We start from the raw sequence: 890,692 nt of genomic DNA, 5'->3' as shown, positions 1-890,692 counted from the left end.
GACTTTTGTACGAGACGCTGAAGGCAGACTGCTTTCTTCCTCCAGCCAAGAGCTGCCTCTAATGCTTTTCATTGGTTCCTCTCCAGCTGGCTGTTCTCTCTTCTCTTAACAACTCAAGTTCTTTTTTCTTCTGGGTTACCTCTTTAAGGTCAAGTAGTAAAGACGCTGCCCATCTTCAGAGGTGCTGGGATTGGAACCCTTTTAATTCAGGGAAGCATTTGATATTCCTTTCATGTTTGTGTTGTGTTTGGTTTGCTTTAATTTCAAATGATTTATGTAGCTAATCTTTCCTCCATCAAAATCAAAGGAAAGTTGGTCTTTGCTGGGAAATAAAAACTTGAACAAAAGCCACATTAAAGAACAAGTAACAAGAAAGGAACTACTGTTATGAAAGAATTCAGGGGAAGGTAAATATCATAGAATAATTTGAAGACAAGTTGAAAGGAAACGTCATATTCAGTGTCATATCACATACTGTATGTCACACAGAGGACAGAATCAAACACTAAATCCAGTCCCAGAAGAGACGGAGACCAGGCAAGGGAGGGGGAAAGACCGCAGGCAGAACACCCCTCCCTGTGGGTGAGTGCCCTCTGTCTCCGAGTGGCCCTGAGGCATGGCAAAGTGGAGTGTCTTGTCCAAGGCTATGTAGATTCTAAATGGCAGAGCAGGAATTCGAACTCAGGGGCTCTGTTTCTAAACTGAAGTCACTTCCTTGGTGAGATGCCATTTCTGGAATAAAACTGGCATATCCGTCAGCTTTTCTTTTCTCCTAATGATTTAAGGCACAAACCTCTCTTGCTTAAAGTCTGAGAGTCTGAGCCAATTGTATATCTTGTCCTTGTGGTGAATACCATCCCCCTCCAAATTAGGCAAACAGCAAGATTGGCAATTAGTCATCAAATGTGCAAAAACCTTTTATAAAAAGATAGGGTTCTGGCTGGGTGCGGTGGCTCACGCCTTGGCCAACACTTTGGGAGGCCAAGCTGGGCGGATGGCTTGAGCCCAGGAGTTCAAGACCAGTCTGGGCAACACAGCGAAACCACGTTTCTACAAAATATTTTAAAATTAGCAGGGCATGATGGTGTGTGCCTGTAGTCTCAGCTGATGGGGGGCAGGTGCTGAGGCAGGAGGATTGCTTGAGTCTGGGAGGTCGAGGCTGCAGTGAGCCATGATTACACCACTGCACTCCAGCCTGGGTGACAGGGCAAGACCCTGCCTTAGAATAAAAAAAAGATAGGGTTCTGAAGAGATGTTGTTCCTCTTCTGAAATGTTTTATACGTTCAGACACGTTTACCCCACCTTGCCATTTTTCCAGGGACAGTTACCTACTTATCAATCCAGAGAGTATCAGGATCAGATGGACCAGTACAAGCGTCACAACATCATTAAAGAACAAGGTCAGAAACCCAACTTCTGAGACGGATATGACCATATTTGCGAAGAAATGAAAGTTCATGTTTAAGACTAGTTTAGCCTCTTCGGGTGCTATAACAAAGCACCGTAGACTGGGTAGGTTATAAACCACAGAGATTTATTTCTCACAGTTCTGGAGGCTAGAAGTCCAGGGTGCCAGCATGGTCGGTTCTGATGAGGGCCCTCTCCTGGGTTGCAGATGGCTGATTTCTCCTTGTATCCTCACATCGTGGAAAGCAGGTGAGTTAGCTCTCAGGCCTCTTTTAAGGGCACTAATCCCATTCATGAGGCCCCCACCCTCATGACCTAATCACCTCCCAAAGGGCCCACTTTCAAATACCATCACACTGAGGATGCAATTTCAACATATGAATTTGGCGGGGGCCATTCAGTCCATAACGAAGACCAAAGAAATGGTATTTGTTTTTATGAACATTTGACTATACTCAGTGTTGAAGTGTAACTTAGCTCTATGTTACATCCACATATGAAGTCCATTGCCTTTTCAAAGAAGAACGTTTTCTTTCTCTTTCTTTTTCTTTCTTTCTTTCTTTTTCTTTCTTTCTTTTCTTTCTTTCTTTCCCTTCTTTCTTTCTTTTTCTCTTTCTTTCTCTTCTTTCTTTCCTCTCTCTTTCTCTTTCTTTCTTTTTCTCTTTCTCTTCCTCCTCTTTCTTCTTTCCTTCCTCTCTCTGTCTCTCTTTCTCTTTCTTTCTTTTTCTCTTTCTCTTCCTCCTCTTTCTTCTTTCCTTCCTCTCTCTGTCTCTCTTTCTCTTTCTTCTCTCTCTCTTTCTTTCATACAGGGTCTTGCTCTGTCACCTAGGTTAGAGTACAGTGGCGAGATCGTAGCTCACTATAGCCTCAACGTCCTGGGCTCAAGTGATCCTCCTCCTCCTGCCTCAGCCTTCCAAGTAGACAGGATTATAGGTGTGCCACCACTCCTGGTGCATTAGTCTGTTTTCACACTGCTATAAAGAACTGCCTGGCTGGGCTCGGTGGTTCACGCCTGTAATCCCAGCACTTTGGGAGGCTGAGGCAGGCGGATCATGAGGTCAGGAGTTCAAGACTAGCCTGGCCAATATAGTGAAACTCCGTCTCTACTAAAAATACAAAAAAATTAGCTGGGCATGGTGGGGCATGGTGGCACATGCCTGTGGTCCCAGCTACTTGGGAGGCTGAAGCAGAAGGATCGCTTGAACCTAGGAGGTGGAGGTTGCAGTGAGACAAGATCGTGCCACTGCACTCCAGCCTGGGCAACAGAGTGAGACTCCATCTTAAAAAATAAATAGATAAATAAAATGAAAAAAAAAAAAAAAAGAACTACCTGAGACTGGGTAATTTATAAAGAAAAGAGATTTAATTGACTCATAGATCTACAAGGGTGGGGAGGCCTCAGGAAACTTACAATCATGGCAGAAGGCTAAAGGGAAGTAAAGTACGTCTCACGTGGTGACAGAAGGGGTAGTGGGGGAAGTGCCAAACACCTTTAAACCATCAGATCTCATGAGACTCACTCACTATCACAGAACAGCATGGGGAAAACCACTCCCATGATCCAGTCACCTCCCACCAGGTCCCCTCTTCGACACAGGGGGGTTACAATTCAAGATGAGATTTGTGTGGAGACACAGAGCCAAACCATATCACGTGGCTAATTGTTTGTGTTTATTGTAGTGACGGGGTCTCCCTATGTTACCCAGGCTGTTCTCGAACAACTGGGCTCAAGTGATCTGCCCGCCTCAGCCTCCCAAATTGCTGGGATTGCAGGCACGAGCCCCCACACCCAGCCACCAATTGAATTTCTATATACTAACAACCAGCAAGCAAATACTGGGGAAAAAAAAACTAAATCCAATTATAATAGCATCAAAATATGAAATATCTAGGGATAAATCTGTCTACACATATAAAAACCTATACAGTGAAAAGTACTAAATATTCCTGAGAGAAATTAAAGAAGAACTAAATAAATGGAGTGATATACTTCATTCATGGGTCAGAAGACTGAATAATGTTAAAATGTAAATCCTCCCAAAATTAATTTATAGATTCAAAATAATGCCAATCAAAGTCCCAGCAGGCTTTTGTTTCTAATAGAAAGTGACAGGCAGATTCCAAAATTCATATGAAAATGTAAAGGACCAGCCAGACACGGTGGCTCATGCTGAAATCCCAGCACTTTGGGAGGCCGAGGCAGGTGGATCACCTGACATCAGGAGTTCGAGACCAGCCTGGCCAACATGGTGAAACCCCGTCTCTACTAAAAATGCAAAAAAATTAGCCAAGCATGGTGGTGGGAGCCTGTAATCCCAGCTACTCAGGAGGCTGAGGCAGGAGAATCACTTGAACCTGGGAAGCAGAGGTTGCAGTGAGCTGAGATTGCATCACTGCACTCCGGCCTGGGTAACAGAGTGAGACTGTCTCAAAAAAATAAAAAGAAAAAGAAAATGTAAAGGACCTAGATTAACCAACCAAAACAACTTTGAAAAAGAAGAACAAGGTTGGAAGCATAAAATTTCAAGATTCATTTTTAAGAGACAGGTCTAGCTTCATCACCTCAGCAAAAGGTGCACAATCATGGCTCACTGCAACCTCAAACTCCTGGGCTCAAGTGATCCTCCTCCCTCCTGCCTCAGCCTCCAGAATAGCTAGGACTACAGGTGCATGCCACCATACCCAGCTATTTTCTTTTCTTTTTTTTTTTTTGTAGAGACAAGGTCTCATTATGTTGTGGTCTCAAACTTTTGGCCTCAAGCTCTCCTCCTGCCTCAGCCTCCCAAGGTGCTAGGATTATATGTATGACCCATCGCACCTGGTGATGTGGTTTAGCTCTGTGTCCACACCCAAATCTCACCTTGAATTTTAATCCCCATAATCCTTATGTGTCAAGGGCGGGACCAAGTGGAGATAATTGAATCATGAGGGCAGTTTCCCCCATGCTCTTGTGATAATGAGGGAGTCTCATGAGATCTGATGGTTTTATAAGTGTCTGGCATTTTCTCTGCTTGCACTCAGTCTCTCTCCTGCTGCCCTGTGAAGAGGTACCTTCCACCGTGATTGTAAGTTTCTTGATGCTTCCCCAGCCATGAGGAACTGTAAGTCCATTAGAACTCTTTTCTTTTTAAATTACCCTGTCTCAGCCTGGCACGGTGGATCATGCCTGTAATCCCAGCACTTTGGGAGGCTGAGGGGGGTGGATCACTTGTGGTCGAGAGTTCAAGACCAGCCAGACCAACATGGATAAACCCTATCTCTACTAAAAATACAAAATTAGCCGAGCGTGGTGGCACATACCTGTAATCCCAGCTACTCGGGAGGCTGAGGCAGGAGAATTGCTTGAACCCGGGAGGCAGAGGTTGTGGTGAACCGAGATCGCACCATTGCACTCCAGTCTGGGCAACAAGAGTGAAACTCCGTCTCAAAAAAAAAAAAAAAAGAAGGAAAGAAAGAAAGAAAGAAAGAAAGGAAGGAAGGAAGGAAGGAAGGAAGGAAGGAAGGAAGGAAAGAAAGAAAGAAAGAAAGAAAGAAAGAAAGAAAGAAAGAAAGAAAGAAAGAAAGAAAGGAAGGAAGAAAGAGAACAAAAACCCAGTGTCAGGTATTTCTTCATAGCAGTGTGAGAACGGACTAATACAGTAAATTGCTACCACAAGTGGGGAGCTGCTATAAGGATACTCGAAAATGTGGAAACAACTTTGGAACTGGGTAACAGGCAGAGGCTGGAATAGTTTGGAGGGCTCAGAAGACAGAAAGATGTGGGAAGCTTTGGAACTTCCTAGAGACTTGTTGAATGGTTTTGACCAAAATGCTGATAATGATATGGGCAATGAAGTCCAGGCTAAGGTGGTCTCAGACAGAGATGAGGAACTTCTTGGGAACTGGAGCAAAGGCCACTCTTGCTATGTTTAGCAAAGAGACTGGCAGCTTTGTGCCTGTGCTTCTAGAGATCTGTGGAACTTTGAACTTGAGAGAGATGATTTAGGCTATCTGGCAGAAGAAATTTCTTTTTTTTTCTCTGTCACCCAGGCTGGAGTGCAGTGGCACAATCTCGGCTCACTGCAACCTCCACCTCCTGGGTTCAAGCAATTCTCCTGCCTCAGCCTCCCAAGTAGCTGGGACTACAGGTGCTCGCCACCATGCCCAGCTAGTCTTTGTATTTTTAGTACACTCAGGGTTTCACTAATGTTGGTCAGGCTGGTCTCGAACTCCTAACCTCAAGAGAGCCACCCACTTCAGCCTCCCAAAGTGTTGGGATTATAGGCGTGAGCCACCGCACCCAGCCAAGAAGAAATTTCTGAGTGGCAAAGCATTCAAGAAGAAGCAGAGCATAAAAGTTTGGCAAAGTTGCAGCCTGACGATGTGATAGAAAAGAAAAACCCATTTTCTGGGGAGAAATTCAAGCCTACTGCAGAAATTTGCATAATGAGGAGCCAAATGTTAATCAGATCCAAGATAATTGGGAAGATGTCTCCAGGGCATGTCAGAGACCTTCCCCTCTCATCACAGGCCCAGTGGTCTAGAAGGGAAAAATAGTTAACACGGGCTGGGCCCAGAGCAGCCTGCTCTGTGCAGCCTCAAGACATGGTGCTCTCCATCCCTGCTGGTTCAGTTCCAGCCATGGCTAAAAGGGGCAAAGGTATAGCTGAGACCATTGCTTCAGAGGGTACAAGCCCCAGTGCTTCTTTGCTTCCACATGGTATTGAGCCTGTGGGTGCCCAGAAGTCAAGAATTAAGGTTTGGGAACCCCTGCCTAGATTTCAGAGGATGTACGGAAATGCCTGGATGTTCTGGCAGAAGTTTGCTGCAGGGGCAAGGCCCTCATGGAGAACCTCTGCTAAGTCAATGCAGAAGGGAAATGTGGGGTCAGAGCCCCCACACAGAGTCTCCACTGGGGCACTGCCTAGTGGAGCTGTGTGAAGAGGGCCACCATCCTCCAGACCTCAGAATGGTAGATCCACTGACAGCTTGCACCATGCACCTGGAAAAGCCACAGACACTCAACACCAGCCCATGAAAGCAGCCAGGAGGAGGCCGTACCCTGCAAAGCCACAGGGGCAGAGCTGCCCAAGGCCATGGGGGTCCATCTCTTGCATCAGCGTGACCTGGATGTGAGACATGGAGTCAAAGAAGATCACTTTAGAACTTTAAGGTTTAATGACTGCTCTCTTGTATTTTGGATTTGCATGGGGCCTGCAGCCCCTTTCTTTTGACCAATTTCTCCCATTTGGAATGGGTGTATTTACCCAATGCCTGTAACCCTATCGTATCTAGGAAGTAACTAACTTGATTTTGATTTTACAGGCTACTAGGCGGAAGGGACTTGCCTTGTCTCAGATGACACTTTGGACTTGGACTTTTGGGTTAATGCTGGAATGGTTAAGATTATGGGGGACTGTTGGAAGGGTATCATTGTGTTTTGAAATGTGAGGACATGAAATTTTGGAGGGGCCAGAATCTGAATGATATGATTCAGCTCTGTGTCCCCACCCAAATCTCACCTTGAATTGTAATGCCCATAATCCCCCATGTGTCAAGGGAGGGACCAGGAGGAGGTAACTGAATCATGGGGGCAGTTTCCCCCATGTGTCAAGGGAGGGACCAGGAGGAGGTAACTGAATCATGGGGGCAGTTTCCCCCATGCTGTTCTCATGAGAATGAGTGAGTCTCATGAGATCTGATGATTTTATTAATATAAGGGTCTGGCATTTCCCCTGCTTGCACTCATTCTCTCTCCTGCCACCCTGTGAAGAGATGCCTTCTGCCATGATTGTGAGTTTCCTGAGGCCTCCCTAGCCATGCAGAACTGAGAGTCAACTAAACTTCTTTTCTGTATAAATTACCCAGTCTCGGGTATTTCTTCATAGCAGCATGAGAATGGACTAATACACCTGGTCTAATTTCAAGATTTATTATAAAACTACAGTAATCAAGACAGTGTAGTGTTGATATAAAGACAGACAAATAAATCAATGAGACACAAGAGAGCCCAGAAACAGACCCACACATACATGGGCAACTGAATTTTGACAAAGGTGCTAAGGCAATTCAGTGGAGAAATCAGAGTCTTTTCAACAAATGGTGCTGGAACAATAAGATATTCACATACAAAAAAAAAAAAAAGAACTTTGATCCATACTTTCACCACATACAAATATTAACTCAGAAGAAACCTCAACAATTGTCAGAAAATACAGAATTCAGAATTTCCACAACATATCATTCATAATGTCCATTATGCAATAAAAATTACTAGATATGTATAGTCAAGGGAAAAGCCATTCAATAAAAGCAGACCTATGATGATTCAGACATTACAATGAGCAGATAAGGGCTTTAACTATGTTATAAAATCTATAGAAAATATGGGTATATTGGGTGTAGATGGGAGAATTTCAGGAGAGATATGAAAACTATTAATATAAAAGAAAACCAAATGGAAATCCCAGAATTGAATCCTAATTTTGTTAAACATTACTGAACTTTTAAACATTGAGAAAAAGTATTGAGGAAATAAATGAACAGAGCCTCAATGGCTGGTGGAATTCTATCAAACTGTCTAACATACATGACATTGGAGTCCCCAGATGAGAAGAGAGAGAATATAAGCAGAAAAAAAACACTTGAAATACTGACTGGAAAGTTTTCTAAATTGTATAAAAAACCCCAGTAACTTACAAACTTAGAAGGCCGGGAAACCTCAAACAGCATAAAAGCAAAGAAAACTACACACAGTCACATTATGGTCAGACTGCTGAACACTGAAGATAAGGAGAAAATCTTAAAACCAGTCAGAGTGGGGAGAAACACATTAAGGGAACAACAATAAGATGATAGCTGATTTCTCACTAGGAAAAATGGAGGCCAGAAGAAAATGGAACATCTTTAAAGTAAAAATTAGCTAGGCATGGTGGCATGCACCTGTAGTCCCAGCTATTCTGGAAGCTGAGGTGGGAGGGTTGCTTGAGCCAGAGAGGTCAAGGCTGCAGTCAGCCATGATTGCACCACTGCACTTCAGCCTGGGCAACACAGCAAGACCCCATCTAAAAAAAAAAGTAAACACACACAGACACACACAAATACTGTCTACTTACAATTCTATATCCAGCAAAAACCCTAACATAAAGAAATGATAAATGCATAAGGTTATGGATACCCCAACTGCCCTGATTTGATCATTACACATTGTATGCCTGCACCAAAACATCACATGTACCCCATAAATATACACAACTATTATATATCCATAATAATTAAAATTTAAAAAATTTTAAAAAGTTTAAAAGTGAAGAGGAATAAAAGGGTAGCATGAGGAAGATTTCGTGGTGATGGAGCAGTTCTGTGTCTTTCTTTTCTTTTTTTTTTTTTTTTTTTTTTTTTGAGACAGGCTCTGCAACCTCTGCTTCTCAGGCTCAAGCAATCCTCCCACCTCAGCCTCCACAGTAGCTGGGACTACAGGCGTGCACCACTATCTCCAGCAAAATTTTCATATCTTTTGTAGAGTGGGGTTTCACCACGTTGCCCAGGCTGGTCCCGAACTTCTGGACTTAAGCAATCTGCCTGCCTCGGCCTCCCAAAGTGCTGGGATTACAGGCATGAGCCACTGTTCCCAGCTAGAACAGCTCTGTATCTTGGTTGTGGTTTTGGTTACACAAATCTACACATGTAATAAAATTGAACAGAACTACATATACATAGGCACACAAATGAGTATGTGTAAAGCTGGTGAAGTCTGAGTAAGATCAATTTCAATCTCAGTTTTGAAATTGTACTATATGTATGTAAGATGTTACCATTGGGAGTGGTTCACAGGACCTTTCTATAATATTTTTGAAACTACCTATTAATCTATAATCTTTAAAACAAAAAGTTAAAGAAATGAAATAAAGACACTTGCAGATAAATAAATGCTGAACTTGTTTCCGGGAGACTACAAGACTAAGGGAAACCTCAGGTAGAAGGTAAAAGGGGTAAAGAAGGCATAACTCACTTTTTTTTTAATGTGAGGGCTTTGTAAGACTTCCTGCCCAACAGGACAGTATGGAAAAAGAGAAGAAAAGAGTATGTTTACAGTGGAGAAATCTGACAAACTCTACCTCAGCCAGATGATCAAGGTTACTATCAACAGTAATACAGTGTGTTGACAGGGTACCCTTGAGACAGTGTGATGAAAATGGAACTTCACCTCTGTGATCTTCCCCCTCCCAAAAAATATTCCCATCCTGGTCTAGACCTAAAAAAACCATCAAACAAATCTCACTTGAGGAACATTCTACAAAACACCTGATGAGTACTCCTCAAAACTGCCAAGGTCGTCACAAACAAGAAAAGTCTGAGAAATTGGCTGAACGCGGTGGCTCACACCTGTAATCCCAGCACTTCGGGAGACCGAGGCGGGCAGATCACGAGGTCAGGAGATCGAGACCATCCTGGCTAACAAGGTGAAACCCCGTCTCTACTAACAATACAAAAAAATTAGCCGGGCGTGGTGGTGGGCGCCTGTACCAGCTACTTGGGAGGCTGAGGCAGGAGAATGGTGTGAACTCAGGAGGTGGAGCTTGCAGTGAGCCGAGATCGCACCACTGCACTCCAGCCTGGGTGACAGAGTGAGACTACCTCTCAAAAAAAAGAAAAAGAAAAGTCTGAGAAACTATCAGTCAAGTGGAGCCTGAGGCAGGACCATTAAATGTAAAGGGGTGTTCTGGGTGGGATCCTGGGCAGATAAAGGATATCGGGGAAGAGGGAGAAGATCTGAATAATGTATGAACTTTAGTAAAAAATAACATCAGTATTGGTTAATTAATTATAACGAATGTACCACACTAATGTAAGGTGTTAATAATGGGTGAAACTGGATGCAGGATATATAAGAACTCTGTGTATTAGCTTTGCAATTTTTCTATATATCTAAAAGTGTTCCAAAAAATAAAATTTATTAAAAATAACAAAGAAACTTAAACAACATAGCAAACAGTTGCAATATATGGATCTTATTTGGATCCTGAATTGAACAAACAAATTGTAAAGAAAACTATGAAACCTGGCCAGGCGTGGTGGCTCGCACCTGTAATCCCAGCACTTTGGGAGGCCAAGGTGGGCGGATCACCTGAGGTCAGGAGTTTGAGACCAGGCTGGCAAACATGGCGAAACCTCATCTCTACTAAAAATACAAAAATTAGCTGGGCATGGCGGCAGAAGCCTGTAGTCCCAGCTACTTGGGAGGCTGAGGCACGAGAATCGCTTGAACCCGGGCAGCGGAGGTTGCAGTGAGCCCAGATGGTGCCACTGCACTCCAGCCTGGGTGACAGAGCGAGACTATGTCTCAATAAAAAAAAAGAAAGAAAGAAAAAGAGAACTATGAAATGTTAGGAGAAATTTGGCATGGCAGCTCACGCCTGTAATCTCAGCACTCTGGGAGGCTGAGGTGGGAGGATGGCTTGTGTCCAGGAGTTCAAGACCAGCCTGGGCAACATAGTGAGACCCCCCCATCTCTATTTATATTAAAAATATTATTAAAAGACCGGGAGTGGTGGCTCACGTCTGTAATCCCAGCACTTTGGAAGGCCAAGGAGGGCGGATCACGAGGTCAGGAGACTGAAACCATGCTGGGTAATAATGGTGAAACCCCATCTCTACTAAAAATTCAAAAAATTAGCCGGGCGTGGTGGCATGCACCTGTAGTCCCAGCTACTCAGGAGGCTGAGGCAGGAGAATCGCTTGAACCTGGGAGGCGGAGGTTGCAGTGAGCTGAGATGGCACCACTGCACTCCAGCATGGGCGACAGAGCGAGACTCTATCTCAAAAAATAAATAATAAATAAAATGATAATATTTAAAAAAAAAACATGTTAGAAGAAATGTAAATAGTTTGGATATTTGATGGTATTTAAGGATTCCTTAGCTGGTCTTGGTGGCCCATGCCTGTAATCCCCGAACTTTCAGATGCCGAGCAGGGAGGATTGCTTGAGGTCAGGAATTTGAGACCAGCCTGGGCAACATAGTGAGACCTTGTCTCTACTAAAAATAAAATAAATTTTTCTAAAACAAGAAAAATAAAAGTCCAGTGTGCCATCCATGGTGAAAAAGAAAAAAAAAAGCATTCCTTACCTGGTTTTGTTTTCCATGTAAACATGGATATTATAGTTTTAAAGTCATCTTTAAGAAAATACTGAAATATTTATGAATGAAATGTATAATATTTAGGATTTGCTTCAAAACAATCTATGGCATGGGTATAGTGGCTCACACCTGTAATCCCAGCACTTTGGGAGGCCGAGGTGGGTGGATCACTTCAGGCCAGGAGTTCAAGACCAGCCTGGCCAACATGGTGAAACCCCATCTCTACTAAAAATACAAAAATTAGCTGGGCATGGTGGCATGTGCCTGTAATCCCAGCTACTTGAGAGGCTGAGGCACGAGAATCACTTGAACCTGAAAAGCAGAGGTTGCAGTGAGCCAAGATCACGCCGCTGCCCTCCAGCCTAGGCAGCAGAGCAAGACTCTATCTTCAAAATAAATTAAAAAAAAAATCCATGTGTGGATGGGGGAAGTGGGTAGGATACAGATGAAGAAGAAACAAGATTGTCGACCAGGTGCAGTGCCTCATTCCTGTAATCCTAGCACTTTGGGAGGCCGAGGCGGGTGGATCACTTAAGGTCAGGAGTTCAAGACCAGCCTGGCCAACATGGTGAAACCCCATCTCTACTAAAAATACAAAAATTAGCTGGGCATGGTGGCATGTGCCTGTAATCCCAGCTACTTGAGAGGCTGAGGCACGAGAATCACTTGAACCTGAAAAGCAGAGGTTGCAGTGAGCCAAGATCACGCCGCTGCCCTCCAGCCTAGGCAGCAGAGCAAGACTCTGTCTCCAAAATAAATTTAAAAAAAAATCCATGTGTGGATGGGGGAAGTGGGTAGGATACAGATGAAGAAGAAACAAGATTGTCGACCAGGTGCAGTGCCTCATGCCTGTAATCCTAGCACTTTGGGAGGCCGAGGCGGGTGGATCACTTAAGGCCAGGAGTTCAAGACCAGCCTGGCTAACATAGTGAAACCCCGTCTCTGCTAAAAACACAAAAAATTAGCTAGGTGCAGTGGCACATGCCTGTAATTCCAGCTACCCGAGAGGCTGAGGCAGGAGAATCGCTTGAATCTGGGAGGTGGAGGATGCGGTGAGCCAAGGTCGCACCACTGTACTCCAGCCTGGGTGACAGAGCGAGACTGCATCTCAAAAAAAAAAACCAACCAACCAACCAACCGAACAAACAAAAAAACAGGGTTGTCTGTGATTCAGTAAACACTGAAGCAGGTGATGGGTGCAGCAGCTTATTGCACTGATACAGTTTTGATATGCATTCTTTTTTTTTTTTTTGAGATGGAGTCTCTCTCTGTTGCCCAGGCTGGAGTGCAGTGGCACGATCTTGGCTCACTGCAAGCTCTGCCTCCCGGGTTCCCTCCATTCTCCTGCCTCAGCCTCCCGAGTAGCTGGGACTACAGGTGCCCGCCACCATGCCCGGCTAATTTTTTATATTTTTAGTAGAGATGGGGTTTCACCATGTGAGCCAGGATGGGCTCGATCTCCCAACCTCGTGATCTGCCCGCCTCGGCCTCCCAAAGTGCTGGGATTACAGATGTGAACCACCGCGCCCAGCCTGATATATATATATATATTTTTTTAAAAAAGGTGGTAGTAAAATGTGTATATCATGTCTGTCTTCATGTTTTGGAGGCTTAGTTTGTAAACATCTTGCTATTTGTAAGAGACACTATATCATTAGCAAGTATCTCAAAGTGTAGCTACACTTAGTCATCAGAAATAGTAGATGTGAATTCATATTTTAAATGCTCCTGTCATATTTCACTTTTTTGGTGATTTTCTTGTCAGATATGATTAGACCATCATGTATACCTTTAATGTAGCTGCAAAGAGCTCATACAGGAAGAGGTGGCAGCTCTGCCATTTTTCTTAGTATATGCTTATATTGCATATTTATTCTCATCGTTAATTCATGATTTCTTTGAAGGTAATATTTTAGGCCAATGGCTGTTTGGTGAGGTTTGGTTTAATTTAGCAGAAATTAAGTAATGTATTCTGTAGTTCCTCATAACCAAGCATGTGACAAGCAATATGTTATAAAATTCTCAACACTAAACACTCAAGGCAATGGTGCTAATGCGTCTCTGTTGTGATACATGTACCGGTCATCACATGCCACCATCCACCATACAGACTGAGTGAGAGTGCTGTGGTCAGTCCATGTATTACATATTAGCAAAGCTCAATTTTTTTTTGTTTTTAAAGAAAAATGTTTAAGATAGAAGTTCTATTTTTTTTCCTGCACCACAATAGAAGAAACTCTCTGGAGCCCAATATGCTGAATAAGACAACTCTTCACATAGGCGGATGAACCGATAGTGAATACGTCCCTCAAATGTTAATTATTAGCATATCTCTCAGTGGCTTGCTAACCCCGTGACTAAATCCACATCTAAGACGCATCTGAGGATCACATGTAATCCAAGCTGTGCAGGCACGAGCCATCACCTGTTTTATTGCAAGGAAGGGGCCTCCTGGCCCTTCCTGCGTGTCTCCCAGGTGCCTTTGCATGGGTTCTTAGGAACAGGTCCTACGTGTGTGTTCTGCTCCAACCATTTTGCCTGGCCACTGCTACCAGCAACCTCAGGAGATTGCTGGGCTTGGCAGCCTGCTGCTGGTGAAGGCTCCTACTAGGAACATCCTGGTCTTGGGGATGGGAGAAGCCAACTTCATTCACAGCCCAGCAGAAACCAGATTTGAACTTTTAATGAAACTTTCTTGAAAATTTGAGGACAGTTAATGTGTTAGTTTCCTATAGCTGCCATAACAAAGTGCCGCAAACTGGGTGGCTTAAAACAAGATAAATTTGTTCACAGTTCTGGAAGCCGGAAGCCGGAAATCAGTGTCAGAAGGGCCGTGTTCCCTCTGAAGTCACTAGGAATGGACATTTCCTTGCCTCTTCCAGGTTCAGGTAGCCCCAGGAGTTCCTTAGCTTAAGACGTCACTCCAGTCTCCACCTTGGTCTTCACGTTGACCATCTCTTGCATGTCTGTGTCTCTTCTTATGAAGATACTAGTCATACTGGATTGGCCTACCCTACTCCAATATGATCTCATCTCAACTAATTACATCTGCAATGGCCTATTTCCAAATAAGGTCACATTCTGAAAGGGTAGGACTTCAACATATCTTTTGGCGGGGGACAAATTCAACCTGTAACAATTGAGAACAGTTGAGAACAATTTACAACTACTGTATAACCCCAGACCTGTCCTCAGAGTTCTTTGCTGAGCCAGCCCTCTCTCAAACATGCCCTACCTGCATGGCCTTAGGGCTGGCTTACTCCACATTCCCTCTTCTGGGAGGACTCCATGCAACTCCATACCTCAGAGTTCAGACCAAACTGATCCCGTATGTCAGAGAGGGCAGGATTTACCTTCCTCCCAGTGAAATTCAGGGAATTCACCTTTCCCAGGATGGCTTTCATCCTACAACGCTGCGGACAGGACAGTCAACTCCCCACCAAGGAAACCCCTCTTCCATCCACAAAGGACCTGCCCCTTTGACTCCAATAAGATGACCACATAATAGAATAACCTTTGCATGCATTGTTTGATTTGGAATGACACCAGTGTGAGACATAACAGTTCAGTCTGATTTGGCTTATGCCAAGATCAAGAGGATTCTGGTTCTTCTCCATTCTTCCCTCATCAAATATTTTTAAAAACCAAACCAAACCACAAAACTCCTTAATGTCTACTTTCATTGGGGTCACCCTTTTCCACATAAAAGAATGTCCTTTTGGTAAAAACAATCACAGCAGTGGTTTTTTACTCTGACCTTGGTGTAACCCAGTGGTAGGGGGAAAAGGTTTTGTATGTTATCTCTGGTACTTAAAACAAATATGTTGGAACTAGAAATCAGATACTGGGCTTGGAAGTGCTCATGGAAAGTTAATACAAACCCCATAATATCAGATGTCCAAATTTCAAAGAACTTCCATAACCACCAGCCGTCAGAGGTGTAGGTCAGCAGAGACCCCTCTGGACAATCTACATGCTTAGCATGAGCTCCTCACTCAAGGGATGATGGGAATTAACAGAACCGATGATGTTCTCTCTCTGGGAACTTAACAGAAGACACATAGTTCTTAGTTCGCAGGGAAAGGGAACAGAAGTGGAAGTACACACAGAGAGAAGGCAGCAGGCTGAGGACTCGAGCACTCCCGAACAAGCAGGACCTGCTGAGGAGAAGCTGACTGGTGGCAGCAGACCTTCCAGCTGCTGCAAAGTCAAAGGTGACTGAGTTAGCCACCAATAAGGGAGCTACTTTGAATACAAAAGCAAGTCCATTTCTTCCAACACTGTTGCTGTCTGGTTGCAGTCAGGTATTTCCATGTGAATTCAGACAATGAGTCCCTACTATTTTAGGTAATCTGAGCCATTTCTTTTTTTTTTTTTTTTTTTAAGACAAGGTCTCACTTTGTCACCCAGGCTGAAGTGCAGTGGCACCATCTCAGCTCACTGCGGCCTCGACCTCCTGGGGTCAAGTGATCCTCCCACCTCAGCCCTCCACGTAGCTGGGACTACAGGCAGGTTCCACCACGCCCGGCTTTTTTTTTGTATTTCTTTGTAGAAACAGCTTTTCTCCATGTTCCCCAGGCTGGCTAAGTCACTTTTCAAACCAAACAAATTCTCCCCACTCTAGAATAAAGGAATCTTCTAAACCTTTGGATCCTACATTAAAGGGCTTGAAGACAGCAACTGGAAAACTTTTTTTTTTTTTTTTTTGAGACAGAGTCTCACTGTTTTGCCCAGGCTGGAGTGCAGTGGCGCTATCTGAGTTCACTGCAACCTCGCCTTCCAGTTTCAAGCAATTCTCCTGCCTCAGCCTCCTGAGTAGCTAGGATTACAGGCATGTGCCACCACGCCTGGCTAATTTTTGTATTTTTAGTAAAGACGGGGTTTCACCATGTTGGCCAGGCTGGTCTGGAACTCCTGACCTCGTGATCCGCCTGCCTCGACCTCCCAAAGTGCTGGGATTACAGGTGTGAACCACCGCGCCCAGCCTGGAAAACTTTTTGAATGAATTTGTCCTTTACAACTGTGCTTCACATCTGGATTACCAATATTCTCAGGCTAGGGCAGTGCTTTCAAACTTTTTGAAGCAACCCACTGTAAGAAACTTTACAATGAGGCCGGGCACGGTGGCTCACGCCTGTAATCCCAGCACTTTGGGAGGCCGAGGCGGGCGGGTCATGAGGTCGAGAGGTCGAGACCATCCTGGCCAGTATGGTGAAACCCTATCTCTACTAAAAATACAAAAATTAGCCAGGCGTCGTGGCGGGCGCCTGTGGTCCCAGCTACTCGGGAGGCTGAGGCAGGAGAATGGCGCGAACCCGGAAGGCGGAGCTTGCAGTGAGCCGAGATTGCGCCACTGCACTCCAGCCTGGGCGACAGAGAGAGACTCCGTCTCAAAAAAAAAAAAGAAAGAAACTACAGTAAATCCCAACATGCAATAATACATATATAGCATATCTATAAACATATATATCTACACGTGCACTTACACAAACTTACCCTTACTCATTTTTTTAACTCACCACTGTACTAATGAGGACACATACTTACCCTTACTATGCATAACGCAGTTTTCTATTCTGTTCTATTTTTTTTAAAAAAAGGTAAAACTAAACTGATTTTATAATGCAAGGAATTTAGTAGCATCTGTTCAAAAACACCGTGGTGAGGGTATCCGAATCCACAGGATAAAAACGACACATTTTACAGGAGAGTGCATTTTAAGACCTTTATTTTAAAATACTTAAAATAACTATAGCGTAAACCTCAACATTTCATGGAAACATAGAACTTCCAGACATTGATCACTTCTGGCTGGCTGCCTGGGGCTTCCATCTGTAGATCCCCGAGGACAAGAATGCACACCCCAGCCCCTCATCGGAGTGCTTCCGTGGGAAAGCTGGAGGGAGTCGCTCTTGGGTTGGGTGTTCCAAGTCGACTCCAGTCACCTCTAAACCTTCCTACGCTGGAATACAAGGCCTGCCACTCAGCTTCCCCTGGCTTCATTCCTCCCCACCGATCACTGGCAAAGGGCGAAGGGCCATGCCCGGCCTCTGCAGGTCCCCACTGCCAAACAGCCTGGGCAGAATAGGGGCGGGTTCCCCGGCGCGGCGGAGTCTCTGCTAACTCGGCAAGTGCCAAGCCCTCCAGCAGCCACCACGCCGGGCCTGCCTGCAGGCTGGTCCCTCAACGGCACCTGCGTTCCCGGCCGGGCTTCCCTTCCCGCGCCCCTCTGCACTGCACCCCTGGGAAGGCTGTGCCCACACCACGGTCTCCGCCCGTCCACACCGCGGCCCGAGGCGTTCCTGGCACCCGGCTCGGGCCTGCCCGCCGCACCAGCCGCCCCGGTGCTGGCGGAGAACCGGCTTCCCGCCCCGGCGCTGTTCCAGGAGGTGCGCCGAGCTCCGCGCGAAGCGAAGCGGACACCAGAACTGACGAGGCTCGCCCTGTTTTTAATGAAATTCCTAACACTTTGAATTAACGCAGACTCCATGCTTCCCACAGTCCTTCGGCCGTCGGTGACGCTTAGTCACCACTACATCCTCAAACCCAGACACGAACGCTAACGCAGCTCAAGGAGAATTTTCAAAAAACCCCGAGGGAGGAGCCAGCCCACCCGCCCAGGCCACGCGCCTCGCGCCCTTCACGGGCTCAGCGGGCGCGAACCCGCCAACCGCTTAGCGTTTCGCCAATCACCGCACCTCCCACCTATTGCCCCGCCCTGCGCTCCGTTCTGGCCAATCACCAGGGAGCCACCGTTTGTCTCTCCGCCTCTCCCGCCCGCCCCTAACCGGTTGGAAGTTTGAAGCCTTCAAACCTAGCCGGCGCCCAACAGCGCGGTAGCAGCGAGGTGTATTTTTAGCTCCCGGGCGGGCAGCCCCGCCCCCCCCTCCCCGCCTCCTTGTTTCCCCCAATGGGAGATGGAGTTTCCGACACGTCATCGCGCGGCTGTGCAGGAGCTGTCCAATCGGCGCTCGGGGAGAATGGCGTAATTAAAAAGCGGCGGAAGAAGGTGGGAGGGTCATGACGCAGCGAGTTTCAGTCGTGACTTTTCTGGGGGCATCGCGGCGTCCCCTTTTTTTGCCTTTAAAGTAAAACGTCGCCCCGACGCACCCCCCGCGTATTTCGGGGGGCGGAGGCGGCGGGCCACGGCGCGAAGAGGGGCGGTGCTGACGCCGGCCGGTCACGTGGGCGTGTTGTGGGGGGGAGGGGCGCCGCCGCGCGGTCGGTTCCGGGCGGTTGGGAGCGCGCGAGCTAGCGAGCGAGAGGCAGCCGCGCCCGCCGCCGCCCCTGCTCTGTATGCCGCTCTCTCCCGGCGCGGCCGCCGCCGATCACAGCAGCAGGAGCCACCGCCGCCGCGGTTGATGTGGTTGGGCCGGGGCTGAGGAGGCCGCCAAGATGCCGCAGTCCAAGTCCCGGAAGATCGCGATCCTGGGCTACCGGTCTGTGGGTGAGTGGCCGGTGGCCGCGCGGCCTCCTCGCGCCGCCGGGGCCTCGCCTGGGAGCCGGGTCGCGGCCGGGCCTGCGAAGTTTGGAGCCGGCGCGGCCATGTGGCGGGGCGGGCGGGGGCCGCGCGTTTCGTAACCACCATTCTGAGCGGAGGTGGTGGCGGTCGGGGCGGCGTCCGCGCCGGTGGAGGAGCCGCGGTAGCTGGGCGCCCTCCGCGGGCCGGGCGGGCAGGTGGCGGCCGGGCGGAGGGCGTGGGAGGCGCGGGGCGGGGGCCGTCGGCCGCCGAGGAGTCCGGGTCTCGTCTGGGGAAGTGAGGCGGCGCCGGGGAGCCGCGCTAGAGGCTGCCGCGAGGGAGTCACACCTGCCTCCCCGCCTTCGCCGCGGGCGCGCGTGACCGGGGCTGGCGGTCTCCCCCACCCCGCCCCCGATGTAAGGAAAAGAAAGTCCGTGGGATTTTAACAAAGGAAGCAGCGCCTCGGCTTCATTCCATCTGTGGTGAAGTTTACCCTTGTAAAGAAAACTAGGGATTTAGAGGACGTTTGGGCACTGAACGCAAGTTTTCTGCATAGGAAACCTAGGCGATCCCCCAAAAGAGGTCCCTCTGGAGGCCCTCGAGATGCTGCTGGCGGCCTGGGTAGGAAGACAGAGAAAAAGGAATGTCTGATCTCTCGGTGCCCTATTTTTGTTCGGGAAGGAATAAGGTCAGGTACTTGCAACCAGGCTGTTGAAGTAATTCCAAAGTCTTTTTGTTTTCTTTTTCTTCCCCCAAAAGGTTGACATACATTTGAAACAGTTCCTAGCAGTCGCCTTATTGCTGAATAAGGTGGCTTAGGGTCGGGTTGGGGGGCGGACGGGGTGTTACAGAACGAGCGGTTTTCTGGCCTGTGTGAAACCAGAGCGATTGAACTTAGACACGCTTCAGGGTGAGGCTGTATTGTCTCCCGACATCCGGAAGCCTGGAGAAATTAGTTCATCTTTTCGGGCTGTTTTGAAGTAACTGTCTATAGAAGGCGTGCACCGGGCCACAGTTGAGGGGATGGGGAGGTGAAAGCGAGGGTTCCGAGGCTCCCGTGATTGCGGAACGGGGTGACTATCTGTCATGGGAAGCTTGTACCTGCCTGCCGCTCACTGGATGCACTCCCCAACTGCGCTTTCCACCGCCTGTGCCAGGGTCTGTGCTCTTTGACCAAGATCAGCCACTGCATGCTTACTCATCCTTTTACCACCTCTCCGTCGAGAGCCGGGGGGAAATTAAGGGCTGAAAGAAGCTTGGCTAGAGATGCGGGGTGCCTAGAGTCGTAGGGGAACTCTTGTGCGATGCGGTGCTGAATCCGAGGGGATGCATAGGTGGCAGCTTTAACAGCTGCAGCCAGGAAGTAACCATGAATCAAATGGAGGGGTTCAAAGTCACTAATTGTTCAAATATCAACATGGAACCTGGGATCCAGCCTTTATTGGCAGCCTGAATCCATGCTCTTGTCTCTGTTCTCTTGATTTCCTCCTCTGCATTTTGAGGAGTTGGGACCGCGAGGTGTTCTGGCTCTTGGGTGAGCCTTCCCTAGTCAGTCAAGTAAGTACTTATTGGCAACTATTTGGAAATAGTAGTCCCTGAATAATCACGTTATAGGCAACAAGTACCTCGGCTACCTGATTTCAACCCAAGAGAATGACCTAAAGATCTTGACTGATTTACCCTTTTCAAATGTCGAAATGGTAGCTCTAGTCTTTGGTGAGCAGGGCTAGTTTTATCACTTTTTTTTTTTTTTTTTTGGCTACAGAAGTTCCTTATGTCCAGTTGAAATCCATTCTGTTTTATCTTCCCTCTATTCAGCGTCCTCCTGAGGACGGAGATGTGACAGGCCACCCCTTAGCCTTGTCCTCACAAACTGTTGCTTGTTAAATACTGTGCTAACTTAGTCTCCGGTGGGATACAGGGTCACTTTTAGTCCCTATTTTCTGTCTTCAGTATTTCATATTTCTGCAACCTACCCCACTTCTCCATATTTATTTTCAAGCGTAGTCATATTAAACGATTTTGGAGAGGTTAAGTTGCTCCCAATCTTGTATTTGATTTTTTTTTTTTTTTTTTTCCGAGACGGAGTTTCGCTCTTGTGACCCAGGCTGGAGTGCAATGGCGCGATCTCGGCTCACTGCATCCTCCACGCCCCGGACTCAAGCGATTCTCCTGCCTCAGCCTCCAGAGTAGCTGGCACTACAGGCGTGCACCACTATGCCCGGCTAATTTTGTATTTTTAGTAGAGACGGGTTTCACCACTTGGCCAAACGTCAGGCTTGTCTCAAACGCCTGACCTCAGGTGGTCCTCCCACCTTGGCCTCCCAAAGTGCTGGGATTATAGGCGTGAGCCACCATGCCCAGCCGCATTTGATTTTAAAGTGTATTATGAGCCAGGATATTTTGTAGTATGTGGGGTCTTTTTTAGGGGAAGGAGATTAGGTTTTGCCAGCAGGTTTCTTCTAGTAAGCCACCCTTTTGAGAATTACTCAGCATGCTCACTTCTGGGAGCTTACTGGCATGTTTGCTTGCAAATGGTGGTGCTGTACCAGAGAAATTTGAGTACCTGTGTTTCTAGATTGTGGTATTTTGTGATGCTGAGCTGTTTGTCCTATATTCTGGGGGTAGAGCCACATAAAAAGCCTCCACACCTTTCTTAGAATGTTCTCTTGATTAAATACATTAAGCCAGTTTGACTAGTAGGATACTTGTCATTGTGATTTGTCATGCCACAAACTTTATTTTTAAAGTTGTCTTCAGATAAAACAAAAAAGTGCTATGTTTGTTTAACTAGTTGGCTTTCTTTTTTTTTTTTTTTTTTTTTTGTGACAGAGTCTCACTCTATCACCCAGGCTGGAGTGCAGTGGCGGGATCTGGGCTCACTGCAACCTCTGCTGCCCAGGTTCAACCGATTCTCCTGCCTCAGCCTCCCAAGTAGCTGGGATAACAGGCGCCTGCCACCCCGCCCAGCTAATTTTTGTATTTTTAGTAGAGACTGGGTTTCACCATCTTGGCCAGGATGGTCTTGAACTCCTGACCTCGTGATCCACCTGCCTCGGCCTCCCTAAGTGCTGGGATTACAGGCATGAGTCACTGCACCCAGCCCACTACTTGGCTTTCCGTTTTCTTTTTTTCTTTTTTTTTGAGTGTTGTCAGAACTACCAATAGGTAAAATATAATTCTCAGGTAGTCTATACAATTCTCCCTGCCAGTCCCCTGTACTTTTCCTGGTATTTACAATGTTAAAGCTTTTAAGGACACGTCACCTATAACTCTGGGAGTCTGGCTTTCAGGGAGTGCTTTGTATTAACTGTTGCCGTGATGGCCAAAAGTACCAGCTCCCTGACATTCCGTTATTTCTACCACAACGGAGTAGTCCCGCGATAGGAAGTAACTCAACTTAAAATGGTAGTGTTACGTAAACTGTCTTCAGCCTGGTACATCTTTCACTGGGATTTTACCTGTACAGAGAGCTTTGGTAACCTAGTTTACCATTAGACCATAATTAAAAGCTGGTTGTCATATATAAGCCTCTTACATACAGTTAATAAGAGGGATGGGATCACAGGCATGTGAAAGATCATAGGGGGAAAATGAAACAGCTTTGTGGTTTGGAAGAAGGCAATTCAGCAAAAGTACTCAAATTATTACTTTGTCAAAATGTTTAGGTAGTATTTAGAGTCTTCATGAGGAAAGATGTCATTAAATATTTGGTTGTTCCCAGCAGATTCTGACTTACTGTTTATTTTTTAAGTTAACCTATCATTTGTTGACACTTTTTATTGAAAAATTGAAAGGCAAAACAATATTTGCTATGTATGACATCTACCAGTATGTGAAATTGTATATTCAGGTGCTTAATATTCTGATGTTGTATACTTGTGGGTGGGGGTAGTCCTGAAGTGCCCACTTTGTATTGAAACTTGAAATTACTGTTTTTCAGTCTCATTCATTGTTCTGCACAAGAGCATAATCAGAATTCAGATTTCTGATTATGGCTTTCCAGTGCCAAATGTTATTTTGCTGTCCATATGGGTTATATCTCTCTGTACTTCATCACCCCAAAAAGAAACTCTGTACTCATTAGCAGTCACTCTCCATCCTGCTTCCCTGTCAGCCCCTGGCAACCACTAATCTTTCTGTTTCTATGAATTTACTTACTCTGGACATTTCATATAAATAAGAACATACATATGTGGTCTTCTGGGGCTGGCGTCTTTTACTTAGTATAATGTTTTCAAGGTTCGTTCATGTTGTAGCATATGTCGCTTCTTCCTGTTTAGTGCTGACTAATATTCTGTCATGTGAGTATACCACATTTTTTCTATGCATTTGTCAATTGGATATGTGGGTGGTTTCTTTTCTTTCTTTTTTTTTTTGGCTATTATTTTTTATTTATTTACTTTTCTGAGGCAGGGTCTTGCTCTGTTGCCCAGGCTGGAGTGCAGTGGAGCTATCATGGCTCACTGCAGTGTCAACCTCCTGGACTCAAGTGATCCTCCTGCCTCAGCTTCCCGAGTAGCTAGGACTGCAGGTGTGCGCCATCACACCCAGCTAGTTTTTTTATTTTTTTGTAGAGGTGGGAACCTTGCTTTGTTGCCCAAGCTGGTCTTGAACTCTTGACCTCAAGCAATCCTCTGGTCTCAGTCTCCCAGTGTTGGGATTACAGGTGTGAGACACCACTTGGAGCTCTACTTTCTGGCTACTATGAATAATAATGTTTTGAACATTCCTGTACAAGCTTTTATGTAGACATGTTTTCATTTCTCTTGGGTACATTCCTAGGAGTGGAATTGCTGGGTCATTATGGTTAACTCTGTGCTTAATATTTTGAAGAACTGTCAGATTTTTTCCAGAACAGCTGCACAATTTTATATTCCCATCAGCAATGTATGAGGGTTTAATTTTCTCCACATTCTCGTCAACAATTGTTACACTGCCTTTTTCATTTTAGCCATCCTATTGGGTGTGAAGTGGTATCATAGGATTTGCAAATAATTTCTCCTGTCTGTGGGTTGTCCTTTTACCTTCTCGATGGTGTCCTTCAAAGCAGAAAGTTTTTAATTTGAAGGCCGATATATCTATTTTTCTCCTGCCACTTATGCTTTTGGTGTCACATCTTAGAAGCCATTGCCTAATCCAAGGTCATATAGATTTACTACTATATTTTCTTCTAGATATTTTATCCTGTTAACTCTTACATTAGATCTGTGATCTATTTGTGGTTAATATTTGTATATGATGTGAGGGAGGGATAGAACTTTATACTTTTGCATGTGGATATCAAGTTGCCCTAGCTTCTTTTGTTAAAATAATGTTCTTTCTTCATTGAATTCCCTTGTCCGAGATGAAGTGACCGTCAATAGAAGAACTCACTCATTCCATTGATCTGTATGTCTGTCCTGCCAGTACCATACGATCTTGATTACTGTAGTTTTGTAGCTGGTTTTTAAATAGGGGCATATGAGTCCTCTAACTTTATTATTTCTGAAGATGTTTTTGGGTATTCTCAGTCCCTTGCATTTCCATATTGAATTTTAGGACTAGATTGCCAGTTTCTGCCAAAAAAGCAACTGCAATTTTGATAAGGTGTTTCACGGTTTTGCAGGTATCTTTTAATGTCTTAACAGCTGGATTCTCATCTCTGCTCCTGAATTCATTCCCTTAACGTTATTTTAATGAAGTAAGGAGTACTTGAATAGTTTTTCAGGTAGTTGAATATTCTTTGATACCGAAACTTCATAAGTGATAGTTTGCAAAGAATAGTTACACTATGCAATCTGAAATCATATTGATGAATTTGCCCAACTCCGCAGGTCTGCTTTATACTTGGAATGGATCTTCTACCATGCCTGGTTTTGTAGCGTTACTGGTCATTTGGAAAATATTTGTTCATCGTTACGCAGATCTTCCACATGTTGACACATTTTATTATACAAGCATTTTTAAAAATCACATTTGTTAATATCACCACCAATCTCTGCAAAGTCTTAAGTTTTAGAACACTGTTCGCTATGAGTGGTGCAAGTTTTCCAAAATTCTAATTTCCTCCTTGAGTTCAAATAATTTCCTTGGCAACATGCTACCAGTTTTTACTTGAATTGACTGTTTTGTTTCTTTAATTTCCAAGAAAATGTCTGCCAGCTATTCACATTTGCAATAATGATAGTTTGTCATCATTCTTGCAAGTAAAAAAGGCATTCCATGATAAAAGTGGCCAGTTCAGATCACTTCTCAAATGACTGCACAAGTGCTTTTTTTGGAAACAACCATCATACTTCAGTATGTAACAGAGGTGCTTTATGTGTACATCTCATTTTGTCGTGCAGAATATTAAAAAGACAGGTACCAAAGGGTCAAGATTTAATATAATTTTACTGCTTTTTCAAGGACACTGTTAAGTAGAAACAGCTCTTTTCCCACTGTGAATGCATGGTAGTAAAGAATACAGTGACTTACCACTCAGTTTGTAACTACTGTTTTTGATTCATGCCAAGGGGTGCCGAGCTAGCAGTTTTCCCTACCATTGCTTTTGCACCCTTAGTACAAATGGGAACTTTGTGGAAAAGGCAAATGATAACTTAATATTGCTATGAATATCGTTTTGACCTCATGAGACCCCTGAAAAGATTTTGGTAAACCCCTTAGAGGTCCACAGACCACCCTTTGAGAACCATTAAACTGTTGTAAGCTAGGATCTTGTTCACTGCTGTGCAAAATCGAATTGACAGTGACTGCATCCTAAATGCTGTTCACAGCGATATGGTTCCCACAGTGTTAGAAGAGCCTCCTAGGAGAGGCCCTGTAGCGTTGTGAGAGACAAAGATGGCAAGGCAGGAAAGAACTTGGCGTGGTTAGAATGGAAGGAAGCACGAGGGAGGCCAGAGAACATCAGGAGAGTTATGATATCTGTGTGCCTATTGGTTTGGCCTCTGATTGTGTTGCATTTTTGGATGAGTTGTGTTTGGACCTGGTGATGGCGAGGCTCCCAGAGAGTAGTGAAAATTGCAAAGAGTAGCAGGATACCAGAGACCCATATACTAATAATATAGTTTTTAAATACGAGTATCAGGATGAAGGTGGGGAGGAGTACACAAGTAAAAATAGCAACTTTATCACAGAATGAGACACTGCCACCTCTACCTGTGATTGTGGAAGGTCAGAGATGCACAATGCTTTTCTTGGGTGAAGATTCAGAATAACAAGTTCGCAAACAACTGTAATAGTGTCCATGGCTGGATTGTTCTTAGTTACTTGAATAAATCAGAACTGAACTTGCACATGATTGTGCAAGTGAGAGTATTATGAAATCTTTAGGGATCATACTTGAAGGAACCTTCATTCTTAGTTCTAATTTATTCTGAAGTACCAAATGAAATCTTAACATTGATACAGTACTCACGGTCTATCTTCGTCACGTCATTCTTGCTAACTGTGAGAATGCAAACTGCTGAGTCCTTTTAACATGAATTGCTGGATTGATTTTTAAATATAATCAGCTGTGCGCAGTGGCTCTCGCCTATAATTCCAGCACTTTGGGAGGCCAAGGCGAGTGGATCACCTGAGGTCAGGAGTTCGAGACCAGCCTGGCCAACCTGGCGAAACCCTGTCTCTACTAAAAATACAAAAATTAGCTGGGCGTGGTGGTGGGCGCCTGTAATCCCAGCTACTAGGGAGGCTGAGGCCTGCAGGAGAATCACTTGAACCCGAAGGGGGAGGTTGCAGTGAGTCGAGATCGCGCCACTGGGCGACAGAGCAAGACTCCATCTCAAAAAAAAAAAAAGAAATCTAACATTTTAAAGGTTCTGGAATACTATTTTAGTATTTTAATTTTCTTCAATATATGTTGGGCTTCTGGTTATTAAAAAAAAAAAAGGAGTTCCTGTAGGATTGGAGCTTTAAATCTAAACTGGTATTAGTTTAGAACAGGAAGTGCTAGAAAAGCCTTTACGTTGTGCTCTTATGGGCAAGTTAAGAAAGCAGGGCAGTTTAAAGATAGTGATAGAATTCACTCCGAAGTGTCATGCTTGCTTGGTTTGCGTCTTATCTGTAGTAGAATTGAGTCTTTCTCTCCCGCATTTCTCTTTTTGTTGTGCTTACATGTTTGCAGAAGGACTCCTCATGGACATTTGAAAGAGAAGTTGGTGTTTTAGCAAGATACACCATCCCACCTTTTGCAGGATTGAGAGTTGAATGTTAATAACTACCTGATGGCATAGTACATAATTTGTGAATGGGGATGCAAATATGGGCTTTTACAGTTAATACAGTTTTATGAGATGAAATGCTTTTCTAAGACTTCTGTGTCTTAGATATAAATGTGTCTGCCTATTTTGCTAGCTTTATTTTTTTTTTTATTTTTTATTTTTTGAGACGGAGTCTCACTGTGTCATCCAGGCTGCAGTGCAATGTCGCGATCTCGGCACACTGCAGCTTCAACCTTCCAGCCTCAAGGATCCTCCCGCCTCAGCCTCCCGAGCAGCTGGGACTATGGGTGTGTGCCACCATGCCCTGGCTATTTTTTTATTTTTTTGTAGACATGAGGTCTTACTTGTTGCCTCGACTGGTCTCGAAGTCCTGGACTCAAGCGATCCAGCCACCTCAGCCTCCCAGAGTTCTGGGATCACAGGCTGAGCCACTGCACCTGTATTTTGCTGGCTTTAAAATCTCAATCACATTTGGCATTTGTTTGAAAGAGAACATTTGGGCCAGGCCCCCAAAGATTGAATCACTGCAACTGTTGGTTGAAGAGGACAGTTTGTGAGTGTTATGTGTTATTCAAATTAGGTGTTCATTAAGCATTTGAATAAATGCTCTACTTTGTACCAGTCACAAAAGCTAGGACAGTTATAATCCTTGCCCTCAAGGAGCTTCAGTCTAGTTGAGAGCCACAGGAACTTGTTCCTGCTACTGAGAATAATAATTGTTGGTGCTTTTGAAGCATTTACTGTTATGGGGTACAATCTTAATGCACATGTATTAATAGCCTTTAAACTCGGGTAGGTGCAGTTGTTACACCTATTTTGCAGATAAGGAAACTGAAGTACAAAAAGTTTATGTGACTTGCCCAATGTCAAACTGTTGTTAAGTGACAAAGCCAGGATTTTGAACTCAGGCAGTGGCTCCAGAGCAGGCAGTCTTTAATCAGCTACTACACGATTGTTACTTAAATACAGTTGGGATAGGTGTTTGAGAGAAATAATCAAAGGCAGGGCTAACTTGATCATCAAGTGGGGATGGGGGTGGTGGGAGAATTGTCTTTAAAGGAAAGGCAGTGTGGCTCACTGAGTGAATGAGAAGGGTGAGGTGTGAGTAATGAGAGAGGTCGGGACTCATGTGTTTGCCAACTGTCCTTCAAGAACAGTTTTGTCTGCTCTGTGAAAAGTTTTAGACTTTTTCCTAGAAACTGTGGGAAGTGACTGAAGGGTTTTAAGCAACAAATAAGACGATGATCTATACCAGGGACTGGCAGACTTGTTCTGTAAAAGGCCAGATAGTAAATATCTCAAGCTTTGCAGGGCAGGCCATGTAGCCTCTCTTGCAGCTATTCTACTTTGCCTTTGTAGGACGGAAGCAGCCACAGACAATACATCAACGAGTGGGTGTGGCTGTGTGCTAGTAAAACTTTATTTATGGATATAACACTTGAACTTCATCTGATTTTCAGTATCATGAAATACTGTTTCTTTTTCCAACCACTTAAAGATGAAAAAAACATTTTTAGCTCATAGACTGTACAAAACCAAAACAGGCTGTAGGCCAAATTTGGCCCCTGGTCTGTAGTGTGCTGATCCTGGCTTCCATCCTCCTGCTGTTCTGTGAAGTGGGAGGGGTGGTAAGGGAGTAGAAATGGGAAGACCAGCCAAGGCGCAGAGTAGATGAGATGAAGAGGACGCACATGGGAGATTTCCTTAGAGGGAGAATGGGCAAGACCAATGTGGAAGCTGTGAAGTAGCCTTCAGATTTCTCATGTGAGTGCCTGAGTAGGTCATGTTGCCATTGGCTAAAATCAGAAATGATGGAACAGGAGCAAGTTTAAGGGGTGGACCAGATTTATTTATGCACCTGCCAGATCCACACACTTTCCTTGCTTTCTGGCCACAGAGGCCCTAGCGACCACCCACACAGGGCACAGTTCCCATGGTCCCGAAGACAGGTGGCTGTGCCTACAAGTAGGGTTCTGAGGGTTTGCTGGCCCTGGGTCCTTGTGTCACCCAAGGATTTGACCAAGCATACCCTCACACCGCAGGATTGTTGCCCCAGAGACAAATGAGGTTGCTGGGCCCGGGTGGCCCCACACGCTCACGTTGCCCACTCAGGCAGGCAGTGTCTTACTACAAGGATGTTTGTCATTCCTGCTTGCTGGGAGGGGGAGTTGGACTCTTTCTCTAGATCTTTTCATTCTGCATAAGAGTGCTACAAAAATGTGTGAATATGTTTTATAATAATAAATTGCTTTCTTAATCTAACCATGTTTCTGTATGAGCAGTGTCCTAAAAAATTGAGCTGTACACAAAATGAGCCTACCTTCCAATTTTTTTAGACTTCTATGGAAGTATTTCTGGAGCACAAATTTAGGGAGCTAAATTTATACAAATAATATGATCCTATTCCCTTAAACAAGGGTACAGAGCAGCCTTGCCCAATGGAAACAATCTGGCCTGGTGCAGTGGCTCACGCCTAGAATCCCAGCACTTTGGGACCCAAGGTGAGAGGACCACTTGAGCTCAGGAGCTCCAGAACAACCTGGGCAACACAGCGAAACCCTGTCTCTACAAAAGTGGGAGGCTGAGGTCTCAAAAAAAAAAAAAAACTAAAAATATAACCTAATGTAATTTTAGATTTTTCCAGTAGGCATATTAAGTAAAAAGAAATAAGTGAAATTAATATACTTAATTTAGCTCAGTATGTCCAAAATGTTATTTCAACATGTGATGGATATTGTTGATATTTGTACATTTGTCATACTTACACTGTGACACATCTCAGTCGGAACTGAGCACATTTCAGGTACTTACTGTCCATGTATGGCTACTGGCTGCCATATTAGACAGCCCAGATACTGTGAGGAGTGAATTGGTGTTGATAATGAGGTCAGCGCAGATTTTAAGAACTTTTGAAGAAATTATCTTTATAAAATATGAATGGTTTTAACCATTCAGGCTGACGGATGAGTATACTCTATTTCATATCTCATTTTCCTCATACTGTGTTATTACTAGTTTTGATCATTCTTAAATTTCATGTTCTTTAATATGTTAAGAAATAGAGAATTTTTGTCTTTGCTTTTCTCTAGCTCTTTCCCACCCTCACCTGTATCCCAGGTCTTCTCTCCAGATTGGCCACCGTTCTAGGAAAACTCATTCTTCATTGTTGCTAAACATTTAATTTCCTGCAGTTTATCAGGGCTATTATTGTTGCCTTCCACCTCAGCTTTGTCTTTAAACCATCCTGTAGAGATGAATATCCTGTTTTGAAAATCTCCAGGGAAACAGTTTTATGGCCTTTCTGGGTAGCACTTTATTTTTCTTTAGTTTAATAATCCTGTTAATAAAATTCTTCATTTATGAAACTGAGTCCTTCATGTTATATAATTAAACGTATTTCTTATTTTCCTCAGTGGTATATATCTGGTAGCATAATAATTGGCAATAGGGTTACCTATAAGTATTTGAAAGGGTATTTTTATGAACTAGTTTTACTTTTTCTGCCTTGTCTTTGTCATAATAATAATAATTGCAGTTTAATTTTTTCTTTTTTTTAAAATCTCCCAGCATCTATTTTTAAAATTGGGGAAGGGGTGTGAGAAAGAACAACATGATGTCAACCCTGCTTAGCTCACAGGAACAAGCGAGATAATTCATGTGAGAATGTTCCGTAAACTCTAACGGTGTCTCACTTTTTAGGTTCTGTACAATAATTAAGATGTGTATGTTCTGCATCACACACTCTCATCTGACTCTATATGACGGACATGTGGGGATTGGTATTCCAATTAGAATCGTAAACATCTTTTCAAAACACTTCCTTAGTGACACTATATATATGTGTGTGTGTAATATACATAGACACACACAATACAACACATATCACCCCTCCCTCTCGAAAAAGCAACAACCACCAATCCTGCCATAGGGGGAGCTACACATTTCTTACTAGAGTGGGTGCATACGATTGTTAAGCATATGATTGGCATTGTGTGTCATGTAAGGAACACATAGAAACCTTTATGCGGTTCATTGTTTTTCCAGCCTTTTAACAGTGGTGATTCAGGTTTCATTCCATTTATAAGCCAGGTGAGTCTGCAGTCTTTTTTCTGCCGTTTACAAACCAAGTCTGCTTTACTGGTGTCTGTTCTATTGTTAGTCCCCAACGAGGCACTCTCCTGGTATTCCTGTGCTTGCCCTGTGACTGTCTTGAGCCTGCAGAATGCAGCAGAGATGGTGATGTGCCAGTTCCAGGCTTTAAGCCCTAAGAAGTTGGCAGCTTCTGCTTTTGTGTTCTTGGGAGCCTCAAGTGATGTGCAGTAGATGTTAGGAGGAGACACAGAGAAAGGGAGAATGCCCCGCCTTCCCAGCTGTGTAGCACCACCAGCCCACCAGATAAAGGCCCCCCAAAGAGTAAACTAAAAGTGAGCCCAGCGTTGACTGTAGAACCATGAGCACATGAAATGGGTGGTGTCAGTCACTCAGCTGTGGGTAAATGAAACAGTAATTTTCTGCTTTAGGGGTATATGTATGTTTGTTATTTTGCTTGTGTTATTTTGAGGCTTTAGTTGAAATAGTTACTGTATGTCATCTTTCAGGTTAATTTATTAGATATAATTCCGAAAATACTTTTTTTATCCTAAGCGGATTATTTCTGCCTAAGAGCAGTTACTAATAGTATTACTAATATTAATAATAATGAGATTTGCTGAGCACTTGCTACATGCCAGATGTTTGGTATACATTTTCATTTAATCCTCACAAAGCACGTTATAGGATAGGTACCATTATGATGTCCATTTACAGATAAGGAAAAGGACTCAGGAAAACTGCCCAAAGTCACATAGCTAATAACCACCATCTCATACTGTTTAGTAAAAAGTAGTAAATGGGCTGGGCATGGTGACACACACCTGTAATCCCAGTGCTTTGAGAGACCAAGGTGAGAGGATCATTTGAGACCAGCAGTTTGAATACAGTGAGCTATGATCCTGCCATTGTACTCCAGCCTGGGCAACAGATAGAGACCCTGTCTCAAAAAAAAAAAAAAAAGTAAATGCATTATCTTTTAAAAAAAATCTTTTTTTCCTAAATCAAGTTTATTGAGGTGTAATTTACATATAATAAAGTATCCATTTTAAGTGTAGAGTTGGATGAGTTTTGACAGATTTATGCACCTATGTAACCTCTGCCTTTATCAAAATATGAAACATTCCGTCATCCCCACAAGTTCTCTCATGTCCCTCACGCCCTACCCCAGCTCCCCGGGAAGCACTGATCTGCTCTCCATCACTCTGGGTTAGTTTTTCTTACCCTAAAATTTCACATACATCGAATCATACAATATATACTCATTTTTGTATGTCAGTTAGCATAATGTTTTTGAGATTCATCCATGGTGTTGCATGTATAATTTCTTTTTATTGCAAAGTGGTATTCTGTTGAATGGATATACCTTAATTTGTTTATCTGATCACCCATTGGTGGATATTTGGGTTATCCCAGTATTTAACTATTAAGAATAAAGCTATTATGAGCATTTTGAGTAAATGTCTTCGTGGACACACAGTCATTTCTCTTTGGTAAATACCTAGGTGTGATATTGCTGAGTCACATATATGTTAAGTGTATACTTTAGGAGAAACTACCAAACTGTTTTTCCAAAACATTTTGACCATTTTATGCCTCCACTAGCAGCACATGAGAGCTTTGGTTGCTGCCTGCCCATCCTCCCTGATACTTGGTATTGGCGGCCTTTCTAACTTTCTAGCTATTCTCAGATGGTAGGTTGTGGTTTTATTTGAAATTTCCCACTAAGAATGGTGGACATCTTTTCATATACCTACTGGAAATTTGGATATCTTGGTTTGTGAAGTGTCTGTTCAAGTCTTTTGCCTAGATTATCAGATTCTTCTTACTGAATTATATATTCTGAATAAAAGTCCTTTTTCAGATGTGTATTTAATGAATATTTTCTCCTAGTGTGACTTTTTTGTTGTTCCTGTGTTTCAGAGAACAGAAGAAGTTTGTAAGTTTGATGAAACTCGGTTCACTTTTTCGTTTTTTTTTTTGTTTTGTTTATTTTGTATCGTGTCAGGAATCTGTCTACCTGAAGATCATAAAGTTGTTTTTTTTTTTGTTTTCACTTTTAAGCTCTGTTGGACTTGAGAAAGTTTTGTTTTTTGGGTTTTTTTTTTCATATTCTAGAAGTTTTGTAGTTTTAGCTTTTATGTTTAGGTCTCTGATCCATTTCTAGTTAGTTTTTATGTATGAGGTAAGGGTGAAGATTTTTTAAAAAACTTGAGGTCCCACACCTGTAAAAAGAAAGGAAAAATAACATTTAAAACTTTGAGAAAATTTCTTTTTTTTTTTTGAGGTAGCATTCAACAGGTTTTGGCAAGTCTGCAGTCATCTACATCCAGAATCAGGCTGTAGAACAATCCATCAACCCAAAAAGCGCCCTGTGCCTGTTTCTAGTTAGCCCCCTACCCCTTTGTGGTTTTTATCCTATAGTTTTGTCTTTATCAGGATGCCCAATAAATGGAACCATATATTATGCAGCTTTTTGCGTCTGGCTACTTAGCACAACACATTTGAGATTTATTCATGTGTACATATACCAGTATTTAATTCCTTTGTATTGCTTAATAGGACAGTTGACCCTTAATCAACACAGTTGGAACTGTGTGGGCCCACTTATAGGCAGGAATTTTTTTTTCCTCAACCAAATGCAAATGGAAAATACAGTATTCCTTGGATGCAAAGCCCACATGTATGGAGGGCCGACTTTTCATATATGCAGATTCTGCAGGGTGAAAAGCAGGGCTTCATCACACTCGGATTTTGCTATCCTCAAGCATCCTGGAACCAGTCCCCCTTGTATACCAAGGGATGCCTGTATCCCTTTGGGTGGATTTTTTCCCCCCACTTAAATTGCATGTTTTATTTCCCCCAATCCCAGCAATAGCACAGAAGCCCCATCATATCCAACCCAAACTGGTTTCGAGTAGGTTAAGGTTATAGGGACACTTGTCAGAACGTTGATACAAAGGGCTCCCAAACGCTGGGCACAAATGTGTCAGCAAACAGATGGAAGTAAACAGTGCACTGGCCCAAATGCTTCATGAGTCAGTTTGATTTTGCAATGCAGTTTGCATCCTTGAAACTGCCAGTCTGGAGGGAGACAGGGTAGCTTGAGGGAGTGAAGTTGAAATTGCCTCCTATTAGCTCACCCTTTCAACATTAAACAGACCAAGAGAGAAATGGTTCCAACATTTCACCACATCTATTTCTTATGCAGTCTAAGCTGGGAATGCCATGTAAATGGATCACTGCGAAATGCAGCAATTTAATTTTTCTCCAATCAAAATAAGAAAAAAACCAGTATGATCTCACTTCTATTAACTTTTGAAGGTTTACAGCAGTTAAAATATTTTTACTTCTGTATATGAAGGCTTAAAAAAATTTTTTTTTTTTTCATAAAATACAAGAGCAACGAATTTCACCATCGAGTAAAAGTAAAAACTGGGATTCTTGTTTAAATTAGTCCAAAGTGGCATTTAGGAACTTAGTTGTAGGCTGCTGCGCTGACACCATGACAAAACAAAGTGTGGGGTTGGGTCTGGTTTTGTTTCAGTTATCTTTTCAATAACCAGTACTCATGGATAAAGTTCTGGAAGTGTTTCAGTTGTAAGGCAGGGATCTGTTAGAATTCCACCATGGGTATGCTTCTTGGGTTGGATGCTGGAGGGTGAGGCACGTTTTGCCAGACTCATGTCTAGTCATCAAGGTCAAAAAATTCATTGTCTCCTCCTTGGTATTCCATTCCCTGGAAATCTACTCGGTACTGCAGGATACCTCCAATTCCACCAAATCCTTTCACAAACCGAGACCCGTCTTGCATTTTATCTGTGATCATTTCCAACATAGCTCCAAATTTTTTATAGTTGTTAGCAAACCATTCCAACAGGGGCATGCTCTCGATAAGCTCATGTTCCTGTCCGGTCTCTTTGTCTGTGAAATGAGATTTATCCTTTTCTTGCTTTGGAGTTAGAGAATTTTCTCCTTTTCTGTGCCTTGGCAATAAAGAACATATCTCATTATATCCAGATTTTCATAGACCATTAGAATTTCTACAGCTCCCTTTTCCAAAGTCTTTAGTGTATCTTCAACGCCAAAACAGTACTTTCGCGTGTCCTGGGTGATTTCATCAAAGTATCGTTCTATTGATTTCTTTTCTTGAATGAATTTCACTTCGGAGAGGACTTCAGTAGATAACTCAGTAGCTTGATTGAATCCATTTTCACCACCATAGGATATATCAACTAATTTTAAAACTTTCGATTGTAACCTCTGATCAAACATATCAGATTGACTTAGTTCAAAGTCAGCAGATCCAGCTAAAACTAGACCAGCCACATTCACTTTGTCCCCAGAAATAGCTGCACAGCAGTCTCTGCTACTTTCTGAACATAGTTATGTCGCTTTTCCATTTTTAAACGGGCAAAACGCCTCTACTGTGTTTCTTTGGGAGATCCACAGTGAATTTGTGCAGGACTTCTCTTGTGTTTCCTTGGAGTGTGCCAAAAAGTGCACCACTACCATCTATTACAATGAATCCAAACTTGCTGTCATCTGAAAGTAGTGCTGTAAGAGCCCCTTTATGGAATTTGTTGTCACACAATACAATGACGTATTAATTGGTTTGAAAGATTCAAAGTCAACGTTGACTTTCTTTTCCTTTCCTTCTTCTGTTACAGTTGTTCCACAGTAAACAACCAGACCATCTGGAGGTACTTTGTTATAAAGTTTGAGCCTTTGTTGTATAGATGTAATGGCTCCCAGGACTGGATGGCGGTTTACTCCTGCCTTAATGTTAGATGCAGTTCCAAACTCATCTGATAACATTTTTGCCACTGGTGAAATCTGGTCTTTGGGAGGAATGATCAGTGATATCATGCTAGTGCCATTGCTGCAGGCTGCCTCCAAGCTCCTTTTTTTTTTTTTTTTTTTGAGACAGCTCTGTCGCCCAGGCTGGAGTACAGTGGCGTGATCTTGCCTCACTGCCACATAAGCCTCCCGGGTTCACAAGATTCTTCTGCCTCAGCCTCCCAAGTAGCTGGGACTACAGGCATGTGCCACCACACCCAGCTAATTTTTGTATTTTTAGTAGAGACAGGGTTTCACCATATTGGCCAGGCAGGTCTTGAACTCCTGACCTCAGGTGATCTGCCCGCCTCGGCCTCAAAGTGCTGGGATTACAGGCGTGAGCCACGGCGCCCAGCCCGCCTCCAAGCTCTTAATGAGCTTCTTGATCTTCCAGAACTCCACGTTCCTGTCCACAGCACTGGGGTCGTCCACCATCTTCTTGCCTCCTCTTCCCTAAGGGCCCAGTTCTGGGCAGCAGCGGCTGGTAGGACACCGGCTCTTTCTGACCAGGCAACTGCATGTGTTGCAGTGCGCTCACATGGGGCCCGTGATGTCACTTCCTCCGCCAGGGGCGGAGCACAAGGCTGCGGGATGGGTTTAACATAATTTAGGACATTTGGTTTGTTTCCACTTTGGGGCAATTATGAGTAAAACCAGTATAAACATGCAAATACAGGTTTTTGTGTTGACCATAAATTTTCGTTTGTCTTCCATAAATACTTAGGAATGAGATTGCTGGGTCATATGGTAAGTGTAGGTTAAGCTTTTCAGAAGCTGCTGAACTTGCCAAATTGACTGCACCATTTTGCATTCCCACAGGCAATGGGTGAGTGTATAGGTTGCTCCACGTCCTAGCAAGCACTGGGATGGCCAATATTTTTTATTTTAGCCATTTTAATTAGGTGTGTAGCATCTCATTGTAATTTTTAATTTACATTTCCCTAATGGATAATGATGTTAAAAGCATCTTTAATGTGCTTTGCCATTTGAATATTTTCTTTGTTAAAGTGTTCAGATCTTTTGCTCACTTTCTTAATTGGATTGTTTCTTGTTGTTGAGTTATGAGAGTGAAACATATTCTGGATATGGGTCCTTTGCACATATTTTCTCCCAGTCTGTGGCCTGTCTTTTCATTCCCTTAACAAGGCTCTTAGTACAGTTTTTAATTTTGATGAAGTCCAAGATGTTATTTTTTTCTTTTATGGATTGTACTTTGGATTTTATACCTCAGAATCTTCACCCAACTCCAGGTTGCAAAGATTTTTTTCCAATGCTTCTTCTAGAAGTTTGATAGTTTTTACATTTAGGTCTATGATTTTTTTGATTTTGGAGACAGCGTCTTGTTCCGTCACCCAGGCTGGTATGCAGTGGCAGAATCACAGCTTGCTGCAGCCTCAACCTCCCAGGCTCAAATGATCCTTCCACCTCATCCTCCCCAGTAGCTGGTACCACAAGAGCACACCACCACACCTGGCTCATTTTTTGATTTTCTATAGAGATGAGATTTCGTTATGTGACCCAGGCAGGTCTTAAATCCTGGGCTCAAGCAATATGATCTATTTTGGATCCTATACATTTTTATAGGATACAAACCAAGCTTCTCTCTCTTCTGTTTTTATTTTAAAAATTTTTTGTAGAGACTGGTCTTCCTGTGTTCCCCAGGCTTGTCTCAAACTCCTGACCTCAAGCGATCTTCGCACCTTGGCTCCAAAGTGTGGAGATTACAGCCATGAGCTACTGCCGCAGCCTCTCTTTTATTTTTTCTGATATTGACATCCAGTTGTTTCAGCACCATTTGTTGAAAAAGACCGTTCTTTGTTGAAAATCAATTGATGATACATGTGTATAGATCTATTTTGGGAGTGTGCATTTTCTTCCATTAATCTGTGTCTGTCCTTATGCCAGTACCACACTGTCTTAATTACTTTAGACTCCTAGTAAGTCTTGAAACCAGGTACATACTTTGTTTCTTCTTAAGGTTTTCTTATTTTTTTCTTAGAGATTAATTTTTTCCTTTTTTTTGTTGGTTTGTAATAAGTACCTATGTTGAAGTGGACTAAAAAAAGTCCAGTTTTTATTTCTAGTCCATTTTTCAGAGTCACATTCTCATCTTCCTAATGTTTCATCTTCTCATGTCACTCTTCTGACTGGAAAACCCTTAGTGGCTTTTGAAAGTAAATCTTCAGCATGTTTTTTTAAAGACATTTTCAGGCCAGGCACAGTGGGTTCACACCCATAATCTCAGCACTTTGGGAGGACAGAATGGGCGGACCGCTTGAGCCCAGGTGTTTGAGACCAGCATGGGCAGCATGGTGGACCCTGTCTCTACAAAAAAAACTCACTGGGTGTGGTGGGGACACCCTGTAGTCCCAGCTACTTGGGAGGCTGAGACAAGAGGATCCCTTCAGCCCAGGAGTTGGAGGCTGCAGTGAGCTCTGATTGCTCTACTGCACTCCAGCCTGGGCAACCGAGGGAGACCCTGTCTCCGAAAAAAAGACACTTCCAAAGTGGAGGAGGGTGATATTTGACTTTTCTCAATTAGTAGTACCTTTCTCCCTGTTGAGACTACAGGTTCCTTGTAGGTTTCAATCAGGTATTTTATACTAACTCTTCCACAATTACACGTGGAGTAGGACTTCAGTTGGTGTTTGTGGATTCAAGGTGTTGATCATAATTTGGGAAAGGCTTGATTGAATATGGGATTGTGGTACAGAATTGAATAACTGTTTACTGAATATGTATGTGATGGGTGCCAGGTACTGTGCTTTATATCTGTGATTTCATTTAATCATTATGATGCAGAGAGATTTTGAGGCCCAGAGCGCTTAACTTCAAGACACAGCTAGGATTCACACCACAGTCATGAGTTTAAATCCTAAACCTTTACCCACTCTCCTGTTTCTTCCTTTCCTGTCCTGTCCTGCCCTTTCCTTTCCTGTCCTTTCTTTTCGTTTTTTATAGAGTTTCACTCTTGTATCCCAGGCTGGAGTGCAGTGGCACGATCTTGGCTCACTGCAACCTCTGCCTCCCAGGTTCAAGTGATTCTTGTGCCTCAGCCTCCCCAGTAATTGGGATTACAGGCTCGTGCCACCACGCCCAGCTATTTTTTTGTATTTTTAGTAGAGACTGGGTTTCACCAGCTGGTCTCAAGCTCCTGAGCTCAGTCAGTCCACCCGCCTTGGCCTCCCAAAGTGCTAGGATTACAAGCCTAAGCCACTGTGTCTGGCCTATTGTGTTTATTTTTAATGTGTTTCTCCCCATTAGAATTTATATACTGAGGAAGGGGTTTGTGTCTATTCATCAATGTATTCCCAGGCTTAGAATTGTGCCTCGCACTTAATAGCTGTTTAACAGATAGATACTTGAGTAAATGAATGAATTAATCCATAGTCAGATCTTTGAAAACTTGGGATTCAGAATGGAATGGAATGTTGCCATGCTTGGAACTGTAAAAATACAGCTGTTAGGAGGTAGAGCTGGGAGAAAGGACGACTGGAGAGTTAATCTTATTCTACAAAAGGGATTCTGTCTGTAACTGATGAAACTAGGTAGAGGTTTAAGTAAATGTGTAACCGAGCTGGAGGGAAGAAACCTAATAGCTGTTCTGCGGGAATGTCATCATTTAGTCAGTAGGGAGGTAGACATCCAGAAGTCACAGCTTGCCTCTTGCCTCTTGCCTCTGCCCAGTAGCTTTTCAGTGGTATCTTTTTAAGAGAGGGTCTCACTCTGTCACCCAGGCTGGAGTGCAGCTTTGACCTCCCGGGCTCAAGTGGTCCTCCCATCTCAGCCTCCCAAGTACCTGGGAGCATGGGCGTGCACTACCACACCCTGCTAATTTTTTTTTGTATTTTTTTTATAGAGACTGGGGGGGTCTCACTGTGTTGCCCGGGCTGGTCTTGAATTCCTAGGCCCAAGAAATCTGCCAGCCTCAGCCCAGTCTCCAAAATTGCTAGGATTACAGCTACTGTATCCTTTCAATTCAGTGGTACTCATTGAGTTCTATTCTGCAGGTTGCATTGATGTTTGATTTCTTTCATTGATGTTTCCCCTAAAGTTAGAGAGCTGCTTCTCTTCCTCTTCCTTAATTGCCTCCAGTACTTTAAACTCTATTTACCTGACCTTTTCCTTGAAGGTTCCTCAAGCCAGGACCTACGCACCTGTTGTGAGTGGTGTTATAGTTCTGCAGGGCGCACAGGTGCATCCCCATGGGCACATTTAATTTAGGTGAGTAAAATGGAGCTGTAAGTGGCTGAGATCATTTTCTGTAAGGTGCATTCATCTTCATGGTCAAGTGTGTGGCACCCAACTACTGCAGCATCCAGCAAGAGTTCCCTGTAACACTGAGAGCAAAGGGGAGCCTAATCAATATGCCCCGTTGGATTTTTAAGTATATTTAAATATTTCAGAGATACCATTATAACAAGCCACATGGAATGAAGTTAACTAAAAATGTGTTTATAACTAATTCAGGAGGAGGAAGGTTCAGAGGAGACCAGGAGGGAGTGTGGGATCTAGAGAACAAGGGGATAGAACAGCTTTTGTGGAAGGGGAGGGTGGCTAACTCTTCCTCCGGTGAAAACGTCAGACCGTGTAAGGCAGACAGGGCTACATGCCCAGCTCAGGAGCTCCAGTCACTGTGTTTGATGCATGTGCACCAAGGCTGGGACACTGGGTGAATAGAGGATAGCGGCGATCGGGACATTGCGAGTGCCGTCCTCATAGCTCAGAAGTCATAGCATGTCTTAATCATGGCCATATCCTCAGTGCCTGGCCCATAGTAGGTGTCCTTTAAGTGATTATGAACTGAGTTGCTGGTAGGAGCTGGAGGATTAGGGAACACTCTGGAGGCGATAGGTGATAATAGTTGAACTTGCTGCCTGAGGGCAGTGGTTCCTAAACATTGAACTGTGCAGCTGAATCACCTAGGGGGCTTGTTCATACTTCCATTCTGGAATTGCGCATCCAGTAGATTTGAGTGGGACTCAATAAATTACATTTGTTACAGGTTACCCTGTAGTACTAAGCTGCTGGGCCCACACTTTGAGAAAGAATTACTACTGTTGGAGGCAAGGAAGAAGCCACTCAGTATTCTAAAGCAATGGGACATGGAGGGATAGACCTTAGCTTGCTAAGGGTCACCAGCCCACATGGTTGTGGAATTTTCTGTAGCTGAGCTCAATAGGCTCACAAAGGCAGTTGATTAGATTAAGATCATAGAGGTTTGTGGCTGGGTGCGGCGGCTCATACCTGTAATCCCAGCACTTTGGGAGGCTGAGGCAGGCAGATCACAAGACCAGGGATCGAGACCATCCTGGCTAACACAGTGAAACCCCATCTCTACTAAAAATACAAAAAAAAAAAAAAAAATAGCCGAGTGTGGTGGTCGGTGCCTGTAGTCCCAGCTACTTGGGAGGCTGAGGCAGGAGAATGGTGTGAACCTGGGAGGCGGAGCTTACAATGAGCCAAAATTGCATCACTGCACTCCAGCCTGGGCAACAGAGCAAGACTCTGTCTCAAAAAAACAAAACAAAACAAAAAAACAAAAGTCATAGAGGTTTGTTGAAGGGCCCTACAGAAGGGAAATTGGAGACTTCTTACAAAAGAGTAGTGGAAGATTTGTCTTGGGGCTTATACTGTATAGGGAAGAAAGAAACCTGGTGGAGATTGGAGATTCAAGGTCATGGTTTAGTATATTTCTAACCTTTTCGTCTGTAGCCACCTTAGTAAGAAACACATTTTACATTGTGACCCAGTAATAAATGTATGTATAACTGAGATAGAAGGTTCATAACACCTTTCTTGTTTGCAGTCCATGCTGGGATTCCTATTTCTTAAAAAAAAAAATAGTATGGGTCATGGCTCAGTATATTGACTTCATGAATAGTTAGGCCACACCACTGATTTGAAAGCATTGCTGGTAGAGATGGTTTGGATTAGATGATGAGAATCAGAAAGGGAGACCACTGGGGAATACTGTGTATTGATTGATAGGTGGGAAGAAGGGCAGGTGCCAGAGGAACAGCAGTCTGGGTGGTGACCAGGCACTTCTTGGTGTGCTCAGGAGGTGGGTTGCTGAAGTTGCATGGAGAGGATTACTGGTGCAAAGGCCAGTGGGCTTTCAGGCCCACTGTTAGCTTGTGTCCATGGTCATCAAAGCCCCTTAAAGTTATGTTGTGAATTTGAGGTGGTGAAAGCAGCCCTGGAATGGGTTGTGTCCTAGATGCATTACATCGGTTCTAATGGACTCCCCCTTCTGCAGAATGCCTTGATAGACTAGTTAATAGATTGAAAATCTGGTCTTCCCCATCATATCCCAATGAACAAGCAATGTATAAACTGGGAAAATGCTGGGCTTGTAGGGAGTCGGTGGGAGGGGGGACAGACCGTGGCTGGAGTGCAGTGGCACGCTCAACGCACACTGCAGCCTCAACCCTTCGGCTCAAGCGATCCTCCTACATCAGCTTCTTGAGTAACTGAGACTATATGCACACATCACCACACTCAGCTAATTTTTATATTTTTTTTGTAGAGATAGGGTTTTATCACGTTGTCCAGGCTGGTCTCAAACTCCTGGGGTCAAGCAATCCACCGGCCTCAGCCTCCCAGAGTGCTGGGATTACAGGCATGAGCCACCACACCGGGCTAATAAGTTATTTTTTAGGAGAATAAGCATGATAACAAAGTCAATATTAATCTGAAAACTTAAAATAATTCTGTAAACAGTGCCTATTTTGCAGTAATCATGAGGTATAAGATTGAGTCAACACCCCTGAAAGTACACCTTCTGTAGTGAAAATACCAGCTGAGAAACTCACTGTGCCATTTTATCATTGGAAAAAATAATACAATGCTGTTCCCTGATAAAAGCTCAGAAGAATTTTTTAAAATAATTTTTATTTTTAAAAGTTAAGGTGGGTTTTGGTTTGGAGGAAGAGTATTTGACAGTTAATTGTAGGAATTGAGATACTGCCTTTTAAACCATTTATAGTAATTTATGTCATTAAATGAGTGATTTGTGTTTGAGGATAAACACACATCTGAGTATGGGCTACTTTTCCATTTATTTGGGATCACTCCTGTGTAGTTTTCATGTAACATTTTTCCAAAGAGTTGATCTGGAGTGTGAGATTATCTTCAGCAAGCGAGTAACAGTGTTTCCAGACCTGAATTTGCTAAGGACAAAAGCCAAAGTAAATATATGAAGTTATTGAGAGAAAAAGGTTAAAGGTGATCACAGTAGAGATCACCAATGCCTTTTTGTGGTTGCAAACAAACTAGAAAAACCTAACCAAAAGATCTGAACTACGTCTCCAGAAGACACTCCTTAAAGCCAGAAATTACAACTGGAACTGAGAACACTTGAAAATGAGCGGTGGGGTTTATTTATGAAGATTCATTAGCATTTAATGCTGACTTGTCAAGATTTCAACACTAGTTAATAATAGCACTTTTTAATGGAAATGGCAAAAAACAGCATGTTAGCAAATATAGCCTTCCTATCCCTTCTGGATTAGTTAAATAATTAATGACCTCACCTTGGCGGGAGAGCCCCAGGGAGGAGAGACCCAAGGGAAACGTAGTTTTTCTCCAGTGCCACTTCTGCTAATGAACAGTACCTTTCTCCTAGGGCCAGTCTGATTGAAAATCCAGTTTCCACCCTGGAGGAATACGTTTTAAATTCTGGTATCCCAGTTTACTATTCATGAAAACAACAGTTGGCTGTCAACCTGCGATGTGATTTTGGTTAGACTACATTGTCTGTTACCGGAATGATTACTTATGTTTTCAAGTGAAATGTTAATTTAGCCTGTCAAATAGTGTATGCCCATTGTGATACAAATAAGGAGCTCTTCTCTCACTCCGTTTTTGCACTTGATCTCATGCTGTCTTGTTTAATGTGTGTAACTTTCTTTTCTGTTCAAATGTGGCTTCCTGAATTTCACGGGAAACTCCTGAGGCTCTTTTCCCCCGTCCCTTCACTCCCGCAAGTCAGGTTGTCGAGACTTGGCCAGTGCCAGTTCAGAGGACTGTCTGATCCAGGGGTTCCTGGTTGCCCAGTGCTTGGGGAGCTTATCCCATGTATCATACTTAGCCCCTCTTTCACTATTTTTAGTCCAGTTCTACTACACAAAATGTTGCAAAAATCTTTTTAATTATATTATTTCCTTTTTTCTTTGTAACTCTTGCCCATATCTTTAGGGAGAAAATGATCGCTTTCTTTCCTTTCTTTCCATTTGTAAGCAAAACAAAAACCCCACAAACCCTTATCCTACCCACATAAGGGTATAAAAAGCCCACTGGAGTCCTTAGAAGTACCTTGCAAAAGCCCTTAAGAAGTTTGTTCCCTTCTTTCTTTCTAATTAAATTTCATTTCTTTAAGCAGTAGCATTCAGTGTAAATAACAGTTTGTTTTTTTTTTACTCCTTCTAATTTTTCAGTTTCAATAACATGAGAGGAGTTTTCTTCTTGCTATTTTTGTTACCTGAAGTAGTTCTGCTGTATTTTGAGTTAAATTCTCCTTTACAGGCTAGCATATATAACATGGTTTCTTTTCAACACAATTCATTTTAAATTTGTGGAATTCTTAAACTATTGTATTCCTATATCACAGGCAAGCCTGTGATTAGGTACCAATAAATACTAATTGAATTGTTTCTTAATTTCTGTTGAACTGTGTTTTGTATTTCATTTGTATAAAATTGAGATCTTTTGTAGTATCTAAATGGCTAAGAGTGACCTTTGGAGATCTACGCTTTAATTTCGTTCATTTGTTCAGAAATCTCAATGTTTACAATGTGTCGGCTGGCCCTGTGCTGGCTTCAGTGGAGTGTTCACTAAATGAATATCATTCCAAATAACTTAATAAAACAGTAGCTATGAGAATGACTTTTAAGGAATGGGTACTACCTTAGGGTGGTCTTGAAGGTTTCTCTGTGAAACTAACATTTGAGCTCAGATCAGAATGACAAAGATGAGTCATATATTCAGAGATGGGGGCAGTGGGGGTTGCTAGAGTAAAGGGGCCAAGGCAGGCAGGAACTCCAGGAGCAGAAGGGATGTGACTGGAGCCTCAGGATGGGTTGTCGGGGGCTGTTGGCGGATGAGGTCAGAGTGGTAACCAGAGCAGGGATGGCCTGGTGTTTGTGGGCCACGGTTAGAAGCTGGGAATTTAGGGCAGGCGCGGTGGCTCACGCCTGTCATCCCAGCACTTTGGGAGGCCGAGGCGGGTGGATCATGAGGTCAGGAGTTCGAGACCAGCCTGACCAATGTGGTGAAACCCTGTCTCTACTAAAAATACAAAAAAAATTAGTCAGGTGTGGTGGCGCGTGCCTGTAATCCCAGCTACTCAGGAGGGCTGAGGCAGGAGAATCGCCTCAACCCGGGAGGCAGAGGTTGCAGTGAGCCAAGATTGCACCACTGCACTCCAGCCTGGGTGACACAGCAAGACTCCGTCTCAAAAAAAAAAAAAAAAAATGTTGAGAATTTATTCTAATTGCAATGAGGATTGGAAGCAGAGAAGTAGCGTTTAATTTTCAAATGCTCATGTAGGTTGCTTTGTAGAGAATAATTTCAGGTATTAGTAATTCTAGAGACATTTTGAACTGTATTGGGCTGCGGATAAGGAGTAAATAGGTCTACCAACTTGTGGCCTTTCCTTCTCAGCAACCCCTACTTTTTTTCTTTTTTTTTTTTTATAAGACAGAGTCTCACTCTGTTGCCCAGAGTGGAGTGCAGTGGCGCCATCTCAGCTCACTGCAACCTCCGCCTCCTGGGTTCAAACTATCCTCCTGCCTCAGCCTCCTGAGTAGCTGGGATCGCAGGTGCCCATCACCACGCTTGGGTAACTTTTTTTGTATTTTTAGTAGAGACAGGACCAACCATGTTGGCCAGGCTGGTCTCGAACTCCAGACCTCAGGTGATCCACCCGCTTCAGCCTCCCAAAGTGCTGGAATTACAAGCATGAGCCACCACACCCGGCCAGCAACCACTACTTTTAAGCCAACTTTTTAATAATTTAAATTTTAAGGAATGCCTTTGGTGTGAAAACATTGTGCAACTATACCTATCCATAGTTTGGAGGAGAAACAAGCATAAATTAAACCCAGTAGTGTAAGATGGGTGTTACCATGCCTCTCCTTCACTCTCACTGCACGTCCTGTTGTGATGGAGTTAAGTATGCCAGGCATATACAGCATGTGTGTAATAATGCTCCAAGGATGCAAGAGAGAAGGAAGGGTTTGGAGGTGAAATTAGGGAGAGACCACTTCCTCATTCCTGGTGATAAAGTCATCTGAACTATGCATCTCATGCGATTTCTTCACAGGGCATGTACCCTGTTCTAAAGTCCTCCAGTAGACATTTTAGGTAGCAGAAGAGTGAGAAGCTAAGGCTCTAGTTGTTGATTTATTAACATACAAGTTCAATTATTGGCGATTTTGTGAAATCCATAACATTTCTTAATTTCTAGATACTGCTAGGCCTTTCATACTGAATGACATAGGATTTCTAGCTTCAAAGGAGTTTTTAAGATAAAGACTTATGTTACATATTTTCAGATTACCCTTTTTTTTTTTTTGACACAGGGTCTTGCTCTGTCGCCCAGGCTTGAGTGCAGTGGTGCAATCTTGGCCCACTGCAGCCTCTGCCTCCTGGGGGCAAGCAATTCTATTATCTCAGCCTCCCAAGTAGCTGGGATTACAGGTGCCCGCCACCACACCCAGCTAATTTTTGTTAATTTTAGTAGAGACGGGATTTCGCCATGTTGGCCAGGCTGGTCTCAAACTCCTGACCTCAGGTGATCCGTCTGCCTCAGCCTCCCAAAGTGCTGGGATTACAGGCGTGAGCCATGGTGCCTGGCCGGATTACTCTTTTTAAAAGCTGTACTTGGTAACACTTCTAACCGTCATATATGAATGAATACAACGAAACTAATCATTTTAATTTTCATATTAAAATTAAATAGCAAGATTCCAAGAATACTAGAGGAAATTAGCTTACTTTAAACCTTTTAGATTATCTTTAACAGAATATCTGATGTGCTTGTTGGTCAGTAATATTTGTTAATGTCACAGACATGTTTACTTTGTAATAGCTTAATTGCATAATATCCTCATATAAAGCAAATTAATGAAATTTATTTCATTTTTTGAAATTGCTCACATGCTAATTAAATGAATGTTTTCTGACCCTGATACCTTCAGTGTCTTCATCTATTAATGGTTTTTTAATAAAACAGCAAAATTAAAAATTTTTACCTTCATATGCCAACACACACTAAGCTCTTGTTCTCTTTTATAGGGAAATCCTCATTGACGATTCAATTTGTTGAAGGCCAATTTGTGGACTCCTACGATCCAACCATAGAAAACAGTAAGTATTGTTTTCAAGTACTTAAAAACTGAGAAGCCTTCTTTTGTGTAAAATAGCCATTGTGTATTCATGGAGGCTTTGAGTGCAGGAGGTAAATTCTGTGTGTCTCCCAATTGGGGTCAAAGAAAACTTGCAAAAGATTTACCTACTTTACCCTGAAAGATTTTTCCTTCCATGTCTGCATCCCCTGCCATCTAGAAATTATTAATTCAAGTCAGTAGGAGTCTGGCCCATTACTGGAATCTTCAAATTCCAGAATCTGCTCCAAAACAGGAATGGAGAGCACAGTCTTCTCCCCCACACCCCCTTTCTCCCAGCCATTGCAGTTTCCAGGGATTCCAAGCTTGAAAGAATGAAAAACACTCGAGATCCCTGTTCCTTATTCTTACAGAAGCCGTACTCCCACCCACATTTCTCTATACCCTTCTTTCCAGCCCTAAAGATTTGAAAGAGAAATGAACTATTCTGGGATTGGATAGAGCAGTTGCAGCATTAAAAAGAAGTTGGCTCAAAAAGCCTGTTGACATTTTAGGCCATGTGCAGAAAAAAGCAGGGAAGACAGAACCAGCCATGACCTTTACTTTGTTCAATTTTAATCCATGGTTTCAGAATATTCCTGATGGATTCTAGGACCATGAGACTATTTATTTATTTTATTTTATTTTTTAAAGAGACATGAGTCTCACAGTGTTACCCAGGCTGGACTCAATATCCTGGACTCAAGTGATCCTCTTTCCTCAGCCTCCCAGGTGGCTGGAACTACAGGCATACAACACTGTGCCCAGCTTTGAGACAGATCTTGATTCTAGGGATCGCCAAGGATAATCTGAAGCAGGGAAGCTGGTCTTTTCAGGCTTAGAACCCCAGGTGGGCCCTGGAACTAGGTTTCTCAGATTCTTGAGACCAGGACTTATCTAGGATTTGTCACCAGGAACATGTAGATTTAAACATGGGATTCATCAACACCTGATTGGCATATTAGACACGAAGCATATTTCACCGGCCGGAGGCTTGCAAGAGAATCACTTGAATGCTTTGGCTGACAGTAAAGAGCTTGGCAAACGACAGCCTGCAGGCCAGCAAGGCCCATTTCCTGTCTTTATACAGACCAAGAGCTAAGAAAGGTTTTTCCATTTAAGCATAATATATAAAAGTCCAAAGAAGAATAATGTCTGGCATGTGAAAATTATATGAAATTCAAATGTTAACCTCTATAAAGTTTTATTGATACACAGCCATGCTTGTTCCTTTACATGTTGTCCTTTACATGCTGTACAATGGCAGAGTTGTTGAATAGTAAGAGCAGAGACCAGGTGGCCTACAAAGCCTAAAATATTTACTGGTACTGTCTGGCCCTTTACAGAAAAAGTTTGCTCACCCCTCGCTTAAAATATTTGGCTGTCCTTTGTGTTCCAGTGTGCTGGTAGCAGAGAAGGAAACCTGTTGGTTGATAAACTAACTCCAGGAATATTTTTGAAAGTAACCTTTCAAGATGTTATATTTGAAAGTAACCTCTGGGTATCTACAGGGAGGAGTCCTGATTACATCCTATGATTTGTCTAGCTGGTCATTATATAATAGTAAGCAAGTGTGAGGAGCAGATTAATGTGAGTGCTGGATGAACAAGCTCGGTTTTCTGTCCACTGGAATAAGAACATAAGAAAATCATCATCTTGGACCTTAATATTTGCTATACAAAGCAATTTAGGATTTTAGATCCTTGAAATAATAAGGTTCATTTTGGAATTGTATTAACAGAACAATAGAAGATTGTTTTCTTCGTAAGCTCTGCCTCTAAAAGTGGATATTGTGGCTGTATCCTCATGCCATTTCATACTGAGCTGGAATTAGCTGGGCGTGATGGTGTGTGCCTGTAGTCTCAGCTGAGACAGGCGGATCACTTGAACCCAGGAGTTTGAGGCTGCAGTGATCTGTAATCATGTCACTGTACTCCAGCCTGGGCAGCAGAGCAAGATGTGGTCTCAAAAGTAAAAACTGAGTTGGAAGGAAAGTCATGGAGTTGTGTATCATGGAGCTATATATACATACATTTTCTTAGTAAGTAATGGATCAGAAGAAAGTCCAACTTATGTAACTTGATGTTATCTCAGAAACAGAGTAATATGACCCTACTTTTTTGAGGCTATCAACATCATCTTTGGTCATATTTTAAATTTTTTCTCATCTTACAGTTCAATAATGAAGACTTCTTTACCTCAAAAATGAATTCAGAGTACTTGTTTATTAAAGTCTGTAGGCAGGAGCAGAAATAAATATGAATATGTATCCATTAAAAGTTCGTGAGGCATGTTCAGACATTATATTCTACTTACCACACTTCTGATAACCTAACACAGGGCAGGAGCCCTTCGCCCACCCTTTCCTCCACTGTTTGGTAGAAAAACATTGTTCAGTGATAACAATGAATTAGAAAGAAAAGAAAAGGTTATCATGAACTTGTTGCTAGCAAGATAAATAAGTGGGTGGTTTCATGATTTTAAAAAACTGCTCTGTAGATCTGGAAATAATTTAGTAGTTATTTTACACTTTATAATATTAGAACAAGCTGTTATAGCAAACACTCAGTGGTGACACATTTCAGTGAAGTGTCATGGTGAGCAAAAATTCTGGGACTGTGTCATCTTTAACAGTAGGGGTGTAGGAGAATAATATTAATAAAACCACATATTTTCTAGTTTGGGGAAATTTTAAAGCAGAAGTACTACTTATGCAAGTGTACTTCATTATCTACTGTAGTGTTAATCTAACAACTCAATACAAACTAAATTGATAGGCTGAAATTAAGCTAGTGGTAGTTTATAACTAAAAAGCAAGCATAGCAGCAATTTCCGACTTCTGCCATCTCAAGGTAGCACTGTTAGTGAATGACAAAGCGCCTTCCAGAAAGTTGGGAGGTTGCACTTAGGTGTTGCAGCATTCTCAAGGCACTGCGTCCTGGGTGTGGACTTCTCAGTAGGGTATGAATGAAGAGCCCTCACCACACTTTAGTAACACAAATCTTGCTTTGTGAACACCAAATTTTGGAAACCTCTATGACCGTGGTTAGTAGCATTTACTAGTAAATAGCTATTAGTCTACTTAGGAGAATTTCAGGGGTTTAGGTTGGAAATGGATTCTCTGGTGATTCAAAGAGGCAGGGAGAAAGGGGCTCAAGGAGAGTGATGTCAGAAGAAAGCCAGCTTTCCACTTTGACATGAGGTTAAAATGAGAGACAGTAGAATTATTTCCGAGTCTATCCTATCTCTTATTATACCTCCCTTTTTTCTATAGTAAAAAACTGGCAGTTTTCCTATGACAGCAAGATGGAAGGTCTTTTTCATTTTACTGCTACAAGTAGGACAAGTTACATTCTTTTTACATGCAAAGATAGATGCAAATGTTTATTTTTTTTTTTTTCTTTTATACACTATGTACAATGACATCTCAGTCTTCTTGGCCGAATCTTCTGCATTTTTTTGACTTGGCAACATGGGGTGCCCTGGTTCAGGCCTTTCCTCTGCACTTGCTCTCAAGTAATCTTCCCCTCTCTTCAATTTGCTATTGACTCACCAGTGTGTATTCTCAGCCGCAACCTCTCCCCCCAGCTCTGGGCTTTATTTTATAATTTATTTTATTCTACATGACAAGGTCTTTCACTCTGTCCTTCAGGCAGGAGTGCAGTGGCATGATCATAGCTCACTGTAACCTTGAATACCTGGGCTTAAAATGATCTTTCCTCAGCCTCACAAGTAGCTAGGACTACAGGCGTGAGCCACCACGCTGGAGCAGTTTTTCCATTTTTGTGGAGATTGGGTCTCCCTGTGTTGCCCAGGGTGGTCTTGAACTCCAGGCCTCAAGCAGTCCTCCTGCCTGGGCCTCCCAAAGTGGGATTACAGGCATAAGCCACTACATCCTGGGCTTTTTTATTTAACTGCCTGCATTTCCCCTTGGTATTTAATAGGCATCCCAAAACATCCCTAAAACCCAACTCATTTCCCTTCCTCTCCTATCCCTAGTATTCTTCCCCTAGTCTTTCCTGTAAGTGGCAACTTACAGAAGCTTTGGAGTCATCCTGACTCTTCATTTTCTTACATCCCACTTCCAGTCAATCAGAAAATCCTTTTGGTTCTGCCTCTGAAATATTTCCAGAATATCTCCACCTCTAATCCAGGCCAGTGTCACCCTCTATAGATTGTGATAGTCTGTACAGTCATGTGGTCACTGTATCATGGGCTCCTGCCTAATATCCCTGGGACCATTTTTGTTACTTACAGCGTAGCCAGAGTGATCTTTCCTTGGTTTCTCCTCACATTCAGAGTAAAAATCCCAAGTTCTGTAGGACCTTCTGCCTCCTGTCCATCCTAGTTAGCTATCTACCGTTCTCTCTGAGCTTTAGCTGCATTGACTTTTTTGCTTTTTTCACTTGCTGTTTAACCTCTGCCTGGGTGTTCCACTCCCAGGGAAGATACCCGACAGGGTGGGAGGGTACATGTGTGTGTCTATACCTTCTTTCCTTCCCTGGGATCTAAGCTCACTGAGTATCAGAGACTACAGCATCCCAAGCACCCACAACAGTGCTACTGGTGATAATAGGCACTCAAGAAATTGTTCTTGAATGAATGAATGAATGAATGATGTTTCCTTTCAGTAACCTTGTCATCATAATTATACTTGATAACTGCAGTTACTTAGTTCTAATTGAAGGTCACTGGTTTTATTGCTCACCAGTGTTTCTTACATACTTCTCATCAAATCTGAAATACACTTCAATCTCACGTGACTGAAGGTTTTCACACAGCTATGTAGTGACTGCACCCTGGCTGACAAGGACTGAAACCTCCAGCGGTGCAGGATGCATCCCAAGTTCAGAGAGAATAAGGTGTAAAAACAAATCTGAATTCTTTCTTAGAATTGATGAAATAGGTTATATTGGGTATCCCCCCAGCTTGAAATATTCCGATTCAGTTTCCATCTGATTTAACTGTTTCCTAAAAGTGATAACTTCCGGAACAGGTACAAGCATAATATAGTGTGGCCATTGATTTCATGCTGTGGTCTGTTATCTTTACTCACCTGACTTTTGGCCCCCCTGCTTGTATTAGAAAAGTGTGACGCTAATATGGTTCTCTGTGATGATTGCTTGTCTTTCAGCCATCATTTCTTTCCCTGTGGAACTCATATAACTCAGATAAGATCTCTGATCAATCCTCCTTATTACTTAGAGTTTTCTCACATAATTTCCATTTGTCTGTGTCAGCTTTGCCTTTCTGCTGTGGGTAGAGTGGGACCTCTCTCAGTTGTATGAGGGATAGATTCTGCTGCCTGGCTCTAGTCATATAGGACGGCCAATCAGGAGATTGGAGGACTCATGGTGAGTCAAGATGGCTGGGGCGGGTATGCAAGATAAATCTGTTCCACTTCCTTGTCAGAGTTCCAGGTGGTTATTTTTACATTGTTTCTGTTAGTAGTTCTTTCCTCTTTTGTCTATATTTGTTTGAAGTCTGTCTCCCTCTAATTCTGAATTGACTTTTCCGGAAGTTATTCAAGTCTGATTTTCTTTCCTCCCTTGTCAGGGAAAAGAAGTTGTGACAAATTGCTTGGATCCTTAAGCTTAAGTGGGAAGGATGGCTTCAACACAGAACATCTGTTTCATTGCTGTTTTATCCGTCAGTAAAACTGTTACTTCTTTTATGTACTAAAAGTTCTTAGCACTTAACTAATATTAGCTCTTTGTGCTCTGATGCCAGACTTCCTATAAATTAATGGAAAATTTTTGTGGTTTTGGTTTATTCTAGACCTCAGACTTTACGTAGTATATTTCACTTTTTCACAAGAGGAAGGATTTGCCACACAGCATTCAAATTACTATTATAGGATATGAATTGTTGCGTACTTTGTCTCTTTGAAAAAGAATCAAGGTTTACCAAGCTTGATTTTAGCCAGTCACCGTATTTCCTAGCTAAATAATGGAAGTAGGGGAGAATCTATACAAGTCAGAGAGTTGTTCTTTTTTGTTTCATGGGGCCTTTCTCTGAGACTGCTAGGGACTCTGTGCTTGATTGGTTGTCATTGTTCAAACTTCAGGTGGTTTCGAGTTAATTTTTTTAAACTAATGTTTAATTTCCTTTTTCCCTGTAGCTTTTACAAAGTTGATCACAGTAAATGGACAAGAATATCATCTTCAACTTGTAGACACAGCCGGGCAAGTAAGTGACCTCTGGTATCTCAGAATCTTATACAGCATATCTGACAGTCTTGGTCCTAGCACTGATTTTTAAAAGTACCAGCTATGCCAAGAAAACCCCTCAGGTTGTGTGCAGACAGTCCCTGACTCCCAATGGTTTGGCTTGCAGTGGCTCGACTTAACAATTTCTCATCTTTACGATGGGTCTATTGAGGTATTTGATACATTTTCAACTCATGATATTTTTGGTTTACAGTAGGTTTATCACGATGTAACCCCATCATAAGTCAAGGAGCTTACACAGATAACTAAATGTTAGTATGCTGTCTACTTGGTCTTTTCTAAGACATTTCTGGCAGTTATCTTTTAATAACTTGTTTTTCTGCTTTAGAATTGCTTTAAATATATTAACATTGTAAGGGTTAATACTTATTACAGGATAGTGGTTTTCTATTTTCTAAACTTTAATTCTATATTAGAGAGTCATATTAGTTGCTTTCTTTCTCTTTGTGATATGTGTTCTCCTACATTAGGGCAAAAGTACATCTTTTCTAGAGGAAAGGCATAAGAGGGGCATAGGGCAGAAATTAGCTGATTTAATCTTATGAGGACCTGGGCCATAAAATACCAGTTTGACTGGAGTCCAGGCTCTGGTTTGAGTGTTGGCTTTAGTTTATATAGTAGAGTCTCTGGGTGGGTGGATTTGAGAGTGATTACTAGATTAGGGAGTTTCAATTTATTTGATAGACAGTAGATAATGGCCAAAAGTCAAATAATCCCCCCAGAAAGGATATTCACATGTCGGTTAATGTAGCAGGGATGTGTGGAATGGATCACCAGGGAATTGGCTGGAAGCAAGGGGGAAAGGAGTACATGAAACAAAGAAAAGCCCTTTTGACAGCTTAGCTGCCCCATTACCATGACATCCAGGCCTGCTTTTACTAGAAACTATTCTGTAAGACTGAATTTACCCTTCTTCACTGGAGGGTGAGGAATGTAAAGAAGCTGGGATTTCAGCTCCTAACTCCTGCCCTTGCAACATTTTTTTGAGACAGAGTCTTGCTCTGTCACCCAGGCTGGAAGGCAGTGGTGCTATCCCACTACAACCTGTGCCTCCTGAGTTAAAGCAATTCTCCTGGCACAGCCTCCCAAGTAGCCGGGATTACAGGCACACCACCACACCCGGCTAATTTTGTATTTTTAGTAGAGGCGGGGTTTCGCCATATTGGCCTGGCTGGTCTTGAACTCCTGACCTCAGGTGATTCACCTGCCTCGGCCTCTGAAAGTGCTAGGATGACAGGCATGAGCCACCATGCCTGGCCCGCCCTTGCAACTTATAATCAAAGGATAAGAGTAGCAGGAGGGTGAGTGTAGTGTGATCTGGTTTGCTGTGTTAAATGGGGGCTATTTTTCTGGAATCTGGGGAAATTGGAGTAGACCCAGAATAATATGACCTGTCCTGTGGGTTTGGAATGAATTCCCTCTGCTTTGCATTTTGAAGTAAACATAGAAGGAAAGTGTGATGCCTTAGTGAAGCAAGAAGATAGCTGTATTGAGTGATGTTAGCATTGGAGGAACCCTGAGGTTTCCATTTTGGAAGCTTGGAAGAAAATAAATGTGTTTGGCTCTTTGAGCTTGTACACAGAGCTATAGCATGTGCCTCCTTCACTCACCCTACACACTCCCTGCTGGTGGTGATGCAGTGTGCTTTAGCAGTCAGATTCTTGATGCTTTCATTAGAGCAGAGCCATCCTAGGCTTTCACCCCCTGATACCTGTCCTCTTGACAGAAGAATAGGAGTTGGGGCTTATATGGACCAGGGGAGCAGTAGAAGTCTCTGTTAGGGGGTCGGGGGCATGGCACAGATGACGAGGCTCATTAGAAATTAGTAGGGAAGGGAAGAGCCGCTTGAGTAGGAAATTGTTTTGGATTGTTGGGTTTTGTATCTTTCTTTTATAGTTGACTATATAATTTATTGCCTAAACCAAGACACTTTCAGAGTTGTGGGCTGGGGGTGCTAATAATAATTATGTTGGGACAACAGTGTAACTTAGAATGTCCTGGGCAAAGAAATACAGCTGTTCTGTTTATTGTGGGACTCTGACACTATCAAGACTTCAGTTTGCTTTTGTATCCTTATTTGGAATCTCCTTTAAGCTCCTGAAAACTGGTGATGAGAATGTAAATTGATAAATCACTTTCATGTAATGTTACTGTGGAAACACGTTTTGTATCAGGCAATTCAGGGAACCAGTATTTCATAACTGTTTGGAGTGTGGGCCCTGGGGTTACACTTGCCTGGATTTGAATCTTGGTTTTTGTTGCTAACCCAGTAACCTTAAGGAAGCGAATGAGGGCTGGGCATGGTGGCTCATGCCCTTAATCCCAACACTGTGGGAGGTGGAAGGATCACTTGAGCCCAGGAGTTTGAGGTTGCAGTGAGCTGTGATAGCACCACTGCAGTCCAGCCTGGGCAACACAGCGAGATCCCATCTCTTTACATAAAAGGGTGAAGAAGTCTTTCTGTGCCTCAGAGCTTTATCTATAAATAGTGATAACTGGCATTGTTGCAGGATTGTCACATTGGGGTTAAAGAGGCTGTGCTCTTTCTTTGTAGACCTTCAATGCTGCTGAGGCAAGTGTGACGCCAGCATATTAACTGTGTTGACAGGCTGCATGGTGGAAGTGCACATGTTCTTAATACTTGGAGAGCTGTCTTTGAAAAGATTTCTCTAAAGAATAAATTTCTTTATACTGACTACTTATCAAGTTGGAATATGTGTTCCTCTGGGGTACTGTTTTGCCCTGGAACATAAATGTACACTCAGGTATCAAACAATTTAAAATATTTTAGTGATGTAGTAATACAAATAGTGAAACCAAAAGCACCAGTGTTTAGGAAGAGTATATGATATGAGATAAGACAAGAGCAGTGGTCATATTAGCAGCCCTGTTGTCTTGCCCCTTCGGGTTATATTACAACTGGGTAAGAGTATTTGGAGAATTTTTGCACAAAATATATCCAAATTTGGCTACTTTAAATTATTTGTAGTCATTGCAACTAGTAGTTCTTGAAGGTTATATTTACAGTTGAGAGACAATAAATTAAAGATGTGCTCTTTATTTACAGCTCAGGATGGTGGCACACAGGCATGTCCTGCCGTGGTTTCACCCTTCATTCTGTTGAAAACTGGATGATAACAAACTCAGGTGTTTACTGCTCCAAGAGCTGCTTTATAAATTGGATGCATACGGGGGCTGGTTCTAGGATTAAGACTGGTAGTAGTAGGGTAAAATGATTAAGGGGCAAATTCTTTTAAAAGTAATCTATAGTAAATTTGTTCACTGGCTTCCACATTTCAGGAGTGAAATTGCACGCAGTGAATTGCTGCATAGCGGTATTTGTTAGCAAGTTCTATTTACTACTTAGTAGTTTATGTCGGTACATCCATACCACTATGGTTTAATAGTGGTTTAATTGCCCACCTAGGAATGATGATGAACATGGTTAAATACAGATTATTTTTAGATTGCATGAAATATTTTGGTTTTGCCCAATTTTAGGGTGAGAACATATACCCTAAATGAATTTTGGGGTAAGAATGTGAAGTATCAAAAAAAAAAAAAAGTAGCCTCTTCTATATTAACCTATTTATGCCTGGTGTTACATTATTGGAACGTTAAGCTTGTGGGAGTTATTTATATCCTACTGCTCAAGGTCACCAAGGTCTGATTTTTCATGAAAAAAAAAATTTTGCAACCTCCGGCATAAATGGGTTAATAACTTAGATTCACACCTGTAATCCCCGCACTTTGGGAGGCCAAGGCGGGTGGATCACTTTAGGTCAGGATTTTGAAACCAGCCTGACCAACATGGTGAAACTCTGTCTCTACTAAAACTACAAAATTAGCCAGACATGGTGGTACATGCCTATAATCCCAGCTACTTGGGAGGCCGAGGCAGGAGAATTGCTTGAACCCAGGAGGCGGAGGTTGTAGTAACCCAAGATTGCACCATTGCCCTCTAGCCTGGGCAACAAGAGTGAAACTCTGTCTCAAAAAAAAAAAATAATAATTAATAATAATTAAAATTGATTCAATGACAATCCATCTTATAATGTAACCAAATTTGCTTTTTTGAAAATTGAGTTTAATTTTTAAAAAATAGGTGTAATGCGCATGGTACAAAAATAAATAGTGCCAAAAGGTGTAAATAGTAAAACTTAAGACGTTCCTACCCTAGCTATCTAACCCCCCACCCCCACCAGCAACCACATTTACCAGTTTCTAGTATATGCCTCTAGGATACTTGATACATGAATATGCAAATATAGTTTTAAGCTTGGGTTTTGTTTTGTTTTTTTTCCTTTTTACACAAAAAGTAATACATCTCCCTCTTGGAGATTATTCCATATCAATACCTATGGCCTCCTTTTCCCCCAAGGCTGCGTAATATCCAGTTGTTGGGATATATATCCTAAGTTAACTGCTGATCAACAGTTAGACTGTTGCTGGTCTTGCTACCATCAGCAGTCCCTTAATGAACATCCCGGACGTTGTTTTAGACATAGGGTAATAATGCACATAGGAAAACTTCCTGGATGTGGGCTATCATAGGGTTACAGTTCATGTTCTTGCCAGCAGTGAATGAGAGTGTCTATTTCCCTACACCCTCACCAGCACTATGTGTTAGCAAACGTTTTGGTACTTACCAATCTGATAGGTGAGAAAAAGCAGTGTACTTTTAAAAATGCAGTGTACTTTTAATAATGCACTTTTCTTCTTAGGAGGGGCTTTGATTTTTCCTATGTTAGAAGATGTTTGTATTTTTCCCCCTATGAATTATCCTGTCTGTGTACTTGGCCATTTTTTTTCTATTGGGTGGTTGGTCTTTGCGTGTTGATGTGAGATTCCCCTTGATATGTGAAGAAAATTAGCGTTTTGTATATGATCTGAGATGCACAGTTTTGTTTTCAGTTTGTCTTTTATTTATGGTTTTTATTTGAGGGGTTTGCAGCCATGAAGAACTTTTTCACATAGTTGAATTTATTTATTAATCTTTTTTTTTTTTTTTTTGAGACGGAGTCTCGCTCTATCGCCCAGGCTGGAGTGCTGTGGCGCGATCTCGGCTCACTGCAAGCTCCGCCACCCAGGTTCACACCATTCTCCTGCCTCAGCCTCCTGAGTAGCTGGGACTACAGGCGCCCGCCACCACGCCCAGCTAGTTTTTTTGTATTTTGAGTGGAGACGGGGTTTCACTGTGTTAGCCAGGATGATATGAATCTCCTGACCTTGTGATCTGCCCACCTTGGCCTCCCAAAGTGCTGGGATTACAGACGTGAGCCATTGTGCCCGGCCTTATTAATCTTTTTTTAACTGATAATGTATTTTAAGCTCTCCCATCTATCATACGCATCGTTTTCATCTTTAAATCTTTGCTTCCTCTGGAATATGTTTTTGCCAAAGTGTGAATTGGAGTTCCAGCTTAGCCATTCATCCTCAGGTGGCTCTGGGCTTGTCCCTACACTCAGTTGAGGGTTACTTTTGGTCCTCACTGATTGAAATGCCAATATTATCATGTACCTCATTCTCATATCTGTCAGGTCTTTCTGGATTTTTCAGTCTGTTCTGTTTGTGAGCCAGTACAGTATTACTTATGAGAGCTTTATGATTTCTACTCAGCTGCCCTCCCAATTGCTATTATATTGTTATATTGCTATTATTCTTTCTCAGAAAGTAGACTTTAAAGGCCGGGCACAGTAGCTCCTGCCACTGCACTCCAGGCTGGGTGACAGAATGAGACTGTCTCAAAAAAAAAAAATCAGACTGGGTGCAGTGGCTCACACGTGTAATCCCAGCACTTTGGGAGGCCAAGGCAAGCGGATCACCTGAGGTCAGGGGTTCGAGACCAGCCTGGCCAACGTGGTAAAATCCTGTCTCTACTGCAAATGCAAAAATGAACCAGGTGTGGTGGTGTAGCCTGTAGTCCCAGCTACTCAGGAGGCTGAGGCAGGAGAATCGCTTGAACCTGAGAGGTGGAGGTTGCAGTGAGCTGAGATAGTGCCATTGCATTCCAGCCTGGGCAACAAGAGGGAAACTACGTCTCAAAAAAAAAAATCAGAATTATATCAGCTGGGGGCTCTTTCCTCCATTATACCTTCTAACTGGTAGTTTTTTACTCAGTGCTTCTTAGACATAACTTCTTTTTTCTATGTTTCCACAGTTTCCCTTTAGGGAAAACAGAATTTTAACTTTGAACCTACTCTAGCTGAGCTAGTGATTAAAATCATTTGGGATTTTGTTTTTAATCTTATTTATTATATCAAAGAATTTATAATAAAACTTAATTTTTCTTTTCTTTTTTTTTTTTTCTTTAAAGAACTTTACCATAGGGCAGTAATTCTGGGCTGTCATAAACAGTGGTTATAACCATACTATAAGTTTACAAAAATAATAGACTGCTGCTTAATCTTCTGGTACCATGATGTGATTTTTCCATAATAGTGCTTAGGACATGTGTTATGTTGACAATTTAGTTTCAACTAAGAATGAAACGTTCGTACCAGACAGTGGCGCGTGCTGTTGAAAACTGCACTGACATCAGAACTTTCTGTATGCTTTAATACGTATATAAAGCAAAGTGTCATAACGCTGCTTTATAAAACTAAAGACTACTGTGCTGTTGCGTAATAGGTACCTTTCTCTTTAATTCCTAGAGTTGCTCAGTAAATAACTCTCTTGGTCCCCAAAAGTCTGAATACCTCAATTGAACCTGGTGTTTTGATCCTCTTTTCTCTTTCTCTGTTTCTCTCTCTCTCCCCCACCTCCCTCCCTCTCTCCCTCTCTCCTTCAGATGCTGATGGCACCCCTCTAGCAACCTGTAGACTGAAGCTCAGGTCATTGTGACTGACATGCAGAGAATAAATCAAATAATATGCCAGTTTCAAATATAAAAATACAGATTTATGGGATAAATCAGCAGGATTTATAAATGTCCTGAGGTCTAGAAGGTTCTGGAGTTAGTGATGCTCATCCCTTGTTTTGAGATCACAGAGCCAATGATTTTTGTGTTCCATCCATCCTCTTCTCCCAGAAATTATGAAGGTCATCAGACTTTCCCCTAAAGTTCTAGAACAGCTAGTCATTTTTAAATATTGGCTTGAACCACATTATCACCTCCAGGCCATTCTTAAAGCTTCACTTTGTAGGCTGTTTCTGGCATAATATTGTAATCCACTCTGCGTCTACTTTGATTTCTTCAGGTAATACATGAAAAACTTTGGGTAAAGTTTGTTTGTGATGCTATATGAAGACTACTCAAAGATAATTTTTTTTCCCCACAGGATGAATATTCTATCTTTCCTCAGACATACTCCATAGATATTAATGGCTATATTCTTGTGTATTCTGTTACATCAATCAAAAGGTAAGACTCCTGCTGCCTGCTTGAGTTGATTTGCTACTCATAGATAACATTGATCCTTTTAAGGGACTGTGCTGGAATTATTAATAGTGACAATTAGAATTATTAGGCTACATGTTTTTTAGTGATTTTCTCGTGGAGCAACTGGATTGCTGGGAAACATGGCCCACTAGATGTTCTGTTAGTTACACCAATAGGATAAAAGGCTCTTTCTTACCTCAAGCTACCTAGAAAAACAGTGGTTCAGCATGATCTAAGCTTTTCTGCTAATTGAAATGGGAAATGCCTAAATTAATTTTACTTTGTGTGTGTTTTTACCATATTAAGGTGAAATAGACTTTCTAATAAAATGTGGGGGTTTGGGTTTGTTCAATATCTTATCCTTTGAATTTATGAAATAAGACCTTTTGGTAATAGAGTCTGACTTTACTACATAAAAACAAAGCCACTATTTTTATTAATAAGAATGGATATCGGTTCCTCTAGCTACGTATTTCATGTCTCCTCTTATCGGGGGATGGCATGTATTATCAGGAGGAGCAGTGGTCTGTGTCTGTTAACAGAACAGCTGGCTGTATACAGCAGCGGAGCTCTGGGCATTGGTGACAGCTTATGTTTGAAGACTTTATGAAAATATCAGTGCCAGTGGAGGGCGTTTGGTGGCTACGTAGCATCTATTGAGTGTGTGCGACATGTTAGGGAGTTTGCTACTCTCTTTGCCTACATATGATACATTACTTATTTCATCATTACCTTAATCCTTCATCAGAGATGTTTTATATCCCACTTTACGTGGAAAGAAACTGAGTGACAGAGACCTAAAGCAGCTTGCCCAGGGCTACATAATGACATTGCTGGGATTCATAGCCATCTCTCCAGTTCCACAGTCAAGGCTGACACTGTCCAATAGAACTTACTGCGGTGATAGAAGTGTTTGCTCTCTGTGCTGCAGGTGGCTGTTTAACTAAAAATGGAAAATTAAGCCTCCCTCGGTTACAGTAGCCCCATTTCAGGTGCTCAGTAGCCACATGTGGCTGGAGGCTGCCATGTTGGCCAGTGTCTGGGTTCCTTACCCCCACATACTCCACTGCCAGTGAAAATTCAGTCTGCTGCTCTGTGAGTGTGTTGTTTAACATTTTTCTCCGTGGCAGAGAAACATACTTTAGGGTGTTGAGTTCTAGCTATAAAATGTTTGAGTACCATTCTCGGCCATTCTTATAAACAGACCCCATACTGTCAATCCCCGAGAAAGTTTACACCTGAATCAAAACCAAGTACCAGAATTATGTGTTCCTTAAGGAAAATTGAGGAACTGTGAAAAATAGAAAGTGAGGGTAATCATTCTTAATCTAATTACCTAAGCATAGATACTGTTAATATCTTGGTATATGTTTTTTCTGGTCTTTGTTTTAGTCTGCATGGATTGTTTTAACATCCTTTTATTTGCTCTCTGAATGCTGTTTTATGGTTTATATTTTCCATGTTTTTATATTTTTACTTACCATGTAATATATATTTTTCCATATTACCTAGTATTTGAAATAGTAAATGGCTTTATAATATTTCATGTTCAATGATAGATGGATATCTCTCTTCCTGTTTAATGTATTTATTTATATTGTCACTGAAAGCAATGCTTGGATTGGATTTTATGCTTAAAACCACTGTGTACTTAGTATTTGGAAACATGATCATTTTCTTACTGACTTATAAGAGCACTTTAAATAGTAAAACTATTGGCCATTTTTATACAAAGATTTTTTTAATTTCAGTTGTATATTTTTAAAATGTATATACTGCCACGTGTAAGGCCTTGTCCAGAACAAATTTAGTGTACCAATAATCTAATGAATGTTGGAAGTTCATGTTTGTTTATGAATTTCCATTATTTTACTAATTTACTTGAAAAACATGATTCAAAGATTGTTTTGTTGTTGGTAAGTACAATTTTATCCTAGCTGATTTTTAGAAAACAGTGTTGGTGTTACTTTACAAATTGTTACTTTGAGGCATTAAAGTAGTAGGTAGAAAATTTTCTTAGTGCATCCACTGATTTTTTTTAAGTCTCTTTTTTGGTGTGCACAAATTAGATGACATTATAGAATCAAGTTGAAAACATAGCATGTGCCACTGGGGAAATTGAAAAATACATTGAGCTGGATTAAAAATATGAAAGTGTGCTCACCAAGGACCTTATGTATTTGAGAAAACACTGGCCTAGTGCAAAGCAGAGGACAAAAAGCTTGGTACTGTGTCTTCTCAGTGGCACTGTTGCAAGTTTTGACCAAGTTTCTCCTTACTAAAATGGGTGTGTTTTCTTTTGTTATATGCCTTTTACCTCAGTAACTCATAGTTTAATGAGCATTCTCAAATCTCAAACATGAGTGTGAGAAGAGTGGTGTTTTGTTTTTTAGAAACCTATATGCTGAATACACAAATATTTATGAATATACAAGAAATATGTCAGTAAAACTTTCTGAATCAACCAGTTTGTTGATCAGAATTGTCTAATCCTTTTTATTGAATTTAACCTCTATCTAAATAATAACCATTTTCATTGTTTGTGAAATAAAACAGAAGTCTCACATTATTCCTTTATATCATAAAACCCCTGTAGAATTGCTCTTTCTGAGTAAATAAAGCGAAAATACATCCTATTTCATAATTTCTAGAAATGGAAAAAAGAAACCTGCAGTTGAGAGATGTGAGATTTGGGTTTTCATTTATCCCCACTAACAACTTTGGACAAGTTACTTCACCGTACCTTTGTCGCCTGTAAATTGGGTATATTGATATAGGAGTAGATCTCTCCTATCTGAGGCAGCCGGGTTACTTACTTTAAAACATTAGTTAAGGGCCAGGCGCAGTGGCCCACACCTGTAATCCCAATACTTTGGGAGGCCGAAGTGGGCAGATCATTTGAGGTCAGGAGTTCGAGACCAGCCTGGCCAACATGGTGAAACCTCATCTCTACTAAAAATACAAAAATTACCCGGGTGTGGTGGCGGGTGCCTGTAATCCCAGCTGCTCGGGAGGCTGAGGCAGGAGAATCTCTTGAACCTGGGAGGCGGAGACTGTATCATGAGCTGAAATCATGCCATTGCACTTCAGCCTGAGCGACAAAGCAAGGCTGTGTCTCAAAAAAAAAACAAAAAAACAACACTGGTTAAAGGGAAAAAAAATCGGAAAGGTGATGTCAATCTCCAGTGTTTTGTTTTAAAGCATAAATATACATTCAGTCACTCATCTTGTGAAATTTTCAAATTGTCATCTTTGAATATGAGTTCACCCACTGCTGTTCAGTATGACTACATCCACGATTTGTCCATTATGACTTCTGGTTCGGTTTCTTCCGAGTGAGATGCTTGGGAAACAGTCTACACCTCAACTATTTAGATTGCTGTGATTTTCCCCACCAGTCTTTTTCAGTTGGTTTGGCACACCTTATTAAGGAGCACCGTTTTTAGTAGATCAACTCACAGTATTCAACTTCTAGTTTTCAGACAAACAAAACTCTGTCTACACATACTTCAAAAGTTTGCAACATAAATTATGACTATGATGAATTTAACTGGCATAAGTGGGTTTGGGAACAAATGGGGCTGTTTTAAATAATGCCTTTTTTTTCTAGTAGCTCGTAGTTTAATCAGCATTCTCAAATTTGAGACATGAGGGAGTATGAGAAGAGTGGTGTTTTGTTTTTTAGAAATCTGTATGCTGAATACACAAATATTTATGAATATCCAAGAAATACGTCAGTAAAACTTTCCGAATCAACCAGTTTGATTCAGAAAATCAGTGATCTCAAGAAATTTAGCCACTTAGAACAGTACACATTTATGATCTCACAGTTTTTGTGGGTCAGGAATCTGGGTGTGGCCTAGCTGTGTCCTCTGCTTCAGTCTCTCAGAGCCACAGTGTGGGTATCAGCAGGGGCTGCAGTCCCATCTGAAGGCTTGCCTGGGGGAAGATGTTTCCCAGCGTGTTCACGTGGCTCTTGACAGGGTTGAGTTTCTTGCAAGTTGTTGGACTGAGCTTCTTAGTTCCTTGCTGGCCGCTGGCCTGAGGCTGCCCTCTGCTCCTTGCCAGGTGCTTCACTTCATTGGGGCAGGTGCACAAGAGAGCCAGGGAATTTCCTGCATGACAAGCCACTGTCTTTTATAACCTAACCGCAAAAGGGACATTCCATCACCTTTGCCATATTCTGTTCATTAGACGCACGTCACTAGGTCCATGCAGGGAGATGACACACAGTGTGGCCACTAGGAGAGCAGGAGATCTGGGAGCCGGCTCCAAGCTGCCTGCCACACAGTCCTAGTTCTTTCAGCTGTTTCTCACGTGACAGGGTACTGTATTTTTGCCCAAGTGGCGACACTTTTAAAGATAGGCAAATACAGCATGCGGAGGAAACCGTGGTTCTGTAATGCAACCGCAGGTCCTTAGGACACCCATATCCCATTTGTTGACCCACAGCGAGCTTGTAGGGGGGTTAAATTTCATTTTTGTTTTTATCAAATGACAGCACACATCGTTTAAAATAGCACAGTGTGTAATTCATTCAACAAGCTAACTTATTCTGAAGCTTGTGATGCAATCATGAACAAAGCAGACAAATCCCTGCCCTTGCGGACCTATTATTTCTGGTGTGGGAGACAAACAGTAAAACGACACACATGCGAGATAGGATGTCTGTGACCATGCTGCCAAGAAAAATAAAGTACGGAAGGGGTAAGAAATGGAAAGGAAATTTGTCATTTAGGGTAAACAGAAGAGGTGTAAGAAGTGACATTTGAGGCTGGGTGTGGTGGCTCACGCCTGTAATCCCAGCACTTTGGGAGGCCGAGGCAGGCGGATCACGAGGTCAGAAGTTTGCGGCTTGAGAGTCACTGGGGCCGAGTAAAGATGGCCACCCATCAGAGGATGTTGAACCAGGCACCGTCCATCTGCTGCAGCAGAGTCCTCTGGTTGCTGTGCTGAGCAGGGGTGGCGGGGAAGGGTTGGGGCTGTGGAACTGATGCAGGCAGACTTGGGCCAGGAATTCACACCTCAGCGGCAGCAGTGGAGGGGAGTGAGAAGCCGTCAGATTCTAGGTAGGATTTGAAAGTAGAGCCAGTGATGTGCTGGCAGATGTTTGCATGGGTTTTTTGGGGGAGGGTGGAAAATGATTTGTGGCCATTTGCCAGCAGTCAGTGGTATAAATAATCCTGCTGTGGCAGATTTCAAGTGATCATTATGACATCTCAGATCCCCTTCCCGGTGAGAGCCACCTCCATCCTAGAGTCATCGGCTCATTGATCTGATTGAAAGCCAAGAGATACTGGCATCACCCAGAGAATGTATGTACCTAGGAAAGAACACAGGAGCAGGCTGAATGTACTAGGGCACTCTAGGAAAAGCTGTTCAAGTTGTAATGTAAACAGTTGGTTCTTTGCTGAATGAGTTGGGTGATTAAAATTTGCATTTATGTGGTTTCTCAGCCCAGTGGTAGGCTTTCCGTTTGAATGCCTTACCTGTTTCACTTTGAATATCCTCAGTCAGGGTTGCTGAGTGTCAGATGTATGCACATGTGAATGGATTGCTAGGAAAAAACAGGAGTTCTTTGTGTTCATTTTATGTTATGTTAAAATGGTGAGTCTGTGACATTTTACATTTTTCCAGCTGGCAACATAACATACATTTAAAAACTTCAACATTAAAATGGATGTCTAATTTATACTTTTTGTTTTATAGTTTTGAAGTGATTAAAGTTATCCATGGCAAATTGTTGGATATGGTGGGGAAAGTACAGTAAGTAGTACCATTTTATCTGCTTGTTAGAGAAACTTCTTTTAATAGTATCTTCTGAGCAATACAATCTGGCACTTACTGGTTTGTCTTTTTTTTCTTACAAATAGAATACCTATTATGTTGGTTGGGAATAAGAAAGACCTGCATATGGAAAGGTATGTAGCTTTTATAAAGTCAAATCTAAGATGATTTAGTCACTGAAGTATCATTTTAATTATTGTTCTGATGTCAAGAATATTTTTAGCTGTAGCATTTTTATCCGTTCAGAGGTGTTATGGTCGTGTGCAGCAGAAGCAAAAGTGGAATAGAAATCTCACATTCCTCTAGAAAAGAGAGAGCAAACTTTATAGGAAACTACCTTTAGGTTATCTGCCACTTTGCATAAAGCAAATTCTAAAAAGACATAGTGCTCATTTATGCAGCAAGTGGTTTTTGAGTACCAGGGTTTGGGATTACAGTGAGGAGCAAAGGAGGCAGATGTCCCCTGCCCAGGCAGCTTCATGTCAGAGAGGAAGAGACTCTACAGCCTGCATGCAAGAGAATTGAGCTTTCAGGCTCTTTCACAATTTCCCCTGGCCTTGGGTGCTTACAACCTAGCTGTAAAATAGTCAATTGTTACAGATACGGGAGTACTGGAAAATAAGATCATGTTCTCTGAGCTGGAAGGTTTGCTGGAGCATGGATAATCCCATAAAGCAATGTCTATTCTGTTCCCCAGCTCAGGCGTAATTAAAACACTCCTGTGTTACATTCTTGATGCTAATGTTAGGCCAGGGCATGGTTCTGCTTCATGAGAAAGAAATTGACCAAAATGGAGCCTGTTTCATAAATCAATTATACATGTTTTATATAATGAAGAGCAAAGTACTTTAACTAGAATTTTATTTTTTCTTTAGGGTGATCAGTTATGAAGAAGGGAAAGCTTTGGCAGAATCTTGGAATGCAGCTTTTTTGGAATCTTCTGCTAAAGAAAATCAGGTAACAGATTCTATAAACCTCATTTTGCATTGCGTTCTCATCAGTCGCAGGGATGTGTTCCTTGCAGTTGGCATTTGACCTCTGTCTTGATCACTCCTGTGTAACATCTGGCCTTCCTCCATTTCTAATACCAAGTTTTGTGTTGCTTTAGGAAGATACTACTTAGGTGTTTATAAATTCAGTCAGTATTCTACTTACAGTGGAACCTAGGATATTTGTAGGATAAACAGAAACTATTAGTAAAGGAAATACTACCTTTTGTAAACATATATTTTTGGTTTGTATTAATAGCTGGTACAGAAATAAGTCCATACAGGGGAAAAAAAAAGAATTATATCACTTTAGTACTAATTTTGTAACTACCCACCCCCTGGCTTTTTTTCTGTTAGATGAAACCGGGTCAGACGTACGTGTTAATTGTTAACATAGAAATGATGAAGAACCATCTTATAAGCATTTAGTACCAATTTCACCCCGCAGATGTGCCTTCAAAGGCATGTTCTGGGAAGGATGTAGATTCTGCCTCCGGAGGCTTCACAGTCCTGTATGAGCCCTTCTCTTCCATTGCTCTAATTTAGACCCCCGGCACCAAGCTTGTCTCCCGCCCCCAGTGCATTTTTCACCTATACATTTTTTTTGCTGCCCTTAATTTTCTAAAGATACACATCTGATGGTATCATCCTCTACTCAGAAACTGTCAGTGAACTGCCCCTTCTCTATAGAACCCTTCGCCTGGTCCTGAATGCAGTCAATAATTTGTTCTTTTCTAGTTTCTTCTCTCACCACGTTCTTGTACTTTCCATCACATCAAACTGCTCCCTTCCTTAAACACACCATCTCCTGTCCACCCCACTTTCAAAATGTCTCACCTTTCCTCATGCTCCCCTCCGGTTTAAAATAGCCCTTCTCTAAGTATCTACTTAGGTTCATGTGGGGTTTTATATTTTGAATGTGTTTTCAACATGTGGTGGTGTTTGATCCTCAGGTAAGATGACTTGGTTTTCATTTCTCTGAGGAAACTCTAGTATAGTAGGGTGGTGCCTCCTCCCTGGGAGGGCCGGGCGCCAGCAGCCTTGGCACTCTTCCTTCCCTGCCCCGCCCCTCTCCGCAGCACGGAGGTTTGTAGTCCTCAAGGCCCCACCTAGATTTCACCTTCTTGTTGACCCCCTCTGGATCCATCCAGCTGAAAGAAATTGTGGTTTCTTCTCTTAGCCCTCTTAATTTGTTCTGAGATCTGAGTCAGTATCATTTATATAAATATCCTTCATAATGTTTAGCACAGTGGGTTATCCGTCAGCCCAAGTATCCTGTGATAGTCAAATTGGCTTTGTCCTGTGTTGGGATATGGAGGGATAGTGAATCCATGTGGTTATGTCCTCTTATGTGCGGATGAAAAAAACTGATTAAACAGATGTGTGTAATTCGTTCCCAAGTTCCAGATAGCAAGGGATTTATCGAAGTCAGCTCAGTTTCTGAGTATACACAGAATTCAAATAAGAATTGAGATAGTTAAGAGATACCTATATTTTAAAAATTGAATTAAATCCATTGAGTGCCTATGGACTGTATCCTTCAGATCATGTAGTTAAACCGCCTCATTTTAGAAGTGAGGAAATTAAGTTTCAGAGAAGTTAAATGACTTTTCTAAGATCACCCACTACCTTACGTGGTATAAGAACTAGGACTGAATTGTAGATCTCATCCACATCTAGTCCTTTTTTCTCTACACACTGCTTCCTGTCAATCAGGTGATCTGAAGCCGGTGACCTAGATTAGACAAGCGGGGTGGGACCTGGGGTTGGCTTCAGTTAACTAGGAGGACAGACGCCTCATTCATACCAACAGGACAGAAGGCTGAGGATGGGAGCCCACATTCAAGTGGGTGGGTCAGCTTGGTGGATGGAGGATGTGGAGTTCTTTCATGAATGTGGCTTCTGTTTTCCAGTGAAGTGTGTAAAACAAGGTTTTCAGCTGAGCGTAAGCACGGGGAACATTTGAGGAGAAGGGACAAGGCGTGGATGCTTTCTCTGGGGAGTGCCCAGATCCAGGGATGCAGGCGGGTGGCTAGGCAGCACCAAGTGTCTGCGCCAGGTTCCTGGTCATGGGTGTGAGGTCAGCAGTGAGCGGTGTGTGTTTTCCCTGGGCAGCGTTTACGGTGTGGCCGCGGGCACCGTGCCAGCGACAGTTGGTAGGGAAGGGAGTTGAAGTACAGTGGCGCCATGGTGGCCTGCTGAGTCTGAGCTGACCGAGAGGGAAAGGAGCAGCAAGAAGTGGTTAAGGGACAGGGGAGATGTAATAATAGGGTCAACAAATCAGGCCCCTTGTGGGGCTGAGAATTGTTGCTTCAGGATAGCTAGAGAAAGAGCTGGGAAGGTGGTGTGGTGGGACGCTGGCAGTTGGTGTGTTCTGGTTTCGTGGGATAGTGGAAGTCACTGGAGTGATGGGGGAGGGGGATTCTTGGTGATTAGGAGAACAGGGTACTTCCTGTGGGGCTTCTGAGAACAGGGGCAGTTTTTCATGACCACAGGACTGCATTTCAAGGACAGGGTCTGGGAGTCACGGTGGCTCAGGCCTGTTGTCCTGGTGCATAAGGAGGCGAGGCTAGGCTTTCGAGGCCAGCCTGGGCAACATAGAAACCTCCAATCTGTATAACAAAAAAGGAAAAATAAAGGACAGGGTCTGACAGTTCTCCTCCCCACTCAGTGTAGGAAGAGTTCCTGCTCCAAGTGGCCATGATTCCTGTCTGTGGTGAAGGACTGGTGGGGTTGACCCTGGGCTGAGGCTGAGGGCAGGAAGACGGGCAGGAGAGGAGAGGCCAGGAGATAGGGAGGGCAGTTTGTGGATTGAAATGACCGAGAATTACGCCACAGAGGTGTTGGAGGCTGGCATCGTGGCATCTCAGGAGCACGGAGGGTGCCTTCCCCACTTCAGGCCTCTTAGTGTCAAGGATGTGAGAGGCAAGGGCTGCTGGGAGAGTATGTCCCGTAGGAAAGGAGGAAAGATAGTGCCAGAAGTGAAGAGGGACCCTGAGGTCAGAGGACACTGGGGTGGGGGTCATGGGGTGGAGTGGGACAGGAGATGGTGGTGAGTCTGGGAGTGAGGACTCTTCGGGCGTCTCCTGGTGCCTGAAGGAAACAGGGTCAAAAGCACAATCGGAGGCTGGTTATGGTCTGGGTCAGGAGGGGTGGACAGTGGCCTTACTGGGCGTCGGGGGGCCCTGAAGTTCTGGGGCTCACCAGAACCCCTCCTCCTCCACCAGTAGGAGGGCAGGGCAGGCGGCACGCCCTCCTCAGTCCGTAAAATACTCTCGGAGTTCGGCTTCACACTAACACTGTGATTGGGTTTCTTTCTCTTTTCAGACTGCTGTGGATGTTTTTCGAAGGATAATTTTGGAGGCAGAAAAAATGGACGGGGCAGCTTCACAAGGCAAGTCTTCATGCTCGGTGATGTGATTCTGCTGCAAAGCCTGAGGACACTGGGAATATATTCTACCTGAAGAAGCAAACTGCCCGTTCTCCTTGAAGATAAACTATGCTTCTTTTTTCTTCTGTTAACCTGAAAGATATCATTTGGGTCAGAGCTCCCCTCCCTTCAGATTATGTTAACTCTGAGTCTGTCCAAATGAGTTCACTTCCATTTTCAAATTTTAAGCAATCATATTTTCAATTTATATATTGTATTTCTTAATATTATGACCAAGAATTTTATCGGCATTAATTTTTCAGTGTAGTTTGTTGTTTAAAATAATGTAATCATCAAAATGATGCATATTGTTACACTACTATTAACTAGGCTTCAGTATATCAGTGTTTATTTCATTGTGTTAAATGTATACTTGTAAATAAAATAGCTGCAAACCTCAGTCCTTTGTGCTACTTGATGTGGCTTTCAAAGAAGAGAAGCCTTGTCCTGAGTTTCTCACTTGGCTTCAGGAAGGCCCCAGGTTGGATTCCAGAAACCAGTGAAGATGTGGCCACAGGAGGAGGTGTGCTGAGGTGGCTGCTGACCGTGGACTCCCTGCGCAGTGGCCTGCAGATGTTGGGGCTGGGTTACAGCTGATTGAAGCTGAGTGGCCCTGGGGGGTCTGTGAGGGGAGTTCCTCCCCAGTGATGAAATTCTCTCCTTCCACCCTCAAATCCCTAGACCTTGACTGAAATGCTCCGTGGTCGGGAGCCTGGTCAAGGAGGAGGAGCTGCTGAGAGGCATTGTTCGCCCTTGCTCATAGCTTAGCTCGATGTCCGTGTCAGACAGGAGATGATTGAGAACAGCCTTGCCTGTCACTGTCCTAGAACACCCTGGAGTTTAGTGTTCTGTGTCAGAGTCTTGGGAGCCTCCTTCAGACCCAGATGACGGGCCTCCCTCTGTCCAAGGAGCAGCTGTAAAGGAGAAGAGGGATTTCATTTGTTTGGTGGCTGTTACCTTGTCTGTAAGTCAAACTTGGAGTTGAGCAGTGCTTTTTAAACGATTCCCTTTTGCAGCTAAAATTTCACAGGGCTATTTCTAATACGTAAGCAAATGTTACCATTGACTTTATTAATAAAATATAGTTTTGCTTTGCAGTTGATTGTTAATGAAAAATTATGTTCTTAAAACACATGCCATTAATTTGGATCTTTTAAATATTTTTGCCTCATTTGTCATTCCAGGATGAAATTTCTGCTTTAGAAGACTTCCACCAAATACATTTTTAAAGACAGGGTCTCACTCTGTCACCCAGACTAGAGTGCAGATCATAGCTCACTGCAGCCTCAAACTCTTGGGCTCATGCTCAAGTGATCTTCCTGAGTAGCTAGGATTACAGGCCTAAGCCACTATGCCTGGCCAAATAATCACCTTTTAAATTTTGACAACACAGTATTGTTACTTATTACCAGGGTTATTCTTAGGACTAAAAATGTAAGAGCACTGAACAGAAAATGGGGACCTAGTCCATCCAGTTATGTCTATGTAAATGGAACTTAGAACAGCATATTGTACTAGAAACTCAAGTTCAACTGAACTCTCCTGAGGTGGTCCTTTAAGGACTGGACCTCCTGAGTGGAGGGAGCATAGTATCATTTCTTTATGTGACGCAGTGCACACATTCCTTCAGATATGCCCTGGGGACCTGCCATGTGCCAGACACTTCTCTGAGTGCCATGAACACAGCAGAGAAACCTGCACCCCTGTGTGCCGTCAATCCTGCGCTGAACCTTGGAGATGCCACACAGGGTAGGCCCCCGTCCAGCTGCCCAAGGCAGCAATCCCAAGAAGACAGTTGACTCGTTTACTTGATTGAGCATTCGTGGTTTTGTTTTTTTGTTTTGGTTTGGTTTTTCTGACACAGAGTTTCGCTCTTGTTGCCCAGGCTGGAGCACAATGGCACAATCTCAGCTCGCTGCAACCTCTGCCTCCCAGGTTCAAGCAATTCTGTCTCAGCCTCCCAAGTAGCTGGGATCACAGGCGCATGCCACCACACCCGACTTATTTTTGTATTTTTAGTAGAGACGGGGTTTCATAATATTGGTCAGGCTGGTCTTGAACTGACCTCAGGTGGTCCGCCCACCTCGGCCTCCTAGAGTGCTAGGATTACAGGCCTGAGCCACTGCGCCTGGCAGAGCATTAGTCTTATAATCAGTGATAAAACATTGTCACTGGGCATGATGCATGTGCCTGTAGTCCTGGCTACTCAGGAGGCTGAGGTGGGAGATTGCTGGAGCCCAGGCGTTCTGGGCTGTAGTATGCCGTGCTAATCCTGTGTGTACACTGAGTTCGGCATCAATACGGTGACCTGGGAGCTAGGGACCGCCAGGTTGCCTGCGGAAGGGTGAAGCCATCCAACCTGGAAACAGCGCTCAGAACTCCTGAGCTGATTAGTAGTGGGAGTGTGCCTGTAAGTAGCCACTGCCCTCCAGCTAGCAACATAGCCAGACCTGTCTCTTAAAAAAAAAAAAAAAAATTGTGTTGAAAAGGTAATGCTTTTCTTTGTGGTACGTAAGTGTAGTCTTAGATTTATTGAAATACAGGAAGTGCAACTATAAAACTATATCCAAAATATTTTGCAGTTCAAAATTAAATTTTAAAATACAAATTATAAAATCACATTACAAATTAAAATTAGTGTGATAGAATTTTGTTAAAACTAAATTGTCCATCCACTCTGGACATCTCTCCCCACTGGTTCACCAGCCATGCTCTTGCCTGAATGGCTTCTCACCTGCTTGTCACCAAATCTAGTAGTTTCCGGTTGCTTTCTTGACCTCTCGGTAGCATTCCACACAGTTCACCGCCGTCTCCCCTGCGTCATCATTACCCCACCATCTCCTGGTCAGCCTGCCAGCTCTGCTGGTGCATTGGTCTCCTTGGCTGTTCTGTATCAAACCTCTCAGCAGACCTTTTTTCCTGCCTACACCCTCTGCCTTGATACTCTTCAAGCATAGCTGTAACTCTGTGTAACCAGAAGAGTCCAAAATGTCTATCTCCCACCTTGACCTCTTTGGGCTCCAGGCTGATCTTGACAGACTCTCTACTTGGGTGTTTTATAGGCATCTCAAGTTTACTATGTCCAAAACTGAATTCTTGATTTTCCTTGGAAACCTGGTCCTCTCTTGGACTTCCTGTTTCAGGAAATGACACCATTATTCACTGGGTCCGTATGAAAATTAGCAATTTGGGAGCTGTTCTTTATCCCTACCCTCATACTTCCCATCCGATCCATCAACAAATCCTAAGGGCCTTGCCTTCAAAAATCTACCTTGTGTTTTGTCCATTTTTGTCTCCACTGCATCCTGGTCTGCAATGGGACACCCTCTGAGCCCCTACACCTCAGCCAAAGCCAGCTTGTAAAAACAGTATCATGTTGCTCCTTTGCTTAAAATCCCTCCGTGATGATTGTGCCAAATCCGTGTGTCCCAGCCTCAAGGCTCAGAGTGACCTTGCTGCTGCTTAGCTCAACCCTGTCTAGTTAGTGGCCTTGATCAGTTTCCAGAGCCAGAAAGCTCTCTTAGCCATGGGGGCTTCTGGGGCTCTTTCCTTTGCCTGGGACACCCCTTCCCGAGACTTCTAACCCTTCAGATCTCAACATTGTCTCTTCCCAGGGGCTTCTAGGATGGCCTGAAGCACCCCTCTCTGTGAATCTATCCAAGCACTCATGTTTTATCATATGGTACAGCATGTGTCATAACTGATCATCACTTTTGTTCCTTGTATTGTGTATGTTGTGTATTACTCGACTAGATTTGGCTGGAGTGGAGACAGTGTCTCAGACATCTTTGATTCCAAGCTCCTCCTAGCACAGAGCCTATAAAATAGATACTTTCTACTGTGCCATTTTAATTTCCTTGTAGTTTGTGTGTGTGTGTGTGTGTGTGTGTGTGTGTGTGTATTTTAAGTTATTAGCAGTTGCCCTGGGAATTACAGTTAACATCTTACTTTATTATAACACTCTAGTTAAGATTCATACCAACTTAATTTCAATAGCATACAAAAGCTTGGCTCCAGTTCCTCTCTCATTTGTGCTGCTATTGTCATGCAAATGACATTTCTATATATTATATGCCCATCAGCACAGGCTTACAATTGGCTTATGAAGTTGCCTTTTAAATCAAATAGAGAAAAGAAGTTACAATTAAAAAATACATTGATGTTGTCTTTTCTACATGCTTATGTGGTTGCCTTTACAGGTGCCCATTATTACTCCTCATTAGGATTCAAGTTACTGTCTAGTGTCCTTTTCTTTCAGCCTGAAGGGCTCCTTTGGTATATCTTCTAGAGCAGGTCTGCCAGCAATGGGTTATCATGGGTTTTGTTTATCTGGGAATGTCTTCTTTATTTTTCAAGGATAGTCTTGTTGGGTATAAAAGTTGGGGGGAGAGTTTTGCTGTCAGCACTTCTACTTACCCAACTTATTCAGGTATTTCATGAGCAGCACTCAGCCTGGAGCCTGCAGGCTCTTGTGTAACCCCAGAAACATAATGGCTTCCCAGGCCCCCTGTGGGCATCTCATTTTCCAGTTTCTGTTAGCTTGTTGTTTGCCCCAGTGTCAACTAAATTGCTGCTGATTGTTTTGATAAACGTCCCCAGGGAGAAAGTGCTGGGTGAGCCTAGCTCAGAGTCAGGTCACAGGCTAGCTTGCAGGTGGAACCACCAGACCAGGCAAATGAGGTCACTGAGCTCCAACCCCAACTTGACCCTTCCTGTGGCTGCTAAGCTGCTGAGTTTTATGGGGATTGCTGCTGTTGCTTTCAAGGCTACCAGGGAGCTCAGGGGCAGAGGTTTGGAGGGCTGTGAATAGGGCCAGTAAAAATGCCACAATGCTCACTGCTCTGAGGTTCAGCCAATTTCCTTCAACACTCCCTGGATTGTTATGAGCCTTTGGTTAATTTCCGGAGCTCTGGAAACGTTTATTTTTTTGGACAGTTTTTGCCAGTGTTCTCATTAGGTTCCTGGGGTCCTTACTGCACAGTTCCTGATGGTGTGGCTGCTGAATGAATGAGCAGAGGCGCCTTTGTAGGGCACCACCTTCTGGACAGGTTCTTTTGAATTTAGCCTGCACCTGTTGCTGTGTGATTAAAATTCCCCACCATGTATACAGTGCATTGTGCTGCCATTTGACCTGTCGTTATTGAGTCCACCTGACACCAGCTCCCAACAAAGAAGGGCTGCTCCTGCTCAGTGCCCTCTGCCATTGTTAATACAAACAGACTGAGATTGCAGCTGTACCCAGAGGTCTGAAAGTCACTCAGATGCCCCAGAATGTGCTGCTGCCTCATAGCAATGCTTGTAGAGGTCTGGGCTCTCAGGGGAATATCTGTAGTGCCTGCAGGCTGCTGCCCCAGTCTAAGAGGTGTGCACACTGCTGCCTTGCCCCTGTGCCAGAGCCTCCTCAGCAGAGCCTGAGGTTCCAGGAGGTGTGTGTGCTCGCAGAAGCCTCTGGATGCTGTGGTTACTCCGGTTGCCCACACTGCCTAGCAATCCTTGAACCAGGATGCCTTCAAAGCATTCCTTGGGAGATTCCAGAACCATTCCACCTCGTTACCCTCCCCCAAGAAGGGGATGTTTTATATAAAGAAAAAAAACAATTTTTGTGTTGCCCATCCTCCCTACCTCAATGACTTCCTAGAGGGCAACAGAATGGCCAGGTGAGAGCTGCTGTGGGGTTAGAACTGGAAAGAATCAGATCTAATTTAACATCCTTGTTTTCAGATCATGGAACCCGAGGTCCAGAGAGGTCAAGGGGCAGCTACTTGATCCCCCACTTAGTCTGTGTTTCCACCACACCACATTGGGACATAGCCCATGAGCCTGTCCACAGGGAACCCCAGTCAGAGCTTCATCCCCAGTCAGGGACAAAGACTTGGAACATTCCGGTCCTGGCCCCCTCTACAGCTAATAAAAACCTTTGGGCAACTCCTTTATATTTTGTGATCTTCTTTTATTTTAAAACTTCCCTTCACCAGGGATCGTTGTCACAGCCAAAAGTATGAAAACCCTGGATGTTTCCAAAGTGCTATAGAAGCACCAAGCCACAGTCCTGAGGACGGGTGTGCTAACCTCAGACTGCCAGCTGGAGCTCTCACCTGGTGTCAGGGTCCCCGTGAGTTTCTGCAGCTTCACGAGTGCCCATGATTGTGTATCTCCAGCAGCAGTCGGTGCTGTGGGTGGCTCCGGAATCCTGCAGTGCTGCCATCTTATTCCTGGGCTACACATCCAAAGCAATACGGAACACCACGACTTACCCCAGCAAACGAGTTTACCAAATCCGAGAAAAAATATTTCATTCCAGTCTGGCCCAAGGCATCAAGAACAGTATGATCTACTAAGAACTACCAACACAGTGATCCGAGGATTGCAGGCCCGCCCTCGTTCTCATGTCCAGCATGCTGAAGGTTGCCTGTGCGGTGTCACTATTGGTCCCCAGAGCTCAGTCCCACACCTGCCCAGCCAGACCCTGTGGCAGCGCAGCAGATTGTGTCCTGGCCAGGGAGGCTGCTGACCTGCCCAGTCAGCTTCTGAGCGGTGGGACCTCAGCTCCTCATCTGCAAAGGAGAGAGTCGCCTGGGAGATGACTCTGAAGGTCCCCCCGGGTCCCACATCTGCCACAATCTAGGAAACAGTCTTGGATTCGTAGTTTCACAAGAAATAGCACAGGATTCGGGAAATATTGTGGCCTCAGCAGCCAAGACCTTTCACCCAGTTCCTCCTACTGCCCAAGAAAGCCCCGGGCAGAGCTGTGCCTCCTGATTTATTCCCTACAAGAACACAACAGCCAGCTGGCAGGCTCCTGCGAGGAGAGAGCCTCTGCCTGCACCGCGTGGCTGCCGCCTGGCGTTCTGTATATCCCTCCACTCCCCTCCTGCTCCCATCATCATCAGATCAGCAAGGAATTCAAGTACATCAGCACAGGACTCTGTGGCTGCCTTACGGGGCGCGGTTGACGAGGGTGATATGTGCTGAACTTTACCCTAAAAGGCTCAAGCAGGAGGACAGCAGGGAGTTACAACTGGAGCAGCGGAAGGTCACATTCCTTAGCTCTGACGTCGGGATTTTTATTATCCCATAACAGAAATCGTTCCAAGGCGCAACCTTTTCTGTGTCTGGGGCATTGTTGTAAAGTTGTAGAATGACAGTAACAGCTCTAAGCCAGCGCAGCCGCCTGGCTCGGCAGTTACCACATATTGGCTTGTATCAGAGTGACCTGGATGGCTCGCTGACACAGGCTGGCTTCCCCCGCACAGTCCCTGATTGCAGAGGCCCCGTCAGGTGCAGGACATCTGCATGTCTTCCAAGTTCCAGGGACGCTGCTGCTGCTGCTGCTGCGAGCTCAGGGGCTGCATTTTGAGAAGCACTGGCTTGGACAATAATGGCACAGGGCTCTTATTGTCCAGATTAGGAGGGAGCACGGGCCGGAGTGACAGGACTGTGGGACCGCAGAGGTGGCCAGGCCACTCACCACCCCCTGGGGACTTGGACTGAGGGGGGCTGTGGGTTGAGTTGCCTCCCGGCAAAAGGCATGTTGAAGTCTTCATTCCCAGTACCTGTGAATGTGACTCTATTTGGAAATAGGGTCATTACCAACGAACAAAGTTAAAGTGAGCACATACTGGATTAGAGCAGACCCTAAACCAATGGCTGGTGTCCTTAGAACAGTGGTCCCCAACCTTTTTGGCACCAGGGACCAGTTTCATGGAAGACAATTTTTCCACGGACTGGAGTTGAGGGGATGGTTTCAGGATGAAACTGTTCCATCTTAGATCATGAGGCATTAGTTAGAGTCTCATCAGGAGCATGCAACCTAGGTCCCTCGCACGCACAGTTCATAATAGGGTTCGTACTCCCATGAGAATCTGAAGCCACCGCTGCTCTGACAGGAGGCAGAGCTCAGCTGGTAATGCTTGCTCGCCCCCTGCTCACCTCCTGCTGTATGGCCCAGTTCCTAACAAGCCACAGACCAGACCAGTCCATGGCCTGGGGGTTGGGATCCCTGCCTTATAAGAAAAATAAATTTGGGGCCGGGCACGGTGGCTCACGCCTGTAATCCCAGCACTTTGGGAGGCCGAGGCGGGCGGATCATGAGGTCAGGAGATCGAGACCATCCTTGCTAACACGGTGAAACCCCGTCTCTACTAAAAATACAAAAAAATTAGCCGGGCGTGGTGGCGGGTGCCTGTAGTCCCAGCTACTCGGGAGGCTGAGGCAGGAGAATGGTGTGAACCCGGGAGGTGGAGCTTGCAGTGAGCCGAGATGGCACCACTGCACTCCAGCCCAGGCAACAGAGTGAGACTCTGTCTCAAAAAAAAAAAAGGAAAAAAAAATGTAGACACAGAGAGGCAGAGACTGGTATACCAAGGACTGCCAGCACTTCCAGGAGCCAGGAGAGGCCTGGAGCAGATTCCCCTCTGAGCCTCCAAGAAGAAACCAACCCCCCAACACCTTGGTTTCAGACTTCCGGCCCCCAGAACAAGAGAATACGTTGCTATTGTTGTAAGCCACCCAGTCTGGGTTACTTTGTTATGGCAGCCCCAGGAGGCAAACAAAAACAGAGGGCTCCTTCAATGTGTGGCTTGCAGTTGTTTCTTGTTTTTGTGTGTGTGTGAGAGAGACAGAGTTTCGCTCTTGTCGCCTGGGCTGGAGTGCAATGGCGTAATCTCAGCTCACTGCAACCTCTGCCTCCTGGGTTCAAGCGATTCTCCTGCCTCAGCCTCCTGAGTAGCTGGGATTACAGGTGCCCACCACCACGCCCAGCTAATTTTTTTGTATTTTTAGTAGAGACGGGGTTTCACCATGTTGGCCAGGCTGGTCTTGAACTCCTGACCTCAGGTGATCCCCCGACTTTGGCTTCCCAAGGTGCTGGGATTACAGGCGTGAGCCACCACGCCCAGCTGTGGCTTGCAATTTTAAGACCAAGAGAGCCCCTGGCAAACTGGGGCAAGAAAGGATAAGGAGCCCAAATGACAGCTAGCCAGAACTTTCATGTCTACAAAGGAGAAAAGTGATGCTCAAAGTTGTGATCTGCCAAGAGTCGCCAGTGATATAGTTTGGATGTGTGTTCCCTCCGAATCACATGCTGAAATGTGATCCCCAAGGTTAGAGGTGGGGCCTGGTAGGAAGTGTTTGGGTCATGGAGGTGGATTCCTTGTGAATGGTTTGATGCTGTTCTCATGTTAATGAGTGAGTTCTCGCTCTGAGTTCATGCAAGACCTGGTTATTAAAAAGAGTCGGGGTTCCCCTCCCAATTCCACCTCTCTTGCTCCCTCTCGCCACATATGCTGGCTCCCCTTCACCTTCTGCCATGATTGGAAGCTTCCTGAAGCCCTCACCAGAAGCAAATGCCAACACTATGCTTCGTGTACAGCCTTCCGAACTGTGAGCCAAATAAACCTCTTTTCTTTGTAAATTACCCAGGCTCAGGTATTCCTTTACAGCAACGCAAATTGACTAATACACAAAATTGGTACTGAGGAGTAGGGTGTTGCTATAAAGATAGATACCTGAAGGTGTGGAAGTGGCTTTGGAGCTAAGTAATGGGAAGAGGTAGAAGAGTTTGAAGATGCTCAGAAGAAGACAGGAAGACAAGGGGAAAGTTTGGAACTTCTTAGAAACTTGTTAACTGGTTGTGACCAAAATGCTGATAGAAATATAGACAGTGAAGTCCAGGATGATGAGGTCTCAGGTGGAAATGAGGAACTTATTGGGAACTGGGGCCAAGATCACCCTTTACACCTCAGCAAAGAGCTGGGCTGCATTGTGTCCAAGTCCTGGGAATCTGTGGAAGTTTGAACTTAAGAGTGATGACCTAGGGTATCTGGTGGAAGAAATTTCTAAGCAGCAAAGCATTCAAGATGTGGTGTGGTTGCATCTACCAGCCTACGTTCAGATACAGGAAAAAGGAAATGACTTAAAATTAACACTTACATTTAAAAGGGAAGCAGAGTGTAAAAATTTGGAAAATTTGCAGCCTAACCTTGTGGTAGGGAAGGAAAAGCGTTTTCAGGAGAGGAACTGAAGGGAGCTGAAGCAGCCACTTCCTAGAGATTTGCATGACTAAAAGGGAGCCAAGCGCTAATGGCCAAGACAATGGGAAAGGGCCTCAAAGCCGTTTCAGAAGTCTTCAGGATAGCCCCTCCCATCACAGTCCCAGAGGCCTAGAAGGAAAGAAAGGTTTTGTGGGCCAGGCCCAGGGCCTCTGCTACCCTGCTCAGCCTCAGAACAGTGTTCCCCACATCCCTGGCACCCCAGCTCCAGCTTTGGCTCAAAGGGCCCCAGGTACAGCTCAGGCCACCACTTCGGAGGGCACAAGTTGTAAGCCTTGGCGGTTTCCTTGTGGTATTAAGACTGCAGGTGCACAGAGTGCAAAAGTGAAGGAGGCTTGGCAGCTTCCACCTATATTTCCACCCAGAGTCCCTGCAGAGAGATTACTAGGGCAATGCTGAGCAGAAATGTAAGATGGACCCTCCACGTAGAGTCCCCACTGGGGTACTGCCTAGTGGACCTGTGGAAATGAGGCCACCACCCTCCAGACCCTAGGATGGTAGAGCCACCAGCAGCTTGCCTAGAGGAGTTACAGGCACTCAAGTCCAACCTGGAGAGCAGCCATGGGGGATGCAACCTGCAAAGTCTCAGGGGCAGAGCTGCTCAGGGCCGTGGGAGCCCACCCCTCACACCAGTGTGCCCAGGATGCAGGACATGCAGTCAGGGAGATGATGTTGGAGCGTTGAGGTTTCATGTCTATCCTGCTAGGTTTCGGACTGCGCAGGGCCTGTCCCCCATTTCTTTTGGCCAGTTTCTCCCTTTTGGAAAGGGAATCATTACTCAATGCCTGTACCACCATTGTATCTGGGAAGTAAATTGTTTTTTATTTTACAGGCTTATAGATGGAAGGAATTTGCTTTGAGTCTCTGATGCGACTTTGGACTTGGGACTTTTAAGTTAATGCTAGAAAAAGTCACGACTTCAGAGGACCAGGGAGAAGGGATGGTTGTATTTTGCAATGTGCGAAAAACATGAGATTTGGGGGGTCAGGGGTGGAATGATATGGTTTGAATGTGTGTCCTCTCCAAATCTCATGCTGAAATGTGATCCCCAGTGTTGGAGGTGGGGCCTGGTGGAAGGTGTTTTGGTCATGGGGGTGGATCCCTCATGAGTGGTTTGGTGCCTTCCTCACAGTAATGAGTGAGTTCTCATTCTGAGTTCACACGTGATCCGGTTGTTAAAATGAGTCAGGGACCTCCCCGTCTGTCTTGCTCCCACTTGCCGTGGGGTACACTGACTGCCCTTCATCTTGCACCATGATTGGGAGCTTCCTGAGGCCCTCACCAGAGGCAGATGCCAATGCTATGCTTCTTGTACAGCCTGAACCAAATAAACCATGAAGCAAATAAAGCTCTTTTCTTTATAAATGACCCGGTCTCAGGTATTCCTTTACAGCACTGCCAACGGACGAACTCAGCCAGAAAATCCATGTTATAACCAAGACGAGAACCCACGTTTTCTAACAGCTGTCCAGGGTCCCAGTTGATTCACACACATGCGTGGATCCATGTATATACGCATGTATGCACATGTCAGCAGCCCTGAGATGGCCACCTGGGGGAAGGTGTTGCTTAGTGTCGATTGAGATTCAGCAGTTCTGGGGTAGAGCCCTAGACTTGGCACTTCTGATGAGTTCAAGGTGACCTTGGTGCTGCTAGACTGGGGGCCACACTTGAGCCCCTCGTGAAGATGCAGCACCTGCTTTCAGAAACGCTTAGCCCTCCCAGGGGCCTCGCGGTTCACGGTGAAGGGAGACCTGAAAGTGCAGGCTCCCAGGAAAGGGGAGGGGCCTGGCACTGCGGGGTGCCCGCTCTGCCCGCCGCTTCTTCATGGCTTTGCAGGGAAGGTGGCAAGAGACAGCGCACAGCACGTGTCTGACATCACCCAGCAGCGCAATGACAGCCAGGTCCTTGGAACCCCAAGCCGGGCATGCAGGCTCCATAACCCCTGGAACTAGAGTCCTTGTGGGATGTGAGGCCTTGCTGTCATGTTTTTTTCTGTTTCCACAGATCCTGGTTTTGAGGGGCAATTGGACAGCGTCTTCCTCACATGCAGGCCCTTGGGCTCCAGGGCTAGAGCCCCCTTTCCTGCCACCTGTCACCTGATGGTGGCTGGCCCACAGCTCCTTGTGGGACTTCCTGAGGGTGCCCGCAGCTCCCCTGCGGGCTCAGGACACAGACGCTCTGTCCAGTCTTTCTCCTCTGTCTTCTGCTACATCCTGCTTGGATTTGAGGAGTGCTGTGGTCTGAACATACCCCCTAAAATTTAGATATTGAAACTTAATCACCAGTGTGATACTAGGAAGAGGAGAGGCCTTTCCAAGGGGGAGGAAGTCTGAGGGTGAAGCCTCACGGATGGGCTCTGGGCCCTTATCAAAGGGCTTGAGGTAGTGGGTCCACTCTCTTATGCCGCGTGAAGACAGACTGTGCCATTGGTGAGAAACAGGCCCTCACCAGCCCCTGCCCCTGCGAGCACCATAACCTGGACTTCCCAGACTCCAGAACTGTGAGAACATGAGTTTCTTCTCCTTCTAAATTACCCAGTCTCAGGAATTTTGTTACAGCAGTGCAAGTGAACCGAGACGAGGAGGAAGGCCTGGGAAAGCCGCTGTCTTCCACATTCCACGCGTGGAGCTCCTGCCGCAGGCCGGTTTTAATTAAAAAACAAAAACAAGGCTGGGCACGGTGGCTCACACGTGTAATCCCAGCACTTTGGGAGCCTGAGGAGGGCGGATCACTTGAGGTCAGGAGTTCGAGACCAGCCTGGCCAAAATGGTGAAACCCCATCTCTACTAAAAATACAAAAAATTAGCCGGACATGGTGGCTCATGCCTGTAATCCCAGCTACTCGGGAGGCTGAGGCAGGAGAACTGCTTGAACCCGCGAGGCAGAGGTTGCAGTGAGCTGAGACAGCACCACTGTGCTCCAGCCTGGGCAACAGAGTGAGACTCAGTCTTGAAAAAATACATAAATAAAAAAACAAAAGCAAAAACTTTGAGAGGCCGAGGCAGAGGATTGCTTGATGCCGAGAGTTAGAGATCAACCTGGAAAACATAACAAGACTCAGGCTCTACAAAAACGTGTAAAAATTAGCCAGGCATGGTAGCATGTGCCTGTGGTCCTAGTTACTTGGGAGGCTGAGGCAGGAGGATCACTTGAGCCCAGGAGTTTAAGGCTGCAGTGAGCTATGATAGCACCACTGCACTCCAGCCTGGGTGACAAAGCGAGACCCTGTCTCAAAAAAAGTTAAAATAATAAAAAATAAAAACCCTCTCTTGATGTGAACCCCACAAACGTCTCATCTCATCCTGCATGTGGTGCTGCGGTGAAAGCCACATCCCTGCTGATAGGAGCTCCTCTCCTCTCTCCTCCTCCTGCCTTTGCTCTGCCACTGGCCCAGTGTTCAGACTCGTCCTGAGCCACTCGGACTCCACCGGGACCAAATGGTGATGCAAAGGCGCAGTGGCCTAGGTCAGGAGGCAGGCTCCCATGTTGTGCTTTGCCACCCCGCCCCTGGCTGGTGTGGGACCACGTGCTGTGTGGCCTGCCCCCCGCTGCAGGCAATCAGACCAGGAGTGAGCTGGGCAGGGACCCCACTTGGCCCCAAGTGAACTGTCCGGGGCTCCCTTGTTCAGAGCCATGGACCCAGAGATCCTGAAGGAATGAGGCTCTAGCCCGGAGGGCTGTAACGTGAGAAGCAAGCGAGGCTGTGTGCACCAGAGTCCTGAGGTTGGAAGACTGAGCATGAGGACACACGCTGCTGCAGCCTGGGACCACAGCTGAGGGGACTGTAGCGTCTGCAGTGGGGCACTGAGGGGGTCACCGTGGACCCCAGCTGCCGCAGCCCCTGGAGCTCCCTGCTTGGTCAGTACCCTAGGGCCTGGCTGTGCACAGTCCCTGCTCTTGGAGTCAGTCCTGCCTTACGCCCAGGAAAGAAGCCTGCGCCTCAGGGACCAGCACTCCCACCCTCACCCCCCAGAACCTTGGAATGCCTTCCTTAATATTCAAAAATGTCTAAGTCTCTCCCTGGTTGCTGGGACTAGCCAAGGCTGGTGGTGCCATCAGGTGGGGGCCCTGAGCTAAGCTGGGCCCCTTTGGGGCATTCTCCAACCCTCCACACACCCCCAATGAGTGGGGTGTGTTCATGATGCAGATGAGAAAGCACGGCGAGAGGGCGTCGCTGCAGATGAAGCAGGCTCGCACGGTTCCAGTTTACCCCGTGGATGTCTTTATGCCAATGCGTTTGACATTTTAGATGGAATAATCAGTAGACTAGAAGAGCATAAATTACCGATATTGACTCAGGAAAAAAATAGAACACCTGGCTAGAACTAGACCTGTTACAGAAATGGAACCTGGAAGTCAAAAATCTAACCCTAGAATGGCATCAGGCTGGGACCGTCCAGAATTTTTAAGGAACAAACTCTTCCCAGAGAGTAGAAAGTGACAGTCCCTGTCATCTTTTATGAAGCTAGCAGAACCTGCATCCACCACCCAGAGAGGAGCCACAGGCGCTGACCTCCTGCCTGGGGAAGGGACAAGTGGGAGCAAAGAATCAAACCCAGGTGACTGCATGACTTCCCACACCTAGCGGGCGACGGGAGGTGACAAAGAGCAGAAGACACACAGCAGCTGCCAGGCTGCCCCCATCATCAGGAAAAGCAAAGAGAGGCAAAGTCGTGCAGTTGTTCCCTCAGGCCCTGGCAGGCACAAAGCTGCTCCTCCCACCCTCCCGCTCCCTGTCTCCCAGGGCCACTGGCTGCTCCTGAGTCCACTCCAGCCCTCCCAGGAGCCCAGCCTGAGGGTGCCCAGGGCGACTCCGGGGTTCCCTGCCACTGCGGCCAGCTGTCCTGTCTGCCGGTGCCGGGCCGCCTGAGCTGTGGGCTCTCAGGAGCACCCCACGCTCACCTGGTGACCAGTCCCTCTGCTCCTCTGGGAGGAGCTTGCTCATCTGTGAAATGGGTTAACCGCACAGAACCCTGCCAAGATGGTGGGCTTGTTGTGAGCTTCAAAGTGGAGACTAATTAAACAGTGAGAATTCATTAAACACCAAAAGATCAAAACGCGATGCCATGGCCCCCACACCCACTTTGCTGTTGACCCTCATGGTGGGTCTGTGTGGAGGGATTTCACGTGCACCTTTCCCAGATCAGGCCACGGAGACACAGGGCCAGGAGCCCTGGTGGGGACAGTGTGACTTCGGGTGGTGCCCCTGCCTCACAGCAGGGACTTGTGGCACCTCAGGATGATGGACAGCCCTGCTCCAGGGGGACAGCGGCACTGGGACCACACGGGGACAGAGGCAGGGGACGCAGCACAGAGCCCCCCTCCCTGGGCTGGATCAGGCAGGCCCTTCCTACCCTGTGAGGCCAGGGCCTCCCTCCCCTTGGTGACATACATCTTTCCCAACTAACCAGAGCGGGGACAGGCTTACTGCCCGGGATGGCACTCAGGCTGGAGTGCAGTGGCATGATCTCTGCTCACTGCAACTTCTACTTCCTGGGTTCGAGTGATCCTCCTGCCTCAGCCTCCTGAGTAGCTGGGATTACAGGCGCCCGCTACCACACCCAGCTGACTTTTGTATTTTTCGTAGAGATGGGGTTTCACCATGTTGGCTCTGTTGTGCAGCCCCCACTTTGCCCATCCTTTCATCTGGTGGCCAGGAACCTTCCAGAGCCTCAGGAAGGGAGCAGAAGCAGAGGCGAGTTGAGGGCTGGTGGTGGAGAGCACTGGCTGTCTCCCTGCTGAGGCCCAGCTGGTGCTGAGAAGAGCCCTGGCTTGGGGCCCCTGGCTCAGAAGCTTCACTCCTGCTCCCTGTGGTCAGCAGAATAGTGACCCCCAAAGATGTCCACGTCTTAATCCCTGGAACCTGTGACTGTGGCAGAAGAGACTTTACAATCATTTCAAACAAGCAAAGACTGAGAGTGTTTACCACACAGAGGCTACTACTAAATGAGTAACTGAAAGACATACTTCAACATGAAGAGGAGAGAAACCCAGGTGGAGGGTACAGGATCTCAGAGACAATAGTGCAGTTAGTGATAAGATGTATTGGTAAGTTTATTAACTAGTTACAGTCTTTCAAATGTGTTCTTGCAAAAAGGAAAATTAAAACTATGGATTGTAATATCAACTTGGCGGGAGAGAGCTCTTCTTTGCTTCAAGAGTAAAAGAAATATCGGAGAACTATACTTTCTTTTTTTTTTTTTTTAGATGGAGTCTATCTCTGGGATTTCAGCTGTGAGTCCCTGCGCCTGGCTTTCTTGTCCTTTTTAGATGACCGCTTTGCTTATCTCTCTGAACACCCCAAATTCTTGTCTTAAAGTCTTGTCAGATTGTGCTATAAATGTGTTCACTTTTTTTTTTGACGGAGTCTCACTCTGTCGCCCAGGCTAGAGTGCAGTGGCACAATCTTGGCTCACTGCAACCTCTGCCTCCCGGGTTCAAGCGATTCTTCTGCCTCAGTCTCCCAAGTAGCTGGGATTACAAGCGCACGCCACCACACCCGACTAATTTTTTATACTTTTTGGTAGAGACAGGGTTTCCCCATGTTGGCCAGGCTGGTCTCGAACTCCTGACCTCAGGTGATCTGCCTGCCTCAGCCTCCCAAAGTTCTGAGATTACTGTATTCAATCATTTTAAGTGTAAACTTTGATGAGTTTTGACAAACGTATCCACCTGTGTGCCTACCACCACAATCAAAATATAGAACTTTCTATCACCCCAAAAAATTCCCTTGTGCTGTGTCTGAAAATCACCATCTCTGCCACCACCAGCTTTGGACCAGGAGGCCGCTGGTGTGCTGTCTGGCACCAAAGAGCCCTGTATCTTGTCCAGAGTCTCATACACACAGAGCCACCCAGCGTGCAGGCTTCTGCGTCTGGCTTCCTAGGCTCAGCGGATGTTTCTGGGATTTATTCATGCCATTGCGTGTATCGAGGGTTTGTTCCTTTTTACTGCTGAGTGGCATTCAGTTGTATGGATGAACTACGATGTAGTTATCATTCGACCATTGGTGGATGCCTGGACTGCGTCCAGGCTGGGGTTGTGATGAATAAAGCTGCTATAACATGTGCAAAGCTGGGGGTCTATGTTTTTACTTCTGTTAGGTAAACACCAAGAGTGGAATTGTCAGTTAACATGGTAAGCGTATCTTGACTTTATAAAAAACTAAAGTAACTGTACCATTTCACACACCCCCCAGCAGTGAGTGAGAGTCCCACTTGCTCAGCACCCTCAGCGACACTTGTGATGTCTCATTGTGCTTTTAATTTGCACTTTGATGGGTAGCTTTTAAAGGATGAGCATATTTTCAGCCTTTGAGTCATTCGATCAGGATGTGTTGATGACTTAGGTGAGGAAGAAGGAAGTGAAGTGAGATCTAAAATAAGAACATGAGGCCAGGCACGGTGGCTCACACCTGTAATCCCAGCACTTTGGGAGGCTGAGGGGGGGCGAATCACGATGTCAGGTGTTCGAGACCAGCCTGGGCAACATGGTGAAACCCCGTCCCTACTAATAACACAAAAATTAGCCGGGTGTGGTGGCTCACACCTGTAGTCCTAGCTACTCGGGAGCCTGAGGCAGGAGAATTGCTTGAACCCAGGAGGCAGTGAGCTGAAATCGCGCCACTGCACTCCAGCCTGGGCAACAGAGTGAGACTCTGTTTCAAATAAAATAAAATAAAGTAAGAATATGAATAGATAAAGCTGGTGTGCTTTTAGAACTGCACAAAGGTGAGGAAACGTGTGCGTTATAATTCTCTGTAGAGGTTAAGGGCACCAATTCTGGATTCGAATCCCAGCTTCACTGCCTGCTTGCTGTGTGACCCTGTGACCTTGTGCAAGCTACTCATGCAGGCTGGGCCTCACTCCCCACAACTCTAAGATGGGGATCATGACAGAACCCACCTCCTAGGATTGTTGAGAGAATTAAATGACTTAATATATGTTAAGCTTTAGTTGGTGCTGGCTATAAGTAAGCACTATGAGAATTCGAATTTATTATAATTCTAAGCAGATGTGGTGGCACCCGCCTGTAGTCCCGACTACTCGGGAGGCTGAGGCAGGAGGATCGCTTCAGTCCAGAAATTCAAGACCAGCCTGGGCAACATAGGGAGAGCCCATCTCTAAACAAATATAACGGCAATAATAATTCTAATTCTAAATCCTCCCGCGGCCGCCCTGGGGCGTGTGGTGATTGTGCCCACCACGAGGGGTCAGGCTTCAGCAACTTTCATTTACCCGAACCTCGCTGGCTTTCAGGGTGGGAGACCCGGGGACTGTCTTCTGGGGCGCAGACGTCCCGCCTTTCCTTCCCCGCCCGAATCCGATGACCCCCGGAGCACTGCAGCCCCCTCCCTGACGCCGGCTGGAAACGGGGCGCAGCCAGGGGGCCCGGGCTGGCGGGGCGACCCCTGCAGAGGCCCAGGCCCAGCTCACTTGCAGACGGGCTCACTTGCAGACGGGCTCACTCGCAGACGGGCTCCCTCGGAAGGGCAGGGACTCAGCCTAACCGGGCTCTTTACACCCCCTTCCTTGCTGCCTGCCGGCGGCCACGACGCCAGGGCACAAGCTGGGTCCCCAGCAGGGGGCGAGGCTCCTGGAACCGCCCCGCACCCCCGCCGAGCTCCGCTGGGGCCCTCGGCCGGCGCTGCAGCCTGGCGGTGCTGGCCTTCGCGCATTTATTCCCTTACTCATTCACGCACTCATCAGTGTCCTCCGGGGCTGACCCGGCGCAGGAGGCGGAGAGAGGAACCCGCAGCCCGGTGCGGAAGCGCGGAGCCCAGGCGGGAGCTGCAGGCCTGGCGACCACGAACTGCGCTTCGCTAGCGGAGCGTTGGGCAGAGCGGGCATCGCTGCCCCATGCAGCCCTGGACCGCGGACGGAGTCTAGTCTCCCCGCTCTCGCCCACGCCTGAGCTTTGGTATGCAAAGTGTTTCCAACTTTTTGTTCGTTTATAAATATCTTTAATAAATATATATATTGAGACGGAGTCTCGCTTTGTCGTCGCCCAGGCTGGAGTGCAGTGGCGCGATCTGCAACCTCCGCAGCTCACTGCAACCTCTGCCTCCCGGGTTCAAGCGATTCTCCTGCCTCAGCCTTCCGAGTAGCTGCCACTACAGGTGACTGCCCCCACGCCCAGCTAATTTTTGTATTTTTAGTAGAGACGGGGTTTCATCATGTTGGCCAGGCTGGTTTCAAACTCCTGACCTCAGGTGATCCGCCCGCCTCGGCCTCTCAAAGTGCTGGGATTACAGGCGTGAGCCACCTCACCCGGTCTCTCTCTCTCTCATGTATATGTATGTGTGTGTGTATATATATATATATATAATTTAAGTAGAGACAAGGTCTTACCGTGTTTCCCAAGCTGGTCTCGAACTCCTGGGCTCAAGCAATCCTCCTGCCTCGGCCTCCCAAAGTGCTAGGATTACAGGTGTGAGCCAGCGCGCCCAGCCCGTTTGTAAACATCTTTTGAGCGCCTCCTCCTTGGTGTCCACAGCTCTAGCGCTGAGCGCCTCGCCCACACAGATGCGATGGTACCCGCTGGCGAGAGAGGTTGGGGAGTGGGGCTGGGGGGAGGCGCGGGCAGCGAGACCAGGTCCTTGAGCCCTGGGAAGCTCAGCTCAGGTGTTGGGACCGCACCCCAGGATGGGTGCAACATCTCAGGAGGCCTGATCTCAGGGTCCTGCGTGTCCTGGTCCCTGCTTCACTTGAAGGGCCATGGGAAGCCATTGAGCAATTTTAGGTAGGATCACATTATAGGTTTTAAGTGAGTATTCACATTAGAGCACCTAGGAGCCCCCCATTTGTAATGTCTTGTCTTTTTTTTTTTTTTTTTTTTTTTTTTTTTTTTGAGACAGGATCTTTCTCTGTTGCCCAGGCTGTACTGCAGTGGTGCAATCTTGGCTCACTGCGGCCTCGACCTCCTGGGCTCAAGCAATCATCCCACCTCAGCCTCCCTAGTAGCTGGGACCACAGGCATGTGCCACCATGCCCGGCTAATTTTTTAATTTTTTTGTAGAGACAGGATCTTGCGTTGTTGCCCAGGCTGATTTCAAACTCCTGGGCTCAAGCAATCTTTCCTCCTTGGCCTCCCAAAGCACTGGGATTACAGGCATGAACCACCTTGCCTGGCCTGTAATGTCTTATTTCTTAAACTGGAAGGTAGATTTGCTGCCTGAAATGACTCATAATATATATATAGGGAAAGGAGCCGCTCTTGCTGTGGGTGGAGAACGGTCTGGAGGAGCCCAGAGCAGACAGACTGGGATGCTGAGAGGCTCCTGCAGCAGTTCCACTGGTACTGACAGTGGCTGGAGCTGGGAGTGGGCATGGAGAAGGAAGTGGGGAAGGGGGCAGAACCTGGGGGTCTCACACAGTGGTGTCACATACAGCCTCAATTTGGAGGGGAGTCCTGAGTCCTGTCTCTCAAACGCTACCCAGGATGGCCTCTCCCAAGCCCCAGGACCACTCTGCTCCCAAGAGCATTAGGATGACGCTGGAGGCAGGGGGCTACTGGGAAAGTGCCTCCCCTCAGCCTGTCACACACACCCAGAGCTCCAGAGTGAAGGGCTGGAAGGGCCTCATTGCCCACTCACATGACTTTGTATTGAATTAGGGCAGGTTTGGGAGTAGCAACAAACTGGGAAAAGTCTAAAATGAACCCACACAACAAGGAATAGACAACAGCAAAGGAACAGATAGCGGACTCACACACACACACACAGCAAAAGAATAGATAGCAAGTTAAAACACACACAGCCAGGCATGGTGCCTCATGCCTGTAATCCCAGCACTTTAGGAGGCCAAGGCAGGAGGATCCCTTGAGGCCAGGAACTCGGGACCAGCATGGGCAACATAGTGAGACCCCGTCTCTACAAAAAATTTTAAAAACCTAGCTGGGTGTGGGCGTGTGCCTTTAGTCCCAGCTACAAGGGAGGCTGAAGCAGGAGGATGCCTTAGCCCAGTTGTTTGGGGCTGCATTGAGCTATGATCGTGGCACTGCACTCTGGCCTGGGTGACAGAGTGAAACTCTGTCTCTAAAACAAAGAAACACTTGCACACACACAGGCACACACACATAATCAATAAGGAAAGACAGAAAAAAATGAGCAAAGCATATGAACAAGCAATTTACAAAAGATCCAATTCAAATGAACGCTATACATTTGAACTGATGTTGAGCAACTGGCCTTGGAACTACCAAGGGTAGATCTCATCTGTATGTCAGTGGGGCAATTTGGAAGACCTCTGTGGCATCTAGTGGCTTGAAGGTGAACTCATGCTTCAACCCAGCAATTTCACCCAGAGGCATGGGCCTCAAAGGAGGCAGTATTGGTCCCAGGGTGTGGTTGGAATTTTGTAGGGTGTTTCTGTTTGTCAGAATGCTGGAGGATGGGTGGGCAGGCCCCAGGATGCTGGATATCCCACCACATCCAAGGAGACACTGTCCCACAATTTCCCCTAGAAACGCATAGTATTTTTTGTGTGGCTTTAATATATACTGAAGATTTCCTGGTATGCAATTTATTAGATATATAAATGGAAGATTTTACTTAGTTTTCTGAGGAATTCTACTGAGCTTTGTTCATTCACCATTTCAGAAACTCTTGTCACTAAAACAAAAAACCAAATTGCAGAAGGCTACATATAATGTAGCCACACTAAAAATTTTCTATTATTTACAGATACATACAAAGAAAGTAAAAAGATGAAAACACACAAAGACATAACACAAAAATCAGGACAGTATCTTATCCTTATGGGGAAGGAAGCCTTCAATTCTATGTATAATGATTTCTTATTTTAAGGAAAAACATTGATCCGACATAAACCTGGCAAAATGCTAAGATTTGACAAACTTTGTATGGTGGTGTTATTGTTCCTTATATTATTTCCTATTCTTCTCTGTGCTCTAAATTACCCAAAAACGGGAGAGACAAGAGGCAGAGAAGGGAGGCAGGCAAACGGGTGATGGCTCAGGGTGATTTATTATTAAAACCATTAGCCTCCACGCTGTAAAACTCTCCAATGCTGAGCAGCTACTGGTAGTTCTAAGGCTACATGTTATTGAGATTTTATTTTTTAAGCCATGATAGCATTCTTAGCCTTGCTTCTTCTGTGCTGTCACGATATTTATTCTCAGTCCATTTCCTTAGAATTTTGTCCCCAACTAGCAGCTGTATAGTGACTCAAGATCTCACCTACCTCAAGGTACATTTTAACAGTGCTCTACCAAAGATGACTCAAAAAAATGACTCTGATGTTGAGGTTTGGTGATACTGGCATTTGCATATTATGTAGCTATTTTGGGGAGGGGTTCTACCTGGCCACAAATAGATAATATGAATCTTAGCAGACTCCTCCTCTGGTAACTGAATTATAATAAAATCCCAGGTGGGAATTGAGATATTGCATTAGAAATAGGGAATGGAGGTGAAATTTGCAGGTATCTTATTCATCTACCCATTTTTAATAATTCTTTGCGTGGGGCTTTCAGCTAGGCATTTTTTCATATATATTTCTCAGAAAACACCCCAAATCACTGCTTCTGTTTTGGATTCTGTTGTCATCACCTTTTTGGGTTGTCTGTGTGCTCTGGCCCTGCTGTGATGAGGGCAAATACAAATTAAAAAGAAGAAGTTCAGCTGGGCACAGTGGCTCACACCTGTAATCCCAGCACTTTGGGAGGCCAAGGCAGGCGGATCACTTGAGGTCAGGCATTCAAGACCAGCCTGGCCAACGTGGTGAAGCCCCATCTCTACTAAAAATACAAAAATTGGCCAGGCGCGGTGGCTCACGCCTGTAATCCTAGCACTTTGGGAGGCCAAGGCAGGCGGATTGCCTGAGCTCAGGAGTTTGATATCAGCCTGGGCAACATGGTGAAACCCCATCTCTACTAAAATACAAAAAACTAGCCAGGCTTGGCGGCGTGTGCCTGTAGTCCCAGCTACTCGGGAGGCTGAAGCAGGAGAATCGCTTGAACCCAGGAGGTGGATGTTGCAGTGAGTTGAGATCACGCCACTGCACTCCAGCCTGGGCAACAGAACAAGACTCCATCTCCAAAAAAAAAAAAAAAAAAAAAAAAAAATTAGCTGGGCGTGGTGGCACACACCTGTAGTCCCAGCTACTGGGGAGGCTGAGGCAGGAGAATTGCTTGAACCTAGGAGGCAGAGATTGCAGTGAGCTGAGATCGCATCACTGCACTCCTGCCTGGGGGACAGAGCAAGACTCCATCTCAAAAAAAAAAAAAAAAAAAAGCTCTTAAAACAACAATGAGACACCACTGCACACTTATTTGAATGGCTAAAATCCAAAACTTGATAGCACCAAATGGTCAGAATGAAAAATCATATAGCCACTTTGAAAGAGAGTTTGACAGTTTCTTTTTATTTGATTTGATTTTGAATTTTTTAGAGACAGGGTCTTGCTATGTTGTCCAAGCTGGTCTTGAACTCCCGGCCTCAAGTAATCCTCCTGCCTTAGCCTCCTGAGTAGCTGGGATTACAGGTACAAGCCTCTGCACCTGGCTTTTATTTTTTTTTCAGTTTGTTGCACAACTAAACATACCTGTAACATATGATCCAGCAATCCCACTCCTTAGTGTATAGTGAAAGGAGCACACAAAAATCTACACGTGGTTGTTTATAGAAGCTTTCCTCATAATTGCCAAAACTTGGACACAACCAAAATGTCCTTCCATTGATGAATAGATAACTAAACTGTGGTACTTCCAGACAAGGGAACATGATTCAGCAGTAAAAAGAAATGAGAGACTAGGCCAGGAAAAGATATGAGGGAATCTTAAATGCATATTACTAAGTGGAAGAAACCAATCTGAGAAAGCTACTTGCTGTCTTAGTCCGTTTTGTGCCGCTATAACAGAATACCACAGACTGGGTAATTTACAATGAACACAAATGTACTGGCTCACAGTTCTGGAGGCTGAGAAGTCTAACATCACGGTGCTGGCATCTTTCAAGGGCCTTCTTGCTGTATCATCCCATGGGAGAAGGGCAAAGAGAGGGTGAGAGAGAGCAAGCGGTTGACCTTGTAGCCCTTTATGGTCAGCGTTAATCCATGAATGAGGGTGAAGCCCTCATGACCTAAACCCTTCCCATGAGACCGCATCTTTCAACATTGTTGCATTGGGGATTAAGTTTCCAACACATGTGTTTTGGGGGACACGTTCAAACCGTAGTAGCTACATACTGTAAGATTCCAAATACATGACATCCTGAAAAAGGCAAAACCGTGAAGATAGTAAAAAGATCAGTGGTTGCCAGGAGTTAAGGGGGAGAGAGGGATAAACAGATGGAGCCCAGGGGACTTTTTTTTTTATCTTTTTTTTTTTTTTTTTGAGACGGAGTTTAACTCTGTCGTCCAGGCTGGAGTGCAGTGGCGCAATCTTGGCTCACTACAACCTCCACCTTCCAGGTTCAAGCAATTCTCACTGCCTCAGCCTCCTGAGTAGCTAGGATTACAGGCGCCTGCCACCACGCCTGGCTAGTTTTTGTATTTTTAGTAGAGACAGGGTTTCGCCCTGTTGGCCAGGCTGGTCTCAAACTCCTGACCTTAGGTGATCCACCCGCCCCGGCCTCCCAAAGTGCTGGGATTACAGGTGTGAGCCGCCGTGCCCAGCCCACACAGGGGACTTTTAAGGTGGTGAGAATACTCTACCTGGTGCTCTAATGGTGGAACCATGGCATTACACTGTAGAGGCAGCAAAGTTCTACCTCCATCCTCTTAGGGTCCTGGCTGGGCCTGAGAAATAAATTGACCTAAGACAGATTAACAAGAGAAAAGCATACAAACTTATTTAATACAAGTTTTATGTGGCATGGGAGCCCTTATAAGGAGATGAAGACCCAAAGAAAAAGTTAAGAGTCAAACACTTACATACTCAACTGGACAAAGAGTAGCAAGCTGTGAAAAATCAACCACATTATGTGGGGAGGCTTTAAAAATGTGTTATTTTAACAAAGTCTACGCCGCATTCTCTCAACTTCTCATCCTGTATCCCGATGTATAACATAGGTTCATCGGCTGTGACAAATGTACCACTCTAATGGGGGCGCTGATTGTGGAGGAGGCTCTGTGTGTGTGTGTGTGTGTGTGTGTGTGTGTGTGTGTGTGTGTGTAGGGGCAGGGGGTATACAGGAAATTGCTGTACCTTTTGCTGAATTCAACTTGAACCTAAAGCTGCTCTAAAAAATAAAACCTTTTTTTAAGGCTTATTTTTCCCTGTTGAAAATAAGGGAAGAGGCTTCCCTTTCCTCCCTTTTCTTGCAGAATTTCCTTCTCTGTCATTTTCAAATGTGTGTAAATCTTTTTAATGGCTAAACAAGCCTCTTGCCAGTCTAACAACTCAGTCATGTTTCCTCTGGGAGCCTCTTTGAGTCTTGACATCAAGGAGTAAGTGCCCCCACCCTCCCCGTTTCCTAAGAAGCCTGACTTCAGCTGTCACCTGACTCCAAATTGCAAAACCCACCTCCAGTCATAGAGATACAAGAAAATCAGCAATTTTATCCTGAAAACATGAATGCAGTGGGTTGTGTCTGCTTGGCTACAGAAGAGTGAGATCTCTCTCCATCTTTGCGATCTCTTAGGGGAGAGATCGTGATGCAGATCGCATTCCAGTTTAAAGTTTATTCAATAATAAAATTGTTTTTTTTTCCTTCTACCTTCGTGGAGAAGTTTTCTGGGTTGGCTGGAGATTTTGTTTTTAATTTTATGTCCCCACCAGGGCCCAGGTCCAGAGAGAAACATTGGAATGTGTGGCTTGGCAAGTAAGGGCGCCAGTGGAGGCAGCTGGGCGGCGTCCCTAGGGAGGGGCGTCCCTAGGGAGGACCGTCCCTGGGTTCAAGGGTGACATGCAGGTTCTGGTTTGTACCCTGTCTACTTTTGAAAACCTCCCACAGCAGAGGCAAGGTCACCCCTCTGCCCCAAGAATCACATAACCTCCTCTTCCTGGGCCTCAGTGTCTCATCTGTGAAATGGTCATAAAAATATACTGTTTGAAGGAAGAGCAGCCCAAACTCCTCCCCAAAGCTCCTCCCTCCCCTCCAGCAGAAGCCCCTGTGGAGCACCTGCCCCTCTCTCCTTTGATCTCAGAGCCTGTCCCCCACCACCCCAGCCATCTGAGTCATGAGTCCTGTGTTCCCAGCTCATCTCCCCAGCCGTGTGGGGGCTGCACATCCTGTGGGCTCCATGTTCGCTCTGCTCACTCCACAATCTCTGAGCCTCTGCTGTCTGCCAAGTGCTCGTTCTGGGCCCTGGGGAACTCTCCCTCCGCGGTGGGGCTGCTTTGTGCTGTAAACTGATCCTGGGCGTCCAGGGTGGCTTAGTTGGTGCAGCAGAGAGGCAAGGGGCAGAGCACTGTACCCCCAGCTCAGGGCAGCGCGGGTCACCTGGTCACCCTAGGCAGGATCTTCAAGGAGAGAGGGACCCAGGGAGGGAGAGTGCCAGGGAGGGAGGCAGGCAGGAAGAGAGCGGGAGGAGGGAGGCCTGACCTGGCCTGGCGTTTTGTGGGGTGTGGGGGGGTGCATCAGGAGCTGGGTGAGTTGGAGCCGGAGGTCTAAGGTGGGGACCTGGGAGCTCAGACCAGAGCAGCCAGGGGAGGGGCGGTCAAGGGCTGTCTGTCTGTCCGGGGAAGCTTGGGTTGCATCCTCGTGGAGACAAACAAGTTGGCACCAAGGCGAGACTACCTGCAGCCAGGTGAGAAAGGGGAGTGGGCTGGGGAGCTCGGAACAGGCCTTGGGAGGGAGGGAGATGGGCGTGAGGGCTGAGGGGCAGCGCAGGGGAAGAAAGGTTGGAGGGCTAGAGAGACACCTCCCCTCCTCCCCCCACCACTCCAGGGCAGGGCAGGGGCAGCCGCGGGCTGGGCGGGAGGGCTCAGGGAGGAAGGAGGCTCGGGAGCTAAACGCGGAGAGCACAGGGAGACCCCGGGCAGGGCGGGCTGCACTCGCGGTGGCACAGGGTGGCCGCGGCGGGTCCCAACCGCCTGGTGGCCCCTCGGGCTTAGCACGCCCGACAGCACTAACGCTCCGGGGCCGGCCCAGCAAATCTTTTGTCCGGGGCGGCGCTGAGCCAGCAGGGCGCTGCCCGGTGTAAACGGGGACCCGCGGAAGGGGCGGGGCGCACCATGGCGCAGCGCTCGGGGAAGGTGAGTGCGTCCCTCAACCCCAAGGAAACCGAGTGGGGCTCCGCCTTCGCCCCCTGTGCTAGGGGATGCAGGAGGGTGCACACTGTTGATGGTGACAAATCCAAGGGAAGCTGGTTTAATTTCTTAATAAAATGGGGTGGCCTCGCTACTGGCCTGGGGCCTCTCTGGTGTGGATGGATAGGAAGGTCTCCATCTCCACTCCTTCCTTCTGGGATTCCAACCCCTCGCCCTGCAGTCAGGAGCAGGGAGGGTGTTCAGACTCCCTGGGGCTTCCTTGGGGTGGGGGAGGCTTGGCTTGTCCCACAGCCCTCCGCCCCACTGCTGCGGCTTCTTTGCCCAAGGCTGGCCTCTATGGCTTTTCCTTCCCAGGGTCTCTTCAGGGACACTTAGGGCTGGTTCTCTGAAAAATGTTGAGATTTGAGGGAGCCCCGAATCCCTTTGGTGCCCAGACCTCCCTGAAGGTTTCAGGGGCCCTCTACCAGCCGTGCCTGGTGCAGGAAGGACGGGAGACCTGGCTCTCCCTCGCCCTCTCCAGTGCCCCTAGCCTAGCCACTCCCATGAAGCCTTTGGTCTCCAAGGCCACATTCCAGAGTGTCTGGGGGTGACTGTGTTGCTGTATCAGTCTGCATGGGCCAGGTGATGCTTCAGTAACAAAGGGCCCCAGTAACTCTGGGGTGCAGAACGCCAAGGTGTCTGCCTCCTTTCCGGTGAACGCATGTGGCCACGCCTGACTCCAAGGGGCCTGGAAGGGCAATTCTCGTGTTCTTTTGAGCGAACTGGAGACACTGGTGAGGCACAAGCGACCATAGTGATGGGGAACATCACTGCACTCTGGCAGGACCCTTCTAGGGCCACAGTTCTTGAAACCCAAAGAGTTACTAAATGGTTGAGATTTTAGGTTCCACAGCAGGAAATGAGTCTGGCGGGTTGTTATTGCTTCACTTTGTTTTGTTTCGGGACAAGGACAACCTGTGAGTGCCACGTAGCTATAAGACACGATGTCTGAACTCCCAGCAGGGTGATGGAGCTCCAGATCTGATACATGCCTGCTACCCAAAGGAGTGACCTACAAAACACAGAGAGACAGGGTGGCACTTATAAGCCCTCTTTTGCGAACATTAATCCCGAGCCAGGCCCTGACGCGGCTTCGGCCCATTCAGCCTCTCCAGTGAAGGAGGCCCAATCCCAGGAACCCGAATTTCTGCAAAATATATGCTGGGTTACCATGAGAGGGTTGTGGGTGAAATTTCTTCTTTTGAAAACACCTCCTTTAATGTTATTATCGGCTTTATGTTTTAATAATTAAAAAATGAGTTAAAAATGCAGTGGAAGTTGAAAACAGCCCATTTTGAAATGGGCACCTAGACAAAGGGGAAACCCCTGTCCCCAAATCGCTGCTGAAATTTGTCTGCCCCACTGTGAGCTCCTAAGGGTGGGGAGGAACAGTAGCTGTGTATGGCATCAGCCTGCCAGCTGTTCGTTCTTTTGCCCAATTGGCAAATAGTGTTGGGCACCTACTGTGTGCAGCAGGTCTGGGCTTTTGGGGGCCTGGGAGTAGGGGTTCCATCCAGGGTGTTGGGACCCAGACGCCAGCCTCCAACGCTGACGGAGAGAAGCCCCTGACCCTGAGCTCTGTAACCTGCCCTTTCTAGATCACTCTCTATGAAGGCAAGCACTTCACAGGGCAGAAGCTGGAGGTCTTCGGGGACTGTGACAACTTCCAGGACCGGGGCTTTATGAACCGAGTGAACTCCATCCACGTGGAGAGCGGAGCCTGGGTCTGCTTCAATCACCCCGACTTCCGGGGCCAGCAGTTCATCTTGGAGCACGGCGACTACCCCGACTTCTTCCGCTGGAACAGCCACAGTGACCACATGGGCTCCTGTCGGCCTGTAGGAATGGTGAGTGGGCCCGTCCACCGAAGGCTGAGTCTTCCTGCTGGAGGGACCGAGGGTCAGCCCTGGCAGACAGTGGCAAGGAATCGGGGAGCGTGGTCCTCCCGGCTTTAAAGTCTGTAAGACTGAAGGAGCTATACCCAGAGCCACCTGCTGGCATGAGGTGAGTAGGTGGGGGGCCAAGTTGCTATGAACTGAGTGGGAGTGGCCCTGAGTTTTCATACAGGTATCAATAAACCACTTTAAGTTTCGGAGCCAAAAATCTAGCTGCATTTTCCATTTAAAATGCTGTTGAAATCATCCAAATTTAGATTTCCAGCCAGATAGGGGACACTCCGCCAATGGGAGGCTGATTTGGGCCTAGTGTGGCCACTAGTACAGGTGGTCTTGTGGCACATTCTGGAGCCTTCCATGTCTTGGAATGGCTGATGGAGGAAGCTGAAGAATCACCCGCCTGTCAGGGGAAAATTGGGGGGCAGGTCCCTTGGAATTACACAGGTAGCTGCCGCCCAAGAGGTGTGTGCAGGGAGGGCAGACGAGGGGCATGGCTCCCCGGTGGCGAAAGACTGTTTCGGTCCAGCTGCTCCTAGGGTGGGATTTAAGCAAGGCCGTTCCCCCAGGTCATGGGTACTCACTGACCTGCTGTGAGCTCTGGAGCTTCAGGTGGGGAGTGGCGGACTCCTGAGCCTGGGGGCGTGCATCTCTCATCACAGAGCGTCTCGCTTATGTCTGCTGAGGACCCTCCCCCGACGCCTGGGCTGGGTGGTTCTGGTGAACATCTGAGGAACCCCAGTAAAGGGGCCTTTGTGTGGTGCCCCCTCTCTTTTCTGTATCAGTTGCAAAACCAGCTGGGCTTTGGCATCTCAAATTGTAAGAATGCTTCCTTAGTATTTCTTCCAGGCTGTGGTCCATTTGGAAAAAAGAAATTTAAATGGTTGGCCCTGGACCCTGCATAATGCTATTTATATGAAAAACATCCTTGGTATCTTGCGAACTGCTGTTCTCCTAAGAGCTAGCCTGGGGCCAGCTGTGACGCAGACCAGGCCCTGCCGGCTTCTGAGCCAGGCAGGGGCTGGCCCTCCTCTGTCTTTTGGAAATGCGGGAATCATATAGGGAGATGTGCTGAGCCTAGGGGACAATGATGTCAAGGCCAGCAGGGGTTTCAGCACATGAGATCTGGTATTTGTTTTAGATTTTTGGCTTTATGTTTTACTAAAAGGTTCTATTACAGTTTTAAAATGTTATCATTTGAAGGCTTGCCCATGGGCTGTGGCCCAGGGGTGGGGAAGTCAGAACCCGGAGTGTGTGGCTGTGATCAGGGCCGGAGTCCCCCACGCTGAGCACCCAGAGGGAGCCCCGTGACCCCAGCCCTGGTCTGAGTGTGACCGCTGGCCTCTGGTCAGTTTGGCCCTCTTTGGACCTCAGATTTTCTAGTTGTAGAAAGAGGAGCTTGGACCAGCTCAGTGGCTTGGAACATTTTCAGAGTAATAGAACCCTTTCTTCCAACCACATCTCATGTGGAAGAACAAACAGAAGTGTGGGGTTGAAGTGTGTGGGGTGGGGGTGCCCAGTGCCTTGGGTACCTCCTAATTCCTTCCTGCATGGGGCTTCTGTTTCTGGGAGAGGGGAATTCACAGCAACCTCCTTCTTTCCTTCTTTTTTGCTTGGTCTTGGAGCACGGAGAACATTTCCGCCTAGAAATCTTCGAGGGTTGCAACTTCACGGGCCAGTGCCTGGAGTTCCTGGAGGACAGCCCCTTCCTCCAGAGCAGGGGCTGGGTCAAGAACTGTGTGAACACCATCAAGGTGTACGGGGACGGAGCGTGAGTACAGGCCACGTGGCCGCACCCCGAGGCCCGGCTAGGCCCTTCAGCACCAGGCGTGGGAGGCTGCCCGCCACACAGGGGTGGTGGGTGGGGTGGGAATGAGACCTCCAGCAGTGGGCAGCGTGTCCCTGGCCCCACAGGCCCTCTCCTTTCCTCAGCTGCCTCACCTGCCCCAGTCAAGCAGCGGGGAGCTTCCCCTGTGGCCCAGAAGGGCCTCAGAGAGGGACTCTGGGCCCCAGAGGCACCCTGAGACCTTCCCTCTAGGGCCTCAGTCCAGGAGCAGAGGTAGGAGAGTACCTTGAAAGTTGCACGGTTCTCTGCGATTGATCTGATACAAGGGGCCGCCTTTGGTTTTCTTGAACCGGGGGACACCTGCTTACCAAGGGGTCCTCCAGGGCCTTATGGGCTGGAAAAGCCACAGTGGGCTCACTTGCTCTGAGAAGGGTGGACCAGCCCACCCTGCCCCCGCGCCTACCCCGCAGAGCTGACCCCTGAACCGGGCCTCTCTGCAAACCCCCACCACCCTGGCCTCTGGGAGGAGATGGACTTCGGGGTGGCTCACTCCTGGACAGAAAGTAGCTGGGGGAATTTTGCCCAGGCCCAGATGGGTTTGTCTGCCCCACACTTGGGTTTCCTCCTGGTCAACCAAGGGCAGCCTGTGTGCCCCCTCCTGCCCTCCCGCACACTCCCCTTTTGCAACTATCCTCTGAGCACCTTCAAGTTGGCCATGTATTTTCATTGTCCAGCCCACACCTCTAGGTCAGGTAGATATTATCGCCCCCGTTCTACAAAGGGCAAGCTGAGACTCAGAAGGCTGACTGCCCGGCCGCCCCGTGGGAGTGGCACAGCTGAGACTGCAGCCAAGCCTGTGTCTGTCCCTGTTCCAGAGCTAGCCGCTTTCCCAGGCCTCAGTCCCCTCCCCTCAGGCCAAGAGCCCCTCACACAGGTTCCAGCTGGCTGTGCATGGTTCTGGCGCCTATCGAAGCAATTGAGGAACAATTTGCCGTCTATACTACAGAGGTTCAAGGCCAGGGAGCTTCGGAGGGGATGCAGGGGGCAGAGGGACTGCAGGGAGACAGAGACTGGGCCGAGGCAGAGCTGGGCACAGGTGGTACCCCATGTCCATGGGCTCCAACCGCACAGCGAAAATATCCCCCCACAATTGTGTCTATGCTGAATATGTACATTATTCCCTGAAAGATACTGTACAACTATTTACATAGCGTTTATGTTGGATTAGGTATCATAAGTAATCTGGAGATGATTTCGAGTCCAGTAAGTCCTCACTTAACATTGTGGATAGGTTCTTGGAAACTGTGACTTTAAGTGAAACAATGTATGGCAGGTCCTCAAATATGTCATCTTGTTCAATGTGGATTCATTATAAAATTGATGAGGGGAGAAATGGCTTTGTTATATATCATGTGCTTAAAGCCACGGTTCCCAAGAACTTACTGACGGTGTTAAGTGAGGACTTACTATATATGGGAGGATACACATGGGTTATATGCAAATACAGTGCCATTTTATATCAGGAACTTGAGCATCCTCGGATTTTGATATCCAAGGGAGGTCCTGGAACCAGTTCCCAGGGATAGGGAGGGACTGTGTACATCCCACCTTTCCCCGGTGGCCTGATGTTGGCCCCCTTCCTGCTGTTTCTGTCACTCTAGCTGGCTCCAGGATTCCGTTTTACGAAATTGCATTTTGCCCTAAATTGGTGGCACCTGGAGCCCAGGGGTGGCATTCCAAAACAAGAATTTGCCCTGGAAAACTTGCTGGCTAAATTGTGTCTTGTAAGGCCCAAGTCATGCCTTTGCGTGGAGGATGTCCTGAGGCCCTAGACACAATCCCCCCGGCCCACCCCCAACGCTCAGGGGCTTGTTGAGAACGAAGGTGGGGAAGGTGGAGGCTAACATTTCTCTGACTGAGGGGCACACAATCCCCACTGTCCCTGAGAGGAGCCAGCCATCGGGACCCCAGGTGGGGGACCCAGGAGCTCAGCCTTTGCCGCCTAAGACTCTTACTCTTACACAAATGTAAGCCCTTGTCAAGGAGGTAACGCCCCCAGGTCCCCTCGATCCGGAGGGGACACTGCTAGGAGGCCTTTCCTGGGGTCGGGGGAGTGGGCAAGGCAGGGTCCCTCCACCACCTCCCACTGCCAAGACTCCTTCCCTCTGGGTCCCACATCAGCCCAGGCATGACCCATCCCCTCAGACCCGTGTCCTGGTGGGCTCTCGGAGGGAAATGCACTGGCGTTCTGCCTCCACCTACCCTCACCTGGGGAAGGGCACGGTGCTGATGTGGGCAGGACAGGCCCCTGCCCTTTCCTCTGTCTGCCTCCTCCCAGTAGCCACAGCCAGGACAGGGGACAGCAGGATGGGTGGTTCCCCGCCCCCTCCTTTTGGGGGTGTCCATGTGAGAACCCTCATGTGGCCCAGGACATGGCTTGGGGCATTTCTTGCCCACCACAGGGTAGGAAAGGACCAGCTGACTCTCTGAGGTGCCTCTGAGGCCCCAGCTGTGGCACAGGTGTGGGGTTGGAAAGCTGTAGGTGTGGAGGGGCATGGATACGGGGGCCATGAGGGTGGGGTCCAGGCTGGACCAGGCCTGCCCTGAGTCCCCCAGCAGGTGCTCCAGGCTGGCTCACACCCTCTGCCTCTCTCTCTTCCTTCCTGGCCCCAACCCTTGAGGCAGCAGACTGTGCCAGGCACCAGGCATGACAAGCCTCACTCGTCTCAGAGATGGTGAGGGAAGGACAGGGTTGGGCCAGCCCCTGCTCCGAGCTGTCCTGAGGTGTCTTCCTTGGACCACATGCCCCTTTCCAGGCAAAGGCCACTATCCTGGACCTCCAGTCCCTTCCTCCTGGTCCCCCGTTCCCTCCCCACCGCACCTTCCTGCTTTTCTGGGCCGGGCCCACAGCTTCCTGGGTGATGAAGAGCTGTGTTCTCTCCTGCCCCCACCAGCCCGAGGTCCTCCAGGCTCTGTAAAGACTTGTCCTGACTGTTTCTGCTCTCTGGGTTGTTGGTGGCTGCCCCAGTGGTGTGCAGAAGGGGAGGAGGACAGGAAGGGGCCCTGCTTGGGACTCCCCAACCCTCCTCTGTGCCCTGCAGGCTCCTCCATGCAACTGCACCCCCACAGCCCATTTCCTCTGCAGGGGAGGCCCCGTGAGGGCAGGAGGGGGCAGGAACCGTGTTGTGTGACCATGGCACCTCTGGTACCTGACACAGTGTTGGGCACACATGTGGGAACCTGCTGGCATTCACTGAATGAACGGTGCCCTCTGTGCCAGGCCCCCCACCAGGTGCTGGGGGTACTGTCTGTGCAAGGTGGTCCTTATCAGGGAACAGGAGTGTGTGGGGCGTGCAGTGATGGCGGGAGTGCATCCTTGCCAAGGATGGCTGAAATGCAGTGGCGCAATCTCGGCTCACTGCAACCTCCGCCTCCCTGGTTCAAGCAATTATCTTGCCTCAGTCTCCCAAGTAGCTGGGATTACAGGTGCCCACCACCACACCCAGCTAATTTTTGTATTTTTAGTAGAGACGGGGTTTCACCACGTTGGCCGGGCTGCTCTCAAACTCCTGACTACAAGAGATCTGCCTGCCTCGGCCTCCCAAAATTCTGAGATTACAGGCGTGAGCCCCCATGCCCGGCCAGGACTGGTCAGTTTTAAAATGTGGACATTACTGGGCCTGTCCCCACACATGTCACACCCCAGCATGGACCCCACAGGGCACTGGGGAAGGCACCGTGGGTGCCTTCGTGTAGCCCAGAGTGAAGGGGCCGCTCGACCGGGAGGGGTTGCTGGGTGGCCAGGCTGTGCAGGCTTTTCTCTCCGGAGTCCCGGGGGACTTCCTGGCAGCCCCTGATCCCCACTCCCCTGGCCTCCAGGTGGGTCCTGTATGAGGAGCCCAACTACCACGGCCGCATGTACGTGGTGGAGAGTGGCGACTTCCGCAGCTTCTCGGACTGGGAGGCCCACAGCGCACGAGTGCAGTCGCTCCACAAGGTGGTCAACTTCTTCCAGCCGAGCCCTCCCACCGGGATGGCCGGGCGCAGCTCTGGGGACAGGGGCAACCCCTTGCGGTCCCACCCAGACCTCGGGACCTTGGGCGATAAAAGTCCTCAAAGCCAACGGGCGGCTTCTGAGTGCTCTCTCGGCAGTGGGCATCCCAGCCCTGGGAGGAGCTGGATGATCCAGGGCGCTTTCCCGGACTCCCAGGGACCCCCTGGGCCAGGGAGGGGAGAGTGGTGGGGAGAGGTGGTGAGAAGCAATGGGGATGGGGCAGGGCCGGAACCCAGGCCGGTTCAGGACTCCCCAGGCTCGCTTGGGGCTCTGCCTCTCTGTGACTCGGCAAGGTGAGGCTGCCAGGCCATGTGGCCAAAGGCCTGACCCAGGGTCTCTGTGTCTGATCTCTGGGTTTTATCCTCATGGCTAATCTTGGCCTCGGAGTTTCTAAGGGAGACCCCTCTGGAAGGATGGTTTCGACCCAGGGCAGACCCCTCTCCTGCGAGAGAGAAAACAGTTAGTGGTGGTGAGTGTCAGGGTGGGGGCTTAGCTTGAACAGGTGGGCTCTGTGGGAATGGAGGGGCTTTCGGGGAGAAAGGGGCATGGGGCGTGTCTGCTGCAGCCATAGCCCCTGGAGCAGTAGGGCTGGCAGACCCAGAACCGGCGGCTCGCGTCTTCAGCTGGTGCAGCACCAAGCGCTCGCCTGTAGAATTCCTCCATTCCTGGGCCCTCTCCAGGACACTGGGTCCTCCTGTTGGGGTGGGCTTGAATCTAGAGGGGACACCCCACCCTTGAGGGGCAGAGGGGAGGGAGAAGTCTGTCCTGGAAGGAGATACTCGGCCCAGGCAGTGGGATTCCTGGGCATAAGAGGTCCACGTCCCCAAAAGCATCCCCCCACTCCCTCCCCACCCACGCCTATGCTTCCAACTCACTGGGGAGAGAGGAAAGGTCCCACGAGGGGAACTCTGGTCCCTGGGGGTGGCCCAGGTAACTCCCTGCTGCCGGCAGCCCTCCAGCAGAGTCCTGAATGGAGCCTGCCTGTGAGGAAACCATAGCCCACCCCAGAAGGAGGCAACAGATGGAGTGCTCTGGGCTTCTGAGGAGAACACAGGGGCCCTGGACCCGAGATTCCTGAGCATGGGGGCTCCTGGACATGGAGACCCCAAAGATGTCCACATGGCCTGTGCCTGGACCAAGGCCTGGCTGGATGAGGGATCAGTGGGGGGCCAGGTGCATGGGTTGGATCACCCGTGTGCCCACAGAGTTCTGGCTGTGGATCTGACTCCTGGTCCAGCCTCTAATCCCCGACTGCGATCCCAGAGTCCCCCCAACCAACTGGCTCCCGACTGGCCTCTCAGTTCCCGGGTCCTCCTCACCATACATCTTACTCCAGTTTTCTGAGTAGATGGAGGGGTTTGGACTGGGGATCAGCCCCTCTAGGCTGGTCGCCCAGCTCAGGACTCCGAGGGAAAGCCCATGAGCCCTGGGTTACTATCTGAGTTGAACTGAGACACCCCGACAGGCCTAGGGGGTGATGGAGTACGGCAGGGAGCTCAGCGAGGGAACACAGGGTTCCCGAGAGAAAAACAAAATCTCAGGGGCTGATTCTGTCGCACAGTGTGGTGGCCTGAGTGTGGTGGGCCAGGGGATGGCTGTCCCGTTCCTGGGTGTCCTCCAACCTCTCCCCATCCCTCACTGAGAGAGCAATGGAAAAAGAGTCACGATGGGTCACCCAATTCACCCAAGACAATTCCCCACCAAGAGCTGGGTGGCAAAGACGGAGGGGCCCCATGACTGCTGTGGGACCCCCGTAGGCTGTCCCATGACAGCCGAGGCCAAATGAAGACATGAAACCACTAGGCAACCGTCCACTCCGCCCAGGAAAGGGGAAGGGGCTCCCTGCTGCCATGTGGTAGATGGGTCCCCAAAAGGCCTGCTCTGTACCCCTAATGCCCTGGCCCCACCTCCTTTCACCTGCAAACCACAGAGCATGGAGCCCTAGAAGCTTCGGAGCTGAGGACTTCCAGCTGAGCAGCTCTCTTCAATCAGATCAAGGACCGGAAGAGGCCACCACAAAACCAGCAACAACCCAGCCACCTTTCCTGACTGCAAACCTCTGAGCCTGGAACCGATTGACATGTAAATGCACCTGCACCGTTTCTGAGCCGGGAGAGTGTTTACTTAAAATCATGCCCTCAGTTTTCATTTCTCTGCCAGTTTGTTAGGGAGGTGGAGCCTTCTGTGTGTCATATCTGCCAGCGGGAGGCCCTCCCCACCCATGGCAAGGGCCCTGTCTCTTCTGAAACAGCCGTCCAACCCTCCACCCCACAGCCTCCTTGGGCCTTGGCACCCTGCTGGCCTCAGGCCTCCACAATCTCGCACCTCAGCCCACAGCTGATGATGGTGATGATGTTGATGAATATTTATGGAGCACTGACTTAATGCCAGGCTCTGTAGTAGCTGGAATCTGTGTAATTTTACTTATCATATACAATAATGCCAAGATGATATGCTTATCACCACTGTACAGTTGAGGAGAGCCAGCCACAGACAGGTTAAGCAACTTGCCCAGGGTCACACAGCAGTCAGGACTAAAACCCAGGTCTGGCTGGCTGATTGATCCTTTTCGTTCCTAACCACTCCTCTATAGAGCACCACACATTTGCATATTTAGATATATTTTTGTCATGAATTTGGCGCAAACCCAAAGCCTCTCCAGGCCTCAGACCCTGTTCTGTGAAATGAGTGCAATCATGTCTGCTGTACCAACTGTATACCCTTGTAAAAGCCAAAGGCGTGACCCATGAGCGGGTGCCATATGAGGGCTGGTTAGTAGTAGGTGACCCAGTAGGTGACGGGGTGGGGAAGCAGGCAGGGGAGTGGCATCACAGGAGAGAAGGTAACTTGGCTCCAAACTCCAACCTGATTCCCACTCCATCCCTCACTAGGATGTGACATTGGAGAAGCCACTGCTGTGTGTCTCAGTGTCTTCAGACGTACAGCAGTGGTAATCATTCCGCCCCCTCATAGGCAATTAATGCCTGGGGAATGAAATGAGAACTGCAGGCCCCACCGGTTCAGTCCAGGTCCTTGGGAGTCACGGGAAAAACCAGGCCTAGCAGCCCTTCCCATGAGTTCCAGAGGCTTCCCCTGAACTCTTCCTCTCCTCCCCAGCACCAAGGCTTAGCAGCATCTCATTAACTGGTGATTTAATGCTTCTCGAATGGGCTTTGTGCTCCTGGGTGACCTCCCCCTCACCCCAGCCCCCTGCTCCCTAATCTGTCAGCAAATCTGCTTTTTGTCTGAAAGAGGAAAAACAAGATTCCCACCAAAGTGCTTGTGGGCAGCTTGTAATTTATCTGAAGTCCGTCCAGGGGTCGATGGACCGAGGGTGAGAGGCCCTCAAGAGCCACACATGCTTCACATATTTCTACCTCCCTCTGTGGTTTGGAAAGCTGGGACTTTCACAGAGCCATCCCCTCATGTCCTCAGCCCTAGGTCCCCCTGCCCTGCTGGCCCCCCGTGCACTGTTTATCAGGCCCAGTCTGACCACAGGAAAAACATTCCCTTTGAATCCCCCCAGCCACCCCATCCCCCGCACCAAGAAGTTCCTCTCACCAGCCAAGGGCTGGTCCAAGAAGTCTCTGTTGGCCCCTTCCCCTTCCTGGGCCTCCCTCCCATGCCCCGAGGTGGCCTGCGCCTGGCAGGCTACCGCCTTCTTGGCTGGAGGCTTCTTGGCTCACCTCTTCACCCCACTGGGTGCCTTAAGAGCAGGGCTGTCCTGCCTGTGTTCCCCCCAGGAAGCCACAACAGATCTTCAATCAAAGCCTGTTGGATGAGTTTGAGCCCAGGGACGTCAAAAAAAAAAAAAAAAAAAGAAGAAAGAAAAAGACAAACTAACAAAAAACTTGTCAAATGAGACAGTTTTAAAGGTTTAGCTCCAGAGTTTCAGTTTGTGAAGATGACAGACTTCTGGAGACAGACAGATGGTGCTGACGGCCGCACGACTATGTGTGTGTACTTAATGCCACTCAACCACACACTTCAAATGGTTAGGATGATAAATTGTATGTGTATTTTGCCATAATCAAAAAAAATTAACTCCTTGTTGCTGAGGTGCTCAGGACTGTTGGGGGCAATGTGGGAATGAAGGCCCTCGCTGGATCCCAGGGAACCCTGTGGGTCTCCTGTGCGACCATGCCCCACATTCCCTACCTGAAGAAGCTATCACCTGCTTATTGATTGCGTGGGTCCCATCGGCTTGGCAGGGCTCTTGGCTGTGGCTGCTGGGGAGGCTGAGATGCAGGAGGAGGAAGAGGAGGAGGAGGAGAAGGTCCTTGTCCTTCAGCAGGGATCCCTGGAGCGTCCCTGTGGTTACCTGGGACTAACCCTGCCTTCCGGACCCCCAGGACTTAGTAGCCCAGGTCTGGGGACACCAGGAAGGGGTGACTTGGGCAGCCTGCCCTGAACAGCGAGCATTTGTGTGAACAGGCTCCTGGCTTCCTTGCCTGTGGACAGCCCGCTTTGGAATTGTGATTTAAAAGGATCCTGTGGAACCCAGCTGGCGTGGGCTGTGCATGGAGGGGTGGAAGCCCTGGACCCAGCCTTGCTGGGGCTGGGGGATGGACTGGGCAGGTCAGTGCTGGTAACGCTAGTCCTGGTCCATGCCTGCCCTGGGACCCCCAGGACTGCCCTCCCTGGGTAGGGGCAGGGGCAGGGGCAGAGGATACGGCTGGGCTGAGGGTGCGCATTCTCATCCCGAAGAGGGCTCAGCGATGTGTAGGATTGCTCTGGCTAGGGGGCTGAGCAGGTTATAAGGACCCTCTCCACGAACCCTGCCTGGCCCCCAACACCAAGAGCGGGAGTTCTCACCAGTTGGGCTGGATCGTTCCGCGGGCTGAGATGGTCGTGCCCTGGGTTCCATTCCCGTAAAGTGTTCATTTCTAGGTGCCAGGCACAGGGAGCAGGGCGGCATGTCCCCCGCACAGTGTGCCCAGCCTAAGCACCAGCCCTGGCATTCCTAAACTGCACAGACAGACATGCGGGCAGTAGAAATGGGCGCTCCCACCCAGTGGGGCTGCTGGGTAGAAGTCCCTTCATGGGGCTGGTGATGGCCGAGGTGGTGTCACCTCTACACACAGAGGGGACGCTCAAGTGTTGCTTTATCCTTGGAGGCACTGGGCCCAAGGCCAGGGGAGGAGCCCATTGTGATAAAAACGCAGATACAAAAAGTAGGGGAAGAAATCTTTGCGGCAGAGGGGACTTAGAAAAATGTTGTAGAAAAAAGCGAGGCATCCATAATATTCTCCCCGCCACAAGTCCTGTGCTGTCTGCTAGAGAGGAACTGCTAATTGGGCCAAAGCAAGCAGGGAAACAGGATCAGCTCCATCATTCGCTCAGTCCCAAAGATGAAAGGAAGCTAGTTTTCCGGAAGAAGCCCAGCAATTCCTGGGACCGAGGCCAGAGAGAAGTTTCTTCCACGGGTCCGCTGGCCCCATGCCGATGACTCACAAGCTGCACCCTCAACGTTAGCCCTCCTGCGGGGAAATTAACAGGTTTCCTAGGATTTTCTGTAATAGCATCCCACAGGATTCGGTGGACGGCACTGTGCCAAAGTCAACTTTTTGTGGGGGAGGAGATTTTAACATTTCTGGTTTACGTATGAGTATATTGCTACTTTTAAGTGAACCTAATTGGGTCATGAAAGCGGGACCTGGCAATGACTGGTTATCAGTAGATACCAATACCAACAGCATTTTCTTGGGTAATTACTATGACACAAACTGTGTGCTAACCCATTTTTTACATATAACAAGGTGGGTATATTATTTTCTCTCTTTTACAATGGAAGAAATAGACCTAAAAGGATGATTGTAACTTGCCCAAATGTGTGCCATAAATGGCCAAAAAGGCCAAGTGCCCCTGGCCGTCTGACCCCAGCCCACACCTAACCCCCTCTACACATCATCCCCTGTGGCAACGGCTTCCCAATCTTTTTGACTGAGACTCACATGTAGGTCATTAGATATAAAACTAACACAGCTGTGTCACAAATAGTCCCGATCCTCACTATTTAGTTGAGCATCAATATTTTCTATTTTATTTTACTTTAAAAGAATGCTGGTCAGAGACCCACTAAGTTGATTTCGCAACCTCCTAGTAGGTCACAATTCTCCAGTTTGAAAAACACTACACCACTGCCTCATAGTGTAAACAAACGAAGATTTAAGGAGCCACAGCCTACGCTGTGGATTAGCTCTTCCAATCCCAGTGCCCTCCTCCCTCCCTTGCCTGCCTTCACTAAAGCATCCAGAAAAGCCAAATGCTCTTTTCTCTGCCTCCCAGGCCATGGGACATAGCTCTGGTCACTGAGATGAAAGCTGACAGAAGGACTTCAGAAAAAGCTTTGGCTTTCTGGATAAAAAGCCCCTTTCCCCTGGCTTCCTGCCTTGAATAAAGATGTGACGCCAGGAACTCAGGCAGCCTTCTTGTAATCATGAGATAAAAGCCAAGAGAACCAGGGAAAGGCTGGCACCAAGCTCACAGAGCTGCTAAATCAGCATCAGCAGCCACCCTTCTTGTTATGTAAGAGAAGTGAACCCCTATTTGTTTCACCACACGTAGGTTTTCTATTATTTGCAGCTGAAAACATTCCTAACTAATAACATAATAACCAAAAACCCCCAAACCTCAAACAGGTAGGTCCTCCTGTGTTAAACCCTGTGCTTCATTGTCTGGTGAGCAATAAAGACACTTGCACTTGGAAATACTAAAATAGATTTTAAAAAACCAACCTATTAAATAGTTCATCTATTTAAGGTCGTAGTTCGTTTTTTCCCAATTAGAGGCACTGCCTGCCCTGTGGCATATATTCAATGGCCACGGTATCCTGACCGTGGCTAATTTTTGTATTTTTAGTAGAGATGGGGTTTCACCATGTTGGCCAGGCTGATCTCGAACTCCTGACCTCAAGTGATCTGCCTGCCTCCGCTTCCCAAAGTGCTGGGATTACAGGTGTGAGCCACCACGCCTGGCCTATTTGTTTCTGTCATGGAGCAAACCCAGATTCTTTGGAAGAGAGTTTTGTGGGATGTGGAAATGGAAAACAATTGCATGGGAATGCCACATTCGGTGTGGGGCCTTTATGAAGAAACATGTGAAAGGTTTCCAGAAGAGAAGGCAACATGATTCACGTTGGAAACTGCAGGGCTGTGGTTGTTTAGATTAGAGAGAGAAGGGGCCGGGTGTCTGGCTGCTGTAACAAGTCTCTATGTTAATTTCCAAGTGCATCCCTATCTTCATTTATGTTTGATGGTTACCTGTCAGGTGAGCAGAATAAGTCTTGTTGTTCCTGGTTAATGAAAAAGGAATCGAGACCCTGAGAGGTAGAGGGGTTTGCCTGTGTTTACATCGTAGGTCTCCATGGAGCAGTCCAGACCTCTTCCCAGAACTCATGCTGGCCTTGCTACCCAGAATTCCTGCCTTTAGGGAATGACCCTTCCCCTGGCCCTGCCTTGGTTCTGGTGTGTGTGCCTCACCCTCAATGCCCTGCCACATGTGGGCTGGGCCAGTCAGATGCACTCCTGGGAATTTGAATCTTACACAGAGACACAGAGGAACCCAAGGTGGATAGAGGCTTGAGCCGAGTCCGTTTCTGTTACCTGCACACCAAAAACCCTAACTGACAGAAATTTCTACTAGACAGAAGGTTGAAGGCCACAGGCCAGCAGAAAAATGTAGGATATTTGGAATTAGTTATTGGGATCTAGATGAGTAGAGAGTAGTTAAACTCCCATTTACATTCTGGTGTGGATGGCATTATGGGTTGACACCATAACTTATACATTGAACTCCTAACCCCCAGCACCTCAGAATGGGACTGTCTTGCAATGCACTTAGTTAAGTTAGGATGAGGTGTGTCTTAGTCTTTCAAACTATCGTAACAAAATACCAGAGACTGGATGGCTTAAACACAGAAATGTATTTCCTCATAGCTCTGAAAATTGGGAATTCCAAGCTCAGGGTGCTGGCCAACTTGGTTCCTGGTGACGGGCCCCCTTCCTAACTTGCAGTTGGCTACTTTTTCGCTGTGTCCTCACACGGCAGAAGGAGCACAAGATCTCTCTCTTCTTCTTATGAGATTAGGTCTCCACCCTTATGATCTCATTTAAGTTTAATTAGCTGATAAAGCCCTATGTTCAAATACAGTCACATTGGAGTTTGAGCTCGGATACATCAATTTTGGGGGTGCACAGTTCAGTCCACATCAAGATCCTACTAGAGTAGGGTGGGCCCCTGATCCATCATGACTGGTGTCCTCATAAAAAGGGGAAATTTAATTAGATGGGCGTGGTGGGAGGCACCTGTAATCCCAGCTACTCGGGAGGCTGAGGCAGCAGAATTGCTTGAACCCAGGAAGCGGAGGTTGTAGTGAGCCAAGATCACCATTGCACCGACAACAGAGCAAGACTCTGTCTCAAAAAAAAAAAGGGGGGGCGGGATTTAGAGACAGACACACACACAGGGAGACCACCATGTGAAGATAAAGGCAGAGACCCAGGTGATGCTTCTGTGAGCCAAGGAACCCCAAAGACGGCCAGCAAACCGCCAGAAGCTGGGAGGGAGGCCTGGAACAGATTCCTTGAAGCCTCGGAGGGACCCAACCCTACTGACACCTTCATTTATTTCCGACGTCCAGCATCCAGAACTGTAAGACAGCACATTTCTGTTGTTTGAGCCATTCAATTTGTGGTACTTTGTTATGACAGAAATGAAAGGGGAGAGCTGCCTGTGGTACAGACGGGCCACATGCCTAGTCAGGCCACCCTCCGTGGCCAGCTGGAACCAGGTGTGCACTTGTAATGCCCAACCTTGTTTTTACTAACCCTGTTTTTAGACTCTCCCTCTTCCCTTTAATCACCTAGCCTTGGTTCCACCTGAATTGACTCTCCCTTAGCTAAGAGAGCCAGACAGACTCCATCTTGGCTCTTTCACTGGCAGCCCCTTCCTCAAGGACTTAACTCGTGCAAGCTGACTCCCAGCACATCCAAGAATGCAATTAACTGATAAGATACTGTGGCAAGCTATATCCGCAGTTCCCAGGAATTCGTCTGATTGATAACGCCCAAAAAGCCCCGCTTCTAACACCTTATAATAGTCTTAAAGCCTCTACACCTGGAACTGTTTACTTTCCTGTAACCATTTATCCTTTTAAGTTTTTTGCCTACTTTATTTCTGTAAAATTGTTTTAATTAGACCCCCTCCCCTTTCTAAACCAAAGCATAAAAGAAAATCTAGTCCCTTCTTCAGGGCCAAGAGAACTTTGAGCATTAGCTGTCTCTTGACCACCGGCTAAATAAACGGACTCTTAATTCATCTCAAAGTGTGGCATTTTCTCTAACTCGCTCAGGTACAACACACTGAGGCAGGGTTTTGAGGGTCGTACAGTTGCTGTTGCAACATAATTTTAAAAGAATGCAGAACGCAGCTGACATGTAGTTGCCTCTGACAGCACTGGATATTTGGATGCACATCAAGATTAAATCCGACAAAGCTCCTCTCAAGGTGGAGAGCAGAACTCAAGGCCTTCCTGTGACCAGTCTAAAATCTCATTAGGGACAGAGTTTGGAGACGAATCCTGTAGGTTGCTAAATGAAAACGTTAGTTGTCTGCATGAACTTCCCAGAGATTTGATGTGAAATTTAAAGCACTAACACAAAAAGAATGAGACACCAACCATTGGAACGGGGATATTTGGGAGTATTTGGAAAACTAGAACCTCCAGATCCCCCAAGTCCTTTAAAACACCCCCCACTATGTTCCTCTTACCTGAGAAAGATGCTCCTCTTTTGAAGGAGAGAATTAAGAGTTCCCTTCACAGCCCACTATGTAGCGTTGCTTGCCCCATAACAGGAGTTCAGCGTGTGTGGCTTAGACTAGAGGGAGAAGTACAGAGAGACCTAGAGAAACTGCCGGAGGTCACTCATCCACATTGCCAGAAGTCTGGAGAATGTTTGTGGGAATGGATTTTTGAGGGTTCTTGGCCAAAGAGGGAAGAACTGGATTCTGGCTTGCACCAAGGGTATTGATAAGACAATTCTGCATTCTGTGTACTGGCTTAGGGGGTGCTGTCCATGTCCTAACAACCTGCTGATGCAAAGTTGATGGTGTTGAAGTGGCGCAGAAAGGCTAGGAACCCTTGGCATAAGAGAGGGACTGGTTCTGAGCTGTGGGAGACAAGATGCTGAAATAGATCCTTTTGTGTGTTTCCACCCCACCCACCCCTTGGGATGGACCTCAGGATGGAATCAGGCGACTCCTCCACCCTCAGCCTTGCCACAAAGAGTAAACTGCCATGGATTGTTAATGGGAGGGACAGTGATAGAAGGGGGATCCCCAATCTCTGAGGGGTGAGAGGAGCACTGGGAGCTGGAGGTCTTCACTCCGGAAGTGCACTGGGTAGGGCTAAGTGGAGCCTGGATCTCAGGGAGTCGTCTCACCTTCCAAAATCTCAGGTCATGGATGATTGACAGGTATCCCCCAAATTAAGTCGGTAATCAATCCACTCATGTCCCCCTTTTTTTGTAGACTCAGGAAGGTTGCAAGAGGCCCAAGTAGAACCAGCATGCTAGAGAACCATGGCCTGTTATGAAATTCCCAGACCCGGGTCAGCCCACAGACCTGGCACCCTTTGAATGTGAAGGCCAGGCATCCTTGAAGAGGGCAGCTGCTATAATATCACATGTGTATTCTGACTTTTTTTTTTTGGGGGGGGACAGAGTCTCACTCTGTTGCCCAGGTTGGAATGCAGTGGTGCAATCTTGGCTCACTGCAACCTCTGCCTCTTGGGTTCAAGCGATTCTCCTGCCTCAGCCTCCTGAGTAGCTGGGATTACAGGTACATGCCACTGTGCTGGCTAATTTTTGAATTTTTAGTAGAGATGGGGTTTCACCATGTTGGCCAGGCTGGTCTTGAACTTCTGACCTCCTGTGATCTACCTGCCTCAGCCTCCCAAATGCTGGGATTACAGGCGTGGGCCACCATGCCCAGCCTTTCTGTGACTTAACTTTAAAAACTCTGACCTTTGAGCCAGGTGGGTGCTCATGTCTATAGTCCCAGCTACTCGAGAAGCTGTGGTGGGAGGACTGGTTGAGCCCAAGAGTCCGAGGCTGCAATGAGCTATGATCATACCAGTGCACTCCAACCAGGGTGAAAGAGTGAGACTCCATCTCTTAAAAAAGAAAAGGTAAGGTATTTAAGCCTTCTCTCCTTGGAATTAAACTTGGTGCAAAAGCACACTGGGAAAAAGCAGGCTGGAGCCAAGTCCACTTGCAGCAACATCGTGGAGATGATTCCACAAGGCCCAGCTGCCGAGCTCCCTGGCATCTCCCTAGTGCTTATCCTTCAAATCTGGATATTTATCTCTATCTTCTCTTGCTCTCTTTTCAATAAATCCATTTTTCTTGCTTAAACTCACTAAACTCATTTATTTCACCGCAACCAGAGAATCTGGATGGTTCCCACTTTCTCCCTTTTTCTGCTCCCAGCAACATAAAGGCGGGTGTGGAGTGGATGGCCCCACCAGCCCTGGCTCCCACTAGGAAGGACACTGAACTCACACAAAATACCCTTTGTAGGATTAGCAACCCCAGCACTCCTTAAGCTGGGCTTCAGAATCCACACAAAGAATAAGCAAAGGCATAATTTTGTGGGCAGTTAGAAATCCTATGGAGTGAGTGGAAACAGACATTCCTGCATGGGGCTCCCTCCTCGTCCCTCCCAGTCACACACACACTCTAACCACGGTGCCTTACTGTGGCAGATAAGAACAAAAGCCCCTTTCAAGACATGTGGTGCCTATGTGCAGAAGGTCTGAGATCTCCATCTGGGCTGGGAGAACTGTGCCAGGTGCCAAGAGCCTTGCCGTGGCTTGCTTGTCTCGGTCCTCAGAAATGCACTGAGAATGGAGGAAGCGGTCAAGGAAGGGTCTTCCAAGTCCTTTGGATTTTCTCCTTAACATCTGGTATCTCCCAGGTCTGAGGCTGGAAGGATTTGTGATATTTTTCCCATTCTGTGGGTTGATTTTTCACTTTCTTGATAGCATACTTTGAAGCACAAGAGCTTTTCATTTTGATGAAGTCTGATTTTTTTTCCTTGTTTGCTTATTCTCTAGGTGTATCTAAGAAGTCATTGCCTAATCCAAGATTAAGAAAACTTACACCTGTGTTTTCTTCTAAAAGCATTAGAGCTTTAGCTCGTACATTTAGGTCTTTGATTCATTTTTAGTTAATTTTTCTATATGGTATGAGGTAGAGGCCCAAATGTATCCTGCATATGGCTATCCAGTGGTCCCAGCAGCATTTTTTGTAAAGATTACTCTTTCCCCTGCTGAATGGTCCATACATGTCTGGGCTCTCAATTCTATTCTATTAATCTATATGCCTATCCTCATGCCATACATTGATTGACTTTTGGATGTTAAACCAACCTTGAATTCCTGGGATAAACCTTGGTTACCATGTTTTATTGTTTTTATACATTCTTGAACTCAATTGCTAAAATTTTTAAAAGAATTTTTGCATCTATGCTCATGATAAATATTGGTGTGTAATTTTCTTATTTCTATTTTTATTTATTTTATTTTATTTTATTTTATTTTATTTTATTTTATTTTATTTTATTTTATTTTATTTTTTGAGATGGAGTCTTGCTCTGTCGCCCAGGCTGGAGTGCAGTGGCACGATCTCAGCTCACTGCAAGCTCTGCCTCCCGGGTTCAGGCCATTCTCCTGCCTCAGCCTCTGGAGTAGCTGGGACTACAGGCATCTGCCACCACGCCCGACTAATTTTTTGTATTTTTAGTAGAGACGGGGTTTCACCGTGTTAGCCAGGATGGTCTCGATTTCCTGACCTCGTGATCCACCCGCCTCAGCCTCCCAAAGTGCTAGGATTACAGGCGTGAGCCACCACACCCGGACTTTATTTATTTTTTGAGACAGGGTTTTGCTCTGTCACCCAAGCTGGAATGCAGTGGTGCGATCACAACTCACTGCAGCCTCAACCTCCCAGGCTCAAGTGATCCTCCCACCTCAGTCTCCCAAGCAGCTGAAACTACAGGAACATGCCACCATGCCAGCTGATTTTTTAAAATGTTAATACAGATGAGGTCTTGCTGTGTTGCTCAGGCTGGTCTCAAATTCCTGGACTCAAGTGATCTTCCTGCCCTGGCCTCCCAAAGTGGTGGGATTACAGGCATGAGTCACGGTGTCCAGCCTATAATTTTCTTTACAAATAATGTCTCTGATTTTGGTATCAGGGTAATACCAGCCTCATGGAATAAATTGAGAAGTGTTCCCACCTCTTCAGTTTTCTGGGAAATTTTGTGGAGAATTGGTATTATTTCTTCCTTAAATGTTTTATGCAATTCCCCAGTAAAACCACCTAGGCCTTGAATTTTCTTTGTGGAACGTTTTATCCAGATATTCGATTTTAAAAATAAATAAAAATAGATATAGAGCTATTTTGATTACATACTCTTCTTGATGCAACTTTGGTAGTTTGTGCGTTTTATGTTTTTGTGATGGGGTACAATGAGTTTCTTGAATCTATGGACTTATTCATCAAATTTGGAAACTTTTCAGCCATTATTTCTTCAAATATTTTTTCTGTTACCTCCTTTTTCTCCTCTTCTACAAGGACTCCAATTACATATATTTAGGGTACCTGTCCCACAGATCACTGATTTTTTTTTTCATTTTTAAGTTCCTTTTTCTTTCTGTTTTTCATTTTGGATAGTTTCTCCTGCTGTGTCTTTAAGTTTACTAATATTTTCTTCTGTATCATCTAATCTGCTGTTAATCCCACCCAGTGTTGTTTAATTCCAGATATTGCTTTCATCTCTAGATGTTCAATTTTGAACTGTTTGATATCTTCCATGTTCCTACATAAGTTTTTGAACATATGGAATACAGTACAATCACTGAATAACTGTCCTTTTTTTTTTTTTTTTTTTTTGAGATGGTGTCTCACTCTCTCGCCAGGCTGGAGTGCAGTAGTGCGATCTTAGCTCACTGCAACCTCTGCCTCCCAGGTTCAAGAGATTCTCCTGCTTCAGCCTCCTGAGTACGGGGACTACAGGCGCGTGCCACCATGCCTGGCTAATTTTTGTATTATTAGGAGAGACAGGGTTTCACCATATTGGCCGAGCTGGTCTCGAACTCCTGACCTCATGATCTGCCCACTCCGGCCTCCCAAAGTGCTGGGATTACAGGTGTGAGCCACTGTGCCTGGCCAATAACTGTCCTTTAAAAAATTATTTTCAACTTTTATTTTGGGTTCAAGGGTACATGTGCAGGTTTGTTACATGGGTAAACTCGTGTCATAGGGACTTGTTGTACAAATTACTTCATCACCCAAGTACTAAGCCAGGTACCCAACAGTTATTTTTTCTGATCCTCTCCCTCCTCCCACCTGCTACCCCCAAGTAGGCCCCAGTATCTGTTATTCCCCTCTTTGTGTCCATATGTTCTTTTCTTTTCTTTTCTTTTTTTTTGAGATGGAATCCCACTCTGTTCAAGGCTGGAGTGCAGTGGCATGATCTCAGCTCACTGCAGTCTCTGCCTCCCTGGTTCAAGTGGTTCTCCTGCCTAAGCCTCCCGAGTAGCTGGGATTACAGCTGCATGCCACCACACCCGGCTAATTTTTGTATTTTTAGTAGAGACAGGGTATCACCATGTTGGCCAGGCTGGTCTTGAACTCCTGACCTCATGATCCGCCTGCCTTGGCCTCCCAAAGTGCTGGGATTACAGGCATGAGCCACTGCACCCGGCCCCATGTGTTCTTATCCACAGCAACTGTCTTCACGCCTCTGTCTGCACTATTCTCCACTCTGTGCAGATGCTGAGTTGCCTCTGACCCTATCCTACTTGGAGTCGTTTCCTCCCATGCACGTGCTGACGGACACTCAGCTGATGTGGAGGGGGAACCTGTGTAGCGCTCCAGGGCTCTCCCTTCTCTAGTCCTCTGTCCTGCTCACTCCAGTCCCTTAGTTCTCCCTAGACACTCAGCTGTTTCCTCAACCAAGGAAGTCCACTGGGCTCCGTCTGGGATCCCCGTTCCTGCTCTGTGGTCTGGACATTCTCTCAAGGCAGTAAACCGGGCCAGTCATCGGCTCGCCTCATTTTTTCCCGTCTCTTGGGGATTGCTGTCCTTCACCACCTGGTGTACAGTGTCTTGAAAACAATTGCTTCATATATTTTGTGTTTGTTTAGGGTTGTTTCAGAGAGGAGGCAGGAGGGTAAATGGGTCCTTGTTACTCCCTCTTGGCCAGAAGCAGAAGTCAAAGTGAGTGAATTTTGAAAGCTGTTTTAAAACTGCATTCCCTCTATCTCATTAGCCTCTGACATTTCTCTGAAGTTGCCAGGAAGAGGCTGTATGGGGGATAAAGTGAAAATTTGGGGGGATGGGATGTTTACCAGCTGGCTTTCTCCAGAACCGCCCTGTCCTTATAACATAGCCCTGGTGAGAGACCCAGGAAGGGCCCAGACGTTCCAGTCCCAGGTGTTGGGGGACCACAGAAACCTATGCGCATCCCAATTCCGGACCTCCCTCTGTGCCTAGGGCCAGGCTCCAAGCAGCAACTCTCTAACTCAGCTGGGCCTGACTCTGGACTCCAGGGCTAGAGGCAGTGACCAACAGAGACCAGGACAAAGACTTCCTAGCAGGAGCAGACGATCTGGTCTCTTGACGCTGCCTCCTTTGAAATGCGGAACCTGACTGGAATAGACATTGACCCCTTGGAGCCAGATGGAGAGAACGCTGTTCTGAATGTGAGGGAGTGGGAGGTGTGGGGGAGATCTGAGCCCTTGAGCGCATGGCCTGGCTCAGGGACACCAGGGCTCTCTGGACATCTAGCGCTGCTCCCATCCTTCTCTGGACTCCAGCAACACTGACAATCTAGACACATGTACATACTGGGTTCTAAGGGTATATGGCCATATGTTATTCTCCAAACATTAAATACTTTTAATTCTCTGATATTGTTCTGCAAACATTAATCACAGTAGTAATAATAGAGGTGCTTCATAGAGCTTTTTCTTTTTAATGGCACAAAATAAGTTTTATGTGTGTACGTGGTAAAACACACATAACATAAAATTTACCATCATAACCATTTTAAATTGTGCAATCCAGTGGCATTAAGCATATTTACAATGTTATGCAACCATCACCACTGTCTGGTTATAGAACATTTCATCACCCCAAACCGAAACCTGGTGCCCAGGAAGGAGTGACTCCCTATTCCCCTCCTCCAAGCTCTGGGCAGCCACTGATCTGCTCCCCTCTGTAGGGATTGGTCCATTCTGGAGATTTCACATCAGTGGAGTCATACATTGGTCTTTTGTGTCTGGCTTCTTTCACTTAGCATGTTTTCTAGGCTCAACCATGTTGTAGAATGCATCAGTGCTTCCTTTTGGAGCTAATACTCTTCCATTGTATGAACATAGCACGTTTTGTTGATCTGTTTATCTGTTCATGGAAACTTGGGTTGTTTCCACCTTTTGGCTATTGTGGATGGAGCTGCTATGAACATTAAGTCCAAATTTCTGTTTGAACACCTGTTTTCAATTCTCTGAGGTATGTACCTAGGAGTAGAATTACTAGATCATATGGTAATTCTGTGTTTAACCTTACTGAGGAACCTCCACACTCTTTTCCAAAGTGGCAGTACCATCTTACATTCCCACCAACATTGCATGAGTGTTACAATTTCTCCACATCCTCACCAGCCCTTGTGATTTTCCATTTTAAAAATGATGGCCCAGACTAGTGGATATGAAGTGATATCTCACTGTATGTATGGTTTTTTAAAAACAGCTTTGGCTGGGCCGGTGGCTCACGCCTGTAATCCCAGCACTTTGGGAGGCTGAGGCGGGCGGATCATGAGGTCAGGAGTTTGAGACCAGCCTGACCAACATGGTGAAACTCCATCTCTACTAAAAATACAAAAATTAACTGGCCATGGTGGCGTGTGCCTGTAATTCCAGCTACTCAGGAGGCTGAGGCAGGAGAATCGCTTGAACTCAGGAGGTGGAGGTTGCAGTGAGCCGAGATCGCGCCACTGCACTCCAGCCTGGACAACAGAGTGAGACTCCATCTAAATAAAAAACAAAAACAAAAACAAAAAAACCCCCAGCTTTATGGAGAAATAGTTCACATACTGTATAGCTGATCCATGTAAAGTGTACAATTCAATGGTTTTTTAATATATTCACAGATATATTAAAATAAGCAACCAGTACCACAGTCCATTTTAGAACATTTTCATCACCCCAAAAAGGAACCGTGTATACTATACCCATCACTTCTCCACTCCCCAGACCTCTTCCCCAAGCCCTAGGCAACCACTAACCAACTATCTCTGTAGACTCCCTTGTTCTGGACCGTGCAGATGAATGGAATCAGGTAATATGTGGTCTTTGGTGACTGACTTCTCTCACTTAATCTGTTTTCAAGGTCCCTGCACGTGGTACCGTTTATCAGCACCTCACTCTTTGTCATGGCGGAACAGTATTCCATTATATGCATATGCCACATTTAGTTAATCTACTCATGGGCTGATGAACCGTGGGGCTGTTTCTTCCCTTGTCTATTAGGAATAATGCTCATTTCTCTTGGGTATATATGGAATTGCTGGGTCACATTATAACTCTATGTTTAATCATTCGAGGGACTGCCAGACGGTCACATAGCAGCTGCACCATCTTACATTCTCACCAGCAGTGTGTGAGGGTTGATTTTTCCACATCCTCACCCACACTTATTTTATTTTTCCCATCCTATGATTACCCATCGTAGTGGGTGTTAAGTGGCATCTCACTGTACTTTTGATTTGCATTTCCTTTATGACTAATGACAGTGAGCATCTTTTCTTTTCTTTCTTTTTTGAGACGGAGTTTCACTCTTGTTGCCTAGGCTGGAGTGCAATGGCACGATCTTAGCTCACTGCAACCTCTGCCTCACAGGTTCAAGCAATTCTCCAGCCTCAGCCTCCTGAGTAGCTGGATTACAGGCGCCTGCCACCACACCTGGCTAATTTTTTCTATTTTTAGTAGAAACGGGGTTTCACCATGTTGGCCAGGCTGGTCTCAAACTCCTGACCTCAGGTGATCCGCCCACCTCCGCCTCCCACAGTGCTGGGATTACAGGCGTGAGCCACCGCGCCCGGCCAACAGTGAGCATCTCTTCACATGCTCATTCGTCACGAGCACATCTTTGGGGAAACGTCAAGTCCTTTTTCCATTTTAAAACTGGGTGGCGGTCTTTCATTGTTGAATTGTAGGAGTTTTTTAATATGTTCTGGATTGTAGACCTTTGTCAGATACGTGATTTTCTCCCATCATATGGGTTGTCTTTTCATTCTCTTGACAGTGTCTTTTGATGCACACGTTTTGAATTTTAATGAAGTCCAATTTATTTTCCATAGAGCCTCTTGTATGGTTTTAAAACTTATAGTGCTTATAAGATAGTACAAATATAGATACAAAGAATAATCTAATGAAACCACATGTACCCACTACTAAGATTTCACATAATCATTTGACTTCAGACTTTCAGTGACTGAGTTTTTAGGTGTGGGCAGGTATTTCTGCAACTGGGTTTTGCAGGTTCTCTGCGAGGTTCATCTTTGGCTCCCTAATATTTAAGTCGACACTCCTTCTGCTCCCAGAAGAGACTCCCTCCTCCTCTTGTTCTTCGGGCCTCTCACTCTGTCTGTTGCCTGCTGTCTCCGGTATCACCAACTTCTCTCTCCAAGTTCTTTCTTAGCAATATTTAAAGCTGATCTCTGTCTTTAAAAAGTTGAGTTCTTCCACACTGTGCCCTCCTCTGGCTGCCTTCCTGCAACCAGCATCTATGTCATTAGTGGTACAGATGCTCCTTGAGTGATTAACGATGTCATGTTCTGATAAACCCATTGCAAGTTGAGAATATTCTAAGTCAAAAATGCATTTAATATGCCTAACTTGTGGAACATCATTGCTTAGCCCAGCTTTCCCTTAAATGTGCTCAGAGCACTGGCATCAGCCTTACATTTGGGCAGAATCATCTTACACAAAGCCTATTTTAAAGTAAAGTGTTGAATATCTCATGTAATTTATTGAATACTGCACCAAAAGTGAAAAACTGATTGTATTGGCACTTGAAGTACAATTTCTACTGAATGTCATCACTTTCATACCATCATAAAGTTGAACAATGCTAAGTTGGGACTATCTGTACAATTACCCTCAAATATATCTTCGATCATACACTCTCACCCCCGGGGTGAAAAACCTTCAGGGCTTCCCGTTTTCTCTCGACTGCCTTGGGCCTGGGGTAGCAAGGTCTTCTCCCGGGAGCACCGTGCTTGTGAGAGTCTGCAGGTGGCTGCAGGACTGGGAAGGCTTCCGTCCTGTTGAAAAATACTAGCACTTAGCACAGTACCTGACACACAGTAAGTACCCAAACTATGAAGATGATGACCACAGGCACCCTCACCACCAGCATTGCAGGTTGTGCCAGAAGGGAAAAAGCAATTCTGACAAAGCTCTGGCTATGACGTTCCCTGTGGGCGCCCCTCAAGGTGCCTCCCTCTGTCACCACCTACACACACACACACACACACAACTCAGGAATATCCAGCTTTCACCATGCTTCTCAGAGAGGCCCCAGAGGGTCACTCTTTCCAGCAGGGTAAATTGTGGCAGTCCCTGTGGCACGGGGAATGAGCACTCCCTGGCACAAAATGCACCCGCCCCCCAACCCTTCACTTGTTAAACACTGCCCATTTCTTGCTTCTTAAAGCTTAACCATTTCCTCCTACACCCTACCAGGTTCCCTTCCCAAGGTGCCTTCCATTTATAAAGTGATTAGGTCCAGGAGGGCCTGGGCACCACGGGACTCCAGGCCCTCTTGGAGGCTCCAGAAGAGTTAAAGGTGTGAAAGGGGAAGGGAGCCCAGGTTCTGCTGGGGACCCAGCCTGACTCCTGGGTCTCTATAGCTTTGCTATCTTAAGGTGGAGGTTGGGGGAGACCCCAGTTTCAGGGGAATTAGGGGAGACCTCAGTTCCAGGGGAATTCGGTGCTGTTTTCCAATCTACCCAGCTTCTTGTACTCCTGTTAGATCTGGGGGCAATTTCCCAGAGGAGAGTCTGTAATCTACGACCTGCAAGAGAAAAGGGAAGACAGGCTGGCTGAGGACATCTGCACCCACAGCTCTACAGTCCAGACTCAACCCCCAGAGATGGCTGGCTCATCCCCACCAGGGGGCCACTTTGTGCCAAACCGGAGAAGGAGGGGTGGGGGAGGTGGAGAAGCCAAGAACAAAAAATCTATCAACCTGGAAAGAGGAAGTAGGTAAGGTCAGCGGTGTGTGGACTGCAGGCTCCCAAGATGATGGCGCTGGCGCTTCTGAACGCTCTGCCTGCTGGGAGCTGAGCATGGGGCTGATGGCTTGTGTTGGCTGCAGAGGAGAGGAACCAGAGTGCATGGGTGCCACCTTGCTCAGGAATCCTGGGTGACCTCCTTGAAAGTTAAGCTTTTCTCCTGGTGGTTCTTTCCTCTGGCCCACGACCAGGCAAGCTCGCCCAACCTACGATCTGTCCCCAGCTCCCAAACTGCTTTCAAACCCCTCCCCTCTTAGTTTCCAAAAGAGTCGATGCCTGGTTCTCCTTGGCCCCTCTGCCCAGAAAGTTTGGGTTTCCTCTGGCACTTCTCCGGATAAACCCTCCCAGCCTCCATGGTCCTCACATTCACCTTCCCCAAGGGCTGCAGCCGCAGGGCCTGCCCAAGATCCCCACTATACCGAGTCTGTCCTCACCTGGAGGCCACACCGCAGTTTCACACCTGGATGTGCAATGGGCCCCCTGAGGTTCACCGGTTCCTAAGAGGAACTGGTGATCAGCCTGTAGGGGACAAAACAGTCTACCCAGCCTCTCAGCACAAGACAGGCTCCCCGGCCTCTCCCGCCTCGCAGGCATCCAAATGCTGAAGCCTCCACCTCCTGAAAACGTCTCTCCTTTCGGCCTCCCTCTCTCCGGCTGGATGACCCCAAATCTCGTCCTAACGCTCCTCCACTGCCCCTCTCTCCACCACCTGCTAAGGAAGGGCCACGCTCCTTAAGCTGAGGCGCCAGCTGCTTTACAAGTTTTGAGGGAAAAGAACGGATTTCTCTGGTTAGGCCACTCTGGGTATAAACGACCCAACGGCCTGGGACACCCCACGATGGGGTTTTCTTTTGGAGTCTGGATAGAGCAGAGCGTGCAGTACTGGTCGTCCCATTGCGGGCTAGCTCGCCAAAGACGCCCCTTCCTTGCCCTTCTCCCTAGGCTCCTGAGAGAGCCCTGGAGCGTTCTGGAAATCCTGCTACCTTTAGGACCTGGGGGATCCGAGTAGGGGGGTCACCTTCCCCGTCCCCAGCGAAGTCGGCGCCGGAACTGCCCTAATGGAAACCAGCCGCCGGGCGCTCCGGGAGGGCTCAGGCCGACCCCGGGGTCCATTAGAGGCGCCCCAGGCCGAGGGAGCCCGCGGCGGCTGGAAGGTGAACTTGACATCCCGGCTCCACCGACCCCGCAGCGGCTCGCACCTCATCCCCACTCCGGCCAGACCAAAGTAGAATCCTGGGTGTGCGCGTGATTTCCCAGGGAGGGCGGACTCGGGGCTTTCCCTGTCGCACCCTCCATTGGGGGACCGCCCCCAAGTCCCCGAGAGCCCCTCGGGCAGAGTCCTTAGGGCTCAGAGCATGGGAGGACCTGGCTTGCCTGGTGGAGGCGAGTAGCCGAGGGGTCGGTGGAGCTGCGCCCCAAATGAGTTCCCGGCGCGCGATTCTCCCCGACCCCGACCCTTTGTCCGCCTCCCCCTCCCTCGTCCCGGCCCTTGGCTCAGGGGACCCAGGCGGCGGCGGCGGAGGTGGCAGAGGCCAGAGCCCAGAGGCGCAGCCCGGGCAGCTAGGAGGGTCGCACGTGGAGCCGTCCCCCGGACCCGCACAGCGACGAAGGGGGGAGGCTGCAGGCGCGCGGGGTGGGGGCTGGGGCGCAGCCCGAGAAGTGGGAGGGGATCGGGTGAGGGGTGGTCTCTGAGGAGGAGCCAGGCTGGACCGTATTGTTCCGCGCTCGGCCGGGGAGGGCGCGGGGCGCTCGGCTTCCCGTGTTCCTCTCCCCGCCCCAGCCCCGTGGGCGCGAGAGGAGGCGGGGGGCTCCTTGTGCACCAGAGACGCAGCTGCCTTGTTCGCCCGGTGGGGTGTGGATCCTCCGAGCGGTGCTGGGAAGGGGGTTCTCTCTGCCCGCGCGCCCAGGACTCTACCCAGGGCGGAGGTCCCGAGTGGGCCGCCCCCCGCAGCGCCCTGGGTTCGCGGGCCCAGAGGCTGGAGGCAGCGGGGAGCTAGGGTCCTTCACCCTCCCCTCGCCGCGTGCCTCCGCAGGAGTCGGGCTCCCCGTTCCCCGCGATGGCCGCGGGCCGCAGTCGTACGGAGCCGCCGCGCGGACCCCGGGGCGCCCCTCCCTAGCGGGGCGCAGCTCCTTCTTGTTCCCCGCCCTGCCAGCGGGATGGGGGGCGGCGGGTCGGCCCTGAGGGTCTGCGCCGACCACCGCGGGGGCATCAACTGGCTGAGCCTGAGCCCCGACGGGCAGCGCCTGCTGACGGGCAGCGAGGACGGCACGGCCCGGCTCTGGAGCACCGCGGACGGCCAGTGCTGCGCGCTCCTGCAAGGTAGACCCTCCCACTCCCTCCCTGACCTCTTCGCCGCAGCTCACCGGCCCCAGACCGCGGACCCCAGCTCCTGCGCCCGCAGACCCCTTTCTAGAAGTCCAGCCCCCGCTCATCCCGGCACACTAGCGGAAGAGCGCTTGTCTGGGCCCAGCATCTGGCTGTTGAGCGCACGGCAGGGCAGGGTGAGGTCTGGGGGTGGGGTGCGGGTGCAGAGCAGGGTGCGGCCGGGATCGGGTGGGTGGGTCGAGGGGCGTCCGCTACAAAGGCGAAGATCATTTGTCAACCAGCGGCAGGAAATCTCCCTTGACAACAATGTTAACAAACAAAAAGTTGCACCTATACTCCTTCTAAGCAAACCTTCCCTTGTCTCTAGGTGCCTTGTGGCCTCTTTGTGGCCAATTGTGCTCTTCTGCTGGCATTTCCTGTTGACGACTCTCACAGCAACAGTAGACGCTTGTTAAGGGCCAGCGGTGCGGAGAAGTGTGCCGTCGTCACACTATGTTACCCCACATACAGACGTGGAAACAGGCTGGGAGTTAAGTAATTCGCCCAGGTCGCACAGCCAGTGAGGGGTAGATGGCAGTCTGAGCCCTCTCATTGCTGTAAACCCTGCCTGCATGCCTGTTGGTTTCTATTTGTGCCCTGTACTCACTCAGGAGGTCAGTGTGCCTCGGGTGCACCTTCCCCTGGGCCTGTCCCATGCACTGTGAGGTCCCTTTCAGCTCTGGCCCTCCTACTGCCCAGGTAGCACACGTAGTCCCCTGGATGAGCCGCGAGGCTTTCTGCTGTGGGTAGTTCTTTATCACCGCGGGCTTTTCCACCATCATCAGTGAACTCTCTGTGGCCTCGCCCAGGCCTTCCAACTTAGGTAGGATATTAGCCCCAATATTGGCTAATCCTGATACTGCTGGTTTTAAATAAGAACAGTTGACCAGGCTCGGTGGCTCACACTTGTAATCCCAACACTTTGGGAGGCCAAGGTGGGTGGATCACCAGAGGTCAGGAGTTTGAGACCAGCCTGGCCAACATGATGAAACCCTGTGTCTAATAAAAATACAAAAAATTAGCTGGGCGTGGTGGCGGGCGCCTGTAATTCCAACTACTCGGGAGGCTGAGGCAGGAGAATCACTTGAACCCAGGAGGCAGAGGTTGCAGTGAGCCAAGATCGTGCCACTGCACTCCAGCCTGGGTGACAGAGCCAGACTCTGTCTAAAAAAAAAAAAAAAAGAAAAGAAAAGAAAAAAATATTACATAGTTAGGGCAGATATTTCAAACCCAACAGGGATGACTTTTGGATTACCGGTTACTTGGGAGTTGGTGTGGATAATGGAGAGGTGGCCACAAACTAACACACATCCCCCCCAAACAGCCACACACACTTATAGGCATTCAACCAGGAATGGAAAATATGAGGTCTTTTAGAAATGTTAAGTCCAGTTGGTATTGCTCCCAAACATAAGACTGTCTTGGGGGTAGAGGGGTGGGTGGTGTTTCAGAAATGCAGATCCCCAGGCCTGGGCTCCAGTGATGCAGTCCTCCATGAATAGGGCTGTAGAACTGGCATTTCTTCTTGTTGTTGTTTTTTGAGATGGAGTTTCGCTCTTGTTGCCCAGGCTGGAGTGCAGTGGCACGATCTTGGCTCACTGCAACCTCCGCCTCCCGGGTTCAAGCGATTCTCCTGCCTTGGCCTCCTGAATAGCTGGGATTACAGGTGCTCGCCACCACGCCCAGCTAATTTTTTTGTATTTTTATTAGACGTGGGGCTTCATCATGTTGGCCAGGCTGGTCTTGAACTCCCGACCTCAGGTGATCCACCCGCCTTGGCCTCCCGAAGTGCTGAGATTACAAGTGTGAGCCACTGCACCCGGCCTAGAATTGGCATTTCTAACAAGCTTTTGGGTGGGTCTTATGCACAGCTGGCCCCGGGAGCCCCTGGGCTGGGGACGGGTTGTGGGAGCCCAGCTTAGCCCACAATTAGGTGGGGTTTCTCCCCAGTGAGGCCCCAGGCTTTGCCAGGCTGCCGGTAGCCTGGTGGGCACTTGGCTTTGCCCCCACGGCAGCTCTGGAGCCTCACCAAGCCTCCAGGGCCCACCCTCCTGCCCAGCTCTGTGTCTGGCACCTGTGCCTCCTTCCTTCACACCCACTTTGGTGACCCTCACGGCTGCTTGTCCCCTTGAGGTACTGACACTCACTTCCCAGGGAGGGTGCCCAACCTTCTGCCCTAATTGAGGGCAGGGCTATCCCCGCTCAAGCAGGACACTGGAATGAAAGAACTGTGGCCCATTTTGCTAGGATTGTTTTTGCTGTTATATGGGTTGGTATTTTCAGGAATTTTCAAGGACGGGGACAGAGGTCATCTTTCTTTATCCTGAGATTCTACTGATACGCTCAACTTGCAAAAGAGTCATTGTGAGTGTGTGACAGTCCTTTTGTGTGGATCCCCAAAGAAAGCAAGGTGTTGCCAGTTCCTTTCTCCTGCAGGATTTTTTTTTTCTATCAGTGAAATATTATTAAAATGTCTTAACATTTGTTTAGTGCCCTATATTTTATAAATAACACATCTTTGTGCTTTTTTATTGTGTAATGAATCCTCACAACTCTGAGGTGGGTGGGATTGACACCAGTTCACAGAGGAGAGTGGGGAGGTGCAGACTCATGAGCAGCATACACGGCATTCTTGTTGTTTTCTAGATACCATCGATAATGGGGTGGGTGCTGTCGCCAACATCCCTCGAGGCGTGGTGCGGTGGCAGGACTTGTCCAGGGTCCCGCAGCTGGTCCATGGCAGAGAGGGTTTCTGAAGACTGTACGGTGCTTCTCTTACCACTGTGGGGGAAGTTGTGTCCAGACCACATGGCTGGTCTGTGGTGGCCCCATCCCTAGAAGCATCCTAACTCTAAATCTAGATCTCTTTCCACTTTGGTTCCGTCCTGGCCCTTGCACAGCTCTGGGCCCACAAGAGCCTGTGGTTGGCCGGTCCTGGATTTCTCGAGCAGAGTGGCTGGGGCTGGCGACTCCTACGTACGCTTTTCCTCTAGAGACCTCTGGCTCTGTTCATGGCAGCAGGGGCAATCAGGGACCGCAGGCTTTCCTGGGTGTCTCGCAGAGCTTAGGAAAGTTTGGGCCAAAGGGTGAGAGGGAGAGGAAGAGTGAAGGCCGTTCCCTGTGGCGTGCGGGGTTGGTGGGTGAGGTGCTGCTCCCGGAGGCCCCAGGGAGAGTGGGCTGCAGAACCGGCGTGTGGGGAGCCCCTCCCTGTGGGTGCATTCACTTGTTCATACACGGAATTGCCTTTCAAATGCGGTTGGTGAGCTCACAGTGAAAAAGGCTTCATTGCAATTACTCTGCAAAGAGAAGAATTACTTGCCACTTGCTTATCCCTGACCTCCTCTTTTTCAGGTTTATTCATTGAATATCTCCTTATTTGGGGGCACTTTATTGGTTCAATGAGATGAGTGACATTTTCCAAAATGGTAGTACCTATCCTATCCTGTTCCTGTTGAGTAGGGGACTCAGCCTGAAGGTGGCAGCCCACTGTGGCTGTCCCACACGCTTCCTCGTCTTCTAACATGAGGGGGCGGGGATTGTTGTTAATTTCCTGGGTACAACCCCACATTCCCATTTGCTGGGAGCCGGTGGCATAGGAGACTCCCTGTGAAGCCTGGCGGGAGAGCAGTGGCCCAGAAGACTGGGCTGAAGGAGGCCTGCGGCACGCTGGTGACAAGAGCCACAGCAGCCTCACACAGCTTGGGGGCAACTGACCGCTCCCACCGGAGAAGTCCAGAAAGCCAAGCTGCGTAGGTCTTGGTTCAAAGTGGGGGCTTGCAGATTTGCTACAAGTCTCTGGTGGCCACGTCAGTGTCCATTCCAGCCACGCTGTTGGTGCTTCTGGGCCCAGATGTCACCTGCCTCAGGGTCCCAGCACCCTCGAAACTGGGTTCTACCAGGAGAGTTTAATAAAGGGACACTGCAAAATGCAGGTGGAGCATAAGGGAACCACAGTGGCCGTGGCTCGGAACAGCAAGGCTGTCACCTCTTCTGGGCCTGAGTCGGGGACGCAGCCACTGCATCCTGGAAACAGCTGAGAGGGCTTCCTTCCAGGTTGGATGGCCACAGCCAGCCTGAGGGAGCCCTGCAGGGTCGGAGCTGGGGGAGGGGAACATATCCTGACCTAGAGTCTCCAGCTGCGGCTCCCACTTGTCGGAACCCACGGTGGGCTCCCTCTTTTCTAACCCAATGGGAGTCTTAGATAAGAGTGAGCCCACTGTGAAGTCCATGCAGATGGCGGTGGCAGGGTGGAAAAGAGGGGGATTGGGGAGCAGAGGAAGGCTCAGTCCTGGACAGCAGGCTCAGTGGGGCCTCCCCCACAGGTGAAAATAACCCTTGTGCTACAAGGGCTGGAGCAAACCAGGTCAGCAGTGCCATCCCTGCCCCGTGTGGCTTCCAGGGTGGCTGTCCAGTCCGTTGTCTAAAGCTGGGACACAGGGAAGGGAGACACGGCTTCCACGCAAGTCAGGGGCACCAGGCCCACTGCAGCCCACCGCCGGCAGAGACCCGCCACCAGCAGGTCCGAAGCTCTGAGCTGCTTTTCCTGCATTGGGGTGGTGGGGGAGGAAGCAGTTTGACTTGAAACTTCCAGCGAGTCCCCAGGGTGTGCAGGCGCTACCTTGGCAGAAAACCGTCAGCCTCAGCATGTTCTTTGAACATAATAACTGCATCTTATCTGCATTCTTCATCCCTTCAGAAATATTTATTTTTAGTTTGGCTTTTTTGCTTATTCTGCACAATCACTGCAGCCCCTGGAGGTGTGATGAGCCCACCCCCATGCCTTCCCTCTTCTGTCCTAGGGTCCTCGGGGTTGGGGTGGGGGCCTCAGCTCCAGGGGTGGCAGGCCTGGTTCCGCCTCCTCCCCGCTAGGGTGACCCCGCAGGCCTGGGTCAGTGGAGGCCTGTTTTGTGTTCTGTGGAACATAGGGGTTGGGGTTGGGGACATGCTCTGTTGGCCTGGCTCTGACCCGTGACTCACTTGGGCGTGTGTTCAGATGTGGGTGAGTGCTTAGAAACCCAGGGGAAGAGGCCTGTCCACAGCAGAACCCTGAACGCTGTGGGCCTCTGTGGGCTCAGTGCCAGGCTCTGCCACAGGGCAGAGGGCAGAGGGCATCAGGGCAGCCTGGCCCAGTTCAGAAATGGAGTTTTTTTTTTAAACCTTCCTTTCATCATTGCCTGTTTTCTTCAATATTTGTATGCATTTACATTTTTATCAGTTTGCCATCATCTGCGTATATGTCCTTTATTCCTTACACACATCATAAAGTGGTCCCTCATTTCAGGTCTTCAGCATCCCTGGCTTCAGGCTTCAGTTCCACCAGGTAGAGATGCCACAGCTCACTAGCCGCCATTGGCTTTTAAGTGCTTTTCTTGGCTTAACATATGACTCACTGCTGCGCTTCACCTTCCTGGGGCTGAGATGCGTCGGGAGCAGCTGGGCTTGGTATCGGCCCCACAGGATCCTTAGGCAGGTGCCTGGCACCTGAATGCCCACAGCACACCTTGATTACCTTTCCATCTTGGGTGTCTCCAGCCGCAATCTCTCTGCTGAGCCCTCCTGGCGGCAGCAGGGAGGGTGGGACGGATCTGTTCCCAGGGAAAGTTTATTGACAATCTTAACATATTTTATAAACCCTCTGGGGTTGGCAAAAATCTAGCCTGCGTTTTGACAAACACATTGCCCTCAATGTTTAAGCCGACATGTATTTTAAGGGAAACAGAATCTGCAGTTTCTTCAAATGTTGACTTAATCCGTACATTGTTTTCTTAGCGGCCTGGTATATGCCCTCCAGGGAGGCTGGAAAACTTTTTTGTTAAATTATGTTTCTTAGAACTCAGGAAGTTGCGTTTTTCCAAGAGTAACTGAACTTAAACTCAGGGGGTCGGGGGAAGGGGTGGATGTGAATTGGCTTGAAACTACCCAGGAAATTCTAAATCCCTGTCTACCCAATACCAGCTGTCTAAATGAAATTTTAAAATTCTATCAAAATTCTTAATGTAATAAGTATGTCCCCCAAATGTGTGGATGTTTGAATTTGTCCATTGTCTCATCTGTAAAATGGCTCTTAGTTCTAACAGTCTTTTGATTTGACTTCCTGGTCCCCGAGTTCCTCAAATCCAGTGGGCCTTCCTGCCCAACACGTTCTGCACCTGTGGGTTCGTCTAACCACAGATGAAAAACATCCAGGAAAAAAAATTCCACAAGGCTCCAAAAAGCAAAATTTGGCTTCCCTGCTCACCAAGTCCTACACTGAATCCACACAAGTGAAGCGATGTGTAGCCATCGCAGTGGGTGTCATAAGTAACCTAGAGATGAACTGAAGTATGCAGGAGGATTGCATAGGTTATGGGCAAATACTACACCACAGGGACCTGAGCGTTGTGGAGTTTGGTATCTGCAGGGGATCCTGGAACTAATCCCTGATGGGTATTGGGGGCAACTGTATATATTGGGGGACAACTGTATACACACCATCTTTACCTGAAGGGCAGGCCCTACTAAGATCAGAGACCCTGAGGGCCCCCAGGGCTGCTAAGCAATGCCTGAGGCATAAACATTGATCTGGCAGCCAGGGTGATAGTCAAGCTATCTAACTGCACCCATGAGATAGAGTCCCAACCAGCTGGTGGGGTAGCTCAGGTGCTGAGACCCCAGACACCCTGGCATGGCCCTCCACTCTTGGCCCTCCATTCTGGCCACATCCCGGCCTCATCAGTCATCTCTACCGATCACTCAGACTCTGGCCTGGAGGTGCCCCATGGAGCCAGTCCCTGCACGCCTGCTTTCCTAGCCGCTGTTCTCCCTACGGGCACCGAGTCACCCTCTTCCTGGTCTCCAGTGCTCAGGCTTCTCTCCCGAGCCCCAGCCAGCCGCTGCCAGTGGGGTGCCGAGCCCTGCTGACCACATGCTGCCCTTGACTGTCTTCCCTTCTGGGCCTGGAGCTCCCTTGGAGGGCAAGGCTGTGTTTCATTGTCTCTGTGTCTATGTTAGTGTCCTGGGGCTGCTGTGACAAAGGAGGATGCTTGGTGCCTGGAAACAAGTGAAGTTGATTCTTCACAGTGCTGGAACCCAGAGGGCTGAAATGAGCGTCCCTGGGATGAAAGCAGGGTGTCAGCAGGGCCACATCTAAACCCTGCAGGGAACGGTCGGTTCCTGGCCTCTTCCAGCCCTAGTGGCTGCTGGCATTCCTGCGCTCGTGGCCACATCCATCTCTGCCTTCACCTTCACGGCCTCCTCTTCCGAGTATATCACATCTCCCTGGCCTCTCTCTTGTAAGGACATTTGTGGAGATATATATATATATATATATATTTTTTTTTTTTTTTTTTTTTTTTGAGGCAGAGTTTTGCTCTGTCACCCAGGCTGGAGTGCAGTGGTGCAACCTCAGCTCACTGCAGCCTCCGCCTTCCGGGTTCAAGCAGTTCTCTGCCTCAGCCTCCCGAGTAGCTGGGATTACAGGCGCCCACCACCACGCCCGGCTAATTTTTTGTATTTTTAGTAGAGACGGGGTTTCACCATCTTAGCCAGGCTGATCTTGAACTCCTGACCTTGTGATCCACCCGCCTCGGCCTCCCAAAGTGCTGGAATTACAGGCGTGAGCCACCGCGCCTGGCCACTTGCGGTTGTATTTAGGACCCCCCGGATAATCTAGGATAATCTCCCCAGTCAAAGTCTTTACCTCGTCACATCCACAAAGACCCCTTTCCAAGTAAGGTCACATTGACAGGTTCCAGGGATTAGGACCTGCTGTCTTGGGGCCGTCATTCTGCCTACCACAGTATCTCTCCCCAGTGTAAGGAAAATAGCGAACATGTGCCATTCCCTCTGCGGCTGCCTCTGTCCTCAGTCTGCGCTACATCCCGTGAGGCAGGCATTGTCCCCATCCCAGGTGAGGAAATGTGGAATGCAAAAGCTGAAAGGTTTGAAAAAGACTAAAAGGAGATGATAAAGAAATGAGGAGGGAAGGAGAGGAGGGAGGAAGGCAAGAGTGGAAGCTGAGGAAACAGAGGGTTTAGGGTGCAGGCGAGTGCCCCTGGATTGCTCCTGCTGTTGATGGCTGCTGTGAAACCTCAGTTCTTGTCTTCTTAGTTTAACAGAATTGAAACAGGAGACACACAGCAAAGGAGATGCAGCATAGAGCAATGTATTGCACAGGAGGAAGAATACCCTGAAAGTTAGGTGCAGAATAGGCAGGACGCCCCAAGAGGGGAGTCAGGGTAGGCTGCCTGTGAGGATGAGAGAGCAAAGACCGGCTGGAGGGAGGATCCCTTTTTAGGAGTCTTACCTGATTATTCATGAGCAGGTGGGCAAGGGGGTTGCTGGGAAGCATGTTCTGGGTGCTCATGCACAGTGGCTGTGCATCCCTGTTCATACGTCACATGTCTCACTGGCATCTTAAATCTCCATCCAGGGGTGTGTTTTTTACTATTGTAATGAGCAAAGGGTCACTGTGAGGACCGGTAAAAATCAAAGTGCACGTGCTCTCTACAGGGGAAAGTCCCTACTGAAGATAGCTTTGCTTGAATGAGCTTGCCTGCAGTGCGAATGCTGGGGCTTATTGTGTTGACGGCGCAGTCGCCATGGTTGCTGCGTCCTGAGGACATGGTTACTTCCCTGACTATCTGTCGTGCCTCACTGGTACCCCGTGCTTTCTGAGAATCACTCAGACTGAAGTCATTCTTTAAGAAGGATGAGTTGAGGGCTGGGCGCAGTGGCTCACGCCTGTAATTCCAGCACTTTGGGAGGCCAAGGCAGGCAGATCACTTGAGGTCAGGAGTTCGAGACCAGCCTGACTAACATGGCGAAACCCCATCTCTACTAAAAATACAAAGAATTAGCCAGGTATAGTGGTATGCGCCTGTAATCTCAGCTACTCAGGAGGCTGAGGCAGGAGAATCACTTGAACCCGGGAGGCAGAGGTTGCAGTGAGCCCAGATCGCGCCACTGTACTCCAGCCTTGTGACAGAGTGAGACTCTGTCTCAAAAAAACAAAACAAAACAAAACTAATGCTAATTGACTCCAGCTTGTCTCAAACACTCCCTACATCCTGCTTTCTTCCCTTTTCAAACATTGTTCCCAGAAGAAAAGCAGGAGCTGGCATCCCCAGTACGCTCACATCTCCCCTGTCCCTCATCTGCAGGACATGAAAGCTATGTGACCTTCTGCCAGCTGGAGGATGAGGCTGCCTTCACATGCAGCGCCGACTGCACCATCAGGAGGTGGGACGTGCTGACCGGGCAGTGTCTGCAGGTGTACCGAGGACACACGTCCATCGTGAACAGGTCAGCCTGGCTGGGGGCTTGGGCTGAGTCTCACCATACATAGGCTTCTGGTGGGGCTGAGGGGTCAGAGATATGGGCCCCTGCACGTGAGGGCCCTTGGCTCTCTGGGGAAGCAAAAACGTGGACAGCTGGGAGGTGGTCAGTAGCACCCAGCGACGTGGACCCAGGACAGGCAGCGAGCTCAGTGCCTGCGGCTGCATGTGGGGCAGGGAGGCACTGCCCATCCACTGAACAGAGCCTGATGCTTCCCCCTTGGGGGCACAGTGGCTCCCCGCTGGGTGCAGGGAAAAGCACCAGAGCCTACAGCTCGTAGGGATGGGGACAAATTCCATAGGAAATGGCTTAATTGAGACCCGATGGTGGACCAAAGGTTTGCAGGAGGAGGAGTGTGGGGGATTGTTCCGAAGACGGAGTTGAGGATATTTTTAAGCCTCTCCTTTCTTTGTAGCTGTGGAAAATATCCCAGCCCCTCCTTCTCAAGAAGGTTGGAATTGTTCCTTTCTCAATGAATTTGGGTCTGAGCTGAGCAATGGAAATTCCTTTGCTGATCAGATCAGTTGGACACTGTTGGAGTCACTTGTGGTGGTCACCTCGGACTCCCGAGGGAGGCCTCCTGGCGCCCCTGGGCCTGGCAGCTGCACTGGAGGAGGGGCGCTGCCTGGAGGGTGACCCAAGTAAAGACAGGGCTGGCGCAGGCTGGCACGAGGGGGTCCTGAAGGTGGGGCTGGGGGCGCAGACCAGACAGGATGAACCCCACCAGAGGAATGCTGTTGGTTGAGCTCTGACAGGAACCCCCAGTCAGTGGACCAGCGCATGGGGGGACAGGAAAGGCAGTGAGACCCATCAGCCCAGCTCGCTGGAGTCGCAGGTGGCTGCAGCCAGGAATAATAATCGATAGTCGATGGACGGGGAGCTGGGTGACACCCTGAGGAGGAGGCTGAAGGGATGCGGGGACTTTTTAGAGTGAATGGGGGGTATATGCAGACACAAGGTAGGGTGGCCGTCTGGCCCCGGCCTTCCTCAGCTGAAGCAGGTGAGGCCCTGAGACCTGCCCAGGCAGCCCACAAGGTGGTAAAGAAGGGGCTAGAGTGAGAACTCAGGGCTCACAGCTCCACTGGCCTCTTCCCAGCACTCTGACTTCCCTGAGAAAGAAGTTTGCCATGAAAGAAGAGAGTAGGGCTGGGGGAGCGCCCTCCTGTGAGTCAGGCAGAGGCTGCAATGGGCTCAGCGGGGAGAAGGCCTGCCTGCAGTGACCAGTGGGCCCTCAGCTGCCAAACCCACAACTGTCAGATGCTTCTCAAAAGCAAAACTGGAACATTAAAGGTAGAAATCATGCTCGGCCAGATTTACTCTCACATGTGCACACACAACTTACACATACACATGTGCGCACACACACAACATACATATACACCATACACACAACTTACACATATACACGTGCATACACAACATACATACACACTCATACACAAACTTACACATACACACGTGCGCACACATACATATACACATACACCATACAAACAACTTACACATATACACGTGCATACACAACATACATACACACTCATACACAAACTTACACATACACACGTGCGCACACATATACACATACACACCTTACACATACACATGTGCACACACATACACTCATACACAACTTACACATGTGCACACACGCACAACATACATATACACCCATACACACAACTTACACATACACATGTGCACACATACACAACATACATATGCACTCATACACAACTTACACATGCACATGCAACTTACACACATACACACAACATACATATGCACCCATACACACAACTTACACACACATATGCACACACAACACACACATGCACACACATAGACACACAACTTACACAAGCAACAAAACATACACATATACACACAAAGTACATGCAGGCACACATTGTGCACACAACACACATGCACATATACACATATGCACACATGTTCACATGTGCTCACAACATATACAAACACACACACTATTTTGGATCGGTCACAGCTCCAAACCCATAGCTCTGTGTAGATATTTGCATGATTAAGTAACTGTCCTCATAAATCAGGAACTCACTTCCTCCCGAGTTTTCAGAGCCAGGTCAGGCCTGTGAGCTTTGGGGTCACCGATCGTTCAGTGGCCTGGCATCCCTGCCTTCTCACACCAGGCAGGACTCAGCCACCCCCTCCATACCCCAAGGCCTCCCGCTACACCCTTCCTCCCGCTATGCCCTTCCTCCCGCTACACCCTCTTCCTCCCGCTATGCCCTTCCTCCCGCTATGCCCTTCCTCCTGCTACGCCCTCTTCCTCCCGCTACACCCTCTTCCTCCCGCTACACCCTCTTCCTCCCGCTATGCCCTTCCTCCCACTACACCCTCTTCCTCCCGCTATGCTCTTCCTCCCGCTATGCCCTTCCTCCCGCTATGCCCTTCCTCCCGCTACACCCTCTTCCTCCCGCACTTTGCAGCAGCAGCATCAAGGCATCATTTCCTTTAAAAATACACGTAATCCCAGCTACTCGGGAGGCTGAGGCAGGAGAATCGCTTGAACCTGGGAGGCAGAGGTTGCAGTGAGCCGAGATCGTGCCACTGCGCTCCAGCCTGGGCGACAGAGTGAGACTCCGTCTCAAAATAAATAAATAAATACATGTTTTGTGACAATCATCCTATCTGGGTCTCAGGGAAGAAGCCAGTTGGAAAGGGATAGTTGGCATTTGAGTGGAGTCATGTGTCGTTGAGCTGCTTGCGGGAAGTGAGGAATGCTGTTGGGATCCTGTGGAGGCGGGAGGCAGCAGGCTTGTCCCGAGTGGGTCTCCTGTCCATGCCAGGCTGGCCAGCAAGCCCTTCGCGGGAGGACGGGAGGAGCAGCAGGGCCGGCCGTGGTCCTGATTCAGGAGGGTCCCACCCCGGCAGGGATGCACCTTGTTACAGTGCAGCCACGGCCGCACCCCTTGGCGGTCTCCTCTCCTGAGGTGCAGGGCTTCTTACCAAGGGTGTGTGCTCAGACCTTCTGAGGTTCTGTGCAAAGCTCTGCACTAAAGACAAATGTGTGTTTTTCTGGGGAGTTCTTGGCTTCCATCAAAATGAAAATAAGAGTCGTGAATACAATGTGGGGGCCTTGGTCTCCCATGTTGGTCAGTTGCACTGAATGGATGGACTCTCTTGGCTACCCAACCCCCAGTTCCCAGCCATGTGGCTAGAACCCTGTTGAGGCTGTGACCTCAGTCTGCATGGGGATTGCTGTGAGAGCTGGCAGCAGAGGCCCCCACTGGCTGTAGCGTGACCCCTGGCTGTGCCTCCCACAAGCACCCCTGGGTGCACTATGGGAGTTCCCAGTGCTCTCCAGCTTCTCAGGGCCCTCATCTGAAGTGCCCTGCCCAGCCACTTGAGCCGGCCCTGTTCCCAGGGTGACCAGCGTGTCCCACTCTGCCCTGGACTTTCTCAGTCTTAGGCTGAAAACCCTAAATCCCCAGAAGCTTTTCAACTCCGGGCAAGCTGAGAGGGCCGTGCTCCCCTACCTTCCCCCCCACCCGCTTCCCGCTGCTCCCCTACCTCCTCCCCCATCCCCTTCCCGCTGCTCCTGCAGAGCTGCTGTGGGGATGCTGGAGGGATCCCAGCGGAGCATCTAAGCTTGGTCCCTGCTACAGGTACATGCCCAGGGGCAGGCAAGGAAGGGTGGGCATGAGGGGAGTCAGGGTAGCTTCCTGGAGGTGGGGGCGATTTGAGCTGGACCTTGGAAGACGAGTGTGGCAAGCTGGGCAGACACAGGGAGAGGTTATTTTAGCTGCAGTGCCGAGCATGGCATGTCGGGAGGCTGTGTGGATTCTGGAACCCGTGCCTTCTGATCCCTGACCCCTTCCCTCTTGCCCCCAGGATCCTGGTTGCCAACAACCAGCTCTTCAGCAGCTCCTATGACCGGACAGCTCGGGTCTGGAGTGTGGACAAGGGGCAGATGTCCCGGGAGTTCCGGGGCCACCGCAACTGCGTGCTGACCCTAGCCTACTCTGCCCCGTGGGACCTCCCCAGCACTCCCTGCGCGGAGGAGGCCGCGGCCGGGGGGCTTCTGGTGACCGGCAGCACAGATGGCACAGCCAAGGTGTGGCAGGTGGCCAGCGGCTGCTGCCACCAGACGCTGCGGGGCCACACGGGTGCAGTGCTGTGCCTAGTGCTAGACACGCCCGGCCACACGGCCTTCACAGGCAGCACCGACGCCACCATCCGTGCCTGGGACATCCTGAGTGGGGAGCAGCTGCGGGTGTTCCGGGAGCACCGGGGCTCCGTCATCTGTCTGGAGGTGAGACTGTCCTGGTCCCCGCCCAGCAGCCAGGGGAGCCCAGGTCACCCCCTGCACTGCCGCCCTGCCCTGGGTATCTGTGATTCGGCTGCATAACAAAGCGCTGCAGATGGGGGCCTGGCAAGCGCCACGGAGGCCTTGCGGTCCTGGGGCTGGGAATCCAAGATAAGGGGTCCGCAGTACTGGTTTCCGTGAGGCCTCTCCTTAACCTGCAGATGCTGCCTTCTCCCTGTCCTCGTGTGTGTGTGTGTGTGTGTGTGTGTGTGTGTGTGTGTGTGTGTCCTAATCTCTTCTTAGAAGGACACCAGTCATACTGGATTAGGGCCCCCCTATGAACTCATTTTAACTCAACTGCCTCTTTTAAAGACCCTCTTTCAAAAAGGCCACATTCATAGGTACAGGGGTGGGGTAGGGCTGCGACACGTGAATCTGGGGTGGGCATGATGCAGCCCATAACACTCAGCTTCTGAATCTGCATGCTGGGCCAGAGCTGGGGCGGAGCCTGCCTGCAGGGCGCCTGGAGCGGGTGTTGACTGTTTTCCTGGTTTGTCTTTGTGCTGTCAGGGTGAACGCCGGCAGCCTCCTGGGCTCCGTCCTCATGGGTTGGGGACTGGGAAGTGGCCCATCATGCTATAAGCTGACAACCAGGATAGAGGAAGCACATAGCGCTGTAATGGTGTGGCCGTGTGGGACGTGGGGTTGCTGCCCCGTCTCCGTTGCCTCCCCTGGACAAGCCACCCAGCCTCTGTGGGCCTCAGTTTCCTCACATGTACAGGGAGGATTACGCCCCTTCTTAATTCCTAAATCCAAAAAGTTCCAAAAATTGAGAAGTTTTTTCTTAAGCTTGGCACGAAAACGCCTGGTGGCAGAGTCTGGCCTGAAGAGACATGTGACTGTGTGTGCTTCGAACATCCCGGTGCCTGGGGGTTCTCACGCCTTTCCTGCAGATGCAGGAGTGTGTCTGTAAGCCAGAAAATCCTCGAACGCATTGTCCCAAGGTTTTAGATTAGGGATTATGGTATGAAGTTGCCCCGTCCGTGGGCTTGTGGTAGGGATTTGGTGAATCAATGGAAGATGCGTGAACAGTGCTGCCAGGCAGCCCTTAGCCGCCGCGACCGTGACCATCCCTGCTGCTGTTGCTGTGAAGGACCTAACGGTGTGCCTGGCCGGAGGACCTGTTGGGTGTGATCCCCCATGCTGGGGTCTAGATGTTCCTGGCTCAGTCTCGGCCAGCCTCTGCCCTGCTCCAGGGCAGGTCCGACCCCTGCGGCAAGCGGTTGGGGTGCATTGCTACCAGCACCTGATGCTCAGCGAAGCCGCAGAAGATGGGAGGGGCAGGCTCCGGGTGACGGGGCTGGAGTCAGGGCAGCCCTGATCAGGCTTCGCTGTGCTCAACCCCATAGGAGAGCCAGGCCAGGGGCCCCATTTGGGGTTGTAGGGGTAGAGGCGGCCCCGGGGCTCCAAGACCAGGGGAGCAGGGAAGGGCTCACATTCGCGTGGAGGGAGGGTCACCCAGGTCCCTGAGATGCTGGATGGGGCATGTAAACCCCATGTCTCTAACTCAGGTCCCACCTGAGGACATTGGGATGGGTGGACAAAGAAGCAAATCAGCAAATGCAGCGAGATGAGGGGCTTGGGAGAGCAGCTCGTCGTGGGGAAGGGGCACAGCAGTCCGGGCCCATCTCACAGGGTCTGTCCGCACAGGTTTCCCTTGGCCTCAGCTCCACCTCTGGTGATAAGAATGTTTCTGTTTCTTGATCTCCTGCTTTCAGGAAAGAAGGGAAGGTCAGGGTGCACTGCTCGCACCTGTTTTTTGCGTGCCTTTTAACTCGACATCATCCTTATGCTGAAGGGGCGTGTTTTGGGGAGGCACACTCTGCCACTCTTCACGCTCCCCGGCCCTCCCTCCGTGTCCTTACTTGTCAGATGCTGGTGGTGATAACAGCTCTTCTAGTCTCCCAGGGTTCCCGTGAGAGTCAGCACTAGTGGCCCGAGACTCGTAAAGAGCTGGGGGCATCCGAGGCCTCTTTCCTGCCAGGCAGTTCCGTGGTGGGCAGTATGGAGTGAGGCTGAGACCCCCCCTACCTGGCTCATGTCTGTGCTCTGAGCTTGCCAGGGCAGGGGGTTGGGAGGGGAAGGGGCCAGGAGTTCGCTGGGAGGCCTGTCCCAGATGGAGCTGGTGACTCGCCCTCATGTCACCAGTGAAAGAGGAACCAGCGCAGGCATAGAAAGGCCACTGGCCAGGTGGAGGCTGGTGCTGGACGGAGGGGGGAGAAAAGCAGCACTGCCCTCCCAGGTGACAGCTGTCCTCACTCCAGGGGTGGCAGGATTCCCCGGGTTCGCTCCCTGGGGTATTCTGTAGGGTCTCAGTGCTGTTCTTCCTGGAGAGTGGGAGCGTAGGGTGTCCTGGCAGAGAGTCAGGAAGGCTAAAGGAGAGAGTGCGGAGAGACAGCTCCCACCCCACACACCTGTGTGCACACACAGGCATAGGCGCACACACTCCACATGCACATGCATGATACGCGCGTGTGAACGCACACCCCACAGGCACACATGCACACACGTGTGAACACACGTGTGAACACAGACAAGCCACGCACGTACATGCATGCCCACAAACATACCACGCAGACACACATGTTGATGGGTATGAAGAGAGAGCACCCGGGGGCCAGAGGCTCTGGCTATGGACTGTGCCTTTGTTTTCTTTCCCTTTGAAACTTAGCCAGTCCCACAAAGCAATTTGAATGGGAAGAGGACTGGGGACAGAAGGTGCCCATGGGAACAGCCAGGGACAGCCTGGCCCAGGTGGCCAGTGGGGCTCAGTCCTAGCAGGGGGGTGGGGTGCAGGGAGCCAAGACTGAAGAATGGGGGGCTCTGGAGACGGGCAGGGCTGCCATGAGGGCTGAGACCCCCTAGGAATGCACTGGTCAGAAGGTTCTGGGAGGTGGAGGTGAGCCTCTCAGGACCACTAGGTCTCGTAAAGACAGAAGGAAGGCAAGAGGGAGGGCAAGGAAGGAGCTAGCAGGCACCTAGGTAGTGGCCCCGCAGTGTGCAGGGTGCACAGCCTGTGACAGGCCTGGGAGGTCCCTGGGCGGCCGGTGGCCCCGGAGCCTCAGCTTCTGGTAGTGGCAGGGGTGGAGTTTGCCTCCTCTATTAGACTCGGCCTCCCGACCTGGGAGCCAGGCTCGTGGGATGAGGGAGTGAATGGGCGGCGCTCCGCAGGGGCTCCGAAGCTGCAGGAGGCATGGGCAAGGCCCACCCCCCGGGTAGGGGGCTTCAGGGGTTACATGCTCTCCACATGGGGATGCTCTCACAGTGGGGGACTCTGGGGCAGGGTCCATTTTACCCCTGTAAACACAAACCCTAAGTTCCAGCATAAGTCCCCTTCAGGGAGGGAGGTTCCTGTTCCCTAATGAGGAGTCAGTGGTGGGTGGATGGGGGTCCAAGTGTCTGAGAGGCTGGGGGTGCAGGGGGCACATGGGGAGAGGGCCTCGCTGGCCAGCTGGATGGGGGCATGTGGGCAAGAGAGAAGGGACATGACCCAGGCCTGGGCGCAGGGGAGCATCAGGCTGCAGCATAGGCTGGGGGCCCCGATCAGAGCTGGGGTCCGGGAGGTCCACTCTTGGGGAGCACATGGCTGGCTCGGGCCTGGCTGTTGCGTCTCAGCTGGGCAGCACCTTGCCCTGCCCTGAGCGTCTGAAGGGGCTGGCAGAAGGAAGGCAGCACACACTTTTGCAGAAAGAGCAGCTGGCACTGAAGGCAGCCAAACGTCTGATGGTTTGGGGCTCTGCTCAGGTAGTCACTAAGGTAACTACTAAGTGACACCCTGCTTCACTAGGAAGGCCTGGTGGCTGAGGTAGAAAAAAGGCCCCCATCGCCCAGGACGGGTGGGATGAGGTGTCAGCCTCACGGTGCGTGGGAGGGGCGGGGCTGGGGAGGAGGCGCACCCCTGTACTTGGACTCCTAGATTCTCGGTAGACGGGAGTTTCTTTTACTTTGTTCCCGCCATCTCCCTAATCGTCCAGCACCTTCTAATCCCTTGGGAAGTCTGTTGGGTGACATTTTGGTGCATCTGAGTGTGTTGTAACATTGCCCATGTTTAAGATTCCCTCTTTCTTCCCTTCACAGGGTGGGGAAGGCACCTTTTCCCACCCATCCAGATCTGCCTCTTGAAAAGGACTGTCGGGCCCCAGACCCGGTGCGCAGAGAAACAGAATCCAGCCGGACCCTCAGTCTCGCCCGGGCTCCCAGCTCACCCAGCTGCGTGTGGGGGGCCATGCGACCCACAGAAGGGACCATCTTGCCTTTCTCTTCCCTTGTATATGATTTCTTTCACCCGACACCACTCAGGAAATTGGAGTTTTGCAGGGGTTAGAAGGCTGCTGCCTTACAAGCCAGGTTTGATTAGGGCTATGGGACATTTCTCACACTGTCCTAAACGCAGAGGGGGCTTCCTGACAGAGATTCAGGGGCAGGGAGCCAGGGCAGGAGCCTCATGAGCAGATCCGGGAAGCAGGACTTCTGGGTATGGCGTCCCCTAGCCCTCGCTGGGCCCCGCCCCCGCAGGTGGCTATGTCAGTTCTCCCTCCTGCCTTCTGTGGCTTCTCTGACCGAGGGCCATCGCCGCCACAGCCTTCATCAGATGGGCTGGAAGTGCCGCTCACGATCTGCCTTTCTAGAAGGGCCTGATTGGCCCTCTCGGGTCCAGGAAGCACAGGAGGGGGACCCACAGGATCAGCTGAGGCCTCCCTTTAAACCATTTTCAGCATTTACTCAGGGCGTGAAGCACGTTCAGTGTTGTGCAAGCATCATACCATGATTTCCAGACTTTTCCATCAGCCCAAATCAGAACTCTGTCCCCATTAAACACTGACTCCCCGCTGCTCTTCCATGCCCCGGGCACCCGCCCTTCTGCTTTGTGTCTCTGAATTTGATGACTCTGGGTCCTCACATGAGTGGAGTCGTGCAGGATCTGTCCTTTCCTGTCTGGCTTATTTCATGAGCATAAGATCTTCAGGGTTCGTCTGTGTTGTGGTGTGTGATGAGATTCCCTCCTTTTTCCGTGACTGATAAATATTCCCTGGTATGTGGATACCACATTGCGCTTATCCGTCACCTGTTGATAGACACACGGGTTGCTTTCACCTTTCAGCTGTTGTGAACGGGTGGACGGGATCTGGGTGCATCCTGCCTTCAGTTCTCGGGTATATGCCTGCCAGTGGGACTGCGGATGACTTGGTAATTCTCTGTTCAGCTTTTTGAGGAACTGCCAAAGTGAAATGATTCTTAAGGCGAGTGTAGAGGGAAAGGGATGGGAGGTGGGCGCCGTACCATCCCCTCTGCCCACAGCGTCAGGACGCTGTGCAACTTCCGGAGGCTTCCTGACTGTGGGGGTTGGGGGGACTCCTTTTTCACAATCTGCCAAGTGGGGACACACGATGGCTGCCCCTGGCGTGGCCAGATGGGGTCCTGATGTGGGGGGTGTGCAGTGAGCTCTGGGCTTGGTCTGTTTTCACGGGGAGAGCTCTGTCGTTGAGGGCTGAACCAGGGACTTTTCATCTCCTCCCCTCCAGCTCCTCCCCTGCTCCGCAGCCCTGGCCCTGCGAGTGCTCCGTCTCCCCGAGCTCTGACTGTCCCTTGGTTCGTGGCACCAGGGCTGGCCATTACACCCCACGCTCTCTTGCATTTGGATCCTTTTGGGGCCCCTGCCTCATGGCCTGCCTGGGGCCCTCACTCTGCCTCAGTGCTCTGCTGGGCTGGAGATTGTGCATTCAGCCCCTGGCTCACCGGCACCCCCATCCACAAACTGCTCTCAGGAACATGGCACCCACACACAGGACTGTGTGGCTTCTCCACCCCAACCCAGAAACCCTGTGAGGCAGGCGGCACCATTGCTATCTAAGATTGAAGCAGAGACCTGCTTGTTGCTTTTCTCTGCTCTCGGCATGCAGTCGGGGTCACTGACCCGTGGTCTATGACACCTCATCTCCTTCCCCTTCCTCGAAATGAGAGAGGGCCTCATGCTCACTTCCAGGCGTCCTTCTCCTATGCGTACAGGCCTGGTGGGTGCACCTGAGACCAGGAAGCAAGCTCTTCAAAAGGACTTCACACAGCCCCTGCCCTGTGCAGGGCGGAGCGGGCAGACTCCTTCCCAGGTGCCCTTAAGAGTCCTGGGCCCCCACAGTGGCTTTGCGAGCCCCATTGTGTCGCCTCTGAAATCGTTTTGCCGAAGAAGCGTGTGTGCTTGCAAGTCAAGAGCCAAGGGAGAGAGTGGCTGAGGTTTCCTGGTGGGCCAAGTGTGGGGCGTCTGCTGGGACCCTGAGTGAGCCGCCCGGCGATGGTGCGTTTGAGCTGTGGTGTCTGCACCACTCACATCACACAGGTCAGGCTTCTTTGATTTATGGAGATAAGCCCGTGGGCAGCCTTTCCAGAGGCTGGGGAGGAAAAGAGGAGACCGTGCAGTTTCGCAGAGTCCTGGTCCATTGCTGCTCCTGTAACAAAATACCTTAGACTGGAGGGCCGGGCACGGTGGCTCACGCCTGTTATCCCAGCACTTTGGGAGGCTGAGGTGGACGGATCACTTGAGGCCAGGGTTCCCAGACCAGCCTAGGCAACATGGAGAAACCTCATCTCAAACAAAAAAAAAAAAAAAAAGGAAAGAAAAGAAAAAAAGGTGCAGAATACCTTTGACTGGGTAATTTATAAATAATAGAAATGTATTTCTCACTGTTCCAGAGGCTGGGAAATCCAAGGTCTAGGCGCCAGCACGTTCTGTGTCTGGTGGCTGCTGCTCTTGCCACGTCCTTCGTCTTGGATGAAGGGACAAACAGGCTCCCTTAAGCCCTTTTATAAAAGGGAACTCATCTCATTTATGAGGCGGGCCCTCATAACCACTTTACTTCCTAATGCTATCACAGTGGGGGTTAAGTTCCAGCATGAATTTGGGGGGTTCCGACACTCAGACCATAGCTTCATATACCCCGCCTCCGACCGTCAGCCTGGGGACCAGGTGGCCACAAAGCATCCTCCCTGCTTCCCTGAAGCCTGCAGCCTGCTCCAAGTTGGCCAAAAGCAGAGGTGAGGTCCTGAGAAACCACCGTGCCCAGAGGGGCCTCTGCCTCCCTCGCCTTTTACAGGACTGCATGCAGGGCTGAGCCACCGATCTCAGGGGTCCCAGAAGCCAGGTGGGGACAGAGCCAGGAGCACACAGGCCTCCTTTGGAGAGGGTCGGGCCAGAGATGGTGTGAGGACCTGCTTCTAAGCGACAAACCCAAGGTCAAAAAGCCAGGGGGCACCCTGTCTGTGGTGGCCCTGCGCTGCAGGGCAGCCCTCTCCCCTGCTCTTTGAGGGGTCGCCCAGGTTCTGGGCTTGACCTGGGGTCCTTGTGAAGGAGGAGAGATAGAGTCTCTGCCCTGTCCCTTCATGGTTTTACAGAGATGTTTTAAACATTTTAGTTATAAAACATTTCAAATGTAAATTGTAAAAAATAACTAAAACAGACACCTATGCACCCAGTTTTGAAATCAGATAGCAACATTGTGATTTTAAAGAAACGAAGCATTTCAAATCCAGCCAGAGAAAAGAAAGACCTACAGGATCTGGGAGCCCGAGGTGGTGGGGACCACAGCAAGGATGTCGTGGGGCAGTCTCTGGCTGCAAAAGCCCTGTCGTACCAGTTCATGAGTCTCACCCAACCCTGAGGAGCCGGCGGGCAGAGATTGCACCTGCGTTTTGGGGATGGGCGGGGGTTACCATGTTCAGGCCCTGGGCTGCGTGTGGCGCACAGCAGTGCATCAGCCCTTGTGGCCTCGTTCTTAGCAGGAGGTCCTTGTTTCTCACGTTGCACATGAGACAGTGGAAGCTTGGAGAAGATGAGTAACTTGGCCACGTCTCACATCTGCTGAGGGGTGGAGGCAGGATTTGAACCCAAGACTGTGCATCTGTAAGCCCCGTGCCTGTGACCACCACAGCTGTCACCAGGCAGGTGGTGCGTCCCCCGACACTCTTGCTTGGGAGGAGTATCTTGGAGGGTCTGCTGCTCTGGAGCCTGCCAGGCCCTCTGCAGCCTTCTCCCACCCCTGCGGGGCTCCCTTGGAGCCCGGGGAGGTGGAGGCCCGCATCTGTGCCCTCAGCGGCGGAGCCCCGGGCCGGTGCCTCTCCTGCTTCTGCTTGGTTGGATCTCATCGCTGGGAGACTCCTCAGAGCCGCCGTGGCTGCGAGGAGCCCTCAGGATCATCCTGCCTTCCCCCTTGGCTCAGGCCTCCCTGGGCCACCCCGCTCTCCCTGTCCTGTCAGGAAACCAGCTAGAGGGAACAGCAAGGCCTCCACAGGCTGAGGACCCTGGGGCTGGGAGCGCCCCCTCGGCCTGTGTGGCTCTGGCTCATGTTCGGCAGGGTGCTACTGGGAGGGCTAAGCACAGTGCTCACAGGCCCTGTGTGGTGAGGGCCGGCTGCCAGGGAACAGGAGGGGCTTCCCTTTGTCCTCTCCTGCCCTGGTCACCCAGCAAGCCTCCTGCCCTGGTCACCCAGGAAGCCTCCTTGGTGCAGGGGCTGAGCAGCACAGAGGTGTGGGGCTGCAAAGCTGGCCAGTCCTTGGAGGTCTCAGTCTCAAACATTCCACCCTTGCCCACTCCTCTTATTAGAGCCTGAGAGGCTCTGTGACTGTCTGGGACGCAAGCACAGGGAGCCTGGCTGGCTCTGGAGCTGACCATGTGTTGGGGAGATGGCCAGGAAACGCTGCGCTGGTGGTGGTCAGCCCAGCCTCCGGGACACAGACACAGTGCCCTGGGGGCGGTGCGAAGAAGGATCCTGGGCTTCCACTTGCCGATGAAGGAAAAGGGAGGATCACAGTACAAGGGCTTTCTGGGCAGGGAGGACTTGTAGGAAACCTGGGAGGAAGGCACGTGCCCAGAGGTCCTGGGGCAGCAGTGTGGACACAGGTGTGTGGAGTGGAAACCAGGATATAGGGCCAGGGAAGCTGGGCCCTGCAGGGCCTCCGAGCCTGAGGCAGGAGGGGTGGTCTTTCTCAGGAAGCAGAGGGGCTGTTGAAGACTGTAAGCAGCTGACTGTGTGCCCGGCAGGCTCAGGAAGGTCCATTTGTCCTTCCTGCTGGTGCCCGCATTACTGGCAGGAACTGTGCTCCTGGGTGGTGCAGATGGCTGAGGTCTGAGTGCAGGAATGTTCTGGAACCCTGCCAAAGCTGACACGGGCAGGTAGGCAGTATCCCTGTCCTTGGGGAGGGGACCATCCAGTTAGGGAGGCTGCCTGGGCTGGGGCCCACCGTAACCCCAGCAGGACTTCAGGGCAGGGCCTGAGAGAGGGCAGGTGACTGTCCACAGGAAGCACCTGCAGCCTCTGCCTCCCAGAGGCCACATTGTGCTCCTCGTGGTTCCACTGCCTTCTCTGGGCACAGTGATTGGCCCAAGGCCAGTTAACTCCTTTGACCTGGGCTGTGGCCCGGGTCGTGGAAGCTCTGTCCTCTGGGATTTGAACAGGGAGATAATATGGGGAACCGGCAGTGGAAAGTGGCCCAGAGCGTGGTCGTGAGGGGAAGGTTAGGAGGGACGTGTTCGGGATGCCAGTGGCCAGCGTGAACTGACTGCCTGCCGGTGGGCCCACTGCCTGCCGACCACAGGAGAAATGCCCTGTGTGCCTGACCCGCTTCTGACTCCTGGTTCCTGGGCCCTAGCAGTAGTGGCAGGAGGCCTCTCTGGGGCATGAAGCCTGCGCCTGTCTCCTGTGCCATCGCGCCAGGTCACTGCAGCTGTGGAGCCCGCCTGCCCGCCCTGGCCTTCTCGTCCGTGACTGCTGACCAGAGGTGCTGGCTGGGAGTGCTCTTGGCTGGGTGGTGTTTAGTCTAGGGGAATTTACAGAATTATTTTAATAGTCTCCGCACTTCCCTGGGGCCGCTACTCCCGTCCATCTTGGCGAGGGCCTCTTCCCTTGTCTCCTGGGCCCTCTCCGTACCTCCTGCGAGACAGCAGCATCACATGGCTGGGTGAGACTGTCTCCCGGGCCCTCTTCTCACTGTGAGCCCCATGAGCAGGGGGAGCAGTGACCCCGTGACAGTCCCCGGCTGTCAGCTCCAGTCTTGGCAGAAGTCTGCCTCACACCCTCGCTCAGGGCTTTCTCTGTCCTGTCTGAAGCAAAAGCCCCATGTGAAAGCCCTTCTCTGGAAGCCCTCTCCTCAGCCAGCAGGAGCGAGCAGTTAAGTGCCTGTACCCCACACACACCCTCGAGGAAGGGGCTGTCCACATCCTAATCCTCAGGGGAAGCAGCTGAGGGGCAGAGAGCCAGGGACTGGCCCAGGGCAGTGTGGGGCTGGGCGGCCAGCCCTGTTGGAGCACTGGCTGCCCCATGGGGCAGGAGCAGCCGCCTGCTTTTGGGTGCTGAAGTGGGCAGTCTGGTGGGGCCGGTGGCGGGGCCATTCGAGGCTCACCCATGGTTTCACCACTGAGACCTGCACATGCCCCTTCCCCCCTTATAGAGGGAGAGGTCTGGGGGGCTTCAGAGCTGCCCCAGCTGCCGACCTTCCCTGCTCCTCCTCGCAGCTGGTGAACCGACTCGTGTACTCTGGCAGCGCGGACAGGACCGTCAAGTGCTGGCTGGCAGACACAGGGGAGTGTGTGCGCACGTTCACGGCCCACAGACGCAACGTGAGCGCCCTCAAGTACCACGCGGGCACCTGTAAGTGACTTGGCCCTGCACGACCTGTGCCACCCCAGCCTGGCTTCTCCTCTCTGCTTCTTTACTTCCTATGGGATTTTCCCTCATTGAGCCTTGGCTGCCAATCATCAGCGTCCAATGGCAGTGCTCGTTCCTTCTCCACACACCCGTGCTTCCAGCTGTTTTGCAAAGAAGGTGCAAATAAGGGTTTGGTGGCTCCTCCCAACCTTTCTCCAGGACAGCCTGGGAGACTGGACTGCTGGGAGGGTCTAGGGTCAAAAGCATGTCCCAAAGGGTGTATCCTAATTCTCCAAGTGAGACAGTGACTGCCCCTTAATCCTGCCAGCCTCGAGGGCCACATGGCTTTGGCCTCACTTGGCCTTAGGATTTGTCTGCAGAGAAGAGAAAATCCAGGTAGCTGTGGTTCCAATGAGGTGGTGGTTTATTTTCTCTCAGGTAGAAGAATTTCAGAGGCTGGTGGTCTCGGCTGGAATGGGTGGCTCCACAAAGTCATCAGGCACCCAGCTTTCTTCTGTCACTCTTCTTCGTCATCCTTAGCACAGACCTTCTATCTTTAAAGAAGCCTCATGATTCAAGATAGCTGCTACAGTGCCAGCCATCGTGTCATGTTTTAGGCAGGCAGAGAGAGAGGATGAAGGGCGAAAGGACGCGTCTTCTAGCTGAGTTGGTCCTTTAAGATCTTTCCTGGAAGCTTCATCCAAGGGCTTCTACATACCTCTCTGTGACCATTCTGTCTGCAAGAGATAGAGAATCATAAAGTCTTTTATCTGAGGAATTTGCTGCCCAGATGGAATCAGGGTTATTTTGGAAAGAAAGAAGGGCAGAATCGCTTGTTGGGCAGGCAACCTGCTGTCTGTCCTACAGGTCTCAACTTGTCACACTCTCGGGCCATTTGGCTCTGCCTCTGGGAGGGAGGAGACTGGGTTGGGGAAGAGTCACAGTGGAATATTCAAGTTGACCTCACAGCAAAGGTGTTGGATGAAGACAGAATGTAGATATCTGAAAATAGATCCTGACATGCCCTCAGGATTCAGGTGTCTGACACAGAAAAATTATTTTTCGTTTGTTCCTGTGTCCAAGGCTGGAAGTGTGGTTACGGCTCTGTTCCCAAGTCTGGGTCCTCTAATTGAACACGAGGAAGGTTCCACTCTCAAAGGCTCTGGCCGGCGGCCGCCTAGAACACCTCCCCGTGCAGCCGGGGCATGGAGCCCGCAGGGAAAGCGAAGCCTGCAGCTCACTGTTGCCCAGCTCGGTTCTTGGTCTTGGCCAGCAAGGCTATGGGATGATCAGACTTTGTTTTTGATCCTCTTCCCACCCGCGGGGAGCTCAGCAGCCACACTGGGTTTTCCAGGCCATGTCCATTTGTCTGAGTTTGTGGGGGGAAGGCAGAAAGGGGCTGAAAAGAGACCCAGAAATGAAACTTCCCCTCTGGGGCCATTCACTCTGTAGTTTTAACAAAAAGGCTGGAACAGGCTGGGCACCGTGGCTCATGCCTGTAATCCCAGCACTTTGGGAAGCCAAGGCGGGAGGATCTCTTGAGCTCAGTAGTTCAAGACCAGCCTGAGCAACATAGCAAGACCCTGTCTCTACAAACATTTTTTTTTTTTTTTTTTTGAGACGGAGTCTTGCTCTGTGGCCCAGGCTGGAGTGAAATGGCGCAGTCTAGGCTCACTGCCACCTCCACTTCCCAGATTCAAGTGATTCTCCTGCCTCAGCCTCCTAAGTAACTGGGACTACAGGTGTGTGCCACCACACCCAGCTAATTTTTGTATTTTTAGTAGAGACAGGGTTTCACCATGTTGGCCAGGCTGGTCTCAAACCCCTGATCTCATGATCTGCTCTGCCAGCTTCAGCTTCCCAAAGTGCTGAGATTACAGGCGTGAGCCACTGTGCCCAGCTCCCCCCCCCCACCCCGCCGCCCCGTTTTTTTTAAAATTAGCTGGGTGTAGTGGTGCATGCCTGTGGTCCCAGCTGCTCAGGAGGCTGAAGCGGGAGGATCGTTTGAGCCCAGGAGTTCAAGGTTAACAGTGAGCTAAGATGGTACCACTGCACTCCAGCCTCGGCAACAGAGTGAGACCCTGTCTCCCTGTAAGAAAAAAAAAAAAAAAGGCTGGGGAACAAGTACCCACAGAGCACCCTCAGATAGATAGGTAGCCCAGCACCCTTACCCTCAGGTGGTCCTACCCCTTTTCCCCAAGGTCCCTGGCAGGCTTGCACCATAGCTGCCCACCGTAGTTACCTGCTCATTGACAGACCCCACAGGACTTCCTCCCTCCCTTTCCATCTCCCATTTCCCTGTGAGCGTTTCCTGGGACGCCTGCCAGGTGAACTGTCTGCATCAAGTCCTAGCATCAGGGTCGGCTTCGGAGAGCCCAGCCTAGGCCAAGTGAGTTCTTCTAGTCCACATCCTCAGTGTGGCCTCCTGACTAGCAGCAGCATCACTTAAAACTGGTTAGAAATGCCGATTCTCAGGCCCCGCCTGCTAAATCAGATTCTGGGATGCGGCCCCGCGATCTGTGGCTAAGACCTCCAAGTGACGGATGCAAATGCAGGTTGCAGTTGGAAAACGATTGGACTGAAATCTTAGGAGAAACCCCAGGGAGAGGCAGCCACCTGGGGGAGGAGACAGACTGAGGTCGGAGGCTCGCCCCCGCTAGGGGTCCCGGGGGTGCGTGATCATGAACCCCAGAGGGCTGGGCTTTGATTTGAGTGCCGATCCGTTAATGAGGACGGGAGGATAAGGTTGCCGACGCAGCGGAAGGTAGGGGGGAAGCGACTCGAGGACCTGACGATTATCCCCAGGCAGGGGCTTCCCAAGCAGGCACGGAAACCAACTTCACCAAACCGCGGAGTGGGGACTGGGCCCGGGCGGTGTTCAGCAGGGCAGGGGCAGGGCCAGCTGGCGCGCAGGCATCTGCAGGGTGGAGCAGAATAACCGTGGGGACCCGTTTCTCTGGAGGGGCACTGTCCACTTCCCATATGAGCCTCAGGATACCCCCGTGGGGCGGAGTCTCGGAGACGCCCCAGGTCACGCTCTCGCCGCCCCATCCCTGCTTGCGGGGGGCCGAGCAGGGAGGGAGGCCCAGCGCGCGCTGTGTGTCCGCAGTGTTCACGGGCAGCGGGGACGCTTGCGCCCGGGCCTTCGACGCGCAGTCTGGAGAGCTGCGGAGGGTGTTCCGGGGCCACACATTCATCATCAACTGCATCCAGGTAGGTCCCTCTGCCCTTCTCGGGGCCGCCGCCCGTGGGAGGGAAGGTGCCCCGCCCCGATCCATCCACGCGGGCAGCGGTGTCCCCCCCGCCTACCGCGTCACCGGTGACGCCCGCCCCTGCGCCCGCAGGTGCACGGCCAGGTGCTCTACACCGCCTCGCACGACGGCGCCCTGCGCCTCTGGGACGTGCGCGGGCTCCGAGGTGCCCCGCGGCCCCCTCCGCCCATGCGCAGCCTCTCGCGGCTCTTCAGCAACAAGGTGGGCTGCGCCGCCGCGCCCCTGCAGCCGGCCTGATCCCGCGGGGCCCCTGCAGACGCCAGCCCAGACACCCAGCGGCTCCCAGAGCGCCCCGCCCTGCTACCCGCGGTGGTGGCGCCCGATGGCCGGCGAGGGGCGAGGAGCGAGGAAGCCCGGGCGGGAGGAGAGCCCGTCGCAGGCGTCTGGTTTTTCTTTGGTGGCCAGGAGGCGCTGGGAGCGGGAGTGCTCGCCCTGGGGACCGCCCCCTTTTCCCTTTTAGGGTGGCTCCTGTCCTCCCTCCCCATCCCTGACCTGGCGAAAGGCCTAGTCCTGGGGACCCTCCCACCTCAGGGGCTGCAGGCGGACTGCCCCAGCTCCCCCAGCCCCACGAAACTGGGCCTTTCCTGCTGAGAGGAAGTGACTTTTTACAGAAGCCACTGAACCTGGTTATTTTGGCAAATCGTCCGTCTCGAGGGCCTTGGGGGGAACTGAAATATACAGCCTGAACGTTAAAAGTGCTCCTGTGTCCTCTTTTTGTTTTGCAAACTGAGTCTCAGCTTCTTTTTGGAGCTTGGGATTCCAGGAACCCAGGGCGGCGGGCCTCCTGCCCTCTGCCTCTCACAACCGGCCTGGGCAGCCTTGGGGGTGACTTGTGGGTGCGCTGCGGGGCTGCCCCCAGTGTCACTGGTGCAGGAAGTGGATGGGGAAGAGGCCGGGGAGCAAGGGAGGAGCTCTTTAGCCTGTGCAGGTGACAGCGGGGACCCTGCTTGGGAGCAGGGTCATTTTCTGGCATGTCATTTTCTGGCATGAATCTAGGAAGTCCGTTCAGGGCCTGGAGTGGAAGGAGGGGTGGGGGCGGGCAGCAGCCCCACCCCGGGCTCGTGCACAGGAGCCAGGGCAGCGCCTGGTGCTGGAAGGCGCAACACACATGCCAGAGCCACCGGGCACCCAAGGGGAGCCCTGTGCCCAGGGGCTCGAGGGGCCAGTGGGGCTCAGTCTGCCGAGGGGCCCTGCAGGAGACCCCTCAGCACCCCTCACAGCACCTGAGCGGGGTGCTCTTCAGTCCCTTGATGGTGCCACTTTCTGCATCCATGTGCCCCGGTTGGCCCGGGTGCCAGGAGAGAAGCTGCAGGTGACAGTGTCTGCCGTGGAGAGCTCATCATCTCGCTGCAGAGAGAAGCACCTGCTGCAGGAGCAGCCCCTTCAAGTGGAGCAGCCCCTTCAAGTGGAGCAGCCCTTTCAGGTAGAGCAGCATGCGCTTCATAGTCTTAATGCAGAAGATACTTCATCAGAGACGGCCGGGGCCGCCAGGGATCACCTGCTAGGTGATGGGCGGGTCCGCCCTCGGGCGCGGATGAACAGGTAGGGATTGCACTGTGGGCAGTAGGAAGGAAAGGACGCAGGCGCTGTAACTCCTCTAGGCCAAACCTCCAAACCCTGGGAACCAAAGTGCCCCCGACCCCCACCCCAGGAAAATGGGCCTGTTGGGAGGCAAGCAGATCGGTGCAGGAGAACCCGCAGAAACGGCACCATGCACTGTTCTCCGGGTGAGACTTAAGCACACACAGACCTCGGGGGTGGCCAGGTCTTGCTGCGTCCCGGAGCCATTGGGGCCTGTGGCTGCCACAAGGGGCATACCTACCAGAGAGGACCTTTCCATCGTGCTGAAGGGACGGTTCCGGTGGCGCAGGCCAGAGAACCGCCTTGAGTGCTGCCTGCGGGCAGTGCTGCCGGCCGGCCCTGAGCCTGCACAGACGTTCACACTGACTCCTGCTTGCCGAAGACACTGCTGCTTGGTGATGCTGCGCTCTGGCCTGAGCAGCCCCTCACTGACACGTCAGCTCCAGTCCCCACCTTATCTCCCCACAGCAGAGAATGGAGCATGCATCAAGCCATCCAGAGAAACCCAGTGGGGCATGGACCCAAAACACGGGCGCTGCACTCACTTTGCATTTTTATAGCAACACACATTGGGGTAATTTCTACTTCCATTGCACAGAGAGCTTTGCGAGATGTTGAGGACATAAAGATGGCCAGATGTCCATTTTCGCTCTGGTTTCTGACAGCCTGAGAGACACGGTGAGTGAGAGAGTCTGATCCCCTGAACCCAGGCCTGGTTCCCTTCCAGCCACACCACTGTCGCCTTGCTATGAATGAAGAAACAAGGTGTCTGCTTTTGATAAATTGACTGAGGAGGAGTTGGCTAAGGGAGGAAGGACAGGAGCTACCCATAGGACATATGGGCAGGAACACAAGGACAGGGTAAGGCCGTGATCAGCATCAAGGACACCTGACCAGTTGTGCACACCATTGTGCTGGCATGGGCTGCCCTCACCTGCCTGCTACACGCCCATGCCCACTCCTGCTCCTCTAATGGCATCCAACCTCCCCGCTGTGATCAGCAATCATACCATCCGCCCCCATTCTTCTCTCCCCACAACCCGCACCTTCTGGCAGCCCATGAACATGTCACACTCAGACTGTCCTGCCCCAAATACTATCTTGTTTGTCCCACATCTGGAATGTGCTTTTTCCTCTGACTCCCCAAGGAGAACCCTCCCAGGCCCCCTCCTCTGCAACGGCCTCTCCTCCAACCTCAGCACCGTCCTGCCCCCTCCTCTACCGCCTGTCCGGTGGAGCAGGCCCGGCCCAAGTCTCCATGCCTGGAGGGCAGCCCATTCTGGACATAGCGCATGCCCAGAACTGCCTCCACAGCCGGCTTCCTCTGCGGCTCTCTCTTCACAAGACACGGAAGAGTTTTGGGGCCTGCTGGTGTGGCATTGCTTCTATGATGGCTAAAAACAGCTGGGAAGCTAGAAGACACGCCTGAACCAAGCGCAGGACAGCGATTTGTTAGCCAAAAGCTTAAATTCAGGCCCCAAATCCAAGTGTGGCATTGTGTCAAATGAGGCTGAGACTCCGCGTCACCTCAGCTCACCAGGCACTTCTGAGGCAAACCCTGACAGGTACATTTCAGTCCCCTGCCCAGGATGCACCCCAGCCCCGCTTGGCGTGCGGCATCTTTCACAGCAGATGCCCTCTGCTTCTGAGATCATCCTTCCATCATCTCCTCACAAAACTCAGTGGAAACAGACATCCTGCAATCAAAATGAAGAGCTAGTCACCCAGACACTTTCAACACCTACAGCTGGGGAGGCTGAGTAAATTAATGCAAAATTAGGGTGACAATTTTTGAATATATTTCCCACCTTTTATTTCCATCGGTATCATCCGTTTAAAAAGAATGACAAGAAGATTCCCATCAGTCCAAACTGGACCACCCACACTTTGAAAAAGTTGGAGCATTTCAGCCGGCTCCGCATGATCCATCCTGTCTTCAGTCAGTGCCTTCTGGAAGGGAGGGAAAGTCTTGGATGCACCTGGCACTCAATCCACTCGGCACCTGGCTGCTGCTGTGGTCCTGGGGCTGGAAGGAACTCCCACTGGGCACACATCTACAGAGGAGTGCGTGGCGCAGTGAGGACGGTTACTGCTGGAGCCGACACACAGCGAACTACATACTTTTAGAAAGAGCCTCTGTCACATGGCTAGAACAACAACAACAACAAAGAAAACCCACAAAAAACCTGGAGAAAATATATCTAAATCTCTGATAGGTCTCTTAGCTAGCAGTGAGTTCAGTATGACAGCACAGAGTCTAAAAATATTAATTAAAAATAAATTGCTTTGGTTAGCATTTAAACCTTTCCCATTCAATAGAAGATTTCTGTAATGAGGAATGCTGAATATATATAAAGCCTGACACTCAATCTTGAATTTCGGGGGCGTATTTTACTGAACTAAGAGCATAAAACACTGGCGTCCCAGGCTGAAGCCATTTGCTGCGACCTGGTGTGGCCCCCAAGGCCAGCGCCTCATCGTTATGCCCCACAGCACTTGGAAGGAAGACTTAAAGGACGATTTGAGGGGCGGGGAAAGGGTGGCACAGGAACCCATGTGGCACCCTGGCAGAGATGGCAGCGTGGGAAGCAGGAAGGTCAGGGCAGTGGGTGCAGGAGGCAGGCAAGCTGGGCAGATGGAGCCACAGCTGGAGAGGAAGCGGTCGGGACACCCTTCCCAGGACCCTGCCCTGGACACCTTCCCCAGGACCCCTGTTCTACAGGACCCCTGTTCCTTCCTGTTTCGGGGTAAAACACCAAGCTGGGGAAGGGGTTAGGGACGCAGACCTGGGAGGCAGATGGAACGGCCTGCGCCAGGCCAGAGGAAGCTTCTTCCCCGAGACCACGCATGAAGGCCCTGGGACCCCTCCTGGACTTGTCCCCTGCCCACCCCCTCCTACACCCAAAGAGGACTTGTAATTCAGATAAAAAGTAAGAACAGAAAGAGCTGCATTAGCCTTTTCATAATGATAGCATTTATAAGCAGAAAATTAGCGCTATTTCTGTTCATTATTTAGTTTTTCTTTGTTGCTGACTTCCTATTTTCTACATAGGATAGGTACTCTGCAATAATAATTTCTTCATCTTCCAGAGTTGAGTCAAGATAGTCTTCCTCATGCTCTGGAATGTCTTCCAGTATCTCATTGACGGCCTCTGTCTCCATGTCTTCGTCTGTTGAGGCACTAGAGGTTCCTACAATAAAATACCGCAGGAGTAAGTGAATTATGTGAGGATTGTCCTGGGGACACTGCACGACCACAGTCAACCTCAGACTGTGCCTCTTGCTGGCCACACTGTCCAGGTGGCCGGCCCGGTGACGTCAGGGGACGCCCCCTCAGTCTCCACATCTGCCGTGGCTTAGGGCCACATCTGTTGGCTTCTGAAGACACTTTGCTCTCAATGCGGCCCTCAAAGACCTCAGACCTACCTGCGGAGTCAGAAGGGGACGTGGCTGGCGGGGACAAAGAGTCTTCTGGCGACAGCGGCAGCTCGGGAGGCAGGCTTCCTCCGTTGTGAGCAAGGGTCTGGGCGGCCAGCTGGACGTTGCCTCTGAACACTCTCAGCGCAGCTTCGGCCACGAGTGCATCAAAACCCATGTACACCAACTAGGGGAGAGCGCAGGGGTCACAGCATCAGCCCCTGGCGCCTCTTCTGCCACCCCCGTCAGCCATACGAGTGGACAGCCGACTCTCATGTTTAAGAGCTCCCGGCGTGTGCACCATGGCCCTTTGTGCACAAGTCATGCTTCTGTGCAATGTGAGCGTAGAGCAACCTGGAAGGGGGCTTGGAAGACTCAAGTCGGGTGCGTCAGGGAGCAGCCATCTCAGGACAGGCAGTGACCTCGGGCTGAGAGCAGGGCGCCACACCAGCCTCACCACGAGCACCGCGAGGTCAGTGGCCACAGCATACAGGCGTGCTAACGCGTGTAGGGGCACAAATGTGGACAGAGCCGTCACTTGGGATACAAAGCTGGATGGGTTTCCCAGGTCACAGTGCCATCCTTTTAGGTCACAGGCAGAGAAATGAGGCTGATGCAAACAGTGGTGCATAGACAAAGGCAGCAAACCTAAAGAGAACTTCCTGACACTTCCCCAGTTTTCCTGCTTTCCAAGGAGGCCTCCCCTGCCCTCTGTTACTGCGTGGGTGGCCTCTGAGGTGGGCAGGTTACACCTGGAGCCTGGGAGCCAAGGTTTCAGCACGGACTCCCCCAGTCCTGCTGCCTGATTCACCCGGGTTACCCCAAGCAACCCCACCCGAGGCTGTCCAAGCTGAGGGCACAAAGGCCTGTCACTCACTCGGTCAATGTTTTCCTGGGAAGGACTTTCTTGACGGTTGTCGGTTTCAGGATTGGAATCATTTAACCACCACATCTGAGGATTGCTGAGCAGAATCTAAAACACACAGGAACACCCTTTACCCATCACTAAGAACTCTTCACACATTCAGACAGGCGCTGCACCCTGCCATGTGCTAGGCAGACCCCGCCGTCCTCTGCTGCTATGAGGCAGAGAAAGGGGCTCCCACTCAGGCTGGTGTTCACAGAAGGCTTCCAGCCAGAGACCAGGACAGCTGGGGTTTGAAGGAGGAGCAAGACTAGTCAGGGAAAAGATCCCTTCTGTTAGAGCAGGAAGGGATGGAGAGCAGGTGGAAGCAGCATCCAAGAAAACAGGTTTTGTCAGAGCTACAGACAGAAAGGTCTCAAGCAGCTCAGGGCTGCCTGATTGATCTTTGAAAGCGTCATGCCCTCTAGACTTAAAATGTCAGGCAGGTAGTAGGGTTATTTTGACCCTTGATTTCTTCATCACACAATACTTAATCTTCAAAGACCCTGTGGAGACTTTCCTTTCCAACACTCAGTACTTCCATTTTGACTGGAAGTATTTTTGTGCCACTCGTATAATTCACATCTATTTTGAGACCCATCAGTCCCTTCGAATATTCAGAATTTCCCACCTCTTAATATTTCTCCAACACACAAAAAAACGAACTAGATGATATTCAAATAAAAATTTAAAATTTAACGTATATGTTAAATATACATGTACATAGTTACAAAAGTACTGACTTGTGGAGCCTTCCGGGGAACAGGGCAGGGATAAGAGGCAAAGGCAGGGTGGACTCCCCGTGCCTGCTGCACCCACACCCGCCTCAGCAGGGCAAACGAGGACACCTGCCCTGCACCCCACCCCCTCCAACCCCATCTCTGTCCCCCCAGCCCCGCCCCCAGCACGTGCACAACCTAAGCCAGCTCCTACCACTCTGCTTCCTGCCCGCCGCGCTGCCCCAGCATCTGTCTGGACTGCTGCCTCCACACAGCCAGCCCCCTGCCTCCTGTGCACCCCCTCGGGACCCCTCACCACGTGTGCTCTGAGTTTGTCTCTCACTGACCTGCGGGGCCGAGAGGGCAGAGGGTGGTTCCATGCCAAGCTGCTGAGACGCAGCGCAGCACCTGCCCTACTGAGGATTCGATATGCTTCTCCAACACAGGGAAGGAAGTGGCCCAGGTAAAGTCACTGCTGTCTGGATCCCAACCTGCTGTCACTCCTGAGGGGTTCTTTGAAAAGCTCTCCCTTTGCCAACATGTACGATGGACTAAATAAATAAAACTAGATACTTACATTTAAAATTTTAATGCCAAACAATTATACTACAAGTTGAATTCCCATTCTCTTTTTTCTGCCGTGGAAACTGCCTGTTTCACTAAACTCTGCTGCACACAGAAACCCTACACAAAGTCCTGGCCTGTGGACTGTGCTGGTGTGGACAGGCACCACGTTTTGGAGCCAGGCCTGGGCCAAGCACTGAGCATGGGGCCTCACGTGGCCTCACGCAGCCTGTGTCTGGGCTGGAGCCCAGGAGAAACCTGCCCTTCAGATCCGGATGACGGGGCAGCCCATAGGAGTGAGCCCGGGAGGATGCTGGAGAGCCATGGAGGGAGCTCTGGGCAGGACCCACTGCTCAGGGACAAGGCCAGAGGCCCCGAGGGAGCTGCTACCTTCAGGGCCTCATCCAAGTTCCCGCTGGCTGCGTGGAGTACCTGCTGGGCCGCGTGCGTGGAGTAGCCCATCCCTTTCAGAAACCTGATGTTCTCGAGGCGGCGTCTTTTCTTCTCTTTTTCCTCCTTCCTTATTTGGGCCAGTTCCTTTAGGAAAACAGCAAAGTCCCATCCCAAGTTAGGGACTGAGATTTCACAGCCTCTCAGTCTGCGCTCTGCAGGATTCTCCGCATTTCCAGGCAAAGCCAAAAAACCAAAGCAAAGCACAGGGGGCCCTCTTTCTACCTCTCCTCACCCAGCCAAATGGCAGAGGTGCCACAGAGGCAGAGGGGTGGTGGAAGTGCTGCTTCTGAGGCAGGCAGTGGAAGTGAGATGCCCGTGGGGCAGGAAGGAGGTGCCTCGCCAGCCCCGCCATCCACCATCCGGCATCAGGATGGGCTGCTCGCCAACCCAGCACTCCCACTGCAGAGGTCGCGGGTGTGAGGTGCATGGATTCTCTTCTAGGAACCAGGTAGGAACCGGGTAGGAGAGCTTCTGCACGCGGTGGGAAGGCCTTCCAGCCTTCGATGAATCGCCCAGGGATTCAAGTTAAAATGTGATGTGGAATCAGGGGCTCCTGGGCAATGCCAAAGCTGGTGACCCGCCCCCCACAGCCTGGGGAGCAAGGACTCCAGGGCCTTCTGAGGCCTGTCATTCCATTCGGAACCCACAGAGTGCCCAGAGACAAAGGTCATCTAACCTCTTGGTTCTCAACCCTGTTTCTCAGAGTTGCCTGCTATTGCTGCAGGAGCGCAGGACGGCTGCAGAGGGTTCTAGTCTCTTCACCTCTCCCACCCAGGGCCAATCAGGAGAGTTCCCAATTTATTTTGTAAACTAGTATCCCCATAAAAATGTCATTTAAAAAGGGGATTTTGCTGCTTAAAAACAACAACAACAAAGCAAGTTTGAAAACCAGGAATTTAATCCAACCTCATTATTTTCCCAACAAGGAGACAGAAAGCTTTCAACAAAGTTAAGTGACTTGCTACATTCTCCCAGGGAGACCAGCCCCACCATCAGCAGCAGCGAGGACGGGGGAGAAAACAGACTCCTTCCTTCCAGAGACCTGATCCTGCCTCCTGCCCAGCCCAGGCAACAGGCGCCTCCCTGCATTTTCCCCACAGCAGGAAAGCGGCCTCATCTCTTAGGAAAACAAAAGCATCATCATTGTGGAACCAGACTCCACAGGCCCCACAGTAGGAGCAGGCAGAACAGAGTGGCTGCTGGAAACATCTCCAGGGATGAAGACATCTGTAGACTCATGGCCTGTCTCTATCACAGGAGAACCTCCTGGTGTGGCCCTGGAGTGCCCACAGCGCCAGCTCCCTTTGCTTCCCCTTCAGCTGCACCAGGCCTGTCTCATGCCCCCATTACGTGCTCTACCTCTCAGTGGCCAGTCTCCCCCAGCTCCAGCCCCGCTGCACAGGGCAGCAGGCTCCGTCATTCCAGTCACCTACCTGAAAGCCCGCAGCAGCTCCTGACCACCTCCCCACACTGAGGCACCAGCTCCTTATTCTGCTACTCAGGGCCCCCACTCCCTGGCCCCAACAATGCTTCGAAACTGACCTTATCCTGCCACACCACCCCAACCACACATGCCAGCAGGAGTCTTTCATACCACTCACATTTGCACTTTTATTTACACATACTCCATGTAAAATGCCTTTACTGGCCCCATCCTCTGCTTTCAATACAGTTTCTTCCATTTATATTCCAAAAGGCTAAGAAGCGCACCTAACATCCAAGCACAGAGAAGGACGCTGCCAGCCAGCGGACCTGGGCATTACCTAACACAGACCTCACACCAACTGGGAGCTTCGAAGAATACTTCCTTTCATTACAAATGTCTTAGTCTGTTTCCTTTTAATCATGTAAACACATGTGAGAACATTATTTTCTGAAATTTCTCTTTATACTAAGATGAGTTAGAAAGATAAAGTAGATCAAATCAATGACAGTGAGTACTGCACTGAAGTGGCTACAGTTAAGTAGAATCAGATCTCAAGAGAGAGGCACTGTATGGTCACAACAAGCTGGGATGGCCTCTTAGGAAGGCTACGTCTCACGGCCTGGCCATGCCGAAGCATGATCTGTGAGCTCCGTTTCTACAGCTGTTGCTTTTCTCAGATGAGAAACTGGTCTGTACTCAGGGCCATATTGCACAAAAAATATAAACTTTTAATAATTATGTATTAAAGGCTGGGTGCAGTGGCTCACACCTGTAATCCCAGCACCTTGGGAGGCCAAGGTGGGAGGACTGCTTGAACCCAGGAGTTTTGAGACTGGCCTGGGCAACATGGTGAGACCCCATTTCTACAAAAAAATAAAAATCAGCCGAGAGCTCTTGGCAGGAGGATCATTGGAGCCCGGGAGATCAAGGTTGCAGTGAGCCATAATCACGCCACTGCCCTCCAGCCTGGACAAGAGAGCAAGGCTCTGTCTCAAACAAAAACATGAACGAATTGTTTTACATTCAGCTCAGTCAGATGCTCATACCTAGAACGTTGGAACTCCGAGGGCAGCAGATTTCTCTTGCTCATCTAAAGCTCCGATAGGAGCTCACTTTCTGTGGGACATTGTTTTTGTCTTTCCAGCACCCATTCTACCCCTCCCTGAGGTGTGGGAGGCTGCTCCAGCTCCCCAGGTGGCCCCTGAATGGGCTAAGGTGGCAACCCTCTATCTCTTGCCACAGGCCTGAGCCAGTCTTGGCGTTCCTCCAGCCTCAGTGACAGGTTCAAGGCTGCCCAATCACAAGAAGCTCAGGATTTTCCCTGAGGATTCTGGGACACAGATTATGGCCCTTGTTGTGACTGGATGACACTGATGACATGGGGTGGGGGGTGGGGGTAAAAGACAGACCTCAGGTCCTCAGTGACATCAGTAAGCCACTGAATGAATCACCTAACCCTGAGACCTATCCTACTTCTGGACTTTTTACAAGTAAACGGCCAATAAATCCCACCACATCCCTTGTTTTGATGTTTAGGCCATTTTGGGTTTTTTGTTGTTGTTGTTGCTTTCAGCCAAAGGCATCGTAACTAACAACATCTGTTGGGTGGAAGAGGGAGAAGGATCAACTGCACTATATACACTGGTTTTTTTATTTGCATTTTCTCCAAGGGCTTTTAACTTCAGAAATGTACAAGTGATATGACTCCACTATACTTTAAAAGACCACCTCTGAGCAACAGCTCTTCCCATGTGTAAGATGAGAAGTACCTGTCCTGTGGCCTCTCGGCTGGTCACAGGCAGAAGTGAATGACATGAGTGTGACAATGTTTTATGAACTATAGTCTTATACAGTGATGAGAACTGTTTTCCAAATGATCTCATTTTAAAACACTAGCTTTCCAGATGCTAATAAAATCTTACTTCATTCTCAGTAAACTATCGCAAGAACAAAAAACCAAACACCGCATATTCTCACTCACAGGTGGGAATTGAACAATGAGAACACGTGGACACAGGAAGGGGGACATCACACTCTGGGGACTGTTGTGGGGTGGGGGGAGGGGGGAGGGATAGCTTTAGGAGATATACCTAATGCTAAATGACGAGTTAATGGGTGCAGCGCACCAGCATGGCACATGTATACATATGTAACTAACCTGCACATTGTGCACATGTACCCTAAAACTTAAAAGTATAATAATAATAAAATAAAATTAAAGGAAAAAATAAATAAAAATAAAAATAATAAATTCTTACTGGTAGTGGAGTAATAGTAAAGCAATAAATCAGTATCAGCAATGTTCATTTTTCTGTTAGTACTGAATTAGACCATGTAAAACTCAAACACACAGAACTCAACTTTTCAGCTGGTCGCAGTGGCTCACACCTGTGATCCCAGCACTTTGGGAGGCCAAGGCGGGAGGATCACTTGAGGTCAGGAGTTCGAGACCAGCCTGGCCAAATTGGTAAAACCCCATCTCTACTAAAAATACAAAAAGTAAAGCTGGGCGTGGTGGTGGGCACCTGTAATTCCAGCTACTTAGAAGGCTAAGGCAGAAGAATCACTTGAACCTGGGAGGCAGAGGTTGCAGTGATCACGCCACTGCACTCCAGCCTGGGTGACAGAGTGAGACTCTGGAATAAAAAAAAAAAAAAGAACTCAGCTTTTCAAAGTCTCTGCCTTTACCTACTCATTGACTTCTATAGCAAGACCCAAAGGACCACGATTGGACTAGGCAAGAGAGAAAGGTAATGACCACAGCTGGTGTTGTAAAAGGAGAAACCCTGTGACTGCTCACCACGGAATGAACCCACGAATCCACTCCCTCTCTGGCATCAGGTAGGCAAACAACCACGGGGCTTTCCTGCTCCCATCCAAATACCCCTGAGGCTGCTTTTTTCCTTCAGGATTATCCTAGTGTTTAGCAAAAAGGGAAACGAGGTAACATACATGTGAAGATTCTAGAGACTTCTATGGCTGGAGTTTACAGCTAGAAAGGACCTGTGAGATAATCTAGTACCAACTTCTTGTTTTGGCAAGAAGAAAAATGGCTCTCCTGCTAATATTCCACCATGACCGCCCTCTAGACCTCAGTTCTTTCACTGCAGAACATATTGGATAGAATAAGGATGCTTCCAACTCCAAAATTCTAAGGTTTTCTTTAATGTACTTAATTGTTTCAAATGATTATAGTTTTTTAACCTGTGCTTTCATAATATAATACAACTTGTTTCTATGATTTGACTTATGTTTCTAGGCAAGGATGCAATCCCCAACTTTAATAATGACCTCATGAAAAAACAATTTTGTTTTTAAAATGACTTCCAGAAATACACTATGGTGTTAAAGAAAGAGAGAGAGGGGACCGTTTGCCACCACAGCAGGAAACAAAACTAAGGAGACTGCAGCATGTGAAAAATGATCCAATTGAAAAAGACAAGTTTCGGCCAGGCGCGGTGGCTCACACCTGTAATCCCAGGACTTTGGGAAACTGAGGTGGGCGCATCACTTGAGGTCAGGAGTTTGAGAACAGCCTGGCCAACATGGTGAAACCCCATCTTTACTAAAAATACAAAAATTAGCCAGGTGTGGTGGCACACACCTGTAATCCCAGCTACTCAGGAGGCTGAGGCACGAGAATTGCTTGAACCCGGGAGGCGGAGCTTGCAGTGAGCCAAGATCGTGCCACTGCACTCCAGCCTGGATGACAAAGTGAGACTCTGTCTCAAGAAAAAAAAAAGGACAAGTTTCTCCTTCCTTCCCAATCTGGAGTAATAAAGAGTTCCTGGTTATTAACACTCCTGTGGGATTATCTTTTTTTGTTCTTTCATACCCAAGAGAGCTAGGGCATGTGAAAGTGGGTACCTCTCTGCGGTTGGTAATATGAGTGGCCGCATGATCCACGTTCCCATCACACGCCCTCAGGCCAAGCCGGGCTTCCTGGGCAGTAAACCCCAACTGCAACAAATTGTCCACTTTTGATGGATCAATATATAGCTCTTTAAAGAGCTGACGTGCCTAGAGACAGGGAAATGTAAGAATCATGTAACCACGGCAATACTTAAAGCTTAATACAAAGTGAAAGCCTAAAAGAAATTAGATTGTATCCAATGTGAATTAAAAGGCATCAGATTTTGGATAAAATCTCTAAACTAGGCCTGTTATTAACAAGTACAAATGGAAACAGACCAACACTACCTCTACTCACATAACTTAGCCACAGCACAACACGAGGTAAGAGGCTGGGTGTTGCAGAAGTGACTGGTAACCACTTTGTTTTTGCAACAAAAGCCCCCGAATTTCAGCTGTGCACGTGGCATTTCTCACCCTCCCTTGCAGCTGGGTGTAGCCAGGTAGTGAAGTCGAAGTCAATGGCATGCAGCCACAGCGCTGGGTGCAGCTGCGGGGTCATCTCTCCAGTGGCCTGCTCTGGACTCTCTCTTGCCCCCTCTGCTGGCTGGAAGAGGCACTGACAGGAGCAACCTAGGACGCCTCGCTGAGGCTGGCGGGCTGCTCACTGCTCCGGCCTGGCTCACCTCTAGACGGCAAGATGAGTGAGCCATAAACTTCTATCCAATTAAAGTCACTGTCTTTTTGAAGTCTCATTACAGCATCTGGCTGTACTCTAACATATACAAATATGTTTCTGGTTCAACATCTCCTGTGCACGGAGAAAGCACAGGCATGTTTCTCACAAGTCACAAACTACTAAGTTAAAATCCTTAACTTCTGGGAATGTTTTTTAAAAGGAGGTGAAAATTGGTTACAACTTTACTTTTCTTACCTTGTTAAGATACTCATAAGCCTCTACATCATTTCCACTGTGATAGTTTCGGATCCCTTGAAGTAAGTAGAGTCTTAGAAACAGTACCTTCTCTTTCCCACAATTTCCCTAAAATTATTGAAGAAAAAAAGGATAAAATTGCCTTATTTCTAATTACAGGTCTATAATACTCATCTCTGTCATTCCCTTGGTCTCCAGAGGGGCAACATGATAGGTATTAAAATGTCCATGGCTTCACTATGACTGACGGCAAAAGTGAAGCCCCCTCTTCCCCATCCCCTGTGGTATGATAACATTCCTCATGCCACACAGGAGAGTCAGTGTCAGGGCACCAGCCTCCAGACATGCAGCACAGTGGCCCTTCTGGTCAGCAGAGAAGTATGCAGAAATCCAAACCAGGTATCAGAGAGTCTGCATCAGCAGGATTTTGATGACTTGGGGAAATCAGAAAAATCCTTACTCGAGCCACAGCTCTTGAGCTGTGACTCATTCACGTAAACCATTACTGCTGAAATGTCTATTTTCTGCATTTACATCTTGCAAATTAGACTCTACCGATATAAAGAAGTCAGCAGCTCTCTCCTGGTCAGGGTGATCACTGATGGGGTTCTATGACTAGCAAACCATGTTCCTTTGGGCTAAATGCTCACACGCTAAGTAAGAGAGACAGCCAGATTTGTAAAACATTGAACACTTTATAAATATATAGTTTAAAAAGACTATACTGCATACTACTATCAAAATGAAATTACCTTCTGGCAGTAGTTCAAATACTTTAACAGGAATAAACACAAATGCTAGAAATGGACTCAACGAGACATAAGATGAATTCCAGGAACATACTTTTATGTGGACCAGTCTCTGATGATTTTCTCCGTAACAATTTTTAAAGCATTTCTGGGCCAAGTTTAATTTTTTTTCTGCATCATCAAGGCATTCCAGCTGTTCCAGGCGGAAGTAACACCACACTATATCCAGCTGGAGGACGGCGTAGTTATCCACTGTGTCCAGCAGCTCTCTGCAACACTCACTGGAAAGAGAAGGACAGTGACATCACTGCCAAGCAGCATTTGAAACATTTTTAGCATTTGAAACCTTTTTGTGAATGACTGGAATTCTTTCCCCGTTCTTGGTATATATTCAAAGGCTGACTGCTCTAAAAGAGAGATCCTAATGTTTAGGAAGGGAGCTGTGTTTATAATCTCATCCTTCTAATGGGGGAAAGAAAGAGAAATCAGAAATCAGGGCTTAGGAATCAAAGCTTACCACCACTTGCCCCAGGACACACATGCAGCCCCTTGATAGGAAGCAGAACCCAGGGCCACTGTTTCAGAGGCCCTCAGCAAATACGGGGAAGACCATGCTTTAAAGCTGTGACTTCCAATCCTGACTGCAAATCAGCATCACCTGGGCCAGAGCAACGTTCTTTCTTTCTTTCTTTCTTTCTTTAAGAATCATTGATCCCACCCAGACCAAACATAACAGAAATTTCTGGGGGTTGGGCCTGGTGGTTATACTGCCAGAGTCTCCCCAGCTGATTCTAGTGTACAGCCAGGGCTGAACACCACTTCTTTAAAGACACCAAAAAAATCCCTACGTACTATGAATGCCTCAGCTGATGACGGCTCTGACAAGGCATTCATGTTCAATCATATTCAAGCTGGGGGAAAAACAATCCAGAAAGCACCAGGCTCTAACGGCCCAGCTGATTTCTGAGGGCCTGTGTGCAGGCAAAATTTGACTCCGTATTCGTGGCAGCAGGCTGAACCCAGGCGCAGCAAAGGGAAGAAAGACAGCAACAGAAGTCAGTGTGCTCCAGGAGGAGCACTGACAAAGACAGCCATCAAGGTGACTAATTTTAAGTTATGATTACATTAAAAATTCCTAATGCCAATCTAGGTCTCAAGTCTTCAATAAGAACATTTGGAACCACACATTGTATATGAACAAGGTTTTCTCTCTTTATGTTCATTGGTGTTCTACTAAAAATAAGAATGCTCTTGTATAAAACTACAAAATCCACATGGCCTCAAGCTTCCTGTCCTGCCTATCAAAATATGCATGGAATAAAAAAAAAAGGACTTTAATTTTGTCATTTACTCTTTAAAACAGTAGTCTCCTAAAGAGGGCCCATGTACACAGTCCAGTTGTGGGTGCGGCAAGAAAAATGTATCACAGCAGTATTTTTATATTTATTTTCATCTCTCTCAACATTTCTAATTTCGTGAATGTTTGAGAACACATACACCATGTTTTACACACGTGTGCACGCAGACACACAGATGTGGAGCTGGGTGAGGGGTGCTTTCTCCAAATCTACGGCTCAGCCTGAGAACCTGCCTTTGAGAGAAACAGCAGCGCTTTGTGGATTGTGGTCTGATCTCACAGTCGTGTTGAGATTTCCTGCCTCTAGGCACATTCTGGTCCCAGTGACAGAAGACTCTCCTGCCACTCGCAGGAAAGCAATGGGCATGTGGCCGAACTTCTCCATCTCCTGCATGTTGCTTTAACAGGCTCGTTCATGTTTTACTAAGCATCAAGAGCGTGGGCAGAAATGGCCTCATGTCAGTTAAAAATAAAATCAATATGCACTTATCTCAAGTTTGACCCAGGAGTGAGTATTTATTTGTGCAGCCAAAAAAAAAAAAAAGAGAGAGAAGAAAACCAACAAAATGAACAAACACACAAAAAACCCAAAGCAGAGGTCTCATATTAGAGGGGTACATGTCATCCTTTTAGTTTTGAGAAATCAACACTTATTATTATATATAAAACTATATTTAAACCTGATCATTTGCTTGGGGCAAAGTGGTTTCTTAAAGCCTGGTATAAATTGCATTTAGAAGGCTGGGTGTGGTGGCTCACACCTGTAATCTCAGCACTTTGGGAGGCCGAGGCAGGAAAATCACTTGAACCCAAGAGTTTGAGACCAGCCTGAACAACATAGAGACTCTGTCTCTAAAGAAAAAAAAAAAATTATAAAAATAAAAAATTTCATTTAGAGTGTACTTTTATTAACATTGCTTTGGTTTACAATTTTAGTAGCATTAATATTCAACACTGTTACATTTTCATGCTGACGATATTAAAATAAACGTAAAATATTTATTTAAATAAAATCTACTGAGCCTAGCTTTCAAAAAATTAAATCCTGGCCAGGCACAGTGGCTCACGCTTGTAATCCCAGCACTTTGGGAGGCCGAGGCGGGCAGATCACCTGAGGTCAGAGGGTCAAGACCAGCCTGGCCAACATGGTGAAACCCCATTTCTACAAAAATTAGCGGGGCATGATGGCGGGTGCCTGTAATCCCAGCTACTCGGGAGGCTGAGGTGGGAGAATTGCTTGAACCCAGGAGGCGGAGGTTGCAGTGAGCCGAGATCGTGCCATTGCACTCCAGCGTGGGCGACAGAGCGAGACTCCGTCTCAAAAACAACAACAACAAAAATTAAATCCCATTTGAGCTTAAGTCGGTTATTTAACAGAAATTTATTATGTTTGTCTTACAGTTTTTTTGTTTTTTTTTTTGTTTTTTTTTGTTTTTGTTTTTGAGACGGAGTCTCGCTCTCTCCTCCAGGCTGGAGTGCAGTGGTGCAATCTCGGCTCACTGCAAGCTTCGCCTCCCGGGTTCCTGCCATTCTCCTGCCTCAGCCTCTCAAGTAGCTGGGACTACAGGCGCCTGCCACCATGCCCGGCTAATTTTTTGTATTTTTAGTAGAGACGGGGTTTCGCCCTGTTAGCCAGGATGGTCTGATCTCCTGACCTCGTGATCTGCCTGCCTCGGCCTCCCATAGTGTTGGGATTACAGGCGTGAGCCACCGCGCCCGGCCAGGCTTACCTTTCTTGAAATTAATATTTATTTAACATAAAAATTTTAGGCCAGGCGCGGTGGCTCACACCTGTAATCCCAGCACTTTGGGAGGCTGAGGCGGACGGATCACCTGACGTCAGGAGTTCAAGACCATCCTGGCCAACATAGTGAAACCCCGTCTCTACTAAAAATACAAAAACTAGTCGGGAGTGGTAGTGGGCACCTGTAATCCCAGCTACTTGAGAGGCTGAGGCAGGAGAATCGCTTGAACCCAGGAGGCAGAGGTTACAGTGGGCGGAGATTGCAGTAAACTAAGATTGCGTCACTGCACTACAGCCTGGGCGACAGAGTGAGACTCCGTCTGAAAAAATAAAATAAAAAAATAAGCCAAACTTACCTAACTTTTTTCAAGAAAGGTTAGCTAAAAAGTCATTTTCAATTTTATTACTGGTTTTAGGGAATTGGATTATAGTGTGCTGTAGTGTAGTTTTTTTCTGATATTTCTTGTACTTGGGGTCATTAAAGTCATTGCATCTGGGGGTTTATAGTTTTCATCAAACTGGGAAAAATTAATGGCCATTTTTTTCTTCAAGTATTGTTTCTGTCCCACATGTCTGCCTTTCCAGGGACTCCAATTACATGCATTTTAGGCCGCCTGAAATTGTGCCACAGCTTGCAGATGCTCTGTTCATTTTTTTTTTTTTTTAGCCTTTTCTCTGTTTTTTCAGATAGTTTCTATTGCCTTATGTAACATTTAACTAATCTTCTCTTCTATAGTGTCTATTCTGCAGTTCATCCCACCTAATGTACTTTTCATCTTGGATGTTGTACTTTTCATCTCTTACATTCTAATGTGGGTCTTTTGAATGTCTCCCATGTCTTTATCTGACATGTTCAGTTGTTCCTCTGCCTTCTTCAGCAGATGGATTACAGTCACTGTTTTAATGTCCTTGTCTACTAATTCTATCTTCTGTGTCACTTCTGGATCTGTTGCTACTGACTGATTTTTTTGCTTGTTATAGGTTACATTTGCTTGTTTCTTTGCATGCCTGCTAATTTTTCAGTGGATGCTGGATATTTTTGAATTGCTAAATTATTGAGTTTTGTTAGGGATGCACTTATTTGAAAACGGTAAGTTAAGGGTACTGTTCAGGAGTAGCTTTTAAGCTTTGTTAAGTGAAACCAAATTATGCCCTAGTGCTGAGGCAACACCCTTCTGAAGACTCTATTTGACGCCCTGTGACTACCAAATCCTCCACTCTGGCTGGTGGGAACATAAACTATTCCTGGCCTTCTATGAACTCGGAGGATTATTCCCTGCTTCTTTCATGTGGTACCTTGCCCAGCCCTGGGCGGTTTCCTCACACACATGTGCTGATCATTACTGAGCAGAAGACTCAAAAGGGCTCCTCTGAAGCTCTCTGACACCCTCTCTCTGGCAGCTTGCTCCTCTCACCTCCTTGGCCTCCTGCAAGCCCAGCTCCATCTCTTTAACTCCAGGGAGCACAAGGCTCTGCCTGGGTTTGCCCTCCCTGCCCCGTAACCTGAAACTTCTCCAGACACTGAGCTCCCCTCATGTTTCCCTACCTCAGGGTCACCGTTCTGCACTGCCAGGAAGTCACTGTTTCATACAATTTGGGGAAAGAAACTATTCTTGGTCATACTACATACCATACTCCAAGACATATGGTAGGAAGTTGTGACAAAACTTCTAGCTTACTTGGAGAAGTAAGGGGGAAAAGTCAAATGGAAAAGGAAATGGAAAAACTGAAGTTTCCTCCATCTGCATTCTATTTGGCTTACATTACTGCTGATTTCCTTTATGAAAAGAGAGAAATCACACACACACAAAAATATGCTAACAAGTTGGCCAGGATAAATAGATGCCCAGGATAAATAGATGCCCAGGAAAAAAAAAACTTTCTCTACTTAGAAAGACATTGTTAATTATTATTTCATTATTATACCTACCACTTACCGGACATGTTAATGTATCATGAACTGAAGATGTAGCCAAATTTGTATTCAATGGTTCCCTGAGACCTAAAAATTATTTCAAGGATTTGTCCAGGATAAAAAGATTGAGGGAGGCTCACACAGATGTATGAAGATCAACCATGTCTTTATAACTGCAGAAGCTTAGTTATGAGTGTATATGGAAGCTCATTATACTAATTTTTATTTTTATGACTATTTGAAATTTTCCATAATAAAAAATTAGAAACAACTATGGAAGGGAATGAAAAATTTACCTAAACTTTTAGGACCTAATTTAAAGCCTGTTTACCCTACACTGTTTGCAGAAGAGAATGAAACTGACATCCAGAAAGAGGCAGAGACAGAGACCCCAGAAGCACAAACCAGCCCTCATTCTCACTATTCCCAGCCCGGCCCCTCCCCTCCCAATTCCTTTTTTGTGTACGTTAAAGTTGGGACTTGTTCACTTAGAACCCAAAGGCACTGACCAATGGAAAACTATAAATATTTGCATTCATCTTCTGGGAGTATACAGTATTATCTTGGGAATGCACCAAAACAGAAAAGAAGTTAACACTAAATTTGTTAACTTTTGACCATTTTCAAAAAATCAAGTCTACTTTTCAAATGTTGAATATGTCTGCATCATAGTCTCTTAGTACCGTTTCCCATGAAGAGGAACCAGGACTCCTTGGGAAATTGCTGATTCCTGGTCTGGGCATTAAATGCCCAAGATGAGCCTGGAGTATCTTTGGATTCCAGAAATCAGAGACTGCAAAGACTAGCAGGGTCAGGTCAAAAAAACATGGGCTGCCTGCCAGCCAGCATGACCAATTTAAGCACTGAAGTTTGAAACACATCAAATGTTTTAAATCCATGAGTTAATAATGACACTTAAGAAAATGAAAAGAAAAAGAAACCTCTTTGGTCACCTTTGGAGGGTGATAGTGAAGCAACTCATTTATTCTGAAAACAAGAAAATAAGGAGAAAGAAACAAAGTATTTTATTCTAACTTTCCTATACAAATTGTACCTCCACATATAAAATAACTGATGAGCAAAAACAAATTTTTCAGAATTCCAGCAATAAATGCAGAAGGGAGGCTGGGTGCGGTGGCTCACACCTGTAATCCCAGCACTTTGGGAGGCCAAGGCAGGAGGATCACATGAGTCCAGGAGTTCAAGATCAGCCTGAGCAACACAGGGAGACCCCATCTGTATAATTAAAAAAAAAAAAAAAAAAAAAAAGCCGACACAGCGACTCACACCTGTAATACCAGCACTTTGAGAGGCTGTGGTGGGTGGATCACTTGAGCCCAGGAGTTTGAGACTAGTATGGGCAACATAGTGAAACCTCATCTCTACAACAAATACAAAAAAATTATCTGGGCATGGTGATGTGCACCTGTGGTGATGTGCACCTGTGATCCCAGCTACTTAGGAGGCTGAGGTGGGAGGATCACTTGAGCCCAGGAGATGGAAGTTGCAGTGAGCTGAGATCATGCCACTGCATTCCAGCCTGGGTGACAGAGTGAGACTCTGTCTCAAAAAAAATAAGTACAGAAGGAATAATATCACCATTATACAGCTCTTAAACAACGGATTTGAGGAATAATCATCAATACTACCCCAAAACCATTAGGTGAAAAGCTGACAGGAAACTTTATAATGGAAAGTTCCGACTAGCAACATAGCACATGTACAGAAGAAGAGAGGATATCCTACCTGCTTGAAAATTCTTTTCTTTACAGGGAGGAAAGGTCAATTAGAAATACAAAGGGAAGAAGAAATTCACCAGTTTACACCATAACTACTCTTTTACATTAACCACTGTTGTAGATGAAAGTCTGCAGTCTCAAGGGCATGGCAGGGTGTTCTGTATAGTCTGGGCCATCTTCCTTAAAGCTGGTGTTCACCAAGTACAAAAGCGCCTACCAGAAATATTTGTCAGCGTCCAACAGACATGGCAAGGCTATTCCATATTCTTTTCTTTTCAGGAAAGCTCTGCCCTTCTCATGATATCCCATAGCTAACATAAGGGCCTAGGAAAAAATACAAATTTAAAAAACATCACTTTAAAATATAATAAGGCAAATTATATTAAAAGCATATTACTTTTTAAAAAACAAAGTAAAAAAAATGAAAACAAGATCATAACTCAATCTAAAAGCCAAAATTAAGAAAAATATAATTAATTAAAGCTTTATTTCATTTAAATACTGAAGCCAAACACTTCATTTATTATAGCTGATACAATCCTAACCAGCACTTGGCCCTTTGCTTTCATTAGTTTATTTTCGTATCCACTGATCTGGATTCTACTTCTAATATTCTATTCAGACTAAACATATTAAAAAGCAGCCAGTAATGCTTGTATCATTTTTATTTTATTTATTTTATTTTTTTGAGACGGAGTCTCATTCTGTCGTCCAGGCTGGAGGGCAGTGGTGCGATCTCGGGTCACTGCAACCTCTGCCTCCTGGGTTCAAGCGATTCTCCTGCCTCAGCCTGCCGAGCAGCTAGGACTACAGGCATGAGCCACCATGCCCGGCTAATTTCGTATTTTTAGTAGAGATGGGGTTTCACCATGTTGGCCAGGCTGGTCTCAAACTCCCGACCTCAGGTGATGTGCCGCCTTGGCCTCCCAAAATGCTGGGATTACAGGCGTGAGCCACGGTGCCCGGCTGCTTGTATCTTTAAAAAGGGCATTCATTTCACTTTCTATTCTTTTTTTTTTTTTGAGACAGAGTCTCGCTCTGTCACCCAGGCTGGAGTGCAGTGGCGCGATCTCGACTCACTGCAAGCTCCACCTCCCAGGTTCACACCATTCTCCTGCCTCAGCCTCCCAAGTAGCTGGGACTACAGGTACCCACCACCACGCCTGGCTAATTTTTTTTTTTGTATTTTTAGTAGAGACAGGGTTTCACCGTGTTAGCCAGGATGGTCTCGATCTTCTGACCTCGTGATCTGCCCGCCTCGGCCTCCCAAAGTGCTGGGATTACAGGCATGAGCCACCGTGCCCGGCCTCACTTTCTATTCTTAATCATCTAGTTTTTTCAGAAGTTGTTTGTCAACTTTAGTATTTCCAAAACAAATTTTTTTATTTTATTTTTTTTTTGAGACAGAGTCTCGCTCTGTCTTCCAGGCTGGAGTGCAGTGGCGCGATCTCGGCTCACTGCAACCTCTGCCTCCCGAGTTCACGCCATTCTTCCACCTCAGCCTCCCGAGTACCTGGGACTACAGGCGCCCACCACCACGCCTGGCTAATTTTTTTGTATTTTTAGTAGAGATGGGGTTTCATTGTGTTAGCCAGGATGGTCTCGATCTCCTGATCTTGTGATCCACCCACCTCGGCCTCCCAAAGTGCTGGGATTACAGGCGTGAGCCACCGCGCCCGGCCCCAAAACAATTTTTAAAAGGTGATCCAAAATTTTTTGAAGTTCATTAGATTTTTCAATTTAAATGTTCGCATAATTCAGTCTGATAAAGCAGTAGTCCCAACCTTTTGGCACTAGGGACTGCTTTCATGGAAGACAATTTTTCCATGGACAAGGAGGAAGGCAGATGGTTTCAGGGTGAAAACATTCTACCTCAGGTCATCAGGCATTAGATTCTCATCAGGAGTGCACAGCCTAGATCCCTCACATGCCCAGTTCACAATAGGGTTCATGCTCCTAAGACTCTAATGCCGCCGCTGATCTGACAGGAGGTGGAGCTCAGGCGGTGACGCTCACTTGCCTGCTGCTCACCTGCTATGTGGCCCAGTTCCTAACAAGCCACGGACTGGTACCCATCTGCAGCCTGTGGGGTGGGAACCCCTGTGATAAAGGTTTTCCAAAAAGATCTGGATGTCGTCATTCAATGTAAGAGAGCAGTGGGCAAGTAATCATCATTTTCAAAAGACAAACATTGGCCGGGCACAGTGGCTCACACCTGTAATCCCAGCACTTTGGGAGGCCGAGGCAGGCGGATCACGAGGTCAAGAGATTGAGACCATCTGGCCAACATGGTGAAACCCCGTCTCTACTAAAAATACAAAAATTAGCTGGGCATGGTGGCGTGCACTGTAGTCCCAGCTACTCAGGAGGCTGAGGCAGGAGAATCGCTGGAACCCGGGAGGCGGAGGTTGCAGTGAGCCAAGATTGTGCCACTGCACTCTAGCCTGATGACAGAGCGAGACTCCGCCTCACACACACACAAAAAAAGACAAACATCAATCTACTGATAACTCAAACACTGATCCACAGTTCTGTTATGAAAACAACTTTAATCCGGCCGGGCGCAGTGGCTCATGCCTGTAATCCCAGCACTTTGGGAGGCCGAGGTGGGTGGATCACCTGAGGTCAGGAGTTCAAGAACAGTCTGGCCAACATGGCGAAACCCCGTCTCTACTAAAAATACAAAAATTAGCCAGGCATGGTGGGGCACACCTGTACTCCCAGCTACTTGGGAGGCTGAGGCAGGAGAATTGCTTGAACCAGGGAGGCGAAGGCTGCAGTGAGCTGAGATCGCACCACTGCACTCCAGCCTGGGCAACAGAGTAAGACTCCTTTTCAAGAAAAAAAAAAAAAAAACTTTAATCTTTAATTTTAAACAGAGTAACTCATAGAATGAAGCCTACTCAAAACCATCCCTTAAAAACAGAAAAATTAAAATTAATTTGACCCATAGTCATTCATTATAAGAAGCTACTGAACCCTTTCTCAGAGATTGATCTTAGAGTCCAAGTTCCAGAATGCTGCTATAGAGGCCCCCAAGGGGCTGGGTGCAGTGGCTCACACCTGTAATCCCAGAACTTCGGGAGGCCGAGGCGGGCGGATCATCTGAGGTCAGGAGTTCAAGACCAGCCTGGTCAACATAGCAAAACCCTGTCTCCACTAAAAATACAAAAGTTAGCCAGGCATGGTGGTGCGTGCCTATAATCCCAGCTACCCAGGAGGCTGAAGCAGGAGAATGGCAACAGAGCGAGACTCCATCTCAAAAAAAAAAAAAAAAAAAATTAGCTGGACATGGTGGTGTGTACCTGCAGTCCCAGCTACCCAGAAGGCGGAGGCGGGAGGATCGCTCAAGCCCAGGAGGTTAAGGCTGCAGTGAGCTATGATGGTGCCACTGTACTCCAGCCTGGGTGACAGGGCAAGACCCTGTGTCTTAAAAAAACAAAAACACGGCAGAGTTCGGTGGCTCACGCCTGTAATCCCAGCAGTTTGGGAGGCCAAGGTGGGCAAATCACCTGAGGTCGGGAGTTCAAGACTAGCCTGACCAACATGGAGAAACCCTGTCTCTACTAAAAATACAAAATTAGCCATCCGTGGTGGCACATGCCTGTAATCCCAGCTACTCAGGAGGCTGAGGCAGGAGAATCACTTGAACCCAGGAGGCGGAGGTTGCAGTGAGCTGAGACTGAGCCATTGCACTCCAGCCTGAGCAACAAGAGCAAAACTCCGTCTCAAAAACAAAAAAACAAACAAAAAACCCACAGATATGTTTAAGATTAAACCTCCGCCTACCTATCCCAAATTATAGAACAGGGAAAGAGTATGAGGAAATAGGGAAGAGAAGTCAGAATCACCTGTGGACTTTTCCCAAACGACACAGTTTCCCTACCCCTATTCTGATCCATCCCTTAGGGGACAAGGTTCTCTAGTAAAATAAACTAAATGTAAAGCACTGCCACAGGAAGCTGCATGCACTGAAGGCAGTGGGTCGTGTCCTCAGGTATGTTGAAAGTCACTGCTCCAGGACAGTGAGACATGACATTTTGTACTAATGCGCTGAAAAGCACAGGGTGAGGCCCATTGGATGCCAGTGCTCACCACGTGGTGACATTTTCTGTTTACGAGGCTGGAGATGGAGCACTGTTTCCAACCCTTTACAACACTTCCAACATAAAGCAACTAAAAAACCACCTCTGCCCTGACAACAAATCTAAGAACAGGCCACACATTTCTCATAGTACTTACTTTTCTTTCTGATGGGGGAATTCTGATTGATCTGCCTGTCTGGTTAGCTATGTCTAAGTACGGTGTCATTTCTGGATCCACCACTGTCTCTGCTGCTGTAACAAAACCAAAAGGACCTCCATGAACTCAATGTTAAACAGTTATGATGATGACAGCCTTAAAAATGTTAGACTGTTGAGGTGAGACTCAGTGAGAGCCATGATCCCCCAACTGTGTGATCCAGTGCTGCCCCCAAGCAGCTGAGTGGGTGACAAGCCCAGAGCTCTGGGTACCTCTCTTTGCCAGTATTTCTAGTCCTCTCTTGGTCCTCTGAATTTGTTTTTCTTTGAGTTTGGCCTCATTTTGCTCCTCTTCCTCTAACTGGAAGTTTTTCCTCGCGTCCTCTTCAGATTGTTTTAGTTCAAGCACCATCGCTTTCACATTGTGAGCCACGCCTTGTTCTTCAAGGGTTTTCCCTATAAAAATCAGAACTGCCTATTATTTTAAAAAGCCATTAAGCTTACCAGGTAACAGTCCATTTTCTATGTTAAATGGAATTGTTTTTATTTTTGAGACAAGGTCTCACTCTGTCACCCAGGCTGGAGTGCAGTGACACGATCATGGCTCCCCACAGCCTTCATCTCCTGGGCTCAAGCAAGTCTTGCACCTCAGCCTCCCGAGGAGCTGGGACTACAGGCCCATGCCATCACACCCAGTTAATTTTTGTATTTTTCGCAGTGATGGAGTCTCACTATGTTGCCCAGCTTGTCTTGAACTCCTGGGCTCAAGTGATCCTCCCACCTCAGCCTCACAAAGTGCTGGGTTACAGACATCAGGCCTTGCTCCTGGACAAAATGGAATTCTTAATCCTGCATACCATCACGCCACATAATTGGTAAAAATATGCCTACATTTGGTTGTAACTATGTCACTGTTAAGCAGTGGTTAAAATCAGCTAGCGACAATAGAATCAACTAAATTCATCTTTTCTAATCTTCTTTATTCTCAGCCTAAGACCAGATCAAAGCAACAGATATTTGATAATCTACTACAGGGAGAACATTGTGCTAGACAATATAAACGGAAAATGAGAAAGTATAACACACCTCTCCTACCCTCTAGTTGAAAAAATAATAAAGCCAATTCACAGCTACAAACAAGAAGCTGTACTGCAGTCTGTCACGGTTAAAAGCAAAGACCAGCAGGGCGTGGTGGTTCACACCTGTAATCTCAGTACTTTGGCAGGCTGAGGCAGGTGGATCACTTGAGCCCCGGAGTTCAAGATCAGCCTGGGCAACACAGTGGACCCCGTCTCCACAGAAAATAAAACATTAGCCTGGCATGGTGGTATGCACCTGTGGTCCTAGCTACTCAGTGGGAAGCTGAGGTGGGAGGATTGCTTGCACCTGGGAGGTGGAGGCTGCAGTGAGCTGCAATCGCACACCACACTCCAGCCTGGGTGACAGATAGAGACCCTATCTCTAAATAAATAAATAAAAGCAAAGACCATGGGCTCCATCTACCGTTTTAACTCTGTGGCCCTGAATAAACTACCTATCTTCTAGGACTCAGTTTCCTCATACATAAATTAGAAATAAAGGGCAGAAATCAGTGAAACAGAATGAAAGAAAACAGTAACAAAATCAAAAGCTGGCTCCATGAATAAATTAGCCAAATACACAAATCTAACAAAAATTATGTCAAAGATGCAAATAAACAAAATAAAAAAGGGTAAACATAGATGCAAACAGATTTTAAAATAACAAATAATATTGTGAACTAAAAAACACAAATGTGAACACATTTCTGGAAAACTAGCTGGATTTTTTTCTTTTGAGAAATATGACAACCTTTCTAACATTAACACACAAAATAAAGGTCCACCAGTGGTTAAGCCATCTTGATTAAAAAAAAAAAAAAAGCAAGGGTGGGGGGAGGTCACCAGATTTTAAGACTGCAACAAAGCCACAGTAATAAAAAACACCACAGGTGAGTAGGAAGAACAGAAAATATAGGAACAGGGCCCCCCAAAAAGGGTCACCACCAATCAGCAGGGAAAAGACAGACTATTTAATGAATTATATAGGAAGAAAAATAAAGGAACCCTTAAACTTTATATAGAAAGGGGGACTCTGGACAGACTGAAGACCTCTTATAGATTAAGCTAATATTCAAGAAAATGTAGACTATCCTTGTGGCCCTGGGGTTAGGGAAAGGACTTCAACAAAACACAAACCATAGGCAATGGATTTGATGACATCAAAATCAAGGTTTCTGTCCAATGAAGGATGCCACAAACAGAATTAACAGAGGGATGAGGCAACAGTGAAAAGATATCCATGACATCTAAAATAGACAATGGGAAATTGCTAGAGATGACGCTGGAAAGCAAGGCTAGGGTGAGCTGTGAAGGGCTGTCTTAGATCAAGCTAAGAAATGTGGACTTCATTCTCGAGGCCACAGGAACGCACTGGAAACCAGTGGGCTACAGTGCTTGTATGGATGGCTGCAGTAGCTAACTGGTCTCCCCAAGTCAACTCATGCCACCTTCAAATACATTCCCCTACTGCGTGACCTTTCTAAAACACAAACAGAATTGTGTATCACTCCGCAGCACAGATGTCTTCCCATGTATCTTAGGAGAAATGTACTAACACTGAGGAAGGTCATCTAGTTTCTCGTTTCCCAACAGCTGCGCTACTGACATCTGGGACTGGACAAGTCTTTGTTGTGGGGCCTGTTCTGGGCATTGCACATTCAGCAGCATCCCTAGCCTCCACCCACTAAATGACAGCAGCACAACCTCCCCCGTCACCAAGTTATAAGCACCACAAATGTCTCCAGACAATGCCAAATGTCTCCTGGGAATTCACAGTGTGGCCTCTGCTTGCCCCTCCATCCTTAAAAAGCACTCCCCTCCCCTCATTCTCCACACACAGCCACACTGGACCTTCCTCAGTTCCTCAAATTCACACCATAGTGCTCTGACATAAGGCTCTCAGTCTGGAACGCACGCCACCATGGCCTCCCCACTGTCCTGACACAGCCTTAGCTCTTCTCCTTCAAGAAGAATTTGCTGGAACTGGCATCTTACACTCAGCACACCTTACATTCCATTCTCTAACATTTTATCTAAGCTGTAATGAGTGTCTTTCTTCCCACTATCATAGAACAGACAGTAAATATTTATTGGAAAAGCTATTTTCTGCTTTACATTTTTATTTTAGTAAACTTCTAAATCACTTTTGGATTATAAATGAAATAAAGCTACAAATTTTTGAAAAGACATTGAGAAAAAAAGGGAAGTCATTATTTCTATATTTGGTTCATTAAAAAATTATGCATACTTTGCCATACATACCTAGTTGTAGTTGCTTCTTATTTATGACAATTTTGATATAATTTTCTTGAAGTCCAAAGGTTTCAGCTATTCTGTAAAATAAAACCAGTGAAAATTGTAGGAAAACAAAATTGCGATTTATTATCCATTAAAAAGACATTAGCCAGGCCCGGTGGCTCACGCCTGTAATCCCAACACCCTGGGAGGCCAAGGTGGGAGGATGGCTTGAGCCCAGGAATTCAAGACCAGCCTGGGCAACAGAGAGATCCTATCTCTACAAAAAATTTTTAAAAATTAGCCAGGCCTGGTAGCCCATGCCTGTGGCCCTAGCTGCTTGGGAGGTTTGGGTAGGAGGATTGCTTGAACCGCGAGTTTGAGGTTGCAATGAGCTATATTTATGCCACTGTGCTTCAGCTTGGGTGACAGAGCAAGATCCTGTCTCTAAAAAATAAATATTTTTTAAAAGAAGGCTTTAATCATGATAGCTCTTTTATCCATTTTATCAGAAACACCCAGGATTTCAACTGACTGACTCACAAACATCACAATAAAGCCATCTTACTAGACGGCTATTTGAAACTGTAGGAGACAAGGTCCTTTTTAAACTTTCCGTTTTACTGCTTGTTTCCTCAGGCAGTGGAGACCACAGTGCTGTAGATCCATGTGAACAGGAAGCCCTAGTTGCACATCCGGAGAAAATCTACCTATACCTTCTGTGGTCTCCCTGGAGAAGCCCATAGCGGGGGCTGATCCACAGGGTCTTCTACGCATGTGTGTTGCATGCCACTTCCTGAATCCACCCCTGACAGCCCTGATGTAGACCAAAGAAGGAAATGAGAAAAATCAGCTGAAGAAATACACCCGCTAGCTAGCCCTGGAGGTGCTCCAAACACCATTTTAAAACATACAAGGAGATGAAATAACCCACCAGATCTCAAAGTTAGGATTTCACTAGTATGTGGCAAACGTGTGTGTGTGTGTGTGTGTTTTACAGATGGGCCAACAGCCTGAAATCAGATAAAACACCGTGCTGAAGGTCATAGCAAGCTATTAATACATTAGGGAAAAAAAATAGTAATTCAAAACTAATGAGCTAGTGAGTACCAGGTGTCTCCTGCTTGTATCACTCACTCATTCACTCAAACATGCACCAAGTGCCTACCATATGATAGGCATGGAGTTCCCACCTGCTCGGAAGTTACACCAGGAAATAGTGCTTGCAAGTCTTGAGTCCTCACTTTGCCACTTACCTACCAGTGACAGCTCTAATAAGTCCTTCAACCTCAAAGCCTCAATTTTCTCTTTTATAAAATGAAGATAATACCTGCCCTACCTATCTTAAGAGGACGCTCACAGAGGATCAAATAAGCCAATGTAAAAAGGCCCAGAGCACCTAGGACACAGAGCACACAGATACTTACTTGGACCTCAGTTCTCTGCCAGTGATGTGCAATCGGGTCTCCAACAAGTTTTTCCTATCCTGTTAAAAATAAGACAAAGTAAAACGTACTTGAATTTAACCCATTTTGGAGAGATTACCCTGTGAAATCAGAAAAGCTGACGGCAGAGGATATAAACTGAGTTCACTGTTAAAAACTAAAATGCTGCCTGCCTAGAAGTCTACTGAACATAACCCAGCACAGGCTGACCCTGTGACCTGCACGTCCTCAAGGGGGCGGCAGCGTGGCACCACCAGGCAGGGCTGCTCAGAGGGGCCGTCTCACACAGCTGGACGTCTTTAACATTTCAGAACATTTCCACCATCCCTCAAAGAAACACCATGGCCTGCACCCCATTCCCTCCCCTTTGCCCCCCAGCCCCTGGCAACCACTAATCCATTTTCTGCTGCTACAGATTTGCCTATTCCGGACATTTCATATAAATGGGATAGTGCAGTACGTGGCCTTTTGTGTCTGGCTTCTTCCCTGAGCATCATGTTTTCAGGTGCACCCACGTTGTGGACGCATCAGCACTTCATTCCTTTGCATTGTGAACAGTTTTCCATCGTATGAATAGACCACATTTATCTATCCCTTCATCTGTTGATGGACATTTGGACTATTTCCATCTCTCAGCTACTGAATAGTGTTGCTATGACCATTCATGTATGAGGTTTTACATATTAATATATATGTGGGCGGCAAGCCACCCAGGTGCCAAGGCAAGAGACCGAGGGCACAAATTGTTCCAGTATAATAAAGAAAATATATAGAATAAGAATAGTTACACTAGAAATAGATTATAGATATGATTATATATGAATATCATTATTAGTTTGTAGTATTACTCTTTATTTCAATATTACAATAATCTTTGTTCTACAATTATAACCTAGGAAAAACCAGGCCACACAGAGATAGGAGCTGAAGGGACACAGTGAGAAGTGACCAGAAGACAAGTGTGAGCCCTCTGTTATGCCCGAACAGGGCCACTAGAGGGCTCCCTCGTCTAGCGGTAACTCCAGTGCCCGGAAAGGCCCTCGTTACTTAGCAGACCTTGGTCTAGCGGTAGCGCCAGTGCCTGGGAAGGCACCTGTTACTTAGCAGACTGGGAAAGGGAGCCTCTCCCTGGGGTAGTTAGAGAAGACTCTGCTCCACCACCTCTTGTGGAAGGCCTGACATTAGTCAGGCCCGCCCACAGCCATCCAGAGGCCTAAACGTCTCCCTGTGACGCTGTGCTTCAGTGGTCCCGCTCCTGTTTCACTTTCATGTTCCGCTCTGTACACCTGGCTCCGCCTTCTAGATAGCAGCAGCAGAAAGTGAAAGTATTAACGTCTTTGATCTTTCTGAGAAGAGCATAGAAGAAATAATGACGTAAGCTGTCCTCTCTCTCCGCCTCGTCTACCTACAAGGGAAAGGCCCCCTGTCCGGTGGACACATGACTCCTGTGACCTTATCAATCATTGGAGATGACTCACAGTCCTTACCCTGCCCCTTCTGCCTTGTATCCAATAAATAACAGCACAGCCAGGCATTCGGGGCCACTACCGGTTTCCGCGTCTAGGTGGTAGTGGTCCTCCGGGCCCAACTGTCTTTTCTTCTATCTCTTTGTCTTGTGTGTTTATTTCTACGATCTCTTGTCTCCGCACATGAGGAGAAAAACCACAGACCCAGTAGGGCTGGAGCCTATGCTCTTATTTCTTCTGAGAGTGCTGGCATCGATCAGTCCCAAGAGGCTCTGGGTGCCTTGCCACAGTGACATTTCTAGATGCAAACTACCTGGCCATGGCAATGAGAGGAGGTGACCCCACCCAGATCTCCTCGGCCCTGCTTGAGAGCACTCAGCGGACTGCCCTCTGACCTCTACTGGAACAGGAAAAGGATGAAGCCTTCTGTGCTGTGTCCTCCTGCACAGGCTTCTAGGAAACTTGGGAATCCTTTATTCCCCATTATTTCTCAACGTTCACACGCTAGAAAGGATCAGAATGTGACATACAGCTCTGTGGCATTTTAGAAGCCCAAGAGGGTCTCTAAAAGCCTACCTTGGGAATGTTCCAGTTTAAGAATTTGTAACATTGACTTTCAAGCTGATAAATTGTTCAATATGTAAAGTCACTTAAAAGAATTCTGACTTTGGATTGTAACTTTCCAAACAACAACAATTTATTTGACCTCATCACTAACTGGACATTAGTGCCTACTCAAATTTAGGGAAATTACTCACTTTTTTTAGTCTTGGTGGTAAAAACACCTCGATTGTAGCAATTCCCGTTGTTCTATAATTGTCATTTCCTGTTCCACGCTCAATTGCCTTGCAACGTATTTCTTCTATTACCTTTTCTACTTCATTTTCACAGCATTCTAGTCTGTCAGAGTACTGCTTAGCAAGGTCCTATCAAGAAAAATCAGAAAATGCAATACTGACTTAAAAAAAAAAAGGCAAAATATAGAAAAGGGCATGAAAGACTCTAAGGCCATCAACTCTGATGAGTGGAGGTCGCCCCGTTACACTGCAGTCCACACTGTGGTTTGACATCTTGAGAGGTGTGGAGTTTAGAGAGGCCAGGAAAAAGTGAAAACACTTATTTGAGACTGGGCGCGGTGGCTCATGCCTGTAATCCCAGCACTTTGGGAGGCCGAGGCAGGCGCATCACTTGAGGTGATGAGTTTGGGACCAGCCTGGCCAACATGGTGAAACCCCATAACTACTTAAATACAAAAATTAGCTGGGCATGGTGGCGTGTGCCTGTAGGCCCAGCTACTTGGGGGGCTGAGGCAGGAGAATCGCTTGAACCCAGGAGGCAGAGGCTGCAGTGAGCCAAGATTGTGCCACTGTACTCCACCCTGGGTGACAGAGCAAGACTCCGCCTCAAAAAAAAAAAAAAAAAAAAAAAAGCAAAAAGCAAAAAACAAAAACATTTATTTGATAAATGTTTTCTACCTACAAATAGTAAAATAATAATAATAATAGAGAATCTTCTAAGGAGAAGAAAAGGGTGGGCTATGACTTATGTGACTGTGATCTATTTAAAAAGTATAATGAACTGTTCAACTCCACTGGAAGGGAAAATGAAAAAAAAACCCAGAAAATATTCCAATTTTTCAAACTTGTGAGAACAAATCAAGTTGGACTTAAACAATTCTCTTAATGAAAATCTGTGAATCATGGGTACTAGTTGTAAAACTATTTGTAAGGGAGAGCTTTAGAATTGAGAAAAAAAAGAAGATTGAAAGGGCTCAAGAAAGGATGGGAACCAGTTATTACTGAGAGCAAAGTCATTATGGTTCCTCCCCAAAAAAATCCAGATGAGTATCTCTAATCTAAAAATCTGAAATCGCCAAAATTCAGCATCTGGAGATGCTCAAAGGAAATGCACACTGAAGTATTTTGAATTTTGAATTTTCAGATTAGGATGCCCAACTAGTAGGTATAAAGCAAACATTCCAAAATCCAAACACACTTCCAGTCCCAAATATTTCAGTTACGGGATACTCCTCTCAATCTGTATCTGCATGTGAGGTTAATGTTTCATTAAACATCTCATAAAACAGTAAACACTTCAAAAAACCCTAAAGGTCAAGGTTTCATTAAATTCATAATGTAATACCATGTAGTACGTAAAAATTATGGTGTAAGCATAAATTTATGACAGAAGAGATGTTCATGATAAAAGTGAAGTTGGAAAACTTTATAGATATGAGTATAGATTGGGCGCGATGGCTCATGCCTGTAATCCCAGCACTTTGGAAGGCAAGGTGAGAGGATTGCTCAAGCCCAGGACTTCAAGACCAACCTGGGCAACAAAGTGAAACCCCGTCTCTACAAAAACTAAAAATATATTAGCCAGGCATGGTGGCATGCACCTGTAGTCCCAGCTACTCCCAAGGCTGAGGTGGGAGAATCACTTGAGCCCAGGAGTGTGAGGCTGCAATGAACTATGGCCATGCCATTGCACTCCAGCCTGGGCAACAGATCAAGACCTTGTCTCAAAAAAAAAGGAAAAAAAATTTTGTAAGTAACATAAACCTATATATACTTTTTTTTTCTTTTAGAGACGGGGTCTCACTACGTTGCCCAGGCTGGAGTGCAGTGGCTATTCACAGGTGGGACCATAGCATACTACAGTCTCCAACTCCCGGGTTCAAGTGATCCTCCTGCCTTAGCCTCCTGAGTAGCTGGGACTACAGGCATGCGCCACTGTGTCCAGCAATACATTTTTTTAATAGTTACGTAGGAAAAGAGGAAGAATATACCTATGTTAACGATGTTTAACATATTTTAAAAATACATTCTTTATATTTTTGTATTTATATACATACTTTTTAAAACCTAGAATATATATTATAAATACTTTTTTAAAAACTTTCTATAATTTTCTAGAAAACCTAACTAGTGAGGATTTCTTTCTTCCTCCTGTCACCAGCCAATTCTGACACCAACTGGAAGTCCTACGATTCAATTCTGACACTAACTACCCAGAGTTAGCGTTAGACTCCACAGGTTTAAGGGCTCAGCCCACAAAAAAGCCCTAACTTCAGATACCAGTTACCAAGTATCTGGTCCCCAGGTTACCCATACTTTTGTCTGACTTAGCTACAAAGTCGAGGGTTCACACAAGCACCCCCTTCAGGTTCCATGATTTGCTAGAACAACTCACAGAACTCCAGAAAATGGTATACTTATGAATATAGTTCATTACAAAGGATACAAATAACCATTCACATGAAGAGGTACTAAGGCAAGGTCTGGAAGGGTCCTGAGCATAGAAGCCTCTGTCCCATGGAGTTGGGGGTGTACATCCCGACATGTGGATGTGTTCACCAATTTGGAAGCTGTCCAAAATCTGTCACTTAGGGGTTTGTATGGAAGTTTCATTATGCAGGCCTGATTAAATCACTGACCATTAGTATTAGTCATCAGCTCAATCTCCCCTTCCCAGAGGTTGGAGGGGAGGGTGGAAAGTTTCAAGTGTCTAATCACGGCTTGGTACTTTTGGTGACCAGCCCCATCCTGAAGCTATCTAGGGGCAACCAAGCCTCATGAGCACAAAGGTTGCTCCTATCATGCTTACCACTTAGGAAATCCCAAGAGTTTTGGCTCTGCCAGGAACCAGGGACAAAGGTCAAATATTTTTCCTTTATGCCACACCTAGTTTCTAAACCAAGAGACTGTAACAATAAATTCAGAAGCAAGGTCAGAAGGTGGGTTGCAAAGAAAAAGTGAGGCCTGCCTGGAACAGAAGAAACAGAAGAACTAGGACCCTAATACAGTTTGTCACCTCCCAAGCACATCATTATGTCACAACACAGAGCAATTTAATGCCTCATGACAATCCTTAGTCCCTGATAAATGTTACATCATGTTCAGGATACTCTGAATGAGAGCAGAGAAGTACATGCTAGGAAATTCCAGTATGATAGATTTCTGGCAAAAATGAGTACTGTTTCTCTGCTTAGAAAAGCAAGCAGACTTCAGTTTCTAGAAACATCACTTACATACAATATCATTTCTGATGATGCCATGAAAAACTGAGATACAACTGTTAGAAAAAACCTATTTTGGAAAAATGAACACTGATAGTGAGAGCATCAAAAAAACTGGGGGAAAAAGGAGCAATTGTTTCACAGCAGATGATGATAGCAAGGAGGACCGAGAATGAGCCAAGACACTGTCACTTTGAACACACAATGCAATTACTTACTGGCACCAATACTGTTCCACTAATGGGTCAAAATGAGTTCCAGATAAATAATGTTATGTAATCCTGTGATGGTATTAAAAATATATGCCTGAAAAATTAGATAACATCCTCATGTGAATAAAATATTAATGAACAAAAATAAGGTTGTCAGTTCCTAGTAAAAAGTGGGTACCCGCTCACCACTAATGCTTTTGGTTATGCCAAAAGTTTATATGGTCATGCCTGACAATTCAGAATCTTATTTACCAAGGAGATTTATAATGCTGCTAATTATTGATGTCTTAAAAGAAAAATACCTTTAATGCCAAACCAACTTTTTTATTTTCATCTGTATATGGAGGTTTCCAAAGTTGAATCCTGTCTTCCCTTAAAAACTGGGTCAATTTTGCTTGAAGATATTTCTTTTGTGCCATCCCTGAAAGCAAAACAATACATTAATAAAACTCCACATCGCATTTTAAAATGTTAATAACTTACCTACATGTTAAGGTGCTTTGTTGGGTAAGCAAAGCTCCCTTCCTCTGTCATTAAATATAAATTACTATGGTTTAAATGAGCTCCAGACTTCTCTAAAAATATATATAGAAATATATGTTCAATTATATATATTACATATATAAAATATGTATTTCAAAGTTGCTAATATGTAGCAAGGATTATTACATGTTTCTATTTCTTAATCTGCTATTCTCTTATCTAAGAGAAAAGAGAAAATAAGAGAAAGATAAATCCCTCGAGTCGTGAACTTCTTTTTTTCTTTTTTGAGACGGAGTCTCGCTCTGTCGCCCAGGCTGGAGTGCAGTGGTGCGATCTCGGCTCACTGCAAGCTCCGCCCCCTGGGTTCAAGCAATTCCCCTGCATCAGCCTCCCTACTCACTGGGATTACAGGCATGCGCCACCACGCCCGGCTAATTTTCATATTTTTAGTAGAGACGGGGTTTCGCCATGTTGGCCAGGCTGGTCTCGAATTCCTGACCTCAAGTGATCCACCCACCTTGGTCTCAAAACGCTGGGATTACAGGCGTGAGCTTGTAAATTCTCTCATACTTTGGCTAGTTTAACATAAAACAAAAGGCCAACCATCCTGGTAGTTAAATATAAAGAAAAGCTTGCTTGAACTGTAAACTATCGATAATAAATATTTTCGGATGGGTGTGGTGGCTCAGGCCTGTAACCCCAGCACTTTGGGAGGCTGAGTTCAGGAGCTGAGGTCAGGAGTTCGAGACCAGCCTGGTCAACATGGTGAAGCCCTATCTCTACTAAAAAAAAAAAAATATATGAACAATTAGCCGGGCGTGGTGGCAGGTACCTGTAATCCCAGCTACTCGGGAGACTGAGGCAGGAGAATCGCTTGAATCCAGGAGGCAGAGGTTGTAGTGAGCCGAGATGGCACCACTGCACTCCAGCCTGGGCAACAGAGTGAGACTCCGTCTCAAAATAATAATAAATATATAAATATTTTCTATGTCAGAATTTTTTAAATTAAAAAGATTACAATACTAGGAAAATTTTGCATATTTTCTGATTAACAGCCTAACAGCACATCTACTTTTTTTTTTTTTTTTTTTTTTTTTTTTTTTTTGAGAGGGAGTCTCACTCTGTCGCCCAGGCTAGAGTGCAGTGGTACAATCTCGGCTCACTGCAAGCTCCGCCTCCCGGGTTCACGCCATTCTCCTGCCTCAGCCTCCCCAGTAGCTGGGACTACAGGCGCCCGCCACCACGCCCGGCTGATTTTTTGTATTTTTAGTAGAGATGGGGTTTCACCGTGTTGGCCAGGATGGTCTCAATCTCCTGACCTTGTGATCCGCCCGCCTCGGCCTCCCAAAGTGCTGGGATTACAGGCCTGAGCCACCGCGCCTGGCCCTACTATTCAAATCTAACACTGATCGGATCATTTTACAGCTGAGAAAATTAGGGCCCTGAGTTTGTACCATGACTCAGGCAAAGACACAAAATTAGGCAGCATCTTAACGAGCACAACTTCCACCCACAACACTGGACTCTGAACTTCCGTCATGGAGTCCCTTGCTGCTTGCCTGTTCCAGGTATGTAACTTCTCTCTCCCAGAGAAGTATGTACCGCGATGGAGCTGTCTACTCATCCCATACTAGCACAGCAATTCAAAGGTGAGTGAGGCGGCTGAGATGTAAGGCAGCTGGCAGGTGTAGCACAGCGCTTTAAGGTTTCCCAAATCAGACAAGCAATAAGTAAAGAAAAATGTTATTAGCCCCTGAATGATGAAGACAAGTTCTAGAGAGTGGAAAAAATATGAGTTAATATTACCAAGATAAATTTCTTTCTTCTATTGAGGGCCAGTATTCCACATCCCCCCAAACCCAATTCACACAACTTTGAAATCTTTGAAAACTTTGGTAGCTTGTGTATTTCATAAACAAATATTTTTTAAAAGAAAGTTCAAATCTATTTTATGTCAGTGCGGGGACAAGAATTAGGCTAATCAGGACAGGGAGGAGAAAAGAGAGGAAGGAATAACACAGCCAATGAGGCTGCTGTGTGCAACCTGGGTGGCCCATGGGAGAATCCTCCATTTTTCAAGCACTGACAAACGGCTTATCACAGCAAAGCATATTAGTACTTAGAGCGTTAGCTTTTCAAACACAAATAACTTTAAAAACTACTTTACATACTACTCATGAATCTTCAGAAATTCTGAATAAAATATCACAGCAACCCTACTGTCTCCCCACTGGGGGACAGTAATTTCACAGGCTGGTTACTGGAGCCAAGCAATTTGAAAGGCTGATGCGGTACTCAGAGATGCCATCCAAGGCCGGGCGCGGTGGCTCACACCTGTAATCCCAGCACTTGGGAGGCCGAGGCCAGTGGATCACCTGAGGTCAGGAGTTCAAGACCAGCCTGGTCAACATGGTGAAACCCCGTCTCTACTAAAAAAATAAACAAATAAAAAATTTTTAAAAAGATGCCATCCAAGCCACCACTTGACAGAAGGACGAAGGAGTGTTACAAACCCAGTGCGTGTCAGACACTCCAGGGAGCAAACAAGAGCTCCAGGGTTACACCGAATAAGATTTAATGTTAAAAAAAAATTAAACCACTGTCTTGAAACTTAAGGAACTTCAGTTATAGACAACAGAGTAAGTGGCGACATATTTTAAGTCAAGTTTAATAAGTCAGTTTTTAATTTTAACTGAAATGAGAACTGAAAAAGTTTCATGCATGCCATACAATGTTTCACATTGTAACTAAGAAAAGACGAAACTCATTAATATCACTCCGTGGTCCAAGCAGAAAGTGAAACGTTATAACGATCCTTTAAAAATTTCACTTTCACTTTTGTAATGAATCGATCATTGCTACATTTAGCCACACCTTTTCAAGTATACATTATATATAGTTGAAACACAACTATATCTAGTCAAGACACATTCATTTTTTCTTAGGAAAATGAAAGATTCTTGATTAAAAATAAAAGGGAAGGAGGTGAGAATGATAGAATCAGGTCGTCAAGGTTCGAGAAAATCAAGTGTCTTGTCATTAAATAGCAAAGAAAATCTGGCTTTGATTGCAAATAAATCCCAAATGGTATACTCGGAGTGTTACGATTCAAGTATAGCATTTGGCTAATTTTTTATAGACATATTTATTCCTTTCTCTCCCCAAACCGATACACTCAATATTTTCTTTTAAATACCCCACACCTCTGCCTAACTCAGGGCAAACCAAAGGGCCCCGAACGGCCAGCGCGTCCCGAAGCCCGGCCCACCGCTCCCGGCCCCGGCCCCGGCCCCGGCCCAGCTCCACGCATGGCTGCTCACCCCCGCCCCGCGGCCGCTCCACCCCTGGCCAGGAGAGGTGCCCAGTCGGACCGGGAACCGGGGCGCCAAGCAGTGCTGCTGAGGCTGGGGTCGAGGACACTCGGCCGCCGTGTCCTCACCTGCGCCACGCCACTCCCGCCGCGACCAGCAGAGTGCCCGGATGCGGCAGCGGCCGCCGTTTGTTTTCATTCCGGGTGAGGCCAGCCCCGCCCCCGCCGCCGCTGTCGCCTTCGCGCCGCCGCCGCCGCCGCCGCTTGGAAAGAGGGTTGTGGGCGGGGCCAAGGCGAAGCCAGCTGTGGGCGGGGATACGGTTGTGTGGGCGTGGTTACCGCGGGGCGGAGCCGCGACGGGGCGGAGCTAAGCGGAGGCGGGGCTGGGCGAGGATGTGGCCGTGTGGGGCGAGGACCTGGGAGTTGGTGTCCAACGCCACCCCAGGCTCAGTCTTCCAGGACTTCCCGCCCGGGCTCAGTTTGCCAGCCATCAAGAGGAAATGGATCCTGGCTTTGTTTCTCCAGAATCCTTGAAAGAGGCTGGGGGAAGGGTCGGGACCGTCCCAACCCGCATCTCATTCCTCAGCCTAGGCTGGACCCCTTCCCTAAACCAGCGGCTTTTCACCCCGCCCTCCACAAGCCCACCAGGGGCTTCCCTGGGGTGAAATTAGGCTGCTTCCCGGGAATTTCCTCCCCCATGCTGTCCACGGCCACTAGGGACCACAAGGCCTAGGGAGCTCTGCCTACTTCCAAGGTCCTATTCCCAAGGCTGTGCTCAACAGTGACGCTTCTATTTTATTATCAGTTATTGCTGTTAATCTCTTACTGTGCCTAATAAATTAAACTTTATCGTAGGTATGTACGTATGTATAGGAAAAATGAAGTGTGTGTATATATATAGTATATATATATGTGTGTGTATGTAAAATGGGGTGCAGTACTATCCGAGGTTTCAGGCATCCACTGTGGGTCTTGGGACACACCACCTGTGTGTGGACGAGAGGGGACTCCTGTAACCTTGCAGTGACCAATCCGTTTTTCGTTCCCTGTTGCTGCTTTCTTTAGCCCTTTTCTACCTATAAAGCCCACCTCCTCTGCCCAGCTCGTTGGAGCACCGTTTCTAAATTTTCAGAGAAGATGCCATCCTGATTCATGAATCAATAAAAACCAATAGATCTTTAATCTAAATTTGTGGTAATTTTGACTTCTGACAAAGGGATATTAATAACTGTATAACCGCACCAGACCAATCTGATTCGCCTTTTATATACCCAAGTTGTGAGTTGTTTTTCAGTTGCATGGACTCCCAGATGGAAGGTTTCGCACGTAACCTGAGGATGCCCAGGTGAACCAAGCATGCAACCAGGGGCGGAACCTGAGTGCTCAGATCAAAGCAGGGACTGAATTAAGAAATGGGCACTGCATGGTGAGATCCAGAATGCAATCAGATCAAGCCCTGGTGTCACCCCATGGCAGGGTCCAGTCAGATGAGCATCCCAGCATCACCTCATCGCAAAATCTAATCCGATCATGCGTCATTACCCTATGCTTATAAAACCCAACCCAGCCCCAAGCTCAAGGAGACAGAGCTGAGGGTTTCCTCATGTCTCCTTGACAGTCAACTCACAATAAAGCCTTTCTTTTCTCAAAAGCCCGTGCCATGGTGTTGGCTTCTAGCACATCAGGAAAAAGCCCGTTGATTGCTCAGTAGCAATTGCAGCAAGGTAGAAGGACAACAGAAACTGTTCTGACATTTTTTTCTGAGGGCTTTCTCTGAGATGAGTAACAAAGATAGTTTCACTTTTACATTTACGTAGTAGACCATCAGGAAATTGAATGTCCACGCTCAGGTGTGATGGAGCAGCTTGCAGTAGACCAAGGCTCCCACTAACAACAACTAGAAAAGCCAGAAAGCGAAGTCAGAAAACATCTGTTTGAAGGCAGTGAAAGCTGCTGAGGCAAGAATGGGGGGACTTGATATTCCAGAGAATGAGGAACCTTCAAGGGGTGAGCTAATGTCTGCAGTGGCTTGTATTGGTGTGTGAGGGCTTTTGCCAGTTCTGGATACAAGCATGAGGCTGAGAATTTAGACTTTGAGACCACAGAGGGCCACTGCTGGGGACACAAAACCAACACAGCGATGTAGGGGGAAATTCCAAGGACAATTGCTGAATTCAAGGCTTGTATGGGGCAAGAAACTGAAATGTAAATGGAAGGCCTCTGAAAGCAGAAGTTTTTGATAGACTTGCAAAACAAAGATTCGAGTCTGAGATCTGCTAGGGTGGTGGTGGAAGTGGGTTACTGCAGAGCCTACACCATGTTCCCAGTTGGAAACTGGAGGGCAACGGTAGCTTGAACCCTACCAGAACCTCAGCCCAGCCTTCACTCCATGCAGTCCCTGATTGGATTAAGGTTATTGGCCACTCCTGTCTTTGGTTTTGTGGAGGAAAGGGAAAAACCCTCCTGAGAGAATGATAACATTTGAAGCCTCTACAACTTTTTAGAAGCTATATTTGGCATCTCATTAAAAAGTTACTAGATAAAAAAAGAAAAAGACAATAGAAACAGACCCACAGATGAGTCAGATATTGGAGTTGCCTGATTAAAATAACTCTGATGAACATTTTCAAGAAAACAGAAAAAAAGATGAAAATTTTCACCTGAGTATTGAAATCTATAAAAATAAATCAAATGAAAACTCTAGAGGTGAAAAGTGTAATAAATGAGGCTGTGAACTCTGGATGTTAGACAAAACTAAAGACACGATTAGTGAACTGCAGGCACATCAATAGAAAATATCCAAACTGAAGCATAGAAGGAAAGAATGGAAAATACAGAAACAAGCATTAGAGACACATGGGACATGATGAAAAGTTCTACCAGGTATTCAGGTTTCTAGAAAAAGAGAGAAAGGGGCAGAAACAATATTTGAAAAGATAATAACCAAGAGTCCAAGTTTCGCAAAACTGATGAAAGACATCAAATTACAAATTCTGTAAGTTCTATGACTCCTAAGCAGGATAAATACAAAATCAGCCACACCCAGTGCATTCTAGTAGAACCATTGAAAACCAAGGAAAAAGATAAAATCTTAAAAGGTGCCAGGGCCAGGTACGGTGGCTCACGCTAGTAATCCCAGCACTTTGGGAGGCTGAGGCAGGTGGATCACCTGAGGTCAGGAGTTCGAGATGAGTTTGACGAATACGATGAAACCCCGTCTCTACTAAAAATACAAAACTTAGCTGGCTGTGGTGGAGGGCGCCTGTCATCCCAGCTACTTGGAAGGCCGAGGCAGGAGAATCGCTGGAACCTGGGAGATGCAGGTTGCAGTGAGCAAAGATTGCACCATTGCACTCCAGCCTGGGCAACAGATTGAGACTCCATCTCAAAAAAAAAAAAATTAATTTAATTTAATTAAACAAAAAAAAGGTGCCGGGGAAAAGATGCATTGCCTTTTAAGATTGTCAGCTGACTTCAGAAACAATAAATCCAGAAGACAATGGAATGGCATCTTTAATGTGCTAAAAGAAAATACACATGTTTAGTTCAACGTTCCTTAATATTTTAGGCAATAAGATTTATTGAGAACACAGAAATGGTGCAGACTTGTGCTTTTATCTTTGTCATGCATATGTGATGTCTTCTGGAATTAAGTTTAAAAAAGCAAAAGAAGTAAGTTATTCTGGCCTCCCATGGAGGTTTCTCAGATGGTAAGCCTACAGTGATGAGTAGCCACCTTCTTACTTCCAAGGTCACCTTAGTTTTTATTCACCCTTAAACTTAAAGTCACATGACTAATATTGTATATCGAATTCTTTTTAACATTAAAAGGGGTTAAAAAACAAACACGGATAAAACACAAACAGATGATCCTGAACTTAATTCAGTAGTACTAATACCACGGATTTATTTATTTATCATCTCTCTCCTTATTTTTTTATCTTGTTAGAGTAAGTGTATCACCTACCCAACTTTTTTTTTTTTTTTTGAGGCGGAGTCTTGCTCTGTCACCCAGGCTGGAGTGCAGTGGCACAATCTCAGCTCACTGCAAGCTCCGCCTTCCGGGTTCACGCCAATCTCCTGCCTCAGCCTCCCAAGTTGCTGGTACTACAGGCACCCACCACCATGCCCGGCTAATTTTTTGTATTTTTAGTAGAGGCGGGGTTTCACCATGTTAGCCAGGATGGTCTCGATCTCCTGACCTCGTCATCTGCCCGCCTTGGCCTCCCAAAGTGCTGGGATTACAGGTGTGAGCCACCGCGCCCAGCTGCACCTACCCAACTATTGAGACAAATGAACCTGGGTTAAAAAATTTGGACCAGAATATGTCAGAGATTCAAAACCAGAACACAAAATTTGAGGACTGATTACATGCTTCCAGAATGATTCTACCTGAATCACAGGTGAGAAGGCCAAGCCCTTTCTCACAGTGACTATGGCAACAGGAATTCATGACCTCCACTGAAATAAGGCATCCTAGCCCATGTTTCCTAGGAATCAGAGTAATCCTCCTATGCAATGACCTTGTAACTTCTTTTAGCTTCTATCATCTGTTTGGGTGATTGAAATTCTGGATTCCCAATCAGATGTGAACAACTTTTCCTCACCACTAACTTGATTTCTCTTTCTTCCATGTTCTTCATATCCAACTAAGATGCTGAATAAAATTACTATGTCTCCAAACAGCATGTTAAAAAATTATTTATGGGCTAGGAGCGGTGGCTCACGCCTGTAATCCCAGCACTTTGGGAGGCCAAGGTGGGCAGATCACGAGGTCAAGAGATTGAGACCATCCTGGCTAACATGGTGAAACCCTGTCTCTATTAAAATACAAAAATTAGCTGGGCGTGGTGGCGCATGCCTGTAGTCCCAGCTACTTGGGAGGCTGAGGCAGGAGAATCACTTGAACCCGGAGGCGGAGCTTGCAGTGAGCTGAGATTGCGCCACTGCACTCCAGCCTAGTGACAGAGCGAAAATCCATCTCAAATATATATAATTTATGACACTTGTTAAAGAAGGCCATTCAAAGAGGCCATGACAATATGTATAGGGACCCCTGCAACAGGTCTTGCAGTGGGGGAGAGAGACTGGACTCAACTCCAAGTCCAATTAGGACATGTGGGAATTTATAATCAAGGAACAAGAGGGGCAGAAGGGGGGGTCAGTGGATGAAAAATCAAAAGAAATATCAAGGAGAAGGGGCTTCTGGCTAAAATGACTTGATACTATTGTTGCTGAAGGCAGGCCAGGGTGACCAGATAAAAGATAAAAGGATCAGATACAAAAGATGAGGGCCTTCTCTCAACTGACTTGGCAAAGTTCTTGCTCTAACTGGATTCTACAAGAAGAGAGAGGAGCCCAAGGCTGCGCCTAATCAGAAAGGACTCAGGAGACTGACTAAAGTTTGGTCAGAAGAGAGAGCCTTTGTCAAGGATTCCTAGTAAAATAGAAAACCCACCAGACTGAAAGTGTGAGTCATCGTTCAAATTCCCCAAAAACTCCAGTCGATAACCAGTCCCCAGAAATTCCCATTTATAAATAGGAAAGTCAAGAATTAACTTGTTTTCTTTTTAAATCCACTTCCCCATGTACAAAAGAATTAGTTTACCACACAACTTAATCCAAAGCATATACGGTCATCCCTTCGTATCTGTGGGAGTCTGTTCCAGAACCACCTACAGATACCAAAATCCTCAAACGCTCAAGTCTCTGATATGTAAGGGCGTAATATTTGCATAGAACCTATGCACATCCTCCTTGTGCTTTAAGTCACTTCCAGATCACTCATAATACCTAATACGATGCCTACACACCACGTCGTTCGTGTGGATTCAGCACAGTACTCAGCATGCCGCTAATTCCAGTTTTGCTTTTGGGAACTTTATAGAATTTTTTTTTCCTGGATATTTTCCATCTGCAATTGGCTGAATCCATGGATGCAGAAGACACAGACATGGAAGGCTGACCGTATCATTCTGATCAAAGCAACTATCAATAAAGAGGAGCTGCCAAAACTACCTGTTACTTTTCACTCTTCTAACAGGAATCGATAATACTCAGCATTAAATTTTGCTATCGTGCAGAGGGTGTTTAAGGAGTTTCTGATTTTACTCCAACAGAAGTAAAGTTGGTTAAGTAGAAGTTCCTTGATTCTTTATCACCACAATACCCATGCCAGGCTCTTGGCCACTGCCTGAGAGTCAGGAAAACCACACACACAGGGGCTTTGACCACCCTTCAATTCTTCCACTGCTGCTAGGAAAATAGCATGGGATTCAGCCCACAGAGCTGCCCATGTTTTCACCTTCTTGGATCAGAATGGCATCTTTCCAAATAGGATGTTGTTCATTCACCTTGGAACTGCCATCCACAAACCTGCCAGCTTTTTCTTGGTCAACTGAGATGAGTCCCTTTGACTCTCCCTTTTGCCTTTCCCCAGTCTCTTATTAATTAACCTAATGTTTTTTATCAGCATCTGTAAGACCCATGAGGGGAAGCCAAGAGAGCAATTTGGATAAAACTTCCTAAACTGTCTTTTGGTTTTCATCAATAAAGTTATATGGAGCATCCACATTAAAAGGGGCCCCTTAACCACAGCATTTACCATGACCTGAGTAATGGGCCTCTTCAGCAAGTGAACATCCCAGTCATCAAAAAGCCAGTTCCACATCACACGCATATGAAGCATATGAGCTGCTTCATCCGGGGTGTTTCACTTGGCATTTATAGGACCTGTAATCTCCAGACAAAATCAATTCACTGAGACAGCGGCACTGCAGTAAAGAAAGAGATTTATCGATGCAAGGCCAGCCATGCCACCTGGAGAGACAGAGTGATCACTCAGATTAGTCTCCCTGAAGGTTTAGAGGTTAGGGGTTTTCAAGGATAGTTTGGTGGGCAAGGGGCTAGGAAATGGATGCTGCTGATTGCTGGGGGATACAATCATTGGGGCATGCTGAGCCCACCTTTGGGTGGGGCCACAGGACAGGCTGGGTCATGAGTCACAAGTCCACTTCTGGGTGAGGTTAGTCAATTGCTAGAATGCAAAAGTCTGAAAAATATCTCAAAAGACCAATCTGAGGTTCTATAATAGTGATGTTAGCTATAGGAGTAATTGGGGAAGTTACAAATCATGTGACCTGAGAACAATGCCTGGCTATCGTTTAACTATGCCTACATCTTAGCAGAATTCAAGCCCATCTCATAAACCTAACCTGGTAGTCTTTCATTAGTTTTAGAAAGGTGGCTTAATTTTGGAAAGGCCCATTATCATCCTTGCTTTAAGGTTAAACTGTAAACTAAATTCTTCCCAAAATTAGCTTGGCCTACACCCAGGAATGACTGAGGACAGCTTGGAAGTCAGAAGCAAGATGGAGTCAACTACGTCAGATTTCTCTTACTCTTATAATTTTGCAAAGGTGGTTTTAGGGAGAATCGAACAATTCCTCTTTACAGGGTAAGCAGAACTTACAGTGGCTTTTATCCAGTCCAGCAAGCTGTATTCCATTGGGAATAACCTGCTGTGTGTCTGCATCCCATACAACCATCTGTGATTGTTCTATAGTGAGCTGTGGGTTCGGCATCAACTCAAAATGCTCTTCCACCCGGCATCATTGAAAACTAAAGAAAGTGCCCCCAAATTAGTTACTCTCACAATCCATTTTAGTAAATGTTCTTCAGGAAGCCGGTGATGCCAATCCACAACACGAAGCAATTCCTCCACACTATACCTTCTGGTTTCAGTAGTTTCTTGGTTTTGCTTTTCCCCCACATTGACTACCTTAGTAACCACAGGCCTTAGAGGTACTTTCGGTTGTCCCTGAATAATTTTCCCTTTGGAAGTAGCTTTGAGGCTGGTGGCCAGACCTCAGACTCAACTAAAATGTGAGCTTGATTTAGTATCAAGGTCCCCGCCAGCACTCTCTTTTAATTTCATTTTAGCTGTTTCAGATAATAATTACCTAGGAAATGAGTATTTGTCATTTTCTTATTAGCTTGCATTTTTTTCTCCCCCCTTTCCTCTGTCTCTTTCTTTTCTTTTTTCTTTTCTTTTTTTTTTTTGAAACGGAGTCTCACTCTGTCACCAGGCTGGAGTGCAGTGGCGTGATCTTGGTTCACTGAAACCTCTGCCTCTTGGGCTCAAGCGATTCTCCTGCCTCAGCCTCCTGAGTAGGTGGGACTACAGGTGCCCGCCACCACACCTGGCTAATTTTTTGTAGTTTTAGTAGAGACGGGGTCTCACCATGTTAGCCAGGATGGTGTCGATCTCCTGACCTCATGATCCGCCCGCCTCGGCCTCCCAAAGTGCTGGGATTACAGGCATGAGCCACTACGCCCGGCCTCTTTTCTTTTTTCTTTCCGGACAAGGTCTCACTCTGTTGCCCAGGCTGGAGTGCAGTGCCATGAGCATGGCTCACTGCGGCCTTGAACTCCTGGACTCCAGAGGTCCTCTCACCTCAGACTCCCTAGTAGCTGGAACTACAAGTGCATGCCACCATGCCTGACTAGCTTGCATTTCTTTATGCTCCCAGTGAACCAACTCCCTGGAAGTTAGATCCATCCCTGTGTTTTGCTAACTTTTATCTTTGGTAGCTTATTGCAGCACAGCTGCTACTCCACGCTTATGGAGCCATCCAGGAATCAAAGCTTCCTCATCCCCCACCCTTTTATCCTTTTTCTTCCCAAACCACATGTTTCTGTGAACACCAAGTCCTATTTTTGACACCAATTCTGAGAATATAGGGAAAAAACAAATTCAGTTTCTCCTAGAGCCTCTCTCAACAATCAACACAGAAGACGTCTGTGACCACACCAATCAAGCAGTCAGTTCTGCAGGAGACACCAGTTGGCTGTCCCCTAATTCATTCAATTCTTGCACTTATCTACCTGGAGATGGCATCAGATCCCACGAGTTGAGGGCTCAGACTCCAAGACTGCCCCCATCATTTATAATGCCAGTTCACAAGCCCCAGGTTGTTTTACCTGTGCTTCTGACCAAGCGGCTCTAAACTGAGGTTCCCACAACCCCCTCCTTAGGTTTAATTATTTTGCTAGAGCATCTCACAGAACTCAGGGAGACACACACTTACATTTGCTGATTTATTATAAAGGATATTACATGGATACTGATGAACACCAGACGACCAGATGGATTGGATAAGAAATGTGGGAAGGGGTGCAGTGCTTCCTTGACCTCTCTGGGCCCTCCACCCTTCAGGAACCTTCATGTGTTCAGCTATCTGGACACTCTGAACCTGGTTCTGTTGGGTTTTTAGAGAAACTGCATTACACAGTCATGATTGATTAAATCGTTGGCCTTTGGTGATCAACTTCGCCTCCAGTCCTGTTGCCTTCCCCCAAGACTGGGGAAGTGGGGCTGTAAAGTCTCAACTTTTTAATTAGGCCTTGGTGTTTCCTGTGACCAGCCCTATCCTGATGCTACTAGGAGCTGCCAGCCATCAGCCAACTCATTACCATAAAAATACATCACTTTGGAGATTCCAAGGATTTTAGGAGTTGTATACCAGGAAATGGGGACAAAGACCAAATATGTATTTCACAATATCACACCATAGCAACAAAAACAAACAAATCAGGAAGAATTCTTCATCTCAAGCCAGGCGCAGTGGCTCAAGCCTATAATCCCAGCACTTTGGGAGGCCGAGGCAGGCGGATCACGAGGTCAGGAGATCGAGACCATCCTGGCTAACACGGTGAAACCCCGTCTCTACTAAAAATACAAAAAAATAGCCGGGTGTGGTGGCAGGCGCCTGTAGTCCCAGCTACTCGGGAGGCTGAGGCAGTAGAATGGCGTGAACCCGGGAGGCAAAGTTTGCAGTGAGCCGAGATCGTGCCACTGCACTCCAGCCTGGGTGACAGAGTGAGACTCTGTCTCAAAAAAAAAAAAAAAAAAAAAAATTTGCTATTGGAGCCATTACATTTCAGTTTTGGGAATAAGATAAAGGAGGCAAGATAATAAAATATAGCCAGAACAGTAAAAGCTGAATTATTGGGTCAGGAGTATGTACATTGTGATTTTTTTCTTCTTTTTTTGGAGACGGAGTCTAGCACTTGTCCCCCAGGCTGGAGGGCAATGGTGTGATCTCGGCTCACTGCAACCTCTGCCTCCCAGGTTCAAGCAATTTCCTGCCTCAGCCTCCCAATTAGCTAGGACTACAGGCACCCACCACCATGCCTGGCTAATTTTTGTATTTTTAGTAGAGATGGAGTTTCACCATGTTGGCCAGGCTGGTCTTGAACTCCTGACCTCAAGTGATCCGCCTGCCTCAGTCTCCTAAAGTGCTGGGATTACAGGCATGAGCCACCATGCTCGGCCTACATTGTGATTTTGATAGATATTGCCCTTCAAGGAAATGTACCAATTTAACCTCCTACAAGTAATGCGTGAGGGTGCTTTTTCCATATTTCCTTGTCATTACAGCATGTTATCAAATTTTTTCCAGCTTGATAAGTAAAAAGTAGTATCTTGGTGTAGTTTTAATTTATATTTATCTCCTTATGAGTGAAGTTAAGTAATTTTTCATGTTTATGAATTATTTCTATTTCCTTTTCAGTGAATCATATTTTCTTAGTCTTTGCCCAGTTTTCTATTTTGTTTTTGTCTTATTGAATTATAAGAGCTCTTTACATATTAAAGAGATTTATCTATAATGTAAGTTGGCAATATTTCCCCCCATTTTGCCATTTGTCTTTTGCCTTTGCTTATAATTTTTAAACACGGATTTTTCAAAATGTAAAATTTATCTTTTGTTTTGTTTTACGGCTTCTGGATATTGTCTAAGTTAAAAAAAAAAGTCTTTCTTCTCTTCTTCTAGAATATTTGTGGTGAAGCGGCATAGTTGTCTGTGGTAAATACCTGGGATTCATCGTCTCACATCAAGAAGATTGAGGACACGGACACACACAAGGAGTGAGTATAGGAGCAGAGGTTTAACAGGCAAAAGAAAGAAAAAGCCCCTCTCTCTCCCTGGAGAGAAAGAGAGGCTCCTGAAAGGAAAAAACCAGCCTGTGGCGTATAACACCAGATTTTATAGGCAGGCTTGAGGAGTGGTGTCTGATTTATATAGAGCCCACAGATTGGTTCAACAAGGTGTGACAATTACATAGCATGCGGGGAAGGCTGGTTGTCCCACCCTAATCTTATTATGCAAATGGAGTCTTTGCCTGGCCAGCTCCATATTGTCTTCTCCTTGCTGTACACGTGGTTTGGCAAAGACAGGGAAAGATGGAACTGTCATTTTGAACATGCCTAGTCCCAGGTACCTTTTCCCTATTGGCACAACTGCCAGCATTCACCTGTGCAAGCTTCCAGCTTACTTGTCTATGTCTGCAGCTCAATTTTCCAGGCCGCTCTTTGTTAGAAAAGAAAATGATTTTAGGGCTGTTTTTCATTAAAAGGAAAACCTTACTGAGGACTCCCATACCCTCACTATCTGCCTGAATAATGTCTTCTTAACTCCCCTATCAGTGGTTTCATTTTTTACACTACAATCTTTGATTCATCTGGAATTCATCCTGGTGAACTGTGTGAGATATGGATCAAACTTTGCTTTTACCCAGATAGTTATTCAGTTGTCTCTCTGCTATTTGCTGCTGTAGTTGTTTTGAGAAAGAATCTCACTCTGTTGCCCAGACAAGAGTGCAGTGGCACAATCATAGCTCACTGCAACCTCTGCCTGCTGGGCTTAAGCAATCCTTCTATTTCAGCCTCCTGAGTAGCTGGGACTATAGGTGTATACCACCACACCTGGCTTTTTTTTTTTTTTTTTTTTTTTTTTTTGAGATGGAGTCTCACTCTGTCACCCAGGCTGGAGTGCAGTGGTGTGATCTCGGCTCACTGCAACCTCTGCCTTCCGAGTTCAAGCGATTCTCGTGCTTCAGCCTCCTGAGTATCTGGGACTACAGGCATGCCTGACCGTGCCTGGCTAATTTTTGTATTTTTAGTAGAGATGAGGTTTCACCATGTTGGCCAGGCTGGTTTCAAACTCCTGACCTCAAGTGATCCACCCGCCTCAGCCTCCCAAAGTGCTGGGATTACAGGTGTGAGTCACCACTCCCAGCTGATTTTTGTATTTTTTGTAGAGATGGGGTTTCACCATGGTGCCCAGACTGGTCTCAAACTCATAAGCTCAAGTCATCTTCCCACTTTGGCCTCCCAAAGTGCTGGGATTACAAGCATGAGCCACTGCACCCAGCCTACACTCTTTATCAAATAGACCAACTTTTCTCCATTGATTTAAGATGCCACCTTTATCATATACCAAATGTCCTGCATGCATCATAACCCTCCCTATCCCAGGATTAAGAATGAATGCAAATTGTTCCATTAGAAAAAGTGAAGGCTGGGTGTGGTGGATCACACCTGTAATCCCAGCACTTTGGGAGGCCAAGGCTGGCAGATCACTGAGGTCAGGAGTTTGAGACCAGTCTAGCCAACATGGTGAAACCCCATCTCTACTAAAAATACAAAAATTAGCCAGGCATGGTGGCATGCTCCTGTAATCCTAGCTACTCAGGAGGCTGAGGCAGGAGAACCGCTTGAACCCAGGAGACAGAGGTTGCAGTGAGCCGAGATCACGCCACTGCACTCCAGCCTGGGCAACAGAAGGAGACTCTGTCTCAAAACAATAAATAAATAAAAATAGAAACAAAAACTTACAAGTCCATAAAACAGTGATTACCCTTATTACATGCAGTACACTCTGATTATTTTTATTCAATTACATCTTCTTTAAAAAATGCTACTTGACAACTGTCTTAGTCTGTTTACCACAGACTAGATAATTTATAACATACCATAGAGTGGGTAATTTGTAGAGAAAAGAGATTGATTTGGTTCATGTTTCTAGAGCCTAAGAAGTCTAAGAAATACCACCAGCATCTTCTCGGCACCTGGCAAGGGCCTTCATGCTGTGTCGTCCCATGACGGAGGGTGGAAGGGCAAGTGAGTGCGAGAGAGAAGGAGTGGGCTGAACTCACTCTTATAACAACCTACTCTTGCAATAACAAACCCACTCCCGCAACAATGACGTTAACTCATTGATGAGAGTAGAGCCCTCGTGGCCTAATCACCTGGTAACAGTCCCACTCTCTATATTGTTACAATGGCAATGGCATTTCAACACGAGTTTTGGAGGGGTCATTTAACCATAGTAAGAACCACCCCACCGATTTCAAGTCTGCGAGTAAATGGTTAACGCAACCCTTTCTCCTTCTGCATAAGAATGTAACCATTGTTTAACTTTCTAGACCTTTCCTTTTGAAACCTGATGAAGGTAGAATGTGAGCTTTGTTATTAAGGGACATTGTTTATGATTCAATAACCCCTGGCTGATAAATTGCACCTGGGCTAGGAGGAACTATAAGTATATTATAGAGACCTAATGGGGACTCCACACATCAGATGTCCCTGCATGTACTAACTTTTACAATTAAGTATGTACTGCGCAGATACTAGGAAGCTATGGTATTCTTACAAGAGCTATGCCTGTGTAGGTCATGAGACTTCCAAGTCAGGACGGCTCTTGAACCCATCTGATGTGAGTCTCATTTCCTTGAACCTGTGCCACATCACCTGGGGTGCAGGATACAGGAGAACACCTGGAGGACAGTGTGGATGTCTCCATAGACTGCTGTAATGATTGCTACTGTGGAAGAATACTCCACACTGCCCTGTGGTCTGTTTCAGGAAATTTGGGCTGCTATAACAAAAATACCTTAAACTGAGGAATTTATAAACAACAGGAACATATTTATCACAGTTCTGGAAGCTGAGAAGTATAAGATCAAGGCATTGGCAGATTTGTTGTCTGGTGAGGGCCCACTTCCTAATTCACAGATCGCGTCTTCTCTCTGAGTCTTCATGTGATGGAAGGGGTGAGAGGTCTCTCTGTGGCCTCTTTTATAAGGGCACTAATCGCATTCATGAGAGCTCTGCCTAGTCTCTCCCAAAGGCCCTACCTCCCAGCATCATCACCTTGGGGGTTAGGCTTCAACATATGAATTTTGGGAGAACTCAAACATTCAGACCATGTCACTGTCCCATATCCTTCTACGTGAATTTAATGCCATATATGGCTATGACAGTCTTGTGAGTCAGACTGTTTAGCTGACCCACTTGTTAACATCAGAAGACACCTTGGAGGATGTCCAAAGCCTAATAGTCCATGACCTATGGTTAGAAAAACACTGTCTGGCTAAATGTGTATATATGAGGGGCCTACAAAAAGTTCATGGACAATGTATTATTACAAAAAAAGCTATACATAAATTTCAAAAATTTTTTGCACCAAAATAAACTTGCACTAACTTGTTATAACATATCTGAACAGGATCTAGTTTGAGGCACTAAGAAGGATAAGACATCAGTTTTAAAAGAGACCCTATCAGGGCAACATTAATTCTGCTAAAATTGAAGCAAGAACAAACATCAAGTTTGTAGTGAAGCTTGGGTGGAAGAATGGTGAAATCATTGAACCTTTACAAAAAGTTTATGGCAACAATGGGAAAATCAACAGTTTACAAATGGATAACTCATTTTAAGAAGGTACCAAATGATACTGAAGATGAAGCCTGCAGTGGCAGACCATCCACTTTAATTTATGAGGATAACGTTCATCTTGTTTGTGCCCTAATTGAAGGGGACCAACAATAACAGCAGAAACAACAGCCGTGGGCATCTCAATTGATTCAGCTTACACAATCCTGATGGAAAAATCAAAGTTGAGCAAACTTTCCACTCAATCAGTGCCAAAACTATTGCAACCAGATCAGCTACAGACAAGAGCAGAGCTTTCAATGGAAATTTTAAACAATTAGGATCAAGATTCTGAAGCATTTCTTTGAATGATGGTAACAGGAGATGAAACATGCCTTTGCCAGTACAATCCTGAAGACAAAGCACAATCAAAGCAGTGGCTACCAAGAGGTGAAAGTGGTCCAGTCACAGCAAAAGCAGACTGGTCAAGAGCAAATGTCATGGCAACAGTTTTTTTGGATGCTCAAGGCATTTTGCTTGTTGACTTTTTGGAAAGCCAAAGAACAATATCATTTTATTATGAGTGTATTTTGAAAAAGTTAGCCAAAGCTTTAGTAAAAAAGCACCCAGGAAACCTTCACCAGAGTCCTTCCTCACCACGACAATGCTCCTGCTCCTTCCTCTTATTAAACAAGGGCAATTTTGTGGAGTTTCTGTGAGAGATCATTAGGCATTCACCTTACAGAACTGATTTGGCTCCTTCTGACTTCGTTTTGTTTCCTAATGTTTAGGAAGATCTTTAAGATCTTTAAAGGACACCCATCTTTCTTCATTTAATAATGTGAAAAAGACTGCATTGACATGGTTAGATTCCCAGGACCCTCAGTTCTTAACGATGGAATGAATGGCTTACAAAAGTGTCTTACAAAAGTGTCTTGAATTTGATGGAGCTGATATTGAGAAATAAAGTTTATTTTAAAAATTTTTATCTTTTAATTCCATTTTTCCAGGAACTTTTTGAAGTCCCCTCATATACATAGAAGCTATAGTGTTAGAGTACAAGACATGCAGTTTTTAGATTTTCTACATACTACTGTCAAAGAACAAAATTACAACACATTTAAAAATTGTATTGGGTTTATTGCAATTCTAGAATCAGGCAACACTTCATTCCATAAAATAGAATAAATCTTCTAATGAGTTGAGCAGAAGATGTTATAGGCAGAGAAGAGGTTGTAGGCAGAGAAGAGCTGCAGAAAGCAGAAGCAAAGAACAAATAGTGTATTCGTTGTTTCAAAGCTACTTTTCCTATAAGGCAGGGACAGGGAGACAGATCAGAGAAAATAGCTGATTAGTTAACATCAGGTTACTTCAGGCTACTTCTCCTGCATAAAGATTGAGGCAGAGGGAATTACATTATCATGCCAATTGAAGATTAAGCTGGTTTGCGAAGATCAGATAACAACTGAGTTTGGGTTTCGTGACTCAATTTTTATTTTTTTGGTTTGGTGACTCCATTTTGATTGATTTTTAGTCTGTCCTGTTGGGGCCTAGTGCAGAGCTTAGTCAAAAACAATTACTTCCTGTCGGGTGTGATGGCTCATGCCCATAATCCCAGCAGTTTGGGAGGTCGAGGCAGGCAGATCACTTGAGATCAGGAGTTCAAGACCAGCTTGACCAACATGGTGAAACCCCGTCTCTACTAAAAATACAAAAATTAGCCAGGTGTGGTGGTGCATCCCTGTAATCCCAGCTACTCAGGAGGCTGAAGCAGGAGAATCACTTGAACCCAGGTGACAGAATTTGCAGTGAGCCAAGATCATGCCACTGCACACCAGCCTGGATGACAGAGTAAGACTTCATTAAAAAACAAAAATTACCTCATATAACTTTGATTTAATTCTACCTTATAATTATTCAAAGTATATTAAATTATACTTTCAACTGCACTGTTATAAGAATTTCCATTTCCCCAAATCCTCACCAACACTTAAAATGATCAATGTTTAATTTTTCCCATAATCTCTGGCTCTGAAATAAGTTGACTTGTTCTAAAGGAATTTGGAAACCTTTTCTCCAGGGAATTGGATTTCCAGGGAATAGGATTTTTTAAAAATCTCTTTGCCTTCCTTCCATCCTCCAATTTGTTCCTCAAAATGACCTCATGTGCCTTACATGGTAGACAATAAATAGAAGTTGTTGAATTGAAAATGTAAGCTTTATTTGCTGGAATGTGAGTAAACCAATTTATCTGAACTGTAAAATTTTTTGTAGAAGAGGAACAGTAGGCAAGATGAATTAAGTAAGAGATTTCAGTTATACATAGCTTTGGCTGAGGTAAGAAGAATGAAAATACATATAGATGCAATGCAATCTCTATCAAAATACCAGCTGCCTTTTTCAGAGAAATTGACAGGCTGATCCTAAAATCCATATGGAAATGCAACAGACTCAGAATAGTCAGAACAATCTTGTAAAGGAACAAAGAACAAAAGAATCTTGAAAAAGGACACTTCCCAAGTTCAAAATTTACTGCAAAGCTACATTAATCAATACAGTACCAGACTGGTGTTAGAATAGGGATACAGAGAAATGGAAGAGAATTGAAATAAACCTTCACATTTATGGTCAATTGATTTTCAACAAAGTTGCCAACACAGTTCAATAAAGGAAAGAACCATCTTTCCAACAAATGGTTCTGGGCTACCTGGATAGCCATATGCAAAAGATTGAAGTTGAACCCTACCTCATATCATATATAAAAAATTAACTCAAGATGGATTATAGAACTAAATAAAAGAGTTAAAACTATAAAACTCTTAGAAGAAAACAAATGAGTAAATCTTCATGATCTTGGGTAAGGAAATAGTTTCTTAGCTACGGCACCAAAAGTACAAATGACAAAAGAAAAATTAGGCAAGTTGGACTTTATCAAAATTTAAAACTTTTGTGCTTCTAAAGACATCATCAAGAAAATGAGAACACAGGCTGCATGCTGTGGCTCATGCCTGTGATTCCAACACTTTGAGAGGCTGAGGTGAGAGGATCACTTGAGCCCAGGAGTTTGAGACGAGCTTGAGCAACATAGTGAGATCCCATCTCTACAAAAAAATACAAAAATTAGCCAGCTGTGGTGGTGTATGCCTGTACTCCCAGCTACCTTGGAGGCTGAAGTGGGAGGATTGCTTAAACCCAGGAGGTTGAGGCTGCTGTGAGCCATGATTATGCCACTGCACTCCAGCCTAGGCACAGAGCAAGACCCTGTCTCAAAAAAAAATGTGAAGACAATTCGCTCTATGGGAAAAAATATTTGCAAATCATGTATCTTAGCAGGGACTTAGATCCAGAATATACAAAGAACTCTAAAGATCAAATAGGCTGGGTGCAGTGGCTCATGCCTGTAATCCCAGCACTTTGGGAGGCTGAGGCAGGTGGATCACCTGAGGTCAGGAGTTCGAGACCAGCCTGGGCAACATAGTGCAACCCCGTCTCTACTAATAATACAAAAATTAGCTAGGTGTGGTGGGATGCACCTGTAATCCCAGCTGCTCAGGAGGCTGAAGTAGGAGAATTGCTTGAACCTGGGAAGTGGAGGTTGCAGTGAGTTTAGATCGTGCCATTGCACTCCAGCCTGGTCGACAAGAGTGAAACTCCATCTCAAAAATAAAAATGAAGATCAAATAATAAAAAGACAACCCAACTTTTTTAATATTCAAAGGATCTGAATAGACATTTCTCTATAGAAGACAATGGCCAACAAGCACATAAAAAGATGCTCAACATCATTAGCCATTAAGAAATTGGGAATCAAAATCACAATGAAATAACATTTTGCACTCCTTAGAATGGTCAGAATAAAAAGGAAAGGCGTAGGTGAAAATTTGGAGAAATCAGAATCCTTAAACATTGCTGGTAAGAACAAAATGATACAGCTGCTATGAAAAACAGTTTGGCGTTTCTTCCAAAGGTTAAACTTAGAGTTACCATATGACCCACCAATTCCACTCGTAGTCATATGCCCCAGAGAATTGAAAACTTATGTTCTAACACAAAAACTTATACACTAATGTTCACGGCAGCATTATTCATAATAGTTAAAAAGTGAAAACTATCCAAATGCTCATTAACTGATTAATAGAATGCAATAATATTCCATGTAATGGAATATTACTCCACTGAAATTCCATATAATGGAATATTACTCCATTATTCTTTTCCATACAATGGAATATTGTTTGGCAATAAAAAGGTATGAAGTACTGACACATTACAACATGAATTAACCTTTAAAACAGTAGAAGAAGCCAACCAAAAGAGACCACATTTTATATAATTCCATTCTTATGCAATGTTCAGGCTAGGCAAATCCATAGAAACAGAAAGTAGATTAGTGGTGCCAGGGACTGGGGGAGGTAATGGTGAGTGTGGGATGGAAAATTTCTAGATAATTAGTAATATTTTCATTTCTATTGAGTTTGCACAACATATTTTGGAAATAGAATTGGATCTGCTTGAGGGAGCACCTTGTCATTCCCTCAGTAAAGCCTCCTCCTCTTCAGTACACAAGGCCTAGCAATTTTCAAAGAAAGGAGATAAGTTACACTTAATAACTGAAACTCCACTGAACATATGCTGATTAACATGTCCCTTAGAAAGCAGAGGGCACTTCAGACTTCTCCGGTATCCAGGGCCCACTATTATCAGTTGCGTTGCACTGAACCAGTTCCCCTATTCATCCTCTACATGTATCAACCCTGAAGTCCTGACCACGTTTCCATTGCACAGTTCTTGGTGTTTTGCTCTCTCTCTTTTTGCTCTGTCTACAGTCAAATCCAGTTTGTCATTTCACACCTGGGTTCATTCCATAAGCTCTTGATCGTGTATGGGATCCTTGAGGTGTCGCTTTTCTGGTCGGAAACCTGTGGCTCATGGCACCTTTGGCTGAGTTTTGCTCAAGCCCACGGGGCTCTTTCTGCCCACTCGGCCTGACCGGCTGCACTCAGCTCATGCCAGCAGCCTGGATCCCATGCCTCCAAGAAGACTGCAAGTCAGGTGTGGAGCGGCAAGGGGTGTATGAGTGAGTATGGGGTCCGGACACTGCACAGTCAGATATGCTGGCTGCTGCCACAGGATGGGCAGCTCCAGGCGCTGGCATGGGCACTGGCTCTCTGCAAAGCTGCAGCTGGACCAGGGGCCCTGTAAGCAGCTTCCCTGGCTGGCACTGGGGAATGAAGTGGCACCTAGAAGCTTGGAGATGCCAGGAACCACAGGGCCCCAAAGAGGGAGTCACAGGTCTGGGCTCCCTGAAGGTCCGCAGCTCTTCTCTCCTTTTCGCCCACAATGTGGCGAGCAAGGGGCATATTTCAGTCTTGTTTGTGTTAGAGCTCTTTTAGCCCTGCCATACAATGGGTCCTAAGTACTTGTCCTGTGACCAGAAGAATGAGGTACACCAACAAGTGGAGGGTAAGCAAAATGAGAGGAGCTTTATTGAGCAATAGAACAGCCCAGCCTCCCACAGTGGGCAGCTCCTTTCCACAGCCAGGGTGTCCCAATGAGTGTTCAGCTCCTAGCAGAGAGGAGACTCTGGAGTGAGAAGCTCCTCTCTGCAGACAGGTTGTCCCATCGTTTCTGCAGCTCTCAGCAGAGAGGAGGCCCTAGAGTGGGTTGCTCCTCTCTACAGGTAGGTCATCCCATTGTCTTCCCAGCTCTCAGCAGAGAGGAGGCTCTGGAGTAGGTTGCCGCTCTCTGCAGGCAGGTTGTCCTGTCATCTTCCCAGCTCTCAGCAGAGAGAAGGAGTGGGTTACTCCTCTCTGCAGCTGGTCATCCCAACATCTGCTTGAGTCTCAGCAGAGAGGAGGCCCTGGAGTGGGTAGCTCCTCTTTGCAGCTGGTCATCCCAACATCTGCTTGAGTCTCAGCAGAGAGGAGGCCCTGGGGAGGGTAGCTCCTCTCTGCAGCTGGTCGTCCTGACATTTTTCTGCCCTCTGCTCTGCTCTAGCTGAGCCCAGGGCTTTTATGAGCCTCAGAGGGGAGGAAATGCATGCCAATTGGTCCATGGGCGGCCATGAGTGGGCCCAGAAAAGGCACAACAGCCCCCACTCCAGTCCATGGGGACTGGCAGCCCAGTCCCCAGCCTTCAGACCCTCCCTGGCCTGAAGGTGGGGCCTCACTGGAGACCTGCCGCCTTCCACCCAGGAGCCTGTCTGCCCCCTGCTGCTGTCCATGGAGCCCAGGCTGTTCATGCCAAGGGACACCTGCAGGCTAGTACCAAACCTCCCTCAATCCCCACCTTGGCTTCCCCACAGCAATGCTTCTTGGTGCCCAAAGTCCAGAGGGAGCTGAGGCAGCTTGGGGGGCTGGCATGTCAGTGGTGCCCCAAGAACCCCAGCCAGGCTGTGACAGTGCCCGGGCTTGGCCCCACATTGCTCCAAGATTGAAGCAGGTGCTGACAGCAGGTAGAATACAGGCAGTGGGAGCAGGAACTTCTGAGCCTGCAAGGGTCAGAGGGGCCTTCCCAGGCCCCAAGAGCACATGGAGGCCTGGGTCCACAGCCCCAACTTGGGTGGCTGCAGCTGTGCCCAGGAGGGCAGGACTGCTGCCTGCTCCTGGCTCCTGCCAGCTCCTTGAATCCTGGGGCTGGGGATCCAGGTCCTCACTGGGCCCAGGCCAGTGTCTGGAGCAGGGGCAACACTGCCATGAGCTTCCCCTGTTTCTCCGGTGCTCAGAGGAGGCCCAGGGTGGAGTGGATCATGGGCCCCAGGCCTGGCTATCAGGAGCGTCAGGCTCAGCGCTCACCCCAACATGGGGTAGATCCCAGGGAAGCAGCCCCAGGCAGCCCTGCACAGAGCTTCCTCCTAAGGCACAGGAACCCAGCACCTTTGATGGAGTGGGCCAGGTCCCTGAAGTGGGTGCCATTCTCACTTCTTGCCCCAGGCCCCCGAAGTGTGGCCCCAGCTCTGCACACTGGGCCCAGCCCCTATGTTCCATGTGCAAGTACAGCACTGCCCTGGGCCAGCTCCACCTCAAGGGTCCTCTCTGCCCAACTGCGCTGCTCCCCTGCTCAGGAGCAACCTGGCCCAGCCCCATCATGGTGGCCCCTAGGGCAGCAGGCTGCAGGGAGAATGTCTGTTTCCTCCCCAAACCCTCCCTGCAGTGGCCAGCATGATGACAGTGGCCACTCCAGATGGCCTATCACTGCCCTCAATTATATGCCCTGCATCTGGCTTCTCCATGCATCTCATGGCTAAGCTCGTCATCCTGGAATTGACTCTCACAAACTGGGCAAGCAATATCCAGGATCCTACAACCCTACTCTTCAAAATCTCACAAAAGTAGGACTAGTTAATTAGTATAAGTGAAGCTATGCAAAGAACATTTCTTGGGTGGAGGAGGCGATCAGGAAAAATGGATAATAATGATAGGCAGCAAGCAGCTACTGAGCACTTTCCATTTGCAATCTCACTGAATGCTTACAACAATGCACACAGGTAGGGTCATTATTATCTCTGTTGAGGCAGAGCAGAAAGGAACTCACCCAGGTGGCCCACCTCCCTGTTGAAGCAGTGTGTTTAGGACCTGTACCTTCAAGCTCCACATGTGATGGTGCTAGAGCTGGTCCAGGGATGGGCTTTGGGGTTTGGAAAGGATGGGGCCAACAGCCTCATCTGGGCAGACCTTCTGGGGTCAGAGATGTATTTGAAACCAGTCCAATTTTCCCATATAACTGATGTTTTTGGTCTCTTTTAAATAAGCATACAAGTTGACCCTCCCAGTCTTAAAATTTAAGAAAGTTACAGTTGTCTTATCTGAGTTCCTTTCTCAGGAAACCAACCACCAGGCCTCCTGGACAGTGTCAACAAACCAAAACTTACCAGATCCCCACCTCTGGACAATGAGATGCCAGACCTCTAACCTGTCGTGTTTGCCTAACAGACCACCTGCTGCCTGTTGATGGATTCCCCCTTCCTTATCATTTCTTAATTCCTGTTTTCTTGCATGTAGTTACATCTTTTTCCTGCTATATAAATCCCCTATTTCAGTTGGTCAGGGGAATGGATTTGAGACTGATTGCCCATCTCCTCGGCTATAGCACCTAATTAAAGCCTTCTTCTTTGGCAATACCTGTTGTCTCAGTGATTGGCTTTCTGTGCAGTGAGCAGCAGGATGTAGACCAAGCTTGTACAACCCACTTTATTTAGTTGTTGTTGTTGCTGTTGTTGTTCTATTTTGTTTTGTTTTAGGCCTTTAACAGCCTGAAGCCATGGTTTTTAGTTTCTGTCTCCAGGGATGAGGAAGGGGCTTTACTGGCCCAACCAGAAAAAAAACTAAGAACCCATGACTGTATGTTTTCCCTTGGACACCCCTGACCTAGACCAAACCCCTGGCATTTCAGTAACATATTCTGTCACTCTTCCCTTCCCTGTCCACCTACAAAAGGCCTCACTAACCGTCTCTCAAAGCTCTGCCCAGAACCTGTGCTCAACACCTGGGCTGCACCCTCGTTCTTACAACATTCACAAATTGCCCTTATATTTTATGCATACGTGTCTAGTTTCTTCACCTAGACATAAGGACATAGGGACCAGATCATAGGTTTATTTGTGCTGTATAACAATATACTGTAATAAAAGTTATGTGAATGTGCTCCCTCTCTCTCTCAAAATACCTTATATCTTACTCAACTGTACTCACCTGTTTTTAGAATGTGGGTAACTAAAACCTTGGAAAGTGAAACATGGATAAAGGAGAACTACTGTCCTTTCCTTATAGGGTTAAAACCAAGGAAACTTCCTTATCCTGAGAGCTAACCTAGCCCTTTCAGGGATTTAGTTTCATGTCTCTCTTCTGATTTCTTAGAGGGTCAGATAAACAACTTAGTTTGTGTTTGGTGATGTGGAACTTTAGCATGAGTGACTCCATTTTGCTTGTCTGTTGGGGTCTAGCACAGAAGTTCAGTCCAAACTGACGGCCTCCCATAAATTTTTTTTAATGCCCTGCAGTGTCTGAAGGCTAGTCATCAATAACTGAATCATGTTACATTCAGCTCAAGCAATTAAGGTGGTGGTCAGGTGCATTTAGCAAAACCTAACAACTATCATTTCAGAAAATACAGGTTTTTTTGTTTGTTTGTTTTTGTTTCTTTCCCAGAGGTGTGCAGTCCCTCTGGAGAAAGCATGTGTGCTGCAGGGAAAACCATGCACGGTGGACAGCATGGCCTTCCACCTGCATCACAGTCACATTCTGATTCCAGGCAGCTGTTTCACAATTCTGTAACCAACGGTAGGAAAAATAGGCTTACCCTCTACCTGCCACTCATTTCAACATTCCTTCACACCACATGACTCCACATGAATTTGTGCTTCTTGACTCCTCTCTGTTTGTTTTTTGTTTTTGTTTTTTGAGACACGGTCTCACTCTCTCACTCAAGCTGGAGTGCAGTGGTGTGATCTTGCTCACTGCAACCGCCATCTCCTGGGCTCAGGTGATTCTCATGCCTTAGCCTCTGAGTAGCTGAGACCACAGGTGCAGGCCACCATGCCTGGCTTTTTTTTTTTTTTTTTTTTTTTTGTATTTTTTGGTCAAGACAGGGTTTCGCCAAATTTCCCAGGCTGGTCTTGAACTCCGGAGCTCAAGCAATCCACCCATCTCAGCTTCCCAAAGGGCTAGGATTATAGGTGTGAGCCACTATGCCCAGCCTTGACTCCTCTTTTGAAATGGTTATATCATCTGCCTAGTTTCCACATGAATTAAATAAAACCTTTAACAGTGTTCATTTTTAACCTGAAGAAGAGTCATGGTTTTACTTTTTTCCCTGAAATTTGTCTTTCAATGCTTCTGTGCCATGGACAACAGATAGCAACTGCGCATCCAGGCATCGTGCTTGTGGTTCAGACCAGAGGAAGCGGGGAGGGCAAAGAATGGAAACCACTTGCCCACCAAGTCTGCCCATTTTTGTCAGGCAAATAGTAGTAGCTCGTCCAGAATCCCCATCCCTTAGACTCCCTCACACCTGACTGCCTAGAAAAATGCCACATAGACACTCCTAATTGCAAGGGATCTTGGGAAATCATTGCCTACCCACTACAGGAAAAAAAAGAAAAAGGTAATCTGTGAGCAAGGAAGAAGAGAATGGGCGCTCAGTAGGCAACCAGGCTGCATCAACAAGGACCCACTCCAGACAAAGCTTTAGACAGAGCTTCAGATGACCTCGCTCTTGTGTGCACATTCCCCCATCCTCCCATCCGACCTCCTTACCCCCACCCGTGCGCTCATCTTGAAGCCACTAATGACCACGCTGCTGCAGCGTCTAAGTGATTTATCCTCATGTAGCCGATTTTTAGTGGGGTACCCCCAAAGGAGTAGTACAGAGGAGTCCGTGTTAGGGACAGAATTGCTGTCATCAGGACGGCTTGTAAGGGAGCTTTGGTGGGAGCTGGGAAAGAGGGGCGTCTTTCCTTCCTTCCCCACTCCACTGGCCGATGCCTGGATTACCAGCAGATCCCTATACCACCTGGATGCAAGGCTGGCCCAAGAGAAGATTTGCTGAATATCTTGAGAATGCTATTTGATACATTTTTCTTACTTTTTCATTATTAAAATTGTTTTCAAATAATAAAATAAAATGAGAGAAGAAAATGAGAAAATTATATTTTAAGTAATTTTCCTTACCTAAAATAGAACCATTATAACATGTTAAAGTTTTCCAGAGTTTTCTCTCTAATAAGAGCTTTTCTTACAGTCATCATCCCAGGTGTGCAAATTTTTAACCTATTTTTTTAATTAATGTATCCTAAGCATATTTTATTTTATTTTATTTTATTTTATTTTATTTTATTTTATTTTATTTTATTTTATTTTATTTTATTTTATTTTATTTTATTTTATTTTATTTTATTTTATTTTATTTTATTTTATTTTATTTTATTTTATTTTATTTTATTTTATTTTATTTTGAGACGGAGTCTCACTCTGTTGCCCAGGCTGGAGTGCGGTGGCAAATCTCGGCTCACTGCATGCTCCGCCTCCCGGGTTCAAGCTATTCTCCTGACTCAGCCTCCGAGTAGCTGGGATTACAGGCGCCCGCCACCACACCCAGCTAATTTTTTGTATTTTTAGTAGAGACGGGGTTTCACCATGTTGGCCAGGCTGGTCTCAAACTCCTGACCTCAAGTGATCCGCCCACTTTGGTCTCCCAAAGTGCTGGAATTACAAGGCATGAGCCACTGTGTCCGGCCTTAAGCATCTTTTATGTTATTTCATACCTTCATTAATATAACTTCAGTAGCTACTTCATATCTCCCCACGTGGACATAACCATAGATTAGTCAATCGTACCCTATTACTGGTCATTTAAGTTTGTATTAGCTAGAAGACAGACTTACCTGTAATCCCAGCTACTTGGGAAGCCGAGGCACAGAATCACTTGAACCCAGGAGGAAGAGGCTGCAATGAGTTGAGATTGCACCACTGCACTCCAGCCTGGACGACAAACTGGAGTGAAATTAGCAAAAGTGCAGGAAGCATTGATTTTTTTTTCTTTGAGACTCTGTCTCAGAAAAAAAAAGTCTCACCATCAACATCTATAATAATAAAGAAAACGAAGAACTAGAATCGATGTTTATAATGCGTCTTACTCTAGCACAGAGATACGTAAGCTAGGAAATAAAAACAACTTCATTCACCTCATTGAGAGATGCATTTCCAATAAAAACGTACTTTTTATGTTTAACAATTGTTAATTAGTTTGTCACATATTTATTCTGTTTTAATCAAATATCCATAATGGTGATGATAACTGTAAGCAGAAGGTAACGTTTCCATAATTACAGACCTGATCACAAAGGTACCGCTTCCTTCAATTTCAATGTATAAACATATTTTCATTGCTGAGAAGTATGAGAGGTATAAGCCATATGACTTTCACACATAACATATATTAGGATAAAAGTTTATGAGGGAGGTGGATGGAAAGAATGGTTAAAGAACTCATTTACGTATGTTTAAATGGTGGGTGCCAGAGTGATACGATGCCTGCATATCACTGAACACACAGCCAAGAGTCACATGTTTTATTTTCAAAATATTAATATTTTTAATAAGCTGGAAGTTGCATGCTTTTCAGCCATTAAACCTGGAGGAAAATTTTTAGGTGCAAAATGGAAAACTCTGAGGACACAGCTGTTAAAAATTGAGCAGTACCCCACCCGCCTCGGGATCTTCCTGAGTCTAGGGCTCCCTCTGGTGGTGAGACTCAGAATTTGTGTTAGATCACAGCCCCGGAGACCTGCCTAGCAAGAATTAAAAGCACCACGTTCTGCAAGCCAACCCCTTCCTTCTTGGTGTGTTTCCTGGAATCGTCACTGTAATTTTTTTTTTTTTTTTGGTTTTTGAAACGGAGTTTCTCTCTGCCCCCAAGCTGGAGCGCAGTGGCGCGATCTCGGCTCATTGCAACCTCTGCCTCCAGGGTTCAAGCGATTCTCCTGCGTCAGCCTCCCAGGTAGCTGGGACTACATGCATGCGCCACTAATTCTTGTATTTTTAGTAGAGACGGGTTTTCACCATGTTGGCCAGGCTGGTCTCGAACTCCTGACCTCAAATGATCAGCCCGCCTCGGCCTCCCAAAGTTCTGGGATTACAGGCGTGGGCCACCATGCCCGGCCTGTCACTATAAAATTTGACCATATTGGCCCTCTAAGCCCAGAACCTTGAGAGAATAGTACACTGCACCCCTCATCAAGCCAGATCCTCCATGGTCATTCATTAACTTGACGGACGTCTACTGAGCACCCACTATGGGCCAGGCACCCATTTCTAAAAGCCCTCTGTATCTCTCTCTAAGAAGTGTGAAGAAGTTCCTAAACAAAAGAGGAACCCAACACGAATTAACGACCACAGAAATTCACCAAAAAATTAAAGTGACCCACAAACGTTTACAAAGAGGTTTATCCCCTCCAGTAATTAAAGAAACACAATGAACCACAAGAAATCATTTGCCTGCTCCTAAGCTGGGATAGGTTTAAATATCTGATAATATCCAAGGCTGCCATGGGTGGAGGAACCGGGAAATACATGTCTTCATACCTTGCTGGTGAGGATATAAACTGGTACAATTTAACGGACTACGAAGAATATTAACATTTTTTCAGTTCATGCTTTTGACCCATGAATTATTTTAAGGCTTTCGTCGGGACCCTGGCCCAGCCTGCTGCTGAGACCGTCAGGACCTTGGTAAGATGCGCTGGGGTTAGAGTATCTGAGAGCCCCTCTCCTAACTGCTGAAAAGGAGCGAGTTCTCCAGCCTTTGGTTACATGTCCCCAACCAATGCCATTTTCTAAGAACAGCCTCTGTGGCTCTGCTCCCAGCACAAGCTTTCCTGTGCCAAGAACTGGGAGGCGGCCGGGGCAGTGGGGACTGGCGCCTGACTCAGCCTCCTGGGTCAACGGGTGGGGAGCGTCCCGGGGCTCAGGCTGCCTCATCTCTCTCCACCCCTGCCCCCCTTTCCATCTCACACCCACACTCACACTTACAAACACACACACTCATACCCACAGTCACGCACACACCCACACTCACGCACATGAACTCATACACAACCAAACACACTCATACACATGCAGTCATACACTACTCCCCCTACACCACACACACACTCACAAATACACATTCACTCACACACACCAAACACCCATACACATACACATACACCACTCCCCCACACTCACACACACTCTCACACACACACCCCACACACACACGAACTCACACACACTCATACACAACCACACACCCATACACATGCACTCACACACCACTCCCCCACATCACACACATAAATACACTCACTCATACACACCCACCAAACACCCATACACATGCACACACACTACTCCCCCACACAACTCCCCCACACTCACACTCTCACACCCTCCCCACACATCCCAAACTCACTCCCACACACACGAACTCACACATGCTCATACACAACCACACACACCCATACACATGCACTCAAACACCACTCCTACACCACACACACTCACAAATACACATTCACTCATACACACCCACACATACCCATACACGTGCTCACACACCACTTCCCCTACATCACTCACACCCACCCTCACACACACGCATTCACTCATACACACCCACACACACCCATACACATTCACTCACACCTCTCCCACCCACTCACACACAAACTCAGTAACACATACCTTCACACACTCATATACACCCACATACATGCACTGACATACCACTCCACACTCCTCTACACTCACACACACACATCCCCACAACCCACACTCACACATATCCACACCCACACTCACAAATACGTTCATTTATACACACCCACACACCCATATACATGCAGTCACACTACTCCCCCACACTCACAGCCACACACACCTTCACACACTCATACATTCACACACCCACACACATGCACTGACACTCCACTCCCTCACACTCTCACACACACCCCCAGACATCCACACTCACACATTCACACACACGCACACACACCACTCCCTCACACTCACACCCCACACACATCCACACTCACACAAACACACACATTCACACATATATACACACGCACTCACATCACTCCTCACACTCGCACACACACACCACCCCCACACATTCATACACACAGAGACACACTCACCCACACACATTCACAAACTCTCACACACATTCACACACTCATATCCACACACACCCATACTCACACATGCACTCACACACCACTCCCCAACAGTCAGACACTCACAAACACACATAGCCCCCACACACTGACACACTCACTCACACTCTCACACTCACACACACCCTGTGGAAGACTAGAAAGAGCCCTGGACTCTAACGTGACACCAACATGGTCTTGCCTCTCAGGGTCTCAGGGGTCTGCCTCGCTATGGGCCTCAGTTTCCCCACCTACACAAGGGGATTGGACTAGATGATGCCTCTGAGCCCCCCCGCCCCAGCGTTAATTCTAGCTCTGCCCTTCAAGGAGGTTATCATCTAATAGAGGAAGCAGGAGATGCCCTCCAAGTCATGCCACAACGAACGTCTTGAACCCCCCTAAATGGAATGCTGGCATATTCCACTCCCAAATACACAGTCATGTGCTGCATAATGATACTGGCCAATGACAGACGGCATACATGACGGTGGTCCCATAAGATGATGGGACCCATACGATTATACCGTACATTTACTGTACCTTTTCCATGTTTCATTATGTTTAAATACACAATACTGGCCGGGTGCAGTGGCTCACACCTGTAATCCCAGCACTTTGGGAGGCCGAGGCAGGAGAATCACTTGAACCCAGGAAGCGGAGGTTGCAGTGAGCCAAGACTGGGCCACAAATACAATATTAGGAATGAAAATAAATATTACTAAGAATGAGAAAAAAGTTATAAATTTTAAAAAGTAAAAAATACCACAAACATTACAAAATCCAGAAAAATAAAATATTTTTATTAATTAACTGTCTGACACATATCTATAATTTTTTTTCATTTTTTGGCTATAGGCTCTTTAATTGACTCTTTAAATGACAACAATCTTATCAGAGAAATTAGAAAGACGATCTTTGCTCTAGCATGGTGGGTTAAAATTTAGCGATTTATTAATTTAGAAAAGTTTCTTTTAGCTTCTGTGCCAGTTGTCAACTTATTGTATCTCAGCTCCTAATACGTCCCTCATTGCCTGACCTCCTAGAATTGAGCTGAGCCTTGTAATTAGTTGCCCTTTGCCTGCAGCTGCATGTCAAGCTTTGTCAGTAGAGGGCGCTGAAGAGACACGGGAGGAGAAAGGGGTTTCTCTTCACTGTCTGGTGCACTCCTCTTGGGAGGCTCCTGCTGCCCATGAGGTTTCTCTACACCTGCTCCTGCAAGGCACCCGGCTTCTGCAGTGTCTGGCAGCTCCAGCAGCATGTGTGGCTTCTGCAGCACCAACTCCAATTCCCAGGCACCAGTAGCTTTCTCTGGAAGCCCCCTGGGCAGCTTTGCAGGAGTTTGTGGCCACTAGGGCACTGTCCTGGGAATTGCTTCCCCCTGCATTTTCTCCTGTGGCTTTGCAGACTGTTCTGAGACATGACGTGTCACTGTGGGTGATTCCTCTGATACCCCAGAGAGCAGATTTCCAGCTGCTTCTGCCAACCTGGCACCTCAGTGACTTCTCTGCCACGATCTCTCCCATCAGGTCTGGATCTCAGCCGTGGCAGGGACCTTCTTCTGGGGTGCTTTATCTCAGCCCTAAGAGTGATGGTTGTGCCTCTATCTGCCATTCCTGCATTTTTCAAGAGTTCTCTTAACTTCTTTCTAGCCAGGCCTTATTACTCCAATCCCCTGTTAAAGTCAATTCTTTTTTCTTTTTTCTTTTTTTTTTTTTTTGACTGAATTTCATTCTGTTGCCCAGGCTGAAATGCAGTGGCACGATCTCGGCTCACTGCAACCTCCGCCTCCCGGGTTCAAGCGATTACCATGTCCCAGCCTCCCAGGTAGCTGGGACTACAGGCATGCACCACCATGCCTGGCTACTTTTTGTATTTTTAGTAGAGATGGGTTAGCCAGGCTGGTCTCGAACTCCTGACCTCAAGTGATCCACCAGGCTCGGCTGGGTGGAGTGCTGGGATTACAAGCGTGAGCCACTGTGCCTGGCCTAAAGTTAATTATCTATGGGAAACATTCCTTGTACAAATTATCGTGTGGTTTCTGTCTCCTGATTGGAACCTGGCTAGTACAGCTTTACTGCCCTCTGTTGGTCATAATGATTGTATATCTGAAATATTATTTTCAAATCTGGGAAAATACCTGTCAAGTTTCATATATGAGTTTTAAGATTCCAGGGCATTTCATGGGTTTTGTGCTTAGTGGCTACTCTTAAAAACCCTTTGAATGCATGGCAGGGTGTCCTCTGTGACATGGTGCTCTACAAACACTGTTGCCTCAATGTCAGCATTTCATGTCAAATTGTAAAGAAGTTCCATCCTTTTCCTGTATGTTCTTAGGATTCACTCATTGGTTTATCAAAGAACCCAAAAGCTTATTCATTGTTTCTATTCAAAATGTATCATTTCTCCTGAATCAATTGCTGCTTTTTATGTGATTGGAAAGGGTTTTGTTACAATTTGCTTCTCAATGTCCAAATAACCTCTATCAATTTTATCTGTCATCTTTATTACTTTTGTTCCAGATTTCATTAATTTCAAATTGATGACAAAAGAAGGTATCTTGTACAACCAAATCTAGAGTCTACAGTTTCTCACTGGTTTTATTACAATGTTGCAAAACAATTTTTTAACATTGTAGCTAAAAGGTGGTATTCAAGTTTTATCAAATATACCATTCCCATCAAAAAAGAAGCCTGGGCAATATAGTGAGACTCTGTCTCTACAAAATAAATAAATAAATAAATAAATAAATAAATAAATAAATAAATAAATTAAATTAGCCAGACATGGTGGTGCATGCCTGTAGTCCCAGCTACTAGGGAGGCTGAGGTGGGAGGATCACTTGAGTCCGGGAAGTCGAGGTTGCAGTGAGATATGATCATGCCACTGCACTCCAGCCTGGGTGACAGAGTGAGACCCTGCCTCAAAATAATAAAAAAAGAAAAGATGTGCCCTGTCTACTCTGCTGAAGGGATATGCAGTTGGCACTTCCAACACGGTCTGCTACAGACAAGTCAGAACTTATGATGGTTTTTCAGTTTTTCTGGGCTACACGGAACTTCCTTGGCACTCACTAAGGCTTCCAACACCGGAAGTTCTTCATCTATCATCACATATCTTCAGTCTTCATGGATCTAGGGAAACCCTCTTACCAGGCATAAATCACCTCCCACTGTACAAGCAGGAAATGCCAGACACTCACTCTTTTAGCCTCCCTGGCTGTGGCAGGACCCACACATGTCAAAGCTCCATCTGTGAGTTGCACCCTCCCAGACCACAGGCCAGATGCTAGTGGCCAAAGGAGGTGGGGACTCCACAGACTTGCTTGGTTATGATGTAGCTTTGAGGTTTCCAGAGGCTGCTGCAGGGCCAGTTCCAGCCCCCTCGAACAATAAAGGAGGTGGCTGCTGAGGCTAGATCACAAAACAGGGACAGTGGCCTGAGGAACGTGGCTGCTGCCCACGATTGGCAAGGAGGTGGGAGGGAGCTTCGGAGACACGGCCCCTCTCCTTTCACCCTGAGCACCCGCTGGGCCAGCCCTGAGACACAGAGCAGACCAGAGCGCTGGGAATGAACCTGGGGTAGGGTGGGGTGGGGAGAAAGGAGAATAACCAGCCCCTCAGGGCTTGGAATTGAGAAGTGTGAAACCACGTGCAAAAGCTTCCCTGGATGACCCAGATGAGGGATATTGATCCAGGAAGGTCTTAGCAGCAGATGGGGAATTGCACGCTGGCGGGCAGTCCTGGAAGCGGGTGCAGAGGGACCCATTCCTGCAGGTCATTCCTCTCAGCACATGGACACGGGCAGTTCCCACAGATGCCAGCAAGCCACCGCCTGCAGGCAGGATGGGAGGGCGCCCACCCTTGGGGTGCTTTCTGGCTGTACCCTGATGATGGCTGCAGCCACACATCTCAGAGTGCGGTTCATGGAATACTAAAAAATGTAAATGCTGCAATCAGGGCTCTGAAAATAATGTTGCTGGAATTATTGAGGGAAATTTACAAATTAAATAGCCTAAAAGGCTGCAAATGAAAATGACATTAAATTGGCAAGGACTTGTGGAGCACAAGAATTATTTGTCTTTCCTTAAATAAGAAAGTGGTCAGAGACTGGGTCACAGAGCCAAAGCAGGATGGAGGGACCCCTGCCTCATAATGGAACTAGATAGAGGCCCAGTCCTCCGCGACCCTGGCCAGGGCGCTCTCTTCCACCAGCTGTTCCCCTTGCTGAGGCACATGGGTTGGGGAGGCTGCTGAGTGCTTGGGTCCCACATGCAGTCCATGGGGCACAGGACCCATGACCCCAGTCTCACTGATGTTGCTCCCTGGCAGCTGGGCTGCAAACATCCACAGCAGGCCGGGAGACAGACAGACCAGCCTGGCAAGCAGGAGGCGGAAACCAGGCAGTGTTTTGGGCCATACATTGGTTTCCTGGGGCTTCCTACTGGCTTGAACAAAAGAGATGTATGGTCTCCTGGTTCTGGAGGCCAGAAGTTGGAGACCATAGTGTCGGCAGGGCTAGTCCCCCTCTGAGGGCACTAGGGAAGGCTCGGTCCCAGGCCTCCCTCCCAGCTTCCAGAGGCTTCACTCACTCAATCTGCACATGGCATGGCGTTCTCCCTGTGTGCCTGTCTGTCTCTGTGTCCAAATTTCCCTTCTTTAAAAGGGCACAGCCATATTGGATTAGCACAACTTATCTTAATCATCTACACAGATCCTGTTTCCAAATAAGGTCACACTCACAGATATGGGGGGTTAAGACTTTGGCATCTTTTGGGGGACACAACTTAACCCATAAGAGCCGGCTACTCTCCACAAGGGTATTTGGCCCATTCTGTGTATTAAGCACTGTGCCAGCCTCTGAGGGGAGGTGGGATGAATAAGATGAGGGCCCTGCCTCCACGGAGCTGACTCCAGCCTCAGAAGTGCTGCCAGCCTCACTTACCAGCAAACTTTATGCAAAACTGGAAGCCCAAGGCGTTTCTGAACAGAACCTGGCTCTGTGTCTCTCTGGGAGGCGTCTGCCCCCAGGGCTGCTCAGGGCCCTCAGGCAGGGGACAGTCCTGAGGACCCTGACCCAGAAAATACAGAACAGGGAGATGTGAACATTTGGAGAGCATGCGTAATGACCCTGAGCAATTCCATCTTCAACAGGAGCTCAAAATGCAGATCCTGAGTCAAACTGCAAATGGCAACCCCTCCCCTCTGGCCCACTGTCCCCTTTCCCACAACCGGACGCCCTGCGATGCCCCCGAGCTGAGTGCAGATGACCTGCAGATGAATGTCTTTGAGTGTTTATTCCTGAAAGGCTGCCCCTCCCCATGAGGACAAAGGGAGTGAGGGTCTAGAAACATGGGTTCTAAACCCAGCCCTGTCACCAATGAGCAGCGGGACCTTGGGCCAATCCCACCTCCCTCTGGCCTTTGCTCAGAAGTTGGGTGGCTCTAAGGTCCCTTCTGGTGCCATGATTCCGACTCTATGGGGAACACAGGGAGGGCTTGGTGAATCCCCACAAGGGGACCTATACAGCAGGACCCTCCACCCTTCAGTTCCCTGGAGGAAGCAGGATGTGTCCCTACCTTTACCTGCTTATTGGTCTTTCGATCTTTACCTGGTGGGCCTCAGCTGCTCAAGCCTCTTGGCTGTGATTGGGCTTAGGTGAATACAGTGAGGCCATTGTTTTCTCCATGGGATGTCTCAGATTAGGAGCAGAGGGTGGCTCAACCAGCCTTCACAATAGGGATACCTTCTGTACGTCAGCCCTTATCTTGAGTATTGGGCCAGCCCCATCACCTGACCCAGGGCACAGTCACCCACACACCTCGGGGGTCATTACAAGCTCAGTGTTTCCTGCCCCTGAGAGATTCCAGCCCTGCTGTCTGTCCATCTTTTACAAACCAGATGAAGTTTCATCTCCATGAAGCCTTCCTGGATACATTTTTTATATTTTTTTGGCAGGGTCTTGTTCTATCACCCGGGCTGCTGTAGTGCAGTGGTGTGATCTCAGCTCACTGCAACCTCCACCTCCCGGGCTCAAGTGATCTTCCCACCTCAGCCTCCCGAGTAGCTGGAATGGCAGATGCACACTAATTTTTTTTTTTTTTTTGTAGAGACAAGATTTCACCATGATGCCCAGGCTTGTCTCGAACTCCTGGGCTCAAGGGATCCGCCTGCCTTGACCTCCTCAAGTGTCGGGATTATAGGTGTGAGCCACTGCGCCCAGCACTCCTGAATGTATCTTGATGCAGCCAAACAGTATCAACTTCTCCTCCATCTCAGCCACAATACTTATTGCCTGGACTGTATATTGAAGTTCAAATCATATTCTATGTGATATTTAAACACAGCTTCAAACATACAAACCACAAAATGCCACCACCACGTGCCTTGCTGTGGGTGTCATTTCACTCACCGTGTTAAATGCTACCAGAGTTTTCAATCTGCAGACAGGATATTCAGTTCTGGGAAATTTTCATGTATGTTTACAAATAACTTCCTTCCTATTATATACTCGTTTTCCCAAAACTCCAACTTGGACATCCTGGATTTATCTTCTACTTCTAATTTCTCTCCTGAATTCTCAGAGTTGAAAGTTATGAAATACATATTGAAAGAATGCCCCAAATACTCTGTACAATGTAAAATTAGGCCCATTCAAAGCACACTGTCATGAACTCTGGGGATATTGAGGGCACAGAGAAGACTCTACAAGCTTCCAATCCTACATATAGATAGATGTAATAGGAAGGCTGAAGGATAAGAGTGGCCTCAGACTTCTCATCTACAACACTAGAAGGTAGCCATGCCTTCAACACTCTGAGGGGGCTGGGTGAAGTGGCTCATGCCTGTAATCCCAACACTTTGGGAGGCCAAGGTGGGAGGATCACTTGAAGCCAGGAGTTCAAGACTGGCTTGGGAAGCAAAGTAAGGCACCCAATCTCAAAAAAAAAAAAAAAAAAAAAAAAAGTTTAGAAAATTAGCCAGGTGTGCTGGTGCACACCTGTGGTCCCAGCTTCTTGGGAGGCTGAGGTGGGAGGACTGCTTGAGCCCAGGAGTTCAAGATTGCAAAGCTGTGAGCAACACTGCACTCCATCCTGGGCAACAGAGTGAGATCTTGTCTCTAAAATCAAAAACCAAAACTGAGGGAAACTGATACCCGGATAACAATTACATACCCAGCTAAGCTACCAAGCAAGTGTTACGGTAAAATAAAAACAGGGTCAGATATACAAGCTCTCAAAACTTTACCTCTCAAGCATCTTTTTTCAGGAAGCTATGGAAGGACGTACTCAATTAAAATGGGAGAATAAAGGAAGAAACAAGAAAAACGATCCAGGAACCAGGGTCGGCCAACCAAGAGGGAGGCAAGGGCCTCTCTGGGCTGCAGGGCAGAAGCCCCGGGAAAGAGTTCTTCAAAACACTGAAATGAACAGACTATCGGACAGGAATTTATCAAAAGGAGAGTTACACAGCTGGGGAAGAATTTGGTGATAAAATAGCCATAAACATCTGGAGAACTAAGTGAAAGGAAGTTCAAGACAATCAGTAAATCCAGAGAAAAGAAAAAGGTGGCAGAAAGGAAAAATAGTCCTAATATATAGTCCACCGCTCATTTGTGAACAGTAGTTACCTAACCCATCAACATCCATCTGACCCAAGGTAAGAATTCAGTGGCGGATGAGGAGGTAGGAGGGGTGGGGTGGGTGTGAGGAGGAGTTAAGTCCTCCTCTTCCGTAGCCAGTAGGAAACGCTAACGATGGAAATCTGTTGTTTAGAGACATGGAGGCAAAACAGAAGAGAATCAGCTGGAAGAGCTAAGAGCCCCGCTGTGGAGGACAGGAAGTGGGAGGTGGGAACTGCTTTTTTTCAGACATCTCCTGTAACAGCGTGATTCTAAACTGTGTAACTTTTTGTTTGTTTGTTTGTTTGTTTTACAGGAACACGGATTTGATTTTTTTTTTTTTTTTTTTTTGAGACGGAGTCTCGCTCTGTCTGTCGCCCGGGCTGGAGTGCAGTGGCGCGATCTCAGCTCACTGCAAGCTCCGCCTCCTGGGTTCACGCCATTCTCCTGCTTCAGCCTCCCGAGTAGCTGGAACTACAGGCACTTGCCACCAAGCCGGGCTAATTTTTCGTATTTTTAGTAGAGACGGGTTTTACCGTGTTAGCCAGGATAGTCTCGATCTCCTAACCTCGTGATCCGCCCGCCTTGGCCTCCCAAAGTGGTGAGATTACAGGCATGAGCCACTGCGCCCGGCCTTGATGTTTTAATAAAAATACAGTTCTACAAAAGGTGCTTAACACAGCCCCGGACGGGGTTCTCAGGTGGAGTCAGCCCTAGGACCCCTAAAAGACGCACGCAGACAGAGCCTGCTCCCCCCACGCTCCCGCCAGCACCGGGACCCACTGAGAGCCACTGCCGGGTGTCCTTCATATAAAAAAAAAAAAAAAAGGCGGGTGCAGTGGCTCACGCCTGTAATCCCAGCACTTTGGGAAGCTGAGGCGGGCAGATCACCTGAGGTCAGGAGTTTGAGGCCAGCCTGGCCAATATGGCGAAACCCCGTCTCTACTAAAAATACAAAAATTAGTTGGGCGTGGTGGTGCGCGCCTGTAATCCCAGCTACTCGGGAGGCTGAGGCAGGAGAATCATTTGAACCCAGGAGCTGGAGGTTGCAGTGAGCCGAGATCGCGCCACTGCACTCCAGCCTGGGCGACAGAGCGAGACTCTGCCTCAAAAAAAAAAAGATAGAAAGAAAGAAAGAAAGAAACTTACTACACAAAGCTCTTGTTGAAACGGTGTAACTTGGTTGAAATTACAAAAAGCAGGGCCCTAGCGAGTTGCTTGGCCGTGCCGTACGCGCAGGCGCGCCCACTCCCACCCAGCAGGAGGACCCCGCCATCGTCAAGTCGTGACCTGTCATCCACACAGAGGACTGTCGGGGCCAAGTGGCCTCTGACGGGAGTAGGGGGTGAGAATCCGAGGTGGACCCTGGGAGAGCGCAGTTGGCTGGGGTGCTGCGCTGAAGGGGCCTCCAGGGTCAGGGCAGCAGGCGTGAGCCAGTGCCTGGCATGGAGTGGGGCTCCCTCGCCCCTTCCCGGCTGCTGCTCAGCGGCTGATTCCGCGGGCCCGGGGGCGCTCCAAGGGGCGTCGGTCCCGCGACGGCCGCCAGGTGGCGCCAGAGCCCGCCCAGCCGCAGCCCCTGCGCCTGCCAGCCCCGGTGCCCGCCAGCCAACGCCAAACCCAACCCGGCCAGGGTCCTGGGTCTCCCGCCCCTCCCTCAGAGTCTCCGAGGGGCGGGAAATGGTTTCCAAAAGAATTCAAATACATTCAAAAGCAGACCGGATGTAACGAAGAAGCCAGTCCAGGTTCTCTTACACCTCCAGCGGAGCCCCGCCGCCTGTTTCTCTCTAAAAGCAAATCCCAGACGATCCATCATTGCATCTGAAAATATCTCAGTTCCGAACTCTATAAAATAAGGACTCTAAAAAAAGTATAGTCCCGGCCGGGCGCAGCGGCTCACGCCTGTAATCCCAGCACTTTGAGGGGCCGAGCCGTGTGGATCACCTGAGGTCAGGAGTTCGAGACAAGCCTGGCCAATATGAATAAACCGTGTCTCTACCAAAAACACAAAAATTAGCCGGGCGTGGTGGCGGGAGCCTGTAATCCCAGCTACTCGGGAGGCTGAGGCAGGAGAATCACCTGAGCCCCGGAGGCGGAGGTTGTTCTGAGCGGAGATCACATCATTGCACTCCAGGCTGGGCGACAGAGGGAGACCCCGTCTCAAAAAAAAAAAAAAAAAAAAGAAAGAAAGAAAAAAGAAAAAAAATTATAGTCCCTATGTCGTGACCACACACGTTTAACAAATGCGGGTTCCTGGATCAGGAATCTGAGCCCGAGAGGGGACGGGAATCTGAGCCTTGTGACAAGTTTTCCCTGCAAAGTCTTGGGGTGCTGTGTGCAGAGGAACAGGACAGACTCCCCCTGAGCTCTGCTCCAGTACTGCTCCAGAGGCAGATGGAGAGCCGGCGTATCACATGCGGGCATCAGGATGGCATATTTGGGGGAACAGGGGTTTGGGAAGAGCCAGGTCGGATGGAGAGGGCAGGGACAGGCTGGGGAGCCCTGGTCCCACCCACACCCTCCCCACTTGGGGACCTCTCTTGTCTCCAAACATTACTCGGTCAGCCGGACGGTGAGTGGTGCCGTGGATAACAGGTCCCTTCTTGGGCTGCTGTGTCTAGTCCCTTAACTTCAATGCCCTTTTTAAGGCTTAAACCTTAGGTCGTTGCTCTGTTCCAATAGTCACACGTGCTCGAAGAACTGACCTGCTCATTTGGCCCTCAGCTGCCACCACGAGGCTCCCTCCTGGAGCTATTCCTCCCTGGACCGGCCACAGGGGAGGGCCCCAGGCAGCGTGGCTCCTCCAGTCCTGCCGCCTCTCTCATGCCACCTGTGTTTCCGAGCCAGTCCATCCAAGGAAACAGACAAGGTAGCCATGAGCATGAGTAGAGAGGTGCCCACGTTCCGGACCACTCTCGCTGTATTTGTCTCCCATCTCCATCAGAAGACTCCGCTGAGCTCCAAGGCAGGTGGGGTCACAGGCTGAGGCTGAGGACCAGCTGTGTGTTAAAAGCCAGCCAGTCTTGGGCAGAGGACCTCACCTTTCTTGGACGCAGATCTTGGAACCAGTACAGTGGCACCAAGGGCAGGTCTGAGGATTCAAGGTGACATGACAATCTTGAACGCTGAACCCAATGCCTCCCTAAGTGATGTTCTTGTCAAACAAGCTTCTGCCAGACGCTCTCCTCAGACTGTCCATTTTCACTCCAGATCTTTCTGTTCACTCATTTATCCTCTTGGCAAATACGTATTGTGCACCTACTGTGTGCGAGGTGCTAGGGATGCTGCAGCAATCCAACGGGCACCAATCTCCCCTCACAGAGAAGACATACTCCAAAGAGGAAAGGGGCCTCGCTGTGATGACAGGCAGTGCAGGTGTAGACCATGGCCTTGGACAGGGGTTCCAAGTGAGACGTGTTGCAGGGCCTGAGGCAGGCTCACCTAACTCGCCCAGCACCTGCCTGGGGAACCATGGGACCTCTCCCAGCACCCCCAGGCCACATCTCAGGGGAAGGGCACACTGCCTGTTCCCTGGCCCTTCTTTCAGTGTCCTCTCCCCCTCTCTCCCTTTGCTGGTTTCTCCACGCCTCTGGCCCACATGGCATAAAACAGGGTGTCTTTGGAAGGCTGAGGAGGCTTGCTGCAGGCCTGGCCACTTGGGGAGACACCGAGTCAATCAGATGAACTCTGGCTTACCTCCTCGGACCATCAACCATGGCCAGGAAGGTGGGTCACATTGTACCAAAGGCCACTGGGACAAACCTTGCAACTGTGAGGGTGAAGAGAGGAGGTGGGCAAGTTTGGAGGGCTGGGTTCCTGCTAGCTACCACCTCCTAGCCTCCCACTAGGTTTTCTCCCCCACCATAGGGGCCCACTGTACATTCTGCAGAGGAGGAAACTGAGGCATACAGCATGAGTTAGTTTCCCGTGGCTGTTGTAACACATTACCACAAGCTTGGTGGCTTAGAACAGCAGAAATGTATTCTCTCCCAGTTCTGGAGAACTCTGAAATCAGGGATCCAGGGGCTCTAGAGTGGAGTCTTGCTTCTTCCAGCTCCTGTGGCTGCCAGCTTACCTTGGCTTGTTGCTGCATCACTCCAATCTGCATGGCCAGCGTCTTTCAATCTTCTTCCACTCCGTCTTCGCGTGGTCTTCTCCTTGTGTAAAATGTCCCTCTACCTTTCTTATGAGGACATTTCCCACCACATTTAGGGCCCACCTGGACCATCTGGGACAGTCCCCATGTCAAAAGCTTTAACTTAATCACATCTGCAAAGACCCTTTTCCAATAAGGTAAGGTTGACAGGTACCAGCAATGGGGACCTGGTGTCTCTGGGGGGCATTATCAGCCTATGACAGGGACAGGAGTAATGTCCTCAATGGCACACAGCCGATTAGGTGGTGCAGTTGGTGTCTGGACCCGGGTCTGCCTGAGGAACCATGCTGTCACTCAACACATCCTTGTTCCCTTGTGGCCCAGAAGTCTTTATTCAGGGGCCACCATCAGGATGGTTTGTTCCATCCTCAACTCCTGTCACCAAGCAGTCAGGCCACCTGAGTTGAGGATGCTGAGAAAGCTTCGCTGCCTTAAGGCATTTCCCCTCCTGGCCTGACCCAGCACCTGGGCTGTTACCTGGAAGGAGGACTGCAGAGATGGCAGCTGCTGTCTCATCAATTTCCTCATTCTTCATTCCGCAGGGATCTAGCCTCTACAGGGTGGGGCACCAGGACCCACCAAAAGCGGGGCCCTGAGGGCTGGGGCAGAAGAGAACCATTCTGATTGCACCCCTTGGGGCAGGTCTGGAGAAGCGGAGTTTTGGGAGAGAGAAGTAAGAGGACACAGGAGCCTGCCTTGTCCTTCTCCTGCATCTCCAAGAGGAAGCTTTTCAGGCCCACTAGTGTAGGACCAAATGCTGAATTAATGAATCTATTGTTGACCATCTGTTGCAGTTAATATCACAGGGAGAGACAACCCCACAGGGTGCCCCTCCTGGTGGAAAAGCACAGGAGCCCCCCACAGAGGTGCAGCCAGCGAGGTCCAGGCCATGGGAAACCCTGAAGGACAAATGGCCTGCTTCCTCACCCATGCACACACATTCACACATGCACATGCACACATGTGCACATACACTCACACATCCACACATGCATATGCACACATGCACACGCACATTCATGCATGCATATGCACACACACTCACACACGCACACACACACTCACATGCACACACACATTCATGCATGCATATGCAGACACACTCACACATTGACACATGCACATGCACCCACGAGCACACACATTCATACATGCACATGCACACACACATTCACATGCACATGCACACACAAGCACACATACATTCACACATGCACATGTGCACACACATTCAGCATGGACATGCACACATGCACACACACATTCTTGTGTGCATATGCACACACGCACACACATTCATGCATGCACACACATTCACACATGCACAGGCACACATGCACACACACATTCACACATGCACTTGCACACATGCACACGCACATTCATGCATGCATATGCACACACACATGCACACACGCACACACTCACATGCACACACATTCACGCATGCACACACACTCACATGCACACACATTCACGCATGCACATGACACACGCATTCATGCATGCACATACACATACTCATGCAAATGCTCATGTGCACACACACACACATACATGCACACCCACAAGCACACATGCATGCTCACACAGATGCAAGAAACAGGGTAAAAGGGGCTTAAAAGATGGATCAAATTATCTCAATGTGTAAATCTTATTTGAATCTTGATTCAAATAAGCAAGCTATAGTTTAAAAGATAGTTTAGAAGTTTAGAAGACAACTGGAAACTTAAACACTTCCTGGATATTTGATGAAATGAATAAGGTATTTTTAATTTTTTAGGTGCGATGATGGTTTTATGGTTATATATAGGTTACATATATTGATATTATGGTTGTATGTATAGAAAACCATAATGTATTAGCTATTAATATGATAATAATATCGAATATTGATATATTATGTATTATGGCTTTATATATATTTACATATATATAAAAAGAAGTCTTACTGTTTAGAGATGCACACTGACGTACTTACAAATGAAATAATATGACGTCTAGGAGTTTCTTTAAGGTAATACAAGAAGGGGGAAGTGGGTAGGAGCATAGATGAAACGAAACTGGCTGTATCTTGTTGAAGCTGGGTGATGGGTACATGGGGGCTCATTAGACTACCCAGTCAGCTTGTGTATTTATTTAATTTTTTCACAAGAAAAAGTTAAAAATATTAAACAACAAAAGACATAGGGGCTATTCCAGGGTTACTAACAACCCAAAGGAAATGCTCCCGTTCCTGTCTTTTCCTCAAGACTTCCTGCTCTGCCTGCTCCCCCAGGAGTGGAAGGTCACCTTCCCACAGGAGGTACTAGGGGCGAGTGACCCTGAGCAAGGCTCACTAAGGCAGCGCTGTAAGTGACACCAGAATCCTGAAGTTCCGCTCATCCTGCTTATGAAAGGATCATTCTAGACTGCAGGGGTAGGGGTGGGGGGTGATGTCCCTCAGTCACCATTCTTCCATCAGCATACCTCTTCCCCTTCCCTGCTGCTTTTGGTGCCTCCCCGGTTGGAGTCTTACTTTTGGAAGAACACGAAGATCCCAGATAGGAACAGGACTCACTTCACACCTCTCGCTACCTGCTTGGACTGGAAATCATCTGGCAGGATCCATCCCACCTCCACGGGTGCTTCTGAGGCTCCTGGGACCTTAGACCTGGAGGATTATACAGATTCACCAGGAGCCGCCATGAATCTCACTGGGTTGTGCTATCCTCAAGATCCTGGAGCTGAGAGGGCTCTGGCTGTGGCCACACCCATGATGGCTCTTCAGTCTCCTTGGCCTTCCAGAACAAGGGGCAAGAAATCAAACAGCAAGCATCTGGTTAGAGGCTGAAACACAGTCATTCAGTGGTATCAAGATAGAGAGGAGACAGAATATGGGGTTCAGTGTCTTCCAGAACAGAAAGAACATGAAATACAACCTTTCACCTAAAGATACTGAAGGGTTATGCTGTAGGCAAATAGAGAAGCCAGGAAGGCCAGCCTGAGCAAAGCCAGCAGCCCACCCTTAGCTGCACCAAAGTGATTTGCCCGTCTTCCATCTGCCTGCCAATATAAAGTAGGAATACATATCACCCAGAGCCTCTTTTTCACATGCAATGTCTCGAATTCAATCAAAATTACCATCGAGACACATCCTTGAAAAAAATTAGCAAAAGATCTGAACACTTCACCAAAGAAGATATATAGATGGCAAATAAACACATGAAAAGATGCTCAAAATCATTAGTCACTAAGAACAATAAAACTTATTTATTTACTTATTTAGTTTTGAGACAGAGTCTTGCTCTGCTCCCAAGGCTGGAGTGCAATGGCGCCCTCTCAGCTCACTGCAACCTCCACATCCCAGGCTCAAACGATCCTCCTGCCTCAGCCTCCCAAGTAGCTGGGACTACAGGCCTGTGCCACCATGCCTGGCTATTTTTTGTGTATTTTATAGAAATGGGGTTTCACCATGTTACCCAGGCTGTTCTCAAACTCCTGGACTCAGGCAATCCACCTGCCTTGGCCTCCCAAAGTGCTGGGATTACAGGTGTGAGCCACCATGCCTTGCCAAAAATGAAATTTAAATGAGATATCACTACACACCCACTGAAGTAGCTAATATTAAAAAGACTGACTGCAAATGTAGAGCAAATGGAACTCTCATACACTGGTGGTGGTATAATCACATTGCAAGACAGCTTAGCAGCTTGTTAAAAGATAAAACATACACCTACAATATGACCCAGTTATTCCTCATCTAGGTATTTATCCAAGAGGAATGAAAACATATGAAATGAAAACAGGCATGGTGGCTCATGCTTGTAATCCCAGCACTTTGGGAGGCTGAGGTGGGAGGGCTGTTTGAGGTCAGGAGTTCAAGACCAGCCTGGACAACACAAGACCCTGTCTCTACCCCCCAAAAAAAAAAATGTAAAAATTAGCCAGGCCTTTGTGTTGCACCTGTAGTCCTAGCTACTTGGGAGGCTGAGGCAGGAGGATTGCTTGAGCACAGGAGGTTGAGGCTGCAGTGAGCTATAATTAGGCCACTACACTCCAGCCTGAGTAACAAAACGAGACACTGTCTAAAACAACAACAACATAGTTTCACAAAAAGATTTGTACAAGAATGTTGCAGCATTTTGTTTTTTTAATAGCCCCAAAGTGGAAACAATCCACAAGTTCATCAGAAGGTAAATGAATAGACAAATTGTGGTATATCCACACAATGGAATACTATTCAGCAATAAAAAAGAATAAGCTATTGATATATACAATTACACAATAAGTCTCAAAATAATTATTCTGAGTGAAAGAAGCCATACCAAAAACACATACAGTGTGATTTGATTTATATAAAATTCTAGAAAATGCAAATGAGTCTATACTGATAGTTCAGTGGTTGCCTGGGGATGGTGGGGGAGGACATAGAAAGCAATGGATTACCAAGGGACACAAGGAAACTTCTGGGGGTAATGGATACATTCATTATCTTGATTGTGGTGATGGTTTCACAATAAATACGTATGCCAAAATTTATCAAATTGTATATTTTAAATGTGTGAAGTTTATTACATATCAATCATACCTCAGTAAAGCTGTAAAAAAATTACTAGGCATACCAAAAACAAGACCAAATGAGAGAGAACCAAGGGGAGAATAGAAAAGGGAAACAGGTTCACAGGTGATCTAGATATTGGAGTTATTAGATGTAGATTTTTAAATAAATATGTTGACATGGTTTGGATCTGTGTCCCCAGCCAAATCTTATGTCAAATTGTAATCCCCAAGGTTGGAGGTGGGACCTGGTGGGAGGTGATTGGATCGTGGGGATGGTTTCTTGTGGTTTAACACCATCCCCCTTGGTGTTGTCACAGTGAGAGTGAGTTATCTTGAGGTCTGGTTGTTTAAAAGTGTGTAGCACCTTCCCGCTCCCTCCCTTCCTCCTGCCCTGGCCTTGTGAAGACATGCCAGGTTCCCCTCACTTTCCACCATGATTGTGTTTCCTGAGGCCTCTCCAGCCATGCTTCCTGTACAGCCTGCAGAACCATGAGCCAATTAAGCCTCTTTTCTTTATAAGTTACCCAGTCTCAAGTTTTTTTGTTTTGTTTTGTTTTGTTTTGTTTTGTTTTGTTTTGTTTGAGACAGAGTCTCGCTCTGTCATCCAGCCTAGAGTCCAGTGGCACAATCTGGGCTCACTGCAACCTCCGTCTCCCAGGTTCAAGCGATTCTCTCACCTCAGCCTCCCAAGTAGCCGAGATTACAGGCATGTGCCACCACACCCGGCTAATTTTTGTATTTTTAGTAGAAATGGGGTTTCACCACATTGGCCAGGCTGGTCTCAAACTCCTGACCTCAGGTGATCCGCCTGCCTCAGCCTCCCAAAGTGCTAGGATTACAGACGTGAGCCATCATGCCTGGCCAAGTATTTCTTTGTAGCAATGTAAGAATGAACTAATGCATACGTTCGAGAAGATAAATAATTATTAAAGAATATTTAAAAATAATATTTTCAAGAAAATAGGAAGGAAAAGGTGGGGAGTATTGTTAGAAACCTCAAATCTAAAAAAAGAGAATAAAAAACATAAACTGAACAATAAAATAGCTAAATTCAAGACTCTAGTAGATGAATTCAACAGCAGACGAGAACTGCAGATAAGAGGCTTTGTTAACTAAAAGTTAGCTCAGTAGAAAATATTCATATTGAAGGACATAGGCAAGGGAGAAAAAAATAAGATATAGAAAATGGTATAACAGACACATGAGACCCAGTGAAACAGCCTAATATACATGATTCTGGTGCCCCAGAAAGACAGGAGAGACATTGAAGCAGAAATAACATAGGAGGGGATAGTGGTCAAGAGTGTTCAAAAAATGATGAAAGATTTCAGTCACAGATTTAAGAAGTTCCATATGACCTGTAAGCAGGATAAATACAAAGAAAACCATGCTTGGTTCCACTGTAGTAAAACTGCAAAAAGCCAGAGTCAAAGAGTAAATCTTAAAAAAACAGCCAAAGGAAAAAAGAAAAAGATATATTACCTTCAAAAATAAAGGCAAAATAAAGTTGTCTTTTTTTTAATAAGCACGCCAACAGAATTTTTGCCAGCAGACCTGCAGTAAAGCAAATAATAAAGCAATTTATTTGGGAAGAAGGAAAATGATACCAGATGGAAGCACAGTAATGCAATGAAGAATAATGATCCTGGGAAAGAATAAATAGGTGGGAAAATCTAAATCTAGATCCTGTAAGGACTAAATGCCTGTCCTTGGAGTACCAAGTAACGGTGCAGCATGCGCTGTTCATCATGAGCTGAGTTTACCTAATCCACCAAGTCATAAAGCTGAATGTGTGCAGCTTGCATTGCATAGCAGCTGTAAGAATAAGCTCGCTCAGGTCCAGAAGGTACAAATAATTGCCCGGGTCAGCAGCTCAAACTTTAATGGTATCCACTCCTACTTTTTTGCTACCTCTCCCTCAACTCACAACTATGGCTTCATAGTGAGTTCCCTCTGCCTACTTAATAGACGATGAAGAAAAATCAATCTATTGTTTACAGAAGGGTCATCAGATGGAAGTGTATGACCACTGCACTAAGTTCCATGCAGAAATGGGCCCAGAAGACAGTAGTGAAGGGAAAGCCTCCCAGTAGACAAATTTTAGCCAATCTAGTTGTCTGCTTTGCTTTGGAGGCAAGATGGCTTAGGGTATGGCTCTACATTGACTAATGGGTAATGGGTAATAGATTGTGTGGCTGGTCAGGAACTTTGGTCAAAGCCAGAAGACTGGTGACCAGGAAGTCTGGGAAAGAGGTATGTGGACAGAGGTCCCAGAATGGGCACCACATGAAGATACTCATGTATCATGCACATTCCCATCAGAGTCACCCACTGCAGAGGAGGCTTTCAATGATCAGGCTGATGAAATGATCAATTCCTCCTGTGAATGTCAGCCAGCTTGTTTTTCCCCTACCCAATCCTTCCTCAGTAGGTACCCGCCACTGGGGCTCATATGGATGCCATTACCATTGAGTTCCCAAACTGCTAAATACTAGAAATAACCAACATTGAATCCCTGACATTGCACCATCCACAGGAACCAGCCAGCCCCCTGGAAATAGGTTGATGCTAACTTTGTATCACTCCTTCATGAGGCGGCTATCAATTTGTCCTCTTAAGGATGGAGTCCTTTGGAGTAACTAACAGAATTTTATTATTAAAACAAACAAACAAAAGAAGAGTGGAGTCCTATTCCAGATACAGACTTGCTTTCCCTACTTGCACTGCTTCTGCCAGTCCCACTGTTTGAAGATTTCCAGAATGCCCTATTTATTGTCATGGTAACCCCTACAACATCATCTCCAACCAAGGAACTCATAATAACAAAAGACCTGTGGCACTGAGTTTATGCCCAGAGAATCCACTGGTCTTACGCTGTGCCTATCGCTCAGTTGCAACTGTGTGGGTGAATCTGGGAAATGGCCCACTGAAGGCTCAGTTATGGCACCGAGTGGAGGACAGAACCCTGTGAGGCTGGGGTGCTCCCCTAGACGATGTGGTAGATACTTTAAGCCAATGGCCAAAATATGGTGCTGTTTCCCCTATAGCCAGAATACATAGGTTCCTGTTCTTTGAGAGAGTATTCCTGGAGACTCAATTTATTTGTTCTGAGGGAGATGCTGGAGATTTGAAGAGAGTGGAGAAGGCAGGAAATAATCATTTAGGAGTAGAATGGCTGGGTCATATGGGAGACATGTCAAGAAGCTGCCAAGCCTTTTTCAGTATTTGCTCTGCCTTCCTGCCAGTGCTTGGGTTGGTCAGTCTTCTTGATTTTAACCAATGTAATGGGTGTGAGTTGGGTCCTTTTTTTTCAAAATTTTTTGTTGTAGTAAAATACAGATAACATAAAATTTATCATCTTAACCATGTCTTAAGACAAAGTCTTGCTCTATCTCCCAGACTGGGGTGCGGTGGTGCAATCATAGCTCACTACAACCTTGAACTCCTGGGGTCAAGGAATCCTCCCACCTCAGCCTCCTGAGTAGCTAGGACTACAGGCGTGTGCCACTGGGCTTGGCTAACTTTTAAAAATTTTTCTTAGAGACAGAGTGTCACTCTGTTGCCTAGGCTGGTGTCCAACTCCTGGCCCCAAGAGATTTTTCCACCTCGGCCTTCCAAAGTGCTGGGATTACAGGCATGAGCCATGGTAAGTGTTCTCTCTCAATCACTTTTTTTTTTCTTTTTTTGAGACAGAGTCTCGCTCTGTTGGCTAGGCTGGAGTGCAGTGGCACGATCTCGGCTCACTGCAACCTCCATCTCCCGGCCTAAGCAATTCTCCTGCCTCAGCCTCCCGAGTAGCTGGGATTACAGGTGTGTGTCACCATGCCCGGCTAATTTTTGTATTTTTAGTAGAGACGGGGTTTCACCATGTTGGCCAGGCTGATCTCGAACTCCTGATCTCAGGTAATCTGCCCACCTCGGCCTCCCAAAGTGCTGGGATTACAGGCGTGAGCCACCGCGCCCAGCCTCAGCCACTTTTAAGAGAGAACACATCTTGTTTTCACTCCATTGGAAGCTGAAGCCTCCTACTGGCCAGGTTGGGCTTCTCGTGCTGCTGAATCCATAGGTGTCAAAGGGGGTCACCATACTGCTCAGGTACCCAGTTACCAAGGGGAATTGGCTGCTGCTGTGGAATAGGGGTAAAGAGAGTTCTATCTGGACCAGAGCACTTGCTGGGGCGACTCATAGTTGTTCCTGTCCAATAGTGATGGTCAGTGGCCACAGTGGCAACCCCATAAAGATAGGGCTGCTAAGGGCCGGGCACGGTGACTCACGCCTGTAATCCCAGCACTTTGGGAAGCCGAGGCAGGTGGATCACGAGATCAGGAGATCAAGACTATCCTGGCTAACATGGCAAAACCCCATCTCTACTAAAAATACAAAAAATTAGCCAGGCGTGGTGGTGGGTGCCTGTAGTCCCAGCTACTCAGGAGGCTGAGGCAGGAGAATGGCGTGAACCCAGGAGGCAGAGCTTGCAGTGAGCCAAGATCGCACCACTGCACTCCAGCCTAGGCGACAGAGTGAGACTCCATATAAAAAAAAAAAAGACAGAGCTACTAAGAACTTGTATCTTGTGGGGATGAAGATTTGGGTCAACCAAGGAGGTAAAATCAGAGCAGCAGAGATGCTGCTTCCACCAGTGGGTGGAGGAAGGAAGCCAAAAGGATCAACATCAACTTAGGTCTTATGACCAGCAAGATAGAGCTTTTTTTTCCCTTCCCTTTTTTTCCTGTTACTTTATATGAAGAGCAGCCCTGGTCGCTAACATTATTGCTTTGGCTCCTATTGGGAGTATGATTGAACTGAAATCACCAATAATCCAGTGGCTGATGGGACTTTGTGTTTCCCCTGGGTGGGGGTCATGGGATTTATTCCTCTAAGCAAGGGACAGAAATGCTTTTTGTCCCTCCTGATCCATTCTCTATCCTTCTCCTGCTTCATTTATGCCCAAGCAAGCTGACCTCTACAGACTGCATTACCCCAGCTCTCTTATCTTCTGGCTTCTGGTTGGATTTGCCAATGCAGGCCCCAGCAGAAGACTGGAGGTGTGGAGGAAAGGTGAGTCATGGGATTTATCCTGATTTTGGCAGTGGCTGCATGTCCCCGTAGTTCCTATGACACACACCCTCTTCCATGGTCTCAACTCCAACATGGTTCTGATAGCACAGCCCTGCTCCTTGCCCCTTGGTCTCCCTTTGGTGCTGGGGTCTGGGTGCTTTACCATCATCGTTGGTTCCCTTAGCCCTGCCCACCTCTTGTTAAGGGGCCCTTCATTACTGCTCTTTAACTAAACCCTCTTTCTGTGCCACATCCTTCCTACCAGGAGTCTGACTGGTCCTGGGACCTTTAAGAATTCAGCTTTGCCAAAGCACAAAGTTCAAGGTAGGAAGAAATGGTAAGAAATGAAGTGTACAGGGCAGGCGCGGTGGCTCACGCCTGTAACCCCAGCATTTTGGGAGGCCGAGGTGGGTGGATCACGAGGTCAGGAGATCCAGACCATCCTGGCTAACACGGTGAAACCCCATCTCTACTAAAAATACAAAAACAAAATTAGCCAGGCATGGTGGTGGGCACCTGTAGTCCCAGCTACTCAGGAGGCTGAGGCAGGAGAATGGCGTGAACCCGGGAGGTGGAGCTTGCAGTGAGCCGAGATTGCGCCACTGCACTCCAGCCTGGGTGACAGAGCGAGACCCCATAAAAAAAGAAAGAAAGAAAGGAAGGAAGAAAAGAAGAAAGGAAGAAAGAAGGAAAGAAAGAAAGAAAGAAAGAAAGAAAAAAGAAAGGAAGGAAGAAAGGAAGAAAGGAAGAAAGAAGGAAAGAAAGAAAGAAAGAAAGAAGAAAGAAAAAAAAGGAAGGAAGTGTATAGGGAGAGTGATCAATTATAAGAAGCTTTGGATGCTGTGATAACGTCAGCTACAAGGCATTGGGCAAGTTACCTAACCTCCCTTACCCTCAGTGTCATCACCTATGGAATAAGGGCAATCATCAGACATGCCTTTTGGAGTGCCTATGAGGATCAACGTAAAGAACACACATAAAGCACTCAACACAGTGACAGCCACAGCCAGGGATCGACAAATGTGAGCTGATTATTGTTAGGGATGGTGGCTCACGGCAAGATTTTAAGCAAGGAAGTGATCAGGGCCAATTTAGTAGTTCAAGAAGTTACACTAGAGGAAATGTAGAGAAGCAGTGAGGTTTGTCAGAGGCCACATGAAGTGCAGCAAGACTAGAGGCAGGAATACCAGTAAGGAGACTACCACACCAGTCTTAGCAAAATAATAACAAATAAAATACAATTATGAGGATCACCCCAATAAGGAATTAAACTAAAAAAGAGGAAGACATGGAATACAAGAAACAAGAATTCTGACGCAACACCTGGGGCCTATAGATACTTGTGTTTTGCTGAAGCATCAAATGTGAGGCTGCCCCTCCCCCAGTTCCACCTTCCATTGACTGAGATCCAGGCAGAACCCTCCTACATCTCTCTCTCTGCCACCTCCCCCGTCTTAATTCCTGATCATTTGGCTTTTTATTTTTTTATTTTATTTTATTTATTTATTTATTTATTTTTGAGACAGAGTCTCACTCTGTTGCCCAGGCTGGAGTGCAGAGTCATGATCCTGGCTCACTGCAACCTCCGCCTCCCAGGTTCAAATGATTCTCCTGCCTCAGCCTCCCGAGTAGTTGGGATTATAGGCACACACCACCACACCCAGCTAATTTTTGTATTTTTAGTAGAGACAGGGTTTCATCATGCTAGCCAGGCTGGTCTTGAACTCCTGATCTCAAGTGATCTGCCCTCCTCAGCCTCCCAAAGTGCTGGGATTACAGACATGAGCCACCACACCTGGCCAATTCCTGATAATTTGAATGTCCATGTAGAGGATCCTTCCAGGACCCCAGCCTCTCAGTTCCTACCCTCCTCTCCTCCAATGAGCCTGCCCTTTATTCTCCCTTCGCATCTCATCTCCCTAGCCTTACCCTAGACCTCTTCATTACCAATGACTGCAGCCTTTCCACACCTAAATAACCATTCCACACCTGCTCTTCTCCTCAAACCTCCAAAATCTCCTCCCCTATCCTCACGCTCAGTTGATAATTTTGCTTCCTATTTCACTGAGGAAATAGCCATCAGAAGAGAACTTCCACATGCTCCCACAACTATGCCTCACACCTGCCTGTTTGGTGCCCATATAAAACTCCTTCCCCACGTTCTCTGCAAAGTCATCCCCAGAGACCCTGATTTCATGGGTCTGAGGTGTACTAATGGCGATTTTTTTTACAACTTGATTTTTTTCTCCAGGTGATTCTAACATACATCCAAAGTTGAAAACTGCTGCTATAGATGAATGACTCCTGCTTTGTCTCAGGCTTACTCAAGAAAACTGCCCCAACTGTTGTCTTCTCCCTCCCCCAGCATCATCAATGTTTCCCTCTACTGGCTCATTCCCATCAGCTCACAAACATGCTGTTAATTTCCCCACTTTAAAGAAACCTTTGCAACCCCATTTCTCCCTCCAACTCCTCTTCACAATAAAACTGCCCTAAAGGGCTCTCTCTAGTTGCTGTCTATAATTCCTCTTCTCCCCTTCTGGCTTTGCCCTACAGACCCATCGAAACTTTCACCAAGGTCAACAAATGACCTCCTCATTGCTACAGGCAACAGCCAAGTCTCAGTCTTCAACTTACTGGGCCACCAGCAACACGTGACATGGTCGATCACTCTTCTCCCTAGAACGCTTCCTCTAGAGTTGGTTTCTAAGATGCCACATTCTTCTTGTGGGTCCTTCTCAGCCTCCTTTCCTGGCTTTTCCCTGTATCTGACCTCTTAGTGTTGGAATGCCCTAGGACTCAGGCTTTGGGCCTCTTCTCTTTAAATGTTCATTCCCTTGGTGAGCTCACCCAGTCTCATGGTATAAACTACCAGCTAAATGTTGACTCCTAAAAGTGTATTTCCAGCTTAAGCTCCAGCCTCCTACATCCAAGTGCCAGCTTGACATCTCTTTTGGATGTCCAATAAGCATCTCAAACTTATCCTCCCAACCTTCCTCATGTGAGTAACAGCAGCCCCATGCTTCCAGCTGGGATCAGGCCACATCTTTAGGGCCATCCTACCTTCTGTCTTTCTTTCATACCCATGGGCAATCTGAGAGCAAATCCCACTGGCTCTACTTTGAAAATATACTCAGAATCGAACCTTTTATTCAAAACATACTCAGAATCCAGTCCATCTTATTCAAACCAGCCATTGCCTCCTACCTGAGTGATGGCACTGTCCTTCTAACTGGTCTCCCTGCCTTGAGTTAAGGGCCATAGACTGTGTCCCTCACAGTCTATGCTCAGTATGGCAGCAGACTGGCCCACTTACATGAATATCAGATCATGTCTATCCTTGCTCAAAATGCTACAGTGGCTTCCCATCTGATTCAGGGTGAAGGACAAAGTCTTTTTTTTTTTTTGAGATAGAGTCTTGCTCTGTCGCCCAGGCTGGAGTGCAGTGGCGCGATCTCGGCTCACTGCAAGCTCCACCTCCCGGGTTCATGCCATTCTCCTGCCTCAGCCTCCCCAGCAGCTGGGACTACAGGCGCCTGCCACCACGCTGGGCTAATTTTTTGTATATTTAGTAGAGACGGGGTTTCACCGTGTTAGCCAGGATGGTCTCGATCTCCTGATCTTGTGATCCACCCGCCTCGGCCTCCCAAAGTGCTGGGATTAGAGGCGTGAGCCACCGCACCCGGCCGGGACAAAGTCTTTAAATACCCACAGAAAGGCCTGTACAACCCATCCTCTTCACTGCCCCCTACACATCGAGGCCATTATCTCTCCGACCTCACAGTCCATCAGCCACATTGCTGTTCCTCTAACAGGCCCTGAAAATCAAGGGGCGTTGTACTTCGTTCCCCTCCAGCTCCCATCCTTCAGTTAAACTTCTTATGTGGGGATAATTATAGATTGACATGCATTTGTAAGAAATAATGCAGAGATGTGTATTTTTTGTCCAGTGTCCCCAGTGGTGACATCTTGCAAAACTATAGCACGGTATCACAAGGAGGAGAGTTGTGTTGGTTTCCTGTAGCTGCTGTAACAAATCACCACAAACTGGGTGGCTGAAAACAAGATAAAGCTACGCTCTCACACTTCTGGAGATCAGAAGCTCAAAGTCAAGGTATAGGCAGGGCTGTGCTTCCTCTGGAGACTCCAAATGGAATCCGTTCCTTGCCTCTTCTAGCATCTGGCAGCTGATCTAATCCTTCTTTCTGTGCTCTGCCTTCCCATCACCTTTTCCTGTGGGTCAGAGTGTGTGTGTGTGTGTGTGTGTGTGTGTGTGTGTGTGTGTGTGTGAGAGAGAGAGAGAGAGAAATCCCTAACAACACTGGTGATGCCATTTAGGGCCCACCCAGATAATCCAGGATAATCTCCTCTCCAGATCCTCAAGTTAATTATATCTGCAAAGACCTTTTTTCCAGATAAAGTAACATTTAGATGTTCTGGGCATTAGGATGTGGACATATTTTTGGGAGCCATTATCAGCCTGGCACAAGAGTGAAGATTCCGGACGTTTCCAGTCTAAGAGAGCTCCTTAGACTGCCCTCTCATAGCCACACCCAGTTCCCTCACACCCTGTCCCCTCCTTAACTCCTGGAAAGCATTAATCCGGTCTCCATCTCTCTAATTTTGCCATTTTAAGAGTGTTATATAAATGGAATGATTGAGTATGTAACATTTTGAGATTGGCTTTTTTTCACTCAAAATGGCTTTTTCACACTTTCAGTTAACTCAAAAAATTGAAATAATTTTTAAATGATTTGGAGGTTCCCCTGTGTAGCTGTGTTTTTTTTCTTTTTATTACTTAGTAGTATGCCGTGGTATGAGTGTGCAACAGTTTGTTTAACCATTTACCCGTTGAAGGAATTTAAGTTGTTTCCAATTTTGGCTATTAGGAATAAAGCTGCTCTGAACATTGGTATGTAGATTTTTGGGGGAACATGAGTTTTCCTTTTTCTGGGATAAATGCCCAAGAGTGCAATTGCTGGGTTAAGTGCATGTTTGGTTTTATAAGAAACTGCCTAACTGTTTTCCAGAGTGCTGTACCAATTTGCATTCCCACCAGCAATGTATGAGTGATTCAGTTTCTCCACATCCTCGCCAGCGTTTGCTGTTGTTACTGGTTTCTATTTTAGCCATTCTGAGAGGTGTGTAGTGTAACAGCTGCTGATGTTGAACATCTTTTCAAAGGCTTATTTGCCATCTGAAGGTCCTGTTTGGTGAAGGTCTATATGTGTTTTTTGCTCATTTTCTAATTGAGTTATCTGATTTTTTTCTAACCTCTGAGATTTAAAATTTCTTTATAGTCTAAATACTAGTTATTTGTTGATACGTAGCTTATACATATTTTCTCCTATTTGTGATTTTTATTTTCATCCTCTGTCACAGAGCAAAAGTCTTCACAAAACACAGGTTTTTTTTTATGAAATCCAATTTATCAGTTTTTCCTTTTATGGATTGGCCGTTTGGTGTCAAGTCTAAGAATTCTTCACTTGGCCCTTAGCCCAAGATCCCAAAGATTTTCTCTTATATTTTTTCTAAAAGTTTCATAGTTGGTTTTTTGTTTTAGTTCTTTTTTTTTTTTTTTTTTCAACAGGCTCTCGTTCTGTTGCTCAGGCTGAAGTGCAGTGGCATGATCATAGCTCACTACAGCCTTGAACTCCTGGGCTCAAGGGATCCTTCCACCTCAGACTCCCAAGCAGCTAGGACCACAGGTGCATGCCATGACCCCTGGCCAATTTTTTCTTAGAGATGTGGTCTTGCTCTGCTGCCCAGGCTGGTCTCAAACTCCTTAGCCTCCTGAAGTGCTGGGATTATAGGCGTGAGCCACCATGCTTGCCCTACAAGTTTTATAGCTTAATCTTCTACATTTGTGTCTGTGATCCATTTTGAGTTAATTTTTGTATAAGATGTGAAGGTTAGGTGTGAAGGTTAGGTGGAGTTTTTTTTTTTTTTTTTTTGCCTTTGGATGTCTGGCTGTTTCAACACCATTTATCGAAAGGCTATCTTTCCTCTATTGAATTACTTTGAACCTTTGTCAAAAGTCAGTTGGGCTTATTTGCATGGGTCTATTTCTGGGTTCTCTCTTCTGTTCCATTGATCTGTGTGTCCATCCCTTTGCTAATGCCACATTGTCTTATTACTGTAGCTATATAATAAGCCTTAACATGGGGTAGAGTGATTCCTCCCACTTTATTCTTCTGTTTTTAAAATATCTTGGGATTTTTAGTTCCTTTGCTTTCCATGTAAATTTTAAAATAATATTCTCTTTATCTACAAAAACTCTTGCAGGGATTTTGATAGGAATTGAATTAAACCTGTATATCAATTTTGGGAGAATTGACATCTTTACTATGTTGAATTTTCCAATCCATCAACTTGCTATGTCTCTCCATTTATTTAGGTTTTCCTTGACTTCTGTTACCAATGTTGTGTAGTTTTCAGCATGCAAGTGCTGTATGTGTTTTGTTAGATTTGCACTAAGTATTTCCACTTTATTAGACAATTGTCAATTATAGTGTATTTTCAATTTTAGTATCTACTTGGTCATTGTTAGTATACAGAAGTATAATTATAATAATTTTGTGTCCTTTATCCTTTTATTTTATTTTTTATTTTTATTTATTGATTTACTTTTTTGGAGACAGAGTCTCGCTCTATCACCCAGGCTGGAGTTCAGGGACACGATCTCGGCTCACTGCAACCTCCGCCTCCCAGTTTCAAGTGATTCTAGTACCTCAGTCTCCCGAGTGGCTGGGATTACAGGCGTCAGCCACTACGCCCAGCTAATTTTTGTATTTTTAGTAGAAACGGGGTTTCATCATATTGGCCAGGTTGGTCTCAAACTCCCGACCTCCGATGATCCTCCCGCCTCAGCCTCCCAAAGTGCTGGGATTGTAGGTGTGAACCACCGTGTTTGGACTCCTTTATCCTTTTATATCTTGTGGTCTTGCTGAACCTATTTATTAGTTCTAGAGGTTTTTTGTAGTCTTATTGGTGTTTTCTGTGTAGACAATCATATCATCTGCAAATTGGGACACTTTTATTTCTTCTCTATTATCTCTATGACTTTTATTTCCTTCTCTTGCCTTGCACTGGCTAGAACTTCCAGCAATATGTTGAAGAAGCATGGTGAAAGTAGACATCCTTGCCTTTCCTCGATTTTAGGGAGAAAGCATTCAGTCTTTCACTTGTCAACCTAGATAATAAACAGAGAGGGAGACTCGCTGAAAGAAAATGATATTTATTTGGGAATAGAGCACTGCAATGGGAATATGCATGCAATAGCAAATTATGTGCATATTCAGGGAAACAAAGGAAGCCTAAGGTTTTTTTGTTCTGTTTTGTTTTGTTTTGAGACGGAGTCTCGCTCTGCACCCAGGCTGGAGTGCAGTGGCGTGATCTCGGCTCACTGCAAGCTCCACCTTCTGGGTTCTCGCCATTCTCCTGCCTCAGCCTCCCAAGTAGCTGGGATTACAGGCACGTGCCACTATGCCAGGCTAATTTTTTGTATTTTTAGTAGAGACAGGGTTTCACCGTGTTAGCCAGGATGGTCTTGACCTCCTGACCTCGTGATCTGCCTGCCTCGGCCTCCCAAAGTGCTGGGATTACAGGCGTGAGCCACCGCGCCCGGCAAGAGTAAGGTTTTTAAAGGAAAAATGAAGAGAATTAACATAATTGTTTTGAGATAATTATCCTTGGCTACAAAAATCAATAACAAGGGTGGCCCCAATTTGAGATTGGACAGGCAGTTGGCAAGTGGATGTCCTCACAGAAGTATTTGTGTGTGTGTAAGTTTACAATGGCCTTTGTGCAAGGTTGTGGTTTCTGCAGTCTTTTGTGATAGTTCTTGTTATCAGGCATTGTGGGTGAGAAGTCTCCCTTAGTGGCCTTACCCGGCTCTGTTTGTCAGGGTTTTTAACACACATGACTCCATTTTGATTCTGATAACTTTCACACACCGGTAAGTGTGATATTAGCTCAAAGTGTTTTGTAGATGCCCTTTATCATGATGAGGAAGTTTCCCCCTTTTCCTATTTTTCTGAGAGTTTTTTTTATCATAAAGAGTTGCTGAATTTTTTTGAATGCTTTTCCTGCATTGCTCAATGTGGTGTGATTTTCCTTCTTCCATCTGTTAATATGGCAGATTACATTGGTTGATTTTTGAATATTGAACCAGCCTTGCATGACTGGAATGAACACCTCACATATTTTTCTTGGCTGTTGTCTATTTCTCCCATTTGATTATAAGTTCTGACTGGGCAGAAACTTTTGTTCATTTTGTTCAGTGCTGTATTCCAGTGCCTACAACAATGCTGGGCATATAGTGAGGACTCAATACTTATTTGCTAAATAAATAAATGAACAGAAGAGAGGTGAACGGAATCCCCAAGGCTATGGTGAAGGGAGACTCCAGGATGACAGCTGTGGGCAGCCAGTCTGATGGGAGATGATGATTGTGGAGGAGGCTGTGCCTATATGGCGGCAGAAGGTTTATGGAAATCTCTGTACTTTCTGCTTAATTTTGCTGTAAATCTAAAACTGCTCTGAAAAATAAAGTCTATTTTAAAAAAAAAAGCTGATCATTAACTCCAGGGAAAACAAAAGGGATCCAGGAAAAAAAAATACTCATAGTTTACTATCTGGCTCAGCCAGGGAGGGGAAGGTCCAGGTTGTGGGGCCGTAAGCTTATATGACTGGGGAGGGGACTATTTAAGAAAAGAAAAACACTAAATCAAAAATAAATCTGATTTAACCTCAGAGCAATTTCTGAACATTTTTTCTTATTATTATTTTTTTTTTTAGAAATAGGGTCTTGCTCTGTTGTCCAGCCTGGAGTACAGTGGCATGATCAAAGCTCACTGCAGTCTCGAACTCCTAGGCTCAAGAAAATTTTCTGGAATTTTTGACCTGATCTGTGGGGATATTTGAGGGACCATCAGGAATAGAGTGGGAGGTGCTGAAAGTCTTCCGGAAGCGGGCCCAAGAGCTCCAGGAGGTATGGCAGCCAGCCAGAGAGGTTAAGAGCTTTGCCTGCCGGTGCCCCATGGCCCAGGACAAGCCCACACCTCTGTGAGCATCTCAGAGCCTCCGCCTCAGCCATGCCCCTTGCTGGCCTTGTTTCCCACCCCAACACGCTGGTGGGTCCACAGGCACACTGCCCACTGTTCACACCCGTGACAGCAGCTCAGGCTGCTCCTCACAAGACAGGATCTCTCCTACCCTTCTTGCCTACCGGTAGTGACTCAACGGCCCCTCAACACTCAGCACCAAGGCTGCCTCTTCTGTGAAATGTCCCCACCCTCCAGCTCCCACTCCCTTCCCCAGAGGCTGCCAGTTGAGGGGGAAGAAGTCTGACACATGTGGATTTGAATCCCAGCTCTGCCACTTTCTGGTTATGTGGCCGCAAACATGTCACAGATCTCCCTGGGCTCTGTGTCCTGTCGTCTGTAAATGTGAATAATAATGTCCACCCTGCAGGGCCATTGGAAGATCAAACACTTGCCACAGAGCCCAACAGGTGGTGGGTGAATAAACACTCTTTCCATCCTTCTAGCATGTTTTCCCTTTTTTTTTTTTTCTTTGAGATGGAGTCTTACACTGTCGCCCAGGCTGGAGTGCAGTGGCACATGGCTGACCGCAACCTCCACCTCCCGGATTCAAGTGATTGTCCTGCCTCAGCCTCCCGAGTGGCTGGGATTACAGGCATGTGCCACCATGCCCCACTAATTTTTGTATTTTTAGTAGAGGAAGGGTTTCGCCATGTTGGCCGGGCTGGTTTCAAACGCCTGACCTCAGGTGATCTGCCCGCCTCAGCCTCCCACAGTGCTGGGATTACAGGCATGAACCACTGCGCCCAGCCTTCACTTATTATTTTTGTAAAACTTGGTAGAATACACATAACATACAATTTACCATCTTCACTGTTCTAAGTGTACAGATCAGTGGCACTGAAGAAATTCGCAGTGCTGTGCAGCCACCACTGCCATCTACCCACAGAATGCTCCTCATCCTGTGAAACTGAAGCTCGGTGTCCTCATTGCACTGTTACCCCCCCTCCCCCAGCCCCTGGCATGTCCCATTCTACCATCTCTCCTCTGGCATTTGGCCTGGCCTCTGTGACGGCACTAGCCCCTTCTAGCTGGTGTTGCCAGTTGTTTAGAAGTCTTAATTCCCCCGTAGGTCAAGTGGCATCTCATTCATCCTCACCCCTATTACCGAGGCACATGTTGATAATAGAGGTTTGAGAGGAAAAATGCAAAATGAATGAGAGAATGAGCAGAGAGAGGGTCACGTGTGGGTTCATGGTTAAAGGCACATAGCTGTGCGTCTGATTTTATGTAGCAGGTGCTCAGAATATATTGAAAGTCTAAATGATGATACGAGTGGTTTTTGTAAATGTTTAGTTATTTTTTGAATAGGTGAAATATTTGAAATTCAAAAATGTACAAAAGAATACACAGTGGAAAGTCAGTCTTCCCCCAACCCAGTCCTCCAGCCTCACTGGAGGCAACCACTCTGGCCAGTTTCTTCTGCATTTTTCTGGAGGAGTGTACACACACCACATGTGCACACACTCACACGTGTGCATGCACATGTTCACACAGCACATGCTCGCACACTCACATGTGGAAGCATGCTTTATGTACTGTTTGCACATCTTGCTTTTTCTCATTTGACAGATCTTTGGGATCCTTCTAAGATCAGTATATGGACAGTTTCCCCATTGTCTGATAGCATTCATTGAATGATAAATTTATCCTGTCACCATTTACAGCTGTCACAGGATTTATGTCATCTGTCACCTGTTGATGACCATGCAGGCCATTTCTGAATTCTTACTATACAAGCCGTGCTGCAGTGAGCAGCCTCGGACGCTCACGAATGACTGAATGACTGAATGCCTGAACGTGACCCCTAACCCTATAGCCCAGTCTAACCCCTGCCTGGTCTCCCTGGTCCCCAAAGCACCCCACCCTCCCAGGACTCCCACCTGCACCCACCACGGCTTGTGATCTTCCTCTTACTCCGTGCCAGGCACTGTGCTAGGCCCTAGAGTGTTCAGGCTGATGGGCCCCAGTCCTGTCCTCACAGAGGCACAGCTCAGAGGGAGAGATAAATGAGGAAAGAGATATTTAGAAATCAGGTTTGAGTGCTGGGATAGACCTGCCGCCCTAAATTTATGTCCCTCCCCTGACACCTGGGGAGGCACAGACTTATCCTTGATAACCTTATCCCCAGTCCAGGCTCTCAGGGCCAAGGAGGAGAAAGGGAGGCTATGGGGTGTGGGGCCAGGGTCAGAGGGGACCGAATGCCCATCTGGCTGCTCTGCCCTGCACCACCCGGGCCAGGCCTGTCTGTCTGATGTTGTCTGTGCCCATCGACTCCCCACTGTGTCTTGGCTGCCTGCTCTCCCTCTGGGCCCGCTCTGCCAATCCCTATGACAGGACCCTGCCACCTCACTGCCCTCCTCACTTTTGAAACTAACTACCTGTCTCATTGGAAGGGCTTTTCCACCCTTATTCTGTGAAGTTAATAGCTGGTGACAGTGGGAGGGGAAGGCAGCATTAAGGCCATTCAGATGGTGGGGAGAGGGCAGACACTGCCTATACACAGGTTATCCTCGGCCCAAGGGAGTGAAGCCAGCGCTGACCTCCGGGCACCAGGGTCTGGGTCCCAGGAAGCCTTTCAAGCTGCACCAAAACCCACCATTCAGAAGCTCTCAGCCTCTCCCAGTTCACTGGACAATGCTCTCCCCACTCAAAATACCCACCCCACCTCTCCCTTCCCTGCCACACCTGCTGTCCAAGCACTGCCTCCAGGTTTGTTTCCTGGGGTTATAAGACACTGCACCTCCAAAAACCCCTCGTTCAAAGGGAAATGTCCCCAGGAAGGACAGCAGGGACTCCTCCTTACCATGGACTCAGGCCCCTTCATGAAAACGGGTAGAAGAATCAGTTTTGATGAAGGGCATTAAGTAAGCAAATGTGGTTAAAATGTCCATAGCGGGTCCTTTGAGTAGCCAGAGGTGTAAGAGTGCCTGGGGTAAGGGTCCTGAAGGTAGGAACACAGGCGCGGGGGAAGGGGCGTGGGAAGGCTGAGAACGTCTTCCTTGGGCCAAGCCAGGGTCAGTTTCCCTCCTGTTTGATGTCAGCGTGTTTTAAAAGGGGAGTAAAAGCACAAATCGCAACAGCCAGATGATGGAAGCATCCCAAGTGTCCCACAGTAAATGAATGGATAAACAACGGTGCAGTGGCTCCAGCCTGTAAACCCAGCACTTCGGGAGGCCGAGCTGGGTGGATCGCCTGAGCTCAAGAGTTCGAGACCAGACTTGGCAACATGGCGAAAGCCCATCACTACAAAAAATACAAAAACTAGCCTGGTGTGGTGGTGTGCACCTGTAGTCCCACTACTTAGGAGGCTGAGGCTAGAGGATTGCTTTAGCCCAGGAGTCCAAGGCTGCAGTGAGCCTAGATCGTGCCACTGCACTCCAGCATGGGCGACAGAGTAAGATCCCATCTCTAATACAATAACAACAACAGGGGTGTATACACACAGTGGAATACATTTCGGCCTTAAAAAGGAAGAAAATCCTGACTCGTGTTACAACGTGGATGAACCTTGAAGACATTGTGTGAAGTGAAATAAGCCAGCCACAAAGGCATTATATGAGGTACATGGAGTAGTCAAATTTATGGACAGAAAGTAGAATGTGGTTGCCAGGGGACAGGAAGGGGGAAGGGGGAGTTGTTGTTAGATGGATACAGAGCTCCAGTTTGGGATGATGGAAAGAGTTCTGGAGACTGGTTGCACAACAATGTGAAATACTTTACAAAACCTAACATACGCTGCAAAATGGCTAAGATGGTAAATTTTACATTATGTTTATTTTATCACAATTAAAAATTTAAAACATGCCGGGTGTGGTGGTTCACACCTGTAATCCCAGCACTTTGGGAGGTCGAGGCGGGCAGATCACCTGAGGTCAGGAGTTCGAGACCAGCCTAGCCAACATGGTGAAACCCCGTCTCTACTAAAAATACAAAAATTAGCCAGGCATGGTGGCAGGTGCCCGTAATCCCAGCTACTTGGGAGGCTGAGGCAAGAGAATCTCTTGAACCCAGGAGGCAGAGGTTGCAGTGAGCCGAGATCGCGCCATCGCATTCCAGCCTGGGGGACGAGAGCAAGACTTCATCTCAAAAAAAAAAAATTAAAAGAATAAAACAGAAATATTTTCAGATGAAGGGAGGATAGGAAGATACCAGAAAGGGAAGGGGTGGAAAAGCTCTGTCTCTGCCTTGGGCCTGCCCATAACAGAGACAAACCCAGGCAGTGCAGAGCCCAGACCCCAAAATACCCCTAGTGTTGAAGGTGTGACCTGGCCTGGGGGAGAGGCTGGATATCGGCAGGGGCAGAGACGGGAACCTGAGGGAGAAGGACCTGACCTTGACCTCAGCCTCAGACCATGGGTCCCTGCTGCCTGCCTGCCTCCTACTGGGGGCCTACGAGGCCCACCTGGCCCCAAATGCTTGGCAGGCTCCCTGCCCGCTGGCTGCTTAGGGAGGTGCTCCCACTTCCCCCGCCGTTGCCTGAGCTCTCTAGGGCTCCTTCACTCTGCAGGTAGGCTGGGGTCCCCCTCTGTGCTGGGCACTGTGGTAGCTCAGCCGTGTGAGGCGGGGCCCTGGAAGAGCCCATGAGATGGCCAGAGCTGGGCTTGTCTGGCTGGAAGCTGGGAATAGGCTTCTCCAAGCTGCCAAATTTAAGTATTGAGTACATAAAAGGAGGAGATTGGCATTAGTGAGAACATGGCCCTGAGGCTTGATGGACCCAAAGCCTCCCAGGGTATGTGCGTTTTGAGGGGGTGGGGGGTGCACATGGGTGTCCGGGACCTCGTCTAGGTAATGTCTGCAGCCACATAGGATGATCTGACTGAATCTGTGTGAGGACAACCGTTTGTGTGCCTGTGTGTGCGCGCCCACGTGCATGCGCGTGTGTGGTCCTAGTGTAGGTGATGTCTGCGGCCACACAGGATGCTGACTGCGTGTGTGACTCGTGGGCGTGCAGATGCAAGCACAGGCCTACGACACATCTGTGTACAGGCTGAAGATCACAACGGGTCTGGCCAGGGCCCGCCGAGGGCCTCCGAGCTGGCGAGCACACCGACGGCTGGATGGGGCGACGCTTCCTGCTCCGGTCCCTAACTCATTATTAAGCTCCTCGCTCTTTGCAGACGCTCCCTGCGCCTCCCCCGCTCCGGGCTGCAGCGGCGCAGGCGCCGGGCCGAGCCGAGCGCCGAGCAGGGAGCGGGCGGCCGCGCTCCGGGCCGGGGTCCCGGGGGAGCAGGTGAGCGACCCGCGCCGCGCGGCCCCCACGGCCCTTGGCGAAGGCGCCTCCCGGCCGCGCTGCGCCGGCGCCCCCGCCTTCCCTGCCTGGCAGTCTCTGCTCGCCTCTGTTGGCATCCTCCTCCTCCTCCTCCCCCCTGCCTGGCATCCCCCTCCTCCCCCTGCCTGGCATCCCTTCTCCTCCCTGCCTGGCATCCCTTCTCCCCCTGCCTGGCTTCCCCCTCCTCCCCCTGCCTGGCTTCCCTTCTCCCACTGCCAGGCATCCCCCCTCCTTCTCCTGCCTGGCACCTTCTCCTCACCTGGCACTTCCCCTCCTCCCTACCTGGCATCCCCTTCTCCCTTCCTGGCATCTTCCTCCCCTCCTCCTTTCCAGGTATCTCCCCCCACTCCTGACTCTTTCCGTCCCCCCGCCTGGCACCTCCCTCCACCCCCACCCCAACCTCGTACCTCTTCCTCCTACCCCTTCCTTGCACCTCTTCCCTGACTGGCAGACTCCCATTCAGCCCCTCTGTGACACCACCTCCTCCCCATCGCTGCCTGGCATCTTCCCCTCCTTCCCTCTCCAGTACCTTCCTATCCTCCCTCCACCTGCATCTCCCCTCCTTCCCTCGTCTGGCACCCTCCTGCCTGGCACCTTCCCCTCCTCCCCCTGTCTGGCACCACCTCCTCCCATTGCCTGTCACCTCCCCCCTGCCGAGCACTTTCTCAACCTGCTCCTGCCTGGCATGCTCTGCTTCCTACTCCCCCTGTCTGGCACCTTCCCTCCTTCCCCTGCCTGGCATCCTCTCCCTCCTTCCCCTACCTAGCACCTTCCCATCATTCCCCTGCCTGGCACCTTCTCTGTCTCCACTTGGCCACCGTCTTCCCTGGATACCCCTCTCCTATTCAGGTTGTCCCTCTGTCCCCCACCTTCTTGCAGGGCACCTCCCCCCCGACCCTGGACTGGTAGCCCCTCCCCTACCGCATCTTCCTCTCCTCATCCTCCCCTCCCACTCTGTCTCCCGGACCCCACCAGCTCTCCCATCCCCAGCACTCCCTGTCTCCAGCCTCCTCCTTCCTCATCCCCTTTCCTCCCAACCCTGCTCAGGATTGATCCATGGGCAGCAGCCTCTTTTGCTCACATGGCTTAACCAGACCCTGAGCCACTCCCAAGCCCCACCTCTGTCACCCACACCCCGCTCCTACAGCACTGCTCTCTTCTTAGCTCCCATGCCCCACCGTCTGCTCAGGGACTTCATTTCATAAGTTGGGTCCTGACCCAACGAGCTGGAGGCCTTCCTGCTCTTCCAGCAAGGAAGGAAGCAGGGCAGGACAGGACAGAGCAGGCACTAGCAGGGACCAGGAGGGAGGCGCCTAGGCCAGCTGGTAGTCATGGAGCAGGCTGACTACCTGCCTGCCACCTCTGGAGTCCCTCCATGCCCCTGGGCTCCAGGGCCATCCCAGTTACCATCCTGACCTGCCCTCTGGCCTTTGCCTCCAATGCCCAGCTCTCTCCCTCCAACCATTGCCACACCCCCAAAACTGGCCTCTCCAGTCAGGGCTTGGGCTCTGCCTGGGGTCCCTGCTCTGTCTTTCAAGTTCTTTGTCCCGCAGGACCCTGGGGCCGGTCTCTGTCTGCTTCCCACACATACTGCTCCCACCTGCGCCCTGCCTTGTGCCACCCCAGCCCCAGCTGGCCCATGCTGGTTGCCTCCATCCTAGGCCCTTTTTTCTGCACAGTGTCCTGGCTTCCTCAGACCTCCACTCCGGGGAGTTTGGCTTCTTCGCAGCTTCCCGAGGCCTCCTTGAATCTACGCTGGGGCTCAGGGTCTGACCTCTCCTTTCAGATCCTCAGAATGGCCCTTGGTGCTGCAGGCGCGGTGGGCTCCGGGCCCAGGCACCGAGGGGGCACTGGATGACTCTCCAGGTGCAGGACCCTGCCATCTATGACTCCAGGTCTTCAGCACCCACCCACCGTGGTACAGGTAGGTGCTTCCTCCCCTGCCAGCCCAGGAGCAGAAGCTCTGGGGCCCCATGGCGAGTCGGCCAGCCCTCGGCTCCTGCTCCCACCACATGGCCCCCTCCCGGCATTTCTGCCCCCAGCTGGACTCCTTAGTGCCCATGGCAGGGCCTCTCTGTCCCTCTCCCCACCCCTGCTGACACCTGTCATTAATGTCCTTCCCTCCATCCCACACTCCCTTTCCTGCGTGTCCTCTCACCTCCTGGTGTCCTTAGGTCCTGCCTCTCAAAGCCTTTCTGAGCCAGGGACAAGCTACCTGAAACCAAGTTTTGGGTTCATGTGAGCATGGTCTGGGCTCTGGCATGCTCTACTTCCTCCCCACCTAGACAGCCAGACAACACCCCATCTCCTCTCACTGCGTACATGAAGAAGCGTGCACATACGTGCACATGCTCACATGCACACACACCACATGCTCTCTGCGAGCTGGAAGGAACCTGCTGATTCCTTGGCACAACTTGTGCTCAGAAACCTCTAAAAACCCTCAGGGCCCCAGGCAGGGTTCCGCTTGTGGCAGGAGGGAGGTGGCAGCCGTCTACTGCACAGCCCGCAGTGGGAGCCAACCCTGCCCTGCCCCAGGCGGACCTCTAGCTCTGATGCACTCTGGGCCATTGCTTGCTTGTAGGGCCTTCCTAAGCCTCCTCCTCAAGGAGTGAGAGGAAGATGGTCTGCATTTGTCCGCATCAGTCCCCACTTGTCCAGAAGGACACACTGAGGCTCTGGGCAGAAAAGCCACCTGCCCCAGAGCCCCAGCTGGCATGGTAAGGGGTCGGAACTGAAGTCTGGTCTGAGCTCTGCCTGCCCAGCCCCACCCATCATCACGCTGGCTGGCCTCACCGGTGGGAGGCACCTGGCAACAGGGTGGGTACTGGCAGGGCCTCAAGGTATGTGGAGCCCAGTCCCTGTCCTCAGGGCCTGCGGCCTTGGAGAGCAGCCTTGACAATTGGGCACAAAGGGCCACAGACCACACAGGCCTCAGAGCACTGAGGAGGGAGACATCAGGAAAGTCCTGGAAAGGTGCAATTGGAAATGGCCCAGAGGAGCCTGAGGCTCGGGGAGGCCTGGGGCTGTGGGCAGAATGAAAGTGCTTTCTCTGCTTCTCCTTCCTCAGAAGTGGGCAGAGGAACTCATCCTCCTGCCAGGCTGCTCTGAAGGCCAGGGACAGCCCCGTTCCCCTTCAAACTGCCCCAGTGCCCCTCCTCCTCCAGTGAGGTGCAGGCCCAGGGCAAAATGGGGCAGGGCACCGGCTTTTGGGGAAGCTGGCCTGGCCCAGAGGATCCAAGCCACACAGGGCAGCAGCAGGCACCAGTCACCTGGTACCCATCACCAAGGAAACACACCTGGTGGCGGCATGCCCAGCCCCACACCTGAAGCCCCAGTCCACCTGCAGGAAAGTCAAGGCCTCCAAGCAAACGTCCCACCCTTATCCCCAACACCTCCCCAGCACCTGAGGTGAACTGGGGACTGGTTGCTCAGTTTGTGGTGGTTGGTGTTTTAGCTGAAATTCATAAAGAAAAGGTGAGAACTAGTATATTAAACCAAGCACTCTACAGTTCTGGGGTGTCTGAGGTTAGAGGCCAGGTTGAACGGGGGGCAGGCTGATGGGAGGCAGCTAAGCTTCCTGGAGGGGTGCACCTGAAGTGGTCCCCCACGTGGAGAGTCCTCCTAATATTTGACATGCCCTTCGTTAGGCCCTAAGGGGCTCCCCAGCAGCAGTCGGAGGGAGCCTTGGGCTGTTCCAGACCTTTCCTGAAGGGTCACTGCAGGATGGGCACAGGGGAAGGAGGGCAGAGGAGGCCTGTGAAGATTGGAGCTGGAGCCCTGGGGCAGTAGGTCCATCCTAGTGACACCTGGCCCCAGAGTGACCCTGGCCATGAGTCAGAAGCCCCAGCTCCAAGAGTGACAAGGTGGTGGAAGTTTGGCATCTTATCTTGGAGTTGCATTCACATGCAATCGGCGGTGTGCGTTGCAGGCTCTTGGCAGCCAGGCAGGCACTTGGGCATTTGGATGCTGACAGGCCCTGGTGCTGGTGCCTAGGCGTCCGTCCTCACCCCAAAACTGGCGGTGTGACTGCAAGTGAGTGCTCATGATTAGTGAAAATTAAGTGGTGGAGATAATGAGCTAGAGGTGTCACTGGGAGGAGGCTGAGCCACCCATCGGGGATGAGTGGACTTCCCTCAGCTGTGGCTGGACTCCTAACCATCTGGAATTGCTGTACCAGAGGGGCCAAGCTGAGGCCACCGCCTGCCTCTGACGGGTACTTGGCTGAGGGACATCTTGTAGGGACCATTGCTGTGTCCCCCTGTGCTCCTTGCTAATGAGGGGTGTGGGAATCCTTGGTGACTCATAAAGGACCGTAGAGGAGGGCTGATCACTTCAGCCAGGCCCACATTTTGGGATAGCGCGTTCGGTTTCTTGACTTTCCAAGCTGTGACACCGATTCTTGGCACTCTACACTTACTTCCAGGGATTTGAGAACGTGCCTCATGAGCGTGCGCCCCACACAGGCCTCCTACTGCAACTTACAAACTTGGACCATCTCCCATGTGAACCTTTTTCCCAGACTGAAGATCGTTCTGGGAAAATGCCCTAGAGTGAGGGACACTGTGCCATAAGGGAGGGAGAGGAAGACACAGGGAGGTGTTCTTATGCTCCGCCTCATCCTGAAAAGGGTTTCAGGTAGTTTGCAAAGATACATATAGTGAGGAAACTGAGACAGAGATAGAGTAGAGAAAACATGGTGTTGCCTAGGATGTGGCTACTGCACCAAATGCAAACCACGAGGCCCAGAGACCCCGATGCCAGCAGAGAAGCAAGCAGTTACATGATTTACACTGTGCATGAGATAAAAATCAAACAACTTGCTCAAATCACGTGATTTCTGGTCCCGAGCCACTGGGAGGTCTCTCCTGTATGAGGAAATGAAGGGGATACCATGTGACAAAGTTATGCAATGTTCTCAACAATGTCACAACTGCTTCCTAGGGCTAAGGCAAGGACCAACACAATACTCCCCAGCCATAAACCTACTGGTAATATTGCTTAACCCAAACTTAAAATTTGGAGCAACTAGAGGAATGCATTGCTACCTTCAGGAAATACCCTCTTTCTCTTTTGTAAGAGACAGAGTCTCACGCTGTTGCTCAGGCTGGAGTGCAGTGGTGTGATCATGGCTCACTGCAGCCTCCAACTCCTGGGCTCAGGCGATCCTGCTTTAGCCTCCTGAGTAACTGGGACTACAAGCGTAAGCCACAATGCCCCCTAGCTTTTGTTTGTTTTGTTTTTATTTTAGTAGAGATGAGGTCTCACTATATTTCCTAGGCTGGTCTCAAATTCCTGGGCTCAAGCAATCCTCCCACTTCAGCCTCCCAAAGTGTTGGGAGGCATGAGCCATCGAGCCTGGCCAGGAAATACTCTCTATATTGATATTTACAACAATGTTTCTGATAAATATCAGGCAGCAGGAAGGTTTATTTAAAATTGGAAATTAAGTACAGAGTCACATTCTCCAGGTAGGGGTAATATCCTTATAGGAAATAAAGAGCTCCTTAAGCACACAGGCCCCACAGGTGAGTTTGGGTATGAGGAGGGACCAGTCCTGGTCTTTCCCCACAGGTCCTGAACCCATGGAAAAACAGGCACAGGCATCAGTTAACTTAAGTGCAAGGAAATTCAAGCTGAAGAGAGGCTTGAACCTGAGGCCCAAGTGTAGAAGGCAGGTCCTACTCCCTAACCTGGGTTTGCTTACCTGGGCATGGGAACAGAAGGAGATGATCTGTGTCCTAAAACAGACTCGTCTAGAAGAGGAATGCTGGCCACAGGGTAAGCAGCCTTGCCTTCAGCACCTTCACCCCACCCGCCTGGGAAAGGGATTGTGCGGCTGGTGCAGGCCCTCACCACCTCATCAGACAAAGCCTCCTCCCACAGGGAGGAAGGGTGGGGAGAGGGCCAGGGTCATTCCAGTATCTCCTCTCCTGGGAATACAGTACATGTTTCCTTGTGAACACATGAAGACAAGGGAGTAGGGCCCCTCTGCAGTGGGGTGGATGGGCCACATTGCTAAACAGTGATATTGAGGCTCAGGTCCAGACCTGAAGTGACCAAGTCCACCCCCTTTCTTACCTCTCCATTGGAACAACTGCCACATCCTTTTATTTGATTTTATTTCCTAGATAAGTGTCAATTCCATCTGCTTCTGATTTCCCACGTCACTGCCCTGGTCCACACACTGTGATCTTCTGCCCCCATCTGAGTGCCGCATACTCAGCCTTGTCCCTGCATCAGACCCCGGCCCAGCACAGTAACGAGAATGGGCTTCCTAAACACAAATCTGATTTGTTCCGCCTTCCACTTCCTAGTGGCTTCATTCTCGTGCCCTCACTCAGGGCCCTCACACATGCTGTTCCCTGCACCTCCGACACCCTTCCCAGCTCCCTTCACCTGGCTAACTGCACTCATCCTTGAAGCCTCCACGTCAGTTCCACCTCTTCCAGGGAGGCTTTCTCCCACCCGGCTTGGGCGTGAAGGCCCACCCACTCTCTTCTGTCTTGCAGCACCTACCAAAGAGGCTAATACTGAGTTGCAGGGCTCCTTAAAGGCATGGCTGCATCTGTCTTGTTCCACACAGTACAGAGAAGTATTTCTTGAATGAATGAGCAAATGTGTGAGGCAGTGGACAGAGAGGGGGTGGCTCTACGGCTGATTCTAAAATGAGCCCCAGATCCCTCTTGGTGCTGTCAGCCTCACCCTCTCTACACCACCACGATGCAAGAGTGGGCCTTTCTTGCCTGCCAACCTTGTCCTGCTGTCGCCTGAGCTGCCCTGTGCCCCGCGTCTCCCTCCTGTAACTCCGTGGTTGGAGGAGTGCTCCATGCTCATTCCCTCTTCAGTTATTCCTATGGTGAGGGAGAATGTCACTCCCTCTGACCTTGGGTTTGCCTTTTGGAGTTGCAGGGAGAAACCCCTTTCTCCCTCCAAGCCATCTGACCACCTTTCAACATTTGGAGGCAGCTTTCGCACAGGCTCTGTCTCCGCTCGGAACATCCAGCTCTGGCTCTTTCAAATATTCCCAGCCTTCGTGCCCCCTGGGGAGCGCTGAAGATCCCCCAAGGCCATGGCCCACACTTGGAGCCACCTGTGCCTGTGCTAGAAGGTGAGCTCTCCCTTTCCAGCCAGGCAGATGGGGAAGGGGTACTCAGTTTTCTGAGTGACATGTCTCATCTGTAGAATGGGACATCATGCCCTTCTATAAAGAAGCAATGGTGATGGCGGACCTTCTGCACAATGCCTGCGTTCACCGAGCGCCCCTCGCCACTGCAAGTGTTCACATGGGATGCTGAGCGCTGTCCCTGCTCCAGGTGTCATCTGTGGACCCCAGAGCACCATCTAATGCCACCGATGCCTCCCTTGGTTGCAGGTCCCAGCCTGCCATTCATGCTGCCCGCATACGCCACTGGCCACCACCCAGACACGCAGAAGTCCATTCTTCCTGTTCCATATCTGTCAGCCCCAACATGGAGCTATCTTAGCTTTAGCCCATCTTTCCAGCCCACAGCTCCCATCCAGCCTGATGCAGTCTGCAGGTGTGAAAGGCCTGTCTTCTTTGCCTTTCATAAAGTTTTTAATTGGAAAAAAGAAAAAGTGAGCCAGCAGGGCGCAGGAGAGAGCCCTGTGGTCCCTGGAGATGGCTCAGGGTGGGCCGGCAGCTGAATCCACAGCAGGGGACTCGAGGGTGTGTAGGCTTGAAGGAGGTGCTGGTGGGTCGGAAGGTGTCCCCCGTGGGGGCCTAAGTAGATGCAAGAGAAGCTGAGCTCCAGCTTCAGGTCTACAGCACCCACTCCACTCTGCCCAGCAGGAAGCAGCACTGTGCTTTTGCCTTTTCCTGCCTCAGTTTCCCTTCTAACTCCCCCTTCACCATCACCTCACTTGCATCTTACCCAGGCCTCTTCCTTCAAAAGAAAAGTCTGTCTTTGAGACACTTTAGATCCATTCAGTGGGCAGGGATGTCTCCCCCTGCCACCTGCCATCACAGCCCCCACCTCAGATTCAAGAACAGCTGCCACAAACACAGTGACCTGCAGGAAGTGAAAGAGTGAAGTGACTGGGGGCAGAGTAATAGCAGCCAGTAAAGACTGAGGGATCATTGTGGGCTTTGAGAACTATTTCAAGAATTTTAGGCCAGTCGCAGTGGTTCATGCCTGTAATCTCGGCACTTTGGGAGGCCAAGGCAGGAAGATCGCCTGAAGCCAGGAGTTCAAGACCAGCCTGGGCAACAAAGCGAGACCTCATCTCTACATTAAAAAAAAAAGAGAGAGAATTTTGTGTGGTTTAATTTATCCTAACCACAACACTATAAGGTAAGTGCTGTTATAATCATCATCCTCTCCAGATAAGGAAACTGAGGCACAGGGCATGAAGGAACTTTCCCAGTGGTCAGGGCAAGAGTCCCAACTGGGGTCTCTCCACCATATTTAGCCCTCAGAAATTTGCTGTGCCCAAACCTCAGGGGCCCTCACAGAGACAAGACAGCCACCCCTTTATTCAGGGTCTCAACCCAGCCCCTCCTCTTTTGCCCCCAGCACTGAGGCTCAAGGTCAAAGGCCATTTATCATCTCACACACAGCCTGTTCCACTCATTGACTTTCACTGCTGTGTCCCTAGGGTCATTTGAGTTTGTAACCCCTAAAATAGGGAATGGGGAGGAGATGTGGCAAATCGGAGGGCTCTCGCCCCTCTGAAAAGGGGCAGCCCCTCCTCAGCTCCACCCGATTGTCTCTAAATGGACTGGTGGTCTGGTCTTGCCAAATTTCTCATTTTTTAAGAGATTCTGGAAATCTGGCTTTGATGTGAAATCTCTCAGTCTTTAAGGTTGGTGCCTAATTAAAGTGTTTAGGACACAGTGAGGGCTGAGCAAAACCTATCTGCCCTGCCCAGTTCGTAACACTCACCTTGAGCTTTCCTTGCCTGCCACTTGTCCCCTGTCCTCCCTTCTATCCCCCAGCCCAGAAAACAAACCAGCATTTCTCCCTGAGAACTCAGGGCCCCCAGTTTGAGAAACACTGCATTAAGAATTGCTGTCACTTTATTTGTTTATTTATTTATGAGACAGGATCTCAGCTCTGTCGCCTAGGCTGGAGTACAGTGGTGCGATCATGGCTCACTGCAGCCTCAACATCCTGGGCTCAGGCAGTTCTCCCACCTCAGTGCCCCAAGTAGCTGGAACTACAGGTGTGCACCACCATACCCGGCTAATATATTTAAATTTTCGTAGAGAGGAGTCTTGCTATCTTGCCCAGGCTGGTCTCAAACTCTTGAGCTCAAGCAATCCGCCCACCTCAGCTTCCCAGAGTGCTGGAATTACAGGCTTGGGCCACTGCACCTGGCCTGCTGTCACTTCAGTTGGCTTCTTGTCAACAATGAAATTATAAACAAAATGCAGAGTCTTTTCAAAAACTTGAGGACCCTCCCCCTAGAACAGATCTGAATCCCAGTTTGAGAAGCAGTGCTCATAAATCCTCATGATGGCTGCTAATGGGAAGGGCAGGGGCTGTTGTAGAATCCCTCTCAACTTGTCTGTGTCTTAAACCCGGAGTACCAACCCCTGAGGACTTCGCAGTACATTCGATAACGAATGGGGGAGCAGTCAGATAGTGACTCAGAAAGAACACGGACCTTATGATCAGAAAACAGGAGTTTGAGCCTCACTTTCAACATTAACTCGCTCTCCAGCTCTGAATCAGTCTTTAAAGAACTCTCTACGCCTTGTGTTCCTGTCTTTAAAATGGATACAGTAATAGTCATCCCTTCAGTTTCCTGGAGTGTGGAGAGAACCAAATTGGATAATGCATGTTGAACTGTTTTGTAGGCTAAGCTCCATGAAGCTCTATGTGTTAATTTGGAGGTGTTTGACAAAGTGTTTCCCTATATCTTTAGGGTATGATACATAAACGTGGGCTGGATGCAGTGGTGTGCGGGTAAATGTTTAACAACTGGCTCTTGGCAGGACGGGGAGTGGGAGCAGAACTCCGGTTTGTATCGTTCGCCAATTCCTGTGGTATAAATACCACCAGCTGGGTGCAGTGGCTGGGCCTGTAATCCCAGCGCTTTGGGAGGCCACTGCGGGAGGCTCGCTTCACGCCAAAAGTTCAAGACCAGCCTGGGCAACAAAGCAACACCCCATTTCTACAAAAAATTTTAACAGTTAGCCAGACATGGTGGCATGCACCTATAGTCTCAGCTACTCAGGAGGCTGAGGCAGGAAGATGGCTTGAGCCCAGGAGGTCCATGCTGTAATAAGCCATGATCACACCACTGTACTCCAGCCTAGGCGATAGCCAGACCCTATCTCAAAAAACAAACAAACAAAAAAAACCTCCCATATTGGCTGATGTTAAGCCGCTGACATGACACACTAGCACATTGCCGGCTGGATGTTACGATAATTGGGCAAATTTGCTAAGAATTGAAGAAAGACGAAGCCCCAAAGGGTGTACATTAGTCTGGAGAGAGAGAGCCTTGTCTTGCTTCCTGTCCCTTTCTCAATACATTCAGCAAAGATATAGATGCAGATCGATGGTCACACTCACTGGATTTGTAAATAACACACAGCCAGAAAAGATGGTGAATATTTTGGATAACAGAATTAATATTCAAAAGCTGTCAACATTCACCTTCTAGAAATTATGGGCTAATTCTTAGAAGATGAATATTAACAGGAGTAAATGTTCTGTGTCCATTCTTGAGACAAAAAGACAACTTTACAAGTAGGGGATAGGGAGACATGTTTTGCGTAGAGTAGAAAAAAAAAAATGGCCGGGTGCGGTGGCTCACGCCTGCAATCCCAGCACTTTGGGAGGCTGAGGTGGGTGGATCATTTGAGGTCAGGAATTTGAGACCAGCCTGGCCAACATGGTGAAACACTGTCTCTACTAAAAATATAAAAATTAGCTGGGCCTGGTGGCACGTGCCTGTAATCCCAGCTACTCAGGAGGCGGAGGCATGAGAATCGCTTGAAACCAGGAGGTGGAGATTGCCGTGAGCCGAGATCACGCCACTGCACTCCAGCCTGGGCAACAGAGTGAGACTCCGTATCAAAGAAAGAAAGAAAAGAAAAGAAAAAATTGAGGTTAAATTGACAATAAGGTCAATTCAACTCCACAGTGCAACGGGTGATTACCAAAGAGTGATAAATTAATGGCCATGATGACTTTACTCAGTACTCTGTGACTTAAAGAGAATTTTCACATATGGCAAATCATTACTATTTTGCTATTCACAATAACCCAGTGAGAGAGGTAAGATGATAAATACCCACTGATGAGGAGACCGAGATCAGAGAGGTTAACGGTGACTTGGCACTTTTATCCTCCTGTCAATGGATGATGGAATAAAGGCTCAAACTCAGGCCTTCTGACCTGGGTTCTGCCCTGTGCTTTGCACCCTGCTTGGAGGCCTTGCTTTCATCGGGCAAACCAGAGGATGTTCCAAGGGGAGGCCCAGGTGGTAGGTGGACTAGCAGGCAGGTCTCGTGATGACCGCCCTGGGAGTCCTGAAGAGCAGAGCTGTGGGGGTGTTGGGTCACTAGGGCCACCCCAACAAAGGACCGCAGACCTGGCAGCTTAAACAACAGAGATTCCTGGTCCCAGTGTCGGAGGCTGGAAGTCTGAAATCAAGGTGTCAGCGGGGTTGGTTCCTTCTGAAGGCTGTGAGGGAGGGATCTGTCTCAGGCCTCTCTCCTTGGCTAGAAGTTGAGCATCCTCTCCCTCTGTCTCTTTACATCATCATCTCTCTGTGCAAGTCTCTGTGCCCAAATTTCCCTTTCTTGTAAGGACACCAGTCCTATTGGATGAGGGCCCACCCTAATGACCTCATTTTAAATTGATTACCTGTTTGAGGACCCTCTCTCCAAATAAGGTCACATTCTGATATATTAGGGGTTAGGACTCCAACATATGAATTTTGGGGGACACAGTTCAACCCATAGCAGGGGGACTCTGACAGGTGCCTTCAGAATTTGGAGATGTGTCTAACAGAGGAGCGAGATGGTCAGAGCCTCAGGGAGCTGACAGGCATTCAAAACCCTGGGCTATCCCCATCACAGGAAGAGCCAACGCCCTGAGGGACAGGTCGACTCCCTGCCACTGTCCAGTCCTTGGGCCCCTGGGCTGCTAGAACACTAATTCCCCACCTGGCTCCATGAAGAGCCACAGGGCAGCCTCCAGCCTCCCCTTCTGGCAGTTACCCTGGGCAGTTAGTATGCCAGCTTCCCAGCTAGTCCCGGGCCTGGCCCCACGGTCTGCTCCCCCTCCACCGCCACCACCACTGCTTCTGCCCCATGCTGGCTGCCAACACTGCCTCCAGCAGAGGCTTGGGCCCAGCTCCACTGGGCTCCCCAGAACTCCATGGATCCCACCATTTACCTCCTCACCTCTGCATCAGGGAGAAGGAGGTGGCCTGCTGAGGAGTTAGGTCTTCAGGGGGTGATTGCCTCCGTCCTCCAGAGGAACTCCCACAGTTCCTACCCCAGGTGCTGACCTGGCCTGGTATGGTGGCTTCTTGTGTGAGACCATCTTCACAGCACTCACCCTGGGCTTCGGGATGGCCTACAATCATGCTCTCCTCTTCCCACACCCTGTGCCAAAAGCCACTGCCATCCTGGGGCACTTTCCAAGGCAGGAGCTGACATTAGCTCCTCTCTGTTTTGGGGCAAAATCCTGACTTTGACCGGGTGCAGTGGCTCACACCTGTAATCCCAGCACCTTGGGAGGCTGAGGCAGGCAGATCACTTGATGTCAGGAGTTTGAGACCAGCCTGGCCAACATGGCAAAACCCTGTCTCTACTAAAAATATAAAAATTAGCCAGGTGTGGTGGCAGGCACCTGTAGTCCCAGCTACTTGGGAGGCTGAGGCAGGAGAATCGCTTGAACCCGGGAGGCAGAGGTTGCAGTGAGCCAAGGTCACGCCACTGCACTCCAGCCTGGGTGACAGAGTGAGACTATGTCTCAAAAAAAAAAAAAAAAAATCCTGTCTTCAGGAACCTGACCTTCAGACCCAGTGGCTGATCATTGCAGGTCAAGAGAATGGCAGGTGCAGAGGTCCTGAGGTGGGCAGGGACCCAATGAGTTTGAGGACCAGATAGGGACTGGTGGAGCTGAAGGCACCCACAAGGTGGAGTCACCCCTGTGAGCCCTGGCAAGGAATTTGGATTCTGTCAGAGCTGTGAAACCATTGTCAGATCTTAAGCAAGGATGTACTATGGTCCTCATTGCATTTTTTAAAAGATCACTCTGGCCATGCCGTAGAGAGAGACAGAATGGAGAAATGGGACGATCAGTGCAGAAGAAAGATGGTGCCGGCCTGGTCCAGGGTGATGACAGAAAAAAATGCAGAGACCAGTGGGCCTGAGAGATCAGAAAATGGTGAAACCAATAAAATTTGCCTATGGATTAAATAGGAGGGCCAAGGGAGAAGAAGATGTTCATAATAACAACCATGGAACAGCATGGAAAATGGCCAGACCCTGGAGCTGGGCTGAGGGAATTGGATGGCTTGAAAGATATGGCGATGTAGATGGGCAGGATTGAGGTTTGGAGGGATAAGAGGGACATTCTCCAAGGTGGAACCTGGGGAGGGCAAAGACAGGGCTTTGAGGCTGGTGAGGAGGCCCCCTTGGTGAAAGTGGTAGGGCCTTGGTGGACACATGGACATCCTGCCTCTCTCTCCCCAACCTCCCCAGCTGCCTTCCAGGTTTGAAGTTGTGGTTACAGCTTCGGCCTTGATTTAGATCCCTCAGAACACCCCTTGGCATTTTTTTAATTAAAAAAAAAACATTTAGCAGGAGTGTCTGGCACATTCCACTTCTTCCCATCAAGTCTGCCCACAGTCTCTGGGCTAGGATCTAGTCTAGACACAGGCTACCTGGATGAAAATCCCAGCTCTACCCCTACTAGCTCTGCAACCTTACACCAGTCACTTTGCTTCCTTAGGCCTCAGTTTCCCCACTTATAAGGTGGGTTAAGGATTTTACTCGCAAGGTAGGGTGACTGTGAACATTAATTGAGCTCAGAACAAACAGTGGCTGCTCCCAGTAAGAGTTGTGTGTGCTGGCTTCCCTGTTACTAGTTTTAGCCTGCTGGGCTCTGCAGGGCACCTGTCCTGCCCTTTCCACTATTCATGACTCTCGCCAAGATAAAGCATGAGTCTTGGGTGCCTCTCCCCTGACCTTCACAGAGGAGCCCAAGGAGGCACAGCCCCTGAGACCCACAGCACCCCATGCCAGCCTTGGGCATCCCACCCAGTTGGGGCTTTCCCTGGCTGTGCTCAGGGTCTTGCTTAGGTGTCGCTACTCTGAGACACCTGTTGGGGTAGCCCTGCCCCACCCTGTTAGGGGCCCCTCCTCCCTGCTCCCGCGGGGCCCTAAGGACACACCTGGCACAAAGCCCTCTATCCATCTTGTCTTTCTCGATGACCACCAGGTCTCAAGGGCAAAGGCCATGTCATGGGTGTAAATGGGCAGTACTTCCCAGGAGCTGCCCCAAAAGAGGTGCTCACTAAACGTGTAGAGGACAGAAGGCAGAGGAGCACATGGGGTGGGAGGAGGCCCTACTTTTCTTTGGATGCCGTTACCAGCAGTTCCCAAACCTCAGCTTTTCTAGGCCAATAACTGGCCTTACAAAGTCTTTTTAAATTTAAGTCCCAAAGCTGGGCATGGTGGCTCACGCCTGTAATCCCAACACTCTGAGTGGCCAAGGTGAGAGGATTCCTTGAGCCCAGGAGTTGGTGATCAGCCTGAGCAATGTAGCAAGACCTTGTCTCTACAAAAAAATTTAAAAATTGGCCGGGCATGGTGGCATGTGCCTGTAGTCCCAGCTACTCAGGAGGGTGAGGTGGGAAGATAGCTTGAGCCCAGGAGGTCCAGTGAGCTGTGATCACACCACTGCACTACAGTCTAGACGACAGAGCAAAACCCTGTCTCAAAAAAAAAAAAAGGTTGAAGTGCAGTGGATGTGCTACATGTGGTGGCTTCTGAATGTCTCCCTCCTGTCCTGCAGCCCAAGCTGCAGCCCCCACAGCTCAGTTGCGGGGCCACAGGCTTCCCACAGCATGACCCCTGCATGCTAACAACACTTGTGGCTGCTCTCTGCCCAAGGAAGCGTCCAGTGGCTTGAGTAGACCCCACACTTCCCGCAGGGCTCCCAGAGCCACCGTAATTAGCCACTGTGAATGATCACCTGGCTGGCTTCTAAGAGCAGCAGCTCGGCCCTCGCTTGTACCCGTCATGCCATTTGTGATGAGCCTGCCGCTGAAGGGCTCTGAGAGCTCCCTGGTTCCACTGCGCCCCACCCTAGCTGGGGGTTGTTTGGCAGCAGGATCATCCAAGTCCGGGAGATAAGGCAGATGAGCAGCAGCCAAGGCCACAGGGAATCCAGGCTGTGAGACAGGCAGGCAGGACCACTGGGAAGCTGATGTTAACAGCTGCTGCTCGTTAAGTGTTGACCCTGTGCCAGGCACTGTGCTGAATTCTGCACATGCTCAACCACATTTTAATCTTCACATCCACCCATGCATCACGTGAGGGACCCCCAGTTTTGCAGATGGGGAAATTGAGGCTCAGACAGGTCAGGTAACATGATCAGGGTTATGGTCACTCAGTGGCTGGGTGGGGTTTGAACCCAGAACCAATTGACTCAAGGGCTGTGGTTCTCAACCCTGGGGCAATTTCACCCTCCAGGGACAAGGGTCAATGTCTAGAGATACTTTGTTTGCCACACTGGGTAGAGGATAGAGGCCAAGGATGCTCCTGACATCATACAGTGTGCAAGGCAGCTCCCACAGTAAAGAATCGTCCAGCCTGAGATGTCAGCAGTGCCAACTGGAGAAACCCTGTTCTAGAATCCAGGCTAGGAGCCATCACACCGTGGACTGCAGAGACCCTGCCCAGGGCAGTGGGTTCAGGCAGGGGTAGAGAGCACAGCCAGCCTTAGTTACAAGGATTTGCCGAGAGCGCGCCCCAACATCTGCCGCCTCCCCACCGCCCACCCCTTGGTGAGTCTTCATGAGGCTTCTTGGTGCCACTGTAGCCATTTGAGCCCCAGAGTAAAGTCTGCTGAGTTACTAGTGTGCTGTGTGGGGACGGCAAGATGCTGAGCTTACTGTGAAGTCCTTGGTCATGAACAAGCCTCACAAGCCCCATCTCTTTCTCAATCCCACTTACGTTTGCCTGGTTCTCCAAGAAATTGGTGGTCCACTCAGCCTAGACAGAGCCTGTTGCTGTTCTCATCGCTTCTCCTACCCCTCTTAAGGGCCAGTTGGATCCTCCAAGTTCTCCAAACCTAGCACCAAGTGGCACCAGGAAGGCAAGGTGAGGTGGTAGGGGGCTGTCCGAGGGCACCGCTTGGCTATGTCGGGGTAACGACATGTTCCCAAAGGATAGCCGACTGAGGTCCAGGTAGGGGGCGGGGTGGCGTGTCACCATGGGATTCAGGTGTGTACGTCGCACAGGAGTTACACTTGGTTGTGAGGACCACAGAAGCCAGAGGAGCAAGGGGCTTGTTCCAAGTTTAACTAGCATTCATTTTTTTTTCTTGTTTTTGGCTAAAAAGTAATATTTCCACAGTAACAAAGGGAACCTTCTCAAATTTGAAATTTATTTCAGACACCTTGGTAGTAGCACATTTTCTAGAATTTGTATTCCCAATGTTTCGAACAATCAGCTTGAGATTTTGAGGGGTGTGTTTAAAACGATAATTAAGGGTAATTCAGCTTAGCTCTGCAGGCTTCCAGGGATCTTGATTTCCTTCTTTAAAAGGCAGGTGTTTGGGGAAGGTGGGGTGCGTGTGTTGGTTAGTCTGTCACTACCCCCAGCAGGCAAGCTTTAGCACGGGGACACTGGGGAGGCAGCTTGGGGTAAAGGAGAAAACCCAGGGACCTTGAGGACAGGAAACCTGATTTGCAATCCTAGCCCCACCCTGTGATAGCACAGTGAATTTTGGCAAGTCACACAACTTCTTAGAGCCTCATTTTCATTATCTTTATAATGGGGACCCTGCCAGGAACCTGATAGGCTTATCTGTTGGGATCAGACAGGTTACTGTGTGTGGAAGTGCTTGGTCAATGGTAAAGTCCTATACAAATCTAAGCCGATGTTATTACTCCTATGATAACAAGTCTTGGCCAGGCGTGGTGGCTCACGCCTGTAATCCCAGCACTTTGGGAGGCCAAGGTGGGTGGATCATGTGAGGTCAGGAGTTCAAAACCAGCCTGGCCAACATGGTGAAACCCCGTCTCTACTAAAAACACAAAAATTAGCTGGGCATGGTGGTGCATGCCTGTAATCCCAGCTACTTGGGAGGCTGAGGCAGGAGGATCGCTTGAATCCAGGAGGCAGAGGTTGCAGTGAGCCAAGATCATGCCATTGCACTCCAGCCTGGGTGACAAGAGTGAAAGTCCGTCTCAAAAAAAAAAAAAAAAAAAAAAAAACTCTCAGGTTGTAACCTCAGCTGGCATTTGGAAATCCGTGCTGAAGATCCTGAACGGGCTTGGAGTGGGCTCTCTTCACCTCCACCCATCACATGTTGGAGGTTCTGCCATGTGCCAGGTACTTGGGATTTAGCAGTGAAGAAAACAGATAAAAAGCCCTGCCTCCTTTAGAAACACACACACACACACATACACACACACACACACAGCCCCTACCTTTTTGGAGCTTACATTCTTTTTTTTTTTTTTTGAGACAGAGTCTCTCTCTGTCACCTAGGCTGGAGTGCAGTGGTGTGATCTCAGCTCACCGCAACCTCTGCCTCCCAGGTTCAAGCAATTCTCCTGCCTCAGCCTCCCGAGTAGCTGGGACTACAGGTGCCCGCCACCACGCCCAGCTAATTTTTGTATTTTTAGTAGAGACGGGGTTTCACCATGTTGGCCAGGCTGGTCTCGAACTCCTGACCTCAGGTGATCTACCCACCTTAGCTTCCCAAAGTGTTGGGATTACAAGTGTGAGCCACTGCACCCGGCCTGGAGCTTACGTTCTAATGGAGAAAAAGAAAAGTTAGGCATCAATGTAAGGGAGTAGATGATATAGAAGGGTGGAAGGGTAGGGTCCTGTAGGGAAAGTGGAGGGGAATAAAAGAAATGGGCGTGTGGAGGGAGAGGGCTTGCAGTTTTTAATCAGGGAGACAGACTGTGCCTCATTGAGAAGGAGACATGTGAACAAAGGCTTTTGGGAGGTGAGGAGTCCGCCATGTAGATTGCCAGAGGAAGAGCATCCTGGGCTGGCACGGACCTGGAGTTTCCAAAGCACCACAGGGAGCCCAGAAGCCAGGGCAGAGAGAAGGTGGCGGGGGAGATAGCAAGAGGTGAGAGCAGAGGGGACAGGGAGTAAGGATGAGACCAGATCCTGCAGGACCTTCAGGACCTTGGCCCTTGCTCGGAATAAGATGGAAGGCCTGGAGGGTTTAGAGCAGAGCAATGCCATAATCTGACTCCCTTTTTCTTTTTCTTTTTCTTTTTTTTTTTTTTTTTAGGCAGAGTCTCACTCTGTTGCCCAGGCTGGAGTGCAGTGGCGAAATCTTGGCTCACTGCAACCTCTGCCTCCTGGATTCAAGCGATTCTCCTGCCTCAGCCTCCCAAGTAGCTGGGATTACAGTTGCATGCCACCACACCCGGCTAATTTTTGTATTTTTAGTAGAGACGGGGTTTCACCATGTTGGCCAGGCTGCTCTCGAACTCCTGACCTCAAATGATCCACCTGCCTCTGGCCCCTCAAAGTGCTGGGATTCCAAGTGTGAGCCACTGCGCCCGGCCCTGACTCCCTTTTTAAAGAACCTGTTGCCATGTTGAGAACAGACTGTTGGGGTGAGGCTGGAAGCAGGCTACCCAGTAGCTGTGGTTTGGATCTCGGGCGGCATCCGGGGAGAGGTGAGAAGCAGTGGGCTGCTGGGTCCAGAGCCAATAGGATGTGCCTTCAGAGTGGATGTAGGGTGTGAGGGAAAGGCAGGGGTCCAGGGTGTTCCAAGGTGTGGGCCTGGGCAGCTGGAAGGAGGGAGAAGACTGGGCGGAGGATGGGGTTTGAGGCAAAAGAGCAGGAGCTCATTTTGGACCGACCATGTTTGAGCTGTCCACTGAAGACCCAGGTGGAAATGCCAAATAGGTGATTGGATAGATGCGTCCAAGGACTGGGAGAGAGGACCGGGCTGGAGGAAACTGGGAGCTGCCGACATACGGGTGGTGCTGGATGTGATGAGACCGCAAAAATGATGAGATCTCCGAGGAAGTGAGCGTGGAGAGGTGAGGAGGACCCAGGCCTGAGTCCTGGCGCTCCTGCATGGAGAGGGAAGGAGAACTGGATGGTCCCCGGGGACTCAGAAGGAGCAACCCGGGAGGCAAGAGGTCAGCCAAGAGGGGAAAGTGTCCTCCCTCCACGGGAGGAAATAATTGAAAGAGGACAGAGTGTTATGACTTTGCCGGGTGCAGTGGCTCACACCTGTAATCCCAGCACTTTGGGAGGCCAAGGCAGGCGGATCACAAGGTCAGGAGTTCGAGACCAGCCTGGCCAATATGGTGAAACCCCATCTCTACTAAAAATACAAAAATTAGCTGGGTGTGGTGGCGGGTGCCTGTAGTCCCAGCTACTCAGGAGGCTGAGGCAGGAGAATCGCTTGAACCCAGGAGGCGGAGTTTGCAGTAGATTAAGAACTGACGGCAGCATTTGCCAATGTGGAGGCTACCGGTGGCCCTGCCAGGAGCATTTCAGTGGAGCAGCGGGAGCTGCATCTGACAGGATTGGGATTCAGGGAGAATGGAGGAGCACAAATGAGACAACTCTTTTCAGAAGTTTTGTTGCTACTGGGCAGCAACCTGTAGGATAAGTAGGGTTAAGAGAGATTGTTTCAGGAGGCCGGGTGCAGGGGCTCACGCCTAAAATGCCAGCAGTTTGGGAGGCTGAGGCGGGAGGATCACTTGAGCCCGGGAGTTTGAGACCAGCCCAAGCAACATAGTGAGATTTTGCCTCTATTTTTTAAAAAGTAATAAAAAATGAAAGAAGAGCGCTTATTCCAATGGGGATGTAACAGTACTTGTGCATGCTGCTGGGGGAACTCCAGGGAAGAGGGGAATGTTGATGAAATGATGGTGTGGGAGAGAATTGCTGGAGCAGTGTCCTTGGTGTGGAGGAGGGACGGAGCTGGCACACGGAGGCACGGCTGGCTGTAGTCGGGAACACAGATAGCTCATCTGGAGGAACGGGATCAGCTGCTGGCAGGCAGAGGGTGTGGTGGGAGGCTCTGGAAGTTCTTCGGAAGCTTCTTTTTTCTCAGTGAAGGGGAAAACGGGCACAAGCTGGGAGTGAGGAGGATGGAGGAGAGGTTGGAAGTCAGAGGAGGGAGAAGCTGCAAAAAACTCCTGTCGGGGTGTGGGAGCGGGCATATTTGTGACTGTGCTGTGAGAAGAGTGGCCTGCCGGGCAGCACGATGCCAGCTGAGCTCGTGCCGAATCCACAATGAGACCGGGTGGGGTGGCTGTGTGTCTTTCTCTGGCCACATTCAGGTGCGTGGTTGCAGGGGAGGAGCTGGTGAAGCTGGATTTACCTCTTAAGAGAGTCAAGAGTGTACACAAGGGGTCAGGTGCAGTGGCTTATGCCTGTAATCCCAGCACTTCAGGAGGCCAAGGTGGGTAGATCACTTGAGGTCAGGAGTTCGAGACCAGCCTGGCCAACATGGTGAAACCCTGTCTCTACTAAAAATACAAAAAGTAGCTAGGCATGGTGGTGTGCACCTGTGGTCCCAGCTATTCAGGAGGCCGAGGCACAAGAATTGCTTGAGCCCAGGAGGCAGAGGTTGCAGTGAGCTGAGATCGCGCCACCTGGGCAACAGGGCGACACTCTGTTTCAAAAATAAAAAAAAAAAAAGCCAGGCGCAGTGGCTCATGCCTGTAATCCCAGCACTTCAGGAGGCCGAGGCAGGCAGATTGTCTGAGGTCAGGAAGTTTGAGACCAGCCTGGGCAACACGGTGAAACCCCGTCTCTACTAAAATACAAAAAATTAGCTGGGTATGGTGGCAGGCACCTGTAGTCCCAGCTACTTGGGAGGCTGAGGCAGGAGAATTGCTTGAACCTGGGAGGCGGAGGTTGCAGTGAGCCGAGATCGCGCCACTGCACTCCAGCCTGAGTGACAGAGCAAGACTCTGTCTCAAAAAAAAAAAAAAGTACATGCAAGGGAGGTTAAAATGGTCAATTGTGTTATGTGTCACCGTCAAAACAACCAGGAGATTCAATGTGTAAGAGCAAGGGGTAGCTGTGGGGAGGGGTGCAGAGTGGTGAAATGAAGCAGAGGTTCCAGAGGAGTCGCAGGATTTGGAGGTCAGGGAGCTGGACAGGGTGAACTGGAAAGAGGAAAAAGAGGAGACGGTGGTCAGCGAGTAGGGTGCATGGGACTGAAAGTGGGGGGCTGCGGTTGCTGCAGTGATCTAAGAGATGACCTTGGGAGTGCATGGCTGAGGGAACAGGGAGGATCGCTGGAAGAGGAGCTGCCAAGGAATGGAGAGGCCAGAGATGTCTGGAAGAGCATGCAGCAGGCTGGACAGGAGTGGTGCTCCGGAGAGTGACATGAGCCAGGAGCCAGAATCCGCACAAAGGAAGCCTCCCTAGCTGGGGGTAAGATGCAGAGCCAGGGCTCTGGAAACAGCAGTGAGGGGCAATGGGGGGCCATACCCACCCTTAGGCCAGTGGTCGAGCCACTGCTGGAAGGGAGCCTGGCATCTGCTTCTGGAAGGCAAAGAGGATGCTTCCAGAAGAGGTGGAGCATGTTGGAAATGTTCCTTAGGACAGACAACACAGTAGGAGGGTTTCAGGGGCTGGGGAGAGATGGCAACTGTAGGAGGGTCTAGGGCCTTGTGGGGCTCAAAGTGCAGGAGTTGAGGGGGTCTGGGGCTTTCTGTGGTGACTGATGCAATTGGGGATAAAGGGCAGCATGAGATTGAACCTGGTGCCCTCAAGGCCGAGGGCAGGTCGAGGGCTCCCCTGGCCCCGTGGTGCAGAGTGGAAGGTGCAGTGTCAGACCTGCAAGGACAGCCGGGCGACGAGTCCGCGCAGCACTTCCACGGGGGTTTTATTTACACATCCCACTGCCCGCTGCCATTTGATTTAATATTCCCAAAAATTTGTTTAGAAATGCAGATGGACTTTTTGTTAACTATTCACTTCTCTTCACTCCGGTGACACCCAGACCCCAGAATGCAGTGATTGGCAGGAATCCCCCTAAACACCTGTTCAGAGCAGTAGCTGAGGCCCGTTCCTGCCTCACAAGTCCTCAGAAGCTTCCCGAGGTGAGGGGCAGGACGCTGGGCCACTAGGATTGCCCTGACACTGTCATGGGGAGCTATTAGCTGCAAAAGACAGAGAGGAGAATTGGAGGTACCAGAATGGGGCTCCCCTCACTAAGAAAGAGGAGGGCTGGGGCCTGGGGAACACAGGACACACGTGGAGACAGCTAGCAGGGTGGCCAAAGGCCTCCCCACACCAGGCAGGGTGGAAGAGGCAGGGCGCTGGCCCAAAGCCCTGGTGAAGCGGGCAGCACTCTGTGCCTTGCCAGCATTTCCAGAGGCAGAGGTTGGAGGGAAGGCAGCAGCACCCTCATGTCACAGATGAGGACAGAGCTCCAGGGAGGAAACGGCATTCCCCGGGCCACATGGCCCGACATGAGCAGATCCCAAGTCGACCAGAAGCCACAAGGCTGCCCCCCAGATCCCTGGCAGCCAACATCTGGATGCAGCCAGCATCTGTAGAGAGATGGGAAGGTAGGTAGGATGTCTCAGACATGCACTGGGTGACTCCCCTGGCACCTCAGGCATTTGGGACACGGCTGGGGCAGGGCAGGAGTGGGGCCTTAGCAGAGCCAGGGGATATTATGGGGATGGGTGGGCTTCCCAGCCCTGGCTGCCTGTTAACCAGGAGGCCAGTGGAGCCAGAGATGGCTCCCACACACCTGGGAGGAGGAGAGGGAAAGACTGGCTACTGTTTGGAGTCTCAACCACCCTATGAGTCCCGAGGCCATGCGATCCCCTTGTGTTTGCCCTGGGTTTCAGCCACATCTAAGCCACTGAATCTGGCCAGATGTGCCAGGTGTTGATCCGGAGGGAGAGGAGAGGAGAGTGAGGATGGTTCTGAGTGACCCATCCCTCCCTCCAGGGCCATACAGCCAGCAGGTCAGGGCACTGCCCAATTCAGGGTCCCTGGACGTGGCCCTATTGCCCGCCAGCAGAGCCACACCCTGGAAGGTGGGAGAGAAGTTATAGCACCCCTCAGGATCCCATGTAAACACCATCCCACAGCCCAGCCCTGTCCGTGCAGAAATGGGGACCAGGCCTGTGTGGCACGTTTTTATGGGGTGTGTGACCTGCTACAAGCGACCACCTCATTAATGGGGAGTAAGAGAAAACCTGCTGTGAATCCAAAATGTGCCTTCCCTGTGGCCAGCGGGATGCTCAGATCCCAGCGCCCAGCCCCGCTCTCCTGCCACCAGCAGTTTATTGTGTTGTGTGTGGTGGGAGGGGTGTCAAGGAGCATCCCATTAGACTGAGGAATCCCACGCAGGCAAAGAGAGGAAGGAGGCCTCATTCATTCCACTAACCTTCGCATGCACCTGCCTGCCACACAGGACCCTGGGGACCCCAAGGTAAGGCCCACCCTGCTGTCTGGATGCTGAAGGTGTAGGGGTGAGGGCTCAGCCAGGTGTGCGTGACAGGGGCAGAGCCACCCAGAGAGAGCTACTCTGAGGGGAGGACGGAGGGAGTGAGTGGGAGGGCCGCGTCCCTGAGGACCCCATAGAGGAGGGGGTGCTGAGCTGGGACCAGGCCTCACTCATGGTGAGCAGCCCCCACTCACTCGGTGCGGGTCTGCTTCCCGGCACAGCTCCGTCGCTCTGCTCCCTCCCTCTGTCCCCCTCCTTCCTCCCAGTCTGCCTTGGTTCCTGCCTCTGTCTTAGGAAATTCTTGGATTTCAGAGCTGGAAGGGCTCTAGGAATGCTCTGACTTAAGCCTCTCCTTTCACTTCTGAGGACACTGAGGGACAGGGAGGTACAGCGACTTGCCCAAGGTCGCACCATTATTTTGGTGTCCTAGTTTTTCTTTGTTTTTTGCTTCTATATATTGCATTTGTCTCTTTCGTGTATGTTTGCAAAAGTGACACAGAAAGACAAAGTCACACAGAGAGACAGCCCCCTTGATAGCAGCAGAGAGTGTCGGGGGTACAGAAACATCCCAACACAAACAGGGAAGCGCACAGCTGCCCTGGCCTGGAAGCAGCATGGGGGCAGCCAGGAGGAGGAGGAGGAAGGTGCCTGATGCCCCTGGCCTGGCTTCGGAGCGTCCCCTCTGCTGACCGTCACCAGAGGCGGGGGTTGAGGTAGTCTCCCCTCCTCCCTCTCTGGAGCTGGGCGTGACCCCAAGGACTAGCCAGAGGTCCCCCGAGGCTGGTGCTTAGCCCGGGCAGGTAGGCTGGATGGCGGAAAGTGGGGCCTGGTTTAGAGATGGCCAGAACACCGAAACCAAGGCTTTGTGGTCCTCACAGCGCCAAGTGGTCTCACTTTCTCCCTCTCTCTTTCTTTCTCTCTCTCCCTCTCCTCTCGCGTTCTCTCGCTCTCTCTCTCTCTCACACACACACACACACACACTCACTCAGGCCGCCCCAGTGAGGGTGATCGTATTCTCCTAAGGAGAGCTTTATTGCTGGGGGTGTAGGGAAAAGGGAATAGAGGAAAGAGCTCTCTCCCAAGCAATCCGTTCTCCCTCCAGTCTCGCTTCCTTTGTTCCTCCCTTCCCTTCCTCCCTATCCCCTCGCCAGCTTCTCTTCTCTCCTTCCAGCCCCTTCTTCCATGTTCCCCGCTCTCCTGCTCCTCCTGCCGCGCCCCCCGAGCGGAGTCCCCGTGGTGGGACCTTCACGGAGGGCAGGAGGGCGGGACTGCGGCTGGGGCCCGGCCTAGGTGGCCATCTTCCCGCAGGGAAGGAGTTAAGTCTCTTCCCCGCATCCCTCCTCCCTCCGCCGCCTCCCCGGCCGCCGCGGAGTCCTGCAGCTGGGCCCCGGGCTGACCTTCACCGGGAGGGAGGCCGCGGCGCGCATGCCCAGGCCGGGGACCGGCGCGGGCGGAGGGAGGGGCGGCGCGGGCCGGGCCGGCCCGAGCCCCCCCAGCTCCCCGGCCGCCGCCCGCTCGCTCGGGCGCGGTGGGGGCGAGGCGGCCGAGCCCGTCCCGCAGGCCGCGGCGCATCTCTCCCTGCGCGGGGAGCGGCGCTTTGCCATTTGGTGCTGGTGGTGCTTCAGCGAGGGAAGGAGCGATGGGGGGACGGCAGGGGGGACTGCGGCGCCGGGCGCCGGGCGGCCGCCCTCGCCCCCGACAGGCGCACGGCCTGCCCCAAGTGCGGCGGGCGCCCTATTGCGCTGGGAGGAATCCACGCTCTTCCCGGGCCTCCTTCCCACCCGCAGGAGCCATCGGCGGCGTGGCACACCGAGCGCCCTTCTGGGGTTAAGCCACTGGGGATCCTGGCCTTTGTGAGGAGGGAGCCCTGGCCCGGGCCCCCACACTGGCGCCGCCCCAGCTTTCTGGTCTGAAGGCTCCTCCTGTCGCCCACCTAAAAGCAGTACGCAAATGTGTCTGGGCCTGCCTTGTGAATGGGGCCCACCACGGGATGTGGAGGTGCTCAAGGTGTGCCTGTGTGTGCAGAGCCATGTGGCTTCCTCGACCTTTTGGTGCTTGTATTGGTGTGCCTGCTGTGTGTGTGTTGGGAGGGTGTGTGTGCAAGGTGTATCTATTGTCTGTGTACACTTAAGGATGTCTCCCAGAGGGGTGGCTCAGGAGAGCGCTTATGTATGGACTTGGGTGAAGCTCACCAGCTCCTCCACAGGGGCTTCACCATAGCCCCTCGTCTAACTACCTCCCGCAACCTCTTCCACCACCAAGACCAAGCCCGGGATCTCCCAGGCCCTGCCTCAAACTTCCCAGCTACCCAAACTGGAGTGCCCAGCATCTCCTCTGCTGTCTTCTTTTCCCAAAAGGTCTCTCCAATAGTTGAGAACACTGAGCTTTAACAAAGCCTAGGGGTGTCTATCTCCAACCCCCAGAACCTCCAAGGCCTGTGGTTTCCCATGCCCCTGCTAGACGCACCCATGGTGGGTGGGGGTGCCCATGGTAACTCACACCATCAGGTAAATGGCAGAGTACCAGCTCCATGCATTGGCTCATTAAGCTTTGCAAGCATCAGGTATCTGGGGTACTGTTGAGTTCCTGTGCCCAGGCATGGAGGAAGAGTGGGAGTTAAAGATCAGTCTCTGACCTTATGGGGACCTTAGCCTCTCTGGGAAAGCAAAGCTAATGTCCTTGAAGCACAGTGCACGTCAGGCCAGTCCAATGCCAATTCATGGTGCTGGGTAGATGGCAATGAGCATTTGGAGAAGAGAAAAATCTTTGCATACAAGTAGGACGAAGGAAGGCTTCCTGGAGGAAGTGGGGCCTGGGCTGGGCTTTAAAGAATAGGTGTGATTTGGACAAGCAGAGGGAAGGCAGAGGGCAGGCAAAGGGCATTCCAGGTAAAAGAATCGGGGGCAGGGGCTAAGAAATGGGAGTGAGCGGGGATTCTGGAGGTTAGCAGGCAGACTGGGCAAGTCACTTCCCCAGGTTCCCAGCAGCATGACCTATGGCAGACAGAGGCAGGCCACCCACCCATCCCCACCGTGTCAGGGCCCAGGCTCTGTGTGTGGGGGTGTGTGGGGGGTAGTCTAGGCTAAAGCCCTGGGAGAGATTTGGTAGCAAGGGGATCTCTAGGTCCCCTTTCAAGCTAGGGGTGGTGGAGGAGCAACCTGGACCAGATGTCCTCCCTGACATTTCAGATTGACAGTGGGCACCTAAATGAACAGTGACAGCCAAGAGCACAACCAGGGCCAGCAGAAATCAGGCTGCAGGCAGAAAGGACCCCCTGGGCAAAGGCATTCTGAAGGGTTTAGGGTCAGTACCCTTCAGTCTTCAGGGCCCAACTTCAAGTAAGTGTTTCAACAAACTCCCCTAGGCACTAGGCTATGGTCCTGCCCTCACCTGGATTCTCACAGTGAGGCCCCAGCAGACCCCCAAACTTGACCCAAGGGCCTTGTTCCAAAGCCCACGGCTCCTCCCCAAGAAGGAGAAAAAAGGGGCGTGGCCTTTGGGGACCTGGGTAGGCCCAGGACTCCCTGCCTGGGTATGTCAGGATTTGCCCCTCCTCCTTCCGGTCCCTCCTCCACTCCAGGGACTGCCAACTCCTTCCACACGCCCCTTCTGGGGCTCCCTTGCCACCCCACGCCACACCCCAGCCTCAAGACCCCTCTCTTTGGGGTCTTGAGGCCGGCCCAATATACCCACTATACCCAGCCCAGCTGCCCCAACTCCTCTGGGTCCCCTAACCCCACTCCACCCCCACCCCAAGGAAACCAAGCCCAGCTTGCCTCGTTCTCTCCACGCACCCACCCGAGCACCCCCCTGGCGCTGCGCCATTCCCCACATTCATTCTCTTCCTGTTCTCATGAGCACAATCCCTGTCCCTCTTTCTGAAATACTTCCCCTATTGCCCTCACTTTCTCACAGAGCGGCAAACAAAGACTCACATACCCAGAAATAGCCTCTCACAGAGCTGAAAGGCACAGGCCATGTCCTGCCACACACGCAGGCGCGCGCGCACGGAGGCTGTCGTGGAGGGAGGCACACATACAGGGCGTCTGTCTGCACGCACATAAGCTGCCACGCCACAAAAGGGCGCGGACACACACGGCGTGTGAGACAAGGGCACACACAGCAGTGGACGCAGGGCCACGCCGCCGCCCGGGCACACCCACCGCCGCCGGCCCCGGGCAGGCGCGAGGCCTCGCGGGCCGGGCTCCCCCGGTTCCTGCCAGCGAATGTTTCCCTGCTCGGCCTGCCAGGTCTCTGGGGAAAGGGCCTCAGAAATGCAGCAGGAGCCGCTGGGGGAAAAGTTGGAACTGACTGTTCCCTGCCTGGCGCGGCCGGCGAATTCCCTGACGGAGAAACTATTTGTGGCGAGAGCCGGTGGCCGGCGACCCCCCGCCGCCTCCCCTGGCGTCCCCTCCCCGCGCCGCCTCCCGCGGGCCTCGGCGGCTTCGGGCTGCAGCACTGCTGCCCAGCGCCCGCGGCCGGGCTGGTCGGCGCGCCTCGCCGCTTATCTGCGCTGTTTGGACAGCGGGCTTGGAAAGGCAGGCGGCCCCGTCCCCGCCGAGTCAACAGGCAGACCCCGGGCCGCCGGACTATTTCTGTCTTATCAGTGCAGGAATGCGGCAGCCGCGGCGGCGGCGGCGGCGGCGGGCGGGCGGCGGCGGCGTGGGCCGTGGGCCGTCAGGGCAGCCCTGAAGGGGCCCCCTCCCCACTCCGCTCGAGTAGAAGTGTGAGAGAGCCCAGCAGGACTCAGAGGGGAGAGTTGGAGGAAAAAAAAAGGCAGAAAAGGGAAAGAAAGAGGAAGAGAGAGAGAGAGTGAGAGGAGCCGCTGAGCCCACCCCGATGGCCGCGGACGAAGTTGCCGGAGGGGCGCGCAAAGCCACGAAAAGCAAACTTTTTGAGTTTCTGGTCCATGGGGTGGTGAGTGGGGGAAAGTTAGCGGGGGAGGGCAAGCGAGCTGGCTCGGGCTGAATGGAGGGCTGATCGGGAGGGGCCGGGAGGGCGCTCCCGCTCTCCCACCCCTCTAGTGGGGGGCGTCATGGCCCACGGCCCGGCCGCGGGACTGTGCTGGCGCCCTGGCACCCGAACACGTCGCCAGGCGGCCGGCCGGGTCTGACGCGAGGCGGGGAAGGGAGGCGTTTGCATGGCTCTTGTCAGGGGCGGGGGTGGGACTTGGGGACTCTACCCCCCAAGTAGGGGGTCCTCGCTGTAGCCGACAGGTTGACTTTCGTTCTTTTCCTTGTGGGCCCAGGTGTTGCCCCTGCCCTGGGGGTGGGGGTGGGGGATGGGGACATGGCAGAGGCTGGGCTGGGCTGTCTGTTCATCCGTTGGGACAGTGTCACTGCTTGTGTCTCCGGAGCAAGGAGCAGGTGACCCTGGAGGCACTGTAGCGGGAAGCTCGCAGGCTGAGCCACCTCTGCATCCCAGCGGGAGGGCTCTGGAGCTTCTGCCTTAGGGTGGGGGAGAGGACCGCTCTAGGGACTTAGCCCAAGTTAGGGGCTCTGAGGGTCTCCTTGGCGGACTCAGCCACCAGAAGCTGATGTCCTTAACTCCTCGAACATGTGAAGGAAGGGGCTGGAGTTGGGGACATGAGGCCTAGAGACCGAAGGGACAGGGGAGCACTGTCCTGCCACAGGCAGGCTGTGAAGGCACGTGGGAGCCCGGGAGGCTGGAGCTGAGTCAGTAGGGCCCGGCTGGGAGGGGTATGGAGGGGTGGGGAATGGGAGAAGCAGGGGCTGCGACTCTTGGGATGGGTGAGGGAGTGGAGGCCCTGTGTAGAGGAAGCTGTCGGGTTTACTATGGCCAAATTTGGTTGTGACCCCAAGGAAGACACCCTCTCAGTAAGGCCAGAGTCCCTAGGATTTTGGCCTTTCATGGGGATGGGGCTGGTGGCGGGCACAGCTCTCTGGGGGCTCTGAAAGCCTCCCTCTCAGGGCCTCTTCAGCAGATGGGCCAGTATCCCTGGCCTTGATAACTGGGGAGAGCAGCTGACAGGAAGAGGGGGACTCCCTGGAGTGGCCTGTCCTCCAGCCCCAGGGACCCCTGGGGGTAACTTCCCAAGGTGTCCATGTCAGCTAGCTGAGTTACCAGTCCTAACCTGGCTGCTGGTGGGAGCCCCTTTAAAAAGGCCCATCTAGTGGGGAGAGGCTGTACACGTGGACTGTTTTTTTAATCTGGTCAACTTACAGCTTCAGTTCTTGAGTGGCTGTGAGCCCCAGTGCCCCACCTAGCTGGTGGCCAGGCCTGGGCTCCATTCTGGGCTGCTACCCTGGAGGCCTGAGTGACAGGGTCAGGTGGGGTGAGGGAAGCAGACACATGGACAGGCAGGTTTCACTGCAGGAGAGATAGGCAGAGACAGCTGCTGACCGAGGGTGGGAGGACATTAGGGTTAGACACAGAGCCTGGAGGACCAGGAGGGAGAGGTAGCAGTTGGAAGGAAAACAGCAAGCCCAAGGGGGCCCCTCCTCATGCCTGGGGGTGAGGTGGGTGGTGTGTCCATGTTAACAGTGCCAGGGTCTGCATCCCCTGCCCTCTGATCTTCTTCCTGCTTTCGTGGTCCCAGTCCCCATCCCACCCCGCTCTTTCTGTTTCACAGCCCCTGAAACTCTCTCTGGCCCTCCCCATCTCCCTTCTGGAGTCTGGACAAGTGGGGTTTGGAACACTTCGCTCGATGCATTTGCATCTCATTTACACCCCATCTGACCACCCAGGGGTAGTGGCAAGGGAGGAGGAGCCGCCTCCTCTCAGTCTCCACAGCCCCCATGAACCCTGACTGCTGACCTCACTGGGGTGGGGATGGGAAGAGGAGGAGGTGGCTGCTGACCTGGGCAGACAGGAAGGGAAATGTGAGTGCAAGTGTCACTGCCCTGACCCACCCCAGGCCCCCCTGGGCAGCCCACCTCTAACGCAGTTCCCCTCCTCCCAATCAGAGAATCCTGGCTGTGTCTGGGGCGCCCCAGCAGGCTGCCCTTGCCTGCCCTGCCTCCAGCCCTCACCCTGGGAGCAAATTATGGGGGCAGCTTGGTCAGCGAAGACCCTGGATGTGGGGACTTGGAGTCAGCCGAGGGGAGTGGGGTTTGGGACCCAAGGGTCAAAAGCAGGGACACAGGGAGCAGAGTGGCTGAGATGAGCTAGTGAGTACCAGGCAGAACCGCCCAAGAAGTGGAGCCTGAGAAGGAGGAGCAGGAGGAGGAGCAGAAGTCGGAGCAGGGAGCCGGGTACCGGACCTCAACCAAGCCGCAGAGAGCAAAGCCCTGGGCCCCCAGGAGGCAGCCCTTCAGGGGCTGCCTGGGCCAGGATGAGCTGTGTGACCTTGGCGAGGTCATTTTTCTCCTTGAGCCACAGTGGCCCCATCCGTCAAGTGGGGATGAAAGGACCTGCTCAGGCTGTCTTGCAGAGGAGCATGTGGATGTGAACATCTTTGAAAGGTTGAAAGGCGCCATTAATATTCATTTTTGCGGTACCTTCCGCAGCCCCGAGGCTCGCAATGCCCTGTGCGGTGCCTGGCTTCAGTTAGCTTCCTGCAGCCAGACGCCAAGCCCCTCCGCCAGAGCCGCGCAGATTCCGGCGCCCCTGCCCCTCCTACCCATCGCTCCCACCCATCGCTCAACGCTCAGGGTCACCAGCCGAGGGTCTGGTGGGGGAGGGGAGACGCCGGCTCACCGCGCCTGGAGCGGGGGGCCCTGGTCTGACCCACGGGCGCCCGTTTCTGCTTCACCCCCGCCCACCCCCAGCGCCCCGGGATGCCGTCTGGAGCCCGGATGCCCCACCAGGGGGCGCCCATGGGCCCCCCGGGCTCCCCGTACATGGGCAGCCCCGCCGTGCGACCCGGCCTGGCCCCCGCGGGCATGGAGCCCGCCCGCAAGCGAGCAGCGCCCCCGCCCGGGCAGAGCCAGGCACAGAGCCAGGGCCAGCCGGTGCCCACCGCCCCCGCGCGGAGCCGCAGGTGAGTGGGAGGCCCGGCGAGGAGGGGGCGTGCAGGGGCGGGCCCTGGGGGACCCGCAGGGACCAGGTAAGCGAGTAGCGGGGATTGGAAGGGGCGAGGAAGAATGATTAGCAGGGAGCGAGGCTTCCCGGGTCGAATGCCCTCTGGGGAGGTAGGCTTAGGGGGCACCGGCCTGATTCTTTTGTGTGCCCACGGTAGAGACAGGCTGCGGCGTCGGCAGCCGGTACCGCTTCCCTGCACGCTCCCCTCACCCTTCTCCTTGTCACCTGCTCAGTCCTTCTCTCCACCCATCAGGTTCTGGGTGATGCTTCAGTCTTTGGGGTGGGGGCGGGGCTTCCAGTGGGACTGAGGGCAGAGGTGTAGGACTGTGTTCCCCAAAGTGTGGTTCTCCGCTGAGCCTTCCTGCCGGCCCCCGGGCTGTTTCAAAGCCACTCCAGATTTTCTCAATGGGACTCTCTGACCATGGGGGTGGAGCTTGGGGATTTGCCCTGTGGGTAGGTGGTCTCTACCCAGTCCTGCTCTTAATTCTTAGGCACTCTGGCCCAGGTCTGCTCTCAAGCCACCAGGGCCAGCCCATTTCCTTGCTTTCCTCCAGCAGCTGGTGGCACCCTCAAAGCCCCTGCTGGCTCCTGGCAACAGCAGTGCCCCTCCGGGTTTCAGTATTTAGCCAAATACACATGCTTTTTTTGCACAACAGATGGGTTTCTATAAAAGGTGTAATATCAATTTTACCTCATTATTATTTTTTACACATCGGGGAAAAAATCACCACTTATAGGAATCCCATGATGAATTCTTTAGTAAAGTGCATCGTCATTTTGTACAGCAAATGGTAATTCCCTGATTTATCTTGTATAAATGGAGAGTTACACATAGATAATCTGTTTAAAACAAACCAGACCTTTAATGAAATCCGCTTGTTAGCCTTAGATTTCTGCATAGGGAGGGGGCAGTGCTTGAGAACACCACACGGGGGCAGTATGGAGCTATTCTCTGGGCTGCGTTTTCATCTCTTGACCCGCCAAGGTTTTTCTGGGGGTTTTTGGGTTAGTTAGAAGCAGCTAGTGGGTCAGAAAGAGCCCACATCCAGCTGCTACTACCCCGGGCCTAGTCAATTTGGCCTCAGCCTGAAGTCACACCCATGCACATTCTGGGCGCCTATGGCTGCAGCATGTCCCTCACCCTGTTGCCAGGTAGTCCCAGGGCATGAGTACCCCCAGCCCATCAGCGTTCTCTTCCAAGCCCAGGGTGGCTGGAAGGGGTGCAAGTCCCGCCAGCTTCACACCGTCACCTCCCGCTCCATGGATAGGAAGGAGTTCGTCTCTCTCCCTCCCTCTGAGCTTAGGCCCCTTTGGACAGGGCACCCCCTGCTTTCCAGAAAAGGTCTTCAGAACCTGGCTTCCCTCTCCTTTGTCCTCCCTCATCCCCACCTTTCCTCAAACACTTCTGCAGCTCGCATCTTTTGGCAGCACCGCCCCCACCAGCCAGTCCCTCCTGTCTAAATTTCTCTGTCCCTGAGGATGTGGCAGGGTAGAAGGGGGCTCCCAGGCCAGAGAATGGATGGGTCACTCCTGTGTCCTGAGAGAGGACAGAGCACCGGTTCCACACACCACCGTCACAGCCCTTGGGCGGGCAGACAAGTGGGCTGTGGGAACCCCAGCCAGGCGGGCGGAGATGTCGGGATAATCTAGCAGGTGGCCTCGTTACGCCCAGATCTGTCGCCATGGTAACCTGGTTTTTTCTTTAAAAAATGTACAGTGCCAAGAGGAGGAAGATGGCTGACAAAATCCTCCCTCAAAGGGTGAGTGCCTTTCACAGCAGCCCCCAGCCCACCCCCCACCCTTTGCTGCTCCGCCCTCCCCTCCCCCCTCAGAAGCAGAGCTTCAGCATCACAGTCACTTTCACTTTTTGTTTAAAAAAGCTCATTAATAAGTGAGGCTCCGCAGGCCAGAGGGAGGGGGTGAGGTGGAGGGAAGCAGCAGAGCCACTGGGGCCAGAACACAGGGGCCTGTCAGGGGGTTTGATCCAAGTGGTACTATAGAGCTGTGGGACCAGGAGGGGGCAAGAGCTAGGGGATCAGAAGCTGCCAGGCAGAATGAAGGGGATAGAAGGTGGCCAGAGATCCTGAGCATCCTAAAGAGACCCAGGTCCAGCTGGGTATGGGGACAGCACAGTTGGGACAGGTGTGGGGGCTGAGCAAGGTGCCAGCAGAGAAGAAAGCACCGCTGTCCAACTGTCTCAGGGATTGAGCCCCTACTAGGCACTTTGCAGGGGCCCAGGGGAAGCCCAGCAGGCATATGATATGGACAATGACAAGATGAGGAGACTAAAGGCTAGTGCTTGCTGAGCTCCACCGTTGCTACCTCCTCCCTGATGATGAAACACAAGGCACTTCCTAAAGGGAGAAGCAATTGTTATCCCTACACAGCAAGGCCCCTACTGCTGGATAATGGCATCCTGGGGAGAGGTCCTGTTCCCACTGTCAAAGCTACATGCCCAAAAGTAGGATGGCTCCCCTGACATCTTTTGTACCCTAGGATTGCACAACATGCATACATTCCATGGTACAACCCTGGACTTGAGCCTCTGACTCCTGCCCTGCTCCTCCTTCTCCAGATTCGGGAGCTGGTCCCCGAGTCCCAGGCTTACATGGACCTCTTGGCATTTGAGAGGAAACTGGATCAAACCATCATGCGGAAGCGGGTGGACATCCAGGAGGCTCTGAAGAGGCCCATGAAGGTGCCTTAGTTCGGGGGTAGGAAGGGGACTCTAGAGTTGTGTGACCAGGATGGGGAAGCAGGGTGGTCGGGGTGGGAGCACACAGCATTCGCCCGGTTCTGCACTCTATTTCTACAGCAAAAGCGGAAGCTGCGACTCTATATCTCCAACACTTTTAACCCTGCGAAGCCTGATGCTGAGGATTCCGACGGCAGCATTGCCTCCTGGGAGCTACGGGTGGAGGGGAAGCTCCTGGATGATGTACGTCCCGGCCCAGGTCTCTCCAGGTGTCCTGGGGTGGGCATGGGCTGCACTGAGAACAGAACAAGGTGTCTGCACTAAGGGCTAGGGAGTCAGCCCAGGCTGGGTGGAGGGGCAGGCCTAGAGACATTCCAAGTGCAGAGGATTTCATCTAAGCCCACTGCCCTGTCGGCTGCCAACTTGGCCTCCTTCTGCTCCTCCCACCTCGTCCCTGTTCTGCCCCCATGGTCCCTGTTGCTCTCCCACAGCCCAGCAAACAGAAGCGGAAGTTCTCTTCTTTCTTCAAGAGTTTGGTCATCGAGCTGGACAAAGATCTTTATGGCCCTGACAACCACCTCGTTGAGGTAAGACCAAGAGCCCCTCCGCCCTTGAATTGCCACCCTCCCACAGGCCAGAATCCCTGAAGAACCAGCACAGATTTGGGTCAGGGACCACCCTAGAGTCCTGGGCCCCACCACTCCAGATGGGCCTTTGGGAGACACAGCTCTTCTCTCCTGGACAGTGGCATCGGACACCCACGACCCAGGAGACGGACGGCTTCCAGGTGAAACGGCCTGGGGACCTGAGTGTGCGCTGCACGCTGCTCCTCATGCTGGACTACCAGGTCTGCACCTGCCATGCTGCCCCGTACACGCCACACAAGGCCCTCAGGGCAGGGCTAGGTCCCAAAGTGGTGCATCTTGAGAGACCTCCTTCCCCTCCCAAACCTATCCTTCCCCAGGGGCATGTTTCCTCAATCAACACATCCCCCTAGTCCTGAATGGCCTGGCCCTGGGCTCCTTCCTTTCTCTCCCTTTGGTCTAACTTTCACAGTCCCCTTTTCCCAGCCTCCCCAGTTCAAACTGGATCCCCGCCTAGCCCGGCTGCTGGGGCTGCACACACAGAGCCGCTCAGCCATTGTCCAGGCCCTGTGGCAGTATGTGAAGACCAACAGGCTGCAGGACTCCCATGACAAGGAATACATCAATGGGGACAAGTATTTCCAGCAGGTAACCTCTCTCCTGAACCCTGGGATCTGGGGAGCAGGCGGAGTTCTCCAGCAGGGGAAGTACCTCTACCAAGGTAACTACCACCCCTCCCTTCTAGATTCCTGAGTAGCAGAAGCAGTACACAGTCATGGTCTTGGAGCCAAGAGACCGACCAGGATTCTAGTTCAGGCCCTACTGTGGATTAGCTCTGTGCTGCAGCCAATCCATGTTAGCCCCCCCAAGTTAGGAAGACCTGGAAACCCTACAAAGCCAACCGCTTTCTGGAATGTAATATTCTTGGCACTTGGAGTTAGGATCCCCAGGTTCTAGTCCTGAGTCTGGACTCTGGGTAAGTGACTCAGCGATTCTGAACCTTGTTTCCTTATCTTTGAAGTGGAGTGACAATACCTGTCCTATCTACTCTCCTGGGCAGTTAGGAAAATCAAATTGCTGCAAAAGTGATTGAGCAAAATTCCACCAAAACAGAGAATATTCTTATTAATGCATTTAAAAATAAATACAGCAGATAAACCTGAGGAGTAAAAATAGCAGTTGATATTTATTGGGCACTTACCATGTGCCAGGCACTGTCCCAAGCACTTTATGTGTATTAGTTCACTGACTTCTCACGGCAGCCCTGGGAGATAGGTATTCTTTTCATCCCCACTCTAGAGATGAAGACACTGAGCCCTGAGGTGTTAACTTGCTCCAGGTTGCATAGTAAGTGGCAGAGGCAGGACTGATACATAAGCAGGCTGACCCAGGGCCCGCACTCTCAACCCCTGCCCCACACTGACCCACCCCCTATCTTGTCAGCCATACCGGTGGCTCCACCACCAGACCAGCCCACCCCAATCCCATCCCCATGCGCACTGAGGAATCAGACTTCCTCTCAGCTTCTTGTGGCCTTTCTAGAACAAAAGGATCTACAACTGCATGATGATCTCTTCAAGAAGAGTGATCTCTCTCTCCCCAATTGTCCTGCTTCAGATTTTTGATTGTCCCCGGCTGAAGTTTTCTGAGATTCCCCAGCGCCTCACAGCCCTGCTATTGCCCCCTGACCCAATTGTCATCAACCATGTCATCAGGTGAGGTGGCCCCAGCTTGCTTCTCAGACCAGGGAATGATCTCGTTCCTGCCTTCCCTGCCCCTCCCTCTCCTCCCACTCCCATCTCTTCTCCCTCCCTGTTGGATCTGCCCCAGCCCCGGGGCCCTGGGGCCGTATGGGGGCATCGTGGACACGAAGGGCTGGACTTCCCTGGCAGCGTGGACCCTTCAGACCAGAAGAAGACGGCGTGCTATGACATTGACGTGGAGGTGGAGGAGCCATTAAAGGGGCAGATGAGCAGCTTCCTCCTATCCACGGCCAACCAGCAGGAGATCAGTGCTCTGGACAGTAAGGTGGGGCCCAAGCCCAGAGCTGGAGTGGGACATTAACCCAGAGATGATAGAGGAGACTTTTCTGAGACCAGGGTGTGGTTGCAGATGAGCAGTCTGGGTTAAATTAAAAAAAAAAAAAAAAAAGAGACCAGACTCTGGGCCAATGGGACACACATGGCCCGTCCATGCTGCTTGGAGCTGAACCTCATTCCAAGTTTAGTTCTGCCCATCCCCTCCTCCCCTGGGACTTCAGAGAAATCAGGGGCTCTGAGGGGTTGTCCTTCACAGAAGAAACCCCCTCTCCCTCCCCTTCCCACCCGCTTCCTTTCCCCTCGTCTCCCACATCACCAAAGCCAGGTGGAAAGCATCTATCTTTCTACCTGCAGATCCATGAGACGATTGAGTCCATAAACCAGCTCAAGATCCAGAGGGACTTCATGCTAAGCTTCTCCAGAGACCCCAAAGGCTATGTCCAAGACCTGCTCCGCTCCCAGAGCCGGGACCTCAAGGTGAAGAGGGAGACTCAGGGAGTACTGGAGTGGAAGACAAGCACAGCGGGAAAGAGAGTAAACGTTGTACTCCAGGGGCAGGTGAGGGGATTCAGGGCTCAGGGCTCACCCCACGCTCCCTCCCAGGTGATGACAGATGTAGCCGGCAACCCTGAAGAGGAGCGCCGGGCTGAGTTCTACCACCAGCCCTGGTCCCAGGAGGCCGTCAGTCGCTACTTCTACTGCAAGGTATGCAGGGACCCTTGCCCTGAGGCTTCCCCATCCTCAACTCCAAGAGAAACCTCCCTGTTCAGCTTGTGGGCAGCCCTCGCAGCTCCCCACAGTAAAGCTTCACCACGCTGCCTCACCATGCAATGGCCCTCCCTGCTCCCAGATGCTCTTTCAGGGCAGGCGGTGTCAGTAGGTGGGATTGTCCTGATCACTCACCAGAACACTGACACCTGCTCCTGTTCTCACTTCCTCTAAAGATCCAGCAGCGCAGGCAGGAGCTGGAGCAGTCGCTGGTTGTGCGCAACACCTAGGAGCCCAAAAATAAGCAGCACGACGGAACTTTCAGCCGTGTCCCGGGCCCCAGCATTTTGCCCCGGGCTCCAGCATCACTCCTCTGCCACCTTGGGGTGTGGGGCTGGATTAAAAGTCATTCATCTGACAGCAGCCGTGTGGTCATTGGAAACTGGGGAGGGGAGGGGGAGAGAAGGGGAAGGGAAGAAGGTGGGGAGGCAGTGGGTCCCTCGGGACGACTCCCCATTCCCTTCCCTTGGATTCTTCTCCTTACTCAATTTTCCCTAGACCTAAAAACAGTTTGGCAGAAGACATGTTTAATAACATTTTCATATTTAAAAAATACAGCAACAATTCTCTATCTGTCCACCATCTTGCCTTGCCCTTCCTGGGGCTGAGGCAGACAAAGGAAAGGTAATGAGGTTAGGGCCCCCAGGCGGGCTAAGTGCTATTGGCCTGCTCCTGCTCAAAGAGAGCCATAGCCAGCTGGGCACGGCCCCCTAGCCCCTCCAGGTTGCTGAGGCGGCAGCGGTGGTAGAGTTCTTCACTGAGCCGTGGGCTGCAGTCTCGCAGGGAGAACTTCTGCACCAGCCCTGGCTCTACGGCCCGAAAGAGGTGGAGCCCTGAGAACCGGAGGAAAACATCCATCACCTCCAGCCCCTCCAGGGCTTCCTCCTCTTCCTGGCCTGCCAGTTCACCTGCCAGCCGGGCTCGGGCCGCCAGGTAGTCAGCGTTGTAGAAGCAGCCCTCCGCAGAAGCCTGCCGGTCAAATCTCCCCCCTATAGGAGCCCCCCGGGAGGGGTCAGCACCAGGAGGGGAGGGGGGGTCAGGGCCAGCCCCCGGGGGCCCTGGGGGTGATCTCTGTGGTGACAGGGCAGGATTGAACTCCTGGAAATGGACTGGAAAGAAGGCCTGCCAGCCAGAGATGGCATTCATGCGACAGCGGTTGAGGACTTCGGGCCCAGGCCTTGTCCACACGGTGGTAAGGAAGAAGAGAGTGTCCACAGGGTGCTTCTTCGAGACCACGTCCATGAGTCGCACCTGGGAAGGGGCCTCTGCTCGCACAGCGAGCCAGGCCAGCCTCGTCCCAGGGTACCGTCGCTCTAACTCCGCTGCTGCAGCCTTCACCCCAAGAAATGGGTCTGGAGCTCCACGGCCACCTTCTCGTGGCCCGTAGACCAGCAACAGGGTGAGCAATGCATGTTCTCGTGGCTCCAGGACATTGGCTGCAAAGGCCTCGAGGAAAGCCGGGGCTGCAGCAGCTTCAGCCACCAGGAGTGGCAGCACCAGCTGCACTCGGGTGGCCTCAGTGACATAGGGCATAGGTAGGATTTCCACCCGGCTCAGTGGCCGCAGCAGGCTGACCCTGCGAGCCAGGGCCCGCCGGTGCCCACGCTGTGTCACACATTCCAACAGCAGGTCCAGGGTGTACTCCATGCCCCGTGCTGGGTCGAAGCGCCGATAGCCGTTGAGCAGTCGCTGCTTCTGGAAGCGCAGGCGGGGCTGATAGCGCCGATTGAGCTGCTCCAGGGCAGTCTCCAACGCATCACCCACGTCCGCCCTGCTAGCCCCCTGTAGTGGGCACTTGGGAGCCCCATCTGCACAGGAGAAGGTGTGCTGCTCTGTGAAGTAGTCCCAGCCCAGCACCTCAAAGCGAGAGTGTGGTGTGAAAGGAGCAGGGAGCCCAACGGGCCAGCTCAGCCCTGCCTCCCCTTCGGGGGTCAGCACGGTCAGGTTCCGGATCTGAGCCTGGGTTGGAGGGAATGCACCTCACATTAGTGCCAGCTCCAGGATCCTACCCAGCTCCAGCTGCCTGGGCTCTGAGATTCAAACAGCTGAGCTCTGTCCTAACTCCATCAACACTTAGTGAGGGGTCCCTTGCTAATCACTGAATCCCTTGTACGTTATTCTTCACCTCTAAAATGCAGATGGAATAGGAATCATACTCACCTTACACAAATGCCATGAGAAGGAGGTGGAAAATGTGCTTTTTGCACAGGTAAAAGTATCTTGAAATAGAAGCTCAACAGCCTTTCTCTCCTACACCCAAAGGACTCACATCCTCTTCATAATCACACCTTTGTTTTCATCTACACTCCACCTCTGCCAAGCCTGACGTTCAACTTGAGAATTCTCCCTTCTACCCTTGGGCTTTCTTGGGACAGTTCTAGAAGTAAAGAAACTTCAGAGTTTTTGCCTCCTCAGTGGACAGGCACTATTGAGGAGGAGCTAAAACTATTCTGTCTGAACACTGTGCGGAGCTTCCTGATCCTCAGAGTCTACTTGCAAACCCCTTTAGCTGCATTCAAGTTGTGCTGGGAGCTTACCTTATGATTGCTTTGGACCCCCAAAGACCTTTGTCCCTGTAGTTGCTTTAAATTTAAGTATGGTCGGCCTCTTCCTGCCCTGCCATTATACAGGGCCTAGCCCAGCCCCACTGCCAGCTGCTCGTTCATTGCACGCCTGGACATCTCAGGCTCTCTCTGACCCTCTGACTGCGGTCCTCTGCCCACCTGCTCCTCTTCAGCTCACCTGCAGTTGTTCTATTTCACTGTAAGCCCGCTCCAACTCCAGAGCGCTGAAGCGTTTGTGGAGCCGGTACATGAGGGTACCTTCGGAGACAGGGTGCACGGCGAAGGCACTCAGGAAAGCCGAGCTCCCTTCCTTCTCAGGGTCCCTATTTTTGGCCAGTTCAAATGAGCGATACTGCTGCCCCTAGAGGGACAATCAGACCAATCAATGACACACACAAGAGCTGCCAGTCCCAAACCGCCCTTAACCATACTCAGTGTTCACATCTGTTAGCACTGCTGCGTTAGAACAGAGGACAGAAGAGGCACCCTTTCCAGCACCTCGCTTAACCCCAGTTCTTTCACTGCCCACATTTTGGAAAGTAGAAAGCAAGTAGGCAACTAAGGACACTCTCGGCTACTCTCAGTGCATTGCTTACAGGCTAGCCCTGCTCTGCAAGGAGCCATCACAGAAATAACATATTAAAAATAATAATAATGATACTTTCTTCCCCCAAAGATTCCCATTGTTCTTCAAGGGAATGAATGACACAAGCCAGAAAATCCTCCCAATACTTTGGTTTGAGAGGATGAGCCACCTCTGGGTTCTTCCACTCTTCTCCAGCACAAGAAACAGGGCAGCTCTCTGGGCTGGAAAAGTGATCACCTCACTTCTCTGGAGACTAGCCATCTCTAAGACATGCCCACACTGCCATAACTGAAGTGTGGATGTCGGGGGAGGTGTGGAGGGCAGGGGGGCAGGGGAGAAGGACTGCTGAGTAGGAGCACCCTTTGGTCTTGCTTAGGGGTTCCTAACAAGATACTACTTTTGATAGCCCCAGGTTCTCAGATTGCCAAAGGTGAGCAACGGAGGGCCCACAGAGCGGCCAGTGGCCAGGAAGGGGGAACAATGGCCTCTAAGGTGCTGCTGGGAGGAAGGCCAATCACTCATCCCCCACTAGCTTATCAGGGACTGGGACTGACTTGAAAGAGCTGTCACCTGGTGCTGTGAGACACAGCCGACGCCCAGAGAGTCAATGAGGCAGCGTCCAAGCCACTCGTCAGGACGGGCACTGAGAATGTCTCCTCGGCAGCCATCCAGATGTGGCCGCAGACGAAGCAGGAGACTCCGTGACAACAGGTAGCCAAAGCCCCCATGACAGTACCGGGCCTGCTCGCCTGCGCCAATGAACTCCTCTGCCCGGCCTAAGTACAGGTCTTGGTTGATGCTGAGGTGGCCAGCAAGGGCTGCCAGGCGGGGGGCCTGCACATATGTGTCATCCTGCATGATGAAGAACCAGTCGTAGTCGGCCCCAAAGTGTGTGTGAAGGTGGCGCAGGGTCTCTGACATGAGCCAGGCGGGCCGCTCATCCCCATGAGACACCACCTGCATCCCTGCTGGAGCCCGGGCCCCCCGCTGCCCAGTGAAGTAGAGTAACCGAGGGAAGTGATGGGCCACCGTACGGTTCACAGCCACGGCCAAAGTGGACAGTGTAGCTCGGGAGGTCAGGACAGCCACCAGCAACCGCTCACGGGAGCCCAGCTCTGTCTGGATGTACCGAGTCCTGTGGAAAGACCAGTGTGCCAGAGGTCAACTCCCTAATCTTTAGGAACCCAGCTTGTTCAGAATATACATCCCCCTCTAGGAGTGAGTTGGGGCTGAGAAGGGAGAAACTTCCTTCCTTGTCAATATTAATTAGGTACTGAACTGAGTATCCACTAAGTAGCTGACACGAATTGATTTGGGAGGGGAGGGAGTCTACCAAGGATAGATTAGGTAGGTTAGATGCAATTCCTCCTCTGTTCAAGAACATCGAACCCTGGCTGGGCACGGTAGCTCACGCCTGTAATCCCAGCACTTTGGGAGGCCGAGGCAGGTGGATCACCTGAGGTCAGGAGTTCAAGACCAGCCTGACCAACATGAAGAAACCTCATGTCTACTAAAAATACAAAATTAGCTGGGCGTGGTGGTGTGCACCTGTAATACCAGCTACTCGCAAGGCTGAGGCAGGAAAATCACTTGAACCTGGGAGGCAGAGATTGCAGTGAGCCAATATCGCACCATTGCACTCCAGCCTGGGCGACGAGAGCAAGACTCCGTCTCAAAACAAAACAAAAACAAACAAAAAACATCGAACCCTAATTTAACACCAATGAATGTGAGACTTTCTAAGACCTGAGAAGGAGGGAAAAAACAGAAAGAAACCATGATGGAAAATAAGCCAGAATTGCTCCAAGTCGCCCGACGCCGATTGCCAATGGAAAGGCAGAGGCAAGGATTTACACCAGCCCAAAACAGGGCCAGTGTCTGGGGACTATGCACACATGTTGCTCTCACCTGAGCACCTTCTTGTAGGGCTTGTTGGGGTCCCTGTAGTAGGGGACAATCCGGGGTTTGAAGTCTTCATCACTTTGGTCTAGCCGAGCTCTGGAATCTGGATTCTGTGGCCCTCCTCGCTCCCCTACAGCCTCGACACAGGGATCTTCTCCCTCCCCCTGGATCCAGGAAACCCGCAGGAGGCTCAGGCTGCACCCCAGAGACAGCCCTAAGATGAGGGGAAGCGCTGGCCGCAGCAGAGCCAACAGGGAGCTCAGTCGCATGGTGGTAGGCCCTGCCAGGTGGGTGCCCCAGGGGCACAGCCTCAAGGATCAATGGATTGATGGGCACCAGGCCAGTAGTAGGCTTTCAGTTTTAACCAGAGAACCTGGGGTCAATGAGGCCAAAGACAGAGCGAGGCCCGCTGGCTTCCAGGACCAGCATCCCCAAGAAGATTGTCCTGTCTTCACAACTCCTTCTGCCTGCTCTTCAACTGTGAAGGTGTCGGAACTAACCCCCAGCCAAAACGGTAATAAATGAAACAATCAATTTCACTCACACTGGGATTATGGTCTGTCTTCCACTAAAAAGAGGAGGAAGTAAAACTCAATACTGCCAAAGCTAACCCAAAAAGGAACACTACACACATCTGCAGACTGGGCCTAAGTCAACAGATGACAGCAAGTGATAAGAGGTAAGGGAAAAGCACACGATCCATCAAAACAACAGCCCCAACCAGAGGAGCCGGAGCCTGCCTCAGTGGGCCTTTCCGGAAGAATGCCTGCCTCTGGCATCGGTCCTCAGGCGGGCTACTGAAGGGGCTGCTGAGCCACTGCGGCAGGCCCGGTGGGCACAAGGGAAGGGGCCAGAGCCTCTTTCTACTCTGCTCCCCGTGTTTGAGAAGACGCAACGGCTACAGGAACCCCTCCTCCCACTCAGGAGCGGTCTGGAGCCACTCGCATGGCACACATAAGTTCTGCCCACCCGAATGAGGTAGATCGGTGACTCAGCACTGACAGCCTCTCAGGAGCGCCATGGCCGATGGAGCCATCTTGCAGGGCATTCTCCTCGGAACCCCAGCTGCTGAGGAGACAGCAGGCGGGGACTGGAACTCTGTGTGCGAGCGATTCGGTGCCTGGTTTTACCAGGGCCCCAGGGGCCAAATGAAGCAAACCAAAAGCAAAGAGAGAGCACAAGCAGCAACTAGAGACAATGCCAGGGTCCTGGGAACGCAAACAGAAGCGCGGCCAGCTTCCGACAGGACCCCTGCCGGGGGCCCACAGCCCCTGCGCTACCTCTCGGCGATCAGAGACCAAGTCTAGCCCTAGAACGAAGACCCGACGCGAGTCTTCGCCGTTCGTCTCAAAACAGAAATAAACTGGCCACGTCACCGGGCTGCTGAGAAGGGGGCTCGGGAGACCAGCTCGGGTCGTTCTGCGAGGCGGGGTCGGAGGTCGCGGCTGGGAGACTGGGGCACAGACCTCGTTCTCAGGCCAGTCGGCGGGAGCGGAGGCCGCGCCAGAGACAGCATCGAGGCCGCGAGCGCAGGACCAGGAGGGACGCCCAAGGCCCTCGGGGAGGAGGCCCGGGTTTCAGGGCCGGGGGCCGGCGGACACCGGATAAAGGACGGCCGGGGTCTCCCGGCGTCCCGGGAGGGGGCGGGGCGGAGGCGTGGGGACCAAGAGCGGCGTCCCGCACGCGCCTGGCAGGGAGCAGGGACGGGGAAGGGGGAACAGACCCCAGTGCCCGCTGAGGCGCCGGCTCCGCCGCTGCAGCCGCTGCCACCTCACAGCCCCTGTCCGCAGCTTCCTCTTCCGCTGCCTGTCAGTCACCCGTCTCTATGGTGACCGCATCCGGCCGCTCGCTCCGCCCGCGCGTTCTCTATGGTCGCTCCCACGGCCTCTCAGCACCGCGCACCTCCTCGGCTGGGATCCGGGCTGCCTGGCCCCAACCGGCCGCCCCCCGATAAGACGCGTTCGCCCCCACATACGCGAATCCAGGCAAATCCAGAGTGGACCAAAGCTGCCCCGTAACTTGGGCTGAACACCATCTGCCCTGGAAAAAGCATACCCCCACCCTCGAGAGCGCTTTTCTCCCAATTGGCTGTGGAATCCCATCAGCCTTTCAGTTGCCTAAGAAATGTTTGTTGTTTGCCAGGCACGTACGTTCATCTAAGGATGCTAAGTTCCGGGCATCTTCGTGAGTGCTGGGTAAACAAGCGGTGGACGAGATGGGCATGGTCCCTGCTCTCAGGGAACTGAAAGTTGAGGGAGACAGGTAATAAACACGCTTGACATAGCAAGAATAAAACAGGTAGAAATCCCAGTCTGATAAGTACCATTGCAGAAAAGCACAGAGTCCTGTGGAAAAACTAAACAAAGTATTAAATTAGACTGGGAATTTGGCAATGCTGAGATCCAAAGGTTCAGGAAAAGTTATCCAGACATGAAGTGGACAGTTTTCCAGGCAAAGAAAAGAGCACCAGAATGTCCTGAGAGAGGAAAGAGATTGGCTTGGAGAAGAACTGGGAAGGCCCAGGGCATCTTTGAGCCTGGTGAGGGGAGAACAGCCCAAGGTAAGGCTGGGGAACAGGGAACAGGTAAAGCATTCAGACCACCACAGTGGTTCCCCAACCAGAATGGCACCCTCCCTAAGGAGCAATTTGGAAATGTTCGGGGCAATTTTGTTGTCAAATGATTGGGGGAGAGGAGCCAAGGAGGCTCCATGTCTTGCACATTGCAAGATGGTATCACACAAGAAAACTGTCCTGATCCCACACAGCTTTCACATGTCCTACTGAATATTCATATAGGTTAAAAAAAAACTGGTTATAATCATCTGATGTGCCTGTGTCTTATATACAAAAAACAAAGTAATCTTGTAGGGGTGTAAAATGTGCTGAATTTTTAAGGAATGTAACCACCATGTTAACAGAAGGAAGATTATACTTTGTTGTGTTCAGGAATTTATTAGGAATTACTCACCATTTTGGAGAACTGGGTCACTGATAGCAGTGTTATTCATAGCGTTCAGTCTGCATTTGTACTGTCACATTCAAGGTGCTCCTATGCATAACTACTAGCATCTGACTAATTATGCTTTCTAGCATACTGAAAAGTATTATCTTATTATAAAGGATTTCCTTTTATTCTTTCTGCTTTGGTTCAGACACTATAATTTTTTTTGAAATTATGTATGTAGTTAGGCTATACTATCTATAAACTTCATTTCACAATAGTAAATGGGGAGTTATAAAAATGTTATTAAAATGGAACATTGGGGCTGGTAAAGTTAAGAACCACTCAAGAATATCTTGTATGTATATCTTATAGATACCATTCTAGGAGTATATAAGATAGAACTCACTGATATTGCCTACCAGCACCTGTTATCCCTGTTTTAGTCTCATCCTTAGACTGCAACTGAATCTGTTCTCATCAGCTGGCACATGATAGGTTGTAAATGACTTGTTGGAAGAGACTGGGAAACAGCAGATACACTTAGCTCAAGGTCAGAAGATTTCTAGACCAGCGCTGTCCAGTAGAAATCTAGTGCAAGCCACAAATGTGAGCCATATATGTTGTTTAAAATTTTTTAGTAACCACATTTTTTAGAGTTAAAAAAGGTAAAATTAATTTTAATATTTTATTGTATTATTAGATATATCCCAATCATTTCAACATGGAGTCAATATGAAAAATTATTGATGAGATACTTTACATTCTTTTTTTATATGGAATATTTGAAGTCTGATGTGTATTTTACACTTAACAGCAAATCTCAATTCAGACTAGCCACATTTCAAGTGCTCCATAGCCACATATGGCCGGAGGCTACCATACTGAACACTGCAGGTCCAGATCCTTTTCAGTTACTAAGTTCCTAGGTAATTCTCCAAGAGACATTTCCTTCCTTGGGTCTCCGTTTCTTCATAATTTAAACAGAGTCTAAGCCAAATATTCTTGTTTCCAGCACTGACCTTCTGTGATTTTTTTCAAATTTAGCCAGTCCCTTTCTCCTCTCTCTTTACTCACCTCCTTTTCTCCCCCATTTTCCCATTTCTCTTTCCCTGTTTCTTCTCCCCTCATCCCGAGTTCTTTTCTCTGGCTAAACCCAGGGCAGGGTGGGCAGGGGGAGGGATGGTGGCTCACACCTGTAATACCAGGATTTCAGAAGGTCGAGGCAGGAGGATCTCTTGAGCCCAGGAGTTTGAGACCAGCCTGGGCAACATAAGAAGACACCATCTCTATGTAAAATTTAAAAACTGTAGCCAGGTGCAGTGGCTCATGCCTGGAATTGTAATCCCAGCACTTTGGGAAGCCAAAGTGGGCAGATCGTTTGAACCCAGGAGTTCCAGACCAGCCTGGGCAACATGGCAAAACCTCATCTCTGAAAAAAAAAAACAAAAATTAGCCAGGCATGGTGGTGCTTGCCTGTAGTCCCAGCTACTTGGGAGGCCAACGTGGGAGGATCGCTTGAGCCCAGGAGGTCGAGGTTGCAGTGAGCCATGATCGTGCCACTGAACTCCAGCCTAGGCAACAGAGCTGCCCAGAGCTGCTTGTCACCGTAGTTTCCTGATCTGCAAAATGGTAATAATCCTCACCTCGGAGTTTGTTGGGGGTGGGGAGTTTAATGTGATGGCATAAATGAAAAAGCATAATAAATATTGTTATCTGTAACCACACATTTTTAAACGAGGCTGGGAAAGGAGAAGCATATTTCTCCCAGGAGGCACAGGCGCTTGAATCTGTTTCTTTGTTGTGTTTTGTTTTTTGAGACAGGGTCTTGCTCTGTTGCCCAGGTAGGAGCGCAGTGGTACGATCTCAGCTTGCTGCAGCCTTGACCTTCTGGGTAACTGGGACCGCAGCGATGCGCTACCACGCCCGGCTAATTTTTGTATTTTTTTTAATAGAGATAGGACTTCGCCATGTTGCCAAGGCTGGTCTTGAACTCCTGAGCTCAAAAGATCCACCTGCCTCCACCTCCCAAAGTGCTGGGAATACAGTCATGAGCCACCACACTCAGCCAAATGAGTGCTTTTTATGTGATCCACAATCATAAATAACTTTTTTTTTTTTTTGAGATGGAGTCTCGCTCTGTTGCCCAGGCTGGAGTGCAGTGGCGTGATCTCGGCTCACTCCAAGTTCCACTTCCCAGGTTCACGACATTCTCCTGCCTCAGCCTCCCGAGTAGCTGGGACTACAGGTGCCCGCCACCATGCCTGGCTAATTTTTTGTATTTTTAGTAGAGACGGGGTTTTACCGTGTTAGCCAGGATGGTCTCGATCTCCTGACCTCGTGATCCGCTGGCCTCGGCCTCCCAAAGTGCTGGGATTACAGGCGTGAGCCACCGTGCCCGGCCCATAAATAACTCTTTTGCTTCATACAGAAGGGTTTTACAGTCATTTAACTGTATTCTTTTTGTAACTATATTCCCATTTTACAGAGGAGAACATGTACTTTGCCCAAGGCCACACAATGAAGCATAGAACTGGGGTTATGCTCTTAATTATGCTATGCCAAGTGAGGTCTCCACCTAGGTACCCCAGCAACACACGAAAGTCACTTCGTTTAGGGCACTTAATTTCATGGTGTCAAGGTCTGTTTTTTTTGTTTTTTGTTTTTTTAGAGACAGGGTCTAGTTTTGTCACCCAGTCTGGAGTGCAGTGGTTTGATTATAGCTCACTGCAGCCTTGAACTCCTGGGCTGAAATGATCCTCCCACTACGGCCTTCCAAAGTGCTTGGATTACAGGTGTGAGCCACCACACCCGGCTTGTTTACTTTTCACATGTTCCTTCTTTATTATGAGCTCCCTGAGGTCAGGGAGTGACTTTGCACCATTGCAACTCCAGCACATATATCTGAGCCTGACAGATAGTAGGCACTTCGTTGGTGGAGGATATTCTAGGAAAATGTATGTTCAAAGGCATGCAGGTGTAAAATAGCACGCTTAATCTCCGAACTATTTAAGTAGGTAAGTTCTACTGAAGTATGAGTTTGAGAAGAAAAACTAATTCTCATTGTTTGAGTCACGGACTGTGGGCGAAAAGGTGCCACATTTGGAGAATATGCTCAAAGGGAGCAATAGCTTCCTTTGCTGCCCCAAACGTCACTGATGGTGAGGCTTCTGCTGCACAGGAGCCTGGAGAAGTAACAAAGATCACAAAGGGCCTGCCTTGTACTTGAGGCTAAACATTTGGAGTTTACAATGTAGGTAATGTGAAGTCCTTGAGAGATTGTATTTATTTTTAAACCATCCAGCCCAAAATGTCATGTGAGAGATTTTAAACAGTGAGACTCAAAGGGAAAGTAACGGGCCCGGTAGCATGGCTAACTAATAATAAAACAAATCTCAGCCAAGGGGCCTTTTTATCTCGGGGCCCTTTCCACCAAACTTGCATGGCTTCAGTGGAAACCTAACAATGCGGCAGCGGGGAGGCTAAGCGGCCGAGGTTCCAAAACAACGTCTGGCACCTTCTAAAAGTTTAACAATGAACCAGCCTCTAAAATTAAGGTTTAATGAAACCAAGGCGCTTTCTTTCGTGAAGGAATTCCGTTGGCAACATCTTTGCAGCGATGCCCCGCTTTCTGGAACCCCTCCCTGCCCAGCGCCCCCTTCATTTTAGTCCTCCCCTCACGCTCCCACCTCTCCTCTCCCATTGTTTCGATCTACTCCCGCTGAGGCAAGCTGGGAAGTGTAGTTGCACGCCCTGCTGCCTGAGTCGGTTAGGTAGCTCTAAAAACTCGTAACTCCACAACAGCTCAATGGATTTTCGAGAGGTGGGGTAAAGCCTGAAGGCTCAGCCGGTTTATCCAACGAGCAATCTGGGATTTGCAGTTTCCAGCGCCCGAAGTGCGCCCGCTAGCAGAGAGCTCTTGGACTCTAATCCCGCCCCCTCCCCGAGCCTCGCGCATCCTGATGGCGTCACGCGGCCCCGCGAGGTCTGTGGGATACATAGTAGTCCTCAAGGCGGGTCTCACTCTTGGCCGCTGCAACTTGAGGACTACACTTCCAAGGAGGCAGCGCGGCGCGCCGAGAACCACCCGAGGCCGTGATTGGCTGGTGAGCCGGCCGCACGCGGAGGATCCTAAGGAGCAGCTCTGTTGCGACATAGGCCGAGCAGCGAGGCCCAGTGAGTTAGGGGAAGGGGAGCTGTAGGGAGAGGGTCCCCGCCGGTGAGGGGGAAAGAGAATTAGAAGAGGAAGCAGGGACGGGGTTTGGATGGAGGGCTCTGCGAGGGGGAAGATAGGGCTAAGGGAGAGAAGCTGACGGGCGGGGTGGGGGAGGACCCGGGGGTGACGAGCGTGGAGACTCGGAGGGGACTCACGCGGGCGAGGACGAGTGCGTCCCGGCAAGAGGCTGGGCTCGACGGCCGGGTGATGTGGAGAGGGACGATCGAGAAGAGGCCCGAGACGGACGGGAGGAGGAAGCCCGGAAAGTGAGGCGGCTAGCTGAGTGCGGAGCGCCAAGTTGTAGGGAAACCGGAGACGGAGACCTCCGCTGAGGGGCAGAACCTGGTCCCCAGCCGGAGGCCCTGAAAGAAGGAGCGTTTCCAAAGTGAGGCAGTCCGTGGGGGACTGGTGCCTGTGGGAAGAGATGTTAAGATTAGAAGAGCCGCTGAGAATCGGCATTGGTTTGGGATACCCTGACCAAGTTGGAACAGACGAGGCGGGGGCAGGCCAGGGCATCAGAGGCTTGATGTTGATACGAAGATTCCTGAGAGGGATGGAGCAGGGCCCAGGCATTCTTACTAGTAAGTTTAGGGTTTGGGGGTATCTGTTTGCCTTCCTTCAGGCTCCCTGAAACAACAGTAACCTACCCCTGTGGGTCATCATCATGCCCTCCGACCTGGCCAAGAAGAAGGCAGCCAAAAAGAAGGAGGCTGCCAAAGCTCGACAGCGGCCCAGAAAAGGACATGAAGAAAATGGAGATGTTGTCACAGAACCACAGGTGGCAGAGAAGAATGAGGCCAATGGCAGAGAGACCACAGGTGAATTGAGGGAGGGGTGAGTTGGGGATGGTTGCTAAGACTTAATGCATGCCCCAGCCAGAGTTGGAATCTTGATGCTGGGGGTAGTGGAGAATGTATCTGGTGTCATGCAACTTTTCATGATGAATCAAATCAGTAGAGTTGGAATTCGTGCCACCCTGTCATTGCGCAAGGAAGCCGAAGACGAGGTTCTCACATACTCAGTGGCAAGCGGATGTGAGAGTTGCTGAGCTGCCTTGCTGCTCTATTAGATTGTGAGGAGGGGATCAGTTCCCTGCCCCTTTCTCAGTTTCCATTTCTATGCATGGTGACCAATGTGCCAGGTTCTTTGCTACATTATACAATAAGCTTGTCCTCTCACTGGTGTAGTGGCTCTACCTACAAGAGAGTAACTTATGAGTTGATTTATGGGGTTTTTCCTGGGAGAGAGCTCCCTTTCTGTTATTTATATTTTGGGAAATATTTATTATTTCTCAAGTGCTAGACATGGTGCTATACACTGAGGCACTACCGTCTTCCCTCCAAAAACTTACCGTCTAGACTGGGAAACATGGCCATATGCGGTAAAGACTATTCCAGGCCCTTGGCAGTCCAATCCCAGCCCTCTTCCCTGCCCCCTGAAAACTCCCTAAACAGCCTTCTGCTCCATCCAGACTATTTATTATCTCTTGGATAGTCACCACATCTCTGTCCTTTCACACACTGAATTATAATACCATCATGTTTTTGCTAGCTACATTTGACATTTCTGTCAAGGCCCAGCTCAAGATAATGAAGCGTCTCTCAGTCAAACCTGACCACAGTATTTCCATTCTCTATACCCTTTTGCTGTCTTTTAGTGTTACTTACCTTTTTATGTTGTATCTCCTGTTTCTTTGTCTAAATTGTTTCATCTTTGAGTGCAAGGACCCTGTCTTGGGTTTTTTTTATGACTTGCTTCTCAGGTAGACACTAAGTAAATGTTTGAAGAGGAAAGGAGAATTAGTCTGCAAGTTGTAACAGATAGGCGTTCAGAAAAGGGGGACTTAGAAAGCAATTAGAAAGAGCAATAAAGTCAGGCTGTGGGGAAGTTTTATTCCTGGCCACAGTAGTGGAGGACAGAAGTTAAGAGTGATGGGAGTAAGTAAACAGATATGGGAGGACAAAACAAAGGAAAGCAGGGTGTCGGGGCAGCTCTGTGTCATTGTGCACTCTGTAAAGTTTGGGAAACATCTGAGTGCTCAGCAGGATTGGAGCCTGGTCCTTCAGGACGTTGACCTTTGTGGAGAGCCGAGTCTGTCTCACGCCATCTTCCCAAACTGCTTTTCTATCCGCAGAAGTAGATTTGCTGACCAAGGAGCTAGAGGACTTTGAGATGAAGAAAGCTGCTGCTCGAGCTGTCACTGGCGTCCTGGCCTCTCACCCCAACAGTACTGATGTTCACATCATCAACCTCTCACTTACCTTTCATGGTCAAGAGCTGCTCAGTGACACCAAACTGGAATTAAACTCAGGCCGTCGTTATGGCCTCATTGGTTTAAATGGAATTGGTGAGGCCTTGGAAGGGGAGGTGGGAGGTATCTCTCCTTAGCTCATCTGTCACTCACAAGCATTTATTTAGCATCAACTGTGTTCAGAGCAAAGCATTTAGAATAGGGATGGGAGACCAGATTATGTCCAGGGGAAAGGAACTAGCAACGCAGAGCAGTATGTGTTATGTACAGGTTGAGTATCCCTTATCTGAAATGCTTGGAACCAGAAGTGTTTCGGATCTTGGAATATTTGCATTATACTTACCGGCTGAGCATCCCTAATCCAAAAACCTGAAATTCTCCAGTGAGCATTTCCTTTAAGCATCATGTGAGCACTTAAAAGGTTTTGGATTTTGGAGCATTTTGGATTTTCAGATTAGGGTGCGTCCACCCTGTACCACATGATTAGTTACAGCAGGTGCTGGAGAAGTTGGTCAGGGGCGTGTGAAGCTGTGGTAAGTGAAAAAAGCTTCAGATAAGGGGTGGGGCAAGAATTGGAGGAAAGTTAGAAAGGAATCCCAAGAATGGGGGCTGGCAAGATTTGAACGAATGAAGGGAAGAAAGGTCCTCAAAAAAAAAAAAATGGATGAGGTCCCAGTTTGACTGGGGTGGAAGAACTAGTGGTGAAGAGGGATAGGGGAGTTCACTGTACCAAGCGTCTGCTGCTCTCCCCTCTCAGGAAAGTCCATGCTGCTCTCTGCTATTGGGAAGCGTGAAGTGCCCATCCCTGAGCACATCGACATCTACCATCTGACTCGAGAGATGCCCCCTAGTGACAAGACACCCTTGCATTGTGTGATGGAAGTCGACACAGAGCGGGCCATGCTGGAGAAAGAGGCAGAGCGGCTGGCTCATGAGGATGGTAGGGCTCCAGACCTGGGCATAGGGGTGGGCGTCCTCCCAGAAAGGCCCCCAGGAGCCTCATGGCCATACACTGTCCACAGCGGAGTGTGAGAAGCTCATGGAGCTCTACGAGCGCCTGGAGGAGCTGGATGCCGACAAGGCAGAGATGAGGGCCTCGCGGATCTTGCATGGACTGGGTTTCACACCTGCCATGCAGCGCAAGAAGCTAAAAGACTTCAGTGGGGGCTGGAGGATGAGGGTTGCCCTTGCCAGGTGAGTCCCTCCCTCCTTCCCTACCCCCATAACTCCCCCATCTCTCCAGTGTTTAGTGTTCACTCCAGTGGAACTGTTTGGAACAGGAGTCAGTGGTAAGTGTCAAATGAGACATGGACATCTGCAGTGTGGAGGGGGTTGTTGTGTATGGGCTAGAGAGAGAGCTTCCTGGCTGAAGTGGTAGAGTGACTCAGTTTTCTATTGGATTCTTAGCACCCAGCACAGAGTTTAGAGATCCTAGGGGTAGTCCTAGGTAAAACGGTGGAGTAGGTCTGTTTCTGTCCTCCCACCAGGATTCCCTTTCCACCCTTTTTGTACTCTAGTCCTGCTAATTCCAGCTGTAAAGATAAAATGTTAGACGGCTATTATGATAGCTGTCGTTCTTATTCTCTTGTGGCCTGGACTCAAAGTGAGTTTCCATAGACCAGCATTCCCCCAATAATCCCCCCAGAGTCACTAAACAGGTAATTCCTTGCCCCATCATTCTCTGTGAAGGGAATTTATAAGACTTGATATACTTCTCTAGAAAGTTGCCTGCATGTGCCTTAGAGTATAAGCACAGTGGTTCCACATGCTAGCAAGGATTAGCTGCCTCCGGTTCACCCAAGGAGCTTTTAAAAACACAGATTTCTGGTTTGGGAACCAGAGCTTTAGAGTCTATCCCTCGCTAGACTCTGGCCACCCCACAAGATAGGTCTATCTTCAGACCTTCAGATAGGTCTAATTTGTTTTAGCAGTTTATTTCCTCTGTATTTTTTTGTCTTCTCCGTAGTCTCCAACTTCAGTGCACAAGGCTCATAAACTCATAAAGACTTCTACAGCCTTGCCTCGAACTGTCCTTATATGCTTCTGAGCCCCGTATTCTACTCTTCAATCTCTTCTCTTCGACTCTTGTTTCTGTCCTGCTTCTCCTTTTCCCTCTGAGGTATAGAGCCTAAAATTGATTTCAAGACTCAAGCCAGGAGCCTACTCAGAATTGCATGTAGCAGGCAAGTTTGTCCCGTCCTGTGTCACATCCATTATAATTCTGAGGTGCTTCTGTCTCCTTTACCGTCCTTCAGAGCCCTCTTTATTCGGCCCTTCATGCTGCTCCTGGATGAGCCTACCAACCACCTGGACCTAGATGCTTGCGTGTGGTTGGAAGAAGAACTAAAAACGTAAGAGGGTGGAATGGGGGATGTGAGCGGGCAGGTCCCAAAGGGGGAATCTAGAAAATGGATGCCCAGAAACTGCACTGATGTTAGAGCGGTGAGAAAGGAACTGAAGGAAGGACAGAGTTCACTTTCTTGGACAAGCAGTGAGCACCTTTAGGGCTGTTGAAGGCTGGCCTTTTATTTTGATTGTTTTTCTTTAGTTTGAAATTTATGAGCTTTTTTTTTTAAAAAAAATCCTTGTTGGTTTTGTCCATATTTCAAATTCAAGATCTTAATTAAAGATATATTTTTTTTCTTAATTGTATAAAGCTAAAAAGAGGTCTTCCATCTAAGATCATGATGCAGTGACAAAGGAAAATATAGCCAATATGGTCATGGTCCTACAGCTAAAGAACTGAATAAGCTGGAATATTGTACCAATTTTAAAAGAAGGCTTTTAGTGGTACGATGACTTAGTACCTTCTTTCAAAAAGTAAAGCATTTTGTTTTTTATTGTGTCTGTACCAGTTCTTCCCACCCACAGTTTTGGATACATTCGTGGGTGTATTTGTGTACATACACACTTCTGGTTACTATCACTGTTACTACCGTCTCCATCCCATTCTGTTGAAAATTAGAACAGAAGATTGAGGAAACTCAGGCTGTCTCGCCACACTGAAAGGCGTCCAAATACCCTTACAGTTAGATTGTCGAGTCGTGGCTTAGGTGCTTGCTAACAGCCAGGAATTGGACAACACATCTAAAAGGTGCTTAGGGATGAGGATGGGCCTGACTTTCAGTTCACCTGTTGTCAGCTAGCTCCCATGGTTGAGCTCTTCACTAATTGGTTCTTTGGCTTTACAGTTTTAAGCGCATCTTGGTCCTCGTCTCCCATTCCCAGGATTTTCTGAATGGTGTCTGTACCAATATCATTCACATGCACAACAAGAAACTGAAGTATTATACGGTGAGTGGGCCTCGGCTTCTTCTGGTAATCTCTGTGCATACCAATTCTCTGAAATTCTCTTTAAAAAAAAAAAAAAAGGCTGGTGTGGTGGCTCATGCCTGTAATCCCAGCACTTTGGGAGGCCGAGGTGGGTGGGTCACTTGAGGTCAGGAGTTTGAGACCAGCCTGGCCAATATGGTGAAACCCTGTCTCTACTAAAAATACAAAAAAATTAGCCAGGCGTGGTGGCAGGTGCCTGTAGTCCCAGCTACTTGGGAAGCTGAGGCAGGAGAATCACTTGAACCCTGGAGGCGGAGGTTGCAGTGAGCTGAGATCACACCACTGCACTCCAGCCTGGGTGACAGAGCAAGACTCCATCTCAAAAAAAAAAAAAAAGCAGACCTATCTATTAGCTCCTTTCTACCTATTGCTATAAAAAGATATGGACAAGGAGTCCTACCACCTGTTTTATTTTAATCCCAAAGTCATTGCTTTCAGGCCATAGGCCATGGATTGGCAGCCTGTGCACACAAGGTGTATGTTTGCCTTGTGGCAAAGAAGTTGACTTTTCACGGTGACCAGGCAGGCCCTGCTCTCATCTGCCTTGCCTCTTTTTTTCTGGAAACAGAATCTCATTCCGTCACCCAGGCTGGCATGATCTCAGCTCACTGCAACCTCTACTTCCTGAATTCAAGCGATTCTTGTACCTCAGCCTTCTGAGTAGCTGGGACTACAGGCATGCACTGCCATGTCTGGCTAGTTTTTGTATTTTTAGTAGAGACGGGATTTTGCCATGTTGGCCAGGCTGGTCTTGAACTCTTGACTTCAGGTGATCTGCCCTCCTCAGCCTCCCAAAGTGCTGGGATAACAGGCATGAGCCACCACACGAGGCCTCCCTCTGCCTTCTTGAATGCCTTCTTAATTCTGCTTCACTGGAGTCTACACATTTACCCCACCTCCCATGACCACAGGAGAATGGGGGTCAGGATCTCAATAGCCCACTGTTGTGCCTTGCCTTTTCATTTTATATTTCAAAAAGCATGTAAGAAACTAACGATTGATGTCCTCTTCATTCATAGTCATAGGAGTATTAGTTTATAATATAGCCTTCCAGAAACTTCATGTATACTTGCACACATTTGTAGAAAATGTCATGTATACGTAATCTTTTTCTTTTTATACAATTGCAGCTTTTTTTTTTTTTTTTTTTTGAGCTGGAGTCTTGCTCCGTCGCCAGGCTGGAGTGCAGTGGCGCGATCTGGGCTCACTGCAACCTCCACCTCCCAGGTTCAAGGGACTCTCCTGCCTCGGCTTCCTGAGTAGCTGGGACTACAGGCGCATGCCACCACACCCAGCTAATTTTTGTATTTTTAGTAGAGATGGGGTTCACCATATTGGCCAGGATGGTCTCCCTCTCTTGACCTCATGATCCGCCTGCCTCGGCCTCCCAAAGTGCTGGGATTACAGGCGTGAGCCACCGCACCCGGCCTCTTTTTTCTCGAGATGGGGTCTGTCTCTGTCACCCAGGCTGGAGTCCAGTGGCGTGATATTGGCTCACTGCAACTTCTGCCTCCCAGGTTCAAGCGATCCTCCCACCTCACCCTCCCAAGTAGCTGAGACCACAGGCACATGCCACCATACCCAGCTAATTTTTATATTTTTAGTAGAGACGGGGTTTCGCCATGTTGGCTAGGCTGCTGTCAAACTCCTGGCCTCAAGTGATCCACCCACCTCAGCCTCCCAAAGTGCTGGAATTACAGGTGTGAGCCACTGCACCTGGCCACAGTTACAATTTTAATAATCATTCTGTAGGTTGCTTTTTTAAATTTAGTATATTTTGGACTGCTTTCCATGTGAGTATATATAAATCAATCACAATCTTTTCAGTCACTGCATAGTATTTCGTTATGTGTTTATCCTGTAACTTGTTAGGCCCTTTCTGGTGGATATTTAGCTTGAGTCCAGTTTTTGTTTGCAGATAGAAACCATGGTAGTCCACTTATGCAGGGTTTGTCAGCTTCTAAATCTGAATGGTCTGTTTTCCCCTCTGGAGACAGCTCTTGCAGTCTTTTGTGGGGCTTCAGCCTCTAGGGAACGGGGAAGGAATAGGAGGTGGTATTGGAAGGCTCTGAGCCTCGTGACGTCCGTATGACCGTGATTTTCAGGACTATTCCCAGTGCCACAGGTGTCTTTCTAGCTAACCTAAGGATTTGCGCTGGAGCCTGGCCCTGGCTGGGCTGAGCGAGGGGCATAGAATTGAAAAGACTCCGATTTGATGTTAGGATATGCTTCTGTAATGCACGTCCTCTCTTCTTACTGCACAGCCTTAGAGCCAGGGCCAAGTTAGTGCCATCCCTCATCCCCCTAAACTCTGAGTGAGAATCCAGGATTGAAACCCAGGTTAAAGCTGCCTGCCTTACCTGGCACATTTCCATGCAGGGTAATTATGATCAGTACGTGAAGACGCGGCTAGAGCTGGAGGAGAACCAGATGAAGAGGTTTCACTGGGAGCAAGATCAGATTGCACACATGAAGGTAGGGAGACTGCAGAGTCAGGCTCATGGCCTCCTGTCTGAAAGAAGCAGGGGGCTCGGATGAGGGCATTTCGAGAAGCGGTAGTGATGGAGGATGTCGGGAAGAAGTTACGATCAACATTTTTACCCTGGATTGAAGATGAATTGTTGAGCGCCTGCACATACTCCAAGCTCTCTTTGGTCTTTTTTAGAACTACATTGCGAGGTTTGGTCATGGCAGTGCCAAGCTGGCCCGGCAGGCCCAGAGCAAGGAGAAGACGCTACAGAAAATGATGGCATCAGGACTGACAGAGAGGGTCGTGAGCGATAAGGTGGGGTGTGATTGGGTGGGGTGTGATTGGGTGGGGTTGGGTGGCCTAAGGTGAGGTGGATAAGAAAGGAGCCAACTTGATAAATGCCCTCTTTTCTTCCTAGACACTGTCATTTTATTTCCCACCATGTGGCAAGATCCCTCCACCTGTCATTATGGTGCAAAATGTGAGCTTCAAGTATACAAAAGATGGGGTAAGTTCAGGGCAGGGCATGGGTGGCTGGGGTGTATCTTAGGGTGAGTGGCAGCTCATGGGAGTTGCTCCTGTTCTGTGCTGACCACACCTGCTAGCCCACGTGCTCTGGGGGATTTTCAGGTGTGGCAGCTGGGGTGCCTCATCCAAGGCTGCTCGCGGGCCTTTCTTCGTGTATATGGAAAGAAGACTACTCAGCTGGGTTGGTGGGCGGAGGCAGTGGGCGAGGCGGGGTCTGCTATGAGTGCTTCCTCCCGCTACTCTCCCTTCCTCCTCTCTTGGTGACTGGGAATTCAGCGGGCTTGGTCTGCTGGTCATAGCAGATCTGTATTCTAGCCTTGTGTCCACATCTCTCTCATCCCCACCTCAGCCTTGCATCTACAATAATCTAGAATTTGGAATTGACCTTGACACACGAGTGGCTCTGGTAGGGCCCAATGGAGCAGGGAAGTCAACTCTTCTGAAGCTGCTAACTGGAGAGGTATGGTGCCAAGGTGGGCGTGGATCCCTCTAAGATTAGGCCTTGCGATGGTTAAGGAAGAGGGGAGTGATGCAGGGGCTACTACTTTGGGAGGGCCTGAGTACCCTGGTGGTGAGTGAGCCATCTGGAGGGGTGGAGCAGCAGCCAGGAGAGGGGGAATGTCTGGTTGGACAGTGCTGAGGCTGGGGGCTGTTTTCCTGGGACAGGGATAGGTAGGGAGGAGTCTTAGAGTGTGTGTGTGAATACATGTATGTGTTTAAGCACGTTTCTATTTTCTTTTTTTTTTTTTGAGGTGGAGTCTCGCTCTGTTGCCCAGGCTGGAGTGCAATGTGCGATCTCAGCTCACCGCAACCTTCATCCCCCGAGTTCAAGCAATTCTCCTGCCTCAGCCTCCCAAGTAGCTGGGATTACAGGCACACGCCACAGCTAATTTTTTTGTATTTTAGTAGAGATGGGGTTTCACCATGTTCATTAGGCTGGTCTTGAACTCCTGACCTCATGATCTGCCCACCTCGGCCTCCCAAAGTGCTGGGATTACAGGCGTGAGCCACCGCGTCTGGCCCATGTTTCTATTTTCAATCAGAGCATTTAGAATATAGGAACATCTGTGCATTTAGGGATGCTGCAGGTTCTCAAGTAATGTCATTTCATTAATATTGATGAAAAATAGAAATGATTCCCAGCTGGGGCCACTGTCTTTGTGGAGTTTGCACTTTCCCTTTAACGTCTACATGGGTTTTCTCTGGTACTTCAGTTTCTTCCCAATTCCAAAGCTGCACCTGTCAGGTTACTTGGAACGTCTCAGTGGTTCCAGTCTGAATGAGTGCGGGTGTGTGAGTGCATCCTATAATGGAATGGTGTCCTCTTCAGGGCTGGTTCTTGTCTTGTTCCCTGGGTTGTGGGATGGGCTCCAGCTGCCCATGATCCTAAACTTGAATAAGCAGGTTGGAAAATGATAGAATGAATGAATATAAAATATTGTAAAAGAAAAATTCATAAAGTTTATGATAACCATACAAATGCAGTCAGCAAACCAGCCACATTCGTGATTATTTTTTAACTGTGTGGTGGTAGGAGGTGCTCCTTACAGTTTTCCCTTTGCAAACATTTATTCCTTGGTTTAACCCACCACTCTTAAAATTGCCATCACTCACTGATTCACCAAAAATTGGGTAAATATCTTACCTTGTTTTTATTAATCTTTCTTAAGTGTATGTATAGCTCACATGTATTTTGATGTTGAATATTAGAAGTGACTGGGTTTTTTGGCCAGGTGCCGTGGCTCACACCTGTAATCCCAGTGCTTTGGGAGGCCGAGGCAGGCAGATCACTTGAGATCAGGAGTGTGAGACCAGCCTGGCCACATGGTGAAACCCCCTCTCTACTAAAAATGCAAAAAAAAAATTAGCCAGGTGTGGTGGCGGGTGTCTGTAATCCCAGCTACTCCAGAATCTCTTGAGCCTGGGACAGAGAAGTTGCAGTTAGTCGAGATCTCGCCACTGCACTCCAGCCTGGGCAACAGAGCGAGACTCCCTCTTAAAGAAAAGAATCTTTGGATCTTTATTTAGAAGTTTGGTGATCTTTTTTTGTGACCAAAAATGCTGCAGGAACCTAATTCTTGTTTATATCAGTTAGCCTGTGGCAAAATTAGTTTTGCTATATGTTGTTTCACTTAAAGTGAAACTTTAAAATAGGTTCTGTTTCTAAGAACCTATCGATGACAGTGACAACTTTGAGGACTTAACTGTTTTTAATTTTAGAAAATGTATGTTGCACCTACATCCAAGTCCTTTGTTATACAGCATAGTGCATTCAGTAGACATTTTATAACTACTTAAATTGTATCTTTGCCTCTTGAGAACATCTGCTTCAGTACATCTTCCTAAATATTTTTAGAGTGGCCAGAATAGCAGTGTGCGAGTTGGTGATGTATTCTTTTTAGGAAGTTGAGTCTTGTTCAGTGTGAACATGTGTTTGTTTGCCTGCTCTGCCTATGTTTCTAACTGGGCTTCCTTTGTTTCATGCTTACGTTTCTACTTTTTTCTTCCTAGCTACTACCCACAGATGGCATGATCCGAAAACACTCTCATGTCAAGATAGGGCGTTACCATCAGGTACAGGCCTGGGGTTGGGATCCGGGGAATTGCCCAGGGTATAGGGAGGGGCTGTATCTGGCTGAGTTCCAGCCAGCCGCCCCCACCCCCTGGCAGGAATTCCAGCCTAGGTGGCTCCTACCTGCTTCTTGAACCCAGAACAGGTGCCTGGGATAGAAATAGGAAGTTACCTAGTAGGGTTTATTTTGAAGCGGGATGCCAGTCACACCCGGGTGGCTTCCATTTTTCCTGTAGCATTTACAAGAGCAGCTGGACTTAGATCTCTCACCTTTGGAGTACATGATGAAGTGCTACCCAGAGATCAAGGAGAAGGAAGAAATGAGGAAGATCATTGGGCGATACGGTCTCACTGGGAAACAACAGGTCAGTAAAGGAGGGTGTGGTGAGGATGCCAGATAGCTGGCAGACTGTGGCTGGGTGGGTCAGGGGATACTGTCCTGGCAGCCTGGGTTTGGAAGCTGTCCAAACCAGAGTCTCCTCCATTTGACTCCCCTAAGAACCTACTACCTTTTCTTTACTCTAGGTTGTTATGTAATGGAGCATTTTGAGGGGGCAAGGATAGCGTGCCAGTCTCTGACATGCCCTTGTGCCATAGTGCTTGAGGGCAAAGGAACTTGTAATCTAGAAAACAAATTTCTGGATTCAGATCTGGAAGGATCCAATTCATTGCCAAGAGAGCGAGAGGTGTGGGCTTAGTAATGGCAAGGGCTTCAGGTTTCCGGATGAGTCTCTTTCAGGCCTCAAGAGACTAGTGGGTCTCTCTGAGCCTCACTTTTTATAAATGGCGATGCTAATGGAGGAGTCAGGGAGAAATGAGGGAGAGATGAGCTGTGCTGTTTGGCGGGGATAATGCCAAGTTATATGTAGGTCACGGTTCTACTCAGGTGAGCCCAATCCGGAACTTGTCAGACGGGCAGAAGTGCCGAGTGTGTCTGGCCTGGCTGGCCTGGCAGAACCCCCACATGCTCTTCCTGGATGAACCCACCAATCACCTGGATATCGAGACCATCGACGCCCTGGCAGATGCCATCAATGAGTTTGAGGGTGGTATGATGCTGGTCAGCCATGACTTCAGACTCATTCAGCAGGTGAGGCCCTGGCCAGGGGGTGAGGCACAGCAGAGCTTCTAGGGGGTTGGGTAGGGTAGTCATGGCATGTGGAGGGTGCATAATACCCGCCTACTGAATTAAGAGAAGGGGCTCAGAGTGTAGACACAGGTGGTGAGGACCAGTTCTTATGCCTCTTTGGGGCTACTTAGAAAGCCTTAACTGAAACACTTCATTTCTTCAGTAGCTATCTGGAGATGTCAACCAACTTAGCATTTTGGGCCCAAATGGGAAAGAGAGTTGGGTAGAAAACGGTGCTTTTACTACTGTCCCAAGATTCTTCAGTCCAAAAATAGTATTCTAAGGAGGATTTTGATTAGACAGCTACCACAGTCATTTGAGAAAAAGTTGTTGCTCATTCCTCTGAAGCTCTGGGGAAGATGAGAGGTGGAGAAAAGAAGGCTGAGAGTGAAGCCTCTGAATAGATCTAGGCCCTGCCAGGGAGCTGACAATAGGAGTGACACAGCAGTTCCTGGCTTGGAAGGCTCCAAACCTGATGATGGTACCCTTGGGTTAGAACATCCCAAATAACTTAGAAGTAGTGAGACAGTGAGTTGGATATGGGTTTGGGGGGCGGAGTTTTCTTCCTAGACGCCCCTCAGGACAGTCTGCTGGGCAGAGGCAGGGACAGTGACTAGCCCAGGATTAAGTCCAGGTTTTGCTTTCTAGGTTGCACAGGAAATTTGGGTCTGTGAGAAGCAGACAATCACCAAGTGGCCTGGAGACATCCTGGCTTACAAGGAGCACCTCAAGTCCAAGCTGGTGGATGAGGAGCCCCAGCTCACCAAGAGGACCCACAACGTGTGAGCCCTCTACCTGGGTTCGGGTCAGGAGCTCCATCTGGGAACTAACAGCTGCTAACCTGACCAGCCGCTCAGGACAGGACCCTGGGGCTACACTCCTGCATTGCTGCAATACTGCTCCCCCAGCCTCTCCCCTGCCCCTCAACCTGCCTTAGCTGCACTCTCTTACCTACAGCTGGACAGTACCTGTCTGTTTCCTGTCCTCCTTCCAGTTACATCTGTCCATGTCTGGACTCGGCTGGCCGTTCCCTCCAGCCCCTTGCTGGTTATCTTACTCTGAGTGTGATGCAGTCAGAGGCACCTGCGGGTTAGCCCAGGGGCCCAAGCCCTGGATTTGGCCTGCGGAGGAGCTTAGGATCCTCGTTTTCTGGGTTTTGGTGATGTTGGAGGAGTACCCCCCAGCCCACCGCCCCGATTCCTTTTTGCTTCTGGTTTGGAGCTCCGGACCAGGACCTTCGTCCTGGTCAGTTTTTAAATAATTATTTAGCAGTGTAACTTTTAGACCTGCGTGACATCTACAAAGCGCCCAATAAAGAAAGAGGAAGCCACGGTCCCTACCTTCCTTCTCGGGTCTCTGGGGCCTTCTCCTCCCTGCAGTGCCAACATGCACTGCCCACAGCAGGAGCTGGATCCAGCGTCAGTGTGTCGATGGGAACTGAAGACTAGTCCATAGGAGCTGGAAGAACTTTGTCCCTTTACTTCTGATTTGAAATTGTACCTTTTCTCAGGCCTGTGATTCACAGACTTTAACATGAATCAGAATCACCTGGAGGGCTCATGCAATCAGATTGCCAGATCTCGCCTCAGCGTTTCTGGTTCAATAGGTTTTGGGGGAGACCAAGAACGTTAACATTTCTAGCAAGTTTCCAGGTGATGCTGTTGTTGCTGGTCTAGAGACTATTTTGAGAACCACTGTCCAGGAGCGTGGTTTTCTGATTGTGATCTGAGGTTCTGCCCCAACTGCACAGCAGTTGGGCTGCTTGTTAAAAATGCAGGCCAGGTGCGGTGGCTCACACCTGTAATCCCAGCGCTTTGGGAGGCTGAGGCAGGTGGATCACTTGAGCTCAGGAGTTCAAGACCAGCTTGGGAAACATGGCAAAACCCGTCTTTATGTGCCTGGAATCCCACCTGCTCAGGTGGCTAGGGTGGATGGATCGCTTGAGCCCAGGAGGTGGAGGTTGCAGTGAGCTGAGATTGCACCACTGCATTCCAGCCTGGATGACAGAGCAAAACCCTGTCTCAAAAAAATGCAGACTGGCCAGGCACAGTGGCTCACACCTGTAATCCGACTGTAAGCTCATCACCTTGGGAGGCCACTGTAGGAGGATCAATTGAGCCTAGAAGTTCAAGACCAGCCTGGGCAAAGTAGGGAGACCCCTTCTCTACAAATAGTAATAAAATGAACCGGGCATAGTAGCATGTGCCTGCGGTCCCAGCTGCTCTGATAAGAGGAGGCTCACTTGAGCCCAGGAGGTTGAGGCTGCAGTGAGCAGAGCGTGCCGCTACACTCCAGCCTGATGACAGACCGAGACACTGTCTCAAAAAAATAAAAAAATTCAGATTGCTGAGCATCAGACCTATTGATTAATCGCATTTGGTAGAATGAGAGAGGTGCAGAGATGGCCAGGAGTTTGCATTTTCACACCAACGTCTGTGAACCTCTCTTCCTATTGGGATACAGGAAATTTTGTATTTTTACCTGTCCACAGCCATAGTTATCATCACTGTTGAATTCACTTCCAGCCCAGGGCTCTGCATACCTTATCTGGGTCTTTTGAACTTCAATAGCATTTCACCAGTGGCCATCCTTCCTGGTGTGGATTCATCACTCTGCCTCTGAAATCAGCCATCCCTATGGGAAGACACAGCCATGATTTTTCAGTACTCATAATACAGCCAGGACTGGCGGGAGCAACTGTCCCAGATGGTGCTTAAACCCCTTAGGAGCTCATGATCTTCTTGGAAAGCCAGTAAGACAGAACCATACAGGACACAAATTAGATGCTAAATTGTGATTTAGATAGGAGACAGAAGTATTCAAAAAGGAGGGAAATTTCTTGTGAGTAGCTGCCCAGAAAGGTGGAATTGGTGTGCTCTCACTTGAAAAATGAGTAGGATCTTCTCAGATGGCCACAAAGTCCAGGAGCTGCCCTGGGCAACAGGGACAGGAGCCTCCCGTGAGACACTGCAGCTGAGACAGATGGGAGTCCTCTGACCCCAGAGGGTACTGGCTTGACTGCTTTATGCCTTAAGTGGGGCCTGGAGCAAAATGGCCCAGGTTAGTCTGTCCTGAGAGTCCAGAGCCTTGGTTCAGGGGAGAATGGCATCTGGAGAGTGGGCTGCTGGGATAATGGGGACAGTGAGGGACAGAGCCCTTGATACTTAAGGAAGTGCTGGATATTGCTAAGAATTCAGGTAGTCTCGGGATCTCCAGAGTCTCCATACTAGGACAGGAGATCTTCAGAACCTGGAGGAATGGAAATAGTCTAGTCAGCTTATTTGTCAAGAAAAATGTCAACCTTGGTAATTTAAATAATGCTTTAAAAGTCCACAAAATACATATTTCTAAAATTAGCAGTGCCTTGTTTTGGATTGAGAAGTGGCCTGTTAATTCTCTTAAACCTTAGCCCGTAGGATGTGGCCAGCCGTTCAGAGCTGGGTGGAGAGGTAAGTTGATTGAGGGGTTGCTAGCTTTAACACAGCCAGCAGGTGATGCTGGTCTTTGGAACCCTTCTCCCACCTCTCAATTTGTAACATCCTCTTTTCCCCCAAGCCCCTATACCTTTCATATTGCTCCAGGTTTCTTTAATCACAGCATTCAAGGGCCTGAAGTATTTGTTCCCCCATAGGTGCTAAGTGAGACAATTGACTTTCTCCATTTTGCAATGGGCTTTTCTTCCCTTTACTGCTAACTCCCAAGACCGCCACGTCTGCTTTTCTGGTGAGCACCTATTGCTTTTCTGCTTCTCACCTCCTCCAGTGGTCTTCCTCCCTGTCAGCCTCTTCACCACCTGGGGAGCTTCTGCTATCTGCATCTAGTCCAGGCTCAGGCGTTTTGCTCATCTGCCTTCAGTCCAAGCCTCATTATACTCCGCTCACACTGATTCCACTCTACCTTTCACACCGTTTCTTTCTCTCATTCTTCCCAATTAAAGGATACATCCTACAAGGATACATCCTACAATGGGTATATGAAGGATACCCTTCATATACCCATTTGTACCAAGAAGCGGCCTCTAGCTACTCGAGCCCTCCTCACCATGGGTACCACCACTTTTAGCCCCTTCACCCTTCTCTGGTGGTTTGATGTGAACCAGTCTTGTCTCTTCACCTCCACTGGGGCGCAGTGGGGGAGGGAGCTTGCATTCCTTCTGGAGTCTGCAGCACTCTGAGCTGTGCTGGCACCTGTGTGCTCCGTGATTACAGGCTGGTGGGCTGGAGTTGCCTGAACTTTTAAGAAGTGCGTAAATACACTGGGAGATGGTTGGGTGGGGGAGGGGACCCGGTGAAGGGTTTCTTAATTCAGAGGGATTACTTGTGGGAGAGGAAGGAACAATTAGTCTCTTTTCAAGGTTAGCCCAGAGCATGTTCAGGATTGGGATTGAGTCACGCCCCTTACCTCCCACCTGCCCCCCCCCCCCCTCCCAGGTGCATGTCCCCAGCCACACCTGGTGGGGCAGCTGACTTGATAAAAAGTAGCTCCAAGGGGGTGGGTGAGGGCTATTCGAGAAGCAGGAGGATGAGCGCTGAGTATGGACAGCGGCAGCAGCCCGGGGGCCGTGGGGGTCGCAGTTCTGGGAACAAAAAGTCCAAAAAGCGCTGTCGGCGCAAGGAGTCCTACTCCATGTATATCTACAAGGTGCTGAAGCAGGTGAGTGCATAGCAAGGATGTGTGTGAGGGATGCCCTCACAAAGCGCCTTGAAAGGGCACTGGCTGGAAGTGGGGACCTTGAGGTTAGTGTTGGCACTGGGGCAAGTGGCTCAGGCAGGCCTGGCCCCTCTTGAGGTGGCGGGACCTGGTTTTTGAGGTCTCCACCTCTCTCAGGATCTTGGGCACCGGTGATAGGAGACAAAGCGTGCTCCCTGCCACCCTCCAGAAGTTTACGGGAACGATGATGAGATAACGTGATTAGGTGGGACATAATTAAAGGACAAGAGGACCACACTTTCTATGCCAGGCTGAAGGTGATCAGGTGCCAAACACATTATGATACAAAGTGTGTTGGTGACCGAGAAGAGGAGTGATCAGGGTGAACTGGAGTCTTGGGGAAGGTCTTCTGGACAAGTGGCACTCAGTTCTTTGAGGGGCTTAGGGTTTGTCCACCTTATAGACAAACAGCTTGAGGCCCCTAAAGGCTCCATGGGGTTCCTGCATCACATGGCCTGACAGTGGCAGTGTCCCAGTTCCCCTGGCTCTGGGCAAGCCCCTAGCATCCTTCCTGTGTGTCCGTCTCCCCAACACACTGGGGCTGCAGGTGCCCTATATTCATGCACGAAAAGCAGCTACTCCCAGGACTTGGAACACTGACAATCAATTTGTCTGGAGGATCCAAAGCTGCTGCTCAGCAGGGCCAAGGCCAGGAGGAGGCGGGGGTAGCCATGTGTTGCCCGCCCTGGGTCTCCAACCTGCTTGAAACTCTTACCCCTCTGTTAGAGCAGGCCCCAGAGGTAATGCCTGTCTCCAGTCCAAATCCCATTAGCGGTTTAGTGAATTGACAACCTGGGTGCCTGGGAATGCTCTTGTGGGGTTGGGGGTGGGTGGGTCCAGCACTGATATGGGTTGGCTGAAGAGATGCACCAGAGGACAGACTCTGGTGCCCTGAAGAAGGTGGGGTAGGAGTGGGTATCGCTGAGCCTTGTGTCTTAGCCCGACTTTGAGGGGCAAAAATTGCAACTGATGGGTGGGACAAGGCCTGTACTCACAGAGGAGAGTGCTGCTGAGGGCCAACCCCTCAACCTCCTGATCTGGGTGAGAGCTCTAAGGAGAACGGGGTGTGCTGACAGCAGAGGGGGTTTGGGCAGAACTAGCCTTGTGCCAGGTGCAGATTTGCTGCTGGCAGTGGAGACCAGAGGTGGCAGGGAGGGCGGGTGGGACAGAGCCTCCTGGTTCTAGTGCTGTTTTCATCTCTGACTCCATGTAGGTTGTGGGACAGTCACTTCTCTCCCACTTCACATCTGACCAGGTCTACCTACTCACATTTTAGAACTGCCATCAGTTCCCATTTGCTTTAGTAGAGATCACTTAGTTCAAAAGCTTGTGTGACAGAAGAGGAAACTGAGGCCCAGAGGAAAGGGCCGTATTTGAGGTCGTAGGGATTCACAGTACAGCTGCAGAACAGGACTCCTCCCCTGGTCCGGGGCTGCGACTGTGTCACATGGACAGGCTCACTGGTTATGTGCTCCACCAAGTTATATGCACAAACGTTTTGACACTACAGTCCCGCCTCTGGAAATAACCTTCCCTATGCTCGCACAAGATTCAAAGATGGGCATTTACCATAGCACCATCTAATAGCAAAAACAACAAAAAACACCCCAAACCCAAATCCTGAATATTCGTGAAGAGAGGAATGGTGTTAGGAAGTATGATACATCCATACCGTGGAACACTATGCAAATGCATCAGTGAAACCAGCAAGATGCATGTGTAACTGGTCCCATTTGTTAAATACAGATGCTTGTGTGTGCTCATACAAGGAGCTTAATCATGTTACCTCCTGCAGTTGAAAACTTCTTTTAAAAAACTTAGATATACCATAGCAGTACAAAGAAAACACAAATCCCTATTTCCATGACTGTTGGCCTCTGGGAAGGGGCTGGTGAGGAGCCTCCTTGCCTTCTGCCTCTGGCTTCCTAGAGCCCCCAGCTCAGGGCTGAGGCTTGCAGTGTAGGCAGGACCCCCCCTCCCCTGGCCCCTTCCATTAACCGAGTGGTGCTGCCCTCTCTCCAGGTGCACCCTGACATTGGCATCTCTGCCAAGGCCATGAGCATCATGAACTCGTTTGTAAACGACGTGTTTGAGCAGCTGGCGTGTGAGGCTGCCCGGCTGGCCCAGTACTCGGGCCGGACCACCCTGACATCCCGAGAAGTCCAGACGGCTGTGCGTCTGCTGCTGCCTGGGGAGCTGGCCAAGCACGCTGTGTCTGAGGGCACCAAGGCTGTCACCAAGTACACCAGCTCCAAGTGACCCAGGGCCTGACAAAAATAAAGGGTGAACTGTTTCTGTGCCCTGTGGTGATTTGAAAGAAGGGTGTGTGAGGCCAGGGTGTGGTCTGGAGCCAGGGTGTCCTCACTTCGAGGCTACCACAGGTGGAGCAGCACTTCTTCAGATGTCTTAGAAACTGCTTTCTAGGTGTATCCCGTGAGCAACGTGTGATAGCTTTGTAAACATGCGAATGTTCTATTTGGTAGTGAGCTGAAATAGGACCTGGGACTGGACTAGCATCTGGATTTACCGCCAGCTGATTCCCTCTTGGGGCCTGAAATTCCTCCTGTATGGTCCTCTTTCAGGCTGTGTCTTCGCGATGTCATTTCCCACCAACTGTCATTGCATCCTGTACGACAGGCACTGTTGTGTGAAGGGGCCACACAGATCTATTCAAGATATAAAAACTGAAGGCCCAGATCGGCTTCTAAATAACCTGCTGAGATCAGTATGATTTTTCAGTTTCCCCTTTATTTCGGAACAAATCAGTGGGGATGTTTTTGAAACTCCTAACATCACCAATTTTATTTGGAAAAATTTGAAACCCACAGAAAAACTGCAAGAAGCACCACGGCCACGCCTATGTCCTTACCTAGATTTACTGCTCACCACTTAACCACTTGCTTTTCCTGTCTCATGCAGCCTCTGCTTATCTTGTGGGCACATGACCCATAAATCCTCTTCCAAGCTTGGACAAGATGAAGGGGTGGGATTTAGACAAACCTCCAATCCTTTGTGCCGTTTGTAATTGGACAGACCTGGCTTGTGGTCTCCTTCATCTCCACATATTGAAAAGGCATCGCCTTGTAGTAATAGCTGACGTTCAGCGGCAGCTACCTAGGTCACGTGTATTTTCTCATACCTCGAGCCTCACCTTGAGGTTCTGTGAGCTGAGGACTAATGATCCACGTTTACATTCACAGTTAGCAAGAGGCAGGCCCAGGAGATCTGGCCCCAAAGTCTCACTCCTGCCCACTCTGCCCTGTGTTCACACCTTGCCCTACCAGGCATGACCCGGGCCAGCAGGAGCCAAAGCACCTGGGAGCTTGTTAGAAAGGCAGGCTCTTGGGTCCCCCCTCAGATCTGGAGCAGAATCTGTTTATCTATCTATCTATCTATCTATCTATCTATCTTTGAGACAGAGTTTCGCTTTGTTGTCCAGGCTGGAGTGCAGTGGTGCCATCTCTGCTCACTGCAACCTCTCCCCATCCTAGGTTCAAGCGGTTGTCCTGCCTCAGCCTCCCGAGTAGCTGGGATTACAGGCATGTGCCACCAGGCCTGGCTAATTTTTATATTTTTAGTAGAGATGGGGTTTCACCATGTTGGCCAGGCTGGTCTTGAACTCCCAACCTCAGGAGATCCGCCTGCCCTGGCCTCCCAAAGTGCTGCGATTACAGGCATGAGCCACTGCGCCCAGCCTGGAATCTGCATTTTAATGAGACCCTCAGGTAGCTCATAGGCACCTTCGAGTTCCTCCTCTTTGCTCCTCCTTGCCGCTATCTCCCTTCTGTCCGTTTCCCTGGCCCTGTTCCTCTTAGATTTACTTATTCATAAGCCTCGACGTGACACTGAGCCAAAAAGCTCACCCCAGCTGACCAGCCTCAGGCTGCTAGTGGTATAATATTTTGTCTTTTTGGAAAAATTATCTCCTGAACTTGTAGCAGTGACGGGAGGTGGTACCCACAGGTGACCAAGTAAGCCCCAAGCATGCAGAACAGCATCCACTATACTTTCTAGCATGATGCTTCACACGGGTCTGGCTCATGGGAATGGTGTGAACTCTTGGCAGGCCCCAGGGAGGAAAGCATGGTTATGCTCACTTTCACCCAAGGGGGCAACTGGGACTTCAGGGCCTTCTGACTCCAAATCAGTGCCTTTCCCCTCCACCACATGGGCTTCCCCGTGCTGTCATCCAGAGAGTGAAGGAGGGCTGTGGGGCTCAGGAGGCGGGGGCTGAGAGAAGGAACAGAGGCCGCTGAGAGTGAGAAGCTGCGGTGATGCCTTGTTAGGGGGTAATGTCTTTAGGACAGATGTATCCAGAGCGCCAAAGCTTTCAGGGGACTTCAAATAGAAACTTATTTTACTTGTTCCTTACAAGAAAAATGGCCAAAGTTGGACAACATGTTCTGCCCTAAGCTTCCAAAGCTTGCTCTGCGGGAGCCTGCAGCCACCCACCCACAGTCCCTTCAGCGCGCTGCTCCCAGGACGTCCTCCGAGATAAATGTCCCCGATTCTGCACCCACCAGCCCCCTCGCCTCAGCCCTAGAACACTGGTACAATGGGTCAGAACTCTTAAAAACAGGCTGTTCTGCCCTGTGGCCCTGGAAGTCAGGGAGCCACAGAGGTTCTGTGAATTCCACCACCAGCAAACAAGGGGCAGCGTGGAGGAGTGGACACAATGTCTGAGGGGTGAGTGAGGGGCTGGAGTGGGGCTCCCAGGGCAGAGACAGCAAAGGGCAGAGCATCTCCTTAGTCCTGAGAGGCAGGGGCAGAGTGGCGGTTTGGGCACTGGGCCACCCCAGCTGCTGCTGCTGCCCTGGCAGCTTTCACTGTGGAAACTTCCCTCCGATGGTTAATTCCAGAACCAGGGCTCTGCTTGGGGAAGGGTCCCTCCTCCACATTCATCCCTCACCCCCACTTCCCATCCACCAGCCCAGATCACTGCAGCATCCGTGGGCTGCCCCACACCTGGAGGGCCCCACTGCCCCTGACTCCCAAAGACCCCTTCCTTACCAGAGCCCCAAGCCTGGGCTGGCTTTCCCCCAAACCCCCAAAGGTCATGCCCATTCTCTCTGCTAATCCTACAGCGGAGCCCAATCCCACACTCTCCCTAAGACCAGGTCGGTGTCCACTCATTGCCCTGCGGGCTCCTTACCTCATTGAAGTCCATTTAGGAGCCATGAGTGACATCACACCTTCTGGTACCCCGAGCCCACACTCCTCAAAAGGCCAGGCTGCTCCGTCTCCCCACTCCTCCGTGGCTCAGAGCACGCGGCGCCCGCCACCCTCTCCCCAGAGCTTACCAGCGCCTCTGGGAGTCCTCCCACGCGACCCTGCAGGAGCTGCTGGACCAAGAGCAGCTTCTGCTCGAACCTGCGCCCGACCGGGAGCGGCAGTCCTTCCAGTACAGGCTCGCATCGCTCTACCTGCACTACCTGGGGCTGCTGCGCCGCTTCGACACCGTCTATGACCAGATGGTGCAGCCGCAGAAGCGGCGGCTGCTGCGACGCCTGCTGGACGGCGTGGCGGGCCGCGTGCTGGAGCTCAAGGACGAGCTGGTGCGCGCCGACCTGTGTGAGAACCACTGCCTGGACCGCGTGCTGCAGGATTTCAAGCTCACCCCAGTACGTGTGCGCAGCCGCGAAGCCACGCCCCCAGCCAGCTAGCGGGAGGGGAGAGGTGGGGTGGGACCGGCCTTGACCACCTGGGACACAGAGCCACGCCCTGGCCAGCTTGGGGTCGGGTGGGGTAGGGATGGGGCCGACCACCCCTGCCTACCCGCCACCCCACGGATATCCCTGGTGTTGGGACAACTGCTAGGAAAGGAAGGAGGGCAGAGAAGATCAGAGGATGGGGTTTGGCCTTGTAGGAAGGGCTTCAGGAACCTTGGCGGTGGGGGGTGTGCATGGAGGTACTTAGAGGTTGGATGGAGTCAGGGTGAGGTCCCCTGCATGACTGGGAAGACCCACGAACCGCAGGGAATTGGTGAGGAGAGTCCTTTAGAGCCTCCTCAAAGTGTGGTCCCTGGACCAGCAGCATTGACATCACAAATGAGAAACTCTGAATCCCTAACTCACTAAATCTGCACCTGCATTTTTATCAAGACCCTCCAGTGATCTGTGTGCACGGGCAAGTTCTAGAAGGCTGTTCTAGAGCACAGAGCTTCTGCGGCGCCTCCAGTCCGGCTCAGGGTTCAGTAACTGCTTCATATCCAAGACTATCTCAAAGTTTCCCCAACCAGCTGCAGCAGTGCACTTGGTCGGGGGTGGGGGCGCAGGGAAGATTCCCCAGGTCCTGTCATTCTGATGTAGTAGTCTGAGGAGGACCTAGGAATCTGCATTTAAGAGCTTCCCAGTTGATTGTGATGCACAACCAGGTCTGAGACCACTGCCACCTACCATGAGCCTCCAGAATTCAACTCCAGCCAGAGGATGGGGGCAGAGGAAGAGAGGAGTGGCTCTTGGGGGTATCTGCCCCATTACCCTTTAAGTTTAGTCAGGACTCTAAAATGGAGGAAAACAGTGCTGGGGGTGTGTAAGCCCCTAAAAATGGTAACGGATCGGCCAGATGGCTCAGACTTTTGATTCCTGACCCTCCTCCCCCAACATTGCTCCAAAGGCTGACCTGGAGGTTCCAATCCCCAAATACTTCCTGCTGGAGCAGTCCACCACTGTGCGGGAGCGAGGGCTGATACTGGCCGAGATCCTGTCCAGACTGGAGCCAGTGTCCTCCCAGAAGGTAAACGGGGGTGACACCCTCCCAGACTCTTCCATACCCCATCTCCTGAAAGACTCCAGAATGCAGAGAGGCCCCTCCCTGCTCTCTACCAGAGTGCCCTTTAGGTAATCCCTGGCCTCCTTCAAGGCTGTTCTTCTGCTGATGGTAACCCTCCAACGCCAAGACAAGACTTGGCCTCCCAGATACTCTGGGAGGATGGTGTCCTGGTGCATCCTTTGATGGCTGGTCTCCCAGCGGCCCACCCTGGATGCAAGCTCTCCCTCATGTGCTCCTGCTCTTTTGCCCCTGCTCTGGCCAGAGCTTTACAGGAATGCACCGGACTGAGGCCATAATTCTAGTGCAAAAGGCAGAGCGGGCGAGGCAAGGCCGGCTTCGAGCCACCTTCATGCGAGAGATTCGAAGAGATGAGGAGCAGGATGGGAGGATTCGGGAGGATGGATGGCACAAGTTCAGTCAGGGCCAAGCAGCTGTCACCATACAGAAGGTAACCCTAGGTGCCCAGGAGGAGGGTCAGGGTAGAGTCACCTCATTCAGGAAGCCTGCTGGGCTCAGTAATTGATCACAGGAGTGCAAGTGCTTGGATTCTGTAGATTTCAGCTCACTGCAGCCTCTGTGTCCTGGGTTCAAGCGATTCTCGTGCTTCAGCCTCCTGAGTAGCCAGGACTACAATCCTTTGACAATACGCCCAGCTAATTTTTGTATTTTTAGTAGAGATGGGTTTCACCATGTTGGCCAGGCTGCTCTTGATCTCCTGACTTCAAGCGATCTACCCACCTCAGCCTCCCAAAGTGCTGGGATTACAGGCGTGAGCCACCATGCCCAGCCCCCACAACTAGATTCTAAACCAGTCAGTACTTTAATCAGTCAGCAAGCATGTATCTTACTCATTTATTATTTAATCTACATCTCTATTTTCAAAAGGGTTTGTAGTAGGATACCTTAAAAATCCCAGAAACAGAAGGATCATTAAAATTAGAGAAGAAAGATCCATAATAGCATAGAACAGAATAGATGATCACTCCAGAAACTCTTAAGACTGTTGAAAATGAGCCACTAAAATGTATCCTGCTGAGGCTGGAGCATTGCTTGAGCCCTGAGCAATGTGGCAAGACCCCATCTCTTAAAACAAGAAAGGATCCTGAGCCTCCTGGAAACTAAGACAGAGGGAAACTTGATCATGATGAATTAATTTGATAACTGATGTGATCTGAGCACCCCCAAACTCTGTGCCTTCTGGGTCACCTTTTAACATGGAAATAACATAATTTCCATAATTCTATCCCCTGTCTCACCTCACTGCAGAAAGCCCTTCTCTGCCCTAAGGTTCCCCGAGCATTCTTACCATCCTGGTTCTCACACGTCTCCTTTGCTCTGGACAGCCACTCTGCACCTCTCTGGGTCAGCCTCTGCTGTTGGCCTTGATGTGTGAACATGGCCTCTCCTACCATTCCTTAAAATGCTGCTAACACAGGCTGACTCCTGGTAGTAGTGGTTAACAGCTTGACCAGAGACTGGAGGAGCCCCGGGAAAATTCCAGTGCAGGAACAGACCACTTTCTGTTCATGCAGGTGTCACTGCCCCTAAGGCCACCGGCCCTGCTCTGTCATGGAAGCCTCTTGCCACCTTTTCTTTCCAGGAACTGTTGACCTGGGGTGGGCCCTCTTTCTCTCTCAAATCAATCTCCCCCGCCTTCCTCTCTCTCTCAAGTCCCAATACCTCAAAAACCTCTGCCTCCTAGCCCACTAGAGAAAACTTAGAACTTCCCACCAAAAGACAAAAGCAGGCAACCAACTAACAAACAATAGTGATTCTATGAAGATATATCATCTGCAAATGGGATAGATTCGTGCATTACTTATCAGTACACTGAGCATGCTGGTCTGAGGCAGGATGACTGTGTCAATGTCTGGCTTAGAAGGAGGTTCTCGACAGCAGGGCTCACTAAAGCAAAGAAGTCAAGAAGGAGGATGGACCCCAAAGATGGAGTCCCACTTCCCCTGTAGACCAAAGCAGATCATTTTGTACCTGTTGCCAGACATCAAGAGTACAGAAATATTGCGTGCTGGTCTTAGAGTCATCCAGAGCACTGAGAAAAGGAAAGAATATATGAAGGACCCAGTCATGGCAGGCCTGGTCTGTGGTGGTCACAGGAGTGGGAGGACGAAGCCCAGATGAGAAGGGCAGGAACCGGTCCCTGCTCCTGGAGGTGCCAGGAGGCAGATGGAAAGCACTGGCTGGCCCGGGCCCTGACTCTGCCTTCCTCTGCCCAGCGTCCCCACCCTCTGGCCCCACTAGCACTCAGTGATCCTGGAGTCTGAAAGTAGCTGGGCCTGGGAGAAAGAGGACGCGTCCAGCTCTGCACAGATGGGGTCTTGGGCCTGGGAGAAAGAGGACGGGTCCAGCTCTGCACAGATGGGGTCTTGGGCCTGGGAGAAAGAGGACGGGTCCAGCTCTGCACAGATGGGGTCTTGGGCCTGGGAGAGGTCATGTCCAGTCTCCGGCCTCAGTTGCCTTGGGTCAAAAATGTAGGATTAACTGAGGAGCTCCACAGTCCCTGCAGCGCCAGTGTCTATGTGCCTGGGTGGAATCAAGTATTTATTCCAACTGCTCTGGGGATTCTGAGGAGGGGGTGTAGGGAATGTGTAGGGTGCTTGAGCTCTGATCTGTCCCTCAAAAGAGATAGCAAATCAGGGTGGCGAGGGGAAGGAAGAAATCCCTGGGGGGCCCTGGGGCCAGTTGACTTGAGTGCCCACCTGAAACCACCCTGTTCCAGGCTGTTTGTGCTCAGTGTGCACCTGAGCAGGCTTGCCCAGGGCTCCTCCCCACCCCACCGGAAATCTCTAGTGTGACCCTCTCGGACCCTCTCTGAGAGACAGGCTGCTGCAGGGTGGAGACTGTGTGTCCTGTGTGTCCTGTGTGTCCCCTACATCCCTCCGCCAGGTGTGGAAAGGCTATCTGCAGAGGAAACGCACTCAGCAGGACCGGCGAATGGAGATGGAGTTCATTGGCATGGTGAGCTCAACCTGCCCACCATGGTGGGTCCTGGAACACAGGGCTGGCCAGGGCAGGGCCCCCACCCAGAGCAGTCTTCTTCCAGCCCCACAGTGCCCACGGTGCTCTCCACTCAGGCCAGGTGAACAGCCTGGGAGAGAAAGAGGCAGAAGGACAGAAAAGCCCCCTGGCCATATCCCTTCACACCCTTTTTCTTGTAGAAATCCGGCCCCTGGCAGCAGCTCACCTGTGGAGCCATGAAGGGCACTGTGTAGAGCATCCTGGACCCCATGTTCCCACCCCCAGCTGGAAGGGGCTGCAGGGGTGGACCCCAGAGGGAGGAGGCTATAAAGCCAGCAGGAGCACCCACACTGCCCCCCACAAGCCTCTGGCAGCCACGGGGAGACACCAGGGGCTGTGTTGGGTGGGGACACACTCCCCAAACCAGGGCTTTCCAGGCCATGTGCCTGTGTGCACACACGTGTGCCTGGCCAAAGTGAGTAGGCCTGGCTCCTTGAATCTGTCTATCCCCTGTTCTCTGTCCTCTCACCCAGCTGGTCTCCACTGACTTAGGAAAGGCAGGCCGAGCCTGGAGGGGTGGCCGGAGCATGCTCCCTGGGGGAAGGGCTTTGCCCCAGGCAGATCCTTTGGAGGCCTGGCTGCCAGAAGGAGCTGAGGAGGGGGCTGGGCTGGGGACTGGAGGGATTGGAGGGAAGGGAGCCTTCCCAGGTCTGGTGACATCTTGGCAGGCTGGGAGGCTACCACTGGAGGCTTGGAGCCTTGGGAGGAAGGAGGGGCCAGGGGCTGCTGTGTGGGAGTGGAGGTCAGAGACTTGTTGGGGGGCCAGAGGGCTGGACCCCCAGGAGACGAGAGCAGGCCGAAAGAGGCAGGGGTTGGCTTCAGCAGGGAGGGGTCCGTGCACGGCAGTGGGTGAGGAATGAGCCCGGCCGCCCGGGCCTATCAACAGTGTGAGCTCAGCGTTTTCAGTAATTGTCTCTGCGCAGAGTGATATTTAAAATACATTTGGGAGCCAATGAGGCGGGAAAGTGGCTGCGAGAGCGGCTGCCAACTCGGCCGCGGGGCGGGGGTGCAGGCGGGGGCTGGGGCCGGAGGCTCCAGGGGAGGGTGTGCTGGGGAAATCGGGCAGGGGACAGCCTGGATGCATCTAGCAGACTCATTATTAGAGTAATTTACACAGACGAATTCGGCTCCAAACACAGTTTCTCCCGATGCAGGCATGCCCGTTGTTCCGTGTGGGTGTGTGTGTGAGGCCTTGTGTGAGCGTGGTGTTGGGGAAGGAGTGGGTACAGGCGTGTGTGCCCGAGGCTGGGGGCTGCATCCAGACTGGTTGCTGGTTCCTCCCACTCCTGAGCCCCTCAGCCTCTCTTCCACTCCCCCAGCTCCCCTCACCCAACCAGGTAGAGCACCTGAGCATCATCTCCCAGCCATGCCTCGTGGAGGATGTCCAGAGGCTCCGCCAGATGGAGAAAGAGGAGGAGTTCCGGGCAGCAATGGTGAAGGCCCATGATTCTCTGGTAGAGACAGAGGGGCCTGACATGAAGGAGAAAATGAAGGAGCAAATCCGACAGTGGTTTATCGAGTGCCAGTCAGTGTCCTCAGCTGACCCTACCCTCCATCCTTCATTCCCTTCGCTCAGGGTCCCTCAGGGCTGCTCCTGCCCCATCCCCTGCATGGGTTCTGCCTTCTAGTCCAGATGGGGCCTTTTCTCCTCTACCCCCAGGTCCCCAACACACTGCTGACCCTCTTGGTTTCAACAACTTTGGGCCCCCAGTGTACAGGACCATCTCCACACCTGACTTCTCAATTCCACAAGGGAGAGAAAGTGCCAGAATAGGGTGGGGAAAGCACCCATGGATGCCCCCTGAGTGATCTGTCCTCCTGTTTGTAACAATCCATTTCTCCCACCTCTCCCTCCGTCACCCTGGTCCTTTATTTTTCTCTGGTGTTCTCCATCCATCCACCCACCCTTTTATCCGCCTCTCCATCTACCTATCCATCCATCCACTCACCCGTCTACCCAACTGTCTATCTATCCTTCCATCTGTCCATCTGCCCATCCACCTACCCACCCTTCTACCTACCTCTCCATCTATCTACCCATGCATCTGCCCATCTGCCCACCCACCCTTCTACCCACCTCTCCATCTGTCTATCCATCTGTCCATCCACCCACCCACCTACCCACCTCTCCATCTCCCCATCCATCCATCCACACATCTACCCACCCTTCTACCCACCTCTCTGTCTATCCTTCCATCTGTTCATCCACCCACCCACCCTTCTACCCACCTCTCCATCTATCCACTCATGCATCTGCCCATCTACCCACTCACCCTTCTACCTACCTCTCCATCTATCTATCCATCTGTCCATCCATCCACCAACCCTTCTACCCACCTCTCTGTCTACCTATCCATCCATCCATTTGTCCATCCATCTATTCATCTTTCTGTCCAATCATCTTTTGTTCACTTAGTGACCTTACTGGCCGGTTCCCTGATTATCCAGATGCGTCTTCAGGTGGATCCTACTCAATCTTTGCAGACAAAACGCCAGAACAGGTACCCTGTTGGAGGTGGGGCAGATGGTTTTTTGTGGCAGGTGGAGCCTGAGGCTACAGAGAATAGCGAGTGGGGTGGGGTAGGGGGTCAGCCTCAATGGAGGCAGAGGTGGCTGGGGGAAATGCAGGCAGCTAGAAAGACGGCATGGGGAAGAGGAGCAAGGAGCAGCTGCGGCTGGAGCAGGCATTGTGGCTGGGAAAGGAAGGATGTCTGGGTAGACTGCAGTGGCTCCAGATCCCGTGGCCCAAGAGAGAACAGTGGCTCTCACCAGAACGCTCCTTCTTGGGCACCCTTTCTCCTTGGACCCCAAAGGAGTCTCTGCATGCTCAGCTGTCCCGACCCCATCAGTTACTCTAGGCCTAGGGAATCGTTGGTTCACCCCAGTATCAGGCCCTGAGCCTGAGAGATCGCCAGCTCTCTTCTGTAAAACCCAGGGCTCTCTTCTGTAAAATCCCCTTGATCTTCTCTGAAATGTCTTGGGTCATTGGTCACAGGTGAGAATGGAACTGGAAATGCAGATGCAAGAGAACAGAAAAAAGGAACAAGAGAAGAGCAAGGAAAAAGGAAAGGATGAAAAAGAGAAGAAGAAAGGAAAGGAAGAAAAGGCCAAGAAGGGGGTAAGATACCTCTCGGATGCATGGTGTGAGGGACAGGGAGGAGAAGGTGTGGGGGAACTCGTGGTAGGAAGATGGGTTCAGGTAAGATTAGGGCCAGAGTCTGTGCTAGGCAGAGGTGAGGAAGTCAAGGTCAAAGAATGTTTCTATTCTAGGAAGTGGATGCGGTGTTGCAAGTGTTGCCATCCAAATGTATCCCTATGATCTGTGCCGGGCATGAAGAATACTTAAGTAAGAGGGGAGATGGCTGGGGAAGAGTGTCTGTGCCTTGTGGGACCTGGGGCCCTGGGTCCTGGAGAAAGTGGGTGTCTGCACACGGACCATGAAGTGGCAGTGTGGGTGTGTAGGCAAAGGGGACAACACCAAATGAGGAGAGGGAGGTATGGTGTGCTTCTTCGGGTGGGGGCGTTACAGATTTGGGTCTGAATTCTGTGGCCACAGGCCTTGGGGTCAAGCCTATTTGCCGTCTGGGTAGAAGCAATGCCAGGCTGGTGGGTGGGGACAAGGCAACCAGCCAGGGCCTGGCTCCTGACCTGTGTGCACACATGTGTCTGTGTGCACGTATGTGTGCATGTGCTTGTGCACGCATGAATGCATGTGTGTATGCACCCGGCACTCTGACCTTCACGCATCCATCCATTCTCTGCGGTCAGATACATGGAAGAACCGGTGTGAGAGCATACACCCCAGTCAGAATTATGACTCCGAGACCCTCCGGGAGGAGAAGAGGAAAGAGGTGGAGCTGGAGATCCGGATACAGGTGTGAGCACAGGGTCAGGGCTTCCCTGCAGGCCACCACCCTGTACCCTCCCCCATAACCCACATTTCCAGCCAGATTCAGGCTCCTCCCCACCCATTTCTCTGCCTCTCTCTTGTCCTGAACACCCAACCCCAGTCCCCAGCTCATCCTCGGTAGACTTTGCTGCCTCCATGCATGGTCCTAGCTCCACCTGCTGCCCACGTCAGTTCCCACCTTCCTCTGCCTCCCCCGGTCCCACTTTCTTCCAGGGCTAATGCAGCAGGGGTGTGGAGGGTATGGGAGGGGCTCGGAGCCAGGGTGTCCACACCCCCCCACCATCCTCAGGAACCCTCTGACGACGTGTCCCACCCATGCCGTGGGCTTCAGGAGTGTTCAGTCATGTGATCTTTCACACAACCCATGAGGAAAGTACCGTGGTTTTCCTGATGGTACACACGGGAAACTGAGGCTAAGCGGTTATGCAATCATTTAGGTCACAAAGACCTCAGCGGGGGATCTTCGGTTTGAATTCCATCTGGGGGCTTCTCCGCATGTTGAAGGCTGTTAAGAACAGGGCTCCTGAGAGAGCAGGAAGAGGATTAGGCCTGGGTGTGAACAGGTGCCAGGAGGGAGGGAGGAATGCAGAGGAATGTTCGGGAAGGCATCAGGGCTGTCCCTACTGCCTTCATCGGGCTCACTGGGCTCTTCTGTAAGGCTCCTCCCCTCCTTCCCATCCCTGCCTGCCTGCTCCTCTCCCACCTGTCCTCCCAGCCCCAGGCCACCCCGCCACACCTCGGCTGTCTCCCCTAGGTGGATGAGCTGATGCGTCAGGAGCTGAGGAAGCTCCGTCTGGCTGTGGACAAGGAGGAAGAAAGACCCCTGAGGGCTCCAAAGGCAAGATGAGGGGCTGGGGCTGGGCAGGGGAGGGCACACAGGGAGGCAAGGAACAGGGCACAGTGACCTACGCACTCGTTTCCAACCAGAAAACACCTGGGAAGAAAACTGGGAAAAAGAAGGAAAAAGATCTGACCTCAGACAGGTAGCAGGACCCTGTCGTGCCCACTTTGCATGGTGGTGGTGGTGGAGTAAGTCCCAGTCCAGGGACCTGACTGCAGGTCCTGGCTCTGCTGCTGTGAGACCTTGGGAAAGTCGCTTTCCCTCTCTGACTCCCTGGCCTCGTTCACCAAGTACCTGCCCTGCCAAACTCAGGTGATAGCCGTGGGGATCAAGCAAAGGCACAAGAAAGGGCTCTGTACGTGAGATGCAGAGCGAGATCTCAATGGAGTTTATAATCAGGTCATTGCTCTCCACTTCCAGATCCTTCCTCCAACCTTTGCCTTAACCAGCTCTGTCTCTGCCAAAGTCATTTCCCCCTGGACTTCCCACTCTGAGACATTAAGGGACTTGTCAGTGGTCCCTTCCTGCTGACTTGTCTGGTAAAGAGAGCTCACAAGCGACTTGACGTCAGCTGCTTGAATTTAATGTCTGTCTCTCCCAGGAGCACTCACGTCTTAAATGTAGTTTCTAAGAAGAGGGCAATGCTTAACTCAAATGACTGGATTTCTAATGGTGGACCTTTGGTCAGGGGGCAGACTAATGAGTGTCACAGAGGCCCCTGTCCCCCTCACACCCCTCTTACAGAGCACCCACTGGGGGAGGCTTGCCTCCTGGGACAGTGATTTGGTGCCATACCTGATTCTGCCTGTTTGCAGGCACTGTAGATGTTTTTGACCACAGAATGTTGTACAGGAGAACCACTGATACCCTGTCTTCATGACAACAGCCCCCATCTCTGCCTCCATTTCCCTGTGTTCTCACTTGCTAATGTCCCTTGTGGTGGTGGGGGTCTTCCTGTGCCATCCTCTGCCAGGTCTGTGGAGTCTCTGTACGAAGAGCTTGTTATTTCTGGCCTTCTAAGGAAGAGTGAGTCAGTAGCATTGAAAGACTACATAGGTGAGACCCCTCCCAGAATGCCTGTTCCCACTCTGTGGCCAGGTGCCAAGGCTCCCCTACCCCCATCCACCAGCCCCGCCTTCCCTGTGGCTGATCACCTGATTGCCACTCGGAGAGTGTGCCTGTCACTCAGTGGCTGCCTATCGCCACAGGTGACTTCCTGTATCTTGGATCCACTCTGAGTTTGGTGAAGAAGTTGCCCATGCCATCCCTGTTTGACATACGACAGAATGTGGCTTTGTATGCGGTCCTTCGGCTTGGTGAGAGGCTCTGGGGGTGTGAGGAGCCAGCTCTGGGCAGGCAGCCCTTGGGGTGAGGGCTGGGGTCAGGGTAGGGTGGCTGAGGTGGACATGTCCAGCCTGGGCCTCCAAGCCCCAGGTCCTCCTGCCCTGCCCAGGCCCTGCTGGAGGTCACACCCAGATTGGGCCACTCCAGAAATCAGGTGGGCCCTTGACCTGCTGAAAGAGCCCACGCTGCCAGCCCCTTACTCAATCCCAAGGGACAACCCAGGGTCTGTTCTGCTCCCAGAAGACCACCAGCCCTATACCCCCTGAGCTGAAGAGCTTTCTGAAGTGATTTATCCCATGCCTTCCTTTTTTTTTTTTTTTTGAGATAGAGTCTCAGTCTGTCGCCCAGGCTGGAGTGCAGTGGCACAATCTCAGCTCACTGCAAACTCCACCTCCCGTGTCCCGTGCCTTTCAGTTCCACCACTCATAATCCAGGAGTGGAAGCAGATGGAATGGAAAACAGAAAGGGCATTAGTGGGGGTAGCAGGCTCCTCCCAGACCCATGCACAACTCCTCATACTGGAGACTCATAAGCCATTCAAAATTTCCTGCTGCCACTCCCGGCTCCCAGACCTAGTGGACTAGGGGACCTGCTGGTGTTGGGGAAGGTAGTATGCCCTGTGATCTGCACCTCCTCCCCCAGCCCTAGGCCCTTGGCCTGACCTTACGCAGTCATCTCCAGCCCTGATTCCTGCTGCTGACCTGTTGCCTGGCTCTGGCCCATTTCCTTGCTCTCAGGCTCCCCGGATATCCACATCATGGCCCCACTCATCCGCTCCATCCTCCTGGTGGGCCCCTCTGGCATGGGGAAGAAGATGCTGGTCAAGGCAGTGTGCACAGAAACTGGCGCCAACCTGTTCGACCTGTCGCCGGAAAACCTGCTGGGCAAATATCCTGGCAGGAATGGGGCACAGATGATGGTGCATATAGTCTTTAAGGTCCGGAGCCCCCAGCTTTTGGCATTTGCGGTTCTCAGACCTGTGGCAACAAAGGAGGGGGGCTTTGAGGTCACGTCACCCATCAGCCTACTGGGTATGATTTCAGGTGCTGAACTGGTGAGGTCTCCCTACCAACCGGGCTAGGAGCTTGGGTTCCCCCTGCAGCCCCTGTGGTGGGGGAATGAAGGGAAAAGGGAGGACACAGAGCAGTTTCTTTTCATGGTAGGATGAGACTGAATATGCAGCTCCCCCATGGGGGGCAGTGACTCAGTTTACCCTGAGGTGTGAGATATGTGCAGCAGCAGGCTGGGAGGTGGGACTTCCAGGTGTGGGGAGTGGAGACGGGGCTCCAAGGTCAGCCCCTGCTCAAGGCCGGCCCTCATCCTGCCTTCTGACCAGCAGGGACATGACCCTTCTCCAGAGACATCTAACATCTGATTTCTACATTCTGACCCATCCAGGTAGCCCGACTCCTACAGCCCTCTGTGATTTGGATTGGAAATGCTGAGAAGAATTTCTATAAGAAGACCCCCAAAGAAGACAAGGAGGTGAGGGAGCATGGATGTGAAGGCCGTGTGGGCAGGTAGCGTGAGCTGGGGCTAAGCTGGAAGGCCTGGGCTTGTTCCAGTCGCTCCAAACCCCAACCACTGGGGCCTTGCACATGCCCCTCTACTCCTCACACCTAGTTTCCTTGTCTCAAAGCAGGATGGGCAGCCTCCTCATCCCGCTAGGGCTGAGGTGAGGCTGAGGGTGGGGTGGGCTCTGAGAACTTGGGAGCCCCATACGCTGGGCCACTGTGCCCCAGCCCCACCACTCCTCCCTCCTCCCCTGGAGCAGATGGACCCAAAGCGGATAAAGAAGGACCTCACCAAGGCCTTGCGGCTGCTGACTCCCGGAGACCGTGTGATGCTGATTGGGACAACCTCCCGGCCACAGCTGGCCGAGATGCGGGGTCTGTGCCGGGTCTACGAGCGGATCCTCTTCATGCCCCGGCCTGACTACGCATCCCGCTATGGTGAGGCCTGGGGATGTGGGGACGGCTGCGCCTACCAAAGCCTGCCCACCTCCCGCCCCATACCCCATTGCTGCTGCGAGCCCTCACCCCCACAGCCCGGTCTTCTGGAAGGGCTGCTGGACAAGCAGCCCAGTGGCCTGGGTCCTGGCTTTGGCTCTGTGGACGCGAGCAGGTGGTCTATGTCCTCCGAGGCTCTAATTCCTCGGGTTGAGTTGGGAGGATGACCCTTGCCTAGCTTGAGATCCAGTACCTTCCCTGGGGAAGGGGAGCTGATGGATGTGGAGCTGCTCCCCGGAGCACAAAACTCCTTCCAGATCCAGGCGGGGGCTGCTCAGGCCTTGTTGCCCCTCCCTGGTGCCCACTGCCCCTCCAGGCCCCATGTCTTCCACATGCCTGCAGTGCTCTGGAAGCGTATGATAGAGGCCCGGGGCATCCAGCCGACCCAGCACCTGGACATCAGTGCCCTAGCCAAGGTCTCCGATGGCTACACGCCGGGTCACATTCTCCAAGCCATCCAATCGGTGCTGAGTGAGCGGCGGTTCCTGCAACTGTCCAAGCGGCCCCTGGTGGCCTCTGAGTTCCTGGGACAACTGGTGAAGCTGGATCCAGTGTACAGGGAGGAGGAGGAGTCCCTGAAGGTGAGGTGGCAGGGCCAGGGGCTGTGGGTAAGCAGCGCCCTTGGGGAGTCAGCCCCCTGAAGCACAACTCGGACCCCTCTCTCTGCTCCCACAAATTACCAGAAGACAATCAGTGGAAATGTGTGTGGAGCTCAGCTGGGAAGGGAGCAGGAAATCACCAGGAAATGCCAAGGCTTCGGGGCCGTCCCACCTGGTTTCCCTGAGGGTGGGAGCTTGCAAGAACCACCGAGGTATCAGGAGCCCTTTGTGGGTTCTGGTAGCAGCTGCCACCCACCTTTCCCACCCCCGAGTCAGTGCCCCTGCCAAGGATGGCCTTGGGAATGCAGGAGAGAGGGCTGCAGGTGTGGAGGGAAGAGGGCTTGCCCACTAAGAACGGCTGACATTGTACCTGAAGCATTTGGTGGGGAGCAAGGGAAACCCCAGCACTAATAGGACCCCCAAACCCAGGAGGAGAGGAGAAGAGGCTGCTGAGGAAACAATCTGTAAAAGGGGGAGGGGTGAGGTCAGGATGGGTCTGAGGGCCTTACCACTCCTGTACCCACCAACCCAGGACTGGTACTTCAAGACCCCACTGGGCAAGAAGAGCATGAAACACAGGATGGACCAGTTGGAGGCCGAGGAGGCCAAGCTGGACAAGGAGAAGAAGAAAAGGAAGTGATGGCTAAGGCTTGCGGGCACCTGAGATTAGTGGCGTGGGACAGGGCAGTGGCCCAAGGGTAAAGGGATGGGGCAGAGGCATAAATGCCCAGATGACTTGGGAACAAACTCTTCTTGTCCATCCATGTCCGTGTCTTCCCACCCTTCCCTCTGTGCCCCCACCTGTGCCTGGCGCTGTCTAGCCCACACCTCTCTCCTGGGCCCTGGCCCTTGCCAGCTCACTGCCACCTCCTTGCTCTGCCTCCTAGATCCCTGTCCTCAGCCCCCACTTCCAGGTCTTCATCTCCTTGTCATTGTCCTATCCTGGCTCCCTGAATCTCTTCCTCCTTGAGGTATTTAAGGGAGAAAAAATAGGAAGAGGAGAGAGGGAAAGAGAAGAGTAGGGAGAAGGAAGGTCTGCAGTCAGATAGAAAAAGCACAGGTCTGGAAGTTAACTGTCCCTGGTTCTAAATGCACTTGGCACTAACTCCCTGTGTGACCTGGAGAGTGCTTTCCTGTCTCTGGGCCTCAGTTTTCTTACTTATAAAGCAGAGAGAGATTGGACCAGGAATTTCTAAGGTCCCTTTTACTCTAGGGTTTGACTATTGTAGCAAAAGTGTCTGGGAAGTCAGGGCAGAGAGGTGCTTGGGGAGTGGCGGGGGCAGGATGGGAAGCAGGGCTCAGCAGAGGTGTGGGGAAGCGGTAGGGCTTTGTGACTAGGGTAAGGGCTGCTAGTAGACCCAATGCTGCAATGGACATGGGAGAGCAGCATTGGATCGACCCAGTTTCTCAGAGTGGCCTTCATCTCTTTCCTCTAAAGACCTGTCCCCTGGCACTCTGCCTGCCCCAGCTGTGCACTGCATCCTCTGACCACAGCCTAACCCTCAGGGCTCAATGGGATAGAGCCTCCTGCCCCTGGGGTGGGAGTCCATCTGTGGGTTTCCCCTTGCTGGGGAGGGAACAGCTCAGGGGAGAACGGGGTCAGAGAACTTAGGGAGCAGGGGCAACCATACCACCAAGGGCTGGTGAGCCCCAGAGTGTTCTCTTGAAAGAGGCAGACCCATGGACCATGTACACAGTGTGTGGATGAAGGCCAAGGTGTGTCCACAGGTAGTAAGAGACAACAGGAGACCTGAAACTATAAAACCCCTAGAAGAAAACATAAGGGAAAGCTCCATGATATTGGTCTGGGCAGAGATTTCTTGGATATGACCTCAAAAGCACAGGCAATGAAAGCAAAAGTAGATGAATGGGATTGTACCAGACTAAAAGGTTTCTGCACAGCAGAGGAAATGACAGAGTGGAGAAACAATCTACAGACTGGGAAAAAAATATTTGCAAATCAAACATCGGATAAGGGGTGAATATCCAAACTACACAAGGAACTCAAACTACTAAATAACAACAACAACAACAAAATACCCCATTAAAAAATGAACAAAGGACTTGAACAGACACTTCTCAAAAGAAGACATACAAATGGCCAACATATATTGGAAAATATGTTCAACATTAGTAATCAGAGAAATGTGAATCAAAAACCATAATGAGATATTATCTCACACCTGTTAGACTGGCTATTATTGAAAAATGAAAGATAAGTGTTGGCAAGGATACGGAGAAAAGGGGACTCTGCATGGTTGGTGGTGTTGTAAATTAGTACCATTTTGAAAAATAGAATGAAGGTTCCTCAAAAAACTAAAACTAGAATTACCTTATGATTCAGCAATCCCACTACTGGGTATATACCCAAAGGAATTGAAATCAGCATGCAGAAGAGGGGTTTGCACCCCCACGTCCACTGCAGCACTACTCACAATCGCCAAGAGATGGAAACAACTGGTGTCCATCAATAGATGAATGGATTTTTAAATGTGGTGTATCTGGAGGACATTGTGCTAAGTGAAATAAGCCAGGTGCAGAAAGACAAATACCGCATGATCTTGCTTATTGTGGAATCTAAAAAAGTCAAACTCATAGAAGTAAAGGGTAGAATGGTGATTCCCAGAGGCTGGGGGCTCGAGGGAGGTGGACAGGGAAAGGGAAAGGGAAGACATTGGTCAGTGGGTATGATGTTACAGGTAAATAGGATAAGTTCAGGTGTTCTATTGCACAGCAAGGCGACTGTAGTGAATAATGATGTACATTTCAAAATGGCTAAAAGAGGATTTTAAATGTTCTCACCACAGATAAATGGTAAATATCATTTGATAGATGTGATAATTACCCTGATATGATTACACATTATATACATGTATCAAAATATTATAGCCCCATAAATATATACAATTATTTGTCAATTAAAAATGAAACTTTTTAAAAAGCAATTGATTTAAAAAAATTTTTTTAAGCCAGCGTGAGCCAAAGGGGCAAGACCAATGGGGCTGGAGCACCTCAAGCCCATGGTGGGCAGTGGTGGGTCAGAGCTGAGCCCGAGGGCCTGGTTTCTCATCTTCTTTCTCTCTTTTTTTCCTTTTGATCCACCCGGCCCCCAAACAAAAGTCAGTGCCTGAGTACACAGAGACATTTCTCCTTTCTCACTCTCTAGTGAAGAGACCCCATGTAACCACAGCAGGGGAGAGATGCCACCCAAGGTCATCCAGGGAGATGGGGGGGTTGGCATCAAGGACGAGCATGGGGAGTTTCTGTGGCTTGCCTGTGGGTTACGCTCTGTTACTCAGGCACACGTCTGTCTAAGGGAGCCCCCTGAGGGGTGCCTCACACAGCGAGGGCAATCTGTGTCACTACTGTGAACTCCTCCCTTGGTTTGGGAGTGGGAAGGTGCAGGGCTAACAGATGACATTTGGAAGGGCAGGAAATATTATCTGGCACCCACAGGCCTTCCCAGTGGGATCAGAGCCCAGGCAGCTGGAGGCCGATTTGGTGAACAAGAAAGAGCTCAAGGCCCTGGGTTCCAGTCCTGGCTCTGCAACAAGCTCTCTGCGTGATCTTGGGAAATTCACTTCCCTTTAATGCCGAGATGACGGACTGGGCAGCATGGTCCGGGTGGTCCCTTTCCACCCTGAGGTCATACAGCCCTGGGGTGAAGCTCAGGGTTGGCGGGCTCAGGCCTCACTTGTTCTCCTGCCCCTCCCTAATTCCCCCACCCGGCCTGACTGACAGCTGGGCCAGTCAGGGCTATTTATGGCTTTGCCTGATGTTGTGCTCCCCTGCGCCTCCCATGCTGGGCCCCACCCAGCTCGGGCCCAGCACCCACCTGCCCAGTCCACCAGCAACATCGCTGGGAGTCGTGCTGCTTTGGCTCTCCCAGAACAAGCCATGCCCTGGGGAAAGAACTCCTCTCCCCACTGGGGACACCATCTGGGGTGCCTTCCCTCCGCCCCGGCCTGCCGGATCTGGAGGCCCCACTCCCGCCCAGCCTGGGAGCCCCCTCGGCCATCACCACTGCTCTGCCAAGACATGGCCCTGCAGAATGCCCTCTACACCGGGGACCTGGCAAGGTTGCAGGAGCTGTTCCCCCCGCACAGCACAGCCGACCTGCTGCTGGAGAGCCGGGCCGCAGAGCCTCGCTGGAGCAGCCACCAGAGGGGTGAGGGGCATCTGGGGGTTGCTGAGAACCAGGGGGCTGGGCTGACTGCCTCGGCCACAGAGGTCCTAAGGGCTTGAGTGAAAGGAGAAGCCCCCGGCTGTTTCTCCCCGACCTCAAAGCTTGCCCAATAGCCTACACCTTGGCCCAAGAACACAGTCATGTGGAGCCCAGAATAGCTCCTGCTGGATGCGTGGCCAGGTCAGCCTCGGAGCGTGGGACACAGGGGCCTTCTGTCTGTCTGTATTTCCCTCCTGCTCTCTCTCTCTCTCTCTGCCTTTGGCATATACCTCTCCTCCTCCCCACTCCCCTTTCCCTGCCCACATGCTCATGAGTTGGTCTCCAGAAGAGTGCAAGGGGCAGGGAGAGCCCCTCGATGACAGACACCCCCTCTGTGCCAGGCTGGTGGAGAAGCCCAGCAGAGGGTCTGAGGAGCACCTCAAGTCTGGCCCGGGACCCATCGTCACCCGCACAGCCTCAGGACCTGCCCTTGCCTTCTGGCAGGCAGTGCTGGCTGGGGACGTGGGCTGTGTCTCCCGCATCCTCGCGGACTCCAGTACTGGCCTGGCTCCTGATTCCGTCTTTGATACCAGCGACCCAGAGCGATGGAGGGATTTCCGCTTCAACATCCGTGCTCTGAGTACGGGCCGGGGCACTGGGGGCTCTCAGTGGGAGAGAGGGGAGGCTGCAGATGGAGCTCTGGGCTCCCTCTTCCTGCCTCTGCCCACCTCACCCCATTGGCTGGAAGGTCTCTGCCTTCCCTGGGGATCTGAGGCCCACGTCTCCCCTCCCTAGGACTCTGGTCTCTGACATACGAAGAGGAGCTGACCACCCCACTGCATGTGGCAGCCAGCCGTGGCCACACGGAAGTCCTGCGGCTGCTGCTGAGGCGGCGAGCAAGGCCAGACAGTGCCCCTGGGGGCCGCACCGCCCTGCACGAGGCCTGTGCTGCAGGCCACACTGCCTGTGTTCATGTGCTGCTGGTGGCAGGAGCCGACCCCAACATCGCTGACCAGGATGGGAAACGCCCCCTGCATCTCTGCCGGGGGCCTGGCACCCTTGAGTGAGTGACCCCTCACCCCAACCCCCAGTTCCACTCTGAAGGGAAGCAAAGAGGCCTTCTCAGGGAGGATGGGGGAAAATGTCAGGGACCTGGGACAGAGCAGTCCAGGCTTGGGGCGCGGGTCAGGGTGCAATTACTTCCCAAGCCATCCACCCGTTGACCCCATGAACTTTGGAGTGGCCTGGACTTTGGACAGTTTTCTGGTCTCCCAGGGGTGGAGGGAGGCTGTGGCAGGGGTGCAGTTGCATGGCCCGCATTGGGAAATTGCCTGGCTCCATTATGGGGAGGTGGTGTTGCTTAAAATTTTTGAAAACACTTTCTGAGCTTATCCTATGTTCCAGGCACTGTGCTAAGCACAACAGCAACTAAGTCCCTGAGGCCCTGCCCTCAGGGAGCTTACTGTCCAGTGATCCAGACAGGGAGTAGAGGATGGTGGCCCCAGTGAGGACCTGCCTGGGTCCCTCTGGGTAGGGTCTGGTTTTCCAAGACAGGTCTAGAATCTCCATATTGGTAGGGCACCCTCAGATCATGGGCTCAAGGGACTCTCACTAACTAAACTCCCAAGAAACTGATGAATACACCCAAATGTGCCAATGTATCATTTATTGTAGGGAATAGTCCTTTGCAGTGACATAAATAATTGCAACCCAAGTGTAAGGAACGTTGTAGGATGGGATCCCAATTACAATTTTGTGAACTAACTCTACATCCTATAGAGGCCCTCTCTCTACTGACTGCACACCTGCAGGTCTTGTCTCTTGCCTCTGAAAGGTGCCAAATTATTGACCCTGGGGTTCTCCTTTCATGGACCCTCTCCTTCTTGTTAATCTCATCAGCCTCTAGAGGATTCCACAGGCTTAATCATACTATGGTTGAAGATGTGTTCTTTACTAGCGTGGCCCAGTGGAAACCTAATGTGAGCCATATATGCAATTTACAGTGTTCTAGCAGCCCTATAAAAAAAATGACAAATGGCCGGGCACGGTGGCTCACACCTGTAATCCCAGCACTTTGGGAGGCTGAGGCAGGTGGCTTGCTTGAGGCCAGGAGTTCGAGACCAGCCTGGCCAACATGCCCAAACCTTGTCTCTACTAAAAATACAAAAATTAGCTGGGTGTGGTGGCAGGCGCCTGTAATCCCAGCGACTCGGGAGGCTGAGGCAGGAGAATTGCTTAAACCTGGGAGGTGGAGGTTGCAGTGAGCGGAGATTAGATTGCGCCACTGCACTCCAGCCTGGGAGACAAAGTGAGACTTTGTCTCACAAAAAAAAAAAAAAAAAGACAAATATGTAAAATTAATTTTCAAAATGGTGGTAAAATATACATGAAATTTGCCTTTGTAACCATTTTTTATTTATTTATTTATTTTTTGAGACGGAGTCTTGCTCTGCCGCCCAGGCTGGAGTGCAGTGGTGCGATCTCGGCTCACTGCAAGCTCCGCCTCCCGGGTTCACGCCATCCTCCTGCCTCAGCCTCGCGAGTAGCTGGGACTACAGGCCCCCGCCACCATGCCTGGCTAATTTTTTGTATTTTTAGTAGAGACGCGGTTTCACAGTGTTAGCCAGGATGGTCTCAATCTCCTGACCTCGTGTTCTGCCCGCCTCGGCCTCCCAAAGTGCTGGGATTCCAGGCACGAGCCACCGTGCCCGGCCTTTTGTAACCATTTTTAAGCGTACAGTTCGATGGCATTAAGCACATTCATGTTGTTGTTCAACCATCGCCACCATCCATCTCCAAACTTTCTCATCTTCCCAAACTGAAATTCTAACCCCATCAAACACTAACCACCCACCCCACCCTGTCTCCCAAGCCCCTGGCAATCACTATGTTACTTTCTGTCTCTGAATGTGAACACTCTGGGGACCTCACATAAGTGGAATCATGTGGTATTTGTCCTTTTGTAACTGGCTTATTCCACTTAGCATGATGTCTTCAGACTTCACCCATGTTGTCCCATGTTTCAGAATTTCCTTCCTTTCTTTTTTTTTTTTTTACTCTGTCGCCCAGGCTGGAGTGCAGTGGCGTGATATCGGCTCACTGCAAGCTCCGCCTCCCGGGTTCACGCCATTCTCCCGCCTCAGCCTCCCGAGTAGCTGGAACTACAGGCGCCCACCACCGCACCCGGCTACTTTTTGTATTTTTTAGTAGAGACGGGGTTTCACCGTGTTAGCCAGGATGGTCTCGATCTCCTGACCTTGTGATCCACCCACCTCGGCCTCCCAAAGTGCTGGGATTACAGGTGTGAGCCACCACGCCCGGCCGAATTTCCTTCCTTTCTAAGGCTGAATAACACTCCTTTATATGTGTATAGCACATTTTTATTGAATGTTTATTCATTCACCCGTTGAGGGACACTTGGGTTGCTTCCACATTTTGGCTATTGGGAGTAATCCTCCTGTGGACATGTGGGTACAAATATCTTTGAAGCAGGTTAAATTAATTATATTTTATTTAACACAACATATCCAAAGTGTTATCATGTTGACATGTAATCAATATAAAATTGAGGCCGGGCGCAGTGGCTCACGCCTGTAATCCCAGCACTTTGGGAGGCCGAGCCGGGTGGATCACCTGAGGTCAGGAGTTGGAGACCAGCCTAGCCAACATGGTGAAACTCTGTCTCTACTAAAAATACAAAAATTAGCTGGACATGGTGGCGGGCACCTGTAATCCCAGCTACTCGGGAGGCTGAGGCAGGAGAATCCCTTCAACCCCGGAGGTGGAGGTGGTAGTGAGCCAAGATTGTGCCACTGCACTCCAGCCTGGGCGAAAGAGGGAAACTCCGTCTCAAAAAAACAAACAAGCAAACAGACAAAAATTAGCCAGGCATGGTGGTGCACACCTGTAATCTCAGCTACTCAGGAGGCTGAGGTAGGAGGATCATTTGAGCCTGTGAGGCGGAGGTTGCAGTGAGTGGAGATCACGCCACTGTATTCCAGCCTGGGTGACAGAGAGAGACCTTATCTCAAAAGAAAAAAAAAGAGAGAGAGATAGGGTCTCTCTCAGTCACCTAGTCTGGATGTCCAGTGGTACGTTCATAGCTCACTGCAGCCTCAAACTACTTGGCTCAAACAATCCTCTCACCTCAGCCTACAGAGTAGATGGGACTACTACAGGCCCATGCCACCATTCCCAGCTAATTTTTTGTGGAGATGGGTCTCACTTTGTTGCCCAGGATAGTCTTGAACTCCTGGGCTAAAGTGATTCTCCACTGCACCTAGCCAGCTCTGTTTCTGAAGAAGAAGAAGAAAAAAAGGCAAGCATATAACACACCGCATCTCAGTTAGGATTAGCCACATTTCAAGAACTCGATAGCCACAGGTGGCTAGTGGCTACCACTGGATAGTGAGGTTCCACATAATCCCACATTTTTAGTTCTGACCATGTTCCCACCAGCCTCCCTGAGATCACACCCAGTGATAATCCTTCCTTCCTTTGTGAGTAAACAAATGTATTTTAAAATTATTATGGAGACTTTTAAAGATATAGAAAGTCAGACAGGATAATGAAATGAGCTCCCACAATCCATCACCCTCTATACCTCCCACTCCCCCTGCCAAGTGTCGTCATTTTGAGCCCTTACGATGACAGGTTTTTGGGGGTCGTCTCACGTGCTGCTCACAACCACCTCGGAAGGTGGAGCTGTTATAATTATCCCCATTCTACACACGAGGGAACAGGAGCTCAAAGAGGCCAAGTCCCGTTAGCCCTGAAGTGAGGCACACACGTTGCTGTGACTCCCTGTGCTTCTTGCCATCTTGGAGTAAATCCAGTTGGCCAATTTCAGTCTTTTTTATTTTTTATTTTTCTATTTTGAGAAGGAGTCTCACTCTGTCACCCAAGCTGGAGTGTAGTGGCATGATCTCGGCTCACTGCAGTCTCCACCTCCCAGGTTCAAGCGATTCTCCTGCCTCAGCCTCCCAAGTAGCTGGGATTACAGGGGCCCACCACTACACCTGGCTAATTTTTGTATCTTTAGTAGAGACGGGGGTTCACCGTGTTTGCCAGGCTGGTCTCAAACTCCTGACCTCAGGTGATCCACCTGCCTTGGACTCCCAAAGTGCTGGGATTATAGGCATGAGCCACCATGCCCAGCCAATCAGTCTTGTTCTTTATCCCACTGCCCCATTTCCATGTGTGCCCACTGTCAGGCCCCACGCCCCCTTCCTCCTCCAGTCCCAGCATGCAGATCCCCCAACAGTCCTGTTGCCCCTGAACCCAAATAGCAGCCCTACCCCTACTAGCCATGTCAACTTGCATGAGATCCTCAAACCTCAGTTTCCTCCTCTGTGGCATGAGTGCCTTAAGAGAGCCTACCAAGGGAATGTAGTGAGGATGAAATTAGCTACAACACGTAAAACCCTTAGCAGGCGCCTGTTCTAACCACTCATGTGATAACTGCTGGTGACGTTTATTCCCACGGATGATTTAGTGGATTATCCCAACAAAAAGTATTTGGATTTTAAAGAAGGACACTGTTGGCCAGGCACAGTGGCTCATGCCTATAATCCAGCACTTTGGGAGGCCGAGGCAGGTGGATCACTTGAGGTCAGGAGTTTGAGACCAGCCTGGCAAACATGGTGAAACCCCATCTCTACTAAATACACAAAAAACTAGCCGGGCGTGGTGGTGGGAGCCTGTAATCCCAGCTACTCTGGAGGCTGAGGCAGGAGAATCGCTTGAACCCGGGAGGTGGAGGTTGCAGTGAGCTGAGATTGTACCACTGCACTTCCGCCTGGGTGGTAGAACAAGACTCAGTCTCAAAAAAAAAAAAAAAAGAAGGGCACTGTTGATCTTGCAGAATGGTGCCAGGATGACCAGTGATGGGCAGGATGGAGGGTGGGTGGGGGGAGACAGAACCAAGAGCCACCCAAGTGTGTTCCTGCCAGGGGTCCGTGCCCGCTTTCCTCCCCACCACCGTCTCCCCCCAATAGGTGTGCGGAGCTGCTCCTCAGGTTTGGAGCGAGAGTGGATGGTCGGTCCGAGGAAGAAGAGGAGACCCCTTTGCATGTGGCCGCCCGGCTTGGCCATGTGGAGCTGGCAGATCTGCTTCTAAGACGGGGGGCATGTCCTGATGCCCGCAATGCCGAAGGCTGGACCCCACTGCTGGCTGCCTGTGACGTCCGCTGCCAGTCCATCACCGATGCCGAGGCCACCACCGCCCGCTGCCTGCAGCTGTGCAGCTTGCTGCTTTCAGCTGGAGCAGACGCTGATGCTGCGGACCAGGACAAGCAGCGACCCCTGCACCTGGCCTGCCGCCGTGGCCATGCAGCTGTCGTGGAGCTGCTCCTGTCCTGTGGTGTCAGCGCCAACACCATGGACTATGGGGGACACACGCCCCTGCACTGTGCTCTGCAGGGCCCAGCTGCAGCCCTGGCCCAGAGCCCCGAGCACGTGGTTCGGGCTCTGCTCAACCATGGCGCCGTCCGTGTCTGGCCAGGGGCCCTCCCCAAGGTATGGGGGCTGCAGGCAGCAGGAGGGCCACCATGGTGAGGGGACAGGGAGACCTGGGCCTGTGCTCCGGTTTGCTTTGGAATGTGGCCTGTGCACATAGATTGGTTCCTTCTGTCTGTCTTTCATTCAGCATGTAAGCAAAGCCCAAATAGGGGTCAAGGTGAAGACACAGATCAGTGGGAAATGTGTGTGTGTGCATGTGTGTGTGCATGTGTATACATGGTGTGCGTGTGTATACATGTGTTCATGCATGTATGTGCATGTATATACTGTGCATGTGTGATAAAGGCGGACTGGGGGCAGTGGGGCCAGATTAGATAAAGGATCCAAAAAGACAGAAGAAGTCAGGGCTGATGTGGGTGGTGGGCGTTGTTTAAGGGTCTTCATCAGCACAGCAAACTGATGAAAATAGCACTTGAGGAAGCTCCCACTAGCAGTGGGATCAGTTCAGTGACAGATGCAGGAGAGGCTGTCCAAGGGAAGAGGGTGAGCCTGTTTCAGGAGGCTCAAGGTCCCCTGAATGTCTGTAAATGGACATGGTCCCACTTTCTGAGAATCTAATAGGACCCACAGCCCCCAGAACAGCTGCCACTGTCCTGGCACCTGTGAACATGCCTTTCACTGTCAATTTCAATTTATATCCTACTTTATCTTAATTTCCCCTAAGTAGGTTCAACTTGAAGACCTGTGCTACTGATGCCCTGTGAGGGGGCCTTGCCCCATGCTGTGTCGTGTCTGGAGGGGCATAGATAATGTCATGGAGGGCGCTGGGTCTGGGATGGGGACATCCGTTCTCAGAGGAGATGGCTCAGAACCGAAACCACCCTCTGAGTAGGCAGTTCCCCTCTGGCTCAGCCCAGAGTGTTGTCCCACCCAGCCTTGCCTGTCCTGGGACCACCCCTGCTATCCCAGCCTCTCCCCTTTGCTCACAAACCTAGAAGCATCTGTCTGGATTCCTAAGCAAGACCAAATAATTAAACAGCCCAAGAGTTCGGCAGATTGGTCTCCCCTTTGGGAAAATACAAGAAAATCAACAATTAACACTAATTAATCTCCTATTAACACTAGATAATTAGGAGACAAGCAATTCCCTGTAATCTGACGGCAGCTCTGACAGCTAATGATTTCCCTGGCAGGCAGGGGCGGGAGGAGGGCCCGGCGCAGCGAAAGGGTTTCCTGGGTCCCCACAGCCCTGCTCCACCTCTCAGCCTGTCTCTGGGACCAAAGGGGCTGGCAGAGCAAAGTACCCCATTTGTCCCTTTCCATGATCTGCAGCCCTGCCAGCTGAGGGGTTTCTGTCCTCCCTGCACAGAAGCCTCCACCGCCCATCTGTGATGAAATGCCAGCCCCAGCTGGTTCTCTAGGAGCCACCACTTTAGACTTGGTGCTCAGGGGACCTGGATCCAGGATGTGACTTTGATGCTTGTTCGTATGGGTGTAGGCAAGTCACTGCATGTGATACAGCCTCTCCCTAACAGGATGGAAAGCTGTAGGAGAGCACTGGGGAACAGTCGGAGCAAGCACAGCCTTGACTACACACCAGGCACTGCTCTAAGCTGTATTTCCTGTTACAGGAGTTCCTCAGTCCTCCCAGCAACTTCTGAGTTCAGTGGTGACTAGGAGTGTAGGCTCTGGAGCCAGACACACTACCTGTGTGGCCTTCGGCAAGTCGCTGAATCTCCCTAGGCCTCAGTTTTGTCATCTGTAACATAGGGATATGATACTATGCCTTCTTCATAGGGTTACTGTGAGAAGAGTTAATACACATCAAGCCTAGTGCTTAACACTTGTTAGCTAGTGTTGTTCTTGTTATGTAATGTATGAGAAAGCACTTGGTAAGCTGCTTGGCATCATCCCAATGAGGGTATCATTGGACATGGGAGTGAAGCAGGTTGATGTAGCTGCATGGGCTTCCTGGAGGAGGCAGGACTGGGATGGGCAGTTTTGAAGGGAAGGAGGAGGAAGAGGCAGGCATTCCAGACACAGCGAGCTACTTGAGCCCAGTGCAGAGGTGGGGATCAACATGGGCCAGGAAGGACAGAGACGGGCCTGAGGGGCAGGTGGAGAGGAGAGTTGGAGAGAACCAGCCTGCTCTTCCCTAGCTTGGAGGAGGAGTGAGGAAAAGAGGCCTCCCGGGACAGACTGATGAGCACTGCTCAGATGCAGGGCTAGAAGCAGAGGCCCCAGGTGTGTAAAATGCTTTCTCCAGGGACCCCTGGAAGGCCAGGCCTTCTGCTCCCACTGCTCATTGGTACTCTCGTCTGACAGACAGAAGGGTCTCCTCTCCTTGCAGACAGAGTCTGTTAAACCCCCACCGCTAGATGCAATTGTGTTTGGCCACATGTGGGTTGTGTGTGAGATGCTGCCTGAAAGACAATACTTAGCTGTTTTCAGATCTCAAAAGGCTCTGTGGCCATCGCCTGCATAGATGCAGCGAGAGTGGAGTGCAGTGGAGGAGGCACAAATCTGCTTTAGGTACTGAGTTCAGGCACAAGCGGGTGTCTTAGTGCCAGTGTCTGTCAGGCCACTTTTCTGACCACGTGGACGGTCTGTCCACAGGCTGCTCCACTGCGTGGCTTGCCCGCTTGCTGCACTGGACCACCACCTCAGAGACCTTTCTTGGCCACTCCGTCTAGGACAGTGCCCTCCCCAACCATGCTCAGTCCCCTGACCCTACTTTTTTTTTTCTCTTTTGAGACAGGGTCTCATTCTGTCGCCCACACGTGCCGTGGCACGATCCCGGCTCACTGCAACCTCTGCCTCCCAGGCTCAAGAGATTCTCTTGCCTTAGCCTCCCAAATAGCTGGGATTAAAGGTGCATGCCACTACCGCCCGGCTAATTTTTGTATTTTTAGTAGAGACAGGGTTTCACCATGTTGGCCAGGCTGGTCTCAAACTGCTGACCTCAAGTGATCCACCCACCTCGGCCTCCCAAAGCGCTGGGATTACAGGCATGAGCCGCCACGCCCGGCTCCTTCTTATTTTTCATTGCAGCAGCAGATCTGTGAGTGATGACTTCTGTGTTTATTATGTTTTCCCTCTGAAATAGAAGCTCTTGGATGACGAGGACTTTATTTTCCCCACTGCTGGATTCGAAGTGCTTGGCACATAGTAGGCCCTCAATAAATAGTTGCTGAATGAACCAATGAAAGCATATATCTGGCTCCAACTAGGTTCCACCCCTGCTCCTACCAAATCCTCTCCTGCTCCTGCAGGCAGTCCATCAGCCTCAGGTTGCCTTGTCCCTTCTCCCTGAATACCCTCCAGGCTCTGGGGTTCCCTTGCCTCCAGAGCCCAGTCCTCCCTCTGTGAGTCCCCCACCCAGCCCCACCCCACTCCCTGGCCCCCTCTTGTAGCTGTCTCTACCCTCACTTGGCATTGGATGGATTCTGTGATCTTTTTATCTGCTCAGGAGCTCCAGCCACAGGTCAGGGACCCCTTCCAGCCAGCAGAAAACCCAGCCCAGAACCTTGTAGAGGCAGAGAGGAGAGCAGGATGGTGGTGTGGTTAAGGGCAAGGGGTCACGCTTCCAGGCCTGGACTGTGGGAACCACAACTTGGGCAAGTTAATTAACTTCTCTGTACCTCAGTTTCCCTTGGCTGTAATGAAGGAAATGGGATAATAACATGGGATATTAACAGTCCATCCCTTGCAGGGACAACAGTGAAGAGTTCATACATGTCAAGTGCTAGAAATCATCTGGCCTGAGTTATGCACAATAGAAAGGTTAGCTGCTGTATTGGCTTCCTGGATCAAATGAAGTACCACAAAGTGGGTAGCTTAAAGCAACAGAAATGGAGTTCCCTTACAGCAGTGGAGGCTGGAAGTTTGAAATGCATATGTGGGCAGGGCTGGCTCCTTCTGGAGCTTCTGAGGGAGAATCTGTTCCATGGTGCTCTTGTAGCTTCCAGTGGTTTCCCACAATCCTTGGTGTCCTTTGACTTGTACATGTGTCACTCCACTCCACTGTCTGCCTTTGTCATCACGTGGCCTTCTTTTCTGTGTCCGTGTCTGTGCCTCTGTTTTCTCTTCTTATAAGAACACCAGTCATATTGAATAGGGCCCACCCTAATGACCACATTTTAACCTGATTAACATTTGCAAAGACCCTATTTCCAAATAAGGTCCCATTCATAGGTACAGGGGGATAGGTCTTCAATATATCTTTTGGGGAACAAAGTTCAACCCACAACAACTATTCTGGAGCTGTCTGGTCACTGTGTGGACTGACTGAGGACCCAACATGCCTCTGCCTCCCACAGGTGCTGGAGCGCTGGAGCACGTGCCCTCGGACCATCGAGGTCCTGATGAACACCTACAGTGTTGTGCAGCTTCCCGAGGAGGCCGTCGGCCTGGTGACTCCTGAAACTCTGCAGGTCAGATTCCAAGGCCCTGAACATAGAGCTTCTCATCCTGGTCCCAAGACTCCCACCCGCTAAACCGCAGCCCCCCATAGAAAGTACCCAAAGATGCACTCATGTCCCAGAAGAGAGAACTTGCAGAGTGAACACTCAAACATTCATTGTTTCTAATAGGTTCCTTCCGGTAGATGCCCCACCCCTCACCAGCCTACCCTGTGAGGAGGAGCCGGTGCTACCTGTCTGAGGCTGCCTCTCACTGAGCCCCTTGTTCTGCCCCCAGAAACATCAGCGTTTCTACTCCTCCCTCTTCGCCTTGGTGAGGCAGCCCAGGTCGCTGCAGCATTTGAGCCGCTGTGCGCTCCGCTCCCACCTGGAGGGCAGCCTGCCCCAAGCGCTGCCCCGCCTCCCCCTGCCACCGCGCCTGCTCCGCTACCTGCAGCTGGATTTTGAGGGCGTGCTCTACTAGGTGAGCCCCGGGATCTGTGAGCAGTCACAGCTGCTTGGGGTCCAGGGATGTGTGGAAGGCAAGAGAAGGGTTGGGGAGGGCCCTAGCCAGAACCGGCCCGTCCCCGAACCACCAGAAGCCTCTGAATCCAAACCTCTCCTTCCAGATGTCCATGGCCTTTTGAGAGGGCCTGAAAGCAGATGCCCCAGCCTGCAGAGGGCGCGCCTCTGCACTAACTCAGGCCAGGTAGCCCTGGCAGCAGGAGGCCCAGCTCCGCAGGCAGGTGTGGATGCTGCAATTCCCAATGCAGAGAAGCGGACCGACAGCGGCAGCCGGGTGATGTCTGATGAAGACACACTCCTACTGGGGCTCTCCTGAGGCCCCCTTCTAGCCTGTGCAAACCCTGTATGTGCATTAAAAATCTCCAGGTCTGTGTTTGGTGCTGTCTCCAACAGACCTTCCTCTGAACTGGCTCCCTTGCAGGGGAGTCGGGATGGGCGGACTGACAGGGGCTCCCTGCCTGCCCCACGGTTCCAGCTGAATCACCTTCCCCTTTGGCATCAGCCGGCTGCTAAGGGGTCCCAGGCTTGCCAGCTCCATGAAATGACAGAATGACCGCCAGGTGAGAACGCGTTTGAAAAGGCCTAAAGGAGGTGCAGGGTGCACATGGAGGCAGTGCAGAGAGTTGGGCAGGAAGGCACAGGAACCCTTGGGGTAGGAAGGTGAGGAGGCAGGAGAGCCACCCGGAAGGAGGGGCATGTGGGGTGGCCGATCGCAGAGGGTAACCATGGCTCAGGTGACAGCGAAAGGCCCAGGTTTAGAAAAACAGAACCAGTTCTGCCTATTGCCTGACACGGTAGGTCAGGGAGCACCAGAAGCATGCCTGGTTCCTGCCTCTTTTATCTGCTCCTTCCTTAAATTTAGCTCTGGCCGCAAGAGCGCTGAGTTGAAAGTTCCATGACACAGGTTCTGGTCTTAACTCTGCCATTAACTTGTGGAACGTAAGTCTCTTCCCTCTCTGGGATCACGTTTCTGCATCTGTAAAAAGAGAGGGAGGAGAGTCCCTGAGGGTCATTGCAGTATCAGGATTTTCAGAACCTGCCAGAGGCCCCAGCAGTCGGGAGCTGCCTGCAACCACAGGCGAAGGGCAGGTGGTCGGGACAGAGCAGCCAATCAAGTGCACCGTGATCCCTGACGTCAAGGGTCGCTGGACAGAGTTCCCCCAGGCGGCGGAGTGCGCAAGCGCTGGAGCTCGCGACTTTCCCGCCAACCGGCACTAGCGAGGCGACGAAGGGCGGGGCCAGGAGGGCGCGAAGGGACAGGGGTTGGGGCCTGGAGGGCGCGAGGCGGCAGGGGGCGAGGCCTGGAGGTCGCGAGGCTTTAGGCCGCGCGGACCAGAGCCCGAAGCCGGGTTAGGCGTTGAGAGGCGGCTGAGGAGAAGCGGAGAGGAAGTGAGGGGGCCCGGATTCCCACCCTGGCCTCACGGACCTTGGGCTGACCGGTCTGTCTGGCTTCAGGTACTAGGGCGCGGCTCTGGGACGCGGGTGCGGGTGGGCAAGCGGTGGAGGCTCCTCGCTGTGGAAACCCCAGGCGGACCCCGACCGCACAGGCCCCACCTCGCGGGCAGGAAGCGGCTGCCCCAAGACATGGGCGGGAACCTGGTGCGCGAGGCCCACTCCTGTCGAGGGCCTGCGGGGCGCCCCGTGGAGACCGCGGCTCGGGTGGGGGTCCCGGGGGACGCCCTAGTGCTCGATGGTTTGTTCCGCAGCCGTTCCAGGGCCTGCTGCGTTCAGGCACCGCCGCACGGGGGCAAGGACTGCCCTCCAGGCCCCCACCAGGGTCCGCTTGCGCGGGGTAGCCGGAGCGCGGCGCACAGGAGGAAGCGGCAGGTGCTGCCGAGCCCGGGGAGAGACGTGCGGGATGGGGGGTTGGCAGTCGGTGACAGGGAAACCTGCTCTCTGAGGAGGTGACATTTAGCCTGAGACCTGAGTAGAGCAGATCAGTAGGAGTGGCAGGACGGACCGTCCTGGCTGCGGGCGTGGGTCGGGGGGCACCTGCGGCGGTGGTCCAGGCCAGAGGTGGTCGCGGCGGGCGAGATTCGGGATCCCTGGGAAGAACTGGGGGGCCGCCGCTGGGGGGGATGTAGGGGGCTGCAGAATAGCGCTGTCTAGGGCGACTCGCAGGTTTTTGGCTTGGACCCCTGGACGGTGGTGCCAGATGCTAAGATGGGGAAGACGAGGAAGTAACGGGAAGCAGAAGGCCGTTGCTGGGGAGATGGCACTGGAGCCGCCTAGGAAGCATCTCAGAGGCTGTGGCCCTTGGCACGGGGATCTGGGGCCAGGTCGAGCGCAGGTCTGGGTATCATGCGAGTGCGGGCTCGCTGGTGCGGGAAAGAGTTTGGAGCTCTGCTCCCAGGGAATCCCGACTCCCGCAGATGACTTGCCCGAGAGAGTCCTGCTGGTGGATTTTGATGGAAATTCTATTTGATCGCACCCACTTGGTTCACTGTGTGCTTCCGGGTCCCCAGGTTTTAGGTGCTTCATGCCCTGCTGGGAACGAGACACGCTCCTGCCCTCAGTGAATCTTCAGTCTAGTCTGAGAAACAAGGGTGTGAACAACCAGTTAGAATACAAGGGGCAATAGGATGAATGCAAGATAAACGTGGGAGCAGGAGCTGGGGGCATGAAGAGGAGGGTGAGGAATGGGGTTGAGATCTGGGAGGGCGTCCCAGAAGAAGGACCCTCCTCTAAAGTGATAGGAAGATGGGGGAGGATTTCTGGCCACATCTGGAGAGCCTGCGATCATGGGATGCCTTTTTAAGGACGGGGAAGGGAAGAAAGGCGATGTGGAGTGGTGGCTGTGAAGGGGCTGTGCACAACTTCACATATTGTCCCCTTAGCGGGCAATGTCAGGAGGGTCCTCACTGGGGTTAGACATTCAGACTCTTGCGAGCCAGGGCGCTCCCTCCCCAGCCTCCTGGCTGTTGGTCCCGCGGGCCCAGAACCTCTCCCTGGTAATTGCTTTTCGTAATGTGTTTGCTCCAAACCAATTTCACGCCTCCGTGAGGACTCCGCCCTGCACTGAGGCGCGGACCTCCCCACCACCAACCTACCCGCGTGTGAACGCGCGGGCTCATACATACTGTACACATTTAACACAACAGAAATACAGGGTTCGGGTACCGGGGCACACTAAACATACTTAACCCTACACTCACGCACACTAGACGTTAAGACACTCACGTACAACCCCCCGTCCCCAAACAGTGCATTCACAGTTAAGCATCTAGAGGCGTCCCGCGCGCTCGCCCTTGGATGCTCCGTTAGTGGTTTCTTTGCCCTCGGCGCGTCTCCTGGACTGTCGCCAGGGGGCGCTGCAGCACCCCGCACCTCCTTCGCCGTGCCCGCAGTTGTGCGCTGCTGCCACCAGAGGGCACCCGCGGCCAGGCCCGACGCTGCCCACCATGAGAGGACTTTCTCTGGCCAATGAGTGGATTGGAGGTATAGATTTGTGGTCTTTGACTTGAATACTTTGTTTTTTTCTTAGCATCCTTGGTGCTGGTTGGCAACACAGGTCAGGCCAGATGATGAGGCCGCGGTGGGCACAGAGGGTAGATTAAAGATAAAATTCCTCTGTAGGAGCATTTCCCAAATGTCAGAGAATATGGACAAAGCAGCACTTTCAGAATTCTGTTTCGGACAATGAGACCAGGTACTTGCCCATAATGCGTCTGTTCAGGAATTCAGTAGGAGAATCATAGTTTTTTGCTGGTAAAGAAAGGAACTAGCTCTGTTCAGATTTGACAGAGGTAAGGTCTGTACTTGATACTGATGAGAGAGTGAAGTAGTTTTTGGAGTGCTCTGGATTTCAGGGAAAATGAGTCCCCTTCCTTTCTTCGCCACTCTACTCTTTGTCTATTTAGTGCAGGAAGAACTCGTTTTGGAAGGTGTTTTTTCATATTCAATTGACTCTTGCCCTTGCTTTTTGACTAGACAAAGTTTTTTTTTTTGAGACGGAGTCTGACTCTGTCGCCCAGGCTGGAGTGCAGTGGTGTGATCTCTGCTCACTGCAAGCTCCGCCCTCTGGGTTCACACCATTCTCCCGCCTCAGCCTGCCCAGTAGCTAGTACTACAGGTGCCTGCCACCACGCCTGGCTAATTTTTTGTATATTTAGTAGAGACGGGGTTTCACCGTGTTAGCCAGGATGGTCTGGATCTCCTCACCTCGTGATCCACCCGCCTCAGCCTCCCAAAGTGCTGGGGTTACAGGCGTGAGCCACCACGCCCAGCCCTTGTTGTTCTTATTTGTAAGACAGGGTCCTGCTCCGTCACCCAGGCTAGAGTGCAGTGGCACAATCTCTGCGCACTGAAGCCTCAACCTCCCCGGCTCAAGTGATCCTCCCACCTCAGCCTCCTGAGTAGTTAGGACTACAGGCATGTGCCACCATGCCTGGCCAATTTTTAAATTTTTTTTTATAGAGACGGGATCTCACTATGTTGCCCAGGCTGGGCTTGAACTCCTGGTCTCAAGTGGTTCTCTCACCTGGGCCTCCCAAAGTGTCGGGATTACAGACATAAATCATTGTACCCAGCCAGAGTAGATATTAATCACTCTCCCTCACAGATGGAGATGTCAAAGAGGGGTCAAGGTCACAGGGCCCAGTGAGGGGTCAGAAGAGGAATTTGATTCCAGGTCTTTTTCCTTTAGCCAGTGCTTCTTTCCATTTACCATGTGGCCTCAGTTCTATGTTCTATGAAAGGGCAGGGAAAGGAAATGGGTTGCTGCAGTTGCCACTATGTATGCCAATGTTACGGAATGTCAAGGACTTCACAGAAGTCACACTTCGTATCTCTAGCATGGCAAGGGAACAGATAGAGGATATAAATGGGTTATGAAATACAGTATCTAACAAACACAAACCACACCAGGTCAGTAGAAGTACTTAAGGTCTCACCTGCCTCTGTTCAGAATTGGTGGCCCACTGGGATTTGTTGGCACTAAGTTTTAAGTATGTACTTCCTGGCCAGGCGCAGTGGCTCATGCCTATAATCCCAGCACTTTGGGAGGCCGAGGCAGGCAGATCATGAGGTCAGGAGTTCGAGATCAGCCTGGCCAACGTGGTGAAACCCTGTCTCTACTAAAAACACAAAAATTAGCCGGGCATGGTGGCAGGCGCCTGTAATCAGAGCTACTTGGGAGGCTGAGGCAAGAGAATCACTTGAATCCGGAAGGAGGAGGTTACAGTGAGCCAAGATCATGCCACTACACTCCAGGCTGGGCAACAGAGCGAGACTCCATCTCAAAAAAAAAAAAAAAGTAGGTACTTCCTGTGCCAGCTTGAGTAGAGAATCCACTTTACTGAGTATAGTTCTAAGCAATAAGCTCTTGGCATGAACTAGGCGACATATATCTTCAAGATCAGAGGGTTATTTTATTTATTTATTTTTTGAGATGGAGTTTCCCTCTTGTTGCCCATGCTGGAGTGCAGTGGTGCGATCTCGGCTCACTGCAACCCACCTCCCAGGTTCACGCGATCTCCTGCCTCAGCCTCCCAAGTAGCTGGAATTACAGGCATGTGCCACTATGCCCAGCTAATTTTGTATTTTTAGTAGAGATGGGGTTTCACTATGCTGGTCAGGCTAATCTCGAACTCCTGACCTCAGGTGATTCACCCACCTCGGCCTCCCAAAGTGCTAGGATTACAGGCATGAACCACCATGCCCAGCCCAGAGGGTCTTTAAGACATTTTTTAGAGACAAGGTCTCCCTCTCTCACCCAATCTGGAGTACAGTGGTGTGATTATAACTCATTCTAACCTCCAAATCTTGGGCTCAAGCAATCCTCCCGCCTCTGCCTCCCAAGTAGCTGGAGCTACAAGTGTGTGCCACCGTGCTTGGCTAATACAATCAGAGGGTCTTTTAATCTTGAGTCCTTGACATACCAGAATGTGACAGGCTTCTTAAAGTGGCCTTTTATTGAAGGGACTGGTGGAAGAGAGATGTTTCAATATATATCCTTTTGAGCTTTTGGAACTTGGTACTATGTGATTTTATTACCTATGCAATAAATGAATGCAATTACTTTTAAAAATGGTTCTTCCTTCATGCCTTATTTGGCTGATCCTGTAACTGCTCATACAGGTTTAATTTCAGTTTTGTAGCCCAAAGTTGCCTCAATTTGTCAAGTCAGTAAGCCTCTGTTATGTATCCAACACCGATAAGCCCTCTCACTTTAAAAATACAATATACTTTTGAAGCTTCATCTTGCATGTTGGTATGGTAAAGTGCTTGGTTAATTTAGCAAAGGGGTGTTCTGAAGAGTATCTTTAGACAAGTTCTTTAGTAGTGAGTTGGAGTTAAGCTAAGGCACCTCTTCTTTCTCCATTGTGACATCTTACCACCAGACTCGTTCCTTAGAAATTTCACTGGTTTAATGTGGAGCCCAAGGTAGATCAAGACTGCATGGAAATGACACTCTTCTCTGTTCACTTCTCTGATGAATTGTCAGTTAAGGCATAACCAAAAAACTCCCTTCTTGAGTCCTGCCCCCTTCCTCAGTCCACCCTGGTGACAGTGTCTTTCAGGTACTGATTTAAATACATCAGCCTGACTTTAACAGTGTTCACTAGGCTAACACAACACTCCTGATTTGGGACAAATGTCACTGAGACCCAGAGTTCCCTCCTGCCCTGCTCTGTCTTGGCCGGGCAATCCTGGAACTTGTGTAGGTTTTCGTCCTCGCTGGAGCCAAATCACTTCCCCTACCTAGACTGCATCTTCCTAAACTTGCCTGGCTTTACTGTTATCAGTTTTAACTAGCTTGGCTCTACCCAGCCTCACCTGAATAACAATTTCCTTGTGACCAGATGACACTCACTGTAGCTGGCCAGGCTTGCCCTGTGTCCTGAAGCTTGAGTCACTCTTCTGTTGACTTGCCTGTCTTGTCTCTTTCTTGCCCACTGACCTGAGGTGGCTATCAAGCCAAACTGTCTGACTTTTGCCTCTAGATTGACAACTCTACTGCTGGGAATTGGGAGGAGGGGGAGGACGATGGTAAAAGGCGCCACCATTTCTGTGTCTCAGAAGGGGGGAGGTGAGAGTCATCTGCAATTAGCGGATAATTAGCGCTGCTGACCCTTGGGGCTCATCAGCGCTCCTGGGGCCAGCCCCCAGCAATCAGCCAGGGCAGGTCGTGAGTGTCAGGCCCGGGAATGAATAGGGCTCATCAGCGGCGCTGGAGCTGGGGAGCCAATCAGGGAAAATTAATAGCAGAAGAGAAGGAGAGAGAGCGAGGGAGGGAGACAAGAGATAGACAGACAGACAGACAAGAGATACAGATAAAGGAAAGACATGAGAAAAATCGAGTAAGAGGGACTGGGATAAGGAATGAGAGATGGGAAAGAAATAATCAGAGGAATAGGAATAGAAACGAGGACGGGAAAGGGAAGAGGGGTGGGAGGAAGAAAAAGAATGTAAAGGACGGGAGAAAGATGGAGGGGAAAGGTCAGAGGAATGGTAAGTACTTGGCATAGTGTGGGCACTCAAGGAAATTACCCACCGAGGCAAGAGAAAGGGACTAGGGGAAGTTGGAGATGGAGGAGGGAATGAGGAAGAAGGTGAAGAGCCAATGCCAAGAGAATAGAGACCAGAGGCCAGAGTGCGAATGGGGCAGATAGGAGGAAAGGGGCCCCGTAAGAGTGGCCCTAAGCCGCAGAACCGGGCGGGCCCAGCGCGCCCCCTGTCGGCCCCGCCTCGCCTCCCTCAGCCCCGCGCTCTCGCTGGAGGGGGCGGTGGCCGTGCTGTCCCGCCCGTCGCGCCGGAGCTTGCTCTGGGGACCGCCACAACGTCCGCTCCACGGGCAGGGGAGGGGTGTCGGAGCTGGGAGGCACGCCGGGGAATGACTTGGGGCCCGAAGGAGGGCGGCGGCCCGGAGCAGAGGGGTGCTGAGGTCCGGCCCCGCCGCCTGTCCCTGCTGGTGCGCCCTCTCCGCCTGCCGCCCGGTGTCCCATCCACGCTCGGCCCCGCCGCCCCATCGGAGCCTGGGCCACCTCCCGCTTGCCCTCCTAGCCGGAGCCCGGGCCAGGTGGGCTGAGTTGGGGGGGTGGACTGGGTGGAGGGAAGGGGACCGGCCCAGCAGCTGCCGCCGCCTTCTCGTCGGCCGCAAACTTTCACAAAGCGGCGTGTCCGGCCTCATCAATCTCCATTAATAATAGTTGGTTGGGCCGCGGGGGGCGGGTGGGGGTCCCGGGCCGGCCGGCCGGGCCGCTGGGAACGGGCTCTGCGGAGGGAGCGGGAGCCGGGCGCGGCGGCGGCGGGCGGAGGGAGGAAATGAAGCGTAATTTGAGGAAGATGGATGAGTCCGGAGGGCGACACCCCCAGCCCGCCTGCTCGCCCGCCCCCTCCCTCCTTATGAGAGAGAGGGAGCGCGGCGCCGGAGCCACACTGCGCCGAGCCCGCGCCCCGCCGCCACCTCGGCCCGGGAGCCAGGGAGCGAGCCCTGCGTGTCCGCGCGGGGCGCCCGAGCCGCGGGGCGCACGGAGGCGCCCAGAGAGGAGCGCCCCGGGGCGGCCGCAGCTCCGAACAAGATGCAGCGGGCCGGAGGCGGTAGCGCCCCTGGGGGCAACGGCGGGGGCGGCGGCGGGGGCCCGGGCACTGCCTTCTCCATCGACTCCCTAATCGGGCCGCCGCCGCCGCGCTCCGGCCACTTGCTGTACACCGGCTACCCCATGTTCATGCCCTACCGGCCGCTCGTGCTGCCGCAGGCGCTGGCCCCTGCGCCGCTGCCCGCTGGCCTCCCGCCCCTCGCCCCGCTAGCCTCTTTCGCCGGCCGCCTTACCAACACCTTCTGCGCGGGGCTGGGTCAGGCTGTGCCCTCGATGGTGGCGCTGACCACCGCGCTGCCCAGCTTCGCGGAGCCGCCCGACGCTTTCTACGGGCCCCAGGAGCTCGCCGCCGCCGCTGCCGCCGCCGCCGCCACTGCCGCCCGAAACAACCCCGAGCCAGGCGGCCGACGCCCAGAGGGTGGGCTGGAAGCTGATGAGCTGCTGCCGGCCCGGGAGAAAGTGGCAGAGCCCCCACCACCTCCGCCTCCGCACTTCTCAGAGACTTTTCCAAGTCTGCCCGGTAAGTGCTAGGGCCGACCAGGGCTGGCGGGAGGCCGGTTCACCTGGAAATTCCAGACAGGAACCTGCTCGGAACCTCGGCACCTCGGCACCTGCCTGGAGCCTTGAAGTCCCAGACCTTTAGATCGCGCGCAGGTTCTGACTCCAATTCAGTTCCAAATACAGCCTCTTTAGATTCCAGAACCCCCGCCCTGCTCTGTCCCCATAGCCCTGAAGGCTAACCGAAGACTTTGCAGTGCTCCCTTCACATTAGTGCCTTTCCCTCAGCATCCTAGCCATCAAGACTTGGCCCTGTCTCCTTTTCAGAATTCCTTCATTTTTTTCCTCCTCTGTCAGGGGTAGACAAGCTACAAGGATGGGATTTCCGGGGGCACCAAGATGGGGGTATGTTGAAGCAGCTGTCAATTCAGCAATGGAGGGCACGTTCTGGCTTCTAAGGAGATCATACTGACCCTAAAGGCTCAAAGGATAGGAATAGGCTCTGTGGATGCAGGGGCAAAAAGAGTGTGTGTGTGTGTGTGTGTTGGGGGGGGGGGGTTGCGTCTCAAAGCCGTGACTTCTGAATTGGCAGATTCAGAGCTAAGCCTTGAAGAACTGAGTAGGGGGCCAAAGAGAACATTAGCTACAGGAGGCCTAGCACACGCTGGACAAGTGCTGACTAGGAGACCAAGAGAGAGGCTAAAGGCTGGGCTGAGTTGGGTGTGGCCCAAAGATCTAGGGTGCAGAACCCAGCTAAGATTCAGCTGACAGATAATTCAAGGGCCCTGGACCCTCCATGAATGGTGCCCTCTCCATAGAGGCAGGGTGTATTAAACTGAACCTTGTTTAGAGTCCATTCAATTAGAGCCCTCCTGACCTCTCTATTGGTCCTTAACTCCTAGAAGCCAGAAAAGCTTTCTTCTGGCTAGACAGATTCAGGTGTTCTGAGTTCCAAAGCTTATACAATTTGCTGGGCCCTATTTAAGAAAAATAGGCACCACTTGCAAGTGTGGGGACTCTGATGCTTCAACATCTTTAGTATCAGGATGGAACCGCTTCTGCTCAACCATTCATTGCATCCAGCTTAGAGGTGGAAATGACCCCAGTAGGCCTGGGAGCTGACTTGAACAGAGACAAGAAGGGAATGCAAGAGTGCTTTTGTCCTTTGCCAGCAGAGATAATTCTTGATTATCAGTTATGGGGCCCTTTCTGACATTGTCCAAAGGGTTAATCACTCTTTCAGACCCCAAAGGCTGCCATGGGGCCTGTCTTCCTATTCTTTTCTCCTTTCGCCCTGGCATTTTGCTTTTGGGGATTCAGCTGTTGTTTTCTTTTTTGTACCTGGTTGGATCAGGAAGACCCAGTAACTGAAGTCAGAATAGCATCTTCTAAGGGGGATCATAAGGAACAGATAGAGCAGCAACTGGAAGGTGGGAGAAAATGTCCACAAGATAAAAGGGCCCAGGGCGGGAGCCTGGAAGCCAGCAGGATGATCTTAAGAAAAAAAGATTAGTATGATTGTCAGAATAGGATGGTCCTAAGGCAGAAAAAAGAGTAAGACAGGCCATCAAAGAGATGACTTTGGAGGAGATAGGACCTGAAGGTGTAACCAGACACATATAGAAAGAGATGAGCTGAAGAGAGAGGATGGAGGGGGGATCCCTTGGTAGCGGGGACTTAGGGGCATATGCCCAAACTGTGGGACAACAAGCAATTTGTCCCACCCTTTCAGGTCTGCTCAGTTCTTATTTTGACCTATATGTATAATGGGAGCTCTTTTCTGGATCATATAGTATATTGGCTATAAAAACAGACATTGAGAAAGAGAGGAATAAGCAGAGAAAAAACAGAAGAGAAATACTGATGAAACAAGAATAGAGGAAAGGACCAGGGGATGAGTTGTATACTGGAATATACAAAGAGAACATGAAGAAGGAGAGGGTTCTCTGCTGGAAAAGGAACTCTGGACTGGACTAAATGAAAAGTGAACTGTATTACTGGACCACAAGTGTGAGTGAGTGTGTGTGTGTATGTGTGTGTGTGTTTGTGTGTGTGTGTGTAAGAGTTCTGTCATGAGAGGATTTGGGGGGAACTAAATAAAAATACTAGGGGAATAAGGAAAAGTTTCAACACTAGGAGTAATTTTCTTTAAAGAGTTTTTAATATTGAGAGTGAGGGGAAACTGGAATTTATATAAAATGACAGAGCTTCATCATCCGAGGAAAATGTTGAAAGCAAAAAAAAAAAAAAAAAAAAGAGGGAAATTTGTGTTGTTCTTGGAGTAAAGGCAAGGAATTTTTTTTGCCAAGAATAATGGAAAGGAGAACTTACAGAGGAAGAATTTTGAAAAAGTGCTGGAATAAAGGTAATCACTCATGCTGGGAGGAGATACATGTAAAGGGTTTATAGTGGGGAGGCTGGGACACAGTAGTAAGGAGGAGAGACTTCAGAAGAAACATTCAAAGAGCATGAGGAATGAGAGCTCCTATCTGTGACGGCTGCTTCTGTCACTCTCAGTAAACACGCTTCCAACTCTTCCTGGGCAAGCCATTCATATCCACCTTCCCAATCTTGAGTTTTTCCAGAAATCATTGAGAAAAGAAAATGCAATTCCAGAAATGAGAGACATAATATCAATTTGGGGACTGATGACACATGACCCAGGCTAAAACTGGTTGGAAAACAAATACTCTGTTTTGGGAATTGTATTAAAGTATTTGGAGTGAAATGACAGAGCTCTCTGCTGTGAATAATGGGATTGAAACCTCAACATTAGAAGAATTTGGAGAAATAATGCAATCTTTAAAATGACAGAGGAGAAATTGTTTTCCTTGTGTGAATGAGTGACATGGGTCTGAAATTATTATTAATTTACATTTGTTTAGTGTTTTACAACTGCTAACCCGTTTAAATAAAATCATAGTGTAGATAGGCCAATTTGGAGAATGATTAGTGATTTTCTTTGGGAATTACAGGGACTATTTTTTTTAATTTGTTGAGAGTTAAGACAGGTACCATTCTCTACTAGAACTGAGGAAGGATAAAAGGAACTTTGTTATGACTTGATTGCAGGAGTAGAAGCTATATTAGCAGGTGAAAAGAAATATGATATATAGAAGTAATTGGGTAGAAAGTTATTGAAAATGGTAGATTGAAAAGAATCACAAGTTTGGAATGTGGGAAGCAGTGGGGAAAATTGAGAGAATGTCTTTTAGTAAGAGTAATAAAGAGGAGAGAATTCCGAACTGTTAGGAAAGATTAAAGTATGACTCAATAGAAGAGCCCAAAGCAGTGCTGGCTAGTAGAGATATATGCAAGCCATATATGTCATTAAAAATTTTTTATTAGCCACATTAAAAAGATAAAAATAGGTAAAATTAATTTTAATTTTATTTAACTCAAGATGTCCAAAATATTATTTCAACATTAATCAATATTAACATTTTAATGATATAATTTTATATCTTCTTTTCATATTAAGTCTTCAAACTCCAGTGTTATTTTACACTTCCAGCACATCTCCATTTGGACTAGCCATGTTTCAGTTGGTCAGTAGCCACAGGTGAACAGTGGTGACCGTATTCAACATGACGGATCTAGAGAGTTTTAAGAACAGAGTTATGTGAAAGTGATGGAGGAAAAGGAGCTTTGAATTGGATAATGGGTCCTCAGTGTATTAGGAATAATGGAGAGAAGAGAGCAGGAAGCACTAAATGACAGGAGAGAACAGAATTCTGTCTTAGGTGGGATGGGCAGAGATTATCTCGTGTGTCTGACGGTTTGTGTGAGCTCTGGCTGAGAGTAATCAAAGCTAACTTGCTGTGTGCAAGATGTGGTGCAGATATGCATCACAGCAACAGTGGGTGAAAAGGACGCTATGTGCTGGGCAAATGATGAAAAGAGCCGTGAATGTGGAGAAATGTAGAAAGCTGGGCGCGGTGGCTCACGCCTGTAATCCCAACACTTTGGGAGGCCGAGATGGGCAGATCACCTGAGATTGGGAGTTTCAGACTAGCCTGACCAACATGGAGAAACCCCATCTCTACTAAAAATACAAAATTAGCCGGGCTTAGTGCCGCATGCCTGTGGTCCCAGCTACTCAGGAGGCTGAGGCAGGAGAATCACTTGAACCCAGGAGGCAGATGTTGCAGTGAGCCGAGATTGTGCCATTGCACTCCAGCCTGGGGGGCAACGAGCAAAACTCCATCTCAAAAAAAAAAAAAAAAAAGGCAGAAGAAAACTTTGAGTTGGGGGTGTCTAGAGCAATTATTCACTCAGGGGAAAAAGAAGATTGGATTGCCTGAATGCAAAAGCTTAGGAAGTGAGGAATGGTAGCTACTCCATATATATTTGTTAGATGGATGACAAAAATGTAGTGAGAGATTGACGTGAAAACTAATACCAGTATTGGGCATAGTGAAGAAAACATTTGTAGTTTAAGGTTATATAGAAGATATGGGAATATGATGGGACAAACTTGAGACATGCTGTTGTAGTAAACATTGTTTTTTTAAACTAAGCTTAAAAAGATTTGCTAATTTCTGAATACAGATTGGCAATAATAATTGAAATCATGCAAGGAGACCGGGGAGACTTCCTAGGAGCCTCGTATTCAAGTGCTGATTACCGTAAGCTAAGCACCTGAATGTAGCTAGGGAACATTTGGATGACCATTAATTAATTTCTGAATAGGTATCCATTATGATTGTCAAGATATGATATTTACTTATGAGAGGAAAACAGAAAATGATAATATGACGTGGAATTAGAGAATTATGTTGTTAGAAACAAGAGGGAGATTTTTGGGGGAAGTGATGGAGATCCAGAGTATGTTTTCCTAGAACTTTTGAGCATACAGTCAGAGTGATTGCTGCATTGACATTTATAGAAAGGCAAATACTGCATTAACTTAATGTGATTGATGGAACATTTGTTTAGGAGTTGTGACACGTGGATTCAATTCTCACCTTTGTCACTCATTAGTTGTATAATTTTGACAAGTCACTTAGTTCAATTCAGGGAACATTTATTGTCTGTCTATTACTACAGACTTAGTATATTTGAGACACAGTGGGAGATTCAAAGTCACATGACTTCTCTAGGCTTTGGTTTCCTCAGCTGGGCCAAAAGTTTTGGTTCAGATGATTTTTAATGTTCCTTTCAATTCTCTAGGCCTCAGTGTTTAAAGTAGAGCTCTCAACCTGGACTCCACAGACCTTTCATCAGGGGATCTGTTAGCTATGGGTGGGAGAAAATTTATACCTTTATTTTTTATCACTTCAACTATGAATATAGGCCAAAAATCATAGTTGTTTCAGCGTGCATGATGTTTTTGTCAGTGAAAGAAATCACAGATAGTTTGATATACATTTACAGTCTTTGGAGGGACCTTGTTTAATGAATAAAGAAACATGATTATATCACAAGTTCTGTTTTAAACTATATTTTAATATACTTGACTTCAAATGTAATACTATGTATTTTATGTTGTATGTCTAAAAGCATTATTCTAGAAAGTGTTCATAGGCTTTACCAGACTGACAAAGGACTTAAGGGCACAAAAGGGTGAAGAACCCCCTGGATCAGAGATAGACCTCAGGAGTGACAACAGGAAAATTTTATTAGGAGGATTAGAATCAGAGGCTAAGATGCCCTGTGCCATAGTGAAAGTAACCCTTCAGGGGTTGGCAGAGAGAAAGAGTCTCTAAGGTGGCACATGTAAATATGGAGATATATATAATAGATGATTAGGAGGAGGATTCTTATACTTGGAGTGGCAGGCATGAGTAGACTATACTGGGAATAATGCAGAGAGGTAATATTTGGAATAATGGGGGAAATATTTTAATTGGAAAGAAGGAAGAACATGCATTGTGAGCAAAGTGCTTTGCATTGAGAGAAATGTTACAATAGGAAGCAAGAATTCTGCCTGGGAAGTAATAGGAAAAGAAAAGTAATGGGAAAAGAAACTGATTTGGAATTAGGAAATAGAAGAGAAGTAATTGAGTAGATGTATAAAAGAGAGAGAGATTTAAACAGGAATGATGAGAAGGAAAGAATTTGGTGGGAAGAAGGAGGGAATGGGGAAATGCCCTGTGCTGGGGTAGGAAAGAAACTTTGTGTCTGAACCAGTGAAAAGGACAGAGCTCTCTATGCAAGGTAGTGCTCATAACCGACAAAAGGCCTGGATTAGGAGTGTAGTAAAAAAGAGGCGGGAAATTTTTTTTGGAAGTCTGAGCTTGTTGGGAGAAAGTTATCAGCTTAGAGTACTGTGGATGAAATGCTAATGTGCTAGGACTAATTGAGAGAAAGGGTGATAGGGAGAAGAGATGCTTGCATTTGGTGCAATAGAGGAGTGGCCTACACAAGTTGAATTCAGGTGTAGTAGAAAGAGACAGGTGCTGCAAGCAGTGTCTTCACTGGCCATTATAGAGGGGAAAGCAATGATCCTTATGTGATGAAAAGAATCTGTATTAGAAGTAGAGGGGCTATAGGAACTCAGATGAGGGTTATAAGCAAAAGGCACTGTTCAAAATATGAGGACTGGGAGGAACAGGAAAATACTTCTGACTGGGGATAATGGGAGGCAGATGTCTTGACTGAATTATGGAGAAGATGATATTATAATAGAAGTAATGGAGAAAACAGAACTCTGTAGTGGGAACAGTGGGAAGAGAAGTAATGCAGAGGTGTCTCCATTGAGGGAAGGAGATGTAATTACCCTGAGTGTAAAGGCAAGAAGTGCTTTGTGCTGCAATTAATAACTATTCTATGAATTATGTGTGGACACTACAAGTACATAAACTGATTAGCCTAAGCAAAGGAAGTGTCTTAGCTTCCTCATCAGTAAAATTAGGGGCTTGAATTAGGTGATCTCTAAGATTCCTTCCAGCTCTACAATTCTGTTTTTATCTATAAGGATATCTTTATTAATGAATTATTTCTTTTAAAAAAGAAAGGCATCCTGAGCGAAGGGCCTGGGGAAACTATACTTTTCAGTGGTGTTGTAGTCATGGAGGAGGAGGAGGTAGCAAGGTAAGATGCATGCATCTTGAGGTGAGATCAGGGCTGGTCTTTACGGTGGAAAAGGCTTGTCTTCTGGGATTGGGGAGGGCATACCCAAGCTATGACTGTGTATAGCTGTCACATTAAATGAGAGAGAGAAACATTTGATAAAGACGGTAGATTTTGTATAGGCCAAATAGATTGGGGATCAGTTGGGACCAACTTTAACTGGCGAGGAAGGAAGCACTGGAAAAGAAGAGAAGTTGTGTTGTAAAATTGGTTCCTGGCCTTCTATATTGTTTCTGTATCTGGAACAATATTTATGATAGGCTGACATTAGAATTCAGTCTCGTCCTAGTATGGTGGCTCATACCTGTAATCTCAGCTCTTTCGGAGGCCGAGGTGGATCACTTGAGTCCATGAGTTTGAGATCAGCCTGGTATAACATAGTGAGACCTTGTCTCTACCAAAAGAAATTTGCCAGGTATGGTGGTGTGTATCTCTAGTCCCAGCTACTCAGAAGGCTGAGGTAGGAGGATTGCTGGAGTCTGAGAGGTTGAGGCTTGAGGCTGCAGTGAGATTTGATTGCACTACTGCACTCCAGCCTGCACAACAGAGCAAGACCTTGTCTCAAAAAACAACAACAAAAATTCAGTCTCTGCCTGGGTGCAGTGGCTCATGGCTGTAATCCCAGCACTTTGGGAGGCTGAGGCTAGGAGTTCGAGACCAGCCTGGGCAACATGGCAAAATCCCGTCTCTACAAAAAATACAGAAAATTAGCTAGCAGTGGTGGCGCACACCTGTGGTCCCAGCTACACTGGAGGCTGAGGTAAGAGGATCCCTTGAGCCTGGGAGGTGGAGGCTGCACTGAGCCAAGATCATGCCACTACACTCCAGCCTGGGTAACGGAGTGAGACCCTGTCTCAAAAAAAAAAAAAAAAATTCAGACACTTTTTTTACATTAAATGTTAACAAAGAGATGAGGTGTAGTGCAAAGGAGCAAGCATGGGCTTTGGTCAGGAAAGCTGGGTACAGATGTTGGTGGCGCACTTTCTTTGTGATCTATAGGAAGTACTCACCTGTACAGTCTGTTTCCTCACCAGCAAAATAAGGACAGTAATATTTACCTCACAGGGTTAAGGATTAAATGCACAGATATTTGTGCAGCATCCTGAAAGTAATAGGTGCTCAAGAATTTATCCTTATTGTCCTTTTCTTGGAAATATGTGAGGCGCTTTCCTGGGAATTAAGTTGGGAAAGATCTTGTTACTAGGAATGGTGTAGGATAGGTGACACTCTATGTATTGAAAAGGACAAATATTTCTGGGAGTGATGATAGAGTAGTTCTGTGTTCTGAGAACTGATTATTCGGGGACTGCCAGGAAAGAACATTGTACTGAATCTAATTAGGGGTAGATTTCACATGTGTCTTTGGCTCTTTCTCCCTCTTTTCGGTTTCCCTGTCTCACATTTTGGTGTCCTCTGTAAATCCCAAGCCTGCTGAAAACCCCTTTACTGTGCCTCACTAGGGCCTGTTCTCCCTTTCTCTCCATTAAAAAAAAAACAAAAACAAAAACAAAAAAACTCTTCTTGTTTCTTTATCAAAAAATTTCTGTTCCCTCATATGTTTCATTTCAATTTGATGTTAAAATCAAAGCCACTGGATTAAACTAATTCACACTCAGGTGGGTTGAGATTTTTTAAAGTCCAGATGAATTTCAAACTGGTGGAATCTTATGTGGTATTACTATGAATAATTTTAGGTAATATGGAAACATTAGCGTGGATGGGAGAGTTGTGGGAGTGAGGTGGAGAGGTTTACTTTCCCTGGAGTCATGTGACCATTGTCTCTTCTGGTTACAGCATCGTACTTAGTCAGAACTCTTCGGGTTGGTAGTGATAGTGGCTCAGCTCTCAGCTAAAACGGGGATTTATTGCTTCTTGTAACTGCAAAATACCTGAGTGGATTCAGAAATGTAAGTAGTGTTGTGAGGTCTTTCTTTTTTGCTCCCAACCTGGCTCCTCTCTCTGTCTTCACCTCATTCTCTCCTTAAGACAGCTTTCTTCATTTAGCTAGAGGTAAGAGAAGGCACAAGCACATGCAGTTCTAAATTTTTATAATTTTATAATCCCAGGTTATAGGACCTGAGTGGATTCTAGTGTAAATAAAACCCTGGGATGACTAATTCGCTAGCTTGAATCATGACTCCAGGGAGATAGCATATTACAATTGGTCAGAACCAAGTCACATGCCCACCTTTAATCAGGAAGGTAGAGAAATGCTGTTGACAGTCCCACCAAGTAGTGGGTAGTGTAGCGGGGAAGCAGTACCTAAAGGAAGCGGGTACTGCTACTGAGCAAAAGGGGGAAGGTATGCTGGGCAGACAAAAACAACCCAAAACGGATGTCTACCTCAACCAGAAAGAAGGAAAAGAATGGGCCTTCAGCTCCCTTTCAGTATTAGGAAGAAATACTGAAAGGAAATCCTTTGTTTCCCCACTGGCTAGCTAAATAGTGATAAAGAGATCCTGGCAGTGAAGGTCTGAAGAGAGTTCTGTAATGAGGAAGGCAGAGAGAGATGAAGATAGTACAAAAATTTCCATCGCTCAGTGAGGCTTTCTGTTTGCTCTGATACCTATACGAGAAAGAGCTCTATGAGGAATGAGGGAGAAAGTTGTAAACTAGAAGCTAGAGAACATTGAGTGTTTTTGTTTGTTTGTTTGTTTGTTTTTGAGACAGAGTCTCACTCTGTTGCCCAGGCTGGAGTGCAGTGGCGCGATCTTGGCTCCCTGCAACCTCCGCCTCCCGGGTTCAAGCAATTCTCTTGCCTCAGCCTCCCGAGTAGCTGGGACTACAGGCATGTGCCACCATGCCCAGCTAATTTTTGTATTTTTAGTAGAGACAGGGTTTCACTATGTTGGCCAGGCTGGTCTTAAATTCCTGACCTCCTGATCTGCCCGCCTCAGCCTCCCAAAGTGCTGGGATTACAGACGTTATTATTTTCAAAGTTAGAAAATACACTTTTTTTTTTTTTTTTTTTTTTGAGACAGAGTCTCACTCTGTTGCCTGGGCTGGAGTACAGTTGTGCGATCTCTGCTCACTGCAACCTCTGACTCCTGGGTTCAAGCGATTCTCCTGCCTCAGCCTCCTGAGTAGCTGGAATTACAGGCGCGCACCGCCATGCCTGGCTAATTTTTGTAGTTTTAGTAGAAACAGGGTTTTACCATGTTGGCAAGGCTGGTCTCGAACTCCTGACCTCAAGTGATCCGCCTGCCTCAGCCTCCCAAAGTGCTAGGATTACAGGCATGAGCCACCGTGCCCAGCCAAAAATGCATTTTTAAATAAAAGAAGCACTGACTGGTAAGATTACATCATACAAACCAATAAGGACAAAAGAACGGGAGAAAGATTTGGTGGGAATTTTGTCTCAGGAATGACAGGAAAAGTAGCTTGTTAAAGGACAGGTGAAGTTTGGTGAGTGAAACGTCTCTGATGACAATTTTAAGAATCTTCTCTGAGAATGTTAAGGGAAGATATTAATGATTAGGCTAGGACTCTGTGGTAGTAAGTGAAAGGGATGAGATCTTTTTCTTTCTCTCTCTTTTTTTTCGTTTTTTTTTTTTTTTTTTTTTTTTTTTTTTTGAGACAGGGTCTCACTCTGTCGCCCAAACTGGAGTGCAGTGGTGTGACCTCAGCTTACTGCAACCTCCGCTCTCAAGTTCAAGTGACTCTCCCACCTCAGCCTCCCGAGTAGTTGGGATTACAGGTGTAAGCCAATGTGCCCAGCTAATTTTTTTTGTATTTTTAGTAGAGACAGGGTTTCATCATGTTGGCCAGGCTGGTCTCCAACTCCTGGCCTCAAGTGATCTGCCCGCCTTGGCTTCCCAAAGTGCTAGGATTACAGGTGTGAGCCACTGAGTCTGACTAAAAGGGGTGAGATCTAAACTTGGATTTGATAAGAAGGTTATTTATCTAATGAGACATCTGGGGAGAGGGCTTTTACAAGTGGGAGAGGAGGAGAAAATAGTTTACTGGAAAGAATGAAAACAGCGTTAACTGCAGCTTTAGGAGACTTGACATCCTGTCCCTCTCTGATGCTAGACCTGACACTCTGTCCCTCTCTGCGTGACTTAGGAAATCATTTAATCTGTCTGAAACTCCATTTTTTCACCAGAAAATAAGGTTACTACCTCTCCTATTACTACTAATAATAGATCTGCTCTACGTCAGTCAACTGCTTGAAGATAAGATAGTAAATGTGGAAAATGTTTTGAAAAGTTAAAGATCATACAAGAGTGCTCTTGGAAATGGCAATGTTAGTATGCCCTGAAAGGAGGTCTGAGCTTAAAATGGTGGGAAATTGCCCTGAACTTGTCATGAAGCTGGGAGGGGTTCTGGATGACAGTGATGTAAAGAAAATTTTTTTGACTTGGAGTAAAGAATGCTAAAGAGTCATAGGAAGAGTGCAGAGAGAGAGAGAGAGAAAATGAAAATGAATGTTTCCAATTATACCTAAAATTATAGGCAGGAGTAGGAGCATAATGGAAGCATGAAATTCATGAGAATGAGTGAAAAATAAACTGAGAGTGAACTGGCTGTTTTAAACAATCGGAGAAAGTACTGTTTTTGAAAAGAACAGAGAAATAATTCTGTATTGGGCATGATGAAATGAGGATTTAGAAGTGGGAGTGATGGCAAATATGTCTCTTTTTTGAGGAATGACCTGTGTTTCTTCCCACCTTTTGACCCCACCCAAACTGGAACTGGATTCAGGGAGATGAGTAGTTGGCCTGTGAAAATCAGGAAGAGATTCATTGTCCTAAGATGGGCGGACCAGGAGAGAACCTAACCTTTCCTAAGAGTGGTTGGGGCAAGTGTTAGGATAGTTGTTTTTGAAGTAGAGAGAAGATAAGTCAGAACTGAGGGGCTTCTCTTCTATGAATACTCAAGATAATTGATTTCCTACGGTGATAACAGCAGGAGCTGCAGTAATGGGGTGAATGAGGGACAGCACAGGGGCTAGATGAATTCCTGTAGTTGGGAGCATAAAGTTGTCCTCCACTCCCTCTGGCTTTTCCTCCTCCTCCTCGGTGCCTCTAGCGCAGGCCTCCCTGCCTAGATGGAGTGAGTCTAGGGCATTGTGTTCTTTCTGCTGGAGAACACCTACTATGGATTCTTTGGCCCTTGATTTCTTCCCTAGCCCGAACTGACCCATTACCGAGATGGCCTTCTTTCTGACTCTGGAGCTGCTCCCCTTCCTCTTAGAAGGAAGGCCCCATGCAAGCACGTCTCCTGGAGCATGAGTGCTGTTCTCTGGAATGAGATTAATGCCCTTGACGTGAACTCTACAAGTAATCAAGGTTCAAACCTTGTGATTTCTAGTTTTTAGGATAATAGCATCCACCAGGAGAATTCACATGAACTCTGTTTCCTAATGACCAGTCTGTCCTACCATCACTTCCCCTGACCAGAGGCCAAACTGTTTTTCACAGATTAGACTCAACCATAGGGAACAAGCTGGAAACTCAATATAGTCTTCTTATTACCAATAATATCATCCTCATCATAAAGGACAGAACCTTTCTGTCTGTTTGGCCTACTTACCTAGCACAACAAAATAGTTTAGATTTTTAAAATTTTCATTTTGCTGAAGTATTCTCATCAGAATCATTATTTCATTATTTTCCATAGGAAATTTTTTTCATGCAAACCAACAACTTGCAATTTTCCATGTAACATTTTTAATTCTTATTTATTTATCGTTTTTTGTTCATACCAACCAATTATACTGTCTGCAATTGGAAATTTACTTTTTTTTTTCGAGACAGAGACTCTGTCGCCCAGGCTGGAGTGCAGTGGCGCGCTCTCTGCTCACTGCAATCCTGCCTCAGCCTCAAAAGTAGCTGGAATCACAGGCGCACGCCAACACCCCTGGCTAATTTTTGTATTTTTAGTAGAGACAGGGTTTCACCATGTTGGCCAGGCTGGTGGTGAACTCCTGACCTCAGGTGATCCACCCACCTCAGTCTCCCAAAGTGCTGGGATTACAGGCATGAACCACCATGCCCAGCCAGAAATTTACTTTTATGAACATTGTATCTACCAAGTCCAGTTATTCTAAATCAAATTTTGCAAATAGAAATTTTATCAACAAGATTTGCTTCTTGCCAGCCATGGTGGCTCACACCTGTAATCCCAGCACTTTGGGAAGCCGAGGTGGGAGGTTTGCTTGAGTCCAGAAGTTTGAGACCAGCCTGGGCAACATAGTAGGACCCCAACACTGCAAAAAAGTAAAAAAAATAAAAATAAAAAAGTTAGCCAGCCATGGTGGTGTGCGCCTATGGCCCAGCTACTTGGGAGGCTGAGGCAGGAGGATCACTTGAGACCAGGAGTTCAAGGCTGCGGTGAGCTATGATTACTCTACTGCATTCCAGTCTGGGTGACAGAGCGAGCGCCTGTCTCAGGAAAAAAAAAAAAAGATTTGCTTCTTTCAATTTTTAGTCAATAGCAAATTTTTATGTGCAATTTTTATTTTTTACTATTAATATTCATTATAAATTGGATAAAAGGAAATATTTTTATTTCTTAGCTAATTCCAGAGAAAATAGTTAGCTGTTTTGAAATTTCCACATTGTAAAGGATTGCACTACTGTTTTGCTCATTCTCTTTCTCTGCCTGTGTCTTTGGCTACTGCAGTCTACAGTGCTCCTTCTCTTGGGGCAGCAGAGAGCAAATGGCAGGGCCAAAATGTTTTGCTTTGCTTCAAATGTATCAGTATTCTGGGGGGAAAGGTAGATGAGGCATTTCTTAAAAAGTACCTTTTGCTTTCTTTCCCCTGATTTTTCCCATATTTTCTCTCTCCCTTCTCTAGACTTTTCAGCCCTTTTATTTTATCTGACTCATCATTTAATTTTTCTGCTATTTCTCTACCCCACTTCTTTCCTTCCCCAGTCTTCTTTCCACCTGCCTTGGCCTTTCCTTCTCTCTCCCACTCCTTGTCGGTCTTCCTCATTGTCCCAGACTCTCCTCTGAGGCATGTGGCTGTATTTTCTCCTCTCGTTGCTTTCTTCTATTGTCCCACCCCATTTCATTTCAAGAGTTGCTTATCAGAGTCTTCAATGTCATGATTATAAAGGCTCAGAGAGAAACTCTTGCCCCTGCCGCTCAGCATCCCACTGGGATCAAGTAACCAAGAGAGGTTGTGAACCTGTGCTCCTTGTATGGCTTTAAAAGCAGCACTGAGGGTGGCCGGCTCATGTGGGCTTCATTTTATGGATCTGTCTGAAGACAGAGGGATGGATGATACGATCTCAGGAGGGCCCTGCCAGATCGGGAACCTGGGAGCCTCATCTCAATCATCATCAATTTAGATTTATTGGACACCCCCTGGGTGCTTGGAGTTGTACTAACTGATTTTATCCTTCAAGCCTCGAAGTCTAGTTTCTGCCTTTTTAGCACTGTTTAACATATTGTAATATTGGGCTGAGTTTGTACAAGCCTTTGTTATTCTTTTTGTTATTATTTACTACAAACTATGTTTTAAAAAATTAAAATAGAGGATTTACTAATGGTATTAGGATTGTCCTTAATTTCTTTAAGCATCCTATAGATTTTTAAGATCCTATAGATTCCTACTGCATATGAATTCCTCTCCAGCTAATGTGAGATCTGAGGGCATTCTGAAAAGTGGGAAGGATAACATTCATAGGGAGATGTCTTATGCACTGGAGCTGGGCGGGGTGGGGTTGTGGGGAATATCGTCGGAGAGGCTTAGGAAAGGAAAGGACAGGGAGGGAAAGAAAGACGGGGAGCACATGCATGAGCATTTGGAAATCGTTTCTTTTATTTAGTCAACAGATGCTTATTGAGTGTCTACTCTGTATTGAGTGTCAGGTCATTTTCAAGACACTGAAGATATTGCAGTGAATGAGAAATATTCAGAATACCTACTTTCACGAAGCTATAGTCTATTAGGAAGAGACAGCCAGTAAAATAAATGAATAAAATTGGTAAAATGGACCAAAGTAACAAATAAATCGGAGAAAGGACATAGAGAGTATCAGAGGGTTTAAATTTTAAAAGGATGACCAGGGGAGGTGTCACTGATAAAGACCTGAAAGAGGTAGGGAATAAGCTAGTGCAAGATCTAGGTGAAGAGTAGTGTATTCCAGACAGAAAGAGGAATCATGGGCCAGGTGGAGTGTGGAGGACAGAAGCTGGGAAACCAGTTAGAAGATGACAGTGAACCAGGTCAGAGATAATTGTGATGTGGACTAGTTGGAAGCGGGAGATAGGGAGAAAGGATTGGGCTCTGGGGGTATTTTAAAGGCAGCAGCACTAGCAGGGCTTGTAGATGGACTGGATGTGGGTTGTGAGAGAGAGGAGTAAAAAGATGGCATCGAGGTTAGGTTTGAACACACAGAGGATGCAGTTGCCATTAACTGAGATGGGGATGATGTGGATAAAGATGAGAAAGAGCTGGTTTGGGGGAATGATCTGATTGGAGTTCAATTTGGGGCATGTTAAGTTTGAGTTCTGTGGAAGTGGAAAATAATGGGAGAAGAGACCTTAATGAAATGAAGGAGGAAACCAAGGATGTGAATCTTAGAGAAAACAACATAGATTTGGCTAGGGGTGAGATAGAGGGGAAAGAACAGGCTGATGGGAGACATTATGAGGGGCGAATTAGCTACAGACAGGATACAGTACTTACCCAGATGGGTCTTGATGCTGGGCGCCAGTGAAGCCTGAGCAAACTAGTAAAGAAGAACAAAAGCCATTGGCTGGTGAAAAGCAATGTACAGGAGTGGCATGGGAAGACTGGGGGAGCCCAAACTGGGGCATGCCGCATGGACTTTGAGAAGGTTAGAAGAAACAGGAAGCACTCCAGAAAGAAAAGGAGAGGGATGAAAACACCTTCGAGGTATGAAGTTGATTGGGATGTAGATGGGTGATGTGGAAAAAGGTTGAGAGTTCTGGCCACTAAGGAAAATGTCAGCTGGGCGCAGTGGCTCACACCTGTAATCCTGGCACTTTGGGAGGCCAGGGCTAGAGGATTGTATGAACCCAGAAGCTCAAGGCCAGCCTGGGCAACATAGTGAGATCCTGTCTCTACAAAAAAATAAACAGAATTAACCAGGCATGGTGTGTGCCTGTGGTCACAGCTACTTGGGAGGCTGAGGGTGGAGGATCCCTTGAGCCTGGAAGGTCAAGGCTGCAGTGGGCCAAGACTGTGCACTATACTCCAGCCTTGCTGACAGAGTGAGAGTCTCACTCTGTCTCAAAAGAAAGAAAGATAGGAAAGATAGGAAAAGAAAATGTCAATGTGGCTGTTGAGGAAAAAGACCAGGTGTAGACTGCACCTGTGAGGGGGAAGGGAACTTGGCAGGGGGTGGGGCGGGGTGTGCTGAAGGAGAACACCAGGAAGCTCTGACTGCCAGGAGATGTTCTATCTGTGAACACACACACCCTCTTTCTCTAATAAAGCCTTTCCCCGTGCCCTGAATTTAGTTTACTTGGAGTTGTATTCTCAACCTCTGAGTCTGCTTATCTCAGGCATATCTGATATGTGGCCGATACAGGGAGATGCATTCCTACATATAGGTATGCAGGCCTCCTGCCTTTGCACAGTGGACACTTCTGGAAAGGAGCTGACTATTCAGCTTACAGATTATCCATTTTCTCTTGTTCTCCTGCCTATTGATTGTCTTTTGACTTGTTTCACTGCTTTTTGGTCCTTTGAGTAGAAAACGGAGTTTGTAAAACTCACTGAAAACATGTGTAATGCATTATTTGCAGTTCTGATATAAACATCATTGGATACAAAGATTAAAACCAATGGTTGAATTAAGTTTTAGAATTGTGTGGATTAAAATGTTTATATGCTTGTGATTACAAATAATCAGTATTCTACTGAATCAAAATTTCTTTTTTACCCTTTCCTTCTCTTCATTTGTCCCTGTTGCACTTTTCCCTCTTCCTCCTCCTCCTCCCATATTCCTTCCAGTCCTCCCAGCTGACATCAAGCTTAGGGGCCTCAGGATTCTGAACTTGAGCAGAAAACAGCTGTTTGTGCTGCTCAGGCATCCTTGGCTGGGGAAAGGGGAAGGTGGGAAAGAGATGGTTTCATTTTAAGGTCAAGGGTAAGGATTGAAAGGGGATCAGGAGGCCTAAGTAACTGGGAGAAAAAATCTGGCCACACTCAAGGTGCTGCATGGCTGGGAGCCATGGAAATGAGGTTCAGGGACTGCAGATCTAGGGAAGAGGGAGAGGAGGAGACAGAACAGAGGCCATGAGACAGCTCTCGTCAGCTGGGCCAGATGAGGACTCCTAGGAGAAGTGCAAAGGCTGAGCCCTTCTCTCCCCGTCTGTCCTGCCAAGGTCAGTTCTTCTGCATTGCTTCACTCCTCCCCCCAGTGGCTCCAGAAGGATCCCAAGCCGGGTCCCATACTGCTTCATTCTGGCACCTGAGGCTGCGAGGCCTGGCTCTGGAGGGGTGGTATATCACTGCGATGCTGGGCCCTTGGTCTCTAGGTTCCGAGAAAGCTGGGGAGGTGGTGGGTGCGAATGAGATGGGGGTGGTGGGGAAGTTGAGGGGTCATTGTCCACACACTTATTGCCTCCCACACTTTTCCGTAGTGAAATCTGTGCTGGTTAATACCTTTCTTCCCATTTCTTTGTTTTCCCTAAACCTCTTCCCATTCCATATCCTGGACATACCATCCTTCTGCCTCCTGTCCCTCCCCATCTTCTCCTCTCCATGGCTCTCTTTTTTCCTGCTCTTGTCTCCCAACCCCCCATTTCTGGCCATGGTTCCATGGGCCTCCTCCAAACTCTCTTTTTCTTGCTTCTCCCTCCCCATCCATTGGCTTCTTGCTCCTCACAGCAGAGGGGAAGGTGTACAGCTCAGATGAGGAGAAGCTGGAGGCATCAGCAGGAGACCCAGCAGGCAGCGAACAGGAGGAAGAGGGCTCAGGCGGTGACAGCGAGGATGACGGTTTCCTGGACAGTTCTGCAGGGGGCCCAGGGGCTCTTCTGGGACCTAAACCGAAGCTAAAGGGAAGCCTGGGGACTGGAGCTGAGGAGGGGGCACCGGTGACAGCAGGGGTCACAGCTCCTGGGGGGAAAAGCCGACGGCGCCGCACAGCATTTACCAGCGAGCAGCTTTTGGAATTGGAGAAGGAATTTCATTGCAAGAAATACCTGAGCTTGACAGAGCGCTCTCAGATCGCCCACGCCCTCAAGCTCAGTGAGGTGCAGGTCAAGATCTGGTTTCAGAATCGACGGGCCAAGTGGAAGCGCATCAAAGCTGGCAATGTGAGCAGCCGTTCTGGGGAGCCCGTAAGAAACCCCAAGATTGTTGTCCCCATACCTGTGCATGTCAACAGGTTTGCTGTGCGGAGCCAGCACCAACAAATGGAGCAGGGGGCCCGGCCCTGAATGGGCACCCAAGAACTTAGGAAGGCGAGGGATCTGTACCTGAGCCTGCTCTGAGACTGTCAGGGTTCTGTGGACCAGAGGGGCTGCAACTGTGATTCTGCCTTGAGAGGGGCTAGTTGGCAATTAACCTAGCCCTGGGTGTGCTCTTCCCAGACTCCTCCCAGAACCTGAGATGTGAGCACTTGGCCCTGAGCCTGTTCCAGAGAACTTCAGGACTAGGGGCTTCAAGGTTAAAGGGGCTGGGGTTCTATTGCTGAGGAGCTGTTGGGACTGAGGTGGACTCCTGGGGAGGGGGTGGGTTCTAAGATGCCTAAGGCCTGAAGGTTCTGTGGCAAATGCCCTGGAACAGCTTCTGATGGGTGGAGGGAACAGGCGATACCTAGCCAAGTAGATCGCAGCTCCTTATTTATTTGTGTAAATGTGTATATATGGAGCTATCTGTCTCTGTACGTCTGTCTGCACCCCTGAGAGGGATTGGGAAAGTTGTTTCCTCAATCCTCAGCCAGAGTTCGTCTGTCCTACTGCTTTGGGGTAGGCCCCATCTTGCCTCTCTTTACAAAGAAATGAAATGCAACCGTCACTGGCCTCTGTAGAAATTCTTCAGCACTCCCCTATCTCCCCCACCCCACGTTAACTACCTCTACCCCCATGCTTTTCCACTAGGGCTGCTCACCGCTTGCTCTTGTTTCTATACCTCGGGCTCCTAACGTGCCATCTCTTCCTGCTTCCCATTAAACAGGCAAGCTTCTCCAGCTCTGTTTTCTCCTCCTTGGATGAGCTGGAAAACTTTGGGAGAGATTCACTTCACTTCCTGTTGCATTTAGGTGGGGTATGTCCAAGCCATCTAACTTAGGGGGAGGTCACTAATGACTGGGGCACTCATATCACCCGTGAGCTCATGAATAAATTGTTTTCTATGCAGAAGACACGGCAGCTTAGTCTGTCTCTGCCACCCTTTGATATTCCAGATGCAAGGGCCTAGAGGGAAGGACCCACTTCCAGTTTTCTGTTCTTACAGCATTAACTATCATCTCTTCTTCTCCTCTTTGCACCATTTTTGAAGCTTGGGATACCCCTACCTCTTCTGTTACAGAATAAGATTGGTTGAGGGGGGCCATGGCTAAGTGGATGGGACAGGAATGAATTTGTGTGATAGACATAGCAGAGGCTTGGGGATTGGAACAGCATTAGTGGACAAAGTGAACACAGGGAGCAGTGCTCACAGATCCATCTGCAGACAGCAGGCAAAGGGCACAGAAACCAGTGGAAGTTGGTATCATGGTAACTGGGCTTCCTGGGAAGAAATATGACCTGTGTTGATTTGGGAGGGGAGATACAGTAGAGAGCAGAGCCATCGAGAAGAAAAATGGGCTGTGAATGAGGCAAAGAAATTCAGGAAATGAAGGTATTAATGTCAGGAAGGGGAGGGAAGTACAGCTCAAATACCTGGCCTCCTTACTTTCCTTAGAGGGAAAGCTTCTGGCTATTCCTGATTCCTGGAATGGAAGACTTATCAACGTCTCATCACCCTGACATGTGCTGGACACTTCTTATGGCGAGACCAAGACAGCTCTCCTTGGCAGCTCATTTCTCCCAGCTGGTTTGGGCAACCAAACAAAGCAATCTGGAGCCGTGACTGGTCATTAACAATGGTACCACAGTTCTCCAGCTAGGACACACAGAGCTAGGGCAGATCTTCTCTATTTTTTGGCTAATTTCAGCAGGGCTTGAGAATTAGGCTAAAAATATGTAGTCCAGACCAGCCCCATTCCCAGCCTGGTCTAGATCAAGGCTAAGTCTCCTTAGATTCAGCCTTCACAGGGAACCTATGGGGTTAGAACCTTTTTTTTTTTTTTTTTTTTTTTTTGAGATGGAGTCTCGCTCTGTTGCCCAGTCTGGAGTGCAGTGGTGTGATCTCGGCTCACTGCAAGCTCCACCTCCTGGGCTCACGCCATTCTTCTGCCTCAGCCTCCCGAGTAGCTGGGACTACAGGCGCCTGCCACCACGCCCGGCTAATTTTTTGTGTGTGTTTTTAGTAGAGATGGGGTTTCACCGTGTTAGCCAGGATGGTCTTGATCTCCTGACTTCGTGATCCACCCGCCTCGGCCTCCCAAAGTGCTGGGATTACAGGCATGAGCCACCTCACCCAGCCGCGGTTAGATCTTTCTTTTTAGGAGATAAGCCAGGCAGAGGTTGAGGATCACAGGAGCCATTGTCATTCTGGCACGGCTGGAGCAGAGTTTCTGTGGCCATGTGTCCCCTGTGGTGGCAGGCAAGAGAACACCTGGGCAGGAAGGCCACAGATGAGAAGCAGCTCAAACCAAGGCCCCAACCTGCAGGGGTTTTTCTGGCTCTACCTATGAAGCCTCCTAACCTGTTCAAAGCAGTATTCAACCAGCCGAAGCAGCTTGTTTTCCACAGGGAATCTGGAGGTGACTATTGCTAGTATTTGGAGCCCAGGAACCTATTCCTACACATACCCATGGCCCTGTCTCTATTTTGCCCTATCTACATGTAAGGTTTGTGTCAGCCTTGCAAAAGGGGCTGTGGGCTGAGAAAATAAAGCCTGGCTTCCTCTCTGAAGAGTGTTACTTGCCTACCTGCACAACACACCAGCCCACCACACCCAACATATTATGCTCATGGTGCTTTAGAAAGGGCCTATGTCAGGTCTGTGGGAATTTTTTTCCCCCCCCGAGATGGAGTCTTGCTCTGTCACCCAGGCTGGAGTGCAGTGGTGCAATCTCGGCTCACTGCAACCTCCGTCTCCTGAGTTCAAGCAATTCTCCTGCCTCAGCCTCCTGAGTAGCTGGGATTACAGGCGCCCACCATTACGCCTGGCTAATTTTTGTATTTTTAGTAGAGACAGGGTTTCACCATGTTGGCCAGGCTGGTCTCAAAAACTCCTGACCTCGTGATCTGCCCACCTCGGTCTCCCAAAGTGCTGGGATTACAGGTGTAAGCCACCGCACCTGGCCTGTGGGAGTTTTTTTTTTTTTTATTTTAAAAAAAAAGAGAAGACAAGGGCTACCAGCAATGTGGGTCCAGGAATGGGACAGCAAGAGACTCCTCAGAGAGCCAGGACTCTAACTAACTTAGCAAGTTCTCATCCTTTCAGAACCAGCAGGGAGAAGCATTTCCCCCAGGTCTTCCTTCTGGACTAAGGGATTCAGTCAGAAGGAAAAGCAGGAACTCTGGATTCTGCCCCCCAGCTTGGCTTGGCAAGATGGTGGGAGTTAAGGCAGCCATTCTTGTGTCAACCACCTACCTCCTCCCCTTTCCTCACAAGCAAAGCCCAGGCACAAGTCAGTCTATGCTGTAATACAGCTATCTGGAGAGAAGTGCTGCCACTTACCTGCGGCACCCTCAGTTCTTCTCCAGGGTACTGACTCAAGTATCTCCCTGTACATCCTACTGTATGGCCATTCCCAGACTTGTAGGAAAGGGGCAATGCTTATGCCCACTTTCTGGGTGCATTCTGGCCAGTACAGGGTGTGGCAACAAGCTTACTACATAGAATACTGATGACAAATGAAGAGAGCAGCTAGAAAGGCTACCTGACGGCTGGGCATGCTGGTTCATGCCTGTAATCCCAGCACTTTGGGAGGCCGAGGCGGGTGGATCACCTGAGGTCAGGAGTTCGAGACCAGCCTGGCTAACATGGAAAAAACCCATCTCTACTAAAAATACAAAAATAAGCTGGGCGTGGTGGTGGGCGCCTGTAATCCCAGCTACTCGGGAGGCTGAGGCAGGAGAATCGCTTGAACTCGGGAGGTGGAGGTTGCACTGAGCCGAGATCTCGCCACTGCACTCCAGCCTGGGCGACAGAGCAAGAGACTCTGTCTCAAAAAAAAAAAAAAAAAAAAAAGCTGCCTAAAGGTGGGGGAGGCAGCACCCAGTAGGAAGCAAAGAACTCTGTGTCCTCTCTTCAGGGGCCCTGTGCTGTGCTGCTGAAAACTCAACCACACCCTGCCAAGGGAAGGCCGAAAGAAAGCAATGCGCATAGAAGGATGAGGAATGACCACCTGGGACCCAGGCGAACAGAGGGAAGAAAATCTTAGAACATGGCAAACAATGAGAAGAAAGGGATAAGGAGAGAGCAGAGCTGAGGGACACGCTTGGGAGGGCAGCGATGTAAAAGGGGGAAACAAGGCCACGCACACAGTCTGGTTTATTGGCTCATCATACACACACACATCAAATATGTACACAAACATAAATATTCCAATGTACAAAGTTTACATGGGACTCACAGATCACCCCTCGTCTCTTTCATCCAGCACCCCCAACTTGGTGCCGTCCTCTTCCTGTTTCAGGATGAAGGCGTGTGAGGGGCTGGCACTAGGAGGCAGGGATCTGGAGGAGGGAGAGGTCCTGCTCCCCTCTCCTCACAGGCACCTCCGAAGGGTCCTGTCCCTTTTCAATGGCACCTTAGGGCAGAGGGCTAAATCCCTCATCCCTCTCTGCTGCAGCTCAAATCCCCAACTCTCCTTGATCCCTTTGACTCTCCTCCCTAATTTCCTTGGCTTCGTCCTCTCAGCATGTCCCTGCTTCTCCATCTCTGTGTCTGTTCCCACAGTGCCTGCAGGGAGGAGGGTCTTTGGGCCATGGAGTCCTTCTGGCCCCTCTGCCCTCTTCCTGGGCCTTATAGGAGGCTAGGACTACGGTGCAGCTCAGCAGAGGGGTTGGTGCCATTGGCAGGCTCTCTGTTGGGGGTAGGCGCTAAGCCACAGCCCTCCCCAGGGCAGCCATGCTGGATCAAGATGTCTGCACACTCCTGGCTGCCGGCCCGGCGAGCATATGCCAGTGGAGTCAGGCCCCGGGCGTCCCGGCTCCTCACGTCCACCCCGTACTGTAGGAGAAAACACATGTTGACAGTTGGCAAGACATGGGAGGAGAGAGATTGGTTGTAGGGGAGGAAAGAAGAGGTTGCTTTCAAAGAACAAGGCTAAGAAGAGCGAGGTCAGGGCAGGCTAGAGGCACGTGACTCACCCAGATGAGCAGCTGCGTGAAGACAACGTTGGCCATGGCACTGGAGAGATGTAGAGCCGTCCGCCCGTCCCCGTCCCCATAGGTCTCATTCACCTCCTCTTTGGAGCCATGTGCCAGGAGCATCACCAACAGCCGCAGGTCATCTTCCACCACGGCCCGGAGCAGCTGCTGCCCCAGTGGCACATCTGAGCTTGGCAGTGGGGCCAGGAAGAGCTTCTGTTCATACTTGGCCCGTATCCAGCGTTCCTTCTCCTCTCTGCAACCACAGGCCCATCAGGGCATGAGCCAAGGAAGGTCACCGAGCAACGGGTGGGGCCAGGAAGGTGGGCAGGAAAGGAAGCGAGCACCCGGGGGAACAAGGAAGAAACAGTGAGAGAAGATGAGATGGAGCAAAAAGGAAGGAGAGAAGCCTTGGAAACTCCAGGCACACAGAGGGGCAGTGGGTAATGGAAAGGGGGGTGGGAGAAGCTGAAAGGAAGGGACACTGAAGGGAGGCCCCCTGGGGACAGTGGGGATGCGGGGGCTGAGAGGGCAGGAAGATTCCAGGCAGGCCCGTGTTGCAGCTTATCTGGCCGTCTGAACTCTCTTGGATTGGCAGTGCTGGAACAAAGCGGGTGGGGGCCTGCACTGGGGGGCCACACACTCCCCTATCTCTCACCCATTCTCCCCATCTCAGAGCTCCGGAGTGGGCGCTCTGCACCACACCGTGATAGGGGCCCTGCGCATGCGCCTCCTGCTGGCCCCTGACCTGCTGATAACGCTCAGAAAGGGCCCGTTGTTGTGAGGCGCCTGAGTGACAGGCACCAGAGCAGGAGGGGCACCCCCAAGGGGCCAACTGCCAAGCAGAGCAACAGACAGTTTTAACCCTTCTAATACCATCACAGCCACTCCAATCTTCCCCATGCTGGGAGCCCCCAACGCTTCCCCCATTCCTGGCCAGCTCCAGGGCACCATCTGCTCACCTGCAGGCATCAGGCCCTGGCTTGGAGTAGCCACCCAAGGCCCCCTCCCAGACGCTGTTGGCGAGGGCATTGCCCATGGCAGTCATGACAGCCAGCAGCTCAGGCGGCCAGTCATCGAGGTCAAGGGAGCGCACCCGGGACAGGTGAGCCCCCAGGTGTCGGTGGATGCCTGAGCACTCAATGCACATCAGGGCACCCAGGTTCAGGCTGGCCCAGTCTGGATCTAGGCAAGGAGAGGAGAATGATACAGCGACAGCAGGCAGGCCACCAGAGCGCGGGACAACTAGGGAAGGCTTCCCTGCCCTCTTCCCTGCTCCCTGATGCTTGCGAAGCTTTCCCTGGGCCATCCCCAGCTCCCAGCCCCACCAGCCTTGCACTCACTGGGTGCATCGCAGTCGATACAAAAGCTGTTGCCGCGGACGGTGCGGACGGCCTGCACAGCCAGAGCTGCGTTCTGGTTCCCCAGTCGAGTCTGTCGCACAGCAGGAGAGACAAGACAAGGGGCGGTTGGTCAGTCATGAGGCCCCTTTCAGTCCCACCCCAGCCAGGTGCTCTGTGTGGGCCCAGTCACTCTGTACCCACCTTGTCCTTGGCACTGCGGCAGCCTTGCAGGCTGGCAAGGATCTGGGCCTGCACACTCTGAACCCACAGCTCCCGCTCCTCCGCCGTTGAAGCCTCGAAGTGCCACGTCTGCCCAGTGAGGGACACCACCACAAATTCAAACGACTCCTCTGCCTCTGTTGGGGGGGTGTTTATGCCATCAGGGCTCCTGGCCTGCGTGCACACCCAGGGCATGCTATCGCCACAACTCCACTCACTACCCTGCTCCACTGGCAAGTGTCCTCCCCTAGACCCTTCCCCAGCTGCAAGGCCACACACTCCAGGACAGCTTGCAGGGGGAGGCCAGAGTAAACCTGCAAGACTAGTGTGAGCTCCCAGTTCTCATTCCTAACCACCTGTGGAGCTTAAGTGAAAACAGATGGGGGATGCAAGATCTTGGCACCCCTGGCACTGCCGGGAATGGGTGTGAAACCAGAGAGGGGTGCATCCCACAGAAAGAGCTGAGTATCTGGAGAAGGATGTGACGGGGTGCTAGGAGGCAAACACTGGGAGAGGGTGGGGGAAGGCGGGTGTGGGCACCATCCGTACATGTCAGCTGCAGCCGCCTCATTTTGCAGCTCATTAAACCCAATATTCCTGACGGCGTCAGCGTGGGGCTCCTGGGAGCTGGGCCCCTCCCCCACTACCATGGCATAGACAGGCAGGAAGGGCAAGTGGATGGGGGAGAGGAGGAGAGGTTTTCTACAGGACCTGCAGTATGTGAGCAAATAGGGGCCTGAGGGCATCTGTACTGACAAGCACTGAGGGCTGGACTGTGAACCCAAGCAATGTGGTGAAGCTCTTCCAAGCTCTGGTCCCCCAGGCCCCAGAAGACAGCCGCATGAATCTCATTCCCAATGGTCACTGCCCCATGGGTGAACAATTCCTAACAAGCAGTGTGACTGTGTCCTGGGGGCTGGAAAGACAGCACAGGTGCCTGTGGTAAGGCCCCAGGGTGAACCCCAGTTCTGCCAAGGCCATCTCTGCTTGTAAGTCCTCACTGCATCTTGGCCCCAGGCAGCCTCACCTCAGTGACACCGACATCCCCTGGAATTCCTCCTCTGCTGGGCCCTTGCTCTCAGGGACTGTTAGCAGAACTGCCTTCCCACAGAAATAGAACCGGCGCCTCCTTCCCCAGGCACCACCACTGCGCCTCACCTTGCTTTCAACCACAGCCTTCGAACTACGTGATCTCCATGATCATTTGTGGGGCTTAGTCTGCCGGACCAGAAGGGAGACCCCACGCTGTAAGTACTAAGCATCACTGTGTCACAGGTTGGCTAGGTGTCTCTGCTCCCCTGACCCATACGTCTACCCTGATGATTAGAGCAGAAGTGAGAAATTATGAGTCTGTAGAAGTTAAACTTATTTGGGAGCAAAGAAACTCCAATCACCAAGAAGAGGGAGGTTTTGAAGATACTTTGAGGAAAATCTGAGGAGCAGCAGTATAATTAATAGAGGAAGAGAAAGGTCCTATGGAAGAAGGCTTCAGGACCTGGAATTCCTTAGCCTAAGGAAAACTAATGAGAGACTCAGCCAATCTGTACACATGTATTACGCACCTAGTAAGTACCCAGCACTTTATTAAACTCGGTATGACACAAGAGACAGAAAACACAGGTCCTGCCCGAACATCTTAGAGGAGCTATTGATGTAGCAGTCTGCTGTCTTTTACCTTAAGAATAAATGAAGTAAGCCCACATTTCAACAGAAAGGGTTTCAGTTATCAGAAGAACTTTTCTAAGATACCAGGTCTAGATTACCAAAAGAAGCTGTAGAACTACTTTGATTAGCAACTACTAGAAAGTGCTTAATCCACTGAATACAAAAAATAAAAAATAGGTGTTACTTTTAGGGTACTATCCCCAAGTCCCACTGCCCACCTCCTGTGCCCGGTTTCCCTCTGGGTCCCCCTAACCTTCAGTAGCACTGCTGGGGCCGTCTGGTCGGGGGGTCCCGGTGCTCTTTTTCCTCCGGTGCTTCTTCCGGTTGGAGTGGGGAGATGGGGGAGGATCCAGCTTGGGGCTGGAACTGAGTACCTCAGCTGGGCCACTGGCTGGTGAGGGGAGAGTTGGAGAAGTGTGGGAAGAAGGGAGGCAGAGGAGGGGAGGGGCGCAGGGCACTGGGAGGAGGAGAGGACCAGTCCTGCCAACTGTAGCTGGGCCACACTCAGGAGAGCCAGACGGACACCTCTCTCTAGGCGAGGTCTGCCTGGGCTTCCCAGTCCCAAAGCTCCCCAGCCTTGGAGGAGGAAAATGTGGAAAGAGAATAGGAAACTTAGGCAGAGCAGGATGGAGGCAAAGGGAGGAAGCTGCCTCTGCAGCCTGGAGGGGTGGAAGGCAGCCCAGGGAACTCACGGGGAGCTGAAGCCCCAGCAGCTCCGCACCAAATTTATCCTCAATCACACTCCCCGCTCCTCACAATTAATAGCAGAATTAGAAACAATCAGGGAGCTGCCTAATTACTGTCAATTAGAGCGCGCTAATCAAGCTCCGTCTCCCACACCCCGCCCGGCGCTCACCACTAAATGTCAAACTTCATTAGAGGCAGACACGCTCCCTCCCTTCCTGCCTTCCTCCTTCCAGACTCAACAGAGGGCCCTCACGCAGGCCAGCACAGGCCACCGGACCGGTGACCCAAGGGAAGGGCCCCTGGCTCCCCTTCTCATGCGCTCCAAGCTCACTTCTCCCAGGGGTGGGCTGGGCATGGATTGGGAGGTGGGGCAGATCCCCGTGCTGGCACCGCCCAGCTCCTCCCTCAGCCCGTGCTCCTGAGGCCATGGCAGCTCAGAGGCTGGGCCTCAGGGCTCCTACTGGGAGGGCTCAGGGAAGGCCTTTGGGAAGCCAATCAGCTGGGAGAGCACCCATGGCTGGGGTGACAGTGGGGCACCCTGGGTCTTCCTGTCATTACACCATCACTCAGGACAAGGGCATGGAAAGCGCAAGGGACAGGAGAGGAGAGCTGGCTCCATGCCCTTTTGAGCCTTCAGAACTTCAGATCTGTGGTCAATGATGAAAGTAACAAGTAGGGTCAAAAGAAGAAAAGCAGAGAGAGAAAGAGAACAAAGGGGCAAACGGAAGAGCCCTGGAAGCAGGTGGAAGGGGCAGACGGGAGAGGCGGTGGAGTCACCAACCCACCTAGGATGGGTGGAGGCCTATCTGAGGGGGACAGCACAGGTGGAAAACGACCTTTCAGGACAACTCCACAGGGACCCCCCAGTTCCACAGTAGCGGGCGAGATGCTGCTGCCTTCGGAACGTGGCTCACATGGCTTAGAGCGCCCAGCCTCCGTCCGACCTCCCTACTCAGCCGCTTCCCCGTCCCCCTGCCGAGAGGCTGATGAGCTAACTGCGCGGGGGGCTGATGGGGATGCGGGAGCCACCACCAGCGCCGCCTGGGGACAAAGGGGAGGAGGAGCTGCAGAGGGTGGGCCTCTAGCGCCGGCCCCAGGCAGGGCTGCAGGCAGATGGGGGCTCTGGGGAAAAGGGCTGCACATGGAGGCTGGAGAAGGGACAGTGCCCCTACTCTGCTTCCAAGACAACGTCAGTACTAGCCCCGAAGCAGGGTCTCTCTGACAAGCCCAGGAGGGCCCAGCTGGGCCCCACCCCTTGGCCTGGACACTGTCCCACTGCAGCCTCCCAAGCCAAGAATGCTGCCCAGTTCCCCTCCTCTCTGTCACTGGGGCCCCAGAAAAGGTGGGAAGCAGCAGAGCCACCACTCACCAGGGTGCTGCATGCCTGGGGGCAGGGAAGTGGTGGCCTCACTCCACTGGTCGGCGCTGGAAACGGAGCAGGAGCGCTGGTGCAGCCCCTCAGGGCGCGGGCCAGCCCAGGCCGAGCTGCTGAGGGGGCGCTCAGAGTGCAGGGATGCGCTGCTGGCCGAGTGGGGGGCACCTGGGGGCGGGAAGGGTCAGACTGGGAAGGGAGGCCGGGCAGGGGAGGATTCTCAAAGATACTATCCTAAAAATAGAGCTGCAGAGCAGAGCCTGAGACATTCAGCAGGGCACTGGGTTCATCAGGTGGCGGGCCAGCTTCTGGGAGAGCCAGAGGCTGCGCAGGGACCCTGTGTGCCTTAGGAAGCAGCCTGTCCCCAGATCTTCACGGTCCACAGCTCTGTCCCCTCACTGTGGTCCGGGAGCGGGGCGGGGGGTCTCTGCATCAGAGATCTTCCAACTTGTGGAACGAGCTGGGTGGTGCTGACACCCATCGCCGCAGTGCTCCTTGAGGGGCCCCTCCTGGCTTGGGCCCCTGCACCCTCCATTCTAGTCCACATATGCCATTTGCTTCGCCTCAGCTTTACTGCCATTCTGACGAGAAATAAGTGTATCAAATTCAAGTAATTATGTCTAATTAGTATTAGTAATTATCCTGTTGGGCTGGAGAAAATTAATCTTTCGTTTCCCATCAGGGAAGAATGGCAGAGCCAGGGGGAACCGAAGGCTCTAGGAAAGCCAAGGCTGGGGCAGGCGCGGCGGCCGGCAGTGGAGGGAGGACAGAGCGCCGCACAATTCTCCCACCTCACTCCCTGGCTGAGCCCCTGCTGGAGAGATTCTGGGAACAGCCGTGGGGCCTCAGAGGCCTGTGGTACAAGGCCTGAGTTGGAACTCCGAGAACCTAAGCTTCCTTCCCCTTCTTCAGTCCACCCAACACTGAGACCACAAAGAAATGGCCCCAGGCGGTCTAAGAACACGGGGGCCGAACCTGAGGTGCTTCAACCTTGAAGCGGAGGAGCCCGCCAGGTGCTGGAGGTTAGTGGGAAAGCAGAGAAGGGGCCCGGAGCTGGCCAAAGCTGGAGACAGCAGGCAGAGGCCCAGCCAGGGGAAGGGCAGGCGCCAGGTCTCACACCAGCCCTGCAGGCGGCGGGACTGAGGGGAAGCCTGCGGGGAGACGGCACCAGGCTGCAGCAGCTGGAAGGTAAAGGAATGGCCCAAGGGGCCACAGCTCTGCTGCTGGGAGACGCCCAAAGGCAGGGAGCAAGTTTTATGTTCCTCTTGTATCTGTCACAACACCCCAAAGAGGACCAGACACATAGTAAGTGCTTAGTCACATACGTGCAGCACAGAGGCTACAGGCCGGTCTCCATCTCCAGGCCCCGAAGAAACATGTAGAGGCTGCCTCTTCAGAATCCCACCCACCTCCCGTCCTCTGCCCTCACAGGTCCCGCCTCAGGAAACCTTCCGGGGTGCACACTTGGTCCCTCATTTCTCAGATACCTTGCTTCTCCTCACCCCTGCTTTCATTCCCTTCCAGGTTCCAAATCTTATTCCCCCTCATCCCTAGCCCCATCCAAAGACATCACAGGCCCAACTTCCTCCCCAAGCCCCCGACCCAAAATCCTGAGGGAGGGAAAGTGCTTTCCCTTTTCTTTGTTAATTCTCCCCTCATTACGCCTGCAATCCCACAATCAGTGTGCACTGTAATTGTCGAATTTGATGCTAATGATTAATGAATTAAACATGGAGCCATCAATTAGTCCTCGGAGGATAATTCTGCATAAAGCAGCGGATAATGTAATTACAGTAACAAAGATAATGAGATGTTAACATCGCCCGGTGAGTGAGAGACATGTGTGAGTGTGCACGAGGGTCGGTGTCGGCGTCGGCATGCGGCAGCGGGACGCGGGCTGGGTGGGCACCGTCCGCGAGCTCCTGCGTGTGGGCGCTGTCATTACAGGAGCGAGGGCACGGGGCTGTCTCCTCCATGCCACTGCCGCTCCCAGGTGAGGGATGTCAGGGACAGGAACGGGACAGGACAGCGTCTTCTCGTTTCCCTTGCTCTAGGGAAACAGCCCAGCTGTCCTCTGGCTCCCTGCTGTCAAGGAAAGGGACTCACTTGGGCCTGCTCCTCATTTTTGGAATGATAAGAGAAACCCCAAGCTGACCAAAGGGGCTCCTGGGGGCCGGTGCCAGAGGGCTCCCCGCAGCTCTGACCCGCTCTCCGGGCAGAGCACTGAAGACTGCATGTGACCTGCCATCAGGCCAGTACAACCCCACGGCAGGCTCAAGGTCCCCCACTGGCACAGCCCCATGATGGGTGGTGGCCGGCCTTCTCCTTCTTAGCTTCCTTCCTTCCCTCCATCCACCTCACAGGCTTCCTTTCTGAGCTCAGGGTGGCTTAGAGGAAAGAAGATTGCTCTTCAAGTCAGACACAGTTAGGTTGAACCCTAGGTCTCCCACTTACTGTGGAATTTACAGACAAGTTTGTTAGCTATGCCAAGCCTCTGTTTCCTCATTAAAATGGGGACAATAATCTCTACTTCACAGCTGCTGAGGACCTGGGACCTGATGCAGAGACATCCACTGCATAGGGTACATCTCAGTTGTGTCAGGCCCCTCCCCCTGGCCACTCCCCTGCCTTCGGGCTGGTCCACGGTGTTTCTGCGAGAGTGGGCCCAGCACACCTGGTTCAGGTGCCTTGCCTCCAACAAGGACCACACCTGGAGGCATCATTGCGCCTTCCTTCCCTCTAACCTGGGCTTTCTCAGCGGAGTCCCATCAGCCTTGTGAGTGGGACAATTCTTTATTGTTTGGGGTCTCTCCCATCCATTCCAGGGGACTGGATGTCGTATCCCCAACCACCTGTCCACTAAGTCTGTCACATCCTCCCCTCACTGTGACAAGCACAGGCCCTCTAGGGAGGTGACTCACCCAGCTGCAGACCTGTGCTGCCAAGCGCTGACTGCTGGGACAGGGCACAGGAATGGCACCAGCAGGGCAGCTGTTACTGGGCCCAGGGAACATGAGATCCAATGGTCTAGGACAACACTGGGGATACTGAAGTCTTGGGGGAAAGCAATCGGGAGCCAGGGGCTCTGGAAGCGAGGGAAACGGGTGTGGAAGGACGGACCCTGGAAGAGCATGGGGCCTGGGGGCCCAAAGGAGGAGGAATGAAGCGGCACTAGGGAGTTGCTGGGGACAGGAGGCCTTTCACCTGAGCCAGCACTGTCAGTTGAAAAGGCAAGAACGCAACAGCTCTTCACTGGAGTTTCTTGCCTCCAGATCCTGTCTAAATTCAGTCCTCTCTGAGCAGAGACCCGCCTCTCACTCAGGCCTGAGAATATGCACCAGGTTGACCTCAGACAGCTCCGTCCCCTTCCACCTCCCCTATCTCCATATGCCAACCTTGGCTGAGATGCCGGCCATGCACCCAGAGGCATGGCCCCCACCCATCGCCTGCCTCGGATCCAGATGCAGAGATGGGCCTAGGACCACCAGCACCACTGCCCAAACATGACACTACTTGGCCCCATCTGACATCCAGATCAACTGCTCGTCTAGGCATTTGCTGTCACCTCAACTAACTCCACGAGGGCTGCGTTAGGGCACATGTCTTTGGCTGAGATGACCTTGAAGTGTGATGCTGGCCAGCACCCTGTGCCCAGGCTGAGAAGCAGCCAAGCCCAGAATGCCTGCTTGCCTTGGCTCCAAGGCAGCCACCCCCCAGGCCCCCACCTCAGCAGCCGCCTCACCTGTGCCCCCACCCAGCTGTGTGTTACTCCGCTCCACGGACAGCCCGTTGGCACGGGGGCTGGTGCCCGGGGCTGTGGCAGGTGTGGCTCGGGGCAGGCGCTTCCCTGGCACTTTCACCGTTGTCCGCAGCAGGTCAATCTCCTTGCCGTGGATGTTCTGCATGTAATCCTGCAGGCCGGGTGGGAGAGACAGATGAAGACTGGTTAGCAGCAGTCACTCCAGCGTTGAGCCTTGCAACTCCTAGGTCTCTCCCTGCTGTGGGAGGAGAGGGAAGGCTCCAATCTTGAAAAGCAGGATTCTAAGCCACAGAATGTCTCCGAGTCTGGATTCCACCTCGATCTCCACGGTGCTCAAAGCAGCTCTAGGGGGAGTCTGCCAGGAGGGAGGTAGAGTTGGGGGCGGCGAAGGACCTGGAGCTAAGCGCTGAGGCTCAGGCCCTCAGGAACAACGGCTTCAGAGGCAACAGCACAAAGCAGGCCAAGTGCTGGGCCAGGCTGGGATTTAGGGAGAGCCCCTGGCTGAGGAGGGGAGCGGAGACACTCGGGGACATGGATGACAGGGTGGCCACCAAGCACTGCAGCCCCCACCTGGGCATTAAGAACCTTCTAAAGCCTAGAATAGTCCCAGCCCTTAGGACAGTGTCTGATAATAAACACTTGTCAAACAGTTTAAAAGGAAGCCTCTGATTCTTTTTGCTGGACTTTGGAATACAGCAACAGGTGCTCTCACAGGTACCACCAATTCCCTGGCGGCAGTCATCGTCATCGCCGTCATGTCATCTGCCTGTCGCGTGCAGGGTATTTACCATCCTACAGCAGTGTATTTATACATTCCACGTATAGCCTCGCGTAATCTTCACCACCTGAGGGAGGTAGTGCCTGTTTTGTAGATGAAGCAACTGAGGCTTAGAAAGGCTTATCTGCCCAGGAACACACGATTAAATGGTAGCAGAGTCAGATTCAAGCCAAGGTTTTTCAGATTCCCAAGCCTGTGCCCTGTGTGCAGGCTTCCTCCAGCCTGTCCTGGGCCCGGGACTCACCCTGCTTTCAAGTCAGGGCCCCGGAGATGGGGGGCCACTTTGTGCTTGGACTCCCCCCATCATTTAGGGAGCACCACGGCCGAGTGCAGGGAGGGAGGGTGGGAGCCTGCCGCTTCCTGGCCTGGAGCCCCGCTGGGCCTCCTGCTTCCAGCCTCTCCTCCAGAGGCTTCCCTTTAAACTGTTTGACAAGTGTTTAGTATCAGACACTGCCCTAAGGGCTGTCCCAGCCTGTTGCCTCCTGCTTCCCTGTCCCTGTCACTGTCCCTGAGCTCCACGGCAATTCCTAGCCAATGCCCTTGGTAAAGTGGCACAAATTCCTCTCCATGGGTCTATGCCCCTTCCTGAGAGAAGAACCTGGGTGGTGGTGCCAGATTTAACTTCTGACTGAATTACATTGATTGGACATAAAGCCGCTCCTCCTTTCCCCTCTGTGAGCACCTCTGGAATATCTGCATCCTAAGGGCGGCCGTGCGACGAGCCTTCCCAGACGCGCTCCTCCTACCCTGAGGAGCCCGGCCTTCACCTTTACCGCACTGGCCATCAGACTGCTTTCCCGCCAGGCTGGCTCTATCTTCTCACCCCGTTAGCTCCAGGGAAAACTGACACTGTCCTCTGCTGAAAAGAGCCCAGGGGGCCTGCTGCCTCTTGGGAAGCAGTGGAAGGGCAGGAAGTCTCACCAGGGCTCCCTCTGGCAGGAATAATGAAGACATCAGGTAGACAAGGAGTCACCTGGTCCCAGGTCACTAAGAGAAGGTGAGGAGGTTACCAGCTAGACGGAGGAAAGAGGCGCCAAACACCAGCCTCCGCCTGCACTTCTGTGGCTGGGCTGGACGTCACCCACAGCTCCGTGCCATCAGGGGAATGGTGGAAAGGCCTGGCATCAGCACGCGGCCTCCCTGCCCAGGTCCAGCCCTGTGGGTCTCGCCGAGCCTGCAGTCGCCTTCATTCTCAAGGTGGCTATGGCATCTTCCCAGGCAGACAGCCCTTCAGGAAGAGGACCAGGGGACTAACCAACCAGAGCAGAGGAGCCACATTTAGAAGGTGTGTTCAGGAAGGAGCCCACACTCCCTGCCACTGCTGCTCCTGGCAGCCCTGGGCTTACCTATGCCCTCCTGCCACCCCAGTCCTCTGTGAGGGACAGTACCAAGTGCCTGGCCTGAGCACACATGTGCTAAAGTCTTGTTCATTGTCCCAGAACCACAGAACGACATAACCGAGGAATCAGTGAGCAGCCTCCCACCCAGGCAGGACCTCTTTGACAACCGCTCGGCCCACACTTGGCGGAGAAGGACTCTGCCCACAGCTTGGGGCCTTGCCAAGGTGGCTGGGAAGGAAGCAGACCCAGGAGCCCCTCCTGCCATCCCAGCGTACCTCCATCCATCCTTCTCCAGCACCCTGGGCTGCAGGCCACTGGCCCCGCCGGCCCTCTGTCTTGCTTTCAGCCCAGTGTCCACTCAATGACTTCACTGCCTCACCCCCTCTCCACTTGCATCCCACAGACTCAGCTGCCCGTCCCTGGTCCCCGTCGGCAGTCCCTGTACACAATCACATCTTAGATCGGCTACTACAGACAGCAGTCAACAGCTGGCTGGGCCAAAGGCACAGCTGCAGTCCCTCCTTAGGGGAGGGGCTTGGGCTGCTCTAGTTCACAAGGAGGTCACAGCAGCTGCAACAGTTTCCAGGCCCCACGACAGCCCTGGGATGCCCAGGCTGGGACATGGCAGGAAAAGCTGACCCCATGCCAAGAAGAAGAGTTGCAGGGGGGACTCTGTTCAGAGCTAAGGTGCCAGAAACTGGCCTCGGGGGAAAGGACGGCCCAACTTCAGCATCTCTGACGGCACCAGCCAGACACTCTACATTCCCAGGGCAGGCCGGCACCCACAGCCCCGGATTCCACGCCCTCGTGCCCGGGCAACCCTGGAGCCTGGGCCCAGAGGACAGTGGAGAGAAGCTTGAGGAGCATCAGCAGGGATGGGAACCTCAGACAGGCAGCAGCGTTTCCCTCCGTCAGCAGAACGGGGAGCATGGTGGCGGTGGCGGCTGCTCAGGAGAGCGGTCACCACGGCTGCCTTTATTACCCACCATCAAACAGCAATTTCTTCCCCAGCCTCCTCGCTAATTACCCAGCCAGCGTTCTCATCTCGTTTTATTACTGGAATTAACAACGAGTTCAGAGCGTGGAAAGCTATTAAGATGTGTGATTAAGCCACATTCAATTAGTTTCTACAAACAATTTAATTGATGTTGCAGATAGAATTAACAGAAGGTGATTGTGTGAATGGCTCCGCTGGCTGCAAAATGGGGGAGGCTGCGGCGGGCTCTCTTGGGCCGGCGAGAATCGGGCGCGGGGCTCAGGGCTGGCCCACGAACTCATCTTCTGTGTGTCCTGTCTCCCCGGCCCCCATCCATAGGTGAGTCACCAGTCCCGATGCCCTTGGGGCTCAGGCGAGACCCTTGCTGGAGAGGAGAGCCAGGCTCAGCCCAGAGTTCTGTCGGAGCCTCTGGAGTTGCCGGAGCTCCTTCCTCGACATGCTTCCTGCCAGGGTTTAGGGTTTGAAGAGCCCCAGAGAGAAGCGGCTGCTCACAGGTAGGGAGGTGGCCTGCTCATTGCTGGCAACTGAAGAGCATGCTCAGGCTGGAAGGTGGCGGCCAGGGGAGATGAAGGAGGTGAGGTGGCAGCCCCGGAGGGAGGGAAAGTGTGGCGGGGGTGGTGGCGGCGTGACATAAAGTGAAGCGGGCTCTGCCAGAGCTCCACGGAGAGCTGTGAGCGCACGGAGCCACAACCGGCCCTGCCTCCACTCGTGCTTTTGCACCGTGTGTAGCCCAGTATGCTTCGGGGCCTGTGACAGGATCTGGATGCCAGGACTTCCAGGCCTGGCCTTGCAGGGTGAATTCTAAGACTCGCACAGTGCAACAAGTGCGGCATGGAGGGGCACTCCTGGGGGCTCAGACACCCACCCTAGCCCCAGGCAGGCAAGCCCAACTCCCTCCTTACTTGACAACACTCACCCTGCTATTAACTCTTACATGACTCTCTCAGCCAGCCCCAGAGGGAGGTGCTCTTGGCAAGTGCAGAAAAATCTGGGTAATGCTCAGAGCCAAAGTCATGGGTCCAAGTCTTAGCTCAGCCACCAGCCGGGTGACTCTGAAAAGCCACCAACCCCCCTGAGCTCTGCTCTCCAGCTGGCTGTGTTTCCTCTACTGAAACCAAAACCCAGCCCAACCCCACAACCCACACTTTCTTCCACATCCAAGACACCCCTTGCCACTCCTCTTCATCCTCGCTGCCTCCACTGTTGGCAGAGGGCACAGACAGCGCACCAAGCTAGGGTCACATAAAACAGAAAGGAGCAGGTAAGAACTGGGCAAAGGGGGAAGGGGAAGGGCAGCTCCACACAGGTGGGGAAATGGACATTTCAAACAGGCCCATTCCCAAGCTCCGCCACCGAGGTGGGCAGCTGGACATGAGCAGAGGGCACGGCTAAGCTGCCTGGTGTCGGCCGTGAAACACCTCAGGCTGGGACTTAGAAGACGCTGGTGCAGTCTCCTGGCCTCAGCACTCCTACCTGGGACTTCCTGTCTGTGAGTGGCCCTGAAAGCCTTGGAGCCTTTCAACAGGGAAATACTGGGGCTCCCCTTGTCTTCCGGCCCTTCCTTTAGTGTAGGGCTGTGTACACAGTAACAAAGCCTGGTACCCGCAGAGCGCCCTTTGGCCTCCTACGATACTTTCTGCCTCTGTGGTAGGCGCTCTTCCCAGCAGGCCTGGCTGCCTCTCATTGCCTCGCAAGGACTCGCGAGTGGGACAAGGTCTGTGCCCGCGGTGGGGAGGTGGGGGGGTCGGGCGGGAGCTCAGGAGCTGGCTGCACTGAATGTGGGTGCTCCCTCCTCCAGTCTCCCAGGTACCAGGCCCTGCCCTGTGGAGTGAGGCGTGTTAGGAAGGGCGAGCGGCTGACTGGCATTGTCCCCTGAGCTGAGGGGGAGGACCATTGCCTGAGGATGGTCAGATACCCAGAAGCCCAGGAGGGCCAGGCCTTCTCTGCGAGTTTTCTCCGCAGGGCTGTCTGGGCGGTGCTCTCGGGCCTGGGTGATGGCCAGGACACAGGGACCCTGCACCTCTTGGGTCAGGCCTTCCTGACACCTTGGGCGGATTCAGAGGCAGGCCCAGAGCTTCTGGGCCGGGGCGGGGCAGTGGGGGGCACGCGCTGTGCTGGAGGGGCTTCACAGGAGAACTCATTAGCCCCACAGTGGGGTGGTGACAGAGATGAATTCCGGTGACAGCTGTGTGCTGGAGCCACGCGGTGAGGGGAGGGGAGGAAAGAAGGGTGGGGGAGCTGCACAGGGGCCACTCCAGTCACCACAACACCCCCCAGCTGGGACACAGGCCACGTGGCCACCAGACCCTCCTAACCACAGACAAGGCCACCCTCGCTCTCCTCCCAGGAGGACTGTCCGAGGCTCTAGCCCATTCTCAACAGCCCTGGTCCTCCACCATCCCAGGCCCAGAAGCCCACAGCTCCCCACTGGCACTGCCCAGCTCAACACAACTGCTGGGCAACATCGGCATCCCTGACCAGAAATTCTGTGGAAGTGGCTGAATCCCCCACCTTAAACAACTGGAAAGTCGGATATACAGCTTGACCGCCCAGAGGGCAAGGGAGGGGCCAGCCGGGTCTTGTGCATGTCCCAAGCTGCCAGTGTGAGGTTCCTTCTCCAGGGATGAGCCATTTGAAATCACTAAGGTCTGCTTCCCGTCCATCCTGGAGCCTGTCTGCTACCCGCATTCTGTTATCCTCCCTCCACCCCCTCCCCATACTCCCCCAGGAGGCTCCTCCTCCCAGACTCACATGCAGGCTGGGGTGATAGGTGAGCAGCCCGTTGTCACAGAGCGTCACATACTTCTTCTTCCACTCCTTGTTCAGGGACTTGCCGCTCCGCTTTAGCAGGATCCCCTGAGAACAGAGGTCTGATCAGAAACCAGGAGCCAGCCCCCTAGGTCATAGGGCATGAGGAGGTCACGATGTCGTCAGGCAATGCCCTCCCCCCTCCCCGCTTCTCCTGGGCCACTTTGAGCAAAGCAGCCTTTAAGGACCTATCGGTGAACTTGGGAAGGCCCCTTAGACCAGTCCTTCCCCAGAACTCGGCTCTCCCCCATCATCCATCAGGAAGCAGCTGGACCGCTGTTCCGGCAGGTGGGCGTCTTCCCTCCCCAGTGTGTGGAGCCACCTCGACAGGAGAAGCCTGTCAGGGGTGTAGACCGTCGGGTGTAGATGATCGGAGGTGTAGACAGTCAGGGGTATAGACGGCCAGGAGTAGACGCTCAGGGGTGTAGATAGTGGCCATCAGTGATGCTCCTCCCCAGGAGGCTCCAAGGGTCAAAACAGCAGAGATTTTGCTAAGTTCCTGGCCTTCCACCCCCTGTGGTAGCTCCATAAGAGGGCAGAAAATCCCCTAATTGTCCCAAGCATCCCCCAGACCACCAAGCCAGGCAGCAGGAAGACCCAGCCTTCCCTCCCAGCAACCACACTTCCCGCGTAAGCCAGTGAGACTCGCTGAACGCAGAGGCTGGATGGCTAGAAGAATGAGCGAAAGTGCCACAACAAGGAGCCTGCCCCGGGGACAGGGCCTGGGCCACAGCTGACACCCAGTAAACATATGTTGGAAGAACTGGGGAAAAGCCCCCTAAAACCCTGGCTGTCAGATGACGAATGCAGGAGGTAGACCCCACTAGGAAGATAGAAGGAGACGATGCTCAACCACAGCTGTGGCCTCCTTCCCAGGAGAAACCTACTCCTCTAGTGAGAACCCTCTAAAGATGCTCTCACTGGCTCAGCTTCTCTCCCTTAAACAACACACACAAGGCAACAGCTGGGAATGGGAGGCGGGGGTCATTCAGGACCAGGGAGCGCCACGATGGAGACCAGGGGCAGATCCAGGACCAGCATCACCATCCATGGCCCCCCATCCTCCAAAATCCCCAACTCAAGAGGGCTGAGAAGAGGCAGTGCTCCCTGGAGACTTCAAGGCAAAAATAGCATAGGGGGAAGAGGGGCACAGGTAGATCCACAAACTGGGGGCTGAGTGTGGGGCTCACCCTCAGCTGGGAGAGCGGAAGGGGCAGCACCCCCAGCAGGGAGACTTGAAAAAGCGGACTCTGCCCATACTTAGAGGAGGGGGCGCCCAGAGAGGGAAGAGGCCCCGCGATGGCATCTCCTTTAGGAATGGAGGGCCCCGCCAGAAGACAGCCAACAACACAGGGACTAAGAGATGCAGGCACAAGGAAACGGCAGTCCCTAGTCTGCAGCTCGTGGTCCTGACGCCCAAGGGTGGGGGGTAAATACTGGATTCAACTGCACCTTCCTCCTCTAAGTTCTTCCTAATAGAAGGCTAACTCCTAGATGGATGCCATTAGGATAAGAGATTCCCGTTTCCTGGACCTCTCCCTCCCCAACAGGAGGTGAGGGGGAGGCCAGAAAGGGCACCCACTTCCAGCGGCCCCAGCAGCTGTGACATCAATTGCTGACTTTCCAGCACGTTTCACATTCTTGCTGCTCCTCCTCCGGCCACACCAGGGCCAAATGCCATTGCTGGAGGTGCGAGCATGCGGGCTGGGAGTTGAAGTACATGGCCATGTGCAGACACATCCTGCTACCTGGCCCCCTTGGCCTGGGAGACCCTATCCTCAAAAGGGGTTTCTGAAAACTAGCGGCACTAAGGGGACCTTCCACAAGGCAAGCGGGCCCTGCCTCTTGGTCTGCGAAGGAGTCTTCCAGGTAGGCTGGGCCTTGGTGACCTGCCTCTGGGTGTGGTATTCCTGTCACTGGCCAGGGGCCAGGTGCACTGAGAGCTCAGAAGCAGTCAGCTGTTCCCCCTCCCGCTGCGACCAGCCATGGGACTAGCGTGCTCGAAGGCTCTAAGTCCCTCAGGCTCTGGAGATGCCTTGGAGTCATCCCCAATACCCCCCGCCCCGCCCCCAGCACACAAACCAAAGAAATAACCAAGTGTGAGGGATGGACCCGGCTCCCCGCCCCCGTCCCGACTCCCCTCACCCCACTAGGCGTGCTTCCCTCTCCCAGCCTCTCCCAGCCTCTCCCAGCCTCTCCCAGCCTCTCCCAGCCTTCAGCAGGAGACTCCACGGCCGGCCCCGCCCCGCCCCGCTCCGCTCTGCTCTGCTCCGCTCTGCTCCCATCTCCAGCGGCCTGGAAGGTGGAGCCCCTCAAGGCCTGCACTGCGCGCGGTTTCTCCGACAGTCAGGGCGGGAAGGGGTCTCCGCACCTCCTTTCCGACCCAGACACGTGTGGCTCCTCCCTCCTCGCAGAGAATGTGATCGGGGAGGGGGTCCCTCCTCCACCCTGAACGCCCCCGTCCTCGGCAACGCCCTCCCCAGGCGGAGGCGAGGGAGCCGCTGTAATGACGCTCGTTAGCCGGGGGCGCGGGCGGAACGACCGGGCCGCTCAGCCCCGCCCCACCCCACCCACCCGCCCGCTCCCGGGAAGCGGACAGGAGGAAACCCGCCTAGCCCGTGCCTCTTCCCACTCCCTCTCCAAAGAAGCTACAGGGGTTCCTGCTCCCTCCCCGGCCGGCCGGCTGCGCACGGCGGAGCAGGAAGCAATCTGGGGCGGAATGGGAACGGCGCAGAGGCGCGGAGGCGACAGCCCCCAGAGGACCCGTTCCCGCCGCCGCCTCCCTCCCAGCTCCGCCAGCCGACTTAATTGCGGAGTCCGGATTGATTGGGAATGCAAATGGCAACTGAAATGCAATCTCCACTCCCAGCAGGAGCTGGGGGGAGGGGAAGGAATAGAACCGGGAGAACGGGACAGGAGGGCGGAGCAAGGAGGGGCTGCAGATCTGGCGGGGCTGGACCGGCGGCAGCGGGGAAGCGCCAGGAATGGCCACCAGGCTGGAAGAAGAGAACGGACGCGCCCCGCCCCTAGCGAGCGATCGTTACAGAACGGGAAGCAGCGGGCACCCCCTAAAGGGTGTCACTGCATCAGGCACAGGCCTCTGACACCTGCCCCCAGCTGGCGGCACCACTCTGGGCTGTGCAGCTAGAGGGCCTTCCTACTGAGCGTCCCTGAGATTTAGGGGTGAAAACACCCAAGTGACCTACTAACTCTAAGACTGGACCAGAACCCCAGGTTCAAGTTCACAGGGCTTCCTCCCCAACCCAACATGTCTCCTTCCTTCCCATGTGAGGGATTCAGGGAACAAATAAGTCAGCCCCTGACGACCAGTGAGGAAAGGGAGCACGTAGGACCCCAAGGAAAGTGGTCCCATTTTCGTAGTGAATTCGGTGAAGTGTGTCTACACACCCACTCACCGCCCACGCCTTCCCTTGCACTCCCCATCTCCAAGCAGGGAGCTGAGGAGCCTACGCCCAAAGCAGAGGGCGTCACCTAGCAGGGTCCCCCACAAAGGAGGTGCCCGGAGAGAGGGGATCAAATGAGCAACAGGTTTGTGCAGGGTCTGTCCTGCACAAAGACACACATACACACGCACTCCGCGAACGAACAGGGAAGCCTCTGGCTGCTGTCACTGTGCTCTTGGCTTTCCAGGGGGCCCTCCAGTAGTCTGGCCCAACTGGGGTGGTCACTGCCAGACATAAATGCAACGAACATTTCAAGAGAGGGGTGAGTGGAAACAATACGGATCACGGCATGGGACCCTGTGGGACCCTGCCCTCTGGGACACTACTCTGCTTGGAACTCTTCATTCTAAATGGACTTTGGCTGGGGGTCAGAAACCCCTAGCCTTAACGAATGAATCCTGGTCACACCGACTGGCCCCTCCCCACAAGCAGTCACACTGCCCATGAGTCCCAGCCCAGGAGAGCCACACCTGACCACAGGCCTTGCCACGCCAGGCTCAGGGGCTCTGGCCACGTGAGCCTCCTCTGTGGTCAAAACCTGGCAGTACGGCTGCCTATGTACATGGCCTCTCCAACCACCAGATCCCAAAAAATTCTGTGCCAAGTGCCCCCGTTCTTATGGGCACCCCAGCTCCTCAGGCTCTTGCCCACACACCAAAGACATGCCTCCCCATCCACCCCAGCTGCTCTGGCTCAACACATCAAAGAGACGCCCTCCGTGGGGCAATGCCGTGTCCACTGCAGGAATCCAAGACCGGAGGTGTGGAAGAAGGCAGGCCCAGGGCCCCCAGGACTGACTAGAAAGGAGGTGGGAGAGGTGAGGAGGTAGTCTACTTTTTTCTTTAAAGACGAACAGAGGCCCTTATTAACAAAACCATGCCAACAGACCTAGCGCTGGACTAGCCCTCAGTATCCCCTTCCACGCAGGCTTCTCGGGTTGCTCATTTTCCTTAGAGAGCCACTCAACCCTCTCCAGACCCAACTCCAGAACCAGCGGGACAGGCTGAGCGCCTGGCTGAACACGGCAGGTAGCTCTCTGCTGCCCTCCGGTGGTGATCAGAAGGTACAGGCAGAGCTCGTGGCCTGAAGGTGGCGGCGCAGAGAAGGTGGCTTCTCACTGGAGAGCCAGTCCCTTGTTAAGGACTCCGCCTAGGAGGGTGGTGCTGGCCTCTGATGCCATCTCCCCCATCACAGAGGCCTGAGAAGAGGCCCTGGGAAGCGCCACATTCCTGGGCCTCATTCTGAGCCCTGGAGCACACGGGAAGGGAGGCGCTGACCTGCTTGATGGGGATGGCGCGGCCGCTCCCGATGCTGTCCACCTTGCACTCGGCAGCCTTCTTCTCCCGGTCCAGGTCAGCACCCTTCCGAGACTGGAAGAGAAAACAAGAGGCGTGTTAAAGAGGCCCAGGGTCTGCCGAGAGCTGCCCACCTGGACTTCCCGGCCTCCCTCCTGCCTCCCTCCTCCTGGGCAGCCCTAGCAGTGGGTCGGGCCGGGGCGGCGGGACGGGAAGGAACTGAGACCACGAGTATTCCAACGGGTTTATTCTTACACACGGCACCATACAGAGCAGCACAGGTCACTGAGCCGGGCCCGCCCCTTACAAAAGAGCAAGGACAGAGAGGCCGAGGGCGCGAGGAGCACGCCCGGGGCGGGGGCGTAAGAGAAGCGGGGGCGAGGAGGTGGACGGTGGGGCTGCTGGTCGGGAGCACAGGGCGCGACAACCGGGAGCGCAAAGTCCACAAGTGAGCGGGCAGATGGCCCGTCTGCGGCACAGACACCACACGGCACGTGGCACCGAGCGCGTCGGCGTGGCCCAAGGGGCACAGTGGATGGACAGAGAGAGGAGAGAGGCCAGAAGAGGCCCTGCACCCTGTCAAGCTCCTGGGGCAGAGTCCACCCGAATGCGGATCCTAGGAAATAGGGGGAGGCCAAAAAGAGGGGGCAAGGCAAGCGCGGCGGCGGCGGCGGCTTCCGGAGCAGGAGCAGGAACGGCAGAGGTCCATGCAGGAAGGAGCAGAGGAGGGGAGGGGCAGGAAAGCGCCCCCCAGGAGCAGCCGGGCCGGGCGGGCTTGGACTCCCCCGCCCCTCTGGGCCTCGTCGCGCTGGCCAGCGCCGGGCGTGGGGCCGAGCTGCCTTCTTCTCCATGCAGCGAGCCTGCAGCGTCCGGCCGGGCCTGGTCCCCGGCAGCCCCCAGCGCGGGCTCCGGCGCTCCTAGCCTTCCCTGGGGGTGGGGTTAGTTACAAAGGTTCCCGTGGGTCTCTGGAGTGGGGAGCTCGGCGGCCGCTTCTCATCTGAGAGCAGTCCCAGGGCCCGGCCCGCCTCCGGCCCCGCACAGGGGGCATGTCCAGAGGTGCTGTGTGTCACCAACTGGTCTTCTAATTTGGAAGGAGTTGGAAAGGCCTTTTTGTTGATGAAAAGTTGGAAACAGTGGCACATATCTGCAAATATCGAAAGAATAAAGATTTTGGCAAGTTATACTCAAGCCCCGCACAAGTCGGTCAGCACCGGTGAGGGCAGAGACCCAGGCGCCTGGGGAGCGGCGGCAGCGGGATGAAGAGGAGGAGGAGGAGGAGGAGAAGGACGAGGAAGAGGAGAAGGACAAGGAGGAGGAGGAGAAGGAGGAGGACCAGGAGGAGGAGGAGGCGGCGGCGGCGGCGGGCGGCAGCGGCACCTGCTGGGCAGACACAGGCCAAGCGTCCACCTCAGCACGGAATGGTATGTTCGCCACTCGGCAGCCCAGGCCCCATCCCTCCCGTTCTCCCAGGCTGCCAGGAGCCAAGGGCACAGCGAGGGGACACAGGGCCACAACTGCAGCGTGGGAGAAAGCAAGGCCAGAGGGAACAAGGAGAACCGGGCAAAAGAGCCGCCGGAGAGCAAAGTGCCACCCAGCAGCTCCACAGGCGGCACCGCCCCATCCCCTCCTGGGCTCCACGGCCCAGACCGCCACAGCCCTCTGCCCCTTTGGCCCAGGGAGGAGGAAGGTGGATGGGACTGCTGCCACCGGGTCCCCAGACAGAAGAGCCGGTTTGGGGGGAGTGGGGTGCAGCCCACCCCAGCCAGATTGTGAGCCAAGAGGCCCCGACCACCAGAGGACCCCTGGGAGCCCAGAGGGGCACCTCCCCATGCGGACAGGAACTGGGGCAAGAGCAGCAACGAAATGAGCACATGAAGTCACAGGAGAGACTGGGGACAGCACAACCATGTCCAGTAGGGGGTCACTAGCCACAGAGCAGGCAGGACACAGGGGCTCGCCCTCGAGCAAGCATGTCGCTGCTGGGGAGGACGATGAGGGAGAAGAGGGGAGGCCCCAACAGCAATGATGAGAGGGGAGGTCCCGAGATACACCCACAGAGACGGACGCGTCTTGAGGCCGTCTCAGGGACAATGGTGCAAGTGAGGTCACCACAGAAACAATGGAAGGAAAATATAAGGTCGCCGCTGTGAGGATGGAGAGAATGGAAGCGCCAGAGGGAAGGCCGTGCCGTGAGCAGCCAGGAGGGAGGGCAGCAGAGTCGAGGCAGGCAGCAGAGAGCACAGGATGGCAGGAAGCACGGGGCGCAAGGGAGGAGGCCGGGGACTGGGCGTGGGCGGAGGAGAGGGTAGCAGGGCAGGGAAAGGCAGGGGGTGCCCTGGGGTTGCTACAGAGCTTGCCAACGAGGGGAAGGGGAGATTAAGAATGGAACTGAGGCAGCGGATGACTGAGGCACGATGCCAGGGAGCAGGGTGCCCAGGCCCTGGCAGTAGGCACCGTGGACAGAGGCACCTAAGGGTCCCGCAGCAGCAGCAGCAGCAGGTGTGGGCTCGAGCAGGCGGCCCCCCCCACGCTCTAATGTCTCAATGGCCATGGATAGAAAGGAGAAGCTGCACATTTAGGCAGGGTCAGGGCCGGGCAGCTGCAATGTGTGGCGGACCGTCAGCACAGAGTCTCTGTTAGCATGGATGGCCGCGAGGGCAGGTGGCGGGCTCGGGACAGAGGCAGGCAGCCGGGAGGGAGAAGTGAGCTGGGCAGGCAGAGGCGAGGATGAGTGAGCAGGGCTTGGAAGTGCCAGCTCTGTCCGGGCAGGGTCCGGAGATCTGGCCTGGCTGGCCGCACTCGGGCCCAGGCTGAGAGCCAAGCCCTGCTCTCGGAAAGAGGCGCATGGAGTGACGCGGAGGGGCGGGCGCTCTCGTGACAACCCACACGGGGGTTCACCCACCTTTGTCTGGCCCAAGACTCCTGGAACATCCAGCCAAGCCCGGCTGGAGGATTAGGGTTTGGATGGGCACTGTGTGTCGCACATTGGGAGTGGAGAGACAGCAGGCCCTGGGGCCTGAGAGCCAGAGGCCACCCTCAGCCGGGCCAGCACAACAGCCCCCAGGTGTGGGGTGTGAGGTTTGTGAGGGGTGAGTGAGGAGCTCACAAGGAGACAGGACAAACCTGAGAGGGAGGAACGAGGCAGCGTGGTGAAGCCCAGGAAAAGATGGCTAAGCCTTTGTTAAACCAATCACAGCGGTGGGTGGAAAGCATGAATTTTCCCCTCGGCAGTGGGGTAACGGAAAAAGAGCCGGAAGGCGACGGGGAGGCCTGGGCTCTGACTCTAGCTGGGCCAGCTAACCCTCTGTGTCGCCTTGGGCAAACAGCCTTCCGGCCGCCGGTTCATTAGCTGTTGAATCAAAGGGGGTCAGGGGAGTTAGGCCAAGTGAGTCCAAGGATACTTTCAAGCTCACAGACACCCTAAAGGGGCCTAGGAGAGAGGAAGGCGGCGGGGAGGGTGAGTGTGTGCGGCAGAGGGCAGGGAGGACTGTGGGGACAGGGTAAGGGCCGCTACTGGAAACCCCTTGTGGGTGCAGAGAACAGTCTGGAAGACTCTGAGGGCACCGGCAAGGACCCTCGGGAGCCGTGTGTATCTGAGGGAGAGACTGCAGGTACCGTCTTCCTGACTTGGGGCTGCCCACGCCCCTCCTGGCTGGGAGCTCGGCGCTCAGCCCTGCCTGTGCAGCAAAGGCAGCTGGGCGGGGGAGGAGGGCAGTCACGTACCGTGAAGATGTTGGAGCGCCGCTTGGACTGCTTTCGGATGGGTGTGGGGGTGGAGGAGGCAGCGATGGTCTCGATGCGCAGCTCCCGCTGGCTGATGCTGGGGGTGGAGGGGACTGAGGACGAGTAGTCGCTGAAGGCGCTGCCGCCGCCATTCGTGGCCTAAGGACAAAGAGGGCTGCTGAGGGCAGCTCCGGGTCAGGGGCGGGACGGGCACCAGGCGGGTGCCGGGAATCCCTGTGCTAATGGGGGCCTGGCCGGGGCTCATGGGCAGCAGAGGGGCCACTAGCCCCTACAGATGATATGGGGGGAACATTCACCTGGCCTGGAGGCCAGCAGGATCTACTGTCACCTTGCCAGGGCTGCCCCACTAGGGCAGCAAACCCTCGTCCTGGGGCCCCGGCAGGAGTGCTTCTGGCCAACCAGGGAGCTAAGTCAGAGGCACAGGCTGGTAGGTGGGAATCAGCTGCAGGGCCTGGCAGTGAACAGACTGGAGTCCTGACCTGCAGGTGGTCTGGAAGGAGGTAGAGGGTCACCCCGGACAAACTCTCACATTCAGGTATGTATGTTTAGAGTGCAGGAGGCCAGGAGGCGGGAGCCGGAGGTGGCCCAGGGCACTGCAGCATGTTTCTAGCATGCCCATGGCAGGGAAAGGGATTCCGGGACAGCTGGGGCAGAGAGAACAGAGCTATGACTCCCAATCAGAGTAAGGTGTGGATGTGGAACAGAGAAGGGAAAGAAAGAGAAAAAGACAGAGATCACAGAATGGAGAAGAAACAGTAGGGCAGCTCCTCCAGGACTCGGGAAGCATGCACGGCACAACCAGGTGGTCTGCACCGCAACTGCCCTCACTAGAGCGTGTGGCCTACCCGGCTGCCTCCCTTGAACCCTAACCTGTACAAGAGGTGCTTGGACCACTGCCCCTCCACAACCTGCCCCTCGGGACAGGGACCACTGCAGAAGTGAGCTGCGCAAGCCCCACTCCGTCGGTGTCGGGCGGGGCTGCTCAGAGACAGTAAGAAGGACACAGCCCTCCTCCTCCTTTTTCCCACATGGGAACGCTGCCGCCTTCTCACAGCCCTGAAGGGAAGGGTCTCTGAAATGCAACCAGGCTGTCACTGGAATACCAGCTGCAGCCAGGGCAGGCCTTGGAGAGATGACGGTCATTGGCAGAGGTAAAGTGCAGTGGCTGCTGCCTTGACCATGCCACCTGTGGATGGCCCAGGACTTTCAGCAGAGGGCATCGGGGTAGGGAATGCAGGCTGTGGAATGGTGGAGAGCAGAGAGAAGTGGGGATTGCAGCGGGAAGGGGCAGGCACCGTGGGGCAGGGATGAGGCCAAGGCTACGGTGCCGGCTAAATGGAATTCCAACCAATGTTTCCAAGCAACATGCAAGGCTGGGAGGCCAGAGGAAGGTGGACAGGTGTGAGCAGGAGGCCAGCAGAAGTGGCAGGACGCACAGAGGCAAGACAGACATGGTGGGGACAGGAAGGGCAGGGCGGGGCACAGGCCGAACCTGGTTGATGTGCACGGCCGGGATGGAGGCGGCGGACACGGCCGAGTGGCTGGGCGAGTTGGGCAGTGACTTGCAGGGCCCGATGGCCAGTTGCTGCTTCTTTCGCAAGGCCACTACCTTCTGGGCCACTGCAGGGGACAGCAGAGTCAATTATACCCACTGGAGAGAAGGGAAAAGCCTGGCTTAGCACCTCCCCCCAGACACACAGCCTTGCTCTCACTGGGAGCCTTCCTATCGCCAGCACTGGGGCCGCGGCTGCCAGTGACTCCCACCCGGCACCCGAGTTACCGTCCTGGAAGACACGCTCCACATTGAGCCCGTAGGTCGCGCACGTCTCATAGTAGGTGCACCGCTTCAGATCTGTGGAGAGCTTGCGGGCTCTGCTGTCGTCGATAACCCGGGGATTCGCAGCGCTGATGGCATCTGTTGGAGGTGGGAGGGCGGGAGTCATTCAGCTTTCGGAGAAGCTGGGGTAGTGTGGTGGGGGGCATTTGGCCCAAGGGCAGGTGTGCAAAGGGCCTGGTGAGTGGAACACACAGAGCACCAAGAACGCGGGTGCCTGGGTCTCATTTCAACCCTTCCATGGCCTCACTGAGTGCAAACCAGCAAGCACTTAAGCTCTGAGCACGTTTATTCATCTAAAAAAACACAGACCTGCTAGTCACAGGGACAGCAGGTTTCAGTGGGGGCAAAAGCCCTCAGACACGAGCAGCACGGAGAGTGCTGAGGGTCCCAGTCAGCACTGGGAAAAGAGTAGGGGCTTGGGGGCTTTCTCACACCTGCCCACCCCTGCCCCCATGCATCGTTGCCCGGGACTTCCTGCTCTCTGCCAGCTCCTGCAGGGCCCCGCCTCACCCTGCGTGCCCACAAGCACCATGGGCACCTCGCTGGCGTTGCGGAAGCTGCAGAGACGCAGGAAGTAGTTGTACACCGTCTGGAAACTGATTTCATCCTCCAGGCTGAACACAAACACCACTGCATCCACCCAGGCAGCAAACTAGGGTAGAGCAAGTAAAATTAGCACCCGCAACTGGACCTGGCAAACTCCCATGCAGGGCAGGTGAACTCAAGTAGACCCTTCTCCCTGGACATACCACCTCTCCCAGTCCCAACCAGCAAGCTCGAGAAAGGGCTCCAGGCACAGCGGTGGGCCCTAACCCTGGGCAGGAGCATCACCTGGAGCTCAGGGGGGCCTCCTTCATCTCGGATCAGCAGCAGGTAACTCTGGCCATCCACCACAATCTCCTTCTTAAACCGCCCCCCTAGGACAGAGCGCGCAGTCAGGTCCAAAGTGTGGAGAAAGAATCCAGGGGCCAAGAAGAAATCTACAGCTTCCCATGCGGGAGGGAAGAGGACTGGAAGGGGGCTGGAGACCCCCCACCCAGACCCTGTGGGCAGGAGCTGGAGGAGTGGCCGGCCTCAGGGCCCAGGCTGGGCCTGTGACGCTCACCTTCAGGGGACTCCTCCTGGACATAGGTCCCCGTCAGATAGCGGTGCACCAGGGCTGACTTCCCGCTAGACAGGTTCCCCACTATGCCCTGCGGGAGAGGAAGGGGTGAGTGGGTCAGAGGGCAGAGGGCACGAGGGAGAAGACCCAGCAGGAAAAGCAAAGAAGCAGCAGGAGGGAGAAAGGCCAGGGCTGAAGGGGAGGAGAGAGGGCAGAGAGGGCCAAGCTGAGCAGAGAAGGGGACAGAAGCCGGAGAAGCAAGGCCCAGGCCCGCGGCACCCAGCCTCGCCCCCCCAGCTCCAGGCCGCCGGTGCTGCCCATGGGCCACACTCACCACTTTAAGCTCCGGTACGGAGCGGCTCAGCGTCCACTCCTGGCTGTTCACAAACGAGTCTGCGGAAGACAGAGCCGCCCCGTCAGGGCCAGGGTGGCACACACACCTGTCCCAACCACTGCTGCCTGTGTCACCTATGATGCCCTCCCCAAGCCCAGGCCAGAGGACAGCAGCTTCCTCCACGGGACCCCCAACCCTCACCCCTAGTTCCCCAGGAGGCAGTGGGAAGGTTCTTCTTGAGTGAAGCAGAGTAAGGATGGTCTTCAGAACAGGACTCTGAGGGCTGTGGGCTCAGTCCCCCTGGTTTCGGCCCTGTGTCCTTCCTCCTCTTCCTGCTCCAGCAGGTTTATTGTCCCCCCACCAAGCCACACCTGGCCTAGTGCCCCTGTGGCCCAAATACCAGGCCCAGGTTAGAGGCCACTCCAGCAGGTCTCAGAACAGACCCAAGGGCTGGGCACCTGGTTGGGGGGCAGACTCCTGCAAGTAAGAACAGCGCACCCTGGCAGGGTGGGGCCACCCACCACATTCCTGAGCCGGGTGAAGAGGGAGGAGCCTGGCCTGGCCTGGCCCTGTTCTGCCAGGGGCAGGTGGATAGGGAGCCATCTACCCCACCCGCCTCCTCTCTAAGCTCCTCCTTAGCAGGGAGGCCGCCTCCTGGGCTCCCTTCCCTTCAGTCTGTCCTCAGAACCTGACTGGCAAGTCCCTTTACCCAGAGCCCTCCGACAGCCAGGCCCCCATCTCCGTCACCTCCAGGTTCCACATGGGTGCTCGGGCTAGCTCTGGGAACCCCTCTCTAGCTGGGCAGCACTGCTTCCCTCCCTGGCTCCCAGAGGCACTGTCCCAAGTTTGTGTCAAAGAGCAGTTATGACGACCAGGTCCACAGCAGTCCCTAACCTCATGCACAGGGGCAACCGGAGGCGAGCGCGCTGCCCCGACAGGGAACTAGGAAAGGTGTCTGGCCTAGCCCAGAGCCCTCTGACTCTGGTGAGTCTCCTCTTCCTTTCCTGGGCCGCACCCGAGAGCTCCCCCTCCGGCCTGTCCTCCTCGGCCACTGCCGAAGACCCCAGACGCCAGGCGCGGACGACACTCGGTCCAGACCCCAGACCCCGCCAGCCCCGGACGCGCGCGGCAGCTCGCCTGCCCTGGGCGCGTCCGGCTTTTCTCCCGCGAGCTGTTTTCTGCCAGACGCCCCCCAGGCCCGCCCCCTTACCGCTGGGCGCGCGCAGGAGCTCCGGGGCCGCAGCCGCCCGACGGCCCCACAGCGGCGCGGCGGGCGCGGGCTCCCTCCGGCGGAAGCGGCTCGTGAGCAGCCTCCAGAGGCCGGCGGCGGTGCGGGGGCGGCCGGGCTCCGGCGCTGCGCGCGGGGCGTCGGAGCCCAGCAGGTCGCGGCGGCTGGGGAAGGCGCCTAGGGAGCCGGCGTCGCCGTCGCTACGGGTGCGCGCGCGCGGCGGCCGGGCCAGCAGCCCTGACTCGGAGCGCCGCACCTCCTGGCCGCGGCGCAGGCGGAAGCTGAAGCTCTTCCTGAGCGCCGCCAGGCCGCGCCGGGGCCCCTCCGGCCCGCGCCCGCCGCGCAGCACTGGCCAGCGCTGGCTGCTCCACAACGCCGCGCCGCGCAGGAAGCCCGCGCTGCCCGCGCGCCCCAGACCCGCGCCCGGCGCCTCGGCGGCCGCCAGCTCCAGGCGGTTCACCTCCAGGAAAGTCATGCTGGCCGGCCGGGGCCGCGGAGTCGGCTCCCCGCGGGTGCGGCTGCGCCGGGTCGGCGCGGGGCTGGACGCGGGGCTGGGCGCAGGCGAGACGGGCGGTCCCGAGGGCGCCAGGCCCCGGCGGCCGAGGCGCGGGCGCAGGAGGCCGAGCAAAAGGCCGCGGGCGCCGGTGGGCGGCGGCTCCGGGCCGCCCGAGCACACGCTCCGCGGCCGCGCCGGCTGCTCACTGGCGGCGCAGAGGGCGGCCTGCAGGGCGGCGGCAGCGCGGCCGGCCGAGGCGCCGTGCAGGTCCAGCGAGTCGCAGACGCTGTGGGCGCGGCGGCAAGCGGCGGGCCGCTCCCCGGGACAGCTGTCCCCCTGCGGCCAGCCCCGCTCCATGCTCAGGGCCGGCGGGCGCGGGCCAGGCCCATGGCGAGGGGCACGGGGCTGGGCCCGGGCCGGGGCCGCGGCCGGGGCGCACGGACCTCCGGCCTCTGGGCACCTGGTGTGGGCCGACCGAGTCCCTCAACTCCTCCACCTCGCGGCCGGCAAGCCCAGACCTGGAGAGGCCGGGAGTCAGCCCAGCCCGGAGAGAGAGGCGGCAAGTCTGGCCTGGAACGCCCGGGAACGGCGGCGCGGCGCGGGGGAGCCGGCCTGCTGGGGCAGCCCCTGGGAGCCCTCGAAAACAGGAAATTCCAGCCCAGGGCGCCTCCTAGGATCCGGCAGGTAGGTGAGGAGCTGTCATTACGAGCAGGCCAACTAAATAACAGTCCTCAGTCCACCACACACTGGGCCCCATTTTGGAGAAAAGCGGGCCATTTCTCATTCTTCAAAGGAAGAGCCAGAAGAGCCAAGAACATGAGGCCCAGAAGTATGACAAGCCTGAGTGAGACGTCAGAGGCAGCCATGCCGGGTCTGCGCGCGTGTCCTCGTCTGCAGCACGCGAGCTTCAACGAGGTGGTCCTGTCTTAGTTTCGGCTCTGACATTCTGAGGTCGAGAGTTGCTGGCTGCTACAGTCGGTTTCTGTTGATGACTGAGGCTGTCTTCTTTGGAGATTATAAAATCCAGAAGATACTCATCTGTCTGGACTGAGTTAAGCGTCCTGCCTAAGGGCAGCAGAGAAGTCAAAGATAACCTCCGCTGCAGTTCTGGGTGAGTGACTCACTTCTGAGGCCCGGACCTCTCCAGGCCCCTGCTGCTCACTGGGTCTCACCTCCTGTCGGGATGATGGGCTGAGATCAAGTGGTAGCCTGCGGTACTGGCTCCAGCCTGACGTTCTGTAAATGAAAACACTCCTCCAAGCTCCGAGGCCCTTCCAATTCATGACTGTGGGCTGCCTGGACACCCAGTAAACCCAGAGCTCACCCAGAATTGGAGGCAAGAGCTCCCCGGCTGTGATTGACACTGCATTGTAAACATCAGTCCTCTCCCAGGCTCTGAAGCCCAGCCAGTTTCCGGTCATCCATAAAGTCAGAAACCACTGGCTGCCTCAATACCAGCCACGGATCAGGAGAAACCAGTTTAAGTAGTGGCAAGGGACCAGGGGCTTGCATTTCCTTTAAAAAGACAATACTGCCCACTTTCCTCCACCCCCAGTCCAGCCCAACTCCCAGCGTCCCTTTCAGCTTTAGAATTCCATGGACCTGGTCAGAGCCAAGTGGGAGATACAAGTGGCACATTCCTGAGGGGCTGAGTGGGAATGCCTAAGGAAGGCAGGGCCTCTCCATCCTAGGTGCTCCCTGCAGAAAAGAGCGCTGGAAATTCCCAAGTCCTGGGCTGGATCTCCCAGGCCTGGAGAGGCCCTGGTGGTGAGTTTGTATTTCCGTGGGACTAGTTATTAGCGTTGGTGAAGACGGCTTCTTCCTGTATGGGATGCATGTTCCCCCCACAATGGAAGTACCAGCAGAGGGGCCCTTCCCAGGTCCCCAGGCAGGTACAGAGACAAGAACACAACTCAGTGAAGCCGGCCAACGTCACTGAGCTGCAGATCAAAAGGAAACACATTCTGCCTTGACTTCCCTATCTACGTGTATCTGCCCTCTCTCTCACGCACAACAGGGAATGGCTGTTCTGCCAAAGAATAAGGCTGCCCACTCACAAGCTCATCCTGCAAGCCAGTGAAAATGCAAGCAAAGGGTCGGGCGCGGTGGCTCACACCTGTAATCCCAACACTTTGGGAGGCTGAGGCAGGCGGATCACCTGAGGTCAGGAGTCCGAGACCAGCCTGGCCAACGTAGTGAAACCCCATCTCTACTAAAAATACAAAAAATTAGGCACCGTGTCTCGCGCCTGTAATCCCAGCGCTTTGGGAGGCCGAGGCAGGCAGATCACTTGAGTCCAGGAGTTGGAGACCAGCCTGGGCAACATGGTGAAACCCCGTCTCTACAAAAAAAATATGAAAAATTAGCCAGGCATGGTGGCACGAGCCTGTGGTCCCAGCTACTTGAGAGGCTGACGTGGGAGGATCGCTTGAGCCCAGAGGGTCCAGGTTGCCGTGAGCCAAGATGGAGCCACTGCATTCCAGCCTGGGCCACAGAGTGAGACCCTGTCTCAATAAATAAGAAGCAAGCACAGGACAGCAGCTATGGGAGCCGACCTCTGGAGACGGAGAGGGGATGGGGACACGGTATCCGACAGGGGATGGATCACTTTAGAACCTAGCTGCCTCTTTCAGTGGGAGAACAGTAGGATGGGAAAGAAGGGGGTTAAGGCCCCAGCTGCACACATGCTGGACACACACACACACACACACACACACACACACACACACACGTCTCGGGGAAGGCAGGCAGCAATCCCAGTCCCCAAAAGAACATCTTACAGTCTCAGAAGACATGTAGTCCCACTGCACCTGCAGAATCAGTCCAAGGAGAAAGTGCCACCTGGGTCAACTCCCAAACCCAGAACAGCTTTCTCTTCCTCACCTGGCTGCCCTCTCCTTCCCAGTCCTTTTCCCCAGAAAACTTTCCTGACCCGGAGAAACTAGACAGGGAAGGGCACCTGCTCCCACATAAATGTCTCAGGACATCAAGCCAGTCAAAGACCCCGAAAAGGAGAACAGCTGCAGGCACACACCTCTTTTGCTCATTGGGTCAGCCCAGGGTCAGAGATAAGGTCTCTGTTGTGCCTGATAAGATTCTGCTCCAAAGACACGCAGCAAACACAGCTGTGCTCGACACAGACAGCCACTACCTACTGGGCCCGAAGGAAATTAGGACAAACCTAAAAAGCTCCAGGCTGGGACTACACGAACAGTACTGAAATCCCACAACACAAGCCCTCACGTCAGTTCTCTGTTTATTAAGGCCACCGGAAACGCTGGACTGAATGTGACTCTCAGGGGCTGAGAGGCTCCATGGCAGTTTCTGGGGGACTAAGAGGAAATCTCTCACAAATGCCCGCAGTGTGCATCCTGGGGCAGGACGAACACAGCCTGCCCCGGAGCCAGAGAGCGCAGAAGCCGGGCTCAAGACCCCCTTCTGTGGACTACCTGGATGTCAGGAGGAGAAGCCGACTCTAGTTATGCCCAGTTTCTGTGCTGGCCTGGGCCTCGGGTGCCCTGCTTGCGTGTGCACAGGGGGGTGAGGGGCCGGGGGGGTCATGACGGGGAGAGAGAACACCCCTGGGCAGGTGTGAGGTGTGAGACCCTGCCAGAAAGAGAAAGCTGGTCCTGAGGATGTGGGAACTGGTCGCCTCCAGGTGTGTGTTGCTTGATCCACTGGTGAGCCCTGGCTGTGCCCGCTGCAGCCCACGTGGCCCACAGGGAGTTGGCAGATTTCTTTCGAGGAGATGAGGGAGGATGGATAAGCCTTCTCCTGAAAGCCGGAGCTTGTGGCCAGCTCCGCAGGGTGTGGAGCAGAACCACCAGCAGCCAGGTGTGGTCCCAGAACCACCGTGGCCCTCCCAAACAGTCAGGCCCTTCTTGCCCACAAGGTGGCAGCAAAACATCTTCCTGCAGCCGGGGCTGAGGCAGTGGCTGGGAAGGCTGGCAGGATGCTAGGGCTGGCCACACACCCGCCACTGAGCCCGGGAGGCAGTGGGGGCCACACCAAGACCCCTTCGCCCCCCAGGACTGGCTGGTGTCCAGCAGGCTCTCCAAGTTGGAGCTTAGGGAATCAGAGGAGAAGACGGGGGGCGGGGGGAGAGCGCTCAGGATGCCTCCCCAGTGGGGCCACAGTCCTCCCTAAGTGTCCCAGCAGCTGTCCCGAGACAACTCGAGTTGCTGCAGCAGCAGCCATGGACCTAAATTCCACCCCTAACAGCTCCATTCCAGCATCCCCCATTTTCAACAGCACCACATGAGCTCTGGAGCCGCACAAGCCAAAAGCCTGCTAGTAACACCCTCCATTCCCTTCCTTACCACTCCCCCAGCCCAATCCGTGTCAGTCCTGGTGGCGCTCCCTCCTAAATGTGGCCCAGATCCATCACCAGCTCCTTTCTTCAACTCAAAGGCAAGCCACCATCCTCCCGGGCCTAAGCACCACATCAGCTTCCTAGGGGTCTCCCATCTCCAGCCTCCATCACCACCACTGCCAAGTGATTTCCTTTACAGCTGGGGCGGACCTCTTCAGACCAGAACCTGGTCACCTCTCAGCAAAGCCCTGCAATGGCTCTCCAGCTGGCGTAGAATGGCACCCAATCCCCTTATTCTGTTCCAGTGCCCCGTGTGCTCCTGACTACCTGCTTGCTCTCACCTGACACCCTCCCCAGGACCCGCCTCCATCCCCATCCAGCCTTGACACCTCCCGGGCCTCTGCCCTGCTTGTCCCTGAAGGCATTTGGACCGTGGCTGAAGCATCCCTTCCTTGGGAGGCTGACCATCTCAGTGACCATGCTAACATCATCTAACACTTGCCACTGTCAGCAAGTGCCCCCACAACAGAACTCTGCCAGGCACATGAAGGTGGCCATGATTCCCCGAGTGAATGAGTGGAAGTCTTTGCTGAGCATGCACTGTGCTCCCAGGGCTTTTGGCCTCTTTGTGGGGAGGAAGGCCTAAGAGAGATGGGCCCTGGCTGGGCCAGTCTTTTGAGAGAAGTCACAGGCACAGGCAAAATAATCTGCACAGGCCCCAAGTTGAAAGGCACGGCGCACCCTGGAGTTGAGAAAGCTGGATTCAAGTTCAGCCTCTGGCACCTATTGGTGGGTGACCAGCCACGGTCTCCTTAACCTCAGGTCTGTCTGTAAATTAGGAATGGCCCAGCTTCCAGCTAAAGGTGCTGTGCAGGCCAGCCCTGTGAGCATGGAGGGCCGCATGGTGCCTGGCGTGCAGCGGGCAAGCAACAGAAGGAGCTGCTCCTATTGCGCAAGGGAGAGCCAGAGTGGACGCTGGGATCACTGAAACCAGCCCTCTCCACATCAGAAAGCCAGGCAGATGCAGTCAGCCCATGAAACCTTAGCAGCTCCCCCTCAGCTTGGCTTTGATTCCTGGGCTGGTCCCTCCATCTCCCCTCTAAGAGACCTCAGAGATACGGAGGACCCTGGAGAGCCCTGAGTCCTAACCCCCAGGACCTCAGAATGTGACCTTATTTGGAAATAGGGTTGTTGCAGATGTAATTAAGATGAGGTCATACTTGAGTAGGGTGGGCCCTGAATCCAATCTGACTCGTGTCCTTATAAAAGGGGGGAATTTGGGCATGTCGACAGACACCAAGGGAAGTCAATGTGAAGAGATGCAGGGAGAAGACGGCATCGACAAGCCAGGAAGAGAGGTGTGGGGCGGATCTCTCCCTAGTGCCTTCAGAGGGGGCGTGGCCTTGCCCACACCTTTATCTCAGACATCTGGCCTCCACAACTGTGACACAGTAAACTTTTTGGTTTTTGAGACAGGGTCTCCCTCTGTTAACCAGGCAATCACAGCTCACTGCAGCCTCGACTTCCTAAGCTCAAGCAATCCTCCTGCCTCGGCCTCCCAAGTAGCTGGGACTTTAGGCATGCAACACCATGTCCAGCTATTTTTTCTTTGTTTTCTTTGTTTTTTGTTTTTTGTTTTTTTTTTTTTTTACAGAGGTGGGAGTCTCACTATGCTGCCTATGCTGGTCTAGAACTCCTGGGCTCAAGTGATCAACTGGCCTTGACCTTCCAAAGTGCTGGGATTACAGGCATGGGCCACCGCAGCCAGCTAGGAACAGACTTAGGTTGTTTCAAACCACCCTGTTTACAATGGTTTATTACCACAGCCCTAGGAAGCTATGAGCTCTCCAGAAAAGCTAGTGCATACTGGGAAGAACACACAGGTGTTTTCTGAGGAGGTCCGAGTCCCCTTAATCCCTGCCATGGGTTCCAGGTTCAGAACTCGTGTTCTGGTTCATCCTCTCCTTTTAGAGATGAGGGCATTGACACCCAGAGAGGGGAAGTCACTTGCCTGCAGTTACACAGCCCAGCAGTGACAGAGCCTGGGCAGGGCCCAGGACTCCAGAATCCCAGGCTGGAGCTTGGGCCTCTAAGTCATCATTTCACATTATTTTTTGAGTGCTTACTAAGTGCATTCAGGGCAAGCAGACTGAAGTCTCTGCCCCACCCTGCCTCAAGGTGACGCGGCTGGCAGTCTGGACTGGCGTAGGACCCAGCCTACATCCTTGGGACCCTCCGAAGGCTGCTCTGAGGCCCGGGGATTCTGCCCCATCTCCAGAGGTCAGGATGTCGGTCTGAGAGCTCCCCAGTGACTTTGGTCCTCTCCTCCCCAGGGAAAAGCTGAGGGAGAGAAGGCGGCAGAGGTGCTGGTGGGGGTGCGGGTGGCAGAGAGAGCCACAGGACCGAGAGCAGTGCAAGGAGCAGGGAAACTGAGATTACCCCAGGGTGGGGGTGGGAGTGGCTGTCATTCCAGCCGAAAATGGCCTTTCGACACCAGGCCGGTGACATGGCGGTATTGTAGTACTACAGATGGTACTTGAGAGCAGTTTGTTTTCCTGTCTATCCATGAGCTCTGTGCTGGGTGCAATGGTGGACAGGACAAAGGCCCTCCCCTCGAAGACTCGGTCCCTTAGCATGTCCCCCATCTGGCCTCCTGGCTTTGTCCCATCTGGCCATGTTCTAAGACCCTGGAAGTGCCCGTGACGCCACTCCAGCTCTGACCAGCAACAGCAACTGTGGGCTTAGCTCTGCTTTCTAGCAGCTCCTCCCTGGAGAGGAACGCGACCAGCATGTGCTGCACCCCCCGCATGGGCCGGTGCCGTGCCAGAGGATCCTACACCTCACAGCATCTCCAGCCCTCCCATGGCCTGAAGGGTGGGGGCAGGAGGTGGGCCACCACCACAGGGTGGGACGGTGGGGGCTCCAGACTCAGAATATGAAGCATCGTACGGCTCTATGCCGTGTTGCACCTTTTTCTCATAACTGACCCATCGCCTACACTTTCGACATTTAAAAATGTGGTTCTCTCTGAACAGGCAGGCCAGCTGCAGTCCCATGAGCTAGAGTTCTGCCTCTTCCAACCCAATGAGCCTCTAAAATGCATTCCAAGTATGAGATTCATTCCCTGTCAGCAGCACCATCCCTTCCACTTGCCTTTGTATTTTTTACAAAAGTAAAAAAAAAAAAATTTTTTTGAGACGGTCTCATTTTGTCACCCAGGCTGGAGTGCAATGGCGCCATCACAGCTCACTGCAGCCTTGACCTCCTGGGCTCAATCGATCCTCCCGCCTCAGCCTCCTAAGTAGCTGGGACTACAGGTGTGCCACCTCGCCCAGCTAGGTTTAGTATTTTTTTTGTAGAGACCGCTTTCACCATGTTGCCCAGGCTGGCCTCCCAACTCCTGAGCTCAAGCAATCTGCCTGCCTTGGCCTCCCAAAGTACTGGGATTACAGGCATGAGCCATCGTGCCTGGCCCCAAAAGCAAAAACTTTTTTTTTTTTTTTTTGAGCCGGAGTCTTGCTCTTGTCGCCCAGGCTGGAGTGCAATGGCACGATCTCAGCTCACTACAACCTCCGCCTCCCGGGTTCAAGTGATTCTCCTGCCTCAGCCTCCCGAGTAGCTGGGATTACAGGTGCGTGCCACCACATCCGGCTAAATTTTGTATTTTTAGTAGAGACGGGGTTTCACCATGTTGGCCAGGCTGGTCTCGAGCTCCTGACCTCAGGTGATCTACCTCCCTTGGCCCCCCAAAGTGCTGGGATTACAGGCGTGAGCCACCACGCCCGGCCGCAAAATATTTTTATAAACAGAAGATGCAATAAAGTGTTCAAATCATTGCACTAATTTTGCAGGACTGATGTGGAGGAAGTGTGGAAAACAGCTGCTGAAAGTGCAGGTGCAGACGTGCGAAGGTGCTGCACTGTGAGGGATGCTCTAGGCCACTGCAGGTAACAGTGCAGCGATTTTTTAAAAGATTCAGACAGGCTGAGAGTCTAGTGGACAGAAGTTTAAAAGCACCTGAGAGGCCAGGCGTGGTGGCTCACTCCTATAACCTCAGCACTTTGGGAGGCTTTCAAATCCTGAGCCTGAGGCGGGCGAATCACCTGAGGTCAGGAGTTCGAGATCAGCCTGGCCAACGCGGCAAAACTTTGTGCTACTAAGAATACAAAATTTAGCTGGGTGTGGTGGTACGTGCCTGTAATCCCAGATACTCCGGAGGCTGAGGCAGGAGAATTGCTTGAACCCGGGAGGAGAAGGCTGCAGTGGGTCAAGACTGCACCACTGCACTCCAGCCTGGGTGACAGTGCAACTCCATCTTAAAAACAAAAAAAAGCACCTGAGGCTGGTGTTGCATGCCTGTAGTCCTAAGGTGAGAGGATCACTTGAACCTGGGAGGTGGAGGTTGCAGTGAGCCGAGGTTGTGCCACTATCCTCCAGCCTAGGCAACAGAGTGAGACCCTGTCTCAAAAAAATAAATAATTTAATTTAATATAAATTTTTGCAAAGACTCTTTCACCAGCCTGAAGAGACAAAAGGAAAGACCTCACACCCAGATCTGCTGTGTTTTGAGGAGTGATTTTCTTTCTTCCGCTTGAAGAGGAAAAAGCTATTTTCACTGGTACATTTAAAGCCCCCAACTATGGGGAGGTACCAATTCTGGACAAGTGCCACTGCAACACAATGCTCAGAGTACCTGAACTTTTCAACTCTGTTGGCGGGGCAGAAATTCACTGCTGGCCACTGACAGGTCTGTTTCATATTTTCAAAGGAATATTGGGTGCTACAAGTAGGAACTGAGAGGTAAACTTATTAAACCCATTAAACCTCAGATTGGTTGGTGTTTTCCTGTCATTTTAAGAGACTAAATGTGGGGGGCAGACGTCAAAATACTTGTACAATTTTAAAATGTCACAATTAAACATGAGCTGGTTTAAAAAAAAAAAAAAGACTCTTACCTAGCATGGGTGGGTGGCAATGCTTGACTGTGTGTGTGTGTGTGTGTGTGTGTGTGTGTGTGTGTGTGGTGTCGGGGGGGGGGGCGGAATGGAGGGGTTGGAGACAGGCTCTGTTCCCCAGGCCGGAGTGCAGTGGCGAGATTAGAGCTTACTGGAGCCTCTCCCCTCCCGGGCTCAAGAGATCTTCCCACCTCAGCCCCACAAGTAGCTGGGAGCACAGGTGTGTGTCAGCTATGCCCGGCTAATTTTTTTTCTTTTTTTTTTTTTTGTAGAGACGGGGTTTCCCTATGTTGCCCACAGTGGTCTCAAACTCCTGGCCTCAAGTGATCCTTCCACCTCAGCCTCCCAAAGTGCTGGGATTACAGGTGTGAGCCACCATGACTGGCATAATACTTGATTGTTTAAAAAGTCAGATACAAATTTGTATGTAACAAAATTATATGGACCTGTATAAAAAATGCAAGAAAATATCAAAATAATGACAAAATGGTGACCGTGGCTGCCTGCCTCTGGTTAGAATTACTGGTGACTTCTTTTGCTTCTTTTATGTTTTTCTGCAGTAAGTGTACATCACCCTGTTTTCTGAAATGTTTACAGACGATATATTACTTTGTAAAAAGAAACAGAAGACTGTTCCCCCTTGGAATGAGGAGAGGAAAATCCTCTGAGTCAGACTCTGAGGGGATACAGAGGAAGAACACAGGCTGTGGCTAGTATAAATGTGCACTCTGCCAATCTTTTTTAAATTTTATTTCAGGGTAAGAAAACATTCACAACATGCTCAGAAAACCACTGTTTTGGCCGCATGCCCTCTTCCCTCTCCTTAACACAGATGCGTCCTGAGTGACTGTCTTCCCAGCTCCTGCTCACGCTGCAGTTCACACCAAACCGCCCCGCCAGGGGCACCTGGGGCCCTCCCCAGGCCACTGGGTTGGCTCTAGCTTGCTCCGGTGGCCTGGCTTCATAGCATCTCACAGTATGCATGTTCTGTCCGTTCTTCAACCCTTCCCCTGCTGAGGGACAGTCACGTCACTTCCTTCTTTTTTAGCTACCACAAGCAAGGCGGTAATCAATACCTGTGTGCCTATGGTGTGTTCTTCCCGAGGCATGTGAATGCTTCATGTGAATGGATAACGCCGTTACTTTTCCAGGTTGGTCGTAGCAATCCCTTCTCCTGCTCTCCACCAGCCGTGGGTGGGGATGTCGGTGCACCCTGTGCGCCAGCAGTCTGCTCTTCCAACCGGGGAACCAGTCCCTGGCGCTTCTGATGGGCACGCCCCTGATTACTAGTGAGGTTGCGCCTTTTCATGTTCATCAGCAACACAAAGCATTTCCTCTTCTTTCATTTGTCTTGATCCTACTCTTTGCCTGTCTTTCTTTTCTTTTGGCCTGTTTTTCTCTTGGGTTTTTCAAATCGTTTTCTTAATCTGCAGGAGCTCTTCGTATAGCGGGCACGCAAAGCATGTATCCGGCACATGTGCACTGCAAGAGGTCCTCCTGCTTTATGACCCAGAAATGTAATTACATGTCTGCTAGTTTTGTCACTGGTTATAACATTTGAACAACAAAATCCATGACACAAGGGCGACACTAAAGATAAGAGTGGGAAGATGCTGCTCTTAACAGAACACTGGCTAATACTTACAGAAAGATTGTCGGGTTTACGGCCACCTTGACAATCCCGATATCACCAACTCAGGCAAAGATCATTGATGGACGCTAAAACCATCAGGTGAACAGTTGTGCGGGGCAGTTTATTTCGAGCGTGTGGAATGATCACCCCTACAGACTACTTACTAATTACAGAGGGAGGAAATGAACCTTCACATTGGAGAGACCCAGTCCTCACGCCCCCGCCACGGCACTAAGGCTGTGGTCCCGTGGAGGAACCGGGTGTTCCCGCTGAGCTTCCAGATCACAGTTCAGTTCAAAGACCCCACAAGGGAGAAAGGAACAAGACAGAAAACACCCAGCGCCAGCCAGCCCACGTCACGGTTCCAGGACTCGGGCCTTCTACAGGAAAATGGGTCCTGGCCCTACAATAAGTCCATGTCATGGGGGAAAAGGTATCACATTGGATCCTGTTTCATCCTTATCTAGGAAAACAAAAAAAGCTCTGTAAGACCTTTCAGGCATCGCTGGGGAAGTGTGGTTATGGGTCAGCTACTAAATATCAGGGAGCTCTTCTGACCTTCCTAGGTGCTATTCTGGTGTAATGGTTGTGTAGAATGATGTGCCTGTCCTCAGGAGATGCCTGCTGAAGAGCTTGGGAAGATGTGTCAGTGTGTCTACAACTGCTGAAAAAACATATGTGAGCATGAGGCAGTGACAGAGAGCCAGCAAATGCGGTAAAATGTTAATAATGATCACATTTTTAAATGCTGTCATTTTTCAAAATAAAAAGCTGGGGGTGGGGGGAATCTGTCAGTTTGTTCCTCTATAAATTCTGGGTTTTCTGTCCGCTTAAGAGGATCTCTCATCCCAAGATTAGACAACATTCTTCTAAATTTCTGCTCTGTTTTTAAAGGTCTTATCTTTCTCCCTGTGCATAAAGGTGGCAGCACAGGCTCCAAAGCCAGACTTCCTGGGTACAGGTCCTGTCTCCACGATTTGAATGAGCAGCCTTGGGCCATTTCCTTTACATCTGTGTACCTCAGTTTCCTCATCTGCAAAATGGGGTTAATACTACCCTGTAGGGATGCTCCAAAAATTGCAGGAATACGAGAAGGGCACGTAAGCACACAGGCAGTGCCTGGCACAGTATGAGAACTAAGAGAAAGGCATTCTTTCTTGTGTGTGTTTTTTCAGAGGCAAGGTCTTCCTAAATATAGTCCAAGCTGGAGTGCAGTAGCACAATCATAGCTTATCTAACTGCAGCAGCCTCCCATGTGGCTGAGACTACAGGTGTGTAACACCACACCTGGCTAATTTTTAAAAATTTTTTGTAGCGGCTGGGTGAGGTGGCTCATGCCTGTAATCCCAGCACTTTGGGAGGCCGAGGGAGATTGCTTGAGCCCAGGAGTTCGAGACCAGCCTGGGCAACATGGAGAAACCTCGTCTCTACTAAAAATAGAAAAATTAGCTGGGTGTGATGGTGTATGTCTGCAGTCCTGGCTACTTGGGAGGCTGAGGTGGGAGGATCACCTGAGCCTGGGATGCAGAGGTTGCAGTGAGCTGAGATCACACCATGACACTGCGCTCCAGCCTGAGCCACAGAGCGAGACCCTGTCTCAAAAAAAAAGAAATTTTTTTTTTTTTTTTTGTAGAGACGAGGTATCACTATGTTGCCTAGGCTGGTCTTGAACTCTTTTAGGCTCAAGTGATCCTCCTGCCTTGGCTTCTCAAAGTGCTGGGATTACTTGCGTGAGCAACCACACTACCATTCTTTCTGAGATAGCAGATCTGGTCCTGCTGTCCCTGGCTTAGAACCTGTAACTCCTGTCACCCACAGCAGAAGCTGTCAATCTTGTGACATTTGCAGCACAAACACAAAGTGCTGGAGTGTGGGGTGGCGCGTTTGAGTAGTTTGAAAACATACTACGCCAGTGATTTTAATAATAAAAGCACTACTGCGGTGAAGCCATGTCTAGCAGTACCTACTGGGCTGCAGGCTCACCGGAGCTCTGGGCCGCTGTCCTCGTGCCCCAGGCCACTGCGCAGAAACCTGCTCGCCACCCTCAGCACATGCTCTGAGGATGCTCCTGAGTCGAGATGCTTTGCTTTTCAGTCAGCTGATTTTCCCTTGGTGCCAGGCCCGTCTCCCACTCAGAGCAAAGGGACTGCACCTCGAGGACACCCACACGCCCCACTCCCAGCCTAAGCAGGCTGTCATCTGCACCTCTGCTTTATTTTACCCTTGCTCAAGTTTTGGGGTCACCTGGGAAGGAAGGGCTCATGGCACCACTGCCCCCAGGTTCAGAACTCACCTCTGCCAGCCCTCACCCCCGCATGGCTCCCCTCACCCAGGCGCACCGGCCCACCTTTGCCTTCCAGGAACAGAGGGACGGGAGGCAGATTCTCTCTCACCCCGAGGCCTGGGGTGGGAGATGATTCTCTCCCGGCCTCCCGAGACCCTGGCTTCCTGCCCCGTTGAACTGGCTCCCTGGGAGGTTCGGCCTATCCTGGGCCCCTCCTCTGCGGCAGATGCCAGGTTCCCTGCTCACTTCCTCCCAGCCTCTGTACTGCTACCCAGGCGTGTGTCTCAGCCAGGCCTATGGGACTATGGCCTCTTGGCTGTGGTGGGCACAGGGAGGGAGGCGCCCACACTCTGGGGCTTTGCTCACGGGCAGGACACCGGGTTTCCCACAGTCTCCTGAGTCCTGGCTTCCACCCCTCGAGGGCACTCAATGCCCCACCAGCCTCTTCCCAGCCACCTGGGCACCCCTGATGAGTGCCAGCAGCTTGAGACCTTTAGGAACCCAGGCAAGAGGCTCCTACACAGACCTGATCCTGATATCCCTGCCAACAGGGAGGGCATGAGTCAGGATACACCCGCCTCAGAAGGAGACCATCCAGCCACCATAATGGCCTGTCCCCTCCAGCCCAGGAGGAGATAGCAATGCACGGGTCCCTGCAAGCTGCTTCCTCAAGTGCCTGCCTGACAGCCATTCCCCCACCAGCCCAGGAGGGGCCCTGTGGACCCACTACAGAAGTAAGGAGGCTCCTTGGTGGCTCAAGCACTCATGGGGCCGGGCCTGGTGCTGGGCTGGGGACCCGGGGATGGCTGGGCAGTTCCACTTGGGCTCAGGGCTCAACATCCATCAGGGAGGTGGTGAGTGATGCGGACGCCAGGATTGACGCGTGCCAGCGGGGGAGGTGGCGGCTGCTCCAGGCCATGGGGGACCTGAAGGTGGTTGGAACCAGCTGAGCTCCATGGGGGGCTGCAGGTGGGACAGGCACCCACCCACCAGGCCAGGGCTGCAGGGAGAGCAGAGTCGGCCAGGCAGGGTCCTGTGATGGGGGCAAGGAGTCCTGACAGAGCCAGGTCTATTTATTATTATTATTTTATTATTATTTTTTGAGACAGTGTCTCACTCTGTCTTCCAGGCTAGAATGCAGTGGTGCAATCTCAGCTCACTGCAGCCTCAACCTCCTGGGCTCAGGCGATCCTCGCACCTCAGCCAACTGAGTAGCTGGGACTACAGGCGTGCACCACCACACCCAGCTAATTTATGTATTTATTTTTGTTTTCTGTAGAGATGAGGTCTCACTGTGTTGCCTATGCTGGTCGTGAACTCCTGGACTCAAGCGATCCTCCTGCCTTGGCCTCCCAAAGTGCTGGGACTACAGGTGTGAACCACTGTGCCCGGCCCGGCCTTAATTTTGTTTTTATAAGGGTGCTAATTACTCGATAGCCAGGTTTACACCGCAGCTTGCTGAGCAATCCCGACACTGGCGTAGCTGCTGGGAGAGACAGCAGCCTTCCCATGTGAAGTGGAACGCGACACATCTCTTAGGGGCTGCTGTACGGCTCAGGACCCACACAGAGAAGTGCAGGGCACAGAGCAGGCTCAGGTGGCACCTCACACCAAGCCTCTCCCAGGCATGGAAGCCAGGAGGGTTCTTGGTGCTCCACAACCAGCCCGGGATGTGATGAGAATCTAGTAACATGGGTTCAGGACGGCATCTCCCTCCAAAACAGCACCGCAGCTGGGGGAGCACGAAATCCCCACAAGACCCTCTCGGAGTTGGGCTCAGGACACCCCATCTGAGACGCCACAAAGGGCGCACTGCAGGCAGGGGCTGCCCCCTGCAGCCTGTCCTCAGGCTCCCACAAAGCCCCGGGTCCTTCCCGACATTCACAAGAGCGGGTAGGAAGGGATCCGTCACTGACTGCTGCAGCACCGCGGGCTCTTCCCAGCACAGTCCATGAGCACCTCATTTCCAGGGTGGGGGCTCTCCCTGTTTCTCAGCCAGGAAGTGGGCGGAGAGACAGGGAGCTTCCCTCTGTGCAACACAGTTTCCAAGAGTCCGTGTGTGTTTACAAACTTTCTGCTATTACATATATTACTTAGTATGGGACAAACACAAACAAACAAACAAAAAAAACCTTACAAAAATGGCCCCTGCCTAAAATGCCAGGATGGGGTGAGGAAAGACTGTGGCTTTGCTGACTGAGGCCTCTGACCCACGGTCCCGAGGGAAGCCCCTAGCAGGTGGTCAAGATGCTGACTGACAGCGGCCAGCGGCCCGGTCCCGGTGCCAGTCCCCGGGCCCACATGCACTTCATCTCATAAGAGCAGGGCCTGGGCTCCACCCTCCCACCTGGCACAGGACCCAAGGTGGGAACACGAGTGCCCCTTAACATGAACACACTTTGTCACCCACCACACACAACAACAGTTGTACTTCTAGGTTTTAAGAAAACACACAGGGACAAAAGACTACTGTGAATTCAGCAAGACTTTTAAATGGATTTGTCTGCTGTCAATCACCACAGCCTAGGTGGGTGCTCGACAAAGAAGTATTTGTTATGTGACTGAGAAGGGCACATTATTCTGATTTTTTTTTTTTTTTTTGAGATGGAGTCTCACTCTGTCGCCCAGGCTGGAGTGCAGTGGCGTGATCTCGGCTCACTGCAAGCTCCGCCTCCCGGGTTCACACCATTCTCCTGCCTCAGCCTCCCGAGTAGCTGGGACTACAGGCGCCCGCCACCATGCCCGGCTAATTTTTTGTATTTTTAGTAGAGACGGGGTTTCACTGTGTTAGCCAGGATGGTCTCGATCTCCTGACCTCGTGATCCGCCTGCCTCGGCCTCCCAAAGTGCTGGGGTTACAGGCGTGAGCCACCGTGCCCAGCCCTGAATTTTTAATATAATCTTTTGAAAAGTTGAATAGATGGCTCACACCTATAATCCCAGCGCTTTGGGAGGCCAAGGTGAGTGGACTGCCTGTGGTCAGGAGTTCGAGACCAGTCTGGCCAACATGGTGAAACCCCGTCTCCACTAAAAATACAAAAAAATTAGCCGGCTGTGGTGGCATGCACCTGTAATCCCAGCTACTCGGGAGGCTAAGGCAGGGGAATTGATTGAACCAAGGAGGTGGAGGTTGTTAGTGAGCCAAGACTGCACCACTGCACTCCAGCCTGGGTGACACAGCAAGACTGTCTCAAAAAAAAAAAAAAAAAAAGAAAAGAAAATTGAATCAAAGAGGATACACTTCAGTATTCAATTTTTACAACCAACAGGCATTTGTTATTTATTTATTTTTAAACAGACTGGTCTTGCTCTGTCGCCCAGGCTGGAGTGTAGTGGTGTGATCACGGCTCACTGCAGCCTTGACTCTGGGTTCAAGCAGTCCTCTCACCTCAGCCTCCTGAGTAGCTGGGACTATAGGCGCACGCCACCACACCTGGCTAATTTTTTAATTTTTTTTTGTAGAGACAGCGTCTCACTATATTGCCCAGGTTGGTCTCAAGTGATCTGCCCACCTTGGCCTCCCAAAGTGGCACCCAGTCCCATGTGTTATCTTTGTGTATATGTGTGTGTTTGTATGTGTGTGTGTGTGCCAGGGTCTCCCTCTGTCGCCCAAGCTGAAGTGCAGTGGTGCAATCTCAGCTCACTGCAACCTCTGCCTCCCAGGTTCAAGCAATTCTCCTGCCTCAGCTTCCGGAGTAGCTGGGACTGGAGGCATGCGCCACCATGCCTGGCTAATTTTCCTATTTTTTGTAGAGACAGGGTTTCGTCATGTTGGCCAGGCTGGTCTTGAACTCCTGACCTCAACTGATCTGCCTGCCTCGGCCTCCCAAAGTGCTGGGATTACAGGTGTGAGCCACCGCGCTTGGTCCCATTTGTTATCTTATAGGCTATAAATCAGAGCTATTCTTCAACACCATAGCCACTGGCCTGGTATGGCCAGGGGGCACTGCAAACATGGCCAGTCCCATGCGGAGGCGCTGGGTGTCAATACCAAGTGGAGTGTGAAGACGTGGTATGAACAGAAGAACATAAAAATATCTTATTAATAGATATTTATATATTAATAGATTTCATGCTGAAATGAGAATATTTTTGATATGGTCTGGATGTGTGTCTCCTCCAAATCTCATGTTGAAATGTGATCCCCAGTGTTAGAGGTGGGGCCTGGTGGGAGGGTGTTTGGGTCATGGGGCCAGGTCCCTCATGAGTGCTGTCCCCACTGCGGCTGTTGAAGAGTGTAGCGCCCTCCCTGTCGCTCCCACTTCCACCATGTGACTTCCTATTCCTGCTTTGCTTTCTGCCACCCGTAAAAAGCTCCCTGAGGCCTCCCCGGAAGCACAGCAGATGCTAGCACCACCTTCCTGCACAACCTGCTGAACTGTCAGCCAATTAAACCTCTTTTCTTTTTCTTTTTTTTTTTTTTTTTTGAGACAGAGTCTCACTCTGTCGCCCAGGCATAATCTCAGCTCACTGCAACCTCCGCCTTCTGGGTTCAAGTGATTCTCCTGCCCCAGCCTCCTGAGTATCTGGAATTACAGGTGCCCACCATCAGGGCTGGCTAATTTTTGTATTTTTTAGTAGAGGCCGGGTTTCACCATGTTGGCCAGGCTGATCTCAAACTCCTGACCTCAGGTGATCCACCTGCCTCGGCTTCCCAAAGTGCTGGGATTACAGGTGTGAGCCACAGTGCCCGACCTAAACTTCTTTTCTTTACAAATTATCCAGCCTCAGGTGTCTCTTTATAGCAACATAAGAACTTATACAATTTTGAATATACTGGGTTAAATAAAATATATTAAAATTAATCTCACTTTTAAAAAATCTTTTTAATATGGCTACTTGAAAATTGAAAATCAGGCCGGGCGCGGTGGCTCACTCACGCCTGTCGTCCCAGCACTTTGGGAGGCCAACGTAGGCAGATCACCTGAGGTCAGGAGTTCGAGACCACCCTGGCCAACATGGTAAAACCCCGTCTCTACAAAAAATACAAAAATTAGCCAGACATGGTGGCATGTGCCTGTAATCCCAAGGCATGTGCCTTGGGAGGCTGAGGCACGAGAATTGCTTGAACTCGGGAGGCAGAGGTTGCAGTGAGCTGAGATCATACCACTACACTCCAGCCTGGGAAACAAAGCAAGACTCTGTCTCGTTAAAGAAAAGAAAAGAAAATTTAGGCCAGGCGCAGTGGCTCATGCCTGTAATCCCAGCACTTTAGGAGGCTGAGGCGGGTGGATCACGAGGTCAGGAGATCGAGACTACCTTGGCTAACGCGGTGAAACCTCGTCTCTACTAAAAATACAAAAAATAAGCCGGGCGTGGTGGTGGGCACCTGTAGTCCCAGCTACTCGGGAGGCTGTGGCAGGAGAATGGCGTGAACCTGGGAGGCAGAGGTTGCAGTGAGCCGAGATCGCGCCACTGCACTCCAGCCTGGGCGACAGAGCGAGACTCCACCTCAAAAAAAAAAAAAGAAAAGAAAATTTAAGTTCACACGTGTGACTCGCCCATGTCTACTGCACAGTGCTGAATCAGAGAAAAAAACAACAGGCAAAACATCAAAGATGACCCTGGGTGTTCACGGGAACGTGCAGGCCCTGTGACAGCCCTGCCCCCTCAGGTCCCTTCCCCTGGGCCTGGATGAGCTAAACCAACGTACCCCACACTCTGCCACCTGGGCTCTCAGGCTCGGGTCCGGAAATGGTCATTCCTGTGATCTCATGCAGCCCTCACCTCACGCATCCCCACGCAGGCGGTGATGACAGCTGAGCCTCTGAGACAAGTAATGAGACAGTCGCCACCCAGCACGCACATCCTCAGGGCAGCTGCTGCTCTAAAAGCTCTGCAGACGTTAACTGATTTGCTTCTCACGCCCACACCATGAAACGGATGCCCATGTTTTACCAATGGCGAAGCTAAGACACAGAGGGGTTAAGGAACTCACCCGAGGTCACACAGCTCCCAAGTGGTAGGTCTGGGACTCAAATCTAGGCAGCCTGGCTCCAGAGCCCAGGTGCTTAACCTCTATTCTATTCAGGCCCTGAGAGAAGAAATGAAGGCCAGGCTTCATTCCACATCACCCAATATAGAACCATCCAGAACAATCTAGAAGTAATAATGGGGTGGCAGGGGGGCAGGGGGTGCTGCCTCAGAGTGATGGAAAGCCTCCAAAACGTCCCAACTCTTCTCAAACAAAGGCTCTGGGGCTTGCCTTTCTGGTATCTTTTTTTTTTTTTTTTTTTTTTTTTTGTACAACTGTGATTGGACAAGACATTTAGAGCATCTTTAACCAAAACCTCCTCCAGGCACAGAAGTGCCATCCACCAGTGCCTGGAAAAACCCAGGCCCAGGAAGGGGTGGGGATCCCAGCAGAAGCAGAGCAGAGATCCCTGGAGGGGTCTAGACTTTTCGGTCCTCCCTCTGCCCCTGTGACAGGCTTTGATCCCACTCCAGGCGCTGGGGTTTCAGGTTTGCAAGCCATCAAAACACCAAACTGAAAAGGCTAAAGGGAAGCTGCTGTAGGCAGGCACCCCTACGGCGGTAAGGAGGGGTTCTGGCAGAAAAGGAACAGGCACAAAGCCCTAAGGTACAGCCATCTGGGGCTACGGTATGGAGCGGGCACAGCCAGCCTCAGCCTCCTGGGTGGCCCAGAGGATGGCACTGTCTGCTCAGCTCAGGGCACATTGAGGCCGAAGTGCTGACTATGGGAACTCAGACAGTGCCTGACTTGCAGCAAACAGAGAAATGTACGTTGTAGAAAAACCTACATTAAAAGAGATTAAAACGGTCTTCAGCTCAATAAGAAAAAGTAACATTGGGAGGTGGAGGCAGGAGCATCACTTGAGGCCAAGAGTTTGAGACCAGCCTGGGCAACACAGACCCTGACTCTACAAGACAATTTTAAAAATTATTAGCCAGATGTGGTGACACATGCCTGAGTCCCAGCTACTCAAGAGGCTGAGGTGGGAGGATTGCTTGAGCTTAGGAATTTGAAGTTGCAGTGAGCTACGATCGCGTCACTACACTCCAGTCTGGGTGACAGACCAATATTCTGAGGAAGGAAGGAAGGAAGGAAGGGAGGAAGGGAGGAAGGGAGGGACAGAGGGAAGGAGGGAAGGGAGGGAGGAAGGGAGGGGAGGCCAGGCATGGTGGCTCACACCTGAAATGCCAGCACTTTGGGAGGTGAGACGGGAAGATCACTCGAGGCCAGGAGTTTACAGCCAGCCTGGGCAACATAGTGAGACCCCATTTTTACAAAAAGAAAAAAGAAAAAGAGGAACAAACCAAAAGTAAAATGAATAAAGGATATGTACAGAATGAACAAAATGCAAATGACCTCTCAAAAATGTTTTAATATCAACTCTCACTAATAGTCAAAGTGAATCCAATAATGAAATAGCTAGTGATCAACTAGTAATCAAAGTCAAACAAAGTAAAACAACGAGAGTCATTTAGTCTTTTTTTTTTTTTTCTTACGTATCAGATGAAGAAGGGGTGCCGGGGAAGTGGGGCAGGGAACTCCAGGCTGTCTCTATGCCTGAAAATCAAATGGCCTTTCTGGAGGGCAGGGTGCCAGAGTGCCGCAAACGTCCTAAAAATGTGCCGACCCCAGAGTCTGACCATTTTCTTCTGAAAATTTGTCCAAAAGCAATAACGAGACAAGCGTACAAGGCGGCACGTAATAAACAGCATTCCCTTACACAGGATACCCTGCCGCCTTTCAGAATAATGCCTGATATTTCACCTGTGCTTATGACACGCTAGGCACTGTTCTAAGCACACCGCGTTGGGGGTCTCAATCCTCAGCACTACCAAGCGGCAGAGCTTTGTTATGACCCACCTCAGGTAAGGAAACAGAGGTACAGAAAATCTCACCTCTCCCCACAGGATCTCTTCTGATTCTCAGCTCCTGGAGGGCTCCAAGGGGGGCGCATCTCAAAGTGCTGCATGACAGAGGCAGCCTCAGAACAGATCTCAGGGACCCCAGCTCAGGTGCTCACTTGACAGACAAGACCCCCGGCCAGGGAGCCAAGCCTGGCCTGTTCCAGATACTCACGCCAGGGTCACCCCTAGCTGCATAGACAACCAGAATGTGACTCTCAGAAGACGCACCCAGAGCAGACTTGCCCCAGCTCTCACAGCCAGTTAGTGGCAGAGCAGGGACGGGAACCCAGGTATCCTGACTCCCAGCCTAGGAGCTGCCAAATACGCAAATGAACACGGGAGCCTCCTTTTGTGAATCTCCGGCTCCCCTTCTCCCAGCAAAGCATTTTCCACAACAATCCCACGTTTGCTGCGAAAGCCTAGTAACAGCAAATCCAGCAAAGAGTCGTTAATAGAAAAAAGACCAGAAGGATGCACATCCGACTGCTCACCACAGATCCTCCCAGGAGAGGGGAGGCCGGGCAGCCACCTTCCTACTTCTACATTTGAATGGCTTGTAACAAGCATGTATTTACTTTCATCCCTTAAACACATTAAAATGAAATTTAAATTAAATACATATTTGGGCACGGACGTGGTGGCTCATGCCTGTAATCCCAGCACCTTGGGAGGCCGAGGTGGAAAAATTGCTTGAGTCCAGGAGTTCAAGACCAGGCCAAACAACATAGCAAGACCCCATCTCTACAAAGAATGAAAAAATTAGCTGGGTGTGCTGGTGCATATTTGCAGTCTCTGCTACCTGGGAGACTGAGGTGGAAGATCGCTTGAGCCCAAGATTTTGAGGCTACAGTGAGCTAGGACTGCACCACTGCACTGCAGCCTGGACAACAGAGGGAGACCCTGTCTCCAAAAATATATATACACACACATATACATACATATAATACATACATACATATATATGTTTCTTGAGCAAGCATCTGTCTATTGTACGCTACATCCGTGCTACCCATGGGAGACAGACGCCTCAGAGAGCCACCATTCAATTCAGTTGGGGATTGAAGACGTCCAGAAGAAAATTATAGTGGGGAGCAGAAGAAAATTATAGTAGGGAGCAGGAGGCCTAATTCACCCTAAAATTATATTCTAAAGGCTTCCAAGAGTTAAACTCTGGTCCATTTGACTCCCATAAAGTTTCCTGTAGAAGCAGCTTTTAAGGGCTGATGTGGTGTGGCCAACAACACTTATTCAGCCCATACATGCAAGGCAAACCACAGAGACCTGGAGTTGGAGAACCAGAGAAAATCCCTGCTTCCTCCCCTCACTGCGTGGCTTCAGGAAAGTTACTTAATCTAGGTCCTAGGCTGTCTCACTTGTGAAATGGAAATACTTGCAAATCCAAAAAAGACCCTCCTCTGGGAAAATAAACTATGAGATGCAAAGTGTTGCAAAGCCTCATTCCAACCCCCAGCAGTGAGCCTGGCAGAGGGAAGAACATTCACGGGTGGAACATGCACCACCCAATCTCTGCGCCCTCAAAGCACGTGGCTGGGCTCACCCCCCTTCCCTACCTCAACTCTGCGCTCCAAAATAAGCTCCCTTACCACTTGGCCTGCAATGGTTTAAGTCAGCTAGGGGTCAGGAGGAAAGCATCAGATTAAACTAATTTCCAGTTACCTGCATATTAAAAAGAAACTAACACAACAGGTGGATGTTTAGGCAATGCCACACACGGACATGGGAGTTCTTACGGGGGTGTCTGTCTCCCCCCAGCCTTGGCTCTCCCAGGCTACACCTGCTTTCCAAGAAGCGTACCTCGTTCCCTCCACTTCTGGGCCAGGGACGCACTGACAGCTGGTAGGGGGCTCACAAGCACAAACGAGCGGTGTGGATGCTGGCGTGGCTCAAGCCTTCTCAAAGGCTTAAACGCTTGTGACGCCCATCTTTCGCAGAATGACGCACCAACTCCTGCGGTTTCTAGGAACACGGCAGGGTGGAAATAAATACTGGAGAAAGCATGAAATACTCCTTCACCAGGGTCCTGCCCACCTCACCCACCCATCTCCTACAACTCAACACCCGAGCTGCAGAGTCCAACTTGCCGTTCCGAGAGCCACACTATGTTCTCCTGCCTCCGTTATCTTCATCATCCTGTTTCCTCTATGTGGGAATCCTCCGGACCCCCAGGCCTGGCACACGTTTGAGGAAAGAAATAAATGATACAGGAAGATTGCCAGGTGGCATCATAGGGACAAGGACTGCTTCATCTGTGGGGTACCACTGCTGGGGAGAGCCAGAGCTGAGACCCTGGATGGAGCAGGGTACCAGGGGTTCCCACGAGGCCATGCAGCCTGAGATCAGGCTGGACAGGTCTTCCTGTTCTGGCTTCTGACCCGGAAGAAAGAAGTCGTGATGAGGTTTCCCAAGTCTCTGACCTTTGCCCTGCCCTGGTCTTCTGAAAATCTAGGTCTCCTTCTGGACTCCCAGTGCCTCTCTGGCACCTCCTACAGGCTGAGTCGTTCTCTCCAGGTGCACCAAGCCCAGACCTTCTGGCCCCTTCGCTCCCTGTCTCTCCTTTGATTGTCTGCTTTTCACTGTGCTAGATGCAACTGGGCCGCACAGTAGGAGCTAAATGAATGTATCTGGAACAAATGAAGCTTTCCCTGGCTACTAGCACCCACATGGTTATGCTCTTTTTCAGAATTGCTAGAACTCTTGCGAGCAAAGTCCTGCATAAGCAACCAGGCCCCCATGAGACACTCAGTCCCTAAACCAACGAATTGCCAGAGGGGCCTGGGCTGGCTCCAGATGCATGTCCCCGGCACCCATCCCAGACCCCCCCAGTCCTCATCTTTGAAGGGAACCTCAGCAGTGTGTGGTGCAGCAGGGCCCACGGCGGAATGCAGGGCCCGGCCAGGGAGTGCCCACCCAGGAACAGTAAGGAAAGCTCAAGAGAGCACCCTGGCACAAACATGGGGACCATCATGCCAGTCCTCCAGGATCAAGTCACAGGACGAACAGAAACAGACACAAACACTAAAACCCCAGGTGTGCCTAAGGGCTGAGGGCTGTGGGATGCCAGGGCGTATGCCGTTTTGTTTTGTTTTGTTTTTGTTTTTTTTTGAGACGGAGTCTTGCTCTGTTGCCCAGGCTGGAGTGCAGTGGTGCGATCTCAGCTCACTGCAAGCTCTGCCTCCCAGATTCACACCATTCTCCTGCCTCAGCCTCCCGAGTAGCTGGGACTACAGGTGCCCGCCACCACGCCCGGCTAATTTTTCGTATTTTTAGTAGAGACGGGGGTTTCACCATGTTAACCAGGATGGTCTCGATCTCCTGACCTCGTGATCCGCCCGCCTTGGTCTCCCAAAATGTTGGGATTACAGGCGTGAGCCACTGTACCCGGCCACATGCACCGTCTTACTCTCCCTCTGAGCTGCCACCCAACTGCAGTCACAGCTGTGGCCCCTTCTCTGTCTAGCTGAGGCTTGACCCAAACAAGAAACCCCCACATCTCTTTACCTTAGTCCCTTTAGGATGTCACCAAGCCCACAGCCCAGGGCAGGCAATCTGTGAACTGAATGAAAGTGAGTGGGGTAAGGGTGACAGTGAGAACGCTCTGCTGGCCAGGCCAGGCCGGCTGGAATGCTCGAAGTAACTGTTTAAAAAAAAAAAAAAAAAAAAAAAAAGCCCTAGTGGGAAAACGATGGAGAAACCTGAGTAAGTCACCCAGCTGACAAAGCCCAGCTCCGGCACACATAATAGTAGCCATATGGCACACACACCTAATAGTCAGGTCCACTTCCACTTCCAGGCGGGAGCCCCCCCCCCCCATCTGGGAACTGCCAGCAGGGATCCCAGGCCCTCCCCAAGCCCCTGCTCCTCCCCTGTGCCGGGCCCTCACCTGCACACAACGACTGGGACCAGCAGGTCCTGGAAAGATCCCGGGCTCCTTTGGGGCTCCTGGCTAGCTTGGTACAACATCCTGCGCTCCACGTGCCCAGTGTCCCCATTTGGACTGAGGCCCTCGTTCTCCTGCATCCCTCTTTCTAGGACTCAGCCAGGAAACCCAAGCTGTCAGGGAGCGCTCACTGCAGGTGAGTGCCAAGCCGGAAGCGGGCTCCTGTTGAAGGCCTATACTCTCCCTGGCTGTATCCGCTTGGCTCCCTCCCTTCTCTGAGCCTCAGTTTCCCCACTAGTGAGGTGAAGGTGGCTCAGAGGCTCTGCACATAGTGAGCCCTCCAGCTCTCCCTCCCAGCTGAAGGCTGTACTTCTTCCACTCCCTAAGGCCAAGTAATGGGCAGGTTTTCTCTTTCCTTGGCCTCTGGTGGGAAAGGAACTTTTCAAAATGGTCTCCCTCTCCTCAAATCCTGTCCTGAAACACAGGAAAGCCAAACATCCCCTGCTTCCTCCTGTCCTGGACACGGGGTCAGAAGTGACTGTGAGTGGCAGAGACTACAGGAGGCCCAAGTGCCCACTGCACTTCCTCAGAGCCAGATGGATCCTGACCGCAGGTCCCACGTCACCTTCAGAGCTGGGACAAACAAACCCTTCACCGAAGTCTAAACAGAGTGAGGGAGGCTTTGTTATACACTCGGAACTGCCGCCCCTTTCCACCGAGAGGCTTAGCCCCAGGAAACACAGGACCCGGCTCCCAGCTGACACTGTGTTTATGTAACAGCCTAGGTCTGTTCCGCCCTGGGGCTGGGGGTGGAGGGCTGGGTCTCAGTCCAGCCTCAGACTGTGCTCGGAAACGCCCAGGGAGTCTGCGCCTCTCCCTCCTCGCAGAAAGAAGGTGGGGACACCGCTTCGCAGGACAGAAGCAATATGGTTTGGCAGATGGAGAGGAGTTCTATCGCAGGAAGGATATAGGGCAGAAACTGGAGAAGGAGTGGTTTTTTTTTTCTTTTGAAGACTGCCTACAGCAGAAAAGTGGGAACGCAAGACGGGTGAGGTGGATAAAGATGACGGTGCCAGGAGAGGCTGGGCAGGGGGGAGGGAGGGACAGCAGGGCAGCAGGGCAGCAGGGCCCAGGAGTGGGAACAGCAGGGCTGAGAACGGATGTGTGAGCCGCGGCTGGGTCGGTCTGGTGACAGTGAGACACCGGCTCCCGGGATTTCACGAGGGTGAGGCCGAGCTTCCAGGCCTAGTAGACGGAACCATGGGGTATTTCCAAACCGCAATGGAGAAGTCGGTCAGGGGAGGGCTCTAGGAGGGGAAATTCTGCCTGTTGTGTTAAATTTAAGATCAGGCAAAAAAAACTCAAGGGCGCCCCAGGAATCAGCCTTCACATCACAAAAGATGCTCAACCAGAGGCTCCCCTGAGCTGGGGAGGAGGGGTCGCTGCTCATCAAGCTGGAGCCAGGGGAGCCCGGAAACCTCTCCCTGCTCTGGGAAAAGCTCGGAAGCAGATGTGCCCCCACCCTCCTGTGGCCGGCCCACGAGGCTTGTCGCCCTCCAGAAGGAGCTGGGGGAAGGTAAGCTTGGAGCAAATCAGGAATGTCTTTACTTCCTCCAAGGACAGTGAAGCTGCAGCAACGATGTCTCTCCCGCCTCCACCCTCTTCAGATCTAAGAGGAAAAATTGGTCATCTCCTGTCTTTGGGGCCCAGGGCTCGCACAAATGCCATCTCCTAGTCCCCAGCCACAGCGGTGATTCAGGCCATTTACTCAGATCCACGTTAATGAGTTTTTTCTGTCACCTAATTAGTTCACAGAGAACTCAGCCTTGAGAGGAAAGAAATAAGAACGGGTTGGGAAAAGGCAGAAGGAAGTCAGACTGGCATGTCACAACAAAAGATAGAACCCAGCACCACATGGGGTCCCCCCAGACCCAGTACTTCTTCCCCGGCTATGGGGACCTCTGAAAGCAGAAAGGGAGGTGTTCAGGTGCACTATCCCCCAGAACCTCAGGCAAGCAGATGAAGCTGGGAGTGGGGCCCTAACCTTAAGGCCCAAGTCAGGGACAGGCCCCTGCCCATAACTCCATGTTATCGCAAAAGGCCTTGGCTCTCACTGCATTTCCACTGAGGCCAAACCCACCACCTGCCGGTGGGCGTCCCCTTTCAAACAGAGCTGGGGGAGGAAGCAGATGGCCCAGGGTGAGGCCCATCTGTCCGTGCCCGCTCGAAGGTCACCATGCCACCGGGGTGCCTGCGGGTGCCTCCAGCACCCACCACACCAGGGCTTGCGAGGCATCTGCCAGCAGCGTGCCACCACTTCCTGTGCCCTCAGCGGTCGAAAGTCCAGGGCCTAAGGGCCCAGAGAAAAAAGCGCTAGGCAGCGCAGTGGCCGGGGGTTTCCGGTCCCCGACTCCGGGTGCGGTGTCCCTGGCGGTCGGTCAGCACCCGGCTGCCCAGCAGCTGCCTCCAGACCGAGGAGCCGCGGATCCCCGTCAGGCTCATGACCCGGCCAAAGCGCGGATGGACCTGCCGGCGCCTCCCACGCGGTCGCTGAGCCTCAGCCCAGCGCCAGGCCCGGCCCGCTCCCGCTTGGCCGCCGCGGCGTAGGGGGTGTGCGTCGGGAGAGGGCGCCGCGGCGAGCGCCACCCTCCGGGCCTGCGGGCGCTGGGCCCGGGAAGGCTGCCATCCACTAACGCGAGGCTCCGATCCCCCGCCCCACTGCGGAGCAGGGCCCGGGCAGCGGCTAAGAAGCCTCCCCGGTCACGACCCCACCTCCCCGCAGCTGAAGCCCTCTGCCGCGCCCACCTTCCCCGGCCAGGCCTGGACAGATCTGGTCCCGGCCCCCCCAAGCGACACCACCTTCGCGCCCTGGAACACAGTCAGCAGAAAACCCCCAACCCCAAAGTGTCCCCGAACGAGATATGGCGAAGCTGCCCGCCGGTTCTGCAACACAGATCGGCAAACCTCGTGGCCTGGTCCTCAAGCGCGCAAGGACCCCCGACAGGGAGAGCATGGCCAGGCACGGCCTGTGGAGCCCTCGGCCGGCGCCGGAGAGGCCACTGCGCCCCGGCTCCCGCAGCCCCCGGCTCCGCTCACCCTCGATGGAGATGACGTGCTCCCGGATCTGGTTCTGCAGCGCCAAATCCTCGATGCGCTCGATCAGGTCGTAGATGGCGTAGATATTGGGATGCACGGACTCGAAGCGCTGGATCTCGGCCCGGATGGCCGCGGAGTTGGAGAGCGCGAACTGCTGGGGGGGCCCGCCGGCCAGCTGCTGCGAGGGGCCGCCGCCGCCCCCGGCCCCGGGCCCCGCGCCGCCGAACTGCCCGCCGCAGACGAGCTGCTGCGCGGCAGCGCCGCCGCCCCCCGGAGCCGCCAGGCTCTGCTGCTGCTGCGGGCTCTGCCCCCCGCCCGCCTGGAAGTTCATGGCTTCGGAGCCGTGGGGCCCGAGGCGGGCCCGGGGCGGCGCGGCGGAGGCGGCGGCGGCGGCGGCGGCGGCAGCGGCGAGCGGGAGCGCGGGGCTGGCGGGGCCGGGACTACTGGGCTGGCGGCGCGGGGCTAGCGCATGGAGCCGGGGGCCGGGGGCCGGAGGCCGAGGCCAGGAGGCGCCGCCGCGCACGCTGTGGCCGCCGCTGCCGAGCGCTTCCCAGCGCCGTGATCCCGCTGCCTCGGAGCAGCCTCCAGCGGCAACAACAACGGGACCGGGAGCGCGCGGCCCAGGCCCTCCCCCCGCGTCATGCGCACGCACCGCCGCCCCCGCCGGCTCCGGCACACGCAGCCCGAGCCCCCCTCCCCGCCGCCCCCGCCCCTCCTGCGCGCCGGCCCGGGCGCCCCCGCCCCTCGCTCGCTCGCTGGCTCTGCAGCCTCCACCCCCGAGCCGCGCGCTCCAGCCCTGGCGCCCCGGCCCCTCCCACTCAGCCTCGGCCCTTCCGCCTCCTCACCAGCCCCCACCCGCATTGCCTCGAGGGCCACCCTCGCGGAGGGGACAGCTGCCCTGGTCTCCTCCCGCGCCCGGCTGTCGCTTTCGCCTCCCTGCGCTGATCTGGGCGGGGTGTCGGATCTCTAGGCAATGCCCAAACAGTGCCCTGCGCCTGAGGGTGCTGCTGACCGAGGCTGATTGGCCGAGGAGTCCGCCCAGGCCCAGCTGCTCCTCGCTTACAGCGTCCCGCCTTCAGTGCGGCATAGGCTCCCCTGTCCCCAGGCTCCGAGGTCAGCCCTAGAGACCACCCTGCTGCCGGAGTTTTCTCCCTGTCTCCCTGCCCAGGCTCTCCACTGCCGGCTGCAGCAGTGCTCTCCTAAAAGACCCTCCCCCTGCCGGACTTGGGAGATTAGCTAAATGCTACCCGACCCCATTGGTACATAGAGGAAGAAGAGGGAGGGATGAAATAGTATATGCCTTTCTCCCCTACTCATCCCATTGGAGAGACCAACCAAAGCCCACGTGGCTCTCAATTTTTCTTGTCCTCACCCCTTGTCCATCCTGTCCTTTCACTCCCTCTAGGGCCAGGGAGCTCCCTGAAATGTCCCAGTTCCTCTGCAGTCCCATTGCCAAAGTGGGCTGCAGTTCTGTTAGCCCCCTCCCCCCCACCAACACACACACGTTTCCTAAAACCTACAAGAGGTGACATTTGCAGAGGCCGCAGCCAATAAATCTGCCAGAGATGTTGCAGGGTATCTGCTACCCCCAGATATCCTAGGGCATCAGTGACACACATCGTCCTTCTTACGCACACTTCCACTTCCCTGGCCAAGCTGGATCTTTTCCCAGCATGAAGCTGTCCACTGTTTGATTACCCACACAACTCAGCCCCAGAACCAACCCAGTCACTATTCCCGAGTTCCTTGTACCTTCCAAAGCACCTGGTGCAAGCTAATCAACACACAGGGTCTCCTAAGCTCCTGAGGAACCTGTGTTTCTATCTCCCTGCATAAGCTTAAGGATATCTTGTGCCCTCTCTGGGTTTCATCTGCGAAATATAGTGGTTGAACATAAAACCTAGTTCTGATGTTGTATAATTCTAAAAGTAACATCCAACATCTCTTTTAGGTGCTTAATTAGAATTGACAGCAGGAAGTAGCACCAGGTATACCTCCCAAGAGAGACACTAAGAGCAAAGAGCTCCTCAAATGTGTTGCCCCAGCAACTAGCACACACGTGTTATAGCACTGTTGGGCTGTTCACACGTCTAGCTCTTCTACTAGTATATGGAGCCACATGAGGGCAGGAAGAGGGTCTGATTCACCATTTTATTCCCAGTATCTTGCACAATGCCTGGGATATAGTGTGTGTGTGTGTGTGTGTGTGTGTGTGTGTGTGTGTGTGTGTAATTTTTTTTGAGACGGAGTCTCACTCTGTCACCCAGGCTGGAGTGCAGTGACTCGATCTCAGCTCACTGCAACCTCCACCTCCCGCATTCAAATGATTCTCCTGCCTCAGCCTCCCGAGTAGCTGGGATTACAGGCGCCCGCCACCACGCCCAGCTAATTTTTGTATTTTTTTTTGTAGAGACAGGGTTTTACCATGTTGGCCAGGCTGGTCTCGAACTCAGTGATCCGCCTGCCTTGGCTCCCAAAGTGCCAGGATTACAGGCGTGAGCCACTGCGCCTGGCCATAGTACATCTTTTAAAAAATATGTTAGTAGAATAAATGAATGAACAGGAGGGATGGAACTAGAGGTAGGTTAGTTCTGTATGGTATCAATCTAGACTGACATTCCTAAGGCAATATTTGGGCCACTTGCTCCCACAGTAGGCAAGAACCATGGGAAGACTAGGATAGATTATTTTAAATCAAGACTGGCCTGTAAAAACCAGGATGTGAGATCTCTGTGGCTACAGGAGCCCAGAGGGAAAAATCCAGATATCCACAGGCCTGGGATTCAATGCCATCCACACAGTAACACACCAAAGACCCGACTCCTGAGACCAGGTTTGGGTGGAGGTGAGCGAATAGCTACTGTGTGACATGTACCTTAGTTTTTACACTTTTTAATAAAACATCTAATTTCTTCCTTATGATTGACTTACGAGGTGTGTTTTAGAGAGGAAGAAATTAATGTTCAGAGAGATTCAATAACCCACCCAAGGTCATATAGCTGAGAAGCACAAGATAAGGGATCAGGATTTCTGCCAGGTTCCAAGGTCTATGCTTCTTCCACAGCCCTGAAGGGGCTGTGGAGTCCCGAAGGTGGAGGAGGGGACCAAGGAAAGGGGCAGCCCTGAGGATGGGTATCCCTAGCCAGCCTGGTGGGGCAGCCCATGGATATTGGGCTCTGGGCTGAAGAATTAATTTTGGTGGCCAAAGTGCCTTCTGGCGTCCACTCTGACATAACAGTAGGGGCCACCTGAGTTCCTCAGAGCCTTCCACACTGCATCACGAACACGGGTACTCTGACGTGCTCCAGCTGACGTCGGTGTCTGGTGTGATAGATGCCCTGGCTGTTGGCAGGGGAGGGGGCGGACGCTGCTGCCGCCCAAACCTCTAGGGGGTAGCACAACCCCCAAAACCGCCCCCGCCAGCCCCTTCGCGATCTGCAGGCGCAGAGAACCGCGGGTGGAGCCCCACACGTGGGTCCGCAGGGCGGAGGGCGGGGACAGCGCGGCGCCGGACTACAAGTTCCACAATGCCCCGGGCCGCGGCGGCGGGGAAGGAGGGGTGCTTCAGGTGCCTGCGACCTCCGCGCCTCCCGCCCGGAAGTGCCCGAGGGGCCGCGATGGAGCTGGGGGAGCCGGGCGGTGAGTCCCCGCGCCGTGACCGCGCCCACCCCGCCGCCCAGGGCCCCGGTCGGGCCGGGATCGCCGTGCCCTCCTGCGGCTTCGGGGGGCGGGAAGGTGGGAGGGGTGATGAGAGGTGGGGGTGGGGAACGTGAAGTCTCGGATTCCGGGCGGGATCTGGGGTCAGGCAGCCCGGGGGGCTTGGAGAGACTTCCAGAGGAGGCGCGGAGTTAGTCCTCCGCGGAGTGGGGTTGAGGGGACCTGGAGGGGGCCGAGCTGGGTGGGTGGTGACGCTCGGTGGCTCCAGATTGCCCAGGGGCGGAGTTTGACGTTTGCTGTGGGGGAAGCCTGGGAAGCAGTCCTGTGCCGCGGGTGGGGTTTAGGTGAACCGTAACGCGGGGGGCGGGGGTGGGGGCACAGAGGCTCTACCCCCACCTCTTAGAAACTTTAGCAGCGGAGTAGATGAGCCTGGGGTGAAGTCGGTGAAGGAGTAGACACACTGGGGTGAAGTGGGCAGGAGAATAGATACGCTTGGGGGTGAAGTTTGGTTGGGGTGAAGTTTAGGAGAGGCGTTGCTTAGGCCCTTACCTTGGGATAGGGTTTGGGTGAGTTGGGAGCTGGTTGAAGACCTCGAGCTCAGATGACAGAAAGTTAGGACTTGGGATTCGGCGATGGGAAGGGGCACCCGGAGGCAAGTTTGGGGCGACTGGGAGGCAGAGAAGCCGGTACCCTGGGGTGGGTGAGGGGACGGAGGCTGAGGACGGTGGGAGCGTCGCGGTGGGGTGAGGGCAGGACCCTGTGGAGGTTCCAGGGCTCCTGGCCAGGGGGCCCGGGCCTCACGGGCTCTTTGTGCCTCTCCAGCTCGGTAGCGCGGCGGGCAAGGCAGGCGCCATGACCCTGATTGAAGGGGTGGGTGATGAGGTGACCGTCCTTTTCTCGGTGCTTGCCTGCCTTCTGGTGCTGGCCCTTGCCTGGGTCTCAACGCACACCGCTGAGGGCGGGGACCCACTGCCCCAGCCGTCAGGGACCCCAACGCCATCCCAGCCCAGCGCAGCCATGGCAGCTACCGACAGCATGAGAGGGGAGGCCCCAGGGGCAGAGACCCCCAGCCTGAGACACAGAGGTCAAGCTGCACAGCCAGAGCCCAGCACGGGGTTCACAGCAACACCGCCAGCCCCGGACTCCCCGCAGGAGCCCCTCGTGCTACGGCTGAAATTCCTCAATGATTCAGAGCAGGTGGCCAGGGCCTGGCCCCACGACACCATTGGCTCCTTGAAAAGGTAAGTAGGTCAAGAGGCAGGAGCAATGCTAAAGACAGGGGTTGGGAGAGTGGTCGCAGAAGGCCCCCAGAGACACCTAAGACCCAGCCCTCCTTTATACTGGAGGCGCTGAGCGCCCCAGATCACAACTGTACTTGTTCCCCTGGCAGACGGCCCCTCCCAGGCCAGGGCCGGTGTGTTGTGGAGGGCAGGGGGAGGGTGGGAGTGCTGTTCCGGGGCCAGGGACTAGGATTGCCTGAGGCCTGCTCTCTTACCCAGGTCCCTCTCTCCTCAGGACCCAGTTTCCCGGCCGGGAACAGCAGGTGCGACTCATCTACCAAGGGCAGCTGCTAGGCGACGACACCCAGACCCTGGGCAGCCTTCACCTCCCTCCCAACTGCGTTCTCCACTGCCACGTGTCCACGAGAGTCGGTCCCCCAAATCCCCCCTGCCCGCCGGGGTCCGAGCCCGGCCCCTCCGGGCTGGAAATCGGCAGCCTGCTGCTGCCCCTGCTGCTCCTGCTGTTGCTGCTGCTCTGGTACTGCCAGATCCAGTACCGGCCCTTCTTTCCCCTGACCGCCACTCTGGGCCTGGCCGGCTTCACCCTGCTCCTCAGTCTCCTGGCCTTTGCCATGTACCGCCCGTAGTGCCTCCGCGGGCGCTTGGCAGCGTCGCCGGCCCCTCCGGACCTTGCTCCCCGCGCCGCGGCGGGAGCTGCTGCCTGCCCAGGCCCGCCTCTCCGGCCTGCCTCTTCCCGCCGCCCTGGAGCCCAGCCCTGCGCCGCAGAGGACTCCCGGGACTGGCGGAGGCCCCGCCCTGCGACCGCCGGGGCTCGGGGCCACCTCCCGGGGCTGCTGACCCTCAGCCCGCACTGGGAGTGGGCTCCTCGGGGTCGGGCATCTGCTGTCGCTGCCTCGGCCCCGGGCAGAGCCGGGCCGCCCCGGGGGCCCGTCTTAGTGTTCTGCCGGAGGACCCAGCCGCCTCCAATCCCTGACAGCTCCTTGGGCTGAGTTGGGGACGCCAGGTCGGTGGGAGGCTGGTGAAGGGGAGCGGGGAGGGGCAGAGGAGTTCCCCGGAACCCGTGCAGATTAAAGTAACTGTGAAGTTTTCACTCTTGCAGTGTGTCTGAGTGTGTGCGGGCTGGCGGGCGGGGAGTCCTCGCCCCTTGGGAGAGAAGGGCACGGACTGCGCCTGGGGTCTGGCCCTCCGCCTTCCCTTCTCCCCAGCGTTCTGCTCTGGCTTTGGCGCCGGCCTCCGTGGCCCCGCCCTCGGCGCCGGGCGCGCACTTCCCGCGGGCGGGGCTCGCGGCTCCCTGGCTCGCAGTGCCTGCCGGGAGCCACGTCTCCGAAGACCGATAGCTGCTTCGGGATTGGCGTCCGGGCGGCTATCTAGGGGCTGCTGGGAAGATGGCGGACTCGGTGGCTAGCCGATGAGGAGGCCGCGGGGGGAACCCGGCCCCCGGGCCCCGAGACCGACTGAGGGAGCGACCTGCGCAGGGCCCGGGGAGTCATGTAGGGGTGGCGCCTGCGGGGAGGGCTGCGGGAGGGCAGCGGGAGCTGGTGTTAGCGGCAGCGGCCACGGTCTCCTGGCGTCCCTGGGCCGGGGTGGGTGTTGGGGCCCCCGACTTCGCCGACTCCGCGCCATCGCAAAGCGGTGCACTCGGGCTCCACGCGCGCCCTGCGAGGTGGGCGCTGCGTTTTCATTTCACGGGTGAGGAGACTTAGAGAGACGAAGCCACTTGTCCAAGGTCACGCCGCTGGTGAGTGGGAGCGCCCAGCATGGAACCCAGCACCGTCCAGCCGCGGAGCCCGCGTTCCACCCTCTGTGCCGCCGCCGCCTCCTGTGGGAGAGGGAGGTGGTCGGGAGAGTGCACGCCGGTGCCGCCTGGGCTCCAGACTGGGCGCGACCACTAACCCGGTTAATGACCTCGGGCTTAACTTAACCCCTTCGCTGCTCTGGGCCTGCGTTTCTCCACCGGTGAAATGAGGTAATGCCAGCCCTGCCTACTCTTCATGGGCGTGTAAGGAGCATCAGAGATGGTGCATGTGGAATTGCTTTGCAAGTAGTGCTGCGCTGAGCGCACTGAGGATTATGATTGCTGTTTCAAAGGCGTGGAAGGAGGCAGAGGGGCGGGGTGGGGAAGAGGCCCAGAGCAGTCACAAAGGCTTGCTCTGACCACAGGCCCCCTAAATGAGGAGTGAGGTAAGCAGTAGGTAGCAGGTCTTTCTCCCCTTTGGAGAAAACCTCACCCCCTTTTTTGGGCTGCCCCTCAGGGTCTCCATCACCCAACTCCATGCTTCGAGTCCTGCTCTCTGCTCAGACCTCCCCTGCTCGGCTGTCTGGCCTGCTGCTGATCCCTCCAGTACAGCCCTGCTGTTTGGGGCCCAGCAAATGGGGGGACCGGCCTGTTGGAGGAGGCCCCAGTGCAGGTCCTGTGCAAGGACTGCAGCGGCTTCTGGAACAGGCGAAGAGCCCTGGGGAGCTGCTGCGCTGGCTGGGCCAGAACCCCAGCAAGGTGCGCGCCCACCACTACTCGGTGGCGCTTCGTCGTCTGGGCCAGCTCTTGGGGTCTCGGCCACGGCCCCCTCCTGTGGAGCAGGTCACACTGCAGGACTTGAGTCAGCTCATCATCCGAAACTGCCCCTCCTTTGACATTCACACCATCCACGTGTGTCTGCACCTTGCAGTCTTACTTGGTGAGGAGGGGCTTGAGGTGGGCGCCTGGGGGGCTAGGTGTTAATGAAGAATAGGGAGAACAGTAGAGGACCACGGACAGAGACCCAGCCTCTCAGGCGTTTGCCCAGGAACGCTTGCTCCTGCTCCCGTCCTATGTCTGCGGCAGACATCATGAGTCGAACGCACTCCTTCCGGCCTCGCTAGGGTGCCACCCCAGATTCCTGCTAATAGAGTGCCCTAGGAAGCCACCATAATTTGTCACAATTGGTATGAGATGAAAGCCTATTTGCCATCTTTGTATGTACTCCCTACAAACCGTTTCGATACCTCATAGCCACATGATACTTTACATGTCTCTAGTGTTTGCACTTAAACTCTAGCACACCTTCCCGCTCAGGAAACGGGAGAGGAGAAAGGTGGAGAATTCACCAAGTAACCCCATGATAAGAACAGCAGCACAGCTCTGTTACCAGGCTGCCTTTTACCTCTCCCCCTCAGGCTTTCCATCTGATGGTCCCCTGGTGTGTGCCCTGGAACAGGAGCGAAGGCTCCGCCTCCCTCCGAAGCCACCTCCCCCTTTGCAGCCCCTTCTCCGAGGTGGGCAAGGGTTGGAAGCTGCTCTAAGCTGCCCCCGTTTTCTGCGGTATCCACGGCAGCATCTGATCAGCAGCCTGGCAGGTGCTGGAGGGGGTTAAAATCAGATGGGGGTGGGGAGGGCTGACAGGAGGAGGAAGGTGGGCTCAGTTGGCTGGGCTGAGGTGGAATTGAGCCAGCCGGAGGTCCGGCTGAGGCCCAGCGTGACAGGCTGCTCTTCACAGAGGCAAGGCCAGAGGAACTGACTCCCCACGTGATGGTGCTCCTGGCCCAGCACCTGGCCCGGCACCGGTTGCGGGAGCCCCAGCTTCTGGAAGCCATTGCCCACTTCCTGGTGGTTCAGGAAACGCAACTCAGCAGCAAGGTGGGCTTGCCACCCACCCTCCAGTGCATCTCTGTCATTCTCAGGGACCTTGTCAGGCCCAGCGCCTCGTGCAGCTCGGCTATCCTTTTCCTGAAGCAGACACACCCTCTCTGTCCCCTGGGACCTGCATCTTTTCTACACCCTTTCTGTGGCTTGCCCACCTCCTGTCAGCAGCATGCATTCCTGGAAATCTGCAGTTTCCCAAAGCACTCTTAGCAGCATCCTAGCTCCACCCATCCCTCTCGAAGTCTTCAGGGCCAGACCCCACAGCGATGTCCCCTCTGCCTGTCTGGTGATTAGTCACGTGCAGCTCGTGACTGCTTTGCTGTTGAACTGTGAGGCCGGAGGGACTGTCCTGTCTTTACAGCAGTGTTGTAAACCTGAGGGCTAAGCCTCTCTAAGGCTTAGCTTGTAAAAGATGACTGCAGAAATACTTGACACTGGGTAATGAACTGCTCTTCCTCCACAGGTGGTACAGAAGTTGGTCCTGCCCTTTGGGCGACTGAACTACCTGCCCCTGGAACAGCAGTTTATGCCCTGCCTTGAGAGGATCCTGGCTCGGGAAGCAGGGGTGGCACCCCTGGCTACAGTCAACATCTTGATGTCACTGTGCCAACTGCGGTGCCTGCCCTTCAGAGCCCTGCACTTTGTTTTTTCCCCTGGCTTCATCAACTACATCAGTGGTACGCAGCCAGGATGGCTGGCTGGGCCCCTGAGGGCTGGAGAGGCAGGGGAGCAGGGTGGCCTGCAGCCCAGAGCCCCAGTCCCCGCCTCCCCACAGGCACCCCTCATGCTCTGATTGTGCGTCGCTACCTCTCCCTGCTGGACACGGCCGTGGAGCTGGAGCTCCCAGGATACCGGGGTCCCCGCCTTCCCCGAAGGCAGCAAGTGCCCATCTTTCCCCAGCCTCTCATCACCGACCGTGCCCGCTGCAAGTACAGGTGGATGGGGCAGCCTGGGGCAAGGGGAGGGGCCAGCCTGGGACCAGCAGAGTGGAAAAGCCAGAGGGACCATGAAGCGCCAAAGCTAAGGAGCTCTCGGCCACCATAAAACTGGGCCCTGAAGCAGCAGAGGGCTTTGCCCAGGGTGGTGGCACTAGACTGGGACAGATTAGGATGAGGTGCCGGGCCCTTCCTGCTACTGGTGTCCTTTCTCCTCAGTCACAAGGACATAGTAGCTGAGGGGTTGCGCCAGCTGCTGGGGGAGGAGAAATACCGCCAGGACCTGACTGTGCCTCCAGGCTACTGCACAGGTGAGCAAGGGGCAGGCGGCAGGCCCGGGGAGACGGAGCCCTGGCTAAGGCCGCCGGCCCTGCTCCCCTCCAGACTTCCTGCTGTGCGCCAGCAGCTCTGGTGCTGTGCTTCCCGTGAGGACCCAGGACCCCTTCCTGCCATACCCACCAAGGTCCTGCCCACAGGGCCAGGCTGCCTCTAGCGCCACTACTCGAGACCCTGCCCAGAGGTAAAGGAGGCAGGGTGGGGGAGCCCTGGCCACCTTGCCCGCCATGCCCTGAGCCACGTCCCTCCCCCTGCAGGGTGGTGCTGGTGTTGCGGGAACGCTGGCATTTCTGCCGGGACGGCCGGGTGCTGCTGGGCTCGAGGGCCCTGAGGGAGCGGCACCTAGGCCTGATGGGCTACCAGCTCCTGCCGGTGAGTGGCCCTGGCCTGGCCCGTGGCGCATCCTCACTCCCAGCCTGCGGGTAACCTGCCGCCCTCTCCTCTCCCCACAGCTACCCTTCGAGGAACTGGAGTCCCAGAGAGGCCTGCCCCAGCTCAAGAGCTACCTGAGGCAGAAGCTCCAGGCCCTGGGCCTGCGCTGGGGGCCTGAAGGGGGCTGAGGGGTTGATGTGGGGTTCAGGATGGCCCCCCCATGGGGGGTGGATGATTTGCACTTTGGTTCCCTGTGTTTTGATTTCTCATTAAAGTTCCTTTCCTTCCCCGTTGTGAATCTCAGTTTTGGGACGGGGAGCAGAGCTGAGTCCCCCGCCTCTTCCATTCATGCCCCGCCCCCCATACAAAGACAAAAGGCCACAGATAGGTGGGGGCCAAAGCACTTTACTGCAGGGGCAGTGGGGGAGGAGAAGACTTTAAATTATTCACTTAAATAAAAAGGAGGGAGGGGCATGGGAGGGGGAACCCCATCCCACCAGCCTGTCCCCTCGTCCATCGGTCCCTCGGCTGTCCCTCGGTGGCGGCTACACAGGCATGGGCATCTCATTGTACTCGTCCACACCCTCCCGCTCATCAAACACCGGCTCTGCCTCGTTAGCATCCAGCTGTGTGTGGGGAGGTGGCGGTCAAGAAGGGAAGTGGGGGGGCCTTTCCAGATCCACAGGGAGGCAAGAGGAACCGGGGGAGGCAGACGGGAGGGCTTACACATTTCATCTCTCGGTCGGTGAAGATACGGGTGAGCACCACCATGCGGAGCGGCACTGTGAGGATGAGGATGAAGGGGAAGGCCAGGGAGGCAGCTGTGGACATGACGGCCCAGAGCAGGGCCAGGCAGAGCAGCTGCAGGGCCGTGAACAGGTGCATACGGAGGGTCCGGACCTGGGGGGCGGAGACAGGTGAGCCCAGCTTCCTCCCTAGCCTGCTGCTGGGAAGAGCCTCTCTCTTCTTCGGAGGCGGGGATGGAAGAACATTCCTAGGTGCCAGAGCTGGGTTGGTACAGAGAGGAGGTGGGGGCTGGCTGAACTGGGCAGATGGGAGGGGGCAGCTGGAGAGTGACCCAAGTAGACCAGGATGGCCAGAGGCACACCCCTTCCGGTGGGGAGCTGGGGGGCTCACCTTCTTGACGTAAGTGACATCTGGGTGGTGTTTGGGCGGCATGAGCAGCAGATGCAGCCGCTCATAGAACTGGATCCCGTTAAGGGAGGTGACTCCCATGTACAGGAAAATTCCAAAGAGCACGGCCAGGGGGATCTGCCGGAGCAGATCCCCGATAACTATGGAGAGGCCTACGGGAGGCGCAGGAGAAAGAGTTGGCCCCGGGGTCCCCTGGCCCCAGTAGCCCTGGGGAATCCACTGGGAAGGGAAAGGCAAGAGGCAACGTACCCACAAGCAGGGCAACCAGCAGCCCCGTCACCCGCTGCTCCTTGACTTCCTGAATCTTGGGCTTGTCCCCAGGTGCCACAGCCTTGCTCATGACAGTGAGCGCGTTGGCGTGAGTGACAGAGCGGACAGTGGCAGCAGCCAACCAGGGCAGGCCAAAGAGGGCACAGATGCCGCCCATGGCCACGATGAGCAGCAGGTCCAGGTGGAAGCCGGAGCCCTTCTGCAGCATGCGCTCCTTCTTGGAGATGATGAGCCTGAGAGCGGGAGGGGTGCTGCTGAGGCCCAGGCTGGACTCAGCTCCGCAGACCACAGGGTCTTTCCAGAATGCCCAGCCAGTCCCTCCATCTGGCTTTGGAACCTGGCGGTCCCTGTCCATTCCGTCAGGATTCAAATTCCGTTACAGAGCAAAACCTGGGCCCCCAGCCCTTATCGTCCATGACAGCTCCCAGCTAGCACTGCCAGGGTGGCCTGCCCCTCCACGTGCTGTTCCTGTCCCAGCAAACATCGGGGTTTTTCTGCTGTCTACAGAATAAACTGTGGCCATCTGGGCATCCAAGGTTCCCTGAGGTCCCTGGGATTGCCCAGTGTGGCTGGAGGTTCCATGCTGAGTTCCCCAGCCTGGCCTGGGGCTCTGGCCTCTCACACCCCTTTGGCTAGGACCACTCACGTGGTGATCTGTGTCTCCATGAAGATGAGAATGAAGACCAGGATGGCGGGCAGCAGGCTGGCAACCATCATCCACACAGGGAAGGGGCTCTTCTCTCCCAGGGGGTTGATGACCCAGCCCCTCTTTTCTGGGGCAGTCACCGAGAATCCACTGGGAACGCTCAGCTTCTGCAGGGCAGACACAGTGTAGGGACAAGGGTTAAGGTGAATGTGGAGGGCATGCCATGGAAAGGGGATGGCATCTTAAGGACAGGCTTAAGCTTAAGGACAGGCTGGGTTTGGAGGCTGGAGGGGAACACCTAGACCCGGGGTGGCAGAGGCAGCAGCACTTGCCTGCTGTGGGCAGCACCTTACCTGGGTATAGGTGTCCTCAATACTGTAATCCACAAGCACCATGATGAGGATGGCGATGGGCACCCCAAAGTCCCCAATCACCCGCCGGATCTGAGTGGGCAGGCACAGCGCTCAGAGTCCTGCCACCACAGCCGCTGACTTCCTGCCACCCCCCTTCCTGCCCCTAACCCCCTCTTGGCCTTTAAGCCCACGCACCCGGCCAGGAAAGAACCGGCTGTTCTTGAATTTGCGCAGGAAGAAGGCGATGAAGAAGGTGCCGGCCATGAGCACCAGCGACAGCAGGGCCGTGTTGGGCTGGCCCCGGGGCTTCCCCTGCCCAGACTGCCCAGCCAAGCTCCTGTTGCCCGGCCCCAGCGTGGGTCTTGCCCCGGCCCATGTCATGTTCTCACCGCCGTCCACCTCTGAGCTGTTGGAGGCTGAGCAGCCATGCAGGGGGTGCTCCTGGAAGATCTGGGGAGAGGAGGCCACACGGCCTCCATCAGCTGGACTGCAGAAAAGATTCCTGGGGCTCAGTGAGTGTCGGGTGGAAGGGGTGGGGCAGGGGAAAGGCTGGCCTGCTTTCAAGGAGCTTGTCTTGTTGAATTAAGACAATGACCCAGAGAACCAGCTGTGAGCACAGGGCAGTGTGGGGCAGAAAAGACCAAGCGGCTAGTATAAGTCAGGAAGGCAGTGGTGAGTGGCACCAGCCAGGCCCAGAGAGGATCCAGGGGCCTAAAGGAAGAGGACATGAGCACAGAGGACCACTGAGTGGCCTGTCACACACATCTGATGCCCAGACTGACTGTCACCTCTGGAGCCTTTCCCCTTTCTACACTCCTGGATTGTTTGACATTTTAACAAAAGCATGTACCTTTGTTATTAAAAAATGTGAGTTTTAAAACCAAATTAAAAATAATGTATTTTTTAAAAATAAAAAAACAGGCCGGGTACAGTGGTTCACGCCTGTAATCCTAGCACTTTGGGAGGCCGAGGCGGGCAGATCACTTGAGGTCAGGAGTTCGAAACCAGCCTTCCCTGTCTCTGCTAAAAATATAAAAACTAGCTGGGCGTGGTGGGCACCTGTAATTCCAGCTACTCGAGAGGCTGAGGCAGAGGCAGGAGAATCGCTTGAACCTGGGATGCCAAAGTTGCAGTGAGGCGGGCCACTGCACTCCAGCCTAGGCAACAGAGCAAGACTCTGTCTCAAAAAACAAATAAACAAATAAAATAAAATAAAATAAAATAAAATAAAATAAAGATGGACTGGGCCTGGTGGCTCATGCCTATAACCCCAACACTTTGGGAGGTCAAGGCAGGAGGATTGCTTGAGACCAGGAGAGTTCCAGACAAGCCTGGGCAATCTAGGCAGGCCTCTTCAAAAAATTTAAAAATTAGCCAGGCGTGGGGCCCGCCGGCAGTCCCAGCTATTAGGGTGGCTGAGGCAGAAGGATCACTTGAGCTCAGGAGTTTGAACTAACAGTGAGCTCTAATGGCGCCACTGTGCCATTAAATATAGAAGTTTTTAAAAAATAAAAGTATGAGTTTTTGGCTGGGTGCAGTGGCTCACACCTGTAATCCCAGCACTTTGGGAGGCGAGGCGGGCGGATCACTTGAGGCCAGGAGTTCAAGACCAGCCTGGCCAACATGGTAAAACCCCCATCTCTACTAAAAAAATACAAAAAATTTAGCCGGGCATGGTGGCGTGTGCCTGTAATCCCAGCTACTTGGGAGGCTGAGGCAGGAGAAACACTTCAACCCAGGAGGCAGAGGTTGCAGTGAGCAGAGATTGCACCAAAACTGCACTCCAGCCTGGGTGACAAAGCAACACTCTGTCTCAAAAAAAAAAAAAAAGAAATAAAAGTATGAGTTTTTGAAAGATTGATCTGTCTAGTTCGAGTTGCTGTTTGAAAATAAATTAAGGCCAGGTGTGGTGGCTAAATCCTGTGATCCCAGCATTTTGGGAGGCCGAGGTGGGTGGATCACCTGAGGTCAGGAGTTCAAGACAAGCCTCACCAATACGGTGAAACCCGTCTCTACTAAAATTACAAAAATTAGCCAGGTATAGCGGTGCACACCTATAATCCCAGCTACTTGGGAGGCTGAGGCAGGAAAATCGCTTGAACCCAGGAGGCAGAAGTTGCGGGGAGCCAAGGTCACGCCACTGCACTCCAGCCTGGGCAACAGAGTAAGAATGTCTCAAATTAATTAATTAATTAAAAGAGTAATCTGCAGCCCTGGTATACGTGTTGGCAACAAGCCCCGGGGATGCTCCAGACCAGCCTGGCCTCAAATCCAGAGGATGGGACCAAGAGACTCCCTCCAGCCCTGAGACCTCGGCCCTCCTGGCCCAGCTCTCGGCAGGGGCCTGCCCACCTTCACCAGCTTGTAGAAGGTCTCATAGATGAAGATGAGTGAGATCAAGAAGGCGAAGATCTCCTGGGTGAAGCGGGAGACGAAGCGGACCAGGAAGCTCCCCTCCAGGGCCACCATGAGCAGGGCCAGGAACACCAGCCAGAAGCCGATCCACACACGGCCCACCAGGTACTCCAGGTGGTTGCTGCTACAGAACTGGAGGGAGGGGCAGTCAGGTCCTGAGCTCTGGGTGGGGATGCTGTGGGGAGGTGTCTAGGGCACGGGAGGGGCGGCTGGAGATGGGCGAGAAGAGCCCTCACCGAGAAGAAGGCCTCCTCAAAGACCAGCAGGGGCCCTGAGAAGCCGATCACCAACAGGGGCTGGGCACCCAGCAGGCAGAAGACCACGCCCTGGAGCGCTGTGGACATAATCAGCTCCGACACCCCTATCAGGTCCTGCGTCTTCTCTCCTAGGGGTGTAGGAACCAGCTCAGGAGCTGGTGGCCAGGCCCTGGGCAGTCCCCGCCGCCCCCTACCTGAAGGCTCTCCTCACCCAGCAGCCCCCCAAAGGTGATGGCAGGAGACAGGGCGGCAAAGTAGATGAAGATGACTGCGGCCAGGCACTGAGGGTCAAGTGCATCTCGGAAGTCACTCAGGTAGTGGGGATAGCGGCGCCGCACATCTCGGATCAGCCCCCCAAAGGGCCGCCCCGTCCGCCGAAGGGGATCATCTTCAGCTGCCCCTGCCGCCTCTACCATCTGCAGGAGCGCTGCAACCCAGGCCTCCGTCAGGGCGCCCCAGCCCCTCTTGCCCACCTCACCCCCTCGAGGCAGCCCTGGCCCCAGCCCGCCCTGGCCGTACCCTTATCTTGGGCAGATTTGGGCTCCAGCCCAGCCCCTGTAGGTAGCAGCCGGCCCTGCTCCTCTCGCTTCTTGAGCATCTGGCGCTGGAAGTGGGCCACAGAGCGCAGCAGCTCCTCGCCCTGCACTTCTGAAGGCGGCAGCACCACGCTGCAGTCCAGGAAGGCGTTGATGGCCGTCAGCAGGTCCTCCCGCTCGTCAGCCAGGTAGGCTGCCTCGTGGAATTGCTGCCAAAGCAGCATGGGGATGGGGGAGAGCACAAAGAAGAGGGCTGAGGGCCTGGAGCTGAGGGTGGGCAAGGCCAGTGGGTGGGAGGCAGTCATGGGGATCAAGACTGGCCTAGGATGGGCTCCAGGAAGCAGGGCCCAGAGGAGGAGGGTAGCTGACCTTGTCTGACATGAGGGTGGAGATGGAGCGGCCGATCTCGTGGTAGTCCATGTTGGCACTACTCGGGCCCAGCAGCAGGAAGAGGAAACGCACAGGCACCGGCACCTCCAACACTGCGTCCAACTCCACAGCCTCCCGGAGCCGCACAAAGGCCATGGTGGGGCGGGAGAGGAACTCCACGCAGCCTAGGGGCGTGGGACCATCGTGGGCAAGAGCAGAGCAGCAGGACCGCCTTCCAGTCCCTCGCCCAGGGTGGCACCAAGGCAGGGCCAGGGAGACTACAGGACTCTGCCTCAAGGCCTGGCCACCAAGCCCCCTACATGTGACCTGCCCCACATACCCACAAGGACCACCGTGGCCTCGGCATTCTCAGGAATCTTCTCCAGCAGTTTCAGCTCGTGCTTGGACTTGGAGCGGGTGATGCCAGCTGGTGGTGCTGGAGGCGGCAGCTCACGCTGGGGGACACAGACAGGGCTCAGCCCAGCCAGGCCCCTCCCACTCTGAGTCCACACCCAGGCTTCCTCAGCCCTGCCGCCAGCCCAGGCAGGGCTGGTTCTCCCCTCACCTCTCGCTCCACCTCCAGCCGGGTCTCAGGAACACCTCCCATGAGAGGCTCGGTGACGTGGGGGTCACTCTCAGCCCCCTGACCATGGTGATGCCCCAGCAGGGAGCCCAGGGAGCCAGCTGAGATGTTGCGGGGGAAGGAGAAGTCCTTCTCATCACTTGGGTGGCTGGTGGGGCAGAGGGCAGTGAGGCAAAGGAGGGTCAATGACAAGGGCCAGGGCAGGTGGGCTGAAGTGTCATCCCCAACTGGCCCACAGGGCCTCACCTGTGTTTCAACAGCAGAGCCCGCAGCACGTTGGCCCTGTCCTCGGCCTTGATCTGGTCAGAGATGACCATCTGCTCCACCACCTGGTGGGCCACTCCGGGCAGGGTCTGCTGGTCCAGATCCAAGAGCACAGCCCCTAGCATAAGATGGCACAGAGGGCCCCTCAGCCCCAGGTCACAAAACAGTGGCAGGAGATGGGATGGGGAGCAGGAGCTGGGGACAGGTGGGTGGGTGCCGGGGCTGGAACACCAGCCTACACATGAAGGACGCGGGCTCGAGTTCTGGCTCCCACAGGAGCCTACGTCACATCAACCCTCTGGTTCCTCCCCTCCCCCAGACCCCCAGGAACGTTATGAGGCTCCACAGAGACTACTGAACCTCAGTGACCAGAGAGGCCATCTAGGCCACGCCTGTCAGACACCCCTTCCAGGAAGCATCCGGCCTCCATGGGGACGGTCCAGGCCGCCCACTCTGGCTGAACCCTCTTGGCTGTTAGAAAACTCTCCTCTAAGTGAGCCAGGTGCTGTGTCACTCTAGGGGCCTAGTTCTACCCTGATACACAACTCAGCTGGTCTGCAGCCTCGTCCGTGTGGCCACCCTGGAGCCATCTGAAGACCCCCCTCCGCCCCAAGCTTCTTGACTTCCTTGTCGGCTTCTCAACCTCCCCTCGCCATTGCACACAGAAATAACAGTCCCTTCAAAAGTTACCAGGTCATTCATCTGGCAAGGCCAACTTTCAGGAACAAAGACTAAAGAATAAACAGAACCAAACACCCCTGAGCAGCCAGGCTGGAGACCACAACGCCCAGTGAGAAAGCCCTTCCACGGCGGCCCTTTACCCAAAGACCCTGAGCCTCACTCACGGCCTATGGACTCCTAGTTGGGAAACAATTCTAAAAGCCGGTTTCTAGGTCCTCAGCTGCTTTTTTTTTTTTTTTTTTTGGTGATAAGAGTCTCGCTCTGTCGTTCAGGCTGGAGCGCAATGGCATGATCTTGGCTCACTGCAAGCTCTACCTCCCAGGTTCACACCATTCTCCTGCCTCAGCCTCTCAAGTAGCTGGGACTACAGGCACCTGCCACCGTGCCCCGCTAATTTTTTGTATTTTTAGTAGAGATGGGATTTCACCTTGTTAGCCAGGATGGTCTCAATCTCCTGACCTCGTAATCCACCCACCTCAGCCTCCCAAGGTGCTGGGATTATAGGCATGAGCCACCGCGCCCAGCAGCTGCTTCGTTTACTTTTTTTTTTTTAATTTAATTTTAAGCCAGGCACAGTGGCTCATGCCTGTATTCCCAACATTTTGGGAGGCTGAGGCGGGTAAATCACTTGAGCCCAGGAGTTTGAGACCAGTCTGGGCAACATGGTGAAACCCCATCTCTACTAAAAATAAAACAATTAGGCAGGCATGGTAGCACGCGCCTGTAGTTCCAGCTACTTGGGAGGCTGAGGCAGGAGGATCACTTGAGCATGGGAGGTGGAGGTTGCAGTGAGCCAAGATCACACCACTGTACTCCAGCCTGGGCAACAGAGCAAGATCCTGTCTCGAAAAAAAAAATTAATTTTTTTCCTAGGCTGCCTCAAACCACAGAACCTCAGCTGCTTAGAAACAGGCCTTTTAACAACAACTGAGAGTGGTCACTCATTGGGAAGGAGCAAGCAAGCAAACACAGGGCTTGGAAGTCCTGCATCTGTGGTCGGTGGTCATTTCGTGAGGTCTACACAGCTGCAGATTAGATCACATTCCACAGAATCTCTAAGATGGTACCAAGGCATGCCAGGAATTTCAGAAAGCTTTACATCTAAATAGCTTCTCGAACATTTTCGCAACCAAAACACATCGGCTTCAGTTGTTATCTGAGAATATCAAGAAGCTGCTGGCCGAAAATGCAAATGTGAGCTGGGTGTGGACCATGCTTCCTCTGGGCTCTGGGGCTGTCACACAACGTGGGGCTCAAGACAGATTTGGGGCCATGTGGGAGAATTTCCTGGGGACTGGCCAGGCGGGAGGTGGAGGGGAGCGGGGTTACCATGGGCCAGGGTCCTGCGGAGCTCCAGGAGACTGCGGAAGGAGAGGGAGGCCACGTGGGGCTTCCCCCAGCGCTCAGTCTCCTCCTCCACGTCCTCTTCAAATTTGATCCAGCGAGCTGTCTCCCGCCACTGGGGCTCCTGGTTTTTGTCCAGGAGCAACTCATTCAGCTCCACAAACACCTTGGGGAGAGAAGAGAAGGCATTTCAGGGTACAGAGCCGGAGGCAGCCCTGGGGTGGGTGTCAGAGGTGAGTGGTGTCAGAGGGAGCCAAGTGACCCTGGAGAGCACGAGCACAGTGGGTGGTGCACAGGCGCACCAGTCCCACAGCCAGCTGGGACCCTGGACAACTGACTAACCAATGAGACGCAGTTTCCCTCATCTGTCAAATGGGAATAATACCCACCTCAAAGAACTGTCAGAAGGATGAAAAGGAAAAGCACATGGCACGCTACGTGCCTCAGAGTGAGCACTTGAGAAATGGCCACTGTATATGAAAGCAATGGCGTTTTGCAGGCCTTTTAACAGACGTGAATTATAACCACAATACTCAAATCAACGACATCCACCATGGGGAGTATAATCACAGTGCCCAAGTCAATAAGCTCTAAGATGTGTATACTGCACTCTTGTGCAGTGTACAACCTTCACAACCAAAGGTGGCATCCCTGGGCCCGGCGCGGCAGCTCATGCCTGTAATCCTAGCACTTTGGGAGGCCGAGGCGGGCGGATTCCTAGAGGCTAGGAGTTGGAGACCAGCCTGGCCAACATGGTAAAACTGCATCTCTACTAAAAATACAAAAATTAGCTGGGCGTAGCAGGTGCCTGTAATCCCAGCTACTCAGGAGGCTGAGGCAGGAGAATCGCTTAAACCCAGGAGGCAGAGGTTGCAGTGAGCTGAGATCACACCACTGCACTCCATCCTGGGCAACAGAGCGAGACTGTCTCAAACAACAACAAAACAACAGTGGCAACCCTGAGGCTTGAGATTACAGCTGGTCTGAGAGGTAGGGGCAGGGTCGTGTGGGAAGTTGATGGAAGAGCATGAAGCAGAGCATGGTACCTCATGGGGCTTGTGGGGGGCCCGGGGTCGGGCCCGAGGTGTGGGGCCAGGCTCCCGCCCTTCTCGGCCACTCTGTGTGGAACCTTTGGCATTCTTCCGCACCAAGTGCCGCCGCACCCCAGGAACGTCCTCAAACCGGTGACCTGTGGGGGCAGAGGACCAAGGTTGGGCTCCCCCTTTCTCTCACTCCTTTGCCCACCAGTGCCGGGCTTGGCCAAGGCCCAGCACTTACTCTTCATGAGGTCTAGGTCGGCCGTGGCCAGCGTCTGGGCCTCAATCTCATCCGTGGGGACCCGGGGCAGCAGTGCCTGCTCAGCCCCAGTCATGCTCCCGATGCGCCTCCTCTCCTGAAGGTTGTAGCTGCGGTGCCCAGGCTGGGCTTTGGGCAGGGGGCGCCCCGAGGCACCCCCGTCGTCACCCCCTGCAGTGCCACTGGCCACCGCCACCGCCTCCGCCTCCGCCTCCTCCACCTGGGTTCTAGGCAGACAGAATGGCCGTGAGCCCGAGAAACCTGGCCTCCTCCCCCACGCCCAGCACCCACGCAGGCGGTAGCCAGGGAGGGGACCCACATCGGACTCCAGGCCCTCCTAGCTCCCACTCCCGGGAGGTGCGGGCACGGGGAGGGGGAGGATTCTGGATGCAGACTGCCAGCATCCGAACCCCAGCTCCACCCTTTTCTGGCTGTGCAGCCCCAAACGGTCACCCCGAGGCCCCTCTGAACGGCCACTGCGAACGTCAACTGCTCCTCAGCAGCCAGGGCTGAGACCAGCCTTTGGCGGTGCCATGAGGGGTGAGATTTTGGAAAAGTCCCAGTGCAGGTCCTGGTGCAGAAAAGGAGCTCAGGACGCTGCTTCCTGACAGTCAGCATTCATCCCCCTGCCCCCTCACCCCCTGGCACATCCCTAGACATGGGACTCAGAGGTTCACAGGGGCCTATGTTTAATCAAGAGGAATAAAGTCCGTGGCACCGGGCCTTGGAGATGGCAGACAGCTTCCTGCCCTGGGAGGAGGGGTAAGCCTCAGGCTTCACAGACGCCAGCTTCTGCTCTCTCCCTTCTCTCTGCCACACTGGGTGGCCAGGGCCCTGCCACGTGGTCCTACCCCTCTCTCTCAACATCAAGAGCCCCCAGAGCTCCAAGCTCTGACTCAACATCAGAGTCCCCTCCCATGACCAGGCTCTCCTAGCCCCCACGTGCCCTGGCCCACAAACCCGACCCTTTCCTGATGCCAGGCTTTCTCGGAAGCCCCAGCCTCCTCCCTGCCATCCTGGCGCCCCTAAGGCCGCTGTAACCCGCCGCCCGCATCTGTGCCACGGTCCCAGCAGGTTATGCGCTCCCAGAGGGGACAACATGCCCTTCACTTCCCGCAGCCCTTCACGCTGCCTGGCACCCAGAAAACAACAGGTCCGTGATAGTAGTGACCTTGAGACCTAGTTCAAAGTCATTTTCTCCAGGAAGCCTTCCCCCAAATGCCAATCATCCACTGGTACTGACACTTTGCCTGAACCAGCCACTGGGTGCAGTGACAACATGCTGATGCCATCTCACATGATAACATCTGGTTTCCAACCAGCGTGTGTTGGCAGTGCCCCAAGGAGAGGGGGTCTCCTTTGCCTCTTGAACCCTGGGGCCTCCAGCAAGTGCTGGGAGGTCACCAGTCCAGTACCTGAGCCAGTGCTGGCTATTGCTCCCACTACACCACAGGCAGGGGTGGGAGACGGGCAGGGGTGGGAGGCAGCTTAGGCAGCGCGTGTTCTTTGCCAGGCTAAACCATACTTAGAACTTTAATTCACACCACCCTTAATCCCTACAGCCGCCCAGTGAGAAACGTTCTGTTATGCTTGGTTTCTGATGAGGAACCTGGGGCTTGGAGAGCTTAATTAAGTTACTTGCCCAGCCAGTGAGTGCGGGCCTGGGATTTGAACCCTGGCCTGGTGATTCCAAGGCTCATGCTTTGTTCCAGCATCACCTCACTATCCTAGCAGGGGAAGTGTCTGTTGGGGACACTGTTGATTGGGGTGTACTTACCCAGCCTGGGCCCCTTTGGAGGCCCGAGGAGTCGCCTCCTGGTGGGGCAGTGGTGCAGGGGAAGATGGACTGGTCCTCTCTGCCTTCCGGTCAGCACTGTCATCCTCTTGGAGAAAGAACTGTAACAGGGACCCACATGGGCAGGAGTGACCAGGCCAGGGCCCTGCCGACATGCCCTAGGAGCCCGCACCCAGCGCACCTGCACCGAGGAGGGTGTGGAGACAGGGGACGGCTGAGTGAGAGCCCGGGCCCCCTCAGCCTCGCTGGCCTCATCCTCATCTTCCTCCCCCTCCTCAATGGTCGGGGTTTCTCCAGTCGGGGAGGCTCCCGGGCGCCTTCGAGGCTTCCGTCCTGGGCCCTGGGGTGTCTTGCGGCGGCGTGCATCCGGAGGCAGGTGGGTGGACAGTGGGTGATGGATGTGGTGGGAGGACTGGCGGTGGTCTGCAGGGAGGAGGGGGACTTGGCTGTGGCAGGCACAGTGTCCCTCCCCTGCCATCCTGCCCCCTAGCCCCACTCCTCCCACTAGGACCCCAGTCCCTTCTTTGCTGGACAGTCAAACCTGATCCCCCCACCTCCCCCTCCCCTGCCTGCCCCCTCACACTCAAAGTCTTCCTCCCCATAGCTGCGGCCTGGCTCCTCCCCTCCACGAGACCCGGCCTCCTGTAGGATCTCCTCAAACCGCTCCACGCCCAGGGTGCGGTGAAGTTCGTCTTCCTCCTGCTCGGGGAACCCAGGCGTCCCAGGGCCCAAGCTCTCTGGCTCTGGCTGTGAGGAAGAAGGCAGAGAGAAAACACACAGGGCTCACTGGGAATTGTACCCCGAAACCTCACCCTTCCCAGTGCCAGAGACCCAGGAACCCTCCCCCGCCAGCAGCTATCTCCTCTAATGCTGGTGGCTCTATATGCCCCCAGCAGCTGTCCCTTAAATATAGGGACCCAGGCCAGGCACAGTGGCTCACACCTGTAATCCCAGCACTTTGGGAGGCTGAGGTGGGTGGATTGCTGGAGGTCAGGAGTTCAAGACCAGCCTGACCAACATGGTGAAACCCCATCTCTACTAAAAACACAAAAATTAGCCAGGCGTGGTGGCGGACACCAGTAATCCCAGCTACTCAGGAGGCTGAGGCAGGAGAATTACTTGAACCTGGGAGGCGGAGGTTGCAGTGAGCCAAGATCGTGCCACTGCACTCCAGCCTGGGTGACAGAGTGAGACTCCGTCTCAAAACAAAAACAAAAAAAAAGGAAACAAATATAGGGACCCAGTCCTCCCAAGCAGTCTGCCCCCTCAAATGCAGGAAGCCAGTCACCCTACCAGTAGACATCCCTTCAAACACAGTGACCCAGTGTCCCCCCAGCAGTCTGCCCCCTCAGATGCAGAGACCCAGTCCCCCCAGCAGCTGTCCCCTGGGTTCTGAGCTACCCTCATCCCAGCCCAGCCCCCTTGGCTGTGTAGTCAGTTCAGGGCAGGTGGAAGAAATCCCGTGTGTCCAGCCCATCTGCAGCCTGGAGGGAGGGCGTGTGAACCGGGAAGTTCACATGACAGATAGTGAAGAAACTCCAGTTGGCCTGAGGACAACTGCTGAGCCCAAAAAGTAACTTCTGGCGGCGCCCAAGCTAACCGACCCAGAGCCTGTCCGAGTCAAACAAACCCAGCCCCGCAGGGACCGGAATGGATGCCCTTCAGCCCCCAGGAGAGCTCCCCCAGCCCCCAGGCCCCCGGCCCGAGCCCTGGGCCAGGTCCCTAGCCCCACCCCTCACCCCACCCCCACAGCCCCCACCTGAGTCATCCTGCGGGCGCGGAGCAGCGGCCGGCCGGCACAGCCGGCAGGGAATGCGGCGCTTGTAAGAGCTCAGCCCAGCTAAGCGGCAGCCGCCTGGCCAGGCAGCCTTGGTCCAGCCCCCCACCCACCCACGGTCTCAGCTCCAGGCGCCGCCAAATATTTGCTCAAGAGCTTCTGGACCTGAAGGGCATCGGGATCTCCAAGGGCGGGGGTATGCAGCCCCCTCCATAGCGGTGCCAGCAGCCAGAACAAGGAAGAGCGCGGGGAGGGCTGGGGTGAAGGGCGGGTCTTAGGGGCGAGGTGGGGACTGGAGCAGCTGGGACTGGCAGAACACCGGATAAGAGAAGGTGAGCGGGCCAGGGGGCTGGCTTCTCCCCTCTGTGAGGAAGGCTCCTGTCCATCTCCTGGCTCCCCTAAGCGCCCAGCCCCACTCCCACCAGAAGCAGCCCCGTGGGACGAGGGGACGGGGAGAGGCGCAGGGAGCTTGCCGCCATGGGGAGAGAGGGTCGCAGACCCCTCGCACCTGAGGCCGCAGGAGGAAGTCCATGGCCGGCAGGGGTGAACCTGAGAAGGAGGGGGAGGGGACCAGCCTGTGCCCCTTCCCAGTCACGTGCCCCTCTGGGCCAGTGTGACCAATAGCGGAGCTGATTGTGGCACGGGGTTAATCATTAAGACTCCTTAGGAAAATCCAAAGGGGGCCATGTGGAGCGGTGGCCACGTGGGGGCAGGGAGGGGCGGGCCTGGGTGGCACGTGGGCAGGGGGCGTGGCCAGTCGTGGCAGGCGAGCTCCGCCCAGAACCCTGGCCCGCGTGCAGACTTGACCTGCGCCTCTAAGGCCAGCCGGGTCTGAGACGGGTTGCTGGGTGAGAGACCCAGGGTTCTCAAAGTTCCTCAACCGCTGAGGCTAAGCTACCTAGGTCTTCAGGTAACAGCCTCAACTCCCTCCCCAGGACTGGAAGACGTCTGATACCCCCACTACCCATCCCCCCCTACGACCATCATGCAAAGTCAGGGTAGGGATGGCAGCATCCTCCCAGTCTCCACACTCACACACGCTCACACCCCTGGTTGGCGAGGACCCTTGGCCGGAGCACCCAAGGCTGCCCAGGGAGGGAAGGTTGGGCTGGCGACCTGGGGGCCACACTCACCGTACAGAAAGAATCTGCGCCCTTGGCGGGGCGCCGAGGGGCGCTGCTCATGGCCGAATCTTAGCCCTTTTCGCTGTCGCTGCGGCTTTCAGGGCAACGAGGCGGAGGCATAACCTGGATGGGGGAGAGGCCTGATCACCATCGAGAGCCCTGGGAGGGCAGGAGCCACCACGCGCAGGCTGCGCTGCTGGGGATCCTCCTGGAGTATGAAGGGCCTCAGAGTGGCCCTTAGCGGCAGCCACAGCACAGAGGAGAGTTATTTATAGGAAGAAAAGAGAAGAACAAGGAGACAGGAGAGGACTGAGGCGAGGGGGGCCGAAAAGGGCCGAGAGGCTGAGTAGAGGGAGGAGGAGAGAGGAGGTGGGAAAGGCCGCAAGAAAAATGAGGGAGAAAGGAGTCAAGGCCCAGGCCCGGAGAGAAAGCAACAAAGATGAGGGAGGGAGTGATAATGAGCTGGGGAAAGAGGGGAGTGAAGGCCCAGGCAGACAACGGAGCCTCGCAGGGTCAGGGCACCCACCAGAGGTGGGCCTGAGACCAGAGAGGGTGTGGTGGGGAGGGTGAGACACCCCGTGGAGCCGGGGCCGGGCTGCCGAGACAGGAAGCAGACGAATGGAAGAACTCTGGAGAGAGCCCAAGATGCCCCTGCAGGGAGGGGGTGCCCCCTCCCCAGTACAGGCCGGCAGGAGGCTTCCCTCCCCCAGGTCCTTGGGGACCGGCAGGAGGGAAGCAGGCTGGCTGGGTGGAGGGCAGGAGCTCAACTCCACTCACTCACTGAGAGAGAGGAAGGCACAGAAGGTGGGCATGGGCTGGGCAGAGCTTTATAATGGGGGAGGGGCATGTGATGGGCTGGGAGGGGGTGGGCACCGCAACCTTGAGGTTCTGCCTCTGAGGGGCAGTCTGGATCCCGCCCCTCTAGAGCCTGGAGCCAGGAAAATCTGAGTGGCAGTGCTGCCACCCTCCTGACTGTGACTGTAGGGAGTCTGGGGAGGACACTGTGTGGTGGGGGCAGAGAAGGAGCTGCAGGAGGGAGCCCAATCCCTGCAAATAGGGGGCGCATTCCTAGCGGGTCAGCACAGGGGGCACCCAAGACTGGCAAAAAGTGACGGTACCCAACAACCCATGCTCCCAGTGTGTTGCTGGGGACTGGGGGTGCCTGACTTAGGAGTAAGACAAGTCAGTGTAGCGTCAAACAATATAGGTCTGGGGGGGTCACCCAGGATGGGGAGCCTGGCAACACATTCTTGGCAAGCACTCCAACTTGGCTAACCACGCTCTTCCCCTCCCCCTCAGCAGGCCTTCAGCCAGGGCGGGTGGTGTGGGTGAGCGTGAGTGCACCCAGTCTGGGAAGGGTGTGGGGAGAGTCCGCCCAGAGCACCTGCAGGCGCCCACTCCCACCTCAGGCTGTGCCCTCGTCGCGCTCCTCCACACTCCTCTGCACCCCCTCCCCTGCTGTCCCAGAACACAAAGCAGCTTCTGTCCAGAGCATCGGTGCCGATAATCCGGGTAGGGGCACATTCCCGGGACCAGCCCCGACCGGCCCAGAGGATTAGTATCTCTCCCCTTGACCAAGGGATTAGCACCTCGGACCCCCACTTGGGCATTAACCACCCCCCAAGTGAACTCGTAAATTCCGCAGCTCTTCCATGTGGGGCTGGCGGGGGAAACGAAGGGGGATAAAGTAGACCCTGGGTTTCAGGCAGTGCCGCCTCTCACACCCAGCACAGAACTTCCCGCCTGGACAAACCGACCCCGGGAGTCAGGTCCAACTCTCCGGGCTCATCTTTCCCATTCCCACCCAGCTGCTCCCTCTTCTGTCTGACCCCTTGTCCGACCTTACCCGCCACCCGCCTTTCCTGGCTTCGCCTCTCAACCCGGAGATTGGGGATGGGGGCCCCGGGCAACCCCCAGTCTGGGCGCCCCGGACGGGACTGAAGGACTATGCGGGGGGGCCGGAGGGGAGGGGTGGTCTGGAGCCAGCCGGGGAGTGGGAGGGCCGGCGGCGCCTCGGGGAGACTACCCCCTCCTGGTGGCAGGGGGCGCGGCACCCTGGCTTTAGGGAACTCTGAGAAGGGGACCCCGGAATGCCCGCTTCCGACCAGCACTCCATCCGCCTCCCCATCCTTCTCCCCAAGACCGCGGTTCCCCGCGCCCCAGTCTCCGCCCTTTCCTCCACTTCCACTCCCTCCCCGCTCGAGTCCCGAGTTCCCCCCTCTCCTTCCCCCTCCCTTCCTCCCTCTGCGGCCCTGGCCGTCCCCCGCCACCACCTCTCCGCCTACCCGCTCGCTCTGGACTTCGTGCCCCGGGGGTCTCGGGGTCTCTCCCCGTCCTCCGGCGCACTCGCGCGCTCCCGACGACTGCCCCGTGCCCACCCCGGGGCGCGCCCCCGCCGCTCCCAACTTCTCCCAACTCAACTTTCCCCCGCGCCGCGGGCAGGCCAGCCCCCTGCGTGCGCGCCCCCCGGCGCACCGTGCGCGGTCCCGCCTTCGCGGGTGGGGAGGCGGGAGCGGGGGCCGGGGCGGGGGCGCGCTTCCAGGCACAGCCCGGCACCAGGGGCCGCCCCCGCCGTCCCTCTGCCCCAAGCTTCTCCACTCGGGGCTCGGGAGCCCCGAGGATGCCGTCCCTTGGCTCCATTACGGCACCTCTGAGTGTAAAGGAGCCCTTCTCACGCTAGGGATCCCAGGCAGCAAAACGCAGGCACAAGGAAATTCGGGGAAGTCGAAACATAAACGTATCGGGGTTGAGATTCTCTTGCCCCCCTCAATAACCCCCGTGCCTCCAAGAAAGCCCCTGAGGGACGGGTGGCGAGTGGGTGAGAAGGGTGACAGGGGCTGGAGGCTGGCCGCCCGGTACCCTGAGCTGATCTGGGAGAGGGTAACTTGTTAGAGGCTCTCCACTTCCAGAGAGGGACAGAGATTCGCTGTGCTGGCCTCCTTCCTCTTGAATGGAACCTCCACACTGAACCGAACCCTAGGCAGAGCCATCACTTATCATTCAAGACCTTTGTGTGTAGTTCTTTTTTGCCCAACGAAATCACAAAGTCTTCCAGATAAGGAATACACTTTTTGCTTCTTTTCCCTTGTGTATGCAAAAGCATTCAGATAGAAACGAGTTAATTAACACGTGTTTAGCAGCAACTCTGGTTCCGGTGCTGAGGAGTGCTGTTTGGGATCCTTTTCCCTCGGTCCATAGCCCTCAAGAATGCAATCATGAGACAATTAGAGAGGCAGCGTAAGGGAATCTATAATCAGCTCCTTTAAGGGGTGAGGCAGAGGCTGCTGCAAGTTGAGCATCGGTCTGTGGTCTTGTCTGTGGAGGGGGTTAACCAACCTGCCTGCCACACCCTGGCTGACTCCAGTGGGCCCTGTTCCGGAGACTGGGGTCTGAGGGGGACCCCCAGGGCTCCACCCAGTTTTCCTCAGCATGTCAGAGTTCAGCGGCTAGAGTCGGGTGGGCTCCGAGACAACAAACGGGGCTCAGCAGAGAGGGGGTCTTTGGCGTGTGTCCCTCCACTAAAATCCAGCCTCGAAGGGGCACAGCTGTTCTCCCAGCCCTGCGGTCAGCTGTTCCCTGTGAGGTCATCATCGCTCACAGGCATTCCCCAGTCAATTCTGGGGTCACTAGGTGGCTTGGGGAGAGGTGGAAACCCGTGCTGAGGTCGTCAAGAGGCCGTTGGGAACACAATGCCACCAACCAGGTCAGCGCTGGGCCGCCAGTGCCCGGGATCTAGGCCGCCAAACCCCAAACCCCTAACCGAGAGCGCTCCGCCCCCATTTCCGCTGCATTCTGGAACGCGTAGTCCCGGAGCGGCCCTTTTCAAGAGGGCTGGGAGCACATAAAAGGAATAACAACAGCGGGGCACACTGGGAACCACGGCGCCGCGGCGGGGCGCCCGGAAAACGGACACGCGTTGCTTCCTGGGACTTGAAGTCCAAGGTTTGCCTCCGCGGTAGAAACGGAGCCCTGGAGTCGAGTGCTGCAGAGAGCGTGAGCGCAGACGGCTGGGGGTTGTAGTCTTCTTGTCCTCGGTCTCGGGCATTGCGGGGAGACCTAGTCGTTTTAGGACTACAAGCCCCAGAAGGCCCTGCGCGGGCAGACGGGGCGGGGCTGGAGGCTCAGGTGCCGCCTCCTCTGCAACGCCGGGGCCAGAGTCTTAAAACCGAGGGCCCGCAGGGGTCCCCGCGGCCGCCGCGATGCAGAAATACGAGAAACTGGAAAAGATTGGGGAAGGTAATGGAATCTCGAGATGTTCCTGCAAGAGCTCCTCTGCAGATCCTTCGGCATTCCTTGAAGCCCTGGCTCCCTTACCGTCAGCAATGCCTACAGGCTCCGATCTCAGCAGCGGCTGCAGCCCTGGCCCCCTAGCTCAGCACTCCGTGCAGACACCAGTCTTCCCCGTGTTAGCATTTCCCGCAGGGCTCTCACTCCAACCTTAGCGTTCCCAGTAGACCCGACCTCCCAACCGCGACACTTCCTGAAATTTCTCACCCCAGCCTCAGCAGCACTTGGACAACCTCACCCCGACCCCCAGCCTCGTTTCTTGCTGCAGACCTCCAACCTCAATATTTCTGCAGCCCCTCAGTCCTCTCCCAGACCCCTCCTCACTATTTCCAGACCCTTCCGGAGCACCGCCTTCATTTTAGACATCCTTGCCCTGGCAACCGCACTCGCCCCTCCTGCCGAGCCCCTGGAGCCTCGGTGGGCACCTTCTCCTCCCTCCCCACCTGCCACATCCTCACTCACAAAGCTCACCAACCTACCTTCACCCTGAATCCCTTCCCTTGCATACTGAGACGCTGCCTTCACCTCTCTCAGGAGGCATTTCCTGGCTTAGGGAAGAGTGCCGCATCCTCACCCTGACCCCTGACCTCCTTCCCCTAGGCACCTACGGAACTGTGTTCAAGGCCAAAAACCGGGAGACTCATGAGATCGTGGCTCTGAAACGGGTGAGGCTGGATGACGATGATGAGGTAGGACTGGGGAGTGGGATACGGCCTGGGGAGGGGTTTGAGGGCCTGGGCTGGGTGGGATCTGACTGCTGCCCACCGGCCCCCTCACATATGCAGGGTGTGCCGAGTTCCGCCCTCCGGGAGATCTGCCTACTCAAGGAGCTGAAGCACAAGAACATCGTCAGGTGTGCGGGAGGCGGGTGCTCCTTGCCGGTGTGGCCGCTTGGGGGAGGCGGGGGCTGACACTGGACGTCTGTCAGGCGGACCTGCCTGGCTGAGCCCTTCTTTTGCCCTAGGCTTCATGACGTCCTGCACAGCGACAAGAAGCTGACTTTGGTTTTTGAATTCTGTGACCAGGTGAAAGGCGGGGTTTGGAGGACAGTAGCCTTGGGAAGGTATAGGGGCCCAGATTGAGGTTAAACTCTGTCCCATTCCCCCACTCATATCCCTTTTCAGGACCTGAAGAAGTATTTTGACAGTTGCAATGGTGACCTCGATCCTGAGATTGTAAAGGTGAGGAGAGTGGTGTTGGGGGACCCCTCAGGCTGGGGTCGGAGTCTGCATTCGGTGTAAGCACCCCTTGGGCTCTAAGTTTGGGCCCTGAACAGGGACACTCTAGGGTGTTAGAGAATGAGAAAACCCTGTTTCTGTCCTCCAGGGGTCTCCAGTCTTAGTGAGCATTTTCACGTGGTCATCTTTGACCCGCACAGTGTCATTCTGATGTCAGTGATATTATTTACACTCGAGAGATGAGAAAATGAGGTTCAAGGAGATACACTCATTCATTCAACACATACTTACTGAATGCTTCACTGTGTGCCAGGTGCTTTTCTAGGCCCAAGACCAAATGCCTTGGTCCAGGTTCCAGGGGAGCCAGTCCTGAATGATACTACAGCACGATATTTATGTTGATGTTCACGGCGTGCATACTCAGATGCGGCCAGGAAGGGAAGATCAGCATGGGCTGGGATCTAGGCCGGATCTAGGATCCACCTGCCAAGGCCCATTAGGCTGTATGGTCCAGGAAGGTGGGGACCAGAGCCAGCTTCTTTACTTTGGTCCCTCTAATGCCTAGCACAGTATAAAGCAGGTCCTGGATGGCGAATGAATGGTGTCACTCTGAACCAGGTGCTGAAAGGTGGGTGGGGTGGAGCGAAGCACAGGGTGAGGAGAGGAGCCGACCCGTTGCTGGGCACAGTTGCATGTTCAGGGCGTCTGACTCCCTTCTCCCTCTCTCCTCCCAGTCATTCCTCTTCCAGCTACTAAAAGGGCTGGGATTCTGTCATAGCCGCAATGTGCTACACAGGGACCTGAAGCCCCAGAACCTGCTAATAAACAGGGTACTTCTTGGGAAGAAGGTGGGGAATGGAGAGGCTGGGGCCAGGGCACGGGGAGCACAGAGGGAAGAGGACTGGGAGGATGGAGTTGGTGCTGTCCCAAGGCTTTTTAAAGGCCCTTCTCCATGTCCCCTTCCCATTCCCTTCAGAATGGGGAGCTGAAATTGGCTGATTTTGGCCTGGCTCGAGCCTTTGGGATTCCCGTCCGCTGTTACTCAGCTGAGGTGAGCTAGAAGATGGGATATGGGATTGGGGGAGGGAGTCCCTCAGCTCCAACCCCAGGACCCAAAACATTATTTTCCTCTCCTCTCTGAGCCTCCTCCTCAAACCTCCTCCCCAGTCCTCTAAGTGGGAGGTCCCTTTCGGGGGGGGTCTCCTCCAGGTGGTCACACTGTGGTACCGCCCACCGGATGTCCTCTTTGGGGCCAAGCTGTACTCCACGTCCATCGACATGTGGTCAGCCGGCTGCATCTTTGCAGGTGATGTGCTGGGGTGTTGCAGAGGCACCTTCTTTCCCATTTGAGTTGACAAATAGGGTCTGGAGGGTCCCCTCTGGGGGAAGGGAGGGAGGCCCTGGGACTGGAGCTGGAAGGTCAGGGGGTACCTCAGAGTGAGGGGTCCTTCACATGTCACATCTTAGCCCCCTGTCTATCCCCCAGAGCTGGCCAATGCTGGGCGGCCTCTTTTTCCCGGCAATGATGTCGATGACCAGTTGAAGAGGATCTTCCGATATCCTTGCTTTCCTCTGCCTTGAGCCCTCTGGGAGGGGAGAGTCCATGGAGTTTTGAGCACAATGGGTGAGGGCAGTGATGGTGTGGGGTAGGGTGATGGGGTCTGTAGGGCTTCTCCTGAGGGCAAGGGGAGAGAGCAGGGGTGCTGGACACCCTGATTGTCACAGTGCAAATGCACACTGGAGAAGGTGTGGCTTGGAGACAGGCAGCGTGCCCTGAGGGGTGAAGCCGAGAGGGTGTCCCTCCAGGTGAGAGATGGATGCCAGGATGAAGGAGCCAAAGAGAACAGGACACATTTTGTGGGAGCAGGGCAAGGACTGTTTCATTAGGACTAGGACAGCAGCATGTGGGTTAGGTGATTGTCATGGGAAACGTGGCTGGATATGCGAGTGACCTGCCTGGGGCTGCTTCTGTCAAGCTCAAGCCGGAGGGTAAAGGGAGGGTGAGAAGTGGGCGGTGGGTATGAGGAATCCCTCCCCAGGAGGGGAAGAGGCCCTCACCCTGCCCCTGAAGATGCAGCTGTGGCCCTTTCCCAAGTGATCCTTGACTCCGTGGACACACTGCTGGGGACGCCCACCGAGGAGCAGTGGCCCTCTATGACCAAGCTGCCAGACTATAAGGTGTGATGGGGAATGTGGGGGTCATGGTTCATCAGGGTCACTCGTTTCACATTCCTAGCGCCTCCATCCCCCTCCCCCTACCTCTAGTCTGACCCTCCCTGCCTCTCCACAGCCCTATCCGATGTACCCGGCCACAACATCCCTGGTGAACGTCGTGCCCAAACTCAATGCCACAGGGAGGGATCTGCTGCAGGTAGGTGACCAGGGGTAGAGGGTGGGTCAGGACACTTGCCCAGTGGGACTACAGGAAGGCAGGGCTCTGGGCAGTGACCTGTCCTGAACCTGCCACCTCCTTTCCCCCATCTCCAGAACCTTCTGAAGTGTAACCCTGTCCAGCGTATCTCAGCAGAAGAGGCCCTGCAGCACCCCTACTTCTCCGACTTCTGTCCGCCCTAGGCCCCGGGACCCCCGGCCTCCAGGCTGGGGCCTGGCCTATTTAAGCCCCCTCTTGAGAGGGGTGAGACAGTGGGGGTGCCTGGTGCGCTGTGCTCCAGCAGTGCTGGGCCCAGCCGGGGTGGGGTGCCTGAGCCCGAATTTCTCACTCCCTTTGTGGACTTTATTTAATTTCATAAATTGGCTCCTTTCCCACAGTCTGGTTGATGTGGTGGTCAAGTGGCTCTACAGGGCCCATGGGCTGGAGGTGTCTCTGGTCTGTTACTGCCGGCCGCAATCCTGCTTCTGGCTCAAAGACAGCACCTTGCTCTTCTACTTTAAGAGGCCATGACCCTCACCCCTCACCCCTGGGGCAGGGCAGCACTGTCGCTGCACACCCCTTCCTCCCACCCTCCCTTCCTCTGCCCAGGAGGGCCTGATGTGGTCCCTCAGAGTGAGGGGAGCAAGGATGGGCTCCCCACCAGGGTGGAGAGGAAAGGGCTGGGCCTCTCCTTGTGGTTCTCCATATCTCAGGTGGATCCTCTTGTCCTTTCCCTCATCATCCCCCCCATACCAAGGCCTGCAGGCTGGCACAGGAGAGCCCCAAAGATATGGTTCCATCAGGAACACCCCCTCCCACTCCCTATTTGTCAGTTTCCCAATGTTTGGGGTCCAGTGAAAGAGAGGGAAGTTGGGCCTGTGGCTGGGGCCTGGTGTGTCCTTACTGGCAGGAAGAGGAAGGGAGGGCTCCGCCTACCCCCACCCCCACCCCCACCGTCTCAAGCCTGGGGCCTTTAGCTCTTGTGGGGAGGCTGAGGAGGCAGAACTTGTTTGTATGGAGACAGGCTGTGTGCCGCACTTGGTCCCAAATGTGGGAAAGGAGTCAGGATGTAAGGCAGGACACAGGTGTTCTTGAAAGTGGAGTCACCCCGTCTTCTCCCTGCCTCTTCTTGCTGAGCTCTGGGCAGAGTTTTCTTCCAGTTATACCTTTATTGCTGACTGTGATTCTGCACCTCACACCTAACCCGGGCTTGGAGGATACCTGTCCTCCCTTCTCTCTAAGATGTCAGTCGGCTAAACTCACTCACACTGAGGTGCAAATGACTGATAACCTCTTGCTACCATTCTCCCCTAGAGATTCATGGGGGTTCAAGGGCCCAGCTCCACATTTCAGAAGCCACGTCCAGCTGGATGATGGCTGGCAGAAGACTTCCAATGCCTAAGTTGGGCTGACCTTGGCTTGGCTAGTCTCTGCCCTGTAAGAGAAACAGCTGAGGCTGATGCATTAGGACTTTATTTGGGGTGAAGACGGAAAAGCTACGTGCAGGCTAGGCATGTCCAGGATGTCAGGGCGGGGCTCCGAGGACACAGACAGCAGGTCTAGAGCTGTGTGACAAGGTAGCAGGTGCGGTGGGAGGCGGAGAGAGTCTTGGTGACGGCACAGGGAGGGGTGGGAGGTCTTCGGAACAGAGCAGAGTGCTGGGGTGGGAACGGGCACACCCACTGTCCTGAGCCTGCCCCTGCCCTCCCTTGATTTTAGGGGGCCATTATGTGTTACCTGGGGCCCAGGCTGAGGTGGGGAACTTGGGTTCGATGGCTGCCCAGCCCTTCCTGAAGCTGTGTGAGGACGAGAGGGTCAGAGGTGGGGAGTGGTCCTCCTCCCAGGGACCAGTCGAGGTCACTGCACACCCTCCTGCCTGTTTCTCCTCAGCTGGGGCGGGATGGTGGTCTAGGCTTCAGGGGTGGGCCCTAGCACCCTTGGAGCAGGCAAGGGCTCCAGAAGAGGGGCTGTTACCAGATTGGTGCTGGAGTGCCTTTGGGAGTGCTGTCGGTTCCAGAAATATCCCAGGACCTTGTCTCGGAACACCTGGAGGCAAGCAGGATGGGAGGTGGCCAGTGCACACCTTCCCCCTCATCCTAGGGGCCCTGATTCCCACCTCCCACCCCCTGCAGTGGGGGCCCTGGCCCACCTCACAGAGGTAGTCTAGGATCTCGAGGATGGTGAGCAGGCTGGCCCCGATGAACAGCCCCATCTGGCCCCCAATGTCACCTGTGGAGACAGGGTCACCCTTCAACTTACAGCCACCTGCCTGCCCACACCCCCCCAGCCCTGGGGGCCCTGCACACACACCAAGCAGCTCTGACATCTCATAGGCCTTCTTCTGCTCCACGGTCTCATAGTTGAGGGCCTCAAAGAAGATGTCCAGGGCCAGCACGTTCTCCCTGAGGACAAGAATGGCCTCAAATGTGGGCTGGCCACCGCCTGGTGCCCACTGCTGGCAAGAAGCAGCTGTGGGTTCTCCCACTCCTTTCAAGAACCCTGGGAGAGGCCGGGCACGGTGGCTCACACCTGTACTCCCTGCACTTTGGGAGGATGAGGAGGGAGGATCTTGAGGCCAGGAGTTTGAGACCAGCCTGGGCAATACAGCGAGTCCCCTCCCCTCCCCTCCCCCGCCCCCCGCCGTCTCTGTTTTTTAAAAGTAAAGATTAAAAAATAAAAGGAAAGGAAAAAAAAACAGACCCCTGGGAGGAGGCGTCAGCATCCCCCGGGGCCAGAAAGATTAAGCAACCAGCACGGAGCCCCAGAGCCAGTGAGGCTGCGGAGGCTGCCTCCGCCCGGGCTGTGCGCACTAGGGCTACGGCCTGGCCTGCCCCGTTCCGCCCCGTCGGGAGCCCCCGGCTCGGAGGAGCCCGCCCGCCCCGCGCAGCTCACGCGATGTAGGCCTCGCTGCGGTTGAGCTTCCGGGCCAGGAAGCGCGCGGCGGCGCGGCTCGGGATCCGCACCATGGAGAGCTCCTTGGCGTAGCGCGTGCTGGCGCACGGGTTGGGGCAGGCGCACGAGTCCTTGCGAAGCATGGCATCTGCGGGCCACCGGGCCGCGTCAGACGCCCGCGGGCGGAGCGGGGCGGACGGGAGGTGGGGGAGGCTCGCCCTTACCTATGGCCGGGTGGGCACAGTTCTTGTACTGCTGGGGGCTGCACACTGGCACGTCGCCTGCGGGTACCGGGGAGATGGCTTTAGAAGCAGCCTCAGCTCCCTGGGCCCTGCCCGCCATGGGACGAAAACCCCAGCCCCTCACCTGGCATGTACACCATTCGGCAGCCGCACTTCCGAGCCACGTAGCGGGTTTCGCAGGCCAGGCGACACCCCATAAGGGTATAGGGAGGGCTGGGGCTGGGGCTGGGGGAGCCTAGGGGATCAGAGGGCTCTGGCTCATAGTTGGGGTTCAGAGATGCTGAACTGCAATCGCCCCAGGGCGGTGGCAGGAAGCTCAGCTGTGGGGGGACAGGGTTAAGGAGGCTTCCCGGAGAGCGTGAGAGGCCAGCTGGGGAGAGGCCCCTAGACAGGTCTGAGGAGCTGAGGGTTTAGGGTCTGAGGTGGTGTGGGCTTGAAGTAGTAGGTGTGGAGGCACACGGAAGGGTACCTGCTGCTGCTGGCAAGAAACAAAGGTCTGGTAGCCCGGGGACACCCCCAAGCCCAGCTGATCGATGATGGGCGGCTCCTCCTGGCTGTGGATCTGCACTCGGATCCCCACCTCAAACGGGGTCTCCTCTGTCGGGGAGGGACCTGTGAGGCCTGACCTGTGTGGTCAGGTCTCCTGCCCAACCAGACAAGACCTCTCACTGCAGCCCCTCTCCCCAGGACTGGGATGAGCCAGCCCAGCCCCTTTCACAGGTTCTGGGGGAACACCCTGACACCTCCTCTCCTCCTCTCCTTCCCCTAGCCTTTTGCACTCCATCCGTGCCCTCCCCCAGCCTCATTTGTGTGCTCCCTACCATTGTCCCTCCACACAGGTAGATATTCCTCCTGCTGCACGTCCAGCATGATGTCCAGCCCATTGCCCATGCCACCCCTAGTAGTGGTGAGCAGCTCTGCCCCATCAGCGCCAGAGTTAAATGTGTAGCACTTTCCCATCCGGGTGAAGATCTGGGGCGGGCAGACAGGGTGATGGCCATCTCCCCCAGGCAGGCACATGGTCATGGGACCTCTCCCCACCTCATGGTATGTTTGCGTCTCTTCTTTGAATACTGAAGCCCGCATCTCAATGCCCCCAGCCCCACGCTCCAGTGGGCACATGTTGCAGGACGCTCTTGGGAGCCCATCAACTCAGCTCCTCCACCCCGCCAATCCCCACCAAAGCCCAGGGCACAGCCTACAGGTTTTTCTGTGTTTCTCTGGGAACTGCAGGAAAAGGAAATGGGCCCCTGTGGCTGTCCTCCGGGGCTGGCAGTATGTTGAAAAGGCAGAGGGAAAGCAAGCCCCCCCCACCTCCTGGCAGAGATAGGGGTCTTCTGCCCCAGAATGGTCCCACCATGGAGGACCCCCAGCCCCAGGAGCAGGGCCTCCCTGGGCCAGACCTCAGGCCTAGGGCCAGCCGGGGTCAGTGTGGCCTCACATGCTCCCCTCGGGCTGGGAGACAGAGAAAGCCCCAAGGAGGACAGCTTCCTGGGCTGCACGGAGTGGCACTGGGGGGTGGGGAGTCCATGGCTGGTAGGAAGGAAGAGGTCCCCTGGCTTTGGGGGAGCCTGTGCTGGCTAGGGAATTGTGGGTGCTGGGCAGGGACTGGTCGGCTCTCTGGGTCCCTGGCAGGATAGGTAGGGAGGTCAGCTCACCGTGGTGAAGTTCTCAGGCCCACAAGGTTGGCCACGGAAGCGACAGTCCAGCAGCATGTCATCCAGGGAGTGCCCAGCACGGGCATAGAGTTGCGCCATGTCAAAGGTGGGACTGGGCATGAAGCCGGGCGGTGCAGGGGGCCGGCCCAGGGCGCGCAGGAAGGCGGCGTGCTCTGCGGGATCCAGGCCCAGCAGCGCAGACCCAGCCCAGTGCAGGTCGTTGGGCGTTAGGCGCGAGCGGCGCAGTGGGTTGATGTTGCACAGGGTGACAGCCGGGAAGATGAGCCGGTGGCTTTCTCGCTCATCCAGGGCAGTCTGGTGGTGGAACTCCCTGTAGTAGCGCACCCTCTCAGCCACCTGGTAGAGGAAGGTGGCCACTGACAGGACCACGGCCGCTGCCCACATCCCCCGGCGCAGGCTCAGGCTGCCTGGCCCGAAGACGTGGCCCAGCCCGTGCATCGAGCAGTTGCTGGCGAACACGCGGATGTCCGAGGCTGGCCGCCGGGCCTCCTCTGGGCCTGAGGTGGGCTTCATGGCCAGAACCCAGGAGCGGAACCAGCTACAGAGGCTTGGAAGAAGCGAGAGAGAGTCAGTCAGGGGGCTAAGGAGGCTAAGATAGGATTCAGGAGGCCAGGCAAGGAGAGGAGAAGAGAGGGTGGGAGACAGCCAAGGTTGGAAGGCAGGGAGGCACTAGCCTGGCAGGATTGGAGGAGGTGATCTGGCCGGTCAGGTCCCACTGTTCCTTCCCGAGGAACAGGCGGTGGCTCCACTGGGCTAGGCACTGGGCTGGGGACTCCGCAGCAGACCAGGTGGGACGTAGCTGACCGTGGCAGGCAGGGGCTGCGGAGCGGTGCTGAGCCGGCGGTGCTGAGCCGGCGCTGCTGCAGAGGATTGGGTTTCAGCAGTAGGGGGGAAAGGGGGCCGACAGAGCAGTCTGGGGGGTAGGAGAGGTCCCTAGGGCCCCAGGCTGAGCCATTAGTGCAGCATGGAGGGGGGCATGGCTGTCCAAGACGAGAGGCGCCAGGAGGAAACCGCAGTAATCCTAGGGAGAGCTTGAGAAAAGCCCAGAGGTAGATTGGGCCTGGAGATGCCTTGGGGCCCCCTAGGCTCCCAGTTGCAACCCCTGTACACTGGCCGCGAGGGTCAGTCGCTGACCCCTGGCCTAGCTCCTCTCTCCTTTTGCCTCTGCGGCCTTCCCTCTAGCTTCACCCAGGATCTGTTCCTTCACGAATACCAGAGCTGGCTCTTGGCCAAGCTGGGAAATGGTTGGAAGGCTGGCATCAGCAGATCTCTTCTTTCTGTGCCCCTAGCATCTCAGCCTACACTGGATGGCCAGGGCACTCTTCATGTCCCACTTCCAGGGCCCGTCTGTTTCCTAAGTGTCCCTCTCTCCCTAGGGAGTCAAAGCCTACCTCCCCACACTCAGGCCTCTGAGGATGTTGGCCTCTACAATGGTTATGGGCTCACCTGCCACCCCAGGTAGAACATGGGTGCCCCACCTGCCACCCTCCCGGGTACCACGGGTACCCCACCTGCCATCTCAGGCACAACATGGGTATTCTGTGATTTCCCATCTTACGCTGCTATATCCAGGACCTGGAAAACCTACATTTTTCCAAAGGGCTGCATACCACCCATTATGTGCACATACCATAGTTTATTTAATGACTCCCCCACTGATGGGCACTGGGGGTGTCCAGTCTTTCCATTACAAACAATGTTGCCGTATCATCACACAGATGTGAACTCCCAGGACTTTGGTGGGCTTTTTTTGACCATGAGTGGTAGAAACATGGTTCCACCAGCCAAACGTGTGCACACACCATGCTGCAACTGCTGGGCCACCTGTCTGTCCTCCCAACAGGACACAAGCTTCATGGGGGCAGGGACTGTCCTCATTCCCCATCGTGGGCTCAATGGCACATGACAGGTGCTTGATTAATAAACACTTTGGAAGGACTGAGTACCATGGTTACAGCACAGGCGTACCAGCTCCCCAGAGCCACAGTGCCATGCTTTGCAAGTATTTACTGTAGATGATCCCACTCACACTCTCAAAACAGGCATTCAGCATCAAGCACAGCTAGGCTCCCACTCTCCACTGTGGAGCGAAGGCCGAGGCGAGGTTAGGAAGACGGCGCGGCTCCTGCGGTCTAGCTCTTCCAGCTGGACTAGCCAAGGGGTTTCACTGCTTCTCTAGGGGGCGGGTGAAGGGCTGGATTTAAAGAAGCCGCCCAGAAGATATAAATCTGGTGTCAGAGGCATTTTGGGCAGCCTGAGGCTGATGACTGAGTGGGTGAAGCAGGAACCACCTTGGCTGGCTGCCTGGTGAGGGAGGGGTCAGGCCAACAAGCAGGGCCCCAGCAGGGCTTGTGGACTTGCCAGCTGAGGCCCTACTCTGGGCTGCCCTAAGGAGGGGTTTAGCTGTGAACCAGCCCCAGGCTCTGCTCCTGGACCTCCACTGCTTAAAGACACAGCCTCTGATCTGTCAGGAAGTGGGATATCAAATCAGGGTGGATGTGGGCCTGGGGTTTTTGGATGGCTTGTCCCCAAAGCACCATCTAGTTCTAAACCACACCCACAAGAGCCCGTGGGTCCCACTCTGGCTCCTGCACGCAAACTTGAGCCACTGCTGCCTCTTCCAGGCTGGCCTCCCAGCAGCACCAGCTGCTCCATCAATGCACTGTATCACACCCCTGAAAGAGGGTACCACCCTTCTTTACACAGGGTAAATCCAGAATGCTTGCCTGGCTGTGAAGGTGCATTGCAGGTACCACCTCTTCTCCTGCCCAGGGGAACAGGGCACCGTGTAGTCCCACAGCCTGGATGTGGCTGGATAGGGGAAGGATCCCAGTAGGAAGTGACAGCGGCACCAACATGGGGAGGGCTGATGCATCTGCAGCAGTGCAGGGACACGAGGTCCTGCTGGGGCACCAGTTCAGCCAAGGACCTACTTGTGTGCCTTTCCAGGCCCCTCAGAAGCCAGCTGGAGCCTAGCCCCCTCATCCACAGTCTCAGGGCCACAGGCGCCCATCACTCAGGATGTCTGCCTTCCCCTTTCAAGGTGCGCCTCCCAGAACCTGCTGGGGATGCTGGCCTGTCCACAGCCGCACCCTCCTGGACCGATTCTGTACTGGATTCTGCAGTAGCTGCTCCATTTAGCTCTGTACTCGTCAGCACTGTGGGCAGGAAGCAGAGAGCTCCAGGTGGGCATCAGCCCCTCCCATCTCCTTCAGTGCTGGGTGTTCTTGGTGTAGATGGAGGCTGGTTCACAATCTCAGTGGGTGAAAGACGCCAGGCACACAGGGCAGGGCCGGTGGAAGACAGCCAGGCAGGCTGGCGCTTCTCGTGGGAACTGGCCATTGTGGCCCCGTCCCTCCTACCCTGACCCAAGTGTTGGGCCCTGTTAGGCCTGTGTCCCTTGTGGGTGGGGAGGGGAGGTGAAATCTAGAAATCAGGACTGTGTTCACTGTGCAGGGAGAAAGGAGGGAGGTTGTTTGGAAGATGGGGACTGTGGGTCCCGGGGTGAGCCAGGGGATAGGCTCCTTCTCCCATGGAGGGAGTGGGGACACAGGAGAGGGAGTCAGTCGCCAGTCTAGGGAAGTGAGGTCCTAGCAAGGGTGTGGGAAGAGCCTAGGTTTGAATTCCCAGGCCCACTTCCAGACCCTGATTTTTAAAAATTCCCTGGAGCTACTGTAGGCCTGGCCAATTTGAAGCTGCTGGGTGGGGCAGGGAGACTGGCCAGAACGTCTCTTGAGAGGTCTGGAGGGGTCTGGGCAAAGGGAGAATAGAGTGGAGGTGTCTCGTGGAACTCTGTCTCTGCCCATTGCAGCCCAATGACTCTGGCAGACTCTGGTGGGAGGGAGGCAGCCGGCAGGACTGGGGAGGGGAGGGAGGGATTGGCCTCCCCTGCCAGCTGCTCGGCCCCGGCTTTATTGTGAGCAGGAGCAGCCGCAGCGACTCTCCACATGCTGGCCCTCCTGGGGGCTCAGTCCCCAGTAGGCTCCCCCAGGCTGAGCCCCAGCCCTAACACTGATGCTTGGCAGCGACCACACCTCAGGGGGCCCTTCTCAGGACTTGTGCTGGTGGCTCCTGGGGCCTTCTGGCTTTTTGGGCGGTGGGGCCGCTGTCCTCGGGGCATCCAGGGCCTGCCTCCGGATGAGCTCGGCGTATAGCCCGCCTTTCTTCAGGAGCTCTTCATGTGTCCCAGCCTGGAAGATGGGAGGGAAGGGCGGATGGTTGCTCCAAGGCATGCAGGCTTCAGAACCCTCAGAGAGCTGAGCCTCTCTATCAGCCATTGGGCCCATGGTCACTTAGGCCGGTGTCCCTTCTGGGGACACTCTGAAACCAATGCCCAATCTGAAAGGAACCGCCACTGGCATGCTGCATTAGTTACTGCCACTTCCTTACTTAGCTGAATTTTGGAAGAACATGATTCCCTCTGTCCCCCTTACAGAGCCCAAGGCTCCAACTCAGGATCCGTCTCCCTGCACGAGCCCCTCAGCCTTGGCTTGAATGAGTGGCTGTTAGCCAACGCCACACGGCCTCTGGGGTCCTACTCCTGACTCCCTGCACAGGTTCCTTGGCGCTGCTTCTCCTGCACCTGATACCCTGGGCAGCTAGCCCTGCTCCTTGCTCCCAGCACCATACTCTGAGTATGTTTCCTTTTTGTTTTTTGAGACAGGGTCTCATTCTGATGCCAGGCTGGAGCGCAATGGCACAATCATTGTTCACTGCAGCCTCAACCTCTGGGGCTCAAGTAATCCTCCCGCCTCCGCCTCCAGAGTAGCTGGGAGTACAGGTGCATGCCACCACATCCGGCTAATTTTTTTTTTTTGGTATTTTGTAGAGACAGGGTCCCGCTATGCTGCCCAGGCTAGCCTCAAGAGATCCTTCTGCCTTGGCTTCCCAAAGTGCTGGGATTACAGGCACCCGGCTAGTACTTTTCCTTTTGATCCTGGGAGCTGATGGTGCAATTATACTATCCCAGGGGACAGAAGAAGAAACTGAGGGCCTGAGAGGCCAGGGCTTGGCTGAATGCAGGAACTCCTGACTCTATATGGGACGCTGCTTCCAGAATATAGCCCCCAAGGCCCTGGGGCCAGGCCACAACTTCATATAACTCATTGCAGCATTGTGCCACTGTCCGTGATGAAGCCATCCTCAACCCACTGATCCACGCCCCCAGGACAACTAACCTCCCAGACACGGCCATCGGCCATGACGACAATGCAGTGGGCCCCACGGACAGTGCTGAGCCGGTGGGCAATTACCAGCACCGTGCGGCCTGCACTGGCCCGGTCCAGGGCCTCCTGTACAACCCGCTCGGACTCTGCATCCAGCGCGCTGGTAGCTTCATCCAGTATCAGCACCGTGGGCTGCTTGATAAGGGCTCGGGCGATGGCCAGGCGCTGCTTCTGGCCCCCAGACAGGGTAGTGCCCCGTTCACCTGGGAAGGGAGGGGCAGGGCAGGAGCCTGAAGCTGTGCACTTGAGGGTGGCCCACAAAGGGGCACAGGGTCCTTCCTGAACGCCCATCAAGATCCTCTAAGTGCCCCTCTCAGCACTGTGCACCCTCCTCCTGCCTCTGACCCCCACCCCGCACTGTGCATCCTCCTCCTGCCTCTGACCCCCCACCCCACACCGTGCACCCTCCTCCTGCCTCTGACCCCCACCCCGCACTGTGCACCCTCCTCCTGCCTCTGACCCCCCACCCCGCACTGTGCACCCTCGTCCTGCCTCTGACCCTCTACCCCGCACTGTGTACGCTCGTCCTGCCTCTGACCCTCCACCTTGCACTGTGCACCCTAGTCCTGCCTCTGACCCTCCACCCCACACTGTGCACCCTAGTCCTGTCTCTGACCCTCCACCCCGCACTGTGCACCCTAGTCCTGTCTCTGACCCTCCACCCCACACTGTGCACCCTAGTCCTGTCTCTGACCCTCCACCCCGCACTGTGCACCCTAGTCCTGTCTCTGACCCCCACCCCGCACTGTGCACCCTCCTCCTGCCTCTGACCCCCCACCCCACACTGTGTACACTCCTCCTCTGGGTTCCCCCTGCACTGGCTCATCCCACCTCTGGGTCCCTCAGCCACTGTGCACACTTGCCCTGCCTCTGAGGGTGGTGTGACACCGCCAGCAGGGCTTGGTGCACTCCAAGGGAGTTGCCAAATGCCCCTCCCCAGCCATGGCAGTGCCTCAGGCCAGGATGACCCACACCCTGCCCTGTGCCTGCAGTTCCAAGCCACCTTCCCAGCCTCCCGGGTCTCTGTGGCTGTGGGGAACATCCAGCACCCAAACATGGGCTCTGGGGTCCAGTGACTCCAGGGAGGTGGGATTCGAAGCCCACAGAGGACAGCACAAGTGGCAGCCTGGGAGCCAAAAAGAACCTCAAGGTGACAGCAGGGTGACAGGTCAGTAAGGACGCAGCCCCAAGAAGGCCCAAATGAGCAGAAAGTACTAGGATCAGAGACACAAGGAAAGTGCCACCCAAAAGAGATGTGGGAGAGCACCCAGTGAGGACAGCTGGCATCTGGACAGTGTATCAACACGGCTGGAGGAGCCATCTAGAACACGATGGCTGGGCTGGGGACACTGGCCCCACAGCTCAGAAGGCTGGACTCAGACTGACCAGAGTTGAGAAGCCCAGGTATCCCTGTATCCTGAGAAGTGCTGAAACACTGTGCAACAGAGCCAAGACACTGGCCGAGAAACATGGCCCCGAAGGCTGGAAAAAGACCTGGGAGCTCCGCACGTCAAGCTGCAAGGTGCACGCCCTGCAGTGCCAGGCTGCGTGTTCCTAGTTCAGAACCACCAGAGCCCTCTCCTGGGGCCCATCCAGTCACCCCGATTCTAATGAGAAACGACTTTAGAGATGAAAAGCACAGGAAGGAAACAGGAGCCAGAGGGGGATGGATGGTGGAGAGGAGGCAGCCCCCCATTTCTTCTGTTCAGTCTGGGGAAGTGGCGGCCTTTTAGACTCGGTGAGGACTCCAAACACCATGCATCACTGTGTCCCTGGCCAGGAGCCTGTCATATGCCCTCTGTCGCATTCTCCAGCTCCTCCTAGAGCCCGTCCTGTCTCTGCAGCCTGCCTGGTCTGCTGGTTCTGAACCACACTGGCCTGGACTCCCCTGTCCCCACACAACGACTCTGTCCCCTTTGGCTGTGGTTCTCGTCTTCCCTGACACAACTGTCTTTCTCCCCAGCTGTCCCTGCTGCCCTCAGTCCCACTGGGCTGCTCACTGCTCCTGTGGAATCCTGTGTCCCAGTGCCTCACCACCTGGTTCCCGGCAGACCCGAGCACCCACCGACGACCGTGTTGTAGCCCTCGGGGAAGCTGGTGATGAACTCGTGAGCATTCGCTTCCCGGGCGGCTGTGTACACCTCTTCATCGGAAGCTTCCAGCTTCCCAAAGCGGATGTTTTCCATGATGGTCGTCCCAAACAGGACGGGCTCCTGTGGGTGAGGGGTTATGGAGACAGAGTCCATAGAAACATTCTCTTTGCCCCAGAAACTGGAGGGGCCACCATACACAATGGGACAGTCTATCTGGTGGATTAGATTAGGATCTCTTGAAGAATCAGACGTTCAAAGTCAGAGGTGAAGTGAGGATGCAGAGTGGCCCCCAAAAGGGAAGGACAGTTCGACTTCCTACCAAGGGCCCAGAATCCCTCCCCAGGAGTGGGAGTGGGAGGAGCTGGCAGGGCAGGGCGCTGGGAGTTGGGGGCTTGCATTTGCCTTTCTTCTGCACAGGCACTCTCCCTGGCGGACAGCAGGCATGCCCTCTTCATTCACGGCCCTCAAAGGGAAGGGTGGACCCTCGCTGGGCAGTGCCACCTCAAGCAGAGGGAGAACGGCTGCAGCTCAGCACCTCCACTATAGGCTTCTCTAGACCTGGATGCTATGGGATTTGCAGAGAATCTGAGGGATTCCCCATCTGTGTAGACTGCTGTAAATGCGGACAAAGCGTCCCTGCTCTGGGAGACCAGGCAGAGCTGTGGCTGCTCCCACGACAGGGATGCCTCACCCAGACAACAGCTGAGGACATGTGAAGACGGCCAGGGTCTCCCGAGAGCAGCAAGGATGAGGGTGGGAAAGAAAGAAAAGGCACCTGAGGACTAAGGGGGCAGGGCCCAGGGGAGGACGGGCAGTGGGAGCCAAGGGCTGCCCATGTGGCCCCGCACCTGGCTGATGAAGCCGACAACCTGGCCCCGGAGCCAGGAGGGGTCAAGGGTGCGCAGGTCCCGCCCATCCAGCATCACCACGCCTGCCGTGGGGTCGTAGAAGCGCTCCAGCAGGGAAGCCACGGTGGTCTTTCCTGGGGAATTGGGTTGAGAGGGAGGGAGGCCAGGGATTCTAGGGATTGTCCCAGGAAAGAAGGCCCCTTGTGGCAGTGGAGGAAGGGACCCCACCGGGGGCTCACTGCTCCCGGCCTTGCTCTGAGTGGCTGCTAGAGAAGAGTCAGAGGGTGAAGAGGTGGTGGGCTCCCCTTACCTCCGCCAGACTGGCCCACGAGGGCCACGATCTTGCCAGGGGGCAGCGTCAGGGTGAAGTCTTTCAGCACCTCGAAGCCGGGGCGGCAGGGGTAGCTGGGAGGAGCCGAGAGACCCCCAGTCAGACCAGGCTCCCAGCCCTTGTTGCCCGGGTCCCTCCTGAAGTCTCCCTGTAGCCCTCTGAGAGGGCCTGTTTATGGGGGACATTAGTCCAGACCTCCACCCCCGAATCCACTCGCCTCATCCCCGGCCCAGGGACCCATCCCCACGCCTGCTCACCCGTGCTGACCTGAAGCAGACGTTCTGAAATGTAACGGAGCCACGCAGCTGCTCTTTGGGGACGCAGCAGCCCCCAGACAGTGGGATGCAGGGGTTCAGGGCCATGTACTCAAAGACCCGGGCACCTGCACTCAGCCCCCGGACCACCTGTGGGAGGGGATCCAAAGTCCGCAGGGAGGCAGGAGTAGGGGTGACAACAGCATCTCCAGGGAGTGGCCATGGCTCTGGGCTGGGGTCTCCCCAGCTCCTCTGCCCGCCCACACCCAGTCAATAGGCAGCTCCCACAGCGGCACACACGGCACAAACTCCACACCCCAGGCCCTCCACCCTACCGGCCACTCACCTGCCCAAACAGGACAGAGAGGTTGGCCATGGACCTGTCAGAAAAAGGAGAGAGGGGTGGAATAGATGGGAACAAGAAGAGCCAGAGGAGGGGAAGGAAGCCACGGTGGGGCGGGGGAGCAAGGAAGCAGGTGGCCTGTGGCCAAATGCAGAGACTGCTCCTGCACCATGGGGGCGTAGAGCCCTGGGACGTAGCAACACCAGATCGCTGAGCCCTGGCTCCCTCCTTGGCCAGATGAGGATGACAGCTGTCCCTCAGCTCAGCCCAAGCCCCTGGGAGGGGGTGCTCCACGAGGAAATGGAAGTGAAGGCACAGGCCTCTGTGGGTGTCCTCCAGTGCCCTGGCCTGTGGTCTGCAGGGTGAGGCCTGTGCACACATGCAGCGGTGATATCAGCCCACGAGGAAGGGAGCCCAGCTGACCCACGGACTCCCTGCTCGGCCCTGAGGATGCGGAGGCCGCCACCATGAACAGAGATCAAGGGTGCGTGGCTTAGAAGGGGAGAGCAGATCTAATGCTGCAGACTCTTGGGGAAGCAATGACTTTGGCAGACATTTAGGTGGAAGAAGTGATGTTAAATCTTTTTGGAGAAAGAAGAAAACAGAAGACACTGGGCCACAGGGGAACTCTCAGGAGACCCCAAAACAAAATTCCCTGAAAAAAATTTTTCTCATGAGCTTGCCCTGCAGATAAGTATACCCACAGTGTTATCTGTCTAGACAGTGGGTGGCCTCCTTCGTCCCGGCAGGGCCGGGGTAGGGCTGGCCGGCTGCCAGGAGGCTGAGGAGGAAGGTGAGTCACTGGTCCCTGACTGGCCTGGCTGACCTGTGACAGTGTGTGTATGCCTGGTCCCCTCCTAAGTAAGAGGAAAGACTGACTCCCCAGCAACCCTTCAGCTGCAGACTCACTTCTTCCAGCACTAGGGTGGGGGTGAGTGGGAGGAGCCTCGAAACCCAAAAGGAAAAGGTCCCAGTGGACTCAGTGCAGTCAGCACTTGCTAAAGGCAGCCGGGGGAGGCACCAGGCAGGAAGGAGCCAGCCCAGCCAGCTATCTGTTGATGAGCAGGGGCACATTCTCCACCAGAGATCTGGAAGACATTAGGGCCTGGCAAAGGGGCTGGGCAGCAACTGAAATTCAAAATGCACATGACTCATTGGAGTGTGATGACCCTGCTCTCAGGGGCCGTGGGCTGTAGGCTACGGGCCTGTTCCCAGGTGGAGCCTGGCCCTGATTCTGATGAGGCGGCTGGGCCCCACTTGCTGTCTGTCTGGGCACCTCCCCATCTCCATCAGGAGTACTCAGGATGGGCTCATAGGTTAGGCTGCCTGAGGTAGGCCGGGCCATCCTGCTCCCCTCTCTCTGCTAGACCCCAGTGCCAATGCATGGGCCCTTGGCTTAGCTGGCAGGACCCTGTGGGAAACACATCAGCTGCTTTATGCAACAAATCCAAACCCCCAAGATGAGTGGGGAAGAATCTCCACATAGGCAGCGCTAGAAGGACCTCCAAGAGGATGGGTCTAGGGCCTGTGGCTGTGGGAGCAGCCAGCGAAACAGCACAGACAAGCCCCTGGGGGTTCTTGTGTGTGTCATAAAGCTGCTGGATGGCCAAGCAGTACGGTGGGAGGTAAAGTCAGAGTCTCAGGCCCTAAAGGGGAAGTGGGGGTCCCGAAGCGGGAGGGTTGGGGCTGGACAGTGCAGCCACCCTCCCCACAGGGAGACTGTCCCACCACTGCCCACCACAGAGGGCTAAGGGGTGATTTTATTAAGGGAGCCACTGGGCTTCTTTTTTTTTTTTTGAGACGGAGTCTTGCTGTTGCCAGGCTGGGGTGCAGTGGCGCAATCTCAGGTCACTGCAACCTCTGCCTACCAGGTTCAAGCGATTCTCTTGCCTCAGCCTCCCGAGTAGCTGGGACTACCACCATGCCCAGCTAATTTTTGTATTTTTAGTAGAGACGGGGTTTCACCATGTTGGCCAGGATGGTCTCGATCTCTTAACTTCACGATCCACCCACCTCGGCCTCCCAAAGTGCTGGGATTACAGGTGTGCGCCACCGCACCCAGCCGCCACTGGGCTTCTTATGGGCCCTCAGGACTAAAACGACCGTCCCATTCAGAGAGGCCAAAACTCTGGTCAAGGGAAGTGGGTCAGCGCTGAGCAGGGCAGGCAGTGGTGGAGGCAGCCCCCCAAGACCCCATCTCTATCACAGTGAGAGCATCTGAACTCCAAAGCCACGACAGAACAGCTCCCAGCCCCCCAAGACCCCATCTCTATCACAGTGAGAGCATCTGAATTCCAAAGCCACGACAGAACAGCTCCTTGGGCTGGAGGAGGGCGAGGCTGCCAAGGAGGCCTGAGCCCGGGACCAGAAAGGGTCTGAAGGTGCTCAGATTAGGGAGCACGAGCAGAAACGGGGCACGCGAGGGTGTCCATGCAGCTGCGGAAATGGGAGGAACGTCTCTGTGGAATGTCAGGTTTGGGGCTGAAAATGGGAGCCTGTCTCCGTCCGCCTCCCGCTTCCTGGGACAGTACACCCTGCAGTGAGGGGTTCTGATCCGGCGGACACACACGCAGGGGTGCACCATGCAGCAGGGCGAGGACACATGCCTCAGTAGAATGGGGTGGGGGCCCCGGTGGAAGAGCAGGGGGGTCGTGGGGGGAGGGATGGGGTGGCAGAGGTGATGCACGGTTCGTGGAGACGGGTCTTCACCCTTTGATGATCTGTTACAGCATATTTACTATCTCATTATTTACCATAACATATTTATGTAGAACTGCTTGTGTTTAGCTTGGAAAGAGATAGGAGGGGGGAGGCCCGCCTTGAGCTGTCTGGTGATCAGCTCTGGTCATCCCAGAGGCTCAGCTGAGCGGGTGGTTTTGGACCAACGCAAAGCAATAAGCTATAAGGGTGGGGTGTGTGGGGACAGGGGTCAGCTTGTCATCCCTGGAAGTGGCAGGCATGGGGAAGGGCAGCTCACACAGCCTGTCAAGGATGGTCCTTCCATGCATGGAATGTCACAGCCTGCAGCGGAAGGGAATTCGGACAGGGTGCAACACGGAGGAAGCTGAGGACACAATGTGGAGTGACAAAACGCAGTCACAAAAGGACATAGTCTGACTCCACTTAGAGGACGTCCCTAGAGTTGTCAAATCATAAGGACAGAAAGTGGAATGGTGGGTGCCAGGGGCTGGGGGAGGGCAAATGGGGATTCCCATGTCATGGGGATAGTTTCCGCTCTGCCAGGTAAGAGTTCTGGAGGCGGACGGTGACAACAGCCGCACAGCAATGTGAGTGCACCCACTGCCCATGAGCTGCACACTTCAAAATGGTTAAAATGCTGTATTTTATGTTTTGTGTACTTTACCACAGTTGAAACAAATTTTTAAAAAGCCTGTCAAGGAAACTTCTGGGTCCTTTGGAAGGCTGAAGATGACAAGCACCTGCCTGCTGCAGCGCCACTGCCCCAGCCAGGAGGGTTGTTATGGGCCCTGAGGGGCTCTCTCTCCCCACCCTATGCATCCCTGGGGAAGCTGGGCAGGCCTGGAGCTGCACAGCAGTCGGCCCCCAGAGAAGGCTGGCACCCGTGTCCCCTAACCCAGCAGGGCTCTGGAGGGCGGCAGGGGGCTCTGTAGCAATGGGAACGGCCCCCACTTACCTTTGCACTGTCTGGGAGGCCACCAGGAAGGACATGAGGTCTCCCCCTGTCAGCTGCTGTCCGGCCACAAGGGAGCCCCCAATAAATAGGGTACCCAAGACCATGCCTGCAGGAGAGGGGAAGTGAGGGAGGACGAAGCCAGGGCAGAGGAAACAGCCCTGGGCCTGCTCTGCCACTGCTGACTGGGAGAGTCAGGTGAGGCGCATGACTGGTCCCAGCGTTGGCTTCCTCCTCGGAAGAGCAAGTTGGGGTGGGCACGCCTCCATGGCCTCCTTGAGGGTGGCCCTGTAGCGTTCCACATGGAGTCCCATAGCTGGGTTGGGACATCGGCACCCTCCCTTTACCTGCAAGAGTTAGCAGCTGGCCCGAGGCGAATGCAGGCAGCCAGCAGATGAAGGGAGGGCCTTTGCCTGCCTTGGCTGCTCCCAGCTCCTCCCCAGCCCACAAGCGCCCCTCCAGCCCCCAAATGGCTCACTCACAGTTGAAGGCGATGTTGGAAAGCCCTTGGAACAAGGCGATGCCGCGGCCCAGCTCCTCTGCCCGGCAGCGGCAGGCTTCCAGCTCTGCCCCATAGCGCCTGGTGAGAGAGACCAGTGCATTCAGGAGGCAGCTGGGCTGGCACGAAGGGTTGGCAGGGTGTGGGGGGCATCTCTGCTTTGTGCTCCGCCCTCCCAGGACTCACTCCTCTTCCCGTTGCTCCATGGCGAAGGCACGCACAGTCCGCACATTGCCCAGGGCCTCGTCTGCTACGCCCATTGCCCTGGCGATCTGCAAGGAGTCCAGGAAACAGGACAAGGAGTCCAGAAAACAGGACAAGGAGTCCAGGATGGGGACAGGGAGGAGTTCCGGGGAGTGGAAAGAGAAACGGTGTGGGGAGGGTGAAGAGGATGGCCAGGAATGCCGGTACCTGCTCCTGACACTGGCGAGACAATTTTCGGAGGCCTGAGCCCATCAGGGTGCCCACTCCCATCAGGGCTGGTGTGGCCACCATCAGCAGCAGCGTGAGGCGTGTCGACAGCATGGACAGGGACACCAGGCAGCCTGCCACCTGGGTGCAGCTTCGCAGCCCCTAGGGAGTGGGAGGGAAGGCGGGAGGCTACGGCGTCCGCACCATGACAGGAAGGACTTTTCCAAGGGTCAGCTGACTGTAGCTCTGCACTCCCACGGCCAAGGCCCAGGTCTTGGCCCCTGGGAGGCCCAGTGGCAGTCCACCGGTCACAGTACGTAACCCTAACTCGGCCAGTTGGGGTGCGAGCAGCAGGCCTGAGGGGGCCGAGCGAGAATGCTATGAACTGTGGCATCCTTCCCCTAGACAAATCCCAGCTTGCTTCTCTTTCTGTTCTAGGAACTGAACAAAGAGAACTGCATGGGGGTACACCAGTGACTGCCTAGGCCAGTGTGTGGCATGATCCAGCAGTCAGAGTCGGTGTGGGCGGATAAGGGGAGGGCATCTGTGTTCGGTAGGCCACTGCACATGCTCAATGCTTGTCAGCAATCCAGGCACTCTGGGGACAAGGCAGGCGAAGTGATTTTGCTCTTGCCAGGAAAGGCTCTTGTCTGAGTGCTTGGGAAGGCTTTCCAGGGAAGATTCGGTTTCAGAGCAGTGGAGAAGCAGCCTGTCCTGACCTTGGACACTGCCTCTACACTTTCCTTCCATGAACTTCCATGGTCCCTCACCCATGCCCTCACAGGCAGTGGGTTTCTCGAGTCAGCATGCGCCTGTCAGCCCAACATCAGGGCTGGGGCGGGCAGGGCTGGCCTGGTGAATCCACATGGGAAAGTGTGTGTGTGGACGTGGTGGGGGCCACTGGGCCACTGACCTGGGAGATGACAAGCTTGAAGGATGACTTAAACTCCTGCACGTCAGTTGTCAAGCGGCTCACCAGCTGCCCTGTCTTATTGGCGTCAAAGAAGGTGATGTCTTGTCTGGCATGGGACAAGAACCAATAAGGAGGGCAGAAGAGGGAGACATTACTTCAGGATAAGGTCCTACCCCCAGACCCCTCAGGCCATCAGTCACCCCAACTCTGCACCCTGCGGCTGGCAGTACCGGAGCAGGGAGCTGAAGAGGGCCCTCCGCATGTCCACAGCCATGCGCTCGCCAACGTGGGACAGCAGCACCAGGTACCCGAAGGTCAGCAGTCCCTGCGAAAGAGCCCAGTGCACTCAGGGATGCCTCGGGTGGCTCCTCGGCGGTCCCCAGCCCCACTCCCGGCTGTACCTGGACACCATAGAGGATAAGCAGGTGGGTGCTGAGATTCTGGGACTCAGTCATGAAACTCCCTACGTGGTCCCTTGTGTACTTGGCCACGACCTCTACCAGCTGGCCCAGGAGCAGGGGGATCTGTACATTCACGAGTGCCGCACCCAAGGCCAGCTGGAATGGGGAGACAGAGGGCACAAATGTTTTAAGTGGGGGAGCCACTCCTCCCCATCCCCAGCCAGATCTTGGCCCTTCCTCTCCCACTACTGAGCACTGCGCTTGTCCAGGTTGTGGCTGGTCATGTGGACACATCAGTGCCTCTCAGAGGTTCAAACCCTGGCTTCCAGTCCCCACGGAACCCTGCCCACCCAGCCACCCAGTGTTGATGCTCCTGGCACCCCTGGACCCCTGGCTAGCCCTTGCTGCTCCCCTGAGCTCTCCCCTGAGAGGCAGCGAGGCAGGAATGCCATCCCTTTGCAGCTCTGGGTCCTGCCCTGTCCCCAGGATGGAGAAGTGGGGAAAGCCTCACCACGACGGCTACCCCCAGGACCAGCAGGTGGGGGTGCAGAAACTGCCAGAAGAGCTTCCAGTTAAAGCGAGACCCCACGACATGGGGTGTGGAGCTGGCAGGAGGGGCCTCTTCTGCCTCACACAGGGCCACAAGGCAGAGGTGGGGATGCTTACTCAGTACCATGGGGCCTAGCAGGGCTCCCCCAACCCAGCACCAGGCAGAGGGGCTCCATCTGGGAGCTAGGGGGGCTCGAGGGAGGTGGGCCCAGAGCTGGGACCGCAGGTGGGCCACGGCCCGGAGGAGGGAGGAGCTGCGGTAGCCATCAGAGTACCTGTAAGGAGAGAGAGGCATGGATGGCTTGAGGCTCCGACTGCCCTCCTGCTGACCAGCACACCCATGGGGCTCTGGCTGAGCCCTCTGGAAGGAGCACTTCCTCTTCTGTCAGGCCCTTGCCCCTGCCCTTCTCAGGGCTGTTCTGAAGCAACTTCAGTTTCTAAGACATGTCCATGGGCAAAGTCGCAGAGGAATGAGGCACTGAGCACAAAATCTAGTCTTAAAAGTCTTATTCCCCTGGGCAACTCTCAGGCAACACCCAGCCAGCCAGGGCCCTCGCAGCCTCGACTCCAGGCTCTGACAGAATGACAGCCTGAAGAACTGGATGGCACGTTAGATGGCCACACACTGCCTGGACAGGAAGGGGCCGGGGGTTTAAGGGACCACGGTGCAGAGAGGTGAGGAAAGAGAGCTGCTCCTGTGCCCGGCACTGGACTTGCTCACAGCAGCCACCAGGGCAGACACAGCCCCACCTCCTGGAGCTAATGGGCTACTTCCCTTGATCCTCACCTCCCTGGGAGGGAGGTGCCATTATTCTCACCTGACAGATGAAAAAAATCATGTGGAGCTAAGAGAGCTGAAATAACTTGTCCGCAGGCAGCAGAACTGGGACGAGCAGGGAACCAAGTCTGCAGTCTGACTCCAGCACCCAGGCTGGCTCTACTCTGCCAGTGTGCCATGTCTTCTGATGTCCCAGGCCCATTACCCTACCTCCCCTCCCTGGCCTGGGGCGCCATGACACACACTCCCTCTCCACAGCTGAAGGAGGAAACAGAGAAAAATAAGAATTCTAATAACTTATCTTGTCATCTTGAATAGGACAATTACCTTCTCTTTCCTTCAGCTGCCACATCTATAAAATGCTAACATCGATTCCACTATTCTAGACATTGTGTTTTTTTTTTTTTTGAGACAGAGTCTCGCTCCGTCACCCCGGCTGGAGTGAAGCGGCACAATCTCGGCTCACTGCAACCTCTGCCTCCCGGGTTCAAGAGATTCTCCTGCCTCAGCCTCCTGAGCAGCTGGGACTACAGGCACGAGCCACCACGCCCAGCTAATTTTTGTATTTTTAGTAGAGATGGGGTTTCGCTTTATTGGCCAGGCTGGTCTTGAACTCCTGACCTCATGATCCACCTGCCTCAGCCTCCCAAAGTGCTGGGATTCCAGGTATGAGCCACCGTGCCTGGCCTATTCTACACATTTTGAACCTACTGTGTGCAGGTGCTCTGCTCGGAGTTATGGAGTTACATGACAGCTGAAGTAACTCCCCTCACAGCAGTCATGCTTGAGTGCGGGAGACTCACAGTTAACTGGAAATCAGAGGCACAAAACAGCTTGAAGCCCTGCTCCTCCTTCTCCTCAGAGGGAGTCAGGAAAGGCCTTCTAGGTAAGGGGGAACCTGTGAGGGGGAACAGGCCAGGCACAGGTGGGGGTGGAGTGTAAAGGGGAGAGCTCTAGGCAGAGGAAAAGCAAGTGCAGGTATCTCCAGTAAGAAAGGATGGGAGAGAAATTTCAGGAATTGTATGGCTGAAGCCTGACCTACAAGAAGGGAAAAGAGACATGAGACTTGCGGGAGGGGCAGTTTTCTAGTTCTTATAAAGCTCCTGGACTTGGGGGGCAATAAGGGTCATGGTGATTTTTAGGCCGAGATGTGCCAAGATTAGGTTTTCATTTTAAAGATCGTAGCATGGCCGGGCGCAGTGGCTCACGCCTGTAATCCCAACACTTTGGGAGGCTGAGGCGGGTGGATCATTTGAGGCCAGGAGTTCTAGATCAACATGTTGAAACCTTGTCTCTACTAAAAATTAGCTGGATGTGGTGGTGTGTGCCTGTGGTCCCAGCTACTTGGGAGGCTGAGGCAGAGAATCACTTGAACCTGGGAGGAGGAGGTCACAGCGAGCCAAGATCGTGCTACCGTACTCCAGCCTGGACAACAGAGCAAGACTCTGTCTTGAAAAAAAAAAAAAAGATCATAGCAGAGGGGCATGGGCTGGAGGCAGACAGGACTGGTTGTAGGGAGCAGAAGTTATCCAGCCAGGAGAGGATGGTGAGATCTAGAAGATCTAGATAAGCTTACTGATGGGGAAAGGTTTAAAAAAAGAGTAGTGTGAGCTTTTCTCTTTACCATCATGGCCTTTCACATCCCTAGACCCTTCTAATTGCAGTCTTCATCTCATCCTTCCCCTGCTTTCAGGAAGGCCTGTGCCTTTTGCCTACATGAGGCCTTCTCCCACCCCATTCCAACTGCCAGGTTTTTATGTCTTGTTTTCCACTGTGTTCTTGTTTCTATTAGAAAGATAGAGACGCTTACTCTCCTTCTGCCTTGTGTAACTGTCCAGTTTTCCCATTACGCCATGTGTTTCTGAAAGGCAGGAAATTATATCTTAGACAGCACTGGCAGAACTCCGGTACATAATAGATGTTCCGCAAATGTTTATGCTTGTTGAGCACATGCATGCCCTCATTAGAGGTGCAGGACAATCTGACCTAACTACTACAGGGTTTTGCAAATGTTTAGACTTACTGTGGCCTACAGCAAGAAACATATCTTACTTGCAACCCAGTACAATGAACACATACATGCCACACAAAATGGAAATGCTTCACAAAATAACATTTTCTCTAATTCTTAACATGTATTCTGATTCTTTTCTTTTCTTTTCAAGACAGGGTCTCACTCTTTTGCCCCGGCTGGAGAGCAGTGGTGCTATGCTGGCTGACTGCAACCTCCACCTCCCAGGTTCAAGCGATTCTCCTGCCTCAGCCTCTCGAGTAGCTGGGACTACAGGCGCCCACCACCATGCCTGGTTAATTTTTGTATTTTTAGTACAGACAGGGCTTCACCATGTTGGCTAGGCTGGTCTTGAACTCCTGACCTCAAGTGATCTGCCTGCCCCGGCCCCTCAAAGTGCTGGGATTACAGGCGTGAGCCAACGCACCCGGCTAAGTTTTGTATGGGGTTTCACCATGTTGGCCGGGCTGGTCTTGAACTCCTGACCTCAAGTGATCTGCCTGCCTTGGCCCCCCAAAGTGCTGGGATTACAGGTGTGAGCCACTGTGCCTGGCCTACATTTACTTTTATTTATTTATTTGAGACGGAGTCTTGCTCTGTCATGCTGGAGCGCAATGGCACAATCTCGGCTCACTGCAACCTCTGCCTCCCAGGTTTGAGCAATTCTCCTGCCTCAGCCTCCCGAGTAGCTGGGACTACAGGTGCGTGCAACCACGCCTGGCTAATTTTTGTATTTTTAGCAGAGACGGGGTTTCACCACGTTGGCCAGGCTGGTCTTAAACTTCTGACCTCAGGTGATCGCCTGCCTTGGCCTCCCAAAGTGCTGGGATTACAGGCGTGAGCCACCGTGCCCAGCCTATATTTACTTTTAAATGGTCCTGACCAACTAAATGCATTTCATAATCTATTGAAAAATACTGACTAATGAACACATATATACTTGAATATTATTTTATGTCTTTCCTTGGGTTTCTCTCTGGTTTAAATAACATCAACACCCTTACTCTTTCCTAAGAACTGTTTTTAAACCTTTCAATAATTTAGCATGGTCTTTTTCCAGCTTCTTGCATTGTCTCCAAACTAAGACTCTAAGAAAGTCTTGGTCGTTGCCAAGAGCATGTGGATTACTTCCCAGTACCAAGACTTCCAGCTCCAGCTCGATCCAGCTCTTGCCCTCCATCAGTCAGATGGGCTTTCCAAATGACACAACTCCACATCCACCTGCCCTTGGGAATCTTCTATCTGTTTGGCCCCCAAGTAATTCACTCTAGGATTAGAAAGGATGGCCAGGTGAGGTGGCTCATGCCTGTAATCCCAGCACTTTGGGAGGCCGAGGCAGGCAGATCACCCGAGGTCAGGAGTTGAAGACCAGTCTGCCCACCAATATGATGAAACCCCGTCTCTACTAAAAATACAAACATTAGCCGGGTGTGGTGCACATCTGTAATCCCAGCTACTTGGGTGGCTGAAGCATGAGAATTGCTTGAACCCAGGAGGCAGAGGTTGCAGTCAGTCGAGACCATGCCACTGCACTCCAGCCTGGGTGACAGAGCGAGACTCTGTCTCAAAAAAAAAAAAAAAAGAAAAGAAAAGAAAAGAAAAGAAAAGAAAAAAAAAGGAATCAGTCCCTTCTCATAAAGCATTTACATTCGAGTTGTAGTTTCAGGGTCCTTGTTTGTTTCCCATCTGTCTGTCTGTCTGTCTCTCTCTCTCGACCAACCTGTGTAGAGTGTTTTGCGAAAAACACACATGTACAAGTTACTAGATTGACTCTTTTTTTTTTTTTTCTGAGGCAGAGTCTCACTCTATCACCCGGGCTGGAGTGCAGTGGCCATGATCTCAGCTCACTGCAACCTCCGCCTCCCGGGTTGAAGCGATTCTCCTGCCCCAGCCTTCCAAGTAGTTGGAATTACAGGCGCGTGCCACCAATCACGGCAAATTTTTGTATTTTTTAGTAGAGACGAGGTTTTGCCATGTTGGCCAGGCTGGTCTCGAACTCCTGGCCTTCCAAAGTGCTGGGATTACAGGAGCGAGCCACCGCGCCCGGCCTATTAGATTGGCTCTTTATCCCTGCTGAACATCTCTAGTTCTTCTTCGACTCACTTTGAATCCTGGAAGCACCACTACATTAAATGTCTCTTCATACTAATAAGAATTTTCGTCCAAATCGCGCAATCACCTCCAGGGCCAGGAAAGGGGACCCCCGGTCGGGAGTGCGGACTGGGCGTGGTCACTGACCCCGAGCGTCCCCTCCTTCTGGCTGACACGCGGCTGCAGACGCAGGAGCCTCCTGCTGGCGACTGGAGTGTCACTATAAATAATTGAGGCCAACACCCGCGGAGTGACATTCCACCCCGGTAGGCCTGGCCTACAGCTCCCAGCAAGCCTCGCGCAAGCTCGTGGACTCCATCTCCCGGCGGGCCGGCACTGCCCTGCCGGGCGGTCAATGGCCCGCTCTGAGTAGGTTTTTCCGTTTTTACCTGACAGCTGAGAATGTCTGGAAGCGGAGGGGCGGTAGCAGCCTGCCTGGGAATGGGCCACCCCGAATCCCGACCCGAAATAAATGCACCAGCATGCTGACGCGGTAAAACAGGAGCCGCCGGCAATAGCAGTTTCACCCTCATCCCACTGAGGGCTCTATGTTGGCTCCCGCCCCCATCCCGACAACCCCCTCGCGCCTTGGCGGTGATTGGTGAAAAGACACATCAATCTCACTTCAAGCTGTGATTGGAGGATATGTTGTCAGCCCCCTCCTTTTGGAACTGTGATTGGAGGGAATCGCCTATCCGCCCGCCCCCTGCTCTGGGCGGAGCCGAGCAGGAAGTGGGCCTGGCTTTTGCCAGGTGCTCCTGTGGGCTCCGGGTGACGTCCAAAGGGTGTGGCCCGACTGGCCCTCCAAGCTATGGAGTATCCATAGTAACGCGTCAGCCGCCGACCTCGGGCCATTTTCCCAAGGCTCCAGGATCTCTAGATGTCCCGTCGTCTCAAGGGCGTGTAGAACGCGGGTTTTGGGGGAGGAATGAACAAAAATCGACTGGGAGTTTTTTCAAAACACGTACATATGCCCTGCCACCCACCCCGCTCTCCTAGGTGCGTCAGAACTGCTGGGACATCTGTCACGTGAAGGGGTGGGTTGCCCCTCCACACCTGTGGGCGTTTCTCATTAGGTGGAAGGAGAGACTTGGAAAAGAAAGAGACAGAGAGACAAAGTATAGAGAAAGAAAAATGGGCCCAGGAGACCGGAGTTCAGTTTACGGAAGATCCACGCCGGCACCAGCCTCTGAGTTCCCTTAGTATTTATTGATCATTATCGGGTATGGCAGGATAATAGGATAATAGTGGAGAGAAGGTCAGAAGGTAAACACGTGAACAAACGTCTCTGCATCGTAAACAAGGTAAAAAAAAAAATGCTGTGCTTTTGATGTGCATACACATAAACATCACAATGCCTTAAGAAGCAGTATTGCTGCCAGCCTGTCCCACCTCCAGCCCTAAGGCGGTTTTCCCCTATCTCAGTAGAGATAGGCTTTACACCGAGACATTTCCATTGCCCAGGGACGAGCAGGAGACAGAAGCCTTTCTTTTATCTCAACTGCAAAGAGGCATTCCTTCCTCTTTTACTAATCCTCCTCAGTACAGACCCTTTATGGGTGTCGGGCTGGGGGACGGTCAGGTCTTTCCCTTCCCACGAGGCCATATTTCATCACATGGGGAGAAACCTTGGACAATACCTAGCTTTCCTAGGCAGAGGTCCCTGCAGCCTTCCTCAGTGTTTTGTGTCTGGGTACTTGAGATTAGGGAGTGGTTTGAGATTAGGGAGTGGTGATGACTCTTAAGAAGCATGCTGCCTTCAAGAATTTGTTTAACAAAGCACACCGTGCACAGCCCTTAATCCATTTAACCCTGAGTTGACACAGCACATGTTTCAGGGAGCACAGGGTTGGGGGTAGGGTTACAGATCAACAGCATCTCAAGGCAGAAGAATTTTTCTTAGTACAGAACAAAATGGAGTCTCCTATGTCTACTTCTTTCTACACAGACACAGGAACAATCTGATCTCTCTTTCTTTTCCCCACAGTCACGTGTACTTGGGGAAGAACTCCCCCGGTGATTCTGACACTCTTGCCCTACGCCTCAGCCATTGAGAACTATTGGTATGGAGGGCCTGTAATTTATCAAGGCGCGGCCTCAGATCTGTCTGCCTCGCAGATACCTTCCTCACCCGGGTCAGAATGACTTGCCTCAGGCTCCTGCCAAAGAGTTTGCACCACTCGTTTCTTCCCTGTAATTACTTGTTTGCGTATTTGTCTCCCCACTGGGCTGCAGCTTCTTGGGTAGTGGCTCTGTTTTATTCATCTGTCCTCTTCCCTTCCAAATGCTTGGCAAGGAAAAGTGCCCTTTAAAATAAATCGACTTGAATTGGGAGTGGTGGTAGGGAGGCTGTCAATGAGAATGAATTCAGGGTGAAACTAGGTAGGACAATGTCCCAGGATTAGTTTGGGGTTGAGCTGGGGAGCTCTTGGTGTATGGGGGGGTCCTATTGTGACTATGGTGGAATAGCCACGATACTGAGTGACATTGGGCGAGTGAGGTGGGGGAGAGACTAGACAACACCCCACATAACCCATCTTGACAGATGTCTCAGAAAGATTATGGGAATTTCCTGGCCCCTCTGCAATGTGGGATTCCATTTTGCTACCTCTAGAAGGACAGGGTCTTGTTTTCATAGCTCTGCCTCCTACTCTGAGATAAAGGCATGCAAGACCTGAGCTACTACTACAATACCCCACACAGAAGGAGAAAATCAGGCACATCTGGATTCAAGTTTTGTGGGTGATTCCATGATTGCCTCCAGTGAACAATCTGGGAAGCACAGTGTCCATATCGCCATTTCAGGGGTACTGGCCCCAACATCAGCCCTTAGGCCTAAGCCCTAGAGACCTTGACACCTGGTGGCTGAGTCAGTATCTCAGTAATGGGCTTTAGAAGGAAACCTGGTGATTCAGGGCCTCAAGAATGGCGTTGGGCAAGCCACCAGACCAGCTGCCTGGGTCTCCTCCTCCTTGTTGAGGTGACAACAAGGAACTCAGTTCAGCTCCTCCCTGGGTATCCAAATTATCCTTCCAAGTCCCAGACTCACAGCTGTCCTCCCTTCTGATTCAGCCCTGATGCTTTTCAGGGGGTCCCAGAAGTGGGATCCGGACTTGAGAGAATGTCACAGTTGAAAATGATAAGGATGCAAACGGAATGGAACTTTCAGAGAACCCCAATTTTCTACTCTAAGTTCTCCAAACCAACTCTCAAATCCAAGATAGCTGCCTTTCCTTTCTTCACCTCCTCTTCTTAGTTTTCCCCAACTTGGCTGCAAAGTCAGCCTCCCCTCTTCTCTTCCTTAGCACCTCAGACCAATAAAACATGCAACCTTTTCTTATTCTTTTTAAAAAATTTATTTTTGACCAGGCGCAGTGGCTCACGCCTGTAATGCCAGCACTTTGGGAGGCCAAGGCGGGTGGATCACGAGGTCAGGAGTTCAAGACCAGCCTGGCCAACATGGTGAAACCCCATCTCTACTAAAAATACAAAAAATTAGCTGGGTGTGGTGGCACACACCTGTAGTCTCAGCTACTCAGGAGGCTGAAGCAGAAGAATCACTTGAACTTGGGAGGCGGAGGTTGCAGTGAGCCGAGATTGTGCCACTATACTCCAGTCTGGGTGACAGAGTGAGACTGCCTCAAAAAGAAAAAAAATTATTTTGTTTGTTTTTTAGATTTTGTAGAGATGGTGTTTCCCTAAGTTGCTCAGGCTGGTCTCGAACTCCTGGCCTCAAGTGATCCTCTCGCCCGGGCCTCCCAAAGTCCTGGGATTACGGGTGTAAGCCAACATGCCTGGCCCCTTTACTTCTTCTTTTCTGTTTTGGTCACAAAACATTTCTCTGTTGATCACTGTAGTGTGTGTGTGGAGGGAAGTGGGGGAGGTACACTCTTAAGAAATGAAATAGTTAACATCTTGGTCCTAAGATTTGTTGTAGAGATGGAGTCTTCTCATTCTGTTCCCCAGGCTGGTCTTGAACTCCTGGCCTCAAGCAATCCTCTTTCCTCGGCTTCCCAAAGTGCTGAGATTGATTACAAGTGTGAGGTACTGCGCCCTGCTACAATCCTTTAATAGGATGTTTTTGGGGGGGGTGGCAGGGGGCAGGATCTAGCTCACTGTAACCTATACTGTTCCAGTGTAACCTGCACCAAGCCATCCTCCCACCTCAGTCTCTTGAGTAGCTAGGAACACAAGCACACATCACCACACCTGGCTCTAACACGATTTTGCTTTTTGCTTTTGTCATTTTGGCTGCTGTTCTTTTTATCTTTCATTCATTCAAGGTCTGAAGATGGAGATAATAGGAATCTTCTCATCTCAATGTGCTCTTTGGCCCCTCCTCTTAAACTGATGCCCCTCTCAGGCCCTGAGGGATTTGGCCTCAGGTTGCCCTGGAAGGGGTGTGAGTGATCAGACAGGTGACTGAGAGCTGGGACGCCTGAGGCCTGCCTAGGCTGAGTCACCTAGTAATGTTGTTGTCATTGTTCCTGTTGAAGTCCCAGCTCAGTGTCACAGACCTTTGTGGAAGCAACAACAGCTCCCATCCTTCCAACCTTTCTGGAGAAGCCGTGGCCTGATGGTGAGCCGAATGGGCTGGGGGGGGAGAAGAAGGCGGCTGGGGCGGTGGGGAGATCTGGGGCCCGGATCGGTGCCCCTCCTCCCCATGCCACTGCCACCTCCTCCTCCTCCTTCATGCCGGGGACCTGGGGGAGGGAGGATCTCCATCTTCTCTCTGTCCCCTGCCCCTCATACAAGAAGCTCCCCCTCCTCATTTTCCCCTCCCACCGCAGGGCCCCCTTGCTCAGTGCTACAGGGGACAGGGGCTTCTCAGTCTTGCCACAGTGCTCTCCCTATCCCAGCCACCCCCCCAACACAGGCTCAACCTGCAATGACACCTGCCTCTGCATCTCCCTCCTGGGGATCCCACTCCACCCCACCCCTGGCCCCGGCAACCCCCACTCCCTCACAGCAGTGCCCCCAGGACTCTCCTGGGCTGCGGGTAGGCCCTTTGATCCCTGAACAGGATTATGAGCGGCTGGAGGACTGTGACCCTGAGGGGTCCCAAGACTCACCCATCCACGGGGAGGAGCAGCAACCCCTGCTTCATGTCCCTGAAGGGCTCCGAGGTATGTGTGTGGGTGTGGGTGGGAGAGGGTTAGTGGTGCCTGGGAGCTCCAGTACTTATCCCAGGCTGGGCCTCTGGCAGCGGGTTGAGAACGTGGAGAATTGATCACATGCCAGGGGCTGACACTCTCCCCTCTGTGCCCAGGCTCCTGGCATCACATCCAGAACCTGGACAGTTTCTTCACCAAGATATCCTTTGCGCTAGGCCTGCAGAGGTGGCATGGGAAGGTCCTCTTGGAGCTGGCACTGTTCTTGGCAGGGAGACTCCGTGAGGGCGTCATGGGTGGGAGACTTGTTGGGGCTGAGGGGAGGTGTCCTCAGGAGAGGCCCCCCGTGCCTCAGGCTTGTTCCTTGACACGCAGCCACATCTACAGCTACCACCAGCGGAATGGCTTTGCCTGCATCTTGCTGGAGGATGTCTTCCAGCTGGGGTGAGACGCTTAGCCCGGGCCCGGAACTCGGTCCCCTGGGCCCATGGCTTCCTTCTGTCATTTTGCTTCCTTAATTGTGCCAGCTGCTTCCATCCCATGCTTTCCCGAGCAGCCCAAGGGCTCAGCAGGGGCAGGGTCAGGGAGGATAACCATGGGCTGCTCTGGGGGCTGGGGCAGGAGCCCACCTGGCTGTCCCTGATCACTGCAGCATCCCGGCACCCCCCCTTCCTCCCGGCAGACAATTTATTTTCATTGTCACCTTCACAACCTTCCTCCTTCGATGCGTGGATTACAATGTTCTCTTTGCCAACCAACCAAGTAACCATACCAGACCTGGGCCGTTCCACAGCAAAGTGACCCTGTCAGATGCCATCCTACCCTCAGCCCAGTGTGCTGAGAGGTTAGTGACAACCTGGTGGGGCCCTGGGGGTGAAGCATGGGCAGTGGGTAGAGGAGTAGACGGGAGCCCCACTTTGTCCCGTCATCTAGATCAGCAGTTCTCAAAGCTTTTGGTCTTAGGACCAAAAATACACTTAATATACTTTAAGTTGTACTTAAGTGTATTAAGTTGTACTTAAAGTGTATTAAGTATATCTTTTTTTTTTTTTAAGACAGAGTTTCACTCTTGTTGCTCAGGCTGGAGTGCAATGGTGAGGTCTTGGCTCACTGCAACCTCCACCTCCCAGGTTCAAGCAATTCTCCTGCCTCAGCCTCCCCAGTAGCTGGGATTATAGGCGTGCACCACCACGTGTATTTTTAGTAGAGACAGGGTTTCACCATGTTGGCCAGGCTGGTCTGGAACTCCTGGCCTCAGGTGATCCACCCACTTTGGCCTCCCAAAGTGCTGGGATTACAGGTGTGAGCCACTGTGCCCGGCCTTTTAAGTGTATCTTAATTACAGTGCATTAAGTGTATCTTAATACACTTAAAATTGGTTGAGAATCCTGAAAAGCTTTTGTTTATGGGAGTCGTATCTATCCACATTTTACCTTATAAAAAATTAAAATTAGGCCGGGCATAGTGGTTCACACCTGTAATCCCAGCACTTTGGGAGGCTGAGGCAGGAGGATTGCTTGAAGCCAGAAGTTTGAGATCAGCCTGAGCAACAAAGTGAGACCACATCTCTATAAAAAATAAAAATTAGCTGGGCTTGGTGGTGCGTACCTGCAGTCCTAGCTAAGCCTAGTCAGGAGGCTAAGACAGTGACTGTCTCTGATCACTGCAGCATCCCTACACCCTCCTCCCTCCCAGCAGACGATTCATTTTCATTGTTGCCTTCACAACCTTCCTCCCTGAAGCATGGATTGCAATGTTCTCTTTGCCAACCAACCAAATAACTGTTCCAGACCTGGGCCGTTATTTGGCAGGGAGATAGGAGCTATGTTTCTACTGCTGCACTACAGCCTGGGTAACAGAGAGAGACCTTGTTTCAATAAAAAGGAAAAAAAAAAAAGAAGGAAATTGTAGCTGAGAACAACTTTAAAATGTAAGAGTGCGGCTGGGCGTGGTGGCTCACACCTGTAATCTCAGCACTTTGGGAGGCCGAGGCGGGCGGATCACAAGGTCAGGAGATCAAAACCATTCTGGCCAACATGGTGAAACCCTGTCTCTACTAAAATATACAAAAATTAGCCAGGTGTGGTGGCGGGCGCCTGTAGTCCCAGCTACCCTGGAGGCTGAGACAGGAGAATCATTTGAACCCGGGAGGTGGAGGTTGCAGTGAGCCAAGATTGCGCCACTGCACTCCAGCCTGGGCGACACAGCAAGACTCCATCTCAAAAAAAAAAAAAAAGAGTGTACAAGCACACATTTCATCAGCTGTCAGTGTGATGTGACATGTTCACGTGTCTTGTAGCCTCTGGAAAACTCCACTGTACTCTCAGAGTACAAGAATGAAAACATCAGAAAGCATTAGTATTATTTGGAAAAAGTTTGACTTTGCACATTTGTGAAGGCCACTTCAGCACCCACCCCCTGCCCCGGGCTCTACCTTGAGAGCTGCTGGTCTAGCTAGATCCCCCTCCTCATGATGGTTTTTCCTCACTCCCGAAGTCTGGTCTGCCTCTTTCTCAGGCGCCCACCTTTCTCCCCCACTGCCCGCCCAACCCCATACAGGATCCGCTCCAGCCCGCTGCTGGTCCTCCTCCTGGTCCTGGCTGCCGGCTTCTGGCTGGTCCAACTGCTTCGCTCAGTCTGCAACCTCTTCAGCTACTGGGACATCCAGGTGTTTTACAGGGAGGCCCTGCACATCCCCCCGGTGAGCTGGGTGGCTGTGTCTGTGCAGAGGGTGCCGTGAGAGGGTGGGCAGAGGAGAGGGGAAGAAGTGGGACTGTACAGGTGGAAGGGCCAACTGGAAAGAGGGCAGAAAGAGCGAGGTCTTATTGACACCTGCCCTAGGCCCAGAATAATGTCAGGAGGGGGCTACCACCACCTAGAGAGCATGGCCCTTACCCTAAGGGAGTTTAGTTTATTTAGATGGCTCATATAAGATGACATATAGTTACATGTTTGTGCTAAAAACATTGATTAGAGAAAAGAGAAAGGGCAGTTATCTGGCTTTTCAGAGCTGGAGGAATTTGGGTTGGGCTTCGGAAGGGCAGGACAGGAGGGGAGGGGAGCACATTCTAAGCCCCAGTGCAGGAAGGTGGGGAAAAGCCATGAGCTTTTGGAAGCTGCAGTGAGGAGATGGACCCATCAGCCTAAAACAGAGCCTTCAAAGCCATCCCCCGCATTGCAGGAAGCCACTGCATTGGCCTGTCACTGTCCACTGCTTATGCTCTGCCCTTTGTTTCCTCACCATCTTGAGTCTGCTCCTCCCTCCTCTGTATCTAAGTTCTTTCTTTGAGGCACAGCTTGAAAGTAGCCTTCTGCAGCTTGCTTCCCTTGCTCCCCTGGGAGGTCCGGAGCCCTCTGCACAGCCTTTATGTGCAGCAAGGGGAGAGGTCTTAGAAGGCCCCTGAGCAGAGGAGAGGGAGGAGGCCGGGGAAGCAGAGGTGGTGAGAGCGGAAGCTGGACCTCGGATTGGCTCTGGCGGGAGACTGCTCACCCGTCTCGTTCTCCTCCTCCCTTCTTTCCCCTCCTCCCCTGTTCCTTCCAGGGGAAGGGAAGGGAAGACACTGGGATGTACTGGAGAGGCCAGCCTGGGGGACTTGACTAACCTGGACTGGGAAAGCTGAGTGAAACTGGGCTGAAGTGAGGTTTGCAGCCTTCAAATGAGATCTGACAGTGCCCCACTGCCAGATGTGGACATAGCCCAGGTCCTGGGAAGGCTTCTGGTGACAGAGCCGAAGATGGCCTGGAGTCGGGTGGGGCTGGGAGTGTAAAGCATGCCCAGGCAGAAGGTGGGGAGGATTCTGTTCCAGAGTTGGTGGGTGCACTAGAAATGGGAAGGAGAGATTCTCCCACGAACTGCCAGACATTCTGGTTTTTTGTTTTTTTGTTTGTTTTGTTTCTTTTGAGACAGGGTCTGGGTCTTTCACCCAGGCTGGAGTGCAGTGCTGTGATATTGGCTCACTGCAGCCTCTGCTCCCCAGTAGCTGCAACCACAGGTGCACACCACCACGCCCTGCTATTTTTTGTATTTTTAGTAGAGACAGTGTCTCACCATGTTGCCCAGGCTGGTCTCGAGCTCCTAAGCTCAGACGATCTGCCTGCCTCAGCCTCCCAAAGTGCTGGGATTACAGGTGTGAGCCACCGCCCCTGGCCAGCCAGTCTGTTTTGTGTGTACAACTGAGGGGGCCTCAGGCCCTTAAGGAGCTGAGAAGCCAGGTCCAGCACCTGGAGGCGTCCCCAGGAAGTGCATGACTACTGGCCACATGAATGGCAGGGATGATGAACAGGGCAGTTTAGAAGAGGATGAAGGAAGTAGGGCGCGCCCTTGTTAGTGACAGGGTTAAGGGAGGGCAGAAAGAGAAAGGTGGGAGAGGGGGACGATGTAGCTTGGTCATGGCGAGTTTGTGATCGCAAACTCAGTTTGCGGGTTTTCAGGCCGCACACTTAGGGGTGTGGAGCTTGAGCATCACTGTGGAGAGGAATGGGGGGTCGCTGGCTCTCATCAGTGCCCCTTTCAGGAGGAGCTGAGCTCGGTTCCCTGGGCAGAGGTGCAGTCCCGCCTCTTGGCACTGCAGCGGAGCGGGGGCCTGTGCGTGCAGCCGCGGCCCCTGACGGAGCTGGACATCCACCACCGCATCCTGCGCTACACCAACTACCAGGTGGCGCTGGCCAACAAAGGCCTGCTGCCGGCCCGCTGCCCGCTGCCCTGGGGAGGCAGTGCGGCTTTCCTCAGCCGCGGCCTGGCGCTCAATGTCGACCTGCTGCTCTTCCGCGGTCCCTTCTCGCTCTTCCGCGGGGGCTGGGAGCTGCCGCACGCCTACAAGCGCAGCGACCAGCGGGGCGCCCTAGCAGCGCGCTGGGGGCGCACAGTGCTGCTGCTGGCCGCCCTGAACCTGGCGCTGAGCCCGCTGGTGCTGGCCTGGCAGGTTCTGCACGTCTTCTATAGCCACGTGGAGCTGCTGCGGCGCGAGCCTGGCGCGCTGGGGGCGCGCGGCTGGTCCCGCCTGGCGCGCTTGCAGCTGCGCCACTTCAACGAGCTGCCGCACGAGCTGCGCGCGCGCCTGGCCCGCGCCTACCGCCCCGCCGCCGCCTTCCTGCGCACCGCTGCGCCCCCCGCGCCCCTGCGCACGCTGCTGGCCCGCCAGCTCGTTTTCTTCGCGGGTGCACTCTTCGCCGCGCTGCTTGTGCTCACCGTCTACGACGAGGACGTGCTAGCCGTGGAGCACGTGCTCACCGCCATGACCGCGCTCGGGGTCACCGCCACCGTCGCCAGGTGCGACGGCAGATGCCCGGGGTGGTGGTGTGTGTTGGTTTCTCTGATCTGGGGCCATGTGAGGTTCCCCCCGAATCCTTACCTCTCCCACCACTGGGGCCCTCTAGCCCTACATCCCACCGCGCGTCCTCCTAATCGCAGGCCCCTTCCCCCCACGGATCCCGCCTTTCAGGTCTTTCATTCCGGAAGAGCAGTGCCAGGGTCGTGCGCCGCAGCTCCTGCTGCAGACAGCCCTGGCCCACATGCACTACCTCCCGGAGGAGCCCGGCCCCGGCGGCAGGGACCGCGCCTACCGGCAGATGGCGCAGCTGCTGCAGTACCGAGCGGTGAGGGTGGGCGCGACGGCGGGCTGAGGAGGAAGTTGTGGGGTCTGTCTGCGCGGAGGGTCTGTCTGCGCGGAGGGTCTGTCTGGGAGAGGGCATGAGACAAACGGACTATACCAGGAGTCTAGGGAGTGACTGGGTGGGGAGGCTTCTTGCCCTGGCGAGGGTCGCTGGGGACTGCTTGGTCCTGATAACGCGCGTGGGCCCCTCAGCGACCCCTGCTCAGCCTCACCGCTGCTTCCCCAGGTCTCCCTCCTGGAGGAGCTCCTGTCCCCGCTCCTCACCCCGCTGTTTCTGCTTTTCTGGTTCCGCCCTCGTGCCCTGGAGATTATCGACTTTTTTCATCACTTCACTGTGGATGTGGCTGGGGTTGGGGACATCTGTTCCTTTGCCCTTATGGATGTGAAGCGCCACGGACACCCTCAGGTCAGAGCCGTTCCCTGGCCCTGGGGGTTTGGGCTGGGTGGGAGTTCGCTTGCCTCTCGGGAGCAGACCTGAGTTCCAGCCCTGGCTCCATTGCTTGCTACCTGTGCCGTTGAGCGGGTCACTTCCCTTCCTGTGCTCTCGTGCCCTCGTCTGTCAGATGGCAACAATGGCAATGTGCTCTCCAGAGCACAGCCAAGGCCAGGCTTGTGAACACACAGATTATGTCTGTATAGCCTATGATGGAGTTGCTGGCACATAGTAACGTCAGTAAATGGGAGCAAAGACCACCTGGGGGTGAGGAATGGGCTTGGCCGGTGGGTGGGGCTGAGTAAGGACTGGTGCCTGGACCAAGGCTGTCAGGATCACCCTGGGCAAAGCACTGAGGCTCAGCCCTATCCCCGAGCTGGCAATCAGTCCAGGGGTGACGAATAGATGACAGGCCCAGGTTCTGCACTGCTGCTGTATTTTTGGGTGATGGTGAACAAGTCCCCATTGTGGTCTGTTTCCTTCACGTGGAAGATGGGGCAGTGTTTCCTGTCCCACCTGTTCCCATAAGGCTCAGTGTTCTTAGCACCTGAAAGACTGTCCTTGCTCACAGTGGCTCTCGGCGGGACAGACTGAGGCCTCGCTGTCTCAGCGTGCGGAGGACGGCAAGACTGAGCTTTCTTTGATGCGGTTCTCCCTGGCGCATCCACTCTGGCGCCCCCCAGGGCACAGCTCTAAGTTTCTTGGGCACCTCTGGGGCCGAGTACAACAAGATGCAGCTGCCTGGGGTGCCACCTCGGCTCGCGGCCCCTCCACCCCGGGGGTGCTCAGCAACTGCACCTCGCCCCTGGTGAGTCCCAAGCCTGGCCTCCCCTTCTGCCTTCACCCCCACAACTCCTCTCCAAACCCTTCCCCTCTAGGCTCACCTTAGGTAGTAACCTGCCTCACCAGCCCCCGCCCCCAGCCTGCTCTCCTGCCTTCTTTAGGCCTCTGCTTCCTCCCTACTCCGTTTCTGTCCTCTCTTCTGACTCCCTCTTTGGCTTTCCCTCTCCTCTTGCACCCAGCCTGAGGCCTTCCTGGCCAACCTCTTCGTGCACCCTCTCCTGCCTCCGAGAGATCTGAGCCCGACAGCCCCCTGTCCAGCTGCGGCCACAGCCAGCCTCCTTGCCTCCATTTCCCGAATTGCCCAGGACCCCAGGTGAGGAGTGGAGGCTGAGATGCAGGGGCATGTGGAGGGGGGTGGGCTGATCCTGTAGGAGTGGGGAGCTGGGGCGCTGAGGGGGGATTCAGAAGGGGAGTCCTCTGGGGTGTGGCGGGAGGAGGGCATGACTTTTGACCTGCTTCATGTTATGTTCCAGCTCTGTGTCCCCAGGAGGCACTGGGGGCCAGAAGCTGGCCCAGCTCCCAGAACTTGCTTCTGCCGAGATGAGTCTCCATGTCATCTACCTGCACCAGGTGAGTAGAGGGGTGCCCAAAGGAGAAATGTGGAGAGAAGGCAGGTGAACAACATGGAGACTGAGGTGGGGTGGAGTCTACGGAAGGGTCTAGCAGAGTGGCAGGAGGAGGCTGAAAAGCCCTCTGCCTCTAGCCCAGGTGCTTGGCCCTGCCCTCCTTGGGGTGCAGCCCTCATTCCTCCTCCTTTCCATGCAGCTTCACCAGCAGCAGCAGCAGCAGGAGCCGTGGGGTGAGGCTGCAGCCTCCATCCTGTCCAGGCCCTGCTCCAGCCCCTCACAGCCACCCTCGCCTGATGAGGAGAAGCCATCCTGGTCAAGTGACGGTGAGGAGGGTGGGGCCTGCAGGGGACAGAGCCTGGTGGACACTGGGCATCATGGAACTGCCCAGCTGATGGCCTTTTTCACCAGGCTCCAGTCCTGCCTCTAGCCCCAGACAACAGTGGGGAACCCAGAAGGCCCGGAATCTGTTCCCCGGAGGGTTTCAGGTGACCACAGACACCCAGAAGGAGCCTGACCGGGCCTCTTGCACTGACTGAGACGACTCCTCAGGGTCAGTATTGCCTCCTGTGAGGGGAGGGAGAAAGGACGGCATAGGTAGTTGGTTTGGAGTCCGACTTGAAGCGATGGGAGCAGTGGTGGGAATTTGGGGTGATGGGAGGTGGTCATCTCTGGAATCTAGACCCCTGGACTGCTTGCCAAGAGCCGTCTCCTCCCACAGGTACCCTGGCTTCGGCAGCCACAGGAGATTGGAGGGTGGAGTAGAAAAACACAAGGAGTCATTGTTAGAGGCCCCATAGATGACAGGCCCAGGTGCTTTAGTTGGGCAGGACCTGGGAGTCAGTGAGGAACTCGCCCCGAGAACAGAGAAAAGGTAGGCAAGGAGAGGAGATGCTGATGGCATCTGGAAACAAGTCTTAGAGATGGTCTGCACCCAGAGGGAATAAGGGGAGACATCCCCAACTGGAATGTGTCCTGGAGCAGCTGCCTGGGAAGAAGTCCTCGAGTTTCCTCAAGGTGGGGGACAGAGGTCAAGGATGAGGCCGAGCTAAATGGAAGGGCGACAGTGAGGCAGGTGGGCTTTAAGGCTGTGGATTCGTCATGCTGGCGGCTGCCAGCAGCACTTTCAGGTTCCTTGGGGCTTGTAGGGGATGGGGACTTGTCAGTGGAAAGACGGGAGGGATGATGTTTTTGGACTTCAGTACGGGTGTGATGTCCCAGGAAGTGGGTGTGGCTCCCCATCCTGTATGAAATAAGCAGTAAAGCTTGCTCATGGCTGTTGCACATCTCTGTGACTCTTGTTTCTGGCAGGCCCCACTCCTGGCAGCTGAGTGCTGCACCTGCCTTCTCGATCACGAGCCTGAGAACTGCACGGGGGAGCAGCCCAGACTGGCTGGAAACCATGTTTTCAGAGTGCAGGGTCAAGTGGCGTGTAGGACTCTGTCAAAAGAATGACCCCTTTCCCCACCACATACCCACAACTGCACAGGTTAAAACAGAAATCTTGTCATTTTATAATTGTAATCCACGCCGGGTGCAGTAGCTCACACCTGTAATCCCAGCACTTTGGGAGGCTGAGGCGGTTGGATCACGAGGTCAGGAGTTCAAGACCAGCCTGGCCAAGATGGTGAAACCCCGTCTTTACTAAAAATACAAAACCTAGCCGGGCGCGGTGGCAGGCACCTGTAATCCCAACTACTTGGGAGGCTGAGGCAGGAGAATCACTTGAACTTGTGGGGTGGAGGTTGCAGTGAGCTGAGATCACGCCACTGCACTCCAGCCCGGGCGGCAGAGGGAGACTCCGTTTCAAAAAAAAAAAAACAAAAAAAAAAAACTGTAATCCACATGAGCTGGGGTAGGCACTTTAGTAGTTCTCCTAACATCTGGCACAGTCCCTTATGGTAAATCTTCAATAATAAATACTTGATTTAGAGATTAGACTTTACAGGTAAGATACTCCTGAGAGAGGCAAGAGGAATCTAACATTCGACTAAGAAACAGGAAGCGGGTGGCAGTAGGCCCTGGGGTACCGCTGCTGGGAGGGGCCTTCCAGATTAAGGCGGACCCAGGCCCGAGGCAACAGGCCTAGAGAGGGAAAAGAGGCGTTTTGCTCCTTCCTGGAGGAATAATGCTGAATCCTTGCAGCCTCTGGACAGATGTGAGAAGGCACCACCTCAAGAGGGGAGGAGCGGGGCTGATCCTGGTCGGGCGGACCTGAGTCGGGCAGCCGCTCTCCCGGAACTGGAAGGGAAAGCCAGGCGGCTCTCAGGGGCTGTTGGTGTCTGAGCCGGGAGGGTCGAACGCCCAGGGCACTGCGCCCCGCAACTGACGCTCCTGCAAGGAAAAGCTCTGGGTGCGTATGCGGCTTGTCACCTCCTGGGTGCGCAGCGTGAGCCCGAAAATGTCTTCGTGGTAGCGTTGCTGATCCTGTCGGAAAAGAGCACAGTGGATCAGAACCCGACTCGGAGACCTTAGCAGGAACCCCGCACGCTCAGGCCCGGCCCGCCCCTCCGCACCCGCAGCACGCCGATGACGTCGCCGGCCTCGTCCAGCTCCATGTCGCCCTCCGTCGCCAGGATGCGCTGCACGGTCTGCAGGACGTTGGTTGCCATGGTAACATCGCCGCAGACAAACATGTGGCCCCGCTCGAGGCACAGCACGCGGTGCACCTCCGCAGCCAGCTCCGTCCTCAGGATGTCCTGCACGTAGGTCTGCGGGGCGGCGGGGTTAGGGCGGGCCCTGGTGGGGGTGGGCGCGGGGGCGCAGCCCGGGGCTGCTGGCTGGCCCTGGACGTGAAAGTCTCCGGAGCGGGCCTGGTGGGGCCTGCGTGCCCTGGGGCGGTGTCAACAGGGGCAGAGCCAAAGGGGCGGGGCAGGGGCGGGAGGAGGCGGGCCTAGAGGGGCCGGGGCACAAGGGTGGGCCAGAGTGTGCAGGGGTGGCTGAGTGGTCGTGGGAGGCCACGGGAGGGCCGTGGTTGGTGTGCCCCGCTGGAGAGCGCGAGTCCTCCCCTCTCTCCCTATCTTCAGGTTACCATTGCGCCCTCAGGGTCTCACACCTTGGGGTTGTCAGGTTCCCGGGAGAAGGCGGTGAGGACTCGGCCAAACACCCCGCGCTGCTGGGCGTTCTGCACCTCGTCGCGGTAGAGATGGTCAAGTTGGGAGCATCGGCAGCCGAACACCAAAGTCATGGGAGTGGGCTGCAGCCCTGCAAGCAACCCCGCGCTTGGGAAGGCTCTTCTCCGGGGCACAGTGCTAGTGGGGCCTCCCCACAGGCCACCGTCGCCCAGCCTGGCAGCCCAGCGTTTTGGGCTGAAACCACCATTACTTTGGCTGTTTCATCTCTAAGAGAGTGTAGAATGCTTTCACAGAGACCCTGCACAGCCCTGATTTACAGAGGGAAGGGAAGCGCGGGTGAGGTGGTGGCCCCTGGTGGAGCTGCGCTAGAATGCGCGGCTTCGGACTCAGAATTCCATGCCCTTTGCATTGTGTGACATCGCAGTCCCCTTCCCCGCTCCCACTTCATATTCTCCCATACTTATAACTCTCCTCCCAGTCACAGCCCTCTTCTTTTGATTGACAGACCACCCTGGGCACCCCATGCTCAATATGAACACCTTGTAGCATCCTTAGGTCTTGGACAGACCTCGGTCAGCTCTGGCACAGTCAAGAATCCACCTTGGGCAGTTCTTCTTTGAGTCTTAGCCCTAATCCCTTTGAAAATTCTATTTTCCTTTGTCCTCAATCCAGTCAACACCTACTATGTACCAGGCACCAGGAAGCCAGAAGCTCAGGGCCCAGCCCTTGCCTTTGGTACCTGCCCTCCCCTTGGTCTCATGAGCGTCTTTTCAGCTTTGTGGACTTTGTTTCCTGCCCTCTCTTTCCTATTTCCTGCCTTCCAGCCCCACCCCTCTGTCCCTAGATTGTGTGACTCCCTTCAGGCAGTCCTTTAGTCCCCAGCCTCACCTTTGCTCTCAATGTCATGCAGCCGCTCCTGCCAGAATCCCCGGAAGGGGGCAATGCCAGTGCCTGGACCCACCAGGATGCAGGGCAAGCTGGGATCGGGTGGCAGCCGGAAGGAGGGAGCCCTGGCAGGAGAGACACTCCATCAGGTCCCCTTTGCCTTTCCTGCTCCACCATTCTCACCATGCAGGGTGGGTGGAGCAAGGAGGACCCAAGTTCTTCCCATCTCAAAAAAAAATTAAAAAAAAAACAAAAAACAAAAAACAACTCTACTTGCTGAAACTCCTTGGATCTGTGGTTTCTGGAGATTGCACCAAAGGAAATATAGTTCATTTTGGATTGAAGAATACTTAGATGACTCAGGGGATTTAGAAAACGTGGGAAGGGTGAAAGACACTTTCAGTTCATAATGGGTTCACTAAGTGTGTTTATTTTAAGTATCCTTAATAGTGGTATTTAGTTTATGTTCAGTAGATGGGTACGGTTTATTTGTAGTTTAGCCACCTGGGTGGATTTGAATCACCAGGCCCAGCTGATGGCAGCCTAGGAACTGTTCTCAGTCCTACCAGGACTTTTGGTTCCTGGCTGCGAGAGCGGGCAAGACTTCTGGACACAGCATGAAGGAAGGGTCTCTTAAAATCCTTCACCCTCGGTCCGGGCGCGGTGGCTCACACCTGTAATCCCAAGACTTTGGGAGGCGGAGGTGGGAGGATCGTGAGGTCAGGAGCTCGAGACCAGCCTGGCCAACATAGTGAAACACCGTCTCTACTAAAAATACAAAAATTAGCTGGGCGTGGTGGTGGGTGCCTGTAATCCCAGCTACTCAGGAGGCTGAGACAGGAGAATATTTTTTTTTTTTTTTTTGAGACAGAGTCTGGCTCTGTCGCCCAGGCTGGAGTGCAGTGGCACAATCTTGGCTCACTGCAAGCTCCACCTCCCAGGTTCACGCCATAGGAGAATCTCTTGAACCCGGGAGGCGGAGGTTGCAGTAAGCCGAGATCGTACCACTGCACTCCAGCCTGGGCGACAGAGCAAGACTCCATCTCTGGGGGAAAAAAAAACCAAAACCTTCACCTTCTTTGAGTCCTTGGTGACACCAAGGCCAAGGGTGGTCTTAACCCTAACTAGTAGTTCTCCCTGGATTGAGTGAGGATTTAGTGACTGTAGTTCCCAGGTGCCATGCTGCCCAACATCAGACAGCCCAGGGACATAGAGAGGAACACAGAAGCTTTCAGAAAGCCACAGGGCCAGCCGGTTTGATCCCAGCTCTGGCTCTGGGAGCTATAGTTTCAGGGCAGAACTCTGAGTCTAAATGAATGAGAGAGCCAAAGCTTAGCCAGAGTTCTGAAGTGACCTAATGACACCACACCCTTGACATGTTACAGAGCTCCTTCCTGTTTCCAGTGACACCCCTCACCAGTGACACTCCTCACCAAAGCTGCCACCCTGACCCTGGGCAGCTCCCCACCAAGTCTTCCATCTCACTTACCCCCGGATGAAGCAGGGCACAGGGTCTCCGGGCTTGAGCTGGCTTAGCCACGTGGAGCAGACTCCATAGTGCAGGGGGCCCAGCCCATCTGGGGGTGGGAAGGAGAGGCCGGTGAGGGGCCAGAGAGGGGCCGGTCCCAACCCTGCTGTGGCCAGGCCTGCTCCTGCTTGTTGCCTCACCCTGAGTCCTGTATGCCAGCACAGCTACAGTGAGGTGGATCTCTCCTGGGTGGGTGCTGGGTGCCGAGCTGACTGAGTAGTACCGGGGCTGGAGCAGAGGCAGCTGGGTGAGGAGCAGTGGGGCAGGCAGCGCCACCGACGGGAACTGCTCCAGCACCTCCAGCAGCGTGGGGCAGCGGAACCACTTCCACTCCTCGTAGCGTCGGGGATCCTGGCGGGGCAGGATGCAGTGGGTTGGAGGCCCCATAGCCCTTCCTAGTAACCTCCCTTCTTGACCCCTCCCCCACTGAGCCTCTTTAGGGTTTCTCCCTGCTCAGTTCAGGCCAATAGAGTTTTCTCTAAGACCTGGAGAATCCAGCCATGAATTCCTCCCTGAGGAGCTGGGTCTTAAAGCACCAGTGCATGTCGGCCAGGAGAAGAAAGTCCAGGGGGGACTTTGCATGGGGGTTTCCTGCCACTGGGGTCCCCCCAGCTCATCCCGTCTCTCTAGCCCCTGTGCCTCATTGGGGTGGCCCCCAACCTGGCTGAGGGCCTCCAGCTCCTGCTGTTCCCTGGGCTCTTCTGCCAAGGTGCTGAGCAGCCGCAAGAGCTGAGGGCTGGGTGGGGAGGTGATGTCCAGGAAGAAGGTGAGAGCCTGGCGCAGCGTGCACGGGGGCAGCCGGGGGTCCCGCACCCAGCCGGGGGGAGGGCCACCTGGGGATAGTGCACAGGGAGCTCTGAGGACAGGGCCCAGCAGGACTGCAGTACCTGGGCTGATGTTTGTGTTTTGGTGACTGTTAGAGAGCCTGCCCTTGAGCAGCGGGGTCGGCCTGTCTAGGTAGCCTCAGTGTATTGTTCGGGGGCCCCTGGCCGGACTGGGTTGGTCTGGGCTCCTCTGCCTCTGACTCCACCCCCTTATTTTAAATAAAGCCCAGGCATTGATGTGGCAGCAAATAGCCCCAGTGCCAGCTCCAGAGCAAGCTAGATTGCTAGGGGAGCCTCGGAGAGGAGCCCAGAGGGAGGGGACAGCCTTTTGGTGGGGGTGCATTTGAGGGTGTGGGGATGGTCCAGCAACAAGGCCAGCCCGGCAGTGGGCAGCACAGCCAGCTCTGAGCCTGCCTGCTGAGCTGTGGAGGAGGTGGCCACCCCCTGGGTCGGGTCCTGAGCTCCTGGAGGCCTGGGGCCGGGGGTGGGGCTGGGCATGGGGCTGGTGTGCCCTGTTGCTTCCCAGGCTGCCCCTCACCAGGGCTGCCCTTCTCCAGCTGCTCTACTGCCACGGGCTCAGTGGGCGCCGGCGGGTCCTCCACGCGGCTCAGCAGCGCCTCCACAAGGCCGGGCCGGTTGGGCGGGCAGACACCTATGTGGTCCCCCGGCTGGTACTGCAGCCCCTCCTGGCCTCCGGTGTCCAGGCGCACCAGGATGGTGGCCCTCCTGGGGGTGGGGAGAGGGGCACTTATGGGGAGTCAGAGAGGGGTGGGGGCGGGAGAATGTGGGAGGAGGAGGGTCCAGGGTCAGGGTGTTCAGGACAGGGGTGGGGGGGCGGTAAAGCCGTCGTCCTCACGTGGACTTGCTGCTTTGCAGGTTTTCCACTGAGCGGATTGTAGCCTGGAACATCTTCCGCCTGTGCACGTGGATCAGACCTGGGGGCGGGGAGGGGCAAATGAGGCAGCCTGAGCTAGGGAGCAGGGCCTGGCCCCAGAGTGCTTTAGTCCCGGGGTGTGGGGGCCTCAGAGAACCAGCCGGGTTAGGGTGAGGGCAGGGCCCACCTGGCAGCAACTGCAGGCCCTCGGCCTGGGCGCTCAGCCGGTACCTCTGGCGCTTCCAGCTCCGTTTGGGGCTGAAGATGTCTCGGGCGGCGGCCTTGGCATCCTCTCCCACACAGAAGGTCTCACAGGCGGCCTGCGGGACAGGCCGGTGAGGGCTGAGGACCTCCCGCCACCAGGGGTCGCCCTAGTGAGGCGCCTGGGCGGCTTCACTGCGTCTTGCTCCTGGGGGGTTGGCAGCCCCAGTGGCTGAGGCCGGCGCCAAGGACAGCACCTTTTCCGCCAGCCCATTTCATGGATTGGCCGCTGGGCCCAGGGACCCGGCTGGCTCTTTCTCTGCACGTCCTGATTGGTGCATCGTTCCTTATCTGGTGCGTGTTAATCCCGTGATCCGAGAAGCATAGTGCTTGGCACACGGTAGCTCTGTGAAGGCGTCTGTGTGTTCAGACCTGCATTCAAATTCCGAATCCCGTACTTACAGTGACATGCCTCAGTTTCCCCATCTTTACACCTCATTGTGTTCTGGTGAAGATTAAATGAGATACTTTATGTAAAGCCCTTAGCTTTCCACAAAGTGCGTGCAGATAGTAAGTGCTCCTGGGAAGGGACGCACAATTCGGGCGGCAGAGGGGACCCCACGGGGCAGATCCCTGGGAGGGTGTGGATCCCGTCTACTCCTGGTCAGGCACACAGCTGGAAAACTGCTGGGCCAGTCCCAGGCTTGAAATGCAGGGCTCACCCGTGATTGGCTGAGCCTCATATCACCAAGTCCCGTTAATCTTTCTTTTGTGGTGCGTGTGAAGTCTTATATCTCTTCCTTCCTTCCTCGGCCCCTCCCTCCCTTCCTTCCTATCTCCACTGCTGCTGCTCTGCTTAGCTCAGCCTTCCTGCTTCTGGTTCGGTGATGCTGTAATGGATCCTACGCCTCTAAAGTCCTATTCCCAAAACCTGATGATGTGGTCTCATCCCGCTGCAATGGCTCTTTTTGTTTAAATTCTTTAAGTCTTATTTTCCGTTCCCTTCTTCCCAATCAGGGCCTATGTGTTTCTGCAGCCTGACCTCCCCGTCCCTGAGGTAGCCCCCACTCCCTCTCCTCCTAGGATGCCCTCCTCCTCCAATCAAGGCAAATCTGCTGAGCTCCAGCCTGGGCCCCGGGACAGCAGCACTGCCCTGAACAGTGTGGCACTGGGGAGACCGAGCCCTTGTCAACTGCAGACATGATCCCCAGACAGGCAGCACTGCCCCTGAGGAAGCCCAGGCTTAAAAAGCCACAGCCCCCAGGGATCCACCTCTCCCTGTGCTTGCTTGCCCGGCCCGGGACCAGTTCTGCGGTGCAGGCACCGCCCCAGGCTGTCTGGCCTCTGGCTTCCTGTGGCTTCTGTGCTGGCCTCAGCTTCAGCCCTTGCCTCTGTCTGACCTTCTCTCTGTCCCTTCCTTCTCCCTCCATCCTGCCCATCCTGGGTGGGGTCCCCTGCCCTGCCCTGCACCCCCTCCCTTTGTGCGCCCACTTGTGAGGCCCAGCCTGTGCCTGGCTGAAGCTCCCTCCTGCCAGGGCCCTGCCTGCTCTCTTTCGGCTGCACTTCTGCCTGGGCTAGGCACCCCTGTGGTCGGCAGGGCCATGTCATCCTCTGCCCCTGACCCAGAAGAGCTGGCTATGCCATGGAGAGATGAGGGTGGATTTTGGAAGGAACAGGAAGGGACCAAAGAACCAAACAGAATCAGGGCAGAGTGAGGCAGGAGGAGGCATCCCAGGGGGCAGGAGTCAGAGCAGGGGCTGGGCTGGGCTCACCTGGAAGGCAGCCTGGGCCCAGCCTCGGAAGGCCTCCTCCTGGCCGCACAGCTCGTCGCCCTGGCCCAGCTGCAGCAGCCGCTCCCCGCCCAGTTCCTCCAGCCGTGTGTCCACGGCACGAGCAAAGGCGCAGAAGTGGGGGTATGCCCGGGAGCCGAGCCCGAACACACAGAACCTGGGGTGCAGGGGTCGTCAGTGGAGCTCCCTTTGCAGGCCACGTTTGCCCAGGCAGCTTGCCCACCCGTTGCACCCCTCTTGGTGAGGCCCTGACCTGAGGGTGCCCAGGGCCCCTGCACTGTCTGTGTTACTGGACTCCTTCCTCTTCCGCCGCCAAGAGGACACCAGTGGGTCTGAGCAGGAGATGCTGTTGAAGCGGATCTTATAACTCCTGGCAAGAGAGGACAAAGACAAGGTTGTCACAGGGCCCTGGGGATACAGGCTAGGCCCAGCCCCAGCCCCAGGGACGGCTTCAGGGTCTCTGCCTCTGGGACAGGAAAGGCCCTGCCCTTGGGAGGGGCTGAGGGCCAGCATCCCTGGGGTTCCGAGCCTGGGGCCCTGACACACCACACCCCCATCTCTGAAGACCTCAGGACTGTCCCGGCTCTCAGAAGCAGGCAGGTCTGGACTGCCATTGCAGCCTGGAATGGAGGGCATCCTGGAGCCCTGGCTTTTGGTGGGAAAACGACTTGAGGCACAGAGGGAGAGCTTTTCAGACCCCCTTTCTGTTTGTGTCTCCAAATGCATCAGCTCCCCCAGCTCCCCCAAACTCTCACCCAACTCACTTGTGCTGTTCCGGCCGAGGGGAGCTGTTGTAGGGGCCGGACATCTCCATCAGGGCAGCTGCAAAGCTCTGGCGAGGGGAGTGTTTGCATCAGGGTTAGTTTTGTTTCATTTCAAACTACATAGAAGTTTAAAACTGTACCAGCTGATCCTCATTATTATTGATTTGTAACTTAATTTTTATTTGTTTTGAAAATTTCAAAAGCGATCTGATGTTTTTGAAAAATGACATTACAGAAATGTGTAAAGTGATAAGACAAAGACCACCCCATCTTCCCTCCGGGCATATGCGCCATTGACAGGTGTTAACCTTCCAGCCCTTTTTCCTTGAACTTACGTGCATGTGCATATTTATAGTTTTTTTTTAAGTAAAAGTGGTACCATACTGTACTTCCTTGGTTTTAATCAATAATTTATTGCAGACATCCCTCCAGGTCAATACAACAATATTGACGTAAGTAGTAGTATTGTTTTTAGATATGGGTCTTGCTCTGTCGCCCAGGTTGGGGTGCAGTGGCTCCATCATCATTCACTGTAACCTCAGACTCCTGGGCTTAAGGGATTTTTCTGCCTTCCTAGTAGCTAGATCTATAGGTGCGTGCCACCACTCTTGGTTAATTTTTAAATTTTCTGAAGAGATGGAGTCTCGCTGTGTTGTTCAGTCTGGCCTTGAACTCCTGGGCTCAAGCGATCCTCCGGCCTGGACTTTCCAAAACATGACCTCAGTCTTTTTAGTGGCTACATTGTACTTCACTGAGACTGAAGGGCAGCTCGGTGGTCTGGGAACAGGTGCTCTCTCAAACGCCCTTGTACGTGTGCCTTGCTCCCACTTTTAAATGCTTCAGCTGGGTAATCCTTAGAAGTGGAGTTGCTGAATCCCCACTTGTTGGGGCAGGCAGATCGTCCTCGCAGCTGCAGGGGAGGGCACAGCTCTTTCCTCACTCCTGGCTAACAACGGCTAGAGCAAAATCTTTCCTGTTTTAGTGGATTTCATGGGTGGACAAACTCTCAGTTCCTTCAGCAGTGTCCTGGTCACTAGCAGACATTGTGCAGGTTGCCCTCCTCAGAAGACCATGGCCTTGTTTGTGCTGCCATGAAGAAGTGGCATCAAGCGGACCTCCCAGGGGGAAGGAAGCTGGAAGGAACTGCATCTGGTGCTCAACTGCAGATGCCTCTGGGTGCTGGTTCCCAAGTGCGCCAGAGTTAGCAAGAACGATTTGAATTTCATTTTTGAATGTTTTGTCAACGTGCAACACAAGTCCAGAGGTGCACACATGTTGTAAATGTACAACTCTGTAAGTTTTCACAAACTGAACACACCTGTGCAACCAGCATCCCATCGAGAAACATTACCCGTGGCTGGGCGTGGTGGCTCACGCCTGTAATCCCAGCACTTTGGGAGGCTGAGGTCAGGGATTCAAGACCAGCCTGGCCAACATGGTGAAACCGCGTCTCTACTAAAAACACAAAAATTAGCTGGCCATGGTGGCGGGCACCTGTAATCCCAGCTACTCGGGAGGCTGAGGCAGGAGAATCGCTTGAACCGGGGAGGCGGAGGTTGCAGTGAGCCGAGATCACGCCATTGCACTCCAGCCTGGGCAACAGAGTGAGACTCCAGCTCAAAAACAAAAACAAACAAACAAACAAACAAACAAACATTACCCGCATCCTAGAAGCCAACTTCGTGCCTTCTTCCTGTCACTGCCACCCCCATCCCAGTGACTAACTCCTCTCCTAATTTCTAACTCCGTGGATTAGTTCTGCCTGTTTCTGAACTTTATATAAAGTGAACCCTGTAGTACAGTATGTATTCTTTGGTCTGGCTTTTTCTTCTCTTCACATTTTTTGAGATTCACCTGCACTGTTGTGTGTGGTTGTGTTTCGTTCACACTTAGTGCGATATGGCACTTGAATATACCACAATTTATCAGTATTTGTCGATGGTCATTTGAATTGTTTCCAGTGTGGGGTATTACAAACAAATTTGCTATAAATATTCCTTATTTTTAGTGAATATACCCCATTTTCTGTGAGCTGTATTCCTAGATTTGTTAAAAATTTGGGATAAAATTAACATACATTGAACTGCACAGATGTTAAAGGGCAGTTTAATTTGCTTTGCTGTTTGACAGTTTTATTTTATTTATTTGTATTTTATTTTAAGTAGAATTCTTGCTCTGTCACCCAGGCTGGAGTGCAGTGGCGTGATCTCGGCTCACTGCAACCTCCACCTCCCAGGTTCAAGCAATTCTCCCGCCTAGCCTCCTGAGTAGCTAGGACTATAGGCGTGCGCCACCATGCCCAGCTAATTTTTGTATTTTTAGTAGAGACAGGGTTTTGCCATGTTGGCCAGGCTGGTCTTGAGCTTCTGACCTCAAGTGATCCACCCACCTGGGCCTCCCAAAGTGCTGGGATCACAGGCGTGAGCCACCGCGCCTGGCCTGGCAGTTTTATTTTTTAAAAAAGTGAAAGATTAAACATGCATCTACCCTATGACCTACCAATTCTACTCCTAGGTATTTACCCAAGAGAAATAAAAACATAAGCCCACAAAAGCCGGGTACAAGAATGTTCATAACAGGTTTATTCATAATAGCCCCGACCTGGAAACAGCCCAAGTGTCACCAACAAGAGAATGGGTAAACAAACTGGGGATATTCACACAATGAACGGCACTCAGCAGCAGAATGAGTGAAATACTGAGTCACGCAGCAACACGAGTGCGCCTCAAAAACAGCCTCAGCAGGAGACGCCGCAACACTGCGTGCTTCCATCTAGGTGCCGTTCTAGAGCAGGCGAAACTATTCTGTGGTGACAGACACTTCTGGCAGGGAGACAGACTGGGAAGGGATTCACGTGAGGAACTGATGAGGGAACTTTCCAGGGTGGTGAAAATGTGCTATGCCTTGTGAAGGCTGTAGGTTATATGGGTGTCTATACACCTTTATGCTAAAAAAAAGTCAATTGCTGGTGCTATTTTTCTTGAAAAGGTAGGTCAGAATGAGGGCTGAAACGGACACTAAGGCAGCAAAAAGGGTTTCACGAGATTCCAACTTGCTTAAGATACTGAGGGCCAGGTGCAGTGGCTCACGTCTATAATCGCAGCACTTTGGGAGGCCGAGGCAGGTGGATTGCTTGAACCCAGGAGTTAGAGACCAGCCTGGGCAACATGGCGAAACCCCATCTCTATAAAAAATACAAAAATTAGCTAGGCATCATGGCATGCGCCTGTAGTCCCAACTACTTGGGAGGTTGAAGTGGGAGGATTGCTTGAGTCTAGGAGGTTGAGGCTGCAGTGAGCCGTGATTGTACTACTGCACTCCAGCCTGGGCCACAAAGTGAGACCCTGTCTCAAAGGAAAAAAGAAAAAAGAGTACTGAGGAAGTACTTAGTGCTAATAAGGCCTTTAACACCTAGAAGCTGGAGCAGGTAAGACTCAGAAATGAGCCTAGCCTGGGGCACCTCAGAGATACCTAAGCTTGCAAGAGAAGGAATTCAATGATGGTACTCTAGCTTTGTGTTTCTTTTTAAAAAGTGAAGTTATTTAATCTATGTTGGCATCTAAACAGCGCTCAATTTCTTCTTTTGAAAAAGGAGCCTGCGGCAGGAGGATCTCTTGAGGCTAGGAGTTCAAGGCCAGCCTGGGCAACGTAAATAGGTTCTCAAAATAAATAAAACAAATAAAATAAAATGCTGGAATAGTGTTGCACATGTTGTAAATGTACAGCTCTGTGGATTTTTACAAACTGAACACACCTGTGTAACCAGTATCCCATTAAGAAACATTACCCGCATCCTAGAAGCCGCCCTCAGTGACGTATCCCTGTTTTTCTTGTCAGTGCCCGAGCACAGTCTAACCTCTTGGTCAGCCAGGATGTGCCTTCCTTGTATTAAAAACTTGCACTGATAATGGAAATGACTTGGGGACGCGCAGTTAAGCAAATGTGCTTGCAGGGAGGCAGCCACATGGGTGGGCTGGGAGCGTAGCTTGTGTGGGGTTTCAGGCTCCAGGGGTCTCTTAGCATCTCCCTTTCCATCCTGGCGTGTGTGTGTGTGTGTGTGTGTGTGTGTGTGTGTGTGTGTGTGTGTGTGTGTGTGTGTGTGTGTGTGTGTTGGGCAGAGGTTCCTGCCCAGTCACTCCAATTCTGAGTCTCTCCTCATTCCCAGCAGCCCCTTTCCTGGAAGTTCTCACCTCTCCATTCTCCGGGGGATCCCCATTCCCAAATGTGCTGGTTACCACCAGCACCAGCGTCTCGTGTTCGAGGGACACCACGTCATACTCATCCATACACAGGACCTGTGGGTGGGAAGACAGATGTCCTGGGTGCTGTGGCCCCCGGAGGCCCTGCCCTCCTCACTCTGGCCTCCCTGGCAGTGCAAGATTCAGGCCCCAACTTGATCTCTGAACACCTGTGGTTCCGGGTTCCTCATGAGTCCTGACTTGTAACACTTCCTGTCCTCCAGGGCACCCCTGAAGATGCTGATAGAGCCCCCTCTTTCTAGCTCCCTGCTCCCCTGGGCTCAGCCCTACCCGGGGATCAAAAGCCTTCCGGAAGAGTCTCCCCAGCTGCTGTGCGTAGCTCTGGGCCCGGCCGGTCTCGGAGCCATACAGGATTGTCGCCTTCACTCGCTTCGCCATCACCGTGCCCATGAGCGAGGCGGAGATCTTCACGGCGCTGCGGGAGAGGAAGGTGTGAGGGTGTCCTGGGTGCACAGAGGCAGGGCCTCCCCAGGCAAGGGTCCAACCCCCTCACAACAGGGTTTTGGGATACTGAGTGGTAGGCCCAGAACACTGCTGGGGCAGGGTCCCCCAGGGTGTGTGGGGGAGAGTGGGGCCCCCAGGGTGTGTGTGGGAGAGCGGGGCTCCCAGGGGACCCACTTGGCCACTTCTTTAAAGGTCTTCTTCCTGGTGATGCCGGTGCCCTTGGCGGCACTCCCCTTCCAGGGGTCTGGCTGCAGAGAGATGATGGGGTTGGGAGGGGAGGTAAAGAAAAGGAAAGGTTAGAGGTCCCCAGGGGCTGCTTAGAATTAGAGCTGGGCCCAGGCTGGCAGAGCCAGTTAGGGTGGGCACCTGGTAGCGGAAGGCCGGGGACAGGAAATAGTTGACCATCTCCTGATGGAAAACAGGAGTGAGGCTGCCCGAGATGGGGGGCACGATCCAGGCCCAGTCTGCAGGGCAGCCCCCCCTGGCCTTCTGCTCATTCTCCAGGTGCTTCATGAAAGAGGCCGTGGCGGCGTGGTGGTCCACGATGGTGACTTTGGCTAGCTGGAAGGGAGAGAGAGGGGGAGAGGCTCAAACCAGACCCACAGACCTCGCCCATTCTTCCTCCACCACTCCGGTCACCCCAAACCACATGTGCCCTCGATTACCCCATATCTAACACACCCTGTGTCCCCTCAAACCACAATGTCACCCTCACCCCAAACCACATCATGCATGGTCATGCTGCAGGTTCAACATGCAACAAGCAGCTCTAATCTCCAGCATCTGCATGCCTGGTCCCCAAACCAAATAGCCCACAGAAATTCTCAGCAGGCCCCGGCTTCCTCAAACTACGACTCCTGGTGTGCCCTTGATCCTGGTATTTGTTTCCAGGATCCAGCGGGTCCCACAAACTGCAATACCCAATATGCCCTGAGAATCAGCATGACTGGGCATGCAGTAAACAGCAAGGTCCCTGGCACACAGTAAGCCACCAGATGACAGCGCCTGGAATAGTACCTGCCCTGTCCCCGAACCGCAGGCCAGTGTGCGCCATGGCACTGGGACTACGGAACTTCTTCTGCCTGTCCAAATCCTGCCCTAGTTTCTAAATGGCTGCCTCTCCTCCATCCCCCGCCCCTGCTGCCCCCGTATGCAAACCCTTTGCCTTCCTGGCCAGTCTGGGCCTCTGCACCTGGTAACTGTGCAGCACGGCCACGTTGATTTCCACTGCTGCCTTGTCTTTCCACAGGGACGAGGTGGTCCGGGTATCCAGGTCCATGCAGACAGCCACATCCTGGGGCAGAAGGGTGTGTGGCATCGGTAGGGACAGAGGTGATCACGGGGGTGGGGTGGGGAGACTATCTCTGTTTCCCGTACATGGCTGGAAGGAGTGAGGTGAGTGGTGTCCATTGGGAGGCCTGGCTGCCTAGGGGGCTGGTTCAGGTTTTTGCCTGCGAAGGCACCTCAGAGCAGAGAGGGACTTTGGGCCAGTCGCTCCTCAGCTCCAGGCTTTAATTTCTCATCTCTAAAATGGGTCTTAACCTTTGCCGAGTCAAGGTCCCCTTTGAGAATCTGATGAAAGCTCTAGAGCTATGGGTCCTATGCCTGAAAGAACAACTACATGTTCACACCCATCCCCATGCCCCCCTCACCCACCCACTCACACCCACACCCACCCACAAACCCACACACTCACACCCACCCACCCCCACAAACCCACAATTTCACACTCACCGCCTACACACATCCACACTCACACCCACATACCTACACTCTCACACTCGCCCCTACACACCCCACAAACCCACACTCGCCTACCCCTACAAGCCCACACACACCCCCTACACACCCCACAAACCCACACTCACCTACCCCTACAAACTCACACACACTCACCCCTACACACCCCACAAACCCACACTCGCCTACCCCTACAAACTCACACACACTCACCCCTACACACCCCACAAACCCACACTCGCCTACCCCTACAAACCCACACACACTCACCCCTACACACCCCACAAACCCACAGTCACCTACCCCCACAAACCCACAGTCTCACAGTCACTGCCTATACACACCCACAAACCCACACCCACCTACCCCCACACACCCACACTCACCCACCCCTACAAACCCACAGTCTCACACCCACTACACACCCCACAAGCCCACACTCTCACCCACTGCACACCCCAGAAACCCACACTCTCACACTCACCCACTCACACCCCCACACACACCCCTGCCACCCCCTACCCCTTTGCTTCAGTGGTTCTAGAGCTTGTCCTCAGTTCCCATTTAGGAGGCAACCCTGGACCTGCTCTGATTGTCCCCGTGGCTGGCATTTTGGGGATGGAGTGAGAGCCAGACTCCTGCCTTGGACAGGTGCATTCGGTGCCCGAGCCCCATCCCGCACCTCACCTCCAGGATGTTGTAGCGGTGAGGGTCACACAGGTTCCTCGTGCCGATCTCAGTGCTCATGTACCAGCCACTGAAGGGGGCTGCGGGGAACTCCAGGCCCCCAATTTCCAGCAGCATGTTGGACACTGCCGGGAGGGCGTACCAGCGCAGGCCCAGGGCTGCAAACCACTCCAGCCTGGGGGTGTTGGGGTGTGGGATCAGCACCCCCTTGCAGGCCCTTCTTGAGAGGCTCAGGGATGGCCCCCTCCATCCCACCCAGTCAATCCCTTTGGTGCTCACGTGGGGTGCTCCAGGGGCACCTCAAGGACCAGCTCGGGGGGCAGAAGGAAGAGTTCTGGGGGATCATCTGGGGCCTGCAGCAGCAGGGGCAGCACGTCGAAGCGACCGTTTCCTGGGGTCCAGCCGTGCTGAATGCAGAGCTGTGGGGAGTGGGCCAGAGGGGGTTCTGGGGCTGAGCCTCATGCCCTCCTCAGGGACCCCTCCATCCACTGTCTCCTGCCTTCATCTCCAGGGTCCCTCATTGGCTGGGTCTCCGTGACCACCCAGGCACCCCTCCTTTGGTGTTTTTCATCCTTTATCTCACCGAGGCTCCCCTCTTCCTGCCTGGATCCCCCGAGCCTTCTCCCACTGGTTTCCTCATTCTCCACCTTGGGGACACCCTCATGGGTGGCCCTCGGTGCCCACCTCGGTGATCTCCACGTTGGCTGGGTCCCCCCGCACAGAGCCATCCTGCTGCCGGTAGCCCGCGTAGCGCACCAGCTGGCTGTTCCAGATTCGGAAGTCTCCTCGGCCAGGGCAGCGCTGCGGGAACACTGTGATGGCCGAGCTGGCACGCATGGGGAAAGAGCTGGTCAGAGCCCCGCCTTCCCTGCCTTGGGGAAGAAGGCTGGGGCCTGGCATGGTGGGGGGCACTCACCGAAGGTTGCCCCGGTTGGTGGCATACTTGATGTGGTTGCAGATGTAGGTGAACATTTCCTGTGCAGACCTGCAGTCCCGGGCATCGAACACCTGAGCCAGCCGAGGCAGCGGGAGAGGAGGGTGAGGAGAGAGACGGGGGGTCTTGAGTATCAGCTCCAGAGGAGCTGCTGGTGAGGAGGCAGGGGCCATGGTTCACTCCATGGCGCCCTCCTGACCATTGGCAGCCACACTGATCCCTTCCTGCCCTGCTCTCTGACATATGTAGCACCATCCGGGCTGCTTCTCATCTCCTCCCTGGGCCAGGTGTCTCCCCATCCCTATGGAAGCTGACTTGGTATCCAGTACAGAGGAGGGACTCGGCCTCTGCCAAACTGATGCTTGGGTTAGGCACCAACGGATGTCTAAGAGGCCGCCTAGGAGTGTGGGCAGCAAATCCCCCATGATCCATGGCATTCAAGAAAGGACGGGTGATTCTCTTTGAGCACATGGATGGTGGGAAGGGAAGGCTGCACCAGAGGCCTCCTAGGACCCTGCTCATCCTGACATTCTGAGTGGAGGCCCCAGGAGGAGGCTGGGAGGTCCCACTCCTGCCTGAGGGAGGAGGAAACATGTGTCAGTGACAGGGGCAGGGGAGTGGCAGGGACCAACCTGGGGTCAAGGGAGGGACGCAGCTCTGAGTGGGGTCCACTATGGCAGCTCAGATGGATCGAAGTTGAGCTAAAGCTTTGAATGACTTAGAGGGTCAGGCAAGTGTCAGATAGGATTGTTTTTATTTTAGTTGAGGTTCCTTTGGGATTCACTGGGCACGTGGCTTTATTTCAAACTCTTTGGCGGCCAGTGATGGTGAAGGAGGCCAAGGCCATGGGACCAAGTCCCCCATGGGGCAGCTTGCTTCTCTTAGTGCTGTGGTCACAGGCGTTCCAGTAACTAAGGCCAGCCCCGAGTCTGTGGGCTGGGGTGTGAGGGAGGGTGCGGGCCGAAGCAGGGGAACTGGGGTAGCAGTGGGTGTGGGTGAGGGGCTGCACTGGACTGGCCTGGCGGGAGAAGCCTTCTCTCTTGGGGGAGAAGCAGCAGCCAGGGCTTTTCCAGGAGGCTGCTCCTGCTACTGACAGCACCGCCCAGGGAAGCTCCGCTCAGCTGTCCTCACCCCCGCAGCAGGTCTAGACTTCCTCACCCCCGCAGCAGGTCTAGACTTCCTCACCCCTGCAGCAGGTCTAGACTTCCTCACCCCTGCAGCAGGTCTAGACTTCCTCACCCCTGCAGCAGGTCTAGACTTCTTTCCCCTCCTCCAGCCAAGGCACTACCATAGGGCCTGATAACCAGGTCTTCACTACTGGGCTGAGGTTCCCCTGGGTGCTGAGGGTGGGGCAGTCCCCCTACCTTTCCAGTCTCTAAGGGAAAAGGCAAGGATCTCCCCCACAGTTTGGGACCTCCCAGCCCCCGGGAAGCCTTAGGAACTGCCCCGCCACCCCGCTCCCCTTTTGGTAGCGCCCGGGTCTCTCAGTCGCTGGCCAGCCGCACCTGCAGCTTCCCCCACTGGATCCGGCCCACGCAGCGGGGAGCGTTGCGCCAGGCCTGCTTAGCCCCGAACACCAGCTCGCTCTCCCTAAGCTGGTAGGTGCCTGTGGCTGCCACCTCGGCTTCCACCTCTTGAAGCCGCTGTTCGTGGGCCTGGGAGCCGCTCCTGGGGAGGAGAGGGGTGGGAAGGGGACAAGCAGGAAGTTGTGTGGGACAGGGAGGCCCTCCTCCAGGCTTTGTGCAAGTGCTGGGGGAGGGCGGGAGGGGCCCACGTGGTGTTAGGATCTGGGAAGGGAGGGGGTCATGGGAAGGTCGTCACGGGGTTTCTGGGGCCTCAGTGGGACAAGGGAGGCTGTGGCGTCCGGGAAGCTGTCACCTCTTAATGGAGCTGTAGTACTGGTTGATGAAGTCCCGGGCCTGACTCAGCAGCTGCTCAGGGGCCGGGGGGCCGGGGGAGGGCCGGCCCTGTAGTTTCCGTGGAAATACCAGGGAGCCCAGGCAGCGTCTTGGGGTGCAGGGCCCATCCTGGGTCGAGGGAGTGCAAAGGTCAGGACAGGCCAGGGTGCAGGGGTGGGATGGGAGTTGGGGGCAGGGAGGAGGGGTGCAGGGGTGGAACAGGGGGAGAGGGAGGAGGGGTGCAGTGGTGGGATGGGGGAGAGGGAAGAAGGGTGCAGGGGTGGGATGGGTGAGAGGGAGGAGAAGTGCAGGGGTGGGACGGGGAGAAGGAGGAAGGGTACAGGGGTGGGAGAGGGGAGAGGGAGGAGGGGTGCAGAGGTGGGATGGGGAGAAGGAGGAGGGGTGCAGGGGTGGGGTAGGGGCAGAGGGAGGAGGGGTGCAGGGGTGGGATGGGGAGAAGGAGGAGGGGTGCAGAGGTGGGGTAGGGGCAGAGGGAGGAGGGGTGCAGGGGTGGGATGGGAGCAGAGGGAGGAGGGGTGCAGGGATGGGACGGGGAGAGGGAGGAAGGGTGCAGGGATGGGACGGGGAGAGGGAGGAAGGGTGCAGGGATGGGACAGGGGAGAGGGAGGAGGGGTTTAGGGGTGGGATGGGGGAGAGGGAGGAGGGGTGTAGGGGTGGGACGGGGCAGAGGGAGGAGGGATGCAGGGGTGGGACGGGGGAGAGGGAGGAGGGGTGCAGGGGTGGGTCGGGGCAGAGGGAGGAGGGGGTGCAGGGGTGGAATGGGGCAGAGGGAGGAGGGGTGTAGGGGTGGGACGCTGGAGAGGGCGGGAGTGCAGGGTGGGACGGGGAGAGGGAGGAGGGGTGCAGGGGTGGGAGAGGGAAGAGGGGTGCAGGGGTGAGATGGGGAGAGGGAGGAGGAATGCAGGCAGGGGACGGGGGGAGAGGGAGGAAGGGTGCAGGGGTGGGAGGGGGGAAAGGGGTGCAGGGGTGGGATGGGGGAGAGTTTGAGCCAGGGTTGGGGGTAAGGCTGGAGGCTGAGGGTCACCCAAGTCCCGTGCATGTCCCTCAACTCCTCTGGTTCTTCCCAGTCCTCTCCTCTTTTTGGAAACAAGGGACCAATTCAAAGAAGGGTTGAGCTTCCCTCTCCGGCCCCATCTGAGGCCAGGCCTTACCCACCCTTTCCCTGGAGACGATGGGGACAGGGCATGCCGGCCTTACCTGCTGCGCCTGGGCGCTGAGGGTGTCATAGGTGATGCTCCCCACCTCCCAGTTCTTCACACGAGGGAACTTGGGCCCCTCTGGGGGCTGGGTTAGCGGGGAGCTCGGGGGGCTGTTGGGAGCCAGGGATAGGGTCATCAGGAAGGGTTTGTTTCCTTTCAGCCTTCCCAGATGTCACCCGGAGGCCCCTGTTACAGCACTGGCGATCTCACAGCCCACCTGCCGCATGCCTTCTGGCGTTCCCCATGCCTTAGGAGCTAGAGGCGAGCTGTGCCTCCGTTTATAGACCAGGGTCCTGGGCTGCAGGGGCTGCTGGTGCTGAGCTCCTGAGCCCCTGACCCGAGGCTAAGTTCGCATCCCACCTGCAGCGCCCACCTCACCTCTTCTGGAGATGGGGTGTCCACCCCCCGCAAAGCTGCTATAAGCCCTACCCTGAGGGGGACAGAGCCTGGTGCTTGAGTGGAGGGAAGCCCTGCAGGGATTCCTCAGCTCTGATTTCCCTCCGCACTCACAACCCCTCCTGACAGCAGCCCCATGTGTGAAGGGAAGCCTCGCAGGCCTTATCACTTCCTCCCAGAGCCACCAGCGGCAGGGAGGAAGGGAGGGACTCAGGCCAAGGGTGCGCCTGAGCAGCAGGGCCCCGGCCCTCAGCCTTCCCTGCATAGCTGCCTGCAGCCCCAGCCTGCCCCCGGCCTGGCACCCCACCAGGCCTCCGGGTCTTTCCTCCCTCCTGGGACCTCTACCCCCGGGAGGACTCTTGTGGGAACTGCATGGTCCAGTTTTCGGGTGACAGCCACGAGGAGAGGGGGCTGGAGCAGGGGAAAAAAGCCTGGTGGCTCTGTCTTCTCAGCCTGCTTACCCCAAGGGCCCGAGTTTCCTGCCCAACTCTCTCCCTCTTCTGGGAGACCCCACTTTCTCACTCCTGTAACCACTGCTGTCAGCTCCTTTCTTCTCCAGCTAAATAATCATCGCTGCTGTTGAAGGCTTGCTGTGAGCTAGAAACTTACTTCCCCATGGAGTAAGTATTGCCATATCTCGTTTTATATAAATGGAGGTTCAGAGAGATTAAGTAACTTGCTCAAAGTCAAACAGCTCCTGGCGGCAGAGCAGCATTCAAACCCTGGCCAGATTCTATAGCTGGCACCCTTACTCCCAGCTTTCACCTGCCGACTCTGATCCTGGTCTCCTTTCTGAGCCTCCCAGACTGTCCTGTTCTATGCACATTAATAGCCCTTTTGCATTTGTGACCTGGCCCTCCCGACTCAGCTACAAGTTCCAGACCTTCCCAGCCCCAGGCTTCAGGCCTTGACACCACCCTTGTTGCCCACCTGCTCCTAGCTGCCTGGCCCTTACCTGTGTTCTGGCGCTGGTGGGAGTAGGGATGCTGGGGCCCGGCTGGGCTCAGGGGCCGGGGTGGCTGGGCCCTGCTTGCCGCACAGCCCAAGGCCCAGCCCCAGCCCCAGGCCGCAGGGTGGCCCAGGCTCCTGGGCCACGCTCTTCAAGTTGCCCATGTTACTGTGCGTCCACTCTGCTGCCTGCTCCAGCAGAGCCCTGGCCTTTTCCTTAGGAAGAGGGAGGGGACCGAGAGGAGGGGGCAGTGGGAGGGGGCTCTCCAGTGCTGGCCCTCGCCCCGCCCCTATCCCATACACAATGGGACAGGAACAAGCCCGGCTGGGAGGCTCTAAAGCCTCAGCTCCACGCCCGCTGGCCTGAAGGGTGGGGGGCCGGACGCCTGGGTTCCGCTGTGAGGACTGAGGCTGATAAGTGGGAGCCCAGGTGTCCAGCAGAGCCCTGGGGCTGCAGCATGGGGGCTGGGGCATTGGGGAGTGGCAGGGTAGAGCCACCAGGGGGTCATAAAGGTCCTTCTGTGATGTGGCACCAGACGGAAGGGCCTTCGGCCTCACCCCTGTGTGCCTTTCCCTGGAGGGTTGGGCAGAAGGTGAGCACCGTTTCTGTAGCAGGGGATGGCAGCCCACACTCTCAGTGACCACAGGGACCTCTAGGGTCATGCAGGTTCTCTCCTTCACCTCCCCCCATACATACAAGAACTCCTGGATCCCCACCCTTGAGTCCTTTTGGGTTCTTGGGGATAGAGGCCCAGCAAGGATGTAGTGACTTTTTGTCCTTGAGTCTGACATTAGGGTATCCCTTCCCCTCCCAGCCCCAATTTCCTGGAACCCCCACACCCCCATGACTCAAGTGGGGGACACAAAAGAGCAGGAAGCTGCCTTCCAGTGCCTCCACCCCCACCCTGTCATTCAGTGACGCACGCTTCCCGGGGCCGCAGGTCAGCAGAGAGACTAGGGCTGAGGCAGGGTCAGCCGGCCAGGGAAGAGCTTGATGCCCTGGTGGGAGCATGGGGGACTAGGGAAACTACAGTTCCCAGAATGCAGGTGGGGTACACCAGCACTCTCCAGGCACTTCAGGCCAGAGTGCATGCTGGGGTTTGTAGTTCTGTGCCATCTGAGGGGCTGGAGAAAGGCCACTAGCTGGGCATCTGGTCCACAGGGGTCGAAGCCTCGTGATTTCGAGACCTCAGAGACTGAGAGAAAGTTTAAGAAAGAAACGGAAGCTGAGAGACTGGGAGAGGCAGAGACTAGGAGCAGCAGACAGACAGACAAACAAACAAGAGGATTTGTGTTGGCCAGACTCCTCTGAAAAGCAGTGGAGGATAAGGTTGGGGTGGGCCTGGGTGGGGGGCCGGCAGGCGGAAGGAACGGGCTGTGCTCAGAGCTCTGGGGTCACACCAAGAAGGTGGGGTCTGCCAGTTTTGGAGGATGGAGGGTGAAGGGGCCTCATAAGCTGCTCCTGGACACTAGTGTGCCCTGCTGCCCCTGTCTCAGGAGGAGGGAGATGGAAGGGCGGCATTCAGCCTGGGCTTTGTCCCATGACCCCAAGCCTGAGGCCCCACCACACCCCACCACCTCGCCTTCCCAGTGAGGCAGGGGATGGGATCCAGCCCCTACTTTTCAGGCATCTTCTACCATGCTGGAGGAGACAACAGATCCCAAGTCTGGCTTCCATATTAAGCCACCATTTGAAATGTGCATGACCAAGGATGACTCATTTTCCTAGGTCCCAGTTAATGGAGCTGTGACTGGCATCCTCAGGGTCAAGGTGACAGGCAGCATCAGATGCTGACATCCTTCTGTCTTTTTTTTTTTTTTAGACAGAGTCTTGCTCTGTCACCCAGGCTGGAGTGCAGTGGTGTGATCTTGGTTCATTGCAACCTCTGCCTCCCGGAGTGATTCTCATGCCTCAGCCTCCCGAGGACGACAGGCACCCACCACCACGCCTGGCTAATTTTTTTTTTTTTTTGAGACAGAGTCTCGCTTTTGTTGTCCAGGCTGGAATGCAATGGTGCTATCTCAGCTCACTGTAACCTCCGCCTCCTGGGTTCAAGCGATTCTCCTGACCCAGCCTCCTGAGTAGCTGAGATTACAGGTACCCACCACCACGCCCGGCTAATTTTTATAATTTTATTAGAGACAGGGTTTCACCATGTTGACCAGGCTGGTCTCGAACTCCTGACCTCAGGTGATCCACCTGCCTCGACCTCCCAATGGGCTGGGATTCCAGGTGTGAGCCACCATGGATGGCCATTGTCTTCTTGCCTGCACCACTGGCTGTGGCCCGTCCCTGTGGCCACCTGACCCCTCCCAGGCCTTCCAGTCCCATCTGGGCTCCACACTCTGCTAGATTCTTCTGGAAAGCAGGGCTTACCTTACGCTTTGGCACTACCCAAAACCCTCAGCCAAGAACAAAGCCACTCCAGCACATTGGCCTGGCCCTCATTTTCCTTGGTGCACTGCTTGAATCCTCTGTTCTAGACAAATGGGCTTTCTCGTGTCTCCCTAATGGTCCTGTGCTTCCCTGCCCCTGGGCCGCTGCTGTGCTGTTCCCTCCACCTCTCCCTTCCGCCTCTGACAAATGAAAATCTTTTTCTTCCTTGAGGCCCAGCCTGGGCAGCTCTGGAGGTGCACCACCCAGGCCTCCCTCTTAGAGAGCAGGTACCTGCTGCAGAAGGTGCTGGTGGCTGACAGCTTCCAGATGCCAGCCTTCAGTCCAAGGCCATGTGCTTCCCTGGAGTCTTGTGTAGGATATAATAAATTCCTCTTCTAAGGTTTTAGCCTGTAAATTAAGTACAATGAGTTCTGAGATCCTCTCCAAAGATCCAATGCATCAGTATGTTCAGCTTTGTTCTTCATCTTAAAGTTTAACTTTCATGTTCTCTTCGTCTCCTTGCCCCTAGTTTCAGTAAACAACCCCCTCCTAGCTTCTATCACCTGCTCCGAACTGAGTCACCACTGGTCACCTGCTCTGACCTGAGTCATCCTGAGTCACCTGTTCTGTGACCGTCCTTCCTGCCAAACTACTTACCCTGCCAATCCGGCTCTTACCCCTGCTCTCTTTAAAATAGCCAGTAACAATTAGCTCAGACGGTGTGGTCCAACCCTAGCCAATAGGGGAACAACACAGCTGTAGGGGCTACCTGCCTTAGGGATAAAAACCCCTTCCCTTCCCTTGTTCAGGTGTGCTCTTGCCATTGCTCCATCTGTGAGATGCACCCTTCTATAGAAGTAAAATTGCCTTGCTGGGAACATTTATATCTGAGTGCTATTTCTTTTGTGGCACCGAAAATTTATTTCTAACACTTAGACAGTAACTGAGCCCCGGGGCGTCTGTGGGCGTAACATCCCCCGCTGGGCTGATGTGAGGCCCTTCTTCTTCTTCCCTCCTCTGCAGGTGTGAGCCTGGCATTGTGGGCCTGATCCTTCCCCTGCCCAACTCACTCCTGCTCCCGGTCCCTGTTATCTTTCTCAGGCATTGCCCGCAGTATTCCTCTTATGCTTCCAACTCCTGGGACTCTGCTTCCTGAAGGACCCAACCAACACAGTCGCAGGATGACTCCTCTGTGAGGTCTTCCTTACGTCCCCTTCTCCATGATCTCTGGGTGGCTGTCACCCTGTCCCCAAGGCCCCGGGGACAGCTCTTTCTCTGGGCCCTCCTGGTCGTGGTTTTTGGGCAGCTTGCTCTGTAAGTGTGGGTTCTCACTTAAATGAACCTGTGTGCTCTGAACCTGTGTGCTCTGGAAGACACAGGTCAGTTCCTCTCTGTGGGGATCCTCTGCTGGGTTGAGCTCCTGCACTGAGTGGGATTGCTTCATACATTGGCTTGTTTTGTTGCAAATGTGTGCAGCCGCCTGGGGACTGGAAGCTGTGCTCTGGAGGCAATGGAGAGGGTCCACTGAGAAGGGAATTGGCTGAGGCTAGATGGGTCTGTGTGGGCAGAAAGAAGTCAGTCTAGGTGAAGGGGAGGAGTGCAAGAAGGAGCACTCTGTGGCCACAGGGAGGATGGGTTACAGTTCAGTACAGCCAGCACTGAAGGCTGAGGGTCACAGGGAGGATGGGGTCCAGTTCAGTACAGTCAGCGCTGAAAGCTGAGGGTCAGAGTAGGCCTGGATTGGGTTTGAATTGGGGCAGAGGATGCCATGGCAGGGTCTTAAGAAAAGGAGGAAAAAAAAAAGTTAAACAGACAGAAAAAGTCAGAGATGAATGCTCTCTGGACAGGGGATTCCCTGCTTCCCCTTTCTTGGGCCGTGGCCAGTGTTGTCCGGAGTGTCCTGCCTTCCATCAGGGTGCTCTGATGAGAACAGTTGATTCCCCCGCCTGTCGGAGGAGGCCTGCCGTCCCCAGGGCTCTGCCTGGTGCTGGCCTGCTCTATGCCTGCAGCCCTGCCAAGAATGATGCCCATGCATCTTAGTGGCTGACTGCTCATATTGGTAACCATGTTTTAAAGAGGACTTTCCGAAAAAACAGTTTTCAAGGTTGGAGATTTGGTGTTCGGCTGAAAGAATTTCCATCTTCAATCATGAGATCTGAAGCTGAATGGGCTTTGGAGATGATCTGGTTGGGAACTGAGCCCCCTTGTCCCTGACAGTGGCTGTGTTTCCGCCTCGGGGAGGGCTGGCCCAGACCCCAGGGGTAAGGTGACAGCCTTCTGTGGGTGAGTAGGGATCCCTCCCTGGGGAGGGCTGTGCCCTGTGCCCCCTGCCCCCTCCATAATGCCAAAGAGGCGGCAAATCTTGCCCCTGCCTTCCCTCTCAGACCAGAGTGCTCTGCAGGGCTGGGCGGGGGACGCCTTGACCTTGGAGGGCTGTGCTGGGAAGGGAAGGCCTTGGGCCTGGGGTGTGTGCATGGGGGCCTGGGTGGTGAGGGCAGGGGTGACTGAGCGGAAGTCCCTGACTCTTTATAGCCCAGCCCGGGGCTGTTCAGTGTGAGCTGGAAGTACCCCACCCTTGCACTATGAGCAGCTTCCTTCCTGCCTGCTGGCAAGGACGGGTGGGGAGCGGGGAAAGGAGGGAAGGGAGGCGGGAGCAGCGGGAGAGGGGCGGGGAGCAGCTGCCGCCAGGCCTCCCCCTCCCGAGGATGTAACTCATGCTGAGTGCTGGGGGGCGGAGAGATTTGCTCAGCTTCCAGATTGCAGAATTGGTGCTGAGCCTTTGGTGAGGGCGTTGGGGCGGCTTCTGGGATGCTGAGGGTTCCGGGCTGTGGACGCGGTTGCCGGTCTGAAGGGGCTCCTGTGTTGATCCTGGGCGCCCCCTGGTAGCCCCAGCCCTTCTTGAGACAGCCACATGAGGGCAGCAGAGAGCCGAGGAGGAGCGATTTCAGCACAATCGTGGGATCAGACACCACGAAGGGAGGGGGAGACCCAGGGGATAGGAAAGGAGCCAACGGCATCGGGTGGTAGGTCTACACCAGCCATCTGGGGTCCCAAGGTGGCTCATTTGGGCCCACCCCCAGAGGAGCAGATTGGGACAAATCTGCGCCTCCCTGCTTCCTGCACAGACCACATGGGGTGTGTCAAACCGAAGGCTCAGGAGGTATCTTCACATACACACGTACACGCACACACATACATCCATGCATGCATGCACACTTTCTTACACATATATCCATGCATGCATGCACACACATACACATATATACATGCATGCATGCACAGTCACACACACATACATCCATGCATACTCTCTTACACACACAAATGTTTCGGGGAACGTTTGATTTCCCCACAAATTCATAAGTTGAGATCCTAGCCCCCAAGGTGATGGTGTTAGGAGGCGGGGTGTTTGGGAGGTGTTGAGATCGTGAGGGAGGAACCTTCCTGAATAGGATGCGTGCCCTTAAGAAAAAAACCCCAGAGAGATCCCTCACCTTTCCATCATGTGAGGACACAGTGAGAAGGCGCTGTCTATGAACATGGGTCCTCACCAGACCTTTCCATCATGTGAGGACACAGTGAGAAGGCACTGTCTATGAACCGTGGGTCCTCACCAGACATGGAATCTGCCAGCACCTTGATCTTAGACTGCGGCATCCAGAACTGTGAGAAATAAATTTATGTTGTCTTTAGGCCACCCGGTCCTTGGTGTTTTCTTACAGCAGCCTGAACAAACGGACACACACACATACATCCATGCATACGTGCACTCTCTCTCTCTCTCTCACACACACACACACACACACACACACACTCAGGGCAGTGGTGTTGAAGGAAGAATCTAAACCTGAAGGTTGATCAAGGCCTGGAGATTCTTGCATTTCCCTTGGGAAGGTGGAAGTTGGTCCAGACTCCCAAGAGCCCCCAGAGGCTGGCAGACCCCTGCCACTGCCAGGGTAAGGTCTTGGGTTTCCAGGTCACTGGGTCTGTCAGCCAGGAGGCAGAAGCGTCTCTGGAAGAGGTTCACCAGGCTCTGCCCCAGGGAGCCCACCTGAGGGCGGGGCAGCATCTCCCTGTGCCCCCTCCCTGCTCCCCAGCTGGGGAGCTCCCCCCCTCACAGTTTTGCAGTTGTCCATGGGTTGTGCATCCTGGGCTCCCTCACTGACCAGCCTCCTCATCTGGGCCCTGCCCCTCCAAAGCTAATTTGGGCCAAGAGCATCTGTGTGGATATGAAGGCTTTCCCATCCGTGGGAACTTGAAATTTCCTCCTTTTTTTTTTTTTTTTTTTTGAGATGGAGTCTCGCTCTGTTGCCCAGGCTGGAGTGCAGTGGCGTGATCTCAGCTCGCTGCAAGCTCCGCCTCCCGGGTTCACGTCATTCTCCTGCCTCAGCCTCCCGAGTAGCTGGGACTACAGGCTCCCGCCATCAAGCCCAGCTAATTTTTTTGTATTTGTAGTAGAGATGGGGTTTCACCGTGTTAGCCAGGATGGTCTCGATTTCCTGACCTCATGATCCGCCCGCCTCGGCCTCCCAAAGTGCTGGGATTACAGGCGTAAGCCACAGCGCCTGGCCGAAATTGTCCTTTATTCCGGGGATCCAGAGTGAGAACGAGGGGGTTTCAGGGGCAGGCTGAGGCCTCCTGAATGCTCACCATAGGTGCCCTGTCTTGGGCTCTGAAGGCCCTACATACAAAGTCATCCTATCTGCTGAGGCAAAGATATAAGGTTACCTCGGACTTGAGACGGATGGTTGTCAGGGATCCATCTGACAGGCCCTGCCCCCTTCCTGCCTCCTCCTGTCTCCCTCTCCTGCCACCCTCAGCCTGGCCCAGTTTCCTGGCATGGTTGCTGTGGCGCCTCTTGGGAATCGGAGCTTTGGGCCTCAAGTGTGCCCAGCATGGAAATTCCACAGCAACTGTCACTGGGATCGTCTGGACAGAACCCTCTCAGGTGCCCCCAGGAGGGGCTGGGCCCTCTCTCCAGACCAGGGTGGGAGGAGCAGCCTTTAGAGCCCCCTGCTGATCTGTGAGATGTGGAAATCCTGACTTCAAGCCCTGGAGAACCTTCAGTCATTGGTGACTTGTCTTTTTTCCTGCTCTCCCCAAATGGATTACATGCCCGACTCCCAGTGACCTCCCAGAGGCGTCCCTGACATATTTGCTGTTGATGATGACCTGAGGCTTCCGAGGGGCTCCCAGGAAATGGGGTTCCCAGTCTGTCGTCTGGTTTCCTAAGCACCAGCCCCGTCTGCGCTGGGCACTGCTGAGCCGGGCACTGCTGAGCCGGGCACTGCTGAGCCGGGCACTGCTGAGCCCACTTCCTAGAGGAGATGTTGTTCTGCTGCGCGGATCCAGAAGGGGGAGCTCTCAGGGCCTGTTCTTCTTCAGCCGGGAAAGATCGAATGCGCTCTTCCTGGACATTTAGCGCCCCAGCATTGCAATAGGCCTCTGCCGTCACCTTCACACCCTCACTGGCTCTGTCTGGCCCTGCACTGGACTGCTGGTCCCCCAGAGGGACAGAGATGAGGTCCTGACCACAATTCTCAGCTCAGCCAAATTCTCCCTAAGCCTTCCTCCCTTGCGAAGCCTTCCTCCCTTGTGAAGCCTTCCCTTATCCTTCTGGCCTTAAAACGATTCCTTCAGACCCTGAAGTCAAAGCATTCATGGTCTGTCCGGGCGCCGTGGCTCACACCTGTAATCCCAGCACCTTGGGAGGCCCAGGTGGGAGGATCGCGTGAGCCCAGGAGTTTGAGACCAGCTTGGGCAACATGGGGAGATCCTGTCTCTATTTTACAAAAATGAATAACATTTTTAGAAAAAGAAAAAGCATTCATGGTCTGCACCACTTCTTAGACTTGGGATCTAGGACTGTGTAACTTCTCTTGTCAGCTGCCATTATTTGTATTTGGCTCCTGTAATATTGTCTAATCATGGGTGAAAATATTGTCTTCTCAACGAATTGCAAATTTTGTAAGGCCAGGGACTGTATTGTATATCATATATTTCCTTAGGAACACTTCTCAGTGGGGGGCACATAGAAAGCTCTGGATAATTGTTTGTGGGTATATCAGGGAGAAGATGGAGTGGGAGACCTGTTTGTTTATTGTTTTTGTTTTTGTTTTTTGAGACAAGGTCTCACTCTGTTACCCAGGCTGGAGTGCAGTGGTGCTATCACGGCTCACTGCACCTGGGCATGGTGGCTCATGCCGGTAATCCCAGTACTTTAGGAGGCTGAGGAGGGTGGATCACTTGAGCCCAGGAGGTCAAAACCAGACTGGGCAACATAGTGAGACCCTGTCTCTGAAAAAAAATGCAAAAATTAGCTAGGCATGATGGCGCACACCTGTAGTCCCAGCTGCTTGGGAGGCTGAAGTGGGAGGATCACTTGAGCCCGGGAGGTCAAGGCTGCAGTGGGCCATGATTGTGTCACTGCACCCCAGCCTGGGAGACAGGGTGAGACCCCATCTCAGAAAAAGAAAAGTTAACAGGTAGCTGCAGCCTTGACTTACCTGGCTCAAGCGATCCTCTTGCTTCATCTTGCTAAATAGCTGGGACTACAGGTGTGTGCCATCACACCCAACTAATTTTTTCTTTTTGTAGAGATGAGGTCTCGCTATGTTGCCTAGGCTGGTCTTGAACACCTGGGCTCAAGCCATCCTCCCGCCTCAGCCTCCCAAAGTGCTGGGATTACAGGTGTAAGCCACCGTTCCTGACCATGCAAGACCTATTTGAACCTGAGTTCTCTTCTCAGGTCCTTGGTGTTGGCTGACTCAGCAGCTGATGATCCTTGGGATGGGCTAGGATATGAAGCTAGTGTTGGGTTAGCATTTTTATTCCAAGCTGGGGTAGGCTCTTAATTCTGCCCGATATCAGCAGAATGAACAGCAAAAGTTCTGGAGAGCTGACAGAGCAACCTCTGTATCTGGAGTTCTCTGGTCTCTCTCTCTCTCTCACACACATATCTCAAATTTCTTTAGCTCTTGTTATATGTGGTATGTAATCTCCCACCTGGCCTGGTGTGGTGGAAAAATCACTTAACTAAGAACCAGGAGACACTATTTTATGTCCAGCTCCATTTCTAACTTGTGGCACAACCTTGAGGCGGAGTCCTTGTCACTGTGAATATCTGTTTTATTGTCTAATATATGAAAGTGTTTGCTTCTGGCTCTAATATTTCATAAAGCAACAGAAACTCCCAAAGGAAATCCCAAGAGTTGCAAGTGTAAAGTTCAGGGGTTTATTCATATCTTTTCCTGATGGCTGTCAGAGGAGTGAGGGAGGAAGGCACACTCTGAAAGCACATGAGACATGGTTTTCTCAGCATTGACTGGCAAACCCAGCTCTTGCTTCACCCCGTGCTGCCTCCAGGAGCTACTGTCCAGCTCCAGAGGCATTTTCAGGATTTGGGGTGACCATCTAATGCACTGTGTCCTGAAGAGTGCCTCAGTCTTGTCACCTGGGCTGCCCTCCCTGGTTTTCTGCTGAGCCTGCCGTAAAGTATTTTCAGCACCTTGGACAGAGACAAAGCTCCAACCTGGCTGGAGGCATTGAGTAGCCAAGTGAGCTTGGGATCTCCTCCAGGGCCAGCTTTCCTGGCAAGGTTGCCCAAAGCATGTCTTGGTTCTTCATATTTTTTAATCCTTTGAAGGCACTCAAAAATAAACCCCCTAATATATGTCAAAACAGTGCACTAGTTCTGCAAACTCTCAGGGCATTTTTTAAAACAAAACCAACCTATTTTCTAGAATAGTGTTAGGTACACATTAGGTGCTTAGTAAATACATTTAAAAAGGAATACATGCAAATTCAACCTTCAGACAAATGTCCCAGCCTCCTTATAATAGGATTCTTTCTCCCCATCAGTCCCTCCTATATAGTAATTCTGGAGCTTCTAGTACTTGCTAAGTTTTGCAGCCTCACTTGAAGCCCCTTCTTGTGTCTAAAAATCCCAGTCTTTAAATCAAAGGAACAGATGACTATTAAGTTTTCAGGCAGAGGAAACTGAAACTGGCCCCTTCTCTTTCTCATCTGGGGGTAAGTATAGATTGGTGGGGAAACCCACACCTGACTCCTCTTGGGATCTTGCTTTATGAAGATGTTCACCACCTTCCTTTGTACCTGAGAAAGCCCTTACCATGCAGAAGGACCAAAATCGCCCAGGAAATTTTCCGAGCTGACCCAGCCCACTCAGAGCCCTCCTTCTTCTGAACACCCCTCCACGTATCCTCAACATCACCAGATTGTTCTTCTGACATTTCATATCCAAGTTTTTTCATGCCTATTGGTTCTTTTCCCGGTTAGATAATGAATTCCCTGTGTTTGTGGTTTCCAGTTAGATGCTACTGTGATGCAAACACAGCAGATAAAATGGGAGATTGATCAGTCTTGGGGGCTTCTATCTTGTCCTAAGGGGTCTCCTGCACCACTTATTTTTAGTCTGACATAAATATGCAGGATGGATCATGGTGCTATTTGTGGAGTAACCATTGGCTCCAAGTGCACCCAGGATGAGAGAGCAGAGGCAAGAGGTGGAGGTGAAGATGGCTATTGAGGAGAAACAGAGGAACCACTCATGGGTGGGTGTGTTGCTGTGTGGAATTAAGGAATCACTCACTGCTAGAGCTGGACGGGATCTCAGAGATCAGCTTGTTTGGTCTCCTCATTTTACAGGTAAGGAAAGTGAGATTTAGTGGTACTCCTAAAGTTACACAACAAATGGGCCCTTTTCCATCACCTCTGACCTGGTTCAAGTGTTGGGCATCTCTCCCTTGGACTATTGTATTGCTCTATGTGGCAGATGATATTTTCCCAAGGTGGTCGTGCCAATACATATGCTTTTCTTCCAGTGTGACAGCAACACCCCTCCACTGAGAGGTGGGGGTCTGTGTTTGTTCTCCTTGCATCTGATGGGTCACGATTACAGCAGAAGTTGTTTTATGTGATTTTTTAAGGCTAAGTTATTCAAGGAGATACAGCTGCTGACTGGTCTTCTCTTGGGACACTGGCCCTTGGAACACAGCCACCATGCTGTGAGGGAGCCAAGTGGCCACACAGAAGGGCGTTGTGTAGCTGTCTGGCCCCAGTCCTAGCTGAGGTCCCAGCCAACAGCCAGCACCAACCACCAAACGTAAGTAGATGAACCTTCCAGTCTCTAGTTTGGAGTAAAGCAGAGAAAAGTGGTCCTGGTGGAAACTACCCCAGTTGCAAATCCATGAGCAAAATATATCCAACTAAACCACTGGATCTTGGGATGGCTGTTATGCAGCAATAGGTAATGGAAAAACCTCATATCCACCTCATTTTCTCCAAACTATTATACACGTTTCATTCAATCAACAAACCTTTCTTGGATACCTACTCTTTGCCAGGGTCTGTACAAAGACAGAATATTTACATTCATGGATTCTGCATTCAGCTGCCACTACTGTTTCCTTACTGTTTCCTGCCACTACTGTGTCCCCCTTGCAGAGATAATAAAATTCATAGTCCTCATCCCTCTGCAAATGGTGCCAGCCTGCTGCTCCACTGCCACCACATCAAATTATTTTGTCCTCAGACCCAATCTCCATTCTCCTTTCTTTATATATCCTTATGTTGTCTCTTCTATCTGCAATGCTTCTGCCCTGCCCCACCTCCAACGTTCAAGGACCTGCACTGAAATCTCCTTCCCTGGCAAGGCCCTCCAAGACTCCTCCGGTTGAAATTAACCAACACCTCCTCGTAATCCCACAGCACTGACTGCAGACTGCAGTTTCTGTCTGCCCACCGTCTCCCTCAAAACTCACTAGACTGTGAATCCCTGGAGGAGGGATCCTGGCTTATCCCTCTTGTCCCCCAGCAGTGTCTGGCACAGGGCCCAGTACTTAGAAAGCCCCCAGTAAACACTTGTCGATGCAACTAGTAGCAGAACCAGAATTAGAAGTCAGATCTCCCGAATCCTAGTCTCCAGGGCCTTACTTGCTTCTTTTGACACCACAAAGGCAGGGAAAATGTCCCACCAAAGGTGGGGATCAGGTTGTCCAGAGAAGACCTTGGAATGGACCAGGGGTTGGCAGGATTGCTACATGTGGAGCTGCAGAGGGCGATGAGTGAAGAGTGTCCTGGCTCTTGGCTAGGGGTTTCAGGCGGGTTCCTTCCATCCTTTCTTCCTTCTTTCTTTCCTTCCTACTTCCCTTCTTTCTATCAATAAGCCCTGATCATCCACTTCTGGAGGGGAAACATGCTGTTTCTTTGATTCTTTTCTTCTCCAACTCCAGTTCACATCTGAAAAAAATCTCTATTCTGGGGACCCAGTTGCACAGAAAAACAAAAAAAACCCACCGTGTTCAAGCATCAAGGGACCTGCTCACTCTGTTCTTCCTTCCCCAGGGTTTCCCAGGAACCATTGCTCTGTAACCTGTCTCTCCTGTGCCCAGCCGACTGGAACTGCTTCCCAATCCCCTGTGGGTAACCCCAGGCTCTCCTGGGCCTGACTTTGGTGGTGTCTTGCCTGGCCCGCTCCTTGGGGGACCTCTGGCAGAGTGGGCTTCCATTTCTCTTTCTCCTTCCAGGATGTCCTGGCTCCATGCCTTCGGACTGAGCAGGAGCAGAGAGCAGGGTGGGTAGGATGCTTTCTGCAGACTTTTCTCCCTAAATTGTTTCTTTTTGGGAGCTGGGAGGAGCCTGGATATCTCACTGTAGCCTCTCTGTTCCCTCAGTCACAGGCAGGGTGCGGGAGAGCTCTTCCCAGGAATGGTCTCTGAAATGGCTCTTGGAGCTGAGATGGGGGTGGGGCAGATTCTAGAGGCTTAACAGCCCAGCTCTTGGTATTAGGGTTGGGCACTTTTCTCTTTGTCCCAGATCTGGGGGTAGCAGAGGTGGGAAGTTGAAGGCAGTGGGGGCTTCTCCATCAGCTCATCTGAGGCCCAGAAATGTTGCTTTGGGGAGAGCTTGCCCCCTCTCACCGTTTCTCTTCCTCAGCTCAATTCTTGAGTGTGGGGGCGGCTAAGTGGGTCTGCCTTCAGGCTCTACCCTGAGCCTCCAAGGAAGTCAGAAATCTACATTCAGCTTTGACTTCTGAGTATGTGGAGTGGGCTGGGGGGAGAGAGGGAGAGATCTGTCTCTCCTCAGCTTGAGGGAACAGCTCTCTTCTTGCCTCTGTGCACAGAAGGAGGGCTACCCCGTGCCTGGGCTCCTCTCTGTTTGGGAGGATGAAGGGCTCCTCTGACTCCTGTCTTCCCTTTGGGATAAGAGCAGAGGCCTGTCCCAGCAACACGGGTACAGGAGTGGAGGACAGCTGGCCAGCTCAGATGAGTGGCTCCTTCCCTTCAGGGCCTGGCTCTCCCTCTCCCTTGGTCTGGAGAGAGGGGGAGGCTACAGATGTCCCTTTCCCTTCTTGCCCTCCCATGCCCATTCTCAGCTGCTGGCCTTTGCTCACTTTCTCTCCATCCCCTGGCCTGGACAGGAGGACACTTCACTCACACATGAATCATCCTGGATTCATGGTAGGCAACCCAGCAGCCAGGGGTGGCCTTGGGGCGTGGCGGGGGCTGGGCCAGTCGTGGACTAGGTTCTACCCGGAACCCAGATGTGTTGATGCACCTGATGCCAAATGCTACACCAAGGAGGAGCTTGTGCTGTGGAAGGCCCTGGGCCCCCGGGGGGGTGAGTGAGGAAACTGCTGGCAGTGGAGAGGGCCTGAGGAATAACTGCACAGGCAAGAGCCTCTGGACTTTTTTAGCATCAGCTGTGGAGCCACCTCCTTCTCTCCCACTGGCTGCCTCCCTGAGTCACTGCCCACCCACCAGCAAATAAAAAAGAGTGTCATCTGCTGGCCAGTGGCCCCATTTGGCCCCAGTGTTTGCATCTTTGTGCTCCTGGGTGGAAGGTGAGAGTCCGGGTAGGGTGGTCTCACGACGACAGTTTTCTGCGCCTTCCTCCTTCGGGACTCCGATTCCTTCCCTGCCCTTTGTTCTTCCCCTCCCCCCATGATGGTTCTCGCTGGTGACAAGACCCAGCCCCTGCTCCAAGGACAGAGGCAGCTGCAAGCCCTCAGGAGCCCCCACATGGCCCCATCCATCTAGACAGGTCTCTGATCCGGCTGCAGGGAGGGGACCCTCGGCTGTTCAGCTGCGACTCCTCCCTCCCCGCCCGCCCACTCAGCTGTCAACACTCGCCTCCCCGCCCTGGCCTTCCCGGGGCCCTGCCTGACTGCTAAGTCCGAGGACACCGCGCCCGGAGACCCTCACTCAGACGCAAGCAGGCGATGAGCAGGCGGCGGGGCAGACACCCCGCCTGCCCTTGAGCATCCCTAGGCCTCCTTGCCTAAATAAGGGAGCCGCAGCTGGAGCGAGCCAGCTGGCCGGGGGGAGGGGCCTGCGGCTAGGCCAGGGCTTTCCGAGGGGCTGGGCCGTGGCCGCCGCCGCAGGGCCCCGAGCCCGCCGATTGGGCGTGCAAGGCTGGCCCCGGGCTGCCGGGGGAGGGCGGGCCGCTCGCACCCGGGGATCCCCTGGTTGGAACCTCGCGCTCAGGGACCTCTCTTTGATCCTGCAGCTAGGAGGCCGCAACTGCTGTCAGAATGTCCCTCTCTGTGCAGCTCCTATGCAGAGCCCCACAGAGGGCTCTCTCTCTCTCCGTGTGTGTGTGTGTATGTGTGTGTGTGTGTGTGTGTGTGTGTGTGTGTGTATGTGTGTGTGTGTGTGTGTGTGTGTGTGTGTGTGTGTGTTGGGGCAGGGGGCGTGCCCCTTCTAAGTTTAACCCTCCCTTATTTCAGAGCTCTGCTGCTCTGGGGCCTTCAGATTGTCTTGCTTTTCCTATTTCCAGGGTCTCCCTTGACTCCGGGCTCGTCTTCGAGGGTCCAGGCGTTGCCCCGGTCACCCACAGTAGGCACTGAGCGCGTGCTGTGTATACCAAGCCAGTGCTCGGCGTGGTGGGGAACCAGGGCATAAGGACCCGCCGTTTCCCTTCAAATCAGGTTTCTTAGTCGCTAATCTGGGGTGGGGGTGGAATCCCTTCCCCCATCCCGGCCGCCTACAAGCCGGCCATGGCACCTGTCCTCACGGTTTCCCCTGCCTAAGGGTCCCTTCCCCCTCTTCTGGGCGCGCGAGTCCCAGGGGCTCCTTGGCAGAGCGAGGGGCTGGCGTTGGGGGAGCACTCGGCGCGGCTCAGCCAATGGGAAGGTCGGGCGCGCGCGGTGGGGCGGGATGGGGGGGGGAGAGGGCGGTGCTGCGGGCGCGCGGCAGGCGGGAGGGGGCCGGGAGGCGGGGGCCGGAGCCGGAGGGGCGCGCGCCGCATTAACCCTTCCGCGGCCGGGCCGAGCCGCAGGCGCTGCCCGAGCCGCGGGCGCTGGAGCGGCTGTCGGCGCGGTGGCAGGCGGGAGCCAGGAGTCCGGGGCTCGGGCGGGCGGAGCGCAGCGCGGGGACGCGGCGGAGCGGGCCCCGCGGCTCGGCGGGGGCCGGCAGACAGGTGTGCCGGCGGCGGGCGGCTCGCGCTCAGGCGGCTCCAGGCCGGGCCCGGGGTCCGGAGCGGGGAGCCGGGAGCCGAGCGAGGACCCGGCGCCCGCAGTCCAGTCTTGGCCGCGCCCGTGCTCGGCTTGGCCGCGGGGTGCGGGGACCACGGCCCGGCCGGGCCACCCGAAGCCTAGTGCTGGGCCGGGCCGGGCCGGGGTGGGTGGGGGCCCGCCCGGCCCGCCCATGGGCTCAGGATGCCGGTGCGGAGGGGCCACGTCGCGCCGCAGAACACCTTCCTGGACACCATCATCCGCAAGTTTGAGGGCCAGAGTGAGTGGGGGAGGGGGCTGAGCGGGGAGGGGGCTCTGGGGGCGGGCCGAGCTCTTCCGAGTGTGGATGGGGGGGCGTGCCCGGGCCGTGTGCGTCGGCAAGTGCGAGTCAATGGGGCCTGGTGGGCCCCAGGCTTTGGCGAGGGGACGGCGGGGGCAAGGCTTGGTGCACCGGGGCCGTGGGCACCGGGCCAAAGGGTTTGGGGTTGGGGCTTGGGGCGGGAAACTCAGCTCAGGCTTTTGGGATCGGAGTGTGTGTGACACGCTGAGTGTGCAGGGAAGGGATGTGGGATGGAGTGTGCAGGTGTCCCCAACTCTGGGTGCGTGGACGTGGATGGGGCTGTGTGCAAGGGCATAAGAGTGTGTACGACCCAAACCCTGGGATCCCGAGAGTCCAGCGCGCACACTGGTCTTGCCAGATCTTGACTGTGTTGTGCCGGAGGGACTGAAAAGCCGTGGATGCAGGGTCAGCTCATAATCTCTTCTTGTGTGTGCCGTGTGTATATAACCCTGAGCCCATGTGTCACCCGTGAGTTAGACCCTGTATGGGCGGTGGGGAGGTGTCTTTGACAAGGCTGCGAGCTTGTGGGCTCTGTGGAGACAGGGTGTCCTGGGGCTAGAGCTGGGCTTTGAGGGTAAGCAGCTCCCTGTGGTACCCCCAAGTTGTGGGTTTTCTTGCCCTGGAGACTGTCACCTAATTCCCTTATGGGGACCGGGAGTACAGCACCCCTAATGCCTGCCTGGTAGGGAGGCTTCTAGAAGGGTCCCAGATTAGGCAAATGTCCTGGGGGTGGGCAGCATTCATGTGCCTGTCCCTAAGGCTGCATGAGCCACAGTGGGTGTGACTGCCAAGGGCCCTGGGAGTTGGGAGAGGATGACATTCCTTGTCCATGACCCTGTGAGCACAGGACAACGCGTGCTTGTAACGGTGGTTGGGGGAAGGAGGGGTCAGTCCGATGGTCAGTATTGTGTGAAGCGGAGGAACAAGATGATCCTGAGGGGGTGGAGACAATGACACTGGTTGAGGGCCTCCCTGAGAGGTGGGGGTGGGCCCAGGGGGAGGCTGTGGGCGGGCCTACGAGGAGGCTGGGATGGATGTGGGGGGGGGTGCTGGATTCTAGCCCTACCTTTGCCACTGACTGCCATGTGACCTTGAGTGACTCTTCCCTCTTTGGGTCTCAGGTTCCAGGTCTGTGGAGGAGGGGCAGGCTTTCTGTCCCATCCCTGTATTCCAGGATCTCAGTGAAGGGTGTGTGGTGGGGTGGGGCATGCCTTCGAAGAAACTTGCTCTTCTTTCCCCAGCCTGGGAGAGAGGACAAGGGGTGGTTTTTCTTCTATGAAGCTGGGGTGTGTGGCTGGGCCTCTGGACTGCCTTGGACTGTGGCAGAGCTGGAGGCCGAGTTAGGGGGTCTTTTCAGGTGACAGGAAACCCTGACTCCTGGAATTGATGGCTGCCTGGGAGGTCTGGGGGGCCTTGGGAACTGGCCAAAAGATGAACCAGTTCCAAAAGGCAACTTTCTGGGGGCCAGGGGAAGGGAGAATCGAGAAAGGTGGGAGGAGGCCAAGTCCTGATGGCCTGGGCCTATCTCAGGGTGCCCTGCTGCAGCCCAGCTTTGCACGTAGGATTGCCTAGGGCTGCAACCTGAGGGCTATGCTTGCTGGGGAGGGGAGGGGAAGGGAGGGGGAGAATTCCAACTGCTACTGAAAGCCCCAGCATTACAGGCCAAAGTGGCCGGAAACTTCTGTTTATAAAAAGCTCTTATCCCAGGAGCATCTTGCCTGGCACAAGTGAGGCTGCTGCCTGCCTGCTGCTCACTCGCCAGCCTGGCTCTCCGGGCAGGCCTGGAGTCAGGGAGCCAAGTCTGGCAGAAATGGAACCATGGGGGTGCTCATCCAGGATGAGGCCAAACTGAGGAAGGCCTCACATCCCTGGGCAGGTCCCCTTTCTTGGGTCTGTTTTCCTACAAGTGGGGCCAAAGTCTCAGGCCCCGCCCAGGCTCCAGGTGTGTCCAGGGTTTGGAGCTGCAGGTCCCTCTCTTTGCTTCCTATGACCTTGGGCTTCTGCCTGTGACCCTCAGCTTATTCTTCTGCCTCTGCCAGACCAAGGTTCAAAAGCTGGCTCTATCATTTACAAGCTGCAAGACTTGGGCATGGTGCCGAACTTCTCTGGAGCCTTGGTTTCTTCATCTATAAAAGGAGGATAATAACACCTACCTTATGGGGTTGTCAGAGGACCTAATGAGATGCAGCGTCCTTAGGTGTTCAACGTGTAACTTCCCTCATCCTCTCTGGCACACCCACCCCTCAGCTCCTGACTGCCCTTGGGGCGGGGGTGGTGTGCAGAAGTTCTAGGGGGTACTGACCTGGTAGGATCCTCAGATAATCGGGGAGTGATTTCCTAGGGAGCCTCAGGATAAGGAGTGGCTCAGGGAGCGCCCCCCAGTCTGGAGAGCAGGGAAATTAAAAGCAGAATCCAGAGAGCCGATGCAAAGGGAATCCTGGCCGCCATCTCTGGCCTTTCCCAGGCTCCCTTTCTAGGCCCAGTGTTTATCCCTCCGCCGCGGCTGCTGACACGCGTTGCTGACACCCGCCAGGCTGGCCTCAGCCTCGGGCATGGAGGAGGCGGCGGGCTGCTGGCGGCCTGCCCGGGGGAAGCCACGCAGCCCGCCCGCGGGCCAGGCGGAGGAGGGGGCGCGCCGCGCGGCCCGGCCGGCCAGGCACCTGTATCGGGGCACACGCACAGCTGCGTTCGCCCCCTGCTGGGACCCCAGTCCCAGCCATGCTTCCTGTGGCGGGGAGTCCCCGGGCGGCTGTGTGAGTGGAGAATGTGGGGAAGGGCTGGGAGTCCCGGAGGCTGGGGTCCCCGCTCACGCGCACTCTCCTCCCCGCCCCCCTAGGCCGTAAGTTCATCATCGCCAACGCTCGGGTGGAGAACTGCGCCGTCATCTACTGCAACGACGGCTTCTGCGAGCTGTGCGGCTACTCGCGGGCCGAGGTGATGCAGCGACCCTGCACCTGCGACTTCCTGCACGGGCCGCGCACGCAGCGCCGCGCTGCCGCGCAGATCGCGCAGGCACTGCTGGGCGCCGAGGAGCGCAAAGTGGAAATCGCCTTCTACCGGAAAGATGGTAGGAGCGGGCCGGGGCGGGGCCACGACCAGGGGCGGGGTCAAGAGGGGCGGGACCACGGCGAGGGGCAGGGTGCGTGGGGGTGTGGGGGTGTGGGGGCGGCTGGAGAACGCCCCGAGCCCGGGCAGGGTTCTGTGGGGGTGTGACGCGGGCGGGGGCCCTGCGGTGTGCCTGTGGGAGGCGCGGTTCCGGGGCCTGCGCCTCACTCTGCTGAGATGGTTTTCAGGAGGGCAAAGGAGTTGCTAGGCTGTGGGTCTGGCTCCTCTGGTCCTTTTTTTCCCTGGGCAGGTGTGGGCACGTAGAGCAAGTTGGACTAGAGTTAGACCGAGCTGGGATGGCAGGTACGTGCGTGGATGGAGGTTAAAGGTCAGATTGGCAGTTGTGCGCTGACATCCGGGCACAGGCCCCTATCTACCTTAGGGCAGTTGCTGCCAGGTGACAGGTCTGGGAGATGTCATGGAGGGACAGGAGGGCTGCAGGACTCTGGCTGTCTCTGCTGCCCCCCTCCTGCCCTGCGCTTCAGCAGCACCTGGGGGAGGTGCGTGCCTCTCCCCGCAACCTCAGTTCCCTTTGTCTCAGCTGTCGAGCGCCCCGCCCTGCCACCCTCTCCTGCGCCAGGTGTCTTTACTCAGCCACCGCCTCCCAGCACAGCTGCTCTGGGCTTCCGGAGAGCGGATAAACAGAGCCCGGGGTGGGGCTGCTCCCACACCGTGAATGCCCTGTTGGGGTGGGCTCTGGTCAGGGCGGGCAGAGCAGGAGGACTGGGGTCCTGTGGGCAGAATCCGGCTGCAGAGGCGGCTCTGGAACGCGTGCAAACCTTGCTGCTTCCTAGCGTGTGTCCCATAAGCATTGACTCAACCCTTGTGAGCCTGGCAGGCACTAGGCTCTTGGAGATGGGCAGGACAGATGAGGCTCCTGCCCTCAGGGAGCTTGTCTGCTGTAGACAGTGAGCACGCTCTGCTTTCTGTTTGGGACCAGGCCAGCCAGCCCCATGTGCCAGCCCTGTGTGCTCAGGGTTGGCTGGGGTGGCCCTGCAAAGCTTTGCATCCTCCAGGCTGTGCTTTTGCAGGCGTGCACAGTCTGTGGCATCACTGGACGGCACTAGAGGGGGCATGGTCCCTGCACCCTGTGGAAGAAGGTTCGCTCACAGCAAATCAGGGTTCTAACTGGCAGGAGGCAGGGGCTGTGAGACTAGACTCAAACCCTGAAGGCAGTGGATGGTTTCTAGGGGCTAGACACTGGGCCAAATGCTTTACTTCTCTTATCTCAGGCACTCTTCACAACCCAGGGAGGTAGACACTACTGTTGTCTTCATTTTGGGGGATGAAGAAACTGAAGTTCACACAGTCACACAGCTAGAAAATAGCAGTTGGGAACGGAGCCCACATCTGTCTGACCGGAGCCCTGTGCGCTCTGTTCTGTCTGTCATATATTGAAAATGACACCAGGTAGTTGCAGGTCTATCTGTATGCTGTACATTATCTCATGTGAAATTTTATTGTAAAAGTTTGCCAACCACAGGTGTACTGAAAAGAATATGAACCCATAAGTCCTGGGTTTGTGTCTAAGACAATGCTGGAAATTATACACTACTGGACAAGTTGGTTGACTTCCCTGGGCCTGTTTCTACTTCTGGGATAACGTGCCTTGCTTTGGACCTTCACAAGGGTGCTGAGCTTTCATAGAGAGTGCCTGCAACGGGCCGTGCTCTGTAAACACGGTGCCAGTCCCACTACGATGTAGCTGTGCTGGGGATTTGGCCTCTTGGCAGCAGCGGCTGAGGGCTCTTTCCTTTGGCTGTGGTATGTGTGGAGTGCTCTTAGGTGGAGCTGGCCCTCCCTCCCAGTCTAGGCTGGCCCCTTCTGGAGAGGATGGCTATGGGCCCCCTTCTGCAGAGGAGTTATTGTGGGATCACCTAATCCAACCCATTCGACTTGCAGGTGGAAGGACGGAGAAGCAGAGGTCTGATGACCAGTGAATCAGTGGAAGGAGTGGGATTAGAACCCAGATCCCCAGCCCAAGTTCAAACTTGTCCCCTCTCCAGGTTACAACTCCAAAAAATGGGGCTGTGACCCAGAAAACTCTGTGCCAGCAATCTCTGTCTGTCCCCTTCTTCACTCTCACCTAGTTTCCACGGGGCTCAGGTGTCTCCTGTTGGCCAACAGGCTGGCCTGGCACTCAGCCACCTAGGACCCCATGTATCCTGGCATTCTAGGCCTGGGGTGATGCAGACAGATTTCCTCAGCCTCCGCTTCTTCTGCCTTGAAACACTCAGTCCCTCCTGTGATCCCCGGGACCTGGCTTGGGCTGCGTGTGTGCGTGCCTGTGTGTGTACTCACACATGGGCCTGGTAGGGAGGCGGAGGTGAGGAATGCCTGCGCCACCCCTTGTTTCTGTCCAGGCCTTTCTCAGGGTCTCTGCCTGGGCCAGCCTCGGGTAGGGGGAGCTGGGCAGGAGGTGGAGCCTTCTGCTGGCAGGCGCCGCCGTGGACAGCTGTGCTGTGTTGGTGCCTCTAGCCTTGCTCTGCGCAGTGTCAGGGCCTGGAGCCAGACAGCCCCATTATTTAGTTGCTGGGACTGCTGGGAGGTGGGGAGGCTAGACTGGGGGAGTGTGGGCTGAAGGGAGAGACATGAGGTGCCTGGGGCTCACTGGCCCTGTGCCCCTTGAAGTCAGGCCCGGGATTCAGGTGGAATTGGGGGCAGAGTCCAGTGGTGTGAGGCTGGCTGGCGGTAACATCCCCGCAAGGCCCTGGGGAGGCACCCCGGGCAGCAGGTGCTGGCTGGGTCCACACCTGTGCTCCCACATCGCCATGGGGGCTGTGGCTCCTCCTCTGCCAGTCCTCACAGAGTCCCTTCTCTCTGTCCCCCTGCATCCTCTCTGCTCTTTGTTCCTGCCTCTGCTCCCTGCTTCCCTGCCACCGTGCTCAGCCAGCCTGACTGTGCCCACCTTCTCGGCTCCTCTCTCACTCCCCACATCTCCTTGCCTTTGTCTTCTGCCTGCCTGGCTTACTCTCTGTCCCTTGGTCTTTATCTCCTCTCTGGTGCCTCCTCCTGTCTTCTTCCCTCGCCTCAGCACCCCGGAACCTTGCTCCTTGCCTCTCTCCCTCTCTCCCATTGTCCCCCACCCCTCGGAGCCTCTATCTGGAAGGCTCTGTCTGGCTGCTCATACCTCTGACTGGCCTGGCCTGGCTCCATGTCCCTGTGTCCCCGGGAGCTTGTGCGTGGGTGGGGACGGTGGTGTCTCTGGAGAGGAGTCTATTAGCTTCTCCACTCCAGCTGCAGGCCAGTTGCCATGGTAACAGGGTCAGAGGGCCCCCCACTGCAACAGCTGATGCTGCGGCTGTTGGGAGGGGGTGGGGACCTGCTGTCCAGGCCTGCTCCCCAGTGCACTGTGCCCAGGGCCTCAGAGGTGGCCCCACGCCCAGTGGGCTTCGGTCTGTCCCCGGCCTTGGAACCCAGCCTCCCCAGTGCTCCTGCAGGCCTCAGACCTCAGACTGCCTTGAAATCCTTAGTACCTCCTGTGATCAGCCCCACTCCTCTGGGCCTCCTGCCCTTCTCCGTCCCCCAAGGCCGTCTGTCCTGTCTTCTTCCTTGCCTTCTTCATTTCTTCCTGTGCCCATTCCTTTAAATCAGACGCCCTGCTCTTGTCACCACCACGCCTCACCTTCTCCCTCATGGCTGACCCCTCCCCAGCTCAGACACCCACTTTCTGCTTCTTTTCAGCCCCCTGGGTCTGAGCTGAGGATGAAAGAAGCTTTTCCTTGAAGGGGAGCCTTGAGGCTGGGAAGGCAGGTGGGACAGGGATTGGTGTATAAGTGGGTTTTCTTGTCTTGAGATAGGAGGCAGACCAGAGCGATCCCAGAGGATGGGGCTTAGACACAGGAGAACTTTTCCTGTGGCACTGAAGCTATCAGGGGAGCGCCCTTCATCATGGGGACAGCGGTGTTCCTATCCTTCTGGTCAAGGCCTGGTGCAGCCTGGAGACAGGGCTGAGTGGGAGAATCTGCAGGGCTGCCAGGTGCGGGCGGGGGTCCATGGGGGCCCTGCTTCCGAGCCAGTTGCCTCTTGCCCTGCAGCACCTTCCCTCCACCTTTCCCTTCTCTAGCTGGATCAGAGGCCTGTTGGAGGGGCTCCACGGGGGTCATTCCTGAGCTGCGGCTGTCTGTCCTGGTCTGCCGGGGCTGCAGTCTTCCTATCCCAGTCCTGCTCCAGGGGTGAGGCAGGCATGACGCAACTGAAGGGTGCTATCTACTCCTTGACCCACCCTGGGGTCTGGAGAGCGTCGGGAGAGCGGCTTCTCCGTGTTGCGTCTTCTGCAGCCCCCGGAGAGGAGCTATGTAAATATTTGCGAAGAGCTGTCTGAGATGGGAGCAGAGTTTGATGGTGGCCTTGGGCTCTGGGGAGGGGGGCCATGGGGCAGCAGAAGGGCCAGCTTGGGGGTGTGTGAGGGGGGAGACTGGGCCTCTTTTCTCCCCAGAGGTGGCTTCCTGGGTGGGGTGATTTTGGAGGTTCCAAGAAAGCCCTTCACATGTTGGTATTTCCCTGAAGCGTTCCTGAAACTCCTCCCTTAGAGAACTTCTGCGTTTAGAGTGCTCCTTTTTCCTTAAAAACACGTTCTCTCTCATTGCCCCCTCCCAGTATAGAGACAGAAAGTATTTAGCCCTTTAGTGTGAGGGAGTTTAACAGAACTTCCCTCCCGACGTGGGCAGGAGGGCCATGGGAGTCAGGGTCAGTAGAAGAGGGAGGGGTGCTGGGACAGGTGATGAATGTGGGGTGCTCCCCTAAAGTCCCCTCCATGTCCTTAGTCTTGCCCATAAAGATCTCTATGCTGTGGCCTGTGGTTGGCCTCAGATAAACCCCTCTCCTTTTTGGGTGCTTATCCAGGATGAGAAACACCTTGGGAGCCAGGCAGCCTTGGTCCTCCGCCTCCTGCAGTACTGGAGGAGGTTCCCTGTCCCTCTCCCCGCCACCAGGCCTTGAGCTCCAGGTGGGTGGAGAGCAGCCCATCTGCTTTGTTCTCTGTTGTATCTGCGTGCTCAGTGCACAGCGAGAGCTCGGCACTGTTTGCTGAATGAATGAATGAATGGGGTGGGCAGTGTGCTGCGTTGCAGGAGCCTTCCCTGGGAGTCAGGTGACTTGGCAGGAGTTTCCAGCTTGGTTACAGACTTGCTGTGTCTGGGAGTCCTCTAGCCTTGCTTTGCGTGGACATTGTGGGGCACAGGAGCATCTGGGGGCTCCCAGCTTCACCCTCAGAGGTGGACCGAGGAGGATGGGGTGGGGGGACAGAGTCTTAGAGCTGCCACAGAGAGCACAGCTGAGGTGGGGGTGATGCCACCTGACCAGCAGCACAAGGCACTTCTATTGTTGTGACTGCACTTTGTAGTTTGCAAACTGGGGAACCATGCTTTACCGCAGGTGGTCCTCATGGCCCTGTGAAAGGCAGGATTCCTCTCCGTCACTTTATGGGAGGGAAGCTCTTGCTTAGAAAGGCTGAGGCACTTGCCCAAGTTTACCCAGCTGGCGGGTGGCCTGAGTGGGAACCCGAGCCTAGCTGTCCCCTCCCTGCCCAGCGTGGAATGCCACTGCACCAGCTCTCTTGCCCCCAGAGAGCCCTTCTGGGGCATGATGGGCTCAGGGCCTCAGGAAACTTGGATTTTAGCTGGGGTCTGCAAACCTCCATTCCTCGTTTGCTAAGTGGGATCATAGCGCCTGTCCCTGATGCACTTTGGGGTGTGAGGGTGTTCCTGGAATGAGATGACAGACACCCACAAAGCAGCGTGCGGTGCCAGAGCTCATTCTCCTCGCCATGAAGCAGGGCGTCACCTAAGTGGCTGCAGCTCCTAGCCCGTGCTGTTGCAATCGTGGGAAATGAGCCTGATCCGGGGCCTCAGCACCCCTGCTCCTATGGTGCACCCCGCCCCATCCTGCATGCTGCCTGCCTCTCCCCTTCCCTCCCTGCAGGCTGCTGCTGGCCCCGGGTCCTGCCTCTCCCCCAAATAATTGAAACCACAGCATTTGTGTTATTGCTTTTTCCTTTCTCTTTCATTTTTTTCCTTTTCCCTTTTATCTCACTCTCCAGTCTCATTACCCTCCCCATAGGCAACCGTTCAAATGTACTTACTGTGAATGTGTTGCTTGCATATGTTCTTGCAAATGTGTATTTTGTCTGGATATATGCATATAGATTTAATTTATGTAAATGATATTGTGCTATATGTTGTATTTTGGTGTTCGCTTTTCTTACTTGGGAATGTGCTTTAAGTCCAGCTGGGTTGCTGTTCGACATCTAGTCTGTAGGTGCGTATTCAGTGGCATGCGGCCGCCACGCTTCACCCACCCACTCTCCCGGGGAGGGACCCCACAATGTCTCCAACTCCCAGCCACTGTAAATGAGGCTGTAGTGAATATCCTTGGACATGGTCCCTTCTGGACTTGGGTGAGGATGTCTGTGGGATACACGCCCGGGAGTGGAATTGCTGGATCGCGGGACATGTGGACACTTAACTAAGTACTGCCATGCCTGTCATCACCCTCCTTCTCAGAGCTCGAGATTCCCATACCCGCATATCTTGGCCACTCTCGACATTATCTACCTTTCTAAATTTTGCCAATCTAATAGGTGACAGTGATTTCTTGTTGCTTTAATTTGCATTCCTTTGATTTCTGTTGAGTCTGAGCATCTCTTAGGCCTGGTAGCCTCTTGGGCTTACTTTCCCGTGAATTGCCTGCTCATGTCCTTTGCTCATTTTAATTTTGACGTCGCCGTCTTTTGTCCTTGTTGATTTGCAGGAGTTGCTTGTGTACTCTAGAGATACCAATGCATACTGTTAAACATTCAGTGTATTCCAGATTTTAATTCCTTGTTGAACTGGAAACAGATATTGCAAATATCTTCTCCCATTCAGTCTCTCTTCAATTTATCCAACAAAGATACTTAATTTTGATGCAAACAAATTCATTGATTTTTAGCTTTGTTTGTACTTTTGAAGTGTCTCAGGCTGCAGAGGGTCTCCATTTTCTTCTGTTCTCTTAATTGTTTTGCTGTTCTCAGTTAGGTCTATAATCTATCCTGAGACTACCCCGTATGTGGTGTCAAGTAGGGATCGAGTTTTATTTTTTCCATGTAATGTGCCAACTTTCCCAACGCATCTTGTAAACAGTCTGTTCTTTTCCGCTGAATTGTGGGGCAGCCTTTATCAGGTTAATCTCCCACATAGCCATGAGTCTGTCCCTGTGCTCTCTGTTCTGTTCCAAATATTTATTTACTGGCTCTTGCATTGATATAGCTTAACAAAAACCTATAGCCTTCCGTATGTCTTAGCGTCTGCTGAGGCAAATCCTCTCTCTTCATTCTGTTTTTTAAAGGCTGACATAGCTATTTGTGGATCTCCCTTGTTCTTCATAAACTTTATTTATTAATTAATTAATTTTTTCAGATGGAGTCTTACTCTGTTGCCCAGGCTGGAGTGCAGTGGCATGATCTCGGCTCACTGCAGCCTCTGCCTCTTGGGTTCAAGCGATTCTCCTGTCTCAGCCTCCCGAGTAGCTGGGATTACAGGTGTGCACCACCACATCCGGCTAATTTTTGTATTTTTAGTAGAGACGGGGTTTCTCCATGTTGGCCAGGATGGTCTCGAACTCCTGACCTCAGGTGATCCGCCCGCCTTGGCCTCCCAAAGTGCTGGATTACAGACATGAGCCACCGCGCCTGGCCTCCCTTTTTCTTCATAAACTTTAGAGAAAGTTTATTGAATTCTTGGAAAGAAAACACCCACTAGATTCTTGATTGGAATTAGTTTGGTTCTATAGATTAATTTGGGGAGAACTGACATCTTTATATTTGTCCCACTCAAGAGCCTGGATTGTCTCTCCATTTACCAGATGAGTTCTGTATTTCTTGCTAGTTTAAGGTTTTGTTCCCTTTTGCCCCGACTCCAACAGGGTTCTTGTGCCTTCTTGGTCAATTCCTGGACACTTAAGAGTTTTTGTTGCTATTGTAAAAGACGTATTGTTTTTGACTATGTTTCCTAATTGCTTGTGTAGAAAAATGCTTTATATTTTTGCGGGCTGATCTTGTATCTTGCAACCTTGCTGAACTCTCTGATCTAATTAGTTCTAATTGTTTATCTGTTGATTTCTTGGGGGTCTCTAGGCAAGTGACCCCGTCATCTGCAAATAATGCCAGTTTTCGCTGTTTATGTTTGGATCACCGTCACATGTTTTGATGCTCGAATGTTCCACCTGACTTTCTGGGGGCTTTTCATTAGCACTCGTATTTGTTTGTTGGTGCTTCACAGTGTCCTGTGTGTGTGTGTGTGTGGGGGGGGGGGAGGGGGCAAATCAATGAGGAATTATAACTCTTGGTTTAAGCTGTGACTCATGGCAGAGCTGGAATTGGGACAGGGCTTTATCAAAGCTTACCAGGCTGTCTGGGGTATGCTAGGAGCCAAGACAGAGCACAGACCTAGAAGCCTACAGGCCACTCACTAGAGGAGACCCCAGAGTGTCCCCTGGTGGACAGTGGCAGCTGTGTGCACCTTCACTGCCCTGTGGCAAGCTGTGTGTGGGGTCACAGTGAAGGGGGGCTGAAGGGGACTGAGGCTCAGAAGTCTCACACCTGGTGCAGTTCCTGCTTTTGCCGCCTTCCCTTGGGTTCCTGGGTGCTCAGCCTCTGTGTTCCATGAAAACTGATGACCAGGTTGAATTTTGCTTCATCAAAAGGCACCTTAATTCCCATGGTTGCTCCATCTGCTGTCCAGACTTGGGCTGGAGGGCACCACGGGCTTGAAATGGGCAAATTCTGCTGTGAAAGGGTGGGCTGTGCCCCTGGATCTGGAAGGGAGCTGAGAGGGTGGGGACATGGCCTGTCCCCACCTGTTATGACTGCAGATCACCACCCCTGAGTCCACCCTCAGTTCTTCTGCAACTGCCAGTCCTGCCCTGGCCTCAGGGCTCTGACTCGGATGGACGGGGAAGCCCGGCCAGTGTACAGTGGCCTTCTAGACGATGGGCATTGTTTGGACAAGTTCTCCAAGAGCAGCGTCCATGTGGGTCAGACGGAGCAGTCAAGGAAACCTTTCTAGAGGGGGTCCTAGAAGGCTGGGGAGGAGTTGGAGGGAAGAGGGGTGGGGGCCATGGGGAGCAGGAGGGAAGGGCTGAAGCTGGGGCGCAACTGCCCGGGACTCACGCGCCTGTGCAGGGAGCTGTGGAGAGCTGCTTCCTGGCATCAGCGTGCCCTTGTTTCACCTTCCCAGGCTTCTCAGCAGGAGGGCAGCGGGTGGGACTTCCAGTTCGTGCACCACCCGAGAGGCAGAGCCGGGCCCCAGAGCTTTAGAGAAGCTAGAGGACAGAGATCTTCTGAGGCATTGCTGTGGTCCGGGGCAGAGATGGCTCAGGCATGCCACATGCAGTGGATTTGGGTGGGTCTAGATGACTACAGCGGCCCCCAAGACCCTATAAATGATCCCATGGATTGCTGGCTGGGTCTCAGGCTGGAAGGGGTGGTGGAGGAGTCTGTCTGGAGATGCTGCTTCTGTGGGGTCAGGGTCTGAGCTTGGGGCCCCTCAACCTGCTGCATTTCCCAGATCCTGGAGGCAGGAGCTTAGGACTGGTCTCTCTCTCATTCAGCACACACACACACACGCGCGCACACACACACTCTCTCCCTGTCTCTGTCTCTCTCCCTCCTTCTCTCTCATTCACTGGTTGGCCTCTTGGGCTCCCTAACTCTGTCCCCTGGGCCTGCAATGTCCCTGGCCTTTCCTAGGCCCCTGGCTGCCCATGAGAGCTGTGTTAGTGACACGGTGGCCCCCTGCCAGGAGCGGCTCCTGCTGCATCTTCCTGTCGCCGCCACCAGGCTAAATATAACCTGACACTGCACAGCCCTGGGCTGCTGCTCCGGAGACAGCCTCTCTGCCTGGGGGCGGACAGGCCGACTGGAGCCCCAGCCTCCTGCCCTCAGCGTGACTTTGGGCCTGTCCTGGGCACAGCTCCTCCTGCTCCGAGCGAGGCAGGGAGGCGACTAGGGCGAGGATGGCTGCCTCCCTGAGGTCACCTTCCCTGCAGGGACCCAGCACCCCGCCTTGTTAGAATTCTGGATGCTTCCACAAAGCCATCTGTCATCTCATCTGGCACCCAGTGCAGGAATCACTTGTCCCCACAGTACCCGCAGGGAGCCTGAAGCCCAGGGAGGTGGGTGACCTGCCCATAGCCACAGAAAATAGAGGGAACGCAGGAGCCACCATGGCTGGGGTAGAGTGGCTCGGCTCCCTGGGGCTCCTCCACCTGTCTGGCTTGTTCCCTCTCCTTCCCTCTTGCCCATGCATCAAACTGGGGTCCTGTTGGATGGGTGGTTCACTGGGGGCAGGTGCCAGGCGTGTCTTGTTGGTCACGGTGGCTCAACACTTCGCAGGCACGGATGTGCTTAGTGATTTGCAGAGGACTGGGAGGAGCTGCCTGGGAAGAAGCTGTGATAGCACCTCATTTACGGAGGAGCGCACGGAGACTCTGACCCCAGAAGGTGCCTAAGGTCACTCAGGGCCATCTGCAGCCTCTTCCTCCCCACCTGGTGCTGACATGGGAGATAAGGCCTGCCCCTGCCACAGCCAAATGTGGCTCCTGCCTGGGGCCTGGCCTAGGCTAGCGGTGCCCAGAGGTGGGGAATTGGGTGGAGCCCCTGACCTCGGATGGGTTGGGATGCTGGGCAGGAACAGTGCCCCCCACCCCAGGTAGACTGCTGGGTGTGGATTGGCACCAAATGAAAGCAAGCCGGCGTTGTGTTCTGAGAAGTGATGGACACCTTCTGTGGTAGCAGGATGGCGCTGTACCTGCCACTCTGGGAATGTGTCCAGGCCTGGCTCTCCCGCTCTGCTCTGAGCTGCATGGCCTCTGGAGGCCTGCTAGGTGGCCAGCCTGCCTGCCTCACCCAGGCCATTGGGCCCAAAGGCACGGGGGTTCTAAGGAGCCATGGAGCCTGTGCAGGGATGGTTGCGTCCATGGGTGCCTCCCCTTTCAGAGGGCCCAGGAAGCAGAACTGGGCCAGGCAGGGAGAACCTTCTCACCCAAAGTAAGGTGTCTTCAGCCAGCGCTGGGGCTGAGGCTGGGGTGGGAGTGGGGTCGGGGCTGGGGCTGGGGTGGGAATGGGGCCAGGGCAGAGTGTTCTGGCATTAGCCACATGAGCCAGGCTGGCCCTGGGGCCTCTCATTGCTAAGCTCCCTCCACCCTTGTCTGCCTCTCTTCTGTCTCAAGCTTATGGTGACCTCAAGCCAGGCTCTGAGCTTCACATATCTTAGGCCATTTCACCCCTACGGCCCTAGGGGGTGGGCAGGATCACCCTGTGTTGCAGATGAGCGCCCCGGGGCTCTGGGCCGGTAAGTGACCGGCCCAAAGTCATTCTAATGCAATGTGCAGAGGCCACCTGACTCCACAGCCCATGCCCCCTCCCTTTGAGACTGGGAACCCTCTCCCCTGTTGCACCCCCTCCGCCCTCCTTGTCTGTCCTGGCTGCCCCCTGAGTGCGCCCAGTGCTGGCTGCCTCGGGAGTGTGGGCTGTGCCTGCCACGGAGTGGCTCTCAGCGGAACTGCAGCCTGCAGCAGCTGGGTCCTTCGTCTCTGCCCTGGGGAGCTGGGGCCACTGGCAGGAGCCAGGGCGAGTCGGTGGGAGAAGGGAGCAGAGCGAGGGCCTGGGGGTCTGGAGTAGGTGGCACTGGGGCAAGTGAAGGGACTCCCATCCCCCCATAACCCAGCCAGTGGTGGGATGGAGTCTGGCTGGGAGGCCTGGCTGAAGAGCTGGGAGCAGGTGATGTGGCAGTTCACCGAAGCCCCAGCCGACGCGGCAGGGTGGTTGCAGGCAGTGCCTCTGAGAGCCCAGGCCTATCTGGGGCCCCTACTTTCCTTCCTTCCACATCCCCTTGATGATCGCTAGATCTCCCCCGCCCCAGCCCCTGCCATCAGGCAGGGCTCCAGTTCACATTTTTTGAATAACCAGGCCTTTGACAGGGTTATTTTGAAAGGAAAAATTTCTTGAATCTCGACAAAGGAAGAGGGCCAGCAGTCACTCCTCTCTCTCTCTCTCTCTCTCTCTCTGTCTCTCGTGTGTGTGTGTAAGTGTGAGTTACAGGCTTGTGCTGTGAGGTGGCGTATACCTAGAGTTTCTGCGACCCTGGCAGGGGATTTTGAGATGTGGGGTCCTGGACTGGGTGGGCTTCAGAATGCCATTCTGGGCTGTCTTGCTGAGCAGCTTGAGCTGAAGAGGGGACGGGCTGCTGAGGTCTCAAGGTTGGAATTTCTGGGGCCCTGTGTTGGGGACAGTCTCCAGCCCATTCTGAAGTTTGAGTCCATCTTGGCTCCAGACTCTAGACTTCTCTGAGGCAAGCTCCCTGGTGGAGGACTTAGGTTCGAGGGCCTGGCTGGCTGTGGTCCCTGGGGTGGGTGCTGGGGTCTCTTGGGCTAAGGCTTCCTGGTCTCCAGCCTCTCCTCAGTCCTGGTGAGGCGCATCCCTGTTCAGGCCGCTGCCGGCCATCACCATATTAGGGCATAAACTCCAGGCAGGCTGTCTGGGTGCCAAATGGTCTCCAGCTGGGCCCAGCCCCCTGCAGCTTCCAACACCACTGCTGTGTGTCAGAGGCCAGAGGTCAGGGGACAAGAGTGGCTGCTGCAGGGAGACCCAGACAGAGCCCCAGAGCTCAGGGCCCTCGGGCGGGGCTGTGAGGGTCTGGGATGTGGTGAGTGGAAGAGCTGTGGGGTGGGGCGGAGAGTTCCTGGCCAGCCCCTTCACCTAGTGCCATCCTGTTTAAGCTGGTTTCAGAAGACCTCGTTCCCCTAGATGAATCCCCAGCGGGTTAGAATCCCCGAGCCTGGCCAGCATCTGCCATGCATCAGGCCCTTCCCACCTGGCCTGCTCCCTGCCTCCCCAGCACGCAGCCCCTTGACCTCACTGTCAGGCTTCAAGCACCAGCTCCAAGTCCCAGGGGTGGCGTCGCCTCCAGGTTGCCGGTGTCTGTTGCCGGCTTCTACCTTGACTCACAGCACCACCACTGTCGCCCCTGCTGTGGGTTTGAGATCAGGAGTAGGGGTGAGCCAGGGAGGCTCTAGGAGGTAGAAAGGTGAGGAGAGGCTGGGTGCGGTGGCTCACACCTGTAATCCTTGCACTTTGGGAGGCCGAGGCAGGCAGATCACTTGAGGCCAGGAGTTTGAGACCAGCCTGGCCAACACAGTGAAAACCCTGTCTCTATCAAAATATACAAAAGTTAGCTGGGTGTGGTAGCATGCAGCTGTAGTCCCAGCTACTTGGGAGGCTGAGGCAGGAGAATCACTTGGACCTGGGAGGCAGAGGTTGCAGTGAGCCAAGATCATGCCGCTGCACTCCACCCTGGGTGACAGAGTGAAACCCTGTCTCAGAAAAAAAAAAAAAAAAAAAGTGAGGCTGGGTTGCTAAGATGGAGTGGGACTGCATGGTTTGTCACCCTTGCCTCTCCCCCATGCCTGCAGCCTCCCTGTCAGCATGGCCTGTCACTGACACCACCAGCCAGTGCTGGCCCCAGGGCGTATGACTCTAGGTGCTAGGCACTAACGTGGGGACGGGAGACACTGGGAGGCAGAGAAGACAGCTGAGCAGAGGGGGAGCTGAGAGGAAGGAAGAGGCTCCCTAGGGAGAGTGGGAGATGAGGAGCCTGCCTGGTGGGTCCCTGGGGGGCCATAGAGGAGCTGGAGCGGGCTGTTAACTGCCTTCTGGTTTCATTAAGGACTTCCTGTGGGCAGGAGGTTCTGAGCTGGGCCTTAGGTGGAACTGAGTGCTTGGCCTAAAAGGGGCTCCTTCAGAAATCAGCACGGGTTGGGGGGCGGGGGGCGGTGGGGCAGCAGGGGGCCCATGTGCTCAACAGGGAGCTGAGGGAGACCAGGGGTGCTTGGCTTAGGGGACTGACCTCATCTGGTACAGGGCCTTTGGTGGACAGAGAGAGACTGGAAAAGAAAAAGTCAAGGATCGAGGGGAACGCGAGGCGAGGTGAAGATGAAAGATCTAGAAGCAGTGCTTCTTAGACTCTTTGGTGAAGGATCAGTGTTTTTTAATGCTAATATGTTATAGGCTGGTACATCTGTGAAATACAAGAGCACATGCGTGGATTTTGTGGTGATGCCAAATTGCTGTAAAGTTTTTGAAATTCTTGCTCTCAACGTCTGTCCTTATCTTGTGTGCTGACACAACGGCTGGTGCTAATCTAGAGAGAACAGAGAGACAGATAGTAACAGCTAACCGTCTGTAGTGTGCGGCATACGCCAGGCATTGCCTAAGCGCTCAGCATGTGCTGACTTGGTTAATCTTTATAACTCATGAGAAAAGAATTATATACATTATGTGTATCACAACATCACTGTGTACCCCATAAATATGTACAATTATTGTGTCAATTAAAAAGTTAAAAAATTTTAAAAAGAAAAAATTATTATTCTTCCCATTTTATAGATGGAAAAAATGAGGCACAAGGATGTTAAATAATTTAGGAAAAAAGCATAAGTGATTAAGCAGCAGATCCGGGCTATGAACCCAGAGATCGTAGGCCTAAAGTCTGTGGGCTTAAGCACTGTGCTACAGCGCCTCGCTTGAGGGAAAGGCAGAGGTGCTGGGAGGATATGAGGAAATGAGATAGGGAGGAAATGAGATCAAAGATGGCAGAAGAAAGGATCATAGCCAGCGTGAGAAAAAGTGCAGCCGGGAAAGAGCTAGATAAATCATATAGGCAGAGAGAGGGGTAGGGGAGCCTGGCAGCAACAAGCTGGGGTAGACAGATTGAGGGGAGCCATAAGGGCGGCAGGCACATGGCCGGGTGGGGGATCAGGACGGGAGATCCCGGAGAGGAAGGGCCATACGGGGAGGCAGAAGTGGACGGGCCCACTTGGGTTCCAGGGTCCATCCTGCGTGGCTTTCTGCTCTGCCCACTGAGTGGGTGCCAAGGGGGCTATGTCCTCCCACTCTGCAGGGAGCTGCTTCCTATGTCTGGTGGATGTGGTGCCCGTGAAGAACGAGGATGGGGCTGTCATCATGTTCATCCTCAATTTCGAGGTGGTGATGGAGAAGGACATGGTGGGGTCCCCGGCTCATGACACCAACCACCGGGGCCCCCCCACCAGCTGGCTGGCCCCAGGTAAGTGTACTTGCTTTAGGGCAGGCTCAGGGGTTCGTGGTCTCATTTCTTTGGGGCTGTGAGCTGTCCAAGGTCAACGCTCTGCAGGAAGGGAGGATGTAATGGTTGGGTGGGGGGTCCCCCCTTTGGAGGTGGGAAGTGAACCCTGTACCCTGAGGATGTGGCTTGGTTCCCCTGGCCCAGGATGGACACATAGGGGTGGAATGACAGGGCCCAGAATCACAGGTCCTTGGCGTGGGCTAGCACCGTTTCCCTAGCTTCATCTGTTGGGCTTCCCATCCCAGCATCCCCTGGGAGCGGTCCTCTCTCCAGCCTGGCTTGAGCAGCCCAGGGTGGGGAACATGACCACCTGGGAGCAGCTCCTCCCCTCAGTAGGAAGCTGTGTCCTATGGACTCAGCTGTGTGTAGTTTCTTTCATCTGCTCCTTGTTCATGGACTGGCCAAGTTTCCTGGGGGTCTGGGCTAGCTGAGGAGAGGCTTTGAGGGAATGCCCACCTGGGCTGGACCATCCCCTTGACAACAAAGGCTCGGAGCCCCTTCCTCTGTCAGGATGCCCTCTTTGGCTTAATTTTAATCTTTCCCTCAGCATCATGACAAAAGTGCTCACCTCTTGGTTTCTTACACTCTAAAATGACAGTGTCAGTAAAACTGGCCCTACCTGCTCATCGGATGCCACCCCTGACGGCAGGGCCCCTGGCATTGTGTCGCCCACTTAGGCGCAGGCCCCACGCACTGGCTGTGTGACCTCCAGAGAGTGACATGACGCCTTTGTGTCCACACTTCCTCATGTCTAAAATGGGGACGCTGGCACCCAGCGGCCGGTGTGAGAGACAGGGATGATTTATGGAATCCGCCCTGAAGTGTCACTTCAGATATGGCGGTTTATGATGACTGGATTCTAGAATGATTTTTGAGACTCGAGGTCAAAATATTGTGAATGGAAGTGGGGATGGGGGGTTGCCCGTTCCCCTCCTTCCCTTACCCAGCGGCTGGGGGTCCATTTCCCAGGCCTTGCCCGCTCCGGGGCTGCTCGCGATCCCCACGACCACGTGCCTCTCCTCTCCCGCAGGCCGCGCCAAGACCTTCCGCCTGAAGCTGCCCGCGCTGCTGGCGCTGACGGCCCGGGAGTCGTCGGTGCGGTCGGGCGGCGCGGGCGGCGCGGGCGCCCCGGGGGCCGTGGTGGTGGACGTGGACCTGACGCCCGCGGCACCCAGCAGCGAGTCGCTGGCCCTGGACGAAGTGACAGCCATGGACAACCACGTGGCAGGGCTCGGGCCCGCGGAGGAGCGGCGTGCGCTGGTGGGTCCCGGCTCTCCGCCCCGCAGCGCGCCCGGCCAGCTCCCATCGCCCCGGGCGCACAGCCTCAACCCCGACGCCTCGGGCTCCAGCTGCAGCCTGGCCCGGACGCGCTCCCGAGAAAGCTGCGCCAGCGTGCGCCGCGCCTCGTCGGCCGACGACATCGAGGCCATGCGCGCCGGGGTGCTGCCCCCGCCACCGCGCCACGCCAGCACCGGTGAGGGCGCCGCGGGACCCGTTCCGCCCCAGCCCACGCTTCTTCTGCTGCCAGGCTTGCTGCATTCTGGGCCCTCGGCTTCTGACCTTTTCACTACGTCCTGGGTGCCTGGGAGATGGAAATCCCATTAAGCACTTATTTAATTCCATTAAGTGGCTTGTTGCGCTATTAAATGTCCATTCATCCCATTACATTCTTCCACTCCCAGAGCCCTGGTGGGCCCCTGGAGCTGGCTGTCCCGGGACGGCCTGGAGCAGGGATGCCCTGGGCAGGAGACGTGCCCAGCCTCCGAACACCACCTGGCCCCCTGCCTGCCAGCGTCCTGGAGCAGACCGTTTCCTCTTCCTCTTCCTGGTCTCAGGGCTGTCTCCTGGCTGCTTCCTTAGAGTGGGACAGGGGTCTGACCTCTCTTGTTTCTTGTGACTCCCCTGGTCTCTTGAGCTGACCCCATGGACTCCTGACTGTGCAGGGCCTGGTCTCCACTCTCGATCTATGGGTGGCCTGCCTGGCCTGGGGCCCTGGGCTGCTGGCCTGACCACGCTGCCTCTCCACCTAGGGGCCATGCACCCACTGCGCAGCGGCTTGCTCAACTCCACCTCGGACTCCGACCTCGTGCGCTACCGCACCATTAGCAAGATTCCCCAAATCACCCTCAACTTTGTGGACCTCAAGGGCGACCCCTTCTTGGCTTCGCCCACCAGTGACCGTGAGATCATAGCACCTAAGATAAAGGAGCGAACCCACAATGTCACTGAGAAGGTCACCCAGGTAGGCGCCCAGCGGCCGGGCTCTCCTCTCACCTTGGAGGAGCTTGGAGAGGGGGTGGGAGTGGGCTGTGATCCAGAGCCGGGTGGAGGGGGCTAGCCAGTGAGGGCCTCTTGGAGGGAGGCAGACCTGAGGGTTGGGGTTGGCAATCTATTCCAGAGCTGCGATGGGGGGAGAGGGGACAGTCTGAGAAGTCCTGGAGAGGGGACTGGAGAGGTCTGGTAAAGGGCTGGGAATGGCAGAGCGGAGGTCGGGTGGATGGGGTGCGTGCCTTCGGGGCACAGGGTGAGGACAGGGCAGTTGAGGCTGGGGACATGACAGGGCCAGTAGCAAGGGGGGAAGGCGGCCTGAGGGACATGAAAGGTCTGGCTGCAGGGTGTGTGAAGGAAGTACTAGGGGCCAAGCCAACTGGGAGGCTTCAAATGAGAAGGGGTCACAGAGGTCAAGGACAGGAGGGTCCTAATTCTTCCAGGCCAAGGTGATGTGCCAGGCAGAGGGTGGGCCTCAGTCCTGTGGGGATGGCCAGGATGGCCTCGAGGGGCCCAACTATGTCCCTAAAGCATGGGAGAAGCAAGTTTTCTTCTCATAGGGAGGTGGTGGGTACAAAGATATGGAAGGGTCAGGTCCCTGAATCCTGGGCCAGAGAAGACCCCTCAGCCTTGGGGGCATTAGCCAGCCTGGTCTTCTGTCCCCTCCTGGGTTTGGGGTCCTCCTGGCAGCAAGAGGACCTGCGACCCCTCCATGGCTTCATCCACCCGACACCTTATCCTAGCCTTTGGGGGCTGGGGGTGGGTGGGTCAGGAGTGCAGATCTCTGCAGTGAGTGAGAAGCCTGGGATAATGTGGAGGACTCCTGTCCCAAGCTGTTCCCTCCTGCCCCTTCCACAGCAGCTGCCTGGGTTGGCTCATGTAAGGGAGCTGCCCTGCTACCTCGGCGGGCTCCTGGCCCTGCTCCCACCGCCTGGCTTTCTGGGTCCCTGCCAGGTCTCCAGCCCACTGGCCTTGACTCCAGAGCATTCCCCCTCACCCCAGGCCCTTATCTGGCCACCTACCCCTCTCTTCCTCCTCCCTTGCTTCTCTCTTGGTTCCCACCTGAGCCCCTGGCATCTGCCCTGCTCCTGTGCCCGCTGCATGTGCCCGTGAGTTGCGGTGGGTCTGTGCATGTGCGCCTGTATGTGTCGGCAGGCGTGTGTGTTCCTGCCAGTCACTAGCAGTCTCTCCATCTCTGGGTGTCTCTGTCTGACTCTGGCTGGCTCAGCACTGGACCGGCTGGGCGGGGGTGTCAGGGAGACCATTAATCTGCGGTGACAGGCCCGGCTGCTGGCGGAGGGGGAGGGGCTCAGGCTGCGGGAGCGCCGCTGCAGGAGCCTGGGCGGGCTGCGGGGGAGGGGGCCGCTGGCTGGGCACCGGCGGGGCGGGGGAGCCTAGTGTGGCGGGGTGGGGGTGGGGACCTGGTAGAAGGAGGGGCCGGCTGGAGGAGCTGAGGTTCCGAGTGCGGCCGCTGCTGGGCTGGCGGGCGGGCAGAGCACGGCACCCTGGCAGCAGGGCCCACGCCACGGGGCCATGGGCAGCTCGAGCCAGGCAGGCTGCTGCCCACGCTTACTGCCAGGGTGACCCCAGCCCTGGGGCCCAGCCACAACCACCCTGGCTTCATGCCAGGGGCTGCTCTGGTTGCCAGTCGGCCAGCCTCGGGGGTGCAGCCTGGGCTGGGACTGCTGCTGGGGTGCAGGTGAGGCAGTGGCCGGGCCCTCAGGCCCCAGGGCAGGCAGGCTGCAGGGAGCCAAGTCCTCCATGGCGGCCCCAGCCGGGAAGGCGAGCAGGACAGGGGCTCTGCGGCCCAGGGCCCAGAAAGGCCGGGTGAGGCGGGCCGTGCGCATCTCCAGCCTCGTGGCCCAGGAGGTAGGTGACACCCGGTCCTTCCTCTTCTTTCTGGGGCCGGCACACTGAGGCAGGTGGCTGGCCCAAGGGCTCTGACTCCAGGCTGGGGAGAGGGCTGCTGGGAAGTAGGAAGCTTTGGGAGCCGTGGGGCCTGGCCCTGCTCACCCGCGCCTGGCTCCTGTTCTCATTCCCTCCCAGGCTGGGCTTACAGAGTTTCCGTTGCTGGGACTTCCCCGCTCCTGTGCCTGCCATGGCCCACAGTCCTGGAGCTCAAAATGCAAAGTGGGGAGATGACAGGAATGAGATGGGTGCCCAGAGAGATGGTGGGGAGGCGGAGTGGGACAAAGGAGCCCATGGGCAGGACCAGGAGAAGCCGGCAGGCGACAGCTGGGCCTGGCATGGAGGCGCCGGGGCTCCTTTGCTCTGTGTGCTGGGGTTGGACCCTGTGGGCAAAGGAGGCTTGTGCTGTTTTGGGGGGTCGAGGAGGCTGGAATGTGCGGAAGCCACTGTGTGGGTGGTGAGGGCGCGCTGGGCTGAGGCACCTGGCTCATCTCTTCATGGGCAGCCGAGGTGTGGTGGCTGGGCCATGCACTACTCTGTGACCTCCTGGGAGCCATCCAGCCGCTCTTCTGTCAGCCTGGGGCAGGCTTGGGCCGACAGTGGAGGAGGAGTGGGAGGTGGCTCAGGGCTAAGTCTGGGAATCCCATCCCTGCCCCCACCACCCCACATCTGCACATTCTGCCTTGGCTCATACACTCTTTCCAGCTGGGGGACAGGTACAGGTAGGTCTTCCCACCCACAGCTGAGGAGTCAGGGTTTGGCTTAAGCAAGCCAGCTTCAGTATTCTATAGGACAACAGGCTGGGGGGACAGACCTGGCCCAAGGCCATAGGTGAGCTGGTGGCTGCAGAGCTGGGACTGGCCCCTGTCAGGTGTGCCCCATGCACGTGTGAGTTTGTACCCTGGGGCAGTGTTGCTCATGCTGTGTGCAGACTCAGGGGTAGGGTCACTGCTGTTAGGGGTGGTCCTGACACCTCCGCCCAGAGGCTTGACCTCTCAGGCACAGAGAAGAGCCCTGTCCAGGGGCAGCTACCTTCTTCTGCCCCCTTATCAGCAGGGGCCTGGCCAGTGTTTTCTTTTTTTTTTTTCAGTCCCCACTTGATCACTGAAGGGCCACCCACCCATGGGCATTTGCTCTCTGCCTTAAGGAGCTGGGCACTTAGACAGCAGACAGAGCAGAAATGGAGCCTGTGAGCCTGTCCATGTGTTCCCTCCCTGCCCTAGGCCTCAGCTGCTCCCGCAGCCCATCTGGTACCGCTGGAGGCCCTGTGTCCACCCCAGGGTGGTCAAATCTTTGACTATGACCCGTCTTGACTTCTAGTTATTTCCTCTAAGGAGATGTTCTCCCAGCAGCGCCATCTGTGAAGGTGTCTTGGGCAAGCCCAGCTTGAGTATGAAGGGGAGTCTTTGGGACTCATCAACTATGGCCTCCCCAACCCAAAAGCCTGAGGGTGTGGGGGCCTGGGAGTCAGTGCTTCTGGGAGCAGGGCCAGCACCTCTGGAATTCATGGGGGCTGGGCAAGGCCTTGGGTTCAGCTGGCTGCCCAGGGATGGCAGGGAGAGCTTGGGGAGGGGGCTTTTGGGTTGAGCTGCATGCCTGAGAGAGGATTCTAGGGAGACCCAGAAGCTTCTGGGACAGTGTGGAGAAGCTGGCCGGAGCTCTTCTTAGTTTGCCTTGGGAGCAAGAGGGACGTGCCTGCTGTCACCGGGTCCGGATGGCCAGCCTGCCTCTGTCTGATGACTGTGGAGGAGGCAGAGTGTGAGTGTGAGCTGGTACAGGGGCTGTGTGTGTCACTGCTGAGCAGTCCCTGTGTGCACGTCCCTCTGTATAAGTTGGGTGCCATCTCCTCCCAGCTGGGCTATGTCTTCTTTGTCCCTTTGTAAGAGGGTGGGAGGATGAGGACTGTGGGCTGTCCCGGACCTGTGTGGAGAGGGGGCTGAGGGAGCGAGGTGTGCGAGTGGAGGGTGGGAGTGTCTTGGTCTTTCTCCATCCTGGTTGCCTGGTGTCCTCGGGCCTGTGGCATGAAGAGGGGCTGGTAAGAACTGCAGTGACTACCAGTCAGTGGATTGGGGCTATGGCTCCTGGGGCCACTGCCCAGGTTGGGAGCTGTTGTCCTTGGAACCCTTTCCGGTCTGAGACTATGGCGTGTGTGGTTGGGTGTGTGGGCCAGCGTCTCAGGGCAGTCACAGTGGCAGGTCTGCATCTGCATTGCCGGCGGGGAGCAGCACTGGGTGTTCCTGCCGAGTGGCCTGAATCCACGTCTGCCGGGAAATGTTGGAACTGTTTGGAGCCAGTCCTGTGCTGTGTGGCATTTTGGGAACCATGATGCCCAAACCTGGGGGTGGCCATTTGCTGTGGTCGCTTGGCTGAGGGGTGGGCATTCTGATGGAAGCTTTTTTTGGCCTCCTCCTCATTCTGCTTGGCCCCGGCAGAGATGTCATCGCTCCTGCCCCCGAGGTCCCATGGCCTGCCTCACCCACACCTCCGCCTTCCCCGGGTGCAGGTCCTGTCCCTGGGCGCCGACGTGCTGCCTGAGTACAAGCTGCAGGCACCGCGCATCCACCGCTGGACCATCCTGCATTACAGCCCCTTCAAGGCCGTGTGGGACTGGCTCATCCTGCTGCTGGTCATCTACACGGCTGTCTTCACACCCTACTCGGCTGCCTTCCTGCTGAAGGAGACGGAAGAAGGCCCGCCTGCTACCGAGTGTGGCTACGCCTGCCAGCCGCTGGCTGTGGTGGACCTCATCGTGGACATCATGTTCATTGTGGACATCCTCATCAACTTCCGCACCACCTACGTCAATGCCAACGAGGAGGTGGTCAGCCACCCCGGCCGCATCGCCGTCCACTACTTCAAGGGCTGGTTCCTCATCGACATGGTGGCCGCCATCCCCTTCGACCTGCTCATCTTCGGCTCTGGCTCTGAGGAGGTGGGGTCAGCAAGGAGGCAGGTGGTGTAGGGAGAGGAGAGGCCAGGAATGTGGTGGGAGGTAGTGGGGTGGAGGGGGTGGCGAGGAGGACAGAGAAAAAGAGAGAGAGAGAGAAAGAGAGAAAGACAGTGGGAGAGAGACATGGTGGCAAGGCAGCTGCAGAGGCAAGGTGGGTACCCCAGCAAACCTATGCTCCTTCTCTCCACACAAGCTCCTCGCAGGTTGCAGAGGGCCACACAGGACACCTTTTTTTCTAATTCGTCCATCCCAAGGGGCCATTATTTTGTAGCGTCACCAAAGTGCCCTAGAAGCTGGTGGGAGTGGGCAGGCACCCTAGGGTGATCACTGCACCTGTCAGTGCCCCTGTTTCCTCATCCACACTATGGGGGCTGCCTCTGTCCCAAAGCTAGCACTAAGATTAATGAGACACCTGTGCTGGGCCCAGTGTGGGCTTCACCTCTTAGGAGGAGGGTCTAGGAAGTCTTTGGGGATCTGACCTCTGATGCTCGCTCTGAGGGCCGCAGCACCTCCCCTCCTCCCTTGCCCCCCTTGCCCCATCAACGGAATGTGCCCCTTCCCTGTCCCCCAGCTGATCGGGCTGCTGAAGACTGCGCGGCTGCTGCGGCTGGTGCGCGTGGCGCGGAAGCTGGATCGCTACTCAGAGTACGGCGCGGCCGTGCTGTTCTTGCTCATGTGCACCTTTGCGCTCATCGCGCACTGGCTAGCCTGCATCTGGTACGCCATCGGCAACATGGAGCAGCCACACATGGACTCACGCATCGGCTGGCTGCACAACCTGGGCGACCAGATAGGCAAACCCTACAACAGCAGCGGCCTGGGCGGCCCCTCCATCAAGGACAAGTATGTGACGGCGCTCTACTTCACCTTCAGCAGCCTCACCAGTGTGGGCTTCGGCAACGTCTCTCCCAACACCAACTCAGAGAAGATCTTCTCCATCTGCGTCATGCTCATTGGCTGTGAGTGTGCCCAGGGGCGGGCGGCGGGGAGAGCCCACGGTGGAGGAACCCAAGTTGGAGGAAACTGAGGCTGCTAGCCGGGCCAGAGTGAGGCCCTGGAACTTAGAGACTCCAGGGGCCACCATCGTGACATGGTTTGGGGGCTGGGTCACCAGGGCGGGGACTACTGAAGGGTGGGGTGTGCTGGAGCGCAGATGTACAAGGGCGTCTCGTGGGCATGTCGACGCTGAGACTGAGACACTGACCTGGTGCGGGGCCTGAGCAGGGTCCCTGTGGGTGGGTGGGGTCCCTGCAGAGGCTGACGGCCCCACGTGCCCACGCCCCCAGCCCTCATGTATGCTAGCATCTTCGGCAACGTGTCGGCCATCATCCAGCGGCTGTACTCGGGCACAGCCCGCTACCACACACAGATGCTGCGGGTGCGGGAGTTCATCCGCTTCCACCAGATCCCCAATCCCCTGCGCCAGCGCCTCGAGGAGTACTTCCAGCACGCCTGGTCCTACACCAACGGCATCGACATGAACGCGGTGAGGCCACCAGAGCGTGGCCAGTGGGTGGCAGGCTGGGAAGAGTGGGGTGGCAGAGGGGAACCTCTTGGCACAGCAAACAAGTCTCAGGCGGTCACAGTCAGTAGTAAGGACCCTGGAGGCACGTTGCCCCTTTTTGCCCATGAGGAAATGGAAGCCCTTGGAACCCCTTCCCTGGAGAGCTCCCCTTTTGGGGTGGGAGGTATATGTCACATAGGCGATGGGGTTAAATCCTTGTGACAGCCCAGGGCGGGAATGGTCTCTATGCCTTACAAATAAGAACATGGAGGTCTAGAGCCCAAGGGTGCTCGGCCAGGCATGGTGAAGCTGGAGTGGGGTCCCAGGTCCTTCCCAAGACACTGGGCCCCCTGATGCTTCCGAGATCTCCCAGGCCTGGAGGTTGAGATTTCTCTGACATGGAGGGGTGGGATGGTGGAGTAGAGTGTGGGTTGGGGGGTCCCAAGGGAGGGTGTGCTGAGCTGCCCCCACCCTGCCCCCAGGTGCTGAAGGGCTTCCCTGAGTGCCTGCAGGCTGACATCTGCCTGCACCTGAACCGCTCACTGCTGCAGCACTGCAAACCCTTCCGAGGGGCCACCAAGGGCTGCCTTCGGGCCCTGGCCATGAAGTTCAAGACCACACATGCACCGCCAGGGGACACACTGGTGCATGCTGGGGACCTGCTCACCGCCCTGTACTTCATCTCCCGGGGCTCCATCGAGATCCTGCGGGGCGACGTCGTCGTGGCCATCCTGGGTATGGGGTGGGGGGCGGGCACTGGACTGGAAATGCCCTCTGCAGCCTCAAGAGGTGCGAGCCTTCTGAATATGCAGTCACTGGGGCTGTGGACCTGGGACTGCCTGCAGGGTCACTGGGCTCCTTTAATTCACCTAAACTCAGGCCCTCCAAGCGGGGCCATGGAGAGGAGCCCCACGTGGGGTGAGGCTGCTGAACTCTGGGGTTCCCACATTCTCCTTCCCTTCAGGATCCGCCACAAACAGACACTTTTTGCTTCCTTAAAGTAGGATCAAATCTAGATCCTCTAGCCTGGGCAGTAGAGGAAGAAATGCTAGCCTGGAAGCTCGGCATTTGGTTTCACTAAGGGCCATGTGGTTCCCTGCAGCCTCATGCCTGGCCCCTTGACACATCCAAAGCAAAGGGAGTCCTGCCCCCTCCCCCCACTTCCTTTCTACCCTGCCTGTGCACAGTGGGTGGGTTGGTGTGTCTGGACACTGAGGACTTCCTCCCCCTTTGCCTGTCCTTCCCTCGGCCCTGTGTGCCTCAGGGCAGATATAGCAAGCTCTTTCGACCATAGTTGATGGTAGGACATTTTAGACTTTGTTTCTCAGCTCTGTACAAACACAAATACACACCCCCACAAAACTAAAATCAAAGTTTCACTACATAACACTGGGCCTTACTGCATGTGGTTCATTCTAGCATTTCTGTTCTGTGCTGTGCTAAGCTATACTACTGTATGTTCTTTCAGTAAAAAAAAAAAAAAAAAAAAAAAAATGCTGGTTTTGATTCACTACTGTGTTCTGATCTTTGGTTTGAAGAACATTGCTTATAAGGGTGCAGTGATTGGCTAAGAGGGTGTTTGGGACCTGGGGTTTGGGGTAGTCCTGCTGGCTGGGTCTCATTTGCTGGGAGACCCTGGGCTCCTGGCCCCTCTGGCACTGTCGTGCCTGCTGGGAGCTGAGGGAGGGTGGGCTGGCAGATTGCTTCCCCGGTTGTGTGGGTTGGGGGCCGGCTGGCAGGCGACCCAGCTGAGGGGACATGCTCTGCCCGGGGTGGGGATGCCGGGAGAAGGTGCCTGCTGCCTGGATGCCGCCCCCCGGGGCTGAGCTCCCTGTCCTCTCCATGGCCTCCAGGGAAGAATGACATCTTTGGGGAGCCTCTGAACCTGTATGCAAGGCCTGGCAAGTCGAACGGGGATGTGCGGGCCCTCACCTACTGTGACCTACACAAGATCCATCGGGACGACCTGCTGGAGGTGCTGGACATGTACCCTGAGTTCTCCGACCACTTCTGGTCCAGCCTGGAGATCACCTTCAACCTGCGAGATGTGAGTTGGCTGCCCTGAGCTGGACCCCATCCTCCTGCTTCCAGCTGTGTGGCTGCCCCTTTGCTGTGTGACATTGAATGTGATGCTTCTCTGTCTCAGTTTCCCTGTCTGTCAAATGGTATCATAGAGCAGCCTACAAAAGTCCCAAACTCAGTCTTTGCCTGGGGCAAAATCACATTGGGGGCAGGGAAGGGTTTTCCCAGAGCTGGGGCGCCCAGCCCTACTTTTTCTGTGTTAAGGAGGGAGCTTGGGGCCTGACCCCGGTGGGGCAGGAGAGCACTGAAAGGGCCCTGATACTGATTTTGGTTCCAGACCAACATGATCCCGGGCTCCCCCGGCAGTACGGAGTTAGAGGGTGGCTTCAGTCGGCAACGCAAGCGCAAGTTGTCCTTCCGCAGGCGCACGGACAAGGGTGAGGCGGGGGAGGGGAGGAAGGGGGAGGGCGGGGACAAGGTGAGGCTGGGAGCTGGAAGGCGGGGTGGGCCGTGTCTGCTTTACCCAGGCCTCAGACCTTCCCATCCCTTCCTCCAGTGTGCCCACTCCACACCCCAGCTGTCCAGATGCTGCCCATCTTTCAGGGCCCCTGCAGCTGTCACCTCCTCCAGGAAGCCCTCTTCCACCCTCCAGGGCAAGCCTAGGCTTTTTGGACTTCACAGGGCTGGGGTCTCTGTGAGCACTGAGGAGGAAAGAACATAGAACAAAGGAGGGCCAGGGAGCCAACGATGGGGCTGAGGCCCCGCAGTCCCAGAGATCCGCCAACCCCTGAAGCACCATTGCCAGTGCTTGGGCAGTCAGGGGGTCCTGGGAGTTCTTGGTCGGCTTGACAGTGGGTGCAAGATAGCAGAAGAAGCGACTGGGGACAAACCAGGGCTTCCTGCCCAGTCCTCTCTCGGGCTCGCTCCTGTCCCCTCCTCCACCCTCGCCCCCTCCTCTCTGTTCTCCTCCCCTCTCTGAGGCCCATTCTCTGTTTCCCACAGACACGGAGCAGCCAGGGGAGGTGTCGGCCTTGGGGCCGGGCCGGGCGGGGGCAGGGCCGAGTAGCCGGGGCCGGCCGGGGGGGCCGTGGGGGGAGAGCCCGTCCAGTGGCCCCTCCAGCCCTGAGAGCAGTGAGGATGAGGGCCCAGGCCGCAGCTCCAGCCCCCTCCGCCTGGTGCCCTTCTCCAGCCCCAGGCCCCCCGGAGAGCCGCCGGGTGGGGAGCCCCTGATGGAGGACTGCGAGAAGAGCAGCGACACTTGCAACCCCCTGTCAGGTATCCCGGGCGACGGGCGGGCGAGGGAGGACCGGGCGTGGCAGCGGTGGTGCGTCTACCCCGCTCACCCAGCTCTGCTCTCTGGCTGCAGGCGCCTTCTCAGGAGTGTCCAACATTTTCAGCTTCTGGGGGGACAGTCGGGGCCGCCAGTACCAGGAGCTCCCTCGATGCCCCGCCCCCACCCCCAGCCTCCTCAACATCCCCCTCTCCAGCCCGGGTCGGCGGCCCCGGGGCGACGTGGAGAGCAGGCTGGATGCCCTCCAGCGCCAGCTCAACAGGTGAGGGAGTGCAGGTGGGGTGGGGGGGCACGCCCTGGAGTCTGGTCCAGGTCCTGGCGGTGTTGTCTGGTAGAGGGAGAGGGCCTGTCTGTGTGTGCAGCAGCTGGATCCCCTTCTTCCATTCCTAGCCCAGCTGGGGGCTGCCACACCTCTAGCGCGGAGGGCCTGGGTTGACAGGCTGCCCCTCCCCCCTCCCCTTCCCCTTCCCCACTCCCGGTGGAGGCTGTCACTGGTGTCCCCACTTCTCTGAGCATCCCCCACTTCCTGCCCCAGGCTGGAGACCCGGCTGAGTGCAGACATGGCCACTGTCCTGCAGCTGCTACAGAGGCAGATGACGCTGGTCCCGCCCGCCTACAGTGCTGTGACCACCCCGGGGCCTGGCCCCACTTCCACATCCCCGCTGTTGCCCGTCAGCCCCCTCCCCACCCTCACCTTGGACTCGCTTTCTCAGGTAAGCTCCAGCCCTGCTTCCTCGATGTACCGTGACCCGCTTGTTCCCCGATTCCAGCCCAAACCTGCTTTGCTGCCTTTCTGCTGGGCTCTGTGGCCCAGCCTCCCTGAACCTTGTTCCTGCCCTCCTCCCACCCCTGTCCTCCTGGAGGAAGGCTGCTTCAGGAGCTGCAGGCTCAGGGTAGGGCAGGAGAGTCCCCCGTCCAAAGCCCCTAGACAGCTGGGTGCAGGGAACCTGTAGGCTAAGTGGCCCGCAGCTTCACTCCCCTAGTGTCCACAGCCTCCACCGCCAGGCCCCGGAGCATCGCCTGAAGAGCCAGCTCCAACGGTGGTGCCTGTCTCACGGCCACGGGTGGTCTCCAAGAACTGACTGAGCCCGAGACGTGGCGGTGGAGGCTGCATACCAGAGTATCTAGGGACAGGGTCCCGGGTCCCTTCTGTGAGTGACACTCCCTGGTCTCACCGTCCTGCCCATCCTTGCCCTTGGCAGTGGCTGTCACAGGGTCATCTTGAGGGTGCTTGGCATTTCCCAGGGTGCAGAGGCCAAGCCTCCAGGGGAGGACTTCCTGGGCCTGCTTTGCCCCCTCTGCTAGAGATGGGCCTTAGTTGCCCCTTGTCCTCTCCTGGGTGGACCTGCATGTTCCTGGCCTCTGCAGGATGGCGGTGTCTGTGTCAACCTCCGCGTCCATGGTGGGGACTCCTCTGGCTGCCAGAGGCGGCCTGGGATCTGCTCCCTCCCCACTTCCCTTGGCATCCGCTCCCCCCTCCCATATGCTGCCTGCTCCTGTTTGCAGACACGAGGGCCCACGTCAGCAAATGTGCCAGTCTCCCTTCGCAGCCGCCCCCGCAGAGCTCTCACCAGCAGACGCTCAGTACCCACAAACCCCTCCCGCCTGCCCCGGCCCTCTCCCTGGCCTTCAGATGCCTGGCCGCCAGCCTGCCTCTGTTTCTAGGTCCCCGAGTTCTTTCTGGATTGCGGGAAGGAATCTTGTCTCTTTTTCTGTCCCAGCTTCTGTCCCAACACAGAGACTGCTTGTTCCAGGTTGGGTTGGGCTCAGCGGCCACATTCCCTCGGGAAGAGACAGGGGCCTAGGGTTTTCCCTGCTCCCAGCTCTCTTGTTTGGCTCCTGCTCTCAGAGAATGCCTTTCTCTACTTCCCACCTTGGTGCCTCCCCTTGGTGGCCCCTGTCCTGCTCTCGCTGCCTTGGCTCTTGTCCCCTCCAGCTTCTCTGCCCACCTGACTCTCCTCTTGGCCCTCCTGTCCTCCCGTCCATCCTCTGTCCCCGGGTTCTCCTGCCCCTTTCCCTCCCCTTCCTCCTCCTCCATGGCCTCTTCGCCTGCCCATGCTCTGTGTGTATTGCAGGTTTCCCAGTTCATGGCGTGTGAGGAGCTGCCCCCGGGGGCCCCAGAGCTTCCCCAAGAAGGCCCCACACGACGCCTCTCCCTACCGGGCCAGCTGGGGGCCCTCACCTCCCAGCCCCTGCACAGACACGGCTCGGACCCGGGCAGTTAGTGGGGCTGCCCAGTGTGGACACGTGGCTCACCCAGGGATCAAGGCGCTGCTGGGCCGCTCCCCTTGGAGGCCCTGCTCAGGAGGCCCTGACCGTGGAAGGGGAGAGGAACTCGAAAGCACAGCTCCTCCCCCAGCCCTTGGGACCATCTTCTCCTGCAGTCCCCTGGGCCCCAGTGAGAGGGGCAGGGGCAGGGCCGGCAGTAGGTGGGGCCTGTGGTCCCCCCACTGCCCTGAGGGCATTAGCTGGTCTAACTGCCCGGAGGCACCCGGCCCTGGGCCTTAGGCACCTCAAGGACTTTTCTGCTATTTACTGCTCTTATTGTTAAGGATAATAATTAAGGATCATATGAATAATTAATGAAGATGCTGATGACTATGAATAATAAATAATTATCCTGAGGAGACTCCAGTGGTGCTGGGAGGGTGTAACTGTTACTTGCTGTGTCCTGTGTTCCTGTCTGGACATGCATAGGTGTGCCTGCACAGGAATCCGGGTCTGTCTGCATGCCCAGGCCCACAGGGCTGCCCCTGTATCCAGGTCTGGGTGTGTGCAGTGGGGGTGCTCCCTGGGGGCTGACACAGGTCATCTCCAGGGAGACAGAATCTTGTCTCTGTAGGGCCCTGGATTCAAGATAACAAAAAACCCCCTGAACCACATGCATTTAGAGGCAGTCCTGATGGGACACTGACCTGGTGTCTAGCCCCTGAGGGCCATGTGCCTCTGCTGGGTGGGGCACCCTGGCTCCCACAGCTTGGCTTCACACTGACTGTGGAAGCAGCCCTGCACTTGTCTCCCTCACCCAGTTCCTGAGCCTGCGTTGACCCTAACCTGAAATTGGTCTGAGTCCTGGCTCCCCCTGCCACCCACAACTTAGCCTTATCTTATCCAATACAATTGGGCCCCGGACACACTGGTGACTCCAGCCCTGACCAGAGCTCACCTGGTGTCTGGCTGCAGATGGACCTCACTTGTATCACCTTGGTCCCCTGTGATCCTGGATCTCAAGAGGAGCTTCCTGAAGAGGGTGCAACCTTCAGGGTGACTCATTCCCATGACCGGGGAGCAAGGCAAGGCAGATGTCTTGGGGACAGTGAAGGGTGTGTGTGCAAGTGCCTGCGTGTGCCTGTGTGTGTGTACATGTGTGTGCATGTGCTGCTGGGCTTGTAAGGACATGCAGCCCCCAGAGGAATGTGGTGCAATGACTGAGGCTGGTGTGGAGAGCCAATGGGTGGCGGGCAGGCTGTGCCCAGCTGGGTGGGTTTGCAGGCAGGGAGCTGCCAAAGGCCTCCAGAGACAGAGCAGCTTCTCACTGAGTCTTTGAAACCTCTGACCCTCGGAGGTGGGTTTGTTGACTGTTTTATTTTATTAATTTTTTTTTGAGATGGAGTCCCGCTCTGTCACCCAGGCTAGAGTGCAGTGGCACAATCTCAACTCCTTGCAAGCTCCGCCTCCTGGGTTCAGGCCATTCTCCTGCCTCAGCCTCCCGAGTAGCTGGGACTACAGGCACCCACCGCCACGCTCAGCTAATTTTTTGTATTTTTAGTAGAGACAGGGTTTCACTGTGTTAGCCAGGATGGTCTTGATCTCCTGACCTCATGATCCGCCCGCCTCAGCCTCCCAAAGTACTGGGATTACAGGTGTGAGCCACCGCGCCTGGCTGTTGACTGTTTTAAAGACAACTGTGCCGTTCTCACTGCCCATGCCTGGGTGGGGCGGGTGTTGGTCTCTGAGCAGCCTGGAAGGTTCCCTGTGCCCAGAGCAGGGAGGAGAGAAGGAAGGGATCTCCCCCTTTCCAGGGCCTGGGAGAGACAGGGAGAAGGAAGAGATCCACAGGTCAGAGGGGGAGAGGGGTGACAGAGAGGGATGCCAGGCAGAAAAGACAGGTTTGTGCATCAGGATCTGTCCCACACATGTACACACATGCACATGTGAGTGTGAGCTTGCTTCTGCTCATGGTTTAAAAGTTTAACACAGGCCTTCCTGGTTGGTTGATGTGACTGTCACTGCAGGTGGGGGCCTAGCTGGGGTGGCCTAGATTTGGTGTCAGTGGGGCATGGCTCTGCTTATGGACTCTGGAGCCCAGGGCAGGAGACAGACCCAGGCAGTGGCTTATGGGGAGCAGTGAAGGTACACACGAAACTCAATGCTCTTCGCATGCTGGGCTGTGAGCTGAGCCAACTCCCCGCTCCCTGGTGCTGTTTCATCCTTGTCATGGTCTGCCCTTGTCCTTAGAGTGCCTTCATCTTGGGAGTCTGCCTGATGCCCACCACTCCGTGTCCAGCAGCCGGGCTGGGTGTTGGTGGACACAGAGAGGAGAGGAAGAAAGGGCCTTTGCCCCCCTCCTGGCTTTGTAGCAGAGGTGCCACCGGTTATTTCTTTGTGGCACCATGCCAGCACCACGGTTAGCTATCTTCCCCTAGGTGAGGGCCCTGCCTGGGCGGTGGAGGTCTGGCGTGGATTTTGGTGCTCCTGAGGAGTGGATGCATGTGTGTGAGTGAGTGTGCATGTGTCTGTGCTCAGGATGGGGTCTGGGCCCAGCAGAAGGCAACCTGTCCATGCTGGTCCTCGATAGAAATACACAGGTGTCCCGGAGTCAGTTCAGTCTGGATGGGTCAGGCTGCCCAGATGCCCCTTGCCAAGTCCCTTCCAGGACTCCCCTGCCAAGGCTGGAGAGTGGGTGAGGGGCAGTCACAGTGGCTGCGTTTGCCAGGTGGTCCCTGGGTCCGGTATGCAGCTGGGTGCTCTGCCCTTGTGTCCTGAATCCCTACCCCAGCGGAGGGCATGTTAGCATCCACATGAGGACAGTCAGTTTCTGGCTGGTCCAGTGACTGGCTGGAGGTCACATCCCTAGTTGGTGGCAGGTGCGTCAGACTTCAGGTTCTCCCCACCCATCCTCCCGCCTGCACTGCCCAGCCACAGGCAGGCCTGCTCCTTGGCTCCTCCCCTCATCTGGGCTCCCAGAGCGACAGGAAGTTTGGTGGTGAGGACAAGGGCAAGCCGTGGTGGTGCAGTCCCTCCCCTCCCGCAGGGCTGGGCACCTGGCTGTTAAGGGCCTGTCATCCAGAGCTGAGGGTTTTCCCCAACCAAGAGAGCCAGAGGGTGGGACGGGAGCTGGAGGGAGCTGTGGCAAGAGAGGAAGGGATCCATGTGGTTGTCAACACGTGGCAGAAGCCTGGCGCAGGGCCCCAAGCTGGAGTCTGGTCAGGGGCTGGGAGCAGGAACAGAAGCAGGAGGGCAGCGTGGCCTGTCTCGCCTCCACCTCCATCCCCAGGCGTGGAGGGATGCCCAGCCTGCCTATCCACGTGCAAGCTGGTCTCCAGCACCTGTCCTTACCTAAGATCTCATCCCCACTCAGCCGGGTGGTGGCAGCTCTCACATTTCACTGACAAATAACAGCAATGGATAGTTCCTGAGCACGCCCTTTGCGGCAAGCATTATTCCAGCCACCTGAAACCAAAGCCCCAGAGGCTGAGTGACTTGCCCGAGCATACCCCACTCCTGAGAGTGGAGCTGGAAGGTGAGCCCAGGTGGTCTGAGTCACATGCCTGCTGGTCCTGAAGGGACAGGTGGACTTCTCCCCCTTGCCTGCAGGGCAAGGCCCTCTGTGCCAGTTTTGCACAGAGGTTCTCATCTTTCTTTCCAGACTCACCTGCCCTCTCCCCTCCCTGCCATGTGGGTCATGCTGCAGCCACGCGAGCTTCCGTCCTGTTCACCATGTTCTTGCATCTGCCCTGTCTTGCTCTCTTCTTGTGACGCAGACTCCCTCATCCTTGGTGTGGAAAGACCCTTCTGTCTTCCCAGCCCTAGCATGGACGTCGCCGCTCCTGAGGCCTTCTGCAGGTTTCTCAGCCGGTTGTGGCACTCGCTGGCACCTGTGTTAGGGGCTCCCCACACCCTGCCTGCTTGCTCGTCTGTCCTCCGTAAAGGGGAAGGGCTGAATGCTGGTCATCTTTTCGCCTATTCCCACCCAGCATCTAGCACAGTGCCCAGGACCTGATGTGGCCACTAGGCAGCCCACAAGACCCCATGTTTGAGGATTTTGCACAGAAAAGGGAGATGTCTTCCTGACAGAGTTGGCTGGGCTAAAATTTGCGTCTGTCCCTGGAGGTCACTTTCTTCCCAAAGGCTTGGCCTCTGGATTATGGCTGCCTCCCCGCCTGCCTCCCCGCCTGCCTCCCCAGGGAGCACAAGCCCCACTCCTTCACTGGCAATGTGGCTACACATGCTTATCTTTTTTTTTCTTTTTACTTTAGCACAACCAAGGTAAATATTAAATATTTGAAAGAGAATAACGGGAGCAGTGGGGAGGATAAACCAGAGACTTGGACCGAGAGCCTCAAGTCCATTCATTTTGTAGATTGAATGTTGGGGCCTGTCCATGGCTGCCCCAGTCTGCGGGCTTGTGGGCCCCACCCTGTTCCCATGCTCTGGAATGCCTCTGAGGTGGAACTGGGGATACTTTTTTGCAGGGGGGTTTGCTCCCAGTTTCCAGTTTCCAGGTGGCCTCTGAGTGGAGGGCTCCAGCTCACCGTCCTCTGGGTGGTTGTTCATTTGTCCTTCGATGGTCAAGGCTGAGGGAGGTTACACCGGGGGCTTTGCAGTTCCAGATTCGGGTCTGTGGGATCTACCTTTTCCCCTGGTGGTGGACAGTCTTCCGGAAACTGAAACCTGATTGAACTTGCTTTTCAGTGAGAGCTTACACTGCTGTAGGAAGAGGTATTTCTTTGTAGGAGTCCTGGCAGCTTGACAACACAAGGACCATAAGAGGACACATGTGGTGTGTTAGTGTCTCTCAAGTGCTCAACGATGTTGAAATAAACGGAAAACGCAGGGCCTTCCAAAGTGACTGTTTTGAGGCATTTTTAGATAATTGTATATCATTAAAGAGTGGTTAGTGTGAAAATTGATTTAGTAAAAGATTAAATAGTAACTATTTTCTTAAAGCTGCATATATGCCTGGTATTAAGCGATAAAAACTCAATTTAAGGCTGGATGCGGTGGCTCACGCCTCTAATCCCAGCACTTTTGGGGGCCCGAGGCAGGTGGATTGCTTGAGATTAGGAGTTGGAGACCAACCTGGGCAATATGGCAAAACCCTGTCTCTACAAAAAAATACAAAAATTAGCCAGCATGATAGCACGCACCTGTAGTCCCAGCTACTTGGGAGGCTAAAGTGGGAGGACAGCTTGAGCCTGGGAGGCGGAGGTTTCAGTGAGCTGAGATCGCACCACTGCACTCTAGACTGGGCAACAGAGCCAGACCCTGTCTCAAAAAAACCCAACCCTCCCACCCCCAAAACTCAATTTATCTTGATCTTTTTATTACAGTAGCATTTTAAAGAGGGTGCTTCTTAATCATTTTGAATTACTAAACATCCAAGTACAATTCTAGGTTTTTTGTTGTTGTTGTTGTTAACTTTTGTCTTCCAAAAAAAGAAAAAGAGAATGCATTCTGAGGCACTTGTTTAAATAATCAGCTTCATTATTTTATATTAATAATCACACCTTATAAGTGAGTTGGAAGTCTGCAAGAGACATTGCTAAGAAACCAGAGCAGAAGAATTTAGCATGATCCTCTTACCATTATTTTAAAATTAGCAATAGCATAAGGTCTGGCTGCAAAAGACTTAGATGCTAACTGGCAAGAAAATCAGTCATTAGGGAAACAGTCTGGAGAGGGCTCTCATAGCAACACAACCATATGTGACAGCTCTGCTTCCCCTTTCTGCTCTACCAGGTGATGGCAGCCAGATAATCAGATGGAACTTGCTGATGAGGGACACTAGGAAGGTCAAATCAGGGTGGTCTCCTGGACTTAAGCAGCCCAGGTGGAATGGAAGTCTTAGCAGAGAGGCTGTATTTAATGTCAAGTTACCCTGGGTGCCCTGGGATGATGACTCTTCCGCTGAGAAGTTTGGCTTTCTGTGGGGCTCTAAGTGACCTTAGGGAAGTGTTATTCTCAGGCTGGAGAAAGGAGCATGGAGGAATGAGGATTAGGCGACATGGGAATGAGTGAAGGGACTCAGCTGTCCTCCATCCTCTGGCCCTGGGGGAGCTTTTTCTTTCAGATACTGAGAAATGGGTTGAGCCCATGTGCCTAGTGCCACCCCATGTCTCTGGGGATGCCTGAGGGGCAGGGGCGAGGCTTATGTTCTGAGTCAAGGCACCTGAGACATTGGAGTCAGCAGGCACTGGCTCCTAAGCATGCAGCTGGTTCCTGTGCCTGGGAGGATTGCTTTAGCTCAGGGGTTCAAGACTAGCCTGGGCAACAGGCTCTTAAAAAAATAATTAAAAAAATCAGCTGGGCATTGTGGCATGTGCCTGTAGTCCCAGCTACTTGGGAGACTGAGGCAGGAGGATTCCTTGAGCCCAGGAAGTTGAGGCTGCAGTGAGTCATGATCGCCCCACTGCACTCCAGCCTGGGCAACAGAGCAAAATACCCTGTCTCCAAAAAGAAAAAAATGTGAGGGGCCTTTGTGAGCACTGGGGAAGTTACCTCATGATACAGGCCAGAAAACAACTTAAAAGATGATCCCAGACCTTCAAGCCCTAAGTTCTTGGCCACCCTGTCAGTGCCACCTCACTGGTGACCTTTTTCCTTGTCCTCCCACAGCCACTGGGATGCTATCCAGATGCATCTGATGAACCCCAGGGAGGAATTAAAACATGGCCCTGGAAGGGAGGAGAGGCTGCAGTATGGCTTCTGTCTTGGTCAGCAAGCAGTTTTCCCATAATAATAATTAGCCATCATAATGAGGCAGCACGTTGCAGAGATGCGGAGCTGGCGAGGATGAGGAAGCTGCAAAGGAACTGTGCTGAATGGGAGGCACAGGATCTCCTGGGAGAGCAGAGCCTGGTGCAGGTCTGAGGGTTGGGCTGGGCTTGGCTCAGTGGCTCCTGTCATGCCTTAAAGGCAGTCCTGAGGCGCACAGGAAGTGGTGCGTGATCGTAGGCTGAGCTGTTCAGCTCACGGCTTGCAAAGCCCAGGTCTTAGGAATATCCCTTCCTGAGCCAATTAGCTTCCTACTTGCCGAGGCAGCTGCTGCAGCTTTAGCCCAGCCTATCCTCTTGCAACCTCAGGCATCAGGTGAAGGATCAGTGTTTGGAGGGGACGGCAAGTGCCATTGCTTATTAGAGACTCAAGTCACACCAGACATGACTGAGGAGGTGTTGGGGCACAGCGTTGCTTGCTGAGGACAAACTCCTCGAAGTTTCCTGCTAACTTTTCACCAACTGGTAAACGTTGAATGTTCTGGGTAACTGCCAAATTTGTGGTTCAGAAATGGAAAAAGTGCAGAAAAGCTGAAAGTGACTTTAGCAAAGAGGCAGCTCCTTTGGCTGAAGTGCTTGGCAGGGTGGACGTAACTGACGCAGCAGGACAGACACGCCTCTCTCCTCAGCATCCCCTGTGGGTGGCGTCTCCTTGGTCCTGGGTCTTGGGTTAGCCCCGCAGCTGGATCCGGTGCTGGTGAGGCTCCTGTCCAGGTGGCCTCACTCTAGCAGAGCAGACTGGGCCTTGTGGGTGCTTACCATGCCCGGGATCCCCCGTGGAGACTTTATACCCCAACCCAGGGCAGGAGAGCTTTCACTTAAAATGTTTTCCTTGAGCCCCACCTAGAATCACAGAAAGTCGCCAAAAGTCATGAGAGAGCACAGTCTACCCCGTCGTTTTTCAGTGGAGGGGAATGAGGCTTAAAGTTGCTCAAGGCAGGAGTTTCCAGAGCAGCACGGCCCCTCACTTCCCGTCCTGCTGCAGGCTGGATGGGATGCAACCGCACCCTTCAGTAGCTCATAATTTAGCTGGGACCATATAAGAGAAATAAAAGAAAATGACCATGGCCCCACTTTTATGAAGTGCCTAACAGAGCTTCTTTTATTCCTATTCAAGTCCTCCTCATTCTCCAGGACCTGGCTCCTGGCAGCCCTCTCCATAAAGCCTCTCCATGAACCCTTGTCAGTCTACAGCTATCCTCTGTGGCATTGCATGACACACAAAGCCACACCGTCCTGTAACTTTTTTTTTTTTTTGAGATGGAGTTGAGTTTTGCTTTTTTCGCCCAGGCTGGAGTGCAATGGCACGATCTCACTGCAACCTCTGCCTCCCGGGTTCAAGCGATTCTCCTGCCTCAGCTTCCTGAGTAGCTGGGATTACAGGCATGCGGTACTATGCCCAGATAATTTTGTATTTTTATAGAGAGGTGGGGTTTCACCATATTGGCCAGGCTAGTCACGAATTCCTGACCTTGGGTGATCCACCCGCGTTGGCCTCCCAAAGTGCTGGGACTACAGGCGTGAGCCACTGTGCCTGGTCCTGTAACAGTTTTTTTTAATTAATTATTATTTTTTTAAGAGACAAGGTCTCCCTCTGTTACCCAGGCTGGAGTGCAGTGGTGCAACTATGGCTCACTGCAGTCTCAACCTCCTGAGCTCAAGTGATCCTCCCGCCCCAGCTTCCCGAGCAGCTGAGACCACAGGCGTGTGCCACCACACCTGGATAATGTTTTCTCACTGAAAGTGGAAACAGCCATTTCTGTCTTCTATATTAGCAGAAAAAATATTTTTAAAAACCCGAAGGACTGAACTTTCAGTTCTTACTGCAAAGCCCGCAGGGGCAGGGTTATCTGGACTGGAGGGATGTCCACTCTTTGCTCACAGCCTGACTTTGATACTGTGTTCTCTGTGGTCTAAGGAACTTACCAATGGGGCTTCAGTAGTCTCATATCCTAAACACGTTATCGAGTTGTTTTCATTTTCAGAAATCATTAAGGGACACATTTGACCCACATAGAGACTGGCAGGGTCCCAGTTGCCTGCTAAGTTCTCAGACAGGGCCAGGCTGATGAAAATTCAACTTAAGTCATTAATTGCTGCATAATAGCAATGGTGCCGTTGTGAATGGAGGTGGGGTCCTTAGAAACTGGCTCTGGAGGATGGGGCAGGGACTTGGCTCTTGGAGATGCGGCCATGAGAGCTCCTGGGAATGACATGGAGGGAATAACAGGTGTCTTGACACTAGCACCTGGAGGTGTGTGAGGGGCCAGGATGGACTGCGGATAGACCAGTCAGCGTACCCAGCACAGTCAGCACAACCAGATGGCCATGTGCTCCGGGGCCAGAGGGAGACGGAGGGACACTGTGGCCCAGATGTAAATGATGGATTTGCTCTTTTTGTATTTTATTTTATTTTTTGAGATGGAGTCTCACACTGTTGCCCAGGCTGGAGTGCAGTGGGGCGATGTCAGCTGAAGCGATTCTCTGCCTCAGCCCTCCCGAGTAGCTGGGATTACAGGCGTGAACCACCATGCCTGGCTAATTTTTGTATTTTTAGTAGAAATGGCATTTCATCATGTTGGCCAGGCTGCTCTTGAACTCCTGACCTCAAGCAATCCTCCTGGCTCTGACTCCCAAAGTGCTGGGATTACAGGTGTGGGCCACCATGCCCGGCCACATCTTTTTGTATTTTAAAGTGAAATTTAAAAACACAGGTTAAGGGTTAAAATTATGAAACAGACCTGATATAAAACATGTTATTTTGGGGATAAATTTTCCTGGTTGCTGTTGTGGAGAAGGTGGAATATTTCACCTTTGGTGAAATAAACTAGAAATGTGGTGTTAGTCTTGTCTACCTAACACGACTATAAATTCTTTGCAGCCAGGGCTGAGATTGCGGTGGAGATGAAGTGAGGGTCTGTTTGAGGAAGTCTCTCTCCAGAGGTGTGCACGAAGGACCAGCAGCAGAGTGGCACTGCCTGAAGGTGTCTTTGTGAACATCCCCGCCCCTGAGGATTGGAAATAGAAACCTGGGGTTTTAATTCTGTCCATTTTTGTCATTGTCACAGAGCTCAGTGAAAGCTGACTGGCTACTTGAAAATATCAGGGTTGGAAAGTGGGCTTTTGAGAAAACTTATCAAGCGATAGATCACTGGAGGCTGGGAGGGGCACAGGATCAGGTGCTGGGGAGCTGAGACCGGCAGACTGGAAGGCTCTTGAGAGTGCAGGGCTCCATCTATTTACCATGCCGAGCAGGAGATGGAGTCCCGGAGGCAGGAGGTGGCTTGCCAAGGCCATAGAAATAGAGTCAGGGCCAGGTTTAGGACACAGCTCTGGCCCCTCAATTCCACAAATGCAGAACTGTGATGCTCCCAACCCTTGGAACATAGCTTTGTAAAACCCAGATTTTTCTTTTTTTTTTCTTTTTTTTTGAGATAGGGTCTCCCTCTGACAGCCAGGCTGGAGTGCAGTGACATGATCACAGCTCATTGCAGCCTCAACCTCCCTTGGCTCAAGCGATCCTCCCAACTCAGCCTCCTGAGTTGCTGGGACTACAGGTGAGCACCACCATATCTGGCTATTTTTTTTTTTTTTTTTTGGTATTTTGTAGGGTTTCACCATGTTGCCCAGGCTGGTCTTGAACTCCTGGGCTCAAGAAATCCACCTGTCTCAGCCTCCCAAAGTGCTGGGATTACAGGTGTGAGCCACCATGCCTGGCCTGGCCTGTTCTTGGGTGTGAAGGTATCTGATGTGCTGGGCGGCCTGTGCGTGGGGTTCTTTCTCCAGGGTTGGAGAGGGATGGTGCGGAGCCCTTTAGCTGCTCCCATTCATTTCCGCAGAAGGTGTTATGTCTTTGAGAAGAGGGAAACAGTGGAATCTGTTTCAATCAATATTTATTTGGATAATCACCATCTGGCTGGAGCTCCCAGGCCCTCACCCTACCCATCTCTCCACTTCTCTGGCTGCCTGCCAGTGGATCCCAGTTACAGGCCTGGACCTCAAGGGAGGGTGAGGACAGTCTCAGGTCAGAAGGAACAAAACCAGGCTGTCTTGTCCTGCTCTTATGTCCAGGCAGGCATGTCTTTCCTCCAGTCCACGGTTTTCAACCAGAGGTGATATTGCCCCCCAGGCATGTGTGGCAATGTCTGTGCACTTTCGGTTGTCCCACTTCAGGGTGGTGGTAGATGGGTTGTTACTGGCATCTAGTGGGTAGAGGCCAGTAACATCCTGCAGGCACAGGACAGCCCCCACAACAGAGAATCAGCCAGCCCCAGATGGCCATAGTGCTGAGGCTCAGAAACCCCGCTCCAGGCCTGTTCTTTATGATTTTTTGGGAAGAGGGGTTTCCCAGCTGCCTTCTTCCCCTACACAACGTGACAGCAAGCCACTGCGGGGCCTGGTTTCACCTCCTACCTCAATGTTTTCTCACTGAAAGTGGAAACAGCCATTTCTGTCTTCTATATTAACAGTAAAAATATTTTTAAAAGCTGACTGTAGTTTAAACTGAATGTCCTGGGAGAAAGGCAGGTTATTCCTGTGAGGAAGAGATGGCTCCTTTTGTTCAGAAGTACCCTGTAGTCTGTTTGGTTATTAACGATGAGGTCCTTAGAGAGGGGCCTGGGTAAGTGAGAGCTGGTCAGAGATGGTACACCAGGAATCGTTTCTGAGTCTTTTTTTTTTTTTTGAGACAGAGTCTCACTCTGTTGCCCAGGCTGGAGTGCAGTGGCATGATCTTGGCTCACTGCAACCTCTGCCTCTTGGGTTCAAGTGATTCTTGTGCCTCAGCCTCCCCAGTAGCTGGGATTACAGGTGTGCAGCACCACGCCCAGTTAATTTTTGTATTTTTAGTAGAGACGGAGTTTCACCATGTTGGCCAGTCTGGTCTTGAACTCTTGGCCTTAAGTGATCCGCCTGCCTTGGCCTCCCAAAGTGCTGGGGTTACAGGCATGAGCCACCCCACCTGGCACACTTTTGAGTCTTTAAGGGCATCCTGGGAGAGATGAGGCCCAGCGGTGAGAGGGAGAAGAGACTTCCATGGCCTATGAAGACGTGCGGAATTATTTTTTGGTGGGAAATGGCCAATGAATATTTAGGAAAATTGATGTTCGACATTTAGTGTTAGGTTACTTCGCCCCAGTGGTTCTGTTACCCTCCTAGTCCTCAGTAAACGCTTGTCACACACATTGCTGTTTGTTAGTGGTGCTTGGGGCAGTAGAGGAGGGGACATTTCCTGGAGGACAGAGCTACACGCTGAGCGGAGGCAGGGTAGAGGGAGGTGGGCAGGAGCCGGCCACACCCCCCCATGGCTGCAGTCTGCTCCCAGCATGGGTGATGCTAGGACATTCCCTTGGCCCCCAGATATACTACTGAAGGTGACTTTAAAAATTTTTTATTTAATTATTTATTTATTTCTGAGATGGAGTCTCGCTCTGTCACCCAAGCTGGAGTGCAGTGGTGTGATCTTGACTCATTGCAACCTCTGCCTCCCTGGTTCAAGCGATTCTCCTGCCTCAGCCTCCCGAGTAGCTGGGATTACGAGTGTGTGCCACCACGCCCAGCTAATTTTTGTGTTTTTAGTAGGGGCGGGGTTTCACCATGTTGGCCAGGCTGGTCCCGAACGTCTGACCTCAAGTGATCCACTTGCCTTGGCCTCCCAAAGTGCTGGGATTACAGATGTGAGCCCCCGTGCCCAGCCCCATTTCAAAAATTTTTAAATTTTCATTTTTTTAACCTTTTATTTTAGGTTCAAGGGTACATGTGCAGGTTTGTTATGTGGGTAAATTGCATGTCGTGGGGGTTTGCTGTACAGGTTGTTTTATTACCCAGGTAATAAGTGTAATACCTGAGGTAGTTTTTTGGGCTGCACCCTCCTCCCATGGAAGATGACTTTTTTTTTCTTTTGAAACAGAGTTTTGCTCTGTCACCCAGCTGGAGTGCAATGGCATGACCTTGGCTCACTGCAACCTCTGCCTCCCGGGTTCAAGCGATTCTCCTGCCTCACCCTGCTGAGTAGCTGGGATTACAGGCACCCGCCATCATGCCCGGGCAACTTTTGTATTTTTAGTAGAGATGGGGTTTCACCATTTTGGCTAGGCTGGTCTCGAACTGCTGACCTCAGGCGATCCACCCACCTCAGCCTCTGAAGGTGCTGGGATTACAAACGTGAGCCACGGTGCCCGGCCAGAAGGTGACTTTTTAAGGGGCTTGCTGGGAGGAGTGCAGCAGACAGGCCAATCTCCATTTTGTATGTGTGGGCCTTCCCCATGGTAGACACAGGGGTTACATATATCATCACAACCCTTTGTGACCACAGCTGCTCATTGCCTGCCCCAATATCCATTATTCTTTTCCTCTTCAGTAATGGAACCTCCAATGTTGAGCTCATCCCATGGCTTCCTAGAATAACGACCATTCACCAGCCCCCTTTGCAGCTTGGTGTTGCCCTGTGATTAAGCTTGGGCCAGTAGGATGGGAGTGAAAGTGCCATATGTAACTTTTGGGAAGTGCTTTTTAAGGGAGGAGAGTTTCTCCTTCACCTCTCCTTCTCCCTGCTGACTGAAGCGTGAGGTGTCACTCTCAAGGTGGATGAGCCTCATGGACAAAAGCTCCCAGGTTTCTAACGATGGAAGAGCTTCCACACTGTGCTGACTGCTGCAGCTGCTGCCTACTGGCCCGAGGCAGTTGAGAGCTAGGAAGAGGAGTGTATGGGACCAGCCATGCTGCCTCCCTTCTCCAGCATCCTTTTCTCTCCCCTGAGCAGAGGAAGGCAAAGCGGACTCTCTCTGGGTCTGTGAATTAATCACAAGCCACTGGCCTTCATAGGATGCTTGGGACTAATTCCGGAGCTTATTCATGGCTGTTCTGCCCTGAATTCATGGCCGTTAGCCCCTCTTCCCTCAGCTCCTGGCAATCCCATACCCGTCTTTCTTTGCATAAGCTTCTTATCAGCTCTACACCTGTTATAGCTGCTGGTCATCTGGTGTCATGATGTATCAGCCAGTGTGCAGTCATAAAAGCAGACATTACTCCAGATATTTCAAAGAGGATTTAGTTCAGGAACTATTGGAAACATGGGCTACACATGTGGAAGAAGAGCTGCCACAGTGAACAGGAGGAAAGGGTGATGCCAATAGGTCAGGAAGCTGCCACTGCCCCTTGGAGAGAGCCCACAGCACACACTCCCTGCTGCTGCTGGAAAGCTGCCAAACGCAAGCTGCTCTGTGGTCCCCATGAAGCCACCAGCGCTGCTAAAAGCCACAGTAGCCTGCTGCAGTTGTGGCAGAAGCTTAGTGGCTTCTTTCTCGTCTCCTCTCCTCTCCTGTCATTGATTCTCATTGGTGAAACTCAGCCAGAACCCAGTTGGTGAGGGAGTCTGAAATGTAATTTTTACAATTCAGAGGGAAGTATGGAAAGGAGTGTGGGTGTCAGGGCTAAAGGCCAATAATTGGCTCATGGAGGAAAATGCTCAGCTTTCCAGGTGAGCCTCACCCCTTGTATTTTTTCATTTTTGAATTAAAATGTGTTTTTATTGAGGAAAATTTAAAATATATACGAAAGCACTAAGAACAGTCTAATAATCCTTTAGGTATCTATCAGATAACTTTAACAATGATCAATTCATATCCAATCTTGTTTCCACATACCCTCCACTCCCCAACACCAGATTATTTTGGTGCAAATCCCAAACACCATATAATTTCTTTCTTTTTTTTTTTTCTGAGATGGAGTCTCAGCTCTGTTCCCCAGGCTGGAGTGCAGTGGTGCGATCTCGGCTCACTGCAAGCTCCGCCTCCCGGGCTCACGCCATTCTCCCGCCTCAGGCTCCCAAGTAGCTGAGACTACAGGCACCCACCACCATGCCCGGCTAATTTTTTGTATTTTTAGTAGAGACGGGGTTTCACCGTGTTAGCCAGGATGGTCTTGATCTCCTGACCTCGTGATCCGGCTGCCTCGGCCTCCCAAAGTGCTGGGATTACAGGCATGAGCCACCGCGCCTGGCCCAAACACCATATAATTTCATCTGTAAATATTCCAATTTTTCTAAAAGATGAGGACTCAAAAAATACATAGCCACAATAGCTTACCACATCTAAGGTAGAGTAATTCCCTGATATCATCAAATGTTCCGTTAGCAATCAAACTTCAGTTGTTTCATATATCTATATCTCTGTATATGTATATATACACACATACATATATTTTATAGAGACAGGGCCTTGCTATATTGCCCAGGTTGGACTTGAACTTGTGGGCTCAAGTGATCCTCCTGCCTCATCCTCCCAAGTAGCTGAGGATACAGGTGTGCACCACTGCATCCAGCTTCATATATTTTTGAAATAGTTTTCTTTATTTGAACCAGAAACCAAATAAGATCCATACATTGTAACGAGTAGATATGACTCTTAAGTACCTTTTATTCTATGGGGTCCTCCTCCATATTTTTCTTTGTGTTTTGTTTTGATTGAAGAATCTAGGTTGTTCATTCTTTAGAGTTTTCTACAATCTGAATTTTGCTGATTGTATCCTTATGATATGGCTCAACATTAGAGGGGACCAACAGGTCTTGGTTTTACCCACTGCTAAAACCAAGAAAGTCCTGAGCAAACCAGAATGGTTGGTCACTCTGCATTTTTCTCTGTCACCCGTATTTCTCATAAGTTGGTAGTTAAACCTAGAATTTTTATCAGACTCAGGCTTCAATTTTTGGCAAGATTATTCCCTAGTTAGTGATGTATTATTCCAACAGGAGACACAGAAATAGCTGGCTGCCTCTCTTCTTGTGATTTTAGCAGCTATAAACGACGGTTGCTTAAACCTATGAATTCATTACAGGTTGCAAAATAGTGATGTTCTAATTCTGTCTTCCTTTTTCATTTATTAGCTGGAATTCTCTTATAGTGAGAAATGAACTCTCAGCAACTCTTTGGTTACCCAGAGGTAAAGTTCATATCGTAAAGGCAATATAAACATGCAGTTCATTCCCTTTATTTGCTACCTTTCAAAATATGGTTCTCTGACATCTCCCCAAAGTGAAGAATGATATTCCTCTAGTGGTACTGTAAACTCATAGGCTGGAAAAAAAAAACAATGTATTTCAACACTTCCCAGTTATTATCCTTATTGATCTCACATGTTTCCATCTTTGGCCAGTGGGAACTTATATTCAGGTTGGTTCCTGAGTTATTTTGACATGACCCTGGTAGGTTTTTTTTTCCCCCCAAACACAGCTTTATTGAGCCGTCATTGACAATCAAAGGATTGCACATATTTAACGTATATAATCTAATGAGTTTGGACATATGCAAATGCCTGTGATAGCATGTCCACAATCAGGGTGAAAGATCCAAAACCTCCCAGAGTTTCCTTGTGGGCCCTTGTGTGTGTTAAGAGTACTTAGCATACAAACTTGATAGCTTCCTTGTTTTATGATATTACAAGATGTTCCAGACCAAATCATTTTGTACCTTTCCTGTCCTGATCTTGGAAACAGCCATTTCTCCGATGAGTCTCGGTTCTTTTTAATAGGAAATGTATTTATAGCTAGGAGTTCTCATTACTACTACTAGATGGTCTGGGTCCTTTCAATGGCTATAGCTAGGAAATAAGCATTCCTTTTAAGACATTATATAATGTGTTCATGCTGTTGTCACTAATTCTAATTCAGAACTGCAGAGTTTTAATTTAACCTCATGGATCTTACATCTTTATCCCCTTTTCCCCACACTGAAAATCCTGACTCTTCATGGCACCAACATCATTACTCATTGGCTTTATCTCACAACAAACACACATGCAATAGTCTCAGAGCAGTAATACCAACCACCACAACTAACACTATGGTGACTGGAAATCTCTTTGTGATATTTTTGAAGTTCTTTTTGTCCTTAATATATCCCACTAGGGACGTATAGTGAAATTACTGTGTTTAAGTCGGTTGGAATAATTCCTTCTTGCATGGTTATGTTCCGTAATTATGGTTCATTTGTGTAATTTCCCTTTTCATTTTTAGGACTTGCATTTTAAGTTTAATTCTAAAGTTGAATCTACAAAGCAAAGTATATTCAAAGAAGTCTCATTTCTATGCCTGTCTACTCCCCTCCTCTCCCATAGATAACTGTTAAGGTATTTGTGTTTGTCCTTTCAACATTTTTTAAAATAAGCAAGTGTATGTATGTATGCCTCTAGTTTCCCTACTTGTGTTTTTTAGATGAATGAAATGTCCATACGTACTTTTTTCTTCCTTGCTTGATCCACTTAGTATCTGGAGAGGAGTCCACATCAGTAAGAAGAGACACGCCTCATTCCCTCACAGCTGTGTAGTATGTCATCATTTGGATATAGCTGACTCAAACGGTCCCCTGGTGGTTGCCATTTGTTTCCAGTCCTTTGTTGTTATTACAAAATTCTGCTACAATACATAGTCTTGTGCATACATCCTTTCATATTTTTGCTACTATATCTTTGGGAGGAATTCCAAGATTTGCTGGGTCAAAGGTCAATGCATATGTAATTTTGTAAGATATTGCTAAAGTTCCCACCAGCAACGTGGGAATACTTCTTTCTTTAACCTCGCCAACAGACTATGCTGTCACACTTTTGGATCTTTGCCCAATTTGATAGATGAGAAATGGTATCTGTGTCTTTTTAATTTATATATTTCCATCACAGGTTGAATTCCCTGGGAGCAGACTCTGAGACAGAGACTGGAAGGAGGGAGAAGAGGGAGGACTGGGTAGAGGGACAAGTCCGCCTGTGACTCAACCTCAACAGAGAGCCCAGCTGAGCCCACAGTGACCTCTAGGGCTGGCAGGGCCCTTCAGAGAGGCTGCGTAGGAATGATGGGCCTGGCTGTTCTATCCCCGTGTTAATCCATCACTGAGTGTGGGCTGCTCCGGAAGGAGGTGTGACCTTTGGTGAGGCAGTTTTTTTCCTGCCAAGGCAAATCCATGGGAGGGCGGACAGCAGAGGGCCATCCTCTGGTGGCACTTTCCATCATAGGTAGGGATTATGACATTTATTTCAGAAAGACAATCTGGGTGACACATCACGGCATCCACCCTCATTGCTTAATTTACCTATAATATCTACTTTAATGATTTTGTTTTCTACATACTATCTATCTATCTATCATCTATCTAATCTATCTATGTATCTATCATCTATCAATTATCTACCTATCATCTATCAATCACCTTTCTATCTCTGTTATCTATGTATCTATGTATCTATCTATCTATCTTATATCTATCAATCATCCATCATCTATCAATTTTCTTTGTATCTATCAATCAATCATCCATCTATCTCTCTCATCTCTCTCTTCTATCTATCTATCTATCTATCTATCTATCTATCTATCTATCTATCTATCTATCATCTATCTATCTCTATCATCTATTTATCTATTTATCTAGTTGATTTGTCTTGGATTGAGACAGGTGTGTTAAATATTCTTATTTTTTTTTAAAACAACATGTTTCTGTATATTTCTCCTGTCATCTCTTATATTTTCTGCTTCATGACAGTTGTTGCTAAGCCACTGCCATATAAGTGGCACCTACTGTTAGATCTCCATCATGATTGCAGACTTTGGGATTCTGTAGCCTCCTTCTGTGTCTCATTTAATGCTCTCTGGTCTGAATCCTGCCTTGTTGGATATCAAGATGGTGACTCATAATTTCTTTTAATTTTTATTTGCCTGTTGTATCTTTCAATTATACTGAACATTTTGATAAGCTTTTATTTTTAAACTTTTGCAATCTCTTTGTATTAGTATTGCCTCTGATATATAGTATAATATTGGATTTTTCCTTTTTTGCCAATATGGATACCTTTTTCTTCTAACAGCTGAGTTAAGCCCCATTATATTGATTGATCTGATCTATGTGTTTGACCCCAGTTGTCACATTGTTTTATTATACATATCATTGTATGCACATATCTATGTCTATATCGATATATCAATGTGATCAATTTTTTTAGCTTTCTTTTGGTATTTAGAAGGTTTGAATTTTTGTTCTAATAAATACCTTTATTCTAATACCTTTATATGACACTTTTAGCTTCCTAGTTGTGGTTATTTTGTATTAGTTCCCTACTTCAAGCAAGATTAAAATTGGTTAGTAATATCTTCTCCCTCCCTTGTCTGCTCCAGCATATATTCTGAAGCGATACTCTTTGAATTTCTGTTTCTACCTATAAGGCAACCAGCAAGCTTGTTTTACTTTTTATCTACTTTCCCCACTCTCTCCCCTGTTTTCTTTTTCTCAAGGGATGCGGTCTCTCTCTGTCATCCAGGCTGGAGTGCAGTCGTGTGATCAGAACTCACTGTGGCCTCGAATTCTTGGGTTTATGTGATCCTCCTGCCTCAGCCTCCCGAGTAGCTGGGGACACAGGTGCCACCACCATGCTGGGCTCCCTCCTGGATTTTTGACTGTTGTAATCTATCTACAGTGTCAGAACACAGCCCTCACCTTCTACATGACCGCCCTTATAATTATCGTTTCATCTTGGCACTGAACTTACAGCCAGTCCTTGTATGAACGGCTTTCCAGTCATTTGTGTTGTTTGAAGCTTGTTCTTTAGTGGATTCTTCAGTAAAAGTGCATGAGAGTGACACTCCCTGAGTTCTCCAACATTTGCAGACATAACTAAGATCTGTCAATAGCCTTTCCACTTAAAGGTTGTCTTGGCTCACATTGTCTTTCCTTGAGTACTTAAAATATTTTACTTCACTGTCTTCTGGCATAAAGCATGGCCATTGAAAAATCTAAATGCAACCTAATCTTTCCTCCACTTCCTTCCATAAGTAACTTGGTCTGTTAAACTGGACATCCAAAGATTTTTTTCTTTTCAAAGTGTGTAGTCCCACAAGCATATGTCCCTGTTGGTGATCCTGTGACGACTTTCCTATTGTACAATATGCTTCCATATCCATTACAGTATGCAGTTTTAAGTATCTTTATTTCAGGAAAATTCTAAATTTAGTTTTCCATATTATTCTGTTCTGTGGCTTTTGTTTTCTTCTTGGGGATTTTTATTATATGAATACTTCATCTTCTTAGTCCACCTCCTGTTACTTTCTCTTGTATTCTTTTCATTGCCTTGTTCATACCTTTTAACTAAAACTTTTTTCTTTTTTCATCCTTTATTTCATTTAAGACATTATCCACTGTGTCTATTTGCACCGACAGTTCTTCTAACTTAGACTTCATTTCTAAAATAATTTTTATTTCACATCTGAGTCTCTTCTGTCTTTTCATACTATTGTTTTATTTCCTTATTTTGGATCTTTTCTACTTCTGACTCATGCTGGTCTTCATAGCATCCATCACTTTGTGTATTTTTGTTCATTTTGAACTATGAAGGGCCAGTGTTGGTTTGTGCTTTGGCCAAGTCATTCTGGTTGGTGAGCCTTCATTGTCTGCAGGATAGTATTTGGCTCCTCATCGCTTTTTTCTCAAATTAACTTAGAATGATATTTATGTGAAATTATTTCCCACTGCTCATGCTTAAGTAAAATGAATTTTCTGTACTTTTAGGGAAGAAGGTTGGGCTAGGATAACTTTTTTTGGACTTTATGACTCTAGAGTCTGATTTCTGTTCTTTCACTCGGGGTTAGAAGATACGAACCCCACATTCTGAGCACTCTCTCTCCTTTGATCTCCTCCTCACTTTAAACTGGGCCTTGTCTTCTCTTTGTCCCCATTGACCCCAACCCAATCAATTCACATTCTTTTCTCAGCAGTTTTTCCCCAGTGCAAGATTTGGACTCAGAAGGCAGCTGTGGTGTGTCAGTGTGCTGAATTCCCAGGGTCCAGGTCACTCCAGCACAGTTCCATCTTACTGAGGTCCCCTTGTTCTCACCTCTGACTCGGCACCTACACACCCCTTGCCCGGTGCTGGCAGCTGCGCTCCGACAGGCCTGCAGGGAGTCCCTGGACACGCACCAGACGGGCTGTGCTGTTATGATCCCCGGGCCCAGCAGAGGCCCAGCTGTTTTTCCTGCTCTTCCTCTTTCCTACACAACTGTTTACATCACGCTGCTCTTGAAGCTATCAGCAGTTTGCCCGGACACATTCATAATTTGGGTTTGTGAGTTTGTGGGGACACCTTGTCACCCAGATTTGTTGTAGATATTCTCCATAGATCTACAACAGGAAACGTTTTCAGGAAGGGTTTTGGTTTTGCTATTCTGGTTCTGTTCTCTTTTATGTGGTGATTTGGGGACATATATACATATATATATATTTTCTTCTTTTTCTTTTTAGAGACAGGGTCTCACTCTGTTGCCCAGGCTGGAGTGCAGTGGTGCCATCGTAGCTCACTGCAGCCTCAAACTCCTGGGCTCTGACAATCCTCCTGCTTCAGCCTCCAGAGTAGCTGGGACTATAGGTGTGAGCCACCAGGCCCAGCATTGATTTGAGGATATTAAACAAACAAGCAATTGTGGGCCATTAATATCCATATCTGGTCCTGTTTATTAATTGAAATTATTAAGAAATTTTAAGTGTAATATATACCTGGTGACGTTAATGAAATGCTAGTTAACTACTGTATCCTATGTGCTGGAAATGTCCTATTTAGGGCAATGTGTCCAAAGGGCACAGACTGAATAAACATAATAAAGATTTCAGGGTTGAATTAAGTTTTCTAGGGCTGCTATAACAAAATGCCACAAACCTGGTAGTTTTAAATGGCAGAAACAGACTTTCTGGCAGTTCTGGAAGACAGGAGTTGAAAGTGTTGGCAGGCTATGCTCCCTCTGAAGGGTCCAGGGAGGAGTCTTCTTGCCTCTCTCAGCTTCTGGTGGTTGCCAGCAATTCTTGGCATCTTGATGACATCTGCAAAGGCCTTATTTCTAAAGAAAGCCACGTCCACAGGGACCAGGTGGACATGGATTTTGGGGGACATGATTTAACTCAGTACAGGGGTCTTAGGTTAGGTAATTATATAATAGGGGGACTTCCTAGATAAAGAGAAATAAACATATTCCAGAAAAAGAGTCAGGAGACCTAGACCCAGCTCTTCCAACCTCTGGCATCAGCAAGATGACCACTGAATCCCTATTAATGAGTTTCTTTTTAGAAGCCTGAAACCCTCCTGTAGGCTAAGAAGGAAATGAGTCAGAATAGGTGCCAAGAGCTATAAATTTTCTCTGTCTGGGGTCATTATTCCATTGCCTACAGGCACATACTTGGCAGCTCAAAGTAAATCAGTCACATTCACCAGTCTAGGTGGATGCATTGGTTATTTAATTAATTGGATGTACATGGTTCAGGGTCCTAGTTCTTGATGGGCACCTGCCAAATTCTTGGCAGTCTAGAAATATCCCAAGGGAACTTTTCTGACTTATAAATAGAATTCTCATAATCACACATGCCACCCTTGTTCTACCACCAAGCCTACACCTCATCAGTGTATTTTAACAACAACGACAACAACGACAATGACAATGAACAACAGCAGCAATCCTATTCCAACTCACTATTTCTGGACAGTGTTTTATGTCTTCAGAACATTAGTAGCTGCTTCACAATGAATATGGAGCAGTCTCTTAGCTAGTTGGCATGGTCCTATGAACGATTATTATGCTCTTTGTCTTTCTGTATCATTTTTAAAAGATTTGAGCAGCTTCTCCAGGAACTTTAATTCTACTGGACACACACTGAAGTTGTGATATTTGAGGCCCAAGGTAAGATAGAGTTAGCTGTTTATTCCCCCAAGGTCACAGTTATCCAGTGTATTGCACACTATCCTCCACCATTCTCAACAACTTTCCACTCATTCTCTGCTAACGTCATACCAACTTCCCACCAGCCTCGCAAGTCAGCCTCCCAATTTCGTATTACCAACTGGTCATCTCTCAACCATGGGCCATTGTCCCCAGCAAGGCCTTTTACCTTTATGTGGAGCATCCTCTTGGGTCTTAATGAATAGCAATTTGAGTCATTTTTGCACTTGCATCTGTCCCTGCATGCATCTTTCTATTTCTGCGTATCTTTTCATACGTCCTTCTCTCCTACTGGCCTTCTCTTTAATTCTCCTTTTCCTCTGGTAACGAGATCTGTCTAGTCTACTTTCCTTCTATTCCTTTCTGTAACAGGGGTATCAGGCAGACTTGACTTGCAGACAATAGAACTAACTCTAGCCGTTTAAATCAGAAAAGGATTTAATACAGAGAATTAAGTGCCTATAAAAATGTTGCCAAATTGGAAGACTGTTTCTAGACCCACTCTTAGAACACCAGCAAGGAACTGGCAAGGGAACTGCTACCTCTCCCATCAACCAGGAAGCGGACACCAGAATCACCCACTAGCTGCAATCCAGGATCAGGAAGCCATGGCTATGCCTGTTTCTCCCCAAACACAACGCCGTTCATTGCAATCTGCAGGCAGAAATGTTGTTGTCACAATTGTTGGTGGAAAATGGATGCCTTCCATACTGCTGCCTCTCTTCCTACTTAAATCAGTTTTGAGATCTAGTCTATGGGCATGCACACTTTACCTGGAAGAATGGATGGGCTGGAGTGAAGCTCAACAGTAATTCATGGGCAATGGAAAATATCTGGCCAGAGACTCAGAGGCTTGGCAGGGACCCAGATGGATGATTGGTGATAGAACAACCTGAGGAAGAGGGAGGTGGGTGAACCCTGAACATGTGAGGATATTTGTGTCCCATGTGAATACTCCAGAAGAGGCTCTCAGTAAACGCAACCCAGTCTGTGGACACTGGTCAGCCTCCCCTCCACTTCCCCCAGCCATCCCAGTGATCTCTCAATGGGCCCGTGTACAAAATGCCTGTGGCAGCAGAGACAGAGGCCCAGATTTGGGCTCAACGCTATGGATTTTCCCTCACCAAGTCTGGTCTGCATCCTGCTAGTACTAAGTGCTCAGCTTCTTCTTTTTTTTTGAGATGAAGTCTCCCTCTCTTGCCCAGGCTGGAGTGCAGTGGCATGAGCTTGGCTCACTACAACCTCAGCCTCCTGGGTTCTAAGCAATTCTCCTGCCTCAGCCTCCTGAGTAGCTGGGACTACAGGTGTGCCCCATCATGCCCGGCTAATTTTGTATTTTTAGTAGAGATGGACTTTCACCATGTTGGCCAGGCTGGTCTTGAACTCCTGACCTCAGGTGATCTGCCCACCTTGGCCTCCCAAAGTGCTGGGATTACAGGCGTGAGCCACTGCACCCGGCCTCAGCTTCTTAATAAGTGTCTTCTTGACCATGACAGTATTACATACAAATTACTTCTAACCAAGGAAGTGATTTTACTTCAAAAGAGTGAGATGCTGGAGGGACATTCGCAGGATTCCACTGTCTGGCAATGTCCTCAGATCACCTGAAGTGCTGGCTGTTGGAGATGCATTCCAGGCACGGGCCTGCTCATGTCACAAGGCCCAGGCTGTTGCTCTCCTCTGATCCTTATTCTTACTCCCTTCTGCCCCATCTATCTTAGCCTTTTTCTCTTTTCCCAGCTTCCTAAAATTTTCACTCCCCAGTGTGTCCTATGAACCATTGTTCTACTGGTGGTAAAGTTCAAGGTCAACTCATTTCTTCCCCTCACTCTACCTTCATATTAACTGAAGCCTTGCTCTCTGTCTTCTGAACACATTTTTATTAGACAAGGCACTTTATGTTGGAAGTTGCAGAAACCCAACTCCAACTAGCTTATGCTAAAAGGGAATCTGTTGGGTGCTATAACATAGAAGGGCAGGATATTACTGGTTTTAGGTTAGGCTGGATTTACATGATCAACTGATGTCCTGAGAGCTCAGTCTGTCGCCAACTTTGGCTCTGCTTTACTCTTGTTGGGTTCATTCTCTGGCAGTATCTTTCTGTGGCTTTAAGAAAGCGACTGGTAGCTCCAGGTTGTGATGTTTACAAATGCAGCTCTCATGAGGGAAGCCCTGTTTCTCTTTAATAGAAATAACCAGGCTGGATGCAGAGGCTCACACCTTTAATCCCAACATTTCGGGAGGCCGAGGTGGGAGCATTGCTTGAGCCTAGGCATTTGAGACCAGCCTAGGCAACATAAAGAGACCCCATCTTTACCCCCGCCAACAACAAAAAACAGAATTAGCTGGGTGTAGTCCCAGCTACTCAGGAGGCTGAGGTAGGAGGATCACTTGAGCCCAGGAGTTTTTGAGGCTGCAGTGAGCTATGATAGTGCCACCGTACTCTAGACTGGGCAACAGAGTGAGGCCCTGTCTCTAAAGAAAAAGAAATAAAATTAAATCAGCAGCATCAAATGGAAAATTGGCCCTGCTTGGGTCATGTGCCCATCCTTCTTGAATTAATCTAGGATGACCAGGCATGTGCCACGTGATTCTTCCTCTGTGGTGTAGTTGAACCATGCAAAGCTGTGTGAGGGGCAATTTCCAAAAGGAAGGAGAGCTGGGCCGCTGGAGCATAGCAGAGCCCACTGTGATTCTGTGTTTCATACCCCTGCCATTTATGCCACAAGTGCCTTTCCTCTTCTTCCTTTAGCCTGCACCTGCGCTTCTAGCTGCTCATGTCCTATTTCTTGCTGGTGAGTGTGCCTATATTTTCATACTTGATTCACTCAGACAACCACCATCTAGGTTGGGAAATCGAACTCACCGGCCCCCTAGAAGCTCCTGTGTGATGCTTCCTGATCACAATCTGTCTGTGAAAGACAAAACAAAAAATACCTTTAGAAAGTAATAGCAGGAAACTAGAAGCACTAAATCTAAAGGAAAACATTAGTTCATATGACTACACTAAAATGAAGAATTTCTGTTTATCAAGAGACATCTTTAGGGAGTACCCATACAAATTCCCACAATGACAAGGACATATCACAAGGATAGAGGAGCCAGCCTGAACGAGCTTCCAGTGGCCAAAGCTGGAACAATTTGAGCAGCAAAGTAAATAACAATAGTAGTGAATTATAAACTAAAGAATAAAATAAATATCTGTGAGTACAAACTGATATAAATACATGATTGAGTATGTAAATAAAATGGGAAGACGGGATAAGTCTTCCATACAGAAGAATTCTAAAGTAGGTAGACGCTCCTCCCTCCAGAAATATGAGTTTCAGCATGAGCTAGACTTAGGGACTTGCTTCCAAAGAACGGAATATGGAAAAGGCAGAAGAGTCACATTACAGTGGGAAAGCCTTAACCAAATGCTCAAAGCTAATATTCCCCATGATGAGCCATGCTGAGATCACGTGCCCTAGATATGAAGTGAGGAGAAGGGCGCCTCTCGTCTGTGGTTCGCCTCTAACACATATGCCCAGTCTAATCGTCCAAAGACATCAGACAAGCCCAAAATGAGGGACATTCTACAAAATACTTAATCTTCAAAGGTGTCAAGATCCTAAAAAAGGACTAAGAAATGGTCACACGCGGGAGGAGGAAACCTAAGGAGACATGACAATGAAGTGAAACGCAGTGACCGGGATTGGATTCCGAAACAGCAAAAGGACATGAATGGAAAGAGTGGTGAAGAGTGTTTCGTTTAATTAATAGTATTGCACCACTGTCAGTTCCTCAGTGTTGACAAATGTACTGTGGTAACTTAAGATGTTAACGTTAGGGGAAGCTGGGTGAAGCCTATGTGGAACTCTGCATTATCTTTGCAACTTTTCTGTAAACCTAAAATTATTCGAAAATAGAAGTTTATTAAAAACACATCTGTATGGCCAGGTGGGGTGGCTCCCGCCTGTAATCCCAGCACTTTGGGAGGCTGAGGCGGGCAGATCACTTCAGATCAGGAGTTTGAGACTAGCCTGACCAACATGGGGAAACCCCGTCTCTACTAAAAATACAAAAATTAGCCGGGTGAGGTGGCGCATGCCTGTAATCCCAGCTACTCCGGAGGCTGAGACAAGAGAATTGCTTGAACCCGGGAGGTGGAGGTCGCAGTGAGCCGAGATCACGCCACTGCACTCTAGCCTGGGTGACAAAGTGAGACTCTGCCTAAAACAAAAAACAAAACAAAACAAAACATCTCTGAGAGGAAAAAAAGCTGAATCACAGAGGGGAAGAAGGTATGTGCAGTGCACATAACCTACAAAAGACTCCTATTCAGAATGTACAGAGTCCTTACAAATCAACATGAAAAAGGCACTGGAATCAATAGAAAAATAAATGAGTAAAAGAACAGAACAAGCACATTGCAAAATAGGACAGCCAAATGGCCAAGAAACATGAAAAAGTGCCTTGTCTCATTAGGGAACTGTGCATGAATTATTGTTTAAAATATTTGTTTTGTGGCTGTGTTTCTTCTTCGTGCATTCCAATTTTGTGGGAGTTGCAGCTCCTCTGCCTTCCTTCATAGCTGTCACTTTCTCTCTTTGTTTGCCTTTCATTTCGCTCGCCCGTCTAATCCGTTTCCCCCTTCTGGGTTCCGAAGTACTTTCTCGTGCTGCTTCCAGTTTTGTCTTCATTTTTGTGATGATTTAAATTTTGATTCTACTCTTTCCTGGGTTTTGCCAGCTTTCTTTTCATATCCTTCTGTTTTCTCACCATCTCTTTCTTGAGCTGTTACTTAAGTTTAAAAAATTCATGGCAAAATATTTGGATATGCTTTTCATCTGTTCATTGCAACACATTTTTGACAAGTGTTTTTTATCTGCCATTTTTCTCTCATTTTTAGTCTATAATATTTTTGTATAGATTGTGTATAGATCTAAATATTATCCTTCTTTGATGCAGACAAGTTTTTCTTGGACCAGATATTTGCAGGAGGTTCGTAAGAGGTAGGGGCCGGGGCCATTCTAGGCTGACACAAATGAACCTGTGAATTATACATATATTTTAAAAAACAGAATTTGTTTAAACTTTTTCTTTTCTCCGCTCAGCAGGGATAGGAAGGTGTAGAGCTGTCTGCAATGCAAAGTCTTTCTTCTGCTGTTGCGTTAGGGTGTGTATTACTTTCATATTTGTAGTAACAAACACTGCAAACTTAGAACAATGCACATTTGGCTTAAAATAACACAACTTTATATCTTACAGTTCTGTAGATCCAAAAGGGGTCATAGTGGGCAAAATGATTTATGACCCCTTTTGGATCTCCAGAACTGTAAGATATAAAGTGGTGTCAAGATGTTTGCAGGGCTATGTTCCTTCTGGTGGTTCTAGGGGAGAATCCACTTCCTTGTCTTTTTCAGTGCCTGGAGGTCAACGACATCCCTTAGCTTATGGCCTGGTCCTCCATCTTCAAATGCATAAACACAGCATCTCCAGATCTCTCTCTTGGACATTCCTGCCTCTCATAAGAACCCTTGTGATTACATTGGGCCCACCTGGAAAATCCAGGCTAATCTCAGCATCTCAAGATCCTTCATTTAATCATACCTGCGAAGTCCCTTTTGGCAAGTAAAGTAGCGTGTTCACAGGTTTTGGAGATTATAATGAGGACATCTTGGCGGGGGCACTCTTCTGCTGCCTCAGGGGTCACAGTCTGGATTAGGATGCTTATTATATGTGCCCTTGGGTCAATGCCTGAGGAAGGGAGGAGGGGAAGCAGGAATGGGCAGAGGCAGTTGTTGGGCTGGGATGCAGCCTGACAGCCTCTGCTCACCCATGAGGAGGTCCGGGGCCGAAAGGAACAAGAGAGTTGTCTGGGGTTGGGCAGATGTGGTGAACTTTGATACTTCTGCTTCCATTAGTCTTTGGATATGGGTTGCACACAAGCTGATGTGACCTGGATGAGCAGTGGTCCTCAGCTGAAGAAGCCCTGGCGAGGCTGACAGCTCGAGGTCGCCCCTGATGGCACTTGCAGAAGGTGGGACAGGTCCTTCCTCAAAGCAGGGTTTGGGTGGCGCATCTCCATGGGTCCTCTGGACAGACTGCTTCCTACAAAAAGCGCTCATCAGTGTGACTGCACCTTCACCCGCCTCTGCTTCTTGGGATCCGATTCGGTCTTGGGAGGCCCCCTGGGGTCTGCCTCCACTGTTGGAAGTGAGGAGTCCCAGGTTTTCTCTCTGGGCTGCACCCTCATCCTCCTGAGCCACCACTGCCAAGGACTCTCTCCTCTCATCCTGCATGCGCAGTCTTCACTCCATTTGGAGAGGATATTGTTCAGAGACCTATCTGTCTCCTAGCTTCATCAGGTATGGCCACTGTGTTTTGGTTTTCCTTTCTGCTCGATGGTCCAGGGCAATTTCCAAGAAGGTAAGGGGAAAGCCATCTCACACCATAGGATCCAAACTGCTCTCTCCCCTTCTTAGAGAATCAACTTCTCTCCACTCTAGGAGGACAGGAGGCACTGTGACCTGCGCTCGCTCCCGCACCCCACCCTCTGCCACTCCACTTCAAAGGCACGCCATCCCTTGCAACACACAGTCCCAACAATCTGTGTGGCTGGTGCCCTCTGGCCTTACCCCCTCTCCTGGATGATCCTGACTTCTCGTCACTCCATTCCTGGGGCACACACATTATGGTGAGCATAACTTGCAGGCTCCCTCCATCTCCACCTCGCTGTAGACATACCTGAACTCCATCCTGTCTTGGCCTTAGCTGCATCAGGCTTCTGAGATCCCAGACTTGGCATTTCCCCACTGGTCAGCACTGCCTGCATCTCCAGCCTGTCCTTCACCTCCCTGATCAGCGTTCTCAGATCCAGGTGTCCTTCCCTCCCTGATTGACCCAGTTCATCCCACTGTTGTTGCTACACTTGAGCCCTCATAACTTTTCAGCTACTTCATGAAATTCTAGCACTTGGACATTAAAATGGGACTTACATGTCCTCTAGGTCAACTTGTATTTGTGGGAAACAGCCTCCAGCTTTCTGTGTGGTGAAGCAAGGGGCCCGGGCGTGCGTGGCCTAGGCCTGGGTGTGTGGTCATGTTTTCTCTAGCTGGAGGATGCTCCTCCAGCTGTCTCTTGGCTGAGGGGCTTGCAGAGTGGACAGGAGCGAGGTATAGAGGAGAGCTTTGAGCATATAAAGAAGTTCTTTTGGGTTGAGTTCTCTAGATGGGGTTTAGGGGAGGAAAAAGAATCCCCAGTCAACAGAATTAATTTGGGACTATCCTCTTTGAAGAAAGGGAGTTAGTATAGAGTGGGGAAAACATTTGCCTTGGAGTTGGATTGACTTGGGTTCAAATATGAGCTCCAACATGTGCTGGCTGTGTGACCTCAGAGTCATTGCTTAAAGGACCTCATTTATTGTACCTGTAAAGTGGTTAGTGACAGGATCTCCCCATATGTGGTCATGCAATTTAAAGGATATGTGAAAAGCTTGGCAAGTGTTTAGTTAGGTTAAGCCATGCTCACTGCTGTAGTAAGCCAACTCCAAAACCTTAACCATGGTTAAGAAATAAACCTCAACCGTGGTTTATTTCTCATTAGGGCAAGGTCCCAGGCAGTGCTCCTCCCTGCCATGACAGAGGTCGAGGGGCTCACATCCTGTGACTCTGCCCTCTCAGCAGGCGGCCTCTGTAGTGGCTGCCATGTGGAGAGTGGCTACCAGGTGGTGACCGAAGAGACACACCAGCTTGGAGCTTTGCTTGGAGCCAGTTTCATGGCCCCATTGAAATGCATGGGAGGCCAGGAAACATGAGGGAGACTGACGGGCTGACTCACGTATCTTAGTTCTTTACTCCACAAACATGACAACATTTTGCATTTTCCTTTGAATGAGAACCCCATAACAATTCCTTTAGCAAATCCCATGGTGGCCTCAGATGTCCTATTAGAAAAGGGGGTTCACACTTCCACACTCAGGTCTGGATTGGGACCAGGAATGTGATGGAGAGGCTGGCAGTAAGGACATTTTAAAAAAAGATGTCTAAATTTCTCAGAAGGAGAAGGGAAACCAGAAAAAGATGGGAGAAATTTAAAACTCTGGGGGATTGAACCTGGAGTGGTGGTGAATGTACTTTCCTTACTGCTGGAATGTTCCTTTGAATCCATGCAAAATGAAAATCCCCTCCACCACAGCCCAGATGGATGGACCCCTGTCCAGGAACAGAGCATGCTTGACTTCGCTGGACAGTGCCTGTTGTAGGCGAAATCTGTCTTCTAGTGCCTTGCATCTGTTGGTCCTGCTTCTCCTTCCAGCTGCTCCATAAGCCCAGCCTCTGACAACGACTCAGATATGTTAGGCAAATGCTCGGGTCCCCTCAACCTTTTCTTCTCTGCGCAAAACAGCCCTTAACACTGCAACCACTCCTGGGAGGATAGAATTTTGAGGTGCTGGCAAGACACAGGGAGAGAGCCCTCACTAGCCCAACATCGCTGGCTTCATGAGTCTGCAGAGCTTAACACTTGGCTGCCCCTGTGGGGACAAAAGAAAGGCCCCCAGGAGAGCTTGGTTACTAGAATCAATGCAAATGGCAGGAGACAGGTTGCCTTCTAGGCCAAAGGTAAATCAGACATGACTTTAATAAAGCTAAATAAATAATGCGAGCAGAGGAAGGGCGACTTGGGGATAGACAACCCACAAAATGGGGAGTCCGAGAGATGGATGTTGACGGTGTCTGCCCAGCACTGTCCGGGGGACATGGAATTTGAGTGTTGTGAGCATCCAGGATGCTGGAGCGCTGATGTCTCGGGCAGGGAGAGTCATCAGGCCATATCATAGCGTTGGGGAGATGCCCTCCAATATTAGCACCTGCCATGGACCAAATTCCATGTTCACAGGCAATGTTTAGTTTAACAATTTTACGTACCAGTTCTCTGATCCTGGGAAAGACAGTGTTCTGGTGGGAAGGTCATTCTGGTGGTTGGAGTGGGAACGAATCCACTGGACCCTGGTTCATCTATCAGTCTATTGCGGGCAGGAACCATTCTCTGCTAGAACGATTCCCCAGGGAGGCTGTGCACCACTGACAGTTGCCACTGTTATCTATTTTCCATTCTTCCCTGTTAGTAGAATCCACATGCCAGCTAAAATACTCACCCTCCAGACCCTCCTGAAGCTCAGGGGAGCTGTGTGCCACAGTTCTGGCCAATGCAACGTGGGCGGAAGTTTATAGGGAGTGTATCCTTTTTCACGATAACAAAGGTAAAGCCCTGCTGGAGAAAACCTTTTTGCCCTTCCCATTTCTTTCTACCTAGAACATGATTGTGAGGCTTGGAAGTGCAGCGGCGATTTTGTGACAATGAAGACAAAAGCTACACTCAAGGATATCAGAGGAAGGAGAGAGAGAGGGGCTGTGGCTCCTTGGTGACATCCATGAGAAGCTGCCCCAGCCCCCACTTGCCTTGTTCTGGACATTGTAGAAAATAAGCTCCTGTCTGTTTAAGCCAGAGTTGGTGGTGGTCTTCACTGATGCAGGTGCTAAGCAGAGTTTCTGGGCTAGCAGAGCTGAGACAGGACCCTACAATGTAGTCAGTGCACAAGGTGATGCGTCTGCGAGGTCCTTGGTGGTCTTCCCCTTGGATACTTCTCAGTGTTTTTCTGGTCATAAATATAACTCACATACTTAGTGAAAATTCAGATGAATCAGTGAATTTTAAAGAATAAAGAAAAAAACTTCCTTAAGCCTACCACCCAGAGATAACCACTGTTTACACAGTGGTGAATATCCTCAGAGATATCTGTGGGTCTAGTCGATATAGGTAATGCATTTTTAAAAACATATATAGGATTGCATTTTGAAACTTGCTATTCACTCAGCAGTGTTTTGTGAACCTCTTTCTAGTGATTTTGTTAAGAAAATCCCTTCTGAATGTTGTCTGATTGAAAAAATATCTCCATTATTAATGTTAGCTCTTTTCACACTTAAATACTATTATTTAATCTATTATACTGTAATTTAGCCGATCTATCCTCAGTGGGTATTGAATTTCTGGTATTATGTGTAGAGCTGCCGTGCAGGGTCTTGGGAGAATGTCTTTGAGAACCTCCTGATCGCCTCCCGAGGAACATCTCTGGGAGTGGGTTTGCTGGCTCAGAGGGATGCAAGCATGAGGGTCTCTCACTCCCTGGCCTGAGCTGCTTCCTGCTGTGAGGTCCCCGCTCCTGCACTGTGGGATGTTTCTGGAGATGGTCTCAGCTTTGCTGACTTCTTCTACATGTCTGTGCTCTCTGGTTCAAAACGACCCGAGACAGCTCATCAGTAGTTCAATCACTGCCGTTGCCCTGACACATGCCCCATGACAGCTATTCTAATTCCTATCCCACTTCTTAAGCCCCCAGTCCTACCTTTCTGGAACCACTCTCAGGGAGATTTCCTTCTTTGAAGATCCAAATTAGGCTAAATTTGAGCTCAGTGTATAAGGCACTCTGCAAAAGGTTTCGCTTTCCAAGAAAAGCACTAGTCAGAATGGATTTTCTTTACAAAATCCTTTTATTTTCCAATAGAAAGGGCCCTGAGTGGGTGCCGAGACATCGCCTCCAGTGCGTTCAGCCACCCTTTTGCAGGGTGCTCTCTGTACAGTGAACTTGTTTGTACCCAGCTCTCCATGTCCTCCTCCTCCCCAACTTAGGGGGAGGGTCGGTCATCCACAGGGACTCTGTGGCTGTAACCCAGTCCCGCTTTTCTCCTCCAAGGTGAGCTGCACCCCTTCTTTTCGCCCAAGTTGATTGACAGCAATCACAATGGATCTCAGTGTCCCTGTCCTCATTAGGGGAATTGCCAAGCTGGCTCCCTCTGTCTTGTAACAGAGATACCGTACAGTAGCCAGCACTCAACGTTTTCTAATGAAACAATGTAAGACATGAGGCTGAAGAACATTCTGTGCCCATTGTATTCATTTGTTACATTAACAAAATGCATTAAGTATCTCGTGGGATCAGGCTCTCCTAGGCCTTGGAGTACTGGTCTATTTAGTGATGGTTTTCGAAGTCCACACATTCACAGGTGGAGGAAGTGTTGTAATTAGCAAATGGGCAGCGGCCATCCCCCAGCCTGCCACTTCTGCAGGGTGGCTCAAGTGTCCCTGGCAGGTCAACCCTTTCTTCCTTTCCTCCTGGATAAGAGGAAAGGGAGATTGGATTCCAAATCTTCCCACATCCTCTGGTTCATGGCGCTTTGTCCCTTTAGATATGTTAATTATTCAGCTTCTCGAGTAACGAAGAAGCTCCCTTCATGAGTGCCCCCCTTACCATGAGAAGCTTGCCCTGGGCTCCATCCCAGTTCTCACCAGATTTCCTGACAGACACACAACCCTCTCCGCTTCTCACACGTGCGCTCTTTCATGCACAGCCTGGCTCAGCTCCTGCACTGTCTTGAAAACACACCACTGACCGCCCCCCTGGACCTGGAATCTGTGTTCTCTCCAGGCTTCGACGTCTTCCACTGCCACCTCCTCCAGCTTCACGAGAGCAGTCAGTGGCCGCCTGACTTGCAAGCTGACTTCCATTCCCTTCCTCTTCTCTGCACCGACCATTCTTCCAGGTCGCCTTTGTTGGCTTCTTGTTTCTCCTCCTGTAAAGGGCTGATGGCCCCCAAGGTTTCCTCTGCGCCTTGAGCTCGTTCCTGTCTACATCTAGTTTGAAGAGCTCAGGCACGTGCACAACTTCCTAAGACATATGTAGGAGGATAGCTCCCAGGCCCTTGTGTGTGGCAGGGTGTGTGCATGGGTGCACGTACGTGTGTGTGGCAGGGTGTGCACATGTCTCTGTGTGTGTGCACGTGCATATGTGTGTGCACATAGCAGGGTGTGTGTGTGCATGTATGGCAGGTGTGTGTGCGCATGTGTGTGTGTGTGTGTGTGTTGAATTTTCTGATGAGTGGGAGCGATGTAACTTTCACTCTCTCTATTCCACTATACTGGCCTCCTCGCCAGTCCAAAAACAAGGCGAGCCTTCTCTCACCTCTGCCCTTTTTTCTGCAGAAATGCTCTCTCTCCAGGTGTCCCCATGACGCTGTCCTCATCCCTTCTGGTTTCTGCTCCAAGGGCACCTTGTGAAAGACTTCCTGACCCATCCATATAAAATAGCGACCTCATTTGCTGAGCTTTAAAATGTTTCTCCATAGCCCGTACCACCACTTGACATCTCTCAAACACACACACACACACACACACCACACACCACACACACACACCACACACACCACACACACACACCACACACACACACACCACACACACCACACACCACACACACACCACACACACACCACACACACCACACACACGACACACACACCACACACACCACACATACACCACACACACCACACACACACCATACACACACACCACACACACACCACACACACCACACACACACCACACACACCACACACACACCACACACACACCACACACACACCAAACACACCACACACACCACACACACACCACACACCACACACACACACCACACACACACACCACATACACCACACACACACCACACACCACACACACACTACACACACACACCACACACACACCACACACACACCACACACACACCACACACACCGCACACACACCGCACACACACACCACACACACCCCACACACACCCCACACACACCCCACACACACCCCACACACACCACACACACACCACACACACACACCACACACACACACCACACACCACACACACACCACACACACCACACACACACCACACACACCACACACCACACACACACAACACACACCCACACACACACCACACACCACACACACACCACACACACCACACACCACACACACACCACACACACACACCACACACACCACACACACCACACACACACCGCACACACACACCGCACACACACACACCACACACACACCATACACACCACACACACACCACACACACCACACACACACACCACACACACACCACACACACACACCACACACACCACACACACCACACACACCACACACACACCACACACACACACACACCACACACACACACCACACACACACCACACACCACACACACACCACACACACACACACACACCACACACACACCACACACACACACACCCCACACGTTTATTTCTTTATTGTCTGTCTCCACAAACTTAGAAGCTCCTAGTGAAAAAAGATTTTGTCTCCCTGGAAGTCATACAGTAAATATTTGTTGAATAAGTGAATTCTCATTAACACCTGGTAGGAGCAAATCTGTTGATAAGGTTATTAGCTGCAGAATCCCCTCTACTCAGTTTAAGAAGAAAAGGATTGATTCGGGGTTTGTAGTAGATCATAGGATCTTGGAGCTTGGAAGAAACAGACTCAAGAATGAGCTTTCAAGAATGACTTCCCGTGTGATACCGCAGACCAGCCCCTTGCCTCTGCCTCAGTCAAGAGTTTCTAGAGCAGGAAGCCCCATCAGCCGCCAGCTCCAACAGTGCACGGCTTCTGCTACCAACCACAATGGGACCTCTGCACTTTCCCTCTTCCCCACATAACTCAGGTCTAAATCTAAGTGTCATGGGCCCATATGTGGTTAGTGGAACCTAAATCCCATGTCCATTCCCTAACAATAACTGAGACTCAAAAATGTGGGCTCCTCCCCACCCTCCAGTGTTAGGAAGGCAATGTTCACTTGGGGAAGAGGTGTTCAAAAGATTTGGGGGGCTGAGCGTGATGGTTCACGCCTATAATCCCAGCACTTTGGGAGGCTGAGGCAGCTGGATCACTTGAGGCCAGGAGTTTGAGACCAGCCTGGTCAACACGGTGAAACCCCATCTCTACTGAAAACACAAAAATTAGCCGGGCATGGTGGTGCACACCCATAGTCCCAGCTACTCGGGAGGCTGAGCTGGGAGGCTTGCTTGAGCTCAGGAGGCAGAGGTTGTAGTAAGCCAAGATCATGCCACTACACTTCAGCCTGGGTGACAGAGTGAGACCCTGTCTCCAAAAAAAAAAAAAAAAAAAGATTTTGGGAAGGCTGGAGGCATGGTGGCTCATGCCTGTAATCCTACCACCTTGGGAGGCTGATGCCAGAGGATCACTTGAGCCCAGGAGTTCAAGACCAGCCTGGGAAACATAGTGAAACCCTGTGTCTACAAAAAATAAATTAGCTGGGTGTGGTGGCACCTCCCTCTACTCCCAGCTACTTGGGAGGCTGAGGTGGGAGGATTGCTTGAGCCCAGGAAGTCAAGACTGCAGTGAGCTGTGACTGCACCATTGCATTCCAACCTGAGTGACAGAGAGAGACCCTGTCACAAAAAAAGACAAAAGATTTTGGGGAGCCATGAATGACAGATGCCAATTATATATACTTTCCTAGGTTTTCCATTCTGATGGGATTAAATGTTTCTGTCACTGTAATTTTAATTTTCTATTAGCTTTCCTTTCTTGTATGTTCTGTTAATGCTTAGTCAGTTTTTTTTTTTTTAAATAGAAACGAGGTCTCACTATGTTGCCCAGGATGGTCTTGAACTCCTGAGCTCAAGTGATTCTCTTGCTTTGGCCTCCCAAAGTGCTAGGATAACAGGTATGAGCTATGGTGGCCGGCCATTAATACTTACTCACTTTTAGACATTGCAAATGCCTTTTTCTAATCAGGCTTCCATATGTTAGTTTTGTCTATGGTATTCTTTATTGATTGATTGATTGAGACAGGATCTTGCTATGTCACTCAGGCTGGAGCACAGTGGCACAAACATGGCTCACTGACACTTCAACTTCCTGGGCTCCAGTGATCCTCCCAGACTCTCCAGTAGTTGGGACCACAGGCATGTGCCACCATGCCCAGCTAATTTTTGTATTTTTGGTAGAGACGGGGTTTTGCAGTGTTGCCCAGGTTGTCTCAAACTCCTGAGCTCAAGCAATCCAACCACCTTGGCCCCCCAAAGTGCTGGGATTATAGGTGTGAACAACTGCACCTGGCCTTGTCTACGGTATCCCTTAAATAGAAATTCTTTTTGCCCCTGAATGGTCATAATAAGTTAACTTTTACCTATGGTGGGTCCTCCAGAGTGCTGAGTTGTATCAATTAGATTTTTTAAAAAATAAATTTGATTGTGTATATTTAAGGCATACAACATGATGTTACGAGATCCATGTAGATAGTAAAATAATTACTATAGTGAAGTAAAGTAACATATCCATCATCTTATATTAGCACTTTTTTTTTGGTAAGAGTAGTTACAATATACTCATTTAGCAAAAATTCCCAATGTGATACACTATTAGTAACCAAAGTCCTCATGTCTGGATCTTTAGATTTGTCCATCCTACATATCTGCTATTCTGTGTACTTTGACTCACATCTTCCCATTTCTTTCTCCCACCTTACTCCTGGTAACCACTGTTTTATTCTCTATCTCTGTGTATTTGCCTTTCTTTCTTTTTTTCTTTTTTAAGATTCCACATATAAGTTTGATCCACTATATTTGTCTTTCTGTATCTGGCTTATTTCAGTTAGCATAATGTCCTCCAGCTCTGTCTACATTGTGTCAAATGGCAGGATCTCCTTTATAAAGCCTAATTAATATTCCACTGTGTATACATACCATAGTTTCTTTATCCATTTGTCCACTGACAGACATCTAGGCTGTTTCTGTATCTTGGCTATTGTGAATAATGCTGCAATGAACTTGGGAGTGCAGATATCTTTATGAGGTGGTGATCTCATTTTCTTTGGGTATATGGCCAGTAATGGGATTGCTGGATTATAAGGTAATTTTATTTTTAATTTTTTTGAGGAGCTTCTATATTGTTTACTATAATGGCTAAACGAGCTTATATTCTCACCAGTAGTGTACAAGGAAGGTTCCCTTTTCTCCACACCAACACCAACACTTGTAATCTCTAGTCTTTTTGGTAATGGTCACCTTGACAGATGTGAGGTGGTATCTCATAGTGGTTTTGATTTGCATTTACCTGATCATTAGTGATGTCGGGCATCTTTCATATATCTGCTGGCCATTTCTATGTCTTCTTTGGAGAAATGTTTATTCAGGTTCTTTGCCCATTTTTAAAGTGGATTGTTTGTTGTTTTTGCTGTTGAGTTGTATGCGTTTTTAAAAGGCATTTTCGATATTAACTCCCTATTAGATACATGGTTTACAAATATTTTTCTCTGATTTGTTGGTTGCCTTTTTTTTTGTTGTCGATTGTTTGCTTTGCTGTGCAGAAGCTTTTTAGTTTGATGCGGTCCCATTGATTTATTTTTGCTTTTGTAGCCTGAGTTTTGGTGTGGTATCCAAAAAGTCATTGCCAGGGCCAATGTCGAAAACTTTTTCCCGCTTGTTTTCTTCTAGGAGTTTTATGGTTTCAGGTCTTACCTTTAAGATCTTTTATCCATTTTGAGTTGATTTTTGTGTATGGTGTAAGACAAGAGTCCAGTTTCATTCTTTTGCATTTGGAAATCCAGTTTTGAATATAAATTCTTAATTTTTATATAGGGAAAACATCAAGTTTTGCCTTATAGTTTGTGCTTTTTAGGTCTTTCTTATGAAAGCTTCCCTGAATCCAACCCCAGGTATCAAATACATGATTGTAATTTTTTCTATTGCCTTTATAGTTACATCTTTCACATTGAGATCTTTAATTCACCTGGAGCCCACCTCTGCATATGGGTGTGGTGGGAATCCAACACCCTCCACCCCCTATTAAGGAGCTAGTTTTCTCAGCAATCATTTGCTACACATGTTCTTCTTTCTACACTGACTTGTGGTGGCTTCTCTGCCATAAACCAAGTTCTTGTACACACGTGGGTCTATATCCAAGTTCTCTATTTTGGTTTATGATGCCAGCACTTTACCTTCTTATTACTATGATTTTTGGGTTATCTTCCTTCTGGTGAGATACATTCTTCTTGGCTCATCTGGGATCTGTGGAAGGGTGAGTAAAAGCAAATCTTTCTGTCCTTTTCTTCGGAGTCCCTAAGCTCCACAATAGTCAAAATGAAAGAAAAATACCGGGCCTCTGACAGCCAGTTAAAAGCGAACAGTGCGGCTGCCGGACTTAAGGCATGGAGGATGGCCAGAAGATGAAGAGGGCAGAGAGATGATGGGACAGGACGACCAGCTGCAGAGAGGAGTACCCTCTACGCTGAGAGCTGCAGAGAGGAGTACCCTCTCTGCTGAGAGCTGCAGAGATGACCAGTGTGCAGAGAGGAGCTACCCTGTCTGCTGAGAGTTTCAGAGACCTGCAGAGACCTCCGAATGACTTGCCTGCAGACAGGAGCCACCCTCTCCAGGCCTCCTCTGCTGAGAGAGGAACACTCAACGGAGGACCTGCCTATAGAAAGGAGCTACCCACTCCTCTGAGCTGTTCTAACACTAAATAAAACTCTTCTTCTTTACCCATCACTTGTCTGTGTACCTCATTCTTCCTGGACACAGGACAAGAACTCGGGCAAAGGCGCCGTGGCCACAGAGGTTTCCAGTCAGAAAAGTCGACACCCCAGAGATCCTGTAACATCTTTAAAAAAATTATGGTAGTAATTTGGGAACTTTTATTCTTCCTTATAAATTTTAGAATAAATGTATTGCATTCCTAAAAAAGGACAGTTGGAGTTTGATTAGGACGACAATTGTGGTAATAATTGGGTAGAATTGATACTTTAATATTAAGTTGTCCAATCCAACAACACAGATTATTCTGTTTATTTAGATCCACTTTTATCTCCTTTATTAGAGGGTAAAAATTTCCTTTACAGAGGACTAGTATATTTTTTTTCAGGCATTTTATAGGTTGTGTTGCTGTTATGAAAGGTATCCTATTTTCTTATATGTATATATGTCTTATTTTCTCCTATATATTATAGGTGGTTAATGTGGTATAGACAAAGTGTTATTGGTCTTTGTAAGTTGACTTTACATCCATCCAGCAACCCTGTTATTAGTTTTAATAATTAGTTGAAATTTCTATGTAAATTTTCATATAGTCCACAAATAACATTTTAATCTCTTTCCTCCTTCCGACTTCTACACCTCCCATTTCCTTTTCTTGTTTTATAACAGTGGCCCTGACTCTGGCTCTTTGTTACATAGCAGCAATGCTAACAGGCACCTTATCTTCTTGCCAATCTAGATGGGGATGTTTCTAAGGTTTCTCCATTGGATGTGATATTTGCTTGGGGTTTTGGTATGCCGTCTTTAAAAGTTGAGGTGATTCTATTCAAATTCTAGTTTTCTGAATTACTCTTTGGCTCTTTGCCATGAAGGGCTGCCTGTCCCTCATGCCCTTGGCCCACAGAGCACAGCCAGGCTTCCGCCATGCCACCACAGGCAACTCCATGACTTACAAGCTGGTGGCTTACAAACAGGATGTCACTCCTCCTGGGAAGCATCCTCCACCACTGTCCTGGAGGGACATAGCTCAGCCCAGGTGGAGGAGAGTGGTGATGCCCTCCTGTGACACACAGACACCTCATGCACACCTGTGACCTGTGGTACACAGGCAGGAGGGGTCATGGAGAGAAATGACATTGGCTGTGAAACAAGGTGATTTGGCCTCAAAGTTGGGACCTGCCATGTACTAGCTGTGTGACTGTGAACAATTTATTCAACCACTCTAAACCTCAGCTTCCACATTTGTGAAATGGGGAATCTAACTGTTCTTGGGGAAACCACGTGGTAGTTTGTTAAATAAAATAGCCAGCAAAAAGTATTCAGCAGAGTAATAACTGTCCGCTATTGTATTTGTAATCCATAAACGAATATCATTCACACATTATGAGCAGGGTAAATGCTCTTGATAAGAAGTTAAGCAAAAGCTATATATAGACTAAGTCGACGTTTGTTTTAAAATTTGCATAAGTAAAAGACCGAGGAGAAATAGATCCTTTATATTTGTGTTTTCGAATTTTTCTGTAGTGAGCACATGATTACCTCATAAATCTCTGAAACATGTTTTATGGAAACAGAAAGCCCAGTGTGACTCAGCAGTGCCAAGGCTGCCAAGAGAGCTGGCGGTGGCCCGGCCGCTTCAGCGGAAACAGTGCCCGCACCTGGAGGTCCTGGGCCTGCCACCCTGGGCCCTGGCTGGAGCCCAGCTACACCAGCGCTTTGTTTAGCTCTGGGCATAGGTAGCCATGGAGACCCTGAGTGCCACGGTGGAACAAGAATGTGGCGAGTGTGTGAAGGCCACAAAATCTGCAGGACAAGAGGGCTGAGAAAGCCAGGAGGGGTGATGTGGGATGGGAAGAAGCAGGGAGCCCCCCGCCCGGTAGGCTTAGGGGGGTAGGGGAGAGGGGGAGAAGAGAGAGGGACAAATAGAGACAGAGAAAGAGAGAGAGAGGTATGGAGAGAGAGATGGAGAGAGGCCGGGCGTGGTGGCTCACGCCTGTAATCCCAGCACTTTGGGAGGCAGAGGCGGGCGGATCACGAGGTCAGGAGATTGAGACCATCCTGGCTAACACGGTGAAACCCCGTCTCTACTAAAAATACAAAAAATTAGCCGGACGTGGTGGTGGGCGCCTGCAATCCCAGCTACTCAGGGGGCTGAGGCAGGAGAATGGCGTCAACCTGGGAGGCAGAGCTTGCAGTGAGCCGAGATCACGCCACTGCACTCCAGCCTGGGTGACAGAGCGAGACTCCGTCTCAAAAAAAAAAAAAAAAAAAGAGAGATGGAGAGAGAGGAGGAGGTGAAGGAGAAGGAGGAGGAGGGAGTCCCAGCGTGAGGAGGCGCTTCTGCTGTGGCCGTCTGACCTCAGGGCCCACCTATTGCTTTCCTCGTGCCTGGCCCCAGCATGTTCTTCTGGGCACTGCCCTCCCCACTCAGCCACAATGTTCCTACAGGTCCGTCCATTGCCCCATGGTCCATGGTCCTGAGCCCTGAGATGTCTTTCTTGGGAGTTTGCAAACTGGCCTGGGAATAGAGACTCTCTCTCAGGCTGCAGGGCCTGCAGTGTCCTCAAAGGCCATGGCCCTGCAAGAGGAAAAAGATGAGAATGAAATCAACCAGTTCAGGCGTGAGCGCCCGGCCAGCTCCTCCCAGAGGCAGGTCCCTGCCCTTCTCCAGGGTCTGGTTGTTGAACGTTCCTTCACTGGGCTCGACTCCCAGGCATCTTGTCAAAGTTCATCTCCTTTTTCTTGATCTTGTTCAAGTTGAAGTTTTATCACTTGCAACCAAAAAGGTCCTGAGTAACACAAAATGACCGGTATCAGTGGTAAAGAGGAGCCTGAAGGAGAGGCTCCAGGAGAGGGTGGCCTGGGAAAGACATTGTAAAGGTGTGGCTCCTGGGGATGGGGGTGGGGCCCCAGCTGCCTGTGCTGGGTGTGCACATGCTCTGTCTCTCTGTCTCTCTCTGAGTCTCTATCTCCCTCCCTCTGAGTTTTCATCTCTGTCACTCTGTCTCATTTTCTCAGCTCAGTAGAGACATTGGCCCTCTTTTCCAAGCTCCCTATTTTGCCCTGTCTCCTTCACTCTCTGCTGCTGACCCGCTGCTAATATGCTCTGCCTCAGCAGCCTCCCCACCCCGCAGCCCAACTGTTCCCGCGCCATCCACGACCATTCCTGCAGGCTCAGGGACAAGCTGGGCTTTGACACATGCCCTTGACTCCTACCCCCTTGGTAACATTTCCCACCCCCACCCTGCAGTCCAGCTCTCCCTCCTGGGTCCCGATGTGGGCGGTGGCAGTATATCTGTGCCCAAGCTTGATGCCCCCTCCTTCCTTCTGTGTGTCCTGGATTCTCTGAGATCTGGTGCTTTAACCTCTGGGATCCTTCCTGGATGTGCCTCTTCTTTCAAAGCCTCCTACCTTGGCCCTGATTTAGACTCCTATCATCTCTCGTATGAAGATTTTCTGTCTCCTGCATGATTTCTCTGTTTTTGTTCCTCCCTAATCCACCCCCCACCCCGCTGTCATCATGGCAAGCTCACAGATCTCTTTGTGCCACTGCCATGCAGAGAGCTCTGCCAAGGCCCCGCCAGCTGTGCAGTAAACCCCAAGGTCGGGCCCTCTCCAGGCTCAGCCAGGCAACTGCCCACCTGTCACATTTTACTCCAGGCACCCTGGACTATTACAGCTCCCAGCACAGAATGCAGTGATGTTTCTCAACTGTGTGCCTTCGATCAAGCTGTCGCCCTCGGTTGGAACACCCCCTCCACAGTTCCCCAAGCCTGGCTCACTCTGATGCATTGGACCTCTGCCAGACCCCTCCCCTCGCCATACCCCAGCCTGCAGGGAGAGGTAACCTCTGCATTTACACCACAATTTCTAGTTACTTCCTCATGAATCAGTGCTTCCCACTAAGCAGCAGGGGCCTTGAGGTTGTGGGGCCTCTGATTTCACCTCTTTGTAGTATAGTCCAGATATTCAATAAACAGGGACTCAGGCCTCACGGAGCAAGGAGGGGACGGGCCGAGGCTGCCTGGGCCGGACACAGAGCTGCAAGGGTGAGTGCAGTGCATGTGCAGTGTGGCTGGGGAGGGAGCTCAAGTTCGCTCTGCAGAGGCTTGGCTGCAGCAGCAGCCCTTTGATCCCCGAGTTACAGACCTTGCCCTGGGCCGGTTCTTCCTGCTCTGGAGCTGGGGGCAGGGACAATATCACAGAGTAAGGCCAGTCTGGACTCTAGAAAAGTGTCTCTAAACTGGGAGACTCCTCCATCCCACCCAGAGTCCAGAAGCAGGCTAGGGTCCCCTCCATCCAGAAAGAAGGTGCCCTCCCCGCAGCAAGCTGGAAACACCAGAGTCGACTGGAATTCCAGGTTTACTGAGGGCCTGCTGTGTTCCAGGTCCCAGAGGTGTAGGTCCTGGAGGTGTAAAAATGAGCCAGGGGCTTTCAACCCAGCGAGGCAGAGAGGCAAGTGAGGCCAGGGGTGAGAGCAGCTGGGTAAGCACAGGGAAGAGGCCCCGGTACCCGCGAGTGCTCCATGGTACAGAGCCTGGGTTCTCACTGGAGAGAGAGACAGAGTAAGTGCAAGTGCATAAGGCAATTCCCTACAGCAACAGTGAGGGCAGAAGACAGGGCTGTGGGGGCTGGGTCGCCGTGGAGAAAGTCTCTTTGGGAAGTGACATTTGAACTGGATGCGCTGGGTTTACCTTTTAAGGTCAGGAGAGGCAGACGCAGAGGAATCAGAAGATGCAAGGCCCTGAGGTGGAAACAAGTTTTGGTGTGGCTGGAAATGAGGATGTCATAATTTTGTCAAAGTAATGCTGCCCAGGCCAGGTGCCGTGGTTCACACCTGTCACCCCAACGCCTTGGGAGGCCGAGGCAGGAGGATCACTGAGCCCAGGAGTTTGAGACCAGCCTGGGCAACATAGTGAGACCCCTACTCTAAAAAAAAAATTAGCCAGGCATGGTGCACACCTGTAGTCCCAGATATTTAGGAGGCTGAGGTGGGAGAACTGCTTGAGCCCAGGAGTTCAAGGCTGCAGGAGTGACCTGTGATTGCACCACTGCACTCCATCCTGGAAGACAGAGAGAGACTCTGTCTCTAAAATAATAATCATAATAACAAACAGCTCTCAAACTCAGTGCATTATGACAACCAGTGTTAATTACTCTCATACTCACAGGTCTCAGATGGCTATAATTTGGCTGATCCAGGATAGGTGTGGCTGGACGGCCCTGCCTTAGGCTGTAGGTAGCCTGGGTTTGACGCAAGTTCAGGTGGTTGCACCAAGTTTGTCCTGGGGCACAGCAGAGGCTCTCTGGAGGAAGCTCTTCTTACCCTGGACTTCTGGAGTGGAAAGAAGGAGCCAGGCCATGTGGGCGCATGGAGTGCTTCTGCTAGTTCCATCCTCCAACAGCCCCAGGGCCAAAACACGTCAGGTGGTCAAGTCCAACATCAATGAGCAGGGGAGTCTATACGGGAGGAGTGTGAGTATTTGCTGAATAATAATAACCCAGACTGTCACCCGCCACCTCAGAGAGGAGCTGTGAGGACGGAGGGAGTCACTGCCTGGTTTGTGCACATGTTAAATGCTTACCCCATGCTAACTGATACGTGGAGGATGTAGGGATGGGTCAGATTCTCAAGGTCTTGATAAATCACGTTGAAAATTTTGGGAGCCATGGAGGCTTCAATCAGAAGGGTGACAGGGTTTGATCTGGATTTCAGAGCAACCCCTCTGGAAGCCGCGTTGAGGTTGGTCTGATGGAGGCGAGACTGGGGTCTCAGGGTGATGAGCAGTAAGTCATCATGGGGAAAGGAAAGATGGAACGAATTCAGGAAATGCTGGGAAGGTGGGACTCACGGGTAGATGGCAGAGGGGCTGTGTGGAGGGAAGCAGGTGCCTAGGCTCTCGGTTCTTGGCTTGGGTCAAGGGACATGATGATAGACCCTGGGCTGGGGAGCACAGGAGGAAGGGCTGGCCTGTGCAGGGGATAGAGGAGGTGATAAACCGGCTTAGACATGTGGAGTGTGAGGTTCTCACAGGACGTTTAGGTAGAGGTACAGGTCTTGGCGTGTAAGAGAAGAATATGGACATGGGACATATATTTGGGAGTCAAATCGGTTAAGGGGCAGGCAGGAAGTGAGCCCCAGTTATTGAGGTTTCCAGGGAATGGGAAATATGCTGGGTTGGCGCAGGGGAACTCCAGTGGCGCATATTCACATGTGGCTGACGTCGCCGTGAGATAGCCATCCTCATATTCTTCTTCTAAACTAAAGCCTGAAATTACTTGGGGGTGGCAAAGCCCAGCAAAAGAGCCCACCCCCAGCCTCCATGGCTAAGGCTTGGCCAATGAGTTGTAAGACAAGTGATGTCTGTGAATTCCGGCAAAGCACAGTGAAGGTAGCCATACCCTTCTCTGTCCCCTCCTCCATCCTACTGCCTGACTTGTATGAGATGGCTGGAGCTCTGGCAGTCACCGTGGACTAGGAGGCTGGGGGCTACATCCCAGGTGGAGGCCGTGAGGAGGAAGGAGGCTGCGTGCCCTAGGCCTTCATGGGGCCCCTAAGCCACTCAGGACTGTGTTTACAGAGAAACACGACTGTCTCTTGTTGAAGCCGCTGTGAACACATTTTTCTGTTCCATTCAGCTGAACTTGGTCCACAGGGAGCCATTTTGAGTCTGCCGTTCTTGGTCAAGCCTCACCCCGGGGGCATTTCCAGCCTCTGTTTTCTCCGCGGGATTAATAAGAGGCAGCCGTGCCCGGTCCAGTCGCCGCGAGGTGTTGTGCGCCACCTGGTGGTCGCGTGGCAGACAGCATTCCTCCAAGCGAGACAGCACCAGCGGCTAAAATGCAGCTATCTGCACCTCGAACCCAGCCCATCTTTTAGCCAATGACAAGCCAAGTGCCCCAGAGTCCTGCATGGCAGTGGACGCTGACAAGAACTCCAGGAATTCCAGATTGCATGGAGCTTCTCGGCTCAGGTGTGTTTTCGGAATCAACTGCGGGCAGTTTCCAAGGAGCCAGTTGGCGGTCCCTGCGTCTCCTCGTCCAGGTCGTGAACTTCTGTACTAAAGGATTCCATGTGACCCCTCTGCTGCAGACTCTGGTCTCAGAGCAATAGTGAGAGCTGGAGAGAAGGGAGGGAGATGACTCACTGCTTTACTGAGCAGGAAATTAACACCAAGGGAGCCTAACCTGGCAGCAGCCTGGAAAAATTGGTTTGCGGTGGTTTGAGCAGTGGGCAAAGTGGGTTTATGTGGGCGAGCTTATTAACACTTCCTTTTGCTGACTGCGGGTACAAGCTTGAAATGGCCAACAGTGCAGCAAATAGAGACCAAGTTGCAAAAATGAGTCTTCATCTCACTGAAGTTTGAGAAATTGCAGAGGCTCGTGGAGAGACTCCTGGTGCCAGGACACGCAGGTCTCCACCCAATCTGGCCACTCTGTGTGTGACCCGGGGCCCGTCCTCTGTCTCCAGGCTCCCCTTGCTACATGAGGTGGCCGGAACACTGCCTGGGTTTTGAGGCCAAGGGTTTGTAGGTGTTGGTGAAGAGAAGGGGCCCCCAGGCTAGGTGAGGGGACCTCAGTTACCTCCCCCTTTCCCAATCATCCTTTTCTGAGGCCACCTTCAATTGCTACCCTATCCTAAAAGGCCTCGAAAAGCAACAGGCTCTGGTGTCCCGACATCTTCTGGTTTCCTCTTCTTTCTGTGAAACAACTGAGTCTCAGCTTTTCTCATTTGCATCCCCACCTGGCAGCTGAAGAGCCGCAAACAAAATAACACCTGCTTTACATGAAGGGGAAGTGACTTGGGGCTGGAGTGAGAGGTGGGCCCGGGTCATAAGTCCTTGTTTGTTTTCTTCTTTCCTTACACTGCTTGGTGGGTTCTTCGTGGTCCTCCGCAAAGAGGGTTTGGGAATGGCGGGTGTCTCTCTCACTCGGAGCCAGCCCCTGTCTCTCTTCTGCACTGTTCCTGAGCCTGGGGTGGGTGTCTGGAGCGAATGGACTGGATTCCTCCCCAGCCCCAGGGTCTCTGTCTCTGGTGAGGGGCAGGTGGCTGTGTGTTGAACAAGCCTCTCCCTCCTCTGATCCACAACCAAACACATACAGGGATGTCCCGGGTAACTCTGGGAGTGTCCCTGTCTCTGGCCCTGCATTCTGGGGTCTGTGAACTGCAAATTGCTAGATGGAGGGATCTGCCTACCCCAAAGGGGAATTTCCAGGGAGAGGGATCTGTCCACCCCAAGGGGTGTGGCCAGGGATCCTCCTCCAGGAGATGAACCCCACAGACATGACTTTGGGTCCAAGCACCATCAATGCCATTTCCTGGGGCTGCATGGCTGGGAACCAGTTTGCCGACCAGTCGGAGCTAGATAGGGAGGGGGCAGGGCCGAAGTGGAGGTCTCCCCCTTTCCTTTCACTGCCTTTCTACATGCGGTGCTGGTCCTGGATCTGTTGTCCTGAGACTCTACACTTGTCCTCTCCCTCCTCTGCCATGTCTTGTGGGGACAGACCCCTGCAAGTGGTATCTCCCACACTTCCAGGTTCCACCCATGGGAGGCCTGAGCATGAGACAGAGGGGGCTGGACCTTCTCTCCCTTTCTCTCCAGCTGCGACAGACAGGCCCCCAGGGCTCCCAGCTTCCACTGGTGACCCGGCTGCAGGGTCTGGGAACTCCACGCCCTCCCTCTGCCCCTGCCTCTCTGGGCATTGCTGTCTCTGGAGTACCCACCCTGTTTATCTCTTAGTTCACCCATCCTCCCAGCTTCCAGTTCCCTGAAGTCCAGTGTCTCCGTGCTAAGTCTCCCAGCAGTCCCTGATTCCCAACCCGTGTGTCTTGCTGGATCTTCCTTCCCCACCTTAATCAGGCTGGCGCAGATCCCACCATAGTTTTTTGATTGTGTTTGTGTGTGAAACAGGTCTGTCAAGTTCAACCAACATCTGACATCCAGTTCAGTTTTGCCTCTCCTCCCAGCTCTGCTGGACCCCAGGTCCAAGGCTCCTACCCTGGGGAGGGGCAGGTCTGGCCGTCCCCTCCTCTCTTCCTCTCCCACACCTGCTGATGCTCCTGGGGCCAGGATGGAGGGGAGGGGGCTTGGAGGAAAAGTGGCCCCACTGGCGTGGCCATTTTTGCTTACATGGACCCTTGGGCTCTGGGTGGCTGATATGCAACACTGGCTCTTCTGCTGGATGCAGGTGTGTGTTCTTCCGAGCATCATGGACCTGGACCTGCACAGTGCCCTGATGACCTGTCCCCTGCTGTCCACCCCACAGCCTCTAACTGCATAGTTCTCCTCGTCTGCCTGGCTGCCCTCTTAGAAGGGGGTGTTACTGGATTCCTGTGGCCACCACCACAAGGTGCATAAACTGGGTGACTCAAAACAACAGAAATGTATTCTTTCATGGTTCTGGAGGCCAGAAGGTCAAAATCAAGGTGTTGGTAGGGCCACGCTCCTTCTGCAACCTCTAGGGGAGCATGCTTCCTTATCCATCTGGCTTCTGGTAGCCCCAGGTGTTTCATGGTTTGTGAAAGCATCACTGCAATCTCTGCCTCTGTCTGCATATGGGCTTCTTCTTTGAGTGTGTATGTGTCTCTCTGTGTCTTCTCTTCTTCTTATAAGGACACTGGCCATTGGATTAGGGTCCACGCTACTCTAGCGTGACCTCGTCTTAACTGATCACATCTGCAAAGACCTGTTTCCAAATAAGGTCACAGTGATAGGTACCAAGGGTTAGAACTTCAATATATCTTTTTGGAGGACACAGTTCAACCCACAACAGGTGCAGACACACCTTGGAAATATTGTGGGTTCACTTTCAGACCCCGCAATAAAGCAAATATTGCAATAAAGTGAGTTATAAAAATCCACTGGTTTTCCAGTGCATATAAAAGTTATGTTTATATTATACTGTGGCCTATTAAGTGTTCAATAGCATTATGTCAAAAATACAATGTACATACTTTAAATTAAAAAAATCTTTATTGCAAAAAAATGCTAACAATCATCTGAGCGTTCAGTGAGTCATCATCTTTTTCCTGGTGGAGGGTTCTGCCTTGGTGTTGGTGGCTGCTGACTGATCAGGGTGGTGGTTCCTGAAGGCTGGGGTGGCTGTGGCAATTTCTTAAAACAAGAAAACAATGAATTTTGCCACATCAATGGACTGTCCTTTCATAATATATTGCCTTGTAGCATGCAATGCTGTTTGGTAGCATTTTACCCAAGGTAGAACTTCTTTCAAAATTGGAGTCAATTCTCTCAAACCCTGCTGCTGCTTTATCAACCAAGTTTATGTCATATTCTAATTTTTTTGTTGTCGTTTCAACAATGTTTACAGCGTCTTTACCAGGAGTATATTCCATCTAAGGAAACAGGCAGGATGTGGTGGCTCATGTCTGTAATCCCAGCCTGGAATCATCCCAGGCCTAGGTGGAAGGATCACTTGAGGCCAGGACTTTGAGACCAGCCTGGGCGACATAGTGAGACCCTGCCTATATATAAAAAAAAAAAAGAAAGAAAAAGAACCAGGCATGGTAGCATTCACTTGTTCTAGCTATTTTGGAGGCTGAGGTGGGAGGATTACTTGAGGAGCTTGAGGCTGCAGTGATTCATGATTACATCACTGCACTCCAGCCTGGGCAACAGAGCAAGACTCTGTCTCAAAAAAGAAAATAAAAAAGAAAGAAGAAACTGTTTTCTTTGCTCATTCATAAGAAGCAACACCTCATCCATTCAAGGTTTTTTTTTGTTTGTTTTGTTTTGAGATGGAGTCTCGCTTTGTTGCCCAGGCTGGAGGGCAGTGGCACAATTTCAGTTCACTGCAACCTCTGCCTCCTGGGTTCAAGTGATCTCCTGTCTCAGCCTCCTGAGTAGCTGGGACTACCGGCACATGTCACCATGCCCTGCTAATTTTTGTATTTTTGTAGAGAAGGGGTTTCACCATGTTGGCTAGGCTGGTCTTGAACTACTGACCTCTGATGATCCGCTCACCTCGGCCTCCCAAAGTTCTGGGATTACAGGCTTGAGCCACTGCGCCTGGCTGCCAGTCATGTTTAGTCATGAGATTGCAGCAACTCAGTCACCTCTTCAGGCTCCCCTTTTAATTCTACTTCTCTTGCTATTCCCACCACATCTGCAGTGAGTTCCTCCATTGAAGTCTTGAACCCTTCAAAATCATTCAGGAGGGTTGGAATCAATTTCTTCCAAACTTCTGTTAATGTTGCTATTTTGACCTCTTCCCATTAATTACAAATGTTCTTAATGGCATCTAGAATGGTGAATCCTTTCAGGAAGGTTTTCAATTTACTTAGCCCAGATCCATCAGAGGAATCACTATCTACGACAGCTAGAGCCTTACAAAATGTATTTCCTAAATAATAAGACTTGAAAGTTGAAATTGCTCCTTGATCCATGGGCTGCAGAATGGATGTTGTATTAGTGGGCATGAAAACAACATTAACTCCTTGCATGTCTCCATCAGAGCTCTTGGGTGATTAGGTGCATTGTCAATGGGCAGTGATATTTTGAAAAGAACAGTTTTTTTCTGAGCAGTAGGTCTCAACAGTGGCCTTAAAATATTCAGTAAACCATTCTGTAAACAGATATACTGTCATCCAGGCTTTGTTGTTTCATTTATAGAGCACAGGTAGAGTAGATATAGCGTTACTCTTAAAGGCTCCAGAATTTTCAGAATGGTAAATGAGCATTGACTTCAACTTAAAATCACCAGCTGCATCAGCTCCTAACAAGAGAGTCAGCCTGTCCTTTGAGGCTTTGAAGCCGGGCATTGACTATGAATGTCTCTAGTTATGAAAGTCCTCGATGGCATCTTCTTCCAACAGAAGGCTGTCTTATTTACTTTGAGAATTTGTTGTTTATGTAGCCACCTTCATCATTGATCTTGGCTAGGTCTTCTGGATAACTTGCTGCAGCTTCTCTTTGCACTTTGATGTTATGAAGATACCTTCTTTCCTTAAACCTCATGAGCCAATCTCTGCTGGGTTCAGACTTTTCTTCTGTAGCTTCCTCAACTCTCAGCCTTCATAGAATTGAAGAGAGTTCGAGCCTTGCTCTGGATTAGACATTGGCTCAAGGGAATGTCGTGGCTGGTTTGATCTTGTATCCAAACCACTAAAATTTCCTCCATATCAGCAATAAGGCTGTTTGCTTTCTTATCATTCATGTGTTTACTGGAGTAGCACTTTTAATTTCCTTCAAGAACTTTTCCTTTGCATTCAAAACTTGGCTAACTGGTGCAAGAGACTCAGTTTTTGGCCCATCTTGGCTTTTGACATGCCTTTCCCACTAAGCTAAACCATTTCTAGAGCTTGACTTAAAGTGAGAGATATGCAACTCTTCCTTTCACTTGAACATTTAGAGGCCATTGTAGTGTTATTAATTGGTCTAACTGCAATGTTATTGTGCCTCGGGAATTGGGAGGCCCAAGGAGAGGGAGATAGATGTGAAATGGTCAGTGAAGCATTCAGAACACACACAGCATTAACCGACTGAGTTCACCGTCTTACACGGGCATGGCTCACGGTGCTTCAAAACAATAACAGTAGTAACATCAGATCACAGATCACTAATCACAGATCACCCTAACAGATATAATAATAGTGAAAAAGTTTGAAATATTGCACAAATTACCAAAATATGACCCAGAGACACGAAGTGAGCACTTGCTTTTGGAAAAATGGTGCTGATAGACTTGCTCCATGCAGGGTTGCTGCAAACCTTCAATTTGTAAGAAATACAATATATGCAAAGCGCAATAAAGCAAGGTGCAATAACATGAGGCATATCTGTATCTTCAAGAGGTCCACAGGCCACTTTCTCTGGAGTTTCCCGTCATCCTTGTCACTATAAGAGGTGGGTGTAGGCTATTCCCACTGCCTGGCCATCTCAGGCTGCTTGGCTAACCGGCCACCTTCAAGCTTCTGGCAATAAGTAGGCACCAGTCTCTAAATCCATGTATGTGCCAAACTTGTGGGGTCCATGGCAAGCTCCAGATAGGAAGGGCCTGTGTGTTTCCACAACCACTCAACAGGTAGCCGGGGTGTGGGGTCCTCTCCCATGCCCCTTCCCCAGGCAGGTGCTGCATCTCTCCCAGTCATTCCCTGGGGGCCCCTCATGTGACTTGAAGTGGTGGGAGGAGAGCCATGGCACCCCTTCTCCAAGCACACCCCTGCCTCAGTGAACCCCCTTCATGCTCAAATAGGCTGGAGGAGATGGTGGTTCCAGGACAGCTGGGCCACTTCACAGCACACCTGGGGCTGGGGGCAGCTCTGTGATGTCACCTTTAGAATGGGGGGTTCTGAGTGCCTCCTTTTCACTCCACTGCTGAGGGAGGGATCCTCTGCCTTAAATATTATGGGATGGCCCAACATATGACAGCCGACATGGGACAGATGAGATCAACAGCAGTTCATTAGTCACATGAACTCACAGCCCCAGGGATGGAGGATGCGCATGTCACACAGGGCCACACGGGCGGGTGCACTTGTAGCAGGGCTGTAGGAGGCAGGCTGTGGAGTGACAAGAGGATGGGGTGGACCCCAGTTCCCATGGGAGGATGTGATTGGCCTTTTTGAATAATTTCACAGGCTGGCAGGTAAGTAAACCTATTAGGTTGACGGCCAGGTGGAGTCCAGCTGGTCTGGGTGACAGGGGAACTAGAGGATGGGGAGCCTCTTCTGTGGGGTGGGGGCACCTCTGGAGAACTCTAACCCCTAACTGCGGGGGAGCTTGCGGTTAGGCCTTTGAAGCTCCATGGTGCTCAGAGATGTCAAGGCAGCCTATGAAATTTTAGGCCTTAAAATACATTGCAGTGCTATGTGCTGGATGTTTTCAGCTTTGGGCTTTAGAAAAAACTGATAGACACTGAAAAAGTCCCATTCAATCATCTATTGCCTTTTTCTCATTCTTTTTAATGAGCTACCATAACAGTGAGAATTCAGGTGTCTGCTCAGGTTTGTGGTCAAATCTAAATCTGTTCAATTACTTCTTGGCTGTATAAATTGTTCCTGCAGTGGCCTGACCTGTCAATCAGGACTTCCTGCTAAGTCACCCACTCATTAATTAACCCTCATCCCTCTCCCTTCCCCTCCCCTCCCTTTTCCTTCTCCTTCCCTCTCTCCCTTTCTCCTTCCTCCTTACCTTCCCTTCTGCTTTCCTCCCTCCTCCTCTCCGTCCCCTGCTTTTAAAAATATAACAGTGGGAGGCTGAGGTGGGAAGATCACCTGAACCTGGGAAGTTAAGGCTGCAGTGAGCTGAGATTGCATCACTGCACTCAAGCCTGGACAGTGGGAGTGAGGCCCTGTCTCAAAAAATGTTGTATCTGTCTGTCTGTCTATCTATCTATCTATCTATCTATCTATCTATCTATCTATCATCTATCTATTTACAGATTTATCGAGTTATAATTTACATACCTTACAATTCATCCATTTAGCCTGTGCAGTTCAATGGTTTCTAATATATTAACAGAGGTTGTGCAACAATCTGAATTTTAGAACATTTTTAACATTCCCCAAAGTAACCCTGTACCCATTGGCAATTACTCCCAATTTCCCCCCAAGTCCCCTCAGCCCTAAGCAATCACGAACCTACAGAAAGTAGTAAAAAGGTGGTACCATTTTACATTCTCACCAGCATGTATGAAGGTTTCAATTTCTCTACTTCTCTACATTCTTTTTTTTTTTTTTTTTTGAGATGGAGTTTCACTCTTATTGCTCTGGCTGGAGTGCAATGGCACGATCTCGGCTCACTGCAACCTCCGCTTCCCGGGTTCAAGCGATTCTCCTGCCTCAGCCTCCTGTGTAGCTGGGATTACAGGCATGCACCACCACGCATAGCTAATTTTGTATTTTTAGTAGAGACGGGATTTCACCATGTTGGTCATGGCTGGTCTTGAACTCCTGACCTCAGTTGATCTGCCCGCCTCGGCCTCCCAAAGTGCTGGGATTACAGGCACGAGCCCCTGCGCATGGCCTAATTTCTCTACATTCTTAACAACACTTGTTATTGTCTTATCTTTTTCATTATAGCCTTCCTAGTAATGGGAAATGGCATTGCTCTGTGGTTTTGGTTTGCATTTCTCTAATGACTGGTCATGTTGAGCATCTTTTCATGTGCTTATTGGCAATTTGTTTATCTTCTTTGGAGAAATGTCTATTCAAATGCTTTGCCCATCTTTAATTGGGTTGTCTTTTTATTATTGAGGTGTGTGTGTGTGTGTGTGTGTGTGTGTGTGTATGGTGGACACTAGACTCTTACCAGGTATATAAATTTATAAATATTTGCTGCCATTCTTGTTGTTGTCCTTTCACTTTCTTGATAATGTCCTTTGAAGTGCAAACATTTTTAATGTTGATGAAGTCAAATGTATCTATTTTTTCTTTAGTTGCTTGTATTTTTGGTGTAATAGTGAAGAAATCATACCCTAATTCTAGGTATTTCAATATTTTTTATTTTTATCTTTTAAGAGACAGGGTCTCACTCTGCTACCCAAGCTGGAGTGCAGTGGCATAATTACAGTCCACTGCAGCCTCGAACTCCTGAATTAAGTTATTCTCCCACCTCAGCTTCCCGAATAGCTGGGACTACAGACATGTGCCTCTATGCCTGGATTTAAAAAATATTTTTTAGAGAGGGGGCTCACTATGTTGCCCAGGCTGGTCTCAAACTCCTGGGCTCAAGTGATCATACTGCCTTGGCCTCCCAAAGTGCTGGGATTACAGGCGTGAGCCACTATGCCCAGCCTACAGTTTATATCTTGATCTTGCATTCTGCAAATAGAGATAGTTTACTTCTTCCTTTCCAATCTGAAAGCCCTTATTTAATTTTCTTCCCTAATTTCCCTGAATAGGACCTCTGGGACAATGTTGAATAGAAGTGATAAAAGTAGATATTTTTATCTTATTTCTGATCTTAGCAGGAAAGCATTCAGTCTTTCCTCATTAAGTATGATCTCAGCTGTGTGTGTGTGTGTGTGTGTGTGTGTGTGTGTGTGTGAATTTTTTTGGTGGATTCCCTTTATCAGGTTGATGAAGGTTTCTTCTATTCCTAGTTTGTTCAGTGTTTTCATCATGACAGGGTATTGAATTTACTTAATGTTTTACTGAATCCATTGAAATGATCATGTGGGTTTTGTCCTTTATTCTACTGATATGATGTATTAAATTAGTTGAACTTTGGATGTTAAACCAACTTTGCATTCCTAGGATAAATCCCAGCTAGTCCGGGTGTGTAATCCTTTTTATATACTGCTGAATTTTGTTTGCTGGTATTTTGTTGAGGATTTTTGTACCTATATTAATAAGATCTCTCTCTCTATATATAACATTTATATCTATTATAAAATATAATACATATATTTTATAGAGACAGGGTCTCACTCTGCCACCCAGGGTGGAGTGCAATGGTGCAATCATAGCTCACTGCAGCTTCAAACTCCTGGCCTCAAGTGATCCTCCTCGGCCTCCCAAAGTGCTGGGATATAGGCATGAGCCACTGTGACTGGCCTCATAAGAGATATTGATGTGTAGTTTTCATTTCTTGTGATGTCTTTGTCTGGTTTTGGTGTAGGATAATACTGGCCCCATAGAATAAGTTGAGAAATACTCTCTTCTCTTTTATTTTTTGGAAGTGTTTGTAAAAGATTGATCTTAATTCTACTTTAGAATTTGGTAGAATTCACCATTTGAAGCCATCTGGATCTGGGCCTTCCTTTGTGGGAAATTTAACATGACTAATTCATTCTCTTTACTTGTTATAGGTCCATTCAGATTTTCTGTTTCTTCTTGAGTCACCTTCAGTAGTTGTGTCTGTTGGGAACAGGCCCCCCAAAATCTGGCCATAAGCTGGCCCCAAAACTGGCCATAAACAAAATGTCTGCAGCACTGTGACATGTTCATGATAGCCATAATGCCCACGCTGGAAGGTTGTGGGTTTACCAGAATGAGGGCAAGGTACACCTGGCCCACCCAGGGCAGAAAACCGCTTAAAGGCATTCTTAAACCACAAACAATAGCATGAGAGATCTGGGCCTTAGGGACATGCTCCTGCTGCAGATAACAAGCCAGACCCATCCCTTCCTTTCCCATAAGGGATACCTTTAGTTAATCCCGTTTCCCATAAGGAATACTTTTAGTTAATCTAATATCTATAGAAACAAAGCTAATGACTGGCTTGCTGTTAATCAATACGTGGGTAAACTCTGTTTGGGGTTCTCAGCTCTGAAGGCTATGAGATCCCTGATTTCCCACTTCATACCTCTATGTTTTTGTGTGTGTGTCTTTAATTCTTCTAGTACCACTGGGTTAGGGTCTCCCCGACCGAGCTGGTCTTGGCAGTGTCTTTCTAGAAATATGTTCATTTCTTCTAAGTTGTCTAATTTGCTGGCATAGAGTATCGTTTTATAATCATTTTTATTTCTGAAAAGTTGGTGCATTAGTTGCTAGGACCTCCATAACAAAGTATCACAGATTGGGTGGCTTAAACAATAGAAATTTATTTTCTGGCCAGGTGCAGTGGTTCACGCCTGTAATCCTAGCACTTTGGGAGGCTGAGGTGGGCAGATCACTTGAGGTCAGGAGTTTGAGACCAGCCTGGCCAACATGGTGAAATCCTGTCTCTACTCAAAAAAAAAAAAACAAAAAAAAACCCAAAAATTAGCTGGGTGTGGTGGCACATGCCTGTAATCCCAGCTACTTGGGAGGCTGAGGCAGGGGAATTGCTTGAACCTGGTGTCAGGCCTCTGAGCCCAAGCTAAGCCATCATATCCCCAGTGACCTGCACGTATACATCCAGATGGCCTGAAGCAAATGAAGATCCACAAAAGTGAAAATAGCCTTAACTGATGACATTCCACCATTGTGATTTGTTTCTGCCCCACCGTAATTGATCAATGTACTTTGTAATCTCCCCCACCCTTAAGAAGGTTCTTTATAATCTCCCCCACCCTTAAGAAGTTTCTTTGTAATTGTCCCCACCCTTGAGAATGTACTTTGTGAGATCCATCCCTGCCCCTAAAACATTGCTCTTAACTCCACCTCCTATCCCAAAACCTATAAGAACCAATGATAATCCCACCACCCTTTGCTGACTGTCTTTTCAGACTCAGCCCGCCTGCACCCAGGTGAAATAAACAGCCTTGTTACTCACACAAAGCCTGTTTGGTGGTCTCTTCACACTGACGCATGAGACACCTGGGAGGCGGAGGTTGGAGTGAGCTGAGATCACGCCACAGCACTCCAACCTGGGTGACAGAGCAAGACTCTGTCTCAACTAAAAAAAAAAGAAAGAAATGTATTTTCTCATGATTCTGGAGTCTAGAAGTCTAAGATTAAGTCCTTGGAAATTAATTTCTTCTCAGGCCTCTCTCCTTGGCTTGTAGATGACCATCTCCTCTCTGTGAACTTCACGCTGTGCATTGTCTATGTCTTAATCTTTTTTTTTTTAATAAGGACACCAATTATTTTGGATTAGGTCCTCCCAAATTACCTCACTTACCTTAATTACCTCTTTCAAGGTCCTGCGTCCAAATACAGTCACATTCTGAAGAACTGGGGGTTAGGACTTCAATATATAAGTTTTGTTTTTATCGGGGGAGACACATTTCATCACATAACAGTAGTAATGTAGTAATGTCCCCTTTTTCATTTCTGATTTTGACAGTTTGAGCCTTTCTCTCTAGCTTTCATCAATCTAGCTAAAGATTTGTCCATTTTGTTGATTTTTTTTCAAAGAACTAACTTTTGGTATTATTGATGCTCTCTATTTTTTTCTGTTCTCTTTATCTCTGTTTTAATCTTTATTATTTCTTTTCTTCTGCTTGCTTTACGCTGAGTTTGCTCTTCTAGTGTTTTAAGGTGGAAGGTTAGTTTAGTGATAGAAAATTTCTTCTTTTTTAACATAGTTATTTATAGATATAAATTTTCTTCTAAGCACTGCTTTAGTTGCATCCTATACTGTGTCTTATATATTGTGTCTTCATTTTCATTCATGTCAAAGATTTTCTAATTTCTCTTGGGATTTCTTCTTTGACCCATTGTTATTTAGGGAATATGTTGTTTAATTTCAACTTATTGTGAATTTCTCAAATTTCTTTTTGTATTGATTTCTTTTATTTCATGTGGTCAGAAAACATATGTTATATGATTTTAACCCTCAGAAATTTATTGAGGCTTCTTTTGTGGCCTAGAAAATGGTTGATCCAACCAGGTGCGGTGGCTCATACCTGTAATCCTGGCACTTTAGGAGGCCAAGGTGGGCGGATCATGAGGTCAGGAGATTGAGACCATCCTGGCCAACATGGTAAAACCCTGTCTCTATTAAAATACAAAAAATTAGCTGGGTGTGGTGGTGCGTGCCTGTAGTCCCAGCTACTTGGGAGGCTGAGGCAGGGGAATCACTTGAACTCAGGAAGCAGAGATTGCAGTGAGCCAAGATCACACTACTGCACTCCAGCCTGGCGACAGAGTGAGACTCCATCTCAAAAAAACCAACCAACAAAAACCAACAAAACCGAAAATGGTTTATCCAGAGAATGTTCCATGTGCACTTGAGAAAAATTTGCTTTCATTGGGTGGGGTATTCTGTGGACATTTGTTAGGTCTAGTTAGCTTATAAACAGTCTTCTGTAGTCTTGTTGATCTCCTTCCTAGTTGTTCTGTTCTTTACTGAAAATAGGGAATTGAAGTCCCTAACTATTATTTTTACATTGTCTATTTCTCTTTTCAATTATTTTAGTTTAGTTTTATGTATTTTAGAGCTCTGTTATTAGGTGCATTTATGTTTATGATTATTATATTTCCCTGATGGATTAACTCCTTTTGTTATTGTAAAATGTTCTTTATCTTGAGTAACATTTTTGTTTTAATGTCTATTTTGTCTAATACTAGTATAGCTACTCCAGCTTTCTTATGGTAACTTTTGTATGATATATCTTTTCCCATCCTTTGCCTTTTGGCCTATTTATAATTTTGAATCTAAGATTCATCTCATATAGACAAAATATAGTTAGATCTTGCTTTTGTGTCCAGTTTGATAATCTCTGCCTTTTGATTAAATTGTTTAATGCCTTAACATTGAACATTGTTATTGATATAGTTGGATTTATATCTGCCATTTTGCTATTTGTTTTCTGTATGTCTTTTGTTTCCTGTATTCCTCCTTTATTGCTTTCTTTTGGATTAAGTGAATATTTTCTAATGTAACACTTTAATTCCATTAATTTTTTTGTCTGTATATTTTTCTTTTTCTTATTTTTTAATTTCAATAGTTTTTGGGGGTACAGGTGGTTTTTGGTTACATGAATACGTTTAGCAGTGATTTCTGAGATTTTAGCACACCCATCACCCGAGCAGTGTACACTACCCAACAGGTAGTCTTTTATCCCTCATCCTCCTCTCAACCTTCTCTCCCAAGTCCCCAAAGTCCATCATATCATTCTTATTCCTTTGAATCCTCATAGCTTAGCTACCACTTATAAGTGAGAACAAATGGCATTTGGTTTTCCATTCCTGAGTTATTTCACTTAGAGTAATGGCCTCCAGCTCCTTCCAGGTTGCTGCAAAAGACATTATTTCATTCATTTTTATGGCTGAGTAGTGTTCCTTGGTGTAGATATACCACATTTTCTTTATCCACTTGTTGGTCGATGCGCACTTAGGATGGTTCCATTTCTCTGCAATTGCAAGTTGTGTTGCTATAATCATGCATGTGCATATGTTTTTTTCATATAGTGACTTTTTTGTTTCCTTTGGGTAGATACCCAGTAGTGGGATTGCTGAATCAAATGGCAGTTCTACTTTTAGTTCTTTAAGGAATCTTCTTACTGTTTTCCATAGTGATTGTACTAATTTATATTCTCACCAGCAGTGTAAAAGTGTTCCTTTATCACCACATCCATGTGAACATCTATTGTGTTTTGACTTTTTAATTATGGCCATTCTTGTAGGAGTAAGGTGGTACCTCACTGTGGCTTTAATTTGCATTTCCCTGATGATTAGTGACATTGAGCATATTTTCATGATTGTTGGCTGTTTGTATATCTTATTTTGAGACATGTCTATTCATGTCCTTTGCCCACTTTTTGATGGGATTATTTAATTTTTCTTACTGATTTGTTTGAGTTCTCGTAGATTCTGAATAGTAGTCCTTTGTCAGATGCACCGTTTGCAAATATTTTCTCCCACTCTCTGGGTTGTCTGTTTACTCTGCTGCTGACTATTATTATTATTATTTTTTGCTGTACAGAAGCTTTTTAGTTTAATTAAGTCCCATTTATTTATTTTTGTTTTTGTTGCATTTGCTTTTGGGGTCTTAGTCATGAATTCTTTGCTTAAGCCAATGTCTAGAAGAGTTTTCCCAATGCTATCTTCTAGAATTTTTATTGTTTCAGGTCTTAGATTTAAGTCTTCGATCCATCTTGAGTTGATTTTTGAATAAGGTGAGAGATGGGGATCCAGTTTTATTCTTCTACATGTAGCTTGCCAGTTTTCCTAGCACCATTTATTGAATAGGGTGTTTCTTTTTTCCCAGTTTATGTTTTTGTATGCTTTGCCAAAGATCAGTTGGCTATAAGTATTTGGCTTTATTTCTGGGTTCTCTATTCTGCTCCATTGGTATACGTGGGTATACCTGCCTATTTTTATACCAGTATCATGCTATTTTGGTAACTATAGCCTTGCAGGATAATTTGATGTTGGGTAATGTAATGCCTCCTGATTTTTTGTTGTTGTTGTTGCTTAGTATTGCTTTGGCAATGTGGGCTCTTTTTTGGTTCCATATAAATTTTAGATTTGTTTTTTCTAGTTCCATGAAGAATGATGATGGAATTTTGATAGGAATTGCACTGAACCTGTAGATTGCTTTGGGCAATACGGTCATTTTCACAATATTGATTCTTTCCATCCATGAGTGTGGGATGTGTTTCCATTTTTTTGTGTCATCTATGATTTCTTTAAGCAGTGTTTTGTAGTTTTCTTTGTAGAAATCTTTCACTTTCTTGGGTAAGTACATTCCTAAGTATTTTATTTTTACAGCTGTTATAAAAGGGATTGAGTTCTTGATTTGATTTTCAGCTTGGTTGTTGCTGCTGTATAGCAGTGCTACTGATTTGTGTACATTGATTTTGTAATTTGAGACTTCACTGAATTTGTTTATCAGATCTAGGAGGTTTTTGGATGAGTCTTTAGGGTTTTCTAGGTACATGATCATATCATTGGTGAACAGCGACAATTTGACTTCCTATTTTCCAATTTGGATCCCCTTTATTTTTTCTCTTGTCTGATTGCTCTGGCGAGGACTTTTAGTACTATGTTAAATAGAAGTGGTGAAAGTGGGCATACTTGTCTTATTCCATTTATCGGGGGAATGCTTTCAACTTTTCCCCATTCAGTATGGTGTTGACTGTGGGTTTGTCATATACGGCTTTTATTACTTTGAGGTAAGTCCCTTTTATGCCTATTTTGTTAATGGTTTTTATCATAAAGCAATGCCGGATTTTATAAAATTATTTTCTGCATCTATTGAGATGATCAGATGATTTTTGTTTTTAATTCTGTTTATGTGAGAGATCACATTTATTGACTTGAGTATGCTAAACATTCCCTGCATCCTTGGGATGAAACCCATTTGATCATGGTGGATTATCTTTTTGATATGCTGTTGGATTTGGTTAGCTAGTATTTTTGTTGAGGATTTTTGCCTCTATGTTCATCAGGGATATTGGTCTGTAGTTTTCTTTTTTTGTTATGTCCTTTCCTGGTTTTGGTATTCGGGTGATACTGGCTTCATAGAATGATTTAGGGAGGATTCCCTCTTTCTGTATCTTTTGAAAAGTTTCTGTAGGATTGGTACTGATTCTTCTTTGAATGTCTGATAGAATTCAGCTGTGAATCCATCTAGTCCTGAACTTTTGTTGTTGTTGGAAATTTTTTTTATTACTGTTGAAATCTCACTACTTGTTATTGGTCCGATCAGGGTTTATATTTCTTCCTGATTTATTCTAGGAGAGTTGTATGTTCCCAGGAATTTATCTATTTCCTCTAGATTCTCTAGTTTGTGTGTGTAAAGCTATTCATAGTAGCCTTGAATGATTTTTGTATTTCTGTGGTATTGGTTGTAATATCTCCAGTTTCATTTCTAATTGAGCTTATTTGGATAGTCTCTCTTCTTTTCTTGGTTAATCTCATTTATCTGTATTTTTTTTTTTAGTTATTTTCTTAGTGGTTGCTCTAGGCCTTACCATACACATTTTAACTTATCAGAATCTGCTTCAGATTATACTAACTTAATTCCAACGAGTTATAGAAATGCTGCTTTTGTATAGCTCTATATTCTGTTCTCCTTTTGTGTCATTATTGTTATACATATTATATCTATATATGTTGCAAACCCAAAATAACATAGTTATAACTATTACTTTATGGAATTCTGTACCTTTTAAAGAAGCTGAGAGAAGAAAGGAAAGCAAGTATGTATTTATAGATTTTGTTATATTAACCTTCTTATTTATCATTTTTGGCTCTTTTTATTGTACCTGTGGATTCAAGTTACCATCAGCTGATATTTCCTTATTCCAGTGCAGCTTTGCTCCCACCTACTGGTTTTGTGCTATTATTGTAAAATAAATACATTTCTATATGTGTAGACCCAACAATACAATTTTAAACACATACACACACACACACACACACACACACACACAGAGCCCACAATTGCTTTTAAAATTAGTTAAGTAAAGAAAGAAGAAGAAATATGCATTTACACTATTGTTTTTATAATTACAAAATTATCTACATTGGTGCTCTTTAAATTTTGTTTGTGGGTTTAAGTTACTGTCTAGGCCATTTGCTTTCAGCCTAAAGAATTTATTTTGCTATTTTTTGTGAGGTGGCATGCCAGCAAGGAATTCTCTTAGTTTTTGTTTATCTAAGAATGGTTTTATTTTACTTTCATTTTTAAAAAAACAATATTGCTGGATATAAGATTCTTGCTTGACAGTTTTTTTTCTTTCAGCACTTTAAATATGTTATCTCAGTGCCTCTGGCCTCCATTATTTCTGATGAAAAGTCAATTGTTAATCTCATTGGGGTTCCCTTGTATGTGACTAGTATTTTTCTCTCGGTGATTTCAATATTTTCTTTATGTCTTTGGCTTTCAACATTTTTAAGATGATGTGTCTGGGTTAAATCTGTTTTTGTTTCTCCTAATTGAAGCTTGTTGAGCTTCTTGAACATGTGGATTAATGTTTTCCATCATATTTGGGAAGTTTTCAGGCATTATTTCTTAGATTTTTTTTTCTGTTTTCTTCTCTCTCTTCCTCCTTCAGTTACTCCCATTTTGCATATTTGGTACACTTAATAATGTCACACATTTCTCTGAGGCTCTGTTCATTTTTCTTTCTGCTTTTTTTCTCTCTGCTTTTCAAATTGCATAATCTTTATTGATCTGTATTCAAGTTTGCTGATTTTTTCTTCTTCCAGTTCAAATCCACTACTCAGCTCCTCTAGCAAATTCTTCATTTTAGTTATTATATTTCTCAACTCCAGAATTTCCATTTGGTTCTTTTAAAAAATACTTTCTGTTTTTATATTAATATTCTCTATTTGAGTGGACATTGTCATAACCTTATTCACTTCTTTAAGCATAGTTTCCTTTAGTACTTTGACCATATTTATAACAGCTGCTTTGATGTCTCTGTTAATTCCCCCATCTGGGCCCTCTCACAGAGTTTTTGTTGCCGGGTTTTTTTATTCTGTGGGTTATACTTTTCTGTTTCTTTGCATGTCTCATAATGCTTTGTTGTTAAAAGCTGATCATTTTAGATAACATATTTTAGATAATATATTGGAGCAACTCTGGATACTGATGCTGCCCTCCCCTCCACGTACTCCTTACTCCTGGCCAAGGCTTCTTGTTGTTTTTGGCTTATTTGTTTAGTGACTTTGCTTGACTATTTTGTGAAGTGTATTTCCCCATAATGTGAAGCCTCTGATTTCACTCCTCAGAGGGCACAGCCTTAGGTACATGTACAGTCAGTCATCTGGGGTGACAGAAGTTTTAACCGGCCTCTCTTTAATTTTCTCATTTCCTGATCTCTTTGCTAAGCCATCAGTCTCTGTTGGCATCACACCCAGCTGTCAGGGTACACTAATTACTGGCTGATTTTCTATTGTTTTTCTACAATGCCTGGAGTATGCAATGCTTCACAGTATGATCCAGATAAATTTGGGTCCCTTTGTAGGATTGTTTTGAGTCCAGTCTTTGGGGTTTGTTCAGACAGTGGAAGGACTCTTCTTAGCTATTTGTTTTGTTTTCTCTGGTAAACTGGCTGGCATATAGTTTATCCCATTATCTTTATTGTTTACCACCAAAATCTCCATTGTTTTTGCGAGTTCCCTTATGCTTGAACTTCTCTACATCCTGTTTTAAATCAAGTTAGTTTCTTGGGGGGTCGGGGGAGAGCTTCAGTGCTCTCTGTTCTTATGATCTACCTCTTCCTTTGGGCAAAATCTTTGAGTCACTGCTCAAGACCTGGGGGTAGGGGCTGTGGCTGGCTTCTCTCAGAGCCCTCCTGCTTTACAGAGCAGGGCTCTGCGTGGTGGCAGTAGCCTCTTGTCTTCTCAGGTTGCTGTTGTAGCATGGAACCTCTGATCCAAACGCAATTGGGGCTTCAGTAATTTCAGCCTGCATCACCTGGGGTAGTCTCCACCTATGAGTGGGGACTGGGTGGAGGAGAGAAGCTTCCATTCTCTCAGCTGCACTCATCTACAATTTAGCCTGTGCAAAATGGGGGCTGAGGAATTCTGGTGGCCTGCCTCTTCTGGGGAGCCATTGTATTGCTTGACTGGGAGCTGGATGGAGAGGGAGCTGTGTTTTCCTGGCTAAGTCCATGAAGAGTGGAGCTTCTGTTAAGTGAGTTGGGGGGATGGAGGAGAGAGGAAGTGAGTCATGGCTCAAGTGTCATAGATTCTCATTGTTCTTATTGGGAACAATTTCCAGAGACTTTAAATGCTTAAAAATCATTTAACTAGATATAAGTGTTTTGCTGGGGAGCAGGTCTGCAGAGCTCCTCATACAATCATTCTGGAAGTGGTCTCTGCTTTTTTCTCTTCCTTCTTTTTTCTTTCTTCCCTTTCTTTTTCTTTCTGTGTGTAGTTTCTGTTTTGTTTTGTTAACCTATGGATCAACAGCAGAAGATGTCAGATGTAAGAAATGATGGTAGGACGTGGGATGCTATTAGTAGGTATATCAGCTAATGTTGAAGACACTACTCTTAAATCAAGGAAAATATGATCAGAATAATAAATTTTTAAAGTATAGTGAACAAATTCTTCAGTAAGGCTGAAGGTTAAAAGTAAAAAGTTTCAAAGCAATACTTTTCTTGGCTCTTCTTTATAATAATTTATTGTCTAGTGAGCTACTAACCCTTTTTCTTTATGACTTGATTGCCCCCGTATGCTAAAATACTTGCTGTTTTACTTTTCCTTTCATTGACATTTACAATCCTTTGTCTTTTAGTAGTTTCACAAGCTTTGAAACAATGTTTAGATAATTTTAAAAAATAAAAATAAAACAATGCTAAGGGTACAATCATTGATGTTTTAAATATATCAGCTGCTATAAGGCACTTTGTCCAATTTTCATAATAATTTTGTCTTAATGGTGTTAAGAGCAAAGATTTAAGATTTACTTTCTTAGTGCCATAAAAATAAGAGCTATTCAGCTGGGTTTCTGAAATATTAAGTGCAATGCAAAAGTTTGTTTGCCTAATATCCCTGGACACCAGGCTTCCCAAAATATCCTGCCCCAGACCATAGCCACATCTTCCCACTAGATTCCTGGGCAACTAGAAACAATGGTAAAGGAAAACAAGGTCACACAATTTTTTTTGAGATGGAGTCTTGCTCTGTCACCCAGGCTGGACTGCAGTGGCGCGATGTCGGCTCACTGCAAGCTCAGCCTCCCTGATTCACACCATTCTCCTGCCTCAGCCTCATGAGTTGCTGGGACTACAGGCGCCCGCCACCACGCCCAGCTAATTTTCTTTTCTATTTTTCGTGGAGATGGGGTTTCACCATGTTAGCCAGGATGGTCTTGATCTCCGACCTCGTGATCCACCCGCCTCGGCCTCCCAAAGTGCTGGGATAACAGGCGTGAGACACTGTGCTCGGCTAAGGTCACACTAATTGTTAGCTGGGAGTGGACCCCAAACCTGTTGAAAGAACCCATCAGCTTTCCTTTAAGAAGGTAATGCCACAGACCACAACAGATAATTGAGGGTTATTCTGTGAGCTTCCACTAAAGCTAAAACATGTGTGGAAGGGACAGAAGAGAGGATAACAGGTTTGCTGGCCTGTTTACCACTTGGGGACGTTTGGATGGATGATGAAGAAGAAAAAGAATCAAAAGGACTGGGGCTCATCACAGGTGGGAATAGTATAATATTAGCTCTTCATTCAGAACCATGGTAGCAAAAAGAGAGAAAACTGCATCTGTGGACTGAATTATTCCCCTCAGCCCTCTACCCCAGTGTGTCTTCTTTTTGGGAATAGAGTAGAAAGCCAGGAAAATGGTGGGGATCTAGGAGGAAGCAGGCATCTCCTCTGACTTGCACGTCCCCCTGTTTCACTGTCCTTTGTTAACTCACTGTGTTTGACAGCCACATCTGTGGTCAGCCAGGGGTGCAGCTGCTCCTACTGGTAGCTAATGGCCATAGAACACCAGGGGCGTCTTAAAGCCCCTTCTGTGATCCGCACCACTGCTCCTGGGTATACTCCCAGGGTCTGTTATATGGGTAACATGCACCTCGCAGCAAGATCTCCTGAAATGGGTTAGGACAGGAATATTAGGTAATTGCAAACCCATACTTCCCACCATTCTTGTCTTCAATTATGGCCAATTACATAGTTACGGCAGCCTTGTATTGTTACAATACAATCTTCCTCTATGCTTAGGAACCTCTATGGAGATGGTTGTGTTACTTCAACCAAAGACAAGAAGAGACTAATCTGCAGAATTAGAACAATTCCCTAGTTCTTCAACAAATCAGTGCTGCTTTTCTTGCCAATAATAGACGTGTTTGTATTTCTCCGTGGAAACCCTTGGGGTAAACATGTTGCTTGTTCTTCCAATAAAGAATTGAACCACCAGAGGGCCTCAGGCGACTCAGGAGGTTTGGGAAGAGACAAAGGCACATGCTTAGAGGGTCTGGAGAAGGCGAGGAAGAAGGAAGGGAGCCAAGTAAAACATGTGACTGACCAGGGGCTTTGGAGAAGACAAGCCCTGCAGGAAGGCACGCATGTGGTCATTCTGTCTGTAGCCTCCCATTCCTCCCTGCTTTCCCCAGCTGCATCTACCTGGATCCTGAATTTGAACCAAGTGGTCCAAACGGCCCGGTCACCTGAGCAACCCCTCTGCAGGAACCGCAGGTGTGGGCGGGGTGGTGGGGAGGAGGCGGGGGGGTGGGGGAAAGGCGGGGGGTGGGGGGAGCTCAGCGGCGCCATCTAGCGTCCAGACAGCGGTGGCTCTGGGAAAGCTGATTGTTTTCTTAGCCAGAGGAGGAAGAGAAGGTTGGTCCTCAGCGCCTGGACGCCTGGTAGACGATAGGGGATGACATGATGAGTAAAATAAGGACAGGAACACGCCGAATCCCCTTTCATAATGATAGGACCACGCCAAATCCCCTTTCTTTTTAAAATTTGACATATACCCTTGAATATATATGTATTCTTATAAAATATGGTTATCTGGTATGTATTTATGTATATTGATATAAAGCTGCAGATTTAAAAATAGTACTTCTTTCATCTCTCTCCATCTACATAGTCTTCGTGGTTTTCAGTAAAATGATAATTTCTGGATTACTTAGATGTAGTTATTATGATCCAACCCTTGAATAAGGGGAGTTGAGAGTTGGTGAAACATCCCTGTCTCAATATTTGTTCATGCCATATTTCCTTTGAAAGAATTTACAGATAAAGGCATCAAATACCTGAAAAAGTAACAAGTTTACTATATTTTACTTGAGAATTTGTATATATATTTTTAAGAAAGCTTTTTAGTTTTGGCGTAATTATAAACTCACAAGAGGTAGCAAAAAGAGTACGGAGTTCTGTGAACCTTCAACTGGATTTCTCTAATGGTGACATCTTGCAATGGACTGAGTATGTCTCCCTCAAATTCATGTGTTGAAATCTTAATCTCCATAGTGGTAGCATTAGGAGATGGGGCCTTTGGAAGGTGATTAGGTCACAAGGGCAGTGCCCTCACAAATGAGATTAATGCCCTTATAAAAAAAAAAAAAGACCGCAGAAAACTCTCTTGTCCCTTCCACCATGTGAGGACGCAGTGGGAAGATGGCCAGTCCATGCACCAGGAAGCAGGCCCTCCCCAGACACTGAAGCTGCCAGGGCCTTGATCTTGGACTTCCAGCCTCCAGAACTGTGAGAAATTAACTTATGTTGTTTATAGGCCACCTAGCTACGTGTTTGGTTATAACACCCTCAATGGACTAAGACACAGATAACTGGAGTACAATGTCAAAACCAGAAAATCCACATAGGTACACACTACTATTAACTAGGCTACAGAAGTTATTCGGTGTTCACTGCTTTTAAACCTGCATTCATCTCTCTCTCTCTCTGTCTCTCTCTCTGTCTCTCTCTGTGTGTGTGGTTTTGTGTGTGCATACAGTTCTATGCAAGTTTATGTCAGGTGTTTTTGTCAGGTGTGGATTTGTGTAAGCAGCGCCTCAGTCAAGATGCAGAACTGCTCCAACACCACAAAAGAACTCCCTCTTGCTACCTCTTTTTATTAACATCCATGCCACCACCCCAATCCATCCCCATCCCCTGGAAATCCCTAACCTTTTCTCCATCTCTGTTGTTTTCTTATTTTGGGAATGCTATCCGAGTGAAATCATACTGCATGTGACATTTGGAGTTTGGCTTTCTCCGCCACTAAGCATATGCTTAGCGATGTCTGTGCTGGTTGTTGCATATATCAATCGTTCATTCCTTTTCATGACTGAATAGTATTTTATTGTGACAGAGTTCGTTAAACCATTTATCCACTGAGAGACATCTGGGCTGTTTCCTATGCTGTTATAAGTAAAGCTACTATGAACATTAGCGTACAGGCTTTTGTTTGAATGTAAGTTTTCATCCCTCTGGGATAAGTGCCCAGAAATGTCATTGCAGGGTAATACGGTAAGTGAGTGTTTAGTTTTATAAGCTAACAAAGTATGTTTTCATTTACATCAGCAATGTGTAAGAGATTCAGTTTCTCTGCAACCTCTCCAGCATTTGGTATTATCACCATTTTTAAATTTAACTTTCCTAATTTGTGTGTAGAGACATCTCAATGTGGCTTTAATTTGGATTTCCCCAATGGCTGTTTGTGTGTGTGTGCGTGTGCGTGTGTGTGTGAGAGTGTGTGTGCATGTGTGTGTGTGCGTGTGTGTGTGTGCACGTGTGTGCGTGCGTGCTTGTGTGTGTGCATGTGTGTGTGGGGTCAGCTGATGGCTCAAGCTGTTAGATTCTTCAGGGTCTATCTTAGCTTTTGAGTGAGGCTCTGCTCTTCTCTGGGTGGTCCCCAGTCAATGACTGAGCCGAGTGGCAGTTCAAAGTCTGGACCATCTCTACCCCCTACAGGATTCCTTCCTCAGGCCATCTTAGTTCTGGCCTCTTTTCCTTTTCTTTCCCAGGTGTTAGCTCCACAATAAATCTAACTCCATTTCAGCATCTCAGTGTCTGCTTCCTTGAGAACCCAACAAGTACAGCATGTTTCTTGGTACTTCATGGTGTACATTCAGTCCATTTGACTCATCCATTCCTCCAAGGATGGATACTGAATTTGCCTCCAACTCCCACTGCCATGACAAATGCTATGACGAACATCCTTGTTCTCATCCCTTCATAGTCCTGGGGGAGAATTTCTTTCAATTAGGTATAATTTGTAGTGGGCTTTCTGAGTCATAGGATGTATGTATGTTCAATTTCACCAAGTACATGCAGGCTATGTTACAGAGAGGCTTCATCAGTCCACATTTCCAAAGGCACAAAACCCACCTTAGACCCATGTTTGTGTTTCTGAAAGCCCTGCTTATATTTGGCACTAGATAATTTTCTAATTTTGATAATCTCTTGATATATTTGTTATTAATTTGTTTTTTCTATGAATTACTTGCTTCTATACTTTGCCATTTATAGAATGGGTTTCTGACTTTTACTTACAGATTTGCAGAAGTTTCCTATATATTCTAATTATGAATTCTTTGTCAGTTTGAGATGTTGAAAGTATCTTCTCCCTCTCAACTTTGACTATGGATTCCTTTGTTGAATAGAAACCTGTAATATTAATGAAATCAAATCTACATATTTTTTTACCTTGTGGTTTATGATTTTTAGGTCTTGTTTAAGAAAATTTCCACCTTTAGGTCACAAATATTTTCCTACATTTTTAGTTTCACTGTTTATGTATAGATTCTTACTCTTGCTGAAGTTCATTGTATATTATATCAGGTAAGGATGCAGTTTTATTTTTCTCCATATTATGGGAGCTTTTCCCCACTATAACCTACTAAACAGTCAGTTTTTTCCTGTTTCTTCGTAATTCCCTTATATTCATGAGTCTCTGAGCTCTTTTTGGTTCTGTTGGTCTGTTGGTCTACTCTTGAGCCAATACCATGATTAAAAAAATTTCCATGGCTTTATAGTGTAACTTAATATTTGATGGGACCAGTCTCACTTCTTTGTCCTTCTTTCTGAAAAATGATTTCACCATTTGTGAACCCATTTTTCATATGTTTTAGAATAAATTCATTAACCCCTAAAAAATTCTGGTTGGGATTTTGATTGGGATTGGAATTATAAAAAACATTTGAGGAGGATGGATATCTTTACAATGTTAAGCCATACTATCAAAGAGCACGGTTTTTTTATTTATTTATTCATATATTTCATTACATTATGGTCTCAGAACATGGTCTGTATGCTTTCAATTCTTTAGAATTTGAGACTTCTTTTAAAATCATTATTTGGTCAGTTTATGTGAATGTTATATGTACACAATATACACATGCATTCTTTGGTTTGTGGAGGGTTATATACAAATATGAGTTTATTAAATGTCTTATTTAGATAATCTATGTCTTTGCTTTTTTTGTCTACTTGATCTATCAGTTCTGAGATTTATGTACTAAAATCAGCAATGTTGTTGGTTTTCTTCTTCTTGCTTGAGATTATGTTGTTAGATGCATATATGTTATGCATGTTGTATCTTCTTTGTCTATTGTTTCTTTCATCAAGATATACTATACCTCTTTCAAGCTGATACAGAAGTAGAGAGAAGGATATAATGAACCCTCTCAAATCCATCATCCAGCTTCAACTACTCATGGCTACTCTTATTTTATCCATACTACACAAACTCTTCCACACCCCTTCTACTGGATTATTTTGAGGTAATGGCAAACATAATATCATTTAAAAAGTAAATACACTAGCATCTATCTATAAAAGATAAGGAATTCTTTTTAAGCATAATCATAATACCCTATCAAACCTAAAGAATTAACAATAATTTCTTAATACCATCAAATATCCAGTGTTCTAATTTTCCAATTGTCTTATAAATATTTCTATTCTCTTTACTTAAATTAGGATCCTAATGAGATTCATACCTTAGAATTAGCTGATATGCTTCTTGAGTTTCTTTTCATCTATAGATATAACATATCTCTATCTCTTTTGATATTTCCTGGCTATGAATTCTATTTTGTTATATATTAGGATGGCTACATTTTTGTAATTAAATTTTTTAAAGATTACAAAAACAATATATGAGTAAATGTTCATAAAACATTAAAACACATATGGAAGTGTGTTTTTTGTTTATATAAATAGAATTCTACAATGTTTATTATTCTGTGACTTGCCTTTATCACTTAACAGCAAATACTGAAACATATCCTTTTTAAAATATCACAGCTTTATTGATATACAATTCACATACTATACAATTTATAGATTTATTAAATCTATTGTCACAACCAATTTTAGAATGTTTTCATTACCTCTAAAAGAAACTCTATATCCAATTCTCCCCAATCCTCCCAGACCATGGCAACCACTAATCTACTTTCTGCCTCTATGGATTTGTATATTATGAACACTTCAAATAAGTAGAATCATATACTACATGGTCTTTTGCATTTGTCTTCTTTCATTTAGCTAATGTTTTCAAGGTACATCCATGTTGTAGCATGTATCAATATTTCATTTTTCCTTATTGCAGAATGATATTCCATTGTATGGATATATGACATTTTGTTTATTTAATCATCAGTTATTGGATATTTGTTTTGTTTCAACTTTTTGACTATTATAAATAATGCTGCTATAAACATTCATGTACAACTTTTTGTATGGACACATTTTCATATTTCTTGGACACATACCTGGGGTGAAATTTCTGTATTCTATAGTAGTCTGTCTAACCTTTTGAAGAACTGCCAGACTGTTTTCCAAAGTAGCTGCACTATTTTATATTCCCACCAGCAATGTATGAAGTTTATAATTTCACCACATCCTCACCAACACTTGTTGTTATCTGTCTTTCTGATTACAGCCATCCTGGTGGGGATGAAGTGGTATCCCATTGTGGTTTTGATTTGCATTTCCCTTATGACTAATGATGTTGAGCAACTTTTCATGTGATATTGGTTACTATGTATCTTCCTTGGAGAAATGTCTGTTCAGATCCTTTGCCCATTTTTAAATTGGGTTACCCATATCAGATATATGATTTGCAAGTATTTTCTCCCATTCTGTGGGTTGTCTTTTCATTTTCTTAATGATATCCTTTGAAGCACAAAGGTTTCTACATTTTGATGAAGTTTATTTTATCATTTTTTTCTTTTGTTGCTTGGGCATTTGATGTTATATCTCAGAAATCATTGCCTAAAATTGGCAAGGTCGTGAAGATTTATGCTTACATTTTATTCTAAGAGTTTTAGCTGTTACATTTAGGTCTTTGATTCATTTTGAGATAATTTTTATATATGATAAATACTAGGGTTCCGGTTTCATTCTTTTACATGTGTATATCCAGTTGTCCCAGCACTGTTTGTTGAAAGTCTATTTTGCTATTGAATTGTTTTGGTAATCTCATCAAAAGTCAACTCTATATGTGAGGTTTTATTTAATTAATGTATTTATTCTGAGACAGGGTCTCACTCTGTCACCCAGGCTGCAGTGCAGTGGTGTGATCATGGCTCCACTGCAGCCTTGAACTTCTGGGCTCAAGCCATTCTCTGCCTCAGCCTCCCAAGCAGTTGAGACTATAGGTGTGCACAACCATGCCTGGCTAATTAAAAAAAACCTTTTTATTTTTTTTTTTGAAGCGACAAGTTCTCTTTATTTTGATCAGGTTGATCTCAAACTCCTGGGCTAAGCGATCTTCCTGCTTCAGCTTCCTAAAGTGTTGGGAGGCCAAGTTGGGAGGCCAGGTTCCTAGGAGAATGGGCCCTGCAGCACACACAAGTGCATGATCATTCTGCCAGTCCCTGCCTTTCTAGGCCTGGGAAGCTGGGGACTGGAATGCTGTTGCCACTCCTTGACCTCGCCTGCAAACACAGCAGCATCAAGGGCAGAAAGGCAGTTTCAGTATCCCTTTCATCTTCCAGATCTTGCTCAAATGCTCCTGATTGGTAGAAACTAATTCTATACAGAGCTTTAGATATAAAACAATCTGGGAAATGGAGAGTTTAACTTTCTAGTTGCTGCAGAACAGGAAGATACATTAGGAGGGAAATATAATAGAGGTTAAGGAAGTGTCCATCATATTTCCCATGAGTCCAGTGACTTGGGAAATGGCTGTTCTCAGTCCTGGTGAGACTGTCTAGAATTCTGTGTCCATTTCTTTCCCTGAAATGTAGAGATATAGAAAAGATTTGTATTGTGAGCTAAATTGTGACCCCCTCAAAAGATATATTTGAGTCCTAATCCCCAGTTCCCATGAACGTAACCTTATTTGGAATTAGAGTCTTGCAGATGTAATTGAGTTAAAATGAGGTCCTACTGGAGTAGGGTGGGCCCTAAACCCAATGACTAGTGTCCTTATAAAAGGAGAAATGCAAAGACACAGAGACACCCAGGCAAGCCAGCCATGTGAAGAGGGAGACAGAGATCTGAGTGATTCCTGAGCTATCCTTTAAACCATCACCTGTATCTGTATTGCCTCTCAATGTACAGCCAGGCCAGCAGCTACAGGGAACTCAGAATATTCAGGCTGTGCTCTCAGTTCCCCCCTACCTCCTACTTATTTCCATACTTCCTTTCTTGGGGACAAGTTTCCATCTCAGCAGGGGCTCAGTGAAGGCTGTGGTGATATTGGGATGCTGGGTTAGGATCATGGCTGGGGCAAAGACCTTTTTTTGATACAAGGTCTCACTCTGTTGCTCAGGCTGGAGTGCAGTAGTACAATCACGGCTCACTGTAACCTCTGCCTCCCGGGCTCAAGCAATCCTCCCACCTCAGCCTCCCAAGTAGCTGGGACTACATGCATGCACCACCAACGCAGCTAATTTTTGTATTTTTTGTAGAGACTGGGTCTTGTCATGTTGCCTAGGCTGGTCTCAAACTCCTGGGCTCAAGCTATCTGCATGCCTGAGCCTCCTGAAGTTCTGGGATTACAGGCATGAGCCACTGCACCTGGCCTTGGGGCAAATACTTTGAAACCCAACTAGAAAACCTAGTCCAGATCCTGCGTGGGCAGCAGCAAGTCAATAGAACACAGGTCATTCACAGTGACACAGAGAGAGGGGACAAATTCCAGCCTTTCCTGGATCTTTAGGATGTCCCTTACTGTCTGTAACTTTTCTGAGCTCAAGTGCACAAGCTCTATGATTGGTCTTAGAGCTTAAACACCTGTTACAACACTACTGTTAAATGTCACCATCAAACTCAGCTATTGACATCCTAAACTATTGCTCTGGGCTCAGAGAAGGGACAAGAAACAAGTTTTTTTGTACACGTTAAGAGTATAGCCAGGCATGATAGCAAGTGCCTGTAATCCCAGCTATTCGGGAGACTGAGGTAGGAGAATCGCTTGAACCCGGCAGGCGGAGGTTGCAGTGAGCCAAGATCGCATCATTGCACTCCAGCCTGGGCAATGAGAGTGAGACTCTGTCTAAAAAAAAACCAAAAAAAAAAAAAAAAAAAAAAAAGTGGTGTTTTCAAACCTGGCTCCTCTCTCAGAATGATCTTTAGAGCTTCCCAAAAACACAGTATTCAGGACCACCCTTGGATATTCTGATATGACTGGTGTGGCACGAAGCAGCACAACACTGGGATCCTTAAGAAGCCTCTCTAGGTGACTCTGGTGCACAGCCAGGGTTGACACTGCTGGGATAGAGAAGGGCAGCAAAGAAAACATAGAAATGGATGCTGAGAAATAAGCATCACAAATCAACAGAGGGCAACGGGGTGAGAACTAGGGGCAGTAGGAACACAGGAACAAGAGTGGACAAGTGCTCTTGGGGATGGACAGGGAAGGCTCATTCCACCGAAGCTGGTGGGAAGCACAGGGGCTTTTGAATGTTGTGGCCTGGGGCTTTTCCTCCTAGTTGTGAAGGAGCCCTGTTGCAGTGTGGTTGGAAGGTTGTGTGGTTTTTGACAATTTCCCCCTTCCCAACAGGGTCGGGCCACAGGGAGAGGAGCGAGGCCTTGATGTCACAGATCTGCTTTGAGGCCCAGCCTTTGGATGTGCACTGCTGCCAGTTCTTGATTATTAAATCCCATTGTGGTGGAAGCATTGTCTGGTAATATCCAGAAACTCCTCTTTCATTAGAACTGGGAATAAGCAGGGTGGCCATGGGTGAATTTCAGCCTCTGATTTGTGGGTGGGAGCTGAGGGGCCACTGAGAGGCTGAGCAAATCTTCGGGGTGCATGGTCACTGTCACTAGAAAGCAACAAGGTCTATGACCAGGGTGACTGGAAAGGAGGTAGATTAAATAATCCCCTGAGGTTTTGGAGCAGTGTGCAAGGAATTGGATTTAGGGTAGCTTCCAGTCTCTTTTTTGGGGTCCTGTTTCTTGGATTGTCACCTGCAAGTGGCCTTATCCAGCTGGACCACAGTTGGGTGGTCAGTCTGTGCTGCATGTGGTTCTTCTAGGACAGCAGACACTTCAGGAACCACAGAATATGGGGCACTTGATGTCCCTGGGATAGCTCGGTGCCTCTGTGCAGACCGCTGTCCAGAATGTCCTTCTCCCTTCAGTTGATGTTAAAGCTCAAACTCTACTTCCTTTTTAAAGTTTTCTGTGACTTTCCTTGAATGAATTAGGAGGGACTTTCTCCATTATTCTTGAGTTATTCTTTACGTGACTTTTTCTTACAGAAAAACAAGCTTCTAGAAACCAGAGACTATGTCTTTCATCTTCGTATCCCCAAAACCTACAGCAGGATCTAATCCATAGCCATTTAGTTAAGTGTTCGTTGAATGAATGAAAGAGTTGAGTCATCACAGACATGTAAGTTGTGAATGCGTGTTCACACATTCTAATGAGTGAGGCTATGACACTGTGAAAGAAGACTCTGCTGCAGGGCTGAGTAGTCCTGATGCATCGCTGGAGGTCATATTTGATAATAAGGCTGGTGCCTTTCTGAAATGACAAGAACAGGACATACATATACCACTCTCTCCTCCCACACCACAGCAGAGGTTTCGAATTCACTATGGCGTTGTTATTTACTGAGCCTGGTTGTGAATTCGGAATCTTTTGTGACACAGCCACTACAGGCAGCTTAATGATCAAAACTAGGATGAGAGAGGAAAGCTGTTTTCCATCAAGAGCATGTTCTGTTTTGCTGGCAAATATGGATATTGTGGTGAAAGGAGAACATTTTTACCTTGACAGCAGAATATAAGGAGTTTCTAAAGTGGAAGGTAAACTGGAGACACTGCTCCAAGGTGTAGAAAACTTCGGAGGCTGGAACCAAAGACTTTTGAAACATGATTGCAGCTTCAGCAGAGGTAGAGCTGCCTTTACTATAAAGGAAATGAGTCATGGAGTGGCAGTTCTGAACCATGGCCCCTCTCACTTTTTTGCTGGTCCTCCCATTGAGATGTGGGGTCTATGTCTTCTTCCTTTCCATTTGGGTGCAATGGTGACCACTGACCAATAGAGTATGGCAGAAATAGTCATGGGATTTCTGAAGTTAGGTCATAAAAGGCATGCGGCTTCCTTCTTGTGTGTGAGAACACCCATCTTGAAGCCCTGAGCCTCCATGCAAGAGTCTGATTACTTGAGACCACTATGCTGTGAGGAAGCCCCAGCCCCGTGGGGAGACCACACATAGGTGCTTGGTCTACAGTTCTAGTTGAGCACAGACCAGTCCAGATGCCAGACATGTAAGGGAAAAAGCTGCCAGACAATTGCTGCCTCCAGTATTAGCATCCAAGATGCTATCAGCTTCCGAGTCCTCCCAGCTGAAGCCCCAGACATCATGGATCAGAGAGAAGCCATCTCCAGGGTGTCCTGTCGGAATCCTTGTCCCATTGAGTTCATGAGCATAATAAAATAGTTGTTGTTTTGTGCCACTGAGTTGAGGTGGCTTGTTATGTAGCAATGGATAACTGTAACGTGGAATCAGCTCTCAGGCAGTGACGGGGGATCTTGTGAGTTTTGCAAACCAATCCTTGGATGCTCTAGCAAATAAGCATGAGGGTTTAGCAGGCAACCTTTTAACATCCTGACTAAGTTCTTGGATCAGACATCTACACCTAATATTTTTTTTTTTTTAACTTTTAAGTTCACAGTGCATGTGCAGGTTTGTTTCATAGGTAAACTTGCATCATGGGGGTTTGTTACACAGATTATTTCATCACCCACGTATTAAGCTTAGTACCCATTATTATTTTTCATGGTCCTGTCCCTCCTCCCACCCTCCACTCTCCAACAGGCCTCAGTGTGTGTTGTTCTCCTCTATGCGTTCTCATCATTTAGCTCCCACTTATAAGTGAGAACATAAGGTATTTTGGTTTCCTGTGTTAGTTTGCTAAAGATAATGGCCTCCAGCTCCATCTGTATCCCTGCAAAGGACATGATCTCATTCTTTTTTTATGGCAGACTAGTATTCCATGGTGTATATATATCACATTTTCTTCATCCAGTCTATCACTGATGGGTATTTAGGTTGATTCCATGTCTGTCGCCCAGATTGGAGTGCAGTGGCGTGATCTCGGCTCACTGCAACCTCCGCCTCCTGGGTTCAAGCGATTCTCCTGCCTCAGCCTCCCAAGTAGCTGGGACTACAGGCACCTGCCACCACGCCTGGATAATTTTTATATTTTTAGTAGAGATGGGGTTTTACCATATTGGCCAGGCTGGTCTCAAATTCCTGACCTTGTGATCTGCCCGCCTTGGCCCCTCCAAAGTACTGGGATTACAGGTGTGAGCCACTGCACCTGGCCAATTCCATGTCTTTTCTATTGTGAATAGTGCTGCAGTGAACATAGGTGTGCATGTGTCTTTATAATAGAATGATTTATATTCCTTTGGGCATACACCCAGTAATGAGATTGCTGGGTCAAATGGTATTTTGTCTTTATACACCTGATATGTTTTCATGAGATATCAGGTTCATCCTGGCCTTAGCCATTAGAAATTCCAGGTTATGGGATGTAGCCACCTTGAAGTGGCCCCAGGATGGGGAATCCATGCAGTCCAAAGTAGCAGGTCAATTACCAAATGTATGACCAAAAATTATGAATGTCTCCCCCTAACTGGGAGAGGCACAGCAAATTAAGAGGAGAGATTAATGAGACAATTAGTATATATGTTCTGAGAAACAGCTCGTAGTTGGCCAAGAGTTTAGGATTAGTCCCTCAGGAACTTACAGTTGAGAAAAGCATTTAGCTAATCACGTATTTTTTGTAAAAATGTTTACTGCCAAGATAACTTAGGGTTAAGTGTGCAATTGCTCTAATTTGCATAAGCTTGAATTTGGTGGTAAATGAAACATTTACTATAACTGGCATATTGATTTAATACATATTTATTTGCTTTTGAGAAGCAGAACATGCTTTGAGGAGAAGATTATGTGCTCTCTTGCTGCAATGCATTACTATTAGAAACACAGCCCAGGAAATAGCTGCCACCTCAGGGCCATGGCCGAGGTGGGTAGTGGGAGCAGACGGCAGGACCAGCTCCTTGGGGCTGGTATCTTAGCCTGGGGTTTCACTCTCTGCTGTCAACACCTTTAAATTCTTAATAATTTTGAAACAAGGGCTTGCATTATCATTTGAGGCCCACAAGCTATGTGCCGGTCCTGGCGTGCAGGGGTCTGCATCAGAGTGAGCTCTGGGTTAGATGTTAGCTGAGGTCTCCTCCTACATTGAAGGGACAGAGGGAATGGTTCTGCAGGGAGCTTAAGAGGAAAGGTTTAAAGGCTCCCAAAGGTAGAGGGGCAGGTTGTGGAGGGCTTGGTCCACTGGCCCAACTGGAGGTTTAGGCAGAGGCCACCAGCAGTCTTGATGAAACAACTCCAAGCCCCAGGACTTCTTGGTTGACATCACTCTTACTGAGCTCCACCAGCTAACAGAGACCTTGTCCTATTTATGCCCTATGAGTGCTGGTCAGTCACTCTCAGGGAAGGCCCACTGGCTGCCTGGGCCATGCCGTCCATCTCCACTCAGGGATTCTTGGGGCATCCGAGTTTTCAGAGGTGAGCCAGGCTGATCATGGAGATTCCTGAACTGCCTGTCTTCTGGGTCTCCCACTCTTGGGTCATAGTTGGGACTTGGGTGGGGAATACCTGCTGCTCTCAGTTCTCCCTGTTGAGGAGGGTCAGACAACAGGGACAGTAGCCCTCTCACGTGAGTGTACGTGGTGCTCAGGGAGAATTCACCACCCAGGCAGAGCTGACCTTCCAGGCCTGGGGAGGCTATGTGCTTGGGAATGGCAGAGTCGCACATGGACAATCATTGAGTGAGTCCACGGGGACCAAGCTCTGCCTACTTGAGGGTTAGACCAGGCTTGCATTTTTTTTTAAGAGGTAGGGTCTTGCAATGTTGCCCAGGCTGTAGGCTTGGACTCCTAGGCTCAAGCAATCCTCCTGCTTCAGCCTTCTGAGTACTTCCAGTTTTTATTAGGAAACAGAGGATGAGCATCCGAGGACATCCCCGCCTCGGTACAGGAGCCCTCAGGCTTCCCTGTCTGTCCCTCCCTGTCTGTCGCTCTGGGCTGTCACCCCTGTGACTGTGGACATCTTGAGGTCGGGGACTTCATCTTCCTTGTCTTTGTGTCCCAGGCCAGTTACATTCTGCTTAAGGGAAGGAGGAACAGTGAGAAATGCTGAAAAGTAGAAGCCGGGGCCTCAGGGGAGGAGGGGGAAAGTAGTACCTGTTAGGACCATTAGAGATGGGGCCTGGGAGGAAGGGAAGGGGCCCTGGGATTCTTGGGGCTGCTTTCTCAGGGGTGAAGTCAGGTCCTTCTGCCATCTTGTTAGGGGTGGATGGTGTTGGGAGATGGCACTGTGGTGGCCACAGGAATGGCCAGAATAATTATGTGGGGCAAAGTGCAAAGACTCAACAGGGCAGGGAAGTGAGAATGTGACTTGAGGCTTGTATTTCTGAGGCTCTCAGCCGTTAGTCACTCAACAAGGACTGCTGAGTGCCCGCTGAATGCACAACACCAACAAACAACTATGAAAAATCACCCAGGTAAAGTAAGCAATGCCTTTGGTCTTCTAGCTGCCCTTGGTATGGTGGGTGATGACAGTCATACACCCACATCTCAGTGTGTAAAGGAGCCCCTGAGCCTCTGGTGTCCTGCACCCCCTTGAAATGTTTATCAAAACCACGCACACCCTTCCTTTCTGTCTTCTTGGAGGGAGAGAAAGGCTGGAATCTGTTCTATTGAATTGTCCAGTTTGAAAAGATCCAGGACCCTGCCCCACATGACCTGACTCCCCTGTTCCTGCCTCCCTGTCACTGGTTCCTGGTTCTGCGGCTGGCTGTGGGTGACTGAGCTCTGAGCAGGGCTGGGAGGGACAGTGTGAGATCCCCCATCTGTTCGCTTGTCTGCTTTCCTCTGTCAGTGGTTCCCCATGATAGAAAACTCCACATCCATTGTATTAGCTCCTGTGGCTGCTATAAACACAGTACCACAAACTTAGTGGCCTCAAACAACACCATTGTATTCTCTTACCATCTGAGGTCTTCAGGGCCTTGTTCCTAATGGAGGCTCTAGGGGAAAATCTGTTTCCTTGTCTTTTCCAGTTTCTAGAGGTCGCTTACATTCCTTGGCTTGTGGCCCCTTCTGTCATCTTCACAGCCGGCAGTGTGGCATCTTCTCTCCTCTCTTCTCTCCTGTCTCCCGCTCACAAGGGCCTTGTGATTACTCAAGCCCACCTGGATGATCCAGGATAATTTCCCATCTCAAGATCCTTACCTTAATCATGCCCACAGAATTCCTTCCTAGTGCATGTAAGGTAACAGATCCACAGGTCCCAGGGATCAGGATGTGGACATCATTAGTGGGGGGTGGAGGGCATTATTCTATCTACCCCATCCATCCTGGCCAGCTACTATAGTACCACACATCAGCAATTAGAGTTTCATTTTTCTTTCTCTCTTTCCCTCCCTCATTTCCTCCCTTCCTCCCTCTTGTAAAATTTAGATTTCAGTTTTTTGAATAGGTAATACATTCTCACGATTCAAAAATAAAAATAACATAGCACTGGGGCGAGAGGCTGTGGCACCTGGGTTTCTGCAGTTAGTGCTTTCCTGGGCCATGTGCCATGGCCGGGACACTTGGGGCTCCCTCAGCTCCAGAGGGAGGGAGGAGACCCTCCTTGCCCCATCCCCATCCCCATAGCGTCTGGCCAGGCCACTCTGCTTTCTCCCCAGCCTCTATCTCCCTACCTGGCCAGCCCGTGGCCCGGCCCTCTCCATCATTCCCCTTCTGTCCCCAAAAGCAAGCAAACAAAACAACAAAACCCCTAACAACTCAATAGAAAGGTTTCCATGAAGAAAGCCTGCTCCTATCCCTGTTCTCATCCACCATGCTTCCCTGTCGTCTACATGGAGACCAGTCTAGGGAAACTCCTGTCCTTTCTCATGCAAAGTTAGCATGCTGTCTGTATTATTCTATGCCTCTTCTCTTTTCTTACTTGCTATGGCCTGAAGTTTTGCCCTATCAGCACACAGAGTATCCTCATTCGTGTGTTTCTCTTACAATCAGCTAGAATTGCACTGTGAGGTTGTGCCACAGTTCATTCAATTGGGGTTTTCTACAGATGAGAATTTGGTTGTTTCCAGACTTTCGCTGTTACAAACAATGCTGCAATGAATCACTTTGTACATATGTCGTTCCTGTGTTTACAGGTGGATCTTGGGGATAAACCCCCTGAGGTTGGGCCAGTGTGCCAATGGATAAAGGCATGGTGATCCTGCTAGATCTCCCTGTAGCATCTTCTCTATGGTTGTGCCATTTTGCAAGCCTGTCACTGACACTGGGAAATTCCCTTGCAGCCTCCCCAAGAGAAAGTTGTCACTCTCAGATTTTTTTTTTTTTTTTTTTGAGACAGGGTCTCACTGTGTCTGTGTTGCCCAGGCTGGAGTGCAGTGGCGTGATCTCGGCTTCTCAGCTCAAGAGATCTTCCTATCTAACCCCCTCTGCCCCAGGACTACAGGCGTATGCTGCCCTGCCTGGCTAATTTTTTTTGTATTTTTTAGGAGAGATGGGGTTTAGCGTGTTGCTCAGGCTGGTCTTGAACTCCTGGACTCAAGTGATCCTCCCATCCTCCCGTCTCAGCCTCCCAAAGTGCTGGGATTACCAGCGTGAGCCACCGTGCCTGGCCAGTCTCAGATTTTAAAAAAACAATCTGATAGGTGCAGGATTTCAGCGAGCTTCCTTTTTGTTAGTAATGGTGGCTTTTCTGGACTGCAGTAGACCAGTGTGAATAAAGTACATGCCATGTGTGTGCATGTCCGTGTGAGTGCGTGCACGTCTGTGTGTGTGCACGTCTGTGTGTGTGTGCATGTCTGTGTGTGTGTGCACGTCTGTGTGTGTGCACGTCTGTTCGTGTGTTTCCTACACACATGGCCCTGTGCCTCCCCGCAAGAAGCAGCACACAGAGCGAGGCTCTGAGGGTTTATTGTCTGCCCCAGTGAGGCTCCTGGGCTTCCTGGGAGGAACTGGGGGAGGAACTGGGGGCTGGTCACACAGGTCTATAGGTCCCATTGTAGCTAAAAGGGGGAGGCATCGAGCAGTCCCTGTCCTCAGGGATCCAGCGCTGGACGTAGTTGGGGCCGTTGTCCCGAGGCCACACGATCACAGTGTCTCTGGATGCCAGGGAGGGGTCCTCTGGGAAGAAGTTGAATGGCCGGAGCAGGAAGCCCACGGAGTTCCCAGGTGTGGCTGTGTTGGGAATGTCCTCTGAGTGGGGGATGTGCAGGAAGCCCACCGTCACCCAGGCCACCAGGTCCTGCAGGAGACAGGGTGGGCTTCAGTGGGCAGGGCTGAGTACTGACCACTGGAGGCCACTCTAGCCTTTGGTCATTTTCAGTTCTGCCTGGAAACTTGCTGAATTCCTCTCCAGCCCCTTTTTAAAGAGATGAGCAGCTCTGTTGTGACCTCTGAACTTGCCGTCCACACAGCAAGGCACAGCTCCTGCGACTGGGGACAGATCTGGGCAAAGGGTGGTTGGGACTCCCTGATGGTGATGAGGATGGTCCTGGGCTGAGCTGGAAGGAGGCAGGGCCAGCACCGGGCAGGGCTGGGGACAGGGCAGTACCTCATTTTCAATGTTCTCGTTGTTGTGAAGAAACTGCTCAAAGACCACGGGCGGGTGCCAGGGGTCGTTCTGGTGGTAGATGCTGCTGCTGCACAGCTCCGACTCCCGGTACTTGGTCACTGCCAGGGGGTACCTGCCAGGCACAGGCGAAGCAGCTTGGCTCAGGGCCCTGGGCTGGCCCCCCTCAGTCCTGCCCAGGGAACAGCCTCAGGGTCAGAATAGAGGAAGATGATTGCCTTCCCCAAGATGACAGATCATCTGTCCTGGGAGTCAGCAGGACGGGCTGCTGTTAACCGGGTTCAGGTGACCCACAGGAGTCCTCCCCGCCCCCCTCCCCAAATGCACAGAGACACAGGCCCAGAACAGCAGGCAACCCTTGCACAACACAGGTGTGAGCTGCATGGGTCCTCTTTCTCTCTCTTTCCTTCCTTCTTTTCTTTTCTTTTTCTTTTTTTTTGATGGAGTTTTGCTCTGTCACCCAGGCTGGAGTGCAGTGATGCGATCTTGGCTCACTGCAACCTCTGCCTCCCAGGTTCAAGTGATTCTCCTGCCTCAGCCTCCCGAGTAGCTGGGATTACAGGCGCCCACGACCACACCCGGCTAACTTTTGTATCTTTAGTAGAGACAGGGTTTCGCTGTGTTGGCCAGGCTGGTCTCGAACTCCTGACCTCAGGTGATCTGCCCACCTTGGCCTCCCAAAGTGCTGGGATTACAGGCGTGAGCTCCTGCGCCCAGCACACAAGTCCACTTTCATTTGGAGTTTCTTCCGCCTCTGCCACCGTGAGACAGCAAGACCAGCCCCTCCTCCTCCTCTTCCTCAGCCCACTTAAAGTGAAGGAGACGAGGATAAAGACCTTTGGGATGAGCCACTCCCACTTAATGGATTGTAGATATATTTTCTTTTCCTTAGGATTTTTTTTTTTTTTTTTTTGAGAACTAGTCTTGCTCTGTTGCCCAGACTGGAGTGCAGTGGTGTGATCTCGGCTCACTGCAAGCTCCGCCTCCCGGGTTCACGCCATTCTCCTGCCTCAGCCTCCCAAGTAGCTGGGACTACAGGTGCCTGCCACCATGCCCAGCTAATTTTTTGTGTTTTTAGTAGAGATGAGGTTTCACCGTGTTAGCCAGGATGGTCTTGATCTCCTGACCTCGTGATCTGTCTGCCTCAGCTTCCCAAAGTGCTGGGATTACAGGCGTGAGCCACCGTGCCCGGCCAGGATTTTATTAATAACATTTTCTTTTCTCTAGCTTACTTTATTGTAAGAACACAGTATCTGACACACAGAACCTACAAAATATGTGTTCACGGAATGTTTCTGTTAGTGGTAAGGCTTCCGGTTAACAGTAGGCTATTCGTAGTTACGTTGTGGGGGAGTCATAGTTACACTTGGCTTCTTTACTGCTTTGGGGGGTTGGCACCCCTACCCCCCATATTGTTCAGGGTCAATTGTACACACAGATATACACATACGTATATGTGTATATCCACATAGACTAGGAACCCCATAGACACAAACACAGACAGACACAGACACACACACTGAGGGAAGCCACTGACCCTCCCCCAGGCCCCCTGGGTCTTCCTCACCTTGCCCAGGTGATGGCCTGCTCCTCCTGCCAGCCTGGGGGCAGCACCTGGTCGGCCATGGAGTGGATCTGCAGGCGGTACGTGCGCTTGTGGCCCCAGGGGTTCTCCTGGGGGCTGGTAAAGAGCAGGTACTTAGGCAGCTTCCTTTTGAAGCGGAAGGCCGCCTGGCGCTCCCAGGAGTACTGCGTCTGCTCCAGAGTTGGCTGGACCACGCGGTGTCTTGGGCTCCAGGGGTTGGTGATGTTTTCTAGCTTCATCTGCAGTGTCTGGAAGCTGTTCTTGGTGCCTGGAGGTATGCAGGGAGAAGGAGAACGAGAATCAAGCTGCCAGAACTGAAACCTCCTCATTCTACCCCAGGATCTCCATCCTCCACCACATCCAACAGCCAACTGTCTTGAATAACCGGGATGTTGGGGGATGCCCTGGGCGGCTGTGGTGATTCCATTACCACTCTGGGAAGTTCCTCTCAAGAGCTGTGCTCATGCCCATCTGCTGTGGCTGCAATCCTAGAGCAGGGGCACCCATTTTTCTCCAGGCATGGGAGGCTCTGTCCAGAGAGGTGACTGGGGCTGAGGGGTAGGAGCCGCCCGTGTGGTCCTGGTGGCCTTGTTGGGTCTGGCAGCATTAGTTATTCTACCCATGCCATTCTTTTATGGTGATATCATCCAGGAGACACCCTGAATATTCCCAGACAATACTACACTCCATCTCAAAGCGCTAGACAGTGACATTTCTTACCCTCATAGGCACCGTCCCCTCCCTTGCCCCATGCACAGCCCCAGGGTCAGGACAGGGTCCACACTGTTGCATCCAGGGCAACCCTCGGCACTGTTCGCTTTCACCATTTTTCAGGGACACACAAATTTCTAGCTTTAGGTTTTACAGAAGCAGGCTTGGCAAATGCTCCTAACTTTCCACCACCAGGGAGTTATAGTGCCGTCTCCTGGGAGTTTAAGTTATTGGCTGGATGCAGATGTTTGAACGGGAGAGTCTCGCTTTGAGTCCTACCTGCCACATCCAGGTCTACGCGGTAGTGCACCAAGTGAGTGTGTATGTTGCCAATCAGGTGGGTGTGCAGGCGAGTGCCGTGGCGCAGCCCCTCGGGGGTGTAGAAGGTGGCGTGGACGTAGCCAGTGGCATGCATCTTGGCCTCCATCACCCCGTTGGGGTAGAAGATAAAGTCCCAAATGTAATCATAATTGTAGACAGTTGAAGTTGTCCGCAGCACCAGCACCTGGCCCTTCAGCCCCGCATAGAAGTTGAAGCCACCTTTAAAGTTGGAATTAAAGTGCCGCCGAAGGGGCACCCCTGTGGGCATTTCAAAGAGGCAGAGGGCTCGGGGATAATGGACCGGGTCATCGGCATCATAGTAGTGGAAAGTGTCCAGGAAGGTGGCGGTCTCCGGGCAGTCGATGCCGGGGGCTAACTCATGAGTGACGCTGCCCAGGCCCCAGCCGACATCGAGGTACTTGGTCTGCATGCCTGCAGGTGTGTGTCCTCCATACAGCGCCACTGCCTCTTGCACGCTGACCTCATAGGCAATGCGCTCTCCGCCGAAGTGCACGTTCAGGACCTGCAGCCCGGAGGAGGAGCGCAGCCGGAAGGCAAAGCTCCAGCCGCCGTAGAGCACAGCGTTGCCCTCCAGCCTGAAGCGAGGGCCGTGGGGCTGGACCAAGCGGGGGCCGCTCACATGGATGGGGCTGGGGAAGTCCCCGCGGGGCTTGTGGGAGGAGAAGAGGGGCGGCTCCTCTGTGCTGTCATGCCCCTTGCCCCCAGGCAGCGGGTCCTCCAGGACCACCACGTCCACCTCTCCATCTGCATACTTCCGAGCCAGTTCCTCTGGGCTCCCATAGAACTTCCCGTTGTACCACACCTGCTCCACGGCCCAGTGCCCAGCATCTGTGCTCCCATGATCCACGAGGAGCTCCAGCCCAGTGGGGTGCAGAAAGTAGCCTTCTACATAGCGCTGTATGATAAGCCAACTGCGGCGCTGGCCAGAAGCCACACCCCGGGGGGCCACATCGGTGAAGGCCAGGCATCTGTCATGGCAGTCTTGGAATGAGAAGCCTGTGGTATTGAGGAAGAACTGATGCAGGGGCTTGGTGGCTTCCTGCAGGGTGTGGTAGAGGAGGGCATACTCTGCTGTGGAGATGGGCCTCGATGCCCAGGAGGACTGGTACCCAGGCCTGGGGGACAGTGCTCGCATGTAGCAGGGCCCTGGCAGGGGCCCCACAGCAAACTCGGTGACATTGGGATGCTCCTGGTCACCAAAGAAGATGACGGCACGGGCTTCCCGCACAGGATGCCTTTCACCTTTATCCAGAAACCTCAGCACATGGTACTTCTTGGGCAGCAGCATCTCGATGAGAAACACGGTGTTCTTGGCCATGGTGGTGGTACTGGAGGGCTGCAGCCTCAGCTCCTTCTTGGACCAGAGGAAGCTGTGCACTGCCTTCAGCTCTTGGTTGCTTAGGTCTGAAAACACCCCTGCCTTCCTGGGCAGAGTCCCCGGGGAGGGCTCCGCCATGGCCGTCTGCAGCATCAGGATGGCAGCCACGGCCCAGCCCAGGGCCGGCATCTCTCGCTCCACGGCTCTGGAATGCAATAGAGGAGATGAACTTAGTTGTCTTATGGGCAGAGATGGGCTTCCCTCAGGTTAGGGCCATGGAATTTTCCCATGGACTGAGCTTCCTCCCCTTGCCCTGCCCCAAGCTGGAGGCTGTCCTGGGGCAGCTGGGGCCCCATGCATAGTCCCCAGCGCCGTCGGGCCGCTGCCTGTGCATCCATCCATTTATTTCTGCCCTCTCCTCACTCCTCTGTAAATGTCCTTCAGTCCTGCAGCCTTCCTTACTCAGGGGAACACCCTTGTTTTTGTGTATTATCTCAGCCAGGGGTGCCGTGAGTCACAGAGGCCAGGCTGGGCCCCTGCACATGCCCCCAGGTGCTTCTTGTGTCCTGGAGAAGAAGACACCTGTATTAACAGCAAAACTACATTTCTGACACAACGAAATACCTTTTAGGTAGACAGATTTTGAAATTTAGTGTAGAAATTCAAAGGTAGGCTCTAGAGTCAGGCTGTCTGAGTCAAGTCCCAGTGACTCATGCCACTAGGACTTGCTGTGTGGCCTTGGGCACGCTGCTTAAACTCTCTGGGCCTTCATGTTCTTAGTTTTAAAATGAAAATAATGACAACAGTGCTTAGCTCCTAGGGTTGTGGAGAGAAATCAATTAAACAGTAAATATAAAGTGTTTGTAACAATGTCTGCCATATGGGAAATACATGAGAAATGTTAGCTGCTCTTCTTGTTAAATACAGGCTATCGACACCAGCCCATTTAAAGTTTTACGCAATGTAGAGTGATTCAGGTGTGACTAGGCTGCAGACTGATGGCTTTGGGGGTGAGGTAGAGGTGCCCAGTCCTGCCTAGCCTTCTTTGTGCCCCATTCACCTCTCTTGTCCACCCAAGGCTACTAGGAGGGGACCTCAGGGAGGGTTTCATCTTAGGAAGATGCCTTTTCCTTTCTCAGGGAGGGTGGGTCAGGGTCTTCACCTCATAACCCCATTCCCCAAGCAGCTGTAAAATCCTGTGCTTGTAGCTGTGAGCCTCCTGCAGGGCTGGGAGACGTGGTGGCCACAGCTCTGTCTTCCCATGTGCTGTGTGCGGAGTCTCTGGGAGACTGTTACTCTTGCCTGTTGCGCTGTTGCTACAGATGCTGGCTGGAGCTGTCTCCCAGCCTTAGTTTCTCCAGACCCTAACTTGTCCTCCTAGGTGATGTGGGCCTCCCTGGAAGGCTGCCGTCACCGTGAAATTTCCCTACAGAAGCACTGCCTTTGCCACCTTGCACCCCCTTCCTCAAGGCTCTGGGTTGAGCTGGGAGCCCCGCTTCAGGATTCCTCCCTGTCTCAGCTGTGCTTTTCACTTCCTGCAAGCAGTGCCTGAGGCACAGACACTTGATTTATAAGGTGGATGCATGAGTGGGTTGGACTCTGAGAGATCCTTGTTTTCATATTTTCATAGGTAGTTGCCTTTTGCTCCCTAAATCAGAAGCCCTGGGGGTAAACCTGGAGAAAACTCGTTCTCCTGTGCAGACAGACAGGTAGCAGAGAGGGTTAATCCACTCCTGTCTCAGACCTCTGCCTGGCCCAGCCTCTTCCCAGGGGGCCCAGGCTGCCTGCAAGGGAGGCCCCGAGGATTTCACCTGGAAAGTCGGCGGCACAGGGTGTGAGGTGTAACTGAGGTGCAGCAGCTCCACTTTGGGTGTATCGTGGAGTGACCCACTGAGGAAACCTGACCATCATGAGCGCTTTTCATTTCTTGCTTTTGTTTTTGGAAAATGCATTTACACATCACATTTCCGAAGCACAAGCGTTGGGAACACAACCCATGTGTTAACTAGAGGCCCTGTTTTCCCGTGGCTTTTTTCCTCCAGAGAAGCTCAGCTGCACATTGTCCCTTCCCACCCGACTCTGGGCCAGTGTCACATCCTTTGCCACCTTTTGAGGTCAGCTGAAACCCCGCACTGCCGAGGAATGCTGTTTTTGGCCCCAACTAACATACTTCTCCACTAGTCCCCTTAGCACTTTGTATTTAATTTGTACACGATGGGCAGTTCTTGATTCATAGACAAATGAAAGGTGTTGGCTGGGCCTGTTCCATCACCCGAGGGCTCTCTAGCCCTGGAGGCCACGGTAAAGGCTGATCTGAGATGTCCTTCTCTCCCTTTCCCATGCCCCTCTCCCCGAGGGCTCTCCCCTTGCCCTCGTTTTGCTCCATGGTCATGGCCTCTCATGGGGATGTCCCTCTAGTTGCCTTGTCTTGCCCTCTGGTGCTGGCAGAAGACCCTGGAACCCACATGATCTTGGGCTCTCGGAGGCCCTGCTTACCTGGAGGGAGCAGGTGAGGCAGGGGCTGCAGGCGGAACCCAGAGCCAGCAGGAAGGATATGAGGTGAGTTCTTGTGTTCTCCTATTAAATATTGGCCAGGCCTCTTTTTTTTCTTCTTTAAATAGACTATTTTTTCTTTTTCCTGAGACAGTCTTGCTCTGTAGCCCAGGCTGGAGTGCAGTGATGCGATCTTGGCTCACTGCTACCTCTGCCTCCCAGGTTCAAGCAATTCTCCTGCCTCAGCCTCTGGAATAGTTGGGATTACAGGTGTGCACCACCATGCCCGGCTAATTTTTTGTTTTTAGTAGAGATGGTGTTTCACCGTGTTGGTCAGGCTGGTCTTGAATTCCTGACCTCAAGTGGTCCACCTGCCTCAGCCTCCCAAAGTGCTGGGATTACAGGCATGAGCCACCAGGCCTGGCCCCAAATAGACTTCTTATTAGACTTAAATAAATAAATAAATAAATATATATATATATATATATATATATATATATATATAGTCAGGATCTCACTATGTTGCCCAGGCTGGTCTTGAACTCCTGGGCTCAAGTGATCCTCCTGCGTTGGCCTCCCAAAGTGCTGGGATTATAGTAGACTTTTTTTTTAATAGACTTTTAAAAATAGACTTTAATAGATTTCTTAATAGACTTTATAAAGTCTGTTAAAAGTCTTTAAAAAGTCTATTAAAAGTCTTTTAACAAACTTTATAAAGTCTATTAAAGTCTTTTAAATAGGAGTCTTTTAAAGAGGAATTTTAGGTTCATAGCAAAATTGAGCGAAAGGTACTGAGAGTTTCTGTATACTCACAGCCCCTACACACGCAGCCTCCCCACTATCAATATCCACACCAGAGCCATACATTTGTGGCTGATGAACCTGCACATCACTCTCACCCAGAGCCCACAGTTTACATCAGGACTCACTCTTGCTGCTGCATATTCTATGGGTTGGACAAACGGACAATGACATGGATCCACCATTAGAATATCACACAGAATAGTTCCACCTCCCCCAAAATCTTCTGTGCTCCACCTCTTCCTCCGAAACCCTAGCAATCACTGCTCTTTTTATTGTCTCCATAGTTTTGCCTTTTCCAGAACGTCCTGTATTTGGAATCTTACAGTCTGCAGCCTTTTCAGATTGGCTTCTTTTGCTTGGCAGTGTGCATTTAGGGTACCTCCATGTCCTTTCACGGCTGGGTCTCCTTTTTTACAACCTCTTATACCCACGTTTCTTTTTGCTTTTCCAGGAAGGAGAAAGATGTGGAAGAGACCTTTGCTTTCCCCAGGACAAACCTCTGTCCCCATGTGCAGTGGCAGTGGGGGTGGTGGCTGGTGAGACCTCCAGGCAGGAACAGGAAGCAAGCCCTCTCCCTGCTCACCCTCCTCTCTGAGCTTTCCCCACTCCACCCTGGCCGGCTGTTGCCTGCCACCAAGCACCCGGGCACCTTCTGTGATGTGCTGGGCTCCCGCCCTCACTTCCTGGCCCTCCTCCCTCTGTGTCCTGTTTCTTCTGCCCCTCACTCTGTGCCCTCCTTCCACTGCTTTTCTGTCCTCCAGGTCAGCCCCTTCTTGACTCTCCCGAATACCCATCAGAACGCACCTGTGTGCTCTGCTCCCAGTTCGCTCTGCTTCCAGCCTTTGCCCTTAAGCTGATCTCTGACTCCTTCTTGAAGTCAATCAGACCCCGCCCTGCAGGGAGGGACAAGGTGAGGCCTGAGCTGGCCTAGGAGGGGCCTATGGCTTGGGAGGTGCCTCTGTGGGCAGCTACAGTGGCGAGAGTGGGTTTGAGGAAGCTGGCTGTGCAGCACACTTGTCCTGAGTCTGTTTCCAGACAAGTGCCGCCTTCCACAAGAATTTGCCTTGGCTTCTCTGTGACGAGCCATGCAATGCCACGATCTGTTAATTTAGGTGGCATATTTTAGAGGCAGAGATAAGGACAAGGGGCCATTTCCTAGCCGGTAGTCTTACCTGAAGCTGACAGATGGACCAGGGCAGGGGCTGATAGAGGCTGGCACCCACAGCAAAACAGAGAATTCAACCGCTCCTAGAACAAGACACCAGAGGCAGAACCGTTTGGGAGGAGCAGCCACTCAAGACGAGTTGCAAACTTTGGCGGCTTTTTAACGATCTTTGAGACCCTGACCAGATTCAGAAAGGAGGAAGGACTTGGCTGGGAGAAAGCTGGCCAGGGTAGCTAAGGCTATGGCACAGAGCGGAGAGGGGAGAGGACACTGGGGCAGGTAGTGCCCATGCAGTGGGCGGACAGTGCTAACGCCCACTTAGTCAGGTTGAGAAGGGCGAACGTGGTGACCGGGGTAACTCCTAGTTGGAAAGGAAAGAATAGAGTCAGGAAAAGTTCGTGGCTCAGGAGTGCCAAGGGGTCATCATCCCCCATTACCAAGGTTTGGTTGCTCAGGGATTGCACACCGCTTTGTGGTTATAGGGGTTTTGTATTTCTCATCATCATCCTTCCTGCTGCCCGCAATGCAAGCCATTTCAGTGTGCACTGGCAGCTAGATGAAGGAAGGTGAACACACTTAGTCAACTTGAAGCTTGCTTGCAATTCCAGAAGGTCTTTGGTGTTTCTGAGGAAGGGGATTTGCCTTCCATGTTAAAATGATGATTGATACAAAGACAATGAATGCTAACGTCTTTCACCCTCAGTGTTCAAGAGGACTGTGAGTTATGTATTCTCAGTTATGGGCTCACCAACTCCGCAGAGAATTGGGGGGATTTGGATTAGAAGAGAGTTTCAGGAACAACCTGATTTTGAGGACTACAATCTGTTTCCATTCCACAAAGGAAACTGCGACAAAGTTAATGGAGTGAGGATGGATCGAGAAAAGAGACTTGCAAAGATTTAAAGGGAAAGGGGCCACATGCACATGATGGAGTTAGACCCTTTCACACACGGAAACGGACTCGAAAGGGACCAAAGACATACATGTAAGAGCTAAAACTGTAAAACTCTTAAAAAGAAAACATAGGAGTAAATCTGCTTGACTTTACATCTAATTCTTGGATGTGACCTCAAAGCACAAATAACCAAAGAAAAAAAAATAGATAAATTGACATCATCAGTATTAAAAGACTTTTATGCTTCAAAGGACACCCACAGGAAAATGAAAAGACAAAGCATAGAATGGGAGAAAATATTCACAGATTATATATCTGATAAGAAAATTATATCTAGAATGTAAGAAGAACTCTTCCAATTCCATAATAAGAGGCAAATAATCCAATTAAAAATGAGCCAAAGATCTGAATAGATATTCCCCTCACGAAGATACACAAATGGCCAATATGCACATGGAAAGCTGTTCAATGTCATTAGTCATCAGGGGATGCAAATCAAAACCACCAGGAGATACCACTTTATATCCACTAGGATGGCTAGAATTCAAAAGCAAGGTAATAACAGGTGGGGCCAGGAGGCAGAGAAACTGGAAGCCTCACAGGCAGTTCATGGTGAGATGACGCAGCCACTTCGGAAAACTGTCTGGCTGTTCCTCAAATGACTTAACGTTGTTATCATATAACCCAGCAATCCCACTCCTGGGTATATGCTCAAGAGAAAGGAAAGCCTATGTCCATGGGGAAACCTGTACCAGAGTGTTTACTGCAGTGTTATTCACAATAGCCAAACAGTGGAGACGACTCATATGTCTCTGCATTGATAAATGAGTCAACAAAATGTGGTCTATCCACTCAATGGAACATCATTCAGTCATAAAAAGGAAGGAATCACTGTTACATGACACAATGTGGATGAACCTTAAAACCACTACGGCAAATGAAAGAAGCCAGTCACAAAAGACCACATTATTCCATTTATATGAAACGTGTGGGGTAGGTAAATCTCTCAAGCAGATGAGAAGCACATTAGTGGTTGCTTAGGGCTGGGGTGCGATGGAGGGATGGGGTGAGAGCTAATGCTTATGGGGTTTCTTTTTGAGGTGATTAAAAAGTTCTAAAATTGAAGGTGATGGCTGCATGTACCTGTGAATGTACTAAAATGCATTGAATTATACACTTTAAATGGGTGAATTGTAAGGTGTGTCTCAATAAAGCTGTTTTCAAAAAGTGACAGGACTAATATCTAGAATACACAAGGAGCTCTTGCAAATCGGTCAGAAAGAGGCAGCAGTCCCCATGGAAACCTGGTAAAGAATCCCAAGGGTAACTTGCAGAAGAGGCACCCCAAAGGGCTAAAGAGCACATGGAAAGATGCTCAAATGTAGTGGTTACTAGAAAAATGCAAAGCATTCAACAACGAGATATAATTTTTCATGGGAAAGCTGGATGATGCCAAGTGTTGACAGAGATGTGGGGAAACGGGGACCTTATGTGTGGTTGTGGGAAGGGGTTATTGATGGCACAGCCATTCTGGAGGGCACTTTGCAGGGTGTGGGCAAATGAGAGAATTGCATGCTCTCCAGACTCAGGAACTCTGTCTCTTGGAATATATGTCAAAGAGGTTCTCACCCAGGCCTAGAGGTGGGATGCAGACACAAGTGGCTGTGAGGCTGGGGAGCTGGAGGCCATCGGGGTGCCACCCCCAGGAGAGTGGTCACTGCACACCATGGGGTGTTGTGCAGTTGGCGGGTGCAAAGGCATGGATGTCCACACAGCCACTCCTGAGAAGGGATCTCAGGATCATGGAAGACGCAGGATGAGTGATAGCACGATGCCATTACACAACAGGAAACACGTACACACCAAGCCACCCGCTTTCAAGAGTGGATACACATTAGAATGGATGTGAGGGCGGGGGTGGGAGTGGGAATACATACATACACACGTGAGAAAGACAAGAGAGAGGACTTGTATGGGCCAGTGATGACGACATCCATGCACTGAGGTAGAATTAATTCAGTTCTGCAATGGACGTCCATAAATAAATAAAAGAAAGGCCTGGGAGACAGACTGAGTGACTACAGGTCCTCACACCAGGGTAGATGTGGCTGAGGACAGGAACCACCACAGGTCCCGCACCTGGAGGATGCAGTGAGGGCAGGGAGGAACACTGCGTGTAGGCAGGGAGCTGAAGCACACCAGAAAGAATTGCATTTTTTATGTAACGGGGCCCATAACATGTACATAGAAGGATTAATATTACAAGGTGGCACAGAGTAAGTGCAACACATTGATGCCCAAGGGCCTGTCCTGCAAGGGCTTGGAAGGAGATTCCCCTCAAGACTGCAAGCCCCCAAGTCCTGGGACTCTATCCCCTCTGCAGTAGCCTCCATGGCTGCTGTCACAGAGGACCACACACAGGGGCTTAAAGTAACAGAAATGGGTTGTCTCACAGTTCTGGAGGCCTAAAGTGTGAAATCAAGGTGTAGGCAGGGCCATGCTCCCTTTGGAGGCTCAAGAAGAGGGTCCTTCCTCTCCTCTTCCAGCTTCTGTGTTGCCAGCAATCCTTGGTGTCCCTCAGTGCCTTGGCTTGTGGCCATGTCACTCCAATCTCTGTCCTCACATGGCGTCCTCCTTGTCTCAGTACCTCTATTTTCAAGAACACCAGTGATTGTATTGAGGGCCTACCCTACTCCAGTATGACATCATCCTAACTAATTCATCTGCAACGACCCTATTTCCAAATAAGACCATATTCTGAGGTTCCAGGGAGGACATGAATTTTTAGGGGGATGCTATGCAACCCAGCACACCTTCTTTACCTGCCTCATTGCAGAGAGCATGGTCCTTGGCCAGTGAGTGAATTCCAAGCCCTGTGCCCTGGGGGGCTGCTGCCCCGAGGATCCACAAGGTAGAGCCTGTGTGGGGTTTTGCGATACACGAGGGACTTAGGAGGAAGAGGACACACTGGGCAGGGGCGGGGGTGGGAGTGGGAGTGTGAGTGGGGGTAGGAGCAGAGTCCTGAACTGAGATGTGGTGTGTTTCCCAACATGGGAAAAGGTCAGGGCTGATGCGGGGAGTGGGGTGCGGTTTGTGTCGCTGTGCTGAGGAAGGGCAGGTGGTGTGTCTGGAAGGAGGAGGTAGAGTGAGGAACCTCCCTATGCGCTTCTAGAGAAGTGTGGGGGTGAAGAGGGGCTTGTGGGAATCCTATAGAGACAGAGGAGATAGAGAAGCCCTCTAGAGAGGCACTGGGAAAGCTGAGGCGAACAGAATCCTTGTGCAGAAAAGCTGGTAAGTCTGTTGTTATATACATATATATATTTGTAGAGACGGGGTCATGCTGTGTTGCCCACGCTGGTCTTGAACTCCTGGCCTCAAGTGATCCTCCTGCCTTGGCCTCCCAGAGTGCCGGGATTACAGGCATGAGTGACCATGTCTGGCCAAGGCCATTGTTTCTGCTCATGTTTGTGTGCACTGTGGCTGGGGAACTTGAGATGTCACACTTGAAATTTGGGGTCTGTTGCCTTGCCACCTCTCTTCCTGCTCCCTGGCTGGGGCTGGCCCCTCCATACTGAAGGTGACCTTGGTTTCTGAGGTGTGGTTCCTCGCTTGTGGAATTAATGATTGCTGACAGTTAGAGATAGCACTTGGGCAAAGACCGTATCCTGTCAGTTGTTCGCTGCTTGCCTTTCTTAAGGAGGTCCAGGCCTAAGGAGGGGCAGCGCTATATACAAAGGTGGAGCTAGGAAGCCAGAGGTCACAGCTCACCATGTCCTGTGGCTAAATCTTGATATTTTGCTTTCAGAAAGTCACAACCTGTCAGAGCTAATTTGAGAGGATCTAGAGAGTGGGATTGTTTCCACGAAACCACAGAGAAGAAACAGAGCAACCCGCGCCTGCACCAGGACCTACTGGGGGTACACCAGGGAAGCTCATTCGATTAGATCTTTATGTGAATGAAGCCAACATCATAGCTTTTGTCCCTGATTAGGGAAGGTGGGTTTGTAAAAAAGAAAATTCCACCATTTTCTGAGGCAGGGCCATTGGTCATAAGGGGCCCTGGTGAGGTCCTGATGGCTTGGGCAGCCCCACCCAGAGAGGGGAGAACGTTCATCTCCAGGTGCTAGCCCTGCTTCTGCCACTGGCTGGTGGGCTTATACTTGACAGTCCTTAATTCATTCAACAAATGTTTATGGAGCACTCATTCTGCACCAGGGAGACACAGCAACGAACAAACAAAACCAAAGCCTCTATGGGGCTCATATTTTAGTGAAGACTATCCAACAGCGAAGCTTGTGAGCCTTCACAGCAGACCTCCTCACTGGGACAGCTGATGACAGGGGCTGGCCCTGGGCTGGCATCTGGGAACTTAACTTTCAGGATCCTGCCCCGCTGTGCCGGCCTGCTGACTGTTTTTACAGACAATGTGATTAGTGAACACCTGCTTTCCTATTGGGAATCTGGAATCTTGTTAGTTGTGGTGGGCAGAGAGTGTGCCTACGTGACCAGCCCCAACCTCTGCCCCAGCTCTGAGCTTCTACTTCCCTGGGGAGATGCAGGGCGCAGGGTATGCTCTGTGCAGCCTTCATGGGAGGGAGAGCTCAGCGAGTCTGTGCCCTGACCCCTCCAGACCCCGCTGTGTCCTTGCTGTGTGTTGGCCGTGGGTATAACTGTCTGCTTAGTCTGGTGAGTCCTAGTGAAGCTCTGACAGCAGAGGTGCCATGAGGTGTCACGGGTGTTCAGAGAGGTGTCCTGCAGGCGTTGGCGGCAAGTGGTGACCCAGTGTGTTCCAGTGGGGCACATGCTCAGGGGAAAACAGAGCAGGGGCATGTGGTGGGGGCAGGGCCTGACCTTTCAGAAAGGGGACTCCTCTTCTCCTCAATGTGGTGAAGGAGTGGGCCACAAGGATGCCTGGTGGCGGGGGCATTTCAGGCTGAAGGAGCAAGGAATGCAAAGTCCCTGATGCAGAGTGAGGGGACTGCTGTCGCCAGGGGCAAGTGGTGGCAGGTGGATTCAGAGAGTGACCAAACGCCCTCGCCTCCAAGGCTGTCACTGGGATTTTACTCTGAGCCACTTGGGAAGCCTCTGTCAGGTTCGTGCAGAGGCCAAAACTGACCTGCCTCTAGCAAGTGCTATCTGGAGGTGCTGGGGGAGACAGAATGCAAAAGAGTGAAGGCTGCAATGATGGCAGGAGCAGAGAGCAGGCCGGGGGGTGGTTGCAATAGTCTTGGGGGGCAAGGCTGGTTGCCAGGTCAGGGTTGCAGGGGTGGAAGTGATGAGAAGTGGCCACATTCTGGATGTAGCTGGAAGGGAGGCTGGGGGAGATTTGCTGAGGGCTGGGATATGAGACTCCAGAGAGAAGAGCCAGGTGACCCCAAGTTCGGGCAGAGGTTCTGCTCTGCTGGGGCAGCCAGGAGCTGAGTCAGGATGCTTCAGTGTGTGAGCATGGCTGGCTGCTGGCTGAGCCCACTTCTGGACTTTGATGCTGGATCCCAAGGCACATGAGGGGCAAGGGTGGAGGGAGCCCCAAGGAGACCTTTGTGAGGAGTCAGAGACCAGGGCTGGGTCCTCCAGGCGCTCTTTGTATCTTCACTGACCATGCCTGGCAGTGCTGGCCAGCTGACAGCTTCCCCGTCAAATCCCACATTCCTCCCTCCAGCTGCAGCTGTGTCTGGCAGCCGGGGCTGGGCAGTAGACACAGCAGAATTCTTCCTTCCTCCTGGCTCTCTTTAGTAGCTACCTCACGAAATGTGCATTGGATTCTTAAAGAAGAAAAAAATCAAGAGGCCAGAAAATCAGGAAGCAGAAGTTAAAATATGTTGCTGATCTTTGAAATAAAGAATTTGTGTTGGTAGACATGTGACCTTGTGTGGTGCAGGGATGTATTTGTGTTAAACCATTTTGGTGACTATGACATTCCAGGTGCATATTGGAGGTAGCATGTAGGACTTCAGAAATCACCAGAACAGTCACTGCCTCTGTGCAGCCCTTTGCTGAGCACAATTTTGGAAGGAAATATAGCAGCATGGTTACTGGTACAGGATATAGAGCCAGAAGGCCTGAGTTTGAATCCAGGTTCTACTTCTTTTAGTTGGATGTTATGTGGGAAAAGCGGTTAACTTTTCCTTTTAGAGACGGTGATTTTCTCTGGTGGTATGATTTGATTTCTTGCTTTTTAATTTTTGTGCATCTGTTGTATGTTTTTTGATTTGAGATTACCACAGGGCTTGCAAATACTCTTACAATCTATTAAGTTGATAACAACTTAACACTACTTGCATAAACAAGCAAACTAAAAAGCAAAAAGAACACTAATAAAGACTTTCTCTTTATCTTTGTTCCCCTACTTTTTGTTCTTTTTTTTTTTTGTTTGAGACAGCATCTCACTCTGTATCTAGGCTGAAGTGAGGTGCATGGCGTGATCTCAGCTCACTGCCACCTCCGCCTCTGGGGCTCAAGCGATCCTCCCACTTCAGCCCCCAAAGTAGCCGGGACCACAGATGTGAGCCACCATGCCAGTTAATTTTTGTATATTTTGTAGAGATGGGGTTTCGCCATGTCATCCAGGCTGGTCTTGAATTCCTGAGCTCAAGCAATCTGCCTACCTCTGGCCTCCCAAAGTGCTTGGATTACAGGGGTGCCCTGTGGGATTATAGGCAGAAGCCACCATGTGAGGCCTTCCCCCACTTTTTAACTCTTGATGTTTCCATTTATATCTTACCGTACTGTCTATGTTTTGAAAAGTTGTTATGATTTTTGATTGGTTCATATTTTGGTCTTTCTACTTAAAAGTAGTTTACACACCACAGTTACAGTGTTGTATTCTGTGTTTTTCTGTGTACTTACTAATACCCGTGAGTTTTGTATCTTTAGATAATTTCTTATTGCTCATTAACATCCTTTTCTTTCTGATTGAAGTACTCCCTTTAGCATTTTTTTGTAGGACAGGTCTGGTGTTGATGAAATTCCTCAGCTTTTGTTTGTCTGGGAAAGTATTTCTCCTTCATGTTTGAAGGATATTTTCACCAGATATATAATTCTAGAGTAAAAGTTTTTTCCTTCAGCACCTTAAATATGTCATGCCACTATCTCCTGGCTTGTAAGATTTCCACTAAAAAGTCTGCTGCCAAATGTATTGGACCTCCATTGTATGTTACTTGTTTTTTTTTTTTTTTTCTCTTGCTGCTTTTAGGATCATTTTTAAAAAAAATCCTTGCCCTTTGGGAGTGTGATTATTAAGTGCCTTGAAGTGGTCTTCTTTGGGTTCAATCTGCTTGGTGTTCTATAACCTTCTTGTACTCAGATCTTGATACTTTTCTCTAGTTTTGGGAAGTTCTCTGTTACTATCCCTTTGAATAAACTGTCTACCCCATCTCTTTCTCAACCTCCTCTTTAAGGCCAACAACTCTTAGATCTGCCCTTTTGAGGCTATTTTCTAGATCCTGTAGGTGTGCTTCATTAAAAAAAAATTTTTTTTGTCTCTTCTGGCGATATAATTTCAAATAGCCTGTCTATTCTCACTAATTCTTTCTTCTGCTTGAGCAGTTCTGCTATTAAGAGACTCTGACGCATTCTTCAGTATGTCAATTGAAATTTTCAACTCCAGAATTTCTGTTTGATTCTTTTCAATTATTTCAATCTCTGTTAAATTTTCTGACAGGATTCTGAATTCCTTCTCTGTGTTATCTTGAATTTCTTTGAGTATCTTCAAAACAGCTATTTTGAATTCTCTGTCTGAAAGGTCAGATATCTCTGTTTCTCCAGGTTGGTCCCTGGTGCCTTATTTAGTTCATTTGATGAGGTCTTGTTTTCCTGGATGGCTTTGATGCTTGTGGATGTTCGTCAGTGTTCGAGCATTAAAAAGTTAGGTATTTATTGCCATGTTTGCAGTCTGAGTTTGTTTGAGCCTGTCCTCCTTGGGAACAGTTTCCAGGTATTCAAAAGGACTTGGGTGCTATGATCTAAGCTGTATCTGCTTTAGTGGGCACCCCTAGCCCAGTAGCACCGTGGTTCTTGCACACTTGTAGAGGTATCACGTTGGTGGTCTTTGATAAGGTCCAGAAGAATTCTCCGGATTACCAAGCAGAGACTCTTTTTTCTTCCCTTACTTTCTCCCAAACAAATGGAGTCTCTCTCTCTGTGTTGAGCTGTCTGGAGCCAGGGGTAGAGTAACACAAGCACCCCTGTGGCCACCGCCACTGGGACTGTGCTGGGTCGGATATGGAGTATCAGCACAACACTGGGTCTTGCCCAAGGCCTGCTGTAACCACTACCTGGCTACTGCCTATTTGCTCAAGGCCCTAGGGCTCTACAATCAGCAAAGGTGGTGACGCCAGCCAGGCTTACATCCTTCCCTTCAGGTTGGTGAGGTCCCCTAGGTCCTGAGTGGGTCCAGGGATGCCATCTGGAGCCATGGATGGGAATCTAAAATCTTAGAAGTCTACCTGTTGTTCTATTCTACTGCAGCTGAGCTGGAACTCAAACCACAGGATGCAGTCCTTCTCATTCTTACATCCCATTCTCACAGGCAGAGGAGCCTCACCAGGCCCGTGGGGAGTACTGCCAGGCTACCACTGATGCTCAGTTAAGGACCAAAGGAACTTCAGTCAGCTTGTGGTGAATGTTGCCAGGCATAGGAACTCATCCTTCAAGACAATGGGCTCCCTTGGCCCATGGTGTGTCCAGAAATGTTGTCTGGGAGCTAGGGCCTGGAATGGGGGCCTCACAGCCTTTATCAGTGCCCTAACATACTGTGGCTGAGCTGGTATCCAAAATGCGAGACAAAATCCTCTTTACTCTTCCCTCTCCTCAAGCAGAAGGAAGGGGTCTCTTTTGGAGCTGTGTGCTGTGCTGCCTGGGGTTGGGGAAGGAGTGGTGCAAACACTTCCTTAGACACCACAGTTGGTGTCTCATGTGCCCCACCAGTTCACTAACTCCAAGCCCAGCTCAGCACTAGGTCTTGCCTAGGAATTGCAGTCCTTGTTGCGTAGACTGCTCCTCAAGTTCACTTAGGGTCCCAAAGCACTGCAGCCAATGGGGGTGAGGCTTGCTGGAACTCATGCTCTGACTGCTGGGCTGGGTGAGTACCCTCTGGCCAGGGCTGGTCCACATGTTCCCTCCGTGGTGTCAGCTGAGTATAGCTCAGTTTTGCTTTCCGCTGTGACATAGCAGCACTGAGTTCAATGCAAAGCCTCACAGTCATGGCATTCTCCCTCTCTCAAGTGTATATACAGATTCTCTGTGCCATGTAGCCACTGCCAGGGGATGGGGGAAGGGTGGCATCAGCAACTCAAGACTGTCCTTCTCACCCTCCTCAGTGCCTCTCTCAGGAATTTGAAGTCAAAACCAGGCACTGTGAGTGCTCACCTGATTTTTGGTTCCTATGAAAGTGCTCCTTTTGAGTAGATAGTTGTCAAACTTGGTGTTCTTGTGTAGGGGTGGGGATGTTTGGTGGAGTCCTTTATTCTGCCATCTTGCCCTGCCCCTAGGGTAAAGAAGTTAATTTTTTGGCCGGGTGCCGTGGCTCACGCCTGTAATCCCAGCACTTTGGGAGGCCGAGGCAGGCAGATCACGAGGTCATGAGATCGAGACCATCCTGGCTAACACGGTGAAACCCCGTCTCTACTAAAAATACAAAAAAAAATTAGCCAAGTGTGGTGGCGGGCGCCTGTAGTCCCACCTACTTGGGAGGCTGAGGCAGGAGAATGGCATGAACCCGGGAGGCAGAGCTTGCAGTGAGCAGAGATTGCGCCACTGCACTCCAGCCTGGGCGACAGAGCAAGACTCTGTCTCAAAAAAAAAAAAAAAAAAAAAGTTAATTTTTTAAACCTCACTCAGTTTTCTCATTTGTGAAACAGGCACAATAATGGATATGAAGGTGTGACAAAATTGTTGGCATCAGATGAGGTAAAAGGTATGTAAAGCACCTAACTAATGTTTTTGACACATAGAAATCACTCAATAAATGTTAGCTATGATGATGATGATCATGGTTAGCTATGATGATGATGATGGTTACAGTTGGGGAGGTATGAATGCGGGTAATACAGAGGACTCCAGGGGCCCTGAGATGTGGTGAGTGTGTGTGAGGGCTCCTTGACTTTTCCCCTTCCCCTGCTCCATAAGATCAGAGAGTTGATTTAGTTCATGTCTGTCTTGTTTAGTTCACGTCTGTCTTGTTTAGTTCACGTCTGTCTTGTTTAGTTCACATCTGTCTTAGTAACAAGCCAGTTTCCCTAAAGGCTTTTCATTCACCCCCCTCTCTTTTCAAAACTCTTATTTTTCTTTCTAAGTGTTATTTTCCCTCTGCATGTGAGTAAGTTGTTGGCCATCTCAGGAATCAAAACTTCCAGAACCAGCTGGCTTTGTAACCAGCCCGGGGCTTGGACCTGCTCACTCACCAAGGTGGTATCTTCCAGCCACCTTTACTGATGAGGTGGCCCTGTCAATCTGTAATTTATCACAGATACCACTGGTAAGAAATTAACCCAAAAGCATAATGAACCTAGGAAGTCGAAGCCGAAGTGAGCTGTGATTGCGCCACTGCACTCCAGCCTGGGCAACAGAGCGAGACCCTGTCTCAAAACAACAACCACCACCACCACCACCACCACAACAACAACAAACAAAGACTGCACAATTTCCTTCAAGATATAGCAATTGGCTCCTTGTCAGTATCTAACTGGTTTTGAAGTTCTTCCTGTTCTAATTCCTAAATAGCTCTGGATTTCTTTCCAGCCTCACGGTCTTTGCTATCATTGTCTACATCAAGGATTTTTAACCTTGGCACCATTGATAGTTTGAGCCTGATCATGCTCACGGGCCTGTCCTGTGTGTAGTAGGACGTCTAGCAGCATCTCTGGCCTCAACCCACTAGAGGCCAAAAGCAGCCACCGCCCTATCAGGACAACCAAAAATGTCTTCAGACATTACCAGTCATTTCCTGGGAGGCAAAACTGCTGCCCTGCTGAGAACTTCTGGTCTACATTTAAGCCCTTGTGATTTGGCCTGAAAACTGCAATTGCCTCCAGACGCCCTGACTCTCCTCCTGAGCACCTCCAATCTGCCCTTCATGCTTTTGCTGGAAGATAGATCTGACCATGTCCCCTTCCTCCCTCTGGTGGGTTCCAGTTGCCTATTGGATAAAATATAAACTATTTAATTTGGCATTAAAAACCTTTTACAGCCTAGCCCCAATCTTCCTTTTGTTCTTGGTACACTAATGCTGCCTCACCCTGTGCTTGAGCTATTTCAAATCATGCCAGGTTCACTGGGGCCACCTGGCCTTTGCCGGCTTTGTTCCCTTTCTGCAAGCCTTTCTGTCTTCTTATTTTGGGAGCAAGCTCTTGCTTCAAGGCTCAGCACCAACTACCCCCTACCCCTGCTGTCCCCACCCTCTTTACATCTTCCACATAGCTGGCTTGTCCTCTCTGGTTCCAGGGCACTTGCCCATCTCCCTCATTGCATGTGTCATATGGCTTTATAACTATTTGTTCACAAGTCTGTCTCTTATACGGCTTCCTTGAGGTCAGGGATTCTGTCTTAATTTATTCAGAACCACAGAGACCAACACAGCGCATGGGATACAGTGGCTGCTCATTTTTGGGTTTTGGAGTGAATTAATAAACAGATGACATGGACAAGGAAGATGGAAGAGGTGTTAGGTACCTAGACGTCAGAAAACTTTTAATTTCCCTGTGGCATTTTAAGAAAAAAACATGCTAGGTAACCTGGTTTCAAAGGATGCTATTAACTCTCAACTCAAGGGAAGAGTCTTTATACAACATCGCAGGCTCCTTAGGCCAAGGCCAAGGACAACTGGGAGTGGTCTGAGTCAGCACCGGCTCCTGGCCATGCGGCTGTGCAGTCTCCCACGTCTCACACTCAGAAGGGCTCTCTACTTGGCTTAACGCTCCGCTGCTGTCTTTAGATTCTTAACTTTTGAACAAGGGGCCCCACATTTTCACTTTATACTGGGCTTTGCAATTTATGTAGCTGGTACTGGCTTGGGTTGAGAAGGTTGGGGAGGGAGGACAGGGCAGTGGGCAGTGAACTAGCCCTTGCAGGGAATGAAGTTAGATGAATAGGTTGATAGGATGAGAGCTGCTAGGCCAGGTATCAGCAGGCATCAGGAAGAGAGGCCCCAGGCAGACTGGTGGCAGCAGCAAAAATGTAACAGGTAACTGAGGCCAAAGTCTTGGATGCTGGTTCTGAGCTTAGCCCTTGCTGGCTCCAATTCCTTCCTGTTATGATTTTCTCTTTTAGTCCCCTTCCTCTTCTACAGCTCCCCATTGGCAGAAGGAAGGAGTGCTAGACAGGGGGTAATTTCTTTAAAACCAAATGCCCCTTTGCAGTGACACCGCACCTGGGTCTGGAGGGAGGTTGAGGACTGAAGAAACAAAATTGAAAGGGCTGGTTGACATTTGCACCTATGTGAGCACCAGAGGAAGCCTTCAGGCTATTTGAAAATGCACCTTCAGGCTGCAACCAGTAACATGAAAAATCAGGAGAGCCTGGCAGCTTCTTACCACTAGAATTGTACCCCAGGGGCTCTTTCTCCAGCTTAGGGACTTATTTTTTCATTAAAGGTGGTAGGATTTTATAAATAGCAAGGAAAAAAAACCCGTGGTATTAGCATACATTATCTACCAGAGTAGAGGGATGGATGAGGCCCAGGCAAGTAGTTAGGTCAGTAGCCAGCCCCAGAATTGGGGTCTTAGGGCTGGGAGGGGCTGGGCTTGGAGAACATCATGAGATGAAGCTTTGAGAGCTGCAAGCCAGGTTCCAGCCTTGCTCTCCATTTGATTTGTGCCCCACTAGGATTTGGTAAAGTTTGGCTTTACAAGTTTCAGTCTGTGTGAACTGTGCTAAGGAGAAATGAAGCTGTGCCCTGTGTCCATGTTAATGGAAGGCAGGCCTTGCAGGCAGGTGACACTCAGGGGGACACATGGAGGCCATGGTCAGTTATTCTCTGCAGTTAGGAGGGTCCCTTTCACATTAACTTGAGAAATTCTGGGTTTGGCTAAGGAATGAAGAACAATGATCACGCCTGCCATCCACTGATGGCCCTGGCACTCCTGTGCTGGGGACTTGTTCAATCCTAGAGATGACTCTGCACAGTAGGCATCGTTCCTACGACACAAAAGTTGCACAGCTAGTAAATGGCACAGCCAGGATTTGAACTTGGGTTTTTCTGGCCCCCAAACCTGCAGCAATCTCACGAAGGGCATGGCATCCCTGTGTAGGTAGCATCAAGACCTACAAGGGGCATTTCTTTCAAACAGTTGTGGGGGCAAATGAGAACTTTTCTCTGCTAATGAATTATGTCCCGAGCCCTCAACTTTCTCTGCACCCTTCACTGCCATAGGCAGCCCTTCTAAATCTGCTCCTGGAAAAGGGCTTTTGTGTCTATGCTAGGATGTGTGTTTGAGAAAAAAGACTCACTGTGTCAGGGAGCATGCCATGCTTACGTGTGTGTTCGTGTAAATTTTTTTTTTTTTTTTTTTTGCGATGGAGTCTGTTACCCAGGCTGGAGTACAGTGGCGCCATCTCAGCTCACTGCAACCTCTGCCTCCCGGGTTCAAACTATTCTCCTGCCTCAGCCTCTTGAGTAACTGGGATTACAGGCATGCACCACCACACCCAGCCGATTTTTGTATTTTTAGTAGAGATGGGGTTTCACCATGTTGGCCATGCTGGTCTCGAACTCCTGGCCTCAAGTGATCCTCTCACCTCAGCCTCCCAAAGTGTCAGGATTACAGGCGTGAGCCACCGCACCTGGCCCATGCAAATATTTTTACATAACTTTAAAAATCTTCAAACAACTATTAGACCCTGAGTATATCTTTTACCATCTCAATGGCATTATAACTTATTCTAGAAGTGAGGGCTCCAGTATGATAAATTAGCTTTTTGTGGGGCTTAAAAATGTTTTGCACCCCAATAGTTGTGCTATCTCTGATTTGAAGCCATTGGAACCTGTCCTGTATAAATGCCAATTCTATGCACTGGAAGTCTCTTCTTAAAGCTTAGACCCCACTTTCTACCCAGTGGCCCCAGCATGTGATGGGTTTGATGAGCCCTCAAGCCCTGGAGAAGTTTATTTGATGAAGGGCACCCCAGGCCCACTCTGAGCAGGCTCAAAACCACAGAGAGGAAAACTGAGATAGTGTATCTGATTGTACTTATGGAGCTCATACAGAGGAGTGACTGTGACCACCATGCCAACATACACTGCACTGCTCCAGATACAGACCCCGTTTTAAATGCTTTATGAGCATTATCTCATTCCACCTTCCCAACAATCCTCTGAGAAAGGCGTTTTTCAAACGAGAAACCCATCTCTGAAACATCCTGAACAATTACATCCCTGTAATTGTTCTTTGTCTGCACCAAGTCCTGGGCCAGCTGCACCCAGAGTCTCTGGAGAAGAACCCTGTTTTCTACAGCATAGGTGTCTTGACTAAGCCCTTGCTCCATCTCCTTAGTAAGTGATTTTCCAGCACCCTCAGGATACAAAGCCAATGAGGGTTCGAGCTACCTAAGAACAGTGAGCCTTATGCCCAATTTGAGAAGGAAGAGGTTTTATTCTCTCATGGGTAGGGTCCTGGGGTAGTGGAGCAGCTTGTGCTGTGTCTGATCCCCATTTTGGATGTGAGTCTCCAGCAGGAGAGCTTCTTGCCTCTTGGGGTTTAATGGCACACTGGAAGGAAACCCTGGTGGCTTTGGACACTGAGGAGGTTCCTCACTCAAGCTGGTCTGCTGGACTTCCACCAGGTCACCTGAGGGACGGTGTTGACTGCACAGTGCAGGAGAAGAATGGACATTGCCCAGCATGAGCATCTAAGTGCCTTAGCAGGTTGTCATTGTTATGGACGTGATTCAAGGCTTCTCTTGAGTGACAGAAGGAGCTGATGAGCTGGTGTTGGCTTAGGAGATTTGTGAGCACTCAGGGTAGAAAGGCCTCTGCCACGGGGCTCCAAAACTTTCCACAGAAGCAGGGTCTTGGCTAGGCTGTGCCTCTGGGTTATTAGGTCAGCTCATCCCACTTAGGTTCCTGTGCCACCAATGTCTCCCTGAGTTTCACTGATCCCTGGGCTTTTCTGTTGCTCTGGGAATGGGCCATGATGCTGCTTCTCCTGGTTTTTCCTGTCTGTGACTGATGTGGGCACAGGATGCCCAGAGGCGTGAACTCCACAACATTCCTGGGTCTCACAAGCATCCAACTGCCTGCTTTGTCCTGAGTCCTTCACTGTGTCCCTGTTCTATAAAGGTTTTGTTTTCTAAGGGAGGCAGCCACAGCCTGGAAGCCCTTCTCCGGATTTCACTGCCTGGGAGGTGCTGACTGAAGGGAGTCATGCAGATCCTAAGGAACCTCAGTGGAGGCCCCGTGGAGCCCCTGCAAAGCCCCCAAAGACCCATGCCCTGGACCAGAGCCATTGTGGGGTGTTCTCCCCGCTGGCTGCATGTTGGAATCACCCAGGCAGTGTTCCTAACTATTGGTGCCCAGAGGTCCCACCTCCGGATTCTGATTTAGATAGGGGGGCCTGGGTTTGTAGGGGGTGGGGTTAAAAGCTCCCCAGTTGATTCCGAGGTGCAGGCAAGACTCAGAGCCATTCATGGAGCAGCTCCATTGATAAAAAAGAACTCAATGCAGGCACTGATGGTGCTCAGAGAAATCTGCTTTGCTTTTTTTTTTTTCATCTTTTTTTTTTTTTTACTTGACATAACTTGTATGTTTTTCTTGGGTGAAACATGATGTTTTGATATACATATACATTGTAGAGTGGTTAAATTTAGCTAATTAACAAATGCATTACTTCATATAAGTTATCGCTCTTGTGGTAAGAGCACTTAATGTCCATTTTCTACATTTTTCAAGAAGAGAATATATTGTCATTAACTATAATCACCTTGCTATACAACAGATCTCTTGAAATTTATTCCTCCTAACTAGCTGTAATTATGTATCCTTTGACCAACATCTCCCCATCTCCCCACTCCTTTCTAACCAGCCTAGCTTCTACTTCTTTGAGTTCAGGTTTTTTTAGATTCCACATGAATCTTGATGAGTGAGATCATGCGGTATTTATCTTTCTGTGCCTGGCTTATTTCACTTACAGAATGTCCTCCAAGTTCATCCTGTTATCACAAATGGCAGATTTCATTCTTTTTTATGGATAAGTGGTATTCCATGTGTATATATACAACTCATTTTTTTAAATCCATTTGTCCTTTGATGGACATTTAGGTTGATACCATATTTTGGTTATTGTGCATAGTGCTGTAATAAACATGGGAGTGCAGATATCTCTTCAACATACTGATTTCAATTCCTTTGAATATATACCCAGTAGTGGGGTTGCTGGATCATATTGTAGTTCTGTTTTTAATTTTTTGAGGAACCTCTATACTGTTTTCCATAATGGCTGTACTAATTTGCATTCCCAGCAACAATATATAAATGTTCCCTTTTCTCCACAGCTTTGATGGCAAGTGTTATCTTTTGTCTTTTTGATAATAGCCATAATAATGAGGTGATATCTCCTTGTGGTTTTTTATTTGCATTTTCCTGATGATTAGTGATGTTGAGCTTTTCTTCATACACCTGTTGGCCATTTGTCTGTCTTCTTTTGCAAAATGTCTACTCAAGTCTTTTGCCAATTTTTCACTGGGTTATTATTATTATTATTATTATTATTATTATTATTTTGCTATTGAGTTGTTTGGTTTCCTTATATATTTTGGATATTAACTGCTTGTCAGATGTATAGTTTGCAAATATTTTCTCCCACTATTTAGGTTGTCTTTTTTGCTCTGTTGGTTGTTTCCTTTGTTGTGCAGAAGCTTTTTAGTAAATTTTTAGAAATTTGATGTAATTTCATTTGGCTCTTTTTGCTTTTGTTATCCATGCTTTTAACGTTTTATAAAAAAATTATTGCCCAGACCAGTGTCGTGGAGTTTTCCCCCTATGTCTTCTTCTAGTAGTTTAATAGTTTTGGGTCTTGGATTTAAGTCTTTAATCTATTTTGAGTTGAACATGGTGAGATATAAGGGGGTAATTTCATTTTTCTGTTTGTGGATATCCAGTTTTTCTAACACCATTCTATTGAAGCAATTGTCCTTTTTCCACTGTGCTATCTTCGCACTGCTGTTGAAAATCAGGTGGCTATGAAGGTGTAGATTTATTTCTGGGCTCTCTATCCTGTTCCATTGGTTTATGCATCTGTTTTTATGCCAGTACCACGCTGTTTTAGTTACTATTGCTTTGTATTATACTTTGAGGTCAGGAAGTTTGATGCCTCTAGCTTTGTTCTTTTTGCTTATTTCAGCTTTTTGGGTTTCTTTTTTGTGTGTGTTTCCATACAAATTCCAGGAATACTTTTGTTATTTCTGCGAAGAATGTCATTGGTGTTGTGATATGCCTTACTTTTAAAAGTTAAACAGCAAATTCTCATTAAGTTCAATTTTTTTTTCATTTTAAAAATACTTGGTTCTAAGGAGCTGAAATTTCCACTCATTACTCTTGTTGATGGAGCAGCCTGGTCAGGATCAAGTATCACCAGCACCTAGTGAGGCGCTGTCATGGGCTGAACTGTGTCCCCCAAAATGCATATGTTGAAGTCGTACCCCTAGTACCTCAGAATGTGACTATATTTGGAAATAGGGTCTATAAAGAAGTAATTAAGTTAAGATGAGGTCATTAGATGAGTCTTAATCCAATATGTCTGGTGTCTTTATGAGAAGAGGTAATTGGAACACAAACACACACAGAGGGATGACCATGTGATGAGGAGAACACAGGCAGAACACAGACATCCGTGAGCCTAGGAGAGGTCTCAGAGGGAACCAACCTTGCAGATGCCTTGGGCTCAGGCTTCCAGCGTCCAGAACTGTGATAAATAAATGTGTGCGTTTCAGCCTCCCAGTTGTGGTACTTTGCTATGGCAGCTCTAGCAAACAAATATGGGCACCAACCAAACAACCAACTATCATAGTCACATGGAATCAAGGCTCAGGTGAAAGGACCTGACAGGGATCTAGGAGGAAGGGGAAGGGGGAGCAGGTAGGTCTTCACTTGAATCTCTGCACCTCCCTACCACACTGCCCAGTCCAGTGCCTGGGCTTTGGGTTGTAATTCACCATCTCATTTGCTGCCTTTGCTGCCTCTGAGAGTTGAGCTAAGCAAACACTTAACTAGGCAGGATGAGCAGGTGAAGGATGAGGGTCTACATGACCACCCAGTCTGGACTCTTGGGACCTTCCCAGTTGGCAGGTTCAGGAGTTTTCTTCAATATAGCTTTTCCTTCAGTCCACCTTGGTCACATTGAAGCCTGTAAAAAACTAGTCCTGTGGCTGGGCGTGGTGGCTCATGCCTGTAATCCTAGCACTTTGGGAGACTGAGGCAGGCGGATCACGAGGTCAGGAGTTCCAGACCAGACTGCTAACATGATGAAACCCTGTCTCTACTAAAAATACAAAAATTAGCCGGGCGTGGTGGTGCGTGCCTGTAATCCAGCTACTCAGGAGGCTGAGGCAGGAGAATTACTTGAACCCGGGAGGATGATGTGGCAGTGAGCCAAGATTGAGCCACTGCACTCCGGCCTGGGTGACAGAGCGAGACTCCATTTCAAAAACAAAACAAAACAAACAAACAAACAACTAGGCTTGTTGGACCAAGAAATCTAATTATTGGTGTTTTTCCACTTGTGGGAAAAATGTGCCTAATGCATTTGTATGTCAGTCTACTTATTTGTTTATCTATCTATCACTAGTGAAAAGATCACACAAAAATATTAACAGTGGTTATCTCTGGGGTGTGAAATTATGGGTAATTTTTGTCTTTTTGTTATACTTTTCCATTTTTCCCAGCTTTCTCCAATGGGCATGTATTTATTTTTATAATCATAAAAAAGCAATAAAAAAGTCTATAACCAAAATATAGTGTTCGAGAAGCTCAAGTTCTTGATGAATAGTGTACTCTGAAAAAAGGCATATAATATATGGCAAAGACAAGGAGAAATTCCATCAAAATATTCTTCTTCGTTGTTGCTGGATTGTTAACCTCTTTAGGCTCCAGATTAGCTCAGAATGAGAACATTTAGCAATCTCAAGGTCTATGTTGGAGCCAGTTTCACAGTGAAGCAAAGCCCCTACCCCAGGGCACAGCAAAGTCTTTGTGCTGAGAGGAAAACAATGGCACATATGTCCCAGAGAAAGAGGCAGCTCATAATTCTTTTCCCTGGCAGCCTATTAAAGCTTCTCAGACATTGGACTAAATTCTGTCCTTCCTCCAAGAAGAAGTGGACTTCTGTGTCCTTGAATAAAACTCAAAATAAGTTATGGATATAAGCCAGCAGCTCTTCTCATGGATTGCAGAGCCAAGAGTCACTACTTGTCTGTCCTCCACATTCAGGTCAGTTTTCAGAAAAAGGAGATTTCTCACTCCAACGAGAATGCAAAGAATCCAAGGCGGCCATTGTGTCATTATTTAACAAGTTCCTTCATCCATTTATGCCCCAGTTGAATCAGATGCAGATTCTGTGCCCGGCACTGTGCTAAGTGCTTCACGTGTATATTTTATTCACTCCTCACAATGACCCTGTGAGGGTCATCAGATTACATATGAAGAAGTGAGAACCGGCTGGGCGCGGTGGCTCACGCCTGTAATCCCAGCACTTTGGGAGGCCGAGGCAGGCAGATCAGGAGGTCAGGAGATCAAGACCATCCTGGCTAATATGGTGAAACCCTGTCTCTACTAAAAACACAAAAAAACTAGCCGAGCATGGTGGCGGGCGCCTGTAGTCCCAGCTACTCGGGAGGCTGAGGCAGGAGAATGGCGTGAACCCGGGGGTGGAGCCTGCAGTGAGCCGAGACTGTGCCACTGCACTCCATCCTGGGCAACAGAGTGAGAATCCATCTCAAAAAGAAAAAAAAAAAAAAAAGAAATGAGAACCAAGATCTCAACCCACCCTGGCAGTGCTTTCAGAGCTGCACAGCCCTACCACACTATACTGCCCTTGCTGTGCAGACACAGATATGAAATGCCCTGGCTGTGCCCTGGGGGGCATGAACTAGAGTGAGTAGAGTCAGATGTCCTCAAGTAAGGGTCAAGTAAACAAGTAAGGGTCATAAAAGGGCCAGGTGCAGAGAGCGAGGTATGTACAGGGCATGGAGGAGGGAGTGGTCCAGTCACCCAGGGTGGGGCAGTGGTTTGGGAAATGTTTCCCAGAGCAGGTGGCCTTTGTACTGGGTATAATGAGGCTGACAAGGGTGACTGATTCTTTGTGAGGGGAACAGATGCTAGTGGTGAGGTTATTACAGGCCAAAGGAGCAACCTCAGCAGCAGGTTGGGAAGCACAAAGATTGACCCCCACTCTCAGCATTGGACATATATCATCTAGGCAGAAAGTCAACAAAGAGACATTAGATTTAAACTGCACTATAGACAAAGGGACCTAACAATTTGCAGAACATTCTATCCAACAACTACAGAATATACATTCTTCTCATCAGCACGTGGTACATTCTCCAGGATAGACCACATGTTAGGCTTCAAAATAAGCCTCAACAAATTTCCCAAAATCATATCAATTATCTTCTTAGAGCACAATGGAATAAAATTAGAAATCAATACAAGGAGGGAACATTGGAAACTACACAAATACATGGAAATTAGACAACATGTTCCTGAATGACCATTGGGTCAATAAGAAATTAAGATGGAAATAAAAACAGTTCCGTGAAAGAAATGAAAATGGAAACACAACATACCAAAACCTGTGAGAAAAGTAAAAGCAGTGCTAAGAGGGAAATTTATAGCAATAAATTGTTCCATCAAAAAGTAGAAACATTAAAATTAACAATCTAACAATGCAAGGTGAAGGGGCAAGTGAGCAAGAAGTGAGATAAGAAGTAGAGGTTGAGCAGCCAAAACAAAAGTGAGATTAGCTGGGCGTGGTGGTGGGTGCCTGTAATCCCAGCTACTCTGGAGGCTGAGGCAGGGGAATTGCTTGAACCAGGGAGGTGGAAGTTGCAGTGAGCCAAGATCGTGCCACTGCACTCCAGCCTGGGGGACAGAGCAAGACTCTGTCTCAAAAAAAAAAAAACAAAAAAAAAGATAATACACCATGATTAAGTGAGATTTATGCCAGGGATGGAAAGATGGTTCAACATATACAAATCAATAAATGGGATACATCACATCAACAGAATGAAGGACAAAACCATATGATCATCTCAATAAATGCAGAAACAGTATTTGATAAAATTTCTGATAAAAATTTTTGATAAAAATTGATACAATTTACATAAAAACTCTCAACAAACTAGCTATAAAAGGAACATACTTAAAATAACAAAGACCATATATGACAAGCCTATATGAATGAAACATGTCATTTGCAGCAACATGGATGGAACTGGAGGCCATTATCTTAAGTGAAATAAGTCAGGCACAAAAAGGCAAATATCACACATTCTCACTTATATGTGGGAGCTAAAAAATTTGATCATATGGAGGTAGAGAGTGGAAAGATAGAGAACAGAGATGGAGGTAGAGAGTGGAAAGATAAAGAACAGAGACTGGGAAGTGTGAGTCTGGGGAAAGGGGGAGGATGAAGATGAGGCAGGACAGTTAGTCAAGGAAGTTACTATGCCCTTGGGATTTGGCAACCTTGGTGACCTCATAGTCACCACAATAAGCCCCAGCATTCGCACTGCAGTCAAGCTCATTCAGCAAAGCTGTCTCCAGTAGGGAATTTCCCCTGTAGAGAGCATGCACATTTTGATTTTACCTGTCCTCAGACTGACCCTTTGCTCAATATAATAATAAAAAACACCCCTGGTTGGAGATTTAGGGTGCTAATGACACATGCAATGTATGAACAAGCATGTACAGGTACTGCACATGTGCACCCATCCCAGAACATGCTTCCTAGCAACACAGTTTCCCACCCCCTCATGAATAATCAGGTAAGCCTTCGATAAAGGGAGTCTCCCTCAAGTGGGTCTTTGCTATCTCATCCTCATAGGCAGCCCACCCTGAATCCCTCTTGGGGCATCCTGTCTATTCTGCACCTAACTTTCAGGGTATTCTTCCTCCTTTGCAATAAATTGCTCTACACTGCATCTCCTTTGCTGTGTGTCTCCTGTTTAAATTCCTTTAAACTAGGAACACAAGAACTGAGGTTTCACAGCAGCCATCAACAAAGAGAAGTGGGTTAAAGCATATAAATATACAGTTAGATAGAAGGAATAAATTCAATGTTTGATAGCAGAGGAGGGTGACCATACTTAACAAAATGTATTGTACTTGGGTGATGGACACCTGGAATACCCTGGCTTGATCACTATACATTACACATAAGTAACAAGTTTTCTCATGTACCCCATAGATTTGTACAAAAACAAAAAAGCACAAAAACTGGAAGCAGTCTGGAGTCTGTCAACAGGAGAATGGATGAATAAGGGAACTATCTGATTGTGGCCTATTTGATGGAATATTACTCTGCAATCAAAAGGAACAGACTGAGACTGATACACGCAGCATGGATGAGTCTTCAGGACATTGTGTCAAGTAAGAGAAGTCAGATTCAAAAGATGAAGTCCTTTCCTGAGCACTTACTACATGCCAGACACCATACCAGGTATTTGCAAGATAACGCCATCTATAGGAAGTTCTGAAGAGGCAAAAAGAACAGTGGCTGGCTCTAGGGGGTGAGGGTGAGACTGGGACAGACTGGGAAGGGGCATGAGAATGTTCTGGGGGTGATGGTAAGGCTATCTTGCTGGGAGTTTGAGTCACACAAATGTATGCATTTGTAAAAACTCATTAGATGTGCATGTGGTAGGCTGAATAATTGCTCTCCAAGAGGGTCACATCCTGATTCCTGGAAGCTGTGAATATGTTGTTTCACATGGCAAAAAGGACTCTGCAGATGCGATTAAACTAAGAATCTTGAGATGGGAGATTATCCTGCGTTATCCATGTGGAACTGATGTAATCACAGTCTTTATAAGAAGAAGGCAGGGGATCAGAGTGAGTAGGAGAGGTAACTATGAAAGCAAGAGGTTGGTGATGTGAGGAAGGGGTCATGAGCCAAGGAATGCTTTCGAAGGTGAAAAAGGCAAGGAAACAGATTGTCCCTTCAGAGATACCAGAAGAAGCCAGCCCTGATTACACCTTGACTTTGGCCCAGCCAGACTGATTTTGGACTTCCAAGAGAATAAATGTATGTCATTTAAAGACACTAAGTATGTGGTGATTTGTTACCATAGCAAGGATACTAATACACTGCCTCTAATATTTGTGCATTTCGTTGTATGTTAATTTTACATACAATGGGAAAAAATTTCATTGTATGTTAATTTTACATACGAAAGAAAAAAAGAACTGGAAACAAATTTGGAACTCTAGTTAATAATATGCATGCTGAAGCATTTAGGGGTAAGTATGCAGATATCTACTACTTACTTTGAAATGCACAAAAATGGGATGGATAAATGAATTGATACATGATAAAGCAAATACAGGAAAATATTAATTTTAGTGTCTAGATAGAGAAGTATTCACTTGTAAATTTTTAAAATTTTATTTTTGAAAATTTTCATAGTAAAATGTTGAAGGGAAAAAGGCAGAGGCTTGATCCTCGATGGTGTTTAGGAATTGTGAGTAGTTCTGCAAAGTTAGGTTGTCTGTACTGGGGTAAGAGTAGTTGGCTCAGCCAGTCAGAATGCTGGAGGAGTAGGGAAGGAGATGTGGAGGGAATATAGACTTTATCCTGAAGGCAACGAGGAGCCAGTGCAATGCTTTAAACAGGGAGGTACAGAACAGGATTTGCGTTTTCAACTCTCACTGCACAAGTCATACCTCCGACTGAATTCTTTGAACAGCTGCTTACTTGATTTGAATGCAGGTCATTCGAAGAGAAGTTAGGGCTTTAGTCCTTTACAATTCAGCTTTAGTCAAAGGGGTTCCTCTCTCTGTGTTTGCCTCATCATTGGTAGTAGGGGACAAACCTGGAGGTTCTCTCATCAACAGGTACAGATTTGAAAGCTGAAAGTTTGTAGGAAAAGGGCAGTTAATTCTGGTCTCATCTTTAAGGCTTACCTGTTCTTGGGGGTAAACTACATGAAGGACAAAAATATAAAATCTTTTTATAGAACAAGTAACTGAGGTGAACCGGGAGTCAGAAAGTCTGGATTCAAATCTCAGTTATGACATTTTCTAGCTGTGTGGCCTTGGACAAATTCTGAACTTCTCTGAGCCTTAGTTTCCTAGTTCAAAAATGGGGAAAACACTAGTCAGGGCCTCATAGGGTTGCTGTGAGGATTCTAATAAATGAAGTCAAAGTATTCACCATGAAGTACCTCGTATATTGCCTGCCATGTAGTCAGTACTCAAGAAATGTTCAGCATTTTCATTATTGTTCAATGACCTACTTCTCAACCGAAAGCACGGAAGCAGAAGCTTAGCATACTCCTTGCTTATACCATTCCTCCCCTATCATGAAAATGATGATCAACTGCATGCCTTTAGTCTAGACAATTCTGAGCTTCAGACCCATATCCCCATTTTCCTCATGGGCATTTTTCCTTGCCTAGACCACAGGTACCTCAAACTCAACAAATTCCAGGAAGAACATATTGCCCCTCCCTTATCATGGGAATGCCACCATAAACCCACGAATGCTCCAGCCAGGCATGTGAGAGTCCTGCCAGACTCGTATTTCTTCCCCTCCCAGTCACACCCAATGCCCCAGCAAGTTCTATTTCCTGAGAATTCCTTCACCTATCTCCTGCATTCCATTTCCTCCTGTATTATTTTGGATTGTGCTTTTGCTATGTTTTACCTAAATTCCTGCAGTAGACTCCTACTGGCTTTCCTGCTCCCAAACTTGTCTCCTCCAAATTTAGCCTGTCTGCCTCTGCTAGAATGACCTTTCCACAGTGGGAATCTGGCCATTTGCCACCCTGCCAAAGTCCTCCAGAGGCTGCCTACTGGGACATGTTGGCTTCTGTGTACCTCTAGGGTCTGACCTCTCATCAGTCTCAGCAATGCCAGCCTACCTAGGCTCCTATCTCGGCACACACCCCTTGCCTGGAACACTCTGCCCCTTCCGACCTTTGCCTGGCTGCTGCTGACTCTCTGATGCCTCCCTTGATCATCTTCCTCTCTCCGCCATGCCCCTACCTGGAGCTGACCTCCATCATAGCCCTGGCCTCCCAAGATATCCACAGACTGTAACCTGTGCCTCTTATCTCTGCATGGCCAGTGCTTAGCACACTAGCTGGCAATTGTAGGTACTCTCTGGTGAATGCAGTTGATTCTAGGATCAAAGGAGAGTAAAGTTGAAGAAAAAGAAAAGTCAGTTAGGGTTCTGCTAGGAAATGGCATTCTCAGAAGGAGGAATATCGAGTTTAAAAAAGGGACTATTTACAAAGATGAGGCAGGGGCAAGGACATCACCAGAGGAGGTGAAGCACCTTGAAGCTAAGCGTAGTTGGAGGCCATTTTCACCCCTAGGTAGGTGAGAAGAGGCAAGGAGAGGGCATGGCTAATAGATCGGGGGAGACTTGCAGGACACAGTCACCTGACCAAATCGGTGGCTTTTGGCAGAACAGTGCTAAGCCAGGCTGTGATCTGGCACAGAGGAAGCCAGGGGAACAGATACTTCGATCTCATTCCTTTCTTTTGTTTTTGTCTTCAGGGCTGGCTACATACTCTGTTGGGAAGAAGGCTCAAAAATGAATCCTCTCAAGCAGACCCGCTTTGGTTTCCACCCCTCTATTCTGAGAACCCAAGCTCAACCCATGTGTTCTGCCTTCAGGTAGAAAATGTCAGAATCATAGGGAAGACTAAGCTGAAAAAAGAATTTGGAGTTCCAAAGGAATTCTGTGCCACCTGCCGTCCGGCAATTCCCTTTGCCAGGTAATGGCATGACAGTAAAGACGCACTCTGTTCTGAATAAGCAGAGAACCGGCTTGGCCTAGGACTTACGTTGAGGTGGGTAATGTTCGAAAAGACCCATTTGCTAGGGCATCTCAGGGAAGGCACAGAAGCCTTTGCAGGCGAGGCTGCAGAGAGAAGAAAACGCACGGGAGACAGTCCTGATTCCAAGGGGTTACAATTGGTTGGGGAGGCAAGGCAGCCACAAAGAAAGCACAGCATGTTTGGGCCAGGTGGGTGCTTCCTTAGGACAGCACTGCCTGTTTGGGAAACAGTTGTAGAAACAGATGGGACAATCCTTGTCCATCGAGATGGGGTCAGAGTGACTGCACGAAAATATGGCTACCCCGAGTTACCATGGCTACCAACACTTGCCCTCCTTCCATGCCTACCAGGCAGGGTGGAGGAGCTTGTTCTTTCTGCAGCCTGACCCAGGAGAGGAGGTAAAGCAGAGGGCTCCCAGAGGCCGCCCTTGTAGGTCCTAGCGCAGCAGGGTGACGCTGGGCCAGGAGGGCCCCGGGAGTGGGGTGGGGGAGGGCCACTGGGTGGAGGTGCCCTTCAGGGCTGCATCTCGTGGCGCCGGCTCCAGTTTCACTTCGGCTCCTGACCCTCAATTCCCGTCTGCGGCCCGGGGACCTCGGCCTTCTCCCCAGCCACCTTGCTGGCTGGCCCTGTCTTCCCAAGGTCAAGTTAAAGAACCAAGGTGTGTAAGGTCATGTCTTCCCAGTCAGGGGGCCGCCATATCTTGGTATCCAATGGACAACCTGCCTGCCGCTCACTCTCTAAAAGCCAATGATGAGGGAGCTATGTGCTAAGCCCCGCCTCCCCACCCCATGAATGTGCACAGCACCACCTCGTGTCCCAGTAGCGCAGCTTTGGGGAGTTTGGAAACACTCCTGGTTTGGGATTCACTCAGCAAATATTTAATGTGTGTGTGCTGTGGCCAGGTAAAATGCCAGGTACTATCTTCCTCTACATGGCAGGGACAGACATGTGTTCCTCAAGCTCACTGGGGATAGCACCACCTTTCTAAAGTTCCTCTCATCTGTTGCCCGGCCTCCAAACCCGGTGGTCCTTTATTAATTCAGCTGTGGCATGGGCGTTCATACTCTCAGCTTCCTTTACTGCGTTTCCTACTGTTTCTGGCTTCAAGTTGTTGAAGTCAAAATAAAAAAGTAGAGACTGAGCTCTAAATTTAACCGTTTATTTGGGAAGAAAGGATTGCCACTTGGGACACACATGCACACCGTAAGAACAAAGAGAAGGCTGGAGGTTTTACCGAATGTTACCCATTGCTCTTTGAGAAAGTTCATTGGCACTAATAAGGTTCTAGGGAGCTGGCAAGTTTCAACTGGTGGGCAATGGCATTGGGCAAAATTAGTCCTAGAGTTGCAGCAAGTTATCTCAGCAGGGTAGATAAAACTGGTCTCAGGTTACAACAGTTGGTTTCAGCAGTTAGACATGCGGAGAATTACATTCTTGGAGCAATGCTATCTTTCCTGAGTGCTTTTCCCCCTGGCTTTTTGACTTTGTTTTAGTTGGGTATGACAAAAATGACCCAATTCATTTGATCAACTTTCGCAAACATTTCTGCAACTAGCGGCATCCCTGATGTTGGTTTTATTTTGTTCTTCTTGAAAGTGTTACCAGATGGTGCTGTGCAGCTCCAGGCTCTTAGTGTCCTGACCGAAGAATTGGACGAGATACACACAGATAGCAAAGCAGCAAAAGTGTATGACGCATAGTATTACACTCCCAGAGAGGGGAGAGTGGACTGACCTCTGCGAAATGAGATCAACGTCAATTTGGTGTACTTTGAATTCTTTTATATATTTTTTCTCTTCTGTGGCCAAGACTGCCTGATGTCTAGCCAGTGTCTGCCTTTTGATGGACAGGTGGGCTGCTTAGTTATTTAATACTATGGCCCGTGTGCGCTTGTGACTTCTTGCGAGTCACCTCCATCCCATAATTTTAAGTACGTGCATAATATGCAGTCCATATGCATGAACCTTAAGTAGCTAATTACCATACGGGAACATTTTAAGGATATGTTTTCTGTCTAACGTGCATGCTCATCTCTGAGGAGCTGCCCCTGACAGGTTTGGTCCAGATCTAGGCGGCCATGTGGGCTCCTTACTCACTTTTTTAAAATCTCACTTTTGTTTTGGCTGCTCAGCCTCTGCTTCATATCTCACTTCTTGCTCACTCGCCCCTTCACCTTGCTTCTGCTCTCATGCTCTCACTCATTCTTCCTGTATCCAGTCTCTGGTTCCCTCTCTACCATCTCCTGCCTCAAAAGTGCTGCTCAGCATATAATTTCTCTTTGTAAGTTGTGGTTCTTGATTTTGGGAAATGAGTTTCCATCTTGCTGAACTTCTTAACTAGAGAATACTGTTGGGATGTGTCTACATCTATGTGACACTACTGGGATCCCTTGAATCCTATTTAGAGTCTAAAAGAGGGACATTGTTACTTAAAGGCGGTGGCCATTTAGCTGTCCCTCTTAGATTTGGTTCATATAATTTCTGATTTTCATGTCAGATTATAATCTGTAAACTCCTACTCAGGTCACTGCACCACTTTGATGGAATTTCCATTCCCTTTGTCCTCAAGATTTGTCTAAAGATATTTGGCTTTGACAGAATTTTGGGTTCTTCAGTTTTCTTTTTAATTATAAAATATACATACAAATGAACATTAAGCATATGTAGTTGTGTGAGTAATTATAAAACAAACTTAATGTATCACCAAATCAAAGAATAGCTCATTGCCCCAGAAGCAACCCCAGTCCCCTAATAACAACCCCTCCCTTTCTCCCTCTCTCCAGAAATGAGCCATATAATACCTCTTGTGCAAATTACTTTTTTGCTTTTCTCTAGATTTTTTTCCTTTTTTGTAGGCATTCCTGAAGGATATAAGTTGGTTTCGTCTGTTTTGAACTTTCTATAAACAGGGTCTTACCAAAGATAATTTTTTTGTCTTATTTATTTTTCTTAATTTTATGTAGTTGTAGGTTGTTCATTAGTGTGTAATTTTCTACTCTAGGAATTTGCAACAATGGGTGTATTCATTCTAATGATGATGGATATTAGTCTTGTTTCTAGTTTGGGGATATTATGAACAATGTATTTATAATCCTTTCTGCACACATGACCTTGGTAATTCGTGTATCTGGGTGTATACCTTGAAATGCAATGGTGGAGTCATAAGTCATATATTTCAACTTTGCTAGTTCATGCCTGTTTTTCAAAGTGGTTGTACCAGTTTACATTTCTGCCAGCAGTGTACAAGAGTTCCCATTGCTCCACATCCTAACCAACACTTGGTATTGCCAGACTTTAATTTTTGTGGAATATTGTGGATTTAGTTCATGTTATCTTATTGAGGTTTTAATTTGACTACCTGGTTTATTGATGAGGTTGAACACATTTCCACTATTTATTGGCCATTTGGGCTTCCTCTTATGTACAGTGTCAGATCTTTGGCAATTTTTTCTGTTGGGTTGTCCGCCTTAATGATTTTTAAGAATTCTTCATGTGAAATTGCTGACACTTGACCATTTTTGACTTACAAAAAATGGCAGTTTCATATGATTCAATTTAACACCTTCTGGAATTGGTCCTTTGTTATTTATGTGTTGACTAATATTTTATCAGATTATGTGGCTTATCTTTTCATTTCCTTCCTTCGTTTTTTGAGAATCAGAAAGTTTTAACATTAGTGGATTTGGACTTATCAGTCCTTTTCTTTATGGCTGGTGCTTTTTATGTCTTGTTTGAGAAATCCTTGTCTTTGAGGCTAAAGGTGACCAGATTGTGCTGGGGGACTGGGGCTGCATTCTCAGGGCATTCTACTTTGGGCCCTGGGTCACATTGCCTCTGCTGGGGAGGAGGCAGGTTTCTCTGTGCCCCTAGCCTTGACTGGGTGGGGGAGGGAGGAGAGGCCACTCCTGGGCTCTTTGTAGGGTAGCACTCATGTTTTCAAGAAGATCCTTTCCTGTAGATTGTTTCCACACTGTTCTTTCAAGTGCAGAGGGTCTTCCTAATGAATCGGCAGCCCTGCATCTCACTGGGCCAGGGTTGGGGCAGGAGTAGGCCAGCATCACGGTGGATGTTCAGCTAGGGTGGGCTGTGACGGGGGTTGGCTCCAGCTCAGAACTGGAAATCCTGTTTGCTGAATTGTGTGTCCTAGCCGATGAGGTGGGACAAGGAGAAACTGGCTGAAGACAGTGAAACAGTAGGAAAAACCCTGCCTGCCCTGTAACTCTGGGGCCTGGGGGATGTAATGGTGTGATTCTGACTAGTTGGCTGGAGCAGAGCAGGTAGCCTGGGGCGCGCCAGACGAAGACTGGAAAATGTCATGGCTTTTTGGCCCTCACTCCTCAACGTCACTGTGGGTTGGGGGAGGCAGGGGACTGTCCAACCTGTTCACAGTTCCCTTTCCAGTGCTGACAGTGCCTGCCACATGAGAGATATTAATACACATTTGTTCAATTAATGAATTAATATTTTTCACATAATTTCATGAAAGAGTTAATGTTTTCTTTTCTATTTCTTTCCCTGGGGAAAACTTTTTGTAGCCCCTAGGCGGCAGAATTAATCACATCTAGCTGGCTTGTGATACGGAACCAGGCTTTTGAATTTAAAATTAATCTTGTTCTAATTCTGTTTTTGAACTTGTTAATCATTAAGGTCCTAAGAAACATTGGCAGAGTAAAACTGAAATAAAGACCTGGTAAATTACTTTCTCAGGCTAAAGAAGGTATGAATTTTTCTTCTAAGTGCTTCTAAATCAGTCCTTTAATGGTTAGGTTGGATGTAAATTCTTACCATTCTTCAGTCAGATAAATGAATGTCAACCCAGTTTTTCCTTCTGCTGGAAAATGGTCTTTTACTCTCAGAATCTGGCAACCTCCTTTGTGTCTCGTGTCTGGAGGGTCAGAGTCTGGGAAAGCAGCTCCCCTCCACCCCACTTCTCAGGCCTTCTCCCAGCTTCCCAGCTTCTCTCCCTGCAGCCACCCTGCCCCCTCCCAAACTGCCTCGGAAAGTCCCATGTCTCGGGTTTTCTCTTCTGTAGGAAATCAGATGTCGTGCCACCGCAACCTTTCATTCAAAATAAAAATTCAAAAGCAATTTGTGTATTTGAAAACACATCTAAACCACAGGCTTGAAGTTCCTGTTTTGATGGGGAAAATGAATATTCCCATCTGGAGATAACTTTGGGACGTTGAGATAGAGACAGGCAAATTCATCTCAAACTCATTATTATTTTAGATTCTTATCATTATCAATTATTATTATAGCAAAACTCATCATTTTTTCTGTGTACAATTTGTGAATTTTAACATATGTACAGATTCATGTAACCAACACCATGATCAGGATAAAGAACAGTATTGTCACCCCACAAATCTTCCTTGGGGGGTCCCTTTTTCAGTCACATGCTCTTCCCAGCCCTAACCACAGGGAACCATTGAGTTGTTTTCCATCACTATAATTTTTCCATTTTGAGAGTATCATATCAGTGGAATCATGCAGTACGTAACCTTTGGGGACTGGCCTCTTTACCTCAGCATAATGATGTTAAGATTATAATCTGTAAACTCCTACTCAGGTCATTGCACCACTTTGATGGAATTTCCATTCCCTTTGTCCTCAAGATTTGTCTAAAGATATTTGACTTTGACAGAATTTTGGGTTCTTCAGTTTTCTTTTTAATTATAAAATATACATACAAATGAACATTAAGCATATATAGTTGTGTGAATAATTATAAAACAAACTTAATGTATCACCAAATCAAGGAATAGCTCATTGCCCCAGAAACACCCCCAACCCCCACATCATTCATGTGATTGTGTGTATCAATAGTTTATTCCTTTTATTGCTAGTAGTATTCCAGTGTATGGATGTTCCTACAGTTTATCCATTCACCCATGCAAGGACATTTGTGTTGCTTCCAGTTTTTTGGTAATTATAAATGGAGCTGCTATAAACATTCACATACAGATTTTTGTGTAAACATGAGCTTTAATTTTTTAGGGTAAATATCATGGAGTGTGATCACTGAGTCATAAGATGTAGGGTTAAATTTGGAAGAAGCTGCCAAAGCATTTTCTAGAGTGACTGTACCATTTTGCATTCTGGCCAACATCTGGTATTGTCTGTGTTTTCTATTTGACCTGCTCTAATTTGTGTGTAGTGGCATCTGATCATGGTTTTAATTTGTATTTACTTAATGCCTAGTGGTGTTGATCATTTTTTCATGTAGTTATTTGTCATCCGAGTATCTTCTTCGGGGAAGTGTCTAAGTCTTGCTCATTTCTAAAACTTGGGTTTCTTGCTTTCTGTTGAGTTTTGAGAGTTCTTTATATATTCTGGTTAAGTTCTTAACCAGATATATGGTTTGCAAATTTTTTTTCCTTGCATATAGTTTGTCTTTTAATAAAGTATTTTGTAGACCAACAATTATTAATTTTGATGAAGTCAAATTTATCACTTTTTTTGTTTTGTGAACTGTATTTTAGTGTCATGTCTGAGAACTTTTTGCCTAACCTCAGGTCAGGAAGATATTTTTCCTGTGTTTTCTTCTACAAGTTTTATGGATTCATTTTCTACATTTAGGTCTATTATGCCTTCTATGTTAATTTTTCTGTAAGCTGTGAGATTGACGTCAAGGTTAATTTTTTGCATATAGATGTCCAGTTGTTCCAACACCATTAGTGTTGTTGTCTTTCCTTATCAACTCCAGGACACACAATTTGGGAAACAGGTTTTCCAGCTCTGAGCTGGAGTCAACCCCTGTTCACATTAGTTGAAAAGACTATCCTTTCTCCATTGAATTGCTTTGGTACCTTTATCAAAAATCACTTGGCCATGTTTGTGTGACTATTTCAAGACTTTCTTTCTACCCTGTTCTACTGATGGATGTGTGTCTCTCTCCACCAGTACCACAATGTGTTGATTGCTGTAGCTTTATAGCAACTCCTAAAACATCCAATTTTATTCTTTGTCTTCAAGATTGTTTCAGCTGTTGTGGTTTATTTGCTTTTTCATATTCATTTCAAAATCAGCTCCCCCCTCTCTCTCTTTCTATCTCTTTCTCTATATGTTTATATGTATATTTATATATACATAAAATTTCTGCTGGGATTTTGGTTTGAATTGTGCTAAATTTATAGAAAACTTTGGGGAGAATTGACATCTTTACTATGTTTAGTCTCCCAACCCATGAACACAGTATGTATCTCATTTAGTAAGGTCTTATTTGATACCTGTCCTTAACATTTTGTCGTTTTCATCATACAGATCCAGTAATATTTTGTTAGACTTACATCTAAGTATTTAATTTTTTGGAGCAGTGGTAAATATATTTTAATGTTGCTCACCAATTGTACATTGTGAATATATTTAAGTACAGTTGTTTTTTGTGTGTTGACTTGTATCCTGTGACTTTGATAAAGTCACTTATTAGCCACAGGGCTTTGTGTGTGTGTGTGTGTGTGTGTGTGTGTGCAAATTCCTTGGGATTTTTTGTATAGGCAATTATTGTCACCTAAAATAGGGACAGTTTTTCTTTTCCCTGTTTAATCTATATGCCTTTTTCATTTCTTGCCTTACTGTACTGGCTAGGACTTCCAGTATAATATTGATTGGAAGTGGTGGGAGGACTCATTTTTTTCTTTTTCTCTATCTTAGGGACAAAGCATTCTGTTTTTCACCATTAAGTATAATGTCGACTGCAGGATTTTGGTAGATGCTGTTTATCAACTTGAGGAAGTTTCTGTCTATGTCTAGTTTACTGAGACTTTTTTAAAAAAGTCATATTTTGATGCTGAATTTTGTCAAATGATTTTTCTGCATCAATTGATACGATCATGTGGTCTTTTTTCTTTATACTTTTCATGGGGGATGGTCTGTAGTTTTTCTTATTTTTACTGTCTGATTTTGGTCTCAGGGTGATGTTGAGCCCATAAAATAAGTTTGGAAGTTCTCCTCTTCTATTTTCTGGAAGAGATTATGTAGAATTAGTGTTATTTCTTCTTTAACTATTTGGTAAAATTATCCAGTAAAACCATCCAGGCCAGGAGATTTCTTTTTCAGAAGATTTTTCGCTATAAATTCAATTTCTTTAATAGATGTAGCACCATTCATGTCAGCTAATTCATATTGGATAAGTTGGTATTTCATGGGTTTTGAGGAATGAGTTTATTTCATCTAAGTGGTTGACCTTCCACATATAGAGTTGTTCATAATATTCCCATATTATTCTTTTAGTGTATGTGGGGCTTGTAGTGATATCCCCCCATTTCATTCTGGATATTGGTAATTTGTGTAGTTTTTCTTATTTTCTTTTTTTCTCTTTTTGGACAGAGTCTCACTCTGTTGCCAGGCTGGAGTGCAGTGGTGCGATTGTGGGACTTATTGCAGCCTCAACCTCCTGGGCTCAGGTGATCCTCCCACCTCAGCCTCCAGAGTAATTGGGACTATAGGTGTGCACCACCATGTCTAGCTAATTTTTGTATTTTTTGTAGAGGTGGGGTTTTGCCACGTTACCCAGGCTGGTCTCAAACTCCTGGGCTCAAGCGATCCACCCACCTTGGTGTCTCAAAGTCCTCGGATTACAGGCAAGAGCCACCATGCCTGGCCAGTTTCTCTTATTATTATAATTTTTTGACACTCTTACTAGAGGTGTATCAATCTTTTCAACAAACCTGCATTTAGTTTCATTGATTTCCCTAATTTTTCTGTTTAATCAATTTATCTTCTTTATAATTTTCTTTCTTCTATTTTGCTTTGAGTCAATTTTGAGTTTATTTTGCTCTTTTTTTAGTTTCTTAAGCTAAGAACTTTCTTATTCTTTTCTCATACAAGTACTTAATGCTATGAATTTACCTCTAAGCACTTCTTTAGCTGTATTCTACAAATTTTGTTAGGAAAAAATTTCATTTTTGTTCTGTTCAACATATTTTCTAATTCCCTTGAGATTTCTTTGATCCATGAGTGATTTAGAAATATGTTGTTTAGTTTTCAAGTGTTTGGAGATTTTCCCATTACTTTTCATTTGTTGATTTATAGTGCATTATGGTTAAGGGATACACCGAAGATATGGTCTATCTTGGTGAATGTTCCATGAGCACTTGAAAAGAATGTGTATTCTGATATTGTTGTGGATTGTATTATAAAGGTAATGAGATCCAGTTGTTGATGATGTGGTTCGGCTCTTCTATATCCTTGCTAATTTCTGTCCACTCATTCTATCTATTACTGAGCGAGGAATGTTGTGTCTCCAGCTATAACTGTGGATTTGACAACTTCTCCTTTCAGTTCTATCCACAGTTGTTCCATGTACTTGGAAGCTCTGTTGCTAAGTGCATGCACATTTAGGATGATTCTTTCTGAGGTGAAAATTTATTAATTAGAGTTATGTCTGGCAGCGAGTGCCAGAATATGTAAACGAACCCAAGCTTTTTTCACACATCAACATCTAGGCAGGCAGCCCAGGATTAGTATGTTGTGCATAGGTCACACTCTGTCCTGTTGCTCTTCAATGAATGGATACTATTCCTAAATCACATCATGGCCCAAGATAGCTTGCTCTAGATCCACGTTTTTTTTTTTGTTTTGTTTTGTTTTGTTTTGTTTTTTAGACGGAGTTTCGCTCTTGTTGCCTAGGCTGGAGTGCAATGGTGTGATCTCGGCTCACTGCAACCTCCGCCTCCTGGGTTCAAGCGATTCTCCTCCTCAGCCTCCCGAGTAGCTGGGATTATAGGCATGAGCCACCACGCCTGGCTAATTTTGTATTTTTTTTTTTCTTTTTTTTTGAGATGGAGTCTCGCTCTGTCACCAAGGCGGGAGAGCAATGGTGCGATCTTGGCTCACTGCAAGCTCCACCTCCCGGGTTCACGCCATTCTCTTGCCTCAGCCTCCGGAGTAGCTGGGACTACAGGCGCCCGCCACCACGCCCGGATAATTTTTTTGTAATTTTTAGTAGAGACGGGGTTTCACCGTGTTAGCCAGGATGGTCTCGATCTACTGACCTCGTGATCCACCTTCCTCAGCCTCGCAAAGTGCTGTGATTACAAGTGTGAGCCACCGTGCCGGTCCGGTCCGTGTTTTAAGTGAAACTCTTCATTCAAAACAGTTTTTTTCCATCAGCTTGGCTGGTAGCTACTGTCCACAGCAGCTAACAGAGGTCTGGACAAAAGAGCAGCAGGACATCCACCTGCATGGGTCCCTTTGGGGAAGCCTTGCCATAGGGGTCAGATTTCAAGCATGGCTTCAATGACACAACCACAATGTGACAATTTAAGAGATTTTAGTACTTGCAGACCCTGGGGGCTACATGGCATGCCTGGAGGTCAGGCAGCACAGGCAGAGACAGAGAGAAAAGGATCCCTTTATTGGGTCCAGGGCATTATTTAAATAGGTTTCCCACAGGGAGTTTTAGTTGGTGGATTTAGAGCAAGCAGGCCTGAGTTCCAGGAGCATGCAGAGGTGGTCACTGCAGCATGTCTGCACGGTCGATACAGGGTGTGGGCGTCAGCAGGGCCAGTGGAACAGGGTGTATCCAGTTGACCCATAGTGAGCTGGTCACCAGGAGGCAGTTGTATAAGGCAGCTATCTGGATTGGCCACACAGGAGAACTGGGATCAAGTATAGAACTGGAAACTGTATCGAGGGTAACTGAGCTCTGTTGCTGGTATGGGAAAGTCCAGTTAATATTGAAAATTAATGCTGAGACAAATAAAATTATAAGCATTCATTATACTGCTGCTATCACACCTGCACTCCAAGCGTCAAAAGAGATCATGGGGGCAAAGGGCATCTCTCTCTTAAAGGATGTTCCCAGGACACACACACACTATTTCCTCTTAAATCTTATTGCTTAGAATTAAGTCGCCAAAGGAGGCTGGGAAATCTAGTCTCCATTCCAAGAAGCTATATGCCCAGTTTTTTTTCCGAGGGACCTATTACAAGAAATAAAGGAAGAAAGAATGAAAATTGGGGAACAACACCAGTCTCTGCCAAAGGCCACTTCATGCACCTTCTGTGGTGTCTGCATAGTCAGTCCCACTGATGATGTATATAGCTCTGGTTTTCCGCATGCCCATTCTAGAAGTTTGACCAAAGGAGATTATATTCCCATTTGGGGACTCTGTTATACTTCCTTTGAAGTAGGGAGGAGAGAGGATTTGGGGATTGTTGAGTACTTTCTGTTCTCCCCAATTTTTTTTGTTAGTAATCCACATTTATTTGAGTAATTCATACTGTAGGGTGTCCAGTTTTTAGACACTTCTATATTTATATGTATCATTTGATCCTCACATTAGCCTTGGGTTTTAGATACAATTATCCACATTTTACAAATACAAAGACTGTTGCTCAGGAGGTTTTGTAGGTAGGTCAAGGAGCTAGGAAGTGGCAGTGCTGAGATTTGTGCTCATGTCTCTGACTGCAAGCTCAGAGCTGTTACAGAGCACCATGCCAGCTTTATTCCCCCTGTCGTCCTTGGGACAGCTTTGCCAACTGGGGCCATAGTCTGGTTTAACTCCCTGCTTTGTCTAACTATTTATTTGGATTTCGGGGGACGTGGAAATTTTCTTTGACATTCTTGATTTTTTTTGTGGTGTTTGGTGAATTTTTTTTTATTACTATACTTTAAGTTCTAGGGTACATGTGCACAATGTGCAGGTTTGTTGCATAGGTATACATGTGCCATGTTGGTTTGCTGTGCCCATTAACTCGTCATTTACATTAGGTATTTCTCCTAATGCTATCCCTCCCCCAGCCCCACACCTCATGATAGGCCCTGGTGTGTGATGTTCCCTGCACTGTGTCCAAATGTTCTCATTGTTAAATTCCCACCTATGAGTGAGAACATGCGGTGTTTGGTTTTCTGTCCTTGTGATAGTTTTCTCAGAATGATGGTTTCCAGCTTCATCCATGTCCCTGCAAAGGACATGAACTCATCTGTTTTTATGGCTGCATAGTATTCCATGGTGTATATGTGCCACATTTTCTTAACCCAGTCTATCATTGATGGACATTTGGGTTGGTTCCAAGTGTTTGCTATTGTGAATAGTGCCGCAGTAAACATACGTGTGCATATGTCTTTATAGTAGCATGATTTATAATCCTTTGGGTATATACCCAGTAATGGGATCGCTGGGTCAAATGGTATTTCTAGTTCTAGATCCTTGAGGAATCACCACACTGTCTTCCACAATGGTTGAACTAGTTTACACTCCCACCAACAGTGTAAAAGTGTTTCTGTTTCTCCACACCCTCTCCAGCATCTGTTGTTTCCTGACTTTTTAATGACGACCATTCTATCTGGTGTGAGATGGTATCTCACTGTGGTTTTGATTTGCATTTCTCTGATGACCAGTGATGATGAGCATTTTTTCATGTGTCTGTTGGCTGCATAAATGTCTTCTTTTGAGAAGTGTCTGTTCATATCCTTTGCCCACTTTTTGATGGGGTTGTTTTTTTCATGTAAATTTGTTTAAGTTCTTTAAAGATTCTGGATATTAGCCTTTTGTGAGATGGGTAGATTGCAAAATTTTTCTCCCATTCTGTAGGTTGCCTGTTCACTCTGATGGTAGTTTCTTTTGCTGTGCAGAAGCTCTTTTGTTTAATTAGATCCCATTTGTCAATTTTGGCTTTTGTTGCCATTGCTTTTGGTGCTTTAGTCTTGAAGTCCTTGCCCATGCCTATGTCCTGAATGGTATTGCCTAGGTTTTCTTCTAGGGCTTTTATGGTTTTAGGTCTATCATTTAAGTCTTTAATCCATCTTGAATTAATTTTTGTATAAGGCGTAAGGAAGGGATCCAGTTTCAGCTTTCTACATATGGCTAGCCAGTTTTCCCAGCACCATTTATTAAATAGGGAATCCTTTCCCCATTTCTTGTTTTTGTCAGGTTTGTCAAGGATCAGATGGTTGTAGATGTGTGGTGTCATTTCTGAGGCCTCTGTTCTGTTCCCTTGGTCTATATCTCTGTTTTGGTACCAGTACCATGCTGTTTTGGTTGCTGTAGTCTTGTAGTATAGTTTGAAGTGAGGTAGCGTGATGCCTCCAGCTTTGTTCTTTTTGCTTAGGATTGTCTTGGTTATGTGGGCTCTTTTTTGGTTCCATATGAACTTTAAAGTAGTTTTTTCCAATTCTGTGAAGAAAATCATTGGCAGCTTGATGGGAATGGCATTGAATCTGTAAATTATCTTGGGCAGTATGGCCATTTTCACGATATTGATTCTTCCCATCCATGAGCAGGGAATGTTCTTCCATTTGTTTGTGACCTCCTTTATTTTGTTGAGCAGTGGTTTGTAGTTCTCCTTGAAGAGGTCCTTCACATCCCTTGTAAGTTGCATTCCTAGGTATTTTATTCTCTTTGTAGCAATTGTGAATGGGAGTTCACTCGTGATTTGGCTCTCTGTTTTTCTGTTATTTGTGTATAGGAATGCTTGTGATTTTTGCACACTGATTTTGTATCCTGAGACTTTGCTGAAGTTGCTTATCAGCTTAAGGAGATTTTGGGCTGAGACGTTGGGGTTTTCTAAATATACAATCATGTCATCTGCAAACAGGGATAATTTGACTTCCTCTTTTCCTAATTGAATACCCTTTATTTCTTTCTCTTGCCTGATTGCCCTGGCCAGAATTTCCAACACTATGTTGAATAGGAGTGGTGAGAGAGGGCATCCCTATCTTGTGCTAGTTTTCAGGGCAATGCTTCCAGTTTTTGCCCATTCAGTATGATATTGGCTGTGGGTTTGTCATAAATAGCTCTTATTATTTTGAGATACGTTCCATCAATACGTAGTTTATTAAGAGTCTTTAGCATGAAGGGCCGTTGAATTTTGTTGAAGGCCTTTTCTGCATCTATTGAGATAATTGTGGTTTTTTACCTTGGTTCTGTTTATGTGATGGATTATGTTTATTGATTTGCATATGTTGAACCAGCCTTGCATCCCAGGGATGAAGCTGACTTGATTGTGGTGGATAAGCTTTGTGATGTGCTGCTGGATTCAGTTTGCCAGTATTTTATTGAGGATTTTTGCATCAATGTTTATCAAGGATATTGGTCTAAAATTCTCTTTGTTTGTTGTGTCTCTGTCAGGCTTTGGTATCAGAGTGATGCTGGCCTCGTAACATGAGTTAGGGAGGATTCCCTCTTTTTCTATTGATTGGAATAGTTTCAGAAGAAATGGTACCAGCTCCTCTTTGTACCTCTGGTAGAATTCGGCTGTGAATCTGTCTGGTTGTGGACTGTTTTTGGTGGGTAGGCTATTGATTATTGCCTCAATTTCAGAGCCTGTTATTGGTCTATTCAGAGATTCAACTTCTTCCTGGTTTAATCTTGGGACAGCGTATGTGTCCAGGAATTTATCCGTTTCTTCTAGATTTTCTAGTTTATTTGCATAGAGGTATTTATAGTATTCTCTGATGGTAGTTTGTATTTCTGTGGGATCAGTGGTGATATCCCCTTTATCATTTTTTATTGCGTCTATTTGATTCTTCTCTCTTTTCTTCTTTATTAGTCTTACTAGCGGTCTATCAATTTTGTTGATCTTTTCAAAAAACCAGCTTCTGGATTCATTGATTTTTTGAAGGGTATTTTTTGTGTCTATATCTCCTTCTGTTCTGCTCTGATCTTAGTTATTTCTTGCCTTCTGCCAGCTTTTGAATTCGTTTGCTCTTGCTTCTCTGGTTCTTTTAATTGTGATGTTAGGGTGTCAATTTTAGATCTTTCTTGCTTTCTCTTGTGGGCATTTAGTGTTATAAATTTACCTCTACACACTGCTTTAAATGTGTCCCAGAGATGCTGGTACATTGTGTCTTTGTTCTCATTGGTTTCAAAGAACATCTTTATTTCTGCCTTCATTTTGTTATTTACCCAGTAGTCATTCAGGAGCAGGTTGTTCAGTTTCCATGTAGTTGTGTGGTTTTGAGGGAGTTTCTTAATCCTGAGTTCTAATTTGATTGCACTGTGGTCTGAGAGACAGTTTGCTGTGATTTCTGTTCTTTTACATTTGGTGAGGAGTGCTTTACTTCCAACTATGTGGTCAATTTCGGAATAAGTGCGATGTGGTGCTGAGAAGAATGTATATTCTGTTGATTTGGGGTGGAGGGTTCTGTAGATGTCTATTAGGTCTGCTTGGTGCAGAGCTGAGTTCAAGTCCTGGATATCCTTGTTAACCTTCTGTCTTGTTGATCTGTCTAATATTGACAGTAGGGTGTTAAAGTCTCCCATTATTATTGTGTAGGCGTCTAAGTCTCTTTGTAGGTCTCTAAGGACTTGCTTTATGAATCTGGGTGCTCCTGTATCGGGTGCATATATATTTAGGATAGTTAGCTCTTCTTGTTGAGTTGCTCCCTTTACCGTTATGTAATGGCCTTCTTTGTCTCTTTTGATCTTTGTTGGTTTAAAGTCTGTTTTGTCAGAGATTAGGATTGCAACCTCTGCTTTTTTTTTTTTTTCTTTCCCTTTGCTTGGTAGATCTTCCTTCATCTCTTTATTTTGAGCCTATGTGTGTCTCTGTATGTGAGATGGGTCTCCTGAATATAGCACACTGATGGGTCTTGACTCTTTATCCAATTTGCCAGTCTGTGTCTTTTAATTGGGGCATTAAGCTCATTTACATTTAAGGTTAATATTGTTATGTATGAATTTGATCCTGACATTATGATGTTATCTGGTTATTTTGCCAGTTAGTTGATGCAGTTTCTTCATAGCATCAATGGTCTTTACAATTTGGCATGTTTTTGCAGTGGCTGGTACTGGTTGTTCCTTTCCGTGTTTCGTGCTTTCTTCAGGAGCTCTTGTAAGGCAGGCCTGGTGGTGACAAAATCTCTCAGCATTTGCTTTTCTGTAAAGGATTTTATTTCTCCTTGACTGATAAAGCTTAGTTTGGCAAGATATGAAATTCTGGGTTGAAAATTCTTTTCTTTAAGAATGTTGAATATAGTCCCCCACTCTCTTCTGGCCTGTAGAGTTTCTGCCGAGAGATCCACTGTTAGTCTGATGGGCTTCCCTTTGTGGGTAACCTGACCTTTCTCTTTGGCTGCCCTCAACATTTTTTCCTTCATTTCAACCTTGGTGAATCTGACAATTATGTTTCTTGGGGTTGCTCTTCCCAAGGATTATCTTTGTGGTGTTCTCTGTATTTCCTGAATTTGAATGTTGGCCTGCTTTGCTAGGTTGGGGAAGTTCTCCTAGATGATATCCTGAAGAGTGTTTTCCAGTGTGGTTCCATTCTCCCTGTCACTTTCAGGTACGCCAATCAAATGTAGATTTGGTCTTTTCACATAGTCCCATATTTCTTGGAGGCTTTGTTTGTTTCCTTTTACTCTTTTCCCTCTAAACTTTTCTTCTCACTTTATTTCATTAATTTGATCTTCAATCACTGATACCCTTTCTTCCACTTGATCAAATCGGCTACTGAAGCTTGTGCATGCTTCACGTAGTTCTCGTGCCATGGTTTTCAGCTCCATTATGTCATTTAAGCTCTTCTCTACACTGTTTATTCTAGTTAGCCATTTGTCTAATCTTTTTTCAAGGTTTTTAGCTTCCTTGCGATGAATTCGAACATCCTCCTTTAGCTCAGAGAAGTTTGTTATTACTGACCTTCTGAAGCCTATCTGTCATCTCATCAAAGTCATTCTCTATCCAGCTTTGTTCCATTGCTGGCAAGGAGCTGCGATCCTTTGGAGGAGAAGAGGCGCTCTGTTATTTAGAATTTTCAGCTTTTCAGGTTTCTCTCCATTTTTGTGGTTTTATCTACCTTTGGTCTTTGATGTTGGTGACCTACAGATGGGGTTCTGGTGTGGATGTCCTTTTTCTTGATGTTGATGCTATTCCTTTCTGTTTGTTAGTTTTCCTTCTAACAGTCAGGTCCCTCAGCTGCAGGTCTGTTGGAGTTTGCTGGAGGTCCACTCCAGACCTTGTTTGCCTAGGTATCACCAGCGGAGGCTGCAGAACAGGAAATATTGCAGAACAGCAAATATTGCTGCCTGATCCTTCCTCCGGTAGCTTTGTCCCAGAGGGGCACCTGCCTGTACGAGGTGTCAGTCGGCCCCTACTGGGAGGTGTCTCCCAGTTAAGCCACACAGGGCTCAGGGACCCACTTGAGGAAGCAGTCTGTCAGTTCTCAGAGCTCAAACGCTGTGCTGGGAGAACCACTGCTCTCTTCACAGCTGTCAGACAGGGAGGTTTAAGTCTACAGAAGTTTCTGCTGCCTTTTGTTCAGCTATGCCCTGCCCCCAGAGGTGGAGTCAACAGAGAAAGCAGGCCTTGCTGAGCTGCGGTGGACTCTGCCCAGTTCAAGCTTCCCCAGCTGCTTTGTTTACCTACTCAAGCCTCAGCAATGGCGGACGTCCCTCCCCCTGCCAGGCTGCTGCCTCGCAGGTTGATCTCAGACTGCTGTGCTAGCAGTGAGCAAGGCTCTGTGGGCGTGGGACCCTCCAAGCCAGTCATGGGATATAATCTCCTGCTGTGCTGTTTGCTAAGACTGTTGGAAAAGCACAGTATTTAGGCGGGAATGTCCCATTTTTCCAGGTATAGTCTGTCATGGCTTCCCTTGGCTAGGAAAGGAAAATCCCCCAACCCCTTGCGCTTCCCTGGTGAGGCAATGCCCTGCCCTGCTTCGGCTCACCCTCTGTGGGCTGCACCCACTGTCCAACCAGTCCCAATGACATGAGGCAGGTACCTCAGTTGGAAATGCAGAAATCACCCATCTTCTGCAATGATCACATTGGGAACTGCAGACCGGAGCTGTTCCTATTTGGCTATCTTGGAACACACCAACATTCTTGATTTTTTGATCTTTTGTATGAAGTTGAGAATTGGCCAATCACATACTAAGAAAACTCTGGTGAGATTTTGATTTGGATTGCACTGAATTTATGCATCAATTTGGAGGGAGATGCCATCTTTACAAAATGGAGTCCTCTCACCTGTGGACATAGTATATGTCTTTTTTATTTAATTTAGGTATTCATTAATGTTTTTCAATAAAGTTTTATGATTTTCTTTACCAGTCTTGAGTGTCTAGATTTATTTCTAAGTATCTTATAGTTTTGTTGCTACTGTAAATTAAAAATTTTTTTTTTTCCTTAAAAAAAGCCAGCAAGGCATTTATTTTTGTCATATAGAGCTGTTCAAAGGTAAGTATCCAGGATTCGTTGGGCATATTCAATTAATGTTGTTGAGGGTCCAGCCTCCTTAGTCTTTTGTATCATTTCCAACCTCTGACTATTACCCGCTTAGCCACAAGATGGCTCCTCCAGTGCCAGGTATGGGGTCCTGATTCCTGGGAGAAGGGGAGGAAGCAGGGAGCAGAAAGTAGGGAAACCAACCAATTCTTTCTGTTCCCAGTGAATTCTCTTGACTTCTCATTGGCTGAGAGTGTGGGTCACTGCAATCCTCAGTTGCAAGGAAGGCTGGTAGTAGCAACTTAAAAACAAAACAAAACTGGATTTCTATTAGTAAGGAAGAGAGAATGACGATTGGATTGACCGTGAGCGGCCTCTTTGTCTCTGGCAATGCTCTTGAATACAGCCATACTAATTTGGTTGTTATATCTTTTTTCCCCATCCTTTTACTATCTTTCTGTATCTTTGCTTTAGTTGTGTTTTGTGTAACTAGCATATGGATGAGTTTTATAAAAATACAGTCTGTCTATCTGGTTCAAATGGACTATTTTATCCATTTATATTTATTGCAGTTACTCATAAACTTAATTTATAATCATCATCTTTTTTTTGCTTTCTATTTATTTGTCTCACTTTAAAAAATATAGTCATGCTGATCATTTAAGGGTTTAGTTGAAGGTAAATTTCTCCAGCAGAATTTGCATTTGTTTCTGACAGGTGTCAGGGGTCACTACCATCTTGAGAACCTTTAAATTATTTTCTCAGGGTTTGGGGGTTTATCCAAGGAGTGGGAATTCCATCCATAAGTCCATGTTAGGGCCGGCTTGTATTCACGAATCTTCATCTGACTCCTTTCACCAAGAGTTTACTTGTCATCTCCCTCAAAGGAGTGGATTTTTTCCCAAATGTCCTCTGAAAGTGAAGATTTATACTGGGTCCTTCACTGTAACTCTCCAGCTTAAGTGGCTCTAGGCTTCATTTACTGTCTTTCACATAGTTATTAAGTGCAGTTTTGGGTTGCAAGAGGTTGGCAGATGCCCTTAGGGCAGTGTGCAAGAAAGAGTTAACACAGAGGGTCACCCTTTACAAGGTTTTGCTACCCTTGGCTGTCTTCTAGGAATTGGGCTTCTGGAATGTTCCTTGGCTGATAAGGTGGTTTTGTATGCCTGCCTACTAAATTCCAGTCTATCAGCTTGCCTAGACTGTACAATATGATTTCAGGTGGACACCTGCTTTTCCTCTGGGAGTCTGGAATTGCAGTAGCTGTGCAGGTGGAGGGAGTGCCTATGTGGCCAGCTCTCAATAAAAACCCTGGTCTTTGAGTCTTAGGTGGGTTTCCCTGGGCAGAAACACTGCTGTGTTACTGTGTGGCCTCTCACCGTGGGAAGATATAGGAAGCCTGTGCCGGATTCTTCCAGAGTCCGCCTAATGTGTTCTTTCCCCACCTTGTGTATCCTTTTACTATAATATAACTTAGCCATGAACACAACTACATGCTGAGCCCTGTGGGTCCTTCAAGTGGAACACTGAGTATGTGGGTGGTTGTGGGACTGACACAGGCAGATACTGGCTTCTACTCTCTGAATTCTTGCCCCTACTTCTACTATAGGCTTTGATGGCCTCCATCTTTTTCTTGGTTCATAGTCATGAATTTAAAAATACATGATTCATATTTTATCAAGGAGTTTTAGGATTTTTTATGGGGCAATTTGTAAGGGTTTCTATTTTGCCATGTTGTTGGATGTCCTTTCTATGTTGTTGGATGTCCTATCGGTGTTATGTTGTCTACTTAATTTTTTCAAACAGTCACAATAAAAAAAAATCTAATTCTTAAATTGCCAAGCATTCACCTTCTTAAATGTGAGTGGTAGGGAGTGGGCTCAGAGTCTCAGCCCCGTTCATCCTTTATTCCTAGGCTTTTGAACCTATAGCCACAGGATCAGCCTCAAAGAGGTTCTAGCTCCAGGGCCAGCAACTCTAGCCTGAGGCAGGAGGTTGGGGAGCTGTGGGAGGTTTGCCATTGGCTCCTTCTCCACTTCCTCCTCCAGCCAAGAGAAATTCCCTGGAATAACTAAGCGAGAACCTGGGAACAATAACATGAGAGTTTATTATCACATGACTACTCAGGAGGGGACATGAAGCGGAGCAGGATGGGGAAGGGGTGTAAGGAATGGGCAAGTGCTGCTGGAGCAGGGCTGTGGCCACGGTCATGGGGCCAGGATAACTGGGGCTGTTGAAGAGCCTCTTTTCCTCAGTCTGGTTCTTCTTCCAGCAGTCAGATGCAGGGACGCCCGGTGCAGAAGCACCAGGCACTAATAATCAGGAGAGGCATGGCTAGATTCCACTCACTTCCAACATTTCCTTCTGGTCTCTTTTCTAATGGAAGAGGAAAGGCAAGACAATCGTGAGTGGGAGAGAAAGGGCGGAGTCTCTCCTCCAGGGGCAGCTTAGCTCTGGAGCTACCAGAATCAGCAGCATGGTACCTGATCCAAAGGCATAGCATGGATATGGACTTCCCTGGATTCCTGGGCTCTTTGACTTGGGGGCCACTTGGTTGGGGATAGGGGCTTTCTGGGCTGGGCCACCACTGGGTAGAAAGACAGGCATGATAATAGGTGGGACTTGGGTCATGGGCCCCTTTCTCCTCCCCAAACTGTCCACTGTCCATTCCTGTCTCCTTTGAGCAGTTCCACTGCCCCAAATACACAGGCACACACCTTAGGGACTCACCCCTTTGGTTGGGAACATTCTCCAGCAGTACAGCCACAGAGGGGTCAGAGATGCCAGAAGCAGCAGAATCCAGACACCCAAGAGCATGGCCTGAAGGGTTCTGAACAAGGCCTGGGGACAGAGGGCCAAGGCCATAAGCACCAGGATGACAGCTGCCTTCCTGCTCTGTCCCCATGCTCCTTATTGACCTGGGAAAATCTCTACCCCTTTATCTCCAAGTTCGTGGCTTCTGGAGGGGAAGTCAATGCATTCAATGTACAGAATACAGCTGGAAACTGCTCACATTGGGCCTGTGTCCTCATTTGTACAGTGACAGGTTTGGGCTATGATTTGATTCCCTGATAACCTCCAAGACTTCAGAGGATCAAGGGAAAACATGCATTTAACACCTTTGCAGCACTTGGCACACTTGCTATAGTGGTTCATTTATTATTATTTTAATGCTTGTATTTCCCACTTGTCTGTAACACCCTACAGGAGCCATTTCTATTTTGTCTGATGCTTTGTCTTTGGTGACAATACGCAAGCTTGGTGCAGAATAGGTAACACCTATTTCTGGTGGAGAACCTGACTCTTGCCCCTGGCCTGGCCTGGCCATCCCTGCCCCACCTGCTGCTGCCCCTTCCCCTTGGCCACCTACCTTCAGCATGTCCATGAAGGAGGTACATAGGTGTAGCCTTCTGACTTCTTCTGGACTCTGAGTGGGGGCTGGAGTGTTCCAGTCACTCGAGCTGGAGATGCGGCAGGCACTGTTGTAATAAGAGTAGCCATATCGGAAATCTTCATTCCAAAGTTTGAGGGCAGCGATGGCTGTGGAGAAAGCTGCCAGCGTTAGCAGAGTCCTCAGCAGGGCCTGGGGAGGGAGGAGGCAGAGAGAAATCTTTGTGTTTCAGTCTCTCTCAGAGTCCAGTCGGGGGAAAAAAGGGCAAGGCCCAGAGAAGCCTGCAACAGGGCAGGAGATTGGGGTGACCTCCAGCCTGAACCTGGTCCCCTCCCATGCCCTTCCCTGAACTTACCCAGTATGTACCACCCCGTTTCTCGTAAATGAAGGCAGCAGCTCCAGCCAGCACAGCCTGGGGAGAGATTGAGCCAGGAGCAGGCTTAGTACAGGAAATGCAACTCCTCTCCCACGAGAGAGCCTCCATGCAGGCCCTTCCCCAGCACACAGCTTGGGCGGGAGGTTTCATGCTAAGCTTTATTATCCATGGTAAGATAATTGCTGAGAGGGTGGAGCCTGGATCCAACTCCTGAGGCTGCAAAAGGCCCTGCTTTAGTGACACCTAAGAGCTTGTGGTCAAGCCAGGTGTGAGCCCCTCTTCCCTTCTAAACCTTCCTTTTTAAACAACACCAAGTGCTTTATGAAAGTTCTAGGGATGGTGGGATCCTGTGGATAAAAGTCATGGGGTGCTGGAGAAGATCTCAATGAAGGGTGAGTCTATACAGAGTGGGCACTGTTAGGTCTAGAAGCCTGTCCTAACAGTGCCCAATAATCCACTCAGCTGGGCTTGAAGAACAGGAAATCTAGTATGTCCCAGTGGACAGGTGGACCTGAATCCTGTTTGGCTAATTCTGTAATTAAGCTGGGTATTTTGCCACAGGCTGGGTGAAGGTAATTACTCTCGGCTTCTGTCAGTAAATATGAGTGTTTTAGTGCTATTCTGAGAGTGTAGGTACCATGACCAGCCTACCCAGCTCCTGTGCAAACTGCACACACCCATCTGTTGACAACAATTCCTGGGTTTCCATTGTGTACAGGGCCTGTGGAGGACAATGAGAATAACCAGGGGGTGATGCTTCCTGGGGGACCACATACTATCTGGAACGCTCTGCCTTCCCCATCTCAATGCAAGTATCTGGAGATGAGCAGGTCCTTAGATCCTTAGTTGACATTAACTGTTGAAGGCAGGGAGAGGCAGCCAGCCTGGTGGGAACAGCACTGGGAAGGGTATGGGAGAGCAGACAGTGTGAATAGGACATGCCACCACCGCCCTCAGCTGTTTGCTCATCTGAACAGGCAGGGAATGGTCCTAGATAATCAGATCTCTCCGACTGCCAGCATTCTGTGGCGCCATGTTGGAGGAAGGCAATCAGGAGAGCAATGCCCCACCCCTCTCACAGGCAGTCAAGCACTGTCCTGCTCTACTCACCACAGCCCCTGTCCAGATGGCAGCTCCCGAGGTGACGAGGAGGGTGTAGTCGCGGATGTAGAAAAATCCTCCTAGGACTGCACTCAAGATCCCCAGCACGATCTGCATCACCTGAAAGACAAAGGACCCAAGATCCCGGCTCCTAGGTGGACCTGCCACTGCAGGGATTAACCGCTAAAACCCCAAAAAGAGAGGGAGAGGTAGAGAGAGAGAGAAAGAAAGAAGAGAAGAGAAGAGAAGAGAAGAGAAAAGGAGAAGAAAGAGGAGGAGAAGGAGAAAGAAGAAGAGGCAGGAGGAGGAGAAAAGAGAAGGGAAAGGAAGGAGAGGAGAGCCGGCCCATCCTGAGTTTGGCCCAGAGGAAAGGATGGACTCAGGGCTCCACTGATTGGGACTCTGCATGGTCAGTGGCTCCTCCACACCCCTTCAGCCCAGAGCCTCCCCTCCCCAGGCTCTTACTGAGAAGGCCAGAGAATCACATCGCTAAGTAAGAAGACATAACTGGCTCGGTGTCCTGTTCAGAGGGAGGCTGGCAGAGAGTGCTGCTGCGGCTGGAGGTGGGGAGTTCCTCCCGCCGCCCGACGAGGCAGGCCGTCACACTCACCCACGAGGCCACCAGCAGCCGGCTGCTGCCCCTGGCCTGGGTGGCCCGGGGCCGCAGCGCAGAGCAGCAGGTGAGCAGGAGCTTGGCCAGGGCAGACTCCTGGTGGATGTGCACATCGATGTGGGTGTGCTGTGGGGCCTCCGGGGCCATCTCATCACTGTCGGCTGTTCCCATTGTCAGGGACACAGTCTATGAGGAAGGGAGCACCAGAGAGGAACGGCTGTCAGAAGATTTTCGCAGATTTCATTGGAGTTGGGGAGGTCAGGGGCCAGTGGTGGCTCAAAGTCACCCAATGAATGGCTGTCCTGGTCACAGGGCCGCACCCCTGGCCCCTCACGAGGGGAATGTGTGTAGCAGAGGGGGTGCTGACCATGCTGGAACTGCGGCGACTACAGAGCCTGCGGGAACCTCCCCTTTCGCCCAAGATCTGCTCTGTCCCCCTCATCCTCCTCCCAGGGCCCTGGCGTCTGGGTCAAGCAGCGCCCCACACCTCGACCCCTCACCCCCTCCTCCCGGGCTCTTCCTGCGGCCTCCCCTCCACAGTCCGCAGGCTCTGGGACAGGACCGAGTCCTTGGCTGCCTGTGGAGCTCCTGTGCCAGCAGCTGCGCCCCGGCTGCGCTCCGGATACCCCCATCCCCGCCACCGCCGACCTCCCGCTCCACCGACTGCTGCTCACGCCCGACGGGTTCACGCCGCCCCTGCCCCGTGAAGGACCGCGCTGCGGTGCGGAGGTAGGTCAAAAGCCGGGGCCGCACCTGGCTTCCTCTGCAGTCCCCTTCCTGGAGTGTCATCCCTGGGTGGGGGTCCCTCCTACGCTCCTCCAACTGTGCGGAGGCAGCTCGGGGTGCGTGCGGAAGGAGGCCCGGGGGCCGCCGGGAGTGGGGTGCCGCCTCACCTGCGCTCCTCGGGACCTGCGAGCGGGCGGCGGGAGGGCTGGGGCGCTGGCTGGAGAAGTGGGTTGAGAGTTGGAGGGGGAGGCGGGGAGGGGAGGCGGGGGTGGGGCTGAACTTCAGCCCCTCGGGTTCATGACAGGCTGCAGGGCCTGGGGTCCGTCTGGGGTTCTCCTGCTGCGCGAGGGTCACTGGGCTCTGGGGAGCTGGGAGGGTCCGCGGGCGGACGGCCCTGGGAAAGCCCGTGGGGTCGTTCTCGCCTCCAGCCCCGCCCGGCCAGGGCCGGCGTGCAAGTGTGCGCGAGTGGGAGCGCAGGGGGCGCGCGGGGGCTCGGTCTTCTCCCGCCCGGTCCGCTCCTCCGGGCGGAACCCCCTTTGCCGGGCCCCCGGGCCGCAGCTGGTTTCGGGAAACCGCGCAGCCTGGGCGGGGCCGCAGCCCCCACCCGTGCATCTGCCGTCTCCGCCCTCCCGTCGCTCCCCTGCTCGGGGTCAGCTAGTGTCCGCTCTGCTCGGCCGCGGGCTCCCGGAGGACTGCAGGTGAGGCAGGGCCTCCGCGGCCCGGGAGACCCTCTTGCCGCAGGACCCTCTGTCACGAGGAGTCCCCAGGGCCATGCCCCCACCCCGTCCTGTCCACAGGACGTCTTTCTTCCTCCAACCTGGTTTCCAGGAGGACTCACGTAGGAGGGAGGGACAGCTGGGTGCAGGTGTTTCTCCCCAGAAAAACGGCTGGAGAGCGGGAGGAGAGGCCTGGGGCTGGCGCGTCCCGTCCACCTTCTGCCGCCTGCACGCCTGGACCCTGGCTGGAGCCCTACGGTGGGGTGGCTCCTGGGACGGGGCCAGGGAGCGGCGGGGCTGCCGGACGCTTTCCCCAGCCCCGGGGCACGGGAAGAGCTGGACAGAGGAAAGTGTTCGGGGCAGCCGGGAAGAGCCCACCACCTACCAGGCGTCGGGCGGCCCGCAGGGGAATCTCCGTGGTGCCGGCCTGGTTCAGATCCGACTCTTCAGGCGGGGGCGAGGCAGATCTAGGGGTTGGCGTGGGGCGGGGGAAGCGGTGGTCCTGGGGGCCCGGAGGTAGCTGGAACCCGAGGTGCCCTCAGGGCGAGGCCTGGGCCGTCAAGGGAAGGTCTGGCTGGAATCTGGGGCTGGGCTGGAAGCAGTCTGAAGCTCCTTTGTACGTGTGCGGAATTGTCTAACTCCTGTCCTTTCTAACCCCAAGGAGGCCAGGTGGGTGAAAGAGTGAAACTGCTTTGAAAAGTAGGTAGAGTACGAATGGGAGGTGTTATTAGAATTGTTAATAATATTTGATTTAAACTGTGATACTTAGCCAGGATGTCCATTAGAATTGCCTATGCAGGATTTATTTTAGAGCCAGGCAAGCTGATTCTAAAGTGCATGTGAAGAAGTAGTCTAGCAAAAATGGCCATGACAATTCTGAAAGAAAAACCACACGAGGGGATCATGAAACAGCCCAATTAGCATTAAGCTCCATGTTAAAATTGTGGTAATGATGCCTAGCCCATGAGACATGCCAATGGGCAGAATATAAGGACTAGAATAGGCCTACATTCCTAGGGGAACTTCATTTCTGCTCAGGAGAGAATTTTAAATCACTGAGAAAAAGAGGATGTATTTTCCGCAAATGGAACGTATCTTTCAGAAGTTAAACATCTGAATGACAGCAACAGAACTTGGATCCGTGTCTCCCAACGGCGAAGGTTGGTCACCCAGCTCCCAAATTCCAGATGGTCGGCATTTAAAAGTGAAAACTGAAAGCATAAAGGCACTTAGAAGAAAATGTGGAAGATTATTTTATAATCTCGAAACGGGGAAGTCCTTTAAAAGTGTAAGAGCTAGACACCATAAATAGAATGAAATAGAACATGGATTGTATGAATATACAAGCAAGGTCAAAAAATAAACTTCAAATTGTAAAGAAACATTTGAAACTCATATCACAAACGGTAATTTTGTGAATAGATAAAGAACTTCCATAGAAAAAAGCAAAACAAAACAAAACGAAACAAGGACATAGGATGTGAACGGAGAGCTCACAAAAGAAGAAATAAAAATGGCCCTGAACATATGAAAAGACAACCAACCTCACTCATAATAAGAGAACTATGGGCCAGGCGTGGTGGCTCACACCTGTAATTGCAGCACTTTGGGAGGCTGAGGTGGGAGGATTGCTTGAGTCCAGGAGTTTGAGACCACCCTGGGCAACAAAGCAACACCCCATCTCTCTCTCTAAAAAAAGAGAACTGGCCGGGCGCGGTGGCTCACGCCTGTAATCTCAGCACTTTGGGAGGCCGAGGCGGGCGGATCATGAGGTCAGGAGATCGAGACCATCCTGGCTAACACGGTGAAACCCCGTCTCTACTAAAAATACAAAAAATTAGCTGGGCTTGATGGCGGGCGCCTGTAGTTACTCGGGAGGCTGAGGCAGGAGAATGGCGTGAACCCGGGAGGTGGAGCTGGCAGTGAGCCGAGATCGCGCCACCCTAGCCTGGGCGACAGAGCGAGACTCCATCTCAAAAAATGAATAAATAAATAAATACATAATAAAAAAATGAAATAAAAGAAAACCATGGATTAAAAATATATGGAAATCATTACAGAAAGCAGGTCAGTGGTTGCTCATGGCCAGTGGTTGGGGGTATTTTCTGGGGAGGGGCTTTAGGGAATGTATTGCTGTGTAGGAATGTCCTTTATCTTGATTGTAGCTGTAATTGCACAAATGTGTAAATTTGTCAAAACTCGTTGAGATATACATTTAAAATGGGACATTTTTATTACATAAAATTGATTAAAATCAATGCATTTTTCCCCATATAAAAGGAAAAAGATAAAAGAGTTTGCCTCCTGCATGTGAATTGCTACCACCTCCGTGGAGGATAACTGACAATATCTACTAAAATTGCAAATGCGCATTCCTGGTGCCCTGCCAATTCCACATTGTCTGTAATGGAAAAGGATTAGAAATAACCTAAATGTCTGCCAATAGGGAACCACTTAAATAAATTATGAGGAATTCATACTCTCAAAATATATGCAGTTACACAAATGAGTGAAGAAGCTTTTGTGAAAGTTGTCAGAATCATAATCGAGTCACTTGAGTTAAAAAAAAAATCTGAAAATGGAAGGCCCACAAGGCAGGGTTCTCATGCGTAAATAACCTGGGAACAAAAGTCATCACAAAGGACTCTGTAAAATGACAACCTTACACAAAAAAATACTTCTGTGAGGACATCCACCAGCAACTGCCTGTCTAACCCTGGACTTGTGTCACCCTTGTTATTGATCCTTGTAGCCAAGGATGATCACCTCAAAGAGATTATGTAAGTCTCCCCATTTTTCCTTTAAAAACCTTTGTCTTCCTTTACCTCCCTGAACGTGCACATGATTTACTATGGTAAGCATATTCTCATTGCAATGCCCTATTCCAGAATCAATCTCATTTTCTTTTGGAGAGCCTCTCTCTGTTATTTAGGTTGACACTTTTTATGGACTCATGTAGGATTATTCTAAAAACATATGATCGTGTGATCACAGCATCATGCAAATCAGTGTGTATAGTATGCTGCTATTTGTGGGAAAAGGGGGCAGAAATACTTTTTCACACTTTTGTATGCAAAAATGTCATGGTAGGATTTATAAGAGACTGATAATATTACTTTGCATCTGCAAGGCAAATAGGTGGTTGAGGGAAAAAGATGAGCGATAAGGTTTTAAAGGTATATATACCCTTTTGTATCTCTTAACTTTTTTATGTGTAAAATCACTATTGATTTCCAGTGCCATTGATATCTGCACTGGGAAGCCCCTTTGAATTTTGACAAAGACACTGTTTTTTGTTTGTTTGTTTGTTTGTTTTTGTTTTTTTTGAGATGGAGTCTCACTCTGTTGCCCAGGCTGGAGTGCAGTGGCAAGATCTGAGCTCACTGCAACCTCAGCCTCCCAGGTTGAAGTGATTCTCCTGCCTCAGCCTCCTGAGTAGCTGGGACTACAGGTGCACACCACCGTGCGGATTTTTGTATTTTTAGTAGAGAGGGAGTTTTGCCACATTGGCCAGGCTGGTCTTGAACTCCTGACCTCAGGTAATCCACCCACCTCAGCCTCCCAAAGCACTGGGATTACAGGCGTGAGCTATTGTGCCCAGCTGGGATCTTGACAAAGACACTATTTCTCTCCTTTCACCTGTGCTGTGTATTTTTCCCTCGCCTAGTTCCCAGACCTCACTGCTATATGTCTTCTCCCTGGCAGGCAGGATGACGCAAAACACGGTGATTGTGAATGGAGTTGCTATGGCCTCTAGGCCATCCCAGCCCACCCACGTCAACGTCCACATCCACCAGGAGTCAGCTTTGACACAACTGCTGAAAGCTGGAGGTTCTCTGAAGAAGTTTCTTTTTCACCCTGGGGACACTGTGCCTTCCACAGCCAGGATTGGTTATGAGCAGCTGGCTCTAGGGGTAAGACTGGGGTGGTGCGGGGTTGGGGGGCACGTTAACGAGGTGATGAGGTCAATTAAAATATAGAGCCAAATCTTCAAAATTAAAACGTTTTATTTGGGAGGAGAGAATTGCAATTTGGGGCATACACACAGACCAGGTGGTCTCCAGTATGTCTTTAGAACAAAGAGAAGGTTAGAGGCTTATAAAAAGGAGAAATGTTACATATTGCCCTTCATGAAAGATCATAGGTTTTGGGGAGCTGGTGAGCTCTGATGGGTGAGCGATGGCATGAGTAAAACTAATCCTAGAGTTGTAGCAAGGTCAGAAGCTGTAGATAAAGCTGGTTTCAGGTTGCAGCAGGCAGCTTCAGCAGCCTGATTTGTAGAGAATTACATTTTGGGAGCAACATTTTGTGCCCCGAGTGCTTTTTGCCCCTGGCCTCTCGACTCTGTTTTAGTTGAGTGTGACAAGAATGACCCCATTTGTAGGCTCAGCTTTCACAGTGGAAACTCTCCTTCTTCAATAGGATGCAAAAGAGGAAAGTGGGTTGAATTCCCATGAGAGGGACATGAGAAATCACTATTTATATCTCATTCTGTGTAGGAAAAAGTTGTAAGTGTCCCCACAGAAATTTGGATGGAAAGGAAGAATCGACCTCCTCTTTGGCACAGAGGAGTCGGTCCCAGCCAGAGGTAGGGCAACAGGAAGAACAGTCTAGAGGCTGTTAATTCGGTTTTATTGACCCCACATGGACTGAAAGCCTACAGGTGCAAGGCAATGTGTTCAGCACTTCAGGCCAAGCTACAGAGAGAATCCCTGGGCTATATCTAAAAGTACTCAGTGACCATCAGAAGGAACAGCAGCTACACTAATGACTGGAACTAAAGGTAGATCAGGTGAGGGAGAAGCACATCTGACATCCTTGAGGGCAGGAGAACCCTGAATGGAGAAGGAATAGGTATAGACAGAGGTGGAAGATGGACAAAAAAGAATTCCAGGTTAAAGAATGGCAGGAGCAAAGGCAAAGAGGCCAGAAGGCATAGGGCAAGTTCTATAATGGTTAAGAGTAAAGGGAATGGGCTTCATGAATGGGTGATTTGGGCCCATATTGCTGAGAGCCTTGAACGACCAGGTGAGGAGTCTGTCCTGAATCAGCTTTGACAGTGAGAACGCTGTCAATGGATTCTGAGCAGGAACCTGCCTCAGAGTCAGGAGGCATCCAGGTGAGAAGGATCGAGGATCTGCACTCACATAATCATAGCAGAAATGGTGAGGAGACAAAGGAGTCCCTGTCCTTCACAGACCTCCATGGCATGGGAGTGAAGGGGTTTGGGGCATAAGGAAAGAGAGGCATTCACAGCATGCAGAGAGGGTTGAAGTGTGGGTGACCAGGAGATCGGAGCCCTGAAAGTCAGGAGGAGCAGCCATTCGAGAGGTGTGTGTGTGTGTGTGTGTGTGTGTGTGTGTGTGTGTGTGGTAGTAGGGGATTTGGATGTGACAAATCCGAGATGCTGGTAGGATGTGGAGGTGGTGACAGTTGGGTTTTCCAGGAAGAAGAGGAGTTCTCTTCTGAGTCGGAGTTGGGTGTGTGAACGGCTTATTGGGGTATGACACCTATGAAATGAAAAGAGGGGGAGCAGGATTGAGCAGGAGGAACCATCAGGCTGCAATGCAGACTCTGCCAGGCCAGTGGGGGAGCTCCCAGGCAAAGGTTGCCCACTGCAGGAGTTCCACACTGGGTGGAGATGGCCCTTGAGCCACTGTCTTGCTTAATCATTGGCTGGGGGGCCCTCCTCAGTGTGTGTCTTCAGCTTGAAAAATTAGGGTGACCCTGAAGGAGCTGACAACTGCAGGCTGTCAGCAATCAAACAAGCCCTTTCTTGAAGGAGGTCTCAGCGGCACTTCTTTGTGTCTGCCACAGAGCCCTCAAGAGTGTGTGTTTGGATCTGAAGAGAAAGGATAGGCCAGAAGCTCAGGTCAGGCTGGGGGTTTGGATGGGACAATGGGACCTCTGAAGGAGAATGGGGGGGGAAAAGTGGGAATCTTCAGGTGGGATGAGAAAGTGTTGAAGTTGGGAAAAATTGATGAAGGATAAATAGCCAAGCCTATGAGAAGGGTGAGGGGAGACCCAGGCCAGTGCTGCTTCATGGATTTTAAGGGGACAGAATCTTCCAGAATCAGAGCTGCAGAGAGGTCAAGGCAGAGGAAAAGGAGAGGAGAGCCACCTAGGTAGGAGCCAGGCAGCTGGTCCCAGGGCAGCCGGGGCATGTGGACTCACGGGAAGGGGTCTGGTTTCTCATCCTGTCTTGCAGGTGACTCAGATATTGCTGGGGGTTGTGAGTTGTGTTCTTGGAGTGTGTCTCAGCTTGGGGCCCTGGACTGTGCTGAGTGCCTCAGGCTGTGCCTTCTGGGCGGGGTCTGTGGTGAGTAAGGAACAGGCTGTGAGCCTGGAGGGAGGCAAGTGGTGATGGGCAAGAAGGCGCTTATGGATCTTGGTTGGGGCTTTGGGGAAGCGACCAAAGTCTCTGGAGCCAAATGGCCTTTGGCCATGAGGAGGCTGCTCTGGGGTGTAGCTAAAACCCTGTCACTTCCATTTTTCTCTTGAAGACAGATGGGAGGGGTGGGGCAGGTATAGGTGGAATCCTGGTCTGTGTGTCAGAGTTCTTTGTCTGTCCCTGGGATCCTGCTTCACATTGGCTATTCTGGGAACTGCTGGTGGGAGGGTGATGATAGACCAATTCAGAAGAGTAAACTGGAGGCCTTTTTCTGGTGTCTCTTTTCAGGTGATCGCAGCAGGAGCTGGGGCCATTGTCCATGAGAAGCACCCGGGCAAACTTGCTGTGAGTCTTGGACACCCTCTCTCCACCTTGTTCACTGACCCCCTCCTGAATTCTGCTCCATTATCTGTCTTCTGCCCTTTGGTTGTCAATATCTTGGGGTCTTTCTTGGAGGGGAGGAGAGGGTTTCCTGGACAAGGGCTGGGGAAGAGGAGAGGGATTTGAGGCGGGGACCTCATGACTCTTCCACCGATTGAAGGAGCGTGTGTCATGACCCTCTTTCTCTTCCAGGGCTATATATCCAGCCTGCTCACCCTGGCAGGCTTTGCTACAGCTATGGCTGCTGTTGTCCTCTGCGTGAATAGCTTCATCTGGCAAACTGAACCCTTTTTATACATCGACACTGTGTGTGATCGCTCAGACCCTGTCTTCCCTACCACTGGGTACAGATGGATGCGGCGAAGTCAAGAGAACCAATGGCAGAAGGAGGAGTGTAGAGCTTACATGCAGATGCTGAGGGTGAGCAGGAAGAGTCCAGTCTTCGGGGACCCATCACAGCTCTTTTTTCCCAGGGAGCTGGGGGCCCTGGAGGACAGAGATGTAGGCTCTTTGAGCTTGGACTTCATGCTGGGTCTTTCATTCAGGAGGTTTTAATGTAAGCTACAGACATTTTTCAGACCTCATGACACGAAGATTCTCTGAATCAAGGAGGGTGAGGAACAAAGAGGAGACATTTCAGAGAGGAGATAGTGGGTCACCCTTCTGGCTTTTCTGGTGTGTTGGTATCACAGTTTTCCATTACTGAATTAAAAACCACACCAAAATGTAGTGGCTTAAAATGACAACTTATTATTTCTCACGGTGCTGTGAGTTGGCTGGATTCAGATGAGCCATTCTCACTCACGGGTTTTCTCATGCAGTTACAGTCAGATGGGGGTGAAGTTATCCAAGTGCTCGCCGAGGCTGGAGGTCTGAGATGATGTAGTTGCATGGTCCGGAGCTCAGCGGGGGCTGTCAGCAAGAGCCGGCAATGGCTTCTCCACTTGGCTTGGGCTTCTCATAGCACAGAAACTGGATTCCAATGGGGAGTACCCTAGTTGCAAGCATTTCAGGAGACAGAAAGTAGAAGCTGCCAGACCAGCTAAGGGCTTCCCTGTCACTGTATAGTGTCACTTTCACTGTGGCCAAAGCAGTTCTAGGCCCTTCCAGATTCTACGGGTTGAAGGAATAGTCTCCACTTCTTGACAGGGAGTGATAAGTTCACTCTGCAGACAAGCCAACGGGATGGAAGCTGTGGCTGGAAACACAGTCAGCTGTGGTGGGAGCAGCAAGCTGGATAGAGTCAGTGCCTGGGTGGGTGGAGAGGGTGGTGATGTGGGCAGCATTGGAGTAGCTGACACCTGACTATCTTTGTTCTTCCCTTATCTCCAGAAGTTGTTCACAGCAATCCGTGCCCTGTTCCTGGCTGTCTGTGTCTTGAAGGTCATTGTGTCCTTGGTTTCCTTGGGAGTAGGTCTTCGAAACTTGTGTGGCCAGAGCTCCCAGCCCCTGGTGAGTTGTCGGGGAGGGGCCTCTGGGCAGCGTGAGTCTGGGTGGTGAGTGTGTGGGACAGGTAGGAGTGCGGGGCCAGGGGCACCCGAACCTGAGGCTGGGCCTGGTGCCCCTCAGCTTCTTTCCATATGCAGCTCTCCCCTTTGCTGTCTGGGGAATGTGGCCATCACCATGGTCCTGGGCCAACTGTCGCCGCCCTGTGCCTCTCTGCGCCCTCCTCTGCTCTGATCTCCCCACTCTCCCCTCTGCCCTGTCCCAGGTGTTCGTCTGACTCCCCTTCCTCTGCCACCTTGTTTTTTTTTTGCCTGATCTGCTTTTCCTGTCACCTTTTCCTTTCCCTCCTCCTTTCCTCTTTCTGCTTTCTGAGTTCTATGATACTAACTCTGCCTGCATCCTTTTCCCCTAAGGATTTCTTTTTTCTTTTTTTTCCAGAATGAGGAAGGATCAGAGAAGAGGCTACTGGGGGAGAATTCAGTGCCCCCTTCGCCCTCTAGGGAGCAGACCTCCACTGCCATTGTCCTGTGAGCTGCCAAAGACCCCACGGGGTGCCCGCATGTCCCTGTCTAGGGCAGCCCAGGGCCCCCACTCCTGGCTCCTCACACTTGCCTCCCCTATGGCCGCTCTCCAGACCCTCCTCCTTTCTTCTCCCCACATCCGCACCTGCTGTTCCCACTCTGGGGTTCTCAAGTCCATGAACAGATATTGTTGCATTTTCCACAATGCTGATTAAACATAATAAACAATCCAGAAAAGCAGTTTTGCCCAGAAAGATATGGTTTCCCTTTGTTTATACACCTCGTGCGCCATGAAAGGCCTTTCTTTGTGTCGCTATGTATGAGGTTAAATGGGAGCTGATTTATCCCATTAAAACACTGTCCCAAGAAGATTAAATTTAATTATGTTCTGCTGTACATCCAGGTGGCAAAACCCCTTTTTATGATTTTCTTCAATTCAGTGTAAAGTGTAAGTCTAGTGGGCCTAGAATCTTCTTACCTGCTGAGATTGTCTAGGCTCCTACAACCTCGGCCTGTAGACTTAAGAGAACTGTGTGGAGCATGGAATGAGATTTTTGCCCCCTCCCTCCCTGTCTTCCTTCCTTTCTCTTTTTTCGTTTTGCAGTAATTAGTGTTGGTTCTGTCTCTTTTCCTGTCTCCACACACACATAAACACATCCTTAGTCTTCCTTCCTTTCATTGTAAATGATAGCAAACTGATTTTGACTTTTTCCATTTTCTTTATATATGAAGATATAACATAAATATATAGATGTAAGCATTTCTGAAGGGCAGGAAAGCTGGTAGGGGCTTTATGAAATCTCCATGAGGCCAGTTTCATGACTTAGCAGCCCCACAGGGCTGGTCTTCAGATCCAAGGCGATGGGCTGCAGGGCCTGCACCTTCCCTCTTGGCAGAGCGGTGCCACAGAGGTGCAGAGCTGCTGCGCTGGGCAAGACCTGCTCCTGCACAGGACTTGGAGTAGGGGCCTGTGCCGAGGGCGGTGCTGCTCTTCCTGGGGCCCTCACCAGCCTGTGCTTTACATAGAGGCTTGTAAAGAAGCCTGCGAGACAGGAGTGTGTTCAGAATATGGACAGGGTCAGCCGATTACAGCCTGAGGGGTAAATCCAGCCTGCCATTGAATTTTGTAAATAAAAATGTATCTAAACACAACCACACCCATTTCTTTACACATTGTACCTGTTTTTGTGCCACAAGGGCAGAGTTGAGGAGTCTTAACAGAGACTGAATGGCCCACAAAGCATAAAATATTTACTATTAGGCTTTTTACACACAAAGCTTGCTGGCCCCGATGTAGGAGCTTGCAGTGTAGAATGTTACGTTCTGTTTCGCTGTTGAGGGGTGTGGAGTGCTCAAGAATCCCTTCCAAGGGGAGCCAGCCTTGGATGAGCAGCGGGTGTGTAGCCAGCTGGTTTCCTCATTTCCCAGGGTCCAGAGCCCACAAATCATCAGGCAGAAAAACTTGGACTCAGAACCATTGCAGTCCCCATCCCTCCCTCAGTCCCCAGTAAAGAAGACATTAGAATCTCAGAGGAATTTAGAATCTCCTGAACCTCAACATTTATTTTACTGCCAGTGATGGAGTAATGGAAGCCCCCAATTCTTTGCTAAACAGGCAAATGTAAAGTAGCTAAGCCCAGAAGCCAAGCTGGGTTGAAATGGATAGTGTGGAAAGAGACCCATTAGCAGGGCAAGAACCTATGGGGCCTCACTTAGCCAGGCTTCAGGGAATGCTTAACCCATCAAAAAATGCGGATGGCTGCCTTTCCCCGTGTCTCATGTTTCCACACATCTTGTGAGCAGTGGCACTGACTGCCTTTTCAAAGATGTTCTCACCTCCTAATGGGCAGCCTTGGAAAATAGTGTCTTCTTCTGGACCAAAGGACAGGCATGATCACCTGTTATAAAAGAATCAGATTCCTTAAGCTCAGGGTTCCTTTTCTAGAACCCAGCCCACCGGCTGTGCTGGTGTCACCTGCAATGCCTCTTTGCATTGTCTGTGGGAACTGGGGTCCTAGAACCCACGCAAAAATGCTGCTACCGTGGCCACTGCTATTGCCGTGTGTAATAAATTGTTTTTTGTCATAACTCGGGGTTTTGTGGCTTCTACCAGCATCCATGAAACTGTGGCAGACTGACTTGTTGACCTGCATGTACAGTTAGATCTCAGACCCTTCACCGTTCCCGACTACCATGTCCTGCTGTGTGCAGGGTTATGATACACACAGACTTAAGACAGAGCTTCTGACACCAAGAAGTTTACAGTCTGCTTAAGAGGTGAGGCATAAACCCTTTACTACAAAGAACAAATGTTACTTGACTGCCAAGTTAGCGATGCAGCAGGCAGGAAGGTGGTGTGCTTGCTGAAGAACTGTAGGAAGACAAGGAACATGAGAAAGGAGAATGCAAAGTAGCAGACACTCAGGGGCAGAGCACCCTGAGCTTGCCGTTGCTCATGTCGTGAACAGCCATGAGAACGCAGAGTGCGCAGGGCTGCTCAGACCTCAGTGTCCATGGGCACATTTGATAGGACTGAGTTACTTGCCCACTCACCACCCTGACTCCAAGGAACTTTGGCCAAAGTTGGGCAGGGGGGTTGTCTTTTAGTTGTCACAGATGTTGATATTCAGAACTCCATCTGCAAAGATCTCAATCTATACTGCAGCATGGACAGAGGGCTGGTCCTCAAGCCTGGAGAGTACCAGAGTCCTTGAGGCAGGAAGGAAACCTTTTTTGCTTCTGGGGTAGGGTGGGAGGTGGTGGGCGTGAGAGGCTGAATTTTTGTCCCCTCCAAATTTATATGTTGAAGCCCTCACCCCTAGTAGCTCAGGATGTGACTGTATTTGGAGACAGTGTCTTGAAAGAGGTAATTAAGTTAAAATGAGATCATTGTGGTGGGCCCTCATCCAATATGTCTGATGTCATATTAGAGGCAATCAGAATGCCGACAGGCCCAGAGGGAAGGCCACCTGAGGACACAGGGAGAAGACGGCATCTACTAGCCAAGGAGAGCCTCAGAGGAACTCCGCTGGTGCCAAATCTTGGACTTTGGCCTTCCAGAACTGAGAGAAAAGAAATTTCTCCTGTTTAAGCCCCTCAGTCGGTGTTTTGTTACGGCAGCCCTAGCAAACTCAGACACTGGGAGACGGGAGACAGCTTGGGACAGCCTGAGAGGGGGATCAGGTGTGCCCCAGCACTGCGTTTTCAAAATCCCTTCCTTGTTTACTATTGAGGAGCCCTTTGTGCAGCCCTCCGGGTTCCCCATAAAGGGGTGCCTCTCATGGTGTGGGACCACACCTGCCTTTGCCACAGCTGAAAGCTGCAGTTCCCAGGAGCTGGTGTTCCTGGCATATCACCCTGAGGTCTCATCACATCCTCAGGCCACCATCGCCCTCTGTTGCCTGGTCCCACCAGCCTCTCCTCTCCCTCCACATCTGACTCCTCAGGGTCTCCAGGACAGCTCCCCACTCCCTAAGTGCCGCCTGAGGGGCACCCCACCCCCTTTGTCTTCACAACATCTCTTCTAGCATAATCTCTATAATCACAGGCATTTCTAGCACAGTCTCCTCTAGTATAATTTCCAGTAAATCTCCTAGGCTTTTCTGGTATAATCTCTTCCGGGAGCTCAGACGTTAACAAGCCAGAAAGAGCAGCTTCTGCTTTCTGCTTTGGATATCAGCCAAAACTGTCTGAGGCCGAGAGAGGCTTCTGAAATGTCCTTCTATCAAGGGCCCAGCTATATGGTCAAAAAGAGGAAGTAGAAATACTTGGAAATCTGGGGCCACTTAAGTCTGTTCGTTATCTTGTCCTGATGACCTTGGGTGCTGACATTTGCAGCTCCTGCTGAATGTCCTCTCTGCCCTAAAGCAAGGCCCTGCCACTCTGTTCTGGGACCTTTTCTTTCTGTTTCCACGTAAGGCAGATGACTCTGCTACCCCAGAGTGGGGCTTTGCAGGAGCTGCCCTGTTTCAAACTGGGCATGTCTGTTCCTTGGGATGTGTCACTGGAGCAGAATGAGGTGAAGGAGGGAGAGCCTGGCCAGGGATAATGAAGGAGCAGTAGAAACTCTACTCTGTTCTCTATAATCATGAGGGCTTTGGGGGCAGAGCACGGGATTCTCTGTGCAGGTCACACTCCCCATGGGATGGCACAGTGCTGACCTGTTGGCACTAGCAGAGCAGGTGGCATGCGGACACACCTGGTCCAGACTGGAGGCGAGGGAAGATGTCACAGTTTCTCGGCTCATAATCCTGAGCTTCTCCATGGGCTGGAGGAAGGTGGGAGCTATGTTTTTCTTGTATTCAGCCTTCTACGGGTTATTAATAAATATTCAGTCAATAAGCAACAAAAAAATTTTTTTTTTTAGAGACTAGGGGGTAAAGGTTGATTTTTTTTTTCACTTCTATATTCTGTAAAAGAAAAATTTTGGCAGCCAGTGGGTGGTCTCAATTCTTGCTGCTCAAGGTGTGATCCACTGGCCTGCATGGGCAACCCTGGGAACTGGCTAGAGATGCAAAATCTCCTCCACGCCAGACCAGCCAAGTCAGAACCTGCATTTTCACAAGGTCCCAGGCACTATATGTGCTTCGTACATTTCGAGGGGCATGGGTATGAATATTACAGTTAGGTGGTTTGCAGGAAAGAATTCAGATACAGAACAGGGCTCTGAATTTAATCTCTTTGTTTTCATTCTTTTCATGAACTTGTTAACCTTGGAGTTTTACAAAATAATTCTAGTGGTGGCTGGACGCGGTAGCTCACACCTGTAATCCTAGCACTTTGGGAGGCCAAGGCGAGCGGATCATGAGGTCAAGATATAGAGACCATCCTGGCTAACATGGTGAAACCCCGTCTGTAGTAAAAATACAAAAATTAGCTGGGCATGGTGGTGCTCACCTGTAGTCCCAGCTACTCGGGAGGCTGAGACAGGAGAATCGCTTGAACCTGGGAGGCAGAGTTTGCAGTGAGCTGAGATCATGCCATTGCACTCCAGCCTGGGCGACAGAGTGAGACTCCATCCCCTACACCCCCTGCCAAAAAAAAAAAAAAAACTCTAGTGGTTTTGAAATACTGAAATTAAAAGTAAAAAGTGGTCTCTTTCCTTAGCTGAAGATAGTATTAATTCCTGTACTTCAGTGTCTCTAAGTTAGTCCTTTTATGGCTAGATCCAGTAGCAATTCTTTTCCTTTTTTTACTCTGGTAGACAAATGTCAACTTGGTGGTTTTCTTTTTTCTTTTTCTTTGTTCCCCCTGGGTTGTTGTTGCACAAAATGGCCCCTTTCTGCCGGGCAACTTCTGTATTTTTCCCCTGGAGTTTCCAAGCCTCTGAGTGAAGATGGTCTCCCCTCTATCTGATCCCTCTCCCGGCCCCACTTCCTCTATTCCTGTCTCTCCTTCCCATCCTTTCCCCTCTCCCCTCCTGTGAATAGCCTTAGAAGTCTGAATCTTTGTGCTCTGTAGAAAGTCAGATGTGACACTCCTTCTTTCTGCTTCTGTTTACTTGGAAAAGCTGACAGCTATTTGTCTCTTTGCACAGCTCAGTCTTGGTGGTAAAACTGCACAGACACAGATGGGCATGACTTCACGGCCCTGGCACGAGGGCATGCAGATAATCTCAAGCCTATTTGTGTGCAACATATTTATTGAAGGATTTAAAACCATTCAGAGTATAAACAGGAAATGATTCTTCTTCTTTTTTTGTTTTCTAGTCACTTCTTTTAACTGTATTTTGTCAACTCACTCATTCCCCATTGGATCTTGGGTTCTTTAACATCAGGACCAGATTCTAGATTTCACAACTCTGTCATTGCCCAATCCTTTTCGTGTTAAAAACTGCAGCTATCGGCTGGGTGCAGTGGCTCAAGCCTGTAATCCCAGCACTTTGGGAGGCCGAGGCGGACGGATCACAAGGTCAGGAGATCGAGACCATCCTGGCTAACACGGTGAAACCCCATCTCTACTAAAAATACAAAAAAATTCGCCAGGCCTGGCGGCATATGCCTGTAGTCCCAGATCCTTGGGAGGCTAAGGCAGGAGAATGGTTTGAACCTGGGAGGTGGAGGTTGCAGTGAGCTGAGATCGCGCCACTGCACTCCAGCCTGGGCGACAGAGCGAGACTCCATCTCAAAAACAAAACAAAATAAAACAAAACAAAACAAAACAAAACAAAACAACACAACACAACTGCAGTTATCGGATCATGGTTTGCCTGTCTCCCAGAGGAGACTCAGATTGCTGGACGGGGAGGAGCTGGGGAGGGAAGTGTGGTCAGGGCTGACTCCTCTTCCCTGCTGCTTTCCCACTGCTCTTCTCACCCCACTCCAGCTGAGACAAGGAAGAGGGATGCAGGGCAAGGTTTCCAGAAGTGACTGGCCGCAGGAAAGTTGCAGAGGGAGTAGTGTCTGGGCTTCGCATTCACAGCCTTTGCTCATGTGATGTGGGTGATGGGTGGTGTCTAATTCTGTTGCTCAGTGTGGGAGGCACTTGGGAATTACCCTGCCCTCTGCTACCTTAGCTGCCTGGGTCAACCAGGAAAACCTCCTGGAAAAGTATTTCTAGAGGAGGAGGATATGAAATGGCAGAAAGGAGAGGATTTTCTTGTACTGGGAAAATTCTTTTGACCACCTCTTGCCTCTGCAAAAACCCAGAGTCTGCTTTTACAGATATTTCTAACTCTAAAGAAATCTTTAGGGTTCTCTAGCGGATGGCATGAGGCCCTGTGGTGTCAAACTTCACAGAGAAAGCCTGGAGCCTCAGATCCAAAGAAGCACTCACACAAAAAGTTGCAACAAAATATTAGGAAAACTGCCAAATGTACAAAAAAATCCCCTCCTGAAGTAGGAATTCACTTTCACTAGGTGCTGCTGTGAACTTCAGGATTTATCTCATTTACCTCCCTCCCCTGACTCCTCACTTTCTTACTGGTTTAATCTATTCCTCCTGTTTCACCCCTAAAAACGAGGTTTGTTCACTTGCCAAGTAACAAACAACTTTTAGCGGGAACTCAGGTTTTCATTAATGGGAGGCCTTGTACTTCGTACAAGTGAGGAGAGCACTGAGGGTATTCTCCAAAGCCATGCCTCCCCGACAGAAAGTGACAGGAGGGCTTATGGGGCCGTGGAGAGGGTGCGTCATCGTCATCACATGCAGAGGATTCTCAGCTGCACTCAGCGAGTCCTCATGCCAGCATATAGGTGGTGTACAATGAACAGGAAACTGTAACTTCCCCGGGTGGAGGTTTTAGTGTGGGCATGAGCAAAGTCCACTCAGGTTCATCTCCTTTTTTTTTTTTTTTTTTAAAGAGACAGAGTCTCACTCTATTGCCCAGGCTGGAGTGCAGTGGTGTAATCATAGCTCACCACAGCCTTGAATTCCTGGACTGAAGTGGTCCTTTCACCTTAACTTCCCAAAGTCCTGGGATTATAGGCATAAGCCATCATACCTGGCCCCGCAACTGATTTTTGAATGTTGATTCTGTATCCTGCAACTTTGCTGAATTTACTTATTAGTTCAAACAGATTATTAGTTCAAACAGATTTTTTGTGTGTGTGTGTCTGAGTTTGAAATCTTTAGGGTTTTCTACCTATAAAATCATGTTGTCTGAGAACAGAGATACTTCTGCTTCTTCCTTTCTAGCTTGGATGCCTTTTATTTATGTTTCTTGCCTACTTGCTCCGGCTAGAACTTCCAGTACTACATGGAATAGAAATGGCAAGAATAAGCCTCCTCATCTCATTTCAGATATGAGCAAAAAGGCTTTCAGTCTTTCACCGTTGGTGTTAGCTGTGGGATTTTTATATAAAAATATTTTATTTAATTATATGTTTTGTGATTTAAAAAAAAATTTTGACCTCATGTTTGTTGGAACTTTATCTGTGGGATATATTTGAAACCTAGGTTGATGAATGTACTTTTTTCAGAGAAGATTTTAGTTTGTTTCTGCCAGAAACCTGGGATCACTATAAGTTTGGGATTTAAAAAATTCCCAGATTGAGATTTTTTGGTATCATAAGTTGAGGCTATAAATTCTACATATTTTTCAAAAGATTTCTAGTGGATTAAGCCCATAGTGCACATGCTCTTTTTTTCTCCTTTTCTTTCTCACTCTCCTAACTCTCTCACTTGTGATCTCCAGGATCCAAAATAAATTATGTGTATCCACATCCTTGCCATAGTCTGCTTTGGGGAAATCTAAACTAAGGCAGGCCTCAAATCTACATGTGAGCTATAATGCCGACAGTTTCTCAGGAGAGTCTTTCCTTTCTATCCAGAACCAAGGTAGTGCCCTTGCCGCAGTTTGTTATGGGCAAAATTCTTTTGGGTTTATTTTTCTCTTGAAAATATAATTTTTTTTTTTTTGAGACAGAGTCTCACTCTGTCACCCAGGCTGGAGTATGGCCCACTGCAATCGCACCTCCCAGGTTCAAGTGATTCTCCTGCCTCAGCCTCCCGAGTAGCTGGGATTACAGGTGCCCACTACCACACCCGGCTAATTTTTGTATTTTTAGTAGAGACGGGATTTCACCATGTTGGCCAGGCTGATCTCAAACTCCTGACCTCAAGTGATCCGCCCGCCTCAGCCTCCCAAAGTGCTGGGATTACAGGCGTGAGCCACCGTGCCCAGCCAGAAAATAGAATAATTTGAACATCCTGGTTTCATATAAGCACCTAAATCTGTTTTCCACCTGTGTTGGCACTCAGTTTTTCTTCTGTCCTCTATGTAGCCATGAAAACTCAAGTTTTTAACAAGTTAACAGAAATTGACAGTTGCTCTGAATGAATTTACAAAAATTTAAAATAACTATTTGTGTCCAGAATTTTCTGCTTTTTTGTAGTGAGTATTTTTTAAGGCTTTTGGGCTACTGCATTGCTAAAAAATGAATACTTGAGTTACATTAGATCTTATTGATTTCTAATTTAATGACATTATTATGTTTTAGATGATTTAGGCCTCCAGACTTCCATATTTTTAGATATGGAAGCCCAAGTCTGTCTTGAAAGTAACAGCTCTGGTGGCTGGCTGTTTTCTTCTTCACCAAACATGTTCTCAGTCAGGACAGAAAACTGCCAAGCCTGGCGCTTCTGGAACTTCATCCTACTGTCTAGTCTTTTGTGCCCTCATCACATGCCTGTTCCTGAAGCCCAGGAACAGAGAGAAGCTCCTCTGGATCAGGTTCGTGAGCCTGGGGAGCAGCATCTTATGATTTTGTTTCACTCATTTGCTGATCTCTTCCGCAGCCCAGAAAATTTCCTTGTGAAGTTAACAAAATCTGGGAGGCTGCATTCAGAAAAGATGACATGCACACTGGCTGGTGGTTGTGGAGATGAGGATGGGAGGGTGCATGAGTGGCTTCAATGGGTTAGTGAGTCAGAGAAGGGTCTGTATGGTCACTGACGTGGGGCTACTTGAGATGTCCAGGGGGCCTCCCACATCCTAACCCTGAACCAGTTGTATGTCAGTGTTTGTGGTCCTAGGAGTCAGATGCAGGGACATGTGGCCATGCTGAGGCTGCAGGAGCCAGGAACCCCAGGAGATGGGCCTTGCCCTTCTTCAGCAAAGGTAGGGCTAGATGCCTCTTGTTACAGTTCCTTCTAGAGCATTTTGTAACTGGGAATGTGTGGAATTGGGGGTGGGTGGGTGAGAAGGATGAATCCTGACTACTGAGCTAGGGATAAAGGGCAAAGGACACTGAGCAGGCTCTTGTAATAATCCAGGCAAGCACTGATGTGCTTTGGACCATGATGGTGGCAGTGGAAGTAGCAAGAAGTGATTGGATTCTCAATATATTTGGGCAGCAGAACTTACAGGGTTCCCAAACAGGATGAATGTGGGTTGTAAGAAAAGAAGGGGAGCAAAGGACAGCTTCCAAGTTTTTGTTTCAAAGTATTGTTAATTACCAAGACATGGAAGACTATGGAGGGAACATTTTTAAATGACAGAAAACAGGAGTTCAATTTGGGGCATGTTAAATATGAGAGGATTTTTAGAGATCAGGTTGAGATGTTGAGAAGGCATTTGGACATGTTAGCCTGGAGTTTAGGAGCATTTGGTATATATAAACTTGGAAGTCAGCAATAAATTGTAATGGCAAACAAATCCTCCTGCCTTGTATACACAAGAGAGATATTAGGGGGAGTTGGGAGGACAGCTTCTAAATATTTGTTGGATGAATCAATAAATGGAATGAATTATTTTTTCCAGCTGTACATGGAGTTTGTTTAAGCCGTTTGTATTGAACAGTTTGCAATGTGATCAACAGGACATATTTGGGGAATAATCGAGTAGGCCAGTGGTTCTTGGTGTGAGCTGGGAGAACTTTTGCAATTGGAGATGTTGTGAAATCCTCTAGGGACTTTCTCAAGTTACACCACCATTCTTGGTTGAAATTGTTGTGGTGGGGAAATTTTTTTTGAGAACCATCGAGTTAGTGCTAGCATAGAATCTAACAAGAAATGGCCCTGCATCCATTCTCTTTTCTTCTAATAACAGCCCCAGATTTCCATTTTTGGACCTACCTTTTCCTTTTTATCAGGCTAAGTGTTCATGGTGGGGCTCTGTCCTTAGTTCCAGGGATAAAGCCTGTGACCCAAACTTAAACCGCAGATCATTTTCCCCAGGCCATGGAGATTGTTTCAAATGTGGGCACATGGCCTGAATGGGTCATATCAGAGTAAATCTTAGGGCTTCTGGGTTATGCCACCATCACAGGCTCTTGCTTTCCTCACTGAACTTGAACCTAGACGGATGTAAGCTGGAGCTGTGGCAGCCATCATTGCCCTGTGAAAAGTCCACTTGGAGCTGCCAAAGACCACCCCAGGAGCTTCAGAATGAAGACAACCTGGAAGTCAGAGCTGACAGGTGAGAAACAACAAACAACTCACACCTGATTGTATTGCTTGAATTCTGAATTCAGCAGTGCTTGAAGCCAGATTGAGTCCTGACCATTTTAGTATACGATCATTAAGCAATCTTTTGCTTACGACATGTGCGGTTGAAAGAGTCCCAATTATAATAGGCTGAGAGACTAGGTATAGTAACTAGCACTTAAGTGGGTTGTCTAGGCTGTAGGCCCCAGATATTTAGGAGCTGCACTCAGAGGCTCCTGAGCAAGGTATGTGTCTGGGGTGACCCCAAGTGCACTTGCCAATCTGAACTGTGAGGAAATACCATGTAATGGGGGAGAGGAGAGTGTGGCAGGCATTCAGATACTTTGGGGAAACTCACTTCAAGCAAGTGTTCTGTTCCTTAAAAAGCTGCATATAAACTCAAGTTTTGCAAATGTATATGTACATTTATATATACATATACATAAAATGTATATGTACATTTATATATACATATACATAAAATGTATATGTACATTTATATATACATATACATAAAATGTATATGTACATTTATATATACATATACATAAAATGTATATGTACATTTATATATACATATACATAAAATGTATATGTACATTTATATATACATATACATAAAATGTATATGTACATTTATATATACATATACATAAAATGTATATGTACATTTATATATACATATACATAAAATGTATATGTACATTTATATATACATATACATAAAATGTATAGTTTATTTGTCTTAGATAATTCACTCTGTAGACAAAATCCAGGTGGAGTAACAGTGCCTGTGAACACTGGATCCCCAAGAGTCTATCTTAATGTCGGTGCTAGAGAAACAGAATCAAATCAGAATTCTAGATCCCATTTACGTCTTAATACCTGCACTCTGCAGCTGAAAAAAGCATGAAGAGGCTATTTATGTACTCATCTCATTAAAAAATAAAAGCAAGGCTGGGCGCGGTGGCTCACACCTGTAATCCCAGCACTTTGGGAGGCTGAGACGGGTGGATCATGAGGTCAGGAGTTTGAGACCAGCCTGACCAACATGGTGAAACCTGTCTCTACTAAGAATACAAAAATTAGCTGGGCGTGGTGGCGCACACCTGTAATCCCAGCTACCCAGGAGGCTGAGGCAGGAGAATCGCTTGAACCTGGGAGGTGGAGGTTGCAGTGAGCTGAGATTGTGCCACTGCACTCTAGCCTGGGTGACAGGGCAAGACTCCATCTAAAAAAAAAAAAAAAAGCAAACACAACTCAGTGAACTCAGTGTGTAGAGTGTGCTATGATTTATTTTAAAAGTGCGGGTAGTGGTGGTGGGGAACAGTATGGACATTTCTGCTGTAACATTTATATATTGCTGAAAAATCTTGCATTCCTTAAATATTTCATGTTAAAAACAACAGACTTATGAGAGAGTTATGGTTGGATCACGTTGTTGAAAATTAGTGCTTTGTGAAGAGCGCTAACAAAAGCAAAAAACCAGTCTTAATACAGATATTAGTACAATGAGAAGACAAGTTAAATTTCTTATAAATGTAGAAACACTGTAATAAAAAAGAAAAAAGAAACCTCTTTACTTTTAGAAATAAGGTGAAGTTAGCTTGAGGAAAGAGCTGTAAGGAAGAGTGAAGTCAGCTGAGTCAAGGACACAAGCGGAAAATGTGCAAAGATGAGCCAGAAGCATGGAAAAGTACCTCCAAGACAGAGGAGAACTGATCCAAGAGAAAGGAGATGGGAGTGGGCATCACGTACAGCCAGAGGGCGCCACCTGCCGGTAAGAGCTGAATAGTGAACTTCGTGTTTCTTGGGATAAAACATTGTATAATACACAGTACTGGGAAGAAAATCATATACGCACTAATGTGCCTCTACGTTATACCGCCGTCATTCCCCTAATTTATCACCCCCTTATGAGTAAATTCGGGTTACAAAAACTTGTGTAACATAACATTGTATATATTCTTTGCAATGTATGCAAATACACACAAATATGTAAATATATGTTTATTTGTTTGTATACGCGTAGGATAGTTTCAGATGGAAACACCCAAAGTAGCAACACTGACTGCCTCTAGGGGGGGAAACCGAGCATCTAGAAGGTGAGGTGTGTGTGGGTGTACTTTTGAGGTGTTGCCCACCTGTATGTTTTGAATATTCTCTAATCAAAAAAAAAATTTAAATAGAATCATTAAAATTTTTTAAAACTGAAGACTTCCCCTGGATCCTTTCCATCATCTTTAACTAGAACCATTCTGGCTTTATGACTAAACCTATCTGCTTTGGTCATTTACTTCTTTAAAACGAGACAACCATGTGACATCCTAGGATCCATCGAATGACCTGGTTCACAAGAGAAGCCAGAGTGCAGTCAGGACAAGGCAAACAGCCCTTTACTGGAAGAATTGGGCAATCTATCTGGTGAGAGGTAAGTTTAAATAGGGCAGTGACACTGCACAACAAAGTCCCATTTTTTGGACTTTATGGGGGTTGAAAACCCTGCCTGACAGACTCAGAGTCCTTAACCAGACTGCCCCAGCGGGGAGAAGGGTACCAGGAGGGTTTCCACGAGGGCAGAGGCAGCAGGTGTCTGACTACCTACTCCATTTGCAAGGACGAATGGAAAGCCAGGGCTCACCACACAGGTGAACAGTAGAAGACTGCATGAGCCGATGGAAAAACAGACCCTAAGAGCAGCAGAAGAGGAGAAAGTCCAAATAACATCTTCAGTGAGATTAAGACTATAGTTTATGGCAGTCTCGTGCATCTATCAACAATAAGAACATGCTATATAGAGAGACAATTAGAAGACAAGAGTTACCTAGAGATTGAAAATATAATTGCTGAAGTTAAAAAACCCTTTATTGGCCGGGCGCAGTGGCTCACACCTGTAATCCTAGCACTTTGGGAGGCTGAGGCAGGCAGGTCACTTGAGCCCAGGAGTTCAAGACCAGCCTGGACAACACAGGGAGACCCTGTCTCTACAAAAAAATTGCAAAGATTAGCCGAGCATGGTGGCATGCACTTGTAGCTTGGGACTACATCCTAGCTACGTGGGAGGCATAGATGGGAGGATCACCTGGGCCCGGGAAGTGTGAGGCTGCAGTGAGCTGTGATTGCACCACTGTACTCCAGTCTGGGCAACAGAGTGAGATTCTGTCTCAAAAAACAAAAAAACAAACAAACAAAAAAACAAAACAAACAACAAAAACCACCTAAACTAAACTCCCCCCAAAAACCCTTTACTTAGAAAATGATGAAAAAGAGAAAGTGGCATAAAATATTAGTGAAAAGTTAACAATTCAAGAGGGCCATCTGAGATTGGACATCCACTGGCAGGCATCTCTGAGTGAGAACAGAAGAAAGAGGAAATATGAAGGCATGGGAAGGGAGCTGCACAGAGTTAAGGAAGACTTTGGTTTGCAGAGCGAAAAGGATTGCCTAATGGAAGCACAATAAGTAGGAAAAAAATACTCACTTAGACTCATATATATGAAGTTCCAGAGCCCCAAGGATAAGAAGACTCCAAAACGCAAACAACAACAGCAGCAATAATAACAACAGCAGCTAGGTCACTTACCAAGGTGTAAGAATCAGATTGGCATCGGACCTAACAGAAGCTGGATAACAAACAGAGCAATGTCCTTAGGATTTTGAGAGAAGATAATTTTGGACTTGAATTTTAAAATTCACTCACTCCAGGTATTACTGCATGAAGGGGTAGAAAAAAATTAAAAATTTAAAAATCGTAAAGAAAACCCCAAATAACTTAGAAATTGGACACATTTACTTAAATTATGCATAAATAAGTTCCCAAATTACATTGCTCTAGTGTGCACCAAGATTATCAATAAATAAATGATTAATCTTTCTTGAATGACTTTAGTAAACATTGGTTATTGTTGCAGCTTTGCATCTGTTCTGCTCCTTCCTGGAACAGGTCCCTGATTTTTCTTTGAAAACATTATTCCTCCCTCCTCCGTCCTTGGGTTTTAAGTGACTCTAACTTAATCCTCCTTGCACCACAGGGACTTGGTATGCTCTATCCCTCGGGCTACAGTGATGGGTTCAGATATGGGTTTGTAATCCAAGGCTGTCCCATAAGACTCAGTCCTGGGATTTTTTTTTGTAAATTAAAAAAGTTTTTATCGATACATAAAATATGTATTTATGGAGTATATGTAATATTAAATGTATAGAATGTGTAATGTCAAATCAGGCTATTAAGGGTATCCATTACTTGGAGTATTTATCATTTCCATGTGTTGAAAACATTTCAAGTCCTCTTTCCTAGCTATTTTGAAACATACAATACATTATTGTTAACTATAGTCACCTTGCTCTGCTATCGAACATTAGAACTTATTCTTCTATCTAACCGTATATTCGTACCCACTGACCAACCTTTCTTCACCTTCCTGCCCTCCACATCCTTCTCAGCCTCTGGTATCCATCATTCTACCCTCTACTTCCATGTGATCAAATTTTTTGAACTCCCACATATAAGTGAGAACATATGGGCCAGGTGCGGTGGCTCACGCCTATAAACTCAGCAGTTTCGGAGGCGAGGTGGGTAGATCACTAGAGGCTAGGAGTTCGGGACCAGCCTGGCCAACATGGTGAAACCCCATCTCTACTAAAAATACAAAACTAAGCTAGGCATGGTGGCGCGCACCTGTAAACCCACCTACTTAGGTGGCTGAGGCAAAAGAATCACTTGAATCTGGGAGGCGGAGGTTGCAGTGAACCAAGATCATGCCACTACACTCCAGCCTGGGTGACAGAGTGAGATTCTTTCTCAAAAAAAAGAACATGTGATGTTTGTCTTTTTGTGCCTGGCTTGTCTCATTTAAGGTGAATATATATATATATAATATATGTATATGTATATATGTGTATATATAAAATCTTATGGTATATATATGTTATACATACACATGTGTGTATGTATAACATACATATATATACACACACACATATATAAAACATTTTCTTTATCTACTCATCAGTTAATGGGCCCTTAGGTTTGTTTAATATCTTTGCAGTTATGAATTGTGCTGCAATAAACATATATGTGAAAGTGTCTTTTTGATATAATGACTCCTTTTCCTTTGGGTAGATACCCAGTAGTGGGATTGCTAGATTGAATGGTAGATCTACTTTTAGTTCTTTCAGAAATTTCCACATTGTTTTCCATAGAGATTATACGAATTTCCCTTTTTACCACATCCATGCCAACATCTATTGTTTCTTTTCCCCCAACTTTTATTTTAGGATTAGGGGTATGTGTGCAGGTTTGTTGTACAGGTAAATTGTGTGTCATGGGGATTTGGTGTACCGATTATTTTATCACCTATGCAATTAGCATAGTACTCAATAGGTAGTTCTTTGATCCTCACCCTCTTCCCACCCTTCTCCCTCAAGTAGGCCCCAGAGTCTCTTGTTCCCTTCTTTGTGTTCATGTGTGCTCAGTGTTTAGCTCCCACTTGTAAGTGAGAACATGTGGTATTTGGTTTTCTGTTCCCGTGTTAGTTTGCTTAGGATAATGGGCTGAAGCTCCATCCATGTTGCCACAAGGCATGATCTCATTTTTATGACTGCATAGTATTCCATATACAGGTATATATGTAGCAATTTTCTTTATTCAGTCTACCATTGATGGCCATCTAGGTAGATCCCAGGTCTTTGCTATCACAGATATTGCTGCGATGAACGTATGCATGTGTGCGTCTTTATGGTAGGATGATTTATATTCCTTTGGGTATATACTCAGTAATGGGATTGCTGGTTCAAATTGTAGTTCTAAGTTCTTTGAGAAATCACCAAACTGCTTTCCACAGTGGCTGAGCTAATTTACATTTCCATCAGCAGTGTATAAGCATTCCCTTTTCTTAACAACCTCAAGCATCTGTTACTTTTTGATTTTTTTTTTTTTTTTTTTTTTTTGGTGAGATGGAGTCTCCCACTGTCACCCGGAGTGGAGTGCAGTGGCGCGATCTTGGCTCACTGCAACCTTCGCCTCCCAGGTTCAAACGATTCTCCTGCCTCAGCCTCCCAAGTAGCTGGGATTATAGGCATCTGCCACCATGCCCAGCTGATTTTTTGTATTTTTAGTAGAGATGGGGTTTCACTATGTTGGCCAGGCTGGTCTCAAACTCCTGACCTCATGATCTACCCCCCTCGGCCTCCCAAACTTTTTGACTTTTAATGATAGCCATTCTGACTGGTGTGAGATGGTATCTCATTGTGGGTTTGATTTGCATTTCTCTAATGATTAGTAATGTTCATTTTTTCATAAGCTTGTTGGCCATGTATATGACTTCTTTTGAGAAGTGTCTGTTCATGTCCTTTGCCCATTTTTAAAAGGGTTTTTGCTTGTTAATTTGTTTAAGTTCCTTATAGGTTCTGGTTATTAGACCTTTGTTGGACACATAGTTTGCAAATATTTTCTCTCATTCTGTAGGTTGTTTGTTTACTGTGTTGGTAGTTTCTTTTGCTGTGCAGAGGCTCTTTAGTTTAATTAGGTCCCATTTGTCAATTTTTGTTTTTGTTGCAATTGCTTTTGTTATCTTTGTCATGAAATCTTTGGCAGGGCCTATGTCTAGAATGGTATTCCCTAGGTTTTCTTTTAGGATTTTGTAGTTTTGGTTTTACATTTAAGTCTTCAATCCACCTTGAGTTGATTTTTGTATATGGTGAAATGAAGAGGTCCGGTTTCAATCTTCTGCATATGGGTAGCCAGTTATCCCAGCACCATTTATTGACTAGGATGTCTTTTCCCCATTACTTGTTTCTGTTGACTTTGTTGAAGATCAGATGGTTGTAGGTGTGTGGCTTTATTTCTGGGCTCTCTATTCTGTTCCATTGGTCTATATGTCTGTTTCTGTACCACACCGTGCTGTTTTTTGTTACTGTAGCTCTCTAGGAAAGTTTGAAGTCAGGTAATGTAATGCCTCCAGCTTTGTTCTTTTTGCTTAGGATTGCTTTGACTATTTGGGCTCTTTCTTGGATCCATATGAATTTTAGAATTGTTTCTTCTAATTCTTTAAAAAGGTAATTTGTAGTGTGATAGGAATAGCATTGAATCTGTAAATTGATTTGGGCAGTATGGCCATTTTAACAATATTGATTCTTCCTATCTATGAGCATGAAATGTTTTTTCATCTGTTTGTGTCATCTCTAAATTCTTTGAGCATTGTTTTGTAATTCTCATTGTAGAGATCTTTCGCCTCACTGGGGTTGAGAATTACAAAACTCTCCTTGGTTAGGGAGGTGAAAGATATTTTACTGAAAGAGATTTGAAAATGCCTAGGTATTTTATTTTTTTCTGTGTGCGTGGCTATTACGAATGGGCTTGCATTCTTGATTTGACTCTCAGCTTGGACGTTGTTTGTGTATAGAAATGCTACTAATTTTTGTACATTGAGTTTTTATCCTGAAACTTTCTTAAAGTTGTTTGTCTTGAATCTGTAAGAGCTTTTGGGCAGAGACTATGAGGTTTTCTACATATAAAATCATATTGTCTGAAAACAGAGATAGTTTGACTTCCTCTCTTCCTATTTGAATGCTTTTTATTTCTTTCTCTTGCCTGATTGCTCTGGCTAGTACTTCCAGTACCATATTGAATAGGAGTGGTGAGAGTGGTCATCCTTGTCTTATTCCAGTTTTCAGTGGGAGAGAGAGGGAGAATTCAGAGGGAGAGAGAGACAGAGTGGGAGAGAGAGAATCATATTTAAAGTGTACGATTTAATAAGTTTTGACACATATCCATTGGCCCCCCCCAAAATATCCTCATGACCCTTGTCAGTCCTTCCTCCTGACACTTCTCACCCCCATCCCCGGGCAGCCACTGACTTGCTTTTTGTCACTATAGAATAGTGAGCATTTTCTAGAGTAAGTGGAATCACACCATATATACTATATGTACTCCTTTTGTTTGACTTTTTCCACTGAGCATAATAATTTTGAGGTTCACCCATGTTGTGTGAATCAGTAGCTCATATCTTTTTATTGAGAAGTCATATTCCATTGTATAGATATGCTACAGTTAGTTTATCCATTCACCTGTTGATAGATATTTTGTTTATTCCCAACTTTTGCCTATTGCAGATAAAGCTTTATGAATGATCAGGTATAAGACATTTATGAACACATGATTTCTTTTCTCTTAGGAATATACCTAGGAGTGGAATGCCTGAGTCATATTATGGGTGTGTAAGATTACTTTTTAAGAAACTGGCCAATTGTTTTCTAAAGTCATTGCACCACTTTTTTTTTTTTTTTGAGATGCAGTTTTGCTCTTGTTGCCCAGGCTGGAGTGTACTGGTGTGATCTCAGCTCACTGCAACCTCCGCCTCCTGGGTTCAAGCAATTCTCCTGCCTCAGTCTCCTGAGAAACTGGGATTATAGGCGCCTGCCACCACACCTGGCTAATTTTTTTTTTTTGTATTTTTAGTGGAGACAGCATTTCGCCATGTTGGCCAGGCTGGTCTTGAACTCCTGGCCTCAGGTGATCTGCCTGTCTTGGCCTCCCAAAGTGCTGGGATTACAGGCGTGAGCCACTGAGCCCGGCCAATTGCACCATTTTATATACCACCAGTCCCTCCACATCTTCACCAACACTCAGTGTGTTCAGTGTATTTAATTTTAGCCATTCTAATAATCCTTTTTAGTGCTGCATAATATTTCCATGATATGAGTATACCAATATGAGTATCCCTACTGATGCACTTTTACCTCTCTTCCTATGTTTTTGCCTCTAGAAACAATTCTGCAAAACCAGACTATACTAACTGGAGCTTTTATTGCCATGAGACGGAGTCTTTGGAATAGGGTTGATGCATTAAAGTGTATAAATATTTTAAAATAAAATAAATCCTATTGAGAGCTTTCTTAAAAGGCTGTAATAATTTACATTTACCAGCAATGCATTAAAGCATCTTTTGCGTTTCTTCCCAACCTCACCACTATTTTTTTTTTTTTTTTTTTTTTTGAGATGGAGTTTTGCTCTTGTTGCCCAGGCTGGAGTGCAATGGCGCGATCTTGGCTCACTGCAACCTCCGCCTCCCGGATTCAAGCGATTCTCCTGCCTCAGCCTCCGGAGTAGCTGGGATTACAGGCATGTGCCACCACACCCGGCCTTTTGTATTTTTAGTCGAGATGGGGTTTCTCCATGTTGGTCAGGCTGATCTCGACCTCCAGACCTCAGCTCACCCCTAATTTTTGTCAATAGTATATAACTTTTTACAATGCTTTCAAGTTGTTTTGATTTTCATTTCCTTCATTATGAAGTGAATTTTTTTCACATGTGTATTGGCCATTGATTGTTCATCTGTGAACAGTCTAAGGATGTTGCACATTTTTATTTTTGTGAGTTTTTTTGGTAACATAGATTTTAAAATTTCATCTTAATTTTTTTTTTTTTCATTAGAGATGAGGTCTCACTCTGTTACCCAAGCTGGATTTCAGTGGTGCAATCAGATCTCACTGCAGCCTACAACTCCTGGGCTCAAGAGAAAAATTTATTTTTTTATCTTTAAATTTGTTTATGGCATCTTTGCCATATTAAACACTTTAAAGCCATCTTTTCTTTTATAACTTCTGGCTTCATGTCTTGGTTAAGAAAGTACATTCAACTCTTGGCTTGTACATATAATCTCCTGTATTTTGTCTTAAGATTTTCATGTTATTTTTTTACAGACACAAATTCAATCCTTCTTGGATTTTATTTTATTTTTTATTTTTTTAGATGGAGTCTTGCTCTGTTGCCAGGCTGGAGTGCAGTGGTGCGATCTCGGCTCACTACAACCTCCGTCTCCCGGGATAAAGCGATTCTCCTGTCTCAGCCTCCCAAGTAGCTGGGACTACAGGCGGGCACCACCACGGTCAGCTAATTTTTGTGTTTTTAGTATAGATGGGGTTTCACCATGTTGGTCAGGATGGTCTCGATCTCTTGACTTCGTGATCCACCTGTCTCAGCCTCCCAAAGTGTTGGGATTACAGTGTGAGTCACTGTGCCCGGCCTCTTGGATTTTTATGTAGTGTGAGGTAGCAGCCCAGCTTTACTTTCTTCTAATTGGAAAGCTGTTTTTTCCTCACCACTTAACTAAATAACCAATTTTCCTCTGCTTTTTCATACATTTATTCCCATTATTAACTAGGATTCATTATGTACTATGTATATTGTCCTACTGATTTATTTGTGTGTTTTATGCCGATGCCAGACTAACTTATGTTCAGGCATTTTTTTTCCGCACAAGGGAGCCTGAAGAAAGCATATCTAATTCCACACACAAAAACAACAGATTTCAATTGGAATTTAATTATGTATATATCCATTTTGGAAGAATGTATATCTTCATAGTGGTAAGTATTTTCATACCAGAACATGGTCTGTTTTTCTGTTTGTTCAGGTCTTGTTTCATGTTTTTCAATATGGTTGAGCTATATTTATAGTTAAGTATATCATGAATATATATATATAAGAGTATATGTACAGCATAAAGCTCAATAAAGCCATACCCAGTTTAAGGAGTAGAGCATTGCCCTTCGAAGCTTCCCATCCCACCTCCATGAGTTCCTCTCCCTGTCGCTAGGGTATTATTACTATCCTCTCTTTTGTGTTAATCATTCACTTTCTTTCTTTTTCTTTTTTTTGAGATAGGGTGTTGCTCCATTGCCTAGGCTGGAGTGCAGTGGTGCAATCATAGCTCACTGCAGCCTTGACCTCCTGGGCTCAAACGATCCTCCCACTTTGGACTTTTGTGTAGCAAGATCACCTTGTGCACCACCTCACCTGGCCAATTTTTTTTTTTTTTTTGTAGAGATAGGGCCTCACTGTTTTGCCCAGGCTGGTCTCGAACTCCTGTCCTCAGGAATCCTTCTGCTCTGGCCTCCCAAAGAGTTTGGATTACAGGCGTGAGTCACCGCGCCCAGCCTTTCCTTGCTTTTCTTTATAGTTTTGTATCACCTATGTCTGTTGCTCTAAACAATATATATTTTTAGTTTTTTTCCACGACTAACCTTGTCAAAAATGGAATCAGATTCTGTATTCTTCTGGGAAAAGAACGGTTCTTCTTTGATTAAACATTATGTATATGATATTTATTCATGTTGATGTAGGTAATTGTGTTTTGTTCATTTTTCCTGCTGAATATCATTCCACTGTGTGGATATTCTATAATTTGCTTATCCAATGCAGTATTGATGAATATTTGGGTTGTTTGTAGCTTTTTACTATCATGAGTCTTCTTACAAAATATCCTTATGCATTCATGTAAGTTTTTCTTTAAGGCAATGGTCTTCAAACTTTTTTACTTCTGTATTCACTAAAGGGATTTTTAAAAATTTAGGTCTTCTCTTGATTTTAAGCTGAACTTCTAAAATTTTTTCATCATGAATATTTGCAAAGGATGTAATTTCTAGCACATTGTAGATATTAACATTTTTAAATGAAATTACTTCAGTGCAAAAATTGAGAAGCCTTGTTCATATAAACGAATCAATAGAAATATAATCAATTCTGTTATGCTAATGCCACTCAATTCTTTGTACTCCTTCCAAAATAAATGCCAAAACCGCATAGTGGTTTCTCATTAATTTTTAATTTCTATTGATGGATATATCTGTCTTCCTTTTTGTTGAAAACAAAATAGTGGAGACTGCTTGACTTGCAGAAGGATTTAATGGCCAGTCATTAGAATCACTTGATTTCTCAATGTCTGGGAAGTATACCAAAAAAGCTTTATCAAGACATACCAAATGACTATAAATTGTATGTCTTACTCTTTCACTGAAAGGTTGAAAAGTATCCCATTTAACCCATTATATCTAAAATATTTGGAAAAATTGAAATATTATGAACTTTGATAAACCTCTGTCAATCTATTTAAAAAAACTTTTTAAGTGGAAAATTCTAAATACATAGAAGTAGAAAAAATAGCGTACTGAACTCAACGTATCTATCATTAGGCATCAACAGTTATACATGGGCAATCTTGTTTCATCTAAACCCCTATCCTTTCCACTCCTAGTTTTTATTATTGTTTTTATTTTTTGAAATAGGGTCTCACTCTGTTACCCAGGTTACGATGCAGTGGCATGATCACAGCTCACTGCGGCCTTGACCCCCGGGCTCAATGGATCCTCCTACTTCAGCCTCCTGAGTAGCTGGGACTACTGGTGCATGCTACTATCTTCCGCTAATGTTTTAAAAAATATTTTGTAGAGATAGGTCTGTGTTGCCCAGGCTGGTATTAACTCCCAGGCTCAAGCCATCCTCCTGCCTTGGCCTCCCAAAATGTGGAGATTAAAGGTGTGAGCCACCATACTCGGCCCCTTTTGACGTTTCTGACAAACTTCCCAAGATTAATTTCTAAATTAAGCCTTTTTTATTGATCTTGAACTAACTTTGGGACTTTTGAGATGGGCTCCTGGAAAATGTGAAAGAATTTCTCTCTCACCTTGTAAAAGAGGGACATTAAACTAATTGGCTTATTTGATATGTTAAATTATGTGGGAAGCACTGTCAAGTAAAAGTGACGTTTAGCTTTCTTTATATTTATATGGGCACATGTTACTAATAAGAGTGTTTCAGAAATAAAATTCTTTAAAATTTGTCAATACCCTTAGCTATTCATCATATGTCTGATATAATGTTATCAATCAGAATTCTACATCTTATTTTACAATGTTGTATGTCACAGAAATAACCAAATTTCCTCATCAATTAGATTGTAAGAAACTCTCATTAGATATTTAAATGTGACTACTTAAAAATCTTTTATAATTTACATGTTATTTTACTGTGATATTTTCCTAAAAGCTTTTGCAAGCCACTATGGTCAAAATTTGTCTTCAAAGAGATCATGGAAAAGACTCCAACAAGTACAGGTTTTTGATAACTTTAAGATCCCACCATTGGCCTGGGTAAGAATTTCCAGAACTCTAATGAAGAAACTGACTGGTTTGTAAAACTGTTAACCCGATGTTGGGCAAAACAAAAATTAATTGGATGGGACTAAATGAACTGATGAAAAAAAATGATGCTTTAAAAAATTACCTTTTTTCAAAACATTGCTCGTTCTTTAATATTTTGTTTTCCAGATCTGAGGAAATGTTTTCTCTTTTATCCTACGCTATCTGTAGTTGACCACAATCTGGTAGATTATGCATTTGTAAACAGAAATAAAGCATTTGATTTTCTCCCTACCTAATCCCTCCAGAATTTGAAAATGATGAGTGAGTATTCTTACATTCATGACCATAGTTGTTTGTATAGGTCCAATAAGAATCTATCTGTTTGTAACAGGACACAATGGAAAACATTGGTTACATTACCAAAGCTTTGGAATGTAATTTTTAGAATGTCATAGAATCAGATATGACTACACAGTTTTAAGAAACTAAGGATGACTTTGTGGGGCGAATAAGGCCCCTTAAAAAACCCCCAGCCTGGTACCTTGCTCACAGAGTTCCTAGCCTTATAGTTGAGTAAAGAAGGTAACTTTCATGCAGGCCCAGGAGCCTTAAAAATATTTTGGAGACCTCGAGAACAGAGGAACTCACCCAAATCTAGAGGTGTTACAGGCAAAATCTAATGACAAGCTCTTGGCTTGGCTTCCTAGACTTGAGAGGCTTTTAGATTCCTTATTAGCAGTTCCAGCAAAGCAGACTTAAAAAGAGCCTATACGATCAATCACTATTCTTGCTGCATTATATAAATAATCAAGACAAGTTTAATGTGACTAGACTTATTTTGTAAAAAAATTAGTCTTACTGTGATTATGTTTGGTAAAAGTGGGAGTGACTGTGGAGAGAAAAATTATATTAACAAAAACTATAGTGTACCCGTTATTGGATTCTAGTACTGTTCATTGTCTTTGAAGTTTTGTTATCTATATGTAGAATGGATTAGATATTAAACTCTAATTTCCTCCCATATCCGGCAACAAATCTTCAGGCTAATGCTTCATGTTTTTCTCCTACTCTCTTGACTTGACATCACTGAAAACTGAAGCTGCCCTTTTCCTGAAATTTTGCAAGCTGAAACTGGATGACTTGATATAAACTTCAGAGAACTCACTACCACAACTAATATATAAGCAACCTTTGTGCCTGTTGCTGTGTAGGCCACTCAGAAAGTCCACTGGAACACCCAATGACCTCACCAGAGACATTCAAACTGCAAATCAGGAAATTGATCAGAATTACCACTGCTTATCTTCACTCTCTATCTAAAGATGCTTTGAGCCCAACCTATAGTACCCTTTACCAACTGATTGCCCTCTGGACTCAAAAGCTGGGCTTATAACTTGCCCTAAACATTAACCTTTATTTTTCTTTTGTTTCCATAGAAATGCCTCTTATTGGGCTGGGCGCGGTGGCTCACGCCTGTAATCCCAGCACTTTGGGAGGCCGAGGCGGGCGGATCACGAGGTCAGGAGATCGAGACCATCCTCGCTAACACAGTGAAACCCCGTCTCTACTAAAAAACACAAAAAAATTAGCCTGGCGTGGTGGCGGGCGCCTGTAGTCCCAGCTACGCGGGAGGCTGAGGCAGGAGAATGGCGTGAACCCGGGAGGCGGAGCTTGCAGTGAGCCGAGATCGCGCCACTGCACTCCAGCCTGGGCGACAGAGCGAGACTCCATCTCAAAAAAAAAAAAAAAAAAAAAAAAAAAAAAAAAAAAAAAAAAGAAATGCCTCTTATTGTTTACATTATGAAGTCTCAACTTGGATGGAAGCCCAACTGCAACACGGCCTCCTAAAATGAGACGCAACTGTTCAACTGAACTGTTCTCAGGACTAAAAGGCTGTGTCAATAAGATACGGGGAATATTTGTTCTTCTGTGTGTTCCGATCCTTGTTTTTCTTTCCCTTCGTTGATCTCTTGTTTCACAACTTCCAACCCAAATCTGCTCACAGCTACTAACTTGGCTTTTAACATATGAAACTTTCTAAAAGTAAAGTTTCAAATGGGGAATGAAGAGGCTCAGAATACACTACCCCAAAACATGTCACTCAGAACACATCATCCCCAAATATGCCACTTTGGCATCAGAATTATTTTAAACTAAAGGCACATAAAAACAGGAGATGCAAGAAGATCACTCTGACCTTCACTGTTCTTTAAAAGCCAGAGATGAAATTCCCATGTGAAAGGTGTTCTCCCTAAACCAAGAAGAAAGTAACATTCTCATCACAAAGGATAGGAAGTTGAGGCTGATAGGAATCTATACAAGCATCCCTTATGTTCCTAATTACTTATTTACCCAGTTATTTACCCTAGCATAAGCCCCTTTGCCTTGTTACATTTTCACAATTCAGGGCATAAATGTTTGACTCTAGCTGCTGCTTTGTGTCTTCATTTCCTTATGAATGCTCTCCTGCCATTAAAAAACTTGCATTAAATAATTTATATACTTTTCTCCTGTTGATTTGTCTTATGTCTATTTAATTCTCCAGGCCCAGGCAACAAACAAACAAACAAGAAAACAAAACAAAAACAAAAAACCCCCAACAACAACAACAACAAAACCATAAAAGAGGAGGGGCAAATTTTTGCCTCCTCTTCTGCATTTTTCACATGCTTTATCCTGTTTTCACTTCTTTACTTTCTGGCACTATAAGGTGTTCCAGGCTCATCTTATATTTATTTTCCCTATCCTAGCCCTGGAATCAGCCACTTCTACACTTCTTGAAGGAGTCCTGGTTCCTTTCATCAGGGAACGGCATTTCGAAATCAAGATCTGAGTGCTGGCTGTGCTCATTGCTACTGGTGTCACTGCTCATAGTCTCCTCTCTCTCAGTGGGCAGAGCTAGGTAATTCATGTATGTATAACTGACCCATATATGCACACATATTATATTTTTGTATCTACTAAAAATAAATCAACCATGAGTTCATACTGATATTTCTAACTCCAGTCCAGCACCAGGATTTATTCTAGCATTATCTCTGCTTATTTGTAACTTCTTTCTGACAATGAGAAAAGTGGATCCCATAGCTTACACTATATTTAATTATTTTTGAGCCCAAGTATACCATAGGTTTAGGGTTGTTTGTGAAAAACGAATTTACCAATGAGAGTTTGTTGCTTCTGTACTGTTCTTCTTGTCTTTGGCCTGACACTCTCCAGTCAAAACATTGCTTTACAAAGGCACTTAGGTCAGCTCGTTTCTTCCCTCCTAACTTCCGTATGGTTATGTTTTTTTATTTGTAATACGGTTAGATTCATTTTAGCAGTCCGCTTTTCATCTTGGATTTCCCCAAGATCTCAGTTGATTTTTTAAAAATTTGTATACAGCAAAGTTTACCCTTTGTGGTGTATAGGTTTATGGGATTGAGAAAGGCATAGAGTCACGTGTACAACAAGACAGTTTAACTCAGAACAATTGGACTGCCCAAAAGTTTCCTAATGAGGCCCTTTAGTGGGGCATCATTTCATAGGACTCCCCCAACTCCAGGCAACCACGGATTTGTTTTCTATTTTTATAATTTTGCTTTTTCCAGAATGCCATATAAATAGAATCATTCAGTATGTAACATTTTGGATTTTCTCTCATTTAGCAAAAAGAATTTCAGATTCATTCATGTGTTGTGGGTTGATACTTTTTATTGCTGAATGGTATCCCATTGTCTGGATATACACAGACTTACTTACCCTTTCATCTGTGAAAGACAGCTGAACTATTTCTAGCTTTGGTAATGAATAAAGCTGCTATAAACATTCAGGGCCAGGCACAGTGGCTCACGCTTATAATCCCAGTACTTTGGGAGGCTGAGGCAAGAGGATCAACTGATGTCAGGGGTTCAAGACCAGCCTGGCAAACATGGCAAAATCCTTTCTCCACTAAACATACAAAAATTCACCTGGCGTGGTGGTGCATGCCTGTAATCCCAGCTACTCGGGAGGCTGAGGCAGGAGAATCACTTGAACCCAGGAGGCGGAGGTTGCAGTGAGCTGAAATAGCATCACTGCACTCCAGCCTGTGAGACTCCATCTCAAAAAAAAAAAAAAAAATCAGGTACAGGTTTTTCTGTCAGCATAAGGTTTCAGTTAACTTAGGTCAATACCTTGGAGTGGGATTGTTGGGTCACATGGTAAGTGCATGTTTAACTTTATAAGAAATTGCAAAACTATTTTCCATTTATAAGAAACTGCTATACTGCCATTCCCCAATGAAAGGAACCAGGACTCCTTAAAGAAGTGTACTTTTGGTGCAAAAGTAATCAGAGTTTTTGCCATTGAAGGTGATGGCATGAGTCAGGATTTCCTTATTTTAAAAGGCTGAATAATATTCCATTGTATGAATATATCATGTTTGTTTATTCATTCATGTGTCAATGGACACTTGGGTTGCTCCCACCTTTTGGCTATTGTGAATAACGCAGCTATGGACACAGTGTACAAATATGTGTTCAAGTCTCTGCTTTCACTTCTTTTGGGTGTATACCCAGAAGTGGAATTGCTGGATCACAGGTAATTATGTTTAATTTTTTTGAGGAATCATCATATCGTTTCCACAGCAGCTGCACCATTTTACACTCCCACCAGCAATGCACAAGAGCTCCAATTTCTCTCACATCCTTGCTGACACTTGCTATTTTTTTTTATTTTTTTGTGTGTGCATGTGTGTTGATAATACCAACCTAATGGGTGTGAAGTGATATTTCATTGTGGTTTTGATTTGCATTTTGTTAATAGCTAGTGATATTGAATATCTTTCATGTGCTTATTGGTCATTTGAATATCTTCTTTGGAGAGAAGTTTATCTTGATAAACCATTTTTTGAGGTTTATTAATTTTTTTAACTTTTATTTTAGATACAGGAGGTACATGTGCAGGTTCGTTACATGGGTATATTGCATGATGCTGAGATTTAGGGTATGGATCCCATCACCTTGGTAGTGAGGATAGTACCCATTAATTTTGTTAACCTTTTCAAGGATCCAGTTTTGAGATTCTATTATTTTTCTCTACTATTTTTTTCTGTTTTTAATTTCATAACTTTGTTCTTATCTTTTCTCCCCTTTCTGCTTGCTTTGGGTTTACGTTACTCTTCTTTCTCTAGTTTATTAAGGTGAATGCAGCAATTAATTTTTTGAGGTTTTTCTTCTTTTCTGGTATAAGCATTTAATGTTATAATTTTTCCTTTAAGCTCTCCTTTAGCTTTCTTCCATAAATTTTGATTTGCTGGCATTTTATATCAACTTATTTAAACATATTTTTAAAATTTGCCTTGAAGTTCTCCTTGAAGAGGTCCTTCACATCCCTTGTAAGTTGGATTCCTAGGTATTTTATTCTCTTTGAAGCAATTGTGAATGGAAGTTCACTCATGATTTGGCTCACTGTTTGTCTGTTATTGGTGTATAAGAATGCTTGTGATTTTTGCACATTGATTTTGTATCCTGAGACTTTGCTGAAGTTGCTTATCAGCTTAAAGAGATTTTGGGCTGAGACGATGGGGTTTTCTAAATGTACAATCATGTCATCTGCAAACAGGGACAATTTGACTTCCTCTTTTCCTAATTGAATACCCTTTATTTCTTTCTCCTGCCTGATTGCCCTGGCCAGAACTTCCAACACTATGTTGAATAAGAGTGGTGAGAGAGGGAGAGAGGGCATCCCTATCTTGTGCCAGTTTTCAAAGGGAATGCTTCCAGTTTTTGCCCATTCAGTATGATATTGGCTGTGGGTTTGTCATAAATAGCTCTTATTATTTTGAGATACATCTCATCAATACCAAATTTATTGAGAGTTTTTAGCATGAAGGTGTTGAATTTTGTCAAAGGCCTTTTCTGCATCTATTGAGACAATCATGTGGTTTTTGTCTTTGGTTCTGTTTATATGGTGGATTATGTTTATTGATTTGAGTATGTTGAACCAGCCTTGCATTCCAGGGATGAAGCCCACTGGATCATGGTGGATAAGCTCTTTGATGTGCTGCTGGATTCAGTTTGCCAGTTTTACTGAGGATTTTTGCATCGATGTTCATCAGGGATATTGGTCTAAAATTCTCTTTTTTTGTTGTGTCTCTGCCAGGCTTTGGTACTCAATGAAATAAAAGAGGGCACAAACAAATGCTCATGGATAGGAAGAATCAGTATCATGAAAGTGGCCATACTGCCCAAGGTAATTTATAGATTCAATGCCATCTCCATCAAGCTACCAATGACTTTCTTCACAGAATTGGAAAAAACTACTTTAAAGTTCATATGGAACCGAAAAAGAGGCCGCATTGCCAAGTCAATCCTAAGCCAAAAGAACAAAGCTGGAGGCACCACGCTACCTGACTTCAAACTATACTACAAGGCTACAGTAACCAAAACAGCATGGTACTTGTACAAAGCAGAGATATAGACCAATGGAACAGAACAGAGTCCTCACAAATAATATCACATCTACAACCATCTGATCTTTGACAAACCTGACAAAAACAAGCAATGGGGAAAGGATTCCCTATTTAATAAATGGTGCTGGGAAAACTGGCTAGCCATATGTAGAAAGCTGAAACTGGATCCCTTCCTTACACCTTATACAAAAATTAATTCAAGATGGATTAAAGACTTACATGTTAGACCTAAAACCATAAAAACCCTAGAAGAAAACCTAGGCAATACCATTCAGTACATAGGCATGGGCAAGGATTTCATGTCTAAAACACCAAAAGCAATGGCAACAGAAGCCAAAATTGACAAATGGGGTCTAATTAAACTAAAGAGCTTCTGCACAGCAAAAGAAACTACCATCAGAGTGAACAGGCAACCTATAGAATGGGAGAAAATTTTTGCAATCTACTCATCTGACAAAGGGCTAATATCCAGAATCTACAAAGAACTCAAACAAATTTACAAGAAAAAAACAAACAACCCCATCAAAAAGTGGGTGAAGGATATGAACAGACACTTCTCAAAAGAAGACATTTATGCAGCTGACAGACACATAAAAAAATGCTCATCATCACTGGTCATCAGAGAAATGCATATCAAAACCACAATGAGATACCATCTCACACCAGTTAGAAAGGCGATCATTAAAAAGTCAGGAAACAACAGGTGCTGGAGAGGATGTGGAGAAATAGGAACACTTTTACACTGTTGGTGGGACTGTAAACTAGTTCAACCATTGTGGAAGACAGTGTGGTGATTCCTCAGGGATCTAGAACTAGAAATACCATTTGACCCAGTCATCCCATTACTGGTTATATACCCAAAGGATTATAAAGCATGCTACTATAAAGACACATGCACACGTATGTTTATCGCGGCACTATTCACAACAGCAAACACTTGGAACCAACCGGAATGTTCATCTATGATAGACTGGATTAAGAAAATGTGGCACATATACACCATGGAATACTATGCAGCCATAAAAAAGGATGCGTTCATGTCCTTTGCAGGGACATGGATGATGCTGGAAACCATCATTCTCAGCAAACTATCGCAAAGACAAAAAACCAAACACTGCATGTTCTCACTCATAGGTGGGAATTGAACAATGAGAACAGTTGGACACAGGAAGGGGAACATCACACACCAGGGCCTGTTGTGGGGTGGGAGGAGGGGAGAGGGATAGCATTAGGAGATATACCTAATGTAAATGACGAGTTAATGGGTGTAGCACACCAACATGGCACATGTATACATATATAACAAACCTGCACGTTGTGCACACGTACCCTAGAACTTAAAGTATAATAAAATGAAATTTGCCTTGAGGTTTCTTGTACCCAAGGGTTATTTTCAAGTATGTGTTTAATTTTCAAATCTTTGGACAATTTCTAGATTCTTTCTGTTATTTATTTTGAATTTAATTCCATTTTGGTGTAAAAATATACTTTATGTAATTTCTATTGTTTTAGATTTGTTAAGGTTTGTTTCATGGCTCAGAATATGGTCTATTTTGGTGAATGCTCCATGTGCATTTGAGAAGAATGTGTGTTCTGTTGTTGATCGAAGTATGCTATAGGTCAAGTGTCAATAGGTCAATAGTGTCATTAGGTCAATAGTGTCAATAGGTCAAATTGGTTGATAGTGGTCAAGTCATCTACATACTTAATGATCTTCTAGCTACTTGTTCTATCCATTACTGAGAGAGATGTGTTAAAATCTCCAACTGTAATGTAGATATTCATCTATATCAGCTTTTGGTTCTTTCAATTTTTCTTTAAGAGTTTTGAAGCTCTTTTGTTAAGTTCATATACATTTAGGATTGTTATGTTACTTTGGTAAATTGGCATTTTTATCATTATGTAGTATTTCTTTTTACCTTTGATAATACTCTTTGTTCTGAAGTTTTAAAAAATTTTTATTTATTTTTATTTTTTATTTTTTTAAAATTTCACCTTTTTCTTCATCATTCAACTTGATAAAGCTTCTTTTTTTTTTAACATGAATATAGCTATTCCAGCTTTCTTTTGGATATTGTTTGATGGTATACATTTTTAATATTCTTTTATTTGTAACATATTTATGTCTTTGTTTTTAAAGTGACTTTTTCTTAAGGCAGCATATACATAGGTCTTGTTTTTAAATCATATCTGGAAATTTCTGTCTTTTAATTGGTATATTTTGATCATTCACATTTCGTGTTATTATATAACTGAATTAAAATCTACCATTTTCTTAGCTATTTTTTATTTAATCCATCTGTCCTTTATTTTTTCCTGCCTTCTCTTGAGGTAATTGAGCATTTACTGGAATTATGATTCTATTTCATCTCCTCTATTGACTTATTATTTGTTCACCCTTTAAAAAAAGTTTAGTCCTTGGTACAGGAGTTATATGTTTTTAATTAATTAGAGTGTATCATTAAATAACATTGTATATATTCACAGATAGTTTAAGGCCTCAAATTATCATAGTCCCACTTCTCTGCTATTACATATATTATACATATTATATACAATTATTAGCCTATAGATCTCTATATTATTAGATATTAATATCTGTATTCTATCATCTATCTATCTATCTATGAATCTATCTATCTATCTATCTATCTATCTATCTATCTATCTATCTATCTATCTATCCATCCATCCTGGGAATTAACTGAGAGATACAGATAAGCCAAAGCAGGCTTAAAACAAAACAAGGGCCGGGTGCGGTGGATCATGTCTGTAATCCCAGCACTTTGGGAGGCCAAGGCGGGCAGATCACGAGGTCAGGAGATCAAGATCATCCTGGCCAACATGGTGAAACCCCGTCTCCACTAAAAATACAAAAATTAGCTGGGTGTGGTGGCGCCTACCTACTCGGGAGGCTGAGGCAGGAGAATTGCTTGAACCTGGGAGGCAGAGGTTGCAGTGAGCCAAGATAGTGCCACTGCACTCCAGCCTGGTGACAGAGCGAGACTCCGTCTCAAAAACAAAACAACAAACAAACAAACAAAAAACAAAAAGTAGCTAGATAAAGAAAATATTGTTAGGTGAATCATGAAAAATAAAAGCATTTATTACGAACCATAAAAGTCGTACAGAGTAGCAGTATAAAAGATGATCTACATCTTGGGTTAATATAAGGCTTTTGTTATATAAGACTCACTTCACACCTTCATATTATTCATATAATTTTAATCTAATGACAACTTAGTTATCTTGGCTGTCTCTCCAATGTGTTGTATAATAAGTTCTTATAGGGTAAGGAGTTTACCGTGTGCAAGTGACCCTTGTTCTTCCCTCCTACCCCTCTCCTCCCTGTTTTCCTCTTCCCCTCTTTCCCACTCTCTCCTCTTCTCATCCCTTCTCAACTCCTCTCTCCCTATCCCACCTTCTTTTACTCACTCTTTCCTCATCTTATCTTCTTTAATCTCCCCCTTTTTAAAATTAATAGGTTTTGTTTTAAAAAGCAGTTTGAGGTTTACAGAAAAATGGGAATGATAAATACTGAGAGTTCCCCTATACTCCTCACCGTCTGCCCTAGCAATTCCCCCTATTAGTAACATCTTGCATTAGTGTGATACATTTGTTGTAATTGATGGGCCAATATTGATAAATTATTATTAATTAAAGTTCATAGTTTACATTAAGATTCAGCCTTGGTGTTGTATATTCTATGGACTTTGATGAATGTGTAGTGACATGTATCTACCATTATAGTATCACACAGAATAGTTTCACTACCCTAACAATTCCCTATATTCCACCTATCCATCTCTCCCTCCATCACCTGGAACCGCCAGCAACCACTGATTGGTTTACTGTCTCCATCATTTTGCCTTTTACAGAATACCATTTAGTTGGAATCATACAGTATATAGCCTTTTCAGATTGGCTTAGTTCACTTAGCAATATGCATGTAAGTTTTCTTTATGCTTTCTCATGACTTGTTAGCCCAGTTACTTTTTGAATGAATAAGATTCCATGGTCTAGATGTGCTACACTTTATTTATCCATCCACCTATTGAAAGATATCTTGGTTGTTTCTAAGTTTTGACAATTATGAATAAAGCTGCTATAAACCTTTGTGTGCAGATTTTTGTGTGGACATAAGTAATATATTTTTAAATAATGGGACAAAAAAGGAGAGCTTTCTAAGAATGACAGCGCCATAAAGAAAACATTTGTTCAAATTTCCAGACAGCAAAAAACTCACCATAGCAAACTTAAGAGACAAACAGCAGGGGGTGGTATTTGCAAGATATGTGACCACAGTTGACAGTTCTATTTTACTTAGCACACTGTGAACTTAAAGGAGATAAGATTCTCAAACTCTTTGACTATTTTATTTTATTACCTGCATGTCTGTGGTAGGAGAGAGACATATCAGTGATTCCCTTTAGATTTGTCCAAAAAATCTTATAAGAATTTAGTCCTGTTAGGAATTACCAGATTTCTATTTACATCTCACTGTTAGGAAAACACATTTTGAAATGAAACCACCATAATTCTACAGACTTTTAGAGAGGGAAAGTTATAACTGTTATTATATGAAAAGTGAACATTACAATATTAATATGAGAGAATATTTTGGAAGTCAAATCTGGCTTTCATTGCAAAGTGCGAACTGTATATGTTATCTGCGTTAGAACCGCCCTCCTCTCCAAACTAAATCAAAGAATCAGGAGTCACCTGTATCTCACTCTCTGGCTTATAATTTCTTTAAAAACTGAATCCATCTAAATGCAAATGTGCAAGTAACTGATCAAGCTCTGCCTCATTCACCTGAGAAAGTCCCCAGAGAGGAGCTCTGCCCACTCCCCCTGCACCCACCACCACAACACAGAGGCTCCCAGCATGACCGGGGCCACCCTCTTCCCTTCTCCCGAGCCCCTTGTTAACTTGTCAAGGGCTTGTCACTTTGGCTAAATCACATCATGAATGGGGTCAGATGTCTTCCTGGTCCCTGCGGAAATGAAATCCTCCTGGGTGGGGAAATCTCCTAAGCCTTGCCTCCCCCTCAGGTCAGAGCACAGGTAACCTGAGGGCAGGGCATTTGGCAGAAGTAAGAGGGAGCCATAAAATGTTTCAAGAAAGATGCCTGCTCCTTGTGCAGTGGAACCTGGAGAGTGCCCTTGGGTTCAGTCCTCACTGCCATCTAGAATTCAATATAGGAAACTCTCTTGGCCAGGCTCATGCCTATAATCCCAGCACTTTGGGAGGCTGAAGCAGGTGTATCACTTGAGCTCAGGAGTTCAAGACTAGCCTGGGCAACATAGGGAGACCCCATTTCTCAAAAAAAAAAACAACAAAAATAAGAAACTCTCTTTATGGCGCACTGCAGATGGTGGCTGGGAGATGTGTATATGTCCAGCCTGGGCCAGTAACAGGCAGCTGTTGGCCTTCCCTGGGATGCAGCCATATTCAGATGTTTAGTGGCTTTTCCGGGTCTCAGTGCTCCTGCTAATTCTGGTAAAAAGTTTGTTTTGCACAAAAGCATCACAGAGGTGTGGTGGGAAAAAGGAAGCAGAGCTGTTTTACAAACAGCTTCTTACCCTGGCTGTCTCTCAGGGCCTTGAGTCACCCTCTGAGGGCGGCTTTGTACGGAAACCCACACACATTGTTATTTTCCTGTCCCCAGGGATATGGTCCCTCTCTCTCTCTCTCTCTCTCTCTCTAGCAGACCAAATTTGTGGCCAGGTTCATCATGTCTCATTGCTCTTGTGTTTTTATAAAGAGCCTATAAGACAGTGAGAGAGACTGCCTAGGAGAGGGAGGGTTGCTCCTAGGCCATCTGTAGACCTTGCAAGAAATTCCAGGACCTGGCAGATAACAAGGCTTGTTTTGTTTTCTTTCATTTTCTCTTCTCTCCCCCACCCCGACCCCCCAGTTCTACCAGTAACAGTCTGTGCCAGCGTGGACAAGACACTTGATCTTTCTAAACCTCAGTTTCTTTATTCCTGAATTAGGAGAAAAAATCATATACCCTAAAGTCCCAGATATGTGCTAACTGAAAATATGACTGATATTATATTTTTAAGAACCTAAAGTCTGGAATAGAATGAGCTCAGATGGTACCCCTATGGTGATACTGATGAGCTCATTTCTTGTGTTTGTGCAAGAGCATTTTCATATATGCACATAGTGGCTGCTGCACCCTCTATGTGGGTACACATATGGCTTCCCCACAAATTGCAGGGCAAGGAAAGATCACCTGAACATCCTTCCCCCACCCTGGTCTTCCACAGAAGGTAGGGGATAGTCTTTGAAGGACAGGCTGAAAATTCATCTTTTGATTTCAATCTCATTTTATTCCCATTGCCTTTTGTTGTTGACTATACCACTCCACTTGATGGAAGTAGTTTCCATCTTAAAGAGGGGAGAAAGATTTCAGGAATAGGACTCAAGATGATCTGCAGTTATATATATATATATATATATATATATATTATATATATATGTATATATAATATATATAAATATATAATATATAAATATATATATAACTGTATGTATATATATACAGTTACGTTTATGTATATATTTTTCAAAGCAGTTTTAGAGTTACAGAAAAATGGGAATGAAAAATACTGAGAGTTCCCCTATACTCCTCACCTTTTGCCCCAATAATTTTCCCTGTTAGTAAATTCTTGGCTTAGTGTGGTTTATATATATATATAGAAGTAGTTAAAACTCCACTGTCCACAAGAATGAAGTCATAGATGGCAAGGGCTTTATTACTAGGCAGTTACCCTGACTCATAACCCTCTAACTGGCAGATCCTCACAACTGCACGTTATGTTTTTCTAATCAGCATGCCATTTATCTTTTGGAAACTCCAGTGAGGGAAGTAGAGAGAATATTATTGCTACTTTTGGCAAATGAGAGTAAGATAATCTGTCCAAGGTCAACCACTAGTTTCAGAGCATTTCACAGTTTTTCCAGTGGGGGTCTCCACCTTCCCCTTCTCCACCATGTCCCTCATAGTGGAGGGAACCATTCTTTACTCTCATTAGCTTAGAGATGATGCTCTCCCAGTTTGAGGCATGAGCTGCTCCCCTTCCTTCCTTCCTTCCTTCCTTCCTTCCTTCCTTCCTTCCTTCCTTCCTTCCTTCCTTCCTTTCCTTCCCTCCTTCCTTCCTTCCTTCCTTTCTTTTTCTTTCTTTCTTTTTGAGACAGGGTCTCACTCTGTCACCCAGGCTGGAGTGCAGTGACACAATCATGACTCACTGCAACTTTGGCCTCCTGGGTTCAAGTGATCCTCCTACATCAGCCTCCTTAGTCGCTGAGACTATAGGCATGAACCACTGTGCCAGGCTAATTTTTTTTTTTTTTTTTGGTAGAGATGGGGTTTTACCATGTGGCCAGGGCTGGTCTTGAACTCCTGGGCTCAGGTGATCCTCCAGTCTCGGCCTCCCTCCTAAAGTGCTGGGATTACAGGCATTAGCCACTGTGCCTGGACAGGTTAAACTGGTCCAACCATATTCCATGTGTGAGACATTTAATACCATTTTAAAATGAATTAATGGAAGGATTGATGGATATAAGATGAGTGAGGTGAGTTGATGGCCAGCCCAGAATAGGCTTTTTTTTTTTTTTTTTGGAGGGGAGCGATGATAGTGCTGTCCAGAGGGCTGGTGTGGCACTTGGGTGGGGTTCTCTGTAGTGGTGGTTTGGGCTAGAGGGATAGCACTGTGACTGGAGAGGAAAAACTCCTCAATAAAATAATTGAGGCAAATGAGAACAATCCTGATGTTTCTGAGAAGCACCCTTTTCACTTCTCTTTCTGTTCAGGCTGGATTCCGAGACAGTAGCAATTTCAGGTTCTCCTTCTCGGAGGAAATGGCCCGCCACCAATCTCTTGGCCAAACACAGCACGTGAATAGCTTTGCTGCATGTTTTCCCGGAGGGCTGATCCCTCTCAGCACACAGGGGCAGCCACAGATTCAGGCCCTACAGGCACTCAGTTTGCCCTGAAACACCTGAAAAAGCTGCCTTCTCCCTTTAATATCCTTTCACCCCCTCAATCTCGGGTGCAGACTTGGCCTCATGTCACTGCTGCTTTAGGAAACCCTGGAAATCTTAGTTCCCTGGTAGTTAAAAGGGGTAGATGGTATTACAAGACCGCCAAGTTTGCCAGGTCCCTGGCCTCCCCCAGTGTAGGAATATCCGCTTCCAAGTCCACCTACCCCTCTGCAGCTCTTTCAGCATCGCCTTATCTTCTCCTCACACACCTTTCCAGGCACCTACCAGTGCCACCTGTTTTCCTCTGATGCTCAGGAGCCCCTCCTTACCGGCTCCTGTGGAGACCACCGTTCAAGACAATCCAGGGGCAGCACATGAGAAAACAGAGAGTCTTGAGTTCTAAACCATCAGCATTGCAGCAAGATGGAGTGAAAAAATGGTTGGTTTTCCCATTTGCCTTCCCCCTCATGCAATCACATCTTTAAAAAATGTCCACCCCAATATCATTCTTGAAAAGAAAAGAATCATCCTTGGAAAGATGAGTTTTTTTTTTTTTTTTTTTTTGAGACAGAGTCTCACTGTGTCACCCAGGCTGGAGTGCAGTGGTGCAATCTCGGCTCACTGCAAACTCCGCCTCCTGGGTTCAAGCGATTCTCCCACCTCAGCCTCCTGAGTAGCTGGGATTACAGGCATGCGCCACCATACCTGGGTAATTTTTGTATTTTTAGTAGAGAAAGGGTTTCACCATGTTGGCCAGGCTGGTCTCGATCTCCTGTCTTCAGGTGATCCACCCACCTCGGCCTCCCAAAATGCTGGGATTACAGGCATGAGCCACTGCGCCTGGCCAAAAAGATGAGATTTATGTTCAGGTTTGCTCTTTCTCTGAGTATCAGTAGCAATAATCAGTTTTGACTATTGGCCAGGTTTCTCCAGGGAAACAGAATATATCTATTAAGAGATATATATCTATTAAGAGATTTATATCTAGAAATTGGCTCATGTGATTTCGGGGTCTGGTATGTCCAAAATCTGTAGTACAGGTGGGCAGGCTGGACACTCAGCCAGGAGTAGACACTGCAGTCTTGAGGTGGAATTCCTTTTCTGGGAAATCGGTTATTGTCTTAAGACTTTCAACTGCCTGGATGATTTCCCTCTATGTTCTGGAAGGTAATTGTTACTTCACATTAACCACATCTGCAAAATACCCTCACAGCAACACCTGGATTAGTGTTTGGTTAGATCATTGGGTACTATGGCCTTGCTAAGTGACACATAAGAATGACCATCACACTCAGTTTGAAGGGCCCTCTCACGGATTGCAGGATGACAGAAAGTGCTTTGGTTTCTATCCAAAACATCAGCACTTGCTTGGGTGTAAAAGCAAGGCTTGAGTTGTGTCACCAGAGCTGTGGGTGGATAACTCTTATTTGAATTGTGCGTACTGTGGGACAGACTTTGCAACCAGATTAGATTAGCTTCCTTGGGACCTGGCTAAAGAACAGAGAGATTCTAGGAGGCAGTACTGGTGCTAAAAATATCCTCAGAGCCACTTACAAAGAAATTACTAAATAGTTACCTCATAGAAAGTGAGTTTTGACATTTAGTACTTACATGAAAATGTTTCCAAAATTATTTATTTATTAATTTATTTTCCCTGCTAAAGTAATCACTGGCCAATTTAACTGTGTCTCTGTTGGGGGGCAGGGAGCTAGATACCATCTTATGTAGCATGATCCCAAGGAACATTAGAAAATCCATTTATTCCAAAAACTTTTTTCTTCATAAAAATATTTTATTTGAAAATTTATTTTTGGAGCCTATAAACGGGTAAATTCCAAAATAGTAGTAATACAGAGTTTTAAAGAATATTTTAATGTTCCTTTTTATTCGAGTCTGCCTTTGTGTTTTTCTTTCCATAAACAAATACACTGGATTAAAGCAACAATACTCTTATATTCAAGTTCAGTGCTTGAGTTTCTTGAATACTATTTCCATTTAGAGTTTAGTAATTACTTAACTTCACATTATTCTGTCACAAATGATAATATATATATAGTCCTACCGATATAGTAAAAATCATAAAACTATTATAAGCCAAGTCAACAGAATTTATAAAGTTAATATAAAACAATAACTATACGGATACACATGTGCATTGGTCCCTATTAGAACTATGCCAACATAACAAGCATTACTTAAAGAATGAGTTCTTTGGGCAGAGAGAAGTGATGGGTCACTATCATCAAAAATTATTAGTAAGATTATAGGTAAAAAGAAATCAGTCTATGATTTTAACTAAATAAAGGAGGAAACAGGAGTACATCATCACAGTTGATGCAGTTAGGAAAATTCAGTTACCATTCTATCACAGACTGGTTGACTACTTCTAGAACTACAGTCAGGCTCTTCAGGCATTCTGTTACTCTCTCACTAGAAGTTTCCTTACATGGGACATAAACCTACATTTATGATAACAACAGAACATGACAATGCTATTTAATCTGACAGTTAGCAAACAATAGAAAAGCAACTTGGAAATTGGTGGAGCCATACAGTCTCATTGCCCCTGAAGACAGGGGGCAAAATGAGTCATCAAGAAACAGTATTCAATCAACCCAAAAGCTGATCAATGATAGACTGGATAAAGAAAACGTGGTACATATACACCATGGAATACTATGCAGTCATAAAAAGCAATTAGATCGTGTCCTTTGCAGGTATATGGATGAAGCTGGAAGCCATTATCTTCAGCAAACTAATGCAGGAACAGAAAACCAAACACCACATGTTCTCACTTGTAAGTGGGAGCTGAACAATGAGAACACACAGACATAGGGAGGGGACTAACACACACTGGGGCCTGTCAGGGGAGGGTGGGGTGGGGGGAGGGAGAGCATCAAGAAGAATAGCTAATTCATGCCGGGCTATTAAGCGGCATGGTGATGGGTTGATAGGTTCAGCAAACCACCATGGCACACATTTACCCATGTAACAAACCTGCACATCCTGCACATGTACCTCAGAACTTAAAAAGAAAAATAAAAAACAGACAATATTCAAAGAGCACTGTATTATCTAATGTGATTTATAAAACAAGCAAAATGCAGCAATTTTCAATGGAAAATGCCATAGCGTTTGAAAACTAGGAATGTTTTGGTGCCGATTTTTATCAAAGTTGTACACCAAGCCATTAAGTTGGAACAAATTCCAACTTCACAATTACTTGCATCACCTCAGTTTACTAATCCAATAAATGACAAAAAAAAGACAAATAAATGAAACAGCATTGCAGAGCACAGCAGCTTTGTTTGGCTCCTTATGGATAAAATCTCCAGTTTGCCCATAGTTTTACCTAGAAATCCAGTTGTAGAATCAAATTGTGAATCCATTACAGCTAATAATTTATTTTGGGTTTTAACTTCATGGCCTATTTCAATGGAAAAAGATTTTATAGCAGTTACTTTGCTTCTCAGATTTTCAGTGAGTGTCTCATTTTCTTCTTCACGGGCACTATACCCATTATTAGCATAGCCATCATTCCCGGAGTTGTCAGGAGGTATTCCTTCACCCAGGCCTGCATGCTTCATTGTGCTAGAGGAGAGAGGGAAAAGGTGGGCGCGGGAGAGTTGGGTGGGTAGGAAAGAGCTAGGGGTGACCCGGACCACATCTTCAGTACCAACGCCCCGTGGAACACCAACTTCTTCCCCTAAAGCACCATGACATCAGTCCAAAAAGTATTTTTTCAATTGACCTGGCATAGGCTCTGCAATTCTGCAATTAGAGACTCACTTTTTAGCATTAATGCCTTGAGCCTGTTACAAGGCAACTCACTGAAACTTTGCACACAGCAAGGTCCTCATGTTGCTCTGGAATGGGTTGTATGGGTTTTTCATAGTAGCGAAGCCTGAGAAGTTATTCTTCTGTGGGGCCTGGGTGGATTTTCTACCCGAGCACTGGACGTAGGAGGTAGAAGGAAAGGTATGGAGGGAACAATGCAAGGAGGTGAGGGGGCTTGATGAGAAGTGCCCCTGGGGTAGCGAGGTCCGAGTCTGTTTGAGGTAGGAATAGGGAAGCACCCATCCTCCTCTGCAGCATAAGGCATTGATCTGAGCCCGACAAATCAGTTCTTCTCTCCAATTACTGGATGTACACGCCCCTACTCCCCACCCCTAACCTGGACCCATGACAATCTCCTACTCTTGGGGTAAACAACCCATCCTGGTGTGTCTGGGACTTTCCCAGTTCAGCACTGAAAGTCCTTCAATCAGGGAATCCTCTCAGACCTGGGCCAACCAGGATGGTTGGTCACCCTTTGTACCACCATCACCATGGAAACGTAGGGGAGAATTTCTTTTGTGAGTTTATTGAAAGTGGATGCTTTGCCGGGCACACTTTAGTTTGGGTACCAGCCCTGAGACCCTAAAAGTGGACAAGAACCCATGACAGCCAGATGTTCAGTTGGAAATAACTGCTGACTTTCTTGATCTGAGTGGACAGCATCCATCAGCCTTCCCTGCCTTCCATTCACTGCCTCCCATTAGCTAAATACAGGTGCTGGGAAACGCAGGCATGTGGTGCATTTTGGAGCTGCCTGTATGTTAAATAGGTGCTGGGAAACGTAGGCATGTGGTGCATTTTGGAGCTGTCTGTATGTTAAATACAGGTGCTGGGAAATGCAAGCATGTGGTGCATTTTGGGGCTGTCTGTATGTTCTTCAGCAGGAAGTCCAGGCTACTGCTGAGAATATCTGAAGTCAGCAGACCTGGTGTTAGTCTCAGCTCATCCCTTAAGTAATGTGTGACCTCAGCAGGGTTTTCTTTTCTTGCCCCAATTTCCTCATCTGTAAAATGTGATGCTTTGTGTTGGATATCACATCCGCCTCCAGTGTGAACAATCCATGTATGGTTTCCCCTCTAGGACAAAATAGAAGGGCTTCGAATGGGTGGAGAAGGTACCTTCTGCACAGGCAAGGGAACTGCACTTGGTGAAGTTCTTACAAAGATCAAGGGTTGTAGAATCAGAACTCGGGGGCAAACTTCCCACCTGGCAGTGAAAGGCACAAGACTATATTCACCTACGACAAGGAAAACACATTTCCCCCCCAGAAATACAGCATATTAAGCTGTTAGCTGCCATCTTCTTTTCAGTGAGGACAAGATTTTCCAAATAAAACTCTGTGATCGTGAAAAATCGAGATGAGCCAGGGATGGGAGAGGAAGAAAACATGAGACAGACCTTGCAGTGGCCGAGGAAACGGCCTCCTGCCAGCCCCAGCCCAGGCCCTCAGGGTGGGAAGTGCATCGAGGGAAGGCCAGAAAGGGGCAGAGCTCAGCAGTCCCAAAGGGAAAGAGCCCTGGAGCTCTGGCCAGCTGGGTAATCCCACAAACACTGTGTGAGTCCCTCTATTCTCTGTACTTGGGGTCAGGTGATGGGAGCGGGGCTATGGGGTCCTCACTGACCCAGGGTGCCAGTGCCTCTGGATGCCTTTGCCTTCTGTCTTTTGGCACCTCCTCCTCAGAATGCAGTTTTTATACCCTCACTCTTCACCCGCTCTCACAGGCTGAGGAGAAGGCAGGTTGGCTCCAGGATCACTGCTGCTGCTGATCCTCCTGGTGGGCAAAACAGGCTGTGGGAAAAGCACCACAGGGAACAGCATCCTTGGCCAGCCTGTGTTTGAGTGCAAGCTGGGGGCCCAGTCAGTAACCAGGACATGCCAGGTGGAGACAGGAACATGGAATGGGAGGAAAGTCCTGGTGGTCGACACGCTCTCCATCTTTGAGTCCAAGGTCCAGACTCAAGAGCTGTACAAGAACATCGGGGACTGCTACCTGCTCTCTGCCCTCGGGCCCCATGTGCTGCTTCTGGTGATCCAGCTGGGCGTTTCACTGCTCAGGACACAGTGGCCATCAGGAAGGTGAAGGAGGTTTTTGGGGCAGGGTCATGAGACATGTGGTCATCCTCTTCACCCACAAAGGGGACTTAGGGAGCCAGGCCCTGGATGACTATGTAGCAAACATGGACAACCTCAGCCTGAAGGACCTGGTGCAGGAATGTGAGAGAAGGTACTGTGCCTTCAACAACCGGGCTGCCGGGGAGGAGCAGAGGCAGCAGCAGGCAGAGCTCCTGGCTGCGATCGAGAGGCTGGGGAGGGAGCGAGAGGGCTCCTTCTACAGCAATAACCTCTTCCTGGATGCCCAGCTGCTCCAGAGAGGCAGGGCTGGGGCCTGCCAAGAAGACTACAGGCAGTACCTGGCCAAGGTGGAACAGTAGGTGGAGAAGCAGAGGTGAGAGCTGAGGGAGGATGAGAGTAACTGGCCATGCAAGGTGCTCCTCAGCGTCAAACACTAGATGCTTTCTTAGGTTGTCATGTCTGCCTTTTTATTACATGTGGTTTGATTGTTCTTACCATTTTAATGAACTTTTGTATCACTTGTGGACACTGAGCATTTTAGGTGATTTCTACAGCCTGCCTTTTTTCTTTCCCAGAGTTGCCATCTCTGTTTATGTGTGTACAGCACTTTGCTTGCTTTTTACAGAATTTCACTCCCAATTTATCTTCCTTGCATCAGACATATCATCAATTTTCCATCCAGTGCTTTTAGATAAATAAAATATTGGCTGGGTGTGGTGGCTCACTCCTGTAATCCTAGCACTTTGGGAGGCCAAAGTGGGTGGATCACTTGAGGTCAGGAGTTCAAGACCAACCTGGCCAACATGGTGAAACCCTGTCTCTACTAAAAATACAAAAATTAGCTGGAAAATCAGTTGAACCATGAGGTGGAGTTTGTAGTGAGCCGAGATCGAGCCACTGCACTCCAGCCTGGGCAACAGAGATTCTGTCTCAAAAAAAAAAAAAAAAAAAGAAAAAGAAAAAAAAAGAAAAAAAGAACGAAAAACGAGTTCTTTTTTATTTTTTTTTTAAGTTGTGAGTGTAAATCATAAACTGGCTGGGTACAGCTATGGAATATTTGGGGGCTTGCAGGAAGAAAGGTGCTTGGCTACGATGCTCTGAGAATGTCTCACCCTGGGCCCTGCTTTCTGCATTCCTGATGTCCAGGGGAGAAATGTGCTATGTGAAAAGCTGCTGGCAGAATTCCTTACTTTATTCATAGATATGCTCAGATTTATTTGCAGGCTGAAAAGGTGATGCCCTGCCCCCACCTCAGAGAGCAAGGATGGTGAGATCCATCTGCTGAACCAAGCAGGGGACCCTGTAGGTATGGAGAAGGCTGGAGGAGAAGGGGCTGGACTTGAAGGAAAGAGAGCAAGGGGTTGCCGTGGCCGGCTGGGGCCTGCCTTGGGGAAAGCAAGGAGAGCAGCTGGGAAATGCAGGACCTGGGATGTCCTGGAGTAGGAGTTTTAAGACCAGAGAGCAGAAAACCTGGGCTCAGCAGACTATATGGTAGATGTCCCAGCTACTTATCTCACCTTTGCCGCATAGACAAAGGCCACTATGGATAAGATTGTAAGTGGTGTGCAAGGCTGTGTCCCCTAGAACTTCATGAGCACTGAATTCTGAATTTCATGCAGTTTTCATGTGTGAAGATGAAATGTTATTTTTCTTCTGATTTTTTCAACCATTTGGAAATGTAAACACCCTTCTTAGCTCACAGCTGTACAAAACAGGTGGTGGGCCAGATTTGGGCCGAGGGCTGTCATTTGTTTCACTGATTTCCCATTGTTGGCTGGGCTGAACTGCAATGCGATATCTCTAACCCGAAACTCAGTACCATCCAGGACAGTGACGTGTGATGTCCATGGGAATTTGAGGAAAGGGTGGTGTTCCCCATCTCAAGCAGCAAAGAGAAGAAGGCAGACATGGGGCTCAAGTATGGGCAGATCGGGAATTCAGTGGAAACAGGTAATCAGATGAAGAGGAAGTCCCTGGGTCCCTCCACCACACCTTCTTCTTTGTGTTCGGTAAGGGAGACCTGCAGCCATCCCGGACAGGCCATGGCTGGATGGGCAAGTGACTACTCTGGGGTGAGTCTGAGGTGCTCAGCTGTGATGCCCCTTAGCAGCATCCTCCAGCACTGCTGCTGGCAATGAAGCTCCACGTCTGGCTCCATGGCACTGACTCCTGCATCGTCTGGCACAGAACTGATTCCAAACATGTGCAGGGAGTATGTTGTGTGCCAGCTCCCCAAACCCTGGGAACCCTGAGTTCTCAGACTGAGGACCACCTCCTCAATTCATTGTTCCCAAACTGCTCCAACTGAGCTTGACTTACTTAATTCAGTCCAGCTTCACAGACATTTATGATGTGAGTACTGAGGGTCAGGGTCAATGCCTGGCACCAGGAGTGTAAGATAAAAAATAACAGGCTTCTGCTCCCCAGGAGGGGTAGTGGGGTGGAGGGATGAAAGCACATAAAAGTGGGGCTGTAGGAGAAGGTTTCTTTTGGAAGCAATGTCAGCAAGAAGGAGACCACGGCAGGCTCTGCAGCAGCTTCCTAGACAGGGTGATGCTAAGCTGACTGGGAACATCCTTGCCTCTTGGGGAAGTCACTGGAGGCTGAGGGACACGTGATTAAGGAAGGGGATGGGAGTCAGCACATGGGAGGAGGGGTGCACAGGGGACTGGGGCTGGGTGGGGAGGGGGGGTCTGGGCCTCATTCTTAGGATTCAAGGGTGCCTTCTGGAATCCTCCCTGGAGGCTTCTGAGCAGGTTGGTGTGTCTTGGGAAAATCAGGTGGCAGCTGGGTTGTATAAGTATAAGCCTGGGGACAGGGATAACATTCGGAGGAAATCAGCACCTGCACTCCAGCAATAGCAGTGGGGATGGACAGGACAGATTCGGGAGAGGTGAGGAGGTGTCCTGCGGTGTGGTCTCTGATGGCAACATCGGGAGGGAACTCACCTCTGTCCTGGATGACTCTTTGAAATGTGGTTCCCTTCACTGCAGCAGCCCTGCAGAGGAGGAGTGGGCTGAGCCAAGGGAGACAAAGACTGCATATAAGTGTGGTGACCTTGAAGCCTCTGGAAACTGGTCCAGTAGATGTTGTCTGGGCTCTCCCTCCCTCCAGGGAGGCACTCTTGATTGACATAGCCATGATCTTAAGAAAGCATTACAGAGCGGCGCTGCCAGAGTAGCTTCCTTCCAGTGTGGGGATGGTCCATTCCTGGGTCGCCCAGTCCACACTCCCTCTACTAACAAGGAATCGCTTTCATGGTGAGCAGGATTGCCTGGTACCCAGTCAACAACCTGTCCCCCACCCCCACCCTGTGGACATTGACTTCCAAAGAAATAGAGCTGGAGAGTTGATCCAAGGACATTTTACAGTGGAGAAGGAGAAAGAGTTTGCTTAACCTTTCTCATGTGTGAACATTTGCCAAAGTGATTCCTTGCAGAGCATTGAAATGTGAGCTGTGTTTCTTTTGGGCCCCTGGCCAAACTGAGAAGAAAGCACAGAGAAAGCCCTGCGTACAGGGCACCCCATTTCCTTGACCCTCTCCCACTCCCATTCGTCAATGCAATCCATCCATCTGAAAGTGTTTTGCTTTACTCAGAGTTCAGGGAATGTCCACTATGTGGCAGGCACTTCAGTAGGAGCAGGAGGTTCTTCCTAATTTTAGGAACAAGAAAAGCCAACCCTGTTCCTTTATTCTAGATGCCACTTGCTCAAAGGAAGCATGTGGACTGGGAAGTTCCAACAGATTTAAAGGATAAAAAGGAATGTGGAGAAATTTTTATTACTTTGAATGTTTTAGAATGCAGGTAGAAGAGACCCGGAGCTCAAATAGCTTAAATAAGTAGGAAATCTATTGGCTAATACAACTGGAAATGCGGAGATAGGGCAGGCTGCAGGGCTGGTGGCTCAGGGCTCAGGGGGCCCCAACTCTCTGTGCTGCTCTGAGGCACTGCCTTCAATCTCAGGTTGGCAGCACAAAGCTGCTGAGAGTCCCAGTGTCACGCCCAGACCCCACAATGCCAGGGAGGAAGACAGGTTCTATCTAAGGAGAGATCTTCCATCCCCACCTCTGCGGACTTTTACTCACTTCTCAGGGACCTGCATGGGATCTCAGGCCCATTCCTGAAGCAGTTGTTGGCAGACAGAGTGGAATAGTGTTTACAGCAGGCAGGCAGCCTTGGAGTGGAGGCACACAGCTCCAAGTCTATCAGGAAGAAGGGGAAATGGGAGCTGCACAGACAGCAAGCAGCATGCTCCATAGACCACGAGGATCTGAGTCTGAATTGGTGATTATTAGAACAATGACTCCATGGGGTGATACATTAGAAGTGCTCCAGGGTCCAGAGATTTAAATGTAATGAAAGATGAACAGAAAAATAATGAAAAAAAGTATGCTGCACAACAATAGAAAAACAAAAATCTCATAATGCAAAAGCATCAAGTGTTTGACTCTGAGGAGCGCCTTGTATGCCCAGTTACTCTCGTTCTCCCTCAGCTCTTGCTTGTGCTTCTCCACCTGCCATTCCACTTTGGCCTGGTACTGCCTGTAGTCTTCCTGGCAGGCCCCAGCTCCAGTTCTTTGGAGCAGCTGGGCATCCAAGAAGAGGTCATTGCTGTGGAAGGAGCCCTCTCGCTCCCTCCCCAGCCTCTCAATCACAGCCAGGAGCTCTGCCTGCTGCTGCCTCTGCTCCTCCACAGAGCCCCAGTTGTTGAAGGCACAGTACCTTCTCTCACACTCCCGCACCAGGTCTTTCAGGCTGCAGTTGTCCGTGTTTGCTACATAGTCATCCAGGGCCTGGCCCCCTAAGTCCTCTTTGTGGGTGAAGAGGATGACCACATGTCTCATGGCCCCTGTCCCAAAGACCTCTTTCACCTTCCTGATGGCCACTGTGTCCTGAGCAGTGAAACGCCCCAGCTGGATCACCAGAAGCAGGACGTGGGGCCCCGGGGCAGAGAGCAGGTAGCAGTCCCCGATGTTCTTGTACAGCTCTTGGGTATCGGCCTGTGACTCAAAGATGGAGGGCGTGTCAACCACCAGGACTTTCCTCCCGTTCCATGTTCCTGTTTTCACCTGGCACGTCCTGGTCACTGACTGGGCCCTCAGCTTGGACTCAAACACGGGCTGGCCAAGGATGCTGTTCCCTGTGGCACTTTTCCCGCAGCCTGTTTTGCCCACTAGGATAATCCTCAATGCCGGTGGTGTTGCAGACAAGTTATCTTCTGATCTACCTGTAGAAAACGAAGTTTTGTATCTTACTAAGTTAATGATTCTTAAGACTGTTAGGTCATTGTTCATGGTTATCTCATGAAAGCTATGAACGTCCTCCCCAGAATGACAGACATATTTATGTGTACATAAAAGTGTGCATACAACTATAGGTGAATCTTGCATGTAGAAAGCCCCATTGGAAGCCCATGCTTGGATCCACAGCCAGGAATTAGAACTGTTGCATTAAGGGGATGCTTTAAGCACTTCATCTGGATTGTGGCAAATAGAGCTTTCCTGAAAGAAAATGGTCCTTGTGTTTTCCCCTGCGTGGTGTTTAGGCCAGCTCCATGGAGAATTATTAGAAAGAGGCAGGGGATTAGTAGTTACAAGTGAGAAAATCCAATTACTTCTCTTTCACCCACACATTTCCAGGCACACTTGTATAGACACACTCCACACATTCATCCAAGTCTTGAGGGTCAAGGAGGTCTCCACTGGCAAATCTATAGTGACCCACTGCCGGGGGTCAGCTGCCTGTCCCTGGGTCTGTGCCCTCTGGATAGGGAGTGAAATGTTTGAAATTGAGATGACATAGGTTGTAGTTAATGTTAGGGCAGCGTCTGGGAGATGACCCTAGGGTGGATGGCTCAAAAAGGTGGAAGATAAGCTCAATAGAAGCATGTGTGTTGAAAAGCTCATCTATGTGGCTGATTGAAGCACACAAAATTATAGCAGAAGTGGTGTTGGAGAGGGTGACACTGTGGCAGGAGCGAAAATCTTCAGGCACGAAGAGGGGAGAACCTGTGGATTTCTAGAGCCCAAATGAATTCGAAGTGCATTTTAGGCTCTTAAAAATCTATTATTTTATTTCTCCCACTCTGGGTTGGTTCTTCGTTTTCTTAAGTTATTCTGTGGTGTTTTGTAGCAAGCACAATGACTAAATCCCTATGGGGACCTTTTCTTTTTGAGCTGTCAGCAGACAAAGAAAGAGAAAACATATTCACCATTTGCTTCCAGACCCTTCAACCTATGACTTGGTTTCCTTTCCACATTTCCCACATACCTGATGCAGGGAGAGCATCACACTATGGTGTGTGTGTGTGTCTGTGTGTGTGTGTGATGGTTTGATAACACACACGTGATGATAGTTGCCTTTATCTTCTTCATTTAAAATGAATGGGTTTCTGCCACTGTGTTTTAGATGGGGGTAGATGGGGAGAGAATTGTGATTCTCCCAAGTGTCTGGGGCTCTTGAGAACTTCAAGACTTTCTTACCTTCAGCCATAGTTCCATATTTGCCCCTCTGGAATCCTCCCATTCTCTCCTGGAATAAAAACAGGAAAAGGATAAAAAGCAGATGTACGTTTGGGAGCTGGTAGAGCCTGAGGGCACCTCAATTCAGACATCTAAGAATAATCATTCTCAAATGAGCCATTTCCATCCCTAATTTTCTAACTCATACTTTACTTTGAAACATCTGTAAATAACTTTAAACAAAGCAGGTGATGTTAGATGTTAGGTTATGCTAAAATAGTGCACGATTACTTCCCTCCCCTCAACTTACAGAAAATCAGGAAATATTTTGAAGCAAATCAGTTGATTATCTCCCCCAACCAGAAAGGCATGAAATGGAGAAAGCATTCTTCTATGGAACAAAGAGTAGGCATTAAAAAAATTGAAATTAAAGTAACAAACTTACCAGAATAGAGAAAAAAAAATTGCCTTGCTGTAAATAAGATTGGTTTATTTGAAGTAGTGGAAACTTCCAGTCCCAGAAAGTCTTTGTGTCAAATGGACATTCCAGCGGCGGAGAGGAAATTACAAGGTACTGTCCAGTGGGAGGATGGAAGTGGGGATCAGGGACACGAAGAACTGACGTGAGAGGAAATGGTATAGGGGGACCGGTATGACCGCTTTCCCACCCTGACGGTTGGTGGAGAGGAGGTAGTGAGGTGATTGAAGAGAAAGAATCAACTTCAGGCCGAATTCAAGAACAACTCATTGCCTGCTCCGGGTTTCCAGCATTGTGCAACAGTATTGGGGATGTACATTTTCCACGTGACTGGTTATTGCCAAATATGACTCCCAGGGAGTTGAGTTAACTCCTATTTGCACCACCCATTTATAAGAAGTCCCCAAATCTTCACAGGCACTTAGTAATATTACACTTTTAATTTCCTGTCATCCTTATGGGCATAAATAAGGATGTCTTAATTGGCTTAAACTTACATTTTACTGATTATCATTAAATTAAAAACAGTTTTCATGGTTTATTTGCTATTTTGGTAATTTATAAACTTCAATTTTTAATAACTTCTGTGATTTCTATCTTTTCCACATTTTTCTATTCATTCAGTGGATTTTCTTGGCCTTCTTTAGGTCAAGAAATCTATTTTTATATTATCAGAATGTATTAAGACAGCTTCCTGCCTCCCTCCCTTTCCCTTCTTTCTTTTCTTCCTCCTTTCCTCTTTACCCTCCCCTCTCTCCTTTCTTTCTTTTTCTTAAGCCCAGAGAAGAACATTTTCCTCTCTCCCACACCCTGTTCTCGTCTCTGGTAAATTATGCTTCTGGCTTTTGCTAAAATAGCACCAGTTCCCTGACATCCTCTCTACTTTAGATGACGTTTTCTGAGGTTTGGAATCAACATAATGATGTGGTAAGGGTCAAGATGACAGTGGTAATGATATTGATTATGAACATCATAATTGTAATAAGCCTCTGTGAATACATTTATAATTTTCAAAGTTATTTCATCCTTCTTATTTTAATTGCTCTCTCAAATTCCCTGTGATGTGATCAAAACTGATCTTAAAATTTCTATTAAAATGCAAGGAAACTGAGCATTAAATGACCTGCCAAAGGTCACATATTTACAATGGAGCTAGCATCAGGAAATGGCTCCTTTTGCTGTGTATTGTCCTTGATTCCACAGGTGGAAAAAGAGACTTTTCCAAAAAAGTCAACAAACCTCTTGGAACATGTGTACAATGCTGCCACTCCCTGGTCAGGAGACAAATTAATTGGACAGCTAGAAGCCTACCCTAAAACCAACACACAGAATTTTATTGCAAAATCTTGAGTGCATTTCTTATAAAAGGTTATTCAAAAATAAAATTGCTGGTGGCAGGAGTTTCTCTGAATTGAGGTCTTTTCTTTTAAAACAGCCAATTGCCTGTCACAAAAGCCAGTCAAACTATGTTATGTTAGCCAATGACCAGCAACAATAGCTCTCCCAATCCAAGCTTTCTGAGTGGATCAGGCTGCATTGAGGAATACATTTTTTGGCAGATATTCACAAATAACAAAGTGTTCACAGGTGAGTCAGAAAGGATACTGATGGCAATGCTAAAATGAGTCATGGAGAAGATTATAAAAGAACTGAATAGAGCGTGGTGGACACACCGTAGGCTTGAAGGAATGTGATACGTGTTGGTCTACAGGGCAGACAAAAGTGGAGGAATTGAGAATGAAGACAGGCGTCTTCTCCAAAGGAAAAATTTTACTAATCGTCCCACAAAAGAGACCAAAGTTCATGAGAGATTGGAAGGCAGTGTGCAAGCAAGACAGTAGCAGCCTCTGGCAAGCTGGTGGGAGGGTCTGGCTCAGGGAAAAGGGTGAAGCAAATGAACAAAATGCACATTCCGATTTGAAAATTGCATGAACCTGATTTTACCATGAGAAGAGCTTATTTTAGCAAATTACAAGAAAGCAGCCTCTTCCATACTATTTTAGAAAAGATCAAACCACTTCTTGTCTTCCTTGTTCATAAGTATCTCCTTCACCCATCTGCCCCAGCCCATGTATTTCCAGGTATTGGAATCATGTGTTTTGCGGTTTGGTGTGCGTCCGGCAGGGTGTCATAGGAAAAATGTGGGGCATCTGGGGGAGCATGGGGTAGTTTTCAGAAGTTGAAAGTCACAAGACAAGGTCCACTCAGGGGTCTTGTTTGGAACATGAGGCTCCTGGGGTGGGAAAATATCCCACATTTGCCCTGGGGAGCCCTAAGAATCCATCCTCAGCTCCCAGGCTTGTCTGAGACATGGTACGTGTCTGGCTGGTCTGGGACAGGAGAAATTAGGAGGGTAAAATTGAGAAGAATGCCCCGGCATGCTAGGGGAGATGGGGGAAAGCCTATCACCCTCTGGGAGCTTCAGTTCTCCCATCTGTCCCACTGATGAGAGGATCAGTTCAGCCTTACTCCCTGAGAGTTTCATGGAGATCGACTTGGCTAAGTAATGGGCAATGGGGCAGCAAAGCCCGCTGTCCTGGGACTGGGCTGTGAGTGCAGGCACAGATTCTTCAGGCTGTGCTCCACCAGCTGTGCACCTGCTGATGCCCGCAACACTCATCACCATTGCCCCGTTTTACTGACCAGCGAACCCAGAAGTGAGGGGATCTGTGCAAGGTCATGTCAGAAATGAACAGCTGTGACCAAACTGTGATCCTTTCAATTCCCAAAGTCTCTGTGAGCATAAACCCAGTTCTCCTTACCAGAAACGGTTGTTGTGCCCTGTCCTCCAGGGTGGCAGTCACTGAGGCTCTGGCCGCTGGTCCTCTCTCAGGAAGGTGAAGTGGCAGCAGAGAGAGTCCTGCTCTGCGTCTGTGTGCGGGGATGCTGTTCACAGGGCTGAGGGAGGTTGAGCAGACGCAGTTAAGGAGGAGCCATGTGCTGGGGCTGAAAGCTCCATGACTCAGCTGCACAAAAAGAAAAGTAGAGATTATGGAGTGTGTCCCCCACACCTCTGCGGACTAGGACACCCTGGTGTTGGCTGGAAACTGATTGGGAACAAGACCCTGAAAACCAGCCGAATGCAGCGATGTGCTGCTTCCTTAACGGGTCACTTCCTGTCATGAGCCTGCCCTGGGACAGTGTGCCCCATCCCATTTCCTTTTTTTTTTTTTTTTGACTGTTTCAAGCAAGCAGTATTTGGAAGAAGGAGATATGAAGGGAATTACAGACTCTCCCACTTCCAAGTTCAGAAAAGGTCCCTAGTGACTGGAAAGTTCTGGGCAGCAGCTGCTGCCCTCAGCACCCATCACCGGGGCACCTTCTCCTCCCAGCACTCTTGGGCCCCTTCTCACAGGCTCTGCTTCTGGAAAGTTTCTGCTAACCAGGATCAGAAAGGCACTCTGGTCCAAAGAGGACCAGAACAAGCCCTTGCAGGGTTTGACTCTGGGCTCGTGACTGACCCTGGTAAGCTGTCTGGCACGTGATGGAGCCCACCCTGTGGGGACATTGTGGAGTCTACGTGTCAGTTTATCTGGTAAGGGTTGAAAGCAGGGTGATAGAACCTCTATTTTTGAATTGATTGCCATTTAAGGCTAGAGCAGTGGACATAAACCTGATTGCCATTTAAGGTTAGGGCAGTGGACATAAACCTGATTGCCATTTAAGGTTAGGGCAGTGGACATAAGGCAATTATGCGATGGAGAACACAGTGGGACTTAGGCGGAGGGCCGTCATGGCCCAGAGAATCCCCATATCCTTTTCTGTTGACATTTGAAGTGGGGCTTACAGTCATATGGTAACAATTGTCTAAGACTTGATGGGAAAACAATTTTAAACAATCTCCTGCTAGCCCAGAAAACCTCTCCACAGAGGCAGAAGAGAAAGAAAACAATTTTATTATTGAATGTCCATTGAACCAGAATGTGATCTGGATCCCAGACAATCCAGGAAGAGATTGCAAAGACGGAGAGGGATGCCACCTGGTTATACAGCCAGGCAGGTGCCACCTATTACACACGTGTTCTCAAGTTAAACCATAACTAATCCTCAAGTAAGAGGACTTGACAGCACCCTTTGACATGCATAGTTCATCCTAAATTCACTCAGTAATCATCTGTGTTGGCTAATTGTCTTTCCAGAGGAAAAGTAAACTTCTCACATCCTCTATGGCAAGAGGAAGATTTGCAACTCAGAAAGGTGCTGGCAGATGTCAGGCTCCTACCTAAGTTAGGCTCCTAAATTAGGCCCCTATTTTCACACAGAGACTGGGAGGTGGGGACGCTACCTTCCTTGATGTTTGCATTTCAAAGGGATGGCTTCCAGATGCTCTACAGACAGCCCTGGGCTGTCAAACAGCTTTTAAAAAGATTTGCATTACAAAGGGTAGAGAAAGATTTCACACTTACAAGGTTTCTAAAGAAAATGCTCTAAGAAGGGAGGGGTAATTCTTTTCCACTTTGTTTTTTCCCCAGAAAAGAGAATTAATGTTTTCTCCTTATTTTTGATTTTTATTCGCCCTTACATTTTTAAATTCTTCAAGGACTTTCAACCTAGTCAGCACTCATAATTTATGTGAATTGAGCAGAGCAGGGCAGAAAGTGGGCTGTAATCTGACCAGGATTTCACCCTTGCTAGATAGGGACCAGGTACTCCCCCAGCACCTGGCTGGAATCTTTCAAAAACTTGACCAACAGAGTTCACATCAAAATCTTATAAACAGTGAGGGGCACCGAAGCTAACCATTCCCATCAATGTAGCAAATTCACTTAATTCTGGCAACATCTTCAAACTCCTTCTCTTCTTTCCTTTTGGTTTGAACTATTTGCAAACATTATTTTTATCCACTGAACTGGGTGCTCTGGCACCCCAGCTAAGGACTGATTTTCTGCTTTGAGATCTGTTCTCTAAGTCTTATCTCTTCTCTAGCAGTTCCCAGGCTCCTCTTATGGCTCAAAGAGACCCCAGGGAGTCAATGATGAAATGTGTTAACTGGTCTCTATCAGTTTTCTGGGTGAGATCGTGGGCTTTTTAGAGGCCAGGGACTGTCTTTAGGTCAGGATCTTGCTAGAACTTAGCCCTAGAAAGTGCTCAAAAATACTTACTGAGTAAATCAGTAAAACATACAACTTAAATGCTCTAACTCTTCCCTCATGTCCCCTTTTGTAGTTACATTTAGTGCTAGAAGAATAATCTTAGGTAGCTACTTTCAGAAAGTAGGGTTGTAGAAATTCGTATATATCCAGATATGAAAGGATTTCCAAAACTAGACTCTTTGTGCCTTTTTCCACACCCTCTCTATTCCTCTGTTCAGATTTGCAAAACAAACAAACCCCCAGGAAACCTGGGACACCGAGGAAGTGGCCATTTTCCCTACCCTTCTGTTTGACACCAAATTCAATCCCTTTTCAGCCTGGACAGAGACAGTTCTCTACCAAACCTGACATAGTACAAAATATGATGAATCATTACTGAAAGCATGTCTCTATCCATCCCCAGCCACCTCTGCTATCCCTGCTTTCTCTCTGTGATGCTCCCTGGTGCACAGAACTGAGCACGCTGAGTTGCAACTCATGTGCTCTAGCTATGTGATGAAGTTTCTGGAGTTCTGAGTGCAGTAGCCATCTCAGAGTAGATACCTGTAGGCTGCCCTGAGAATCAGCTTTATTAAGCTGAGGAGATGCCAAAGCTCCATCTCGGAGACATTTTGGGCAGCCACCTTCCCTACCAACTTGGAGTGATTCAAGGACCCCTGGGTTCATGCCTTGGACCTTCTGTTTGAAATGGGAGACAGACAATTATTGCCTTCTGATGAAGGAGGAAGGGAGAATGAGGGAAAGAGGAGGCATGGCATTTACCACTTTCTCCTGAGCCACTGGGCTGAGGTCCTAGGTGACCAACCGCCAACTTGCCCTGAATTTGACTGGATTTAGTACTACAAGGCCCACGTCCTGGGAAACCCCTTAGTCCCAGTCAAAGTGAGCCTGTTGGTCACCACAAGGTCTCCTAACTCTTAGTCATGCTTGCTGTCTTTCACCATCTGGCCTCTGTCTCTTCATCCATCATCTCACCCTATTCCATGAAGGTCTCCTATGAACATGACTAGTGGGAAATGTGGAAATGAAACCCCAAGTCAATGTTGGGAGGCCCTGAAGCCAAATGCTGAAGTGTGATTTCTCTTCCTTGTCGGTAGTCACTCTAAAAAAAGTTCTTTCTTGGAACTTTTTTTTAGAACATTGTGTTCTTACGAAAATCAAAGAGCAGGTAAAAGATGCTGAAAAAAAGTATTAAAATGCAGGCATTTCTATATTATCAACATTATTATTTCCTTTGTGTCTGGACAAGGTCATGGCTACTCTTTTCAGGGCTGAGAGGGTCCAGGTCAGGGGCGCCTCTAATTGGAGGTGAGGAAAGGAGCCTCCTGGATCAGGGTGCTCTACAGAGACCACAGCTGCTGAAGAGGCTTCACGGTGGGGGCGGAGATCATCTAGGGGTGAATCCAGGAGGTAGAGTTGAGGATTCAGAAACATCCAGGTCAATAAAAGGGGCCACTATTTGAGCCCACAGTTGACATACAACATGGAGGAAGGATTAACGATGCCATGAAGTACACTCTAAGTATCTAAATATTGCATCTTTTGAAGCAAATTTACCCTATTCTCCTGAGCCTTTGCACCACACCAGACCTAATGGGTGGTAAGTCCAGACAGCACCCATGGGAAGCAGACAAAAAGCCACCCTCGTAAGGAATCTGAAATCTTATTAGAGAGACAAGACTTATGCAAATGAAAGACAATGAGTAAGGGTCCCAAATGAATGTTTTGGACAAGTGTATTTCATACACCCCATTGTAGAGCATCAAAACATGAAATAGAGTAGAATAGAAACTATCAAAATTAGTCACACAAAATATGAGTGTATGTAAGCTCTGGGAAGCAGTATAAAACTGAGGGTCATGGTAAAAAATACATGATAGCACAGTTTTAGACAATGTATTAAGCAGGATTTTGGGAAGAAAAGAGGTCAAAACGGACCAACCCCAAGGAGAAAGCCCTGAGGTGTGGAGTAGAACTTGGACATGTGATCAAGGTTGACTGGAGGTGGAGAAGGGGCCCTTTGAAGCGGTTATTTTAAAGGAAGCAGAGAGTATGTAGGTGTCAGGGCAGGACAGTGCCTAGAGCAGGTTTAAGAGCTTGTTGTCATGACCTCTGGAGTTGTCTGGGTAGCTGATGTCTAGTTGTCTAATTCCATAGCATTGCATTTAGAGTAGAACCTTCACCCATTTAGTTAGCTCAAAAGGCCAAGAGGGAGCAGCAGGACTGAATGCATGCCTTGACGCTCTCCTCTAGTTGTTTATTAGATGAGTTAGATGAGGTCCAGATGGGATGATAAGGTCCCTGAAGATTTCCTGGCTGGCACCATGGAGGACAGCTCCTGTTGCATCTGGAGTGGGGTGGACCCTCCTGAAAGCCTAATGAGACCCTCCTCTACCCTGACATTATCACCTGCAACTGAATGTCTCCTGGTGAGCATCTTGGGATCCACAAGCTGATATCTTCCTGTCACGAATAATGTTTCTGAGCTTGCTGAGGTGTACCCTCACCAGGCTGATTTCCTTTTGAGTCATTACATTGGAAATTCTCGGCCCTTGAGCTGTCTATCAATTATAGGTTTGTTGAGATATTTTCCCCCTCACCCTTCAGAGGGGAGACAAAGAGCCCCCCAAAACCCCAAGGTGGCTCGAGGCCTGAGATCAGTTGCATCTGAGGTTGAGAGCAGCCTCTTCTGTTTACACACTATGTTGTGACAAATGTTACCATGTGGACATCGACATGAAAAAGTTGGGAAGCTCTACTTTTGATGAAAAAAATATAATATACAAAGTCCTGCTGTCTGGGTCTTGCTTTCCTTCTGTCTGAAATTACTATTGACATTTGACATCATGGGGTATCAGAGTTACCAACAGGCACATCTGTAGGACTGGCCCAGGCTTCTTGGGGTGCACATTGTCTTTTAACATATCCCACCCCAAGATCTCTGGTTCCTCCTCTCCTGAAGCTATCAGACCTCCTCTCCTGAAGCTATCAGGAGATTCTGTCAGATTCTGCCCCAAGCAGTGCTCCCAAGCTGCCCCACCGTCTCTGTCAAGGCCAGGTTTTCCCAGATCCAGGACATGGGGTTCCTGGCCTGGGGATGCTTCTGTATCCTGGGAGCCTAAGCAAGGACCACAGTGGCTGCCTATTTGCTTTTTCAGAGAAGGGAAAACACAGCAAGAGCAATGATAAAAAGTGGAGGCAAAGCTGAATGTGTGAAGGCAGTTGATTTGCACAAGAAGTGTTAGAAACAGTTCAGTGACAACATTAGAAGTCATACCTCCTGTGGCTTTTCTATGAAAACTACAGCCTGTGCTGCCATAAGCCTCATGGAGACTTGCATGTACACGTCTGCCATTTGAGTTTAACCCAGTGAATAACTGAGTTGTGTGGAAGGGAAAGGAAAAAGGCACAGGCACAGAAGGTGAGAGCTAGAAGAATCTTGGGGATCATGTAAACTAGTCCTTTCCTCCCCCATATTACAGATAAGGAGACTGCAGTCTAGAGAAACCGTTTTCAGAAGACCACATTAGTTAATTTTAGTATATGGCGTGAGATATAAATCAAGATTTTTTTTGCAAATATATGTCCAGTTTTTCATTCCATCAACTTATCTTGCAGGGAGTATCCTTTTTTATTAAATTACTTTGGTACCCTTTCAAAAATTAATTGATCATATATATATGTCTATTTCTGAACTGTATTCTGTTCCATTGATCTTTATGTCTGATTTTCACCAGTACCTCACCGTTATGATGATGGCAGCTATATATAAATCTTGTGATCAGGAAGTGGAAATTCTCTTTTTCTTTTTCAAAATGGTTTTGGTTTTTAAATATAAATTTTAGAATCAGCTTGAAAAATATATAAGAAAATCCTTCCAGATTTTGATTGTGATTGCATGACTCTACAGATTCATTTGGAAATAACTGATATCTGAATAATATTGAATCTTCTGATTCATGGACATGGCATAATATTGTTCCAGTTATTTAGGTCTTGTTTGATTTTCCTCATCAATGTTTTGTAGTTTTCAGTGTAAAAACCTTAGATTAATCCCAATATTTTATAATTTTAATGGTACTATAAAAGGTATTGATGATTTAATTTCAGTTTCCAGTCATTCATTACAAGTATGCAAGAACATAATTGATTTTTGTTTGTTGACCTTGTATTTTCTGACCTTGTTAATTTATTAGTTCTAGAATTTTTTCTTGATTGAGATTTTCTTCATAGAAAATTATGTCATCTGCAAATAAAAACAGTTTTTATTCTGTTCTTTCCAATCTGTGTGCTTTTAATTTCTTTTCTTTGCCTCCTTTCACTGGCAGGATCTCTATCAAAACATTAAATTGGAGTGGCAATGAGGGACATTCTGGCCTTTTCCTGAACTTAAGGGAATGTATCCAGTCTTGTACCTTCCGTATTCTTACGGTTTTCTGTCTACATGTTTTATTGATTACTGAGAAAGAAGGTTTAAAGTATCCAAGTATAATTTTGGATTTGTCTATGTATCTTTTTGGTTTCTTTAGTTTTGCTTCATGTATTTTGAAGCTCTGTTTTTAGGTGCAAATATTCTAAGGATTCTTATATTTTTCTGATACATTAACACATTTATCATCATATAATGTCCATCTTTATCCTTGACAATATTCCTTGCTCTGTGGACTACGGATCTATGTTATATTAATGTAGGTTCTCCAGCTTTTTTTTGATGAGTGTTTTCATGATGTTTATTTCCTCATTCTTTTAAGCCATCTCTATGACTGTGATAGGCAGAATTCTAAGGTGGGCTCCAAGATTCCCATAAACTAGTATACATGCCCTGGATAATCTCTTCTTCTTTAGTGTGGGAAGACCTGTGAATAGAATGAATGACATTCCTATGATTGGTTTACATGGTAGAAGTGAAGGGATTTTGCAAATTTAATTAAAGTCTCTAATCAGCTAGTTTTGCATTAGTTAAAGGGGAGATTATTCTGGGTAGGTCTCACCTAATTAAAAGAAGCCTTAAGAGCAAGAGATACTTCCAGCTTTTAAGAAAGAAAACATTCATGCTTTAAACTGCCTGTGAATATATGGAGAGGGGCAGCCTCTAGGATCTACCCACAACAACAGTCTTTCAACCACAAACAACTGAATTCTGCCAACAACCCGAATGAAGTTGGAAAAGGACCCTGAGCTCCAAATGGCAGCATGGGTAAGACTTCGATTTCAGCTTCACAAAACCCTGAGTCGAGGATCCATCTAAGCCATGTCTGGATTCCTGTGCTAGGCTGTTTTTGCATTGCTATAGAGAAATACTGAGACTGAGTAATTTATAAAGAAAATACATTTATTTTGGCTCACAGTTTGCAGGCTGTGCAGGAAGCACAGTGCTGGCATCTTCTTCTGGTGAGGGCCTCACAGTGCTGGCATCTTCTTCTGGTGAGGGCCTCAGGAGGCTTCCAATCATTGTGGAAGACAAAGGGGAGCCTGCATGTCACACGATGAGAGTAACAGCAAAGTGTGGGGGAGGTGCTACACACTTCCAAATAACCAGGTCTCACTCACTGCAGTGAGGACAGCACCAATCCTTCTATGAAGGATCCACTCCCATGACCCAAACACTTCCCACCAGGTCCTGCCTCTAACATTAGAGATTACATTTCAACATGAGAAATGAGGGGCCAAACATTCCAAAAATATCAACTCTTGATCCACAGAAACTGTGACATAATAATTGTGTGTTGTTGTAAGTTGTCACATTTGTGGTAATTTGTTATGCAGCAATAGATAACCAATTCAGTCATTATATTTAAAGTGAATTTTTTAGTAGATAGCCTATGGTTGAATCTTATGGTTTTCTTGTGGTTTTAACCAATCTAAATGGATTTTAGATCATTTATCACAATCTACCTATAAAAATTTCAGGCTACTTCACATATATTTTAAGAAAGTTACAATAGTGTATTTGCAATTCATCCTTCCCATTTTTATATTATTGTTGTAAACTTTTACATATTTTATAACTTCCCTAATACACTATTACTATTTTTGTTAGAGCTATAAAATGTAAAAGAAATTTCTTTTATATTTGTATTTATTTTTTCCATTTCTAGGGCTTTTCATTTCTTTGTGTAGATTCAAATTTCTATCTGGTGTCATATTCATTCCTTCTGCCTGAAAAACTTCTTTTAACATTTCTTATAGTGAAGATAAGTTGATAATTAATTGTTCCAGCTTTTGTTAGTTAGATTCTTTATTTCACCATCATATTAGAAAGATTTTTACTGGCTATAATATTCTGGGTAGTTTTTTGTATTTCAGTATTATAAAGATGCTATTCAATTGTGTTCTGAATTGTAGTTTATGACAAAAAATCAGCTGCAATTCTAATATTTATTCTTCTAATATAATGTCCTTTCCCCCTAGTTATATTTAAGACTTCCTCTTTATCATTGGTTCTCAACAGTTTAAGTATAAAATGTCTAGATTTTCTGTTTTGCTTTGTTATGTGTTTACCCTGCTTGGAGCTCTCTGTTTCTTGGATCTGTAGTTTGGTGTCCTTCAATACTTTTAGAAAAGTCTTAACCATTTCCTTTTCAAATATTTCTTCTGTCCATTCTCCCTTTTTGACAGGTATGTTAAACTGCTTGATATAATTTCATAACTCCTAGATATTGTTTTCCCCTCATTTGTTTTTCTCCTTTTGCTCAGTTTGAACAATTTCTATTAACTTATTTTCAATTTCACTGATTCCTTCCTCAACTGTGTCAAGTCTACTGATGTAACCCTTAAGGAATACTTCATTTCTCATAGAATGTTTTTAATTTCTAACATTTACATTTGACTCTTATAGTTTCCATTTCTCTGTTGAAATGCCTAAAATTTTATTACATGTTGTCTACATTTTTCACTTCGTCCTTTAGCATAGTAATCATAATTATTTTAAAGTCCCTGTCCCACTTCTGGATTATTTCTGAGTCTGGTTCTGTGGATTGTTTTGTCCTTTTATTATGGATTATTATACTTTTGCTTTTCTGAATACATTATAACTTCATTAAATTGTAAATATGCACAGTAGGAAAGTAGATTGGGATAAATAGTATTTATACCTAGAATGGTTATGCCTCTTCTTCTGTCAGGCTGTTAGTGTTCAGTTGAGTCAATCTAATTAAGAGTTGAACTGGGTTGGGGTTGTTGCTATGGTTACCTTCAGTGCATCTTAGGTTTTTAATTTGTTTAGTGTTGCCTTGTGCTTAGGTGGGGACTGAAATGCCACAGGGCTTTACCTGGTGTTCCTGTTCCATTCACCCTCAGATTTCAGTTATCTCTGCATAACTCCACTTCATAGAGGGTGGTTCCAGGCTTTGACACTTCCCTATAGTAGACTGGATTGCTTGTTAATCACCCAGTATTTTTTTAGATATATGGCAAGGGCAGAGAAGTGTTCTTTGTTGTTCTTACATAGCTTCAGTCTTAGGCATGCCCTATGTGCCTGGGCTTTGGGCACTGGGCTTTCTCAGTGATCCTGACCTTCTTCCTAATGGCAGCTGTATTCGTGAGGGTTCTCCAAAAATAGAGAACCCATTGTGTGTGCGTGAGTGTGTGTGTGTGTGTGTGTGTGTGTGTGTAGTTGGTCTGCATGATTATGGAGGCTGAGAGCCCCATAATATGCTGTCTGTGAGCTGGAGAACTAGGAAAGCTGATGGTGTAATCCAATCTAAGTTTGAAGGCCTGAGAACCAGGGAAGCTGATGATGTAACTCTCCCAGTTTGAGGCCAAAGGTCCAAGAACCAGGTGTGTGTGTGGGAGGTTGTTGGTGTAAGTCCAAGAGTTCAAAGGCTTGAGAACCAGGAGCTCCATTGTTTGAAGGCAGGAGAAGATGGATGTCCCAGCTCGAGAGGAGAGAATGAATTGCCCTTTGCTGCCTTTTTGTTCTATTTGGAACTTCAACAGACTAGACGATGTCTGCCCCTATTGGTGATGGCAGAACTTCTTTACTCGTTTGAATCTACGGATTCAAATGCTAATCTCTTCTGGAAACACCTTCACAAACACACACAGAAATAATATCTTACTAGCTATCTAGGCATCCTTTAGTTCAATCAAGCTGACACATAAAATTAACTATCACAGAATCCAGGGTGTTCTTTGTATATGTGTAATAGAAGTCTTGTGCAGAACAGGTTTTTTTTTTTGCCTCTTTTTAGAAGTCAGTTGTCAGTCCAATTTTCACTCTTTTATAATATGTCTTTTTTTCTGCTTTAAGTTTATTGGTTTAATTGAATTAGTGGATTGATATATTTTATCTGTTCTGGAAAATTCTCATGTTTTCAGATATTGTCTTAACTCCTGTTTTTCTATTCCTTTTTTCTTTTTGCCTTATCTCTGTGAACCTATGTTTTTCCATTCTTTCAGAATGATGATTAATATGTTAAATCTTCTCACTCTTTTCTCTATATTTCTTACCCTCTCTCCACATTGCCTATCTATTTGGTATCTCTGGGCTGCATTCCGTATTTTCTTCTATCCTGATTCTCTCTTCAGCACTGTTTAATCCATTAAATCTGTCCACTGAGTTGTTAATTTCAGTTATATAAGTTCAGGTTTGTGAAGGAGGAAACACCAAAACTGGATTGGATGTACAAAAAATTTAATGGAGGCAGAAGCATGTAGAGGGAAGGATAGATTTCAGACCATAATGGTTTGACACCTGTGAAGGGAGAGTGGAAAGAAAGAAGGTTTGGTTAGGAAGAGTCGTGGGCAGTGCAGTTCCAGGAAAGATTCAGAGAGCCAAGAGAGAGTCTTTGAGCCAAGCCACCAGTTAGAGGAAGCTCATGTCTTTCCAGGAGGAGCCTGAGTACCCTCACCATGCCAATGTGCTAGCTCACTGGCTGGGAGCAGTCTGCAGGTGGCATGCCTTTGGCACAAACATGGTGGTGGGTCCAGAAGGACAGAAGCAGGGCCATTTACCAATCATACTCTCCAGAGCTGGTGACATGGGTGGCATGTTTTATGGCTGCCACATTCCGTTTGTCAATTCTAATAGTTTTATTTGGTATGTTTGCAAATGTATCATGTCAGTTTTATATTTTCCTATTTTCTGAAGACATTTTAAAGACTGCTTAAAAATTGTCTTAGATATTGTAAGTATACTTATTTTACACCCATATCTGATCATTATAGTATCTCAAGTTTTTGCTTATTTGTTTCTGTTACTTTTTGTTTGGTTTTCTCATTGCATCATGTTTCTTTTGGTGTTTGGTTTTCTCTGAGTGCTAGACATTACATTTAAAAAGAAGTGTTCAAGGGAAAATTTAAGGCCCAAAATATTAGTATCATCCTCCAGGTACAATTCCTTTTTAATGCCAAATCTTGAGACACTATTGGAGAAAGACCGCTTTAATCAAGTCTAAGGACACTCACACTACCAGTCTACAGGAAGGATGATTTACATCTGAGAATTTATCACTTTAGGATCCTTTTTTTCTTTTTTCTTTTTTTTGGGATGGAGTCTCACTCTGTCACCCAGGCTGGAGTGCAATGGCACAATCTCGGCTCACTGCAACCTCTGCCTCCCATGTTCAAGCAATTCTTCTGCCACAGCCTCCCAAGTAGCTGGGATTACAGACATGCACCACCACGCCTGGCTAATTTTTTGTATTTTTAGTAGAGACGTGGTCTTACCAGGTTGGCCAGCCTGGTCTCAAACTCCTGACTTCAGGTGATCCGCCTGCCTCAGCCTCCCAAAGTTCTGGGATTACAGGCGGGCTCCTTTCTAAAAGTAAGGCGAGGATGACATTCTTCACTTTGGATGGATTGTGGATTTTACTTTTATCCTGATTATCCTATAAAATTACCAAATCCCAAATTGTGGCTCCATCTTTAAGCTGTTTCTACTTGACCTGAAAATACCCTAAGGGCAAAAGTGGCTGCTTATCAGGCTTAGGTTTCTGGGTTTTCAATTTTCTTAGGTTTGTTCTAGAAATTCCTCACTCTTTTGTTAGGTCTTTGAAGCTTACTATTTAATTTATTTTATCCAGAGTGTTAACATTATTCTCTATGGGAGTATTGTACTAATTATCTAGCCACCTTTACCATAAGATCTATGTTCCATTGATTTTTTTTTTTTTTTTGAGATGGAGTCTCGTTCTGTCACCCAGACTGGAGTGCAGCAGCACGATCTTGGCTCACTGCAACCTCCGCCTCCTGGGCTCAAGTGATTCTCCTGCCTCAGCCTCCTGAGTAGCTGGGACTACAGGCTTGCACCACCACACCCGGCTCATTATTTTTTCTTTTTTGGTATTTTTAGTAGAGATGGGGTTTCACCATGTTGGCCAGGATGGTCTCGATCTCCTGACCTCATTATCCACCCTCCTTGGCCTCCCAAAGTGCTGGGATTACAGGCGTGAGCCAATGCACCCGGCCTCCATTGATCTTATTGATTCTGAGTAACCCTAACTGAGCATCAGAGACAATCTTGATCTAGGTCTTCATGTGCAAGCTGTTATAGAGGGACCTACAGAGAATATTAGTTATCTCCTTTAACACAAGAAAGAATCAGTGGCTTTCCAAGAAGAAGGCCTTCTCTGCCTACTGGAGACAAATTTTGATAATTCAGGCTTAAAACCTGGAGTTGATCCTTCTGCAGAACTGGAAGTCAGAAAGTCTTTCTTTCCTTTTTATTTCTTGAGATTGAGATGTCTATCCTTGGTGTGTGTGTGTGTGTGTGTGTGCGCGCGCGCACGTTTGCATGCATGCAAGTGTGTGTGTTTAATTTTTGAGCAGTGGTATGCAATTCTCTTCAGTGTTCATCATGATACATTCTGCTAGCATGTAGTAGAAAAGATAGTCTAGGAGTCTTCAGACGTATGAAGTCAAGAGGATATGCACAATATAACACCATTTTGAAAGTAAAAAAAGTCCAAGTGCCTAAACTTAGTGGTATGTAAAGAGAATTATGAGGAGGGAAAGAAAATATAAAAATATGAGAAGAATTAGGCAAAGAATGTGATTGAAAGTATAAAAATAAGACTCAAACCAATAATTATAACTAAACATCCAGTATATGGAGTGATAACTTCTTAAAGAAATAAAGAGGAGGGGACAAATTTGTAAGCATCTCAATAAAGTATTTTATTGGCAGAATAAGCAAGAACCGAATCTAGTTGCCTAAGAAGAGGCCAACATTGCCACTGTTAGATTAAGAATCATGGGGGAAAAATGAGTGTTGAGCCATAGTCTAGCTATAGCTTCCCCAAGAATTTACAGAAATTCTCTTCTGGGGTACTGAATCCATAGGTGAATCTCTGGAAGGAGCACTGGCATTTGCTAGGGCTACTGTGCGGGCTGGAACTGAATATTGATTGTGTAAGAATATGTAAGAATGTACTCTGCCTGAAATCTTTTGCTCTAAAAGTTCATCATGGCCAACACTAGCTTTCAGAAATAAGCCAGATACAAGTCTTTTTGTGTAGAACAAAAGCTGATCCAGGTACCAGGGCATAGAAATATGAACAGAAACATTATCAGCACAGGACCCATACATTTTTATCTTCCAAGAGATAAAAGGAGAGGAGAGGAAGGGGGACAATTGAAATGGATATATATTTACACAATTTTTGAGGTATTGGACAGTATTTTTACTGTGTCTGGTTAAAATTAGCAAGCAAGTTTTTCCAACAGGAGGCAGTGCTGTTTTATGCTGTAATTTAAGTATAAAATTGATTTGTGCTATCAAATCACTCAAATTACATAAGTGAGGTCACAAGGCCTAACCTTGAGCTATGGGGGAAAAAGCAACCTTTAAGCCACAGCCTAAAAAAAGACTTTACCGAAGGGAATGGTGAATGCCAACTGTTCTGTAGCAGGAGAAAAGGATAAAATAAGCTGAAAGGGGTGGAAATACAGTAATTTGGGGGACCCTGTGCTTGAAGGGAAGTAAATTTCCTTAGGGCAGGAGAATATCATTAATACAATGACATGCTTGCGCGAAAGAATTTTCTGTTATCTATGGTAGAAAATTTAGAAAATGGTCAAAAGTCTGGTAGCTAGAAATCTAATATTAAAAAGGTACAGGAAAGTCAACTTTACAATTCATTTTCCAAACATTTGTTGATCCCACTTTCTATGCCAGGCACTGGGTTGTATAACGGGGATACAAAGATGAAAAAAAAAAGATCATAATCAAAGTATCTGAAAAAGAAAACCACTAAAGAAATGTTATTGAATGTAAAGGAAAACTGTAACTTCTTTAATAATACATTATTCAAATTCAAAGATGATAGCACATTTTGAGATTCAGATTGGTAATGTATCTTTGATTACACTTTGCAAATGTATTTGACAATTAACCATATACTACTACTTTTTATTACTGAGGTAGGAGGCAGGACTAGACTCTGGAGGTGGGGATTGGGCTCCAGACCACACTGAAGACAAGCTGAAAGGGAAGAGGTGAAAGAGTCTCTCCATAAAACACACTCACCAGTGCCACGTCAGGTTACCATTGCTAAGGCAACAGCTGGAAGTTTTGGCTCCTTTCCATAGCAACAATCCCACGACCTGGAAGTTACGACCTTTTTTCTAGAAATTTTGGCATAATCCACCCCTAAATTTGCATATAGTTGAAAGTGGGTATAAATGTGATTGCAGTACTGCTTCCGAGCTGCTACTCTGGGCACACTGCCTATTGGGAGCCCTGCTCCACAAAGCAGCTTTGTTGCTGCTGTACATTAAACCACTTTGATAAAAGTTGTTGTCTAACACCAGCAGCAGCACTGGCTCGTGCGCAAGTGACCGTGGACGACCACGCTGTGCCCTCCCTGCTGTCCCCTCTGGTCATCAAAGGATCCTTCCCTGGCTCGAGGCCCCTGCCTGGGCCCAGAAAGGCTGCTGAGGAAGCGAAAGGCAGGAATTAAACATGGGTTTTTCTTGAGCCACGCTTCAAAAAGTCCAACTCCCTGCAGCGGTCACCAAGGCCCTCAGGACCCCTCACCATAGCCTGCCCGAAGCCCGCAACCCACCTGGAACCTCCTGCAGTCCTTAGCCTGAGCTGGCAATTGTGCGCATGCTTGCAGACCCCTTCTTCCCAACGTGTGCTGGGGAAGACCCTAGGGCGCCTGCGCACACTCCCTCCTCCTCTTCCTCTTGAATAGAGCTAATGTGAATACCTGCTTCCCATGTCTCCATGACCTCACTAGAGGCTGGCTGATTTAAAGACAATGAGTTCCCTTAAAGGGTTCTCATTATGCTCAGAAATAGAAATAAGGAAATCCTATTGTTTGATTCGCACAACCAGTCAGCGGCAAATTTTCTAATCACGTGGCATTCGAGAACCTTCCTGGACAGGCCCATCCCGAAAAAACCGGATGCTTTCGCCTCACAGCATAGGATGCTCAGGTGTCTGCAGTCTCAGCCTATGCACCTGGTGCTCTGCCTCTTCTCCATAACCAGAGAGGAGCTCGAGATACAGACTGTGTGTGTGTGTGTGTGTGTGTGTGTGTGTGATAAAAATATGAATAACCATATAGAAGATATTATATGTTATTTTCCCAATATCCTACTCTTTTTCTTTTTCTTTTCTTTTCTTTTTTTTTTTTTGAGACAGATTCTTGCTTTGTCACCCAGCCTGGAGTGCAGTGGCACGATCTCGGCTCACTGCATCAAGTGATTCTCCCGCCTCAGCCTCCTGAATGGCTGGGATTACAGGCGAGTGCTATCACGCCTGGCTAATTTTTGTATTTTTAGTAGAGATGGGGTTTCGCCATGTTGGTCAGGCTGGTCTCGAACTCCTGACCTCAGGTGATCCACCTGCCTCGACCTCCCAAAGTGTTGGGATTACAGGCGTGAGCCACCTCGCCCGGCCCTTACTTCATTTTGGAATGCCATGAACCATAATATGTTCTAGAAAAGTGGAAACTGTTATTTTCCACTTTGTAACAGTACAGTTACATTCATCTTTTTGGTAGTAAATCATTGTACTATAAACTGATGTCTCAGAAGTAACATTCACGTGTGTAACCCCCACATTTCTTTTATTGATGCTAAAAGTCTACAAGGATCACAAAGGAACCTATCTACCCATGTATAAGAACTAGAAAATTATCAAGGAGGGGCAGTCTAAATTTTTTAAAAAGCTCGAAAATAATGGCACTTGTTTTCCCTGTGCCATGCGTTTGTCCCCACTACAAGCTACTTGACATTAGACTACCAAAACTACCAAAGGAAGTTATTGTTAGACGAATTTATTTTAAAACTCTGCATACACATCATTTAAAATGAGTTAAAAACTTAAAAAGTGAACTCTGAGCTTTGGCAAAGTTGCAAAGGTGATGCAGCAAAGTTTTCTGTGTCATTAAAACTATGCCTGAAACTACAGGATTCCTTCCGTTGGAATGAAGTTTTCCCTTCAGCTCCAAGAATTCAGCCTCCCTTAACCAAGTTGCCTTCAGTTTTAGGACCTGCGCTGTCAGTCAGGCCCGACCTCCGCAACGGCCTCCGACCACCGCCTGTGGAGCAGCACCCAGAACAGGAGCGCGCCCCCCAGCAGCAGGGCCAGGCCCAGCCTCCAGCTCCTGGGGGACTTCAGCCACTTCCACAGCCGGGCCGACAGCCAGGCGCCCCATGGCCTCCTCTGCACCCTGGCTGCCACGCGCTCCGCCACCCGCCGGAGCCGCTCCTCAGGGCCTGCCCAGCGCAGCACCTGCGCCAGCTCATACACCTCGTTGGAGTAATGGGCGCCCTTGTGCTCCAGCACCAAGCCCTCGACCATCCCCAGCAGCTGCTCCACCTGGGCTTCCTGCTCCCGGCCGGTGGCCCGGTTATCAAAGGCACAGACCCGGCCCCCGCACTCGGCCACCAGCTCGCGCAAGGCCCGGTTCTCTGTGTTGCTCACGTAATCGTGCAGGGAGCCCCCGGCCAGGTCCTCCTTCCTGGTGAAGACGATGACCATCCATTTTAGGACGTCCTCCCCGAACATGTCCCTCACCTGCCTCACCGCCTGCTGGTCCTGGGCGGTGAACCGACCCAACTGGGTCACCAGGAGCAGCGCGTGGGGTCCGGGGGCCGAGAGCAGGTAGCAGTGACCTCTCTCCTCACAGCCAGGATCTGTCTTGGACACTTGGGAGCTGAAAATGTCCGGAGTGTCCACGACTTCCACGTGGCACTTGTCCCACCTGCGGCTGCCCGTGGTGCAGGCCCTGGTCACAGACGTGGCCCCCAGCCTGGAGAAGAACCGTCTCTGGCCCAGGATGCTGTTCCCAGTGGCGCTCTTCCCGGCCCCTGTTCTCCCAACAAGGATGAGCCTCCGCGTGGACTCCTGCCGGGACTGAGCGTTCTCTTCTAAACCTGTGAGACCAAGTGTTATAATCTTACTTAAGTTTAACCAACTTCCCCTTGGGAACTGGAATCTTCTTGCCTTTAGCATAAGTGGTTAAGAATAGAGATTTGAACGCCTGGGCGTTCATTTCCACCTTTTCCTTTTGTATTTGGGTTGTCTGCCTGCACCAGTAGATGCTCCAACTACAGTTGATTATCATAGAAATGCTTCTTTATCAGTCCAGCCCAATAGTTCATCTGACATTTCTGGTCATCCACACACATGCAGACATATTTATTTCATATTTGAAAATTTCGATGGACTCTGAAATATTCTCCCAGAGACCATCCCCAGAGACAGGCAGTGGGGGCAATACTGCCTGGTAGTGAAGAGCTGTGTGGAGTCCCAGATACCCTGGTTTGAATCACAGCCCCACCACGTGCTGGTTGTGTAACCTTGGGGAAGCTGCATAATCTAAGTATTAAGCCTCTTCGGCAAAAGTGGGAGCGATAATAGGGGCCTGTTTCTCAGAGGCCTGTTGAGGGGGTGAAATAAGCCCTCTTTCCTTCTTCTCTCTTTCTCTCCCTCTTTCTCTCCTTCCTCTCTTATCTCTCTCTTAAACTGGCTGCCTAAAAAGAATATATGTTTTAACCCTCTATCCTTGTTCTCTAAACATTCTACCTCACAAATCATGTTCACTGTAGTGCATGATTTAATCCCCTCTGCACTTCTTCTGCGGTGATCGGAGTAGGTTTATTATCCTTATTTTATACTGTGGAACCAAGGGAGCAGGCTAGTCACAGAACTTAACTTCTCACAGCAGAGATCCAGCTAAAATGCAGATCTCAGGGCTGGTGCTGTTTCATCCCAGAGTTGAGACACCTCTGGAACTTATCTCTGTTCAGTCTTGAGGAAGCCCCATTCTCCTTATTACCCTAAGTTCAAGCCTAGGGGGGCAAGTATGAGGTGTAGAGATATGGTCTTACCATAGACATTTTCTTCATCTGTCGCCATCTTCCTTCCTCCCATGCTTACCTGGAAGAGTCCCAAACACAATTTGTTAATTCATTTATTTATTCCTCAAATAGGCATAACCACAAATAGGCATAACCACCTACAGGGTGTCAGGCAAAGTCCAAAGAGCTGGTGACAGCACAGTGAAAAGACATGGTTTTTGCTTGCAAGGATCTAAAAATCTAGGTGTATGTCTTGGCAGAAGGGCACGTGGCTAGAGAGAAGACAGGTAAATTTCGTCAAATATAATACATTGTGCTAATCCTTCTTTAAGTAAGGATTATATCGGAACTTGAGAGAATGGCCTTGGAAGGGCCAACACCCTGCCCTTGAGTTGGTAGGATGCTGTGAGAACATTGGGTGAGGCTAGATTTGTCTTTTCAGGAACTCCAAAAGCAAAAAGCAGAGGGTCGGTTATAACATTTACTCAATGCCAATGGGCTTTAGGTATTACTTTTCCCTGGGTGATTCTATATCACTGACATAAGCTAGAGATATCAGGGGATTCAGCAGCTGGGGGAAGATTAGGTAAACCCTCAGAACCAGAAAATGTGCCCAGTGACTTAGGCACCCACCTTCAAGTGGCTGACCTGGGAAGAAAGAAGAAAATTGGGATTTTTCTTTTGGAAATTGAACAGATCTCCCAAGTAGATCTGGAGGGCCCCTAACTCTGTTTTCTTAAAATCAAATAATTTGGTTTGTTTAGAGATGTCTAAATACGATATCTGTGCTGGAGAGACTTGAACACTTCCCTTCAACTCCTGAAGTTGCTTCCCCTCCAAATGTGATTATGCTGAAATCTAACATTGTGTAATACAGCTAAACCCTCTGTGATCCAGTTTGCCTAATCACACAAGCTCCTGAACACAAATTCACTTCTCCCTGCATCTATGTCTCCAGCCTCATTCCCAGACAATACCCCACTCGGTCAGCTACTTCACAATCAGCAGATTTCAGGGCCTTTCCAACCCACTCGGCTTCCCCTCCTAGGACTATTGATCCTCCCCGACCATCTGTCTGTGCCTCACCATCCATGTCAAACTTGTTGTGTCTTGCACCCTGGTCACTTGGATACCTGTGTTCTCTCCCATTGGCACCACACATGAAGGAGGGGCAGAGAGAGAGGCTGGCTGAGTAACTTGTCTTTGATTGAAGGACTTGGAGAACAGATTTGCCTCATATTAAATCTAGAGCTGTTTCTGTTTCTGCAGGAACTCTACTGGCCCTCCCCAAAGCCTTCAATAAAATTCACTCCATGGGCCTTATGTGATTAATTATTTTGCATGTAGGAATGAACAGATGATCATAAATGACATCAAAGCAGAAATGAAGAAACAGTTGCAAGATTCAGAGAAAAGAATTTAGATGAAGCAAAATGTCCTTGTCAACCAAGAAAATGAGAATTTCTTTTTCCAGTGCTGCAGAATTCTGGATAGGCCTTTGGAATTTTCCATAGTTTAGAAGAGGGGTTGAAATGATTTTAAATAGTTTTTTTTTTTAAAGGAAAGTAAGACCCAGCTGAACTCTGAGGTGACAAATGGCCCTTAATCATTGAGGAATGTACACTTATAGAATCCTGTATTCCTAACACTTTAAGAGACCGCAAAGTTTATTGAGTTCTTCACCGCTCAAATGTGCTGCTTCTCAGAATTACTTGAATGTTCTTTAAAAATGTACATCTCTTGGATCCATCCTGAGATTCTGATTCATGAATTAAATGTTTCTGATGTCCACAGCTCAGAACTTGGACATCAGTCATTTTTGCAACCCCCTTTATTGTACAGATGGGAATTTGAGGTGTCCCCGTGGCTGGAGCAGGAGAAGCTTGAATTAAGGGAGCAGATGTTTAAGGGGCCATGCAGGGAAAGGGGTTGAAGACCAAGATATTAATCTCAGATGTCTCCTCAGGGGCCCCTTCTGTGGACAGTGAGGAGGAGAGTTCAAATGTACCCAGTCTTGTCACGTCGTAACTCACTCCGAGGTTAGATGGCTTATGGGGCCATAGAAATATCTTTTGCCTTTGCTCAATAGGGAGCTTGAGGAATGTTTAATGCCTTTCAAACTGTATTTTATTCCTGGAGGTGGTTCCAGCACACTCTTTTCTTACTTTGTTAAGGGAATGTGGGAGGAGACAGATTTCACTCCCCACCAAGAACGTGTGTGCTCCAGAGCTGGAGAAGATGATCCTAAAATTTCCTCTGAACTTTGCCTACTTAAAAACCTGGAAGTATGTCCTTGATTGTTCCAGATCTTGCTCGCCTGCATGATGCCTTGTAGAATGCAAGTGTTCAGGCAGTAAACACTCTAGGAATCATGTTCTTTCTGGTTCTCAGAGCACCCCCAGCCCCCGCCACTCCCAGGCTCAGGCTCACCTTTCCTGGTGACAGGCTCTGAAGTTGGCCACAAGAAGCCCCAACCTGCTGCTTTCCCTTCGGCTGTGAGTGCAGAAGGCTGTTTCCTCTCGGCACACGGAGGAAATCACTCAGACTTCAGAAATCAGGAAGCTCAGGGTGGGCCCCATGGTTATGGTTTAAAGAGACAGAAACATTTCCCATTGAGCTGTGGGTTGGCAATACTTCTCCTACCGACTCTACTTTCTGCTGTGACTGAGGTTATGTGTCTCCAGCAGGGCCTCATGATGTCAAATATCTTGCCATGCTCTAAGAAGGGAGGGATGTTGTAGTCTCTGAGGCCTGACTGTACTTCTAAAATTGATTACTGAGCTAATCTTCAGTTGCCTTTGCCCTATAGGGACATTTCCCCATATAAAATAGGCCCAGAGAGTCTCCTGCCCCGGAACAAATAACGTAATAGCTGTTCTCATCATCTGTCCATTAATTAGACATTCATGTGGCCAGTGCCAGCCCCAGATCCAGTCTGCCAGAAAAACCTGAAGGCAAAGTCTTATCATTCTCTGAGAGAGGAGGGCTTTCCCAGCTATTGAAGGACTTGAGGGTGAACTGGTATGTTGAGGATGAACACCTTCGCACTATCTTCAATTTAGCCTTATTAGGAGGCTTTAGTCTAGTCGTCTATGTTGGTATCACCAGTTCTAGTTATTCTATCTTCTCTCAAGAGCATCATGAGGTCAGCAAAAAAGCGAATCACTGGGTGGTAAGAAGGCTACAGAGGAGCAGGCTGCATATCTGGTTAGGTCATTAACCAGCTATAGGACCTCACCTAACTCATTTAAACTTTCTGGAGTTGGCTTTCTGGAGTATATGGGGAAGACAATAACCCGAGTCTTACCCTACTGGATAGGATCTGCTTTTTAACCTCTTTCATGCCAGACCACTTTTTTTCTGGTAGGGAAGAGACCCAGCTTTTACTGTTTCCCATCTTTTTGGGGGCACAGAGTCTCCTGGATATCTGACATGTCCACTGTTTCCATTCATCATTGCTGAAACAGGGAGCCTGTCATTCTCCCAGTAGACCGGCAGGGCTGGGGCTATTGTGAGGCAGGTGGGGCATCTAGAGCACACAGCTTAAGGAGGCACTCACTCTCAGGTCACCCAAGTGCAGATCTTGTAGGTGGGTGACCCTGGGAGTGAGTGTTTTCTTAAGAGTGAGGTGCCTAGGGCTTCTCACTAGCCTCATCCTAGCCCAAGCCACATAGATCAGCTTTGAATAAGTCTTTGATACTTGACGTGTACCTTTCATAAAGACGCTTTCAGAGCCTCTTCAACAGCTCCGGGCCATTTATTGTTTCCATGCATGTGTATGATGTCTTACTTCAGCCACTCATAACTCTCTGTCAGAGGGTTTATCTGACTACAAAAGTATATGTAGGTAATGCATGCAGCAGCCTGAAGTTGTCAGAGCTGATATCCTAGGAGCAGATTTCAATCAATGTCAGTTAGGACTTATGGATAAACACCACAACTTATCAAGTTGTCCACCACGTGAGACAACTCTGTGATGTACTGCATACAAATTGCTGAGTCCCCAGCAGGACTGAGACCCAGTTGTCTGCAGTGGGAACATCCTCATCACCGTATACAGTGGTAATGTGCTCATTAATGCAACTTGCATTGGCTACTATCCCTTCCCGTCCCACATTTCCACTTTCCTACTGGTGCTTTCTGGGATCTTCTTCCTATTGAAAAGTAACCGTTTCTGTCTTTATTTTCCTCTACATTTCTATTAGCTCTTGATTATGTCTCACTGTCTCTGGGCTTTGTTGCCTATTATTATTCATTGATACTTACTATCAGTTGTGGAAACCCAGGTGAAGCTCAGACCCTGACTACACTTGAGTCTCAGAATTATATCTAGAACTCCGGCTTCCTTTTGTACCCTGTATTAATGCTTCCTTCCTCTCTTTCCAGTCTTTGCATGTTCATTGTTTTCTTCCGTATCCTTATAAATGCAGTGAAGAAAATGTATTAGTCCGTCCTCACGCTGCTTTAAAGAAATACCCGAGATTGGGTAATTTATAAAGAAAAGAGATTTAATTGGCTCACGGTTCCACAGCCTGTACAGGGAGCATGATGCTGGCATCTCCTTGGCTTCTGGGGAGGCCTCAGGAAACTTACAATCATGGCAGAAGCCAGAGGGGAAGCACACACATCTCATGGCTGGAGTAGGAGCAAGAGAGAATGGGAAGGAGCTGCATACTTAAAAATTTTTATTTAATGTACTTTACATTCTGGGATACATGTGCAGAACATGCAGGTTTGTTACATAGGTATACATTTGCCATGGTGGTCTGCTGCACCCATCAACCTGTCATCTAGGTTTTAAGGTATTTGTCCCAATGCTCTCCCTCCACTTGCCTCCCCAACCCCCGACAGGCCCCCATGTGTGATGTTCCCCTCCCTGTGTCCATGTGTTCTCATTGTTCAACTCCCACTTATGAGTGAGAACATGCAGTGTTCGGTTTTCTGTTCCTGTGTTAGTTTCCTGAGAATGATGGTTTCCAGCTTCATCCATGTCCCTACAAAGGACATGAACTCATACTTTTTATGGCTGCATAGTATTCCATGGTATATATGGGCCACACTTTCTTTATCCAGTCTATCACTGATGGGCATTTGGGTTGGTTCCAAGTCTTTGCTATTGTGAACAGTGCTGTAATAAACATATATATGCATGTGTCTTTATAGCAGAATAATTTATAATCCTTTGGGTATATACCCAGTAATGGGATTGCTGGGTCAAATGGTATTTCTGGTTTTAGATCCTTGAGGAATTGCCACACTGTTTTCCACAATGGTTGAACTACTTTACACTCCCACCAACAGTGTAAAAGCATTCCTATTTCTCCACATCCTCTCCAGCATCTGTTTCCTGACTTTTTAATGATCGCCACTCTAACTGGTGTGAGACGGTATCTCATTGTGGTTTTGATTTGCATTTCTCTAATGACCAGTGATGATGAGGTTTTTTTTATATGTTTGTCACATAAATGTCTTCTTTTGAGAAGTGTCTGTTCATATCCTTCACCCAATTTTTGATAGGGTTGTTTGTTTTTTTTCTTGTAAATTTGTTTAAGTTCTTTGTAGATTCTGGATATTAGACTTTGTCACATGGATAGATTGCAAAAATTTTCTCCCATTCTGTAGGTTGTCTGTTCACTCTGATAATAGTTTCTTTTGCTGTGCAGAAGCTCTTTAGTTTAATTAGATCCCATTTGTCAGTTTTGGCTTTTCTTGCAATTGCTTTTGGTGTTTTAGTCATGAAGTCTTTACCATGCCTATGTCTTGAAGGGTATTGCCTAGGTTTTCTTCTACGGTTTTTATGGCTTTAGGTTTGACATTTAAGTCTTTAATACATCTTGAGTTATTTTTTGTATAAGGCGTAAGGTGTGAGGAAGGGGTCCAGTTTCAGTTTTCTGCATATGGCTAGCCAGTTTTCCCAGCGCCACTTGTTAAATAGGGAATCCTTTCCCCATTGCTTGTTTTGGTCAGATTTGTTGGAGATCAGATGGTTGTATATGTGTAGTGTTATTTCTGAGGCCTCTGTTTTGTTCCATTGGTCTATATATCTGTTTTGGTACCAGTACCATGCTGTTTTGGTTACTGTAGCCTTGTAGTATAGTTTGAAGTCAGGTAGTGTGATGCCACCAGCTTTGATCTTGATCTTTTTGCTTAGGATTGTCTTGGCTATACAGTCTCTTCTTTGGTTCTATATGAAATTTAAAGTAGTTTTTTCTTGTTCTGTGAAGAAAGTCAATGGTAGCTTGATGGGAATAGCATTGAATCTATGAATTACTTTGGGCAGTATGGCCATTTTCACAATGTTGATTCTTCCTATCCATGAGCATGGAATGTTTTTCCATTTGTTTATGTCCTCTCTTATTTCCTTGAGCAGTGGTTTATAGTTCTCCTTGAAGAGGTTGTTCACATCCCTTGTAAGCTGTATTCCTAGGTATTTAATATACTTTGTAGCAATTGTGAATGGGAATTCACTCATGATTTGGCTCTCTGTTTGTCTGTTATTGGTGTATAGGAATGCTTGTGATTTTTGCACATTGATTTTGTATCCTGAGACTTTGCTGAAGTTACTCATGAGCTTAAGGAGTTTTAGGGCTGAGACAATGGGGTTTTCTAAATATACAATCATGTCACCTGCAAACAGAGACAATTTGACTTCCTCACTTCCTATTTGTATATCCTTTGTTTCTTTCTCTTGCCTGATTGCCTTGGCCAGAACTTCCAATACTATGTTGAATAGGAGTGGTGAGAGAGGGCATCTTTGTCTTGTGCCAGTTTTCAAAGGGAGTGCTTCCAGCTTTTGCACAGTCAGTATGATATTGGCTATAGGTTTGTCATAAATAGCTCATTATTATTATTATTTTGTTTATTGTTATTATACTTTAAGTTTTAGGGTACATGTGCACAATGTGCAGGTTAGTTACATATGTATACATGTGCCATGCTGGTGCGCTGCACCCACTAACTCGTCATCTAGCATTAGGTATATCTCCCAACGCTATCTCTCCCCACTCCCCCCACCCCACAACAGTCCCCAGAGTGTGATGTTCCCCTTACTGTGTCCATGTGTTCTCATTGTTCAATTCCCACCTATGAGTGAGAATATGCGGTGTTTGGTTTTTTGTTCTTGCGATAGTTTACTGAGAATGATGATTTCCAATTTCATCCATGTCCCTACAAAGGACATGAACTCATCATTTTTTATGGCTGCATAGTATTCCATGGTGTATATGTGCCACATTTTCTTAATCCAGTCTATTGTTGTTGGACATTTGGGTTGGTTCCAAGTCTTTGCTATTGTGAATAATGCCGCAATAAACATACGTGTACATGTGTCTTTATAGCAGCATGATTTATAGTCCTTTGGGTATATACCCAGTAATGGGATGGCTGGGTCAAATGGTATTTCTAGTTCTAGATCCCTGAGGAATCACCACACTGACTTCCACAATGGTTGAACTAGTTTACAGTCCCACCAACAGTGTAAAAGTGTTCCTATTTCTCCACATCCTCTCCAGCACCTGTTGTTTCCTGACTTTTTAATGATCGCCATTGTAACTGGTGTGAGATGGTATCTCATTGTGGTTTTGATTTGCATTTCTCTGATGGCCAGTGATGATGAGCATTTTTTCATGTGTTTTTTGGCTGCATAAATGCCTTCTTTTGAGAAGTGTCTGTTCATATCCTTCGCCCACTTTTTGACGGGGTTGTTTGTTTTTTTCTTGTAAATTTGTTTGAGTTCATTGTGGATTCTGGATATTAGCCCTTTGTCAGATGAGTAGGTTGCAAAAATTTTCTCCCATTCTGTAGGTTGCCTGTTCACTCTGATGGTAGTTTCTTTTGCTGTGCAGAAGCTCTTTAGTTTAATTAGATCCCATTTGTCAATTTTGGCTTTTGTTGCCATTGCTTTTGGTGTTTTAGACATGAAGTCCTTGCCCATGCCTATGTCCTGAATGGTAAAGCCTAGGTTTTCTTCTAGGGTTTTTATGGTTTTAGGTCTAATGTTTAAGTCTTTAATCCATCTTGAATTGATTTTTGTATAAGGTGTAAGGAAGGGATCCAGTTTCAGCTTTCTACATATGTCTTGCCAGTTTTCCCAGCACCATTTATTAAATAGGGAATCCTTTCCCCATTGCTTGTTTTTCTCAGGTTTGTCAAAGATCAGATGGTTGTAGATAAGCGGCGTTATTTCTGAGGGCTCTGTTCTGTTCCATTGATCTATATCTCTGTTTTGGTACCGGTACCATGCTGTTTTGGTTACTGTAGCCTTGTAGTATAGTTTGAAGTCAGGTAGTGTGATGCCTCCAGCTTAGTTCTTTTGGCTTAGGATTGACTTGGCAATGCGGGCTCTTTTTTGGTTCCATATGACCTTTGAAGTAGTTTTTTCCAATTCTGTGAAGAAAGTCATTGGTAGCTTGATGGGGATGGCATTGAATCTGTAAATTACCTTGGGCAGTATGGCCATTTTCACGATATTGATTCTTCCTACCCATGAGCATGGAATGTTCTTCCATTTGTTTGTGTCCTCTTTTATTTCATTGAGCAGTGGTTTGTAGTTCTCCTTGAAGAGGTCCTTCACATCCCTTGTAAGTCGGATTCCTAGGTATTTTATTCTCTTGGAAGCAATTGTGAATGGGAGTTCACTCATGATTTGGCTCTCTGTTTGTCTGTTGTTGGTGTATAAGAATGCTTGTGATTTTTGTACATTGATTTTGTATCCTGAGACTTTGCTGAAGTTGCTTATCAGCTTAAGGAGATTTTGGGCTGAGACAATGGGGTTTTCTAGATATACAATCATGTCGTCTGCAAACAGGGACAATTTGACTTCCTCTTTTCCTAATTGAGTACCCTTTATTTCCTTCTCCTGCCTAATTGCCCTGGCCAGAACTTCCAACACTATGTTGAATAGGAGTGGTGAGAGAGGGCATCCCTGTCTTGTGCCAGTTTTCAAAGGGAATGCTTCCAGTTTTTGTCCATTCAGTATGATATTGGCTGTGGGTTTGTCATAGATAGCTCTTATTATTTTGAAATACGTCCCATCAATACGTAATTTATTGAGAGTTTTTAGCATGAAGGTTGTTGAATTTTGTCAAAGGCCTTTTCTGCATCTATTGAGATAACCATGTGGTTTTTGTCTTTGGTTCTGTTTATATGCTGGATTACATTTATTGATTTGCATATATTGAACCAGCCTTGCATCCCAGGGATGAAGCCCACTTGATCATGGTGGAGAAGGTTTTTGATGTGCTGCTGGATTCGGTTTGCCAGTATTTTATTGAGGATTTTTGCATCAAAGTTCATCGAGGATATTGGTCTAAAATTCTCTTTTTTGGTTGTGTCTCTGCCCGGCTTTGGTATCAGGATGATGCTGGCCTCATAAAATGAGTTAGGGAGGATTCCCTCTTTTTCTGTTGATTGGAATAGTTTCAGAAGGAATGGTACCAGTTCCTCCTTGTACCTCTGGTAGAATTCAGCTGTGAATCCATCTGGTCCTGGACTCTTTTTGGTTGGTAAGCTATTGATTATTGCCACAATTTCAGAGCCTGCTATTGGTCTATTCAGAGATTCAACTTCTTCCTGGTTTAGTCTTGGGAGAGTGTATGTGTTGAGGAATTTATCCATTTCTTCTAGATTTTCTAGTTTATTTGCGTAGAGGTGTTTGTAGTATTCTCTGATGGTAGTTTGTGTTTCTGTGGAATCAGTGGTGATATCCCCTTTATCATTTTTTATTGCGTCTATTTGATTCTTCTCTCTTTTTTTATTAGTCTTGATAGCGGTTTATCAATTTTGTTGATCCTTTCAAAAAACCAGCTCCTGGATTCATTAATTTTTTGAAGAGTTTTTTGTGTCTCTATTTCCTTCAGTTCCACTCTGATTTTAGTTATTTCTTGCCTTCTGCTAGCTTTTGAATGTGTTTGCTCTTGCTTCTCTAGTTCTTTTAATTGTGATGTTAGGGTGTCAATTTTGGATCTTTCCTGCTTTCTCTTGTGGGCATTTAGTGCTATAAATTTCCCTCTACACACTGCTTTGAATGCGTCCCAGAGATTCTGGTATGTTGTGTCTTTGTTCTCGTTGGTTTCAAAGAATATCTTTATTTCTGCCTTCATTTCGTTATGTACCCAGTAGTCATTCAGGATCAGGTTGTTCAGTTTCCATGTATTTGAGCAGTTTTGAATGAGATTCTTAATCCTGAGTTCTAGTTTGATTGCACTGTGGTCTGAGAGATAGTTTGTTATAATTTCTGTTCTTTTACATTTGCTGAGGAGAGCTTTACTTCCAAGTATGTGGTCAATTTTGGAATAGGTGTGGTGTGGTGCTGAAAAAAATGTATATTTTGTTGATTTGGGGTGGAGTGTTCTGTAGATGTCTATTAGGTCTGCTTGGTGCAGAGCTGAGTTCAATTCCTGGGTATCCTTGTTGACTTTCTGTCTCATTGAATTGTCTAATGTTGACAGTGGGGTGTTAAAATCTCCCACTATTAATGTGTTGGAGTCTAAGTCTCTTTGTAGGTCACTCAGGAGTTGCTTTATGAATCTGGGTGCTCCTGCATTTGGTGCATATATATTTAGGATAGTTAGCTCTTCTTGTTGAATTGATCCCTTTACCATTATATAATGGCCTTCTTTGTCTCTTTTGATCTTTGTTGGTTTAAAGTCTGTTTTATCAGAGACTAGGATTGCAACCCCTGCCTTTTTTTGTTTTCCGTTTGCTTGGTAGATCTTCCTCCATCCTTTTATTTTGAGCCTATGTGTGTCTCTGCACGTGAGATGGGTTTCCTGAATACAGCACACTGATGGGTCTTGACTCTTTATCCAATTTGCCAGTCTGTGTCTTTTAATTGGAGAATTTAGTCCATTTTCATTTATAGTTAATATTGTTATGTGTGAATTTGATCCTGTCATTATGATGTTAGCTGGTTATTTTGCTCGTTAGTTCATGCAGTTTCTTCCTAGTCTCGATGGTCTTTACATTTTGGCATGAGTTTGCAGTGGCTGGTACCGGTTGTTCCTTTCCATGTCTAGTGCTTCCTTCAGGAGCTCTTTTAGGGCAGGCCTGGTGGTGACAAAATTCGTCAGCATTTGCTTGTCTGTAAAGTATTTTATTTCTCCTTCACTTATGAAGCTTATTTTGGCTGGATATGAAATTCTGGGTTGAAAATTCTTTTCTTTAAGAATGTTGAATATTGGCCCCCACTCTCTTCTGGCTTGTAGAGTTTTTGCTGAGAGATCTGCTGTTAGTCTGATGGGCTTCCCTTTGAGGGTAACCCGACCTTTCTCTCTGGCTGCCCTTAACATTTTTTCCTTCATTTCAACTTTGGTGAATCTGACAATTATGTGTCTTGGAGTTGCTCTTCTCGAGGAGTATCTTTGTGGCGTTCTCTGTATTTCCTGAATCTGAATGTTGGCCTGCCTTGCTAGATTGGGGAAGTTCTCCTGGATAATATCCTGCAGAGTGTTTTCCAACTTGGTTCCATTCTCCCCGTCACTTTCAGGTACACCAATCAGATGTAGATTTGGTCTTTTCACATAGTCCTATATTTCTTGGAGGCTTTGCTCATTTCTTTTTATTCTTTTTTTCTTTAAACTTCCCTTCTCGCTTCATTTCATTCATTTCATCTTCCATTGCTGACACCCTTTCTTCCAGTTGATCGCATTGGCTCCTGAGGCTTCTGCATTCTTCACGTAGTTCTCGAGCCTTGGTTTTCAGCTCCATCAGCTCCTTTAAGCACTTCTCTGTGTGGGTTATTCTAGTTATACATTCTTCTAAACTTTTTTCAAAGTTTTCAACTTCTCTGCCTTCGGTTTGAATGTCCTCCGGTAGCTCAGAGTAATGTGATCGTCTGAAGCCTTCTTCTCTCAGCTCGTCAAAGTCATTCTCTGTCCAGCTTTGTTCCATTGCTGGTGAGGAACTGCGTTCCTTTGGAGGAGGAGAGGTGCTCTGCTTTTTAGAGTTTCCAGTTTTTCTGCTCTGTTTTTTCCCTATCTTTGTGGTTTTATCTACTTTTGGTCTTTGATGATGGTGATGTACAGATGGGTTTTTGGTGTGGATGTCCTTTCTGTTTGTTAGTTTTCCTTCTAACAGACAGGACCCTTAGCTGCAGGTCTGTTGGAGTACCCGGCCATGTGAGGTGTCAGTCTGCCCCTGCTGGGGGGTGCCTCCCAGTTAGGCTGCTCGGGGGTCAGGGGTCAGGGACCCAGTTGAGGAGGCAGTCTGCCAGTTCTCAGATCTCCAGCTGCATGCTGGGAGAACCACTGCTCTCTTCAAAGCTGTCAGACAGGGACATTTAAGTCTGCAGAGGTTACTGCTGTCTTTTTGTTTGTCTGTGCCCTGCCCCCAGAGGTAGAGCCTACAGAGGCAGGCAGGCCTCCTAGAGCTGTGGTGGGCTCCACCCAGTTGGAGCTTCCTGGCTGCTTTGTTTACCTAAGCAAGCCTGGGCAATGGCGGGCGCCCCTTCCCCAGCGTTGCTGCCACCTTGCAGTTTGATCTCAGTCTGCTGTGCTAGCAATCAGCGAGACTCCATGGGCATAGGACCCTCCGAGCCATGCGCGGGATATAATCTCCTGGTGCGCTGTTTTTTAAGCCTGTTGGAAAAGCACAGTATTTGGGTGGGAGTGACCTGATTTTCCAGGTGCCGTCTGTCACCCCTTTCTTTGACTAGGAAAGGGAACTCCCTGACCCCTTGCACTTCCTGAGTGAGGCAATGCCTCGCCCTGCTTTGGCTCACGCATGGTGCATGCACCCACTGACCTGCACCCACTGTCTGGCACTCCCTAGTGAGATGAACCCGGTACCTCAGATGGAAATGCAGAAATCACCCATCTTCTGCGTCGCTCACACTGGGAGCTGTAGACCAGAGCTGTTCCTATTCAGCCATCTTGGCTCCTCCCCACCTTTCCTGACTTTTTAATGTTTGCCATTCTAACTGGCGTGAGATGGTATCTCATTGTGGTTTTGATTTGCATTTCTCTAATGACCAGTGATGATGAGCTTTTTTGCATATGTTTGCGACTGCATAAATGTCTTTTTTTGAAAAGTGTCTGTTCATATACTTTGCCCACTTTTTGATGGGGTTGTTTGTTTTTTTCTTGTAAATTTATCTAAGTTCTTTGTAGATTCTGGATATTAGCCCTTTGTCAGATGGATAGATTGCAAAATTTTTCTCCCATTCTGTAGGTTGTCTGTTCACTCTGAAAATAGTTTCTTTTGCTATGCAGACACTGTTTAGTTTAATTAGATCCCATTTGTCAATTTTAGCTTTTGTTGCCATTGCTTTTGGTGTTTTAGTCATGAAGTCTTTGCCCATGCCTATGTCCTGAATGATATTGCCTAGGTTTTATTCTAGGGTTTTTATGGTTTTAGGTCTTAGGTTTAAGTCTTTAATCCATCTTGAGTTAATTTTTGTATAAGGTGTAAGGAAGTGGTCCAATTTCAGTTTTCTGCATATGGCTAGTCAGTTTTCCCATCACCATTTATTAAATAGGGAATCCTTTCCCCATTTCTTGTTTTTGTCAGGGTTGTCAAAGATCAGATAGTTGTAGATGTGTGGTGTTATTTCTGAGGCCTCTGTTCTGTTCCACTGGTCTATTTATCTGTTTTGGTACGAGTACCATGCTGTTTTGGTTACTGTAGCCTTGTAGTATAGTTTGAAGTCGGGTAGCATGATGCCTCCAGTTTGTTCTTTTTGCTTAGTGTGAAAATGGCCATACTGCCCAAAGTAATTTATAGATTCAATGCTATCCATATCTATTTGTTGTCTTTATAGTAATTTGACGTGTAAAGTTAGGTTGCTTATTTGAGATTGCTCTTCTTTTTTTTCTAGTTTTATTTTGGGTTAAGGGGGTATATGTACAGGTTTGTTACATGAGTACAGTGTGTGTCACTGAGGCTTGGTGTATGAATGATCTCATCATCAAGGTAGTGAGCGCAGTACCCGATAGGTAGCCTTCCAACCTCTCCCCCTTCCCACCCTCCCCACTCAAGTAATCCCCAGTGTCTATTGTTCCCATTTTTGTGTCCATGTGTATTCAATGTTTAGCTCCCATTATAAGTGAGAACACATGGTATTTGGTTTTCTGTTCCTGTGTTAGTTTGCTTAAGATAATGGTCTTCAGATGCTTCCACATTGCTATAAATTTCGTTCTTGGAACTCCTTTTGCTGTATCCTGTAACTTTTGATAAATTATATTTTCATTTTTACTTCTCTCAAGATAGTTTTAAAATTTCTCTGATTTCTTCTTTTACCCAGTGATTATTCAAGAGTGTGTTAGTTTTCATGTATTCATGAAATTTCCCATTTTTATTGCTTTTATTGATTTCTAGCTTCATTCTATTGTGGTTGGATAGTATATCTGGAATGATTTCAATCTTCTTAAATTTGTTAAGATTTGCTTTGTGACCTGAAATGTGATCTATTCTGGAGAATGTTCCATGTATGAATGAGAAGAATATATATTCTTCTCCTGTTGGATAAAAAGTTCTGTATAAATCTATTAGGTCCATTTGCCCTATAGTGTAGTTCAGTTCCATTGTCTCTTTGTTGATTTTATGTCTGATGTCCTATTCACTATTGAAAGTAGGATATTGAAGTCTTCTACTATTATTGTATTGCTGTCAACCTCTCCTTTTCAATCTGTCAATATTTGCTTTATATACTTAGATGCTCTGATGTCGGACACATTTATATTTAGTATTGTTATATGTTTCTGTTAAATTGACTCTTTTACCATTATGTAATGATCTTTTTTGTATCTAAAAACAGTTTTTTTTTTTAACTGAAACTCTGCTTTATCTTATATAAGCAGAGCCATTCCTGCTCTCCTTTGGTTACTGTTTATATGAAATATCCTTTCTCATCCCTTTCCTTTCAGCCTCTGTGTGTCCTTAAATCTAAAGTGAGTTTCTTGTTGACAGCAGATAGTTTGATCTTGATTTTTTTTATCCATTTAGTGACTCTATATCATTTTATTGGGAAGTTTAGTTCATTTGTTTAAAATAATTATTGATAAGGAGGGATTTATTATTACCATTTGATTAACTGTTTTCTCTTTGTCTTACAGCCCTTTTGTCCCTATTTTTATCTCTTGCTCTGTTTCATTTTTAATTAATTGGTTTTGATTTCTTTATGTTTTTCTTTTGTGTAACTTCTATAGGTGTTTTCTTTGTGGCTACCAAGGAGCTTACATAAAATGTCTTATAGTTGTAACAGTCTATTTTGAGCTGATAATAACTTCATTTGCATACAATAACTGCTTTGATCCCTCTTCCCTCCAAATTATATTCTGTTGATGTAACAATGTACATCTATTTGTATTATGTGTCTATTAATATCATTTATAGACATTTTAATGTTTTTTCCTTTTAGCTTTTATAGTAGAATTAAAAGTGATTTACCACCTCCATTATAGTAATACAATATTCTATTTTTGTCTATATTTACCTTTACCAGTGAGCTTCATTCCTTCTTATGCACGTGTGTTGCTGTTTAGTACTCTTTTAATTAAACTTGAAGAGCTCTCTTTAGCATTTCTTGTAAGGTAGGTCTAGCAGTAATAAACTCCCCGAGCTTTTGTTTTTCTGAGAAAGTCTTAATCTCTTTTTCATTTTTTTAAGGTTAGATTTGCTTGACACAGTATTCTTGATTGGCAGTTCCCCACTCCCAGCACTCTGAGTATATCATTCCATGCACTTCTTACCTGCAAGGTTACTGCTGAAAAATCTACTAATAGTCTTATGAAGATTCCCTTGTATGTAGTAGGTTGCTTTTCTCTTTCTGATTTCAAAATTCTCTGTCTTTAACTTCTGACAATTTAATTATAATGGGTCTTTTTGGATTCACTTTATTTAGTATCCTTTGGGCTTCCTGGATCTGGATTTCTATTTACTCCCCCAGGCTTGGGATGTTTTTAGCTATTATCTCTTGGAATATATTAGGTTGGTGCAAGAGTAATTGCGTTTTTTTGCAGATGTATTGCAAAAACTGCAATTACTCTTTTACCAACTTAATACTTTCTTTCACTTTCTTTTTTCTCTTCTTTTGGGTCTCTAATAATGTATACATTGGTCGGCTTTATGTGTCCCATAAGTCCCTTAAGGTATCTTCACTCTTTCATTCTTATTTCTTTTTGCTCCTCTGATTGGATGATTTCCAATGGCCTGTCTTCAAGTTCACTGATGCTTTCTTCTGCTTGGTTTAGTCTGCTGCTGAACTTCTCTGTTGAATTTTTCAGTTCAGGCATTGTATTCTTCGGCTGTATCACTTCTGTTTGGTATGTTTAAACATTTTCTATCTGTGTGTTGAAAGTCTCACTTTGTTCATGCCTTTCTCTCCTGACCTCAGTGAATATTTTTAAGACCATTATTTTGAATTCCCTGCTGGGTAAATGACTTGTCACTATTTTATTAAGTTGACTTCTGGAGTTTTATCTTTTTTTGTTTTGTTTTGTTTTTTGTTTTGTTGTTGTTGTTGTTGTTTGAAACGTATTTTCCTGTTTCTTCATTTTCCTTGATTCTGTGTTGGTTTCTGTGCATTAGATAAAACAGCTACCTCTCCAGTCTTGTGTAGGAATAAACCACACAAATCAGTATGGCCAGTGATTCTGGGTGCCTCCCAAATCTTTGTGCTTGTCCAAACCATTGCCTATGTTCTTCATGGGCCCCAGAAGATTAATGTGTTCCATATCCCATTAGTGCCCTGAGACAATTCAAAAAGAAGTGAATACTTTGAGAAGAAGCTGGAAAATTTATGGTGCTAGATGTGTGGTCCAGTTTTTTTTTTCTCTCTTCAGGGAGAAGCTTGGAACTGAAGTGTATTTGCCCTTGTTCTGGAATAAGGCATGGAGACTATCTGTGTCAGATTCCTGCACTCTCGTTCAGACTGTACACTCTTTCAACCCTTTGGTCTGCTCTTTGTTTCCCTCAGGGGCCTAATGAATATTGATTCCCATTGGCTGTCAGAGACAGGTGAGTCAGATGGAGGCTTGGTACTATCTCTAGAGCAAGCTGAGAAGAGGATTTGTGGGAAGTGCCTATAGTTCCCTTCAGGCTCCCAGAGAAGTACTTATTGCCTGCCCCATCAGCTCCCAGATGCAGGCTAATTAAAGGCTTGATCCTGGGAAGCAGCAGTGAAAGTTAAGATGTTAGGTTTGCAGTTGAACCCCTTCCAGGGAGAAACTGGAAACTGGGTGTTTTGCCTTCTTGTTCTGTGCCGAGCCAGGGGAAGTAGCCACTACAGGTGCTCCTATTCCCATTTAAAATCAAATCAATTCTTTGTTCTCTGTGGTCTGGGGGGACTTGTAAATGCTAAGTCATGTCAGTTCCCAGAGATAAGTGATTTAGGAGCTAGTCTCTCAAGTGGGAGCTGTACAAGTTGGGGTGCTCAATGTGTAGACAAGCCCCTTCCAGGCAGAAGCTGGAGGCTTGGTTTTACTGCTGGAGTAATATGGTGGGGGGGGGGGGGAAGATTGCTAATTAGCTGCATTTAAAATAGATTATTTTGGATTGTCTGGGTACCCCCAGTGTAATCACAATGGCCCTTAAAAGTGGAGAGAGATGCGGAAAAGAAGTTCATAGTGATTTGATGTGAGAAGGACTCAATCCATTGTCATTGGCTTTGAAGGTGGAACTGGGCCATAAGCCAAGGAATGCAGGTGATCTCTAGAAGCTGCAAAAGGCAAGGAAATTGATTCTCCAGTACAGCCTCCAGAAAAGAACTCATCCTCACCAACAACTTGAGACTCATGTTGAACCTCTAAGTTCCAAAACTGTAAGATAATAAATTTTTGTTGTTTTAAGCTACTAAATTTATGGTAACAGCAGCAACAGGAAACTAAGCATATTGGACTTGAAAATGTGTATTCTGCTGTTATTAAGTGGAATGTTCTATAAATGTCAATTAGGTCAAATTGGTTGACAATGTTGGCACACTGAATAATGCCCCCAAAGATATCCATGTCTTATTGCCCAGGACATACCTGTGGATGTTACTTTATATGTCAAAAAGGGACATTGCAGATGTAATTGAGTTAAGGATCTTGAGATAAAGAGATTATTTTTGATTGTCCAGATGGACTCTAAATATAAATTTTAAGAGAAGCAGAGGGAAGGCACAGAAAAAGAGGGCAATGTGAGGACTGAAGCAAGATGCTGTGCTGCTGGCTTTGAAGATGAAGGAAGGGGCCATGAGCAGCTCTAAAAGCTGCAAAAGGCAAAAAAATATTTCCCTTAGAGATTTTGGAGAAGTAGGGCACTACCATCACCTTGATTTCAGCCCCATGAAACTGATTTTGGACTGTTGATTTCCAGAACTGTGAGAGAATAAATGGCTTGTATTAAGACACGAAGCTTGTAGGAATTTCTTGCAGCAGCCATAGGAAACTAATACAATGGTGTTCAAATCTTCTCTATCTTTACTGATTTTTTTGTCTACTTGTACTATTATTATTATTTTTCCATACCTATCTTCTATACTATTAATTATTGAGAGGGGCATTAAAATCTCTGGCCATATTTGTGAGTTTTTCTTTTTATTATTGCAATTCTGTCAATTTTTGCTTCATGTGTTTTGGAATTCTGTTATTACACACATAAAAGTTTTAGATTGTTATGTCCTCTTGATGAATTGATGGCTTTATCATTGTAGAATGTCCTTCTTCATTCCTGATAATATTTTTTCCTTTGAAGTCTACTTTGTCTGATATTAATATTGTCATTCCAAGTATCTTTTGATTAGTGTCATTATAGAATATCTTTTTTCATCCTTTTCTGCTTAAGCCAGCTGTCTTTATATTTAGTGCAAGATTCATGTAGGCAAAATATAGATAAGCTTTGCTTTTTAAATCCACTCTGACAATCACTGCCTTTTAACTGAGGATATTCAGACCATGTACTCTAATATTTAGATTATTGACTTCTTTAGATTTAAATCTATCATCTTACTATTTTTCAAATTTGTCGCATTTGTTCTTTGTTTCCCTTTTTACTGCCTTCATTTATATTAATTGAACTTTTAAAAAATTCCATTTTTCCTCTCTCTGTTGGCTTATTATCTATAACTCTTTGTTATTTTATTGGTTGACTTAGAGTTTATAGTATAGAGCTTTTGCTTGCCTCAGTTCACCTTGAAGTGATATCATATCACTTTACATAGAGCATAAACATTTTATAATAGTATCTTTCCATTTTTCCTCTCCTGATTTTTTGTCCTATTGTTCTCACAGGTTTTACTTTTGCATATATTGCAAAACTCAATCTATATTGTTATTATTTTTGTTTAAGCAGTCAATTATATTTTAAAGGTATTTAATTAATAAGAAAAATACCCTATATATTTACTCATGTGGTTACCATTTTTGATGATCTTAATTCCTTTGAAAAGATCAGTATTTTTCTCTGATATCATTCTCCTTTTTTAACTTTTTTTTTTTTTTTTGTAGTTCAGGTCTGCTGGCAACAAACTGAGCTACTGAATGTCTGGAAAAGCTTTTATTTTGCCTTCATTTTTGAAAGGTAATTTTGAAAAATAATTTTAATTTGACAGTTTTTCTTCTAATACAGTCATGTGTCACATAATGATGTTTTGGTCAACAACAGACCACATATGCGATGTTGGTCCCATAAGAGTATAGCACCCTATTTTTACTGTATTTTTTTTCTGTGTTTAGTATGTTTAGATACACAAATACTTACCAGTGTGTTACAGTTGCCTACAGTATTCACTACAGTAGCATGCTCTACAGGTTTGTAGTCTAGGAGCAATAGGCCATATCATACAGCCTAGGTGTGTAGTAGGCTGTACCATTTAGGTTTGTGTAAGTACACTCTACAATGTTCACAGAATGATGAAGTAGCTTAATGGTGCACTTCTCAGAATATATCCCCATTGTTAAGTGACACATGATTGTACTTTGTAAATGTTGTTTCACTGTCTTCTCTGTCACATTAATTCTTCAGAAAAATCTGTTGTCATCCTTACCTTTGTTTCTCTGGACATAACATATGTTTTTTTTCCTCTGGCTGCTTTAAGAATTGTCCTTTTATCATTCATTTTGATCAACCTGATTATCATGTTTCTTCTTGTGGATGTCTTATTTGCTTGGGGTTCACTGAACTTCTTGGGTTCTTGTGCTTACAGTTTTCATAAAATTTGGAAAATTTTTGGCCATTATTGATTCCAATATTTTTTCTGTCCTGACCCCCTTTTATTTTTAGTGAATCCAGTTACATATACATTCCACTTGAGGTTGTCCCAGAGCTCACTGAAGCTCTGTTCTTTGAAAGTGACTATTCTTTTTTTCTTTTGTGTTTTCTATGTTGGGACATTTCTATTGCTGTGTCTTCAAGTTCATTAATCTTCTCTCTTTTCTAAATTTTTAGGTTCAGGGGTAAATATGCAGGTTTGTTATATAGGTAAACTTGTGTCACAAGGGTTTGTTGTACAGATTGTTTTGTCACTCAGATACTAAGCCTAGTACCCAATAGTTGTTTTTTCTGTTCCTTTTCCTCCTTCCATCCTGCACCCTCAAATAGGCCCCAGTGTCTGTTGTTCTCCTCTTTGTGTCCATATGTTCTTATCATTTAGCTCCCACATGAGAACATGTACTATTTGGTTTTCTGTTCCTGCATTAGTTTGTTAAGGATAATGGCCTCCGGTTCCATTAATGTTCCTGCAAAGGACATGATCTCATTCTTTTTTATGGCTGTGTAGTATTCCATAGTGTATATGTACATTTTCTTTATCCAGTCTAGCATTGATGGGCATTTAGGTTGATTCCATGTTTTTGCTATTGTGAATAGTGCTGCAATGAACATACATATGCATGTGTGTCTTTATGATAGAATAATTTATATTCCTTTGAGGATATACCCAGTAATGGGATTGCTGGGTTGAATGGTAGTTCTGGTTTTAGATCTTTGAGGAATTGCCACACTGCTTTCCACAATGGTTGAACTAATTTACACTCTCACCAACAGTGTATCAGTGTTCCCTTTTCTCAGCAACCTTGCCAGCATTTGTTATTTTTTGACTTTTTAGTAATAGCCATTTGGACTGATGTGCGATAGTATCTCATTGTAGTTTATTTTGTATTTCTCTAATTATCAGTGATATTGAGCTTTTTTAAAATATGCTTGCTGGCCACATGTATGTCTTGTTTTGAAAAGTGGCTATTCATGTCCTTTGCCCACTTTTTAATGGGGTTGCTTTTTTTTCTTATAAATTTGCTTGAGTTTCTTACAGATGCTGGATATTAAACCTTTGTCAGGTGCATAATTTGTAAAAATTTTCTCCCATTCTGTAGGTTGTCTGTTTACTCTGTTGATAGTTTCTTTTGCTGTGCAGAAGCTCTTTAATTGGATTCTATTTGTCAGTTTTTGCTTTTGCTGCAATTGCCTTTGGCATCTTCATCATGAAATTTTTGCCAGTTCGTATGCCCAGAATAATATTGTCTAGGTTGTTTTCCAGGGTTTATATAGTTTTTGGGTTTTACATTTAAGTCTTTAATTCATCTTGAGTTGATTTTTGTATATGGTATAAGGAAGGGGTTCAGCTTCAATCTTCTGCATATGGCTAGCCTGGTTAGCCAGTTATCCCAGCACCATTTATTGAATAGGGAGTCCTTTCCCCATTGTTTATTTTTGGCAGATGGTTGTAGTTGGTGTGGCCTTATTTTTGGCCTCTCTATTCTGTTCCATTGGTTATATGTCTGTTTTTGTACCAGTACCATGCTATTTTGCTTACTGTAGCTCTGTAGTATAGTTTGAAGTTACGTAGCATGATGCCTCCAGCTTTGTTCTTTTTGCTTAGGATCACCTTGGCTATTAAGGCTGTTTTGATTCCATATGAATTTTAAAATAGTTTTCTTTCTAGTTCTGTGAAGAATGTCATTGGTAGTTTGATACGAATAAGATTGAATTTATAAATTACATTGGGCAGTATGGTCATTTTAACAATATTGATTCTTCTTATTCATGAGCATAGAATGTTATTTCATTTGTTTGTGTCATCTCTGACTTCTTTAAGCAGTGTTTTGTAGTTCTCATTATAGAGATCTTTCGCCTCCCTAGTTAGCTGTGTTCCTAAATATTTATTCTTTTTGAGGCAGTTGTGAATGAGATTGCATTCCTGATTTAGCTTTCGGCTTGACTGTTGTTGTTATATAGGAATGCTAGTGACTTTTGTACATTGATTTTGTATCCTGAGGCTTTGCTGAAGTTCTTTATCAGCCGAAGGAGCTTTTGGGCTGAGACTATGGGATTTTTTAGATATAGGCTCATGTTGTCTGCAAACAAGGATAGTGTAAATTTCTCTCTTCCCATTTGGAAGAGAGAAACAAACTCTCTTTTGTTACTCTCTTTTATTTCTCTCTCTTATCTGATTGCTCTGGCCAGGACTTTCAATACTATGTTGAATGGAAGTGGTGAAAGAGGACATCCTTGTCTTGTGTCAGTTTTCAAGGGGAATACTTTCAGGTTTTGTCCATTCAGTATAATGTTGGCTGTGGGTTTGTCATAGATAGCTCTTATTATTTTGAAGGTATGTTTCTTCAATACCTGGTTTATTGAGAGTTTTTAACATGAAGGGATTTTTGAATTTGATTGAAAGCCTTTTCTGCATCTATTTAGATGATCATAAGTTCACTAATCTTTTCTTTTTCAGCCTAATATTTTGCTAACCCTATTCAATGTACTTCTTATATCTTTTATGGTAGTTTTTATCTCTAGAGGTTAAATTTGGATCTTTTTAATGTCTTCCACCTTACTACTTAAACTGTTTTAACATATAGCACACAGTTGTAATAACTGTGTTAATGTTTTTGGCTGATAATTCTAACACTTTTGTCAGTCTGGGCTGGTATTTATTCATTGATTTATCTCTTCATATTTTCTTGCTAATTTTCATGTTTGGTAATTTTTTACTGGATGCCAGACATCTGGTTTTGACCTTCTTATGTGCTGAATATTTTCTTACTTCTGTAAATATTCTTGAGCTTTCTTCTGGGATGCATTTAAGTTACTTGGAAACAGTTTGATCCTTCAGGTCTTGCTTTTAATATTTGGTAGGCATACTTGATAAGTTGTCAGTCTAGAACCAATTATTTCCCACTAGTGAGGCAAGGCTCTTCTGGGAAATCTACCCAATGCCCCACAAATCACAGGCTTTTTTAGTTTTTATGGTCCGTGGTGAGTGCAGGACACTGTTTCCTCTAATCTTGTTGACTGGTTCTTTTTGTCACCTCAGGGGGTTTCACCACATGCATGTGGTGATCAGTATTCAATTGAAGACTCAAGGGGGACTCTCTGCAGGTGTCTAGTTTTCTCTCCATATAGCTCTCTCCTCTCTCAGACTCTGTTATGTGAACTCTTAGCCACCTTTGTATCTCCAGAATCCCAACTCTATCTTCTCAAATCAGGGAGTCTGCCAGGCTCCACCTGGTTTCCATAAATGTTAGTTTTTTAATGCTGCATAACAAATTACCGCGAACTTAGCAACTTAAAACAGCATAGATTTATTATCTCAAGATTAGTGTGGGCAGGGAGTGTAGACATAGCTTAACTGTATGTTCTCTGCTTTAGGGTTTCACCAGCCTGTAATGCTAGCTTAAGTCTAATCAGAGGCTTGATGGGAAAGATCTGAACCCTCAGGATGTTGACACAATTTGTTTCTTTGTGGCTGTGACCAAGGATTTTGACTTTTTCCTGTATGTTGGCTAGAGGCCACCTGCAGTTCTCTGCCATGTTAGCCCTGTTCATAGGCAATTCACAAAATGGAAATTTGCTCCTTGAAGGCCAGGAGGAAAGGAAAAGCAAGTCTTTGTGCAGCTATATAAATCACTGGAGTGACATTCTGTCACCTATGCCATGTTCTATTGGTTAGAAATAGGTCTCAGATCCCACCTACAATCAAGGGGAGGAGTTCTACAAAGGTGTGAACACCAGGGGCCAGGAATCATTTGAAGTCAACATAGGGTCTGTCTGTTATACCCTCTCTGTGTTGTGACCTGAAAACTCTCTCAAGACAGGAGGCTGGGAAAATTGAAACTCTTGTCTTGTTTTCCAATTCTCAGTGATTACTCTCTTTTGTTACCTGATTTTCAGTGTCTTCAGCACTGTCATTTTATATCATTTGTCCATTTTTTGATTGTTTCACATGGGGCAGGAAGGGGATATCTGGTCCTTGTTATGCTATTTTGATCTGACAAGGAAGTCTGAACTCTGTTTTTTAAATTCAGTTTTTCTGTCTGTTGTCAGGATATGGAAGTGTTGTAGCTTTTAAAAAGTTGATATTATATTGAGATTCATTGCTCTACTTTTATTACCTTTAATTATCTATCTAAAATTATTATTTTTCTTTCTCATCAGTACTCATACCTTTTATTTTTATTTCTTTTTTTGAAGTTATTAGATAGATAAGACCTGTGGTAAAATGCTAAATAGAAGCAGTGATAGTCTGCATCTTTTGTTGCTCCAAATTTTAATACAAATCCCTGCAATGTTTGAGAGAAACTCTCTTTTTTCATCTGTCCACTTTTAGATGTTTTCCAGTATCTTTACATAGATTTAAAATTTTTAAAAGTTTTTATAACTGCTACCCATGGAGGAGTTTATGTAATGAATACACTTCTCCAACACTAATAGGAGTATTCATCATTAACTTTAAAAAAATCAATTATAATTTGATTTATTAAAATTTCATGAGTTTTTTCAAATACAGCTCATCATCTTTGGTAGTTTTTTGTTCCTTTTTAATTTGGGCTGTATGTGTGTGATATTCTAAGAAATATTTTATAGCTACTTAGTACACTGTAACTAGTACTGTGATATTAAAGTTTCTGAGTCTACTTCTGTTGGGTTTTTTAATCTTTTTGATCTTGTTCATAGGGACATGATTTGGGTTCACTTTACTGAATTAATTCCATCTGAATACTCAAGTAAATTGGAGATGTTTTCCTCTAGAGAAGATTTGTGTTTGCTTCTACTGGCTGTCAATAATTCAACTAATTTTGGATAACTTTAGTCTCCTGGAAGGTCCTAAATTAATACAGAACACTCCAAATCAGCTCTCCAATTTTACTGACAGCCCAAGATTGATTTCTTCATCTTAGGATTGGTACCGGCATTTGTCTATCGGTCACCTCTGCCTTCCTTGTTCATGTATTCCTCATGGGCCTCAACTCCAGTTTGTGCTCCTCATTTAAAAAAAAATATTGTTTGCTCTACCTTTGGAATTTTCTTTATTTTTCTGGTGAACTCATCAATTATAAAAATTCTGTTTCTTTTAATAAATGTAGCCTCTATTTGCATCTAGCAAGATGATGCTTCAGAATATCCAGTCCAATTTGCTATCTTTTCTGACATTTGTCTTTACTTATGTTTCAGTGATAAATCTGTAGGACGTCAGGGCTAAAATCTGGCTAACATGAGTCATGTCCACTTACCATTTTCTAAGGAGAAAACTATAGAAGAGAATTAACAACATATGATCAAAGGAACTTTACAGTTTATGTAATATTATTTTATTGCCATTTTCATTATATTCAGTAGAAATAGTAGTACTAGAAAGAAGAAAATGAGATTTTAGGAACATAAAACTGGCTTTAGATATTTGAAAATGAGAGGAATTTTATGTTTACAGATTTCAAAAGGCTTTGATATTATATTTCAATGCAAACAGTAACTTATCGTATGATTTGGTTCATTAATAATTGGAGTGATGTTCAGATTTAAACATTTCATAGAATCTCAAATATGACTTCAGGTACCACATTTTACAGGGAAATTACTGTGATTCACCCACTAAATGATAGTGAGTAAATAATAACTGGGATCTGTAACTATAACCTAGGAGTCTTGCGTTCTAGTCTAATAACTGTTCTCAAAAATATCATTAACTTTTTGGGTATAATAAACAGCAAACTGCAGAATAAATTGCACATACTAAAGAGTAAGCAACAAAACAAATTGCACATGCTGTGCAGTATGCAAAGCCACAGAATTATCAATCTGAGAAACAACTGAATACAAAATAAAACACACAGTTGTGTTTTGATTAAGGCTCCTTTTAGGCAGTTTGCTTCAGCCAAGGCTGTGTAACTTCTTTGAGTTTCCATGTACTTTATAAGGCTCTGTTTGAATTCCTTTACTCTTTCATCTGATCCCACAGGTCCACATTTAGACCTCTGTATTAGGCTGTACAACCCATTGGTATAGTGATCACCATTTTTCTCCATCAACAGATCCTCAATACAGTCCATTAGTTCCTTCACTTGGTCATCCTGATTGCTCCCTTCAGCACGGTTATTAAAGGCACAGATTCGCCCACCACATGCTGCCACCAGCTTGCTTAGGGCTTTGTTATCTGAGTCGTGCATGTAATCCATCAGGGAGCCACCATTGAGGTCTTCCTTGTGGGTAAAGAGGACAATTGTGTGTCCCATGGCATCCTCTCCAAAGATCTCCTTCACCCTCTGTGCAGCCTGCTGGTCCTGTGAGGTATAGCGGCCCAGCTGAGTCACCAGGAGCAGCACATGGGGTCCTGGTGCAGACAGCAAGTAGCACCTCTGCACCTCTTTGTACAGAGCTTCACAGTGGTCCTTCCAAGAAAACATATCTGGTGTGTCAATAATGACAATCTCTCTATTTCCCCAGCTTCCCTGACTTTTGCTGCAAGTCTTAGTCAAGGTCTGGGAACCCAGCTTCGATTCAAATGCTTGCTTCCTGAGGATGCTGTTCCCTGCAGCACTTTTGCCAGTTCCTGTTTTGCCCACCAGGATGATTCTCAGCTCAGATCTGCTGGCACATTGGCCCTTTGCATGTGGTCCTGTGAGGAGCAAGTTTACTGTGTTATCGCTACACTGATCACGGCAGTGGAATATTTTTTTTTCCTTTCATTTCTTTTTCTTTTTTTTTTGAGACGGAGTCTCGCTCTGTCGCCCAGGCTGGAGTGCAATGGCGTGATCTCGGGTCACTGCAAGCTCCACCTCCCGGGTTCACGCCATTCTCCTGCCTCAGCCTCCCAGTAGCTGGGACTACAGATGCCCGCCACCGCATCCCGCTAATTTTTTTTTTTTTTGGTAGTTTTAGTAGAGACAGGGTTTCACCGTGGTATCGATCTCCTGACATCGTGATCCGCCCGCCTCGGCCTCCCAAAGTGCTGGGATTACTGGCGTGAGCCACCGGGCCCAGCCGGTAGTGGAATATTTTTAATGATAAGGAGGTATTCCCCGTTATGTAAAAAGATACTCGCACATCTATTTCACGTGAAATGAAAGCTAACTTGATTGCTGTAGGACTGCAGGGTATTGCCATGTTGGAGCCTAGGAAAACATACTTGGGGATGAGATGGATTTAGAGACATTTCTCATCATGTAATGGTTGCCTGAATCACTCAGTCCTGGATCTCTAGAAGAAAAGTTTTCTGGAGATCAGAGATGCGTAGGCAAGGCCATGGGTTCCATCTCAATGTGGGCCAAGTGACCTGGCTCTGTTTCAAGGCCAGAGGTTGCTACTTTGACCTTGGCTGGGCAGAGTGGGGTCATGACTACCAGGGAAGTGGCTGGACCAGCAAAATATTAGAATGAGCAGTGTAAAATTATTTTTATTAGTGAAGAAACAACTGATATCTTATAAAGGATATCATAATTTTGCTTAGAAAGCATGGCATAATTTTGGTATAAAATAGTCACAGAATATGGTAAACTTTCCTCTCTCCTTCCCCATTTCCCTTCAACGTGGGTAAGGTTCTGGGGAGAGGAGTGAATGGGGACAGAGGTATGAAGGAGCTTGAGGCTTTAGGGAAAAAATGTGTTTCAGACACATAAAAGGGGAAGGCATAGGAGCCATGGTGCCATTTCGCTGGTCCACATGGCAGTGATAAGAATGACTTGTCTAGGGCAGGTTCATGGAAGAACCAAGATGCAGCTTTGTAGTGGAGAGAGGAGTGATTTAACTTGCAAGGCAAGGGTGACTCTGGCTCTTGAGGGTTAACCCCTTGATTCCTTTACTGTAAGGGAGGAACATTTGACCTATATGAGTGAAACGGAATACCATGATAACAGGAGAATCTTTCTGGAGGGAATATCCAAACAAACTAAGACTCTCCTGCTAAGCTCATTGCCTTTTGCGGTTTAGCTGTTCCTTACTCTCATGTTGCAGAGAGAAAGTTGGAGAAGGAAAGTCTACATTGACCACAGAATATCAGAGCTTAGAAGGAACTTAGACTGTACAAAGAAAATGAGCTTTCTGAGAGGCAGCATGCAGTGGTGAAGAAAAAAAGAATCTGGAGCTGGATTGCTTAGTTTAGATTGTCTTTCCATTGCTAGTCATATGATCTTGGACAACTGATTAATTTCTCTTCATCTGGAGAAGATGATGGTTTACTCCATGTGGTGGTGTTCTAATGACTAAATAAGTTAATATATGTAAAGAACTTAAAAGAGTGCTGGTGCACTTAAGCACTTGGTGAAAATTAGGCTAGGATTGTTTATAGCAACCTCCTTATAGATGAAGTAACTTGCATGCAGGGGTTAAGTAACTTGGACAAAGTCACCTAAATAGTTAGTGAAATCTACCCTTTATTGAGCACTTTTAATGTGCCAGGATCTGTTCCAAGTGGTTTACCTGCATTACCTAATTTACTCCTCCTAGCAATGATATGATTTAGGGTTAGGTGCTGCAATGCCCACCAGTGGTCTTGTTCTTAGCTGGTTCAAATGACCTCTCGGGCTCACAGGACTGCCATGGGCCTCACTGGGACACTAGTCTACTCAGAAGAATGGAAAACTTCGCTTGCCAGAGGGACAATGTTGGGCCTTCCACCTAGTGGAAGTCTATGCAGCAATTCATGGAACACTGCAAACTGTCACCTAGGGAGGTCCCAGGGCAAGGAGATGGCATCTTGAGCAGTTATAGAAGCCACCTGGACTCACAGGAGCCAATGTCTCTTGTAGCAACTCTGGGGTTTAGCTTCCAGATTCCCTGCAAGGAACATGAGAGTTACAAGAGTCACTGTGCTCAGGGAAGTTCAAAACATAGCTTCCTAGCATGTATTTATAGTTCTTCCAGTATAGATATAATTCACCCATCAAGAGAAGTTTTCAACCATAAGCAAAGTTCCTAATAATGTTAGAGACATTTTACTCTTATTAAATTATTAGAGAATCTCAGCTAAAACATTTAACCAAAGATTAAATTCTCAGAAAGGGAAAGGGTTTGTCAACCTTTTTACCCATGGGTTCCTTTTATTCACCTTATTTTACACATAAATCTGCAACTTGCCCAATAACTTAGAGCCCATTAAAAGTAACCAGTTTTGTAAATGAAAAAGCTGGCATTTGAACCTGCCCGTTTTCTATGCCTGAAGTATTAGTGCTTTGCCATGCTGCTACGCCAACACTTGTTGCACATATTTAAGTATTTTCTCTTCCAGACAAATTGGCCAAAATTTATGGACATTTAATCTTATTTTCTGTAGGCCAGTGAAATTATGGCCTCACAGTAGACATGCAATGGACACTTGTACTTAAAAGGAAGCAGGCATTACATTACACATTTCTATATTCTGAAAACAGCAGCCAAGCAGCTCCTGATACACCGCGCTGGAGCTTGCTTAGAGGCAGCCAAATTGCACGTTTAACCTTCCTCTCGCCTATGAAAACAGAAATGAAGGGAGTCATTGAAGAGAAGCGGTGGGAGTCCTGAGTTGCTGGCCTCCTAGGGAGTGCTACCTCATTCTCTCCCATGGGGAGGGTATAGGGAAGAGAATTCTCTGCATCCAAAGCCAAGTGAGAGGGTCTCTAAATCATCCACTCATAAATATTGGGCATGTCACCAAAGTTGAGAGATAGGTAGGTCATTTCCCAGATGGGTGTCTGCTGAATGACAGAAACTGGTAAGCCTATCCAAGTGCAGCAAAGTGAAGAGAATTCTTGAGCAAATTTTTGAGAGGAGTTAGATGTAACCTGAAGTTTGGAGACATGTATAAACATGGAAATTGGTGTCTATTTCCTTTCTGGAGAATTCTAAATTTTGAAGGCTGACTAGAGCCACCTAGGAGACCAGGATAAGGAGTAAGCAGCAATGGCTTAGGGGGTTTCCCATGGACAGAAGGGATCTTACAGAAAATAACTAGGCACAGCTGCCTTGATGAGGCCCTGTCCAAAGGCCTGCCTTGTATGGCAAGCGGAGTGCAATTACAAGAGGAAGCCAGGGGTGCCATGAGGGTGGGAGCAGAGGTCTAGTTGGAGAATTCTGCCAGAGAGGGCGCAGCCTCTGGCGGGAAGCCTGCAACTTAGCCCTGTGGCGACTCCACAGTGTTCTCGCACAGTGGAGGGTGTCTGCTGTAATGGGGCATGGGATGGCGGTGAGGACTAGCCAGGAGACAACTGCAAGGACAATGGGACTCAAGCACTCCACCTTCTTTCTCCAGTCACCCATCCTCCTGCCTGATGGGGAAGGAGGGACTAGCATGAGGGTTGAGGGGGCAGAGCTGGAAGGGAGAGGAGGACTTTTGGAAGGTACCAGAGTTCAGGCTGAGGCTGAGGTAGAGGAAGGAGAAACTCAAATTGAATGTAAGTTTGATGTTAGACGGCACCGAACAGTACAACACCTGATACATGTGTCATAGTGACTTTAATAGACTATTCTTCTAGTCTCTATTAATCAGAAAGGCAACTGCCTGAGATGGCATCAATAAATCAAGATTGTGGCCGGGCGTGGTGGCTCACGCCTGTAATCCCAGCACTTTGGGAGGCTGAGGTGGGCAGATCACTTGAGGTCAGGAATTTGAGATCAGCCTGGCCAACATGGTGAAACCCTGTCTCTACTAAAAATATAAAAATTAGCCAGGCATGATGACACATGCCTGTAATCCCAGCTACTCAGGAGGCTGAGGCAGGAGAATCACTTGAACCTGAGAGGCAGAGGTTGCAGTGAGCTGAGATTGCACCAATGCACTCCAGCCTGGGCCACAGAGCCAGACTCCATTCCCTCCACCCCGCAACCAAAACAAAAGGAAATCAAGATTGCATAATAAGAGTCAGTGGCTGGGAGGAAAAAAAAAGTTGTTTCTCATTTGGATCTCAGAGTTCAGCTTGATCAATAAACAAGTTCCATACACAATGAAGCCAGAGACCTCCTATTTCTCACAGGTGAGGGTTGAGTGTGAAGGCAACTTGGTAAGGAGGAAGATCTGGGCTCTTCTTGATGTAAGAGACTGAAGACAGGGCTGTCGAGGGGCAGAGAGTGAGGAGGAGGGAGTGGGAAAGGGGAGGTCAAGATACAGAGAGAGAGACGCCCATACCATACAGATAGCAGAAACAGGTGCAAGAAGAGGAGAGAGAGAGAAAGGACAAGGGAAGAGAAGGGAATGATAGAGACAGACAGAAAGACAGAGAGAGAGACACACACACACACACACAAAGAACCTATGGAAATGTGAGAGAAGGAAGAGAAGACTGAATGGTAGGAGAAGGAGTATTTCAAAGAGATCTGAAAGATTTGTGCATAAGGGAAAAGCCTGGATGCATATTTTGGATCCTGGTGAGTATTTTAACAATTTTCGAGCCAGACTTGGTGGTTCATGCCTGTAATTCCAGCACTTTGGGAGGCTGAGGCGGGTGGATCACAAGGTCAGGAGTTTGAGACCAGCCTGACCAATATGGTGAAACCCCGTCTCTACTAAAAATACAAAAAAAAATTAGCTGGGCGTGGTGGTGTGTGCCTTTAGTCCCAGCTACTTGGGAGGCTGAGGCAGGAGAATCACTTGAACCTGGGAGGTGGAGGTTGCAGTGAGCCGAGATTGCGCCACTGCACTCCGGCCTGGGTGACAGAGAGAGACACTGTCTCAAAACAAACAAACAAACAAACAAACAAAGAAAACAAAACCCCACAATTTTCAGCTGCTGGTGGTGGTAGCTGTGGGAGTTAGAATAAGATCCTTCACCCTTGTTTATTTTGCCCCAACATCATCAGAAGAGCCAAACACACACACACACACACACACACACACACACACACACACACACACACACGTGAAGTCACCTTCTTACCCCAGTGACTGTGTTCATTTTGGTCCATTGGTGTTCCTGAGAAACAGAGAGACAAGAAACTTATTTTTCAGTTCTAAATCATGAAAAATTCTTATATTTCTTTTCTTTTCTTTTTCTTTCTTTCTTTTTTTTTTTTTTTTTTTTGAGACACAGTTTCACTCTGTCACCCAGGCTGGAGTGCAGTGGTGCGATCTCGGCTCACTGCAACCTCCACATCCTGGGTTCAAGTGATTCTCCTGCCTCAGCCTCCCGAGTAGCTGGGATTATGGGTGTGCACCACCATGCCCATCTAATTTTTGTAGTTTTAGTAGAGACAGGGTTTCACCATGTTGGCCAGGCTGGTCTCAAACTCCTGACCTCAAATGATCCACCAGCCTCGGCCTCCCAAAGTTCTGGAATTAAAAGCGTGAGCCATCACACTAGGCCAAGATCCTTATATTTCTAAACAACCATGTTTCATTTGTCTACTCATAAGGGACAAGGTGGGTGGGAAAGGAATGACTTCCTACTTTACAGAGAACTGGAATCACTTGCTGAGGGGCTGAGAAGTGGGTTTCATTTGTAAGCCTCATGCCCAGCTCTCTCTCGCTTTCTTCCTCCCGTCCTCTCACAGATCAGCCCGGCTCCCTTCTGTTTTTGTTTTGCCTGCACACTCTTCGCTTCTGTCAGCTTTCTCTGTAGGTGTGCCTTCCCTTACACCTTAGGCTCAGTCCTCCCTTTCCCTCTCTTTCTTTTCCCACCTTGCCTCCTTCCCTCCTCTACTCTCTCCAAACCTCCTCCCTCATGTTGAGTCTTTGCTGAGAGACTCAGTGAATGAAGATTATGACTCTGGGAAACCGTGCAGTCCTTTAAGCTGGAAATACACTTCACTTGATCCATTAATGGCTTGAATTTTTCTCATTCCCCAACAGCCCCTGGTTATGAAGCCCTTGCAATGTAGGAACTACTATGGAGTGAGAAATATCGGTACGTTTTCATCAGCTAGTTTCTCTTGCTTAAATCTGGCAGGCATAGACCAAGCGTACAAGCACAGAAAACTGAAAGCCACCGATTAATGCCCAAATTCTTCCCAGTTAGCACTTTTTATTGACTTTATACTATGGAAATTCTTTCTTTGCCAGTAATGTGTAAAGTAAATTACATCGGTTTCCTGTAAACTGGCTCCACTTAAGGAAAAGGCAGTCACTCTAAATTGCTTCTCTTAAAATAGGACAAATTTGTTCTAAGAAAAATGAAAATGTTTGTGCATGGCTTGGGACCTAGAAATCAACACTGCAGAACTTTTCGTAAATCTGGGCTTACCTGATTTACTGTTCAAAGAAACAGTTGGCTCCCTGTTCAGTCCTGTTGTCTTATAGCTCAGCTCCAAGAGAAAAAGAAAGTAAAACCGAGACTCCAGTCGGTCTTCTTCCTCTCTTGAATCTTCCTGAGCTTCCTGACTGCTAATGAACGCCACCACGTGCCTGTGTTTGAAATTCTCTTTCATGCCATTATGCAAAATAAACAGTTTAAATGGAAAGTTAATCAGTAGTTATTTGCTGTCATGTGGGCCAACTGTCTCTTCTTCTCAAAAGTGAAAAAAGAGTGTTTTAATGATTTCATCTGGACTGGAAAGAAAGGCATGAATGCCAAGGAAGTTGGTGGATTTCAGTCCTTCCCAGCTGGGATATGTCCCAACAGTTAGAAGTTTGTCTAGATGCAAATGGCCCCCTGAGAAGGGCTTAAACCTCATTGACACCAGCAGCAGGGATTGTTCTAAAGCAGATGCCACTGGGAGAGAAGAGGAGCCTCTGATAGGCACTGCCCAGGGGAAGAAGGGCACAGAAAGGGGAACCTGAGAGGGGACATTTTTGTCTGAGTCTGATTGTAAGGATCATTAACCATCAAAACATTTTTACATAACTCATTCATGGCTTCTAGGATTCTGGGCCTTTCTTCCCTGTCCAGCTCTGTAATTTCAGAGAACCTCCCTGTGGGGAGAAATTGTCTAGGAAATGTCTATAGTAATACTCTGGAGTGTTGGCTGGGTCAAATGGTATTTCTAGTTCAAGATGCCTGAGGAATCGCCACACTGACTTCCACAATGGTTGAACTAGTTTACGGTCCCACCAACAGTGTAAAAGTGTTCTTATTTCTCCACATCCTAGCATTTAAAACATTTCCTTTTGATTGTCTTGGAGTTTCCAGGTTTATCATAGACTCAGTTGCAAATAGTGATAATTTTCCCTCCTTGTTTCCAAAAATATCTTATGTTGCTTTCTCTTGTATAATTACAATTGCTTGCTACCTTTTCAAAAGTGAGTTAATGTGCTTTTATTATTTATTTACCTGTAGGGCACCTAATATCTTATCATTAATATTGATGTTGGTTATTGGAAATTAATTAGTTTATTTTAAAATCAGTGTGGCTATACTTTGCTTAGTCCTATTTCATTAAAGTCTTTTATCTGTGGTATAAATTTAGAAAATTTTATTTTGACGTTGACTGATATAATTCCATGTCTTTTTCCTTTTGACCTACTAATATTGCAAATTACATCACTGCGTTTCCTAACATAAGTGATATGTACATGTACATGTGCAAAGGTTTGGGTTCCTAGGAATACAGACTGTTGAGATGAAGATAAAATGGATGAAGGAAGTTTATTAGGGAATCTTCTCAGGAAATGTGCTAGAGGGAGAAGGGAAGAACCCAGGATTAGGCAGGGAGAAGTGAGACTGAGATGTAGTCACAACAAATATAGACTCTACAGGGAGTTCTAAAGTTTGGTTGGACTTTCAGAATGAAGGAGAGTGAGCAGAACTTTATAATCCCCATCGGATGCAAACTTCCTCTGGAAAAGACACTTGACTTACATAGGGCATCTCTCTTCAGCATAAGCTAATTTCTGGACAGGTCTGACGGCTCAACAGCTGAGAGCTAACAACTGGTCTCACTCCCAGCAACTGGAGATAGGTCCTTCTGTTTTTGCACTGTTCCTCTAGGTTTGGAGATGCAAATATTGCTTCTCCTGCTTCATCTTTTAGATCATCTGTAGAGACTTCCAAGCACAGTTTTAAATATCTCCCTCATGAAATTTCTTGTTCAAGCCTTCTCACTCCTGTCCCTTCTGAACATGAGCATACATGGAACATTTCCCCTATGTCCCATGGTTCTAGTAAGTGATGTGACTACAGCCTTAAAGGAGGAGTAAGATAGATGTTGGGAGGAGGTGAGGAAGGAGAGGGCAGGGGCTGAGTAGAGGTGCATGTTTTAGAGTACTATGACATTTTAAAATTCATTTTATTCCCATGGTTCAAGGCAATTTTGGAAAATGGGTCAAGCCGAAAGAATAGACCACAGATTTCCTGCAGTCATATTGAGATGTATTTGACAATTGTTCTGTGGTTTCTTGTAAAGTGTTTATTTATAAAGCAGTACTGTTCAATAGAGAATTCTGTGATGGACATGTTTACTGTCTGCCCTGTCCAATATGGCAGCCACTAGCACATGTGGCTGTTGAGCACTAGCAAGGTGGCCAATGTGATGGAGAAACTGAATTTTACATTTTAATTTTAAATCATATAATTAAACGGCCACATGTGGCTAGTGGTTACCGTTTTGAACAGTGCAATTATAGAGTATATCATTCTCAATAAGATGATACAAAACATTGTGTATGTAAAAGGAGGGGGTGCACAGGTAAAGATATGATGAGAAATTGCAAAACAAAAGGAACAAGTGGATTTAACATCCCAAAATTCCAAAACATGGGGAGGGGAGGCTTGTTACTGTGAATTTAAAAATTGCGGTGACTTTCCCCATTGCTTGTTTTTGTCAGGTTTGTCAAAGATCAGATAGTTGTATATACGTGGAATTATTTCTGAGGGCTCTGTTCTGTTCCATTGGTCTATATCTCTGTTTTGGTACCAGTACCATGCTGTTTTGGTTACTGCAGCCTTGTAGTATAGTTTGAAGTCAGGTAGCGTGGTGCCTCCAGCTTTGTTCTTTTGGCTTAGGATTGACTTGGCGATGCAGGCTCTTTTTTGGTTCCATATGAACTTTAAAGTAGTTTTTTCCAATTCTGTGAAGAAAGTCATGGTGGGGATGGCATTGAATCTATAAATTACCTTGGGCAGTATGGACATTTTCATGATATTGATTCTTCCTACCCATGAACATGGATTGTTCTTCCATTTGTTTGTATCCTCTTTTATTTCATTGAGCAGTGGTTTGTAGTTCTCCTTGAAGAGGTCCTTCACATCCCTTGTAAGTTGGATTCCTAGGTATTTTATTCTCTTTGAAGCAATTGTGAATGGGAGTTCACTCATGATTTTGCTCTCTGTTTGTCTGTTATTGGTGTATAACAATGCTTGTGATTTTTGCTCATTGATTTTGTATGCTGAGAGTGCTGAAGTTGCCTATCAGCTTAAGGAGATTTTGGGCTGAGAAGACGGGGTTTTCTAAGTATACAATCATGTCATCTGCAAACAGGGACAATTTGACTTCCTCTTTTCCTAATTGAATACCCTTTATTTCCTTCTCCTGCCTGATTGCCCTGACCAGAACTTCTAACACCATGTTGAATAGGAGTGGTGAGAGAGGGCATTCCTCTCTTGTGCCAGTTTTCAAAGGGAATGCTTCCAGTTTTTGCCCATTCAGTATGATATTGGCTGTGGGTTTGTCATAGGTAGCTCTTATTATTTTGAGATACGTCCCATCAATACATAAATTATTGAGAGTTTTTAGTATGAAGGGCTGTTGAATTTTGTCAAAGGCCTTTTCTGCATCTATTGAGATAATCATGTGGTTTTTGTCTTTGGTTCTGTTTATATGCTGGATTATGTTTATTGATTTTCATATGTTGAACCAGCCTTGCACCCCGGGGATGAAGCCCACTTGATCATGGTGGATAAGCTTTTTGATGTGCTGCTGGATTCGGTTTGCCAGTATTTTATTGAGGATTTTTGCATCAATGTTCAAGGATATTGGTCTAAAATTCCCTTTTTTTGTTGTGTCTCTGCCAGGCTTTGGCATCAGGATGATGCTGGCCTCAAAAAATGAGTTAGGGAGGATTCCTTCTTTTTCTATTGATTGAAATAGTTTCAGAAGGAATGGTACCAGCTCCTCCTTGTACCTCTGGTAGAATTCGGCTGTGAATCCATCTGGTCCTGGACTTTTTTTTGGTTGGTAAGCTATTAATTATTGCCTCAATTTCAGAGCCTGTTATTGGTCTATTCAGAGATTCAACTTCTTCCTGGTTTAGTCTTGGGAGAGTGTATGTGTCGAGGAATTTATCCATTTCTTCTAGATTTTCTAGTTTATTTGCGTAGAGGTGTTTGTAGTATTCTCTGATGGTAGTTTGTGTTTCTGTGAGATCGGTGGTGATATCCCCTTTATCATTTTTTATTGCATCTATTTGATTCTTCTCTTTTTTCTTCTTTATTAGTCTTGCTAGTGGTCTATCATTTTCTTGATCTTTTCAAAAAACCAGCTCCTGGATTCATTGATTTTTTTGAAGGGTTTTTTGTGTCTCTATTTCCTTCAGTTCTGCTATGATCTTAGTTATTTCTTGTCTTCTGCTAGCTTTTGAATGTGTTTGCTCTTGCTTCTCTAGTTCTTTTAATTGTGATGTTAGGGTGTCAATTTTAGATCTTTCCTCCTTTCTCTTGTGGGCATTTAGTGCTATAAATTTCCCTCTACACAGTGCTTTGAATGTGTCCCAGAGATTCTGGTATGTTGTGTCTTTGTTCTCATTGGTTTCAAAGAACATCTTTATTTCTGCCTTCATTTTGTTATGTACCCAGTAGTCATTCAGGAGCAGGTTGTTCAGTTTCCATGTATTTGAGCAGTTTTGAGTGAGTTTCTTAATCCTGAGTTCTAGTTTGATTGCACTGTGGTCTGAGAGACAGTTTGTTATAATTTCTGTTCTTTTACATTTGCTGAGGAGGGCTTTACTTCCAACTCTGTGGTCAATTTTGGGATAGGTGTGGTGTGGTGCTGAAAAAAATGTATATTCTGTTGATTTGGGGTGGAAAGTTCTGTATATGTCTATTAGGTCCACTTGGCGCAGAGCTGAGTTCAATTCCTGGATATCCTTGTTAACTTTCTGTTTCATTGTTCTGTCTAATGTTGACAGTGGGGTGTTAAAGTTTCCCATTATTATTGTGTGGGAGTCTAAGTCTCTTTGTAGGTCACTGAGGACTTGCTTTATGAATCTGGGTGCTCCTGTATTGGGTGCATATATATTTAGGATAGTTAGCTCTTCTTGTTGAATTGATCCCTTTACCATTATGTAATAGCCTTCTTTGTCTCTTTTGATCTTTGTTGGCTTAAAGTCTGTTTTATCAGATACTAGGATTGCAACCCCTGCCTTTTTTTGTTTTCCATTTGCTTGGTAGATCTTCCTCCATCCCTTTATTTGGAGCCTATGTGTGTCTCTGCACGTGAGATGGGTTTCCTGAATACAGCACACTGATGAGTCTTGACTCTATATCCAAATTGCCAGTCTGTGTCTTTTAATTGGAGCATTTAGCCCATTTACATTTAAGGTTAATATTGTTATGTGTGAATTTGATCCTGTCATTATGATGTTAGCTGGTTATTTTGCTCGTTAGTTGATGCAGTTTCTTCCTAGCCTTGATGGTCTTTACAATTTGGCATGTTTTTGCAGTGGTTGGTACTGGTTGTTCCTTTCCATGTTTCAGGCTTCCTTCAGGAGTTCTTTTAGGGCAGGCCTGGTGGTGACAAAATCTCAGCATTTGCTTGTCTGTAAAGTATTTTATTTCTCCTTCACTTATGAAGCTTATTTTGGCTGGATATGAACTTCTGGGTTGAAAATTCTTTTCTTTAATAAAAAATAAATAAATAAATAAATAAATAATTTCACGGTGAATAAAAAAAAAAAAAAAAGAATGTTGAATATTGGCCCCTACTCTCTTCTGGCTTGTAGAGTTTCTGCCGAGAGATCAACTGTTAGTCTGATGGGCCTCCCTTTGTGGGTAACCGGATCTTTCTCTCTGGCTGCCCTTAACATTTTTTCCTTCATTTCAACTTTGGTGAACCTGACAATTATGTGTCTTGGAGTTGCTCTTTTTGAGGGGTATCTTTGTGGCATTCTCTGTATTTCCTGAATTTGAATGTTGGCCTGCCTTGCTAGATTGGGAAGCTCTCCTGGATAATATCCTGCAGAGTGTTTTCCAACTTGGCTCCATTCTCCCCGTCACTTTCAGGTACACCATTCAGATGTAGATGTAGTCTTTTCACATAGTCCCATATTTCTTGGAGGCTTTGTTCATTTCTTTTTATTCTTTTTTCTCTAAACTTCTCTTCTCACTTAATTGCATTCATTTCATCTTCCACCACTGATACCCTTTCTTCCAGTTTATCGAATAGGCCACTGAGGCTTGTGCATTCATCATGTAGTTCTTGTGCCTTGGCTTTCAGCTCCATCAGGTCTTTTAAGGATTTCTCTGCATTGGTTATTCTAGTTAGCCATTCATCTAATTTTTTTTCAAGGTTTTTAACTTCTTTGCCATGGGTTCGAACTTCCTCCTTTAGCTCGGAGTAGTTTGATCATCTGAAGCCTTCTTCTCTCAACTCGTCGAAGTCATTCTCCATCCAGCTTTGTTCCGTCGCTGGTGAGGAGCTGCATTCCTTTGAAGGAGGAGAGGCTCTCTGATTTTTAGAGTTTCCAGTTTTTCTGCTCTGTTTTTTTCCCCATCTTTGTGGTTTTATCTACCTTTGGTCTTTGATGATGGTGACGTACAGATGGGTTTTTGGTGTGGATATCCTTTCTGTTTGTTAGTTTTCCTTCTAACAGTCAGGACCCTCAGCTGCAGGTCTGTTGGAGTTTGCTGGAGGTCCACTCCAGACCCTCTTTGCCTGGGTATCAGCAGCGGTGGCTGCAGAACAGTGGATATTGGTGAACCGCAATTGCTGCTTCCTGATCGTTCCTCTGGATGTTTTGTTGCAGAGGAGTACCCGGCCGTGTAAGATGTCAGTCTGCCCCTCCTGGGGTATGCCTCCCAGTTAGGCTACTCGGGGGTCAGGGACCCACTTGAGGAGGCAGTCTGCCCATTCTCAGATCTCAAGCTGCGTGCTGGGAGAACTACTACTCTCTTCAAAGCTGTCAGACAGGGACATTTAAGTCTGCAGAGGTTACTGCTGCCTTTTGTTTGTCTGTGCCCTGCTCCCAGAGGTGGAGCCTACAGAGGCAGGCAGGCCTCCTAGAGCTGTGGTGGGCTCCACCGAGTTTGAGCTTTCTGGCTGCTTTGTTTACCTTCTCAAGCCTCAGCAATGGCGGGCGCCCCTCCCCCAGCCTCGCTGCTGCCTTGCAGTTTGATCTCAGACTGCTGTGCTAGAAATGAGCGAGACTCCGTGGGCGTGGGACCCTCCGAGCCAGGCGTGGGATATAATCTCCTCGTGTGCTGTTTGTTAAGCCCATTGGAAAAGCTCAGTATTAGGGTGGGAGTGACCCGATTTTCCAGGTGCTGTCTGTCACCCCTTTCTTTGACTAGGAAAGGGAATTCCCTGACCCCTTGCACTTCCCAGGTGAGGCAATGCCTTGCCCTGCTTTGGCTCACGCACAGTGTGCTGCACCCACTGTCCTGCACTCCCCAGTGAGATGAACCCAGTACCTCAGTTAGAAATGCAGAAATCACCCGTCTTCTGCGTCGCTCATGCTAGGAGCTGTAGACTGGAGCTGTTCCTATTCGGCCACTGGCTCCTCCCCCATCTTGTCATTTTCTTACTCCAATATAGCTTTATTCCCATCACCTTCTCTGTGCTTTTACTAGTAAACATTATATTTTTCTATGTTATAGATTCTACAATACAATAATATACACATTGTTTTTTAAAGTTGCCTTTCAAATCAGTTAATAAAAGGGGAATAAATGTGAAAAAAAGAAAGAAGAAAAAGAAGAGAAAGAAAGAAAGAAGGAAGGAAGGAAGGAAAATTTTCTTATCTTGAAGTGTGATTGTATTCACAGCAACTCCTTCTTTTTCAACCTTAATGTCTGTTTCAACCTTAATGTCTCATTTTGAAATATATTTTCACTGAATATATTATTCTACAAATAGTATCTTACAATAGATTCTGTGCCTGGTAAAGGCTTACTCCTTGCTTCCAAGATGGTGCCTGTTTCCTGGTTTGAGGCAAAGTAACATTAGTAGTGAGAACTAAAATACAATCTAAAAGCTACTGGTGAGTTGGTAATAGGTAGTGCAGATGTTGACAAAACCATAGTTTTCTACTGTCAATAACAAACATGTTTCTATATTGCAACAAATAAAATGCTATAATGTAAATACTGAAGAGTGATCCCATTTATAATGAGTTGGGCCCTCTAGGAAAACTCTTGTCAAAGCAGCAATTCTCTACTTGCTGTGTGATTGTAAACTTGACTTTGGAACTGGCTCTTGTAATACAGTCTACTATAGCCTTCATACATATTACCACTGTATTCATACATATTACTACTGCAGGGGTTTGGAAATCAAGGGGACAAATTGTGGGGTGTTAAAAACCACAAACTTATTTCCAAACCTATGGCTTCAAATTTTACATACTTTGCTTGGTGCCCAGATAAAGAGCTGTACAATGTTTTTTCTGCATCCAGTGAGATGATCATGCAATTTTTGTCCTTCATTCTATTAATATGGTGTAATACATGACTGATACTTGCATACTGAACCTGTCTTGCAACAACTACTACATGTGCCCCCAGGTTATGTGTTAATAATGGGTGCGAGATTTTCCATTATACTAGCTCTATCTTGCACAAGAATATCACGCCATCAAATGCAGAAATCCTTAGTGAAAAATTCTGGACATAGTATTTCCAATAAGATCAATAACTTATCAAGCAGTTCTAAGTACCCTGTGAGGAGCCAATATTGCAATGACTTTTAGAACTCCAGTTAGAAGAAATGAACAAGTCGTTGATCTTAAGCTGCATGAGGAGGGGCCGCAGAGAATATGAAACTACAAGGGCAAATAACAAGCCATTTCCCAAAACATCCCCTAAGAACAAAGGAAGCATGAAGCCAGTCACTGCAAAACAGGAAACACACCCCAAAATTTGTTCTCTCAGCCAACATGAAGAGATTTTAAGATAGCGGGGAAAACATGAGAACCTAAGAAACTGAAAACAATCAAACAACTGAAATAACAAGCAGCAACTGGCAAACAGCTGGGAAAAAAAGCAGCTGTAGAAAATTCAAAAAGAGACAGCCCTTCTCCAGGAGCTAGAAGATTTAGAAATGAGTCTTTTAGATATTTAAAGAACATAAATTGCATGCCAGAAATCAGTGTAAATATATCTTCTCTTTAAACCTGATGGGGTACTCTAAACATTCTTACGCCCACACTTGATGATCATTTATAATGCATCCAATGTTCTGAATATATGGGGTTTTTAAATGTTTATTAAATGGACTTTTTCCACCTTTCAATATAATGTGGAAGGGGGTAGGAATGAGTTTTTTTAACCAAAGCTTGACAGACTAAAACAGAGATATTATTATCCACTAAAGAACAGACTCTCAAAGACACCAATAAAAGCATCTTACATTTTTTTAAAAGAGGAAGGAGCAAAAGGAAGAGTGATCAAAATCAGGAAGGAAGGCTGCATGCTGACTCTGCATGTTCTCTGCAGAATCTTCAGTAAAAGTTCCTGAAACTGAAACAACAGTAAAGGAAAAGTCAAATAGGAATAATTGTGTGTGTGAATACCAGGGTGTTTTTTTTTTTTTTTAAGTAACAGTAAAAACACCACATTTTAGGCTTTTGGAGTCTTGCACCAACAAAGAAACAGTGCATAATTCTGTAGGACTGAGGAGGTAAAGAAAAGGCTGAGGAAAAAGAGGACTCTTAGAAACAGTGGGGAAGATTTCAGGATTTTTCTTTCTTTTAAACTAGTACTATATTTATTCTTTTTCATTACCTTGTTCCTTTTTAAATTTTTATTTTTATTTCAATAGTTTTTGGGGTACAGGTGGTTTTTGGTTACATGGATTAGTTATGTAGTGGTGTTCTCTGAGATTTTAGTGCACCCATCACCCAAGCAGAGTACACAGGACCCAATGTATCATCTTTTATCCTTCATCCCCCTCCCAATCTTCCCCCCTCCCAGTTCCTCTGTCCATTATATCGGTCTCATGCCTTTGCATCCGCATAGCTTAGCTCCCACTAAGAAATGAGAAAATACACTATTTGGTTTTCCATTCCTGAGTTGTAAGTGGGATCTCCCAGGGCACCACTAGACAGGTCAAATAATGACATTGTTTTAGAAATGGGACTTTTAAGGGGCTCTAACTCCATTCAGCTGCCTTCAGTGGCTTCCAGGCTGCTAGTTTTCATAGTGATTTTAGTTTTTTGGTTTTCAAGGTTACTGCAGAGTGGGGGTAATGAGAAAGGGGCAGGTTGAAACATGACAGAACTCACTATTCTTACTATTTTTCTTGAATGAACACTCTCTATATTACTTCAAGCGTTGGGTTGATACACAGAGTTCTGAAAAACAAAAATAAAAACAAAAACAAAAAACAAAGAGTTGATTCTGACTATTTTTTGACAGTGTTCTCTATTTTTGTGGAGATTTTTGGAGGGCATTATTCTGCTATTCCCACTGACATCATCTCACAATTATATTTGTCTTATAAATATATAGCATTATGGTTGCAGTGTGAAAGGTAATTTGAGAGAAGCAAGCCTTGAAACAGGTTCAATCCAAAGAAGAAGTTGCAACAATCCAGTCCAGAAATGATGGTGACCATAACTCAAGTAGAGATAAGGAAAAAAAAAAGTGGATGCTCCAGAGAGATATGAAGCCTTTATAATACACAACTCTTTTATTATTTATTGGAAGAAAGAGTCAAGGCTTCTGGCATGGACAACTGGACAGATTATGGCACCATTTGCAAAATAGGAAACCCAGGAAGGAAGGGATGAACATCCAGTGGAGCCAAAGGTGGTGCCCGTGAGAACCTCATTACCCAGTGAAAACACAAATAGAAGAAAGACCAAAGGTGTTTAATGCATGCTCCAATACCCAGTAGACCTTGCAGTGTTGACTTGAAGCTATGGTGGCCAACAGGCAATGGGGAAAGGATTCCCTATTTAATAAATGGCACTGGGAAAACTGGCTAGCCATATGTAGAAAGCTGAAACTGGATCCCTTCCTTACACCTTATAAAAAATTAATTCAAGATGGATTAAAGACTTACATGCTAGACCTAAAACCATAAAAATCCTAAAAGAAAACATAGGCAATACCATTCAGGAAATAGGCATGGGCAAGGACTTCATGTCTAAAACACCAAAAGCAATGGCAACAAAAGCCAAAATTGACAAATGGGATCTAATTAAACTAAAGAGCTTCTGCACAGCAAAAGAAACTACCATCAGAGTGAACAGGCAACCTACAGAATGGGAGAAAATTTTTGCAACCTACTCATCTGACAAAGGGCTAATATCCAGAATCCACAATGAACTCAAACAAATTTACAAGAAAAAAACAAACAACCCCGTCAAAAAGTGGGCGAAGGATATGAACAGACACTTCTCAAAAGAAGGCATTTATGCAGCCAAAAAACACATGAAAAAATGCTCATCATCACTGGCCATCAGAGAAATGCAAATCAAAACCACAATGAGATACCATCTCACACCAGTTACAATGGCGATCATTAAAAAGTCAGGAAACAACAGGTGCTGGAGAGGATGTGGAGAAATAGGAACCCTTTTACACTGTTGGTGGGACTGTAAACTAGTTCAACCATTGTGGAAGTCAATGTGGCGACTCCTCAGGTATCTAGAACTAGAAATGCCATTTGACCCAGCCATCCCATTACTGGGTATATACCCAAAGTATTATAAATCATGCTGCTATAAAGACACATGCACACGTATGTTTATTGCAGCACTATTCACAATAGCAAAACTTGGAACGAACCCAAATGTCCAGCAATGATAGACTGGTCCTTTAAGAAAATGTGGCACATATACACCATGGAATACTATGCAGCCATAAAAAATGATGAGTTCATGTCCTTTGTAGGGACATGGATGAAGCTGGAAACCATCATTCTCAGCAAACTATTGCAAGGACAAAAAACCAAACACCGCATGTTCTCACTTAGAGGTGGGAATTGAAGAATGAGAACACATGGACACAGGAAGGGGAACATCACACACCGGAGACTGATGTGGGGTGGGGGAAGGGGGGAGGGATGGCATTATGTGATATACTTAATGCTAAATGATGAGTTAATGGGTGCAGCACACCAACATGGCATATGTATACTTATGTAACAAACCTGCACGTTGTGCACATGTACTGTAAAACTTAGAGTACAATAATAATAATAAAAAACGAAAAGAAAAAGAATTTAGTCCAGGAAAATTTCGTAAAAAAAAAAAAATTGCAGTGACTTCTTTTAGGCTTGTTTAGCTTCCTGACTTACTAGGCAGTTTTCAATTCATCATTATATTTTGGAATAATTAAGAATTCAGGAGATGTTTAACTTCAAGCTCTCCCTCACTATTTAAACTCCCCAAATTTAAATATTTGCCATAAATAACTTTCAATTGATTTCACCCAAAATTCATTATTTGAATTGAAACTCCACTGAAGCAAATCTGGTTGTGTACACCAGTAAAACATGGATATTGCCCTTGAGTCTGTAGGGTGAAAGTGAAGTAAACTGCAGTCATATCTCAGTTGTTTCCTGACAAGATCCTGTCTTGTTCCCACGTTGTCTAAATTGGTTTTTAATTGTTGGAATCATTTTCTCCACATTATTAAGTGAAAGTTCTTCTATGAGAAAGGGACAATTTATTGCTGATTTCCAAAGTTTCATGAAGTGATGACTGCAAAGCAACACAATAACAACACCAACACCAACATCACCAACAGAAAAACCCTTCTTGGATCTTTTTTTTTTTTGGATCTTTTTGAAGAGGTCTGAATTGGTGACATGTACAGTGAAGAATGTGAAGAGCTATGAGCCTTACATAGCAAAGGACTTACTGCCAGAGAATTCAGTTCAAACCAATGCTCAGAGTTGCAAGAAGGAGTCAATCTTGCAGAATAATCTTAAAGATTAATTGAGTACATTTTTGAATTTAAAAATTTTTGCAATCTATCCATCTGAGAAAGGGCTAATACCCAGAATCTACAAAGAACTTAAACAAATTTACAAGAAAAAAACAACCCCATCAAAAAGTGGGCAAAGGATATGAACAAACACTTCTCAAAATAAGACATTTATGCAGCCAACAAACATGAAAAAAAGCTCATCATCACTGGTCATTAGAGAAATGCAAATCAAAGCCACAATGAGATGCCATCTCACGCCAGTTAGAATGATGATCATTAAAAAGTCAGGAAACAACAGATGCTGGAGAGGATGTGGAGAAATAGGAACGCTTTTACACTGTTGGTGCAAGTGTAAATTAGTTCAATCATTGTGGAAGACAGTGTAGCGATTCCTCAAGGATCTAGAACCAGAAATATCATTTGACCCAGCAATCCCATTACTGGGTATATACCCAAAGGATTATAAATCTTTCTACTATAAAGACACATGCACACACATGTTTATTGCAGCATTGTTCACAATAGCAAAGACTTGGAACCAACACAAATGCCCATCAATAATAGACTGGATAAAGAAAATGCAGCACATATACACCACGGAATACTATACAGCCATAAAAAGGATGAGTTCATGCTCTTTACAGGGATGTTGATGAAGCTGGAAATAATCATTCTCAGCAAACTGACACAGGAATAGAAAACCAAACCCCGCATGTTCTCACTCATAAGTGGGAGTTGAACAAAGAGAACACATGGCCACAGGGAGGGGAACATCACACACTGGGGCCTGTTGCGGGGTGGGGGGCTAGGGGAGGGATAGCATTAGGAGAAGTACCTAATGTAGATGACGGGTTGATGGGTGCAGCAAATCAGCATGGCACGTGTATACCTATGTGACAAACCTGCACGTTGTGCACATGTATCCCAGAATTTAAAGTATAATAATAATAATAAAAGAAACTTTAAAATCATACAAAAGTCATCAACAGAAGCATTCCACTATATGATGCAATCTCAAGCACAGTGTTACATTATTACCCAGGGGTCCGTATGCTTTCAAGCAGAGGAAACACAAAGACATGGCCATTTTGAGTTTTTCCCATCACATTGCTTTGACTATGATTTCAGACAACAGGCCACAGTCATCTCCTTCTGGAGGGTCAAATGCCATAAAGACAGTTCCCAGTCCCTTGGAACTGGATATGGACAAACCCCAGGAGTGAACAATTCCACCTCCTCCTTTATCAGCTCATCCCACACACTCACCCCGCTGAACAGCCACCGTGAGGACTCCGGTCTCCCTCTCCTCTCCTCTAAACCTCATTTAGGCAATTCTAATTAGTAAATAATCCTTTTTTAAATTTGTGAGTGAAATTTGATTTTGTTATCTATATGAACCTATTTTTGTATTTAATCAATTTTTCTGAATGCTTGTAGAAGTGTAGTAGAAAAGAATGTTTGCATTTATATCATTGCTTACTGCAGACAGATATGAGTGTAGTGTTAAATCACTGGCAAATAATCAGCTAAACAATTAGCTGATTGGCATTTAATGGCCTTACATTTTGCAGAAATCATTGGTGATTTTTATTATATTGCTTTGATTGTTTAAAAGTGTTTTAGTGATATCTGGAGGAAATTGTTGGGGTTTTTGGATGGGCTAGAAATGTACTGCAGCTTTTCCCCTTTAAATGATGAAATATAGAACCCCTATTGTGGAATTTTGCTATGTAACTTTTTTTGGGATGTATGACATTCGGAGCAAGGGATTCCTCTACTGTGAGATGTAATGGGGTGGCATTGTAAAAGACTCAGCAGGCCATGAAGGCAAAGAGTTGTGGGTGAGTCAGGGCTTTATAAAGATCTCTGAGCATCTGAGAACCTGCTTCTCACACACAATCTGTTTTCCTGGCTATTATGAGTCAAACAGGGAATAAAGCTGACCAATAGTACCTTTAAGTTCTGTTGACTTTACAATTCTATGATAAACCTGGGAAAGTAAAACCACCAGGAAAAGAGTCTGTTACCTTGGTGAAGGAGGGTAGAAGCGATTTGGGATATTCTAGGCTCAGCAGGTGCAACGTGGAGAAGAAGCTAGGGACACAGTTGACAACGAGAGGCTCCCACATGTGGCCCTCATTGATCTGTCCCCCACCCCATCTAGAGCCATTTGAGCCACTCCAACTGAGGCCCAGTCTGCAAGGAGTGAAGTCAAGTTGTACCCAGTGTGCTCTGCCCAAATTCTTGACACACAAAAACACGTTGTTTTAAGCCACTGAGTTTTGGAGTAGTTTCTTATGCAGCAACAGATAATCAAATCACCTGAGTGGGTTCCTACAAGGAGAATTGCTATACAATTGGTACATGCATTTGTAATTTTGAAAGATATTACTGAATTGCTTACAATAAAAATTTTAGTCAAATTAGTTTCACCAGCATTTTATTAGTTTCCCATATTGATTTCTCATAATTTTATCTTTGCCAAACTGATAGGTGAAAGATGATGTTAGTGTGATTTTCATATACATTACTCAATGGGAATATGATTGAGTCATTTGTCATATGTCTATTTATTAAAGAAAGAACTATATTTTTTATTGATATCTCTTACATATTTATTGCCCATGTTTCAATTCTGATGGGAATAATTTTGATATTGATTTGTAAAAGTTCTTTATGGGGCCAAAAATGATAATTTATCTTCTTTTTTTGAATTTTTTATAAAACAACTTCTAATTTCTTTCACTGTTAATTTATTGTGGCTAGTATCTAAGAGAATGTTAAATAAGTAATCACAATGATAGTAGGCTTCCTTAGCTTGTTCTTAACTTTTGTGGCAATATCTCAATGTTTACCATTAAACTAGATGCAGACTTTGAGGTTGAGATGGAAAATTTTCTTATGGGGAAAAAGAACCAATTATTAGACATTTAATTTTACCAAATTACTTTTCAACAGCTAAGGAGGTGATCAGATTATGTTGCTCCATAGCTTTGTAATACATTAAATTGTATAAAAATATTTCCTAGTATTTCCTAATATTGACTTCTTTGCATACTTAGACAAATCTTAATCACACAAGGTGTTGCTTGATTCTATTTGTTAATAGCTAATTCAGGATTTTTGCCTTGATATTCCTAAGTAATCTTATCCATTTCTAAGACAGAGCAATTCTGTCTTCAATTGTGCTAGTTCTAGCTGGACCTGGTTTGAGGGTCTCGTCTCTTTTTGTTAAAGTAAATTAAAATGGAGACCAGACCCGGAGAATACCTGAGCAGACAAAAGCAGTTAGGCCTTACAAATGACCTCAACCTTGCTTGATTTGCAAAGATAAGCAAGTCTTAATTTGAGCTATTTCTTGTAAATGTTTAATATTAAATAAAAGCAGAACTTAAGCTCAACTAATTAGAAGTAGCCAGCAAACAAAACTATGGACTTTACAACAGGGTAGACCAAATAAGGTAACTGTATAACTGTAACCAATCAAATATTTTATTTTCTTCTGTGCCATCCTATAAAACCTCCCTCTTCTATTTTTACCATCACCACCTTTTCCCTATCACTACCTCCTTTCTCAGGCAAACATGACAGTTAACAAAAACAGTAGGATAATGAATGTTATTAAGGAGAACACTAGGATGTTTTAAGAGTGTATAGAGGATCTGCTAAACTAATAGTAGGAGTAGTTGGAAAAGACTTCTTAGAAAAATCAACATTGTTTAAGCTGAAATTGAATAGTGAGTAGAAGTTAGGGAAAGAGATTAGAAGTATTTCCAGGAAGAAGATAAAGCATATTCCAAGGTAAGTGAAGACATGGAACTCTCAGTTAATCAAAGAAAGCCAAGGATGGCTAGATCCTCAAGGTGGGAAGTCACATTGTGTAGAAATGAGGCTGGAGATTTTAGCAGATGATTTTTTACAGAAACTCATAATTAAGTTTGGATCCTGAATGTTTTATTATGGAAAATGGAAAAACACTCCAGGCTTGAATCTAGGTATGTCACAGTCAGATATGTGTAATTGTGGGCTGTGTGAATTATGAATTCAAAACCTTCTCCCTCATCAGGCTTTACATAATCTGAATTTTGGTCGCTTTAATTGTGGTCCTCCTCCACTTGCTCTGCCTCCCACGAACTGCACCCTCTCAGTGCATGGAAACAGAACAAGTGAGTCAAAGAGAGCATAGAGGAACCCTGGCTGTAAACTTTGAGGTGAACCCACTGGGTCACCAGCCCATTCTGTTTCCTTTGCTCATAACCCTGTCAGCCCCTACCCCATTTCCTCTCCAAAAACTCTCCCATAATATCTTTTCATTTTCACTTGCTGTCCTTCCTGAGTTTCATCTCCCTGAGTGTTGAGAGGCATTTGGTTTCTAGGTGTTTTGTGAAGTGTGAAAAATAACTTCAGTGTGTGAAAGGAAACCACAAGACCCAGGGCTGCTATAGCAGCAAGCTCTGTTCTCAGAGAGGGTAGATAACTGTCTTATCCTGTGTGATCTGAAAGGGCTGAAAGTCCCCTCAGTAAAACATGCACCCCATTGGTCTGGAGCTGTCATTCCTCTCTCAGAGGTAAAGGTTTTCCATCAGGACAGTGGCTAGGTAAGGGGAAAATAACTCACAGGGAGATACTGAGAAGGAAGTCAAAGGAGCTGAATACAAATCAAATATTAATAGCTCAAGTGAAGAGTTAACAATTCAAGCCCTTGGCTGGGCACCGTGGCTCACACCTGTAATCCTAGCACTTTGGGATGCTGAGGTGGGTGGATCATGAGATCAGGAGTTTGAGACCAGCCTGGCCAACATGGTGAAACCCCGTCTCTACTGAAAATACAAAAAATTAGCTGGGCATGGTGGTGGGTGCCTGTAATCCCAGCTACTTGGGAGGCTGAGGCAAGAGAATTGCTTGAATCTGGGAGGCAGAGGTTGCAGTGAGCTGAGACCACGCCATTGCACTCCAGCCTGGGTGACAGAGCAAGACTCTGCCTCAAAACAAACAAACAAACAAACAAACAAATCAAGTCCTTAAATGCTGGGGGTCCACTGGAAGGTTTCTTTGACGTGGTCTGTTGCCTGTTATCTTGGCCACATCTTGTAAAAAGATGACCTCTATAGGTTTAACTTGCTACAGATCCCAGGCTTGAATATCATCCATTAAAATAGCAGAGACTGCTCTATTTGCCTTTCTCTAACTTTCCTTCTTCATCCTGCCCTGAAGTTCTCCCACATACATTTTTAACTACTCAGTCCATCAGTGATCACATATACCCAAAATACGTCCTCCATATTCTCACTGGGGTTCTGGAGTTAGACAGAACTGAGTTCCAGTTTCTACTGGGCCACTGACTAGCTAAGTGTCCTTACTCAAACTTGAGCCTAATTTCCTTCATCTTAAGGTGGGAACAATTTAAACTATCCAGTCTGAATTAAATGGAAAAGTGCACGTAAAGGATGAATTCCCAGTGGCTAGCACAGAGGTTTTCAAGCCTTAGCCTGCATCAGAATCACCTAAAGAGTTTATTAAAATACAAATGGCTAGGCAACATCCCTGGAATTTCTGAACTAGTAGGTTTTGAATGGAGCCTGAAAATAGCATTTCTGACAATTCCCATGATGCCACTGGTCTGGGGACCTCACTTTGAGAACCACTGCTCTTGGACATTGCTGTATCATTTGCACTGTTGAAGTTGGGCCACTGCCATGACTAGTGGAATTGGGGCCTGTGCCCAGCTACAAATAAAAGTTGGAGGTTTATTTCTGAGGCATCTCAACTTTCAGGGACATTTAGGCTGTTTCCTGATGGCCCACAGCACCTCTCCATTTTGTTTCTTCTAGGATGATCTTAGATGAGAGGGTCTTATGTTGACTTTTCTCACCTAAAATTTTACATTTCAGATGTGCTTTTAAAAACTCTCTTATGATCTCCATTTCAGCTGATTTAATCATAGGTGAGAGTCCTTTAACAGACAAAGCTTTAGCTCAGTGGTTCTCAAACTTTAGCAGGCATCAGACTCACTTGGGGGTTTTACTGAAACTTAGATTGCTGGACTCCGCCCCCAGAGTTTCTGATTCCATGAGTTAAGGATGGAGCCCATATTTCCTAACAAGTTTCCGGTTCATACTGATGCTGCTGATCCATGGCCCACATTTTGAGAACCACTGGTCTAATACACAGTAAGTCTGAAAAGGAGCTAATACTATAAACTAGCACCCCTGGGGACCATCAGAATGACTGGGCCATTTACATGAACTCCAAGTAAGGTTTAAAATCTCTGATGTATCTGTCATGTGGCAGAGGATGGAGTAAGGGGAAAAAGAAGAAGAAACCAACCTGGCTCCATCTGTACAAATGTCTTCCCATGTTGCTGAGGAAATGAAACCAGCACACATGGAGAAATGGAGTCCAAGAGGCATTGTCTGATTGACAGACAGCAGAGGATCAAAAAATCTCAAGTTGTGGAGGTTGTCATGTAGGAATTTTGCACTAAAGGAAGGGAGGATTTGGAAATGTGGAGAACTTTGGGGACAGACAAATAAACAGGTGGAAGGAAATAGTGTGAATGGCTTTAAGGTAAAAACAAGCATTGCCTGGGTAAGAAAAAGTAAATGGGTACCCCTTATAGAGCAGATACAGCTACCGCTTACTTAATTCTTTCTGGCTCAGCCCTGGGTTTTATATCTTCTTCTCATTTAATGCTTACAGCAACAGTAGGAAGTAGAAATTATCATGTCCATGTCTAAAGAAGTAAAAATAAGGCTCAGGAAGATGAGGAACTCAACCAGTGTTACTCAGAGAATGAAAGTAGAATCAGAGATGGAGTCTGTCTACCCCAAGCGCCTTGCTGCGAGTCTCATAAGGTAGCAGAATAGAAGCAAGGGGGCTGTGAAGAAAGTTTGCAGCCTGATATAAAAGCTGTCAATTTCAGGCCAAGAAGTGTGAACTGTAACCTAGGTGATCATGGCTTCTTGAGCAACACACATGGTAGGTCTGAGCTACATAATCTTGATCTGCTGGGTACAGACTCATTAGAGAAGTGAAGAGAGAAGTCCCTTCTAGCTACAGAAAGTCTCCCTGTTCTTCTCCTTTTCCTGCCTCTCCTTTGCTCCCTAAACCCTGTACTTCACTCTCCCACTGTCAGTTTGTGCCTCTTTCTGTCTCACTGCTCTTCCCTCTTTCCTCTCTCTTTCTTGCATGGTGTCCTGTTAATCCTGATCCCAGCTCCCAGCCCCACTACCTTAGGGAATATCCAACCTCATGGGACACCCATTCCTCAGTCCCACGCTGAACCCAGAATCAGTGGGTCCTGAAGGTCAGAAAGTAGAGCAGAGACACTGGCTTTCCTGAAAAGGCCACTCCAGAGCCTGCCTGTCTGCTCTCAGAGCCCGCTCTGCCTCCATCCAGAGAACGCATGTGCACACACCATGCTGGGGCCCAGCCACCTCCCAGCTTCTCCAACTTTTAGGTCTTATCCTTTCTGAGTTTAGCATCTCTATGGGAAAAAAGGCTTTAGGAGTTCATTCAGTCTGGAGAATAGGCAATGATTTCTGTCTCTGAGTGGTGGAGCACATTTCAGGGCATAGGCAGACTGCCAGGCTAGAGTGATCAGAGATGGTTGCAAAGCCCCTTTGCCTGTAAGCATGACTCATGGCCATGAGACATTCTCATACTGTCATAGAAACTGGAATTTCTACTAAGAGAATTATATTGATATTAACAAAGGGAAGGGTATCAACTCCAAAAGCCCTCGTTGTACTGCATTAAATTACGTAGGGACTTTCTCCGCCCGCCTCCCCCAGCATTGTCTCTGCTGCGGTGCATTGACACATTCATTCTTTCCCTCTCTGAGTGGCATGGTAGCATCCATCAGGACTGTGTTTGCATCACTAGGGCTCCTCGCTAGCATGGAGGCCCTGGTTTTCCACTGGAGCCCATCAGCATGGACTTTGCCATTAGCACCCTAGCACCTGTGCCTCCCACTGACAAGTTCACCACCTCATGGAAAGAGCAGCAGCCTGGGGGTCAGGAGATGAAGGTTGGGGGCATGATGCTTGTTTTATGGTTAAAGTGAGGATTGCGGGAGGTGACTTAAGTTCTCTTCCCACATCAACATCCAAAGTTCTCTGATATTTCTGACCTTACCCAGTGAGCACGAAACTCTACTCACCCATTAGCACAGGCTGGCCAAATGACCCATCAACAGAGACTCAGTTCTCAGAGAGCTGTGGGAACACAGCTGAACTGCACAGGGCTGGTTCTGAGGACCTGTGATCCCTAATGGAGACCATACCTGGTGACCAGACCAGGAGAGTGACAATGCCAACCCTGGGAGGTGAGGAGTAGAGTGCCCTGTCCAGGGAGCTATGTTCGTAAAAGCCCGAAGTTCTGGGGTCTGACCCCTGAGATTCCACACAGTGTTGACTTGCAGAGACTGAGGGGCCAGTATGTCAGCTTTGTCCCCCTCTTGGTGCAAAATAACCAAGGAGGCAGGTTGTGCTGAGAGACATGGGCACTCAGCCCCCCTTTCTTCATGTTCCAATCCCTATCTCACCTTACCACAAACCATACTGTTCCCCTGAAAGCCCCTGGTTTCTGACCTATTCCTCAATATCATGGGGGAGCAAAGCGTGCCCAGGAGGGTCAGGACAGGAAGAAAAGGCCTCAAGAGTCAGGATCGCCTCCATCCCAAGGGCTTTGCACTTAGGTTTGGACAATGTCTCCTCATAGTTTCAGTTCTTCCTTTGCTTTGGCAATGCAGCATTTTTCTTAAACCAGTGTTACCTGCCATTTGTAGAAGTTTGTACCTCTTTATTATACAGTGTAGAGGTTTTTGTTCATGTGCCTCTCAGCATGTCCCCAGGAGGTCTGTGGTCTACAACTGATGTGAGCCCATTTCCCAGAACCTTCTCAAGATATGAAAGCAAGACTGTTTATTGTAAATTTACCTGTGAATGCAGCAACACTACTTCCTGTGGCTGCAACAGCCATTTTCTGTCTCACCTCCTCCATCTGTTATCTCAGCCTTCACATACAGTGTGGTTTCCACACAGGACAGAGTTAGAATTGGGGCCCATGTCCCCTCCCTACACATGGGATGTGCTCTGGATGGCTGGAAGGCCAGACTGGGATGAGGAGGAGTCTCTCCACGGACACCTTGCGGAATTGTGCTCAGGCCCCTCTGTAGACCCTCCCCAGGCTGGTGCTGACCCAAGGGTGACAGGAGAGTTATTCTCTGAGTCTGCAGACCCACACACGGCCTTATTCAGACAGACCCAACAATGACCATTTCTGACTTCCTCAGGAGTAGGCAAGATGACCACTTAGTTGAAGCAGGTGCCTCTGGCCTAACCTGCCATGCAGGAATCTGACAACTGAGTTCTGAAAGCCTAAACTGCTGACAGTTTTAGTTTTAGATTTGCTGCCTATTTGGAAGCAATGATAACCTACATTCTTTTTATTTTATTTCATTTTAAGTTTCAGGATACATGTACAGGACATGCAGGTTTTTCACATAGGTAAATGTGTGCCGTGGTGGTTTGCAGCACCTATCAGCCCATCACTTAGGTATTAAGCCCTGCATGCATTAGCTATTTATCCTGGTGTTCTCTCTCCCACTGCCCAACCAACAGGCCCCAGTGTGTGTTGTTCCCCTCCTTGTGTCCATGTGTTCTCATTGTTCAGCTCCCATTTATAAATGAGAACATGCGGTGTTTGGTTTTCTGTTCCTGTGTTAGTTTGATGATGATAATGGCCTCCAGCTCCATCCATATTCCTGCAAAGGACATGAACTTGTTCCTTGTTATGCCTGCATGGTATTCCATGGTATATATGTGCCACATTTTCTTTATCCAGTCTATTACTGATGGGCATTTGGGTTGGTTCCAAGTCTTTGCTATTGTAAATAGTGCTGCAATAAACATATGTGTGCATGTGTCTTTATGGTAGAATGATTTATATGCCTCTGGGTATGTACCAAGTAATGAGATTTCTGGGTTGAATGGAAGTTCTGCTTTTAGAAAGTATCTGAATTTTGGTTTGTGTGAATTTACAATCTACATGCAATACTAACTAAATCAGATAGCTTTTACAGTTTCACATGTGGACATAGGTTCTCTCCCAGTCTCTTCCATACCCATTAGTTATTGAACTTTCTAAACTGGCATTGAAACAATGTCTCTGGCATACAACAATGTTTTGTTGCACCAGTTTTATAAACTTATGCAGTGCAATATGTGTTATTTTTCTGAAGCAAACCAAAGGTTCTTGCTGCCTTGTTTAGCAGCATTTTATTAAGGATCTTTTATACATTTGTAATAGATAAAAATAAACCAGATTGCAAATCCTTTTTAAAAATCTTAAACCATGTACCAAGTTTTTGATCCAAATTGTGTAGGATAAGTTAAACTTAAATTGCATTCTGTTAACCAATATGAGTGTATTTGTGTAAGCAAAGTTATGTTGAAACAAAGTTTTAACAAGCAAAAAAATATTCCTCTGCACAGACCTATTTACACTGTGAAAAAGATAGGGGTTTTTTCGTGTGTAAAGGATATGTAATAAATTTTATTTACTCAATTTTTCATGTGTTATTCTGCTAGGGAAAATAATTTTTCTGTGTAAAGGGTATGTAACAAAATTCACTTACTTAATAATTTTTTGTGTTTATTCTGCTGGGCTCTGCAAATCACATGTCCACAAGATAGTCATGAATCTCTGACCTCAAGCAAACTCTCAGTCTAATGGAAAGAATGTTTGGGATTAATACAGGACCTGTCCCCAGTGATTCTTTATTGGAGCTCATGAGCCATCATGGGGACCCAGGGACTGGCCCACAAGGAGCTGCAGACCAGCCTAAGAGAAAATAATAAATCCTTAGCTGGGGCACAAGGAACACCTTAATACCATTCATTGCACAAATAAAGGAGAGGAGAAAATGGGCTTCAGGTGTTGACTAGAACAGACTGAATTTAGGTTTTGGGCAAGGTTGCTAACGGTGAGCACAGTTGGTAAATATGTCCCATCAACTGCTCATGTGAGGTATTTGGAGAGAAATCTGCCAGTCAAGTTGCTGAAAGATTACTGGATGTTTGGAAAATAACTGTTTCTTCAGCATGTCTTTGCATTATTCTTTCTATTATTTAATCATTTAAATAATTTTATTGTCCTTTTCACATCCCATTTGATCTTCGTGAAATGATACAGTGCAAAACTGGGCAAATGCTAAACACATGAGCAAAAATGGAGAAATGCCACAGGAAGATCTGAAAACTGAATTCACAGAGGCCTACACACATCCTTAAAATCTTACCATCAGGTGAGGCTGCACTGCACGATTTTCCCATTCGACAGCTCACTACTCAACCCTCCACTCTGTATGTCAAGACTGGCTGGGAGGGATAATGCCTTTGTGAGGTCTCCTTGGGGAGAGGGTGGGAGAGATGGCTGTACTGTCTCTGTTGCCTGGAGATTCAACCCTGACCTGCTCATGTGCATGCACTTTCTCAAGCCCGTTTCTCTAGCCCGTTTCTCTCTCCCTCATACTCATATCACCTCCCATGTCCATGCTTCAGGTGTTAGTAAATAGTTTCATGTGTGCTAAACCACAGGTTTTACAGAGTCTTAATTAATAAAACCCTAAATCCTAAGAGTTTGAAATGTAAGCACTGGAGTAGATTCCTGGAGGAGATACTTCTGAGGGTGAAGAGGGCAGATTAAAACATTTGCTCTCAAAAACCACATGGAAGTTTTTATGTGGTCCCAATCTTGCAGATGACCTACTGTGAGACCAAAAGTCAGAATTACAAACTAGTAAAATGGGAAGGTACATTAGCTCTCCTCACGTCACTCTCCTGCGTGAACTTTAACTTCTGTTTTACTCATGGTTGAAATTGTCAAGCTTTATGGCTAAAGTCATCAAGCTTTCTAAGTTCCCTTTTCAAACACTAGTCTTCTCTTGCTGCCATTACCCACTTTCATCTTTCATCTTTGGATATCTTATTTAGAGTTCCCTTCATGGTGAAAAAATTTCTGAAACAGGTACCCATTTGTCTGTTTTCTGCTTTGCATATCAACTGATAGCAAATTTCTTCAGATCTGTATAACTGCCAAGCAGCTTTTTTCTGAAGCTTTTAGTGAGCTCATTCACTATTTTCTATATAATGTATAATAATATATAATTATTTTACAAACTCCCTTCATATTCTTTGCTACACTCCACTGAACACTCCAAATTGCCAATATTTCCTATAGTCTAGTCCCTGGAATTGATCTATGTTTCTGATAAACTTACAGAGAGTTGGGAATATTATTTCCTGTTGGATCCAGGGCTTCTGTTAAGAAAGCGTGAGTTAAAGGGGCTTTTTTGGTGAAAGGTTTTTTGCGCCATTGGTTCTTATTGATTTTGGCTCAACTAAAAACTCCAGGTTATTTTCCATGGAAATTATCCTATTTAGAATGCCTCCAGTCTATTCTTCTAAGATTTATTGTTGGAAAAACTATCACTTAAGAATTTTCAAAATAATTATCCAGCTGGTTTTAGTGGAAGGGTTTAGCTTGTCAATCTTGTTTTGTGTTATCGGCCTTAGTATACCTCATTGCAAATATTATTTAGAATGGATTTTTTATTAAGAACATACTGGCTTCATAACTAACTGCATGGCTTCAGTGCATCCTGTCATGCTCAGTTTTTGAATATTTTAAAAGCAGATTTTAATATCTATTTAGACGATATCATAGGGATGTTAGAGGACATGCTAAAACAATAGAGATGAGAACTTTGAAGATGATAAAGTGCTTCATAGAGAGAATTCAGAAAAGGATAAAGGTGATGATGACACTGTTGATCATTATTATCGCCACATGTGCAACACGGCAATTTGTGGATTCCAAACCCCAGAGAAGCAATTTCCATTCAAAAAAATTGTAACACACAGTTTTTTTTTTTGTTTTTGTTTTTTTTTTTGAGATGGAGTCTCACTCTGTCGCCCAGGCTGGAGTGCAGTGGCACAATCTCGGCTCACTGCAAGCTCCGCCTCCCGGGTTCACGCCATTCTCCTGCCTCAGCCTCCCTAGTAGCTGGGACTACAGGCGCCCGCCACCATGCCAGGCTAATTTTTTGTATTTCTAGTAGAGATGGGGTTCCACCGTGTTAGCCAGGATGGTCTCGATCTCCTGACCTCGTGATCCACCCGCCTCGGCCTCCCAAAGTGCTGGGATTACAGGCGTGAGCCACTGTGCCTGGCCCACATACAGATATTTTTAGGGAAAAGAGAAGACCCCCTGTTCAGGGATTAGGACATTGTGGAATCCATCCAGGGGCTTTGTCGTGAGAACCCCCACCTGTTAGCCTATAACCAGAAACAGCCCCTGAGATAATTGTCTTGAATATCCCATTCATCTTTCATTGTCTTTTTGTGCTTTTATTCATGATGTTGGTGCCTTGTCTCCCACACCCAAAGGCCCAGAGCTCACAAGCTCTCTTTAGGTATCTTGGTTCCCAAAGGGAAAGGGGATGGAGGCAGAGTTGGTGTCATCTCAGTCACCTGAGGGAGCTTTTCCATAAATGAGGTGGCTCTGGAAGGAGGAGGGAGCCTGGCCCTGAGGGTGTGAGGCTTCAGTCAGAAAACCTGGATGCAGAGGATGTGATGGGAAATGGATGGACACTGGCTGTGACAGAGCTGGCCCAAGTGACCATGTGTCCAGGAATGAGTCTTGGCTAGACCGTGGGGCAGCCCAGGGAGGAGGGTCCATGCTCCAGACCAGCACTTCTTACCTTACACCGCCTGCCTTTGTCAATGAGTATAAACTCACAAAGGAAACTGAGGCCACGGAGTCCGACATAAAAAGGGACCTCCAGAGCATGTTGCTTGCTGCGGCAGTCAGCACAACAGCAGCCTTGCTTTCTCACAGACGGGAAACTGTCGGCCCTTCCCTCACTGCCCTTCCCATTTGATCTCATTTCAACTCAGCTGCGCAGTTCATCATGGTGCCCCTTCCATGCGTACAGTGCTGAGAACACTGTTGAGAAGAGACAAGCTCAGTGTCGTTGGAGGAATAAGACGATGCACAGGTCATAAATAATGCATAAAATAAGGCAGTCTTGCAACTAAGGACCCAAAATAGACAGAATCAAGGGCTGAGGGAGAGTAGTAGGAGGAATCCAGGCAGCGGGATCCATATTGGGGGAGTGGGGAGGGGCGTAGGTAGGCGGTACCCTGGGAATCTCACACTGATGCTCCCTTCTCTCCTCCCCTTTCCTTTACCAAGGAAGCCTGAAGGCCACTCTTCCCTGACCTTTAGCAAGGAAGACTAAACGTAAAAAGCTGCAGTTACCACTCCTAAGAGGTCAAAGTCAGTGACGTTGGTAAATAGACCAATGACCCTACTCCATTCCATGCCTTCCCTAATCTAGTCGCATCCTCTGTTTCCCCAAAATAGTTATGTGGATAAATTACCTTTATTTCTTTTGCTACTTCATAAACTTCTACCTAAAATTTGAAATGAGGTAGAGGAAATTTGTGTTTTATGTGAAATGAGACGAGGATAGTTCATAACGTCTATAATGAATAAGTTTATAGAATTTCAGGCATCAAGGAAATTAATGGCACTATTGTTCCCATAAGAAGAAATACTTTCATGCTGTATCCCAAATTGTATCCATTAAATATTTAATTCCTTTAAATTTTTCCGTAAATATAGTCCTATTGTAAGCAAGACTAATGTTTTCAGAAACATACCAGGGATTGTATATTCATACTCAATAATTAATTTATTTTATAAACTTTTTCTTTTGTCAAGTTGTTACTATCATGCAAATGTGTCCCTTTTAAGCTGAGGCACTCATTCTAACACCCCTGGCTCCTTTCACAGTATGCCTGGTACTCCAGCACTAACATTGCCCTGGGAGTTAGCACCCTAAAAGAGAATCCTAATTATAACACTGTTTTTGAGGCTCAGCCTCTGCCCCTGGGTACGTCAGCACAAAAAGCTGAAATTATTGCTCTTACCTGAGCTCCAATATTGGGAAAAGGGAAAAAGCTTAACATCTATATGGATTCTAAATGTGCGGGTCTCAGGTTCATGCTCATGCCAAAATTTGGAAAGAAACAGGACTACTAACTGATAAGCATTTCTCCATAAAGCATGGGTGTGAAATTCTTCAACTACGGGAAACAATATACTTGCCAGAGGCCATAGCTGAAAGGAGTTAGCCAGCTTGCTTTAGGCAGACAGTAAGGGAAAGGTCCCCAGAGAACCTCCAACCTGCCCCACAAGTGCTTATACCAGATGTTTTGTACATTTGAGGAAACTTGCACAGCGGGCTTGCCTAAACACACCTGCAGTGGAAAATTCCATTCATTAATACACGTGCAGTAAGGGAAATAAATCAATTTGGAGTCACTCAGTCTAAGGGCCCACATGTGCACTGGAAGGATGGGATGGAGCTGCCAGGAATTTGCACCTTAAGCCTGGATATTCAACTGTGAAGGGTGCAATGGCAACCTGCTCTCAGGACCACTCTCTTTGCTGGGAGTTTTCCTTTTGCTTAATAAATTCTACTGCAGCCACTCTCTGGTATCTGTGTGCCTAATTCTTCCTGGATGTGAGACAAGGACCAAGACCTAGCTGAGCTAAGGAGCAAAATCCTGCATCATAGTTATAATCCATTGTAGGGGGCATCAAAAGGACTTAACCCCTATAGCACAAGGAAACAAAAAGGCAGATAGGGAAGCCAAAGCAGCAGTTCAGGGTGCAATCTCAACAAATCCTAGCACTGCTTCCTTTCTACGATTTCCCAATAGAACCTGAATACACATCACAGGAAAAACAGTTAATAAAGGAGCAAAGGGGACAAAAACAAGGATCCTGTGGTGTATGGGATCAAAAATGTATCTCTCTCAAACGGCCCAATGGAGAATTATAAAAATCTTCATGACTTTTTCCATATGGGAAGAGATGCCACTCTGGTCTGGTAAACAGATTCTTCATTGGGCCTAACTTAGCTTCAGTGGTTAAGCAGATCTGACAAACCTGCTCACTGTGTGCATTCAACAACCCAGGAAACAAAATGCCTCCTCTAATAGGACCAGTCCAGAGAAGGAGAACTTACCCAGGGGAAGACTGGCAACTGGACTTTACCCACATGCCAGGTTGTAAAGGATACAAGTTTTTGTTAGTACGAATAGACACTTTTACTAGCTGTGTTGAAGCTTACCCTACCAGAATAGAGAAGGCTAATGAGGTTATAAAGTTTCTCTTGAAGGAAATATTCCCCCAGTTTGGGTTACCCCAAAGCCTCCAAAGTGATCACAGCCTTCTTTTGTCTCCCAAATAACTCAAGGGTTATTTATAACTCCCAAATAACTCTCACATAACTAAGGCTCTTGGAATCAAATACTATTTACATTCAGCATGGAGGCCTTAATCCTCCAAGAAAGTAGAAAAGGCTAATCAAACTCTAAAACGGGCATTAGCTAAGCTACATCAGGAAACAACAGAAACTTGGATCAGCTTACTGCCCATATCCCTCTTAAGAATTTGTAATTCCCCAAGAGCAAAAATTAATATGAGCCCATATGAAATATTATATGGGAGGCCATTTTAAACTAATGATCTAATGATTGATCCAGAAGCAGCCGGTTTAGTAAAATACTTAGTTAACCTGGGACAATTTCAGCAGGCTTTACAAAAAGTTTGGAACTCAAAGGTTCCCTGTACCAGGAACTAACCAGCGCACCAAGGTCAGGCCAGGAGATAAGGTACTTGTTAAAACATGGAACGAAGGGTCACCTGCTCAACAATTACAACCCAAATGGAAAGGACTGTTTTCCGTTGTGTTGGCCACGCCTTCCACAGTCAAAGCACTAGGATCAGATTGTTGGATACATCTTTCCAGGGTTAAGTCTGCAATATCTGAAGCCCTGGACCTGGAACTGGAGGCTCCCTCCAGCCACTATACCTGTGAACCTGTGGAAGACCTGAAGTACCTGTTTAAAAGAAAGCCAAAAGATAAGTAAATACCTACCAATTTTCCCTGGTGTAAAATGTTAATTGATTTTTGCTCCCTCACTTACAGATGCTTGTGCAAGGGTTTCAGTCAGTTTTGGAACAAAATCCAAAATCGAGCCAAAGATACTCAACTGTCACAACTGGATCAAGCTAGCTGCACCTTTTATGACCAAGTACAAGTTTCATTGCAGCCCACGGACACTGACCTAACTACCTAGGGACAAAGAGCCAGGATTCTCAATAGGCAGGGACAATGCCCGTGACCAGCAGGAAGCAGCTACAGAAAGCTGATCTTCAGTGCCTCTGCCTCCCATAAAGATTCAAGGGGATCATGTCTCTCAGCAGGAAATGAGACAGGAGAATAGGGAATTAAGGTAACCAAGGGTTAAGGCATAAGCAAAAAAACAGCAGGTGCCGACAGTTCTAGGCAAGATTAGGCAGCATAAAGGCCACATCCTTGCTCCTGTGATAACAAGACATAAGTTTCCACTTTATTCTCTGATTGGTCACAGGCCAATCCTTCATAAGGTGTAACCAATTGGAGACCTCTAAAGGGCACCCAGGTGGGTGTGGTGGTATGCGGCCTGTAATCCCAGCTACTCAGGAGGCTGAGGCAGGAGCATCACTTGAACTTGGGAGGCAGAAGTTGCAGTGAGCCGAGATTGCACCACTGCACTCCAGCCTTGGCAATAGACAAGACTCAGTCATAAATAAATAAATGGCACCTAGAGGTGTTGCCAAGTTATTTTGGCTATATAAAAACATTGGGGAGCATTGTAACAAGGAGATTCTTGTGCTGGTTGCTGGAGCTCACTCCCACCCTGTAAACTGTCTTCAACAAATCTGTGCTTTCATTACTTCCTTGCTTTGTCTTTCATTGCTTCATTCTTTTGTTACTTTGTGCATTTTGTTCAATTCTTTGTTCAACACTTCAAGAACCTGGACAACTCTATCAGTAACAATAGGATTGAACAAAGTAGTATGTATATTGCAAATAATGTTGCACAAACAAGTTACAAATAAGAATAGAACTTACTGCTTTTTAAAAGCATGTAGATAGAGAGATGCAGAAATCAACATAAGTATGTGGATTTGCATATGTAAATTTGCACGCATGGCTTTCCCAGCTCTGTCTGCTAAGGCGAGCTTAGAAAAAGTGACACCTTCTAGCAATGAGCACATCAAGTGTCCAAATCTTTGTTTATTACCCAATAACCAGAACCAAAAGTCCTTGGAAAAGGGGTAGATTCCAGAGAATGTTTCTCATGTATAGATTTGGCAAAACTCCTAAAGTTTGACAGCCTACTTTCTTGACAAAAGTATAGGGAAGACAGAAACTCTCAGACACTGCTGAAGGGAAAGCAAAAGAGTTCAGCCCTATGGGGGTAAATAAAGAAGGATTTACCCTTTGACACACATTATCAAATTTAAGAATGTGCCCAAAAATACACTGGCAAAAGTATAGAAAGAACTATGCAAAAATCTCCTTGGAAGAGTACTATTTAAAAAAGCAAAGACAAAAACTGATCCAAATTACCATGAATAAGAGACTGGCGGGATGAACTTAGATACATCTATGCAATGAAGTACTTCTTCATTGTAAAAAGTAGTGAAGACTATCTCTATAGAGAGTTGTAAAATCATCTCCAGGATATATTGCTAAGTATTTTATTCAATTATGAGTTGAATAAAATAATGTAAGGGATACTATCATTTGTTTAGTAAGGGGCACAAGATACACTTTTGCATATATATTTATTATATTTATATGTTATATATTTTCATATAGATACATAAATATAAGGATGACAATAGAAAGATATACTTTGAAAACAAGCAAGGAAAGAAAGAAGGAAGGGAAAGAAGAAAAAGAGAAAAAGAGAGGTAGAAGAAAGGAAGAAATAAAAGAAGAAAGCAAGAAAGAGTAACAAGGAAGGAAAAAGTTACCTGTGTACAGAGGGAGGGAATAGAAATGAGAGCAGAAGCTGGACTTCTTTGAATTGACTGTTATGAAGATTTGATTTTAGAATGATAAAAATATTTGAGTTGAAGTGTGACTCTACCACACTCACTCTTAACCATGCACTCTACAGCCTGTCCTTGGTTACTCTCAAACCATGATTGTACATTTTCATTGACATCATGTGATAAATAGGTCAGGGGAGGGCAAAGGAAATGATCCACACTTTGCTCAGAAGGTGAGCTGGGAGCAAGCCTTGGATTGGAGAGTCCATGGGGAGGGCTCCGCACTTCTCTGTGGACTTTTCCCTCTATCCCATACTGAAAAGCCAAAGATGAGAGAGAGACAGAAAAAATCATTTTTTTTTTTTGAGATGGAGTCTCACACTGGCATCCGGGCTGGAGTGCAGTAGCATGATCTCGGCTCACTGCAACCTCCCCCTCCCAGGTTCAAGCGATTCTCCTGCTTCAGCCTCCCAAGTAGCTGGGATTACAGGCACCCGCCATGGCGTCCAGCTAATTTTTTTGTATTTTTAGTAGAGACGGGGTTTCATTACGTTGGTCAGGCTGGTCTCAAACTCCTGACCTTGTGATCCACTCGCCTCAGCCTCCCAAAGTGCTGGGATTACAGGCATGAGCCACCGCGCCTGGCCTAGAAAAATCATTTTAAAACTTTCCTAAATGGGAGACAATTAGATCATCATAGCAGATGGCAGGCAGGACCAGATTGCAGTTCTGGACAGAGCAGCTTGTGGAAGCTCACATTGTGAATTTTAGCGGCAGATCAACTGCAAGAACAAACCAGCAACCCTGAGAGGACCCTCCAAAGGAAGCAGTCTGCTCCTGCAGGACCTGGGAGATACCCCAAATACTGTGAGTGCCCCAACTGCAGAAGTGGGAAAGGGAGACCCTCCTCTCCCAAACACACAACAAAAAAAAAAGTCCAGGACCAGATAGATTCACAGTAGAATTCTACCACACATTCAAAGAAGAATTGGTACCAATCCTTTTGATGCTGTTCTACAAGATAGAGGAAGAAGGAACCCTCCCTAATTCATTTTATGAAGCCAGCATCACAGTAATACCAAAACCAGGAAAGGACATAATCAAAAAAGAAAACTACAGACTGATATCCTTGATGAACATTGATGCTAAAATCCTTAACAAAATACTAGCTAACTGAATCCAACATATCAAAAAATATGATCGAGTAGGTTTCATACCAGGGGTACAGGGATGGTTTAACATATGCAAGTCAATAAATGTGTTATACCACATAAACAGAATTAAAAACAAAAATCACATGATCATCTCAATAGATGTGGAGAAAGCATTTGACAAAATCCAGCATCCTTTTATGATTAAAACTCTCATCAAAATCAGCATAAAAGGACCATACCTTAATGTAATAAAAGCCATCTATGACAAACCCATAGCCAACATAATACTGAATAGGGAAAAGCTGAAAGCATTCTCCCTGAGAACTAGAACCAGACAAGGATGCCCACTCTCACTGCTCCTCTTCAACATAGTACTAGAAGTCCTAGCCAGAGCAATCAGACAAGAGAAAGAAATAAAGGGCATCCAATCAGTAAAGAGAAAGTAAAATTGTCACTATTTGCTGATGATATGATTGTTTACCTTGAATACCCTAAGGACTCCTCCAGAAATCTCCTAGAACTGATAAAAGAATTCAGCAAAGTTCTGGATATAAAATTAATGTACATAAATCAGTAGCTCTTCTATACACCAACAGCAACCAAGCAGAGAATCAAATCAAGAACTCAATATTTTTTACAATAGCTGCAAAAAATAAATAAAATAAAATAAAATAAAATAAAATAAAATACTTAGGAATATACCTAACCAAGGAGCTGAAACACCTCTACAAGGAAAACTACAAAACACGTCTTAAAGAAATCATAGGTGACACTAATGGAAACACATCCCATGCTCATGGATGGGTAGAATCAATATTGTGAAAATGACCATACTGCCAAAAGCCATCTACAAAGTCAGTGCAATCCCCATCAAAATACCACCATCATTCTTCACAAGATTAGAAAAAACAATTCTAAACTTCATAAGGAACCAAAAAGGAGCCCACATAGCCAAAGCATGACTAAGCAAAAAGAACAAATCTGAATGCATCACGCTACCTAATTTCGAACCATAAAACAGTGTGATACTGTTTTATAGGCACATAGACCAATGGAACAGAATAGAGAATCCAGAAATAAACCCAAATACTTATAGCCAACTGATCTTTGACAAAGCAAACAAAAACATAAAGTGGGGGAAAGGACACCTTTTTCAACAAATGTTGCTGGGGTAATTGGCAGCCACGTGTAGGAGAATGAAACTGGATCCTCATCTCTCACCTTATAGAAAAATCAACTCAAGATGGAGTAAGAACTTAAGCCTAAGACCTGAAACTACAAAAATTCTAGAAGATAACATTGGAAAAGCCCTTTTAGACATTGGTTTAGGCAAGGATTTCATGACCAAAAGCAAATGCAATAAAAACAAAGATAAATAACTGGGAGCTAATTAAACTAAAGAGCTTTTGCATGGCAAAAGGAACAGTAAGCAGAGTAAATAGACAACCCACAGAGTGGGAGAAAATCTACACAACTGTCAAAGGACTAATATTAAGAATCTACAACAAACTCAAACAAATCGGTAAGAAAAAAAATCCCATCTAAAAGTGCGCTAAGGACATGAACAGACAATTCTCAAAAGAAGATATACAAATGGCCAACAAACATATGAAAAAATGCTCAACATCACTAATGATCAGGGAAATGCAAATCAAAACCACTATGCAATACCACCTTACTCCTGCAAGAATGGCCATAATCCAACAATCAAAAAACAGTAGATGTTGGCGTGGACGCAGTGAACAGGGAACACTTCTACACTGCTGGTGGGAATGTAAACTAATACAGCCACCATGGAAAACAGTGTTGAGATTCCTTAAAGAAATAAAAGTAGAACTACCATTTGATCCAGGAATCTCACTACTGGATATCTACCCAGAGGAAAAGAAGTCATTATTCAAAAAAGATACTTGCACATGCATGTTTATAATAGCCCAATTCACAGTAGCAAAATCATGGAACCAATCCAAATGCCCATTAATCAAAGAGTGGATAAACTGTAGTGTGTGTGTGTGTGTGTGTGCGCGCGCGTGTGTGTGTATGATGGAATACTATGCAGCCATAAAAAGAATGAATTAACACCATTTTCAGTAACCTGGATGAGATTCGAGACTATTATTCTAAGCCAAGTAATTCAGGAATGGAAAACCAAATATCATATGTTCTCCCTGATATGTGGGAGCTAAGCTATGAGGACACAAAGGCATAAGAATGATACAATAGACTTTGGGGACTTGGGGGGAAATGTGGGAGGGGGCGAGGGATAAAACACTACAAATATGGTGCAGTATATACTACTCAGGTGATGGGTATACCAAAATCTCACAAATCACCACAAAAGAACTTACTCATGTAACCAAATACCACCTGCACCCCAATAACTTATGGAAAAAGGTCACATTAAAAAAAAAAAAAACTTCCCTAAGTGGTTCTTGGAAGACCCAGATGACCTCCAGCTAAGAGGAGGGCTGAGAAGTGAAACAAGCGTGTGCTTCAGACATGAGCTGACCTAACTGTAGCCAGACCCACCATTTCTGGAAGATTCCATAAGCTTCTTGAGACTTAGTTCCCTCTGCTATGAAAAGGGTCAATAAAACCAGTTGTGCAGGGTTGTCATGTGGTTTTCATGGAATAATTTCTAAAAGTCTTACACATTGCCTAGAGCACAGCAGCCACTCAAGATGCCACGGGATATATAAGAGAAGCACGGACTAAAAAATCGTTCTGTGTCTTACCTAGAACCACACTGCAACTTAGGGGTTCAGCTGGAATTACAAATTATAGTCGTTTTTTAGAGCAGCTAATCTTCTCCCTAAGCTCCCTATCCTCCACCCCATCTCTTATACTATTAGGAGCACAGCCTCCTTCTTGGGAGGTGTTGGAATATATCTAGACATGGAGTTAGTAGACCAAGTTCTAGTCTTTTCTTGTCAACCTAGAGGACACTTGGGATGTCCCCAATTCACTGGGCTTTGATTCTTTTTCAGTAATTAAAGCAATTAGAGTAGGTTTAGATTTGGTGTCTCTAAATTGCCTGCAAGTTCTGAAGACCTGTCCTGGGGACACTAATATCCTGTTAAAGGTAAATGACAGTTTTCAGACAACAGCATCACAACAGACACCAGATAGAAAGTGCCTGTTAAGCAAAGGCCTGTCCTGTGCAATATGAGCTGGAGTGACATTCTGCTTGAACTCTCAGCTTCCCCTCCCACAGCCTCTACACTCACATGCAGGCTGCCCCCCATGACCCCCACTCACACACAGCTCCCTGCTCTCCTTCCCAGCCAGCCTCACCTGCTTTTGCAGAATGGATGAGCTCACAAGTCTCTCCAGGGAAGTGTGAACTACCATTTTTACTTCCAGCGAAACCTCTGACCCCGCTCAACTTCTGACCATGGAAGCTCCAAAGGAGTGGAGCCAATGAAGAAATATTTCACATTTAAACAGAAAAAGAATGTAGTATTTCACAATTTGGTAGGTGCTTCAGTTTTGCCTGAGGGAAGTGTTTTTCTCCATGCACCTGCTGGACTCCCGAGAAACCCAGTCACAGCCATTGCTTTGGATGGTAGTGTGACTCTGAAGACCTAGTGAAATAGCCCAAATTTTGCTCAATGTTGTATTCTCTATGGTCAGCCACTGAGATCCACTTCCTTCCCCTCCATTTCAGGACTGAAGTCCCGAGTCTCCCTGCTGACTTGACGGGAGTGTTGAGAGCTGACAGCTGCTGGCTGAGCCCTGCCCCCACCCCTAAGACACCACCTCATGATTGGTCTCAGCTAAAAAGTCACTTCCTCCAAGGTCATCTCCCATTCCCAGGGCCACTCACACCTGATGACTTGTCAGTGTAGAGGTATAGAGGCCTGGCCTCTGGCCCCAATTTTGGGTAGCTGTGCAGGGCCATCTTAGTCTCTGGGCTCCTGGAGGGGTTGACTCACTAGGCCTTTGTTGTCATCACAGCCTGACTTCCTCTGCTTCCTTCACTCGCCCACAGGCTCTTCCCAAAAATACTCCTAAATGAATTTCATGCCTGCACAACTTTATCTCAGCATCTGCTGAACTGTGACAGCAACATCCAGAAAGCACAGTCTAATCCTCACTGAATGAGGGGAAGTTGAAGGGTGAGTGTGCGAGAGATTTGGGTGGGTACACAGAGCCAAACTATATCACATGAGTTATACCTAATCAGTTATTATTTGTATATTAGTAAATTATTATAGTTTGTATTTAGTTGCACCCATCAACTTACTAAATTCTCTTATTGTTAGAGTAGTTTATCACTTCCTGGGCTGTGGTAATGGATTGCAGAGCATGGGTGCTTGCTCTTGTGACTGTGGCCTATGAGGTTATTTTTGTTTTTGGAGTCCTGGCACACTTACAGGTAATTTCCACCTGTGCCTCAGAACCAAGTTTTCGCTCCAGTTTAGAAGAGAACATTTTCAGAGGCTTGTAAAAAACTGACATTGAATTAAATTTACAGGTAATGTAGAAATAATTTACTGACTTTTTTATGATAACACATGTGGAACAAAAGGCTCATATAAGTTTATAGCTTAGGGAATTGTCATATTTGTTTGCTGTAAGCTTTTATATGTATCCATATTATAATATGTAGGTATAGATTATGCCTTCTCATAACTGTATTTGATTTTATTGGGTGAATATAGCCCAATTCATTTGGTGTCTATTGTAGATGGACATTTGCATTGCTTTCAGTTTTTTTATGAGTACACTGCTATAAATATTATAGGCATTATCTTTTGTTGAACACCTATTTCTCTTGGGTATGCACCCAAGAGTAGAATGGCTGAATATTGGCTATGTGTAACCTTCAGCTTTCATAGATACTACCAGATAATTTTTTTTTGAGACAGTCTCATTCTGTTGCCCAGGCTGGAGTGCAGGGGTGCGATCTTGGCTCACTACAACCTCTGCCTCCTAGGTTCAAGTAATTCTCCTGCCTCAGCTTCCCGAGTAGCTGGGATTACAGATGTGTGCCACCACGCCTGGCTAATTTTTGTATTTTTAGTAGAAGGGGGATTTCACCATGTTGGCCAGGCTGGTCTTGAACTCCTGACCTCAAATGATCCACCCACCTTGGCCTCCCAAAGTGCTGGGATTATAGGTGTAAGCCACCATGCCCAG

The 890,692-nt window shown here is 49.3% G+C and overlaps 31 protein-coding genes, 9 long non-coding RNA genes, 2 other non-coding genes and 5 pseudogenes across 188 annotated transcripts, besides 214 other annotated features; 25 read left to right on the top strand and 22 right to left on the bottom strand.

Moving 5' to 3' along the window:
• Positions 18,088-18,137: a silencer, noted in NCBI's record as "silent region_18821". NCBI's record gives its function as "represses an Ori minimal core promoter by ATAC-STARR-seq in GM12878 lymphoblastoid cells {active_cell/tissue: GM12878}" and the evidence as "EXISTENCE:reporter gene assay evidence [ECO:0000049][PMID:35858748]".
• Positions 18,178-18,527: a silencer, noted in NCBI's record as "silent region_18820". NCBI's record gives its function as "represses an Ori minimal core promoter by ATAC-STARR-seq in GM12878 lymphoblastoid cells {active_cell/tissue: GM12878}" and the evidence as "EXISTENCE:reporter gene assay evidence [ECO:0000049][PMID:35858748]".
• On the top strand, positions 18,538-72,421 carry RHEB (Ras homolog, mTORC1 binding). Of its 4 annotated transcripts, none has more exons than XM_011516457.3 (9): positions 18,538-18,973; positions 40,253-40,344; positions 47,419-47,490; positions 53,629-53,696; positions 61,018-61,100; positions 66,828-66,884; positions 66,992-67,039; positions 67,781-67,862; positions 71,222-72,421. In XM_011516457.3, the coding sequence occupies exons 2-9, from the start codon at positions 40,326-40,328 to the stop codon at positions 71,312-71,314; spliced, it is 522 nt and encodes a 173-aa protein (XP_011514759.1). In that variant the 5' UTR covers positions 18,538-18,973; positions 40,253-40,325; the 3' UTR covers positions 71,315-72,421. The 4 variants fall into 4 exon arrangements, with proteins under 4 accessions (XP_011514759.1, NP_005605.1, XP_024302622.1 ...); XM_024446854.2 differs by lacking the exon at positions 18,538-18,973 and adding an exon at positions 19,456-19,673; XM_047420685.1 differs by lacking the exon at positions 18,538-18,973 and adding an exon at positions 39,980-40,086.
• Positions 18,698-18,857: a silencer, noted in NCBI's record as "silent region_18819". NCBI's record gives its function as "represses an Ori minimal core promoter by ATAC-STARR-seq in GM12878 lymphoblastoid cells {active_cell/tissue: GM12878}" and the evidence as "EXISTENCE:reporter gene assay evidence [ECO:0000049][PMID:35858748]".
• Positions 18,858-19,287: a silencer, noted in NCBI's record as "fragment chr7:151216232-151216661 (GRCh37/hg19 assembly coordinates)". NCBI's record gives its function as "represses an EF-1alpha promoter that drives an FKBP-Casp9 reporter gene in an ReSE screen in HepG2 liver carcinoma cells and phorbol 12-myristate 13-acetate-treated (for megakaryocytic differentiation) K562 erythroleukemia cells {active_cell/tissue: HepG2 | K562(+PMA)}" and the evidence as "EXISTENCE:reporter gene assay evidence [ECO:0000049][PMID:32094911]".
• Positions 18,858-19,327: a biological region, named in NCBI's record as "ReSE screen-validated silencer GRCh37_chr7:151216232-151216661".
• Positions 19,028-19,147: a silencer, noted in NCBI's record as "silent region_18818". NCBI's record gives its function as "represses an Ori minimal core promoter by ATAC-STARR-seq in GM12878 lymphoblastoid cells {active_cell/tissue: GM12878}" and the evidence as "EXISTENCE:reporter gene assay evidence [ECO:0000049][PMID:35858748]".
• Positions 19,218-19,327: a silencer, noted in NCBI's record as "silent region_18817". NCBI's record gives its function as "represses an Ori minimal core promoter by ATAC-STARR-seq in GM12878 lymphoblastoid cells {active_cell/tissue: GM12878}" and the evidence as "EXISTENCE:reporter gene assay evidence [ECO:0000049][PMID:35858748]".
• Positions 20,358-20,407: an enhancer, noted in NCBI's record as "active region_26866". NCBI's record gives its function as "activates an Ori minimal core promoter by ATAC-STARR-seq in GM12878 lymphoblastoid cells {active_cell/tissue: GM12878}" and the evidence as "EXISTENCE:reporter gene assay evidence [ECO:0000049][PMID:35858748]".
• ETF1P2 (eukaryotic translation termination factor 1 pseudogene 2) lies at positions 34,106-36,671 on the bottom strand (annotated as a pseudogene).
• Positions 47,255-47,795: an enhancer, noted in NCBI's record as "NANOG hESC enhancer chr7:151187724-151188264 (GRCh37/hg19 assembly coordinates)". NCBI's record gives its function as "activates a minimal SCP1, AML or CMV promoter by ChIP-STARR-seq in naive H9 embryonic stem cells {active_cell/tissue: H9 hESC(naive)}" and the evidence as "EXISTENCE:reporter gene assay evidence [ECO:0000049][PMID:30033119]".
• Positions 65,108-65,367: an enhancer, noted in NCBI's record as "active region_26865". NCBI's record gives its function as "activates an Ori minimal core promoter by ATAC-STARR-seq in GM12878 lymphoblastoid cells {active_cell/tissue: GM12878}" and the evidence as "EXISTENCE:reporter gene assay evidence [ECO:0000049][PMID:35858748]".
• Positions 66,588-66,637: a silencer, noted in NCBI's record as "silent region_18816". NCBI's record gives its function as "represses an Ori minimal core promoter by ATAC-STARR-seq in GM12878 lymphoblastoid cells {active_cell/tissue: GM12878}" and the evidence as "EXISTENCE:reporter gene assay evidence [ECO:0000049][PMID:35858748]".
• Positions 68,557-68,636: an enhancer, noted in NCBI's record as "active region_26864". NCBI's record gives its function as "activates an Ori minimal core promoter by ATAC-STARR-seq in GM12878 lymphoblastoid cells {active_cell/tissue: GM12878}" and the evidence as "EXISTENCE:reporter gene assay evidence [ECO:0000049][PMID:35858748]".
• Positions 73,213-73,714: an enhancer, noted in NCBI's record as "H3K27ac hESC enhancer chr7:151161805-151162306 (GRCh37/hg19 assembly coordinates)". NCBI's record gives its function as "activates a minimal SCP1, AML or CMV promoter by ChIP-STARR-seq in primed H9 embryonic stem cells {active_cell/tissue: H9 hESC(primed)}" and the evidence as "EXISTENCE:reporter gene assay evidence [ECO:0000049][PMID:30033119]".
• RN7SL76P (RNA, 7SL, cytoplasmic 76, pseudogene) lies at positions 73,495-73,783 on the top strand (annotated as a pseudogene).
• Positions 75,560-76,111: an enhancer, noted in NCBI's record as "OCT4-NANOG hESC enhancer chr7:151159408-151159959 (GRCh37/hg19 assembly coordinates)". NCBI's record gives its function as "activates a minimal SCP1, AML or CMV promoter by ChIP-STARR-seq in naive H9 embryonic stem cells {active_cell/tissue: H9 hESC(naive)}" and the evidence as "EXISTENCE:reporter gene assay evidence [ECO:0000049][PMID:30033119]".
• Positions 77,212-77,879: an enhancer, noted in NCBI's record as "H3K27ac-H3K4me1 hESC enhancer chr7:151157640-151158307 (GRCh37/hg19 assembly coordinates)". NCBI's record gives its function as "activates a minimal SCP1, AML or CMV promoter by ChIP-STARR-seq in primed H9 embryonic stem cells {active_cell/tissue: H9 hESC(primed)}" and the evidence as "EXISTENCE:reporter gene assay evidence [ECO:0000049][PMID:30033119]".
• Positions 79,217-79,885: an enhancer, noted in NCBI's record as "H3K4me1 hESC enhancer chr7:151155634-151156302 (GRCh37/hg19 assembly coordinates)". NCBI's record gives its function as "activates a minimal SCP1, AML or CMV promoter by ChIP-STARR-seq in naive H9 embryonic stem cells {active_cell/tissue: H9 hESC(naive)}" and the evidence as "EXISTENCE:reporter gene assay evidence [ECO:0000049][PMID:30033119]".
• Positions 80,610-81,482: an enhancer, noted in NCBI's record as "OCT4-NANOG-H3K27ac-H3K4me1 hESC enhancer chr7:151154037-151154909 (GRCh37/hg19 assembly coordinates)". NCBI's record gives its function as "activates a minimal SCP1, AML or CMV promoter by ChIP-STARR-seq in naive and primed H9 embryonic stem cells {active_cell/tissue: H9 hESC(naive and primed)}" and the evidence as "EXISTENCE:reporter gene assay evidence [ECO:0000049][PMID:30033119]".
• Positions 81,483-82,355: an enhancer, noted in NCBI's record as "OCT4-NANOG-H3K27ac-H3K4me1 hESC enhancer chr7:151153164-151154036 (GRCh37/hg19 assembly coordinates)". NCBI's record gives its function as "activates a minimal SCP1, AML or CMV promoter by ChIP-STARR-seq in naive and primed H9 embryonic stem cells {active_cell/tissue: H9 hESC(naive and primed)}" and the evidence as "EXISTENCE:reporter gene assay evidence [ECO:0000049][PMID:30033119]".
• Positions 89,476-89,770: a silencer, noted in NCBI's record as "tiled region #6092; K562 Repressive DNase unmatched - State 4:PromP". NCBI's record gives its function as "represses a minimal TATA promoter and a strong SV40 promoter by Sharpr-MPRA in K562 cells {active_cell/tissue: K562}" and the evidence as "EXISTENCE:reporter gene assay evidence [ECO:0000049][PMID:27701403]".
• Positions 89,476-90,160: a biological region, named in NCBI's record as "Sharpr-MPRA regulatory region 6092".
• Positions 89,569-90,048: a silencer, noted in NCBI's record as "silent region_18815". NCBI's record gives its function as "represses an Ori minimal core promoter by ATAC-STARR-seq in GM12878 lymphoblastoid cells {active_cell/tissue: GM12878}" and the evidence as "EXISTENCE:reporter gene assay evidence [ECO:0000049][PMID:35858748]".
• Positions 89,661-90,160: an enhancer, noted in NCBI's record as "H3K4me1 hESC enhancer chr7:151145359-151145858 (GRCh37/hg19 assembly coordinates)". NCBI's record gives its function as "activates a minimal SCP1, AML or CMV promoter by ChIP-STARR-seq in naive H9 embryonic stem cells {active_cell/tissue: H9 hESC(naive)}" and the evidence as "EXISTENCE:reporter gene assay evidence [ECO:0000049][PMID:30033119]".
• Positions 97,264-97,800: an enhancer, noted in NCBI's record as "H3K27ac-H3K4me1 hESC enhancer chr7:151137719-151138255 (GRCh37/hg19 assembly coordinates)". NCBI's record gives its function as "activates a minimal SCP1, AML or CMV promoter by ChIP-STARR-seq in primed H9 embryonic stem cells {active_cell/tissue: H9 hESC(primed)}" and the evidence as "EXISTENCE:reporter gene assay evidence [ECO:0000049][PMID:30033119]".
• Positions 97,620-109,601, top strand: CRYGN (crystallin gamma N). 4 transcript variants are annotated; one of them, NR_131779.1, is made up of 4 exons: positions 97,620-98,088; positions 100,189-100,594; positions 102,108-102,253; positions 108,253-109,601. NR_131779.1 is itself a non-coding variant. In NM_144727.3 (4 exons), the coding sequence occupies exons 1-4, from the start codon at positions 98,516-98,518 to the stop codon at positions 108,383-108,385; spliced, it is 549 nt and encodes a 182-aa protein (NP_653328.1). In that variant the 5' UTR covers positions 98,292-98,515; the 3' UTR covers positions 108,386-109,601. The 4 variants fall into 4 exon arrangements, 3 of the variants coding, with proteins under 3 accessions (NP_001295221.1, XP_016867262.1, NP_653328.1); NM_144727.3 differs by lacking the exon at positions 97,620-98,088 and adding an exon at positions 98,292-98,536 and having other exon boundaries at positions 100,189-100,437; NM_001308292.1 differs by lacking the exons at positions 97,620-98,088; positions 102,108-102,253 and adding an exon at positions 98,263-98,536.
• Positions 98,512-99,012: an enhancer, noted in NCBI's record as "H3K4me1 hESC enhancer chr7:151136507-151137007 (GRCh37/hg19 assembly coordinates)". NCBI's record gives its function as "activates a minimal SCP1, AML or CMV promoter by ChIP-STARR-seq in naive H9 embryonic stem cells {active_cell/tissue: H9 hESC(naive)}" and the evidence as "EXISTENCE:reporter gene assay evidence [ECO:0000049][PMID:30033119]".
• Positions 99,013-99,513: an enhancer, noted in NCBI's record as "H3K4me1 hESC enhancer chr7:151136006-151136506 (GRCh37/hg19 assembly coordinates)". NCBI's record gives its function as "activates a minimal SCP1, AML or CMV promoter by ChIP-STARR-seq in naive H9 embryonic stem cells {active_cell/tissue: H9 hESC(naive)}" and the evidence as "EXISTENCE:reporter gene assay evidence [ECO:0000049][PMID:30033119]".
• Positions 99,875-100,724: an enhancer, noted in NCBI's record as "H3K4me1 hESC enhancer chr7:151134795-151135644 (GRCh37/hg19 assembly coordinates)". NCBI's record gives its function as "activates a minimal SCP1, AML or CMV promoter by ChIP-STARR-seq in primed H9 embryonic stem cells {active_cell/tissue: H9 hESC(primed)}" and the evidence as "EXISTENCE:reporter gene assay evidence [ECO:0000049][PMID:30033119]".
• On the top strand, positions 102,272-106,141 carry LOC124901780 (uncharacterized). Its single transcript, XM_047421163.1, has one exon. It carries the CDS (start codon positions 104,976-104,978, stop codon positions 105,879-105,881), a length of 906 nt encoding a protein of 301 aa, XP_047277119.1. The 5' UTR covers positions 102,272-104,975; the 3' UTR covers positions 105,882-106,141.
• Positions 104,794-104,944, top strand: MIR3907 (microRNA 3907). The gene has a single exon (NR_037468.1). It is a non-coding gene; the product is annotated as a microRNA 3907 (primary transcript).
• Positions 105,155-105,244: an enhancer, noted in NCBI's record as "active region_26863". NCBI's record gives its function as "activates an Ori minimal core promoter by ATAC-STARR-seq in GM12878 lymphoblastoid cells {active_cell/tissue: GM12878}" and the evidence as "EXISTENCE:reporter gene assay evidence [ECO:0000049][PMID:35858748]".
• Positions 105,515-105,614: an enhancer, noted in NCBI's record as "active region_26862". NCBI's record gives its function as "activates an Ori minimal core promoter by ATAC-STARR-seq in GM12878 lymphoblastoid cells {active_cell/tissue: GM12878}" and the evidence as "EXISTENCE:reporter gene assay evidence [ECO:0000049][PMID:35858748]".
• Positions 108,036-108,235: an enhancer, noted in NCBI's record as "active region_26861". NCBI's record gives its function as "activates an Ori minimal core promoter by ATAC-STARR-seq in GM12878 lymphoblastoid cells {active_cell/tissue: GM12878}" and the evidence as "EXISTENCE:reporter gene assay evidence [ECO:0000049][PMID:35858748]".
• Positions 108,556-108,625: an enhancer, noted in NCBI's record as "active region_26860". NCBI's record gives its function as "activates an Ori minimal core promoter by ATAC-STARR-seq in GM12878 lymphoblastoid cells {active_cell/tissue: GM12878}" and the evidence as "EXISTENCE:reporter gene assay evidence [ECO:0000049][PMID:35858748]".
• Positions 109,403-109,922: an enhancer, noted in NCBI's record as "H3K4me1 hESC enhancer chr7:151125597-151126116 (GRCh37/hg19 assembly coordinates)". NCBI's record gives its function as "activates a minimal SCP1, AML or CMV promoter by ChIP-STARR-seq in primed H9 embryonic stem cells {active_cell/tissue: H9 hESC(primed)}" and the evidence as "EXISTENCE:reporter gene assay evidence [ECO:0000049][PMID:30033119]".
• Positions 125,079-129,272, bottom strand: WDR86-AS1 (WDR86 antisense RNA 1). Of its 3 annotated transcripts, NR_109857.1 has the most exons (6): positions 129,051-129,272; positions 127,121-127,205; positions 126,641-126,763; positions 126,363-126,466; positions 125,581-125,714; positions 125,079-125,161 (listed from the first exon to the last, which is right to left on the bottom strand). It is a non-coding gene; the product is annotated as a WDR86 antisense RNA 1 (long non-coding RNA). The 3 variants fall into 3 exon arrangements; NR_034012.2 differs by lacking the exon at positions 125,079-125,161 and having other exon boundaries at positions 125,385-125,714; NR_034013.2 differs by lacking the exons at positions 125,079-125,161; positions 127,121-127,205 and having other exon boundaries at positions 125,385-125,714.
• Positions 127,197-127,829: an enhancer, noted in NCBI's record as "H3K4me1 hESC enhancer chr7:151107690-151108322 (GRCh37/hg19 assembly coordinates)". NCBI's record gives its function as "activates a minimal SCP1, AML or CMV promoter by ChIP-STARR-seq in primed H9 embryonic stem cells {active_cell/tissue: H9 hESC(primed)}" and the evidence as "EXISTENCE:reporter gene assay evidence [ECO:0000049][PMID:30033119]".
• WDR86 (WD repeat domain 86) lies at positions 127,721-169,478 on the top strand. Of its 18 annotated transcripts, none has more exons than XM_011516144.4 (7): positions 128,395-129,006; positions 138,192-138,333; positions 142,237-142,657; positions 153,146-153,345; positions 156,452-156,555; positions 156,687-156,815; positions 157,913-160,459. In XM_011516144.4, the coding sequence occupies exons 1-7, from the start codon at positions 128,844-128,846 to the stop codon at positions 158,158-158,160; spliced, it is 1,407 nt and encodes a 468-aa protein (XP_011514446.1). In that variant the 5' UTR covers positions 128,395-128,843; the 3' UTR covers positions 158,161-160,459. The 18 variants fall into 18 exon arrangements, with proteins under 18 accessions (XP_047276283.1, NP_001271191.1, XP_011514450.1 ...); XM_011516146.4 differs by having other exon boundaries at positions 153,210-153,345; positions 157,913-158,037; XM_047420327.1 differs by lacking the exons at positions 128,395-129,006; positions 153,146-153,345 and adding an exon at positions 127,721-127,840.
• Positions 150,418-151,080: an enhancer, noted in NCBI's record as "H3K4me1 hESC enhancer chr7:151084439-151085101 (GRCh37/hg19 assembly coordinates)". NCBI's record gives its function as "activates a minimal SCP1, AML or CMV promoter by ChIP-STARR-seq in naive H9 embryonic stem cells {active_cell/tissue: H9 hESC(naive)}" and the evidence as "EXISTENCE:reporter gene assay evidence [ECO:0000049][PMID:30033119]".
• Positions 156,647-156,886: a silencer, noted in NCBI's record as "silent region_18814". NCBI's record gives its function as "represses an Ori minimal core promoter by ATAC-STARR-seq in GM12878 lymphoblastoid cells {active_cell/tissue: GM12878}" and the evidence as "EXISTENCE:reporter gene assay evidence [ECO:0000049][PMID:35858748]".
• Positions 156,907-157,066: a silencer, noted in NCBI's record as "silent region_18813". NCBI's record gives its function as "represses an Ori minimal core promoter by ATAC-STARR-seq in GM12878 lymphoblastoid cells {active_cell/tissue: GM12878}" and the evidence as "EXISTENCE:reporter gene assay evidence [ECO:0000049][PMID:35858748]".
• NUB1 (negative regulator of ubiquitin like proteins 1) lies at positions 159,984-196,621 on the bottom strand. Of its 11 annotated transcripts, none has more exons than NM_001363529.2 (15): positions 196,468-196,621; positions 192,967-193,085; positions 189,193-189,360; positions 186,951-187,009; positions 185,551-185,621; positions 182,483-182,665; positions 182,211-182,305; positions 178,186-178,292; positions 171,308-171,494; positions 170,465-170,572; positions 169,546-169,698; positions 164,190-164,336; positions 162,490-162,585; positions 161,622-161,799; positions 159,984-161,386 (listed from the first exon to the last, which is right to left on the bottom strand). In NM_001363529.2, exons 2-15 carry the CDS (start codon positions 193,081-193,083, stop codon positions 161,208-161,210), a joined length of 1,848 nt encoding a protein of 615 aa, NP_001350458.1. In that variant the 5' UTR covers positions 193,084-193,085; positions 196,468-196,621; the 3' UTR covers positions 159,984-161,207. The 11 variants fall into 11 exon arrangements, with proteins under 11 accessions (NP_001350458.1, NP_001372282.1, NP_001372284.1 ...); NM_001385353.1 differs by having other exon boundaries at positions 164,232-164,336; NM_001385355.1 differs by having other exon boundaries at positions 164,232-164,336; positions 182,211-182,302.
• Positions 187,872-188,751: an enhancer, noted in NCBI's record as "active region_26859". NCBI's record gives its function as "activates an Ori minimal core promoter by ATAC-STARR-seq in GM12878 lymphoblastoid cells {active_cell/tissue: GM12878}" and the evidence as "EXISTENCE:reporter gene assay evidence [ECO:0000049][PMID:35858748]".
• Positions 196,352-196,531: a silencer, noted in NCBI's record as "silent region_18812". NCBI's record gives its function as "represses an Ori minimal core promoter by ATAC-STARR-seq in GM12878 lymphoblastoid cells {active_cell/tissue: GM12878}" and the evidence as "EXISTENCE:reporter gene assay evidence [ECO:0000049][PMID:35858748]".
• Positions 196,499-197,000: an enhancer, noted in NCBI's record as "H3K27ac hESC enhancer chr7:151038519-151039020 (GRCh37/hg19 assembly coordinates)". NCBI's record gives its function as "activates a minimal SCP1, AML or CMV promoter by ChIP-STARR-seq in naive H9 embryonic stem cells {active_cell/tissue: H9 hESC(naive)}" and the evidence as "EXISTENCE:reporter gene assay evidence [ECO:0000049][PMID:30033119]".
• Positions 196,702-196,901: a silencer, noted in NCBI's record as "silent region_18811". NCBI's record gives its function as "represses an Ori minimal core promoter by ATAC-STARR-seq in GM12878 lymphoblastoid cells {active_cell/tissue: GM12878}" and the evidence as "EXISTENCE:reporter gene assay evidence [ECO:0000049][PMID:35858748]".
• Positions 198,070-198,159: an enhancer, noted in NCBI's record as "active region_26858". NCBI's record gives its function as "activates an Ori minimal core promoter by ATAC-STARR-seq in GM12878 lymphoblastoid cells {active_cell/tissue: GM12878}" and the evidence as "EXISTENCE:reporter gene assay evidence [ECO:0000049][PMID:35858748]".
• Positions 198,290-198,349: an enhancer, noted in NCBI's record as "active region_26857". NCBI's record gives its function as "activates an Ori minimal core promoter by ATAC-STARR-seq in GM12878 lymphoblastoid cells {active_cell/tissue: GM12878}" and the evidence as "EXISTENCE:reporter gene assay evidence [ECO:0000049][PMID:35858748]".
• Positions 202,074-202,153: an enhancer, noted in NCBI's record as "active region_26856". NCBI's record gives its function as "activates an Ori minimal core promoter by ATAC-STARR-seq in GM12878 lymphoblastoid cells {active_cell/tissue: GM12878}" and the evidence as "EXISTENCE:reporter gene assay evidence [ECO:0000049][PMID:35858748]".
• Positions 234,241-235,099: an enhancer, noted in NCBI's record as "H3K4me1 hESC enhancer chr7:151000420-151001278 (GRCh37/hg19 assembly coordinates)". NCBI's record gives its function as "activates a minimal SCP1, AML or CMV promoter by ChIP-STARR-seq in naive H9 embryonic stem cells {active_cell/tissue: H9 hESC(naive)}" and the evidence as "EXISTENCE:reporter gene assay evidence [ECO:0000049][PMID:30033119]".
• Positions 234,730-234,899: a silencer, noted in NCBI's record as "silent region_18810". NCBI's record gives its function as "represses an Ori minimal core promoter by ATAC-STARR-seq in GM12878 lymphoblastoid cells {active_cell/tissue: GM12878}" and the evidence as "EXISTENCE:reporter gene assay evidence [ECO:0000049][PMID:35858748]".
• Positions 260,101-260,810: an enhancer, noted in NCBI's record as "H3K4me1 hESC enhancer chr7:150974709-150975418 (GRCh37/hg19 assembly coordinates)". NCBI's record gives its function as "activates a minimal SCP1, AML or CMV promoter by ChIP-STARR-seq in naive and primed H9 embryonic stem cells {active_cell/tissue: H9 hESC(naive and primed)}" and the evidence as "EXISTENCE:reporter gene assay evidence [ECO:0000049][PMID:30033119]".
• Positions 261,284-299,653, top strand: SMARCD3 (SWI/SNF related BAF chromatin remodeling complex subunit D3). 7 transcript variants are annotated; one of them, NM_003078.4, is made up of 14 exons: positions 261,284-261,356; positions 263,182-263,319; positions 292,762-292,973; positions 294,732-294,774; positions 295,590-295,712; positions 295,830-295,952; positions 296,201-296,296; positions 296,455-296,556; positions 296,780-296,941; positions 297,911-298,008; positions 298,186-298,321; positions 298,687-298,809; positions 298,936-299,037; positions 299,277-299,653. In NM_003078.4, exons 2-14 carry the CDS (start codon positions 263,281-263,283, stop codon positions 299,328-299,330), a joined length of 1,413 nt encoding a protein of 470 aa, NP_003069.2. In that variant the 5' UTR covers positions 261,284-261,356; positions 263,182-263,280; the 3' UTR covers positions 299,331-299,653. The 7 variants fall into 7 exon arrangements, 5 of the variants coding, with proteins under 5 accessions (NP_003069.2, NP_001003802.1, XP_047276714.1 ...); NM_001003802.2 differs by lacking the exon at positions 261,284-261,356 and adding an exon at positions 261,699-261,728; NM_001003801.2 differs by lacking the exons at positions 261,284-261,356; positions 263,182-263,319 and adding an exon at positions 289,739-289,948.
• Positions 262,964-263,763: an enhancer, noted in NCBI's record as "H3K4me1 hESC enhancer chr7:150971756-150972555 (GRCh37/hg19 assembly coordinates)". NCBI's record gives its function as "activates a minimal SCP1, AML or CMV promoter by ChIP-STARR-seq in naive H9 embryonic stem cells {active_cell/tissue: H9 hESC(naive)}" and the evidence as "EXISTENCE:reporter gene assay evidence [ECO:0000049][PMID:30033119]".
• Positions 281,298-281,798: an enhancer, noted in NCBI's record as "H3K4me1 hESC enhancer chr7:150953721-150954221 (GRCh37/hg19 assembly coordinates)". NCBI's record gives its function as "activates a minimal SCP1, AML or CMV promoter by ChIP-STARR-seq in naive and primed H9 embryonic stem cells {active_cell/tissue: H9 hESC(naive and primed)}" and the evidence as "EXISTENCE:reporter gene assay evidence [ECO:0000049][PMID:30033119]".
• Positions 281,799-282,299: an enhancer, noted in NCBI's record as "H3K4me1 hESC enhancer chr7:150953220-150953720 (GRCh37/hg19 assembly coordinates)". NCBI's record gives its function as "activates a minimal SCP1, AML or CMV promoter by ChIP-STARR-seq in primed H9 embryonic stem cells {active_cell/tissue: H9 hESC(primed)}" and the evidence as "EXISTENCE:reporter gene assay evidence [ECO:0000049][PMID:30033119]".
• Positions 285,309-286,218: an enhancer, noted in NCBI's record as "H3K4me1 hESC enhancer chr7:150949301-150950210 (GRCh37/hg19 assembly coordinates)". NCBI's record gives its function as "activates a minimal SCP1, AML or CMV promoter by ChIP-STARR-seq in naive H9 embryonic stem cells {active_cell/tissue: H9 hESC(naive)}" and the evidence as "EXISTENCE:reporter gene assay evidence [ECO:0000049][PMID:30033119]".
• Positions 289,079-289,168: a silencer, noted in NCBI's record as "silent region_18809". NCBI's record gives its function as "represses an Ori minimal core promoter by ATAC-STARR-seq in GM12878 lymphoblastoid cells {active_cell/tissue: GM12878}" and the evidence as "EXISTENCE:reporter gene assay evidence [ECO:0000049][PMID:35858748]".
• Positions 291,216-291,510: a silencer, noted in NCBI's record as "tiled region #13648; K562 Repressive DNase matched - State 20:ReprD". NCBI's record gives its function as "represses a minimal TATA promoter and a strong SV40 promoter by Sharpr-MPRA in K562 cells {active_cell/tissue: K562}" and the evidence as "EXISTENCE:reporter gene assay evidence [ECO:0000049][PMID:27701403]".
• Positions 291,498-292,071: an enhancer, noted in NCBI's record as "H3K4me1 hESC enhancer chr7:150943448-150944021 (GRCh37/hg19 assembly coordinates)". NCBI's record gives its function as "activates a minimal SCP1, AML or CMV promoter by ChIP-STARR-seq in naive H9 embryonic stem cells {active_cell/tissue: H9 hESC(naive)}" and the evidence as "EXISTENCE:reporter gene assay evidence [ECO:0000049][PMID:30033119]".
• Positions 292,072-292,646: an enhancer, noted in NCBI's record as "H3K4me1 hESC enhancer chr7:150942873-150943447 (GRCh37/hg19 assembly coordinates)". NCBI's record gives its function as "activates a minimal SCP1, AML or CMV promoter by ChIP-STARR-seq in primed H9 embryonic stem cells {active_cell/tissue: H9 hESC(primed)}" and the evidence as "EXISTENCE:reporter gene assay evidence [ECO:0000049][PMID:30033119]".
• Positions 292,072-292,664: a biological region, named in NCBI's record as "H3K4me1 hESC enhancer GRCh37_chr7:150942873-150943447".
• Positions 292,585-292,664: a silencer, noted in NCBI's record as "silent region_18808". NCBI's record gives its function as "represses an Ori minimal core promoter by ATAC-STARR-seq in GM12878 lymphoblastoid cells {active_cell/tissue: GM12878}" and the evidence as "EXISTENCE:reporter gene assay evidence [ECO:0000049][PMID:35858748]".
• Positions 292,647-293,220: an enhancer, noted in NCBI's record as "H3K4me1 hESC enhancer chr7:150942299-150942872 (GRCh37/hg19 assembly coordinates)". NCBI's record gives its function as "activates a minimal SCP1, AML or CMV promoter by ChIP-STARR-seq in naive and primed H9 embryonic stem cells {active_cell/tissue: H9 hESC(naive and primed)}" and the evidence as "EXISTENCE:reporter gene assay evidence [ECO:0000049][PMID:30033119]".
• Positions 292,685-292,984: a silencer, noted in NCBI's record as "silent region_18807". NCBI's record gives its function as "represses an Ori minimal core promoter by ATAC-STARR-seq in GM12878 lymphoblastoid cells {active_cell/tissue: GM12878}" and the evidence as "EXISTENCE:reporter gene assay evidence [ECO:0000049][PMID:35858748]".
• Positions 293,221-293,795: an enhancer, noted in NCBI's record as "H3K4me1 hESC enhancer chr7:150941724-150942298 (GRCh37/hg19 assembly coordinates)". NCBI's record gives its function as "activates a minimal SCP1, AML or CMV promoter by ChIP-STARR-seq in naive H9 embryonic stem cells {active_cell/tissue: H9 hESC(naive)}" and the evidence as "EXISTENCE:reporter gene assay evidence [ECO:0000049][PMID:30033119]".
• Positions 296,425-296,926: an enhancer, noted in NCBI's record as "H3K4me1 hESC enhancer chr7:150938593-150939094 (GRCh37/hg19 assembly coordinates)". NCBI's record gives its function as "activates a minimal SCP1, AML or CMV promoter by ChIP-STARR-seq in naive H9 embryonic stem cells {active_cell/tissue: H9 hESC(naive)}" and the evidence as "EXISTENCE:reporter gene assay evidence [ECO:0000049][PMID:30033119]".
• LOC124901779 (uncharacterized) lies at positions 297,454-298,772 on the bottom strand. The gene is made up of 2 exons (XR_007060596.1): positions 298,681-298,772; positions 297,454-298,414 (listed from the first exon to the last, which is right to left on the bottom strand). It is a non-coding gene; the product is annotated as an uncharacterized LOC124901779 (long non-coding RNA).
• Positions 297,683-298,882: an enhancer, noted in NCBI's record as "MED14-independent group 3 enhancer chr7:150936637-150937836 (GRCh37/hg19 assembly coordinates)". NCBI's record gives its function as "activates an origin of replication core promoter dependent on BRD2, BRD4, P300/CBP and CDK7 cofactors, and independent of MED14, by STARR-seq in HCT116 cells {active_cell/tissue: HCT116}" and the evidence as "EXISTENCE:reporter gene assay evidence [ECO:0000049][PMID:35650434]".
• CHPF2 (chondroitin polymerizing factor 2) lies at positions 299,611-305,950 on the bottom strand. 8 transcript variants are annotated; one of them, NR_171547.1, is made up of 5 exons: positions 304,159-305,950; positions 302,821-303,385; positions 301,843-302,025; positions 301,261-301,477; positions 299,611-301,059 (listed from the first exon to the last, which is right to left on the bottom strand). NR_171547.1 is itself a non-coding variant. In NM_001284295.2 (5 exons), the coding sequence occupies exons 1-5, from the start codon at positions 305,666-305,668 to the stop codon at positions 299,752-299,754; spliced, it is 2,295 nt and encodes a 764-aa protein (NP_001271224.1). In that variant the 5' UTR covers positions 305,669-305,950; the 3' UTR covers positions 299,611-299,751. The 8 variants fall into 8 exon arrangements, 5 of the variants coding, with proteins under 5 accessions (NP_001271224.1, NP_061888.1, NP_001376581.1 ...); NM_001284295.2 differs by lacking the exon at positions 301,261-301,477 and having other exon boundaries at positions 304,159-304,347; positions 305,619-305,950; NM_019015.3 differs by lacking the exon at positions 301,261-301,477.
• MIR671 (microRNA 671) lies at positions 299,895-300,012 on the bottom strand. The gene has a single exon (NR_030407.1). It is a non-coding gene; the product is annotated as a microRNA 671 (primary transcript).
• Positions 302,582-303,082: an enhancer, noted in NCBI's record as "H3K4me1 hESC enhancer chr7:150932437-150932937 (GRCh37/hg19 assembly coordinates)". NCBI's record gives its function as "activates a minimal SCP1, AML or CMV promoter by ChIP-STARR-seq in naive H9 embryonic stem cells {active_cell/tissue: H9 hESC(naive)}" and the evidence as "EXISTENCE:reporter gene assay evidence [ECO:0000049][PMID:30033119]".
• Positions 304,513-305,078: an enhancer, noted in NCBI's record as "H3K4me1 hESC enhancer chr7:150930441-150931006 (GRCh37/hg19 assembly coordinates)". NCBI's record gives its function as "activates a minimal SCP1, AML or CMV promoter by ChIP-STARR-seq in primed H9 embryonic stem cells {active_cell/tissue: H9 hESC(primed)}" and the evidence as "EXISTENCE:reporter gene assay evidence [ECO:0000049][PMID:30033119]".
• Positions 305,654-305,853: a silencer, noted in NCBI's record as "silent region_18806". NCBI's record gives its function as "represses an Ori minimal core promoter by ATAC-STARR-seq in GM12878 lymphoblastoid cells {active_cell/tissue: GM12878}" and the evidence as "EXISTENCE:reporter gene assay evidence [ECO:0000049][PMID:35858748]".
• Positions 306,034-306,093: an enhancer, noted in NCBI's record as "active region_26855". NCBI's record gives its function as "activates an Ori minimal core promoter by ATAC-STARR-seq in GM12878 lymphoblastoid cells {active_cell/tissue: GM12878}" and the evidence as "EXISTENCE:reporter gene assay evidence [ECO:0000049][PMID:35858748]".
• Positions 311,052-311,131: an enhancer, noted in NCBI's record as "active region_26854". NCBI's record gives its function as "activates an Ori minimal core promoter by ATAC-STARR-seq in GM12878 lymphoblastoid cells {active_cell/tissue: GM12878}" and the evidence as "EXISTENCE:reporter gene assay evidence [ECO:0000049][PMID:35858748]".
• ABCF2 (ATP binding cassette subfamily F member 2) lies at positions 311,228-326,949 on the top strand. Its single transcript, NM_007189.3, has 15 exons — positions 311,228-311,270; positions 311,933-312,128; positions 313,445-313,657; positions 314,319-314,501; positions 314,584-314,755; positions 315,817-315,912; positions 316,753-316,855; positions 319,274-319,369; positions 319,560-319,679; positions 319,783-319,872; positions 320,242-320,352; positions 322,404-322,466; positions 322,701-322,829; positions 323,351-323,554; positions 324,242-326,949. Exons 2-15 carry the CDS (start codon positions 311,975-311,977, stop codon positions 324,377-324,379), a joined length of 1,872 nt encoding a protein of 623 aa, NP_009120.1. The 5' UTR covers positions 311,228-311,270; positions 311,933-311,974; the 3' UTR covers positions 324,380-326,949.
• ABCF2-H2BK1 (ABCF2-H2BK1 readthrough) lies at positions 311,228-330,596 on the top strand. 2 transcript variants are annotated; one of them, NR_160983.1, is made up of 17 exons: positions 311,228-311,270; positions 311,933-312,128; positions 313,445-313,657; positions 314,319-314,501; positions 314,584-314,755; positions 315,817-315,912; positions 316,753-316,855; positions 319,274-319,369; positions 319,560-319,679; positions 319,783-319,872; positions 320,242-320,352; positions 322,404-322,466; positions 322,701-322,829; positions 323,351-323,554; positions 324,242-324,375; positions 327,225-327,316; positions 330,326-330,596. NR_160983.1 is itself a non-coding variant. In NM_005692.5 (16 exons), the coding sequence occupies exons 2-16, from the start codon at positions 311,975-311,977 to the stop codon at positions 330,360-330,362; spliced, it is 1,905 nt and encodes a 634-aa protein (NP_005683.2). In that variant the 5' UTR covers positions 311,228-311,270; positions 311,933-311,974; the 3' UTR covers positions 330,363-330,596. The 2 variants fall into 2 exon arrangements, 1 of the variants encoding a protein (NP_005683.2); NM_005692.5 differs by lacking the exon at positions 327,225-327,316.
• Positions 311,242-311,291: an enhancer, noted in NCBI's record as "active region_26853". NCBI's record gives its function as "activates an Ori minimal core promoter by ATAC-STARR-seq in GM12878 lymphoblastoid cells {active_cell/tissue: GM12878}" and the evidence as "EXISTENCE:reporter gene assay evidence [ECO:0000049][PMID:35858748]".
• Positions 311,392-311,451: a silencer, noted in NCBI's record as "silent region_18805". NCBI's record gives its function as "represses an Ori minimal core promoter by ATAC-STARR-seq in GM12878 lymphoblastoid cells {active_cell/tissue: GM12878}" and the evidence as "EXISTENCE:reporter gene assay evidence [ECO:0000049][PMID:35858748]".
• Positions 319,049-319,246: a silencer, noted in NCBI's record as "fragment chr7:150916273-150916470 (GRCh37/hg19 assembly coordinates)". NCBI's record gives its function as "represses an EF-1alpha promoter that drives an FKBP-Casp9 reporter gene in an ReSE screen in HepG2 liver carcinoma cells {active_cell/tissue: HepG2}" and the evidence as "EXISTENCE:reporter gene assay evidence [ECO:0000049][PMID:32094911]".
• Positions 323,345-324,544: an enhancer, noted in NCBI's record as "CDK7 strongly-dependent group 2 enhancer chr7:150910975-150912174 (GRCh37/hg19 assembly coordinates)". NCBI's record gives its function as "activates an origin of replication core promoter dependent on BRD2, BRD4, P300/CBP, MED14 and CDK7 cofactors, with strong dependence on CDK7, by STARR-seq in HCT116 cells {active_cell/tissue: HCT116}" and the evidence as "EXISTENCE:reporter gene assay evidence [ECO:0000049][PMID:35650434]".
• Positions 327,945-330,596, top strand: H2BK1 (H2B.K variant histone 1). The gene is made up of 2 exons (NM_001369125.3): positions 327,945-328,246; positions 330,326-330,596. Exons 1-2 carry the CDS (start codon positions 328,115-328,117, stop codon positions 330,560-330,562), a joined length of 369 nt encoding a protein of 122 aa, NP_001356054.2. The 5' UTR covers positions 327,945-328,114; the 3' UTR covers positions 330,563-330,596.
• A 2,340-nt stretch (positions 330,597-332,936) lies between these two features.
• On the top strand, positions 332,937-347,560 carry DRC11L (dynein regulatory complex subunit 11 like). Its single transcript, NM_001304419.2, has 19 exons — positions 332,937-332,989; positions 333,597-333,924; positions 334,919-335,038; positions 335,337-335,522; positions 337,979-338,050; positions 339,430-339,635; positions 340,527-340,611; positions 341,106-341,228; positions 341,381-341,456; positions 341,879-341,985; positions 342,775-342,858; positions 342,948-343,003; positions 343,835-343,917; positions 344,070-344,177; positions 344,943-345,142; positions 345,604-345,690; positions 345,980-346,157; positions 346,557-346,795; positions 347,346-347,560. Exons 1-19 carry the CDS (start codon positions 332,979-332,981, stop codon positions 347,451-347,453), a joined length of 2,457 nt encoding a protein of 818 aa, NP_001291348.1. The 5' UTR covers positions 332,937-332,978; the 3' UTR covers positions 347,454-347,560.
• Positions 338,815-339,801: an enhancer, noted in NCBI's record as "H3K4me1 hESC enhancer chr7:150895718-150896704 (GRCh37/hg19 assembly coordinates)". NCBI's record gives its function as "activates a minimal SCP1, AML or CMV promoter by ChIP-STARR-seq in naive H9 embryonic stem cells {active_cell/tissue: H9 hESC(naive)}" and the evidence as "EXISTENCE:reporter gene assay evidence [ECO:0000049][PMID:30033119]".
• Positions 341,743-342,482: an enhancer, noted in NCBI's record as "H3K4me1 hESC enhancer chr7:150893037-150893776 (GRCh37/hg19 assembly coordinates)". NCBI's record gives its function as "activates a minimal SCP1, AML or CMV promoter by ChIP-STARR-seq in primed H9 embryonic stem cells {active_cell/tissue: H9 hESC(primed)}" and the evidence as "EXISTENCE:reporter gene assay evidence [ECO:0000049][PMID:30033119]".
• Positions 350,096-350,185: an enhancer, noted in NCBI's record as "active region_26852". NCBI's record gives its function as "activates an Ori minimal core promoter by ATAC-STARR-seq in GM12878 lymphoblastoid cells {active_cell/tissue: GM12878}" and the evidence as "EXISTENCE:reporter gene assay evidence [ECO:0000049][PMID:35858748]".
• On the top strand, positions 350,641-362,735 carry ASB10 (ankyrin repeat and SOCS box containing 10). Of its 3 annotated transcripts, none has more exons than NM_080871.4 (6): positions 350,641-350,981; positions 351,774-352,041; positions 356,975-357,494; positions 361,757-361,870; positions 362,136-362,321; positions 362,467-362,735. In NM_080871.4, the coding sequence occupies exons 1-5, from the start codon at positions 350,711-350,713 to the stop codon at positions 362,319-362,321; spliced, it is 1,359 nt and encodes a 452-aa protein (NP_543147.2). In that variant the 5' UTR covers positions 350,641-350,710; the 3' UTR covers positions 362,467-362,735. The 3 variants fall into 3 exon arrangements, with proteins under 3 accessions (NP_543147.2, NP_001135932.2, NP_001135931.2); NM_001142459.2 differs by lacking the exon at positions 350,641-350,981 and adding an exon at positions 351,183-351,618; NM_001142460.1 differs by lacking the exons at positions 350,641-350,981; positions 361,757-361,870 and adding an exon at positions 351,042-351,618.
• Positions 360,445-360,645: a silencer, noted in NCBI's record as "peak6845 fragment used in MPRA reporter construct". NCBI's record gives its function as "represses an SCP1 promoter by STARR-seq MPRAs in K562 erythroleukemia cells {active_cell/tissue: K562}" and the evidence as "EXISTENCE:reporter gene assay evidence [ECO:0000049][PMID:32103011]".
• Positions 363,377-363,671: a silencer, noted in NCBI's record as "tiled region #15220; HepG2 Repressive non-DNase unmatched - State 23:Low". NCBI's record gives its function as "weakly represses a minimal TATA promoter and a strong SV40 promoter by Sharpr-MPRA in HepG2 cells {active_cell/tissue: HepG2}" and the evidence as "EXISTENCE:reporter gene assay evidence [ECO:0000049][PMID:27701403]".
• Positions 363,377-363,671: an enhancer, noted in NCBI's record as "tiled region #15220; K562 Activating non-DNase unmatched - State 10:DNaseD". NCBI's record gives its function as "activates a minimal TATA promoter and a strong SV40 promoter by Sharpr-MPRA in K562 cells {active_cell/tissue: K562}" and the evidence as "EXISTENCE:reporter gene assay evidence [ECO:0000049][PMID:27701403]".
• Positions 369,965-370,214: a silencer, noted in NCBI's record as "silent region_18804". NCBI's record gives its function as "represses an Ori minimal core promoter by ATAC-STARR-seq in GM12878 lymphoblastoid cells {active_cell/tissue: GM12878}" and the evidence as "EXISTENCE:reporter gene assay evidence [ECO:0000049][PMID:35858748]".
• Positions 370,225-370,304: a silencer, noted in NCBI's record as "silent region_18803". NCBI's record gives its function as "represses an Ori minimal core promoter by ATAC-STARR-seq in GM12878 lymphoblastoid cells {active_cell/tissue: GM12878}" and the evidence as "EXISTENCE:reporter gene assay evidence [ECO:0000049][PMID:35858748]".
• GBX1 (gastrulation brain homeobox 1) lies at positions 370,739-390,424 on the top strand. Its single transcript, NM_001098834.3, has 2 exons — positions 370,739-371,422; positions 389,291-390,424. Exons 1-2 carry the CDS (start codon positions 370,885-370,887, stop codon positions 389,842-389,844), a joined length of 1,092 nt encoding a protein of 363 aa, NP_001092304.1. The 5' UTR covers positions 370,739-370,884; the 3' UTR covers positions 389,845-390,424.
• Positions 393,999-452,566, bottom strand: AGAP3 (ArfGAP with GTPase domain, ankyrin repeat and PH domain 3). Of its 23 annotated transcripts, NM_001350103.2 has the most exons (19): positions 451,361-451,958; positions 421,582-421,640; positions 421,251-421,338; positions 420,977-421,062; positions 420,656-420,797; positions 420,089-420,223; positions 419,801-419,928; positions 418,288-418,446; positions 417,688-417,913; positions 414,547-414,639; positions 409,749-409,853; positions 403,865-404,033; positions 400,120-400,290; positions 398,317-398,454; positions 396,381-396,535; positions 396,180-396,270; positions 395,799-396,021; positions 394,837-395,092; positions 393,999-394,696 (listed from the first exon to the last, which is right to left on the bottom strand). In NM_001350103.2, exons 9-19 carry the CDS (start codon positions 417,775-417,777, stop codon positions 394,490-394,492), a joined length of 1,698 nt encoding a protein of 565 aa, NP_001337032.1. In that variant the 5' UTR covers positions 417,778-417,913; positions 418,288-418,446; positions 419,801-419,928; positions 420,089-420,223; positions 420,656-420,797; positions 420,977-421,062; positions 421,251-421,338; positions 421,582-421,640; positions 451,361-451,958; the 3' UTR covers positions 393,999-394,489. The 23 variants fall into 23 exon arrangements, 22 of the variants coding, with proteins under 22 accessions (NP_001337032.1, NP_114152.3, XP_047275822.1 ...); NM_031946.7 differs by lacking the exon at positions 417,688-417,913; XM_047419866.1 differs by lacking the exons at positions 417,688-417,913; positions 451,361-451,958 and adding an exon at positions 422,792-423,795.
• Positions 394,370-395,329: an enhancer, noted in NCBI's record as "H3K4me1 hESC enhancer chr7:150840191-150841150 (GRCh37/hg19 assembly coordinates)". NCBI's record gives its function as "activates a minimal SCP1, AML or CMV promoter by ChIP-STARR-seq in naive H9 embryonic stem cells {active_cell/tissue: H9 hESC(naive)}" and the evidence as "EXISTENCE:reporter gene assay evidence [ECO:0000049][PMID:30033119]".
• Positions 398,624-399,596: an enhancer, noted in NCBI's record as "OCT4-NANOG-H3K4me1 hESC enhancer chr7:150835924-150836896 (GRCh37/hg19 assembly coordinates)". NCBI's record gives its function as "activates a minimal SCP1, AML or CMV promoter by ChIP-STARR-seq in naive H9 embryonic stem cells {active_cell/tissue: H9 hESC(naive)}" and the evidence as "EXISTENCE:reporter gene assay evidence [ECO:0000049][PMID:30033119]".
• Positions 399,597-400,570: an enhancer, noted in NCBI's record as "OCT4-NANOG-H3K4me1 hESC enhancer chr7:150834950-150835923 (GRCh37/hg19 assembly coordinates)". NCBI's record gives its function as "activates a minimal SCP1, AML or CMV promoter by ChIP-STARR-seq in primed H9 embryonic stem cells {active_cell/tissue: H9 hESC(primed)}" and the evidence as "EXISTENCE:reporter gene assay evidence [ECO:0000049][PMID:30033119]".
• Positions 401,544-402,518: an enhancer, noted in NCBI's record as "H3K4me1 hESC enhancer chr7:150833002-150833976 (GRCh37/hg19 assembly coordinates)". NCBI's record gives its function as "activates a minimal SCP1, AML or CMV promoter by ChIP-STARR-seq in naive H9 embryonic stem cells {active_cell/tissue: H9 hESC(naive)}" and the evidence as "EXISTENCE:reporter gene assay evidence [ECO:0000049][PMID:30033119]".
• Positions 405,578-406,077: an enhancer, noted in NCBI's record as "H3K4me1 hESC enhancer chr7:150829443-150829942 (GRCh37/hg19 assembly coordinates)". NCBI's record gives its function as "activates a minimal SCP1, AML or CMV promoter by ChIP-STARR-seq in primed H9 embryonic stem cells {active_cell/tissue: H9 hESC(primed)}" and the evidence as "EXISTENCE:reporter gene assay evidence [ECO:0000049][PMID:30033119]".
• Positions 406,078-406,579: an enhancer, noted in NCBI's record as "H3K4me1 hESC enhancer chr7:150828941-150829442 (GRCh37/hg19 assembly coordinates)". NCBI's record gives its function as "activates a minimal SCP1, AML or CMV promoter by ChIP-STARR-seq in primed H9 embryonic stem cells {active_cell/tissue: H9 hESC(primed)}" and the evidence as "EXISTENCE:reporter gene assay evidence [ECO:0000049][PMID:30033119]".
• Positions 422,851-422,910: a silencer, noted in NCBI's record as "silent region_18802". NCBI's record gives its function as "represses an Ori minimal core promoter by ATAC-STARR-seq in GM12878 lymphoblastoid cells {active_cell/tissue: GM12878}" and the evidence as "EXISTENCE:reporter gene assay evidence [ECO:0000049][PMID:35858748]".
• Positions 423,111-423,160: a silencer, noted in NCBI's record as "silent region_18801". NCBI's record gives its function as "represses an Ori minimal core promoter by ATAC-STARR-seq in GM12878 lymphoblastoid cells {active_cell/tissue: GM12878}" and the evidence as "EXISTENCE:reporter gene assay evidence [ECO:0000049][PMID:35858748]".
• Positions 429,593-430,255: an enhancer, noted in NCBI's record as "H3K27ac-H3K4me1 hESC enhancer chr7:150805265-150805927 (GRCh37/hg19 assembly coordinates)". NCBI's record gives its function as "activates a minimal SCP1, AML or CMV promoter by ChIP-STARR-seq in naive H9 embryonic stem cells {active_cell/tissue: H9 hESC(naive)}" and the evidence as "EXISTENCE:reporter gene assay evidence [ECO:0000049][PMID:30033119]".
• On the bottom strand, positions 433,308-449,430 carry LOC124901778 (uncharacterized). The gene is made up of 2 exons (XR_007060595.1): positions 448,268-449,430; positions 433,308-434,072 (listed from the first exon to the last, which is right to left on the bottom strand). It is a non-coding gene; the product is annotated as an uncharacterized LOC124901778 (long non-coding RNA).
• Positions 434,000-434,907: an enhancer, noted in NCBI's record as "NANOG-H3K27ac-H3K4me1 hESC enhancer chr7:150800613-150801520 (GRCh37/hg19 assembly coordinates)". NCBI's record gives its function as "activates a minimal SCP1, AML or CMV promoter by ChIP-STARR-seq in primed H9 embryonic stem cells {active_cell/tissue: H9 hESC(primed)}" and the evidence as "EXISTENCE:reporter gene assay evidence [ECO:0000049][PMID:30033119]".
• Positions 446,748-447,253: an enhancer, noted in NCBI's record as "H3K4me1 hESC enhancer chr7:150788267-150788772 (GRCh37/hg19 assembly coordinates)". NCBI's record gives its function as "activates a minimal SCP1, AML or CMV promoter by ChIP-STARR-seq in naive H9 embryonic stem cells {active_cell/tissue: H9 hESC(naive)}" and the evidence as "EXISTENCE:reporter gene assay evidence [ECO:0000049][PMID:30033119]".
• Positions 447,254-447,759: an enhancer, noted in NCBI's record as "H3K4me1 hESC enhancer chr7:150787761-150788266 (GRCh37/hg19 assembly coordinates)". NCBI's record gives its function as "activates a minimal SCP1, AML or CMV promoter by ChIP-STARR-seq in naive H9 embryonic stem cells {active_cell/tissue: H9 hESC(naive)}" and the evidence as "EXISTENCE:reporter gene assay evidence [ECO:0000049][PMID:30033119]".
• Positions 447,885-448,394: an enhancer, noted in NCBI's record as "H3K4me1 hESC enhancer chr7:150787126-150787635 (GRCh37/hg19 assembly coordinates)". NCBI's record gives its function as "activates a minimal SCP1, AML or CMV promoter by ChIP-STARR-seq in primed H9 embryonic stem cells {active_cell/tissue: H9 hESC(primed)}" and the evidence as "EXISTENCE:reporter gene assay evidence [ECO:0000049][PMID:30033119]".
• Positions 448,395-448,905: an enhancer, noted in NCBI's record as "H3K4me1 hESC enhancer chr7:150786615-150787125 (GRCh37/hg19 assembly coordinates)". NCBI's record gives its function as "activates a minimal SCP1, AML or CMV promoter by ChIP-STARR-seq in primed H9 embryonic stem cells {active_cell/tissue: H9 hESC(primed)}" and the evidence as "EXISTENCE:reporter gene assay evidence [ECO:0000049][PMID:30033119]".
• Positions 450,403-450,562: an enhancer, noted in NCBI's record as "active region_26851". NCBI's record gives its function as "activates an Ori minimal core promoter by ATAC-STARR-seq in GM12878 lymphoblastoid cells {active_cell/tissue: GM12878}" and the evidence as "EXISTENCE:reporter gene assay evidence [ECO:0000049][PMID:35858748]".
• Positions 450,783-451,052: a silencer, noted in NCBI's record as "silent region_18800". NCBI's record gives its function as "represses an Ori minimal core promoter by ATAC-STARR-seq in GM12878 lymphoblastoid cells {active_cell/tissue: GM12878}" and the evidence as "EXISTENCE:reporter gene assay evidence [ECO:0000049][PMID:35858748]".
• Positions 451,413-451,482: a silencer, noted in NCBI's record as "silent region_18799". NCBI's record gives its function as "represses an Ori minimal core promoter by ATAC-STARR-seq in GM12878 lymphoblastoid cells {active_cell/tissue: GM12878}" and the evidence as "EXISTENCE:reporter gene assay evidence [ECO:0000049][PMID:35858748]".
• Positions 451,849-451,938: a silencer, noted in NCBI's record as "silent region_18798". NCBI's record gives its function as "represses an Ori minimal core promoter by ATAC-STARR-seq in GM12878 lymphoblastoid cells {active_cell/tissue: GM12878}" and the evidence as "EXISTENCE:reporter gene assay evidence [ECO:0000049][PMID:35858748]".
• Positions 451,989-452,238: a silencer, noted in NCBI's record as "silent region_18797". NCBI's record gives its function as "represses an Ori minimal core promoter by ATAC-STARR-seq in GM12878 lymphoblastoid cells {active_cell/tissue: GM12878}" and the evidence as "EXISTENCE:reporter gene assay evidence [ECO:0000049][PMID:35858748]".
• Positions 454,787-455,176: a silencer, noted in NCBI's record as "silent region_18796". NCBI's record gives its function as "represses an Ori minimal core promoter by ATAC-STARR-seq in GM12878 lymphoblastoid cells {active_cell/tissue: GM12878}" and the evidence as "EXISTENCE:reporter gene assay evidence [ECO:0000049][PMID:35858748]".
• On the top strand, positions 454,940-457,348 carry TMUB1 (transmembrane and ubiquitin like domain containing 1). 2 transcript variants are annotated; one of them, NM_001136044.2, is made up of 3 exons: positions 454,940-454,999; positions 455,840-456,258; positions 456,533-457,348. In NM_001136044.2, the coding sequence occupies exons 2-3, from the start codon at positions 455,870-455,872 to the stop codon at positions 456,882-456,884; spliced, it is 741 nt and encodes a 246-aa protein (NP_001129516.1). In that variant the 5' UTR covers positions 454,940-454,999; positions 455,840-455,869; the 3' UTR covers positions 456,885-457,348. The 2 variants fall into 2 exon arrangements, with proteins under 2 accessions (NP_001129516.1, NP_113622.1); NM_031434.4 differs by lacking the exon at positions 454,940-454,999 and adding an exon at positions 455,414-455,669.
• Positions 456,317-456,611: an enhancer, noted in NCBI's record as "tiled region #12172; HepG2 Activating non-DNase unmatched - State 1:Tss". NCBI's record gives its function as "activates a minimal TATA promoter and a strong SV40 promoter by Sharpr-MPRA in HepG2 cells {active_cell/tissue: HepG2}" and the evidence as "EXISTENCE:reporter gene assay evidence [ECO:0000049][PMID:27701403]".
• Positions 457,210-457,889: a silencer, noted in NCBI's record as "silent region_18795". NCBI's record gives its function as "represses an Ori minimal core promoter by ATAC-STARR-seq in GM12878 lymphoblastoid cells {active_cell/tissue: GM12878}" and the evidence as "EXISTENCE:reporter gene assay evidence [ECO:0000049][PMID:35858748]".
• Positions 457,210-458,304: a biological region, named in NCBI's record as "H3K27ac-H3K4me1 hESC enhancer GRCh37_chr7:150777216-150778191".
• Positions 457,329-458,304: an enhancer, noted in NCBI's record as "H3K27ac-H3K4me1 hESC enhancer chr7:150777216-150778191 (GRCh37/hg19 assembly coordinates)". NCBI's record gives its function as "activates a minimal SCP1, AML or CMV promoter by ChIP-STARR-seq in primed H9 embryonic stem cells {active_cell/tissue: H9 hESC(primed)}" and the evidence as "EXISTENCE:reporter gene assay evidence [ECO:0000049][PMID:30033119]".
• FASTK (Fas activated serine/threonine kinase) lies at positions 457,624-461,809 on the top strand. 11 transcript variants are annotated; one of them, NM_001258461.2, is made up of 10 exons: positions 457,624-457,748; positions 458,511-458,933; positions 459,412-459,510; positions 459,732-459,871; positions 460,341-460,554; positions 460,653-460,812; positions 461,032-461,123; positions 461,197-461,332; positions 461,406-461,520; positions 461,601-461,809. In NM_001258461.2, the coding sequence occupies exons 1-10, from the start codon at positions 457,667-457,669 to the stop codon at positions 461,706-461,708; spliced, it is 1,569 nt and encodes a 522-aa protein (NP_001245390.1). In that variant the 5' UTR covers positions 457,624-457,666; the 3' UTR covers positions 461,709-461,809. The 11 variants fall into 11 exon arrangements, with proteins under 11 accessions (NP_001245390.1, NP_006703.1, XP_011514065.1 ...); NM_006712.5 differs by having other exon boundaries at positions 459,412-459,591; XM_005249932.2 differs by lacking the exon at positions 457,624-457,748 and adding an exon at positions 457,759-457,996 and having other exon boundaries at positions 459,412-459,591.
• Positions 458,305-459,281: an enhancer, noted in NCBI's record as "H3K27ac-H3K4me1 hESC enhancer chr7:150776239-150777215 (GRCh37/hg19 assembly coordinates)". NCBI's record gives its function as "activates a minimal SCP1, AML or CMV promoter by ChIP-STARR-seq in naive H9 embryonic stem cells {active_cell/tissue: H9 hESC(naive)}" and the evidence as "EXISTENCE:reporter gene assay evidence [ECO:0000049][PMID:30033119]".
• Positions 460,258-461,233: an enhancer, noted in NCBI's record as "H3K4me1 hESC enhancer chr7:150774287-150775262 (GRCh37/hg19 assembly coordinates)". NCBI's record gives its function as "activates a minimal SCP1, AML or CMV promoter by ChIP-STARR-seq in naive H9 embryonic stem cells {active_cell/tissue: H9 hESC(naive)}" and the evidence as "EXISTENCE:reporter gene assay evidence [ECO:0000049][PMID:30033119]".
• Positions 461,234-462,209: an enhancer, noted in NCBI's record as "H3K4me1 hESC enhancer chr7:150773311-150774286 (GRCh37/hg19 assembly coordinates)". NCBI's record gives its function as "activates a minimal SCP1, AML or CMV promoter by ChIP-STARR-seq in naive H9 embryonic stem cells {active_cell/tissue: H9 hESC(naive)}" and the evidence as "EXISTENCE:reporter gene assay evidence [ECO:0000049][PMID:30033119]".
• Positions 461,352-461,431: a silencer, noted in NCBI's record as "silent region_18794". NCBI's record gives its function as "represses an Ori minimal core promoter by ATAC-STARR-seq in GM12878 lymphoblastoid cells {active_cell/tissue: GM12878}" and the evidence as "EXISTENCE:reporter gene assay evidence [ECO:0000049][PMID:35858748]".
• On the bottom strand, positions 461,906-480,233 carry SLC4A2 (solute carrier family 4 member 2). Of its 4 annotated transcripts, none has more exons than NM_001199692.3 (23): positions 479,245-480,233; positions 476,395-476,508; positions 474,066-474,231; positions 473,666-473,907; positions 473,467-473,585; positions 471,672-471,916; positions 471,440-471,582; positions 470,379-470,559; positions 468,351-468,486; positions 468,087-468,252; positions 467,862-467,976; positions 467,522-467,706; positions 467,136-467,361; positions 466,828-467,043; positions 466,596-466,744; positions 466,297-466,491; positions 464,140-464,394; positions 463,945-464,034; positions 463,592-463,758; positions 462,925-463,178; positions 462,658-462,827; positions 462,247-462,420; positions 461,910-462,146 (listed from the first exon to the last, which is right to left on the bottom strand). In NM_001199692.3, exons 2-23 carry the CDS (start codon positions 476,443-476,445, stop codon positions 462,066-462,068), a joined length of 3,726 nt encoding a protein of 1,241 aa, NP_001186621.1. In that variant the 5' UTR covers positions 476,446-476,508; positions 479,245-480,233; the 3' UTR covers positions 461,910-462,065. The 4 variants fall into 4 exon arrangements, with proteins under 4 accessions (NP_001186622.1, NP_001186623.1, NP_001186621.1 ...); NM_003040.4 differs by lacking the exon at positions 479,245-480,233 and adding an exon at positions 478,671-478,844; NM_001199693.1 differs by lacking the exons at positions 476,395-476,508; positions 479,245-480,233 and adding an exon at positions 475,770-475,886 and having other exon boundaries at positions 461,906-462,146.
• Positions 462,210-463,187: an enhancer, noted in NCBI's record as "H3K4me1 hESC enhancer chr7:150772333-150773310 (GRCh37/hg19 assembly coordinates)". NCBI's record gives its function as "activates a minimal SCP1, AML or CMV promoter by ChIP-STARR-seq in naive H9 embryonic stem cells {active_cell/tissue: H9 hESC(naive)}" and the evidence as "EXISTENCE:reporter gene assay evidence [ECO:0000049][PMID:30033119]".
• Positions 468,147-468,647: an enhancer, noted in NCBI's record as "H3K4me1 hESC enhancer chr7:150766873-150767373 (GRCh37/hg19 assembly coordinates)". NCBI's record gives its function as "activates a minimal SCP1, AML or CMV promoter by ChIP-STARR-seq in primed H9 embryonic stem cells {active_cell/tissue: H9 hESC(primed)}" and the evidence as "EXISTENCE:reporter gene assay evidence [ECO:0000049][PMID:30033119]".
• Positions 472,188-473,170: an enhancer, noted in NCBI's record as "H3K27ac-H3K4me1 hESC enhancer chr7:150762350-150763332 (GRCh37/hg19 assembly coordinates)". NCBI's record gives its function as "activates a minimal SCP1, AML or CMV promoter by ChIP-STARR-seq in primed H9 embryonic stem cells {active_cell/tissue: H9 hESC(primed)}" and the evidence as "EXISTENCE:reporter gene assay evidence [ECO:0000049][PMID:30033119]".
• LOC128092247 (uncharacterized) lies at positions 476,455-476,505 on the bottom strand. Its single transcript, NM_001414898.1, has one exon. It carries the CDS (start codon positions 476,503-476,505, stop codon positions 476,455-476,457), a length of 51 nt encoding a protein of 16 aa, NP_001401827.1.
• Positions 477,143-478,050: an enhancer, noted in NCBI's record as "H3K4me1 hESC enhancer chr7:150757470-150758377 (GRCh37/hg19 assembly coordinates)". NCBI's record gives its function as "activates a minimal SCP1, AML or CMV promoter by ChIP-STARR-seq in naive H9 embryonic stem cells {active_cell/tissue: H9 hESC(naive)}" and the evidence as "EXISTENCE:reporter gene assay evidence [ECO:0000049][PMID:30033119]".
• Positions 478,151-478,740: a silencer, noted in NCBI's record as "silent region_18793". NCBI's record gives its function as "represses an Ori minimal core promoter by ATAC-STARR-seq in GM12878 lymphoblastoid cells {active_cell/tissue: GM12878}" and the evidence as "EXISTENCE:reporter gene assay evidence [ECO:0000049][PMID:35858748]".
• Positions 478,781-478,970: a silencer, noted in NCBI's record as "silent region_18792". NCBI's record gives its function as "represses an Ori minimal core promoter by ATAC-STARR-seq in GM12878 lymphoblastoid cells {active_cell/tissue: GM12878}" and the evidence as "EXISTENCE:reporter gene assay evidence [ECO:0000049][PMID:35858748]".
• Positions 479,574-479,663: an enhancer, noted in NCBI's record as "active region_26850". NCBI's record gives its function as "activates an Ori minimal core promoter by ATAC-STARR-seq in GM12878 lymphoblastoid cells {active_cell/tissue: GM12878}" and the evidence as "EXISTENCE:reporter gene assay evidence [ECO:0000049][PMID:35858748]".
• Positions 479,704-479,753: an enhancer, noted in NCBI's record as "active region_26849". NCBI's record gives its function as "activates an Ori minimal core promoter by ATAC-STARR-seq in GM12878 lymphoblastoid cells {active_cell/tissue: GM12878}" and the evidence as "EXISTENCE:reporter gene assay evidence [ECO:0000049][PMID:35858748]".
• Positions 479,834-480,113: an enhancer, noted in NCBI's record as "active region_26848". NCBI's record gives its function as "activates an Ori minimal core promoter by ATAC-STARR-seq in GM12878 lymphoblastoid cells {active_cell/tissue: GM12878}" and the evidence as "EXISTENCE:reporter gene assay evidence [ECO:0000049][PMID:35858748]".
• Positions 480,264-480,313: an enhancer, noted in NCBI's record as "active region_26847". NCBI's record gives its function as "activates an Ori minimal core promoter by ATAC-STARR-seq in GM12878 lymphoblastoid cells {active_cell/tissue: GM12878}" and the evidence as "EXISTENCE:reporter gene assay evidence [ECO:0000049][PMID:35858748]".
• CDK5 (cyclin dependent kinase 5) lies at positions 480,536-484,618 on the top strand. Of its 2 annotated transcripts, NM_004935.4 has the most exons (12): positions 480,536-480,621; positions 481,273-481,361; positions 481,458-481,525; positions 481,637-481,697; positions 481,797-481,853; positions 482,585-482,680; positions 482,827-482,901; positions 483,060-483,156; positions 483,337-483,406; positions 483,968-484,028; positions 484,141-484,221; positions 484,338-484,618. In NM_004935.4, exons 1-12 carry the CDS (start codon positions 480,585-480,587, stop codon positions 484,422-484,424), a joined length of 879 nt encoding a protein of 292 aa, NP_004926.1. In that variant the 5' UTR covers positions 480,536-480,584; the 3' UTR covers positions 484,425-484,618. The 2 variants fall into 2 exon arrangements, with proteins under 2 accessions (NP_004926.1, NP_001157882.1); NM_001164410.3 differs by lacking the exon at positions 482,585-482,680.
• Positions 480,644-480,773: an enhancer, noted in NCBI's record as "active region_26846". NCBI's record gives its function as "activates an Ori minimal core promoter by ATAC-STARR-seq in GM12878 lymphoblastoid cells {active_cell/tissue: GM12878}" and the evidence as "EXISTENCE:reporter gene assay evidence [ECO:0000049][PMID:35858748]".
• Positions 480,644-481,265: a biological region, named in NCBI's record as "H3K4me1 hESC enhancer GRCh37_chr7:150754255-150754788".
• Positions 480,732-481,265: an enhancer, noted in NCBI's record as "H3K4me1 hESC enhancer chr7:150754255-150754788 (GRCh37/hg19 assembly coordinates)". NCBI's record gives its function as "activates a minimal SCP1, AML or CMV promoter by ChIP-STARR-seq in primed H9 embryonic stem cells {active_cell/tissue: H9 hESC(primed)}" and the evidence as "EXISTENCE:reporter gene assay evidence [ECO:0000049][PMID:30033119]".
• Positions 484,384-484,884: an enhancer, noted in NCBI's record as "H3K4me1 hESC enhancer chr7:150750636-150751136 (GRCh37/hg19 assembly coordinates)". NCBI's record gives its function as "activates a minimal SCP1, AML or CMV promoter by ChIP-STARR-seq in naive H9 embryonic stem cells {active_cell/tissue: H9 hESC(naive)}" and the evidence as "EXISTENCE:reporter gene assay evidence [ECO:0000049][PMID:30033119]".
• Positions 485,677-490,141, bottom strand: ASIC3 (acid sensing ion channel subunit 3). 4 transcript variants are annotated; one of them, NM_020321.3, is made up of 11 exons: positions 489,014-490,141; positions 488,177-488,327; positions 487,825-487,952; positions 487,480-487,675; positions 487,338-487,394; positions 487,114-487,261; positions 486,532-486,623; positions 486,371-486,450; positions 486,196-486,267; positions 485,959-486,017; positions 485,677-485,879 (listed from the first exon to the last, which is right to left on the bottom strand). In NM_020321.3, exons 1-11 carry the CDS (start codon positions 489,545-489,547, stop codon positions 485,747-485,749), a joined length of 1,650 nt encoding a protein of 549 aa, NP_064717.1. In that variant the 5' UTR covers positions 489,548-490,141; the 3' UTR covers positions 485,677-485,746. The 4 variants fall into 4 exon arrangements, 3 of the variants coding, with proteins under 3 accessions (NP_064717.1, NP_064718.1, NP_004760.1); NM_004769.4 differs by having other exon boundaries at positions 485,679-485,859; positions 489,014-489,902; NR_046401.1 differs by lacking the exon at positions 487,114-487,261 and having other exon boundaries at positions 485,677-485,859.
• Positions 486,318-486,896: an enhancer, noted in NCBI's record as "H3K4me1 hESC enhancer chr7:150748624-150749202 (GRCh37/hg19 assembly coordinates)". NCBI's record gives its function as "activates a minimal SCP1, AML or CMV promoter by ChIP-STARR-seq in primed H9 embryonic stem cells {active_cell/tissue: H9 hESC(primed)}" and the evidence as "EXISTENCE:reporter gene assay evidence [ECO:0000049][PMID:30033119]".
• Positions 487,210-487,319: a silencer, noted in NCBI's record as "silent region_18791". NCBI's record gives its function as "represses an Ori minimal core promoter by ATAC-STARR-seq in GM12878 lymphoblastoid cells {active_cell/tissue: GM12878}" and the evidence as "EXISTENCE:reporter gene assay evidence [ECO:0000049][PMID:35858748]".
• Positions 487,752-488,390: an enhancer, noted in NCBI's record as "H3K4me1 hESC enhancer chr7:150747130-150747768 (GRCh37/hg19 assembly coordinates)". NCBI's record gives its function as "activates a minimal SCP1, AML or CMV promoter by ChIP-STARR-seq in naive H9 embryonic stem cells {active_cell/tissue: H9 hESC(naive)}" and the evidence as "EXISTENCE:reporter gene assay evidence [ECO:0000049][PMID:30033119]".
• Positions 490,142-490,650: 509 nt separating the features above from the next.
• ABCB8 (ATP binding cassette subfamily B member 8) lies at positions 490,651-509,983 on the bottom strand. Of its 4 annotated transcripts, NM_001282291.2 has the most exons (17): positions 509,823-509,983; positions 507,142-507,192; positions 504,516-504,828; positions 504,005-504,160; positions 503,834-503,928; positions 503,604-503,709; positions 502,691-502,852; positions 502,466-502,551; positions 502,263-502,360; positions 501,784-501,889; positions 498,132-498,165; positions 497,799-497,935; positions 497,511-497,605; positions 497,201-497,334; positions 496,325-496,472; positions 494,212-494,462; positions 490,651-493,224 (listed from the first exon to the last, which is right to left on the bottom strand). In NM_001282291.2, exons 1-17 carry the CDS (start codon positions 509,915-509,917, stop codon positions 493,084-493,086), a joined length of 2,208 nt encoding a protein of 735 aa, NP_001269220.1. In that variant the 5' UTR covers positions 509,918-509,983; the 3' UTR covers positions 490,651-493,083. The 4 variants fall into 4 exon arrangements, with proteins under 4 accessions (NP_001269220.1, NP_009119.2, NP_001269221.1 ...); NM_007188.5 differs by lacking the exon at positions 507,142-507,192; NM_001282292.2 differs by lacking the exon at positions 507,142-507,192 and having other exon boundaries at positions 494,287-494,462.
• Positions 497,737-498,520: an enhancer, noted in NCBI's record as "H3K4me1 hESC enhancer chr7:150737000-150737783 (GRCh37/hg19 assembly coordinates)". NCBI's record gives its function as "activates a minimal SCP1, AML or CMV promoter by ChIP-STARR-seq in naive H9 embryonic stem cells {active_cell/tissue: H9 hESC(naive)}" and the evidence as "EXISTENCE:reporter gene assay evidence [ECO:0000049][PMID:30033119]".
• Positions 498,521-499,305: an enhancer, noted in NCBI's record as "H3K27ac-H3K4me1 hESC enhancer chr7:150736215-150736999 (GRCh37/hg19 assembly coordinates)". NCBI's record gives its function as "activates a minimal SCP1, AML or CMV promoter by ChIP-STARR-seq in naive H9 embryonic stem cells {active_cell/tissue: H9 hESC(naive)}" and the evidence as "EXISTENCE:reporter gene assay evidence [ECO:0000049][PMID:30033119]".
• Positions 508,796-509,399: an enhancer, noted in NCBI's record as "H3K27ac hESC enhancer chr7:150726121-150726724 (GRCh37/hg19 assembly coordinates)". NCBI's record gives its function as "activates a minimal SCP1, AML or CMV promoter by ChIP-STARR-seq in naive H9 embryonic stem cells {active_cell/tissue: H9 hESC(naive)}" and the evidence as "EXISTENCE:reporter gene assay evidence [ECO:0000049][PMID:30033119]".
• Positions 509,400-510,004: an enhancer, noted in NCBI's record as "H3K27ac hESC enhancer chr7:150725516-150726120 (GRCh37/hg19 assembly coordinates)". NCBI's record gives its function as "activates a minimal SCP1, AML or CMV promoter by ChIP-STARR-seq in naive H9 embryonic stem cells {active_cell/tissue: H9 hESC(naive)}" and the evidence as "EXISTENCE:reporter gene assay evidence [ECO:0000049][PMID:30033119]".
• Positions 509,651-509,960: an enhancer, noted in NCBI's record as "active region_26845". NCBI's record gives its function as "activates an Ori minimal core promoter by ATAC-STARR-seq in GM12878 lymphoblastoid cells {active_cell/tissue: GM12878}" and the evidence as "EXISTENCE:reporter gene assay evidence [ECO:0000049][PMID:35858748]".
• Positions 510,175-513,438, top strand: LOC124901777 (uncharacterized). 2 transcript variants are annotated; one of them, XR_007060593.1, is made up of 3 exons: positions 510,175-510,470; positions 511,421-511,626; positions 513,400-513,438. It is a non-coding gene; the product is annotated as an uncharacterized LOC124901777 (long non-coding RNA). The 2 variants fall into 2 exon arrangements; XR_007060594.1 differs by lacking the exon at positions 513,400-513,438 and adding an exon at positions 513,110-513,148.
• Positions 510,610-511,214: an enhancer, noted in NCBI's record as "NANOG-H3K27ac hESC enhancer chr7:150724306-150724910 (GRCh37/hg19 assembly coordinates)". NCBI's record gives its function as "activates a minimal SCP1, AML or CMV promoter by ChIP-STARR-seq in naive H9 embryonic stem cells {active_cell/tissue: H9 hESC(naive)}" and the evidence as "EXISTENCE:reporter gene assay evidence [ECO:0000049][PMID:30033119]".
• Positions 511,215-511,818: an enhancer, noted in NCBI's record as "NANOG-H3K27ac hESC enhancer chr7:150723702-150724305 (GRCh37/hg19 assembly coordinates)". NCBI's record gives its function as "activates a minimal SCP1, AML or CMV promoter by ChIP-STARR-seq in naive H9 embryonic stem cells {active_cell/tissue: H9 hESC(naive)}" and the evidence as "EXISTENCE:reporter gene assay evidence [ECO:0000049][PMID:30033119]".
• Positions 512,424-513,028: an enhancer, noted in NCBI's record as "H3K27ac-H3K4me1 hESC enhancer chr7:150722492-150723096 (GRCh37/hg19 assembly coordinates)". NCBI's record gives its function as "activates a minimal SCP1, AML or CMV promoter by ChIP-STARR-seq in naive H9 embryonic stem cells {active_cell/tissue: H9 hESC(naive)}" and the evidence as "EXISTENCE:reporter gene assay evidence [ECO:0000049][PMID:30033119]".
• ATG9B (autophagy related 9B) lies at positions 513,934-526,224 on the top strand. 6 transcript variants are annotated; one of them, NR_073169.1, is made up of 18 exons: positions 513,934-514,012; positions 514,406-514,559; positions 514,703-514,746; positions 514,924-514,988; positions 515,227-515,388; positions 517,104-517,245; positions 519,986-520,139; positions 520,383-520,562; positions 521,161-521,397; positions 521,612-521,745; positions 521,906-522,002; positions 522,198-522,324; positions 522,410-522,551; positions 522,720-523,073; positions 523,310-523,487; positions 524,144-524,351; positions 524,521-524,703; positions 525,025-526,224. NR_073169.1 is itself a non-coding variant. In XM_011516065.3 (14 exons), exons 1-13 carry the CDS (start codon positions 514,010-514,012, stop codon positions 522,535-522,537), a joined length of 2,775 nt encoding a protein of 924 aa, XP_011514367.3. In that variant the 5' UTR covers positions 513,939-514,009; the 3' UTR covers positions 522,538-522,551; positions 523,310-523,931. The 6 variants fall into 6 exon arrangements, 2 of the variants coding, with proteins under 2 accessions (XP_011514367.3, NP_001303985.1); NR_133652.1 differs by lacking the exon at positions 522,720-523,073 and adding an exon at positions 519,059-519,813 and having other exon boundaries at positions 513,934-514,559; positions 523,310-523,430; XR_007060009.1 differs by lacking the exons at positions 522,720-523,073; positions 523,310-523,487 and adding an exon at positions 519,059-519,813 and having other exon boundaries at positions 513,939-514,559; positions 524,144-524,703; positions 525,025-526,221.
• Positions 519,323-519,392: a silencer, noted in NCBI's record as "silent region_18790". NCBI's record gives its function as "represses an Ori minimal core promoter by ATAC-STARR-seq in GM12878 lymphoblastoid cells {active_cell/tissue: GM12878}" and the evidence as "EXISTENCE:reporter gene assay evidence [ECO:0000049][PMID:35858748]".
• NOS3 (nitric oxide synthase 3) lies at positions 523,845-547,416 on the bottom strand. 4 transcript variants are annotated; one of them, NM_000603.5, is made up of 27 exons: positions 547,133-547,416; positions 544,472-544,680; positions 543,119-543,230; positions 541,881-542,029; positions 541,508-541,670; positions 539,985-540,076; positions 539,753-539,894; positions 539,348-539,487; positions 539,069-539,243; positions 537,834-537,935; positions 537,008-537,202; positions 536,816-536,889; positions 536,468-536,612; positions 536,129-536,233; positions 531,939-532,006; positions 531,428-531,544; positions 531,157-531,331; positions 529,371-529,503; positions 529,166-529,244; positions 528,848-529,035; positions 528,146-528,318; positions 527,626-527,836; positions 527,447-527,534; positions 525,961-526,082; positions 525,054-525,202; positions 524,515-524,709; positions 523,845-524,425 (listed from the first exon to the last, which is right to left on the bottom strand). In NM_000603.5, the coding sequence occupies exons 2-27, from the start codon at positions 544,627-544,629 to the stop codon at positions 524,264-524,266; spliced, it is 3,612 nt and encodes a 1,203-aa protein (NP_000594.2). In that variant the 5' UTR covers positions 544,630-544,680; positions 547,133-547,416; the 3' UTR covers positions 523,845-524,263. The 4 variants fall into 4 exon arrangements, with proteins under 4 accessions (NP_000594.2, NP_001153581.1, NP_001153583.1 ...); NM_001160109.2 differs by lacking the exons at positions 523,845-524,425; positions 524,515-524,709; positions 525,054-525,202; ... (9 more) ...; positions 531,939-532,006; positions 547,133-547,416 and adding an exon at positions 534,493-534,776 and having other exon boundaries at positions 544,472-544,651; NM_001160111.1 differs by lacking the exons at positions 523,845-524,425; positions 524,515-524,709; positions 525,054-525,202; ... (9 more) ...; positions 531,939-532,006; positions 547,133-547,416 and adding an exon at positions 534,498-535,282 and having other exon boundaries at positions 544,472-544,629.
• Positions 524,452-525,143: an enhancer, noted in NCBI's record as "H3K27ac-H3K4me1 hESC enhancer chr7:150710378-150711069 (GRCh37/hg19 assembly coordinates)". NCBI's record gives its function as "activates a minimal SCP1, AML or CMV promoter by ChIP-STARR-seq in primed H9 embryonic stem cells {active_cell/tissue: H9 hESC(primed)}" and the evidence as "EXISTENCE:reporter gene assay evidence [ECO:0000049][PMID:30033119]".
• Positions 524,617-524,816: a silencer, noted in NCBI's record as "silent region_18789". NCBI's record gives its function as "represses an Ori minimal core promoter by ATAC-STARR-seq in GM12878 lymphoblastoid cells {active_cell/tissue: GM12878}" and the evidence as "EXISTENCE:reporter gene assay evidence [ECO:0000049][PMID:35858748]".
• Positions 529,639-529,688: an enhancer, noted in NCBI's record as "active region_26844". NCBI's record gives its function as "activates an Ori minimal core promoter by ATAC-STARR-seq in GM12878 lymphoblastoid cells {active_cell/tissue: GM12878}" and the evidence as "EXISTENCE:reporter gene assay evidence [ECO:0000049][PMID:35858748]".
• Positions 530,616-531,196: an enhancer, noted in NCBI's record as "H3K4me1 hESC enhancer chr7:150704325-150704905 (GRCh37/hg19 assembly coordinates)". NCBI's record gives its function as "activates a minimal SCP1, AML or CMV promoter by ChIP-STARR-seq in primed H9 embryonic stem cells {active_cell/tissue: H9 hESC(primed)}" and the evidence as "EXISTENCE:reporter gene assay evidence [ECO:0000049][PMID:30033119]".
• Positions 531,197-531,777: an enhancer, noted in NCBI's record as "H3K4me1 hESC enhancer chr7:150703744-150704324 (GRCh37/hg19 assembly coordinates)". NCBI's record gives its function as "activates a minimal SCP1, AML or CMV promoter by ChIP-STARR-seq in primed H9 embryonic stem cells {active_cell/tissue: H9 hESC(primed)}" and the evidence as "EXISTENCE:reporter gene assay evidence [ECO:0000049][PMID:30033119]".
• Positions 535,992-537,191: an enhancer, noted in NCBI's record as "CDK7 strongly-dependent group 2 enhancer chr7:150698330-150699529 (GRCh37/hg19 assembly coordinates)". NCBI's record gives its function as "activates an origin of replication core promoter dependent on BRD2, BRD4, P300/CBP, MED14 and CDK7 cofactors, with strong dependence on CDK7, by STARR-seq in HCT116 cells {active_cell/tissue: HCT116}" and the evidence as "EXISTENCE:reporter gene assay evidence [ECO:0000049][PMID:35650434]".
• Positions 536,214-536,714: an enhancer, noted in NCBI's record as "H3K4me1 hESC enhancer chr7:150698807-150699307 (GRCh37/hg19 assembly coordinates)". NCBI's record gives its function as "activates a minimal SCP1, AML or CMV promoter by ChIP-STARR-seq in primed H9 embryonic stem cells {active_cell/tissue: H9 hESC(primed)}" and the evidence as "EXISTENCE:reporter gene assay evidence [ECO:0000049][PMID:30033119]".
• Positions 538,045-538,207: a silencer, noted in NCBI's record as "fragment chr7:150697314-150697476 (GRCh37/hg19 assembly coordinates)". NCBI's record gives its function as "represses an EF-1alpha promoter that drives an FKBP-Casp9 reporter gene in an ReSE screen in K562 erythroleukemia cells {active_cell/tissue: K562}" and the evidence as "EXISTENCE:reporter gene assay evidence [ECO:0000049][PMID:32094911]".
• Positions 544,056-544,774: an enhancer, noted in NCBI's record as "H3K27ac-H3K4me1 hESC enhancer chr7:150690747-150691465 (GRCh37/hg19 assembly coordinates)". NCBI's record gives its function as "activates a minimal SCP1, AML or CMV promoter by ChIP-STARR-seq in naive H9 embryonic stem cells {active_cell/tissue: H9 hESC(naive)}" and the evidence as "EXISTENCE:reporter gene assay evidence [ECO:0000049][PMID:30033119]".
• Positions 544,056-550,211: a biological region, named in NCBI's record as "NOS3 5' regulatory region". NCBI's record gives its function as "regulatory_interactions: NOS3".
• Positions 544,304-545,104: a DNaseI hypersensitive site, noted in NCBI's record as "HS3; the nucleotide coordinates are approximate for this feature". NCBI's record gives the evidence for it as "EXISTENCE:in vivo cleavage assay evidence [ECO:0001075][PMID:11013235]".
• Positions 544,630-544,851: a promoter, noted in NCBI's record as "-198/+22 core promoter". NCBI's record gives the evidence for it as "EXISTENCE:reporter gene assay evidence [ECO:0000049][PMID:7544127]".
• Positions 544,630-545,687: a promoter, noted in NCBI's record as "-1033/+22 promoter". NCBI's record gives the evidence for it as "EXISTENCE:reporter gene assay evidence [ECO:0000049][PMID:7541039]".
• Positions 544,652-546,254: a promoter, noted in NCBI's record as "1.6 kb promoter construct". NCBI's record gives its function as "drives expression in cardiac myocytes, skeletal myocytes, brain astrocytes" and the evidence as "EXISTENCE:transgenic organism evidence [ECO:0001131][PMID:10079100]".
• Positions 544,692-544,698: a transcriptional cis regulatory region, noted in NCBI's record as "CCCCTCC repeat". NCBI's record gives its function as "contributes to promoter activity" and the evidence as "EXISTENCE:site-directed mutagenesis evidence [ECO:0005528][PMID:15061658]".
• Positions 544,706-544,712: a transcriptional cis regulatory region, noted in NCBI's record as "CCCCTCC repeat". NCBI's record gives its function as "contributes to promoter activity" and the evidence as "EXISTENCE:site-directed mutagenesis evidence [ECO:0005528][PMID:15061658]".
• Positions 544,719-544,725: a transcriptional cis regulatory region, noted in NCBI's record as "CCCCTCC repeat". NCBI's record gives its function as "contributes to promoter activity" and the evidence as "EXISTENCE:site-directed mutagenesis evidence [ECO:0005528][PMID:15061658]".
• Positions 544,742-544,760: a protein binding site, noted in NCBI's record as "Sp1 site". NCBI's record gives its function as "positive regulation of promoter activity" and the evidence as "EXISTENCE:protein binding evidence [ECO:0000024][PMID:7541039, PMID:7488171, PMID:9915847]".
• Positions 544,742-544,771: a protein binding site, noted in NCBI's record as "-120/-91 PRD1 site". NCBI's record gives the evidence for it as "EXISTENCE:protein binding evidence [ECO:0000024][PMID:9915847]".
• Positions 544,756-544,762: a transcriptional cis regulatory region, noted in NCBI's record as "GRE-110". NCBI's record gives its function as "mediates negative regulation by cortisol" and the evidence as "EXISTENCE:site-directed mutagenesis evidence [ECO:0005528][PMID:18716005]".
• Positions 544,762-544,795: a protein binding site, noted in NCBI's record as "PRDII site". NCBI's record gives the evidence for it as "EXISTENCE:protein binding evidence [ECO:0000024][PMID:9915847]".
• Positions 544,769-544,794: a protein binding site, noted in NCBI's record as "proximal FHRE". NCBI's record gives the evidence for it as "EXISTENCE:protein binding evidence [ECO:0000024][PMID:23583951]".
• Positions 544,771-544,795: a protein binding site, noted in NCBI's record as "PRDII site". NCBI's record gives the evidence for it as "EXISTENCE:protein binding evidence [ECO:0000024][PMID:9915847]".
• Positions 544,771-544,795: a protein binding site, noted in NCBI's record as "PRDII site". NCBI's record gives the evidence for it as "EXISTENCE:protein binding evidence [ECO:0000024][PMID:9915847]".
• Positions 544,771-544,806: a protein binding site, noted in NCBI's record as "PRDII site". NCBI's record gives the evidence for it as "EXISTENCE:protein binding evidence [ECO:0000024][PMID:9915847]".
• Positions 544,869-544,890: a protein binding site, noted in NCBI's record as "GATA site". NCBI's record gives the evidence for it as "EXISTENCE:protein binding evidence [ECO:0000024][PMID:7541039, PMID:10713142, PMID:14555463]".
• Positions 545,012-545,032: a protein binding site, noted in NCBI's record as "-370 CACCC". NCBI's record gives the evidence for it as "EXISTENCE:protein binding evidence [ECO:0000024][PMID:14555463]".
• Positions 545,161-545,167: a transcriptional cis regulatory region, noted in NCBI's record as "GRE-516". NCBI's record gives its function as "contributes to promoter activity" and the evidence as "EXISTENCE:site-directed mutagenesis evidence [ECO:0005528][PMID:18716005]".
• Positions 545,239-545,269: a protein binding site, noted in NCBI's record as "CRE2". NCBI's record gives the evidence for it as "EXISTENCE:protein binding evidence [ECO:0000024][PMID:12919953]".
• Positions 545,303-545,332: a protein binding site, noted in NCBI's record as "AP-1/2 site (PMID:11382920)". NCBI's record gives the evidence for it as "EXISTENCE:protein binding evidence [ECO:0000024][PMID:18556800]".
• Positions 545,369-545,399: a protein binding site, noted in NCBI's record as "CRE1". NCBI's record gives the evidence for it as "EXISTENCE:protein binding evidence [ECO:0000024][PMID:12919953]".
• Positions 545,427-545,457: a silencer, noted in NCBI's record as "eNOSM1; negative regulation with C allele at rs2070744". NCBI's record gives the evidence for it as "EXISTENCE:reporter gene assay evidence [ECO:0000049][PMID:11063722]".
• Positions 545,427-545,457: a protein binding site, noted in NCBI's record as "eNOSM1; binds with C allele at rs2070744". NCBI's record gives the evidence for it as "EXISTENCE:protein binding evidence [ECO:0000024][PMID:11063722]".
• Positions 545,492-545,512: a protein binding site, noted in NCBI's record as "STAT3 site". NCBI's record gives the evidence for it as "EXISTENCE:protein binding evidence [ECO:0000024][PMID:12857749]".
• Positions 545,624-545,660: a protein binding site, noted in NCBI's record as "shear stress response element". NCBI's record gives its function as "mediates induction by shear stress" and the evidence as "EXISTENCE:protein binding evidence [ECO:0000024][PMID:14570928]".
• Positions 546,174-546,194: a transcriptional cis regulatory region, noted in NCBI's record as "AP-1/1 site (PMID:11382920)". NCBI's record gives its function as "positive regulation of promoter" and the evidence as "EXISTENCE:site-directed mutagenesis evidence [ECO:0005528][PMID:16453281]".
• Positions 546,261-547,061: a DNaseI hypersensitive site, noted in NCBI's record as "HS2; the nucleotide coordinates are approximate for this feature". NCBI's record gives the evidence for it as "EXISTENCE:in vivo cleavage assay evidence [ECO:0001075][PMID:11013235]".
• Positions 547,196-548,064: a promoter, noted in NCBI's record as "LTR10A placental promoter". NCBI's record gives its function as "bidirectional promoter" and the evidence as "EXISTENCE:reporter gene assay evidence [ECO:0000049][PMID:18474398]".
• Positions 547,257-547,758: a mobile genetic element.
• Positions 547,366-547,393: a protein binding site, noted in NCBI's record as "FHRE". NCBI's record gives the evidence for it as "EXISTENCE:protein binding evidence [ECO:0000024][PMID:23583951]".
• Positions 549,211-550,211: a DNaseI hypersensitive site, noted in NCBI's record as "HS1; the nucleotide coordinates are approximate for this feature". NCBI's record gives the evidence for it as "EXISTENCE:in vivo cleavage assay evidence [ECO:0001075][PMID:11013235]".
• Positions 549,335-549,494: an enhancer, noted in NCBI's record as "269 bp enhancer (-4907/-4638)". NCBI's record gives the evidence for it as "EXISTENCE:reporter gene assay evidence [ECO:0000049][PMID:11013235]".
• Positions 549,344-549,364: a protein binding site, noted in NCBI's record as "FPD". NCBI's record gives the evidence for it as "EXISTENCE:protein binding evidence [ECO:0000024][PMID:11013235]".
• Positions 550,001-550,041: an enhancer, noted in NCBI's record as "eHRE". NCBI's record gives its function as "mediates response to hypoxia when multimerized" and the evidence as "EXISTENCE:reporter gene assay evidence [ECO:0000049][PMID:12963737]".
• Positions 550,001-550,041: a protein binding site, noted in NCBI's record as "eHRE". NCBI's record gives the evidence for it as "EXISTENCE:protein binding evidence [ECO:0000024][PMID:12963737]".
• Positions 550,001-550,041: a protein binding site, noted in NCBI's record as "eHRE". NCBI's record gives the evidence for it as "EXISTENCE:protein binding evidence [ECO:0000024][PMID:12963737]".
• Positions 550,001-550,041: a protein binding site, noted in NCBI's record as "eHRE". NCBI's record gives the evidence for it as "EXISTENCE:protein binding evidence [ECO:0000024][PMID:12963737]".
• Positions 559,095-559,444: a silencer, noted in NCBI's record as "silent region_18788". NCBI's record gives its function as "represses an Ori minimal core promoter by ATAC-STARR-seq in GM12878 lymphoblastoid cells {active_cell/tissue: GM12878}" and the evidence as "EXISTENCE:reporter gene assay evidence [ECO:0000049][PMID:35858748]".
• On the top strand, positions 560,112-593,472 carry KCNH2 (potassium voltage-gated channel subfamily H member 2). 15 transcript variants are annotated; one of them, NR_176254.1, is made up of 15 exons: positions 560,112-560,595; positions 563,492-563,722; positions 578,697-578,861; positions 579,931-580,374; positions 580,931-581,142; positions 585,580-586,008; positions 586,598-586,985; positions 587,313-587,512; positions 588,013-588,265; positions 589,384-589,577; positions 589,890-589,989; positions 590,742-590,827; positions 590,919-591,105; positions 591,379-591,556; positions 592,919-593,472. NR_176254.1 is itself a non-coding variant. In NM_000238.4 (15 exons), the coding sequence occupies exons 1-15, from the start codon at positions 560,520-560,522 to the stop codon at positions 593,066-593,068; spliced, it is 3,480 nt and encodes a 1,159-aa protein (NP_000229.1). In that variant the 5' UTR covers positions 560,112-560,519; the 3' UTR covers positions 593,069-593,472. The 15 variants fall into 15 exon arrangements, 13 of the variants coding, with proteins under 13 accessions (NP_000229.1, NP_742053.1, XP_047276304.1 ...); NM_000238.4 differs by having other exon boundaries at positions 590,555-590,827; XM_047420348.1 differs by lacking the exon at positions 560,112-560,595 and adding an exon at positions 561,675-561,843 and having other exon boundaries at positions 590,555-590,827.
• Positions 561,078-563,115, bottom strand: LOC124901776 (uncharacterized). Its single transcript, XR_007060592.1, has 3 exons — positions 562,958-563,115; positions 561,722-561,897; positions 561,078-561,588 (listed from the first exon to the last, which is right to left on the bottom strand). It is a non-coding gene; the product is annotated as an uncharacterized LOC124901776 (long non-coding RNA).
• Positions 561,814-562,740: an enhancer, noted in NCBI's record as "H3K4me1 hESC enhancer chr7:150672781-150673707 (GRCh37/hg19 assembly coordinates)". NCBI's record gives its function as "activates a minimal SCP1, AML or CMV promoter by ChIP-STARR-seq in primed H9 embryonic stem cells {active_cell/tissue: H9 hESC(primed)}" and the evidence as "EXISTENCE:reporter gene assay evidence [ECO:0000049][PMID:30033119]".
• Positions 563,218-563,367: a silencer, noted in NCBI's record as "silent region_18787". NCBI's record gives its function as "represses an Ori minimal core promoter by ATAC-STARR-seq in GM12878 lymphoblastoid cells {active_cell/tissue: GM12878}" and the evidence as "EXISTENCE:reporter gene assay evidence [ECO:0000049][PMID:35858748]".
• Positions 563,758-563,807: a silencer, noted in NCBI's record as "silent region_18786". NCBI's record gives its function as "represses an Ori minimal core promoter by ATAC-STARR-seq in GM12878 lymphoblastoid cells {active_cell/tissue: GM12878}" and the evidence as "EXISTENCE:reporter gene assay evidence [ECO:0000049][PMID:35858748]".
• Positions 563,908-563,977: a silencer, noted in NCBI's record as "silent region_18785". NCBI's record gives its function as "represses an Ori minimal core promoter by ATAC-STARR-seq in GM12878 lymphoblastoid cells {active_cell/tissue: GM12878}" and the evidence as "EXISTENCE:reporter gene assay evidence [ECO:0000049][PMID:35858748]".
• Positions 565,879-566,392: an enhancer, noted in NCBI's record as "H3K4me1 hESC enhancer chr7:150669129-150669642 (GRCh37/hg19 assembly coordinates)". NCBI's record gives its function as "activates a minimal SCP1, AML or CMV promoter by ChIP-STARR-seq in naive H9 embryonic stem cells {active_cell/tissue: H9 hESC(naive)}" and the evidence as "EXISTENCE:reporter gene assay evidence [ECO:0000049][PMID:30033119]".
• Positions 572,089-575,535: an enhancer, noted in NCBI's record as "VISTA enhancer hs2192". NCBI's record gives its function as "enhancer in: heart[5/5]" and the evidence as "EXISTENCE:transgenic organism evidence [ECO:0001131][PMID:17130149]".
• Positions 572,089-575,920: a biological region, named in NCBI's record as "VISTA enhancer hs2192".
• Positions 573,479-574,088: an enhancer, noted in NCBI's record as "H3K27ac-H3K4me1 hESC enhancer chr7:150661433-150662042 (GRCh37/hg19 assembly coordinates)". NCBI's record gives its function as "activates a minimal SCP1, AML or CMV promoter by ChIP-STARR-seq in primed H9 embryonic stem cells {active_cell/tissue: H9 hESC(primed)}" and the evidence as "EXISTENCE:reporter gene assay evidence [ECO:0000049][PMID:30033119]".
• Positions 574,145-574,316: a silencer, noted in NCBI's record as "fragment chr7:150661205-150661376 (GRCh37/hg19 assembly coordinates)". NCBI's record gives its function as "represses an EF-1alpha promoter that drives an FKBP-Casp9 reporter gene in an ReSE screen in K562 erythroleukemia cells {active_cell/tissue: K562}" and the evidence as "EXISTENCE:reporter gene assay evidence [ECO:0000049][PMID:32094911]".
• Positions 574,701-575,310: an enhancer, noted in NCBI's record as "H3K27ac-H3K4me1 hESC enhancer chr7:150660211-150660820 (GRCh37/hg19 assembly coordinates)". NCBI's record gives its function as "activates a minimal SCP1, AML or CMV promoter by ChIP-STARR-seq in naive H9 embryonic stem cells {active_cell/tissue: H9 hESC(naive)}" and the evidence as "EXISTENCE:reporter gene assay evidence [ECO:0000049][PMID:30033119]".
• Positions 575,311-575,920: an enhancer, noted in NCBI's record as "H3K4me1 hESC enhancer chr7:150659601-150660210 (GRCh37/hg19 assembly coordinates)". NCBI's record gives its function as "activates a minimal SCP1, AML or CMV promoter by ChIP-STARR-seq in naive and primed H9 embryonic stem cells {active_cell/tissue: H9 hESC(naive and primed)}" and the evidence as "EXISTENCE:reporter gene assay evidence [ECO:0000049][PMID:30033119]".
• Positions 575,921-576,530: an enhancer, noted in NCBI's record as "H3K4me1 hESC enhancer chr7:150658991-150659600 (GRCh37/hg19 assembly coordinates)". NCBI's record gives its function as "activates a minimal SCP1, AML or CMV promoter by ChIP-STARR-seq in naive and primed H9 embryonic stem cells {active_cell/tissue: H9 hESC(naive and primed)}" and the evidence as "EXISTENCE:reporter gene assay evidence [ECO:0000049][PMID:30033119]".
• Positions 580,189-580,690: an enhancer, noted in NCBI's record as "H3K4me1 hESC enhancer chr7:150654831-150655332 (GRCh37/hg19 assembly coordinates)". NCBI's record gives its function as "activates a minimal SCP1, AML or CMV promoter by ChIP-STARR-seq in primed H9 embryonic stem cells {active_cell/tissue: H9 hESC(primed)}" and the evidence as "EXISTENCE:reporter gene assay evidence [ECO:0000049][PMID:30033119]".
• Positions 583,495-584,093: an enhancer, noted in NCBI's record as "H3K4me1 hESC enhancer chr7:150651428-150652026 (GRCh37/hg19 assembly coordinates)". NCBI's record gives its function as "activates a minimal SCP1, AML or CMV promoter by ChIP-STARR-seq in primed H9 embryonic stem cells {active_cell/tissue: H9 hESC(primed)}" and the evidence as "EXISTENCE:reporter gene assay evidence [ECO:0000049][PMID:30033119]".
• Positions 588,808-589,548: an enhancer, noted in NCBI's record as "H3K4me1 hESC enhancer chr7:150645973-150646713 (GRCh37/hg19 assembly coordinates)". NCBI's record gives its function as "activates a minimal SCP1, AML or CMV promoter by ChIP-STARR-seq in naive H9 embryonic stem cells {active_cell/tissue: H9 hESC(naive)}" and the evidence as "EXISTENCE:reporter gene assay evidence [ECO:0000049][PMID:30033119]".
• Positions 591,777-592,518: an enhancer, noted in NCBI's record as "H3K4me1 hESC enhancer chr7:150643003-150643744 (GRCh37/hg19 assembly coordinates)". NCBI's record gives its function as "activates a minimal SCP1, AML or CMV promoter by ChIP-STARR-seq in naive H9 embryonic stem cells {active_cell/tissue: H9 hESC(naive)}" and the evidence as "EXISTENCE:reporter gene assay evidence [ECO:0000049][PMID:30033119]".
• Positions 592,519-593,261: an enhancer, noted in NCBI's record as "H3K27ac-H3K4me1 hESC enhancer chr7:150642260-150643002 (GRCh37/hg19 assembly coordinates)". NCBI's record gives its function as "activates a minimal SCP1, AML or CMV promoter by ChIP-STARR-seq in naive H9 embryonic stem cells {active_cell/tissue: H9 hESC(naive)}" and the evidence as "EXISTENCE:reporter gene assay evidence [ECO:0000049][PMID:30033119]".
• Positions 627,959-628,459: an enhancer, noted in NCBI's record as "H3K4me1 hESC enhancer chr7:150607062-150607562 (GRCh37/hg19 assembly coordinates)". NCBI's record gives its function as "activates a minimal SCP1, AML or CMV promoter by ChIP-STARR-seq in primed H9 embryonic stem cells {active_cell/tissue: H9 hESC(primed)}" and the evidence as "EXISTENCE:reporter gene assay evidence [ECO:0000049][PMID:30033119]".
• Positions 639,618-639,912: an enhancer, noted in NCBI's record as "tiled region #11983; HepG2 Activating DNase unmatched - State 12:CtcfO, and K562 Activating DNase matched - State 4:PromP". NCBI's record gives its function as "activates a minimal TATA promoter and a strong SV40 promoter by Sharpr-MPRA in HepG2 and K562 cells {active_cell/tissue: HepG2 | K562}" and the evidence as "EXISTENCE:reporter gene assay evidence [ECO:0000049][PMID:27701403]".
• Positions 639,675-639,734: a silencer, noted in NCBI's record as "silent region_18784". NCBI's record gives its function as "represses an Ori minimal core promoter by ATAC-STARR-seq in GM12878 lymphoblastoid cells {active_cell/tissue: GM12878}" and the evidence as "EXISTENCE:reporter gene assay evidence [ECO:0000049][PMID:35858748]".
• Positions 639,752-639,912: a silencer, noted in NCBI's record as "fragment chr7:150595609-150595769 (GRCh37/hg19 assembly coordinates)". NCBI's record gives its function as "represses an EF-1alpha promoter that drives an FKBP-Casp9 reporter gene in an ReSE screen in K562 erythroleukemia cells {active_cell/tissue: K562}" and the evidence as "EXISTENCE:reporter gene assay evidence [ECO:0000049][PMID:32094911]".
• Positions 661,303-719,469, top strand: LOC105375567 (uncharacterized). Of its 2 annotated transcripts, XR_928171.3 has the most exons (5): positions 661,303-661,424; positions 696,988-697,043; positions 709,525-709,776; positions 712,839-713,134; positions 714,719-719,469. It is a non-coding gene; the product is annotated as an uncharacterized LOC105375567 (long non-coding RNA). The 2 variants fall into 2 exon arrangements; XR_928169.3 differs by lacking the exon at positions 714,719-719,469 and having other exon boundaries at positions 712,839-714,263.
• Positions 676,929-686,313, bottom strand: AOC1 (amine oxidase copper containing 1). Of its 6 annotated transcripts, none has more exons than XM_017011945.2 (5): positions 686,243-686,313; positions 680,393-681,978; positions 679,385-679,670; positions 677,800-677,989; positions 676,929-677,490 (listed from the first exon to the last, which is right to left on the bottom strand). In XM_017011945.2, the coding sequence occupies exons 2-5, from the start codon at positions 681,960-681,962 to the stop codon at positions 677,224-677,226; spliced, it is 2,313 nt and encodes a 770-aa protein (XP_016867434.1). In that variant the 5' UTR covers positions 681,963-681,978; positions 686,243-686,313; the 3' UTR covers positions 676,929-677,223. The 6 variants fall into 6 exon arrangements, with proteins under 6 accessions (XP_016867434.1, XP_047276084.1, NP_001259001.1 ...); XM_047420128.1 differs by having other exon boundaries at positions 677,800-677,932; NM_001272072.2 differs by lacking the exon at positions 686,243-686,313 and adding an exon at positions 685,875-685,916.
• Positions 680,755-681,598: an enhancer, noted in NCBI's record as "H3K4me1 hESC enhancer chr7:150553923-150554766 (GRCh37/hg19 assembly coordinates)". NCBI's record gives its function as "activates a minimal SCP1, AML or CMV promoter by ChIP-STARR-seq in primed H9 embryonic stem cells {active_cell/tissue: H9 hESC(primed)}" and the evidence as "EXISTENCE:reporter gene assay evidence [ECO:0000049][PMID:30033119]".
• Positions 685,763-686,334: an enhancer, noted in NCBI's record as "H3K4me1 hESC enhancer chr7:150549187-150549758 (GRCh37/hg19 assembly coordinates)". NCBI's record gives its function as "activates a minimal SCP1, AML or CMV promoter by ChIP-STARR-seq in primed H9 embryonic stem cells {active_cell/tissue: H9 hESC(primed)}" and the evidence as "EXISTENCE:reporter gene assay evidence [ECO:0000049][PMID:30033119]".
• Positions 705,332-712,052, bottom strand: LOC124901775 (uncharacterized). 2 transcript variants are annotated; one of them, XR_007060591.1, is made up of 3 exons: positions 711,982-712,052; positions 711,000-711,185; positions 705,332-705,462 (listed from the first exon to the last, which is right to left on the bottom strand). It is a non-coding gene; the product is annotated as an uncharacterized LOC124901775 (long non-coding RNA). The 2 variants fall into 2 exon arrangements; XR_007060590.1 differs by lacking the exon at positions 705,332-705,462 and having other exon boundaries at positions 710,706-711,185.
• A 13,845-nt stretch (positions 719,470-733,314) lies between the features above and the next one.
• TMEM176A (transmembrane protein 176A) lies at positions 733,315-737,664 on the bottom strand. Of its 5 annotated transcripts, none has more exons than XM_011516376.4 (7): positions 737,465-737,664; positions 736,709-736,897; positions 736,108-736,218; positions 734,977-735,033; positions 734,601-734,813; positions 733,961-734,071; positions 733,315-733,606 (listed from the first exon to the last, which is right to left on the bottom strand). In XM_011516376.4, the coding sequence occupies exons 1-7, from the start codon at positions 737,498-737,500 to the stop codon at positions 733,565-733,567; spliced, it is 759 nt and encodes a 252-aa protein (XP_011514678.1). In that variant the 5' UTR covers positions 737,501-737,664; the 3' UTR covers positions 733,315-733,564. The 5 variants fall into 5 exon arrangements, with proteins under 5 accessions (XP_011514678.1, NP_060957.2, XP_011514680.1 ...); NM_018487.3 differs by having other exon boundaries at positions 737,605-737,664; XM_011516378.3 differs by lacking the exon at positions 733,961-734,071.
• Positions 736,973-737,672: an enhancer, noted in NCBI's record as "H3K27ac-H3K4me1 hESC enhancer chr7:150497849-150498548 (GRCh37/hg19 assembly coordinates)". NCBI's record gives its function as "activates a minimal SCP1, AML or CMV promoter by ChIP-STARR-seq in naive H9 embryonic stem cells {active_cell/tissue: H9 hESC(naive)}" and the evidence as "EXISTENCE:reporter gene assay evidence [ECO:0000049][PMID:30033119]".
• Positions 737,073-747,132, top strand: TMEM176B (transmembrane protein 176B). 10 transcript variants are annotated; one of them, NM_001362691.2, is made up of 9 exons: positions 738,069-738,135; positions 738,815-738,822; positions 739,256-739,313; positions 741,859-742,067; positions 744,362-744,472; positions 744,833-744,889; positions 745,118-745,345; positions 746,258-746,377; positions 746,810-747,132. In NM_001362691.2, the coding sequence occupies exons 3-9, from the start codon at positions 739,271-739,273 to the stop codon at positions 746,900-746,902; spliced, it is 861 nt and encodes a 286-aa protein (NP_001349620.1). In that variant the 5' UTR covers positions 738,069-738,135; positions 738,815-738,822; positions 739,256-739,270; the 3' UTR covers positions 746,903-747,132. The 10 variants fall into 10 exon arrangements, with proteins under 10 accessions (NP_054739.3, NP_001349620.1, NP_001349621.1 ...); NM_001362692.2 differs by lacking the exon at positions 738,815-738,822; NM_001101311.2 differs by lacking the exon at positions 739,256-739,313.
• Positions 737,673-738,372: an enhancer, noted in NCBI's record as "H3K27ac-H3K4me1 hESC enhancer chr7:150497149-150497848 (GRCh37/hg19 assembly coordinates)". NCBI's record gives its function as "activates a minimal SCP1, AML or CMV promoter by ChIP-STARR-seq in naive H9 embryonic stem cells {active_cell/tissue: H9 hESC(naive)}" and the evidence as "EXISTENCE:reporter gene assay evidence [ECO:0000049][PMID:30033119]".
• Positions 738,373-739,072: an enhancer, noted in NCBI's record as "H3K27ac-H3K4me1 hESC enhancer chr7:150496449-150497148 (GRCh37/hg19 assembly coordinates)". NCBI's record gives its function as "activates a minimal SCP1, AML or CMV promoter by ChIP-STARR-seq in naive H9 embryonic stem cells {active_cell/tissue: H9 hESC(naive)}" and the evidence as "EXISTENCE:reporter gene assay evidence [ECO:0000049][PMID:30033119]".
• Positions 747,133-756,371: 9,239 nt separating the features above from the next.
• Positions 756,372-776,846, top strand: LOC105375566 (uncharacterized). Of its 8 annotated transcripts, none has more exons than XR_001745423.2 (4): positions 756,372-756,451; positions 757,633-757,750; positions 759,348-759,538; positions 772,457-774,536. It is a non-coding gene; the product is annotated as an uncharacterized LOC105375566 (long non-coding RNA). The 8 variants fall into 8 exon arrangements; XR_928163.2 differs by lacking the exon at positions 756,372-756,451 and adding an exon at positions 776,806-776,846 and having other exon boundaries at positions 757,304-757,750; positions 772,457-773,581; XR_928162.3 differs by lacking the exon at positions 756,372-756,451 and adding an exon at positions 776,806-776,840 and having other exon boundaries at positions 757,304-757,750; positions 772,457-773,590.
• Positions 782,690-782,749: a silencer, noted in NCBI's record as "silent region_18783". NCBI's record gives its function as "represses an Ori minimal core promoter by ATAC-STARR-seq in GM12878 lymphoblastoid cells {active_cell/tissue: GM12878}" and the evidence as "EXISTENCE:reporter gene assay evidence [ECO:0000049][PMID:35858748]".
• Positions 782,790-782,839: a silencer, noted in NCBI's record as "silent region_18782". NCBI's record gives its function as "represses an Ori minimal core promoter by ATAC-STARR-seq in GM12878 lymphoblastoid cells {active_cell/tissue: GM12878}" and the evidence as "EXISTENCE:reporter gene assay evidence [ECO:0000049][PMID:35858748]".
• On the bottom strand, positions 786,895-788,837 carry BET1P1 (Bet1 golgi vesicular membrane trafficking protein pseudogene 1; annotated as a pseudogene).
• On the top strand, positions 790,702-791,508 carry GIMAP3P (GTPase, IMAP family member 3 pseudogene; annotated as a pseudogene).
• GIMAP5 (GTPase, IMAP family member 5) lies at positions 794,787-801,015 on the bottom strand. Its single transcript, NM_018384.5, has 3 exons — positions 800,725-801,015; positions 797,506-797,554; positions 794,787-796,250 (listed from the first exon to the last, which is right to left on the bottom strand). Exons 2-3 carry the CDS (start codon positions 797,546-797,548, stop codon positions 795,370-795,372), a joined length of 924 nt encoding a protein of 307 aa, NP_060854.2. The 5' UTR covers positions 797,549-797,554; positions 800,725-801,015; the 3' UTR covers positions 794,787-795,369.
• GIMAP1-GIMAP5 (GIMAP1-GIMAP5 readthrough) lies at positions 794,787-821,820 on the bottom strand. 2 transcript variants are annotated; one of them, NM_001199577.2, is made up of 6 exons: positions 821,743-821,820; positions 819,343-819,391; positions 818,027-818,385; positions 800,725-800,928; positions 797,506-797,554; positions 794,787-796,250 (listed from the first exon to the last, which is right to left on the bottom strand). In NM_001199577.2, the coding sequence occupies exons 2-6, from the start codon at positions 819,383-819,385 to the stop codon at positions 795,370-795,372; spliced, it is 1,536 nt and encodes a 511-aa protein (NP_001186506.1). In that variant the 5' UTR covers positions 819,386-819,391; positions 821,743-821,820; the 3' UTR covers positions 794,787-795,369. The 2 variants fall into 2 exon arrangements, with proteins under 2 accessions (NP_001186506.1, NP_001290559.1); NM_001303630.2 differs by lacking the exon at positions 818,027-818,385.
• Positions 800,939-801,018: an enhancer, noted in NCBI's record as "active region_26843". NCBI's record gives its function as "activates an Ori minimal core promoter by ATAC-STARR-seq in GM12878 lymphoblastoid cells {active_cell/tissue: GM12878}" and the evidence as "EXISTENCE:reporter gene assay evidence [ECO:0000049][PMID:35858748]".
• Positions 801,894-802,880: an enhancer, noted in NCBI's record as "OCT4-NANOG hESC enhancer chr7:150432641-150433627 (GRCh37/hg19 assembly coordinates)". NCBI's record gives its function as "activates a minimal SCP1, AML or CMV promoter by ChIP-STARR-seq in naive H9 embryonic stem cells {active_cell/tissue: H9 hESC(naive)}" and the evidence as "EXISTENCE:reporter gene assay evidence [ECO:0000049][PMID:30033119]".
• Positions 804,914-805,053: an enhancer, noted in NCBI's record as "active region_26842". NCBI's record gives its function as "activates an Ori minimal core promoter by ATAC-STARR-seq in GM12878 lymphoblastoid cells {active_cell/tissue: GM12878}" and the evidence as "EXISTENCE:reporter gene assay evidence [ECO:0000049][PMID:35858748]".
• On the bottom strand, positions 814,149-821,820 carry GIMAP1 (GTPase, IMAP family member 1). Its single transcript, NM_130759.4, has 3 exons — positions 821,743-821,820; positions 819,343-819,391; positions 814,149-818,385 (listed from the first exon to the last, which is right to left on the bottom strand). Exons 2-3 carry the CDS (start codon positions 819,383-819,385, stop codon positions 817,508-817,510), a joined length of 921 nt encoding a protein of 306 aa, NP_570115.1. The 5' UTR covers positions 819,386-819,391; positions 821,743-821,820; the 3' UTR covers positions 814,149-817,507.
• Positions 831,295-831,794: an enhancer, noted in NCBI's record as "H3K4me1 hESC enhancer chr7:150403727-150404226 (GRCh37/hg19 assembly coordinates)". NCBI's record gives its function as "activates a minimal SCP1, AML or CMV promoter by ChIP-STARR-seq in primed H9 embryonic stem cells {active_cell/tissue: H9 hESC(primed)}" and the evidence as "EXISTENCE:reporter gene assay evidence [ECO:0000049][PMID:30033119]".
• Positions 844,792-852,727, bottom strand: GIMAP2 (GTPase, IMAP family member 2). The gene is made up of 3 exons (NM_015660.3): positions 852,648-852,727; positions 851,346-851,381; positions 844,792-846,118 (listed from the first exon to the last, which is right to left on the bottom strand). The coding sequence occupies exons 2-3, from the start codon at positions 851,371-851,373 to the stop codon at positions 845,133-845,135; spliced, it is 1,014 nt and encodes a 337-aa protein (NP_056475.1). The 5' UTR covers positions 851,374-851,381; positions 852,648-852,727; the 3' UTR covers positions 844,792-845,132.
• On the top strand, positions 850,720-890,129 carry LOC124901774 (uncharacterized). 2 transcript variants are annotated; one of them, XR_007060589.1, is made up of 4 exons: positions 850,720-850,836; positions 852,257-852,311; positions 876,627-876,738; positions 889,542-890,129. It is a non-coding gene; the product is annotated as an uncharacterized LOC124901774 (long non-coding RNA). The 2 variants fall into 2 exon arrangements; XR_007060588.1 differs by lacking the exon at positions 850,720-850,836 and having other exon boundaries at positions 851,726-852,311.
• Positions 852,653-852,852: an enhancer, noted in NCBI's record as "active region_26841". NCBI's record gives its function as "activates an Ori minimal core promoter by ATAC-STARR-seq in GM12878 lymphoblastoid cells {active_cell/tissue: GM12878}" and the evidence as "EXISTENCE:reporter gene assay evidence [ECO:0000049][PMID:35858748]".
• EIF2AP3 (eukaryotic translation initiation factor 2A pseudogene 3) lies at positions 860,515-861,600 on the top strand (annotated as a pseudogene).
• Positions 874,129-874,348: an enhancer, noted in NCBI's record as "active region_26840". NCBI's record gives its function as "activates an Ori minimal core promoter by ATAC-STARR-seq in GM12878 lymphoblastoid cells {active_cell/tissue: GM12878}" and the evidence as "EXISTENCE:reporter gene assay evidence [ECO:0000049][PMID:35858748]".
• Positions 877,021-877,070: an enhancer, noted in NCBI's record as "active region_26839". NCBI's record gives its function as "activates an Ori minimal core promoter by ATAC-STARR-seq in GM12878 lymphoblastoid cells {active_cell/tissue: GM12878}" and the evidence as "EXISTENCE:reporter gene assay evidence [ECO:0000049][PMID:35858748]".
• Positions 890,130-890,692: the final 563 nt, after the last annotated feature.

The sequence above is a fragment of the Homo sapiens genome, chromosome 7 (assembly GCF_000001405.40).
Source record: "Homo sapiens chromosome 7, GRCh38.p14 Primary Assembly".
Classification (NCBI taxonomy): Eukaryota; Metazoa; Chordata; class Mammalia; order Primates; family Hominidae; genus Homo; species Homo sapiens.
The sequence above is the reverse complement of the archived record's forward strand: the minus strand, read 5'-3'. Positions and strand labels throughout refer to the sequence as shown.

What these genes read in the sequence shown, in the direction of transcription:
- NUB1 (NM_001363529.2), bottom strand. Translation starts at nt 193,083, where the DNA reads ATGGCACAAAAGAAATATCTTCAAGCAAAATTGACCCAGTTTTTAAGG. An exon ending in TTCCCCCATCAGAAAGAAAA is followed by an intron (nt 178,293 to 182,210) that starts GTAAGTACTATG and finishes ATTTTTTCCTAG; the next exon opens with GCCCTTATGTTAGCTATGGG. An exon ending in AGAGACTGGTCCACATAAAA is followed by an intron (nt 170,573 to 171,307) that starts GTATGTTCCTGG and finishes CAATAATTTTAG; the next exon opens with GGAAATTGTGGGAAAGAGAA.
- ABCF2-H2BK1 (NM_005692.5), top strand. Translation starts at nt 311,975, where the DNA reads ATGCCCTCCGACCTGGCCAAGAAGAAGGCAGCCAAAAAGAAGGAGGCT. An exon ending in GCGGCTGGCTCATGAGGATG is followed by an intron (nt 314,502 to 314,583) that starts GTAGGGCTCCAG and finishes CACTGTCCACAG; the next exon opens with CGGAGTGTGAGAAGCTCATG. An exon ending in TCAAGTATACAAAAGATGGG is followed by an intron (nt 319,873 to 320,241) that starts GTAAGTTCAGGG and finishes TCCCCACCTCAG; the next exon opens with CCTTGCATCTACAATAATCT.
- CDK5 (NM_004935.4), top strand. Translation starts at nt 480,585, where the DNA reads ATGCAGAAATACGAGAAACTGGAAAAGATTGGGGAAG. An exon ending in TTTTTGAATTCTGTGACCAG is followed by an intron (nt 481,698 to 481,796) that starts GTGAAAGGCGGG and finishes ATCCCTTTTCAG; the next exon opens with GACCTGAAGAAGTATTTTGA. An exon ending in TCGATCCTGAGATTGTAAAG is followed by an intron (nt 481,854 to 482,584) that starts GTGAGGAGAGTG and finishes CTCTCCTCCCAG; the next exon opens with TCATTCCTCTTCCAGCTACT.
- SLC4A2 (NM_001199692.3), bottom strand. Translation starts at nt 476,445, where the DNA reads ATGAGCAGCGCCCCTCGGCGCCCCGCCAAGGGCGCAGATTCTTTCTGT. An exon ending in CCTTCTACAAGCTGGTGAAG is followed by an intron (nt 464,395 to 466,296) that starts GTGGGCAGGCCC and finishes TCCTCTCCCCAG; the next exon opens with ATCTTCCAGGAGCACCCCCT. An exon ending in GCTGGTTGCCCTGCTTGTGG is followed by an intron (nt 462,828 to 462,924) that starts GTACGTTGCCTC and finishes CGCCTCCCGTAG; the next exon opens with GCCTCTCCATAGTTATCGGG.
- ASB10 (NM_001142459.2), top strand. Translation starts at nt 351,303, where the DNA reads ATGCTCATGAGTTGGTCTCCAGAAGAGTGCAAGGGGCAGGGAGAGCCC. An exon ending in CTTCAACATCCGTGCTCTGA is followed by an intron (nt 351,619 to 351,773) that starts GTACGGGCCGGG and finishes TCCCCTCCCTAG; the next exon opens with GACTCTGGTCTCTGACATAC. An exon ending in GGCCAGGGGCCCTCCCCAAG is followed by an intron (nt 357,495 to 361,756) that starts GTATGGGGGCTG and finishes TGCCTCCCACAG; the next exon opens with GTGCTGGAGCGCTGGAGCAC.
- FASTK (NM_006712.5), top strand. Translation starts at nt 457,667, where the DNA reads ATGAGGAGGCCGCGGGGGGAACCCGGCCCCCGGGCCCCGAGACCGACT. An exon ending in TCTGATCAGCAGCCTGGCAG is followed by an intron (nt 459,592 to 459,731) that starts GTGCTGGAGGGG and finishes TGCTCTTCACAG; the next exon opens with AGGCAAGGCCAGAGGAACTG. An exon ending in TGGGCTACCAGCTCCTGCCG is followed by an intron (nt 461,521 to 461,600) that starts GTGAGTGGCCCT and finishes CTCTCCCCACAG; the next exon opens with CTACCCTTCGAGGAACTGGA.
- H2BK1 (NM_001369125.3), top strand. Translation starts at nt 328,115, where the DNA reads ATGAGCGCTGAGTATGGACAGCGGCAGCAGCCCGGGGGCCGTGGGGGT. An exon ending in TCTACAAGGTGCTGAAGCAG is followed by an intron (nt 328,247 to 330,325) that starts GTGAGTGCATAG and finishes CCCTCTCTCCAG; the next exon opens with GTGCACCCTGACATTGGCAT.
- KCNH2 (XM_047420348.1), top strand. Translation starts at nt 561,690, where the DNA reads ATGTGGGGGGGGGTGCTGGATTCTAGCCCTACCTTTGCCACTGACTGC. An exon ending in ACGGCATCGACATGAACGCG is followed by an intron (nt 587,513 to 588,012) that starts GTGAGGCCACCA and finishes CCCTGCCCCCAG; the next exon opens with GTGCTGAAGGGCTTCCCTGA. An exon ending in CCTTGGACTCGCTTTCTCAG is followed by an intron (nt 591,557 to 592,918) that starts GTAAGCTCCAGC and finishes TGTGTATTGCAG; the next exon opens with GTTTCCCAGTTCATGGCGTG.
- TMEM176B (XM_047420258.1), top strand. Translation starts at nt 738,209, where the DNA reads ATGCCCCCACCCCGTCCTGTCCACAGGACGTCTTTCTTCCTCCAACCT. An exon ending in AGCACCCGGGCAAACTTGCT is followed by an intron (nt 744,890 to 745,117) that starts GTGAGTCTTGGA and finishes TTTCTCTTCCAG; the next exon opens with GGCTATATATCCAGCCTGCT. An exon ending in GCCAGAGCTCCCAGCCCCTG is followed by an intron (nt 746,378 to 746,809) that starts GTGAGTTGTCGG and finishes TTTTTTTTCCAG; the next exon opens with AATGAGGAAGGATCAGAGAA.
- GIMAP1-GIMAP5 (NM_001199577.2), bottom strand. Translation starts at nt 819,385, where the DNA reads ATGGGAGGAAGGAAGATGGCGACAGATGAAGAAAATGTCTATG. An exon ending in AGATGAAGAAAATGTCTATG is followed by an intron (nt 818,386 to 819,342) that starts GTAAGACCATAT and finishes TTGGTCTCACAG; the next exon opens with GTTTAGAAGAGAACGCTCAG. An exon ending in GGGCACAACAACCGTTTCTG is followed by an intron (nt 797,555 to 800,724) that starts GTAAGGAGAACT and finishes TTTTTATTCCAG; the next exon opens with GAGAGAATGGGAGGATTCCA.
- ABCB8 (NM_001282291.2), bottom strand. Translation starts at nt 509,917, where the DNA reads ATGCTGGTGCATTTATTTCGGGTCGGGATTCGGGGTGGCCCATTCCCA. An exon ending in TCCTGGGGGTAGCCGTCGTG is followed by an intron (nt 504,161 to 504,515) that starts GTGAGGCTTTCC and finishes TCCCCATTCCAG; the next exon opens with CTGGCCTTGGGTGCGGCACT. An exon ending in CTCTTCAGCTCCCTGCTCCG is followed by an intron (nt 503,710 to 503,833) that starts GTACTGCCAGCC and finishes GTCCCATGCCAG; the next exon opens with ACAAGACATCACCTTCTTTG.
- TMUB1 (NM_001136044.2), top strand. Translation starts at nt 455,870, where the DNA reads ATGACCCTGATTGAAGGGGTGGGTGATGAGGTGACCGTCCTTTTCTCG. An exon ending in ACCATTGGCTCCTTGAAAAG is followed by an intron (nt 456,259 to 456,532) that starts GTAAGTAGGTCA and finishes CTCTCTCCTCAG; the next exon opens with GACCCAGTTTCCCGGCCGGG.
- ABCF2 (NM_007189.3), top strand. Translation starts at nt 311,975, where the DNA reads ATGCCCTCCGACCTGGCCAAGAAGAAGGCAGCCAAAAAGAAGGAGGCT. An exon ending in CATTGGTTTAAATGGAATTG is followed by an intron (nt 313,658 to 314,318) that starts GTGAGGCCTTGG and finishes CTCCCCTCTCAG; the next exon opens with GAAAGTCCATGCTGCTCTCT. An exon ending in GCGGCTGGCTCATGAGGATG is followed by an intron (nt 314,502 to 314,583) that starts GTAGGGCTCCAG and finishes CACTGTCCACAG; the next exon opens with CGGAGTGTGAGAAGCTCATG.
- CRYGN (NM_144727.3), top strand. Translation starts at nt 98,516, where the DNA reads ATGGCGCAGCGCTCGGGGAAG. An exon ending in TGGCGCAGCGCTCGGGGAAG is followed by an intron (nt 98,537 to 100,188) that starts GTGAGTGCGTCC and finishes TGCCCTTTCTAG; the next exon opens with ATCACTCTCTATGAAGGCAA. An exon ending in CCTGTCGGCCTGTAGGAATG is followed by an intron (nt 100,438 to 102,107) that starts GTGAGTGGGCCC and finishes TTGGTCTTGGAG; the next exon opens with CACGGAGAACATTTCCGCCT.
- TMEM176A (XM_011516376.4), bottom strand. Translation starts at nt 737,500, where the DNA reads ATGACACTCCAGGAAGGGGACTGCAGAGGAAGCCAG. An exon ending in GGCTGCTGGTGGCCTCGTGG is followed by an intron (nt 736,219 to 736,708) that starts GTGAGTGTGACG and finishes TTTGTCTTTCAG; the next exon opens with GTGATGCAGATCGTGCTGGG. An exon ending in CCTTCATGGACATGCTGAAG is followed by an intron (nt 734,072 to 734,600) that starts GTAGGTGGCCAA and finishes CTCTGTCCCCAG; the next exon opens with GCCTTGTTCAGAACCCTTCA.
- GIMAP2 (NM_015660.3), bottom strand. Translation starts at nt 851,373, where the DNA reads ATGGACCAAAATGAACACAGTCACTGGG. An exon ending in AAATGAACACAGTCACTGGG is followed by an intron (nt 846,119 to 851,345) that starts GTAAGAAGGTGA and finishes TGCTCCTCACAG; the next exon opens with GACCACATGCAAAGGGCCAA.
- SMARCD3 (NM_001003801.2), top strand. Translation starts at nt 289,871, where the DNA reads ATGGCCGCGGACGAAGTTGCCGGAGGGGCGCGCAAAGCCACGAAAAGC. An exon ending in AGGGGAAGCTCCTGGATGAT is followed by an intron (nt 295,953 to 296,200) that starts GTACGTCCCGGC and finishes GCTCTCCCACAG; the next exon opens with CCCAGCAAACAGAAGCGGAA. An exon ending in CCCAGAGCCGGGACCTCAAG is followed by an intron (nt 298,810 to 298,935) that starts GTGAAGAGGGAG and finishes GCTCCCTCCCAG; the next exon opens with GTGATGACAGATGTAGCCGG.
- WDR86 (NM_001284260.2), top strand. Translation starts at nt 128,844, where the DNA reads ATGGGGGGCGGCGGGTCGGCCCTGAGGGTCTGCGCCGACCACCGCGGG. An exon ending in GTGCTGCGCGCTCCTGCAAG is followed by an intron (nt 129,007 to 138,191) that starts GTAGACCCTCCC and finishes CCTCATCTGCAG; the next exon opens with GACATGAAAGCTATGTGACC. An exon ending in CACACGTCCATCGTGAACAG is followed by an intron (nt 138,334 to 142,236) that starts GTCAGCCTGGCT and finishes TCTTGCCCCCAG; the next exon opens with GATCCTGGTTGCCAACAACC.
- AOC1 (XM_017011945.2), bottom strand. Translation starts at nt 681,962, where the DNA reads ATGCCGGCCCTGGGCTGGGCCGTGGCTGCCATCCTGATGCTGCAGACG. An exon ending in CGTAGACCTGGATGTGGCAG is followed by an intron (nt 679,671 to 680,392) that starts GTAGGACTCAAA and finishes GCATACCTCCAG; the next exon opens with GCACCAAGAACAGCTTCCAG. An exon ending in CAGGCCATCACCTGGGCAAG is followed by an intron (nt 677,990 to 679,384) that starts GTGAGGAAGACC and finishes TTCCCTGGGCAG; the next exon opens with GACTGAGGGGGGCCAGCCCA.
- DRC11L (NM_001304419.2), top strand. An exon ending in CAGCTGTCACCATACAGAAG is followed by an intron (nt 335,523 to 337,978) that starts GTAACCCTAGGT and finishes TCCCTCCGCCAG; the next exon opens with GTGTGGAAAGGCTATCTGCA. An exon ending in GACCCCTGAGGGCTCCAAAG is followed by an intron (nt 342,859 to 342,947) that starts GCAAGATGAGGG and finishes GTTTCCAACCAG; the next exon opens with AAAACACCTGGGAAGAAAAC.
- GIMAP5 (NM_018384.5), bottom strand. Translation starts at nt 797,548, where the DNA reads ATGGGAGGATTCCAGAGGGGCAAATATGGAACTATGGCTGAAG. An exon ending in ATATGGAACTATGGCTGAAG is followed by an intron (nt 796,251 to 797,505) that starts GTAAGAAAGTCT and finishes CGTTTTCTACAG; the next exon opens with GTAGATCAGAAGATAACTTG.
- NOS3 (NM_000603.5), bottom strand. Translation starts at nt 544,629, where the DNA reads ATGGGCAACTTGAAGAGCGTGGCCCAGGAGCCTGGGCCACCCTGCGGC. An exon ending in TCCAGTGGGGGAAGCTGCAG is followed by an intron (nt 540,077 to 541,507) that starts GTGCGGCTGGCC and finishes CGGCTGGCTCAG; the next exon opens with GTGTTCGATGCCCGGGACTG. An exon ending in ACCTTTAAAGAAGTGGCCAA is followed by an intron (nt 536,613 to 536,815) that starts GTGGGTCCCCTG and finishes CCTCTCCCGCAG; the next exon opens with CGCCGTGAAGATCTCCGCCT.
- ATG9B (XM_011516065.3), top strand. Translation starts at nt 514,010, where the DNA reads ATGGTGAGCCGAATGGGCTGGGGGGGGAGAAGAAGGCGGCTGGGGCGG. An exon ending in TCAGCCCAGTGTGCTGAGAG is followed by an intron (nt 515,389 to 517,103) that starts GTTAGTGACAAC and finishes AACCCCATACAG; the next exon opens with GATCCGCTCCAGCCCGCTGC. An exon ending in GCCATCCTGGTCAAGTGACG is followed by an intron (nt 522,325 to 522,409) that starts GTGAGGAGGGTG and finishes CTTTTTCACCAG; the next exon opens with GCTCCAGTCCTGCCTCTAGC.
- CHPF2 (NM_019015.3), bottom strand. Translation starts at nt 304,421, where the DNA reads ATGCGACTGAGCTCCCTGTTGGCTCTGCTGCGGCCAGCGCTTCCCCTC. An exon ending in CCCTACAAGAAGGTGCTCAG is followed by an intron (nt 303,386 to 304,158) that starts GTGAGAGCAACA and finishes GTCTTTCCACAG; the next exon opens with GACTCGGTACATCCAGACAG. An exon ending in GCTGTGTCTCACAGCACCAG is followed by an intron (nt 302,026 to 302,820) that starts GTGACAGCTCTT and finishes TTGTCCCTCTAG; the next exon opens with GGGCAGCAGTATCGCTCATT.
- ASIC3 (NM_020321.3), bottom strand. Translation starts at nt 489,547, where the DNA reads ATGAAGCCCACCTCAGGCCCAGAGGAGGCCCGGCGGCCAGCCTCGGAC. An exon ending in CCGAATGGTGTACATGCCAG is followed by an intron (nt 487,395 to 487,479) that starts GTGAGGGGCTGG and finishes CGGTACCCGCAG; the next exon opens with GCGACGTGCCAGTGTGCAGC. An exon ending in TGAGATGTCAGAGCTGCTTG is followed by an intron (nt 486,451 to 486,531) that starts GTGTGTGTGCAG and finishes CTGTCTCCACAG; the next exon opens with GTGACATTGGGGGCCAGATG.
- GIMAP1 (NM_130759.4), bottom strand. Translation starts at nt 819,385, where the DNA reads ATGGGAGGAAGGAAGATGGCGACAGATGAAGAAAATGTCTATG. An exon ending in AGATGAAGAAAATGTCTATG is followed by an intron (nt 818,386 to 819,342) that starts GTAAGACCATAT and finishes TTGGTCTCACAG; the next exon opens with GTTTAGAAGAGAACGCTCAG.
- GBX1 (NM_001098834.3), top strand. Translation starts at nt 370,885, where the DNA reads ATGCAGCGGGCCGGAGGCGGTAGCGCCCCTGGGGGCAACGGCGGGGGC. An exon ending in GACTTTTCCAAGTCTGCCCG is followed by an intron (nt 371,423 to 389,290) that starts GTAAGTGCTAGG and finishes TGCTCCTCACAG; the next exon opens with CAGAGGGGAAGGTGTACAGC.
- LOC124901780 (XM_047421163.1), top strand. Translation starts at nt 104,976, where the DNA reads ATGACAAGCCTCACTCGTCTCAGAGATGGTGAGGGAAGGACAGGGTTG.
- AGAP3 (XM_047419866.1), bottom strand. Translation starts at nt 423,662, where the DNA reads ATGGAGCGGGGCTGGCCGCAGGGGGACAGCTGTCCCGGGGAGCGGCCC. An exon ending in GCGCCATCCCCATCAAGCAG is followed by an intron (nt 409,854 to 414,546) that starts GTCAGCGCCTCC and finishes CTCTGTTCTCAG; the next exon opens with GGGATCCTGCTAAAGCGGAG. An exon ending in CCCCAGCAGTGCTACTGAAG is followed by an intron (nt 396,536 to 398,316) that starts GTTAGGGGGACC and finishes CCCCCCCAACAG; the next exon opens with AGGCAGAGGAGTCGTTTGAA.
- RHEB (NM_005614.4), top strand. Translation starts at nt 18,922, where the DNA reads ATGCCGCAGTCCAAGTCCCGGAAGATCGCGATCCTGGGCTACCGGTCT. An exon ending in CCTGGGCTACCGGTCTGTGG is followed by an intron (nt 18,974 to 47,418) that starts GTGAGTGGCCGG and finishes TCTCTTTTATAG; the next exon opens with GGAAATCCTCATTGACGATT. An exon ending in GATATGGTGGGGAAAGTACA is followed by an intron (nt 66,885 to 66,991) that starts GTAAGTAGTACC and finishes TCTTACAAATAG; the next exon opens with AATACCTATTATGTTGGTTG.